We start from the raw sequence: 1153433 nt of genomic DNA, 5'->3' as shown, positions 1-1153433 counted from the left end.
CCGTGTATATAAGGCCATGATATGACAGATGTCTGATTTGGTGTGGGTAGGCTTATCACCTTTTACATCAGGGGTGCACAACTCAAGTATGTACCTGGGCTAGAGATGATGATGGCCAAAACTAGGAGGGCTGAACCCAGTGTTGCACAAAGTGTGGCACGCCAAATTATTACTGGGGAATTTAAAGCGCCGCGTAGTGCACCAATTTTTTTGCCATAGTTTTGAGAGGAGGAAGGGGCGAGAGAGAGGAAAAGAAGGCAAGAGTATTGGGGTACCCACATACCCCCTGCCTGCGCCTTGCATACCACCAGGGGTACACGTACCACAGGTTGAGAAACTATGCTCTATATAAGAAAGAGCAGCTATCCCCATTATATACAACTGCTAAGGCCTGTACAATTGAATGCTTTCCATTTTTGTCCTGCTTCCAAATGGGATTTGCTTTCTAAAACTCAGATCTTCATTGGTGATAAGCCCATTGGAACTAATACATCAGTGGTCATTTATACCAGCAGAGGAAGTGGTACCTTCTCACCATTTCCTGCTAAGTCCATTATTATCATTACTTGGATGAGATGGTTTATATAGAGATGATCCTGCCTTGAGCTGGGGTGGTCTCCAGAGGCTCCTTCCAGACCTATTTTTCTACGATCACATTGGTAGTTTCTTCTGGTTATACATTTCAAAATAAATTTCAGCTACATTTAAGATTCTTAAATGTGATTAGCTTTTTTACAATTTGCATTGATGCAACAGCTACAACATTTGGGGGCAGGGTGTATAGAAAGAGAGATTTCCCTTACACATTTCTCTAAAGATTCTTCTAGTTTGTCCTTTTAAAGCAAAAATCAGGGACATTTCAGAAAATAACAGAGAAAGGAAAGCATGGGTTGTAATCATTTGTCACAAAAAGAGAGCTGTGCAGAATTTGGTTTAGCACTATAATTTTTCAAACTGGGCCTTTTGGAACGTACTTCCATTTAATTCAACGAGAATCAAAATTAAACTACATCCTCTCCAAAGGTGTGCTCAACAGCTCGCTGATTTAGACCCATTATTTCCTAATTATTCAATCTCTGCAAAATCATTTGCTAGTTTTCAGCTAGTTTATACGGGAAGTTAAATGGTTGACATATGTCAGTGCAAAACAATGTTCATTACTATGCAGTGGATGCTGGTGTTAAACTCCTCAGAAATCATTTGCTGTTCAGGCTTTCTTACATCACTCTTATATGGCTGAATGGCCTTCTAAATTGCTTGGTAGTCTATAAGGTGCCACCCTGCCCTGTATTCTGCCTGACTTCAGACTCCCATGGCTAACTACCTCCCCTGTACCAATATACCGTAACTCTGAAAAAGCTATGACATTCTAGAGAGGACAAAGCAATGTAACAAATTGGAAAGGGGCAAGTCACTGAATAGCTTAAAAATCTTACAAATTCATGCAGAATGCATTATCTCTTTGGCAATATGACTAGGTGATAGGAAATGTCTAACTGATGGTGCTTCAATGAACATATTAATCCCCATACCTGCATATTTCTAAAAAAAAAACAAGTCTAAGTAAGTTTTTTGTTCAACTTCACAAATATCATTCCAGTTTTGATGTGCCATGCAGTAACATCAATAGAATATAACAAATTGGACAGTATTAAGCCATCCATCTAGAAACTCTTTTGGAACAAGAGATTGAAAGAGAAGTTAAGAGTTATTTAACAAAACCCTCCTCACAAATTCTGAAACTATTTCGCAAATATGGCCCTGGCCCTTCAGTGAGGTGCACATGAGCTCAGTTTCAGTCCTGAACTTATTACAGAATCATGTCTACATGTACAGAACATCACTGAAGTGAAATCAGCTTGATGAATTCGGCAGGGCTGCAGTCCATAAGGATAGTTCCTATTAGGAGTGAAAAGGGCTGGGGAGAGTGTGGGAAAGGTGATGGGGAGGGGAAATTTTGGCTAAAGACATTACGAGAAACCGCTGCATCAAGGAACCATGTTATTATGCATTATGCTTAATGGCCACATGGAGTACATAGGACTCTTCACATATCATCTAAAAGAGACCATGTCACCTCTAAGAAATTCAAGTTCGAAACAGACTAGACACACATAATATTCCCACTTACCTAAGTGAGGCTCATTTATCAACAAATGCAATTTCAAAATACAGTCAAAAACTAGAATAATAGGCTGAAGATACAACCCTCCACTAACCCTGACTGGCTGTTTGGCTCATATTGGCTTTCAAAAATCTCTCTGCTTGACTATTTTTTATCCTTCTAAGCTGATCTGGAGGTGAGCACTGAACAATGAAACGGAGGTGTGGATTTATCTGGAGGGACTGAAAAATAAGTTGGAACTGTGGAGAACCAGGAAGATTTTTTTTGGTGTGTAACTGAGAAGTTAGGTGCCCAGCTGCCCTTTGTCTTTGACAGAGTATAGAGTTGGAGCCCAAGATTTCACTGCAAGTTGACTGTTGTAAAGATTGGGATTTAAGGTATTCATTCACATTTAGAAACTCCATAAATAATGGGAGCATTTCTCCACAGATGTATAACACAGCTAAGCTTTTGGCACCAAAGAGTCTCCTTTCTGTTATGCCCCGACTCAGCAGTTAGTGAAATAGCAGCATATGGGAACAAGAAGTGGTTCAAGAGGACTGTGGAACTTATTACACTCAACCAGTAAAGCTACTTTCATAGCTTGTAAATGAGGAACCTGGACTGCATAAAGTTACAAGGTATTTCCAAATCAGATGATGAGAGGGAGAGCAGAAATGGACAGCTTTACATAGATGGGATGACATTTTGTTTTAGATGCAGTCTTGTGGCTGCTGATATTCAACTTACGGTTTGACTGTGGGATACATTTTGGAGATAAAAGGAAAAGAGGCTGTTAGAAATGTTGAGAACTAGCCAATGATGCAAACATTGGGTCTTATCAAAGAACCTATCTTCCTCATTGCAGTTTCCTGTTTGCCATTTTTCCATACCCCGCCCTTAAACAAAGATTTTTTTTTCCACTGAAGTCTCAGTGCACTGGCTAAAATAATTTAGGGAGATGCTTATCTACAAGCTAATACTATGTACATGCTGTAGTGCTATATTTTTCTTAGATCTCCCACAGTGCTACAGGATTCACGGCTCTTGCTAAAAATAAAAAACCCACTTTAGGATAGTTCCAAAATAGCCCTAAAAACTACAATTGTTACCATGGTAAGAAAACTGTTACTTAAAAATAAACCTCCTCCATCTCCATCTGTAGAACAGGCATATTTATATGCTAAGTAATGTCTGTGGAATGCTATGTTGGAGATGGAAAATCTGCGTTAGAGATGGTCAGTAGAAGGACAGAAAGAGAATGCAGACACCTCCTCTTTGGGGCTTTTGCGTTTAACTACTAGATAACATTCTGATGGACATCTCCAAGTCATCGTCCTCTTCCTTCTCTCAAAATTCATAAGTATGTGCATCAAATATGGCTTTTGGGGTGATGCAACAAATACAAATATTTTGTGAGAAATCTTGTGAAAGTTTAAAAATGGTTTCAGTATAACAGAAACTTTGTCCACAATTAAGAAGTTAATCTACTGACTGATAAATAGCGTTTGCCAAATATATGGCCTAAAATAAAAATAAAAAACCCAAAAAACAAATAAAAACCTATATTGAAGAAAACAGGTTGATTCATCTCTTAAGCTGAAATCTTTGAAGTAGTATGTTTCCAAGTGGTTATGCATTTCCCTCAAGTAAAATTACTTAAGTGAGATACGAAGAGAGACAATGTTTGTAACTGTACAGACACTAAATTGAACAACTATAGTTACTAAGGAGTAAACCTCATGAGATGGTCTCTAAAGATCCCTTATCATATCAGGGAGACTAAGACCAAGACAATTTGCAAGAGGAGAGCAGAGGACAAAACTGAGTGACTGAAGAAGCATTGCTGTTTCCTATTCAGATCCTTTTGTAAAAAAATATTAGTTTGTTTCCAAAAGGTGAATTGAAGATTTTTCAAGAATTCGCTTGAGATACCATGAAGGCAGGCAATATATTACAGTTGCAATCCACTACTAGAAATAATAAAACCCTTGAGGCACTGATACCCTGGCTAAATCCTATTAGGCTGTTAAAAGGAGTAGACTGTGCGTGAAACAGTATTCTTCCTTTCAGAGCTATCTGGAAATGTACTGATTTCATTAGCTTCAGAAGACAGACAAAGACAAGTTCTTCCTCCTATTAGCAAATCATTCCGTTGTCCAGACACAAAAAAATCAAATTCTGTACCACTGTAAACCCAAGCCTAACATACACAACATAACCAACTGAGGCATGATCTGAACACAAACAACAAATGTAGAAATTGTTGCCAGAAAATTTATTGAAGTTTGAGCTTGTGGAAACTTTGCTGGATAAAAATGTTATTTGCCCAGCTAGCTTACATTTCAGGAAAAAAAACTAGACTCCTTGACCTGAACTTTTTTTTTTTTTAAACCTTCATTAGACTATACTTTTTGATGCAGACTTTCTTACTTGGGTCTAACACCATGCCTTAGTACAAAGGGTTCTCAATTGTATAGTGTGAGTGGGAGTGGTCCTTTAAGAAATCTCTTTCTTCAGTATTTACTTCCTCATGCCTTACTGGGAGCCAGCGAGAGTGCATGCATACTTCAACATGAAGCCTCAGCCTTGCAAGGATAGCTATCAAGAGCCTTGGGTAGAAGTGCTGAATTTACATGCAAGACCCCTCTGATTTCCAATATTTGAGTTGCTGCAAATAGTCACAACAATTTAATAGACTGTTTATATGAAAAGGATACATTTAGAGAAACTTCAGATTAGAAAAGCTGGGCATTTCTACAAATGGGGCACAGAGGGAAGAGTTTTAATAGAGATCAGGAAGTACACAAGGAAGTTTGGAGGCTGAGGGACAGGAGGCAGAAAAAACAACCCTAATTCCTTTTTTCCTTTGTACTTTCATATTCTCATTCACTTCCCTTCTTCCTCCCAACCCTAGTCCTCGTCTTCATTTCCCAAACCCCACTTGCTTCCACTTTCAGCCCTTGTTCTCCCATCCTGATGCTCACCACCTATGGTTGATCGAAAACAGCTGGCATACCTATTTATTCCTTCAGCTGAACAGTAGTGCTCTGCATGTGATGATGCACCTGAGCTATTTGGAGGCTTCTCGCATGCCGTAACATCCTGTCTCCAACTCCTTTACATAGCTGTGTGAAAAAGCTGGATGAGGGTTTTTCACTAGGATACTTCAGGCACAGTATTACTATAGGGCATTCTTGGGATTGATCCCTGTAGTACATATACTCATACTGACTGCTGGTGTGTTCACAAGCAGTAATCACCAGATCAAGCTGGTGTGATTTGCAAAAATTCAGGTTGTAGTTTTACAATACTCCGAGGACAGGTTTACCAGCTCACCAGCAAATATTCCTTTTTTTAAAAGGGACTCATGGAAACCTTATAAATTGAAAGAAAAATTGCGTTCATTTTCATGACTATACCAATCATCAGGGCCAGAAAAAAAGTGTCTTTTTTTTCCCAGCAATTTAGGATCATGGGGTTTGGCAACAAAATGTCACAGACGTTGCAAACTATTAACGGTGGTCCTAGGACTCCTTGATCTACGACTTATCCCAAAGAGCGTGTCACTAGTATCTAGGAGTCATATACAAAATTAGGAGTTACCTTAGATGAGACTAAACCTACCTACCCACTGGAGAAGAAGCATTTTGTTCTGCAGAAGTGCAGCCCACCCCAAACTAGTTCGCTAGATGTGTCCTCTACGACAGACAGCATGCCATGTTTTATCAAGAATCACAAGTAGCAATATTTATATTAAACATGCTCAATTCTACTGTTATACATTTACTCCTAGAGGTCTGATACTGGAAGTGCTTAGCAACATTTGAGTGGGAACATTATACCTTTCTGAAGTTGCCTGCTTAGATTCAGCAGCTGAAATAGACTGAAACAGGAGGGTTAAACGGTCACCAAATTAGCTAAATGATGCTTTAGCACAGAAAGCTTGTCTCCCCCTTAAATTACATACTGTTACGAACCTATCACCTCCAACTTTAGCTTGATAATGGGTTTTGCACACAGTGAAGGACCAAGAGAGGGGTGTAGAAAGAAGAACTAACAGCATAGCTTAAGCAGGTGTAAGTAAAGAAGTAAGCCACCCAACACCTTCCCTTAGTTATACTTTTGGAACTTGGGCATATAAATTACACCAACTTGGATCCTTACTGGTCACTAAATGGGTATAAGCAGGTATAAGGGAACCACAGTCTCACACCACCATCCATTACCCCTCAAATACCCCTGTGGTTGAAGGTTTTTCCTGTTCTCTCAAAGGTAATGCAGCATCATTCAGCATTGCAACACACTCTTCCAAGTGACAGAAAACCCCTTCCTACAGAAACTTCATGAAAATATTCCATTAGCATATGTATTTTCCTTCAAAGTGTGTTGAACACATTCAATATTTTTATTAATAATATAAAGAGATTAAGTGTAGATGGCCAAATAGGCTAAGGAAACAAAGAAAAAAAAGAAAAAAGACATCATTAGCTTTACAATTAAAAGACAAGGAAAAACCCAAAGCAATAGACAAGAACGCAGGAAAATTTAAGAGAGTACAGATGTAATGACATTTATTAAAAGGCATGCTACAACAACTAGAGTTGTTAGGAAAAAGAGTTAAGTATAGATACTCAAGTAATAATCAGCAAATACACAAACTTAAAAGAAATGGAATATACTGTAGAGTACACAAGTTCAAATTAACCATGCACTACGCAGTTAGAAAATAAGTTTCTTTAATATTTCATCATCTTTGCATTTATAACATAAGTCATCTTAACAGACATGGAATCCTTTTCCTCCAATGCCACAAACTGCATTACAAATGAAAGCTGGTACTGTTGCTTATCAAAATATACAAGACAATTGATGTTTTTATATAAAAACCATTTTATACTTTAACTTGTTCCCAAAAACCTTTTTGCCAGGTAAAAAATGTTGTTACAAATATTTACAGCATTTCTCGTGTTAGATGAACATTCTTACAAACTGAAAAGGGACTTTTTTGAACAGATCATGAAAAATGAGGGAATGTCAGTGATTCCTAGCCGTGCTATTTTTTTCTCGAATACAGTACTAAAAATAGTCCATTAACCCCTTGCCTTATCCCACACCATTTGGTTCACATTAAAATCTCATTTTCCACTAAGTGATCCATCCACCCATAGTAGAGTCAAATAAAAGGCCACTTTGCACTGGGTCTTCTTTCAGAGAGAAGCTTGAGAGAAAACAAGTTTTCACAGGATGTCTCAGTAAAACCAGAACAGACAGTCTTTGGTCAGAGCAATGAGGTGACATTCTAATGTAAAAATCTGCTTGGTCAGCAACCATTATGACTTGTGCTGCTGTGGGTCTGGGATGAACTTTTGCAGGAACTGGGTAATTTATCAAAAGAATAGAAGAACTAGAATGTGCTTAGACTAATTGTAGGCATATAGGTGGTAAGATTTCCACTCAAATGCTTCAGAGTTTCCAAGAACTGAAAAAAATGTTTATAGCGCTGACAGGCTACTGAAGTACAAGCTTTCCTTCACTTTTATTATCAAGGACCATCAAATACAAGGTGTCTCACTTCTTGCGGACTCTGACAGTTGCAAGCTGTCAATCATCAGAAACCAGCAATATATGAATTATTCTTGGCTTTCTGCATAATGCAGTACAATGAATATTGCAATGGTAAAGGCAAAGGGATAACTAAAACCATACTAAAAGTTAAAATTCACTGCAAATATGGAGAGTCAGTGGATCAACATTCATTTAACTGTATAAATACACATTTTCCTGAAAACAAGAATATTGATTCTACTTAAGACTGCAATAGACAGGAAAAAAACTACAATTAAGACTATTGAAGGCACATAAAACTTTGGTCCCGTTTTGGTTTTTTCCCTCCAAAAACCCTGAAATTAAATAGTTTAGAAATTTTCAATTATTTCTTGAAATAGTTCACAACTTCTCATGGTTAAGATTTTCTCCAGGGAAAAAAAAAAAAAAAGATTGAGAACAGTCTTGTATACCACAGAAAAAACAGTACAATCTGAACTGTTTTCTCTCAGCACAATAGTAAAAGTTTTGCTCTATTTAACAACAGACCAAGACAAAAAGTAAAAGACAAACAAAAATGGCTTTAAATCAAGTTGCACCCTTTCTTTCTAGTTTAAAAAATAGCAGTACATATCAGTATGTATCTAGGGACAGAGGTTAAGAGTTAAGACTCAGGTGTGTGACTCAAACAAATGCTCCACACATTCTTACTTCTCTGTCCACCTAAATGCTAAATGGTAGCAGAGGGGGATAAACTCACTGATCACACAGTTTCCATGATGGCACATCTTCCAGAAATGGCAAGTACTCCCCCCACCCTCATACAGATGTTTTCAGTCTGTGGTTAGGAAATGCCACACAAGCAACTCTCCTCAGAAGGCACAGAAAGGGCTTCAGTATTTCAAGTGCACAACGAAGAGTGCAATGGATAGAACAAATAAGGCAATAAAATCAAATTAAGTGAAAAAAAAAGTTTGAAAAGTAGTTTAAAAGTTTCAGAGCTTTGCAGTGAGGTTCAGTTAATTTACCAAATTAGACACTAAATGAAATCATAACCATTCAAGTGCCATTATACAGAGGATCCTGTGACACTATGAAAGGCACTTCCAACCTCTAATTCAGTTGCTCCAAGATGAACAAAGCTTTAAAGAGTGTGGCTGCACTTAGGATAAGAAAGAAAGGGGGCAAACGTTTACCAGTGCTGATCTGGATTTGCAGAAGTTACAGGCTAAGCACTCCAAACTCAAGACCGGGGGAAGGAAATTGTTATTTAGCTCCAACAGTGATGTGGCCTTGACTGAAAAAGCAAACAAAAACAAAACAACCCCCGTGCTTCAGCCAAAATGGAGAAAAACCCTCTGCCTCTGAACATTTTTGGTACCTGCAAGTCAGAAATAAGCTCACGCCAGCATTCTGCATTAGAATTGGAATTGGGTAATACATGCGTTACCAGGGATTAAAAAAGAAGCAACTAAATATCTATATTTTAAAGACCACGTCCTTCCAGAAGCTTTGATCCTGCAAACACAGATATGTGCAGTATCTGCCAGCAGAGCTGCTTCTGGTGGAGTCAGGGTCCCAACCACAAAGGGATCTCTGCAGCTACTGACACTTACCAGAGAGCACAAAGCATAAGTTTGTGCCCTGATTCCTACTTTGTTAAGAAAGGGACTAGGCGCAAACCAAACTTGATATAAGTTTCACTTAAACCAGCATTTTAAAAGCAAACACAATGTACTGCTATTTTTGAAGGTTGTTGCATGTCCGCACCTCTTGTCAAAACAGACAACTCCTTAAGAGACAGACATGCAGACGGCATCCTTACAAAAGTATATAAACGTAAAATAAACTCAGCAGGGTAACTCACTACAAACGAATAGCAAAAAATGAATTACACAGACAACACAGGATAAGATAGAAGATATACTGTGTGACAAAAAAAAAGCTCACAGAAGATTAGAAATATCTGCCACCCCAAATTATTCTTTTAAAGAAACAGTATCTTAGAAATATGTGCCAACATACAAACTGTAGGCCTCTACAATTCAAACTGTAAATAGTCCAGAACTGACATTATTCATATACTAAATGTAGCTACATTTTTAAAGTTAACAAATCAAATATTTGTTCTTCCTCCCATTTTAACATCACACCAAAAATCCCTCATCTGTTTAAATTAGTTCAAACATCCCTATCTTCTGTTATCAGAATCAATAAATTAAAATACATGTAATGTGTATGTTTGTACACACATACAGCATATTATACACACAGTATACACATATCACTTGATATTATACATGCCAATACTAACTCTCAAACTTAAGGTTGCTTTTCCCTGCTTCATAATTACATTCAACTCCAATACAATTCATCTCCTTTGTAGCAGCAATTCTTTAAAAACAAAAAACAAACAAAACCCTCCCCATGGCCAAAGTTTGCAGGTAAAATTCAAATAAGTTTTGCAACCATCTTAATAAGTGCAGTAAGGAAGCACTTTTACTATGGTTCTGGATCAGGAAGGCAATTAACACATGCTTAAAATATATGGTAAGTACCTTCCTTGTTGAATAAGGACCCATCTGCAAATAAAGGGTCCTGCACACTACATTACGATAAAATAATGCTAATTCGAAAACTTAAGATAGTGTTATGGACCAAAGGTACCCTAAAACTTTTCGTGAATAAACTGGCTTGAAATTTTCCCAGGTGATTTCACCCATTTGGACAAATGGAAGGAGAAAGACTCTGAAATGCTGACAAATCACCTTTTATACTACTCTTTTCAGTAAGGAAAGTTATTTATAGGTGTTTCTTCATGGTGTATACACTTCCTAGTGTGCATGCTTTATCAAATGGTATGAGTGCATTGCAGGAAAATGGAGTTTTACCAACTTCATCATCAGGTACTGTGCTTCACAAAGATATTTAAGTAAGTAAAGGCAAGCTAGTGTCCTTCTCTTTAGCCTACTGCTCTACAGAAATATTTGAGATAAATTATCTTTGACTTCTGTCTCAAAATGGTTACTCAGGTTGACGGACACCTTTTCTAGGAGAGTTCAATCTTTACAGGATTCTCGTAGTATGCTAATCCACAGCTAGGAGTATGGGAAGAAAATAGATGCTTAATGAAAAACCAAGGTGAATGAGTAACAAACCATTATAGCAAAAGCTCTACAGCTGCAATTATTTCTGAAGCAGTTCTAAAAAGCAGAAACAAACAACCGTTATGTTTGAGAGGGATACCTCTTCAAAAAATCTTGATCAAATTTATGTGGACATAAACGTCAAGAAAAGGAAATTTCCTTCCAAAAAAACTTAACGTTTTGTAACACAATCACAGAAATAACTTTAAAATTCATACCTACATTCAACAAAAATAGTAATTGCATCTTAACTTGCTCTCTTAAGAGAAGTGGACATTCAGTATTGAAGTCATGATATTTATGTAGGAAATCAAGTTCACTCTTTAGTACTTTGAGCTCAGTATATAGGGGGAAAAACAGGAATCCTGAGACAAAATATTTTGAGAGCCAATGGCTCAAAAGATTAGGAAAAAATCCAGAAACATTTACAGCCAATATTGGTGTCAGCCAACTGCACCCAGGTAAATGTGAAGAGGCCTACAGGATTGTGCACTAGTTATCCTCATTCCCACCTCCCCAATCTACACCAAAGCACCGAAAATTTGAATTCTGACTATTACTTATTGAAAAAAATTAAAAATCACAATGAAAACATTAAAAAAAACTAATAGATCAAGAAAACTCTCTCACCAAGCCCACAATACAGTTTTCAAGATACTTTAGATAAAACTCTAAGCTATTGTATCATTATAAGCACATAATAAGGCACGTAATAAGAAATTAAGTAAATACACAGTCATTCTGATTTAAGTATTAGAGATTACAGTGGTACAAAAAACCCTTGAGGTTTAAATTTCTTTTAAAAGAAGACCTTACCAAAAATAACTTTTTAAAAATTTGTCAAACCATGATAGACCTGAATATTTTCCTTAAGACTGTAAACATTTTTTAAAAAGAAATGTAAAAAACTATTTGAAGTCAGGACTATTTTCTCCTTTCAATTTCTCCAAAGTCGTATTACACAACATCATGTTATAGTAAAAATGAAAAAAATATGAATGTGATGTTCCATGATTTAATTCCAAGCTACAAGTGGCAGATACCACATCTCAAAAGGATCTTGTTTGTCAATTAATTTAATTTACTTTGATTTTATTAAGGGAAAGAGAAGGCACTGCCTTCCCTCCGATAATTTTAACTCTGTGAAAAGTTGCTGATTTAACAAAAAGAGTTAATTCAGATCTGCCAAAATAAAGGCCATTATTTGATAATATATATTTTTTTCAATGAACATTCATTGTAAAGGCTGACTTTTCACTAAGAAACCCAAGTGCTAGTTCACATTCATATTAGTGTTTAACCAATATAGTAGATTTAGCATTTCATTACAAACAATCTTGGCCTGGTATAATTTAAAGAGCCTTAAGAAACGTTGTGTAAGGCTGATTTGGAACAAAAACAAAAAGGATGCTCCTGAAATATAATTCAAAATAGGGAGTTTTACTGTAAGTATTGTTGCTAAAGATTAATTCCACAGAAGAAACTGCTTATGGAGGAGTATTAAACATTTGACCACATACTGGCAAAAAAAATGGAAAAGATCATCCCTTGAATTTTTTACTATGTGTACGAGTACACATGATCAAACTCAGCGTGAGTTTTGTTTTTTTCTTTCTTAAGAGGCAGAGTTGGTCGTAGCTGCTTCAGTCTCTGTCTGAAGGTTTTACTGAAACTGTGGTGCAGTCTTAAAAGGAAAGTTCACAGAAATGTCAGATTGTAGATTTGGAGAAAGAAACTCTGAGGTGATGGTTTTCTCCAAGGTCGTGATTATGAAGCTCAATGAGAGCCTGAATTGCTTCTTCCACAGAGCCCAATTGGATGAGAGCCATTTTACGATCTTTCCTGAAATTCAGTAAAATGATGCAATTAATTCTTACAAACATGTATTACCATTACCCAAAGTCTCTGCCAGAATTTTTCAGTTAGTCTCATCTGCTGAATATTATGTATAAGAGTTAGAACTTAAGCTGCACCTGCAAGAACAGGAACAGAAGCGAACAGAACTATACGCCTTTTGAAGGCCAATGGTTTGCAGCCATCCCACCTTGTTCCATGACCCTGTCACACCTCAAAAGCTAAACAGGACCAGTACATAGCTGCAAGACCTTCAAGGAGCATTTAGGTGTTAGCCATGAATAAAAAGTAATTCTTACCATTGCCCTGGTACTCAAACTGCCCCATAATAGCACCACAGGATATTATATTGTTAAGAGAGACCATTTTTCCAATGAGACCTTATACATCCCATAGTTTGTTTGCTTTTTCCTCCTTTAAAGAACATGGGTATTATTCCAACTAACCTAAGCAAATTCCAGTTTAAGGAATTATTTCCCCACATTTAAAACTCCCATGCAATGCTAATTGGATACTACGTTTTTCTTTTCTGGTCCTAAATATTATATACTGTTAGCCTGCACTGTTTAACAACTTGTCAGAACTCACCTGAAGGGTGACGAGATATGTAAGCCATGTGCCTGTAATTTCCTCACCTATTAGCTTCTATTCCTAAAACAATCTATTATCCTTCAGGATAAATGATCCTATGAAATTTTATATTTAAATAATTTAATACACTGAGAATGAGAGGACTTACTGGAAGAATTTGAAGGCTTTCACAGTACATCCAGTACCTGCAAAGAGGTTCTTCAGATCATCAACAGTAACTGAAGGTCTAATTAAAAAAAATATCAAAAAAGTAATTATAATTCTGTTATGGACTGTGCTCTTCTCAACTTCTACTTTAGCTTTCCCAAATAAAGTTTAAAAGGCTAAATTTTACTTTGACCAAATTAAATCTGCTCAAAATCTGGCTTCAACTGTTTAGTAGTCTTATATAAAGCTTAGAAATTCTATATTCTATAGGTTTCCATTATACAATTTAGGTACTCCCACCTTAGCTGCTCTCTTATTCAGAATTAAGAAAGTTTATTCAAGACCCTAGCATCTGATTCAAGTAACTCCTTTTGCTTTGGGGCTACAGTCAACTCAATTTGTATATTTTTAAATAAACACATTCAAAAGAAAAAAAAAGTTCTTCAAATTTTCTTGCTTTGTTAAAGTCCTTATTTTAAAATAATATTCTTTTATGGCTTTCTCCCCTTTAAGATACTACAGCATATAAGCATAGTAGCAAAGTTAAAGAAGCTTGTCTGTGACCAACTTGGGTTTTTTTGTCATACCAATTAATATTGCTGCTTAGTATATGTCCTTATCTTTCTTCTGCACAGTTTCTGGTTGTGATACTCCAGCACAGGTTTTCTCAATTCATGGGTTGCAACTCAAAAAGGGTCTTGAACAAACTTTAAAAATGGATCAACAAATTTAAAAAAATGGATTCTCCTTTAAATGAGAAAAACATGGGAAACTATGGCTTTTCCCTTGCAGGCTGGCAAAGTTCCACACACTGGGGGGCTGGGGCATGGGTGCAGGGGACAGCAGGTCAGGAAAGGGGCACTGAGTCAGGACTGTCCATCAATGTTTACAAATGGGTCCCAGTACAAAAGAGGTTGAGAACCTCGGCCATGTTAAATATTTTGGTTGCATCAAAAGGGCATGTCTACATGTGCAATCAGTGTGCCTGAATTTTCTTCGCAAAAAATTCAGGGGCATTAAACTGCCCCCGCACGCCCATGAACATGTGCCCATCAGGAGCAAATTTGCTGCCAAAGGGCACATACAGATGAGGGCACACATGCAGTTTGTGGTGCTGCAGAACATTGCCCAAAATCGAAACTGGAGCCTGGCCAGCTGAAGCCACACTCCAACTGCCAGCCAGGCTCCCTCATGCCAGATCATTGCCACTGAAGCCCCAGGAGGCCCCCAGGCACTGGGGTCCTCCCCTCCCCTACCTCACCCGGGGCAACTTGCTGCACACCAGAGCACATACACATGGACATTCCCTGTGGACAAATAGCAGTCACACAACTATGTGCCACTGCTATTTGTCCCAGGGGAAATGCAAGTGTGCACTAAACTGGACACGCCAAAAAAGAGCAGTTCACTCCAGGGCTGCTCTTGTCCTCCTCTACTCCCCTGCTGCAGCCAGAAGGAGCTCCAGGCTCCTATGGGTGCCAGCCCAGGGCTTACAGGGGGTACAGAGACTGGTCTCCACAGGGCAGAGATGTCCCAACAGCCAATCTCCACATGGCTGGGACACAAAGGTCCCAGATGCTAGGACATCTCTCCTGCTCAGCCATGTGGCAATCGATCTCTGCAAGGCTGGGACACAAGTGCTGGCTACCAGGACAGCTTTCCTGGACAAGTGGGGATGAGACCAGGTCCTGATCCCCATGTGGCAGGGAGACAGCTGCCCCTGCATCTGTCACAGCTTCCACCCCTGCCTCCCCCGTGTCTCACAATGGGGCTTAGCCAGGCAGCAGCAGGTTCCCTGCTGCCTGGGACAAAATCGCTCTTGGTTGGCATCTACATGCGCACTACTGCACAGTAGCTAATGCACCATTAATCTAGCACCTGTATTTCCTGGTACTAGCAAATGGTGCATTAGCCTAATTTACTGCGCAGCAAGTCCCAGGCACATGTAGAAGGTGACGCTTTACTGTGCAGTAAATCATCTCAGGTAGATGTGCCCAAGGTAGGCATAATAACTTTGTAGCCTGCTCTCATTGCACCTTAAGCTGGCACTCTCACCTCACCTGACTAGCACTCCCAGCTTAAGGAGCATGTCAGAGCCCTTCAAGGCTCCAGGGTGTTTTCAAGGTTGGGAGTGTGCCTCAGCTGACCAGCAGTTCCAGCCTTGGGAACACCCTGAAGCCTTGTAGGGCTCCAGTGCACTCCTGAGGCTGAGTACCAAGCAGCTGAGCGGTGCTCCAAGCCACAGACTCACTGGGTGCTCAGTTTGCTAACTGCTGGATCAGATCCTGGGCTCTGCCAGAACTGACAACAGGGCCCTATATAGTTCTGATTTCTGATCCCACAACAGTGCCTCCTGCCATGCACATATCCCATGGTTCATGGATCAGATTTTACTGTACCTTTAACCAGACTGCACCTAGCCCTGTGCTAAACAATATCCAAAACAATATATGGTAAGCTAATCAGGTTATCACTGGGCTTATCAGTCGGTTAACCTGCCAGCAGCCTTAGTTACAGTTGGTTAGAAAGAACCGATGTCCATCTTCCTTGTTATACCATGGCCTTAGTATTGAAAATAAATTCTTTCAAGAACATGCACAGTTATGTGGAAGTGATAATGTACATAATGTAACAACTAATGTGTATATATGGAAAAGTCTAATAATTGAGCTTAGCCTGCCACACATGTCAAATTACACGTGACGGTCTGTGAAAAAAATGATTGGATATGAAGGAGACTTAGAAAGAGAAACAGTCATTACTTAGCACACTGAGACTGTAGTCACCTTAAAACTGAATTTGTCCTCTTTACCAGCAAAGAGATATCATTGGTCACAGGAGTTGGACAATATAAATTCTATAATTAGAACAGCAACAAAAAGACACTGCAGCCCATTCTTACTGTTTTCGGAAACCTGGCAAAAAATCCCTAGTTTTTAGCAAATAAGGAGGCAAGCAAAAAATACTCAGATCTTGTGCTAATCTACAAATCTGAAAGACCTAACTTTTTAATTAAAATCCAGTAGTCCTGTCCCAGCTGAGCTGTACTTACGGAATGTTGGAAAGATGCAGAGTGGCAGACGGAGGAAAGATGTTTTGGAAGTTCTTCGAGCCAGGCTTCTTGAAACGATGCAAAGGACTATTGCTGTAGTCTTTCGTCAGGCCTTGGTCCTCTTGTCCCTCACGAGGAAGCTGAACTGTCTGATGCTTTGAAAGAGTTGCACGGAGCATTTTTCCATACAGTCTCTGCCCATTCAAGTGACTCATGGCTAGATACAAGCAGCAACAATAAAAGTTTGAACAGGAGAAAAGACCAAGAAAAAGAAAACATCAGAAGGTGCTATGACTAGTTTCAAATTTGTCCAAAGGATAACAGTGGCAGTGCCGTTAATAACTTACTATTTAAGTTGAGGCTCTAAATGCAAGTACCAATATTGTTATGTAAGCTTCGGTCTGACTTCACAATGTTGTTCACAATTGTTATAACTTGCATTTAGACCCTCATCGCAAGATAAATGGATGAACTATAAACTATAAAAATTAATAAAAGTATGAAGTAATTTTTCTAAAAAGTACCACCCTACAAAGATTCTAATGATTAGAATATTAGTTTATATTTAAATAGGAAAAACACTTAAAAAAATTCTAGCACAATACTCCTAGTTTCAAACAAAACAAACTTTCCCTCTGAATACCACCAAAAACATGGATTTCTTCTCACATTAGCACAAGCAGCACACTGTTTACATGTAAAATAACTTTACACTCAGGCTACTGCATAACATATTAAATATACTGAATATAATAAATTACACATAACAGTACATAAAACAAATAAAATTCTTAATAAAGAAAATGTATTATTACAAACAGAAACTCAACTTTGCCGACACATAATTCAGCATTCCCATTACTCTAACAGAATTCTTAACAAGCAGATGAGTTTAATGCACATTTTTGATCTGCTGGGGACAAATGTGTTTCATCAAGAGTCTGAATTCTGCTGCGGTCTGCCACTTGTTTTTACTTCTGCTTTAGCTTGATTGTTTAAAAGTTGATTCACACTTCTGACACAATAGAATATTTAATTAGATAAAAGCTGTGACCACTCAATACATCAAAGGTAGTAACTGAATAGTAATTCTGAACAGTAAACTGGGGATCATGTCAACAAGACTAGGTATTGTAAAGGGAAGTTTCAAGTAGAAATAAAACATGCCAATAATGAAATAAATTCTACTAATTAATACCTAGTTGAGCTTGGGTTGCATCTGCCATCTGTACCAAGGCATTTTCTTTTTTGTTAAACATTATCTTCACACGATGTACATCACCATAAACACCTATGGAAATCAAGAAAAGGATTATTTAAAAAGGCCCTGGACTTGTCTGTAACATTTGAAATGGCACAGTACACTGAAGAGCCAAGTATGACAAAAGTTCATCAACAGATACAAATTATATTCCATCCAGGAAGAGCACACACCAACTGCTGAAACTTCCTTAGCCTGACGAAGGGTTTTTGAACCCGAAAGCTTGCTTAATAACTATTTTCCAACCATTTGGGTTGGCCTAATAAAAAATATCAGATTCACCCAAGGAACCTTGTCTGCCTATGTCCTTAGACCAACATGGCTACAACCTACACCCCCCAATCAACCTATTAAGCATCTGGGCATCTGAGCTTAGAGCTGAAAACTTTTTTTTTACAATGTTTCTGTTTTTTCCGGAAGCAGCTGAGAACTGTGAATCATGGCACCTCTTTCAATGCTGAATGGTTATTTTTAACTGCTATATGCAAAGACACTGCAAGAAACAAGTCCTTACTACGAGGAGATTCATGTAATGCTAATGGCATAAAGAAGTGGGAGGTCATCATAAAATGGGACATACAGCAAAAGCTGTGTTAACCAGCACTTTATTAGCTGGAAAACTCTATTAACTGGCATCTGAGGGATGCAGCAAAAGCAAAACCGGAAGCACCACTTCTGGGTTTCGCCGCTGCCATGAGCAGAGTTCTTGCCACTTCTTTGGCCCATAGCCCAGGGCAAAGCAGCCTACACAGGGCCCCCCCTACCTGTCCCCCGGCACACTGATGCTGGGGAGTGGACCAGAAGGTGCACATTTGATTAACTGGAATATGTGATTAATTGGCATCCCTCATTCCCGGGGGATGCTGGATAACAGAGCTTTTACTGTATTTTGAAATGCTAACTAATCAACAAATATCTAGACTGTCTCGCTAAGGTCATTACACCATTTTTTCTTTCCTGCTTTTAAACATTCTGTCTTGATGCCCTGTTACTACTGATTCAAGTTATTATCATCTGCAGTCCAGCATGCACCCTTGGAATTCCTATTGGAAAACCTGCAAGATCACCATGCATGTAAGCAACTCCAGAGGAATGAAGCTGACAACTATATTTTCCTGGATAAAGAAATAAAACTTTTAAAAATCAAAATTATTCAAAGCCATTTAAGGTAAATAAGCAATATTAGCCCTGTAATTTCTCACAGTATGTTTTAAATAATCTTCTGTAATACCAGACATAATAAAGAATAATACCAGACATAATAAAGAACTTACCGAATAGGATAAAGAGCCCATGTGGTGTGACAGCCTATGAAAATGACAAGGTAGGAGAAATATATTCAAAACCATGTAAATGTTTGAAAGTAATCTATGAACCATTATCGTCTATTACTTTGATTACAATTATTGCAAAAAGTTAAGTTATTTTCCACTCAACAGCCTCAACTGTTGTCACGAATGGATACGATACAGTACATTTCTTGTTATGCATTTGCTAACGCAAAGAGCATTGTTGAAATTATTTAAAAATCTCTAATGGTTTATAATCCTAGATACTGAATTTTCAACAATATTTTTCAGTAGTGAGAACTTGCCCATTACTTCTAAACTTAAAATAAATAGCTACTAAACGAAGATAAGAATCAGTCCATGCAAATTATTTTCAAATTAGGATCTTACCGGGCATAAGCAAATATTTTATTTAATAGTGCAAGTGCTTTGCACAAGCATGCTAGTTTGTTAAATAAGAACTTACAGGAACACAAAGTACAGAAGGAATTACTTTTGAACATATTTTCCCAAACAGCAGAGAACATATGTAAAATTAAAAATAGTCATTTGGGTTACATATCTGCTCTTTATCTTAATCATTTTCTCTCTCTATCTCTATTTAAAACTTTCCTTTTAAAAAATTCATGCAACTGTAAAAATTCTATAGGAAAGGTGTGCAGAAATTGAAGGGAAAATAAACATTTTTTTAGTTTTAGAAAGAAAATCTTCTGATTTAACTAAATCCCTAACAAACTCCTTAAATACTAGAAATGAACCATACGTTAGATCCTCTATGAACAAAGACATTCTGCCACATGATAGTGTTGAAGGCTTGCCACAGAGTTCTACCAGCAACCACTGCACATCTAAATATAAGAACTATAATTAGTGTCTTAGGTGGTCACATGATTTTTTTTCTACAATAAGAGATGTGCCAATTCCTTTCCCAGCACCAGCAGAGGCAGACAGCATTTTAGCAGTATTTCACATAATCCTATTCAGAGGAAATGGTCTGCTGCCCACTGCCTCAAAGGCCAGCATTGTTTACTTACTCAGGCCTCATAGTAAACGGGGAGTGCACAGCTTACACACAGTAAACACAGTGGTAGGGGTGGTAAATTTGCTTGTTCTTTTGATAAGGGTGAGTTAAACTGCTCATGTTAGACATTTCTGTACAAGCAGTTAGGAATCGGTGCAGAAAAAGTATATCATTTGTAGATGGAGTGGCTTGGTATAAAACAATATTCAAACTTTAACATGAAATCTGTTTGAATTCATTTTGTGAGAAGGAAACTCTCTTCTATGACATTAAGACAGAAAATTAGTTTAGCTGCAAACAAAGAATTACACCAAATCTATTAAACATTTCAAGAAATAAGAGTTTTTTCCCCCCCCATCTTTTTTTTTTTAAAGATCTACTTAGTGCACCTAATTAACACTTGAAGTTGCACTTCATCCATTTCTCACACTTGGAATTCTGCAACGGAATGAGTAGGTTGTAAAAATATAAGTGGCATATCTAGGGGTACCAACCCAGTGAGAAATTTGATAGAAACTACATACAAGGTCAAATATTGGACCAATACAAAAAGGAAGGATGAAGGGGCAGTATCTCAGCCAGGATGACTGAGATGTAAGGCATTAACAGTCTGAAGTCAACACCTTGGAACAAACAGGGACTGACTTCCTTGGGAAGTTTTGAAATATTCTCCTTGCAGTTATCACCACTCAGCAGCTGTTTGGACAGCTATATTTCACATTAGCAGCAGGGAAGGAAAAATTTACATTTAACCTTCTCTAATTCCATCAGTTAAGCAATTAACTGATAACACAGAAGCTTGGTCACAGCTGCTGCTGGAGGCCGGGGGGTGGGGAGGTGCGCTGCAGAGAAGGAAGTAGTGGCAAACCCAGTCAGACATCACAGCCCACATGAAGTCCTGCACTGGGAGGGAGGGAGTGCCTGTGAAGGAGCAGATAACTGCTTAGGTTATGGGTACTAGTCCCCCTCCCCTCCGCTCTTGCTTGCCCTGCTGCCTTCCAATTCCTGCTGGGGCACTGCATGGCTTCCCTTCCCTGCCTTCCCTACCAGACCATGACCAGCCCTGCGCTAAACAATATCTGATAAGCTAACCAGTTATCACTGGGCGTATCAATTGGTTAACCTGTCACATCCCTCATTAGCAGTGACTGCTATACACTCTTCTAGAACAGCCCTTAGTAGTGACAGCCATATTTCAAAGACTTGAGTGACCATAGCAAGGCCTGGATCCAAGAGAAACAATTGTAATCATCTCAGTCTTTTGGATTAAAGTGTATTTTATTAAAGAAGTGAAGCCTGGTTGCAGTTTTGGAATCCTGACAGCTCTCAGATTCTCAGGGACCACCATGGTTCCAAAAGGTGAGAAAACACTTTCCACAGTTGCGATAAGAAATACTATTGCCATATCTTCCATATTCTCTCAAAGTCACAATACTTGTTACTCTCACAGGATTACCATTTACATAGATTAAGTTGTACATACAATACACTAGAGTCCAAATAGAGCATCAGCATCTCTAATCATAAGTCTTCATGGGGAAAATAACTATTAATAAAAATGTTAAATCACAGAGAACACGGCAGTTTTAAAGAAACACAGCAATATAGATGGCTCTATAAGAATAAACCACTGTCCTTAAATACATCTTGAAACAAGGTCAAAGTTTACCTACATTGACTTGCTATGTACGAACAAAGAAAAGTACATGTTTTGTGGAGGAGGGAAAGATACGCTTCCCGTGTGCAATACCCAGGAGTTACTGCTTCTGCTGGAGCTCCTGCTGCATGCCCAACTCCACAGCTAGGTGCTACATGGAAGAAGCGGTGTTTAATTCAACTGAAGTCAACTGGATTTGTAAGCCTGCAGCCATGGGAAGAATCTAGTCCAAAAGGCTTATATGAAAGCAGAAACAATCCCCTTATGTCAGTCACCAGAAGATATGTTGTCCAAGAAGAAAATATTCATTTTCTCTATTTTACATTAGCTTTTCAAAAGTTTGGTATCATTTTGTTATCTTAAACTATCATGCACACTTAACATTTTGAATTATCTTCTTAGATTTTGTGATGGATATTAAATGAAACAAGAAAGTCCCTAAAATATTTGGTCTCTGTCAAAATGCACATACTTTCAAAAGTATATTCCTGCTTAGGAATAAAGAGGGTCATCATTTTGGGCAATCAACAGCAGAGGACAGACAGCATTCCAAAATTATAATCAGCACAACACAACTCCTGTTACATAGCTCACAGTTCCTATGCTTTTCAATGCCTTATACTTCATAGTTTTATTCCAGGTCAGACACCAAAGTCAGTAGCTAGAGATTATGAAGACAATGAAGACTTCTTTGTTCCTTGCTTGCTCATACTGGAAGCACTCTACATATTACTTCAATTAACTGGAAGGCATGTATGAAAAATAAGAATTTAAACTTTTAAATCCTGGCAATATGAAAAAGGTGCTTTTATTTTAGTTAATATAGTACTGAAAAGCTATAGTGAAAGTAAGTAAATCTCACCAAGTATAAAACAAACACCTGTTTCACATATTTATAATAAACATTACTCTATGAACAGACAAAATAATTTTTTAATCGCAATACTAAGGCTCAATGAAGAAATTTTGTATCATTATGTCATATTTGTTTTTGAGAATATGAATATGTTCAGGCTCTAAGGTTCTCCAATACTGCTTTACAGTATTGACAATGGGAGGAATGGAAAGTTCCTTAAAGCAAATCATATGGAAGTTATGCTATTTCCAATATGATCAACATTAGATCTTACTCTATTATCCCTTTGTCTACTTTCCAGTCCAGATTTTTGAAAAAGAAACATTTGAATGTGTTTTACTATAATGCCAAACTATTAAATACTTGCAGTGATTTAACACATTAAGCTTACATCAGGATTTAGGTTGCTGACAAGCAAAACAGAATTTCCTGGAACTCCTGCAACTCCAGGAATAGCCATTCGTCCAGTCACTGCTGAGGTGGTGATTGCAAGAGGACCAAGTGCTCCAGGAACAGCTGGGACTGAAAGACCTGAGAAAATACACACAGACACTCAGGAAAAGAAATGGGTAAGGCATTCTAGAAGATTCAAAAGCAGTTCAAATTTTATAGTATCAGTTTACGTGTACACAATTGAACAAGCAACAAACAAAATGGTCCAAGGGCATAAAATAAAGACTTCCATTGGTTTTCCCCAAAGACGAGTTATCTGTAAGAGTTAGTTTAGTTTTTCCCAGCTCTTGCCCTACAACAAAATCCCAAACATTTTCTTGGCACGATCTACTCAGTTATGTAAGCCTTTTTAGCTAAAAAGAAAACAAAACAGGGATCATAAGTAAGGAAAAATGCAGGGCTTACTTTAGGTACTAAGGGAATGCTATTGGAGCAGGGGTGTCAATCTCAGCCAGCTCCATGGGCTGAATGAGTTATATGGGGCCAGTCCACAGGTACTTCAACAACTTTTTGAAGTTAAGAATTTTCTGCTTGGGGCTTTTTGGTAAACTAATCCTAATCGTATACTGAAACATTTAATTACTGGAAGCAATTATTGAAATAACACAAATTCCCCAAGTACTGCCAATATATAGGTCTTGATCACGTCTGGAATATAGAAATTCTAAGGCTCTTCAACACCTCAGCTAAATCACCAAGAAAAAAAGTGACACCTCTGGGACAGGGAAAGAGTCAGAGACTGTAGTTCTGAGAGAAGAGAACTCTACCACCAGATACAGTATCTGCAAATATTCAAAATTATATATAAATCACAACTGATTTGTATCACATGACTGAGTGCATGCGTAACAAATTTCCCACAGGGGAAAGAAGCTTGATCCAGCTCCCCAGGCAGGGAGGGAAGTAGGGGGCATGGCCCAGCCCCATTATTTGGGGAGGGGGTGCCCCAACCTAGCCCCTTGGGGGGGAGGAGCTACATACAGGGCTTGGGTTTGGGAATTTGGCAGCAGGGAACGGTGGCTGTATTAATGGCCACTACTTGCCTGCCATCAAAACTTCCTGACCTACGGAGATCCCTGAAGGCCAGATGAGATGGCTCTGCAGGCCGCATTTTGTCCATGGGCTGGAGTCTAACCACGTCTGCAGTAGACCATAAACTGAAACATTAGCCAACAACAGACTGCGCTGCATCAACAACAGTGCTACGTACAAATCAAGGGAAAAGCATTCTTCTGCTCTGTTCAGCGCTGGCAAGGCCTCGCCTAGAATAGTGTGCGTGTCCCACGCTTGAAGAAGGATGTAGACAGATTGCAAAGAGTCCACCAGCAAGTGACAAAAATTATTAGAGGCATGGGAAGTATGACTCATGAGGAAGGGCTGAAATAACTAGGGTTATTTAATCTGGAGAAGAGAAGACTGAAGGGGCAGTTGATGATAGTCCTTAAATAACTGAAGGGTGATTATAGAGAACATAGAAATGGGCTTTTCTCTGCAGCTGTACAGACACAACTAGGAACAATGGTCTCAACTGCTGCAGAGGAAGTTTAGCTTGGGGATGAGGAGGAACTTTCTGATTTTGAGGTTGGACAAGCATTGGAGAAATGGTGCAATCTCCATCCTTGGAAATTTTCAAGAGCAGGTTGGACAGGCACTTGGCCAGGATGGTTTGGTTGGGGATGATCCTGTCTTAGCAGGTGGCTGGACTAGATTACCTCATGAGGTCCCTTCCAGACCTATTTGACTATGATCCTACGATAATTTTCAGCTAGCTCTTTTTAAATAATTCTTCATAATTCAGAAGCAAGGAACACAATGCATTGCAAGTTTTAAACAAAGTATGGAATTGTAGTATTTTAAACAGCAGTTCTAAGTCTTGCTAGAAGTAAACAGAATGCCCCTTAGGAATTATCTTGTTAAACTATTGTATTCCAAGAGAACTGCAGATGAGCTTCAAATTTAACAAAGAAAAGGGGACTTACCTGCAGCTTGAGGAAAACCAATGGCTGGGGCAAATCCAGCAGCCCCTGCATATGGTGAGGAGATGATACCCGGGGTACCTAGAAATAGCAGACATATCGAGTTAGAAGAAATTCTAACATCTTTAGCAAAGTGCAATGACTTGGCTGTCAGTTGAAGCAGACATCGGGCGTCACTGACATTTCAAAATGATGCCCATTCCAAACGTTTGTGTGTGTGTTTTATAGAATTCAGATTCAGTAATCAAAAGGTGGTATTTGTATCTTTTAGGCAGGTCAATACACCTTCTCTAAGAACTTATTTTATTTTGCCTGAAATCACAACTGGTAGATGTGAATGTTAAACATTAAAATAAAGTGGTTCAATATTAGCTCAATGGAACAAAGAGCATATAGTTAAAAGGCTTCACACTCCAGACCCCTATTTACTGGTTTGGGTTAAAAAAATTCCAATAGTTTCAGAAGTTATCTTTACAGTCTAAAATTTCAGATACTTTTCTTTGCATCAGCCCTGATGCAACTCTCCAGATTAAGTTTTGGTAAAGGTCACACTGCTGACAAGATGCTGTATCTTGGACTGGCACCACTGAAACAGCACTAAGTGAAATGTGGTGGTAAGTCACCACCAGGGATTCAGGTTTTCCCTGATAAACCGGCCCACAAATTCTCTGCTAAAATACCCAAAATCCATGATTAAAATTAAAGGCTAAATTAAAAATTAAACTCTGCCAGCCTGCAGGGAGTTCATTGCAAAATAGCAAAATCCACGGGCTTCTCTGGTAAAATAAGAAATCCACGTTTGCCTCCGGTAAAAGGCAAAATCCGTGGTTTACTCTGTTTTTCTGTGGGAAGCAAAAAACCTGAACCCTTGGTCACCACACTCTTCCTTTGCTACCAAGAATCCAGGTCGAGTAAAAATCACCTCAGTGGCTTTAGTAGACTTGGGTGCAGCTAATTTGAGATAGTTTACAAGGAGAGAGGCTGTCACTTGGTTCAAGTGCATGAGGTTTTAAATTATTTTAGATTAACAGGCCATAACGATGCCAGGCATTAGCTTCAGTCTGGTGTTCCCCGTCTTATCTGCTGCACCGAGTTCTTCTTCCTTGTGCTCCCTACCCAATTTGCTGCTTTGCTTTGTTTCCTCCCCTATCTACCACTGCCCTGCCTGTATCCTCCCTGAACTGACTTGTGCCACACACTTGTGGCCCTGTACCATAGAATGACCACTCCTGCAATATGCCATTTATTTGTAAAATGTAACTGCCTTCTAGAAATTATCAGAGAAGAAACAAGAGGTATGGATGGTTGAAAGCTATTTGCAACAATGGGATAAGCATTACAAAGCACCTGTTTGGAAGGACAGCATATAAATTGTATATTTGCTGGATATTTTTTCTAAAATGACCAGACATTTAGACTGACAGGTTCCAAAATTTACAAGCCATTAAGATGAGTAGGGCAGTCGATGCAGCCCAAAACAATGTTTTATTAATGTTTTTAAGGTTCTTTCCCCTCAATTGGGAGGGTTAAACAAACATGTTCTCATTTTAAATTCCTAGTATAAATTATGCTGCTGTCCTGAGCAAAATGGGTTGGAATTGTAACAGTGTTCCTGTTTCCAACTGAAATTTTAGATTTTCACTTCCTTCAATTTCCTCTTTCAGCTACATTTTAGTTACTACTTTTGAGTAAGGCACTCTCTATTTAATGTGTAAATAAATTATGTGAGCATCATGGTATGTTCACTTTAATACTCAAGTCCTGAACATAAAAATAATACCAAAGTAGCTACATCTCTTCAACTAACACAGATATTGATGGGCATAATGTGAAACTAGGAATTACCAATGATGAATTACCACATTAACTGAAACATACAGACATCTTAGGTCTGATGCTAATGAATTCTGCAGCACATGACACCTTTTATCTGCAGTCACAAAGTGTCCTTTACATAAACAATGCACAGCATTAATCACACTAACACTAAGCATTTTATTCTTGTAATACATGCACTGGTGCATTATACTGACAAGTTTTAGCAATATAGATATTAATCATTTATTCAGACATAGTTTTCATTATCATTCATTACTGAAGCAACAATGACAATGGGCTTTTATTCTGCCAGATGAGACCTGCATGTTGGACACAGATACCAAATATAGACATGCAATAACAGTCAAATAGGACTAAAATAGAAAGATTTGGAATACTAACACATTATGTTGTTTTCTAGTCAATGACTAGATGTTAAACTAAGCTGTCCAAAAATAAGTTATTAATTGGGGGAGGGAAAGGAAGGGGAGGGGAGAAGGGAAGTCTTTTCACAACAAATTTATTCTGAAATCTATTGGAGGTTCTGAACACAGGAGTTATTTAAAAATGGTTTAGACTTAAATAATACAGTATTTTAAAAGTTTGTGTGCCTACAATCTCAAAGCAAGGCTTTTGTTTTGGGGTTTTTCAGGCCTATGCAAAATCCAAAATGGACTAAAATTTCTAAACGTAAATACAAACAGTTCTCTTATTTGCCATACATGAATTGTCCATGACTGCAGCTTCCAATGGCAGTAGCAAGAATGGAAGCTCAAATACAGAGAGGACTCCAGCACCTTTACCACCATGTCACATAATCCTGGACCACTTGAACATTGAGGTTTGTTATAGGATAATGCAAATATAGCTTGTCTGTACCAGTTTTTCCACCAGGGGTAACAGTTATGGTAGATGCAAACCTAAAGCTCTTCTCAGGCTAGAGCAGTGGTGTTCAACCGTTTTGTTCAGCAGGCTGAACAGCCAGTGCCTGGTCCCTCTGCAGGCCAAATCTGGCCAGTGAACCCAACCAGGCGCTAAGGCCAAGGTGCAGAAGGGACTCACCCAGCTGCATGGAGAGGGGCAGGGGCAGCTCAGACCCCTTCCAGTTGTGCAGGAGAAGGAGCCTGGTGTGGGTGGCCCAGTCCCAAACCAGCCATGCAAGGGGTGATAGCATGGCCCAGGCCCAACCCAGCTGTATAGATGGAAGGGGGCATGGCTAGGCTTCTAACCTGGATGTGCAAGGGGAGTGGGGACATGGTCCTGCTCCAACCCACTTCACAGGGCTTGGGGTTCTGGCAGTGGAGATGGGTGGCAGTATATATTCTGCCAAAATTTCCTGACACTTCAGGAGCCCTGCACACCAGATTCCAAGGCTCCTCAGGGCTGCACTTGGTCCAATGGCTGGAGTTTATGCACTCTTGGTCTAGACCTATCCTTACAGACAAACCTAACAACTCTTTTCTGAAAACAGGAATAACTGATCTCTTATAACACCTTCCCCATTTCCAACACTCTTTTCACCCTAGGTGTCTGTGCTGAGAGAATACAAGTACTGTATTCTCTCACAAATAAAATACACCTTTTTCCCCAAAAATCAGCTGCTGGAATTGGGGATGTGCATTTTAAACAAGGAGGTATGGTGCCTCAGCCAGAAGCACCTGCAGTGTCTAACAAAGGGGTGGGCAATTATTTGGGCTGGAAGACCACTTAAGGAATTTTCATGAGCTGTCATGGGCCAGGTTAGCACCCCATTCCCTCACCCCCCTAACAGCTCACCAAAACTCTGTAAGTGGCTCTGTTCTGTACTGGGCTGGGATGAGGCTGTGGGTGGATACAAAGCAGCATCCAGGAGTAGAATGGGCAGGCAGGGCCATGACAGCATGGGCCAGGGCTGAGCCATGACCTGCTGTGTGCATGCCCCTGCAACAGGCACTGGTTCCATGGGTAGGGGCATGCAGGGAGTACGCTGCGGCTCTGCTCCAGGCCCCAGCCCTGTGCTGTCACCGCCCTGCAATGCCATGGTCTCTATAGAGACCAGCTAGGACCAATGCAGGCAGGGAACATGGCCAGGTCCAGGATCTTGAGGCAGTGACACTGCAGGGCTGAGGCCAAGGCCAAGGCCAGGGCCAGAGCTGCGATTTGCTCCCAGCATGCCCCTGCCCACAGAACCAGTGCCCATTGCAGGGACAGGCAGGCAATGGATTAAAACTCTCCCCTGGGCCCTGGCCCTGCACTGTCACTGCTCTACAATCCCAGCCCTGGCCCCAGGCCCACCTGTCCTGCTACCGAACACCACTCCCTACCCAACTACAGTCCCATCCCATCTGCTCAGCCATGTGCCCTGCCTGCATGGGTCCCCACCCGCAGCAGCAGGTGAGGGACAAATGAGCTAGGATGCTGGGTCCAGCAGCAGAGGCAACCAGAAGGAATCACTGCAGCCAGCCCTTGCTGCCAGGAAATGAGTCCATCCACCACACCACGCAAATCCCTTGGCATGCTACATGTGGCCTGTGGGCTGTATTTTGCCCACCCCTGGTCTAACAGCTAAAAGGGTTAGAGCAATCACAATGTTTTGATTCAACCTTAGTGCAACTGCCTGCATTTTCCCTGGGAAAATATCATACTTACCAGTATTTTCAAGGAAAGTTCTTTCTTTATTTTGCATTCAAAAACAGGGTGCATTTCTCATTTGACGATGCGTTGTGTGAGACAAAATAAAATGTCTAAAACCTGTTATAGATCTATTAAAACATCCTCTTCTTCCCCTCTTCCTCTTAACCATAAGGAGATGGTTATCAAGAATGGAGGGGGGGGTGCATCTGTGCCGAGGGGGGAAAGAGAGGAGGGCGCAAGGGCAGCAGTGCCCCTCTGCAGGCTATACACAAGCCAATAAAGAAAATTGGCTGCACTGGATATCAGCTCAATGGGGCCAATAATTTTGCCGATAAATGCCTGCGCTGCACAGAGCGCACCACTCAGGCAGTGAGGAACAGAGGCAGCAGTGTGGAGCACTGCCTCCAGCTGGTAAGTCTGGTGTGGTGGAAGGGGAGAGAAGAAGCATGATGGGGCAGATCAACAACCCCATGGTAAGAGGGAGGGCAGGGGCAGGCACTGCCTAGCAGGGGAGTAGGGGTTGGGCGGGCACGGCATGGCATAAAGCTGCGACTCGTTGGGGGCAGCTCTCACCAGAGCTTGTACCCCAGGGATGTGGGAAGGGGTGGCGTGTGCCCCCCAGATCTGCACAGGGCACCGCTAGCCACCCAGCACAGCCCTGGCTCAACACCCCGCATCTACCCATGCACTGGGAAAAGCTGTGGCTGCACTAGACGTTGCCGCCTTCGCCAAGGCAGCACCTGCCCCTCCCCCCTCCCTCACTGCGAGGGCATTCATCTGAACCCCCCCCCCCCCCCCCCCCCCCCAAATTCCCCTTCCCTCCCTGCTCTCCTTCCACCACAACGAACTTACCAGCTGGAGGCAGCTGTACTAGAAAACAGATTGGAATCAGCCAATATGCCTCCTTAAATATCGGCTACTGGTTTCAGTCCCCAAAATGTCTAACAGTATATCCCCTAATAGGAACCTTTTCAATCTTTCTCGCTTCCATGCCCAAACCGAAGTTACAGTGGCCTTGATTGTGGCACTTCATCATGTCAATGATTGTTTCGTTCTTGCACATACTGATGAGGACCTACAAACGGCCCATAACTGCTTCGCTCGAGCATACCAATGCCTGGGACTGACCCTTAGCATCAGAAAAACAAAGGTGCTTCACCACCCTGCTTTGGGTCAATTAACTCCCCTGGCAAAGATCCTCACTTACGGACAGGAGCTGGAGAATGTTGAACACTTTGCATACCTTGGCAACCATCTCTCAAAAGGCAGCCAACATCCACAAGGAGATCCAACGAAGGATCTGATGTACCAGCTCCGCCTTTGGGACTGTATCATTGCATGTTCAATGTTCATAACGTCAGGACTTGAACAAAACTTTTGTTTTTTGGTTTGTTTGTTTTTTTATATAAGGCTGTAACCATAATTCTTCTCTATGGCTAGTAAGCTTGGGTAACCTACAGGGACCACCTGAAAAGCCTGGAATGCCTTCACCAGCGCTACACCTCTGGAGCAATCATTCTCAACTGAAGGATCGCCACCGCCGACAAAATTTATTGGCATCCAATAATGTGGATTCATTTACTACTGTCACTTTCCTTCAGGTGTCAACAGTCCCTTAATATAATGACAGCCTTCCAGTAAACAGGGAAGTTACTGGTGAATACACAGATGACTGAGGAGGCCAATATGAAATCCACGTTTGACTACAAACATGGCAAACAGTTCCGGGACGAAGAAGCTATCTGTTTTGCTTATTCGCCTCCATAGTGACAGTTTGCTTGAAATGGCTGATGCCTTGTCATATATTATGGTGCCACTGAGGACAATTCAGTGCTTGAGTCCTCAAAGATATTGATGTGAATATTTCATTTCTTCAGGTTTGCCTTCAAGGTGTTCCTGAATCTCTTTTTTTGCCCACCTCTAGAGCAGTGACTAATGGTGTGTTGAGTATGCTTTGGGAGCTGATTGTCAGGCATCCTTGGGACTTGTCCGGTGAAACAAAGCTGGTCCTGTATAAACATAGCTTCAATGCTGGTGATCCTTTTGCCTGAGCCAGAACACTGACATTTGTTCTTCTGTCCTTCCAATCGATAAGGAGGATTTTCCCTGAATATATGGCTGACGTTCCAAAGCTTTCAGGCATTTCCAGTATGTCATCCAAGTTTCACACCCATATAAGAGGGAAGAGATGACAACAGCCTGATAGATGAGAAGTTTGGTTTGGGTTCTGATGTCATGAACACTGAAGACATCATTTTGGAGACATCCAAAAACAGAAATAGATTTTATTTGCTGTTGAATACTGTCATCTATGCTTACTTTTTGGGAAAGTTGGCTACCCAGGTAAGGAAAATGCTTAATATTTTCCAAGAATTTCTCTTTAGAAACTGTTGGAAAAGCAGGTTGGAAACTCCTAAAGGACAGTACAACACTGAGCAACCAATTCTCCTTTCTATTTACCTAAAAGAGAGACTTCCTTACCAAAAGTGGCAGCCATGGTGGGATCAAGGGAGGGCTGGCCATCACCAGATGGAAGGTCAAGTCGAGTGAAATCTCTACTTTTGTCATTGTTGTATTTTACATTAAGGCTTGTTAACTTGGAGAAATCAATACGGAGAGTGCAGCATGCATTGTAGATATTCTGGCCGTCCAGAGCCTACAGAACAAACAGATGATAATTTTATAAAAAGGACTTTTTTTTCCCCATAGTTGTACCAAATATTAACAGCTTGATTCAAATATAAATCCACAGTAGTTTGCACATTCTAGCCTGACAACTGCACAACCCTTGGATTACCCAAACGTCTTCCCCTCTAATGCAGTGATTCTTAACGAGGCACATTGTGGTGCCTTGAGATCCTTTCATGGGTGCTGCGGGGTGTCATGCAATATAAGCCTTTTTATGTATGAAAACATGATTCACAAACTAAACCTAGATGTTTAAAACAGGAATCCATGTTGTAAAAAAAAAAAAAAATCTGACGTGTTGTGGCCTGAGTGCTTTGCAACAGAAAAATTGATGTATTATTTTCTGTTGCCAAACAATGGGTGAAAACTAAGAGCTGGCATTTTCTAAAGGGTGTCCTGTGTCCAATACAGGACTCCTTGGATCTAAAAAGGTTGAAAACTACTGCCCTAGTATATCAGCATAAAACAAGGTCAGTACATGTGTGTTACGTGTACTTGTCTATGCAACTTATAGTGCCTGGCTCCCTCACCTGAAGCTAGAGAGGCTCATGCTTTTTGTCTTATTGGTCCCACACCCAGTATGTGATTTTAGGTGACATCAGTTTTATATATATTATACATAGCAGTAGCCAACTACAGGAATTTGTGGATGTTGGATCAAGAGCTTTAAATTATATTTACACATTTATTAAACTGCCCACACTCTAGCAGAAATGGATAAATTAGCCATGTTTATTTTATGAATTGGTCTTGCTCTTTCAACATCACTGACGTGCTTTCTGCCCAGACATGCTGTTATTACCAAAAGCATAGAAAAATCACCCAGAGGCTACCTACTGTGGGTAGATTACCTATGATTTAGCTCTGTGGCATGTAAATAGGAATAAATGCATTTCCTTAGGTATCTTTAATGAAAAATGTCATTTCATAACCGGCTCCCACCTACACTCAAAAAAAATGCACTTTTCACACTTTGTATTGAAGAAACACCATCACTTGCAAAATTTCAAAAAATCTTTGTAAAGACAACAGCTTGATCCTCCTAAAATGTATATTAGGCCAGAACATGAAATAACTCTGACTGTTGTACATACAATGGATGACAATACCTGAATCGGTCTCAGGCTACATGTTCAATTTACAATGATAGAGAACTCCCTGTCCAAAAGAATTCAACAAGCTTTGTCTGCAAGGTCAATGGAGCCAGGCTTAGGAGAAGCACTGAGATAATTTTGCAAGCAAGAATCTAAAAACATCAGCAAAGAGCGTAAACAAAAATATTGGACTTACTGAGGTTTAAGTCTGCTCTAACCTAAGACAGGTATTTTTAGTAGAGCACGCACCAAAATATTTTTAAGTTATCAAGGAAAATACAGCCTATTAAGACATATGATCATGGCATCAAAATCACAATTCAAAGTGCACCATGACCAAGAGGCCAATTTACAAAGAGGTTATTTTACTTAAAAAGGAAATTTTACCCTCCTTTTTTTAAAAACATTTAAAATGGAATGCATGCCAGATAGAGCACCTACTTTTTCTGTAGTATTTAGCCTACTGCAATAAGTTAGCCACATCCAGGTCAACTCCCTCATCCTATATCCTATTCCCCCCTAAGATTAACTAACTCTATCAAAACAAAAGTCACAGGACATCTTACTCTGAACCTCTGTATTTCTTCATTTACAAAATTTTGCTTTTAACACAATGCTCTAATAGTCAAATCTACTGTGCATATTAGAGATTAAGTGGCTGTGCAAGCAGCCCAGAAATACCCCTAACAACTTACTAGTTAGTAGTGGTATATTTTCTTACAGAACACTTTTAATTCAGTAGCATTTGCCTACTCCTTAGTTTACCATGCGTCTTTGTCTACGAATACTGTATCTAGGCAATACCAAGTCAACACATACGGCAAACAAACTATGTTGCACAATATGAAGGGTAGGGAATCATACTAATTTTATAAAGGCAACCTGAAGGAGAATCCATCTCAGGATGTCTTTCCTTTTAGATTTTTAAAAGCTTGCCCCTCAAACTGTGATTTCAGGAAATGGCTCCATTTTCTCTACTTCTATATTTGCCTACTTCATTTGTAAAAAAAAAAAAATTAAGCAGGTCCAACATTTTTTCCATTGTTTATTGATTCTACCTTTTCTTTTTCAGCAAAACCAACATGCTTTTTACTTGAACACTAAACTGTGTACTTACCCTGCTATTTCTTCTCTTTCTATACACTGAAATACCAGAAAATATTACAGATAATAAAAAATTTGATGCTTTTGGGACTCAGCAGACAACACAGTCTAAAGAGGTACTATGAGGAATGGCAATTGAGTAGGTTCAGATTTTTTAATCCAAACTAAATGCAGGAATTGTATGTGGAGTTTCCAAAGGTAACAGAAACAAGAAAAATCCTGTACTTGATTTACATGTAGTTTATATATTGGTTGTCTGCTGCCAACAAACTGACACACTGATGCCTATGTTATTAGATGACAGATTTACAGCTCTGACCATGCAAAACATTTTTAAATTTATTAATATAACGTTTCACTGCAATGGAAACATTTTGGGGCAGAAGGAAACCAATACCAACTTGTAATTATAAGGACACTGGATTTTAAAGCTTTTGAAAAATGTTCCATGCCTATAATATGCAGGTATTCTTCATATAAATGGAAGCTTTAAAATGCACATTTTCACAAGTTAGAATTAATATCAACTGCAAACTTGAAATTGAAATGTTTAAACTGAAAAGTAATTGCTTATTAATCAATTTCCCCATGTGAAAAATCTAGCAGATGAAAACTGCATTCATCAGGTTAAAGACTCAAGGGATTTAGCTGCAAGATTTTCCAGTCTAGATGTTCAAACTGAAATTCTTTGCTTTAAAAATTGATAGAGAGGAAGTGTCAAGCTCGTTTTATTAAACCCCTATCATTCAGTTCCATTTCCTGTAACTAGTATTAGCCTCTCTCTATGTGACCTGGTAGACAGGTAGAATTCATCCAGTTTAATATGGCATGATCAGTCACAAAAATTACTAAGCTAAAGTAACTAAATTGGTAACTAAATTACTAAGTGTGTGCCACCCTCTAACTTGATCACAAACACTAAAACTATGTTATGCAACAAGAAAACAACAGAGTAACAAATATCATTAGTGCTGAAGACTACAGTCCACAGCAAAACACTTTACATGTAAATAATGGTTCTGTATTTATTTCACAATGACTAAATGAATCAGATGCACCCAGTTTATACCTACCATTTTGGCATAATGTGCATTCATTGGATCAGCATACTGAAGCAAGGCCTGAAACTGATTGTTCTTTGTGAAGGTGATAATCTTCAGGACAGTTCCAAACTTGGAGAAAATCTGACAGGGGAGAAATAGAATCGGGTCTTTTAAAAATCTGTACAAATCTAGCCAGTACCAGACCTAGACTCCTGGTGGCCCTGAGCCAACTTTTAGTATTTGACCCCTAATAATAATGACAATGGAAAAATACAATTTTTATCATTTTATTAGACGATGAATAGAAGAGGTAATGTAAAAAATTAGAAAATCTAATGTTCAAATCACATTTTTTTTTATAAAATGTTTATATAAACTCTACTCGGAGGCATTTTTTTTTGTTGCAGAAGCCTTTATCACATCTGCAGTATTGATCTCTTTAAACAGTTCGTTTTCAATTTATAACATTGCCAGCCCCGTATGTGCACAATATTAATATTTTTTTTGCAATTGTAATTTTTTTTTTTTCATTTTCAGACCCTCTTTCTGTCCAGTACCAGGGTAGCCACCCAGTTCATCCATGCCTGTGTCCAGGTCTGAATCTAGCTATAGTAAAAGACCAACATTTTAATACATGGGCAAGGCACATAAGGGAATCCACCCTTACCCCAGCCCTGGAATTATGTCCTCCTGGGAGTGTAGGGAAGACTAGGGTCTCCAATGGGACACTTACATGCCTGTACCAATGCCAGGAGCTTGGGGAACAAACCGAAGGAACTGGTCCTCCTGCTAAACAAGAATGACTATGATCTCATAGAGAGAAACAGAGACGTGGTGGGACTCCACCTATAACCAAGGCACAGGTATAGATGGCTATGCCCTGTACAGGAGAGATTGTGCGGATAAAAGGGGCAGGGGTGTAGTTCTCTATGTCAAGGAAAGCTACACGTTCCTGCAAGCTGACATTGGCACTCAGGGAGGACAACTGGAGACCCTCTAGGTTAAGATCTGCGGTGAACATGGCACAGGGGACACAATGATAGGAGTCTACTACAGACCTCCTAATCAGGAACAACAGCTTGACCAGGAATTTGCCAAAGAACTGGCTGAGGCTGCACGCTCTCGGTGCATGGTTATCATGGGAGACTTCAACTACCCAGACATCTCATGGGATCTCATGGCCAAATCCAAGTGGCCACAAAGCTTCCTCACATGCATGGACAAGCTCTATCTGACTCAAGTCTATGGACTGACAAGAGGTAAAGCACTGCTTGACCTGGTACTGGCTAAGAGGGATGATCTAGTCAGCGACCTAATAATCGAAGGGAAGCTGGGAGACAGTGACCACAAGCTGATCACTTTCACTATGCACCGCAAAGCTGGCAAGTCAATCAGCAATACACAAGTTCTCAACTTCAGGAAAGCTGACTTTGACAAGCTCAGGAGGCTTGTTGGCAAGGCCCTAAGGGACCACAACTTGAAGGGGAAGGGAGTTCAGGATGAGTGGTTGCTCCTCAAGGGAGCAATCCTGAAAGTACAAGCAATGTCCATCCTGTCTTGGAGGAAAGGTAGCAAAAGGGCACAGCAACCCCCATGGCTCTGCAGGGAACTTGTGGACCTCCTGCATCTAAAAAGAAAGACCTATAAAGGATGGAAGACTGGAATCATCTCAAAGGAGAAGTATTCTGCGCTGGTCCGGACCTGTAGGGAGCGAACCAGGAAAGCCAAGACTGCGACCGAACTCTAACTGGCTACAAGTATCAAAGACAATAAAAAGTCCTTTTTTGGATATGTGGGGAGCTGGAAGAAAAGCAAGGGTAGCATTGGACCCCTGCTAAACCAAATAGGATAACTGACACCCAGGAAAAAGCCAGCCTGCTTAATGGGTATTTTGCATTGGTTTTTCACCAACCCAAAGGGACTGCCCTGCTCAACATTGTATGGGATGGCCAAGGTGAGGGAGAACTGTTACTCTACATCACTGTAGACCATGTAAAGGAACACCTTGAAAGGCTGGACACCTTCAAGTCAGCTGGTCCAGACAGTTTACACCCCAGGGTACTTAAGAAGCTGGCAGGCATCATAGCTTAGCCACCAGCACGGATCTTTGAGAACTCGTGGCGTTCAGGTAAAGTACCTGAAGATTGGAAGAAAGCCAGCGTGGTACCCATCTTCAAGGAAGGGAGGAAAGTAGACCCAGGGAACTACAGGCCTATCAGCCTGGTCTCTATCCTGGGGAAGATCTTGGAAAAAATTATCAAAGAGACTATTCTTGACAAACTGGCTGATGGCAACATCCTGAGAGACAGAGAGCATGGGTTGTTGCGGGTAGGTCTTGCTTGACCAATCTCATATCCTTCTATGACCAGGTGACATATCACCTGGACAAGGGAGAAGAGATTGATGTCAAATATCTTGACTTTAAAAAAACTTTGTTCTGGTGTCCCATGGTCTCCTCATGGTAAGATTGGCCAACTGCAGCCTCATCTACATCACAGTCTGATGGCTGGGGAATTGGCTCCAAGATCAGATCGAGAGAGTTGTAATTGACAGAAGTAAATTATCGTGGTGCACCTAACCAGTGGGGTCCCCCCAAGGCTCCACCCTTGGGCCTATACTCTTTAACATCTTTATTAACGATGTAGACATTGCTGTCAGAAGCAGACTGGCCTAGTTCGCCAATGACAGCAAACTTTGGAGTAAAGCGTCCACGCCTGGTTGGTGATCCACACCGATCTCGACAGGCTCAGAAAATGGGCCGATGAAAACCTGATGACATTCAACACTGAAAAATGCAAGGTACTCCCCCTTGGGGAAAAAAAACCCACAGCACGCTTATAGGCTTGGCAGTGCTACACTTTCTAGCACCACAGCTGAAAGGGACTTGGGGGTCATGATTGATTACAAGATGAATATGAGCTACCAATGCGATGTCACAGCTGGTAAAGCAAGCAAAACTCTGGCTTGCATCCACGGATGCTTCTCAAGCAAATCCCAGGATGTCATCCTTCCACTGTCCTTGGCCTTGGTGAGGCTGCAGCTGGAGTACTGCATCCAATTCTGGGCTCCACAATTTAAAAAGGATATGGAAAAGCTTGAGAGAGTCCAGAGGAGAGCCATGTGCATGATCAGAGGGCACGAGAACAGGCCCTATAGTGAGAGGCTGAAAGCCATGGGACTTTTCAGCTTGGAAAAGCGCTGGCTCAGGGGGGACCTGGTGGCTGCCTATATAAGGGGTGTAACATCAGGATCTGGGGAAATGCCTGTTCACCAGAGTGCTCCAAGGGATGACCAGGTCAAATGGTCACAAACTCCTCCAAGACCATTTCAGGCTGGACATAAGGAAAAACATATTTACTGGCCAAGCCCCTAAGGCCTGGAATAGACTGCCTCCAGAGGTGGTGCAAGTACCTACTCTGGACTCATTTTAAGAAACATTTGGACCTCTATCTTGCTGGGATCCTTTGACCCTAGTTGACATCCTGCACCTAGGACAGGGGGCTAGACTCTATGATCTTCCAAGGTCCCTTCCAGCCCTAATGTCTATGAAATCTGTGTGTACATCTGTACAAACTTTGGCATAATGAAGCATATAGCACTGTTAGCCAGTGATTTAAAACATTCTGACAATTTTCAGTGCATATTTATTTTTGAAAGTATATAGAAAGTATTTAGGATTAATTGTGTTGATACACAGATTAGGTCTGCATTTAACAGATAACTACGTTTTAGATTAAATTCTGCAAAAAACTTGATAGCGATTAAGCTACTGGAGCTATAACTTTGGCCCCAACACAGAGCCAGGGCTGAAACTGTCACTGCCACTGCTTCCTGGCTGGGGTCAGAGCCACCATGTGCTCCATTGCCCTTTGGGCTGAAGCCAAAGCCAAATGGGTCGGTGGGGGGGAAAGCAGGCATGCCACAAGCACCACACCCTCTGAATGCTTTTGTAATGCCTTTCTCCTGTTCAGTTTGCTGCCCTGCTTTCTACCCTATCTGCTGCTCTGCTTTTGGCTCCCTGCCCTATCTGTCACTGTGTTCCCTGCTCCCTCCCAGATCTGTCACATGTCACACGTCAGAGGCTGCCTGTGCCATTTATGGCATGTGCACCTCAGGTTGGCCACCCATAATTTATACCCGTTCTTTGTTTTCTATCCTTAAACCAATTTCTGATCCACAAATGGACCTTCCCTTGAATCCCATGACAAACCAACTATATTTAGAGCTTTTGATGTGGAATTTCAACAAAGACTTTTTGATAGTCTAAATATAACAGTAATACATGAGCTGAACCACCCTGATCCACACACTTGTTGGCACCCACAAAAAACACAACCTCCCTTTAAAAAGCCATACTAATGTCTCTCCATATGCTGAACAGCTTTTTATTATAACTGTTTCTACCAGTTTGCCAGGAACAGAAGTTAGACTCACTGGCCTAAAGTTACTCGAGTCCCCTTCTAAAGCCCATTTATAGACTGGAATTGCACTGGCACTAGGGCAGTTTTTAGTAATAGCATACTACATTCAGTAGTTCTACAATTTCAGATTTGACTTAATTCAGAACTCTATAGAATAAATGCTATCAGGTTTCTCTTCAGTTTATTAAGTTCTTTTAAGACTTCATCTACTGACAAATTAGTATGGGACAGCTCTCAGTATACTTGGAGAACAAGTAATCGTATATGATGTCCCAATATTTGTGTAGTCTTAACCCTGATAAGATAAAGTAAGTACAGGTAAAACTGAAGATCCTGAACATACTAATCCCTACCTCTCCCCAGCAAGTGCAAAGGTTAAATCACTTTCATTTGGAAGTAAAGGCCTAGGCAGAAAAACAGAACATTTGTGATACTAATGGTTACTGTTAGAAGTGGTGGGCAAGCCTCTGATGGGACAAAGAGAGCACACAGACTCTGGTCAAGGACCCGAATGATGGCTTTGGAAAACTGTGCTGAAGCAAACGCTACCATTCAGGCGAACAAGAATCTTTGAAAGATATGCAAAGTCTCTATGGGACCCCTGACTAACTATGAAAGTTTACCTCTTAAAAAGTGCAGTAGGAATTGTTACACATTCCACTGGCAATAATGAAAACAGCACAGATGATTTCATGCAGCACCTCAAAAATTTACTCTTATAATTTTAAGGCAAAAACAAGCATAATGAAAAGAAAAAGTCCATAACCAAGTTACCCACTCTTAAAATGACTGCATGGTATAGTATAGCACTACAGAAGAGTTGATAAGGAAAAGAAACCTAATTCATAGAAGTCAATCCCAACTATGGTCTATTCCTATTGCAAACATACAATGTAGCTAAAACAGGCTATAGATTAGTAATAATCAAATGTCCAAAAAACTGAATACACTACCAAATAACTGCATTTGTTCTATTATGCATACAAATTAGGTTATTTACACCCAATTATTAAAACTAAGATAAAAGCATTTCAAATAAAATGAAAATTACAAGAGCTTCACAGGACAAAACCTGATAATAACACAGAATATTTGCATAATAATCGTGACTCATTTGGAGCTACTGCATGCTCAGGAATGAGCTGCTATAAAAATGGCAAAGTAAAACTTCAGGCCGTGAACCTAAAAGCTTGCAGATAAAGACATTTTTTGCAACTATTTAGTTGGTCTAATAAAAGATATCACCTCTGCCTAAAGTTCTTCAAATTAAAACTAACGCATTCCTGTTTGCTGCATGTCCACAAAAATCTATCTGAATTCCTTGAGCAAGGGAGTAAGAAGACTGAATGAAACCCTAAAAATGGCTAAGAGGAGCAATTTACTCTTTGTTCATTTTGAATGAAACTCGTTAAGGCACAGCATAGGGCTATAAAAATTATTTACCAATATGAAGTGGCGACCCTCATACAACTCAAGCACCCAGTGCAAGATTTCCAGGCTTAAAGAGCTGCCAAGATTTATACTAGTGTTCCGACCAGTCAGAATGAAAACAAACACGTTGTTTTCTCTCCTTACCTGATATAGCACTTCTAAAGTGACTGGATAGAAGAGGTTTTCCACAACAATTCGGAGAACAGAACTCTGGCCTGGAAGGAGCCCACCCTCAGTAGAAGGAGCACCTGTAAGGGCCAGGCTTCCAGACTGCACAGCATTCACTGCTTGCAATGCAGCTTGAGCTCTCTGAGAAAGGAGGAGGAACACAATGAGATTAGCTCACACACATGCAGGTAAATTAATATATATAAGGACAAGCAATTCCCATACAAATAAAGTATGAGAGTGCTGGGTGTTTAAAATCCAGAGAAAGTGATATTTGTATTTTGAATTATTTATTTCCAAAATACTGTACTTTAATAAATAATTCTGGGTAAGCAGTAGAGTCCAATTTTTCAGGGGAAAGTTATTCTATACTTGTAATTAAAAGTGCAAAAATGTAAAGAAATTGGCAATCCTTCAATACTTATTTTATTTATTTCTTAATATATTGTGCATTTCAAAATAATCTTGTGCGTCATTAGTCAATGTAAAGGTAAGCTAAAATTGCCGGACAACACATATCTGTCTTAGAGTAGCTTCTGGACACTTCAGAGTTCATATCTACATTGTGAGTGGGTTTTATATGCACTATTTAGTTCATCTTATAAAAGATATCACCTCTGCCCAAACACTTTGCCTGCCTTTTATGCTCAGACCAACACGGCTATCGCCTAGAGCCTTGAAATATGGAAGGTATCACGTTTTGCCATTTGAAATGGAAACTTCACAACGTGAAAAAGAAAAAAGGCAAATTTCAACAATCAGTACTAATTTTTAACATTGATTATGGCCCCCCAGCCTGGCTGACATCTGATACCTACAAGTAAGCAACCTGCTTTTGTTACCTGCAACCCTCCTAAATTTGCATTCCTGAAGAGCAGCATTCTGAAGCCTAGCTTTTTTCATACCAAAGGAATTTTCGACCATCTTTCATCTCTCTCACCATTTTTATTTTTATTTTTTTACCTGAGGAAGGATGTGCGTGTCTGAAAGCTTGCAAATAACTTTTTTGCAACTATTTAGTTGGTCTAATAAAAAATATTGCTTCTACACAAAGACTTCATCTACCTAAAGCAGCAGCCCAGCAGAGGCACTATGATCATCTCACTATGGAAATGAATATTTTGATTTCTGATACCGAGTTGTAACTTCTTTAAAAGGCAATGTATGCTACGCAGTTCTTCACACTTTGCAATTTCTATCTTGATCACCAGAAATACACACCACAACCAGCTAAGTTTGAAAGCCACCAAGGAACAATCTGAAAATATCAAATGAATCATTTCCAATGTTGCTTATCTCTATACTCTCATAGAGCAGTAAATTTTCTGAATGAATCATACAAGAATACAGGTAAATTCTTAACATGCTAGAACAGAGAATGGTGGATTTTATATATATATACACACACATATATACACACACACACATATATATACACACACACACACATATATGTATGTATGTGTATACACACACATATATACACACACACACACACACATATATGTATGTATGTGTATACACACACACACACACACGTATGTATGTATGTGTATACACACACACACACACACACACACACACACACACACAAATTATACAGTGTCAGTACCCTAGTCAGATCAGAAATAGCAGGATTGAAGTTACTCAAAAAACTATATTTTCTAAGCAAGCTAAGCCACAGCAACTCCTTGACAACAGGAAGCTCTGGCACTTCCACTTTTAGCAATGAATGCTGATTGGAAAATAAGATTAGTGCATTTTCCTGCTAGGAAGCTCATCCAGAAATCTAAGTAGGGAGCAATTAATCCTTAGACCCACCCCTAGGAGGATCCTCCTGAATCACATCTTCCAAAGTGGTTGGTATTAACAGAATAACAATCAGAATTGTGATAAAGCAAGAAGCAAGGGGGTGGGGAAGAAATCTTGTCTTTGTCTTAAGACAGTGTTGGCAATGTTTTGGAGCAAGGGGAACTTTAACAGAGCTTAGCTCCACGTGCAAGCCATTTCCAGCCTGGTCTGTAACTTCAGCTGCAGTCACCACTCTCCACTGGAGTGCCACCGCTCCTCCTGACTGCTGCCCTGCAGATGGTTGGATGACTTGGAGAACACAAGAAAAGGTGAAATCTCTCTCTACATCATTTAATGAGTGCTTGAACATGCTAGTTTCTGAAATCCTCCAGAGTTCCTCCCTGCATGGTAATGAGTGCAGAAGTCCCAGAAAGAGAGAAATTATCCCTTATGCTGAGATGAAAATTTCACACAGAGGAGGTATAGCTGTCTGAATCTCATTTTCTGTCCTAGCCTCTGTTTCTAAACTGGTTTGTCCCCTCTTTCCATATCCCATAATAAAAATCTATTCCTTAAAAATGACACTGCCCAAAGGACACAAGAATCTATTGAAGTCTTCAGAAGCCTTCCTGTAGAATACAGATTTGTCCTCTTATTCCAAAATTATTTTATTTACAGGTTCTATCAGAACGAGCATTTGGCAAATTCAAACGAGGGAAGCTCTTTCACCTGTTCATCTGTCCACATTCTTGAGCAAAACTGCTGCAAGACCTGGCCCCTTTCACCAATTCAGTGTACTTCTAGAAGAAGTGCATGAGATTGATTTGACCTCTTTTCTATTATTTTTTATTATGCTGATCTACCCAGGCAAGGATGATAAGGAGAAAGGCCAACAGAAATAATTTACTTCAAGGAAGGGCATTTAGTGTCACTATCTGTTCTATAACAAGAAATCCTCCTGAGGGTGACTGCTTCAGGATGGGAACACATGCAGGCTAGGAAAATAAACCAGCACACAAAAAGCTGGCAGAAGATGCCACCACCTCTCTGTTGGGTGCCCTATGGAAGCAGGACAAATTGATGCTGAAGCACCTCCTGTTACTTCCCAATTCCAAGTGAGAAGCCACTGCACTATTTGTTAACTACTACCAGTTACGAATTCCACCCGTGGACTTCCAGGAAAAAAGCTGAAATTACTAGTGTTTAAAGAAGCCGGTGCATAGCATTTTGCAGACACACAGAATGGCAAGTCTCCATCTAAAGAAAGATTACAAAATAATTATAATTAGGACTATCTAGACAAAGTTGGCTACTGAATATGTATCAACTGAAAGTAGTTCTTCAATGTAATGTTTACCAGTGCAAGCAATGTACAGTTCCATTCATTTTAGTATATAAACAATATACTTACAGCCTGGTTAGGTAGATTGTCAGTCTTAAGTTCTCTGTGATTGGAATACTGAATATAAACAGGCTGACTGCGGAGGTGAGGTGTAACAGGAGTGTAGTAGTTCACCATAGTAACAGCAGCTTCTTCAGAAGCCATTTCCAAGAAAGCCTGCAGTTAAAAGAATAACTTTAAAAACTGTTATATTTGCCAAAGAAAATGAAGCATCATTTGTCCCACTAATCTCCCTTTACTAAAAAAATCTCTCATGAAAGTATCAAAATGTTCTGATCAGTACTTGGACCCAAAATACTCTACATTTCTCAAAATACTTTCAAGACTAGCTGTTACTTTAGGATTAACCTCTAAATGCTTTACTTCCATTAAGAAAACACCAATCAAGTGATGCTTCAAATGCAAGGTAGTGCATAAACACAGGATTCTCCTAATATCGAGAAGGTCCTAGTTTAAAAAGATATTTTTGTCACTTCTTCCCCAACACTTCTAGATTCTGAATTCCAAATTAGTATTAGCCTCATATTCTTAGCTGGTTTTGTTTTGGGGGGTTGTTGGGGGGGGGGGGGGGGGGGTTGATTTCTTTTTCTTTAATACTGAATCATGCTTATACCATAATACCCAACATGGAACTTCAAAATATGCTAGTTGCCAAAAATGCAAGGGCAACTCCATTTACAAACACACACACAATATATATAAAACATGTGCATGTGTATGCATGTGTGATGGTTTAATATTTTATTTTCTCATACAAAACTGAGCATTCTTGCACATATATATATATATATATATATATATATATATATATATATATATATATACATATACATATACATATACATATACATACATATTATACACACACACACACACACACACACACGCGATGACTTCAGTATGTATATATTCCCAGGACCTTAAAAAACAGAAGCAGAATGCAGGGACCATCATATTGAACTTCAGCAATTGGCATACTGCTAATGAGTTTGACAGATTCTTGGATCCCAGTACCATCTCTAACTAACTAGTTATTTATATAAGACACTCCATTCACTCATTTTAGCACTAGGATAGTATATAAATAAGCTGATTATGTCCAAAGACATCACCAAAACAAGTAAGACCCAATCATGTCAGCCAAATGCAACATGAGTGATTAATATGAAAAACAACTGTAGATAAAACCTTAAACACAATTACGTACCTGACTTTTTCCCTTCAGCATCAAGAGATTGGTTACTTTGCCAAAAGGGAGACCTAATGAAATGACTTCCGATTCAGTGACATCATTTGGAATTTTACGCAGATGAAGGACACGAGAAGGGGAGCAGGGAGATCTGTCTCCTTTAAATTTCTTGTTGTCATTCCCATTAGCTAGAATATTAATAAGGCAGTAAAAACAAAAAACAAACAAAAAAAACCCACATAGTTACTAAAGAATATCCTACTGATAAAATAAATCAGATGGATTACTCATTTGAGTGGAATTAATTTGACCCATTAGCACTTCTAAAGAAAAGCAATCAATTTATAATTAGCAGATTAAAACATAGCATTTAGAGTAGTTTAAAGGTACTACTATACTCCATCTGTTCCCAATTTCCTCTGTGCATATTTTAGTTTTTACAGCTACAGGGCCAGAACTCTCCTCTACCCCTCTTCTACTTAAAACATGGGAATTACAAGTTAACTAACAAGACAAAAACATGCAGTTAAGGATAGTAAATAATATATACCATTTAATTCCTGTCTAGCACTCTTCAGCTGTTAAGTTTTCCTCCTGGACTATAAAATTGTTAGAATGGACACTGGAGTCAGGAACTAAAGCAACTAAAACTATGTTTTTTCTAATATTATGCAAAAGCTAGTATTGTTCCCCTGTGCTCATAGACAAGAAGTACCCATCAACAAATAGTAAGATGATGCTGAAAGTGCTAACAAATGCACATCCGAATAAGAGAAACATATCAGTCTTTGATTTTAGAATGGAATAGTGATTTTAAGTAGGGGTGCACCAATAGAGAGTTTTTGGGCTGAGACTGATGGTCAATTTTTAACGTGCCATATGGGGCAATATTGATATGCAGCCAGGCAGCATGGAGATTGGGATCCAGCTAATAAGTCTGTTGTGGAAGGGGCAAAGGAAGGGGGGCAGATTGAGGCCCCCGTAGTGAGGGAGGGAGTGGTGCTGGGGCAGGTGCTGCACAGCCAGGGTGGAGCAGGAGACTGAGCCACGAGCAGCTCATCTGGGGAATGCTGAGAAGTGGGGGAAAGTGGGGGGGCAGCTCCCGCTGCTGTACACATTCTTGAAGCGCATGGGGGGGTGGGGGCGGGGTACGTGCCCTCAGATCTGCACACGGGACAAGAGCAGGCTGCCAGTACGGGCTGGAGCCAGGGCGCTGCCAAGCTATTTCTGGCAAGGGGGCTGGGCCAGGGCTGTGCTCAGGGTGGGCAGTGGCAATCCTGGGAGGGGGCTACGAGGGAAGGGCTGCAGCCACCCCAAAATTTACCATAGCCCCCTCCCAGCACTGCTGCTGCCCACGCTGAGCACAGCCTGGCCCACAGCAGCAGCCCACCCCACCCTGCACACAGATCCAGGGGCATGCCCCCCCTGCCCTTCTGGGGTGGGCACAGTGGTGCGAGCTACCTGTCCCTTCGCCCCCCCAAATGAGCTGCTTGCAGATCTGTCCCCCACTCTGTCTTGGCTGTGCAGCACCTGCCCCTGCCCCACTCCATCCCTCACCACTGAGGCTTCGATCTGCCCCTCCCCCCACACCCCTTCCCTCACAACAGACTTACCAGCTGGACCCAGCTACTCGCCATGCTGCTGGGCTGCTCTCCTGGCCACTTGCATGCTGGGGGCGTATATTGGCCACATCAGCCAAAAAAAAAAAGCTGACTGTTGATGCAGTCAATTTTCCTTATATCAGTACCAGTCCAATATGGGACCATTGTAACGGTGCACCTCTAGTTTTAAGTTCATTTTGTATATTATGTAACATGTAATGTTACAAGTGTCTTATTATAAGCCATCAGCAATCAGCTGCGAGCAGTTGACAAAAAGTGTCTTATATTTCTTATAGCCTACCATGGCAGAGCTTGGTTTCTTAAAGGTACATCATAAACTGAAGAATGAACTGTAACATTTTTACTTGCTCCCCAGCATCTTATGTTCAAAACAACCTTTCTAAACTCTAGCAAAGTAAAACCAGTGCCTACTGGATTATGTATGCACTCTGTGCCCCCTAGCTACAAGGAGATAAAGGGCAGAGATAGCGTAAATCGCTTAATCCAGTCAATAATACAAAAATCCGAGAACTCCATGACAATGTGGAAGGAAGGTAAATCACAGAAGTCAGATGGACAAACACATCTCTAAGAAATTTAATTGCTGCAAGTCACAAGTGTTAGAGGTGGCCTGTGGGGCCCCTAAGGAGGCTAGAAATTCAGGGGGAGAACCCACTGATCAATCTGGGGTATGGAATCAGGCTAGGGACCCACGGTTGTGGGATAAGCAATGGCTGCACTAACCTCCACAACTCCCCAAAGGCTCTTGGCCTACCGCTAGAAGAAGATCCAGATCAAGCCCAGAGGTTGTTGTGGGGGAGAGAGTGGACAAGTGTAACACTTCTGCTGTTAATCAACTAGCTTCTTTGAGTATTTGTCCACATGCATTCCAATGTAGGTGTATAACTACCAGTCACATCAAGGAGGTGAATGATCAGAATCCTATCAAAATGAATGTAAAAAGTGTTTTCAAACCAGGCATCTGATCAAGAAGCTACCACAATGGAATTTTAAATCGGTAAATATGTGAAATGAACTCCAAGTAACTGTCCTTCAAATCTCAGAAATAGCGACCTCCCTAAAAACAAGCAGTGATGCTGACTGAGCCCTCTAAGGTGTACCTAAAGAGGAGGGGGCAAGGGAGGGGTTTATTTGATGAGAAAGAAATTTCAATCTATTCTGTAACTATTTGAGAGAGTCTGAGGGGAAACAGCTTGCCCTTTAGACTTATTTCTAAACTCATAAAGCCTACATGATTTACAAAATGCTTTGTTCTAGCAAGATAAAAGTACATACTTTTAAGAATATTGAGTGTGGAGACTTTAGCCTCTGCAGGAGAGTCTAAAGATTTAGAAATAAATATCAGCGTGCGCCTACCTTAATTTATCTGAAAGTTGAAATAATGTTTGGTAAAAACGCCAAACGGGCCTGATATCAACTGTTCTTAAGGAAAAAATATGTATAGATAGTTTGGCATCAAAGTCTATATCTGATTTATCTGAGAAGCCAAAGCCATAAACATCTTTTAACAAAGAGGACAGATCATATATAACATGAGTTCACTAACAACAGGAGCATTACATTCAAACCTCACAGAGAAAAAGCTCTTTAACTGGCAGAAACACAAATAAGGCTCTTAAAAAACTAGGAATTGCTGGGTTGGAGGGGAAAAAGAGAATGACCTTGAACAGGAGCCTGTCAAAATGCTAAAAGAGCCAACTGAAAAATCCTATTATTTTGTCTACGAGGACAACAGCTCAAAAAGGAAGACTGTCCAAAGGCTGAATGTCTACGAAGAGTCCACAATAAAAAACATTAACATGTTGCATAGTAAGATCTGTCTAGCAGCAGCTGGATCAAAGCTTCTGTGCTGCCACTGAGTAGCTCCAAACCACAGAATATAACCAGTCAACCGTCAAACTGTCACATGTAGAGTTATGATGTCCTTCGTAGACTTACTGCAGTGACCACTAGAGAGCTGTGACACTGTACTGAGGGGGGCAAGGATTCTTGCAAAGCTTGCTCTGGCACCAACTGATCTTCTGTAGTCACAGACCTCAATAACACTCTGGTCTCATTAGGAAGTTTTTCAACCAATTGTAGAAACCAGTATCATTGCAAAGTATCTTGTTAAACCAACAAGGTTTCATAGGCAGTATATGAATTTGCAAACTAAAAAAGGAGTATGTTTTTCTCTCCAAGACGACCTGTTTTCGTGAACATCTTGCCTCCAGGTAACAAGTTTAAGGAGACTGGGGGGGGGGGGGGGGGGGGGGGGGGCGCGGCAGCATGTCCTCCAGGTAACAGGCATCTTGTCAGCTGCAAAGATTCAGGGACCAGGATCATATTCTGAAGTACTCCTAAACCTTAAATGTGACCTGGCACCTCCCCATCTGTCCTTGTAGATATCACCAAAGTAGATTCTGGGGTCTGCCATATATCCATAATGTGCTCAAGAGTGCCCTTATTAACAGGCATGACTAAGCAGCTTTGAAGTAACAGGCATGAAGTTCAGGAGGGAAATCTCAAAACTGCCTGCTATTCTTCTAGGGAACTCCTCCGAGACCCTGAAAACAGTTTACTGAGGATGTGAGACGAGTCACAGCTTTACTTAGCAATGGCAAAGATGGGGCCAATGGAATGTGTTGATTCTCACGTTCTTTACAAGCTTTCTCCTCCCACTGAGACAGAGCTCTTGATGAAATGGCTGAGGAAAAGGTAACCACCTTCCACCCTCTATTCCACTGTATTGAGAGCCAGAGTGAAGAAAACGAAATGATGATCCCACTGACACCAAGACAGCAATGACTACACCCTTACGTGAAGGGTGTGCGCTAAGAAATGTTCCCCAGCTTCCCCTCTTATGATAGATGTCAAGTCTTAACATCAGTCGACTTCCAATACTATACCCAGCATTCAAACTAGGTAAAGAAGAAAATCTCCTTGGAGGAGGGACTCTGCTGCAATGCAAGGATAATGATATAGACAAAATTTTAAAGGAGATATAACAACACGTAGAAACTTATACCTCAAAGTATAAGGGGTAGTCACTGACACCACAAGATGCAAGCCACTTTAGGCTCCAGTACCAGATGGATCTTAAAGTAGCAGAAACATCCATCCAAGGGATGTCCAGTTCTGGAATGACAGTAATTTCCATCAGAAATAAGAGACTTAGCAAAAGAAAGAAGTGGTACCACTCTAGATGGTAAGAAATGGTCTGGAATTCAAAAGTCTTGTCAGGTTACAGGGTTACAGCAGAAATGTATTCTAGCATATTGGCAGCACTATAATCAGCTGAAAACCTGATAACCCCCAGTGTTTGAAGACTCATGGCATTAGACTCCAGTTTACACAAGACAGCACAGTAACTTTTAGCTCTTGGCCAGTAGCCTAGTTAGTGACCCCATCTAGCCACATCTGGAAAGCTCTGTTCCTTTCTCTTCTAACCAGACGTCACTGACTGAACTAAGGAGAACTAATAAGATGCTGACAAAAATCACAAAAATGAAAGCTGGATAATCTCTCAGCCTCCAAAATGGCATCTCTCAAACACAGCATTGAAGGAAGCTGAAAAATGAAGGATATTTCTGATGACAAAGCACAGAGTAAGAGACTGAGATGCTATGCGTTGCCTTTTTCACCAAAAAGTACATTTAAACAGACATCACAAGACCTCAAACTTCAAGTTAGAAAGTATTTTGACTTGTTTTAAATCAAAGCTCTATCTTCGGCACCAATGTGCAGTCACTGGGGTTGCACAATATGGGGACTGTGCCAATGGCACATAACTACCCTGGGCTGTTCAGTAGCAAGGTATGCGGCCACCAGGGCCTGTGGGCCACATATTAACCTCTTGGCAGGGGGGCACATGCAGCCTTCGGGTCACCAGTTGGACAGTCCTGTTTTAAATACAGCTACTTTGCCTCAGTCTTCACAAAAAAAATTAGACTGCAACCAGAAAGCCAATAAGGGTTATTTGGATAAAAGTTGATGGATAAAATAAAAGAAGAGAAGAGACGGAGAGTTCTGATGGGTCTGAATGAATTCAAGCTAGCAGGGCCAGAAACTTCATCCCAGGGTCCTGAAAAAACTAGCACACAAGATCTTGGAGCACTTGGCAATGATCTTCATATAGTTGTGGGAGACAGGAAAAGGGCCACTGTAGTGCCACTGTTTAAAAAAGGCAAAAAAGGAGAACCTGGAGAAGTACAGATCAATATCTGGGAAGTTACTGGAGCATATCCTAAAGAATGCCATTTGCAAGCCTCCGGAGAAGGAAAGGCCGATTACAAGCAGCCAGCATGGACTTACTCAGAACAAATCATGTCAAACAAATCTGATCTTCTTTGACACTAACAGTGTATAAAGGGAAAGCAGTAGGTACAGCATATCTGTACTTCAGCAAAGTTTCTGACAAAGTCCCACATGACCTTACAAGCATAGAATCATGCAAAATTAGGGTTGGTAGGGACCTCAGGAGGCCACCTAGTCCAAGCCCCTGCTCAAAGCAGGACTATCTCTGACTAGATCATCCCAACCAAGGCTTTATTTAGCCAGGTCTTAAAAACATCCAAGGATGGGGATTTCACCACCTCTCTAGATAACCCCTTCCAGTGCTTCACTACCCTCCCTCATAAGAAATGTTTTCCTAATATCCAACTTGAACTTTCCTTGCTGCAACTTAAGACCATTGCTCCTTGTCCTGTCACCTGCCACTACTGAGAACAGTCCAGCTCCATCCTCTTTGGAACCCCCCTTCAGGTAGTTGAAGACTGCTATTAAATGCCCCCTTAGTCTTCTCTTCTGCTACTATATCATCCCAGTTCCCTCACCCTCTCCTCAGAAGTCACATGCTGCAGTCCCCTAACCATTTTTGTTATCCCTCTGCTAGACCCTCTCCAACTTGTCCACATCCTTTCTGTAGTGGGGGGCCCAAAACTGGACACTCCAGATTTGGCATCAACAGTGCACAACAGAGGGGAATAATTACATCCCTTGATCTTTTGGCAATATTCCTACTAATACAGCCCAGTATGCTGCAAGCTTTTTTGGCAACGAGGACACATTGCTAACTCATGTTCAGTTTACTGTCCGTCGTAAATCCCGGGTCCTTTTCTTCAGAGCTGCTGCTTAGCCAATTGGTCCCAGGCCTGTAGTGGTGCATGGGATTCTTACGTCCTAAGTGCAGGACTTTACACTTGTCCTTGTTGAACCTCATGAGTAGTGTTCTGTGTTTTCAGTTTTTACCAATTTTCACCAATAAATTTCCTGATTTTTTTTTATTGGAGTTATTTGGTTTTTTTTACTGATTTACACCCTTTTTTTTAGCTCACTCAATTTTACCAGGTACAGTAAAATCCCTGTGAACCACCATGAGTGGGGAATGGCTGGGGGGTGCCAGTAAGTTAAAAGTGTTGGTTACCCAAGGCACAGGTTTCCAGCAGGATGCAGGGTCAGGAGGGAAGGAAGGGTATGGCAGCAGCTGCACACAGAGAGGGGGGGTGGCTGGAGCCATTGCCTGGGGTTGCAGGGCTCCTGGCTCTGACCCCAGGCAAGGTGGAAGGGACCACAGGAATCGCTCCCAGGGCAGGCAGGTCCCAGCTGCACCCCAGCGGCTCCAGCCTACTCTGGCCACTGGGGACTGTGAGCCCAGACAGGTGGGGCAGGCGGGAGAGCCCGGCCTCGCTCCTTGTGGTGGGTGCTGCACCCAGCAGCTCTGCACAGGCCTGCAGGACTGGAACCAGTGACCAGGGATGTGGGGTTCCCAGCTCTGACCCCAGTTGGGCAGGAGGTGCCAGTGCTGGGGTTGGAATTGGGTGTCTCCCCATTCCCTCCCCTCTTCTGGCTGTGTGCCACCGTGCCATGGTGAAGGCAGCTGGCGTTGGCTGCTCCCAGGGCCACTGCAGCAGGGGTGGAGTGAGCAGGGACAAGCTGCAACGTGCCCCATATCCCCTGGTGCTCTGCTTGTTCCCACTCACCTCAGCCCCTGCTGTGGCAGCCCCAGGAACAGCCAATGCCAGCTGCAGAGGGACCTGTAAGTCAGTGAGTGCAGAGCACACAGTGGGAAGGCATGGCTCTTGCTGCTGTGTGCACCCCGGGAGGGCTGCGGGGCTGTGCCGGGCTCTTCCCGGGGGGGCGTGTACCCCCGATCTGCGCACCAGACGAGAGCAGGCTGATGCCTGCCCTGAGCACCAGGAAGAGCCCGGTGCCACTACTGGCCCCAGCCTGCAGTGGCAGCCTGCTCTCGTCCTGCAGAATACCTGAGAATACCCTGGCACAGCCCCACAGCCCTCCTAGGATGCATGTAGCAGCAATAGCCATGCCCCCTGCCCCACAACCACGGACAGTTCCCTCCACTTCACTCCCTGCTGCAGCCCCAGGAGCTACCAAGGGGCTATGCTACCCCCACCCCCCTTCCCTAGTCCCAGCCTTACTCTCTCCATCCCTCACCGCCATGGGAAGATATTATTTTCCCTGATTTAAACCGATTTTTTTTCCTTTTCTTCCTTTTATCCTGATTTCAACCCAGTTTTTATGTTTGGAAAATAAACCCTGAAAAATTCCTGGATTTATTTTTTTAAATAAAAACTGAAAATGCAGAACACTACTCATAAGACTTTTTTTTGGCCCAATCTTCCAGTGTGTCTAGATCACTCTATATCCTAGCCCTACCCTCCAGCGTATCTAGTACTCCCCGCAGTTGGTGTTACCTGCTAACTTGCTGAGGGTGCGCTCCATCCCATCTTCCAGATGGTTAATGAACATACTGAACAGAACTGGCCCCAGGACCAACCCCTGGGGCACTTCACTTGATACCGGCTGCCAACTAGACATCGAGCCATTGCTCACTATACCAGTTGAGCCTGATGATCCAGCCAGCTTTCTATCCACCTTTGTATTCATCCAATCAACCAATATTTCCTTAGCTTTCTTGCAAGGATGCTGTGGGAGACTGTATTAACAGCCTCACTGAAGTCAAGGTACATCATGTCCACTGATCTCCCGATATCCATAGAGGCAATCAGATTAGTCAGGCATGACTTGCCCTTAATGAATCCATGCTGACTGTTCCTGTGATCACTTTCTTCTCCTCCAAGTGCTTAGAAATGGGTTCCTTGAGGATTTGGCTTCATGATTTTACCAGGGGCTGAGGTGAGGCTGACTGGTCTGTAGTTCCCTGGATCCTTCTTCCCTTTCTTAAACTTGGCACTACAGTTGCCCTTTTCCAGTTGTCCAGGACCTTCCCCGATGGCCATGAGTTTTGAAAGATAATGGCCAGGTGAAAAAGGTTGTTGAGTACTTAAGCCTTTTCCTCATCATCTGTCACTAGGTTGCCTCCCTTTCAGTAAGGGACACACACTTTCCATGACCTTCCTCTTGTTGCTAACATGCTTGTAGAAACCGTTCTTGTTACCCTTCACATCCCTTGCTAACTCCAACTGCACTTTGGCCTTCCTGGTTTCATCCCTGCATGCCCAAGCAATATTTATACTCTTCCCTAGTCATCTGTTCAAGCTTCCACTTCTTGTAAGCTTCCTTTTTGTGTTTAAGCTCATGAAAGAGTTCTCTTCTAAGCCAAGCTGGTTGTCTGCCATATTTATTATTCTTCCTGCACACTGGGATGGTTTGTTTCTGCACTCTCAGCAAGGTTCTTCAAAATACATCCAGCTCTCCTGGACTCCTTTCCCCCTCAGACTGGCCTCCTAGGGGATCCTACCCTTTGAGGGAGTCCAACTCTGCTATTCTGAAGTCCAGGATCTTTACTCTAATGCTCTCCCTTCCTTCCTTTTGTCAGGATCCTGAACTCAATCATATCATGGTCACTGCTGCCCTAATTGCCATCCACTTCTACATCCCCCGCCAATATTTCCCTTTTTGTGAGCAGCTGATCAAGAAGAGCATGGCCCCTCCAACACTTGGACCAGCAAGTTGTCCCCAGCACCTAGATTGCCTGTGCACTGCTATTATTGCCCTCCTAGCAGATGTCAGGGTGATTCAAGTCCCCCCCGTCTTCTCAAAAACAAATTGGGAGAAATGCAAACTAGACAGAAGTACTATATGGTGGATGGGCAACTGCCTCTATAACTGCACGCAAAGGGTAAGTATAAATGGATCCATGTCAGAATGGGAGTCCCACAGGGGTCTACCCTGGGCCCAGAGCTAGTCAATGCATTTATTAATGATTTGGCTGGTGGCACTGAACGCTTTTTCAGAAAGTCTGAAGATGACATGAACTTAGGAAGGACTGCAAACACGTTGGGAGGATAGGAGCACCTCACTGGATAGCAGCACTATGGAATATATTCTAGGAATTCTGGTGGAACACAAACTGCGTTGTGATGCAGCTGCATGACAGGCAAAAACATGTTTTGGCTGCATGAACAGGAGCATTAGGTGTAAGGCACCCTTTACTTAGCATTGGATAGGCCTCATTTAAAGTATTCTGTACAGTTTTGGCCTCCACATTTTAAAAAGGACATGGAGAAGTTAGAGAGTCCATAGGTACTGACAAAAATGATGAAGAATTGGAAGGCAAGCCATATGAGAAGAGATTGAAGGTATGTTCAGTTTGTTGAAAAGGCAGTTAAGAAGAGACATGATGATAGCCTTCAAATACCTGAAGGGCTGCCATACAAGAGAGAAAGAACACCTTGTTTTCTCCTGCTGCATGGACCAATGACCTGAAGTTGCAGCGAAGTAATTTTAGACAGGGTATCAGGAAAACTTCTTCACAGTTAGAACAGTGAGGCAGTGAATAGACTGCCTACGGAAGCTGGGGACTCTCCAGCACCAGAGATGCTCAAGAGTGTTGGATAACCACTGATCAGGGATGCTCTGGGCATACCTGTGCCTGTATTCTACTAGGGGTATTTCTCTTGCTTCTGGGCTTTGTTGGTTAGTGCATGGGGATTGGAGGGAACTCCTTTTTTTCCCTCTGTTAAACTGTCCCATTGTCAGATTCTGGAATCTGGAACATATCTACCATGTAAGGAGACGATCCTCCAAGCCCAAAGGGTGACAATCCCCACACTGATCAAAGGGGACAGGAGTGCTCAAAAGCCCCCATGGCTCACCAAAAGCATCCACAAACGTCTCAAAGCTAAAAAGGAGTCATACACCCAATGGAAGGGAGGGGCCATCACCAAGGAGGAGTATACCTCCATTGCCCAAGATTGGAGGGGGGCTGTTAGGTAGGCTAAGGCACAGATGGTTCTGGGACTAGCGACCTGGATCAAGGATAACAAGAAGTTCTTTTTTAAATACATAGCGGGTAAAAAGGTACCGGATAATGTAGGGCCTCTGCAGGATACGCTAGGAAATCTGGTGGTCACACCAGACAACAAACCTAACCTCTTTAACAATTTCTTTGCCTCCATTTTTTTGAGCAGGGACCAGGGCATCCCCTGCACTGGGATCCCCAATGGACCCAGGGGAGGCACTGCCAGGCCCAGGGTCAGTGAGGACCTAGTCAGGGAACGTCTGGTGGGTCTAGACGTGTTTAAGTCAGCAGGTCCTGACGATCTCCACCCCAGAGCGCTAAGGGAATGACTAGAGGTCATTGCAGAACCCCGGCACAGCTTTACGACCACTCGTGGTGCTCTGGTGAGGTGCTAGAGGACTGGAAAAGGGCCAATGTGGTCCCCATTTTCAAAAAAGGGAAGAAGGACGACACAGGAAACTACAGGCCCATTAGTCTTACCTTGGTTCTGGGAAAGCTCTTTGAGAAAATTATCCAGGAGCACATCTGCGAGGGGCAAGCAGGGGAGATCATGCTTAAGGGCAACCAACATAGGTTCATTCGAGGCAGGTCCTGTCAGACCAACCTGGTAGCCTTCTACGACCAGGTCACAAAATCCTTGGATGCAGGTATCGTGGTGGACGTAGTCTTTCTGGACTTTAGGAAGGCCTTTGACACTGTCTCACCCCATTCTCGTTAAGAAATTAGGCAATTGTGGCATCGATGCCTACACAGTCAGATGGGTCCCAAATTAGCTGGAGGGCTGCACCCAGAGAGTGGCAGTAGATGGGTCTTCTTCAACCTGGAGGGATGTGGGCAGTGGGGTCCCCCAGGGCTCGGTCCTCAGGCCTTTACTGTTCAACATCTTCATCAGTGACTTGGAAGAGGGGGTGAAAAGCACCTTGTTCAAATTTGTGGATGACACTAAAATGTGGGGAGAAGTGGGCATGCTGGAGGAGAGGGACAGGCTGCAACTAGATCTAGACAGGTTACAGTGCTGGGCAGATGAGAACAGGATGGGACTCAATACTGACAAGTGCAAGGTATCGCACCTGGGGGAAGAACCAACAGCATACCTACAGACTGAGGAACTCCCTTCTAGTCAGCACAGAGGCAGAAAAGGATCTTGGAGTCATTATTGATTCCAAAAGGAACATGGGCCGTCAATGTGGGGACGTGGTCAGGAAGGCTAACTGCACCTTTTCATGCATCCACAGATGTATCACGAGCAGGTCCAAGGAGGCGATCCTCCCCCTCTATGCGACACTGGTCAGGCCACAGTTGGAGTACTGCGTCCAGTTCTGCGCGCTGCACTTCAGGAGGGATGTGGACAGCATGGAGAGGGTCCAGAGGAGGGCCACTTGCTTGATCAGGGGGCAGCAAGGCAGGCCCTACGAGCAGAGGCTACAGGACCTGAACCTGTTCAGCCTCCAAAAGATCAGGCTGAGAGGGGATCTGGTGGCTGTCTACGAACTGGCCAAGGAGAACGAGCAGGCTATGGGAGAGTCCCTGTTCCCTCGAGCACTACCGGGAGTAATGAGGAATAATGGCCATAAGTTGACCGAGAGTAGATTCAGGCTAGATATCAGGAGGCACTACTTCACAGTCAGGGAGGCTAGGATCTGGAACCAACTTCCAAGGGAAGTGGTGCTCACTCCTACCCTGGGGGTCTCCAAAAGGAGGCTAGATAATCACCTAGCTGGGGTCGTTTGACCCCAGCATTCTTTCCTGCCCATGGCAGGGGGTCAGACTTGACGATCTGCTCAGGTCCCTTCCAACCCTACCTACTATGAAACTATGAGATCAAAATTATTCAATGAGAAAAGTACTCCTGCAGATATGTGTCTCTATCACGGAGAGGTTGCATCCTACTATGAGCCCTTATAGTCCCACTGAGGTATCTACCATGTATTCTTCTTAACATGTAGGCCAGAGGCAGACAATTATTTCAGGAGGAGGGCCACTTACTGAGTTTTGGCAAGCCATCAAGGGCCGCATGACAGGCAGCTAGGGGCAAATAAATATTAATTTTCTAAATTTTTTAGGGGCCCTGCGGGCCACATTCTGCCTACCCATGATATAGGCAGATTTGTTGACAGGGGACTGGAGTTTCCTTAAACTTGTCAGGAGTCAATATTTCATATTTTTTAGACTCTATAACTACTTCATAGTGAGTTACGTCTTACACAAGCGACTATACTGGCGATAAATTCTTCAGCTCAAAAGGCAGTGGTACTATATTTACTCAAATCTAAGACAACCCTAAATTTAAGACAAACAGAAGCTTCTTCTATTTAAAAGGGAAAAGAAATTAAGCAAAAATTTTCCAAACTTACGTGTGTCCAATTCGATTATGATGAAATACCTCTCTGAGGTTCAGAAATTCTGTGAGCAAATGCTAGAACTGAATGTCCTATACCTTCATAATTTTAAGAATACTCAGATACTTAAATTCCGCCCCCCCCCCAACAATTTTGAAATGCTGAAGACAATTAATTAAGGGCTATGAAAATCTCTCACAGATTACTAGTTTAATTACGCCTATTAAGCATAAATAACCCTTGACCCATGGTATTGGTGAAATTTTAGATTTCCTTGACACAATTCTGACTAAAGCTTCTGTAAAGTCCTTTTCCCCTTAAAGTTTCTATGGTCTTTGCTGTAGGTTTTGCTTGTAATTTAAAACTTCTTTTGTAATCATTTTATGAGCAGAAACAAAAAGCAGAAAATCCCTGAAAGCACACTTACAAAGAAGAACATTAAAAGCATGATAGATTAATAGTTTTGGTATACCTGTAGCTGGAGTAGAATTGTTCATGGTAAAAGGCCCGTTAGTGATACCAGAAGAAAGAAGCTCGTCAGATCCACGCTGAAAAACAAAATGCAAGATTATTAGTAAAGGTTTTCTGGATAATGGTCCACTTATTTATTACACTTATATCACCATACTTCCTACTGTACCATAATGCACACTGCTTATTGCACAACAATGCTTCAGGAACAAAGAAAAATGCAAATTAAAGTGTTTGGCTAGCCACACAACTCTGACTGGTCCCATTTCAATTTACTGAAATTTTACCATGAGTTTAGCTGTATTACACTGATAACTAATCTACTGCTTCTTCTACTATAAAAAGGCTATTTCAAGAGGAACAGAATGTAACAATATGCAAACTGATTTGATCATGTCTTGCATAAAATAGGTATCACAAGGACTCTATTAAATAATAATTTAAGTCCTATCTGCTGCTGTGATGCATGTCTGTACCCCAACCTGACTCATGCTACACAACAGAAACCCCCAATTTAAGCAATACAAAAGAGGAACCATTTTGGATTGATATGCATGATTGCACAAGTAGCAACATGTTTATAAGGCATAGTGTCTTCTCATAATGCGCAACAGCAACACGTGTAAAATAGAGCAGCATTCTTCACAATTAATTGTGCTTTCCAGGAACAATTTTCAAAAGCTAACAAACACTTAATAATTACATGGTGGCAAATATTGTGATTAATACCTACAAAAACTTTTGCTTAAAAACTTTTGATTTTTTGTGTGGAAATTCAGAACAGAAAACATTTTCACTGAAAAAAGTATCAAACATCAACCAACAAATGCATACCTTTAATTACATAACCAACTTAACATGTCGTTACAAAAATAAAATAAATCACATTCATTCTGCCCCTTTTCCTTCTGAAACAGGAAAAAAATAGTAGTTAACTTCTCAGGAAGAAAAAGGTTTCACATTACTGAATTACTTCCTGCAAAAGTGTTCAAAAGCATAGGGGGCCAGCAGATGGACTAAGGCTGTGAGTCAACACAGCGTTTGAGTACTTGTTTAACTTAAGTTACATCTTGTCAATGGCACTTAAGCTCATGCTTCACATGGGAAGAAGCATGTGTTCAGTTTATATATTAACAGCTGTAGAATTAGCTTTTGCAATGCAGAGTCTCCCTGAAGAATATGCATTTCTGAATCAGGATGAACTTAAGCATATTATTAAAAATTAAATCACATGCCTGAAGTGCTACCACTGAAGAGATGCCTTAGCCATTATTGGGAAAAGGGAATTCAAGAGATAAGGACCCTTCATTTAAAAAGACATGCTGTGAGTGTTTGGATATTAAGCTATTCATTCCAGTTGATTACAACTTCTGCTACAGAACCTACTAAAAGAGGATGTTCCCCTAAACAATCGAGACAAAACTATGTAAACCTTTCCAAACCAAAAAGTGATGCTTTGAATTACACCTGAAACTGAATAGGAATTAACTGTAATACCTGACAAGCAAAACCAAAACAATACTGACTTCAGGAATCTAACAGCCAGGTAAATTTCACTCTCATTCAGCTTTAGAATACTCTTTAAAGATAGCCCCACTAAAAACTACTGCAGTCATTGAGTTTAGCAGGCCCCAAGGATTCCAAAAGAAAAGATAATTATTACCTTGCTTCATACAGGCCTAATGGATATACAATACAAAAGATACATTAGTCCAAAGCCAAAAGACTCATGATGTACCACTGAGTTCACTGGGCTGGCCTTACCACAATCAGTTTCAAGCCATGGTGACCCCACAGATCAGCAATGCTCAGTATGCATGTACTCCACATACCCCCAACCAGGATCCATGTGCTAATTAGTACTCCACTCATGACTGGAACCAGTGTTTTTGTCAAGTCCTGGGATGCTCCACATATTTTTATGTAGATGACGGGTGTAGGTTGTAGCCATGTTGGTCTACAGACATAGGCAATCAAGGTTCTTTGGGTAAATCTGATATCTTTTATTAGACCAATCTTAGTTTACCCAAAGAACCTTGTCTGCTTACATGCAGACGAGGTATATGGCAGCCTGGTTGGGCATCACCTCATGAAGGGCAGGGCCACGCTTTTCACATGCGTCAGGCTGAGAGAGGAGGCAACAGAGGGATTCTTCTCCATGAACTGTTTGGGGCCCTGTTTCATGAAGTTTGCCACATATTTAACACTGGCGAAGAAACAGGAATTACTGAAAATGGAAAAGAAAGGCACAGCTCTGCTGTGGGAATAAAAAGGAAGTTGAAATATATACAAAGTCAAAAGAGCTAGTGCTGAGGGGGATTGCACTTCATGGGCGATACCGAACGTCTTATTCAGATGGGTTGTACTACCCTATTCTTCTGGTAGGTTTCCATTCACAGGTTTACCCAATGTGGGTCATGTGCCTTATAGTCATGCTTAGTGTTGGTGGTTTTATGGCTGATTTCCATTAGTGAGTACAGACTGCTTTTGGCAACATTTTAATGCTACGCAATGTATTTAAAGAGGTTTCCTTATATGCGAATGTATGACATAGGGTTTTCTTTCACATGCTGGTTGGAGGAAAAAAAATATATTTTATTCAAGTAAATATGGTAACATTACTTGAATGAATAATAAATTACAAGTTAAGGTTTCAACATATGCTATCAATATTGCATTTAATTTTTAAAAAAAGACTTAGTTTAAAAGGCATAGATTTTAATCCATCCTGACATTCAGGAAAACTTCTCAGGAAAGAAACCATCAGTAACAAACTTGATGAGATGCACATCTGCAGCTTTATTAATACATTACAAAAGTTTGCAAATAGTGCAAATTTGTTAATTTCCAAAAAACTAAATTCCTTATTCCAATCTAAATTTTAGCATGAAAAATCTGACCATTTACATTAATTGGTCTGTTTTAATGTCTTCCCAAAAACAGCCATTATAGAGCCAGATACCAATGGCTATAACAATACTTTTGTTAGAAAACTACTTTACAAATCAATAATACAGAACAATGCCTGGACATGTAGACTACTCTTGCTACACTGTTATGGAGTTCCTCCACCATTCATATTTAGGAGGTGTACTGATTTCATTTCCCTTCAAGAAAGCCACATGCAAGACCTGAAGTATGTAGCATAAGGCCCTACACAGACTCTGTAGACTGCATTTCTCCATATTATTAACATTTGCAGAAGACAACCTGATGCCAAATTTTTATTCCAGTTAAAAATAGTAAACAGAAGACATGGTTCCAAACAAGAGGGCCTCCAAATCTAAAACTATAAAGCTGCCTTACAGGGTAGTAACAAAGAACTCACTTATCAAGAGTACAGAGCAATTTCTTTTATTTGCAACAAATAGAAGTTGCTCAAGTTTAAGATAACATAAATTTTATGTTTGCCTTTGCCTGTTGCTTAAAATTGGTGAAAGTGTACAGGACAAGAGCTGGAAAGAGCACACTGTTAATGGTGCTCCATGCTAGAGTGGGTCATCTTCAATCCTTCTATGGCAGTAAGCCATCTCTCCTTTCTGATATTATTCAATGTGGCAGACAGCTGTTCTGTAGTTCTCTTTAAGTTGCAGGGTCATTGTATCACTTGATGATATTAAAGATCTTTTTGCATTGCTTGTCCTAGGATGGCACATAATGGCTTCTATAACCAAACTCTGTGTACCCAGAAGATATTTCAATTAGACAGGTTGTAAATGTACTGTAGCCTTGATCACTTTTGGTTTCTGATGGATCCTCTAGTTCAGTGGTTCTCAAACTTTTTATTTTGCGGACCACTTGAAAATAGCTGAGGGTCTCAACTGACCACTTAATAAACTCCTTTTTGTTCTACAATACAAAGCACAACTCATGTCATCTGTGTTACCTCCAAGAGAGGGCCATGGGCTCTAGAAAACTTATTAAGGGATGTTTAGATAAATTAGATCTAGTCAAATCAACAAGACTTGACAAAATTCACCCTAAATTACTTTTAGAATTAGCAGAAACTAATTTTGAGGACTACAGAGGGCGAGGTAAAACCCAGAGAACTGCAGAAAGTCGCACACACACATTTTTAACAATGGGAAAGAGGAAGACCTAAGGAATTACAGAGTAGCCAGCCTAATTTCAGTCTCCATAGAGGTATCAAAAGCATTCAGATCAAGTGATTTCCGATCTTTCTTTGCTCATGATTCTACTCTCCCAGTCAGCTCACAATCCCAGTTCCAATGTGATATCAACTCTTCCAACTGGATTTTCGTGGGGTTCACAAATCCATTCATAATGCTACATTAGGTGTGTGTGATGGGGGGTGAGGGGGTTACAGCCTCAGTCTATGGCAAGTGATAAAAAGGTTAGTTATTGTCACAACCAAATTATAGTAGTGCCCATGCCACAGGCAAGAGATACTATTTAAAGCAGTTTTATTTTACACTAGGTTAACTAAGGGTTAACTAACAAGATGATAGTAACAGGGTTTTTTTTGCTGCGCATGTCAAAAAGAAATTTATTGCTGCGCCACTAACAGAGATAAAAATTTTGCCTTCTTTGCTTTATATAAATCATTGTAATTGGTCGGAGTGACAGGGGAGTATTCCCTGCTACAAACACCCTAGAAAAAACTGCTAGGTAACTGGCGATTCTAATTAAATTTATGACGTGGCGAAAAGCAATTGGCTAGTACACAAACAAAACCCCGCTGCATTTCCGTGAAGTCGGAGACAGCGACTCCGTATACACCTGGAGACCTCTGACATACGGGTCAGAGTAAACTGGCAATTTGATCAGTTGCCAGTTTGCCCCCCCCCCCCGTCTTCGACCTTATCTCAGGCGTAATCGACGACCGCCAGCCCAACCTTCTGCCCGACCACTTTTACAGACTGACCTACTTTGCAGACTGACCTCATGAACTCTAAGCTGTAACTAACCAAGTACCTCTGACCTCCGTTGTTCACCACCTTGACGGCGTGAGTAAATAATCTTGCTTTGCAACCGATAAGCGTCCGCCTAATTAATTCCACTCCAAGCATCACAAGTACCCGCCTGACGGCTTCTAAGGTCCCGACTCCTTGCTGCAGTGCATGGCAGCGACAGTTATTAGCAATCAACATGGCAGTTGTCAAATACAAAGTCCTGTCAGATGAAAGGAAGAAATAAGATAGATTTGACAGCTGGCCTAGTAGATAGGGTTATGGCTTCTGATATTGTCTCTCATGGCATTCTCATAAGAAAATAGGGAAAAGAAGTCTAGATTAAATCACCATGAGGTGCATGCACAACTAATCCCTCTTTAAGAGTACAAATATCAGTGGTTTCCTGTCAAATGGGAGGCCAATTCAAATGGAGTCCCCTGTGCTGATGAAGAGAGGGAAGAGCATCTTCGCAGACAGGCTCACTGACCTAGTGAGAAGGGCTTTAAACTGGTTCACCAAGGGATGGAGAACAAATCCCTGAGGTAAACGAGGAAATGGAAGACCTGGAGAAAGTAAAAGGAGGCAGGGGCACCAAGGGAGGACTCCTCATTCTTCCTGAGAAAGCAGGGCAGTCGGCTAGTTGCCTCAGGTGCCTGTACACAAGGAATGCACAGAGACCTGGAAACAAGGAGGAAGAACTAGAAGTCCTTGCATAGTCAAGGAACTATGACATGATTGGAACAATAGACTTGGTGGGATAGCTCGTATGACTGGAGCATGGTCATGGACGGGTACAAACTGTTCAGGAAGGACGGGCAGATGAGAAGAGGAGTTGTATGACTGCTTAAAGCTCCAGCATAAAACTGGAGATAGGCCTGCTGAAAGTCTCTGGGTTAAGGTGAGAGGGGAGAACAACAAGGGTGAGATTGTGTTGGGGTTTGCCACAGACCACCAGACCAGGATGATAAGGTAGATGAGGCTTTCTTCAGACAACTAGGGGAAGTTTCCCCAATCACAGGCCTGGTTCTCATGGGGGACTTCAAATCACCCTGACATCTGCTGGGAGGGCAATACAGCAGTGCACAGGCAATCCAGGTAAGCTTTTGGAGAGCACTGGGGACAACTTCCTGGTGTAAGTGTTAGAGAGTCCAATGAGGGGCTATATTCTTTTTGATCTGCTGCTCATAAACAGGGAAGAATTCATGGGGGATGTAGAAGTGGATGGCAATTTGGGCAGCAGGGACCATGAGATGATTGAGTTCAGGATCCTAACAAAAGGAAGAAAGGAGAGCAGCAGAGTAAAGACCCTGGACTACAGAAAGGAAGTCCTTTAACTCCCTCAGGGAATGGATGGGAAGGATCCCCTGGAAGGCCAGTCTGAGGTAGAAAAGAGTCTAAGAGAGCTGGATGCATTTTGAAGAAACCATAAGGAGGGTGCAAGAACAAGCCATCCCAATGTGCAGGAAAAATAGCAACCAGCTTGGTTTAGCAGAGAACTTTTCAGTGAGCTTAAACACAAAAAGGAAGCTTACAAGAAATAGAAGCTTGGACAGATGACTAGGGAGGAGTATAAATATTGCTTGGGCATGCAGGGATGAAACCAGAAAGGCCAAAGTGAAATTGGAGTTGAAGCTAGCAAGGGACATGAAGGGTAACAAGAAGGGTTTCTTTCTATAAGCATGGTAGCAACAAGAAGGTCGGGGGAAGTGTGGGTTCTTTATTCACAAGGCAACCTAGAGACAGATGAGGAAAAGGCTTAAGTACTTTTTCACCTTGGTGTTCACAGGCATGGTCAGCTCCCAGACTACTGCACCAGGCAGCATAGTTTGGGGAAAAGGTCAGCAACCCTCAATGGTGACAGAACAGGTTAGGGGCTACTTAGAAAAGCTGGACATGAACAAGTCCACAGAGCCAGATGCAATGCATCCGAGGTTGCTGAGAGAGTTGGCTGATGCGATTGCAGAGCCACTGGCTATTATCTTTCAGAACTCATGCCCAACAGGGGAAGGTCTCAGACAACTAGAAAAGGACAAATGCAGTGCCAACTTTAGGAAATGGAAGAAGGATCCAGGGAACTACAGACCAGTCAGCTTTACCTCAGCACTCAGAAAAAGCATGGAGCAGGGCTTCAAGAAATCCATTTATAAGCATTTGGAGGAGAAGGAAGTGATCAGAAACAGTAAGCATGGATTCAAAAAGGGCAGATCATGCCTGACCAACCTGACTGCTGGACAGAAAGCTGGCTGGACAGTCAGGCTCAACAGGTAGTTATCAATGGCTCGAGGTCTGTTTGGCAGCTGGTATTAAGTGAAGTGGCCCCAGGGCTGGTCCTGGGGCTGGTTTTGCTCAATATCTTCATTAATCATTAAGTGTACCCTGAGCAAGTCCACATGTGACACTAAGCTGGGGGGTGTAGTAGATATGCTAGAACAGGGGTGGGCAATTATTTTAGGTGGAGGGCCACTTACAGAATTTTGGCAAGCCACCAAGGGCCACATAATAGGAAACCTGGGGCAGATAAATATTAATTTTCAAAGCTTTTAGGGACCCCATGAGCTGGATAGAGTGGCCTGGCAGGCCGCATTCAGCCCATGGCTGCATTTTGCCCATCACTGTGCTAGAAGGTAGGGCTAGGATTCAGTGACCTAGGCACATTGGAAGATTGGCCAGAAGAAATCTCAAGATTCAACAAGGACAAGTGCAAAATCCTGCATTTAGGATGGAATAATCCCATGCACCACTACAGACTTGGTACCAACTAGCTAAGCAGCAACTCTGCAGACAAGGACCTGGGGCTTACAGTGGATAATAAGCCGAAGATGAGTCAGCAGCATGCCCTTGTTGACAAGAAGGCTAATGGCATAATGGGCTGCATTAGAAATGCTGTCACCAGATCAATGGAATCGATTATTCCACTGTATTGTGCACTGGTGAGGCCACATCTGGAGTACTGAGTCCAGTTTTGGACCACCACTACAGAAAGGATGTGGACAAAATGGAAAGAGTCCAGCGGAAGGCAACAAAAATGGTTAGGGGGCTGGGGCACATGACTTCTGAGGAGAAGCTGAGGGAACTGGTCTTATTTAATCTGCAGAAGAGAAGACTGATAGGTGATTTTATAGCAGACTTCAACTACCTGAAGGGGGGTTCCAAAAGAGGATGCAGCTGGACTGTTCTCAGTGGGGACAGATGACAGTACAAGGGGCAATGGTCTCAAGTTGCAGCAAGGAGAGTTTAGGTCAGATATTAGGAAAAAACTTTTTCACTAAAAGGGTGATGAAACACTGGAAGGGGTTACCTAGAGACTCTATCCTTGGAGTCCTTGTGGACTCTCTATCCTTGGAGGCTTTTAAGACCTGGCTAAACAAAGCCTGGGTTGGGATGATCTAGTTGGAAATAATCCTGCTTTGAGCAGGGGGTTGGATTAGATGGCTTCCTGAGGTCCCTTCCAACCCTAATTTTCTGTGATTCTATTGCTCTGTCTTAGGGTCAGTCCTAGCTAACATATTCCTCAGTGACTTGGATAATGGAATAAAAAGTACAGCTCTGTGATTTGCATACAAGAACAAGATGACAGGGCTTTTAAACCCTTTGGACAGGCTCAGAATTTGAAAGCAATGCACTTAGGAAGGAGAAATCAAATACAAAAGGGAGATCACTTGCTATGCAACGATACTGAAGAAAATGATCTGGAAGTTTCAGTGTAATCACAAATACAAGTGAATGTGATGCTAGTCCAAAAGAGAGAGAGAAAAAAAGTGTCATGCTGGGATATATTAACAGTAGCATTACAAGCAAGAAACACTCAGGAATATTCTCCTGTGCTGTTCCATATTGGTGAGGCTCCATTTGGATTGTGTGGCCAGTCTCAGGTAGTACACTAAAAAATGCAGTAGGTAAACCAGAACCCACAGAAAAGACTTTCCATCTTGCTTAATTCATGACACCATTTTATGTTTTGTTGATAACACTTCTATAGCAACAAGTATTAGGCCGTGAGGAAGACCTAAACAGATCAGATACACCTGTTTCAAGGGCTTTTTTTTCAAATGAGTGCTGCTCTAATGATAACTATATCAGGAGTCAGATGGTAATGCTCTGGGAACAGTAAGTGTGTTACAGAAATGGCATGGAGGGGAAGGGGTAGGGGTAGAAGAGGCAGGAGGAAAAGATGATGCTCAAATTTATTCCAGCACAGACCATCCACGGAGGCAATGATTCCAGAAGAGCTGTAACAAAATACATTATTCTGCTCTAGCTAAGTTAGTTAATTTCTTTGTGTAGGCAGAGTCAAAGATATTTTTATATTAACGATTATAAAAATCAAATACGATCTTTTAAGATGCCTTCTCTGAAGTCAAGACTCAAAACTGATTGCAAATCTTCTTTTGTAGTGTTTTTAGTATGCTATGCTCAAAGGCTTACAAGGAAATTAGCATCTCTAAAATGAATGAAAAAACCCACCTACAGAAAGCAGCACGTTCATATAATCTCAGTCTCAGAAGTCAAAGATTCCTTCATTGATTAAATTAAATTTATCCCATATCTCTGATTTATCAAAGACTAAGCCGAAAGCAGGATACTTGTGTTCAAAGTTCTTCAAAAATTGTTTACTTTAAAATTGTGATAGTTATTTAAAGCATAATCAGCATTGGCCAAGTACAACCATATTTTCAAATATAAAATCATGACAATTTCCTCCATTACTACAGCCATGTCCTTTTAGTCTTCCACCAGCATCTTATTCTTTTCTCTTTTGTCAGCTACAAATGCCTGCTATACTTAAATGGATAACATCCTGTCTAGGTTTTAACATGCTTTCATATTAGACACTTAACATGTCTAAAAATTATATAGACTGTAAACATAATTTTGTATTTTAAATAGGAAAAGCTATGAATATCATTCTATGTGATTGAGGTTTTTAAATTAAAAAGTATAAAAAGGTAAACTTTGGTTTGTCACGTACCAAAAAAAAGAAAGTAGCTTAGCTGAATGGAAAGTTAAGAAGTTGTGTTTTGTCCCATATAGAAAAAGAATCCAAAAAGAATAAAAAAATAATAATTAAAAAAAAAAAAAAATGCATTACTGCCCAGGATTAAAACATGCTTCAAGTAACAATAACTAAAACTTGCTGTTAAATTTTCATAAAACATGAACTAAGGGGAGGGGGGCAGTGGGGGGATGACACAAACCTCCCCTTCCCCTTCCCACCTCCCCCCCCCCCTCCCCAAAACTAGACACTTAAGTAGTTCTCAGAGAATTTGGCCTAGGAAAATGCTAAAGGGCAAAATGTAAAAAAAAAGAGTTAGTTTGCCATGTTTTTACTTCTCTGAAATAACCAATACAAAATACCTGTTACACCTCCTTACTATTTCTTCCAGTAAGCACATTTATACGCGTAGAGAAGTAAATTCTACTTCCAAAAATGAGAATTAAAATAATGGAGAGTAATGCCATTGAGGCCAAAATGAAGGAAAGCTTCAGCGAGGGTGGAGGTAAACTGACAGAAGAGATTAATCCATAAAAATAAACAAATTAGCCTTACACAAAGAAGGCTGTCATTTCAAAAAGCTAAACAAGGCGAGCATCATAACAAGCAAAGAACACACACACTGGCTCAACAGGTTGATCAGCAATCTCCCTAGAAACACGCCTGTTAGTTTAACACAGATGGCAGCTGTTCTGTAGGCTTGCTCGCTCATTGGCTCCTTTTGCATGCAGCCAGCTCCATTGTCTCATGTATCAATTATTGAGGCTCTCTTGCTAGATCAGTAACAAGATACTGTAGGTTTAACAAAAGCCACACAACATTGTAATTAAAAAGCCAGAGAAAAATTAAAGGGATTTTATACTGAATGAGGAAAGGGTTTTTTTTAGTTAGAGTCTCTGGATAAATTATTAGAAACAAGGAATGGAATCAACAACCTAAAAACTGAACTGTTTTATATTAACTAAATCCAGGATGGATAAAAATCAACAATTCAAAATTTTAAATAAAAAATACGTTTTTTATTTAGTTGTATTTTTTTTTAAGATGCTTTTTTAAAAATCTATTTAAAGATAGTTTTAATTTAAAATACGTTGGAGCTCAAAGATACCATCACAGAATAGGGATTATAACTTCCAATTGTATACTGTTTGAGACAATATATTCACGTAACCTTTTTAGAAAAGTTTTATAAATAGGTCACAACAGGCCTGGACCCAATCTTATGGGGCTCCCAGAGGCTCCTCTATATATTAGTAAAAATTAAAGAACTCAGTGCTCAGTCTCAAAGGCCCCATTAAGTATTTCTGTGATGCTTAGTTTCAGTTCTCAAGCTGGATTTTGGGTCCACAGATAACATCCTTGTTAACAGCAATATATGGAGGTGAGAAATAACAGACCTGATTACCTACCCATCAGCCCTATTGTCTCCCTGCAAGCTTGTGTATAGAGTCAAGCCCTTACCCCTCTTTAAAAATGAAAAGTTTCAAGAAGTTAAATAAACAGAGGATTGTTTTGGGTGGAGTAGATCTGGGCAAGGAGGAGGAGTCTGGAGATAAATGCAAGGAGGGAGGGGAAGTAAAAACAAAAGAGAAACATTTTGAGCAGAACATTACAGAAGTCTTGAGGGATACATTTCTGAATACAGCCCAGGGCAGGCAATTATTTCAGGTGGAGGACCACCTTAAAGAGGCTGGGGCAGGGAAGGCAGCTGGTTCCAGCGCATAGGGCTTTAGAGTGCCTGTAGACCAACATGGCAAAACCCTGCATCCCTGAAACATTCAAGGTATCACAATCAGCCATTCTGAAATGAAAAAAAAACTTTCTAATTTTTTACAAAAAAAAGGAAGCAAAAGCCCAGCATCCTGACACCTGGAGAATTCCACCCCTGCTCCAGCCTTTTGTTTGAGCTGAATTTTCACACCTGTAAAACAACCTCTATACAACAGAACTGCCTTAGCCAGGACATATATTCCATCAAGCCTCTCTCCTGTGCAACAGAAAACATCTTAGCAAGAAAGAAAAAAATTTCAATACCCTGCTTGCCATCAGACAGCTTGGACGTAAACAGACTGCTCCAACTTTCATTTGAGCCTAATTTGCATAAAATGAACTTTTCCACCTAGGGGAACATAACATCTTTCTGTTCTCCTGTGCAATATAAAGTTTCATTTCTACCTGGGAGAAATGTTACAATCTGTGCATTGTCCTTTGCCTGAGGCAGGGTATGCGAGCCCAAAAGCTTGCAATCAAAAGACTTTTTTTTGCAACTATTTAGTTGGTCTAATAAAAGATACTGCCTCTACCAAGAGTTCTGTGTACTTCTACAAGAATTATTTTTAAAAATTCATCCATTCCAGAAAAAAAAATTGTGGCGTGGGCTATTACCAGTCAGTTAGTTAGTTCAAAGCAGGTCTTAGGTCCCTTATTAATTTCCAAAATTTTACAATTAAAAAAAAAAATTCCACTCTGTCTTATTTTGTGGAAAGCCCCAGGGAAACCATTTTACTAAGCAAAATGAGAAAAATGTGACTGGCCTGAGCACACAAAGTTGTTTTAAAAAGAGGAGGGAAAACAACATTTTCCTTGAGAATTACTCTTTTCAAGTCAATTGCATCTGTCTTCAAAATATATTCTTGACTGGGATTACACTCCTTTAAGTCCTACATATCTTTCACAATGAGCCAAATTGTGACACTGCCAATGTATGGATGCACAGATAGCAGATATAGGCCCCTCTGAGCCACACATGGACTATTCATATCAAAGAATATCAATATGTGAGGAGAGATCAGTAAAGTCTATCTGCTAGAGTCAGCTCTCAGTCAGGTGAACAGACAGGACAAATAGAACAGAGATGGAGGAGATCACTGACTCTTGCCCTGTCTGCATCTACCTACATATCCTTCCCCAGAGTAGGAAAGCTACCAGTAGGGAGACTGGATTACTAAAGGTGCTCTCAGGACAGCATGGTAACAGCTGCCCTTAACTCAAGGTTCACTGCAAAACCAGTTTAAACACATTATTGGAAGTAACTAGAAGAAATGCCCTGCTTTTAAAAGGAAAAGCTGTCATCCACAAAATATTTATAATAATGATTTTAAACATTACAAACCCAGAAGATTAAATTTATATTTCTGAATCCCAAACACTAAGTTTAACCTGAGTTTCTACGGCAGTGCTTTGCAATACTGTGGATGGAAGCTCACAAAAGGAAGCATAAACCCTTATAGTACTACAGTACTACTGAATTTCCCTTCTTTTTCAGCCTGGCTTACACCAAATATGCCATCATCAAATAATAATGACTAGACAATTTAAGCCAGGGATCTGCAAATGTATAAATTCATGTCTAGCTAGAAGCTTCCAAACATTATTTAAAAAGTAAGAAATATGTTAAAATAGCTTGTCAAGCCTTTTTGTTGGGTAGGCTTACATTTAACCCATGTGTGGTAACACGAACTTTACCAAAGGTAAAAAAAAACCCTGACAGGTATAATTTCCAGTCCCTTAATTTACATGACCTTTTCCCCCTAAGGATGCTATTAACTTCAAGCAATTTTTCTAACAGAAGCAAAACAATGTTAATTAAATTGCAATTAAATATACAAATACAACAAAGATACCCAAGGATTTTAATAGACAGGTAGTGACATCATACTGATCTGTCTCTGAAAATCCAGCTTGACCTATGTACATCAAGAGCTTGAACCACACAAGGACAAGATTATATGATTCTGAAGATATGAAGCCATTCTGTTAGTTAAGCAACATCACCAATGGTGCTCAACACATCTCACAGAGCTGTCATCTGACCCATGGAGCTTCTTGTGGGTCCAGAAACTTGGTGGTGGGGAAGTGGTGGCAGCATTAATTGCTGCAGCTCTGGCTGCCACCACTCCCCCACCACCAAATTTCTGGATCTATGGTGAGCCCCACAGGCCACATCACAGGGCCCTACACGCTGGATCATGGCATCAGGTAGAACTGGGCTGAAACTGCATCCGCCCAGGGAGTCGAACCAATGTGCACGATCACTCTACAACCAGATCTGGCACATGCAACTGGCTTGCACCTGCAGACAGATCCTGTGTACCAACCCAACATGGGATTGAGCCTGCAGACCAACCCCATACCACTGATCTGGCCTGTGGGATTGGACAGATTAAACATCATTGAATATAGAATCATAGAAAAGTAGGGCTGTACAGGAACCTTCAGAGGTCCTCTAATCCAAGCCTCTGCCCCTTAAAACCTTGTCTCAGATTTGAGGAAATAGAGTATCCAAAGCATCCTATACAAATCCACTGTTTAACCTATAAGTAAAACTATGCAGTCAACCCTGACACAGCCACACAGCATAACACCCTAACCTGCCACAGTTAAAGTAGTGGGACAATGGTGGTCAATGTGGGCAACGTGACTAATTGCTAACGCAAAAATCAGATGCATTTGGTGGCATAATCCTGATGGTATAATCATAATTCTGAATTCCTTCCTTCTCTTCTGGCATCTAAAGTTAAAGATCAAAGCTTTTATTATAAACTCTGATTTGCAATGAAGGTTGTTTTCACATTTTACTCAGTATTCAACATTCTAAGGTGTATTTACAGCTGAACTCAAAATTGTCAGTTTTGTAAGTTTTATAAAATACTTGGTCAAGACTTTTCAAGAAGTACTGAAAACCAAATAACTGGGAGAAATAAGGGCAAAACAAGTGACATGCTGAGGCACCTGAAAAAAAATTACATTTCTGAATTATGATTTACTTACAAAATAAACTTGGGGGGGGGGGGAGGGCAGGGGAGTCTTTCCAGGTTTGGAGAATAGGTTTATGAAGCAAAATTGTCAAAAATTTTGCTTCAGGGGAAAAAAAAAATCTCACTGAAGCCAAGATAAATACTGTATTTATCCAAATCCAAGACAACTCTAAATTTAAGACAACACCTCAATAATTAGATTCTATACATGGAAAATTACAAAATTTGTCATTTTCCATACACAGAACCTAATTATTGGAGGGTCATCTTGAATGTCCTTCTCACTGCTCCACCAGGGAAAGCAATGACACAGAAAGCAGGTAGCCTAACCCCCACCCCTTGCTCCCCCAGCCTGCCTCCTCTACCAGTCACCACCCTGCCTGCAACCCAGAGCCTGTGGCCTACACACCTGCTCTCTGCCACTTGCCTCCCACTCAATGCCTGCCCCCCTGTCACCCATCTCCCCCCCCCACCACTTCCCTTCTCTTCCCTTTCCTCTGTAGTGGCTCTGGCTCTAGCCAGGGGCTCAGAGCACAAGGTAGCTGCAAGCCCTGGCCAAGGAGCAACAGCTGCAGTTCCACACCACATGGTCTCTCCCCAGCCCCCATACTATGCAATCTCCCACACACTTCCCCTGGGCCACACACCACGCGATCTCCCTTGCCACACTTCCCCATGGCTGGACATCACAAGATCTCTCACCGCACATGCTGCATCAAGCCATTCCAGAAGCAACAACAGCTCTGACTGTTCCTGGGTCCAGGTGGGGCCGAGCCACAGCAGCCACCTGCCCCAGCCTAGTACTCAAATCTAAAACAAGCCTCCCTCCCCCTAACTGAATACAGGAAAAAGAATGAGCATTAGCACTTTTTCCACAGTTCAAACTGAATTTCACAAAAAGGAGTGGCAGAACTGAGACTGCAAAAGCAGCAAGGAGAGGTACATTTTCATGCCAACTAAATCTCAAAATTTGGGGGCATCAAAATGAATGAGACAAACAATAAAATTCTGCAGTTTGCCACTGCACCATTAAGCTTACGGAAGAGCAGAGAGCAAGCAGTAAACATCACCTCTCCTTGTACTCCCTTTCTACTTCGTTCAGAAGGTGCTAGATAGGAAAGGAAAACACTTCAAAGGAGTGCTCCTGTTCAGGTGAGACAGAGGGATAGGGAGAGGCACCAACATGAGAGGCACAAAGGACTTCAACCTAAATCGTTCCATCATCATCACCTAGTGCTAGTCCTTAGCGGCAATCCCCCCCCACCGCATAAAATAAGTAGCTTTGACCCAGCAAATCTTTTTGCCTTTCACCTGCTAAGGTATTTGATGGACTACCTGGGAGGAAGTGTCTCAATTACTCAACCAATGTATTGGCGTGTGTTTTTGTTTGCTAAGAAAATACATTTTAATCAATAAAGCCTGATGCTGTTGCTGCATTTATGGTTGCTTCAAGAACATCCGCAGTCTGAAGACAACAAGATCTGCTGGATCAATGCCTATATTTTTCCAGGGAACCAAGATAAGGCACGCTTCTGGGGCCTGCTGGCCAGGAGCACAGCATGTGCTACCCCAGGCGGGAGTGGGTAGGACTCTGCTCCAAGCAAAGTGCAGCAGGAACAGCTGGCAGATCCAATCAACTGGCAGGCTGGATCTAGCCAGTGGGCTGTATTTTACCCACCCCTGAACTAGACCCCTTCACTGCATGCAGCACACCCTGGACTGGCCCCACAGGTTGCATGTGGCACATGCGCGGCCAAAACCTGAGGGTGTGCAGTATTCGTACCAGCCTAGCCCTGTGGTCCTCAATTCACAGAGAGAACCCAGTCTGTGAGCCTGACCCAGCCTGCAGACCAGCCCTACGCTTCTCATCTGGCTCACAGGGCCTGCTGAGTATGATGCCCCTGCTTTAGAGAAACAAAAAATTATATACTTTGCCCCTACTTACTGTCAGACACTGCTCTGGCTCCTTTCCCTCCTGGGCATCCAGCAAGCACATGGAAACTCAGTCCCCTGCTCAGCCATGCAGCAGTATCCTGGGGATGGAGCTGCTGCCACTGCTGCATGACCAGGGAGGGGATAGAGCTTCCACGTGCTGTGTGCCCTGGGAGTAAATGGAGTTAGAACAAGTACCTGACAGTAAGGAGGGGGAGGAAGGGGGTAAAGGCTGAAGGGTGTGCAGGCACCATGGAGTGTGGGGGCAGGCAGGCTGCAAGGAGATGTGAGCAGGGGCAGAGGGCAACGGGGCTGCGGGCTTCCCCCAGCAACCTGCCCCCCTCCACAGCTGCCTGCCCCCCTGTTGTTGCTTTTCCTACTCTGTGTGTGGGGGGGGGGCAGGGGGAGGGGAAGAGGGAGGAAGCGCACAAGTTTAGAACAAGCCTCCAGATTCCATACCCGTACAATTATAACAAATTTTACTATTATTCCTTATATAGAATCTAATTATTGGGTAGTCATCTTAAATTCAAAGTCATCTTGCATTAGGGCAAAAATGGTATTTTCAAATGATCAAACTGTCGCAGCTAAATCATGCCAACTACAAGTTACAGTTCCCTCTAAACCTATCAGATTTGATATTTACTAAAAATGCAAGAACCTCATACAAATTACAGTGCTGTGTAGGTTTGAAAATTACTGAAAAATACTGAAAACTAAGTCTGACAGGACTGCAGAGTTTTCCTTGCTTTTTACATAATTTAAAACACTTCAAAAATGTCACAACAGATATCAGAAATGACTAGACATATTGTTGCACGCCGGTGCAAACTGAGAATAAAAGCTTCATTACTGCCTCTACTTTCTTGAGGTGTTTTTCATAACCTTCTTCTTCACAAGTGCCACAAGAAACTGCAACCAATTAATGCTAACTAAATGAGACAGTTTGCTAATGAAACTTGATTATGCATACGGTATAGTTACGCGAATCCAAGACAAGGGTTTTTCCCCTCATCAGATTCAAGTACATGGGGTAGGGGGGAGTGGAAAGAGGGCCAGCAGCTATATGGCTTTGACTCTGACCCTGAGCTGCACCGCCCCCCCAGCCTCTTGACTTCCCTCACTCCTTGCTGCTTGTTTACCATGCAGTCACAACTCCAGCCTGGGAGTAGGGAGCACAAAGCACATGCTGCCTCCAGCCCCAGCCTGGCTATGCAGCAGTGACAGCAGCTCTGGGGCCAGAGCTGAAGCTGCTGCATGGCTGGGCCAGGGTCAGAGGCAGCATGTGCTCAGTGCTCCCTGCCCCAAGCTTGAGCAGCGCTCGTCAGGGCCAGAGCTGCCAAAGTAAGGTAAGTGGCAGTGGTGGGGAAGGGAGCCCCAAGGTGGGCAAAAATTAATTTTATATTTCACATAATTTTAGACTCTTAAAAGCGATAAATTTATTTTAATTGTTTTAAAAAATGCATTTATTCAAATGATAATAGCAACAAGTATTAACCCGCTGTAACAGTGTTTTAACCAAACACTGAGAACTTGCTTTTCTACTTCAGGTTTCATTTTACAAATCATGTCACAGTGACAACTAGGTCTCCATGCAACCATATTCTTAGGAAATGAGTACAAAATATTATGCTTGCTCTATAACAATTAAAGTTAAGCGTGACAGGTATTTATCCAGAACTAAAAGACATACCCAAATATCAGTTTACATAACAAAACTCTGTAATTTTGCACACCTGTTATTGAAACCAAGAACTCAAAAGAATTAGGCACTGTAAGCCCATATTTGCCTGAAAATTTCCTTTCATTTGCAGCTATAAAGGTAAATGAGTGGAAGTGAAAAGAGCCTAAAATGTTTTTGCAATAATCAACAAGCTCCTTGCTTGAACAGTCAATCAATCACAAGTTTAACTGTAAATCTCTCTCTCAAAAGTATTCAGGAATTCGAGAGGAAACTGATCCCTTTGTCAGATGAACCAGGTACTCCGAAACATGATTCCAGCTGGTAGTCAGCTTTTACTTTCTTCCAACTGGCTTTGCTTGTTTTATGAGCAAAGGAGGCCAACACAAATATTTTTCAAGTTGTAAAAGCAGCTTGCTTTGCGTTTCCAAAAAAGCCAAAAACATAATAAGAGGAATGCCATAACATTTTTTCCTTCAGCTGCTGTGAATATTCCCAAAGCCTCACTGATGACAAGCAATTTTAAGTCACACTTTTTTATATTTGGTGTTTAAATTTTGGTAAACCAGCTAATGCAGGATTTCATAGCTCTGGACTGGTAATTAAGCATGCCAGAACTTAGCTATTATACCTTCCAAATCACCATACCTGGACCTCAATCCTGCCAGCACTTCAATTTTTCACTACTTTAGAAGTGTTATATGGATGAAGATAAGCAGGCACACTTTCATCTATTTTTTTTAAACTAACAATTTATCCTTTTCAGTTCAGTACATATGAATCGGCCTGATACTACTGCACAGTAGTGTCATAAGGCGTTCACTGGTGCTGTTGTGCAGTAACTCAGGTTACCGTGCATTTATTTAGTACTTGTTTATACAAAAGTACATATGGACTTTGGAGACTAAAAACTTAAAGGTAGTGAGTTTTTTGGGGTTTTTTTTTTAAACCTTGTCAAAACAAGAAAACCCACATGGCTATATCAAAATGGACATCAAACACCTGGTTAAACCACCTTCCTAAAAAGACAAGTCTCAGAACGTCACTGGACAAACCATTATCCCCCTCCATTTTAATAACCTTATTAAACAAACCAACCAACCATTAAGACCATCCTTATTCTCTAAACTACTAGGGGTGCACTGAATGAGATTCTGGGGCTGATACTGTTAACCAATTTTTAAGAAGGCATATTGGCCGATACCGATCCGATTTCCGATACCAGTCCGGCAGCTTGAAGAGCAGTGGCCAGGTGGTAAGTCTGTTGTGGTGGAAGGAGAGAGGGAAGGGAAGGGGCATGGGGGGCCAGACTGAGGCCCCTATGGCGATGGAGGGAGTGGGGCTGGGACAGGCGCTGCCCATAAGGGCATGGTAGATGACAGAGCTGTAAGCAGATCGTCCAGGGGCATGGGGAAGGGGTGGCCCCTGCCACTGCGCACACTCTGGAAGGACATGGGGAGCATATGCCCCCTGGATCTGCATGGGGCGGGGCAGGCTGGGGCCAGGGCTGCACTGGGCTCTTCCTGGCGGAGGCTAGGCTGGGCTGGGCTGCACTCAGGGCGGGCTACTGGGTGGGGGGGCTGCAACCACCCCAAAATTTGCCATAGACCCCCCCCCATGCCACTGCCTCCACCCCCCCCGTGCTTACTCCAGCCCCTGCCCCAGCCCCACTCCCCCCCTCACTGCGGGGGCCTTGATCTGCCCCGCCCCCCATGCCCCATCCCTTCCATCACACCAGACTTAACAGCTGAACGCAGCTCTCCACACTGCTGGGATGTGCTCCTCACTACCTACATGCTATACTGTGGCTGCATGCATGCACAGGCCATTTATCGGCCAAATTATTGGCCGCATCAGGCCAATTTCCGATACAATCAATTTTCTTTATATCAGTGCTGATCTGATATCAGACCGATGCATCAGTGCACCTCTATAAAATACATGCTTAAGTAAACTAGACTTACAGAAGACAGTCTATGACAGCTCTGAGACTTCCATGGCAGCTGGGACAACACCTTTGCCCCTAGCTCTCTCTCAATAATGTTAATAAAACTTTGACAATGTAGACAACAGTTGTTACTAAAAACAGCTAAGTAGACCAGGCTTCCCCCACTCCTAAATCACAGCTGATGAGGAATTCAACAATAGTCAACCCATTATAATAAGTGACATATGATTTTAGGAAGATACATATATGTGCTAATAAAGTCTAGTCCATTTTTGGGCCTGAGCATTTGAAATGTTTTAAACCGAAAGAAAAAAAGAACAGCAAGAGAATTCAACCAAGCTGAAATTAATCTTATGAGTTAGTCATGTTTTCAAACTAGACTGATTTTGAAACAGAAGAACCTTTCTAATAATTTCTAAATAAACAAGACAGGTGAAATTCTATTCTGTTGATAGTAAGAGATCAGAACCTTGATTTTATGGGACATGAGTTGCTTTGGGTGTAAAATTAATGTTACCAAAGAAGATTGGCCTTTGGCCGTGTACAAACGTTACAATTCTCCAGGGAGAATCACTACTTTCCCCCCAAAAGTAGGAGAGTACAGGTGTTTGTTCAGTTTCTCCTGGAAGAAATATGTCTGCTCTGGGAAAAAACATCTTCCAGGTTGACAGGTCTTACAGCTGGGCAGCACACACAGCATATCAAATCAAGGGGGTGCCTACCGACAGCCAGCTTCCTTCTCAGGAGAGGACAGGCTGTCAATTAATGGGGTCCTCTAAGGGTGGGAGTAGTCCAGGAAGCAGCCCTTCAGTGCTCCCTAGCTGGGGAGTTTGAGCCTGTGTAGCTCTCCAGCTAGGAGGCTGGAATGCATGTATATTCCCGTTTCTGGGCTAATTTTTAGCAGTAAGAATCTCTCTGAAATTCTTACTGGTAGAAATGAATGCCTGTCCATGACCTCTGTCATCAAACAGCAGCTTAAATCTGTAAGAATTTCCTTTCCAGTTTTTCCTCTACTTCATCAGAAATATGCTAGCAGAAATTAGGAAAAATTCATAAAAAGCCACTGTACTGAGATGGATCAGACTGGTGAGAGATTTGATAGAGTCAAGAGAATCTAAAGCCTAGTGCTAATGAAGCAAAGCACTTAAAACACACACACACAAGTTTTTGCCATCCCTGGCCCAATTCACCTAGCAGCCAGAAGAAGTAAAACAGATACATTCTACAGTTTGCCCAGTCATCTGTCAAAAGATTTCCAGTCTGCAGCAGGCTTGATTTTAACAGTTATGTCAACAAGTACTGTAGAAAATGATGCCAAAAAGCCTGGTATATTAAGAGACATTTACCATACTATTAACAGAACTCTTGACGTCCCAAACCTGTGCTATGATACCCACCAACAACGTCAGAACTCTTATTTTAAAGACAGGCATTTCTGAGGATATCTTATATTGGACCAACTACATAGTTGGCAGAAATGTTGGACTAGCTTTTGGGAACAAAGTGCCCTTGTACAAGATGCAAATCTTTGCCTCTCTCAGATCAGTGTTTCTCAACCCATGGTACGCGAGATATGGGCAGGGGGTATGCAGGTACTGCATTTTGGTCTTTGTCTGCTCAGGTTGGAAGTTCCAGCCACCACCCCTCCCGCCATGTCCAGTGCACCGGGGCTTTCACTCCCCAGCGTCAGCGTACTGGGGCATAGGGAGGGAGGCCCCGTGCAGGCTGCTTTGCCCTGGGCCGCAAAGGAAAAAGTGGGACTCAGCTCGCCATGGTGAAAATGGAAGTGCCACGGTGGGACTTCCGGTTTTGCTTTTGCCTTGTCGATCGGCAGGGGATACGTAAGATACCCAAGGTTGAGAATCACGGTCTTAGATTACCTGGACCTTCATGGCTACAAAAACAAACATTCTGACCCTGCTACTTGCTTAGTCAGACTCAAGTGGAGATGAGGTCACTGCACAAATAAAATTCAAGAGGTAAAAAGCTTTACTGAAATTCATATGCAAATAACCACCACTTTGCATTTTTAACTGAATTCAATCTGCCATGCAACCTCTTTATGTCAACATATACATATGACAAAAGGAAATCAGATTTACAGCAATTTCAATGATTTCTTTAATATTTTTCTCAGACTAAAACTATCACCTGTTCTCGGGCAGAATAAAGATGTACTCCCTTGCCCAAAACTTACAAAGACATTGCTTGAGATGTATAATTGCCTCAGTAATTAAAGAAGACACAGTAATTATGTCAGCTACTAACTCTCAGCCTCTGAATGATCATTCTTAACGTGTTCTTAACCAAATGCCATACAGAGTTTATTTATTTGAGATTTATTTCTTTAAATACATATCCCTACACAGAAATTATTAATAAGAAGACTAACAGGGCTGGTCTGTTTATCCACTGGCTACAAGTTACAACAGGCACAGGTAGTGTTAAGAAACTTCTCTGGATATCAGGATTAATTCCCAATATCATAGGCATTTTTGGCAAAAAACAAATAAACAAAAAAACTATTGACTAACATCAGACACTAGATGTGGATCTACCAGCCAGCCATGTGGTCTGAGCACACTGCCGTATATTAGTAGGACCCAAGCAACTTCCAGCAGGCATGACAAAAGGCTAAACCACCTCCATATTTGCTGTCTTTACCTTACTTTGAAGAGCAAGTGAGAGACCAAAGTACTTAAGAAAGAAGAGCTCCCTTCTTCAATAAAAGAAATTCTCAGACAGATGCATCTCTTTTGGTTTAGTTACTTACACTAGATGGGTGATGGTCACATTCCAAAGATCTCCTAAAGAACTCACTTATGCTCCCAGATCAGTGAAACAACCAAGATTTAAATTCAAAGTATTCGTAAGGAAAGTGGGATTTTCAACATCAACACGTTAGATACTACTAGGTACACTTCTCACTGGAGAACATAGAAAATCTAAGATCTGACTTCAAAATTACTGTCAGTTATGTGCTCTCAAATTCTAAACAACAGTAACCCAAACAAAAAAAATCCTCAAAACTGTGACCTGTACTTTAAAGAAGAGCCAGTGACTTATTTGAGCACGCCTTTTATTCTGTTATACCTATGTATGTGTGACAATAATGTATGCATAGAATATGCCAAAACATTAAAATACTAAACTATAGCCCCCACTCCTCGATTGCCTCCCCCCCCCCCACCTGGCCTCCCCTCAGTAGTCTCAGACTCAAAAACAATAAAAAGCCCCACACACAGCAGCAACAACACTGGGGGTGGGATACACCCTGCAGGGGACCCACCCCTCCTACACCTACCCACACACCCAATCCTGCAAACCCCACATCCCTCCAGCACACACTCTGTGTGCCCAGCTGCTAGATAGGATGAGACCTGCTGGCAGGAGCTGTGGCTGCAGGGGCAGCTGTCCCCACATCCAGGTGAGTGAAGGGGTCAGAGGGAGCTCTAACTGCTCTATGATAAAAAAATCAAAAGCAAACAGCAAAGCATATAGGTATTTTTAATTCATTTTATTATGATGATAGAAACACTGGTAGGATTTCAAACTGCTCTAACATTGTCGATATATCAAGGTCTCTCTCCCTCTCTAATGGCCGTGCAGTCCCCCTCCAGGTCTGGCAGACACACAGCCTTGGGCCACATGCTGTCACAGGTGACAATAGGTCACAGACAGGCAGCAGCCCCCTCTGTCAGGCTGTTGCAGTGGGTAGAATGTGCAAGGAACTCTCAGGACTGTTTCAGCAGTCTAGCTGGCACAAGGGGTAGTGTCCCTAGGTACCAACTGGCCAGGACCCAGAAGCTCCTGAGAGTGAGTGGCCCTGAGCTACTTGCCAGGGCAGCTTTTTATAGTGCTGGGGCCAGCACAGGTGCTAACCCCAGCCTCTAGCTCCCTGTGGCTTCAGATCTAGGAGCCAGGCAGGGCTATTTTGCCCCAAGTGGCACAATTTGCACCACACCAAACTGCATGTCTGGGCACGTGTGCAGAGGTAAAAAGTCCCAGCTCAAATTTGCACTGCTTCTATTTGAGCTGCTGCAAGCACATGTGCCTGCATGTGTGGACGCATCCATAGTGGATAAGCACATATTTCGTTTAACTGCATAGCGTCATGATGGTTTTAATCTGCCTCCTGCTTACATCTCAACAAACAATTTATCTGCATGCCGCTTAAATATAAAACTTATGTGCATAGGAACTCTTCTGCCCCACTATCTACTTTATTTTATAACATAATTGCGCTCAATTTAACTGTATTATTGGTGAAAGTGTCTGAGATATGTCAATTTCAAGGCCTTTAAAAGCCTTGAAATTACCAGGTTGTCTTATTAGAGGCATAGGGTGCTTGAAGAAGTAAGGCTTTGAGCCTTAACGAGCTCAATGCAAGCAGTTCCTGTAGTTAATGAGCACTGCTTATATTAATGTCAATAACCAAATGCTGTTGGTTAAATGCGTCTATTTCAGTCTAGAAGCTATGCGGTTGAACGGAGTATGTTGTATCTGCCCAGATATAGTTTACATATGCTATACTCCAGTGAGATGCATAATCTGCAGAAATGCACGATTTGCTAAACTGCATAATACAATATGTAAAATGATAGGCAACATATTGTAACAAATATAGGGTATCTGCACAAACCATTTAAGCACATAGCCTTTTTCAGCCTTACTTTGTAGCATTAGCTACAGTTAACTGTGTCTCAAAGCTACTATATGTAGGAAGGAAACGACACACTAGAAACAATGCACCCAAAAAAAACTTTTGGTGGTTTGGCGGCAGATTCATTTCGACTACATTCTGGTTAGGTTCAGTTCCAAAACAAACACCAGGCAAAAATGAATCAAGTATCTCCCTACCCTCGAGTGCAAGTCAGAGCAGGAGGCAGGGGTGACAGGCTCTGCCCAGCTCCAAAGATGGAGTTCATTCTAGTTCCAGCCGCCATTGGTCAGAACCTGCCACTTGTAGCTCCACTCCCATAGCTCCTGCCAAGCCAGATACGCTTCTCTGGAGCAGGAAGCTGGTCTAACAGCTGGAAGCAGAGGGTGGAATGCCAACTTTAGGGTGGGGGAGGGGGGAAGGGTTATCATTGGTACACATGTGGACTAAGGAGGGCAGGTCTGGGGCCCATCTGAGCAACTGCAGCAAGCAGAGTAAGTTGCAAGCAGACGCTGCCTGTTTTTATGATGACACAAAAGAAAAGCAAAGATGTCCATGTCCTCTGTTGTGCCACAAAAGCCTAAATTTGTAACTGCAAAAGATAGTTTGAATTTGCATTGTTATTTTGTGGTGGACAACTATTTTAAGGTTGGAAGGCAGAGGCACTGGGCCTCTGAAGTCCTGGGAGCACCCTCCCAGGATTCCCACATTTGCAGAGATGTGCCCCAAGTGCTGCCCTGCAGATTCAGGCCTTTGAAGCCATGGGATCTGCAGGTGAATGACCCTGCAGGGTCAATGAGCCACATCTGTTTCTAACTTAAGTAGGCAGCTCAGTGTCAGACACAGATGGAATAGCAGGGGTGCCACACACTCCTCATCCCTAGGAGAATACTCAGTACAACTGAGGAGAGTTTCAACATGGCTGGGGTGACTACTTTCTTTTCTATGGATGTGCATCTGGACATGTATTTTACAATGTGCAGAACTTCACAATGCCATATACTTGAAGAGCATTATTTACATTCAGGATTAAGCACATAGCTTCTTTTTTAGTCCTACGGCTGTATTCTTACATGGATTGCACTATACATTGGCTCTAGGAAATTTATAAACCCCACATGGGCAGTTCAGGAGCTTCCTGGGATACAATCAAAAGCTGCAAGGCAAAACACAGGTCCACAGAGGTTGGAAGAGGCAGGAAAGGGACGGAGAGGAACAACTTATGTACAGCAAGTTTCCCTGAGCCTGATAGTAAGGGCTCCTCTGCACGTGCAATGGGATCCAATGTGTGATCTCCATAATCAAACCTCCTGCCACACCACGCATGCATGGCAGGATGACGCATTACGTCTCACCATGCCTTATTGCCAGTGCAGGGGAAGCCCAATCCCCCCTGTTCCTCCTGCACCAGCAAGAAGCAAGCTCCTGCGGCTGGAAGCCTCCCCCCCACCACTACAAGGGTCTAACTTCATAACTGGTTGCACCTTTTTATGGCATGATAGATATTTTGCATGTGTAGCTAGTTTCAGATGATTATGCATTTAACCAGCTAATGGCACAATACCTGTAACATGCAGAGGGGGCCTAAGCAGCAGACTATACAATAGGAGCGTGCCTCTAAAAAGAGGTCTCTCAATAAGTTTAAGCACTGTGCCCTTAACGAATCCTTTTTCATGAATCCCTCCCTGATGAAGCAGGGATGCATATATAGGAAAAGGAAATAATAAGGAGGAAGGCAAAGGGAGTTCAGTAATACTGAAGTCAAATATCTTTAGCCTATCTAGAAGTTTCATCCTTGTGAAGCTTCAGGTATATTTTCAGACAGAAGGTCAACTATAATCCTACTTCAGTAGGATTTTTAAATGGCCAAAATACAGGTACTTTTACTGAATATAAATTTCTATTCAATTTTGTATCATCCATTCAAAAACCTAGAAAGCTGTTTGTGAAGAAAAGCATACTTGCGCACACAGATTTTTGTACCCCAGCATGGTAAGAACAGCTTTTCATACACAGAGCTCAGAATTAACACTTTTGTTACTTATAGAAAAATATTAATAAATACAACCTAAAGAATTCTATCTACCCTACCTGGCTTCATGTGAAACACTTTCAGGTTGAACAACTATAATCCAACCCTAAAATTAAGTTTCAATTGGGATAAAAATCTCTCCGAGAAAGAAAACACAAATTCTCTAACATTCATTTGATTTTACTCTACATATGATTCAGACTGAGCCAACATCAAGATTAACATTAATTTTCCTACTTTCAGAAGATGGTAGCTGTTATGGTACAAGCAATAAAGACGGAGGTTGCAGTGAGTAATAAGCTGATAGTTACAATCAAATGCTCCAGAACTAGAAACAGTGTGAAGGCACAAGATGGCACAGGGGAGGATTCATTGCTATTCTTACTTAGGTTACAGGATCTCGGGAGCCTACTCAAATCTCAGACTATTCTGTGACTCTGAAAATAGATGGAGACTCAGGGAATATTTAAAACTAGCAGGAAACACTTTCATAATGATACCATCCACTCCAATAAATCTCTTTACCATAGTTACCCAGTAAAGTATGTCATAACCTTCCAATGTTAAAATTAACAAAAGAATATATTAAGGGACCCACACTCAGTTATTTAACATTATTTGACACATACATGTATATATCACCAACCCATTTTATTTACCAATAGGACTTTTTTTTAGTTAAATAAAAAGGTCTATATCCTCCCAGGAAAGCAAAAACATATAATCTAACAAAATTAGACAGTCAGTCTTAAAACAACTGCAAGAGACATGGAACAGAAAACAAGTCACAAATATCTGACACCTTGATCTGCACTCTAGCTACAACAATTAAAGATGACTATAACTAAAAAAATTAATGAAATACATTTTTAAAAAGTTAATGCAATTGATAGTACTTTAGAGAATTAATTACCCTCTGCCTTCAAAAGTCCATCTCTCCTACTAAAGAAGTCTCATATCAAAGGGAAAACCAGAAAAGACATAAGAAATGAAGCATTTTATTCTGCAGCAAGTAGAGTAAGAAGATTCAGGTAATTACTAATAAGGGATTGATTGCCACAACCTTTTTTAGATATTTAAAAATCCAAGATGACAGTGGCAGTTTAAATTTATAGTAGTCACCAAGTATTGTAACCTCTACAACAGAGAGGTTATCTTCTGGACATACCAGTTTCATGCTTGATACGCAATCTAAATATTTTTCACTTTGGCAAGGAATCCTTCCTGTTTAATATACAAACATGAAGCATTCATTTTACTACTCACGATAAAAATGAAAAAGTATTCACCATTGAAAAGTAGAATCAATTCTCAATAAGCAAGAAACCAAAGAAGGCAGGAGTTGATGACTGAATACCTTACTAATCACAAGGGTGTACATTGTAGCCGTGTTGGTCTAAGGACATAGGCAGACAAGGTTCTTTGGGTGAATCCGATATCTTTTATTAGACCAACTTAAATAGTTGGAAAACAATTATTAAGCAAGCTTTCGGGTTCAAAAACCCTTCGTCAGGTTAAGGAAGTTTTAACAGTTGGTGTGCGCTCTTCCATCCAGGTGGGGGGGGGAGGGGGGGTGTTCCTGCGTGGGGCGGGACAGGGTGGGCTAGAGCCAGTGCTGTGCAGGCCTCTTCTCAGTGGGGGCCTGGCTCAGAGCGGGAACCAGCAGCACTGGGAGAGGCTGCAACCACCTCAGATTTTGCTGTGGCTCCGCTCCCAGCCCCGCACCACTAGGCACAGCCTGGCTCTGTGTCCCACCTCCACCCATGCACTGGAAGGAGCTGGGGTTGCACCAGGCAGCAGCGGCGCTGGGAGTGGAGCTGAGGCAAAATCTGGGGTGGCTGCAGCCCCCTCCCAGTGCCCACTCTGAGTCCACCCCCACCAAGAAGAGCCCCAGAGCAGGCACCAGTGGCACTAGGAAAGGGCTGCAGCCACTCCAGATTTTGCCACAGTTCCAATCCCAGTGTTGCTGCTGCCCAGCGCAGCCCCAGCTCTTCCTGGGGCGTGGATGGAGGCGGGACATGGAGCCTGGCAGCACAGTGCTGAGAGAAGAGCAGCGCGGCCACAAAGTATGGGGTGGCTGCAGCCCCTCCCAGTGCCACTGGTGCCCACGCCAAGCCCAGCCCCTGCTGAGAAGAGGTCTGCACATCAGCTCCAGTCCACCCACCCACCCTGCGCAGATTCGGGGGGCACCCCCCGTGCCCTCTCAGGGTGCGAGCCGTGGCATGAACTACCCACCTCCATGAGCTACGCCTCAGTCCTGTGCCCCCCAACCTAGGCAGCACCTGCCCGTGCCCCCTCCCTCCCTCACTGTGGGGGAGTTGTTCTGCCCCCCCACACCCCTTCCACCACAACAGACTTACCACCTGAAGGCAGCTGCATCGGATCGGTATTGGCCAATATCCCTCCTTAAATAATCGGCTATCGGTATTGGCCCCATCGATACACCCCTACTGAAGAGTCGAATCCTTTACTCTGCCAGCTTTTCTACAGATATGACAGGTGGTGCCTTGGGGGGTTGGGGAGTGTACAATTGTTGGTCAAGATGTTGTGCGCTTTTCTTCCTCTTCTGCCATTTCTCGGCTTCCTGAGCAAGACTGTTCTCTTTGAAGTAGACTGTAGCTTGATGTAAGGTACAGCGCCATTGAGACCTGTTACCAGCCAGCACTTCCCAGTTTGTAGGGTTGGATGCCACCTTTCTTAAGGTATGCTTTCAGGGTGTCCTTGTAGTACTTCCTCTGTCCTTTATGGGTCCTCTTATCATGACCCAGTTGAGAAAAGAGGGCTTGCTTCGGGACAAGTGTCAGCCATTCACACGCAGCGGCCAGCACAACGGAGTTGATGTTTCATGATCTTTGCCTCCACATTGGTTATGTTACCTGCAGGGAAGATTCTGGCATTGCTGCAGTAGCCTTCCCATTTAATGCGAAGGCTCTTCCTGAGGCAACACTGACGGAACCATTCCAGGAGCTTAAGATGGTTTCAATACGTCACCCATATCTCACGCCCATGGAGGAGCGTGTGGATAACCACTACATTGTAGACCACGATCTTCGTTTCCATCTGCAGATCTCGGTTGACCAAGACACAGCAAAGCAGCTTTCCAAAGGATACGCTGGCACAGTGAATTCTAACCGACTGGGAGAGGTGGCTGCCAAGATTCATAGATACTAGGGTTGGAAGGGACCTCATAAGGATCAAGCCTTTTCTGCCACTGGCAGGGGGGCGTGAAAGTGCTGGGGTCATGTGACCCCAGCCAGATGCTTGTCCAGTCTCCTCTTGAAGACCCCCAAAGTAGCAGAGAGCACCACCTCCTTTGGAAGCCCGTTTCAGATTCTGTCAACCCTAACCATGAAAGGTTTTTCAAGGTATGGGAAATGCTCGATGTTTTCAAGGGGTTCTCCACCTGTGGTAATTAGTGGGGCAGGGAGACAGCTTGTGCTGAGGCAGACTGATGGAGCACCTTGGTCTTCCCAGTATTAAGGGAGAGTCCCAGGCTATGATAGGCACCTGAGAACAGGTCAAGAGTGGACTGCAGATCAGTCTCAGTGTGCACAAAGATAACACAAATCGCCAGCTTACTGAAGGTTGGTGATGCCAGTCTTGGTAACTTTCATTTTGCCATGGAGGCACTACAGGTTGAAAAGCTGACCATCCATACACTACTCAACCCCAGTTCTGGGAAGGTGGTGGTCATGGATAAGAATCAAAATCATAGCAAGGTAGATGGATAAAAGGGTTGGAGTGATGACACAGCCCTGCTTGACACCAGTATGAATGGTAAATGGGTCTGTCTCTGATCCACTGCAAAGGACTGTTGCGGTCTTCCTACCATGGAGTAGCTTGAGGACACTGATGAACTTAAGTGGACAACCAAACCTAGACAGCACCTTCCATAAGGCTTCACGATTGATGGAGTTGAAGGCCTTGGTTAGGTTAATGAATGCCATAAACAGCTCCTGGTGGTGCTCTCTACACTTCCACTGGATCTGTCATGCAACAAAAAATCAAGCTGGTGGTACCCCATGATGGTCTAAAGCAACACTGGGATTCTGGAAGGACATCTTTGGCAAGGGGGAGGAGGCTATTCAGAAGGATACAAGTAAGAATCTTCTCAACAACGGAGAAGAGGGCAATGTCTCTGTAGTTCCCACACACCGACTTGTCCTCTTCCTTGAAGATGGTCACAATGTTGGCATTCTTTAAGTCAGGTGGAGCTTCCTTGTTAACCCATGTCTTGATGAGAAGTTCATGAAGTTTTTGCACTAGTGCTGTTCCATCAGCTTTGAAGACCTCTGTAGGAATGCCATCTGGTCCTGGTGCCTTATTGTTCTTGGTCTGAGTGATGGCATGCCAGACTTTCCATAAAGGATGGGGGAATCAGTAAGAGATTTTATTACAGGGTGTCAAGGGATGGACTTGATGGTGGCAGCTGAGACCTCAGATTCACAATGAAGTAGAATCATGAAGTGTTCCTTCCAGCATTGTTTGATGAATACATTATCTGCCAGAAGGGTGGAGCCATCCTGGGATCACAAGTGGGTTGGGCCATTGGAACATGGCCCATGGATGGCTTTTATTGCTTGAAAAAAGCTTCTTCTGTCGTGTTGATCAGCAAAACTCTGGATCTCTATGACCCTCATTTGCCACCACTGGTTCTTGATGTCCCATAGCCTCCTCTGAACTATAGCTTTAAGCCACTGGTAAACCCCTCATTTTTGGTGGTTGGAGGGTTCATTTTGTCAGCTGCAATACGCAATTCTCTTCTGATGGACAAGTGCTAGGATTTCCTCATTATTCTCATCAAACCAAACTTGGTAACAATAAGTGGAGTATCCAATTGATTCAGCACATGCCTTGTGAATAACATTCTTAAGTTCCTCCCAATGTGCCTGAATGTCCTTGATGTCATCAGGTAGGTTAAAGAGCCTGTCTGTAAGGTGCTGCTGAAGAGCCTCATATTTAGCTTGGTCTTGGATTGCCCTAATGTGAAATCTTTTCTGCATTCCTTTCAGTTGTTTATGGTGCTGTGGTACAAGCTGCATGTCCATGACTGATCCGACTAAACGGTGGTCCGTCCAACAGTCACATGCACCTCTCAGGACTCGGGTGGTATGGGCATCAGTACAATCACAGGCTCTGGCAATAATATAGTCAAGAAGGTCCCAGTGATTAGAACGTGAATGTTGCCAAGTGGTCTTACATTTGTCACTGTCTGAAGATAGTATTTGTAGTAAGCAAGTCATACTCTGCAAATTTGCTGAGGTGGCAGATAACATTGGAATCGACTTTCCCCAGCCCCCCTTTGCCAATGGTGCCACTCCAGAGTTCAGAATGTAGCCCAACTCTTGCATTGAAGTTAGCCATGAGGATGAGCTTGTCTTCCTTGGCAGTGGAAATCAGGACTGTGTCAAAAGCACAACAGAACACTTCCTTGTTAACTTCTTCATTATCAAGTGTGGGGGTGTATGCACTGATGATCACAGCATATTGGTTGTTACTGAGCTTGAGGTGGAGAGTTGTAAGATATTCATTAATGCCCACAGGGAGTTATGAAATCTGACCTACGATCTTGTTCTTAATGGCAAAGCAAACCCCAGGAATGCACCTATTTTCATATGACTTTTCTTTCCAAAAAGGTGTAGCCCATCCTTCTTCTTTCAGCTGGCCTTCATCTGCTCAGTGGGTTTCACTTAGGGCAGCAACATCAATGTCATATCTTGCAAGCTCTCTAGCTACTGTGGTGGCTCTTCTTTCAGGACACTCACTGTTTGGGGAGTCCATGAGTACAGATATTCCACATGGCAAATTACAGTACGTTATTTTGTTGGTTTCAGCCACAGTTAGAGCAATCCCATTGGATGCAGCAATCCAGCCAGGGGAGTTTGAGACAGCCTATGTTTAGGGCACCTTTTCTAGCCACTTTCCCATTCAAGGTGAGCAGAGGGGATCCTAAAGTGGACTGTTCAGTCAGGGCCACAGCTGCCATTGTACTTCTGTCTCAGTAAGTCCAAAATGACTATCACACGACTGCTACCTACGTGCAGATTTGTGACTAGGGACTCCCCGAGATAACTGTTCCTGCCCCAACCACCACTTGTCCATCGCTGTAGGACTTGGTTTGTGGGAGATGTTAACATCCCTAGCAGAGGCCTGTGTGTGATAGCTTTTTATGTGGGGAAGCCGGTGTGCAAGCAATAGCCACATGAACTTGACAGGAAGGAGCCCTGAACCCAGTGGCAAGGATGTCCAAAACAACTGGAGACCTCTATTCCACTGCAGCCCTCATCTGCCTTCACAGCCACAGAGAACCAGCAGATCCCCAAGTACACCTGTTCTGCCAGTGAGATCTTCAGGAGTTTGGACCATGCTTAGTCTGGGACCTTACCTCAAACCTGTTCACCAGGGGAGACCCTACCAGGAGTACAAGACTCCAGATGACATAGCTCTGAGGGTGATTGAAACACACAAGCTTCTCCAATGCGATGCTGCGGCTAGTAAAGCGACCAAAACGCTGGCTTGCATCCATAGATGCTTCTCAAGCAAATCCCGGGACGTCATTCTCCCCCTGTACTCGGCCTTAGTGAGGCCGCAACTGGAGTACTGCGTCCAGTTTTGGGCTCCACAATTCAAAAAGGATGTGGAGAAGCTTGAGAGAGTCCAGAGAAGAGCCACGCGCATGATCAGGGGTCAGGGAAGCAGACCCTACGATGACAGGCTGAGAGCCCTGGGGCTCTTTAGCCTGGAAAAGCGCAGGCTCAGGGGTGATCTGATGGCCACCTACAAGTTTATCAGGGGCGATCACCAGTATCTGGGGGAACGTTTGTTCACCAGAGCGCCCCAAGGGATGACGAGGACGAATGGTCACAAACTACTACAAGATCGTTTCAGGCTGGACATAAGGAAGAATTTCTTTACTGTCCGAGCCCCCAAGGTCTGGAACAGCCTGCCGCCGGAGGTTGTTCAAGCGCCTTCATTGAACACCTTCAAGATGAAACTGGATGCTTATCTTGCTGGGATCCTATGACCCCAGCTGACGTCCTGCCCTTTGGGCGGGGGGCTGGACTCGATGATCTTCCGAGGTCCCTTCCAGCCCTAATGTCTATGAAATCTATGAAATCCACCATATAGAGACAAGGTTATGGTCCAAGGAGAGCGTTACTTCAAATAGGTACCAAGTCATAGCTTTCTTATATTCTTATCTATCCTATCAGTAGCTAAGAATTCTAAGTACAAAACCTAGATACTTGTCTAAAAGCTGTTCAGTGAAATCTAAAATAGCAGTACTGAAAATTTTCGCTGAATTGGCCACATCCTTTAGTTTGGCTCATTTAATTATCAAAAAAAAAAATAAATCTTTAAAATGCTACAAAGATGGCTTAGCAAATGTATGAATAGAAAATACAAAGTTCTGCTATCCCCTATTTTTTTTAAAAGAATGAGATCTTGAAAAATCTATTATATCCAAACTGGGTTTTGTAAGAGATATAATGGAGGCAGAGTTAACAGAGCAAGTACCACCCCTACCCCCCCCTCCCCAATTTAACAGTTTACTTACTAGAAATTACTTTTATGTTGACCCTATGTCATGTTCCATACATAAAATGGCAAGAAGTCACTCATTACAAACCAGTATTTATTACTACAATCTGTCATACTTTTAGGTTAGTTTATTATAGAATACATTAACAGTTACTCAATACTAATTTCTTATATGGTTTTCAAACAAAGATGAATAGTCCATAAGTAGAACTCTGCAGTATCATCAAGTTTTCTTTCCTTCAATTCTGCATTGGCTTATCTGAACAAGTAAGGAGCAGGATTTGTCTTCCTTGCTAAAAGAAATGCCTTTTTAATGGCACAGGAACTCATGTTATCCAGGTATAAAATGCTAGCAGAGACAAGACCCTGAAGTTTTTACCTAACTGTTTGGGATCACCTCACATAGGTACTTCACAATAAAAGCTTCCATGTCTTTTCTCCACTTGAAGTACCCTGGGGGTACTTGGGAAGGCCTCAGGGGGCACTTCAGGCTTTACTGCTGGCACTTCCAGTTTTGTTTCCAGTGACACCCCCACCCCTCCTTTTCTTGATCAGCTCCCAGGGGATGCAACCAAAGAAGGCTGAAAACCCCTGTACTAACATATATAAATATGGTAGTAAAGTTTTCATTAAGAATACTTCAACATCAGATATCTAGATTAATTAACCTTGTTGGGCGGGCGGGGGGGGGGAAGGAGTTTGAAAGCAGTTTAAATGTAAGATTTAATATAGCTATTACAGACCATGTTTTCTGTTGCATTAATTTCATAAGTTAAGTATACACGAGTATAGGTTATAGCTGTGTTGGTCTAAGGATAGAGCAGACAAGGTTCTTTGGGTAAATTGTATCTTATTAGACCAACTCAGCTAGTTGGAAAAATTCTTCTGAGCAAGCTTTCAGGTATAAATACCCTTTGTCAGGCTGAGGAAGCATCTGTGGTTGGTGTGTGCTGTTCCTGGATGGAATGAATGCATGGAATCCAGGAACAGCATACACCAACTGCAAATGTTTCCTTAGCATGATGAAGGGTATTTATCCCCAAAAGCTTGTTAAGAATTTTTCCAAATATTTGAGTTCTAATAAAAGATATCAGATTTACTCAAAAAACCTTGCCTGCCATAGGTTACGTATGGAGTAACTATACTGCCAACATAATTAGAATTTGGAATTGAGCTACAGGTTTTGAGCGGTACTGACACTGCTCAAAACTTCTTAAATGAGGAACTTTGATCTAATCTCATCCTTTTTTTACCCACTTGGTGTGGGTCCCCGATTTCAGGATCCTTTGTACCAGAGTACCAGTTGGTTGGGAAGCATGGCTTGAATGGAATAGACTAGAGGGTTTGTTCGTCTCGGTAAAAGGCAAAGCAGGAGTTTTAAAATCTGTAGATGCTGAGTGGAGTATTTGTTGTTTCTTATCTTATGAGTTGTTTGTTTGTTATTTTAAGCCACTCTGAGCCCTTCTGGATACTGTGGTATATGAACAACAATTACCAACTACAGTTAAAATATTATTAATAGTAATACATAACAGAAGAAGTGGCAACTGTTCCTGTTAGTGGAAAGAGGGCTGCAGCACATCAAATTCTTTTCCTTACTCAGCCAGCTGTATGTTTCAGTTTGGTAGCGCTGGCTTTTCTTACTCAGCACCATGAATATCAGCCTGGAGAAAGTTCTTGAATGTGGGCATATACTATCAATCCCCAAAGCGATATATACTCAAAATTGACCGTCCCGTCCCCCCCCCCTCAAAATCCTACAAGGTCTATCCTAAGGATCAAAGTCATGATAAAAATGAGCATTCATTCATCTTGACCAACTTTCTCATTCTTCCCATTCACCTATCTTCTGCTTCTCTTCCCCCACCCCACTCCTTTGGTGACTGCTATCTCTTATCACACTATGCACAGTTTCTTATGGCTCACTTCAAGACCTGCTCTACAATCAGGATTCGTGTGAAATTAAGAACAAAGGGTAGAAAGCCCTCCAAGAACCGTCTGATGGTTTCAAACACTGGGGCAGCCTCAAAGACAACAGTGAAAGAGCCACTAATTCTCGGTTATTTAGAAACGTAATTCAGAAAGCATGAATGTATACAAATACAGATCTTGCAACAACAGGATGATGGACTACTTACTTCAAATAGCTGTATAGATACACAAGGCTCCTTTGAAACATGACAAATCTCCTGTTTTGAGATGCTTGTAAGAGTCAGATAAATAACAGTAAGAAAAGCATAATTAAAAAGGGGAATGAAAGGAAAAGTAATGATATGGGACAAATTGTTTAAAGATATCATTTAAGCTTTATTACAACATGTCTGAGGCACTTATGCTCATGCTGAAGTCACGGTTGATGACTGAATGCAGTTGTGTGGTAAATTAGGACATTTGTATGTGGTGCGGTACACTTATTCCCAGCAACCAGGGAGGAAAAAAAAAGGTTGCTTGAGAAGCAAGAGAGGAAAGTGCCCAAATGGAAACTTAGAGGTCCAGAGTGTGCATGAAATGTTCTGACATTGTCTTACTACATTTGCTGAGGCATGTACCTGCAAAGGCTAGAGTCTTCATAACAAAATGCCAGTATTAAGATAGCTATCAGTACCTTATCACAGTGACTTTTTGGGGCTCTTCTCACTTCCTTGGAATGAAAAGACACTTCCAACTATTCAAGCTGAGCAATGATGCTCTAGAGCAGGGGTTCTCAACATCCGGTCCATGGGCCAAAATTCAACCCACAGAGCCATTTTATCTGGCCCACAGGTGTCCCCAAGGGTCAGAAAATTTGGTGGCAAGGAACAGTGGCCATTAATATGGCCACCCTTCCTCACTTCCCAAACCACACGTACAGCTCCTCCTCATACACAGCTAGGCCAACCCCCTCCGTGGCAGGACTGGGCCACACTCCCTTCCTTCCTGTCCCCTCCTCTCCCATAAGGCCAGGTCAAGATCCCTTCCCCCGTGGGACTGTGTTGGGGATGGCCCGTTTCAAAGGAGGACACTCCCCTGCTCCCGCACCTTTCTACAGAGCCAGATGGTGCCTAACTGCACCATCCCCAGGTTCCAGATTAGTCCTCAATCTGAGGTGTACCTGGCATCTACGCAAGAAGTGCCAGCTCTTAGTTTTCACTCATTTTTTGAGGACAGAAAAATAACATATCAATTCCCCTGCTGCAAAGTACTTGCAAAGACCACAACAGGTCAGAATGTATGTAACACTACAGATTTATATTTAAATTCTCTGGATTTATATTGTGAACCATGCTTGCACACCTAACAAAGCGCTAAACTAACATTGCCACAACACCCTGGTTGAGAATCGCTGCCCTAGACAAACTGAATGGGAATAGGGTGCTCCTTTCTGGCCTAATTAACAAAAAAATCTTGTTTTCTTTTTTGAAAGACATAATAGTTTGAAGAAAAATTTGTACTGGAATTCACAGCCAGCATTCTCTTTTCAACCCTTTCCCAACCTTCAGCTGTTCATTTATCTTCAAGAAACTGCTTTCTGAAAAATAGCATATTTTAATATCAGGCAGTTTGGTGTCTAGCAAACAACAAGACTTCATTATATACAGGCTTTCATGCTTAAACTTCTACTTATCAGGACTTCTTCCTCCTACATTTCAAATTCTGAAATACACAAACTAGATCCTGGGCTAGGTCTAAACACTTAGACCAGTTTAAATGTGGATGAAGTAGTGTTGAAGTGAGGTTAGGCTACATCTGAATCATTCTCTGCTAGCTTACACAATTAAAACATACCAGCCACACACCCTTTTGAAAAGAGTCCAAATGTACTTGTGGCCCTGCTCTAAACTTAACTGAGTTTTGGTTTGGTTCTTAGCAATTGGAGGTAGAGGAGGAAACCTGAAGGGCATAAAGAGGGGCTGTGATATAATAGTAAGGAGTGAGAACACAGCTGTTTTTTTTAAAGAGATAGATTTTACTGAACAAACGGTACAAGGGAGCTCATTGATAAAAAATGCCAACAAAGTTTTTAAAATGTGCATAGGGAGGAGCAGTTCTGGGCAGGAGTGGCCAGTTGCAGCACTGTGGGGAGGGAAAGGGGGAGGTTAGGAGCAATGCAGTGCAGGATGCCTGAAGGAAAAACCTGCGTGCCTCAGGTTTAAACAGCATTTGAACCATTTTAAGTGCTGTGCGTGTGTGTCCCTGCTCTCATACCTACAAGCTTGTTAAACCAGTTTAAAGCTACCTGCAATGGTTCAAAAGTATATCAGGAAAATCAAGTACTCTTGAACCAGTTTTCATTGAACAAGTTCAGCATTGCATGTGGGAATCAAGTTCTGCAACACTGGTCTGGCAAGTCCTGCAGAACTTCCCATGCTGCATCACTTTCCCCTCCTCTCTCCCCCAACACACACTAATGCACAACTAGCTGCTTTGGTAGGCAGGCAGAATTCACTGCCCCTTTTCTCCTTTTTTCAGCATTTTATCAACAAACTTGTTTGCACGGCTTGTTCAGTAAAAGCTGTCTAACAGACAGTCAGTTGCGTCTTCACTCCCTACTCAACTGTGGCTCCTCAAATGGCCCCAGCCCTGGGACCCTAAAATATGGACCTCTACACACACCCTCCCCTCCTTAGGCCATTACAGTTTACTGAACTCAAGTTCAGGAAAGAAAGCAAAGCAGAAAAGTAAAACACTCCCAGTCACAGGTTACCCACCTGCTAGAACCCCCCCAAACATATGGGAGCAAGCACTCTCTCTCTCCCACTGCCTTGCTTGCTCCCATCCCCTGGTCTCAGCTGCAGCACTCTGCACACATTCCAAACCCATTCCCTGAGATAGTTGGAAATGATTCAATACTTAATGCAAGCCCATATGCCTTGATAAATCAAGTTGCTGCCTCAATTACCAATAATTTAAAAGTGTTCTTCCCCATCAAGTGGGAAAGTAGTAGCCTGATGAGAACTGCAATGTAAAGAAGATAATCCTCTAAGAAGTGCCAAAAGTAATACTTTCTTAATTATAAAGTATATACCAAGCTTTAAACCAGAGCATTACCCACAAGTTAATTTCTAGTTGCTTATGCAATATGAACGTCAGAGAGAAGAATGACTGCAAAGATTACTCAAGACAATTTCTAGCTCAAAGAAATTCACATTTTCTGTCATATCTGTAAAGCGTATCCTTTCATGATCTTTCCATGCAGTTATTACATGCTGCTTTGACAAAGTTTCAATGGTTTCTGAAAAGCATGTTTATTGAGCACAAGCCTGCACCTGATAAGCTTGTTTTATCCAATAATTTTTAACAGATTTTAAATTTGTTTCTGAAGACACAAAGTCCCAACATTTCAAAGTTTTTAGACTGACTGATTTTAAGAGTTTCAGTTTTATAACTTGAGCAACAAGAGTCTTCAATGACAACAGCAACATAAATAACCACCAAAATTAGGTAAAAGTACTGAAAACCTGCATTTTTAAAGACTGGGTTTTTGCATCACTTCCCTGCAGTCAGACTGATTCTTCAGTTTATGGATTCCCTTGTTAACCTCATCCAATTAAGAATCCAAAAGCTCATTTGATACTTGAAATAGATGGCAAACTACAGTTCTTCCCATTACAAGCCTCAACTTAAAACACAGTCACTCTGCTCTCCTGTTGAAACAAATAAGGCAATTACATTTTGTGGCGGTCTATGCTGTTTGACATTCCAAATCAGGATAGACAAAAATTGTTTTAAAAAAGATGATTTTAAAAGATAATCATTTAAACTTACAGTGAAAGTGATGATAATCTATGTTTAGGCCAAAACCTACTATAAACTATTAAAATAATTTAAATTAAATAGTTTCAAGTAGTACATGTTTGCTGCTGATGTTCTAAAGTCAGTCAATGGCTAAGCACCCACAACCAGAGTTTGTTGAAATGCTAAACCAGCTTTTGACAACTACTGCCACCTTTGGGAGGTGCACAGAGAATATTGCTTTCATTTCAGTTCATTCGGCTAACTCCATTCAATGACCAATTTGCTTTAAGTTGAGAAACTGACTGGTAAGCTTAGTTCTTTCTTCCACTGTATGTATAAAAGTAGACATGAAAAGGAAAAGAACTACTAATTCTAGAAGTTTGAAAGGCACAGTACCTGGAATAAATCTGTCCAAATCACTCATTTCAGATGCATTCTATATTTAATAAAATCAGTTGAAAAATGAAAAAATATTTTATACCATTATTTTATGTATCCAGCTTGAGTAACATTAAGTAACAAACTAAGCAAGCACTTCATACATTTAATTACATTCTCATTTACATCCAAGCTGCATTGACACAAATAATGTGTAAAAATTTAATAAGGCTAGTAAAAAAATATATCATACATCATTTTTTAACAAATAAAGAAGCCCTAAGGAGAACCAGTGGACTGCTGGACTTCTCCCCCAAACTGTACAGTAGATGTTGCTGTTAAGTCAAGAAAATAAGGCTGCATAAATGTGAACTAACCTCCAAGAAACAGCCTTCTACATCTCTGAAATTCCTCATACACTGCATTTGACTTGGTGGAATGTGTTTCAGGACCATAAGATTAAGGGAGACAGACAACAAGGTCATTAAATGTTTAAACATTAAGTTTTATCTATTTACACAACATGAACAGGTTTTAGCTGAACTTATTCCCATAAACTAGTCTGAAGCTCACAACAGCTCAAGCTCCTTGTACCAAAACATATAACCATACTTTTCTCAGGGTTGGGAATGAGGTTTAGAGACTTCACACCCAGGAAGTGATATCAAATGCTCCATATTCAAAGTCTTTACTAAAAGTACAACCTTAAAAAATAAGTTGGTATCATTTGAGCCCCAAGCAGAACGATGATTGTGATTCTGGCCTTATGAAAACCAAGTTCAAAATGTTATGGTGATGGCAGCTTATGAATAAGTTGGAAAGGCAGGAACTAGTTTTTGACTGTATCCTTTTTAAATACAAAAGCTGCTTCTGAAAAAAGCCACTATTGAGCACAAAATACAAAACAGTGCTTTGGATAATTAACAATCCAGAACAAGCCAAGAGAAATCTACATACCTAGAAAAAAGGTAAGTCATGTATTTGTCCCTTGTTGAACTGACTTTAATATATATTATGCTATGTTTAAATTAATTTTACAGCTGCTCTGAACATAGAAGAATTATGCACACAATTATGCCCTCTATGAAAAATATTTCATATTACCCAAGTTCATTTTTATATTAGCAATGACTTTAAGCTCTGTACATTTGTTTTAAGTTGAAGGGATTTTTCTAAAGAGAATCATGACTATTCTTCTACTCCACAAAAACCCCGTACACAAAAACAGAAAATATTAGTTTTAAGGGATTAAATACAAATGAATCTGTCTTCTCACTATTTGGCAATTACATCAAGGTATATCCAAATTACTTCTCCCTTTCTATCTGTGAAGATTCAAAAATGCATCTAAAGTTGTTTCTATGATAAAATTATTCACATCTGTCTGAAGACTGAAGTCTGAAATCATGACTTCATGACCTTTTTCCATTCTATAAACTGAAGCTGTAAAAACCATAGGTGCCGACTCTTGTAGGTGCTCTGGGGCTCAAGCACCCACCAAAAAAAAAAATTAGTGGTGCTCAGTACCCACAGAGCTGCTTGCAGATGTTAACAACCCCCCTCCCCCCCCAAATAAAAATAAAATGCTTTACTGGAAGCAGCAGTGCATTACTTCAACCTGGCTCTGCAGCATCTGTAAAAATTGGGTGCTTCAGCAGGGTTTTCCGGCACTTTTAGCTAAAGCTGATTCAATCAGATATTAGATAAAAGCCCCCAAAAAGCCCCACTAAAGCATCCAATCTTTACAGACGCTGCAGAGCTGGGTAGAAATAATGTGCTGCCTCTTCTGGGCATGCACAAGGCTCAGCAATGGAACAAGCCAAGTCAAAACTAAAGTGCCGGTTTTTGGGGGGTTGGTTTGCTTTTCTTCCTTTAGGCCTGCAAGCACCCACTGGCAAAAAACGAAGTCAGCACCTATGCTAAAAACTACACGCTTTGAACTATAATCCTAAGTAATCCGATTCAAAACCTCCCTTCCAGTCTCAAATTAAACATTTTATAATTCCTGCAAACAAGTTCTTCACCATGACCATTGTGGAGCATACAGAAGTAGTTCACATTGTTGGTAACAACTGCAAACATTTCAATGGCTTGAGACTTCCAAAAGCAACATAAATATTCTTGATTATCTGTGTATTAATGTTATGGTCATACACTTAACTATTTCACTCAGAACACTAAAAACCTGCGTCTCTTTTCCCTTTTGTTTGCATGTTAGATACCACCGATATATTTTTCCTCAAACATTATTTTCAAACTTTAACTCTTATGAACAGCTCAGCACCTTCAGTCTCCAAATAAAAGGCATCTTAGTTCCAATATGTGTTCTTCTCCTGTACTGCTACAAATAGTGTCTCACTTTGCAGTGTGAAACAGCAACTTACCAAACAGTGAGATAAGGACAAGCCACATGCCCTGCTCCATGTCCCAACCAATGATAACCCCCCTTGATGATGGCATGCTAAGGGTCACTCCAGGCACTTCCAATCATCAGGACTGGCTAGTACAGAAAAGTGCCACCCACAGAAAAACACCATCAGGCAGAGAAGCAAATATGTTTTGTTTCACATGGCATCACAGTAGTTATACTTTTTGGAAAGCCTTCAAACCATGAAGATGTCAAGCTAAAAGAAGATTGTTACTGTTATAAACAAGAAGCTAAGTTTGTAAGAACACCTGAGTTTTAAATAAGGAAGCTCAGTAGTTTTCTCATTCAGTAGCCTGCTTGAGTCTACGTGCCTTCCTTTGCATTAGGAGACCATTCAGTATGTATACTGAAGACCTCTAAAGCTCTGAAGTATTAAGTACAATTCCTTCTACAAACTTTCTTACTCATAAAAAGAGCATCTAGGAATCCTTACTAGGAGACCAAAATATTATTATGAAAAGCTATTTTAAACTGTGCACACAAGGTTTGATATTCAATGTCTTATTATTCACCAAATGAATAAAAAGGACACCAAAAAGGTTGTTCTGAAAAGAGAAACTGTTAAATAACATAATTGCTATGTTTTGAGACATGTAGCATCTAAAGTTATGAAAGCCTGATTTTACTAATGTTCTGAAGTTAAGTTTTAAACTTGAATTAGTCCACAGGAATAGGGCTCAATGTGGTTTCCAAGCCAGATGATTCGAGTGTCCTTTCAGAAGGCAGCAAACACTAATCCTTTCCCTACAAGATGCAAACATTCTTGAGTGTAAGCAAATTGTCCTTACACAAAGCAGTTCAAGGACTCTGCTGCAACCATCATTTCAATGTTATTTGAATGTATTTGCAGTGCTGACACTAACATATACATGTCCTTTCATGTCTACTAAAGAAACGAAGTGTAGGAGTTGGAGATATTATGCGAGTTTGTTAAAATAATTGATTCATATATACATTTCTTCCGTAAAGGCAGTAAGAAATTATCTGCCTTTTCCACACCAGTATTTAGTCCTCACAGGTTTCTTTCTATACTTGTTCATAATTACCAACACTATTTACTTAGTATTGCACTTGAATTTTTACCTTTCTAGCCTTACATTTATTTCATCCCTCGTCCAACAGTCTATTGGCACATATAGGAGCGATTCATCTGAAAAAAATTGATGACTATTCTGATTAACTTCAAGCTCATCACAAGAGCCAAAACAAATAGTGAAGTTTGTTTGCTCCTTTGCTGCTTCGCCATGTAAGGGAAGGCACTAGTAGGCCAGGATTCTTAAAATTTTAGCAGCAGGGGCAATTTAATAGGGAGAATAACAACAACCCCCCCAAAAAACCTGTGTTCATGTTGACTCCTTCTCCCCTTCCCAATCTTAACATCCTTGTGGCAACCTGTATGGAGCATTAACATTCACTAATGCAATTTGGCAGCTGCAAAGTACAAAAGCCATCCCTGGAAACTTTCCAGAAAACATGCATGCTCTGTAGACTTGTTTGGGGAACTACAGAGACATCTGCCCCGAGCTCCAATTTTGTTCCTTTTTCTGTTCACTATTTTAGACACTTTCATTTTCTATCTTTTCTTTCTCCATCCACCATACACATTCTTTTAGTGCTGTGGAATACAGTGCTGATCTTGTGGGAATAAAATTAAACTTGGTTTAATTAGCTCAATTTATACCAGCATCATTGCTCCCACTGGAAAAGAACTATGTTAGGAGATAAGAAACCGCCAATCCTCCACTACCAATGCTAATTTGAAAGAGGAGAAAAAGAAGAGCAAAGCACTAACTTTTTAATCTAAAGCTTTCTGAACTCTCCATAGAAGACCACCTCACAGACACCACAGGAACTAGCTCCATACTCCAGTACCATTAAGGCCCATTAATAACCCAATACTCAACACAGAGTACGTTGGGTAATCAGAGTGATCATCAGTGGTCCAAGGTGAGTTGCCAACCTGACAGCTATTTAAAAAAAATAAAGTGGACTTTAGCCTAGCGATATTAAACGTAGTTTCAAAATGATATGCAGTTCAGTTCTAAATTTTGGCTTCTCCATTCCTCCTTCATAAACTCCATCATTACGTTATTTTGTCATACTGAAAGGAATCTGTTGCATGCATCTGAGATCTTTTATTTTAAGCATACTTTGTATGTCCCAGGTCTTAATTCTCTCACAATTTGACAGTCAGGATCAGATGCCAAAATACAGGCAAATTAAATTACTAGGAAGCTATTTCTATAATTCTCACTGAAGATTTAAACAACACCGTGCCCACTAATTTAGCTTTCACAAAAATTAAGCCAATACTTTGAAATTGTGTTTTGAAGCCTAATTATTTTCTAAAGTTTACACCTTTGACTGCCCTTTTTAAACTCAGTGTATTACACTAACCCCAGTACATGTGCTGTGTGATTTTTCATAAACTGCCCTAATCCTCTTAGACAGGCAGTTAAAAGTGTTAAAAGCACTTGTTTAACAAACACTCCTTGAACATATTCAGTCATTTCTGTTTACTTCAGACCCAAAAACAGTTTATTCATATTTCCAAGGTAGTCATCATAGCCAAACAAATGTTGTGCACCAAAGAACTTTTAGCCAAGATGCTGTCAACAGCAAGCTACCTTACACCAACATAAATAACCACACTAACTAAAAACTGTGGAGACCAACTATAGCCTCATTCAGATTGTATACATGTAAGCAGGTAGAAAACTGAAGATGCAATTACAAAGTATACCATTTTTATAGTAATGTAATGCACATCTGAAAAGAGTGCTACACTGGTGCATTACAATATGGTAATCTGGATTATATTTCAGGAGTCAGCAGTGCCACCCCAATGCACTATGCCTTCCTTAGATATTTGTACATGTTTACCTAATTGATACAGGTATAGAAACAATTTGACATTTTACAGACTTCCACTCTAAACCCACACCATTTCTTAAAAGAAGTATCATGAACAGAAGGCCTGGAAGCTGGATGGGCAGATGGCATCTTTATGCAGCATGTATTTTTGGTCATAAGGAAAGAAAGTTCTGATCATTCAAAATGAAAATGCCAACATTATCTTCTGCATTAAGTCTGTGATCCATGTTAAACATATGTGCTTAGTACATAAGGTTTTGATTCTACAGGTTAAAATGCCATTAAGGTTTGTAATTTATATTAAAATCAAGTGTTAATGTATCCTTTAGTTACAAAACCAGTTGTAGATTAATTATGCACAGGGCAACCATCTCAAGAAGTAACATCCTCATGTCAGTCTTGTTACGTGTCCAATTAAACAAATGTAAAGGTTTGTGGAAATGAAGCATTTATCTAAAAACATTATGAACCTTCTATATCAGTTTTATATTACTAAATATTCAGTGCTACTGAAAAAGGGTGGGTGTTGGGATTTTTTGCATATCCGCCATGCAATATTTAGATTAATAGAATTTTTTTTAAATGACCCAACATTTCAATAGAAGATAAAATCAGACAAGTTATGGAAGTCATTTCAAGTAAATCTAGCCTTTTAGCAGCACTTTGCATTTAATTTGCTAGAGGAAGGTCTTAATAAAGAACCAAGAGGGTGTTCTCACTACCTCAAGAGGAAACAATGGAATAATTCTATAACACACATTACTGCTAATTTTTAAATCAGCTCCTGCAGTCTACTAAGTTGAGTAATGTTAATTATATTTAGAACATATTTTTATGGCATAAGCGACACATCTTTTAGAAGTAAGGGCCAATTTTTTTAATATTCTATGGGAACTACACATGACAGAATCTTCCTTTAGGTGGCTTTTTATATAATATTTTTACAAATATTGGTATATCTAAAGAAAATTTGAGTATAATCAAGCACAGTATACACTAGTAAAGATGTTCCTTGAAAGCTTTATTTTCCTGTTACATTTCTTTTTAAGTTTATGTTATTCCTTCTACTGGACAGATGCGTCACAAACAGAACACAGAAATGACTGAAAGGGGAAAAAAAGGACAATTATATAGGCACTTGCTCCTACAATACCTTTCCTCTGTGCATCTTAAGGAGTCTTACAAATATTAAACAGCTTAGTTTATTCCACATATTGAAAATTATTATCCCCATTTCACAGATCAGGAAGTGGAGGAAAAATTTTCATTATCCCAAGTCACAAAGTCAGTCAGTTGTAGAGCCAAGAGAGAAAACACATTTCCCAGGCCATCATCCAAACTTCAACAAAAGTTGCCATTAAGTATTTTCATATCCTTTGAATCATTTAAACTATAAAAAAAACCACCCAGGACAGGGTTTTTTGCTTTTTTTTTTTTTTTTTTTTTTAAAGAACAGCAAAAGCTATCCTAACCCAATTATGTTTCGTTTAGAACAATGGTTACCATTTGTTTTGAATGTGGCAGTACCCCCACTGTTAACCATTGTTGGTGTTGACAAAGCACTGAAGTAAGTTGAGGCAACCAGGTTCTGCTGCCTCCAGGTGAAAGTGCACCAGGCCAACTACTGCACAGCAAGCCTAGGAAGGAGCTGTGGCACACAAGTACGCCCCTCCTATATTAAGAGTCTCTGAACGCAAATAGGGGTTGCATTATGCTGTATAGCCCTTCCCTGTCCACCCCATCCCCAAAACAGGCACGGGGGTGGGGGGAACCATCCTGCACGCCTCTGTTTCTGGGAGGAACACGGGGCGGGGGGGGGGGGCACCAGACAGGAAGGGCTAGGCTACAGCATCAGTAAGCTTCTGCCTGCTTCCGGCTAATCAGACAGTCCTAACATAGGAGGAGCATGTGGGGCAGTTTTAAATGGCCAGTGCTACCACAGCAACAGCACCTGCATTGCAGCAACCCCTGACAATGTCTTGTAGTACCCTGGTTCAGAACCACTGGTTTATAGGACTGGCACTTAACCATATCGATTCCCCCTACTTTGTCTGAAACAATGTCATGACAGAAGCTGGACCTCCTCTTCAAGCTATATCTCAAAAATAAAAATGAAAGCGACAGTTTCTCTTTGTAGTGTAATCTCTAAATTGATCCTGTATTCAATAAACCTGTTACTCGAGAGGTTTTAGAAACTTTAACATGTATTACGATGCCTCCAGTTTAATCCCTCAAGCGTGCTTACTAGAACTAAAACTAGCTTTTTACTCATGCTTAGCTAGTAGCTTTATTTTGTTTTTGATTTGAGAAGAAGGAAGAAAGTGAGCTCGAATATATTTGAGGAAATTATCCCACTTTTTGTCCACTGTGGCTAATCTCAAGGCAAGTGAATGTTCCCTTCCAAATACCTAAAAAAAAAATTATCTAAATGCTTATTTGTGCGCTCATATCCTGCCCTACCCAGAAAGGTTCATACAATCAACACATTCAATATTAAAATCATGAAGCAGTCTTAATTTTGTCACATGTCTATATGCAGATGCATATCTTAGTCTCACACAACTGTATAAGATGAGTAATGTTGAGCACAATAGCTAAGTACAGACAGTCAAGAAGCCCAAGGCTGAATTAATTCAATTTTTGTAGGTTAGTATAAACTGTGCAGATTGAACCACTAAGCAAGTGAACAGACATTCACTTTTGATTCTGGAAACGCAGCCACACGCCTGAAGTAGCCCAAGCCAGGAGCCGGGGGCGCTAGAGCAGACAGCTTGGGCCAAGGCTAGGCTGCCCACCCTGTGAGGGGGAAGTTTGCAGGGGAGGTGCGGGATGTTGAGCAACTGTTAGCTCATTTGAATTTCAAAGGGATGTCAGACAGACATTTAATAAACCAATTTAACCTAAAAATCAGTTAAGTCTGATACTATATCCATCCAGGTTTAAGATACTATATCTTAAACCAGCTTTGGCCATTTTTAAGACACTTTATGTGCACTGAGCTTCTGTTGTGTTACAAATGTGAACTGATCCCTTATGTGATTTATGTGGAATTTCTGTCCCTAGCCAATGAGGCCCAGGCCTATAACTAATACCACAAAACAAAAGTAATGCCGATTGTAGTGGGCAAACTGAGTTATGCTAAGGCTCTTAGCATAAGTCTAGGCCTTCCCAGAACTAAGCAATAAAATAGTACAGAGTGCCTTATAAGGCAGTGGGAAAAAGGGAGTGCTGTGACTGGTACCGTGGGCCAACCAGGTACATCAGTTTCCCTAAAAAGGCATGAAACTAACAGCTGAATAGGATTGGAGTTCCTTGTCTAAAAAGATGAGGTAAGGAACCTGAGGACTGGCCAATTTGGGATGAGAAAGTTACAAAAGTAACAGACAAAGGGACAGTTGTGTTCATGCTGTTACTCTAGGGAGATGAAGGGCAGTTGTGGAATTTCTGCTTGAACTGCAGGAAAACCAGAAACAAACATCCCACAAACCCAGCAGAAGACCCAAGGCCAGTACCACCAAAGGTCGCTGCTGTAACATCTAAAAGGAGCCACTTATCAGGTTGTATTACAGGGAGGAAACTTGTAATAGTGATTAGGGATTACTATTAAAGTTCACTTTATACCAAATTTGATGAGAGGCTGCGTAAATCTTTGGGGGTCTCTGGCAAAAAGAATCCTACTGGTAACACTGATGATAAACTAGACTTTTTAAAATATTTGACTCCAGTTTCTTACTAAAACCTGCACAAGACTTAAATGTTAAATGGGCCTGAGAACCAAATTCTTAGGAAAAAATATTACATACGCCCACAATATATTTTACACACGCACATAATACGTCTCAACTAGAAACAATATACACATCAAGCATCCCTGTTACATTTTGGTAGATTAAATATGAAAACCAGCAATAGCTTGTTTCTATACTAAGACCAGGGAAACAAAAATACTAATAGCATCATACCCCTAAAGTTAATCTCCAACAAATAGAACTGCATGACATTTAGTCAGAAAAAAATTCACACAGGCTTGTAAAGAACAAAAGATTAATCGATGGGCACTGTTTACTATAAAATTACCAAAGGCTGAAATAAAGGTAGAGGAACATTGATTGCATAGACGTAAGTAGCACAATAACACATGATGTATGTGAACATCAGTATGACATCAGCAAGAAATAAAATGTGTTATAAATAAGGAGGGTAACAAGCGCATATGAAAGGATAGAAAAAGATTCCTACCTTTAAACCGACTGCTATAAGATCTGTAACAACACTGTATGAAAAAAAAAAAATGAAGAGAGAAAATGGAAAAAGTTAGAGAGCAAGTTATTGTAAAGACAGTGGTAAATAAGGTTAAGGAAGAAAGAAAAACACTGTTATAAATTATAAAAGAATGCGATGAGTTGTGGAATGTTCTTTTTTTTGGTAAAGGAAACTGGATAGTCTAATAATGCACAGTATGAAAAAAGCAGTTTCAGCTGATGGTATCAACAGCAAGTGAAAGCAAATTATCGTCAAATGCTGCATTAGAGAACATGCACAATTAGACATTTTTGAATTTCATTCCCTTACAAAAAAGAAACAAGACAAAGACAGGACAGTAAAGTTTGCCTCTCCCCTTCCCCTGAAAATACAAGTGTGGACTGAATCATTTTGAAATTCAAGTTTCTGCTGTTCTTGAAAACCAAACCAATGTGTTAATGAGTTTACAGAAGCAACAATGTTGTATCCTATCTTCACTGGCTTACATCTGGAAAGTATCAGAAAATACAAACTATGGAGGGATCCTCAATTAAATTTGCCCCTCCCTACCCATTGGGTAGAAAAAGGAAGGAGGGAGGGAGGTCTTCAAGGCATTTGAAAGCTTATCTAAGTATCCCAACCATGCATGCAGCTGGTCGCATAAACAATAATCACTCAATTTTTTTTAATTAATTATGATTTAACTGAGTTTTAATGGTAAAATCATATTTCACATGCAAACCAGACAATGTCATCGTATTTTTAATACACCTACTACAGTTTAACAGCCCAAAGTCTGAGCCGCCTTTTCTACTGGCCAAAATTCATAGGTATTAATGGTGGAAAAGCAGGGCTTTGGCAAGCCATGAACTAAATACCACTAAAAAAAATTTAAGCAACATTTTGTTCGTTCCATTTTGTATTCTTTACATACACACAATGTTATAAGTAACTGTATAATATTACCTTTGAAGCTGTCTCGGATTACTTATTTTTTAACACGCTGTTCATATTGAAAACTGAATTATTAAAATTAGGCAACATCATGTTGCTATTAAATTCATTAGCAACTTGAATCATCTATAAAGGATACAGTGTAAATGGATACATATGAAACTGGATCATACTAAGATGCGCCTCTTCCCTCACATGAACAGCAAATGGATTTTGCCTATTTCAATACCTCTTATGATATTTATTTAAAGAAATAAGTTTTTGCATGAACTCTTACCGTAGTGAACATACTTCTCTGGGCCATGATATTGAGAAGTGATCTTGCTTAAACTAAGCCTGTTTTTATAATATTTTTATAGAAAAGGTTATAAAAAAAATTAAAAAAAAAAAATCACACAACATAAGAATGTTAAGATCGTAAAATAATGCTTTCTATAGTCAGGAAATACCCAGACAAACTTAACTTTGCCCCTTGTAAGCCTCCACTGCATTATAGGAAATAACAGCATTATTACTGCCCAGTCCTTCAACAGCAAAGATGAGATGCTGTGTAGTGGATGAGATTGGAAACAAGCCAACAGTGACAAGAGGCAAGGTTTCTACAGATCTACAGCAGATCCTGGTCTAAATGTTGGGGGAGGAGGGGGCAGGGGGAAGGAAGGGGGTATGTTGTGGTACATATGCATGCGTGCACACACACAAACTATAAAATCAGGAAAAGACCTGCACTGACCTAGATTTAAGTCTTAAAAATTCATATTGCTGAGGGACAAGAATTGGACCCTTAACACACAGAAGGAAGTTACAGAAGGAACAGGGTCCATGTTGTGTCCAACCTGCATGTGGAAGATTATTAATATTTGTATAGAAGAGGTGCCTATAAACCAACCAGCTTGGGACCCCGTTTTTCTAGGCTTCGTATGACCAAAAAGGCAAGTCTACAAGATGCAAATGCTCTCAATGAATATTAAAAATGGTGAGGGAGGGGGTGGAGTATTTCAGGTTATTCAATTTAAGGTGTTTAAAATATTTAATTGCATACACAAAATAGATTTCTTTATTTTGAACTGAGGGAGCAGTTACACTATACATAAATTCTCATCTTGACATAATTAAAAAGAACACCTTACGTGCTGCATATTACCAAGCAAAGAAAGGTTCAAATTCAAAAGCAACCTACTATTATAGAAGATGTGCACCGATATATCAGTGCCATATCAAATCAACACCGATAACAGGAAAATTACCATTATCAGCTATCAGTTCTTTTTGGCAAGGGTAGCCATAATGTACCAATAAATATAATATGCCCTCTGGCCAGGGCCCCTAGACCACCATATGCATGCGCCCAGATGTATACATGCATCAAATGCAGCCAGGCAGCATGGAAAGCAGCTCCCTGCAGGTAAGTATGTGGAGGAGAATGGGCATGGGGGGGGGGGAACGACACACAGATTGAGGCTCCCAAGGTAACGGAGGGAGTGGGGCAGGGGCCAGGGCAGGGCAGCAAATGGGAGCTGGGGGGGCCAGAGTGGGAAGCAGGACAGAATCATGGGCAGTTCATCTGGGGGATCTGCATCCAGGTGCTTAAAAGTGGAAGGGTGGGGGGAGCACTTAACTAAAGCTCATTGAATGAGCTTTAGTTCAAGTGCCACCACCACCATTTTTAAGCGCTGGGACACTTTTACCTGGAGCAAAGTTGAGCATAGCAAGGGCAGAGGCCCGCAGAGCTGGACAGGGCGAGGGCAGAGGCAGGCTACTCTCTGTAAGCTTTTCACCCTGCTGCCTTTGCCCTGGGGGTTGCACACTGGCCACACCACATCCCCTGCCTGTCCAGCAGTGGGAGGCACGGCTCTCCACTGCTGCCGAACGGGCAGGAGACGTGGCACAGCCAGGACGCGGCCCCCAGTACAAAGGCAGCAGGGCGAAGAGCCCCAAGTCCACAGCAGAAAGCACACCTCTGCCCCTACCCCGCTTGGCTCCACTCCAATGAGACCGAGTTCAAGCACCCCTGCCACTATTTTCAAACACGAAGATGTTGATACCCTGGACAAGCTGCCCACAGCTCAATCCCACTTTCCGCCCTAGTCCTGGGGTCCCAGGCCAGGGTTCACTGCCCTGCCCCAGCCCCACTCCATCCCTCATCTTGGGAGCCTCAATCTGTCCCCCCAAACCCCTTCCTCTCCACAGACTTACCTGCAGGATGTTGTCCTCCAAAATGCAGCCCCAGGCTGGCCTCAGCTGCATTCCTATAAACTAGTTATCAGATCAATATTAACGGATATGCCTGGTGAATAATTGGCTATCATATCAGCCAACAAAACTTTTATTGGCACACCCCTATAGAATTGATGTATATAATCCATAAACATCAGAACAGTGTTAAAATTGCTCTGCCTAACTTGTTTCAAAATTCTTAATACTACATCACTTCATATGTTTTCTGAATAACTGCTTGATATTTTTTTGAATAATTGATGTATAAAAGAAGTATTTTCAAAGTTTCAGAAGTTACGAATTTGACTCCCGTCCACTATTATGAAATAATACCTACAATTACAGGTTGTTCTTTTAAACCACGATCCTGTATTAAACTATATCTGAATAGAACCGTATGCTTGTATGGAGCCCAAGTGACTTATCTTAGGGTCCCTGCACTTTCCTCATGTAGGATCTTACTTTAGACAGCTGAAATTGCAAATTCTCTTTTCCCACAAATCCCCATTTTGTTCTTACTATCATGAAGCACCAGAAGAGAAGCATTAAAACTAAAGAGATTACAAAACTGCATACGCTGGAGGAGGATTCAGAACTGGGGAAGCCAACCTGTCGCACAGGTGTCACAAATGGCCTGGGCAGCCTATGGATGTAGCTAGCACACAGCACACTGGGGAGGGAAAGGGCAGTGCATCAGCAGATATGCAGGAAGGAGACAGCAAAGGAGCAAACCAGGCAGAGAAAGGGGGTCAGTAAGAACATGGAAAAAGAGCACACAATAGGGGGGAAAACAACAGGACACTTGAAGATCCAAAAAAAAAAAAAAAAAAAAAAAAAAAAAAAAAAAAAAAAAAGATAGTGAAAAGCACACAAGTTATAGTTCCAAAGAAAAATCTGTACAAGTGGAGTGAAGTCAGGAAGGGAAAGAAAGCATAACAAAAGCAATAAGGACTTTGTGATATGCATTACACACTCATTAAACAGTCAAGTGGGAGTGTTACAATTAAATACAATACACAACTGCTATATTTCTTTAATTTGCAAAAATGGAGCTTTGGGTGAGACTATGACAAGTATTCTACTATGACTAATAGTCATCTGAGTTAATGTTTCCAGCGCTGGTTACACAGTTGAATTTACACAGCATTATATTCTGGGTCTACAATATGAGTGGAGCCTATCCCACGTGGAGCACAACACTGTGCCCCACATCCTTGCAAAAAAGCAGAATAGCTTTGCAACATCGCGCCCTTCAGCATATGAAGCATTCATAGGTTTTCTTTCTGCAAATAGCCTCCTAGAAGGAGGTTTGCCACCTAAAGACAAAGAACAACTTTCCTCCTTAAACAGTCTGTTATTTTGCTCCTACCACTCTTAAAATTTGTTGCCGAGTGATACTTATCGGGACCCCTCCCAACTTGTCTAAATTCCATTGTGCATGCATCACATGTGAATGAAAGTGGCAGCAAGCTGAAGTGACCTGGAGTTCTGTGATTAAGAAAATTCATATCACAAAAGGCCTACACACCAATAACTTGTATACAAACTCATGTGTGAGTACTCATTCTATCAGCTTTTAAAACAAAACTTAAGACAAGTGAAGTCAAATCTAGCAACCAAGGAAACTGTCGTCATCCCCACCCCCCCCCCCAACTTTCTCAACATCAAAGATTGTTTTACACTTGAGTGCTAAAACTTGATTTTCATGATTCTGAACATGTGGGTTCTTATCTTCATGTTTTATAGAAATAATACATCTCTGATTAAGGAAATGTGGAAAACTAAGCTTGTGAGGATACAAAATCAAAGTGAAAAATTAAAATTGTTCATATGGTAAATACTTTACCAATGTTGCATATAAAAATATTTACCTCTGATACTTCAGAGGGGGACATATTTTCAGACTGTGGGAAAATAGTCATTCTACCTTAAAGAAAAAATAATGAGAATCTGATGCAGGAGTTAAGACTGAGAGAAATTATAAATATTATATTGTACGGAAACCATTTCTTGAGCTACATTTTACAAGTATGTTAGGAGACCATGTTTTGTTTCTTCCAGCAGGACAAGCTAAATGTCCTACCAGACTGTACATCAGTAGCTGGGGAGCTATCCTTTCAAAATTTCAAATTCTAGCAGACTGGTGCCTAGTTTCTACGCCTGAATTTCCAAGGGAAAAATTTAATTTCAATAGCAGACTACATGAAACTATGGGTACAGATTCTATGTAATAGTCAAATGCCTGGAATAAGTTCTAAAAGAATTAAATATAGAGACTTACACTGCTCTAGGCATACTTTCATTACACAATTAATACTCCATCATATCCTGATGCAGTTATGGCATAAATTTACTTTTAAAGGAAAATCTAGTTAAAAATAACTGTTTGTCATAAAACCAGAAATGACGGCTACATATGAGCTCACGTGATTGAGGTCAAGTGACATCAAAGGTGCACAACCTAGAGCTCTATTTGTGTAAAAGAGAACTGTTGGCACATCATGTTCTGTTTGATCCCATACATTTGCACTTGCATGTCCTCCACAAGTTTTTAACGACCGAAGTTTGGTAACCTTTAGGCCAAATTGCATGGTCAGTCAAGAGTTAGAAAAAAAGCATATTTGAAAAGAGGCTCCAGGAGATGGTCATCTTTTGTTAAAGATGTTACTATTTGGTACCTGTTGGTAGGTGCCAAAATTGTTATTTAAGTCTGTCAATAGTACCCAGAACTTGAGATAGATATTTTTATGCTTTTTTACAATGACATCCCTACAATGATTGAGAAACAGTTTTAATGATGAGTCCTCTACAAATCTAAGCAAAAATTGTGGCCAACAGAGCTTTTGGAATTGTAGTTAATGAGTAATTATTGCACCTTTAAAGGCTTGAATATTTTGTGGAGCAGAATTCAAAAGGCTTCTCAGCTGAAGCAGCTGCAGCCGGAGATTGAACGCAGCAATGGATCCAATCCAATCAGTTCATTTGTATTATTCCTGTGTTTTTCTTTCGAGTGAAATAAGAATATTTAATTGCCCTATTTATTGGTATACACAAGAAAAATAAAACCACGCCATTAATTATTGTTCCTTTAAAACAAGCCACTCAATCTAAAGTGAGTGAACTACAAATTTCCCCTTTCCTTCACTCATCTTGGACAATAAAAGCAGGAGTTTGCATCTATCCGGCAGACACCATAACAATGCTGCAAAGTTTAAGTTCCATACATTGTAAAAAGAATATTTACATTTGAAGAAGAAAAAAAAAAAGTTCTCACTCAAATTGGAACCTCAGCTATTGATCTGCAGCTTAGGATAATTCTGTCTTTAATAAACCTCAAATTTGGGTACAGATTAGCCTTAGTATCCATAGAAATGAATCATGTGATTCCTGTACTTAAATATTCATATTAGTTGCTACAAACATATTTAAGTTTCATTTCCTTCACAATGGAAAATGCAATAAGGATATTGTTCAGAATATTTTCACAATTCAAATGTGCTATTATCAAGTTCTTAGCAGCTCAAAAGTCAAATTATGTTAATATTGGATTTAATTTCAATGTTAAAGTTGTTCATTATGCATTACTAAAAGCAAGAATTACTTTATGATATTGCTTCACTGCCAACCAATTCTGGGGATACAACCTGAGTTACCTTAAAGGAATATACTTGGCATCTACTCTCTAAAAAAGGTAGGCCTATTTAAAGTCTAGTACCTAACAAGACACAATCAGTTGCAATGTAAAAGTAGTCTAAATCAGTATTAGCAGATCTAGTATGCTTTAGCACATAAAAATGCTACTCGACCTCATTTAAAAAATAAAAATTCACCTTTACCTTGCCAAGCTGTATTCTGTTACTGGAGACTATGGGGTGTCACCCTTTATGCAAAAAAAGAATGTCCCACTGGTACCAATGTAGAAGAAAGAGTTTAATACTTAACAAAAATAAAATTTTAGTCAAATGCCTACAATGTGCACATGCCATTCACTCCTTATACTAAAAAGGTCACTGTCCTATTTGTGTTAAAAAAATTAAAAATAGCTTTTTGAGCTCTACATCCAACTCATACCTCTGCCATTTTCTCTCCCCACCTTCCTGTTGAAACATTAAAATCTCCATAAACTAAAAAGACAAACTGATTACAAAGTCATAGAAAATAAGAGATGAAAACAAGCCAGGAGCCGTTCAGGCCAAATCTCTACTCAAGGCAGAACGAAAGGAGAAGGCAACTGCCCCCAAAAGGATTTGACCAAATAGGACATGAAGCTGATCTGGACCTGGACCTGTTCCCATAACACCACAATAGCTTTTTTTAAAAAGGACAGGCACAGTCCTTTCAGATGAACCCAGACCTTTAGGACTCAGATCTTATTACTACTTTCCTTGAAAGGCAAATAGAGTACAACAAGACACGTATGCTCAACCAACTCAGGTACTGCTAGGAGTCGTACCCAAGACCGCATTTTTACCCAGCAGACACTTGAACCAGCTGAGCCACAGACCACACAAGGTGACACTGAGAAAGAGCAAGTGTTAAGCAGAACTGGAGTTTCAATGTCTTGGGCAATTCCACAATTTCAAAAACTTTTCCCATCCTGAAATGGAACAAAACATGTCAAAGTTTTCCAGAGAATAAAAATATGGAAAAACAAATGAACAAATAAAAAAAACCCTCTCTCTCTTGTAACAAATGTTCTTATTTTACAAGCTTAGCTCTCTAAAATGTCGACACCTGACACAGAACTTAAAATGCTGCTTCAAATCAGAAAATCCCCAAACACCCTTATCAGAATGTTCCCTTCCACTGTCTAAAGCAAAACAGTGCAAATGGACATGTTCACAAAACGTTTAACTTCTGATGAATCTGTATTTTCAACAACCAACAACCCTATTTCCAACCACTGCGTTTTCCCGACTGACTGCTCTGCTACTACCGCTGACACAGTGACACAGCAGGAGGAGCAGGGGTACCCAGGGCAGTTCAATGCAGCGCGTTTCCTAACCTCTCTGCCATCACCTAGCTGCACCTTTTTTTTTTTTGTTGCAGTTCTTACAAGTGCTCTGAAACAGACAGAGCAATGGGTTAGCACCACGACCTCCCAGCAGCCTTCTCCCACTATTCCCCTGCCAGCTGAGGAGCTGTCGCAGTCTATTTGCCACCCCTTACCACCTAGCTAGCTGGTAATTGACACAACTCTCTCTCCCATTCCACTTCAGGCAGACCTGGCGCTCCCGCGTGGCTGACTTCCTGTTTATAGACCAGCAGGCAGCAGCAAGAGCAACCAGCAAGGGAAAAGCATTTCCAATCACCTCTTCCTATCCCAATAAGTAAGCCCCACGGGGGTCGGTGCCACTCTCTTTAATTCCGGGCGGGAGGGGGGGGTGGCTGTGCTTAAATTTGGGGAACCCCACCCGTCCCCGCTGCTTACAAGAGAGGCGGCGGCTGCATGAGCCCGCAGCGGGACAGGCACCAAGCGGGCGCGGGCATCGGGGTGCTGGCGGGCCGGAGAGAGCAGGCCCGGCGCGGCGGGGCGGGGCACCGCAGCCACCTCCCCACCCGGCCCCGCGGCCAGGCTGCAGGGAGAGGCCTCGACCCGCCCCGAAACTCGCGCCCCGCCCGGGCCGGGGAGGGGAATGGAGGGGGGAGGGGGTGCGGATGGTTCGGCCCGGCCGCGCCGGCAAAGTTGCCCAGGGCCGGGGTCAGACTCATGGTACATGCCAGCACCGAGCCCCACTCGCCGCCCCCCCCCCCCCGCGCCCTGGGTGGTGCCGTCCGCCGTCCCTCGCGCGCACACGGCGGGCGGCACCAACCGCTCCCCCACGGGGGGCGGGGGGGGGCGCACCTCACTCACAGCAACCGACATTGCCCGGCCGGGGCCTGGGCGGGGGAGGAGCCCCGGCGCCTCCCCGCGGTGGCTGCCCCGGGCCGGCGGGCGAGGCGGGCACTTACCCATCCATGGCACAGACAGGAGGAAGCTTGGAGGGCCGGGGCGGGGGAGGGAGGGACGGAGCGGCGCAGCGGCTCCGCAAGCGGAGGACAGCGAGAGATGGGTGATGGGGTGGGTAGGGAGGAGCGAGCAGGGAGAGGGGTGGAGCTGCCCCCTCCCTCTGCTTCTTGCGCGCATGCGCGGGGAGGCAGCGACACACCCAGTGGCAGCCACGTGAGGGAGCGCTGTGCGCTTGCGCGGCGCGAGGGAGGGGGCGCTCGAGGCCAGCGCGCCTGCGTGCATCCCGGGCCTAACCTCGCTCTGCCCCGTTCCTGGGAGGCAGTTCGGAGCGCGCTTGGCTCCAGGGAGCAGTCATGTGGCGCAATGTCCGCAGGCGCAGTGAGCTTCTCGGGGGCAACGGGGGCTGCGTGTAGGGTCAGTAGCTGCTAGCTGGGGGCGGAGCTAGGGGGAGACTCCTTCCCCCTCCCCCGTCTCGGGCCAGCGGGGGCTGCCGGGCTCCTGCGCCACTGCAGGCTGGGCACTGACACCCTGAGCCACGCTGGCCTGGAGGTGGTGTCTTGGGTTCCAGTCATAGCTGGTCTGAGACAGAGATACTCAGAGCTGGATTAAGGAACTCGTGGGCTCCTAGCTGACAACGAAATTTTATATTACTTTTTTAAATGATAATATGTAAAGTAAGCGCAAATGGGCCTCATCACTTAGGGTCCTAGGCATGTGCCTAGTTTGACCTGGCCCTGGAGATGCCTAGTCCTGGCTGAGGAGCCTGGCCATGTTCCCAGTTGGAAACTCTGCATCCCCCTCCTCCTCCCCATCCCTTCCTTGTTCCTGTTGCACCTAGCAGTGTAAGAGCATGGGAGGCCAGGGAGCCCAGTAGTCAGTCTGCAGAAGGGGTGGGTGCTGGAGTGGGAGAGCACTGAACAGGATGCGTCTAGGGCAGGGGTGCTCAACTGTTTGGCCCAGCAGGCCCCATGGCTGGCACAGTGTCGGTCTGCAGTCTGCAGCAATGCCCCCCTCACCTCGTCCCACCAAGATTGAGCTCCAGAGGCCTGGCACTACCCCCACATGCCAGGATTGGGCCTCCACCTCATCCTCCATGCTGGGCTCAGGCATTGATCTAGGTTGCAGGGCCCAGGACTCTGTGTCTGGAAATTTGGCAACAGAGGAGTAGCAGCACTGCTCCCCCCACTCAAATTTTCAAGCCCAGGGGGAGCCCTTGGGCCAGATGGTAAGGTGCCACAGGGCACATCTGAGCATCTGTAATCTAGAGTGCTCTATCCCTTATTCAGTTCCTTCCCTGGCACCCACCACTATGTGTCTAAAGATACCAGAACTATTCTGTTCAAGAGCCACTAACATATATCATCTATGGGCGCTTTTGCACGTGTTTGGGGGGCAACATTTTAATTAGAGTAGCTTCAAGAGCCTCTCTAAAGCAGCACTGCTTCTCATATATTGGTGTCCCCATGTTAAAAATTGCGACAGAGGTGCTTGAACTAAAACTTGTTCCATGAGCTTTAGATAAAGTGCCCCCACTGCTAGTTTTAAGCATGGGGAAACTGATACACGAGATGCAGGAGGCAGCTGGAGCACATCAATTGCTATGCTCCAGCAGACTCAATTAATGGAGTCTGCTCTGATACATGCGTGTCAGAGCAGCCTACCCACTCATGTATTGGCACCATAGGTGATGCATGGGGGGGGCACGTGCCCCCCCTGAGGTTGGCCACCGTTGAAGCTGCCGCCAGCTTCTGCAGGCGGTTGCCACTAGCCCCCCCTCTCACTGCCAATTCTGCTGCTGACATCTGCGGGCAGTCCCTGCTCACTGCTCATCACCTCTTCCACCACTGCCACCAGCAGCATCTGCGGGCAGTCCCCACTCACTGCTCATCGACACTGATGCTGGCATCTGTGGGTGGCCCCCGCTCACCCCTCCCCCCCACTGCTGCTGGTGCCACCAGCATCTGTGGGTGCTCGCCGCTCGCCGACACTGAAGCCTGTGTCTGCAGGCGGTCCCCACTTCCTGCTCACTGCCATGGTGCCCCCCAAGTCTCAGGAAGCACCAGTCATTCATGATTGGTGCCCTATGATTTATTGAACCTAGCTATACTATCTGCCTCCACCACCTCCTGTGCCAATGAATTCCACAAATTTGCCACATGTTGCATAAAAAAAGTACTTTCTCCTGATAGTTTTAAACCTGTCCAGCTGCACCGCATCGTTCCTTTGGAATCCAGTGGGAAAGTAGCTGACAACAAAGCACCCACTCTTGTTCTGTTTTGCAACACAAGAGGGTGGGGAAATAATCTCTTTGCTTTCCTGCAAGTCCAAATGTAACCCAGCTGCTTTTGTGGTTAGGGCTGCCTTGTCCCAAAGAAAAAACTGTTATAAAGTAACAAAATACAAGATAAACTTGAGTGTACACAAGCACATCTGAATGTTTCCTTATGCTTCCCTATCCCTTATGTGCACTTGCACACCCTTCAGGTTTTACTTTTCAGAGACTCTGGTGCAGCCCTACTAGAGCTCTACACTGAAGGAAAGGGAAGCCCAAGTGGATTTAACTGCAAATGCCCTTAAAATGTAAGTTTGCAGAAAGGACAGGATCTTACTATATATTTGTATATCACCTACCACTTTGGACTTCAACCCCTGATGGGTGCATCCAGGTGTTGCCACATTACAAATAATAAAAATGGCAGCTATCAGAGATCACTAGCTTCACTGCATACTTTATATGGACAAAACCAAGAGCATTAAGATCTTTGCAACGAAAGCTGGACCAGCCTATTGAAATCAGCCCTGATTTCACATCTTGGACACTGGTGGTGTCAAATCTTCTAAAAGTCTGTGGTTTCAGACAGATTCTACCTTGGAGCAGATTGTGCTTAACTGCTTCAGAAAAAGAAAACTGCAGATGTGGGAACTTGGCAGCATGCAAAACAAAACAAGACAACAAGAAATTTGGATGAAGTCCACATAAAACAAAGCCACATTACTTTCACTCATAAGCCTACTTTTAAAATTGAACATTAGACAGTATTATTACTATAGGAAACTTTAGATCAGAACTTAAAATATTTCTTTTAACCTTGGAGCAGGGGGTGTTGTAAGTTACCGCAAATCAGAGAAAAAGATTAAAAATTAGGGTCAGGCATAAAAAAGAGTATCATTGAGGGTGTAATTTAAGTTTAAATATTGAATTTACAAGGGTAGCTTCTTGAGAAAAGTAGATTTTGTAAAGGATGCAAGATATGCCTCCTTTTAGATTAAAGCCCCCAAAATACAAAATCAAGGCCAACATTGCTGATTTAAAAATTTAAAAAAAACATGCCATAGCTACTGAAAAAGGATTTATAGATACTTAAGCAAACATTAATCTGAATCTGAGTATTTTACTCAGGGCCCCTGACTCAATGTACAATATTTAAAATAATCGCCATTAGGGAAGGAAAAATATAATCATTCATTTCTCAATCCTTAGACAAATCTTTTCCATCAGAAGTTATGTTAAAAAAATGCCTGTTTTATGGCTGAACACAGATGTTTTATATTACAAGTTAAATTTAAAGCCTCATTTTAAAATGCTATTGAGGATATTACTATAATTGGTACAAAAATAGAAGTAGGTCAGTTTCATCAACAATATTCTGGAGTACACTGCCATGCTAGACTGTTAAGATCACTTCCTATTTATTAAGGCAGTGGTTTTTGAACTCGTTAGACTCAAGGCACCCCTTGGAAGATGCCAACTTTTAGTTCTCACTCCATTCTTGATTCTGGAAAAATAATATTGCAATTCTTCTGTGACAAAGAACTCAGGCCACAATAGGTCAGAATGGTTTTGACACTATGGATTCCAATTTGAAAATCTGGATTTTTCTTGTGAATCATCTGTAGGTGATTGCATACCTAACAGTGCTAATATTGAGCAGCATCCTTAAAATGATCTTATGACACTGCAGGGTAGAGGTCTAGAAAATGTTGATTACTGTACTTTTTTTTTGGTGCTTTCATGGAAGAGTAAAACTCTTGACTCTTGACGGAAGAAATATGGGTGTTGAAATTTCTAACTTCTCTGCCAGGTTTTTTCCTGTGTATTCTTTGGCAGTAGCCTGCAAGTTTTTATTTTTCCCCCCTTCTTCTTTCTCTGGACAGTTGCACTTTTTCACCTTTCTTTCTCCATTGCTTAAAATGCACCATTTTGATAAGTGTTGGGTAGCAAATTCATGTCTGGCTTAATACCAATGAAGTCAGTGGCATCATATGAGGTATAAATTAGGTACTCATTGCAGCTATTGTGTTTCCTTTAACTGTTTTATAAAACTGTATGAACTGAAAGCTGATCTAGTTACTTAATAAGTGATATATGATATAATTGAATTAAATGGGACCACAAGAAGGCACAAAGGTCTATCTGGTTAGATCCAGTTACAGGAGCAGGATATATACTAAAACAACTGGTCTGTTTGACACACAAAAATGATTAAACAGACACAATCAGTCAACATGCTTTGTTATTCGACAAGCTTGTTTTATTTCTTTAGCAACAGTACTCATTATAGTATGTTCTTTGTAATTTAATTATGAGAAAGTAGTGGTTTATGGTAAAAGAACTTATTAGGTTATTTATATAAACTTACATAACATTCATCCTGTATATTTTTCTCCTATCTAGTCAATGTACTAATAGTCCACATACTAACCTACTTCCTTGCACTATAAAAAAAATCTTATCTTCCTGTTTTGCTTTTTATCCTACTTGCCACAAAACAGCATAAATAGAACAGCTAAATTATTTAATGAGTTTAATTACAAAGCCTTTTCTAGTCCCCTATAATCACAGATTTTTTTCTTTCCCAAGCAAATAGTTGCTATATAACCAAGCAGACTCTATCAATGTTACATTATAAAAAAAAGAGAACAGACTAGCATTTTTTTTCAATTAAAGCCTATATTGATTGATCATAATATTTGATGGAGAACAGAATAACTCAGTTTCAAGTTATATATGTCATGAGATTGATTGCAAAAAGTACAAAATAGATTTGTTCTTTTCAAGTCAAATCTCTCTTACAAACTATCAAGAACATTGCAGTTTTGTGTTTGAATTGGTTGACTGTGAAGCTGGGAGTCTGGAATGTTTAGATTCCAAATCTGACTCAAGTGACTTGCTGTGACCTGGCTCAAATTACTAATTTCTGTGTTTTTAATTTGTCCATCCATATAATGGGAGTGATTTTCTTGTTCAGCTCCCAGGGGTGGATTTCTATGAGGATTTATTTGAAGAAGAAAGAAGATATTTAACCTCTTCCACTTTTATGAAGTTTAACATTACCTTGGCTCCTTTTTAGTTGGTGTAACTAATGAAATTGTAACACTTCATTCCCTTGCCTACTTTTCTTTTATCGTGAAGATACTTTAAACAAGACTTTTAATTATGGCAAGTGCCAGCATTAACCCCTCTTCCAAATTACACTGTCAAAATAGTGACTAATTAGGAGCTGTGTTTACGATGCATTTACTTTTTACTCATGGTGACTGGGTTGGCATATCAACTGTATCAACATTAAGTCATTGGTTCAAACCCAGCACAGGTTGGTGTTAAGACATACCCAGCTCCCACCCTATGGTGGCAGGCAGAGGAGGGGTGGGGTGCAGCCTTGGCCCCAGCCCTGGTTAGGCATGGGCTTTGAGCAGGGCATGAACACCACGTGCCACCGGAGGCTGGGGGGGGCACGGTGACTTCCCGCAGGCAGCCGCAGAAGTATCAGCGGCTGGGGGTGGCAAGTGCTGACCAGTGGTTGGCGACCATGTACAGACACCACCAGCAGCATCGGTGGCAGTCAATGGCAATCGGGGACTGCTCACAGATGCCATTAGTGGTGCGGGCGGGGGTGACAAGTGGTAACCACCTGCTGGCACCATCAGCAGTGTCGGCAGCGCTTTTTGTAGGGGATGCACTGCCAATCTCGGGGTGTATGTGCACCCGTGTGCACACCCTTTGCATCACCAATGGACCTGGGTTTTAGACTAGTCAGCATTTCTCAACCCATAGGTCATGACCCAAAAGTAGGTTGCAAGAATATATGAAAGGGTCATGAACAAATTTTTAAAAATGGATCAACAAACTTTAAAAATGGATTCACCTTTAAAGGAGAAAAATATGAGAAACCCTGGCTTTTTCCTTGCAGGCTGGCAGAGTTCCACGCCCATCCCCTGCCCCACAGGCTACAGGGCTGGGGCCTGGAAGTCGGGGGCAGTGGGTTGAGAATGTGGGGCACTGGGTCAGGACTGGCCATCAATGTGCACAAATGGGTCCTGGTAAAAAAAAAGTTGAGAACCACTGGACTAGATGACCTCCTGAGGTCCCTTCTAACCCTAATTTTCTATGATTCTATATCTTTGAGCTATAAATCAAGTATAGACTTAGCTGAAGCCAATAGGTGTGCTAGGTACTCTCCATTCAGGCTAAATGGAAGAAACATTTAACTTTATGGAGAAAGATAGCTGGAGACAACAGCAGCCACTGGTCATATAAAATCTGAAAATAAGCTAATTTTTATGGGTCAAAGAGAAAGCCAAGAGCTAGAACTTTTCTGGAAAGCCATGACCAGTTAAAAAAATTAGACATATATGTCAGTAGGACCAGATGAACTTCATCTAAGAGTGCTGAAAGAGCTGACTGAAGTCATCGTGGAACCCCAGTAAAATTTTTCCAAAACTCATGGCACTCTGGAGAGATCCCCGAGGACTGGAAGAGGGTCAATGTTGTGCGCATCTTCAAGAAGGGTAAGAGAGAGGACCCAGGTATCTATTGACCAATTAACCTAACTTCTATCTCAGAGAAAATTGTGGGAAAATTCATTAAGGGGTCTACGTGCAGTAGATTTGCAGAAGGTAGGATTCTGAACAACAGCCAGCATGGCTTCATCACAAGCAGATCTTGTCTTACCAATCTCATTTCCTCCTACAACCAGGTAACTTGCCACCTGGATAAAAGGGACAAGGTCGACATTGTATACCTTGACTCCCAAAAGGCCTTTGATCTGGTATCCCACAATGTTCTCACGGGAAAATTGGAGGATTGCGGGCTTAACTTCGTGACAGTCAGGTAGGTAGGAAGCTGGCTATGGGGTAGGACTCAGAGAGTTCTAATGAACAGTTCTGTGTTGTCCTGGTGAGAAGTGGTCAGTGATGTCCCTTAAGGGTCGGCACTTGGTCCAGTTCTTTTCAACATCTTTATCAATGATTTGGATGTGGGGGTAAAGAGCTCACTGGCCAAGTTTGTGGGCTACACCAAGTTATGGGGGAGCTTGGTCACACTTGAAGATAGACTGCAGATACAGGTGGACCTAGACAGGCTAGCAAGGGGGGCAGATTGGAACCAGATGAAGTTCAACATCAAGAAATGTGAAGTGCTCCACCTGGGGGCGAAAAATCCCCTACATACTTACAGGCTCAGCAGCACCAAACTGACCAGCACCACAACTGAGTCGGACCTAGGGGTAATAATAGACCACAGTATGAATAAGCCAGCAGTGCAACGCTATAGCCAGCAGGGCAAGCAATTCTCTGGCATTCATCAACTAATGCATCTCAAGCAAAACCAAGGAAGTGATTCTTCCACTTTACTCAGCATTGGTGAGACTGCAGCTGGAGTACTGCATCCCGTTCTGGGTGCCACACTTCAACAAGGACATAGTAAAGCTTGAGAGAGTCCAGAAAAGAGCCACCCGTATAATCAGACTTGCACAGCAAGCCATATGAGGAAAAGCTGAGGGACCTGGGACTCTTCAGCCTAAAAAAGAGAAGGCTGAAAGGGGACTTGATAGTGGCTTACCGCTACAACAGGAGACTACATCAGGGGCTCAGCGAACAACTGTTCACCAGGGTACCCTTGGGGAAAACCAGGAGTAATGGCCACAAACTCCTGGAAGACCGTTTCAGACATAACACTAGGAAAAATTTCTTCACAGTCAAGGTGTCCAGACTGTGGAATAGGCTCCCTCCAGAGGTGGTGTGATTGCCTACCCTGGAAATCTTCAAAAGGAGACTGGATGGTCACCTTGATGGGGTCACCTGACCCCCAGTTGTCTTTCCTGACTAGTGCAGGGAGGCTGGACCTGATAACCTTGCAAGGTCCCTTCCAGCCCCTTACAATCTGTGGGCACATCCACACATGCAAGCATGTGCGCTTGCAGCAGCTCAAATAGAAGCAGTGGAAATTTGAGTCAGGGCTTTTTGCCTCAGCGCACATGCTTGGACATGCACTTTGTTGTGGAGCAAATTGTGCCACTTGGGGCAAAATAACCTGCCTGGAGCTAAAGCTCAGGGCCAGCACCTGTGCTCTCCCCAGCAGTATAAAAAGCTGCCCTGTCTGGGCCCCATCCATACAAAAAGCTGCCCTGGCAAGCAGCTCAGGGCTATTCGATCTCAGGAGCTCCTGGGGCCCAGCCAATTGGTACCTAGGCACACTACCCCTTGTGCCAGCTGGACTGCTGCAGCAGCATCCTGTATCCATTTTTTAAAATACCCCAAAATCCATGTTCTTCCACAATTAAAAAAAAATCCACTCTACACACACACACACACATTTATAGAGAGAGACAGAGAGACAGCGATCAGTTGGATAATGCTTTATTGGTATATTTACAATGTTAAAGCAATTTGAAAGCCTACCAGTGTCTCTATCATCATAAAAAAATAAATTCTAAATACCTATATGTGTTGATGTGTGCTTTTGGTTTTCTTCACACATGATGGGTGTGTGATGAGGAGATGTGGTGTTTGCAGGAAGGGGTGTAGGGAAAGGCGGGTGTGTGTGTGGGTGTATGTGGAAGGATGTGGGTTGGTCTGTGGGTAGGTATGGGGCAATTGCTGGGGAGACTGTGGGCCTGGGGGACCTTGCGGGGGGGGCTGCTCAGGAGGGGTGGGTTCCCTGGCCCCCACAGGGTGCAGCCCTACCACACAGTTTATGGAATGCCCCCCCCCGACCCCACAGGGCCCCAGCTCCCCCGCCCAGGGTCCCAGGCACCCTGGAGGGCCACAGCTCCCCCCCTCCCCACCCAGGGCCCATAACTGACCTTTCACAGCAGCAGCGGAGGGACTGTGGGCCGAGCCCAGCCGGGTCCAGCTGCCCAGCTGGGCCGGTCTTATGGTGGTGGGACCCGACGTGGCATATGGGGACCACGTGCCAGGCCCAGTCAGGTCCTGGGGCCCCTCTGCCACCTGGCTGGGCCAGGCCCATGGCAGCAAGATCTGGCGCGGCAGGTGGGGACCGCATGCCAGGCCCAGCTGGGTCCTGCCACCCAGCCTGGCCATTCCTATAGTAGTAGGACCCGGCACGCAGGGGCCGCACAGAGCCCAGCCAGGTCCTCCTGGCCCTAGGGCTGCTTGTGCTGCCTGGCCAGGAGCAGTGCAGGGAACTTGCAGTGCAGGGAACATTTTTTCATTCCTGCACGTGCCTATTGCCCTGCCTCAAAGGGGTTTGAGGAGGGGCAAGAGGCACGTGCGCACTCGTCTGGACACGCCCTATGAGTCTATAAGAGCTGAAAAGACTAGGATAACTGTCTCCCTTCTTTCACAGGATACCCGCTATGATTCTGTATGGTGTTTGCCCTTTTGTTTTTCTTTTTTTGCAAGAGTGACACATGGATGCATTTTGTTTGTTACCTATCATAACTCTTCAATTGTATCTTGTGAATTACAGTTTGAAATAATAGTACCATCTACTGGTTACTCCTGAGTTATGATATAATCGAGAGCATGATGGAGAGGTTATAGTTTTCAAGATGGCTGATTCGTTAGGCACCATTTTGTTGTATTAAAATAGACTTTGTTGCATTTATTTCCTGGTAGGTATTTGTTTCTTGCTCAGCCATTTGACACAACTTTTGATCTGTTGAATGGCTGCCAGGCTAGAATTCCTCCATTTGATCATTCTTACATCCCTACAAGAGCTATTTTATATTGTTAATTTAATTACATTTAATCTGATTTCCTTCCTCCATTGTATCAGCCACTTACCTTTTGTAATCCATAAATTTATATTAGCATAGTCAAATCATCCCTCCATTGTGAGGTTCAATATTATTCATTAATAGATCAACTTTCCTCTAATATTTCCTATTTCTCTAACAAATTTAAACCAATCTTTTTTTTATTTAGCTATGTTACACAACACCAATTCATTTTGTTCCTTTGTTACCCAAACATTTTTAACTGTTTATAGTTTTGTTGAGCTACATCACATTTCACCATTCCCATTGCCCATTTCTTTTATAGCCTTATATATCTATGCTGAATCCTGTGTGATGTCATAGACTTTTTGCTCCTTATATATTTTTATATATTTATTTTCAGTGTGTTATCTCTAAAATATGGTATATTTAAGGATGCTCTCATTTTCCCTATAGTAGGCATATTAATCCTTTTTCACATTGTTCCACAAACAATGATATTCCTAGTTCCATAAAACTGTTATCTTGGAAACCTAATGCAGTTGTACTGTTGTGTTTTGTAAACCCTGTCATTAGCACAATGAAAATTCAAGCAGCTCTTAGTAATTAGCACCAGATCTAATATATATTCTTGGTGTTGAAAAACTGAAATTCATCCAAAGAGATTCAAAGAGATGATGTCAAGTGATATTTTAGGCAATTTCATATGTAGAAAAGTCACTTGCAATGTCTTATTGAGCATAGCAGCAGAAGTATTTGTCATATGCTACTCTGGACACGAGGAAATATTATCACTAACAGATATTATTTTGCTTATTACTGTCCACAATATTTGTGTGTTGTCTTTTCCAAAGCTTAATAGAACAGATCTGTTGATTTGCAAAAATGTTCTGTGGATGGTTTGACAGTTACAGAGTTTAGATAGATTAATTTTTTCTCCCACACCTTGGTCTAAATGTGCCCACCAAAAATATTTTCTGTTAGATAGACACTTTTTTCATTTTCACTGTGCAGTGACTGTTAACCTAAACTTGGAGCATCAAACATACAGCATACAGATACACTTTAGCTTTCTCCTAAAGACTATCAGAAGTTAGGGGTTATAGCTTGCCACAGAATTTGGGGCCCTATGGCCCTGCTGACTATGGCCATCACTCATTGCTGTGGCTGCCCCTGAAGACACGTTGCACCTTGTCTTGTCAAACTCCTTGTTGCCTCTGGACTTACCATCTCCAGATCTGCCATCAGCACATCCCTTGTAGCATCTGGACCCGCCCCCAGAGATGTGGTACTGCCATGGTTGCCATCACTGTGGGGGGCTATGTCCTGGACTACATCTAGCCTGGATGGATCCAGTCCAGTGCACCCAGTGAGTTTGATACCGCTGACCTAGCCCAACCTGCAAATAAGCTTTGTGGTACACATATCACTACACCAAATACTGAAAATATCATCTCTACTAGCAGCTCCATTTAATTAAAGGAGTGATTCTCCAGTGGAGTGAGATCCTTGTGAGGTTGTTTTAGGGTGCCTTGAAATATTGCCACTGTTAGGTGTGCAAACATGATTCACAAAACAAACCCAAAGATTTCAAATAGGAATCCATAATATCAAAACCATCCACCATCACTTGCTAATGAATGGATGCCATTATGCCATTACCTCAGGGGCGGGCAAAATACAGCCCATAGGCTGGATCCAACCTGCCAGGCACTTTCATCCAGTCTACAGCACCCACCAATTAATTGTACCCTACCCAGCCCTTCTGTTCACGAGGGTGGGAGCAAGTCGCCCACATATACACATGCCCCCCCCCCCCAACATACCCTATTGCACCTTGCTTCCACCCTTGTGGATGGAAGGTAGGGTTACCATATATCCGGGTTTTCCCAGACATGTCCTCTTTTTTGAATCCCTGTGCTGTGTCCGGGCAAGTTTTTAAAATAAGAGCAAATGTCTGGGTTTTCTGGTCTCCTGGGCTGGCTGCTTGGGCCTGGGAACAGCAGGCAAGGTGATTGGCTGTCAGGGGTCACATGCTTCCCACATGGACTCCAGCAAGGTAAAGAGACAAAGAGAGAGAGAGTGAGTGTGTGTGTATGTGAGAGAAAGCCAGCACTTGAGTAATGTGGAGGCAGGGGTCTGTGGGTTGGGAGTGAGGGGCACCAGGACTGGGGGGCAGAGGCTGTGGGTCCAGAATGAGGGACATCAGCAGGGCTGGGGGGCAGGACAGGGTGGGGGGGCTCTGGGTCAGGTGCGAGGGGCATCACCAGAGCTGGGAGGGGGACAGGGGGCTGCAGGTCAGGAGAGAGGGGCATGGGGGACGGAACGGGTGACTGTGGGTTGGGTGTGCAGGGTGCTGGCAGTGCCAGGGGGCTGCAGGTCAGGAGTGAGGGGCACCAGCAAGGGGTGGGGGGCAGGGTACTGCTGTTTGGTGTCATGACCCAAAGGTATGATTTTGTGTGTGCTTCGGCACTAGAATTATCCCCGTGGGATTACAGCTTCATTGCACGGTGGAGTTTTGCTGCACAGAGAACCCGCGTGCAAAGGAGAGAGTTCCCGCCACTTTGCAGCTGTCTTTGCAGGGTGCATTTTCTTCGCAGCACAGAAATGCACGGTGCAAAGAGTTCCTGCTATTCGAATGCAAATTTGTTTCCTGCTATTGGCTAGTTCTAAATTATTCCCACGTGGCGGCTAGCGATTGGCCTGCTAACCGTATAAGAGGCTTGAGCGGTTTCTGCCCAAGCTGGAGAGGACTCCACATCCATCTCGTGGGGACTCTGGGTACGCGGCAGGGTAATAGAAACCCTGTGTGAGATCCAGAGGAGTTTGGCGGCCTGATCCACCGCCCACCTCTTCCCGTCTTAGCGCGGTAACCTTCTTTAAGACGTATCTACAAGTTTTCAGCTTTGTGGCGCGCTTGTCCAGGACATCCGGAGTTCTGTTTGCGTGGAGCCTAGCAAACTCCACGTGATTGTTCATGTTCTTTCTGTTTGTAACCGCAACTCAAGCAAGTTTTCAGCCTGCACCGTGACCATCCCGGTGTAAGTAAACAATCTTAAAATCCACCATTACATGTCTGTGCCTAATTCTAGCTCGGCGCCCGCCCTCTCCGACCCGGCGTGCCCGGGCTGCCGGCCACAGCCCGCGTGCAGCACGACAAGGGCCGTGGGTTTGCACCCGGCCCGCACATTTGGGAGTGAGGGCCCCCCCCTGGTGACAGGTGTCCTCTTTTTTGGACCTGGAAATATGGTAACCCTAAATTGGAAGGGCCCAGCCTGGCCAGCACACAGCTTCTAGGTGGGGCTGCTGCTGCCACTGCTGCAGCTTCTGGGGGACCTGCTCAATTTCCCCAGCATTGTGCTCACTTTGGGAAATGCAGAGCGTGGGGCTGGGGCTGGCAGTAATGCAGAGCTTGGGTGGGCAGTGTGTGGGTATGATGGGGATGTGGGTGTGGGGACCCCCCCCACACTCCCCTTAGGGTGCACAGCCCTCTTATGCAGTGTCAGTTGCAGCAGCAGAAGCAGCAGCAGATAGGGGGAACTCAGGGCATTCGTGTCCAACACAGGCATTGGTACCTGGTGGCGCGTGGCTCTGGCCAGTGCTGCACATTTCAGTGAGAAGCGCAGCCCCTACTCAGACCTCTATATCACTGGTGCTCTCCACCACACACACGCAGCACCCACACTCGCGCAGCTTGGGAGAGAGGCCCTACACATTGGAGCCAGTGCCTTCCCCATCCTGGGACTTGTGCAGCAGGGGTGGGGAAGGCAGCCAGCTCCAGCACGTGGGGCTTCCCTCCTATGCCATGCAAATACGGGGGCTGCATGTGTGTGGCAGGGAGCACTGGCAATAGAGGCACCCAGTGGGGGCTGCGCTTATCACCACAACTTGCAGTTGGCCAGAGCCATGTGCTGCCAGACACCAGTGCCCCAAGCACCCCCGCTTACTGCTGTGCCATGGAGGGAATGTGTGTGTGGGACTCCTTCACATCCCATAAACTCCACACACCCACACCCTGCCCCCACAACCCCTCACCTTTACAGACCCCAACATACCCTATGCTCCCCATGCACACAGCTGCACCCCCTCACAACTCCCCCCACACACCCACACCCACACCCCACCATACATGACCCCAACCACACCCCTCACACAATATAAGATTAAAAATTTTTGAGTTATTATGCAATCACCTCTATACACAGTATGCAAACATAAATCATGAGAAAAATATTTTTTGTACTACAATTTAAATATGTTATAGTAGGTGTTTGACTTTTAGAGTATGATTTGGATTTTTTCTGGTTCTGAGATGGCAACTCCCCTCTCCCCCCTCCGAAAGGAAGTATTTCTGGTGGGTAAGGGGAGGGACTTCTGGTGGCAAAGGACAGGGGTTACAGGGCGATAATCCCTGTCCCAAGATGGCAACTAGGGGGTGGGGCAACAGTCAAGGGGTGAGGCTACCTATGCAGCCCTAGAAAGCTTACCAAACCTTGTTAAGCGGCCCTCCACCCAAAATAATTGCCCACCCCTGCAGTATAGTATCAAAATCATCCTGACCTGTTTTGGTCCTTCTGAGGTTTTTACAGAATTGATGTTATTTTTGTACAGTCAAAAAATTAATTGAAGCTAAGAGCTGGCATTTTCTGAAGGATGCCTTGAGTCTAAAAAACTTGAGAACAACTGCCTTAGACAAATTTGGATGGAATATCTCCCTTTCCATGCAATTTGACCACCCAGATAAATTAAATCACATTATTTTAACCAAATCAGGACCTTACTACCTTATTCAACATGCATCTTCATAGATAAACATATCTACTTTGCACCTAAATTTAAAAAGCAACTGAAGTTGCATATTCAGTGGTGCCTACTTTCAAGGTTCCAATCCAGCAAAGCACTGAAGCAAATTACTAGTCCCATTGTATTTAGAAATTTTTGTATTGGCTTCAGTGGAACTATTCGTATACTTAAACACAGGTCTACAGTGCTGGAGCAGGGTCTATTCAATGACACCCAAAAACTATGGATGGACAGTGATTTTTCAAACTCTAAAAGCTCCATAGAACAGCTCCATAAATTTAAACTGTCTAAACAATCATTTTAGTTCTACTGATGTTCAAAACCAATTTATGTTCACTAAAGCTACATACACATGAGCATGGATGTTTGGTTCCCTGGGGACAACTAGCAGCAAGACACCTTGTGCCGCTGCTAGTTGTCCCTGGGGAACGCCTGTGCCACGTGCCCTCTGGGATGCAGCAGGTTACCCCAAGTGGGGTAGGAGAGGCTTGGACAAGCATTGGGCTGGCCCCAACAGTGTTACCTGGGGTCCTGGGGACCTCCTGCAGCTGCAGCAGCAGCAGTGATCTTGATGCTCAGAGCCTGGCCAGCAGCTGGAGCATAGCTCCAGCCGGCCAGTCTCCAGTTTAGAGAGACACGTTCTGTCCTTGCATGCGCCACTCCACTTTTTTTTTGTGCAGGTTTTTTTGATCCCTGGATATCCAAGGGTCAAACCCCTCCCCCGTGCTGCTCCTTTGCAGTGCAGAGAACAGATGAATGTGTGGTACGTGACGCCACAGGCACCCCTGCAGGGCCAAGTACCGCATGGCTGCAATCACCTGGACACGGCCTAAATCTTCATCCTTACTTTTCTATAGTCTCTTAAATCACAAAATCATTTTTTGTTCAAGATTTACAAATAAACTAACCTGTGGATAGGACTGGAAAATGTAAGTTTAATAGGTGAAAATAGGTGTGTGACTAAGAAAATGGGATTATAATGGAAATGCTTATTCAACCTTAACGAAGTTCGAAAATACAAAGGAATTCCTGTAGCTTTTAAACCATCCTCTGGGGCCATACTTCACACAAAACTTCCTATGATATCAAGGAGGTGAATTTTGCAAAGGGAGGAGGGTTTGGCCTATAGTTAGCAACCATCACTCTTTCCCCACAGACCTCTGCTTTTCCTGTCTATTTAGTGTACAAGCTTTCGGGGCAAGGACTATCATGTTTTCTATGTTTACACATGTCTAGCACAAAGGGGCCAATGAATCTTGATACAAATCCCTGGGCACGACTGTGATACTATCAATAACACCACTTACTAATAAGATGGGTGAACAAAAGATACTGCCATTCCTGTTCAAGTCTTATGTTCCTGCTTAGTTCACAGAGTTGTCTGAAAACCTTGAAGAACTGATTCAATTTCTTGTAGTGAGTGATTGACCATAGCGTGAAGGGTGCAGTCCTTAAGAAAAATGATGTACCATGTTTGAGATGTAAAAGACTGTGGAAGATCTCAGAATCCTCTCTTCATTCTCTGAAGAAATAAAATGTATAGTATACAAGCAGTGTCTCGACATATTTTGCTACTAGCAAATTGCCCATCAAGAACGATGGGGTGCAGGGGCAGGGGGTGGGCAGGGTTCCCCCCCACCACTCCAGGTCCGGCTCTGCTCTACCCCCTCCGTGTCTAGCCCCACTTTCCCCCTGCCCCCCCACCACTCTGGTTCTGGTCCTGCTCTACCCCTCCCCATGTTTGGGCCCGCTACCCCCACTCCGTGGTGCTCCAGGTGTGGCCCCGCTCTACCCCACACTGTGTCTGGCCCCGCTACCCACTCAGTGCTCCAAATCTGGCCCTGCTCTACCCCCCTCTCCCCCACCCCACCCCACTCTGCTCCACATCCATGTCCGTGTCCACCTGGCCTGCATCTGCCCGCCTCCCCTTCCTCCCTCCCTGCCCGCCGCATCCCTCTCCCTGCCAGCTGTTCTGGGGGGGAACCAACGGGGCCAGGCAGCAGGGGGGCGCTGCCACTGTGATTCCCACCCCCCCACCCCTTCACCCTCAGGCAGGGAGGTGTGGGGAAGCCCTGCTGCTCAGGCAGCTGGGGTGTGTTTGCTGCTGCCACAAACTTTGCAGCGGCACAAACTTGGGCCCGCACAGCCCTCTAGGTGGCGCATGCACAGTTGCCCAAAAGCGTTATGGGGAGACAGACACACAGACAGACAGACAGACAGACTAAGCCTTTTATTATATTAGAATACTGACTGGGGTTCATCTCTGCCTGCAAGTTTGTTGAGTAGCAGTCTTCTTTAAATAGAGAGGTACAGTCCTCAGCCTTCATTCTCATGATCAGTCTTTTGTCAGAAACAATGTAGGTGGCAATGTGTTTAATCTCCGCTGAGGGAGTTTGCTTGGTGCTGACAGTAGCCAGTATGTCCCCTGTTGTGCCATTCTTTCTGACCTAATCTCCCATAGAGAACTGCATTCTGCCAAGGGCTAGTTTAACTAAGTTAGTTCAAGCTGCAACAGCCCAGTGCATTTACAGCATACATTCTGTTTTGGATTCACACAGTTTTATAAATCTATATACAGAGCTTCCTGAAATAATTTCAGAGTTCACTGACTGTACATCTGGACCACATGCACTGTAGCAGGTACATCATAGTGCTCTCAGGCACTTTTTTGGTCGTTACTACTGCCTGCTTTGAGTGGTTCTCACACTGGTCCCTCTCACAATTTTATCCCAAGTTAAATGATACTGAGTCGATTTGGTAAACACCAGTTCCTGGATTCATATGAGTAAGGGAGAATCTCAACTTCCATTTGTTAAAAAACAGTGCATTTCTAATTCACTTGGTTACAGAGAAAAACTTGGAAACTACAAAGCAACAAGAAGACAACTCTTCTCATTATTTCTGAATTCTTAGGATGCCTTATCTTGGGTTCTTTCCTTCTACAAGGCAAATGACATGCCCAAGAGCTGTCAGCACAAGCAAGCAATCCATGTAGAGGGAACAGTCATCCCTCTGAGCTCACGCACTCTCACCACCTCCATCCTCCACTCCGCTACCTAGTGTATTGGAGCTCTCCTGGGTTGCATCTGGGTGCAGTGAAAGTCAATGAACAGGAACTGGCAGTGAGATATGTAGAGGTGGCTAGGACATGCATTTTTTAGCAAACACCCCTTTTCCTTTGTGTTCTCTTCAGTTCTTGACTGAGATGTAGCAGGGCAACTCTGTGTCCTGAGCAGTGGCGACATGAAGCACAGTACTGGCTGCCACGCTGCTGACAGCAGTTTTTTCTGTACTATCTCCTTCCCACAAAAGCAGCACCCAGGGCTGCTGCCTTGGTCACCTCCCCCACCCTGCAGTTATGTTACTGTTTTGGTATGTAAGAAATGCTGTTGTGGCAACCTTGGCAGAGGAGTGCTGAGGGAGAGAAGAAAGGGTGGCTAACTAAAAACCAATTAGTCTTGTCCTGTTTTGTCTGCTGGAAATGAGTAATCTCACAGGAATTCATAGAAAATAAAAGCAGCTACATGTTTCATACATTTGCATAGTTGTATTTTGTTTCGTATACTTGGTGCACTGGAGAGAGTTGAGACAGCATCAGGCTGCATGCAGCCAGCTTGAGAAACTCCTAAGCCAAGTTCCCAACTGTCACAGAAGGACACTCAGGAGTTTTCTGGGATTTCACCAGGAAGGCCAATTGCATTGGCACTGCTACTGTACCCACACTTGTCCTCTACATTAGTAGAGCACCAATAAGAATGAGACAAGTCCATGAAGTGGATCATCTGGTCCCACCCCTGTATTCATAGAAACCGCCTACAGGGCCCATATGATCAGCCTACCAAACCCAACCACATCATTTTTCCATCCAGTGGACCTACATTAGGTTCCTTTGTCATGAAAGTAAATGGCCAACTTGAAAAATAGTGTGCACTGCCATCCCATTGCTAGGGACACTGGCATCTGTTTTGGTAGGGGTGGGGGTGACTCTGGAAAGCCACATGCTCACTGAAGCATAGTGCTATCAGAGCCAAGGATTTCACCTTAAGCCTGTGGCAGCAGCAGATCTTTTCTTTCCTCCCACTTCTTTTGCTCAGCCAGAAAAGAAGTGGAGGGGGATAAAATTGCCTTGGAATGCAGCACTTAACCCCTCTCTGGAAGGTAATAATTGCTGCATTCCAAAGAGATTTGTATGTTTGGGTCCACTTAACCTTTGTTTATACAAAGGGAAATCTGTAGAGGTTTCCCACAGTTGTGAACACCAGCTCTGCTTCATCCATGTTAGCAACAGTGGGTATGTCTACTTGGCAAAATGCAGGGCTGCACAAAGATGCTCCCAGCGAAATCTGCAAATGCTGGCTTTGGAACAATAAGCTATATAGCCATAATAGCACAGTTCTCAGCTAAACAGCTTTGAATCTTAATTCATGCCCAGGGATGAGCCTACACAAATATGACAATACTACTTCACTTTCTAGAGCTAATGCATGCAGAGTTAGCTCAGGTATCTCTGCACAGCACTGCCTTAGGCTAGGTAGACAGTACCCAGAGCAGGTGCAGGCCAAATACGGCCCATGGGCCTGATCCAGCCCACAAGGCAATTTCATCCAGCCTGCGGGTGTCCACCAATTAATTGTACCCCACCCAACCCGTCCTCCCATGAGGGTAGGAGCGAGGTATCCACATATACACCCCTCTTCCTCCCCACAACATGCCCTGTTGTGTCTCAGTCCCACCCTTATCCACAGAAGGGCCTAGCCCAGCCAGTACGCAGCTTCTGCGTAGGGCTGCTGCTGCCACTACTGCACTACCTGCTCAGCTTCCCTGGTATCTCATTCAGTCTGAGCACCAGGTTGGGAAGCAGTGGGGGCAGAAGCCCCCACCCCCAATGCTTCCCTACCTGGTGCCTGGGGGAGAGTGGGGCTAGGGCTGGCAGCAGCTCACAGCACACAGCCCATGCTCAGAGGGGCAGTAGGAGTGCAGAGCTCAGATGGGGAGCCCTGAGCAATAGAGGCCAGCCAGCTGGCTTGTGCTCCTTGGCCCCATGTGCACTGCTGGCCAAAGGCATGCGCTGGGCACAAGCACCACAACTGCCCCCACCTGCTGCTGCTGCTGGTGGGGACTGTGTGCCATGGTGGGGTGGGGGTGGGGGCACACCCACCCCCACCCACCCTCACTCCACAAACCTCACACACCCACACCCTAGCCCTACAACTCCCCCGCATATACACATACCCTCCAACATACCCTATTTCCCACACACACACAGCCACACCCCCTCACAAACACTGCCCCCACACCCCACCACACACACACACACACACACACACACTGATGGTATGGAGCAAAATCAGTGTTAGGGATTACAGCATATACGTCTAGGCATTTTTTGAAATGGGGCTGCCTCCCTTTCATGACTTAAACATTTAATTTGTCTAGACCTTAAGACATTGCTTGGCCAACATTGCACTGATGGCAATTTTTTCTACTTTAGATGAGCCTTAAGTGATGTTTCATTATAACCAAGTCCAGTATTAGTGCATCCCTCTTACTTTGTTATTGTAAACATTCCCAAGAAAGGGTTTTCATATTTTAAAAGTCTGAACCGGTTTATTTCAATGTTTTAAGACTTAAGGCATGCACTGGGCAATGCCAGCTCTTAGCTTTCACTCATATTTTGACAAAGAAAAATAACAGAGAAATTCTTCTGTTGCAAAGAACTTAGAAAGACTGCAACAGGTCATAAATATTTTTTACACTATGGACTCCTATTTGAAAACTCTACATTTATCTTGTGAATCATGTGCAAGTGTTGGCACACCTAACAATTGCACAGCACTCCACGGCACCCTTAAACAGGTTTTGCAACACCGCAGGGTGCTCTGGCACCCTGGTTAAGAATCACTGGTCTAAACAGAGGTAGCCCTTCTAATGGTATTCATGTCAGGGAGAAGGGTTTGACAGATGGGCTGCCTTAATTTCTAGAGGGAACATATGGCAACCATTTATATTATTTCAGCTGGTTACCAATGTATCTGATCCTTTGCTATCAACATGAACAATGCCTCTGTGATTCATCTGACGTGTACCCAGTGCCATAAAATGTGAATGAAAAATGTGATTTCAAAATACAACTGAAAAGGACTTGAAGCTCTAGACCCCACCAATAATCATGTTTTTAAAAGCCTTTTCTTCATCTTGCAGACAACACCAGTTCGCCAAAGGAGTCCCTTCAAACATGCTTCCCAGATTGCATGGGAAATAAGTCATGTATTATCCCCACTCTGGTTGCGATATGCTGGATTATAGTATTTGACTGACACCATCTGCTGTGATGAAAGCTAATTTGTAGTTGTTTTAATCATTTGAAACAGATACAAAAATGCTGGTTTTCAAGAGGCAAAGGAAGCCTGCCAAAGGAATAATACCAGAAATAGTAAGTTGGAACTATAACTACCTTTCTTAGCTAGAAGTATGATTTTGAAGAGACTATTAACCATAAATGTATGACTTTGAAAGTCCCTATTGGTATTATCCTTACTCAGCTAAGATTTTTCTAGGATTACAGATCAATAAAATGCTCAGTAATAGGAGTATGGAGGATGAACTAATAACAGGCAGTTACAGCCAAAACCTGTCCTACATGCCTACTGGAGATCTGTATAGCCATAGTCAGGGTTAGTTATTTCTTGCTACCTGCCCAGGCATCTCATATCATAGAGTAACATACACATGCCTCCCATACAGAATTTGCGGCATTTTCTTTAGGTCAAATCCTGCCTGTCTTTCTTTCAGATATTTTCACTTAAGTCAGTGGGATCAGTTATGTGAGTAGGTGAGGATTTAGGTTTTAGCTGTCGTTTTACAGAGGCACTTACTGTAATTGTTAAAAGTAGTTAGACTTAGGCAGACAGAGAAACAAGAATAGAACCACTGGAGCTTGATTATTTCCATGAGCCGGGCTGAAGTTATAAAAGCACATTGTTCAGGTCAGCAGTTGTTTGAATTATATGGATGGGACCACTAGCACTAAAATATGCCCCAACATGTCCCATTTATAATACTGATTTGTATCCTTTTGTAGTCATGAGCAGAACAGTGGTCCTACCACTGTGGAACACAACCATCATTGGCCATCCCCCGCAGCTGAGGATGGTTGTCTTCCATGATGACCTTATCTGTGGGTCCAAAGATGGCTGACAAGGCCAGTCTGGGATCGACAGATTCTACAGCAACTCGGGCACGTGTTTTCACGAGGGGCTGGTGGTTCTGGATTGTGGACCATACCATTGTAATGAGCAAGAGGCAGGCAGGCCACTTTTTAGCTAGGAATTACAGTGGGATAGGGGAACAGATTGAATAGGTATAGTATGTGGAAAACCTCTTATTTCTGAACTACTATTCAGACAGTAGCATGTAGTACTATGGTCAGTTCCACTCACTTTCTAATGTAAAAATGAAGGCCCATAGTCTGCAAACTCTTTCACCAAAGCAGATTCATTAACTACAAATAGATTCCCTGTGGGTGTAAGGGCCTCCATAGATGGATGGAACTTTTTGCAAGATCAGTGTCTAAAAAAGGCTTTCATCGTACCATTTTTAAGTACAAGATGAGTATTAAAATTGGATGCTGTCTCAAAAAATGTTGCTGAAAGTATAACTAGGATGCAGAAAAGGGCAATGTAAAAAAAAGTTGATACAACTAACAATGAAAATTGTTCTTTATAATGAAGAAAGAGAAATGTGTGTACCACCTTTTGCTTACTTTCTTAGTCCATTTCCTAAGCACTGGGGTATGGAGTGGATGTGGTATGATGCACACCACTCCCCTCTCCCCATTAATAAATACTGGAATTATTAAAATAAAGAAAGCTACAGAGAATAAAAATGTACAATTAAGAAGCTTTATTTTAGTAGCAGTAAGTCACAGCAGGGAGTGTATTATTAGGCTGTTGGAGCACTTCTCAGGTGGTTGAAGACACATTCAGACTTTATCCTGCTTTCTAACAATACACCTGAGGTGGGCACCAGTAGCTGTCTAATGCATACCCTGCTGTGGCTTATTGCTATAATCAATTGTATTTAGCAGCAGGTATGAGCAAGTAATGGCAACCCTGCCGGCATTTATTAATTATTCACTATACTTTTCCTAGGTTATGCAGTTTAGTTGCTAACCTTCTCTTCAAGCTTGTAAAGAAGTTACCACGTTGTACGCTATCTTGATTTCATCTTCCTTAAATTCCCTGTTACTGAAAAGAGGGTTAAATTCCCCTTCAACTGAAATACTGGACATTTACTATAACCTCTTGTATACAATGTCCTGAATAAGATACACACCTTGTTTTTGAAAGGCAAAATGAAGAAAAAAGATCTTTCCTTGCGTCTGCAGCAAGGGCAAGGAGCAAGAGGGGTGGAGTGTCTAAAGCCTTCACGTAAGGAACCTGTGTACAGTATTACCATGTTACTTTTGCTGTCCTACAGAGAGAGAAACTGCTATTATTATATTTTCTGTCTTATAATGCACATCCCAATTTCCCAATTCTGGAAAAAGGTGTGCATATATATGAGAAAATTTGGTTCCAAACTTAGGTCCTGATGCTGCAAGCTTAAACAGTTGTGTCATATTATTTTTACCATATTTACTTGCACACCACACAAACTTATTCCCCAAAAATCAGCCCTCCAAACATGGGGTGCATGTCTTAGGTGGGGAAGCTGAATTCCTGCGTGGAATAGAAGCACCCAACTTTGATTCCTGCTCCAGCGTTGATTCCTGCTCGCTGCAGCAGTAGCATTTCTATTTAGACAACCGAGGTATTCAGTTGACTTAACGGCTTGTTCTTCAGTCCACAGATATTAACAGCCATCTCCTTTTTTAAATGGTCTCGATATTCCACAATCAAGCTAACCTGTCTTCTTGCAATTTTGATATCTTTTAGCTACTCCTGATTTTTCCACTCCTACTTCACAGCCTTGCAGACTGGTTTTAGTTCTTTTCACAATTGTAGATCCACCCAGGGAAGCCAGTCTTCAGCAGCAACTAAAGTTTCATGTCTTGGTTAATCAGGGAAGGGTGGATGGGTGAGCTGAAGATCAGGATATGTCCCTACTCTATGCAGCCATTGCTCTGGAAAGAATCTTTCTTCTTTAGTCTTCCTTCCCTAAAACAAGATGTGTAACTTATTTGGAGGTGTGTGGTATTTGAAAAAACACAGTATTATGCCTCTGAAACCTGATGGTCTGTATTTGAGATGAGGCTGTCTTGTGCCAGGTTGGAGAAAGTCCCTGTCTAAAAGTAAATAGACAAGATAGACAAAAGGGGAAGGGGAAACAGGTACAGAGATAAAATGTGTTACCCCAGGTCAGACAGCAAATCAGCAATAGCAGAGAGTACTAGAGGTTTCCTGAGCTCCAGCCCAGTGCGTAGCCGACTAGACAGCACTGTCTCCATAAGTTTACTCATTTGCATGGTTCCACTGAAGATACTTAAGGTTGTTAACATGCTTAAGTGTTTGCAGGATTGCATGCCCCATGTAACATATAGTTAAACAAAGCTGGTGTCCTGGTTAATTTCTTTATCTGTCTCTACACAGAACATAGTGTGGCCTATGTTATTTTTCACCTTCATTTAAATGCTTTCTGTGTCTAATTTCTCACTCAGTATAGTACAAATATTTATGTTAAATAGTATAGCAGATAGATGGAGCTTTTTGAGGGATAGTGGTGTAAAAGGGCAAAATAACGAAGCAAAACCAGGTGCTTTAAACAATGCATGTCTAATTCACTTTACATAGATAAAGCCACCTGTAATTTTTTTTCGAAGTTCCACACCTCAGTCCAAATAAATATAAATAAGTCCCAAGTTGTGAAGAGCAAATTTGGGTTTAAAATAAGGGGTATATCATCTTATAATGGATGGTGATATGAAACAGGAAACCCTAAAAGTGAGACCCATGCTCTGTAGCTATCTGTAGCTATCTGTAGCTGGCTTTGTCCTTTCAAATGAGTTAAGAATGCAGCAAAAGGAGTTTCTTTCATTAGTCTACATGTTGACATTGGTGATCTGGCTCTTTATGTTTGTATGTGCATGCGGGGGAAGGGAAGATTTCCACCTTAGTTAATGTGTAATTTACTGAGGCTGTGCTTTTCTTGTTAGCTTAGCTTTTATGGTGGTCAGCATTCACTGATGATTTATTGCACTGTTATTAAGAAACCTAACCTTGTAGAACAAGATAATGGCTATCATGAGTTATCTTTTTAAGAAATGCAAAAAAACTTCTGAGAGACACCCATGACCCTTCAAACAGAAGTAAGCGATAGCAGCTGACACATTTATCTAGCTATACAGTTTTTACAGACAATAACCATCTTTAAATCTCTTACTAGTGAGAAGACTATTCACCACCTACTTCCACTTATTGAGACTTATTATGAAAGTTGTATGCTGGATATTTTTGTCTCCCTTTACTTATTTTTTGTACTCAGAATATTGATTTGGTCACTTAATAATCTATGGTATATTCCCTCAGAGTAGATTTAATTAAAAGCACAACACTATAATGAAACCTCCTGTAAGGCTAAAAATTTTGCTGGCCTGGCTATGTTGATTAGTAATGTGAACACCCCCCCCCCCCCCCCCCCCCCCCCCCCCCCCGCACATATCCCAAATCCTGTGCTGGCAAAATCTTAATGTGGTGGCAGATAAACTGACAAAAAAAAATCCTCTTATTGATATAACTTCTTCTGTTTGGGGAACTTATTTAAAATATGCTGACAAACCAACTCTTTGACTGCTATAAAATATATTGCCACTGAAGGTGAATGGGGAAGGAGCTATTTACTGTACCTCTTCAGGTACAACTCTTTCAGCAAACAATTGTGTATACAAGTCCTAAGTCTTATGTTGCTTTTACAAGCTCAGCTAAAAAAAATCATAGTATACTGTGAAGTATTAGCAGTTAAATTTAGGCAGTAATTGTCAAAATAATAAAATAACAAAGTCCACTGTGATATGCAGGGTCTGTGCATTTATTGTGTGCTTGTGTAAAGCCAGATTCTTTGTCCACTGGAAGTCAGCAATGCTTTGCAATGACTGGGGAGTCTCTGCCCATGGTTTCTGGATTCCCTTTGAAATTAGGAACTCTGCATATACAGACAACTCCTGCTTAGTGCTCTTAATTAGTGCTGAAAAAAATTAGCTTTAAGCGGAACCATGTTAAGCGAACCCATTTCCCCATAGAAATAAATGTAAAGAGAGACAATTGGTTACCGCCGCTTCTCACCAGAGCCACCTCTCCCCACCCCCTGCTCCGCCGCTGGCCCCTGTGGCCCCATGTGCCAGCTTGGGCCCTGCACTCCTGCCACCCAGCCCTGGCCCTGGGCACTGGAGCAGGCCCTGCGCTCCTGCCCACCACCACTCACCACTTCTTGCTGCTGCCACCACCGCCACTGCTGCTTCTTCTCATCCCCCCACTGAGCACTATAATGAAACCGGCTGAGGGCTCAGTGGGATCAGGTATTAATTTTAAATGAGCGCTATAGCGAAATAGCGTTCAGCAAAACCACGTTAAGCAGGGGTTGCCTGTATATAGACTGGAATTTCTAACAAGATGGATACTGTCTTCAGCGTTGAACCACTGAAATGTATTAACTGTAGGCAACAATCTAGTTCCCACTGGAGGGGAATGGTATGTCAGGGGAAGCATTTGGCAGGGGTATATTAGCACCTGATGGAGGCTGATCAGAGAATCTTGTGGCAGAAGAACCCTAAGGGCACTGATAGATGTGAAGACTCCTGTTCTAACTCATGGCTCATTACATAAAGCACCATGAGTTAGAGCACCGCCCCCCCAACCCAACAGACATTCACCTGTTAGATCGGGGAGGGGGGGGGGGGGAATTAAGTCTGCCTGCAGGAGCCTCAGGAGCCTGCCTGCCAAGGATCTGCCTCTCTCCCCTAGGCCTGCCCATCCCTTTCAGCTCTGGGGATGTCTACAGGAAGGGAATGGGGAGGGGCGAGGAAGGAAGGGAGAGGAAGAGGAAACTGCTGGCTAGGGTTTGCCTAGCCTCTGCTGAAGTGGGAGGTTCAGGGGGGCCACGAGGTGGTGGGGCTCCAATCCACCCACCTCCACTCCAGTTCAGGCTGGGCAAACCCAAGCCAGCAGCTTGCTCCCTCTTCCCCCTCCTCTCTCCCTTCCTGCAAACAGCCCTGATTGTGCCGCAAATTAATCCTAGGGAACAGAAGTTCCCTAAGGCATTCTGAGGTAGAGTGCCTTCATCTGATCCCTCATTTGATGAGGGTTAATTTGTTGTGCGATCAGCCACTTCAAAAGTGCTCTGCAGCCATTCACGTGTGTCATGGCATGGCTGTAGAGAGCTTTCAGCGGGCTGATCACACAACACACACAACTTCTGTCTGCGCCCTAAGGTTCTAAAAATGGTAGGAGTTGAGCCAGTCACTTTCTTCAGCCTTTTTCAGTAGCTCAGGCTTGAAGGGAGTTGTCTGCATTAGGGATCTGATAAGGCAGGAATCTCTGCCTTCCTGAAGTCAGATCAACTCCTGAGGGAAGGATGAGCTGGAGTAAGAATGTATGTTATGAGCACTGAATTTATGGCATTTATTGTCTTTTGTAATAGTCTGTCACCTATTGGACTTCATTCATTAAGCAAAACCAAAGGCATTTTTAGAATCTCTGCAAAGGCTACCTGTGTCTGTAGGCCTGTTTGCTCACATCTATTACATGACTCCAGAAGTGCGTAAGGCCAGAAGTCTCCCATATTCAGTGAGGTAGTGGGAAAGGCTGTTCTTGTTATGATGGGAGCCTGAGAGTCCAGGATGGTGGCTGGGCTGTGGGTGCAAGTGCTCAAGGAGATGGCAGGTAGAGGGTCCACATACCATGAACGTTCTGAGACACCCCAAAATTAAACCAGCGCTTAGACTTTGACTGTACTCCAGAAGTGTAAAATGCCTGGAGTTTCAACAGATGAATCTCCTTCCAGAGATGTGGTGGGTGGCCAGCAGCAGTGTGTAGCTAGATACAGTCACAGGCCTTACTTGCCAAGTCCCAGGTCACAGTTGCATGCACATGGTTGGACCCTTGTTCCCAAAGAATGTTCTATCAAAGTCATTGTAGAGTCTAAAGCAGCTTTTAGCTATAATAACTGTAGCAATAGACACTGAAGCCAGTAAATACTGACTTCTTCCATTTAATGGGCTATAAACTTTTACAGTTAGGTTCTGAAACCTATCACATGACAAGGGACAGGAAATAAAGACTGGTGTCTTATCAGCAGCCCCTCATAACAAAAAACCACCTCCAATTTCATCATCTGCATTTGCAAACTGCTTTTCAACCCACACAGGATTTATACTCCAGCGCTCCAAAATCTGAATGATTTTGTACCTGCTGTACACATCAGGATTAGCAGTTTTGGTGTGATGGGCGTTTTTTGGTGGTTGGTTTTTAGTTTTAGCATAGGCAACCATTAATTTTTGCATTGTTTTGGCTGTAATCATATTGGATTCTTCTCCAATGTTCATTGCAAAATTTACTTTCTGTTTATTTTCTGTGTTGCAAACTGATTAGCTGAATCCTTTCTTTAAAATTAATGTCTTGACTCAAGCTACCTTTTCTGCATTGCCATCATCAGAGTTTTGTCACGGAGCAATATGTATGCCTTGTGGTTTGCATTTGTAGTTTTTGCTAAGAATGACACGTTTGAAAAAAATATATATATATAGCAGAAATGTTGTTGTTGTTGCATTGGGCACCCTTTTATTGAGTTATGATATCCCTTGTGTTTACTGCAAATGTATCTGGTTTTTGCCACATGTTTTCCTTTGAGTTCTGTTGTTCTGCATTTCTAATTACATGCAGTTCAGTTTTTTCATTACTTGGCTTATGCTTCAACTTGGAAAACACAAGTTTTTAATAGCCAGTCCAATACCTGCTGCTGTTATTTTAAAGTCTTTTTCTCACAATCTTACTTTCACCTGGTTATCAATTATACCACATAATTCAGACTATGGTCCCTCTGTTAGCTATTCTGTCTCCCTTTGCTTCATTACCTAGATCTTCAATATAACAGTCCATTGCTCTCATCTGTCAGCTTATTTCTTGTAAAAATGTACCTTTCCCAAGTGACATTCTTGTATGGATCACAATCCTGAAATTTTTGACTTTGTCTAGTTGTACACAGTTCATCCATGCTCCCACCGGAGTGTTTTGTAGATCTTCAGTGCCTCTGGACCTGCCACCTAGAACAGCATGGGGAGTTGTTATTCTCTCCAGATCCTCATTACCATTTACTTTCAGAAAATTGGAAGCACTGCCATCACCACTTTCGCTTCTGTGCCAGGTTCCTTTCTGAACTGAGATATTCAAATTGTATCATTTGCTCTAGTTTTGCCCATTTCTTTCTGATAAATACTTTGCTTCCATACACCCCATAGACTGGTGTTGCTGATTTATTTACATGGTAATAGGATTGCATGAGATACCAGAATGAATTTTGGCCCAAAATGTTTAAAATGGAGATTAGGGTGAGCATAATTTGATATATTTTAGATGGGAACTGAGGGGATACAATAGTAAATATGTATGGGAGTTTTACAGTTTAACAAAACTATTAAGAATTTTATTAAAAGTAGATGAATTTATTATGGCAGCCTATATTATTCTAGAATGTCATGGTTAGTTACATGTTGTCAGCTAATTGCTAATGTAATTGGTGTCAGCAATTGCCAGAATACTGCCATGGGCAATATAACAAGTTTCTCAAGGCTGGTTTAGTCTTTGGTTTAATAATCAGACAAAGTCATACAAAATGTTGCAAACAGTCTTTTTACTAATACTGCTGAAATTCAGCTTCTTTTTTAGTACGGCTGTATGTAAGTTCCAGCAGAGGTGGCAGTCTGACTTGAGAGACACACACATTCTTGAAATGACCAAAGGGAAGTCAAGCAAACTTCTGTAAGAGATTTTAGTTGTACTCTTATTCTGGCATGTTCCAGAATATTAAAGTGTCTTTTTTTAAGGAAAAAGTATATTAACCAATATAGCTTGCACAGTGTTGAGCCCAGCATTGACTTTTCCCTAACTCAGTGTGATGTATTGTTTTAGCCATGTGCTGTACCCTGATCCTACAAAGTGTTGAGCATTCACTTCACTGGGGAATGGTAGGTACTTGACACCTTTCAGAATTGGGCTTGAATCTGTAAAAAGGCCTTGGAGACAGACGATTTCCAGTTACGCACTTTCCATTATGCTGCTGCTTTTGAAGCAGTACAAACAAATAGTCATGGAGCATCACCGAGAAAACCTAATGAGCTGACTCCTGCTGCTGTCTGTTGGAATGGCAGGGCAAAACAAAATGCAATTAAACCAAATAATACAGGTTTCCCTTGCTTTATAAGAGTTCTGTATGTACAAATTCACTCTTACACGATGACCATTTTTATACCAAAAATTTGTTATATGCAAGGTAAATTCACTCTTATGCAACTGGTGTCGTAGAAGCCTGCAGTCAGCTGCGCTTTGTGGGCACAACATGTACCAAAATATAGTCTCTTCTGTGGATCTGTGCTCCATGCTTGTTGTCTGTGACACGTGTTTCTGTAGTTGCCATCCCCATTATGATAGTACCCTGTGCTTGTGTGTACTGTCTGCTATTGGTGAGTACCAAAATTATCTTGTAAAAGTGGTAGAAATGGGTCTGGGGGTCAGTACAGTTGAGGTCTTGGAACCCATTGCTATTTGTTACATTGTAAAGTGGGTTCCCTTTATGCGAATTTGAGTTATGCACTGTTTTCCAGGAATGCATGTACAGCACAAAGCGAGGGAAACCTGTATTCTGTGTTCTGCGGGAAAGGAGAAGGTACCTGTAATAGGGTGTAGGTATCCTCTGCCTAACACCCTTAGTGCATAATTTAGAAAGTGTAAGAAAAGGCACATCTGCAAGATTGCAGCATCTCTCCAGAAACATTAGCAAGGTCAAAATATTTTTAAGAAGGAAGGTCATATAGTAGACAATAGGGCTGCGGCTAGGCAAGTGCAGCCGTGTGGTACGTGAAGCCACGGACACGTCTAGTGCCACATACCACATGTTCAGCTGCTCTCCGTGCTGTAAGGGAGCAGCATGGGGGGAGGTGGGGGAGGAGGGGCTGGTTGACCCCTGGACCCCGCAAAAAAAACAAACGGAGCAGCGCACATTGAGACAGTATGCACTGCTCAAAACCAGAGCCTGGCCAACCAGAGCCACACTCTGGCTGCTGGCCAGGGTCTGAAGAGCAGGATCACCTCTGCTCTAGCCTCAGAAGGCCCCCATGACCCCAGGTAAGGCTGCTGGGGCCAACACAGTGCAGGCCCCCACCTTCCCTACCCCACCTGGGGCTACATGCTGTGCACCAGAGGACACATGGCACAGGCATTCCCCAGGGACAACTAGCAGTGCCACAAGGTGTCTGGGGAACCAAACATCCACACTCATGTGGACATGGCCTAAGGGTATGTCCACACATGCAGGCACATGTGCTTGCAGCAGCTCAAATAGTAGCGGCACAAACTTGTGCAGGGGAGTTGTGCCTCAGCACACATACCTGAACATGCACTTTGTTGTTGGGCAAATTGTGCCACTGGGGGCAAACTGACCCTGCCCAGCTCCTCCTGGATCTCCAGCCAGGGGAAGCTAGAGTCTGGGGCCAGCACCCATGCTGGCCCCAGAAGTATAAAAAGCTGCCCTGGAGACACTTGTCCCAAGGAGTGTCTGAAGCTCAGCAAGTTGGTATCTGGGTGCACTAGCCCCTTGTGCCAGCTGGACTGTTGACACAGACCTAACCTAGAATGGCCCCTGCACCCTCTACAGCAGTTTAACAGTGTAGGCTGTTGCCTGGCTGTGACCTGCTGCCACCTACAACAGCATCAGCCGCCTTGGACCTGTGACCCCCTGGCTGCATGCCTGCCAGACCCAGACAGGGACCACACGGCTACCTGGGCTGTGGTATGTGCACTGCAGCAAAGCTGCTTGCACCTCTGGGCCAGCTGCCAGTGGGTTGTGGCTGCACAGTTGGCCTTCGTGTGGTACTGTTGTCGTGTCTTGTGGTTCCCTGCTCTTCCATCTGGACAGCTATCACCCAGAAGACATGCTCATTGCAGTGGCCCACTTTGAACTGCGAAGCATGTCCTCCTGGCCCCAAATAGCCAGGAGATCAGTCACCTCATCTGCCTTCCAGTTGGGTTCCTGGTGCTGGCCCTGGGCAGGCTCCTCTGCCTGGGTCCTGCCACTTGTCTCACTAGCAGGGATCTGAGTGTTCCCTGTTTTAAAATGGCAAATTCTCTGGTAAGAAACCCAAATTCTCTCATTAAAATACCCCAAATCTGTGTTCTTCTGTAATTAAAATGAAAAAAGAGAAGGCTGAGAGGGGACTTGGTAGCAGCTTACCACTATATTAGAGGAATACATCAAGGGCTTAGTGAACAACTGTTCACCAGGGCACCCTTGTGGAAAACCAGGAGTAATGGCCACAAACTCCTGGAAGACAGTTTCAGGCTTAACATTAGGAAAACTTCTTCACAGTTAGGGTGTGCATACTGTAGAATAAGATCCCTCCAGAGATGGTGCAATCCCTACCTTGGAAATCTTCAAGAGGAGACTGGACGGTCACCTCACTGGGGTCACCTAACCCCAGTTGTCTTTTCTGCCTAATGCAGCAGAGCTGGACCTGATGATCTTCCAAGGTCCCTTCCAGCTCCTTAAAATCAATGAATCTATGAGGCAGCGTGCTAGAGCAGCAGAGGCATGTGGCAGACCCTTTAGCCAGGTGCTAGTGTCTCCTTGGAGGACCCAGGCTCCAGTTGCTTCCAGGCATGCTTTCCAGGCACACTTTTTTCTGGCATGTTTGTTTTTTAATACCAGAATTTCCCAGAATTAAACTTCACGCTGCATATCCATGCTTCAAATATGCAATGGAGGGAACATTTTTTAGTTCATGGCGTGCCTTCTGTGGCACCTCAAGCTGCTTTGAGATGCCTCAACAGACGCGTGCTAGCTCATGAGGATGCAGCCTAGGTGTCTAACAACAGATGCTCTAGTCTCCACAGAGGATTTAACTAGAACTGTTTTGATCTTGTTCATGAAAACATTCCTAAAATTCTCAAACTCACTACATAACCTACATTGTAAAGGGTTGATATTTCCTCTACTACTCAAAGATTTAAGTTTACTTGCAACCATTTGATGCCCATGGTGCTATTAAGTTGTTTTCCCAGTGAAGAATTGTCCATCCTTCAGGGAATTATGGGAAGGTATTGGACTATGAATGCTTGAATGATTCAACCTACAGCCTCGGTACAAAGCAGGCAGATTACCAGTCTGAGGGAGGTGCTTTGCCCTGCAGGCTCAGATGAGCCAGCTAGCCAGGGTTAAAAAGCCTCACTAAACACTGATCAGAGTGTTTAGTGTTGGCAACCCCCAAGTAAATCTGCATTATTTGAGCAGTGAATATGTCCTCCAAGGGTTTGCCTACAGTTGGCATTTGTTGTGGTTAATTTATTTCCCATTAGGCTTGTGTTCCCAAACAGTTTTGTTGTTGCTGTTGTGAATAATCTGACATTGAGTACAACCCATTATTGGAAGCAGGTTTCCTGGGATACAGAATGAGCAAACCCTACTGTACAAATTCTCTACCTCCCCCACTTGTTTGCATTTACTAGCTTGCCATATCCTATCCCACAATCCTGGCTACAATGTTTGTTGTTAGCTCTGTCACTGCCTGCTACAGTGGCTGCACATCTTGCAAGTCCTCCTAGCTCTCCCATCTCTCACTTGCTTGCCAGCTACCTATGTCACTCTTTGCTGGTCTTGGGTCCCCCTGACTGCATGTTACTTTCCTTTTTAAACACTGGCATACAGCCAGGCATGGCAGTTCCAGTTTTCGGGGGGGGTTGTGGGTATATGTTGTGCTTGTCATCTCACCACAGAGTGCAAAAACTTCATTGCTTTCTGGAGAAAAGATGCATGCACAGGCCCATTGAAATTCGAGACAGCACCATGCACATATATACAGAGGTCTATCTGACCAAATGAATCCTAAGGGATATAACTGGAACTCAAAACTGCAGCAGTAAGGGAAAGGATCTCAGGATGTGCAGTAAGAGTATGAAAGACAGAATTGAAGAGAGTTGGCACAGGGCCATGTGTTTATGGAAGATCCTGTAGCAAAACCCCCAGTTTTTCTTTTTTAATACATACATACATACATACATAAACACATATATATATATATGATAGATATGCATTCCCTTCCCTTCCCCAATTATTTCTGGCTTTTCTTTCTCTCCCTCTCTATTCCCTATAGACAAGCATAAGCGAGCTCAGACTTAGGATAAGTTTTAACATTTTTATTTTGGTAGCAAGTTTTTGGTTTTGGATATCCACTGTTTTATATTATATTATTATTAGGTTTGTATTGATTCTTACTGTTGTATATTGTATTGTTATCATTTTTGTATTGAATTTTGTTTCATATAGATATTGTATGGTTTAGGCCTGTGTTTGTAAGTGAACCAAAGTAATGTCCAGTTTCCACTTTGTATGTCAAGTCTCCATTTTGTGTCCTCTGCCTGGGCATCCCATGTTGCAACTGTATGAGTCACGTACCCCTCCCATTCAAATTGGTTCCCGGATGAATGAGAGTGATTGGCAATGATTGAAATACAATGGTAGCAGGCCTCTACTGAATGGCCTGTAACGACTAGGCCATCACCTTGCATTGATTCATCCAGGAACCACGGACCTCACCCAGGAACAGAGACAAGAACCCAGCATTTGAAAGACAAAAGACCCTGCAGAACCAGCAACTCTACCATTGTACCCCACCATTACAGACACCCAAACCTGCACATCCCTGCATGGAGCACACATGCTCAGTACACCAGGGGCTGACCTTTGCCTGGGCATGCCTCCTGTCACTAGGGTCACACTACGTCTGCCCCTATAAAAAGGGGCAGTGAAGACAGACCCAGTGGGATACTTTCTCCACCTGGACCAGCACCATGCCATACCACCTATGCGCCCAGAGGCCCTGCCGGTGACCCCCCTCTGGACAACACCTACTGGACAGGGACCCCTTTTCAGCCTGGATAGGTAGCTATCACCCCCTACCCGCTCCTCAACCAAGGACTTGGACTCTGCTTCTCTTCCCTACCTGGACTCCAGCCCTTCCACCGAGTCTCTTTCTCCTGCTGCCATTGTGAGTGCGTGTGTGTGCATGTGTGTGTTGGCCAATAACTTCATGGGGCTGTGTAGTGTGTTGTCTGTGTAATAAAACTGTTATTTGGACCCCTAAGTTGAGTTTTGCTTTACTGTGGTTTGGCCCTGCTCCAATCTCTGCTCCTCGTCCCTCTAACTTCTATCTCATTTTTCCCTCTCCTGCTTCTGGCTCGCTGCCACCTCCAACACCAGTCCTGAGCTCCTCTCTGCCTCCAAACCCCCAGTTTCTTTGCCATTGTCTTATCCCCACTGCCTTTTCCTTTTCCCCTGAGCAACCAAGTTTCTGCCTCAGTTTCTTTCCTGGCTGTCTCCTTCTTGCCACCACTTATCTGCACACCCTCCAGCACCCCCCCTGGAAACATCTCAGCTGTCTGCCTCAGTTTCCAGCCCCAGTCTACCTTAAGCAAACCCAAGCCTCAGTTCCTCAGCCAGCTTTTCTGTAGTCCTCTGGTTCTAATCCCAGTTCTGACAACTTTCACTCCCTACACTTTAACTCCCTCTCTCTCACCTGAACCTTCCCCCAGGTACCCCAAGCACACACACACTGTACCATCCAAGTTAGGAACTTACCTGTGTGTATGTGTATGAACTGGTGAGTGTGTCTATATATATATATATATTTGTGTATATATATATATATATATATATATGGCATTGTGTGCATGATATATGAATTAGTGATCTGTATCTGACTTTTGGGGTATATAATGTATGTGCTTGAATTGGTGATAGGTATGCATGTGCCTAGGCTGGTTTGGATCTGTATGTGCCAGAGCTGGTAGTGTGTGTGTGTGTGTGTATGCACCTCATTGATTTGTGTATTTGTCTATATGCAATTGTGTCATACCCTCCTGTCTAACAGCACAATATTGAGAACCTGAGAGTTGGCCTGACCCCACAGGGCTACAATCCCACCACACAACCACAGTACTTCATGAACACTGCTGATGGCACCCCTGCCAATTTGACCAGGAGAGGAGTGATCATGAAATCCTGGTTCTTGTGAATCTAGAAAAGATGAGTCCTAGACTCAGGAGCCTACCAAATCACAGTCAGAGAGAACCATGAAAATAAACAGGCACCCAAATTATGGAGGGGACAGTTTCTAGTAAGTGTTGTGTCTTATAATTATATGGGGAGATGGTGGTATAGTCTCTCTCCACCTCCTGGGTTTTAAAACTTCATGTAAGTTGTCCATGCTAGAGGGTGGATAAACATCCCACACTCCACCCTTTTCTCTTGTACTGTGGTGTTAATTGTTCTCAGTTCCAATGTCTGGCTCTCCTTCCTCACCCAAGGAGTCAGGACTATGTGGGAGAAAACTGTTTGAAAGGGAAACACTTTTATTGCAAAGGCCTGCTAGAAAAGAAGCCGCAGTAGGATCTTTTACATGGCTGTTTCATTGAAACCCCTCAACTGAGTCACTGTAAAACTGAGGTCAATTTACCTCACTGTAAATTGGTCAGGTCATTTTACATAAACATTTTTTTTCCTTAAAAAAAAAGGCAATTTTACTTCAGAATTCATTTTCTTTCCCAGTATCCTTTACCTTGAGCTGTGGAGAATTTGGATAAAGATAATGCTCTAACTCGCTGGTATTTAACCTCTTCCCTCGTGCAGGCTGGATGAGCAGTGACAAGTCAGTCCAAAAGCCAGATATGGTGTGTTGGCCCAATCTGGTATATGGTGCTGGCTCAGATGGGGCCCAATCCAGTGGTGCAGGGCAAGGGTCTGATCCAGCCAGAAAAAAGTGGTCCAGCTGGGACCTGATCTAACCTAATGGGGCTGGGGCTGGATCCCTCTGCATGGGGCTGGCCCAGCCAAAGCTGATCTACCCGTATTGGGTTTGGAAATTGGGCAGCAAAGGAGTGATGGCAGTGTTAATAGACACCACTCTCCTGCTGCCAAATTTCCAGACCTGTGGGGAGCCTTACTGGCCAGATGACTTAGTTTTGTGGGCTAAGGCTGGAACACCCCTACACTAATTGGACATGAAGATTAAATGGCAATGCCTCTCTGTTGGTATGCCCTGTCATAGGGTGCCACTGGCGAGTGACACTGGGTTCCATCACCAGCTGGGTCCACACTCTTTACCACTTCTCACTTACCTGGCACACCTTGATGTTGAATCATTTGGGGAGGTTGCTTTACCCAAACTGAGCAGCGTAAAGGGGAAACCTCAAAGCCAGTTGGTGCTGTCTTATCTTTATCCACATCATTGCAGCTAGTTGGGTCCAGACCCCTCCCAAGGGCCTCTGCCTAGCTGCCTGCAAGGTTCTTCCAAGTCCAGTTTCACTTGTGACCCTGCTGAGTCTTGGACTCCGAACCTTTGGCCTTACAGGCATATAAATCTACCTCTAGGCCAGGCCTGCAGGCACTTAGTTTCTACTGCCCTGGCAGGTCCCAGGTCCTCTCAGCACTCTTAACCCACTGTGGGTCAATTACAGAGGCCTTTGCGTCAACTCTCTTGCCTTGTGGCCTCCACATTGCCCCTTGTAGCCAAGCCCATACCACCAGTTGTTAACAACAGAGACATCTTTCTTTTGGACCATTTTGCCCTCTGGCCCACCAAAGTCCCCAGACATAAACTTTGCTCCACTGGACCCAAAACAAAAAGAAAGTCACAATGCTCACTGCTGCAGTGATTTCTTCATCTCTAGAGTTGCTCCCTGTGCATGCCAGGGTCCAGCCAACTGGCTTCCAGGATGGTTTCTCTCTCCCCTCAGATGCCATCCCTCTAGCCTTCCCTGTCAGGCCTCTTCTTCCCTGCTAGCAGCTGGGGATCTGTTTTTATCGCCCTGGGCCCTCCCGCCTTTCTGGTCACCTGCCCCTCCACACCCAGGAGGTCCTTGTTACCAGCATGCCACCCTCAGAAGGGGCAGGTCCACAGTGTGCCCTCAGCTGTGGCCCTTTACCCCTTCTAGCTCCAAATGTCCTTGCCTTAAAGGGACCTAGCTTTGAGGTCCCATTCCATGTTCTCCCCCCAGTAACAGGGGTGTAACCCCCTGTTACATGCCCATACTCCTTCCACTCTTGCACCAGCTCTAGTGGTGGTGTTGTGGTCAACTACATCTACTTCTGGCTTGCCCACTGCCTCATTGAGTAGAGGGTCCTCTGGCTTTTGGGGGGCATGCTTCACTGTAACAGCCTCCAAAGTAAGGCCAGCCTGTAGAAGCACATGTTATTACTTGATTACCTTTTCTGCCCTCCTCTCTCACACTCACACTCTCACCTTATCTAGCACTTAGAATCCTTCCATTAAGTTGCCAGAACAACCACTCCTGAAAGTCCCTTCCACATCACAGATCCAGAGGTCCTAGACAAATCAGGAACATTTTTCCATACCTTCTGCTGTCTCCACGTTGAGCCAAGACTAGAAAAATTCTGTGAAAAGAGAATGGCAAATCTGAGGAAAATCTGTCTCACTGGTGGCAGAGATAGATTTCTCTCTCCCTTTCCCTAGGAACCATGTGGCGGCCATGATCAGGGGTGGTAATATGACAAGTATAACAAGGAACCAGAAGTTCCTGTTACTTAAAGAGGATAGTGCAGCAAGCCAAGCTTGGGCCTACAGCTGAGCAAAAGCCAGTTGCACTGCAATAAACAGGCAAGAGATGGACCTCCATTTAGCCAGAAGGTAAAGGCTGCAAACATCTGGTTTAGGCTGCAGGAACTGAGGGCTGGTCATCACTAGGCAAAACAGCAAACGGTTGTGTATGTCTGGGAAGTCACATAATTGGAAGGGGTGGTGCGTTGAGGCATATAAACTGAGGGCCTGGGGCAAAGTGGGCAGTCTGGCCTTGCATACTATGGAGAAGAGCTTGGGCAAGATAGCTGCTAGAGACACATCAGTAGGCACACAAGCTCCTGAGAGACCTTGAAGGAGAAAGATAAGGGTGGAAATATGGCTTGTGGTATGGTATTGACCCAGAGTAAGGGTGGACTTTAATTTGTTTGAATTTGTGTTAATTTAAGTTTTATAGCGACCAGAGGATTGGGTTGTGGTTACTGGGGTGGTATGGAGGTTACAGGGGTGCCTGAAGGCACCCAGCATAGAGTTCTATAAGGTTGAGGGCCCCTGGGAGGCTCTTATAGAGCAAGAGCAGGCTTGCCTGGGTGAGGGGCCCCAGGGATTTGTATAGAGTGCTGGACTAGATCATGAGGCAGGGCCAGAGGCATGGAGCACATGAATATGAGGCAGGGCTGTGGCCCAAAAGCCAAGGTCTGGGGGCAGTGGGCCTGGGCTTAGGGATACAGCCCCTAAGGTTGAAGCCCATACAAAGGTTTGAGGCCTGAGGGGCCAAGAGCTGTGTTGAGGGTCTGAACTGATATAGAGTGTCCCGCCTTCCCCTTTTGAAAAGGTGGTCACCTTTATGCCAATATATGGCTGCTAAGCTCAAACTCATCCTGGACCCTGTGCTCCTGAGTACTTGCAACATTTTGCAGACTCTTCCTCTCTATCTGTTCAAAACATTCAGCAAAGCTCACAAGCGCTACTTTCATCCAAGGTGCAGGTGCAGGGACAGATCGGCCTCCAACCCTGACATCAGACTTTTCCATCTACCTCTCAGTCTTCCCATGCATGTTCCTTTGTCATTAACTGTTCAGGTAAGAGTGAAACATGCCTTTCTTCTATTCTATTTCAGCATTCCCCTCATTCAGGTGAAGTCATTGCATGTCTTTAGATATACTTGCAGCACTCCTTGCGTCCAATGCTCACCAAAGTTTTCTCCATCTTATCTGATAGGGTTTGGAAAATGAAATAAAATGGATGATGAGTAAAACAAGAGAAATTATGGGAATCCCACAGTGTGCTCTATAGATAATTTTAGGCTACATACAACACGATAACAGTAAGGTACCATGGGATGTCTGACTGGATTGCTGAACATTTTATTTTGCAACATCACTACCGTGAAACAATACAGGAGTACTTTAATCAAGGATAACCTTATATACATGCGTCAGTTGTTACAGGGTGTAAGTTGTAGCCGTGTTGGTCTAAGGACGTAGGTAGACAAGGTTCTTTCAGTAAATCCAATTATCTTTTATTAGACCAACTCAAATAGTTGGAAAAAGTCTTCTTAGCAAGCTTTTGGTTACAAACACCTTTCATCAGACTGAGGAAGCATCTACAGATGGTATGTGTTGGAGCCTATGAACTCCACTTCATCAGTCTACTGGTTACAAAAAATAAAGGACTAAATATAGACATTGGATTTATGACGCATGATAACCTGCCTAACATCTGACTCCCCAGGTAAACCCTCCACTTTTTTGCCAACTAGTCTCATTCCCTTCCCCCCCCCCTCATCCTTTGATTACAGCTATATTCATTTCCCCTTTGCCCTCCCCTCACCTGTCTCTCACCTACTGACCACCTCAATTTACATTTTAACTGACTGGTTTTCTTGCATAGGTACTGGCCTCTGACTGCTTTACCATTCCATCCAGGGAGAGCACAGACCATCTGCAGATGCTTCCTCAGCCTGATGAAGAGTGTTTGTGTCTGAAAGCTTGCTAAGAAAAGTTTTTCCTACTGTCAGTTGTTACAGGTCATTTAAAGCAGATACACAAAAACAGCAGCAAGTTTCAAGTACAGGCATCCCAAATGCATGTATGTTGTCATACAGGCAGCCTCATTTAAATTCATGGGATTGAGTTTGAGTAAGGCCTACTCATGAAGAAGAATCTGGAGGAACAGACCCTAAATGCATAAAGCTTGTATAAATCTGTCTTTAATCTGCAGGTGGCTATCTACAAATTTTCAAGAAAAGTATGTATCAGGTGGGTAATGAAGCTGCACTAATTTGCTGTGGGGGGAGAGAGGGCAGAGAGGGACTGCTGTTCATTGCTTGACAAACTGGAAAAAAATGTTTTCATTCTTTTGTTAAGTGAAATTGAATTCAGGCTTTGAGAGCTGTGGTTTGTTTTTTGTCACAGGAAAGTCAGCATGGACATTATTCCCTTTCTAGTGTCCATGATGGATAGCTTGTAACTTACCACAAAAAAAACAAAAAAACCCCAAAAAAACCCACCCACTACAGAAAAAGACAGCATGCTAGCTGTGTTCTGGTGACTAAGATATGTTTGTCTCTCATATGCAAGCATTTAATTAGTGCCTTTCCCTTAGGTTTTTACAGTTCTCTTACCTTTTTCCTAGATAAGTGAATTCCTGTCTGTTCCTATAGTGATCAGTAACGTCCTTCAAAGATAGCACATATTTTGTTTTCCTCAGATTTTACACATACATATATTGACCTCAGCGGTTATTGATCTAATATCCAAACTTATTTTTTCCTCCTAGTTCTAATGCTAGTTTTCATTAAGTACTGCAAAAAACACCATTAATTTGTAGACTAGCAAGAAACAAATATTACACTGTGTGATATCAAATATAAAGCCAAGCTTAGAAAACTGTAAGGTTAGGGACAGCCATTACACATAAACCGGTTTAAGTGATCAGAAACTGATTTAAGCCTGTAACAGAACAGATGTTCAGTGCACATAAACCAGTTTGAAAATGGCTGAAACTGGTTTGAGATAAACCTGGTTGAATGTAGTATCAGACTTAAATGATTCAGCTCAAACCAGGTTATGCAATGTCTGTCCCAGATCCCTTGCTGGTTTAAGATAAAACAGACACCCCCAGCATCCCAGCATGTTCTCTAGGCTGGGTAGGGCTCTCTGCTGGTTCCTCCCCTCCGCTCCCTGGCTGCAGCTCCCACAAAGACTTGCAGGCACAGCAGGGTTTGCCTGGCTTCCCTCTGCCCTACCCCGCACCCCTCAGCAGGAAATCACTCCCTCCCTCCCATCTCCCACAGCGGGGACTCCAGCCCCACTGACCCTAGGCATGTGGTATGCTAGCTAATGCAGGAGTGTGTATGTCTCCAATTTCACTGGGACAGGCAGACAGGACAGGGAGACAGACTGCTCAGGGCTGTTTGGAGCTAATCAACAGGACAGCTGGTAAGCTGTTTAAGAAGAGTTTGAAGTAATGGACAGAGGCTGTTGTTTTGCTGATCAGGTGATAAACACTGTTATCATCTCCCTGCTGACTTGCTTGCCTGTCAGTTTGCTGCAAACAGTATAAAGAAGCAGGGAGGGAGATTGAAAAGCTCCATATCATCATCGGATGCATGCACTGCACCCTGCCCACCTTGCCTCAGAGTGCTAGCAGGGGTCTGGGGTCTGGCAACACTCTCGCCCCTTGAGCAGCAAGCCAGGAAAAGCCTGGGATGGTGTAGGCAGACCTCCCTAATCAGAATGCCCTGGGGGGGCCTGGCCACGCCCCCCCCAGCACTTTACAAAGGAAGGGAGGGCTGCTCTAGCACCCCCTGGCTTCTAGCCTGAGTCACTGCAAGCATGTGCCTGAATTTCCTCAGTCGGGAGAGAATGTCTGCTAGTTAGAAACTGGTTCAGCTTAGCCAGGTTAGAATAACCTGCAAAGATTGAATCAATTCAGGCTCAGGCTTTTTGAATATCTGTCCCTAGCCTAAATGACAGCTAGTTCTCTGTCTGATACTGATAATTAGGATGTGTCATAATACACTTTGGATATGGTTCCTCAAGCAGTTTACTTTGAGGTAAACTAGTATACATAGCTACACTGGGGTAATTGCCTGTGTGCACAACTACAACACAGTAAGTATGATGTGCTTGGTCCCTGGTGAAAGAGGAGTAAGCTTATAGTCATGATAACTTGCTTATATCTCTGTGCTTTGAAATGTGGTTCCTCTATGTGATTTTTCCTCAGGCGAAGAGACAGATCGTGTTTCTGACCTTTGTGCGGGGTGGGGGAAGAAGGGAAGTCTTTTGTGCATGCCCACACCAGGACCAAAGACAAAGTGGCTCTGTATTACACTACCAGCTAATGGGAAAATTACAAAGGCAAAGAGGTTTTTCTGAAATTTTTTAAACAAGATATTTTATTTTAAAACACTCTCTGATGCATTTTGGGTAAAGAAAGCATGTTTTATTTCCTCTTCATCATTCTTTCCTCTCCCACTCCCTCAGTTTGCCTCTGATCTGATTTGTCAGTGACTCAGTGGAGAGAGTTTTTATATGTAGGTCAAGGGGCATAGCAGTTCAAGGAGGAAACTGAAACTCTGCATCCACATATCAAAGGAAACTGCTGCTCCACAGGAGTTGTAAGGCGTGCCCCCTCCAGGCACTATTCCTGGCACAGGATGCTTTCTGTGGGAGCTACAGAACCCGCTTTATGCCCTTTCAACTGCACAGGAGGCAGTCAGGGACAGGAGCAGACCAATTTGCCCTCTGGCTGTTCATGCTACTGCTATGGCCCATAGTAGAGGCAGCAAGTTACAACAAGTCTAGCAAAGTCAATTGCAATAAACAAGTGCAAGTTTATTTTGATGATGTAGCAAAATCTAGCTAAGCTAAAGCCTTGTAACAACACTTCTTTACAAAAAAACGAATTTACCCGAAGTGTTTAGCAGTAGCTTGTGCACTTTAGAATATTCTGGTGTGATTGCTAAGACCCTGATCCTGTAATGTAGGAACATGCATAGCTTTATTACTAGGAACAGTCCTATTAATTTCAGTGTGACTCCTACCTGTAGTAATGAAGTTAAGCACAAGTACAGAATCGAGACTAAAGTGCATCCTAATATTCTATTCTGGAAAAGGAATACATCTCAGGCTTGCAGCAAGAAATAGGAGCCCAGAGTTGCTCTTTTCATGCAAGCCACGTTTATTTTTATAAATTGTATTTCAAGTATGTTAAACTTTGACTAAATTCAGCCACATTTCAGGCTTAAAAATGTCTTTTGAAAATTAAAAACATGTTTTCACAGACTAAATGACAAGCCTAATGGTTAAATATCTAAAGAACAAAATATTCAGACATTTTAGAGCTTTATTAAATAGCAGCAGTTCAAGGTTTTGTTGCATACACTTAAAATAGGGTGACCACATGTCCCTAATTGAGTGAGACAGTCCCAGAATGGGAACATCAAGTCCTGGTCCGAGGCTGCATGACTCTGGGACAGCATTTGTCCCAGATTTCCAGTATCCTGCAGGGATCCAGGTTTGGGAAGCAGTGGGTTTCCCCTTGCAGGCTGCTTGGGGCTGCCAGGAGTGGGACGCAGGGTGCCACGTGTATGTACATGCCCACACACACACAAGCACTTGGCCGGGAATACAGCCAGGCTGTGTGTGAGCAGCTTCCTCTAGATAAATCTAGGAAGGGGGAGGACAGATGGGGACATAAGTGACACGTATGGGGAGTATGGGGGGGTCCTCACCAGCCGGAGAGTGGGGGGCGACGGCCCCTCCTGAGGTTGTGGGGGGTGCTGAGAGAAGCGCTGGTGGCACTTCTGGGTTTGCCACCGGCACGTCCACCAGTGGTGGTGATTGGCTGCTGGGCCCCCACCCCTCCTCGTTTGGCAGTTGGCTGCTGGTGCCCCCCCCCCCAGTATCAAGAGGAACCAGTCACCCATGGATGGGGGAGTGGAGGGTGCACATTGAGGCCCTCATGTTGAGGCAAGGAGTGTGGCAGGGCCTGGGGGCTGCCCAGCCAGGGTGGTACATGGGACCTAGGACTGGGGTGGGGAGTGGGACAGAGCCAAGTGCCGTTTGTCGGGGAGGGGGATGGCTCACTGCTGCTGTGCACATTCACAGAGGGGGCATGGGGTGGGGGGCACATGCCCCCAGATTTATGTGCAGGGTGGGGTTGGATGCAGGCTGCCCACTGCAGCCTTGGGGCTCCTTGCCTTCCTGCCCTCCCCTGGGGGCCATGCCACCATAGCAAGGTGTCCCCTGCTTGCCCCGCAGCAATGCAGGCAGCAGTGGCACAGACATGAACAGCATATGCCCCTGGCAGCTGGGAGGGGCACAGCGGTGGCAGCAGGAGCCTGGTGGCGGTGATCAGTGAGCTTCCCACAGACACTGCCGGCACTGTCAGTGGCAGGGAGAGGGGTGGTGAGCACTGACCATGGGTCAGCGACCACCCGCAGGCGCCGCCAGCAGCATTGGTGGTGGCCAGGGGTGATCATGGACCGCCTGCAAATGCTGCCAGTGGTGCCAGTGGTGAGGTGGCAAGTGGTGACCACCCACAGGTGCCTTTTTGCAGGGAGTGCACCGCCATGCAGAGGGTGCACATGCACCCACATGCACCCCCTATGTGTCGCCCCTGGGCACAGAGTTATGCCCCCTGCTGCTACCAGGTAGGCAGGGGACGTGCAGCTGGCACAAGGCCCCTGAGGGAAAGGCAGCAGGGTGAGCTTGGCTTGGTTTGGCTCTGCCCATGCCCCTGGTGGAGGTGGGGGAGTGGGGGAGGAGAGATGGGCATGTGTCCGCCTTCCCATTTTGAAAAGGTGGTCACCCTAACTTAAAATAGGTCATAAAGAAAGACCTCTTCCATACCATAAGAGCTTTTGTTTGTTGGTTTGTTTTTTGTTTTTAACGGAAGTATTATAATGGAAAAACTACTTTATTTTGAAATTAACCTTCTGTATTCTGAGGAAAGAGCCCATTAGAATTTCATAGGAAGTGGTACATTTGAATGCATTTTATAATGTAATACAGAATAGTATCACTGCTATAGAATTCCATGAAACTTCATAAACGCTATAGGGCAGCATTTCTCAACTGATGGGTTGTGACCCAAAAGTGGGTCACAAGAATATTTGAAAGAGTTATAAGCAGGTCCCCAGAAAAAGGTTTTCCCTTGCAGGCTGGCAGTATTCCAGCCTGCAGATGGCTGCTTGGGGTGATTGGAGGCAGCAGGCACACATGCGTCTGTGCGAGCAGATACACATGGCCAGCATAGAACAAGGCCTGGTTGTGGGAGCAGCAGCTGTTGGATACAGGTAAGTATGGGGAGTGGGAGATGGCCCAGGGCACTGTTGGTGGGGGAGGGGGGGGGCGGTGTGTGTGTGTGTACTTGCTAAATGGTTTTACCAAAAATGAACATGAAAAAGAACCAATGCTTCAGATACTTAGTCCTAGTTCACAAATCAAAGTCAGACTCAGTCACTTGTGATTGCAGTGCTTCTACTGGCTTTCATGTTATAAACAATGCTGATATGGCATCTAGGAATGCTGGAAGGTTTCCCTTTTTGATGCACATGCATATTGGCTAGGAACAGGAAAAAAGCCTTCAGCCTCTTAGAATTGTTTTAACAATTAGTTCATGTCTCTTGACCTGATTGTGGGAGCTCAGGTCAGAGAAGATTAAAGCTTTCCCATCTCCAGGAGACAATTTGTTGTTGTTACTAGATTTCTTTCAGATTCTTTCCTTATCTTGAAGGTCAGTTGAAGACATGATTGCACTATACGCTCTCTCTCACACACACATTCTTTGAGAGGGCCTTGTACTGCTGCCCCACCTAAGAATCCATTTGTGTCTTTTAATTTGAACAATATTCTCAAACTCGACAGGATCTGTCAATGCAAGAGCCACCCCAGTTTTAAAGCTACTTGACCTTACCTAATTTTCAAGCTGTTCCAAACATCCTTCAATGATTAGATTAGCTGCAAGAAATATTTTCATGTAATTCTCATGCTCCTGAGCAGCTTTATTTCCTCATTTCTGGGATTTTTTCAGCCTGCTTTCTATGGCCAGTGAGCCACTTGTTAAGGTTGGGGGTTTTTGGGGAGCAGGGTTTTTTTTTTTTAATTTGCAATATGGATTTTATTTTTTAATAGGATGGGCAGAGAATCAATTGTGGGCTGAATACTTTACACTGGGCAAACATAGACCACATGCTAAAAATAATGCCTAAGGTGGCTTTGCTATCCTAAGACTATGTATGGCCCAATGTAGTTACCAAGCACAGAGTTCTGCTTTTCTCATAATACTACAGTGCAAAAATGTTTAATTTTATTTGTGGTGGACTTACCAATGCAGCTCAGCTTGAAAGGGCTCAAAAAATATATTTTTTTGATTGGTGGAGCCCATCCACCGATCAGGTAATGGCTGGGCGGGGATGGCCCTGCCCCTCACATGGAGGTGGGGCAAAGAGCCTCCCAGACCTGATTTATGCCTGTGTTCTGCAGGTCCAGCAAGCCTTTGGAGGTGGAGCCTCCAGAGTGAATAAAAGAAGCTGCGTGCCCAGCACATGGCAGATGCACCGAGGGATGAAGAGAAGAGCGGGGCTTAGATGAGCTGAGAAGAGCTGCTCAGCAGGGTGAAGCAGTAGCCCAGAAGAGCCCCTGAAAATTTCCGTCGGTGGCAGGAATTGGCGGACAGCTCCAGCAACCAGGCTCTCAGTGCACAGCATGGTGTCCAGACCCTGGGAGCTGTGTGAGGTGGATCGGGTCTGCAGCCCCTGGTGTGCAGCCAGAGACACGGTACATGGGCCGGTGCATGGAGCAGGACCCTGGGAACCGCTTGCAGCAGCTCAGGTCCCCAACCCGCAGCATGAGGCCAGGAACTTGGGGCAGGAGGCGCTGCATGAAGGGTGGGAGACCCTGGGAGCTGCTTGAGGTAGCTCAGGTCTACAGATGCTAGCACTGGGCCAGTAGCTTGGTGCAGATGACACTGCATAGGTCTAGGAGTGGACCGAGCCCCGGCGCTGTACGAGGTGGCCCAGGCCTCCAACGCTTTAGCAGAAGGCAGAGGCTTGGGTGCATGTGAGGGTGCATGGGGCCCCGTGCTGGCCGGCGGGCCAAAAGGAACAAAGGCAGCTGGTTCTCAGCAGGAGAGGCGCTAGCTCACCAGCCAGGAGATGCAGACCACCCACCCAGGACCCTGGAGCTGTGAGTTACCCAGGAAAGGGGATTCCCACAGGGGAGGGGAAAGGCACAGTGGAACCTGGAGAACACTGAGGATTTCCCCTCCTGCTGATCACTGGAGTGCAGCAAACGCCCCAGTGGGCCACTAAAGGGGTTTTGGGGAAGGGGCTTAAGAGTTTAAAGTTAACCTGATGTTGCTGTGCCTCATATTTTGAAGATGAGTGACTTATATGTTGTAATATTGTGCCTTATATTTTGTGTACTTCTATATCTGTGCACTGGTAGTATAACAGGGAACCCTAGCCCTGTTACCAGAAAACAGGCCCACCCCTTTAAGACCACACCTGGCAGGGTAGGGGTTAAAAGCTGAGCCTTGCAGGCTAGTCAGGTGACCGGAAGGGGGCAGGCCAGAACTATAAAAATCCTGGGCTGAGCTGGCTAAAGGGGCTTGGCTGTAGAGGGGGTGGATTTCCAAAGCACAGAGCCATAGAAGGCATGAGCTGGCAGACTGCCTTCATTAACTTTATTTTGGTTATAGCCCATGGGCTTACTGTTTGTGTTTGATTAGTAATCCAGTGGTTTGTGGCTGAGGCTGTAGGGGAGGAGGAGACCTCATTAGCACCTTGGGGTGCAGTCATAAAAGGTCAAAGGGCCCAGTGTACTAGTGGGTGCAGCTATACAGGGCCAGGGGCCCAGAGCTGGCTGCAGGAATATAGGACTTTGAAGCTGGTTCCTAGTGGGTGTATCTAGGCTAGTAGAACCAGGCTAGGATCTAGGCACTGGAATGTAGGATCTAGGCATCTAGGATCTAGGCATCTAGGCTAGGATCTAGGCACTGGAATGTAGGATCTAGGATCTAGGCATCTAGGCTAGGATTTAGGCACTGGAATATACAATACAAACTAGGGAGGCTGTGGAATACCTGTCACTGGAGGGTTCTTTTTTTTAAGCACAAGTTAAATCAGGGGCGAGCAATTATTTCAGGTGGAGGACTGCTTACCGAGCTTTGGCAAGCCATTGAAGGCCACATGGCAGGTAGCCAGGGGCAGATAAATATTTTCTAAATTTTTTCAGGGTCCTGCGGGCCAGGTAAAATGGCCTGGCAGGTTGCATCTGGCCCGTGGGCCGCATTTTGCCCATGCCTGGGTTAAACAAACAGCTGTCACAGTTGTCTGGTCGGTATTTGATTCTGCCTTGGTGCAGGGGACTGCACTAGATCAAGGGTGTGATACGTGGGACTCCCCCAACCAGTCACAGTACTAGTCACCCATCTGTCATTGAGCACACCACCCACCTTGCTCACCTGCCATGCCTTGTTGGTAAATAATTAAGTTGTTAATTATGCAGGAGGCTGCCCTTCAAGCTCCCAGTACATAACACACTCCGACCTCTCCTATACGTGTCCCATGCCTCGCATATGTTTCCAATGGCTGTGCAATGTCCTGGCCTGTGGCCAGGCCCAACTCAGCATGGCATTAGGCCTCTTTTCATACTGCCCTGTTCCATGCCACACTCATTCTGCCCCACTCTCACTGGGGCCTCTCTCACTCTGCCCTCTCTCACCAGGCCTCTGTCATTATTGGGCCATGCTCATTCTGCCCTGCTCCCTTAAGTGACTCCATAGGACCATCAGGCTTAGCTCTTTACTCTTCAGCCAGCCCATGCACAGCCTTTTGGGCCTCTCCCGCGACCTTCATCTGCACGGGGCTGGGTGATTCACAAAATATTGGCCTCAGGCACCATAAGGGTTACCTGGACCATGTTGCCTCTTTTTCCCAGGGCCACCACATACTCGCCCCACTCTCAGGGCCACCACTTTCTTGGCCTAGCACCTGGCCCCCCTAATTTGGAGGCACACACTGGGCCTAACTTCCTTGGCCTAACACCCGGTCCCTGTCTGCAGGCACACACTGGGCCCACCAACTCTCACCCCTCTTCCTTCCCCTTCTTTGAGCTGACAGGGTTTTTTACCCAACGGGCTCAGGTGCCCCTTGTATTGGCGTGCCTGGCCCCCACTACCGACACTCTGGGGTCTTCCCCCCTAACAGGCTCAGGCACTCCATGTAGGCATGCCTGGCCCTATCTCCCTCCGGTGTTATAATAACCCACCAGATGGTGGGGGCTGAGGTTGAGGTGCCCTGACCTGTCTTTCACTGGGGAGCTGAGCGGTCCTGGTATTTACATGAGGCTGCCACACCACCAGCAGTACCACCAGGCCTCCCTTCCCCAGCAGGGTGCAGTTTTTGGCCATGCTCAGGATCAGGAGCCTCCATCCAACCCCCATAGCTCCTGTCCTTAACTCCAAGATGTCTCTGAGTAGCAGGGCAGCCAGGTGGTGTTGCTCCCATGGCTGCTGGCAGCAGACTGCTCCCTCAGCCCTGAGAACTGGGCTCAAAAATGGCCAGCTCCTGAAGTGGCAGGCACCAAAGGTACACTGCCATCTACCTTCCCCCTTAACGTGGTTCCTAAGGGGGAGGGTTGTCCCTGCTACTCATCCAACAGACTACTTCAGAGCCTGCTACAGCCCTTAAGTGAGTACCCCTGTGGTGCTTTGCTGCAAAGGGTTTCTGAACTTTCTGGACTAATGAACTACTGTCAACTTCCACAGTTTCTCATCGATTGCCACACACCCTCCTCACCAAACTAAACTGAAAAGAGGAGAAAGCAGAATTTGCAGACCTCTTACTATGGCTGAACAGATCATCAGTGGTCCTCTTGAAGTCCCTTCCAGCCCTCTATATCTATGATGTTAGGATTGCTACAAAAAGTACTATATAAGAATAGTTGTTGTTATTAAACTACCTCCAAAAACTTGGGTTTTAGATTTTATTTGACATTACCTAAGAAGTGGATTATTCAGTATTTTCTGCTCTTGCAGACAAGATATTATAAGAGACAAATGACACCATTCAAGAGTAACATGCCATTTATAATCAATGGAATCAGTTTTTTCCAGATGAAAAGCAGATGTCGCCTTTGTGCCTCCAGAAAAATGTTTATGGTGACACAAAGGCCAAGCTAACAGATGTCTAAAATTTGTGGCTGCAACATAGGTAGTATGATTTTGTGCCATATTTTGCAGCTGAAAACCCAGGGTTCCCCTGTTTGCAGAGGGGTGTCCCAAGTGGTGCTTTGCAGGAGTGGCTGGGGCCTGACCCTGCAGGACAATGGGTGATGTCTTTTTAGCCCAATGAAGTGGATCAGCTGTGCTGGGACACATTGCAGGACATTTATTTATATTTTTAGGAACTTGTCATAACCCCAAATCCAATGAAGCACTCTTGCATGGATTTATAACTTCGCTCACCCTAGAGCAGCTGCTTTACTGAGCTATGGTCAGATTTTTCATTTTCTTGCTCAGCAACAGCTGGCTCTATCTTGGGTGACATCAGGGATGATTATTGTAGCAGTAAAATGTGGAATAACAAGTATCCTAACAGGTATCAACACACTAAGCATGAGGCAGGCACAAAGAACTAAAGGATTTATATCTAATAGGTAAAATATTTGTCATTGGTAAAAAGCCCTTGAATTCATTTTGTTGCTAGTATTCCAGCTGTTGTTGTAATAGCTCCTTTTAGCCCTGCATCTCTTTAACAAACAGCACAAACATTACATGATTTTGTTTTAATAGGACAAGAACATATATCAGTAAAAGCCTCACAAGCTGTGACACAACATGCACTCCCTCATGGCATGATATTACATCTTTGGGGATGTTGCAATTCAATTTTAGGAAGTTCTTGAGCTCAGTATCTGGTTAGGGCCTAAGTACAGCAGGTACTCATGATCTGACTAGCTTTCTTTCATGCAGATTTATGTACATCATTCACCTCTTTTGCTGCTGTCAGCAAACATTTATGACAGTCAATGTAGTTTTGTAGATTTATACCAGCATAGGGTTTGGGGCACAGCCTGGAGAAACAAAGCTGGTGCATCAAATTATTACTTACCATATTTCCAGTTCCAAAGAAAAGGACACCTGTTGGGGGGGGGGTGGAATATGATTGGGGGGGCAGTGAGATGCCCATGCCCTGCCCCTCGCTTCCAAGCCACAGCCTCCCCCAGCCCTGCTGCTGCCCCTCGCTCCTGACCCATAGTACCCCACTCCCCAGACCATGCTGGTGCCCCTCACTCCCAATCCGTAGCCCCCTCATCCCTGCTGATGCCCCTTACTCCCAACCCACAGCCCTCTGGCCCTGCCTGTGCCCTGCTCTCCTGACCCACAGTCCCCCTCCAGTGTCACTCGCTCCCAACCCACTGTGTCCTCCCCCCCCCCAGCCCTGCCAGTGTCCCTCATTCATAATCCACAGCCTGCTGCCCCACCAGCCCCTAGCCCTCCAGTATCTCCTGGCTGCCCCACCCCTGTGAGCACAGGCACTGGCCACGATGCTGCTAGCCTGGCCATGCAGCTCCCTGCTGCCTCTGAGGCCCACCCCCCGCCCCCTTCCCCACTGGAAGGGCAGGCACCTTCCCCACTTCCTCTGCTCTGCTGCAGCCCAGCACCTGGACAGCTTCCTCCAGCACCAGCACCAGCACCAGCACCTGCTCTCTCTCTCTCTCTCCTCCTCGCGCGTGCACACATGCACGCATGCACGCACACACACACACACACACACACACACACACACACACGACAGTCCCCAAACCCTGGCTCTTCAACCCCACCCCACATAGACTTACCTGCATGCAGCTGAAGATGCACGTGATTCCCCTGCTTCCAATTGCCCTCCCCTCCACTTCCTCCAGCCCAAGCAGCTCCTTGCTTGGGCAAGCTGGGAAGTGCTGGGAAAAATTTTGATACTGAGTAGAGTAAAATCCTGGACATTTTTTGGTATTTTTAAAAACTGTCCAGACAGAGATTGGGGGATCCAATAAGAGGACATGTCCAGGTTTCCTGGACACATGGTAGCCCTACTTATAAACTAGGAACAGATGTTGCATTTGTGCCTGCGTTTGTCCTGGAACAGAAATATCCTGGGATTGGCACATACACACACCAACCTTCTAATCAGGGTTTTGTGAGCACCTGAGTGCACTGCTGCATTTCTGCCACTGATTCAAAAATAACTGTTCAGATGACTTTTGTGATGTCCTGGGATAAACCATGAACTTTTTAAAGATTTATCCTGGGACAAGACATGAACATCTGAGCAACTACATTTTGTCCCAGGATAAAATGGTTTATCCCAGGACAAACACAATGTCTGCTTGTAGCTATAGCTGTGCAAATTCAGGGATGTGACATCAGTCTGTCAAAGGTTCTTACCATGACTTAGGAGAGGCCATGTCTTGGACAAGGTACCTCACTGCTTGTGATAATTTGTTCTACAAATAACTGTCACAAGATCAAGAAAAGGCTTGTCTACATGATGAAATAAGAGCAAAGGAAGCCAAGGTCTGAATCTGAAATATTCTAGCTACTCCATGCTGAATTCCCCATGTGGATAGCACTGAGTGCTTTTGTGCAAGGGGGCTTACTCCGAAGCAAGCTATTTTGTTTTTAGTGCATGCAGGGAGTTAGTGCAGAGTAGCTAGTGTGGTGTAAATTCACATCCTATATTACTGTGTACCAGCTTCCCATGTAGGCAAGTGAGCATGAGAGACATCCACATTTATATGAAGTAGTTATTATGCTGTAAAATCCCACACTGCCTTGCTGCACAATTACTTCTCTGTGTAGACAAGCCATTTATTGCACTCCTGAACAGTCCCTGGCTGTGCTGCTATCACATGTTCTGCCCACTGTAGTTGCTACTTTTAAAGCAGCAGCAACAGCAACAGCTGGGGATTGTGTTGGATGTCCCAGCATGGGTATGCTACTGTAGCATAAACTTTGTGAGGGGGTGTGTGTGTGTGTGTGTGTGGAGGTGTGATTCTGGTTCCCCTCCTAATTTAGTAATTGGGGTGTGTGCCCCTCTTGCCTACTTCTAGCTACCGTTGCAGTGAGAGCTGTAGGATCCTAGTCTGTGAATGGGGTCCCTGTTGTACAAACATAGAACAGAAAGATGGTCCGTGCCTCAGAGCTGGAAAGCATTGCTGTTTCAAACATATCTAGTTGCATCTGGTACTGGAGGCATAGCACAGATTATTAACGCTGCCAGATGAGCATGGAATGTGGCTAAATTACAGGACAGAAAGGACACACAGTTGAGACTGCTATAAATGAGATCACACTTCACTGAAACCAGTGGGTATAATCACTGCCCTTCCTGTAAAATAGCAAGGCATAAGAGATAGTCAAACACAGTGAGTGCTTAAAGAAAGGTGTACGTGAGCCTGCTTGATAATTTGAGATGTTTGGATGGAGAGGCTTGTCTGGGCATTGTTTGAGTAGAGATGTGACTGGGTTCAGAGGGAGAGACACACCGGGGAATCATGCTGAGATGGATATAGCATGGACTAGCAGCTGGTTGTGCAAATCTAAGAAAAACCTCCTGAGAATGTGTTGACTCAAGGAGATTTGATGCTATGAGCAAGGAATTCCCATAAAGAAACAGATATGAAGTCAATGTGATCTACAATTTCATGTTCACATTTTTATGTTTAACTGTAAAAAATCTTGAAAGAGGTCTTGATCAGATCCGTTGCAACAAACATATTACCTGGCTAGGATAGTAGTTACAACTCACCCTGAAAAAAGAAAGGCATTTGGGGGGGGGGGGGGGGTTCCCCGGGGGGGGAGGGGAGGGGGTTGGAGGGGAGGGAGTTACTTTGTTAAACATCAGAAGAATAATAGGAAGCATTAATCTCATAACATTTCACTTAATGAGTTGCTAATAGAAGATCTGCTTTATGCTTTGGTATTAAAAAAAAGTGACAAGTTAGTAACATGACTAAAGACAACGAACGCTCATTTCAAAGGAAAATTATAGCAGGCTGTAACGGGGCGTACCATGGCATCCAAAAGAGGATTTTATGCCACCCTGTTCCAGGGACAGTCTGCCTCGCACTCTCCCACCATGCTTTGCTTTTAATAGAAATATGTAGACTGCAGGAGGTTGCCCTGATCTTATTAGGATGACACTTGACTTGTGGCCCTGGAATTCTGGGCCAATCACACGGCTCCATGCCTTCCCTACACCATGTCCCATGCTTCGCAGATGACATCCTGCTCTTCATTTCCGGCTTAGGCCCCTCACCAGGCCTCTCAACTCTGCCCAGGCCTATGGACCCCCACAGTCCACCTGATCTCTCTTGCCCAGTGCTTTTCTGTTCTCATGTGCTCCCCTAGCCTTCACCCTCCATGGGGTTATCCACAAGGCAATGGGGGCTGAGGTTTTCCTGTGCCCCACCCTCACCTTCCCTTGGAGTGGAGCAGGTGTGGCATTTCTTGAAGGCTGTCTTGCCACTGGCAGCCCCACCATACCAACCAACTCCAGCAGGGTGCAGTTTTCAGTCTTACCCAGGACCAGCATCAGGCCTACCTGATCTCCCCGTTTTCTTCACTGGGCCTCCCTTTTGAGGTTCTGCACCTCCCCTGGCTAGTGGCTGCTGGGCCCTCTGCCCCTAGCTCCATTTCACATACCCATCTCTACCTCTGGCCCTAATTTGCACTCAGACCACTTGTCCTCAAGCCCTTCTCCTCAGACGGCTTTACAGCTCAGATGATTCTTACCCTGACCTCTAACTCTCAGCTGTGATCTCTCTCCACAGAGACCTTTGGCCTCCCCAAGGCCCTGGCCCCAACATCAGGCCAGCTGAGACACCAGGCATTCCAGCTCTGGCTACCTCTCACGGTGGGTTTGCACCCTTCAGCCCCAGCATGGGCCAGTCGAGGTCCTTGGAATAAGTGTACTGGCTGCCAACCTCCTCATTCATGGGTCCACCCTCTCAGGCTCCTTCATGCATCTCCTCTTCTCTCCACAGGGTTCAAAACTGTAACAAGATCATGCCAGCCCCACTCCCTGGTTTACCCAGGCCTTGAGCTCAATCTCAGCCGCTCAAGCCCCCTCTCCGGGCTCACCTGGTCACTTCCTAGACCTGATGCTTCTCAGTCCTTCTCCTGAGACTGGCCTGGCCTCTTTCTAGGCCTTTTGTGTGTGCCATTCCTTCCTCTGGGCAGACCTGGCCTCTCTGGGACCCAATCATTCATTCCCCTTCTCACCTTGGCCCTTGCTCTCCCAGGGCTGGCCTGGCTTCCTCCTAAGCCTCTGTGCCCTCAGTCCCTCTCTCCCAGGGTTAGCTTGGCTTTTCTCTAGGCCGCTGCGCACTCAACCCTCTTTCTCCCAGGCTGATCTGGCCTGCCTCTAGACCCATGTATACCCAGCCCCCTTCTCCATGGGCTGGCTTGGCTTCTCCTGGGGCCCCTATGCAAACTGCCCCTTTTCCTTCAAGTCTGTCTGGTCTCTCACCAGGCACTCCCTCTTCCCCTTTCCAGGCTGTGGATCCCCACACTAGGTCCCTAGGAACCTTCTCCAACCCCATAGTTCCTACCCTAAACCTCCAGGTGTTTCAGATTGCCTTTAGGAGCTGTGGTCTTCTGGCTAGGTGGTGTTGCTCCTCCAACTCTCCAGATATTACTGCCCTCTTGCTCTTCTGATATGGACTTATGCCCTGTCTCAGCCCAGCCCTCCTCCAGTTGGGCACTCTCTCTGCAACCACGTGGCCCTCCTGGTCAGCCTCACCTGTCAGCCCCTGGGTCTGCTGACTCCCTGATTAGGCCTGCCCCACCTGTCAATGGCTCTGCAGCTTTGCCTGACTCCTTTAAGTGGCAAAAACAACTTCTCTCCGAGGCCAAATGTTCATTCTAAAAATCCTAGCACCAAGCTAGGAGCTAATTACAGTCTGAGGCAGTCATGATCCCCCTCTCTGTTTTTTAGTTCTTCCCCCTATGAGTCATCTCTACTAGAACTAAAATACTGAAAGGGCTGATGGAAATCTCTGAAGAAAAAAATTTCTTCAGTGGATCAGAACGCACCAAATTTACCTTTTAAAAAATAAAGGAAAGGCCTTCACCCTAATTCCCTTTGCCCTTGGAGATTACACTGTCCAAGTCCAGCACTGTGAACACTCAATATATTCAATAGTTTCTCAAGAGATCTTTGCATCAAAATGCACTTAGTTTCACTTCGCTAAATGGTGTTACTTAAGTCCTTGGTGGCAAGAAAGCATTGTTTCTTAAACAGAGAAGAAACTCAGATTTCACAGTCAGATCCTTCTTTTCTGCAAACATATGTACTCTTGAGACAGAGGCCCTAATAACAAACCCAAAGGAAAATCTTTCTGGGAGCATTTTGTATAAAATAATACTATCACATCCTTTCTATATATCAGAAAGATTATCTGCATAATAGTTTGACAATACATTGAGAAATAAACAGCTTCCTAAAAAGAGGAAGGATTATATTTTATCTTTGTAAGAGCCTGCAATGATAAACCACAGCATCGGGTAGCAGCAGGCTTTCACATGCTGTATATTGCACCGTCACTGTTCCATGAGACCATTTGGCAGGACAATAGTTGTGATAATAGAGTGCAGGGATCCACACAATTAATTTACTAGGTAGTTATGGTAAACCACACATATGTAATTCATTCGTACGAACTGCCTCACATTAGCATGATCACCTTTTATAAATATAAAGGCAATGCTTCCCCCTTCCGCACCCCTGCCCCTGCTGATGGCATGGCCAGAGTGGAGTAGAGTGGAGCAGGGGCAGATGCGGGCTGCTCACTTGGGGATCCCCACTCTGCTGCCCTTCCCCCAGGAGCCCCGCACTGGCTGCACACCCCCTGCCTGGCTGGCAGCAGCAGGGGACACAACTCTGCACTGCTGCTGCTGAGCAGGCACAGGATGCTTCCTCATGTCGCATGCTTATGGTGCTCCCTGTGCCCCCCTCCCAGTAGCCCCTTGCAAGCTGGAACACTGCCCGCCTGCAAGAGGAAACCCACTGTTTCCTGTGGATCTCCCTGTGAATCTGGGACAAATGCTGTCTCAGAGTCATGCAGCTTGGGACTGGGACTTGAGGGTTCCCATTCCAGGACTGTCCCACCCAATTAGGGATGGGTGGTCACCCTACCTCACATCCACATAAACTATCAGACATTCAGCTGCGTGAAGCTCCACAGTTATGGGCTCCACATCATATGAGGGAAAGTGCCCCTTCTCACCTAGAGGAAGTCCCTATTCTCTGTTACTTAAATGCTATGCCTGTTTCCCACACGCTAGAAATTCACCTGCAAGGAAGACTGGAAGGCCTAACTTGTCAATGCAAAAGTCCTTTCTTCTGCAATAATACTGGCAGGCCTCACTGCAGGATTAAGAGCTAGCATGGTTGAAATCAGCAGCATTTCCCCCAGGTATAGGAGTCTGCTTGTGGAGGTCACAGGCTGGGGAGACCTAGAGAATAATCTGTAGGGCATTTTACCCCTGGGCTCCAGAGTGTGAACCAAATACGAGAAAAGGTTACTTGTAATTCTGTTTATCTACAGGTGACAGGATTCTTTTTACTGAAACTTGCTCCTTGAGCGGAAGTCTTGCAGGAACCCCACGTCATTCTTACCATCCAAGTTAACTGCAGGTTGTCTCTGTCCTGTGGGGCATAGTCCAATGCAAGTACCTCGGGAATTTTGGAACCCACAAGTCAGTTCCTTTCAAGAACAGGAAACAAGATAGTGGATTGTACCATAAGACAGGATAAACAAGTATGTCCTTTCCTACTTCATTTTTAGGTTTTTCTTTCTAAATAGCTTGAGGGATGCAAAAAAGATAAGAGAGAAATTAACATCAAGAATATGCCCTTTAACCTGAGGGAAGTGGTTGAGTGAGATTCCTGCTTGAACATACTTCAAGAAAAAACTCTCTTACTTTTGGAGAGGAAGCAGCTAAAGGGATGTCTCAAATGGAACTGCGTACACTGGCACTAAGAAAGGCACTGGAGATGGTTTTGTCAAACAGGAGTTTTTGCCTGTTTCTCAAGGTATGATGCACCAGCTCTCCTTCAGAATCTACTTTGTAAATGTAACTCCAAACTTGGCCAGTTCAGAGAATGATCCTCCTGAAGACACACAAGTCCTACCGGATGGGGTAGTTGGAGCCCCTGAATTCAGAAAAAGATTCCAGGATAGAGTAGAAGGACTGAGTAGGATCTTCTCTAAGCAATGCTTAGAGAAGCAATGACATGTGCCCCTGGTGGCTGGGGGAGCATGGTGGTGGCAGGAGCATGGCAGCAGTGGCAGGAGCCCGGCGGCGGTCAGCAGGAACTCCCGCAGACGCCACTGGCGCTGTCAGTGGTGGGGGAGTGGCGAGCATTGACCAGCGGTTGGCAACCACCCGCAGACTCCACTGGCAGCGGTGTTGGTGGTGGGGTGGTGAGCGGCAATCGCCCACAGGCACTGCCGACAGTGTTGGTGGCGCCTTTTTGTAGGGGGTGCACAGCCATGCTCAAGGGGATGCATGTGCACCCGTGTGCACCCCCTAAGCATTGCCCCTGCAATGCCTCATACAAACTACTAGGTCCACAGTTTCTGCACATTCTGCTCTAATCTATGATCAGACCACTGGCTAGCAAAGGTAATTGTTGGGTCTCTTGTTCATCAGGGCTTTGATGTGATCCTCTCAAACAGGCTCACAGCAACATAAATGGATGTTCAATAAATGTAACCAGATAACCCTTGAAAAGGGACCTTGACTAACTCTTGACAGCTGGTGAGTTGCTCTGCAATCTGTAATAATGTTATTAATTTTCAGTGTGGCCTGGACACTTAGGGAAAGTTGGTATAGATGGAGTTTATAAATATATAGATCTGAACTTTATTATTGTAGTAGGAAAGAGCTGTGGGGAAAAAAAGGAAGTAACAGAATGGCTTCTCAGACAGAAACATTTAAGTAAACATTTGAAAGACAAAGATTTTGTCCCCTGTATCCAGAAGACTATAAATCTCCACCTCCCCCCACCCTTAAAATGGGACTTGCCAGATCAAAGAATTATTAGAGAAGTGAGCATTTAAGGCAGGGGTGAGCAATTTTTTTGGCTGGAGGCCCACTTAACAAGTTTTGGTGAGTTGTTGAGGGCCACACACACAAAATCTTTAGAAGATATCATTTAAACATATTCTAGATAAAAAACAAATCATGTACTAAAAATCAAATATCTATTAGAACATAATTCTAAAAATATTGTCCTGGTTTATGTTTTTTTGTATAGTGTGTGTAGAGGTAATTACATAATAGCTCAAAATAAATCTTACAATTGTATATTGTGTATTTGAGGGGTTGGGGGTGTGTTTGTTGGGGGCGGGGTGGGGTGAATGTGTGGGGAGGTGAGTGTGTGGGGCACATGTAGGGGGATGGGTGTGTGTGTGGGGGGTGTTATGAGAGGGGAGGTGTAGGGGTGTGTGCATGCATGTGGGAGGCTGCCTGTATGCTGGGTCTTGGGAGCCAGCTAGGGTGGGGTGGGGAAAGAGCTGGGGAGGGAAGCGGGCAGGAAGCATGCACAGCAGAGCTCACCTGAGTGGTGCGGTGCCAGTGTAGTATACTCCCCCAATCTAGCCCATGGCTCCCCTGTCCCAGGGGGATGAAAAGAGTGGGGTAGAAACCCCTCTCCTGCAATTGGGGTCACAGCAGGGATAGCCCACTGCAACCCTGGAAAACAGCCCTGCAAGTGGTGCAAACTTACCTTTTTCAGGAGCAACTAGCCAGGGTGAGCAGTGGGGGAACAAACCTCCTGCGCAGTTCATCCGCTGGTTTTCTATATGGCTGGAACTGGTGAGGGAGGATGATGTCATCAGGAGATGCTGCCCAGCTGTATTAAAAGATTGCGGCAGGGAAAAGTCAGGGGAAATGCAGCAGAGAGGAGGCTGTGAGTCCCCCTCTGGGGCCGGTCAGGAACCCTCCTGGTCCCAAGGGGAGAGTCCAAGAGAGGACCCAGCAGAGGGTCCATTCCCCATCAGAAGAGTATCCAACACTGGGCCCAGGGAGTGAGCTGGGACCCAGGATCACACCGAGAGATGATCAGTGCCTTTCGACTCAGGATGCATGAGTAGGGAAGAGGCCCCAGACCCTTCCTGAAGTTTAAGTTGTTCACCGTTCTTTTTGTTCCTTTTGAGGCCCCGTAGGCCAGGAAAAAAACAGAGGACTAATGTTGGGGGCTGAACACCCCAGGGCTCCTCAGGGACTCCCGTCATCACAGGGTTGACCCTGAACCCAAGAAGCCTTGTGGGGCGGGGGGTGGAGGAGTATTGAACTGATGCCAGGCCCACGGCACATGAGCTGCGAACCATGGTCAATAGAAGAGAGGCAGCTGACCAAATCACCATGATGCTGGACCTCCAAGGTCAAGAGTGTGAGATTGGGGAAGCCGGGACTGCAGCTCCCAAGAAAGGATCGGACTAACTAATGTCCGGCCATCCCAACAGGCTGGCACATGGTAGGGGTTTAGGTGAGGTGGAGCCCTGGAGCATCCACTGGCGACACCTCCCACTGTGTCCTCCCTTCACGAAGGGGAACCCCACTACTGAACTCAACATCAGCAGTGTGGCAGGCGAGTGTCAGGGTTTTCCCTGGGGAGGAGACAAGCAAACACTCAGCAGCTGGAGCAGACTCCATGGCAGGCTCAGGGCTTCTGCTCGAGGGCTGTCCGGGAGAGGCTCCACGAAGCCTGGCAGGTACATCCAACCACAGTGCTCTGCATGGGGCCAAGATCCACCCGCTGGTGCCTGGGGCAGCCCACACTGTGCTCCCACCCACACCCAGCCCTGGCCAATGTTCACAGCTTTCTGTCAGGGCTGCTCCCCGTGTGGCTGCAGCTGCCCAGGTACTGTCTGGCTCCCCCCACCTCCAGCGGCTCCTCCTGCACCACTCCAGGCAGCAGGTAATGTGGGGAAGCCATGGGGACATGTGCAGAACAACTGATGCCCAGCCAGGCAGGGGGGAAGCTGAAGACAGATGGCTCCTGCCCCAGTGTGTGGGGGTCCAGCTCTAGACTACTTTCCACTCACTCCACCCCCCTGGCATGATGAGCAGCCACCTGCTGGCAGCTGAGTTGGGGGAAGGCAGCTGGGAGCTGGAGCTGGAGCCCCACAAACTGGGGCAGGAGTCACTTGGCTGCAGCTTCCCCACAGCCTGGCTGGGTATATGGTACCTCTTGCGTATCCCTACATCTTCCATCACTTCCCTGTGCTACCTGCTGCCTGGAGCAGCGCAGGAAATTTAGGAGAAGGAGAAGAAGGAGCCACTGGACATGGTGGGAGCTGAGTGGATCCAGGCCAGAGAAGCCCTGCTGGGTAGCTTGGCACACCGGCTGGAGCTGGGGCTGTTGGCGGGTGCATGATATGCTGCCCTGGGCAGGAGCAGGCAGGGCTTGGCTCCATGCAAAAAGATGCAGGGTCAGCTGCAGGCCAGATACAATCAACAGGTAGGTGGCCTCCCGTGGACAAGATCCAATCAGTTGCTGGGTTGGATCCAGCCTGCAGACTGTATTTTGCCCACGCCTGAGTTAGGGTCTCCAAGCAATTTCTGACAAGAAGCTGCTATAGCAACACAGAGGAAAGATCCCTACAAGAGTCTATGGGGAGTTGCTCATTTCAAAGTTCCTATACAGAAGGTGGTTAGAAAGCAGGTAAGTCTCCTAGTACGCAGGTAAGTTTATTACCTGTTTTATTGACTTTATAATGCTTTATCTGAAATGCTTTTGTGCTAAATAAGTTCTACTTTCCTTTCAGAAGTCTCTTTCATCACCGGCTACCATTATCATTGCCCAGGAGGAAAAGGAACTACAGATATACATCGTGCCTGCTAAGGGGATCATGACTGATACCAGGCCTGGCAAACAAGCACCCAACCTGAATATGTGAGAACTGTGTGATTCCATATTCACCCACAGGTGACAATTAGACATCTGAGACTTAGAGGGGGCATGTTTAGAGAGGTCTAGGTAGGTCAGCAGTGCTCTTTGCCTGGTAACTGTGACAAGTTCCTTCAGACACAGTCTGGAGGAATTCTCAGGGTAAAGAAAGGCCTTTCTGAATGAAGGGATTGCTAAAAGTATACTTGGCAGGGCACAACCTTAGAGGTTTTGCCTCCAGCATATGATAAGTACTTCCCTCTTAGACACTATGAGGTACCAGTTTCCTTGTGTAGCACAAGGTCAGGAGTACTTCTTTAACCTGATAGATCAGTTTCTGGCACATCCTCCTCTACAAGAAATGATGTGTGTTTCTGCAACAAACAACACAACAACAGAAAGACATCTGGGTCCTGTCAAAACTTCCAACAGGCGTCTCAGTATATGAGGTGTGTGTGATGGTGAAGAGGGTGATGGTTGTTGTCGCAGATGATGGCTGTTGTCACAGATCTTAGATATTGGTACCTCTGGAGGCAGAAGAAAGACTCTGAAGTGAGACACATTGTGTATACTGAAGGGGGCTAAGATAGTGTCAAACTGTCATTAAACAACAGCATCAATGCAAGTTTACCGAATGTCAAAGGGGGCTATGCAATCATCTCTAGAGAATCTAAAGTTCAGGGAGGGAGGGACAAAAGACCAGCAACACTGAAGAGCCCTCTTGAGGGCTTCCTTTTCTCCTCACTTTGTGGGGATCTTCTGTACTGTTAGCCTCAGGAGAGGTTACATCCTAGAGCTACTGGGGGCAGCCCATGACCTAGAAACTTATACAGGAGCCCAGGGAAGTGACCCAAGCTTGACATTCTAAGGACAGTTGAGTCAAAGCCACAGAAAGCATCACAGGCGCATAGAAGAAGATGGAGGAACCAGAAGTGCAGAGTCAGGAAGATTAGAGCATAAGAAAATGACAGAATAAACAGGGTGAAAAACAAAGTATCTGACAAATACAAAGGGAGAAACAGACCCCTGGCAGGAGCCCAAACCAAAGTAACACAGCTTTCTAAGTAAATCTAAGCAGCAGGAGTTTTTTCCAAGAAAGAAACCTTTCTTAATGCATCTTCCTAAGTAGATACATGCAGCCCTGGTGTCAACAGGTGAACTGCAGTACAGATTATCCTAGTCCATGGCTGGAATTTCTAGGCATTGATGTAATACAATTAATAACAATCTTGCAAGTCGTTCTTTATTATATATAAAGCATTTAAATGTACCAGCTGCTTCACAATCTAAACAAACTGGCTTGCCCTAAAGGTTTTTGCTGTTTAGATTGGAAGCAGCAGGCCAAAATAAAGCAGCTCAGTCCAAGGTGAGCTGGTACTTCCTACCTGGCCACTACCAGTTTTTTCTCTGCCACCACCATGCATGCAAACCCTTCTGCCACCAATTCATTTTAGGACATTCCTCCCCCAACTCTTCATCCACTACTGCCAAATCACCACAGAACACCCTATTGCTGAATTGTACCTGATATCCAGGCTTTGCTGGCTAGATAAAATTGTTCCATAGACCAGATATGGCCCACAGGGCACAGGTTGCTGCCCCTAGTCTAGATCCTATAAATTCAATATGTAGGAATAGCCATACAAGAAAAAGGATGTGAAGAGGTGCTATTTATGGGAAAGCTGGCATACTAGGACATAAAAAGTCCTAGTTCCTAGAATGCAACGGGCAACAAAGAACAAGAAAGAACATCTTTGCTCAGCGCCAAAGTCCTTTCAGGCAGCACCCAGCTCATAAAGCTTGTTAGGCTTTTCTCAGGGCCATGCTACTAATGTTTATTCAGGTTGCATCTAAAATTTACTTTTGTGCCATCTCCTTCAGCTTTTTTTGGTTTTTTCTCTGCTTTTCTTTCATGGACACAAGTCTTCATGGTATAATAGCTGGTAAAACACCTCTGCCCACATATGCTTTTAGTTTGGTTGCTGACATGTTCTTGTGTTTGGATGGAACCTGATATTGTTTCAGCTGTCTGGCTCCCCAAAGGAGTTTACAATATCTTAAATGAAGGCAGGCAGTTACAAGCAACCCATAACAGCATGAAGTGTGGTTATGTGTATTCTGTAATTTTTCACCCTGGGAATCTGCCACAGGATCACCGCACTGATACAGAGTCAAAGCACTTATTTAAATTTAAAAGAGCAATTAAATTTCCAACCTTTGAAACATGAACCTAGTATAACCAGTGCAATTGTATCTGTGAACTGCCTCAAACAATAGTTCAGAAAGAAGTGCACAATGCCATTATCTTATTGGGGTGATGACTAGGAAACTGAACAGCAATTTCAAATGTCCATGTTTTCAATTGTTGTTGATCATCTTGGTACAGTTATGTATTGTGCCTACAGGCATCTGCAGCACTATGAAAACAGAAAATGCAGTGACAGTATAAATTGAACATGATATCAAAATGAAAATGAATACCACACTAATTGTATTAGTCACTTCCATGTTCAATTCAATAAACCCTTCCATACATATTGATTCTGAATCCATTGCACACTTCACTTTACTGCATTACAGCCCTGTAGAAACCAGAATGCCATGCTGAAGAAGTTAGATCCACTATGGATGTGACGGGCTGGCTGGCAGTGACTTAGCCCAGGGGTTTGAAAGGGCGAAAGATGATTGGAGGACTTGGGATTCCCTTTCCTCACCAATCTGGTAATGATTTGGCCCAGGAGTTTTGAAGGGGTAAAAGATGATTGGAGGACTTGGGATTCCCTTTCCTCACCAATCAGGCCCTGGAGACTCACCTTCCATGTCCCCTGATTGGCCCTGTGGATCACCTGGAGGGGGATAAAAGGGGCAGCACGGCTGACTCAGGAGAGACTAGCGAGGGACCACAAGGAAGGAGCTTCAAGGAGCTGGCAAGAGCTGGCAGAAGCAGTTGCCCCAGAAGAGCCTGAAGGAGTGGGACCTGCAGACAGCACTGGGGTCTTCAGCAGTGCAGCGTGCAGCTGGCAGGAGAGGCTCCCCGCTGGGGCTCCAGGATCCCCTACAAGAGGCTGTGGCCAGCAGGAGAGGCTCCCCAGCTCCAGCAACATCTGAGCAGTGACCTGAGAGGTTCCCAGATCTGCTCCCAGCTCCTCCAATCAGAGGCCAGGCAGCTTGACGTGAGGCCAGGGCTCTAGGAAGGTCAAGACCCCTAGCAGCTTAGAACAATACCAGTACTGGTGGCTGTGTGGCAGAGTTTCTGCCTACCATGTGGGAGAGCAGAATTCAAGTTCCAGCTTTGGTGACTTGGGGTGAGTGAGCTAACAGGGAAAAATTCCTCTTGCAGTGGAAAGGGGCTATTGTGGTTTTCTCCCTCTCCAGGTACCTAGGCCCTATATTCCTTGTCATTTGACATTTTGTATTTTGTGTCTTTTGTATTTCCAGTAATACCAACCAGTATTGTTTGTTCTGCTGTTTGTGTTTTACATTTTGGTTAACCCTGTCTTTTGTCAACTGGATGAATATGTCTATGATTGTAAGTGTCTAACCTTTGTTGAATCCTGCCCCTTCAGGGCACTGTAGTGTCCCCTATGCCCCCCCCCCCCCCCCCGGTTTATACTGGTTATGTTCCCAGTATTGTTTCCTCATTAAAAGGTATATGGTTAAGTCCCCATTGGTGGTCTGGCTCTGCTCTATAGGGGGAGAAGAGTCCCTATACCTCCCACAGCGCTTGTGCACCTGCTTTGATCCCTTCAATTAGAGACAGGGTACCTCTTGGAGTACTGCTTGGGTTACATGCATATGTTAAAAGGGGTCTTGGTATTAAGTTTTCATAAATGCAAGAGGAAGTGTGGCAGAAGCCGTTCCAAACACAGCACACAAGAAGAAAGCAAACATAAAATCAAAAGTGGGAGGAGACAAGAAGTATAATCAAGAACAAGTGCTGAAAGAAACAAAATCAGCAATGGAGTAGAAGAAACAGTGAAAGGAGATGTGTGAAGGAGTGAATGGTGCAGAATCCTGAAGGCAAGAACACAATTTAAATTATATGAGAAATTGTGAAGAAAGCCAGTGAAGAGGAGGGGGCAGATAAGGTTGAAGAGCAGAAGAAAGAGGACTCAACCACAAACATTTGAAGTGGGAAAAAAGTGAGATTCTGGGAGCCTCCAGGAATTGAGATGAAATGTGATAAAAGTTCAATTTAAAACCTGAAAATTCTTCTGTCCTATTTGAAGATAGTAGAATTCTAGAAACCATTGTCATCCTATAGTTGGAATGAAGCCTGTTTAGAGGCAACACTCGAGAGCAGTAGGTATAAACTGTGTAACATAAGATACTTTTGAACATATTTGCTTTGATGCAGCGATGTGTGGGGGGGAGAGGGGTACATGGGGATTCTTCTTTAAAAAAGTTTCTCTGTATTTAGTTTTCTGTTTGGTAACTTGTATAAGCTGGTGGTCATCATATCAATTTAATAATGTTTTGTGCTTCCTGTATGGTTCTCCAACCCAACAGAAAATGTGAAATCAAAAGTGGGAGGAGACAAGAAGTATAATCAAGAACAAGCGCTGAGAGAAACAAAATCAGCAACGGAGTAGCAGGAACAGATGAAAGGAGATGTGTGAAGGGGTCAAATGGTGCAGAATCCTGAAGGCATATGGACCAAAAGATCTGGGGTACGACTCTTTTCTCTAGCTACCTACAAATACAGGTACTACCCTGCTGCAGAGTTTATTAGGTTTGTGTGCCCTATTAGGGGAGCATGTCTAGACGCTGAGAGGTTTACTGAGCAGTTAATTAGTCAACTGCACAGTAAATGTTTCATGTAGATGCGCCTATAAGTTTTAAGTCAGGTTGAACCCCTTTGTGGATGTGGCCTATTTTGATCTGTCCTCTCAACCTTCTTTAGACCCACAGGAAGAGTATTACTACTAGATTAAGAAAAAAACTAAGATGTAAAAGATACTACTAGATTAATGAAACAGCAAGATATAAAAACTCCTGCTTCTCCTATATATAGCCAAACCTTGTAGCAGTGTGATTTATTAAATTTGGTTTGGGGCCTTGAAATGTCCTTTTCAACTTATCCTAATTCATTGATTATTCATTTCCCCAAACGTGCAGGGAAAGGTATATGTAAAAGTCCCTTCAGGTCAGGTCCCAAAAAGAATAATGTTATATGTTCTTCTGACTTAAGACTAGAACTAGCAATCATTAGGCAAGTTTGGTTAGTTGTAAATAAAATAAACCCAGAACTGCCTCCTCCTATTTAGTTCAAGTAACTACAAAGTATACAGGGATTCCCTATTCAGCCAAGAATACACTTTGGAGAAAACAAAGGTTATTATCATCACTAAATCTCTGGACATCAGCATGATGAACTCCATTTCCCTAACTATGGGATTTTTCAAATTAAAAAAAAATCCTTCCTCCATGCTATCCGGGCTGAGATGGGAGACAGTCAGCCACCTTCTTCTCAGTTCTCAGGCCAGTTCTTCAGCAGTTTCCTTGACTGGAACTTGTCTACTGGGAAAAGAATTAGTTGCAAACTTCTAGGAAGTCTCTACAGACCATGTATACATTAAGATGTTTCTGAGTCTTGTAACGTGGTCAAATCTAGGTGGATTTTCATGGGGAAAGCAAATGCATAACCTTGACACAAAATCCCTTTACATCAAATTCTAAGCCTTTGCTTTGCCAGTATGGCTGAGCGGTCTAAGGTGCTAAATTAAGGCTTCATTCCCTTTTGTGGTGTGGGTTCAAATCCCACCACTACCAGAGCATTTTATCTTGGGGGCCTTCAAGAGGTGGCTGGACAGATATATGGCTGGGTCATATGACCGTAGCACCCATTCCTGCCCAGGGAAGGGGGTCAGACCTCATGATCTGTTTAGGTCCCATCTGACCCTAAGCACTATGAGATTATAGAAGGAGCATTAGAGCTTCCTAACAAAAAGGTCACTACAGTGTTTAATTTTGGCAAAACATTTTCCCCTTATTTTTGGATGTGGCTGAACTTGTGCCTGAAAAAATATAGCCCAAGGCAGTTACCCAGCATGGAAAAATTCAGTCCAAACAGTTAACATAACAGACTTACAATTAAATGGAAATTGGGTTTTATAATAGGAAGTCTCAGGTCACCTGAATAAAAGTCGGTGCTACCAACCCCATCTACCATACGTGTTATACATTTTTTCTGAAAATTTTATTGAGCCTAAGGCATTGGATTAGAACATAAAATGAGCTTCCAACAAGAAATATAGGCTGCGACACTATATTCAGTGAGATTTGCAGTGCCCTTAAAGATTTGTTCTATTTTGAAAAGGGACAGTAAAATAGTACCTTGTAGTTGGCACTGTCAATAAAGGAGCAGCCACAGAGCCTGGCACAATAAACAGCAAGGGAGATACAGGGAGAGATGGTATTTCTCAGAACTTACAAGCCTTTGACAGTGCACACAGCATGCCTGGCTTGAGGGGGGGATAGAGGGGAAGACAGTTGCATCAAAGGGTTTGAAGGGCATGAAAGCGTGGTACAAAACAAAAGATACCAAAGGCAACTCTATGTTTGGGTTTTCCTGGACGTGCCCTCTTTTTTGGGCCCCTTTCCTTGTGTCCAGGTGAGTTTCTAAAATGCGAGTAGATATCCAGGTTTTTGTTTTGCCTCTGCTTTTCCCAGGCACTAGCAGCTTGGATGGTTGGGACTGGGAGCAGTGGGCAAAGTGATTGGTTGCCAGGGGTCACATGCTCTGCAGTGGGGTGGGGGATGCTGTGGCAAGCTGTTCCGGGGGGGAGGTGTATGTGTGTACTCAGCATGGTCGCGGGCAGAGGGTTGCACGTTGGGAGTGAGAGGCACCGGCAGGGCTGGGGGAGGCAGGATTTGAGAGGCACTGGAAGCAGGGGGGGGACAGGGCTGAGGGTCATGAGTGAGGGGCACTAGCAGGGCTGAGGGGGCAGGACTGCAGGTCAGGAGTGAGGGGTACTAGCAGGCTTGGGGGGCCAGGGGCTTAGGAGCAAGGAGCAGAGGCAGGGCACAGGAACATCACTGCCCCCCCCAATTATATACCCCTACCTCTCCACAGGTGTTCTCTTTTGATCCTGGAAATAATGGTAACCCTAACTCTGCACACATTAGCTTTCATTCCAGAAACAGTATAGTTGTGTTCACACAGCACTGCAGCAGGCTAACTAGCGCTCTTTCCCCCCATCAGTACTAACAGGCCTAGATGCAAGACAGTGCAAATACAGCTGACTGCTTTTATGCCTCTCCCCAGCACGGTCTCCCTCCCACCCTCCCAATCTTTTGTATCCAAAGCACCCTCTCTACTTTACACACTGCCCTAGGCTTGTCCTTTCACAGCACCTGATGAAGCGAGCTTCAGCTCAGGAAAGCTTACGCTCCTATGCATCTGATTTAGCAAGCCTACAAGGTGTATCCCTACCTTGCCTTCTGCCTGATTTCCGGCTAACTACTTCTCTCTGCTACTAGAGCTGACTCACAGGTGAGGAGGTAACTTGGGTACCTCTGCATGGGGCTGGCCTGTGCTCTCTAGATCAGTGTTTCTCAACCCGTGGCTTGTGATCCAGAAGTGCGTTGCAAGAATAGATGAAAGGGTTGCAAACTTTAAAAACGGATTCTCCTTTAAAGGGAAAAACCATGGGAAATGGCGGTTTTTCCCTTGCAGGCTGCCAGAGCTCTAGCCTGCCAGGGACTGCCTGGGTCCCCATGCCCCCGCCCCACACACCCATCCCTTGCCCCGCACACTGGGCAGGCAGGGACTGGGGGCAGCGGGTTGGGAGTGAGGAGCACTGGGTCAGGACTAGCCGTCAATGTTTACAAATGGGTCCTGGTACAACAAAGGTTGAGACCCACTGCTCTAGACACACCAAAGTGGCTGAGTGCAAGCCTATTCCAAAGGGGCAGCCAGCTCCTGGTCACACACCTCCTTCCTCTCACGGCAGCAGATCTGGGGAGAGAAACTGAAAAGAGAAACGAAAGACATCTACAAACTAACTGGTTACTTCACTGACTAGTTGGTTAAATCCCTCCAGGGCCTGCCCCCTCACAGCCCTCCCTTGTCCTCAGTGACGTCAGACGCCCTTCCCCCCACCCCGCGGCTCAGCCCCGCCCACACCGCGACACGTGTCCCAGAACACGCCCGCTCGGGCGCTGGTTGCCATGGGGAGGGAGGGGCTGGCCGGCGCTCAGGGGGCGGGGCCGGCGGTCATTAAGGGGGCGTGGCCACCCCACCGCCATTGTTGTGACCTTTCACCCGGTGCCGCGCACTCACTGGACCCCCAGGAGGTTCCGGCTCGCTCTTTGTTCCCCTTCCTCCTTCCCCCGACCCTCCACGTCTGCGGGGCTCCCGTCTCGTCCGGGGCCCACTCGCCGATAGCGGCCATGCTGCCCAACACGGGGTAAGCGTCTGTCCACGCCGCATTGCCTGCAGCCCACTCCGTGTTATCCTGGCCGCGCATGCGCGGTGCGCTCCTCGGACACCTCCGGGGGATCGGGCAGCGCCTGGGGCCGGGACTGGCGGGTGGGGAAAGAGTTCGTAGTCCTCCAGTAGCTCAGGAGGCACAGCTCCCAGGTGGGGTAGCTGTCCTCCTGCGCTCCTATGCCCCCCATCTGCAGCATCAGTGCAGGAGGGACCCCTGCGCACACCCCACTGTCTCGCGCACCTCCCTGGCACACCCCACTGCCCCGCAGAGCCCTTGCCAGGGGCACAGCAGCACGGTTCCCTCTAGCGCTGCCCTTCAGAGAGCGACTAGTTCAGGATGCGGAAGGTGAGACTAAGAAAAAAGGACCAGAAGAAAAAAAGCCCTAGAAAGCAGGTGGAAAAAAAGGATGCAGAAACTCAGAAGGAAGAAGACAAGCCAAGGAAGGATCTCGATAAAAAGAAAGGAGAGAAGGGGGCTGGGCCAAAAAAGGAAAAGTGCTGCCAAAGCAGGCTCTGGGTCTGGTCTCTGATTTGGAGGAGGAAGGAGAAGAGCAGGGAGGTGATAAGGAAAAAAAGGGACATTTTCGAAGAGCTCATAGAAGAGATGTGTTTAAAAAGTCAACAGGGTTCTTTGGGTAGATATATCTTTTATTAGACCAACTAATAGTTGGAAAAATTGTTCTTTGCAAGCTTTTGGGTACAAACACCCTTCAGGTGCAGGGAGAGTTAAAATGTCCACAGCATTTCTGCTCTAAAATCTTTAACCACTTGGTAGAAAAGTCCTCTGATGTGGCTGACCTTTATTGTGAGAGTTGTCAGTCCAAAGGGCTAAAGTTTGGGATAGTTTTAGAAGCAGCTGACAGCAATGCATTGGGCAGTCTTGGAGTGCTGCAAGCCTCACCCATAATCCTTTGCTGTCTCTTTCCTAGGTCTGAAAGAATGAGGAGAGCCTCATTTTTATTCCTAATAGTTTTGTAACTTGATTTGGCTCCCACAAGGAAAGCCACTGCATGTTAGGGCTGGGGCAGAAGCACCGCGGACCTTTGATCCTCTGTCGTTGGCAGCGGATGGGTTCCAAGGTTGCTGTCAGGAGACAATCTTAGCAACAGGCAGAGGGAGCAGGACTGAGCCTGAGAGGACACAGAGCCGGAGGAGTATTCTTTGTAGTTGACCAACTGGCATGTTTATACCTGCTAGATTCTGCAATGAAAATGATTCATCTTAAATTATTTAGAAGTGAGGTTTCTTTAAGTTGTGACTCTCCTCTGAAAAATCATTTTATGTAAATGACACCTTAATTTCAGAGTTCAACATGCATGCATAGGGTCTGAACTTGGAAATAATTTCTGCTTTTGTTTGCCATACTGCAAGGCCAAAAGTACGATAGTTGAAATGCGTCCATTTCCATGCTTTAGCAACAGCAGTGTATGATGGTTTCTCATAGTTTTAAAAAAAGTGTTGCTCATTTATTTTATGGAATTTTTATCATCAGTGATGCATGAAAAGACAGGATCTCAGACTGACTCACAGATAGAAAGCTGTTTGTAGGGCAGGCAGTTAATCAGCATCTCTTTCCTTGCAAACAGAATACACTTGGTATGAAAATGATTAAGAAACAAAAATGGAATTTCACAATGGCAGTTGAACAGGGTTTTTAGACCAGAACAGACTTAAAAAGGTTTTTCAGGCAACATAAAAGAAGTCTGAGTGTCTCGGTTTTTTAATTATATGAATTCTGAGCTCTGTATACCACCATCAAACACAGTGCTGTATAAACACAGAACAAAAAAGGTCCCCAAAATGCTTGCAGTTGAAGTATAAGACAAAAGGTAAGAGACTGGTGTAAGTCAGCTTACAAAGGGCCAATGAGATAATATTTAGCATGATAAGGAGCCAGTAGACTTAAACCAGGGGTGGGCAAAGTACAGCCTGCGAGCCGGATCTGGCCCATGGAGGGACTTTGTCAGGCCTACGGTGGGTCCCTCAGTCCCTCCTGGCCTAGGTGCCATCCGGCCCGTGGCGTGTCCCACTGCCCCCCAGGCAGGTGTCCTCCTCTCTCCCAAACACAACATAAAATATAAGAAAACATTTGAAGGAGGACAATGTAAACATTTTCAGGGAAGTTCCCTGAAAATGTGAGGGAGAAACATAGTAGAAAGCATGGAAGTTGTTGCTTGCTAAAATCTAATAAGAGTCTGATCCAGGCATCTTGAAAGTATAAGATGGGCCTATGGACCACCTGCTGCCTGCATGGGATTAAATTGCAGCTGCCAGAGCTGAGGGCGAGCCTGGGGCGTGCGGTGCAGCAGTAGGTATGGGGTAAGCAGGTGGTCCCAGGCATGTGGTGCTCTGGTCGGGACAGTCATGGGCACATGATTTAGTGGTGAGGGGGGCCATGGACATGCAGTGCAGCGGTGGGGGGGAGTATCTGTGGGGTGTGAGGTGTGTGGGCCGGGAGCGAGCCGGGCCCTTTTTCGCGCCGCACGGGCTGTGGCCAGCAGCCCAGGCACGCTGGATTGGAGAAATTAGGCGACACGCTAGAATTAGGCACGGACGCGTAATGGTTGATTCAAGATTATTTTACTTACACCGAAGATGGTCGCGGTGCAGGGAGGAAAACTTGCTTGAGTTACAGTTACAGATAGAAAAGAAGAGAGGCGGACTAGAGTTCCTTCCCGTGAACAGTCTTCTAGCCCATCCGGTTGGAGGTTCTAAACCGCGAGCCCGTCCCGCCAACCGAAGAAAGTACTCGAAACAAAGAGCTCTGAATAGACTCACACAAAGTTTGCTAGGCTCCGTGGAACTTGCGTGCAGGGAAGGGTACGTCGAGGGATCAGGCGGCGACGGGGAGAGGCGAGAGGCTGATCAGACCCCTGTTGCCTTCTTGAAACACGTTGGGTCCAATAGGCTCCGCAGCGCTTAGAGATCTTCACAAGACGTGAAGTCTCCTCCTCCTGATGTTCATGGAGTCCTCCAACTTGGGCGGAAACCAACTCAAGCCTTTTATACGGCTAGCAAGCCAATCACTAGCTGCCACGCGTGAATAATTTAACGCAAGCCAATAATGGGGCTCGAATTAGAATACAAATGGCGGGAACTCCTTGCAACGTGCATTTCTTAGCTGCAAAGAAGAAATGCACACTGCAAAGAATGCTACAAATTGGCGGGAAAATAATTCAGTGGTGCCAAAGCACACACAAAACAAAAATCACACCCTTGGGTTGTGACATGAGGCTTGGGGGCATTGTGGCTAATGCTGCTGTCGCCCCCGGTTCTTGGCAATTGGACGACCCTGATAGGAGAGATGAGAGACAGCATAGGTGTTGGCAATAAAGGGTACTGAAAGTGAAGGTACGTGTTTTTTTTTTTTAGGTCAGTGGGATAGAGAAATAACATGCTTAAAGCCATGAGGTAAGACAGTGATTCTCAGGCTTCTTAGGCTCAAAGCACCCCTCCATAACTTTTCTGAATTTAGTAGCAGCCCATTAAAAAAAATTATTTATAACAGTGCTTACCCTCTTGCACACCCCAGGGTGCTGCCGCACTATTTTTGAGAATTACTACTGTATTCATTTCAATGGTGTTCATTTTTTTTGACCAGTTATTAGCTTGTAACCTAGTTATTAGGTCTATTTTTTTTTCCTTAAGTGACTTATTATTTTTTTTCTCATGGTAGTAAAAAAAAAATTCCTTTCTTTTTTCCTTCCTCTTACCTGCCCTTAGGAAATTATCAGGATGTACTCTCTTTATCACTGGTGCAAGCCGTGGCATTGGTAAAGCAATTGCTTTGAAAGCTGCAAAGGATGGTGCAAACATTGTGATAGCTGCCAAGACGAGTGAGCCTCATCCCAAGCTTGCAGGAACAATCTACACTGCTGCAGAGGAGAGTAAGTTTTTTCAGTTGGGTGTTACACCCAGACTGCAGGCAGAATTGAGGTGGCTGGGGCAGCAGCAGTAACTGGGAACTCTGACCATTCCAGTCATGCAAAATACATTGATTTGTTGACAGATTAAACAAAGCAAAATGAAATGATCAGATAACGTTACTTATAGGATGAGTACTCTGCTGCTTGGCGACGTCTGTCGCCAGGCTAAGTTGTCAGGTAAGGGGGGCTTTTGTGCATCTGCGCAGTGGTGTCTTCTGTGTCATGTACCTGAGTTGCTTTTATACCTCAAAGTTCCTTGGTTTGCTGTTATCCAATCAAATTCTACTACCTCTTCAGTTGACCCTTGTTCATGTCCAATTTTCACGTTTCTTGAGGTTTTCTCAATTTATTTCCTCTTTTTCCCTCTTGCCTACCTGTCCTTATGCATAGTCAGCAAGTTAGCAAGCATGTAATAATCATATGCAGGTTATTTCCAGATCAAAAAGGGGCCCATTGTGGTCAGCCTAGACTTGTATTTCAAATATAGATATTCCCTTTGGTGGCCAGCCTAGACATATACATAATCCCTGTCATGACCTTAACTTATGCTACTTCAGATATCGTGTTAGTCTATGATCAGTCTTAACTGTGATGTTATGATTTGTTCTATATATGTTTTCTTCTTTCTTCCTTATTGTGGTTAAGTTCAGACATCCTGTCTGTGTTGGTTAACTCAATGCTGATTTAAGCTCTTTTAGTATCATACAACTTTTTTAATACACGGTGGTCTAAATCTGTTACCCTATAGATAAAAGTTAGTTGTTCTGAAACAATATAAGAATAATTATTTATCACAATCTTAAAGGGTTATTTGAAGACTACTGCTTTTGCAGAAACTGCAGTGAAAAGCAGGCTCTTTCAGAAGCCTCTAGGGCTTGACGTCTTTGAGGAGCCGCATGTTACTTTGCAAAATGAAGGGCAGAGACTAAAGGGAAGGCAATCTTCAGGAGCTTGACTACACTTGGGAAACATGAGTTTGTTTCTTGTTGGATCACAGAGTTCCTGTGTGACAATAAGCGAACTGCTTAATCTCTATCCAGCCCTAGTCTTTCTTCAGTATAACAGGGATCATTTTTCTGACTCGCAGAAGTGTTGTCAGGGTAAACTTATTGTTCGTGAGGTGTGAAAATACTGTACAGCATTGAACAATCAACCTCACTTCATTTCTGTTGTACAGTTTCTTTTCTTTTGTTAAAGTGCTATACAGAAGTTTTTGTTCTTTTGTGATCAGGGAATCTCTCACTATTTAGAAGAGCCTGAAAAAACACCCCTCAATTCCCTTATTTGTTAACAAAGTACTTTTAAAGCAGTTGAAAGTCCACAGCCAGAGATTGCATTTGAAAGAGGAGGGGGAGGTGCTGTGTCAGCAGTTCTGTGTTGCCTGTTAACCACATGTGGGTCAGCCCCAGTTAATGCAGTGATGGAGATTAGTTTGTTTGTCTAGGATTAAAGAGTTGATGTCTATTTAATAAGCATTAGTAAGAAACTTAAACAGTGACTAGTGTCATGTTCAAAGAATAGAATTTCCCATTTTAAAATAATTAGTCCTAGATTATAATTGTTCCATTCTTGCAGCAGTTATGTGGCTAGATGCAACTCGATTTCTTTATTTTAAAATCTTCTTACAATTAAATGACAGGATTAATGGAGAGTTTTAGAATCATAGAAAATTAGGGTTGGAAGGGGCCTCAAGAGGTCATCTAGTCCAACCCTCTGTTCAAAGTAGGACCATCTGGACTAACTGAAACCTGGTGGGACCCTACACACGAGTGAGCAGTAGGCATTGAGGATTACAGGTTGTACAGGCAGGATAGAATGGGGGAGAAAAAAGGAGAGTGTTGCTTTCTATGTTAAGGAACAATATACATCCTCTGTAATCAAGATGGGATCCGAGGAGGGCCAAACCAAGGTACTGTGGGTCAGGATACAAGGAGGTCGGGGGGAAAGGGACTTGGTAGTTGGGGTCTACTATAGATCGCCACACCAGGAGGATGAGCTAGACCTGGAATTTTCCAGACAGCATTCAGAGACCATACGGTCAAGAGAGATGGTTGTCATGGGTGACCTAAACTATCCTGACATCTGCTGGCAGGAGCAGTCAGCCAAATCTAACTGCTCACGCAGGTTTTTAACCTGCATACAGGACCTCCACCTAACTCAGGAGGTATACGATCCCACTAGGGGAAATGCCTTGCTGGACTTGGTGTTAGCTACAGGGGATGACCTGGTGGGGAATCTGCAGATACAAGGTAACCTAGGGGATAGTGACCATTGATTGATTGACTTTACTATCTAGCGAAGGGTGGGTAAACTAACCAGCAGGGCTGAAATGCTAGACTTCAGAAAGGCTAACCTCAGTGTGCTCAGGAGACTAGTTAGTGAGGCATTAAAGCTCAAGAGCATTGGCGAAATGGGGGTCTGGGAAGGGTGTTCATTCCTCAAGGGAGTGATTCTACAGGCACAGGAGACAATCCTATTGCACATAAAAAGGGGCAAAAGGGCCAAGAAGCCCTCTTGGCTGAACAGGGAAGTCCAGGAAAGCCTAAGGGCAAAGAAAGAGGTATACAGGCTGTGGAAACAGGGAGGTAGCTACCAAGGAGGAGTATACCTTCCTGGCTCGCATTTCCAGGGAATCAGGAAGGCCAAAGGAGGATTCAAATTTAGGCTGGTGACAAAAATTAAGGACAGCAAAAAGTCCTTCTTCAGGTATATAGGGAATAAAAAGAAGGCACAGGGTAGCATAGGACCCCTACAGGACAAGCTAGGGCAATTGGTGATGGAGAGCAGGGACAAAGCTGAGCTCTTCAATGAGTTCTTTGCATTTGTATTCCTAGACACCTACCATGACAGATCTCCCAGTTGGATCATAAATAGACATGGGAGGGACACTGGATCACCAACTGTTAACACAGACTTAGTGAAGGGGCACTTGGAGGGGCCTGGATGAACTTCATCCAAGGGTGTTGAAGAAATTGGCCAGCATCATAGCAGAGCTGCTGGCATGGCTGTTCGAGCACTCATGGTGCTCCAGTCAGGTCCCAAAGGACTGGAAAAGGGCCAGTGTGGTCCCTATTTTCAAGAAGGGGAAGAGGGAGGAACTAGGAAACTATAGGCTAGTTAGTCTCACCTCTATGCTTGGGAAAACTCTGGAAAAAATCATTAAGAATCACCTATGGGGGAGCCCAGCAGGGGAAATAATACTGAAAGGAAATCAGCGTGGATTCATTGCAGGTAGATCCTGCCTGACTAATCTTGTTTCTTTTTATGGCCAGGTCACAAAATGCTTAGATGCAGGAGTCAAGGTAGATGTCATCTACCTAGGCTTTAAGAAGGCCTTCGATATGGTATCTCATTCTGTTCTCATAAAAAAACTGACAGGCTGTGATGTAGATGATCACACAGTCAGGTGGGTGGCATATTGACTTAGGGGTCGCATCCAGATAGTGGTGGTGGATGGGTTGATATTGATCTGGAAAGATGTGGGCAGTGGAGTCCCACAAGGCTCAGTCCTTGGACTGGTGCTATTCAGTGTCTTCATCAGTGACTTGGATAAGGGCGTGGAGAGCACCCTGTCCAAGTTTGCAGATGATACCAAATCATGGGGCAAAGTTAACACACCAGAGGGTAGGGAATGGGTTCAGGTGGATCTGGACAGGTTGGAAAAATGGGCAGAATGAAATAGGATGCAGTTCAACAAAGACAAATGGAAAGTGCTGCACCTGGGCAGAAAGAACCACCAACACACTTATAGGCTGGGGGATGACCTTCTCAGCAGTACAGCAGCAGAAAGGGCTCTCTGAGTCATTGCTGACACCAAGATGAACATGAGTCGTCAGTGTGACAAACCAATCAGTAAAGGAAGCCCCATTTTATCATACATTAGCAGGTGCATGACAAACAGGTCTAGGGAGGTGATACTTCCCCTCTTGGTCAGGCTGCAGTTGGAGTAATGTCCTGTTTTGGGCCCCACACTTCAAGAGGGATGTGGATAACCTCAAGAGGGTTCAGAGGAGGGCCACTAGTATGGTTAGGGGCCTGCAGGCAAAGCCCTACGAGGAGAGTTTGAGGAACCTGGATCTCTTCAGCCTCTGCAAGAAAAGGCTGAGGTGATCTTGTGGCCGCCTACAAATTCATCAGGGGAGGGCAGCAAGGAATAGGAGATGCTCTGTTTACAAGGGCACCCCTTGGAGTAACTAGGAACAAAGGCCACAAACTGACAGAGAGCAGATTTAGGTTGGACATCAGAAAGAACTTCTTTATGGTAAGGGTTGCTGGAATCTGGAATGGGCTTCCAAGGGAGGTGGTGCTATCTCCTACCTTAGGGGTCTTTAAGAGGAGGGTGGACATGTATCTGGCTAGGTTCATCTGACCCCAACGCTCTTTCCTGCCCAGGGTGGGGGGTTGGACTCAATTATATGCTGAAGTCCCTTCTGGCCCAAAAATCTATGAATAGAGAGGCTGTGGAATCTCCCTGACTGGAAGCTTTTAAGTGCAGGTCAGACACTTGGTTGGGATGATCACGGCTTGAGTAGGACTTGGACTGGATGGCCTAGCAGAAAAAAGGAAGGGGAACTCCAGGCAGGACTAGATGTTGCAAGACAGAAGTGAGAGGGCAGATAGGTCACAGCCAGCCTCTCTCAGTAGGAGACATGATCCACAGCTGCTGGAATGAGCAGTGCAGACAGTGAAAACCTTTTCTGGGATATGGAAGATGAGCAGGGCAACACAAGATCTTGCATCCCACACCAGGCCCTGAACATAAGCCTACTTTTTACAATTGCATCACTGCTCCAGATGTCTGGCCTGCCAGAAAATGGAATTGCCAAACATTTCCCTTTCTCCCATTCCCCAGTATCCTTTTACTTACCACCTGTTACTCATCCTTTTACCCCTTACTCAACCTCTCGGGGCAGGAGACTGTTTTTAGGATCTGTCTGTGTGTATCAGGACCTCTAGCTCTCCACTCCAGATTTCCCACATTTGAGAAGCACTGACAGTGGCTGCAGGGAGTGGTGATGAGGTATGGCTAGGCTTTGGTACAATTTATATTCATATTGTTTTACTCCTTGTAGTGGAACCTGGACCAAAGAGACTCACCGGGGTGGGGCCCAGGTGTTGCACTCTCAAGGAGTGCTTAGCTCCCTTATCTATATCCTGCCTGCCACAACTTGCTGCTAGTGAAAAGGATATAAGGCGGTACCTGACTGTAGTGGGGTACAATGAGATGGGCGCAGATCTCAGTGTCCAGGTGTCTTCTGGGGGGCTTCATCTCCCCTAGAACCCACCCCTTTCTACTCGGGTGTTCCTGTGATGGTATCGGGGTAGGTGCCTGGTCCTCTAGGCTCCTGCCTTCACGTGAAGGGAGAAAGGTCCAACGTGGAGAGAAAAACAGGGTGGTCTCGAACCAATGTGAGCTAGCCAAGCCCTGTTACTCTGGCAAGGGTCTACCACCAAGACAACTGTACTGCATAGGAGTTAATAAAGCAATATAATTTAAATGGTCATGTCCGTTGTTTAATCATAGGCCTAGCTTTGGCCTTGCAATGTGTCTGTCTTTTTCTCAGAGGAGGGCCACTCGTTATGGTCAGAGGCCTGCAGGCAAGGCCCTATGAGGAGCAAGGGTCAGGCCACTCGATTCCCTTGCCACCTGCCCCCCTTACTGCCTGCCCCTCTGCTGCTGCTTGCCATGCTGCAACGGTGGGGAGAACAAATATAAGATGACCCTTCATTAATTAGATTCGATACGTGAAAATTTATAACAACTTTATACATTTTCCATGTTGTGGAGTCATTTTAAATGAAAGTTGTCTTGGATTTAGGTAATTACATTAGTAATTTAGTACTAGTAAGACCTTATCTACAGTACTGTGTGTACTCCTGGACTCCATGTATTAAAGATTTAGTAATGTTAGGTTCCAGAAGTGGGTGACAAAAGCGATAAGACAAACTGTACAAGGACGTTTTAAGAGAACTAGGTGTGTTTTGCTTGGCAAAAAGGAAATTGAGAGGACATGATAGCGGTCTTAAAATATTTGAAAATATTTAAGAGGGAGAACAGCTCTTGCCACAAAGGGCAGGATAGAATGGCTTTAAAATGGCAGCAAAGTAGATTACTTCTCAAGAAAAAAACTTTCTTACTTTCAGAACTATTAAGACAATCAAAGAGCTTGTCCTGGGAAGCAGGGCAATCTCCCTCATTGGAAGTTTTCAGGAGGAAGCTGCATAAGCATTGGACAAGCATGATTTAGGAGTAGCATTCTTGCATTGGTGCAGGAGTCAGATCAAACGGCTCTTGAGTTTGAAACTTGTGAAGTCGTGGCTTTAAATTAGTTTAACTTTGTTTTCTTTCTTGAATTGCTTTTGAAATACTCTTTTAAATAATAGTGACTGAAGGGTATTTTTTGCTTTTTCCCAGTAGCCTGATATGTTTCTTTGCTACCCCCTACCTTCTCCATATTCTTTTCACCTCCCAGACTCAGCAGCAGTCTTGCTGAGAAGTAGTGATTGCAGATTCTGCTTGCCTTTTGATTAACAGTAGGAGATGATACTGTGCTGAATGTGTCTTAAGAATGGCTGTGTCCTTTGGAGCCCTAATGTCACTCTGAGGACAGTGGATCCTTGCAGTTCTCGAGCTTTCTGTTCTGAGTTTGTGGTGATGTGTAGCTTGCAGCCATGGGAGGTTGATGGCACTAAGAATTATGTGGGTTGCATAATAATTTTGGAGTCAGTTTTGTCGTTAATCATTAACTTGCACAGGTGATTTACTCTGATATCAGTTGCCCAATTTTAAAATCATTTTGGTTTCTAAATTCTGCAGTTGAAGCGGCTGGAGGAAAGGCTTTACCATGTGTTGTTAATGTGAGGGAAGAAGAGCAAATCGCTGATGCAGTGGAGAAAGCTGTACAGAAATTTGGAGGTATGCTAATTTGTGTGCACTGAGGGAGCAGGGATGTCCTTCGTTAATAAACGATCTTCAAAACTTTTCAGTTAAAATTAGCTTATTGAAATAATGAAACTTTAATAGTACATTTTCATTATATTCTTTCCCCATTTTGTTTTAAATGGTAGAGTGTAAAATATTAATGTGAAATGGATTATTTTGATTCAGGAATAGATATTTTGGTGAATAATGCAAGTGCCATCTCCCTGACCGGTACCTTGGAAACAACTGCAAAGAAACTGGATCTTATGATGAGTGCTAACACAAGAGGAACTTACCTTACGTGAGTGCTGTAGAAGTACAAGTTCAAAAAGTTTAAAACTTTAAGGATTAAATTACATAACTGTCAATGTTCATTCAGTAACTGTGTATCTTTTTACACATATTTTAAACTTAAGTTTAAGATGTTGTGTATATGGATATAGTTAAATGAGAGGTTCTGAATGAATGACTTAGATTTTAATTCTTTCAAGAATTAATTTGGGATTGAAAACTGGGTATGTCACTAGAATAGCATTCCCGTAGGTTTGTAATAAGATGTTAGTATCTGCTCTTGAGAGGTGCTGACCTGTGATACTGATTCCAAATGTTATTATTTTCCATATAGTTACAAGCAAATTAGGTCAATGCAGTTCTGGTAAACAAAATTCAAATTCAAATCCTGTTTTACTCAAATTTCTGCGCTCTCGTGTTATAAATAAAATCACCATCTGTTACCAATTCCCTTTATCTTTTTGTATGCAAAGCAGTATTTGTAAGTCTCCTTCTCGCAAGTGTGTCTTTTAAGCTCTAAAAAAATACTCAAATGTTTTAGTGAGTAAATTGGAAGCATTAAGCAGAATATTCATTTTCTATTAAAGAAATTGTTGCATTTCTTTCAGAAGGCTAGCAGTTTTATTACATCATTAAATGCCACTGAGAGTTGAATCCACAACTTCTGTGGCCCTTACTAATATTTTCCTTATCTTTCCAAATAAATACACTAAAAAAGAAATCTTTTCTAGAGAGAAGCAGCCATCCATCCCTGTGTAATTGTTTGATTTTAAAACTGAAAGCTAGGTTGAACAGAACTTTGTTAGAGAACCTTCTGAGTTTTATTTCAGTTACTATGGGCACATTTACACAAGGTGCTACATCACTGCTGCTGTGGCATTGTAGCATCGGCGGGCATGAACAGTGACACCGCTGCTACTGCGCAGTAGCTCATCGCTACTTATGGTAGGGCTGGAAGCGACCCATACAGCACCAGGACTGTGTAGTACCAGCGGTTGCTGAGCAGTCATTTTAGTACTTGCTAAAGAAGTACTAAATGTTCAGTAACAACTATGCAATCAGGCACACATGTAGACATGCCCTGCTTGTACTAATGCAGGCACTCTTTGATCTAATGGTTTCTAATCTTAAAGCTACATCTGTCATGCTGCTTGGTAAAGATCATACTTTCTGAGTAGTAAACTCAACATAGTGGGAGAAAAAAAACATGTATTTAAAATAATTCTTGCCTTTGAAAAAGGGTATTAGTTGGTTTTGCATAAGAATGGGTTAAAACACTTTTTTGCTGAACTAAACAAACATGCCTAATATATGTTTGTATTAAAGGGACTATTTAAAGAGTTTGCTCCCCTCCCCACTCCCACCCTGCACTTACCTATTCCTGAAAGTCTTCATGTAACAGTGTCTGAAAATAGTAGCTCAGTTGATTAGGGGAAAAACACCCTGTGGAACATAACATTTAGGAAAACATTTAGAGCAAATGTTGAAGTGCACCCTATGAATGTCTGTTGCTAAATCTCTGAATAAGTAGTGTTATCTTCTCACTGGCAAGAGTACTATTTTTCTCAATAACAACCACATTTCCTCGATGGTGACATTAATTTTGATTAATATCCGTAAGAAGTGCTGATATTGCTGCTGCTGTTTTACAAGAGTGGCAATCTCTCCTTTAGTACATTAAAAAAGGAAAACAGCTTTTGTTTTGTGTTGTCACAAATTGAAAAATATGAAAGACAAATGACTCCCAAAGGAAGCTGTGCATGGAGGAATGGCCTTTATCATTACTACTGTATCTATTAAATAAGAAGACTTGTGGTTTAACCAAATGACATGCTTTACCCTTTCTTTCCTTGCTGTCTAGATAGATGGGTTCCATTAACAGGTATATGAAAAAAAACAAGTATTTAAAGAGATTTTTACAATTTTTTTGCAAAGCTCCATTTATTAAAATATGTAATATCTGGGCACAATGGGGTATAGAAGAGTTTTCCTCAACTTTATGCAGTATGCCTATCAGAATGTTTCTTGATTCAAGTGCATTCAGAACATTGAAACATATATTAGGGTTTTACAGTATTTAAAAAAAACACTAAAAGGATCCTTACATGTCAACCAGTGCCTTTCCCCCTCAACCAACCCATATATAGATTGGATATGCATGTCCTGTGATCTACTTATTAGATTGTTTCCTTTATAAAACTTAAAAAGGAATGTGTGTCAGGTTGATACAAGGAAAGAAGCTGTGTTTTTTTGCATGAAAACATGACACCATAAACTGCTAGTGTCAGTAACTTAGAGCACTGTGCCAAGCATTGTAAAAACCTAGCCAGAAATGTCAGAGTTAAAGCATTTAGGAGACTGAGCACTGAGATTCTGCTTCCAGTTCTTGGCAGGGTGGGTTTGATTTAAATCAAATCGATTTTAAATCATTATTTAAATCGTGATTTAAATCACTGGTCAAGAAGCCTAGTATTATTCATTGTTTTCTACAAAAGTGCTTTCTTGTTGTTTGATATAACCTTAATGCATATTATTCACAACTCGGAGATTGATGTAGGTTTCATTTTTTGAAGGTACACATGATACATTTTAAAGCAGTGATTTATTTTGGTATTTTTTCAGACTAATTTTGCAGCTACATCAGAGAAATGAATTATGATTTGGTTATTTTATTTACCAAAGCTAATTGAAGCAGATACTTGTGAAGTCATTGGGAGGAGAGCTATCTCCAATTCACTAGATTAATAATGGATATTTGGGGGATATTTTTTAGGGCTGTGCAAAACAGTACTGTTTCATTTTGACTTCCGTTTTGCCACTTCGACAGAACAGCATTTTGTTTCGAGTTTCGTTTAGTTTCAAAAGCACTGTTCCGTTTCATTTCATTGAAACTGTTTTGGTGTTTCGTCCTTTTGCCTATAGGCTATAATGGGGAAGCACAAAACTGCCTATAACTTGTTCATTTTTTGGCAGATTTAGATGCAAACAGCAGGGATGGTAGCCCCTTCTGAAGGCATGAATTCTGCGAAGTTTCAAGGACATAGGTATAGGGGTTTCTGGGAAACTGCACCTCAAAGTCTTGAAAGCAAAAATCGTGTCACTTGTAAGTGTGAAGACACAGGGGGTGAAAACAGCAGGCATGGTAGCCCCTGCTGAGGCCATGAAACCTGCCATCTTTCAAGGAGATGAGTACAGTGGTTTCTGGGAAACTGTACCTCAGGCTGCTGACAAGCAAAATTTGTGACATGTGTGACTTTGTATGTATGTTAAGGCATGCTGTCACTGGCACTGGGCCTCTACATGACACGGTAGTGTCCCAATGAGGTTTCCTCCTCCCTATAGCCTGTCTGGTCCACCACTTTAAATAATAACAGGTAAAATCATAAGTTAGTGAAGAGCAGCACAGTAGCACCAGCAGCATCTCAGATAGCCAATCTGTGACAGAGTTCTTCTTTCCTCTCCTACAGAAGCTTCTTCTCCTGGGTGTGTATTAAGGCACGTCCTCACTGTGTCCTTCCCCCACTCCTTCCCTCTTCCTCTCCTTACTTTCTGTTTCCTTGCAGGCAAGCCCTGTTTCAGCTTCAAAACTTGAAATGTTTCAAAACTTTCAAAACATTTCAACTGCCCTTGTTTAGTTTCAAGGGTGTTTCGAAACTTCGCTTTGTTTCAATTTCACTGTTTCAAACTTGAAATGAGTCGAAACAGCTTCAAAACGAAATAGCCAGCAAAATTTCACGCAGCCCTAATATTTTTGCTACGCTGTATTGGGAGGACAACAACCATCACCAAAACCAACAGACATTTAAATTGTTTTACTTAACTAAAACAGCAAGCGTGTATATTTTTGAATCTTTAACTGTTTTAGTTATAAATGTGAAATGGTTTTAAAAGAATTAAATAGATTATTTCAGCCAGCTCAACATGAGAAACCTAAATTATGCAGAAAACTCACTTTTCACCTTCTTCTTCCTGTTTATTCATAGACTGGAAAAAAAGACCACCTTTCCTGCCTGAGATCTCTCAGTTTAGAATGAATTAATCCAAAGGAAGAAAATATTCCTTCTACACCTGCAGAAGAAACTACTGCTGTTAAAAAGCTGGATTATTACTTTAATAGTCTCTGAGGAATCCAGGTGCTTAAGTGACTTCCACCAGTTCACTGGTGTGACTTCCTTTAAAACCTCATCAGGAAACATATACTTCTTGAATGGTTAACTCTTAGCCCTGACATTTATTATGGTTGGTATTATGGAAGGATGTTTGCTGGATGCCCATGTCATAGCCAACTCCTCTTCTTCAGCAGTTAAAGGTTCACCCTGGTCCCAAGTATTGAGAACATTGGCAAGAAAATGAGCTGGAGATGGTGTTTGATCCATTCATTTTTTAATGCCTGTAGACTCAGAGATTGCAAAGCTGGAAGGGACCTCAGAAGATCGTAAGGTCCAGCCCCCTGCACCAGACAGGAAAGACAACCATACAGTCTCCCCTTGAAGATTTCCATGGTAGGCAATTGCACCACCTCTGGAGGGAGCTTATTCCACAGTCTGGACACTAACTGTGAAGAAGTTTTTCCTAATGTTGAGCCTAAAATGGTCTTCCAGGAGTTTATGGCCATTATGCATGGTTTTCCCTAAGGGTGCCCTGGTGAACAGTTGTTCACCAAGCCCTTTGATGTACTCCCCTGATGTAGCAGTAAGCTGCTATTAAGTCCCCTTTCAGCCTTCTCTTTTTCAGATTGAAGAGTCCCAGGTCCCTCAGCCTTTCCTCATATGGCTTGCTTTGCAAGTCTCTGACCATACGAGTGGCCCTTCTCTGGACTCTCGAGCTTTACCACATCCTTGCTGAAGTGCAGTGCCCAGTACTGGAGCCAGTACTCCAGCTGTGGTCTCACCAATGCCAAGTAGAGTGGAAGAATCACTTCCCTAGCTTTGCTGGAGATGCACTGATTGATGTAATTTAATTCTCATTGTGTATTTGTCTTTTCAAGGTCTCACTCAGTTCCTTTCAAATTTCAACAGCATCAGCAATCAAACAGCGATTTCCCTGTGCTTTGTTGAAGGCTATGGAAATAGGTTTTAGGATAGTCAGCATACGTTCTACATTTTTGTTTAGCCCAGTGTTGAGAACTTTGGCTATGAAAGTTCCATCTATTATGTCACGATTTTATTCACAAAATTATCATCAGATTAGGCCGGTTCCCAATATATCACTCAAAATGGTCTATTACTGAGTTCCATTGCACGTCTTGTGGGAGAGTTAGTTTGGTTCCTCCTGCTTTCTTTAGAGCAGCTGCTGCAAAGTAGCTGTTACAGAAGTATTTTGCAATTTCAGCAACATTTGCTTTTAGTTCTGGAGCACTGAAGTCTTTGGCTAAGAGGTGCATCAAATGAGTGCTGCAGCCATATGTTATTATCTTGGGACTTTCTTTTAGATTTCTCTTCATCTTTGATATGCTTGCAGCATTGTCTGACAAAGCTGCGTGCTAGATATTTGAATTCTTTTTCACAGTTTGTTATAGCTGTTACTGCTACTTCTTGTAAGTATTCTGCTGTGTGTGTATTTCCTGATGTATCAGTTTGTTTCTGTAAGATACAGTCCCTTATTCTGTTGCCACTCAAGCACATCTTACTGGATCATTGTGGACATTGCTCCACCCATCAAGACTGAAATTAACAGTTTTCCTCTCTGGACTTTTTGCACAGTGTTCAATTTCTTTCTCATACACTTGATCTAGCAATTTGCCCGCTCTGGTTGCTCTGTTAGGTGGACTATATACTGGTCGTAATGACTGAACCACGTCAATGAAATGTGTGGTCTCAATCGTATGGAAAGGAGAGTTTGATGCATAAACATACCAAGCAATTTTTTTCATCAATTGCCTCTTGCTGTAATCTGCTGGTGCTTATTACAAATTTATTTATGGTTGTTCTGGATGATGGAGATTTTTTTTTCCCTTTTGGCTACAGGTGATATACCATGTGACACGCATTTGACTGGAACACTGGTATTATTAGCAAATAACTCTGAAACTGTAGACAGTGATGATGATGTTGAAGATGGATAGTCAGAATCCTGTATGCTGAGGATGGATCCTCCTGAACAAAAGAAGTCAATGCAGTCACTACAGTACTGCTCCTTTAGTATTTCTCATTGCACTCAGTACTACTTTAGAAGTGAAACTGTAAAAGGAAGATCTGCCTATTTCAGCCATTATTTTATATCACAACTGTATTCAAAGTATGATAGTTCCATAAAGTAACAACAATATTTTTGTTCAAACATTCTTATGATAATTCAGGTAGTCTAGAAGTCCACCCAAAAGATATGGACAGGGAAGACAGGTGGGCTTTAAGAAAGAATTATGAAATAAGAAATTTTACTAACCTGAAAATCCTGCATGTTCAGACATATTCCATCCATCCTCTTCAAAGCAGCTTCCTCCTGAGAGAAAGCACTTGTCATGATGTTGTTTCATTCTGGCAACCAGGCCTTGCATTTCTTTGTTGCACTGTTTGCATTTTGCACGCATGCCTGTCTTACCCACAGGTAGAGGAACTTAATTAAAATATTCCCAAACAGAGTCTCTCCTATGGCCTGGCAAGCCTGCTGCCATGATAGATTTTCCCTTCTACCATACCATTCCCTCACTAGATCTCTAATCAGTGGAGAGGCTATACTCAGAAAATTATCCCTCAAGACTTCTGGAATAAATGTTTCTCTTTTGTGTCTCCTGCCCCTCCTTCCTTGCATGCATCTCCAGACTCCTCCTTGCCCAGATCTACTCCACTCCCAACAGTCATTTATTCATTTAACTTCTTGAAACTTTGCACTTTTAGAGAAAGGTTAAGGGCTTGACTGTACACAAACTTGCAGAGAGAATAGGGATGATGGGTAGGTAATCAGGTCTGTTACCTCTCATCTCCATATGCTGAAGTTAACAAGGATGTTATCTCTGGAGAGACAGATCCACAATTTGAGAACTGAAACTAAGCATCACAGAGATGCTTAAATAGGATCTTCTAGACCAGGGGTTTTCAACCTTTTTTAACAGGTGCCTCAAAATTTCAGCTCGTGTACACCTTTATATTTTTCTCTTGTTTTTAAGGTGGGGGGAGTGATCGAAGCCCCCATGGTGAGGGAGGGAGTGGGCTGGGGTTGGGGCAGGAGCAGGTGCTACACAGCTGGGGCAGAGTGCAGGAAGGCGTTGTGAGAGCGGTTCCTCCAGGGAGTGTAGGCAAGGGGGCAGCTCCTGCTGCTGTGTGCACCCTGGTGGAGGCCCAGGGGGCATGGGCCCCCCAGATCTGTGCATGGGGTGGAGGCAGATGCTACTGCAGGCTGGGCTCTGCACCCTGCTGCCACTGCCCCAAAAGCCACGTGATGCCATGTGCCTACTGCTGCCAGGCAGGCAGGGGAAAGGCATGCACACACACACATGCAGATGCAGACATAGACACCTCCCTCCAACAGCAGATAAGTGTGTGTGTGTGTGGGGGGGAGGAATGGGTGGGGCCAGATCGAGAATGGGGGGCGGGGTGTCTTTGTGCCCACTCCCATAAGCAGGGCCGGGGGGCAAGGGCAGTGGTGCCCCTCTACGGGCCACACATGCACCCCTGAATGGTTGGCGTGGGCTCGCATGCGGTGGCCATCGCTGCTGTGCCCTGTACCACTTTCTCACAGCCGGTTGCACATGCAGCTCTGCAAGCTGGCGATGGGGTCATGCTGCCTATCACCAGCCCGCAGAGCTACATGTCTGACCGGCTGTGAGAGAGTGTCGCGGGGTGCAGCAGTGGTGCAGGGTAGTGACTGTGGCAGTGGTGGCTACTGCAGTGTGTGTGTGGCTTGCAGAGGGGCACTGCTGCCCTCGCCCTCTGGCTTTGCTCCTAGAGGCGGGCACAGAGAGTGAGCTGAGATGTGGGGCAGGGAGGCACTGTGGTGTACCAGGTGGGGCCGGAGGTGCCCAGCACACGTGCCGCTGCCCCACCCCCCTTCCTGCCCAGTAAGAAGAAAAGTATGGGAACGCACCAGGGGAGACCTCACCACTATGTCCCAGGACACGCTCCGTCCCTGCGTGCCTGCCTGCCTGCCCGCGCATAACCCCTACAGCCTTTCTAAATACCCCTGGTTGACCACCCCTGTTCTGGACTGAGCACTGAGTCCCATTGGGTAGAGTGGTTTTCTTTAATCTTTACTAATATATAGAGGAGCCTCTGGCCTATAATATAGTCCATGGCCTGTGACCTATTTATAAAACTTCTAAAAAGGTTACATGAATATATTGTCTCAAGTAGTATATGATTAGAAGTTATAATCCCTATTCCATGATGATATCTTAAAGCTATATAGGTTTATTTTTTTTCAAAAAGTATCTTAACAAAAAAATGTGAAAAAAAAATCTCATTTAAATCTTAAAAATCTGATTATTTTCTTCTTTTTTTTTTTAATTGTTGATTATTATCCACCCTGGTTCTTGATTATGTGCTATTTTGAAAAATCTTGCCTAATATTCATGCTTCAATACTAGGAAGGAAGGAAGACTTATACATTATATAAGGTATCATTGTGTAGCTTCTTTGTGGGCTGTGTATTAATCTAATACAAAAGCAGGAGTTAGGCCAGCTGTTCTCAACCGGGATCCTTTGGGTTCCCTTTAGGGATGTTGTGGTGGCAGTGGCCAAGCAAAACTGCCTCCCACTCCCCTTGCCTTAGGTCTGTCTAATCAGCAGGCAGCAAAGCTGCTTCATGCTATGCAACTCTTTCTGGTCTGTCCTCCCCCATGCTCTTCTTGAAAAGAGGTGCAGGTGAAACTGTCCTGTCTCCTGTTTCTGGGAGGAGTGTTGCGGGTGCTGGACTAGGAAGAGCTGTACGGCCCAAGGCATCTTTTGCCTATTTTAGGCTGATCAGAGTCCTAATGCAGGAGAAGCACATGCGAATGGCGCAGCCCTCCCTGGGCTGGCTGTGCAGCCTAGCACAGTTTCATCAAGGGTTCACAGTCCTTCCTGACTGCAGCAGCTGACTAAGAAGGACTTGGGTAACCAATAGTGGTTCTCAGGCAGGGGTGCTGCTACATTCAAAAAAGTGGTGGTAGGGTGCCTTGACCCTGAAAAGGTTGCAAATCACTGGGCTAGGCAAATGAGATCAGGGTGCAGCTTTCATTGTTATAAAACATGTATTTTATTAATTCCTCTAATGTGGTGGTTTTGCCAAAAACGTTAAAATGTGTACAACGGAAGTTCCTGACTACTGTTAACTTGTCTAATTTGTCTTTGTTTCATTTCTTTTTAGGTCTAAATTATGCCTTCCTTTCTTAAAAAACAGTAAAATAGCTCACATCCTTAACATCAGCCCCCCACTTAATCTGAATCCCATCTGGTTCAAAAATCACTGTGGTATGTAGTGCTCCATTATTTTATTTTTAAGTTAACTAGCATTTATGAAAGATGTATGAGTGGTGTGCCTATATGCCAAGCCCCTCATTCAGCTGCAGGTACAAATTGGTCTGAGTCAAGGGTGGGCAAAATATGGCCTGTAGGCTGGATCTGGTCCACCCAAGATTTTTTGGCCCATGGCAGGTCCCTCAGCCCTGCCCATCTCACATGCAGGGGGCAGCCCAGGCTGTGGTGCATGCAGCTGGTCCTGCTGCCCCTGGGGCATGCAATAGGGCTGGGGCAGCGTGATGTCTGGACTTGCTTCTCGGCAGCCACTGCAGCAGTAGTTCTTTCCAGCTGCTACAGCCAGTTTCCACCTCTGGATCTGGCCCCATTGCTCAGGCACCCCAGCCCATCCACCCCACACCCACTGCCAGGGCACCAGACAGAGCAGCCAGAGGCATCAGACATGGAGCCCAGGACCCACGCAGGCAGGGCATGTCCACCCGGATGGGATGGTGCTGCAGGCAGGTGGAGAGTGGCATAAGGGAGCGGGATGAGTGGCCAGAGCTGGGATCTTGGGGCTGTGACAAGGCAGGGTCAGGGCTAGGGCGTGGAGCAGAGCAACGATATTCTGCCCACACATCCCTGCAACAGGGACCAGTTCCATGGGACAGGTCATGCTGGGTGCAGATTGCAGCTCTGCCCCGGGCCCGGGTCCCAGCCTTGTGCTGTCATTGTCCTGCAATCCCAGCCCGGCATTGTCACAGACCGACAATCCTGATCCCAAGCCTCGGCCCTGCCCACCCATCCTGCTTCTGGATACTGTTCCCCACCCGTCCATGGCCCTGTCCCATCTGCCTGGCTAAGCATGCCTTGTCCACACACTCCCCTGCCCTCCAGTTCTCCATGGCCCCTCCCACAGAAATGGCACCCGCCACAGGGGTGTGCAAGGAGCAGATTGCAGCTCTTCCTCGGTCCCCAGCCCTGTGATATCACAGCCCTGCAATCCTGACCCCAGCCCTGACCCTGGCCTTCCGTCCCGCTCCCCAATGCTGCTTCCCACCCATAGCCCCATCCCATCCACCCTCCAGTCCAAATAATTGCCCACCCCTGATTTGAGTCATCCAGGCTTTTTCACGCTTCCTGAAAGTGTGTCTCATTGTGGTTCAGGAAAGGATTATATTTGTGGGGGAGAGGAAAAAGGAGAGAATTATTATTGAGACCCTAACATAATTGGTGTAACAAACTGTCTGGGTAACCCCGGAAGCTCCAAGCATCATCCTATGAACAGCTGATGGGGTTCCCCAGCTGCAGGAGTGTCCCTGGCCACACATTCACTTAAACAGTCAATTTTGATTTTGACTCCCTTTCTCAAAGTATTGTTTCAGATTTGTGTACTAACAAAGGTATCTTCACTTGGTAAACAAAAACATTGATATTAGATTTGGATATTTTTTAGTTTCAAAACTCTGAACCTGTCCCTCCCCCTCCTATTTGTGAGATTAAATCTTTCTTTCTTTTCCTTGAAACTGAAACTGTTTTCATTACTTGGCTTTTTCTGATGAGGAAAGTTTGTTTCATAAAATTATGTGAATGCAGTAAATTGTAGTAGTGGCTGTTATTCAAAGAAAGAGATGAGCAAGATAAAACTGACCCATGATTTCTTTGATAAGAATAAGGAAGCACCATTTTCTAGTTATCTGGGCTGGTATCAGGTAACAAACCCTAAAAGTATGGAACAGTTTGACAGGTCTGTCATTTGTGATGTTCAAAACTTTTCATGTCAAAGAATTGTAAAACTGTTTTTTTTAATGTACAATGAAACTGGAATTTTGGTTAAAAGTTTGAGTTCGCAAGTTTGTAGGTGAAATAATAAATGGCAAACCATAAGATTAGTTAATAAAAAGTTCAGTGCAAACCTTTTGCTTCATCAGATCTTGCCTCATTTAGGCTGCTCTCTCTTGAGAAACTTCTTTTAAATCAATTCTCCTCTCCTTGGTATAGTATAACTAATGAAATTTGTATCTCAACACAGACATTGAATTCATACCTCACTTAACAAAATTCTGCTGGGTTTTCTTGCTTAGCTTACACCATTTCTAAGTATGGTATGTCCATGTGTGTCCTGGGGATGGCGGAAGAATTCAGAGGAGAAGTTGCAGTCAATGCTTTATGGCCTAAAACAGGTAATTTTATTTTTAAGATGCTAAAAGGTTTGTCTTTCCATCTCTTTTTCTCTTTAAACCTCCAATTTGCATGTGTTTTTTGACTTGAACTAGGCTTTAGGTGTGTTCTGAGGCAGATCTGTGAAAATAGATTAAAATCAGGAGACTAGCTATTTTATTCTCCCTCCCATGTTCTGTGCTTTTTTATTTCATAAAAAGGGTCTGTTGTCTGGGTCCCCTGTCTTTCTAAATTGATAGGTCAGTGAGGCCTGGACTGAGTGGCTGGTTGTGTAGACTATTAACGGTGAATGCCTGTGTGACAACCAGAATGTATCCTCCAGTTGATTCATATCTCTCATTTGACTGAAGACACTTGTATACTGATCAGCTTAGTGACCCTTTCTTAATGTTTTACTTAAACTTTTCTTTTTCCTTACTTTGTTGCCTTTGTCCGTAGATGACATTATAGAAGTATTAATGGGCCAGATCAGGTCTGCAAAGGGATTGCAAAGGTCTGATCTAGGCTGTATTGTACTAAATCCTGCTTATCCGCAGCTCTTTGATCTGGTCTGTGTTTTGCTAATGGCATGTCAATCACCTCTAGCTGCTGCATCTCAGTTTCTCTGGTCTTCATAAAGGGCTGCTCTTCCTCGCTATGTCATCTACGCATCATCACTGGAGCAGCCAAGGGGGAGAATGATGGCCCATGGTACTGGCTGGGTCACAAGCTGTGGCCTGCATTAGTGAAAGGTTGCCAACCTCTGATTATGTGATATAACTACTTCTGAATTGCCCCTGGGGCCTTACGGCTAAGGGCAAGCAAAACTCGGGGAGCATCCTGCAAGTAGGATGCCCGCCAAAAGTTTTGGAAACATCTGAAGCTCCAGATGGGGATGGAGGACGTTTGCCAGTAGTAGGGCCTCTTATGGTTCTGGATCCTCGGATTTGGAATTTGTTTTGGCTAGTTTGGCCTGGAATACATAAAATTAATAATAATTTAAAAAAAAAAAAAAAAAGGTAATTACTTCTAAGTTCAGCTTGAAAAAAGCCTTTGGTACTATCTTAGAATGAATGTAAAACATGAAAGCAGTCATTACACATGTTGTGCATGCTTTTCCATTATGAAGGAACTAAGTAACATTTCCATCTGTTTCAAAAGTGTATTTTAAAAGCTTCAAATCGTGTACTGCAAAAGATACTAGGAAATAAAAAAAAATCTTTAAACTTCAGCCAGACAAAACGCAGAAGGCTAACTGTCAATAGAAAGCTACAAAAGAAACACATTTTGCTGTCAGTTTACATCTTTGATGTTATATCTGTGAACCAGGCAAGCCCAGAAAGGTGTGGCTGCAAATCTCTCTCGCGCCCTGCATCCTGAGAACGCTCTGATCAACTGCCATTAAGACGATAAGCGGTTGAAATAATTTTCCTAATTTTATAGTTTAAATTGTGTTTGTAAATATGAGAGTGGTAAGTTTTCCACATGGCACAGTGTTGGAGGCTGAGGTCCTCTGTTTTAACCAAAGCATAGGTGCCACAGAGATGGCATCTGGTCCTGTCAGGCTTCTTTGGAACAGATCTTGAAAGACAACTTGTGGGTCCATGTTTTCATGCGAGGATTTTTCTGCTTAATACTGCAATTTTTTGTAGTAAGCTTAGACCACATGACAGTAGCTAACTTGGTTAAACATAATTCTTAATGAAAAGTATGCAGTTTCCAAAGTCTAAAGGTATGTTTTGAGTTAAAAGGATACGAAATAAAAGAGATGGAACCCCAGAGTGATCATGTTATTTCTCTCATAAGAGAACAAAGTATGGTAGATGTGGCAGGGTAAACTGCAGTTTCAAGTCATTACTTTTTCCCCTCTTACAGTATTGAATAAAAAGACTTTATTTATTCCCTGTGGCTGAGGGAAGAATCATCCTCCCCAGAGATGTTACCCTTGCTGATTCTGGTCTCTTCTACATTTTGATTTTAAAGCAGATTCAGGAAAGATAACTTCCTTTTCCCACTATTCTAAGCTCTTATTTTCATTTCACTTAAATAAAAGATCATTCCTGTTAGGATAGTACCAAAGCTTCTTCTGGAACTTGGGGGTCTGAATGGTTCTTGAGTCTGTCTTGGTAGCATCTAGAATGGAGCCTGGAGCTCACTTCTGGAGGCCCTCAGCTTCAGACTCTTTAAGCTAGGATTTTCTTTGTCATACCTTGCATGCCGTGGAGGCTTTATTTTCTAGGTCTTTTGTGTATGAGTAATTACAGTCCAACATGACTAAAGCTTCCCTGCATCTATGAATTGACCAACTTGGGCAATCCCATCAAGGAATCTGTTTAAGAAGTGGGATTGGAATGGAGATAGTTCTTTTGCCTTCTCACACAATACTTCGCTGTCCATTCGCACTATATTCAGATATCTATGGAACTGGTATGTAAACTTGCTAAAGGATTTTTGTGGCCATCCCTTTTGTGTGACTGTCATTTCACTCTTTTGGTAGTGTTGAAGTGATGTTGTAGCTGTGTTCAATTCAGTTTTTTTAAAGAAGATGGAAAATCACATTCTTAGTAACTTTCCTCCCCAGGGGACATTAAATTGTCTGTGTACCTTATACACCCACTGCTGCAGGGGTGGGGAGTTACTCATTCTAAAGTAGGGACAGGGAGTTACTTTGGGGAGAGGGCTGCTTAACGGGTTTTGACGAGCTGTCACAAGCCGCAAGGGTAGCCCTGCCCCTTGACAGGTCCCCTCCACCTGGTCGCCATCTTGGGACTGGGAGTCCCTCCCCCTAACCCCTGACTTTTGCCACCAGAAGTCCCTCCCCTTACCTCCTGGAGTACTCTGTTGGGGAAGGGGGCTTGCCATCTTGGAACTGGAAAAAAAGCCCAACAAATTATATACTAAAAATAAAATATTGACAATAGCATTTTTTAAGATTATTAAAAATATATATTTTTGTCCTGGTTTGTGTGGTGTATATAGAGGTGATTGCATAATCGCTCAAAACGAGATCTTACTCTTGTATATTGTAGGGGAGCCTGGAGGGGTGTGGGAATGGGTTTATGGGGGGGGTGGATATGGTGGGGTTTGTGGGGTGAGTGTTTGTGGGGATATGTGGGTGTGTGGGGATGGGGTTTGTGGAGTGTGTGGAGGGGAGAGGGTGCATGTGGGGGGCGATGTGCGTAGCAGTGAGTGGAGCTCCACCCTCTCCCCGAGGCACACTGGTATGTGTGGGGAAGAGTATGGGTGGCCGCAATGTTTCTGGGGTGTGTGATTGTGTGGGGGACGGTTTTGGTTGTGAGGTTTTCAGGAGAGGGTTTGTGGATATTGTGGGGTGTTCATGGGATTCCCCGCATGCACCGTCCTAAGGCCAGTGAGCCCGTGCCCTGCAATGGTCAAGAGCCCGTGCATCCTGCAGCCACTTTCCATCACTGCCAACAATGCGTAGCCCCAGCCCTGCCCCGCACCTGCTCTGGACTCACCCCCATGGGAGAAGATCAACCGGAACCTACACACAGCCCCAACCTGGCCTGCCCCACACTGCCTGCCCATGGTTCATCTTGCAGGCCCTGGGGGCTGGGGTGGCTTTGCAGCTGGACAGCCTTTTTAGGCAGCTGTCTACACAGCTGTTGTCACCTCCTTTGGGCTACCCCACAAGGCAGGAAGTGGTGGCAGCGCAGAACAGATTCAGGGCAGCTTGACGTGGTGCGGGCTCTGTGTGGCTGCAGCAGGGAACTGCCAGCAGTGGGAGAGGCTGCTTTGCCCGTCACTGAGCAGCAGTTTGTCCTGCATTGCTGCTGCTGATCCTTGGTGGGCGAGTCTGGAGCAGGTGTGGGGGTGCACAGGGTCAGGGTTGCTCACACGGGTCCCTGCCAGTACCGCGGGGCTGGGGCCAATGGCAACGGCAGCTGGAAGGAGCCATCTGCCACCCTGGCTTCCTAAAAAAGCAGTCCAGCTGTGGAGCTGCCCCAGCCCCACTGCGTGCCCACAGGATGGCAGGATGCGCCACAGCTGGACTGTGCCTGGGCCTGGGGACCAAGGGACCTGCTATGGGCTGGACAAAAACTCGCCACAGGCTGAATCTGGTCCATGGGCCAGATTTTTCCCACCCCTGTTCTAAAGCCTTCTGAATCTCCTGAGACCTGCCTACCTTGATAGGTGCTATATTGTACCTTGGTGCTGTCTGCCATTCAAGGGAAGGCCCGTGTATTTTATCAATTTCCTGGGAAAACAAAAGTTGGGCAGAGGCATTCCTGACCTTGCCTAGGAGCTGGAGCACATCAGCTTCAGAGAAGGCAATTTTACATATACGTTTGCTTTGGTTATGTTCTACTTTTTAGTGATGCATTGGAATGTCACTGACATTGTTAAAATATTTTACGTGGTACAATAAGTAATTTAGATTACTTTTTGGGCACACAGAAGGGAGTTAAAAATGCAGCTAATTTGTCACATACAGAATTGCATAGAACCTCGGGATTCCATTTACAAATGATGCCAGAACAACAATATTAACTTGTATTATTTGTGAAGTGCCTTCTGCAGGTTGCAGGGCAATATTTTTCAAAAGATAATTAAACTTTTTCTCTAAAATAATGAGCTTCTTGTAGTAATGAGCCCATCTTCCCTAATTTACTTTAAAAGCAGCAGAACTATAAGGCGCAGCTTTCTGAATATTGTTAAATTTGTCTGCCTCTGAAAACCATTGTTGTGCCTTGGAATATGAAAGAGAGGCAAGCAGGTTAAAAATCTCTTGAATAAAGCTGTTTCAAAATGCTTATACTCAAAATACAAAGATAATGAATTTAATATGTTTGTGCCCTAACATAAAAGAATCATTTAGTTTTGTGGCATCTAAAACACTGGAAATTGCTTAACAAATCCACTTTCATGTGAATATGTTTGATTAACCTCATTCCCCATAGCTTACCACTTCACTAAAATGGAAGCAAATTATTTTTTAACTCTTGACTTCGGTTTAATCAGACTTCTTACTACCTGTGGAGAAAATCAACATTCTCTCAAACAAAAAGAATAAATAAGAGATCAATATGATTGCATCAGGAGCACTTTAAAGACATACAAAATCAAAAAAGGGAAGCAAGGAACCATTGTTAAGGGTGAGCATGGAAGAAAAGCACAAGCATGTAGGGAAAATCAGAACAGCTAAGCCAAAAAATATATCACAACTAGGAGGAGTGTGGCAGAGCACAGGGTGCTCCTGCCACTTTAAGGGCCTGGAGCTGGCAGCCTCCAGGTGCCTGATTGCAGCAGCCATTTTGAGGCTTATATAAACCAGGCAGTTTGGCTGCAGGAGGTCAGGCAGCAACATCGCCTGGCCTTAGGGCTGCTGCGAACGACCTGGAGGTAAGGGGGAGCTGCAAGGGGTTGGCAAGAGGCTCCTGGTCCTGGGCATGACCTGAAACTGCACCCTGCTGGGAGTGGGTGGCCTGGTGGGGCTCTCAGTGGCGCGGGAGCCCCCAGGAAATGCCAGGCCAGTTATCACCCCGGTGAAAGGCGGGTTGGGGCGCCTTAACCCCTAGCTCCCACCACCACAGGGTGGGTGACCCCTGAGTTGGATGAGGGCTGAGAGGGCCAGCGCTGTGAGGGCCGAGAGGGCCAGCATTGTGAGGGGCCCAGAGAGGGCAGACCCCGAGAGTGGGAGTGATGTGGGCGAGGTGCCGCGGTTGCTCCTAGGAGGAAGGGAGTAGTGGCACGGTGAGGCCCGAGGAGTACAGTGAGTGGCTAGAGAGACCCAGCCCGAAGGGGAGAGTCCCCTCGACTGGCCCATGCTGGGGCCAGGACCAGTGAGGGTCAAAAGGGCCAGGGGCCCACTGCGAGGGATGCCCAAGAGCCGGGGGCCTGGGGTCCCGATTGGCCTTGAGGTGGGCCAGGGCTAGGTAGCCGAAGGTTCCGGGGGAACCACACCCGAGAGGGGAACAAGGCTTCGGGGGGGTGAGGTAGCCCAGTTGACAGCGGAGTGGCCGCCTGAGTAGAGAAGACCATAGTGGGGTCTTGCATAGAAGATTCTGGGGCCCAGTGCGGGGGCCGGTGAGGAAGAACACCATGATGCCATCTGCGAGGCTTGGGCTGCAGTATTAGGGGAGGTCGGAGCAACAGAGCGCCCCTTGGCATCGGGGCATTACAATGGGTAGCCTCCCGCTTAATTAACATCTCAATTGAACTCATTATCATCAAAGGCGTGGCGGGCAAGATAGGCGGGTGGTTGCCCAGAGACAGGTGGGCGGGCCACAAAGAGCTCGGCCCAGAGTAGGCCTGCTGTCACGGTGACAGGTGGGCGGGCCACAGAGTTCGGCCCCGGGAGGCCCCCCTGTCACAAGGAGATATAGGAAAAGATTTATAAGGACTTTTATAGTGAAAGGAAGATGAAGCACGGGCTCATAACTTGATACTTGCAAAACTAGTGGGAAAAGATATCTAAGCCGTTAGCCATTATTGTTAAGAGCTTACGGAAAATGGTTAGGTCTCAAAAGTGGAAAAGGGCAAATCATTTGCTGATCTTTTGAGAAGGAGAAAAGAACCAGGAAATTATAATTCGCCATTCATCTCCATTTGTATTTATGAAGAAGTTTTCCACTAAATACAAATTGGGGGTACTAATCAGCTCTATAGGCTTTCTTGCTATAAGAGGGAAGATGTGCATAGGGAAATAGTTTTTTCCAAGTTAAAGTTCAAATGGAAGTAAGATGACTTTTTGAAATCTCCACCATCCAAGCCAAGTGTCTCTCTAACTTGCTTTTGAAAATTTTCAGGGATGGAGATTCCACAACTTCTCTAAGTAACCTGTTCCAATGCTTAGCCACCCTCATACTCATGTAAGTTCTTACTCTCGGTCCTAAAGAGGGCTCTCGCCCAAAGTCCAGCCCCTTGTCTGAGCAGTTTTTATCTTTTTTTATCACTCCATTTTCTACACTGAGACAGTTTTATCACTTCAGCCAGTTGGCCGAAGCCCATCACGACGTCTTGATGGACTCTCCCGCATGTCCACAATCTTGCCTGCCACGACTTGTTAAGGGAGAAAAATAAAATGCTGGGATGTGCGGGCTTTGATGTTTTTTGCTTTTGATGTCTGCCTCAGTGTAGTGAGGGCTGCACCAACCCCTACACCCTCACCCGTTCCACCGGATGTTAATTCAGCAGTCCATTCAGTCTGCCTCGGAGCAGCCTAAACACTTTGTATATCTCTAGATCTGACCAATGAATAGCCCCACTGAGCCGGGTTGTCCTTCACCAGGCTTGGATCAATGTACAGACCTGACATGAATTTTAACCAGTTTTTTTACTGGCCTGTTGTCAAGATAGTTGCAAACACGCTATCCTGTTGTCTCTGGGAGTACTCCTCTCTCACTCCAAAGAAAAGGAGAAATGAAAACAAACTTGGACTTCTCCTGCCCTTATAATCCTGTCTTTATGGTACCTTTGGACTGCTCTGCTACAGTTTCAGTTTCCCTGAGGGCTGCTTCTTCCAGGTTTTCTTCTCTGGCAACTTCCTCCACAAAGCTACCTCTCTGAGACCCGATCTTAGCCGCTCTCTCTGCACCTTCACTTGTCTCTTGGGGGCTTGGACTCTGGCTGAGTCAGCAGTCCCCATTCTGCCTGCTTCAGGTCTCTTTTTATCTTAGAGTTCCAGCTGACTCCCCCTCCCCTCCAGAAACACCAGGTGGAGAATGAGCCCTGCATAGTTCTTTGCGGCCTCAGGGCTGGGACAGCTGCTTGCAGTTCTGGTGAGGTAATCTTACTTCCCTGTGGCTCTTCTCTTTCCTCACAATCTCCAATCTAAATTCCATCTATTGAAGGTATTAAGGTCAGGCCCTGGATCCTACTTCTTCCCTATTTTATAGATGGGTACTGTATTTGTCCTTTTCCAATTAACCAGGACCTCACTTCATAGATTTCATAGACATTCGGGCTGGAAGGGACCCTGGAGGGTCGAGTCCAGCCCCCTGCCCCAGGGGCAGGAAGTCAGCAGGGATCATAGGATCCCAGGAAGATAAACATCCAAATGTGTCTTGAAGGCGTTCAAAGTAGGTGCTTGAACCACCTCCAGTGGCAGTCTATTCCAGACCTTGGGGGCTTGGACAGTAAAGAAGTTCTTCCTTATGTCCAGCCTGAATCAGTCACTGAGGAGTTTGTGACCATTTGATCTTGTCATCCCTTGGGGCGCTCTGGTGAACAGACATTCCCTCAGATCCTGGTGAACACCCATTTAATCTCCACAAGCTGTTAAAAAGGATAGCCAATGGCTCTGAAATTACCTGGGGCAATTATTTCAGTACTTCTGGTATATCCTACCTAGCCCTGCCAATTTGAAAGTATATAACTTCTCTAAGTAATCCCTAACCTGTTCTTCCACTGTTCTAGGTTGTTTCTCTCTCCCTGCCTCTGCTGCCCACTGTGCTCATCATCTGGTAGTTGACTTGATTAATTTAGAATGAAATAAAAAATGGCATTATCTTTGGCCTTCTCATACATTATCTTTAACTAGATTGCTTTGTGCTGTCTGTAAGGGACCTGTGACTTCTTTGGTTTTCTACTTACTTTTCATATACTTGTAGAATCCCTTGTCACTGCCTTTTATGTTCTTGCTATTTGCATCTCAAATTGTGCCTTGGTCTTCCTGATTTTTATCCTCATATGGTTGCAATACTCTTACTCTTCCCTAGTAGTATGACCAAGATTCCACTTTTAGTAAGATTTCTTTTTTAGTTTCAACTCCTTACTGTCTAGCCAGGCTGGTCTTCTGTTGTACTTCCCATTCTTCTGTTGTATCAGGTTAGCTTCTTCCTGAACCCTTAGGATGCAGGATACTTGGCTATCTTTCAGACCTTTTACAAGACTTTTACAATTCTAGAGAGCACGTGGTGCTCCAGAAAGGGCGAGCTGCACATTCTGGACCACTGCATGCCCACCACCCCGACACCACCACCTTAACCTATGTCAGGGTGGAGGAGCAGCAGGCATGCCAGTCCTTGTGGGACTGAATCTTCATGTCCAGGCTAAATGCAGCCCAAGCCCATGCCTCTAGCACTAGGCTGGCCCCCTTTAGTGACCACTATCTAGTACAGTGGCACGCAGCAACGGGAGCCACCTTGGACTCCCCGTGCCTCCCAGATGAGCAGTGGCTTCATCCCATGCCCCTCCACCTAGCCTTGGTGGGGCGAGCAGCGGCAGTGCATGGGGGTGGAAGTGTGCCTCCAGATTGGGGTGAGGCAGGGTGGAGGGGGAGAGGTAGGGCAGAGGCTATGGGGGGGCTGCAGCCACCCTATAATTTGCCGTAGGCCCCCCATACCCCCCTCCACCTGCCATGAAACACAGTGTGGTGCAGCCCTGGCCTCACCCGCCCCACCCCCTCCCTGCACCCCCCCCGTCCCAGCTGGACAGTGCTTGCCCCAGTCCCAATCCCTCCCTTGCTGTGGGGGCATTGATCTACCCTGCCACACCTCTTCCCTCCCCTCTTCCCCCTCCACCACAAGGGACTTACCAGCTGGACGCAGCTGTGTCAAGCATCATAAAGTCGAAACCGGTGTCAGAACCTTGACACCGTATAAATTTATAAAGGTCATAAATGCCGTTTGCTATAACTCAAAGTTGTAAGTCGAGGCCAGATCCAAAAAGTGGTGGTCAATGAAAGTGAATCATCATGGCACTCCATGACCAGTGGTGTCCCCCAAGGCTCCGAACTTGGACCTGTTCTCTTTAACGTCTTTATCAACAATGTGGATACTGGTGTCAGAAGTGGACTGACCAAGTTTGCCGATGACATTAAACTTTGGGGTAGAGCGCCCACACCTGAGGATAGGCTGGTGATCCAGGCTGACTTGGATAGGCTCAAAAAGTGGGCAGATATAAACCTGATGACATTCAATACTGGCAAATGCAAAGTACTCCACCTTGGGGAAAAAAACCCTGCAGCATGCTTATAGGCTCAGCAGTACTACGCTTGCTAGCACCATGGTCAGAAGAGACTTGGGGGTCATGATTGACCACAAGATGAACATGAGCCACCAATGTGATGTCACAGCTGGTAAAGCAAACCAAACTCTGGCTTGCATCCATAGATGCTTCTCAAGTCAATCTCAGGATGTCATCCCCCCACTGTACTTGGCACTGGTGAGGCCACAGCTGGAGTACTGCATCCAATTCTGGACTCCACAATTCAAGAAGGATGTGAGAAGCTTGAGAGAGTCCAGAGGAGACCCATGTGCATTATCAGCGGACAAGAAAATAGGCCTTATGAAGATAGGCTGAGAGCAATGGAACTTTTCAGCCTGGAAAAGCACAGGCTCAGTGGTGACCTGGTGGCAGCCTATAAATACATCAGGGGTGTGCATCAGGATCTGGGAGAACTCCAGTTCACCAGAGTGCCCCAAGGGATGGCAAGGTCCAGTGGTCACAAACTCCTCCAAGACCATTTCAGACTGGACATAAGGAAAAACTTCTTTACTGTCCAAGTCCCCAAGGCCTGAAATAGACTCCTTCCAGAAGTGGTGCAAGCACCTGCTCTGGACTCCTTTTAAGAAGCGTTTGGATGATTAACTTGCTGCGATCCTTTGACCCTAGCTGACTTCCTGTCCTTGGGGCAGGGGGCTGGACCTAATGATCTTCTGAGGTCTCTTCCAGCCCTGATGTTTATGACTGCTTGTATACGCTTGGATTACACTGCAGTCCAAGTGTCCAGGGCCAACCTACTGGCACTTTAACAACAACCTGCTGGAGGATGTGGGCTTTGTGGCCACCTTCTGGGAGTTCCACTAGAGAACAGCTTGAGAGCGAAGTGCTGGAGCTGAAGAGCCTGGCCGCTGACCCAGAAAACCCATCCTGCTATGGAGAGTGTCAGGAGAGGCAAGAAGAGTTCTGAGCTCTGGACAGCCACTGCACCTTCAGTGACATATGTCTGCTCACACATCTTAACTCCTTCAGGAGATAGACTGCCGCTCCCACTTCTTGTGTGCCCTGGAGAAGAAGGATGTACCAGAGGTGGTGCAATCGCCTACCCTGGAAATCTTCAAGAGGAGAGTGGGCGGTCACCTTGCTAGGGTCACCTGACCCCAGTTGTCTTTCCTGCTTGGTGCAGGGGGCTGGACCCGATGATCTTCCGAAGTCCCATCTGGCCCTACAATCTACGAATCTAAGTACATTGCTTGCCTCCTGGCGAAGGATGGCACTCTCTCACAGATCCAGGTGAGCTGCAAGAAAAGGGCTAAGACTTTCTACACAGAGCTTTTCTTGTTGTGTCTGACTGATGCCAATGCCTGCCAGGTCCTGTGGGAGGGACTGCTGCAGGTCAGCATGGGTGACCGGGACCAGCTGGAAGCTCTTCGTGCCCTGGCCAGGCTCTCAGACACCCTTTGGCTGATGCCTGCTAACAAAGGCATCAATGGGCTGACCATAAGAGTTCTACTGCACTTCCTGGGACAGCCTTGGCCTGGACCTTACCATGGGCTGGCCTGAATCCAAAGGGGATGGGGAGCTCCTCCTGTCATGCAAGATGGCTGTCCTGATCCTGCTGCCCAAAATGGGGGACGCCTGTGACTTGAGGAACTGGCTTCTCTGTCTGGACTATAAGATCATAGCAAAAGCCATCTTGCTGTGTCTGAGGTCCATGTAGGTGGATGTGATTCACTCCAATCAGACATACACAGTTCCAGGGTGCTCCATCTTCAATAGTCTGTATCTGGTGTAGGACCTCCTTCAGCTTGCTTGCATGGATGGCCTGTCATTCTCCCTCCTGTCCCTTTATCAGGAGAAGGCATTTGACAGGGTGGATCACAGGTACCTCACAGGCATGCTGAAGGCATATGGCTTTGGCTCCTGCTTCATGCAGTTTCTCCAGGTGCTGTACACCTCCATATAGTCAAGCTCAATTAGATGCTAATGGACTTCATCCTGTTCAGGCAGGGAGTGTGTCAAGGTTGTCCACTGTCAAGCCAGCTCTGTCATTGAGCTTGAGCCATTCCTCTGCCTCCTGCACGAGTGGGTGATGGGGCTAGTGGTCGAGAAGCCAGCCATGAGGCTGGTCCTGTCAGCATACACCAATGACATGTTTCTTGTTGTCCAGGACCCGGGTGACCTGGTGTAGGTGGAGGCCTGCCAGTCAGTCTCTCTGCCAGGGTCAAGAGCTCTGGCATGATGGTGATTGATGGGTGGCAGGTGGGATTGCTCCCACCTGCACACCAGAGCATCCAATGGAGTGCGAGCTTACTGCTCTATCTAGGGGTCTGCTTGTCTCCCAGTCACCTCTCCCTACCAGAAAACTGGCACCAGCAAGAGGTCGGTGTCTGAGCGGCTGCAGGCATGGGTGGGCCTGCTACAGTGTCTCCCTTTGTGGGAAGGTGCTGGTCATCAACCAAATGGTCCTGTCCGTGTTCTGGTCTTCAACAACCTGGCCATGCCTTTTGAGCTTCTGGCCAGTCTCCAGAGGTGGGTGCTGGGGTTCTGGCTGGGTGGCACTGGGTTTCTTCAGGTGTCCTGAGCCTCTCCTTGCAGGATGACAGCCAGGGCCTGGTCTTCCCCTGCAGCCCAATCTTTACCTTCTGCCTTAGGCCCTGTAGAGGCTCCTGTACAGTACCAGTAGCCAGGTGATTTGGTAAATGATTGGCTGCACCTTCCTTTGCCACCTCTGAGGTTTCCAGTATGACCAGTAGCTCTTCTATTTGCAAAGTCTCCCCAAGCAAGACCTGGAGGAGCTGCTGGATTTTTACCAGGGCTTCCTCAAGGCCTGGAGGCTGGCCTCTACTTCCAGGTCCCCACACATGGCCACCCAGGGCACCGACCTCCACACTGAGCCCCTGCTGAACACCTCCTCCCCCCCCCCCAGCTGGTGGTGCCGGTGACGGAGGTGCCCTAGGTGCAATGGAGGGTGGTTTTGGCCAGCATCACTCATATTGGAGACCTCCTGGACTATACCAGGTGGGTGTGGGTGGATCCCTCTGCACTGGTCCAGTGCATGGAGCTGCCCACACTGAATGCTCCCCACTGCTTACTCCATGAGGTAAAAATTGCCCTGCCACTCACTACCCTCACCTACATCAACCAAGTCCTGCTCAAGGGCAGTTCCTGTTCCCTGGTATGCCCCAGCCCTCCAGAGCTGGTTGTGGGGCTGCTACCTTGGCAGGCTGCACAGCAGGCTGGGGTATATCAAGCTGGCCTACTTTTGAACAGCCCACCACTGCCAGCTCTACATGCACATGTTCTGCACAATTCATCCTGTCCTTGCGTTCCACCCCTTGGGACACCCTAGGGTGAGGGCGGGGGCAAGGATCCCCAGTGAACAAGTCTGCATTCCACCTTGGTACCACGAGCCACCTGGGACCGTATCTGGTGGTTCCTCCATGGAGCCATTGCCATGGGTGTGCATCTGGTGTGCTTTACGGACACCCCTGACACTTGCCTCTCTTGCCAATGGAGGGAGACCCTGGTCCACACCTACCTCAAGTGCTCCAGGTTGCAGTCCCTCTTCTGACTCCTCCAGAACTTCATGCTGAGGTTTTGGCTGCACTTCTATCCACACCTTTTTTTGTTATGCACCTCCCGTCTGCAGCCCAGTGAAGCCCTGGGACCGACCTCTCGTTCTGGCCAAACTGACCATCTATAAAACTAGGAAAGAGGCTCCAGCCAGAGGAAAACCAGGTGTGTGTGGAGCTGTCTTCCCGTCACTCCTCCATTCGTGTCTCTGGGCAGAATTTCACTGATCAGCATCTACAGGCTCCCTTGACTCATTCAGGGAGTAGTGGGTGCTGGCCAGTGTCCTCTGCTTGGTGTCCCCTTCCAGTTCCCTTGTTATTAACCTATGACCTCAATCCAAAGTGAGTTGTTGGTTTTGTTATTCTTTATTCCTCAGTGCAGCGTTTGTTTGTTTTTTGCATGCTCATTTCATGGAAAGGAATGTTAAACCCTTGTTATTGACCTTCATATTTTTTCCCCCCTTAAACATTCTAGCCATATATACAGCTGCAATGGATATGCTGGGAGGACCTGGAGTGGAGAAGCAGTGCAGAAAAACTGATATTGTTGCAGATGCTGCATACTGTATTTTAACAAAACCAAAAAGTTTCACGGGAAACTTCGTTATTGATGAGCATCTATTAAAAAAAGAAGGAATCAAGAATTTTGATGTATATGCAGTTGCACCAGGTAAACAGATTTTAAGAAAAGAAATAAACTCAGTATGGGAGGTCTGGGATATAGGTAGTTAATCTATAATGATGATTATAGCCTAGTCTTCTGCTATGACCAGAGATGTTAAGTTGGGCCCATTGCCTGGTTGTCTTCTTTTGAATTTGCCTTCTTGGAAACAGTGGCTCCAGTCCTACTAGACCTCTACTCATAAAACTTCTGCCAAGTTAAACATAAGTTAACCAAAGAAAAATGTCTTTGTATCACTTAAGCAATGTCATTTTTATCAGCCAGTGACGACTTGTTTTCTGCCATTTTTCATACTTTTAATGTGGGAGTTTCCCTCTCAACTTTATAATGCTCCAGTTCTGGTTTTTGTCCTTTCTAAAGTGGTGCAAGACTAACCAAATCTTTCTGAAAAAAATATACCAGGTATATAGCTTTACTTTGCTTTATTGACTTCAGTGTCCCTAAAGTTATATTTTTCCTAGATTCTATTCAACTGTGATAGAGATCTGATTTTTTGCCCTTCACCCTTGCTAACTCATTTTGAATTTATTTTGGAATTTCAGGTCACCCAGTGATACCAGATTATTTTTTAGATGAAGATCTTGATACTCAAGCTATGAAAATGGAAGCCCAGGGTAAGAAATGTATTAAACATGTTGAATTCACTCAATTGAACATAATTTCCAAGGATGAAATTGAAAAATTAAGGTTATTGCATCTCTTCTCAAGAATTTGGTCTCGATTTAAACTACTCAGTAAAAGCTTGTTTCTCAGTCGGTATGTGTTATTTTTGAAGGCACTGGGAGAGGCTTCCCCTTATTAGGGTAAGGAAAAGAATTTTGCCTTGCACAGGACCTTCAAACCAATGTGGTACAAAAACAGTAAAGTCATTTAAAAAGGAAAAGTTAAAAGTACTCTTTGAGGGCCTACCTTACAATTTTTTGAGGGTATTATGGTCATCACCAAGTGTTCCTAGAAAAAGATTTCAATATAAAAAGTGTACTTTTCAGAAGTCATATGCAGTCCCTGTTGGTTAATTTGTTCCCTTTTTATATTAAAAAGTTTAGCATCCTTCAATGTCCAAATTAATGTAGGTGTAAATTTCCTTCTTCTGAATTTAAAACCCCATTTGGGAAAATGTTACTGTATATCCCTTTTCTTGGAAAACTGCCATTCTAGTTAATGGCAGATAAGTGCCCAAATTCAGCCATGACAATGTGGGCAGGTGTATTGTACAGGAGGAAGAAAGGATGAGACATATCAGTAACTACTTTTGTACTCCAGAACACTATTTGGTTTAGGAGAATGTACTGAACAAGAAGCCTGAGAGACTATGTCCTCTTCCACTGTGATAATTGCATGGTTCACAAACCTCTCATTAAGCAAGGACTTGCTTACAACTCACCTTCACGTATCTTCACCTCTAACTAGGGAGCTGAGACATTGATTTAAAAGGTCACCTCTGGCTGAGCTTTGAATAAAACTGATGTCTGTCCTCTAGCAGAATCAAATCTCTGAGAGACTGTGGTGTAAGTTTTTGAAAGATTAACCCAAAACTGTAATTATAAATGCTGTGTGCTAAATGGGGTTTCTCTTCTACATCTCCTTTCATGAAGCACCAACACACATGTGACTCGTACAGTCTTTAAAGTTATGATTGGGTATCATTTGTTCTACAGAGTGGTCTTGTGATTAATGTTGTGTCCTGGGTCCTAGATGAGATGGATTCTTTCCCTGGCTCTGTTATAGACAATGTAACTGCGGTTGGTCAAGTCAATTTAAACTACAGGTTTCAGAGGCAATATGTCATATCAATTTTTTTTTAAAAACACAAACTTTTTATTATTAACAGCATGTAAGAAGTAATCGCTTGCTAGGATATTCTGAGCTATTTTGGTCATTTTACCCACAATTTCAGAACCAATCTTTTAAATGTTTTTTGACAAACTACACAACCTAAGGTTAAAACTCATACACATCTTCTAATCAAAGTTGACAATCAGTGTGGTAGGATAGTGGATCTACTGATATCTTCTAAATAATTAACTCAATAGAAACATGTTGCACACTTTCAAATAATTGATGTGAAATTGTATGAAAGAGGTTATAATCACTTGTGAAAAGACCAGAGGTCAATAACAAATTCAGTTAAATGTCCAACTTTCTCTTTTGTGAATGTGTGTATGCATATTGAAGGAATTGGGAGGTTAATATGAAAGGAACATGACTGACCAAAGAATCACTGCCACTGTTACTTAGCTTTCTTCTGAGTATTATACTCTGACCAACGATGTACTTTTTCCTCACCTCGGTTCTAAATTAGCAAAGTCTGTGGATTTGAGGAAATCAATTTGATTAGGGTTACCATACCTCAGGGTTTTCCCTGACATGTCCTCTTTTTGGATCCTCCGATCTCTCTCCAGGGTGGGTTTTTTAAATTCGATCAAATGTCCCGGATTTCATCAGCTCAGCTGTCTGGAGGGAGTGGAGGGTGGGAGGGAGAGGGAGGTGCCTGGGCCCCTGAGCAGCAGCAGGGTAGGGGAGGCAGAAGAGATGTTTGCAGGGTCCCAGCCTGTTCCAAGTTCAGTTTAGTTTCTTTGCCACAGCAGAGAAGGCACCCCCAGGATCCTAACACCTGCATCTTTTTACCTATTTCTCTTGCAGCAGCATCTGATCACCATGGGGTATGGGACTGCAACTTATGGAGGGGGCTGGGTTGTACGCTGCAGCCCACTGTGGGGGAAAAAGATTGCAGGGGTGGGCAGCCAGGAAACAAAGGGAGCAGGGGGCTGCAGCTTGGAGGTGAGGGGCAGGGAGCCAACTGTGGGTCTGGAGTGTGGGGCAGAGCATTGAATGTTAGGAGTGAGGGGCAGCAGCAGGACTGGGAGGGCTGTGGCTTGGGAGTGAGGGACAATGGAATGGGCAGGGCCAGGGCATTGTCATCACTGCCCCTCACAATCATATACTACCCTCCCCCACACGCGCAACAGGTGTCCTCTTTTTTTGGAACTGGAAATACAGTAAGCCTAGACTTGATCAGCTGCCAGTCTTAACATCTGGAGCAGTGGTGCTGGCCCCAGGGGCTGGATGAGAGGCACAGGGTCAGTCTGCAGAATGCATCCCCTGCAGAGTCAGCAGGTGGGGTTGGGCCATGGATATAAACCCCGTGCTCCAGATCCAGCTGCACATCATCCCAATCCTGCACACTGAATCCAGCCATGTCCCAGCTATCACTACACACCCAGATCTGGCCGTGCGTCAGCCTGATCTTAAGTACAGGACTATGTTACCTGGCCCTTGGAGCCTCCTCAGAGGTCTAGAAATTTGGTAGCAGGGGAGTTGCAATTAATACTGCCGCCTTTCCCCACCACCAAATTTCTGGACCTGTAGGGAGCCCCATGGGCTGGATGACATGGCTCTGTGGTCTGGATCTTGCTCGTAGACCAGAGGTTGACTGCCCATGATCTAGAACATTGCTGGTATTTTAAAATACATTATATATACTTGTCTAAGCAGATTTCTAGAGATAAAGTATAATAAAGCATGTACTTAGCACTTTGTACATTTTTAGGTGCTTCCTCAGGATTCAGAGAGGAGAAGAAAGCAGATGGAGCCAAGCATACAGGACCGGAGGGGAGCCAGATTAGCTTAGAAACAAGTACAGCTAAGCCTTCGGGGTCTGTTGCAGAAACATTTAAAATTATTGAGGGAATAATTAATGAAGATGTTGTAAAATCCACCCAAGGTGTCTTTCTTTTTGAGTTATCTGGTAAGGAGGAGGTTCTTTTGTTGAATCCCAATATGCATAAGCTTACAGTAAAATTCATTTTGTGTTTTCATGGCTTATCCAAAGGTGCAGTGAAAAATGATGACTTGTGCTTGACATCTTCCATGTGATGGAGGAGGATGTGGAACTTCTTAGTTTATGCAACACAAAACTGTTTAAAAAAAACTTAGCAGTTTATGAAAACTGCTATCAAAACTGCTATCTTTTTCCACACTGACATGAATGCTCATCTTGCAGACAGTGTGACTCTTACCTAAGGTGCTGTAACTTGTTTCCATTGCCTTCTATGTAGGTGAAGAGGGAGGAACTTGGTACATTGATCTTAAAAACAAAGGTGGGAACACAGGGTCTGGAGAGCCTCCTGTGAAAGCTGATGTAATTATGAGCATGTCCAGCAATGACTTTGTGAAAATGTTCACAGGTGGGTAGTAGCTAGAGTTATTTCTGTGATTCACTGATCATTAGAGGTTCCTTTCATTGTAGATATGTGACTAGAAGTCTTTGGGTTTTGGTGGCTAAGTACAATATTACTCCCCAAATCTTTCCTGACCTTTATACTACTGAACTGAGAATATATAAAGGGTGGAACTACCATTATTTTAACATCTACTTACAAGTCTTCCTTTTCCTTCCCAACCCTTTAGATGTTTCAGAAAGAGCCAACTAACCTATTGATCTTTGTTTGTGCCTCTCTTGTTTAAATAATCTCTCTGAATTGTGTACACTTAAGGCTTGCAGAATATACTACATCCAGAAAATACACAAATGATTGCTTGTTCAGATGCACTTACATCAAGTGTTTCAGCACTTGCCTATAAGTTAGTTTCGTTGATTGGGTTCTGCTGAGCTTTTTTGGAATCATGGGCTGGATGCAGACTTGCAAGCATGTGTGTTTCTGTGGGGACAATGTTGAGCTTGTTTGGAAGAGGAAAAAAATGTAAATGTTAGTTTGATCCTAGCATATCTTCAAAACAGAAGAGAAGTGTAAATGAATCATTTGCAGAGTTGTCCATTATTTAAATAAATCAGTCATAGTTATAAATTCCACAAAAAAAAACACTATAGAAATGGGTGGATGAAGGAAAACTCCCCAAACAAATATTGTTTAAGTGCTCTGCTGAATCAGGTTTTATTAATTTTGCACACGTACTGAACCTGTTGCTAAATTGGCCCCAGAGAGCGGAAAACATTTAATCAAAGAGCAGCATAATTTGACCTTCTTACCATGGCTAAAAATCACCTAGATACATTAAAGGGAGCTCTCAACAGCTTTGGTAGACTTCAGTTTTTGTAAATGTTGTTATTGATGTGTAGGGAGAGGGGGGATGTTTTTGTGGAGAGAGGATTTGCATACGTTTTCCATGCTGATATTTTTATTCCCTTCTTTGTAGGCAAGTTAAAGCCAACCATGGCTTTTATGTCAGGAAAACTGAGGATTAAAGGAAACATGTCATTAGCACTAAGATTGGAAAAATTGGTGTCCCAGCTTGGCTCCAAACTGTGAGGAGAAAGCCTTATTGTATAGAACATCAGCCTTTTAAATAAAAATGGCAACATTGTTTAAAACATGTACTTCTTGCTTTTTTCTGCTATAATATGAAAAATGTGGATTTGGCCTGATGAAACATGGAATTATTTGAGGGAGAATAACTTGATGATATAATTAGGGCAACAGATCTATCATGTGTTTTCAAAATTCCCCTAGTCAATGCAGTCCTGCAGCCAGTCTGGAGATTGCGGTTCCTCTCTCTTCTCTCTCTTGGACTTAAGCTTCTCTTCCATACCTTGATCAGTAGACTTCTAAAGAGGCCTTTGAGATTTTCTTCAAAGCCAGTTGATCATATTCAAGCAATAAAGAATGGAAGTTGCACTGAAAGGCCATTAGTTGCTCCCTCTCTTCTCCTTGGGCTGAAGAGACAAAGGATTGAAATGAATTTGCTTTTGTAGTCTTACAAGTCCATGTGATTAGCTTGGCAGTTTTAAATTATCCTTTTTTCTGAACACCTACTATAAAGATCTGAATGGATGACTTGGTCATTTGGGTTTTTTAATGTTTTAAAGAAATATTCTGTCCCAGGCCTTTAACTGTGAAACTTGATTTCTACTAAGGAATTCTTAAATCTGACATAGATGCTTTTGTAAAATTGTACTCAGCAAAATCCAAAGTATAAACCGTTGTTGCTGGGGGTATCAAGTTCTTCCACTTGGACTCATGGGCAAAATCCAGATCCACCTCCATGGATGAGACAAGTGGCAGTGGCATTTAATCCTATAGCTACCTGAGTCGCAGTGTTGGCTCAGGCAGGCAAAGGGGTTAGCATTGCCATCACTTGCCTCACACCTCTGCCAAAACAAGTCCCCACTGTACCCATGATTTCAGTGGCAGGGCAAGCAATGGTGATGTTACTCCTTGCTACTGTCTCAGTTCAGGGACAAATGGAGGTTGCTGCTGCTTGCCTCACTGCCAGAATCCCTGCCTCTTCCCCTTACAGGCTGGATGTCTAGTGCCCCTGGTCTAAATAATTTAGTCAAATACCAATGCTTTTTAAAGGGAATACGTTAAATTTGTCTAATTTTGTGAGTGAAAACTGTTGCTTGGCCAACACATTAAATGAGTTGTAATAAGCTAATATTTGTATCTGTATACAAACTTGTCTGTAGCAATGAACAGGAAAGGCAGTGGCCTAAGACCCAGGATACCCAGTTTCTATTGTAAGTTCTGCCACTAGCCTGTGAGATGGCTTTGGGTGTGTCATGATACTACTCTGTGCCTCAGTTTCCCTATCTGTGAAATGGGAATAATGATACTGACCTCCTTTGGAAAGCACTTTGATTGAATGATGTAAAACAGTTATAACTAGTTTCAAATAAGGAATAGACTTGTCTTTAAATAACTTACTACTATAAAAATATTAAAATTCTGATGTTCCAGTGAAATTTGTCTTGTTATTGAAATTGTCGTCCGTAAAGAGCACTCTGTTTGATATTCTTTGTGTAACATATCCTGAATGAACCCTCATGTTCACAGAAACTATTTTTCCAATGATCACATACATGTATGAAGTATGTTTCTAAATCCAGTTGTACAACCCTACAGAAAGTAAGAGCAAGGGTACTTATATTTTTTTATTACTTGAGCATCAGCATGATTCCTTTAACAGCCCTGCCTGACTCCAGGATTTCTCAAGGACAGCTGACTGGTTAGTTGTATACCTTCCTGTGGAAGAAATCAAACTTCGTGTTGTGGTTGTATCAGAATTGGCTAGTGTCCAAAGACAAGACTCCGCAGAAACAGCACACAATGCAGTTACTCACTGTTAGACACGGCTCATTCATGAGAGTGGGGGTAGGGAAAATTTGTCACGCAACCCTGATCTCCTTCATAGATTCATAGATGCTAGGGTCGGAAGGGACCTCAATAGATCATCGAGTCCGACCCCCTGCATAGGCAGGAAAGAGTGCTGGGTTCAGATGACCCCAGCCAGATGACTATCTAACCTCCTCTTGAAGACCCCCAGGGTAGCTTCAGTCTAAGAGTTTCCACCTTGCACCCTTGCTTTCGAAGAGCAGGCAGAACAAGTCTGGCGTCCTCAGGGCGGCTGCACAAGGTTTCCACTCCTAACTTCAGAAAGACCTCATAGTTCTTTACAGAACTTAACTCAATTCACACGGGGAAACACATTCACTGACAACAGCAACACAGTTTCAAACTCTTTTCTACTCACAGTTCCTACCTACATAGTGGGTCTGACCATTCTGGCAACAAAAGGGTTGGATAGGGTAAGCCTCAAGCAGCGAACAGGCAGACACACAGGCAGTCTCTCACTGAAAAGCCCCAATAGAGATTTCAAAAGGTCTCTTACCTTAGTTTGGTGCCGGGGCATCAGTGAGGAGACAGTCCATATCTCAACCAATCACTCCAGGCATCCCTATCAGAGTCACGGCCCCAAATTGAGGAAGAAATAAAACTTCGCATTGTGGTTGTATCAGAATTGACAGAGCCATCTTGGTTTATTTAGAGCTGTACAAGTGATCACAAGGAGGGTTCTCAAAGGAACTCTGAACTCTATAAGTTTACAAGCGTATTTATACTTTAGACAGCGAGAAAAGATGCAGGGTTCAGACAAAACAACCTTGAAGAAACAGGAAGAAGTTGATCATTCGTTTGTCACACGGAGGCAGTTTGCTTATTCAGCAAACACATTGTGTTTTGGGAACAGCTATCAGTTTCTGGTTCCCGGATAGGAGGAGGTTAACACCTGCACACACAGATTAATATATCAAGACAAAACAAGGCATGAAGGTTTTTCCTTACCTTAGAACATTTTGAAAACATAGCATCAGCATCTTTTTCTCTTCTCTTTCTCTCTCTCTGTCTCTCTTCTTTGTCAAGTAAGAGACCTGGTTAAACTTATTTCCACATTCCCCCCTTTTGGGCCTTTTTTTGGCCCAACATGTTAGATATTTATAGCCATGAGCCTTTTAACTTCTAATTTTTCTTTCTCTTTACCTTCCGCTATTTTAACATACATATTATACACTTTGTTTCTTTGCACAGAGGTTAACAAGCTATTTTGCATTTGCTTAGCGGCACAACTTAAGCAGCATCGTATTAGCATAAATACTAGGCATACTCCAAAAAAAATAACAAACAGTATTAACAGACCATGAATAACTGTAGAGCCCAAGGAACTAAAAATGGAGCTGAACCAAGAACTTAAATTCCAACTGTCTGACTCGTGCAATTTGGCTGTTTCTTTCTGAATATGTGCAGTCAAATCCTGAATTTCTTCTGAGTTATCGGGAATATAAGTACAACATTCCTTACCTATTAAAGTACAGACTCCTTCTTTACTGGCTAAAGTGAAGTCTAGAGCCATAAGATTTTGCAAAACCATGGTTCGCAGCGCTACCATCTCTTGGGACAGTTGGTCTAAAGAATCTGCAGTATCATTACTTACTTGTTCTAATATATTAGCTAACAGTCTTATTTCTTTAATGGTCCTGGCCACACCATACATTGGAAACATTATAGCCCCAAATCGTTCTTCAGTGATTTCTCTTTTTTTTTTTGTAACTGCTCTGGAAGGAAGGGAAGACAGATGTCGAATAGCTGGTGTAATATATCCAATATAACATGATCCTGACCAGTTGCCAGACAACCAAAAATATGCATGATCTCCACAAATATAATAAGTTCCATTATATGCCACCCATTTCCTGTTTTGAGCATGAGTACTGTTTAAAATGATGATTGGTGCCTATGCTGTTAAATGTTATCTTTCTGTATCCCTTAATTTCAAGGCGCACATTATTGTTCATTGAAGAACAATCAATAGTATAATTACAGGTACTAGTTCCTACCCATCTGGTACCATTATATTTGTAACACAAAAATCCAGGAGCTTTTCTAGCTAACTGGATACGTGGAAATGGAGCAGGATCAGAAGAGGGAGGAAGATGTTGGGAAAAGGTCTGATTTGACCAAAATCCTTAGCACCCACTGTAGTTGTGCTGTGGGTCATACATATCACAAAAGTCGGTCCAATTAAGGGATAAAGCAATCATGGGCACCCCTGTCATTGTACTAGGAGGCAAGTGGGAACATACCCAACATTTAGAAAATTTAAATTCTTTGCATATTGATAAGACAGTTGAAGAAAAGTGTTTTGGTGAGCATGCCAGTGTGGGAGTGATCTTTTTGACCTGTTTTGAAGTCTAGTCTGATTTACAAAGTTTCTTTTGACTGGTGAGTCTTTAAGTTCATATAAGATGATCCAATAGGAAAGACTGAGAAGTACCCAGGTCACGACTAACCAACCCCACCTCCGGAACCAGGAACTAGGTAGAGGCCTTTTTCCTTTCCTGAAGGGCATAGTGGCGTCATTGGGGTACATCTTCTTCGCTCTGTAGTGGCAAATCCTCTTCGCTCTGTAATTGGGACAATGATACCTTGCTTCAAAAGGGCCATTATAACAGGGCATATCCCTTCTTCGGCTTCTGGGCATAAAGGGTATTGAGCAACTTTAGGTAACGGCTTAGCTGGATTTAATCTAATTTTTACAGACTGGGCAGTATGGATTTGCCCTACTTCATTAGCATGTTGGGACCAGAGAAACGGAGGGACAGCCTTTATGATTTCCTCTTGTAACACAGAAAGATTAGGGGACTCGGGCTCAGGAGGTGAGCTAGCTAGGGTAGCAAGTACAGCCATTTCATTAACACAGGGAACATCTAAATAAACACCATTAGGAGAACAATAAATAGTACAGCCAAATTTACAAAGCAAATCTCTGCCTAACAAATTAACAGGAGAACAAGGACTGAGGGGAAAAGCACCTACCAACTATGAAACTATGTTGATCAGAAACAGGACCAAGAAAAACATGTAAGGGTTGGGAAACAGGATGAGGAACTATCTGATTTGAAATTCCTACAGCGTTTACAACAGCAGAGGAGAGGGGAGTTATAGAAAATTCTTCAGCTTGGAGAGTAGAGCGACTTGCGCTGGTGTCTACTAAACATTTTGTAGGAGTGCCATGTATTAAACCATAAACGAAGGGATCCTCTTGATTAAGTGAGAGAAGCGGGGCTGTGATGATGTTATCATTCCTCAGGCTGTCCTAACAGGAGGCTCCTTGATTCGGGACGGAGAATTGAGTGAGAGGAGGTGGTGGCGGGTCAAATGTCATCCCCAGCTGGCCAGGCTGGTAAGGACATTGAGCCTTCCAGTGTCCTGGATGGCCACAATAATGACAACTGTCATTATTTTGGGACTGAAATTCTCCTCGTCCCATCCCACGACCATGTACCCTGCCTCTGAATTGTCCTCAATGGAAACCTCGGCTTCTACCTCTGTCTAAAGTCTGTATTTGTAAAGACATTAGCTTAGTTTCCATGGATTCCTTTTCCTTTTCTTGGCAGACTGTACAATGATTAGCAATGGTGACTAGTTCTGTAAGCATCTTAGTTAGCCAACCTACAACAATTGTATGCAGCTGTTCCTGGACTTTAGAAAGAAGACCTTGGACAAAAGTGGCGGCAACTGCTTCTGGGGCAGTTTCAGCTGCATCTTCAATGCCAGAAGTCTTTCAAGTGCAAGTTTCAAGCGATCAATGTAGTCTGCTGGGATTCTCCTTTATTTTGCTTACAGTTATTTATTTTGGCCCAGTCAGTTTTCCTGGGGCAGATTTTAAGCACGGCCTCAAGAAGGCGTTCTCAGGCACCTACTAAGCGACCTCCCATACAGGGGTCTTGAGGAGGCCAATTAGCCTGTTTGATGAGGTGGTTACGGACCTCAGAGGGCAGAACACTTCTCATTAATTGGTTTAAATCCACCCATGTTGGCTCATAACAATTGATTACAGTTCCCAATTCATCTCTAAACTTCTGGGGTTCTTCCCTGATATTGGGGAATTGCTTAACAAGGTTTAGGAGATGTCCAGGGGGCATGGACTGTGACTGTAGTTTCCCCATTTGGACCCTGCCCTGGGAGTTGGCGTAAAGGCATAAGATGAGTCTTTTTCACTTTTAAAGGTGGGACTGGACCATATTGGGTGCCGGACCTTAAATAAGAGGAGGTTGAGGCTTCAGGAGACAGATGCCATGTCTCCGGTGGCCGCGGGCATGCCCCGAGGGCAGATGATGGTTGTTGAGTGATGGTTTCCTGATGGGTGGGCTGATTCTGCAGGAAGTATCTATTTGGTTACTTTGAACTTCCTCGGGTTCAAATTGTGCCTGGTATGGGGGTAGCACACTACAAAAATCAATCATGTCTTCTACAGATTCGTTCTCAGTCAATTGTGGATAAAGTCGTGTTGGTGCTGATGGTGCTGTTGATGGGGGATCCCCTATTGGTGCATTTTTCAGTTTTAATTCCTTTATCTGAAATTTTAGTTTTTCTTGGGAGCCCTTAAGGATCCGAACTTGAGATTCTTGATGTCTTTTGGAAGCTTCTGCATACCAATCAAAAAATGTGTCCCACTGAGTCTGTGGCATTTTACTGCCTCTTGACTCAAGGGCTCCGCAGAGATGAATGATTTTACTTAAATCAAATGTTCCCTCCAGGGGAAACTGCAAGCTAGAATCATCTCTGGTATACCAATTCCATTTGTCTAGAAACTTACAACTTTTATGGCCATAGTGTGTGTACGTGTACAATGCTGGAGTCCCTTTTGGCAGGGCCGGTACATCTTTAGTCCCTCTGCTCCCCATGTCTTTAAGCTCAACTCACACAGGTCTTTCACACAGGAGAGGCTTATTGAGGATGTCCGGTCAGGTCGTGAGATTTGCTAGTAGCACAGGAATGCTGTGGCTAGTGTCCAAAGACAAGACTCCGCAGAAACAGCACACAATGCAGTTACTCACTGTTAGACACGGCTCATTCATGAGAGTGGGGGTAGGGAAAATTTGTCACGCAACCCTGATCTCCTTCATAGATTCATAGATGCTAGGGTCGGAAGGGACCTCAATAGATCATCGAGTCCGACCCCCTGCATAGGCAGGAAAGAGTGCTGGGTTCAGATGACCCCAGCCAGATGACTATCTAACCTCCTCTTGAAGACCCCCAGGGTAGCTTCAGTCTAAGAGTTTCCACCTTGCACCCTTGCTTTCGAAGAGCAGGCAGAACAAGTCTGGCGTCCTCAGGGCGGCTGCACAAGGTTTCCACTCCTAACTTCAGAAAGACCTCATAGTTCTTTACAGAACTTAACTCAATTCACACGGGGAAACACATTCACTGACAACAGCAACACAGTTTCAAACTCTTTTCTACTCACAGTTCCTACCTACATAGTGGGTCTGACCATTCTGGCAACAAAAGGGTTGGATAGGGTAAGCCTCAAGCAGCGAACAGGCAGACACACAGGCAGTCTCTCACTGAAAAGCCCCAATAGAGATTTCAAAAGGTCTCTTACCTTAGTTTGGCGCCGGGGCATCAGTGAGGAGACAGTCCATATCTCAACCAATCACTCCAGGCATCCCTATCAGAGTCACGGCCCCAAATTGAGGAAGAAATAAAACTTCGCATTGTGGTTGTATCAGAATTGACAGAGCCATCTTGGTTTATTTAGAGCTGTACAAGTGATCACAAGGAGGGTTCTCAAAGGAACTCTGAACTCTATAAGTTTACAAGCGTATTTATACTTTAGACAGCGAGAAAAGATGCAGGGTTCAGACAAAACAACCTTGAAGAAACAGGAAGAAGTTGATCATTCGTTTGTCACACGGAGGCAGTTTGCTTATTCAGCAAACACATTGTGTTTTGGGAACAGCTATCAGTTTCTGGTTCCCAGAAAGGAGGAGGTTAACATCTGCACACAGAGATTAGTATATCAAGACAAAACAAGGCATGAAGGTTTTTCCTTATCTTAGAACATTTTGAAAACATAGCATCAGCATCTTTTTCTCTTCTCTTTCTTTCTCTCTGTCTCTCCTCTTATTCAAGTAAGAGACCTGGTTAAACTTATTTCCACATTCCTAAACCCTAGTATCTAACAAGAAGACAAACCTTTTGTTTCTATGCTTTTCTAGCTGGGCCTCTAGTTAATAAATAAGCTTTGTACTAATAGTTTACCTGATTTTTGCCTACCTTACTTGTATATTAGCTAACTTAACTCTTGGACAAAATGGCTAGTAGCTAATAACTGCCTAGTATTTATGGCATTGGCATCTGTAGAACACTGTCCAGTTTCTTCCTCTGAAATAGTGATCATGTTGGAAATGTATGTATCCTTCTTGTTTGCTGTCTTACACAGGTGAAGATAACCTATAAATCTGAAAAGGGGAAACCAAAATTTGCAGGCACATCTTAAAAAGAAGCATTGGCATAAGATGTGTTGATACCACGCAGCCACTCATGCTGTTGCAGTGGCCTCCGTTCACACTGTGTCATCACAGTGCTGCAAACTACATTGCTAGCCTGCTGGATACAGTGCCATCCAGATTGGTGGGACTTTGTAGTCAAATGCCCAGAATTCCCTTTGATCTAAATCAGTGGTGCCAAGCTTACCTGAGGCCCTGGGACATGGGGCTTCTTGCAAGGCAGATCTGGCCCAGGGCCTGGGGACAGCCACTGTTGTCACTGTGGCAGCAGATCTGGCAATGGGTCCAAACATGATGGGTCTGGAAATGGGGGTGTGCCACAATGGGGCGAGTTTGAGAGCAGCTGCAGCAGTGAGCCTAGCTCACCACCAGTGATCATGGCCAAAGGGCCCTGAATTCTGCAGGAGGTCACACCCTATAACTTATGGTGGTAGCCCAAAGGCCCTATGTTTGAAACACCTGATCTAGATCATAATTCATCTCCCTTTCTAATGCCATTTCTGAACGGCCTGCTGTAAACATATGCGATGTGGAAGACTGCAGTGCCCCTCTCCATTTTCAGGACAAGACATGATCCTGCTCTACTGGAGCAGCATACAGAAAGAGATAGACTTGCCTATGAAGACAGAAGCTTGTTAAACATATTTGCTCAATTCAGCAATATTTTTATATTTTCATCTAGCAAGCACTGAATAATGGGACATGGCTGCAACAAAAAATTGTATTGCTGTGGGAAATGGAGGAATGAGATATGGCTATTAAGAGTGTTAAATTAATGTGATACTTTCTTCATTAATTTTTTTTAAATCTGGTTCAATACCAGACAGCACTGCCTTCAGCACCAAATAACATTGAAAAAAGCACTGCCTACCTCTTCTAATTGCAGTCAGTTAACTTTCAATGTTTTGGTATCTGCAAGAAAAAGGATTAGTCAACTTCTTGCAAAGGCTGTTTATGTACAAAGAATGAGGTAAATGCAGGTGACCAGCCCACAACATTACTAAATTCCAGGCTTGAAAATAACCACTCATTTCACTTTTTCAGGAAAGGTGTGCCAAAACAGTCTCCAGATTTTTTTTGCTGTGCAACTTGAGTCCCCTCCAGGTCAAAAGCTTCTTAGAAGTATTATCTATTCAGTTGGTTGCCAGTTAGCAGAAACTGGTATAGGTCTATGGTATACACAGCTTGTTTCAGCTTCAGTCAACTTTATTTAAATTCTGGCTTCATTTCTGTATGTTTTTTTAATAGTTATTTTGACAAAATTATATTCTATTAAATGTTCAATATGCAAGTTATGGGCACAGATTGGACAGAATTGTGTTTGTCTTTATGTGCCCAAACAGCAGCTTTGTAGCTGTTTAAGGTGGCCATTTTTGGAAGTTATGCACGGATTGCAATCTTATATTACCCCTGCACTGCGGACACGCAAGCGTGTGTTTGCACACTAAGCATGCACAGTGCTTTAACCACCTCTACCTCACTTTTCATAGGACATAAGAATATATTGAATGGGGCAGGTTAGACAATATACAGTACCCTCTCCAGTATTTCTTCTGAAGCTGACCCCCTGAGGAAGATGTATGTGATGAGGAGGAGGAGGGCAAACCAGAGGATGTTGTGGTTCATTGAGCTGGATCGTGTTCTGGAAAGGCACTGGTTTCTAGCCGGAAGCCTTGCTTCTAGTGGGTGGAAAGTTTTGAGTTGTACTGGAGAGGACACCTAGCTTAAACCATGACAATTAGAGCACCCTGCTGGGAAATCGGGTATACATTCAAACTCCCCTCTGAAGAGATGGGGCATAGAACGTAGGTCTCTTGCTTCCGGGGTGAGTGCTCTGGGCATGTGTAGACGAAATGGGCGGTCTAAATTGAAGCAGTGGGTTTTAAAAAACACCACTTAAATTTAGGTCTGATTAAACCCCTGTGTCAGGCACACACCCTGCTGACTTACTTGCCTCTCCAGTGGGGAGGGGAGAGTGAGTTGCTGGCAGGTGGAGCGGTCCCTGTGCTGCGGGGAGGCGGGGAGCCTGCCTTCCCAGGCTGCTGCCAGGCTGCCTGCAGGGTTTCCTGTAGAGCCCCTGGGTTCGCTCCACAGCTGTAGGGGCAGCAAACTAAAACTCCTTGTAGGAGTTTTAGTTTTCTGTGCCCCGAGTCATTTAAGGTGCATGACGCCTCTGAATTTCCTACAGCAGCTAGAATTAACATGCAATATGCTGCCAACGTGTGCAAATACAGACAGCTTTAAAGCACTGCAAAAGCATTTATCCTACTTTAAAGTGTCGTGTGCACACACACCTCTAGCCCCTAGGCTACTGGGGTTAAACAATGGGAGGAGTCTCTGCCTGTCCAGCCACATATGTGTTTGGCCACTGCATAGCCTACTGTATGATCAAACTGGCTTTTTAATTATTTGATCACGTGCTGTCTCTTCCATCAGCTGTGTAGAGGCTGAGGCAGTTACCTTATAAGACCTCTGCCTCATTTTTCATAGGACATGAGTGTATTGAATGAGGCAGGAGATTTGGGGAAGAGAAAAGATTGGCCCCTGCCCCCAGAAGCGGGGAGTGGTAGAACCGAACGCCTCAAGAAACACCTGGAAGAATTTTCTGACCATGATCGGAAGATGGCATTATTTTCCTAGCCTCAGAAGTGTTCTTGCTGAAACTCCCCTCCTGGCCCCTCCCAAACAAACAGCCTCAGGCAGATGCCCAGCTTGGAAATTTTCAATCGAAATGCTTAAGATTGTCAAAGTTGTAAGCAATTGAAATATGGGCCTTGTAATGTTATGGCTCAGGCAGTGCTACCTGCTCAGTCTGGAGCAAAATGTTGAGTTTAAAATGTGTTTTGATTTTTTTTTTCTTTTTTTTTTTTTTTTTTTGGTACGGCAATCATAAATAAATCCTGTTAGTTCCTTTGCCATGGTTGGAGAATAGCCATCATGAAGCATTTTCGTTTAGTCTCACATTTCTCTCACTTTTCCAGTAGTCCTCCTTAAGCCTTAAAAAGTGAGAATGAATGCCTTTATTTTCACATAAAGTGTGAAATGAACCTCTTCAGAGAGATCATTTCCACTTCAAGCCCTGGGTAGATTTTCATGAAAAAGCCTCTTGTAACTTTCTTATACATGTGGTGTCTGTGTACGCTGAACCTTTCTTGTTTTTTTCTTAGAGAGACTTAGCTATGACCTTTCAAGCTATGGCCTTGTATTCAAAAGCTTGCCTAACTTTATCCCAATCATGCTGCTGGTCTAAAAAAGATACCACCCACAAAAAATTATTGCAGAGTCACTTAGGTCCATTTATTCTGGAGTCACCAGTCAGTCTTCAGGGACTTGTTTACACACACACCGGCTCTCTCCCTGCCTCCTAGGGCCCACCTGTGTTGCAGCAGCTGCAGAGCTGGAGGAGAAAAGGACTGGGCACTCTCTACTCCAGGGGTAGGCAACCCCCAGCACAGGTGCCAGAGTGTGGCACACAAAGGCATTTTGGTTGGCACGTGTGCCTCGGAGCAGACAGCAGGGAAGGGGCCGGGGCCGTGCTGCCATAACAAGGTTTGGGCCACTCATGGCTCCCCCACTGTCTGCCCCAGCACACCAACATCTTACAAGTCGAAGTTGTGGGTGCTTTTGGCACTCTGCCCCAAAATGTTGTTGACCCCCGCTCTACTCCAAATCCATGGAGGTGCTCCAGAGTTAGAAGTTCAATGAAGAAGCTGCCTTGGACTTGTCCCCAGTGTTTGTTTTTAGGGTCGCTGGAGACCAGGGGCTTGAAAACAGGTGCCTGGAGCAGCCTCATGGGTACATTTCTAGCTTTGAAGTGTGTCAACGGGTTTGACTAGGCAGGGCCCACTCAGTCCTGTCACCCTCAGGACCTACTAGGGACATGGCACAGACCCCCAGAACAGTGGCTCTCAATGTTTTTAGGCTCGAGGCACCACATAGAAAATGGCAGCTCTTAGCTTTCACTCATTTTTTAACCACAAAAAATAATAGGGCAATCCTGTTGCAAAGAACTCAGAAAGCCCACAGCAAATCAGAAAGTTGTTGGGTTTTTTTTTAATGGATGGCCTCCTCTTTGAAATCTCTTGATTAGATCACTGCTCTAGATGCTCAAACTCAAGTATGGAAACCTGTCATGAGTCATAGCTATAGAGCTCTTTTCTTTAGGCCCCAGGGAGTGTTCACAGATGACTTAATCAAATTTTGGAAAATATTGACTTAAAAACAAAAAAAATTTCACTAACATTTCTAGCTTTGATAAATAGAAACATTAAACAAAATTAAACCAATTTGATTACCACCCCTGCTCTTTTCCAAATCTCTCTTGCTGCTTCAGTGGGCACATCTACATGTGAAATTAATTTGACTGAATAAATTTCAGTGTTGACAAGCACTATCCTATGGCGGCAGGTATTAGTCTACCACGGCCTAATAGGGCTGCATGTGTAAATGCTGAGACTTAACTGAGGAGCTAATTAGGCAACAGTAAACATCATGTGTAGCTTCACCTAGTGACACTTTTGCACACAGCCACAGCCAGCTAAAACAATTTAACAATAGCCTGGTTCTGCATAGCTACTAGAGGGGTTTCTAAACCTTGGGTGTTCGGTATGAGGAGAACACTCCCTTCTGCCAAATTCTCCCTGGTTTTTAAAGGTACTGATCAGCATGGTTCGCACACAGCAACTGGCAGAGTGATTTCACCAGGGAGAATGCATTTACTTACAGAGTCTGGCAGGAAGGGATTGTTCTTGTTTCTAGGGGTGTTCTTGCTATACTTGTCACGGGAGCAGTGGCCACGTAAATATAGCAGTCGCTTCATCTCCCTGCCCAGCGTAGATTGAAACAGGAAATGACAATAGTGCGAGAAAGGGATAGAAAGTAAGTGGAACATAGAGCCTTTCACCAGAGAAAGGCATGTGTCAGGTTCCCAGAACCTGGCTGTAATGCAACAAACCTCCCCAACTGCCTGCATCTGTTGTAGCCCTTACTAATCCAATGGATTTTGCTCTGCAACCGTGGACCACTCTTTGCAGCTCCTTTTTCTTGGCTGTAATGGGTCCCCGTTTTACAGTTTTGAAACAAAGAGTTTACCTGTTTCCTCCCCTCTGCCCTTGACCAGACCCTTGGCATAAGAGGCTCAGCAATCTCTTGTGGAGCATTGCTTTCTAGTCCTGAGGAAGGGACGTGTCAACCTAGTGCTGACACTTGGGCACAAGAGAAGGATGCTGGGGTGGTGATCTATTACAGCTGGATATTTTTAGAAGGAGCAATTATAACAGGCTATTACTTTCTCAACCTTGGGGTGATGAAGGCCACCTTGCTGTAAAGTGTTCCTTTTCCTGACAAGAGCAGTGAGGTTGCCTCATCAAATGTACCATCCATCCTCATGAGTCAGTGATTTAACAGTTACCAAACCCCGTAAGGCTCACCCAAACTGAAATCCAAGAGTGGATTTACAGAGGTTTTTCAAAAATGCTTGCTGTCAACTTGGCTGCTTCTCTTGGGGCAGTGGGAATGTTATTTCACCTCAGTGGGACCAATGTTAGGCCTATGCTAAGTGGGTTTGCAAAAACGTTTTTCTTGGGACTACATTATCTCATCACAGCTTTAAGCAGATTTCCAGGCCATTGGGCAGGGCTCCCTTTTCAGCATGTCTCAGTAGTGCTAATTTTAATTAAAGAGAGGTTTTTTGGTATAATTGCACTTGTTGGTTTGTTCAAGATGACAGGCACTTCGTTGCCTTCTAACTGCAGGAAATATTCCTTTCAAGTGTCCTTTAACCTGTAGTTATGTTTCTATCCATTTGTTATGACTACAGTTCCTCTAAAAAATGCTGTATTAATACATAGGTGATAATTAAAGAATGCCTTTTTTCCTGGATGATTCCCAACTACTTTCCCAATCAACAGTGCAATTCCACCCTTTCCAGATGTTCTTCTGAAAGTGGCCATGGGGTGTTGAATGCTTCTTCAGAGTAGATAGGATTTTTTTTAATTGGATGTGATATAATTGCTCTCAGCATTAAGGACTAATAAAAGAGTAAGTAGAAAACTATACTAAGCCTGTTCTTATCCCTAGTAAGTTACATGATTATATGAACATATGGAATCGCCAATTAAAGTTACCCTTTAAGATCACTGTAATCAGAATGCAGTAAATTGAGAAACCCATTGCTTTGAGATGCCTCCTTGGGCAGCATGTTTGTTAATGGGAGTTCAGCCTCCAAGGAAGTTGAACCTTCCTGGTTTTCCAGCACTTCATGACCCTGTCCCTACTGGTGCCTCCAGTTCTGCAGGAACTAAAGCCTGTGCAGAAGGAAGACAGAATTGCTTAACCTCCATCTAGTTCCTGCAGTGTTTGTGATCTTTGCATTTATTGCTGCAGAGATGTCAAAAAAATCAGCAGAGACCGGAAAGAGGTCATGCTGGCCACAACACCTCTTCCTTCCGTGTTCAAAACTGCTGTGCCAAGGAAGGAGTTTGTAAAGTCCATATGAATACTACAGGGATGAGAACCTGCACGGAACCAAAGACTGGAAGAAACTAGGCTCCTTCAGTCCCTCTAGTTCACTGAAGCTCTAGTAAGTCTTAGGGCCAGAGGCATGATTGTGGGATGGTGCATCAGATCCCACCACACCTAGTTATTGGTGCACGGAGCACCTGAGAATGTGATCCGGGGCTCCCCCTGCACTGGCAAGTAGCAAACTCTCATATCTCAGAGACTAACTTATCTGATGGGACTTCCAGTTGCAGAGGCACATGGGACACCCCTGTGCCTGGAGCCCAGATAAGCAGACGGGGCTCCCAGCCATGGGGATGTGTCCCTATACCTGGGAGCCCCATCAGCTGCAGGCTCCCAGGCTCAGGGGCACAAGAGGAAAAATGTCTTTCATACAAGCAATAGATTGTCTAATTGGAGGTTAGTTCTCTTTTGGAGGACAAAGTGAGCAAAGATGATGAAAACTTTTATTGGAAGAGGACAGATTCTTTTGTAGTTTAAAGAAGTTTCATAACCAGTGTGACAAACTGTCTGGGTAACCCTAGAAGCCCCAAACCTCAAGCTACAATCAGCTGATGGGGCTCCCAGCCACAGGGGAGCCTCTGGCCACATCATTAATGGCATGATAGGAACCAACCTGTCATGCTGGGTCATAGGTGACCAGGTCTGGAGGGTTGCCTCAGGGTCAGGAGAAACAACAGAAGTCTGAGGGGAGCATGTCAAGTCAGAGCATATGGAAGCTAGAAGCCAGGAGAGATTCATTTGGGGAACCAAGTCAGAGATCCAGAGGGTGAGGCAGAGCACCGAGTCAGGAGGCTAGCCAGGACAGGTGTCCAGGAGATGAAACCAGAACTTGGTCAGGTATCCAAAGGGTCAGTCCAGACTCAGGGTCTGTGGACACTCTAGGTCAGGTATCTGGAGAGTTTTGTCAGGAAGCCAGTAGTGGCACAAGCTAAGAGTACAGCAGCCTAGGTACACAGCTGAACCTTCTTGCCTGGGTTGGGTTTATATTGAAATGGGTGAAGGGTCAGCTAACCTAGGTTGGCCACTCTGGTGGCAGGGAGTGGGTGTGTGGCTAGGTCCAGCTAAAGGGCTCTGGCCACCTGTGTCTGTTCTACTGTTATGTTGGCAGGTGGCAGACCAGGATGGGCAGCCATGCCATATTAGTCAGGACCCTGGCTTCAAAGCCACACCCACACAAAATTATTACACACTTTTTTGGCTCATTCTCTTCCCCCTTTTATCATGTGATTAATTAAACATGTGGCTGGGTCACAACTTAAAAATGATTAGCTGGTTAATCATGTCTTAAGTATAACATGTGGCAGGAGCCTTAGGAACTGTTTTTAAGGCTTGTCAACACCAGAAAATTGAGTGTCAGAACTATCCTGGTTCAGGTGGATTATTCAGAAAACAATTTAAGCAAAACTGGAATAAGAGCTAGAGGGGACTGCTGGAATAAGGGTTATACCATTACAGTTACATGGAGAAATGCTGTGGCCTAAATGTAGGCAAGCCTTTACCTGTGGCTGTTTGGAGGGTCCGCACACATGGATCTCAGCCATGGTTTGCCTGTGTACGCTGCACAGGAGTTCAGAAAGCTCCCACCAGCAATGTTCATTAGGGATTGTGCATGTGCCCCAGATACTTGTGTGCTCCTCTGCTGAGGGCATAAAGTGTGGTGTGATCCACGCCACTTCCTGGTTCATTCTTCTACTTCTTGGCAGGAAGTCAGAATAACCCCCATGTTTTTTGTCTTGGGATAGTCTGTTGCCATATCTAGGATTGTTCTGTACCTATTTGTCATACCTCTTATTATTTCCTTTTTCAGCCAGCTGGTAAAAAAGAAAGATGACAAGCCCCCTCTTGTTTATTACAGAGCTAGTTCTCTGTAGGGCACATGGTACTGAGGCTAGGTTAACCACCTTTTCAAAATGGAAAGGCAGGACACATATCCACCCCCCTTTTCCCCCTCCCCCGCCACAGCTGGACCAGAGCCAAGCAGATCAGAGCAGGGGCAGGTGCACGTGCAGGCTGCCTGCTGTGGGCTTGGGGCTCCCTGCCCTGCTGCCCTCCCCCTGGGATCCCTGCACTAGCTGCGTACCTGGCAGTAGTGGTGGGCCCAACTCCATGCCACCGCTGCTGCTGGATGGGCAGGGGGTGCACAGCCAGTTGGGGTCTCCCAAGGGAAAGACAGGAGAGTGGGGAGCCCTGAGCCTGCAGCAGGGAGCCCACATTCATCCCTGCCCCAGACACAAATCTTGGCGGGCATGTGCCCTCCATGGTCCCCTCCCCCCACAAGCATGCACAGTGGCAGGGAGCCACCCCCACCCTGGATGAGCCGCCTATGGCTCCATCTTGCTCCACACCCTGGCCCCAGCCCCCATGCACTTCCCTGGCTGGGCAGCGCCCCCAGCCCCTGCCCCTGCCCCACTCCCTCCCTCACCATGGGGGCCTCCACCTGCCCCCACCATGCCCCTTCTTCTCCCCCTAGATTTACCTTCAGGGACTGCTTTCCACTCTGCTTGCCTGTATTCCCGGCCATGTGCATGCGTACAAGCACTCACGTGCACATGGTGACCCCTGCATCTAGCTCCTAGCAGCCTCTTGCAGGCTGGAAAGCTGCCAGCCTGCAAGGGGAAACCCAGATCCCTGCATGATACTGCAAATCTGGGACAACTGCTGTCCCGGAGTCATGCAGCCCAGGACTGGGACTTAAGGTTCCCATTCTGGGACTGTCACACCTAATTAGGGATGGGCAGTTACCTTCATTGAGGCTTGCAAGCCTCACAGCTGCATCTTGATTTTCTGGTATTAGAACCTGCCTATTTTATGGAGGGAGCTATTCCCTGAAGGGATGGATGAAGCAAGTGCCTTTATTCTAAATTAAAGATTCATGTTTCCTCCAAATATGTGATTTGTTAATTGTTCTAGAAGCACAAGAGCCTTGTTCAACTCTTTGCCTCATGGAAAATCTATGAGAGCAGTATCTGGTTCAGAGGCTGTTGGAAGGGATGATATTCCAGCTCCTCAGCTGAAACTTGGGCTGTAAATAATCCAGTGATCAAGTGACTCCTGGCTTTTGTGGACTGAAAACACCTCACTCAGCATGAGGAGTTTAGAGCCTGAATCTCAAATATCAACAATGCAAACACCAACAGCAAGCCAGGGATGGAGAGGAGTTAACTTAAAAAAAGCTGGTTGCATTCCAAATGAATAAGACCTTGTGGGCAGGGGGACAAACAAACCAAAAACATATTTCTTAGATACCTAGGACAAGAAAATATCACACACAGATTCATTTCTTTCATTTTTTACAAGAAGGGGAAAGATTTGCTGAAATAAAACTAGAAGTTTATCTGAAGTCACATGAAAAGATATATATTGCTATCCTTCTTGAATATAATATTGAATTAGAAGGTCACTGAGTTTGCCGGACAGATCTCTATCCAAAAAATGAAATTGCATTCAAAGGATGTAAATATCTTACCTGGGGCCCTGGGGGCCTCTGGGAGCTGCAGTCATGGCAATCCTGCAGCAGAGAGCTTGGCCAGAAGCCAGAGCATGGCTCTGGCCACTCCAGCCAGGCTCCAGTTTTGGCCAGCGCGTGCTGTGATGGCTGTGAAACTCAAGCTGAGCCTGGCCTACTCACAAAAGTTAAAATTTAAAATATTGATGACAATTGCAATATTGATGACAATAGTGCAAAAGAATGTAAGTTTGTAGCTGGACCTTCTGAAAAGAAATAATAAGGCATCACTTCCAGCTTATCTTACTATATTTATGACGATTTTAAGCAGCCTTCTATATGTAATTATGTAATCCCTGATTAATTAGTATAGTAAATATTTCTTTGCAAGTAACTCATGTTTAGGGTTGGAAGAGACATTCTCCATATGGGCTTTGATAGGTATCTCCTCCTGTTTTACTCTTGTTTTGCCTCAGTGGTTCCCTTGATCTTCCAAGGGAGACTCCTCAAAACCCTTGTGTTTTTCCTGGTTGTTAATCAATTTCCTGATATGTTCCAACTTAGTAGAAATTGATAACCTCCTGTTACTGAGGACAAAATTGGGATTTTCTGATAACCAATAATGAACAGTTTGATTAACAGGATTTTCCTGTTAATTATTGCTTGCGACTCTCTCTTGATTAACAAGTTACAAGAACGCTTTGAAGATGCTGAGATAAAGGTTAGAAAAGAGGAACAAAACAGCTAACAGGGCAAAATTCCAGAATGAGAAATCACTTTGACAAGAATTGTCACCACGCCTAGCTGATCTAGGTGAAAGGATCCACACTTTGAGAAGCTGAAAAGACAGAGACCGCCTCTTTTGCTTATAATTGGTGTGACACTAACACTTTTACAACTAAATACTGGACTTTGCTTTGCTTTAGGCTCATTTAACTGTGAAAACTTCTAGTAAATAAAGCCTTTCTGTCATTCATCGAACTAGTTGTCATGTCAGTCCTTTAACACTAGTACTGAATCCCATTTCATAACTTAACACGCTGCCGCCATGTGTGCTGCCCTGCTTTTTATAGGTGCAGGTTTTTTTGACCCTAGGATCTCCTGGGGTCAACCCCCCTGCGTGCTGCAAATTGGTAGCACGGGGAGTACCTGCATGTGCAGTATGTAAAGTATGCAGCACAGCATACTGGAGGTCTGTGTTTGTTTGGACACGCCCAGAAAAGGGATCAGAATGGCACTTGGGGAGAGTGCAACTTTAATTTGTGGCATGCCTGGCAACAAGGTTCCCCACTGCTGTAGCCAATAGGGGGTCCCTGTGTTTTGCAAACTGAACAACCCATAAACTACAGATTCCTCTATTGGAGCACTAAAGTCTGGTTAGGGGCTGCGGAGAATGAGGTTTGCTGGGGTGAGGAGTTACCTAAAGGGCAAAATCTAATCTGTTCCCTGGAAATGCATAGCAAAAAGGTAGGTTGAAGCTTGGGACTCTGCGGTTACACAGACAGTTTGTCACACCAATTATTAAACTTTTCTAAACTACAAAATAATCCATCCTGAGTGCTATCTGGAGCAGCTCTTCCAATAAAAGCGTTCTTGTCATCTTTGCTCATTATTTTGTTCTTCTAGGCTATGGACAGACATTCAAAAAGCCTGAGCCTGAACTGATTCAATTTTTGCAGGTTAGTCTAACCTGGCTAGGCTGAATCACTTTGTAACTGTTCAGACAACCCAAAAATTCAGGCACATGCCTCCAGGGGCTCAGGCTAGAAGCCAGGGGGCACTAGAGAAGCCCTCCCTTCCCTTCTACAGGGTTGAACTGAGGGGAGCGCAGCCAGGCCCCGTCAGGATTAAGTAGGGGTTCCTCCCCTCCTTGATAACAGGGCATTTGTCACCCACCAGAAAACACAGCCCCTCTCATTAGTTCAAACTCTTCTTAAGCAAAGAAGGAATGGAGGGACATTACCATCTGAGCTTTGATTAGCTCCAAAAAGCCCAAAGCCAATACTACTGTCTGCCACAGCACAGACTGTAGTCAACATGTGGTCTTCTAGCTAATTATAAAGTGTCTGTGTAAGGTAGAGGGGATGGGGATCGCTGGTTAGTGGGGAGTGGGGGAGGAGGGAGAGAGCAGGAGGAAACCAGGTAGATGTTGTTGTGCCTGCAAGTCTCTGCAAGAGCTGCAGCCAGGGAGCAGAGGGGAGGGTCCAGCCCAGCTCACAGAGTATGCTGGGATGCTGGGGGACTCTGATTTAATTTAAACCAGCAAAGGGTCTGGGGCAGACATTGCATAAACCGGTTTGAACCAAATCAGTTAAGTCTGATACTACATTCAACCAAGTTCATCTCAAACCGGTTTCAGCCATTTTCAAACTGGTTTATGTGCACTGAACATCTGTTCTGTTACAGGTTTAAACCAGTTTCTAATCACTTAAACTGCTTTATGTGTAATGTCTGTCTCTAGCCCTAGAAGGGAACCTCCAACTAGCTTTTTCAAGCATGCTAAGAGCAAAGACTGGCATGAAAAACATTCTTCCTTGTATCCTTCTGAAAGAAGTCAGATGTCTGAAATTCTGCACTATCATTAGAAGCCTCTTTTGTATCTTAATATCCAAATGGCCTTCAAACCTGGCCTTGACACCTTGGTTTCAGTACTGTAAGTGGTGATCCACAGCTATATCAAGAGGTGGGAGTAAGTCTCCAACACTGGGCCATTCAACATCTTTTCATCAGCCTCAAAAACAGGTCATGCCAAAGGAGTGAAGGAAAGGAAACAGAATCCCATTAAGGGATGCATTTTTTATAATCTTTTCCTGATTGAGCTTTCCACTTCGTAATGCCCCACAGAAGACAAGTTGAAGACATCTAAGAAAGTACTGGAGAGGATATCTGATGTCCTTAACATTCTCTTACGCATGGTATAAGAACATGCATACATACATATAAGAACATGGTATATGCTTTTCAGTATCCTCCAACTATGCCTAGAAAGAAGGTATTAAAAAACTTAAACATTTTTGCAAGCAAAATCAACTCCTCTGCCTTACTGGAAGTCTTGATAACTAATTATTAGGACATACAATTAAAGTATATTTGTATCTGACAAAACAGAATGGCAGGCTTTGGAGAAAAACTTCTGATAGGCTTGTGAGAGGAAAGTAAGTCTTTTTCCTAAGGAAATGCAGAAAATACTACAGGATCTTCCTTTGTCAGGCAGGACTTATTTAGTGCAGAGATGAATGTTTACAAAAAGATTCCAGATCAATATTAAGGTAAATGAACCTGTACATATTTTGCTCCATCTCTTACTCATCAAAAGATAGCAGGGTAAATCCAAGTAGATTAAGCTAAACCAGAGCACTTCTATAAGAATGGGTTAGTAGAGTAAGAAGACCATCCATCCATGGAGTTGTTCAGGAATGGTTGCTCTGGCATAGCTATTTCAAAATAACTCCATTTATAGCCCCATCTCGGCCCCCTCTCTTTAGTCCCTCCCCCCCACCCAAAAAAAAAAAAAAAAAAGTTGCAGGGGGCTGAAGAATGGGAGATTTGGTTTGTTTGCCTGAAAAAAATGGCACCTGAGCAGGTTGTATTGCATTGATTGTGATTGCTGTTTTGGGTATAATTATTTTGAAAGCCAACTGCTAGAGTTGGCCCCGGCTGGATCCTTCATACTTGGGTTCAATATGAATGAGAAAGTGAATGGAAGTTATGCATACAGGATGACTAAAGGATCAGATCCTAAAGAGCAGTAAATGTGTCCTATGACATTTTAGGACTCCTCAGGATTCCCAGTTTTTAGACAAAGGGCTAAACTGGGATCATGAGATTGAATTAAGAGTTTCTTACAATAAGATTTCACAGCCAAGGAGATAACAGAGCAAATAAAATAAAATACATAAATGTAGCCAGTGTTTCCAGCACAGCTGAGCTGGGAATAATCTTAATTCTCAACAAGTCTTTTGGTGACAGGGCAGCATCATTCCAAAAAGTTCTGAGATGCATTCTGCAGCTCCAGACTTTTTTCTCTAATCACAGGGCCCAAACTGAAAGAGAAACCTTGTCCCTAAGATCAGTGGCACAGAGTTGGGCAGAACATAGATTTCTGCTGTAATGTTCTGAATCATTAACCTGATTTGAATGACTTCCCATGCACTTCTTCTCCATAGCTCAACTAAAGTCTTCTCTTTGCCTCTCTGAATTTTGTCACAGTATTTCCCAGTTCCTTGCTTCTCTCCATTACAACACACTATGTAATTTTGGTTTCAATTCCAAGGTGGTGGTTTTAGTGGTGCTGCTACCTGTGCCCACCTACTATATCATAGACTAGTGATTATAGCACTTGCTCCAGAACTAGAGGACAATTGATCTAGTCACCTGAGCCTACTGGGGTTTAAACTCGCGTCAGCCTCCTACACACTCTTTATGATATGAGGCTGCCACTGCACAACCAAGACTGCAAGATTCATGGGACCAAAGCAAGAGCAAGCAAAAGGTAGCCAGTTAAGGAGTGCATTGGATTCTGGTCCCTGCTCCAGGGACTGCTTGTGCATTTTGCATCCAGAAGATGTTAGCTAAAATGCATTAAGAGTGATAGTATTTCAGATACTCCTCTCTGTTCAGCATTTCCTACTGGTCCACCTGGGTGTCTCTTCCTCCCTCTCCTTTGTGGGTTTCTGTGCCTTTAGTTTCTAGGCATCTAACTCCAACATTGAGAATTTAGATACCCAATTCACCTGTGAATTCCCCACCGAGAAATAGGTGCCTTACTCCATTTGTTGACTTGACCCAAGTGGAACTGCCCTAGGTCACACATGAGGCAGAACAGGGAATGGAATACACATCCTGAACCCCAGTCCAATACTTTCACCTTAAGACCACACCCTTTCTTACCCCTACCTTTTGTTTAAGTAGTAGGCCTGCAATGTGATCCTTATGGGCATAAAGTCTGCCCTCTGGTCCTTGGAGTGCCTTTGCAGAACGAAGTACATTTTCTGAACTTAGGAAATAACTACTAGAGGTTAATTTCAAAGGGACGATATCATTGCATTTAAAATCATTCTACATGTTTCAAAGCACATTAGAGGATAATGCCAGGGCAACAGCTGGAGGCTGAAGTATCATGGTTTCCAAAATGTCAAAAACATATAGTTCATTGTCCTTACCCAATAAAAAGAATTACATGCTGTACATTATAACAATGTCAGCCAAACATCCGTCCTATAATTAGCACACATTCATACTGCCAAATTACCTACTTTTATTTCAAGTGGTTTTCTTGTTCAGCTATTATTAGACATTCTTACCATACCAATTACTCAGGCTTTAGTTTAAATCACCTTGCCCTACCTGTATATTTCTGTGTTATAAAACAGCAGATATTTTCATACTATTAACATAGTCATCTCATGATTAATAGGAATAAGGGGGAATCATGATTTTTGTACCATTTTGTACAGTTGTCAACAAGTCATCTTGCTTTTAGAAGAGGAAGGGAAGCTGTGGTTCCACCTTTTTTCTCAGTGGGTGTGTCTACACAAGACGTTTACTGTGCAGCTGACTAATTAGCTGCACAATAAACATCTTGGCATCTACACATGTTCCCCTATTACACTAGAATAAATTAATTTACTCCACAGCAGGATAGTACTTGCTCCATGGCTGGGGCACAATTGTGCTTCAGTGCAGGGGCTGCCTGCCGGCTAGCCCCACGCTAAAGCTCCCTCATGCCCCAGACAGTCCCTCCACAGCACATTGAGCCAGGTGGAGCAGCCCTGGGCAAGCAGGCTGACCCCTGGGGCCCATTACCAGCCAGGGCTGCTCTGCCTAGGCTCCACATGCTGTGCCTGAATAAACGGCAGAGCTTATTGCTCTATAGTTAATTGTTCCTCGGCTCTTGTTCAAATGGCACACCCATGAGCAATTAATTCCAGAGCAATAAACTCCACAGTTTATTCAGGCACCGTGGCCGCATCCAGATGAGTGCAGCTGTGCAGTATGTGGTGCCACAGATGTACTGCACATTCAGCTGTTTTCTGCACTGCAAGGGAGCAGTGTGGAGGGGCTTTCCAGGGGGTCCAAAAAAAACCAGGAAAAAAAAAGTGGAGCGGCACACACGGGGACAGAGCATGTCACTCAGAACCAGAGCCTGGCTGGCCAGAACCATGTTCCAGCTGCCAGCCAGGCTCCAGGTGGCAGGATTGTGACTGCTGCAGCCCCAGGAGGCCCCCAGGACCCCAGGTAAGGCTGCTGGGGCCAACCCAGTGCTGGCCCCAAACGTCCACAAAATATGAACAAAACGTCCACGCTTGTGTGGACATGGCCCATAATTGCACATGTAGATGCACCCAGCATAACCCTTTTGGTGTAATGACTTGGCAAATTGGTGACTTATTTTTAGTGACACAGATTCTTCATTTTGTAGCATTTTTTTATGTCCAGTTCCTAAAGACTTTGTACCTTGATTTCCACATTTTTTCCAGCTATTTTATAGCATTTCCCTCTCCTATGGATTTTTTTTTAAATAGAAAGAGTCTTTGACACTGTAAGAATTTGTCTTTTGTAAATGTTTTGTCTGACAAGCAAAGATTCAAAGGGATCAGATGTCCCTTTAATCCATATTACATGGTTTAGACAGAGAACTACATTGCGAATTCTACTTGTAGTTCACAAGACGAAAGCTACCAGCACTGTTGAAGACTGAATCATTCCAATAGCCCCAAACCATATCAAATAACACAGGGTCCCAGAACTGAATCAAGTGCTGCATTTTATTTGAGGTGGTTGGCTGACATCACAACCCTGGAGAGTGGTTTCTGACATTCACCTACTCTTTATTTTTTGAAATTGGTTGTCCTTGTTCTTGTCAGTGCTTTACATCCAGAACTTAACACTATGCAGTGGGAGTTGCTTAGTCGAAGTTGTGATTCTTGAAATCCAGACCCAGGCTGAGGCAACTGAACAAGCACATAGGCGATTCTGAAAATCCCACTTAGTACCTAACTCCCCAGGTCTCTAAGCTAATAATAAAGAATCCGTGTTTTTAATTAGAATGAGAAAATAAGTTTCATGAAGGAAGGGCAGACATGCAGACATTTCTGCTCTTAGATTCTCAGATCTAACTGTGGAGAAGCTTTATTAGTTCCTAGGACTGCAGAGTTTGGCCAAAAGATGCTTCCCAAAGCACCATCACCAGTTTTATGCTACAGTTTTGAAATAAAGCAAATCCTTTTTAATAATTAAATGATGTTTGAAGGAAAAAAATCACACTCATCTGCATAGTAGGTGGGCATTTTGCATGAAAGAAGGGACAGGGAGAATCAGACCTAGAATGCCCAGGCTGACTAGCACCCTCTGCATTGGCATCATGGCAAGCTGCCTCACCTCCAGCAAGTGGCACCTGAAGGAGTTGCTAAAACATATTTGAGGCACCTGCCGATGCCTCTCATGCAGGTGGAGCATCCCACTCACTGTCCAGCTGCTCTCTTCTCTGTGCACACTCAAAGCACTGACAATTCAAAAGAGAAATTTGCTTAAGAGTATGTACAGATGGACCCAGGATGCATGCACAGGTAGCTGAAGGAAATGATGTATCCATCTCTCCTTCCTATACCTATGCCTGGTTCTTCTGAAGGAGTAGCACATGAAAATGGCCATGTTAGAGGTGAGCAATTTCTTTATACTTCATGAAGAAGGAAAAAGCTCACTTAGAAAAGGGTCCACATGCACAGACTTCAAGGACATATTGCCATTTTACTTACATAAATAAATAAATAAATCAGTCCTCCAAAATTGGGATGCATATCTGAACTGGGGTGCAAGTCTTAACCAACTTTCCACCCCTTACTCCTCTGTGACAGATTACATGTGTGACCTTGTGCAAGTTACTTAGCCTCTTTGCCTTACTACCTCATCTGTAATGTGGGGAAGATAGTATTTGCCTATCCCCTAGGGCAGGGGTTTTCAACCTTTTTCAAACATTGTACCTCTAGGTGGCTGGACGCAGAGCAGTGTACCCCCGGCCACCAAGGTGGGGTGGGCGGGCACATGGCCAGCCACTGAGCGGGGAGAGGGAGATGGCACATGGCTAGGTGGGGAGGGGGTGGTGCGCAGCTGGATACAGAGCGGCGGCAGCTGCTGTGTGTGAGCTTCCCCCACTCCTAACATCTAGCCAGGCACCCCCATGGGGCAGGGATGCTTACACTCCACGGCTGCCCGCACGTACCCCCTATGGCAGGGGTGGGCAAAATGTGGCCCGCGGGCCAGGCACAGCCCGCCAGGCCATTCTATCCAGCCTGCAGGACCCCTAAAAAATTTAGAAAATTAATAGTTATTTGCCCCTGGCTGCCTATCATGTGGCCCTCAATGGCTTGCCAAAACCATGTGTTTGTTGTAATTCTGGTAAAGCTCTCATTTAAAAATATTTCATAGTGTGACTTGTTGCCATTTTGTTTGGGCTGGCAAATTAAAAAATAAAGTTGTTCTGAGGCCCAGCTACAGTTAGCATCAGGTCTTGCCTCTACCTCAGTTTCCCTTTCATATCAGTCATTCTCTTGCTCCCAGCACTGTCTGGGTGTTGTAGCAGTCTACCCTCCAGCTAAGTCAAAAACATCCACCACATTCAAATAGACAAAGATGTCCCAAAATATCTCTCCTGCCATCTGTGAGACAGCTGATGGTAATGAACTCAAACACAATACAGAAGATGAGGCCAAGGAGGAGAAGATTGTCTAGGTGGCTTTGCACTCATCTCACTCTCAGGGGTCTGCCCTTCCACAGAGACTGTGGCCAGCGCAAGGGCATTCCCAAAATAAAATGACATTCCAGTTTAATGCCTCATGCTTACGAACATGATATTTGATTTGGTTGTGAGCTTGTCTTTGGATGATTAGATTCATATATAAGAAGGCTTAAAGAGCCTGTTGTTCATTGCCCGGTGGTTATGCTTGCTTCCCAAGAAAGGGGACTTCAAGAGATCTTGAATCTCAAAGTCTGGGATTCAAGACCCCTGGCTGCATTGACCACAGGCCCTAAGGAAATGCTGCACTGAAAAATGTGAAATATTTGTATCTAATTTGTAGGGCACATCTGATCTCACTTTCACTGGTGTAAGTCAGGAGTGAATCTGCTGGCACCAAGGGAGATCTATTAGAGTAGCTTGTTATATTTAATACTTTGAAGTTGCACCTGCTTATAGAGTGGTGAATTATAGTATTGTGTATATTTAGCCTTATTTAATCATTGCTTAAGTTTTGTATAGCCTTATTAACCTTTTTTTTATTAGCTGGCCTTGAGTTGTTTTTGTAGAGCTCATAGTGCTCATTATAGTATATCTTTTCTTTTTTTATCACTGTGAGAAGTTCTTTTAACATAACATAGCAATGGCCTTGTTACCAGCTCAAATTAAATGAATGTGGCACTAACCAGGTGGATCAGAGGGATGAAATAATTGGATATGTTATTGAAAGGTGATAAGGGAGACCAATGGACAACCTGCAAAGTAAGACACCAAAAAAAGGCCAGATTAAGAGTTGTGCTTGTGATGGGCTTGTTAAACTAAGGAATATGCTAACAGGATAAAAGATGGACAGTATGCTGACCGCAGAGAGACCAACCTGAAAGCAAAAAGTCATCAAAGTAGCATAAAAGTGAGGAGCAGGAAAGTTAGTTGTCATTGTCATCATTAAATCTAACTTTCAACACCTGTCTGGACCATCCCAGACCATGACATACCCTTTGCTTCCAGAAACTGAGTGGCTGTCTTTTCTGTTCAGCAAAGTAATATCTGGGATCGGGTAAGATTATTATACTGAATGTTTTTCTCTCTCTGAATATAGAAACTACTAAGATAATACTGGTTGTACTAATAAAGTTAGAATTTGATTTTAGGACACTGAGTTGTCTCTGTTCATATTTCACATTCCGTTTAAGGGTTAACTGTGCTTTAAGGATTCCTAAGCACTATCTGGTGGAGAGTGGTGCTAACAGATCCCTTCCTGGAAACCTTGCATTAAAGAGCCTGAATCAGTGCTGGCTATACTGATTTTATGATGACTTCTCTGGCACCGATGCTTTACTGCCTTTGGAGATTAGCTTCATTGAAACCAGTGAAGCGTCTTCCCTGAATCTGTGTGTCAGCTCCATTGATTTCAGTAGAGCTGAATTCCAAATGCAACAGAACTGTAAGGCTAAATTAGATCCTGCCCCTCTTTATAAAAATAACAAGAAGGCAACAGTCCTGATTACAGTCTAATTATGGGCAGGAGAGTAATTCTTCACCGCTCAGTTCTTTTGGTTTCATCCCAAATGCTTCTATGATAGTTGCTTAACATATGCCCGGACTCCTGCTCTAAGCAAAGCCCATTTTTCCCTACCTTCCTCTCCTTTATCTCCCCTTCAGATGGCTCTGTAGCTCTTATCACTGTTTCTCTCCCACAGGCAGAGGTGGGAGACTTCAGTACATTTGACCTTGAAGTTGGCATCACTTACAGCACAGGGAGTCACCTCTGCTAGTCCACTGGATCTGAGCCTTAGTCTACTCCACTTTGAAGCCCTACTCAGAAACATTTAGGGTGACATTCTATTTTTATTTGGCCATCTAAGTAACCATTAGGTCTAATGGTCTAGACAACCAAGTGGAAATAGAATCTAGATCATCAAACGATAATAGACTGTCCCCCCCTGGCAGGCTGGTCAAAAGTGTTGAGCTGTGTGGCAGAGTGTAGCAGATGAGGGAATGGGGAGCACCAGAGAGAGAAGAGTGGCAATATGTGTATGCACCTATTTTTAATGGGTGTGACAGGCAGTAGGGAGAAAATAATTGTGAGGAATAAAGAGGGATCTCACAGAGATAGAAAGATAGGAAACCAAAGAGTAAGCAGTTGAAGCCTGAGCTTCCCTAACCCTGCTGGGACAGTTGAGCTGTAGTACAGGACAGCCCCTCTAGCCTTTCCCCAGAGTTCTCCTGGATTTCCTGTCATGTACAGTTGGGTTAAGGGTGCACATGCTTTGAAGAGAACCACTTCTTGTTTCTGTTTCCTGGATGGCTTGTCAGTGCCACATGGAATAGAAAGTATTGCTTATAAAGATGGACTAGGGTCCAGCAGCAAGTCTGTATAGTCAGCAAAAACCCAGGAGACTGGGGAGGATGGAGGGAAAAAAAAAGGTTGAAACAAAGTCCAGCAATCCTGCCAGCCCTGTGCAATCTCACTCCAGAATGGAATAGCTCTCCCTCAGGCCTCTAGCTGTAACTGCACACTCTGTTGTTCTTGATAATATCAGCTTTCTCAGCTGAGAAACCTGCCCCTGTTTTTAAACACCATGGAAAGCTTTGTTGACTCCTCAGTGTCTTCATGATATCTGGATATTGGCAGTTGTTGTGGGTACTGGTTCTTTCCTTATGGATGGAGCATTTTCTGGGTCATGTGTTACTGGATGCAATAGCTGAAGACTGATCAGAAAGCTCAGCTGGTACAGAATGAAGCCACTTGCTTGCTTGGTGACATTTTCTGCAGGGAGTTCATTGCCAGTGCTCTGTCTTAGCTCCTAAGTCATTGCTATGCCCAAAGTGTTCATGACACCTCCGAATGGTCTGAGGCCCCTGGGTAACTTCCTCTTCAGGTAATGCTGCAACACATGAGGTCACTTCCACAGTCCCCTCCCTTAAACAGAAGGCAAGGTGCTTTGGCATCCTTACTTTTTCCTTCCCACTTCATATTTTTGCCCATTGTGTCATATTTCTAGGCCTGTCATCTCTGTCAGGCTTTCTCTGTGGGACCTTTAATGCTATAGGATTTGAGATGGTTTTCAAGTTGTGCCTTGTTTTCAAGTTGTTCATTATATTATTTTTATTGGTAAAAATAATATAATACTTCAAGTTGCCAGACTTCTTGGGGAAATACTAATTTGCTACTGACTAAAGTGAAAATAACTAGCATGGTTTCTGTGGCACTTTTCCTGATTGGAACTTGAGTGCCTGTATTCTATAAACAAATTCTTTCTTACAATAAGCTGCCCCAGTGAGATGAAGAAATACTGTAATTACAAATGGAGAAACGAAGAATAAGTAACTTGCACAAGGTTGCATATAAAGTCTGTTTCAGATCTGAAACCTTACCTTTCTAGTCTGCTGACTTAACTGCTTTCCTGTTTCAGAGCTTTTACTAAACCTTCTACTAAACCATGCTTAGCATCTACCAGGATTGGATTCAAAGTCTGTGCAGGTGCACAGGCCACAAATAAATGCACTTTAAATAAACAGAAATAAGGAATCTGAGGAAATTTTACCAGTCCTCTGCCCTATTTCATCACTATCATTTGAACACTAAACGCTCAGTTCTGTCACTTGAATTCAAGAAACAACTCCATTTACTGTTAGCAGCAGTAGGCAGTTATCCTCGCTTGCTACTGGACAAGAAAGCAATGCACACTATGCAGTTATGCTTCAAGAGTAGTTATCAATATAAATAGTTCATCTAAAATTGTAATTCAGTGCTGAAATGCTCCTGAGATTATTAAGCCATCTGAGCTGATCTGTGGTACATATGATGTGAAACAGAAGCCTCTGATACAATTACCACCCTATGTACAACACCGTGATGATAATAGGGTGGAATAGCCAAGCAACCAGGTCAGAGGTTTGAGAAGCATTTTCAAAACTCATTTTAATGAAATGAGTTCCTTGACCTCTGTCCATCACTGATAGTCAGGGAGGGAAACAGGAACAGGAAGGGAAAAAAAAACCCAAAACCAAACCAAAAAGCAGGTGGGGGATGAGTGCTACTTTGTCCTATTACTGTATTTTTTTTAAAAAGTAGAGAGAAAATAATCAAAAGTGAAAAGAAAAACAGAAAGGAAGAGAAGGGAAAGAAAGGAATCAATAGAAATAGGAAAGAAAAAGCAATAATATAGCTTAGAACAGAAATTGGCAAACTTTTAAGGCTGCAGGTTTGATTGATCTAGTTTGGATCAGACAGGTTCTAGGACCTAGCCACTGCTGCTGCTTTTCTCTGTGCCTGCTGCTGTTGCTTTTCCTTGTCTTGGCAAAAGGAAAGCACATGCTGCCAAAGCCACCTGCTGCCAAACGACAGGTGCTTTCCTTTGGCACCAAATCCCCATGGTCTTTGGGCTAGAACAAAAGCTCCATAGGCTAGGTATGGCCTACAGGCCATAGGTTGCTGACCCTGGCTTTGAATGTTAAATGCCTGTCGCCTTGTTTGTATGGATGCACAGTTGCACGCTACCTCCTCAATTCTATCCTGTTGCTGTAGCAGCAGAGCTGGACACAGGCATGGGTGAACCAGGTAGCTGCCCAGGGCCTGGACAGAAAGGGGGCCTAAAAATGATATTATTATTATTATTATTATTATTATCATCTCTGGCGAAGGGGGGCCCGATACTAAAAGTTTGTCCGGGGCCACCAGAAGTCTAGGTACAGTGCTATGTAGCAAATAATTAAGAGTCCTGCAGTTCCTTGTGTCAGGGGGATGGGAAGGAAGAGAGGCTGACATAAGATTGCTCTAAATGGCCTGGGGAACTGTTCTTGGGAACTAGAACCGTAAAGTGCCTGATATAAAAAATTAGATACCACTGCTGAAATCATAGACTAGGGCTGTGTGAAACGGCACTGTTCCATTTCAACTTGTGTTTTGGTGTTTCGACAGAACAGCGTTTTGTCTTGAATTTCATTTTGATTTGAAACCACTGTTCCATTTTGTTTTGTCAAAACAGTTTCACTGTTGCAACATTTAGCCTATAGGCTATAATGGGGAAGCTCAAATCAGCCTATAACCTTGTCATTTCTGGCCTGCTTTGAATGAAAATTACGGGAATGGTAGCCCCTTCTGAGGGCATGAAACCTACCAAGTTTCAAGGAGATAGGTGCAGGGGGTTGGCAGAAACGGAACCTCAAAGTCTTGAAAGCAAAACTCATGTCACGTGTATGTGTTAAGCCACAGTGAGGTCAAAACAGCAGGCTTACTAGCCCCTGCTGAGGCCACAAAGCCTGCCAGCTTTCAAGGAGATAGATGCAGGGGTTTCAGGGAAACTGCACCTCAAGCTGCTGACAAGCAAAACTTGTGAGATGGGTGACCGTGTGTTTGTTAAGGCACAGCAGGGTGAAAACTACAGGCATGCTAGCCCCTGCTGAGGCCACGGAGCCTGCCAGCTGTCAAGGAGGTAGGTGCAGGGGGAGTCTGGGTTGTGGGGTCCTGCACCTCTGGCTGCTGACAAGCAAAACTTGTGACATGGGTGGGTGACACTATGTGTGTGTTAAGGTGTGCCCTTACTCAACTAATACCAAGGCAGAAAGCAGGGCAGTTCAAACAATTATGCCTTCTTTGCAGTTTGTCCATCTCTTCCCAAGAGCACTGGGATTGGAAGGACCTCAGAGAAGGATGACAGTCACTGGCCAGCTACACGGTCAATAATGAGAGCACTCCTTCCCACCCTGCTTCTCCACTCCCGCTCCTCACTTCAGTTCCTGTTCCCCTGCAGGCAAGCCCAGCTTGAGCTTTGAAACTCGAAACGTTTTGAAAATTTCAAAACATTTCAACTGCCTCGTTTCATTTTGAGGCTGTTTTGAAGCTCTCTGTTTTGTTTCGATTTTGTTGTTTCAAGCTCAAAACAGTGTTGAAACAAAACTGCTGGTGAGATTTTGCACAGCCCTATCCTAGACCCACTGATGTAAATAGCATCAATAGCAAAACAGTGAATTCAGGGGGGGCTGCAATTTTGCTTCAGATTCAATACCCTGGATGGTTCTGATGTTTTGGAAACATGGCAGATAAAGGCACTGAAAATGAAAGATTGGAAGAAGAGAGGTTCCTTTGGAACCTAGTCCTTCAACCTTTATATGATTGCTCTTTACTCATGGGAAAAGTCCCAGGATTTAGCCCCAGAATTCAAGACTTCCAGGACTTCAAGATGGAGCCCTTATTTTTTAAAGAATTCATGATTTCTACTGAATTACAGTAACAGTGACATGTGGGTATTTGTGCCCAAAAGCTTGCTAAGAAGTTTTCCAACTATTTGAGTTGATCTAATAAAAGATATCGGATTTACCCAAAGAAACTTGTCTGCCAATAACAGTGACAGACACACATTCTTTCCCCAAACATGGTTAACTTTTGTGATCCAATTGCCACTACTACAGCGTAGGCAAACCTGGAAAGAGCATTGTTTTGGCATTAATACACGTCCAGATTGCCTCTATTATACTGTTGCTTAAGCAATATTGTCATCAAAGCTAGTAACATGTGTTAGCCCATTCAAGCTCTAAGAATGTTGGCAAAAGGCAGAAAAGAAGAAACCTCTGGGGTACCCGGCAGCCAGTTTGGAATGTCAATATTCTTCTAGTAGCACCCAGGCCTGTCTCCTCTGGAAGAAAGAAGGCCATCCTTGCTCAAGAGAGGATAAACAGAGGGACTGCTTGGCAAAGGTCCTGATTACTGCAAGAGAAATCAACCATGTGATGCAAAGTGCATGGTTTGCTCTTTATAATTTAAATATAAACAAATCTAACAAGTATAATGCTACAGGTGAGATTGTTATTATGCACAAATCAGAAAATTAATTGTGATGGCTTCTTGTGTACATCTGTAATTGTTGTTATTACAGATGTACATTATGCTTATCCATAATACTGTGTGTGCAGGCTGTGCAAAACAGCACTGTTTCATTTCGACTTCCGTTTTACCGTTTTGACGGGACAGTATTTTGTTTTGAGTTTTATTTTATTTCGAAACCGCTGTTCTGTTTCGTTTTGTCAAAACTGTTTTGTTGTTTCAATGTTTCGCCCATAGGCTATAACGGGGAAGCACAAAACTGCTTGTAACTTTGTCATTTCTTGCCTGATTCAGATGTAACTTGCAGGAATGGTAGCCCCTTCTGAGGCCACGAAGCCTGCCAAGTTTCAACGAGACAGGTGCAGGGGTTTCTGGGAAACTTCACCTCAAGCTGCTGATAAGCAGAACTCATGTCACGTGTGTTAAGGCACAGCAGGGTGAAAACTGCAAGCTTGGTATCCCCTGCTGAGATCATAAAGCCTGCCAGATTTCAAGGAGATAGGTGCAGGGGTTTCTGGGAAACTGCACCTCAAACTGTTCAGAACAAAACTTGTGTCACTTGTAAGTGTGAAGACACAGAGAAAGCTCAGTTCAAAGAATGCTTTTTATGCTGTTTTTCCATCCCTCCCCCAGAGCACTGGGATTGGAAGGGACCTGAGGGAGGGATCGCAGTCACTGGCCAGCTACACAGTCAATATCAGAGCACTTTTGAAACGTTTCGATTGTCCTCATTTTGTTTCAAGGCTGTTTCGAAGTCTTTTGCTTTGTTTCAATTTCACTGTTTTGAGCTCGAAACGAGTTGAAACAGCGTCGAAATGAAATAGCCAGCAAAATTTTGCACAGCCCTAATATATAGATATATATACATACTAGCAAATTGCCCCTCAAAAATGATGGGGGGAGGGGTAGCAGGTTTGAAGCCCAGTATTTGGCCCTGCTTCCCTGTTCCCTCCCGTGCTAGTCCAGCCCTGCCCTCCTCTCCGGCCCCTCAGTTCCCACTGTCATGCTGGCGCTCTGCCATCTGTCCTATCTGTCTAAAGCACTTTGATTGGCTGCTGAGATAGCCAATCAGAGTGTGAATAAAGCATTATGGACAGTCAGACAGACTGACTAAGGTTTTTATACTATTAGAATACACATACACACACACACGCACATAAAGCTATATGCAGTTATGTGCGTGTGTGTATATATATGCATGTGCATTCCTACATTTCATGCATACACATCTTTCTATCCTATACTGTACACAAATGTTAATAATATATAAAAATGCAGAGGTGCAGTATTGAAAAGAAGAATGTTTCCAACTATGGGGGGAAGTGGACACGCCGGAGGGCAGGGAACAGCTGCAAGCAGACCTGGACAGGTTGGACAAGTGGGCAGAAAACAACAGAATGCATTTCAACAAGGAGAAATGCAAAGTGCTGCACCTAGGGAGGAAAAATGTCCAGCATACCTACTGCCTAGGGAATGACCTGCTGGGTGGCATGGAAGTGGAAAGGGATCTTGGAGTCCTAGTGGACTCTAAGATGAACATGAGTCGGCAGTGTGACGAAGCCATCAGAAAAGCCAATGGCACTTTATCGTGCATCAGCAGATGCATGACGAATAGATCCAAGGAGGTGATACTTCCCCTCTATCGGGCGCTGGTCAGACCGCAGTTGGAGTACTGCATGCAATTCTGGGCACTGCACTTCAAGAGGGATGCGGATAACCTGCAGAGGGTCCAGAGAAGGGCCACTCGTATGGTTAAGGGCTTGCAGGCCAAGCCCTATGAGGAGAGACTGGGGCACCTGGATCTCTTCAGCCTCCGCAAGAGAAGGTTGAGAGGCGACCTTGTGGCTGCCTATAAGTTCATCACGGGGGCACAGAAGGGAATTGGTGAGGTTTTATTCACCAAGGCGCCCCCGGGGGTTACAGGAAATAATGGCCACAAGCTAGCAGACAGCAGATTTAGACTGGACATTAGGAAGAACTTCTTCACAGTTAGAATGGCCAAGGTCTGGAACGGGCTCCCAAGGGAGGTGGTGCTCTCCCCTACCCTGGGGGTCTTCAAGAGGAGGTTAGATATGCATCTAGCTGGGGTCATCTAGACCCAGCACTCTTTCCTGCCTATGCAGGGGGTCGGACTTGATGATCTATTGAGGTCCCTTCCGACCCTAACATCTATGAATCTATGAAATATTTTCCTTGGTCTAATAAAAGATACCAGATTTACCCAAATAACCTTGTCAGCCTATGTCCTTAGACCAACATGACTACAACCTATACCCCTGAGGTGCAGTATGTGGTACTTGCCCCTTGAGTGCACCCCTGGTGCCCCCTCCTGTACAAAGTGTGCTGTGCTCAGACACACGGTATACACTAACTCCTGAGCCATCCTCTAAGTTATTGCAGCACAGAGTGGGCGACTTAGCTGTTAGGAATAAAGTTAATTGGCTTCTATACAGCAAACATAACCACACTGCTGCTGGTTTAGGACTGTGCCCTAGTCATCTTGCACTCAGTGCAGCTGCACTCAGTTTGGCTTTGTAGGTATTTATACATATGCTCAATGACCAAGTAGCATTTGCTTTGAGAACCATTGGCCAGATGCTTAACTGACATAAATTAACGTAACTTCATTTGAAATAAATGAAACTATACCAATTTACATCTGCTGAGAATCTGGTTCCTTAGCTTTGGAAAACTCCATTCTTTACTTGTGTACCTTAACAATGTCAAAAATAATCTTACATTACCATTTCTCCTTGCATTTCAGTCCTGATTTCTTAAGATAAATTAAATAAAACTATGATCCTACCTTGAACATGTTCACACATTTTCATGAATGTGTGTAATCACAAATCCAAAGCATGTTTGTTTTTTTTTACAGCAGTTAGAGGGAATATTCTCTCGGTAGGTATAGTACAAAATTTTCAAACAAAGAACTTCGTGGGCTACGTGCTACTCCATGCTGGTTTTCCTGGGGCAGGGTGGGTTAGGAAAATCCATGAGTGTCCTTTTACAGTTTTCTCAGTCATCAAGTTTTGAGTCAATAAAGTATTTAAACACATACAAACTTTAAGCATATGTGTAATCTAAATGTTTGCAGTGGCTCTAAATCCTGCACTTAAAGTTCTGTGCATTCAAAAGTCAATGAAATGATCTATGACTGGATCTTAGGATCATATTCTGTGACCCTCACTTATGCAAGTAGTTCAACTGATGTCAGTGACTCTAATTCCAGGATTGGAGATTAGGCATGCTTAATCTGGATTCATTTCAATTTTTGTATGCTAACTAGGAAATGCTTATGCGTTCTACATATACACACAGAGGCAAGCTGCCTTGGTTTTGCTGGGAAAAAAAATCATAGAATCATAGAAAGTTAGGGTTGGAAGGGACCTCGGGAGGTCATTTAGTCCAACTCCCTGCTCAAAGCAGGACCATCCCCTACTAGATCAGCCCAGCCAAAGCTTTGTCTAGTGGGGTTTTGAAAACCTCCAAGGATGTAGCCTCAAGGATGGATGGATGCAATGCTCAAAGGAGCATTTTCAACATATACACAATTTATTTAGCTAATATATGTTACACACCTAGTGTTGGCCAAGTCAGTTGCGGTTATACAAGCTGCTAGCAGATCATGGTAAACCTGCAGTGACTAGCTTGGTGTAGACATATCTTGACTTGCTTTATTGTAGCGAGCTTGGTGGTATCAGTGTAGCCGCAAGCAGCACAGTGCTCAGGCTGTTAAATTGAGTCTGGCGCTGCTGGGCTAAACTGTGACTGGTATATAGTCTAGCTAGTTTAAAGCTACTGTGCCTATGCCTATGTTACAGTGCAATCACTTTTATGTCCACAGACATACCAAGAGTAACTTCCTGCAAGTTTATATGGCAAAAAAGGTGTAGGATGGATGCTATTGCCAGCAGTCACACCTTAGCTCTGGACCTCTCTGCCTCTGGCAGCCCACCAGAGACATCTTCCAGGAGCGCTCGGAGACCTTCCATTTGAGCAGGTGTTTAGCTGGCAACCCTAAACTGAGGGTATAGAGGAGTTTTGCTCAATTTGACTGCCTCATTGGCTTTTTGATGTTAATTTCTTTCTCCTGGCTTTTTTCTCTGTTTTAGAAGTTGTGTTGCTCTCTTCTGTAAGCCATCCTGAGCCTTTGTGAGGAAGGGCAGGACATACATCTAATACATATCTTCTCAGTTATATGTCTTTTCAGTTTTTAGCTGATTTTGGATTTTAAACTTCATGGCAGAACAACAAGAAAGAGGTTTTACCTTCCTGCCTGCCAACACCTCCAGGGAAGAAACTCTACCTGATCTACACATCAAAGAGCTCATAGAGACCCAGAGGGAGGCAGCCTTCCATCTTCAGCTCCCTCTCTGAAGTTTATTTCCTACCTATGGGGATTGTTTACCATCTTGTACCATCTCTACTTTTCCCAGAGCCTGACGAAGGGACTTTGATCCCAAAAGCTTGCAGAAAAGGACAATTTTCTTGAGATTTCCCAGTTGGTCTAGTAAAAGGTATCATTTTGGAACTAAAAGCTCGAGTTTTGGGTATGTCTTCTCAGTTGTATCACTCTCCAGCTCGGGATGATTGTGACCACCAAATGCTTCCAGACTGCAGTTACCTTGTCTACAGCAAGCCTTCAGGAAACCCTTGCTGGTTAACACGTCTTAAAAAGCTCTAGCAGGGACAAGTCCCTCCCTCCCCCGAGCTTTTCCCTCCCCTGCTGAAGAGGTTATTTCCCCGGCTGCCAGGCCGGAGGAGCCAGGGGCCGCTGGAAAGGAGGGAGCCCCGGTGCAATCTCCAGCCGCTCCAGCAAGCAGCAGCACTGCCTCAGGAAAGGCACCTCCTGTCCTGCTCGGGAGCACTGGGGACAGGGCAGGCTCCTAGCCCTTCCCCCCATCCCTGCCCGCGCCCTCCCGCCCAGGGCCCCCAAATACACTAGAATAGGAAGAATAATAACCCCGCAGGTAACATAGCCAGACATATTTTAAGGGGAGAAACAGCCAGGCACGGCTGCAGCTCCCCTGGCGCCGGCTCTGCTGCTTCTCCTCAGCCTCCGCTGTTCCAGCGCGGGCAGTGGCTTGACATAGCCTTCAACGTGCTGTTTATTGCCTCGCCATTGAATAACACGCTCCCTCCCTCTCCCTCCCTCCAGTGCCTCCATCTTTCTCCCTCCTCCGTGAGATATGCAGCGCCACTGGCCGGCAGAGAGGGGAGGGGAGGGGAGGGGAAGGGGGTACCACGTACAGTAAAGCACCCCCCAGTGCTGTCCAAACCCCTGCCACTTCGCCCCTCCTCTGCAGAGAGCCCGCCCCTGTCCCGGGGCTTGTTTTCCTCCTGCCAGGGGCGGGCTGGCGGGAGCCCGTTTGCAACACAAGCAAAGCAGGGGGGGCGGGAAGGCGCCTCCAGAGGTCGCTGAGCCCGGCGGCCTGCTCCGAGCGGGACAGTCCCCAGCTGGCCGCCAGCACCAGCGCTGCGTGCTCGCAAGGGAGAGGCCCGGCATCGCAACGAGCGAAACGTCGGGGGGGGGGGGGGGTGTCCGGCCCCTGCACCCCTCTGCTGTGGGGCCTGCCCGCTCCGGAGGGAGCGCTGTTGGCAAGGAGATCTGGGTGCTTCAGCCCCTGAGGTGGCCCTTGCTCCCTTTAGCCCCGATGGTCCCAGCGGCTGGCGCCATCCCGGGCTACGAGCGCGTGCCATATACTTCTGGTAGCGTGAGCACACGCACGGCATATAGCGCGGGGCACGCACGGTATGTGCACGGCGTATAGCACGGGGCACGCACAGTATAGCACGGAGCACAGACAGTATAGCACAGGGCACGCACGGTATAGCACGGGGCACGCACATTATAGCACGGGACACTCACAGTATACAGCACGGGGCACGCACACTGTATCACGGTGCCCGCCCCCCCGGGCTGCGCACGGGCCCCCACGTGTGTCCACCCTCGGCGCTGTGACTAGCGGGGCGCCTCGTCTCGTCTGGGCGCGGGGCGCGCCGCCTCTCCTGTCTTGTCAGTTCCTGCGTGTATCACAACCTGCCCTGAGCTGCACACACGCGGGATATTACACGGCGGAGGTCTAAATATGCACACACACACCCCCGCCCTCCCGGCTTAGCAGTGGGGGGTGGGGGTGTCCATGCTGGGGGGCAGGGCTGGCTGCGTGTGTAACAGTAGGTGTGTGTGTGTATCATTGCACACTTCCTGTGGTATATTTATGACCAGGGCTGCGATTTCCGGTAGCTGATACGAGCTCTCTCTGTGTCTCAGTGTCTCTCTCTCCCTGAGCATTTAATATCACCGCGCAGAGGAGGAGGAGGAGGAGGAGGGGGAGCCGCGCGCACACACACACACAAAGTGGGGGGTGGAGGAAGAGGAGGACAGAGGGAGAAGCCAGGGCCAGGGGATCAGAGCCACCTCCCCCCTCCCCACAGGCTCACAGCCCCCTCCCCACTAGCCATCCCATCCCCCCATCCAATACAGGGACATAGAGCACAGCCTGCCCTCACCCCACATTCCTATGGACAGACACCTGCAGGGCGGTGAGTACCGGGGGCGGCTGTGCGCGCCCCGCTTTGTGCACGGGGGCAGGGGGCTGCTCGGGAACCCGTGCGGCTCGTGTGTGCAGGAGCCCTCTTTGTGTTGGGGCAGCTAGGAAATAAGGGGGGGGGGGGTGGCGGCGTGGAGACTGCGCGTCCCTTTGTGTGTGGATGGCCGGGAGATAGGCTGGTTATTGGATAGCGTGTGCGTGTGTGTGTACGCGGAGTTGTATACAGTGTGTCTTTCTTTGTGCGTGGGCTCGGGGCTTGGTGGTGTTGGTTTAAGGACATCCACAAACAGAGGTGCCCTCCAGCCGGGCTGCTCTTGTTATTGCCCGGGCTGTGTGCTCCTCGGGTCATTAGTGCCTTAATGCATGAGCGCAGCTCTCCTTTCTTTGGTCCTGTCCTCTAGTCCCCGGGATGTGTGTGTATGTGTGTGTGGAGGGGCAGGTGTGTGTGGAGGGGCAGGTGTGTGTGGCGGAGGTATGTGTGGAAGGGTGGGTGTGTGAAGAGGGATATGTGTGTGTGTGGTGGAGGGGTGTTTGTGTAGGGGCATGTGTGTGTGTGAGTGGTGGAGGTGTGTGTGGAGGGGTGTGCGTGTGTGTACGGGGGCGTGTATATGGGGGAGCTGGGCAGAGAGGTGTGTGCGTTTTGGGGGGAAGGCTACAGCTGGGTGGAAAAGTGTGTGTGAGCGCACGCACTGGGGAAGCATGCGTGCGTGCGCGTGTAAGACGAAGGGCGGCGTGTGCATGTGTTGTGAAGAGGCCGCGCGTGCACCGCCTACCCGCCGGAGCGCGGGTGTTGAGGGCTGTGCACCCCGAGGCGGTGCCGGCGTGAGCCGATGGGGAGACGCGCTGCCCCCCTGCTCCCACCTCTTGCCTGAAGAAGCCGCTCCCTGCCCCTGACCCAAACCAAAGCGGGCCGGGGTAGAAAGCCTTCCTGTCCCAGCTGTCCACTTCCACAAGCGGTGGGACTGCAGGACTGAAGGTGCCCTGGACACACACACACGCACGCGCACACAACTTTTCTGTGCTTGTTCTTGCTGCTGTGTCTCCCCGCGCTGCCCCGCCGCGCCGTTTGTTGTTTCTAGCGGGGAGAGGCAGGGGGAGTTGTCCGGCTTTCCGGGAGGCTGCGCACGGGGGCCGGGGTTTGGTCTCGTATCCATCCAGGGCTGGGGTTGCTGGCAGAAGTCAGAGCAAGAGGCTCCAGGAGTTGAGCTGGAGCTTATTTAAGATCCCAGAGGCGCTGGGGAGGCGGTTGTTTTGCTGAGGGATGGCTTGGTGCTTGCCCGGGTGGTTTTTTGACACACACGTTTTGGAAATAAAGTTATTTTGCATTTTGCAATTGCTTTTCGGAGGGGGGGGGGGCGGTCAAAGAAGCTTGTCCTCCCTCTCCCCCTCACACTTGTGCCTGGTTTATTTCAGTGAAAGTGAGCAACTTGTTATCCTGAGAGGTAAACGCAGAGGGGTGTATGTGTGTGTCAGGGAAAAGGCTAGACATGTTTTTATTAGGACAAAAAATACAGCTTCTCTCTAGAGGACTAGAGATAAACAGCACGATGCTAATTGTGGTACCTTGAACATATGTCAAAGCTATTAGCGGTTGAACTGGATTTAGCTGTTTGTCTTCAGACTGATCAACTGGGCACTCACTTTACAGCTGCATGTCTGCTTGCCTGGATGTCACGTTTAAATGCCTTGATGAGTGGGGTTTTCCACAGATTGATTTAGAAGCAAAAATATTTAGGGCATCAGCGATTGATATCTATTTATCTTAGCCTAGTCTTGCATAACAGATGTTAGAAAGGCCCCTTGCAAATGGTCGTAATGACTTTCCTGTAGGGAATGCGGAATATTAAACTGTTGGTAATGAGTAGACAGTGCAAGCCTTTAAAAATATAACCTATCCTGAACTTGGCTGGTCACAAAGACAAATAAGGAGTGATAAGCCAGAACCCTGTAAAACAAGCATGGAAAGACAGTTAAGTGTAAAGGAAAATAAAGAAACATTCTGCAGTGGAAAGTATATCAAGCCTTCCATAACATAGCTTCAACAGTCAAAAACAAAACCTCTTTCCAGCAGAAAGAATGAATGTGCTATTCATGATAGACCTCACCTTCTATTTATGGTGTCAGTGGCTATAAATATTCTTTGTGCTTAGCTGGATATTAAATAATACTAAACAGGAAAATGACTAGTTTCTTTAAAAAACAAAACAAAAATGAACCTGACATAAGACAGTAGACAAACAGGTTAAAAAAAATTTCAGAAGACGGTAGAGTTTTATGATGATCATAGACAGTTTGGTTATTCTTGTTTGCTTGGTTGGCTTTTGTATCTCACTAGCTTTCTTGGTTATATTTATTATTAACATTAGTAATACCCCAAAGTTAGATTTATGATAGATAATCAGGACTTGATCTTGCTAAATTAGGGTTAGTGGGGTTTTGTCATTGACTTGAATAGGAAGAGAGTCAAGTCTGTAACGCATGTCAGTGGGCTCAAGAATGTGCAAATATAATTACATCCCCACTAAGTTCCTTGTGGGATTTTGGGGAGTGGTTGAGATTGTTGGTTTCTTTTTATTTTGTTGTTATGAACCAAAAATATCCTGAAGAAGTTGCCTCAGATACAAAATGTGTTTTAAACATCTGTGTCCTGCTTTTCCTTACCTTTTAAAAGTTGCTGTTAAGTCTGAAATGAAACAAGTCTTACTCGCCCTCCTGGCTTTACCCTGAATCTGCCCCTCATCTTGAGTTAAAAACCTGGGTCCCTCCTTCTTCCCCATCTTTGGCTTTAAGCAAAACACTGTTTTTCAGTATTGTGCTAAAGTTTATCAGCTTTTTGAAGTGTTATAAAAGGTAAACGAACAAACTGAATTGGTTATTTGCATACTTTACACACTGCAAGCTCTAGAGATAAGAATTAACAAAGAGATATTGTATAAACTAAATATTAACTGAAAGTGTTCAGGTGGATAATGGACTGTTATGTGCAGCATGAGTCTTGTCTGAGATGCGGTGCAGTTTTTTGTAGCAGTGTCAGTAGCTCAGCTCCTATCAAAATAGTGTTACACTGACCTTTCTATTCTTTTGAAAATAGCTGGATTCCTGTAGGGTAATCAAAGTCTTGGTGGAAAACAGTAACACCTTTATACCATTTTCTTTAATTTGGTTGTTATTGGTAAGTTGGTTTTTAACTTTCTGTCTTCAGTGCAGTGAATTCTGAATATTGTTAATTTCTACTTTGCATTTGCCAGGGAGTTCTTTATATCTGATTTTGTAGGAGATTACAGAAACACTGGATAATTTTATTATATTCACAATATGATAATGTCTTGTTGATATGTTCTTTGCAAAGTGCTAAGATTCTGTTTATTATGTTAACATTTCACTCTTGACAGCTATCAACTATACCTTTAAGTGTGCTTTAAACCTAGTCTGGATGTTTGTCCAATGGACATTTAAAATGAGTAGTATTGTATTTAATTTTAAATGGTAAATTGGAGAGTTAAAGTAAAGCAGTCTCTTAATGCTTACAATATTCTTTACTTCTCACACTAGTAACTTGTTCCTTTTGTTTTGTTTTTAATGTTGTTATTAATACACCCACTTAACCATATATATAATCACACCAGCTATTTTAAATCTAGGTGCTTAAAGATGCCTTTAAACATCTAGGCATAATATGATGCTTGGAGTACAGCACTGGGAACTAATTCTAATTCCACGTTGGGTTTCCTTATGCTGTTGGGCAAGTCACTCTGATTCCTGTGTCTCTAAAATGAGGATAATAAATACTTATCCTTACATCACCCCTGTGAGTTGGATTAACTAATGTTTGTAAAGCACTTCAAAGAAACATGCATGGAAATGAATCCTCCCTTGGATTATTGTGTATCTGGTAATTCAGGTGTAACTAGCTAAGGCTTTGCTTTCAAATGCTATTGTTTTGTTGTTTTTTGCAAAATCAAATAGTGTGAGGTAAAGATCGGTGAGAAAGGAGATGAAGTTATTTTAAATAGGAATGAATGCTCAGTCCCGTATGGTTCACTTTGGTCATGAAAAATATTTAAAATACAACTATATCTTAAGTTCAATATTCCTCAGTATATCTGCAAAGTGACTTGAGAGAGTCAGTGTTTTAAAAGACATATGGAGAATAACTGCTTCATCTTAAATTACTTGACCTTGGTTCTGATTTGTTGATTTATGAACTTTATTTACCAGCAGGATTGGAGAATTCTATTGCAAGACAGAAATTACAGTGTACCAGTGCTCTATTTCGTTTCCTAGGTAACAAATATACTGCACAGATTCCATAATGAGGCCCTTGGTTGGCTAGTTATAGTGTAAATTTTCTTGTTTTACTGAATCTGAGTTTTGAAGTAAATAAAAGGCCTTGTTTATATCACAGTTCCAAACTCAAACTAGCAAAAACCGAGTGGATATGGAAAATAGAAGTTGTTTATGTTGTAAGAATTGTTGCATTCTATCTTAAGTAGTATGTATTAAGTTTCACTATAAGTGGATATTATGCAATAATATATTGCTCCTGTATCGAGAAGTCTGCAGTGAATCAAATAACCCGGTGTCTTGGGTTTTGTTTAAACTGTATGTTCAATTCTCAAGTCTGTTTTCACATGTGCAAGGGAATAGTAATTTTGTATCTGCATTACATTTTCTTTTGTCTTTCTTTTTTTCCCCCCAAGGTTAACTGCTCCCTCGTTTCCCAGTCTGCCAATTATCCAAACAATTTATTATTTGTATTGCTGATCAGTGCCTGCATATTATCTAGCTTATCCATTACTTTTTCTTCAGTTTGCTATTTGCAATATTACCTAACATTTTACGGTTCAAATCTATAAATCTTCACTCAAATAGTCTTAACTCCAGTGAGGAGGCACTACTGATGCCAATGCAACTAAGAACCCCCAAACTGTAGACCCATGGAAACTCTTGCAGGACCAGGAGTTATGTGAGGAGGAATTTACAGGATTAGGCATTTTCATGGTAATTCTGTGCTCTTTTCCAATACGAAATATCCCCTTCTTTTTTGTTCTCACTATGTGAACTCAAAAGAGACTATCTTTTAAAAAATCTCACTTTGCCTAAAATATTTTTACTTACTAATGTACAAGTTACATCTAAGATAAAGAAATGAGTTTGCAGGGGAGGGACGTGATGGGGAACATCACCCTGTGGTGTGGGTGTGTGTCTGTCTCTCTTTTCCTCTCTTAATGGGAACATCACTATGCGTGGTGTCTCTCTTTCTCTCTCTCCCCCTCTCTCTGTGCTTGGGAACATCAGTGTGTGTGTGTGTGTGTGTGTGTGTGTGTGTCTCTCTGACTGGGAACATCAAGGTGGTGTGTGTATGTCTCTCTCTCTGTGATCGGGAACATCAGTCTCTCTCTCTCTCTCTCTCTCTCTCTCTCTCTCTCTCTCTGATGGGGAACATCACCATATATGTGTGTGCGGGTATGTGTGCTTCTCTCTGCTTCCTCTTAGTTTGCTTACTTTGTGCATTTGACAGCTCTCATTGCATGGTCAGATCCATTGTTCTTCCTGCAGAATGAGTTGCTCATGGAGTCTCCCCTGTAGACTGCATGGGTTGACAGGGGGGAGAAGAAAAGCACTTTTAAAAATAGAAACATGCAACTGTAACTCCACAGAAATGGACAGGCCAAGCACCTGAAGCCTCCAAAACTTCTCTTCTGAACTTGACTAGAGTTCATCAGGCTGGTTTCCCAGTAAAACACAAGATGTTAAAACTGTATTTTAACTGTTTTAGCCTAGTCTTCCACTTTCTGGGTCCTGCTTTAATCAGTAACTTCTTTGTAAAAGGCCCAGACAATATAAATCTATAACAGTTACCCCCCCCTCACAAGCCTGCATCTTGCAGTTGTTCTGTCCAAAATCCATGGAATTTCTGCAACAATTTTTATTAGTTTTTATTCTACTTGGCTCTGTTTTTACATTTTAAAGCCAGGGAGAAGGAGAATCATTCTGCAAATATTTATTTGCCTGTTAAACTGAAATTCTTTCTTTGCTACTGCATGGTCCCTGTACTAAAAGCAGGTTTTGTTTTTTTTAAATTAGGGCTTACATAATTAATTGAATATTTCTAATGTTGGATTAAAAACAGTAGGCCAATTAAAAAATACAACACTTATCAGGTAGCAGATTTAAAAATTGAAAGTGATTCTCAAAATGGAAATGAATGAAAAAAGAAAGCTATTTCAACTAGTAGCTCAATCATGACATACTTTTGTTTTAAACTTCACTTTACAATTAAAAGCAATAATCCCACATAGTTTAGAGACTGCTGTCTTGAAAACGAACAGCAACCATTTTTTAAAAGGATGATGATATCAGGTACTGTAGTTTTGATCACATATTGGGAATGATATTTTTAAAGGATTTTGCAAATATTAAAATTAATAGAATTTCCGAGTTGACTTATACACTAGTAGTATGTGCTAGAATAGGCTTATTTTTGGTGCATCATCTTCCAATTCTGTCTCATCCATTTCTCATGTCTGTGGATCTACTTAAAATGTGTGGAGGGGAAGTAAAAATTGTGGACTGCTCACTGTGCCTGGTGCCATTTTCATGGTCTTTGTGCAGCAAGCACCCCCCTCCCCCCCCCAACCGCTGTTTGTCCGAGGGGCCCTGGTAGTCCTGCTTCTCGCTGCTGATTGGCTGAGAGGGCTTCCTTTCATGTGGCCTTGCCCCTCACTGCTGATTGGCAGAGGGGCAGGGCCACACAAAAGGCAGCCCTCTCAGCCAATTGACAGAGGAGGGAGGAGGGAGTGGCCACCATCTAGGCTGCTCCCTTTCATGCTGGTGGCTTCCTCCCCAACACAGCAACCGTTGGGTTCCACTGGGGAGCCGGCATTTTGTTTTTTGTAAGGGTTTTTTTTCCCCCTGGCAATTCCACACAAAATTATGCGGAACACCATTTTTCATGGTTATCATGGAAACTGCCTTTTTCATGCTTTCTATCTTGTCCTTCAAACCCTAGTTTTACAAAAACTAATTTTTAACTTTATAAATAGAAAGAGCTTCACCGGCTTCAGTGTGCTTGCAGGGTCACTGGGTGTATCTACATGTGCACTTTACTGCAGTTGCCTAATTAGCTCTGAAGTAAAGCATCACCATCTACATGTGCACCGGTATTAGGGTGCAGTAAACTAATTAACTCCACCGTAAGATAGTACTATCAAGAATCACCTACTGCACTGAAATGCACATATAAAGAGTGACCAGGCAGAGGCCAGACTCCTGCCTGCTGCCTAGCAACACAGCTGTGCAGGGTCAGCAACCTCATGCCCCAGCCAGCATCTTTCCCACTTGACACTGTCACCTGGAGCTCAGGGCTGACCCCTGCTCCCTCTGCCAGCCTGGGCCTGCTCTGCCCCAGCTCAAATGACTGCTGTCCCAGGTCCATGTGTAGATGCTGTGCTCTGGAGCAGTTTACTTTGACACAAACTGCACCAGAGTTTATTGCATCACCTTAACTGCACTTGTAGATGCACCCACTGACTGCAAATTCTTGTTGGCAGTTATTACATAATTTGACCTGGGCTTAGTGAAATATAGCTCACATGGTTGATCCCTCTAGGAAAAACTTTAAGAGTAAATGTTAAATAACTATATATATATATATATATATTCAAGAATTTTTTTTTTAATTACAAAGGTGAAAACAAGTTTGCTTTGGCTTTAAGCACCTTTGTAAAGTTTTCAAATCCAGTTTCTTTAATCTGTGAATGCATGAGAACCTGCAAGTACAAAGGACCAGAAGCAGTACACAACAGTCACCTTGATCAATGTATTCATTTTCCAAACTGAGTCTAGCACACAAGGCATTCAAATGTCATAAATAGTGAAAATAAGTGAAAACAAAATAGGTTACAAAAGCTAAGAGCATTATTTCCAAAGGAAGTTTGTAGCTTAGTGGTTATAACAGCTCTCAAGTCCTGATTCTGCCCCTCCTGTTTGACCCTGGTCACGAGACTTAATATATACACCTTTACCTGCTGTATTTGCAGCATGTTTAAGATGTACTTAATCTAGAACCATGGTATTTTGAATCTACCTAGGGCAGCTATTGAGCATGATGGCATGGACTGGGCTAGTAACCTAAGAGCTCTGGTGTGCTTGGCCCTATCCCCACTACCCCATCTTCACTGCCATTTTTACTTATCTTAGCTGGATTGCACTTAGAAGAAGCATATCTCCTAGGGTGCCAGTCACGCCTTCATTTGCTGTATAGGCATGCCCTGAGTGTTTGTCTGTAGTTTCTCCTGACTGCAGAACAGGATGTTCCATGTCTATTTCTCTGGGGGATTAGGAAGAATAAATTAATTATCTGCAAATTAGTTGGCGGTACTTGGCAAAGGAGTGCCATAGAGATGCAGAGTATTCTATTGGTTAGGCAAATACAATGTTTATTTTAGAAACTTTTAAAATTTAACAGCATCCCCTTCAGTGCACAGGAACTGAGGTACAGCTACATAGGCTGGAGTGTCAAAAGTAATGGTGACAGTTATATTAAAGCAAAACATCATTTTGCTGAAAATCTTAATGTCCGTGTTACTTTAAAAACCCTTGCTCCTTCAGCAAAAATGCAAATAGTACTTCCTTCTTCTTCCATATTCTCAATCTGCCCCCTCTCTCCAGTGCTGGCCCAGTTTAATTTCACTTGGAAGCATGCTCAGCTTTATCCTTCTCAGTTACTAATAAGAGACATTTTCCACAGATGATCTCCAATTCAGGAAAGCATTTAAGCAGTGTTTGAGTCCTTCCTAACGTCATACTTACAGCTAGACATATATTTAAAAGTGCTGTCAGCAGGACTAAAACATACACTTAAGTGCTTTCTTGTTTTACCACTAATATTCAGGTTTCACAAATGGGATAAAATCTCTCTGGGGCATATATTGCCAACCTGTATACAGCTCCAGATAAAGAGAAGTTGTTTTAACTTAATGTTTCTCAACCTGTGGGTCGCAACCCAAAAGTGGGTTGCAAGAATATATGAAAGGGTCATGAGCAAACTTAAAAAATGGATTCTTGCGTACTGGTTTCCATCCCATTCATGAAAGCACAAAACAACTGAAGATGTGCCCTCTGCCTGAAGAAGGGTGTTTGTACCCAAAAACTTGCAAAGAAGAATCTTTCCAGATATTTTAGTTGGTTTAATAAAAGATATCAGATTTATCCAAAGAACCTTGTCTGCCTATGTCTTAGACCAAGACAGCTACAACAAAACCCCCTGAAAAGTGTATCAAAAAACTTTTAAAAATGGATTCTCCTTTAAAGAGAAAAGCATGAGAAACAGTGTGTTTTCCCATGTAGGCAGGCAGAGCACCAGCCTGCAAGGGTCTGCTTAGGGCCTTACTTGCCCTACACACTCCCCTTGCCCCACACACCCATCCACTGGCTCACACACTGCAGGGCTGGGGCCTGGGGGCAGAGGGCACTGGGTCAGGAGTGAAGGGCACCGGCAGGGCGAGGGGACTGTTTTCTACTTAAACTATTTACTGGGTTGGGACTGGCCACTAATGTTTACAAATGGGTCCTGGTACAGAAAAGGTTGAGAACCACTGGATACTCCACTGGCATTGCATCAGCCTCTTACTTCTTTTGGCTTGCTGTCCCTTTGTAATTCCTTGTGTTCGCATAATTATAGACCTTGATTTTTCGACTTCTAGTGTGTCTGCTGTGAAATATTTTGGGATTTGTGGCATGTCATAATTGTGTTCTTGTATTTTATTGTACTGATATAGCATGTGTGCTTTCATTGGAAAACCCATGTTATGCCATACCCAATTATGCTGTTGTACATCTTGATAATTTTGGATATGGATTAGCCAGGGAACTCAAGGAATGGGTGGAATTCCTAGTTATCTGTTGTCATTGTGTTCTAGGGCCAGGACAACAAGAACTCACAGTAGTAGAAATAAGGGGCCACTAGTGGTATTCAAAGACCTGGCACAATCATCACATGTATATATTGGAGACAGAGCTAAGGGAGCAGGGGAGGGCCCCAGACTGCTTGGGCTGGTGTGACTAAAGAAAGCAGAGGACTATATATACATTTCAAAGCAGAACCTGTAAGAGGTGAGAGACTGGAGTCCACTAAATGTATGAGAGAGACGCTATAGGTGAGAAGCACACTATATGTGACTATGCTCAAAGCATGCAAGGGGGAGAAGGAGGTACAGATTCACCTACAAAAACCCAGGCAGAGATGGGGCTTGTGGATTCTCTACTCCAGTACCTAAGAAGACCTTCAGTTTCTCCAGAAGGACCTACTGAATCCCTGGCTGTAAGGAGACACTTTGCCCTGGGGACTATGTAAGAGTCATGCAAAGGCTTTCTGTCATCTTTTTGGTTTATAATATTGCATTTTAAATTAGACTTAATTGTGTGTATTGTCACTGTGTCTTACTGGTCTGTGTCTTAGCTTAGATGAAGTTTTCTGTTCCTTGTCCTATGCTTCAAGTTGAAAATTGTTATGCTCAATAAATGCTGTCTTCAGAGAATGGACTGTTTTTGTTCAAGCATTTATGAATTCAGTGCCATTATCTAAAGTCTAATATTAAATCTGGTAACAGATTTTGGCATCCCTGGGTGGGCAGTACTGAATTTGCTTGGACCGAGAGACTTTATTGTGCACAACACTTGGAAATTTTGTTGAACACTGAACTTAGATATTGGAGGCCGTTTGAACTTAGAGCTGTAGAAGATTGAGAAATCTGTTCCTGGGGTTTGGAGACTCAGTCACTTAAACTTGCCAAACTGGTTTTGCAAGGGAGGGAGCAGAGATTAATCTGAAATTCAGTGGAATTCAAGATCTTTCCCCCTTTTTGGACTGACTTGATATGGCAGGTTTGGTGAGAGAGGAGCTGTTGGAATTAGAAAAATGGGTGATAAGAAAAATAGCTCCAGGTTTTTGGAGTAAGGATACAGTCTGTGGACCAGATGTGTTTGTACAATTTTATGATCAGTGGTCCTCTCGGATCATCTATGGTATAAACCCTGGATGAATAAAAGACAAAGAAATAAATTACTCTGGAAGGGTTACTATTGACATACAGAGCTTTAACTAGAGAGATACAACAACACAGGAACAGCTGTTAAAGACAGGGAAAAAAGAATCCGAAAAGCTGCAGCAGAACGGAACAAATAAAAGCTTTGCAAGGGATGTTTTTAAAAGACGCAGTAGAGATTGCAAAATTAGAAAAACAGGTGGAACATTTACAAGACTAAATGGAGGAAGCAAATAAAAAATGGCATTGTGTAAATGGAAAGCACTGGATGCCCAAAGCTCAGCGCAGGCAGTTTTAAAAGAGTCTCAAAATAGATCTGGGTCTGATCATAATCAATGCTACCAGAAGATAAGGGAGTTAGGAGCTAGATTGGAAGCATCACAAGGAATCATGGCAGCAATACAAGGAGGATGTATGGGGGGGTAGGGGAGGGCATGTTTAGTGAAAATAAATTGTAGGAGTGGGATGACAACAGCCCAGACTTAAATTTTCCCAATTATGATTATAAAAATGATTGTTGCAGTGAAACTCCTTGTCCACCACCCCTGTATGCCCCCTTAAGGAGGGATTTGCAAAGGTTAACTGATGCTTGTCAAGGACCTATAGTTCCTATTGTTGAAAAGACCTCTGGGAGAGGGAATGAGCCAATGTCCACCCTCATTACCAAGGTTTTATCTGGACAGCAGTCAATTGTCATTGCTAAAAATTTGGAACCCTTAAATGGGGATCATTTATGGGATTGGTTATATTCCCTAAATCAGGCGTGGCAGCCAGATAAACTGACAGCAGATATGATAAAAATTGTAAAAGTGGCCTTAGGAAAAAATAGTTCCTTACTGTCCAAGAAAGGTTTGTAGGGTGAAAAAGTGCAATGGCCATCCTGAGGGATGTTGCATGAGTATTTGTTGGAAATGATGGGATACTGTCTATGGTGGCCAGGCATGTGTAGAAACCAGGTGAAAATGCAAGGATATTTACAAATAATTTGTGGCTGGCCTTTCAGCTGAGGGTCAATTTAACTACATCCCAGCAGGGGCAAGATATGAGGGATGCTAATCCATTGTTCAAATAGCTTCTGTTTGGAGTGCTTAACAGGGAAACCAAAAGCAACGTTTCACTGCTGTATGACTCAGAGTCAGATTGGGAGACAATTCATAATGTAGTACTGCATGTGCAATACAGTAATGAAGCCTATCAGAAAGGGAAAGCAAAAGTCTCAGCCATCAACTTTAGTAACAACAGACCAAAGGGGACAGGGCAGTCTGTGGGAGAAAAAAAGGAGCTTTCAGGGAGCCAACAAGAAGTCAGAATCCTGGAGAGTACAAATCTGGTGATGATTTACTAAATATGAAAGAGGAGAAGAGCTAGATGATTTGCCTACTGCAAAGTTATTACAATGGTTAGCCCACCACGAAGAAGGAGTAAGGCTGGAAACTAACGCTCGGCCTCTGGAGTATTAGGACAGCCCCGGTGCCTGATAGCCCCATTTTTCTAGCACTCATAAAATATGACAGCTGGCGGTGTCCTCTAGTGAATGTATATTTTGAAAGTGATGTAAATGGTTGGACACTGAGGCAAACAATGCTAATAGACATGGGTGCTTCATTTTCGATTGTGATTGCTCATAGTTGGAAGCAAGTAGGGGAAAACTGGCTTGAAGAGTTTAATGAAAAAGAATCATTAGACCCCTCCTCACAGGTGAAGCAATTTGGAATACTGACCCAATGGGCCCAAGGCATATTTGGTATGATGAAATTGGAGCAGCAAGGAATATTGGGTATGGATAGCTTAAAACACTACAGATAACCGTGAATCTAAGTAATAATGCTGTGTGCTTTGTCAGATGGCAGGTGACATGGTGGATAAGTTCCCTCATGTGGTTGCGACAAGGCATAGATGCGCTGCTCTCAAAGCTGAAGAAAGCATAATGAAACCTGAATGGGAAAAAGATGTCCAAACTGTAACCAATAAGTTTCCACAGGCGTGAGCCTAACACAAATTGGAATGTGGGAAAATCAAAACCCAGATGTTAATTGCTGGATCTGATCCCCCACCCCAAAATAAGTTTGCCAACCTTCTCGGATTGGCTGGGAGTCTACCAGAATCAGCATCTCCTGGTACAAGTTTGCATTTACATTCAGGGAGAGACGGTACACCTTTACACAGGTACCACAGGGTTTTCATACCACACCTGCTATGTGCCACACTCATGTGATGTGCATGTGGGATACATTGGATAACCAAGGAAAAGAGATTTCCTATGTAGATGATATCTCGATATGCTCTAATACCCGAGAAGAGAATCTAGAATTGTTAGGACAGGTCCTACAACTGATAGAACAGACAGGGTTTATGGTGAGCCCAAGTAAGGCTCTAGCAACAGGTTTACTATCTAGGTGTAATTTTAGGGCAAGAAGGGTGATCCCCAGATGAGCAAAGGACAGAGCTTCTACAGAAGTTACCAGCCCCAACTGATGTCACCACCATGTGGTCATTTCTGGGACTGTCAGAATTCTCTTCGGAGTTCACAGAGGGGTATGCAGGAAAAGCAGCTCCTCCATTCAAGTTTCTAAAAAAGGAATCTCTATGGGAATCAGGGTTGGGGTGGAGCAAAAAGAAGCAGTTAAGGCCCTTAAGGAAGACTTGGTACAAGCACCAGCCTTGGCTTATCCTCAAGTGAATAAACCATATGTCCTCCAGTTAGCAACCACTGCACGAGGACTTGGAGCAGTGCAGAATCAAGACCATGGCACTGACCTGAGGCCTGTAGCATATGCATCCAGGACTCTAACTCTAACTTCAATAGAGCAAGCCTTTACTTCATGTGAGAAGGAAGTTCTGGCATTAGTGCGGGCACTGCAGCACTGGGAGTATTTGGTTGGTTTGGCCCCAGTAATACTAAGGACAACACCCACCCCAGTAAAGTACATACTGTCTGGAAAAACTAATGAAGGCTGTGTATCCAATCCAAGATTAGCAAAATGGACCTTAGCACTGATAAATAAAGATGTCAGCGTGAAAAGCCAAACCAGCTTATCTCCAGTCCCATACAGCTTCTTTGCAAATGGAGAAGAGAATGAGTGTCCATTGCCTGAGGCAAAACCAGACAGGCATTCTCCATTAAGAGGGAACTTGACCCTTGCTGAAGCAGAAAAAGGACCATATGTTGTTTGGTTTGTTGATGGATCCAGCTATTATAAGGGGGTTCCCCTGACAGGATATGCTGAAGTCAATACCAAAACCAAAGTGGTGGTAAAAGGAAAGTACACCCCCCATTCAGCACAGGCAGCTGAGGTTGTGGCAGTGGCAGCAGCATTATAGAATACTCCACTAGATGAACAACTGGCAGTGTTTTCTGACTTAGATTAGGTAGTAAGAACTATTTTAGTGTAGCAACCTTTAAAAAATGGACCCACCTGAAGAGAATGGGAAGAGCTGCCTGGCAGAGACAGAGTTTGTCCCCGAGGGGACACTGTAGGCTCTGAGGGCAAGTGAAGCTGTTTGGGAGCAGCCCTGTTGGAAGTGGGAGGGGTGATGTAACCCCGGCACAGTTTGAAAGAGAGCCCTTAGCAAAAGCCCGGGAAGGGCCCTGAGCTGGGATTGGCTGAGAGGCTTGGATAAAAGGGGGAGCAGTTTTTCCCTCAGGGGGAACAAGAGAGAGAGGGGGCTGAGGGACAGGCTGGAGACTGGATTGAGAGTCTCAGTGCAGTGGTCCCTCGGAGAGCCCCTGAGAGAGGCCTGCAGGAGCAGCAGGGGAGAAGCTGCAGCGGCAGGAGCAGGCAGGGACTGCTGGTGTGGAGAGCCCAAGCCTGGAGAGACCTGACTGCAGTGGTGTAGCTGGGTGAGCACAGCAGAGCTGGGGTGGGGACTGCCGGCGTCTGCCCTAGTTTCCCTGAGGGGTGAGGGGCCCCAGGGGCAGGCAAAGCCCAGGGAGGGGCTGCATTTGCCGGGGCTGTGAGGCTGTGTGGGGCAGGAGGGTTGCTATAGCCTACAGCCCAGACACTGCTCCACCAACACCTGTGCTGTAGCGGTAGCTGTGTTGTTATGAGTGGGTATAGCTTCGATCCAATTTGTAAAGCTATCTACTATTTCCCCTTGCTGTTTGAGGCATGGATCCAAGGCAGTCTATCTGTAGCGTACTCCATGGACCACTCATAACAACACAGCTACCACTACAGCACAGGTGTTGGTGGAACAGGTATTTTCTGGATGGGGGGATCCCCAAAGACATTTATTTGGATCAGGGTCCTCATTTTGTTGGAGAAATCACACAAGTTGTCTATCAGGCTTTTGGAATAAAACAGAGATTGCACATTGCAGAGCACACCCAGAGTTCAGAGCTAGTAGAAAGGACCAATTGAACCATAAAGACTGCTTTGTGAAAAGTGTCCTGTCAACAAGGGGAGGTTTGGGACCAGAAGGTACCCTTTACTTTGGTGGCACTAAGAAACTATGGCTGCACATGGAATCACTCCACACAAAGACATGACAGGGCGAGAGATGTGGCTATCAGAACAATGGTGGCTAGGAGGGGAGCCCCCAGATAGCCTCCAACCTCATATCCTAACAGATCAATGGATACAAAACCTGTTACAATCAGTGGCCACCACACAAAGGCAAGTGGCTATAGCCTTGAAAGCCAGTGTCCAGAAAATGGACAAGCTGCTAGGCTCCATATTGCATCCTCAGGAATGGGAGATTGGAGACTGGATGCTGTATCAAGAGGTAAAAGATAAAAACTATGCTCTCAGTCCCCTATGGATAGGACCAGTCAGAATTGTTAACAAAGCCAGTCCAACTATATATCAAGTAGAAACACATCAAAATTCCAAATGTAAGAAAAATGGTTTCACTCTTCACAATTAAAAGCTTGGAAAGGAAATTAATGAAGTGTGAAGACACCATTATCAACTATGTTTCAGGTGCGGTTCAACAAACCTGGAGGGATGGCCCGAGCAGGGATTCGGTGACTACCTGTGATGAAGATTGCATTTATAGTGAACTAAATGATAGGGGAAGCAGGATTACAAGAGGGAACCTGGTGCAGTAACATTTCCATGCAAACTGTTAATGTCAAAGGATACCTTAGATTCCAAGTACTAATGTGTCCAGAATGTTACACGACACTTTGACCCAGAAGTCGTAGTAAAGCATTTTAATGTGGGGCACCTTAACTTGCACATTTGGCTACAGAAAAAGCTGGAGAAAATTGGCAAAACACAGACTGGTCTCTCCTAGAAGAAGAAGTTGTGGGTGTGCTCATGGATTGAAAAAGCAAGCAGCTCAAGAAATTGAGTGCTAGCATCAAAGAAAGTACTACAGACAACTGGTGGGATAAACAGACCCATTGGAACTTCAGCCAAGGACTTATTCACATTATTACTCACCCCCTGATCATTTTATTATTATTCAAATGATTGCTATTTGTATTATACTTTGGCTATATCTGTCTGTAAAACAATGGAAGCAACAAATGCATGAACAACATGTCTTGTTATTATGGAAGGAAAAAATAGAAGGATAGTAATGCAGTTTTAGTTTCTTTTTTATTTCCTTGTTTTTTTAGCATATAACATTTAAGCTAAAACTTAAAATATATTGGCTATAGCTGTATTTGGAGTGTTATGTTATGTGTGTCACTTATGTAATTGCCTGAAAATTCTAATGGCTAGGAAAGAAACTCTCGCATGCAAAGGATAGTGGCTGGGGCAAAATTGGGTTGAGGTGACAAGATACCACAAAAAGGATCAGTCTCCGTTAATGGTTGCAACCCATTAGACATATAGGAAGTGGAGCTTATGGCACCCAATACCAGACTCGTGCCATAAGATGGTAACAATCAAAGTGGAGGCTGGGGCAAGAGTGGATAAGATGGTGGGAGTGCTATCAAGAAGAACAAACAGTTGCTCTGCTGGTGGTTGCAACCTACTAGGTGTTGAGTTAGATAGGCCTCAATCCTCTACCACACCCAAGCCTAAAAATAAGAATGATGGCTTAAAAGGGCCATCAAGGAAGGGATTGTTGGCAAAGCCCTGGCACAATCATCACGTGTATAATGGAGACAGAGCTAAGGGAGCAAGCAAGGCTTCCAGACTGCTTGGGCTGGAGTGACCAAAGAAAGTGAAGGGCTATATACACATTTCAAAGCAGAACCTGTAAGAGGTGAGAGACTGAAGTCCACTAAATGTATGAGAGATGTGCTATAGGTGAGGGTCAAGCCTCTCAAGGTTATCCACATCCCTCCTGAAGTGTAGCACCCAAAATTGGACATAGTATTCCAGCTGCAGCCTGACCAATGCTGCATAGAGGGGAAGTATCACCTCCCTAGACCTGCTTGTGATGCACCTACTAATGCAAGAAAGAATGCAGTTAGCCTTACTTATTACCTCATCACATTGGCAACTCATGTTCATTTTTGTGTCCACTGTGACTCCAAGATCCCTTTCCACTGCCGTGGTACTCAGAATAGTACTTCCCAGTCTATAGGCGTATTGGAGAGTCTTTCTTTCCAGGTGCAGTACCTTGCACTTATCCTTGTTAAATTGCATCCTATTCTGATCCGCCCACTTTCCCAGTCTGTCCAAATCTGCCTGGATTCGCTCCCTGCCCTCTGATGTGTTTACTGAGCCCCATAGTTTAGTGTCATCTGCGAATATGGACAGATGCTTTCAATCCCCTCATCCAAATCACTGATGAAGATATTGAACAGCACTGGCCCAAGGACAGAGACCTGGGGAACACCACTGCTCACATCTCTTCAGGGAGAAACCACCCCATCCACCACCACTCTTTGGGTGCGTCCCATAAGCCAGTTTTTCACCCACCTGACTGAAAAAATCCACATCACAGCTATTCAGTTTGCTTGTGAGGACTGGGTGTGACACTGTGTCAAAAGTCTTTTTGAAGTCCAAGTAGGTAACATTTATCTCCGCCTCTGCATCTAAGCACTTTGTGACCTGGTCATAAAAAGAGACCAGGTTAGTCAGGCAGGATCTGCGTGCTATAAACCCATGCTGGTTTCCCCTTAACATTGTTTTACCTGCTGGCCCCCCACAAATGTGATCCTTTATGAACTTTTCTAAGGTCTTGCCAAGAATAGAGGTGAGGCTAACAGGCCTATAATTACCCAGGTCCTCTTTCCTCCCCTTCTTGAAAATAAAGACCACGTTGGCCCTTTTCCAGTCTTCTGGGACCTGTCCTGTGTACCATGAGCGCTCAAACAGTTGTGCCAGTGGTTTCTCTATGACACCGGCCAATTCTGTTAGTACCCTTGGGTGAAGATCATTAGGGCCTGCCAACTTAAATATGTCCAACCCCTCCAAGTGCCCCTTCATTAGGTCGGTGCTTACCGTAAATGGATTAGTATTTCTCTTATGCCAGACTAAAGTCTTACTGGGAAGTGTGTTTGTATCCAGTTGTCCAGGAACAGAGATGCAAAGAAGTCCACTTTATCCATCCTGTCTGTTACGAGTTGCCCTAGACCATTCTGTAGAGGCCCTATGCACCACCTTCTTGCTCCCCATGTACTTAAAGGACTTTTTGTTACTCTTAATCTTTGTTGCCAACTTGAGTTCTGTATCTGCTTTAGCCTTCCTCACTGTTTCCCTGCAAGCGCGAGCCAAGCAGGTGTACTGTTCCTTGGTGGCCACCCCCTGCTTCCACAGCTCCTAAGCCTCTCTTTCTGTGAAGGCTTTCCTGGATTTCCCTGTTCAGCCAAGAAGTTTTTTTTGGCTCTTTTGCCTCCCTCTGTGTGAACTGGTATGGTGCCCCTCTGTACCTACAGGATCAGTCTCTTGAGGAACTCCTACCCTTCTTCGACTCCCAGTTTACAGATGGGATTACCTCCCAGTCCCACTCTTAACTAATCTCCTGAGCTCGTTGAAGTTGGCCTTCCGGAAGTCTTGCACTTCTGCCCTACTAGTTGTCCTTCCCACTTTTCTCCGGATAGTGAATCCTATCAACTGGTGGTCACTATCCCCTAGGTGACCTTGTACCTGTAGATCACCCACCAAGTCCTCCCCTGTGACCAGCACTAAGTCAAGTACGGCATTTCCCCTAGTGGTACTGCATACCTCCTGTGTTAGGTGCAGGTCCTGTATGCAGATTAGGAACCTGCATGAACGGGCAGACCTGGCCAACTGCTCCTCCCAGCAGATGTCTGGGTAATTTAAGTCACTCATGACCACTAGATCCTTTGAGCGTACTGTCTTTGAGGGCTGTTTCGAGAATTCTAGGTCTAACTCCTCCTCCTGGTGGGAACCTATAAATGTCTTCCATGTCCTAAAGAGGGGGCCACTTTGCTGAAAAATCCCCACTGCAGCTGCAGAGTCCTGGTACAAGGGCAGAGGATCTGGGGTGCTGGGCTTGGGAGCTACTTTGGGGCTATCTCTGTCTGTTCCTTGAGGCAAATGGCAGCACACTGGGGAGGAACTCAGAGTTGTGGGGGGTCCCTCATGGATGGGGTTTGAGACAGATGACAAGTACAAATATTAGGAATGTGCCTAAAATCTCTGCAAAATCTTCTATGGAGTTGAATACAAAACTCTCAAGTCCTGTGATACTATACATATACCACTGAAATACACCATAAGGAGCCAACAGATTTTAGCTGATAACACTCCAAATGCCACGACTTAGAATTTGCAAAATATTGCAGAATGAAGCAAAATGGGTGAAATACTTTACAAATGTGGGAAATGACACAGTGATTTTATTTATTTATTTTTTTTGGTAAGATTTCAGTTCCTGATAGTAAGCCAGTTTTGCTTGGAAGATTTTGATGCGTGTTTCACTGAGACATTTTACATTTCCTGTGATGCAAATTATTTCAGCAGCTGCAGCTTCTGTGCATACACATGTTGTCATTCATGCCAGATCAGACCAATCCCCTCTGTGATATCAAATCTCAGAAAATGGTCAAATATTATTTTTAATAATCATTTAACTTTTATATCTTGAATTTTATTTCTCTTGCTCAAAGAAAGTGTACACTTGCATTATGACATTTCTTATGACATTATGACATTTCCACCTTATTCTTCTGTAAATGTGTTATAAATAAATCAAGCATTAGAATTTTTTTTCAGTTAAAACATATTGGTTACCTTCCATGAAGTAATTTAAAAATGAAGAGATCTTGCTCATGCTTAAAAAAAGTCTTCACTCAAAATAAGTAAAATATCAGTCCCAGAGGCAAATATTTTGTCATGAAAATAGGGAATCATAACTGACACTGTTCTGTAACCTCATGAGAGCTGGCATAGCCTGTACCTGTTATATGAGTTTTAGCATTTGCTAAGTAGATCTTGTGAGTTTACACTGGATTTAATTTATTTGCATTTTACTGTCTGAAAGAACAGTCAACTTTTTCCTTTCTATTCTTCCAGCCAATTTCATATTTCTCCAGTGTTTTAAAAGTTCAAGTTCTCAGCAGTTTTAGAAAACTGCCTTCATCTTTGCTGTATGTTTTGTCATACAGCTCTGAAGCTCAGAATTAATTTGAAACATCTCCGTTTTTGAGCTCTTGGAGATCTGACCAGTTTGAGACTACTATGAGCCATCCCAGAGGTGAAGTGACTGTATTATAAACTTGGAACATTTATGTTTTCATTACCTTTCTAAACACACACTCTTTTAGAATGAATAATGTCTGTATAATTGAGTATGGATTAGAACTGGGAACTGGGACAGGCAAGAGAGAAGATGACTTGACTTTCCAGCCAGCTGTTGAGTATCTGGCTAATGGTGCTACAAGCTTTCATATGTTCCCTCCTCTGTCATAGAGCTGGTTCTAGCGGTAAATAGCAGAAGTGATTTTGTATCGCTAAAGGTCTGTTGAAGGGGATGATTGTGCCAGGGGGTGCCATAGTAAGGTATGGCACCATTATGTCATATGCACCACACACCCCAAAATGGATGAAATGCAGCCACTTTTGCGTGGTGCTGGTCATGTGTCAGTCACCTCTCTTCTGGCATATAACCAAGGCAGTTGTACTATTCATTCTGGGGTGTGTTATGTGCAGAGTGGGGTGGCATGCTTTATTGTGGCAGTCCCTTAGAAGCATGGATGTTTCCTAGGAGGATAGCTCAATAACATTAAATGCAACATGGGCTGAACATAGGGTTTGTAATGAAAATAGGGGATCACAATAGGTGCCACACAGGATCTCTCTCTCTATCCCCCCTAATTCTCAGCTATGAAATGTGTGACATTGTTGAAGTGACTTGCCTGTTGTGGCTTTTCTTATCTGCAAAATGGGAAGGATGATTGACAATAATATAGACATGTAGCCCTGTGGGGTCAGGCCAACTCTCAGGATCTCAATATTGTGCTGTTAGACAGGAGGGATGACTCAATTGTACATATACAAACACACAAATCAATTAGGTGCATATACACGCACACTACCAGCTCAGGCACATACACATCCAAACCAGCCTAGGCACTAATTCAGGCACATACATTATACACCCCGAAAGTTAGACACAGATCACTAATTCATATATCATGCACACAATGCCATATAGATATATATATATATACACACACACCCACACTCACCAGTTCAGACACATACAACCCACCTACACATACACACAGGTAAGTTCCTAATTTGGATGGCACAGTGTGTATGTGTGTGCTTGGGGTACCTGGGACACTTGGGGGTAGGTTCAGGTGAGAGAGAGTGAGTTAAAGTGTAGGGAGTGAAAGTTCCCAGAACTGGGATTAGAACCAGAGAACTACAGAGAAGCTGGCTAAGGAGCTGAGGCTTGGGTTTACTTAAGGTAGACTGGGGGCTGGAAACTGAGGCAAACAGCTAAGAAATTTCCAGGGGGGGGTGGGGGAGGGTGTGCAGATAAATGGTGGCAAGAAGGAGACAGCCAGGAAAGAAACTGAGGCGGAAACCTGGTTGCTCAGGGGAAAAGGAAAAGGTAGTGGGGATAAGGCAGTGGCAAAGAAACAGGGGGTTTGGAGGCAGAGAAGAGCTCAGGACAGGTGTTGGAGGTGGCAGTGGGCCAGAAGCAGGAGAGGGAGAAATGAGACAGAAGTTAGAGGGACGAGGAGCAGAGATTGGAGCAGGGCCAAACCATAGTAAAGCAAAACCCAACTTAGGGGTCCAAATAACAGTTTTATTATACAGACAACACACTATACAGCCCCATTAAGTTATTGGTTCACACACACACACACGCACTCACAATGGCAGCAGGAGAAGGAAACTCAGTGGAAGGGCTGGAGTCCAGGTAGGGAAGAGAAGCAGCGTCCAAGTCCTTGGTTGAAGAGTGAGTGGGTAGGAGGTGTTGTCCAGAGTGGGGTTGCCGGCAGGGCCTCTGGGTGGATAGGTGGTGTGGCATGGTGCTGGTCCAGATGGAGAGGGCGTCCCACTGGGTCTGTCTTCACTGCCCCTTTTTATAGGGGCAGACGTAGTGTGACCCTAGTGACAGGAGGCATGCCCAGGCAAGGGTCAGCCCCTGGCGTACTGAGCATGTGTGCTCCATGCAGGGATGTGCAGGTTTGGGTGTCTGTAATGGTGGGGTACAATGGTAGAGTTGCTGGTTCTTCAGGGTCTTTGTCTTTCAAATGCTGGGTTCTTGTCTCTGTTCCTGGGTGAGGTCCGTGGTTCCTTGATGAATCAATGCCAGGTGATGGCCCAGTCATTACAGGCCTGCTACCATTGTATTTCAATCATTGCCAATCACTCTCATTCATCCGGGAACCAATTTGCAAGGGAGGGGTACGTGACTCGTACAGTTGCACCACAGGGGATGCCCGGGCAGAGGACACAAGATGGTGACTTGACATACAAAATGGAAACTTGACATTACTTTGGTTCACTTATAAACACAGCCTAAACCATACAATATCCATATGAAACAATAAAAATCAATACGATAATGAGAATAATACAATATACAACAGTAAGAATCAATACATACCTAATAATAATACAGTATAAAACAGTGAATATCCAAAACCAAAAACTTGCTACCAAAATAAAAATGTTAAAGCATATCCTAAGTCTGAGCTCGCTTATGCTTGTCTATGGGGAATAGAGAGGGAGAGAAAGAAAAGGCAGAAATAATTGGGGAAGGGAAGGGAATGCATATCTATTATATGTATTAAAAAAGAAAAACGGGGGGGTTTGCTACATAGGACATTTCATGAGTCTCACTGGAACCCTGGAGGCAAATTATTTAGGTTTTGCCCTGGACTCATGCCAAAGGTGACTCCCAGTCAGCCCAACTGTGAATGGCTACATGGTTATTTTTGTTGGGGGAGTCGAAAGTGACTGACTGCAATCCTCCCTTGTGTGTGGTTAGTTACAGAAACTGTGTGCCTACCTCAAAGATCTGTTAGGATTAGAGGACCTTTGATTTGACTTGATTGCTGTCACACAGAAGGTGTAGGGGGGGAGGCCTTGATGACTCTTTGGGGTGAGTACTGCTGGGAGTAGAGGCAACAGACCAATGGGTCCGTGGAGCCAAGAGGACAGAACAGGAGGAGGAAGATGCACACTTTGGCTGTCTGCTGGGAGGCCTGCTGTGTAAGTTAAATGGGAATCTTTAAAAGTTGTTTCACTAAGCAAGTGTGTTCGTAATCCAGGACAGAATATTGTCCATTCTGTACCTCAAAGCAGTATGCTTTTGGGCACAGGACAATTTAAAACTTGGTGGTGGATAGCAGAAGAGAGATCAGGGGGAGAGAATATTTCTCTAGTTTCTCCCGTTCCCCTCCCCCTCCCCCCCAAAAGGTGTGAGTTTGCAGCTGTTTAGAGGTTTGGAGCATTAGTAATTCAAGACAAAGATGGTAATATAGGATAGAGAAAAGGTGAGGTAGCCACAGTACATGATAATATATAATATCACATGGATATTACCCCCACACAGGTTGTTTGTATGCCTGCAACTATACGTTTGTTTTTTTTAATTTGGATAAAATTAATTTAGGTGTTAGAGTATACTGTGGTGTTCAGATAATTAAACTTTCTTTCTAAAATTCTAAATGACAGTGAACATGGGAATTAAGTTGAAAGTTTCCAGCTAATTCCCATTGCCACAGAATCCCAAATAATTCTCTCTAACACCAGGTGACAGATGCCGTCTATCTAGGCATAATACTTCCATTTCCAGTTTAAAAATATATGTAACTTCAGGGAATAAAACTACTATAAAAAACTGTTTCCTTCCCCTCCTCCTCCTTCCCCTCCCCATGAGTGAATGCTCAGAACATCCATCAATAGTTCTAAGCTGTCCAGAATTACTCTGTATCAAGTTGCTTGTATTAATACAGCCTGTACTATTTATTTGTGTCAAAAATCGTATCAGTCATTCCTATCCCAGTAATGCTACCCCTTCCACACAACATCCTTTCATAGGGTAATATTTCCAAGGCTTTTTATTAACAGGACGTTTTTAGACTTTAGTACTTTAGAAATCTGTATTATACATTTACTAAAGAAGGTGCTATGTTTGTTAGCACATATCACAGCTATTTCTAGCTAGATAGATTGGTAAAAGTTTGCAATGGTAACAGCTAAGTATCCCACGAAATAATCTTCATACCTTAACCTTACAAATACTGGCATTCTTAATTTACTGTGGAAAAGTACTTTTGGGTGGGGGAAGAAAACCAAAGGAGTCTTTATTTTATATATTCTGTGTATGGCATGTTGGGTTTTTCCCCGATCATAAATCAGTTTCCCTTATTAATTTATATGCTAATGTAATGTGGGCACAATCTGACAAGGTGATAAGCAGTCCGCTCTTATCCAGCAGAACACTTAAGCACATGCTTAACCTGTGGGAAATCTCAGTGAAGTCAGTAATGTGCATCTGGTACAGATGTTTGAATAATAGCAGTGCATGTTGATGACTCTTAGTGAATAATGAATCTGTGCCTTTTGTTAACCTGTCAATTTCCATGTTATTGGTGAATAACTTGCCACTCTCCTGCTTTTGGCAAATTCTAGTGTGCGGTTAAACAATCTATTCTAAAATGCAAAGCACTGTAATCAGACTGTGGAAAAATATGTCAGGCCATAGTGCAGATGCATTCACAGAAAAGCTGTCAGGCAAAAAATATTAAAAAGTTAAATTTTACTTCACAGTTCTTTTGGAATGAGAGAGCATACTTTATGTCAAGCCTTGCAAATGAGTTGTTTTTTGAAGCTGCTCTGCATGATAGTGGAGCATTGTTAGAATATAGAAACAGACAATTTGTATGGAGGAGGGTTATTTCAACAGGGCCTTAATTTACAAGAAACATTCCACACTTTAATTGAGTACTTTTAAATATGCTGCATCTGCTTTAATAGACTGTTCTTGCTGTCTGCATATGTACAGTGTCATAAAGACACTTGAAATTTGTTCAGGTCTAGCTGTGAATCAAGGAGGAATAGCAACTTAGAGCCAAATGGTAAAGATATGCATTATTAAACATTAGAAATTTGTTTTGTTTTTGAGTTAACGTCCAATACTTTCCTGTTGGCTAGTTAATCCTATAAAGTGAAGTGACCTGTTTTCAGACACCAGAAACTATGTTCTTGTTTACTGTCCTCCTAGCTGCTAAATAAATTGTGCTTCTCTGTTTGATTACTTGTAAATTTTACAGGCCATTTAACTGGTGCAAAAGTACTTAAATGGGGTAATACAATGAGGATTAAGATAGGAAGCGTTAAAACCAAGTGCCACTGCAGTATATTTTATACCTGTTATGGATTCTACCAGAATTGTATTCCTTTAATGAAAAGCAAAGTGTGTTATAAATGTATTATAATAACTCACAAAGACACTCTCACAGACCCAGAGAGACAGCCTTCCATCTGCAGCTCCCTTTGTGCAAAAATGAAGTTTATTTCCTACCTCTGGGGACTTTTTACCATTTTGTACCATCTATACTTTTCCCAGAGCCTGATGAAGGGACTTTGATCCTGAAAGCTTGCAGAAAAGGACAATTTTCTTGTGATTTCCCAGTTGGTCTAATAAAAGGTATAATTTTGGAACCAAGAGTTCAAGTTTTTTGCATGTCTTATAATAACACAGGACTTCTTCTGGGTCAGATTATTGCCTTATCCCAGACTATCTCTGAAGGAGAAGCTAACACCTGCCTGGTGCTTTTGTGGAAATGATGCTCCTTTCTTCCTGTCTCTGGGCAGAGTTTCACTAGGCACTATTCACAAGCTCTTTAATTAAGTTCCAAAGGGTAGGGGATGCTAGTCATTGTTCTCTGCTAGGTGCCCCTCCTGAATCTCTAGTTATTAACCCATGATCTTTACTCCTATTCCTGTTTTTTCATCTGTTGTCCCTAGCATTTAGTTGCTATGTATTTAGTGGCTCCCTCCCTAGCCTCATTGTCTATGTATAGCAAATGAGGCTGCGTTGAATAGGAAGTTTGACAAGATGACCTTGTCCCTTCTGGTCCTACTTTTCTGTGATTCTATGATTCTTTCACTCCAGGAATTTGCTGAGGGCCAGATCCTGATGTTGATATCCTACCTAGATATACAGATACTAATTGGATTTTAGGAGACGTTCAACTATCAATTTTGTTACATTAGCATTAAATATTGTTAGGTCAATATCTAGATGTGCATTAAAAGTCAGACATAAATGAATAGATTCAGATAAGAAAGCTTGCTGTCTTCCAGTGTTCTCCTTGATCTGTGACTTTCCTATATTGACTCCAACATCCTGCTTTTACAGCAGGGCCTCCTTTTATCAGTTTTGAATTTTCTGCTTCTTGTTTTCAAGTGATGGAGAAGGGCGAGAGGCTGTGCTGATCAGTTTTCACTATGCTATTTCAGACGTCAGGTGCATGATGGCAAAGCACTTACAGTATTTTGCTATGGCTGTAGAGGAAGGCAGGGGAGGTGCCTGCCCTTTCAGTGGGGGAAGAGGGCAGGGGCACCCTTCAGGGGCAAGAGGAAGCTGCGTGGTGTGGCTGGTGGCATTGGGGCTGGTGCCTGTGCTTGCAGGGGCGGGGCAACCAGGAGGTGCTGCAGGGCTCTGGGGAGCAGAGGGCTGTGGGTCAGGAGTAACGGGCACTGGCAGGGCTGGGTGGGGGGCTGTGGGTTGGGAGTGAGGGGCACAGGGGGTGGGGGACTGTGTGTTGGGAGTGCAGGGCACTGGTAGTGCCAGGGGCTCTGGGTCAGGAGTGAGGGGGGGAAGAGATGGGGGGGAGCTGTGAGTTGGGAATGAGGGGCTTCAGCATGGCCCAGGGGGGCAGGCTACTGTGGGTTGGGAGTGGGGGGCATTGGCAGGGCCAGTAGTCTGGGATTGAGGAGCAGCAGCGGGGCGGGGGGGGGGGCAGGGGCTGTGGCTTGGACGTGAGGTGCAATGGAATGGGCAGGGGCAGGGCACCAGCATATCACTGCCCCCCACAATCACCCTGCCGACAGGTGTCCTCTTCTTTTGCAACTGGAAATATGGTAATCCTAAGAACAGCGCCTGAGTGAGGTGAAGCAGGCCTGGGAAAAGGGGCTAGGGGCCCAGCACCAGTGAGGGGCAAGGCAGACCTTGGAGTAGATAGGCCTAGGAATAGAAGCATGGCCCAAGAGGGCTGCTGAATGCACATCTGAATGACTGAGTGGTTGTGGAAGGGACTGAAGGGGAGGTATGGAGATCTTAACTGGCCCTGTGCCTTAGGAGGGTGAGGCAGCCCTTGGAAGAGATAGGTTTGGGGCCTAGAGGGAGATAGTGCTTGAGGCCAGGAAGGACTAGGTACTTGGGGAGAACAGCCAGTGCCTGGTGGGGAACTAAGAGAGTCCGGTGCCCATGCGGGGCTAGGGTGCAAATGTCCAGTGCCTGGGGAGGAACCAGGGGGTTCCAGTGCCTAAGGGGGACTAGGCTGCATTGAGAGATGCTTCAGAGGTTGGGGCCTTCCAGATGGCACCATGTGGGGCCAAAGGGCCCAAACCCATAGGGACAATATGTCAATAGGGCTACAGAGCCCAGAGGTCTGGAGCCCAGGAAGAGCAGGGACCGGGGCTGGGATTCTGTAGCCCATAATGCTGATACAGCCCAGGAGAGTGGGAGGGGAGCCTCAAGACAATCTCCAGTCATGTGGGAAAGCCCAAGCAACACAAAGTGTTCAAGACTTTCTTGCAGATTGCCCTTCTGGTCTTTCAGGGGTATTGGGATATAGAATCAGTCCTGCAGTGCAGTTCCCGAAATACCATCTTGAGGCAGAATGGCAGTAAGAAAGGGATTGGTACCAAAGCCCTCCTGACTTGTGCAGAGGATCATGTGTGACAGGAGCCTTTTTGGAGCATGAATAGGTCTTTGTTCTGGTCATTTCAGCAGAAATTTTATTTGAATTGAAACTGGCCTTTTCTTTATGGTATGAGATATCTTATGAAAAGCTTTGTGAAAGTCCAAGCAAATCAAGTCAAATGGGTCACCTTCATTTATTATATCTACTTTCTAGTTACTTTTATTGGCTTATTCAAAGAACTCTGAGCCATAAAAGGTGAACAGTTCACCCTTCCAACCATGTCCGATCTGATCAAGTTCAGCTTATCCAAATGTTCTGCCATTCTATCCTTAATTATTCTCTGTCTGAGAAAGAATATATGCTATTTTCAAAAAACTAAGATATCACTTTCTCTGGGTTTATAATTATACTGTAGGGAGTTTAGTAGGATGTCAAAGTAAGATTTCTGCTGATATGACATTCTATTTCAGAAACAATGTCTTGTTTTTGTTGATTTCAGGGGACTGACAAAAGAAAACAATGCTACCATTTTCACATGGTTTGACCCATTAGATTGTTTAGTGGAAAGTATTTGAGTAGGCGGCAAACTGAATTGCTTTTACATTTTCAAGACACTTAAGATAGAAAATAGGAAAGACAGCACTAGATAAACATGCTGCGTATATAATAATATTACTGCCAAGGAAATTTAATTCAGTCTTCTGTGATGGGTTTGGGCAGATGCACTGCATTCAGTCAGAGATAAGGTAATGCATGCAGTGCAGGCTCGAGTAACTGGGAACAGAATGAAATTGATATTTTGCATTAGTCGTGTATTATTTATTGTATCTGATATAAGCATACAGCAGATACCTGATACTACCACCATCTGCATGATATCAGATACTGCCTGTCTATGTGGCAGTCATGAAATAGTGCTATTTTAATGTTCTGCATGATGTCTGGTGTAGACAAATTTGATTTAAAGCTACTTTAACTGTTGTGTTAGTACATTTTTAAATTGATTATTGTTTCATAGGGAAAAACTATAATTTAAAATTGGTATTTCTCCTAGAACGTAAAGAGTCAGGTCCTGATAAATGCAGGGCTGTCTTTAAGTGGTCCATGGTATAAAAATCAGCAATTATACTCTATTGTATGATAATAAATTAGTAGTCACATATTAAGAGGGGTATCTGCAACAGGACATGTTAGTTTCAAGCTGCTTTGGAGTTAGGACAAACTATCAAGGAGAGGAAAATTTTAAGGGTTATGAGAACTACTCACTAGACTCTAAAAGTAAATAAATGCCAGTAATATCCTTGAAGAGAGAATGAGGAAAGCAAGAAAATGCAATGCACAAGATGACGGGGAGGCATTCAGTTATTTCAGAAGAAAAGGAACTGTCATAAGAAGTTCTGACTATGTAAAGACACCCTTGCAGTCTTGTGCTTCAGTGCTTTATCTAATGAAGGAAAAGGTCTGAAACTCCAGAAAGCTTACATAAAAAAAAAGAGTGCATTTATAGAAGAAACTATTGTTATTGTACTTGGATTTAAATCACTTTAGGAAGGAAATGCATTGGATCAAGTTCCTCTAATTGAAGCATTAAATAGTTTCATCACTGAAGTATCTGAATCCCAGATGAATCACTGATGTTAGTGTTCATGCTCAGAACACACCTTTCTGGTATTTTAGGACACATGAATGCCCAATCAGCTACTATACAGTGAGCTAGAGATTGGTAAGAGAAATTTTGCTGCCTTAAATGCTCTTAAGTGATGCTTGGTATAAGCTGCAGTGTACCAGCTGACCCCTGGGATCCCATGATTGTGGATAGAAGCTGATGGTACACCAAGATAAGTGGAAGTGTGGTGCATTTTTGAATAGCAACTGGGTGCCAGTGGGCCAGAAGAGTCCCTAAGATGAAGACAACAGAAATAGCAATGGATGCATTTAACAGATATTTGGAAAGCCTCCATTACAAGGGACACCTATGTCCATACTGACTGTAGGGTTAAAAAAAGGGAGCCTAATATGTTTGAGTAAATGTGTGCAAAAACCCTTCCAGGTTCATTTGCTCTGAAATTGGAAAAAGTTGGTATTTGAATAAGCCTGGTTCCCTTATGAATGAACTTGATGGTTGAATCATGGAATCATAGAAAGTAAGGGTTGGAAAGGACCTCAGGGGGTCATCTAGTGCAACCCCCTGTTTGGGGAGCCAACTTCAGTGCTTTACTACTACCCTCTTAGTGAGAATGCGTATCTTAATATCTAACCTCAACTTCCCTTGCTGGAACTTGAGACCATTGCTCCTTGTTCTGTCATCTGCCACCACTGAGAACAGTCTAGCTCCATCCTCTTTGCAGCCACCCTTCAGGTATTAAATCCTCCCTCAGTCTTCTCTTCTCCAGATTAAATAAGCCCAGTTCCCAAAGCCTCTCTTCATAAATCATGTGCCCCAGCTCTCTAACCATTTTCATTGCCTTCCTCTGGACTCTCTCCAACTTGTCCACAACGCAGCCGGGGGCCCCAAACTGGACAGATTTGGCCTCACTCCAGAGCTGACCTGAGCAGGGTGCAGGGCCCTGGGCAAATCAGTCCATGTGGGGCCTCGCCCCTGCTCCAGTTCCATGGTCCTGGACTTGAAGAAGCGGAGTGAGGGGTAGCAGGGGTGGGGGGTAGCAAGCAGCTGGATGCGGAGCAGCCGTTCCACCTGGCTCTGTGCCGCTGCTGCTCCGTCCCGCACCGTGGGGTCCCCCAAGGTGCGGAGCCTGTGGTGGTTGCCCCAATTAATGCCCTCCCCCCCCCGGGATGGCCCTGCTCACTACTGTCAAATAGGGAGGAAGAATCACTTCCCTTGATCTCCTAGCAATGCTCCTACTAATGCAGCCTAGTATGCTATTTGCCTGTCCTGCAACAAGGGCACTGTTGGCATATATTCAGTTTACTGTCTAGTGTAACCCCCTGGTCCTTTTCTGTAGAGCTGCTGCTTAGCACCAGCCCCCAGCCTGTACTGGTGCATGGGTTTGTTTCATCCTAAGTGCAGGATTTTGTATTTGTCCTTGTTGAACTTTGACATTTTTTTGGTCCAATTCTCCAGTTCATCTTGGTCACTGAATCCTAGCCCTACCCTCCAGAATATCTGCTACTCCCTCCAGCTTGGTGACATCCATAAAACTTGCTGAGGGTGTACTTTATGCCATCTTGCAGATTGTTGATGAAAATATTGAACAAGAGTGACTCCTGGGGCACTCCACTTAATACCAGCTGGACATGGAGCCATTGGGCATGTCCTGATGGGTGTGCAATTGCAGGGGCATGCGTTTCCCATGGGACAAATAACAGTGGTCCATGTTTGTGCCACTGCTTTTTGTTCCAGCGTATGCCCCTACACGCGCACTCTGGTGCATAGCAGATTGACCCAGGTCGGGTAGGGGAGGCTGGGACCAGCACCTGTGCTGTTCCGAGAAGCCTTATCTGGGGTCCTGGGGGCCTCCTGGGGCGGCAGTGGCACTGAGCCAGCTGCTTGGAGCTCGGCTGGCAGCCAGAGCATGGCTCTGGCTGACTAGTCTCCATTTCTGGCAGCGCATGCTGCTGCTGCATTGTGCCATGCTGCTTTTTTAGCAGTGTTTTTTTTTTACACCAAGATCTCCTAGTGTCAAAAGCCCCCAGTATGCTGCTAATTAGCAGTCTGGCAAATGGGTGCACATTCACCACATGCACTTTGCAGCACCTCAAACAAGTTTGATTACTATCCTTTGAGCCTGACGATCCAGCTAATTTCTATCCACCTTATAGTTCATTTATCCAACCCACACTTCCTTAGCTTGCTTGTGAGAATGTTGTGGAAGACCATATCAAAAGCCTTGATAAAGTCAAGGTATATCACATCGACTGCTCTTCCTGCATCCATAGAACCAGTCATCTTCTCATAGAAGGTAATCAGGTCGATCAGGAAAGACTTGCCCTTGCTCTCTAGCTGCGCTGGGGCAGTAGGCTCAGATTAAGCTTTCATCATGAAGAAGTGCCCCAGTTAAAAATCTTTCTCTCTCTCCAGACAGAGGAGAAGATTTTGGGGCCAGGAATGGAAACTAAACCCAGCATTCAAGGTAAAAAAAGTCTTTAGAGTCCTTCTGCAGTTCAAGCCTGGTGACTTGTCAGGAGACTCCAAGAACAAATGGATAGAAAACAAACAGGGAACCAAAAACTAACCAAATTGTCTCTGAACAATAAAATTGAGTCATTCTGGCAATGTTCTGTGCTGTCCTCTCATGTGAATCCATACCTATGATCTTTTCATATTCCTTTCCTGAACCAGGGGTAGGCCATAGGCCACTAACTCTTTAGGAAGGAGGTTTCAAAGTGCACGTTTGAGGAAGTGAAGTACTTGGTAATTTTAGGGCCAGACAAAAAAGAGAAAAAGATGGCCCCTTAGGATGCAGTAGGGAAATACAGCAATATATAACCCCCTTATTAAGAACAGCTAAACTCAATTGCTTCAAAGATGACAGATGACCTCTGGCTTTTAAGAATCCCATCTCCTAGTGCACCTGCTGGCAGGGAAGGAAAGGAAAGACAGTATCTATTTTTTTAACTTATGAAATGCAGTCGGGTAAGATATTGAGCGAGGGTACAATAACACAGATGGGGAGCGGAACCTATGGCCCTGCAGGCTGTTTCCAGGCCTTTTGTTTTGACCCACAGACGTTGGAATTTGGCATTTAGTGATGGTCACTTTTCTCATGCTGCCACAGAGAGAAGGGGCCAGATTCTAGCACCTGCCTGTGCACCTGCCTCTGATCCAAGCTGAGTCCTTCTGGCCTGTAACCTGACAGGTTGTCAATCACTGACTTAGACAAATATCAACCCCACACATACTCAGGACAGGGTGTAATCAAGTTGAAGTGAATTGTCTGTTTTCTCCATCTTTTGCCTCGTGTGCTAGTGTCTGTTGCCCATGCAGAGGGTGAAGTGGAGTGAGACAGTTGTGGGCAGCTGTGGGACAGCAGTTGTCAAGGATGTGGAACTTACTCCTACGAGTGAAAACTCCAAACCTGTCAGGTTGCCAGTTTATGCCTTATGGTTAACTGAAAAGCTTACTAGAAACTATCATAAAGGGCAATCTTTGTTTTCTGTATTAAGATTGTGTTTTGAAGAGTTCTGTAAGCCTTAGAAATTTAGTCTTGCATGTGATTTGTACATGCACAGTTCCTAGAGAAGCTATCATTTGACTGAGGCAAATAGTACTAACACGTCCAGTTCGTGTTTCTTGAACCAGGTTCTCTTCTGACTTAGAGCCTGGTCTGCCCCCTGAATGATGCCATTGGTGATGTACGTTGCTGGTTCCAACTGGGTATAAATTGACTATTCATAATGAATTTATTTATTTGTTAATATGCAGTGGCACAGATTCTCTTGTCTTAGGAGTTGTAGGGACTGCCACTGCAAAAGCAGCAGTCATGACTAAATCATAAAATTCTTTATGCACTGCCCAAAATCTGTCACATCTCTTTGCTTATGAGAGGACCTCCAGTTAAGTATGGCTCAGTCATGCCATATGTGGAATATGAAGGAGTGAACCCCAGATACCCAGTCGTCCACCAGTTTTTCTTTTAAGAGAAAGTCTTGTCACTTCCTCTTCCATGGGGGTGAGAGGCCCCTTTTCTTTGGAGCTACTGAGGGTCTTCTGCAATGGTATGTGTCTCTTAGACCCAGCTTCCCACAAAGCGGGTGCCATGGAACCATATCTATGGGACTTTTATACTAGTAAAATGGAAAAAAGACCAAAGGCTTTTTTCACTGACCTTTCTCTGCCCCTTGTTCACATGGAGTGCTGCTAGGATCACAGCAGCCTTTTGCAGAGTGGCTCCACTCCCACTCTGTGGTCTCGAATGGAAATCTCTTTGCTGCTGCTTCTCCTTCCAATGTCCAGGAAAGAGTAACAGACTTGGAGGGTTTATATTTGTTCACAGACGATTTTATTTGCTGTTAAGATGCTGGGTTGGGATTAAGCAAATCAAGATTTTATTTCCCTTCCTCTCCACTAGTTTTGCATATTGCCAGCTGGTTTAAGGGTATGGACAAATGAAGAAAACTGCACATCAGCTGTTCTGTCCATGCGTTTGCATTTATCCTTTAATGCACCAGCCCCTCTGCTTGGCTGCTGGGCACACCCCGAGGCATGCAGTGGGGTTTAGGCACTGCAGCGACCATTTCCTGGTGGCCTCTGCAGCGGCAGCTCTTTTTGGCTGCTGCCACTGCCGAATCTGGCCCCACTGCCCAGGCACCCTGGCCCATCTGCCCCCACCCACCGCTAGGCACAGGATATGCGCAAACAGGGTGCCTGTCTGGCCGACTGGGATGGGGCTGTGGGCTGGCGGGGAGCAAGGTGGATGAGCTGGCAGGGCTGTGGAGACCCTGGGATCTTGGGGCATTGACAGCGCAGGGCTAGGGCTAGGGCCCAGGGGAGAGGTGCAATCCATTGCCTGTATGCCCCTGAAATGGGCACCGGTTCCATGGGTGGGGTGTGCAGGGAGCAGATCATGGCTTTGCCCTGGCCCCTGGCCCCGTGCTGTCACTGCCCCAAGATCCTGGCCCCCAGCCCCACTCACCCCACTCCTGCACACAGCTCCCCACCCCCCACAGACCGAACCCATCTGCCCAGCCACATACCCTGCCTGCATGGCTCCCAGCTGGGCTCCATGGAGACCCCAGGTTCACAGGATGCTGACAGCATGGGGCCAGACCCGGAGCCAGGGTAGAGTCCTGGTTCTACGGGCAGAAATGTGTGGACATCAGCTGGCAGCTCTGCCCTGGCTCTATGCTGTCACCTGCAATCCTAGGATCTGTGTGGAGCTGCGTGGGCAGGACGTGCGGCTGGGTGGATGGGATGGGTCTGCTGGAGGGTGAGGAGCTGTGACTGGGGCTGGGGCCAGGATCTTGGGTTGGTGACAGTGCAGGGCCAGGTCAGAGCCACAATCTGCTCCCTGCACACCCCTGCTCATCACAGGTGTGTACAGGCAGTGGTTCATGGCCCTGCCCCGGACCCTGGTCCCAGTTTCATCGCCCTGCAGCCCCACCCTGTGATCCTGGCCTTACCCGCCTGTCCCGCTCTCAAACACTGCTCCCTGCCCATCTATTGCCCCATCCCACATACGGAGTTTTGGTGAGCTGTTGCATGGAGGAGGAAAGGGAAGGGGATGCTGACCTGGCCCACAGCAGCTCAGCAAAACTAGCTATGGGGCCCATACAATTGCCCACCACTGGCTTAGCTCCTAGGTACCAGGAGCCAAGTGCAGGGAGCAGTGCTTTGCCCTGCTGGTTTCCTATTGCCTCCTTCTGCCATTCAGCTGATCACTTGGGTGGACAAGGAGAAACCAGCTGGGGAAAGTTTCCCTAAGCATCTGGCCTGAATGAGCAGAACCAGGTCAGGACAGCTGGGAGAGGAGGTGTCAGGTGTCACAGTCAAGAGCCAGATTACCCCTTCCCTGCCCATGCAGTTGCTGCTGAATTCAGGGTTTGGACCCTCACTGGCATAAAAACTGCAGTGGTTGTGGGACCACAGAAGGATTAACCTGGCTCTTGGCAGGGATGCCTCACTCACAGGAGCATCCTGCCCATGCTCAACTCAGTTCTGGCCACAGCAGTGTCCCCCCCCCCAGCTTCCATTTAAACATTATCAGGTACCCTGCTTTTGAGGGTAGGGTGAGTGAGGATCAGAGCAGCCCTTGGGGAGGGACTATGCCGGAGCGGGCAGTTATTTCTGGTGGAGAGCCTCTTATTGAGTTTTGGCAAGTCGTTGAGGGCAGCATGACAGACAGCCAGGGGCAGATAAATATTGATTTTCTAAATTTTTTAGGGACCCCATGGACTGGATAGAATGGCCTAGTGGGCCACATCTGGCCCGCAGGCCACATTTTGCCCACCCCTGGACTAAGCTGTAGCATACCTTCCACAAAGGTGGTCACTGTTGCCTTAGAGGAAACAATCTGGTGATTTAAGCATGTAAATTACTCTATAATAATAATCATCATCACACTCATTCATTTAGTCTAACATATAGCCGCACACCTGAAATGTGATTCTGGCTGCATAGCTTCCCTTTGGTTTGTTCTGTTTTAAATTACTTAAATAGGCAGATCTAGTTTAAAAATAACCATGTGACTGTATCTGAGTGAAGGTCTGTCAATATAACACTCACCTTTTTAGCGGAAAGTGAAACTTAATAAATGAAACAATCTCATTCAGCCAGATTTACCTTTAAAAAAAAAAGACTTGCTAGGGTTGAATTAAGGAGTAACAAAGCTTGCTTTCATACTGCAATCCTATCTCATGTTTTTGGATTCAGACAGTGGTTGTAAAGTTACAACTGTCCAATATGATCAGTAACAGCTCTGAGAAATGTTGAATTTGACTCAGGAACAATGAGTCAAATTATCTGCTTACCTTCAGTGGAGTTTCATTGGAAGGCACAACAGACAAGCTCATGCTATCCCTTTGATAGAATACATGGAGGTCTTACCCTCACCTGCTTCTTTCTTTTTATATCTGCTTCCATCGATGTAAGTACTGCTGCTACCCTGAATGGTCTGTGTGCAGTTGGAGGCCTATTATGTCCTTTTGCATATCTTCAAAGGGCTAGTTACACTCGTTCTTAGTGGTTAGTTTTGGACTATGCCAAGAACAGTGCTGTTTTCAAAGGTTATTTGTTCCATATACTACTTTTTCCTTCACTTTGTTTTGTCTATTAAGGATGCTGTGAAGCTAGCAACCAGAAACTATACCTATGCATAACGTTTTTTATTTTTGTTTATTGAGCATGGCCATCTTAGTTGCAAAATGTTTAACTTGCACAGCTGTACAGCAGATAGAGGAGTCTTTTAAACTGTCCTCATTACTATCTATCATCTTTTAAAAGTAAACAGCCAAGAGTTTTTAATTTGTTGCTTTTTTGTTGTCTTTTGGCAGATATATTCTTGTGCTGAACAGTTTTGCTAAATATAAGCCTTTTTAAAAATGCTTGACATGGCTTTGTTTTTTTATGTCTCCATTTTAGAACTGTTCCCCAGACTATGTATTCTAATCTGGCAGCTACTAAACAGACTACATTTCCATTGACTTCAAAGGAGTTTTTGCTTGCTTTATTGGCCGTATGAATAGGTTTTAAACTAGTACCCTATTTACTCAAAACTAAGATGAGTTTTTTTTCCCTCAGTCAATATGTGGATGTGGAGTGAAGCCCCCTGTCTTACATTTGAGTACAATTGGAGCTCCTGCTCCTGCTTGCCCTGCTGCTTGCCTCACTGCAGCCTGGGGAGTAGCAGAGTTAGGGGGGTAAATTTAGGGTGACCTTCCAATAATAAGATTCCAAGCATGGAAATTAATAACAAAATTATAAATTTTCTATATCTAGAATCTGATTATTGGGGGTTGTCTTAAATTCAAAGTCATCTTGGATTCAGATAAATATGGTGTCTTGGATATAACTTGGTTTTAAAGCTGCATTTTAATTTGGCTTTCCCCATTCAGAAAACCCAGACTGAAGTACTACAACTGAGTTCAAACCCAAGTAGTGCTTGATGTAATCAGTGCCTCAGAAACTATTCAGAGGCATTAAGTTTTACTAACTTGATGGTACTAGAATGCGTTGAGTAAAATGTCTCCAACAGAGGATGGCTGACCAGCTGGAAGGTATTGTGAGAAGCATAGTTTGTCCCTTCTACCTAGAGGTAAGATGGAGTTCATGGGCTAAGGGTCTGTTGACTTAACTTTTATTTCTCTTATACAAATGTAAATCAAAAGAAACTTAATGGAAAACAGTGGAGTTTTATCAGTGTGGAACTAGTGGCAGTATTATTGAAAGCAGCCCCATGTTTCTATGGTGAGAATGTGGCATATTTCATGATTTTTGCAGATTTCAGAATTGGAAACAATATTCTGATAATATGAGTGCTGGGCACAGAGGTATGGTTACGTCCTACTTCTTTTGGATGTTTCCTTTTCTTATGCATCTAAAGCAGGGGTGGGCAAAGTCCTGCCTGAAGGCCAGATTGGGCCCACAGCAGAATCCATATCCCAGCAGCCCCTGCCTGCATTGCTGTAGCTGGTTTCCATGGAGACCCCAGCAGCAGCAGGGGGGCCAGGGTTTCCTTGGAGACTGGCTCCAGCAGCACTGGCAGGGTGCACAGCTGGGTGGGGAGCTGCTCTGGGGCCAGCTTGTGGTGGTGACAGCATGGTCCAGGGCTGGGATAGAACTGCTATTTGCCACTTGCACACAATGAACACCCACAAGCATGGGTTAGTTCTCACCCTGGACACTTCCTTCTTCCTTGGAAAAGTCTGCCTTTCCATGCAAACAATTCCTTCTCCTGGGCCTCTCTTCTCACTTCCTCTTCCTGTCCTGCTTTATTTCCTGGTCCACCAGTCAACTTCCCCTCATTTACTCATTGACTGAGCCAGCTGTGGCCCCTTAGGCATGTGTCCTATTACTAGCTGGCTAACTGATTTGGGTTGCAAGCCTGCAGCTTCTTACAAGGAAGTGCATAAGAAACAGGGTAGATTAATCCATCTTCTGCCATACTCACTCAGTTACCACAAGTTGGTTACATCCCTGACTCTTGTATTTTATAGCTAGGGACCTACCAAAATCACCATTTCATGATTTTTGCAGAAACCGTGATTTGGGGGGTTCGCAAAAAAGTGCAGGCTCCCTGGAAAAAAATGTACCAAAAATAAAATGCTGGCTCCTTCTGGGGAGCTAGCAGTCCTGACCACGCAGCCTGCCAGGGGGAAAGGGGATGTGGGGCTGCCAGCACAACAAGATGGTTGTGACCCCTGCCCCTTGCTGCTGATTGGCTGCAAATGCTGTCCATCATACTGCCCCACTCCTCTCCACCAATCAGCATTGAGGAGAGGAGCTGCATGACAGCCGTCCACCAATCGGTACTGAGGGGAGGGGCCGCATGATAGCCCTCACAGACAGAGGCTAATCACAGGCATGAGTGGGGCCCACTGCACTCAGCCTGTGAAAATGGCTGCTAGCTCCACAGTCTGCATGTGAAATCAGCTGGCAGTCACCTTGAGTTCAATAGACCCATATTCATAGCTTCTGTTGGGACTGTCCTTTTTGAACCCAGTCCTATGTTTGCCACAGGTTGTTGCAGAGGCCAGTGAGTTCTACATGTTAATTATGAATACAATTATTTCTTCCCCTCAACAAGTACATTTTCAGTTCTGTCAATGAGGCATCTAATGTGTGCATTAGATAAACTTGCATATATGGTTCATACTAAGTCCAGTACTTCGGAGAAATCCAGATGAACTGACTCAGACTTGCCTTTATAATCTGATCTACAATCCTGTTGAGAGAGAAAAAAAGGGGTGTCTGACTGCACTTACTTTCCAGGAAACCATGTTGCCTGACATTAAAATTATTAATTTATTTTTACCCTCTCACTGTTTGGCAGAGTACTGATGAGCTGTTTCATCACTTTGCCAGTGCTTGAGAGTAGGTTAAGCAGTTAGCCATTCCCTGATTTATCTCTCTTGTTTTTTTACTCTGTGTATTGGATTTCCCTAGGTTTTTTTATATTTGTGGAAAGTTGACAGTGGTTTCATCAGCCAGTTCTATTTAAACTCTCAGGAATAAGTTATCTGGCCTCTTGATGTGAAAATATTTAATTTCAGCAGATGCTCTCACATCCTATTTTATTATACGCATCAAACTTTCTAACCATTGTTGTGTAGGATGGATATATCTTCTTATTTTTTTTAATACAGAACAGAGGTCTATTTTTCTGCATCACCACTTAATATTTCACCTAGCAATAGATGTATGCTTAGTCTAGGGCTTTTTGTTTCTAATATACTTAAAATGCCACCTTATTGTGTTTAACCCTCTTGACCACTGATAAATTATTCATTCCTTTAACTTCCTTTATCAGCTGTCTCCATTCTTTAGCTGCTTTCACATCTCTTTTAATTAGCATATTTTTTTGACTAGCATGACATTTTTTGTTGTTAGAATTGTGGTTTTCTTGAGAAACTTATAGGATGTCCTCAAACAATTCTCAGTTTGCACTAGTACTGTACTTCCCACTTAAGTTCTTTTATGCTGACAGTGGCTTTAAACAGAAAATGGAACTTTTAAAGTTCCAATAATATGCATTATGGTTGGTGCAATATTGCAATATTTTTTTGTTTGCACAAAAAAATGTTATCAGATAATGATGATTGGTTGGTTCCTAAGCAACCTAATTTTTATGTCAGCGATTTAACTCTCTTTTGATTGTCAGAAAGACGTCCAGTATTGATTTACACCTTGTTGGGTACTCGGCTTTCTGTGTTACGAACTTTTCATATATTATTACTAGAAACTTTAATAATGTTTTGCTACTGGCTGCATGACCCCCTCTTCCCTTCCCTCTCCCCACCCTGAATGTCACCCTTGATAAAGCACAGCTTTTCTTCCTGCACAATACGTACACATTCTTAAGGAGCATTTTGTCTTGTTTTATAGTGAGATTTGATAGTATGTAATCAATGTCCACCAATTCGCCACATGTAGTTTTATTAATAAGAACTTTACTCTGTAAGCATTCAAGGCCTTGTGATTTTTTTTTCTTACCCCCCCCCCTTGATTATTTGTGATAGCAGATAAAGCTTGTCAAGTCAGCCAGCTGTAACTATGCTAAAAGGTCTGAGTTTTAAATGGGTATACCTGGTAGGCAGTTAGGAGCCTCTCTTAAATCTGTGTCTCCTTTGCTTTGCTAGAGTGACTGAAGGTAGATTTTCAATCGTGTGAGCAAACCTAATTTAGAAACCAAGCTGTCTGGGAATAACATGAACACAAACAGAATGATAATTCATTGCGGTCTTCTGATTTTTAAGGCAATGCATGTGTTCATTTTACCAATGAATCAATTCTTTCTCTTGCTCTTGACATGCTGAGACTTTTTAATGGTAGCACATGAGAAGTCAGAGTGAGTCTGTGAGTGATATAGCAACCTTGGTAGGCCAGATTCACTTGGTGCTTAGAGGGCCCTAGCATAAAAAAACTAGCTTAGGAGAAAGTGGTCCTAGGATAATGTGTACAAGAGGGTATTGGGGTTAATACAAGATGAAAGTGCAGCATTTACTGGAAAATGGTCAAAGGCTTGGTATGTGGTACATGATCATCCCCCCTTCAGCCTCCCTTGAAAGTTCTGCATTGGAGTCCCCACCAGAATGTAATCATCCCCCTACACTTTGGGAAGTTCCTAGAAAATTACTAGATGTGTTGCTTCTCAGGGAAATCCCCTCTGGGGAGCAGTAAATCAGACTACCACAGTAGAAATGCAGGCTAAGCCTTCTTGTCCCTGCATGAGTGAATTTTGCTCTTTGCTTGTAAACATGATTTTTTTGGATGCCTGAACTTTCAAATGTGGCTTGCATTTTATACAATATTTCAGAGCATTATTTCAATTTGGTGGCTTTCATAGACATTGACTACTATCAGTAGTTTAGTTACAAACATACAGAATTACAGAAGCAAAAGCATGTTAAGTGACGTTATGCTGCAAGTCCTGTGTTTCAGCAAAGCTCCTGTGGTGATCTGAGTGTGCACCACCTTCTGTCATTCATCCTCTGCACATAACAGGATTTCTGCTGAAGACCCAGGCTCTCACTAATCCCTTCATGTGAACTGAATAGATGTGTGCTATCAAAATGTTAGATCATATCGATGTGACCGGCAGTGCTATGACACCAAATGAAGCATGGATATAATCAGCTGCCATATGGTATGAATGATAACAGCCCCTCCTTATCCTTTCCCTCTCTAATACCAGTGTTCATCTTTCAATGGTATTTACACAAGGAAAAAACATTCTAACAAAAAAGAATGGATCGTTGAGTTATGGGCAGATCCAGGGGGTGTAGTTGCACCTCCTCGGCTGTGATGTGTGTGCATAGGGAGCTCTCTAACCTCATTGGCTTGTCACTGTGGCTGCTGCTAGATTCTGTGAACACAGGGGGTGGACACTGCTGAATTCAGTGGCAAGCAAAAGGATGTGAGGGCCCAGGAGTGGCAGCATTCACCACTTTGATTCCAGAGCTGCAACAATGCAGGCTCCAGAAGCAGTTGCACTGATGAGACCGTGAGCTTGAAGAACTTGCTGTGTGTGTGCTATATAGTAGGACTGTGCGAGGCTTCAGATCCCGCTTCGGATCTGGAGCCGCTTCAGATGCTTCAGCGTCCAAAGTGGCACACCTGGATCGAATTGGGGTCTCAGCAGTGATATCTGAAGTGGGTCGGAGCATCCGAAGCACTTCGGATCTGCTTCAGACCCACTTCAGCCATCTTGAGTCACAATTAGAAGAGGGAGGGGGACCGGGGAATGGACAGAGAGTGGAGGGGGGGAGGGAGAGGGAGCGGGGGGGGGGTAAGACAGAAGTCTGTAGGTAGCCATTGAGAAGGATTTCTCTTTGGCTACCTTTCCAATGGCAGCATCTGTGGGGTGGGACTAGAAACAGCATAAAAGCCTCTGTTTGCAGCCTTCTGTGCCTTTTGCAGCGCATTCACTGTCAGCAACTGTGTTAGAGAGGAATGCTCAGACTGAGACTTACCTGCTCCTTTTCTTTTTTATGAAGGAGCGGATAGGATTTAGCTTAGCTTAGCTTAGCTATTCTATTCAATTATTATTAGTATTACAATTCAATTTATTTCTTTGAATTTATATTTGCTCTTTTTTTGGGAAACTTTGCAAAAAGAAAGGTGTGTTTTCCCAGCCAGTGTGATCTATCACTTCGCAGGGAGGCACAGATTGCTTGAATGCACGCACGCACACACACATACACAGAGACCCACAATATAGAAAAAAATCACAGCAGAAGAAGACAGATATTCACAGCAGAAGACAGACAGATAAGCACAGCAGGAAAAGACAGACAGACAGACAGCACACAATTTTTACATAACCCTTGACACAGAAGCAAACATTCAAAGAAGAGGCCAGTGCACACACGCAACAGTGGGAATAAAACACACAATACAAAAGGATTCACATACACACAGAGACCTTTTGCAGCACAGGAAAGATCAATATGAAGCGTGCTGGAAGGGCAGGTGCCAGGTCTTCTGGCAGGGGAGGGAGAGAGGGTAGGGGAGAGCTAGAGCTGCAAGCCCACCCCCTCCCAAACACAGATGCATTCTATTCCTGAGCAGTAGGCCCGTGCGAGTTGGCAGCGATCTGATCTGGCTTCGGTTCCAACTGCTTCAGAAGCCAGGGATCCAATCCGGAGGTCCGGACTGGGTTTCTGCTTCGATCCGGCCGAAAGAGCTCCGAAGCTTCGGAGCCACCTCAGAGATCCGGCCGTAGGGTATAATGGGGAATCATTGAAATATCTATAACTTTGTTTTGTTTTGTCTGATTTGGATGAAACTTGCAGGGATGGTAGTCCCTGCTGAGAGCATGAAGTCTGTCAAGCTACAAGAAGATTGGTGCAGGGGTTTAGGGGAAAATGTACCCCAAATTCTTGAAAGCTAAACTCATGTCACGTGTATGTGTTACAACACAGGGGGGTAAAAACTGCAGGGATGGTAGCTCCTAGTAAGGCCAAAAATCCTGCCAAGTTTCAAGACAATCGGTGCAGGGGTTTGGGAGGAACTGCACCTCAAGCCATAGACAAGCAAAACTTGTGACATGGGTGACCCTGTGTGTGTTAAGGCGCAGCAGGACGAAAGCTGCAGGAATGGTAGCCCCTGCTGCAGCCACAAAGCCTGCCAGCTGTCGAGGAGATCGGTGCAAGGAGGTTCTGGGGCCCTGCACCCCCAACTGCTGACAGACAAAACCCATGACATGGGTGCTTGTGCAACTGACTGTCTCTGTCTTGGGGCAGTTGATTGTCTATATTCATTATTTCCTCTCCTTAGTCTCTGCTTTTGTAGGTGTTAATTGATAGTAATTAACTGACTACATTAGCCAGCAACTCTGTATTGAGCTGATCCCTGATTGAATCATGATTGATTGGTAACTGGTAACACAGTAGCTTAGCAGCCAGGCCTGCAGTAGTGTCTCCCATGTCCCAAGACAGAGACAGTCAGTTGCACAAGCAGCCACGGCATGAGTTTTGTCTGTCAGCAACTAGACGTGCAGGGCCCCAGAGCCCAGAACCCCTGAACTGATCTCCTCGACAGCTGGCAGGCGTCGTGGCAGCAGCATGGGCTACCATCCCTGCAGTTTCCATCCTCCTGCGCCTTAACACACACAGTGTCACCCATGTCACGAGTTTTGCTTGTCTGCATCTTGAGGTGCAGTTCTCCCCAAACCCCTGCATCAATCTTCTTGAAACTTGGCAGGCTTTGTGGTCTCAGCCAGAGCCACCACCCCTGCAGTTTTCACCCCCTGCGATGTAACACATACACGTGACATCAGTTTTGCTTTCAAGATTTTGGGGTGCAATTTCCCCCAAACCCCTGCACCAATCTTCTTGGAACTTGGCAGACTTCATGATTGCAGCAGAGACTACAATCCCTGTGAATTTGATCCACATCAGAGACAAAACAAAAAAGTTATAGATATTTCATTGTTTCCCATTATATCCTATGGCCGAATCTCCTAAGAGACTCCAAAGCTTTTCTGAAGCACTTTGGAAGCTCCGAACCGCTTCGGAAAGCCTAACTAAGCCAGTACTTCGATCCAGACGTGCTGCTCTGGACGCTGAAGCATCTGAAGCTTCTCCAGATCCGAAGCTCTGTCTGAAGCCTCACATAGCCCTACCAAGCAGCCGTGACATGAGTGGTGCCAGTGGAAGCCAGGAGGTGGGCGCAGCGTCTGCACCTGACTTCCCTGTACCTGCACCACCTTCACCCAGTCCAGAAGTGGACACCAGCAGTGGAAACACTGCCTCCTCCACCCCAATTTCAGCTCTCAGCGTGAGCCTCCCACTGCCAGAGGAGGAGCTGGAGCTGGAACCAGGGATGCTGAGTGCGCTGGCTTAAGCAATTCTGGGGACTGAGGGGGAATCATAGTTCGTGCTCCACATCCATCAAGTTTCCCCTAGAGCCAGGTCTCATGTGGCAAGGGAGATCTTGGAGGCCATGAACCACATGGTGCAGGGGTGGCTTGTTGGGCAGGCTGTGCTCACCTGCGGGTTCATGGTCACCGACAGTGGGGCCAATTTGATGAAGGCTGCCTGTAATGCCAACTTCTGCTGTGTGGCACACAGGCTGTACCTAATAACAAAGGATGCCTTGGAGGGGGACAGGACTGCCGGTGACAGCACTGTGACCACTACTGTTACAAGCCACTGACTTTGAAATGCAGGAAGGTGGCAGGCTACTTCCACTGCAGCATCAAGGGGGACAAGATGCTGCAGGAGAAACAGGCAGAGCTGAGCATCCCACCACACATAATCATACAGGATGTGGAGACTCAGTGGAACTCCAAATACCTGATGCTGGAAAGGTTGGTGGAGCAACAAAAGGCCATCCACGAGATGGCCTTGCTCAGTGAAATGGGGATCAGCCGCCCCCGAACAGAGCTGAGTGGGGTACTATCTCCCAAATCTTGCTGGTCCTCAAGCCCTTCCTCGAGGCCACTGAGACCCTTAGCGCTGGTGGTGCCCTCCTTAGCCAGGTGAGCCCCCTAGTGAGGGAACTGGAGAACCAAATGGAGAAGTTGCAGAGAATCAATGTTCCTGGCTGGGGCAGGCCACTGTCACCAGACGTGCAGGCACTGGTGAGGCAGCTGAAGGAGAGCATCAGGAGATGGCTGGATCCCTTGCGGTCCAGTACAGTCCACATGATGGCAGGCATGTGCGACCCAAGGGTGAAGGGGAGCATGTGCACTGGCAGCCCAAAACTCTTGATCACTGGATGCAGGTGCTGGTGAACAAAGTCAGTGAGGCCGAATTGCAGAGGCAAGGGGATGTGGAAGAGGGGGATCCACTTTCCTGTGCCAGCACTCCCAGCACTGGCACCAGCACCAGCACTAGCACCTGCCAGTCTCCTCCATGCCAGCCACTGCCAGTGTGAGCCATGAGCATGGTTTCAATGCTGGGGTCCAAATGCACCAGACCCCAGCTTCGGCCAGGTAGCGCCGTGGCTTCGGTGGCTACCTATCTCGCTGAGGATGTGGAGCCACTGGACTGCAACCCCTTGGCCTACTAGGCAAACTGCAGGCACATGTGGCAGGATCTGGCCACGGTTGCCTGGCAACACCTGCCCTGTCCATCGACCAGTGTTCCAAGTGAGAGGGTGTTCAGCATTGCTGGTGATGTAGTGACACCCCACAGCACCTGCTTGGATCCTACATTGGTGGAGCAGCTGGTGTTCCTAAAGGTGAACCTCCCACTGCTGGGTTCCCCAAGCTCCATCTGCAGATGGACCGAGTGCCACCTTTCTCACTCTGTCTGCACCAATTTCCTTTTTTGAGTTTTTGAAAGCCGAGTAATGCCCCCCTCTCAGCTGGAGGGGTCACTAACTTCATCACCAGCCAGCAGGGGAAGAACATGCCCCTGCTGAGCTCATTCCCCTGCCAGGACGAACTTGGAGGTATGGGATTGGGGCAATGGAGAAGGAGGATGCCCCAGGTCCTGGGCATGACCACTAAAACTGCACCCTGCCAGCGTAGGGAGACCTGGTGGGACTGCTGGTAGCGCGGCAGTCCCGTAAACGCCAGGACCAACGGTCCCCTGGTGAAAGGCGGGTAGAAGGTGTTCAGCTAACACACGCATGCACAAAGTTGTGGCTGGGGAATGCCCAGACCTGTCACATCTTTGGCAGGCCTGATGCTTGCTGGTTTCAGTGCAGTTGTGAGGCTCCTGGTGAGCTCAGTTTAGCTGCCCGGGATGCCAGCTTTAGGGTTGAAAACCCGTTTGTCAGGCTGAGGAAGTACCTGCTGATGGTCCTGGATGGAAGAAATAGTAAAGAAGCCAGAGGCTGGCCTGGCTTGCAATGCAGTCAAGAAAACCAGTCAGTTAAAATGGAAATGGGGTGAGGGACAGGCTGGGGTGGGGGGTAGGGGGCAAAGTGGGATGTAGCAGCGCAGGTAAAAGTGCAGAGGTGCCTGGGGTGTCAGATGTCCGACAGGTTGCAGCGTGCCAGAATTCTACTGTCAGTGTCTATATTGAGTCCATGAGTTTCTGTAGGCCCAGCTCTGAAAAGTGGTTTGTACATTCAAACAAGCACCTAACCTCATCACCAGTACTGAAGCCAACTTCGTACAGCTCAAAACACAAACCTGCCAACTATCTCCAGTACCCCCACAAACTGCAAACCAGAATCTATCAAAAACAACAAAACCCAACTACCTGTGTGGGCACATTCCTGACCAAAAAAACACTCTGCCTCCATTCTCTCAGGCCTGATACTGAGAGGGAACAAATTACAATGCAACCCACTTTTCAGAGCTGGCCCTATGAACTGCACTTCATCAGCCTCCTAAGTAGTAGGTACAGAAACTCATGGACTCAACATAGTGGAGTTCTGGCACACTGTGACTTGCCGGACATCTGACACCCCAGGCACCTCTGCACTTTTACCTGCGCTGCTACATCCCACTTTGCCCCCTACCCCCCACCCCAGCCTGAATCAGATTCAGGGTTCAATTCAGTTCTCAGTCTTGGGTTCACATTATTTTTAAATGCATTTGCAGCTTGCATCACAGTGAGTCAAGGGCAAGTGTGACTGGACAGCATCTCCCACAGTTTGGGGTTCAAGAGAACTTCTCAATTCAGGCCCCTCTCTATTGGTAATTCCTATGTACTTCTTCGAAGCTACTGAATTTAGGATCGTGACTGTTCTTAGTTACATTGCTGGACTTGAAGCACAAATATTATTGCTCTACCATGATTTTTATGATAGAGCAATAATATTACCTATTAAAAAAATTGGTGGATTCAGGTCCCCTGAAATGCCTCAGCCTGGGACAGAGTTTCTAGCTGTCCCTCACTGAGGACAGCCCTGTGAATGGAAGAAATTCATGGACAAAGTTAAGATAAATGGTAGTGAGATAAAAGGCGTAAACAGACAAGTCCTCTGCATTTAGCCATGGTATTTCTTAGGAACTCTGAAAATCTCCTTACTCATAGGGTGCTCGCTTGTAGGGAACTATTTAGAAATGAAATCTGGCTTGTGGCAAACGGATGTGTCTGAGCTCTCTGCTATTCACCGCAATACTTTGCACTTGAGCAAGATTCTCAAGTTTACTCCCTAAGCCAACATACCAGCGTGCTCACAAATTCAGGATCACTCCTGTCTTGCTTATCAGCTTTTATGCTGCCCTTATGCTTGTGTAGCAGGCTTGCCTTTTGGAGCTTGGGTTGAGTCCCAAGGCTTGAAATCTTGCTGTTTTGATTGGTGGAGCCCATCCACCAATCAGGGGGCAGCAAGAGGAGTTAAGTCATGCCCCTATCCTGAGGGGAGGGGGAGAAGAGTTCCCTCCGCTGCCGGACCTTATTGAAGACTGCAACACTCAAGTCCAGAAGACTTCAGGGGTGGAGACCTTGAGTGTATAAAAGGAGCTGTATATGTTGTATTGTAAGGAGCCATTCCATAATAGTAAATAATCAGTAGATCTAGTTTTTCTAACCCTTTTAGTACTGTGTGGAGGAAAACTTTCCAGGCCTATTAGCTATGTCCTTCTGCAACAAATAGGCAGAAGTTCAGGAAAATCCAAATGGGAGCGTGCTGATCTATTTTGTATTGAACCTGTGTAATAAACACTACCAGTGTGTGTCACCACTGCACAAGCAGAGCAAATATTCTTTTCTTGTTTGATAACTTAGAAATTTGAATCTTTTTAGAACTCAATTTTATTCCTAACTAGACATTGTGACTAAGTTCAGACATTTGGGAGCATTAGATGGAGGTTAAATGATTCAAAATGGTTGGCCAATATCAGGTAAGTCATGATGGGAGGGCTAGCTGAGGGGTTGGGGGCCCAGGAGGCTGGAGGGGGCCAGGAGGGGTGGCGCTGGGGGATTGAGGGGAAGCATCACTTTCAGGTGGAGTAGGGGGGGCAGGCACATCCCACACGTGGGGCAGGGAAGGATGGGGTGTGACCCACAGGTGGGGAGGCAGGCATGACCTGTGGGTCGGGTAGGGTCCCTCCAGAAAACCTACATGCCCAATGCCTACTACCCCTTCTTCCCTAGGGACTTACTTGCTTGGCTCCAGGAGCAGCAAATGCTGATAAAAGTGGCTGCACGTGGAGCAACTTGTGGGATGGAGGTTGAGAGGGCTACCTGCAGGGTGGGGAAGCAAAGGGGCCGGGAGGAGGCAAAAAATAAACAAGTGCGGGGGGACTGGGGAGTGAAAAGCCCCAGAAGCTGGGGTCAGTGGCTGGGTTTTCCCAGCCTGGGATCTTTGCAGGGGAAGTGAACAGAAGTTCTATGTACTGGTTTGACCTAAACTGAATAAGTTTGATACTACATAGATCCAGGTTTATCTTAAACTGGGTTCTGCAATTTTTAGACCAATTTGTGTGCGTGAAACTTCTGTTCAGCCACAGGTTTAGACTGATTCCTGGTTGCTGAGACCAAGTCTTTAAATGTAAGGTTGGCACCAGGACAAGCTAGGTTTAAATTAGGTGACCATTTTGAACCCAATTTTGTAGCCCTGTGGGGTCAGGCCAACTCTCAGGATCTCAATATTGTGCTGTTAGACAGGAGGGTGTGACACAAGTGCACATATACACACACACACTACCAACTCAGGCACATACACATCCAAACCAGCCTAGGCACATGCATACCTATCACCAATTCAAGCACATACATTATACACCCCAGAAGTTAGACACAGATCACTAATTCATATATCATGCACACAATGCCATATATATATGGCATATATATATATATATATATATATATATATATATATATATATATATATATACACACACACACACACCCACACTCACCAGTTTACACACATACAACCCACCTACACACAAGTAAGTTCCTAACTTGGATGGTACAGTGTGTATTTGGGGTACCTGGGATACTTGGGGGAAGCTTCAGGTGAGAGAGAGTGAGTTAAAGTGTAGGGAGTGAAAGTTGCCAGAACTGGGATTAAAACCGGTAGACTACAGAGAAGTTGGCTGAGGAACTGAGGCTTGGGTTTACTTAAGGTAGACTGGGGTTGGAAACTGAAGCAGACAGCTGAGATATTAACAAGGGGGGGGTGTGTGCAGATAAGTGGTGGCAAGGAGGAGACAGCCAGGAAAGAAACCGAGGCAGAAACTTGGTTGCTCAGGGGAAAAGGAAAAGGCAGTGGGGATAAGGCAGTGGCAAAGAAACAGGGGGTTTGGAGGCAGAGAGGAGCTCAGGACAGATGTTGAAGGTGGCAGTGAGCCAGAAACAGGAGAGGGAGAAATGAGATAGAAGTTAGAGGGACGAGGAGCAGAGATTGGAGCAGGGCCAAACCATAGTAAAGCAAAACCCAATTTAGGGATCCAAATAACAGTTTTATTACACAGACAACACACTACACAGCCCCATGAAGTTATTGGTTCACACACACACACACACACACACACTCACAATGGCGGCAGGAGAAAGAGACTCAGTGGAAGGGCTGGAGTCCAGGTAAAAAAGAGAAGCAGAGTCCAAGTCCTTGGTTGAAGAGGGGGTAGTGGGTGATAGCTACCTATCCAGGCTGGAAAGGGATCCTTGTCCAGTAGGTGTTGTCCAGAGTGGGGTTGCCGGCAGGGCCTCTGGGTGGATAGGTGGTGTGGCATGGTGCTGGTCCAGATGGAGAGGGCGTCCCACTGGGTCTGTCTTCACTGCCCCTTTTTATAGGGGCAGACGTAGTGTGACCCTAGTGACAGGAGGCATGCCCAGGCAAGGGTCAGCCCCTGGCGTTCTGAGTACGTGTGCTTCATGCAGGGATGTGCAGGTTCGGGTGTCTGTAATGGTGGGGTACAATGGTAGAGTTGCTGGTTCTGCAGGGTCTTTTGTCTTTCAAATGCTGGGTTCTTGTCTCTGTTGTTGGGTGAAGTCCATGGTTCCTGGATGAATCAATGCGAGGTGATCGCCCAGTCATTACAAGCCATTCAGTAGAGGCCTGCTACCATTGTATTTCAATCATTCCCAATCACACTCATGTATCTGGGAACCAATTTACATGGGAGAGGTACGTGACTCATACAGTTGCAACACAGGGAATGCCTGGGCAGAGGACACAAGATGGAGACTTGACATTACTTTGGTTCACTTACAAACACAGGCCTAAACCATACAGTATCCATATGATACAATAAAAAACAATACAAAAATGATAACAATACAATATACAACAGTAAAAATTGATACAAACCTAATAATAATACAATATAAAACAGTGGGTATCCAAAACTAAAAACTTGCTACCAAAATAAAAATGTTAAAGCTTATCCTAAGTCTGAGCTCGCTTATGCTTGTCTATAGGGAATAGAGAGGGAGAGAAAGAAAGGCCAGAAATAATTGGGGAAGGGAAGGGAATGCATATCTATCATATATATATATACATGATAGATATGCATATATCTATATCTCTCTCTATATATATATTAAAAAAGAAAAACTGGGGGTTTTGCTACAATTTAACCTCCTCAAATGTGTGTACTTATACTGTAAGGTAGATTTCTTTTCCAGAAAATTCAGTATGTAAAATGCACGTTAGATTTTTCTTAAAATTTACATAAACAGTTTCTTTCATTATGTGCTACCTAGGTAGGTATATTTGCAGGTTCATTTAATTAACCAGATGTGTGCACAATAATATAATTTCTGCATGTGCTACTTTAAATATGTACACAAAGTAGGTTAGAAATTGTGTGTCTTTGAAAGTCCAACATGGCCTCATTTCTGCTCTTGCTTTGGTTTTGTATGTATTCATGACATATTTTCCAGTGTTTCTAATGAACTGCTAGTAAGTTTTTCAGTGCTTGCTCAAATTAGAAAGAAAGTAACCCATAAAAGTAACCCTAGATGTAGAATTACATGATGGTGCAGCACCTTTAGTTATCAATCAGTAGATCTAGTTTTTCTGGTCCTTTGGTTAGTAATTTACCTGGTTTTCTCTGATAAAAAAAATCCCCATTTCTGGATATAGAAGTAACCCAAATGCATATTTTTTCATTATTAAAATGAAACACCAGTGTGTGTGTGTGTGTGTGTGTGTGTGTGTGTGTGTGTGTGTGTGTGTGTGTGTGTGTGTATTAGTGGTGTTTCATTTTAATCATGGAAAATGTGGAATTTCACATTTGGTTTATAGTACAGGATTTATTTTTGTTTGTGTAACTTGCCAAACATTACACAATGACTGAAGTTGCATGTTATTCTGAGTCTTGGTTACCTAAAAACCACAAATACGTTTTTGTTTTTTGTTGGTTTTTTTGCTTTTTTTAATCTACCAGTAGGATTAAATGAAGGGCCCAGGAGTCATTGGAAAGCTTTATTTAGTAAAGTTCTTATTCTCTAGTGTTTTTCATTGTGGAACTGTTCAGCAGACAATTAATTATGAGTTTCTGACCACCATTAAATACAGAAGCTGAGTCCATGTCCAGGTCCATGTGTTCCCTGATCTTGCATATACCTCATTCCTGCCTTTCTGACCTGGCAGAAACTCTTCTGATACTATTTGGAATTTTGTTTGCCTAAAGAATGCATAACCAGGTCTTTTGCTTAAGTTTAGATCTTTTCTAGTTATTTAGGGCCAGATTAAAAGTATTTAGATGTTTAATGGTGAATAGAGGTGTTTACTAGAATTTTCAAAAGTGCCTCTCTGCATCTTTAGGCACTTTTAATACCTTAAAAAAATCAGGCCCTGGGTGATTAACCCAGTGTCCAGTGACTCCATTGACAGACATCCCACTGACTTCAGTGAGGCCTGGGTGAAGCCCTCCTTGAAGTGGTCTGATTTTCAGAGGTGTTGATTATCCACAACTCCTGTTGAACTATATACTGATGCTGACAATATCTGGGATGGTGTCAGACAGTCTTTGTAGGGCTGTTGTTTGTAATTACTAAATCAAGCCATCTCCTGAGCTCTTTCTGTACTTTTACACATTTCAAAACCCTCCCACAGGCTTGTAGGATCTCCTTGTGTGCCATATTAGTGTTTAGACACAAGGGTTGAAATATTTCCCCTTCAGCTCCACCAGATTAGACTAAATTTTTGGGGTTGAGACTGTTTCTCATCAGTGGACATCAGTTGTAATATACTGCACTGAGGTCTCAGTCCTAACTGAGGGTCTTTTGAGCATTGTTAGAAAACAATTGATTATAATTCTAGCCATAATCTGTTTTAGCTTTTGATTTAAAGCTTAGGACATTCCAAGCTGCTCAACAACACAATATTGCCAAGGAGACTAATGTTTTTTTCTAAAGGAGGAGTAAGCAAACAGTTATTAATGTAATGCAGAAGACAGCAGCATTGTGTCATGTTAAAGGTTTCTTTATTTTTTTTTAACTGCTAGGTGTTAGCAATAGTATTACCCAATATTTCTAACTAATTGAAATTTGGTTGCAAATCTCTTTGTATCTTGCTTCATGTCTAGGACAATTTTAATGTTACTGTTTTTTCCACTTCACTTCAAAGTCGTATGTGGTAACTTTATTAAGGACTTAACTGCATATGATGCACTGTTGGATACCTGCCTGTGTACCAATTTAATCTTCTATTTGTATGTTTCTGTTATTTTGGCTAGTCTGTTCTCTATTACAACTTTTTTCACGTTGGCATTTGAAAGGCATAGTCTTGTATGAAAACTTTAGGGCCATTACCTGACTGGTTCTATTGGTGTTTTAATATTAGCAATTATTGTTAATAAATTGCAAAATGCATTTAAAAGGTAATTTCAAGGTTTCACTTGTACTGAGAATTGAATCTCTTGGAATTTCTCTTGCTCTATTAAACATCAATGTTGTAAAAAAAAATTAAAAGAATCCAAATTATAGTAAAGTGCAGCTTCTTCCTTATAACAAAAGGCTGCAAGTTTCTGCAATAATTTTCATTCTAGTATTATAAAAGCCTTAGTTAGTCTGTTTGTCTTACTGTCTGTCCATAATGCTTTATTCACACTCTGATTGCCTGTCTCGGCAGCCAATCAGAGTACTCCAACAGCATTCCAGACTGTAGGCGGTGGAGCGCCACCATGATGGCGCAGACAGAGGGAAAAGGGAGGCCAGGCCGGCACAGGTGGTGTGCCCCCCTGCCCTGCTCTGTGGAGGGGGTGAGGGAATGGGGTCAAGGCCACCGTGGGGGTGGGGGTGTGGCTGTGGATCTGAACGGCCAGGGGGGAATGGGACTGCGGGGGAACAGAGTAGAACCTAAATGGGCAGGGGGGGCAGGTCTGGACGAGGGGAACAGGGGTGCAGGGCTGGATGCTGGGCTCTGTCCCTGCTGGCCCCCTGGGGGGTGGAGTGGCCCTGGCCCTGGCCGCAAAGCAGATGGGGGAGTGGGCCTGGCCCCGAGCGGCGGGGGGGTGGGGGGGATGGATGCAGGCCTCTGTCCCCTGCTCTGGCAGGCGGCAATGGCATCAGAGTGGATGGAAGGGAGGTGGGGCTAGTGGCCACTTTCCTAAACACTGGAGACGGTCACCATCAAGCTGACAGAGCAGGGGGGCAAGGTCAGTGGCGCTGGCCCCGCTGCCTCTCCCTGCTCCTTGCAGGGTGTGAAAACAGAACGGATGGACAGGAAGTGGGGGGCAAGGCCACCACTGCTGGGTATGCCCCCCCTGCTCCCTGCAGGCAGCGGTGACTTGGTGGATGACATTGGTGTTGTGTAGGGGGTACACACAGGTGCATGTGAACCCCCTGAGCTTGGTGGTCCATACCCTGCAAAAAGTAGCAGCACGAGCAGGCGGTCGCCACTCACCACCCTACCCACCTGGCCGCTGACATTGCTGCGGCCTCTTGCAGGAGCTTTTCACTCACTGCCACCATGCCACCACTGCCAACACTGCTGCCACCACCTGTGTGTGGTCACCATGCCCCCCCAGCATCCGGAGGCACACAGCGTTCATGGCAGATGGAGCAGGGGCGGGGCTGGTGATAGGGTGGACAGAGACGGTGCAGGGCCAGCAGTGCTGGCCCTGCCCCCCCCGGCCCTGCAGGCAGCAATGACAGAGGTGGGGCGGAGCCTGGTGATGGACCAGGGGAGGCAGAGCCAGCGGATAGAGGTGGGGGGGCATCCCAGCCCTGGCCTTGAACCAGGGTGGGGGAAGAGGGGAACTGGGCCTGGCCCTGAAGGTGTGGGGAGCCAGGACCAGGCGCAGGCCTCTGTCCCTGGCTGTTCCTCATCACCCCCACCCCCATGCCCATCATTCTTGATGGGCAATTGGCTAGTTTTTTATAGAACTGTCTATCCCTATTTAGTGTAATGCCTGCTAAATTGCAACTTGAAGCTGTGAACACAGTGATGGCATTTAAAATAACATTTATCTACGTTTAAGGAAAAAATTGTCACGGTTTATCCTGGAGCAGATTATCTTAATTTAGGGAAGACTTCAATCAGACAAACCTCACAAGACAAAAAGCAACTCTGAAACAGTAAAATTTCTCACTGATAAGTGTTGCTCTCACTTATACCTGAGCAACTGCTCTTCTTTTTAGAAAAGGTGACTTTCTGAATTATTCTTTAAGGTGCCACCCTGCCCAGTCTTCTGTCTGACTTCAGACTAACACAGCTAACTATCTCACATAGTTTAATAAAGAACTGAGGACAACAGGGTTCCCTAGAGGAGCTGAAGGTAGTATTTGTCCTTCAGTACTTTGTGCAGATAAATAATAGCATTCTTTTTTATATTTTCACAAACTACTTAAGGACTTTCTCTTTAGAGACAAATAAAGGCAAAAATAAAGGGCAAGGGAAACATCTCACTTTCAGGCTCTGTGAACTGGATCCCTTTTATCACATTTCTGAAATTAGAGAGGATGTGTACTGCTGATTATGGACTCAGAATATTATAAAAGCTTAAAATCTTTCAAAATGTTTTATATGTGGCCGGTAGGTATAAAAGTAAGAGGAAAATCAGAGAAACCATAGGTCTCTTACAGAATGAGGAAGGCAATCTAGTTATGGATGATGAAGAGTTCAGAAAAGGCTGAAATATTTAATGCCTTTTTTTTTAACTTCAGTCTTTACAAATAGGGGCAGCTACCAGATGATGAGTACAATTGACAACAGAGATGGGGAAGGAGACAAACAGCCTAATGGCAGAACAAGTTAGGATTTCTTAGAGAAGCTAGTTCCTGTTAATTGTCCCATATTGTACACTGATTTCTCTATAGGATTTGTGAAACTCTAACTATGGTCTGATAACCATCTATGAAAGTTTTTGCTGGCCTTTAACTTGTTGATTAAATCCTATCAACAATAATTAAAAAGTACTACACAGAGCGTGTAGGCCAGTAATTCTTAACCTGGGTTCCTGCTGTCCCTTTTCAGCATCTGATAAAACAAGCTACTGCTTACAAATGCTTATGCATCTCTAATTTAGTTGGTCTGGAAGGTGCCAGGGCATGGCAGTTTCATGTACCCCCGAGTCTTGGGGATGACAGCTGCCATGATCCCCCAGGCCAGGGGTTTCATGCACCCCTGAGCCTCGGGGATCCCAGCTGCTGCGATCCCCCAGGCCCTGGAGTTTCACGCTAGGCATGGTGCACCCCTGTAGCTGGGAGTCCTGGTAGCTGACAGGGCTCCCTACTGCGGGGGAGACCCTGCTATACAGGCAGTCCTCGGACTTACGACACAATTGGTTCCTGAAAGCCGTGTCTTAACTTGAAACGTTGTAACTTGGAACCGATTTTCCCATAGGAAACAATGTTATAAATGGGGGATTGGTTCCTGAACCAAAGCCTGATACCCTATTTTCACCAAAAATAACCCAGAATTTTGTACTCAGTCAATTATAGATGAGTAGTATAGCTACATTCATGTATTTATATTGTAAATAGCAATCATATTGATTTGGAAGGACTTCTTTGAGGTGACTTTGCTGGACTTTTTGAAGGACTCTTGATTGGACTTTTTGAAGGGTTCTTGGCCGGAGTCTTCTCAGGAGTCTTGGCTGCAGGCTTTTTTGGAGTCTTGTCTGCTTTCTTAAAGGCAGTGTCCAAGGAAGTTTGGACAGATGTTCTCCAGGGAGATGAGTGACACAGCAAACTTGTTCTCTGGCATGGAGTGGTGTCGGATCAAGCATTGTAAAGTTGAAAATGACGTCAGAAAGTTGAAATGGTGTCAATTTATAAACACGGTAAGTGCAAAACATTGTAACTTGAAACGTTGTAAATCAAAGACTGCCTGTACATGCAAATTAAAGCTTGATTGCAAACAGCTATAAAATAAATATGCATTTTAAGGTCTAACTTTATAGCTGGTTTGAGCTTTTTATTGTGTGGTGAGTCCTTTGCACGTGTAGTTGGCCTTAAGGTAATTGCACAATTTACCAGTTATTTGCGTGGTACATGTAACATGTAGAGGGGGCCTCAGGCTCTAAACAAAATAAATTAAATCAAAGAAAGCAAAGAATCCAGAAAAGAAACCATTAAAAGACCCACTAGACAACTCTCCACCTCATCTCCCACATTTGTGGCTGCTTTTATGCTCTCTAATAGTAACTATAAGGGAAAACATCAGCCAGACCAAAGAACAGAAAAAATGCCTCTCCCTGCAATCTGGGTTAAAGCCCTTATCGTGAGCTCAGCAGTTGCCTGTGACTTTACAGTCTGTCTTTCCAAGGAAGATCAATGTTTCCTAGTGGAGTAATTGGCAGCCTTATGAGAGTATCCTGCCAAACCAACTTATTTAATGCCTATTGGTCCTAGATAACTCCCTGTACTAGTCACTGTCAGTCACACTGGGGAGTTCTTTCCAGGAGTTTTGGGGGTTGGGAGTCAGTCCTGGAGAGTTATTTCTCTGAATCATGGCACACGCCTAAAGCCAAACTTGAGCCCAGACTGCATTTTCTCAAATTGCTTACCAAACTCTGAAAGGAGTTGGAGGGAAAATCTGACACTCCTTCCTGGCTAGCAGATGCAGTTACACAGAGAGAGAGCCAGGTTATCTGCTGATGCAAAATTCCACAGTAGAGTGGTGTTGGCAGCATGGATCCCAGTAATTCATTTGTCCTTCTGGCTAATTTCTTCTTTTTCTATCTGAACTTCAGACTTGCTACACTGAAGAGAAGAATTTCTTTACTTTGTTTATTCCCGTGTATGCCGAGTAGTTATTTAAAGTATTTTCTTGTCTATCAAAGGACTGATACGATTAAAGTTCTTTCAACAAGACAAGTAGTGGTAGCAAAAACAGGTCTTAGGCCAGTCCGTGAGCTGTAGTTTTTGAGTCAGTCATTTACAGCCTGATCCAAAGACCACTGGTATCCACTGAAAGCTATTCTGTTGCCTTAATTTGGTTTTATTTAAAGTCTTTAGAGATTATGGCAGTGATTTTGGTAATTTGTTTGTGTTACAGCAGTTGTTTGTACTGACTACCTAATTTCATATTCTTTTCCTGTGGGGGAAGGACTGTTTATAAGAGTTCTTCCTTGCCACATTGAGGCAGATGGACAGAATTGCACTGACTGAAACCACAGCAGGGGTTGGCATCCTTTGAGCAATGACAGGCTGAATTAATGGAGCTTGATCTAAGGCAGGCCACCATCTGCAACACAGCCACTTGCCATCATTTACTATCCCATGCTGTGGATTTCTTGTATATCACTGATATACTTCTGACCGCTCACTGACACTGAATGCCACCAAATCACTGCCATTAGATCCAGTCTATGGACCAGAGATTGCTGACCCCTGGCTGGAGGCACTGGGTCTCATTCTGATCTCTTAGCAGTAAGAAACTCGGACTTCTGTGATGTTATACCTGGTTTTCAAATGCGTAAATGACATAAGTGACAGGTGTCTCTACATGGATATAGTGAAAAAAGTTATAGTTTAAAGATGCTCCCTTATTTACAGCTAATTGGGAGATGGTCTCTCAGGTAAGTAGCTGTTAGTCAGTTGGAGTCAAGTAGGGTCTGCAGAGCTTACATACTGCTCCACAATTAGTGTGTTGTTCTTGTTCATGTATGCCTGGTGTTGACTGAACCCAGTGATGATCACCCAGAAAATGAAACATCAAATATGGAAAAAGTTATATGGATACAGCCTGTATGGGACATATAAGAGCTGTCTGCTTTTTCACTTTTAAACTTAAATTCAAGGTATGAGTCATTTTTCAAAGAAACATTTCATTTAAAAATGCATGTCCTCTTATATGGTAGGTTGTACCATGAAATAAGCATATATGCAGGCAGTAAACATAGGAGTATGCTCATTAACCCACATGTGTATGTGCAAGAGCCATACCTGATTTATAGCTAGGTGTTATGCATTGGTTTACCTCTTTGTGTGTTTGAGGTGCTTGGGTGTGATAGTGAAGGGAGAAGTACAGGACTGTAGGCAGATTGGTCAAATTTCTTAAATGATGGAAGTAACTGCAGATTCTGGCTAACATTGGGTGTTAGTGAGGTTCATCACCAGTCCATTGGGAACACAGAACATTTTAACCCAAATTATAGAGGGTAAGTGAAGGAGAAAATTGAACTGCCATAACTGGTCCCTGCTCCTCTTCTCATCTCTGCTTATCCATCATAGTGATACTTGGGCACTTCTGCTAGCAGCCTACACATACGTTTGAATAGCTTCTATGGAGGGCTCTTATCTCTGGAATTCATTCTCTTTGGTGGTCTGAAGGAACAGGCACATAGTTAGCCTTCAGGCCATCTCTTTTCTCAGAACTTTGCTAAGAATTGCAGTGGGAAATGTCTATCTCAAGAATGTCCATTAAGTTATGTAAATACATCTAGAGACTATTTGATGGGCACATTCAAGAAGTACAGCATTAAATAAGCAGTTCTGGGTTGACTTTAAAATTCATGCTGTTACATTTTCAAGGCTACTCTTTTATGTTTTGTTAATGATTTGAGATCTCTGCATTTTAAAAAATTGATTTTCAAGTCTTTCACTTTAACTTTCTGTGCTCCTTGTCATTCTAGAACTTATGCTAGTTTTAACACTGTGCCCTTAACACTGCAAATCTCTGCCTGGTGCACAGCAGGAGGGGAGCTGTGGCTTTTGCGTCTTACTGCAAATGCATGGGGATGTATAGGTGGCAGCAGGGTCAAGCACCGTGGGCCTGATTTCTAGAGCTGCTTAGCTGAGTTCTTGCAGTCTTTGAAAGGAATAGGAGTTGTGGCTACTCAGCAGCTCTGCAAATTGGTCTCTAATTACAGCCCTGTCCCAGCCTCCTGCGGAGGGTTCGGGATTGAGAGTATGGTCGGGGGTGGGTAGAAAGGTAAGAAAGATTTATTGACTTAACAAAAACACAACTACGCGTAGTAACAAGACAAACAATGATAGACAAAAGCAGTTTGCGTCGGCATCTTATCAGCAGTCCCCTCTGATGCCTGATACACACCAAGCTTCTTTTCCTCAAAGTTCAGCGAAGTCAGGCGTCCCTGAACGACACTGTCCAAAGGGGTACCGGAAAGGACCCTGGGATGCGGTTCTTGGGCTCTTCGAGGTCCACGGGCCCACTGATCCAGGCAACAGCTAACTAATTCTTTTACAGAGCTGTGTCTTCCTTCTGAATGGTTTCCAGATATTCCAGCCAACTTAAAGCTTCTGAATGATACTGATAACGTACAACCACTTAGATTCCTTTTACTTCAACTGTCCTTAGACTGACCAATTAGCAGTACAAGCCTTGCATTTCTTTGATAAGGTAATTTTAACTACACCACAGGGCCTTACTACTTCTAGACTTTGCTAAATTTACTAGGCCTTACTTTATACAAGGCCTAACTACATCTTAGACTTTAATTAGGCTTTTAGCAACAACATATAGCTTAATATCTAAACAAATACAGAAAAACACTTGGTCTAATTTTCATAGGGCCTTCAGCAAGCACCTGTATTACACAGACATAATTTCAGCTGTCACACAGCCCCCCTCACTGAGCTGTAGAATATCTCAGCTTCCTTTAGCACCTGTTCCCTGAGGGGCAGTTTCTGCCACCCACAGTTGCAGGGAATCATTGAGGAGTCCCATGCTGCTGCCTGAGGAGTAGGTCCTACTTAGTGAGAATGAGAGTGACATTGTAGATGCTCCTGAGAACAAAAGCTGAAAACTGGGAAGGCTAAGAATGGGGAACATGTGGGCATAAGAAATTTGTTCAATGCAAACCTTGGCATCCAAGTAAGGGAGGGATTCTTCCCAGCTAGGTGGGAACTGCCCTGAGGCAGGCACTGGAAAGCACAGCTGTTCATCCTACTTAGTGCCTCTTTGGAAACTCTGGTATAGTTGGGTAGGCCAAGAAGGGGATGTTTGAGGTAGTTGGGAGGAGAATCTCTTTAGTATGTATTGCCATTCAGGATTCAGTGATAGTGCGGTCTGCAGCTAGGGACAGACATTCAAAAAGCCTGAGTCTGAATTGATTCAATCTTTGCAGGTTAGTCTAACCTGCAAAGATTGAACTGGTTTGCAAGTGGATAGACATTCCCTTTTTCATTCTGGAAATGCAGTCACATGCCTGCAGTGGTTCAGGCCAGAAGCCTGGGGGAGCTGGAGCAGCCCTCCCTCCCCTTGCACACAGAAGCTGCGGGGGTGGGGGGGGGGGGAAGGCCAGGCCCAGCAGGCCTGAGTAAGACTGAGTTGGGGTTTAAACCTCCACCTTGACCTGTGGGGTTTAGAGAGTGGGGGAAGAAGGGCATGGCCAGATCTCTGTGGCTGGGGGAGCAGGGAGAATGAGGAGGAGGAGGAGTGGAGAGCTCTGCCCACCCCAGCAGCTCCCTTACTGCCAGGAGCAATCTGGGCACAGAGCATTGCCAGACCTCAGAGGACTCTTCCTCACTCCTCCCTCTCCCCCATGGCCGTGGGGTGCAGAGGGGGGCTCTGTGCAGGGCTGCCTGGCCCTAGAGGGGGATTCCTCCCCCTCCCCCATACTGTGGAGGGGCTCTGTTCCATGCTGGGGGGACTCTTTCCCCTCTTCCTCCTCCCACCTCCCACTGCCACAAGGCTAGGAGGGGGACTTTGTATACAGCTGCCCAGCCTGGGAGGGGGACTCTTCCCCCTGCTTCTCTACCCCCTGTGGGGCGAGAAGGGGGGCCCTGTTCAGTGCTGGTCAGGAATTCTTCCCCCTCCCCCCTGCCTCTGCAGGGTGGGGAGGGGGGGCCCTGTGTGGTGTTGCCAGGTCCAGTCTGGGCATGGGGAGTGGCTGTCACTGAGCCGCAGCCCCTGGGGGTGGCCCCGCCACCCTGGCCCAGCCTGGCCCCACTGAACCCCAATCGTTCAGCTGCATGGCGGGGGCGGGGCTGGGCCATGGGGGCAGGGCTATCCCTGCCAGTTGCAGCTCAGTGACAGGGACACTGAGCCCTGTCAGCAGTGCAGCCTGGCCCAGCATGCACAGGTGGCAGCTGGCTAGGCAATGGGCTACCCAGGCCGGCTCAGAATTACCAGTGAGCCCAGAGCCCAGCAGCCACCCACCAGGTAGCCTGCTGCCCAGCCAGTTGCTGCCAATGCGTGCCGGGCCAGGCTGTGCTGCTGACAGGGCTCAGCGTCCCAGTCACTGAGCTGCAGCTGGTGGGGGTGGCCCCATCCCCACAACCAAGCCCAGCCCCACAGTGCAGCTGCCTCGGCCTTGGTTCAGCTGGGCGGAGCCGGGTCACGGGGCTGCAGCTCAGCGACACTGTTCCCCACACCAAGGCTGTGCTGGGCCAGGCTGGGCAGCACCACACAGAGCCCCTCTCTCCACCCCACAGCGGTGGAGGGAGGGGAAGGGGAAGAATCCTCCTCTAGCACAGAACACAGCTCCCCTCCCCAACCCGTGGGTCGGGGGTAGGAGCAGGGGGAAGAGTTCCCCTCTGGGGCTGGGCAGCCCTGCACAGAGCCCCCCTCCCAACACCATGGGGGCAGGAGGAAGGAGGAGGGGGAAGAGTCTTCCCCCAGCACTGAACAGAGTCCCCCTCACCTCATGGGGGATGGGGAAGAGTTCTCCCTTAGGGGCTTGGCAGCCTCACACAGAGTCCCCCTCCCCACCCTGTGGGGGGGAGGGAGGAGTGGGGGCTGCTCCACCCCAGCTACAGTCCCCAATGGGAGGGGGGGAAATTAACCTCCTTCCTGCCTCCTTAGCTTTAATGGGGCCATGTCGGGACAGCTGTGGTCCCTGCCAGTGAGACAGGGAATGGAGGGGGGGAATAAACCCCATCCTGGGCAGTCTGGCAGAGGCTGCTATCCTTCCCCATCCCCTCATTGCTCCAGTGGTGGGATGTGGATGCTGACGCTGTCCTGGCATGGCCCCGTTAAGGTGAAGGGGACAGGGAGGGGTTTACTTCCTGCCGCTGTGCCTTCTACCAGTGTCTGCCAGCCCCAGTCACCCCCTCTGCCTCTGGTGTTCTGTTACAGGTTTAAACTGGTTTCTGATCACTTGAACCAGTTTATGTGTAATGTCTGCCCCTAGCTGCAGCTCTCACCAGCTCTAGTTTATGCTAGAGCAGCTTAGGACTGGTAGACCACAAAGGTGGCTTGATATTGCCATAAACCCTTCTGATCCCATGTGCCAATTCTGTCCATGTCATACTTCTTGGCCTTAATCCTGCTCTTAGGTTATGCTGATGATCATCTGTGCAGAACCACTGTCACTCTTGCATATCTATGTTCCACTACCCACTCACCCCGCTTGACCTTGAGTTTGGGCACACAGTGATTTGGTGGCTCCACAGGGCCTTGTTCTAGACTAAAGCTCAAATAGCAGACATTATTTTACTGATAAGCGGGCAAAGTGGTGATGAGCACTTTGAAATAAATACAGGCAGCAGCAGCAGCACTTGTTGCATGAAGTTTGAATTAGGGAAAATCAATTCTCCAGACCATGTTGTTAGTCATTTGCAGAATGTTTCATTTAATGGAAAACACCAAAGCCTTTCAAGACTAGCAAGCCACTGATATTCTTTAAAGATTAGATTCTTCCTTCTCAGAGGCCTAAAGGAATTTCACCAGAAAAACTGTTTGTTACATACTTGTTGTGCTGACAGCTGTAGTTGAAACCATGCCACATTTGGCAATGAGAAAACTTTCCCTGAAGACATGCCATCAGCTGAGGAATAACTGCAATTTCTCTGTGTGTCTCCCTCTCTGTCTCTCCCTGCTGGAAAGTGTGTGGCAGAGTGCCATGATATTTTAATGAATGGGAAACAATATTATAGATTAAGATGTGCTGTTTTTTAAACAACAGACCCTGGTGTTTAAAGAAAAAGAAGGCTTCGTAGTGCCATTTTTTATATCCATTATTGCAAGTGAATTGCAAGCCCAGCTACAGTTAGTGGTAGAAATTCCTTAGTTTTGAGTGAAACCAGGATTTCATCCTTTTTTTTTGGAGACGTTGTACAAATAAAGACACCTGCTACAAAAAAAAACCCCAAACAAACCCTGATAACATTAAAAATGGGGCACATTTGGAAATCTAGAAATGGAAGGGATAAAGCCACAAGTGTGTTTTCTTCTCTGTCTCTCTCTCTCAATTTTTTTACTTATAATTTGGAGTGCTATTAAAAACAATAACAAATACCATATTTGCTTGCATACAACATACCTTTCCCCCAAAAATAGCCTTTCAAAATTGGGTGCGTATCTTAAGCAGGGCTCCTGATTTTCTGGTCAAAACAGCTACAATGGAATTTTTATTCATGCAGCGGCAGAGGGAGTCAACTGACTTTATGGCTCATTATAATCTACTTGATTCTTGCTTATTATTTTTTGTTCAACAGGTTAATTACCCACTCTCCTTTTCCAAGTTCTTGATGTTCTACTAATTAAGCTATTCTTTACTCAGGAATTTAGCTGAAGATTTTGCAGTTTAGCTACTCATTGTCTCTCTTTCCTTTTTACAATCCTGCAAACTGTTTTCAGCTCTTTTTAAAAAATGCCATGGAGCCCAGCCTTCAGCAGCAGCTACAGTTTTGGCATTTGGCTGAGCAGCCAACAGCTGCTGATCATTCATCTATGAAAGGGTTAAAACTGTTTTTTGCCTGAGCAGGAAAGGAGTGTAACTGGACTGAAGATTAGTCTCTTCCCTTGGTGTTTGCTGTTATATGCGGTCATAAATTTGGATAAGTGTTTTTTTGCTTATTGATTCTGCCTGACCAAAACCAAGGCATCTTGCTTATTTGGGGGAGTGTGCTATGTGAGAAAATATGGTAATACAGGACTCTCTGGACTTTTCCCGCTATACCTTCTGGGTGGTAACTAGGCCTGTGTGAATCGGCAGTGATCCGATCCAGCTTCGGATCTGGCCGCTTCTGATGGCCCCTTCGGATGGGCTATCTGGAGCTCCAGACTGGTTTGCCACTTCGATCTGGCTGAAGCAGCTCTGAAGCTTCGGAGCTGCCTCGGAGATCCAGCTATTGGAAGCTGATTGGATGATGATTCCCAATGATTAGAAGATGATTGGAAGAGGGCCAATGTCATGCCTATTTTCAAGAAAGGGAGGAAAGTAGATCCAGCAAACTACAGGCCCATCAGCCTGACCTCTATCCTGGGGAAGGTCTTGAAAAAGATTATCAAGGAGGCCTTAACAGACTAGCTGAAGGCAATATCCTGAGGGATACCCAGCATGGGTTTGTTGAGGGTAGGTCTTGCTTGACCAATCTCATTTCCTTTATTGACCAGGTGACTTATCACCTGGACAAGGGGGAAGAGATTGACGTTGTATACCTCAAATTTAAAAAAGCCTTCGATCTGGTATCCCACGATCACGTCTTGGCTAAACTGGCTAACTGCGGCCTTGACGTCATCACGATCTGCTGGCTGGGGAATGGCTCTGCAGTAGGACCCAGAGGGTGGTGGTTGACGGGAGCCAATTGTCTTGGTGCACTGTGACCAGCAGCGTCCCACAAGGCTCTGTCCTAGGGCCTATACTATTTACATCTTCATATGATGTGGACATTGGTGTCAGAAGCGGACTGGCCAAGTTTGCCGATGACACCAAACTCTGGGGTAAAGCATTCACACCTGAGGACAGGAGGGTGATCCAGGCGGATCTTACAGACTCATGAAATGGGCGGACAAGAACCTGATGGTGTTCAGCACCGAAAAATGCAAGCTTCTCCACCTTGAGAGGAAAAACCTGCAGCATGCTTATAGATTTGGTAGTGCTACGCTGGTTAGCACTACAGATGAAAGGGACTTGGGGGTCATGGTTGACCACAAGATGAACATGAGCCTTCAGCGTGATGCTGCGCCTAGTAAAGTGAGCAAAACCCTGGCTTGCATCCATAGATGCTTCTCAAGCAAGTCCTGGGACGTCATTCTCCCATTGTACTCGGCCTTGGTGAGGCCGCAGCTGGAGTACCGCATCCAGTTTTGGGCTCCACAATTCAAAAAGGATGTGGAAAAGCTTGAGAGGGTGCAGAGGAAAGCTACGCTCATGGTCAGAAGTCAGGAAAACAGACCTTACGATGAGAGGCTGAGAGCCATGGGGCTATTCAGCCTGGAAAAGCGTAGGCTCAGGGGTGATCTGGTGGCCACCTATAAATTTATCAGGGGTGCTCATCAGGATCTGGGGGAATGTCTGTTCACTAGAGCCCCCCAAGGGATGACAAGATCGAACAGTCACAAACTCCACTGTGACTGATTCAGGCTGGACATAAGAAAGAGCTTCTTTACTGTCTGAGCCTCCAAGGTTTGGAATAGACTGTTGCCAGAGGTGGTTTAAGCACCCACTTTGAATGCCTTCAAGACACATTTGGATGCTTATCTTGCTGGGATCCTATGATCCCTGCTGACTTCCTGCCCCTGGGGCAGGGGGCTGGACTCGATGATCCTCTGGGGTCCCTTCCAGCCCAAATGTCTATGAAATCTATAGGTTATAATGGGGGATGAATGAAATATCTATAACTTTGTTATTTTAGCTCTGATATGAGTGCAACTAGCAGAGGCAGTAGCCTCTGCTGAGAGCATGAAGCCTGCCAAGTTTCAAGAAGTTCAGTGCAGGAGTTTGGGGGGAACTACACCCCAAATTCTTGAAAGCAAAACTCCTGTCACGTCTATGTTTTACATCACAGGGGGCTGAAAACTGCACGGGTGCTAGCCCCTGGTGAGGCCACAAAGCCTGCCAAGTTTCAAGAAGATTGGTACAGGGAACTGCACCCCAAGCTGCTGACAGGCAAAACTCATCACGTGGATGGGTGCTTGGACTATGGCTGCGTCTGTCTTCGGGCACAGGGGGGTTAAATCTAGTGCAGGCCTGAATGCTGGGCCTTGCCAGGCCATGAAGCCTGCCAGCTGTGTGTGTGTGTTTCGCTGGGGGAGTCTGTTGTCTGGGGCCCTGCACCCCAAGCTGCTGACAGGCAAAAGTCATCATGTGGGTGGGTGATATTGTGTGTGTGTTAAGGTGTGCACCCTTCCTGGCTCTGGGGCCTCTGCACAACATGGCAGTGTGCCCCAGTGAGGCCTCCTCCTCCCCTACAGCCTCACGCCTGGTCCTCTGCTTTACATGACAACAGGTAAAATAATTTGGCTGGCTCAACACCAGTAGCAGCAGCAGCAGCATCAAAGGTACCCAAACGGAACTGTCACAGAGCCTGTCGTTTTATAAAGGAATTGACAGCAAGAAGTAAAGGTGTTGTGTTGTGTTGGACATATGATATTATTCATGGTGGGTGATGGCTTATCTTGTGTTTTTATGTGTAGTATGAAAAAAAAAAGGAGTACTTAAAAAAATATCTTTGGAAGCTTTAGGCTTGAAAACCCATTTGTCAGGCTGAGGAAGTACCTGCAGGTGGTCCTGGATGGAAGGAATAGTAAAGAAGCCAGAGGCTGGCCTGGCCCACAATGCAGGCAAGAAAGCCAGCCAGTGAAAATGGAAATGGAAGCATCACAGGGTGAGTCACAGGCTGGGGTGAGGGGTAGGGGGCAAAGTGGGATGTAGCAGCGCAGGTAAAAGTGCAGAGGTGCCTGGGGTGTCACATGTCCGGTAGGTCGCAGAGTGCCAGAATTCCAATGTCAGTGTCTATGTTGAGTCCATGAGTTTCTGTACCTACTACCTAGGAGGCTGATGAAGTGCAGTTCATAGGCCCAGCTCTGAAAAGTGGTTTGTACATTCAAACAAGCACCTAACCTCATCACCAGAACTGAAGCCAACTTCCTGCAGCTCAAAACACAAAACCTGCCAACTATCTCCAGTACCCCCACAAACTGCACACCAGAAGCTATCAACAAAACCTGACTACCTGTGGGGGCACATTCCACACCAAAAAAAACACCCTGCCTCCAGTCTCTCAGGCCTGATACTGAGAGGGAACAAATTACAATGCAACCCACTTTTCAGAGCTGGCCCTATGAACTGCACTTCATCACCCTCCTAAGTAGTAGGTACAGAAACTCATGGACTCAACATAGACAGTGGAGTTCTGGCACACTGCGACTTGCTGGACATCTGACACCCCAGGCACCTCTGCACTTTTACCTGCATTGCTGCATCCCCCTTTCCTTGCTACCCCCCACCCCAGCCTGTCCCTCACCCCATTTCCATTTTCACTGCCTGGCTTTCTTGCCTGCATTGCAAGCCAGGCCAGCCTCTAGCTTCTTTACTATTCCTTCCATCCAGGACCACCTGCAGGTACTTCCTCAGCCTGACAAACAGGTTTTCAGCCCTAAAGCTGGCATCCCAGGCAGCTAAGCTGAGCTCACCGGGAACCTCACAAGCATCAGGCCTGCCAAAGACGCGACAGGGCTAGGTGTTCCCCAGCCATAACTTCATGCGTGCATACATTAGCCGGACGCCTCCTACCTGCCTTTCACCAGGGGATCGTTGGTCCTGGCATTTACGGGACTGCCGTGCCACCAGCAGTCCCACCAGGTCTCCCTACCCTGGCAGGGTGCAGTTTTAGTGGTCATGCCCAGGACCTGGGGCATCCTCCTTCTCCATTGCCCCAATCCCATACCTCCAAGTTCGTCCTGGCAGGGGAATGAGCTCAGCAGGAGCATGTTCTTCCCCTGCTGGCTGGTGATGAAGTTAGTGACCCCTCCAGCTGAGAGTGGGGCATTACTCGCTTTTCAAAAACTCAAAAAAGGAAATTGGTGCAGATGGAGGGTGGCACTCAGTCCATCTGCAGATGGAGCTTGGGGAACCCAGCAGTGGGAGGTTCACCTTTAGGAACACCAGCTGCTCCACCAATGTAGGATCCAAGCAGGTGCTGTGGGGTGTCACTACATCACCAGCAATGCTGAACACCCTCTCACTTGGAACACTGGTCGATGGACAGGGCAGGTGTTGCCAGGCAACCGTGGCCAGATCCTGCCACATGTGCCTGCAGTTTGCCTAGTAGGCCAAGGGGTTGCAGTCCAGTGGCTCCACATCCTCAGCGAGATAGGTAGCCACCGAAGCCACGGCGCTACCTGGCCGAAGCTGGGGTCTGGTGCATTTGGACCCCAGCATTGAAACCATGCTCATGGCTCACACTGGCAGTGGCTGGCATGGAGGAGACTGGCAGGTGCTAGTGCTGGTGCTGGTGCCAGTGCTGGGAGTGCTGGCACAGGAAAGTGGATCCCCCTCTTCCACATCCCCTTGCCTCTGCAATTCGGCCTCACTGACTTTGTTCACCAGCACCTGCATCCAGTGATCAAGAGTTTTGGACTGCCAGTGCACATGCTCCCCTTCACCCTTGGGTCGCACATGCCTGCCATCATGTGGACTGTACTGGACCGCAAGGGATCCAGCCATCTCCTGATGCTCTCCTTCAGCTGCCTCACGAGGCAGGAACATTGATTCTCTGCAACTTCTCCATTTGGTTCTCCAGTTCCCTCACTAGGGGGCTCACCTGGCTAAGGAGGGCACCACCAGCGCTAAGGGTCTCAGTGGCCTCGAGGAAGGGCTTGAGGACCAGCAAGATTTGGGAGATAGTACCCCACTCAGCTCTGTTCGGGGGCGGCTGATCCCCATTTCACTGAGCAAGGCCATCTCGTGGATGGCCTTTTGTTGCTCCACCAACCTTTCCAGCATCAGGTATTTGGAGTTCCACTGAGTCTCCACATCCTGTATGATTATGTGTGGTGGGATGCTCAGCTCTGCCTGTTTCTCCTGCAGCATCTTGTCCCCCTTGATGCTGCGGTGGAAGTAGCCCGCCACCTTCCTGCATTTCAAAGTCAGTGGCTTGTAGCAGTAGTGGTGGCGGCGCCATCACTGGCAGCCCTGTCCCCCTCCAAAGGCATCCCTCACTATTAGGTGCAGCCTGTGTGCCACACAGCGGATGCCAACAAAGTTGGCATCATGGACAGCTTTCACCGTATTGGCCCCATTGTCGGTGATCATGAACCCACGGGTGAGCTCGGCCTGCCCAACGAGCCACCCCTGCACCATGCGGTTCATGGCCCCCATGATCTCCCTTGCTATGTGGGACTCATCCAGCACTTCAGGTTGCAGTAGAGCGCACCGACAGTCTGACTGATCGCCCCAGTGCCCTGTGAGGGAGAGGTAGGCATCATCGCCACCCCGGCTGCTCCAGATGTCGGAGGTGAAGTGCAAGGCTACCTGTGGTCCTGCCTTGCACAGCTCCTCCCTCAAGTACTCCCTGCATGCCTCATACAGGCCCTGCTAAAGGAGGTCAGTGTGGGCACTTTGTAGAATGGGGCCGGAAGTGCTATGAACTGCCTGAACCCTGGCCACTCAACTAGGGAGAAGGGCTGGCTATCCAGAGCAAGCATCTTCCCAGTGCTCTGGGTGATCTCATTTGCCTTGGGACCTCACCCCTCTTTCTGTCCACCTTCCCCCCACTGGTCCAGGGTGGCCTGCCTCTGATTTGGGGGGAAGGGGGCTTTGGAGCGAGTGGGGGACTTCCCTTTCAGCACACTCACACTGGTGCCAGGCTGAGCTGCAAGAAGGGCAAGGGGGTGGTGCCTTCTCAGATGCAGCGGCATGGACACGATGGAGAAGTGTCTCGCGTACTTGCCATGGCTCATGTGCCTTCGGCAGTGCTGGCAGATGGCAAACCTGGGATCATCTGCCACCTCAAAATGATCCCGCACTACACTACTCCTCCGCTTCTGGGTTGAGACTGAGGATCCTGTCTTTTCCCCCTTCTCAGCAGGAGGAGCTGCCTCAGCTGAGCCACTTGCCTCCACAACCTCAGCCTCCTCTGAGGTGCTGCTTTCCGAGGGAGACCCGGGTTTAGGGAAAACGTGAGGGGTGTGGAGCACAAACTCTGATTCCCCCTCAGTCCCCAGAATTGCTTGAGCCAGCACGCTCAGCATCCCTGGTTCCAGCTCCAGCTCCTCCTCTGGTAGTGGGAGGCTCACACTGAGAGCTGAAATTGGGGAGGTGGAGGCAGTGATTCCACTGCTGGTGTCCACTTCTGGACTGAGCAAAGGTAGTGCAGGTACAGGGACATCAGGTGCAGACACTGCACCTACCTCCTGGCTTCTACTGGCAGCACTGATGTCATGGCCACTTGGGAATAGAATGCGTCTGTGTTTGGGACAAGGAGGGGCTTCCAGCTCTAGCTCTCCCCCTACCCCCTCTCCCTCCCCTGCCAGAAGACCAGGCACCTGCCTTTTCAGCACACTTCATATTGATCTTTCCTGTGCTGCAAAAGGTCTCTGTGTGTATGTGAATCCTTTTGTATTGTGCGTTTTATTCCCTCTGTTGCACGTGTGCACTGGCCTCTTCTTTGAACATTTGCTTCTGTGTTAAGGGTTGTGTAAATACTGTGTGGTGTCTGTCTGTCTGTCTGTTTTGTTCTGCTGTGAATATCTGTCTATGCTATTCTAATGAAAGAAAACTTGTGCTATGTACTATGTATGGCAAATTGCTCTTTTTCCAAACACCAGAGTATCTAGGGTGGCACAGCTTGGTGCTTTATACATGGTATCCCTATACAGGCCCTCATTTAACGTTGTTTTTTTTTTTCTTTTCTCTTATGCAGAATGTAAACACAATGACATTTGAGTTTGTGTTGAACTTTCCAACTCCTGATGTTTGACTGGGTTTCAAATTAGAGAGAATGAATTTGCTTAGTCCCAGACACTATTATTTGGTGGTGGTTTGTCGGCATGTGTCAGATGGGTGAGTAGTTGTAATATGTCCTGATCCATATCACGTGACGTTTTTCTGGCAGTTTCAGCTAGGAGGACAAGAACTGATGGGACACTACAAACTGAATTATGCTTTGGTGCCTGCAGTGGTCCTTCTAGGCAAAGGGTGGGCAATTATTTCAGCTGGAGGGCCTGCTGAATGAGTTTTGGTGAGCTGTCGAGAGGTTGCAACAGTAGTCCTGCCCCTTGACAGGTGCCTCACCCCCTCATCACCATCTTGGGACCAGAAGTCCCACCCCCTGACTTTTGCCATCAGAAGTCTCTCCCCTTGTCCCTGGAAGTACTCCTTTTGGAGGGAGGGGTTGCCATCTTGGAACTGGAAAAAAAACAAATCATATACTAAAAATCAAACATCTACAATAACATGTTTTAGTTTCATTTCAAAAAATATTTTTGTCCTGATTTATGTGCGTTTGCCTAGGGTATGTAGAGGTGATTGCATAATAGCTCAAAAATAAAGTCTTGTTTTTGCATATTGTGTGTGGGGTGTGGTTGGGGGGGTGGGGGGGCGGGGTTTGTGGGGTGTGAGGGAGAGTGGGGAGTGTGGAGACCCCACTACATGCCCCCCCATGGCACAGCCCCCAGCAGCAGCAGGCAGCAGGGAATCGGGCTGCTCATAGCCCATACAGGCACAGCCTCCCAGTAGCGTGTGGCTCCAGCCAGTTCCAGGAGCTGCACACCAGGCCAGCCAGCCTCTATCATGTAGGGCTCATGTGCAGCTCCCAGGACTTGTGCACCAGCAGGGGGAAGCCCCGCACAATGGAGCTGGAGGCCTGGCCCTGGCCCCTGCTGCCACATTCAGCTCCTGGGACTCTGCTGGAAGTTTCATAGTTTCATAGTAGCTAGGGTGAGGAGGGACCTGAACAGATCATCTAGCCTGCCCCCCTACCACAGGCAGGAATGAATGCTGGGTTCACAAGACCCCAGACAGGTGATCATCCAACCTTCTTTTGAATTTGCCCAAGGTAGGGGTGAGGACCACTTCCCTGGGAAGTTGGTTCCAGATTTTGGCCACCCTAACTGTAAAATATTGCCTTCTGATCTCTAACCTAAGTGGTGGGGAGCCCTGCCCCCTGCTTCCTGGTGTAGTCCAAGGAGCTGCACGTGGTGGCAGGGAGAAGGGCTAGGCTGCCAGCTCCATCATGCAGGGCTTCCCCCTCCACCAGTGGTGTAGAAGTCCTGAGAGCTGCACATGAGCCCTGTGTGATAGAGGTGGGCTTGCCAGGCTCTGCTGCTTGCCACCACATGCAGCTCCCAGAATTGGCTGGATCCATGCGCCACTGGGTGGCTGCACCTGCATGGACTGTGAGTGCCCAAGGACCTGTTGCTGCTGCTGCTGGCAGCAGGGGCTGTGTGCCATGGAGGGGGCATGTGGGGGGGCGGGGGTTCCTACACTACCCCGACCTCCCTCACACCTGTACCTTGCCCACCTGAGCTATATGCTGCCATCGCCCTGCTGGGCACAAGACCCAGGCTTAGCACTCCTGCCAGCCCCAATCCCATGCTCCATGATCCCACCCAGCTGCAGCTTCCCTACCTGCTGCCCAGAGCCAGTGCAGCAGCAGCATCAGTGGGCCCACCCAGAAGCTGTGCTTGCTGGCCGGGGCTGGGGCCTTCCCATGTATGAGGGTGGGAGCAAAGTGTGCAGGGAGTACAATTAATTGGTGGGGTGCCTACAGGCCAGATGAAATCACCTGGTAGGCTGAATCCAGCCTATGGGCCATATTTTGCCTGCCCCCGTTCTAGGTTATGGCTTGACAGTAACAGGGCAAGTCTACATTGTTGCTCTCCTCTTCTGGGTTATGCATTGGTGTAGGCTTCTGCTGTTATCTGTTTCAGTGACTTCTACCAGTATCACATTTTTTCCTGAATAAGAAGGCTGGCAAAATAATTTTACAAGGACAAAAATATTAATAGGCTAGAAGCTTACACAATAACAGTAAAACTGCTAGTTGAAAGGTTGACAGCCGTGTGAGTTAAGAACTGGTCAGATTTCTTTCTCATGAGCATAAAAGCAGAGAAACTTGCAACTGGATCTACTGTTTTTCTCCTTATTGGCTATAAAATAACATCCCAGCAATTCTTGCAGTAATTCTTCACAAGGAAGAGTTATAGGAAGGAAATATTTCAAGATTTTAAACTGTTTCTTAACAGGATGTAGCAGCTGGACATGAAATGAACCAGCAATTGATCAATGAACTATGGTTTGAGATCTGTTGGTATAGCACTTAATAAAGTGTTACCAAGTCCAATCATGAATCAGGCCTCAAATAATAAGACCAGCTTACAGATTCTAAGATTCTGAAAATAGATCAGCCTTTTGATGTTTGAGCCATAAGGATTTAGGTTTTTTTAAGTGTATCTGTAATCACAGAGAATTAGAAAGTTTTCTTACTATTATTTATTTTATTTTTAATAATACCCTAGATTTTGTATAGTGATCTGACACTAAAATCTTGCCCTTTGAGAAAAATGCCAGTTACAAGCCCCCTGGTAAAACTGTGAGTGGGAAACTTTATAGTATATCCTTCTGTCACATGGTTCTCTTCAGCACAGATCCTTGCCAAGGGACCTGAACTGTAATAAAATTAAAACAAGTAAAGTTTGGACATGCTAAGTAATGGTGAAAGGTGGTACATAAACTGCGTGAATTAAGTTAATGCTGATTTGGCTAGCATTAGTCTAGAGAGAAAATCCATTACAATTTCACTTGGCTTTGTGAGGGGAAAGTGTTGCATATAACTGCTGTTTCCTTGCCCCCTGCCTTCCAAAAGACTATTTACAACATTTCCCTGCCCTAAACCTATATATATCCTGCAAGGTTGTGGAGCGTCACATTAAACTAAATTAAAAGTGTTGGAGGTTGCTTAGGACACATCATCTACCATCATCTGTGCTGTGGTAAACACTTCATGTGTCTGCTCCTTTTCCTCAAAAGCTAAACTATGGCAGCTTGACCAGCTTAAAATATTTAAATCAATGAAAACAGTTTCTTTATTTTATTTTCAGTGATATTCTTTTTCCCGTTTCCCCCAATAATTCAGTACAATTTGTTCATCTCTCCATCCCCTAAGGGTGAAAAATGTTGGTATGTGGTAAGATGAAGCTGACAGATGTAGTAAGATATAGCTGCATTTCACAGATGCCTTTGAATAATGAGTATCAGAGCCTCTTTATTTCACCTTTGCTAGCATGTCTCCAACAGAACCAAGGTCCCATGGGCTCCCTTGTTTCCTGTAGAACCAACCTAAATGGTGTTTTCAGAGCAAAGGGAAGAAACTGACCAAAGGCAATGCAGACCTAGTCAGCACTGACTTAACAGCTCCACATTGCTTCTTGAGTATCAAAGGGAAAAGGGAAAGCCATAATAGAGGGCTTGTGGACACACTCTCTGCAGGGAGGCCAGAAGAGATCCATAGGGCTCACCTTTGTCATATACATTCCAAGGGTGTTTAGTAATGGAGGTATGGGAGACTTGAGCCACAAAGGCTACTTCTACTGTAAGTAGCTTTTGGACAAAGCTTGCGCTCATGGGGTTTTTCTTTTGAGAAAAGTCACTTGTGAACCTGTTTTGGACCTTTCAATGAGAAAATGGAGCTTAGTTGAGTAGACCAGGTTACAGTGGAAAGAGCATTGAAAAGACTGCTATTACCTAGGACACTTTGGTCACTAAGCGTATATAGAATCATAGACATTAAGATTGGAAAGGACCTCAGGAGGTCATCTAGTCCAACCCTCTGCTCACAGCAGGACCAGCACCAACTAGATCACCCCAGCCAAGGCTTTGTTCATCCACATCGTAAAAACCTCTAAGGATGGAGATTCCACAATCTGTTTGGGTAGCCAGCTCCAATGCTTTACTACCCTCCTAGTGAGAATGTTTTTCCTAATATCTAACCTAGACTTCCCTTGCTGCAACTTTAGACCATTGTTCCTTGTTCTTTCATCTGCCACCACTGAGAACTGTACCTCTATCCTCTCTGGAACCCCCCTTTAGGTAGTTGAAGGCTGCTGTTAAATCCCCCCTCAGTCTTCTCCTCTCCAGACTAAATAATCCCAGTTCCCTCATCCTATCCTTACAAGTCATGTGCCCCAGCCCTCTAACCATTTTTGTTGCCCTCTGCGAGACTCTCTACAATTTGTCCACATCCTTTGTGTAGTGGGGAGCCCAAAACTGGACACCTTACTCCAGATGTGGCCTCACCAGTGCTGAATGGAGGGGAAGAATCATTTCCCTTATCTGCAGGCAATGCTTCTACTAATGCAGCCCAGTATGCTGTTAGCTTTCCTTTGCTGTTAGAGGTGCCAGCTGATGTCTAAGTGGGAGTGCAGCACCCTGAAGGGAGCTCTTCCCAGGGCTTTGTGGCTCCTTCCCCAGTGGCCAGCCATATGCTGCTGCTGCTGCTGCTACTGCTCCTGGTCTTGCCTCCCATTTGCCTGTAGTACTGCTGGGTGGCAGGTAGGTAGATAGTAGTCCTTCTCTGGGTGGGTCTGTGCTAGGATGGCTGGAGTAGGGTTGGCAAGGATAAAGCTGGGGGTAGGTACTGGTGCAGCATGGGGCAGAGTGCAGTTGGGGGTCGAGTAGGGGTGGGGGTGGCAGGGTATAGATCTATTGCTGCAGCCAAGTAAGGTTGCCAACCCAAGAAAACTTTTTTTTAACTGATAGTCTGCAATTTTTTTTACTGACAACCAAACTTTTTTACTATAGTTTGAACTTGGCCCTTCTCCAGGATCTGGCAGAAGGGTTACATTTATATTGTGTTAAACCTGTCAGTAAAAACACATGCCAGTAAAAAAGTTTGGTTGTCAATAAAATATTTGCAGATTGTCAGTAAAAAAAATGTCTTGGGTTGGCAACTCTGTGTAGTATGTTGAGGGTCTTGTAGCATGTACAATCAGTAGCAGAGCAGCAGGTGATAGGAGGGAGAGCCTACTAAATATTTTGAGCCATGTTGACACTGAATCTGATTCCTAATTCAGAGTACAGATAACTCCTCTGAACTTTCAGCACTTAGAGATAGATGATTCACACAGGATTAGACATTGCTGGGCTCCAAGCAATAGAAAAGCCTGGTAGATAATAAGGTCTTGCCATTTTTAATGGAGTACAAATACTAGCATTATTTATGTTGGAGACTGAGCTCAGTTTTGCCAGCTACTGTCTGATTTCCAAGTACTCATGTGAGTTGGCTATAAAGCATGAGTCATCTTACTGAATCCTGCCAGTCAGAATGAAAGACTTAGTCAATCTTTAAAACGTGATATAGCAAATAAGACTGGACTGTCAATCAGCAAAAAAACAGTTTGCATGAATGAAAAAGCTTTCCCTTTTGGAATCCAGTTCTTTGATCTTCTAACGACTCAATATAACTTCCTTTTTTCTTTCTGTTCTGCAGAGATTTCAAGCAAAGCTGTTACAGTTGTATCCTTTCCCTTTGCCAGGCCATGGAGATAGGCCTGATGAGGGGAAAGGATTTCTCTGTAGACGACGGCAATTTCAGATTGCTGCTATCTCCTTTGTGTCTGCACCCCTGACATTTGCGCATGGGTTCTGTGCTCTGATGGATCCATTAGCAGCATGCTGTGTCCCTTACAGTGATAGTGTTGGTTTACTCTTTGTGTTTCTGTGGACTCCCACATAACTTTTGTATCAAATTTGTTAGCTGTTTTGGTAGAAAGATCTCTTCTGGCTTTCTACCCTTCAGACACAATCTGAATTGGGTTATGCCCTTCAATGTATGTGTTATCACCAAAGAGGAAAGTTTCCCTAACCAAACTGATCCTGAGATAGATCTCAGAGTAAACACACACATGTAGAGGAGGGGGGGACAACTATTTTGGCTGGTGGGGCACTTGATGAGTTCTGGTGAGCTGTCAAAGACTGCATACACAAAAACTTTCAGAAGATATCATTTTAACAAATTATAGATAAAAAACCCCATATACTAAAAATCAAACCTCTACTATAACCTATTTGAATCAGGGCTGTCAATTAATCACAGTTAACTCATTAATCATTGTTCACATTAATAACTTTAACACATTAATTGTGTATGTGGTTTTGGAGCCTGCATCTAGGCTTTGCTCTGCCACTGTCACCACTGTCTCCAAGCTACCCTGTGGGGCAGCAGTGGCAGCACAGAGGACAGCAGGGCAGCCCAGGTATGGGCTCTGGGCTGCTGCATCAGGGAGGGGTTAGGCACACACAGACACAGACACGCAGCCACAGCCTGCAGGTGGCCAGGAACGCAGCCCAGCAGTGTGTGGAGTACTGCCTAGCAGGCAAGTCCGTGAAGGGGAAAGGGTGTGGGGGAGCAAAGGGGTGTGTGGGGGACAGATTGAGGCCCCCACAGTGAAGGAGGGAGTGGGGCAGGGGCAGGGTTTGGGGTAAATGCGGCCCTGGAGCAGGTTGTGAGAAGATTGGAGCTGCAGGCAGCTAGTCCAAGGACATGGGAGGGCTCCCGCTGCTGTGCACATCCCAGGGGAGGCATGTGCCCCCTGGATTTATGTGTGGGGTGGAGGAGGGCTGCTGCTGCAGGCTGGGGCTCTGTGCCCATGCTGCCTTTGCCCCAGGAGCCATTTTCTGGCTGCACCACATCCCCTGCCTGCCCAGCAGCATGAGGCACATGGCATTGCGCAGCTCCTGGAGCAGTGACAGAGGCAAGGAGCTACAGCCTGTACTGGTAGCCTGCTTCCACCCTGCACTCAAATCTGGGGGCCACATGCCCCCATGCCTCCCCCAGCGTTCATACAGCAGGAGGAGCCATCCTCTACTGCTGGACAAGCCACCTGCAGCTCAAACCATCCCACAACGCACCCCAGGGCCCCATTCACCCCAGCCTCTGCTCCTGCCTCTACCCTATTACCTCCCTCACTGTGGGGCCCTTGATCCACCCCTGCCCCATCCCTTCCCTCCCCCATGTCCCTTCTCCCCCCACATACTTACCTGCTGGGCAGTGTGTGTGTGTGTGTCTGCCCCTCGCACCCAAGCCACAGCCCCCCCCACCCCTTCTGCTGCCTCTCACTCTTGACTCACAGTACCCCACACCCTGCCAGGGTGTATGGGGACCCCTCCCTCCCCAGGCTTCAAACCCACACATGCCCGACAGCCCCCTACCATCACAAATTCTGCCCCCGCATGCCCCACCCCCAACCCCTCAACCATACAAGTTACCTGCATAATTTTGCATAACTGAGTTTTTTGGTGCATAGTTTTAAATTTTTGGCTGTGTGATTAAAATCACAATTAATTGTGAGTATTTTTTTTAATTGTGCAACTAGTTGTGATTAATTTTTAAAAATTCAAATTAGGGCTGTCAAACGATTATTTAAAAAAATAATTTGTCCTGATTTATGTTTTTTTGAGTACTGTATATAGAGGTGATTGCATAACAGCTCAAAATAAAGTCTTACTCTTGTATCTGTGTGGTGTGTGTGTGTGGGGGGGGGTGTCTGTAGGAGTGTGGGTGCCCGCATATGTTTGGGGGGGGTGCCCGCTTGCTAGGTCCTGGGAGCCGGCTTAAGGGTGGGGGGAAAGAAAGCAGGGAGTGTGTGCAGCAGCACTCACCTGGGTAGTGCAGTGCAGGTGCAGTCCACTCCCCCATCCAGCCCATGGCTGCTCCCCATGGCACTCTGAGCCCCACCCACTCCCACTTGGGATAGCCCACATCATTGCTCCTGCTCACACCTACCCTGCACCTGCCAATGGCCTTAGCCAATGTGCTCAGCTTCCCAGCAAGGCTGCTCCTGCAGCTGCCTGGGTACTGCTCAGCTCCCCATTTCTAGCAGCTCTTCCTCTTCCTTCTCCTGCCCCTGCTGCATTGCTCCAGGCAACAGGTAGTGTGGGGTACCACATGGCCAGTCAGGCAGAGTGGGGAAGCTGCAGTCAGCAGCTCCTGCCCCAGTGCATGGGGCTCCAGTTCCAGTTCTAGCTCCATTTCCCAGCCACCTTCCACTGACTCATCCACCTAGTGTTATGAGCAACCACTTGTGGGTGGCAGACAGCCCCACCAGGAAGCTGTGCATGCTGGTGAGGGCCAGGTAGGTGCTGTCCGTGGACGCAGGGTCAGTGCGGTTGGGAGTGCATCATGGACTGACTCAGGCAGGAGCAGGCAGAGCTCTGCTCAATGCAGAGCTCCATGGGGGCAGCAGTGGGCCAAATACAATCAGTCGGCAGGTTGGATCTGGCCCATGGGCTGTATTTTTCCCACCCCTGATTTAGAACCATTTCAAAAGCAGAAGGGTTCAAAAGGGCAACAGTTGTTACCTTCTTATGCACCCTGGGAGGGCATGGGAGGCATGTGCCCCCCAGATCAGCGTGCGGGGTGATGGTGGAGGAGGGGCATGGGGGGGTGTACCCCTGGATCTGCACACAGGGCAGGGGCAGGCTGCCGCTGCAGGATGGAGCCGGGGGCAGTGCCCAGCAGGAAGGTTGGGCTGGGCTGCACTTGGGGTGGGTAGCAGCAGTGTTGGGAGGAGAGCTATGGTGAATTTTGGGGTGGCTGCAGCCCTCCCCACAATAGCCCTCCTCCTAGTGCCACCACTGCCCACCCCAACTGCAGCCCAGCCCAGCCCCCCACCAGGAAGAACTTGGCACCGCCATGGCCCCAGCCCACAGCAGCAGTCCGCCATCACCCCGCACGCCGATCTGGGGGCACACGCCTCCCATGCCCTCCCAGGGTGCATGTAGTGGTGGGAGCTGCCCTCTCCACCCCCCCCTGGATGAGCCACTCATGAATCCATCCCACTCTCCACCCTGGCTGTGCAGCACCTGCCCCTGCCCCTGCCCCTGTCCCAGCCCCTCTCCCTCCCTCACCACAGGGGCCTCGATTTGCGCCCCCATGCCCCTTCCCTCCCCCTTCACCCTTTCCCTCACAACAGACTTACCAGGCAGATGCTGCTCTCTAAGTTACCTGATTGCATATCAGCAATCAGATCTGTATTGGATGATATGGCTTGTTAAAAATCGGCCAGCCCCAAAAATCTCTATTGGTGCACCCCTATTAATGACATTATGTCATGTTGGGGAAAAAAATCTCCCAGAATAGCTTCAGTCAGAGTTGGCAGCTCTATTCCAAATGCATGTGTGTTTACAAGTTGAGTAATTCTTTTTCATTCCAGTTATGTCTTTAACACCGTCTGAGCAGGCCCACAGTCTTCAGCAGACTGGCATCAGCATAGCTGATTGGAACTTGGTCAACAATCCTGTTGATGATGGTCAAGGGAAAGCAGAATCTGCAGTTCACTTGGCCTTATCTGTCTGGGTACAGCAGGGCTAACAGCAGTACCCAGTAGGGCCTTTATGTATTTTTGTCATTGAAATAAGCATCTGACTTTAAGCACAGATGAGTGCAGATCCCTTGAGTAAGAATGTTCCACTTCATGCAGTAAATAGGCTCTTTAAATCCTGCCTGGGGCAGCTCAAGAAGGTCACATGGACTGGGCTCTGTCTGTAAGGGCTTCTCAGTTGTAATGTTCTTATCCCATGGAGAAACACCCAGGGATGTCAGTTGCTGTGGAGGAGGCACAGGACTTATTAACTGGTGTGACAAAAGGGAGGAGTGGAGGAACATTGGGCAGAGCAATCTAGAAGTGGATGTTTGACATTCTGAGTTGTACTTTTATTGGCTGCATTTGCCCATTTATGGACATATTTCTAAACCCATCTCTCCCAGAAAGACAAGGTGTTGCTCTTGAGCCAATGGAATTTGTGGCCTGAAATGTTAAGATCTTGACTGTATTTTCTAAAGGTGAAGTTACATGTTACACCTAGACCACACTAAGGGCACTTAAAACCTGAGTATCCTCATGCAAACCTTCTTAACTTGTGCAAAATACCTTCTGAACATCTCAAAGTTTATTCCACTTCAGGCAAAGGTTAACTAGGACATGCTACCTAGATCATGTTAGGATAACCTCAGCCTGCTCCACAGAGATAAAATGAGCAATTTGTAGTCCTCTGGCATCCCAGCCATCCCCTACAGAGCAGAAATAGAGTACAGGTGTCCTGGCTTCTAGCCATGCCCTTGCTTGCCAGCTTCCTACTGGCAGTTCAGAGCTGTACAGGGAAGAAACAGCATTACCCTTAATGTGTGACTGCTTACAGCAGGGGGGCAGGGGAATTATTTCAGGTGGAGTGCCACTTAATGAGTTTTGGTGAGCCATTAAGTGCTGCATGGGTAGGTCCGCCCCTTGACAGCTGCCCCTCCCCCTTGTTGCCATCTTGGGACCGAATATCTCACCTCTAACTCCTGACCTTTGCCACTAGAAGTCCTTCCCCTTCCCCCCCAACCCTCAATACTCCTTTGGAGGGGTTGCCATCTTAGAACCAGAAAGAAACCAAATCATACACTAAAAATCAAACACCTACTATAACATATTTTAATTTTATTACAAAAAACATTTTTGTCATAACTTGTGTTTGCATCATGCTTATAGAGGTGACTGCATAATAACTCAAAAATAAATTCTTAGTTTTTGTATATTGTGTGGTGGGCTCTGTTTGGTGAGTGTGTATGGTGGGCGTGTATGGTAGGATGTGGAGGGTGTGGTGGGGGTTGTGTATATGTGGGGGTTGTGGGGGCAGGGTGTGGGTGTGAGGGAGGTTGGGGGGGTGTGTAGGGACTCCCCCACACTCCCCGCATGGTGTAGCAGCAGCGGCAGGCAGGGTGCTCAGAGTGCAGGTGCTCGGTGGGGCATGGCTCCGGCCAGTGCTGCACATTGTAGTGAGGAGCACATCCTCCGCCAGGCCGACTGTATCACTGGCGCGCCCTGCCACTCATGTGCAGCCCCCACACTTGCACAGCATGGGAAGGAAGTCCCATGTGCTGGAGCCAAGTGCTTTCTCTTCTGGGGCTTTGCAGCACTGGAGGGAAACCCCAGGCACCTTCCCCTGAGGGGCAGGAAAGGCAGTGGGCTCCAATGCACGGGGCTTCTCTCCTGTGCTGTGTGTGCAGCCCTGGCAGGAAAGGCACCTGGCTCCAGCTTGTGGGACTTCCCTCCCATGCTGTGTGAGTGCAGGAGCTGTGTGTGAGTGGTAGGGAGTGCCACAGATTCAGGTGGCCTGATGGAGGCTGCGTCCCTTGCTGCAATGTGCAACACTGGCTGGAAACATGTCCCACCAGGCGCATGTGCTCTGAACGCCCAGCCTGCTGCTGCTGCCACTGCCTGCCAGGGCTGTGCACCATGGGGGAGTGTGGGGGGTGTCCTCACACTCCCTCCTTCCCTCACACCCACACGCTGTCCACCCAGCCTCTGTGCTGCTGCCAGCCCCAGCCCCAAGCACCACACTCCCTCCTAGCTGCTGCCCTGCCCCCGCTGCTTCGCTACCTGCTGCCCATAGCCAGCAGGCGACTGGGGAAATGGAGCAGGTCCCTAAGGGCTGCAGCAGCTGCGGCAGCAGCCCTGCACAGAAGCTGCATGCTGGCTAGCTGGGCCCTTCTGCCCACAAGGGTGGGATGGAGGCAAAAGGGTACGTTTGAAGCTGTGTATACACATGAGCACTTTGCTCCCACCCTCATGAGTGGAAGGGCTTGTTGGGAGGCTCCGCAGGCCAGATAAAAGTGGTGGGCAGTCTGGATTCAGCCTTTGGGCCATATTTTGCCTTCCCCTGCCTTGCAGCACGTTCTAACTTTCTCACCACTTAACATTCCATAGATTGAATATGCTCTAATTATAACATGTAACTTCACCCTAATAGAAAATTCATTAACTTTACCTGTAAAAAAGCAGCCATACCCTGTACCTATTATGGTGTAAAGCAGCATAAGGTCCAGACTTTTACAGCTGCATTTTTTAAAGTATACAGGAGCTTTTTGGCCTCATGGAACAACACCCAACCATGACACAATTCTCCACACAGTTTCTATCCCAGCTTAGAGGGCTCCTGCGGAGTGCCTGGGAATAAGGGAGTGCTTATGAAAAAGAAAGTTTCAGAAGCCAGGCAGCTGAATGGGGAGTTACTTGGATGCTTTTACAGGTTATCTTTTAAGCATTTCAAACATATGTGGAAGGTTGTTATCATAAAGATAGAATAGTGTCAGAGCAGTTACAGGTTAAGTCTTAAAGCCATCTTAGACCTGCACAACTGTGACTTGCCACTGGAGGGCTGGCAAGTGTGGGCCTAAACAGGAGCCAGTACTTTATTGCTCCTCTGGGGCAGGAGCTTGTAGTTCAGAGGTGGAGAATGAGGAGATGAATGGACCAGGGAGGCTCAGCAAGGAGACTGTTTTTTCTCTGGTTGGCTTAGTACTAGTTAAAGGTGCCCTAGAGAATGAAGTCCTGTATTTTTCAACACAGTAGGTATAGCATAGGCAGAAATAGGGCAAACTTCCACCCACATGCCTCAGTTGCGGCCTGGAAGGAATTAAAGAGGTCTCATCATCCCATCCTTGATCTTGTTTATTTGGTGACAGGAACCAAACAGATGAGAAATGGTGTTGTCTAGCTCATGCTCTGATCCAGGGATAGGCAATGTTTTTTGGCTGGAGTGCCGAAAAACACCACAATGCCTACCTCAGAAGGTGCCGGAGTGCCGGCATGGCAGAAAAACAAAATGAAGGCAAGGGGTACGTGGCAGGATGCCCTGCTTGTGCCCCTTGCCCCCCACCCAAAGCCCCTACCCCCCAGCCCTACTGCCCCTTGCCCCCCACCCAAAGCCCCTGCCCCCTGCCCTGTGCCCCCCACCCCTACTGCCCCTTTCCCCCCACCCAAAGCCCCTGCCCCCTAGCCCGGGCTCTGTGGCTGTCAGCAGCTACCCCAGCTCTGCAGAGCTGCTGGAGCCCGGGTTGGTCCCAGCTGCCTGCTGCGAGCAGCCCTGGCTCCCGGCTGGCAGCACCTCCCCAGAGCCAGGGCCGGCTGCAGCCGGGAGGCTCCAAACAGCTGTGCTGGGCTCCAGTCTCCGGCATCAGCTCTGCACCGGTGCATGCACCAGCGCATCAGAGCGAGTGGCGGGGGAGGAACCTGAGGCAGCGCAGCCCTGGTCTCTCCCCTGCTCCCGGCACAGAGGTGATGGCAGGCTTCCAGAGCCCGGTGCAGCTATTTGTAGCCAGTCCGGGCTCTGGGCAGGTGCAGTAACCAAGCAGGGAGCAGGCTGCGAACAGCTGTGCCAGGCTCCACAGCTCTGGCATCAGCTCCGTGCTGGCAGTGACTGCATGGGCACCTCGGGGTGTGTTTTCATTCATACTATAGAAAAATAATAGAGCAATTTTTCTGTTACAAAGAACTTAGACTCCAATAGGGCAGAATGCTTTTAACACTATGGATTCTTGTTTGGAATCTCTGAGAACATCCAGATGAGTGTGGCTGTGCAGTGTGTGCCGCTGCAAACATGTTTGCAGCTCCACATACTACACAGTCTGGAGTTCTCCCTGCTGCAAGGGCATGCTGCCTGAGCATGCACTGCTCCATTTTTTTTTGGCGTTGTTTTTGATCCCTGGATATCCAAGGGTCACACAGGAAAAAAACCCGAAGCAGCACATGCTCGGGCAGCATGCGCTGCTAAAAAGTGGGGCCAGGTTGCTCGGAGCTATACTGCGGCAGGCTCCGTCCAGCAGGATCACTGTGGCTGCAGCTCTGGGAGGCCCCCAGATCCCCAGGTTGGGCTGCTGGGGCCAGCACAGTGCTGGCCCCAGCCCCCACTATGCCAACCAAGGCAACTTGCAACACTCCAAAGCACACGTGGCATGGGCATTCCCTGGGGGACAAGAAGCAGCAGAGCAAGGTGCGCCAAACATCCATGCATGTCTGGACATGACCTCTGGGTATATTCTGTGAATTGTGTTTGTAAACTTAAGTGCTAACTTTGTGCGTCACCTTTGAAAAGATCTCAAGGCACCCCAGCGTGCCAAGGCACCCTAACTTGGTAGCTCTGCTAGAGTTAACCCCTGACAGCTCTGCTCTTAGCTTGGAGCCACTGGGTGGTGAGACCAGGGGGCCAAGGGAAAAATGCTTTCCCAGGCTCCTGAATCTTCCTTTAATTAACATGGTGGCTTCATGCTGAGGGTGCAGCCACTGCATGGCAAGACCAGGGAGCTGCCTCCCCTGGCAGCATGCCTCCCCTGGCTCCATGGTGTTGTTGCACTTACATGGTGGCCACGCCATGCTCAGTGCAGAGCTGCTGGATGAAGGGACCATGGAGACAGGGGAAGTATGCTTCACCTAGCTTCATGGCTGCACTTAAGCCACTCAGCGTGGCTGCTCTCAGCGTGGAGGGGAAGGGGAGTAAAGGTTCAGAGGGTGAAAATAGAAGAGCTAAGTAAGAGTAAGAGGAATTTAAACCTCACGGGCTTCAATGGCCTTGGTTACCAGGACTAGCAAAGTTGGCAGGAAGGCTGATCTCTAGAAGTCAGGCAAGACTCTCATGGGAGGCTGGGGATAGTTAGATGAGAAGGTGAGAATCTGTATTTGTTTTATGTTCTGTCTCCAAACCTATGGTTTATTGTATTTGCATAATTCTTTCATCCTATGTAATAAATCCTTTTCCTGTTGTTCTCTTTCCTGACTGTCAGTGGAAAGAGTGATTTCTGGGTGAGTGACTTTTTTTCCAAGCTATCCTTTCCATGGAAAGGGGGATCTATAAATGTCTTTGGTACCCTAAAGTGGGGGCCACTCAGGGTGGGCAGAGATCTCTCACTGCAGTTGCAGAGTCCTGGCATGAGGGCAGAGGATCTGGGGTGTTGGGATAGGGAGCTATCTTGGGGCAACTTCAGTCTGTCCCTTGGGGAGAGTGGCAACACAGTGAGGAAAAGCTTGAGGCTCTGGGGGATCCCCCATGGACGGGGTTTTTTTTGACACTTTAAGAAATCTGGCCCTTAGCACTGAGCATATAGCATTTACTTGCTTGAGTAGTACCTCTAAAAAACAGTGAGATCACTCAAGCAAGCATTCTGTATGCCTGGCAGGTTTTGCAGGAATTAATTGTATGCATTCTTCTGCATACAGGCCCATGTCTTGCAATGAGCTTTGCATAGACACGAGGTGTTGCATGCACAAAGGTTTTTGTGGGATCAGTCACAGTTTGCAAAGCATCTGGAGCTCCTTGAGAATTAACAGCAATATAACTTGCTGTAAAAACCTGTATGCTGTGCATGTACCATTTTTTAGGTTGTTCAACTGGTCCCAGTTTCTTGTAGATGATAAAAAGGACTTCTGCTTTTTACTTTTAATTACACAATAGCTGACCTTGATGCACATATTCATTGGCCTCATGTATTTATGCATTGGTTTGAGTGGAGTAGAATCAAAGTAGTGCATTATCAAGAAACATCTGGTTTAAATACAACTGCTCTTGTGCAATATTCTTATTATATCTGCCTTTAAAATTCTTGTGTGGGTAGGGGTGGAGGGATGAGAGATATGTTGGTAGTGAGCTCAGCATTTAGATTGGTTCAGGGAAACAATACAGGGCTTAATTTGCAAATGTGCAAATGCCCATGGCTCCAATTGAAATCAAAAGAAGCTGCGTGTAATCGGTATTTCTAAATGGAGGTGGGGTTGGAGTGAAAGTCAACTCTTTGGCAACTCTGAAGACAGGTGAGGCCCATGAATGCCACCTATTATTTTTAAACCTCCTCAGAGAGTCAGTGGAATGATTTCTCTGTGAGCAGGGATCAGTGCCAGGAGAAGCAGGCCTGCTGGAGCTTTTGCTGTGCAGTGTTAATCAATCCACGGGTGCATTTTAATTTTGGGTGCATTTTGATTCTTCTCTCGTGAAAAAGTGTTTCTTGAATGATAATTTACAGAAAAGTATTTACTAAATTAAAAATGTATTGACATGTGATACCTGGTTTGAACAAATGACCTCTGGGAGGTAACAGATGGCAAAGTAGAGAACGAAGAAATCCTCTAGGAAGCATAAACACAGAATTAATCTCTATTGGTGTAATTCCATCTTCTGTCTCACACATGCAAAATGTGTGAGTTCTCTCATTATTAAACCTCTCTTGCAATTACAAATACTTTATAAGAAAGATAAAAGTTTAAGGTGGATACTGGCAAGCTTTTTTTTGTTGTTAATTTAAAATTTTAAGGATTTAAACTTTTTGGAAAGTAGTAGAAAACTTTCACGCTTTTTATTATTTTGTTTGTGAGTTTTGGAAGCATCTAAGTAGTGTGATGAGATTTCCCATATAACTGCCATTCTTTTAACAGGGAAGAATGAGGAGGCTGCTCAGTTTCTGGGGCTTTCAGTTATTAGGGAAGGAGAAAATTGCAGAGCTAAAGTACTCTCTTGCTCCTAGCTGAAGAAAGTTGGCCTTTTAACTAAGGGAATGGACTAGTACTTAGGGGGTCCTCAATTCAAATCCTGACTCAAACCTACTTTTCTGTTACAGTCTCAAAAAGGAAGTTCCTTGTGTACTGTTGGCCAAATAGAAATCAATGGGACTTTAACCAGTGATTGCACTATGGGAGAAATTCTGGCCCCATTTTACAGATAGGGATTATTTTACCTTTTTATAGGTGTATTATGAGATTAAATATATAAATAAATACGAGTGTGCAGGTATTATCACACTGGGGAACAACCTTTTTGGTTGACATGCTACATATTAACCCCAGATCCTCCTTCAGTGCCACATGATCCCCTTTCCCATGATCTTATGCTCTGTTTTCTGCTCCCTACCCAATCTGCTGCTTTGCTTTCTTTCCTATCTGCTGCTGCACTGCTTGACCTGGATCAGCAGTGTGCCAGAGGCTGCCAGTTCTAAGTGTGGCACATGTGCCACAGGTTGACCACCCCTGTATTACTGAGGTTGTAACCTCAGTTCTGTATAACAACTGAAACGGGTTATATCTGGCTGGAAGTGAAATTCTTTTTTTCCCCTTTTTATCAGTAACCTAGAATCACATAAAAAATGAGACTGACTAGACTTCATTTGTGTCTTTGAAAAAGATCCTCGTTGTTCTTATAAAAATTTAAAGGTTTGGTTTAGTCAGATAATGCATTTACTGCAGACTTTCAAATGTGAAATAACAGTTCACAACACTACAAAACACAAACCGCCATAAATTTTCTTTATTTTTGTTTATTGTAAATATTTTGCTGAACAAGTTTTCTGGAAGACATGCAGAGGTGCTTAGAAACACCAAGAGACACGCAAAGATTAGAAGCTGATAGTGCAACGCTACATTTTGAATGAATAAAAACAAATATTCACACTGAAATCTGGATTCTTCAATATTTAATTAATCACATCAGAAAACAGGAACATACTCTTCTGTTACCTAATTGTACAATCAATGGCTAAGTACCCAAGCTTCAATCTGGCAGTTTGAAATAAACTGCTAAGGAAAAAAAGGCTATAGTCCAAGAAATTACTTCTGAACAATTTTTATGTTTCTAGCTCAGTTATGTTCCATTTCCTTGGTTTTCTTTAATGTAACTAGGGCTAGCATTGTAAATCTCTGAATTTACTATTCTTTTATTGGCAGACAAAGTTCTTTGGTTAGATGTGATATCTTTTATTAGACCAGCTGAGTAGTTGGAAAAAAAAGTTCTTTGCAAGCTTTTGGGTGCAGTCACCCTTCATCAGGCATAGGGAGTCTCTTTTATTGGCTTTTTTTCCTATTCAGTTAAGTGAATAAAGAATTTCCTTTCTCACATCTGATTGTCTCTTTAATAACCATAAAAGAGAAAAAGGACAGAGAAACAATGATAGAGTCTATTAGAAAGTATAATACTTGCCTGACCTAATGTAAACTGTGGTGCACTCCCACAACAGGCTTTGGGCTGGATCCTACAAGGACGTACTAAACAGCCAGTTTCTACTGAAGTAAAGAGAGCTAAGAGCACTCAGCCCTTTGTGGGATGAGACTGTGTCATTGCAGATGCTGTTTAAAAGATAGAACAAAAGCAGTGTGTGCAGTTTATGGCAAAAAAAAGGCTGAACATCTGACAGATTTTCTTGAGCTCAGTGTAGGATGCCGTAAGTGATGCACTAACTCTGTATTAATTAACTTGGTCTCTGAACTCAGTGCCTGTTGCTATGGGTTCGTCTATTGGTGAAAGTGATAAATGTTGTATTCTCCAGTGGAATAAGTATTTAGCTCTATACACTTAAAGTTTGACAAAACAGCAAAAGTTTTAACTCAGAAGGTCTGAGAGAATCAGTCTTCAAGACCATTTAAAACTTGTATGTAACTTGGACGTATTAGTTTTTGGGCTGTTAGTTATAACCAGTACTCAGAATTCAGACAATAACCACAAAACCCCCGGTAATTTTCATAATCTTTCTTTGTCTTAAAAACAATCTCTGGCCCTCAAGTGGACAGCTTTGTAATGTCCTTTAAAAATGAAAATGCATTTGAAATAGAGGAAGGATTGTATATAAAGCTTGATCAAGTAAGTGTGGAACATTAGACTCAGTGCCTATAATCCTAGTTTTGAGTTTGGGCTAAAAATTATAATTAGCTTTTTAGTTATTCAATTTCTTGGATATAAAGACTTTATGAGCTTGCATTTGTTTAAGATTTGAGTAAGTTGCCAATATTAATAACCTCCCCTGTTTAAAAAGCCATTTTTCCTTATTGTGGATATACATTGCAAAAAGATTTTTGCCTCTGGGTTTAAAGATAGTTTTTTTATAGACGCAATGAGAACTGAAGCTGCTTAAAGAGGGATGCTTTGTTGAGAAATGTCTTTTAAGAGCCCATTATATGATAGCAAGATGGTTTACTTATTTTTTTATCTGTGGAAAAGTAATGTGCTGTGCTCTTATTTAATAGTGCACAGCTGTACTTCTTGGAAACATGCATCATATTAATTGCCTCTCTCTATTTTTCTGTAGGAAAGGAGCTGTTGATCCTATAACATGGAGGATTGCCTTCATACTTCTTCCGAAAATCTTTCCAAACTGGTCAGCTGGGCTCATAGCCATGGGACCATATGCAGCCTCATTCCAAATCTAAAGCACTTGCTTTCAGAAGGTTCCCATGGGAACCTCACAGCTATGTGGGGCTGTAGTGCAGGCCATGCTTACCACTGGCCACTGACTGCAACCTGCCGGGCTGGGTCGCAGGAAAGAGTGTGCTTTCAAGACAACAGGAGCTTTAACTCAGACAGTCCCAGCATTATTGGTGTGCCATCAGAGACACAGCCCAGCCCTGTAGAGCGATACCCTGGAAGACCAGTGAAAGCAAAGTTGGACTGTAACAGAACCAGAGATTCCTGTGACTTCTCTTACTGCAGTGAGCCCTCTGAGCTGGGTGAAGCTGTGGAAGAATACGAAGATGAAGCTACTCTCTTTGACATGGTTTGCGAGTCCTCAGCGACAGATGAAGATAGTGACTTTGAACCTCATCCCCGAAGAGTGCAAAACGTTTCCCGCAAAAGGTCTGCAGTGGGACCGTCATCAACAACCCTTTCAGGCTCCCAACCTCAGGTCATTGATGAAAGCACCAATGATGTGATAGTTAAAAAAATCAAGCAAGAAATCCCGGAAGACTATTACATTGTGGCCAATGCAGAACTTACTGGTGGTGTCGATGGACCTGCACTCTCATTGACACAGATGTCCAAGCCCAAGTCTCAGACTCATGCTGGGCCTTCCTATGTTGGTCCACCTAAGCCCAGCCCCCACACAACGCCTTCTCTCAGTGCTGATCTAGACTTGCAAAACTTGTCTGTATCTCCACCCATTTTATCGAGGCCTGCTGTTCAGAAGCCTGCTAGGGTAACTCTGGCTTCACCAGCCAGAGGACCAGCTAGTACCCCTACAGCCAACCAGCAGGTTGCCCTTCAGATGCCAGTCAGTAGTTCCAATACCAGCAAACAAATTAGTATTCCTTTGTCAGCCCTGCAGCTCCCAGGACAAGAAGAGCAAGCAAGCTCAGAAGAGCTGCTCCAGCCTGTGCCAAATCAGGTTCCAACCTGTGAAGTAGCATCATCTCCTTCTGTTAGCGCAGAGCCAGAGGTCAGCTCTAGTCAACAGCAGTCCAGCACTGCCCCTACCATCACCACTGAGGCCACAGCCCAATCAGTACCAGGTATGAAAACTTTTGAACACCCGCACTGTCACGCAGGGAATTCAGTGTCATTCTGATAGATGCATTTCTAAGCCAGCACCCGCAGGTAGTAAATTGCGGTTGCAAGAGTAATATCGATCATAGTTGCCATGGGTTACAGGAAACTATTACTACATATATCAGTAGATAACCACTATACTTTGAAAGGGGATTTGGAGAGCCTTCATTTAATAGAGCCCAGAAGCACTGGATGTAGGATAGTGTTAATCCAGCCATCCTTCATAATGGAACCCAGAGAGTTGTTTCTTTAAAGCAGATGAATATCAAAGCAAGTCAGGTTTGACAGTCCTATAATTCTGTAGTGCAACACTGATGTGGGACAGGGTGAAGCCCCCTTGCTTTCCTTATATATAAGATGAATGTTAATTGGGTAAATCAGAACAATTAAATCTTAGCAAGAGCGGTTTGCAGTGGTGTTCAGTGTTCTTCCTTTCCTTTTCTTGTTGCTGTCAGAAGAACTGACATTTGAAAGGCAGATGCAAGGGACAGCTTGTAACAGTAATGGCTGGGAGAAATTTGTCCTGTTATAAATCTTTATTAAAAATTTTCACTAACTCATAAACTACAGCAGCCTGAAGAGGTTAGAGAAAGACATACTGTACATAATCTTAACCCTGAAGTTAATGTTGCTTATACCTGCAGCCAAGCAAAAACACAAAAAACAAAAAAAGAGGCTTTCCAATTTTCAGTGCAAAATCTCCTCTGATCTCTGGGTCCTTCCCTGCCCGTATGGTGGTGATGATCAGCTTAAACAGACAAGTATCATAACAACAAAGCTGTCTCAAAGCAATGAATTTCAATCAATTCTTTCTTTCTCGCCAGCACTTTGGGGGAAAAATCAACTGGCGGCCATTACCTTTGCATGGGTGAAATCTGGTTCATGGCACCAGTTGCTGCACAATTAGATAGTACCTGCTATACCATGAACTTTACTCTTATTGCCAAATAAAATATTAAGGGTATATAAAATATCCAGTTATATTCAATATAATCTGACTGGGCACTACATGATAGGAAGTGCAGAAGTTAGCATTTTATTTGCAACTAGTGAAAGGACTCAAAATTCATACTGCTCAGTTGGGCATTCATTGCTATTTTGATACATCTTTTAGGCATTTCTGCAGAACAGTCCTGGCATGTGTTAATTCACTCGCTGATGGTAGTCCTGCTATACCAAGTTAGATCATTTAGATCTGATTCTGATAGACTAAGTCCAAGGGAGTAGGCAGATGTCAGGGATGGTGTTTGATACATATATTTATCACACATTTTTTTAAGCCATCAGGTGGATAGCACTTTCCAGAATGCTAGTGATTAGATGCATCCTGACTCATGCAAATAGATCCCAATCCATGTAGCTTCAGGCTGCTGCATCACAAATTTCAGCGAGGCTGCATAGGAGTTCACCAGCCCAGAAATTTGGCTCTTTGAGATTCCTTTGTTTACTCCTGGTTAGTAAAAATTAAAATCTCACTCTTACCAGCATTTAACAGAAAAAGACTTGTAGCTGTATTACCCTGGACAGTGCTCTTGTTGGCCATGCAGAGTCTGACCTAGAGACTACTTGGACAAGAGACTTCTAATGGAAACCTGGATGCTGGAAGAAGTGGTGCTCACAGTTCTGTAGGCTGGACTCTCTTTTTTTTTGTGAATTAATTTTTCAATAGTAGGATGGTGCAGGGAAGTGGAGGTGTTACACCCTCAAGAGGGGAAACTCAAGATGCCAGCTACTTAAAGATCTCCTGGCAGTTTTTACAAAGGTAGTGGTATCTCAGCAAACTGTCCAGATTCCAGAATGGGAGATTACACTCTAAACATCTACATTTCCTATCTGTTTTTAGTTTTCTATACTTCCAGTCATAACTACTACATAACATTTGTTGTTTGCTCTTAAATAGCTGCCTTGTTGTAGCTCAGGGGTGGCTGCATTTCAGTGTCATGTAAAATTTCCGTTACAACAGACTGTGGCAGGGCTTGTTCTTGGTTCAGAGCATGCTTCTATGGACTCCAGTTAATCTCTGGGATAACTGTGGCTCAACTCAGAGGCTCCCTGTTATGAATTTAGCTATCTCTGCTGACTTGGGCAGAGGCCAGGGCTTTGGCCTTCTCCTCACACTGTCCAGGAGATCCAGGGTTTAGAATAGGCTCTTTCTGCCTTAGCCTGGCCCAGTGTAAAGTTTTGCCAACTAGAAGTGATCAAGAATTATGTTAGGCCTCTTTCCCTCCCCCTAGCTATGATATTTATAACACAAAATATATTTTGAATGTTTTTTGTTTTCTTTGCTTTTGAGCCTTTAGAGCGCATATTTACAAGTTGTTCTTTGCAACCAGGAGAACTAAAAAATATCTTTTTAATATTAAATAAAAGCCAAAATCTGTGCATTACCATGTGACTCCAGGGATAAGACCATTGAAGAAACATCAAATATCACAGGAGTCCCAATAAAATGTTGGGAGTTGACTACTCTGTGACAGGGTCTAGCCACTGTATGTGGTGATGTCATGGGATATTTTAGATAGATGTGTGCTCCTATGAAGTATAACAGTTTTCTTCTTCCAGGTGCCTCTGTGTGTGTATGCATATATATTTGGTTTGTTCTTAAATAGTCATTTTTATCCTTTATGTAACTCTCTTGCAGTCAGTAGAATTTTGCTGTGAGCAAATGTAGCACAGGGTGATTGACTGTGTGAAAGAAAGTTACAAAAACGTATGTAAGCTCTTCCCAGAACATTGAGCAAAAATGCTAATAGATCTCTCTGTTTATAATTTTACATGGGAGGATTGATGGCTTTTAGCTAAATCAGTTGCTGAAGTCTGCCTGCAGCTGCTGAACATGGTCAAATGAACAATTAAAGGTCAGACACTGCTGAAAGTAGTCAAATGAACAATTAAACCTCTGTTGTAAATAAGTCTTAGTCTTGGAGTAAAGCATTCAACATCATAATTTACTATCTCTGCTAGCTCCAGAGCTACCCTAAAAATAACTTGAACTGACATATATCATTTTTAAATTAAAATGTGTTCCTATTCTGGTAAATGTTTCAAAGACCCAGATTACTTGAAAGAATAAAATGAAATAATTATGTTTTGAGTCATCTGAAAATCAAGTTAATAAGTTAAATTAACCTCCTCCTCCTCCACTCTCACTGCTTTCTAATCTTGCAATGCTGGTTTGACTGTTTGTGTGCCATCAGCAACAAAAATAGGCTTTTGAAGATCTGCTGTACCATTGCTTAGCAGAATACAGGGTTGCATATTCTCATAAACACCTCTGTCTGATTTATCTTTGTGTTCTGAAACTGTCACATGATAAATTGCTGTTTTTAGGCCTTACATCAGGAAGTTCTAATTCTGAGACTGACATTCTCCGACTTTGTAGTACATTGTAAAAGGAGACCACTTTAAAAACTAAAAAGGAGTATAGTAAATAAAATTCATCCTTGATAACATATTTTAATGTATTTATGTTCTTGGTTTAAGATCTTAGTTTAAAGTTCTTAAAGATCTAGTTCACAGATCTTACTTTAAAAATTGTAACAGTAGTAGTGCTATCAATAATATTATTGAGTGTTTTCTTGCAACAGAAGTCATCCTTTTTTTTTCAGGAGAACCCTGAAATCAGATCTCAGCAGGTGCTGTAACATCTTTTAGCTAACTACAAACAGAAATACATTTCTTTCTGAAGATTTCACATGCTTTTTTTTCTGCTCAAACTTGACCCCTGGTAGGGAAGGCTCAGACAAAATTCACCGCAGCACTGAAGAACAGCAGCAGGCGGCCACATAAAGAGTGAATAATACAGTACATAGAATTCCAGTCTATCTTAAACATGAAGCATTTATTAAAGAAAGCAACAGGAGACACCAACAAATGGGCTTCCTCACTACTTGTGTTCCAGCTTTGTCTCTCTTGTTTACCTGGGAATGCACCCATTCTGGAAAGCTGATCAGTTTACAGAGACATCTAGTGGCTGAATAATATATTGCAGGTAAATATATCCTACTGAGACCTTACACCTCAAGTAGTTTGGCATAAAGGAAGGTGAAGGAGCAGCTTGGGGATAATTTGGGGCTCCAGAATCTGCAATAATATAAACCAAGAGGCCTCTTAAACCTATGTAGACAGTGCAGTAGTATTAGCCTTTATACAAGTTCCTTTCCTGCAGGTAGGAAAGGAGTGAATCCATGCCCACCCACCCCCAGTCTCCTTCATGCATGATCTTTGAGAGGCATTTGAGCTTCATTTGCTGCTGGTGGGTTTTTTTCTGTTTGCTTTTTTTTAACCACGCATTTTTAACTACATATTGTTTCAACTTTAAAATAATGACTATCTGCTGAGAATATCATATGGGCTCTAAGGAGAGTTGTTTCAAACACACAACCATGCAACAGAGAATATTTTAAAATTAATTTCTAGTAAACCTTTTCAGAGTTCAGGCAGACAAAAATCCTCCCTGGCAGCACAGGCAGTGTCATTCGAGATTATCTTTTAAGCCTGAAGGAGAACAGGCCACTTCCATCAGTTGTTACAATGTGTAGCAGCACTACCCATTCCAAACTCAAAAATATCCTTGCTTTCATCCCAAAGACGACAAGGAAAGAAATAAAAACTACATGGAAAGAAGAGTAAAACCAACAAATTCCACAGACCCATTTAAATTGATTCCTGCACCCCTTGGTTCTCTTACCAGCTCTGCCAGTGGGTTTCCTAATAAATGATATTCCTTGTGAAATCCTGTCTCTTTATGATATGTGACACATGAGAAAAGAAGTTGCTTATGTTGACTCCACTTTCAGGGAAAACACTGGCAAGAGCTGACAAGTCTGGGATAGGTATATATTTTATTATGAGGGGGTGGAAGGTGACTTTTTTCATTCAGTGAGACTTTTAAACAGAGATGTATTTTCATTGCTCAGTGTTTATTGTTGTTCCATTTCATGTTGGGCTAATCCTTTCCTAGACCATTGTGGGTTTCAAGAGGGGAAAGGAAGAGTTGGAGGGAGGAAGGGGCAGGATTTAGGTCCTGGATTTCACCATCAGTAGTGGAGATGAGACAGATGAAACAAATGAAGCTTTTGTAAGATCTCAGACATTTGCTTTGCCTTTATACTTAAGGGTGGCTTCATCTTCACTAAAACAAGCTGAGAATAGGGTCTGATCAAAAGCAGAAGGACTCATGAATATCTGTGGGCTTCGGGGTAGGTGCATACTCTGATAAACACAAACATCGCAGAACTGTTTGGTTTCATTGACTCCTAAATGCTTTCAACAGCCACTGTAAGCCAGGGATAAGGTGGCCATCAAGGTACCTCAACAATAAAGGACAGTTGTCCCCACCACCATAAATGTTGCATACCTCCCAAGGCTGGAGGGCCACGGTGAGCTCTCGCAGGCAGCAGCGGTGGTGTTGGCAGTGGGGGCATGGCGGCGGCAAGTGGGAAGCTCCCGCAGACAGCTGAGGCGGTGTTGGCAGCGGGGGTGGGCTGAGCAGTGAAAAATAGAGGACATAAAGGCGTCTGGTTTCATATCAATAAAGGACAGAGGACCAGAAAAACCAGACTGTCCTCTATAAAACTGGATGAATGGCTGCCCTAGCCAGGGAGGGACTGTTTCCTTTTTCTTCAAGGGCAGAAAGACTCCATTTTCACAAATGCTGTTTGTGAAGCCAGAAACCAGTGACCATTTAAAGACTTTGGTTTTCTTTTAATTTAATTACTTTATTGTAGGGTTGTCTCATAGGCGTCGACTTTGGTTTTTGCTAGCAGGTGCTTCCAGAGGTAAAAAAACAAAACAAAACAAAATGGTGCTTTACCTTAAACTCAGCGCGTTCCTGCACCAAGCCACGCGCATGCCCAGAAGAGGCAGTGCATTACTTACTTCAACCCAGCTCTGCAGTATCTGTAAAGATCAGGTGTTCTAGTGGGGCTTTATGGTACTTTTTATCTAACAGCTGATTGAACCAGCTTTAGCTAAAAGCTCCAAAGATTGGCTGAAACTCCCAATCTTTACAGATGCTGCAGAGCCGGATTAAAGTAATGTGCTACTTCTTTTGGTAAAGTTCATTTTGGGGGGGGGTTGTTTTTTAGCATCTTGGCTGTAGCTTGTGGGTGCTGAGCACCTACTACTTTTGGGGGTGGGTTATTGAGTCCCAGAGCATCCACAGAGTTGGTGCCTATGGGCTGTCAAATTGGGCCCACAGGTTGCTTATGGCACTCAAGAGGTTAATTTGTGACCCCCAGGTTACCACTCAGCCGCTGCTCCCCTCCCCAGGGTCTCTGGCTACAGCAGCAGCCAGAATCTCTTGAATGCCTCTCCCTTTTCCAGCTGCTGCTTCCTGCCTGTAAGGAAAACTTACCGGGAGAAGGAGAGAGGCAGCGGGATGCCGCGCTGGCAGCTGTTTGTGGCGAAAGTAAAACTGCGGCGGCGGAGCCACCACGGTCGAAGTTCAAAGAAAATACCCACAGCAGAGCCGGAAGGAGCTGGGAATGGCTCCTACGTCTGCCTGGGCACACTTTATAAAAGCGTGCCAAGGACGATTGGCTGGGCAGACAGCCAGAGCTGGCAGAAAAGGCTCACCTAGAGGAGAGCCATAGGGACTGGAAAGAGTGTCACCGGCTGGCCCAGAGGGGTCAGAGCAGTCAGATGGTGTGGAGCAGGAGGAGGCTTGGTGGCTCCCTCAGGAAGGGAGTGTGGAGAGGATATTGGGCCAGCATGGGCCCAAGGAACTGCTGGCAGACCCGTTGTGGGCCACTGCTGGTAGACCCAGCAACTGGGACAGCGACAGATGCAGCGAGGATGCGACCCTGAACCAAACGACCAGCAGCAGGTACCAAACTCAGGGAATCAGCGACGCATCAAGGGAGGCGGCAGTCTGGGTAGAACCCAGCTACACATAGACCAGAGAGCAGAGAGGGGCCACGGAGAGTGCTGAGCATTAACCACACTGGTGGTCAACAACTGCAGCCCCAAGGGACCGAGCGCCAGGGAGGGCCCGAACATCAGCCCCAATAATCAACATCACAGTTGGCGTTTGGCAGGGTGTAGGGGAGGTGGAGCCTCAAGAAGAGTGGTCACGAGGAAGGCCAAGGGAAAGAACCAGGGGGACAGGACCAGACATCGTCCTCCTGATTTAAAATCCCTTATCATCAAAGACGTGACAGGTGAGACCCCTGAGGATCCGACCCGAGGCCTCTCCCATTAGCCTGGCCATGCAGCCCAAGAAGCCACAGCGAGATTCTTAAAGAGTCCACATACACGACATTCGAGAGAAAGGAACAGGAAGTTACACTGCCCCTGCCCCAGCCAGGAGGCAGTGTAGTGCAGCACGACCTATGGTGCCTGTACAAGTCTGGACTAGGGAGCAGAGGGTGAGGCTGTGAGTACCTACAACTGTTTAGAAGTTAGAAAACCCTGCTTTACTCATTAATGTGCTTGTTCTATCTATGCTAAGTTTAAGCATGAGAGATTTTTTTGAATGCAAAAAAAAAAATCTTGCTTTAAAACTAAGTTTCAAACTCTTTTGTAAAAGAAAGCAGGAGCCTTGTAACAGATATTTGTATCCCATCAGGCACAGGACAGAGTAGCATTTGCCTAAGCGTCTATTCAGCAAAGTATTTTAAATGGGCTTAAGTCCATCTCTGTTGAACAAAGTATGCCTCAAGTTAAGTATATGCTTAAGTGCATTACTGAAAGGAAATAGGCTGATGTATCTAAGGCCTTACATGGGATCTTCAAGACAGTAATGAATCAAAATGTTTCTTCCATTAATTTCTCCTTTATAAAAACAAGTTCATGAACTGGTTACACTGAACCACTTATTTCCTTTCTGCATATTGTATCTGGTTACATAGTCTAACCCCACTTTTTCCTTGACGTGAAGGGAGGCCAGCAGCCCACATGACATGCTTGTGACTTCATTGTTTACTTGCCCCCATCCTTATCCGGAACTCTTGAAGGAAGTGAAAATCCAATATTTCACATGAGCAATTCAAGCAGAAAATAAATATAAAGATAGCTGCAAACAGCAAGAAAGGGCTGTAAAGGCACAAGAACAATTTCTCTGCATTTCAGCATTAAAGTTCACCTATAAATGTGGGACCTGCATAGCCTTAGATAAGATGGGCATTAACATCCCTGTGTTACATGTGAAATATAAAGATTCACTGTGAAATCCTGAACCTGCTGAAGTCACTGATATTTTTTTTTCATTTTCTTCAGTGAAGTCAGGGTTGCACCAGAAAGCAGCTTCTTCAGCTGATGGCTCATAAAAGCTTCACTAGTTACTGCATTGTTCAAAGTATAAGTGGACCTTACATTTTCAGATTCATTTCTTAAGGAAAACAGCTTCCTTTACTTCCAAATAAGTGCATAACTATAGATAAATATGTTGAACTGCTATTGCCCTTACATGATTCCACAGGATACTCAGATAACCAAAGAAAGAGCCCACACAGTTACATGCACTGAAAATGTAAAAATAAAAAAAAAGTCTCAAGCAAAATTCAGACTTGGAATTTTTATTACATGCACAAAAATACTGCAAATACAAAAGTCAAGAATAGAGGGCCTAATTAGAGATTAGTCCTGTGTATAAATCAAATGCCGTTTTATTTTTAATGGTTCTTTTGCTGGAAAAAGAGATGGTAGACATCATCAGAACAACACAGTAGCTATAGAAGCTCCCATCTTTATTTCAATGTTCCCCCTCTTCCCCCTCTCCACTCCATCAGTAACGGCTGCCTATTGCATAAATTGATATGAAATGAACAGTTATTTAATGTTATCTTCCTAGGGCACAGTTTACCATTTTTGGGACATTGGCTCTGGAGCAGCGTTTTCAAGGTACACTCTGCTGATACAGAACGTGGATTCTAGAGGTCCTAAAGGTCTGACATAGATAAGGTGACCATAATCATTTTAGAGGCATCCAGTAGGGGAGGTGCCAGGGGGGATTAGCATGTGCGTGCGCACACACACACAACCCTCCTTAATTCTGTGGCTCCCAGGAGCAGAACTGGGTAGAGGCTCATAGCTGGGTTCCATCCCCTATGTGGCCACACAGTGCCTCACTCCACTACTAGCCAGCTGGGGCCCCAGTCCCAGGGCAGAGCCTGGAGCTGCGTCCCCAAAATATGGGTCACTGGCAGCCAGGTGGGTGGCAGTAGGGGAGGAAACCCAGCTTCCCTCCAGGGGCAGGGGTCCGAGCCCCCTCTCCCCTTCAGGAAGCCCTAACTGGGCTCTGGGCAGTGGTGGTAGTTGCTCCCTGGTCCCAACTCCACTGGGCTGTGAGCTGGAAGTTATTTGACCAATAGTCAGTCAGTAGTCGGGCTCGTGCAGGTGGCTTCCCACCAATCTGGGACTTTTGCTTCAGTTTTGTCCAACAGTCAGGATGCTGAGACAGACTATGAAATCCAGGATGTATGGTCACCCTAGACATAGAGGAGCTGATTTTCAAAAAGCCATTGCTCATTGCTATGGTGATGTAGCATCAATGCACGTGAACCATGATGTCAGTGCTACTGTGCAGTAACAACAAGCTACTGCACAGTATCATGGGAAAAAAACCCATGTGGCATCAGGACTGCACAGTAACTCCAGTTCATCGCTTAAGCAAGTACTTAATGACTGCACAGTAACAACTGCACAGTCCAGCACCATGTAGAGGCACCAGTACCATACAACTTTGTTTAGAAGCTTCCCTTAATTATAGTAGTAAGCTCCCCATTGCTCTCCAAGTCACTGAGAGGTGTACTTGTATTTAATAAAGGATCAGTTTAAAGAGGAAGTAATCAACTTAATAAAGTCCCAGCAGGTAAGATCCTCACCTCTCTCAAGCTGGTCCAAATCTTGTGTCAAATTCGGAAATCAGTGGTAGTTTTGTTGTTTGTTTTTAGCTGAAACCAGTATTTGACTATTTAACCCTGCTCAGTCACTGTCATCAAAATTCAGGAAAGGATTTAAATACATGATTAACTCTGGTCAGGAAGGAATGGAATTTAAGTACTGGCTTAAAATTAAACATAGAAGCATAGAAAAGTAGGGCTGGAAGAACATGTGGTTAAATACTTCCTTGTACTTGGACTACGGCTTTGAGCTTTCAAATACATGCACACATGATCAAGGAACTGGGTTTTCCGCTTCCCATGGAAAACTGAATAAAACCATGGATTTCTCCTTTACTGGAGAAAAATGTGAATATCTCATTTTATGGAAAAACCCGCAGATTTTGCAATTTTGCAGTGAGCCCTCTGCAGGTTGGCAGAGTTCCAGCCTGCAGGGGGATGAGAGGGAGCGGGAGGAGGGCGGTTAGACATGGGGCACCATGTGCATGTACATGGCTGCCAGGCAGCTTGGAGATCAGCTCGCACAGGTAAGGGTGAGGGGAGATTGAGGCCCCAATAGTGAGGGAGGGAGGGAGTTGGGCAGGGCTGGGAATGCTGCCCAGCCAGGCAGTGTGTAGGGCTTGGGGCCTGGGGCTGCAATGCCCAGCTGCAGGGTCCCAGCAGGGAGCGGGACGGGGTCACAGGCAGCTCATCTGGAGGGCGGGAGGTAGGGCAATTGCCTGGCACTGCTCACACTCCCAGGGGGCAGGGAGGACCTGTGCCCCCCAGATCTGTGCACAGGGCAGGCACAGGCCGGCTTCTGCAGACTCAGGCTCCTGCCCTGCTGCCCTCCCCCATCATGGCCTCTTCACCCCATCATGTGCAACCTGGCACTGCAGGGCAGAGTGAGGCTGTGCAGGGATCTCTTTGTCACTGCGAGCTCCATGCTGCCCTGGCAACACGCATCCCCTTATATAATAGTTATATAAAATTAACTGTATTCCAATAAATAAAAATAATTCACCTTTAGAGGAAAGTATACAGCAAGCCTTTTGCTTTTCTGTGGTACTGTTCATGCATGATAATCAGTGGGTATAATCACTTGGGAAAACCGAGCTTGACCACCATGTTGGAATACCCAGTAAGGGCAGCTGTCTACATCACCCTAAAAACATACTTACAGGAGAGTTTTTGAGAACAAAGGGCTGAGGTGTGCAAATAACATAGTCTTTGTTCATGTGAATATGAGCTACGGTCTGAGACCAAGAGCTCATATTGCATAAAATATCCAGCAGCCAATGGATAATGGCTTTTGGCAATGACTGACTGAGATGAGTTAAACACACTGATCTTAGTGAAGGTGTTCTTTTGTGCTTCATTAGATGTTGGCTATTAAGTGTGTTGGCTGTATTCTGCACACCAGCTTGCACCTCTAGCACCCATTTAATGACATTAAAGAGGTTAAGAGCACACAATCTGGGAGAAGTATATATGTCTATATGCTGAATTAATTTGGACTCCATTTTAGACCAATGCTACTTTCTGGTATTGTTTTTCAGGAACTGCATATTTATGATGAAAGCATCTCTTGAAGTCATTTAACCATTGGCTAATCATAAACCAGGCTAAAATAGCTACATCTGTATGCAGATAATATAATATAATATAATATAATATAATATAATATAATATAATATAATATAATATAATATAATATAAACAATGGAACTTCAAAAAATAAATGAAGACCAGGTTCAATCTAAACTAAGGCCAGACCAGGAGAAAGTAAGAGAGATAGGGAGAGAGAAGGGGAGGAAGAAAGCGAGAACATGGAATCAACCATTCACTAATATAGGATGTTCAGAAGTTCTGATAATTGGCTCCACTCTTCCTGCAGGGGCCCCTGACTGCAATGGAAGCAGAGGTAAGTCAAGAATGAAAATATCTGAAGATCCCACCCAAGAGTCATATATATAGCTGGCTCTATATTTTTTCTGTGTTAATGCTGTTTGGGGCTGAGGTAATGAAACCTCTCTCTTGGAATGCTGATCTAAAAACTAATCTTTTTAATTGACCTCAGGAATGAAGGAAAAGTAGGTTGAGTTGGTGCTTTGGATAGATGTCCTCAAAGGAGAACATATGGGCTATAGAAAGCAAGTGGGTGAAGGTAATAGGGTGTGTTCTTTTACTAGGTCTGTACTGAATTTGGGAACGTGGGAACTGTGCTATCCTGCCATTGTTATCATTAGTGGACCAGTGACAGTGGGGATATTTAAATGTGACCTTAGTGTTAACGTGGCTACAAAGTATAAAACAAAGGTCCAAGCCACCTGTGAGTTCCAAAACCCCAACAGTGGCTGTGGCAGCTTCAAGTGAGCTACACAAATTCTTGTTTGAACTATGTCTGTTATTTTCACTGTTAACCCCTGAAACAGGGAAACAGATGAATTGTCACACTGACTTAAAGAGTCTTAAGCATATGGGTATACAGACGCTTACCTACTTTGCTCTCCTGAGATTTTCAGCATGCACTTTAGTGTTTAAATAGGGCTGGAATTATGGATGTGTTTAGGGGCTTTACTCACCGGGGATCCAAAATTCTTAAGATATTGGCATGGTTTGCATCCAAACTCTCCCTTTTAGAGCTGCAGATACATTATCTGTTCTGTCTTTTTGAAGGGAAGCAAGGAAAAGAGAGAGAATGAAAGAGACTATCCAGATGATCAGTTGGATGCAGCCATGTTTGGAGTTGGAGAGATGGGCAAACCAGCCAAGAATACCTTGCATTCAGTTTCACTCAGAGCTGGGAGAAATTCAGCCCCTGTTTGTTCTGACAAGGTTCTTTCTCTATAATGCAAATTCTCACTCAGTCTTTTTCCAAGAACTGCAAGCAAGGTGGTATTTGTAGACCCAGCCTTTGAAGAATCTGGAAATGCTTGGTCTGTGCCTAGATTTTTTTTTTTAGTAGTGTTGGAGTATATTGTAGCTGTGATGGTCTGAGAATTATGCAAGAGGCAAGGGTTTCTTGGGGTGATTCAGTTATTGGACGAACTGCATAGTTGGTATGGAATTGGACAAGCTTTTGAATGAGAGACATTCATCTTCATCACATGAAATCTGTAGAAGAATGTCTTGCATTCAAGAGCTTATCTAACTCTATCCCAACTATGTAGTTGGTCCAATAACCAATATCACCCTAAGAAATCTATAGATTTCTTTTACACTCCTTTACTTCTTCCTACTCCACTGCCTTTCTAGTGTGGCCAGTAAGGCCTAAGGCAGGCATGAGCAATTATAACTTGGGATATTTTCATATTCAAAAATTTTCCCTTCTACCTACTAACTTTGGCATTCTTCCCCTGGGTGCAGCATAGTCAGACCATCAAATATGTACGCATGCGTCTGTTCATGCGCACATACTAGCTTATTTTTTTTATCCTCAGTGCTGGTTTGTAAGAAAGGCAAATATACAAATAAGGTTCATCCTGACAATTGTTTGGGACCTGCCCTGTGCTACTGGTTAAACCTCAGAGAAAACAAATCAAAAGACACGAAAACTGTTCTTGGCACTCAACTCTAGTTGCTCAGCCATATGCTGTGGTCTGGGTTTTTTTTTACTTGTCGATTAAACGTTACTTATTTCCTCTATGTAGATTGCTTCTCTCTGACTTTCCTTCTCTTCCTTGGCTTCTGTCAAGTGATGGGAATGTTACGTGTTGACAAATAACACGCCCAATATACCACCCACAAACGTAGTTCTTACATTAATCTGAATATATACTGTACTAGTACAGTACAGAAGGCATACATTATATATGTAAACCATAAATCCATAATTGCATGCATAAAGCTATAGCCTGTCTCCCTCCATTGCAAGTGTTAGGTGATATAGTTTTTACTATGAATTCATTCAGGAACAGTGGAACAGATTATTTATCTGCTCTTTTGGAATAACAAATTCTTTTTATGGAAATCACAGTGCAAACCAGGCAACAAAAATTATGCTCTATAATTATGGCAAGAAGATAACAGCAATATCCTGAGCTGCAAGTGTATGTGTGTGCATACAAATGTGTGTATACATGCATTACTAGTACAGAAGAACATTTGAAAATCCTGAATTTATTTAAATAGACTGTATGGCAAGTTGCAATGTACAGCTGAATGTAAATTTAGTGCAGCTCTAATAACATAGGCTTAACCGTATGTCTAAAGTAGAAAGGAGAAATGCACCTTTGGAAAATGATTTGCTTGGAAAATGTAACATTTTACTCTTTCTGAAGGTTGTTTATGCTGTAAAGAACTGGTTGTTAGAGCTTGATATGTAACCTGACCACATGAAAGGATGAATTCATTTTGTATATGTGCATTAAAAATTGTTAAAATGTCTAGTAAACATGAAGTCTTTGGGTAGTATTATGCTAACTTGCTACCTTCATGCTGGATTATATATTGTCAGGAAAAGAAAAGTAAATTGAGTTAGTGACTTTTTCCCAGCTAGAATTTTAAATATAAAAGGGCAGTTTTTTTAATAAGCAAGCTCTAGTTCTATTACTTTGTTAAACCAAAGTAAGGAAGAGAATGGTAAGATGAGATTCTGCGGGTTTTGTGTGTTATGTTTTGTATTATCAACAGTTGATAGCAATAGCTTACTGCACGTGTTATGTATTACACCTTCAGTAGATAGTTCAGACAGGATAGAAAAAGCTACCTTTTGATTCACTGCCATTGACAGTATAATAAAATAGGGGGGGAAATGTCTGCAGTCTCTAATAAGCAATATATCAACTAAGCGCTGTCAGGCTTTGTAGAAAGCTTCACAGCATGATTTATTGCATTAATTACAGTCATGTGGGCTTCATGCTCCTAAGCCTGAAATTGCAATCACATTCTAAAGTTGATTTAAGAACATGCTTTAGCCAAGACCAAAGTGCAGCCTATTATGATTAATGCAATAAAATATTTATTACATACCCTCTTTTCTTCTCTTTGCTTCTCTGTTTTGCCCTAGTTAGTGACTCATTCTAACAGTGACATGCAATTAGATTTCAAATTATGAGGATTCTCATCTGTTTTTCATTTACTTCTTCGTTGTTTGCTCTCATTTTTACATTCCTTTGGTCATATTCTCCCTTTCTTGTCCCTCCACCCCCCCCAAATCTTGTGACTCTATTTCTTATCTGCTGTCTGAAGTGCATTTAAATCTCAAGCAGGCAAACAGTTCTTTCTGAATGCGTAGCCATGGCTTTCTCTGCTGAGACCTAGTGCATTGTCTTCTCCAATACACTCCTTTTAAATTAGACAACTAAGCTTCCAAGCACAACACAATGGCTCCTTCTGCCCATTGGTACAAATCCATTTAAAAAAAATGTTGGAGGGCACACATGACAATGTGTTAATTCTCCAGCAGCACGGAGAAACATAAATGGGAGACTTGAAGGTTAGGGGTATATGTTTCTCCTCTGCTTGTTTTTCTCCTCCAGCTCCTCCCAGTGTTTGTTTCTGAGGGGACAGTGCTCAAGAGGATATTGTATATTATTTGCCTTGTTGGGTCAGTAGAAAAATAGGGACCCAGAAGGAATCTTTTCATAAATATTAGGTTTTATTCAGTATGGCCACAAATTATCTATAACCAGGGTGTCTTTTAGAAGCCACAACCTAGGATGAGAGTTCTTTTTGTATTATGCGTTGTACAACATAGAAAGAAGTTGATGGTCACAGTCCAGGTCAGGGGTCGGCAACACACGGTCCATGGACTGGATCCAGCCATGGAGCCATTGGATCTGTCCTGCAGATGTGGGGTTTTAGTGGGGTTTGGTGGGAGGCTTCAACTATGGGGAAAAGCAGCAGCTGCAGGTGGGTCCTAGCACCTGCCTGCCTCTGACTTGAGGTGGGTCATTCCAGCTGCAGCTGGAAAAGATTGCCTACTACTATTCTAGTTGATAGTAGGGAACTCTTTTCTGTAATATAGTATCTCTAATGCACCTGAGTCAAGATATCTTTTTTGGCATGAAGCAGTGTAGGGATAAATTTTCAAAAACAGCTTTAAAATTTGGGCCTGCAGTTTTGTATAAACATGTCGGGTAGGTGGACACCTAACTATGCAATTTCCATTCATTGTGCTTGGGGCAGGGAAGGAAAGGGGGAGGGGGAGAGAGCAAATACTGTACAGAGGCTGAGTCCTTGTGGAAAATAAGGCCCATGACTTAATTATAACAAAAGGCCTTTGGCACCAGAATCTGTAGTTTCCCTCTGCTTCCTGATTACTTTTAAAATACCATGTATAATTTATTAAATGAGGCATTTCTGTGAAAGGCTTGAGTAGAGAGAGGTAGTTAGCCTAAAGTCAGGCAGAAGACAGGGCAAGCTGGCACCTTAGAGACCAATTCATTCAGAAAGGCACAAGCTTTCTAGGCATCATCAGATAGCATCTGGGTTGGTTCTACATTGCTTCATGCCAAAAAGCATCTCTTGACTGCTGGTACTTGGATGCATTAGAGATGCAATACTATAGATGCATAGGTGGATCCAGCATTTTGTAAAGTGGGGGATGGGGTGCAGGAGCAGAAACTGGCACAAGGGAGGTCACACCCTTTCTCCCAGGCTTCCCCACACCACAGGGGTGGGCAGAGTATGCCATAGGAGCAGCACTTGGATTTTTTCAGGTAAGAATCCTGCCAACCCCCTACTCCCAACACCCCTTCGCCAGCATTGCCTCCCTTCCCCTCCAGGCTCAGAAGCACATCCTGCCCCCTCCCTTTCCATTCCTCCCTCCTTGAATGACCCAGGGCAAGGGAAGCTCCAGAGATGAACCTGCCCACCTCCAGCTGGATTGTGTAGGGAATATAGGGGCTCCAGGGGGAACAGCAGAAGCAGCAGACAGCAGTTCTCTTTTCCTGAGCTGGTTCCCAGGCTCACAGGGAGTACCCAAGGGGCTTGGGCAGGGGGTTACCTGCCTACAGCAGCTGCTGCCATTATCCCTGGCTAGGCTAGACCCTGACTTCTTATGCAGCCCAGCTGGGGCAGGGAAGGAGCAGTTTTAGTGCTCCCCTTGCCCCCTGTCAATTAGGAACAATGACATCAGGTAGGAAAGGAAGGGCATCAAAAGGGAGAGGATGTGCAGCTGAGCATAGAGGGAAGTTTTACCTGTTTTGGGGGCTGCTGATCCAGCCATGTAATCTGAAACGGGGGTACAACTGTGCCACATCAACCCCTCTGGATCCACCCCTGGACATACATTATCTCATGAAGTAAGTTGCTGCATACAAAATAGGATGCCTTTCCAAACAAGTTAGTCTCTAAGGTGCCACCCTGCCCAGCCTTCCGTATGAAAATCATCATATTTTTCTTTGCCTCTGTTCATTCTGAAATTTTGGTCTCCTATTTTTCTTCTGATGGCTCCAAACACAGTCATGATTTACATGGATGTAACTCAATTCTGCCTTCCATCCTTATTAAGTGAAATGCTTAAGAATACATTTCCATCCCATTGATTTGGATTGGTGTTGGGACAGCCCCAAAAGAGGAGTGGCTCGTACAAGGGGTCTGGAAGGTAGAGGGGGTCTGCCCTGAATCTGGAACCACCCATATTAAGGGCCTCCAGAGGCCCTTAGTACAGGCAGCTGGAACCAGGGGCTGCTCACACCCACATCTGGGTGAGGGTAAGGACTAGCAGCCTTGAGAGAATTGGGCACTCAGCTAGGGTACCAGGTCACAGGGTAAGATTGAGTAGACCCTGACAGCACTGAGGCCCAGGGCATGGGAAGAGCAGTGCCAGGCCAGAGTGTGTATCCAGGAATCATGGCAGATAAGATCATGGTGGGGCTTGAAGCCCAGGAGAGTTTGTAGGTTGTGATGTGGCTCAGAGAGGAGGGCCCAGGGAGAGAGAGGGCAGATGGCCGCAGAGGTGGCCTCAGACACCTCGGCTGGCTGGAATGAGGTCAGGGCCCAGAGAGGACTGAAGGGTGGAAGCCCACTGAAGAGGGGTGACCCAATGCCATGGAGGGCCTGACACACCCCGACTGGCCCGATCCCAGGTCCAGGACAAAGGATGTTCAAAAGGTCCTGATGCAGTGTGGACCACAGTCAAGAGGTGGAGGCTAGCACCAGCACTGCCCACATGATGGTGACTGGAAGAGTCACCTGAAGGTGGTGGCTAAAGGCTAGGGGCCTGTGATAGGAACTGGGCTGGGAAGAGCCTGAGAGAACTGGGTCATGAGGGTGTAAGAACACCCCTAAGGGGGAAGGGCATACCTCTAAGGTGAGAAGGGCTTGGGCAGGAAGGCCAGGCTATTGTGAGTGAGGAGAGCCTAAGCCAGGGGTCAGCAACCCCTGGCATCTATGCCAAGCACAGCACATGAGACCATTTTGCTGGCACACCACCACCAGCCTGGGCTCTAGGCAGCTGCTGCCAGCCACGAAGCCCAAGCTGCTCCCAGCAGGCGGCTGGGCAGCTGCAAGCCCTGCTGCAAGCAGACCAGGCTCTGTAGTTGGCAGCAGCTACCCAGAGCCTGCGCCAGTTGCAGACAGGAGGCTGCAAACATCTATTCTGGGCTCTGGCATCAGCTCCATACCAGCAGGTGTGCTTGCGCCTCATAGTGGATGGTGTGGGAGGGGTCTGAGGCAGTGCAACCCTGGCCTCTTCCCTGCTGCCAGCACAGAGATGATGACTGGGCTCTGAAGCCCAGCGCAGCTGTTTGTAGCCAGCCTGAGGTGTCTGCAGCAGGCAGTGAGCAGGCTGCAAACAGCTGCGCCAGGCTCCACAGCCCTGGCATCAGCTCCATGCTGGCAGCGACTGCACATGCACCTCAGAATGGACAGCGGGAGGCCTATGCTGCCTCAGGCCCTATCCCCACTGTCTGCTCTGAGAAACGCATGCACCTGCGGTATGGAGCTGATGCCGGAGCCCAGAGCAGTTGTTTGCAGCCTCCTGGCTGCAGCCAGCCCAGGCTCTGGTAGCTGCTGCCAACCGTGGAGCCCCAGGCTGCTTGCAGCAGGGCTTGCAGCTGAGCCCGCCTGACTCCCATCTGTTCCAAGTCCAGTCCCAACCCAGCCCCGCCAGCAGGATGAGGCTGAGCATACTATGTGGGACATACCAGGTAAGACTAGTCTGACATTCCAGGGAGCTGAGCATACTGGGTGGGACATACCAGGTCTGACAAGTGCAGAGTACCAACAATGACAAGTGCAGGGTACTGCACCTGGGGAGGAAGAACCAGCAGCATACCTGTAGGCTGTGGAACTCCCTTCTCATCAGTGCAGAGGCAGAAAAGGATCTTGGAGTCATTTTTGATGCCAAAATGAACATGGGCCGTCAGTGTGGGGACGCGGTTAGGAAGGCCAACCGTACCTTGTCATGCATCCACAGATGCATCTCAAGCAGATCCAAGGAGGTGACCCTCCCTCTCTATGCGACACTGGTCAGGCCGCAATTGGAGTACTACGTCCAGTTCTGCGCGCCGCACTTCAGGAGGGATGTAGACAACATGGAGAGGGTCCAGAGGAAGGCTACCCGCATGATCAGGGGGCAGCAGGGCAGGCCCTACAAGGAGAAGCTAAGGGACCTGAACCTGTTCAGCCTCCACAAAAGAAGGCTGAGGGGGGATCTAGTGGCCATTTACAAACTAGTTAGGGGGGACCAGCAGGCATTGGGAGAGTCCCTGTTCCCCTGAGCACTACCAGGAGTGACAAGAAATAATGGTCACACGCTGGCAGAGGGTAGATTCAGGCTAGATATCAGGAGGCGCTACTTCACTATCAGGGTGGCTAGAATCTGGAACCAACTTCCAAGAGAAGTGGTGCTGGCTCCTACCCTGGGGGTCTTTAAAAGGAGGCTGGATGATTACCTTGCCGGGGTCGTTTGACCCCAGTGCTCTTTCCTGCCATGGCAGGAGGTCAGACTTGATGATCTGCTTAGGTCCCTTCCGAACCTACCAACTATGAAACAATGAAACTAAGGAATTACTGAGCATGATAACTTAGCAGTCCAGTTAGGCATGAGCTGAAGTGCAGTTCAGTTGAGAGAGTGATTTGGATTGGACAAGAACTGGACATAACACTGACAGGGCCATCTGCAAGGCATGGGACACAGTGTAGGGAAGGTTGGAGCCATGTGTAGTGGCCCATGAAGCTGGGGCAACAAAGATAGCCTGCACCACCAAGATTGGGGTAGCCTCCTGCAGTCTAAATATATAAAGTAACAACAAAGGCATAGCAGGCAAGTGCAGAGTGGACAGCCCCAAATGGGGGGGCACAAAACTATTTTTTGTGGATGTCTGCCCCCCCACCCCATTACAATGGGCATCCTTTCACTGCAGCACTTAAGGTGTGTGTGCATTTGTGTGTTGGGGGTGGGGAATGTGATATAAAGTTAAATTTTAAGACCAACAAAAAAGGTCACTGAAGCTGTCTCATGCCTCACCCCTTCAATTGAAATTTGCTATTTTGCATTTACAGTATCTGCCTGGATTTGTTGAGGCTGTTAAGTGTGGCAAATATCTAAAAGGAAAAAAACACTATCTAATCCAGGGGTAGGCAAACCCTGGCACGTGTACCAGAGCGTACCATGCAAAGGCATTTTACTTGGCATGTGCAGCTTGGGGAAGGGGCTGGGCTGTACTGCCAAATCAAGGATTGGACCCCTCATGCACCTCCACTGTCCACCCTGGCATGCCAACATCTTACAAGTTGATGCTGTGGTTGTTTTAGGCACTCTGCCTAAAAACATTACCAATTCCTGATCTAATCTCTTAATTCAGTGGTTTTCAAAATTTCTAAATTCACAAAACCATTTCATATAACTCTTTCTGCTGTGAAACCCCTCACCCCTGTCCTAAAGACAAGTGACCCAGCCCAGCAGTGACAGTGCACTGCCTCCCAGCACACTCTGCCAATTACTTCTAATCTCTTTGTGGAATCATAGAAAATGAGGGCTGGAAGGGACTTGAGGAGGTCATCTACTCCAGCATTTCTCAACCCATGGATCACAACCCAAAGTGGGTTGCAAGAATATATGAAAGGGTCACAGACAAACTTTAAAAATTGATTCTTCTTTAAAAGAGAAAAACATGGGAAGCTATGGCTTTTACCTTTCAGGTTGGCAGAGATCCAGCCTGCAAGAGGCTGCTTGGGGCTCCCCATGCCCCACACATACCCCGCTACCCCTACCCCCCTCTGCCCCACATACCTACTCCATGCCCTACACACTGAGGCTGGTGGGTGGGGGAGCAGTGGGTCAGGAGTGAAGGGCACTGGGCCAGGACTGGCCATCAATATTTACAAACGTGTCCTGGTACAAAAAAGGTTGAGAACTACTGATCTGGTCCAAATCTCTGCTCAAAGCAGGACCATCCCCAACTAGATCATCCCAGCCAAGTCTCCGTCTAGCTGGGTCTTAAAATCTGCCAAGGATGGAGATTCCACCACCTCTCTGGGTAACCTGTTGAAGTGCTTTACTACCTTCTTAGTGAGAAAGCTCTTCCTAATAGCTAACTTGAATTTCTCTTGCTGCAACTTGAGACCATTGCTCCTTGTTTTGTCACCTGCCACGAGAGCCCTCTCTATGGGTGTGCAGAGCCCAGGGCATATCAGCTTGTGTGGGGCCAGGGGCTGGGGGTGGTGATTGCCTGTAGAAGCCGGTGGCAGCATTGGCAGTGGGGATGGGCAGTGGCAACTGCCTGTGAAGGCTGGCATTGGTGGCGGAGGTGACGACGGCCCACAGAAGCTGCTGGCAGCAGCGGCGGTAGCAGGGGAGGGGGGTGGCAACTGCCTACAGAAGCTGCCAGCAAGAAGGGGTGGAGACTGCCCACAGAAACTGCTGTCAGTGGCGGCGGGGGAGAGGTGGCAACCACCCGAAGAAGCTGCTGATGGCAGTGCTGGCAGGGCCACGGCAGGGCCTGTACGGCACTGTCCGCAGGGCCCCCCAAAGCGCAGGGCCCGGGGCGGTCACCCCAATTTGCCCCCACACTAGGGATGACCCTGTCTGCCACCACTGAGAACAGTCTAGGATCATATTCCTTGGAACCACCCTTCAGGTAGTTGAAAGCTGCTATTAAATTCCCTCTCAGTCTTCTCTTCTGTAGATTAAATAAGCCTCATCCTCTCCTTATAAGTCATGTGCCCCAACCCCTAACCATTTACTTTGCCCTCTGCTGGACTCTTTCTGATTTGTCTATCTCCTTTGAGTAGTGGGAGGCCCAAAACTGGACACAGTACTCCAGATGTGGCCTCACCAGCGCAGAATAGAGGGGAAGAATCACTTCCCTCAGTCTGCTGGCAACACTCCTACTTATGCAGCCCAGTATGCCATTAGCCTTCTTTGCAACAAGGGCTCACTGTTGGCTCATATTCAGTTTATTGTCCACTGTAACCTCCGGATCCTTTTCTGTAGAACCGCTGCGCATTCAGTCAGCCCCCAGCCTGTACTGGTGCATGGGATTGTTCCATCCTAAGTGCAGGACTTTGCATTTGTTCTTATTGAACCTCATGAGATTTTTTTTGATCCAATCCTCCAATTTGTTTGGTCTCTCTGAATCCTAGGCTTATTCTCCAGGGTATCTACTACTCCCCTCAGCATGGTGTCATCTGCAAACTTGCTGAGGGTGCACTCTATGCCATCTTCCAGGTTGTTGATAAAGATATTGAACATAACCTGCTCCAGGACTGACCCCTGGGGCACTGTACTTGATACTGGCTGCCAAGTACATATAGAGTCATTGATTACTGTCTTTTGAGCCTGATGCTCCAGCCAGTTTTCTATCCACCTTATAGTCCATTCATCCAACCAACCCATACTTGGTTAGCTTGCTTGTGAAAATGTTGTGGGAAAGTATATCAAAAGCCTTGCTAAAGTCAACGTGTATCACATCCACTGCTCTCCCCACATCCACAGAGCCAGTCATCTCATCATAGAAGGCAGCCAGGTTGGTCAGGCATGACTTGCCTTTGGTGAATCCACACTCACTGTTCCTGATCACCTTCTCATCCAAGTGCCCTGATAACCTGTCATAGAACACCAAGGTTCCAGAGAACATAGTCTGAAAACCACTATCTTAAATAAACCAATAAAAGGAAGATAGGAAAGAAAGGGAAAAGTTGAAAAAGGCCTGTTTAATCTAAATGTGAAGTGGTTTGTTTTATTTTAAATAACTAAATGGAAAAGGCTAGATTCACAGCTGGAGTGCAACTGCACAATGCTTTGCAGAAATTGGGGGAGCTCTGCTGTTTTACACTACTGTATATCAGCTGCAACCATCATACCAAGGCCTGAATCTATCAGGTGCTGAGTGATTAAAGAATGTTCACCCATTTCTGGGCACTGATGGCTCCAGTTTCTCTAGCATATGAGATGACAGCCTTAGCTCTGTTAGAAGTCAGTTGGAGCTTTGCCATTGACTTCAATGGGGCAAGACTTTCACGCTGAATCTTTACAGAGTATTGTCGAAAGGTGAGAGAAAGAAAAAGCATGTCAAAAACAAGACTATTGCCAAGGACTAAATTAATATCTGTTTAGTGGTACATACTGTACCGTAATAAAAATGTATAGATGATTACATTTATTTTAGTGACTCTTTATTGGAATAAAATGATACCTATTTAAGGTTATAAATATTTCTGTGCACACTTACATGGAATCTATACTCACATTTTTAAGGGAAATCTGAATACTGCTTGATTTGGAGGTGGGGAAGTCAATTGAGCATAAGTGTAATTGGTTTTGGCCAGAAAGCTGGAACATCGTGTACAAATGGGTTTTAATTGAGAAATACCAGCAATCCTAGAGATTTTGCAAAAAGTTGAAAGCATTTGATGAAAACATAAAAATATATAAACTTCAGCCTATAAGCTATGGTGTTTAGAAAGGGGAGTATTAATTGGTAGGCAAGAGTTCGTGGTGATATCAGATAACTAGGGTAAAATTAGAATAGTGTCAAGCTTAGTTTAAAGTATTCCTTACCAACTACATTATTCCTTTGATCCAGTAGAGGTCAGACGCAGTTAGATGTCAAACCTGATATAATAGCCTTCAAGTTGTTTTTTCCCTTTTGACTCTAATTTACCCAGAGCAGGGCAGCACTATGCGCAGCTACATGAGCTAGCTCATACCATGCTAACTGCTGAGCTGGAAGTGTTTGCATGGGGTTGTTGTGGCAGGGCAAATGAGTCCAAAAACAGGGTTGCAATTCCGGTTCATGGAGGATTGGCTTGGGCAATTTAGTATATGGTACTGCTCTGTGCTGGCTAGACATACCTGAATCACTGAACCTGCATATCTGGTGTGTTCTGCCACAATGAAGGTAAACCTTACTTGGCTTCAGAAGTTTCTAAAGAAATGACAATACTGAATTATAAAATTACATTTAAGAATATATACTCATAGCGCTTTTTTTATCTGAAAGGACTGGGCTCCAGAAGGATAGGTGCATCGGTGAGGTGAATAGAAGACTCCGGCGATGGTGCCATCACGGTGGGTTTGGCTTCCTTGACCACAGTCCGCACTCCATAGAGAGCGGACTGTTGGGGAGGAATGGCCTCCATCTCACCTGGAAAGGGAAGAAGCTCTTCTCGGCCAGAATGGCTGACCTTCTTGACAGGGCTTTAAACTGAGACAATTGGGGGATAAGCGGTATACTAACTGTTCTAGCCCAAGTCATGTTAGCTGCACTACCAATAACTTGGGCAACCCAATGGGAGACAGCCCAAGGAAAGGTCCCGCTAAACCCCTCAGGGAAGCATTAGGCTTTTCATGGCAGACTTAACTGCCTGTACACAAACTCCAGGAGCTTGGGAAATAAGCATGAGGAACTGACCCTTCTCCTATGTGAAAATGATTATGACCTGGTAGGAATTACAGAGACCTGGTGGGACTCCACCTATGATTGGTTGGTGGCAATAGAGGGCTATAACTTGTATAGGAGAGACTGTGTCCAGAAGAGGGGTGGGGGTTTCATAGTTTCATAGTAGCTAGGGTCAGAAGGGACCTGAACAGTTCATCAAGCCTGACCCCATGCCACAGGCAGGAATGAATGCTGGGTTCACAAGACCCCAGACAGGTGATCATTCAACCTCCTCTTGAATTTGCCCAAGGTAGGGGCGAGGACCACTTCCCTGGGAAGTTGGTTCCAGATTTTGGCCACCCTAACTGTAAAATATTGCCTTCTGATCTCTAACCTAAACCTATTCTCCATCAGCTTATTATCATTGTTCCTTGTCACCCCAGGTGGTGCTGGGGAGGGGGTCAGGCTAGATGATCTGTTCAGGTCCCTCCTGACCCTAGCTACTATGAAACCCCCACCCCTCTTCTGGACACAGTCTCTCCTATACAAGTTATAGCCCTCTATTGCCACCAACCAATCATAGGTGGAGTCCCACCAGGTCTCTGTAATTCCTACCAGGTCATAATCATTTTCACATAGAGAAGGGTCAGTAACTCTCCTACTAACTGTTCTACGAGAAGGGTGTAACTTTCTACATCAAAGATCAGCTCACCTCCCTGCAAATCAAAATTCCAAACCAGGAAGGGCATCTTGAGACCAACTGGGTCAAGATACGAGGAGAACATGGGGAGGGTGACTTATTTGTAAGAGTCTACTATAGACCTCCCCACCAAGGGGAAGACCTATATCAAGAATTCAATAACGAGCTGGTCGAGGCCGTGCACTCCCGATCCATGATCGTCATGGGGGACTTTAACTTCCCTGACATCTCTTGGGACAAGTGCACGGCCAAATCTGACAGGTTATGTAGCTTCCTCACATGCATCGATGACCTCTACCTAACCCAGGAGGTCTAAGGACTGACTAAGGGAGAGGCACTGCTTGATCTGGTCTTGGCCAATGGGGTGGACCTAGTGAGTGATCTGCAGATTAAGAAGAAGCTTGGTGACAGCGACCACAAATTGATCACATTCTTAGTTCACCGAAGAGCAGGCAAAGCCAGCAGTAAAGTAGAAGTCCTTAACTTTGGGAAGGCTGAGTTTTGCAAACTGAGAGAATTGGTCAGTCAGGCAATTAGAGTACACAAGGAATGGTTATTTCTTAAAAACATAATCCTTGAATCACAGGGCAAAGTCATACCACCTCACAAGAAATGCAATCAATGGGCAAAGAAGCCCCCATGGCTGAATAAGGAACTCTTGGACCTTATTAAGCTCAAAAGAGTAGCCTACACCAGCTGGAAAACAGGAAGCATTACCAAAGAGGATTACTCTACACTCTCCCGCACCTGTAGAGAGTGGTCGAGAAAAGCCAAGGTACAAACCGAACTTAGGCTAGCTACGGGAATCAAGGACAACAAAAAATCCTTCTTCAAATATGTGGGAAGTCGGAAAAAGAGCAAGGATAGCACTGGACTCCTGAGAGAGCCAACAGGGCAACTGACTTCTGATGCTGAAGAAAGGGCCAATCTCCTAAATGACTTTTTTGCATTGGTTTTTCACCCTCCCAGGAGGATCACACTGTCAGGAATGGCACAAACCAATCCAGGAGCAGGTGGTGGGCCTAAAATTGATGTGGATCAGGTGAGGGAACACCTTGAGAAACTAGACATTCACAAGTCCGTGAGCCCAGACGGAATGCACCCAAGAGTCTTGAAGGAGCTGGCAGACATCATTGCACCCCGCTTGGCAGAGTTATTTGAAAAATTGTGGCACTCGGGCGAGGTCCCGGATGACTGGAAAAGAGCCAACATGGTCCCTATCTATAAGAAAGGGAGGAGGGATGACCTGGGGGACTATAGACCAATCAGTCTTACGTCTGTCCCTGGAAAAATCCTCGAGAAAATTGTCAAGGGATCCATCAACACCAAACTGATGGAAGGCAAGCTTCTGAATGCCAGCCAACATGGCTTTGTGACTGGTAGGTCATTCCTGACCAACCTCATTGCCTGCTATGACCAGGTAACATGCGCCCTGGACAAGGGAGGTGATGTGGACGTCATATATCTGGACTTCAAGAAGGCCTTTGAACTAGTTCCCTATGATGTCCTCATGGCTAAGCTGGGGAACTGTGGCCTTGATCATCATATGGTCCGATGGCTAGGCAACTGGCTACAGGGTCAGACCCAAAGAGTACTAGTTGAAGGGAGCAAATCAACATGGCACAGGGTGACCAGTGGAGTCCTTCAGGGCTTGGTACTTGGGCCGGTACTCTTTAACATCATTAGTGATCTGGATTCGGAAGTCAGATGTGAACTTGCTAAGCTCACGAACGATACCAAATTATGGGGGCAGTCACACCACAGGACAGGCTGGGGATACAGAATGACTTGGACATACTCTCAAGGTGGGCCGACCAAAACCTGATGGCCTTTAATGCCAAGAAGTGTAAGGCGCTTCACCTCAGTAGGAAGAACTTCCAACGTACTTACAGGCTCGACAGTGCTACACTCACTAGCACCATGACCGAAAGGGACTTGGGGGTCTTGATTGACCACAAGATGAATATGAGCCACCAAAATGATGTTGTGGCTGGCAAAGCTAACCAAACTCTGGTGTGCATCCACCAATGCATCTCAAGCAAAACCAGGGAAGCCATCCTCCCACTTTACTCGGCCCTGGTGAGACCGAAGCTGGAGTACTGCGTCCAGTATTGGGCCCCCCCACTTCAGGAAGGATGTGGAGAAGCTTGAGACAGTCCAGAGGAGAGCCACGCGTATGATCCAAGGCCTGGAGGGAAGGCTGTACAAGGAGAGGCTGAGGGGCTTGGGACTCTTCAGTCTGGAGAAGAGAAGGCTTAGGGGAGACTTGGTGGCAGCCTACAATTACATAGACGGGTACATCAGGGCCTGGGAGAACAGCTGTTCACCAGAGCTCCCCAAGGGATAACAAGGTCTAATGGCCATAAACTCCAGGAAGGCCAATTTAGCCTGGATATAAGAAAAAAGTTCTTTACGGTGTGTGTGTCCAGGGTCTGGAACAAACTCCCCCCAGAGGTGGTGCAGGCACCTACTCTGCACTCCTTCAAAAAACAGGTGGATATATTTCTTGCTGGGGTCACTTGATCCCAGTTGACTTCCCGCCTATGGCAGGAAGGCTGGACCCGATGATCTCTCAAGGTCCCTTCCAGCCCCTATTGTCTATGAAATCTATGAAATAAAATTTGCACCTGGATCCACCTATAATTGGGCCCCTGACATTTGGATCATAGCCATTCCATAACACCTGGTTTTCCAGATAAAGCAGAGGTGGGAAGGACAATAAAGTTGGAATGAGGTTTGTACTTGTAGTGTTTTTTGTACGTGCAAGAAAGAAATCCCAAATCAGGAATGTTTCCAGGGCAGGTTTTGTTTTTGTTTTTTGTGGGTTTTTTAAAGTATTTTTAGTGTTTTGTTTAATATTTAACCCTGTGCATACTTTCCTTTTGTTATTTGAGTCTCCTGGTGGATTTTGTAAGGGCACTAGGAGTTCAAGGGCCATATCTATAGTTATTGACTTATGGGACATGGGAGAGAGGGCTGATTCCCCCCCCCCCCCCTTAAAATTGAACCTAAAATGTGGGGTCAATTTATAATAGGAACAATACTAAAATCAGTACAATTCCTCCTAAGGCTCCTCCATAGTTTGTCTGTGTGCGTGCTCATTTGCACACAAGCGTATGTGTGTAAGAATTGCCACACACAGATAATTATTAACAGCTAGTGGGAATGAAAATGCCAGAAATAGCATTCTCCAAGTGCTGTGCTCTTCCTGATTGAAGGATCTCTTAAACCGGAGTGGTTCTACATCAGCTCAGACACACTTGTATCAAAGAGACCTCTTATTCTTACCCCTGCCTTCACTCTCCTTTCTCAAGTATGAAGAGAGAGGATGACTTTCTAATATTTATTTTGTGATGTAATAAAGGGCCAGATGACTGTTTTCTGAATTCTGTGGCTGCCTGCAACTTGACCATGGCCTTGCCTGTAAGTTTGCTATTAGCAAATGTGAGACAGTCTCTTTAAAATAATTGTACAGTGGCAATAGGAAGTGATCATGGAAGATACTCTACATTTGTGGCCTGAAGCTGAGAGCACTTTAGCTTCTTTTTGATACTATGTAAATGTTTGTGTTTCTTTGCACAAAAGTCTTCTGCATCCAAAGAATTCTTCTGATCAGAGTGAGATACAGGCACTAAACAGACTTCCACTAGTGGCGTACAGAGCTTCTGAAAGAACCAACCACAACTAAACTTCTTCCATGATCTACCTGTCAAGATGTTCAGTCATTTACATCAATATGGAAACTGTCTATAAGAATAGAGTACTCTGGTGTCTCACACAAATACTGTACTGCAACCCCTGTGCCAGTGAGCCTTGAAACTGGTGTCTGAGGCTGGAACAAAAGCAAATACATTTTTCCCTCTTATGTACCATCACAGAATAGTTTAAATACAGTTCTCTTACATAGTGTTAGCTGGTGATTTTTCATGAAGAATTAAAAACACACCTCAATTGGTAATTCATTTCTTAAGGACCTGTCTGAAATGAGATCAAATTGCAAAAAGACAAGAATCGTAGTAGTTGTGAGTGTGTTAAACACAGTTTATGGAGGAAGAATAGTTCAGAGATTAGGCTGTAAGCTGGGGGCTCTGAAGATGTGTTCATTTTTGTGCTCCACTGCTGACCTTTTTTGACACTTCAGCATGTCATCTAGTCTCTGTGCCTCAGTTTCTGATTCAGAAAATAAGAATAATATTTCTTTACATCAAGGGATGTGGTGAGAATATATTTACATTATAGAGAGTGAAATGCTGAGATAGTTCAATGAGGTGGGACTGGAGAAGTAAGAAAGAGAACAGAGTAGAAATAAGTTTTTGCTTGTTTCAGACACTTTTGTTAATTGGAGCTACAGTACAGGCAAAATTAGAATCTGAATACAACTGAGTAGTATGGATTCTCAGCAGGTTATAAATCTGTATTCATCTGGGTTAGAGAATCTGTGCTTGATCCCAGATGTTTTTCTGGTTGCTATTAGCAGGGAAGAGGACAAGACCTCCTCAGGAGAGCCCACCATCTTAATTCAGAAGGATGTAGTAAAGGAAGGACTGGGATAGGGACCTTTATCATCCTGACCTAGATCAAAGGAGTTTGATCAGGAAATAAAATTCAGTTTTCTAAGAGCACTCCTGAGTGTCAAATCCTTATAAGAAGATCTGTGCATATTTTGGGGACTGGGCTTGATGGCCAAGGAGGTCCTGTGTTCTTCCCTTCTTTATGATTATAGATTCATAGATTGATAGACACTAGGGCTGGAAGGGACTTTGGAAGATCATTGGGTCCGGCCCTCTGCCCCAGGGGCAGGAAGTCTGCAGGGATCATAGGATCCCAGCAAGATAAACATCCGAATATCTCTTGAAGGTGTTCAAAGTAGGTGCTTGAACCACCTCCAGCAGCAGACTATTTCAAACCTTGGGGGCTCAGACAGTAAAGAAGTTCTTCCTTATGTCCAGCTTGAAACGGTCATGGATGAGTTTGTGACTGTTCAACCTTTTCATCCCTTGGGGCGCTCTGGTGTTACTTTAAATAACTGTGTTCTCAAATGATATTCAGTCTTTTTTCGTAAAATCCCAGCAGCTGGAATCCAAAGATCATGTGATCGTGGTAGTTATTGTTTAGAGAGAAATATTTAACATGCATATAACATTTCTTTCAACCTCATTCCCTGAAGGTGAGGTGACAGAAGTATGATTTTAATGAAGTGTGGGAAAACAAGAATGCAGTTATTACCTCTCTGTTAAGTCTTTTACAAATCCCATTGTTGGGATGGTTTTGGTTATTTCACAGTTTTCATCTGTAGGTTCTTAATTCAGTCTTATGGTAAACCAGCCCATTACTCCTGTGGGATACTAATGGAGGTGTGGAGTTTTAAACAAAGTGGGACTGATTCCCCAGAGAATTCAAGTAACATAAAATAGGAGAGTGACTCAGTAGGATATTCAGGCCATTGGGCCAGATTCGCAGCTGGGAAAAAATGATGGAGCTCTACTGACTGTGAAGTATGAAGAGCTGCATAGATTTACACCAGATGAGAATCTGGCCTGTTATTTTTAATATTCACCATGCAAACTACCTACCACCTGTGCAAAATGTTGCATTGAAATAATTAATCAGAAATGGAGACAGTGGAGAGGTTACTCTGCATATTGTTGCCAAAGGCATTGATTTGTTAATGGTAACTACAAAGGATCTTAAAGTTGCGTAGGATTTATAACAGCTTAGTTGCACTTACCTTCACAAGGCAAGAAAAAGTGTCATAATGCAAGTGACTGACTGTGTGTCACTCCTATGTTGTGACAAGTCAGCCTCTAACAAGTGATAATTTATGACATATTTAAAACTAACCCATTATATGTGCTGTTTATACAGAAGCTGTATTTAAAATGTGGGGAGGAAATGTGGGCTGTCAGTCAAAATGCTGATTACTTACAGAGGATTAAAATAAATGGTGGTTGATGCAGGGTGTACTTTTCTCATTCACTGAATGGTATCAGCTCTTCCTTTCAATGCTGTACCCAACAAAATTAATAGGATTCATCCTAGGCATTAAGTCTTCATTAGAGAATATTGCAGATTCTTTGATTCCAACATAAACAGTGGTCAGTCTTCAAAACACAGCTGTTTCCCTTCCCTTCTTAATGTTTTTCCACATTCCACCTTTTAACATTTTGTAAGCCACAATTTTTACTTGGCAGTCTTTTTTTCCTTGAGGGAAAGGAAGCTAGAAGGTGTAGCATGCAGGACTATGTTCATCTGGTCCCAGCCATTCTAATTATGTATTTCAGAGATGCAGGCAGAAAGCATTGAAGCATATAGGAACCTTGGATTACCAGTGATAGTGCTTGAGGTTAGGCACATGCTTAACTACTTCATTGAATCAAGGTGTTAATCTCCTCCAACTATACTTCCAGTAAGAGGTATCACAAAAAACTCTTGCCTTTTATATAGAAAAAGGAGGAACAAGGTGACTTCAACTGTTTCTCTTGCTTGGTTTGACAAACAGGATAGGATTTAGAATTGTGCATCTTCCTGTTCAGATTCCCCTAGTTTCCTGACCAAAAAATAAATAAATAACATTTTTTTTTGCTATTTCTGGCAGTGGAGAACCAATACTGCTACTGAAAAACAAGCTGTAGGTCAATTCATTTGCTTTCACAATCAATCAATCTCCCCCAGGTTTCTGATTCCGAATGCTTATTGTTGCGGAAGATGAGGTATAAAGCAGATAGGATGTGGTTTAATTCTCTCACTCCAAAATCACCTTGTTTTTGCAGGCTGCTAAGGGAAAAATATCTTATAAATGAAGCACCTCCAATGTGGAAGTAATTTAAAAGAGACAGCATTTTTACAGGACCCCTGTTTTAATCGTAATAATACACTTGGTAACATGCATCATACTGTAAAAGAGAGGTGTCAAACAAACCACCCGCAGGCTAGATTCAGCCCACATCACTCCATCATCTGGCCCCTGGTGCTGACCCTGATTCTCAAGTTGACCCACTTGCGATGCATGCTAGACCAGCCTTGTGTGCAGGACCCAGGCCCTGATCTGGGTGCCACCCTGCATGCAGTACCCATGCAAGCCAATCCAGGACCACCATGCCTGCATAGCAGATCCAGCACCTGCAGCACCCACTTTAGCCGGTCTGGGACTGCCGTGCTGTGGTTGGTCCAAGATGCAAGCTGCACTCTGGCCAGTCTGGGGATTAGATGAGGTTGACACTCCTGGAATAAACATTATGGTAATTGAATTATGCTCTTTTTTGTGCTGGTATTTGAATACAGGTCCAGATGACTCCTCTATGTTCATAAGAACAGAAGAGGAAATACTGGAGCTGGATTTCTCCTAGACACCTCAAGATGCACCCACATTGAGTCTCTGGAAACTAACTCTTTGGGTTGAATTATGTGCATACTACAAAACATTTCATCCTTGTCATAATGATCAGAGGGGGAAATGTAAATATGACACCTTGTCAAACTTATACGTCTGATACCTGATTACATGCCTGTCAACATTTCAGGAAGAAAATGAAGATGATAAATAGCAGTTAGAGGGGGATGGTACACCTTTATTTTCCTGCTTTTGGTTCTGTTTCTTCTTTAAATTTTACATATCTACTCCTGTTATTCACTGCAAGAACTAGGGGGATTGGGGTGCTTGGAGATGAGGGCATAATGGTATTATTATTATTATATGTAGTAGTGCTTTCCCGATAGAGTAAGCTTTGCAGTACTTGGCCTCAATATATTCCTTCCATTCTGGGATGGCCAGGCCAGAAGGGAGAGGAATTCAGTGGAATTAGCTGGAGGGAGGCTGGAGATCCTAAGGGTGTCATGAGAGAAGGGGATCTTTTAGATCAGTGATTCTCAAAAAGAGTGTGCCACAAGAGCCTTTCAAAGATGCCATGGGGTGCCACACAATGTTAGCACTGTGAGGTGTAGAAACATGATTCACAAGATAAACCCAGAGATTTCAATTAGGAATCCATAGAATCCAGAATACATTCTGGCCTGTTGCATTCTGAGTTCTTTGCATCAGAAGAATTGCTCTGTTATTTTTCTGAAGTAAAAAATTAATGAAAACTGAGAGCTGGCATTTACTTAGGAATACTTTGAGTCTAAAATGGTTGAATGGTTGAAAACCATTGTTTTAGATTTAGCAAATGGAAACATGGTAGGTCAAACTGATTCTTAGGTATTTGGCTCCACTGAAATGCAAATGGTGGTACTTATATGTGGCTGTAAACATATGTATATAGCACAATTTTTAAGGACAAAGCAAGTGGGGGGTTTTGTTAGTTGATTTGTTCTGATATATTAGAGAAGAGCTGAATTTCTTTCCGCCTGTTACATGGAAAATACAATAACCAAGTTCTGTTAGCAATTATCTCTTACAGTTAATTTATTGAAGTTTTGCCTGTTTGTGTGCAGTTCTTTCCTAAAATTATTAAGCTTTTTCACATATGTGTAACGACAGTTCCACCTTCATGCTTATACCTTACATCCTCCTGTGGAAAGATTGTTTGTACATGAAGAGAAAACAGTCTTCCAATGTCACCTGTAACCCAAATGAAAAGGACCCCTTTCCTTTTCATGTTCTTCATGCCATGCTCAGGAAAAAAACCGATACCTAATGAAAATTATCTTAGTGGTAACTTGAGCTTTAATTAACAGCTGGTTTGATATGTCACTGATCAGGAAGGCCTTCAAAAATAGTCTTACGAGGCCTATAAAAAGTTGCTTACAGATTTTGATCTTCTGCCAAGGTTCCCTGGCTGAAGAAAAGGTTAGTGTCTCCTGGAGCAATGGTTCCACTATCAAGAAAAAATCTGGATCGCGTAGGTGATCTTAAATCCAAGTGAAATTGTGTAGTACTGTGTTGTTAAATATCAATGATTTTTTCTTTGGTGTTCCCTAAAGTTGAAATGTCCCCCTCTGCTATTTGTACTCATGTAAACTATGCATTGTATGCTTATTTGCAAACCTCCTTTGGGTGTGTTGTGCACTATTATGTATTTTACATTTCTGTCTAGTTTATTTAGCACTTTACAAATGCATTTCATTAAAGATACTTTTAATGTAATAAATATGATGCTTTAGTTATTTTAAAAAATTGGAACCAGTACAACCTCTGGTTTCACAAATGAAGTAATTCCGAATGGGTTTATTGACTTGAATTGGGCCCCTGCATACAGCAGTGGAATCAGTCTAAAAGTTCTGTATCTTGCATTTGTTCTAAAACAGACCATCTCTAATCCCAGACATTTCCACAAATCTCCATGCACTTAAGTGTGCGCCAGTGACATGAGGAGCTCATTTTGATTGTTTTTTGCCATACTCTAGTAACATCATTTGTGAAACTGAAGTTGGCTTTTCAAACATGAGACAGGTATGTAATAATGTTTTCCAATGCTCTTTGTGAAATTGATTTTTTTTCTTTCTTTTCTTTTTTTTCTTTTAAGGAAATTTATTTTTGGGAACAACATGTCGCACAAACTCACTGTTCCCTTCTCTGTTCTTTTGCATCTTTCAGACCAGGATGAAAGAGCAGCAGAACTCAGCAGGGAGCAGAATGAGAAAACCATCCGCAGCACACAAACCGCACTTCGCAACTTCAGAGAATTTCTCATTTCCAAATATCCATCTGAGACACGGGAAATCTATGTCATCCCTTGCAAAGAGCTTGACGCATACCTAGCTTCTTTCTTTGTAGATGCCAGGCAGAAGGATGGGTCAGAATATGAACCAAATAGCTTGGCCAACTACCAGTGTGGGCTAGAGCGGTACCTCAAAGAGCACAGGTATGGATACAGTATTACCAGGGATAAGGAGTTCAAGAGGTCTCAAGAAGCTTTGAAGCAAAAGCAGATAGAGCTGAGGTGTAAAGGTAAAGGGAACAAGCCACACAAATCCATGAAGCTTACCTTTGCTGATGAACTTATCCTACGCAAACGAGGCCTGTTGAGTCGGTATAACCCTGAGGGGTTGCTGAATCTTGTCTGGCTAAATAACACTAAGGCATTTGGACACTGTACAGGTTTCCATGGGTCCACCCTCAAATGGGGGGATATCAGGCTCCGGGTGACAGAGACCGGACTGGAATACTTGGAGTGGATGGGGCCAGATAATGGAGATGTGAATGCCAAAAGCAAGAGAGGAGGGACAGATTCCCGGGTGTATGCCACACAGCATTCTCCACAAACCTGTCCAGTGCAAGACTACAAGGAATATGCTCAAAGGCGGCCACCTGCCATGCGATATGAAGACGCTCCTTTCTACCTGTCCATCAAGCCAGTTGTCAACCTGGCTGCCCTTCACTGGTATAATTGCCAAGCCTTGGGGAAAAACAAGCTGGCAAAGATGGTGAAGACAATGTGTGAGAAAGGCAACATACCTGGCAGAAAGACCAATTTCAGTGTCTACCAGAGCTGCAGTACCCTGTCTGAAGCACAGAGCAACCAGCTGGTGCTCATCTGTAACAATTTAAGCCAGCAAGCAGCTCAGTCTATGGCAAGCCACTCCAACCCTGGCAACTTCATAGTGTCAGCTTCCTATGACTCTTCCTCTGACACTGCTTGAAAGGTGGATTTAAACCAAACCGCTTTTTTGTTTCAAGCTTTGAATTTATGCCCATTAACACACACCAACTGTGACTGTACACTATTTCCCCATGCCCCTCAGTGTTAATTCACTTTATAAAAATATATAAATATATAATATATTTTTCTTTTTACAAATAAGTCAATAGAAATAGTTTAGTATTACTAACATAGTATTTATAGTGTTAATACAGAAAATGAAAGCTACTTATGTGTTATAATATAATAGCAGATTTTACAAGAGCAAAATGGTTCTCAGGCAACACAAGATAGACTGAACATACAGTTTTTAACATGCATATGGATGACAAGTGTAAAACCCCAGAGAGGTCTATATCTCAGTTCTGTTTTAAAATTATGGTTTTTTGTTTTTAAAGGGAAAAAAAACCCTTATTTTGACCTTATAAACTGGGGGTTGCAAACATCGCTGGCTGCTGCTTCTTACCTGCCAGCTTGTTATTGTTCAGTGAGACCAAGAAGTAAGACAGGTTTTCATATAAGTTTGTGAAATCATTCACAGGGATTTTTGTCCTCGTGTTGTTTTGGTTCCTAAAGCTCATTAATGCTAGCTGGAAAGATATATAATATTCCTCAAATCAATTTAAGATATTTTAATCTGTTTTTGTTGGGTTTTTTCTCTGTGATTGAAACGTCACTGGTTTTTAGACCATGAAGCATTGTTTTCAACAATATGCAATGAAATAATGGCAAAAAGACTGTTATACCAGTAATCTTAACTGTTGCAAACAAGCATCAGTCTTTAGTTTTGTCATCCTAGAAATTCAGTGTAAGAGCCTACTGAATTAGAACTGCAGTGGCTTTTTCAATTTTCTAGAGAAAGCAACCATACTGAAAAATCAGATGTCCTTGCCCAAGCCATAAAAATAGAAAGCAAAACAAACGTGTCTTAAACCATCATTCAAAATCCACAGAATCCAAAACTGATAATTTTATTATTTATATTTTCTGTTAGGTGGAAAAATGACAATTCTAGAATCCTGGAAGACATACTGTGATAAATTCAGCTAGATGCATGCTCATTGTTTCCAATTGAAAAAAGGGAAGTGATGCGTAAATATGGAGGCAAAGGTTGGCCCTTAGAGACTTTAAATCCTGACTGTTACCTTTCAACCTGTTTTACTTTGCAGTGTGACTGCTCATTAAGCGCAAGGAAGATACTAACAAATACTGTGTTTCCATAGAACCATTATAATTCTTGACCTTTATAATTACATGTGATCGTTTCTCTGGGAATTGAACTGAATTTGTTCTGCATTGCACATTAAAATGTTTTTGCTAAGGTTCCCTAGCACTGCAAAGATGAGACTTTTGAGAAACACACCTGCAGCATGGGCTGAAGCCCATAGAAGTCCATGATAGTCCAGCTACTGATTGAATGTGTGCTGGAGCAGGCCATAGATGGGCACGCTGGCTGCTGGGATTTATTTACATTCTACTTTGGGGGTGAGGTTGTTGCTTAAGTTCTTTAAATTTACAACTCTGTCAGAAGGTCCCCTCGAGCCAAATAACCGTTCCAGCTAGATGGGCCAAGGCACACCAATCGTCTAGTCAGTGGCATAAAGAAATGATGCAGCTAATATCATATCTAGCTGCTGTTGCTTCCCCAGTCTGAATGACCAGGTACCCATCTACACTGGTTTAGCTGGGCACAGCCTTTTGGCAGTCAGGAGCAGGGTTTGTGAACTCATGACTCTGGAACCATAGCCAGACATTTTTTACTGCTCTGTCACCACACCACAGCACAAGTGTCTAGTGCATTTAATTAAAATCAGTGGGCAAGAAAAAGTGTTACTACCCCCAGAAGATGTAGTAACAGCAACTAAAGGTTGTCTCAGGGCTGGTCAGTGTTATGAAACCTGTGTGGTTGAACCTAGGATTATTGTCTGTATTGTTTGGTGGCATGATTTCCCCCATCTTCATAGCATTCTCTTGAAGCTTTTCCAGTTTGTGTTGAAAAGTCATTTTCATCCTGATTGGCCCCTTACAGCTCAATGCAAAAGCATGCTTCCAGAAACTCCATGGACCTATTCATTTCTATGGGTGTTGCATTTTGGATTCATCCCTACTCTTTACTCTGCCTGTGAGGAATTAAGATATAATCAAAGTATCTCTTAAGGAGGAACATGTTTTGCAGAATGCTCTGAGGGAGCTAAAACAAGTCACTAGCTCTTTGGTTTTCAGTCCATAAGGCATGCTATGTCCTGATAGCTCCTATTCCCATTCCTGTTTGTCTGCTTGGCATATCTTAATTTGTATTTGGGTTCATGTCATACTTGGGGTGAGGTAATGGCTCCAGTACTGTTAATCAAGTCATGCATGGTTGGTTGCTATGTTTAGAAAGAATTATTTATTTTGGAAAGTGGGTAGGGAGGACATGTTTATTACATTTATTTTATTTCTAAACAGGTTTTTGTTTGTTTAGCCTATTTTAATTTATGTGAACCCTAATGAGTAACTCAAACTTAATGCTGAGTGTTTCTGTCAAATGGAAGGCAGATCACTTGGTGAGCTTATTTGGGGGAGCAATAAGCCCTATTTAGACTACTGGTTGAGGTAACCTTAAACCTGTATAGTCAGGATTTGATACTCCTGATAGTACAATATTCCAAAAGTAGGCCCACTGACTACAAACAGCACTTAAAAACTATTCCGTTTGAGTAAGAATATTAGATTTTGGCCCATAAATAGAAGGGCTTTATATTCATGTTCTTATTATGACCACTGCACATTTTAATTTAGCCCCTTAAAACCAAGCATTGAGAAGTAAGCTTAAGTGTTAACCTTTTCCTTTTTTTTTTAACTTTGAAAAATAAGCTTCATTATAACCCTTCACATGATAACATTGTTCATTGGATTAAATTTGGATGTTGTTGACTGTACTGTACCAAGTGACTCTTTCCTGTTAATACCATCAGGACACTGAAGTTAGGATGTAGCTCTGTGAACTGTTACAAACTTTTTAACCCTTCATGCCTGAGCCAGGGGCTAGGTTCTCCCACCATTACTTTTGTTTGAAAGTACCTTATTCCATGCTCTACCCCTCTGAAAGGCTCACTTACAAAATAGGGTCCTATTTGTGCAGTGGATTAGAGCAGGTCAAATGATGAATAACTTGGGTAACTTGAAAAAATGCATTGGAAGTGTTTACACTACTGTCTAGAGTGATATGATTTAAAATGGTTGCTTCCATGTGAGCATATTCATTTTTGTTCAGGAATGTCCACTGGTTTTAGTGGGGTTTTTTGCATGTAACTTAGCGAACTTTTGCCCTGTAGCTTTTAAAGTTATATTAAAGCTGATTAAGCCTTACAAATGAGAGGTACATTTTAGATTCATGGTTTATCACTGGTTTGTTGTGCAAACCAGCCTACAGGGAGATCTCTGCATGTCCATGTTGGTTTGTCCTTTCTAAGAGTCCCAAGTAAGAAGCATGACACCAGTAAGTGCAGTAAATGTTAGGTTAATGCTCCATTTGGTATGGTCACATATTCAAATATGTGCCATTGAGAACATCTACATTGGGTTATACAAATATACGCACCTGTGTCTATTTATCTGATTGCACATTCAAATCTTTTCTTCACCGGGGGGCACAGGACTAAAGAACTTGAATACTTAAGCCTTGTTGTAGTAATTACTGGTGTATGTGTTTATAGTATTGCATGTTTGCACAGCACATTTGTATGATTAAGAGAGAACCCATGCAGTGGCTGGGTAAACACAGTGAAGTTTTGTAAGTGTCATAGCCTGTGATTTGTCTCTGGAAAGGTTCACACAACTATTTCAAGTTTGTCAGTCTTACTGGGTGACACATTCTGCCTTGCAGCTATATGTTTTTAATCCACACACTTAGCTTAAAATCCTACAAAAAATGCACAAGCATTGTGATGTCAGACACTAGGGTAGTGCAAAACAGCTGTATTTTGTCATGTGCTTCTTGAAGGGTACCCCCACTATGGAATTTTTTCAGGTTGAAATGTATTTCTTAGGTGCTCAAGGGCATTGTACTATTCAATTTCTAATGTAGTTACACTTTTGTTTCTTTATCTGATGCATTTTTACAAGCTCTAGAGTATTGCACATATTTAACTTCTATGCTTGTGATTAGATTTTACTGGTAGTTTTGTGTACCTAACATAAAGCACAAACCAGAGCCCAGGAAGAGTTGGCCTTATTGCATTCCAGATACTGGCTGCTCCCAAAACTAAAATAACCTCTGAGTAAATTAACATTTGCATAGCACCAGATACTCTCCATTTTCTACCCTGGTTCATATATAATTATTGTTGCAAATAGTACCTGAGTAATTTCCACACATGGAATAATTGACATAACTGGCATCTATGGTATGTGGTCCATTCCTTCTCTTATTTGCTCTGAGGATACACTGCAGAGGATTGTGACTGAAGGCCTGTCTCCCCTTCCATCCCTCACTTACCTTCCCCTGTCCCAGCCTTCGCCTTAGCTTGCTGTCAGGAGTTACAAAAGGGGACAGCACAGGGATGTATGGAGCAAACACATGGCTTTGTTTGTAACAGGGGAATCCTCCTTCAGACTACTGTAACACATTTAATGGGACTTCTATACCAGAGCAGGGGCCAATATCTCTCCCAATGAGTGTGCAGTCTCTACTCCAAATAGTAGATCAGGAGTTTGTGGACTACTATGTGCTTGCAAAGAGCAGGCCTACGTCTCCGAATACCCCAAAGACTAACTTGGGGGGTGGGGAGGGGGAGGAGGAGGAAGGTGGTGGCAGGACAGCAGCCCCCCAGGCATCAACTTAGTGGGGGCACCAGAATGGCAACTCACCTTAGGAAGTCTGTGCCCTAGCAACAACAGGCAGGGTGGGACCATGCTGCAGCCAGGGACTTCTTTGAGTCTCCAGAGCAGGAAAGACTCCCACCCCTGCCTTTCCTCTTTCCCCCAGTGCCGTTCTTCCAGATTTTGGCATGTGGTCCCCTTCAGTGCTCAGAACACAAACATTTCAGAGTAATGCCTCTGTAAACACCTGATAGTTCAAATGAAAGCGTGTGTATTTAGAGGACCATAGAGGCAGGTAGATATATCTGCTACATATCTGCAATCATTTAATAATAGAAAATGTTTCTGAGAGGGATCTTTCCTACCATACAGTGAGGTGTGCATAGCAAAATTTGCCCCTTTGCAGATGGGATCAGAACAATGTCTGTGCACCATTTGAATACCACTAACGTACTCAAAATAGGACTTAAGTGGCACACAGACCTTGGGCAGACTCTGTGCAAAAGGGCAGCTTTCACTGTGTAAGTCCTGCCAGGCCCTGGGAAATAGTATCTTACCTATTTTTTAATTTTTATTTTAGTAAAGTCTTGTGTTTCCAGAAAGGTTGCATGTACCCAAGGTTATAAAAACTTAATGCTCATTTAATACAGATAAATGGTTTCTGTTTTATTTTAAATTAACTAGTCTTACTTTTGCACTTTGGCTGGGGTTTAAGATGTACAGTACATAATTAAACATGGCAGAAAACAGATCATGCAACACTCCTCCTTTGTTGTCCCATTAAACTGGCATTTCATACTGATTTTGGATAAATTGGCATCTTGGCTCCTAATGCACTTTATTTTCTTTTTGTACCTCCCCTTATATGCTGGAAACTGCTCTTCCAGTAACGGGGAATAGAATGTAGAGAAGACAAGCTACCCCTCAAGCATAAATTTGTTCTAGAGAAAAAACTCAACTGTAATTCAGAATGGTTTCCTCCCCCTTCTTCTGGAAGGGGGTCCAGAACAATTAAATCGCTATAGCTTTGTTGTGTCGGAGGAGGAAAATGCAAAGAAGACACAAGGTTGCAATACAGGTCCTTCTTCCTATAGTGTCCCATGTTTTATGCCATAGTGGGCCAAAGGTTTTTGGCAGGCATGCCACAAATTAGCCTTGGACCATCCCCAAATGAAACTCCTGATCTGCTGATTTTCTTTCTGCTCTCTGTTCTGTGTTCCCTGCTTGATCTACTCTGCCTTCTGCTTCCTGTTTTATCTGCCCCTGGCCTGCCTGTCTCCTCACTGATCTGCCATGTGCCACACAGAGAGGTGGTCTTTGCCACTTGTGGCATATGTGCTTCAGGTTGGCCATCCCTGTTTTATGCAGAGCATTTGCAGAATCAGGACCCCAGGGTCTCTGCTAACTGTTCTAGAGCTTGTATGGCTGTGTAACTGCACTGAAACTAACAGCAGTATAGCTGAACCCATGAAAAATTCCTGGTAGTGAAGTACCTGTAAAAGGCAACATGACAACCAATTGTACAACTCAACAAGAGATTTAGCCTCAGAATATCATATGTCTATCACTTTTCTACAGAATGTGCAAGATATGGGTGGTCAGATGACTTCCAGGAGCTCTGAAAGAACCTGTGGCTGTCTCTACACTGTTATTGTGCTTGATCTCCCTGAACTGGGCTAGTACATTGTGGCTCTACCGGTGCTAACAATAATAGGAGCACTGGGACAGACTAGCTGCCAATACTTTTGCCACTGTGCCATCTAGATATGTGTGGAACAGGGGTGCACAAAGCTGTGATAAAGGTCAGCACTGAGAGCGCTTGCCTCAGTGGCCATGCGATGCTAGAAGACGTTGAGGAAATTCAGTTTAAAACACAGTCTGTGAGCAATGCTTTTATGGCTTTCCAAGCTCAATAATAAAAGAGTTTGATATTCTTGGTAATAGCCATTCATGTTGGGAAAATGGTTGCACTAATGTCAATACATGGAGCCTCCTGTGATGAAAATATCACTCTTGTGATGAAACTATATCGATTTGGCTTGTGAAAGTAATACTTTTTTTTTACTTGCTGTTCCTTTAGATTCGTTCTTATGCGAGGCATTTATTTTCTCATCTTCCATTTCTCACTGACTTGATCAATATTAGTAATATATGCAAAATTCTATTCATTTTATTGTAATGATGGCTGCTAAATGAGCTCTCTCTATGCTGATAATGGGCAATTGTCCCAAAGGGGTTAGGATGTTTTTGCCTAATCTTTTATACTCATGCTCAAAGTTCACTACAGAGCAGCATGAAGTATCTAAAACAAAAAATTGTTGTTCAGATGTCATTTGGATCTTCAGTAATGAATTACAAATTTTATTCTTACTAGGTTATTTGTCTGCTTGTTTTAAAAAGGCAGTCTTACATTCTCAATGCCTGGTTTGCAAGAGCTATAATTTTGTAGAAAGAATGTCCTTCCATTCCTCAGGCCTGTGTTCCCAGCTACCCTCGTGGGTAGCTCCCTTGATGCCCATGCAGTTATGCCTGCCAGAATACACCCCCAAATATTTATTTCGTGTTGTTGGGCATACACTTTTACCAAGAAAATTTAATTGCATTTCAAGCAATAATCCCTGCTTTTGTAGGGCCTAGATTAAAGAGTTTTATGCTCTGCTTATACGTACATAAGAAGGAGAATAAAGCTCCCCTCCACGCCCCAATCTCCCATGTGAGTTCTAATCCTGGAGGTCTGTTTATTCTATGATGTAGATGATCAAAAAAGTACTATTCAATTCACAGGAGACTAGAACAAAGGTCAGCAACCTATGGCCTGTGGCTCTGGCCTGTGGGGCCTTTGGATCTGGCCTGTGGAGCCGTGGCTTCAGTAGCATTTGGCATCAGAGGGCTTCACCTGCAGTGTGCTACACTGCTCTGTGTCCAGTTGTTTGGGCATCCAGGAAGCTTTCCCACATTGCATCACAGCTGGTTGGCATGCAGAAGCTGTAGCAGTGGTGGGCAGGTCCTAGCACTGACTTGCTTCTGGACTGAACTGGGTCATTCTGGCCCACCACTGGGAAACACTGTGGACCACTGGACTAGAGGATTTAAAGGGTACACAGATAAGCCAGGCACAGACATTACACTGTTACAAGGATAAGTGATCAGAAACTTATCTATACCCTAACAGAACAGAAATTCAGCACACAGATTGGTTTAAAAATGGCAGAACCCAGTCTACGATTTCCCTGCCCACCCCCTTTTCCCTCCCTTCCCCCACTGAAAGGCAAATGTGTATTCTGTTTGCTACCAATCTAAACTACGCTGCTTACAGAAAACCACGTGACTTAGATCGATTCTGCCTCAGGCTTTTTGAATGTCTGTACCTAGCCATAGAGAGAAAAGGAGTTTTTGGCGTCGCAAATTAAATACATAATAATGGGTAAAGCTAATTTTGTTTCATGGCTGTTGGCAGAGATGACCCAAGCAGGGTGCAGGGCCCAGGGCAAATCAGCCTGTGTGGGGCCCTGCCCCCGCACACCGCAGATGTGAAGAAGCCGGCAGTGGATTCAGCAGTGGTGGGGGAGGTGCCTAGCCAGGGACAATGCATAGGGGTGCACACGGGTACACATGCACCCCCTGAGTGTGGTGGTGCACCCCCTACAAAAAGGCACTGCTAACACTGCCGGTGGTGTCTGTGGGCGATCCATGATCCTCACTGGCCACTGCCGGCGGCAGTGGCAGGTGGTTGCCAACCCTTGTTCAACACTTGCCACCCCCCCGCTGACAGCACCAGTGGAGTCTGTGGGAGCTCCCTCGCTTACCGCCGCTGCACTCTCGCCACCCCTGCTGTGCAGATTTTCTGTTCATTAGAGAACTTGGTGGGCTCAATGCATTCCTGGTCGAGGAGCTTGATCAGTGCATATGTGTTGCTTACAGCATTGCTGTTATCTTTGGCAGTTGAAGTCCAAATGGGGTGTGGAACCATGCTAGCTTTTCTCTTCAAGGTGACCGCTCCAGATCAGGGCTGAGAAGTTTTGGAGGGGCAGCTTGAGGATGATAAAATGCCAAAGACATAACCTGCATTACATACAGTGCACAGGAGCTTATGTTCTCGTTCTCATCTGTGTTTTGCTTTGCTTATTTATCTGTAGCAAACCCAAAACCTCAAAGCAAAGCTAACTTGAAGCAGCTTGAATTTCTCATGCATTGTTACCTAAACTGTGCAAGGCTGCATCTATTTTATTAGGTTTCCACAGGAAAGCAAAAATCAACCCAGAATTTGTTTAAAGCAGGTCCCAAGTTTGCTTAGTAAAACCTAAAATAGAACTGACAACCACGTGTAGATTCAGGTTATACAGGTCATCTCACTTTCATAGTAGCCACCAAGTCCTGTAGTATACTAAGAAGGCTTGTAAAGGATTTAGGAAGGGGTTGTTAGAGAGGTTTTTCTATTAACCATGTGAACTGGATGAACTGGCCCTGTGTTTGGCTACAGGATGCTGTAATGTGAGTGGCTTCTAAAAACTTAGAGATCAAATCTGACCGTGAAATGAAAATTGAACTTTTTCTCTGAGGCAATCCACGTTCTGCTCTACATTGTTGCTGCAGGCATAGTCCCCTCCTGTAGTAAAAACAAATATTTCTCATATACTTAGCATCTGGTGGACAGGGAAAGTGGGTCCTACAGTGGTTTCTGCTATGCCTTTGAATAAGTTAGAGTCACAGGTTCAATCCCTGAACAGGACACAAGACCTTGCCTTCCTCAGGCAGTGGGGTGGACTAAATGGTCTCTTGAGGGTCCCTTCCAGCCCTACTTCTGTATGAATCTCTGAAACTTCAGGAAGACAAATATTTTCCTAGCATATAAAAAATTGAGCATCCAGCAAATTAAGGCTGTAGTGAAAGATTCAAAGGAAAATATCCATTTGTCTTTGTGTGATATTCATAATTTAAATTGTGCACGCTCTTATTTACATGGGACTTCTATGCCTGAAATCTTTGCAGGATTGGATTCTTAATGTAACTCCCATAAATGATTTACATGAAGTGTGTGTGTGTGTGTGTGTGTGTGTGTGTCTTACTTTGTGTCTACTTATTATGTATCATCTAGCTATTATCTATCTGTACACTGGGCATGTCTACACATGCAATTAATGGGAAGTCCAGGGAGTCAGACTGCCAGCTCATGGCTGTTCCTCCTGGCTCAACATGCTGCAGAGGGGCTGGCTGGGAAAGCATCTACACATGCACTGCTGTGGAGTTTTTATTCTTCTGCCGAATAGTACTTTTATTTACTATTTACAAGCATTTACAAGTACAATCCTGCTGCAGAATATATTAGTTTACCCCAGTCTAATAGGGGCGCATGTGTAGACACACAATATTTACTACACAGCTAATTAGTCTGCACAGTAAAGTCTTGTGAAGCCGTACCCTCTGAGTATTAGATCCGAGCTATTCAGAGGGGATTCAGAATGTTAGCATAGGAGAAAATAATGCTCCACTAGGGCAGACTTTGGCTCCAGTTCTACCAAGCACTTAAGTGAGTACAATGAGACAGAATAACATGCCTTCTCCCTCAACCCTACAATCCTGTTAGCCATATACCAAACTCAAAATGCATGAATAGATACTGATTACAAGGGGACAAGTCATACGTTTAATGTTAAGTACGTGTATAAATAAGTGTTTTGCTGAATCAGAGTCTTTTCCGTCTTTGGGGCATTTAAGTGGACTCACCTGTTCAGATCCCTGATAATCCATTAATTTAGCTACTTTAGCGGGACACCATCATCTGACTTAACTCTCACAAAAAACACTGAAGAGAAGGAGAATCTAACTGCATTTTGCATTAATTTGTTCAGGGACTCAAGCAGGATGAAATAGAATGGCACTCAGGTGCCAAAATCCACTTACCCACTTAATAGGTGAAATAAAATCTGAACACTAATTTTTGTTGTGGTGACTCATCCCCTGTGGACATAATTGACTTGAGTAGGTGATATCTCCTAGGTCATGGCAAGGCAGTAGAGAAAGAGGTTGGATTGTTACATAAGAATGTAAGGTGGTAAAGATGGCCTAATAGCAAGGGGAAAGAGAGAGTTTTGCAAGCAGTAATAGAGCTGTTTGTCTTTTTTCTAAAGAATCTTGGTCTTTGACCAGCCTTTTAATGTCCTGTTTTCTTTTACATTGAAAATAAGAAATATTTTCCATTTGTCTTAATTATCTGCCTGCTGGGGTGGTGTGGGTGCAAAGGAGCATGGTTGACAGCCCTAAGGTCACAAGTTTGAGGCCATAGCAGAATTACTCATGTCATGGCCCTCTCAGAGTCTGTGAATTCTGTTAAATACCTTGTCACAAGAATATGAAAAAGGAAAGGGTCTGTCTTCTTTAACCTTGCCTTTGAAAAGTATTTTGCTATGAAAGCCCTTGTTCTCATGGTGAGCAGTGCTAGGTAAGCACCAGCAAAAATAAATCTTTTAACTTATTTTACTTATGATGTTTAATTATTTTAATCCATTAATGGCATTGTGTTTCCTTCTGTTTGCCAAATCACTAGGTTTGGCATTGTTTCCCCCAAAACATCACGTTAAGAACGTATTTTTCTTTTTTAAAACACAACTTCCACTTACTAATGTGAACTTTCCCATGTGATCAGTCCTATTTTCAATGTTAAACCTCCCTCTCAGACTGAATTTGTATTGCTCACGTTTCTAACTATGCCCCCCTAACGAATAAAATTCAACTTTTAAACAGCATTTTTGAAAGGTAATTTTTGTTGTTTTTCCCTTCTTGTTTTATGAGCAGTGTGCGTTTAAAAAAAATCACTGTCTTGCCAAAAAAACCCTATTTCTATGCATTGTGTGATTCAGTGATATTACTGTTGAAGTTTTGCATGTCTTGTAGGTGCTTTCACATCTGTACATTTGTGATATTTGTAGACATGTTAACCATTGCTGCTATAACCACTTATTGTAGCTAACTGAAAACTGTACTGAGAGGCTGTACCAGTTAACGGTTTTATGTATGACATTGTATATTTTGCTGTTTATTTCATGTTTTGAGCCAGTATTTAGTGCCTTCTGTAGAAGGAAATGTGTTGTGGTAGACAGGAGGTGCCAAATTTACAATATCCTGTTCCACACAGATGATCATGCATCAAGTTAATGTGCATTTTTAAAAAGTAATAAAAAAGCATCTCCATCTTTTATTTTTTCCCTAAAAATCATCTGGAAGGTTTTGAAGGACTTTTCTTGGTTATTCATTTTATTTTGAAAAAAATTTGATGAAACTAATGAAGTGTGTGTGCACGTGCGTGCGTGCGTGTAAATTGGAGGCTGTACACTTCCAGCAAACATGGTGCAAAGGAGTAATAGGATTTATGTGTTGCTGAACAGCATTGCTTTCCTACTTGGACAGAAACTGTAGCAGAATAAACGGAGATTTTGATATCCAATATGTTGATTTTAGTATCAAATATAATAACAAAACCTTTTCAGGTAGTTAAGGAACTTTCTTTAAAATACCATAGCTCTTCAGTGAAAGCAATACTGTAATTATACTTTTTGATGTTGGTTTCATAATGGGCCCAATTCTGAGCTTATTTCTACTCAGTGGTCGTGTCTACGTGTGCTGTGCATTAACATGCTTTAGGTAATACTCATTAAATCTAGTACCTCCTACTTGTGAGGTACTAAGAAAATGAGTATTAGCCTGTCTTTATGCACATTAACTAAAAAGCACAGTTTTAAAGTGACACAACACACATTAATCTACTTTAATGCACATTAGCCAAATAGCACAGATTTTTAGTGATGCTTTAACGTGCATTAAAATAGGCTAATGTGCATTTAAATGCCCATTGTACATGAGGGACAGCTCTATCAAAAGCAATGGGCTCCATTCAGTTTTTCAGTTCCACTGAAGTTAATGGAGTTACACTGCCACAGAAGAAGTACATGGTCAAATGCATTTGTAATATTTTGGGTCTCCTCTCTTTAGCTACTTTAATGCTATACCATGATTCTGTCCATTTTCAAAACACTGCTTTTCCTCTTGCTCTATAGAAGCTGAAAATGTGGACAGCAACAAATCAAAATGGATGAATTTGATTTTTATGTAACTTTTAAAATGCTTTTTAGTTGCAAAACTGAATCAAATCAGTTTTGCATGCTTACTGGAAAGTTTTAGCAGGAGAGGGATGATCCATGAAAAAATTGGAAAGAATTAGCAAATCAAATGCAGCAGGGTATATATAGGCTCAGAGCTGCAACCTAGCTGCATGTAGATGGGAGACAGAGATTGCCTATTTGCTTGCCTGGGAGCAGCAGTCCAGCTGATGTGAATGATTAGCTGGCCCAAAGGAAGTGAAAAAGCTCCCAGAGAAGGGACTGGGGTAAAAGAAGGTGAGGAATCTGATGGATAAGCACTACACTGGCGTTGTCTGTCCCTGGTCCATAGAGAGAGGACCAGATGTATGGTTTATGGATTTATGGCCACCAGCAGATACGAAACTCCCCGCCCCCTCCCAAAAATAAACCCAAAACAGCACTCTACCAGAATTAGAAGTGCATTAGTTTGACCCAGCTCCCCAGCACCTGTATAGGTCTGGCACTTCAGTAGGGCTTTTATCTAATAGCTCATTTAATTAGCTATTAAATAAAAATACCAAAAAGCCCTACTGAAGTGCCTGATGTATACAGACATTGGGCAAGCTGGGTCAGACTACTGTGATGTCTCTTCTGGGCATGCGCTGTGTTCGCTGCAGGGGTGTGCCAAGCTGAAAGTAAAGCACCTTTTTTTCATGTCTATAAGCAGTTTAAAGGGCCAGACAGAGGGAAGAAAGCTGAACTCTGCAACCTGGAGCAGAGTACTGTCTTGAGGAACTGAAAGGAAAACAGAGGTTGGTTCCTATGTTTGTTGTCTGTTTATTTGAAGAGGAGATGTGTTTTTTTGTGTGAATGTGAAAGGGCTGTTTGTGTCCTCTGGCAACAAAACCTCCAGGAGTATAACAAATGGACTGATTTTATCAGAAAAAGGCTCCTGATTCTATCAGGAGTACATCCTGCTACACCAAAACACCACATTGCTAGAAAATCGGTGTTAACTAGAAAATATTAGTGATGTAAAACTTATCCCTATGAATACCTGTATTAAAGTTATGTCTCTGCCCTCAAGGATCAGTTTGGCCTGAGGCAGGGGTGGCATGAGCAGCTTCCATATGCAGCATGTGGCAGATCAGAGAGAGCACAGCAGCAGATAGGGCAGAAAGCAGAGCAGGAGGTTGGGCAGAGAGCATGGAGTAGCAAGCAGAGCAGCAGATCAGACAGAAGAAGGGAATCAGAGTGGTCCTTGAGAAGGGTACAAGGCTAATTTGTGGTATGCCTGACAAAGAAGTTTGGGTGCCACTGACCTAAAGAATCTGAAAGCACTCAAAATCACAAATTCCCTCCAAAATCAATTTTAAGGTAAGGATTTTCAGAAGTGTCTGGTCTGGCTACTCTCTATTAAGGTGCCCTGAATGATAAACCCAGGAAAGAAGCCTGTGTTTCAGATAGTGGAGTTCTTGGCATGTTCTGAAATTCATTTCAATGTGAGATTTCTCAAATCAGCTACATATGGCCACTCTTGAATGTCTCAGCCAAATTTAATCTTGTAAAGCTGAGGTAGGACTCTAGTGGACCTTATGTTATAATTTGATTCCTCTCTCTTGGAAGTAATAAGTCTGTCTCTAGAGATTTGGGGCCATTTTTTCAACTGGAGTAATCTTGGGACAGCTCCTTTAGCCCCATCATTGCTGAGATTCTTGTTTTTAATATGTGCTATATTTAAAGTTAACTATGACCAACTGTGGTTCTCCCCTGTCTTGTGTGCCTGGTGGTGGCTTATACCTGAATACGATGAGTGTATAGTGCCACCCTTAGCAGGAGTGGAGAATTCTGGTTTGGTGAAGTTTATTCCCACTCGGTCCAGGAATTAAATGTTCAAAGGCTGTGATGGAGAATCGCATCCTTCACCTGTACTGCTTTCTGTGATCCTGTACAGTGTTGGCCACTGCTGTTCAGTAAGTGATTCATATGTAATTAGTGAAATAGCAACAGCAATTCTAAACTTTTCTGTCCATTGTGGCAAAAATTCATTGGGTTCCCACCATATTAAAGCTGTTTTTGCCTTTGTTTTTCATTGCTGAAGCCAGATCTATCTTTGCTAAATTGGGTTACCATACCATTTATTTAGTACACTGTGAGCTGAAACTATGATCTTAACTCTACAAGTGTGAACATGGTATCAGAAAAGGGACCGTATAATACAAATACAATGCATAGTTAATTCTACTGGCACATGTTCATTTCTTACCAGAGCTCTCTGAGCCACTGACTCTATGGAAGACACTAGCTTTTGGCTGCTAATACAACAGTGGACTATATATTTATATCAGTTTGCACTTGCTCTGAGGCCTTTCATTTACTCTCTAAGTTTTCAGTCAGGTATCCTTGCTGACTTCTTCCTTTATTTATGGCAGGGAACTTTTAAATCCTCTCACCTCATTGTGAGAAGTCTGTTTTGAAAATACTGCAAAGTTCTCCATTGGGACTCTGAAAGGTACCTAAAGGAGTTAGATGTCCCAACTCCATTAAAATCCAGGTGCCAGAGTCCTTCAGATGCCTTTGAATATCCCTGCCATTAACAGAGTTAGTTATTTTAAAACATCTTGCAGAATGACAAAATTATACACTTTTAGTACTGAAATGCTGTTCTATGTAAAAAAGATACCTTTTTAACTTGGAGATCTGCTCTCTTTCTCTCTGTGTTCTGAATTATTTCTACACATTTTGTTAGCGGGGAAAAAATGTAAGACTTTGGTGCACTTTAATACTGTAAGCCTTGCAGGATCACTTGTGTGTAAGTGCCATCAGTGTGGATTCTTTTCTGTCATATGCCCCATCATCAAAATGGTTTACTAGGAGTCAGAGTCATCTGTTGAACTAGGAGTCATCATTGTCAAGTTAGACCTTCACTGGAGTAAATCAGGTTGCAATAATTTAACTGGGTAGAGAATGAGTAAAATTGATAGTAAGGTGGGGTGGGCATAATAGAGAGGGGAAAAAATGAGAACAACTTGCCTTGGGTGTCAGATTCCAGGCAGAGCCAGTAGCTAAAAATGCACACCTTTTTTCCTTGGAAACAAGGCAAGTTTGTTTTGGTGTCAGCAAGGGGTAGAAATTGTGGCATGCCACCATGCCATTAGTACACAATAGCTCCTCAGAGTGTAACAGCAGGATGGGTCAGATCTTTGGGTGGCGTAAACAGATGTTATTGCAGTCTGTTCCAGAATAGAGCTCAACTCTTACGTGCGGTTTAAGCTATACTTAGAGAGTAAACGTGCCATCCTTGGGCATACTGCCTCACTCAGGGCTGGCTGCCTTGTAAAGCAGAAGTAGTTTAGCTGCTTCTACAAGTTGTTGTGGCAGGCTAATTAACGCAGCTGAGGAATGGAGCCATAACACCCCTCCTCCTCGAGCTAATTAGCCTCCCTGAGCATCTTATTGCTATGCTGCTTTTGTTTCAGAAGGTAGTCTACCCAGAGCAGTGCTGGATGCCTGCTGGGACCATCGCTACAGGTGGTATGTTTGCTCTGTGGATGTTGCCTTGATGTGATTAAAATGTCCTGCTTTTCTGTAAGAGTTTATTTACCTCTTAACAAAGACAAATGACACTTCTTGTCTCAGATGCCTAACCGTCTACCTTTAACTGTGATGGAATAAACACTTTTTGGGCTATACGTCTGCTTCACTATGATTTATTTAAGAGCTCTCCTTGAAAAGTGTTGCTGTTCTGCAGCTTGTGGAAGAAAGGAAATGCCGAAGAGATATGAAGGGTAAAATGAGAGCAAAGGCTTTAGAGGGTTGATGTATTCCTTCCTTTACTCACTTCTCAAAGAACTAGAAATATTTCAAAAGAACAAATGAAGTTGTAGATTAATTGAAGTATAACATTAGCTTTTATTTTCCCATTGACCCATTTAAAATTGCCAAGAGATTCTGATGGTTTTACATATTTCGGCTTAGTGTCTGGTCCCTCTGTCATTATAATAAAGTCTACTCCTGCCGAGCAATGGATTGACTTCATTGTATGTACAATGTTTGCTACTATTGTAGTATGACTTTTTATTGTTTTTAAGTATTTGTATTGGTACAGCCTTAAACTTAGAGAGAAGAGATGATCTTTTCAGAAGTAATCAACTGATACAGTCATTGATGTCTGTGTAAATGCATGCTTTATTCAGTGTTGTGTCTGTGTTTAGGTGTAGTGACCAGTTCTCATTTATTTAATAAACTGTTTTCTGAAAGGCTGGCTGCTTTCTTTAGTCACTTGAATATAACTTATTTAAAAATTTGAAGTGCATCATATAAAAACCCAGTGGTCTCACAGGGTGCCTGTACAGGTGTTGTGTGGCTGCTCTGATATGCAGTAATTACAACACATTGGAGCAGATTCAGGTAATGGGGTCTGCTGGAGCATGGTAATTACCGTGTTCCAGCCACCCTCTGTATCTTGTGTATCAGCGTCCCCACACTTGCTTATCAAATGAGCTTTAGTTCAAGCACCCCCATAACTATTTTGAAGTGTGGGGATGCTGATGTACGAGATGCTGTGGTGCTTTAATTAGAGAAGCTCTCGGAGCCACTCTAATTAAAGCCCCTCCCCCCCCCCCCCCGAGCATGTGTAAAAGTGCCCCCAAGCCTTTCAATTTGGGTGTAAATGCCATGGTAACATTTCTGTGAGCTTGGAAAGCATTCTGAAAGTAGACAGGCACACCAAAGTCCAGTTGCTGTCCTGACTTGCCTAACTATTGATTTTCCTGGAACCCTGATCGAGGAAAACACTTGTACTTAAGACTGCATACAGATGTTTGTTTCTACTGGAAGAAACTTATTCAGGTAGAAAAATAACCCTGCAGGTGTACTGTAATGACATTCCTCCAGTCCCATTGCTAGAAAGCTTCACAAGCAAGCTTCCCAGTCAGGGGATACTAGAGAGCTGCTCTCTCAGCCACCCTTGCCCTTAGGAAAGCTCACTAATTGACAACCTGCCCTCTCTCCTATCTGGGAGCTGACAGCAGCTGACATAAAGCATAAACTGCTGGGGAAAAATGTGCCCCCATCCCTCTAATCAGCTGATTGGTATGGGGTGGGAGAAAGCATTCTCCCAGGGTGGGTTGGGAACCCTCCCAGTTCTCCCCCACCGGAGAATATCCCTACTCTGCGCTCCTCAAGGCTGACCTGGAGGAGTGCAAGGAGATGAGGAGGGCACTGTGGCAAGGATGTGGCAGATTGCCTGCCCCACGTTGCTCTAGGCTTGACACCAAGCAGTGCAGGGTGAGGCAGAGGTATTTTGCAAAGCTCCTGAGCCACAGCAGCCTCCCTGAACTCTGCACTGCTCTGGGTCAGCTTGTTGATACAGCTGGTAAAGGGAAACCCATGGGAGTTGGTAAAGATCCCTGTCTCTTCCTGAAATCAAGACTTGAAATGGTGGTCTGACTGATATGGCTTTGTTTCTTGCGAGGGAACAGTAGTCCTGGCTATAAACTATCTTATCAAACAAAATAAGATTTTCCAAGCTGAAGGAGCTGCCTGTATTTTGTCTAACTAACTTGTATAGTGACATACCTTTCTAATGGCTGATCGGTGTGTGTGTATTTGTTTAGATATTTTTTTAATTCTTGGGGTAGTCTGCAAAAAATAGTCATGAAAGGGTTTGGATTTAAACCTACAAAGGAATTAAGTTCTAATCCAGGGATTCAAATTTTCACTGACCTAAAATGAAGTCTTAAAATTTAGAGCATAAGAAGTTGAACCGGAACCCCAAGTAGTTTAATGGTGCAATTTTAACAATCTCTTGACATCTTCATGAAAACCCTACTATGCCTCCTACTCACATGGTGGCAAGGGTGGTGTTCAGTAATGTTCAATCTCAAGTGCTTGAACAAATGAAAGCAAAATAACTAATCATAACACTTAACTGTGCAAGGGCATCCTGTTTGGGGTCCATGCAGGGAGGCTGCTACCAGCAACAGGTCTGAGATGAGGGAAGGGTGATGGTGGGGTCCATGAATGAGTGTGGGATAGGAAAGGAGGCTTTTCCACCATCTTTTCTACATCAGATCATTGAAATTTTGCAAGTATGACTAAATGGAGTGTACCCTTGCTGGTAGTTTGCAGGATTGCTGTGATGTTCCTCTAACCAAGGCCATGAAAACACTTCTAAATATAGTGTGACTGTGGGATGCTTTAAGGGTGGATTGGTTATGTCTATTTTATAAGCTCTGAAGTAAGTCCAGGACTAAGCCAAAGAAAGGACCAGGCCTCTTGTAATGAAACTGATTTACTTCAGTTTTTCACCACCAGAGCATCTTGCTCCTGCAGGCAGTGAAATGGATGTAATTTATCCCCTCCTCCTTGTGGCATGAAGGGGGGTTGTCCAACCCCATGATAGCGTGTGCCGCCATTGCACACAGCCTACCATAAAGCCATGTCACCTGTCTTCCGGACTGAGTCTCCAATGTATCAACCAGTAATTCATCCCGAGTTTATCACATAAGCTTTGTTTTATCTCTTGACTGCACAACGATCACATTTCCTTGTTGTGCTTTTATTGAAATTTCGTTATCTAGACCCTGTTTACAAATGACATTATTTTAATTCATGCAAAAGTATCTTAGGGGTATGATGGCAGGATGCCTATTTAAATGTGTTCAGGAGACGGGAGCTCGCACATTAGCAAAGTGGGATTTGAAATTAGTTGATGGTTTACTTTATAATTTATGCCAAAGAACAAATGGAACTTGGCAGCTGTCCCTGGAAAGATATGTAGGACTTCTCTTAAGAATAATCCAGTGGTTTTCTGTATTCTAACACTAGCTATTAGCAATGGAAGGTAGCTTGAAGCAGTTTGGGAGAATACTTTGGAATGTCAATGTGCAAATAGGCCATATACCAATGTTCATATCGCTCTGTTTTCAATAACTGCACTCTAGAATCAAATTCTGAGAGATACCGGACATAAGCACCAAGGAGCGGATGTGACACAAACTGTTTGCCACTCTCCTTTGTATAGCTATGGAGAAATAGCAGTATAGACCCCAACAGGGTATGAGCATTTCCAGGCAGAGCCCAAAGCACCAGTAGTAGAGGTCAGAATTGTAGATGGGACACTGGAACTTGGCTTATCTCTATGGGGAACATAAATTAAGAACATTTTTGGCATAGTCTTCTAGTTTTTGTTTGTTTTTCTTTTTCATGGAAAACATCTAATAAAACACATGGTGGTGGGAAATAAAACCATAAGATGTAAAGAAGGTTGTACAGTGACAAAAACCCATAGTTAGAATTCACAATCTGGGAAGACAGGTGAAAGAATGAAGTGTCAGGAAGGAAAGGTGAATAGGTATGAGATGGTTGACACAGATGGTGGTCTTCATATTGGGAAGGAGCTTTTGCAAGATGTAATGTCTGAAACACTTGTCTTAGGATGCTTTTGGAAAGGGCCCTTAAAGGTGAGCTGTGGTGTATTGACTGCTGGGTGACAACTGAATGTGGTTAAAATGCTGCATAGAAGCCATTTGCATTGCAGGAAGATAAGTCTTACTTATCCCCCTCCAAACCTCAGAGCTATGTTGCAAATTCATGAGTGCCATCTACTGGCACATTATCTCTTACTATATATACAAGCCTCTCTCTTTGCACTCTCATGTCATGTGTTGCAGCTGCTTGAAAGCTCCTTTAAAAAACATGCACCTGTGTTGATTATTTATTTGAACTTAGAAAGGCCCTGTCTGCTCTGCTATATTTGCAGAACTGTTCAACAAAGCTTTATTCCAGGTGCACAAGGACCAAGACCGTGACTTCCTGTCATGTAGGTACCAGTCTCCTTGGCCCCTAACAGGTACACTTCCTGAAGGATGGCCACAACCTTGTCCCAAGTGTTTGCATTATAAACATTCCCCTTCCCCTGGAATTGTTGTGGAGCAGTAATCCTGCATCTGGTTCTGCAGTGTGCTAAACCAACATCTGCCTGAGGGCAATACATGCTTTTGTTTTGCCAAATTTAATCTCAGTTATAGTAAATGGTAATGATATGGTAAAACCCTCAGTCATCATGCCAATGGAAGAGCAGAGGCAGAGATCATTTAACTAAAAGTAGATGGGATCATGTCAATATTTTGATCTGATCTGTATCTCATACCCATCACCTTGCCATGTGAGTGCCACACAGAAAGTAAAACAGTTAATGCATTGGCCTCTCCTGCTCAGCCCAAGATAACCAGGCAGTTTTGGATAAGACATTATCTGAAAATGTTTTCACTCCTACCAGTTTAAAATACTTGTTCTTCACAAACAGCAGTGTTGCCTGCCTGTGGTTTCAACATATATTGGGGATGAATGGGTAGTAGTTGCATATATCTACACTCTCTATGAGAAAAACAGAAAGCATGTCCCTGGTCCGTATAGGTAGGGAGAGGTAGTTAGCCCTGTTAGCCTGAAGTCAGGCAGAATGATTGCATTGTGTAGGCTAACTACTGTAAATAGGAGATGTGTAAGCTTTAATAAGCAGCATCTGATGAAGTAAGCCGCTGCTTACAGACGCTTGTTGCACCTTTGATTTAGTGAGTAACTGGGCAGGTCTACGTGAGGTGCTTTACTGTGCAGTAAAAGGTCACCGTCTACATGTGTGTGGCAATTAGGGTACAGCTGACTAATTTACTGCACTGCCAAATAGTCCTGTCTGATAAAGGTCATATCCAGTAAATTAGTGTACTGAAACACACATGTAGATGGTGACATCAGGACTCAAACTGAGCTGGAGTATATTCAGTTGCATTAATTGCACGTGTAGATGTGCCCTATTAGGTTTAAATCTACCCTGCCTTCTGCCTGTTTATGCCGTCACCTAAGGAAATATTTTCAGATTATAGACCCAGATAACTAGTACCTCTTGCTCTGTGCATGGAACTCCAGTTTGTATCCGTGAGACTGATCCATGGCTCCCAATATGACACAGCCCTCCTTTTGGAGAAAAAACCCAAACCTAGTCCTAATCCTAGGAATTAGGCAGAACATTAAGATTTTAAAATAAATCAAATGTAGGATCTCTCAGTTTTGATGGTTTCTTAGTAACAATCCTGGCAAAACTGCTTGCTTCCTCCTCTAAACCACAAAAGATGTAATGCTTTTACCCCGGATGAAGTGGAGAATAACCATACTTCAGGACTCATATTTAGAACTAAAGTACTAGTAAATGGTACCTAGATACTGCCTTATTTGCTCTGCGGGCCTGGAGCATGCAGGTATGTTTGGCAGGCAATAAAAAATATCACTTTTAAAGATTATAATATGCTATAGCATTATAATATGCTATATTTATTGTCTGCCTTCTAGAAAGTTGGCAAGTTGGTTTGCTTCCTGGACTGGTATATTTCCAATATGATTTTGCAAGGTTCTTTAAGAAGTATTGTTCTTATTAGATTGCTATAAAGAGATTCAACCCAAATCGGAAAAGTTGACATTTTCAAAATGCTGCCCGATTTCTGGACTGGAGCATGCACGAAGCATGGGTGGGCTGGGCATGTGTAGACCTGGCCAAGAACATATCAGAAACATGGAACTTAAACTCTTAAATCACATAGGTGCTTTTACAAATTTTACCTGACAAGTCTGAAGTAGGGAAGGAGCCTACCCAATCAACCATGTCATTGCTATAGACTTCTGTCAGTGAATAAAGCGGTTCCTTATGCATTCTACCATGTTTTCCTGTATAATTTTATGCAACAAGAGATTGGTTCATCTGCTGACTGATGAACAAGTGTGGTATAGTCTTACAAATACATAAATACACTGATGTGAATACGATGTGAGGATGGTTCTAGCAAGGATGATTTGGCAATCTGTGTGGAAATAAAAATCAACTGACTTCATGTCTTGTTATACCACTGGGTATCTCCTAAGATGGTTGGTTGTAAAAAGAAAACAGCAGTTAAGCAAGTGCTTAACTTCAGCAATTTCCATGAGATTTAAGCAAGTGTTTAAGTTACAGCATATGCTTGAGACATGTGCTGTGAAGCCACTGAAGACAGTGGAAGTCTCTTCAGTGTCTCTTGATGAATACAGACAGGAAGACTCATGTTTAAGTTAAACATCTGCTTAATTGCGTTGTTGATTCCAGGCTTCAGTCTTTTCCAGTAGTGTCTTACTGTGCTAGATTGTTCTGATTGTTGGAATTAAAATAAGGGGTAGTAAACTGCCCTGGAAGAGGTCTACATGTGTGTCTGCTTGGGACCAAATTTACTCCTAATGGAAGCAGTTGAGACCAGGGATGGTCCTGCCCTGTTTTGCCCAACTGCAGCAGCCAGGGGGAGCACCAGGCTCCCTTGGGTGCCAGCTCGAGGCTGGCAGGGGACATGGGGCTGATCCCAATCCCCACATCGGGGAGAAAAGCTGTCCCGGAAGCCAGGACTGTTGCATCCCAGCTACATGGGGATTGGTTTGGGACCCAATCCCCATGTGGCCTGGAGAGGCGTCCCAACCTGGTGGGGATGCTGCCTGGCAGCCACGTGGGGATAGGGAGGGTTCCAATCCCCACATGGCTGCCAGGTGGGAATGCCTCTTCCAGCCACAGGGATCAGATCCCAACCCAGTCCCCACATAGCTGGGATGCAGCAGTCCCAGCTACTGGGACAGCTCTTCTGGCCATGTGGGGATCAGGATGGTTCTGATTCCCACATGGCAGGGAGACAGCTGCCCCTGCAGCTAGCACAGCTCCCCCCACATCAGGGTTTAGCAGTGGGCCCCCTACTGCCGGGGCTGACTGCAAGCAAATTGCCCCTGGTCAGCATGTACAGTTAATCTACTACCTGTATTTACAGGTAGTAGAAAACTGCACATTAGCCTAATTTACTGCACAGTAGCTGGTGACAGTTGCATGGTGATGCCTTACTGTGCAGTAGATTAGCCTACTGTGCAGTAAAGCATTGCCCACAGACTTTCAGAGAAGAGAGTTCTAGCTACTGTATCACCAGTGACATTACCATCAGTGTCTTGATTTCTTTTAACTGTTTCCTATGCAGTGATTCAACAAGTGCAACTGGATTTAGCCTGTGAAATGGTAGTCAAGGGGACTAATACCCAAGTTATTGTGCAAAGTGAGGAAAACATAATCCTACCTTCCAAACTGCATGCCCCAAACTGAGAGCAAACCCTGTTTAGAAAAAAAATACAATGGCTTCAAGGTCTGCTTTCAGATCAAAAGGAGAAAATCCATGTGTCTTCAGGTGTTGTTTATTTGTTTGTTATATAGTTGTAATATGTAGAAGTTCAGTAGTATTTAACCTCTAAATAGGTTGTGAGCTCTCTACTGTCACTGCATTCTGTGGTCTAGAAAACAGGTTCCCCAAATTTTGCCCTGAAGGACAATTTCAAAGGGGCAATCCTGGATGACAGGCTGCATCAGAGGGGCTTGCAGACCACATCTGGTCCTTGAGCCACATTTTGGGAATTCCTGCTCTGGAAACTGCCACGAACTTGAGAGGAAAAGGAGTGTGTACATAGAGTTAGGTTTTGCAGGAAGTGCATATTCAGCAAACACTTATTTAGGGTGTTTTGGTTCCTTCATATTTTGGAAACTACAAAAATGGATAGAGTTGCAGCAATAGTCTTATCTTCAAAACCTCCTCAGAACACATGTTGGTTGTGTCAGTCCATTGCAAGTTGTGGCTGGTTTGTTAGTTTTTGAGATCCCTCAGGAGATATTTAAATCCTTAGTGAAACCACTGTGTATTTTGGCAATCTGTGAAAGCTGGGATTTATCACTGACTTCCAGTGGGAATGGAGTTAGACTGGCACAGAGTGCTTTCATATATTTCACCACAAGTCTGTTAAGTGTGTTTCAATAAATAGCCTATCAGTAGTTCCACTAGCATCCAACCTGATGTTCACATAGATCCTGAGGATAAAAATATACTTTATGTAAGCACCTAGAAGTGATATTATTTGGCCACCCAAGTACAGACTGTTCCCAGGAGAAAGTCACGAGGACTATCTCTGGTAGTCAGGTAAGAGGGAGCTAGTGATAGAGAAGTAGGTCCTTTCCTGACAGAGTGTTTGTTAGTAGGGAAAGTTCAATGCAGACAAACGCAAGGTGTTACACCTCAGAAGGAATAATCAAGGGTACAAATATAATATAGGTGACACCTGGCTGGATGGCAGCACTATGGAAAAGGACTTGGGAGTCTTGATAGATCACAGACTCAATATGAGTATGCAGTGTGATGCAGCCACACAAAAGGTGAATGTGGTTTTGGGGTGCATCAACAGAAGTATCAGGCAAGACACGGGAGGATATAGTGCTTCTGCACTCAGCACTGGTTAGGCCTCATCTGTACTACTATGCGCAGTTCTGGGCTCCACATTTTAAAAAGGATGTGGAGAAGTTAGAAAGGGCCCAGAGGTGGGCAACAAAGATGATCAAGGCCTTGGAAAGCAAGTCATATGAGGAGAGGCTAAAGGAGCTAGGCATGCTCAGCTTGTAGAGAAGGTGCTTAAGGGGGCCATGATAGCAGTCTTCGAATACTTGAAGGGCTGCCATAAAGAAGGAAAAAAACACCTTTTCTCTCTTGCTGCAGAGAGGAGGACACAGTTGCAGGAACGTAAGTTTAGATTGGATATCTGTAGCTATGCCTATGTTCTATTATGGGTATTTTCCATGCTTCTGGGCTTTGCTGGCTGTTTCTGTACCTCCCCGCACTTTTCTATTACATATTGGGGTATTTTTAAGCCTTCCTAGAAGCATTGAGTGCTGGCTACAGCCAAGGCTAGGGACTTTGACTGGGGTATGCCAATGCTTCTGCAGGGACCAAAGCCAGAGATTTCTGGCTAAAGCATCTTGCCCATGTGCTCAGGGTCAGACTGATCACCATAGTTAGGGTCAGGAAATATTTTTACCTCATAGTCAGATTGGTATGGACTGTGAGGGTTTTTTCCTTCCTCTATAGTGGGGGGCATGGCCCTCTACCTGGGATCTCTTGACCTATATATTGACAGCATTTCATAGCAGGACACTGGCTGCTGTGGTTCCCCTGCTTTACCTATGGCAGGTTAGGGTGTTAGATCTGTGTTGTGTCAGGGTTGATGGTAGTCTTATGCAGAGTTTAAATTATGGTTTGTATGGGATAGTTTGGATAGGGATGATCCTGTCTCAGGCAGGGGGTTGGTCTAGGTGACCTCTGGAAATCCTTTCCAGCCCTTCTTTTCTATGGGCACATATCATAGAATTTGGTCACCTGCCATGGGCAGGAAGTTTTTGGGCTCAGATGAGCTCAACAAAGTGCTTGTCCAGTCTCATCTTGAACACCTCCAAGGGTGGCAACTGCACCACCTCTGCTGGGATTGTGTTCCAGATTCTGGGGACCTTTTCAGAGAAAGTGTTTTCTTATGTCCACCCTGAATTTACCTTTTATTAGTTTATGCCCGCTTGTCCTCATCCTCCTCTGAGGTGCCTTCCTAAAGAGCCACTCCCCCAGATCTTGATGCTCATCCCTGACATACTGGTAGGTGGCTATCAAGTCACCTCTCAGCCTTCTCTTACTGAGACTGAACAGGCCCAGTTTCCAGAGTCTTTTCTTATAGGGCCTATCCTCCAGGCCCCTAATCATATGGGTGGCCCTTCTTTGTACCCTCTCCAGCTTATCCACATCCTTCTTGAAGTGCGGTGCCCAGAACTGGACACAGTACTCCAGCTGTGGTCTCACCAACGCTGAATAGAGAGGGAGAATCACCTCCCTGGATTTGTTGGCAACACATCAGGTGATGCACAACACAGTTCTTTTTGCCCTTCTGGCAACCTCATTGCACTGTTGGCTCATGTTCATCTTCTGGTTTATTGTGACCGTGAGGTCCCATTCAGATGCTGTGTCAGCCAGTGGACCACCACCCATCGTGTAGTTATGGTGAAGGTCCTTCCTACCCAGATGAAGAATCCTGCACTTCTCCCTGTTAAACCTCATCTGATTCCGGTCAGCCCATAAATCCAGTCTGTCAAGGTTGGCCTGGATCTTTACCCTATCCTCTGATGTGCCCACATTTCCCCACAGGTTGGTCAGGCATGATCTACCCTTGACAAAGCCTTGCCAGTTGCTTCTTAGCACCCTTTTATTAGTAATTCAGTTATATATACATGTCTGATGCCTGCTCTGACACACATGAATTGGAATGCTCCAGCAGCCTTGGCATCATGTGTATTAAGTATCTCACATTTCAAAATGGTGGCAGGGGCACTTTAATTAAAGCACCCCCACCCCCATTTTGAAGCATGGAACATGGAATACAAGAGCCACTCTAATTAAAACACCCCTCCCCCTACCCTGGAGCACATGTAAAGATGCCCTATGATTCTATGAAAATATAAATGGTCCAGTGTAGAGTATGGTCCGTTGTCAACCAGGAAGCAGACCTGAACTTGATTCATCTGTCCCATGAGAAATGAAAAGGAAGAGGGCTCCCCCTTGCATATGCACTTATTATGGTCTCATTGGCGGGGTTTACACATGCTCCAGGGGTGGGTGCTTTAATAAGAGTGGCTCTGAGAGCTTCTCTAATTAAAGTGCCCGCAGCATCTTGTGTATCAGTGTCCTTGTGCTTCAAAATGGCAGCAGGGGACCTTTAACTAAAGCTCATTGAATGAGTTTTAGTTAAAACACTCTTGCTGCCATTCTGAAATGCAGAGATGCTGATACATGAGATATGTGCCTGGCTGGAGCATGCTAATTAGCATGAATTGAGCTAATTAGATTAATCAAGTCTGCTCCGGCAAGCTGTAATTACTGCGCTTCAGAGCAGCCTTCCCACACATGTATAAGCACCCATTGTTATTTAAGGAGGCTGGGACCTTCTTTTCTTCTTCTACTCATTTCTCACCCCATTTCAGGTATGCAGTTGTTCCTCATTCACTTGCCCACTGTGGACCTTCTTCTATTGAGGATAGGATGTCTGAGGAGGTTTGTGGTGCTGCTCCTGGAGCTCTCATTCTCCTTGTGCTCACTACCTGAGTGTGGCTCCCATTCCCTTCACCTGCCACCAGCTTGGTGTGCAAATAAGAGCAGCCTACTGGGGCTTACATGCCCTGGGCTGTTGAATTTACTGGCTTCAGGCCCATAAAATGTACACTTAAAGTATAGTGGAAGTAATAAAATTATAGTGTGATCATAAAAATGTATTACTCTTTCATAAGCGATATTAAGTGTCTGAATATCCATAAGATGGTCTTTCATCAATCTGCACCTTTCAGTTTCCTCCTATAATGCTGAGGAGAAATTTAGAAGTGAGTATTGACTATTTTTGCTGTCCTCTTTGGCTCGTGACATCTCTCATGCCTACCTGTCTTGGGCCTGATTCTGTACTGCCTTTTAGTGAGTGAAAAATAGGTGTGAAGCCCTGTAGGGGGAGTGGGCAGAGAATTCAGATCTATTTGCACAGCTATCTGTGACTGCAGAAGGTGAGTGCAGCCCTAAACTGGGTCATATATGTGACAGAGCATTTCTGTTTCTAGCTCTGAGATGATTCATACAGCACAGCCTTTGACCCGATTGTTTTTCCATACTGCTTTCCTCCTCCCTGACCCAATGAAGGGTCATCAGTTCTCCCCACCTCTGGAAAGCAATAGGTTCTGCATTACTCCATCCAGATCATTAACCATGTTTGGCAAAATATGTTTTAACTTTAGGACTATCTCATATTGATCCCATCCTGGAAACATTATTCTTTTTTTCTCAAGATCCAATAAATGTGCATTTAAGGGCTTCATGGGACTTCTCTATTACAGTGACTTCGTTTTTCAATATTCCACATGCTCTGTTAGCAATTCCAAGTTGCTGAAACCTGAATTAATCAAAGAGGTCAGTCAGGCTAAATTATTTTCATCCCTTGTTTGTTTGTCTTGTAGCATACTCGACTAAGCTCAACAAATTTCCTGTCTTTAACTTTGATGATGACCTCAAGTACCTGTGCATCAGTGCTGTGAGCCCAAACACTACGAAGGCCACCCTTTATGCTCTTAATGTGTGGAGATACTGGTGCATGACAAAAGGACTCAAGGACTACATGGACATCACAAAGGTAAGCAAGCACTTCTCAAAAGACTTGGTTAAACTATTAGACACGGGTCCCCTCTTTGCATCAACCTACTGCTTGAATGGGAAAGGCAGGGCTGGCTGAAGGTGGGAATATGATTCTATTTCATCCCACAGCCAGCTAGTTCCTTGGCATGAGCTTGTAACTTCTCTTTCCACCTAGAAGGTTGATTCGCTAACCAGGGAGTCTGGCTGCATAGAGAAAGCTCTGGTTGTGTCCCATTTTGCCCTGTTCTGCCCCCTAATGTGTCAGGACAGAGGCAGATTTCTTGTGCTGGTTTTATTTCTCAACACTAGGGGTCAAATCCGAAAAGGCATTTAGGCACCTGCCTCCTATTTTTTTAAATCAATGAACGTTTAGATACCTGAACAAGTGTTGGGTACCTAAATACCATTTTGCATCTACCCAAAGGTCCAGTCCAGCAAAGCACAGAAACATGGGCTTAAATGTAAGCCCAGAAGAATCCTCCCATATTTAATGACAAAGTTTACGGACGATACCAAATTATGGGGGAGTGTGGTCACGCTCGAGGACAGGCTGGCGATACAGGCTGGCTTGGACAGGCTCACGAGGTGGGCAGATCATAACCTGATGATGTCTAACACAGAGAAATGTAAAGTACTCCATCTGGGGAAAAATAATCCGCAACACACTTACAGGTTTAGCAGTGCTACACTTGCCAGCACCACAGCTGAAAGAAACCTGGGGGCCATGACCACAGAATGAATATGAGCCACCAATGCGATGCTATAGCTGGCAGAGCAAATCAAACACTGGCATGCATCTACCGATGCATCTCAAGCAAAGCTAAGGATGTCATTTTCCCTCTCTACTTGGCCTTGGTCAGACCACAGCTGGAGTACTGCATCCAGTTCTGGGCGCTGCACTTCAGGAAGGATATGGAGAAGCTTGAGAGAGTCCAAAGGAGGGCCACGCACATGATTAGAGGTCTGGAGAGCAGGGCATATGAGGAGAGGCTGAAAGAAATGGGACTGTTCAGCCTGGAGAAGAAGACTCAGAGGAGATTAGGTGGCAAACTATAAGTTGGGGCGTATATCGGGGCCTGGGGGAGCATCTGTTCACCAAGGTACCCCAGGGCAAGACAAGAAACAATGGGCACAAACAGATTGAAGATCGCTTCAGATAGGACAGAAGGAAAAACTTTACAATTCAAATACTGAGGGTCTGGAACAGACTTCCCCCAGAAGTGGTACAGTCACCTACCCTAGCAATCTTCAAAAAGTGTCTTGATGCCCACCTCACTGGGGTCATCTAACTCCAGTAGTCTTTCCTGCCCAAGTGCAGGGGGGGCTGAACCCGATGATATTGTAAGGTCCCTTCCAGCCCCTAACATTTATGAATATATGAATTTGTGAATGTCAGTCATATGTATGAGTGGTTTGCTGGACTGGGACGTAATGAAAACAAACAAACAAAATAAACCCATGTTACAGCTAATATAAAAACCATGGGACCATGGGAGGAGTTTTAAAGCAGCATCAGAGATATTATGAGGTTCAACCATGGGTGTATGTAGGATTTTAAAAAGGGTGATGTAGATGATGTGGTGCATCACAGAGCATTTTTCTCCAGTTAAAAAAAAAAAATGAGATGCTTTACTAATATGCTAGGGAGCAAGAGGTATATTATTCTATTTCAAATCAAAGCAAAAACAAATGCAACTTTATTGGAATGTGCATTAATTTGCTATTATGTATAAAAAACACAACAAACTAGGCAAAAATAATCAAAAGATGCTTACTTTTGTTAGTCCTGTAGTCATTAGAATTAAATGTATATCTCCCTGTCATATCCATAAAACAATATCTAGCCTTCTTGAGCATGCTTGTAGTGCATCCAATGCTTCACTTAAAGTTATTTCGAGACCTGAGTTAATGTTTCTTTAACCAGAGTTAAAAAACAGTTGGCAATGCTGTTGAATAGGAGCTACATTATCAGGAGCAGCTAACTGACAGCAGAATTTCCAAAGAAGGCTAGCTTGATTAGTGGAACATCCAGACCATTAAAAAAGAGAGGGTTGTTAATACCTGTGGAGTGAAGTGCTTAGAAGGAATCAGATAGATTCTAATGAGCTGTGATGGCCATTGACACCCTTACTGTTGCTTGACGAGAAATGCTGCTGCTGCTGCTGCCAGGCATTTGGTTTTAAACTTTGAGTAGGCTAGGAATCAAGGAGGAGGGGGGCAGTGGTGACACGTAGGGGTGCATGGGGGTGCACGCACACCCCCTGAAAGCACTGGTGCACCCCCTGACAGCCAGCACTCCCCAGTTAGGCAATGGGCAGCAGGGGCAGGTGGGAGCGCTGGTGCCCCCCCTGCGAGCGTGGGCCGGGGAGTGGGAGCTGCTTCCTGTGGCCAGATTGGCTGTGGGGGACCACCCCTCCTGGTCACTGACCGGTCTTTGGGGGGCATGTACCTCCCTGACTAAGGTGGCACCAGTTGCCCATGGGGGGGGTAAGGGGGACTGCATCCCCTCTAGATGTGCCCCTGGGTAGAAAGCCTATCTTACAGTAGCTGTGCCTTGACTATGGTAAAATGAGATCTTAGGGTGCTTTTGTTTGAGAGAAATTTGCTTGTGGTAATATGCTAAAGATTTCAGAAATGTCATGTGAGTCCAGGGAAGTCATTGGAATGCCACACACTGGTCACCTGGCTTTGCCCTGCGATGTCAGGGAATGTGTATTTTAAGGTTTGAAGGCTCCAACGTTAGGAAAGCTATTGCTTTTGGGCCTTGCCACTGTTTGTATAATAAGCAGCTGTGTTTGTGATGTGAACGTAGAAAGGATAACTTTGGAACAAAACCGACGTCTGCAAGTTAACAAATTAAAACAACAAGCATGACCTGCTGCAGCCAAATAAGTGCTTGTGATTGCAAATAAAGGTTGGGAATATTCCTTAATTCCCAGGTTCTGGGACTCAGAGGCAGTATTGTACAGCCCTTCTTCTGTTATTGGAACAGCTCATTATAACCAGCTTAATGCCTTCCTTTTAATTAAGAGATTTATGGAGTCTGTAAGTATATCTCAGTGGAAAGGAGAAATGGAAAGTTTCCACAGCTGGTGCTGAATAGGGAAAAGTACAGAGTAGAAGGGATGCTGTTCAAGCATCAGCATATGTTCATACTGGTCAGAATCCTAACCCAAACGATGTACAGCTCCCACTCACTTCGGTGGGGAGGGGGGGCAGATGGGTTCTGCGTCCTAGAAGGAAACTTTCCATGATAACTCTCATGCCACCCAACATCCAAATGGATCAGATCTGTCTCCTCCCACTACTTTTGGACCCATAATACCAGCCAGATCCTCATCTCTCCCAAGCAATGTCCTTGGTATCATCCATAACAAAGTTTATCTTAAATTTCCTTTTATCTCCACCCAGCCTCACTTTCCATTGGCATTGTTACAGTAACTAGATTGAAATACTGCATATATGCAGCCTCATTCTAAGACTACAAGGTTATGCAGTAACAATCTTTTGGGGAAGCAGAAAGCATGATGAGTATTTTACCTCTCCACAAAATAGGCCCTTGAGAGTTTCATGATGCAGAAGAGCATGTTTACTGACTTGTGCTGTCTTGATGGCTATAGAACAGAAGTGGACCTGAACTTGGATCTGAACATTGCTAAACTTTGGGGAAGTTTGGGTCTGGACCCAGAGCTGGAACTGAAGTTAATTGTCAGCCTGTGTCTATCATGGCTCAGACCTAAACCCTAGAGCTGACCACCACTGAGGTTCAGAGTTATATGGATCCAAATCAAAACATGTGAATACATGAACTGTATATCATGTATAGACTGTGATGATATATGTTTCTCTGGTTCCAGATTCCAGCTATGAAGCTGAATGAACTGCTTGAGGACTTCTACATCACAGTGAAAAAAACAGATGGGTCAGATTTTCTGGCCACCTCCCTGCATGCCATACGTCGGGGGCTGGACCGGATCCTGAAGAACGCTGGTGTGGGATTTTCCATCACCAGCAGCACCTTTAGCTCCTCCACCAAGAAGCTCAAGGAGAAGCTCCGGGTGCTCAGCAAGGCCGGGATGTCTGGTGCTCGCTCTCGCAACATTGTCTATTTCTCCCTTTCAGATGAAGAAGAGATGTGGAGGACAGGATGCTTGGGTGACGATAATCCCGTGGCCCTATTGTCCACGGTGGTGAAATACAACAGCCAGTACCTGAACATGAGAACATTACAGGAACATGCAGACTTAATGTTTGGTGATATTGAGTTGCTCAAGGATTCACAAAACAGGCCATTTTTTGCCAGAACAGACAGCGTAAAGCGAGAGAACAGGTTGAGCTCAAACAAAGTGTGTTATGGCCAGATATACCACGAGCACTCCAAAGGGCACAAGCTCTGCCCATACTGCCTCCTCTATAAGTACATGTACATACACCGACCACCGAGCCAGATGGAAGCCAAGTCTCCTTTCTACCTGACTGCCCGGAAGGAGATTAGCGGAATGGGAAATGTGTGGTATGAGGAGCAGAGGATGGGACTCCGCTCCCTAAGGGGAGTTGTCCCAAAACTGGCAAAAAAAGTCAAACTTGACCACTGTGAAAATTTCACTTTTGTCTCATTTACTCAGGCTTCCAGAAAGTTTGGCCCTCTCAGCTCCTACCAATGAGCCTGCCCTCTACTGCCAGCCACCATCCATGGGCTCAGTCTGCTGTACAAGAACAGTTGGTGAACTACAGAAACTTATTTCAGTACCCAGACTTCCATAGATGATCAGAAAAGATGATGCCCTGCTGATGATTTGCTTTGATTCTTATCAAGGCAGCTGCTACTGAAAAAAAAACAAAAAACAAACTGTTATTGAGAGATCTTTTCCAAGTGTGTGTTAATATATATTATATTACTGAGACAATAGATTGCTGCATAAACAGGAATGTGACAAAGGTGAGGAAATCAGTTAAATACACAGTGCCTTTTAGCACACATTTTTCTTGACAACTGCCACATTAAACTGGACAAGAATTAAAATTCCCAGTAGCCCGGTAGCTTTAGTGCATTGTGAAGAAAGTAAGTTACTATTAAAAAAAAAAAAAAAAAGGTGGAACGAGGAGAAAGAGAGGCAGATATATTAAATATTTCCTGAAGAAAAATTGCACTTGACACTTTTTTTTTCTGTTTGGTTGAAAAGCAAGCAGCAGGCCTTGATGGAAGATCCCACAGCTTTCTTCAATCACGTTTGGACCGTGTATACTTGGGTTGTGGCAGCTTTCAGTGGTGGTTGTTGTTTGTTTCCTGCTGTCAGCTGGGGCAATTTTTGGAGGCCAGATTGATATACAAACATTTGAAAACTATATTTCCTCTATCATAGATGAACTGGGCTATTGTGGATTTTTGTCCTTAACAAATATGCCTTGGAGCTCGGGCGCTATAATCAAAGACTGATAACTCTTGAAGCAGAAGTGCCTATGTTTTCTTTCACACTTACAATACAAATTTTATTTTCTTGTGAGCTGTTCTTAGATTTCTCTATCTGTTCGGTATATCATAAATACTGTTATTTTTCCATAACACTGTAAATTACACTGGATCTGTAGAGACGGCTAGGGGTAATCCTTGGATTCATCAAACAAGGAACAAACAAGAGCAGTTACAGCATCCCCGGAAGGACAGCTTTTCAAGTCACTCATTTTTAAAAGTTAGGGACAACATTTTTTAAAATACGAACCAGTGTTTTTGCGTGCCTAGATTTTGAGACACCTTAACAGGGCCTGATGTCAGCAATTTAACAATTGGTGTGATCTGAAATTTGAGGCCTCTTTTAAATGTCTCTGGTTCCTTTTCTGGTTGTCTCTCAGTGTCTTACCAAAACAGAGAGGCCCTCAAAATTACTAGTTGCATTAAAAAATTTTGCCCTAAACTCCTAGGCCTCAATTCAATTGCCCTTTAAAGTAATTAGGAAAACTTGCATTGATTTAAATGGAAGTGTTATCAGGTCCTTAATGAATGATAGGAGACCTGTACTCATGTTAGGGGTTATAGAAAATGGTTGTGCATCTTGTGCAGCCACCACTCCTGTAGAAGTGACATGGCTGTCGGCTGTCAGTATATCACAGAGCTGTGACCTAGTTATAAAGTTGAAGACACATTGAAGAAGTTGCCGAATCCTTTGCATAATAGGATCATGTTATGCTTTTAAATCAGAGCTCAAGTCCAATACTTATTTGAAACCAAGTATATTGTAAACAGAAATTTGCTTTATTTTTGCAAGACTGCCACGTGCACATATTGCAGGTCTACTGTCTAGGTTTCTAAAAAGATGTTGGTTTTGAGGGTCTACTTAATATCAGTGAGTTCTATAATATAGTTTTGCTTCTCTCTTTTAAATATTTGCGTGCAGGGTTAAATGTTGCTTTAGTTTTGAGAAAATCATTCCCTAGACCTTGAAAGAGAGAGTAGCATTAGCTTTAGCAGGGGAAACATCTACCCCATGCTGCTGCCTATATTCCTTGCAGGCTGTGGAAAACATCTGCTCCCTTCTGTGTTTTGGTAACCTGAGGACCCAATTCTGTGATGTCTGAGCAACCTCAGCTCCTGTTTGGCTGATGGGGGAATTGCAGATGCTCAGGACTCCATATATGATCAGTCCCTTAGTACGTCAAGTGTGATTGATAGCTGTAGCAACAGGACTTTTGTATATTGTTTTATTTCTTTTTAAAAGGCGCAGTGTGACTTGACATAATCTCTCAGAGTACAGCATATTGTTGGCATTAACAAAAGAAATTGCATATCTCAAAGCATTGTACCTTCTCTCATGTTTACATCACTTTTCCATATTTTGCTGACTACAGGAAAGCAAATGCTGTGTAAGGAAAAATGTTTTGTTGGTTCTGTAAAACTAATAATCATAAGCAAACAGGTAAGTAGAGCAGACTTACAGCATCACAAATAACTGGTCATTGCTGACAAACAGCAAAAAGCTAAGCTCCTATAATAGTGTCACTTTCTTTGGAAAGGGATTTTGTCTACTGGCATGCATTGCTACTGCTGTGAAACACATTGGACCTTGTTTCTCCACTATTGTGTACCATTATGTACACAAATGATTATGCAGTCAGTGCAAAGTGCTGCCAGACTAGCAGAGAGTGGACTTCAAGTGAACTTAGGTTCCTCAGTGTGATTCTCTTTTACCTGCTCAGCCGTGAAAATCCATTAAAAGGTAGGTGGGTCCTCCTCCTCTTTCTCTTCCCTGCTGCTTTTTTGTGTGACTGGTGTTAAGGGTAACAGGTTGTTATGAAAGGAGATTAATGGATTTCCAGGGACTACAGTTAGTGCTTGGGTATACTTGGATGCTGAGGTGGATGTAGGCTCATAGATGGAGTCAGATCTGGCTTGTAGTGTTTTCCAAGGCATGGAGCTGGGAACAACCAGACCTGTTCTGCTTTTACTCTTGGAAGTGTCAGATTTAGCGGCTAAAATCTGCAAACCTGTTGTACACAGAATCTGTATTTGGCACAGAAATAAGCAACCTGATTTTCACTTGAATTTCTGCAGCTCCCACAGGTAATGTTTCTCAGTAGTCTACAGAATCAGGCCTCAGGAAAGTAAGGGTGTGTGTAGATGAAATGGGGGCCCTAAATTGAAGCGGTGGGTTTTAAAAAGAACCGCTTCAATTTAGGGCTGATTTAAACCCCTGTGTCATGTACAAACCTCGCTGACTTACCTGCCTCTCTGTCAGGGAGGGGGGAGTGAGCTGCCAGTGGGTGGAGTGGTCCCTGGGCTGCAGGGAGTGCTAGTGCTTCCCCCCATGGCAGCACCTGCCCACAGGCACCTGGCTTGGGCGGTCTTGGGGGGCACCGCAGCTGCAGAGGGAAGCAGCGGGCCCCCACGCAGCTCAGGCAGGCTCCAGGGAGGGGGGAAAAAAAAAGATCAGGCTTGCCGCTTTTCTTGGGTGGAGCCTGTTTTCCCCAGGCTGCTGCCAGGCTGCCTGCAGGGCTTCCTGCAGACCCACCGAGCTGCACAGAGCCCGGTGCTTCGCTCCCTGAATGTAGGGGCGGCAAACTAAAACTCCTTGAGGGAGTTTTAGTTTGCTGTGCCCTAAGTCATTTAAGGCGCATACACCGCCAAATTGCCTACAGCGGCTGCAATTAATGCACAATACGCCACCAAGGCATGCAAACACTGACACCATTAAAGTGGTGCAAAAGCATTTAGCCCACTTTAAAGTGTTGTGCACACACGTCTCTCATTTTGTCTACACATTAGGTAAGACCAGAGAAATGTTAAGGCAAAGATTTCTATAGATATGATGGAGGAGGATGTAAGCGCCCTACTCCCACTGGCTTTCATCTGCTTCTCCTTTGGGCCACTTTGGAGTCTACTTACACTAGGATTACTGATCATGATCACCAGTCCCTATGGCAGCAGAATGGATAGGTTGCTTATTGCATGAGTCTAAAAGTACTCACTTACAATGCAAATTGTCTAGTACCATATTTACTCAAATATAAGATGAGTTTTTTCCTCTAATCAGCATGGGGGGAAAAAGCTCCTTGTCTTATATTTGCATACAAGGAAACTTCATTAAATACATTGTCTATCATTAAACTGCTGTCAAAAGCAGCATGTGTTTGGTAATAGAAACCAGCTATGAAGTTGATTAAATGCAACCAACCCTGAGCTGACTATACAACACATGACCCATATTGGGCAAACATACTGATGGGAACCTTTTTTATTATTGTTTCAAATGTTATTAAAAACACACTTATCACTCTTCACTTACAAAGCTTCACATAGTGAGCATCTTTGTTTTACCAAGCCTTCATATAGCAAAACAACTATAGAGCAAAAACATACAACTATATATATTAAACCCGTAAACAACATACATCAACTTCCCACAAAGAGCCGCTCACAGAATTCTGTTTCTTCATACAGAACCCATGAATGTCAATTAACCTCTCTTTTAAAAAAAAAAAAAAAAAGGAAACCCTATTACCTCAGTAACCACCTGAAACTCCCTGCCCCTCCCATCTGTCCCCTCTGACCCTCTTAGGTCTCTTACCAAGACTCATTTCCACCTTCAGCATCTGGTGATCACTAAATGCCATGCTTAAGGTTTCTTGTTTTCTTATCTCTATTTCTTTGGGTAAAAACACAAAAAACACAGTGTTTGATTGCCTCTTTCCACTGGGGTCTGCTCTAGTGAAGGCTCTCTTCCCTGCCCACATATCTATTAATGACTCTTATTATTTGTGTTAACAATCTGGATGAACTGTCTAGTGTTCCACCTCCTCCTTCCCGTTCTGTCACCTGCTTCTATTATACAATTGAAATGCTCAGCTATTTTCTGTGGTCTCCCTCTGACTGGTTTTCTGATTAGAGCCTTCCTTCCTTCCCACTCTGGTGCATATACATTGAATATTTCTAATTCTGCTCCCCCAAATGAGAGTATCATTCATTGTAGTCTGCCACTGATGATATCTTCCACCTGCTTTAGTCTCAACTCTGGATTTTTTTTTTAAGTATTGCTACACCTGCTGCTTTGTTATCATTTGTACCTGACCACCAAAATGGTCCTCATCTTCTCCACTTTTTCTCAAAGCATTTATACTCCCTCCCCCACACCCCCAACCGCACTCTTGTAGGCAGATTGTCTGTCCTTAATTGTTTTAACAATGGTTAAATCTTTTCCCATCTTTTCCTTGTTAAGACACTCCTGACATTAACTGATATTACTATCAGTGCTACTGTGCTTGTTTTAACTGAGTGTACCTCTCCCTTTCAAGTTTGTCAGTACTGCTGCTTACTATAGTCAACTCCATCCCCTCCCCTGCTCACATGCTGGTTACTTTTGCAAGCTGCTTAATTGCTTTTGCTCTCAGGAAGCCTTCCACCTTGAGTGCACCAGGCTGCAGCCCCTCCACCTCCACCTCCAAAACTTCCTCCTGAGGCTCTGATTGAATTTCACCCCTCACCTGTTTGTTTTTGGTCACCCCATCCACAGCCCCACCAAGTCCTGGGACCTCCTGGTCAACCTCTTCTTGGCCCTGTACTTGACCAGGAGGGAGGCTCTGTCCAGGAAGTGCCCGGAGACTGCAGGGCCGCTTTCCTCTCGCTTGTCTGGGCACGTGTCGGGGCAGAGCACCAGTGGGAAGTGTCCTTGGATGCCTTTGAAAGAACGGTGGGCAGCCCAGGGGGCTCTGCTTGGTGTCTCCCTCAGGTGTACTTATTTTCTCGTTTTGACCCTTTGACTCACACGACACTCTTATTCTGTTTTTGTTATTAGTTGTCCCAAGAATTTAGTTATACCACTCACTCATTAGCCCCACACGGGGTTACTTGTTAGCCATGTGGGCCTTGGGCACATGGTATGAGAGTTACAAATAGACAGGAAGCCTTCCACTTTCTCACCTCTCCACCATTTCCCACCTCCCGCTTTCCACTCCAGGCTGGAGCTCAGAGGCTTTAAATGGGGGGGTAGGGGAAGCTGCTCTTCAGCTCTGACTCCAACTTTTCTCCCTCTTTATCAGGTTTCTTTTTCTTAATTTTTTTTTAACCCCTACATTTTCTTTCCCCCCCCCCCCCCCCCGACTCTTTTACTTGCTCCACCTCCATTTCTTCTGCTTGTTTGGTTGCTGCTTTCTTCCCCTCCCCTACCTCCATGCCTGGGCTATCTGCTGTTCCCCACTCCCTTGAGCCACCTCAGTTACAGATGTCTCTCTCCCCTTCTCTGTTCCTCCTGCCTGTGGGGTCTCTTCCACCATTTCTGCCTCACTCTTACTCTCCTTTTCTCCTCTGTTGTCCCTTTCTGGTTCATGCTGTTCCTCAGGGGGTCTGACCTTACTGACATAGGCATTGGGACACCTGTGATGTAAGTAACCCAACTCCCCACAGCTAGTACATTTTCGGAACTCCTAGCACTCTGCTGCTCTCTGCCCCTTCCCTTCACACCTGAAACACACTGTGTAGAAGCAATGTGCAGACAGGTGCCCCTCCTTTCTGCACTTGTTTCATGGTTTTGATTGCCCGTGGTACATGAAATTCCTGGTTTGGCCCTAGCTGCATCACAGATGGGAGGTGCTGCCCACGTGGGTGCCACTCATTCACTTTTAACAATTTTAACACTACTCATGCCTGCCATGCTCCTGTCCAGATACCATATTTATCCTGCACTTTCTCTACCCATGTTTCTCTTTGAATGTATTGTTCCATCCACCTTTCTAAGAAATCTGTATACATTCATACTACAATCGCCCTCTCACTAGACTTTTCTCCTGCTATGAATTTTTAACTTTTTTAATTCTTCCCTTCCACATTCCTCTGCATATCTCTTCCAGAAATGTTCATAACACTTCTGCATTCCAGTAGGATTTTCAGTTTTGGAGGTTGATCAAGCTGATTAGGTGCTCTGCCTATACCTCCAGTATCTCAAGCAGTTCTTTTTCCAAAAAGTCATATCTGTTCATCGTTGTTTCTATATCCATTTGTTGCCAACTAATATTACCTTTATCTGCAGGCTCTGATCTTCTCTGCCATCTATCCTTTCATTTTCCATGTCTTCCCACTATGCCACTTCCAGTGGCCCAGCATGCTGTTGTACCTCTGTCATTCCCTGCTTCTCACCCAATGTCCCTTATCCTGCTGCCTCTGCTCTGTCTCCCACTCACCTTCACTCCTGTCTTTACCCTGCTATTGGCTTTTCTGTCACTGCTGTGGTTCACTGCTTTTGCTGTCATTCCTGCCTTTCCTTTCACCAACTTCTGTCCCTGTTTGCCCACTTTTGTCCACTCTCCATTTGTCTTTGGCCCTTCATTCCCATTCTTCATTTCTTTTTCCACCTCATGGTTACGTGCCACCACTCCTATAGTTTTGAGTTTCAGGCCTCCCTCTTCTACTGCTTACATCCCAGCACTCTGCCAATCACTTTCTTTTCCTTTAAGGCATTGATAAGGCCCTCAATGCAAGGATAGACTAGTGCAACCTATCGGAGATAGACTTACGGTACTGCCCATTGCACTCAGTCCCCCTCAGTGCTGAATCTTTTCCAGATCATGGTGAGCCATTACACTGCATACATTTTTACTTCTTTTTCTCTCCCACAGCTGAACTGTGCCTTTCTTTCCCATTTTCAATGATATCTGTTTCTTCACCAGACTGTCTGTCAAATACCACCAAATGGGGCCCCCATCACCTCCTCTCAGCCTGTCACATATGATTAGTGTGGATCTGCTCTCCCTAAGATGGACCTGAATCAAGTTGCCCTGCACCTCATCTGCATATAATTTATTGGAGGATCACAAGACTTGTGACAAAAACATCTGGTTCTAGTCATGAATGAGGGGCTAATTAGCACATGGCTCCTTTGTAAAGGGTATTTGGAGTATACACAAATACTGAGCAGTGCTGAGCTGTGGGGTCACCATGTTGACTCAGGTGGGGTCCAGTCCACTGAACTTTCAACTTGGAGGTTTTCATAGATTCATAGACATTAAGGCTGGAAGGGACCTCAGAAGATCATCAAGTCCAGCCCCCTGCCCAAAGAGCAGGAAGTCAGCTGGGGTCATAGGATTCCAGCAAGATAGACATCCAAATGTCTCTTGAAGGTGTTCAACGTGGGTGCTTGAACCACCTCTGGCAGCAGTCTATTCCAAACCTTGCGGGATCAGACAGTAAAGAAGTTCTTCCTTATGTTTGGTCTGAACTGGTCACAGAGGAGTTTGTGACCGTTCGATCTTGTCATCCCTTGGGGCACTCTGGTGAACAGACATTCCCCCAGATCCTGATGAGCACCCCTGATAAACTTATAGGTGGCCACCAGATCACCCCTGAGCCTGCGCTTTTCCAGGCTAAAGAGTCCCATAGCTCTCAGCCTCTCATTGTAAGGTCTGTTTTCCTGACCTCTTATCATGCGCGTGGCTCTCCTCTGGACTCTCTGAAGCTTCTCCACATGCTTTTTGAATTGTGGAGCCCAAAACTGCATGCAGTACTCCAGCTGCAGCCTCACCAAGGCCGAGTACAAGGGGAGAATGACATCCTGGGATTTTTTCGAGAAGCATCTATGGATGCAAGCCAGTGTTTTGCTTGCTTTACTAGCTGCAGCATCACACTGAAGGCTCACGTTCATCTTGTGGTCAGTCATGACCCCCAAGTCCCTTTCATCTGAAGTGCTAGCCAGTGTAGCATTGCCGAGCCTATAAGTATGCTGAGGGCTTTTCCTCCCAAGGTGCAGAACCTTGCATTTTCCAGTGTTAAATGCCATCAGGCTCTCCTCTGCCCATTTCTTGAGCCTGTCGAGGTCAACCTGGATTGCCCTTCTGTCCTCAGGTGTGGACCCCAAAGTTTAGTCTTCAAGAGGAGGCTTGATAGTCACCTGGCTGAGGTCATCTGACCTTGGTCCTCTTTACTGCCAGGGGTCAGACACGATGATCCATTGTGGTCCCTTCCGACTCTACAATCTATGAACTATATGGTAAATTATGAACATTTTGGCTTTAGACTAACATCATGCATAATTTGTACTATATATAAATAGGTACAAAAGTGCTGCTTAGAAATGTATTTATGGAGTACCTGTGCTAAAGCTTGCAGCAGTTTCACAAAAAGTAAAATGCATCAATTCTGGATGAACTAAGTCTATGGGTACCCTTATAGGCAAATTTCTATAGGCATATTTATTTCCAAGTCAGTTTTTTTCAAATTTACCCTTCATTTCAATGTGCTCATGGAAAGCAGGGTCTGACAGTAAGAAAAAGGGGAAGAAGTTGAGGGGGCAGAGGACAAGGGGGCTAGCTGATTCCCCCAGATTTATTTTCCCTGCTGTAGCAGTGGGAGGGTGGAAATTCAAGGCAAATCTCCAATAATCAGATCCCATACCTGGAAATTATAACAAATTTCTATTTTTTCCATATATAGAATCTAATTATTTGGGGTAATCTTTTATTCAAGGTAATCTTATATTTGAGTAAATACAGTTTTTCCTTTATTCCCTTCTGAAACCTTTGGGACAGGTTGAAGGCATTTCATGATTGTATGAAGGAGCAACTGATCCACTGGCATTATCTATAAAACATTAACAAGGGAAAAAAGAGTAGAATTCCTATTTCTTTGCTTTAAGAAGCAGTAGGGGGACTAACAAATTTCTTAGAATACTATTATAGCTTCTGTACCCCAAAATCATGGAATTTAATAATTGGCGCCCCTCTGTCCTCACTTGTTACCTAATGTTATCCAAGGAAAGGATTGTTCCTATTTCAGATCTTCCAGTACAAAAGATGCATTTTTGTGTTGTCCAAACATTTGGATTATTTGTATCTGAATAGAAAATAAAGCATTAAAGTCAGAAGGTGCCACACCAGTTCAGACTGGCATTGAGTCATCCAAGCTGCTGTCAGTTGATAACTGATATGTCAGAGGAATACACCTGTGACATACCTACAGGTCGTTTTTTTCGAGGGATTGTGTGGGTAGCCCTATGAGGTGGAAAAAAATACAATCCAATGCTTTTGTAATGGAAACTCTGTCTTGATTCTATCTAACAAGATGTCTTTGAGTTTGACAATGTGATGGTTCTAACTGATTTATATTTGCTCTGAAATAAAAGCAATATCATCTTTGCAAAATGTGAACTGTGATTAAGTATCTCAGCATCTGTAAAGTTTTTGGAAGCAGGGAAGGTGGTGTGATATTTTGTAACCAATGTTTCTAAGTGTTTGCTGGATCCCCTAATTTTTTTTTCCAGTATGAACAAGGAGTAAACTGTTTTGGTTTCGACTTTTAGAAATAACAATACTGGAGCCATCATCACTTATCTCATTACATAAAGGCTAGGTTTATACATAAACAGGTTTAAGTGATCAGAAACTGGTTTAAACCAGGAACAGAACAAATGTTCAGTGCACATAAACCAGTTTGAAAATGGCTGAAACCGGTTTGAGATAAACCTGGCTGAATGTAGTATCAGACTTAACTGATTTTGGATCAAACCAGTTTATGTTCCAGACCCCTTTCTGGTTTAAGCTAAATCAGACTCCCCCAGCATCCTGGCATGCTCTCTGGGCTGGGTGGGGCTCTCTGCTCCACAGCAGGGCTGGCCCCTCCCCTCTGCTCCCTGGCTGCAGCTCCAGTAGAGACTTGCAGGCACAGAGTGTCTACCTGGCTTTCTGCTGCTCTTTCCCTCCACTCCCAACTCCCTGCTAAGCAGCGATCCCCGTCCCTCTGCCTTACGCAGACACCTCAGCATTAGCTAGCAGACTACATGCTGGCTACAGTCCATGCTGTGGCAGACAGCAGTGTCAGTTTAGGGCTTTTTGGAGTTACTCAAAGCTCAGCTGGTAATGTCCCTCAGTTCCTTCTTTGTTTAAGAACAGTTTGAACTAATGAGAGAGGCTGTTTGTATTCTGATGGGGTGATAAATGCTGATAACAGAGCTGATAAATGCTCTGTTATCAAGGAGAGGGGAAATCCCTCCCTAATTCTGCTGGAGCCTGGCCCTTCTCCTCAGCTCATCCCTGTGAAAGGAGAGGGAGGGCTGCTCTAGCATTCCCTGGCTTTTAGCCTGAGCCACTGCAGGCATGTGCCTGCGTTTCTGGGATGTCTGCATGACTACAAAGTTATTTAGCCTAGCCAGGTTAGACTAAAGTGTAAAGATTGAATCAATTCAGGCTCTGGATTTTTGAATGTTTGTCCCTAGCCAAGTTGTCAAGGGCTTTTGACACTGCTTTCAACCATGTTGCACCAAGGATGAACTGGGTCACAATTACACTATCTGTCATAAAAAAAAACCAAAACAGCCAGTAGCTGACAATATGCAAACAAGTCCTGACTGGCTGTAAGCTCCCTGTCAATCACACCTGCAGAAGACACAATTAGACAAACCGTCTATATAAGTAGCATCTTAACAGTATTCACACCTAGGAATCCTGACCTTATCTGATGAGTGGAAATTGAAGTTGCAGAGAGTTCAACAAATCTGAGATCTCTTACAGCCCTTGGAGTTCACAATTCCATAATTTATTGCCAGTAGTAGCCAGAAGTTTGCTTTCAATCAAACAACAAAGCCCCAAGTTGTTTTTGTCTCTGTTCGGATGGCCATATTTTCATTCTGAATCACATTTTTCTTTTTTCTATCCAGTTATTTCCAAGACTTAGGGAAGAATTCTTAAACAAAATCCTCCTGACCCTCTTACCCCTCCCCCTCCACTATCCTGCTGTTTGTTTTCTGTTTGTCTTTCCAAGGAAGTAAGAGCCAAGGTAATAATTAGAATGTTTGAGGTACTTTACTAATGACAACTCTGATAAAGAATAAATACAAGTCTAAGAGGGTGAAGTTTGTTTCCCCTAAATTTTCTCAACCAATAACCAAGAACATTTTAATGCTTTTATTTGTTATTTGCATATTTCTTAAAGCAATTTAGAAACTGACATAGACATAATTACTTTTTACTACCTTGGACATGTTCCTAGTCCTACTCTGGAGTGTATTAAGCAATCTATTAGTAACAAGAATTGTTTTCTTGTGTTTTTGCATTGTCCCTCTCCTCAAATATATTGCACAGCCACTGTGGCTCTGCCTTCCCCACTGTGGAAGCCAAGCCACTGCAAGGAATGTGTAGGGTGTGAAGGAGGTGGAGGGATCAGGCAGACAGGAGGGTAAAGCACCTCCTAGCTTCATTCTGGTGTCTGTCCTCCACCCCGAGTCAGCACCTGGGGCTTGTGCCCTGCTTCCCCACCAATTGTTATGCTACTGCAGTACTGCTGTTTCTAAAAGTAAAGAGGTTTTGTTTCTTCCACTAGGTCTGAAGGAAAAACAGCAAGGATATCCCTCAAAGAATTGCAACAGCAATGTATTGTTTTAAGCCAAGGATTAGAAGATGGGCCTCTGATAAAGATACACCCTGTAACATAAATGTCTTGGAACTTTACAATTAATTGCAAACTCCTGGGAGATGGCTAAAACCTGGAACTCTCCCAAAAGCCATGCTGGAGTTTCTGTGCAAAGAAAAGGGCTTTTATTTCCCAAACCTGCATCTAATTGAGGACACTATTAAACTTGCCTGCATCTATTGCAAGTGTAAAGTTGTTTTTCAGAAATGAAGCTTAGAAAGACCATCTTTATTCTGTCTTCATTCTTTATTCTGAGGGCTCTATTCCACTTAGGAAGTCTTGCTTTAACTTCACATGAAAGCCTAGTTCTGGGGAGAGACGTCTGATCTGAAAGATATCATCGAAGAGCTCCTAGGTAGTAGAGCAAGAAAAATGAAAGTCAAAAGATGGTTGATGCTATCCTCTATTTTCAAGAGAGAAAATTTTAGAGGACTGGTTACATGCTTCTGGGTTTTGAGTCCTTCACTTTGTTTCATACAATTCTCTCAGTTTTTTATTAGGGAGTTTGGAGATTAATAGGGAGGGTGGGAAAAGGTACTCTTACCTATCAAGAAAGCAGGTTAAAGCCAGCACAGGGCACATATCTTTGGCTTTGCTCACCTTTTGGCTTCAGTTGCCTAACTCTGAGGTAGGTACTTAACTCTGATTGGGATTCACAACCCCAGATGCTTCCCTGCATGTTAGTACCTTCACTAGGCACCTCTTTCTAGTGCAGGGAAATGGGTTTGAATCCTATCAAAGCACTTAGGGAGGAAGTGGACATATGGTCTGAGGACCTCTTTGGCCTAATAGGCTTCGGTCCTTCTGTGGGTGTGTCTTAACTACAGGGCTGTAAACGTTAAACAGACATTGGCTAAAAGTACAGAAATAACCCTGGGTACAGAGGTGAGAACTTTCATTTGTGTTAATGGGTGCTGCAGGCTTGGCATAGTACCAAAGAGGAGGCAGGATTCTGCTGCACACAGACCTTCTCTATGGAAGAGCCTTCTTATGTGCTTCCTCCATGTAGGGGCCATCTGGCTTTGTGGCAGCAAACTCCTGTTTGTTAGATATAGAGGCTAGGGACAGACAATACACATAAACTGGTTTAAGTGATCAGAAATTGGTTTAAACCTATAACAGAACAGATGTTCAGTGCACATAAACCAGTTTGAAAATGGCTGAAATGGGTTTGAGATAAACCTGGTTGAATTGACTTAACTGATCTGGCTTAAACTGGTTTATGCAATGTCTGTTCCAGACCCTTTGCCGGTTTAAATTAAACCAGATACCCCCAGCATCCCAGCATGCTCTCTGGGCTGGGTGGGGCTCTCTGCTCCACAGCAGGGCTGGCCCCTCCCTTCTTCTCCCTGGCTGGAGCTCTGGCAGAGACTGCAGGCATCTGCCTGGTTTCTCCCTGCTAAGCAGGGATTATTCTCCCCACCCCTCTGCCTTACACGGATACCTCAGCATTAGCTAGCAGACCACATGCTGGCTACAGTCTGTGCTGTGGGAGACATCAAAGGCAGACTGGCTTTTTGGAGCTAATCAACAGGTAGCTTAATGTTGTTCCTTGGAAAAGCTGTTTAAGAAGAGCATGAACTAATGGAGAGAGGCTTTGTTTTCTTAATGTGCTGATAAACATTGAGTTAGGGGTGATAAACATTTTCTGCTGGGCTCCTCAGGGGTGGGGGAGGAAACCTTCTCTAATAAGAGTGTTCCTGCCGGGGCCTAGCCATGCTCCCCATTCAGCTTAGCACTGTGGAAATGAAGGGAGGGCTGCTCTAGCACCCCCTGGCTTGTAGCCTGAGCCACTGCAGGCATATGCCTGAATTTTTTTCAGTCTAGAGGAGATGTCTGTGTGGTTACAAACCGGTTTAGCCTAGCCAGGTTAGACTAACCAGCAGTGATTGATTCAGTTCAGCCTCAGGCTTTTTGGATGTCTGTCCCTAGCCACAATGTTTCATAGTTTCTAGAGTCAGAAGGGACCTGACCAGATCATCAAGTCCGACCCCCTTCCCTGGGCAGGAACGAGTGCTGAAATCATAATACCCCCACCAGATCCAACCTCCTCTTGAAGACCCTCAAGGTAGGGGAGAGCACCATCTCCCTTGGGAGCCCATTGCAGAACATGGCAGCCCTAACTGTAAAGTAATGCCTCCTCATATCAAGCCTGAACCTACTCTCAGTCAATTCATGGCTGTTATTCTTTGTTATCCCAGGTGGTGCCCAGGGGAACAGAGCCTCATCTATTTTCTGCTGGTCCCCCCTGGTGAGTTTATAGACGGCCACCAGATCCCCTCTCAGTCTTCTCTTGTTGAGGCTGAATAGATTCAGGCCCTTTAGTTTATCTTCGTAGGGCTTGGCCTGCTGCCCCCTGACCATGGAGTGGCCCTCCTCCGGACCCTCTCAAGGTTAGCCACATCCCTCTTGAAGTGCAGTGCCCAGAACTGGGTGCAGTACTTCAACTGCAGCCTGACCAGCGCTGCATAGAGGGGAAGGATCACCTCCCTGGAAGTATGTTTGGTCAAGCTATTTGAGCTGATCAGTTTTACTTTTGCTGCTGGCTTTGGCCAAGGACCCACTGTAACCTAAACAGGGTTTTTGGCTGTAGCCGTTTTGGTCTAAGGACATAGACAGGCAAGGTTCTTTGAGCAGATGTGATATCTTTTATTAGATCAACTGAGTAGTTGGAAAAAAGTTCTTAGAAAGCTTCCAAGGAAAGAGAGAAGCTAAAATTGTGACAGGGTGTCAGTGAGAATGTAATAGGCAGAAAATAAGAAAACAAAAGATAAAGCTAAACAGGAAGAGTTTCTTCAAATTCATCAACAGAGGGGAGAGATAAAAGCCTCCTCATGGCTTGTAGGTGGCGGTATTGGTATACTAGAGATGATGATAGGAAAGAATGCCCCACACCTTGAGTCAGGCAGAAAACCCATGGCAAACCCTAGGAAATGCTCTCCTTTGCTACTCATTGCTGATGAGTCTGCATTAACATTGGAGGATGTTTGTGTTCCAAGGGAGGGGCAGAGACCCAGCTTATCAACTGCAGGGGTGAGACATGCACTTCCTTGCTCTATGCCCATGGGGCATTCAAAACAAAGGGTGTGAAAATCCAGGGATTCTCTTGAGTCAAGACTATGCCTTGTCACAGGAGTCCAAAGACAAGAGTTTTGGCCTATGCTTTTGCCTCTGGCATTGGGAGTGAGGAAGAGTTCTTAAAGCAAATGGGAGGAAGCCTCCAATTAATAACTGCAAGGAGTATGCCCCGCCCCCAGCTCCTCACTGGCAGGCTACAGCACAGTGCATGAGAGCCCGTTCTGTAACAAAGGTGCTTTCATGCTATAACATTCAATTTTCCAGTCAGCAAGCAGAGATGCCTTGTTACTCAGAGGAGTTCCATGATCCTATGATTCTAGTGCATTAGCTGTTCTACTTGACATCCATGCCATCTTTGGATGAGTGTAAAATGCAGGTCCAGACTCTGTGTGAGAGCAGCAAATAGTGCTTTTGCTGGGTATTCAGTGAAGGACTGGATTGTCTGACCTTCTGTTAGCTGCTGTGGCTGCTACAGTTGTCTCATATAGCCATCAGAGGAGGAGATTTATTTTCAGTGCTAGAACTCTGGTTTGTAACAAGGCCTCCATCAATTCTGTTTGTGTAGTTTTGCAAACAGATGTTGCCTGTGTGCTGCCATAAAGATTTTGTGTCCTTCGTAAAGCAGATGTCTGTGTCCTTCATCGCACCACAGGTACGCAAGTTTGTGGTTGCGATAATTTGTAGTAAATGTTTGTACTGCCTTTTCGTGGCCAACATCTGTTATTTTAGGTGGGAGACCATGGGAAAGTTAGGGCTGCCTGCACTCTCCAGTTGCTTGGGGAAGGTGCTACTTTCGTGGGGGCTCACATATTGCTCTGATATGGGGTGTTGCCCGCAAGCACAGAGTGTGGAACCCTAATGGGAGTTTCACCTTCCATGCTTGCTGGGAATCTGGGCTGGGGCATGGTAACCTGGTCCACTGCCCTGCAGGATCCAGCCCCTGAAGCCTCAGGAGCTGCAGGGGCCCAACCCTGCAGGACAGCGATGACGTCTGTTTTTCCTGATCGTCAATCAGACCAGTTGTCCTGGGACAAGTCCTGGCACAGCTGATGCTGTAACAGAAACAATATCTGCACTTAGTGTGTGATTCTTCAATGTGGTTCCTGATGTCAAACACGCAAGTAAGTGACTTGATTCTCAGAAGTATTGAACTCCCAGTGGTTCCAGCACAGACCTCAGAGGGAACCAACCAATCTGAACGTTAATAAGCTTTTCTGCATCTAAAAATATCACATCTTTCAGGACCCTTGCTTTGCATCATTCAAGAGCTAGAAGAGAGGGCTGGATGTCCTAGTGAGAAGCTAGGAATCTTGTCTTTCTCATGATAAGAGGCTCCTAAGCCTGGCCCTACAGAGTCTGAGCTAATGCAATTTATATTTTTGCCATTCCCAAGCACAGTAAGCTAAATTCTACCCATCCTGAGCTGCAGACAGGGATAACTTTTTGGGAGTGTGATAGATCCCCTGACTATACACTGAAATACAATACTTGAGGTGTCCATTAAATTCCATAAAGGTCTCTTTAAGGGTGAGAGATCTGTCAATTTCTAGCTCCACCCACCCTGGGTACTGTATATGAAGGTAAGCCAGAGAAGGCAAGTTAGTTAGGACTAGGCCAGTGAGAGAGTAAGAGCTTCAGGGAGCTCGTGCTGGATATCTACAGAGCTGAGCAGACACTTGGTGACTCCCACAGAGATTAACAGGATAGTTGTAGACACCTGCAGAAAACTTCAGCCAGTGAATGGAAGTGGATCATGTCAGAGGGATCCACGTATAGAAGTGATCTGGGATGGGGCAGATGTTGAGTTGTGACAGGGTGTGGCCAGTGTGGTAATGCACCTGGCCAGGAAGTTCTGGACTGGGGCTTTGTGGAGCAGTGTGGACCCAGATCTTCCTACTTCCTCCCCGTCTCGAGTGGTAGGAGAATACTGCTGATTAATGATACAGGAAGGTGAGGTGCCATGGTTGGTTGCCGAGTGCAATACGTAAGACTGGTGATACTGTAGTGGCAGAGCACCACATGTAACGCTAGCCATGGAGGGAGCCGGTTGGGACCTCTTGGCTGTCTGCTGCTAGCTATAGAAAAGGGCTTTTTGAACATCAATTAAAAAATGTTGAGAATTTTTTCTGTTGGGAGCATTACTGTCAGGACAAAGGGGCAGATAACAGGCCAAGAGGCTATGGCTGAGAGTGTCTCTGCCAGTCACAGGGTGGAAACTGAATATATTAAAGAAGGAAACTTGTTTTAAATGGCTCTTAAAGTGGTCAACTGAGCTGGAATGGCAGGGGGCATGTGGGCAGAAAACAGGAGATGAGATGCTCAGGGGTGCATGATAATATTGTAGAATTGTGTAAAAGATTTCGATATATGCAATGACATAAACACAAGTTTACTTTACCCCTAAAGGATGATAAATCTTCCCACACACAGTTTAGAGAGTATCAAATTCATGTATACATTTGATAACCAATGGCACAAGCAGAGCTATAAGGGAAAAAGTTGAAAGTCCGGACAAGATACATCTGGTTCTTTTAGATGCTAAGCCTCTCGTAGAGATATGGGAGAGGAGGCAGCAGTGCCTACTGGATCAAACACTGAACTGGGACTTGGAAAGCCTGTGTTCCAGTCATGGCTGTGCTACTGACCTGTTGGGTAGCCTTAGACAAGTCACTTTCCCTCTGAACCTCAGTTTGCTCATCTATAAAATGGGGATAATGATACTGACCACTTTTGTGAAGAGCTTTAAGAGTTCCTGAGGAATGATCTCCTGAAGAGCTGGATGATGTTCTTTCCTGATTAAGACACTGAGACTCTAGTCCAGCAAAGCATTGAGGCATGTGCAAAACGTCATACATGTGGCTAGTCTCCTATCAGTGAGACTACTTGCATGCTGGAAGGTAAGCATGAGTGTAAGGCTTCACAAGACTAGAGCTAAGGGTACTTAGCACCTAGAAGAAAGAACTGTGCTCTAAGAAATGCTGTATTGAAGACTGGAAGTCCCTGATCTTGTTCATAACAAAGCAGAGAAAAACCATATATTATCTGAGGCTGCTCATCCTATGGCAACAATAATAAGTAAAACAATATGTAAAACTCATGGTTCACCCCTCATCTCACTTTGATTTCTTTTTAACTCTCAAACTTCTACCTGAATCGGAGCACAAAACAATTACAGGCACGATTACAAAACTCAGTGTAAAATATCAACACTATGAGATGCAGAAAAGCTAATGTTAGTAAATAATGCATTGTATGCCAGATAGAGACTATCCAACAGTGATTCACAGAGTGTTGGCTTTGTTCTTCACAAAATTGTTCTCAGCTTTGAAAAGCTGACATATTTACTGCAGAACTGTAGGGTGCATTTTGTAATTCAGAAATATCACTGTAAATAATAATTATAGTGAAGTAGCTGCATCTTTCAGAAGCTATACAACTTACACTACATTGCCTGCATTAGGAAATCACATAGGTATATTACTTTAGAATCATAGAAAATTAGGGTTCTCAGGATGTCATCTAATCCAACCCCCTGCTCAAAGCAGGTCCGTCCTCAATTAGATCATCCCAACCAAGGCTTTGTTTAGCTGGGCCTTAAAACCTCCAAGGATGGATATTCTACCACCTCTCTGGGTAACCTGTTGAAGTGCCTTACTACCCTCCTAGTGAGAAAATTCTTCCTAATATCTAACCTAAGCTTTCCTTGTTGCAACCTGAGACCGTTGTTCCTTGTTCTGTCACCTGCCACCATTGAGAGCAGTCCAGCACCATCCTTTTTGGAACCACCTTTCAGGAAGTTGAGGGCTGCTATCAAATCCCTCCTCAGTCTTTGCGTCTCCAGAATAAATAAGCCCAGTTCCCTCATCCTCTCCTCATAAATCATGTGCCCCACCCCTAATCATTTTTGTTGCCCTCCACTGGACTCTCTCCAATTCGTCCACATTCTTTTTGTAGTAGGGCCCCAAAACTGAACACAGTACTCCAAATGTGGCCTCACCAGTGCAGAATAGAGGGAAATAATCACTTCCCCCAATCTGCTGGCAATGCTCCTGCTAATGCAGCCCAGTATGCCATTAGGTGCCTTCACAACAAGGGTACTCTTGTTGGCTCATATTCAGCTTCTTGTCCACTATAACCTTCAGGTCCTTTTCTGCAGAGCTGCGCTTTGCCAGTTGGCCCCCAGCCTGTACCAGTGCATGCGATCGTTGTGTCCTATGTGCAGGACTTTGTACTTGTCTTTATCGAACTTCATGAGATTTCTTTTGGTCCAATCCTCCAATTTGTCAAGGTCTCCCTGAATCCTAGGCCTACCCTTCAGCATATCCACTACTCTCCCAGCTTGGTGTCATCCATGAACTTGCTGAGGGTGCACTCCATCCCATCTTTGGCCCCAGAAACAACTGCTGGAGCACTCCACTTGACACCAGCTCCCAAGTAAACATTGAGCCATTGACTACTACCTTCTGATCCTGATGATCTAGCCAGTTTTCTATCCACCTTACAGACCACTCATTCAAATCATTCATTGTACTTCCTTAGCTTGCTTGCAAGAATGATTGTCACGGGGGACTTCAACTTCCCCAACATCCTCTGGGAAGAGCACAAGGCCAAATCTGACCAGTCGCGTAGCTTTCTTACCTGCATTAATGACCTCTACCTAATGCAGGAGGTCTATGGGCTGACTAGGGCAGAGGCACTGCTGGATCTGATTCTGGCCAAAGGGGATGATCTGGTGAGCAGTCTGAGGATTGAGGGGAAGCTTGGTGACAGCAACCAAGAACTGAGCACCTTCTCCATTCAACGCAGGATGGACAAATCCCTCAATAAAACAGAAATCCCCAACTTTGGGAAGGCAGACTTTCACAAACTCAGGAGACTGGTCAGTCAGGTGCTAATAGACCATGGCCCTTTGGGAAGGGGAGTCCATAAGGAATGGTTATTCCTTAAGAATTCAATCCTTGAAGCGTAAGGGAAGTCCATCCTGTCCCTCAGGAAATGCAGTCAGTGGGCCGGAAAGCCCCCTTGGCTAAACAGGGAACTGTTGGACCTCCTGAAACTTAAAAGAGAAGCCTACACCAAATGGAAAATGGGAATCATCACCCAAGGAGGACTACTCAACACTTGCCCGCACCTGTAGAAAGCAGTTCAGAAAAGACAAGGCAGAAACTGAACTCAGACTAGCAGTCGGAATCAAGGGCAACAAAAAGTCCTTCTTCAGCTATGTGGGGAGTAGGAAAAAGAACAAAGGCAACATTGAACCCCTGTGAGATAAAATGGGGCAGCTGTCATCTGCCACCCAAGAAATGGCCACTCTCCTAAACGAATACTTTGAGTCAGTTTTCCATCCGCCCAAGGGGGTCACACTGCCAGACAGAACGCAAAACTTCCAGGGACTGGGAGATGGGCCCATAATTGACGCTGATCAGGTGAAGGAACACCTCGAAAGGCTAGATGCTCATATTTCCTCAGGCCTGGATGGAATGCACCCAAAAGTCTTGAAGGAGTTGGCAGGCATCACAGCATGCCCTATGACAAAGATATTTGAGCATTTGTGGCACCTGGGTGAGGTGCCAGAAGACTGGAAAAGAGCCAATGTGGTCCCAGTCTTCAAAAAAGGAAGGAAGGAAGATACCAGGGACCTACAGGCCAGTCAGTCTGATGTCCATCCCTAGAAAGATCCTGGAGAAAATCATCAAGGGATCCATCAGCAATAAGCTAACAGAAGGTAACCTTCTGAATGCCAGCCAATATGGCTTTGTCACTGGAAGATCTTGCCTGACCAACCTCGTCACCTTCTATGACCAGGTGACGCATTGTCTCAATAAGGGAGACAAGGTTGATGTTATATATCTGGATTTCAAGAAAGCCTTTGACTTGGTCTCCTATGATGTCCTTGTGGTTAAGCTGGGGAACTGCGGCCTCGACCCTCTCACAGTCCAGTGGCTGGGGAACTGGCTCCAAGGTTGGACCCAATGAGTACTAGTTGATGGGAATGAATCAACGTGGTGCAAGGTGACCAGTGGAGTCCCTCGGGGCTCAGTTCTTGCGCCGGTACTCTTAAACATCTTCATTAATGATCTGGATTCAGACATCAGATGTGGACTGATAAAGTTCGTGGATGACACCAAACTATGGGGGAAGGCAGCCACACTAGAAGACAGGCTGGGGATACAGACTGACCTGGACACCCTTGCAAGGTGGGCGGACCAAAATCTGATGGCATTTAATGTAGAGAAGTGTAGGGTGTTCCACCATGGGAGGAACAACCAGCATCATAGTTATAGGTTCAGCAGTGCTATGCTCGCTAGCACTAAGACCAAAAGAGACTTGGGGATCCAGATTGACCACAAGATGAATATGAGCCACCAATGTGATGCCGGGCCCAGCAATGCTAACCAGACTCTGGCATGCATCCATCGATACATCTCTAGCAAAACTAGGAATCCATCCGCCTGCTTTACTCGGCCTTGGTGAGGTCACAACTGGAGTACTGTGTCCAGTTTTGGGCCCTCCAGTTCAGGAGGGTCATGGATAGGCTCGAGAGAGTTCAGAGGAGAACCACCCATATGATCAAAGGCCAAGAGAGCAAACTTACAAGGAGAGGTTGAGGGACATGGAACTCTTCAGCTTGGAGAAGAGAAGGCTCAGGGGTGACTTGGTGGCAGCCTATAAGTACATAAGAGGGATGCATCAGGGTCTGGGAGAACAGTTGTTCATCAGAGGTCCCCAAGGAATAACAATGTCCAACAGCAACAAACTCCTAGAAGGCTGACTTAGATTAAACATAAAGAGAAACTTCTTCACAGTCCAAGTGTCCAAGGCCTGGAACAGACTCCCTCTGGAAATGGTGCAACCACCTACTCTGGACTCATTCAAAAGGCATTTGGATTTTTGTCTTGCTGGGATCATTTGATCCACACAGACTTCCTGCCTATGGCGGGGGGCTGGACTCGATGATCTCATGAGGTCCCTTCCAGCCTCTAATATCTATGAAATCTATGAAATATCGTGGGCAACCATATCAAAAGTGTTACTAAAGTCAAGGTATATCATGTCCACTGCTCTCCCTGCATCCGCAGAGCCCCTCATCATCATTTTCTGCTACTTGAAATCAATACAGCAGGAAATAGGTCGTAGAAAAAAATGTTATTTATTAAAATATATAGGTAGCAGGGCACTAAGATGTGCCTGCTCCTTCAGATGTGCCTGCTCCATGGAGATATGGGGCCAGAGGGCCCAGCACCAGAAGAGTGAACAGAGGTGCTCCTTTAAGGTTGAAGCAGCCTGGCCAGGGAGATCTGGAGGCCAAACAGAGCTCCACAGCTGCAGGTTGCCTGGGCAACAGCCTAAAGGAGTAATTGGGCAGCACCTGCAGGCAGTCAGGTGACCGGAAAGTAGCAGGGCCTTGTGGATATATAAACTCAGGTTGGAGAAAGAGCTCCTCAGATACCCAGGGGGCATGCTATACAAAGTTTGTCCTCTTAAAGGGGCACAATGTTATCTTCATTGTTAGTGTTTATGTTATAACCTAGGGGCTTATGCTTGTGTTATTGTTTGCACCGGTGGACCAGGATAAGGCTATAAGGGGGGGTTTGGAGGCCTCATTAGTGCTTGGAGAAAGGGACATGTGATCTGGGAAGAGCCAAGTGATAGGCGCAGAGAGAGCCAGGTGCCAGAGAAAGAGGCACAGAGAGATGGGTGCCAGAGAGCCCAGCACCAGAGGGGCATGGAGATACGGGGCCAGAGGGCCCAGCACCAGAAGAGTGCACAGAGGTGATATTACTAGTATAACACCTGCGAGGCATGGGACATGGAAAAGGGAAGGTTGGAGCCGTGTAGTCTACCCTGGGCATTAGGGCATTGAACGGGCAGCCTTTCGCCTAGAAACAACTTTTTCATGACATCAAAGGCATGGCAGGTGAGTCAGGTGGGCAGACTGCCTTAGACAGGTGAGCAGGCCAACGTTGAGACTGGCCTTAAGACATACACCTGTCACAGTATATATATATATATATATATATATATATATACACACACACACAGACACAGTAAAAGCTTTGTTATCTGGCATGAGTGCGGTAAAGGGATGTCGGTTATCTAAAAATTCAGGTTATCTAGGTTTGCATGCAGCGGTGGCGGCACGGGGTGGTAGATGGTGGCAGCAGCTGCCACATGCAAACTCCTCCCCCCCATCCAACGTCCGGCTGGCCGGGTGGTACCTGTGCACTGTCCCCACCCCCCCAGCCCGGTCCTGCTCAAGAAATACTTGATGCATGTGCTGGAAAGTCCACTTAATGGAGTATTCTGGTTAGTAAAATGCCAGCTGACAGCTTTTATTGTATATCTATCTATCTATAGATATATGTCTATATCTATCTATATATCAGTAGATATATTTGTGTTATATATATTCAATTCACCATTGTTAAGGTGATTTAAAAATATAGAATATGAGTGAGAGCGTTCCCATTAGCAGACGTATCTGGGATGTGGGGGATCTGTGATGAAGTATATACCTGCACACACAGCACCTGCTGAGTGGAACCAATGGAAGTGTCATGCAGCTATCTTCATGCTTAGAGAGTTTCCTTTTTTTCATGCAGTGGATTGAAAGCCCTGATTTAATTGCATGCAGAGCAATGTTCACAAGAGTTTCATAGTAGTTTGGGGTCAGAAGGGACCTAAATAGATCATCTAGTCTAACCCCCAGTTCGTTGGGTCTCTTCTCAATGAGGTACCTGACCATAGGTGTGTTATCTCTCTCCTAAATAGAGAGATATATACAGAAATATTTAGATGACTTAAATAGATCATCTAGTCTAACCCCCCAGTTGGTTGGGACTCTTCTCAATGAGGTACCTGACCATGGGTGTGCTATCTTTCTCCCATTCCATTTTGTAAAACTATTCACTAGTTTGGAAGGAGACTTACTCTCTGTAGTTCTGATGTTTTCCTGTGGTCTGGAAAACAGAAGATCAAGTCCCTGTCCTGATGAAATATTCAGTTACTTCCACAAATTGGAACAGCTTCTATGGACAATGCTGAGAGTCACCCTGCAGTAGCTTGGTAGTCAGGGCACTGACCTGGAAAGCATAAGACCCTGATCTGAACCGGGCACACCAGAGATTAAACACTAGCTTTCAACATCCCAGTGGGTGCCTGACCACCAGGCTATTGGCTGGTCTGGAATGGATCAACCTTTCCTCTTTCTGTACTTCAGAAGATCTGGGATTCATCCCAGTGTGGGACAGGAACATTTTTTAAATGTACAGACTTCTTGTGGAAGGAGAGACCCATTTCTCAGCTTGCTGTAACATCCTCATTACAATTTTAGGGTGAAGTTTGCTGTTCCCTGCCCTGGGCTGGAGGCACCAGGGTTTGTGCTGGGACCACTGAGGGCTTAGGGTTTCAGTTCACAACTTTCAAGACTCAGCAAATGAGGCTGTTCTTGCCTATGAGAGAGTAGCTCTTCTGTCACATGCTGTTGCACCTTTCGCCCTATAGATTTGCTAGTCTTGTGGCCACTCCCACAGTTCACTGTTGGCATTGCTCAAGCTGTCCCTTTCCATGGAGTGGCATGCGAGGGAAAGAGCAAGATGGGGCAGCAGAGCCACAAGTGTGTGCAGGAGGCACCAGGGAGTTGTTTCCATCATGCTCTTTGATCTGGGGGAAGGATTTATCCCCACAGACACCACAGAATCCCTCATTCCAAACATATGAACAGCTTTGCACAGGGGAAAAGCAGGGCACTGGTACCACACTGTGGGCACATCTATACGAGATGCTATGTCGCCGTAGCAATGCACTACAGCGATGTAGCATCAGTGGGTACAAACCGTGACTCTGCAGCTACATTGCCATAGCAATGCACTTCCTCGCTATAGCATGTTGCTACGGCAATGTAGCGGCTAAAAATAACTATGCGCTGCTGGCACAGCGCAGTACAGGATGTTACTGCACTGTCATTTAGTACTTCCCTAACAACGGCAGCATAGGGGCACATGTAGATGTGCCTTGTATCCAGTAACTAACCCAGGAGAGCCCACACTTTAGTAAAGGGCTGAAGCATCATTGTTTTTCCTTCTACTTCATGAGCGTGACCCAAAGCCCACTGAAGTGAGTTCTTCCACTTATTTTACTGGGCATTTGGAACAGGTCTGATGAGGAATCTCTCTGCTGGCTTGCTGTGCTGACCTCTAGGGTGGCACTCAATTTGGCTATAGCAACACAACTGTTTGCCGTGAGCAGTGCCAGGACTGTCGCTTCATTGGTACAGCTCAGTGCATTAGGAATATGGCAAATTACTTTCTGGATGGTGTCATGACACATTTCTGTGGCTGACTGCTCTAAATGTTCCCCAAAGGGAAGTTCCTCTCTGATCTTCACCTCCACTGTGTCTCATGAGAAATACAAGCCCCATCTCATTTAGTGCTGAGATAGATCTTGTGTAATGCTCCTGGCATTTGTCATTAGTGATGCAAACTCACCCAAATAAGAACAATTAGAGATGAAACAAAGTGAGTGTAGAAAAGAGACCGAAAGAGAGTGGAGGAATTGCATATAAGGCTCTTGACTGAAGCAGTGACCAATGTCTCCAGGTCCAATGCAGACCAGTATTAGTAAAATATGCATGTCGCTGCACCATAGGACACCTTGGAAAGACTTGAGAAAGTGCCAAAAATACACTCCACAACTAGAGAGCTAAACTGAGTGAGAAATAGGTTAGCTGGCAGGGAGGAGGATAAATACTGGCAATCACAACCCACTTTTGCCTGGAAGGGCTGAGAAACAATAGCACATGGGACAAACTGAGCAACCTCCCCAGGGAAATCCTGTTTCTGTTTTCCATAAAGCAAACCCCTGCAATCCATCCCTACTCAGCAAAGTACTTAAGCATGGGAATAATTACCAAAAGCTTTGAGGCATAGCCCAGTATTTTGGTTCCACGTCTGTATAGTTACAGAGCACAAAAGGGCCAAGATTGAAGTGTCAGGTCCTTCCCTCAATACAATTATTGCTAATAATAATGCCAGTAGTATGATTTGCATTTGTGTCTTTTATCGAATGAGAGCTCATGGGGCTATTCATAGATTCATAGAAGTAGGGTTGGAAGGGACCTTGTAGATCGTCAAGTCCGACCCCTTGCCTGGGCAGGAGAGAAACTGGGCTCAAGTGACCCCAGCCATGTAGGCATCGAGCTGCTTCTTAAAGACCCCCAGAGTAGGAGCCAGCACCACTTCCCTTGGAAGTTGGTTCCAGATCCTAGCCGCCTTAACTGTGAAGTAGTTCTTACGGATGTCTAATCTAAACCTACTCTCCAACAACTTGTGGCCGTTATTCCTTGTTATCCCGGGGGGTGTTAGGGGAAACAAGGTCTCCCCCAAACCCTTCTGGTCCCCCCTAGTGAGTTTATAGATGGTCACAAGGTCCCCCCTCAGCCTTCTCTTGTGAAGGCTGAACAGGTTCAGGTCCCGTAGCCTCTCATTGTAGGGTCTGCCCTGCTGTCCCTGGATCATGCGGATGGCCCTCCTCTGGACCCTCTCAATGCTGTCCACATCCCTCCTGAAGTGGGGTGCCCAAAACTGGACACAGTACTCCAGCTGTGACCTGACCAGTGTCACGTAGAGGGGGAAGATCACCTCCTTGGCCCTACTCGAGATGCACCTGTGGATACACAATAAGGTCTGGTTAGCCCTGCCGACCGTGACCTTGCATTGTTGGCCCATGTTCATCTTGGAGTCTATGATGACTCCAAGATCCCTTTCTGCCTCCGTGCTCTCAAGAAGGGAATTTTCCATCTTATAAGTGTGTTGCCGGTTATTACTGCCCAAGTGCAGCACCCTGCACTTGTCCGTATTGAAACGCATCCTGTTTTTGTCAGCCCACCCTTGCAACCTATCCAGGTCTTTCTGCAGTCTTTCCCTCCCTGTTAGCGTGCCCACCTCACCCCAGATTTTGGTATCATCAGTGAATTTGAACAGGTTGCTTTTCACCCCATCATCCAAATCGCTGATAAAGAAATTGAACAGCATGGGCCCAAGGACCGAGCCCTGGGGGACTCCACTGCCCACTTCCCCCCAGGTCGAATATGACCCGTCCACCGCCACCCTCTGAGTACGACCCTTCAGCCAATTTGCAATCCATTTGACTGTGTAGGCATCGATGCCACAGTTGCCTAGTTTTTCAATGAGGATGGGGTGGTCGACAGTGTCAAAGGCCTTGCTGAAGTCCAGAAAGACTACATCCACGGTGACACCTGCATCCAATGCTTTTGTGACCTGATTGTAAAAGGCAATCAGGTTGGTCTGACATGACCTGCCCCTAATGAAACCGTGCTGGTTGCCCCTCAGCATTACCCCTGATGCTGGCCCATCACAGATGTGCTTCTTGATGATCTTCTCAAAGAGTTTCCCCAGGATTGAGGTAAGACTGACAGGGATTATAGTTGCCTGGGTCCTCCCTCCTCCCTTTTTTAAAGATGGGGACCACATTGGCTATCTTCCAATCATCTGGCACCTGGCCCGAGCACCACGAGCACTTGTAAAGCCATGCCAAGGGCCCTGCAATAACCCCTGCTAGCTTCCTCAACACCCTGGGGTGGAGAGCATCTGGACCTGCTGAGTTGAACATGCCCAGCCCCTCCAGAAGCACTCTAACCCGGTCCTCCTCAACCTTAGGTCTTGGGGCGTTCCCCTCGAGTCCGTCTTGAATCACGGTGGGGGAGTCCCGGTCCCTCCCCAAGAAAATGGAGGTGAAGAATTTGTTAAAGATGTCTGCCTTCTCTTCTGGTGTGACCACCAGATCACCCAGCGTATCTTGCAGGGGCCCCACATTTCCCGGCGCCTTCTTCATCCTCCATATATATTTGAAAAAGGACTTTTTATTATCCTTGATCTTGGACGCTAGTCCTAGCTCTATGTCTGCCTCTGCTATTACAGAGAGTTAAATCACACTCATTGCTGAATAATGATGGACTTTACCCTTGAGCTTTAACTGAACTGTTGTGAATTAGACTAGATAATTACACCTGTTTTCAAATGGATTGTTTCTTTGTGTTGTCCTGAATACATATGTGGTCCGAAAACATAGTTGTGCACTCTTTTGGTGGTTGTTATAGGAGTGGTGCTTTTCACAGTGCCCCACAGAGATAAACACTAAATTCACAGAATGAGATGATGCCCCAGATAGTTTGCAATCTCAATAGAATAAGCAGATGAAGGGCATTGCTACTTAGGAGCAAGTCCATTATGATGAGTGATATTAAACCCCCCCATGAGATCTCTTTTGATGAAAAACACAAACACAAATTAGACTGGTGTTGTCAACAGCAGCTAATTGCATTGTGGGAAGAACTAGGAGCTCCAACGTTGGCATTTTGGGGCTAGGTGCTGTACAAACATGAAACTGCAACATGGTCTTTGCCTCAGCGTTTTCCAGTAATTATGCCCAAATGCAGACAAAGCCAGAGTTTTAAAGGGACAGTCTGTTAGAGCCACGCTGGCTGAGACAAAGCTCTGATGGGCTGCAAAGCACTAAGGGACCTACCATGGCCTTTGTTGGAAGAGGGAAGGAAAACGGCAAACAGCCTGGTCTTCATGCTGAAAGCTGTTTAGTGCAGAACCAAACCAACACAATATGTTTTAGTTTGGATGCAATGACAACCACCTGGTGCCTGCGGGGAATGCTGAGAGCTCCTAATCCAGCAATGTTTGTCAGCCAACTGTACACAGGTCAAACCATGGCCGTTTTGCTTTCCTCACACTAACAAACCATCTGTTAGGGCAGAACTTGAGACTGTGTCACTCCGGCTTCATACAGGTTGTAGTAATCCATGCTGCAAACACGAGACAGTCCAGTTGCCAGCCAGCTGCATTCAGCAGCTTCTAGCACAGGCATTCCAAATGGATGGCAGCTCCAGAAACATGAGCTTCCAGCCACCAAATAGTAGCTCTGGCTATTCAGCTACAAGTGGCCACTAATACGTGGAGCACTTAAAGTCTGAAGGGATCCATCCAGTGTACTCAGGCCTAAAATACCATACTATAAAGCTGGTCCAGTGTTAGGAACTGTAGAATTGTCCATGCTTCCTCCACACTGAATTGGAGGGTATTCACTGCCTGCTGTGGTACCGTCCTTTCTAGCCCAGCACTCAAACATAGAGTCTCTTGTTCTGCCCCATATGTTCCTCCCTTTATCAGCCTAGCCAAAAAACCGTAACTAATCCGGAGCCAAGAAAGCAACCCCAGTATGAAAGATTTAAGAACTAGAGAAAACGAAAGCTCCTAACGATTTTTAGCTGTAACAGGGGAGGTGAAAACTTCTATGTGAATGAGATGGAAAAGCATGTGTAGAGGAGGAGGGATGAAGAGGTTTAGCATCATCAGGTGATTTGGACATAATCCTGGGAATCAGGAGTTCCTGTGAGCTAATCCTGGCTCTGCCACTGACTTTCTACCTGACTTTAAACATATCAATGAATATCTCTACCTTTCTTAAAATGGTGATCACAGTAACTTACTTGCCTTGTACAGATGCTGCAAGGATTGAGTTAATGCTGATAAGGATGTTTTGAAAGGTCAAAGCACTACATACATGCTACATATTCTTGCTAATGATAATGAGGCATTTTTGTAGTAAAAATGAGCTGCAGTATCCATCAGCCACTAATTTGTATACAGGCTGACTGACCTTTAATTTGTACTCCTAAGTAAATTGATACAAAGCTTGGACAAGAGTAGGCAAGTCTCAAACAATTGTTGGTTTGGTTTTTTTTAATAACAAGAACTGGAGTTTAAAATAAAATAAATCCTCTTTGTACCAAAAGCAGTGTCTGCTGATGCTAGAGCATCCAGATTACAGCGCTTAATGATAACAGATTGAGAGCAGGTAGCTGCCTTGCATAATTCAATGCCTGAGTGAGCTTGGCTGAAAGGACTACTTGATAGAGGAGAGCAGAACCAATAGTCTTGTATCATATTTCAGACTTCCACTGCTGCAATAATTTTTCACCCAAGTGACTGAAACCCATGCTGTTTTTCATTCATACTCCCCACATTAAAAGAGAGAGAGGCAATAGCTTCCCAGGGAGAGGCTGTCATTCTCTAAATGGGGCCTCTTAAAGCAAGGTGGTACAGGGAAGGTTCTGGGGTGCACTTGAACAAAGATGCAGAAACTCCCTGAAGCTGCCTTCTTTTTGCTGGCAGCTTGTGAAATCTCCTAATTTACTTGTCTTCTAACCAGTGCCGTCGCAAGGGCAGGGGTGAGCAGGGCAACCACCGAAGCAAAGGGGCAGCAACAGGTGCTGTCCAGCCGGGGCGGGGTGTGGGATGGAGCCACAAGCAGCTCATATGGGTGGGAGGTGCAAAGGATACGGAGAAGGGCAGCTCCCACCACTGCATGCACTCCCAGGCTGGGAGGGGGGATCCATGCCTGGGGCAAAGGTGGGCTGCTGCTGCGGGCTTTGCCCCAGGCGCCAAACTTCCTTGCCATGGCACTGCTTCTGACTACCTTTGCTGGTCATTACAGAAAACTCCAGAGAGTATATCTGTATTCAGAAGGGGGATCCCTGTAGCTCATGTAAGTCACAAAACAGCTCTTGAGAACTGTCAGTCCCTCAAGAGATGTGGGGAATACTAGCAGCACTGACATGATTTTCAGTCACCCTTGCATGCTTAGTATCAAGGAGCGCTGATCCAAGATGGAGAATGTCTCCACTCCCATAGTGGGAACAAGTCTGAATAGGTTGCTGGTGTCCTGAAAAAAAATGAAAATTTTTTTTAAAAAGTGTGTCACATTACAGTGATAAGAGGTCAAAGTGCACTTGAGAACACCTCAAAAGGTGCAGCAGAAAATGTAATGACTCTATACAATGAGAGAAATTTGGTCTAAGTTAAAAGTCTGAGGCAGGCAGACAATTTTGCAAATGAAGTCTGTTCAACCAGTGTGCCAGCACATATCTGAAGCTTGCTGTCTTTTTCTTTCATCTCGTACAAGTGAAGGACTAATCGTATGAACTGCAACCACCTGCTATTCCAGTGTTAACAAATGCTTTTCTGCAGTTTTCAGTGGTGCAGATTTTTCAATTGTAGAAGATGATGAATTTGGTGTAGCCAAGAAAATTATTTTTGGTATCTGCTCTTTGTTCTGCCTCTAATACTTCCTTCCTAAGGAAATAAAATCAACTCAGGAAGTAAAACACAGCAAGTATCAAATCATTAATGATGGCCAATGTCTACAGTAATAAGCAAGATTATTGTGCTTTAAAAAAAACACAAAACCTACAACGTTTATTAAAAACAATCTGAAGGTTGCACAGTTAAACACTTGAAGATCAGAAAATCTCCAAGTGAAGCCAATGCTTTTGTAAGATCCCATGAAATGCAGCTCAGACTTGGACCACAGAAGTCTTTCTGAGCTACTCGGAGCCAAAGGACAGGGTTCCTTTCATAGATGCTCACTGCTCAGGGATATAAATACTAGCAGCAGTATCAGCTTCAAGCCAACATTATGCTCTGGATAACACGTGAATAACCACAGCATACTACTCCCACATTGAGTGTGTTGCTCCATACTACCTCTTCCCCCTCATTTTTGCATTGCCGTGGAGGGTTGGCAACACTGAAAGCAAGGACAGCGCAGGCAAATATGTCAGTTGAAGTATAAGGCCATGAAATGAAGTGTGTGATATATTGAAATTAACAATGAGTAGTCGTGAATTTGGATTGTGTATTATAATATTAATTATCTTAAGTGGGGAATGGCTCTGTATGGCTCCAAAAAGTAAAACGCTAGAACTGAGACTGAACCAAAAGAGGTTTAAACATACTTGAGCATCAGGATTCAACCAGAAACTGTTCAACTTGAATGGTCCCTCCTAAATGGTCTATTATATCTGTGGCAGGGCACTGGGTGTGCCTGCCACTTTAAGGGCCTGGAGCTGGCAGCCCCCAGGTGCCTGATGAGGGCAGCCATTTTGAGTCAGGGGCTGTCTATATAAACAGGGCAGGTTGCCTGCCTAGAGGCCAGGTAACAACATCACCTGGCCGGAGAGTTACAGATCTACATCTGGAGGTAAGGGAGGAGCTATGGGGGTGGTTAGAAGTCTCCTGGTCCTGGGCATGACCTAAAACTGCACCCTGCTGGGAGTGGGTGGCCTGGTAGGGCTCTCAGTGGCATGGGAGCCCCCAGGAAATGCCAGGCCAGTTACCACCCTGGTGAAAGGCAGGTTGGGGCACCTTAACCCCTAGCCCCCACCACTGGGTAGGTAACCCTTGTGTTTGTGTGAAGGGCCCAGAGAGTAGGCCCCCAGGGGGGAGAGAAGGGCTAGTGACCGGACCTGAACAAGAGAGTACCCTCGCCTGGCCCATACTGGGGCCAGGACCAGGACAGTCAAAAGGGCCAGGGACCCACTGCGAGGGATGCCCAAGATCTGGGGGCCTGGGGTCCCGACTGGCCTGGAGGTGGGCCAGGGCTGGTAGCCAGAGGTCCCAGGGGGACCACACCCGAGAGGGGAAAATAGTTTTGGGGGGCTAGGTAGCCTGAATGAAAGCGGAGAGGCTGCCTGAATAGAGGGATCGTGGAGGGGTCCTGTTAGGAGGATTCTGGGGCCCAGAGTGGGGCCGGTGATTATGTGAACATCAAGATGCCATCTGTGAGGCTTGGGCTGCAGTACAGGGGAGGAAAGGAGCCGCAGAGAGCGCTCCCTGGCATCGGGGCAGCAAAATGGGTAGCTTCCTGCTTAATTGTCATCAATTAATTAATCAATTAACATCAAGGTGTGGTGGGCGAGAAGGTGGGCGGTTAGCCCAAGAACAGGTGGGCGGGCCACGGAGATCGGCCCCGAGCAGGCCCCCTGTTACAATATCCATGAGCAAAGAGGGGTGGTTAGCCCTGTTAGTCTGAAGTCAAGCAGAAGGTAGGGTAGATTCTACACCTTGTGAACTAACTACATCAGAGGTGTATGTAGCATAAGCATTCATGAGTTCCAATTTACTTCATCAGGTGATATGAAAGAACATGCATAGAGCAGCATATAAAATGGAGGGTGTGATTTGGATACAAAAAGTAGGAAGGGAAGGAAGCGGGGAGGAGCAGCAATGCTAGAAGAGGCAAACAAGCAAGAAACCCATAGGGACAAATAGGTCACAAAAGGTAATCCAGGGAATGAGATAAGAATCCATAGTCCCTGTTTAAATCGCACTTGACACAATCCAGTCTGTGGATGATTTTTTGTTCAGCAATGGAGTGTCTAGGGCAGTTGAATTGTTCTTCATGTCGTTCTGGAGCTGATGTCAGATTGGTGTTCATTCATTCTTACATGCAATGTAGGCAGCAGAGGGGTACTGTAAGCAGGTGAAGGCACATATGAAATTGGAAGAGGTGCAGGTAAATGAACCTCAGATGTTATCAGTGTTCTTGGTCCAGTGATGACATGGTCTGTATTAATGAGGGGACATAGCTGGAACCTGGGTCCATTGCAAGTCCTGATGCCTTGGTAAGAATGGAAGTTAAGTAGCCTTTTGCTTGAGAGACACCATTTGAAGTTGGATGGGGGTGTGGTGGGTGCTGTCCATAAGCCAGGACAGATTTGTCCCCTGTGACTACCTTGAGATGGTCTTTCCAAGAGGGGTTAGAGGTCAGTAAAGATGTGTCTAAGGTGCTCAAGCTTGGGGCTGTAGGTGACAGCCAGAGGGATTCTATTGTCCTTGTCCTGGAGTTGACACTGTAGTAGGTCAGAGCAAGGTCTGCATCTGGCTTTGTTGATTTGAGTGACTACCATTTGGGATTGTGTTGTAATTGTAGAAATGCCTGCTCAGATTCTTAAATTGTATACATCCTGGTCAGCAGGATCAGAGCAGGTATGGATGCAGTATTGCCAACTCTCATGATTGTTGGTGTTGTTCTTAAAGTCTATGCTTCAAGAATGTGAAAAACTTGGCTCTTTCTTATATATGTATATACATATATATAAAGAAAAAACTAAGTTTTTTTTTTTTTTTCACATTCCCGAAGTGTAGAGTTTAAGAACAACATGAAAAATCATGAGTTGGCAATACTGGAGATGTAATGTAGAACTTGGATATAGGCAATGGATCTCATGGTGTGCTTAGGACAGAAGCTGGTGGCATGAGGTAGCTATGGTGGTTGGTTGGTTTCCAATACAACGTAGTGGCAATTGCAGTGGTGCACAGGCAGGGCTGCCTGCCTCCTTCTCTGCTACCTTAACAAGGCTATTGAAACAAGCTGTACTGATGCTAGTGGAACACTACAGCCAGTGAAATGCTAACATAAAATAAATCCAGATATCTCCTTGGAAAAGAGATAATAGCTCTTTGTCCCCACTGTACCATTCCTCATGAGAGAGGATTATCTATGGGATGCTATTAGTGTTGGACTTGATAAGCCTTGATTTCTGAAGAGAAGCAAGAAGGTGGCAGTAGGAAGCTATTTTCTGCATATTAACTAGGCTGCGTTGGACAACTTTTTGAACCAAGAAGAGCCTTTTTTTGTATAACCTTTCCTGCTCAAATGCTACAATGAGCATGCAATAGAGGCAAGAGGGCCAAATCTTTTAACTAGCATAATTCAACAAATAGCAGCAAGCTTGCACCAGCTGGGAATTGGGGTCTGACAGAGGAAAACATCTTGTTCTGGCCACGCTGCTAAAGTATCTATATCTGATGAAGGGTAATTCTCAGCAGGAGATATCCTACAGAGATGGCTCAGAAGGTGCAACAACCCTTTTGTAACTTTTGTAATTAGCAACTTTTGAGATGAGGAGTTTTTCTTCAATTTTCTTAATTGACTACAGGTTCTTTAAAAGGAAGAGATGTATTTGTGCTGTGAAAGTCCTGGCAAAAGATACGGGAGCTAAAACAATTGAAGTGAATTCAAGGGTAATCCTGATGCTGCACTCTAACCCAGCTGGGCCCAAGTATTGTAGTGCTAGTTTTAATAAACTAGGCGGAGGTATCTGAAAGATCAAGATTCAGTTCTTTGGAGGGCTAGAGAGTCAGGCTTCTACCTTTTCTCCACTTGTATAAACCAAAAGGGATATACCAAATATAGAGAGGCATGCCATAATGAGTATTAACAGAAATGTTAAACGAAACTCAAGTGTTGGGTTTAGCAAAAGAGATCAAAGTATGTTCTGGCTGAAGTGTGATACCATTGTTAATCATCTGAATCTGAACATACAATTTCAGCAGGAGAGCCTCATCTACTTAGATTACTGTGTAAGTGATAGATGAATGGTTTTTAGGGCTGATTAATAATGGAGAAGAAAAGGTAAGTGTGGTAAGACAAATTGAGGCATGTGACACTAATTGCTAGACTCCGTGGTTTCACCGACAGGAGCTTCCACATACAGTATTTGTATCTTTGACAGTTAATTATACCTAGATATATCACCAAGTCCCTTACAATTACACAGAATAGTTATGAGCATTATAGCATCAAATATTCCAGCTGTGCCAATTTTTTTTTTTTTTATAATTTCCCCTTTATCCTTTAGCTTCTACTGCAGCTCTTTCAATACTTGCTAATTGCATTGTTATGCCTCTACATCAGTGGCTTTCAAACTTCCTAGAGTCACAGAACCCTTTCATATCACTTCTGAACCCTAAAGACTGATGCAGAGCCAGGACCCTAGCCTGGCAATGGTGGCACACAGCCTCCTGGCCTGCTTGGCTATTACCTCCAGTCCCTTTGCGGAACCCTTTAGACCTATTGTGGAACCCCACGGTTCCATGGAACAGTTTGAAAACCATTGCTGTACGTGATAGGCTATGGCAAGCTAAAGCCATTTCTATTAGAGGGCTATTTCTGCCAAAGGCAGGCCGATTGACTTCAAGCTCCCCAATGTAGAGATGGTTTTTCGGGTCCATGTTGTTTATCTATAATCTGTGCCATTGCAGTAACATTTTGCTTTCCACTTCTTTTGTGTTGATGGGTGTGGGCAGATCAAACCTGTGTGCAGTTCTCCCTCCCACAAAACGTAATTCCCAGAGGTCTTGCCTAACCATTTGAAAAGCCCGTTTTCTATTCCTTTACTCTGGACACTGCTCATTGGTGGCTGCTGCTTTTAAGAACTGCTACGTTTTGAAAAATCCATGGTCAAACACTGTTCTCCTGCAAACTGAAACACGCACATCAAATCTTTCAAGAGTCCCAAACACTTGGGCTTCCAGGTGTAGACTAATACTAATCTAAACTAAACCAGATTCAAGGGTTGCTTAAGCATGGCTTTTCCTTGGTAGAATTGGATTCTCACTTCTTAGCTCCTTGGGTTCAATACCTTTTCAGGTAAGGTACGCAAGTAAAGTGGCAGCATCTCCCAAACACCAGAGGGAGACATCATTTGCAGTAAACTGCCCAAATCTGTGACACCCTAGTACCCATACATGAGAAATGAAATTATTAACAGTGTTGATATTTGAGTCATCCCCAAACTTAATTCAGCTGCCCATGTTGACATGAATGGGGCACTGCTTTGCTTACTTCTTAGAGGCAATCTGGAGATGTCTCTCTATATTTGGTTACGCTATTCACACTTTGCAAGTTTTCTTTGGAACTGTAATAGTGAAAAGTTTACTTACTTAAAAAAGAAAGTTGAGATTCCGGAGGCAGGAGGGGTAGTTTGAGAGGATAAGATCAGTGGAGGCACCAGCTGAATCCAAGTCCTGGCCCTCATTACATTTTGGGTCTTCTGCACCAACAGCCTAGACCAGGGATAGGCTACTAGGCTTGTGCGAGTAGGCAGCTATTCGATTCACCTTCGGATCTGGCCACTTTGGAGCCGCCTCGGAGATCTGCCCATAGGGTATAATGGGGAATCAATTAAATACCTATAACTTTTTTGTTTTTTGTCTGATTTGGATTAAACTTGCAGGGGTGGTAGCCTCTGCTGAGCGCATGAAGCCCTGCCAAGTTTCAAGAAGATGGTTGCTGGGTCCTGGGTGGCACAGGACCCAGCCACAAGCACTCCTCTCCAAAGCAGCTTGGAGAGTGCCTGCAGCCAAAGCCCCCTGCCTCCAACATGACTGAAGCCCCATGTCTGTGAACCAAATCCAGTGGTTCTGCAGACTGGATTGGGCCTATGGGCTGTAGGTTGCCAACCCCTGGCCTGACTCTAGTACCTAGAAGCATCCTAGTTCTTTCTATCCTGCATGGAAAAACTGACCAGCAGAACTAAATCAGTATAACCTGCAGTTGGTTACCTGGCCGAAAAATAGTTCTATCCACACCAGTACCATCTTATGCTGGCATTAGTTTACTGCAGCCTAACAGTGTTGCATGTGTAGACAGTGACACTTTATGCTGCAGCTAATTAGTCTACTCTGCAGTTAAGCATGTGTGTAGACATGGCCTGTATGAACATACTGTTCTGGAATAAAGGGACTTTTTTTGGTATATGTATTCCTATCCAAAACAACGTGTCAGACCAATAAACCTTTATAGGCAGGAGAAACAGCCAAAAGCTTAATTTGTATGCCATAGCTGAAACTAGCCCAGATAAGGATTTAGAGAGAGAAAATACAAACCACTTTAACAGGAGTAGCACAAACAAGAGATTCAAGTGTATTTCAATAAAGAACCCTAAATGCAGACTCCTGTGAATTGGACTAATTTTATGGATAAAATTTGCTAAGTCACTTAGAGTATTTTTTTCCAAAGTGCCTATGTAACAGATAAGGATTAAAACAAAGATAATTGGACAGAGACAAATTTTGATAATTTTAATTAGTTTTTGTTGATAGCTTAAAAAAAAAGAGAGGGTTGCTTGAGAAAAGTAGGATAGTTTTACTAACAGCACACACAAAAGCCCCCAGGGTGAGCTGCTAATGTTTCTATGCAGAAAAAAAGAAAGCAATTGATGTATCCACTAAGTCCCTGTCTGTGTTATTACAGACAAAGGTGACTTTTTGTCTGCTTTCATTTCAGGCCAATTACAGTACTTGGGTACTATAATGATAAACACTGTAGAAAAGCTGATAGCCTAAGCATCTCTTAAATTCTGGTTTAAACACTTTTTTTTTTCAACTAAAGGAAGAAATAAGAGCAATAAATACACTTGTCAAACATCCAGTCTTATGTCTGACTCTGACAAAAGAAATGAAGTAGAGAAAGAATATAATCAATTTATTAGTTCTCTATAACACATCTTTTCCATGGTTGAATCTGACCTTCCTGAAGGAGGGAGTGTATGCGAATCCGGAATGAAACAGGCTTTCTTATTTTTTAAATAAAAATGTAAGGTGTAAAACTCCATTTAAAAAAAAAAAAAAAAAAAGTCCTCAGTTGTTTTGATTAAACTATATCAACAGTCTTGGAGATAACAGCTTCCACAACTGACACAAATTAGTCTCCTTTGCTCTGAAATAACATCCCTCACTCCAACTCAAGTCGAGGTAAGACAGGAAGAATAAGATTTCCAAAAGCAGAGTCTTGGGTTATGAAGTATCCTGAAGAATGTGCATGTGCATGCTGAAAGGCAAAAATACTCATTAAATCAACTTCCACAGCACCAATATAAATTGTAACCCAACTACTACAGACCTATTCAAGGGGTCCCTAACTTGCATCCAAGAGCTTTGGCTCAATCGCACTTCAGACTCGCATCTCATTTCTCCGGGCTATGCTCTTTGGATTAGGGCAAGTACTTCAACCTCCTTTTCTTGATTTTTCTTGATAAGCTCCCTAGTACACTGGGGATGTTACTAGAAACAAAAGTAATCTTCATCATACGTACCGCTGCCCTAGACCCACAGAAAACAAGTGGGAAGAGGGAACAGCCATTGTATTTTAGTCTACACTTCAAAATACAAGAGGCATCACCTAGGGACAAATCCTTCAAGGGAATTTAGAAGTGTCCAACAAATCAGTCTGGCTTATTTACAGACCTCTGAAGAGTAGTTTTCTCAGCACCTCTAGGAAAGTATGACTGACAGAAGCACTGTCACAAATTGCTGTGTATTGTTAAAAAGGATCATGTCCCCCCTTCCAACCCTGTGTTGGTGAAGCTGAAAAGGAAAAATCTCACAATTTTGTTGTTGTAATAGGGAGACAGAGGCTTGCTGTTACTTTAAAGGAACACCAGCAGCAGGGAGAACTCCAGGTGGGATAGTCTGCCTGTAAAGAGTACCAGAAAAACAGGCTGCCTGGGTACTTTGGGCTGCGAGTGCTTACTGCTGAGCTCGCTGCTCTGCAGTAGTACAATTAGGCAGAGAGTGCTTACTGTAGAGCTAGTTGCCCTGCAGTAGTACCAGGGAGCAGGTCCATAGCTCCTAGTTCAGCAGCTGTAAGCTGCTCTACAGGTCAGCCAGCAAGCCTAAGAAAGAACCTCTGGCAGCTGTGGGAGGAGGAGGGGGAGAGGCACATAACCTGGAGGGACTAGGCTGAGGCAACATAAACTCACAGGCTTGAGCCCAGAAGGCAGTCTGTCTGCAGGCTGGCAGGGGATGAGCTCCTCCATAATGACTGTGGATGCGAAACTGTTTAGGAAATCCCAATTACCAAGCAGGCTACAAGTAAGGGCAGGGAGGCTTGCAAAAGAGGTAACGGCTGTTATAAAGCCAGGGGGCTTTTAGTTTCAGTTACAGCTTAAGGGCTTGCCTTTTGAGTACAGGCAGTCCGTGACTTACAACGTTTTGCACTCACAACGTTTATAAATTGACACCCTGTTTCAACTTTATGACATCAGTTTTGACTTTATAACGCTTGATCCAATGCCACACCACGCCGGCAAACAAGTCTGCTGCGTCACTCATCTCCCTGGAGAACATCTGCCCAAACTTCCTTGGACACTTTCTTTAAGAAAGCAGACAAGACTCCAGAAAAACTTGTAGCCAAGGCTCCTGAGAAGACTCCAGCCAAGAACCCTTCAAAAAGTCCAACCAAGAGCCCTTCTAAAAGTCCAGCAAAGTCACCTCAAAGAAGTCCTTCCAAATCAATATGATTACTATTTACAATATAAATACACTAATATTACTCATCTATAATTGATCGAGTACAAAATTCTGGGGTATTTTTAGTGCAAATAGGGTATTGGGCCTTGGTTCAGGAACCAATCCCCCATTTGTAACATCGTTTCTTATGAGAAAATTGGTTCCGAGTTACAACGTTTTGACTTAAGACGTGGTTTTCAGGAACCAATTGTCGTAAGTCCGAGGACTGCCTGTATAATTTATACCGGTGGACTGGGTGTGGCCTGCAAAGAGGTAATGAGGAGGCTGTGGTCGGGTGCCCTGCAACTTATTGCCAGCGGGGCATATGAGATCTGCAGGGAGAGGACAAAGGACGCAAGTGGGCAATAGTAGGCCTGAGGCCAAGGGAGAGCCGGAGCACAAGCCTGAAAGGGGCGGAACCTGGGCCAGGGGTCCAACAGGGGCAAAACCAAAACCCAAGAGGGCAAGACTACAGCTGGAGCCAAGAAGCTAGGTCCAGGGTAGAAGGCGTAGGTGAAAAGGCCTAGCTAGAGAACAGAGGCAGAGGCCAAGAAGGTCATGGCCCCAACAAGGGCATAAAGACCTAAAGTAGCTTAGAACTGTCTTGGAGCAAAGTGCCCCACATGAGTGATGACCAAGAACACTTGTGAGGCATGGGCACAGCTGTGCCCAAAATATTCAGGCATTCAGCTCTGCATCAGATGCAAACAGCAGCAATAATTCTTATCTGTTGAAGAACCTGACTGAGAAGCAAATGGATAAAGCTGAATCCTGGAATTCCTGAGGGAACTGGTGAAAAGAAAGGACTTGCATAACATGATTTCTCCAAATTTAAAGTGTGTTACATCTCCGTGCTCTCCTTGCACTTACCGACTGTAACAGGGGGCCTTCTCCGGGGTTGATCTACCAATGCCCCGCCCACCTGTTCTGGGCCAACCACCCAACTTCTCACCTGCCATGCCTTGACATTATCTAAGTAAGTTGTTAATTAGGCGGGAGGCTGCCCATTTCTTGCCCTGATGCCAGGGGGCTCTATCTGTGGCTCCATTCCACTCCTACTCCGCAGCCCAAGGCTCACAGATGGCATCTATAGTTGGTAACATCACCATCCCCACACTGGGCCCTAGAATCCTCCAATCTGGACCCCTCCAAGATTTAGGCGGCCTACTCTGCCTTCATTCTGGGCTACCTAGCTCCCTGAGCTGTTCCCCCTTATGGGTGTGGTCCCTTTGGCTACACAGGCCCTGGCCTGACCTCCAGGCCAGTTGGAACCCCAGGCCCTCAGCTTCTGGGTGTCTCTTGCGGTAGACCTCTGGTCCTTTGACCCTTCTGGTCCTGGCCCCAGCACTGACCGGGCGGGGGATTTCAAGACAGAGTGGGGCTGTAGACTCAGAAACCTATCTCCAGGGTCCACCTTCCAGACCCTACAAGGGGGTAACCCACCCGGTTGTGGGAGCTGGGGGTTAAGGCACCCCAACCTGCCTTTTACCAGGGTGATAACTGGCCTGGTATTTCCTGGAGGCTCCCGCGCCACTGTGAGCCCCACCAGGCCACCCGCTCCCGGCAGGGTGCAGTTTTAGGTCATGCCCAGGACCAGGAGCCTCCAAACCATCCCCTACAGCTCCAGGATGTTCCAAGCAGCTTTGCAGCCAGGTGATGTTACTGCCCAGCCTGCCAGCAGCAAACTGCTCTGTTTATATGGGTGGCCAGAGAGCTAAAATGACTGCCACAATCAAGCTGGCTGCTTGGCTGAGTCCTTAAAGTGGCAGGCACCAACAGTGTCCTGCCACACCAACCATTAATAAAACAGAGTTCAGTGCATTTAATTTTGAGCTGAGATGTTCACAGGTTTTTCCCTGCTATACCACTTCAGCAGAGTACCCAGTCCACCCTTCAGCTAGTGCATTCTGTAAGGAATTCTAGTACAGCTGTGTCACATGTATTGGAGCAGACCCGAGTTAGAAAGGAGATTTGATTCCAGAGCTCCAGGAGCATATGTGATGTGCCAAATGACAAGGTGAATTATGTGTCTGCTTGCATTTGAGACTTCTGTTGCGATAGTTGCCACTCTAGAACTCCAGATGGAATCATTGTGAGGGAGACCTTCCCCGGGGATACAGAGGAGCATTAGTACAGTTTGAGTGCCTAGGTTCACCTCTGGTACTTGGATCCACACTTCCACAACAGATTTTTAATCCCATAGGAATGAGGGATTCTTTGTTAGGTTTCAGTGTTGAGACAGAAGTACTGATTCTCTCTTGGTTTGAGCCTTCAATCCTAGAGTCTAACTCGGGTCTGTTCTAATACATGGCTCCTACAGGTGCAATACGGTATTGCCTGCTGTAATGATTGTCTCTCCAGGCACTGTGGGTTCCCATGAGGATTGACAGTCTTTGTTTCCACAGAACTAGTGCCTTTTCTTTTCCAATGACAGCTAGGCATTCTTGGTCACAGTCCATAAGAGGGAGATTCTCCCTAAGATGGGAAAATACTGAGCTGATTCCTTTTCAGGGCCACCAACAGAAGTTTGGGATGAGAGGCATGTTCTTTCTTTTGAACAATACAGGTTTCCCTCGCTTTATGCAGGTTCTGTATGTGCTAATTCGCTCTTATGCAGTGACCCTTTTTATACCAAAAATCTGTTATATGTGAGGTAAATTCACTCTTATGCGATTGGTGTGGTGGAAGCCTGCAGTCAGTTGCTTGGTGCAGTGCATTGTGGGAGTGACGTGCACCAAAATATAGTCTCCTGTGTGGATCTGTGCTCCTTGCTCATTGTCTGCAGCACGCGTTTCTGTAGTTGCCATCCCCATTATGGCTTTTAAGCATCCTGCTAGCTTATATCCTACCCCTCTCCCTGGTCCATCAATGAAGCACAAGAGAACTTCACTAACACTGGAGGGACCTGGAGATTTTGAACTGTACAGAAGCTGGTGGGGGGCCAAAAATATGATAGAAATGGGTCTGGGGGTCAGTACAAAGTCTTGGAACGTATCCCTATTTGTTACATTGTGAAGCGGGTTCCCTTTATGCGAATTTGAGTTGTGTGCCATTTTCCAGGAACACATGTACAGCATAAAGCGAGGAAAATCTGTACAGAGAAAACTGTCCATAGCTTCCCATAATCAGCATAACTGGAGAGAGGTAGAAAGAAGGGAAAGAAAAAAAATCAGATAAAACAAAGTGCTATAAAAAGTACTTTTTTGCAAAAATGTTTCAGCAATTTCATACACTTCTGTTTCTACTGGGCGTGAGGAAGTTTGACTGTTTCGAATTCAAAACGTTCTAATCAAAACAATGCTGTCTTTCATTGGTGAAGGCAAGATATTTAAAATTGTAACAGCTAACAACATGAGCCATACATTTTATACCTGAGTATGTCACGCTGTTTCCTCGATCACCTCTCAGGAGAGTAGGTTATCTATGACAGTACCAAGACGGGCCAAAGAATGATAAATAACCATAGCCACTGTGGTTAACAGGTAAGACCACTAGCCATGTATTGATGGGTCTGTACACCTTTTGGATAAGAGTTAGTTTCAATGTAACCATCACAATGATTGAAGGGACACTTACACTGACACTGTATCAAAGAATTAAGGAATTAAAGACATTTTGGCTTGTACAGGAAGGGTTGAAATTTCACTTTGGCTATGTACAGCAAAAAGTTTAAAAAGAAACCCATCAACAGATATTTTTACACCTCCTCCTGAAGTGCAAGGTTGTTCTTTGGAAGAGTTAAAGCAAAAGTAAAACAAAATTGAGGAGGACACACTTACTACATTTACTCACAGAATTAACTTATTATAATTTTCCAGGTATAGAATATAATTATTGGAAGTTTGCCTTGAATTTGCCCCCCTTCCACTGCTACAACACGGAAAATGTATCTGGGGGAGGGGTCAAGTAGCCCTTTGTTTTCTGTTTCCCCCCACTTTTTTTTCCCCCTGGTAGTCCCTTCCCCTTAGTACCCATGCACTTAGTTCATCGAGAATTGATGCAGCTAACTTTTTTTTTTAAACTGTTGCAAGTTTGATCACATGTACGCCATAAACACACTTTTAAACAGCTGTCTGCCACCTACTTATATGTAGTACAAACCATGCATAATATTAGTCCAAAGCTAAAGGCTTGGGATTTACCTTATGGGTCATTGGGCTGAGCCCTACCAGAATCAATAGCATGTCAAACCATGGTTACCCCACAGCTCAGCACTGCTCTGTATGTGTGTGGGTGTGTGTGTGTGTACTCCAGATACCTCAACAAAGGATCCATGTGCTAATTAGCCCCTACTCATGATTGGAATCAGGTGTCCTTGTCATAAGACCTGGGATCCTCCAAAAACGTAAGTATAGATGAGGTGCAGAGCAAACTGGTCCAGGTCTATCTCATGGGCGGCAGGTCCACATTAATCATATATGCCAGGGTAAGAGAAGGGATGACAGAGGAATTCTGGGTAAACAGTATACAATGTTGTGGCTTACCATGACTTGTAAGAGTCGGTGGTGAAGGGGACTGCATTCAATGGCCACTACCATGTTTTATTCAGATAAGCTACACTTAACCTATTCTAGGTTCCCATCAGCAATGTGTGCCATGTGTTTTATAGTCATGCACTGCATTGGCTGCATTTAATTAACTTCATAGTTGGTTTCTATTGCTGAGCATGTGCTGCATTTGGCAACAGTTTAATGATAAGACAGTGTATTTAATGAGATGTCCTTGTATGTGATTGATTATAAGGTGAGGGGCTTTTTCCCCTCATGCCAACCGGAGGGAGGGTACCTCATCTTGTATTCAAGTAAATACTCTAATTTGAGTACCCTTGGACTACAACAGCTTACCTGTAATGCAGCCTTTTGCTGTGCTGCTATGTGCTGTTGTTCAGCATGGTCACGGAAATCCTTATTAAGGGAAGGTCTTGCAAGTGCAATACTGGCGGGAAAAAAGTACAATGCATTATTCAAAAACTGAATCTATTTCTGTCAGTTAGATTCAGATGATTTATTTCAAACCCCTTAATTAATGTTTTAGAATTGTTTTTATATACAAATGAGAATGTGGTGACTTCAGCTAAAGTTTTCAATTCAGAAGAAATGATGCCAAGCTGAAGCCAGAAATCTAAGAGGCCTACAGCTTAATGTTGTTTTTTTTAATCTCACTCATTTTCATTCTACTGGTGTAACTCCACTGACATTGTTTAATGACAACTTTTGTCACCATTACCACCTTGTGTCTTAATGCATCTTTGACAAAGCAGCAGCCATAAGAAGGGATCCATAGTCTTCATTAAAAGAAGGTCTCATGTTTGGCTGAAGAACTGTACAATCTGTCACATAACGAAGTGTTTCTTATTCATACAAAATTCAAGTGAAGAATCTTTGATAGTGCTGATAGTTGCAGTCCATAAAATTGCTTTAATTTATATACTGATGTTACAACAAATATTTTTGGTTTCAATTAAATAAATAATTGTCAAGGCAAATTCAAACAATGTTACATTATGTAAGGCTTTTGAAGGGTTGGTCTTCACTGCTAAAAGAGCTGGGTTTTTTTAAACTTGAAAGTAACGCATATATATGAACAATCCTGTGGTAAAGTCAGACAATGAAGAGAAGCCACTTTAGCTTTTTTAGCTTTACTGTGACAAACTATTAGGGGTGCTGATCTTTAATCGTTGCCTGGAACCTGCTCCCCCACCCCCAAAAAACCACAACAAACCCACAGCTTTTGCAGCAGTGAAGACAAAGCAGTTAAGAGTCCAGTTCTGCTCAAAATAGAAATGTGCTCCAAATCTGCCCATTTCCCATCAAATATAAGTTGCTGGGAGCTGAGCAGCTTTACATAATGGAGAACAGGTCAGGTTTTCAAGAGTAGCAGTATTTATCATTGGACCTTGTGCCAAGTTTTAGCCCAAATGAATACTTAAGCTAAACAATCAGACTCTGAACAGAAGGGTTTGTAACACATACTAATTTAAAACTTCAGTGATGCTGAAGAGGTCTATATTCCAGTTTCTTTACCTCTTCCTAAAGTATACTTTTCACTTGAATGTTTTTCTATTTAATAATGTATTGCAAAGTAAACTTCTACAAATAGACATTTTAAAATAAACCTCAGACCTGCACAAGTGTCTTAAGTTTACATTTAGTAGAGAGTTCCTGTGTCCTCAAGCCTAAGACTCGTATGACAAGAGTGGAGATAAATGAAATCTTTTCAGATTTTAAGCAGTCAAAGCCCTTGCTATTAGCATCCTAGCTACCTTCATACTTTGTCTTGATTTAAGCTTTTCTAGCTGTCACAACCCAAGGGTGTGATTTTTGTTTTGTGTGTGCTTTGGCACCACTGAATTATTTTCCCGCCATATTGTAGCTTTCTTTGCAGTGTGCATTTCTTCTTTGCAGCACAGAGATGCACGCTGCAAAGAGTTCCCGCCATTTGTATTATAATTCGAGCCCCATTATTGGCTTGCGTGAAATTATTCACATGTGGTGGCTAGTGATTGGCTTGCTAGCCGTATAAAAAGCTTGAGTGGTTTCCGCCCAAGTTGGAGGACTCCACGAACACCAGGAAGAGGAGACTTCATGCTGTGTGAAGATCTCTAAGCGCTGCGAAGCCTATCGGACCCAGCGCATTTCAAGCAGGCAACAGAGGTCTGATCAGCCTCTAGCCTCTCCCCGTCGCCGTTCGCAATCCTCGATGTATCCCTCTCCCAGCACGCAAAAGGATCCACGGAGCCTCGACAACTCCGTGGGAGTGATCCGAATATTGTCTGAGTCCTCAAATGAGGATTTAAGCGGAGCTGTGCCTGGGAAACTGTCCAGCCTACACCGCGACCATCTTCGGTGTAAGTAAACAATCTTGAATCAACCATTACGCATCCGTGACTAATTCTAGCGTGCCGCCTGTTTTCTCCGACCCAGCATGCCCGGGCTGCTGGCCACAGCCCGCACGGCGTGAAAAAGGGCCCGGATCGCTCCCGGCCCACACACTAGCAATTTAACAAAATGTCACATGGGCTTAAATTCTTTATGCATAATGATGCCAAAACTGTGGTACAATAGGTACTGCAATGTTGGTAATGACACTGCCAACCACGAACATTCAAAACTCATGAGTCAGATGCCACTTAAGACAGTGGCTTAGAGTTGGTATTTTTTTCACACTCTACCTTGTATTTTTTTTGAGACTTTAGGCTAAGCTGGATTGAGATTTTCCTGATTTTCCCCCTCCTTTCCTTTCCCTTCTTTATAAGCTTCAGAGCTATATACTTGCTTCTGGTTTTTACAAGTTGGGCTCTCCAGGAGCTGGATCTATAAAAGATCGGAGAGGAAGGGGTGGAAATCACCCACAAGAACTGTGAGAACAGGCAATGCTGTCACCAGGAATCAAGGACTGCAAAAATTAATCTGAATGATTCTATTTCTCCTTCCGTGAAAAGTACCTATTTTAAACGCTATTGGGTTTGGAGTCAATTATGAAAATATAAGTGGAACCAAGTCCAAAAAGCCTTTTAACATTGTGACTTTTAGGCTAAGTATAGTCAAAAGCCCAAGGCTGAATCGATTCAATCTTTGCAAGTTAGTCTAAGCTGCATAGATTGAAATGATAAGCAAGTGAGTAGACATTTATTTACTTTTGAATCCAGAAATGCAGCCACACGATTTAAATATCTGGTCAAGATGCCTTCATTTTAATCATACAAAAGTGCATTCCTGTTGTTTGATATCCTTTATTCATTTAACTTCTTGAAACTGCACTTTTAGAGAAAGGTAAGGGCTTGGCTGTCTCTACACAAACTTGCAGAGAGAGACAACAGGGCTAATAATCAGGTCCGTTATCTCTCAGCTCCATATACTCCTGTTAACAAGGATATTATCTCTGGAGACAACAAATTCTCCTTATGCCTGAAGAAGGGCATTTGTGCCCAAAAGCTGGCAAAGAACAATTTTTCCAATAATTTAGCTGGTCTAATAAAAGACATCACATCTACCCAAAGAACCTTGTCTGCCTAAAATCTCTGGAGACACAAATCCAGAGCTTGAGAACTGAAACCATGCATCAGAGACACTTAATGGGATCTTCTAGACTGAGCACTGAGTCCCATTGGGTAGAATTAATTTCTTTAATCTTTACTAATCTATATAAGAGCCTCTGGAAACCCCATAAGATTGGGACCCTAATATAGTCCAGCCCTGTTGTGACCTATTTATAAAATTTATAAAAAGGTTACATGAATATATTGTCTCAAATAGTATATAATTAGAAGTTATTATCCCTATCCCACAGTGAGATCTTTGAACTTTAACATCTATTAAATTTAAATTATCTTTATAGAAGTTTATTTTTTTCAAAAAAGCATCTTATAAAAAAAATCTAATTTAAAGTTAAAAAATCCAATTTAATTTTTTTTAAAAAGAAAACCTCCTGATTTAAAAAAATATCAACATTTAAAAAATATATATTTTTAACCACCCTGATATTGGGGAACTGTGAGTTAACTTGAATCTGGAGGGGATCTGGTAAAGAAGTTCAATAAACCAATTTAACTTAAATCAGTTAGGTCTGATACTATGTCCATCCAGGCTTATTTTAAACCAGTTTCAGCCATTTTGATAGTTGATTATGTACACTGAACTTCTGTTGTGTTACATATTTGAACCAGTTTCTAATCACTCATTGGTTTACATGCAATTTCTGTCCCTAGCCCCAATATGCTGAATACCCCTCAAAAGAGAGAATAAGCAGTTTATTTAGCTCTTTACTGAAGCAAAGGCTCTTCATAACATTCTTTTTAGAGATCGTAAGATCTAGACCTTTTGTAGACTATGACCCTTGCTGAGAATATTGTTATAGCCACAATGTGGCATGACACCTTGTTCTTGCTCTTGGTGGCCAGGATAAGCAAGGCAGGCCAGATTTATAGGACTAGTTTATGGTACAGAGTCGTCTCTAGATAAAAAAACTGCAGGGTTTTGTAATCACCAGTCTTTTCCAACATAAAAAACTGGCCTTAGCTTCTTCTAATAAGGCAATTCCAGAGGGGATCAGGCATGTTCTGTAGCATGCCTATATTCTCCAGCTATAACTGTTCTGTGAATATTTTTTGAATATTCCTAATCATAACAGACTACCTACATCTGTGTTTTTCTATCTAACTTTAAAAGGGTGCTCTTGTAAAGCAAGAAACAGCAGATAAGCTCAATAATTGAACATTTTCTGGGCCCATGCTCCCTGGCTCTCCTTTACAAGATGCTTAAGACTCCTGAAGCTTGTGTAATTCTCTCAAATGGAAAAATGCAGCTCAAGATTTAAAATCCATAAAGAAAATGAACAAATATGATCACAAGGTTTGCAATGTCACTCTTATGCTAGGGGTTGAGGAGTCTCAAGCACACACTTTTAAATGTTTTGTTCTTGTGTTATGGGTGATCCATAGAAATCAACATTTAACCTTTAAAAATATTTTGATCTAAGACATGTTGTCCAAAGAGGTATATGAACATAAAGTACCTGGCTCCAGGATGATTTGTGGATGACTGGTTTTGCATAAGTAACTTTCTCTTCTCCTTGTCTAGTTCTGCCAAAATTGCAACCCTATTTTTATTCTGAAAACCTGGGGAGAATGAGAAAAATTATTAGAGAGATTTGCTTTATTTCTATGAGCCACCTATAACCTTACAGAATTAAAGTCTCTGCACAATATGACATTATGATGAATATGCTAATCTTCAAAGCTTTGCACCAATCTGAAAGGCTATTAATAAATAGGTTTTATTTTTCCTCTCCTCATTTTACAACATGAAATAGCTTCCTAAAGATATCATACATATTAATATGTTTTAAAATATAGTCTATCATCTCCAGTCTCCCTCTACCACCCCCTCACCCCACTTCCCTTCAGGAACCAGTATTAGTGCTGAGCCAAGATATGTGCATTCAAATATCTGGCTTCTTGACAGTGTTAGGAGACTAAGTAAATTTACCAGATTCTTTAGAAAAGGATATGGTTGCACCTATGATAACAAGGGATGGTTGTATTCAGAGAGTGAATTTTGTCCTATTCAGTTAAAACCTGTGAACTATGATGAAAATTGGTTTCCCCTCCAATCCCTGAATTATAAGCAAAAGATAAGACATAGTGTCAATAAACATTTATACAGGACAAAATTCTCTACTCTAGTGGATCTCTATTTTACTATTCTGTGGGTGCATGTACACAAGACCTTTACTGTGGAGTAGACTAATTAGTTCTGCAGTAAAATGTCTCCAGAGCTATTAGGCCAGAATAAACTAATTAACTCCGCCGTAGGTCAGTACTGCCAGATACAAATACTATCCTATGGCAGAGGTATGTACCCTACCACAATGCATGTGTAAATGCTGATCAGGGCTGGCTGGGGCATGAGGTTCCATAGTGGGGGGGCTTCCTGCTGGCTAGCCCTGCACTATAGCACCCTTGTGCCCCAGCCAGCCCCTCTGCAGCACACTGAACAGGGTCGGAGCAGTCCTAGGCTGGCAGGCTGACCCCCTGGGACTCTTGCCAGCTGGGACTGAGCCACCCCAGGTCAATGTGCTGCAGTCAATAAACTCCAGTATGAACTGCACCACAGTTTATTGCATTACATTAATATTCACGTGTAAATGCACTCTGTCTTAACATGCTCTCTCCCTCCTCCCCATCTATTTCCAATCTGTTCAGGGACTTATAAGCATGACTGCAAAGCAGGATATTGGAACTAGCTTGTCCTGTGTAGAACTAAACGGACAATGTTGCTGTTATCTGGGTTTTTTAATGTTTTTAGGGAGCAGAAGGGGATTTTTGGAGGAGAGAAGGGTTCAAAAGGCAGAATGAACCAAGAGAAAGGCTGGGACACACAGAAAAAAGGCTGTCTTACATAGCCATTATTTCTTTATCTTCTATTTTATCATCTTTAAAAAATACACTAATTTTATGTATGTTAATGTAGAAATGTTATAGGACTTATGTACACATTCATGTTCAAAGGTTCATCATCCCTCTACTTCCAAAATTGCTTTGCTACTACTGAACGTATCAGGTAAGGAAGCACCCCCACTGCTGCCCAAGCAACCACACATAGCACAACTGAGGTGGGTGGGGGTACCTACAAAAATGACTCTCAGTGAACTCCTACCATACTACAGAGCAGTGGTCCCCAAATGGGGTCACAACAGGAGTGGATGGGGTCGTGATAAACATGCCCCCTAAGATTTCTGTGCCCACAATGGGGTTGCACCCACGCTGCAGCCAAGCTGGACCTGCTCTGGGGCAGGAGCCGCCTCTGTGGCCTAACGGGTAGGGACCATTGTGAGAGGGAGTGCTGCACCACCATGGCTGCCAAGGCGAGACACAGCAGCGGTGGTGGCACAGAGTTGTGCCCACGCTGCTGCCCGGTGAGCAGGGGGCACCTCAGCTTGGTAGCGCAATGCTCCCTCCCTCCTGTGCTGCATCCTGTGTGCTGGGTCACAGAGCCCCCGAGGGGAAGACAGCAGGGGGAGGATGCAGGCTGCTTGCTGCAGGCTTGGGGCTCCCCACCCTGCTGTCTTCCCCTCGGGGGCTCTGTGGGTTGGGACTAAGGGGGCCATGCTGAGGAAATGGACTCATAGTAGGGTGGCCATCACAGAGGACAGTTTGGTTGTCCTCTGTCTTTTATTGATACGAAACACAATGCCTTTATGTCCTCTATTTTTCTCTTCAAGAGAAAGGCGTTGGGTTTCGTATCAATAAAAGACAGAGGACAACCAGACTGTCCTCTGTGATGGCCACCCTAAAATGGGGTCATGCTGAGGAAAAGTTTGGGAAGCACTGCTACAGAATCTCCTCATATAGGGAATCCAGCAGCTGGTTTATTGCAGCACAGTTGCTACTCAGTAAACACATACATACCTCCACACACCCACAGAGTGCTCAGGCCCTTTTATTTCCACCCAGCTCCTGCCCTATCCATCCCCAATGTATTAAAAAAAAAGTCATTTCACACTGAAATGCAAGTCTTTCCCTTTGTGAATGCAATGTTTCAATATAACAGCAGCCGAGGACGGTGGCACGTGTGCTGCTACATAGGATAAGGAGAAACTCTCTTATGGGAAACATCAGCATTGTTTCCAATGTATTTACAGTGGCTGCATGAGATAAATTCTCTACTGCTGCTCTATACCATAATCCCCTGTTCATCCGATTCAATAAAAAAGAATAATTACTATGGAGAAACTCTGTTCTAAATAATAATTAGATAAATAATGACTACTGTCCTTATTGTCTTCCTGCCCTTGAATCATGTGTTACTTTTAGTAAAATACACACAAGCACCTCTGAACTGCAGGGTCAATTGTTCTCAAATCCCCTTCAAGAACTCAACTGGTCACATTTGATTGTGTTTGGATGCAAATAACTCATTTCGTGCCATTTTCTCTGCACTTCAGTTGAAATTCATTAATTCACATTTTAATTCTTTCCTGTATATGTATTCCCAAAATAAGTGGAGTCATGGCATCTACTGTCCTTTATGTTTTGAGAGTTTCTTACATTTGAGAGATTCAGGAATAATATTTACAGTCTAGCAAAGGAAGCAGATCATCTAGAACAGGGGTCTCCAACCTTTTTAAGGTGAAGATAACTTTTTGAAGTAAAGGACAACCCAGGACCTACTGCTTCCCCCCACCCCATCCTGCCCAGCAGGTCAGTCGGGGGGGGGGGGGGGGCGCAGATCGAGGCCCCTGTGGTGAGGGAGGGAGTGGGGCACTGGCCAGGCCAGGCTGAGGGAGGGTTGGAGTCTAGGTGTTTCATCCAGGCATGCAGGGCAGGGCTCCCATCTCTGCACACACCCTGACGGAGGTGATGGGGCATAGGCAGAGGAAGAAAAAATTATTTGGAGGGTCTGAAATTATTATGTGGGAAGGGGAGGGCAGCTCTTGCTGCTGCACTCACCCCAGGAGGCATGGGGGGCGTGTGCCCCCTGGTATGCGTGCGGGGAGGCGGGCTGCACCTGTGGACTGGGCTGTGTCGGGCTCTTCCTGGCAGGGAGGCACTGGGCTGGGCTGCGCTCGGGGCAGGCAGTGGTGGCACTTGGATGGGAGGTCGGGGGGGCTACGGTGAATTTTGGGGTGGCAGCAGCACCACTGTCGCCTGCCCCGAGTGCAGCCCAGCCCAGCGCCCCCACCCCCCGCTAGGAGGAGCCTGGTGCAGCCCTGGCCCCAGCCCTCAGCTGCAGCCCACCTCCCCCCATGCAGATGCGGGGGCACATGCTTCCCATGCCTGCCTGGGGCGCATGCAGCGGCAGGAGCCCTCCCCTCCCCCCAGGACAAACCCCCAGACTTAGCCCCCGCAACTGAGATCGCCTGTCAGAGGCTCCCCAATTGACCAGTTGATCATGATCAACCGGTTGGAGACCACTGATCTAGAAAGTGTGATGTGTCTGTTCACAATTTCAAACTGACTCCTGTATTAGATTAACATGCATCTTATCCAAACAGTATCTATTACTGTACCTTTAAAATCCAAAATGCACACGCTTTATGTTTGACTCCTCCAGAAAACATCATGACTGGAGTGATAATAAAAGATACACTACAAAGGTAATCAGCCTGCACTGTGCTTGATGTCATTTGTTTATAAGGATTTATATGGAGCCTATCACCACAGAAGCTCAGTCAAATATGGTTTAGATCTGGGGTGGGCAATTATTTGGGCCCATGGGCCACACAGGTAGTTCTGGGGAGCAGCAGCAGCCAGGCAGAAGCTGCAGCTTGGTGTGGGGGGAAAAGCAGCCCCTCCCCTTTGCCACTGCCAGGCCCTTTGTGCTGCAGCCGCTGGAAGCCCACACCTGGGCTGCCCTGCCTATTCCTCTCTGCCACTGTTGCCTCTGGGCCGCCCGTGGGGCAGTAGTGACAGCAGAGAGGAGCAGCAGGGCAGCCTGGGTGTGAGCTTTGGGCGACTGCAGCAAGAAACGCCCAGTGGTGAGTGGCAAAGGGGAGGGCCTGCTTTTCCCCCACACCGAGATGCAGCTTCTGCCCAGCTGCCCTGCTGCTCAGTGTCGGAAAGCAGTCTGGAGCAGGCAAAGGGTGGGCAGGGTCATGATCGGGGCTGTGTGCACAGCTTCCAGCTGGTCTGGAGCTGGTCTGCTCCACTGGGTCAAGTCTGGAGCAGATGTGGGGCGTGCTGGGGGAGGGGCTATACATGCGGGTCCCTGCCAATACCACAGGGTTGGGGCCAGCGATGGAAGGAGCTGCTGCCACCTGGGCTGCCTTGAAAGGCAATCCAGCTATGGAGCTGCCCCAGCTGTGCTGTGCCCAGGGGGCAGCAGGACACGTTACAGGATGGATGGAGCCTGGGCCAGGTGGGACCAAGGGATTTCCCAGGGGCTAGACAAAGTCCTTACATGGGCTGGATCCAGCCTGCAAGCCATGTTTTGCCTACCCCTGGTTTAGATAGAGAGAAATATTTTCTGATATAGGAATGAATAGCTACCCATGATTTTTCTAAGGCCAAGATGAAGGAGGCTTTGCCAGCAAGCTACGCATTCTGAGACCAAGGGATGCACTTTACAAATATGAATGCAACCAGCTCAGATTAAATTCCTGATGAATTCCAGTTACTATACTGAGAACATAGTGCCCTGCTACCTTTACCCTGCAAATTCTGCTACATACCTTGTCACCAGGGCATGAGAAAGAAAGGAAGAATCTTTTTCTTTGAATGGCTGTTAATTTAGAACTCACTAATATGTAGAAACATTTTCTTCCAATATTATCTATCTATCTTGCAGGCTTGTATAATAGTGGAAAGAAAAAAAATGCAAGGACTTCTGTAAATCTGTAATGAAAAGGTAGATATAGCTTAAATTTCTTCCCCCTATTCCTCCCCTTTCCTTCCTTACCCAAAAAAGGAGGAAATGATCCAGACTTTCAAGTAAGTTCTTTCTAACACACAGAGATATCTCTCTCAAAACTAGGTAACAGCTTACACTAATAAATACAGAAGCTGGATTTGGTTGCCCACAACTTCCAGTAGATTAAGTCAGCACAACCTGCTGTTGTGTAGTTTTGCAGCAAGGGTGCTTGTTTTCTGTTAATACTACTTCTATTTCTCTGTTCTCTTTCAAAAACCAAGAATACTGACATGGAAAGCAAGAGAGGCTTCATTTCCCAGTAGCTCTGTTGATATGTCAGAGAGGTGTCAGCTTTTTACTAAGGCAATAAGTTCATAATTTCTACAGACCCCTCTGGCTCTAGGGTCTAAAGCAGAGAGAATAGCAGGGGTTGCATTACAAGCTCTAGTCTGCTTTCCCCGAGACCTCTTCTCCCATAATGGCCATGACCCCTTTATCCCAGGGGAGCTTTACAGGAAGAGGTAGGATGGCAGAAGCAACAGTTTACATGGGTAATCCTTGTAGAGCCTAAGGCCCCTCTGACAGACTGCATAAATTTAACTGGTGGCCTAACTCGGTGCATAGAACTTTTTATACGAGGTGCTGATGTGCAAGTAGGAAATAATGAATGCACCCTGACTTTAAGAGCTCAGGCTGATATAGCAGAACTGGCAGTTAGAAAAACATTTATTTGTAATCAGAGCACATATGGCCTGGAAAAAAACAAAAGAACATACTGCAGTGCAAGGAAAATGGAACCTCAGGATCCAACTACTATAGCCATTTCTCAGGGGGAAATGTACCTTGACCCTGGGGATAGGTATATACTGCACGCCCAAGTCTCAAACTATTAGCACATGCTGCCGTTGCATTCTTTGTTCTGCTGGCTTAATTCAGAAAGCTTTTCAAAGCAATCCTTTATTGAAATACACATTATCATAATGATGATCTTCATTATATTTGGAGGCAACAGAATCCAAAGCACTTATAAGCACAAAACCAAAACAAGAGAATAATTGTCTATTTTGCCCTATCTTACTTATGACAACTGGGATCACGAACATGAGACAGCAGCTTATTAGATATCAATATTTTTATAAGCATTTACATTCTATGTTGTCACATGTCCTGCAACAGTTAAGCAAAATGAATGCTGGTAACTCAATAAATTACATGTGAATTATTAAAGGATGTATACATATTTTATCTGTCCCTCCTGACTATGACCACATATAGATGAATATAATCTGTTCATTGCTTTATGGATATAAAGTCCACTGGGGAACATCAGAGATTCACTATTGCTCTCAAATGCTAGGTTTTGCATTTGAACTCCGATTTATCTCGAGGAGCTGTACAATTTCTAGATGATTCCCCTTCTTGATTACATCACTGAGTGCAAACCAGCAATATTTTTTCAATACACTTATTTCAGCGAATATAAAATTCACCTGTTCAGGCTGTATTTTGCTAACATGCTCATTTTTAAGCTAAGATGATAGACACCAGCTAGTAGAGATTTAAAAAGCACCTAATGGAAACTGAATAACAGAACACTGAAAATTATACATTTGGGTCAATGTCACTGCCACAAAAGCTGATGGCAAGGATGTTTTTGGGGTGATATTTTTTATTGGACCAAATGCATGGATGGAATAAAGTAAGACAAGCTTTCAAATACCAGTCACTCTCTCCTAGACTATCACAATTAGAATATCACTCTAACACTATAAAAGCTGAATTATTAGGTTTCAGAACTATTTTGCATGTTGGCAGGCAACATTTAGCCTTGTCAGAGAAACATGTGAAAGATCTCTCTCCCATTTTTCTCAAGTGGGGATTAGAGAAAGAATGATTTTCTGAACACAGCTATTGCGTGGTCACCACCATCCTAATTCTCATCCTAGGAAGATCACACTTGGAATAAAACCAATGACACTGTCATACACAATACATGCCTGCTTTGCTCTTAGTTGTGTGCAAACATATATTACAAGCAGCAGTCCTATTAACATGTGACAAATGGTTAGGAATGTTTTATCATATATCGCCAACCATTCAGTTGACTTGCTTCTTTGGTTTAAGAGTTTGTGGGGGAGGGAGTGGGTTAGTGCCCCTCAGTAGCTTGCAAATTTTTCCTGAGGACCTTGTTCTTCCTATCAAAAATCTTTTTCTTTTTTGAAAAACACTATAAAATTTCAATGAGTGCTACATTGTATAAAAACCTTGAAGTAGGGCTTTCATTCACAGTACTCCTACACATCTCATCTTTGGAACAATAATAAAAGGAGTGTTTTATAATATGTTTCAATGAAACTAAACTAAAATAAGCCTCTTTAGCTAAATCTTAAACTTTGCTATTTGAGTCCCAAACTGTTAGGAGCTGAACACTAGGGCTGTGCAGAGCTTCGGGTGCTGATTCGATTTGAAGGAAATTTGGCCTGAATCTGAATTGAATCGGGAGACCAATAAAAGGGTCCAAATCAATTCGAAGCTCTCCGAGTAGATTCGGAAAAGATTAAAAAAACTTTGGAGAGATTCGGGTAGGCCCCATGTGCCGCTGCAAGGAGCTGGACACGTACTCCGTGCCAGTAAGTAGGAGGCAGGGGGCTGGAGGAGTGGGGAGGAGACCGCGGAGGAGGGGAGCATCCAGCTGTGTGTGTCCAGATAGGTATGGACGTGTCTGCAGTGCCACATACCACACTGCTGTGCTTGTCTGGACACAGCCCCAGAGTCAACTTAGAGGCTGCTTTTAGAAATCGTGAAAATGAGGGGAGAGCAGCCTTAAAACTGATTAGCTCCTGTCATTTTCAAGGCTTCAAATAGCAGCCGTTTGACAGCTGCTTCCCTTCAGTGTTTCTGGAACAGTTAAACAGAGTGCACTTAGTCACAAGGTAGAGTTGGTTAGTAAATAGTATGCAGTTAACTGGAGTACAATTAAATTACAAAGCAAATGGAGTGGGAGGAAGGACTGAAAGATGCTATATACCTAAGCAGTTTATGAACTTAACCCATATGCAATAATCAATGATTGCTACAATGTAAGTAATGGGCAACAAGTTGGGACTCACACAGTGTAATGCAATTAAGCCATTTATGCACTTATCCAGTATATGTATATAAGTGGGAATCCACAATCTTATATATTATTGTTACTTGTGCACAAACCTTCTATTTCATTTTGAAAAAGTCTTACACTAGGACAGGAAGGAATCAAAGAATAGATTGCTTGAACAGCACCGATATTTTTCCTGTTTGGTGGGCCTGGTAATCAAGCAGCATTTGGCGGATCTGTCACTTGTTACTGGCTTGCAGCTAGGTTAAGTAGACCAGGCAGACTAAGGAATACTGCTGAAATGCATAATTCCCCATTTCTTCACTTCTGTCCCCCACATTTCCCAACTCTATCTCAGTTGCTTAAAAGTTAAGAGGATTTTTAAAACGTTTTTTAAATTATTTCAAAATGGTAATTCAGTCCCTTGAGTAATTCTTTAGGGAGTACTCCAGGAAAACTGCAGTGATTTGTTAAGTTATCAACTGCCAGAACTTTGGGGGAAAAGGAGGCACAAAAGAGAAAATCTATTAATTATCATTAAAATATTTAGAAACAGCAGCCTTGAATTCAGTACTGGAGCAGGTTAATGTCTATAATGAACTTCAACCAGTCTTCATAGACAAAGACAAGGCTAGAAAAACATTAAAAAGGGATTCTGGTTAAGGTGCATATTCTTCAAAGGGTCTGCCCAAGCAAAACCCAATCTGAAGCCGATGGGCCTTCCTCTCAATCCTACTGCAAACGTCCAAACAGGGTTTTCCTATTTAATTCTGCCCCACCAAAAAAATTCTATCTGTTGGGGGTAAGAGTCTTCTCTTTCATATTCAATACAGTTTGTGCTTAAATTCTACATCAGAAATAGCTGCATATCATTGGCAGGCAAAGCAATTTCTGTATTTAAAGGTCCAGTATTGCAAGCATTTATTGCAGGAAAGTAGATCTGTGAGATTAAGCATAAAGTTCCTCACACAGTAAGATTTACAGTAGTGGGGATATGGGCAAGTGAAGAGTGCTTTGCATATCAAGTTCTCACCTCAGTATGCTGGCATATACACAATTAAGGGCACAGACTTGGGAACAAGTTACAGCCAGGTAAGCTAGGACACAATCTTATAGCGTGTCAGCTACTCTGCAGTAATTGCCTATGGGCATGTTATTCCTCTGCGATCATTGATATATGATAGACATTCTACCCCACTTTCACATGAGAAACTAACCTGCATTAACAGCACATCAGTCACTTTTCTCTGAAGTTCACACTCTAGCTTACTTCCCACAAACTTGTTCCTGTTCCCATACTCTAAGACTATTATAACGTAAACAACAAAAGCATGTTCATAGACTGTAAGGGCTGGAAGGGACCTCACAAGATAATCGGGTCCGCTGTTAGCATTAATTTTTGTGCTGCCTTTTTATTGTAGATAAAAAGTCACAGTCATCATTTGCAATCTGTTCTTGACAGCTAAAACCCCTTTGGTACTTTTGCTCTCACTCACAGTACTGAGCATCTTGGACTTTTAATATATCCTCGGCTTGACAGCCGGAAGCCAAATTCAGTTCTTTGGAGTAGAAAAATTAGTGAAACACATTTCAAAGAGTTAATATATTACCATGGTTACAATTTACACCTCCTTTTAGGATCTGAATTTGAAGAAATATGTACTAATTTGGTGGTCCCAATGTAACTGTTATCACTATTTTAGAAATCCAAACAAGAATCAATAATCTAATCCTGAAGTCTATCTTCTATTTTCAAAACTATAATCCTTGAAAAAGAATTTCTGTTTCCAAAAGTGCTCCCTCCCCCCCCCACAACATGAAAAACATTGTTTCTCCTTAATCTGTAGTTATAGGGGGAAACACAGGCCTCAGGGACTTTGAAGGGGGCAAGATTTCAGTCATGTGCATAATGAAGTCACAGCATTTGTAGTTTGGTGGGGAAAAGATAAAGAATCTGCTCTATTTAAAACGTACCTTGTGCTGGAGGGTTTGCTGCCATTGTGTTACTTGCAGCCTTAGTTTTTTTCAATGGCGGTTACAATTCTTAAATCTATGAAAATCTGCAAAACAGATACAACATAAAAGGTTAATGTACTCTTTTGAATTTCAAATCCCAACTTTCCTACTTAATACAAACTATCAGTTCCAATCGTCCCAGTCTGATACATGAATTCATCACCATGTTGAATTACCTATTGCTACACAGTTCAAATCCATTGGTTTTTTGATGACATTACCTGAAAAGGTTGAACGTTATGCATTTTTGTCCCACTTGCATCTTCTCTGTTTACAACAAAGTTCTGATTTTATTAAATGGGGCTAGAGATTTGTGTTGTTAAGCTTCACCTGTCATTTGTACAGTAAAACAAGTCCCTAGTTCAGCCACCACCCTTCTCAGGCACCCAAAATCACTGTTTCACTCTGTCACTTGAGATGCAATTGCGTGTCCAGTGAAGGCCACAGCAAGACTCGCAGAGACATCGCTCAGCTCCAGTTATCTACGAGCACCAGAGCCCGTGGCTTTAGCTTGGGTGTTCATTCAGAGCCAGGTAGTATTGTGCTTATATGCTATCAAACACATTCAGGACATTTTATGACAGCTCACGTGAGCTGCGATAGCTCATGCAACATGCTCAGTCCCCAACTGCTGCCTGCCCATGGGCAGGTGGACTGCAGCTTGGCACCAGAGGGTTTATTACACAGGGGACTGATTCTGCAAACCCTCCCTTTGGAGCTCATCACCTGGCACAGCGACAGATGAAGGGCCTGGGAGGCGGCTGCCTGCCAGAGTAACAAGTGGTGTGGTAGTGCAGACACAGAGCTGTGGGGGGGGGGGGGGCAGGGGTGTGATTCCCACCTCCAGGCGCTGCAGGGGCAGGGCATGGCAGGCCCTTCCCATCCCCCACCTAAGCCAGGCTGTGTACCCCTCACCCACCCCAGGGGGACAGCTCCCTCCCTGCTGTGCTTCCCCCCTCCTAACTGCAGAGATAGACTCTTCCAAGCTCCCCCATAGCTGCAAGTGGAGTCTTCCCCTTCCTTCCCTATTCCCTCACGTCCCAACCGCACGGATGGACTCTTCCAAGTTCTCCCCGTGTCACTGCAGAAGTGGCCTCTCCCACTCCTTCTCCCGCCCCCGTTTCCACCTCTAGCTGCAGGGACTGACTCTTCCATTCCCCACCACCCCCGCATTTCTCCCTCAACAGCGGCACGAATGGGCTCGTCCCCCTCGCCTCTCCTACTTCTCACTCACATCGACCCGACAAGTCGGACTCTTTCTCCTCCCCCTTACAGGCGCCCCTCAAAGAGGGGTGCGCCCCCCCCCGGCGGCAGAGTTGGACTCTTCCACCCGCCGCATCCACCCCAGCTGCTGAGTTGGAGCCCCCCGAACGAGATTAAACTCACCCCACACCCCGCTCATGACGCACAACGCATGCGACACCTATTCTGCCGCGGCTGTTTCCCCAGGGCGCTGGAAAACTACGTCATCGCTCCGCCAGAGCACGCGCCCCCCCTGCTTTGACAGGCAGGCGCGAGAGCCAATCAACGCCGCCAAGGTAGACGCGGGGCCGGAGTCTCTTACTGACGGCTCTCTAGCGCCACCTGCCGAGCGTGCGGTGCGGAGGCGGGGCTTGTATCTCGGCAACGGGGAGGGGCGGGGCTGAGTTGACCTGCTCTTACAGGCTAAGACGGTCCAATGGGGCGAGTCTGTGAGTGCCCTAGGGGCCGCCCCCAGCTGTGCAGGGACATGGACAAGCCTGGCTCTGCAGCAGGGATTCTGGTTTTCTCTGATAAAAAAAAATCCCTCATTTTCAGATTTAAAAAGGTAACCCCAAATCCACTCTTTTCTGTGATTAAAATGAAACACCACTAAAATTAATATGTACACACACAATGGTGTTTCATTTTAATCATGGAAAAATGTGGATTTTGGGTTACTTTTTTAAATCCAAAAATTGGGGATTTTTTTTGTAATCAGAGAAAACCAGGATCCTTGCTAATTGTGGCGCCTGCAAATACCCCGGGACCGTGGGTGCCCAGGCATGGAGATATTGAGGCGTTATTGAATATTTACAGCCAGGGTGAAGGATTTGCCCAGACTCTGCTTACTGCTCTTGAACTTTATTTTTTGACACTTGGCTGCCTAGGGCAGGCCCGGGGGGCGCAGCCAGGCCTTGAGACCCTCCGCAGGGTGCTGCCAGGTCTGGGGCATGTGAGCACAGTGAAGCTGCTAACTCGATTCACAGTAGAAACCCAGAGTTTCCCCCTGGAAGCCCCCAGGGTGACAAGTCCTGAGGCAGGAAGTGGACTTTTGGAGCTCTTGGCTCCGTCTTGTTTTCTTGTCGTTAACAAGGTGAAAACAGAGAGCTGGCATCTTCCAAGGGCTGCCTTGAGTCTCCAAAAGGTTGAGAATCACTGATTTAGGTCAGGGGAGCTCAACCTCCGGCCCGGAGGCCAAATGCAGCTCACAGAGCTATTGCATCTGGCCTGTGGGACTCCCCCTGGGTCAGGAAATTTAGTGGTGGGGGAATGGTGGCCATTAATAATGCCATCCTCCCCCCGCCAAATTTCCAAACCCAGTTAGAGCCAGGATGCACCTCCTTCCCAATCCAGTGCCTGGGGCCCCGTGAAGCCCCCTTCCCTTCCCTCCCCACTGTGGGCCTGGGCTCATGCTGGGCTGCCTGCCAATCCACTCCATCTGGCCAGATAATGGCTGGCCCACTGGCCCCAGGTACTAAATCAGAACCACCATCCGGCTCGCAACCAGACCAGGCACTGCCTATCTGGCCCACTAGGGGAAAAGGTTGAGCATCACTGATCTAGGTTGTATGCCTATTCAAAGTGGTTGGGAATGGTGCGCATGCATGTGTGTGTTCTGAATGCCAGATCAATTTGTAGCAAAGCACAAAAATCACAGGTTCTAACAGGTGTTTGGGCATGCCAATCCATTTAAAATGTGGGAAATGTGTCAGAAGAAACAGAAGAGGTCTCTCAACTTTAATCCTCACTGTGAAACCTGAATAGGAGCACTGCAGGAAAAACTACATTTCCTGAATTTTCTAAAGGCACCATACACCTATGCTGGAAAGCACTTAGTTTTGAAGCACCAAGTGACAGCTTTACAAACAAACACATCCTCTTTTAGGACATTTTTCTTCACGTTAGTATTAATCATTAGAAATAAAAAGTCACCTACAGCTTTATTTGGGACTTTTGAACCCATCAGACTAAAATCAGACTAAAATCAGCAATAGTGCGATCTGTACCATGATCCCTAATGCATGCAGGTTTGCTTACTTAATATCTCTCAAGAATAAGTGGTTTCTGGCAAAACATTATAAGCATAAATATTGGCAACTTAAAGCACTGCTTTTGTATGGTAAAATAACATTTCAAATAGATGCCATGTGGACAATTTAAGATTTTGCTCTACTTTTTGAGGGACAACAGTTTAAGGAGAAAGATATGTTGCATTTAAATCAGAGGTGGAAAATTGAAGTCTAGAAAATAAATTACAATAGCAAGTATCAAATACATCTTTGATAGAACCAAAACCATTTCCTATATTACCAGATATCAGACTTTATAATACTATATATCACACACCCTAGCCACCCTCCCCCCACACACAACCCCCACAAACTCCATACCCACCCACACCCCACATATCCACACACACACCTACATACTCCCTCATCCCACACCCACGCCTCCACACCTATCCACCCCCCACACATCCACGGACTCCCCCACATCCCACATGCACACACCCACAGCCCCCCACAAACCTATACCCACCCCCCACAATATACAAGAGTAAGACTTTATTTTAAGCTATTGTATACAATCACCTCTATGTACACTACACAGACACACGTAAACCAGGACAAAAATATTTTCTGAAATCAAATTAATTAATGTTCTAAATGTTCACTTTTTAGAATGTAATTGGTATTTTTCTGGTTCCGAGATGGTAAACCCCCTTGCTGAAAGGAGTACTTCTGGCGCACAAGGGGGGTGGACTTCTGGTAGCGAAGATCAGGGGTTGGGGGGCAGGACTTCCAGTCACAAGATAGGGACCAGGGGGCAGGGCAGCTGTCAAGGGGTGGAGCTACCTATGCAGCCCTCAACAGCTTGCCAAAACTCAGTAAGCTGCCCTCTGCCCAAAAAAATTGCTCACTCCTGCCCTAACCCCTCTTTGTTTAGCAATCTGTTTTCTCCTCCTTTGTCAGCCAAACTTTTGTTTTTACTGGGACCTGAGAAATACTTGCTTCTTTTGCCTTTGATTGTTACCTTATCTTATGTCCTTCCTTTACTTATATAGAATTATTTATATTGAATTACTTACATAGAATTATATAGAGTTGCGTACTTAAATAGTTGCTTATATCCAAAATCTAGATCAAACATTCTCCATAACTGTAATGAGCATCACCCACCAAGATAGTACTTAGTGTGGCTGTAAAGAAATACCCTATAGCTGCTATTGAAATTATCATCAGTTTTGGAAAGATTCTCTGTTCTCACTGAATTAATTTCCTTCTATGTTATGTGTGTGTGTATGTATACACACATGAACAAACATACGACTTGAAAATTGTGTATTGGGTCTAAACCTTAATATATTTGAATCTTCAAGTTTCTTTAAATTTTATGCTCATGTATCTTATGTTTTTAGCCTCACTGTAACTAATTAGAGAACTAGAAAACACACCATTTATCTATCAGCTAAAAAAAAATTATAAAATATTGAATTCAGAAAAGTCTGTGTTTGTGTTTGACCTGGGAAATCTTCCCAAGCTATCCATGTGCTGAGTCTAGTTGTGTATTTCAGACTATCCATTTATATATATAGTTAGCAAAGCAGGATACCTCACTAAACACACAAACAGAAAGGAGTTAAATGAGATATAATGCTTTATAATTAGCTTCAATGTTTCAGCCAGCAACACACATTTTACCTTTTCCATGCTGTTTGTGCCAAGTGGAGAAGTTGAAATGCAGTTTAGGAAAATTTTGTATCCATGGTTTGCATCTTATTTGGCAAATAGATTATGAGATTCAGAATGGCTTACTGGGCTATAAAAGTTTATCAGCAAAAGTCTAGAAGAGATCTATGATTTTTGAATAACAAATCTGCAGGCATTGTATGTAAGTTATCCTAAACACACCATCTTGTATCTATGCTTGCTATGGACATTACAAACAACCCCAAACCAAACTAAAACTTATTTTAGGGATGTTTTAGAGAGAAATTGAACATTTTATTGGGGCGTTTTTATAACCTTTTGCCTTGAAAGCCAGTTGCTTTACTTGCCCTCTGTCCAACAGTGCAATTTGAAGGTTCATGATAAATTCATTTCTTACTTGACTGAAGTGTATCATGTGTTTCCACAATCACATGCCTATTACCTTCACAGGACTACGTGCATTGCCTTCACATAAACTATCACTTCTTGAAGGGCTTTCATCCAGTGAGGACTTACACATATTTGCTTTATTTTGCATGTAGATGAATAGCCCCATTGACTTCAGTATGACCTCTCCTGTGCATACAGTTGAACAGAGATAGAAGAAATTCCAATATCAGGGCCAATATCTTCTAGGTCTGCAGGGCAAAAGCCAGGAGTTGCATTCCACTGAGAAGGGAGGTGGCCACTCTTCTGAAATAGATGCTTATAATTCACTGGGCCTTAAAGTCATGACATTATACATCATAAATGTAATTCTGAATAATTGTATATATGTACACTCCTACCCAGCTGTATGCATGTGTTTACAAAGTACACATATACTAGGCCTCTGTGTAAATGGAACAAAGGAAACACAAGAAAAAAGTGGATGACCAGGAAAATGGTCAAGGGAAGAGTATAAAAAAAGGAGAGTGAGTTTTTATCTGACCTTGAAGAGCTGTCAGGGATACATTCCAAAAATCTTCTGTCTGTACATTATCCTTACTATAGGGAATGTGCATTACAGTGAGGTCCTAAACATTTAAGTGTTAAAATTATTAATGCTTTATACACTAAAGCAGTAAAGCCATGGGCTCCTCTGGCTGTTCTAGCAAGGAAATATTGGAGTGGTGTTGAAGTCATAATCATCCAAGAATGATGAGAGAAGTGAGGTTTTTGGGGGGTAATATCTTGATTGGACCAACTATAGTTGGCAGAGATGTTTGACATGCTTTCGGGTACAAAGCAAAGAAGGTCAGACCTAAAGAAGGGCACTTTGTGCCCCACAGCTTTGTCTAACATTTATCCCAACTAGGCACTTAGTCCAATAAATGATATCATGCAAAAAAAACCTTGCCTCTAGAAAATAAATTCACCCTCAGCTTTTTCTTTTACCAATGTCTCCCTCCACAGTCTCATAAGCTATTAGACATTTGACACCTTGTCTTCTGAACAACAAGTAAAAGATAGAAGTGAAAATATATCAGAAGAGACGTTATCATCAGAAGATAATTGAGAGACTACTCATCCCCACACTGAGTAGGTGTCATGCCATCTGCCATGGTGAATACATATTTGCAGTAAATGCTGGCTTGCTGGAGTTGCAGAACAGGATGATTGCGTACCATTGCTGGATAATGCTGCCTACCTTGGACTAGCAAATTGTCTATTCTGAAAGAACTTTTCCATTATTATTGGGGAAGATTCATAGTAATTTCTCCAATTCCTGTTGCGGATAAAAGCAGCCTTTTACCAAAAGGTTGTGTTACTGCAAAACTAGTTTTGGAGATTGCAGTGATTTTTATTGACCTCTCATCTCCCTTTCAGCATATTTTAAACTTGACATTTTATACACACACACACACACACATATACATACACAAACATGCACACACATGCACACACACATATGTATGTGCACTTATGTACATAGACACATATGTATAAGCGCAACTTTTTTGGAATTTAGATTGGCAATAAATGAAGATTCAAATACTGCTCCCCCTATTCCTGGACACACAGCTTTCACCCAAGTTCTCTGTGTATATGTAAGTGCAGAATTTGATTTTTCAATTTTGCAGTAGGGTTTTTGCCAAAATAATCACAGTCTTGCTAATGTTGACTCTACTTAACTTGTGAAGACAATGACAGCAGCATATTATCGAGAAGGCTCGCAGGTCTACCAGACTTTTTAGTGCTGTATTTGACCTTTGTCTATACTGGGGCTTCCACCATTGGAGCTGCAAGAGTGGGAAGTTTTTGCTACAGATAGCTAGGGTCAGATCTCATTTAACTTATTAGGTATGCAAGTGTCATTCTATTCCAGCCTGGTTGAGTACTTAAAAAAAGCACTAATGCAAAAGGTGCATCTGTCTCCCCACACATTTTTTGTGATTTAATGTTAAAGCTAAGATGATGGCTTGTTACCAAAAAAAAGCCATATTAACAGCTTTCCAGGGACTCAAGCAAGGCATCAAAATATTGCACACAGGCACCTAATGGATGGAAGTAGGATCTCTTATGTAATGTAGACACAGCCTTAGCCTATCTGAGTAAGGCAGAATTCTCAAAGGGTGTATTGTAAGCATGTGCCTAGGGTAATGATGCACAAACGTGTCCATGCAAAGAAAGAGACAATTATTTTCAGGAGTCCAACTGGAGCACAGACTGCAAATGAAAATGAAGGAGATGATCTGTGCAGTTAGGTAATGATTCCTATAACTACCCAGTAAGTGAAGAAGCCCCATTTAAAACAACTGAGTTTGAGGGAGAAGGCAGGATCCGGTCCCAGGGTTCTATTATTAGTATGAACTGATCTTCAGATTTTCAAGAAATGCTGGAACAAATGTTAGTATTCACAGGTGAATGCCAATCATTACTCATTTGCTTGTAGACATGTGTGACCCATCTAATATATGCTTTCCTTTGAAATGTCAAATTGGAGCATCCAGCCACATAATGTGTGGCATAACAGAGCTGACCCAGGGAGTTCAGGGCTCTTTGAGCCCCATCCAGGCCAGTGTGTGAACACATTCTGATTCAATCTATGCAGGTTAAACTAATCCGCAAAGATTGAAATGATTCAGTCTTGGTTTTTTTGAATGTCTGTACTTGGATTGTGTGTGTGGGTGGAACATTTGGGGCAGTGATTATATTCAATGTGTGAAAAAGCAGCTTCCAGGGCAGTGTGAGTGCACAGTGCATCTAGCCCAGTAGGTGCACCTCTGTGTGTGAATAGGCAACATGAATGTGTTAGATGCAGTATGCAGGCTGATGTGTGAATACACTGTGCATGACATGCCAGAATCCAGGCCAGGGTGACTGCAGGAACAGAGGAAAAGCCATGACCCCTGAACATCTCTGTTCCATAAAGGCCAGGCTGATATGCAGTCTCCATGCTCTCCGAAGCAGAAGGGCCCAAAACTATGACCAGGGACAGACATTACACATAAGCCAGTTTAAGTGATCAGAAACTGGTTTAAACCTGTAACAGAACAGAAGTTCAGTGCACATAAACCAGTTTAAAAATGGCTGAAACTGGTTTAAGATAAACCTGCTTGAATGTAGTATCAGACTTAACTGGTTTGGGTCAAACTGGTTTATGCAACGTCTGCCCTAGACCCTTTCCTGGTTTATGTTAAATCAGAGTCTCCCAGCATCCCGGGATGTTCTCTGGGCTGGGTGGGGCTCTCTGCTCCAGAAAGCTGGGCTGGTCCTCCCCCCCTGCTCCCTGGCTGCAGCTCCGACAGAGACTGCACATACAGCAGGGTATGCCTGGCTTCCTTCTGCTACCCACCCCCTCACCACTCTCTGCTCAAGCAGGGATTTCCCCCTGCCTTACACAGACACCTCTCAGCATTAGCTAGCATACCATATGCTGGCTACAGTCTGTGCTGTGGGAGACAGGAAAAAGGCAGATAGGACAGTGTCAGCTTAGGGCTTTTTGGAGATAATCAACAGGTAACTGGTAATGTCCCTCCATTCCTTCCTTGGAAAAACTGTTTAAGAAGAGCTTCAATTAATGGAGAGAGGCTGTTGTTTTCTTAATGGGCTGATAAACACTGAGTTAGGGGTGATAATCACTGTGTTATCAACTCCCTGATGGGCTGCTTACGGGGGATGGGACACCCCTCCCTAATCAGAGCATCCTGCCTGGGCCTAACCACACCCTTCCTCAGCTCAGCACTATGGAAGGGAAGGGAGGGCTACTTTAGCTCCCCCCCAGCTTCTAGCCTGAGCCACTGCAGGCATGTGCTGGCATTTCTTCAGTCCAGAGGGGATGTCTGTATGATTGCAAACTGGATTTGCCCAGCCAGGTTAGACTAACCTGCAAAGATTAACTCAGTTCATACTCAGGCTTTTTGAATGTCTGTCCCTAGCCTGAGAATCAACTGGAATGCTTCCTCATAGTGCATCCTTGTAAAGAACCATTGACAATGCATAGGTGATGCATGCGGGTGCATGTGTACCCCCTAAGATTGGTGGTGCACCCCCTGTGAAAAGTGCTGCAGATGCTGCCAGTGGCACCTGTAGGTGGTCACCACTTGTCACCCCCCCACCCCCCCAGTCGCTGACACCACTGGCAGCATCTATGGACAGTCCCCAATCGCCACTGGCTGCCGCTGCTGCTGCTGGCTGTGTCTGCGGGTGGTGACCAACCGCTGGTCGGAGCTCACGACCAACCCCCCTCCTCCCCGCCGCCATGGCAGCCTGCAGGAGCTCCCCGCTCAGCCCACCCCTGCCACTGACACCACCACAGCTGCCTGCAGGAGCTCCCTGCTCGCTGCCACCATGCCCCCACCACCTCTACCTGCAGGTGGTTGCTGTGCCCCCCCCCAGCCTCCAGGGGCACACGTTCATGTAAAGAACTGGCCTTGTACAAACAACTTCTAGCAGAACCTTTCTGCTTGTCATCTTTGCAAAGCAGTCCCTCTGTAATCCAGAGGAAAATGAATAGCCTGTAGGAATATTCTTTCAGTGGTACAGAATTGAAACTGTTACCTCCAGCATTAGTTATTGAGGTTATTGGATTCTTTACTGCATCTTTGAAATTCTTAACCCATAAAAGCATTCCAAAACTATCCCTTTGTTTATGTAGCCAACTAGCAGTGCAAACATACCTTCTCTGTTCTGTCTTTGTTTTCAATAGATATAATGGGAGCAAAAGAAACTGTTAGGACTTTATTAGGCATATTTATCAGGTTTTCCAAATTCACTTAGACTGAGAGAGAGAAATTGAATTCAAGGCTCTCTTGTTACTTGTTATGTGAATTATTTAATTTTCATTTAATGTCCTGTGTTTTGTCAAGGTGATTGTGTTTTACAGCTGAGTTTTGAATCTTGCTCAAACTCCAACACCAAGTGAATTAAAAATAAAAAACAGCAATGAACATATTTTCTACATATGTTCACAATCAAATTCATGCCACACTAATTTGATTTATAGGAATGGAACACAGAATATGACAAAAAGGCCTTTGAAATAATAATTTCTGCAATATGGAGATCCCCACAGTTCAGTACTGCCAACTACATAAAACATGCACTTATGTTCAGCAGCACTTAGTTGTCCCTCCCTGGGTTTGCTTTCTTAAGGGCAGACCCAGGCATTCATATGTCCCAGTTACAAACATACACTGGTATCACTGAGGTGCCATGTAAGCATGAACCCTTTTACCTTACTTTAGCAGCATAATCTAGATGTATATTTTGCCCCTTTGGTTTTGTGCCAAATAAACAGTGGGCTTCTCAGTTTCCTGGATTAAAAACATTCAATGCTCTCAAGTGCTTCCAATTAAGCATATAATAAATAGTGTGTTGCCAACTCTTGTGGTTTTATTGTGAACCTTGTGGTATTTTGCTTTTTTTCTTAAAACTCCAAATCTAGGAGTCCAGTGATTACCAGGGATCCTGGGTTTCTCTGATAAAAAAAAAAAATCTCCAATTTTTGGATTAAAAAAAGTAACCCAAATCCACATCTTTCCATGATTAAAATAAAATACCAGTCTATAGCTGGAAAAAATGTGGATTTTGGATTATATTTTTTAATCCAAAAATTGGGGGTATTTTTTAATCAGAGAAAACCAGGATCCCTGGTGATTACATGACAATCTCAGCTTTCATTTAAAAAACAATTTGTCTAGCTCTTGTGGTTAAAGCAGAAAGCTTGAAGATGTGACTTTTGTGCATCCAGACACCAGAAGGCCACAAAATAAAAGAACCAAGATATTTTGTTTTTAAGAAACTCTTGTGTTCTTTTTAAGTTAACTTCATGAATTTGGTGTCCCTATCAATACTTTTTACGCAGTTAAGGTTACCCATACTGTGTTTAGTATCTGCAAGTCATCTATAACAATACAACTACTTAAAACGGGTCATTAGGTAACTTACTAAATACTAATACATAAAACCTATGAGTTTTATGGAATGCATGTAATTAAAAGTTATTTGTCAAAGGTCCAACTTTAAATTACCCATTTAAAGAAGAACAAAAATCCATTTGTAACTTTGCATTTAATCTTATCTAACAAAAACCTGTGCTCTACTTAAGGCTAGCAATGCATACATTTAACAAAGCATTTTCTCCTGTGCAAATAAGTCTGCTTATCTCCTATGTCAAGAGCTAACTAATACGAAATTCCACCCAAAGGACAGAAAGTGACAAACAGATATGGCACAAATAGAAAAATATCTAATTTAATTATACTGCAAATGTGGGGAGGATTTTCAGCTACGTCTCGTTATAGCTAGGTTTGCTGATTTGTCTGAATTAGGGAGGCCCCATATTAATTCCCTCTGAACTTCTTCCAACAAGATTTTGGTCTGCTTACATCCTGGAGTACATAAATCTTCCTGTATCTTGCATGTGGTGATCCAATTTGTTATTTTAAAATTCTGTTTGGATTTAACAGACTCCTTTTGACTAAGTAGTGTGTGTCAGATAGAAAAGGAAGGATGACATGTATCAGCTTCAGGCAGAAATAGACCAGGCAACTTAGAGAAATGAAATTAGTAAACAGAGGCAGAAAAGCACATTGCATGGACATATTGCATTCACAATGATACATACATCACTATGACTGGGCTTGGAGTTTTAACCCTGTGCAGGAAAATAGTGAATGGCTTCACTTTAAAAAACAGATGCTCAGGTACCAAAGTGATGATGAGTGTATAAAAATATGCCCAAGTAGGTAGATAGAAAAGCTGTTGTCATTTATACATATACAACTGTACCCAGCTGTGACCAAGAACACAAGTTTGCCCAGGGCTGTGAGTTTTGAAGGCATTGTATGTAAGTTTACCTGACAGGGTTCATATGGAGATTGGCCTTGAATTGGTAAACCTACTCAGGGAGAAAGGTTAAAAAATGCATGCTAGGAGCTTCTTTCTGACTAACTAGCAAGCCTCTATCAATACAGGTGTGAAATCCGAGGTTGCACATACCTTCCTCTGTGTTGCTAGAAAGGAATTATTTCCCCTGAATCGTGCCAAATTGCCTGGATGGTGATTGTAAAGCAGTGGTCACCAACCAGCGGATCTCGATCCACCGGTAGATCTCAGAGCCTCTTCTGGTAGATCTCGGAGCCTCTTGGAGTCGATCCGAGGCTGGGGTGGGGGCCTGAGTGCCCGCATGCATGCATGCATGTGTCCCAGCCCAGCAGGTCACTCCATGGGGGAGGGGAGGGGAGGGAAGAGGTGGGAGCTAGGTTGAGGCCCCCCGTGATGAGGGACAGCGCTGCAGGAGCAGCAGTAAGTTGAGTGGGGCCCTGGCTGGGCCAGACTTACTTCCTGGGAAGGCACACCCCCAAATAATTTTTTCTCCCTCTGCCTCAATTTGTCCCCCCCCCCCCCCTTACCTGCTGGGTGGGGGGAGGTGGTGGCACACAGTAGATCTTGGGTTGCTTTTAAATGTCAAAGGTGATCTCCTACTTAAAAAGGTTGGAGACCGCTGCTGTTAAGGTTTCCACACCATCTGTGTGGAGTTTAAATCTTTTGGAAAAGAAGCTGGAGTGTATATTAATATGCTTCATAAATTTATCCCTTATGTCCTGCCTTGGTTTCCCCCCCCTCCTTAGATAAATAGAGTTTAAAAGCATAACAAGCAAGATATACTGCACAGTAGCCAGCAGACCTACGTCTGGTTCTTCACTGGGGCCTGAGAAGGCTACCACTATGGGTATGTTGGATAATAATAAGTAGTTATTTATAGTAGGAATTAGTGTTCATGGCTTTTCCTACATAAAATAGATTTTCCTTGACCAATGAATGGACCGCGTGTTTCTGTCCTTATATTTATACTGCTGAGTGTTTACATTGGCCCCACACCTCACTTGCTTATGTGAGGACCTTGAGTAGCCTCATTGATTTAAGTGAATATTGCTCACACGTGAAAAATTAAACATGGAAAAATGCTTGCAGGATCCAGAGCCTCATCAGCAATATTTTTGAAGGGATTGTACTAGGAAGAGTTTTGCCTAATAGCAGTCTTCAGCCAAGAATGTGCTACTTTATTAACCTAATTAAAAGAGTTTACAGAGAATAATTTAGCAGACAGTTGTAGTTTTTTGATCCGCTCAAAGCAGACCATGATTTCCACCTATATATTAATGATTCAAAGACAAATAGCTTGGCATTTTTCATGCTACCAGCCCTGTGGATTAATCAATCTCTTCTCTGTGGGTATGTCTAGATGTGCATTTACTGTGCAGTCTGTCATGACCCAATGATTGTGTGTGTGCTTCGGCACTGCAGAATTATTTCCCGCCACATGGAGCTTTCTTTGCACAGTGCAGTTCTCAGCTGCAGAGAGAAAACCCTGGTGCAAAGGAGTTCCCGCCGCTCGCATGTAAATTTGTGTCCCATTATTGGCTGTTTCTAAATTATTCCCACGTGGCGGCTAGCGATTGGCTTGCTAGCTATATAAGAGGCTTGAGCAGTTTCTGCCCAAGTCGGAGATCTCCGAGAATCTCAGGAGGATCCTGAGAACCCCGATTCCGAGAATTCCTGGAGAAATCCGAGAGAATTCCGGCAAGGAGTCCACGATTATCTCATGGATTTCTACGTATATCTCGAACCGAATGATGGCTTGATCAGCCATCAAGAATCTCTCCCCGTCACCAGACAATCCCTGACGTACCCCTGCCCTGCGCGCTCGTTGAGAGTCACAGCACGGACTATCGTATCGGTTTAGAGAGCTCTCATAGTTCGAGTTTTCTTCTTTTCTTCTATCTACAACTGTAACCAAGCAAGTTTTCCTGCCTGCACCACAACCATCTACGGTGTAAGTAAAATAATCTTTAATCAACCTCTATGCGTCAGTGCCTAATTCTAGTCCGCTGTGCCGACTTCCCCGGCCCACGTGCCCGGGCTGCTGGCCACAGCCCCTCGGCCCCGACACAGTCAAGTTACTACGCAGTAAGTGGGAATAGGCCAGCATCTACATGTGCAGACGTTAAAGCACATTAATGCTTTAGTCCCAAATCTAACTAACTTTAGTCCCAAGTCAGTCCACACACAGTGTGACTGTGCAGTAAGGCATCTATACATGTGCTACTGAGCAGTAACTAATTGGGTGTAAATTTGATACCTGCATGATGCACTCATGTCGGTGTAAGCTGCCATATTTACTACACAGTACGGGCATGCGCATGTAGACATGTGCCCAACACTGTGCAGTAATTTCAGTTACTGTGCAGTAAGTGCATATGTATAGACATGCCCTGTGAGTAACAGATATATGCTAAATATGTTGTCATGGGAAGGAGGAGGAGGAATCTGGTCCAGGAGTGAAGGTGCAAGGAGGGAAAATGGAAAGCATCTCAAGCCCTTGTTTCAGAAAGAAAGATTGCCTAATGGTATGAAGGAGGGAAGAATAGGAACATCCAGGGTCTCTGTTATCAGGGGTTCATCTGGACCTGCCAGCATCAAGAAAGAACAGGGGCTTTTCATAAGGCATGAAAGGGGAATGGATGCACAGAGACGCTCTGGCAAGGGGGAAGATTGTGGAACCTAGCAGGAAGGAGCAGGGGCACAGTGAGACATTGATATAGGGGAAAAAGGGAATAGGGGCCCAAACACGGCTCTTGAAGGGGGACATGAGATACGTTGGTGACACGCACTGAGCTAGTGTGATGGGGTAGGGACGTGCAAGGAGCTCCTTGTATGGCCAATGAGCTCAGCATGCAGAAGCTGTGATGTGTGTGACCCACTAGTTAGTTATTACAGGAACCATCTAGACATCCCATCTGAGATCAAAGATCTATTTTGCAAGGTACTATATTGGTGCACAGCTCACAGTGTGTTAGACATTGCACAAAATAATGCACAACTTCCGGTTAGAACTAATAAAGAAAAAATAAAGTCAAAATCTTAAATGATCATTCTCAGCTATACTTACAATCGAAGGCCAGGATCCTGCGCTGATGTTAATGGAACTATCCAGAGTTTACAGAGTCAAGCGCATGCCTAAATCTTTGTAGAACAGGGTTTAGATAGATGAGACAGATGAAGTGTAGGGAGGAAAAAAATTAACGATCCTAGAACAGCTGAGTTGTAGGTGCAGGAAAAGAACCATGAGTTGAAATCTTGGCCACACAAAGCTAATAGAAGCTTTGATACACTGAGTATTACCCACAGAATAAAAAAGGCATTTGTAAATATATGCAAGAGGCAAGAATTCTTGTGGGTAATACCTTTTATTGGACCAGCTGCATGATTGGGATAGGCATAGGCAAGCTTTTAGGTGTCACAGTACTCTTCCTCAAGGTACTGTGATACCCAAAAGCCTGAGGAAGGGTACTGGGATGTCTGAAAGCTAGCCTATGGCTATCCCAACCATGTAGCTGGTCCAACAAAAGATATCACCTGCAAGAATTCTTGCTTCTTGCCTATTTCCTGGACCACCAGAGCAACAACATCACCTCAACACTACCAAAATGTTGTAAATATATGATTTTTATTTTGACTACCTCTTTCATAACCAGCAGTGGGGCCACTGACTCCTCTAGTGAGAGGCTTCTTGAAAAGACTTAGGTATACACTTAACTGTATTTACTGAGTTTCTTTGAATGTTGCACATAATTATGCATGCAGAAGAACAGACAGGAACTCAGGGCTGCAAAAATGTAAATAAATTTAATTATGCTACTACTTTTAAATTAAACATTTAGGCAAATCTTCGTGGGATTGGGGCCCATACAAAACAGAGAGCAAATATTCCATTCAGAAATGCATGTAACAGCAAGAGGGGAAAAAAATTCCTTCCTAGCCCCATGTATCAACCAGACAAGCCTAGAAGCATGGGGAATATTGTTAGTAGAGCACAGGCATATATGAAAGTATGTAATGTACACACATGAACATGCAATGTACGTACACAGCCACACAATGCACATATATGAATATGCAATGTGCATGTATGAAATGTAGTGCATGCAAGTAAGCATGAGGTAAGTATACAAACATGTGATGGACATATATGAATACACAATGTGTGCATGAAATGCAGTGCGTGTATATGACCATGAGGTAAGTATATGAACATGTGATGGACATATATGAATATGCAGTGTATATGCATGAGTATGAAATGTGTGTATGAGTGTGTGAGGGATAGGCGTGAACATGTCATGAACATATATAAATATGCAATATACACAGATGAATAGGCAACATGTGATGTACATGTGCAAATATGCAGTGTACACATGTAGATATGTAATATGTGTATATGAACATGCGAGATACATGGAAGAACATGTGATGCCCATAAATATGCAATGTGTACACGCAGATATGCAGTGTGCATACATGAACAAGCGAGGGATGCACATGAACATGCGACACCCATTTATAAATATGCAACGTGCACACACGCATATGCAAGTCTGTGATGCCCATATGCAAATACGCAATGTGCACACATGGATATGCAGCATGCGTACATGAACAAGCGACTTATGTGCCTGACCATGCCATGTCCATATATAAATATGCAATGCCCACACACAAGGATGCAACACCTGCGTATCAGCAGACAAGGCACATGCATGAAAACAGGATGTGCATGTATAAACCTGCCACGTGCATATCTGAACCTGCGATGGTTGCCCACAAACACACAGGGTGCACATAAAAATCTGCAACGCGTGCACCCCATCATGTAATGCATGCATGTGAGCCTGCAATGCCCACGTGCAAATACGCAAAGCACATGCGCAGTGTGCATCTAGAACAGGGGTCGGGGCAACGTTTTTGGGCAGAGTGCCCTAAACACCTGCAACCTCCATTTATAAGATGTTGGGTGCCAGGGGCAGGCAGAGCTGCAAGGGGCCCGATCCTTGTTGTGGCAGCGCAGCCTGGGCCCCTTCCCTGCCGTGCCAAGCAAAATGCCTTGAGTGCCACGCTAGCCCCCGTGCCGCGGGTTGCCTACCCCTGCATGCAGGCGGTGACGATGCGGCGCCCAGCGAGGAACAGGCAGAACAGAGGATGAGACACGCGAGGGACAGGTAGGAGGCGGAGCCGCGCCGCAGCGCAACGCGGCACGGCACAGCACAGCACAGCACAGCCCCCGGCCCCGGGCGGCGGCGGCGGCGGCGGCGGCGGCGAGGCGGGGCGGGGCGTGCGCCGGGGCAGCTGGTACCGCGCGGGCGCTTCCGCGTCTCAGCGGGCTGTGGCGGCGGGGGCGGGCCGGGGCGGATGGTGCTTTATAAGCAGGCGGGCGGGCTGTGGCCCGGTTGAGTTGCGGCCTCCGGCGCCTGCTCCAGTCCAGCCCAGACCAGCCATGTCGGGGCCCGCGGCCGCGCCGGGCTCGGGCACCCCCAAGGCACTGCCGTCGTCGGGGCCGCGCTCGCTGCGGGACATGCCGCACCCGCTGGCGCCGGCGGCCAGCGAGGAGGCGGCGGCCGCGCTCAGCCCCAGCCCGGACCTGCCGCTGCCCCGCAGCATCGCCGACAAGGTGCGTCTGGTCCTCGCGGGGCGCCGGGCGCAGCGCTCCCCCGTGCCAGCCCGCCGCTCGGCTCCTGAGGGCGGGGGGGGGCGCGGGGCGGGGGGAGGCGACCTGCTGCTGCTGCTGTTGCAACGGGTGCTCTGGCTGCCTCCTAGGCCGGGCAGGGGCTTGTGCTGGCTTGGACAGAGAGCAGCCCGTCTCCCTACGGCCAGGGTTTGACTCGTGGGGGAGCTCGGGAGCCTGAGCCCCCACCATAAGCGATGAGAGCCCCCTGCACTGCAGCCCCTGCTCCGCACCTTTCTGAGCAGCCCCTGCAGTGGTGAGGTGGCTTCTGACTGCCATTGCTGCAGACCCCCCCTGGAGTTGGTGTAATGCAAACCCTGCCTGCAGGGGGCTTCAGTAGGTGCACACAGTCGCTTGGGGCCAAGCCTGCCTTGGTAAGATCTTCCCCCTGACTTCCATGGGGTGCTGTGCAGGGCTTGACATGCTGCATCTGGGGCTTGGGGTAGGCCCTGCCATGCTGACCTCCCCAGCAGGCAAGCTCCCTGCTGGGTACAAGGCCCCATGCCAGCGTCATCTCCAGGGTCATCTCATGCTGTTCCTCAAGAGTTGAGGGCCTCCCGCCTCTTGAAGATGTTGGGGTCCTGCCTGCAGGAGGGAGGGTGTAATGCCTCCCCACCCCCATACCTGAATGACAAGTGCTGTGTTGCTGCTTCTGGCTTGATCAGCTGGGAAATAGCTGGCGTGTGAGTGCCTAACACTTCAGGCATAAGAGTCGTCATTTACCTGAGATGATAAAGGTGGAAATAGGGTGGCTTAACTCTCAAAGTTCTGCATTGTCTGATTGTCAGGTTAAAGCAGAAGCTGTTGTATGGGTCTTCTTTCTGCAAGTGTCAGAGGTGTTGGCCCTGCCAGTGTCCAGGAGGCTTGCATTAGTAAGTGGTGAGGTGAACTCCAACACAGCTACTGTCATCTTGTTGCTGCCAGTTTTACTCTGAGATGGAATTATACCGTTGTGAATTTCCTTAGTATAAGCCAGGGGGTCTCAGACCATCCTCTTTAGACTGGAAGCACCCCTTGGAAAAATTCCAGCTCCTTAGTTTTTACTTGTGGGGTTCTTATTACAGAAAAAGAACAGAGCAGTGCTCTTGTTGCAGCGAATGTCAAAAGACTAGAACAGGTTAATTTTCTGACGCCATGAATTCCTGTTTGAAATCTCTGGGTTTACCTGGTGGATTGTGCTTGTGCACCTAACTATGCTAACATTTGTGTGACACCCTTGGAAAGGATGGCAAGATGCACCAGGGTGCTGAAGAGCCCTTATTGAGGATTGCTAGTGTAAACAGAGCTGTTAAACTCTCTACCCAAGCAGGCAAAATCCTTTTGGGGGGGGGGGGGAGGGGTGCAGCTGAGAACCAGGTCATAACATTTGCCCTAATTATTCGGGGCCAGGAGGTGGTGGAGGGAGAAGGCCTTGTCCCTGGGGACAGCTGACAGCACAATCCTAGAAAGTCATCCTGCCGTGCTTTCTCCATTACAGCTTGTAATGAGCCAACCAAAAGTCTTCTATAAACCCATAGTCTGAGATGAGTTCCCTCTTCTATCTGTCTGGAGAAAACTGGCAGGAAAACCTAAAGGATAGACTTGCATGGCTATTCTTGAGGCTTTCCCACCTTCCTGTCTAGGATTAGCCCCTGCATTGTTCAATGCCAGGAGAGTGAGCTGAGAAGATTCTCTGTGCCTCCCTGCTGAAAGATATTTTGTTTGATCCTCTCATATCACTAACTTCATGGCAGTAGTAAAACTTTAACTGCTTATTTTGCCCTTTCCCAAGTCGACAAAGCTTAAATACTGCTTCCTAGCTCGCCTGTCTGTCTTAATCTTTGACTGTGACTCATTCATTCTCAAAAGGTGACTTCAGCCGGTGAACCAACAGTGCTCAGAGCTTGAAATACTTGTGTTGGGGTTGGTCAGTTCTATAGCCTTTTTGCTTTGGGTTGATTTATCTCTTGGAGATGCACCTCTTCAAAAATCCCCACTTCAGATACAATCTACACATTTTGTCCTTAGTGCCTAGCAAGTATCCTTTACTGAGAGGCATCATGGAGCTCTGTACAACTTGAGGTTGAGGTCCAAATTCTCCCTGCTGTAAGCATACTTGATTCCACTGAGTCAGTAAGCTTGTGCCAGCACTGAGGCTGACCTTGACTGTCGCTTCACATCTGCCAGAATGCAGACTCCTCCTAAAGTCATGATGCCTAATCGGTGGAAGAATGGTACAATTACAGAGCCAGCATGAGAGGTTAGATTATGCATCGGTATGGGATTTTTTTGTTTCATATAGTAATACTTCCAAAACTCTTTGAAAGCTGAACCCCTTACTGGACAACATGAGGGCACTTACATGGCCATTGCTGCATTTGTCCCCATGCCCTGAGGGGGGGAAAAAATGCTGCTTTAATGGCTAAGCATGTGCCTCTGTTTTAGGAAACAATACAACCCCAGGTTACTTCTGCTTGCCTTCTTGCCCAGAGCTGGATAAGGACCCCCATCTAGTTCATTGCAAGCTTTCATCAACTTCTCTTGAGTGTTTTAAAACTGTTGGAATGCTTCCTTCTTCCTTCTCCCGTGAATTGTACTGCACTTCCTACACTACTTAGCTAGCAGTTTTTCTGCAGATCGGGGATCATTTTAATCTTAGCTTGGAACACTTACTAACTTATGTCACAACTTGCGGCACTTGGTTTCTGTAGCATTGCTTTTATATAGCTATTCCATCCTAACCTGTATAAGAAAATTTATTTTGGGGTAAAACAATCCTGCAGCTTCTACCGTTCTCTGTACATTTACCTTTTTTAGTGGTGGTTTTACAATATGCTGGCTGTCTCTTGAACTTAAGTATCTATCAGTGTTACTATGTTGCCTAGACTCCTATACTTCACACATTTCTTTCTCTAATCAGTTACACTGTGCAAGGTATTTGGTCTTAAATCTGGCTTCCTTCTCCAACTAAGTTTGTGGGGGGGGGGGGGGGGGGGGGGTTTCTGGGCAGAGGGATTGGAAGAGAATTCTTCTTTCTTCCCTCCAATTTACATTTAAGTTAATCCCTCTTTCTCCCTCAGAGCTAGAGGAGTGGGGAGCCAGCCACTCTGGCAGGTGTGCCATGAGCTAAGCTCTGTATCCTTGATAAGTGCTGTTCAGGTCCCCTTCCCCCACCTGTTTCTCTGCCCTGGCTTCCAGTGTTCTCCCTGCTCCATCCACAGTCTGCCATGTGCCACATGGTTGCCTATGCCACCTGTGGCCAGTCTGTGGTACATATGTGTGCTAACTCAGTGGTAGCATCATTCTGTTTAAATGTATGGCATCCACTAGGAAGCAAGTATCTTCTGACTCCTTCTTCTTTTGCATACTAAACTTTTTGTTCAGGATGTAAAATAGAAACTTCTGTTAGACTTAAATTCTGAACATGCATAAATGAACTAGGCCAGACCAGTTTTTCCCTCAAAATCATCAGTGTCCCAGCATCATTATATTGATGGTATGTTCTCCCTTTTTAAAAGGTGAGACACTTGCACTGGGGGAATGCCTCTGGCAATGAGTAACTCAAACAGAACCATCATTCATTCAAGGAGTTATCTCTGAACTGCTAGTGGCACAATTTTTAAAAAGCTCTGTGGAAAGGAACTACATCAAAATGGAACTGTAATCCAGTAAATCTACTTCCCAAACACTGATCTATCCACTTACTCTGAAGACTGAAGAGAAACCTTCACCAGCAAAAACAGCTTTGAGTTTCTAGATGGCTTGTATCCTGTTCTTACAGTCTCAACAGAATTACTACTACAATATCCTTTTAGCATCTATATAATGCCAGTGAAACTGCACTCGTATAACTGAGGGCACAGTTAGGCCAGCAGAAACTTTGGAGTATGAATTAAAACCTGGGATCTGTATTCCTTTTAGGTTGCCTCTTCTTGTAGATTAACTTGCCTGTCTGGTCTACAATAGGCAAAGTGATCTGGGGCATAGCACAGGCTGCATATGTGGATGGCTTGGTGTGGGTGTACTGGATGCTAAAATGTCAGGTCATCTTGAGTTATGGTGCAGATGCCAGCCCTGACTCGTGTGTCGGAGCACTGATTCTCAACCAGGGCCCTGCAAGATCCTTTTAAGGGTGTAATGCTATATACTAGCACAGTTGGGTGTGCAAACCACTAGGGCTGTGCGAAACGGCACCGTTCCGTTTCACCTTGAGTTTCAAGGTTTGGATGGAACAGTGTTTTGTACTGAACTGTCATTTTGATTGAAACATCCCTACTGTTTCGATGAAGCAACATAGAACAGCTGTTTTGAATGTTTTGCTAGATCAGGGGAGTCAGCCCACCTGGGCTGACTTCCCATCCCCAGAGCTATGGTTGAAACATTTCAACTAGCCTCATTTTGAGGCTCTTTGGTTTTTGTTTCGATTTTGCTGTTTCTACCTCGAAATGAGTTGAAACAGTGTCAAAACAAAACAGCCAGCAAAATTTTGCACAGCCCTATAAACCACTATTCATGGTTCCCAAAAGAAACCTGAGACTTCAAGTGATCCATGTTGTCAACAACACTTCTGATGTGTTGAGAACACTTTCTTTGGGTCAGAAGAATTGCTCTACTAGCTGTCTGACTCTGCAAATGCCAGCTCTTATTCTTTCAAAGGGGTGCCTTGAGCCTAAAAATTGAGGACCGTTGTGTTTGGAATATGGGCTAAAAACTTGCAGGTTACAGTTCTTCAGTGTGTGTGGTGGGGGAGGTTACAGTCCACCTCACAACGCAGTAATACTCTCAAATGAAGAGGGCGTTCTGAAACTTCAGAGCTCTACTTCAAGGTTCTCTGGCCAATATAAATTACCTGTGTGAGGGAGAAATGCAAAATCCCATGTGTTTTGTGGTGGGTTTGTTTTTGTGTGTGATATGTGGTTTTTAAACGGCTATCTACAACTTTGTATGGGTCCATCTCTTCATGTTGGCTTTCCTTTGTAGGCAATTGGGGTCCATGACTTTCACAGCAGAGAAGCCATTTTTAGGGCACTGCTTGAATAGGATCCCTATTTGAAGTCACTAGTAAAACTCCCATTGACTGCAGATAGAAGCAGGCCAAGGAGGTATGCATGGCTGTTTTTAAGCAATTCTAGTACATCTTTATGGTGCTACTGTTCTTTCTTGGACTACTTCCCTTGTGGGTTCAGAAGAGACTTGGCACTAATTGGGGTGTGTGGCTGTTGGGGAGGGCAGTGGTGGGGAGATGAGGGGTATGTGTGTGTGGATTTTTTTTTTTTTTTTTTTTTTTTTAATCCTCTGCTCTAGGGGAATAACTAGTTGCCTACACTTGTCAGTCTCTTGCAGAGTTACTACTCTGCCTCCTAAATACTCTACAGGAATCCCCACTTTATTGATATTGGCTGACAAACACAAAGTAGAAAGATCCTGAACTCTGTCCAGAAATTGATCTCTCACTTCACAGCCTTTGGGGAGAGCTGTAAGATGTGTCCACATCCCTGAAGTGAAAGTACTGACATGGATGAGATCCAAGAACTTGCTCTGTGATGGAAACAAATGACCAACTGCATTGGCAGTGTCAAAGCTTCAACTACGGTTCTGGTGAAGCAACTCTTTGTTTTGAAAGTGCCACAAAGCACTGACAGTCTCTTACAAGAGAAACAGTTGAATATTAATAGTTTTATGGTGCTGTGCTCTATCTTGCTGGATGTTTAAAACATCTCTTCCATCACTTTTTTTTTTTTCCTCCCAGAAATTGTGGCTTTCAGCTACTTTAAAGCTTATTCAGTTAAAATAAGAATTCCATATTGGAAACAAATAGCTTACCCTGACTTGATCCTCTAAACCCGGGTTAGTAACTTGCAACCCACAAGCTGGATACAGCCCTGGAAGCCTCTAGATCTGGCCTGTGGAGCTGGAGGTCTTTGCCTATGCCTGCACTGGCTCCAAGCAGCAAGGAGCTAGAGCCTGGGAACTTCCAGCTGCACCCATGTCACTGCTACTACTTCCTGCTTTCCTACCTCTGGTCTGACAATGGCTTCAGTCAGCAGCAAGAGGTCTTTCCCTGTGTCCATGTGCTCATGGGAGCTGTGCTTGTACCACCACTACTTCTAGCCTCCCCTCTCCTCTGCTGTCACACAGGACTAGGTATCTATGAACTGCATTCATGCTGCTATCTCTCCCACTTCTCCCCTGCCACCACAGCCATGGTGTGGGTGCAACTTCCAGTTGGTGGGGAACTGTGCTAGCACCAGGTAGCTTCCAGCTGTTTCTGTGCTATGGTTGGGGTTGGGAGGGAGAGCAAAGAAGTGGCTGCAGTGCAGATGGGTTGCAGATGCCTGGTTTGAACAGAGCTTCCCACTGACTGAAAGCAGTGGCCTACTGCATCTGGGGGTAGGGGGCCTGGGAGAAGTGGTCGCTGTGGCACAGGTGCAACCTACAGCTGCCCAACTCTAGCATTGGTGTGAGGAGAGCTCCTTGCTGCTGACATGCTGCTAAAGCTGTCTGGCCTGCTTTGGACCAGAGCTGCGTTGTTTCAACCTGCAGCTTGTAGTCCCTACTCTGAAGAGAAAAAAAGCTTGGAAAACCAGACGGCTCACTCTCTCTTCCTTTGGAGAAATCCTTGCCTTTTTTTCCTTCCTGTTTAAATGAACTGACTTGGATTTGGCATAATTTTCAACACTTTCCCTTAGCCCTTCATACCTACAACCAGGCTGGTATGTAATCCTTACAAACGCACAGGATTTATTAAAACTACCAGCAATCCCTTTTCTTACTTACTGCCCAGGTGTCAGCACTAGGGAATTGGAGTTGTCACATTCCTGGACTGCCACAGCCTTCCCCCTGCCCCCTTTCCTCCTTGACTCTGCATCCCAAAGAAGTGACTCTGGAGTATGCGAGTCCCCCTCCATCTGAATCCCTGAACTGGCTTAAGAATTCTCTTGTGTACTGCATTCCAGTCTGAACTTCTTGCGGTTCTGGTTGTTACTGAATGTAGTGCCTTAAGTTGTACATCCTGATGTGGTCTTGTATGAGCAAGAAGCTGTCTGTTATGCCCCATAGCCCTGTAGTAGTTCCCTATATTCTGTGGAGCTCTTCAAATTCAAGGAAAGTTTCAGAAAGCAAGTCGATAATCTGGGTCATTTTGTTTGAATGACCCAGATTATTTACTCTTAACTTCTGTAAGAATAAGAGGACAACTCCTCCCTTTCTGCTTTCCAACATGTCCCATTTTGGGTCTGATCCTATAAACAGTCAAGCATATTCTCATGTTATGGATTCAAAATGTCCTGACTCCTGTCTCCCTGCCTTCCCCTGCTTGCCTCCTTCCCTTTCCCCCACAATATGACTTTATTTTATTGAAGCAAAAACAAAACAAAAAGAACTAATCTTCAACTGACTCGATGCCTAGCTGGGTACTTCTTGGCTCATAATGGGCCTTTATTAGTGTTTCAGATAATGTGATCCTGAAGATTCCTAGTAGCCCTGCAGCTCTCAACTTGGCAGTTCAGATCTGCTCTCTAAAAGGGACAGTTCTTCATATAGCATTAACTTGGACCAACTTTACTATCTCTACTTCCTGAGAGGTGTTGGAGAAACTGTTATCCTTTCTTGGACTTGCTTGTTTACACCACTGTCCTACAAATGTGGGTATAGAAACCACTCTCCAACACTTAAATATAAAAATCCTGTTTCAGTTAACTTGGAGGATGGAGTCTGGCTCTCTTATTAACCGTTCCTAACTGAATTGTGTGCAACTGCTACATACGCTATTAAAGATCTGAAACTATATATTGTGAAAAATAAATCTGATCTCTCATTTGGTTTTAATAAATTTTATTCTTTCAGTGAAGACACTTGGTGCCTGTCTGGCTTTCCCTGTTGGATTGTGAGTCTCTTTTTTTTTTTTTTTTTTTTTTTTTGTCCTGGAAAAATTTTGCTGTTTTAACCATTGTGGAAAAACTCCCTCGTTCTTTAAATACTCAGCTGAACTGCAGTCTAGTGGTTGGAAGGAATTTTTCCAGCATGAGGAGTTTGAAATGTTCATAACTATAGTCGGCTTCTAGAAGTAGAAATGATATACTATTGTTTGTCTCTTTTTATGAGGGCCCTTCCTGTGAGGACTCCTATTCTACTGTAGCACGAGCCCATCATCTTGGTGCTGCTTCTTTGTTTAAAACACCCTTGTGAGGTAGCATAGGGCAGGACTGGTACGGCTTTCTAGCCTTTTCACCTCTCTTGCCCTGATACATCTAGCCTAATAGTTAAATGCCAAACTTCAGCTGGATGGATGAAGGGCTTAGATTAGGTTGTGGAACATTAAGAAGTAATGTGTGATGGCTTATGAAAACATCTGACATCGATGAGTAGTGCTGTAAGAGCTGAGCAATGGGTGGAAGTAGGTGTTCTGGGCTGTGATGCAGAGGATCTCGGAGGCAGAAAGATGTAGTCAAGGATGGGTGAGGGTAAGGAAGGAAAAAGTAGTATTGGCAACACTAGCGATGACAGACTAAAGACTTCTTCATAGGCAAACTGCAGTCCTTCAAAAGCTCCTCTTCATCATCACCACCACCACCACTGCCTTCCTCCCCCTTTGCCCTCATTCTAACGCATGCCTTGCTGAAATGTAAAGTAGCTGCTATTGAGGGTTGGAAAAGTGATTATTTCCATTAGATCTCCAATAATCCTAGTGGTTATCTGCTGCCATTGGGGTGGTCTATTCCCAGAGTGAGGGCAGAATTTAGCCACTTCTGATTTGCCATGAGTATGGCTTAATGAGCCAGAACTTTCATTCAGAATGATGTTGCATTGACAAATAACTCATGTAAACAATTCCATGCTCTCTAAATAGGGCAGGGAGGGTGGGGAAGGGAACCTGGCATACTCATCTTTTTAGTATTGTTAACCAGTGTGATGCTTGTGTAATAATTAAACAGTTGTCTGTTACCTTCCAAATTCTACAAAGAACCAAAAAGCATTTGCCTGAATTGGCATGTGGATTGTAGGGGTTACTCCAGTTCTCACTTAAAAATAGAAAAGCCAGCAATAATCCTGTGACCACTAAACTACTTTCTTCCATGTATCTAAAAGGAGAAGAAGCGATCTCTGTGGGTTGTTCTGGCAGAATGTACTCTTTGTGGCTCCTTTCCACTTAAGTCAATAGCAATATCTTAATGAATCTGTCACTTAGAACTGGGATGGAAGCCACTAACTTGGCTATATGCCTGCTTCTCTGGAAGCAATAAGCAAGGGTGAGGTTCTTTTGTGGGGAGAGGGCTTTTGGCATAACTCTCTAAACAAGTGTGTAGTGTGACTTCTTCAGGACTGCCTCTTGGATACCTGTACCAAAGTTCTCCAAACTTTAACACAGGCAATACCAAGAGAACTAAAATTTGAGAGACTTGGAAAAGGAATCTTAAGCTACTGCTAATGTATGTACTACAGTGCTCCATACAGGGTGCATCTACATGTGTACTTTACTGAGGAGTAGCTTTTTTAGCTCTGCAGTAAAACATCAGTCTACTTGTGGTATTGGGATACACTAAACTAGGATATACAGTACTGTCCTACAATGGAGTACTTTACTGCACCTGAAACATGTAGATGGTGACCTGGGGCATAAATTGTGCCTGGCCAGTCAGGGGGGCCTGCTTTACCCAGTCTCAAACTGCTACTATCCTGGATGCACATATAGATGCTGCACCCAGGAGCAGCGGACTCTGGCTCAAACTGCTCTGGAGTTTATTGCATTGCTTTAATAGAAAGCAAGCTGGGGTTGGGGGAGAAGTGGGTAGTGTCAGCTCATCTCTGAATAGAAAAGGCACTTGCATCTGATTTTTAGATCAACCCTCTGTTGGGGATGTCATGTGCCTATTGCAAACACATATCTGGATCACCAGAGGAAGCTAAAGAAATTGTGTGTGCATGCAGTGTGCAGATGGGACTAAAGCTGCTGCTTGCTTGACTCCTGGCCAGCTGTCATTAATGTTGTACCATGGCTACTTGCACTTAATAGACGTAGGGGTTTGTTTGTTTGTTTTATTCCCAGTCTTTCAGACTGCTAAGCCTTTCTACAACCATTGCACATTGTATTCTTTAATGGAAGAGCCAGAAGTCTTGTGAAGTGACAAAGCTTTTATTAACCAGCAGTATGATGGAGTTGTTACATTGGGTCTTCTCAATAGTAACAAATACTGCCATTTGAACTTGCTGAGCCTTGTTCACTTTTTTTTTTCTTGCCTTCATATATATTTTGGACTGTAATTGGAATACATCAGATTATACAATGAGGGCGGTCCTCATAGGGTTTGCACCCCCCCCCCCCCCCCCAGGGTGAACAGGAGGGGTAGCATACCTTCTTACTTTTGTGGTTATGTCCTCCTTTTCTCATGCAGGTGTTGGTGACATCCAGGTTGTCCCCTCTTTCTTCCTGCTCCTGCAGACTGACAAGGCCTATAATGATCTACTTCCAGTGCTCTGGCCTGTTTGTGGCCCCCATCTAGTTTGGGAAAGGCATAGCTTCAGGGAGGGGTGCACTTAAGGCCCCAGACTATTTCCTATTGACTCCTTGTTCTGTAGTTGTGCACTGAGAATACCAATACCAGCTAGGATAACCTTGGATTTGGATCCTTGGAAGGCCCCACTGCTTTTGCAAAAGCTGTTGCTTTCTGCCTTTGTACAACCAAAATGGGGCTATAGATTGGTTTAAGCTCTACATCTTGGATCTACTGCTTCTGTAATAGCACTCTGACTTTGAGTATGGGCCAACACTTCTGTGTTTTTTTTTTTGTTTGTTTTTTGTTTGTTTGGTTTTTTTTTTTTTTTTTTGAACAGACAAAAAGACGAAAAAGTCTGACTGGGCAGAAACGGTGACTTCCTCTTTCTTTTAGGCTTTCTAGAACACTTGCTAGTTGTGATGTTTTAAAGGGGGGGGGGAAAAAAAATACTAGGCCTCCATGATGGTACAGAAGAAGGCTGAATATTTGTTCCTATAGCTTGGCATCCTGTGGCAGAAAGCAAGGCAGCACCTATAAGAGACTAACTTGTTCAGAGAGGCATAAGCTCTCTTAACCTACAAAAGCCTGTGCCCCTCAGACTAAGGTCTGCATAACTTGTTCAATCTTGTGCAAAGGATCTAAATAATGGGACAAACAAGATGGACTTCATGTTTCATTGTTATACAAGCTCTGCTTATGCTCTATACTTTTTTTTTCTTTTTCTTCCCCACCCCCCCTTGCCCCAAATTGCTCCCAGACTCTAACCCTGCATAGTGCAGCCTCTAACTCTACTATGTGCCAGTTTCTGGCACATAATGAAGCCTTGCTCACCTGGCTGCTAGACCCTGTTGCCAGAACAAGGTTACTACAATATTATTCATACAGTCTTTTTAAGCACAAACTTGGATTTAAAACCTTACCTTGACAAATGGTCAAAGTACTAGAGAATGCTAATATAATCTGAACTACATTTAGTTTCAAGCTGCTGCTTCATAAAGCAAAATGTGTTTAAGAATGGGTACCACTGATCTGGCATCTAAACATAGAGAAGAAGCAGGGTGGTGTCCAAGTACTATTATGTATGGATCTCTTTAACCTGCTGTGGCACTTGACACCTCTGACCTGACCTCCCTTGGAGTTTCAGTCTTGCAGTGTGAACAGAGCCACACTGGGTCCCTGAGAACAAGTGGCTGATCATGAAGCTAAGGCTGCTGCTTGATCCAAGGACACTTCTTTCTCCCCCCCCCCCCCCCCTTTTACTAATCTAATGGTAGATCATCACAGGAGGATGGAAACTGAAGATTACCCTGGAAAAGTTTGTTGGGAAAACCTCAAACAATGTTGTTCAAATGCTCAAACATGGATCTTTCATGTACTGTGATAGTTGAAGAGAATTCTTGCCATCTTGTGACAATTGAATTAGGCCATGAAGAATGTGGAAACTGAAATAAACCCCCAGTAGAGAACATTTGTTTGTAGAGTAAAGGCATGCTCTTGGTTTGAGAGAGATGCATGTACTTAGTCGCATCCCACAATCGGCTGCTGCTCGTAGGAAGAGCCAGTGTTCACAAAGAATGCTAACATGTCTCTTGGGATGACTCTGAACTCTTAAACCAAGCAATAGTACAATGTGTGAGTGGTGAGCAGAGGAACTTCAATAAGGCTAACAGCAATCTCTTGGCTATGTGCTGCAGTTGTGGGCAGGGAGCCTGTGATGGAGAGCAGCTAAAATGTCCTGGGGCCCCAAACTGGCACATGATCTAGTCATGCAATACAGAACTAATCTTTTGGTTACTGTGTGCCTCTTGTGTTTTGAAATAGGGAGCATTCTCTGGGTTGCTCTGAACCTAGAAAGCAGTAGTCCTTCTTTTAAGAAGTTTAACCAGAGGGCATGATCTGTATTCTTCTCTAGGAGCAGTTCCACTAAAAGCAGTGGGATTATTTGTCCTAGCAGGATATTTCTAGAGTGCAAACTGCAGGGGCCTGCACATCTAGTAACTCCAAGTAGCACAGTATTCCTTGGAGCTATGACACCCAATACACTGGGTACAAGCAAACCTACTTCCATCCACTTCTTGGAAGAGGATGGGGGCTGCTGCTCTAATCCAGAGCATGCATCGGCTGTTGGGACTTAATTTTTGCTACAGAACCAGACAGATGTTACAAATTAGCTAAACAATTCTTCCTCATTTGAGGTCCAACTTGAGACAAATTGGATTGATATAGCTATACTTGTATCTCTACAGAATCTGCAGATGTAAATTGTTATGATGCAACTGTTACATCTGCAGTCCTATGAAATAGATACAGCTGTTTTTAAATCTACTGCCTCCATAGCCAAGCATAGTAAGCATTTCACCATTACTATGGCTTTCCAAGTAGAGCTTGTGACAGTTGCAGTCCCCCACCATCCCTTTCCTCCTCTGCTTGCCTGCCTAGAATTTTTATTTCTGCTGTAACTTGACCTAGAAGGGAAACCTGGCATCACATAAGGCTGCTCAGGGAAAAACCCTTCTTAGGAGTAACTTGTGTGGAGGTGATTGTAGCCTCACCTTACCGTAAGGGAAAGATTTAAAGCAATAGAGCAAAAAAATTGCTTGAGAGAAATGGTTACAGCTAGGCAAACCTTTGATTTCTGGTGGCTATCTGGGCTGTACACTTCTAAGTGAATTGGTCTAATGAAGATAGCTGGGATTGGTTTTAAGGAGCATTATGGCTCAGTGCATGATCATGCTTGTCTTACTGTACAGTGTGGCATACCAGTTCCCATCTGTTTCACTGAGAAAGCAACTTGGCTGCAGAAAGCAGCGTTCTTTCCTCTTCTGTCCAAGACTAGGGGAATATAATCTCTAGCATTTTTGTTCTTGGTTTTGAAGGGTGGGTGTGTGTGTGTGTGTGTGTGTGTGTGTGTGTGTGTGTGTGTGTGTGTGTGTGGTTCCCCCCCCCCCCCCCCCCCCCATCTTCTCTGGGTTATCAGCCATAGTTCTCACATCTCATGGAAGAAATGGATTTGTTCCCTCTTTCCATCCCCCAACATATGTACACATGTCCAGATTTAATTTTTATCCAGCTACTCCCCTAACTTTTTTTCCTGAAAGTTCTTAAATTTTTTTTTTTTTTTAGGGTTGGGTTTTTTTGTTTTGTTTTTGTTGCTGGCCTTCTTGCCCTCCACACTTTAGGGTAGTGATTCATAACCAGGGTGCCTTGATCCTTTCAAGGGTGGTGGCCATTGCACGGTGTCATGCATTGTTAGGTTTGCAAAAATGGTTCACAAGATAAACCCAGAGACTTCAAATGGAAATACATAGTGTTTAAAAATATTTTGAACTGCTGTGGTCTCTGAGACCTGAGTATTAAAAGAAAAAAGTTTGAGAACCATTCCTCTAGTTAAATGGGGCTATATGCAAGATAACTTAGAATTGAAGACTGGATTCTTCAACTGAACCCTGTGCAGACCTCATCCGATTTTAGCATTGCCACCTTGATTGTACACGGGCAGTCTTTCTGGAGTGCTAGAAGCCTAAATGTTGGTAATGCATAATTTGTCTGTTCATGCATAAACAAAGTGAGGCTGGAGCACTTCAGGAGTTCTTGACTCATTTCTCCTTCCTGACTAACTTCTGCTTTGGCTGCAATTTTTGTGCAGTAGCATGATATTGTGGTTTGTTTTTTTTTCATGTGAAATGCACTTTTTTTTTTCTTTTCCCATTTGTTCCAGCTCTAATGGATCACTTATTCAGTATTCCTCTATTGAGCTAGGGTAACTTAAAGGGCAGATGAAATGGTAGGAAGAACTTCCTCCTGGCTCATGGAACATTGGTGGCACACTCCCATATAAAATGCATCTCTGTAGCACATTGAACTCCTTACACACTTTATTTTTTTTTCTCTTGTACCCCCCCTCCCCCCCCCCCCAAGAATAGCATATGGGGGCCTTTTGGCAGAACTGCCTGATCCTGGTACAGGGGAGCAGAGTAATCACAGGGTCTGCCTAATTTAGTGTAAATGCTTACATTTGACCTATGGGGGTGGGGTGGGGGGGGGCATGTTGAGGTGCAGGATTTGGCCACTGCTGTTTGAAGCTGCTAAGTCTCTTAAAACAATGCTGTGCACTGAAGTGAGGATTTAATAATGTAAACCAGGGGCTGTTTTGGCTGATAACTTCGTGTTTAGGAGTTCAATTTCACAATAATGCTGTAAAAGTTTCTTATTTTGGGGGCTGTTCCCATCTATAAGATGGTTAGAGAGTTCTAAAGTGGGTTTTTCCTCTTGCTAACCCAGAGGATACCAAAGGTGATGGGATGAGTAAATTCCTTGCCATCTAGGATGCCTGTTGGGTGTAGTCTAATGACATCTTGTTGAATACTTGCTGCTGCCACCTGAAGCAACACTAGCAATGATCTCCTACCCAGGAGGTGGATGATCGCTGCTTGTGAAATAGAAGGTGGGGTCCACTGACTAAATGCAGCTGCCCCACCCTGTAGTTCTTGCAGAACATTGCTTCAGTCACAAGCACTGCCCTGCACATGTTAACTTGGTGCCCAGTCTTGGTTTCCTCAGTCACCACTTGAGATGAGGATCACTGATAGCAACCTATGGTGGGCCAGTTAGTTTTTGATATTGTAGCACTCACTGTTGTATCCAGGTAACACTAAAAGTTGCAAGGCTTTTGGGAACACTTTGAAAGGCCTTTTTTTCAGAAAGGTGGGTGTGGATGGGTCTCTAAAATTTCCCTCTGTATTCTCTGGCTTCATACAGGAACACTATTGCCTCTTTACTGATAGTGTCAGTGAAGCACAGCTTGTTATAGCTACATCCTGGAGGGTTGGGTGTTTTGTGAGGATGTTGGATCTAATTATGGTACTCTAAAACAAGCAATTAGTGTTTCCTCTAGTGTTACTAGAAAGCTATTGCCGGCCGGCCGGCATCCCAAATGCAAGTGTTCTTGGCCTCCTACAGCATAGTGATGACTGAGCTGAACTCCTTCCTTTATTTGTTCCCACCCTGCTAACCCTGTGTCTTGGGGTCACTAGTTTTTTGTTTTGTCATCATCTCTAACCTAATCTATACATGTGGTGTGATCTATGAAGGAACAGTTACTTGAACCCTCACTTTATTGGTACTGTACCTGGTGAATAGCTATTGCTGTATGCTAGCATCAAATGTGTTGATTCTGTGTCTCCTCCTGTTTTGGTAGGGGGGGGTTATGACTTCCTATCCTGAAGGAAGGCAGGGGAAGAAAAGTTGGTGCTGGTGGTGGGGTGAGGGAAGGGAGAAGAGCTGATAAGGTACAAGGAAACCTAGCATATGCATGTGGAGGCTTTTTTGGAAGCCATAGTGCTGGCTGAGAGGCCCATCTGTCAGTCTCTATTGAAGCTGACACCGCCTGCCCGCCCCCCCCCCCCCCCCAAAAAAAAAAAAAAAAAAGCTTTCAAGAGCAGTAAAAGCTTGTCAGACTTGAGTAGCAAGTCTGCCACTGACCACAGCACTGAGTCTTGCAAAGAACTATCAAACAGCATAGCCTTTTCAGGGAAAAGGAAAGGGGGTTCATGCTCTAGCTGGGTTTTTTGTTGTTTTTTTTTTTTTTTTTGTTTTTTTCTCCTTGGGTAGAAATGGACAAACTGAAGGAGATATGAACCAGGGCATTGTGAATATAATCCTTTTCCTGATTTTCATCAAAGTTCTGGTATTTTTACATCAAAGATGCTTCTTTATTTTTACTGGTTTTTCCCCCCCCTTCTCCCCCCCCCCCACCCCCAATTGCAAATCCTCAAACACTTTAAGATGAAAGTCAAACTTGTTAACCATAAGGTGAAAAGTAGTAGCTGGTGAAAAATACTCATGATTAAAGGTTACTAGAACAGGACCAGTAATATCTTACTACTTTTGTAGTTGGGTTTTCTTTGATATTTATTAAAAGTAGTAGATCAAACAGATGGCTAGAAGGATGCTGTTCTGTTTGGTTTGTTTTAGTTCAGTGAACAGAAGTATATCTTCTTTCCATCCCTCCTTGTGCATCCTGTAGAATAGATTAGAAGTGGGACAAAGGAACATGAGACCAACCTCTGAAAACCTAAAGCTTCAAAATTCATCCCCAACTCTTGTGTTTTTTGGTTATCCAAGTGTGTGTGCCAGGTTGCTGAAGGCTTGTCTTGATTCCTGTGTACAGGTTTTTTAACATGGAAAAAGTTGATAGTGCATGCAAGGCATGACTTTTCAAATAGACAAAACTGCTAGTGGTTGATGGTTAGGAAAGGTCAATCTTGGAAACGAGCAATTTTCTCTTTGGCAAGTGTACTTCCAAATACTGAAGTAGTTTGCCTAATTTGATGTAGTAAGCATGACATTGCTTGGAAAGATTTCTTATTATGTCTTGGACTACAAAACAAAACCCCCGACCCAGAATCGGAAATCCAAGAATAGTATGTACCATTCCTGACAAGTAGCCCTCTGTCTTAGGAGAACTCCCCTTCTTTGAACAGGCAGTTCAGCAGTGAGCAAACCTGCAGTGACCTTCCATTATCGGATTTCACTTGCCGACAAGGTAGCTGAAGACAATTTGTCTTTTACTTACTGAATCTGGGTATAACTTGGATGCAGGCTAGAACATGGTCTGGAGACTGCTATAGTGATACAGGGTAAGCTGCCTTTGACTACAGAAGGAATACTGTCAGTGTCAGATGCTGGAAGGAGAAGGGATAGACTAAGAAGGCAGGGACCCAGGATCACATGGTAATATATGGTTTTGGCTTATCACTCCTAGAGAGACAGCTAATTAATGACTTAAGTGGGGGGTGGGAGGGGAGGGGGAAGCAAAACTAGACCCTTTCCTTGATCCTTTTGAGTACAAGGCATGGGAGGTGTTGCATAGGGAACAGCTTTTCCCCTGGTCCTTTTCAAGACCTTCCTGTAGCAAGGTGAACTGGTAAGACTGTTATACCAGTTATTGGCACTTCAGTCAAATGCTGCACAGATTTGAAGTATACTTTTTACTATACAGTAGTACAGCTATGCCACTACACCCAGTATGTCCAAGTTGGCAGCTGAGGGTTTAACAGGGTTGTTGCTGGTAAGTTCTTCTGCTTATTAATCTGCAATCTCTTCTTATTGAAAGTCCATGCACACCAACTAGTGCTCCTAAAACTAGGGGCTGAGTTTTATTTTGAATTGCTTTCCAAGGCTGATGTATGAAAGGAAGGATTAATGAGCAAAGCTTTCTACTACTCTGTTTAAGACTTCTTAGCCCATTCTGGCAGGTGATGACCTGGTCTCTTCCAGCCTTGTTTACCTCCTGGTGACACATAGGGTGTCTTCTTTTTTTTTTTTTTTTTTTATGTACATGCTCCCAGAGGCAGGGGTGGAGGAGAGGGTACTTTTAATTACAGCGACTCTCAGAGCTGCTGTAATTAAAGTGCCCAGAGGGTCACATGTATCAGCATTCCTCCACTGAAAAGGAGGACTGCCTCCACTGCCATTTTTAACTAAAGCTTGGATGAGCTTTAGTTAAAGCACCCCTGCACCACTTTTCAGAACAGAGATGCTGATGCACATGACACAAGTCTGGGGCATGGTAATTTACCATGCTCCAGGCAACTCAGTCAATTGAGTCTGCTCTGACGCATTACAATTGCAGTGTCAGAGCAGCCTCAGTGTATGCATATGGGTGCCCATGGTGTAGTTGAACAAAACCAGCAGTTTCTTCAGTGCAGAATGTGTTGGTGCATCTCTTCAGCAATGCAGGTTGAAACAATGTCAGACCTGTTGTCAAAATGCAGAGTGGATAGCATATATAGAACTTTAAGTCAAGGGTTGAATGGCATGATGCTTTTATTTTCAAGGCACTTCTTAAGGTCCTAGGTAGTAAATGACCTAAAAGTTGGGAAGAACACTATTTTAAACTCTGCTAGTCTCCATTTTACTTAACCTGTTCCTCTTCTTCCTCCATGGTCCTGTATGGTTATCAAGGATAAATCTTGTCCGTTGGGCTTTACTTCTCTGGGGTTGTAACAAACTCCACTTACTTGTGGACTAAGGACCAAAGTACACTTTGCTTCCTTTCACTCCAGGTTCAGGGCATACTAGTCTGCCTTCTCTAACACTATTCCTAATGTAAAAGGGATGGGGGGAGTACTCATATGTTGCTCACTTGGGAAGAGGGAGGGCATAGATGCATGACAGATGTAGTAGCTTAGAAGTACCTAACAAGATGATCATATTCTGAGCTTCCTGTAGAGGTGCTTGGTGGGAAACTTGGAAAGACCAGTTCCAAGTGGGGAAAATTCCCATTGCCCATTCTGCTTCTTGCTGTCAAATAGTGATACCTCCAAAGGTCAATGGTCTTCTCTAAATGGGCTCCTTTTACTATTCAGGTAAGTACATGGGATCTCCCACTGTAAGGGTTTTGCTGGAAACTCTTTGGTTTCTCAAACCTTGCTCCTGGTACTTGAGTTCATTGAAGCTTTCAACTAGTTTCCTACATCTGGTAGGCTTGTAGCAGTGTGCATCTGCATGTAACTTTTTTTTTTTTTTTTAAGTGCGAGCAATATTTTTAAAGCCTATATATGGTGTTTAAGGCTTCCTGGTGTTCTCTCCACTACTCACTTCTTCCCTTCCCCCCCCCCCCCCCCAGCTATTTCTCTTCTAGACCTGGTAAAAGCAAATGACCTTTTAATTTGGGGGGGATAAAGGCAAATGAGTCTCGTATCCTGCTTCCTTGTGAGGACAAAAATAATACTACTGAATTTTAAATACAAAAATAACTGTAAGATGTGCCTGAAATTGGTATCGGCGGTGGAAAACATTGAATGCATTCAGTCCACTTGGCCTTAAGTAGGAAACACAATGTGAATATTACTGTAATAGGAATTGCATCACTTCTTCATGGAGGAGAGAGTCCCCTAGATATGGGAGACTGCTGACTACTTCAAGCTAGCAGATCCTTGCTACTATTACAAGCTTTTTTTCCTCCTGTTACAGCATTATAGCAACTCTGCTGTTTTGGAGGCCCTTGCATAAATTGCCTTAAACACCTTCAAGGGTAAAGCACACAGTTGTAAAGCTTCCTCAAGTTACAGCAGATGAAGCACTTTTTCCCTTCACATAACCAGGTTGCTTGCTTCACTGTTGCAAGGCTACTCAAATGCTATGCTGGTGCATGCTCAGGTTAAAAAAACAAACTAACAAAAAAACCCCAAATCTGAAGTCTTGACTATTGAACATTGTCTCGGACGGCTGGAGCCGACTCGAGGTTATATACAAATTGCTCAGTCGTTTGGGCGGGCTGGTGAATGGAGAGGCAGACCAAGCGTATCGGTTGCAAAAACTTTACTTACGCCGCTAGTAGCCGCGACGCAGGTGGTCCAGTTGCTTAAACAACTCCACGAGTTGCTCCAGCTGGCAAGGCTCAGGCCAGCTAATCTGTTCACAAATTAAGCCGTCAGGGAAAGGGTACATTGAAGGATTGAGCTCGACGACGGGGAGAAGAATTGATAGGCGATCAGGCTATTGGTCAGCTCAGCCGCAAGTCGGGTATCTTTAGAGGCACTCTGCAGTGTGCTCAAAGTTCTCTGACTTAGGCAGAAGTCGCACAAAATTTTATACAGCCAGCAAGCCAATTACTAGCCGCCACGTAGGAATACTTTAGAACTGGCCAATAGCAGGACACAAATCTGCATGCAAGTGGCGGGAACTCTTTTGCACCGGGGTTTTCTGTTGCAGCAGAAAACTTTTGCCGTGCAAGACTCTCATGTGGCGGGAAAATTCCATCTTGCCGAGGCACTAAAATCATTGGGTTGTGACAAACGTGATAACAGAAATGTAGGAGCTATGAGGCATCCATAGTTGCTACTTCCTTGGGGGAAAAAAAGGGAAATGGCTAATGGAGTAGCTCTACTCTTTTTTTTTTTTTTTTTTTTTTTTTTTTTTATTAGAAGGGCTTAGTTTGAGCCTCCCCTCCTACAAGAAAGTCATCTAGTTACTAACAAAATTTGTGACAGTTGGGGCCATGTCCTGGATGTTGAGGAATCACTTCTTGATTTGTGCATTTTAAGGCACAATCTAATGTACTTTAATAAATATAGACACAAGTCACATTTCAAACATCCTCATCTTTCTAAAGTTTTCATTCAAAGCAGCAAATTTGGGGTGATTTTTTTTTTCTTGATCTTTATTTTCTTAAGTATAGAAGTGGACTGATGAAGGCTCTTTTTTTCTTTTTTTAAAGCAGCCATATTGGCCACTATTGATCTGATGGCTCATGCAGCCTGGCAGCTTGGAGATCAGCATCTGGGGCAGATCAAAGCTCCTATGGTAAGGGAGGGAGGCAGGTACTGCCCAGCTAGGGCAAGGTGGGGTGGCCCATCTCCCAACTGTTGTATGCATCCCCTGGGGAGGCATGTGCCCCCCAGATTTGAGCATGGGGCAAGGGTAGGCTGCCTGCTGAGGGTCCAGGGCTGCACCAGCCTCTTCCTGATGGGAAGGGGGGGCTATGGGGTGACTAGCAAATTTTGGGGTGGCTATAGCAGCCTTGCAGTGCTGCTGCCTGCCCCAAGTGCACCCCTGGCCTAGCACTTCCCCTTGGAAGAGACCAGTGCAGTCCCTTGCCCCAAGCCTGCAGCAGGCAGCCCTCCCTTGTGTCCCATGCACAAATCCAGGGGTCATGTTTCCCATGCTTCCCCTGGAGGTGCACACAATGGTGGAGAGCTGCTCCTGGACAAGCTGCCCATGGCTCCTGCCCTGCCCCGCCCCAGCTAGGCAGTGCGTGCCCCAGCCCCACTCCTTACCATGGGGTGTGGGGGGGCCTCAAATTTCCCTCTCCCTGCTCCCTGCCCCCAACTTACTGGCCAGATGCTGCCGGGCTGCATTCCTGGCTGCATGCATACAACATTTCTTGGTGACACTATTGGCTATACTGGCCAAAAATGCTGATTACTGATGTCAGTTTTTCCTTTTATCGGTGCTGATCCAATATAGATGCACGTACTTTGGTGCACCAATGGGAGTAGATGCTGCTAATAGAAATGGATTAAATTGTGTGTTCCTAATACTGTAGCTCCTAAAATGAGCTGCCTTCTAGGTCCCAGTCCACTAGTATCTCAGTTAAGCTGTAGGTTTGCAGTGATCCAAACACTTTCTGACATTTCTACCAGGCAGGGATAGATGTTACAGCCAAGTGCAAGGGGTGTATCTAGGATAAACATCATACAACAGCTTTAGCCACTTCTTTCTTGCAGTCATATCTTTATTTCTGGCCTAAAGTAAGGATTTAATTCTGGTTATGATGATGAACCTTCAGTAGAGGTAAATTACTTGCTAATCAGTGTCTCTACTGCTTAGTCAAGACCCCCAAACAAAAGATTGTCTCGTGTATCTGCCACAGCGCTCTTTGGTTTGGAAATCATTGTATTCAAATAGCTTTTTCTGATTCAGTCCAGGTTTTTTTACTCTGTTCCAAAAGCGATGGGTCTGAGAGAAGGACTAAATCTTTTCTTCTTGCTTCTTTTAAATAGCCTTCAGATCCTCATCCTTCAGGAAGTACCTCCATCTCTTGAATGCTTTTGTTATTGCAAAGGAGACTACTATAGGGAATTGGCTTCATTTGCCAGTCCTGGTGCAGGTTTAATCCATTAGTGGTGTGGTTTGTAGCTTTTTTTTGTTTGTTTGTTTTTTTTGCCTTTAAATGGGATGTGTACTCAGTGGCTTCCTCATCCAGCAAATCCAGCCTGACAATTACCTCTAGTTAAGCTTGACGGGCAACTTTTTTTTTAGTGTTTTTTTTTTATTTTAGCTTGGTCTGGTTGTGCCCTTCCCCAGCCTCTTTCCCCAAGTACAGACATTAGGGGGTGGTTAAATTTGATTCAGAAAGACTGACTGCCCAATATTGGCTAAGTCAGGATGGGGGTGGGGGGCCTGCCAGGGAGGAGGTGTCTGTGTCTCCCTTCCTCCCTCCAACTTGCTCTACTTCAGCAGTGGTAAAGGCTGATAAAAGCAGCTGCACCCAGAGCAGGCTTGTGGGATGAGAGGTGACTGGTTGGGGGGAGCAAGGGGATGGGGGTAAAAAGAGCAGGCTGGGGCCAATGGATAACAAGATTTTTTTTTTTTTCCTCTGGATCACTATGCAAGGCAAGTGCACATGCACTAGTTTGACCTAGTCAAATAAACCTGGATCCATATAGTACCAGAAGCTTATCTTAAACCAGGTTCTGCAATTTTTAGAATGGTTTGTGTGCACGGAACTTCTGTTTAGTTACAGGTTTAGACTGAATCTGGAAGTGGAAGGTAAGTAGTGGGATGAGTTAAGTTTCTTGTTTTCTTTCTTCTTTTTTCTAAAGAAGGTAGCCATTTTTAACCCAATTTAACCTCCCCAAATGTCTGTACTTAACTCCTTGAATTTGTTTGGTTTGGTAATTTTAACACCTGCAAGAACACCCATATTTTTGATGCTTCAATTCAGTTCTCGCATTCTGCTGTGAAGCAGCACAATAGAAATTGGCATGCCAGTTCTCCTTCACTCAAACCTTGTTCTTGTCAGTCTGTACAGACTGACTTTTTTTTTGCAAGTAGTACAGTATTGAATGTTACAATACTGGACCAAAGCCAGGCTTTAGCCAATTATTACTCAACTTCCATATAGCTCTTATTTGATCTGGTAAGCTTGCGTGTGTTCTCTTTTATATGCTTCCTCCACTCCAGCAGACTTGATTAAATATTTGAGTGCTTGCATTCATTCTTGCTCCTCCACTAAGGTGATCAGAAATACCCCAGTTTGGCAAGGGCCATGTTTATGGGAATGCTTAGTACAACTAATGTTTGAAGTGATGTTGATCCTGTGTTGGTTCAGGAGAGATGTGAAGGACAAGAATTCTTGTGGATGATTTATCGTTATACCATCCACGCAGTTGATCCAGTAAGGCATAGGCAAGTTTCCAGGTGGAAGGATATTGTGATACCTGAAAGCATGTCTGTCTATACCAACCATATGGTTAGTTCAATAAGAGATCACCTTCAAGAATTCTTGGCTCTTGGTACTATTAAGAATCCCTAATGAAGGAATTTAAAGTTGAAGGCAGTTTGTAGTATAGAGAATCTGGATTGCAATGCCATACTAATCCAAAATGCTTTACAGCAGTAAAGAAGTAGAAGGAGAGCTTTGTCCACTACTTGGTGCAAAGTTGTAACACGTGTCTCTGTGGATCTCCTAAATAAGGAAAATATAAAATTGATAAATTAAGGATGATGGGGAATATACAGCTTTCCACTGTCCCCCAAGAACTCAGATCTTGGGTCAATTTTACTTCTGACTACTATAGAAGCAATGGCTGCTGGTGATCAGGGTTCCTGTTCTTTGCTTTAAAAATCCCAAATTTTTTTTTAAACATGATTTGGGGGTGGTTTTTTTTGGTGTTTGTATCTTTGGGTTTGTTTTGTTTTTTCTTTTTCTTTTTCTCATGATTTATAATGAGGGTTGAACACAATATATTTACAATCCTACTAGTGCCTCAATCTTTTTTTTTTTTTTATTATTATATATCAACTCTTTTGTGGGGGGGGGTGTGGTGTTTTTTTTTTTTTGTTTTTTCATGGAAAGTTTTAGAGCTTCCTCTTCCCTTTTTTATTCACCAAGACATGGGTCCAGCTGCAGTCTGTGTCCTGTTCTTCTCCCCCCCCCCCCCAGCCCACTGCTTGTGGCACTTAGCAGCCCTGATATGCCAATGCCCTGCCTGTGCTATTCACTCCCAGCCCCTCAGTGTGGTGCAGACTGGGGTGACTATGTGGGTACAAGTGATGTGGGAGGGATTGAGGGGGGGCACAGGGAACTCAGCAGGGGAGACTAATGCTTCCTTCTTCCCCTTCAACTTCTTCTGCACCCAGGGTCTCACCAGCTCTGGAGAAGCACATTTAAACTAAACCTTGCTTAATTGGCTGATCCAAGACCCATAGAAGTACACAAATTTCTACTTTTTTTTTTTACTGTAATTCTGAGAGAACTCTTTACTGCCTGTGGGGGCATAAAGGATTTTAAAAAATTGCACTTACTATATCAATCTATACTTCATAGCACAATTTTTTTATAGACTTCTAGTAAAAGAGAAATTTGTATTTCCCCCCCCACCAGTTACAAATATTGTGTATTGCTTATTGTGTTACAGTGCTTGCAAAGACTGCACAAAATTCTAGGTATGCAGTGTCTAGAACTAGAATACTGCAGTTTCATAAGACTGTCCATAATGTTTCTGTTCTTGTTAAAATTGCATTTTGGGGAGAAACCTCTGTCCCTTTATATTGCAGAATATTTGGTACAGGCAAGATTTTTAAACAGTAGTACAAAAAATGCTTGCTTTAGCAAAGAAAGAGCCTGGTCCTTGAAATGTGTATGTCTAGCTTATGAAAGCTTCCTTAAGTTAACCTCTTATTTAGAGATTCTGAATGAAATTTGCATTTATGGCACATCTAGCTGATAGCAGGATAGAGTAAATATGTATAGAACAAGATATGGCTGTCACCACTGAGCAAACTAGTTTTTTGAAAGAGTAAAATAATAAAAAAAAAAAAGACAGAACTCTGGTGTTTCCAGTGGATTAATTGAAACCGAATAGTTGCTTGACACTACTCTTTTTTTCCAAATTATTTAACTGCCTCTATAGCAGCAAGAATTGTGTGGTAGCAACTTCTGAGGAATATTGAAAGGAAGATGATATTTGTTAGGGAAGGTATATAGGTTCCTAAAGTTTACTTGATGGACAGGAAATGGGTGAAGGGGAAGGGAGAAAAATACAAGATAGCTGTAACATCAGCATCCTGTCTTTGTTTATACAACTGCTGCATTCAGCTACCAAATTATGAGTATGGATACTAATCTGATATCTTCTCCCAACAAGACACTGTTCACTGTACCATCTCTTGAGCTGAAATAGCAAACAGTGTTCCACAGGGGTCTGTTCTCAGTTTGGTACTGTCCAGATAAGTGATGTTGAACAATTTTGTTGCTCTGCAATTGGGATTGAATGCATGTTCCACAAATGATTTTAGGGGCCTGGGAGATCAGACTTACAAGGAAAGGTTGGGAAAAATAGGGTTTAGTCTAGAGAAGTGAAAGGGTAGGGGCCACTTAATAGTTTTCAGATACCCAAAGGTGATGGGCCTTTTTTTTTTTTCCTTCTCCCTGTAGGAGAAGGGACTAGGAACACCAGCCTCATGCTGCAGTAGGAAAAATTTTAGATGGGGAGATCAGGTAAAACTTTGGACTAAAGGTGGCCAAGGCTACCTAGACCACTGGAGCAGGCTACCTAGAGCAACTAACTCTCCATCTTTGGAAACTTTCAAGAACAGGTTATATACACTTGGCTGGGATGGTTTAGTCAGGGACAGTCCTGCAGGAAGGTAGCCTGGATGACCTCGTGAGGTCCCTCCCAATCCTACTTTCCTATGATCCTAATGTAGTGAAGTGGATTCTTATAGGTGGTGCCCAAATCCTTTTGGTGTTCATCAAAACTGTAAAGACTAATGTTGGTACTTTAAAAGGGGACTAGTCTATACAAGTATTGTCAGTCATTGACTGATGCCTTTTGTAGACTTGCCATAGTCATAATGTTCTATATAGGCAACTGTTTTCTGAGGCCAACTACTCTTGCTCTTGGGAACAACAGCATGTGTGCTAATGTCAAATAGTTCTTCGGGTATAAGAGACTGGGGGGTAGTAGCATGTAGGATCCTGACTGCAGAGAGGAGTAAGGCTCCCAAATCTGTTCAGAGCATTTTTCATAGGTCTTCTGGAGATGTTATGGTTGTGGAGAGACTTGTTGAAGAAACTACCAGTGATGGGGAAACCAGTTTAGGAAGGGGATTTCTGCAAAGGCAGGTACAAATGTGTATTTAATATTTAACTTTTTTTTTTGTATTGGGAGACTTTCATACTCATTGGGGTCTTGCTTTTTTGCCTTCCAGGATCTCAGTCTGCCCAATGGCACACCTGTAGACACTTCTAGCCCAGCCTCCTCATCCTCACTTCTCAACAGATTGCAGTTGGATGATGACCTAGATGGGGAAACTAGAGACCTTTTTGTCACAGTTGATGATCCTAAAAAACATGTCTGCACGATGGAGACCTACATAACATACAGGGTTACTACAAAGGTATCTCCTTTTCTTCCCCAGTGCTATTTAAATGTTTTGGCAAGAAATTTCTCTTTCAGGCTCTGACTTGCATGCCTTCTAGGATTCTCTTAACTTCTAGTCCAGTAGTGACAATTTTATTGCTTTTTTTTTTTAACTTGTTACATTGAGGAGGTATTTTAAATGATTCTGTAGAGAACAAATCACTTTGAATATTAAAATTATGGAAAGCTTGTTAATGTTTTGGCTTAAATACTTTTATCTCTAATGGCTTTCTTAAACTCATTGGTATACTCTCCCTGGATTATGTTCATTTGTCTAACTTCTTTTCCCTTTTTAAAAGGAAAATATATTGTCTCAATACATAGCGTGACCTGAATTGTGTATGAAAATGTTTTAAAAACTTGTAGTTCAACTTGCTTCTCTCCTAAACAATAAGAAAAATGCTTCTGTATTTCTGCCATCACCTGTCACTCGTGTGTGACTCTCTTGTACCTGGAAGAGCCTTGTGACAAACTGCCAAATTTACTTGCATATGAGATGAAGTGCTTTCTCCCCCCCTTCTCCCTTGAAGCCATATGGGGTGGCAGGGAGAAGCTTCTTTTTGGATTCAAGTACAGTTTGGGGAAGGTAGCTGCTGCAGCTCAGACTCTAGCCCTCACCTGGGGGAGATTGGGTGGGGACAGGTGCTGTGGACCTATCCCTGGCTTGGGGTCAGAGCTGCTGGGTATCCTGTGTTCTGGGCTGGACCCAGAATTGCTGTAGGGGGAAGATAGTGACTGGGGGGCAAGGCTGCGGTGGGGAGGAGCAGGCTGCTCTGCCTGTTTTCAGTGTTGCTTGTCCAATGCTGTCGCTCTGCTAATTGCAGTTTGGGGGTGGGGGAGGAAGCAAATTTTTTTTTTTTTTAAGACTACCTTTGCAATAATTAGGCTATACATGGGTGGGGAAGGAGAAGAAATATAAGTTTATAATAGATTCTATACATAAAAACAAATTACTGGGGCAGGGGGCTCTTAAACAAATCCAAGACTACATATGTTCTAAGTATAGGATCTTCTTCCGAATTCCTTCTCGCGCTTATTCTTTCCAGATGACTTTTTTTTTTTCTTGTTCTAAATATATAATTTTGGACTCTGGCATACCCACACAACACTCTGGTATGGAGTTTTTAAATGGTTACTGTTTAAAGTGTGGCCCAGGAATGCAAGTGCCTGCCAAAGTGAGGTATACAATGGAGTTCTCACTAAATGTCTTGTAGCACAAACTTTTTTTTTTAAGAAAGTCATTACACTAATGGGAGCAGTGATCCAAGACGTCCATTGTATGTACAAACAAAACTTCCTCTTTTCTCATTAGAACAATTGGTGAGCAAACTCCTGGGGTGGAATCTCTCTTCTTTTAAAAAATTTGCATTGGTTACCTAGGGCAGGAAAGTAGGCCTGTGCGACGTAGCCAATATTTGATTTGGATTTGGCTGATTCGGGGGACAGTGATTTGATTTGGGACAGTGATCCAAATTTGTTTTGGCTGAATCCGATTCAAAAGTTACGGTGCTGATTCAGTGATTTGGCCATAGACTATAATGGGGAATCGCTAAACTACCTACACCTCTTGTCATTTTTGCAGAATTGAACTAAAACAGCATGGATGGCAGCCCCTTCTGAGGGCATGAAGCTTGCCAGGTTTCAAGGAGATAAGTGCAGGGGTTTCTGTGAAACTGCACCTCAAACTGTTGAAAGCACAACTCATCTCATGTGTAGAGCAGGATGAAAACAGCAGGGATGGTAGCCTGTAACAGGGGACCTTCCTAGTGCAGGTTAGATCTCAGCTGGCCCACCTGTTTCTGGGCCAGCTGCCTGCCCCTCTTTCTCGTGCCGTACTTTGATGGAAAACTGATTCAGATGTTACCCAGGTGGGAGGCTGCCCATTTTTTAGGCTGTAAAGGGTGACATCTGTTCTGCAGCTCCATACCTCCCCTACACTGTGGCTCATACCTTGCAGATAGCATCCCAGGCAGCTAGGCTCATCTGGAGCTGCACAACTCCACTCCAGCCAGTAAACCTTAGGCCTCTCAAAGATCTTGCAGGTCTGGGCTTTCCCTAGCCAGGACTGAATGCAGTAGCTGGATGTTTTCCGGCACCCCGTTCCCGCCTTTCACCAGGGAGGCTTGCAGTCCTGGCATTTCCTGGGGCTGCCATGACACTGGCCTCCCAACCCTGGCAGGGTGCAGTTTTAGGTCATGCCTAGGACCTGGGGTTGTGTCCTTTCTCAAAACTCCAAGCTTGTTCTGGCAAGGGAGCTCAGCAAGGACATGTTTCTCCACCAGCCAGGAGGGGTAGAACTACTGCCTCCAGCTCTGAGAGTGGGGCATTAAATGGTTGTCAAAGAAAATTTAAAAAAGCAAATAGGTGGGGAGTGAGGAGGGTGGCATTCATTCTGTCTGCACGTGGAGCTTGGGGAACCCTAGCAGCAGGACGTTCACCTTCAGGAACACCAGCTGCTCCACCAAACCAGGATCCAAGGAGAGGTGTAGTGTAGTGACACCCCACCAGTAATGCTGAATACCCTCTTGTTTGGAACACTAATTGGTGGACGGGTGTTCCCAGGCAATTGTGGCCTGATTCTGCCACACCTGGCTGCAGGTTTCCCAATAGGGCAAGGGGTCGCAGTGCAGTGGCTCCACATCCTCAGTTAGATGAGCAGCTACCAAGGCCTCTGTGCTACCTGCTGGATGGTGGGATGTGGTGCCTCCTGGATCCCAAGCTTTTGAAGCAATGGCCTTGGCCCACATTGGAACTGGCTGCAGTGGAGACTTGGCTGGAGTGCTGTCATGGGAAAGTAGATCCCCCTCTTCTACTTTCTTCTCTGCCCTTCTGCCTCCCTGACTGTTCACCAGCAAGAATAACAGGAACAAATAAGAGGATTTGGGGGTGAAGTATAAGTTGAAAAGAATGGATTGGATAGGGATAAGCAGAGGGATTCTAGGCAAGGGTAATTAGTAATGTGTGTCCAATCCTTTTCAAGAAATGAGACTAGCAAGAGAAGCCAGTACCTTTTTGACATGCTGTTGCTTCCAGACAAATGGCTCACAAAAGGGGGAGAGGCTTCTCACAGAGCCCTATGCTGTTTCCATATCCCTCCCCCAGAGCACTTTTGCCTTCCCCCCCCCCCCCCCCCCCCCCAAAAAAAAAAACAAACTCAAGGGGAAAAATCTGTCACTAGCAAGCTACACATGTCAACATCAGAGTAGTCTGTTCCCCTGTCTTTTTTTTGTTTTCCCACAAGACCGCCTTCCAAATCGCTGAATCTTGTTATGAATAAATTCAGAGCTTTTATAGGTCTCCTGATTTTTTCAATGATTCGGCTGCCAAATTGGGCCAAGTCTTCTCCAAATCGAATTGCTGACTCAAGCACACATCTCTACAAAAAAGCTGTCAGTCAATTTTCCTTTTTATAGCTTTAGACTTGGTAATCTTACTACAGTTTGTAAAACGTTTAATGAAGTAAGCACTTGTTTCAGACCAGAAGTGAAATCCATCTGACTGATTAGTTTAGTGAAGAAACTTACAGACAATCAAGACAGCCTGTATCCCCATGTAGTGGAAGACTTCTTGAAAAGGGTGAAGGAGCCAAATATGGAGTGTGAGCATAAAGAAGGAATAGCCTGTGAGAGGACCACTTGAATCTTGTTAATTCAGTGACTCCTATGAACTACTTGGTCTTTTTCCAGCATTATGAATATAATGGGTCTTCTGTGGGGATATTTTTAACTGTTTTAAAACTACGGCTGAAGAAAGTAAATGAGGAATTATTTACTTCTAAAAAATGCCTGATTGACTTGCTCTTCACTGTAGTTGCAGACATGATGGGAACACAGCAAACCTAGTACTGAGTAAATGGCTCAGAAATGCATGCTTTAAGTTCCAGCACTGCACACCTGAACATACGGTGACTTACATAGAAACCTTTTTGAAGCACAGTAAACTTGGAAGCCACCTTAATGGTAGGGGACGGCAGCATGAAAACAAGAGATGGCTAAATTTTAGAAATGCATCCTTTTGTATTTCCTAAATATTTTTTCCGATTAAAAATGAATAATGCCAAGCTTAACTGGATGATGAATGGCTATTGTGATGACTACTACGTACTAAAAACAAACAGAGACCCCCTTATGTACTCTTATAAACACTTGAGCTTTAGGCACCTAGTTTGAAACTGGAATCTTTTTCATTTTTACAGCAGGAGCACAATTGTAAGGTAAGAAGCTTGTTGCAAAGCTAGGAACAAAAATCCATTTATGGTGCTGTCTGCAGCCCAGTTTATAATCAACTTCTGCCTCGAGGCAAAACTTTCTGTAGTAGCAATGGTTGTAAAAGACTCTAGTACTCCTTTCTTTAAGGATTAAAGGTTCCTGCTAAAGAATCTGACTGGATATGTGCTTTGTTTTCCTTTGCAACTCTGTAAGGAGGTGTAAAGACTTTTTAATAAAAATCATTTTTCCTTGGCTTGCAAACTGTCTAGTCTACTAAAATGACTGAAGAACTCTTGAAACTAGCAGTCAAGCTACAAGGCATGGATCCTTCAATTGTACTGCATAAGCTGCTTTTTTAACATCTTGCTTCTATTTTTAAATTCCTTTTTTAACTCTGTTCCCTAGACTGTAGGAGTGGAATGCTGGTTTAGAGCATCAATTTTGCACCTGCACTCAGTGCAGTTTTAGAAAGGCGTGCAATTTGGGAAGGTGCTGGGCGGGGAAATGGAAGGCTTAGACCTCCAGTGAATCAAGTCTTGACTTTCTCTCCAAGGGTGTAAAGCAGCATCTTTTTTTTTATTTGGGGGTAGCTGTTTTTTCTAATGCAGAAAGACTTGGTGAGAACGCATCCAGTCTGAACTGTTGCCAATAGCTTCTTTTTGAATCTGAGCACATTTTATAGTAGTAGAAAAAAATAATAGGATTCCTTTCCTTGTTTTAGTTTTTTCAAACAGCTGTATCATTGCTTTATAGTAATATCTCTTCTAGTGGTGAAGCTGCTTTTAGTAGAGGCTTGGAGAGCATGACAAATAGTTCATGTGTGGTATTTTGTTTTTTGTTTGTTTAAAACAAACCAAACTGGCTTATATGTGACTTACTAATGAGAGAGGTGTTCAAACATTTCGGCCTCATGGGCCAGATAAGCAGACTGGGTAGGACCCTGTATGCCCAATCTGTCCTCCCCACGGGTGCAGAGAATAGTGGCAGTTAACTGCTGCTCCGTCTCCCCTGCTGCCAAATTTTTAGGGCCATCAGGAGCCCTGCCGGCTGGATGGTATGGCTCTGAGAACCGGATCTAGTGTAGAGTGTTCTTGAGTGCTAAGTTGTATAAGCATTAGATGCCATAGTATCACATGTATGAAGGAGTAGTTTATGAAACTTTTTTTTTAGCGTGTTCCTCTCCCTTCCTTTCTAAGCGCTCCATTTTGATTTTGTTCTGACACCTATGTGAATAACACCGACAAGTGATTTTTAGTTGACGGCTTATGTGGATTGGAAGTAAACTGCTATTCCTTTGTTCTATACCCTAGCTTACAAAATACAAGAATGCCAAAACTTTGCAAGTGGGGAGGGTGTTCCACTTCTCATTCTAACCCTTTTGCATATCACTGTTTCTTTCTCAAGGAAGTGACCCAAAAATAGTTGTAGTTCTAGTTTTTCTGTTAACAGTTTGACAGAGCTACTTACACTCTTCCCTTCCTCACCCCAGCTCCCTTCTTTCTTTCAGTCTGTCATCTTGTTGAATTTGTGGAGGCAGTAGTGGTTTGGAGAGTGCCATATTTGAGCTTTGATCTAGGAAGGCTTGGTATAAGTGGGGACACCCTAGTGGCTGGGTGCATGGGGCGTGGGGGAATATACTATCCCCTTTAAATTCCATAAATAGGGGTTTTTTTTGGTTGGTGGGTTTTGTTTTTTTTTTTGTTTTGGTCTTCAAACTGAAGCCTTTTTTAATGGATCTCCTTCCAGCCCTGACTCGGTTACAACAGTTGGCACCAGCCCAGAAAAAGCAAGAAAGAGTGCTTTTAAGCAAATCAGCCAATGTAAAGTCCTGTAGTCTGTGGTTAATCGGTGGATCTAAGTTGTTTTTATGCCAAAAGAGGGTCAAACCTCTTCAGAGAACCATCAAATATTCAGTCTGGGGTACAGCCTTCACTAAAAGGAGACTTCATTGTGCATCCTAAAATTTGAGAGGAAGGGACAGGTGAGCAATTTAAAAGCAGAATGAAACCTCCTTTAGTTACAGGAACTGCCTGTTTGCTTATGTGATAGGCAAAACAGCACTGACTTGATGAAGGCAGACAAGGTTCCTTGGGTGACTTGATAAATGCCCTTTTATCCAAAAAGCAGTTTGCATAGCTGAATTGGTTCATATAATTTGTTGTATGTATGACATGGCGTAAAACCATAACGGGCTGGGAGCGGTCCGAGGCCCTCTTTTTCGTGCGGCGGGCTGTGGCCAGCAGCCCAGACACGCCGGGTCGGGGAAGGCAGGCGGCACGCTAGAATTAGGCACGGACGCTTAATGGTTGATTTAAGATTGTTTACTTACACTGTAGATGGTCGCAGTGTAGGCTGGAAAACTTCCAGGAAAACTTCGCTTAAGTCCCATTTTAAGGACTCGGACAGAGCTCTGGATTCACTCAGACGAAGTTTGCTAGGCTCCGTGGAACTTGTGCGCGCAGGGAAGGGTATGTCGAGGGATCGTTTGGCGATGGGGAGAGGCTAGAGGCTGATCAGACACCTATAGCCTTCTTGAAATACACGCTGGGTCCGTTGGCTCCGCAGCGCGTAGAGATCTTCACGAGACATGAAGTCTCCTCCTCCTGATGTTTTTGTGGAGTCCTCCAACTTGGGCGGAAACCACTCAAGCCTCTTATATGGCTAGCAAGCCGATCGCTAGCCGCCATGTAGGAATCATTTAGAACTGACCAATAGTGGGGCACGAATCTAAATACAAATGGCGGGAACTCCTTGCAACATGCATTTCTGAGCTGCAACGAAGAAATGCACCCTGCAAAGAAAGCTACATGTGGTGGGAAATAATTCAGCAGTGCTGAAGCGCACACAAACAAAAAAATCACACCCTTGGGTTGTGACACAGGCCATTCTTTTACACTTGGTGTGCAAGACAAGTTGTAGATTCCTGTATCAAACTTGGAAGCAGAGATGCAGTACTTTATTTTAAATAAAGCTTAATTCTTAAATATTAAATAACTTGAACAGCTTTTTCTGTTTAAAAAATTGTCTCCCTTGGAGAGGGGTATATTATGTGGGCCAAGGGGTGACTAGCACTGAGAAGACATAGCAAACAATATTAATATCTCCTAGTAGCAAAGTACTGGCTATATAGTTGTAGTTCTTCCACTTGCAGGAGTAGGTAAAACCAGCTCTTAGGACCATAGCATTCAGTTTGCTCCATGAATTAAAAAAAAATATACTGGGCTATTAAGAACTTCCCCAGCTAAAAACTTTAGTAGCGACTTCTTATACCTAGTATTTCTGAACGCACTGTGGAGGGGTTCTAGCTGTGGAAAAACCTTTCACCATTTTTGATCTACACTTGATCTGAGCCTTCAAGAGGCTGAGAAGTGATTTATCACTTTCTCTATGGGCTGGCCATTGCTGTTTTTTGCACCTACAAAACTGGTGTATAGGAAGACTTGGGGGGAGTGCCCCTGGGAAACATGTAGATTTCGGCCTGCTTTGGGCCACCACATAATGTACAGATAGAAAGTGGCTGCATATAGTATTGACAGGCCTGCTGTGGATTTAATCTTCATGCATGAATAACACTGCCTATCCCCATTTTTTTTTCTCCCCTTCATAAATGGGGAAAATGTGTCTATTCAACACAGTAGGGGGTAGAAGAGAGAAGTTCTTTCAAACACAAGTTACTACTTTTCTCTCCTCTCGTCCCCTTCCGGTGTGAGGAGCACCTCTGTGGAAAATGGTCTAGGGTGGAAAGAGGTTGGGGTGGGGGGGAGGCTGAGAAGTCTTGCATGCATTCCCAAGTGTGTGTGTTTGGGGGGGGATGTTAAGCTTCCCTTCCAGTTTTCTAAGGTCTAGGTCTTTTTATTTATAATTTTGCTGCTTTTAAAAGAATTTTAAGCTTTTTGAGAGGTGGGGTTTGAAGATGCTTTCTTTTCTAGGAATAGGTCTAGTTTTAAGTATGACCCACAGGCCAGACTGGGGGAGGTGGGGGAAAGAATTAGCACTTTGCTTCTGTGAGCAATTTATACTAAAATATCTTCTTGAGGAACTTGTGGTTGGAAAGTTTTGGGTTTTGTGTTCGAGGCATGTGCATTTGATTCCACTTTTGTTGGACTTTTGTCGTCGTCTGCTAAGGTCATAATTGCAATTAACAGCAGTTTTGGGGGCAAGAGGAAATGGGACAGGCTGGCAAAGGGAGAAATACATTTTTTGCTTTGTTCACTTCCTAGCAACCAAAATTGATGGAGCCAAGAATATTCCAGTTTGATCTTGTAGTCAAGGTGGCGCACTAGTCAGATTTTGATGTTTTAATTTTGAAAGCTTGCGTAGCTTTAAAAAAACCCAAAACTTTTTTGGAGGGGGTGGGGGGCAGGGATGGGGTTGGAGAGCCACCTTGCCTTTCTAAATCTGCAAAAGAAGGCATGTGCAAAAGTTCCTAAAAATCATGCATGCCTGCTGTCATTTATGACAACCTATGGAGATGTGTCCCTGTAAGGGAAACTGCCCATAATACTATACCATCTGATGGCTCAGGTGCTAGGTTTCCAAGTTGTGTGCGCACATTGCTTTCGTCCTCCTAATGTTTCTGTTGGTGTTCTAATATTGTAAATGTTAAAATATGTTCATGAATTAACACTTTTTTTTTCTCCCTTGTCCCAGTCTTTTTACCATGTTAAACTGGAAGCAGGGTCTCAATTAATTAAAAGTTTTGTCTCCTAAGCAACCATTGCATCCTTTCAACCATTTTGTACATTGGTGCTAAAAAGGAACATTCCTGTTGTGTGTGTAGCTTTAACATTAAGCAGGTGTCTAAATCTTCTGTGCAGATGCATACACTCATACTTGGTCTGTTCTGAAAGCTTATTCACAGTCTAGAGATCAGTTCAGTTCAAGTGAATTTCAGTATGTTTTAATCGGTTGTGTGTGTGTGTTTTACAAAGGACAACACAACTGGACACTAAGTGTGTGGTAAAAGTTTCAGGAATGAATCTTCTGGGAATGCCAGAATAGGCACTTCCTGTGGTCATATGTATGACATCTACCCTCTCCTTTTTTTGGAAGTTGCCTTCCACCCCTCCCCAGATTAAATGAAGGCCTGTGTGTGTAATTTTCTCCTGTAGTTTTATCAAATGAGACTCCAGCGTAACTATTTTTCTGATGTCCTCTAACAGAGTGTACACTTTCTCTACCAACATGTCATGTGCCATTGGGTAAGGTATTGGAAGCCATTGTGCTCGAGTACAAGCTAAAATAAACTTTGTCATCTTGCCAGGAAGCTCTTCTCTCCTGACAGTTGCCAACTTTCTGTGGAGCATCTACTGTGGCAGGTGCAGGTTACTGCAAAACTCTGACTTGCAAATTCTCAACACATAGCTTCCATGGTGCTAGCACAGGAGCATTCTTTTACTATATCTTTAACTCTAACTTTATTTTGGCTTTCTGCATCTTCCAAATGGCATCTTTTTTTTTTTTCTTCCTGGAAGCACATTTGTAGACCAGAACAAAGAGGGTTCTCTCGGAGCAGGGTGCTACTTCAGATTTGATATTGTGTCTTCTGTTCTGTTCCCTTACACACTTAAATAGTGCCAAGTTCCAGGGATTCCATTTGTGCCACGGCTCACTGCCATACTGAAGGAACTAGTGCTGCTCTAAAATGCAGTCTATTAAATTGAAACAGTCCCTCATGGGCATTCACTTAGCAGTGCTTGTGTTCACGGCTCATATCCATCTGTAAATAAGCCTGATTGATGATTATCCTAATGAATTCTTATCTATGTAAGCATGGGAGCAAAATATCTTACCCCTTTACCATGGGGGGATGGCTTTAAAACCAAGAAACACAAGATTCACTATTGATCCTAGATGGTTGCTATTTGTGCATTCATTCTGAACTGGCGGAGATCTTGCTCTCCTTTTTTATTTACTTTATTTGGGGGCTTTTACCTTTCAAGCATAATTCAACCTGGGCACATCTATACATGCTGTAAATGCTGGCATAATATGCATTAATATACTCCTGGAGGTGCCACTTTGAACATGCTCCTAGGACTGCAGCATGTCTGAGCTGGGACAGAGCAGCCCCAGCTGCCAGGGGAGTAGAGCAGCCTGACCAGCCCAGCTCAACATGCTGCAGAGGGGCTGGCTGGGACCCTAAGGTGCTTCAGTGTGGGGCTAGCTAGCAAGCTACAGGCATTTCTGTAAACGTAAAACATGCACAAGCTCCGCTGCAGGATAGTACTTGTGTTTACTGCAGCCTAATAGGGCTGCCTCTAGATGCTGAGCTGTTTACTGCAGAGCTAATTAGGCAGCTCCCACAGTAAAGGCTTTGTGTAGGTGTGCCTCCTCTAGCCTAAACCAGGGCTGCCCTACTCCTGGCCCACAGACTTCTGCTTTAGGTGCTGCTCCTCCTGCTTGCTGCTAGTCTTCAGGTTCTTCCACCCAGGGAGCCTGAATGGCAGGTGGCCTTAGATGCACAGAGGCCTGCTTGGAAGCTCTTCTGTGAAGAAAAGAAGGGGCTCTTAATTGGCATACATTTTGCTATCTGAAAGCTAAATACACAACTGTTGTTCAAACTCTCCAGATGCTAGACTGGAAGTGTCCTGGTAAACTTTTGGATTTAAACTAGGTGACATCCCATTGCATGTATACTTTAGGAAGTTGGACTACTTGACCTGGTCTCTGTCTCTTTTAAAAACCCCTGTGGATAGCTGTGCAGTGCTATATCTTCTTTCATTTTTTTTTATTTGTTTTTCATTTGACTTCAGTGCAAGTTTGCTCTCAGGCTATCCAAGTGTCTAATTGAATGGTGCACAAATAATGTGTTCCTCTGTGAAATTGCCTTGATTTTAAGGCTCAGTATAGCTTTTTGCACTGTTGCAGATGGAACATGCCTGGTATGAGAAGCTAGCAGATCAGGGGATTGAACTGAAGAGCAGTTAAGCCTAAGGCTCCTCAGCCTTATGCAAAGGATCCATGTGCTAGTGATGGAACTTTAATTCACATATGGCTTTCCAGTCGAGTCTGGGAACATGGCTTGTAAATAGCCCTCCAAGTCCTTTGCTAGCTTTGCAGCTAGCTTAGAAATCTGCAGAATGTATAGTCTAACAGGGCATGTGTCCTTTCTCGAGGAATCTAAGAATTGCTGGCTGAAATTTTTTTAAAACTTTTTATTCTTCTCAATCTTTAAAGTCTGCAAAAGATTTTTTGATCAGTTGGTCCACTGTAAAACTAGTTAAGTTTTTTGTTTGTTTGTTTGTTTGTTTTTCTCATCCTCTGTTGCTTGAAGCAAGTGAACTCAACCTATAACTCTAGAGTACAGCGCAGTAATGACATCTTTCCTTTCCCACAACTAAGCTGTCCTGTGAATAAACAAGTCATGAGTAACACTGTTCTTAGTCCTGTGTGTGGTTTGGTTTTGTTTTTTTTTGTTTAGTAATACCTTCTGTCCCTTGGAACAAGAGGATATAATGCAACCTCTTTCTCTTCAAATATAGAAATTTGCAATGGGTTAAAATCCTTTAACCTTCATCTTCTATCTAAGATGATGCAAATTCTTAAGTAGGACAAAATCCTCTGAACAGAGGTTGCTTCCAAGTAATGCTGTCTCTGGTATTTCTGTTGCTTGAAGATGGGGAAAAATAACAAAAATGACTCTCCTGTCTTGGCCTTCAAAGGTTGTGGTACAAGGTATGAATTGCAAAGCTTGCTGCATTCACCCCAGTTCAAGGCAAGTTCGTCACTTTTAGCTATATGCATTGCGTTTTTCAATTTTCCTGGGATACTGACTAGCCTGCCTGTCTCTTTCTTTCCTATTCTAGACCACAAGGGCAGAGTTCGATTTGCCAGAATATTCAGTACGCCGGCGGTATCAGGATTTTGATTGGTTGAGGAATAAGCTGGAAGAATCGCAGCCCACCCATCTCATTCCCGTAGGTAGTGTCAGCTGTTGCTGAACATGTCTGCATTTGAATATCTCTGTGGAAAGTCTCTTGTTGCTTCATCAGACTTCAAGGTGTGTACAAGTTCTCTCTGCCAGAGTGGAACATTACAGCCTTAGAAGCGAAAGAGCTACTTCCACTGTTCCTGAAATGTTGTCATATATTCTATATGAAGGCTTGCTTCATGTGAGGGTAGCATAAACTGTCCTAGGCTGTAACTGCTCCAGCAGTAGTGCTGTCATCTGGCATTTCTTTAAAAATAAATTAAAAATTAGGTGTTTTTTTTAGCTGTTCTGTTTGCCCACCTGCTGCATTCAGATGCTACCGTTGCCTGTGTACTAGGGGGAGGGCAAGAAATGCTTAAGGGTACTACACTCTCAGGATTTTTTTTTCAGTCTGCATACCAGTGTACTACAAGTGACAGCCTCCAATAGTCAGGTTTTTCTTTTATGACCAGATCTTTGAAAGAGCATGTACCAAAAGTGCAGTTTTAAAAATGTCTAGGCCATCTGTGCCACCAAAACTTCCAGTTGCCCCATTTGAGGTCCACGGTCTGACGACAATTGCACATGCATTTGCTGTGGCTACACAGATAGCGAAGCCCTCTGTCTTGGCCCTTTGCAAATGTGGCTAAACAAAATTATGAATTGCTTGTGCACTTTCTAGAAACATGAGCATCCTTCTGGGTTTCCAGGGAGGGCTTGTGGTATTAAGATGACTTGAATAATAGACCCCATCTAGTACTCTAGAGGACCACTGGAGGCGTATCCATCCATTTTACTTATTATATTGCCCAGATTGGTGTGTTTGTTTTTTTTTTTGTTTTGATACCATTATCACTTTTTTTTTTTTTATTGCTGTCCAGTTGCATCAATCTGTCATTGTCTCTTTTTGTTTGTTAGTTTCTTTAATTTACATAAACTATTCCAGCATTATGCACTCAAATCAGCCAGCTGCATACTTAGACTTTGCAGAAAAGGCTGCAGATTAGAACTAGCCACTTCCTCTGCCCTGCCCTGTTCCATTCTGGGTCACTTAGGCTGCATCAGTGTGTGGAAGCATGTTCAATGTAATGGGCACAGTAAAGATCATATTTGCTGACTTGGTAGAGGGACAGGGAAGGGAGCCATCCACCTCTTTCACACAAACTATCACAGTTTCTAGACTTGAGAAAGGGTGGCTTGCTCTAGGACTGAACTGCCTTGGCTTCAGAGTCTGAAGTGGGGGACAGCCTTAACTGTATGTTAAGGTGGCATGTAGCAGGAGTTGTTCAAAATCAAGATTTCTTATTCATTTTTGCTAGGAGAATGTATTTTTAGAATAGCCATAACTGCCCTGTTTGGGGTTTTTTTGTCTTGTAGGCTCCAAGTTTTTTAAAAAGAAATGATGGGTTGAAATGCAGACTTCCAACCCTGAAATGGGTGCCAGCCTATGACTAAATGTATTAAGTGGATCATGTTTCCCCTCTGTGCCTGCCTCCCCCCCCCCCCAGCATCTAGACTGTGGCTACACCAAAGGGAACACTGCCCTTGGGGTTTGCTAAGGTCAACTGAGCAGTCCTGAAACGATTAGGGGAGTCCCTTTTAATTTCAGGTGCTTGTTTGACCTTTTGAACCTTCAATACAAAGTCTTTTTTGTTCCCTTTTGGAACATAGCAGTGACATACTAATGAGCTTTTATTGTTGTTAAGCTTATGTAGGGATCTAGTGGAGCAGTGCAAATCAGTCATGAGATGACCCTAATGATCCATTCTTTCCTAATTTTTTTTGGACCGGTAGGGTGGGGGAGCTACTTTTTGCATTTGAGAGGGTGCTGATTAAGCTGTAAAAAAAATAAAAATAAAAATAAAGAATAAAAAAAAAAAATAATTGCATGTCCTCAACCCTGTAAAGAAGAGTAACTGCTTGTTTTTAATGAGTCTCCTACACAGACTTGATCAGGGAGGCCAGGTCAAGACTGAAACATCTGACATTGGTGGGGACAGATGATGACAAGGTGTCTGTTACAGTGTAGTCTTCAGATCTGGCTTTCTTTTCTCTGTATTTCAAGGCAACCAGCCACCCACCTCATAAGGCAGGGACCAAAACAGTACCTCAAGTAGTCTCTTAATAGATGCCCCAAACTCTCCCTCTTTGCATTTATCATGACCAACTCCTAGATGGTCAAGAGAACTGCATTTTTGGGGGACAATTCTCCAACTGTCTGACTTTAGGACTATGGGACACTTACTATAGTGTGCAATCCTAACCAGCTGGCTTGCACAAAGCATATGAAATGGGAGAGGAAGGAAGAAGATCTTGGAGGGGTTTGTCAGCTTTTGCTGCTGCAGCAATCTTCTGTGCCTTGCCTCTAGGATTAGGTTTTCATCCTGGTTCTTCCTCTGCAACTGTCCTTGATGGCTTGTAGGGTATTGGGTCATGTGGCAGGTCAGCAGTGTTCCAACATGATCAATGTAGAGATGATGGCAAGCAAGGTCAGGCAGTATAATCTAGCTAGGCTGTATGAAGGTGAAGATTAATGATGGGGAAACTAGAAGCAGTGGGTAGTTTTATTCCACTGAAATAAGGATGCACAAAGTATTGATACAGTTCTGCAACAGCTTCGGGCAGGCCGAGTAAATGTGCCTGCCATGTAACCATGATTGAGCCTTCCCCTTAAGTCTTAGAATAGTATTCTACACACGCACTAGATGTCTTCTACAAACCCAGGCAAAGGCTTGTTGCAAGTTCAAGTCCACTGTGGTGAAACTGCAGTAAACCAGAGCACCTGCCTTTTGACTGGCTGCACACTAAGTGAAGCATGGGAAGGAAAGTTGGAGAATGCTGTAGTAAAAAGTTTTTTGGGATGACTTTGTGGAACAGTGTAGCTATTGGCCAGCTACCCTCTCTGCATCTGCTGAAAAGCTTCTCTGGGAGTCCTGCCCTTCAAGTAAGATTGCAGACGTGCAGCAAAAGCATAAGTATTGGGGGTTTTTTGTTTGATTTAGAATCGATCACCTTTGAATTGTAACTCATAAAATGTATTTGCTACTGATGTGGTACCAGACACCTCTGGCATGAGGATCTCTGCTAGCAGTTGAAAAGAACTCCCCTCCCCCTGCCCAAGGATCTGGCCTGTGCACCCTATTTCCTTAGATGGTTGCAGGATTAGTATATTTGAGCCATTTATTTATTGAATTTCTGAACTCTTCCAGCTTCTAAAACATTGGGCCAAATTCTTTTACACTTACATAAGTCACTGAAGTGTATGGGGTTGTATAAAGGTAATGAAGTAGAACTCAGTTAACTCGTGCAACATCACTTCAGTTCTGTGCTGTTTTAAGTCCACTCTTGACTTAAAGAAGCTGCTCTTGTATATAGTTCTGCATCCATAAAAACACTTTTTTATAAAGATCCTGGACAAGAATTCATTAGATACCTTCCTCTTTGTTCAGTAAATTCTAGGATTGATAAGTCTGCTTCCTTTATGCTGAAGGAGGCATCAGGCATCTGTTTTGAAATCTGAATATTAAATACCAGAAGCTACGAGACCTGGATTATTACAGGCAAAAAAACAAAAACAAAACAAGTTTAGATTTGGAACATGCTAAAGCTGCCTAAATAGAACTCCAGAATATGCATTGGATTTTCTACTAGGTTGCATTTATTATACTGGGTATTGCCAAAGATTAATTATAATGTTGGCAGGATCGTCTAGTAAGTGCTGCGGGATGATTTAAAGTCTTGATGTACCACAAGCAATATTGACTACTTATTAACATGGATACTAAGAGTTTACATGAATAGAAATGGTCTCCTTGCTTGGTCTAGAGAAACTACCTGCAAGTTGTTTTCCTGACCTTTCCCTCTCTTTCTTCCCCCTGCCCCTCCCCACCTTTAAATCAAGTGTGCCTTTAAATATCCTAGACCAGAAAACTAATTTTGCAGACTCCCCACTCCCACTCCTGCCCCATGCATGTTGATGTTCAGTGTTTATAGTTGAGATAATGTGCAGTTCTGCAGCACCTGATATCCTTTTTTTTTCTTTGCTAGTCAGATTAGGATAATTCCTAAACTTTAGACAGAATAAAGTCCTCTAATGCTCAAAGCAGAACTGCTCAAGGCATGGTTAAATATGCATATATGAAAAGGTCTTATTTCCTTTTGCTTTTTGTACATATCTGTCAACAAATATATGCTTTATTTGTTTCCAGGTTGACCCATTTAATTTTTTTTAACTACATCTGTCACGGCAGTCTTGGATAGCTCAACCAACCTTGGCAAATCCGCTCCTAACGAATTGCAATACTCCCTCTGGTTCATTCCCATATGGCAGCAATTAAGATGCTGAGGAAATGACCCAATTAAATACTAGCAGTGGGCTGGCACTGCTTCCACACTGGAAGTCCTTGCATTCCATTTCTTTCTAAAGATCCCTTCCTGTCAATTTTGAAGTAAAAGGAGACGGGGTCTCTCATAGGGAGACAATAGCATGTGATGCATCAGAGCTCTTTAAGAGTAGTTTATGATTTTTCCACTCCAAAGGACTCTCTCTGAATGTTAACTTTCAGATCACACTGTTTTTTATCTAAATTTATAAATTTTTAATGTTATTGCTGTTTCATAGGAATCTACAAGTTCTAGGAACTACTAAATGAATGGGATGGTCTAGGGTTTGTTGTAAAAATACCCAAGCACCACCTCTGCTCATACAAATAACAGGGAGACGGTTACTTTTTATTCTGAATGTTGATGTAACTAATAAAATAGCTTGCCTCTCAACAAAGAAGGAGCTGTATTATCTATGTTGGTATAGCAAATATAATATATCCAGTAAATCTGATCACAGGACTGAGCTGATCCTGCTACAGATGAATCCACAAAATTGTGCGTTTTGTAACAAACCCAAACAAATACTTAGCTGGGAGGGGAATTGCTCATATTTCATAAATGGCAAATTCCAGAGCTAGTGCATTACCCTTCAAAATACTGTTCTCTGTCCATATTGAGGGACTAGGGCACTGAGAATTAGTTGGGGAGAAAGATGGGAATAAGAGAATCTCCTCCTTTTATTTTTCCCCCCCCCCCCTTTCTTCTTTGAGGAAGAAGGAAAAAAAAAACCAAACATTTTCAGAGTGCTGTTATTAGACTATGCTGATACCTGGGGCACTAAGTATATTTAGTACTTCAAATGGACTGCTTCTTTACACCTACAACCTAGGTCAATGCCTTCCCCTTCTCTTTTTTTTTTTTTTTTTTTTTTTAAATTTCTTTCTCTTCCAACCTGTTCTAAAGCATGTCCTCTTGACTGCTTCTCCAAACTTCTTTAGGGTTTTTCACAAAGTTTATCTTCATAAGGCATTGACTTAGAAAAGCTTTCGCATTTGGGACAGCAGGTAAGTATATGGCACAAGTTCCTGTACAATGACTTGTTTCAAGTGGTTTCCTGAACAGAAGCCTAAATATAGGTAACTGAGTAAAAGATGGAAGTTCTGTCACCACCTCACCCTGCACAAGAACAGCATTTGGAGTACAAAGGCCCTGGGCCCCATGCTAGTCTTGTTACATTGATAAGACTCTGAAATGACTCCAGTGAAATCCTAGTTCAGACCCACATGGGGCAGTTGAGCAGAACTCTTTCCCCTCCCCCCCCCCCATCTCACTTAAATGCATACAGTTCCCTTTAAGTGTCAGTTGTGGGTAAGAGGTGTGTAGTTGCGAGTGCCCTTACTAGTTTAGGAACTGCATTTTGTAAAAGCATGTTGCATGTGTCGTTTCTCTCTTGTTAGAATGGGGAAGAAAAAAACCTGTCTGTTTCTTCACAGCCTCTTCCTGAAAAGTTTGTCATGAAAGGAGTTGTTGATAGATTTTCTGAAGAATTTGTGGAAACAAGGAGAAAAGCTTTAGATAAATTCTTGAAAAGAATTGCAGATCATCCAGTGCTTTCCTTTAATGAGCACTTCAATGTGTTTCTCACAGCCAAGGTAAGTTTTTAACATCTCAACAGAAGCCAATCAGGTTATTTTGATTTTTGAGAGGAACTCTCTACTCAAGTTGACTAGGTTTTACTTCTCTAACACAGACTGAAAAGATTCTTCGAGAGAGAATCTAAAGTAGCTGTTGGCACAGCAAAAAGTATTAGGGTTTCTAGGATGATGGCAAGCAACCTCTTCTGCCTGCATTTTAGTCTGGACAGTTCACATTTTAAGACTTCTCTAGAAGCTACCATCCCACCAAAATATGTTGGTATCTGGAGTGGTCCAGCTTTGCTGGCTTAGCATGATGTGCTGCTCCTATGCAAGGCAGTGTCTGAGGATCAAACTGTTTTAAGAAGCATCTGATGGCTAACACTAGTGATGACAACCTGTATGAGTTTCTGCATTTACATAAATACTTGTTTCTTCCACTGTGCACAGATGCCAACAATGCAGGGTTTATTAAATGCTCTTCTCTTGCACTTGGGTATAGGGGTAAGAAGTGCACTTCTGTCTACATACCCAACTTTTTCTTTGGTGCAGGGCCCTGCAATGTTTTGAGCACCTTCTTTTATTGGTAAACTTTCATATTTAAGCCATTCATATGAATTAATCTGTACCAAGCAGTAACGTGTTCAAAATCTTGAACAGTTCTTTTGAAGGCATGTGGTCAGGCTTGGGAGCATACATAGCTGAAGATAATCTGTGGGGAAAGTGGTCTCTGGCTCTTTAACTTACTTCACCCTTCCTCTGCCTACAATGTCTGATTAATGTAGTGCTTTAGGACTGAGCTCAACTAACTGAAACAGCAAGTAGTTATTCAGCTGATTTTTACTCTTCCTAATGTATGTTCACTATCTCTGGGTGTTCCTTTGTGGCAACGATCTACCATTTCTAGGTAGATACATTTGTGTGACATGTCTTGTTTTGTGGAGCTTCTAAACTCAGAGCTGGAATTGTCCTCTCTACATCCTGATCTTGCATGGGGGAGGGAGGGTCTACAACCTGGATAATGGGGGGGAAAAAAATGTAGCCTGTAGACTTTCTCGTTCACGTTCTAATTGGGAAATCGAACAAGCAGGCTGTATTAATGAAGTCTGCTCTGCGTTCTAACGGGAATGTTCTAGCGATGTCAGGCTGTGGTGTGTTTGTGTGGGGGTTTTTTTAAGCCTCTTTTTTCCCCCCCCCCCCCTTTCAAAATGGCCATGGGGGTGCTTTAACTATAACTAATTGAATGAGCTTTAGTTGGTGTCCTGCAACCATTTTGAAACATGCTGGGCCTTAATACATGTGATGGTGAGCAGTTTTAATTAGAGCAGCTCTCCAGGAACCAATCCAACTTAAAATTCCCCCCTACCTACCCCCAAGCACATGTATAGGCAGTCAAAGGTACTACAAGCAACTGGGGCTGTGTAAAACAGCAACATTTTGATTTCAGATTTGTAGTTTCAGAGGGACAGTGTCTTGTTTCACTAAAACTGTTTTGGTGTTTTGCCCATAAACTATAATGGGGAACCACGGAAATGCCTATAACTTTGTCATTTCTTGCCTGATTGAGCTGAAAACAGCAGAGATGTTAGCCCCTTCTGAGGCCATGAAGCCTGCCAAGTTTCAAGGAGATGGGGTGCAGGGGTTTCTGGAAGACTGCACTTTGTCACAGAGTAGGGTCTCTAGAGATGGCCTTGATACCCCTAGGGCGCTGTGACTGCCAGCTCCACCCTGTGGGCACCTTGTTGGAAAAGATAATAGATAGGGAGGCTGCCCTCAATCTTCAGCTGGGTCACGGTCCTAATGGACTCCACTAAACCCTGTAGGTTCTCGGACCCCTTGCTGGGATCAGCTTTTTCAGTAGGTGCCTCAAGGTGCACATTAGCAGGAGGAGTGGACTCAGCTGAGCCACTTTACCTTCTCTGAAGTGCCTTCTGGGGAAGGAGACATGGCTGTAGGGGAAACTTGAGGAGTATGGAGCGCAAACTCCGATTTTACCTCCTTCCCTAGAATTTCCCTTGCTAGGGCACTCGGATCCAGCCCTTCCTCTGGCACCGGAAGGCTCAGGCTGGGAATTGAAATTGGGGTAGAGGAAACTGTAACGCTGGTGCTGCTTGTTGTCATGGTGCTTCTCAGGGTGGTTATGGTGGGTATTATTGGAGGGGATGCAGATGCTGCTCCTATCTCGTTGGTGCCACTAGCTGCAGAAGCAGCATGGCTACTTGTTGGAAAGAGGCTGCATCTAAGCTTGGGGGGGGGGAGACTTAGAGCTCTCCCTCTGCCCCCTTTTCCACCCCGGCCAGAAGAGCAGCCACCTGCCTTTCTAGCACGCTTCATGTTTGGTGTGCTGGGAAATCTGTGTATTTATGTAATATGTATTTATGTACTATATAAATGTTGTACTTTCTTGCACAGTCAATGCAGAGTGTCAGGGAAAACACAGATATATTTTGTGTGGAAAGAATAACAAAAATAGGATTTTGGGGAAGGAATAGATTAGGAAATGGTATTTGGGAAAGGATTGGATCCCACTTACTAACTACAGACTAGCAGGTAGAAAGTGAGAGCCTCCTGATGCTGCTAGAGGATACGGCTCAAACTGACAAAGGCACAGCTGACAGCCCATTTCAAACACTGCTTTTGTGCTCCTTCTCTGTCCCTCCCCCAGAGCACTGGGATTGGAGGAGACCTCAGGGAGGGATCAGTCACTGCCCAGCTACACAGTCAATATCGGAGCAGTCCTTTCCCCTCTCGCTCCTTAATTTTGTATTTCCCTGCAAGCCCAGCTTCAAACCTCTTTGAAATACTTGAAATGCTTCAAGTGCCCTCATTTCACTTCAAAGCCTTGCGTTTCATTTTGGTTTCAAGGTCGAAACACCTTTGAAACAAAACGTCCTAATTTGGCACAGCCCTAGAAGCAATCTTCAGCATGATGGGCAACATGACTTTTTTTTTTTTTCTTGGCAACATTTCTCAAGATCTGTCTCTTCCACAGTTGTAGTACAGGCCTGTATTACTTTAAGTAATGTATTTTGAAAGGGGTGTAGTTCTAAAGTTTTCTAGCTATGATTTCTAGGAATTGGCATCATAGAAAATGAGGGTAGGAAGGACCTCAGGAGGTCATCTAGTTCAATTCCCTGCTCAAAGCAGGACCATCCCCAACTAGATTATTCCAGCCAAGGCTTTGTTAAACTAGGCCTTAATCTCTGAAGGTACAGGGATTCCATCACCTCTCTAGATAACCTGTTCCAGTGCTTCACCACTGTCCTAGTAAGTTTTTCCTGATATTTAACTTAGGAAAAACCTAGGGTTACTTTATGATCTTGGTTTGTGGGGGTCAGGTTTGTATATGTATCGGTCTAGTAGACTAAAGCTTCAGAGCAAAGTTTAAGCATGAAATGCTGACCTCTGCTGGAAGGACTACAATACATCGTATCAATAGAAGAGAGAATAATCATGGTTTAATAAATCCAAACATCCTCCTAGGGAAGGGATGCACAGTCCTTGGTGTATTCTATGAATATGCAAGTAATTACTTCCAGACCCATATAATAAGACTTCTTGCAACAACTTATTTCTCTTTTCTTTTGTCCTGGGCCCCCTGGTAACATGGCCTACTGGGGTAGGAATTGTATTAACACAGTGCATGCTGAATATTATCCTGTCTAACCCTCTTCTCCATTGGAAGGGGAGGAGGGCAGTCATAATTGGCTAACTCAGTTCATTGCATTTGGAGATCACCTGAGTATTTGGTCACTTTCTGGTTCCATACACCCACATTCTTGGTGGCCCACAGGAGCCCAGTTCTGTCTGCATACATCTGTATATTACTAGTGCAGGGGACTGCAAGGTAGCTTTTTCTGCAGAGCACTGGGAGTAAACTGAACCTGCTGACTTAGCTTGCCAAAAATAGTCTGAAATGTACTATATGACCTGAATTTTTCTACGTGTTCAGTGCCACCACACTTTGGATTAGGCTGACATTTGCCTTCTGTGTGAGCAGGAAGGTACTTCTGTCAGTCTTGTGTAAAACATCCCTCTGTCTACAGACACTACTGAAGTATAAGCTTTATCCTGTTAGGCACTATGAAAAATGCATATGATCCTGGAATTGATAGCTCATGATCCAACATCTTTTGCAAAAGCTTTCTTTCATCACTGCTTTTAAATGAAGTGCAGACTACTTAAACTAGTGGTCCACAAGGCTTCCAGTAGTGGGCTGGAATGGCTCGGCTAGTAACCAACATGGGCTGGTGCTAGGCCTGGTCTCTGCTTCTTGCTGCCACCTTGCTGCACTGTGACATGGGTAAAGCCCTTGCTGCTCTTCAGGCTAGATCCAGTGGCTCTGGGTTATACCCTGATTTAGACTAGTTATGGTATTTTGCTTTTCCTGCCTGCAAACTGTTTAAAAAAAATACTGTATTTTGTCATTACCAGGATCTTAATGCCTACAAAAAGCAAGGAATGGCATTGCTCTCCAAGATGGGAGAGTCGGTCAAATATGTCACAGGAGGTTATAAACTAAGAAGTCGACCACTGGAATTTGCCGCCATGGGAGAGTATCTAGATGTATTTGCTCTAAAGCTTGGAACAATTGACCGAATAGCACAGCGGATTATCAAGGAGCAGTTGGGTAAGAACTTTCCTCTGGGCAGGGAACTTGGCAGCGATTTTGTCTGCTGACAGTAGTACTGCCTCTTCTCTATTAAAGAAATAAATAAAAAATGGACACTACAGAGTCTGAAGGCTAGCATTTCACTTGAATGGTTGTGCTGTGTACACTCTTGTAAATGCATTATTTTGTTTAAAACTTGAGTTACCTTGACTTAGTGTGTGGTAGGGTTTTTGTTTTTTTTTTGTAACTGGGTTTTGGCAAACCAAACTTTTTACTCCATTTACGCTCTTATTTTTGAGGCTACAGTGGTTTTAAACTTAATCTCTGGCTAATGTATACACTTTTTTTTAATCCCGAGTTGAGCATCTCACGATAGGTGTTTTGGCTTTTTTAAGAAGACTTGGGTTGCAATCTCAAAAGCCTGCAAGACTACAGCATAAGGAATTGGCTTCTGGTCTGGTCAAAAAGCTCTAACTTGAGCCTATTAAGTATCTCCTAACATTTTTTTCTATAGGAAAGTGGTTGGTTTTGTGGGTTTTTTGTTTATTTGTTTTTGTTTTTAAACCTTAACTCCTGTATAGGTTCCATGTGGAAATTTCATCTTTCCTAATGTTGTGGAAACAAGGAGGCAGGGAGAAATTAGGGCCTTGCACTCAACAATAGTACCAGTGAATTCTGTGGTTTTTTGGAGTTAACTCTTGGCATGTGTACATACTTTCCTCCAACAAGAGATGCTGTTAATACAACACAAGCCAATTGCATGTTGCCAGGTTTAGAGTTTAAAAAAAAAAAGGGGGGGGGGGCAGTAAACTGACAAAACTATTTAATGTTAATCTACAAAGAAGCCTTCAGTTTTCATAAAATATGCAGTTAAGTTCTGACTTGACACGCCGTACTTGGTAAATGTCAATGTGCATGCATTGATTTCAGTTCTGCCAAAAGGCTGGACTACAGTAGTCTTCCAAAGTACCTGTAAAAAATAACTTGCTGTGCTCTTCCCTTTTTTTTCCATCTCTGCCTTTCCCAGAATACTTGGTGGAACTAAGAGAGTATGGACCAGTTTACTCAACTTGGGGTGGGTTGGAGGTAGAGTTAGGAGAACCCTTGGAAGGTGTGTCTGCCTGCATCGGCAATTGCTGTACAGCACTTGAGGAACTGAGTGAAGACATGACGGAGGACTTCCTGCCTGTACTCCGGGAGTACATTTTGTACTCGGAATCCATGAAGGTAAGGAGCCTTGTGACCATCCCGTTCGTTTTTCTATATTTTGTGTGCACCCATAAACAAGCATTCCTGAATAGACCCTACCATTCACTGTGTGTACATGTTTGGCTTCCCATCTGGCAGTAGTTTGTTGCAGGAAAGAGGATGAATTGCTATCTCCGCCCCCTACCCACTTTCCAAATATTGAAAATATTAAACTTCTACAGAAGCTTGCATGTTGCAGTTTTGCAACAACCTCAACATTGGTAGACTTCCACAAGTGAACAAGGGCACATTATTCTGACGCAGTATCTTCTGATCAATCCATGTACAACCTCTAAGGCATGAAAATGTTATAAGGGGTTTTTTTGCCTGAGAGCTACAGTCAACTTGGAGATCTGTCAAGACCCTGAAGAGATTGAAACTTCCACATGCAAAAAGAGCCTGACCTGACAGACATATCTGTGGTGCTACTTCTGCATGACAGCGCTCACTTGCACACTACAGAACTTTTTATCATTTGGATGGACTGTGCTGCTCCATCCTCCTATATAGCCCAGAGGATGAAGGTAACACTTTTAGGATGCCAGCAATGTGGTAGAGACTACATAATAGTTATTGGAGGAGTACTTGTTTCACTACATGGTTATGTTGAGATGATACATGCCCTATTCACCAGTGGAAAAGCCTTAGTCAGGGGCTTGTTACTGGGGGGTGGGAATAGCTGTATTGTCAGTGATGTACACCCTGTGTGCAAATTTTAATATTAGACTAGTATTACTAGAAAGAGTTGGAGGTGGGGGGGCAGCATTACTTTGACCTCCCCCCCCCCCAAAAGAACTTGCAGACTTTTATACAGAATCTAACTACTGTAGCTGATAACTAGTGTCATGGTTCCTTTCGGACTGAACAGGGGTTGTGTGCTAGACCTCAATCTACCATTGTTCTTGTGCATTTAGCACAATGGTAGGTTTTTTTTTTTCTTTTCTTTCAACATGCTGAGCATTGTTAGCCAAACCTGAGATCAGGCTCAGTTCTTATTCAACCCTACATGTGAAAGATGGATTTCTGATGCTACAATAATGCTACTTAAAATTCATGAATGTATGATAATGCTACACTCTACATGAAGTCTCTCAAATCTGCCTCCTGTGGTCATCCAGCACCTAACTTTCTATTAATCAAAAGTCAGTCTTTCAATTCTAACCTTTTCAGCAGTGATGAGCAGTGACCTAACTTTGTTCCTTTCATAAATGGGCACATCAAATGGTCCTCAACATGCCACTTCTATGCTAAGGTTTTGGTCACTCCCCTGAAATTACCTGACAAAATTGCTGTCCAAAAACATGTATGCATGTTCTGAAATTTCCTTTTTTAATAGGAGTATCTCTGCAGTCCATTCAACATGTAGGGCAGTTTTATAGACACATTTTTTTTACTTTTCTTCCACAAGCCTATAAAAACAAACAAACAAAAAAACAACTTAAGGTATTGACGTTTAGGGTCTTGGTTCCTCTTGAAATTAGGTTGTGCTTGGGAATAATGCTAAATATTTGCATTGCAAGTCGCTGCTTCCTCTGTTTTAAGAGTTAAGGCACTTCTGACATTTTGTTTTAACAAAGTAAGTTTTTAAACATTAATTGGGTTAATCGCATTTTAAAGCTGATATTGAGCCAACCAGGGTGATTAGCATGGGTTTTAGGTGATCTGTGGCATGAGAATGCTTACAGCTTTACAGAATGTAAGCCACTGTATATATGTTCAGCATTTTATACTTTTTTCTTACAAAAAAACAAAACCAAACCTGAAGTGTCAACAAAAAACAGTTCTGCTTGGAGCACCTCAGGAAAGTCCCCAACAAGGTGTATGCTCTCTCTTTTTTTTTTTTTTTTTTTTAAGTTTTACTCAAATGGCACCTGAAATGCCTACTTCCTCAGTTGTGCACGCACGCATGCAGAAAGGGACAGAGATCTTGTACTTCTAACTGACTTCTTTTGGTATCTTGTCTTCCTGATTTGACTGGATTTTACATGTTAAAGTATGATACTTGCATACAGGCTTTCCTTCACGTTGTCTGTCAAGTGGTTTATGCAAAAGCTGATTGCACTAGAACTATGCTTCCTCAAACAGTGAGGTGAAGGTCTCTTCTCAATTTACAAAACCCAAGGAAGAAAATTTCTTTCATTTGAGCGCTCTGTCCCAGAGAACCTGACTTAATTTAGGTTTACTTCATGGACTTCAGTATACAGGTAGCAGTTGCTGGCCCCACGTTGGCTTTGCTTGTTTAACCTTACTGTGCTTTGCGTATGCCTAAGCAGGCTGTGGCATGTGTTCTCCACACTAAGGTATTTTAATGAAAGTTGGTAAGGAAAGCCAGTGATTGGGGAAACTAGTGATAGTGGTGGTGTGTTTATTTGTTTACATTTTAGGGGAAAACTCTTCAAGTGTAACTCTGTGCTGTCCATAGTATCTTCCCCAGGACTTCACCTTAAACCTCACTTGTTTTGTTCCCAGGTTTCTGCAGGTAGGGAGGATAAGCATTTTGCCAGGGCAAAACAAATGGGTTGATGGGATGGTTGGATCCAGGCTACTGGTGTTCTTTAGGGATACATGCCCTCTAACTGAGTGCAACTAATGCAACTGAATAAACTCCAGTGCAGTTTGAACCAGAGTAAACTAATCCCAATATCTGGCAGGATATTGGTGCTGTAAATTGGTCTGCCTAATTTCTGTGTACATGTTGATGGTGATGCTTGCTGTGCAGTATAGTAAACTTACTACACAGTAAAAGTGCACATGTGGAGGTGCCCACTGAGTCTAAAGCATTCAGCATTTTGCATAAAGCTCTTCTGTTGTAAGAAGCAGAACTGTAATTGTAGAATATTGTAGGCTTCTGAAGTTTAATCTGCAGTGTGCTTGCCTGACTTTCAGGGAGTGGGGGGGAGCTGGCAGGGATCAGTACTTGAACCAAAAAAAAAAGTGTAGGTCCCCAGGATCTGGAGGGCATGAAGAGCTGTGGTAGAGTAGGGAGTAAGGATGGAGCTGGCTGTTCAGAAAGATAAATCCCTTGCACTGCTTAAAGAGTCAAGTTTCAACAAAAAATTAAAGGTGGGGGATAAGAGGGACAGAGTTCTGGCTGCACAGAGTGACCAGTTTTAGTGGGGTTGGGGTAGGAAAGAGAATAATGCAGCATGGGATGTCTGGAAGAGGGACTGACTCAGCTGCTGTCACAGAATACTTGCTGTCTACACACAACACTGAAGTGGTTTACAGTGAATTGGTTCAAAATAGTACTTGACCTTTTTTCCCCAGGCACTTATGAAACCTTCCAGGTAGCTTTAAACCAGTTTAACTGCCTGTCAGTACTTTTTCACAATATACAATTACTGCATAGGGGGTGGGAACAGGGAAATCTTTCTTTCATTCCATGAAACTAGATTAGAGCAAGGCTTCTAAAGCGAGGCTTCTAAAGCGAGGCTGTTGCTTATTTGGTAGATGTTCTGTGCCAATGCAATTGGCAGCTATTTAGATGAGGTTCAGAAGTCTTATTTCAGTCTATGGCTGGCTGTCCAGCCCTCCACACTTGACACCACGCTTGGTGAATTTGACCCAGTGGGAAGATTCAAAGGTGGCATAAGAGAACACAGCCAAAGTAAAAATCTGTTCTGCAACAAGGAAAAGTATTAAGATTACGTTAGCATTTTTACTAATAGCTTTGCCACTTTTTCATGCAGGGTTGTTTTCCCAAGAGTGAATATTGAAAAGCTCTCACTTCTGAGGGACTACTCCAAGTGACAACTTGGGCAGCTGAAAGGATACCACTCTAGTTAAAGCAATACAACTGTACAAGAATAGAGGTATTCTGGACTAGGTACTACCTTTCAGATGTGCTGTACCTGAATCTGACAGTGCTTTCAGGTGCAGACAAGCCCTTTCCTTCTATAACTAATCTAGTAAGGATCGTTTCTTGTCAAAATGGAAGAGGCTAAAGGTCAATTCAAAAGGCATGGCATCTTTAAAAGGGGTAAAGTGGGGAATGTTTAGGGATTACCTGAACAATCATGGCTTAGTAGGGAAGCATTTTTTCCCTCTGAGAAAATCAAACCTGCCTTGCAGCATGTGTGCATCAATGTTCCATGGGAAAGGCAAGAACCTATTAATGTTTAATGTAGTTAATGGCTTTTACTAAAATATTGCACAAACAGTGTGTGTGTATTTAACCCCCACCCCTTTTTTTAAATAGCATGTTGGCAATTATCAACAGTGCATTGGGGCATTTTGAATACACTTCTAAAACTAAGTCCATTCCAAGTTAGTTCCTCATGTAAAGAAAAGGTGGTGACAGTGGGATAAAAAGGTTTTTGATTCAAGGGCTGTAGCCTTTGGAAATGCATCCTTTCTCTGTAAGGCCTGCCTAAGTGAGGAGTTGCCTAGGAATTTCTCATTAATGCAAAGGTGTAGAAGGAGGGAAGGGTCTTAAATAATGTTTCTTTGCTTTGGGACCACCCTGTATCTTGTGAGGATGGCCTTGAAGTTGGAGCATGAGACAATGACTTGACTAGACTTTTTTATTCCCTAAACTGTCAGTAAAACAGCTGTTGTTCACAAACAAATCTCTTAGTCCCCATGGTGCCTTCCTTCCCCATCCTGGAAGAGAAGCATCCTTACTTCATAAAAAATGCTTTGCAGGCTTTTGTTCTGAGCTACAAGATTACTGTGCCCTCTTGAAGAATATTTCAGGCAGGAGTGTTCTGTTACATTACTAAGCAAAGCCTGAGATCCTTCCTTTCTCAGAGGAAAAAGAAAGCAGTATTACTTGTACTGCATGCAAGGCTGATGTGTTGGGCTGTCAATTTTAATTATTCTTCAAACCCATTTTTAGCTTTCTATTTAGACTGCCCACCAAAATAGTCCCAACCAATCAACATTATCTAGTATCAGAATCCTCTATTCTAAACTAGTCCTTGAAGGTGCCATTCAACTTGCTGTACTAACTTCAGATTTCCTGGTCCATGATTTGACACCAGTGTTGTAAGAGGCAAATAATAATTTCTTTAAAATCCCCGGCAAAAAATAGATATTTCTTCAATATCCCTGTATACCAAAGAGGAAATACCTGTTAAATAACATTCATGCTTTCAGTGCTTTTTTAATATCTGTGGAGGGGAAAATTTTTATGTGGGTTACTTCTTCTGTGTTCTGAGACCTGATGTCTTACATTTTGCTGTAAGCAAATAGCATGCTTGTGTGTGTGGCTTTTTGTGGGGGGGAGAGGAAGTTTGGGGGATGGGGGGGGGGGGAAGGACATGCAAGGAAGCTGTCCCAAACTATTGAAGGAATTATCCCTTTCCTCCTATTTCTTGGAAATGTCTAATTTCTTTGGAGTGAAGAATACTGTGGAATATGAGAATCTAAATTAATACTGACTAAAGTTCAGATACTGGAGCAACCCTGTAAATTAACCCCCTTCGCTTCTGCTGTGCCTCGAGTAATAACCCAACCCTAGCAATTACTAACTGTTCCTAATTGAATCCTTGAAATATTGTCATAGGCTTGCAGGTTTAGTGTTTGAGCATGTGCCATCTTGTCTACTTGCTAATACCCTTTAGTTGGTGAGAAGCTGTACCATTTAATTCAGGGATGAATTGTGGATTAAACTATTAGTGTGTTAACTTCTGCTTGCCGTAAGCATGGCCTGTCCTGCACTGCTCTTGTGACTTTACTGTAGCTTATGGTAGGGGTAATAGCTATGTACAGAAGTTTTTGAATTTAACAAACTGCCCTTGTTGTCTCCTGGAATAACCAATACTTGACCAAGCTTTTTATTTTTCTTCTTTGTTTTCTTAAGACGAGAACTGAAAGCTGAGGCCCAAATAATTAGGTTAGCCCTCTGCATGGCAGGATATGTGACTTTATAAAAACAGGGCCAGTAGGGCATGAGGATTGCTCTTCAAAGGAATAAGCAAGGAGCTTATCCTCTAAATAAGAAATCTCCCGGGACTTTTATTTTTCTTCTCCATGCAAAATATGCATTTTAAAAAAAGTAATGCCCATGTTTAGCGATGGTCTTGGTATACAATTGCTAATACTAATGTAGTAATATAGTAAACAAAACCTCAACTAATGTGTTGTTTTTTTATAGATCAGAGCTTAGGACAGACCTACATCTGCAAAGCTGTCATATATCATGCTGTAGCCTCTTGCATGTAAATCTGTGACTGGATATCCAATGTTTAATAGGACTGTGGTTAGGCGATCCTGGAGTTTTTTTTTACATGTGACATAAGACTGGTCTTGTCTTTGTTAACTGACCTGGAGAAACAATCCTGGGTAGCCTAGCCAAGTTGTCATAAAGTGTGTGTGGTTTGTTTGGGTTTTGTTGCATTTGTGTTGTTGTTGTTTTTTTTTTTTTCTTTGCATAAAAACATTCTCTCCATCCTTAGACAAAGCTTTCATGCTTCCACCCTTGCATTTTTTAACAACAAAGTAAAACGTGACCTTTAGGTCACTCCTTCAACAAGTCATGAAACTATTGTCACCTGGCCAGCAGAAGCTCATCTTCAGGAAGATTGCTTGCCAACTGTGTACAACTTCTGTTTCTCTTGTTGCCTAGTGATTTTTTTTTTTCCTAATGCTTTATAGATTGGATTCTTACTTTAACCTTTCTTCCAGTTCAGTTTCTGCAGGTGAGTCAACAGATGAATAGAGAAGTTAAGTATCTTGGCAAAGGTTGCACTGAAAACTAGTTGCAAGACTTGGGAGTCTTGGCTTTTTCAGCCTCCCTTCTAATGATTACAAATCTTGGTTTGTACCTGTTTCCAGGCTAAATGGTTCAGCCTAGAGTCTGTCCATCTGTTGCAATGCCTACAAAATAAAACGGGAATCTGCCGTTCAGTGCTGACCTCTGACTCAAGTGATATGTCAACTTATATCCAGCCTGAGGTCTCTAGCAGGGTGGGGCAATAGGGAGAGTTACCCTCATCTGCTTTCAACCTTTGCGCTTTTCTTTCTCTAGAATGTGCTGAAGAAGAGAGACCAAGTTCAAGCAGAGTATGAAGCAAAATTGGAAGCTGTGGCCTTGAAAAAAGAAGACCGTCCAAAGGTTAGCGTTTGAAAAAACTTCAGTAAAAACCAAACCTGTGGCACTCTTGTCTGTCAGTCTTGGCTGAGAACTTGCTTAAAAAAAAAAAACACTGCGAACAAAAGCATTGCCACTTCTTACCTGGAACAGTCTCTTTTCGTTTATAAGCTGGCCTCAGAATGAGAACGAACAGCGATGATGGGTGGAGATTTTCAGTGGAGAAAAAGCTAACGGGCTAAGCATGTGGAGGGAGATGGGGTGGTGGTGAAATCTACTTGTACCTGTAGTTACATCACTGCAGCAAAGAGGAAATCTTTGGATAGGCCCTGTGGGGGAACACTACTAATAGGTCATGCCACCAGCATGATCTGAAACCCACTGAAGTATAAGTGAAAAGACTCCACTATACTTTGGGTCAAGCATTTTTTAGGAATTAACTGTTCCTTTGCATGCTAGTGAGAACTTCTTCTCCCTCTTTTTTTAAATTGCCTGTGGGATGCAAGGAGAAGTGTACTTATCAACTTTTGCAGGTTGATAAGCCTGGCCAACACCCCCTCCCCCAGTGACCTTAGTGCTCTGTTACAAATTTCTTTAAAATTCTGCTTCTTTTTAGCAGAGAATTCTCTGGTTCTCAGTTACCTTGTTTACAGTAATTAAGTATCCAGGAAATGTCCTCACTTCAGCCACTAGAGGGTATTACAGGATTTGCATTTTGGCATCTGGGTAACAATGTTGGTATTGATGATAAAGCCTATGTTGTGCATGTCTTTCAGCTTTTTTCTGAAAAAGGTATACCCATCACCATGTTCTTTGAGCAGCCCCTTTCCTGTGCTTTTTGATTTCACCAAGTACAATAGTGTCTTGATTAAAGGGGAGGGGGGGGAAACCACACAAGTTCCTTAGCCCTGAGTGCTGTTCTTTGCTTCTGTTGGACAACCACCACAGTGACCACACAGGATGTGGATGCTTCAGTTACAAACCTTCATTACAGGACATGATGATTTTTTTTTTTTTTCTTTAGCTGTTTCTCCCCTTCCTCCAGAGGTGAGCAGGGTGGATCCCAAGTAGGCCTGCTTAGTAGTGATTGCAGCTGCTAAATTCTATGCTTATCTTTGGTTCCAAGTGCAAAACAGCCATCATGCAATCATTGCTGCTATATGTAGATCTGTGACTAGTGATTACCTAAAGCCACAAGCACCTGACCCTGCCACCACTCGCCCATCACCATAGGACTCCCTATTAAAGGAAGACACCTCCCTCCCTATTAAAGGAAGACATGTAGTCTTTAATGGGAATGCCATTGTGCATCAGCAACCACACAATACTTTGCAGGAAGGAAACTTTTAACCTGATGGCAAGGAGAATCCAGACAACTGGAGGCCTCTATTCTGCTGCAGCCTTCCTCTGCCTTTGCAGCCATTGTGAAGTATTTTCTTCATTGGTCTGCTCCACTGTTGAAGACTACTTCTTATTTTTGAATTGCTATTAGTCTAGGAGCTCTTGACCTTGATGCCCTGGTTAACCCTACTAGCAATATAAAACTCCAGAAAGCATCACTTTCAAGGTTATTTTGTAGAACACAAGTTCCTCTTCCACATCAGTTGGTTCTTGAGAGGTTATCTAATTCTAGAAGTGCTGCGAACAATGGCAAGAGAAAAAAAACAAACCACTGCAGAGACTAAAAAAACCTTTTTTTTAGAGAAACTTATTAGTGGTGGTAATGTGGCTAAAACCTAAATATGAAGAATCCTGACTGATCACATTCACATAGTCCACAACTGTTTAACAAACTCTTATCATATTGGCTATCACAGGGGGTAGAAACTGTGTGCGCAACTCTGCTAAAAATTAATTTTAAATCTTATAGCTGGTTCAGTCACTCATCTTGCAGGTTTTAATAAGAATTAGAAAGATAATCTAATTTCAGGTAACTATTCTTATTTGAAAAAAAAAAATAGTAACTAATCTACACTGCTGTTTTCTTTCAACAACAAGGAGAAATATTTTTAAGGCACTTATTTGAATGGCCTCCTGTTGGGCATGTCAGCCTTTTATATCTGCCTTGCAGTGAAACTAAGAACCTTCTTGCCAAAGTCTTCAGTAGAAACTGTTTCCTATTTCAAAGTTTCAATGCTTCCAGTGGAAAAGCCCAATTCCTTCCCCATGTTGAGATGAAAACTTGGCCCCACTGAATGAATTACAACAACTTAGTCGAGATCCAGTTCCTGTAGACTTTCAGGGTGGATTGGTGCTCTGTAGTCATCCCACCTGACTTGCAATAAGTCATAGATCCTCTTAAAGGCTTGTTTCCAGATCTGGATTTAGTAGAGTATATGTAGCTCAGCAAACCCCAGTGGTCTGTAGATTGTAACACTGGATTTGTAATGGACATTCTCAACCTGTGGTCTGTATTGCCCCCTTTGGGGGTAATGCAGTGCCCAGAAAGTCTCTGAAATCTTTTTTGCTCTTAAACAAAAAAAAACAAAACAGATGTTTATGGATTCAGAGACCTCAAATGTGAACAGAATTTATGTGGAGCCTTAAATCTTAAGCAGAGCAAGCTATCCCATTAACAGTCAAGGCCCTGGTGATTTCTGTGGCAATGGAATTTTGACAACATGCTGCTAAATTGACCATCTTCAGCCCAGAACCCACCAGTGGGGGTGAATTACACCTGCATTTTATTTATTTATTTATTTATTTATTTATTTATTTAAGTCTAGCTTGCATATCTCTACATAACAGTCCTCCCAAGACTAGTGTAGATACATTCTCACACATAGATATATGGCCCCCATGTCATGCTGGGACTTATCTTTCAACACCTTCACAGAGGAGATGTCATTTGTATGCTTCCTGCAACACTGGGGCTTAGTAGGAGGTAGGGGCCTATGTTCTCTCCTGTGGCATTCCTGAAGGAGTACTGAAATATTTGAAGAATAATCATCAATTGTTCTCACCACAGAAACCCACTAATTACCCAAGTAGAAACAGGGGCTCACAAATTGGAAGCCCCTGTTAAACAGTAGTGCTGTGCGAGAGCCCTTTTAAGCTTCAGAATTCCTATCGCTGAACAGAGGCAGTGGAAAACGTTTTTGTTTTGTTTTATTAGAGGAACTTCGGGCATTTTATAGACCTGCTTCAGGAGGCAGGGGGGTTGCTTTAATTAGTGAGCCATGCTAATTGAAAGCGCCCAAGCATCAAGTGTATCAGCATCCCCATGCTGAAAAATGGCGGTGGGGTGCTTTGAACTAAAGCTCATTGAACAAACTTTAACATGCCCTGACTCCATTTTTCAGTATGGGGATGCTGATGCAATTGACACTGGAGGCTGGAGTGCGTTAATTTCTGCGCTCTAGCAGCCTCTGTTAATCAAGTCTGCTCTGACATGCTGGATTTACAGCACATTGGGCCAGCCTTGCTGCATGTCTGTAGGAGCTCTTTGTGCATTGTTTATGTAATAGTGGGATCAGCTGGATCTTCCCTCCAGGAATGCAGTCAGCCAGCACTCCCTGATATTGCTGCATGTGTTTGAGAGTAGCTGTTCAGTAGAACCACCATTTCTCAATGACTTGTTGAAACTGCAAATGTGTTTTGCCCATCTCTAAATCTTTACCATATGTGACTTTTATGAAGGATCACATGAGGCCTCTGTCTTCCTGTCACGATGATGGCAGGGGGAAGAAACTGTTAAAGTTTTCAGCAGTGGGTTCACCCAGCTGGCTTAAATTTGGTATCACTTCAGTGGTGGCAGTGCTGTGATGGGCTCTTTTTGGTGGCAAACAAACTGCATTTTATGTCTAGTAGATGCAGTCTGTTGAACCCTCCAACTTCTTTTAGACACCTTACTGAATATGCTGAAAGCATTGGCACTGAAAAGAGCCAATAGGGCAGGATAAAATGAAGCTGAAAGACCTGAGAACTTAGCAAAGATAACTAAGCATGTGCATGGGACCTGTTAGGTGAAGGAATAGGCATTGTATCAAGGACTACTCTTTCAAGTGTTGCGTGCCTCTTTCACTCGGTTTTGAATATCTTAGCTGAGCTTAAAGTTGATCCTCCTTATTGACATGGTTCTGCCCTTTTGCATCAGTCCTATGGCTTCCTCTGAAGTCTGCACTAAGGCAGAAATGTATACATTTTCAAAGTGTGCTGTGTATGAGGGACTTTCTCAGACCGGTGAAGAAATGGTGTTACTACTCCTCCTGCTTTGGGATTTAGCAAATATTGTTCTCTCCTTCTCTCCATCTTACCCCCCTTTTAAAGGGGTAGGGGTGCTGATACGGAGGCTGTTAGTTGCCCAAGCCAGAGAAGCAGCTCGGCTGCCTGAGCAGAGGCTAGAACTTCTGCAGCCTAAAGTTGGAAGGCTTCCTAAAGGGGTTATAAAGGGAAGATGGCCATTATTTAAAAAAATGGGGAACTACCATAGCAGTGCTCATATCTTTTGGCTGCATGGACAAAAGTGGCATGGGGCCAGTCTGTGCCCCAGGGTCCAACCCCATGTTGCCATGCTTGGCCCCGTCTGTGCAGTCAGACCTGAAGGGCTCCCCTGGATCTGGAAATCTGACAGCAGAACAGTGAAAGTTAGCTACCACTACTCCCCACTGAAATTCAGGCCCATGGGGAGGCCTGAGCGCTGGGAGTTGACACCCCTCTGCCTTCAAAATGTGCCAGGAAGTCATTCTGCTTATCGCTATTCTGCACTAGTGATTGACTTGGCAGTAGTGAGAGTTAAACGTTCCAGACGGGCAAATGAGTTCCTTTTATCAAATATTTAAAGAGCTCTGCAAGGAACTTGAGCTCGGAACAGGAGCTGAAGTAAGAATTTTTTCCCCTAGACTTCCCCTACACGGATGATTTGTGTTTTGGTTTAACTAGTTGCTTTCCTCAAATCTGTGGTAGTGAAACCAGTAGAAATTGAGGAGTGAATAATACAAATATTTAGTTGAGTCTGGTAAAAGGGATAGAACTTAACTAAAGCTAGCCGTTCTCTAAACCCAAGACCCAAGGGGTGGGGGGGGGGTTTCTTTTGGTTTTAACAGTTTTTAGTGTTTTTTAAACAAGCTGAACTAAACTGGTCTAAAATGCCATCTCGAAGTACAAGTCTGTAAAACGAGGTGGTAGGTAACTAGTAATGACTGAAGTGTAGTATGAGAATTCGTATTTGTCCACAAGTCGTACCGAACTTTAACAGTAGAACTCTGCTAATGATTTTTCCTGAGTCTCTTGTATAATCCTTTCCTTTTCCTTAGAACTCCTTTCTGATTTGGAAGGAATGTGATTTCCCCCACTTGGAGTAATGTATTCCTATATCATTCTAGTGATGCTACAGAGATGCAACAGCAAGGCTGGAGAATGTTATGTCTTTTTTTATTTGGAAGTTGATTTTAATGATGGTACTCTTTTCCTCCTTGCCAGATGTTCTAGCTTAAACTTGTCAGCCAGGGTTTGGTATCCTTGAATAGAGTATTCAGACCACAGTCTTTAGTTAAGGCAGCTGGGGCTTTTTTGTGCTTGTGTGGGAAGTTCAAACATACTCTGTCAGTCAGCCTTACTACTCCCACTGAAGTGAATGGTAAGCTTATTTCCCTAATAACCTTGCTGTAGGTTCCCACCACCAGACTGGAACAAATGATAAATTCAGCACAAAGAAACTGACCTGAGCAGGGGTGGCTGCAGGTGGTGTTGCAGAAAGTGGGAGCAGGATGTTCAAGGGGGGTACCCAGGTGGAGGCAATGGTGCCTTCCTCGCCCTCCCCTACTTGCAATACTGCACTGTAGGCCAGATGCAGATCTAATTTAAATTGCTTGGCAGGTTGGATCTGGCCCAAGGGTTGCCAGCATCTAACTGCATTCTGGAGAGCTTTATACTCCAACTATAGATCTGGGCTTTTTTTAAGTGAGTAGGGAACTTTAAAAATGGAGGCAGTTCTACAATTCTGTTGGGGTTCATTGGTCCACACAGGTATCCTACATGTGGGCTCTTTTATTTAGAAATACAGTCCATATGTGGAACTTTCATGTACTAGGCTTCAATCCTGAACTATTACTGGGAAATAAGATGGAAAGAAGACTTTTTTTCATAAAAAAACAAAGCAAAGCTTGTTTTCTGTTTTAGTCGCATTCCCCAAGAATTTGCTTGCTTATTTACCATCACCTTACCAAGGCACAGAGGGCCCATGTATCTAGTTCCGTTGTCACAAGCAGTAGGTCTGTGTGAAGCTTTGGTCACTGATTGTTTGGTGGCCGAATCTCTGAATCGAATCGGGAGACCCTTGAATTTCTCCAAATTGAATCGGAACCCTCCAAAAGAGATTCAATGATTCAGCCGTAGACGTAGCTTTTAAATAGTTTTTCTACATACCTCAAGGTATGTAGAAAAACTATTTGGTAGTTGGCTCGTGAACACTGAGATGGTGGGGCAGATGGAGTGTCCCACAGGAGCATGTGGGGGGTCCCAGTGCACTCTGTGGTGGACCCAGAAGTGGACCAAAAGCCCTTCCCATCCACTTCCAGGTCTGCTGTAGAGCATGTGGGGGACCCCACCTCCCAGCTTGGTGACTTGTGCCTTCTGGGTCTGGGGAGATGCCTGGGGTCCCACCCACAGCTGATTGCTGAGGAGGAAGGGGTCCCCTGCACTCCTGTGGGACGCTCCATCTGCCTCCACCATCGTAGCATTCACAAGCCACACCTGGTACCTCCAAGGTATGTAGGAAAAACATTGAAAGCTGTGTATGTCTGAATCGCTGATTTTCTCCAAATTGGCATCAAATCTTCAGATTTGGCCAAATTTTGAATTGGGACAGTGATCCAAATCAATGAATTGAATCGCTGTCCTGTTTCCCCATCTCCTCCTCCTCTCATCATGGGGGGGGGGGGACGACTTCCATTTCTTTGCACAAATGGAAGAGAGAAGATCCTACCCTACCTGCCTAAGTGGGATTCTGTTTCACTCTACAAGAGTCCTGTTCCACAATGAAGCAGGTTCTGGCTTGGTGCCTCATCCTGTTTCGTTCTCTTACTCTGCCTCTCCTGGAGCTGTTCAGTTACAGCTCCCGAAAGAAATTGTTTCAGGTAAAGAAATAGAAGGACTGAGTTGTGCAATGGTATGTATGTAAAATGTACATTCCCAGTGACTGGGGAGGATGGAAAACGAGTAACCCTAGCATTGCTAAGAAGTCTGGCTTCTCTCAGGTGCCAACAGATGTGGAAAAATGTCAGGACCGAGTAGAGTGCTTCAATGCTGACCTGAAAGCGGACATGGAGAGATGGCAGAACAGCAAACGCCAAGACTTCAGGCAGCTGCTTATGGGAATGGCAGACAAAAACATCCAGTACTATGAGAAGGTAACACCCCAAGTTGCTGTAATACTAATAGCTTACTACCGGTGACCTTTTGACCTTGAGATTAGGGGCATGGCTTCTACACTCCAGTGCTGCACTGCAGTGAATGTTAGTGTGATGGATTTCATATTGGGCCTGGAGGGCTTTTAGCTTCACTCACAGGAGCAACCCACTTTTGCTGTAGGTCATCCTGGAGCTGCTACTAGTGTTTAGCATTACCACTGACTGATCTGAGCATGAAACAGTGGCTAAACACAAGGGCAGTGGAATTACCTCAGTGATGCTGGTAATGCAGTAGTTTGATGTTACCATCTGAGATGCCCCCACTCTTTATCCAGGTTTGGTGCTTCTACATGCATCTGAAAACCAGCTGCCTTATAATAAAGTCTTGGTATCTTCCCCCTTTTTTTTTTATGCCAGCACTTTCACTGAGTTAGTATAGTAGGAGCCAAATGTACTGTATGTCCTCATAGTAATCTTAAAGAGAAGGAAATAGGTGTGGGAGGGGGGAGTAATAGTCCTAATTCAGCCCCATGTACATGCTGGGATTAATCTCTTAGTTTTTATAGCGGTGCAGTGTCTGTCACTCTCACTCCAGCCTATGACTCACTCATGGAGTCCCCATTGTGGCAGCAAGCTGGTTGCCTAATTTATTATCCAATGGTAAAAGGTCTATACTGCTTTAGATAACTTACTTGGGTGTGATACTGTAACTTGTCTGAGAGCAAAATGAGTCTCGGCATGTCTCGAATCTGGAGTTTAAGCCTGTAATCTGTACACAGATAAATAGTTCTGTGTATGTGGTAGGTTCTCTAAATCTATGTTGTGATATTTCTCTGGGATGTGTGCTGCTGAAACCTTGAGGTGCTGGCAAGTGAGAACAGAGTGTTTGGGTTCAAGTAAAATGTTTAAAATCTAATGAGTTTTATGTCCCAACCCCCTTGACTAAAAGAGAAAATGTAACTGTGGAGCTTTTAGTTCTAGCAAGCTGAATTGACCAAATGGCCTTGTACTTGATTCAACTTTAAACGGTAGTTAAGCTAATCTTGCAGCTTTTCTACATCTTCATTTCTTTGTGGCTTTGCTTTTCTTTACTTGCTTCTTAGACTCCATTCCAACAGGCAAAGGCTGACTTGTACTCTGGAGCAATTTCATGCCTCCACTGCTCTGCTAAGCCTCCCTGCTAACAGACCACCATCAGTTGCTTAAAGCTGTTTAGTAAGTTTTTTTTTTACCTCCAAAATAACACTTTAAAGACGCAGTGGAGGCTGCATTTGCCATAGGATGTAGCATTTAAAATTGGAAAGGCAAATATTATGTTTCCTTAAGTGTAACTTGGGAAATTCCCAACTTGCCAGTGGTCTAGACTAATGACTAACACTTTGGTGCATTTTACTGTGATATGGCAGATGGGTGAACAACTTATTAGGAATTTTTTTTAAATCCTCTGCTTTTTTTTTTTTTTTTCAGCTCATAAGCTGCTCAACTGGTGATGAGGACCATGCTTTTGAGATTGGTTTACTTTACATGATAGAGACTTGGAGTGAAGGAATAGTAGTATGTAACTAGAAACTTACTGCTGCATCTTTTTTTGCAGTGCCTTACGGCGTGGGAATCAATTATACCACTATTACAAGACAAGCCAGAGACCAAATAAGAAGCCTCTTCATGGACCCTTCTAGCCACATGTGCTTAGTACCACTAAACGACATACTGGAACTATCCAATGCACTACTTTGTTGTGATAAATGCCAGCTGTGCTCGATTTGGAACAGACCCATTGAAAGCAGTTTTGAATTTCCTCATCTGTTTGTATTTAAACCAGTGTTTCATCTTTTGAGTTGCCTTGAATGGTTCCTTTTCCATCCTATGGTGTGATCCTGGGATCATAATGGAAATGCACAGGGATTTTGATAAAGAAAACTTACCTCTTTTCCTGGAAGGAACTAATGAGTGGAACACTAAAAAGATGAAAATAAAACTCTACTGCAAGATGCCAATATGACATCTTTATTACCATCCTCTTTTGTTTCATAAATAAGGGTTACTTCTTATGAAACAGCACTTTTCAACCACTCCTTGTAACCTTTTTGATGCAGAGGTAATGGTTGGAAGGGGAGGCCTTTTGGCTACTTTCTGTGAATTCAGCTCTAGGACTACTTAATTCATAGGGAACTTTTCATGGGGGAGTTGAGCTGGTCCTAGAGAAAATATACTGACACCTCCTGCAGAAAGCTTGTGATGCAAGCATGAACTGTGGTTTGTGAGTGTGGCATGCTGTTGGTTCATCTTGAATATCCATGCTCGTTTGTTTACCTTGGTGACATGAAGTAATGTGTATGTGGGACAGGTTTAGGGATCAAAGGAGAGCGGAAGTGAGTTTATGCTGTTGCCTATCCAGTGCGAATTGACAGGTGTGTACTTGCAGTTCTTTGTCTCCAAAGCTAGCTCAAAAAGGGTATGACTTTTTTTCTGTATGCTTTAACTTTGGAAGTGTCTAAGCAGAATCCAGTGTTCTTCTGGCTTGAGTTGGTCAAGCTTTCCACTGTAGTAAAGATGGATTCTTGCATTCTCGCTTCCTTTCTTTTTTCAGCAGCCAAAAGATGTATCAAGTGCTTGCTTCTATACCAAGCATTGTGCATGTGTGAAACTGGCCTTAAACATGTTGAGGTGGCAGGAATAGTAAGTTTAAATACCCCCATGTTGCAAATCCACCTCCTGTTTGGTGTTGGTGGCCTTAATACCTTCCAAAGGAAGGAATACTGCCAAGACTGGTTACAGATGATCTGATCTAGCAGTGCATGAAGAATCTCAGTATTTTGCACCTTTTTTACCCATAGCAATCTGGGGGGGGGGGGGGTTCTGTTTGCCAAAACATTGGTGTAACATCAGGCTTTGAATATGAGCAAAAGTTCTGCCTTTCTTGACTACTTGCTCAGTAGTTTTGATAGGAATTATCACGTAAACCCAGGGAATCCCAAATCTGACTAATTCAAAGGAATTTTTCTAGTCACCTTTTTCAATTAGGATATTGAGGTGGAGGGGAAAGGCACAATATTTAACTTTTTCTTTTAAATGCTGTTCTCCCACAGAACAATTTAGTTGAGCAGCACTTCTGCTGAGCAAACGAAGGCTTTTCTAAACAAGAACAAGGTTGAGGAGGGGATGGAGCTGTCATCAGCTGAATAAATCAACTTTTCATTCCAATTTTTTGTTTTCAAGTTTGTTAGAAAAAATGGAGCAAATAGTCTTGTAGTTGCAGGGTATGTGGTCTCAAAATTGTTGTAACTGTTTTAGAAGGTACTATTAGCAAAGTACACTGCAGCCTTTGAGTAAGGATTATGGTACCAAGGTGGTGTGGTGTTCCATATAAACATGTAGGTAAGAATTTCACTTTCTTCAAAGGCAGCAGGATTTTGTAAAGGCATTTTTTGGGTTTGGTGCCCTAGAGTTGAGCATGTAACTCTTACAGCCAAGCAAAACGATTATGTAAATCGATGTCTGAAGTGGCAAGAACCTTAAATCTTTGGAAGGGAAGTTCTGATCTGTTACTGGAGGTGGCTGCAGATGATGCAGTTCATCAATAGATGCAAGTATTGCCCGGTTTACTTGCTTGTTTTCCACCCTGCCCCCTTTTCCAAACCAAAACACTTTTAGCCTAAGCCAGTCTGGGAAATTGGTGAAGGGCAGGATGTTACTTCATGAATTATTACAAGTGGTAACCACCTAGAAATGTAAGGAAAACAAGAATTCAAATGACTACTGAAATAACCAAGTATAAACCCATTGAAGAGCAACCTTGTTGCACAATTTTTTTTCTTCTTCTTAATGGGCACTTACAGTACCCTGAAAAAGGAGGTACTTATGGGCTACTTTCTGGATATGTAGACTTGGTGTCACACATGCTATTTACTTAGTTCAAATGAAATAAGTGTTCCATGTTGGTTAGAGACTGCAGAATCCAAATGGAAGGCTTGCCCTCCCCTTTTTTGTGAGCCTGAGGTTAACATTGGGGTCTGAACTTCATGGCTTGGCACCCTCCCACAGCATTAAATTTGCTTCTCATCTCCCAGTTCCACAGCTGCCTGTCCTTTTGAGGGAGCAGGCCATTCACTGCTGCTTCCATCACTTCTGATGTGTGCAATTGTTTGGTTGCTGCAGTTCTTGACACTAGCCCACCTTGGCAAGCACTGTTTTTAGCACAGGCTTTCTTACTCTGTCCTGGTATGTGTTTTGAGGCTTTTTTGTGGGTTTTTTTGTTTTTTGTGCGTTTTCTGTATTGTCTACATAATCTTATTAGGTTTTGACTGTTGCAATAAACATGGGAGAACTTTAAACACAAACTGCTCCTCAATAAGACTCTATGAATCTAAATATGAGGGCACTTCAGGCAGCTCCACTGCCTAATGCTCTTTCATCCAATAACTTCTGGTACTGTGTAGATGTGCCATAACTTCATCTTTTACTTTCCTTGGCAAAATCATTTTTGGCTTCTTCATAATGTGACTCCCATCCTGGAGGTGGGTGTCTATGTGGTTGTGGGGAGGAGGCAAGGTGCAGAATGTGAGGGAATAAGATATGAGAGGCAAACTAAATTCTATCAGGACAGGTTATATTAATTATAGAAATTGCTGAGTGGCTTCATGCATTAGCAAACAGCTTTCAACTTGGCTCATCCCCAAGTGACATTTGATGGTCTGCATCTCAAAACCACTGCACGTGATTTGGCATTAATAGCAGCTGTTGACATCACATCAGCAAGGTCTACAGCTGGAGTTGGCAATGCTGTAGCACTATTTTTTGAGCTCTGTGGTGATGCTTCTGTGTAGCACTTGTCCACAGTATATACTACTTGATGCCCTCTAGTTCTGTAAATGCTTCACATACATGAGCAGTTTCCCCTAAACTGAATGGGATGACTCTTGTAATGTTGCTCATGTGGTATGTTTGCCGTTTTGAGCCCTATTCACAAATGGCCCGTATAGCTGAAGGAATCATGCAAAATTGAATGATGCTGCAGACTGTTAATCCAATCTTAGGTTAATAATAACAACGTTGGTCTTCAATAGCTGGTGCTTCTGACCCACTGGTCTGTGTGTGCAGAACTGTGGGCACATATGCTGTGTCTCTTAGTTAAACTCATCTGATGTTCAGCTGCCTTTTAAACACTAAAGGTACAAAGATAGTTTTCTTCAATATTTAAAAACTTTTTACTACAAACAAATGAAGAACATTTGAGGAGGGAAGTGTCTTTTTTTTTTTCTCCTTTTTATTTATTTATTTTTTTTTAAGGGAAAGATCTTGCTAATATTTGCCAAATATATTTTTGATAATGTGAAACTAGGGACCATCAGGAAAAAAAAACCTTTGTCTTTTTTTTAATGTGAAGGCTTAAATATCAATATTTAAAATGTATTTTGGGCACTTTTTGATTTTTGTAAAGAACTAAATCAATATTGTGCTTGACATACATTGCTTTGCCAGGGCTCTTTGATACATAGAAATAAGTTTATAATTAACAATATTTTAGTTTGGGATTGATTCAGAAAAAGCAGACAGTACTCATTAGAGAGCAGCTCTTAAAGAGCTACAAGCTTTTGTATAAGTCACTCTTGGAGAGAGTAAATGCCAAAAACATATAAGTCAAAGGTGCCAATGTCATCCTGAACTTAAATAGCTTGGGTCCTGATTTTATGGTCCTAGTAGTAGCTGAACCTTTTACAACACTGGTTTCCATTGGGAAGAGGCTCTAGTCATGCAGATCCAGCACTGGGACCTGTTATCTGCACAGCATCTGAATAGATGATGCTGATTTTGGTTTATGCAACAGTGAGCAAACTAGAGTATTCCCCTATCTCTGCTGTGTATGGAACCTAGTCAGCACTGTCCTATCTCTTCTATTTCCTATGGGCCTGCACTTGTAGCTCCCTATCACATTTATGGGAGTTCATGCCAAAAAACTGGCAACTGTTTTGGCATGAAATTGGAGTTCTGCCAGCACACTTAAGAATTTGTCCCCTTCTTGCTTGGTGAGTACACACATACTGAAGATTAGTAACTCACTAGCTAGGTGTCCAACTATATACTATATTTAAGACTCCTTGAAGTAAAAAACCCAAAACAAACAACACTAATTTTATAGAAACTTGGCTTATTCTTCATTCTCTGGTCACTCTCCCATTATTTTGCCTATCATTAGAAACCAATGAAAGCTGTGAAGATTTGTGTTTGTGAATTAGCTAGCGGATGATGTACAGATTGGAGTGGATTTTATTTCATGCCTTCAACCAAACTTAAGTTGTGCTTTTTTCCCCTAAATCTTGTGGGACATGAATTCGTCTCCTTGACTTGAGGTGCTGGCATGTTTCTGTTCTCCTTTTTCATATATCTCTGTATACACATTCTGTGCATTGTTTACTACAAAACTAGTATTGATGAAAACACTTTGAGGTAAATCATTTGTAATGCTTGTTAACTATTAGTGTGTACATTTTTTAATACACCGTTTCTTTACCTCAATTAATTTAAAGGAATGGACCAATAAATGTATTAAAAGATGATTTCTTTACCTAGAATACTCATGTTTCATTTTTGTGTAGTCTCCACTATACCCAAAGCATGAGCCATATCCTTGTTTTGCTGGAGAGTTCATTGCCCTGTCTGTCTATGCTCAAACTTGTGCATTTTAGTACTTCTGGCTTAGCTAGAACTTGTGCTAACTCTTTGGTTTTGTCTAGTAGTTGGTGTCCATCCCCAAGTTAGCACCACAGCATTGATGCTCTGCCTTCTGGTAGAGTGTCCGAGGAGAATGAGATGCTGTCTGGGGCCCAATGACTTGTTCAGTTGGGAGTGAAACCCAGGACTCCTGGGTCTTGGCTCAGCATCTCAAGCACACAACCACCCATTTCCTTAGCAGGGTACAAGAGATGAAAATCATCCTGCTTTTAAAGCTTCCCTCTAAGCCATTTGAGTTCAGCTACACTAAAAACAATCCTGCTGTTCATGGGACTTGGAGAACCTAAGCTTATCTGTACTAGATGCATGAAATCATTTTCTTTATTCTTATTTAAGGAGGTGGCTCTTTGTGGTACAGTTCATGCTCTGAACTTCCTACATGTGGTGTTCTCCCCACAGCAAACAGCACTTGTTTTTTTTCTCTGATTTGTTCAGTCCTCATGCTTCAAGTCCCATTTTCTCAAGGGATGGTTCCTCTCAGCTCCTGTGCAAACCTTTCTCTAGCTCTCAGAAGTGCTTCTCCTTCCCCAAACTGTTACCCTTCCTTTTTTTAAAACTGTATCAAGATGCTGCTTCCAAAAGACTGGGGACAGATACCAGAACCATGCTGTGGTCTTGAATAAGAAGCTCCATGAAATTACTTTTCTCAGTGCATTGGTGAACATACGAGTGCAGGTGCACATTTAATAACTATTGATTTTTACAGGATTTAACCTATTGCATATTTAATGCAAGTTGTATACAAGTGTTTGTATAGTGGCGATGCTTTATGTGCATAACAATACAGCACTATTAACTGAAGTTTTTTTTTATAGGGGTATTTCTGAACTTTCTTTCCATTCACTGTGCTTCTATACATGCCCCTAAAACACATACACAGGTGTTCCAACTTCAGTTCACAGCCAGTGTGGAACTGCCATGCATTCCCCTCCCCCACCCACCCATCGATTAGTATAGTAGAAGATTATAAATTACAATACATGTCTCCTTGAAGGCATTGCACAGATGCAGCTGACTGTTTCATAGTAGTCTGACCTGCCCCGCCCCCCCCCCTGCCGCGTACAAATAGAATTAGCAGTCCCTGCCCTTAAAAACTTCCCCTTCGCTGCCTTTTGTCTTCTCTATTCAGCTGCTGCTATATTTCAGTAAGTTTCTATTCCTCTTCCAGGAAAAAGTGTAAGGGTTAGAACTACACTAGGGTTTGGTTTCAGGGTAATGTGTGTCTTTCCTTTTCCCTTCTAACTCCTCATGGTGTCTCTCTCTTTTTTTTGAGTAACATTGAAGGACTCTTCCTAGATTGTCAGTCTCTACTCAAATAGTATTCAAAGCCCTTATACCTAAGTTATTGACAGGTCATCTTTAGTCAATGCCCCAACCCTCCACAGTAGCTTTTTTTGAATGACGTGGATTAATGCACTTGCTCTGCACCATGGTCAAGAATTGGGGGGGGGTTGTGCATGTTTTACTTCTGATACCCCTTAACACTTTTTCCTAAGCCAAAGCCCCTGAAAAATGTCTTGGATTTTTTTCAGTGGATAAAGTGGTTACTCTGACATGGTCTGCACCCCTCTTCTGTTCCCACACCTTTGCACTACCACCTCAAAACTTATTTAACAACTTGGTCCGAGTCCTATACTTCAATTCTTTTCAATCACTGAAATGAATTAACTTTCCAATTACAGTGGCAACTGGAGAGGGATGAACCTACTAGCTGCAGTGACAGTTCCCCTTTTCATCATTACATTTCAGATGGTGTGAACTAACTTAGAAAAATTGTCTGCAACCATTCTCTGTAAAACAGTAGGGCAGTCTTCCTGTTGGTAAGTAGTGGGTTTATGCCTATTGAGTGCTTTGGACTTGGCCTGCTAGCTACTTTGAGATGGTATTCTGTCACATGGTTACCCCTGGCACGGTTCTTTTTATGAGGATTGCTAGCAATTTCTGCTTAAACCACAGGGATTAAAGTGGCAGACCCAGTTCTTTACATTTTCCTGTAAGTCCTCTGCCTGAGGCAGTAAGCCAGGGTGCTCCTTCACCCTGCACCATGGCTCCAGTGCTCAAAAAAATTTCCGTTACATGGTGTCAGTCTGTCAGAACTTCAAAGGAACCAGATGCTGAACGTTGCTTGAAGGCCACAATGCTGTACAAGAGATGGACAAAGAAGCAAATGTTAATTGCAAGGGGCACTTATGCATGGTGTGTGTGTGGGGGGGGGGACTCTAATTACAGTGGCTCCAAGAGTTGTTTTACTTAAAGCACCTTGATCATCATCAGATCCATCAGTGTCACCATGCTGAAAAATGGCACTGGGGATGCTTTTAAATAAAAGCTTGTTGAATGAGCTTTAGTTAAAGTACCTCCACCACCACTTTTCAGCATGGGGACACTGATGGATGTGGTGCTTGTGTGGTAATTGGCATACCTGTGATTGCAACGTGTTAGACCAGCCTCACTGCACATGTAGTTTGAGTGGGCCCCTCTTCATGTAAAGCTGCAGTGCTACCGGTTCATAGATGCTAGGGCTGGAAGGGACCTCAACAGATCATTGAGTCTGACTCCCTGCCCTGGGCAGGAAAAAGTGCTGGGGTCAGATGACCCCAGCCAGATGCCTATCCAGCCTTCTCTTAAAGACCCCCAAGGTAGGGGAGAGCACCACCTTCCTTAGAAACCCATTCCAAATTCTGGCCACCCTTAGCGTGAAGTTCTTCCTGATATTCAACCTAAATCTGCTGTCAGTTTGTGGCCGTTGTTCCTTATCAACCCAAGAGGCGCCCTGGTGAACAGAGCATCTCTGGTTCCTTGCTGCCCTTCCCTAATGAATTTTGTAGGTAGCCACAAGATCCTTTCAGCCTCAGCAAGAGAAAACTGGGGAGATCTAGTTCCCTTAGTCTCTCCTCTTAGGGGTTGGCCTGCAAACCCTTTCACCATACAAGTGGCCCTCCTCTGGACCTTCTTGAGGTTATCTACATCCTTCTTAAAGTATGGCGCCCAAAACTGGATGCAGTATTCCAGCAGTCAGACCAATGCTGCATAGAGGGGAAGTATTAACCTCCTTGGATCTGCTTGACATGCATCTGCTGATGCATGATAAAGTGCAGTTAGCTTTGCTGCTGGTTTTTTTTTTTATCACACTGACGACTCGTGTTCATCTTGGAGTCCTCTACAACTTGGATCCCTTTCTGCTTCTGTGCGGCTGGGGAATGACCCTCAGCAAGTAAGTGTGCTGGATATTTTTACACCCTAGGTGCAGCACTTTGCACTTGTCCTTGTTGAACTGCACCTTATTGTGTTCTGCCCACTCTACCAACCTGTCCAGATTTGCCTGTGATCATTCCTTACTCTCTGTGTTCACTTCACCCCCACAATTTAGTATCATTCGCAAACTTGGACAGAGATCTAAATCACTGATGAAGACATTGAAGAGTACAGGTTCAAGGACTGAGCCCTGTGGGACCCCACTGCCCATGTCCTTCCAGGTCGATTACTGACCTGTCTACTACCACTCTCTGGGTGCAACACCCCCACCCCACCCCAGCTAACTTGCTACCCACCAGATAGTGTAATCATCTAAGTCACAGCCTCTTAACTTATTTATGAGACTGGGATGAGATGCCAATCCTCTTCATCTACTGATCCTATATTCATGCTCTTCAACTGCCTTTTGACTTTAACCTGAGATCTTGAAAGTGAACCGTTCTGGCTTCTCATAGGTTGCTTTTGCACTGTTTCTTGACTAGCAATATTCCACACTGTCAATCCTTAACTGTGTACATCTGCTTCTATAGATTTGTAATATCACTTAATGACCAGTGCATTCTTAAAGGCAGTGGGTAACTGTCACTTCTACACAGACTGATCATAAGAATGAGTGATAGGGAATATCTGTAGGAAGACTATCTCTTGTTCTTGGATGGTGGCAGAAGCTAACAGATAATCCCACACTTTTTTACAAGAGGCAATGAGGAGTCAGTTACTAGTCCTTCCCTACGGACTGCTATATCATGGCTGTCTTGGCTTCCACTTAGTGAAAATCCACTTTTGACAAGTGTTTTTTACTATGCTAATGCCGCAACTGTCATTTGTGCGTACCTATCATCCCTGTATGGCACTAGTGTGAAAGAAGCTGAGAGGTGATGCTTACCTGGGTTTTGGCCCAGATCTGAATATTTCTGCCTGCAATCTCCTTCCTGAATACAGATGCCCTATTCTGATGATAGCATGCACTGCACTGTGCCCATTCTACATTAACTTCTTGCATGAGTCTCTTGATATGTATCATGTTAGCCAGGCAGGCAGACCAGATGGTGACAACAACACAAATGTCTGCTTGTTCTTCCCACCTCTTACTAACATTAAGTGGACTTGTGTAGTTTAGCTCCTCTGAATTTTGGGGTTGGGACAGAAGGCCAATGTGACTTGTGAGAAGGGAAACTAATGCATCACAAAAGCGCTTAACTTTTTTTTTTTCAGCTTGTAAGATTTGTCACTTCACTACCACTTTGCTCAACTTTGTTCAAAAAGCAGAAGCTTTTTGCTCCCCACACTTCCCCCTCAAGCACTACAGAGAAGATGTCTCGGCTCTCTTTTTCTCTCTTCTTCTATCACAAAAAATGGCTTTAAATTCTTCATTGCAATGTTTCTGAACTTCTGTCTCTCAAACATAAGAGGCAATTGTATTTCCTTATATCTGGTAGGTTTAGTTATGAGTTTGGTTTTTTTTGGTGTTTTTGTTATAATCTTTATCCTCTTGAGCTTTTATTGAAGCTTGACCCATCCCATTCTGCAAAACTAATTGCCTTGCTTGCTCTCCTTCTGGATCAGGAAGGAATTTTACACTAGTTGGATTGGTGCAAACAGATTTTTCTGTTCTCGTCTTTTGGAGGCAAGTGCTATAGCCCACTTGTTTGGATCTCTTCAGTATTTTATCCCACAAGTGTGAGGGTTGTTATCGACAGCCCTCTCCCCCCTGGCTTACTTGTGGCATGTAAGGGTACTCTTTTAATCATGAACACCATGTGACCCTGGGGGAGGGAGGGCATGGCGAGCTCATGGAGCTCACGACCGCCACCACCAGCACCACCAATAGGCAGCTGCGGTACTGAGTGGTGGGCAGGGAGTGGCAAGTGCTGACCAGCAGTCAGCGATGACCCTCAGATGCCGCCAGTGGCAGCAGCCAGTGGTGATCAGGGACCACCGGCAGACAGTCAGCGGCTGGGGTGGGGGTGGTAAGTAACAACTGCACATAGGTGCCACCAGTGGTGTTGGCAGTACTTTTTTTGCAGGGGTGGACTGCCAATCTCTGGGGCTGGGGGGGTGCAGGTGCACCTTCATGCACCTGCTTTGTATCACCAATGCTTTTAATATTTTTATTCATAGATATTAGGGTCAGAAGGGACCTCAATAGATCATTGAGTCTGACCCCCTGCATAGGCAGGAAAGAGTGCTGGGTTTAGATGACCCCAGCTAGATGCCTATCTAACCTCCTCTTGAAGACCCCCAGGGTAGGGAAGAGTACCACCTCCCTTGGGAGCCTCTTCCAGACCTTGGCCACTCTAACTGTGAAGAAGTTCTTCCTAATGTCCAGTCTTTTAGGTGTGCAGCAGGATTATCTTGTTCTAGAAATAGGTTGGACAAGGACTTCTGTAGAATAGTTTGGATATAGATTATTCTGCTTCAATTGGGGAGTTGCACTAGATGCCCTACAGAGGTCCTTTGATCCCTATTTTGTTATAATTGTCTTTCTATGGTTGTAAAAACTCTGGGTGCCTATACACGTGCTTGGAGGTGTTAGTGTTTTAGTTAGAGCAGTTCCCAGGCAGCCATTTCAATTAAAATGCCTCATCATCATATGTATTAAGCCCCCTGCATGTTTAAAAATGGCCACAGATAGCAAGAAAGTACCCCGCAATTTAAAAACGTGCAGGGGCTTAATGCACATGATGTTGAAGCACTCTAATTAATTAGAATGCGCAGCAGACTTAATTTAATCAAGTCCGCCCCCATGTGCTCTAATTGGAACACCAAGGAGCATGTGTATAGGCAGCCTCTTACCTTGGGGAGAGAAATCTATGAGCAGATGAGATTCTTATTTTCCCTATAGGGTGACCTGCAGTACACTAACTTACACACTCTCTCTTTTTCCCTGTGCCCCCACCCCAGTTGGGTAAAGATGACTTGAAATTTCTCTCCCCTTACTTGCTAGTTACCTCAGAAACAGCAAATCTGGCTCTTCTAGGATTGCTGCCTGAGGCAATATCATCATTTTATATTTGCTTAAATCCTTTCCCTTCCTTCACTTAAAACAAGGCTCTCTCCAAATACAGGTTTAACAGTTTTTAGTGACCATTTTAAAAAATGTTGCTGGAGCATCCTTCCTGTATGCATCCATTCTCTCAACTCTTCTTCTTGGGTACAGAGACAGGAGCAGCTCCCCATTGCAACTCATACCACTTTGCAGGAAGTATTATGATTTGCAGCAATTCCCCTGAGCTTAATAGAAGCTTGCTGTTTGGTCTGGGAGTTGGGGATTCCAGCTTCAAGCCTGCGGCCCTGCCTGCAGCAATGCCACTCCCCCTGCCCAGCCCAGGCCCGGTACGCAGGATGGGAAAGGAAAGGAAACGGAGGGAGCTTGTTCTTGGGGTTCCGCAGCCATGGAGTTCAGCAGGCACAAGTTACAGAATGCGCTCAGTGTTGGAGCATGTTTGTCTAAACTCTCATGCAATGAAGGTTCGGATGTTCACAGGATTGGGCCCTTTTAAAGCAGTCTGCAGCCATGCCCTTCTGTTTGGTCACAGCTGTAGACTGCTTTCTGGGGCCAGATTGCATGAAAACTGTCACTTATGGCCATGCCTCTTACATTCCATTTGGTGACTGTCTAGCTACTGTAAAAATTCTGATTTACCTTTGCCCTGCAATGATCCCTTCAAAACAAACAAACAAAATCCCCTAAAAAGCTCTGTTCATTTCTTCACAGGCAGAAAGATGCATGACCTATTTCCACCCCTTTGCATTCCCCCACCTTTTTAAAGCAAGGCACCTTAAGGGGAAATCCCTCCAAATTGAAACCTTCCTATTCCTTACCTGATGGGGATGATACTTAGGCAACCGATGATGCAAGACAAAATGAAACAGAAGCTGCTGTACCAGTCCAGTGTCCATTGATATATTTTGTTGTAGAGTGTAGATGTCACCACTCCAGTGATCACTAATGCCAGCTGCAGCAGGACAAATGCCTTTGCTGTAAACAAACAGATAAGTCATTGCTACCAGCCAAAGTGTATATGAACTCACTGAAAGAGCATCTGTGGACTGAAGACCCCTGTTACTGATGTGGCTGTTTTCTAAGATGTACTAAAGTTACTGAAAAGTCTTTTGGATGGCATGGAAACTGTGCAAGCAGCCATCCTCACTTGGGAACTGCCCTGTCTTAAATGATGCTTTGAATATGGGCAGATTCAATAACTGCATCAATTTCAAATGATGCTGACAGGAGCTGTTGGGATGTAACTTGTCCCTATAGGAGACTTCGTATTCTTCCATAGCAATATAAGCAAACTAATGCAACAGCTACACCATAGCACTTACTATAGATACAAATGGTTATTAGTATATCAATCATAAGGTTGTCCATAGCTTCACTCCTACCCTGCAGCTGGTTCTTTGGAGGTAGAAGAACTGCAAAATGGTTGCTTAAGTAAGGTCTGTTTTGTATGTAGCAAGAGTTTAGTTTCTCCCCAACCAGTTCTTAATCCTCCATAGAGGTCATTATGCTGCTCACAGTGAGCTGTTGTCATGAACACAAATTTAGTTTCATAAGTAGAGGTGGGGCTTAAAATAAGACTTCAATAGCAAATACTCCCAGGGTCTGAATTTAACTGCTAGATAATGAGTCAAACCAAAAACCCAGCACAGTACAACTCTACAACTTAGGATCAGGTGCAAATGGAAAGGTTTGATTAAAAAGTCAGTTGAATGACTAACTCATTCAAAGTGGAGAAGCCAAGTGGGAGTTCAAAAGAAAAAGTAAGAAAAGGATGACTATGAAATCTGACATGCTGATGAACACAGTATCCAGGAATGGCTGGTTCACTTTATTATATCAAGGAAGAGCCATCTTTGGTTCATCTGCTTTATATGAAAAATATCTTTGTTTTGAGTTAGTTACATGTTAATTAGAGTAGCTTTAATTGATAACTTCAAACACATACCATTTTACCTTTTTAATTTCTAAATTCCTTCCAGATGGAGCTTAATACAAGCATCACTTTTGCTAAACATTGTACTTAGTGGCAAAGCTACATGTTTGAATATCTACAACACACTAATTTTCTTCAGGAAGGTAACTAAAAAGTACATATGTAAAAACGAGACTAAAATGGCATAATATTCATAACTGTCAAAATAAACCTTCTGGCTGTGGTGGCTGAACACTGGGGTCTAAAAGACACTAACAGGAGGGGAACAGGATGACAGAGATGATCCACTCTACCCCCTGTTCATCCTATAGCATCAAATTTGTTCAGTGATGGAACTGCCTAAATATTTCCTTCCCCTTCTCTGAGCTGGATGCATCGGTTCAGTGATCTCCTAGAGCATGTGGGGAAAGCACTGTTTGAGATGTCTTAAGTGGATAAGCAACTGAAGAAGTCTGTGCAGGGTGTCCTGAACAAAACGACTTACTTAATTTTGCAGATGGCTCTCCTGGGTTCTGACTGTATGATTTTATTATACAGCCTGCAGTTGGCAGCAATTACCACATTAACTTGCTTTTGAACAATGTGCTAATTGACAGAGACACCCAATTGAGGGTCACATGTTGTCCTGTTCCCCCCGCTTCCAGCCAACACTGAAATCAGTATACTCACTGTAGGATGATCCTTCTACGTGTTTGGACAACACGGATCTGATGGTTGGTAGAGGGACAAGTGCAAACAACATCACTGCCCGAGCTGTAACAATAAAAGGGAAGACTTATTTCCTGTTAAAGGAACCTGCTCCCTAATGCTCTACCCCTGTAGAGCAGGCAGCTCATAGAGTTCACAAGCAACAGCAATTTACTGCAGTTCATATAGTAATTCTACAGTATGGTTCTGTTACATAAGTTTTATTTGGCTCACTTGTGTTCCTATGATATTTTAAAATATGATGCAGTGTAGTTTTTTTGTCCCATTCCAGCAGTTGTCCGGTGGGAAGAAGAAGCCTGCTCCAGTTGGCAGCTAAAAGAGTTACTCTGCAAAGTCGAGCAACAATGTGAATGCTCACTGCAGTGGAGCATGGTTCCACCGAGTTGAGTGGACTAGAACCACCAGATCGCTTTTTCTATTCAGCTTCTTTACTGGAGAGATGCCTCTGGCATTTGTTTGTCGTTTTGGTAGAAGGACAAACCAGTTGTAAGGCCTTAGGAGCAAGAACTCTTTTTCTCTTGTGTGTAGCACTAACATGTGTGGGTAATGGTCCAGGCCTAGCGTTCTTGGGTGCTATCACCCTACAAGTAATTAGCATCTTACAAACCAAGCAGCACCATAGGTCAGTGATGGAATCTAGTTAAACCAACTGCACTTGTGCTTTTGGTCTTCTTCCCTTCTGAAAGCTTCATCCCCAAAGTGGATTTCACTTTATATGTGTGGAATAAATAAAGCCACCTAGAAGGCTCACTTGACTTTTTGGTTTTTCAGCTTCACATCTAATACTCCGGCCTCTTTTCATAAGGAATGGCTTCCAGTGGTCTTTCCATATTACTTTGCATTGATACAAAAGACATGCTGAGCATACTGTCCCTCAATACTATGGTTGTGTGAATACTCTAACAAAGAAATGTGTGGGCTGCCTGTCATGGCCTTTGTTTCTTTATAAAATAAGGTTTCACTACATGGTTACACAAGAATATAGTCTCTTTTTCCTGCAAAATTGGAGTGAGAGATTTAGTTTGGATTCACAGTTAGAAGGTTCTTCCTAAAAAGGTAGTTAAGCACTAGAGCAGGTTCCATAGAAAGGCTGTGAAATCTCTCTGACCTGGCAACTTTTAAGTACATGTCAGACTTGGTTGTATTGATCCTGACTTGAGCAGGCTCTGGACTAGATGGACTGCATGGATCCCTGTCTGACTGTTTTCTCATGATTTCAAGTTAGTTCCTGTCTGTTTTTGGGGTCTGGCTATTGCCATGTCTACCCCCTGTCCATTTAATTTCAGTGTAATATTTTGGGGGATAAAATGCTGGTATTTTAAAATGTGACAGGATCTCAAATGTCTACATTTCTCTATTGGCCATATGTCTAATCGGTGTTCCATCTTCCCCCTTTCTCTGCCCCTAAAGAATCTAGCTCTACGAACACAAGACACTAGATGCCTCTATTTCATCTTTGTCAGAGTAAGCAAACTTTTCATCATCATTGCCTAAGGCCAGCTCTTATGCAAAGCAATAGTTCACATAGTTTCTCAGTTATGTTGTTTGGCTTACATTCACAGTTGTGAAGGATTTTAACTCTTATACGCAGTGCACTAATTACATATTTAAATGGGACAGAGTCTATTTAAAAGTTATGAGTATGAGTTAGTGCTTAAAACAAACACAAGATGTTTTAAAAATGGATAGCTAAAATGCTCTAACCCCTCCTCAGACTTGGAACATAGGGTTTAATAATGTTAATCCAACAACGAGACTGGGGAAAGAGGGACCTGAAACGAACACTTAGATGTGAGGAGCTACACGTGCTAAATGTTAGTTGAGGGCATGAGAATTGCAACTTAGGATCACAGGCCTGCCTTCATCTGAGAAAGGGGTCATAGGTCTGCTTTTGTCACTCCTTTGGCCACCTGCTAGAAGTGTGAACCCCCTTGTTCATGAGAGCAAAGATGGCTGTGAGAATACTGTGCGTGTAGAAATGGAGAGGCAGAAGAAGAGGATGCGATTTCTCACACTGAGCATAGTTTTGTCTCCCTGATGGTTAAATCCTTAGGAAAGATTGTGTGGGTGAATAATTTACTCGGGCTGGAAGATTTATTTTAGAAGCAAGTTTGAATTTTACCCCCAAATGCCCAGCATTTCCTGCTCTGAGGTTTTCAGTGGAATAAATAACCCTGTGCCTCATCCTATGAGGAAGCAGACCAGTTAAAAATCCTCCTTCCCCACCCCCTCAACCACTGCCTTTCTCAGCCTGTCTGGCAACACATGGCATATTAAATCATCAGCGTTCATATCCTGTGGCTGCAGCCAGTTACAGAGAGCAGTTTAACTCACCGATGTAGAACTGGAAAGTCCTTCGCACAAAGGCCATGATGAGAATGCCAGTACTGAAAGACAGTATGCCGATCGTGATCATAGTAGTGTCCCTTAAGTACTTGGAGAACAAAAACACTCCCAAGAAGCTGGTGAGGAAGATCATGTAGCCAGCAGCATTGCCGTAGCCAACCTGAATCCCATTCCAACTTAAAGGTTGCTTGAGCACAAAGAGCTGGAGCACATCTATGCCTCCCGCAACCGCTAAGTCATACGTGACAGCCCCCACAAAGAGCATGGCAATGATGAGTTTTGAGGGCATCACAGGTGTGTGGCCTTCCTTCTCACAGGAGCCCCAATTCCTTACAGTCCTTTCATCAGGTGGCAGTGGGCTGTCAAGCTGATTTACATCCTTGGCTTTGCTGTTATCTGCCAAAGCTGGGTGGGCACTTTCCACTTTGGGGACTCTAAGGACAAAGAGGCTGTAGGTGAGGCAGAAGGCATAGCAGGCAATGCTGCAAGCCACAAGCACGGTGCCCTGGCGGTAGCTGAGGTTGAAATGGACAAAGATGTGCCCAGATGCAATGCTTCCCAAGAAGCCTGCCATTCCATAGATCAACTCGATAATGATAAGCCGCAGAGACCTCCTGCTCTCCGAGGAGCCTAGTGACCCTAGAGCCATGACACCCGCCCAGTAAGTAGTGAAGCCTCCGGTCAGGCCATTTAAGGCAGCAGCTCCATACATCACCTCAATTGGCCACTCAAGCAGGATCAAAAGGAGCAGAAGGGCCCTAGAGACCAGGTAGCCCAGGAGAGGCAAGCAGATGGTGATCTTCCTGTTCTTTCTGTCCCCGAGCTTCGCCAAGCCATAAGCTGACACCAAGGGGCTTAGGCCCAGGACCAAGTTGTAGATGATGTAGAAATTAGAGACTGCTTTCTGCTGTCTGTCCTCGAGTAAATGTGCTGGGGCGGTTGAGTTGGTCTGGTTGTAGTAGTTTTTCACCACCAGCAGCAGTCCTGTGTCATAGAAGGAGCTGGCTACCTGGGCACCAGCAACCACTGGCTCAATCCAGGTCCGTATTTGCATCACCTCAAGCATGATGTCTGCAGGCTAATCCTCTGGGCCTCCTCTGAGGAAATGTCCTGGAGAAAACAGGTCTAGCCGTCTTGCTTTGTAACACACAAGGCAGATAAAAAGGCCTGAAAATTAGTAGAAAAGCAGAGTCATGAGATACATCCTGGCAGTCAGAGTTGCTATCCCCTTCACATACACATTGCTCCTGATTTGTGCCATCTCCTTGCCCATGCCACAGAAGCATGCCTCATTACACCCCCTCCCTGGGTGCTGCTGCTACTCTTCCTGGTATGAATTCAAGAGGTCACATGGTCAAAAGGAATTTCAGTGTCACACTTTTAGGAAGTGAAAATGCCCTAGCTGTGTCTTATAATTCTTTCCCTGCCTTGTCACGTCCCTGATGTGAACAGCACAAAAGGAACTTCCCCAAAGCAATGGTCACCTCTCGCAACAGGGAGTGAAAAGAGCTGAGACTGGGTCACCAAATGCCTTCTTGCCCTACTACACCCAGCCTCTCTCCAGCTTTGCAGGTATATTGCTGGTGTTTTTAAAGCAAGATTCTCTTATCCACCCAAACTCACCCCTCCCCAAAGACAGGTAAATCAATATGAACAACAAATCAGACCAAGATGAGCAAAGTCTAGCCGTGCCTCCTCACCTTTCCCTGCAGCTACTTTCTGTGCTTCTCTGATGTAGGAAATCCAGGAGGGAGAGCTAGAGGTCCTGATATATACAAAGGCAGATCCTAAAAATAGTTTCCCGCCCTCAGAAGTTGAGTAAGAAGTAAAAGGTTGAGCTACAAGTGGTGAGTAAGAGGATACCGAGGACTGGGAGAATGGGAAATGTTTGGCAACCCACTTTCTGGCAGGCCAAACACCTGGAGCAGTGATGCAATTGTAAAAAGCAGGCTGACGAGCAGGGCCTGGCATGGGCTGCAAAGACCATTCATACTTGTGCAAGATCTTGTCACCCTGCCCACCTTGTATCTCACAGAAAGGTTTTCGCTGTTTGTCTTGCTCAGCCCAGCAGCTGTGGATCATGTCTTCTACTGAGAGAGGTTGTCTGTGACCTTCTCTGTGCTCTAGTCCTGCCTGGAGTTCCCCTTCCTTTTTTCCACCTAGGCCATCCAGTCTAAATCCTGCTCAAGCCAGGATTATCCAGACCAAATGTCTGACCTGCACTTAAAAGCTTCCTGTCAGGGAGATCCCACAGCCTCTCTAGGTAACCTGCTCTATGCTTAACTACCCTCGTAGTTAGAAGGCTCTTTCCAAAATACAATCTCAATCTCCCATGCTCCAGTTCTGCAGAAAATAATGTCTACATCCTTCTGTAACCATGTAGTGGTAGCTCTATTAGTTGGGATGGCGAGTGTCAGCAATGAGGGTCTTTGGCTCAGCCTCTCTAACCTGCTTGTTCTGTGTAAATGTACCTTCATTTTCCCCATTGGAGAGGACTGTTCTTCTGTCACAAGTATTTGTCTGGCAAAACAATACTTTGAATGCTTGATTTAGATGAAAATGACTGGCTATCTGTCCAGTTGAATGGATCATCTCTAGTGCTCTCACCAGCCCTTGTTACTGAGAGTATAAGACATCATGTTAATATGAACTCACATGTTTTCATATGATACTGATAGCAGTGCCATAACCAGCTCTGGACCTGGCAGTGCCTAGGCGCTGGTGCAACAGTGCATGAGGAATATAAATAGAAACAAACCAACAAAAGCAGGGGGTGTTTTGTACCTGCCAGTTCCAAGTAAAGTGGAATGAATGAGTCTTTAATCATTTTGTTAATTATAGGTATGACTAAGTTTAACAGCCAAGACTGAACACCTTTCTCCTACACCTCAGCACTGCCAGAAGGAGGGGCAGGAGTAGGATGAACACAGTCTGTGACTAAATCCAGCCCAAGCTCTTGAAGGTCAGGAGGGGAGCTGGGACATTTCACAGGGTTTCATTGTGCGGGTGAGCTCCACTTACAAAATGCTGTTGTTGTGTTTTTGCTCCAAGACATGCAGCTGACAGGAAATCAGTGCAAGGTGAGAAGGGACCAGTTGCCAATGGAATTTGCTCTTTGTGTCATCATGTCCCGGGGCTGGAGGCATTTTGGCTGTTGCAGTGAGCTTTGCCAGATCTCTTCCATCTCAGAAACAAAAACAGGTGAAGCGGAGGCAGAAATAGCTGCAAGGATGAGTAAAGGGGTACCTCTGTACCTGAATAAAGGACAGAAATCCTAACAGAAAAGGGGTGTCTATAACTGTATGAAACTGAGTAAAGACAAGGATTGTTTAGCCTGACTTCTGTACCTTGCTTCCAGCTTTTGCTATTTCTGAAGACGGAGAGCAATCACCAATCCTGATGATGCTGACAGTGCAGACTCCAATTCAACTTTAACAGGATTGCTCAAGAGGCAGAAGCATGGATCTGAACTGGGATCCCAGTGGCCTTGGCCCACAGTGCCCCTTGGTGCAGCCAAAAGGCCTCTGTCATGCAGGTGCAGACGGATGTGGAAGGAGAAAGGAAACTGCGTGAACTTGTGAACTGGCCAGGGATGGGTGCTCTATTGTCCAGGTCAGGGTTACTTCACCCAGGACTGAAGTGATCCTCCTGGCTACCAGAGCTCAGACTGTCCAGGGTAGAAAAGGCCACTGACAGCTGTTGTGCAGAAGAGGTTTGGCTTTCCTGAGGGAAGTGTTGAGCTCTGCACTGAGAAGGTGGCCATGAGAGGTCTGTGCACAATTGCCTAAGCAGACCAAACTTACAAACTTCTGGGAGGCTTAGCAGTGTGCCCAGCCTGCTAGGGTGTCCCCCACTTTGTTATGGGGAGTGGTGCCCACGATTGTGAGGTGGTTGTGTCTGGCAAATGCTGAGGCTAGAGAGTCAAGTCCATGAAGTTTATGCATACCTTGAAGATAAACAGTGGAGACCCTGTAAACTACTGCATCGATACATCCAGGCTCCACATCCTTCTCAGGCAGGGTGTGCTGGTATCAAAGAAAAGATCATGCTGCCTTGAGACCCCCAAGAAGCCCCTGCCAGACCGTGTCAGCACTTTGGAACCCAAAAGGGAGATCTTGCCCACCGCCCCAATCTCAGAGCAGAAAGGTGGCAAACCAGAACAGCCAGCCATGCCTCGGCCAGTTTTTACAGCCCAGGGGGTTTGTTGGCACCTGGAATGAGAAGCTTGACTACATCCAGTGGAAGTGTCTTAATAAGATGATAAAAGACCAGTGCTTAAGGTCGAGGAATGAGTGAAATGAATGAAAAGCAAAAGTGGGCATTTTTCCAGGGTGGCTCAAGTCAGATGTGGGAGCCTGGAGTCAAAAAAGGTTGAGAGCCACTGTCCGAGTATGATACATCATAAATAGCATTAGCCACCTTGAGCCCTAAGGCAGGATGTCATCTTGCTGCTGCAGATGTGCAGTTCCAGTGTCCCTCCTGCTGTCCATGACTTTTCCATACAGCAACAGCAGCCAATGCCAAGTACAACTGACAGTGCTCTGATCCGTTTTCTGGCTGGTGTTCAGAACCCCGTGGGGCAGGAAAATGGTCAAGAGTCAGTCCAAGCTCTGATACATTTGCATAATGCCTCCTCTGTCATTACCACTTCGACATGATTTCACTTGATATATCACACTAGAACTCTTCCATGCTTGATTAAGTCTTGTCTTTTTCCAAGTTCCCTCACAGGGGTGCTATTGAGATGCTGATGGAAATCCTTTTCAAACTTTATTAGGACACTTGCAGAGGTTCCTGGTAGTTTTGTGGGTAGGTTAGTGATTCAGTACAAGGATTACTGTGCTCTGCAAAACCAGATTCAGCTTCATAGCTGTAAGCCAGAGGTGTAACATGCTATTTTGATGTCCTGGGCAGAGGGGAGTTGGGGTGGGCTGGCAGGGGGGAGATTTGCTGAGCACAGGTGGATAGGGGCAGAGGGACCAGGCAGAATCCTACCTGCAGGGCCATGGACTCATCCAGGGGCTGTTCTCAGCATTGGCTTGCCTGGTGGGCGAGCCTGTTACCTCTGGCCTTGCAGGAGCTCCTTTCTCAGCCTCACTCCCACGTCCCTTGTGTGGCTGACAGCTGCTGCATTTACAGTTGCTGTCAACTTCTATGTAGGACGTGGCCAGGTGCTAAGCACATTCCCCATTCTGGTGCCCCTCTGGCTGCATTCCAGCACACCTGTTAGGCAGTGTCTGGGGAGCATTCCCCCAGTTGCCTACCTGGTTATGCTGCTGCGTGGAGCAATTGGGTGGCAGCTACTTGGTGCAGGGGGCAGGCAGGGGACCCACCACTTCCGAGCAGCTCCCCCCATCCCCTGCACCCTCACAGCCCCCCACTCCTGTCCCCTCCACCCCCAGTCCCTACTTATCTGGGACATAGCCCAGGTCCAGGTCACGCTTCAGGCTGCACAGGTCCACTTTGCCCTGCATGGGGAGGCAGCGTGCTGAAGCACCAGGGCAAGGGGCAGCTGTAGAGATGCTCTGGCCAGCTACCAGAGTGTCTCTTTGGAAGACTCCAGCCTCTGGTTGCTTAAGAGCATGCTACAGAAGTGTGTCTTGCCCCACTTTTTTCAATGGGGTTTTTTTTTATACCTGGATTTCTAGGTATCAAATTTAGAGCACACTGTGCAAATATACAGCACAGGGAACATTTTTTGTTCCCAGCATGCCTTTTGCAGCATCTCAAACTACTTTGAGACGCTGCAAGAGGCAGATACACACTCATCTGGACTGGTCTAATTTGTTTCTGAGTTGCGCTGTCAGTCAATGTTGTTCTTTTAGACTACAGTCAGGAATCATTTCAAGGGAGATGTGTACGTCCTTCTGGTTTTACTGCCAGCCTAATTAAAAAGGACAGGGTAGTTGATACCTGTTTTGGTCAGGTTTTGGAGAAGTGGTTCAAGGAAAACTGGTTGTGTCCAGGAATAAATGATGAATTGAAATTGCCTTGCAGTACTGCTTGTTCTGAAAAGCAAAGCTGCCAGACAGTGTGTACTTGCTGTCTTTAAAATGCAAGAGCCAAACAATAGCTAAAATGTCAATCTTAGTTTTGCTCCAACTTCTTTTATTTTGCATTTATGATTAGGCCAAAGCTCAAGCAGAACATAACTTTGAACTGTTTAAGGCTAATGCTCTCAGAGTGCGTACTACAAGGAAAATGTACGATCATCTTCTGTCATCAGTGCTACAAACATGTGTAATTCCATGCCTGAAAGTTAAAGGGAAGGCTTGTAAATAAGCACTTATTCCTGCAAAGTTCCGTTAAGGTTCCTGCAATGATACAAATCACATTTGACCTTCAGATGCCAGCTTAGCTGCCAGTGTGGTTTTTGCATCCAGTCTAGTCCACCATAGTTTGAGGTTTCTGCACTTACACTGGTTATTCCTTCACATGCTGTGACAACAGCAACATGAGAGGAAAGCTTCTGTGTCTGAATATTGAGCCATTTTCATTGCCTTCAAAGCAGCCAAATAATGCTTTCATTGATGCAGTAATTGATATCAAACACAGGAAGTTTAGCTGCAGACTGTTTCCTGGTAGTGAATAGGCCTCTTGGAATTCAGGGCATTGCCAGTCAGAGGCTGATCATTTTGCATTCTGTACTGGAGAAGAGAAGGTACCATGGTATGATGTGATTGCCATCTGTGGTCTGCATTTCAAGTCTTGCATACAAAAGTCTCTACTGATGTTTCTCCCTAAAAGTGTGCCTTCTCCCCCACAATTATACTTGCAACAGTGATCATTTCTCCTTAAGCACCAACAAGGTTTTCTCCATGGTGGATGAATGGGTGAAAACCTTCCCCCAGTATTACCACTGCCATCTGGGATACCTTCCTTTTTACCCTGCACTAACTTATTGTCTGGCCTCTCTTCAATTCCTTCTCAAGACCCATATATTACCCTATTATGTGACTTGTAAGCCAAGCCTCATATGGAAGAGTCAAATTCTGTTTACTGCTGTTCTAAGATTCATGCCCCATCTTTATCAGTGTTGATGCCCCTGCATGGATTATACTATTAAGAGTCACTTCCTTAGTAGTTTAGGCAAGCAGTAATAGAAACCATCAGAAAGTCCCAGTGGTACAGAATTCCAGCACCTTTTATGACAGGGCAGGCAAAACTGTTGCCTAGTGGGTCTTTAATGGTTGCAGAGGAAGTCTTTAAAATTTTCCCAGAGAGTGTCCTAGAAAGTAAAAACCCTGAATTTAGTACTTACATGCATGATGACTTACTTCTCTGTTCTGACTCTTGAATAACAGAGGTTGGCAATACTGCTGGACACAGGCGTCTTCAGGTTGTCACCTCTATGATATCTTCAGTCCATAGTTCCTTCTTTTCTGGTGCAAGACACTTAAATTTCTATTGAATGGCAGCTTGGAAAGTGCCAGTGGTGCACTTGCTTTGTTCCATTTGTGTTTCAGTGCAGGGTGTTCAGTACTTGCAGTACAGAATAGCATACTACGCCCCCTTTATTTTAGATGGTTATTCCCCTGCTTCTCCTTGAGATGATGCTTAGGGACTTGCCCACCCCTGGAGTTTGAACCTCTAGTTGCCTTTGGTCATGTGTTGCTGAGTGCTTAGTGCTCTCAGTGAACTGTTCTGGTTTGTAATCTGGTCATATTGTCTTTCCCATGGATTTCTTAAGTGGCTCTGCCTGCTGTATTTTTATCTCTGATGACTTAGGAGAAAAAATAATTATTCAGACATTGCAAGGAGAGATTATTGACTCAATGTCATCTGGGGTAGCTGAGCCATGAGGATGACTTTTAGGAATAACTGAGATTTGTGACTGGCCTCGTTGAGTAAGAGGTTGAAGATGAGAGGGAGGAGAACATTGTGTGTGTGTTTCTGCACGTGAATATGAAAGGTTGTTTGTGATGCATCTCAAAACTAAATGCTCTTCACCAAAAGACTGGCATGCAAGCTCTTGTATAAAAAAGCTGTCTCACAGGGATTAATTTATGTCAATACAGGATATGGAATATTGTTTGTCCTCTTCTGTCTCTTCCATGTGAAGTTGTTCAGGCAAATGTTGAACATGGCTTTTGAATTCCCCTGGCAATACTCCCAGATTGCTTAGTGTTACTGAAATAAGATCTTTTATACAGTTACTTCTTGTTTTTTCATGTGATTCTGAGAAGGTAGGTTTCTTTTCAGTCACTGGAATCTCTGTCTACAATGCAGGTGATTTCATGGCAGCCCATGGAAATTGATTTGAATTATGATCAGTCTCAGAGTCCTCTGAATGATTAGTATTGTAAATAGCAAGGCAACATTCCTGTTGTCTATAAAGACGCTGTATCTGTGCAAAAGTCTTTTTTATTGGGAAGACCTTTGCAGCTCAAATGTGTTATTTCTCTTCCAGTTTTGCTCTTTCCTTCTGACAAGCAGAAATTCGCTCCCTAACATCCTCCTCTCTTCTCTCTCTTGTCTTGTAGCTCTGTGTTTTTGAAAGCATCAGGGAGAAATGGCCCCTTAGCCCTTATCCCCTTAGCCAGGCATAGAGAAAAGGTAAGGGGCTTGGGTTGTAGCGTTTAATGTCTTTCATGTGAGAGTTCTACCCTTTCCAGTGCTTTGTCAAACAATGAAATGTCGTTCTGTACTGGGATTTATGGGTCTTGGTCCTCTTTCATTTTTAGGATCTCCCTTTCTCTCCCTGGCTTCTCTTTTTGCTTCTGTTGCAATGGAGCACTTGCCAGCAGCTGGGAGAGAAGGGGTTGGAGGTCTTGTTGAAAGTCATCATGAATTGGCTTCCAAGGCTTTAAACGGGTAGTCAGAACTCTGAGAGTGGTCATATTGCCACCAGCCCGCGATGGATCGCAGAGTGAGATATTAGCATTCTGCAATGCCTTTGGGGCTCAGCTGGTGCATGATCTTTCCTCTGCAACCAGTCTATCCCCAGCTCATTCTTCCAGTTGAGGTGGGCTCTTTGCTTGTTAGGGACTAGTGTTCTCTCCAGGAGAGCTCAGTCCCCTGTGTTTCTGTTGAGATAGTAAGTGACTTTGCTGAGGCCATCTTATTGTTCTGTGTTGGTTTAGTGAAATGATCTGTGCTAGTTCCTTGGGCTATGACAAGGGCTCCCTGGTGTTATGTTAGGACAAAGAATGACAACTCAAGGACCAGTTGTGGTAGTGTTTTGCAACTTGGATGCTCATCCTCCAGAAGCTAATTAGATGTGCAACAAAAACGCTGCACATGGGTCACTGCTTAACAAATGGCTTCAGCTTTACAAACTGAAGTGTGATTTGACCTGTTGACCTGAGATGAAAGGCTTCTGATAGAACTGCCAGTCCCTGAACTGTCTCTATCTTCACTCTTCCTGCCTGTGGCTAAAACAGAACGTACAGGGTCAGATCAGCCAAGATACTTTTTCATTCCAAGGAGTCATTTGGGAATCTCTTTCGTTAGTTGTACCTGGGAAGAAATGAGAGATCATAATTTACATTACATACCTACCAGTCCCTGCCACATAGTGCCTACTGGCTAACTGCTGTGGTACTAAGTGTTACGCAAATTGCACCAAGTCGATCTTGACAGGTTTGCAAACTGACAAAGGTCAGTGTGACAAGTTCATGCCCAGGGAGGCCGCAGATGGGTGTTGGGCATGCCTGCCCACCTGGTCATGACACATCTTTCCCTTCTCACCTGCCACAACTTTACTGTCTCTCTTATATAGAATGTTTAATTATGGGGAAGTGGTACCTGTGTTTCTTTGGCAGTCTTGGTACAGTCAAGTTTGTGTAGAGCTTCTGTGGGGCTCCTCCACTACACCCCACTCCTTTCCACTCAGGTGTTACTGTTGGACCCTGATGATGTGTTAGGTTCCTATTGGGTTCTTTTCTCCTCTAGGTGTTTGGTGAGGTTTGGATCCTCCAGAATGGTGCCTGTGTCTCTGTTTCATGAATTACAATAAAACAGGTAACAAAACTTAAATCGCTCAAGTTCGTTGGCCGGGCAGGGCAGGGATGCCTTGGCATTCTGAGCTACCCCCTTCCTGGGATATTGACCTCAGTCCTGGGTGCCCTGGGCACCACTTCTGTCCCCTGGGCTCAGCTCCCTGTGCCTGCTGGGTCAGTTGCTCCTAATCAGTGGGCTCTCCATGCCTGTTTCTGGCAGGGTATTGTATGGCTTAGCCTAACCCAGCGACCTTGCACAGGGCTTGCATTCTGACTGGCCACTTTCTGGGGCACTTCTAGCCTGTGGACTTCCCTGTTGATCCTGTGGTGTCAGAGAGCCATCTTTGTACGACTCCTCCAGCTGTTCTTCTGCCCAGCTTCTCCATGCTGCCCACTTGCTTCCCTGCCTGATCTACCCTGTGTGTGGTCCTTGGTGTGGGCAGTGTCCTGGCAGTGTCCGGTGTAGGGTGTTTCTTGGCTCCAATGGTGGGGGGAACACACGACTCTTCTGGAGTTCTGATACATTCCCTCTTCTTTTCTTCTGGCCTGTCCTTTAGCCCTTTTCTCTCGTGCTCCAGGCCAGTCAGCATTTCAATTCCAGCAAGTGTGGTGCTGGCCAGCCATGTTACAGCCCAGTTGCCTGGGTTCAGGCTGATTCAGAGTACGTGGAAGGGCGGGTCCTCTGGTGGGGGTGGGTGTCTCTCTTCTTCCCTGGAGCTGGGGTTACCACCTGCTGGCTGGTAAGTTGGTGGCTTGGGTGGGGTCCTGTGGGTGGCGTCCTGTCACAGTCAATTTAAGCCCTTTGTTTTGACTTTGCAAGAAGTTTGTTTCTACAAAAAAAGAGAGCAATAGAAACATTCATAATAAATTTTCTTAGGTCAATAATATTATAGATTATTTTTAAGGAGATAGCACTCTGTGGCACATTTCATCCAAAACCTGGAGCTTGTAACTCACATGAGTAGAATTTGAAGGTAGGAAGGGAACTTGCCCAGTTTATCTTTATTTCGCCAAATGAGTGATGTGCACAAAGCATCAATAATGAGAAGTAACTTTAGATGGTCAAAAGTCTTAGTTTTTAGTTTTAATGCTTTAAGTCACATGTTAGTACTGTAGGTCAAGGAAGCTCATTTTGGAACCTGACAAAGTTAACAAAATGTCATAAAGCAGATGGCTTCCTCTATGATTGCAATGTTCTGTGGACAGTTGAAAATGAGACAAACAGGGGGAGGTAAGATCCAATCTTTCTTTGAAAGGGAATTGCATTTACTAAGCCAAGCACTAGGGCTCACCTGAGTGGTGTAGCCTATATTATACATCACTGGTTGACAGTAAATGCTGCTTCTTAGACTCTCAGACTCCTTGCAGATATGCAAATGGTATAGATAGCTGGTTTTACCTACAGTAGGCCTTTGTTTACCAGCCTTCCCTTTGAAATTCTGAGCTCCTGGTTTTGAAACAAGCTCTCTAGATAATACAAGATTATGCTAAATTATTATTGTCCTTTTGAATTTAGATCTGGGTTTCCTTACATTGGACCTGCTTGCACAGGACCAGGGAGATTTTTTTTCAGGGCCTTTGGTGTTTCTGTAAGGGAGGAGAAAATTTCTGGTCTTGTGGCTGCCTTTCTTAGTATCATGTACTTTATTTTCATGATTGATGGTAACGCTCTATAATTGGGAAGCTTTTGAGCAAATGACATCTTTTCTTTCTCATTCATTCCCATGATGTCTGATGATTTGGTCAGTATTTACCAAACAGCTGTGCATTGTAATGGATGGTATTAAAGGACAAAGAGATCTGACTTCTGATCTAAGACTGTTGTTTCACCTTCAGAATAGCAGAAAGGGAACTGCCCGTGGGAGGATCTGACCAAGGGGTGAGCAGTGTCCTATTACAGCTGAGTTGCATCAGTTTGTCTCCTGACTTCCAAATGGGGCCTATTAAATAAGGGTGGGAGTAGCCCCTGCCCAGAGCTAAGGTTTGTATAGCACCCTGAAGCACTGTCTGTTCTTGGGAAAATGCTCTGTTTAAGAACAATTCCACTTCAGCAAACATTCAAGTGGATTTTTTTCCCCTTACTTTTCTCCCATGCTATGAGAGCAGTTTTGTCTTTGAGGCGTTCATCCAGTCTTGTGGCTTGCTCAGTTCTATTGGCAGCCTTACCTTCTAGGGTTGATATTGAAACAATGGAGATGGGAAGGTATATGAGACGATGTACCCTGCTGCTTGATACCCATGTATTCATAACTTTGTTCTACTGTCAACATAAGCCATGTGTTTCACAATCTCCATAGTCAACCCCTGGTTGGCTGTGTTCATTTGTTTATTTTCCTCTAACTGCATGGCAATGCCCTGTCCCTCAACTTCTGTGGCAGTTGCTATCACTGGGCACATCTACATGTGCCTTAAGGAACTTTTTCTAATGCACATTAAATTTAGTACCTCTAATGTGAGGTACTAAATAAATGCTCATTAAGCTGCCTTAATGTGCAGTAACGTGTGCGCACAGTTTTTAAGTGACACAATATACAATATTGGAAACTCAAAACTAGGTAGCAAGCTAGATTAATAATGTCACACAAGTGAGAATTGCAATTATGATAATATGCAAGTCCTTCAGCAGGAAGGGCACAGACCTACAATATTCCATATAGTGTCTGTAGTATCTTTGTGTGACTAAATAATGGGAAGACTGGAAGAGTGTTTTTAGATAGGACGTGGGTGGTGAGGGTGGATATAAGCTGCGGTCAAAGAACAGTTCCAGGTACTACCACACTATACAGAAAGTGGCAAAGAGGCTAGTGGAAAAGAAGGAAACACTGGGGATACTGAGGGTTATGGATTGGGAAGAGTGAAGGGGTGGACAATAGGAGCAGAGTAAGTTAGGAGCCCAATTTTGCCAAAGGTCGGTTGAAGAGAAAAACAAAACAATATACCCACAGGGACACATCCCCTTTATCAGAGGTGTCAAGCTTATAGCCCATGAGCTGGATCCGGCCCATGGAACCATTCCACCCAGCCCACTGTGGGCTACTGAAATGCAGTGGAGCAGAATCTGGGATCCCTGGATCCCAATGGACATAACTAGCAATAGCAGCCTCCCCGCTCCGTGCTACTGTCTGAATGCAGCTCTGTACATCCACACATCCCTGGTTCTCTGCCACTGCCCAGCCAGAGCTCCCTGGTTCTCTGCCAGTGCCCAGCCAGGCAGGCAGTGTGGAGACCAGCCCTACAGGTAAGTGTATAGGGGGAAGGGGAATGGGGGGAGCAGTCGAGGCCCCCACGATGAGAGAGCAAGTAGGGCAGAGGCAGGGGCTGGGGGCGCTGGCCAGCCAGGGCAGTGCATGGGACCCAAGCCTGCATCTGCCTTCACCCCGCTTAGCTCTGCTCTGCTCTGGCTGGGGGCCCAGGAGCAGGGACATGTGTCACCCCACCACCAGCCTGGCTGGGTCCACCCAACCTCCCCCGTGGGGCATGGAGGCCCACCCTGCCCTTGGCAGCGGCAGCACCAGGAGAAGAAGAGGCCCCTCCCCCCGCTGGAGCCCAAGGCCCCAATAAATACTCTGTACAGGAGGGATCGCATAGATAAAAGGGGTGGGGGTGTAGCTCTCTATGTTAAGGAAAGCTACACGTCCCTGCAAGCCGATATTGGTGACCAGGGTGGACGACTGGAGACCCTCTGGGTTAAAATCCGTGGGGAACACGGCACAGGGGACACAATGGTGGGAGTCTACTACAGACCTCCCACCCAAAGTCCTGAGCTTGACCAGGAGTTTGCCCGGGAACTGGCTGAGGCAGCTTGCTCCAGGACCATGGTTGTCATGGGTGACTTCAATTACCCAGACATCTCGTGGGAGGATCACTCAGCAAAATCTGAGCAGTCACAAAGATTCCTATCATGCGTGGATGACCTCTACCTGACTCAAGAAGTCTATGGGCCAACGAGAGGCAAAGCGCTGCTCGACCTGGTGCTGGCTACTGGGGATGACCTAGTCGGCAACCTAGTGATCGATGGGAAGCTGGGTGACAGCGACCACGAGCTGATCACCTTCACCATCCGCCGAAAAGCTGGCAAGTCAGTCAGCAACACGGAAGTCCTTGACTTCAGAAAAGCTGACTTTGACAAGCTCAGGAGGCTTGTCAGTGAGGCCCTAAAGGACCATGACCACAGGGAGAGGGGAGTTCAAGAAGAGTGGTTGCTCCTCAAGGGAGCGATCCTCAATGTACAAACTAAGTCTATTCCATCTTGGAGGAAAGGCAGCAAGAGGGCACAGCAGCCCCCCTGGCTCTCCAGGGACCTAGTAGACCTCCTCAGGCTAAAAAGAAAGGCCTACAAAGGATGGAGGATGGGAGTCACCTCCAAGGAGGATTATTCTGCACTGGTCCGGTCCTGTAGGGAGCAGACCAGGAAAGCCAAGGCTGCAACTGAACTCCAACTAGCTTTGAGCATCAAGGACAATAAAAAGTCCTTTTTCAGATATGTGGGGAGCCGGAGGAAAAGCAGGGGCAACATTGGACTCCTGCTGAACCAGATGGGGCAACTGACAACTGACGCCCAGGAAAAAGCAACCTATTAAATAGGTACTTTGCGTCGGTCTTTCATCAGTCCCTACGGGACAGGGAAGTCCGGGTGAGGGTGATCCCCTGCCCTCCATTAATGCTGACTTCGTGAAGGAACATCTTAAGAAGCTGGATACCTTCAAGTCAGCCGGCCCTGACAATCTTCACCCCAGGGTACTCAAGGAGCTGGCGAGCAGCATAGCCCAGCCTCTAGCACGGATCTTTGAAAACTCTTGGCGCTCTGGTGTAGTGCCCGAAGACTGGAAGAAGGCCAATGTGGTGCCTGTCTTCAAGAAAGGGAGGAAAGTGGATCTGGCTAACTATAGTCCCATTAGCCTGACTTCTATCCCGGGGAAGATCTTAGAAAAGTTTATTAAAGAGGCCATCCTTAATGGACTGGCCGACGCCAACATCTTAAGGGATAGCCAGCACGGGTTTGTTGCGGGTAGGTCTTGCTTGACCAATCTCATTTCCTTCTACGACCAGGTGACCTATCACCTGGACAAGGGAGAAGAGATTGATGTCATATATCTTGACTTCAAAAAAGCCTTCGATCTGGTGTCCCATGATCACCTCTTGGTGAAACTGGCCAATTGTCGCCTTGGGTCCTCCACGATCCACTGGCTGGAAAATTGGCTTCGTGGTTGGACCCAGAGGGTAGTAATTGATGGAAGTCACTCATCATGGTGCCCTGTGACCAGTGGAGTCCCTCAAGGCTCTGTCCTTGGACCCATATTGTTCAACATCTTCATTAATGATGTGGACACTGGAGTCAGAAGCGGACTGGCCAAGTTCGCCGATGACACCAGACTTTGGGGCAAAGCATCCACACCAGAAGACAGGGGGGTGATCCAGGCTGACCTGGACAGGCTCAGCAAGTGGGCGGATGAGAATCTGATAATGTTCAACGCCGATAAATGCAAGGTTCTCCACCTTGGGAAGAAAAACCTGCAGCATCCTTATAGGCTCGGCAGTGTTATGTTGGCTAGCACTATGGAAGAAAGAGACTTGGGGGTCATCATTGACCACAAGATGAACATGAGCCTGCAATGTGATGCTGCGGCTAGTAAAGCGACCAAAACGCTGGCTTGCATCCATAGATGCTTCTCAAGCAAATCCTGGGACGTCATTCTCCCCTTGTACTCAGCCTTGGTGAGGCTGCAGCTGGAGTACTGCATCCAGTTTTGGGCTTCACAATTCAAAAAGGATGTGGAGAAGCTTGAGAGAGTGCAGAGAAGAGCCACGCGCATGATCAGAGGTCAGGGAAGCAGACACTACGATGACAGGCTGAGAGCCCTGGGGCTCTTTAGCCTGGAAAAGCGCAGGCTCAGGGGTGATCTGATGGTCACCTATAAGTTTATCAGGGGTGACCATCAGTATCTGGGGAAACGTTTGTTTACCAGATCGCCCCTAGGGATGACGACTAGGTCGAACGGTCATAAACTACTACAAGACCGTTTCAGACTGGACATAAGGAAGAATTTCTTTACTGTCCGAGCCCCCAAGGTCTGGAGCAGCCTGCCACCGGAGGTGGTTCAAGCGCCTACATTGAACACCTTCAAGATGAAACTGGATGCTTATCTTGCTGGGATCCTGTGACCCCAGCTGACTTCCTGCCCTTTGGGCAGGGGGCTGGACTCGATGATCTTCCGAGGTCCCTTCCAGCCCTAATGTCTATGAAATCTATGAAATCTTAATCTACCACTGTACTTGTTTTCGGTTATGCAGCTGCTCAAATTTTTCCAGACTACTCTGCTTAATGTCAGGCAAAAAAGCATTACATTTTCTCATTGTCTCCTGATTCCACAGCTCCTTGTTCTTTGTTTGAGGCGGCAAGTCATTCACTGCTACTTCCATCTCTTCTGATGTGTGTAATATTTGTTGGGTGCTGCAACTCTTGACACCAGCCCACCTTGGCAAGCACTGTTTAGAGCTCAGCTTTTCCTACTCTGTTGCTATGCCCTGGTGCATACGTGGCTTGGAGGTTTTTTCCTTTGTATTGTCCACATGATTCCATTAGGTTTTTACTGTTGCAATAAAAATGGGCGAACTTTAAAACTAAACTGCTCCTCATTATGACTCTAATTTTAAATATGAGGGCACTTCAGACCTGCTCTACTGCCTAAGGATATTTGATCCAGTAACTACTGGTACTGATTACAGATGTGTCAGAACTTTATCCTTTATGTTCCCTGACAAAATCATTTTTGGCTTCTTCATAATGTGACACTCATCCTGGAGATGGATGTCTGTGTGGTCATGGGGTAGAGGCCAGATATGGAGGGTGAGGAAGGAAGATATGGGAAAGACAAACTAAATTCTGTCAGGACAGTTTATATTAATTATCAAGAAATTGCTGAGTGACTTAATGTATTAGCAAACAGCTTTCAACTTGGCTTCATCCCCATTTGATGGTCTGCATCTCAAAGCCACTGCACGTGATTTGGCATAAATAGCAGCTGTTGAGATCACATCAGAAAGGTCTACAGCTGGAGTTGGCAGTGCTGTAGCAGTACCTTTTGAACTCTGTAGTGATGCTTCCATGTAGTTTATCTGCAGATGCCCTATAGTCCTATAAATGCTTCGTGTATGTGAGCAATTTCCCTTAAACTCAATGGGATGACTCTCATAACATCTCTCGCATGCTATGTTTGCAGGATTTACGCGCAACTCACAAACAGCCCATATAGCTCGAGGAATCATGCAAAATTTAACTATACTGCAGACACTTAAATTACCCTTAATTAAAAAAACCCCAAACCCTTAAATTTAAAAAAAAGCAATCCTTGGTCTTTAATAGCTGGTGCTTCTGACCCACTGGTTGGGTGTGCACAACTGTGTGGGCACAAGTTCTAAGTCTCTTAGTTAATAAACTCATTTTCTGTTCAGCCTTCTTTAAACACTAAAGGTACAAAGACAGTTTTTTCTTTGATGTTAAAACTTTTTAACTACAAACAAATGAAGGTCATTCAAGAGGGAAATGCCTGTTCTTTTTAAGAGAAAGATCTTGCTAATATTTGCCAAATACATATTTTTGATAATTTGAAACTGGGGACCATCAGGAAATAAAAAACCCTTTGTATCTTTTTTTTGGAATGTGAAGGTTTAAATATCAATATTTAAAATGTATTTTGAACACTTTTTGATTGTAAGAAATTAAATCAATATTGAAAGTCGTGCTTGACATAGTTTTGCCAGGGCATTTTGCTACATAGAAAGAAGTTATCATTAACAGTATTTAGTTTGGGGTTGGCTTAAAGGAAAGCAGACAGTGCTCATCAGAAAGGGCAGCTCTTTAAAGCTAAGTACATACAGTCAAAAAAGCCTGAGGCTGAATCATTTCAATCTTTTCAGGCTAGTCTAAGCTGCTTCATTTGAATCTATAAGCAAGTGAACAGACATTCACTTTTGATTCCAGAAATGCAGCCACAGGACTGCAGTGGTCCAGGCCAGAAGTCAGGAAACACTAGCACACACCTCCCTGCTTGGCTGGAGCAGATAGCTTGGGCCAAGGCTAGTCTGCCTACTCTGTGAGAGGGGTTTGCAGGGGAGATGCAAAGCATCCTGGGATGCTGGAGGACTGTGCATTAACATGAATCTGGAGGGGATCTGGGACAGTAGTTCCATAAACTAATTTAACTTAAATCAGTTAAGTCTGCTACTACATCTAGGTTTGTGTTAAACTGTTTTTGGCGTTTTGAAAGTGGTTTAGATGTATGGAACTTCTGTTGTGTTACAGATTTGAACTGGTTTCTGATCACTTATAATGGTTTATGTTTAATTTCTGTCCCTAGCCTAAAAGAGCTACAAGTTTTTGTATAAGTCACTTTTGCAGAGATTAAATGCTAAAATATATATAAAAGTCAAGGGTGCCAATGTCATCCTGAACTTAAATAGCTCAGGTCCTGATCTATGGTCCTAGTAGTAGCTGAACCCTTTACAGCACTGGTTTCCATTGGGAAGAGGCTCTAGTCATGCAGATCCAGGACTGGGACCTGTTATCTGCACAGTGTCTGACTAAATGATGCTGATTTTGGTTTATGCAACAGTGAGAAAACTAGAGTATTCCCCTATCTCTGCTGTGTATGGAACCTAGTCAGCACTGTCCTATCTCTTCTACTTCCTATGAGCCTGCACTTGTAGCTCCCTATCATTTTCAGGGAAGTTTATGCCAAAAAAATTGGCAAGGCTCTTTTGGCATGAAATAGAATTCTGCCCGCACACTTTAAGAACAAGTTTCTTTTTTGCTCAGTGAGTGCATGCATACTGAAGATAGTAATCTCATTAGCTACATGTGCAATAAGAGCAGGTCAGAGCAGACTCAATTCATTGAGCTTGTTGGAATATGTCCATTACCATGTTCCAGCAGCCTTGGCATCTCATGTGTTCAGCTTCCCAGCACTTCTAAATGGTGGCAGGGGTGCTTTAACTAAAGGGCATTGAATGAGCTTTAGTTAAAGCACCCCCCGCTGCCTTTTTGAAGCACAGGGCACTGAACACGAGTGGCTGCAGGCGCTTTAGTTAGAGTGGCTCCTGAGGGCACCCTCCCCCCCACCCCGCCACCTGGAGAACATGTAGGGACACCCTAGGTGTTCAAACTATATATTATATTTATGACTCTTTTGGGTAAAACAAAAATAAAAATAAAACACATTTATAGAAACTTGGCTTATTCTTCATACTCTGGTCAATCTCCCATTATTTTGCCTATCATTTGAAACCAATGAAAGCTATGAAGATTTGTCTTTGTATATCATCTGCTAGCTAATTCACACAGATTGGAGTGGGTTTTATCAAGCAAACTTAATAGTTGTGCTTTTTTCCGTAAATGTTGTGGAATATGAATTTGTATCCTTGACTTGAGTTGCTGGTATGTTTCTGTTCTCCTTTTTCATATATCTCTGTATACACATATTCTGTGCATTGTTTACTACAAAACTAGTATTGATGAAAACACTTTGAGGTAAAAAAATCATTGTAATGCTCGTTAACTATTAGTGTGCATATTTGTTACAACACTGTTTCTTTACCTCAGTTAATTTAAAGGAATGGAAAAAAATGTATTAAAAGATTACTTATTTATCTAGAATACTCCTGTTTCATTTTTGTGTAGACTTCACCATACCCAAAGCATGAGGCATGTTTGTCCTTACTTTGCTTGAGAGTTCACTGCCCTGTCTATTGTCTGTTGTGGTAAAAATTGTGCTTTTTTAATATTGCCTCTTCTACTGTTGCTTAGCTAGAACTTGTGCTAACTTTGGTTTTGTGCCTAGTATAGGGTGGCCATCATAGAGGACATTCTAGTTTTCTGCTACTCTGTCTTCTGTCCTCTATTGATATGAAACTGGATGCCTCAAAAGAAAAATAGAGGACATAAAGGCGTCTGGTTTCATATCAGTAGAGGACAGAAGACAACCGGACTGTCCTCTATGATGGCCACCCTAGCGTAGTAGTTATATAGTGTCCACCCCCAAGTTATCACTGCAGCATTGATACTCTGCCTTGGTTGAGTGTCTGAGGAGAATGAGATGCTGTCTGGGGCCCAATGACTGGCGCAGAATCAAGCAAGAAACCCAGGGCTCCTGGGTCTTAGCTCACCGTCTCAACCACACAACCACCCTTTTCTTCCTTAGTAGGGTACAAGAGAGGGATAAAAACCATCCCACTTTTGAAGTTTCCCTCTTTAAGTCATTTGTGTTTAGTTACACCAGGAAAAATCCTACCAGTTATTGGACTCAATTTGAACCAAAGCTCGTCTGAAATGGATGTGTGAAATCATTTTCTTTATTCTTATTTAAGGAGGTGGCTCTGTGGTACAGTTCATGCTCTGAACTTCCTACATGTGCTGCTTGCTGTGGAGAGAACACCACTTTTCTCTGACTGAAGGGATGTTCAGTCCTCATGCTTCAGCTCCCATTTTCTCAAGGGATGGTTCCTCTTGGCTCCCGTCCAAAGCTTTCTCTAGCTCTTGGATAGGAAGTGCTTCTCCTCCCCCAAACTTCCTTTTAAAACTGTATGGATATGACATTTCTAGAGGACTCTGGGGAGATGCCAGAACGAAATTTATGGTCTTAGATAAGAAGCTCCATGAAATACACAGGCCTTCCAGCTTCAGTTCATGGCCAGTGTGGAACATGTCTACCTGTACCAGTACATGGTGAAGGGTGAGTGCATGAAGATTATAAATTACAATACAGATCACTTGAGAAGGCATTGCACACATACAACTGACTGTTTCATAGTAGTCTGGCCACCTTGTATAAACAGAATAGCAGTGCCTGCCCTGAGAAACTTGAAATTTCCCCTTGCCTTTTTTGTCTTCTCTATTCAGCAATTTGTATGTTTCATTGAGTTGTTATTAGTCTTCTTCCAGGAAAAGCCGAGTTAAGATTAGAAATACTGAGGACTTGTCCTAGATTATGTCAGTCTCCGCTCTAATAGGCATAAGGCCTTTGAATTCTGAGTATACTTGAGTCAAAGTCCCAAACCTTCATAGTATCATTTTTTAATCACATGCAGATTAATACACTCTGCAATATGGCCAAGCATTGTGTGTGTATTGTGGTGTGTGGTTTTGGTGTTTGTTTTTGCTTGTTGTTTTTAACTTCTGCTGCCCTTAACACTTTCCTAATCCCTCATTGGTTCTTCCTGGGGAGGAAAGATTTATTGCTACCAGGTAATGTGCCTGAAAATGTCTTGAGGATTTTTCAGTGGATGAAGTGGTTATTCTGCCTCAGGTATGTGCCCCTCTTCTCTTATCCCCTACTCCACCCCCCCCCCCCCTCAAATCTTGTCTAATAACTTGGTCTGAGCCTTGCACTTCACTTCTCTGCAATCACTAAGTTAATGGACTTTCCAGTTACAGTGGAAACTAGAGGGGATTGGACCTACTAGCTGTGGTGGCAGTTTCCCTTTTACACAATCTGAAATCTAATGATGGACTAACTTGCAAAAATGGTCTGCAACTGTTCTTTGTGTAAAACAGCACGGCAGTCCTTTTGTTGTTGGCGAGCAGTGGGTTTATGCCTATTGAGTGCTTTGGTCTCAGCCTGCTGGCTACTCACGATGGCATTTGGTCACATGGATACCACTAGCAAAGAGATGTCTTTATGGGGACTGCTAGCAATTTCTGCCTAAACCACAGGGACTAAAAATAGTGACAGACCCAGTTCTTACATTTTCCTGTAAATCCTCTGAGCGAGGCAGTAATCCAGAGTGCTCCACCCTGCACCATGGCTCCAGTACTCAAAAACTGCCATTGCATGCTATCAGTCTGTCTGAACTTCAGAGGAGCCAGATGCTGAACATTGCTTGAAGGTGACAATGTAATCCAAGGGATGACGAGGAAGCAAATGTTAATCATTAACAGCTGCTCAAATTACATTTCAAAGCTGAAGTGCTACATTCATCCTTCTCAATTACCTTTTGGCTTTAAACTGAGATATCTTGCTGGGACTACTGAAGTGGGTTCACTTTCAAGTAGCACCGTTCTGACTTCTCACAAGTTGCTTTTACACTTCGTTTCATGATTGGCAATCTTTTCAGTGTGCAGGCTTCCACAGTGTCGATCCCTAACTATGTGCATCTGCTTCTATAGATTTGTAATATCATTTAATGACCAGTGCATTCCTAAAGGCAGGAGGATTGATCATGCTGTTTTAGAAACAGGTTAGACAAGCACTTCTGTGGCATGGTTTGGATATGGCTGATCCTGCTTCAATCAGGGGGTTGCACTGTGGAACTGCTGATTCATTTCATCTAGGAAGGATCTTTTAAAAAAACAATGCCCTCACCCCCATAATATAAATCCTGCTCTACCACCTGCCCCCTTTAAAGCAAGGCACCTTAAGGGGAAATCCCTCCAAATTGAAACCTTTCTGCTCCTTACCTGATGGAGAAGATACTTGGGCAACTGATGATGCAAGACAAAATGAAATAGAATGGGCCACTGTACCAGTCCAGTGTCCATTGATATATTTTGTTGTAGAGTGTGGAGGTAATCACTCCAGTGATCACCAGGGATCCTCATTTTCTTTGATAAAAAAATATGCCCGATGTTCAGATTTAAAAAAGTAACCCAAAATCCACATTTTTCCATGATCAAAATGAAACTTCACTAATATATATGTTTGGCATAATAAGCTAGTTTTTAACCTAAGGTCACATAATATAAACTGCTATGAAGGAGATAAAAAGGCAGTTCTAACTCATTCGAAGTGGAGAAATCAAGAAAAGAAGTAGTAGGAAAAGGACCATTATGAAAGCTGACATGCTGATGAACACAGTATACAGGAATGACTGGCTCAATTTTGTAAATCAAGGAAGAACCATCTTTTGTTCATCTGTTTTACGTGTAAAGTAACTTCTGTTTTGATGTACTGACATGTTAGAGTAGCTTTAATTGATAGCTTCAAACACATTATACCTTTTAATTGAATTCTAGATTCCTTCCAAATAGAGCTTAATACAAATGTTGTCACTTTTTCTAGACATTGTACTTGGTGGAAAAGCTACATGTTTAAATGTCTACAACCCACTATTTTTTCTTCAAAAAGGTAACTAAAAAATACATATGTAACACAAGAGTAAACTGGCATAATTTTCATAACTGTCACAATGAACCTTCTGGCCCTAATGGCTGAAAACTGGGGTCTAAAAGCAAAAGGAGACACTAACAGGAGGGGAACAGGGTGACGGAGATGATCCACTCCACCCCCTGCTCATCCTATAGCATCAAAGTTGTTCAGCGATGGAACTGCCTAAATATTTCCTTCCCCTTCTCTAAACTGGATGCATCGGTGTTCAGTGATCTCCCAGAGCATGTGGTGAAAGCATTGTTTGGGATGTTTTAAAAGTGGGTAAGCAACTGAAGAAGTGTGTGCAGGGTTATCCTGAACAAAACAACCTAATTTTGCAGATGGCTTTCCTGGGTTCTGATTGCTATGATTTTATTATACAGCTTGCAGTTGGCAGCAATTACCACATAACTTTCACCTCCCCTTTTTGCTAATGGAGGGGAAAAGACCCAATTGAGATTTTTTTCCCACTCTTCCAGTCAACAAGAAAATCAGTATACTCACCATAGGACGATTTTTTACATGTTTGGACAACACAGATCTGATGACTGGTAGAGGGACAAAAGCCAACAACATCACTGTCCAAGCTGTAACAATAAAGGAGAAGACTTAATTCTTGTTATGAGAGCCTGCTCCCTGGTAATGCTCTCCCCCAGTAGATTAGGCAGTTCAAATAACTCACAGGCATCAGCAATTTACTAAAGAGCACATAGTAAATCCTACAGTGTGGTTTTGTTACATAAGCTTTATTTAGCTCACTTCTGTTCCTATGATTTTTTAACATATGCTGCAGTGTAGATTTTTGTCCCATTCCAAGTTGTCCCATGCGAAGGACAAGCCTGCTCCAGCTGGCAGCTAGGAGAGAGGCAGCAACACACATGCTCATTGCACTGGAGCATAGTTCCAAAAAGCTGAATAGACTAGTGCCCCCAGATCACTTTTTCTATTCAGCTTCTTTACTGGAGAGATGCCTCTGGCATTGGTTTGTCCTTTTGGTAGAAGGACAAACCAGTTGTAAGGCCTTAGGAGCAAGAATTCTTTTTCTCTTGTGTGTAGCGCTAACATGTGTGGATAATGGTCCAGGGCTAGGGTTCTTGGGTGCTATCACCCTACAAGTAATTAGCATCTTACAAACCAAGCAGCACCATAAGTGGATGATGCCTTTGTTTCATCTTTGTAAAGGTAAACAAAACTTTTATCATTATTGCCAAAGCCCTTCCCTTACGCAAGGCAATAGTTCACATAGTTTTACTACAATGTTGTTTGTCTTGCATTCACAGCTGTAAATGATTTTTACTCCTATGCAGTGCACTAACCACCTATTTAAGTGGGACAGGGTCTATCTAAAAGTAATGAGCATTACCTAGTGCTTAAAATAAGCAAAATATATGTTTTAAAAATGAACAGGAAAAGTACTCAAACCCCTCTTCAACCTTGGAACATAGGGTTTAACAATGTTAATCCAACAATGAGAGGGGGAAAGAGGGACCTGAAACAAACACTTAAATGTGAGGGGCTACACATGTGCTAAATTTTAGATGAGGGCTTGAGATTTACAGCTTGGGATCACAGGCCTACCTCCATCTGAGGAGGAAAGGGGTCATAGGTCTGCTCTGGTCGCTCCTTTGGCCACCTGTTGGAGGTGGGAACACCCTGTTACCTGAGAGCAAAGTTGGCTGTAAGAAGAATGAGTGGGTGGAAATGGAGAGGCAGAGGAGAAGGAAGTGGTTTATCAGACTAAGCATCATCTTGGCTCCCTGATAGTTAAATCCTGAGAAAAGACTGTGTGGGTGTATAATTTACTCTGTTTACTCTGTGTGGGAGATTACTTTTGGAAGCAAGTTTGAATTTCACCCCCAAATGCCCAGCATTTCCTGCTCTTAAGTTTTCAGTGAAATGAACAGCCCTGAGCTTTACCCTGTGAGGAAACAGACCAGTTAAAAAACCTCTCTCCTGCCATCGCTGCCTTTTGAAGCCTGCCTGCAACATATGGCATATTAGATCATCAGTGTTCATGTCCCGTGGCTGCAGCCGGTGACACAGAACATTTTAACTTGCTGATGTAGAACTGGAAAGTCCTTCCCACAAAGGCCTTGATGAGAATACCAGCATTAAAGGAAAGTAGCTCAGTCATGATCATGGCAGTGTCCCTTAAGTAGTTGAAGAAGAAAAATACTCCCAGGAAGCTGGTGAGGAAGATCACGTAGCCAGCAGCATTGCCGTAGCCAACCTGAATCCCATTCCAACTTAAAGGTTCCTTGAGCACAAAGAGCTGGAGCACATCTATGCCTCCCACAACCTCTAGGTCATGACAGCCCCCACAAAGAGCATGGCGATGATGAGTTTTGAGGGCATCACAGGTGTGTGGCCTTCCTTCTCACACCAGTCTCACTTCCAATTCCCTACAGTCCTTTCATCAGGTGGCAGAAGACTATCAAGCTGATCTATGTCTTGGCTTTGCTTTTATCTGCTGAAGCTTGGTGGGTGCCTTCTGTCTGGGGGACTTTAAGGACAAAGAGGCTGTAGGTGAAGTGCAAAATATAGTAGGCAATGCTGCAAGCCACCAGAACGGTGCCCTGGTGATAGTGAAGGTTGAAATGGACAAAGATGTGCCCAGATGCAATGCTTCCCAAGAAGTCTGTCATCCTCTAGATCAACTTGATAATGATGAGACGCAGAGACCCCCTACTTTCAGAGGAGCCCAATGACCCCAGAGCCATGATACCTGCCCCGTAGGTAGTGAAGCCTGCAGTCAGGCTGTTTCAGGCAGCAGCTCCTGCAGCTCGAGCAGGAGCAGGATCAAAAGGAGCAGAAAGGACCTAGAGACCAGGTAGCCCAGGAGGAGCAAACCAATGGTGATCTTCCTGTTCTTTCTGTCCCCAAGATTTGCCAGGCCATAAACTGACACCTAGAGGCTTAGGTCTAGAATCAAGTTGTAGATACTGTGGAAGTCAGAGATGGCTTTCTGCTGCGTGTCTTTGAGGGAATGTGCTGGGGCAGTTGAGTTGGTCCAGTTGTAATAGTTTCTCAACCACCACCAGCAGTCCCGTGTCATAGAAGGAGCTGGCTACCTGGGCACCAGCAACCATTGGCTCATTCCAGTTTCTTATCTGTATCACCTCAAGCATGATGGCTGCAAGCTAATCTTTCTCTGGGGATGCTCAGGAGAAATTGTCCTGGAGAAAACAGGTTCAGCGATCTTGCTTGTAACACACACAAGGCAGATAAAAAGACCTGAAAATTAGTTAAGAAGCAAAGAGACATGAGAGAGCAACTCTGACTGCCAGGATGTACCCCCTTCACATACACACTGCTGATGATTTGTGCTGTCTCCCTGCCCATGCCACAGAAGCTTTTATATTGATGAAACATGCCTCGTTACAGCTCCTGAGTGCAGCTGCAACTCTTCCTGGTATGTATTCAAGATATCTCATAATCAAAAGGAATTTCAGTGTCTCACTTTTAGGAAGTGAAAATGCCCTAACTGTGGTTTATCCTTCCCCCTTCCTTGTCACGTCCCTGATGTGAATGGTACAAAAGGAACCTCACCAAATAATTGTCACCTCTCACTACAGGGAGTGGAAAGAGCTGAGACTGGGTCACCAAAAGCTTTTGTGCCCTACTACACCGAGCCTTTCTCCAGCAGTGCAGGTATATTGCTGGTGTTTTTAAGGCAATATACTTTTTTACATCTGACCCCACCCCTCCCTCAAAGAGGGATGTAGCAGGGATGCCGGCCTGGCCCTTCACTTACAGCAGTGACAAGCACTGGGGTGCTCTGCAGGCAGTAGGCAGCAGGCAATGGGCCCGTGGGCAGGCAGCACCCCCCCCCCCCATGCTTGCCCCCCAGGGAGGACAGGGAAGTGACAGGTGATGCACTCCTCACACGCCTGTCCCCTGGGCAGGGCTGAAAGCAGGAAGCCTGGCTCCACCTGGGCCTGGAGCCTGGGCAGGGCCAAGAGCAAGTGGCTGGCATGCCTAGTAGTGCCTAGAGCCTGGAAGCTGGAGCTGCAGGTGATGATAAGCTTTGCAGGGGATCTCAGCATCTGGCAAGGGCCACAGGGCAAGGGCAAGGGCCAAGGGTATGTGGTGGACTGCAGAGGTCTGGGTTGGCTCAGGTCAACCTGTAACTTCCCTTATAGAGCAGCACCAGCTTCAGGAAGAGGAAGGCACTGGCATAAGCAATGGACTAGGCTGCTTTCCTTCAATGGGGGTGAGGACGTCCCATGGGACACTAGCATGACCCAGGCTCCCAAGATGGGAACCTGACCACCCTGCGGATGCTGGATGCCAGGTACCTACAAGGGCCTCACAGAGGTTCATAGTATCTGTGACCCCAAATTACCTACAGGGGTTGGCCTGATACAGGCCCTCTCTATGAATCAGGCTTGTGACTAGGGGCAAAACCCAAAAAGCCTTAGCTGCCTGAGAAAAAGATTGATGCACATTGCAAGGCTGAAGATAGGCCCATGATTAAATAATGGACATGACCATTTAAATTATATTGCGTTATTAATTCCTATGCAGTACAGCTGTCTTGGTGGTAGACCCTTGCCAGAGTAACAGGGCTCGGCCAGCTCACATTGGTTCGAGACCACCTTGTTTTTCTCTCCATGTCGGACCTTTTTCCCATCGCGTTAAGGCAGGAGCCTAGGGGACCAGGCACCTACCCCGATACGATCACAGGAACACCCGAGTAGAAAGGGGTGGGTTCTAGGGGAGATGAAGCCCCACAGAAGGCACCTGGACACTGAGATCTGCACCGATCTCATTGTACCTCACTATAGTCAGGTACCACCTCCTTATATCCTTTTCATTAGCAGCAAGTTGTGACAGGCAGGATATAGATAAGGGGGCTAAACACTCATTGAGAGTGCAACACCTGGGTCCCACCCTGGTGAGTCTCTTTGGTCCAGGTCCCCCTACAAGGGGTAAAACAATATGAATATAAATTGTATCAAAGCCTAGCCATACCTCATCACCACTCCCTGCAGCCACTGTATGTGCTTCTCAAATGTGGGAAATTTGGAGTGGAAAGCTAGAGGTCCTGATACACACAGAGACAGATCCTAAAAATAGTCTCCCACCCCCAGAGTTTGAGTAAGGGATAAGAGGATGAGTTACAAGTGGTGAGTAAGAGGATACTGGGGACTGGGAGAATGGGAAATGTTTGACAATCCCGCTTTCTGGCAGGCCAGACATCTGGAGCAGTGATGCAATTGGAAAAAGTAGGCTTACGTGCAGGGCCTGGTGTTGGGATGCAATGAGCATTCATGCTTTTGCAAGATTTTGTGTTGCCCTGCCCATCTTCTATATCCCAGAAAGGTTTTCACTGTCTGCACTGCTCATCCCAGAAGCTGTGGATCATGTTTCCTAATGAGAGAGGTTGTCTGTGACCTATCTGCCCTCCCACTTTTGTCTTGCAACATCTAGTCCTGCCTGGAGTTCCCCTTTTTTTTTTCCACATAGGCCATTCAGTCCAAATCCTACTCAAGCTGTGATCATCCCAACCAAGTGTCTGACCTGCACTTAAAAGCTTCCAGTCAGGGAGATTCCACAGCCTCTCTATTCATAGATGTTTGGGTCAGAAGGGACCTTAGCATATCATTGAGTCTGACCCCCTGCCCTGGGCAGGAAAGAGCACTGGGGTCAGACGACCCTAGCCAGGTGCATGTCCAGCCTCCTCTTAAAGACCCCCAAGGTAGGGGAGAGCACCACCTCCCTTGGAAGCCCATTCCAAATTCTGGCAATCTTTACTGTAAAGAGGTTCAGTATGCCAGCTGCAGCCTGACCAAGGCCGCATAGAGGGAAAGTATCACCTCCCTGGACTTGTTTATCAAGCACCTGCTAATGCATGATAACGTGTGGTTAGCTTTACTGATCGCTTCATCACATTGATGACTTATGTTCAGTTTGGTGTCAACAATGACTCCGAGATCCCTTTCTGCTACCGTGCTGCTGAGAAGGTCACCCCCAGCCTGTAAGACTGCTGGTGATTCCTTCTCCCTAGGTGCAGCACCTTGCACTTGTCCTTGTTGAACAGCATCCTATTCTGTTGCGCCCATTTTTCCACCCTTTCCAGATTCACCTGGATCCATTCCCTACCCTCTAGTGTGTAATTTGATATCATCTGAGAATTTGGACGGAGTGCTTTTGCTGCCCTCATCCAAGTCACTGATGAAGACATTGAACAGTACAGGTCCAAGGACCAAGCCTTATGGGACTTCAATGCCCACACTTTCCAGGTTGATACTGACCCATCCACCAACACTCTCTGAGTGCAACCCCTAAGCCAATTTGCCACCCACCTGACTGTAATCATCTACGTCACAGCTGCTTAGTTTATCTGTGAGAATAGGATGAGATACCATATCAAAGGCCTTCTAAAAATCTAAGTAGATGACATCTACCTCAATTCCTGCATCTAAGCATTTTGTGACTTGGTCATAAAAAGAAACGAGGTTATTCAGGCAGGATCTACCTGCTATGAACCTGTGCTGCTTGCCCTTCAGCATTGTTTTTCCTGCTGGACTCCCACAAATGTGATCCTTAATAATTTTTCAAAGGTTTTCCTGAGGATAGAGGTGAGACTAACCAGTCTATAATTACCTGGATCCTCTTTCCTCCCCTTTTTGAAAACAGGGACCACATTGACCCTTTTCCAGTCCTCTAGGACCTGACCAGAGTACTATGAGTGCTCAAACAGCCATGCCAGCAGCTCTGCTATGACCAGGCCAATTCCTTCAATAACCTTGGATGAAGATCATCCAGGCCTGCTGACTTAAACACATCCAGCCCTTCCAATTGTCCCTTCACTAAATCAGCACTAACAGTTGGTGGTTGGTATCCCCTTTGTGCCTGTCTATGATCCAGTTGGGAGATTTGTCCTGATCTGTGTTCAGGAATACAGAGGCAAAAAACTAATTGAAGAGCTCAGCCTTGTCTAATTGAAGAGCTCAGCCTATCTGTCACTAATTGCCCTAGTTTGTCCTGTACGGGTCCTATGCTACCCTGCGTCTTCTTTTGACTCTCGATATACCTGAAGAAGGACTTTTTGTTGTCTTTATTTTTTGTTGCCAGCCTAAGTTCCATTTCTGCTTTGGCCTTTTTGACTGCTTCCCTGCAAGTGCAGGCCAAGCAGGTATACTCTGCTTTGGTAGCTACCCTCTGCTCCCACAGCCTGTATGCCTCCAGCCAAGAGGGTTTCTTGGCCCCTTTCCTGTGTAATGGGATTGTCTCCTTTTACACCTGTAGGATTGTTCCCTTTAGGAACAACCACCCTTCCTGGACTCCCATCTCACCAATGCTCCTGTTCTTTAGTGCCGCACTAACTAACCTCCTGAGCACACTGAAGTTAGCCTTTCTGTCACTGTCCCCTAGGTTACCTTGTGTCAGTAGGTCCCCCACCAAGTCATCCTCTGTATCCAGGACCAAGTCCAGTAAGGCATTTCCCCTGGTGGGACCGTATACCTCCTGTGTTAGTTGAAGGTCCTGTATGCAGGTTAAGAACTTACATGAATGGTTAGATTTGGCAGACTGCTCCTCCCAGCAGATGTCGGGGTAGTTTAGTTCACCCATGACAACCATGTCCTTTGACCGTACGGCCTCTGAGAGCTGTCTGGAGAATTCCAGGTCCAGCTCATCCTCCTGGTGTGGTGGCCTGTAGTAGACCCTCGCTACCAAGTCCCTTTCCCCCTGACCTCCTTGCATTCTGACTCACAATACCTCAATTTGCCCGTCCTCTGGTCCTGTCTTGATTATAGAAGGTAACCTTGGTAACCTGATCTATGCTTAACCACCCTCACAGAAAGCTCTTTCCAAAATCCAAAGTAAATCTCCCATGCTCCAGTTCTGCAGGAAAAAATGTCTACACCCTTCTGTCACTGTGTGGTGGAAGCTCTATTACTTGGGTTGGCGAGTGTCAGCAATGAAGGGCTTTGGCTCAGCCTCTCTAATCCCAGTACCTGCTTCTTCTGTGTAGTTGCACCTTCACGTTCCTAATTGTTGAGTACTCTTCTCCTGTCACGTAAGTATTTTTCTGGCAAAACAAGACTTTTAATGGTTGATTTAAATGAAAATGACTGGCCATCTGTCCAGCTGAATAGATCATCTCTAGTGCTCTGCCAGCCCTTGTTATTGAGAGTATAAGGCATCGTGTTAGTATGAGCTCGTGTGCATTCAGTGCCCTAGCCAGATCTGGACCCAGCAGTGCCTAGTCACTGGTGGGACAGTACAAGAGAAATATAAATAGAAACAAACCAACAAAAGTAGGGAATGTTTCATACCTGCCAATTCCAAATCAGTGGCTTGAATGAGGCTTTGATCATTTTGTTAATTATAGGTGTGACTATGTTTAGCAGCTAAGACTGAACACCTTTCTCCTCCACCTTAGCACTGCCAGAAGGAGGGGCAGGAGTAGAATGAACATGCTCTGTGACTAAATCCAGCCCAAGCCCTTGAAATCAGGAGGGAAGCTGGGATGTTTCACAGGGTTTCATTGAGCAGGTGAGCTGCACTTACAGAATGCTGTGGTTGTGTTTTTTTCCAAGACATGCAGTTGATAGGAGATCAGCGCAAGGTTAGGATGGATCAGTTGCCAATGGAATTTGCATTTTGTCATCACACCAGGGGGCTGGAGGCATTTTGACTGCTGGGATGAGCTTTGTTGGATCTCCTCCATCTCAGAAATGAAAACAAGTGAAATGGAGGTAGAAATGGCTGCAAGGATGGGTAAAGGGTATTAATGGACAGGAGTCCTAACAAGAAAGCAGTGTGAATAGCTGTAGGAAACTGAGCAAAGACAAGGAGTATTTAGCCTGACCTTGCTTCCAGCTTTTGCTATTTCTGAAGATGGAAAGCATCCCAAATCATGATGATGCTGACAGTGCAGGCTCCAATTCAACTTTAATAGGATTGCTCAAGGAGCAGAAGCATGGATCTGAACTGGGATCCAAACCCCTTTACCACTATTGTGTGTGAATATGCTGCACACAGAAGGAATCGACCAGCTTAATAAACCAGCCTTATCCAATGGCTCCACATGCTCAGCAATACGTAACAGCCTGAGAACACTGACAGCTTTCATCACACCCCCAAGGCCAACAAGGAGAAGAGTCGGGTAGGAGGTTCACATTCATTTTCAGCCAAGTCCTCTTTAACGTGAGCTTAGGCATCTCTGCAGACCACAAATGCGGCAGTCTGGCATGTAACAAGATGTGTAAGTTCAGGCAGGCCCTGCTTTCATCTACAAACACCATTCATTGACTGTGGTAGAAGCAGCACATAGGCCTCCCTAAAACTGAGCTCTCAGTCTGTCAGGCATTACATCAACAGAGGGAAGCGAGACTTTTATATGGTCTATAGCAGGGGTGATGCCGTTTATGGTGCAGTGGGAAGTTATTCATGCTGTTTTCATTTGCAGTAAGCTTAGAGAGGACAATGGAGCACAAGCTGTCAGATTTGATCTATGGCTACTGTTGATGAATGGCACTAATCCATCAAACATCCCTACCAAGGAAGTCAAGGATCCAAACAGATGGTAATTTTCTAAGGAAGGTGGAAAAGTAGGAAGGAAGCTGAAAGACCCAGAACTAGATTAACAAGTGACTGGTCTACTTCACATACAACAAATGCAAACAGACTATCAAGAGAATATCTCTGCTGTGTTTCTCCCCCCATCAAACCTCTCAATTTTGTTTCCTTTGAAGTGAGAGCTCTGACAGCCTCCATGGATTGAACTCAATGGTGTGCCCCGCCCTCTAGTGGAAATTCAGAATATGGAAACTCAAAACTATTTCTACCAAGACTGGGTAATTGGAAGGATGAGGGTGAAGGAGTCTTTCAGTTCATTAGATCTCCTCTTAGTAATCCCCTGCACATGGCCAGGAACTGATTCTTTAATCAGGTCTGATGATCAAGGGAATCTCATCATAGCTTGTTTGCCACAACATTCCTTGTGTTACAGCTTACTTTGTGACAAGAATTGAGATGGGAAGTTAAGACAGAAGCTCCTGGAAGGTATTTTTCTTACTGCTGTTACAGTAAGATGATTTAAGCATGGAAGAGAGAGGAGCATCTTACTCTCTCACGTGCAGTTGCATCCATGAGGGATGTGATGACATTAAGCTGAAGTTCTTCTTTAAAAAAACCCAAGACAGATGAAATCAAAGTGTAAGTTACTGAAAGATGAAAGAGCCCTGGCAAGGACAAATGTTAAAAAAGGTCATCGCTGACTTCAGGTGGCTGAAAGCCTAGTTAAAAAAAAAAAGCCATTGAGAAACAATGTTGTTTATATGCATAGTGTGTGCGCATTATATTTTATATGACTCCAAACAGGAAAGATACTTAATGGACTAAGGGTATGGAGCCTACTATGAAATGCTGACAAAGGTAAGAGGTAGCAAGATAAATTAACAGTGTCACATGGGGAATAATTCCAATTATGATAACATGCAAGTCCTTCAGCAGGAAGGGCACAGACCTACAATGTTCTATATAGTGTCTGTAGTATCTTTGTGTGGCGAATTAATGGGAAGACTGGAAGTGTGTTTTTAGATAGGACATGGGTGGTGAGAGTGGAAAGAAGCTGCGGTCAAAGAACAGTTCCAGGTACTACCACACTACACAGAACGTGGCAAAGAGGCTAATGGAGAAGAAGGAAACATAGGGAATACTTAGGGTTATGGTCTGGAAAGAGTGAGAAGAGTGGACAATAGGAGCAGAGCAGATTGGGAGCCCAGTTTTGCCAAAGGTAGGTTGAACAGTAAAAGAAAGCAGTACACTCATAGGGACACATCCCCTCTATCACGGATGTCAAGTATATAGTCCATGAGTTGGATCCGGCCCATGGAACCTGTGGCAGGGCACTGCGGGTGCCTACCACTGTAAGGGCTTGGAGCTGGCAGCCGGCAGGTGCCTGATGAGGGCGGCCATTTTGAGCCTAGGGCTGCCCATATAAACAGGGCCGTTCTGCTGCTGGAGGCCAGGCAATAACACTGCCTGGCCAGGGGGCTGCTGGTGTCATCTGGAGGTAAGGGAGGAGCTGTAGGGGACAGTAAGGAGGCTCCTGGTCCTGGGCATGATCTAAAACTGCACCTTGCTGGGACTGGTGGGGCTCTCAGTGATGCGGGAGCCCCTAGGAAATGCCAGGCCAGTTACCACCCCGGTGAAAGGTGGGTTGGGGCGCCTTAACCCCTAGCCCCCATGAACAGGTGAGTTACCCTCTTGTAGGGTCTGGAGGGTGGACCCCCAGAGAAAGAGAGTGAGGCCATAGACTCAGGCCTGTCTGAACTTCCCCCGACTGGTCAGTGCTGGGGCCAGGATGGGACGGGTCAAAGGGCCGGGGGCCCAGCGCAAGGAACGCCCAAGAGCTGTGTGCCTGGGGTCCCCAACTGGCCCAGAGGTGGGCCAGGGCTAGTAGCCCAAGGTCCTGGCGGGGACCACACCCATGAGGGGAAGTGGTTCAGGGAGCGATGCTGCCCAGTATGAAGGCGGATGAGACTGCCTGAGGAGAGGAATCGAGGCAGGGGTCAATCAGGAGGACCCTGGGTCCCAGTTCCATAGTTTCATAGTAGCTAGGGTCAGGAGGGACCTGAACAGATCATCTAGCCTGACCCCCTGCCACAAGCAGGAACGAATGCTGGGTTCACAAGACCCCAGACAGGTGATCGTCCAACCTCCTCTTGAATTTGCCCAAGGTAGGGGCAAGGACCACTTCCCTGGGAAGTTGGTTCCAGATTTTGGCCACACTAACTGTAAAATATCTTCTGATCTCCAACCTAAACCTATTCTCCATCAGCTTATGACCATTATTCCTCATCACCCCAGGTGGTGCTGAGGAGAAAAGAGCTCTGCCTATTTGCTGTTGATCCCCCTTGATAAGTTTGTAGGCAGCCACCAGGTCCCCCCTCAGCTTCCTCTTGCTGAGGCTGAACAGGTTCAGGTCCTTCAGTCTCTCCTCGTAGGGCCTGTCCTGCTGCCCTCTCACCAACCGGGTGGCCCTCCTCTGAACCCTCTCCAGGCTGGCCCACTGTGGGGCTGGTGATGATGATAACATCTAGATGCCATCAGCAAGGCTTGGGCTGCAGTGTAGGGGAGGAATGGAGCTCCAGATAGGTCCCCCTGGCATCAGGGCAGGAAATGGGCAGCTTCCTGCTTAATTACATCAATGAACTAATTAATTCCAACAAGGCGTGGCGGGCGAGAAGGAGGGGGGTTAGCCCAGAAACAGGTGGGCGGGCCACAGTTAAATCAGCCCTGAGAAGGATCCCTGTTACAGAAGCATTCCACCCAGCTCTGCATCGCTGTATCACTCTGACTCCTAGCCAATCCATGCCCCAGCTCTGCACTGCACATTCCCCCAGACCCATGTTGCCACCTGGACTCAGACCCTTTTTGATGCCTGAACACAGCCCCCACAGATCTGGCCTGGGAGGAGTCTCTGCAGTCCAGATCCATCCTGGGGGATGGTGTGAATTTGACACTCCTGCCCTGTGCTTTGTCACTGTTGCCTTTATGGGTTAACTGCTTTCATTTAGTCTTCAATTCACCTTTACCTTTCACCAGTTCCCCCTCTCTTTTCTTCCTCCCTTCCCTATTCTTTGTCTTCAAATCATGCTTCCTATTTGAATACCTGCTCCATTCCCATCATGTCATAGCACCTGAAGAAGCAAGGTGTTGTATATGATAGCTTAGGCATCTCTAAATTAGTTTATAAGGTGCAACTCTGCCCTGCCTGACTTCAGACCAGTGCAGTTAACTAGTAACTACCTCTTTCTGCTCATAGAAAATACAATTAGGGCTTACTTACTCACAAATGCCACAATTACTAAGGCTTTGACAGGTTAGGGATAAAATCATCAGCTAAACTGTACCAACACCGCCACCTGAAAAAGCATCATTTTACTTATTCCTTCAAGCATATGCCTTTGTTATACTTCCCTAGATACTGATCAAAAAAAAAAAATTGGCAAGCACATTATACTTGTTTTTGGTTATGCAACTGCTTAAAATTTCCAGACTACCCTGCTTAATGTCTAGTCAAACATGTTTACTTCATTTGTAAAATTATCTACATATTCCAAACTAATAGTTACGCTACTGATGACGCTTAGACATTTAACTGATCCCTTTTTCCATTCAACAGTGCTTCCTACTGGGCTGTGTTTGTTCAACTTCAAAAATAAGCTTCCCTTGTGTAAAGAAAGCCAGCTGTTCAGAGCACTGGTACACTGTGCTGGCTCTTAATGAAATGCTCTGGGCTGTTAGCAGGCATCTACTATAACCAGTCCAACAAGCTCACTTGATAGAATACCAATAGCATGGGACAGTCTTGAACAATAATGTCAAGCTTGTTATCACAAGGCTGTGAGATTGGATTATTGATTGTCTCACTAGTAAAGCTGGCTTGGTACTATTTAAATCAAGGCCTTCCAGGTCACCTCAATGTATGAAAACATGGGGGTGAAAAGCACCCTGTTCAAATTTGCTGATGGAACCAAGATTTGGGGCGAGGTGGGCACACTAGAAGAGGGAGACAGGATACAGCTGGACCTGGGCAGGTTACAGGGGTGGGCAGATGAGAATAGGATGGGATTCAATACTGACAAGTGCAGGGTACTGCACTTGGGCAGGAAGAACCAGCAGCATACCTATAGGCTGGGGAACTCCCTTCTCAAAAACACAGTGGCAGAAAGAGATCTTGGAGTCATTATTGATTCTAAAATGAAGATGGGCCGCCAATGTGAAGACACAGTCAGCAAGGCTAACCACACCTTGTCGTGTATCCACAAATGCATCACGAGCAGGTCCAAGGAGGTGATCCTTCCCCTCTATACAACACTGGTCAGGCTGCAGTTGGAGTACTGCATCCAGTTCTGGGCACCGCACTTCAGGAGGGATGAGGCCAGCATCAAGAAGGTTCAGAGGAGGGCCACTTGCATGATCGGGGGAAGCAAGGCATGCCCCACGAGGAGAGGCTATGGGATCTGAACCTGTTCAGCCTTCACAAGAGAAAGCTAAGAGGGGATCTAGTGGCCGTGTATAAACTTACCGGAGGGACCAGAGGGAAATGGGTGAGACCCTGTTCCCCCGAACACGTCCCGGAGTGACAAGGAATAATGGCCACAAGCTGATTGAGAGTGTCAGGCTAGACATCAGGAAGCACTACTTCACTGTCAGGGCAGCTAGGATCTGGAACCAACTTCCAAGGGAAGTGGTGCTGACTTCTACCTTAGGGGTCTTTAAAAGGAGGCTTGATAACTACCTAGCTGGGGTCATTTGAGCTTAAATTTACTAGGAGTCATATGAGCCCAGTATTCATTCCTCCCAGGGCAGGGGGTCGGATTTGATGATCTGCTCAGGTCCCTTCCGACCCTACATCTATGAATCTATGGCAGCTGTTTGCATAACAGCAAGAGCAGTTACTCTTGCTGGTGTAGGCCAGGCCTGGTAACTGAGGTATCATTTGGGCTAGGGACAGACATTACACAAACTGGTTTAAGTGAACAGAAACTGGTTTGAACCTGTAACAGAACAGATGTTCAAGGCACATAAATCAGTTTGAAAATGGCTGAAACTAGTTTGAGATAAACGTGTTTGAATGTAGTATCAGACTTACCTGATTTGGGTCAAACTGGTTTTTGCAATGTCTGTCCCAGACCTTGGAGACTAACTGAAATGACCTGGAAGTTTCATGCTGCATTGTCTGTTATCTCTGTAGCTGCTTGAGTAGCCAGCTAGTTCTCTGAGGCAGCCATATCTTTTAGCAAGAAGCTACCCCAGTACTGCATGGGAGTCATGGTTAATATTGACCCACGCAGCTAGTGAACAGGAGGCAGTAAACTGCCAGTTTAGGCAGCTTTTTTTGGTGCTCTGTAGAACTGTCATATGGATATATGGAATTATGAGGGTGAAAGATCTTTTTCTTCAAGTTCTTTGGACCCCAGTAAATTTGGGGTTTGGAGGGGGATGTCTGGAGTAAAGTCGAGGACCTCAGGGAGGGGAAAAGGTAGATACGCTAAGGACTCCACAAACAATTTGATTAGTTGTTTTTGTTGGACTCTTGTTCTAAGAGGTCTACCAAAGCTAAAGCTGGAGTATTTTTTAGGCTGCGGAGAAATGTAGCTACTCTGCTTGGATACTGCCATTTTTTCTTGGTTTGTATCTGGGCCCTAACAACTTGTGCTCACTCAGACCTTTGGCTAGTCGCGGCCTCACTCATAGTCTCCCTTGTATCTCTCTTTCTCACTGCCTGTCTTTCTGGGTGGGAAGGCTGCTGTCAGCCCAGGGCTGCACACTCCAATCTGACCACCCACTTCATGTGAAAACAAACACCACATTTCCTGGCAAGGTCCTCAGAACAGTTTCAGACCTCCAGCTAAACATGAATGGCTGCAGGGAAAGCAAGTCTTGCTTGCTGTGCATTATCCTATTAAAGATCATTAGTTCAGTAAGTGGTTTTACTACTGGGTAGTGAGTTAATCAATCTCTGTTCTCTTTCTTTTGGTGTCCCTTTCCAGCAGTCAAAGGCACAGAGTACAACATGAGTGGTCAACAAAAGGCACTCCACTCTCGCTCTTGCTTTTGAATAGTTTTACACAGTATTCATTGTTCACTATTTATAGCTGAATTAATGAAACACAAATCAGGGAAAGGTGAGTAAATGTCACTATTAGGGTGCCACCTTAGACTATTGAGCAGCAATTATCTTATCACTAGTAACTTGACCTACATTTGAACTCTTACCCCTATGGGTGAAAAGTTCTGTTTAGCATTCGTGAAAAACATTGCTGATACTTTTTTTTTTCACTCTCTATGACATTATAACTTTTCTCATAGTGTTTATTTAGACTATAGTCATGCACTGCATTGACTTCTCAATAGGCCTTGGTATTGCTTCAAAGGTATAAGATAGGCGAGATGTTTCTGTGTTGTTTCTAAGCATGAAATATTTGTAACCAAGGCCTACCCCAGAGGTGGCTGTGACACCCCCTGGTGGCCACTTAGCCTCTGTTCCACCCTGTTCTTGAAGCCACCTTCCCTTCTGCTCTCCTGCCATGCCTTGATGTAAATATGTATTTAAAAATGGGAGGTTAAACCTGTAAATATGTATTTAGAAATGGCAGGTTGCTCATGCACTTATGAACTACACTGTAATTGCTCATCGCCTTAAGGGCTAATTTTATGGCCTCTTCATCTCCCCATATAGCCATGCCCTGGCTTCACAGATGTTACTCACATCAGTCCTCAATAAATTTACACCCTACTCCCAGGCTCTGCCTTGCTACCTGGCTTAATCAATTCAATGGACTCTCTAGCCCCATCTCTGCCCCTCTCTGGGCTCTTTCTAGCCCCATCTCTAGTCCTTCCTCTGTCCTGCTCTGAGGCTCCATCCTTCCTCCCAGGCGTATTACCCCCTCTGCCCTGTTTGCAGGCTCTGGCCCTGCTCTCAGGCCTGGGAGGAAGGATGGAGGGCCTCCACCACCCCTTAGTCCCAACCCCAAACTACCAGTGTTCTCCAGGCAAGTCCACAATATCCTACTTGCCTGCCCTGCTCCTAGGCTCAAGTGTATCCCTGGTGAGTCAGGAGTTGCTCTGCAGCCCTCCTGCTCAGAAGCACTTCTTTCCATGGCGTGCAGGGCCAGACTACCTGCCCCAGCTCAGGCCCTGGGCTTATACACTCTGTAAGCCCAGCTTCCTTTCAGTCAAGTGCCTTCCTTGAGTGCCACCTGAGTCCTGTCTACATCTTTTCTCCTCCTAACCACTCCTAGTATACCATTCCTCTGGTTCCCAGTCATTCATGTGAAAGGGATTGCAAGGGTCATGTTGGGCATGTGTTCCTCCACATGAATAACCTGTATATGCAGTGTTCATTGCTCATCTATGAGAACACCCAGAGGAAAGTGCCAGGCTTGCTGTGACACTGGATCCGCCCTTAGTCAAGGGGACCTAATCAGATCACCAATCATCCACATACTAGAGAGCATGGAGATGGTCTTGCTGTTCTCTTCCCTATCCCTGGATGTGTAAATTACATCATCAGTAAGGGATGTGGTCATCTTTTTGCTGGCTAGGTAACAGTATCCCTTGAATTTCATATGAGGACTTTGCCACAATGGTCTGCAAGTTCAGCACATCCAGGTCAGGCCACTGGCATTTCATGTGACTCTTTCCTTGGTGTTTAATATGACTGCCTCTCAGAGACTGCAATCTGAGTTGCTCTGCAGCCCCCCATTCATAACACTAGTTAATTTAGAGCAGACAAGGGCAACACCACTAACATCCCATTACCAGCGAGTGTCTATCTGGGCCTAACTAATCAAGAGGGCTGTTCACCACCAAGATGCCACAGTTAGGTCCCTGAATAAGAACATTACCAGAGCAATATAGCATACTCCACAGGAGAACAGACTGAGGTTGAGTTTAAACGAATAATGTACATTTTCAGCAATGTTTTCCTCTTGAGAGGATTCAACACAAAAAATAGTCTTGTAGGGCACACTCTGTGCTGCATTGATTATTCAGTGCCTGGATACTATGGCAAGTGCCTTAGAATATACTGACCTGGCTCTTAGCTTGCTATGAGAGTAGCAGAGTCTCTGTGTAGCAGAAGTCATAGGGAGCATGTACAGTTTAACCATCCAACTGTTTCCTGAATTAGTTTGGCTAGAGCCTGATTCAGCAGACCATGGGCCAAGAGTTTCAGCTGGGATCAATTTGGCCTCAATATGCAGTGTCTCCCTTAGAAAGACCATCAAACCAAAGTAAGTTAGCCTGCCAGGGTTGGATTTGGCTTTTACTGGTGAGGGCCAAATGTGCCTGTTGCAGTTTATGTTTAATTCCTGTTTTAACATACCACCTGCATTTTCAGCTGGCTTCAGAAACTGTTCCTATGTTCTCACAAGAATAAACTCAATCAATTACCCTTTCCTCTACTTGTCGCAACTTTTCCTCTCTTACAAGAGAGGAATAGAGCAATAACACTTCCCCCATCTGCTTTATTTTTTGTCTTAATTTATATACTTATATCTTGGTCTTCAACTTTCCAGAACCCTTAGCTAACCTTACCTTTTATTAAAAAAAAATGCCTGGACTTTTAAAATCTATTCAAGATTGCTGACATCTTTAACTGCAATGGGGTTAAAGAGAGATGGGATTTGATCCATTTCCCCCTAGTTTCTTGAGTTTTCCTTCATCCCACAATTTGTTACTTAAGGTCTGTGATGGGAGAAAAAATAATAATTGGAGATGTGCCTTTTTGTGTCCTTATGGCACAAAAGTCTTGTTTTTTTCCTTGGCTTTTTTTTTCCTGTTTGTGATTTATTTTCAGATTAGGAAGACTATAAAGTTTTCACTTCTGTGGTTTTGCTGGAGGCTTCCTTAGAGTGCGAGTGATGTGGAAGGTCACTCTTCTTTGCCCCTAATTGAAAAGACAGGAGGCCAAATCTTAACATCTGGCAAACTCTCACTGTTTACTTTAATATGTTTATAGTCTAACAAAAGTCTACTGAAACAGCCCTTCCCCACACAGATGCTTGAGTCTTTTTTTATTCTAAATAGGTTCATAGTATCTGATGGTCAGACTGAGAAAGCCTTTAGGCTTCTAAATAGGAGTTAGTTGCTTGTCTTTCATTGATTCTACAAGGGGGGTTAGAGCTTAGTAGAAGCTAGGAGCCTAAACAGCGTTATGGACCTAGACCCAAGCACCTCAGATTTCATTTCCATGACTGCTGGGATATCATAAATCCACATTTTCACCAATCTTCTTTAGAGTCCTCCAGTAAAAAAACCCAGCTTAATTGAATGTATAGAACAACTCACCATTTCAGGACGAGAGAGAAAAAGCTCAGCTCACAGTACAAGACATGACCAAAGGCTGTTATGAATAAGGAGACTCAAGTCTATTAGGAATTGGACCAAGGTGAAGAAATAGTCTGACTACGGTCTACAGCCCTCCTCTTTCATACAGGCAACCCCCGCTTAGCATTCTTAATTGGTTCCAGAAAAACCAAGAGCTAAGTGAACCAGCGTTAAGTGAAACCTATTTTCCCATAGGGTTTAATGTAAATAAATATAATTGGTTGCCACTCCCGGCAAAGCACTGCACGGGCTCTGCCAGGGAAGGCATTGGCTCCTCATGGCCTCATTGTTTCACGACTGCAATGGCCCCTGCTGGCCCGCACCTGCTGCCCACCAGCACACATGTGCATGGCCCCAGCTGCCCTGCCTGCAGGGCCTAAGTCGGGGACCCACCACCCAGGGCTTAATGGCAAGTAGGCAGTGGGGCTCCGGCGAGCGCAGGGGGAAGCTCGGGATGGTGTCTGCGCCCCGCGGGTGAGTGCATACCCAGAGCGGAACAGGTCATGGGCTGCAGCCCAGGGATGGGGGTCCTCCGCAGGCTTGGCCCCCCTGTGGCCTGGGGTGGGGGACACTGCGCATGTGTACTTGAGCGCTGGCTTGCACCGACCCAGGCCTCACGCTCCTGTTGGCCTGGGCTCCGAGTGCCATCCTGGCCCCTATGCTCACGCCCCCCTGCCCGCCCCTTCTCACTGCCACTGCCACTCTTCCCTGCCGGCTGACCGCTTCAGCACCACATGCTGGAGTGGACCCCAGGTTCTTGCCACCCTGCTCTGGGCCCTGCTGGCTTGGGCTCCATGCTTACTCTACCTGGCCCCGCACCCACCCCTTCTTGTCACCGCTCCTCCTCGCCCGCTCCAGCACCGCAGGCCAGAGTGGACCCCAGGCTCCTGCCACCCCACCTGGGCTCCACCAGCTGCCGCTCACTGATTCACTTGATGATGACACCACTGCTGCTGCCGCCACTGCTTCTCCCCACCACGCTGACTGTTATAACAAAACACTCTATGCGCTAAGTGAAACCAGATATATATTTTAAATGAGCGTTAAAGCGAAACCGCGATAAGTGAAACCGCATTAAGCGGGGGTTGCCTGTAGAGTCTTTTCTTCTGTGCAAGAGAAGCAGATGCTCAACTAGTAATTCTCAAACAGGGAGCCATGGCACCATGAGGTGCCTTGAGATCCTTTTAAGGGTGATGCAGGGTGCCATGAAATATTAGCACTGTGAGATGTACAAACACCTCCACATGATTCACAAGATAAACCCAGGGATTTTAAATAGGAATCCATAGAGTCCAAAACGTTTTGATCTGTAGGGGGTCTTTCTCAGCACTGTGCAACAGAAGAACTGCTCTATTACTTTCCCATAGTCAAAAAATGAGTGAAAACTAAGAGCTGGCATTAGACTCAGGGGGTGCCTTGTATCTAACAAACTTAAGAACAATTGCACTGAATTAGGGATTCATGACCATTTCAGACTTGGAAAATACCAGCTCTTGGAAAATGCCAGCTCTTATTTTTCACTCAGATTTTGACAAGAGAAAAATAATACAGTAATTTTTTGGTGCAGAAAACTCAGAAGGACCACAACAGATCAGAATGTTTTTTAACACTATGAATTTCTATTTGAAATTTCTGGGCTTATCTTGTGAATCATGTTTGCACACCTACCAGTGCTAACATTGAGTGGCACTCCACAGCATCCTTGAAAGGATCTTAAGCCACCCCAGGGTGTGTGGCACTCTGGTTGAGAATCAGCGCACGAGCCTGGCACTTGCATGTAATTTGTTCGTACTACTAAAAGTTACTGTTTAAAAGAAAGAATAATGAAAAAAATGGAGGAAAGACCAAAACAGAAGAGCCACTGAGATTTGAAGCAGAAGACAAAGACACAACCTTGAAAATCTGGGCCCGACCATGTTCTTTCTAGGCCTTTCTCCTGAAAGCAAATTAGAGCTGTTGTAGTGTGAGTAGATGCCCTCTTTCCTTCTCATTTCCTTAGTTCAGCCCTGTTTAATTGCCATGGAAGATCTCTGCCTCCTACGTGGAATGCCTGGGGAATGAAACTCTGATGCAAGTTTCTTCACATCATTGTGAGTCTCAGAACTCCACCTTTATCCTTGGAGATCCCAACAGAGTTGCTGGGAGGACTCGCTACGCATACGTAACTAACGCTTATTAATGCTCATAAATGCGTTGATAATTTGGCATGAAAGGAATCGAGTGCCATTTGCAAGGATTGTGTCACTGCTCACATTGTTAGCATATGCCGCACTCCTCCTTGAACACTGTCTTTAAATTACCCTTTCATTACAGCGGGAAGATTTGCCCACCCTGATTTTGGGAAGGTAGTATTTCTTTAGCGGTTGTTGCAAATAAGCTCTGGGCTCCAACATTCTTAGATGTGACTAGCCCCCACCTCACGGGATTATACATACCCTGAACTCTGACCCTAAGTGAGATAGAAGGCAGATAGATGGAGGCTAGTCTATAAGGTGTAAATCTAGCTACACACACACACCCACCCCCCTCCTCAAAAGTTTTCATAAGCTGAGGCTCTGAGATGGATCCATAATGTAGGGGCTCCTCCTGGGCCCAATCCCTGGAGACGCATTTGGGTGGCAGTGTGGGTCTGGGCCAGGTGGTAGAATGAGTCTGGTGGGTGTGTAGTCGCACATGGATCTATATTTGTGCAGTGCAGAGCCAGGAGCATGCTTTTGCAAGGAGCCAAGGGTGTGTGGTGGTGCAGAGCTCTGACTGGGCAGTGGCACAGAGCCATGTTTGGCCTGACCTCCATGCTGCTGCATGCTCCTGGCTCCTCACAGATGCATGCTCCTAGCTTTGTGCTTCATGGGCATGGCTTCATGCAACCACATACCCCCAGACCCACAGTGCCACACACGCCTGGCACCTCTGGCCAGAGCACCACCACATGGAGGCGAGTTTATGTAGCCACACAAGCCTGGCTTCAGGCCACTGCCTGGTGGCACAGAGCTCTGGCCAGTTCATGTTGTCAGAGAGATGCAACACTGTGGAGCTGAGGGACAGTGCACTTCCTGTAGCTCACCAGCATCTGGCCTGTGGGCTGTATATTTGACGCTTCTTGTCTATAAGGTGCAAAGCTACCCTGACTTCAGACTAACGATATCTCCCTAAAAGAAATCTCAAGGATGAGTTTTTCATAGTGCTTTACATTAGTGGGCTAGCACCCCATCCTACCTATTTCACAACTGATGTGGAAGCCCCAAGCTCCCAAAGTAACAGCCTCTCACTTCCTCACGGTATTTTCCAAACATAGTTCTCCCATTTTAATCCTTGCCTGCTGCAGGCCCCCAAACCACCTTTTTAGAAACTGGCCAGCATAGACAAATAAATGCACCTGCCACCTGAAACCTTTGCAGTTCAAATCCCTGGCTGTACCTGGCTGTCTTCTAAAACAGCACAGAGCTGACAAGAGCTACTCAGGAGCAAAGGTCAGTAGTTTCTGGGAACCTGAACACAGGAAGTGCTTGAGAAACCTAGGGGATAGGACATTTGACAGCTAGATCAGCATGAAAGGCATCTGGCACCTGGTACAGAACAGCAAGGATGAAAGTGCCTCTCAGAGTGGCTCAGTGACAAAATGAACTCACTCAGAACAATGGTTATAAAGAGGAAAGGAAGAATAACTCAGTTGCATTTGCAGGCAGAATTAATCCGACTTTATATACATAGCACTAGAACCCTAAGAAGTTCCTGACTGCCACTGAAATGAAAAGGAGTTAGGTGCCAACATAGGAGTTAGGAGCCTAAATACTTCGCCAGTCTGAGCCGCAGTGCCTACATAAGAATGTGATGGCAACATTAGTGCAGTACAGGCAAAGTTGGCAACTGTCAATCCTCTGGATTGTGGTGTATGTGTAAGAGTGCCTGGGTGCCTGATGAATCCATTTGTATGGAGTCCTGTGACCATCACACCAAGACCTTCAATGAATACTATACAGGGCACTTGTCATGTTCAAAGCCATTTCCAAGCACTATTGAATTCAGGGTTGTCCAACTTCTGGGAGCAGGGGGTGGAACATACCATATGCCGTATGGTGTGCAGACCCCTGGATCCTCCTCCAGCTGTGTTGGTAGCCTAGCTCTCCTCCCCCCGTGCACAGTGTGAGCAGCATGACCTTCCTTTTGGCTGCATACATAGCATGGGCAACCCAACCCCCCCCCAACCTCCCCCCCACCCTTGCCACATGGGCAGGCTACTTTGCCAACCACGCAGCATGCACAGAGCCCTCTTGCTGCCCCATTCCCCAGGAGAGGAGGCAAGAACTGGTAGTGGGTGATGGGAAGGAGAGTTTGGAGACCCTGGCTGCCACAGCAAGGGAAGCCATGGTGGCAGGGGGTGGATGGACAGAATCCCAGGGAGACCACATGTTAACCCCTTATGGGCTGGATGTAACTGACGAGCTGACAGCTGGACACCCCGAATATAATTAACTCCTATGAAAAAAAACCCCAACATCCTGATAAGCAATATTATTCCCAATCTGTTTACCAGGAAGACTGAACCAGGCAAGTTACATGACTTGGCTAAGGCCAGAAAGCAAATCCATGTCAGCATCAGGATTACAACTCAGGACTGTGCTGGACTACAGGTTTTATTGTGATATTTGTTAACTGTACAGTATTCTTGTTGTTATAATATTGTGCGACTTGGCTTGCCTCGGTGTGTGCACAGGGAAGGAAGGGTTAAGTGATTGGGCTGGCTACATGCAGGAGACAAGATGGACATTTAGTATCAAATGGCTTTGTAGACCTATCAGCAAAGGTGAGATGCCCAATACTTAGGAGGTGCCCAGAGGAGATAAACATGACAATGGGAGAGCAGGCTGGAAAAAACAGTCAGCTTGGCAGCTCCTGGCCAGAAGAGTCTGAGGGGACAGAAATGGAGGAGCTTTGGGAAGCTTGAGAGACTGGAAAGGAAACAGCTGACTATCTTTGTGATTGCTCAGGGCTGTGAGGGGTGGGTTGGGGACAGAGGGACTCCTGCTTAACCCCTTTGGAGTGTGGGGAGAGGAGAATCTCTGGCTGGGAGACCTCGTACTGAAGAGACTCTGCTGTGCTACTTGGAAGCATGGGTTGCACTGGGTTGCCTCCAAGTGGAGTCAAGTCTACTCTCAGGAATGGAACTGGATGCTCACGCTGCTAGTCAGGGCCATGAAGAACTAGGGAAGGTGAGAGACCAGAAGGGCAAGATCTCAGAGTGTGAAGGGCCCTGGCCTCCCCCTTGCTTGCTTCAGGGGTCTCTCTCAGAGACCAAAGCCATGGTGGTCCCAAGCAAGCACCCCCTGAAGGACACTCCATGACAGATGCAGCAGAGGTGATGACTTGACCCTAAGTCATTGAATGGAAGACTTGGGTCTGGTTTGTGGGGAGGTTGATACATAGGGGAGCGGGGCAGGATTCCTTTCAGGATGCTACGGTTTAGTTTTGGTTACTGGTTGTCCTTGAGGACTCCAAGAACTAACTTGTCTTGGGAATGGACTTGCACTGGGAAAAGTCGTTTGCCTGACAGAAGCACACAGGAGCTCTGGCCATGAGCCAGAACTCATTGTCTTAAAGACTGAAGAGTCAGAAAGATGGTCCCTGTCTGAACAGTCAATAAGTCAAAGTCTCCCTTGGATGAGAAAAAAACTATAATTTTCAAAACACTGATAATGAACCTTGAAAAATATTTTTCTTGTAGATACATTTGGTAATGGTGAACTTAGAAGTTACAAGTCAGAAGGAAAGGGTGGCTCCTTGCTGTCATAGACAGGTAACATCACATGAATTTGTGTGCGCTGGGTCTGACCCCGGGTCGCTTACGTCGCTCTGCGCGCGGTCTGTGGCCAGCAGCCCGGGCAGGCCGGGTCGGAGAGGGTGGGCGCCGAGCTAGAATTAGGCACAGACACGTAACGGTTGATTTTAAGATTATTTTACTTATACCGAGATGGTCGTGGTGTAGGCTGAGAACTTGCTTGAGTTGCGGTTACAACAAAAAACACGAACACACGTGGAGGTTGCAAGGCTCCACGCAGACAGAACACGACAAACTCCGGATGTCCAGGACAAGCGCGCATTAAACTCGTCGTTACGTCCTATAATAGGCTCCGTTCGAGGACGGGAAGAGGTGGGCGGTGGATCAGGCCGCCAAACTCCTCTGAGCGACACACAGGGTTTCTATTACCCTGCCGCGCACACCCAGAGTCCCCACGAGATGGATGCGGAGTCCTCTTCGGCTTGGGCGGAAACTGCTCAAGCCTCTTATACGGCTAGCAGGCCAATCGCTAGTCGCCACGTGTGAATAATTTAGAACTAGCCAATTGCGGGGCACAAATTTGCATACAACGAGCGGGAAATCTTTGCACCGTGCATTTCTGTGCTGCAAAGAGAAAATGCATCCTACAAAAGCAGCTGCAAAAGTGGCGGGAAAACTTCTTTGCATGCGGGTTCTCTGCGCAGCAGAACTCCTCCGTACAACGAAGTTGTATACCCACGGGGATAATTCTTAGTGCCAAAGCACGCACAAAAAAAATCAGACCTTTGGGTCATGACAGAATTCACTTTCTCTTCTGTTTGCTTTTATATTTAGAGACAGGGTCTGAGAAGTGAAGTGAAATTTGGTTCTAGACTGTCTCTACAGGGCACCTTCTTGAGTGCTGTTCTCCTTCTAGGTAGCTAGAGTTCTTTCTTCCTCACAGACATTTCACCCAAAAGCATTTCTTAGAGAAACAGGCCTAGAATGGTGGTGTTTACCTGTTGTCCCTTGCACAGAATGGTGGTCTGGTGCTCTCTAAGAGACAATCAGATCTCGTGTTAGCCAAGCTGCTCACCAGTTAGTTGAGGGAAAGAGAACATGGGACAGTCCCCTCTGTGGTCCCATTTCATCAGGGAATGTTTCCAGCATCATCAATGGGTTGGAGACTAGAAATAGGGTCATAGACTCATGGAGCATCATAGAGAAGTAGGCCTGGAAGGGACCTCCATAGGTCAACCTGTCCAATCCTCTGCCTGAGGTAGGATCACCCCCATCCAAAGCATCCTATACAAATCCATTAGAGAGGGTCTGTAGCCAAACATCTCTAGGAGGTCAGATTAAATTCTTTTCAGGTCAGTGGTGACTGTTGGGATCACTGGCTGGTGGTAGGCTACCACTGCAGAATTGGCTATGGGATGCAGGAAAAATTTCATTTACCAAAAAACAGGGTCACAATCTGGTCTTTTCGGGCAATTGTATCAAAGAATCTGGGGATTGCCCAACCCTCTTCACCTTTCAGAGTTAGAACTATAGAAGGCAGCTTCAACTGTCTGTAGATAAAATTGTCACAACCCAAGGGTGTGATTTTTGTTTGTGTGCGCTTCGGCACTGCTAAATTATTTCCCGCCACTCGGAGCTTTCTTTGCAGGGTGCATTTCTTAGTTGCAAAAGGAGAAATGCACGGTGCAAGGAGTTCCCGCCATTTGCATGCAAATTTGTGTCCCACTATTGGCCAGTTCTAAATTATTCCCACGTGGCGGCTAGCGATTGGCTTGCTAGTCGTATAAGAAGCTTGAGCAGTTTCTGCCCAAGTTGGAGAACTCTGAGGAGAACCCCGCAAGGGAGGACTCCACAACCATCTGGAGGAGGAGAACTTCACATCTCGTGAAGATCTCTAAGCGCTGTGGAGCCTAACGGACCCAGCGCACGCTATAGGGGTCTGATCAACCTCTGGCCTCTCCCCATCGCTGAACAATCCCTCGATGAACCCCTTCCCTGCGCGCAAGTTCCACGGAGCCTAGCAAACTTCGTGTGAGTGTATCCAGAGCTCTCTGCTTCGAGTTATTTTCTTCGGTTGATGCGACGGGCTCGCGTGTTTAGAGCCTTCAACCGGATTGGGCTAGAGGTTCGCGTGGAAGGAACTCTTGTCTGCCTCTCTTCTTTTCTGTCTGTAACCGCAACTCAAGCAAGTTTTCCTGCCTGCACCGCGACCATCTTTGGTGTAAGTAAAATAATCTTTAATCAACCGCTAAGCGTCCATGCCTAATTCTAGCGCGCCGCCTGCCTTCCCCGACCCGGCGTGTCCGGGCTGCTGGCCACAGCCCACTGCGTGCCCCCGAGGGCCTCGGACCGCTCCTGGCCCGCACAAAAATAACTACTTTTTTAGGGGCTCTTTCAGTCCTGACCCTATCGGGAGACCATGGTCATTAGTGAAAAAGTCTTAGGAGGAACTCAAGGTAGGGAAGTGCCAGGTTTAAAGCTGTGCATATAGTCCCCTAAATGGGTCATCTAGAGGGGAATGAGATGCATTTGGCTGGTGGATCTCACAGGGATTTGCTAACAGTGGAAGAATGAGGAGAACCAGGAATCTGGAGTCCCGTTCCAGGCTTTGCAGTGGGAGACGTGCACTAGTGGTTACATGTGATTTGCCTCACCCCTCTGTGTGCAACTCTCTCCAACCCGTTCCTGTTTAAGTTTCATCCCTCCCCTATACACAGTTCATCACCCAAGTCCCATTCTCCTTACCTCCCCTGGCCCAGGCCCCACTCTTTAAGCCTCTCAGCCCAATCACAGTTACCCTGACTAGCCAGACCTACTCCCTCCTTGTCTGTGGCTTCCTCATTCTCAGTCTCTCCAGCTTCACATGCCCAGTCTGCTGCTCAGACAGGCCCAGTTTCATGATCTGGGTCCTCAACCAGCCTGTCTCTCTCCCCTGCCTCTGCCTCATTTTCTTTTCTGTCAGTCCCACTTCCAGTCCCACCCATCCTTCCCAGGTTCTGGGGGTGGATCCAGAGAGGGTACAGTGGGGCGGTCTCAAATCCTTTCAGACCATGCTGTGAGAGCAGCAGACAGAGACTTTTTTAAGTCCCCAAATCAGATAAGATTTCCCCCTTCCTCCAGGCTCAGTGGCACGTTTCCATGTCTCTCCTCTCCTCCCATTCCCTCCTCCCCAACCCACTCCTGCCAATGTACCCACTGCCTCTCAGTGCTCCAGGGATGGGGAGAAATCCAGAGCTGCTCCAGCCAGGCTGTGTGGGGAGCTGGGCTCAGCCCAGGACAGCAGCAGCAGTAGAAGTGGGTTGGTTTCTCCTCCCTGCCTGCTCCCCTGGGGTGTAACCCACCAGCCCAGGAGCAGACTCAGGGAGGGGGAACCCACCCACCTCTGGTGCCGCTACTGCTCCTGTTGTCCTTGGCAGCAATGCATTGCACAGCAGCCTGCACGGTGGCAGCAGCAGGCATGGAAGGGGTGAATGGGAGGAATGGTGCCACTAAGCATGGAGGGGATGAGAGGGGTGCCAAGAACATGGCAGGGGGAGATTCTTACCTGGATCAGGGAATTAAATAGGTCTCCATCTGCTGCTCTTGCTGCATGGTCTGCCCATCTTGGTGGGGGAGGAAGCTGCACGGGAGGAAGGGTGCACCTGCCCATGTGGGTTCCTCATCTAATCTGTCTCCTTCTCTCTGCTCTTGCCCCCCCCCCCCCCAACCCTTCCATTTCTCCGTTCTGGCTCCTTAATTCTCTCCAAACATCCTCACTCCTTTTCAGATTTGTCCTTCTCACCCTGCTCCCATTCCCATCCATTTCCAGCTGGTTTCTAGTCCCCCTGCTTCTCTCCTCTGCTCCTAACCAACCCTCCCCTGTTCCCTTCCTCCTCCATCTCTGTTCCTCCCCATTCTAAGCTCCTGCAACTGCCTCTGACCTTGTCCTTCTCCTCACCTTCTGCATCCCAGCATGGCTGCTTGCTCCTCCTCCTCCTCCTTCCTGATGATTGGGTTACTGAGAGAACAAGAGAAACAGGCTCCCTGCCTTATGCAAATAGGATTTTTCAAATAAAAGTTTCTATAGAGCATGTGCAAACCTTTTTCCTCAAAAGCTTGTAATATGACCCAATTTAGGCATAGTTCATGGGGACATCAAAAAGCGTGTCTCTGATACAAATGCTACTTCCTCAGCCAAATTTCAAATTCCGGCACCAAAGCATTAGAGCTTTCCAAAATAATTATTATAGTTATTTAAACCTGGCTAAATAGCATATTTTCGCAGCACATTCTCAGAAATGGCAGAACTGTTTTGACTGAAACTTAAAAAATATCAACCTTAGATAGAGACCCAGAATAGCAAATTTCAGCTCACAGTATTAAATATGGCAATATTGCAAGCATCTGTTCTTATAATGGAAAATGTTGCACAAAGGAATCAAAGGTCTATACAAGCCTAATGGCCCAGCATAGTCCTTCTGTAGCCAGTGACTTTTTAAAAATATATTTCATGTTCCAGGACAAATTAGCCAAATCAGTTCCAAAGCATATCAATTGAGGAGAACTCAATCGTTCTAAACACCATGTATGGTGCTGCAACTGGCGAGCATCCTCCATCCCAGATCTATCACCCTGGGACTTCAGATACTCCCAAATACACTGGCAGGTATCCAACATGCAGGCCCAAGCTTAGAGGTCTTGGGGTTCGGATGATCCCCAGATACTACAGGCAAGCATCCTCCATCTCTGATGCTTTAGTCCAGGACTTCAGCTACTCCCTATACTCAATCTTAGCCCACACATGTAAGGAAGCAAATGTGGCTACTATTACATCCAGCTGCCTTTGGCTCCATGCCAGAATGACTAGGTACCATTTTACAGCTAGCTTGAGCAAGGGAAGCCTTCAGCAACAGTTTAGAGATCAGGACTTGAACTCATGCCTCCGCCACCACAGCCCTTACTACTATCAGGCCTCTTTGTATCTGTAGGTTTCTTCAAACAACAACTTGGGAAATTCTACAGTCTTTAGATCCCATTAATTCCTAATGAGTTCAATGGCAGGGTAGAGGTTTACCATGATCCTTACTTTTAGTTACATTTTCCCCTTCAAGACAGAAGGTCCATTAAACAGAGACCATACTTAAAGATAAACTGATGCAGTGCAGCTCCTTGATGACACCCTTCTCCAGAGCTCTCTGGCTGAACTGCACCTTCAAAAAGATGGAGAGCTACATTGCAAGAGGATGCTCCTGGTGGTGCTGGTTACATGTTGAGAAGTGGATGTACCTTATATGTGAAGGAAATAGAAAGATGGGGTTGTAACAGGGGCAGCACCTAACAAGTGGTAAAAAAACTGGAGTGTCAAAAAGCTATGGCCTGTGGGCTGTATTTAGCCCGTGGAGCCCACAGGGCTCCTGGAAGAGCCAGGAATTTGGTAGTGGGGCAAGCCGGGTTAGGGCCTGTCATGTCATTGGGAATCAATGGTTGTGTTAATTCCCATGCTGTCATTGCTGCTTACCCTGCTGGGGCAAGTTCTAGGCCAGTCAAGTTTGACACTAGAGGTATAAAAGCAGTATATACTGTGTATAAATATATGTAAACTAGCATAAAAGCAGTATAAAAATAGGGATCACAAACGCATTCTTATGACCCTAACACTCCTTGGTCTCCTTGATATAACCTTACTTTTTTCACTCCCCTCCCCGCAACTCTTGGCAGGAAAATCGTATGTCAGCAACTGAGTGTAACTCTTTTATGTCACCAGTAGGTCTGGGCCAATACAGCTGGTTCAGTTTTCAGAGCTGCCTTCTTGTGATTTTTTTTCTTCAGTTCCCACTGGTACCCTAATGCTGCAGCTGCTTTGTGTGCATATGAGACCAAAAAGGACTTTATTAAGAGTTGGATTTTGATTGGCATCTTTAGCTGAGTCATCAGACCTTACTGCTTCATTGCCACATATTTCTAGGCACCCTCAGGACACTGATTTATATGGCAGTGCATTTCAGATACAGTTTTGAGATGGGTACCAGGGGTGGCCAACCTGTGGCTCTGGAGCCACGTGTGGCTCTTCAGAAGTTAATATGCGTCTCTTTGAATCTTTGCACAAGCACACGGTGACCACTTGGAAGGTGGTCACCGTGTGTTTGTGCAAAGATTCAAAGAGACGCATATTAACTTCTGAAGAGCCACATGTGGCTCCGGAGCTGCAGGTTGGCCACCCTAGGCTTAACAGCCAGTCTCTATGTTCATCCACTTCCTGGGATGTTTCCTTGGGAGTAAAACACCTCATTCTGCATTATTCAGTTTTCTCTCTAGATGTCACTGTTACTACATGGAAATCCATGTTTGAGTCACTAAATTCCAAGCATCTTGCAGGCCAAAGCAGCATTTGAGCAATTCCATTTTTTTTCTCTCATTGATTTTTCTGCCTTATCAGTCACTCTGTTATGTATTTCCCTACAAGAAGGGGGCCAAAAGGGCTGGAGCTGACCAAAGGCATGACACTGTTCCACACCACAGCAGCTCCTTCTTGCCTCATAGTTCAAAGAGCACTCGATACATTGTGACAGGTGCCCAGATTCCAGAGCAAATGCTTTTCAGTATTCAATATTTATTTTAGCAGGCCCTTTAATGGATGCACATTATGTCACCCCATTTAATACATCACTTCTTGTTCAGGGGTCAATTACAGCAAACACCAAGCCCTGAGGTCCCACTGGAATGGTTTAGGCCATTGCTTCTTCAATCCCTGCTTATTTTTTGTCTTTGACAGCAATTGGGAAGACTAGAATTGCTCCCGTTTAGAGGGAGCAGCTGTTGAGCTGTATCTGGCCATGAATACTCCTGGGGAAAGGTCAGAGCTAGAGCCTGTCTATGAGACACTTTGGACCACAGCTTAAGTCAGCATTTCTCCCAAGCCCCCTTTACTGAAAATAGCACATGCAGAGGACAATGTATCTCCTCTAGGCTTGCTTCCCTTGTGCTATACGGACCCGCTTTCCCCAATCACTCAGATGTGATGATTTTTTTTCCCCTGCCTCCGCCTAGGCTGCCAAATATACCTCCCACCTTTTGCACTGCCTCTCTGTGTGAGGAGACTGGGCCATAGTGGGAAGAGATGCTGTGGGATCTCAGCAGCATGTAGAGTCTCAACCTATCTTTGCTTCTCAGCATTAGAAAACATTGAATAGTGGACTTGGGGGGTTGGTTGCAAAACTGTAAAACTGAAGGAAAAAAGCATTTGATTCAGCTTGACTTGGAAAAAAAAAGTTTGGGGGATTGTTTTGGAGTGGTGGAGGCTGAAGTGGGTAGAACCACAGAAAAGTAGGTCTGGAAGGGACCTTCAGAGGTCATCTAATCCAACCCTGTGCTTGAGGCAGGATCATCTTTATTCAAACCATCCCATACAAATCCTTGTTTAATCTAGTACTAAAATGACACAATTAATCCTACTGCACAATTGAAAAGGCATAGTGCCTTAACCTGCCACAGGTAAAGCAGGGGGACAATGGTGGCCAGTCCTGCTGCTGCAAGTGTTATTAAAATATGCTTGAAAGATCCAGGAAGGGGGCCACGCTCCCACTACAGAGGAAGGCAACCTCCACCCCCTCAAGCCTATACCAATCTGACCATGGGATAAAATTCCTTCCTGATACCAAATATATTGGTCTGACCCTGACCAGAAGGGCAAAACCCTCTAGCCAGATACTTCAGATTTTAGTTTAACCAGCAGCATTGGCATACCTTAGTCAACTAGCACCTAATGCTCCCATGGAAGGTAACACTTGCCCCCCTGCCCTCACCCCAAACACCTGTATCAATAGAAAGGGGAAAAGTTCCTTCTTGGCTCCGTGTGGCAACCAGCAAAGCCCAGAAGCACAGGAAATACTAACATCCTCCACACTGCTGTGTAACCTAGGAATGCCATACGTCACACCCTCTTACTGGACAGCCAGAGTTCCCCTTGCTGTATCCCCACCATAATCTTTTCCCGTCTCCTTTAATCTTCTTTCATAACTAAGCCAGGTGTGGAGCTTTGCTTCATTTTCCTTATGCAGAGTATGGTCATCTTCAATAGCTACCTGCTTTAGACTATAGAGCTCTGCTCATTATCTTTCCCCTATCTGGGTGAGTGGAGTGGGGAGGGGGGAGCGTGGGAATCCTGCGCTTCCAACTAATGCTTTTTACAGAGTCCTCCAGGCACAGCTACTTCTAGAGCATCCCTGACCAATACTTAGCCAACCTTGTCTTGCAAACCTCCAGTGATGGAGATGCCATGTTTTCCCTAGGCAGCCTATTTCACTGCTTCACTGTTGTAACAGTGAAGGTTTTCCTGATATCCACTTGAAAACTACTTTGATGTAACTTGAAGCCATTGGTCTGAGACCTACTCCAGCCAGCTGTACTCCAAGAGATAGCTCTTTCCTCACAAAGTGTCCTCTACTGGTTTCCAATTAGTCTTCAGAACTGGGCAGGTGCCAGGGTACCCGGGGCTGATTGGCATAATTGGAGCCTATTTGAGCCCTGTTAATCTAGGGACAATTTTCAACACAAGATGGCACTAGCCCGTTTTGTGCCAGAGGGTTCTAGCTGATGCTAGAGTTAATTTTTTAATACAGTTGATTTAAAGAGCAGTGTCTAAGTCTGGGTTTAAGATGAGTACCCAGAAGTACCTACAGTTCCCATTAAAAAAAAAAAAAATCCCTTCCATTGATCTTCTTTACTCCCACCCTAGCATATTCAGGAGGTAACACTTCCTGTCTCACTGGGGTGGGGGTGGGGGGGTTGCATAGCTGTGAAGCTATGAAATGTGGTTATGAAATCTGAAGCATGCACACATACCATGTCATTCTGCTGCTGTTTCAGGACTGCCCTGAGACACCAGCCCCCCCAGAAGCCTATGGTTAGACAGTTGTAAGTGGATGGCTCTGCCCCTGGAGGAGAATACCCTAATGACATGTCTGCTTTGTGTGCATGTGAGAGGGAACAGAAGAGTTGCATTTTGATTGGCTCCTTTGGCGTATTCATCAGACCTTACTGCTTTGTTGCCGCTTGTTTCTTAGCATCCTCAAAACAACCATTTATATGGAAGTGCAACACTAGGCATGGGAAAGGGAAGAAGCTCTTGCTGGAGCCAAGGCCTTAGTGGGATGGGGTGAAACTTCCTGGTAACTTCCTCTGGGGCCTAGGATGCAAGGGGTGGAAAATTTGTTGGCATTTAGGACTTTGGTGAGGAGCTCTCTGCCCCCTCAGCAGCATTTTACACAAATGCATATACCAAATTTGATCTCACTTGAATTTTCTAACAGGAGTTCCCTCAGCAGGGGCCAAAATTGCCTTTCTTCGATCCCGTCTACAGAGCTTCTACTGGGACAGCTATGCTGGTGTGGCTTTGCTGGCAGAGCCCCAGCATGGCAAAGTGGCATATTACCACAGAAGCAGTTTTTCTGCTCTAAAGTTAAACATGGATCCAAAGGACATACGCTTGGATTAATATAAAAACTCCTGCTGCATCATAGGCCCTTGCAAGATGTGCAGGTAAAGATGCAATGGCAGCTGATGCGCAATCCACACAGTTGCGCTTCCTGTCATGCCATGCGCGCATGGTAGGAAGCATGATTGGGGATCGTGTATCTGATGCTATCACACTTAACTGCTGGTGTAGCAAGCTCCCACAGCTGGGAGCCCTGTTAGCCCTCTCACAAGGCTACCTGTTCAATTAATGGCGTTCTAGGAATCAGCCACAAGTTATTTCACATTTTGTGTGGAATAACCTTGTGGTTTATTCCTTGTTTTGTCAAACTTTTGATTGATTAATTGAACGTACGGGCAGATCACAGTTTAAGATGCAATTAACTGGTTAATCACTTTTTAAGTGTAACATGTAGCAGGGGCTATAGTTGTGTCTGCACCAAGAGTTTTGCCAGCACAACCATGTTGCCCAGAAGGGTATGACTTTTCTTCACGTTTGTTGCTGGTGCCAAAATCATGTACTACAGACCAGGCCTCAATCACCTTGGAAGCTGGTGATGCAGTAGTGGCTTCACAACAATCGTAACAGAGACCAAAAGTGTGGGTTGGGAGGTGGGGGAGGGAGTTGTTGGGTTTTTTTTTTTTAATCTCATGCACATTTGGCTCTACTCTGTGACTTGAGGATGAGTAATACCCTTGATATGTCAGGCTCCAGGACTACCATTTGAACACCTTTCACGAGCATTCATTTTACATGAAAATGCTATTCCAGACATTTGGATCCCACATGGAGCTTGGAGCGCCAAACCCCAACTAACAATGGGTTCAGGTCTGAACACCTCCAAATGTTTCTGCCAGTGACATTGATGCTTGAAATTTGGGACTTGAAGGCATCTGGAAACACTGATTTCTCTCCCTGTAAGAAAGAGTAGTAGGCCCTTCCTCAACCAGATTTGTCCCCTTGCTCCCTGTTTGCAGGATAAAGTGAGTGTCTACAGAACTGGAGAGAGGAGAAGAAAGGCTTCTTGCAAAGTTAAAGAGGAAGTGTTTTATGGGTATAACAGGATGTGCTGGGTATAGTAAGGAAGATGTATGGCAGTGATGCTCAAACAGGGTGCTGTAGCACTGAGGGGTGCCGCCAGTTCCTTTGAAGAGTGTTACAAGGTGTGAGCAGATAAAGGCAAGCTCAAGCTTGTCCCTGCCTGGCCAATACCCTCTCCCTGCCCACTGCACAGCCCCTCTGCAAGGAGGTAAGCACTGTAATATATACATTAGTTCTGGAAATTGGGTGCCACTCAATTCCCCCAAAATATGGAGGGGTGCTTTGAGTCCAATGAGGGGTGCCTCGTGTTCAAAAACATTGAGAATCATTGATAGATGGGGTTAGAAGTCATCTGAGATAGGATATACCCAATTGACCTTGTGACTGAGCTTTTTCAGTCTTCATTGAGCTGGCAAAATAACTTTGAAGGAAGAGCAGATATAAATCAGGTTTATGCCCACTGAGGTGCCATTATAAGCTGAGGCATAGACCAAGGCCATTCCTTGGAGATCTCAGGCATTTCAGCAAAGATGTCAAACAACTGAACAGTCTCTGGCGGGAGCAGCAATGGCAGAACAAAGACAACTCCTCTTCACAATCTGTTCAGCTGTTAACGTTATTCATTCATTATAACGACCCAGTGGGCAGCTCTGCAATGTACCAAATATGCCAGTCTCTTTAATGCTTTAATCAAGCTATTCTTTGCAGTGACTAGGGCAGCATCATGTTTTCATGAGCAGATTCTTGGCCTTCCCATCTGCTTTCTCAAATGCTGTCCTGGAAATGACACTACATCAACATTCAGCCGCTGTGGAATTAAAAAAAAATTGCTCTGGAGGAATATTTTATGCTACAAGAAGAAATTTGTGTTCGTCTCGGTGTATTTAGGTCCAGGGTGGATCAACTCATTAATGTAACGGCAGCTCCTTTAACACATATCCAAAATGTGGTACCATGTTCTGAGCTTTGGTTACTACTGAAATTGAATCAGGATTGATACATGCCTATCCCCTCCGGTTTGGATGTAGCCAGTAAAAGTACTCAGCATTCTGCTTCACAGATGTCTTTTGCCCATGGGAACAAAATATCTCGGACCAGCTTCTCAGGATGGGCACACATCTCCAGTTTTAATTATTTATGTTAAGTGAGTCCAACTGTCTCATGCATCTTCATTTCTTTTTGCTGGCCAAACACTTGGATTTCTTACAAAAAGCAGCAGCATCTGAAAAAGTATAAACACTGATTATTAGGAAATAAAACATCCTGAGATGTCCAGATGCTTTAAGAGAGGGACAGAAAATCCAAACTGGTTTGTTTTGTAGGGAAATACTCAACAAGAAGATAGGAGTTTGACTAAATTAATTGGTCAATGGAACTTGATGGCCATCAACCTGGGTGCTGTTGTAGCATGTCAGACTTGAATACATCCGTCATTCAGGAGACACCTATCAGTGCTTTGGGGACACATTTGGTGAACTGAAGCAGCTATTCTTTCCTGAACCAATGTCCTAGCATTGTGTGACAGGTCTTTGACTTCCTGGAAGTGACAACTTTGCAGCAAGACAAAATAGGTCACTTGCAGCCATAAAAGATCCTGTGGCTCTTTTTGCAGACGGAGAAGTAATGGTAGTGATTGGCCAGCACACTAATTAAGTGACTGTCCACTTAGCACCCCTTACATATTTTAGTATATGCAGAAACCCTCACTTCTACAAGTAATGGATGAAGTTAACCTTTAGTATTCCTCCTTAACTGCTTCAGAAGGGTGCTTGAACCTTAGCATATAGTTTGGGCATGTGCTTAGATGACAGGAACTTTTCAGTGTTAAGTGTTTATCATTAAAGTAAACATTAACATAATGGTTGCATAACATACTGAGCCACTGGAACAAACTGCCATCATGTTTTTGATTTTACATAGGACTTCAGGCTTTCCCACTGCAGACTTTAAATGGGAACCGGTTTCCTATTTGGACTGTCTGCGAGGAATTTGCTTTGCCATGATGGAGTATTTAGCATGTCTCCACTGACATAATGCAAAGATGCTCAGGAAGGGAGGGGTAGGGAGAATATTTTTCCCTTAACTATGTAATGAAAAGCTGATGTCATGGTATTGTTTTAGCTTGTATAACTACCCCTACTGGCACTGATCTTGAGAATATCTGGTCCCTTTTTACATCCCGTCACTGTGGTTGACTAATGTGACAGGAAATCTGTAGGAATTTTGGACATTGTGTATACAAGTGAAAAGAGCAGAATATATTGGAAAGACGTCAGCAGCAGCACCTATTCAGAAGTACTTAAAATCAAGTGGTCACATTTGGTCCCTGTCCAACTTCAACTGCTGTCATTGGGACCTTTCTCCTTACTTCATTGGGAGCTGGATAAGGTTTGTCACTAAATGTGCAATCCAGTATTTTTTCTAAATGCATTTGGCCAGATCCTTGACTGATATAAATTGAGAAAGCTCCAGTGAAGTCAAGGTGCTAAGTGATTTACAGCAGCAAAGAATCTGGCTCACAGCCTTGAATGTGGGGTGCCTGTAGACACGCAAGGATGCTGCTCCAGTGCACTGTAATTAGAGTGCGTTGGAGCAGACTCAACTGAGTCTACTGAAGCATGCTAATTAGTGCACTCCAGCAGCCTCCACGTCTCGTATATCAGCATCCCCACACTTCAAAATGGCGGCAGGGGTGCTTTAACTAAAGCCTGTCGAACAAGCTTTAGTTGAAGTGCCCCCACCACCATTTTGAAGCATAAGATTGCTGATACATAAGATGCTGTGGGAGCTTTAGAGTGGCTCTCGGAGCTGCTCTAATTAAAGCACTCCTCACCCCCGCACTTCTGGAGCACATGTAAAGATACCCTTGGTGTTTACCCCTAAGAAACAGACTCTCTAGGTGGCTGGGTGCCTATAGGTATTGTTAAGCTCAGCAGAACAAACTTGAATATTTCTGCCAGTAGGAGAGCTACAGTTTATTTGGGGTCCAATTTACCATTATGTTAACAAGTTACATGCCTAGTGTTTCATCTGCCATGATGTCCTTCCAAGACTGAAGTTCCCAGGCCACACAGTAATTAACGGTCACAGCATGACGGGTTAATCAAGAAGACACTTTCATAGGCCTCTTACTATTTGTAACTGATTTCAATCCAAGAAATGTCAGACTTTCCTCTTACCTAGATGGAAATCAGGCTACTGCAAGGAAACATGGGAAGGAAACACTAAGGATGATATTTCAGATATGATTCAGCATCGATCTTTAGTTTATTGGTTATGGTGATACTGTGAGAGCATTTCTGTATTCCTGCTGATACCCAGCTCTAATCTTACTACTCACGTCAATCTGGGGTAGTCATTTGCAATCCTACTCAAAGGCTCTGCAAGGACTTTGAGGAACACTCCCCCCCTTTTTATAGAAACACAGCACAGGTTTCTGTTTTAATGAGAAAATAATTATATACTTGCATTGTATGCCTCACAGTCACTATAAAACAGAAGCAGGAGAACAACATTGAAGTGGTTAACATATACAGAAAGCCAGGTACTGTATAATTGGTTGACAAATCATGATGAAAGTGCCACCTTCTGGTTGCTAAATAAATCAACTTTTTTGTATTTTCCTTCATATAATCTGGATAAGGAGCAAGAAAAAGCCAAAACTGGCAGCTTTTTGAAAGAATAATAATAATTCCGGAAACCTGCATTGTAACCCACAACCCGAATCACAAAGTCTAATGCTTAACTATTTTTCAAGATAGAAGTTTCAATAAAACAGTCTTTGCTGCAGGAAAGGATTTTATAATTTCTTTTCATGTAGACAAAGTTAACTTTGCAGTAGTGTTCCATTGTTGCATTTTATATAGTTTATACATAGATAAATATGTATGCTGGCATATAGTTATAGACATCAAAGCTTGGTAGCATGCAAATGAAATAACGAAGAGGCAAGTAAACTGCATAGCATTTAAGTTATCATAGCACTGAGCCATGTGCTGCTGACAACAAAAGATTATGTATCCATAATTTCTGGAAGAGAAAACCTTGGTTACTTGAGAATTTAGCTGTACTGAACTGATACATGCAAACATTTTTATTGCACGAGTGGAAAGAAGCAGCACCCCGAGTATAAAGGACTCCCAGATGTCAAAAACAAGTTTTCTTCATAGGAACTTGACTTTAATTTTTGCTACAGAGGGCAGAGGAAGAAACAGGCAAAGGAGGAGGCATCAAGTGGCAAGTAATGTAATGAAAAAGTGACTTCCAGTGCTTCATTTATTTATTATTATAGAAAACATCCTCAGGAAAACAAGAAATGCACTTTTCTTAGAAAGTAATTTAGGGAGCCAAGAACTACTGATAACTCCCTCAGCCCTGGATAACTAACTACTTTGACAGAAGAAGCACATTCATTTAAGAGGGAACAAAAGCTAAGATTCAACCACTGCTCAGAGAAGTTTAGATATACATCCCGTGATGTAAGACAATCTCTCAATAAGCAAATAAGCCATTTTGGATGTATGGCTTGATTCTATAGGTCACTGCTAAGAAAACCCTGCCCAGTGCCCAAGGCTCACTTCTGCTCTTCTTGAGCCCTGAGTTATCCTAAACTCCTATTGTTACTAGTGTGCGAGTCTGAGGAATGTTATGAGGGGCAATGCCTCACCATCAGTTGGGCAACAGACTATAGAGTTTGTGGCATTACTCTTCCTATAGCCTCTTGATAATACTAACACACGCATATAGCTGTGGATCAGAATCTACTATAGATCTTCATGTCCGAATGGTAACTCTATTTGAGTATGCGTACACTCTTGCACACAAAGCAGCACAACTTTCACTCAGTTAAAAAAAAAGATACATGACAACTGCTTAGTCTTGTTCACAGTTACCACCCATTTCAAAAGGGTTTCCTTTTGTTCAAATAGCACTTAGGGAAACAATTCATAGGACGTGTTTAATTGATGCTTATTGTCACTGTGGCTACCATCCCTTTGATAGCATAAAAGGAAAATGTGAGATATACTTAGTGTGCATGAAACCATATGCTGGAAGGAAATATTAAACATTATCATTTGGTTGCAAGCTTTGTGTTCATCTAAGAAAAGCACCAGAGAAATGTTCACAGTATCTAAACTCACGCTACGTGAGCTTACTGTCCCAGAAAATAACACAATAGTGGGTCACAGAACAGTAGGAAAAGCAGAACAAGGGGGTTTGGGGAGTGGCAGCTTCTTGGCTGATTTAAAAAGCAATCAAAAGAATCATTTTATGTTTATAAAAATGATACATCTATATATAGAGAACTTGGGAAGGTTTTTTGTCCCATAAACTTGGTAATTTCTAGTCCAGAAATTATGGTTCCCATAGTAAAATACTCTTATTGTATTGCTTTGCATGAAAAGAAAGAGTAAACCTTGCAGCCTCTAGACTACATCTGAATACAAAGCACAAGAATAAATACCACATTTCTTTCCTAAATGTCAGATTACAAAACTGCTCAATACTTTGCAATTGTGACTCATGCAAATACTATGTTGGGTCAAATTTTAATATTACAAATACTGCATCAACTCAGTGCCTTTTTATATCCCTTTTCATAAAAAAGAAATTCTCACTCACCCCTATAGCTGGCAAACAGCTTTGGAGAAAATAATCTGTACACCCACTTTTCTTGATCATTCTCGTAGTTCAGCCGCACACACACACACACACACACGCGTGCACGCACACAACCAGACACACAACAATCCTTTGTCACCAATTCCAAGCCTACGCATTAACTAAAGGTTCTATATTTTGCCTTTAGCTCTGAAAACACTGGTTGAACAGCAAAAATAATCCTTTATTTTTCATTACTTGTGTGTGTTCCCTCCCTCTCTCTCTCTCCCTCACTCCCTATTACCTTCTTCACCTTTTTGTTTCCTGGAAATGTAAATGGTTCCCATAGCATTCTACATTAACTCCTAGGCCTTCCATATTGTATAAATATAGTTAAAGACACAACTATTTTTGCTCTTTGCTTCAAACCTCTTTCTGTGCTAGAGACTGGCTTGACTCAGTTATTGCCTTGGTAAAAAGTAAATGTCATTTTGTGTGTGTGTGCATTCCTCCTTATATTTCTACCTCAAATTAATCGGTCTTTAATCAGATTTTGCACATATGGCCCTGCCCCCTTATCACAAAATCACTGTCACCCGCTAAAAACATTACATTTAGAAACAGTTATGTAAATATGCTCTGAGAAACTGGAGCAGTCACTATTGCAAGCACACAGGGTCCTACACCTAAGGTAATCCATTTGGCTGTGCTTTGACCTTTAGTTCTCTCCTAAACTATGACAGATTGTGTTTGCGACAGAAAGGGATATTTTATTAGGTATGCAGATTGCAAAAATATGGATTGTACCTTTGCAATAACAGCATCCTTTTTTAAATTTTATAAATGATAAATTAAGAGAAAAGGAAAAGAAACCTTCAAACCACAAAAATAAGAGGAAAAAAAAGATTCTTTGTATCTTATGGCTGTCTAAAGTACACCAAAGTAATGTCAATGTCTTTAATGCAGCAGGGGGGTGATGAGGAAGAATGCAGATAAGTCTGCAGGAAGATGGATGACAGGTAGGTGATGCTACCATGAGGCACCCTCTTGTGGCAGGTCTGTAGAGGCCAAAATCTCTCAGTGTTGCAAAGCAGGGCAGGGAATTCAGTTAGAAGGAAGCAAGTGTGTTTGCCCTGCTCTGAGTTTTGCCCACTCGTTTCATCTCCAGGCTGACCTATTGCAATGGGCCTCTGTCAATGGTGATGACATCCTCATTCTTCCTTGGAAGGTTCCACGCCTAGCATCCTTTGAAATGGTTTGTCCTTTCTGGGGTGTTGTATTTGGTGAGTGGGTTTGCCTGTTTGTTCAGGGTGCCTGGAAATGGATCATTTCTGTTTCCAGGCGCATTACTGAGTCTGTCCTATCTTTAATAAATATTGAATTAAAATACTGCTGCTTTTTAGTTGATTTGATTGATTTTTTTTTTTTTTTGGTTTCTCCATCCCAACCCGCCTTCATGTTGCACAGGGATTATTCATTTTCTTCTCTGTTGGCATATATTCCAGCCTCCCAACGAAGTGCTAGGGCGCTCTTCCTGCGATTCACCCTGGTAGCCTCAAGGACCTGGAAAGGAAACAAAAATACCATTTTGTTTATTTGCCCTTCTCTGATGCTCCCTGTTGTTCATCCCATCTCCTTTGCAGGAACTTGCACATACACACAAAGCTGGACTATGGAACCCTTATGCACAGAGGCAGGCACTGTTGTACTACTCCTGTAATTAAGCAGATGCTAGGGTTAAAATAAGGATTACACAATCAAACCTGTATATACAGCAGCATTAACTTAGGTCTAAATCTGCAGGCCTGAGTGAAGATGCTACATCTTCCAGAGGAGGGCCACTCGCATGGTCAAGGGGCAGCAGGGCAGGCGCTATGTGGAGAGGCTAAAGGGCCTGAACCTATTCAGCCTCCACAAGAGAAGGCTGAGAGGGGATCTGGTGGCCGTTTACAAATTCACCAGGGGGGACCAGCGGGAATTGGGGGAGGCTCTGTTCCCCCGGGCACCACCCAGGGTTACTAGGAACAACGGCCACAAATTGTTAGAGAGATGGTTCAGGCTGGACATCAGGCGACATTACTTTACAGTCAGAGCTGCCAGGCTCTGGAATGGGCTCCCAAGGGAGGTGGTGCTCTCTCCTACCTTGACGGTCTTCAAGAGGAGGCTGGACAGATATTTGGCTGGGGTGATATGATCCCAACACCCATTCCTGCCGGGGGCAGGGGGTCGGACCTGATGATCTGTTTAGGTCCCTTCCGACCCTAAGTACTATGATACTATGATTCACAAGATAAACCCAGAGATTTCAAATAAAAATCCAGAGCATCGGAAACATTCTGACCTGTTATGGTCTTTCCGAGTTCTTTGTAACAGAAGAATTGCTCTTTTATTTTTCTGTAGTCAAGAAACAAGTCAAGAAACAAGAGATAACATTTATTTGGCTTTTTCCAAGGGACGCCATGAGTCTACAAAGATTGAGAACCAGTGGCTTAGTGTTATTCACCATGTGGCCTGTTGATATTGGGGCAGCGTTGCCTGAAAATGAACTTCTGGATCCAGGCCTATGTTACTTTACTATGAGGGAATACCCCAAATGAAAATGACATGACATTAAGAATTAAGAGTAGCATAAATCAAATAAATGCTATAAGAAGCAAGGGCCATGGAACTGTTTGATGAAACACAAATGATTTACTGATGACCATTTTATTGTTAAATATTTGATAAGATTTTCATAAGTGAAGTGTCTTTTAACTAACTGCCATGTTTGAAGTCCCTGAAGAAGAGGCCTTTTAATTCACTGAAGAGGATAGTTCATCAGACATAAACCAGTGGGATTAATGCTGTCTAGCTGGAATCAGAGGCTGCTTGCAGACATTTAAAAAAAAAGAAAAAAAAGAAAAGAGAAAAAAGCAGCATTTTACTTTAAACTTGCCAACAAGAGGCAGTGCATTAGTTGGACGTGGCTCACCCGATGTCTGTACAGATCGGATGCTTCAATGGGGCTTTTTTGGTGCTTTTATCTAACAGCTGATTGAATCCGCTTCAGATAAAAGCGCAAAAAAGCCCCACTGAAGTGCCCAATCTATACAGATAGCGGCAAGCAGCCAGAGTGCTTATCCCATAGTATTAAGCTCATCATTTAAGAAGCCACTGGCCTGCATTAGGAACAGCTCAATTTTCCTAGAAACTTACGTCAAATAGACAGCAAAACAGGCTCAGTCCTTGGTCAAATATTATAGTGAATCTAAACAGGTTTTATTTTTATGGACTTTGCTCATAATGTGCAAGACCTATTCCATAAATAGCTGCAGAGATAACCCCTGGGATTTGGGTACATGCACAGCAATACACTGAAGTAAATGGAGCTAATCCATTTAGGTAAGGTTGTCAGAATCTGGCTCATGGCTTTCAAAGAACCCTTAAATGCCAGCCTGTGTCCTTAGTAGTAGAACATAAGATTCCCATTGAGCACAAACAGTAAAGGTCAAGGACTGGAGCTAACCAGCAGGAACTGCATTCTTTATGCAGTATATCCTGATATATGCCCTTCAGGTGATGACTTCGTATGTGCTGAAGTGTCCTGAACAGGTCAGGACTATTTATGAAGTAGAGTGCTATGCAGTGCAAGTTAGGGTAATGGAATTTGGCCCTCTACTCTCAGTTATACCCATGGAGCCCTGCAGGAGACAAGGTATAGTTGAGAGCAGAATTAGCTTCGTCTTTACATTCTGGCTGGGAGGTTCAAAGTGACCAACAGACTTAGGTATATTACTACACGTAAAATGTCCCCACTGAAAACCCTTAGTAGGAACAATTTGCTATTACTGCTCTCTAGATTTTATCACTTGTTTGGAATGGCTTCTAAAATTGGCACGTGGCCTTACCAGAGATTATACAGTGAAAGATTCTCTCCTTAAGTGAATAACAGCTCTGGAGAGGAGTGGAAAGATCATGCCAATGAAAATAGCAATATGAAGTAAAAATATTTTATTTGGAAAAAGCAATTTAATTGCAAGTCAAAATAAAAGAATTCAGAGAGTGGAACAACATTGGAAGGACAGACAAGTATACAAAAAATACGTGGAATTGATTTTATTTGAAAAAAAAAATGTCCTTTACGTCTCTTGCTAGATAGATGACAGAGTTTCAGCTCAAGAGATATTGTAAGAAGTTACAGAAGGTTGTTTCATGTCATTATGCCCTCTTTAATATATCACTTGTCAGAATAAAATATGACAGAATGGTTAAGCTCAAGATTTATTTACCTGTTCCATAGTGACAGGTAGAGAGAGAAATCTACTGGAGAGACAGCAATAACAATAGCACCAACAGCTGATAAAAGCTTGTAGGGGCATGCTTCAGTAAAAAATGGACAATCACCCCAAGGCACATTCTGCTGAGTGAAACTGCCAAGCCTCATGTATCTCTAGTTAATTTCAGTCAGTGGCACAGAATATTGCTGTGTAGATTCCTCATGTTCTTTGGATGGTACTGACATGGACAGGACATAATTAAAACACAGATAATGCAAAGACACACACAAGCAGAGAGAGAGACACACACAAAAGTGAGACTTCTTGCTCCAACTGAAGTTACTGGAAAAATTTCCATGAATGTCAACGAGGCCAAATGTTCACCCATGGCCAGATCCTATTCCACCTATTAGGCATCAACATGGACTTAGGCACCTAAGTGCAATTCTATTCCACCCTGTTTAAATCCCTAAAAAATCATTAATGCATAAGATGGGCGGGTCCTCCTTTCCTTCTTGATGCTTTTTTGTGATTCAATCTTAAGGGTAAGACAGCGCTACGTTACAAAAGTACAATTATTAATGAATTTTTAGGGACTTGAGCAAAGTGGAATAGAATTGCACTTTGATGCCTAAGTCCACTTAGGTGCTCAATAGGTGGATGAGGGTCTAGCCCTCTGGTTACTTATACACATGTGGGGAGCCTGCTTCGACACACCGGAAATCCAGTGTGTCAGAGCAGACTTGCTGGAGCACGTAAATTGATGCACGCTGGCAGCCTCGTGCGCTACATGTATCAGTGGCGTAGCATGCCTCCACACTGAGAAAATGGTGGCAATGTGCTTGGAGATAGATTTCATAGATGTTAGGGCTGGAAGGGACCTCGGAAGATCATCGAGTCCAGCCCCCTGCCCAAAGGGCAGGAAGTCAGCTGGGGTCATAGGATCCCAGCAAGATAAGCATCCAGTTTTCTCTTGAAGGTGTTCAATGTAGGCGCTTGAACCACCTCCGGTGGCAGGCTGTTCCAGACCTTGGGGGCTCGGACAGTAAAGAAATTCTTCCTTATGTCCAGTCTGAAACAGTCTTGTAGTAGTTTATGACCGTTCGACCTAGTTGTCATCCCTTGGGGCGCTCTGGTGAACAAACGTTCCCCCAGATACCCCTGATAAACTTATAGGTGGCCATCAGATCATCCCTGAGCCTGCGCTTTTCCAGGCTAAAGAGCCCCAGGGCTCTCAGCCTGTCATCGTAGGGTCTGCTTCCCTGACCTCTGATCATGCACGTGGCTCTTCTCTGGACTCTCTCAAGCTTCTCCACATCCTTTTTGAATTGTGGAGCCCAAAACTGGACGCAGTACTCCAGCTGTGGCCTCACTAAGGCCGAGTACAAGGGGAAAATGACGTCCCGGGATTTGCTTGAGAAGCATCTATGGATGCAAGCCAGCGTTTTGGTCGCTTTACTAGCCACAGCATCGCACTGCAGGCTCATGTTCATCTTATGGTCAACGATGACCCCCAAGTCTCTTTCTTGCATAGTGCTAGCCAACATAGCACTGCCGAGCCTATAAGGATGCTGCAGGTTTTTCTTCCCAAGGTGGAGAACCCTGCATTTATTGGCGTTGAACACCATCAGAGTCTCATCCGCCCACTTGCTGAGCCTGTCCAGGTCAGCCTGGATCACCTGCCTGTCTTCTGGTGTGGGTGCTTTGCCCTAAAGTTTGGTGTCATCGGCGAACTTGGCCAGTCCGCTTCTGACTCCAGTGTCCACATCATTAATGAAGATGTTGAACAGTATGGGTCCAAGGACAGAGCCTTGGGGGACCCCACTGGTCACAGGACACCATGATGAGTGACTTCCATCAATTACTACCCTCTGGGTCTGATCCCGGAGCCAATTTTCCAGCCAGTGGATTGTGGAGGACCCAAGGCAACAATTGGCCAGTTTCTCCAAGAGGCGATCATGGGACACCAGATCGAAGGCTTTTTTGAAGTCAAGATATATGACACGTTCGATGTGTTTTAGTCCAAAGAGTACCGCTGCCATTTTCTCAACATGGAGGCGCTGCTGATACATGACGCGTGTGCGCTTTTCATTAGTGCAGCTTGGCACTGCATTGGAAGCACACGTAAAAATACCCTCTGCATCTAAATTGAGTTTCAGTTAATGAGAAGATTGGTTATCCTGCAGCCTTTCAGATATGCATAAGAACCAAGACTCAACAAGGAAGAGCAAGCAATTCCACAGGTGTGGGAGGTGTCATAAAATAATTTTAAAGCCTGCCCCTCTTCCCCCCCCACACCCCTTTCCCTCCCTCCCCCAGCAGCATATACAGGTCCTGCTTTACCACATTTTCTAAAATGGTCCAACACTAAATACTGGGAGCCTCCCTAAACATTGCAAACAAGAGGAGTGAACAGCCTACTGTGATGGTAATCACCATTTGTATGTCCATTTTTAAATCCTAATGCTTGTATTTAGATAGGTTGGGCTTGATTTTTAAAGCATAGCCTTTCTTCTTAGTTAAATAATTAGAAGCACATAAACTTGTGCAAACAAGATCATTACTCATTAACTCAATCATTAAAATGAATAAGTGGAGTCCTAATGAGGTCTGAGACAGTCAATTTTAGTAACTGTACACACAGCTATCTATGTGCACGTGAAACTTCTGCATAAGTGAAATGTACTCAAAACTGTCAGAAAAATGCACAAAAGAGGATGCCTACTCTTGAAAAGTTGGCTATGGCTGCCCCAAAACAGGAAGTTTAGTTCTTGGCTTTTGGCCAGACAATCACACAACTGTACACAGCAAACAGTACTTTCTATTCCGCAATATGAAGGCCTTTTATTTACCAGTCACACTTCCTGCTAAATCCTGTTTCTACAGAATATGCACATGTTGTTGGAGGCTCATTGATGGTTGAAAGCCTTAGACTGTAAACAAATCTCTTATTCGTGGCAGTTCTGATTGCCCCAGGTTTTAATTTGGATCAAAACAGGAGTGGCAGGATTGAAACAAGAGGCCCTTCCAAGCTGCACTGCGGTTCTTGTCAGTAGGTGACAAGAGAAAGCACCCAGCATGGTAGGCTTGTTTCTGGAATGAACCACAAGTTAGTTATTGTATTTACTCATATCCAAGATGGAGATTTTTTTCCCCTTTCAGCATGGAATGGTCTTGGATTCAAGTACAAAGGGGGCAGGGGAGGAGGGCCTGCAGCTGTGGCTCCAGCTTTGCCGCCTCTGCTACCTGTGCGAGTTCCCCTGTTGTCTCTGTCCCTCAGCATCTTCCCCCCTCTGGCCCTCTGCTACATCTGCCTCTCCCCGATCCTGGCCCTTGCTGTCTCCCCCTCACTACCACACCTCCTCCCACCACAGCTCCACCTCCAGAGCACATGGTTGCTCTGGTCCCAGCACAGCCACACAACAGCAGTGGTGGTGGTGGCAGCTATGGCTCCAGGGCCAGGACTGGGGTTGGGGCCGGAGCTGACACTGCCACAGCTGCTGCAGCATGGTTGGGTTGGGGCCAGAGTAACCATGTGCTCTGTGCCCAGGGCTAGAACTGCATTGGAGGATAAGTGGTAGGGGGCAGGGGGAAGGACAGACAGCCGGGGGGGGGGGCATGTGCCAGGGTGGGGGAAAGTGCTAGGAGGGCAGATGCCTTGTGGGAGGGGGGCAAGGTGAAGGGCGAGGATGCAGGTGGCAGAGAGGCTGACAGTAGACACTGGGGTGGGAACAACAGGTGGCAGGGGGTGCAAGTGGTGATGGGAACAGACAGTAGGAAGCAAGGGAAAGGAGTCAGGGGGACAAATTTAAGATGACCCTCTAATAGTTAGATTCTGGACATGGAAAATTATAGCAAATTTATAAATTTTCCATCTGTAGAATCTAATTATTGGGGGGTCATCTTAAATTCAAAAAGTCATCTTGGATTCAGTACATACAGTAGATGAGCCACAATTAACTTACAGATGCACACAGAGGTATATGTGCCTGGGGAGAAGGGGGGTTGATGGAAGAGGTGGAAGGAGCTGTTAGCGCATTTTATCCTATGTAGCTCACAAGTACCGGAAACAGGCCAATAAGTGTGACTGTTTGTAGGATCCTGGTACAAAAGGCTTTCTCTAGATATAAATACAATGTCTGTTTATAGCCTTAGAGAAGAATGCGAATTTGGTGCCTTTCAGTGTGTTCGAATATATTTGGGGCCAGCAGTGGTGACAGCCTGTCTTCTCACTTTCAGTTTTGTGATTGGCAAATTTATGCTGGTCACCATTAAAACTTTTCAGCTGCCTCTGAAACTAAACACCATTACCAGAGCATTCCTTATGGTGTATTTGAAATATTCTCAATATGAATGGGTAAAATTATGTAGTTATCAAAGATAAAACCAGAAGTTTCTAAGGACAACAACTGACACAAGCACACGTTATCTGTGCATGCAGGTGTCAGCAGTTTCTCTAAGAACTGGAACAAGAAAAAGGTGTGGCATACTTTTATTGTACAATCCAGTCTGGAAGAAGATATGCCATGCCAGTCTGGGGAATAGTCACAGTCTAACAGTATAATTGGGACTCCCATTGACACTGGTAAGAGCTGTGTTGCTAAGGACTTCCACACCGAGGTGAGAATCCATAACAAAAAAGCAGCAGGACTGAAAGAAAGGCCATTTCCTAGGGCAGATGCTTAATGACAAAGATCAGAGTTGAAAGTTTTTAAGCTGTACAAAACATGAAAATCGTTAGACAGCTTAAGTCTCCCACTTCTTTCCCACTTGCAGTGATAGTAGATTTGGCAAGAAGAGGAATATCTATTGTATCATACATGATTATATTATATGCTGTTATTATATATATGTATTTTATATGGGAGCCACTTACCCATTTCCAGATGCACTGCATGAATTAGGAACCTAAAATCTATTTTCTCAGCTCATGCCTTTTACAGGGCACTGTATCCCGATACACACTGGCCAGTAATACATGACAGTCTGAAGGAGGAAAAGGGCCAGGGAATGTGTGTAGGACCAGGTCAGTAGAAATTCAGACACTGAAAAACATTTGCACAAAGTGTCTACCTGAATAATGACTATAAGTAAGTCTCTTATAGTAAACCACACGGGAAGTTATCTAATTAATGAAGCCCTTGAAGTTGGATAAAACTTTTTTTCCCTTTGATCTCAAGGGATTTTTTGCAGATACTCATTTTTGGGAGAGTGTGCATGTGTGTGGGAGGGTTGGGTGGGCTCAAGATTTGTTGCAGAGATTTGTAGAGTAGAGAGATGTATGTGCCAATCACCAGAATGTATTCCTAGATGGCAGAATACTTCTTAGACACAAGTGCCTATTTGTTTCCCTTCTGAGGCTCAGAGGATACAAACAGAAGCACACGCACACATAGAAAATCTTGTCTGGCATTCCTGGGACACATGCTACATAACAAATGGTAATATTTTAGTATTGCAAAATATTTAATTGATTTCAGCTTCTGCTCTTAAAAATGAAGGAACAACAGTGCGTTCAAAGCCAATGTTTCAAGGGATACAGGCTTTGTATGCTTCTCCTCCCCAGACGTTCTTCTCAAACACTTCAAGTTTGACTTAAAGCACCCCTGCATCTGCAGCTCTGGGTCTTTCCTTTGCATGGATTACCAATGGTACATAATCATGTGGTGTCTGTGGTCACCATATTGTTATATAGACAAACTATTCAATATAGGGACAATGACGAGGCCACCAAACTCATTCATTTGTGGCCTGAATCCATGAGTTGAAACAAAGCTGTCCAAGAGGATACTTTGTTCAGAATTCAAATTTTTATATTACTGAACACGCTGTCACTGCAGATGCAGAGGAGTTACAGCACTTCAATCTGGGGCCACAATTCCTCAAAGTCTAGAGATGAATGCACCAAGGGTTTTCGTTTTACCCCTGACAGAGAAGGGCTCAGTTGAGAGGGTCACATGTAAATCAGGACTGAAGGTTCTGATCCTAGACTTTGATTTGGTCCCATCTCTCTAATTACAATCTTCTCACCTCTGAAAATTGTAATTAGATTTCCAGCACTAGCAAAACAAAAAGGTGCACATGATGAATCAGAGGGTTTCCCCCACATACATGCCCTCACCGCATTTCTGATGTGAAACAGCACTGACAATCAGCATGGAAATGCAAACTGCAGCCACATGCACCTGGTACCACCATGCAAGAGAAAGCAAAAATAAGCAGTTGAAAAGTACCTCAGAAGTAACCTTGCTAGACAGTAATTTACAGGTGTACTGGCAGAAAGGGAAAAGACCAACATTAGTACAAGGAACAAACATATTGAACTTTGGAAGCAAATCAAAAAACCCCAAAACCCAGTGAGAATGTGTACATCCCATAGCAGTGGACCTGAAATGGTCTGGCATCATTCCCAGCTTGGCCCCCTTCCTCTTGGCCAACCACACTCTTGGGTGTTCAAACTGTTGCAGTCTTCCTGCTATCCTCATCCTTTCATCAATCCACTGCAGTAGCAACTTCTTTAGAAATAAACAGCTAGAGAAAGAATATCTTCCCCTGTCCCTTTCCCCTGTGATGCAGTGAGGTCCTTCGTATGGCAGGTGTACTGGATTTGGTCTTGGCCAAGGAAAAACTACTTTGACTTGAAAAGCCAATAGCTGAAAGTATGAAGAGGAGGAGCTGTGCTGAAGAACAGCACGCTAAGAGACAGAGAAAGTGCAGTCTGCACATTAGCTTCCTTGGATAAATGAGATGATAACTCATGGTTCCAAGGTGTTCTTTCTCCTCCTCATGTTTCTTGTATGGATAGCACCCAAGGCTCCCATCATGCAAACACCACCTTTCCTATTATTTGTTGTAACACATTGCAGGACTTTTGCATATACCCCAAGATAGCTCCATTTCAACAGGATTACTCACTTAGACTCATAGAAGAGTAGGGCTGGAAGGGACCTCAGGAGGTCATCTACTCCAACTTCCTGCTCAAGGCAGGATCACCTCCATCTAAACCACACTTAGGGAAACATTATGTCAAACCTACTAAGTTATGTAAAGTGCTCGCAGTATTCAGACAAGTATTTGTTGAGCTTTGTTCTTTTCTGTGTTACACAGACAAAGGGAGCATTTGACACGACAGAACTTAGCTTCCAGCAGCTTAGGAAGTCTCTGATTTCTTTGGCATTCAACTGGTGAGCTGAGCAACAGTCCTGCCCTACAGAACTGGATTTCCAAAATGGCAGCTGTCTGTCTGACTGGTAATTATGCTTCTTTAATATATTTTTAAATGGTTCAGCAATTTGCTCTTCTCTGTAATTACTCTCTTTTGTCTGACACTGCATTTTTAAAGGCCTCTGCTGACAAATCAGAATTAATGGTTGTTTAAATAATTATTGCTTAGCCTGGCACACAAAATATTAGCTCAAACCAAAGATGGTGCAAGCTTGGCAAGACAAAGTACACCCCTTCTTATGATTTCTCTTCCTCCCAGTCCTGACAGTTGTTTATAAAAGAAAAAAGGGAGGATAACTAAAACACTCCAACTGTTTCAAGGAGGACTTATGCTGTCGCAGGATTTGGGATGTGCGGGGGGGAGGGAGAAGGGGCAAGGCCAAGGTCAAAGAGCCACCTGAGCTTAGTTACCCAAAGGGCCAGCATGATTAAGGCACACCAGTTCCTCTTGTCAGCAGTGCACAAGGTCATGTGGCTAGCACTGCATCTTGCTGCCTTTGATTCCCTAGCCTGAGGGATCAGGTACTCATTTACAGATGGTGGACAGGGGACAGCAGAGCTGGTATGAATTTGGGCAAGGCTGCAAAGCCCTGTCTGGAGAATAGCAAGATACTCTAATTGATCTGCTATCACACCCTGAGAAATAGAAATATATTACTAAAAAAAGCTGGACTCCAAATGGGTTTATAGAACATAGGTATGAAAACAAAACTGGGCCAGACCTTCAGCTGACTCCTTTAACTTAAATGGAGTGCTGTTTATCTGTGCCAGGACCTGGTCTGCAATTTGTACAATAGTGGTAATTGGCTGACAGTATAACTTTTAAACAACAAATACCTCAATAGTTTTAGCATCAGCAAGCAGCAGACACCCAGAACCATGCTTCTATGGGATGTTGCTCTACTTTCATAGCAAAGTTCTTGGTCAAGACATTGACTCGCATTTCAAAATACAGGAGACAAAACAATCATGGCCAACTTCTTTTCTAGGTGGGACCTGTGCAGCTCTGTGGATTCTGACTTAGATGCACAAGTAGAACTTAGAAGAGAGAGTGTGACCCTGTGTTTTAATGGCACCTTTCATTTGCATGTGCTCTGAGGTTCACAACATACAGCAGGTAACAACTGAATGACTATGATAATGGATTCCAACCATAAGCTGATGGGCAGGGTAAGTCACCTTCATTCATCATGGGAGACAGCGCTACAAGGAAAAGTTCATGATGAGAGTGTAACTTGCCTTTACCCATCAGCAATACATTGAACTGACTGATAGAAATAAGCTCCAAAGTTATCAATGCCACCTGAGGATGGATTCTCCAGTCACCTGCACTGTTTCTGCACCACTAAATTAATTTTAAGTTACCCCTAGTCTACACTCAAGGAAAGTGAGGAAAGAATCATACCTCAAATCTCTTGAATGAGATGCCTCATGGCACCATATCACGGGCGCTAGGATGGCAATATATAGAAGGGGGAAAGTCCTAATATCTTCCAGGGGGAGACAGTTATGAACATTACCCAACCTGAACACAGGGAAACTGCCTATAAGACGCAAAGGTAATTGGACAGTAACCCATTCTTGAAGAGGTGCCTTCACTGTGTGAAAGGAAGACACCAAGTTTCTTGTGTTAGAGAAAATAAATGGTGAGTTGAAACATGCTGGCTACCAGGAGGTAGGAAGACCTCCTTAAGGGTTTAATTTTGCTGCACTGATGTCAACTAAAGTTTGGTCACTGACTTCAGTGAAAATGGGATCAGCTCCTAAACCAGTGCAGCACCTGTTTGAACCTTAAAACCAGCCCTCATGTTTTGCATTAATTCACAGCCAAAAAATGCAGTGGGTTCCTCACTCATTTAACTCTTTCTAATTTTAAATACCATATGGTGGTGTATAATAATAATGATGATTAAACAGCCACAATTAAAATCCAGCACATTTTGTGGGCTACTGTTTACAGTATAAACTTGAAAGTCTTTCGAGTTAAAAAGGCTTTATTTCAAATGGAAGTGGTGAGGAAGGCAGTTTCCTTAGATGATGAGCTGGTATTGTCTTCCTTACATTCCAAGTGTTTGAAATGTGTGTAGCACATTGTGGGTACTACAGGGAATAAACAACAACAAAATTCAGCTGTAATGGCTAATAATACTGAAATCCTTTTAAGGGCTTATGCTATTTGTCTATCCTACATATACACACAACACAGGGATGCACAACAAAGGAAGAACCTTTTGCAAATCCCTGTGCATGGATAGGAAAAGAGATTGTTTAAAGCGCACACCTGATCTGTGACTGGCATGTGAAATTCGCAAGTGAACTCCCCATCAATGCTGTTATTGCAAAAACCTGAATGGGAGGCACCTATGAGACTAACTCAGCAGGATTCTTGTAATTTTTTCCTTTCTGCATCTGCCAAAGAAGAGAGCAAATGGCATGGGAAACAGCATTTTGTCCGCTGTCAGGTGTCGGATATCCTTCAGCATTTTCCTGATCTAAACCAGGAACAATCCTAAACATAGCTTTCAGGGAATCTATCCATTTAGGCTAAACCATTGCATTCTGGACAAGGACTCTGGGAATTTAATGAATATTGGGTGAACACCAGTGTTGGACAGACCCAATTTATACACCTCAAAAAGTGTTGTTGTGTCGCTCACCACAATGTCTCTGTAAGAAATGATTTACAAGTTGATCAGGTCAGTTAGGCTTGGGCTTATTAGTAGTAGATTGGGCTCTAACTTTTATATAGATTCTTTCCTCCTTTCAAATGAGTTGCCTTAAATACCTTTAGACTACTCAGTGAGTCATTTTGAAAAGAACACCTGGCATTTAAGAAGCTAAAAGTTGTCCTCCCAACCTCAGCTCGTGGCCTGCAATGAAAGATAACCCAGTGCTACACGTAGAAGAGCAAAAGGGAAGAGCATACTTACACTGCTATCATCCATCCTCTCACGCCTCTTAGTCTTGTGCGTTTCATAATCTTCCATGAGGGTCTGCATCAAATTCTTTGGGCGCTGGGATCCTGCAGCCTCATCAGGCAGTGAGTCAGGTTGCGAGAGGGGACTTTCTGCTGTTGGGGATGGTGGAGGCCTGATCTTCTCTATTTTCCCTAAAATGACATGAAAGGAGTTGCATTTTCTAAGTGGACTGACTCAGGGATAATTTAACTGAAGTGCGACAGCTGGTAAAAGGTACCAGCTGGAGAAATATTTTCAACTTGGTTTAGAGAGACACATTTGGAAACTCAGCTTATAAAATAAACTCATAAGACAAACACAGCTGAAGTGACTTTCTACTGACCCCTGTATTCCCCTCAGCCTAAACTACACCTATGCAGATGTTTAAGAAACTTTATTTCTGTGAAATGATATATCTTTGAACCTCTCCTACCACTGCCAATCGCTGGGGATCTGGCTGAATTAATAATAGAGGTCTTGCTTCTATACTCTGGAAACTGCTGAACTTACTTTCATTGGATCAGAGACTAAAAGAATTGTATGGTCCAGTGCAGACAGCTCCAAGCCACAGTCTATGCAGGGTTTTCTGATGGCCCAAGGAGAGCAGTCTGCACAGAAAGTATTGGCTTCTGTTTCCAGCTACTAAACTGAATTAAAAGAGCCAAAAAGATACCTCAAAGGCACTTCTAAAATTACTTTTCTAGTCAATTGGTTGTCTCTTCACTGTGTGGTATGTTTATGATAGCTGAACTGTTGATAGCTGAACTGGCTAAAAAAAACATGCAAGAACTCTGCAGATGACACCAAGCAGGTGGGACTGCAGACATTTTGGGTGCATCCAGATGAGTGTGTGTGTGTGTGTGTGTGTGTGTGTGTGTGTGTGTTTCCCTGGGGATGAATAGCAGCAGCACATACTTGTACATACAAGTATGTGCTGCTGCTGCCTGTCCTAGGGGAACACCCGTGCATGCATGCTGTGGCGCATAGCAAATTGCCCTAGGTGGGGTTCAGGAGGCTGAGGCCAGGCTCCGGCTTCAGGTGGTGCATGCTGCCACCATGTGTACCACCCTGTTTTTCCTGGATCTCCCAGTGTCAAAAAAAACCTGCCCTGCTGCAAATTAGCAGCATAGCAAATGCCTGCACGTGAGGTGTGTGTGGTCTGCGGTGCCACAAACTTCATGTGCACGCTCGTCTGGACATGCCCCTTGGAGGACAAGTTTAGGATTCAAAATGACCTGGATAAGTTGGAGGAAAGGTCTGAAATAAATAGGAAGGATGGAATTCAATAGGAATAAGTGCAAAGTCTTGCATTTAGGGTGGGATGGTCTAATACAATGTACCAATACAAAATGAGGAACAACTGGCTAGGCTGCAGTACTACAGGAAGGGAGATTAGGAGTACAGTGGATTGCTGTCCATTGCAGTCCACGAACATGAGTCAATAGTGGAGTATTGCTGCAAAAAAAAAGCAATAGCATCCTGCGATATATTAGCAGGCATGTTGCATGCAAGCTACAGGAGGCAATTCTTCCACTGTGTTGAGCCCTGGTCAGGCCTCCCTTGCAGTACTCTTTCCTGTTTTGGGTGCCACGCTTCAACGACGATGCAGATAAATTAGAAACAGTTCAAAGGAGAGCAACAAAAAAAAAGTCTAGAAAATGTGACATAGAAGACAACACTTCAAAGAATCAGGGTTATTTAGTCTGAATAAGACCAAACTGAAGAGAGTTGTTATGAAAAGGATGCTAATCAACAGTTCTCTACCTCCAAAAGGAACATGACAAGAAATACTGTACTTAAATTGCCACAAGGAAAATTTAGGTTGGCTTGTTTATTAAGAAGAACTTTCCAACCATGAAGGTCATTAAGTACTGTATCAGATTACCTAGATGGGTTGTGGGAGCTTTTAAATACAGGTTAAATAAACACTTTTTCAAGGGATGTCCTGCCTCGAGCAAGGGTTTGAACTAGGTGATCTCCTGAAATGCCTTCCAGCCCTATTTTTCTAGAAGAGTGCAGACTGGTCATAACAAGGAGACTGTTACTACTGCTCTGTAATACTATATAAGAGACTTGGGTTCAGTGTCAGCCTGTGGCTTTTATTCTCCAGGTTGGCAGATGCTGGCAGTTCTCCTGGGAGGTCATGACTTATGATGTCACTATGCATTAATGTCCCTGGCTGACAGAGTAGTCTCCATGGGCTCAAGGGCAGTACTATCCAGCCTTCCTCAGCTGGGAGAATGATGATCGTGACTGCAAGCCTCAGGGGTGGGAAGTACAGAGGGTAGAAATACAGCCTTTAAGAAGATGGAAGCCCTCTTTACTGGAATTGAAACAAACACAGGGGGATTCTTTCATTTTAAACCTAAGTATAAAATCAGCTAAATATAAATGATGGTTAAAGGAAATGCAGAAACCAAATCCTATCAGTTCTTCCCTGAACGTGGAAGTTGAAAGCTTTTTTAAAATGAAACTGTTCAGAGGGAAACAAATCTTCCAAACCACGTAGATTTTTTAGTTGGCGGTGGAGAGCAGGATTGTTCACGGATTTTCATTCACTCGTCCTTTTGCTGAGACAAATGAATCTAGCAACTCTTGGAAAAAGCCACACAAGCTGTGACCACTAGAGGTCCCACAGCTAGAGCAGTCAATGAAAGCTCCAGTTAGAATCAATAGGGCTTACTTCTAAAGAAAGAAGTGAAACCTAAGTGAATACAACAAAGAACATTTACAAGAAATCCCCTTACAGTGCTTGTTTCATTTTTGACCTAACACGGAAAATCCCCACCATGTTAATATAATATTACAGGCCTGGCTTAAATGGAGAAACACAGAGCTCAGGCGGGAAACTATCCTGTTGTGATGTCCCTAGGCACTGCAGTGCTGCAGGATTTTTCTACCAGAGATTCTCATCTCTGTTAGGTTAGAGCAAATCCATGGACATCACAAGCAAAGGGATCTGCCTTGGTGAGCACCATGCTGACCAAGAACATCAAGACCTGTCAGCCAGGGTCCAAAACAAAGGAATCAAAGCAACTCCCAACCCCTGCTGAAACTAATGGGAAGAAAAACAGAAGGGTGAGGGTCCAGTTCCCCACTGAATTACATCATCTTTAAGCTGGTATACACTCCCTTGATCATACTGGAGCAACACAGGGATGAATCAGGCTCCCCAGGCTCACAACAAATAGCTTTTATGTTTTCCCGCTATGACACAATGATCCTCCCATCTGAGTGACTGCTCAGAACCGGACAAAAAGCTCAGGGCTGAAAGCTGTTCCTCCCACTGTCACAGTCTGCTGAAAAATAATGTGAGTCTGGACTTTGGGGATCTCAACTAAAGAAAAGAAATGTCTCGAGGAAGCTCTTTATTCCCAGCATGGGCTGATGGTTCTTGTCACCCCTTGATTCCTATGTTATCAGTAGGAGTCCTCCTGTTAAAAAAGTGCTGTTTAATGCATGTCTCACTGCACTCTCATTATTCCTATTTTATAGATGGGGAAGCTGAGGCTAGAGGTAAAGAGCTCTAGCCAAGACCATATGAAGGGGTTTTTTTAGCCCTTTGCAAAATCAATCTGAGACACAAAGAAATGGCCCACTTATTCTAAATCAGAGCAAAGACATTCACCACTGACATAGGCTAGGATTTGTTAGCTACTGCCCCCCATAGCAATGCTCAGCTCTTATATAAAAGGCTGAAGGGTAAAACTGACAAGAATTCTGCTCTGGGGGAGGAAAAATAGGTGAACAAAAAGGGAAACGGGAATTGAGAACAGTGAGCCTGATCTTGCTCCCATGGCAAAACTCCTTCCAACTCCATTTTAAACACGAGGAAGCTCTTGGGGCAAACCAAGAACCACTATCCCAATTACAGCCACTCAAGTCCCAGTTTGAGGCTATCAGGCTTGACAACATCTCCCTTTGAGTACGTGCTGCATTCCCTTAAAGGCTCCTCTGGAATGGTTACAGGGCATCAAGTAAAGGCTGAAAGAAAACAGCATAAAACCTTCCCTTCATAGATATAATCTGTGGTTTTTTAAAGAGATATTGTCCACTCAGAAAGAAATGACACTGCATGAAAAATGTTCAGCTTCTATAGTTATGTTGAGTAAACCCCTCCTCTTCCCCACTCCCCCATCAAGACCTCTCTCTTCCAGTTCTGAGAGGATTTCTTTCTTTCTTTTAGTGTATATTCCTTCGAGGTTCCTCCCTCATGCATTCTTCAGGAATGGCATAGTGTAATGTCCATGCTCTTCCTAGGCTCTGTAAGTGAATGCAGAGAAAATCCAGAGATACTGCTGTTTTCACATTTGGTGCCTTGCACATGTGCCCTGAGACTTCTGTGCAAAAACTAAGCAGTGAGCAAGCAGACCATTTCTTTCCTCTCTCAGCCTCTGTCTGGACCAGCAGGAGAAGAAATGAGTCCGGGGGACTCCCCCCCCCCCCCCCCACACACACACTCTCTCTCTCTCGCCTGTGTGTGTATATCTAATCCAGGATAAACTATTTAGGAATGCTCTTTGATGAATGTGAATCTGTTGGAACTAGTCAATTTAAAAATAAAATCAAACTAAAATAAAGTTAAATTTGACACTCTTCCATAATTATTTTTGCAAATCCATACGTAATTCCTTCACAATAACTAGCTTCTTCTCTAAGATACTTTTTATTCACATAGATTACAAGCATATTTTTGCAAATGTATGACATAACAAAGGCCACATTTCTGATTTAAATATAAGCCTCAAGAATAAACACTAGACAAAAAGAAACACTGTGCGAGCTGAGATTGTATATGTTTCTGCTGAGCTTGAATACCAAATGCCACATAATAAGCCTCTGAAAAACAGGATTATAATAACAATGAGGATGCAGCCTGACCTATTGCACTCTGCTCCAACAGGGATAGTGTTCTTTCTGAAACCATGTTATCATGTTATACCCTGACACTGTTATAGTTTTATGGCAGCTAAAACACACTTAAGCTACCTATACACATGCTTGTTGGTGTTCTAATTAGAATGCGCTGGAGCAGATTCGATTAATCAAGTCTGCTTTGTTCTAATTAGAATGCTGCAGCATCACAGGTATTAAGCCCTTGCACATTTAAAAATGGCTGAGGGATGCTTTAACTAAACCTCATTGAATGACACTGTGGCATTTTAATCAGAGCAGCTGCCTGTGAACTGCTCTAATTAAAACATTCCCCCCACGAGCCCCTTACGAACACACGTATAGTTAGTCTTAGTGTATAGACACCCATAGGTTTGCAGCTGTTTGAAAAAGGCAGAAGCTGTTAGGTTCTACTTATTATGTGTAGACAAGCTGGGAATGATACAATGTAGCAAAGCCGCTCCAGTGTCAATACTGCTTTACCCAGCTTGACCACACATCACAATTAGAACATAACAGCAGCTGCCCTTTTGAAACAGCTTCAAATGTCCTGGTGTCCATACCCTTAAATCAGGTCTGTCAAACTTCTCTATGGCCAGGGGCTGCAAATGGCATTAATATGCAGCTCCTGCACCACACACTGTGCCAGCCATATACTGCAGGGGCAGCCCCCGCAAGAACCTGCCCGCTGTGTGGGCACCACTGATGCTGTGTGGCTCCTCATTCCCCAGACCACCTGCTCCCTACTGTCCAGGCAGCACCAGTGGCTTGTGGCTCCAGCCTGGGCCCTCTCCCACTGTGAGGTTAAACAGGAAGCGGATGTAGAAGCTTGCAGGCTGCATGAAGCTTGTAGGCTGCCAGTTTGACAACCCTGCTTTAAATGTTATTCAGAGATATTGTTCGGTTCAACTTAATTTATCCTGGTCTTGCCTACCTCTGCAGCACAAAGCCTGCCAAGTCTGCACAGACCAGCTGTGTTCCTGCTGGAGATTCTTGCCCTGGTCCTGGGAAGCAGAGTCCCATCTACAAGGGGTGACAATGTATTTTGTCCTTTTCCTACAAGCAAACAGACAATAAACCCCTCTTCTGAAACAAAATCCATGACTCATACCCTTAACTGTGCTGGTGTGTGATGCCTTCAAGTGTAGTGCAGTATCATCCTAACAGGTTCCCCAAGGTGGAGCAACAGCTATGAAGGCTGAGAATGCTCCTAGCCAACAGTTTTGAAAATATTTCACTCTACAACCAACATCTATCTAATTCCTAACTTTCCTTTGCTCCATGGAGTCTGGTTTCACGATGAAAAGTCATTTCTGTCCTCCTCTGCTTGGTGTCTCTGATAGCCTTGTCCTGTGATTCTTACCTTAGATGAGTTTCATTTGCTCCATTTCAAATGTGAGTAGGAATAATTATTACAAAAGCAGTATTAGCCATCAAAACATTTGCCCCAAGGATGTGGCCTTGGAGTTCAAGCCCATGATCACTGAAGTAAATGGGAAAGCTCTTGTTATTCTACGATATACGATTAGGGATTTAATGCAGTCTTTGTGGGTGCTTTGTGTCTTGGAGTTTGATATGACATGTCAGAACTTTCCATTTTAGTTTCAGTGCACTGTTTATGAACAGTCAGCTTGCTGCAAAATGGTAGGAAATGAAGGGAAGGCAGAAGAGAGATTCCATGGATTACAGCGGCATAAGTCATATACAATAGCTAGCATTAAGAAGTTGGCAGCTACCAGTGACTGAACAGTGGCATCTCAGATATGAAGGTTAGGGAGGACTTTACACAAGCAATGGCTGTGTTAAATTGGGAGAAGTTATTTTCTGAATGGTGACCACTACAGAATGACCCAGGGGATGATGCAGAAGAAGCTCTTTCAACAAGATAGTGCTTTTTCAGAATACACTCAGTGTGGGGGGCAAAACTTTCTTGGAGAGTGGTCCAAGACTGTGGCATGAACTCCCATGGGATTTAGGACCACCATTTGTACTCCATGTGAAAGGTGCACTTCTCTGACCTTGCCTGCTCTCAAATAAATACTGAGCAACATGTATATTTAGAAAAACAAACACACAAACAAAAACCTCAACATTCCTCTTAAAAAAACCCCTAACAAAACAAGACATTCCATGGCAGATACTTCTCCCCTGAGGTCAGGATGAGAGAACAAACAACAAATGACAGCTGTTGGCCAATTCAGTTCTGGGAAGGCACAGATACTATGGTGATAGATACGGTACAAGAACCTCTGCAGAAAAAGAACAGTTGGTCAGTGCACTCCAAGCAAAAGGGAATGTTTGCCAGCAGTTTACAGACAGGTGTCACATCTGCTGTTTCTTCCTTGCTTTGGAGTGAAGAACTGTACAACATACAGGGCACCAGACATGCTTAACAAGACAAGTAGTAGCATGCTCACTGCATCCTGCCTGAGTGTGCAAAGTGGATCTTGGTGACCAGTCTAACCACCCCAAAAGGGGCAACCACAGTTGAGACCTAGTTCAAAACTCTCCATTCCTTTTTGAAGGCACATATTTCTGCTCTGTGTCTTCCTTTCCCCTGCATTTGGATAAATGCAAAAAATGACTTACACTTTATGGAACCTTTTCCTCAAAAAGTTCACTGTTACATATCAAGAAATTTCAGCTGCATAGGAATTTATTTGAGAAAAATAAGAGACTGGAAATAGGTTTGATATTTATAAGAAATAGGCTGATTCAACATGGGCTTACATTATAGTTGCAATGGCTGTTACTCTCGCAAAGACACTAACCAGATGGCAAGTGCATATTTCTCAGCATTCTACCTCTCGGTAATTATCTTAAATTTGGTTAAAGTACAATGGCCAGTTGCATTTATAAATGTCCACCACAGACTTGGGGTTTTATCTTTTATTGAAAGCTTCCTAACAATTAAGTAAAAAGCCTTTACAGTTCACTTCTGAGAAGCGCTGATTAGCAAGGGAATTTTCATAGAGGTACATATGGACATAGTTTAGTGTTTGCATGAATGAGAGGGGTACAACAGGCTTTCTGCCTCATGAAGCAATAGTTTAAATGAACATCAAAAGAGACATAAATGGAAGCTTAGGGAAAGCTGGAACTGCCATTAGGCATCAGTCACATCCTGTTAGGGATTTCTCATGCCCATTCATGACATATCTGGTATATGGATGGTTTTCCTTAGACCTCTCATCACTAAAAGTTGTGTAAAAGCCCCAGTAGAAAATGAGTCTTGGACTGAAAGCTCAAATCCACATGAATAGGATTGTCAGGATCAGGGAATGGAAGGTACATTTATAAAGGTGCAACCAAGATTTTTTTTTCCAGGTATGACTGCATACAGTAGGGACAGCGCCTCATCTTCAGCTCATTCACCTCCCTTTCCTGCTCAGGGAAAATATATAGTGTGTATATATATATATATATATAGTCACTGCAGAATTGTCAGAAGCTTTTGGCTTCTCAGCCAAAAGCTGAAACTCTAGCTGCTGCTGAATACTTGACTTTATGGGAAGATCTAGGATTTTGAAAATAGCTAAGTACACTCTGTACGGCTATGAAATAGGAGAAAAGAGACCAGCAGTAGTTAAACTGCACATTCTTTAGCACAATTGCCAAAGAAAGAATAGCTTCAGTAGCGGAATATCAAGACCATCAAAAAAGGAGTGAGTAATTAACACCTGTTGAGCAGAAATCAGCTAGATTGTAAACAACCATGAAGGCAATTGACACCCTCAGCACTACCTGAATAGAAATGCCACTGCTGCTGTTCTAGGTAGAAAATCAGTTTTCCCACTTAAGACATGTCCCTATTTTGGAAGGCTAGTTTTTGGAAAGGGAAAAGGTATGTGTGGTATGCAGGGAAATAATGTAACTTGTAACCTCCTCTCCCCACCAGCTTTTGGAAGCTTTAAAATTCAATAAGACCTACTCAGGCACCTCATTGATTACTACATTTTCAAATGTGTTCACAAGGTCGCAACTGAACTGTAACTGCAATCATGGGGAGGGAACACTTAAAACATTTGGTTCTGCTTATGTGAAACAGGAACAACATGTACTTCAGAAGCAACAGGTAAAAACAGCCCTGTCAGAGAGGGAGGTGCAACCAGTAGAAAAGGGTCAACAGCAGCAGCAGTGAAACTAAAGAATTTAGTCTGAGTTACTTGCTTGGGTAGAGCTAGACACACAGGAAAGCTGGCATATGCCTGCCTTTATGGGTTTTCATGCTACAATATGTATGTTGTATGACTCTCTAATGCAGTGTGGGGCAACCTTTTTGTCAGGTATACCACTAATTAAGCCCCACGCCCTCCCCAAGTGCCATTCTGTTACTCTTCCCCTGCCCGGTTTAATGTTCTGCCTTCTGCTCCCTGCCCTGTGCTCCCCGCCTGGTCTGCTGCTCTATCTTCTGCTCCCTGGTTGGTCTCCTGCTCTGCTTTCTGCTCCTTGCCTGATTTGCCACATGCCACACATACAGATTCCCAGTGCCTATAGTGTAGGGGCAGGCAAAGTCTGGCCCACGGGTCAGATCTGACCCACGGTAGACTCCATTTCTCAGAAGCCCCTGTTCATATCACTGTGGCTGGTTTCCATGGAGACCTCAGGAGGGGCATGGCCAGGACAGCGTGAGGCCAGGGTGTCCATGGAGACCTGCCCAAGCAGTGCTGGCAGGGTGCACAGCTGGGCAGGGACCTATTCCGGGGCTGGGATTTTGTGGCAGTAACATCATGGTGCAGAGCCAGGGCAGAGCCACGATTCACTGCTTGCATGCCCCTGCCCAGGACATGTGGGCAATGTGTAGACAGAGCTGTGATGTGTGGGCAGATGGATCGTGGCTCTACCCTGGCTCTGGACAATGCTGTCACCACTGCAAAATCCTGGCCCCAGCCCTGGGGCAGCTCCCTGGCCAGCTGTGCACCCTGCCAGTACTACCTGGGCCAGTCATGCATGCCACAGGTTGGCCACCCCTGTTCTCATATTTTATGCAGCTTATCACTGCTTCATTCCTTCCCTCCAGAAGGAAAAGCAACAGGAGAGGGGGTAGGACAACATGGACAGTCACTTCTTTCCCTTTAGTAACAATATTATTTTTCATTTAAACATGACCTTCATCCTAAATGCTTCCCAAGGAGCTTAGTAAACATACAGTTGCCTTTGGTACTGGAGAATGTCACAGAGGCAGGCCCCACAAAGCACATGGGCCAGAACCACGAAGCCCTTGTTTCTACCCAGATGCTTGTTGGAACTATGACAGACATGGTGGAAAAGGGTCTTGATCTAGACAATTTCCTTGAAGTGATTTACATGAAACTGAACATATTTTTTCTGGAAACAGTTCTGAAACTCCCAAGCATGCAAAACAAATTGTGAAGTAGGCCCTGCAAAATCGTGAGACTGGCTTAAAAATCATGGGGCTCCTAATTTTCCTTTTGTTTCTTGTGTCTTCACATTTCACATTTTCAAGCTCCTTCCCCTGCTCCCCACCCCCCACCGTAAAGCTTCTAGCAACTTACTTTCTTTAAAGACTACAATTATGTTGAGCCTCTTTTAAGATCATATGGCTTCAGGAGCTGGGGGCAACTCCTCAGCTAAGAATATGCTCCCAAGGGTGAAGTTCCTGCTCCAGTTGCCCATGGCAAGCCACCTATTTAATTCAATGAGGCCTGGATTTCACCCCAAATCTTGTAAGGGCTGGCAATATTGTGCAAAGGTTGGAGAGCTGTACTACCCTTGCTTGATAATCTATGGTCAGTTCAGGAAGGGGTAGGAGTCCAATTCTAATATAAACAAAGATTATTTACATTATTTTGATCATTTGCTCACACACCAGTGTAAAGGGAATCAGACCCATGGGTATTTAAAATACTTGGTTTAGGTCATCCACGCTCTCCACCTCCTATACTGTATGCATCTTCTAATGGTACAATACTTGGGAATGAATGTGAGGGAGAAGAAAGGCTGGCTCTCCGTAACCAATGAGTAGCTCTTTATAAAAAGATTGTTTTTATTTACTACAAAACAAAGTTTATGAGGCTCACTACAGACAAATAAAATATGGCATGGTTCCTACCTCAAAGAATTTACAGTCTAGGGCGAAAAAAAAGAAAAAAGTTGGATTGCCCTGTACAAAGCCTTTTATTCTATAGAAGCCTACTCTCCCACTTCAAGTACTTGTGAACTGCTGAGATAACATTTCTTCCCCTGGGACAATCTGAGCTAATCCAAGTTAATTGCCATTCAAACTGCCTGTGTAAATGAGGGTCCTGGACTGTCTGAGTCAAAGCCAGGAACAATCAGACCTGGGATAAACCTGGCATCTGTCTTTAGCCTAAGATAATTGACACTGAATATGAAAGTAAAAGGCAGAAGTACACCCTATCATAAAAAATGTTGTTAGTTTGGGTAAGATTAGTTCCCTGGAGGGATTATAACATATAGTATGTGTTTTGTGAGAAAGTAATGTACATTAACAATGTTTTTTCCCATCTGTCCTATTAAATACTGTGTAAAGTGCATATTTCTACTTATTACAGAAAAATGAGAAAATAAGAAACATTTTCAAGATATGCAATTTCCCTCATATCACCTACTTGGTATACTTAACATGCAACCTAGGGAACGTATCCTGCCCAATCAGGCAGAAAGAACCCTACTGCATGCATATTATATTACTGTACTATGTAACCATTGGATTTCTATGAACATTCTTATCAAATAGTCCAGCTTAGTAATTACTACAGCAAAATCTTTCTGCACGTTTGCTGTTTAGATTTACACATGGATCTTTAAGACTTTTGGCTACATTATCTATTCCTCCTTACGCATGTGTATCCTCATTGCCAGCTACTCATCCTTTTCTTATTTGCAGGGATTGGTGGATACTCGTAGAAGGAGCTTGCATACTCCAGTACAACACTTGGGGAAGGAGCATCTTACTGTCATTTTTCAGAATTAAAAATCCGTAACCTTGTTATACAGGATCTGTGCTCAAAAGGCGTGATCCCAAGCCCATTAAATCTTTGCACTGATTTCAGTGGGCTCTGAACATGCCTAAGATGGAGAGAATTTGCTTCAAGTAACCATTAAAATTATTTTAAGGGTTTTGTTGTTTGCCTTGCATAGTGGTTAAAACGCAGTTTGCCAGTTTTGCCTTGGATAAAGTGAATTGAATTGTTCGCACTACTCAATATTTCCCAATGCTTACTGCCACTGACGACGTGTAGGGGGTGCACGCAGATGCACGTGCACCCCCTGAGATTGGCAGTGCACCTCCTGAGAGAAGAAGACCTGTGGGCAGCTGCTGCTTGCCACCACCTCGCCGCCGCCGACACCGCTGGCAGTGTGTGTGGGCGGTCGCTGACTGCTGGTTGGTGTTGACCATGCCCCCCTCCTCCCCACCACTTCTGACACCACCGTGGCTGCCTGTGGGAGCTCCCTGCTCGCCACCGCCATGCCCCCGCTGCTGACACTGCTGCTGCTGCCTGCAGGCAGTCACCATGCCCCCACCCCAGCCTCCGGGGGCACATGTCATTCATGCTTACTGCATGGAATACCTAGAATACTGGAAGTGATGAAGTAATGTTATAAACCAGATAGATTTGGTCAGTGGGACTACTCAGAGCTCAAGTAAGAGCAGAAGAATCAGCCTTGTTGCTCTCCAAGTAATTGGTGGTAATTTCATAATAATATGCAGTTTTATTTTAAGGTATATATCAGAGTATCAGCTTTGTTTCCAGAAGTCCTCTGGGACCTCCATAATATGAATGTTTGCAAACTACCATAAAGGTTCATAGGGGGGGAAAAAAGAGAGATGAAATGACAAGAGACTAACAGGAGTTGAGATGTAGTTAAAGCTAGCCGCACTGCAGAGAAGAAGAACAATATCATCCCAAGTACAGGCAGGTTGATTCCAGTTAAAGCAATCATTATATAGCCTATAAAAGAGTTTGGATGGATGTACACCTCCCCATGTTAAGATTAGCAACCCATTCCTCAGCCATACACATGGCCCTTAATCCTGTTCTGTCAGGGGTGTTATGGCAGTGAAAGAAAAGCTAGCACTTGCTACAAGAAGGGCAATTTTGCTGCTGTAACAACACTGGTTTTCAACTGTTTAGTCTATAGAGGATTTATGCTCAGATCCAACATCTGAAATATTTCATTGTGACGGGGCTGTATCGAAGCTGTTCCAATCGTTGGCCTGCCCACCTGCTAGGGCAGTCTGTCTACCTAACTCACCAGCCATGCCTTTGTTGGAATTGAATAGTTGTTCCTAGGTGGGAGGCTGCCCGTTTAATGCCCAGATCCAAGGGCATAATACACGGCTCAGAACCATCCCTACACTGTGTCCCATGCCTTGCAGAAGGCATCCACAATGACTTCCAACACCCCTGGCACCTTTGCTGGGCTACACTTGGCCTCTGGCCCAAAATTCGCCTTAGGTGTCCTCAGATATACTTTAGCCTTTCTGCTAGGGGTGCACTGATAGAAATGTTTTGGGCCGATACAAATGGCTAATTTTTAAGGAGCCATATTGATCAATACTGATCCAGTTGCTGATATGTGGCCCAGCAGCTTGGAGAGCACTGTCTGGCTGGTAAGTCTGTTGTGGGGGAAGGGATGAGGTGAGGGCTGACTGAGGCCCCAGTGGTGAGGGAGGGAGTGGGGCTGGGGCTGAGGCACGGCAACAGCTCCAGCCCCAGCCCTACTCCCTCCCTCACCACTGGCTCCATCCCACACCCTGCCCCAGCTGGGCAATGCCTACCTCTGCCCCAGCCCCATTCCCTCCCTCCTTCTCTGCTGGGGCCTTGATCTGTGCCCTCCCCGTATTCCCCTTCCCTCCCTCTGCCACTTCCCCCACAACACATTTACCAGCTGGACCCTGCCAGACTATGCTCCTGGCTGCTTGTGTGCTGTGCTGCAGCTGTGGCTGCATGCATGCATGGGCCATTTATCAGTGACATTATCAGCCACGTCAGGCAGAAAAAGCCAATTGCTGATACTGTCAATTTTCCTCATATTGGTGCTGATCTGATACGGGACCGATGTATTGGTGCACCTCTACTTTCTGCCCCCCTCACTGGGGCCACTACTGCAGCTGGCTTATGTGCAGTCCTTCAGGCACCCATAGGGCCTACTCTATGCTGTCTCCAGCTTTCACTCCAGCCTCTCACTGGGGCCACCACTTTGCCCCCTCACTGGGGCTTCTGGGCCTTACACCCCTTGGGCCTCAAGTGTCTGTCAGCATGTCTGAAACCCTAACTTGGGCTATGGCCCACTCAGACCTCAGGTGTCTGTCAAAGTGCTTGGACCCTAATCTGTCCCCTCTGCAGGGTTACCCACCAAGTGGTAGGGGCTGAGACTATCAGGAGCCCCATCCTCACCTTTTACTGGGGAGGCATAGGTGTGGCATTTCCTGGAGACTGCCCCACCACAGGCAGACCCACCACACCATCCAACCTTAGTACGGTACAGTTTCAGGTCTTACCCAGGACCACGAACCGCCTCCATTTCCATAGTTCCTGCCCTGAACTCCAGGTGTTCTGGGAGCTGCAGATCTCCATCTGGGTGATGTTACTTCAGCAGCATCCCTGCAGCAACTGCTGGCTCTACTCTCAGGGCCTGGTCTTATACCCAGGATGCCCAACCCTCCACCAATCAGGCAGCCTCCTGACTACCATGCGACTGCCTGATTGGGTCTGCTCCCACCTGCAGGCTGGTCTGCAGCCTGCTCCAGCCCTCAAGGTGGTAGGCACCCAAAGCTGCTCTGCCACATTCATCTAAGGTTTGTTTGCAGGGCACCAGGCATAGGTAGATTTTTCCCTGTTTTATATATATATTCCCCTAATAACTTGTGGCTGATGAAACCAAGTTTATGACTAGATTAGTGATTCTCAAGCAGGGTGTCAGGGTACCCTGGTGTGGCATGAGATCCTTTGAAGAGTGCTGTGAGGTATGAGGAGATAAGTAGATTAGCACAGGCTCAGGCTTGTTCCTGTCCAGCCCTTTCCCCATCTCCACTGCTTGGCTCCTCTACAAGGAGGTGAGCACTGTAATAATTTAGTTTCTAATACTGGGTGCTCCTCATTTCACAAAAGGGGTGCCTTGAGTCTAAAAAGAGGGAGAACCACTGGACCTAATAATGCTGTCCAACTAACACAAGACAAATTTTGCCCTGGAAGTGTAAACAATGATAAAACAGCTACTGCAATCTACTAAAATCTCTACTCTCACCTCTGATGGCAGATCTGGGATAATAGGACAAGAATGCATAGAGGAGTTGCATAGATGGTACCATCTTGTACCATCTATATTTTTCCCAAAGCCTGACAAAGGGACTTTGATCCCGAAAGCCTGTAGAAAAGGACAATTTTTCTTGCAATTTCCCAGTTGGTCTAATAAAAGGTATCAGTTTGGAACCAAGAATTCTAGTGTTTTGTATGTCTAGAGGAGTTGCAGGCATTCATCTGGGACCACCAACTTCAGTAGAGTTATGCTGATTTATCCCTGCTGAGGATTATAAAAATGTTAGATCAGTGTGTCTTTCAATTAAATTAATTTAATTTGCCTCCTGATATGCTTGTGTGTTGTAGAAGCGCTCATGGTGTGACCCTGTCAGATTCCAATGAATCTATGAATTCTGCTAAATATTTTGTCACAAGGACATGAAAAAGGAAAGGAAAGTAAGTGGATTTTCTTTCTTTCTCCCACAGAAACTAATTCTTCCCATCATTCCCACCTCAAGATTAGGTTTGATATAGCAATACAGGGTGTTTCATCAACTGTTGGAAACAATTTTTTTCTTCAGTTTACAGTGCTAAGGCTTCACCAGAAAAGAAGCCTGAGTGGCTCCATAGTGGCTCCATAATACAGTGGCTCATTCCAAACAAATTTAATTTTCTCATTAATTATGTCATTTGTCATGAACATCTTGACATTAAAAAGAAAGTAAATGTTTGTTGCCTGGAACAATACAGGCTAAGAGAAGTATATATATTTTTTCAGCTGCAATATTAAAACATTAAATTTAACAGCTTTCCCAAAATTACTTCAAAATGAAATGCATCCAGTTCTAACAACAGTCCTCTGGACCTCTGGATTAAGCTGGTTTTCATAAATTAGCAAGTCTTAACACTGAGTTGTGTTATCACATTTACTATGAGTTAGTTCAGTGATCTCCAACCTTTTTAGGTCAGAAATCACTTTTGGAATTTAAAAGGAACCGAAGATCTACTCTCCCTCCTCCCCCCCCACCTCGCAGGTAAGTCTGTGGGGTGGGGAGGGGAGAGAGGAGGGGAAAGGCCCATGGGTGGGGCGGGCCAGATCGAGGCCCCAGCCCTAGCCCCAGTCCCTCCGTCACTGCTGGGACCTCAATCTCCCCCTCCTCCCAACAGCGGTGGGGGGGGGGGCAAGCCCTGCACAGCTGGGCCGGGGCCACAAGTGCTTCATCGGGGGGGGGGGGGCACATAGCCCAGGAGGGCACAGGGGTGTGCGCACCCAGATGTGCCCATGGCAGCCACCCATCCTGAGTGCAGCCTGGCCAGGAAGATCCCAGCACTGCCCTATCCCCAGTCCCAGCCTGCCCCGCACCACCCCGCATGCAGATCTGGGGGCACACGTCCCCTGTGCCCTCCCGGGCTGTACATCCGCCTCTCCCCATGCCCCCAATGAGCTGCTCGTGACTCTGTCCCCTGCCCTGCTGATGTGCAGGGCCTGCCCCAGCCCCACTCCCTACCTCAGAGCTGACGGCACTGCCCTGTGGCTGCCACTGCAGATTGGGCTTTGTGCCCTGAGCCCTGCTGCATGTACCCCCTGGGCCTCTGCCCCTTTCCTCCCCCACTGACCGACCTGATGGGCTTTTGGGGGGGGGGGTCACATGCGTGTGCATGCACATGCACATGCACACTCAGCCTCTGCAGCCCAGGATCAACTTCAAGAGGCTCCAGGATCCACCAGTCAATCCTGATCCCCTGGCTGGTGACCACTGGGTTAGTTTAACAAGTTACTGACCTTGCAAGAGTAACTGGATGAAATGTTATGGCCTGTGTCATGCACAAGGGTGGACTAGATGATCTAATGGTCCCTTTACTGTGGCCAGTATAAAATTGCTGTCATAGATTCATAGATGTTAGGGTCGGAAGGGACCTCAATAGATCATCGAGTCCGACCCCCTGCATAAGCAGGAAAGAGTGCTGGGTCTAGATGACCCCAGCTAGATGCTCATCTAACCTCCTCTTGAAGACCCCCAGGGTAGGGGAGAGCACCACCTCCCTTGGGAGCCCGTTCCAGACCCTGGCCACTCGAACTGTGAAGAAGTTCTTCCTAATGTCCAATCTAAATCTGCTCTCTGCTAGCTTGAGGCCATTATTTCTTGTAAGCCCCGGGGGCGCCTTGGTGAATAAATACTCACCAATTCCCTTCTGTGCCCCCGTGATGAACTTATAGGCAGCCACAAGGTCGCCTCTCAACCTTCTCTTGCGGAGGCTGAAAAGATCCAGTTTCTCTAGTCTCTCCTCGTAGGTCTTGGTCTGTAGGCCCTTAACCATACGAGTGGCCCTTCTCTGGACTCTCTCCAGGTTATCCGCATCCCTCTTGAATTGCGGCGCCCAGAATTGCACGCAGTACTCCAACTGCGGTCTGACCAGTGCCAGATAGAGGACCTCCTTGGACCTATTCATCATGCATCTGCTGATGCATGATAAAGTGCCATTAGCCTTTTTGATGGCTTCGTCACACTGCCGACTCACGTTCATCTTGGAGTCCACTAGGACTCCAAGATCCCTTTCCACTTCCGTGCTACCCAGCAGGTCATTCCCTAGGCTGTAGGTGTGCTGGACATTCTTCCTCCCTAGGTGCAGCACTTTGCATTTCTCCTTGTTGAACTGCATCCTGTTGTTTTCTGCCCACTTGTCCAACTTGTCCAGGTCTGATTGCAGCTGTTCCCTGCCCTCCGGCGTGTCCACATCTCCCCATAGCTTTGTGTCATCTGCAAACTTGGACAGAGTACATTTGACTCCCTCATCCAAGTCACTGATGAAGACATTAAAGAGTATCGGTCCAAGGACCGAGCCCTGCGGGACCCCACTGCCCACCCCCTTCCAGGTCGAAACCGACCCATCCACCACGATTCTCTGGGTGCGACCCTCCAGCCAATTCGCCACCCACCGGACTGTGTAGTCATCCAAGTCACAGCCTCTTAACTTGTTCACCAGTATGGGGTGGGATACCGTAACGAAGGCCTTCCTGAAGTCTAAGTATACGACATCCACCCCTCCTCCTGTGTCCAGGCGTTTCATAACCTGGTCATAAAAAGAAACTAGATTGGTCAGGCACGATCTGCCTGCCACGAACCCGTGCTGGTTTCCCCTCAGCATAATTTGTCCTGCCGGGCTCTCACAAATGTGAGCCTTGATGATTTTTTCAAAGACTTTGCCAAGGATGGAGGTGAGACTGACAGGTCTACAGTTGCCCGGGTCCTCCTTCCTCCCCTTTTTGAAAATGGGGACCACACTGGCCCTTTTCCAGTCCTCCAGGACTTGGCCCATGGGCCACGAGCTTTCAAATATTCCCGCCAGTGGCTCTGCAATGATGTCGGCCAGTGCCTTCAGCACCCTCGGATGGAGCTCATCCGGGCCTGCCGACTTAAAGGCATCCGGTTCTTCCAAATGACTCTGCACCATTTCAGGGTCTACGCATGGTAGTCTGGTGCCTTGCTGCTGCCTCTCTACAACCCCAGTGAGAGACTTGTCGTGCCCCTCACTTAGGAACACTGAGGCAAAGAACTCGTTGAGGAGTTCAGCCTTGTCCCCCCTGTCCGTCACCAATTGTTTCTGCCCATTTAGCAGGGGTCCTATTCCTCCCTGGGCCTTCCTTTTACTCCCTATATATCTAAAAAACAATTTCTTGTTGTCTTTTACTTGGGTTGCCATCCTCAGCTCCATGGTAGCTTTGGCCCGTCTAACTGCCTCCCTACAAGCACGAGCAGAGGAGGTATATTCATCTTTGGTGAAGCAGAGGAGGTATATTCATCTTTGGTGACTGTCCTGGAACTAAGATGATTTATGCTAGCTGAGGATCTAGCTTTATGTCTTATTATGTAATATCACAAAGATGGCCAACCTTCTTCCCCCTTCTAGCAGCAAAACAAAGTCTTGACAGGGTTATGAACATCAGAACGTAATGATCTGCACACAGCACACCATTACTTCCCATTGTTCAAGAGTTGCATGCCTGGGAGCCTTACATGGCTTGCAAGCTACAGTTCAGCCACCCCTGCAATATAAGAAGGCTGGCAGCACCCTCCATCCTTCAAAAGAATCTGCTTCTTACAACTTATAGGGATTCGTCTCTGGACTCTTCTGTTTTATGGGGATAGTATTTTGCTACATCTACTGACAAGAAACAGGCCAAATATTACCATATACAGAGAGAAAATCGCAAGCAGTTTTAGTTGTTTATGCTATTGGTATCACTTCCAGTTCAAAACTGGATTTTTTTGAAAGACGGTGAACTACATTTAACTCCTGCTGAAGTCTGCCACAGACTTTAAAATTTTCTACTATCTTTGGTTCAGATTTACATCCATGGAAACAATGATGGAATAGTTAGATCAACATTTACATATTCATAAAACTGTAATGAAACTTGTTCCTATAGGATCTTTATTAACAAGAGCCTTAACCTCTGTTGGAATGTAGGCATATGTCAGTCTATACGCACATGTGACCATCATAAGGAAAAAATTGGGCTTTTGTCACTTTTGCCTTTTTTTATGACATATGAAGCCTGGTGAGTTTGCCTTTGTTTTTGTAGAAGGGATAAGGGCAGGGAGATTTTTGCAGTTTTATACACTGGAAAAAGGAAAAATAGTGTGATGACAACTGTAAGCCTGGAAAACTGAATAATTGGGAGTAGAAGGGATTTTTAGTTAGTTTACTGAAAACACTGACTTTAATTTCTGTTTCATGCTAAAACTAAGCATACACTTGGGAGAAATGGCTTGAACACTCATCCTGCCAGTTAAAGCATAGGAACACAAAATAGACCACTCTTTCATGGGAATTTCTTTAGCAAGATCGAGGACTACAAGGCACAAGACACTTGATATTTTCAAGGCAAAACCAGCAGGGGAAAAAAAACTGGAGATAGGGAGCATAAAGCACAAAAAACCCAACATTTGTTTCAAGTTGCTCTTGTGCATTGTAAAGAAACAAAAAGGGGCCTCATTAAAAAAAAATCCTTTGTGGATCATCTTTCAAATACTCAGATGCAAAAAAGCACTGCTGTTTTCTTCTGTTTTCTCTGACAGTCATAAGTTAAAATGCAAGATTCAAGCAGCATGACCATAAATATGTTATACTACAGCATGGCAGGAAATTAATCTCTTTCAATCTTTTTCTATAGGCTCATCACTGCTGTAGCCAGGCCTTGTATTTCCTTTGCTTGGGAAATGGTGCATATATTGTGTACTACACAGCTCCCATTGTATATCACAGGAAAATGGCTTGCCTGTGAATGAAAACATGCTTTGCTGTGTTTGAATATAACAATCCCAATTCAGAAAAAAGTATACACCCCCTGCCAAAAAAAATCTAAAAATCATTAGGATGCAGAGAGAAAAACGCACAACAATGAAGATGACTTGAGCTTAAATCACATCTCTTTGATCATGCAGGGTATTTAGCATATGTCTCTTACCTGGAGCAGTTTTGTAAGACACTGTTTTGGTGGTAGGCAGTGGAGGGGCACTCTTTGTAACAGGGGTCTGTGCCATCTGTAGACCCTGCCTTTGTCTCTTCAGTTCCTCCTCTCTTTCCTGGGCTGCTCTGATTTCTTCTTCTATCATGGACAAAGTCCGCTGCTTCCTTGACCTTAGCTTAAAAGGACCCACAGTCACCTCTGGCTCTTGTGTAGCCAAAATAGAAGCAGTACTTCTCAGCTCAGCTGCCTCAGAGTACTTGCTAAAATAACTGACCTCTTGTCGGTTTTCTTCTACAACGAATGGCTGGCTGACAGTAGATACTGGGGATGGTTGTGAAGCCTTCCCTTCCCTGAGTCCTGTGTCTTCATCTGTTGAAGTCTTTGGTATTGTATCCCTTTTATCTTGAACAGGAGAAGACACCTGAGGTGGCTCAAACATTGTGCTCTGCTGCTTCTCAGAACATAGGGTTGTGCTGACTGTTTCCTGTTCTTTCACTGGGTTCTGCTGCTCCACCATATCCTTTGCTTCCTTAGAGCCTGTTTTGTCAGCTTGCTCAGCTATGGCTTGTTGAATTGCATTTTGAACGAGAAGGCCAGCATGATATTCTAACTGGTCATCTATCAGCATGGAGTCTGCCAGTGTAGAGGAAGGGGAGTAAAAGCCTTGATCACTATACGATTTAGAAACACCTTCTACTCGGCAGTCCAAGGGGGTTTCTGCCTGGGGGGTCTGGGGCAGAGAGAAATCTGCTAGTGAATTTTCTTGGAGGGCATTCATGGTCTCATTGGAGGCACCACTATCACTGATATTGTCCATGCTGAAATCATTGGAAAGAGTTTCCAAAACGGTGGTATCCTGAGATCTCACAGACAGATCATCCAAACCAGAGTCCAGCTCCTCTGGAGGGGAAGAGACATTAACCGACCTTGAAAACTGATCTAAAATGCCATGGTCATCATCCTTTACCATTGTAAAGACTGCTCTCGCACTCATGAATTCACCATCCTCTGCCCACAATTTTGATGCCTGTTCAGCTTTTGAGGTATCGCTATGAGACAACTCTTTTATTAGGTCAGTAGTAGCATTCTGAATATTAATATGAGAATCCTCTAAGATACAGGAGACCTTCTGAGCTTTCACAATAGGTATATCATTGCTCTCAGGCTGTCCCAGTTGCCCACACACAAAAGCAGGTCTGGTCACAGAAGCCGCTGGTCTGTCAACTTGTGATGGGCCAATGGTTTTGTAGAAGGGTTTGATGGAGAACATTCTGGGAGTCCCTGATTTTCTTGGAGCAGTCTGACTGTTAGACTGACCTGAATTTTCCATCAACTGAAACTGCTTCCTGGCAGCTGAAAAATCTATTTGTTCTGTGACAATATCCTCTTTTTTAATAGAAGCTGGCTCTGGAGGTACAAAGGGAAAGGACACCTGTTTTGGTGACGTCGGTGTTATGCTTTGCTGGTGTTGCTTCTCCTTGCGTTCCATGTACTTCTTATGGGATTCAAGATGCTCTTCGTCTATTTGTTCCTCCAAGGTCTTCTCCTGGGGTGGGTTCCACCACTTGGACGCAATGCCAGGGTTCTTCTTTACAGCTTGGCTTTTAATAAGCTCCCTCCTCTCCTTTTCAAGTTCTATCATTTCCTCAGATGGCCTCACTTTCCGGACTCTATACTTCTCCTTTTCGTTATCTTCTTCAAAGAGCTTGGATGGCTTCTTTTCTTCATGGAAGGCCCGAAGCTCAAACTTAGCCTCTTTCTTAATGGTTGTTAAAGTTAATTCCCCATCATTAGAAACTCTTGAACTTGTTGCAGAACTTGGGCTCGCTGGCACTTTTGGATTGTCATAAACCTCTTCATTTAATCCAGCTGAAGAGTGGCCATTAGGCTTCAGTTTCTCAGCCATTGTGTTAGCTTCATTCTGTTCAATGACTGGGGGTCCTTGTCTATGAATTATTTTGCCTTCTGTTTCATTGGGTACTGAATCATTGGTAACACAAACAGATGGACCAGAGCCATCCACAATGATTGTGCTTGGTTCAGGGGAAGCTGTCCCATTAAAGGCGTTATCGGTAGCAGAATCACAGCAATTTGCTTCAAGTACTTCATCTAGGTATCTGATCTCTTTAGCAACTTCACTGTCCAGGGATTCATGCCTGTCCTTAAGTCCATTGTGACTCGTAACAGGGGAAAAGAAGTGGGTTTGATTGTCTGCTGCATGTGGTGAAGCCACCGAGGTGATGCTTTTATGTTCAGAGACTGGGACTTCACATTCCATTTTCTCTGCCTTTGTTGCACGAATACTCACAGCCTCCAGCAAATTGGCACGATTTTGGTCTCTGTCTTTTCTTAACCGGATGTCATCCTCAAGGATTCTGGAAGATTTCTAAAAGAGAAAGAAAGGAAAACCATATTCAAACTCCTATGAAGGAAGAGATTTTCTTTTATGCAGAAAGCTAAAAGCAAAAGTAGTAAACACCATCTGGAAAGCAAATCCTAGTGCTTCTTAAAGTTCATATTAAAATAGCCCTTCACCGTATGGGAAGGAAAAGCAAATCATTAATAGTTTCTTACTAAAAAATATACATCTTTGAAAAATTTGGAAAATGTTGCTGAAACAGCAGCAAAGCTATCATTTAAATATCTCCCATCTGGACACCACGCAGTTTCTAAGTATTTTATACAAGTGCTCAAGTTTGTTAATTAGAGTTTAACTTAACTTTGGATTTTCAAATCATAAAGATTAGAAAGTTTTTCTGGAGAATTGTATAATGTTACTATCCTCACTACCTTGCAAATACAGTATATAGGGCCTTTCATCTCAGTATTTGAAAGTGCTTTGGAAACAACAAATCAGCCTCACAACACCTCTGTATCTTAGATGGGTATTACTGTCCCTCTGTTAAAGAACAGGACATGAAAATGCTGGGCAATTTTCTCAAGGTCACATGGTGGGTCAATAGCACAGGTCAGCTTACAGTCTACATCTTTTGCCTTCCAGATGCCTAGTCTAAAAACCAGGTGTATTTGGCTCCATTTTCCCTGATGTGCTATTGACCTCAATGAATGAAGTAGTGTATAGTAATAAATACTACTCTGGTATAGGCCAGATTCTACATCTCTTATTCAGACAAATAACTTGACTGAAATTCATAGGACTACCCATAAGAGTAAAGTTTGCAGGAGCAAACTCTGTTTGAATTCTTAAGTAATCAAGGGTTAACTCATGAATTCCAAGATTTTTTGGAAAGTCAGCGAAGAACCAGCTAAGCATACCAAAATGAGGTATTTTGGAACCTTTAAAAAAAAAAAAAAAAAAGGTAGAGGAATTCATTGACTCATCATCAGAACCTAGTCAGGATTTTAAAACAGACCCAGCCTAAAGTGGCACTGCTATTCATTTGGTCTGACTTTTTAGAAAACAGAGAAATGACTTATTTGTCCCCTTTTGACATCTGGCCCCTTTTCCTCCTTAGGATTTTTATAGAATGACTGCTGAGGCAATGGCTTAAAAAAAAGTCACAAGTTTAACTGCGGAGCATAGTTTGGATTCACAATGGCAGCCATTGTCAGCTAGTCACACAGGCCCAGCAGTCATTTGTCATGTAAGCTATTAATAAGCACTATAGTAGAAAGCACCCAGCTGCAGACCAAAAGGCTAGTTTTCTAGGGCCTGGAGGGACCACAACTCATATGGGCTTGTACAAGCATGGAGGGTATTTGGCACTTTGCAGCAGTTTCCTCAAAGAGCAGCTCTCTTTTCCACACCTCTTTTGAAGGAACTCCCTTCAACAGAAAGCAACCAATATATGAAGTGCAGGCATGAGGCGCTATACATTTGAAAAGAAACTGCCAAATTTAGCTACCAGATATTTTCTGCTTGTTAACTGTATTTAAACTGCAATTTAAACAAAAAGTCTTTTTGCCTGAACCAGCATTAGTTCTGCTTTTGGTACATCCCGACTTACAGTTTCTGAACAGAAATTGTTTAAATTCATTTTTTAAAATAATTGTTATATTTTTACCTGTTACAAACCTAACCTTGGCTCCAATTCTTATCAGTAAATTCTTCCTACATTGATAGTATCAATAAACTATTACTATAAATGCTGATTTGCCTCAGATGAATACAAGGTGACATTTAGAGGGGGCTAATCTGAACATCAATATTAGGTGCAACCAGGTGCCAGAGAGGTGACCAGTGATGCCAGAACATGGACAAGACTCCAGATGCCAGTTCAGAAATCTCTCCTAGGGAAATCATAAGCTCTTGCCTTTCAGTTCCCTTTGCACCATTGCAGAAGTTCAAAGGGGATTAGAAGAGACAAAGCATATGCGTCTGATTTTTTAAGACATATGGGCAAGCCCAAACTTCCACATCTAACCCCACTGAACCAAATTTCCTGGTTCAAGCCCCTTTCTACTCAGAAAATAGTAGGACCATCCTTGACATACCTTTTTTCTACCAAAAGCCCTATTCTCCTTTGCCTTGTATCAGCAAGTATGTTACAGGAGATTCCTATGACTGAAGACTGACAGCTTTCCCCAGAACTGTAACTCTTGCCATATCATTTGTATTAAATCCTAAATCGCTACAGATTCCTTTATATCTAACTTTAAAAAACAAACAAACAATATTTGTTGCAACATGAAAGAAACAAATCACACTTGTTCTGTGTACAGAGTTCTTGGTGACAGCAAACAACAAAGGCTCAGGCTTAAGGCTGCAACTCCATTTATTATTATTATTATTATTACGATGATGGTGAATGATGATTGGGGTAAATCCTGCTCCAGCTGACCTACTGATGTTAAGGCTAGAGAGATGGTCTGCTGGAGTATCCTGTACAAAAAGAACAAGATCCTGGCAATAGTTGCAAAGATGCACTCCAGGGTACATTCTGCTGCCATAATAAGCAGAAGCAATGTGTTTGCCCACCAGAAGCCTGCTAATTCCCGATTGTGATCAGACCAGCCACAGTAGCTGGTTTTGGGGCTGCTGGTACTTAACAACCAACAGATCATGTCTTTCTTCAGTGGGAAGAAGATATTGTAATGAATCTGCAACCTACAACTTGTAGGCTACAAGTAACAGACATGCTTGGTCATGGGATAAATTGCATCTCCCTGCAGAATTGAGACATGGACCATTTTACACTCCCTTTCAATACCCCAGCCCAAGAAAGCTAAAAATCTTTAATGCAAATTCTGCCTGGGAAACATGGGAGTGTTGCATGAAAGCTGAACTCTTTCCTTCCATGTATCTCTCTGTGTCCAAGCTTTTCTCTATCATTTCATTTCAGAGCATCTACAGGCTATTTTAGTACACAGTAGAAAAGGTTCAGAAGTGTTATCACCCAGTTACCTAACCTGAATTAGGTAAAAAATCATATCCCCTTATAGCAGCCACAGCCCATAATTACTGCAAATACATATAACTACCAAATCAGGACATGCAATTATGGCATTACATAGTTATTACAGCATTACATAATTACTTAAGTACAGGCAACTGTGTAATTAGTACAGCACAGGCAATTACGTAATAATTAAAGTATCAATTTACATACTAAAAAATACAAGAAGATAATCAGGAAAGCTGGGAATTATGTGAAGGGGTGCCATCTCTGCCATGGATTCAGATGGAGAAACAGCAAGAAATGGCTGATTTTTGTTTTCATCAGGGAAGGGAGACTGGTCAAAAAGGAAAAAAAATATTCAGTCAGTTGTATTTTCTTCATAGAATTAAAGAAAATTTCAAACAGCTCTTGTTAACCATGTGTTAGCCCATTGAACCAGGAGACAACATATTTATTAATTATTTTAAGACAGGTTGAAGAGCTGGCCAGCAAAATTTGCAGCTGAGGTCAAACAAGCATTTAAACTAGTTAAGACAACTGAGAATGTTAAGAGGAGTACAGAGAATCCAGTAAAACAATGTGTGACAATAAGCAGACTCTTGCTCACAAAAGCTTATGCACCACTGATTCAGTTAGTCTATAATGTGAATCTCTACCCTGCCTTCTACCCAAAAAGAAAATTTATCAGGCAGCTGCTGGTTGGAAGTAGATATGGAAGGGGAAGGTGGGCGAGGTGCATAGGCAATGACATGTTACCTAACTCAGGCCCTTGCCATTTGCAGGGAAGGCGAAAGGCTGGGATTTCTACGTCAGTAATGGCTCACCTTTTTGGCAGGTGTGCCACAAGACAAGCCCCACCCCACTCTTAGTGTTGCTCTGCCCCATGACCAACCTGCTCTTTTGCTCTACAACCCCTTCCCAACGTGCTGCATGCCAAACACAGTGGACTGTGTACCATGACTGGCTACTTCAGTTTTACGGTCTTCTTGGGGAGGTGTGTTTTCTAGCAGGTGTGACAGTGGGGTCGACAGATGTGACAACTGAAACATTTTCAAGTGAAACACACCTGGAAACACTTTGAAAAGGAAAGGCTTTAGCCAAGGGACACATGTACACCTTTGTGCCATTTCCTAACTGACATGTTTCCATATGCTGCAGCCTCCACGAGAGCCTGCCAGGGGGTACCATGTCTGGCTGCACCCGTACATTTGCACTGTCAACCTCTTATTACTACTTGAAGGAAGAAAGAGCTTTTTGTCTCTCCTCCTCTTTTCAGAGCCCTCTGGCTGCTACAGGAATATAGAGTCCTAGCTAGGGCCAATGCTAATGTATTGATCAGCACATGCCATTAACTCAGAGTTACACTTTTCAACACAAGCATTTTTTTCTCCTTTTAAGCACAAGACAACGGGGCAATCAGTGTCATTTCTGCAACACTGCAGTGCTTTGGTAAATGACAATTATTAACAGCTTAGAAAATTATTGGCATTTTTCCTTCCTTCTTGAATTCTTCAGCCACAAAGTGTGTGTGTTTGAAAGAGCAACTCATTTGCAGAGGGAGGAAGAGGGGAAGTGGGTGTATAGCTAGCAAGACCCAGCAAATGTTTTCCCAGCTCCTTCCTTTGTTTCACTTGAAAGAAAATGTGCATGCACAACAAGCAGGAGACTATCCTTCCAAGCCACAAATAAAGAAAATATGTCTAATTGGCACATTTAATTAACAATATTTTGTAGTTTACAACACATTATTTACCAGCTTAGAAAAGCCGGGACACTAGCATCTCATGGTGTGGTGGGGGGAGTTTCTATTTACCTGGGGACAGATCTCAGGGCCAGATCTCTCTTCTTACCACTCTGGACTTTGACAGCTTCTGATATTTCAGCATTCTCTACTTTTTTAAATGTTGCCCTCCATTGGCTGGCACAGTTGTGTGCTCTCATGATTTTCTTCCTATCAATCTGATCACACTTTCAGTATTTCATGAGGGATTTGCTTTGCCTCAGCCTCTTTCTGACTCCTCTATTCCTCTACCGAAAATCTCTTTCCTTCATTCAGTCTATTATTTCTTTTCGGATATGTAGTCACCACTCACTTATCTCCACACCCTGCCTCCCTTACCTCTCCTAGCCCCCTTCACTCTTTTGCCATAGAAATCATCACCGTCCTCACAGTCAATCAAGCTTGATACCAGGGTGAAATTTTTGATTTTTCATTGAACCCACAAGTCATCTTAGTCTTGTGTGAGAAAGTCACACTCGCTATAAAATCTAAGCCTTTCCTTTTTGTTCACATAACCAGAACTCACATCTAGGCCCTCACCAATTCACATCTGGACTCCTGCATTCCTTTTCTTCCTACCTTTGATGACTGTAAACCTGCACCTTTGTTCTATGTCAGTCTTGTCTTTGAATCCCTTCACTAGATCCCTATTTACCTCTTAATTTAAAATCATCTTCTTGGATTTACCTCCAAGTCCTGTGGATGCTTTGCCCCATCTTGCCCAGCTGATCTATAATTAAGCTATTGACATATCAATTCCCACCTTTGCTCTATCATTCTCTAGCTTTAACCAACCGACAAATAAGTTTCTGCCTTAAACACCTTCATGGTCTCTCCCATGCAGGGCTAGAAATGGACAACTATCTCCCAAGGGCCAGTCCAGTTTATTCATGTCAAACCTATCCTTTCTTTTGCTACAGACACAGGGATGACTTAAGCAGCTGCTTAAATTTTCCAATCCTTAGGGCCATTATTGCAAACACTAGGAACTTCCACCATGCATCAACAGGTAAGTTCAAACTTTTTTTTTTGGTTTTTGGAGTTCTTTCTTTTCCCCATCCAAATCCCTTCTCCAAAACCGCTTCTCTCTTGGCACAATTCTGTGTAGTGGACGCTTCTCAGAAGTCTCTCAGATGACTCAAATGAACTCAGATGTCTGGAAACTCCTTGTATTGCATAAACAGAAACAGAAGGACTTTGGGAAGAGAAGATGATGGAAAAGTCTGGCCATAAGATGAGAGAACCAGAAACAATATAGGAAGGAACAAAGTGCTGTTTTTGCCTGGGGTTGGTTCTGCTTCACAGGGTTCAAATCAGGAGGGTTTGTAGAAGAAGGCTACTTCTGTTCAGTTTCCAACTTTTAAAAAGGACCATTACCTGGTGTATCGTTGAGGCATGGATAGTCCAGACATCCTTGAGAACAGGGATTGGCAACCTTTAAGAATGGCAGGTCACTGCTAGTGACCTACTGCCACAGTGGGCTTCTGGTCACATCTGTTGTGCCCTAGCCTTCCCTGCTCTGTGGTCTGCTTACAGTCGCCAGTAATAGCCACTCATTTCCAGTGGTGGGGAAAAACAAATTTGGCAGTGTGAATAAGCAGAGGCTACTGTAGCAGAGAGACAGAGCACCCCTCAGCACAGAGCAGGGAGGTCAGGGGCAGCTGCAGGCTGGATGCCACAGAGGGGGCTGATAGCATGCAGCAGAGGCATGCACAGCACAAGGCAGAAAAAATGCCCCCACTACTGGCTCCTGCTGCTGCAGGTTGGATCTGACCCAAAGGCCTTGCTAACCCCTGCTCTAGAGCACTTACGGGCATTTAGCACTTTCAAATGTTTGCTACTCCCAGCACAGTGATTTTCAACCTTGTTTCGTATGCAGACCCCAAAAAAATTCTGAATAGAAGTACAGACCCCTTTGAATTCTAAGTGTGAGTATTCACATACTTTTGACTAATCACAGTCATCTTTTGTGGACCTCTTAAACATAGTCTGCAGACCCCCAGAGGTCCACAGACAACAGGTTGAAAACTAATACCCTAGTGAAAACATCTTGCCATAAGCAAACTACTTTGCCCTGCCAGAGTTTATTTTACCCCATCCTTCCCTCCGTCCCCCCCACAACTCTGCAACTACAGCTAACAGTTCTTTGAGCTGATCTGTCTCTGTGCATCCTGCTATATGAAATGGATGCACTGGAGAAAGAGGGAGAAAGTCAGTCAGAGCAACTGAAAATACACTTTATACCCAAAGGACTGTCAGCCAATTTGTGAGTGTTTATGCACTGGTAATTATCAGTGCATGTTAAATACTGTGTAAAGGGAAAACAGTGGAACGTTTCATGTAGCTTCAAATAAATGTCAAGGGTTTTATCCCTCCCATCCCTTCGCTACCTTGTATTTCAGGGTTTCCTTTCAACCCTTTGATTTCCACCCTTTGATTTGATTCCACACACTTTGATTCCATGGCTCCTTCTCCTCCTTCCCCGTACCAAAGTTCTCCAATCTCCTCCCCATGCCAGGAACCCTATGCTGTGCCCTTTTCCTGACTTCTCTTCTTTCTTTCTCAATGGGACATAAATCATTTCCGGGTCATGACATTTAAAATATATGGAGTGATGGGAGGATCCAAGTTGAGGGTGTTGTTATGTTGGAAGGTGTTAATAGTTGCCAGGGTTTTAGGTTGTAGCCGTGTTGGTCTAAGGACATAGGCAGACAAGGTTCCTTGGGTGAATTTGATATCTTTTATTAGATCAACCCAAATAGTTGGAGAAAGCTTGCTTAATAACTATTCTCCAAGTATTTGGGTTGATCTAATAAAAGATATCAAATTCACCCAAGGAACCTTGTCTGCCTTAATAGTTGCCATAAATTCATTCTCTGTTCCACAGACAATGACAGAGATAGTTAAGGTCCACAACTCTGCTAACAGGACACTAAAATTCCACATTCCCCCTACACCTTCCTGCTTCAGATTTTCCCTAGGATCAATCATGCTTTACCCACTGCTACCTATATCATTCCCTGAAATGTTGAGTCATAAGTGATTGCCCAAGGTTATCTGTAGTGGAGCAGAAATTAAATCCAGGTGTTCCAGACCAAACTAATGCTTTAACCTCTAAGCTATTGTATCTGGGATAGATAAACACCACCTGAGAAGAATATTTTGGTTGGAAATGGAAAAGGTGCCAGAAGGCAAACAGCACAAGGAAACTGTCAATGTCGTAAGCTGATATGGTATTAATTTATTAAAAAAAAAAGTAGCACTGTTGTGTCTTGATACAGTCTGGCTGATTATTTTGTTATCCTGAACAGTTCTAAGACCCTGTTATTTCAGGGCTTCCTGCTAGGACTTCCTTCTTTGAGGAAACCACATTCTTAGGATTACTTGGCAGTTACAAAGGTCCTGATCCATACCTCATTGAGGAAAATGGATTTTCAAACTCACTGAATTTTGGATTAGGCAGAATGTTTCCAGTTTGTTCAGAAACTTGATGGTAAGGCTGAAAACCCTCTGGAGAAAATCATACTAATCCACAACCTAGTAGGGCAAGACAGCAGTGCGCAGGCAATCTAGGAAGTTTTTTGGGGAGTATTGCGGACAACTTCCTGGTGCAAGTGCTGAACCAGCCAACTAAGGGCTGTGCTCTTCTTGACCTGGTGGTCACACACAGGGAAGAATTGGTGGGGAATGTAGTAGTGGATGGCAACTTGGGCAGCAGAGACCACAACATGATTGAGTTCAGGATCCTGAGGAAACAAAGGATGGAGAGCAGCAGAGTAAGGACCCTGGACTTCAGAAAAGCAGACTCTGACTCACTCAGCGAACTGATGGGCAGGATCACCTGGGAAGCCAGACTGAGGAGGAGAGGAGTCCAGGAGAATTGGCTGTACTTTAAAGAAGTCTTACTGAGAGTGCAGGAACAAACCATCCTGATACGCAGGAAAACTAGCAAGTATGGCAGAAAACCAACTTGGCTTACCAGGGAACTCTTCAGTAAACTAAGTCAGAAAAAGGCAGCTTCTAAGAAGTGGAAACTTGCAGAAATAACTAGGGAAGAATATGAGAGCATTGCTTCAGCATGCAGGGATGAAGTCAGGAAGGTCAAAGCTCAACTGGAGTTGCAGCAAGCAAGGGATGTGAAGGGTAACAAGAACGGTTTCTACAAGTATTTGGTAGCAAAAGGAGGACCAGGGAAAGTGTGGCTCCCTTACTGAATGGGGGGGCAACCTTGTGACAGGATACAGAAAAGGCTGAAGTGCTCAATGTCTTCTTTGCCTCTGTCTTCACAGGCAAGGTCAGCCCCCAGATTACTGCACTGGGCAGCACAGTTTGTAGAGGAGCTGAGCAGCCCTCAGTAGTGAAAGAACAGGTTAGGGACTACTTAGATGGATGTGTACAAGTCCAGGGGCCAGATAAGATGCATCCGAGGGTGCTGAGGGAGTTGGCTGATCGCAGAGCCACTGGCCATCATCTTTCAAAACCCATGGCGATCAGGAGAGGTCCTGGATGATTGGAAAATGGCAAACATAGTGCTCATATTTAAGAAAGGGAAAAAGGAGGATCCAGGAAACTACAGACCAGTCAGCCTCACCTCAGTCCCTGGAAAATCATGGAGCAGATCCTCAAGGAATCCATTTGTAAGCACTTGGAGAAGAAAAAGGTGATTAGGAACAGTCAGCATGAGTGGAGACACGTAGGGGTGCGTGTACACCCCCTGAGAGCACTGGTGCACCCCTGACTTGCCACACTCCCCGTTTAGGCAATGGGCAGGGGGGGCAGGTGGGAGCTCTGGTACCCCCCCGCAAGCACCGGCTGGGGAGTGGGATCGCCAGATGTAGTGCCGTGGCCGGTTGGTGAGTACATCTGGAGTAACATGTTCAGTTTTGGACCCCTAACTACAAAAAGGATGTGGGCAAATTGGAGAGAGTCCAGCAGAGGGCAACAAAAATGGTTCGGGGGCTGGGGCACATGACTTATGAAAAAAGACTGGGGGAACTGGGATTATTTAGTCTAGAGAAGAGGAGACTTAATATACCAGTCTTGAACTACCTGAAGTGGGGGTTGAAAGAGGATGGAGCTAGGCTATTCTAAGTGCTGGCAGATAACAGAACAAGGAGCAATGGTCTCAGGTTGGAGCAAGGTAAGTGTAGGTTAGATATTAGGAAGAATTTCCTCACTAGAAAACAATGGAACAGGTTATCCAGAGAGATGGTGGAAGCTGCATCCTTGGGGGTTTTCAGAACCCAGCTAGACAAAGCTTTGGCTGGGATGATCTAGGTGGGGCTGGTCGTGCTCTGAGCAGGTGGTTGGACTAGATGACCTCCTGAGGTCCCTTCCAATCCTTACTTTCTATGATTCTATTGCTATTTTCAGGTTATCAGGGCCTTGCTGCCTGCCAGGGAAGTGGCTTATAGGCTATACTTGCCGAGTACACAGAGGTGCCATCATCTCTCCAGCTAAAGCTTTGCCACAATGGAGAAAATAATTCGTCATTCATAGAGCCTTAGAGGGAGACACCAAGGCTGCGTCCAGACGAGCATGGACATTTGGGTCCCTGGTGCCAATTAGCAGTGGGACACCTTGTGCCACTGCTAGTTGTCCCCTGGGAACACCCATGCCATGTGTCCTCTGGTACATGGCAGGTTACACTGGGTGGGGTAGGGGAGGCCAGTTGCTGTCCCTGGCCTCACTTGGGGTCCTGGGGGCCACAGAAGCTGCAGCAACATTGGCTGGCAGCTGGAGTGTGGCTCTGGCTGGCCAGGCTCCATTTTTGGGTGGCGCTGCAAGGTAGTGGGCAAGTACTTTCACTATTAGGTTCCTGAACAATGGGAGCAGCTCATCTGTCTGGCCAAATTAAACTAGTTAGCTCATGTTCAAGGGAATTCAACCTAAGTCCCCAGCATATTTAGTCAATGGCTGCTTAACAGAAAACACAAATCAGAGCATGGCACATCCTGATGGTTAGGGTACTATCCTGGAATATTGGAAAAGTGAATTAAAATTTGGGAGAGCAAGAGAGGGATAAAACTAGGGTTAGATGCCCGGGTGGTAGAATCTTTGCTTTTCCTTTGAAACCATGCCACTCCATCCCAGTGGTTTGGATATTTACTTATGAGGAAAGACTCTATCTGAAAAAGAGAAATCATCATCAATGCAGAGAACAGAACCAATATATTTTAATTTAAAATGCATGAGTTTTGGGAGCAGGGACCAGAACTACCATGTAGCAAGTAACAGGATATATTAGAAGGCTTTCACATTGTGCAGACAAGAACGCAAGATCCATGGGGATGGAGCAGGACAGAGAACCTGAGTCTGCATGTGAGTAAATGCTTCTGGGATCAGCTTCTTGCCCCTTCTTCCCCCAGCAATTTCTGAAAGCTCCATTCTTTGTCTGGTGTTATTTTGATGACATCTTTAATACTGCTTACTTACAATACTGTCTGAGAGAACTTCAGCAACACCATGAATGAATACGGGATGAAAAGGACCAAATGCAGTGAAGTTAAACACAGCTAAAGGAATATTATCCCAACCATCTTGGCTGTTCCCACCTCACACAGCCATATCTGTCCACCTATTTTACAGTTTCTTATGTGATATCATCCCTCTGGCGCTTGACCAGTTCCTAGCATTTGGAAATGTATATAGATATGTTCCGCACCCTCTCTTCTGTGTTCGAATCACAGCCAAGTTGGACTTGCTTTTTTTCACTGGTTTTATTGTGAACAAACCAGTTTGAAGGAATAGATTTGAATTTTGCACTTTGGAGAGGAATTCAATGAATCTGGATATAAGGAAATAAGCAAAATAATAGATAAGCTACTCTGTTAGTACTAAAAAACCAGCTGAGTGTTGAGAAGGTAAAAGGAGCAGGGGTTGAAGGTTATGGGGAAGATCTAAAGCAGCAGTTTAACCTTTTCTAAATTTGCAGATCCTTAAAATTTTTTGAATGGGGTCATGAACCCCTTCGGAACTGTCAAATGGAGATATGGATCCCTTTGAATTTTAAGTGCGGGTATTCACATACCTTTGATTGATCACAATCATCTTTTGTGAACTCCTTAGAGGCTTAGACATAGTCTATGGACCCCCAGGGGACCGCAGACCACACATTGAAGACCACTGGTCTAAAACAATGGTAGCAGGGAAAAGAATAAAGTAAAGGAGATGCTGCTGATAAATCTGAGGCACTCTTAGCCAGAGTGCCTCAGCTCTTTACAACCTGTTTTCATGAAAAAGACCTGAAATTTTAAATTGTTTTTGTGTCAAAGCAAATGAAAGTTATTAAAAAGTTTCTCATTTAGTGAACAAACTTAAAAAATTATGAAATCAGTTAAAAAAATTGAGAAAAATTCTGCTCTGTTTTACTCCTAATTCATGCCCCTTATGTACAGGGACTGAAACCTACTTCTATATGGCAGCACAAAAAAACTACCGCAATGTCACAGGGACAGACTGGTACAGTCTTTTAATACACTGACAGAAACACCTCCTAATGACTGAAATCCACTATATTTGGGTGTCAAAAGTAATATTATTTCCCAGCAGCTATCTGGATTCTGGAGCGACTCAGTTCGGTTGCTGAGACAGGCATCTTGACAAGTTTTTGTTATGAAAAGTTGGGGTTTTTTTTGCCTTCTAAGCACTTCAGAAACCACAGCTTACAGTCAAAGAACACACAGCAGCAAAAACAAAATGAAGCAATATATCATGACAGGATCTGCAAGGAACACACTGTATAAACTAGTGACTTGCTAGCTACGGAGCAGGTGGAAGAAACCTGTTGAGCACTTCTTCAGCTGCCTGTTTTTTATCCATTAAAATTAAGGTGCAGTGATCCCATTTGCTCAGAAAGCATATGAAGGGCTTAGCCATATTCCCTTCATTTCCACCTGAGCTACAAATGACTGCTTCCCCATGCACTATGTAACAGTGTCCTTTTATCAAATCAAAATCCAATTTTCTTTTGTTGGTATGATAAATTATGGATGGAGAGAAGTGGGCTCGAGAAAAAAAATCATTCTGAATACTTTAATGATCAGTATGTATTATAGAATAGGTTATTTTCTAAACCCGTCTCCACAGCTTAACTGTAATATTGTGACCTGAATAATAAGTGTCAAAAACTTCCATTGTGTGGCCAGCTTTCCATCTCTCAAATAACACAGATTACCTCCCACAAAAATCCAGGTATGCAAATAGGAAACAATTCTCTATAGGTCGGCAATGACCCGATCTTTTTATAGCCAGTTATATTCTCTTATTCTAAAAATATAAACACAGTCTGCCTACGGAGAATTTGCTATACTATCTGATTAGATATAGTCATTGCTATGGGAACAGCTACACTAGATCTCTTCTCTCTGAAAATTAAAGTCAAAATTCTTCTGTGGCTGTTAAAAAAAAGAAAAAAAGCAAAACTGTAGGAATTTCTTTCAAGCACTTTCATCTTTGTATAGGAATAGGGTGATCTGAGAAAGCTACAATGGTATTACATGGGTACAGGAATCTATAGTACAGGGAAGTACTAACTGAGAACCAAGAGAGACCCATAAAATAGACTTGTAACTTCTGGGTTAGTAAAAATGCCTTCTATGAAAAAGATAAAAACCAGTAACTGTCCAGTTCAGCTGTTAAAGACCCAAAGACCAAAAATTCCCTATGCAAGTGAAACTCAACCAGAGTGATATGGCACTTTGGTATGTCATAAGATCCTTAAGGGTGCTGCACAATATCAGCACTGTTAGGTGTGAATCATGTGTAGACGTGCACACAAGATAAATCCTGAGATTTTAAATAGGAATCTATAGTGTCAAAACTACTCTGACCTGTTGTGGTCTTTCTTAAGTTTTTTGCAACAGAGGAATTGTTCTACTATTTTGAGGGTGTTTCTAAATATGGGGGTGCCTATATTATTATAAGGTGCTACTAAATTTAGAAAAGTTATGGAGGGGTGCCTTGATTCTAAAAACGTTAAGAACTACTGCCCTATGCAGTACTCAAGTCCTCCGTGCCAAACTGGTCCTCTGGCACGGGTATGTTTTGAAGGGGAACCCAGCAGCCTTCAGCACGCTGCTCTGTTATGTCCAGAGAAAAATGACAGCCCTATCGCCACTCCTGTGGCCTCTTTAAGTGATTTCTCCCTCATCTTGATTCTTGAGAGGGATATGTATGTTCATCTTCCTGCACCCATGCCATTGCTGCATTTTTCCTGACGCCTCATTTCTTCCCCAATTTCTGTCTCTCTCCTGCTGCCATCCCTGCCTCCCTTCTGACTCTTTCCTACCTTGCTGTAGCAATAAGCTGTGACGAACAGATTTGGGTACTTGTTAAAAAGACAGTTTCCTGCTATCTGTGCTGCTCAGTTTGCTCCCTGAGGACATGAACAGACATTAAAAAAGACCAAGGCAGAATTGATCTGAGTTAGGTGGCTTTCTGTAAGCGGTGTAGTTTAGATTGGTAGTGAACAGAACATACATTTGACCTTTGGTGGGGAGGCAAATCTTGGGGGTTCTGCCATTTTTAAACCAGTCTGTGTGTGCCAAACTTCTGTTATGTTAGGGTATAGACCAGTTTCCAATCACTTATCCTAGTAAAAATGTAATGTGTGTACCTGGCCAGAGATTCCTCCATCCCTCAGGGACAGCGGCAAGAAGATGATGGTAGCTCAGGCAGTGGGAATTAGATTAATAAAGGGGCAAGTTGCAGTTGGTAGCTCCCCGCCCCCACACACACAGTGCTTATATGCCCTTCTGAAATATCCCCTGTTCATTTTCTCCCATCTTCTATATTTCTGGATAAATCAACAGCCAACCTGAAAGCAGGACCCAAATAACTCCTTTGCTTTTGTCTTGTATTCATTCACACTGCTATAAAAAGTGTTTCTAAATGTTTGCCATTCCCAGATGGTGTCATGTCACACACATTTTGCACAAGTATGGTCATTTTTAGCAGTCCTTCCTTCCAATGTATTGGAAGACTTACTGCACAAGTATAAAAAGACTGCACAATGGAGAAGCAGGTACTAGACTTTGAGCTGGGAGAGTCAGCTACCAGCCAAAATAGGAAAGTTGATGAATTTGTGAATGTATAAGGAATACCTGCACTTCATCGCAGTTTCTGTACTCAGCCCATGGCCTGGCAAAGTGCTTTCCAACTAGAAAGCAAGGAGTTAAGGCATAGCTGTATTCTATTTGAAGTTACTTTAGTTTTTTGTCAACTCAAGAAGTCAAGATGCAAACCTGAACTTGCGAGAAGCTGGGATTGAAACTTTCAAAGCATGACACTGTTTCACATTATTAAAATCCACTCCCCCCACTCCTTTTTTCTGCAGACAGCCAGAGAAGTAGGCCCTTTGAAGAACCTTATATCAGGGTATCACACACAGCACTAAAGGAAGTGGAAGCTTCTAGGAGCCAAAAGAGATGCAAGAGATAATTAAGATGATGACAGCAGGACTTCAGACACAAAAAGAACTTGTATTCAGAACTTGTTCTCTGGTTATCCACTCTTATGCTTTTTTGTCACGGCTCAAATGTGCAACTGAATTACAGCAACACATGCATGCCTGAGAAACACGCATGCCACTTCGGCTGGATTATATTTTTCCAGTTTTCTCTTCAAAAGTTTTCTTCAGTCTACATTCCAGTCCTGCTATTCTTTTGTTTCTGCAATGATTTAAACGTAAATCAAACAACTAATATATGGGTCAATATTATTGTCTTTGTCATTTATCTTTATTGTTTTACAAGTCCTTTCCTCTTCACCAGTGTGGTATGTGAAGGGATGAGAAGTAAACCAAAAACACTCTTGTGGAGATACCATTAGGCTTAAGGATAATGAAAGCACATTAAATATTAATACATGCCATACAATGGTGGCTACTGATTACTGCTCTGATTGTAGGACTGTATTTCAATTCTAAATATATATTTTCAGTAATTTGTCCATAACATCTGCTTCTGAGCTTAAAAATTCAGAGTGGCCTGAAAAATTCAAGGAGTCAGAGAACTGCACTGACATTTTGCACTTCTCATTTTCAGCCAGTGGCTCTCAACCTCTCAACTCAAGGCACCCCTCAGTAGGCTCAAGACATCCTCCAGAATTTTTGTGAATTGAGCAGTGCCTGATTTCCAAAACACATCATATTTATTATTGGAATGCTTATTTCCTTGTAGAGAGGACAGGCAGGGGGTGTGGAGGAAGGGCCAGGCAGGGACAAGCCTGCGCCTGCACTTTTCTGCTCATCTGCTCATACCTCACAGCACCCTTCAAAGGATCCTGTAGAACCCCAGGGCTCCTCAGCACCGGGGTGGAGAATCACCAGTCTAAGCTGTTTATAGTGGAATACAGCCTTCGGAAAGGAGGAATGAAACAAAAGTTTAGGACAGGATCTAAATCCAGAACAGTTACGTAAACAGAAACTCGGGCATGACATAAGGGGTAACACTTCTTTTACAAAGAGTACAGTGGAAACTGAGAGAACCTCCTCTTTATATTTCCAGGCCATAATCTTGTACTGGGGTCCAACTACTGTCAACTGTTACAACTTGTGTAGAGTACATTTAAATGTACTGCGACTTCACATACAGGCGTTATTCATTGGCAGTGGACCCTGAGGCATGAAGCAAAATAAAAGAGTCCCATAAAAATGGAGCCTTCAACACCATGCTCTACCACTGGTTTGGCAATATGCAAGAGGGGAGAATACTCTTTAATGAACTTTCAGCACTGTTCCCCAAGAGCTACCCCCAAATCACCACAAAACCAAGTTCCAGTTAGGTACAATCCCATTTAGCTGGTAAGGTCTGAGATGATAACAACACCATATTTATATTTAAAGTTCCCCACTCTAAGTGGAAAAGTATACCAGAAACCAAACCAAACCAAACCAAACCAGCCCCCTCTCCATCCTCAAAGAAATCAGCAAATCCCTTATTTTTATTCACAGAAGTAGTTGCCATGGGAATAAGGTATTTACATCATGATGTCTATTAGTACACTTATTAGTATTAGCACTGTAGGACAAACTGGCTAGGGACTGACGTTACTAAGCAACTGAAGCTGCATATAAAGTAAATACACCCCCCTTTTGGAAGCCCCTATTAGTGGTATGCTTGCCTCTGCCTCCTCCACACTACCCAGAGATACATTTGGCAGGACTGGGCACCCAGTGGCAATAACTAGAGACCTACCCAAATTGAGGTGGCAGATGGACCATTTCTTGGGTTGATCACAGCACTGGCTACCGTTTTTGTGGGCTCCCTCCCTACTCCTCCCCCCCTGCCAAGTCCGATTGACCAAGATTGACCAACAGGGCTGTCTTTCATGTGGCCCTACCCCTAGCCACTAATTGACAGAGAGGAACGGGGCCATAGGATGGGTAGCCCTCCCAGCCAGTCAGTGCCGATGGATGGGGGATTGGGCCGTCACCATCTTGACTGCTCTTTTTTACACTAGTGGCTCCCCCCACACCCGTGGGCTACAAGGCTGGGTTGCAGCAGCCATGAGGACTGCTGGCTCCCACTGGGTAGCCAGCATCTATTTTTTCTAAGTTGTTTTTTTTTTATTTTGTTGGCAATGGCATCAGTGCTGTGGGGCAGTGCTGTGGGACGTGGATTATGTGGGGATGGGGGAACAATTCCAGTGTTCCTCTTAATTTGGCACTGGGGCGAGTGCCCCTCTCACCCAGCCCTAGTTACATTACTGTGGGCACCCCACAGAATTTATTCTGGTAGCAGATTCCAAGGACAAAGCCTTTACAGTTGTATCCTGACTGCTTAGTACTTAGACTGGAAATAAGGATGACTTTATAGCTAGGGCACAAGACAGAGGCCACATATGAACCCAGTTCTACATTCACTTCTGTCACAGACTGGACTACCCTCAGCACATCATCCTTCTCTGTGCCCATTTCCTCATGTGTAAAATGTGGGTAATAGTTCTTAAATACCAGAGGTATCTAAAATAATGAGACAAAACCACATCATTGAAAAACAAACATACTTTAATACAGCCACAGTCAGATGCAGCACATCTGTTTCCCCTAAAATCTGTGACAGGCACCCAGCTTTCTTCCCCCAGCTAGGAACACACTGTTTCCATTCTATATTCCCAACCCCTGTCTTGTACCATAGCTATCGGCAACCCAGTGACATAACGTGAGGCAGAATATAGTAAGAAACTGAATCAGAGAAGTGTTCCTTTTTAGGACAAAATTTGTGTGTGACGAATGGGTAGTGAGGACATGCTTAATGTTCAGAACATGCTTAAATGCTGACTTGAATCAGGGCCTAAATGTTGTAAAGGCCTTTGAGATCTCTGCATGTAAGGTGATACAGAAGAGCAATGAGTTATTGCTCTGCTCTCACTTCACTTGGCACCTTTCTAACTATCTTTACATTAGATCCTAGTCTTTAACCACTTCTCTCTTAAGTGATTCAAGATATTCAAAGGTGATCAACTGAAATAAACTTTGGAGGCCAAATGGTCAGGATAAGTCAGACCTGGAAAGCTGTACCAAACCAACTCTCCAAACATTTAGAAATGAATCACATCTGTATATCAAGATTGTTGATGGAGCTGTATACATTATGTTACAATACACTGCTACACTACACCAGACAACTGACATGTTTAATAGTGAAGTTAAGTTAGGAATACAGCACACGTATTATAAAATATTAAAACATGATTTAACATTTATGTATTTTTGTAAAGGTATGCAACAATCCAAAACACGATTGTTTTCAAACAGCAGGAAAAAATTTACTGTGCCATTCTCTGGAGCTTTCTTTCTGGGGGAGGGAGGAACCAGGGCAAGGGGTATAATTTATTTCAAAAGGCCTACACAGATTTAAGTTCTATTTAGGAACAAATGTTACTTGCTTGCAACTGGAGTCCTCTGAGATGGACTCAGTATATGTACAATGGGAGGCTCTGCCAACTGATGCAGCTCAGAGAGAGGAACTTCAGAATCTGCTGAAACACTTGTATCTTCCTCCTCTGTCCCTTCAGTTCTTTAGAATGGTTCTGACAATAGGGCTATAAAAGGAGAGTTGCCTCCTCAGTACCTTTCCCTGCCGCTTCAAAGTCCAGAGTCCATTAGGACATCAGGGAAGGGGTAACAGTGTGGGAAGAAGAGGAGTATGAAAAGTCCATCAAGGCTCTGGTCACAAGTACTGTATTTTATGGTGTATAAGTCGACACAGTGTATTGATCAACCCCAAATTTTTTATTAAAAAGTTAGTTTCTTCATATATCCAGTGTATAAGTCAACCCACATTTTATAATGATCCATTTGTAAAAAAATCCAAATGAGTAATTTGATCATTGTATGGATCCTTGACATTGCAATGTTCTGCATCTTCATCCTCACTTTGATGTTTGTCACGAAAAAAAAGATTGGGCTTTCACATGCTGGCGGGCTCCAGGAAAGTTGGATCGGGCCCCTGGGAGCTTAGGCATCACCTGGCTCGCAAGCAGCCCTGCATCCGGGCCCTGGGTGTGCCGCTGCTGTGGAGGGAAGGACCAAGCCCTCCCACAGCTCAGGGGCACCATCAGCTCGCTCTTTGGCCGCAGGGGGAACAGTTAGGCTCCACTGAAGGCAGGATCTACTTTCTTTTTCTGCCTTCAGCAGACTCCTGTGGCCGGTAGGATGCCTGGCACCACCTGGGAAGGGGCTGCCTTGGCCCATGGGCAGTGCGGGGTGTTGGGCGGGGGGGGGGGGGAGGGGGAAGGTCAGCCGTGCCCAACACCCCTAGCCTCTCCCCCACACTGCCCAGGAGACAAGCCAGCCCCTTCCTGGGCAGTGCCAGGTGCCCTGCTGGCTGCACGAACCTGCTAAAGGCAGAAGCGGCAAGGGGGTTTAAAGCTCAACTTACATACCATGAAATATGATAAATAACTGTCATTTCTTTTTCATGTGTCCTCTGCCTATTCCCTTCATGGGACAGTTTGGAAACCAGTGTACTACAAACTGGCAGTGGGACTAGGGGTCCTAACTGAACAGGAAAAGAAACAGAAATAGTGCTCAATCAAACTGAATGACAGAAGTAAATACGAGGCCCAGAGGGTAGTGGTTCATATATGTATGCATAGCACTCTGTCATGGTCCTACGGATCTTGCAATTGCAACGTGTCTAAGGCATGCCATGAAAGTTGCCCTTGTTCTGACAGTGTGGTCAAACATCAGCAAGGGGTGGAATGAATGCTCATCTATAGTGCCCCTCTACGTCTTTCCTAATCTATTAAGATAATGCCCCGGAAGAGAGAACATGACCCTTACAGTTGTCTACACATGAAATAAAGAAACTGAGAGACTTCCAAAGTTCCTTAGTCCTTTTAAGAAACAACAGCCAGGGCAAGTAGGCAGCTTTAACTCTCCTATGTGAGCATTAAGTTGAGCAGAAATACATTGGCATATTAATCATTTGATGAATGTGAAAATCATCTATAGCTTCTTATGAAAGACCTATAACTCTTTCACAAGAAGGTCTATAGACCTTCTATACTTTCTTGTGAAAGAGTCCAAGGTTCAGATAGAGGAGGGGTGTCAAAATATATGGTTCACAGGCCGGATCCACCTTGTTGTGCTGCTCCATCCAGTCCACTGGGCTACTGAGTCGTGGAACTGAGAGCTAATGTTAGACAAGGCCTTCTAAACAATCTGCAGTCTTGGTGTATATGGTCTTTGGCAATGGAGAAGGCAAGCAAGGCCTGTGTCCTGCAGCAAGTGGATGCCTGGCTCGTGGCTGCTTGCTCCACTGCTTCCACTATGGTTGCTGCCACCTCTGTTGGACCCCTGAGAAACCTCATTATTTGCATTTGTCACTGGGTGAGTTAAATACCCCTTAGATATGGAAGACAGTAAATGGAAGTTGTTCATTCTCTGAGGAGATGCTACAGCTGATGTAAAAAGCTGTTTTAATAACTAGGTGGAACAGAAAATAGTTTCCCATAGGCTCAAAGAAGACTTCATGATTTGCACTAAAGTCCCATAATGATACTGGAATTTTTAAGGGTAGTTTCATTGGCTAGTCCATTCATGAATGTCTACACCTTACTACAAATTATGATCCATCAGCACATGGGAGGCCACCACTGCTTTTAGGAGACCTTTTAAAACCTAAAGTCAGTATTCAAAAATAAGTCAGAACTAAGTTCAAAGGCTAATCCATGTATTTTTCACTGATCCCTCCACCACTTCAGATTGTAACACCTTCTAGCTGACTGTCTCCTACAGTTAATCAATACCTGCTTTTCTTCTAAAGAGAAAGGTTTTTCAGTGTCTGTTGGAGTCCTGAAGGTAGTCCTGTGCAGTCACAGAGAGACTGGATCATAAAATCTACCCTTCTGTTCAGTTAATACGCTTGGGGTTTTTCCTCAGTGATGATCCTTTTGATGTGTCAGGTTTAGTAACAAGAGTACCTGTGTGCATTGCTATATGCCTTCTTAGGTTCTCTTTAAAATCTATGCTAACAGACTACCCCACCACACTAAGACTCTACATTACTTTTTGAGATAAGAATCTGGAACCAATGGAAATGGAGAAGTTCACATCCATCCACCACTGTATTTGGAGGAAGTAAGGCAAGCCCGGCTGTCAGAACACTCAGAAACACAGGAAGGACTGGATGGGGCACGTAAGCCTGCTAACAGACATGGCTTTGGGAAGTTTCCACCATCAGAGGGGTGCTGGCCAGCACATCCCACTAGTGTGAATGTGTGCAAAGAATAATTTTCCCCAAAATAATAAAGGAAAATTGAATTGTTTTAGGAAAATGAGTTCCTTAAAAGTTCCTTACAACAGTCCTGTACTAAGCTTGTTTTGCATTCAGCTCCATTCCAGATGTCTTTAAGACTGTCACTTATACCAGAACCTGAGGCTAACCCAATTAGCATGGGGCTTAAGAAAAATGAGGGGACGCTAAAAAGGAGAAAAAATCATAAAGTTCAACAAGGTTTTGCTTAAGTCATGTGGAATGAAAGAAAAGACATGAGAATGATCAAAGGGCATAACTGTGAGCTCAGTCAATATGTATGCTGCTTAACAAGAAGGGAAAGCTATTTTCTGTAGAAGTCTGGAGTTAACCTATACGATGCCTTTAAGAAAAGATTTACCCTTTTAGATGTCTTCTAACCTCCAGCCTCCCCAAAAAGTTGAACAAGATCAGTCTACTTCCAACCCTGCTCTTCCAGAAACATAATATAGTGTAGTCTGGGATCAGCAACGTTTTTGGCTGGAGTGCCAAAAATACCCCAACTCTGACCCAAGCCTCGACCAAGGGCAGTCCATGTGGGGTCAGATCCTCGTTACTGGCAATGGCTGCACGCGTGCCTCCAGGCAGACAGATTGGCGAGGGGCTGGGGTTGTGATGCTCCAGCCCTTTCCTCACCCTACACCCCGAGGCATGCATGCAGTCACCACCAGTATGGAGCCAGCAGCAGTGCTCTGGAGCCTAGTGCAGCTGTTTGCAGCCTCTTGGTCGCTTGCTGCAGCTGCTCATAGCCCGGGGCTGGCTGTGCAGTGAAATCAAGTTGGAAAATTTGGCAGTGGGGAAGCAGTAGAAGCTACACGTTGCTGGATCCAGCCCCATCCAGGCCACTGCTGTGCAATGGAATCAGGGCTCCCCCCTCTCACCCCCGCCCTGTATGGCCAGATCAGAGTTACTCTGTCTCCTCCCTCACCACCTCCATGTGTCCAGATCGGGGTGAGGCCACTCCCTACCCTCCACCCCCAGGCAGATGGATCAGGTTCAGGCAGTGTAACCGCCTGTTGTTGGATGGGCCCCTGCTGTGTGGCTTTGCTACTAAATCAAGTTCACCAGCTGGGTCTAGCCTGCAGATGGGCCTGGCACTGCCCATCTGGCACACAGGGTAAAAAGGGTGAGCTGCTATTATCAATACCCTGGACAAGAGGGAGCAAATGTAAAAACAATATTCATAAATGAAAAATTCTTAGTCATTTAAGATGATCTCTCTGAAGCTGTTTTGTGGATTAGGATATCCATTCATTTCCAATGGGAAATGGGTGTTCAGTCCCTTAGGCAGTTTTGAGTAATCTCAGCCACAAACTCCAATGAGGCAGACAGATCCCTCAAGGCAACAGTGATGCAGGACTGGGAGCAGTCACAGCCAGTGTTCAAAGGCATCTCTGTAAGGGATCTTCTGAGAGACACCAAGGGGCTGGGGGAAAAAGAAATACTAAGATCCCAATATTATGGCTGTCATTCTTTTCCTGGATTAAAAAACAAAACAAAACAAAACTTAGCAAAGCTAGAGAAATGTAGGGACCTTTTCTTCGATTACTCTGAAAGGTAACTGTATTTTTAAAACTACCCTCCTACTTATGCAATGCAATTACCATATCTATGATACATTATTTGTGACTTGTTGCTGTGCACAAAACAATGTCGATTGTACAAGTACAGCCTCTAAGGAAGTAAACTGGAGGCTCCAATGGATATAGCTTTATGAATGAACAGAAACCAAATTGTCTTGAAGCAACCAAATCGTTTCCATAAAACACTTAAAAATATTAAAATGACACCATATGCTCCCGTATGCTGACCTGATAGCTGTGCATGCATAAATTAATATAAAGGCATATATTAGAACTTGGTCTCCCTAAACGTAAGCAGCTTGTCATCACCCTGACAGCTTGAAATAAGCCATAGGTGTCTCAGGGAACAGAGCATTACAAAGGCAGATTTTCAAAATAGTTAAGGGGACTAAGATTTATATTAATTTTAAGTGGCAGATGCATGTCTAAATCCCCTTGGCTGCTTTGACAATCTTAACAATAGCCTTTACTTGGTCTGCAGCTATGGCTGCATATATAAAAACCACACATTCAGAAACACAAACCAACTGAATGAAAAATACTTCCATGCTAAATAAGCTAAATACAGCCAAATTCATTACTGGTCAAACAAGCGGTCAGTGAAATCTAAACATGCAACAAAAAAGCATTTAACAAGAAAGGTTGCATAGAATCTTCAGAGGAGTTTTATCAGTAATAAACCAAATGTCTACAGTTTCTTATAAGCAGTAGCATAGCAGGATGTTGGTAAATTCTCCACATGCCATTGGTGTCCCCAGGCTATAACATATGACCTACCATGTGAGTCTCCCGTTGTAAGCAGTTAGTAACTTCATTTAAGTTTTGTTCTTACTGCAGTCTAAACATTACAGTCATCTAAGTCACTCCCCTATGAGGGTATTTCACTGGAAACAAGACTTAAGAATGTTTCTGTTCCTTATTTGGGAAAAAGGTAGCTGACAAATCCTCAGGAATAAGAAATTCCCTTTCACCACCCACTCCCTCCCACCCTTGCACCCTGTTTCAAGATTCATTATTCCCCCTTTTCCTGCTGAAAAGCTACTGATTAAATGGCCTGTGACACATCTGGACTCTGTTAAGGTATTATTTAATTAAGACATTCATCACTTGTCCTTTCAGCAGAGCAAAGAATTCAGATAATACTGGGGAAAAGCATTTAAAAAAACCTGGAACTGTGAAGAAAAGTGAACTGACCACATTCTGGTATAAACCTTGGAACGGTCTACTGTATTTTAATAGTATAAACTCTCCTGTCTCTGACCACTGGTCAGTATAATATGTAGCTGACGGTTCTCCCCCTGCTCCCCCCAACCCAACAGTGAGAGAGACAACTTAAACTGCAAACCAAATGAGTATATGATCAGTATGGTTAGCCAGGCTGCTATGTGAAGAGCCACTGTCAGCTACACTTACAAGAAAGTTCAATATTTGATAGAAAGTACTTTAAAAAAGTATTCCCAAAGGGCTCATTACTAAACTGCAAGCAGCTCCTCTCATTTTTGCCAAATTGCAAGGTCTGACAAGCAGTCGGGTGGAGGGGGGGGGGGGGGGGGGGGGGAGGAAGGGCAAATAAAAAAATATTTTAAAGGTACACTGTCCCTAACCCTCCCCAGAACAACAGGGAAGAAGCCCAAGATCTCAATTGTAATGAATTCTTTGACTTTTAAAGCTCAACAAATGAGTCTGGCATTACTAAGTAGTCCATGAAGTCTATGAAATGTGCTACAAGTCTCATACTCTGGGATTTTATAGATGGTTTTCTAAAATCTGGCTGTTGGAGCATGATGAATGTGCCATTCCAGTGCATTAAGAAGACAGCAAGCAAATGGTCACAGTATGCATAAAGCACAGTAGAAGGCAATAATGCATTTGTTACTAAATGCGACTATTGGTGATATTTCAATTTACCCCACTATTAAACAAATAAAGAACCGTCTACATTTTAAACAAGCTCTTTGGAAGGAATGAAGTACTACACATCCTTACAACTGTATCATTTGAAATACTACTTCAGACTGCAACAAGAATGCTCTTACTGGCAAATGTCTGCAAGCAGTTCAGAGAAAAATAGCAACAAAAGAGCACAAAAGTGTGCACGTGGATTGCATTCTTGATCAGCATACACAGGCTTCAAATCATCTCTTTTGTATCTATACCCAGGATGCTACTGACCTATTTGACATGAAAAGAAAGTCAAAGATTCAAGGAGCTCTGCTTGCGATCTACAGCATTGCATAGTGAGACAAGCCAAAGAGCTACAAATTCCTCAGTGACTACAGAAGAAAATGAGTCAGACTAAAAAGTTCCTCACTTATTTCAATAAGAGATTCAGTGAGGCCACAAGTCAGAAATCGTAGCTTACCTCCTTTCTCTGGTGGTGCCTCTAAGTTGTGGAGCAAGGAAGTTTCTTTTTCCCAGAAAGCCTTCACTTTCTCTTTTTTCATTAAGGCAAGTCAAATTCCTTTCCCTGTCTCCTTACAGGGCTGTGATGTCATACAGCTGAGGGCTGGTTTAAAAAAAAAAAAAAAAAATGGGCAGCCCACAACCCAAGCCCATTCACACACAAAGCCCATTTTGAAAAGAAAATGCCAATCCTCCAGGCAAAAACCAGCACAATTTAATTTAAAGACTGAGCCACCCCTGCCAGTGTTAGCTCCCTACACACCGTGTGGGCATAGAGTCCACTGCACTGTTTGCAGCTAGCATAGGTAGGATTTTCAGCCCTTAAGTGAAAAATCACAGCATGTATCAAGCTTCGCATCAGCAAAGGAGCAATTATGGGAAGGGTTACTCTGAACATGAGCCACGTGCAACTTTTACACCAAATGAGAGAAAGAAGGTGTTGGCTTTATTTCTCGTACACAGGAGAGTCATAAATACTAACTGTGGGGATTGGGCAAGCCTGGAGTCATCATGATTATTACTGGATTATGACAGATTAAGGTAAATTGGGGGCCTGAATATTAAAGACAAGAAGAATAAAAACAGTACAGGCAGAGCATTCTCTGAGAGGGTTCTGGGGTTATGGAGGTATACTACTTTCTACACTAAACTGAAATAGTTCATATTGGGTGATTGTCTAGGCATGCACAAGGGACACCTGTCCAAGACAGGTGTAAGACAAAACTGAAGGTTTAACTCCCGTATCAACAAAGAGCTAGAAAGAAGTATCTGGAGATGGCTGGCTGGTTGAGTTCCTAATAAAATTACATTTCTAATGCTCTGAGATTTTATTGACATTGTTACTAATGATATTCAGACACCTCATGCTTTATAGTAGCATGATTTCATTTACATTTAAGTCAAAATTAATAACAAACAAGTTAACAATTCATGCCATTACTGCTTCTATCATGCTCCTTTTACCCTTTTCCATTCCCCATTTGAGGAACAAGCAAGTTGAAGTCTGTATGCAGCCTGAGAAGCTCCTTCCTGATCCCTGCTTTCTAGGGTCTTGTGATTTCCGTGTGGTCTATTCTTGGATATATCCTGACAATCAGGGGAGCCTTGGGACATGTTCAACTGACAGGAAGATTAACCTGAGAGATCTGTGGCATCTGTCTACCAACGGCATCTATCCCAAATGTTTCTAAAGATAAAGATATAGGAACTAAGCACAGATACAGATCTAACCCAATGTTGGGCAGTCTGCATTGCCAAGGCAAAGACAGAGGCTGGATTCTTTTGCCTAGCTCATCTTAGCAGTGGTTAGAAAGGCTGCAGAGGGCAGTGTGCGGGCAGTTAGAGCAGATGATAGATAGTATCCCATCTACAGATGATAGATAGTATCCACATCCCACTGTAGTTATTCTCTTACCTGATTTAGAGACCACTCTGATGATGTCCAAAGCCTGAACTAAGCCACAGCTGTAAAATGGGATTCTTTGCTGTCTTATAAAATTGTTGGGAAGAAAAAAAAATGAAAGACTGCAGTCATATACCACAGGCTTGCTAAAGGAGTTCTGAGAATAGGTACCAGGGTTCCTTGGGTGAATTTGATATCTTTTATTTAACACAGTCTTCCTCTACCCCTCTCTGTAGCACTAAAACTGTTTCATTAGGCATTCATTGCACACATTTCCTATGCATAAACTGCCCATGATGCAGGTTGTGAACACTGTTAATAAATGCTATGATCACAACATCCTTTAACAGCATCTTATTCAAGAGTGATTAAATTAAATTAAATTCTGTGATGCACTTATAGTTTTCTGGTAATGGAGAGGCTGCATAAGCACCTTAGATCGACCGATTGATTAATCAATCAATCAATCAATCAATCAATCAATCATCAAACCTCATCTGCTGGAGACACTTAACAGACAATCTGTTAAGGACAGAACTGTTCTGGAAAAACAGGCCTGTACCTGAATCTTAGTGCCACAACCTACCATGGTCTCATCACAAAAGTCAACGCAGAGAGGTGTAATATGCATGGCCTTACTTTTGGTAGCTTTCATTTTAATGGGATTCCTTGTTAACAGCAGTCTGAAAAAGTAAACTGGATTTACACATTGTTACTACCATGTCTTAAATAAAACGATTCTTACTAAGTGTGGAAGATTCTGTTCACTAAATCATCCAAAATATGGGATGGTCTCAGGTGCTATAACAACTAATGCAATCCATTGGCTAGTTTTAGGACCCCCAAATCATCCAGCATGCAGCACAAATTCATATCATAGCTAGGACACCAATAAGTTTTTTTTGGCTGATACTGATGGCTGATAGCTGATATGCAATCTGGCAGCTTGGAGAGCAGAACCTGGCCAGTAAGTTTGTCAGGGGGAAGAGGCATATGGGAGAGAAGGGGCAGGCATGTGGGGTGCAGATCGAGGCCCCCACGGTGAGGGAGGGAGTGGGGCTGGGGCATGGGCAGGCCAAGCTGGGGCAGGGCATGGGATGGAGCCATGGGCAGCGGGAGTGGTGGCTCCCTGCGACTGCATGTACCCCTGGGAGAGGCCTGTGAGCCATTTGCCCCCCAGATTTGTGCACAGGGTGAGGGTGGGCTGCCCACTGCAGGCCTGGGGTCAGGGGCTACACCAGCCTGTTCCTGGTGCAGGGGCTGAGCCAGGGCTGTGCTCAGGCCAGGCAGGGGTAGGCGGCGGCAGTGCTGGGAGCGGGGACTATGGGGTAGGCTACAGCCATCCCAAAATTCACCACAGCCCCCCTCCCAGTGCCACTGCTGCCTGCTCTGCCCCTGCTCACGTCCCTGGCCCACCCCCTACAGGAAGAGGCTAGTGCAGCCCCTGGCCCCGTGCCTGCTTTGGGCAGCCCACCCTCGCCCTGCGCACAAATCCAGGGGCACATGCCTCCCATAGGGGTGTATGCAATGGCGGAGAGCTGCCCCCACCCTAACACTAGCCTCCCGCGGCTCCAACCCATGCCCCATGCCCCGCCCTAGCTGGGCAGTGCCTGCCCCTGCCCCAGCTCCACTCCCTCCCTCACTCACTGTGTTGGCCTCAATCTGCTCCCCTATGCCCCTTCTCCCCCAAGACTTACTGGCAGAAGGCTGCTCTCCAAGCTGCCAGGCTGCATTCCTGGCTGCATACATGCTGTGGCTGCATGCATGCATGCAGCATTTATTGGTGACGTTATTGGCTACACCAGCCAAAAAAAGCCGAATGCCAATAATGTCAATTTTCCTTGTATTGGTGCCAATCCGATATGAGTCGTCAGGAGCTGAGCAGGGCTGCTCCTATATGTTGGTGCACCTCTAGCAGGAACACTAGACTTTACATATGAATGCTTGATTTAGCTATAATACATGCTAAAATGTATGTAACCAGACAGCTCATTATTGGCTGAAGATCCACAAGACATTAGTTTGTAACCAATTTTTTCAATATAGTGATCCCTAGTGTCTATTTAATGCAACAGAATGAGAACAACTTCAGTACTGAGCTAACTTTAAAGGTCTAGTTTGAGCTGAAAAGCCTTAAAATGGTCTGGGATCTAATTAGCTGTGAGACTGCTCCTCTGCTCATGCCAGAACCAGTTGCAGTCAGAAGGGGCAGCTGAGCCAGAGCACAGCAATTGGCAAGGTGTTGTCTGTGAAGGCTCTCAGCTTTGAAACCCTCTCTGGTGACCTTCAGAATGAGGTCCCTGCCATGAGCTGAGAATGAGAGAGGTGTGCCTGAGGGAGACTATAAGGATTTGGGGTTATGATTTATAACTAGCAAAAAAGAGAAGTTATTCGAGTAATTTGTCTAAGGCAGGGGTGGGCAAAATGGTGGATCTGGCCAGTGCCTAGATCCATTTCCCAGCAGTCCCTGCCCGCACCACTCTGGCCAGTCTCCAAGGAGACCCCAGGAGTGGCAGGGCTGTGATGAATGGGGCTGTTGTGGCCCTGTGCTCCCAGGGTCTCCATGGAGACCAGCCCAGAGCAGCGCTGACAGGATGCAAGGCTGTGCAGGGAGCTGCTTCAGGACCGTGGACTCCTTGTTCATCACAGAGGCATGAGAGCAGAGGATCATGGCTCTGCCCCAGCTCAAGCCTGCACTCTCACTGCTGCAACATCATGGCCCAGGCCCTGACCTGAGCCACGGCCTCAGAGCCCCTCCCCACGGAGCCGCACACCTAGCCAGTGCTGCTCTGACCCGGTCTCCATGGAGACCCTGGGAGCACGGGGCTGTCACAGCTCCATACTATCAAGGCTCCACCACTCCTGAGGTCTCTATGGAGACTGGCTCAAGCAATGCGGACAGGACCCACTGGGAAATGGAGTCTGCCGCAGGCCCAATCTGCCTGGTGGGCCAAACTTTGCCCAGTCCTGGTTTAAGGCATGGCTTGGAATACAGGTTTTGTACTGGTTTAGCCAAGCTGGGTAAGGAGGTTATTTTTCACCAAAATAATTACAGTACAACCTCATAGATTCATAGATGTTAGGGTCGGAAGGGACCTCAATAGATCATCGAGTCCAACCCCCTGCATAGGCAGGAAAGAGTGCTGGGTCTAGATGACCCCAGCTAGATGCATATCCAACCTCCTCTTGACGACCCTCAGGGAAGGGGAGAGCACCACCTCCCTTGGGAGCCTGTTCCAGACCTTGGCCACTTTAACTGTGAAGAAGTTCTTTCTAATGTCCAGTCTAAATCTGCTAGCTTGTGGCTATTATTTCTTGTAACCCCCGGGGGTGCCTTGGTGAATAAAAACTCACCAATTCCCTTCTGTGCCCCCGTGATGAACTTATAGGCAGCCACAAGGTCGCCTCTCAACCTTCTCTTGCGGAGGCTGAAGAGGTCCAGGTGCCCTAGTCTTTCCTCATAGGGCTTGGCCTGCAAGCCCTTGACCATACGAGTGGCCCTTCTCTAGACCCTCTCCAGGTTATCCGCATCCCTCTTGAATTGCGGCGCCCAGAATTGCATGCAGTACTCCAACTGCAGCCTGACCAGCGCCCGATAGAGGGGAAGTATCACCTCTTTGGATCTATTCGTCATGCCTCTGCTGATGCATGATAAAGTGCCATTGGCTTTTCTGATGGCTTTGTCACACTGCCAACTCATGTTCATCTTGGAGTCCACTAGGACTCCAAGATCCCTTTCTACTTCCATGCCACCCAGCAGGTCATTTCCTAGGCAGTAGGTGTGCTGGACATTTTTCCTCCCTAAGTGCAGCACTTTGCATTTCTCCTTGTTGAACGGCATCCTGTTGTTTTCTGCCCACTTGTCCAACCTGTCCAGGTCTGCTTGCAGCTGTTCCCTGCCCTCTGGTGTGTCCACTTCTCCCCATAGCTTTGTGTCATCCGCAAACTTGGACAGAGTACACTTCACTCCCTCATCCAAGTCGCTGATGAAGACATTAAATAGTATCAGTCCAAGGACCGAGCCCTGCGGGACCCCACTGCCCACACCCTTCCAGGTCAAAACCAACCCATCCACCACGACTCTCTGGGTGCAACACTGTAGCCAATTCGCCACCCACCAGACTGTGTAGTCATCCACGTCATAGCCTCTTAACTTGTTCACTAGTATGGGGTGGGATACCGTATCGAAGGCCTTCCTGAAGTCTAAGTATATGACATCCACCCCTCCTCCTGTGTCCAGGCGTTTTGTAACCTGGTCATAAAAAGAGACTAGATTAGTCAGGCACGATCTGCCTGCTACGAACCCGTGCTGGTTTCCCCTCAGCATAATTTGTCCTGCCGGGCTCTCGCATATGTGAGCCTTGATCATTTTTTCAAAGACTTTGCCAAGGATGGAGGTGAGGCTGACTGGCCTATAGTTGCCCGGATCCTCCTTCCTCCCCTTCTTGAAAACAGGGATCACATTAGCCCTTTTCCAGTCCTCCGGGACTTGCTCCGTGCGCCATGAGCGTTCAAATATTTCCGCCAGTGGCTGTGCAATGACGTCGGCCAGTGCCTTCAGTACCCTCAGATGGAGCTCATCCGGGCCTGCCGACTTAAAGGCATCCAGTTCTTCCAAGAGACTCTGCACCATCTCAGGATCTACGCATGGTAGTCTGGCGCCTTGCTGCTGCCTCTCTACAACCCCAGTGAGAGACTTGTCGTGCCCCTCTCTTAGGAACACTGAGACAAAGAACTCATTGAGGAGTTCAGCCTTGTCCCCCCTGTCCGTCACCAATTGCTTCTGCCCATTTAGCAGGGGTCCTATTCCTCCCTGGGCCTTCCTTTTACTCCCCATATATCTAAAGAACAATTTCTTGTTGTCCTTTACTTGGGATGCCATCCTCAGCTCCATGGTAGCTTTGGCCCATCTAACTGCCTCCCTACAAGCGCGAGCAGAGGGGGTATACTCATCTTTGGTGATCTCTCCCTGTTTCCACTTTTTATGTGCTCCCCTTTTGGCCCGTAGGCTGCCCTGGATTTCTCTGGTCAGCCAAGGAAGCCTCCTGGACCCTTTCCCTCTTTTTCCTCACATCAGGATTGTCTCCCTTTGTGCCCGAAGGATCATTTCCTTAAGGCACAGCCACCCTTCTTGGGCTCCCATCACTTCAAAACTCCTACTCTGCAGTGCATCCTTGACTAATCGCCTGAATTCATTGAGATCAGCTTTCCTAAAGTCTAGCACTTTCACCCTACTAGTTACCTTACCCACTCGATGTCTTATGAAGACTTCTATTATTAGGTGATCACTGTCCCCCAGATGGCTACCGATCTGTAGGTCCCCTACCATGTCATCCCCCGTTGCCAATACCAGATCCAGTAAGGCATTCCCTCTAGTGGGACTGTGTACCTCCTGTGTCAGGTGGAGGTCCTGTACACAGGTTAGAAACCTGCATGAACAGTGGGACTTTGCCGTCTGCATCTCCCAGCAGATGTCCGGGTAGTTTAGGTCCCCCATGACTACCACCTCTTTAGCTTTTATCGTCTCCGAGAGCTGCCTCAGGAGCCCCAAATCTAGTTCTTCCCCTTGGTGTGGGTGTCTGTAGCAGACCCCTACCACCAAATCCCTTTCTTCTTTCCCCCCATGTAACCTAACCCACAATCCTTCTACTTCCTCATCCTTTGATTCCGTCTTGATGAGGGTCGATGTATATTGCTCATTGACATAGAGCGCAGCCCCTCCGCCTTTCTTCCCCACCCTGCCCTTTCTGTACAGCCTATAACCCTCAATATGTACCTCATTACAGCGAAGCCCTGTAAGGCTGGGAGAAAAATTCATTACAAAAGGGTGTTTGCTATAATGGGATTAGTCGATTTGCTGCATTTATTAATGATAAGAAAGAAATTAGTTCCTACCATTGGGATTGTTAAAAGTGGAGGAGTTACAAACACAGTTCATTGCAACAAGGTTGTACTGCATTCCAGTACTACTTCTAGACTAGGGACAGAAATTACACACAAACTGGTATAAGCGATCAGAAACTGGTTCAAATCTGTAACACAACAGAAGTTCCGTGCACATAAACCAGTTTCAAAATGGCTGAAACCACTTTACGATAAACTTGGATAGATATAGTATCAGACTTAACTTATTTAGGTTATATCAGTTCACTGAACTTCTGTCCCAGATCCCCTCCAGATTCAAGTTAACTCACAGTCCCCCAGGATGCTTTGTACTTCCTCTGTAAACCTGCCTCAAAGGGTGGGTCTACTAGCCCTGGCTTAAGCTGTCTGCTACAGCCAAATAAGGAGGCATGCTCTAGCACACCCCCTTGGTTTCTGGCTTGGGCCACTGCAGGCATGTGGCTGCATTTCTGGAATCAAAAGTGAATGTCTGTTCACTTGCCTATCTGTTCAATCTATGCAGTTTAGACTTTGCAGTGAAGACTGAATTGATTCAGCCTCAGGCTGTTTGACTGTGTACTTAGCCCTAGTGTGACTGCAATTCTATCAGTATAAAGATTCCTTGTACTAGTATAAACTGCTCCCATTTCTTACATGGAAACATGTGGGAGGCAGGGTTTGCTTGGTAGTATGTAGTTGGTCCAATAAAAAAATATTCCCAAACAAATCCTACTTCTTGCATATCTCCTGAACTACCACAGCTACTAAATGAGAATAGTTATATGAATATAAGTGCTTTTATATTAATGAACGTGTGTCCACGGCATGGGACTTGTATTGCTTTAACTATGCTGGTAGAATTAGAGTGGTATAACTTGTAAACAAGGTCTAATTGTATTTGTAAAACACAGGCCTAGAGCTAAGAATGGCTGCTCATCTTTATGGAATGCATATATAAACAGAAAAGCAAATAAAATAAATCCTCCTATGTTTGCTGTACTTTGTTTTTTACTGGGTAAATAGACAGCTTTCCAGGGCTGTCTAACTAGCACCTCTCCCCAACACTAAATTAAAAAACACGACAGCTAAAACAAATACCAGAAACACGTACCCAGTATCAATAATCCTTTTGGGACATACAGCTGTATCTCAGTAGAGAAGTTTAACTGTCTCTCCGTCATCAGAAAATTGGTTTCTACATTAAGGAAGTGTTATGGTACCACAAAGGAGCCCTTTCTGGTTTGTTAGCATGTTAGCACACGTCAGCTGGGGATTTGTTTTCAGGCTACAGGATCCTCAGAGGCCTGCCCTCAAGAAAAACATTTTAAGGTAGCTGTGCAAATGGGAAGTTTGGGTGCTAGTCTGCACGAGGGGCATAATAAATATATGTGAAAATCACGATTTGTAGAGTGAGCAAGAGGTAAAGATTGCTCACTTTTCAAAGTTTTCAGAACTCCTTTCTAATTTGTTTGCACATGCTCTACCAGGCTTTCTTGCTGAGTTGACAAAGAAGTAAACATTCAAAGCAGGTCTGAGAATACAGTGGCCAGGAGAGCAAGTACAGTTCAGTATTACATTAAAGGAATACAAGTCAGGAGCTTCTTTCATCTTCATGCCACCTCTGACATTGACTAACTCTGATATTTGGTCTCTTGCTTAATTTCTCTGTGCCTCAGTTTCCCCATTAGGTGAAATGGAAATGAGTACACTTCCCTGCTTCTCAATATTCTATGTGGGGATTAACTTGCTAGTGTTTCATTTGAACAGCGCTTTGAATATAAATATTTCTAGGTATCATTATTAATAAGTAGGTGTGAGAAACCATGTACACAGGGCTTCATTTTCATGTGTACTATCACTTGGTCCCACTGACTTCCAGAGCAGCTGCTGACAGCCAGGCCCTAAGGCACTTGGAGATGAAGAAAAGCAAGGTAGTCTTGATTTTCAGACCACAGTACTATTTAATCTCATCCTCACTCTGGTCAGGCTCACTCCTTGTGCCCATTACTAATTGTCAACAGAGAAAGAGGAACAGATAGATATGCTTACAGGAGCAAGAGCAACCAGACTGGCAAGGTAAGATTTGTTCTTCTAACAAATATATTTTTAAAAATCCCGTTGGATGTTTCCCTGTGTTTAGAAGGGTATTATATAACCCACAACTGTTGCAAATTTAATCCAGTGAAAAATCTTAATTGTTCTCCCTCCCACTGTCTCAGAAAACAGAGAATTTAAATCTAACGGCCATTTTTATTTATTTTATGAGAACAAATACGCTGTGTCAGTTTAATTTCCCCTGGTGCTGTAACCAGACCTACTGTGCTGCTTACAAAGATAACTGTAGTTAGGGAGAAATAAAACAATTTCTGAAGCTGGACTCTAATAATGGCTTTATCTACAATTGGAAGTTTACAGAAATAACTGTTGCAAAATATTCTGGAATGACTCCCTGGAAAAGGGAGTCCAGAGAGGGAGTCATATAAAAGAAACGATCCTGAAATAACTATTCTGAAACAGGTTTTAATGTAAATTTCCAAGTACAGACAAGCCCTAAAACACAGCGGCATTTTAGAATGAAGGGGGCAAAAAAGGTAGTCTGAACAGTGAACTGCCATAACTCCCCCTACCTGATGTCAGAAGACAGTATTAGTTTTCTTGCTGGCCCTGTCAGAGAGGAGGGGAATACACACAGGATTTGCTATTAGTGAAAGATGTCAGGAGCATGCTTTATCACCTAAGTGATGGTCCACAGGCCCACCAGAAATGCAAGGTATAGGTTAATTCTACCTACAGCTGACCTTGGTAACAGAACCAATCTGGGCCAATAGATCAGAACACTTTTTTATCATGGTAGAAACTGGGGATTTTTCCACAGTGGGCCTCTAGAGTGCCTATGAGCAATTATTTGGGCCCAGGGGCCACATAGGGAGCTTTTATGGGTTGTCATGGGCTGGGTCAACACCCCGCAAGTTACTCCTTCTGCAACAGCTCACTGAAACTCCCTTTGAAGAATGGGGCCACGGGCAGGCAGGGAGCAGTGTTCAGGAGTGAGACAGACAGGCGAGGCTGAGATTATGAAGCAAGGTTGTGGGGTGGCCCCTGCTATGTGGGGAGGTGTGATGGGGCTGCCTGGGTGCTAGGTCCCAGGAGGCAGCCAGGGATGAGGGGAAGGAGGAGGGGGCAGGCGGTGCAGGCAGCAGAGCTTGTCTGGGCAGTGTGGTCCATGGCTGCCCTTGCGGTGCCCTACCCAAGGCAACCCATGCTGTGCTTCCGCCTACGTCCCGTGGCCCAGCCCTGGCCAGTATGCACAGCTTACCGGTGCAGATGTCCAAGTGGGTGGAAGGCAGCCGAGAGCTGAAGTTGAAGCCTTGCATGCTGGGGCAGGAACCACCCAGCTGAAACTTCCTCCAGGCTCGGAGTAGCACAGCAGAAGCAGGAGGAGGAGCTGCTGCTGGAGGCAAGGGGAACCAAGCAGCACCCAGGCAGCTGCAGCCACACCAGGAGCAGCCCTGCTGGAAGTTATGCATGCTGGCCAAGGTCAAAAAGTAGAATTGCTGTGAAAAATGTATTTACACTAGAATGCCCTAAAAACCATGGCTCAGATGGTATCAGGAATTCAGCTCAAACTGAAAGTTGTGCTTGACATCGCTATCATTCCTTGGATAGCAGCTGTGAAATATCTTGTTAAAATTCAGAATGCACAAATGTCATTCAACCCATACCACAAAATTTCAGGAAATAATCAGTAGCCAAAATGAAGAGATGGATATGCCACAGGAAGGCTGACATTGTTAGACAGGTTTCCCAAATATATACTTGCAGGACAGGTTGGTCATTCATGTGCATCTTTTACTATAATGAGGAGTATCACATGGGGAAAACAAATGACCAGATACATATAAGTAGGTTTATCCATTTACAGGGGGAAAAATTTGTTTGCCTCCCTTCCCACCTTCCTTCCAATTCTACCCTTTCACAAAACATGCTTTCTTTTGCAATTTTCAAGGAGAAAAACCATCATCAATCAAATAAAACCAATTACTGCAAACAACACAAAGAAAGCCACATACACCCTCATACCTGAAATGCACTGCGAAAGGTATTACTGAAACATAAACAAACAGATAAACTATAGGAGACAGAGAGGAGTATTACCTGCACTCTGGAGAGTGAGGAGTAACTTTGCAATAAGGATACTTAATGTGTCCTGCCTCCCAACCTAAAAGAGATTGATGATATGAGCAGAGAAGCTCTTCAGTCCAAATTGCTAACTTTGAGATCAAAGCTACAGTTCAGGTTTGTTCTGCCAAAAACTATGAAACTTTCTTACCTTCCCTAGCCCTACAAAGAGCCACAGAATAAGTGAATATACCAAGTAAAATATTCAGCTTAATTCATATACTTAACTGTAATCAGCTCTAAGGCGCCAAAAATATGGATGAAACTATAACATTTTAATGCTGTCAGTCCCATCACCATCACCTAGCACTAAGAAGGCTGCTTGCCTAAGGGGAAAGGAACATGAGTGAACTTTCTAAGGAGTTCTCAAATCCAGACATGTTGATCTAATCTCCAATGCTAATCATTTCCCAGTCTTTTGAGAAAGTTACTATAAATATCTTCTGAGAAAGCTGAACAAGCCTTATCAAGGTATTCATATTTCTATTCAGTGATTATTGATTCCTTTAATGCGTACTGCAGTAAAATTAAATTCCATTGAACGCTTGATCTTGTATCATCTGGGATGAATATGATCCCGATATGCACTTCCAACTTCAAATTCTAAGCACAAGTTCCTGACTCTTTATTGTGTAGTTTTATCTTTGTGAGTTCACCAGGGCACAGCATAAACTCTGGGGCTATGCAATCCCCAAAAGGTTCTATTAGATTGTGAGATGCTGTGTTTAACTATTAAATTAATTAAGTGAAAAGAGGCATAAGACTGAAAGTGAAAACAATAAAACAAACCCATCGGTTTCTATTATAAACATACTCCTCTCAGTGCAATAATATTTTCTCATTAAAAATGCTAGGTCTGAAAGATCTGGATTAACACAAGCATTTTGGAGGCTGGTACTGGAAGGCTAAAAAGAGGGCTAAGGATGCAAGGAGCTTTTCCAAATTGTTGCAGAAATGCCACAAAAAGACCAGAAGGCAGCTGCAACAAACTCTTTCAGCCCTGATCCAAGCAAGACTTTGGTTCATAGTCAATATTTTGGACTAGGTCCATTCACGTCAATGTTCAAATTAAGGATGTGTTTTTATGTTGACATGTATGATAGGCTTAAAGAAAACACACAAATGTAAAGTACCTTTGAAAGGAAAAACTGAAAATCTGTCCTTTCCAAAGGCCTAAATTTCTGTCCAGAAAAATACCCTAATAAAATACTACAATGTGGAGAACTAGAAGAATTCTTCCGACGCCTGCGCCTCAAGGAATATTTCCATGACCAAACAGAACCCACTCCCAACAACAACTCATCCTCTGACAACATTCAGGAAAAGATCAACGCCAAAAAGCCCAAAAAAACATCAGATTGGACACCTCACAGTGGACTAAACCCTAACCTTGACTGCTACATTGACTGCTTCAGGGAAAGAATGAACAATGAAATAGTCAGCAACACACACCACCACAACAACCTCTCTCTACCAAAGAAAAAGGCCATAGAATCTCTAAGATCTAACCACCAAATAGTAATAAAACCAGCAGATAGAGGAGGAGCCATAGTCATCCTAAACTGTGAGGATTACATAAAGGAAGCCAACAGACAGCTCTCTGACACCACCTACTACAAAGAACTACAAGAAGATCCTACTCCCCTTTTCACCAAAAAACTCAATAATACCATCAAATCATTTCCATCAAGACTACAAGAAAAACTACAGACCTTGATCCCCCCACTACCTAACCCAGGGACTTTTTACATGCTCCCTAAAATCCACCAACAAGGGAACCCTGGCAGACCTATCATATCCAACCATGAGACCCTAACTGAGGAAATATCAGGTTTCGTTGAACCAATCCTAAAACCGCTGGTCACCCAGACAGCAAGTTTTGTACAAGACACTACAGACTTTCTACGGAAACTTAAAAACATAGACCACCTTCCCAGCAACACACTCCTAGCCACCATGGACGTAACCAGCCTATACACCAACATCCCACACAAGGATGGCATCCAAGCCTGCTGTACATATCTACAGGAACAAGATTACAACTCAGAATACAGACCCAAAGATATTACTGACCTTATACACTTCATCCTCACACACAACAATTTCACTTTTAATAAAAAACACTTCCTCCAGATGATGGGAACAGCTATGGGCACTAAAATGGCCCCACAGTATGCCAACCTTTTTATGAGCCACCTGGAAGAAGACTTCCTCAAGAACTGCACCATCAAACCCTTGCTATACTTAAGATATATCGATGACATCTTCATCATTTGGACTGAAAACCCACAATCTCTGATTGAGTTCCATCAGAAATTCAACAATCACCATCCCTCCATCCAACTTTCTCCAGAATACTCCAACACCAACATCCCCTTTTTAGACACAATGATCAGTATCCAGAATGATAAAATACAGACTACGTTATACAAGAAACCCACAGACCAACATGCATATCTGCACAGAACCAGCAATCACCCTAAACACACCAAAAAAGCTGTGATATACAGCCAAGCCCTCAGATACCACTGCATTTGCACTGAAGAGAACACCTGGGATTGCCACCTCACCAATCTTAAAAAGGCTTTCACTCAACAAGGACACTCCTCCAGAGAGATAGATCGCACGTTTGAAAGAGCCATCCGGATACCACATGAAGAACTGCTGCAGTACAGAAGAAAACCACAAAACGCACACCGCTGGTTATGACATATCACCCCTCCCTTGAACCTGTACGGAAAATCCTCAAACAATTGCAACCCATACTAGACAGAGACCCTATTCTTAAAAAGATCTTCCCAGAGCCACCCATCCTAGCCTTCAAACAAGCACCGAACCTCGCTAACCTCATCACCAGAAGCAAACTTCCTCAAGCCCAGAACACACCAAAAGGATCCAGACTATGCCAGGACAAGAAATGCAAAACCTGCCAACACATCTCCACCACCCCCACTATTACTACACCCCACAACAGAGTCATCAGCATCCCAGGATCTTACAGCTGCACCTCCAGAAATGTAACATACCTCATCCAATGCACCAAATGCCCTGATGGAAGATATGTAGGAGAGACCAAACAACAACTGTGCACCAGAATGAACGCACACCGGAAATCTATCAAAGACAGAAACACCCAATTACCGGTGGGGGCACATTTCTCACAAGAAAACCACTCTCTCCAATCTCTCAGTCCTGATCCTCAAAGGAAACTTACAAAACACTTCCCAGAGACGAGCCTATGAACTCCACTTCATCAACCTCCTGGATACTAAAAATCATAGACTAAATATAGACATTGGATTTATGACACATTATAACCTGCCTGACATCTGACTCCCCAGGTCTCTCTCCACTTTCATCCCCCTTCTCTCCCCCCCGCCCCCCCACCCAAGCCTGTCTCTCACCCATTGACTCCTCAATCTACATCTTCACTGACTGCCTGTCTTGTATGCATACCAGCCCAGCCGCTGGCTTCTTTACTTTTCATTCCATCCAGGAAGAACACACACCAACTGCTGAAACTTCCTTAGCCTGACGAAGGGTTTTTGAACCCGAAAGCTTGCTTAATAATTATTTTCCAACTATTTGGGTTGGTCTAATAAAAGATATCAGATTCACCCAAGGAACCTTGTCTGCCTATGTCCTTAGACCAACACGGCTACAAACTACACCCCTTTGAAAGGAAAATGCATTAGTACTGAGGAGGTTACAATGACTGCATCTCATTACAAAAAGGAAATAAATCTCTAAAAAATTTGTGGTGTTCAGTAACTAATTCACAGTGACTAATGTTTGAATGTAGCCTATTCTTCTCTTACTGAGGAAAGGCCTGCCTGACAGATTTATATTCTTAAATTTAATCATTATTCAAATCCCCCCCCCAATTTCCCCCTTTGATTAACTGTGAAGAGCTCTCTTTAAGTGCATAGTGCTCAGTATTTGAAATTGGTCAAAGTTATGTGACCTTATTTTGTCTCCTCTTGGAGACCGATACAACAGTTCTATCTCATTTGATTGCTTCCCCCTTGTGTATGCAGTGTGTGTGAAAAGAATAGCCCAAATTAGGTCCAGAAATGAGAAATTTCAGCTTTCTCATTAACAGAAAGTACCTCAAAAGGTTGTGTTAAGTTATGTTTTATATGTTAAGGCAGAATGGTTTAATTGATTAACTTAGGACTTACTGGGCCAGCTTTTAAACTTTTTTCATTAAAAAGCCTTTAAAACTCGATTCTCATTTATACCAAGGCTTGTTTTATCACACTATTAATGATGTGACATTAAAGAGGTTGTAAATGCACTATTTCAAGTCCTTTTACATTTCCAGAAAGAGTGTACAGGGTACTTCTTGTCACTGAGAAACAGGCCCAGAATTTAGCATATGTTAGCTTTGGACATTTTGTAATTCTCATGTTTAATAACTGAAAACCATTTTTTCCAGTCTTAATTGAATCCTCAGGCCTGGAAACTAAAGTATCATAATTAAAAAAGGCCGTCATCACTGAAAATCTCCCTCAGTGAATGACAGTACCAACACAGTGACAAAGGTTCTTAAAATGCTTTGAAAATTCCTTTGCAAGGATAAATATACTTATTTGACAAGCACTGAGCAGTAGCTGAGGTTTTACAGCTAACTACCATAGTCCTGCTATCTTTTGAAATGACTGTAAACCACCATCACAGTTACAGTGAATAAAATGATAGCAATTTTCTGACTTTTCCAAATCAATTATACACCATCAAATGAATCAGGGAATCTACTTTACATGTCAAACATTTCCTTTTGGATAGTAAGATGAGCTACTATCAAGTACACTCAGTGCCTACGCTATGTAGCTTTTGAAGTGCAAACCATCTTAGTAGTAAAGTAACAACATGCAAAGAATGTTTATAGCCAAATGGAAAACAAAATGTAGAAGTTATTTTTTTAGCTGTTTTCAAACCTAAAAGGCTCTATTAAATATAGTTTTTAGGATTCTTGCTTTTATAAAGGTGCCCATTACTGAAATCAGAACCATTTGCCTGAATTTACATTTGTTTACGTAGCTGTTCGGGAAACTGGGTTCTTTTATTAAAACAAAACACAACAAAAGAACAAAAAACCTCATTTGCTTGCTATTCACGATTAAAACATGGTCAGGATTGGAATCTGAATTTAAACATAAAATAAGCAGCAGAACCTTTCCTTCCCAAGTCTTGCTTTATTTCTTATTTTGCAGGGGTGCACGTTTCTGGTTGAGCATCTTCTTTTCATAGAGGAATGTCAACTTTTTTATACAGTCAAATTACCATAAATTAGCTTGATTGCTGGCATTTCTTATGGCTGAATATTGCCACTTCATTAAATCCCCTCCCCTCCCTTTCCTATACAAATTTCTGGGCAAGCATGCCCACCCACACAGAGTCACTCTCTCTTGAATGATACCCCTGCAGTGCCACACAGCCTTCACTAGCACAGAGAATGAACAATGAGATTGTCATTATTCTAGCCTTTGGCACTTAAACATGCAAAACTGGATCAATTTCTACACCCTACATCCAAAGCATTTCCCAGTCATTTAGTTGAAAGTGATTTTTGTCATGTTCATAAAGCAGAAATTATATGCTTCCAGTGGAGCCCGGAGCACAGCATATTTTCTGACACGTATCTGCTATTGGTAACCGAAGTTGGTGACAGATTACAGCAGCTCTTGGCCCATCTTGGAACAAAGTCTGGCAGTTTTCCCAGCTAGAGCTGCAGCCTAGAACTCTAGTGAGGCCAGCGCACAGGGTGCAAACAAGTGTTAGCAGGACCTGGTTTAGGTTTAAGCCACAAATTAGGACCCTCACAATTGCTAGACCAGGGGTAGGCAATTATTTCAGCTGGAGGGCCGCTTAATGAGTATAGTGAGTTGTTGAGGGCTGCAACAGTAGCCCTGCCCCTTGACAGGTGTCCCACCCCCTAGCTGCCATCTTGAGACCAGAAGTCCTGCCCCCTAACCCCTGACCTTTGTCACTGGAAGTTCCTCCCCTTACCCCCAGGAAGTAATGCAAGGAGTCCTGTGATCTGCACATGGTGGCAGGGTGCAGGGAAGGCAGCCAGCTCCATCATACAGGGCTTCCCCCAGGTAGTGCGCGAGTCCCAGGAGCTGCATCATAGGGCGCAGAATGGGGTGGGCCACCTGGGCCATGGCCTGACCAACTTTTAGCACGTTAATTTAGCTAGCTATGCAGTTAAAAAAAATAGCCAAGCAGTTTTAACTGGAATGACAATTGCACATTTGTGGGTTATATAAATCAACGTGCTAAAAGTTGGTTGGGCCATGGCCTGGGTGACCCAACCCGTTTCGCAGCCTATGTACATACGAGTTCTGCATGATAGAGGCAGGCTGACCAGGCTCCGCTCCTTGCCACCACATGCAGCTCCAAAACCTTCCAATAGCCAAGAGAACTGGCTGGAGCCATGCACCACCCTGCACCTGCAAGGGCCACAACCACCCTGAGGGCCCATTGCCTGTTGCTATTGCTATAGGCAGCAACAGGGGCTATATACTATGGGTGGAAGGTGTGTGCAGGGGTCGTCACACCTCCCACCCTCCCTCACATCACACAAACCCCGCACACACCCATACCCTGCCCACCCAAGCTCTGTGCTCCCATTGCCCCACAGGGCATGCCACACTGCCACCAGCCCCAACTCCATGCTTCGCATTCCTGCCCAGTTGCAGCTCCCCTACCTGGTGCCCAGAGCGAGTGCTGCAGCAGGGACACAAGAAGGAGCCACTGGAGGCCAGGGAAGCGGAACAGGTCCCCTGGTGGCTGCAGCAATAGCAGCAGCGGACCTGCCCAGAAGCGGTGTGTGCTGGCGGGGGCCCTCCCACACAGGAGGATGGGAGTGAAGCATGTGGGCTGGGTGGTTAATTGTTAATTGGTGGGTGCCCACAGTCCAGAAGAAATCACCTGGTGGGCCAGATCAGGCCCCCAGGCCATATTTTGGCTGCCCCTGTGCTGTGCTAGACTATGGATTTGGAAGATATCTCCAAAACATTGTTCTAGGTTATATGATATTGGTCTAGATTATGTGACTTATATCCAGTCCTTTGTAGGAGGGAGTATAGAGATGTCCACTACCCCAATAGCTCTGGTAGGCACAGTTTTTCCCAAGGCTGTTGGTCAGGCTAGTATGGGGAGAGAAATTAGTGTCCTCCTTGCCCACCCCCTCCCCAAAACAGTCTTCCTACCAGCCTTTGGGGGGCTGTGTATCCAAAAGACACTGGGAGAGTCCTTGTGTTGAGTCAAGACAGGGGAAGCCACCCAATGTGCCACCGCTTATATCACAGAGCCATGTAAGGACCTGTCATAATTCCAGCATGTTGGAACAGCCTCCATGCTCATGTATAAGCACCCTAAGATGCTGCCTTGCCCTGCCCAAGATTAATTTAGCCATCTACACAAAGGCAGGTGGAAGAGCATGTGATGCCAGAGTAAGCTGATTGGTTAAAGGAGACGCTGTCTGGACAGAGAAAAAGGACAAGTGATTTGAAGGAATTCTGAAACTCCTCTGTGTTTGTTACAAGGAGATGATGGCAGACAGAGCAGCACAACTTCAGCGGCTTTACAGTCCCTGTCATAAAAGTTCATCAAAGCACATGATAACCATTGAGCCTCACAGCCCCATATACATCATCTCGTATTTTACAATAAGTAGAGAGAGGGAGCTACTCTGTTCTACTTTTACAATATGAGGTTAGTCAGTATTTTCCCAAAGTGTTTTCTGCTTACTTTTCACTGGTTTTAACCAGGGGTGATTGCTCAGCACCTCTGAAAATGAGGCCCCAATGTGTCTCAAGCAGAGTAGGTACCAGAGCTATGATGCCAAAAATTAGTGGACTGCTGAAAACATGAGCTTAACTGATTGGACAAAGCTGTGAAATATGAGGCAGATCAAAGAAAAGAACACAGATTTTTAGATTCCCAATTCTTGTACCTTATATGTGACCATCTTGCAAAACTGGGCTTCACTTTACTTATAGCATCTGCTGAAGTAGGCTATTGCCTACAAAAGTTTAAGCCTCTCTGAAGGAGTCTTTAAGGTAGTACCCTACCCTGCCTTCTGCCTGGGCTTCTGTGGAAAGAATGCAGTGTTTTCCTACTTAAGAAAGGGTTCCTTCTGCAGGTCCAGCTGGTCATAGTTTATCTACAGTATCCATCCAATAGAAAGGATTCACAAATGTAATATGTGCCTGTGCTTGTATAAGGGGAAAAAAGAAGATATTGACCTGAAAAGTTTCCAGTAATGCACCAAAATTCACCTCTGACCTGAAAACAACTGCAGGCACTTGTTTTATGAGGTGAGAACCAGGGGAGGCTCAGGCATCTCCTGGGAATGTCTGTCTACAACCCCCCTTTCATTTCCCTTTATCTATGCACCAAATGAAGCACCTCCCAGTGTTAACTCCTTTCTTCTCTGGAATGTGAGGCACATAACTTGGGCAGGGACAAATGGGACTGAGATTTCACTACAGAGTTCATTCAAGGGAAGGGGATGGGTGAGGACAATTGCAAAGGGCTGACACCATCTCGGAAAGCTCTGAATTATAATTATGGCTAAATGAAAAACAGTATCCAATAGAAAAAAAAAAGCCATAGAAAAAAAAAAGCGCACAATCAAAGGCCACGTACAAATGTTACATATAATCTGCATGAAATTATCTGAATCCTGACCAAACCCATAACCATACAGTATTTTGGGGCACATAGTCCGGACTAAAAATGGTGGAACCTGATCTAAGATAGTCCTGGATCGATATGCACTCAAAGTTATTTGAAGTAGATTTGTCTGGAGCATCATATTTATGTAACAGACCCCTATCAAATCAAGTTAGTTTGCTGTTCTCTGGCATCCCATGGTTCTTCTTGGGGCCCCACTAACCTGCCCTCGCAAGGAGGCATGCTGGAACTCAGCCCTGCCCCGGGCTCTCAGCGTGGAGTCAGCACAGTGCCTGATGATGACAGGGGACAGAATGGAGGGGTGCTTGCCCATCCCCTGCAGCCTGCTTGTGCTCCCTGGGTCTGCGCCCACCTGCCAGGGGCAAGGAGGACCATGAGTGGGTGTGTACAAGCCCAGCCAGAGATATCCATGCCCCACCATGAGTGAGCACAGAGCCAGGGAGCATGAGCAAGCAGCTGCCTCCACTGCTTGTCTGTCATGCCTGTGCCTGATGAAGAAGGGGACAGGGCAGAGGGGTGCTTGCCCATCCCCTGCTCATGCTCCTTGGATCTGCACCTGCTTGTGGGGAGACACTAGGGGGTTCCTGGGTGGGTGTGTGGGACTGTGCCGCTGCCTCTGCTGTTTGTCTGCAGCTGACAGAGGACCAGCAGGGGGAGAGGGGTGTGCCTGGTAGCCAGTCAGGGGTGGCCTGGCCACTGGGCTGTGCACACCAGTGCAGGAGCACCCCAATCTGCTGGTCTCATACAGTGCAGGCAGCCTGTGTGCCTCACCCACACCAAAGGGTGAGCTTGAGTTCTGTTCACTACCCAGCTAACTTAGTTCACTTAGAGAAACCTGCATAAGTTACTGTGAATCTACCTCAGACTTTCTGAATGTCTGTATCTAGCCAGAAATGCCTCACATCTACATCACAGGGTTTGTATAGTCTTGCTTTGTTAGGAAACTCAAGGCAAAAATCTTGCCCAACCATTTATTTTCCCAGTGTCTCTGACCTTTTTGTAAAACAATGAAACATAACACAGATAAAGACCAACAGCAAGAACATGTAGTGGTCCTTAGGAGCAATTTTTCATGGGGCAAAGAACTTTCAAATGGCAGCTGCGCTGGTTTCAATATGAAGGACACAGGCAGAGAGCTCTGTGTGTTCTACTCAGTCCTTGTCTTTCTAGGAAGATACTTTCTCTCCAGGACTGTTACACAGGAGGGGTAAAGCATTTACTGTACTGTGCAATCCTATAGGGCCCCCCTTTGACATAGCATTAGCCACTTCTTTTGGTTGTGCTTCTGGTGGTCCAATCACTCTATATCCTACTTTCTATTTTACTGGAGGGTGCGCAAGGTGCTCAGATTACTTATCAATCTGTCTAGGGTTTTATATTTCTGCTCATCACTGTACTACCTCAGCACCTTCTATGTAAAACCACTGGCTGGTACCTCAGGATGCTGGAGAGATCTTCAAGATGATTCTAAAACAGGGAAAAGGAACAACCAAAAAAAAAAAAAAAAAAAAGTATTCTTCGTGGCACCCTCTTGCCTAACTGACAGGTTAACAAAGCATGAAACCTCATGGTTTGGAAAAGGGCTTTTGCGGTCAGGGCAAGCATGTATTTTATTTTTCTTTTAACATTCTACCTTTCTCTGAAATTCCAATACCAGAGCAGAATGAATGGTACATTATTTGTTGAATTGCTTGAAAATTAAGGAATATATTCCAAACAATCTAGGGAATTTAAGTATGCATAATTCCTAGAAAAATAAATTTCTCCACTAACCTCAGACAAGACAGAGCCTAATTTATGTTTCCTATTATTTATTTCTAGCAAACCCCATTATGTGAGGTCTGTGGACTATTAATAAACCTCAGCTAAGAACAAATGCACATTTTTTACATTCAGTGCTTGTGTTACAGTTTTTTTGGCAGAACAAACAAAAATGCAAGACCTAACCCATGTCTCATTTTCGACAAAAAAACAGCCAGTAAAACAGACCCCAAAAAAGGAAGTTTCTGATCCACAAGTGCAGATATACAAACAGGCCTCTAAGTCTTCCCACTCATTTAAATAAAAGGGAAAGTCACAGCATTAGAACATTTACACACTAATGCAATTACAGGGTGGCTCACTGAGCACTGATTTGCCATTATGAAAGATAAAGCTATATAAATAAACCATTCCAGCCTTTTCACAAAGCTAAATTTTCATCAATAAGCCAATCAGGAACTATTTTTATAACTCAGAGCAGTGACAGATTGTATAGGGAGGAAAAACCTCACTATTTTTGTACTTAAAAAATCTATCGGGAACATAACTGGCTGAATAATTGGATTTATATATAAATCACAGACTTTTTTTACCCAACACAATAGCTCACTCTCTTTACATCCTCAAGTGAAACATGTTAGTTGGTCAGCACTCAAAAAAAAAAAAAAGAGGAAAAAAAAAATTATAGCACTGGTTTAAAATGGCCATGAAGGTTTATCAGCTCAGCCACAAGCTTGACTTCCAGGGCTAGGGACAGACATTACATATAAATCAGTTTAAGTGAACAAGAACTGGTTTAAATCTGTAACAGAACAGACATTCAGTACACATAAACCAGTTTGAAAATGGCTGAAACTGGTTTGAGATGAACCTGGTTGAATGTAGTATCAGACTTACCTGATTGGGGTCAAACTGGTTTTTGCAGTGTCTGTCCCAGACCCCTTCTTGGTTTAACTTAAGCCAGAGTCCCCCAGCATCCCAGCTGCTTTGCAGCTCTCGGTGAGGATGGCAGAGAGGGCAGACACAGAAGCGCCAGCCTGGCTTCCCCTGCCCCATCCCTTCCTCGGTGCTCCAGCAGATTTTCCCCACTCACTCCCTCCCTCCCTCCCTCCCTCAGCATGGACTGTTGCCAGCATGTGGTATACTAGCTAATACTGAGAGGTGTCTGTGTAAGGCAGAGAGGAGAAAGGCAGACAGGACAGTGTCCGCTTAGGGCTTCTGGAGCTAAGCAACAGGTAGCTGGTAATATCCCTCTGCTCCTTCCATGGAAAATGCTGTTTAAGGAGAGCTTGAACTAGAGACAGAGGCTTTTGTTTTTAGATGGAGTGATAAATGCTGATCACAGAGCTGATAAATGCTCTGTTATCAACAGGGGGTGAGGGGGTACTCCACCCTAATCAGAGCATCCTGCCAGGGCCTCGCCACCCTCAGCACTGAGGGTAGGCTGCTCTAGTCCCCCCCCGCCCCCCCGCCCCCCACTTCTAGCCAGAGCCACTGCAGTCATGTGCCTGCATTCCTTCAGTCTAGAGGGAATGTCTTATGGTTACAAACTGGTTCAGCCTAGCAAGCTTAGTGCAGCCTAGCCAGGTTAGACTAACCTGCAAAGATTGAATCAATTCAAGCTTTTTGAATGTCTATTCCTAGCCTAGGGGAACTGCTGGGTTCTAAGTTTCTGAATGTCTGGATATCAGGTTGGTTATCTAAGTTGTCATACATAGATTTTAGCCATCTGTGTTTGAAAAACATGTCCTCAGTTTTTAAAGGTCCTACCAACAAATAAAATGTAAAGGGAAAGATGGGGAGAGAGGACATGTACCAAAACAGCCAGTCAGTATCAACAAGACTAGCTTCTGCCTCACAAGGACTCTGAGATGGGGGAGGGAAAGTGCCATTACCACCCAAATATAAATATCACACAGATAATTAAAAAGTGTGGTAACACCCTGATTTTGAATACGCTGTACCTCATACAACATTCTTGAGGCTGACATTTCACTGAGCTGGAGACAATAATTGTTTAACAAGGAGGGTAAAAATAGGGCAGAATGAGAAAGCTGCTTGATTTCGTGATAATTCACAAACTTTTGGCTGCATAGTAAGAGTAAGGTCACAGATGTGTTCTAACTGCGAACACAACTCTTGTATTTCAGTGTCTGGGCATCATGCTGCATGAACAGTCTCCTAAAAGCAAATCTGGAAAGCGCTTTGCTGAACAGGGCAACTCAAGCAGAAAAATCAGTGGCAAGATATGGGTTTAATAAGGCTACCGTTGCTTTGTGAGGGCTCTGGACATAGACTGAGCAATAGCATGGCTAAGGTGCTTACTGACCATTGAACACTAACACCTTTCGTTACCAATTAGGGTAGTATTAAGTGGGATAAGGAAGAGATCATAATTCTGAGGTGGTCCTACAGCCAGCCACTGTAGAAGCACTGCAGAAACCAGGTAATTCATCCAAGGAGATCTTTTCACTGCTTAGCGGGGTTCTTAGCAAGATGTTGCCCCTCATCCCCTTCCTGTCTACACACAGAAACCTCTTGTTTCCATTTTGTACTTTCTATGTTCAATCTGGGTTAGTTGGGCACCTATACATGTGCATCTAGGCTGCTCTGACACACTATAATTACTGGGCTCCAACAGACTCCAGCATCACAGGTATCAGCATCTCCACGCTAAATAATGGCAACAGGGGCACTTTAACTAAAGCTCGTTCATCACCCAACACCCCCCCCCACCCCCCCTGCAGAGCGCATCTATAAATGCCTGTTGGCTCCATCTGAGATTTGAGAAAGAAGAAAGGTTCTACTTTCAATTTACAGTGAGGATTCCTTTAAGTGCTGATGGTCCTCCAATATCTGTCCATAATTCTCCCCCACGTATGGAGGACAGATGAGTTGTTTCACAATTGACTGAGAAGGATGCTCATAGAGCAGCTCAGCTTACTGCAGCACAGAAAAGCATCAGCCTATGCTGTGCTACCAGGTACAAACATGGTAGCAAGACACATATGGAAGAGCAACACTACAGGGGACACAGAAAATGGCTTTGCAGAGTGGCTCCCCACACCTGGTTGACGTCTAGCCTGGTGTTCAGGCCGAGGAGCTGATCCCCACGCCCACTTCCCAGGCTATTCTACAGTCAAGGCATAGCCACAGGCATTTTAGGAGAGTGGTTCTCAAAAAGCCTCACAAAACTAACAAATACTGCTATGTTAGGATACCCCAGGATCAAGCAGATGTCTCCTCCAGCACACTTGACACATCCATTTTGTAGTGTCCAACTCACTTAGGTGGTGGGACCAGGCCCTAGTATATTCAGATACTAGAACAGAAACAGAAAACAAAGTCATGCTTAACATGTTTTTCATAAAGAACAAACTCCGTTTAAAGGAGAATGATCAGCAGCAACCATATCTGAAAATTACAGTTTGTTCCATGTCTGTAAAATGAAGTCTCAAATCTGATTTCTAGCATCTCAGTTTTCAAGGTCACTCAGATTCTAAATTATTTAATTTTAATTCTGAATAAATGAAGATGCATTTACCTCAGGAATCAAGGATTTTTGGTTTGGTCCATTGATAGAATAATTTACTAAATGCTGATTTAAAAAACAGGTTTGGATTGTTGATACTTCCCAAGTTTCAGGGGTCTCAGGAGCTGGGGGACACAGAAGCCAAAACCTAAGCACATTTTACATACAATACACCACGACATTGAATAGAGCTCATAGGAAGAACACAGGCTGACATAAAAAAACCTTGCAATAGCCAAGAGAGCTGGGTGTTTAATTCCTGTTTAGATGAGCATATACATTGTTATCAAATGCACAGCAGGTACAGGAAACACAGATGATTTGTAATCAGAGCACCAGTGGAGTGAGCATCACAGTGCTTTTTCTTAGCTCAAGTTGTACAACCCCTTCCTCTCTACACTGCAACAATTTCTTTTACAGAGGATGAGTCTTCCCGCTTTTCTGTTTCAGGCTAATTGTTGATTCTAGGGCAAATTTCACACACTTTTTAAAAATCTGAAGTAAGGCATAATTAAATCCTGAAGTTTAGACTACATGCTCAAAAAAGACACTGTCTTTTTAATGGATCCTGTCCACTCATATACATTAGTCTGAGACTCTTAAGTTTTATGGGGTTTGAGGGCTACATCTCATTTACATCTGCCTGGCTGCTGTATAATTTTTAAGAGATTATCCAATACCACACATCTGTAAAAGTCTTGTGCTACAAACATGGTTGCTAATGCTGGAAGATCATGGTTTACTCCAAAATATTTTGGATGTTTACTGGATCACAGCTAGTAGCTCTTTTAATGACACAATAACAAACATGTTAATGAATAAAATTGGTTCTTACTGTTAAGTGCAGCTCAGGAATGCTGTAGCCAGAATGCAATTTCATCCAAAAAGGAATGTGGGAACTTCCCTCACAAAATTGCTTGAGAGCATCTCCAAAGATGCTTCTGTTCAGTTTGACAAGGGTTTTTTTTGGCAAACAAATGCTTATCTCCCAAGCACAGCCCCTTTGTGAAACCTTTGAGTCCCTTTGTGAAAGGTGCAATAGTTTTTAATGGGAGAGTCAAGAAAACTGCAGGCTATAGGATCAAAGTAGCTTTGGGGGGAGGATAAATGGGCACTGTATTTACACAGAACTCAGTCCTGTTGTTTTCCACCATGGCAGTTCTACCCAATAGCAGTGGCAGGAAGTCTAGTAGAGGAAGACTCTCTTGTACAAGATAGCCTTGTCCAGCTTGAGAGTATTCAGAGAAGAGTCATGAGAATGACTAAAGAATTGGTAAACATGCCTTGTAGTGATAGACTCAAGGCTCAATCCATTTCACTTAAAGATTTCACAGATTGCTTGACCATGGTTGATACATATCTACATGAGAAACAAGTTTGGTACCAGAAGTCTCTATATTCAGGCAGTCAGAGGAAATAGATGATCCAAAATCCAGAAGTTCAAGCCAGACAAATTTAGATGAGAAATAAGATGTGCATTTGTAACAGTGAGGGTGATCAGCCACTGGCACAACTTCCTAGGGGTTATGGTAAATTCTCCATCACTGGAAATTTTAACATCAAAACTGGATGTTTTTCTAAGAGATAAACTCCAGGACAAACAGGCATTAAAATAAAACAGGGAAGTCCAATGGTCTCTTTTTCAGTGGAGGACAGATTACATGATCACAATGTTTTTTTGGGGTTTTATAATCTATGAACTGAGGAGTTGTGTGAATTAACAGTACTGTCACTGAGGAGGACTCTCCCTTCCTCCAAAGGGTTGATCTCTGCTGTGTCTGGCTGAGTGGAGACTGAATGTGGGTGTGTTATGCTTAATTGCATGTTTTACAATGGTTTTGTTTGGGTACTCTCTTCTCTGTTCATTGCCACAGTTTCCAGTGGCTTTTCCCCTAAATTTTATGATGAGAGATGTGATTTTTGTGTCGGAGGTGGGAAGCACCAATCTGGTAAGTGGGGTTCTAATTTTACTTTCTTTAAACACAGGGTGAACAAGGATCTCCTGGAGTGAACTTAAGAAAATTTCACATAGCGAGAAGGTCCCTTTAAATTGTTCCCAGAAGGAAATAAAGAGAGGTTGTTAGCAGTGTGAGCCTGGCATCAGGCAAAAACCAAGGCAGGGTGTCACTTTAGAGACTAACTGGTTCAGAAAGGCATAAACACACTGTAGCTTCTGTTGGCTAAACCCAATAAACAGACCCTCCAGGGTCATCCATGGGCATCCCTCTCTTTAATCCAGTTCACAAGTTTCCTGTGTGTTACTTTCCTGTCCCCCACTACAGCAGGGAGGCAGTCCTTCTATGCTCTTTCTAAATGCCAATTGCTCTGTGGGCCCCATTTCCTTCTGCCAAGTGGTCTCTTGAGTTCCCCATTCCCATCTCTCCTCATACCAGGGTCTCCCATTCTCTACCCTCTGAGGTATTTTTCCTCATTTGTTTTTTTCCCTTATTCGTTATTTTTCCTCATTTGTTTTTTTCCCTTATTCGTTATTTTTCCTCATTTGTTTTTATTTTCCTTTCTCTTTGGAAGACAAGCCATTCAGACAGCGAGAATAACAACTTCTGTTGGGTGAGACTTATCCTGGAGGGTGTTTATCAAACAACTTTTTGATGTAGAGACAATTACAGAAATAGCTGAAGCTGATGCCAGCCAAACGCCAGGGTTCCCATGTCTCCTTTTGCCCTGCCCCCCATTTCAAATTTTCTACAAAAGAAATCAAAAGGGTTCTCTCCACTGATGCCTAGAACATCCCCTGAAATTTTGAAATTGTTCAGATGTGGCATTCAAAATTGTTCAGATGTGACATCTGAAATTGTTCAGATGTGCAGTATCACACTGCATCCAATCAGAGCAACAGAGCAGGACTTCTTTTCACTCAGCCAATTAAAATGCTCAGTATCAAAGCAGATCCTTTAAAAGCAAAGTAAAAAGTGATTCTTGTTCATTAAAACATGCAGCAAAGTCAAAGAGAATTTGGGACACAGGAAATGTAGGATCAGGCCCCAGAGAGCTGTAAAGTGGCAGTGTGGTCTATTTACAGGAACAGAGGAAGCCTCTTTCATTAAAGTTTCTGTGATAAATATGCTGATAACTATTTACTAGAATAGTTATTAGAACTCAGTAGGTATGGCACTATACCTGGGCTTAGAAGTTAATGGCTCTGCTAGCCAAACAACAGAGAAACTATGTTTCTCACCAAAAACAATAGCCCTTTTATACAAAGAACATTCCCTGAATTTTGCAACAGGCTGGATGCATGTACAGGCTCAAAATGTACTGTGTTAGAGAAAGACAAACAGAGAAATGTCTGCAAGGTCCTTGTAGTACATTTTACCCAGGCAATTAAAGAAAAAGATTACTCAGTATTCATTTTTATATTTTTATATTTTTGCAGTGGCGTGTGTGCCATTTTTCTTACTTCTGATCTTTTCTTTGCAATGAAAATTGTCTCAATTGAGGTGTATTAAAGAATTCTGATGCTTTATGTAGCTAGATTTCTACATAGTGGGAGTCTAATGGATGCATGCACTAAGTATATAAAATAGGACCCCCACCCTTCCTCTGCAGAGTTCAGTTAACAACTTCGTCACCTGCTGGCTTCTGTGTGATCCATTTCCCTCCTTTAAGTTCCTGCAAGACAACAAACCTCATCCCTGCAAACCCTTTCTCCATTTCTTAGGAAGTGTAGCTATTTATTCTAATTATGTTACTGGGCCTAATTAAACACTTTATATCTGGGTTGGAAATGGTGATTTTAAACAGATTTCAGCATTAACACCATAAAGTGTCAGCTTACCTGAAGAGGAAGGAAGGTTAATAATAACCACTCATCTCAAAATAACTCCCTGAAGCATTTGGGGGTGAATATGGTATAATCAGTTAAGTAAAGAAACAGTAAAGAATCACAGACTAAGAAGAAAGCTCTTCTACTTCAGTGTCAGTTTGACAATGTTTACAAACCAACTGAAGAATCCACAAAGGACCTTACAGCCTTTATTGCTTATTAACCAGTCATGAGAAAATATGCTACATTCTGCTGGGTACGCACAACCTCAGCATATGCCACTAAAGATATCCTCTATGCAGGATCTGCTCATCTACATAGTTTTTTGCCCTTCCCCCAGAAGGAGTGCCTCCTTTTTTGAAGGGATTTGAATCGATAATTTAAGGGAAGAACAAAGGTTTGAAGAGCTGAACCTCTCAGGTATTTTAGCTGCCCAACACTTACTGAAATAACAAGTTAGGTGCCTGAATAAATTGGAGGATCTAGGCCTAAGAAACTAATCTCAAATAATGGAGATGGCATTGATCAATAAGAGCTGACATGTTACACTACATTTACTTTAAATGTGCCAACTCCCTTGGGATAAATGCCCAAGACAGTCATTTACTAGCTATGGAGAATGAAAACAAAGCAAGAGAACAGCAGAGTTAAAAGCAAAAAGTGGAGAGGGAGTGATAGCATGCTGATACAACATAAAGAATGACAAATCAGAAAGGGTAGAGTGCAGTTCACAGGCGTGAGAGCACAGTAAACTAAGGTCAGGGACAGAAATTACACATAAACAGGTTTAAGTGATCAGAAACTGGTTTAAACCTGTAACAGAACAGAAGCTCAGTGCACATAAACTAGTTTCAAAATGGCTGAAACTGGTTTAAGATAAACCTGGTTGAACGCAATATCAGACTTAACTAATTTGGGTCAAACCAGTTTATGAAACTTCTGTCCCAGACCCCTTTCTGGTTCCAGTTAAATCACAGTCCTCCAGCATCTCAGCATGCTTTCCAGCCCTAGGCTATGCTGTCTACTCCAGAGAGCAGGGCTGGCCCCATCCCTCTGCTTCCTACCTAGAGCAGTGAGGACTGGCTGACAAGCAGGAGGGGGGTGGAAACAAGCCCAGCTGGGGATGCAGCCCAGGCTGCAGGGGAAGGGGGGGCGGTGCCCCTCCCCCTGCAAACCCCAGCTAGGGTCTGGGGCCAGGGAGGGAGGTTAAACATGCCTTCCCTTTGCTCAAACTTACTGCTGCCTACAACTGTGGATTATAAATCCCAGAGACACCTGGAAGCAGGATGAAGTGATGAGCAACCCTGCAGAGTCCTGCTGCTGTAATTTTGGACTGCAAATCCCAGAGACCTCGAGGGCAGCAGGAAGAGGAAGCAAACACACAGCCCATGCTGGCTACATGCCAGAGAGCTGTGCTATAGCTCCCCCCAGCTTCTGGCTTGAGCTACTGCAGGCATGTGGCTGCTTTTCTTGAATCACAAGTGAATATGCCTGTTTACTTCTGTTTCAATTTAATCTTTGCAGCTTAGACTAACCTGCAAAGACTGAATCAATTCAGCCTTGGGCCTTCCAATTCTCTGTACTTAGCCTAAAAGTGCAAATGAACTCACTCCTCTTAATCCTCACTCACAGGTGAGGTTGCCATTTTGGACTGAAGCACTCCTCTTAATTCACTCTTACTATACAACCCAAGGTCTCAAAAATTGTAAGTCCCCCAAAAATATCAAATTCAAAAGTGGCTTCAAAAGTGTGAGCTTTTTGTGATTGTTGTTTGAAATGGATTATGGAATTCTTTCTGAGCCTTTTGATGTAGTCATGTCACATTTTTAGGCTTTTCTCCCCAACCACAAAAGCTAGAGTTTTTTTTATTACTTTATTTACTAAAATATTATTTGTTTACTAAATTGTTGTATTTGTTGACTAAAAGCTAATGTTATCATGTAATTATTTGCCTTCATAAAGCTGGGACTTTAAGAAACATCTTGTGTATTGTAAGATATAATAAAAATCTAGGCAGTATGCTATTATACAGACATACAAGAAAATGTTAGTGTGTACCGTGCCCACCCATTTTCTTAAGTACTACTTTTTAAAACATTGAGATCTATCAGTGAAACCCTGTGTGCCTATAGAAGCATCTGTTAAGAGAGGGATGCCTGCATCTATGGCCTGATTCAAAGCTCACTAAAGTTTTCTTAAGCATGATACTTGGGAAATAACACCTCATACTTGGTACACTGTAGCCTCCATAAGATGTGTTTGTAATTACTTTTATATGAATTGGTTTCTTGTCTTTACTACATGCCATTTCTAGAATATTGTCTGATTATTCTTCAGTGTCTGTGGATATTTATTTATTCAGTAACAAGAGGTCTCACAAACACTGGAAATTTACATCAAATACTATCCAGGAGTCTCCTTTCAGGGAAAGATCAAGGAAATGGTATCAACTTCTTTACAGGGAAAAGAATGAACCATCAGCTAATTTACCTGAAATATTATGGAAATCATTTAAGTATAACAAGAGAGGCTTTGATTGCATATGACAAGACTTAACTGTATTGTCCAAATCACTATGCCAGATTTAAAATCCAAGATCAGGTCATTAGAAGTGGATTATCTGCATATAATAACAATTTAAGCATTTTTTTCAGAATTTGCCTCTATTACGTCATTTGATAACATGCTCAACTGTATATACTGTAGGGGCCAACTATATATATATAAAAAGGAACAGACTTGGCTGATTACTATCTTGATGGAAGTACAGTGGCAATTCAATTGAAGGATCATGTTTTTCCATTATTTTATTTAATAGATGCAATCCAACCCTTTGGAGGTAAAACTATTGTTGCAAACTTGTAACATTAAACGGCTGCCAATCTTGTCAGGACAATTTCAGAATGAGAATTTTAAAAAATCATTATTTTTAATTATTATTTGCTTCTGGCAACACCTACAGTGTGCACTGCACTGGTACAAATGAAGGGTAGATCTCTGTCTTGGAGAATTGATATTCCTACAGCATTCCTTTCCTTCCTTAGGGCTAAGCACAAATTAGACCCTTTAAAAATGAGGGCTGGCAAAAGCAATATTCATTAGATCAAACTAATACATGCAAATTATGTTGCTAAAATGTATCTCTAAGTAGTCTGGGAATTATTTTGTTCCATGCCAGGAGACCCAACATGGCTGTCCCCCATCACTAATCTTATTTACTGTAACCCTGGAGCCACTAATAATAGTATTTCAGCAAAACTATTCTAGTTTGGGTATTGCTATGAATAGAAAGTCCACTACTATCTCTGGATCTTGCACTATGAGCATTTTGCTACTGACTTCAACAGGTGTGATGAGCAGCCACCTGCAGGCAGGCAGAGCAGGTAGGAGGTGGTCAGAAGCCAGCGCCAATGCTGCTCGGCTGAAGCATTCCCCTGCCTGCCCACCCAGAATGGTGCAGCAGAGGCAGGATTGGGAGGTGGAGCTACCACTGGAGGCGAGGGGAGTAGAGCAGTACCCAGCTAATTGCAGTTGCACTGGAAACAGCCCTGCAGGAAGCTGCACATGCTGGTAGGAGTGCGGTGCAGGTTTCCTCAGTGGGAACAGGTGGGGTTTGGCCCCATGCAGAGTGCCACAGGGGCAGCCACAGGCCACATCCTGTTAGTTGGTGAGCCAGATCCAGCCTGCAGGCCATATTTTGCCCACCATGAACTAGGTCAATGGTGGCAGCATGTTGACCAAGAGAGCAGTGACAGTGGCTGCTATTTTCATGCCCCCTCTAAGTCGGTTCCCCCTAGTTACATAACTATATTTCACTGATACCACAAAACAGTGCACTTGGGAAAAATATAACTGTTGTGCTGTGAAAAGCCATGAAAGGACAGGGTTACATAATAGTGGAGTGGTCAAGGCCTGTCACTACAGCTCCAAACTTGTGCCAACTTATGGGTATACTTATGTGCCATTAGTATTTGGAGGACCACTAATCTTGTCCAAAGTCATATGGTATGAGAGTATGCTGAACTCCTTGACAGAAGCTGGAAACTAGTGTCCAAATTCTCATGCCTTTTCTCATCTTGAATGGCATGATTACTATGGGACTAATTAAGGAGTAAGGTAGTATTCACTGGGTGCAGCTACACGTGCAATTAACGTGATGCAATAAGCTCCAGAGCTGTCTGAGTCAGAGCCAACAGCTTCCGGGTGCAGCGTCTACATGTCTGCCTGGAATAACAGCAACTGGAGCTGGGGCGCAGCAGCCCCAGGCTGGCAGGGAACATAGGAGGTCAAGCCCCGGGCTCTGGGTGGTGGTGGGCTGGGGCACGAGGGTGCTAAAGTGCAGAGCCATGTGGCTAGGCACCAGGCAGCCCCTGCACTTTAGCACCCTCATGCCCCAACTAGCCCGTCACCATCTACATGTGTTCAGCACAGTTACTCCACCATACTGTCCATAATAGTTAATTAGTTTACTGTGCCCTAATACCAGTGCACATGTAGACGGTGACACTTTGTGCTGCAGAGCTCATTAATTAGTCTACTCAGTAGTAAAGCGCATGTGTAGATGCATCTAGTGTGAGTAAAGGTATATGACAAGAATGCTAGACTGTCAGTATTGGCCTGTTGCTTAGCAAGCCAGATCCTGTTCATCCCTGTGTCAGAGATTAAATACTTTTAACATTTCTTTGGAAAGAGCAGTTAGGTACCCCCATCAGCCATCTAATTTAATAAGCATCCAGGAATGAAAATGCCAGACCAGACAGGCAATATGTTAAGTATGTTATCAGGCTGATGGCATGAATTCATTACCGATCCAAAAGAAACCTTTGTGGAATTATAGAGGGCTTTCAAAGGGCACGCTGAAAAAGCAGGGTTTAAGCAGGGTTTAACATGTGCTTACAGACAGACATAATTACTACATTTGCACTGAGTTTTATATAATTTATATGACTACATGCATCATTTATGACATTTGACATATTGAGAGGCAATGCAAACTAGAAAGAGATAATTATTTTCTATACACACAAGACAGAACAATAACACACTGCATGTATGTACATATTTCAGCTTGCTTCATGACCTGTCTCTAGTAAAGTAACCTATCTGATGTAACACACAAGCAAAGAATGGATGACAAGTTATTTCGGCTCATGGTATACCTGTTATGGGCAGGCTTTTGAGACCAGTTACACATTCTGTGCAAGGGGTTTAAGAATGGAAAGTGAATCTATCACCCTATCAAATACAGGTGCCACCACTAAAGATTTGTCTAACAGCGAGGGCCCAATCCAGTGACAGCCAAAGTAATGGCTGTCTTTCTAGTAACGTAGTGCAGCTTTGGATTGGGCATGCTTACACAATTTTAGGACACAACTGCAAAACTGTACTGCAAGGATGGGAAAGCTTTTATGTTCGTCAATGCTTTTAAATTTAAACTAAGCCCTTGGTTGTACTTGATAGGGAAAGTTCCCTGGATACTCTATTTAAATTTTGGCTCAATCAATGTATTGACTACACACTGAACTGCAGCCAATGTCTGCACTGATTGCTGGCACCTTTATGCAATTCATTTCAAGTATTCTGAATTTATTACAACTGCTTTATTGCTTGTGAAGAATTACACTGCACTGAGCTGAATGAAGAATACTCTGCCTTTCAGAGTATGGATACTTGGCCAATTCTCCTTCATTTGTACTTAACTCTAATATGCTGTCCTGAATATAACAGACCATATAACTAAAGAACTAATGCTATATCAAGAGAACCAATATAAATAAATTACTTAGAACTTTCCGGCACTATTTTTTCTCTTGCATCATGAAAGAATTTCTTGTATTTAAAAATCACACAAAAAAAAAATAACCCAAAAAAACCCAACCCCACCCCCTTCTCTCCTTTGGAACTATAATGCCTTGATTCAGCAATGTACTTCCATCCCAAGCATATTGATTTCAGTGGGATCATTCACCTGCTTAAAGAAAAGTATACATTAGAGCAGTGGTTTTCAACCTGCTCTAGGTCCACATTGGTTTTCAACCTGCAGTCCACAGACCCCTGGGGGTCCACAAACTATGTCTAAGTGGTCCATGAAAGATGACTATGATCAATCAAGTGTATGTGAATACCCACAATTGCTATTCAAAGGGATCTGCACCTCCATTTGAAATTTCCAAAGGGGTCTGCACCTTCATTAAAAAAGTTTTAGGGGTCTGCAAATGAAACAAGTTTGAAAACCCCTGCATTACAGCCATCATGACAAAATATGGTCCATGGGCTGAATCCGGCCCACTGGGCTACTGGTGAACCATGACATCTGGGGACATGGCTAGAGGGTGAACATGTCCTCATACAGAATCAAGGGACCTGGTGGACATGACCATCAGCGCCAGAGGGGAGAGTGAGGGTTGTGTGATACTCTCTGTGGCTGTGTGGCTGCCCATCCCACTGCCACTTGTGCACCTCCTCCATGGCAAATGCACACTGATTGCCCCACTGCCACTGTGGTGACCACCACAGTCACACTATGCCTCAGGCTGGATCTGGCCCACAGGGAGCCCCACAGTCTGGATCAGGTTGGGGGCACTGGGTAAGTATGACACCCGTATATTAGACCTTTAGTGGATCAGACTCAGAATGCTCAGAACCTTGCAGAATCAACCCAGAAGTGATCCACTTTTTAAATCATTATAGTTATTTTGTGTCTTGAATGTGATAAATGTGTGCAGCCTGTTGTGACAGGGCATTGTATTTACATGGTTTGTCTAATATGGAATTTCTCCTTTAGTGTAAAGATGCACAAAGATAAAATGAAGCTTGCAAATATATTTATAGCAATAACAAATATACAATTATCACAAAAGAAGCTGCCATTTTTACAGCCTGATGACAGATAAAACACTACGTATATTGCTAAGTATCACTTAACTACATGGATAGAAAAGCAGGAGACTTTTTAAGAAGTGGGTTGCATTTCTTAATTCACTCCTGGAAGTCTCTCTGTTGCCAGGGAGATGAGGTTGTCTCAAGACCCTACGCAGACAGGCACAAGAGCATGAGTGGGATTTTCAAAGGTGCCTAAGTATGCAAAGGAAGCTGGGCATGCAACCCATTTTGGTGCTTCTGAAAATTCTGTATGTGGTTCTTAGCTCAAGCCCTATGTCCCACAAAGAAAACCATGTCAGACGACCTCCGTCACTGTGAAAACTTCTGTGGGGCTCTGCATGATTGTAGGGATCTGCCCATATATTGGTATGATGGGAGGTCTGAGATAAATTAGGAGTAGTGGTCCTGACCCATTTCAGAAGTTGACTCTTCTACCCCTCAGATACTTCACTTGATAGTTGGTAGTAGTTGCAGAGCAAATAGCTAACCTTGTTCCATGCTTCCCCTTCTCTTGCATATAATTTAAGCCTCCTTGAATTTTATGGCTGCAAACTGATCCACCTGGATGGACCCTTGGTCCCACATTAAGCTCCACTGATTCCTGGCTGGAGTAAGAGAGTGCACCATAGAGATCAGTCTGTGGATGAGCTTAATATGGGTTTCCAGCTGGGTAGAATCAGTAAAAGAGGTGGATCACTGTGAAAGAAACAAGTTCTTTTCAGAGTTATGTCTGAAAGGCCATTTTTTCTACACCAGGCCAAATTAGAGAACAGCAGAGGAATAGGGAAGTAATCCTGTGGGCAGCAGCACCTAAAGTGGTGGTCACCAACCAGTGGATCTTGATCCACCGGTGGATCTTGGAGCCTCTTGAGGTAGATCTTGGAGCCTCTTGGAGTCAATCTGAGGCTGCGGTGGGGGGGCTGAGTGCCCACGTGCATGCCAAGCCCGGCAGGTCCATCCATGGGGGAGGGAAGGGGCGGGAGTTGATTGAGGCACCCCTGCTCCTGCCACGGGGAAGTTGAGTGGGGCCCCGGCTGGGTGGGACTTACCTGCTAGGGAGGTGTGCCCCCAAATAATTTTTCTCCCTCTACCTCGATCTTCCCCACCCTTCCATTCCCCGATTTACGTGTTGAGCGAGTGATTGGAAACCAGCCTATATCCATAAAAGAGCAGAAGTTTGGTATGCGTATACTAGAGCTGCCCCACCACCACCAAAGGGCGAATGTGTGTTCTATTTGCTACCGATCTAAACTATGCTGCTTACAGAAAACTGTGTAATTTAGATCGATTCCGCCTCAGGCTTTCTGAATGTCTGTACCTCGCTTAGAAGAGTAAAGTCTAAACTGGGTACTTAAATTTGACCTGCTTAAAATTCCCTTTTAAATTAACACTGGGAAAATAATTTACTTTCTCTTGTAAAAGAATCTGCACAAAATCCCCAAAGCTACACAAAAGTGGGTTAACACAGTTGCCAAATGATGATCTCTCTATAAAATATGAGCAAATTGGATCCTTTAAGATGAAAAGGACTTTGGAATCATAAGGAGAAGGAGAATCAAAATTGATTTGGATGACACTAAATTCAAGTCATTAATATATGGAATAGCAGGTAATAATGAGCAATTACTTATGATACAAAGATACCCTTGATTTTCCAAGCCTGCACTTACTACAACTAAGGTAATACTACAAAACTCAAGCATTCAAAAATCATGAGTCAGGACCCCAAAACTCAAGGGATTTTTTCTGCAATCACGTGCTTTTTTAAATTATAAGTTTGGAGGTCTTTTTATCTGCCTTCTGGTTTTGGAGCATTTAAGAGTTATGTTTTCAAGCCCTTCTTTACAACCACAAGGGCTAGACTTGAATCCAGTATCTGGGTTGTGTAGGGGGAAACAAATCCCTCATCCGATATTGCAAGAATTGTAGTAAAATTATGACAGTTAGCGACATTAATACTGTTTCAGGTATTTTTGCAATATAAATACTGACATAAAACTCCCTAATTTTTAAATACTGAATACATTGCTTTTGAAGATATATACCACAGAATAAATTGTGGGGATGATTAAACAAGTAGTTACAAGCCAAGTGAATTTAAATTGTTACTTTTCATATCCTTCTGAGATTTCAAACTTCCCAAGGAGTAGCAGGTTTATTACTGCTACAATTTATTTTCTTACTTTCATGAATCCTCAAAATTAAAATATTAGTCTTAACTGAAAAGAAAAACATTTAGCAGACAGCTAGTTGCAAGGATTAGGAATCAGAAGGACTGGATTTTATTCTTGTATCTGTCCCTGAATCCCTGCATGACCTTGAACAGTGCATTTATAGCAGCTTGGCGCCTCAGTTTCCCCCTGTAACATGTTTTTTGGCATGGAAAGGACTGATTCATTAATGTTTACAAGCCCTTTTAGAAGCCTTGAATAGAAGGCACTATAGAAAATTAAAAGTTATATAATTTCTCCCCAAAATTCACCTGCTCCTCTTTTGCCCCCTCAGCAATATGCTTAGCAGAACTAAAAACATACACAAGTCACAGACATGGGAGCAAGGTCTCTTTCAGCTCCAAGGAAATTCTAATGTCTTTCCTTCTACACAGATATTCCCAAGTATCAAAATAATAAGCAATACTTTTCAAATATTACAGTTAAAACATGTTTTTCTTACCCCTAGCTTCTGTTCCATGGAAAGGCAGAGGACCTGCCAGGGTGCCGTGTACCTGAACATTTTTGGCGTCTTCTGAAGGCAGAATAAATGGCTAAAGGCACTCTAGTCTCTCAGCCTGCTTTTCATTTGAGAACGCTTAAATTGAGAGTAATCCTTTAGTTGTATTTTTCAAGGGCCTCTTGTGTAGATTCTAAGATACAGTCACAACCATCACATTTATACCCAGGGGAACTGAATAAGTAATTCACTAAGAGGCTTGCTTTCTTGGGAAGAGCTTAACTCAAACTCAATTAGCATAAAGAGAATGATAACCTTTGAACCTCCCATTTCTCCATTAGGCTTCGTGCTGATAATAGACAACACATCACAACATCCTCCCCTGAAAACTTCATATTTGTTTTCAGTTTTTTACCATTGCTAGTTGATTCAGTTTTCCAAAGTCTAAAAGCAACCAGAAGACAGGTAGGCTGTTTCTGAAGCAATCAAAGCAACTTCAACTTTCATTTATCTTTTTCTTTTCTTTTGTTATTATATCCCGGGAGAGCTCAGAACTCCTCTTCATAAAGCCTCAGAAATTACTGCCTCTATTTTATCGTTTGTAGGCTTTTACTAGTGGGATTTATGATGTTAGGAACTGCTAAGAATGCAGCTTTAATAAAACTATTGTTCTAAAAAATTACCTGCTTAAATGAAGGCGAAATATGTTCCTCAAAATATGCCAACCCCAAGACTTTGAAGTAGCCATAATATGCTATGGTTTTCCTTGTGACTTAAAACTCCTTCCTTTAGTCAACTGTGACCTTGTATTGAGAATGCCTGGACTACGGATAACTAAATGGGGAAAAAGGTTAAAGAAACTGTGAACAAGATATTTTGTACAAAATTGGGGCTGGTCTTTTTTATGCTTCACTTGCAGTGAAGTACGAAGCAATGAAGTGCAAATCCTACCCTTTTCATCAAGAACTGAGTTGCCCCAAGAGCTGGGTGGGTGGATGGGGGTGGGTATGTGTGTGAGAATGCCTTTTTGATTCACCGTGGATAAAATCTGGACCAACCATTTGACAGAAAACAACTGTATTTTTGTAAGCTAACTAAAAATAAATTATAACAATGATACAGGCAGAACTACAAAGGACACAACTTTATAGCTGCTTTTATCGTAGAGATGAGAATTCTGCGCACACAGCTGCTACTGGATCAGGCTCATAATATTTGCAATAAAATAAAATGAGCTACAACATAATGGAATAATCACACTACTCGTTGCTCAAAGGTGAGATTCTCAAGTCTTACTTTGTCAGTAATAGTTATAGAAAGCATTTTAGAAATATATATTGGTTTTACAATAAAACTTATTTGAGGAAATGCAGATCGTCACTGGTGTTACTCTTCTCTGCTAATATAATGTATAGACACTGTTGTGATGGCTGCCATCATAAACACATAGATTTGTAAATATTCCAGTCCTGATTCAGACCAGTATCTTATACTTGTCAAACTTCAAACACATGAACAGTCCCAGGATCTGGCTGAACTGGGACCTTATCTGTTATACCGAGGAACCTAACCAAAAAAAGGAAAAAGGTGGCTGATTTCTCAGGCAGATCAGTGGGTCAGCCACCATTTTTGTGGGCTTGTTGCAGAGGCACCCCCCCCCAACACACCTCTGATTGGCCAAGAGGCCCCAGTGGCCCTGCCCCTTACTGTTGATCATCTGAGAGGACTGTCTGTTGTGCAGCCTTGCCCCTCACTGCTGACTGGTGGACAGGGGCGGGTCCTTGCAACAGGCAGCCCTCTCAGTCAATCAGCAGTGAGGGGCAGGGGCGGCCACCATCCTAACTACTCCTTTTTGCACCGGTGACCCTCCACTGGGGAGGCAGCATTTTATTTTTAGTAAGTTTTTTTTTTCCTGCAGATTTCATGGACATTGCCCGATTTCATGACTTCTGTGAAATTTATAAACTCACAAACTGAGTAGGTCCCTCCCTATTCATACCTGTTGAATGTATACAAAGTATTCATGGTTTCATAGTAGTTAGGGGCTCAAAGAGGCTTTACAGGTCATTGGGTTCAGACCCCCAGCACTTGGGCAGGAAAGACTGCTGCGATCAGATGGCCCCAGCAAGATGGGCGTCGAGACGCTTTCTGAAGATCATCAGGGTGGATGACTATACCACCTCTAGGGGGATCCTGTTCCAAACTCTTGGCACTTCACTTATAAAGTTTTCCTTAAGTCTAGCCTGAAATGATCATCAATCAATTTGTGGCCATTGTTTCTTGTCCTCCCCCAGCGGGGTCTTGGTGAATAGATGCTCCCCCAGGCCCTGATGTACACCCCTGATATTCTTATAGGCTGCCACCAAGTCCCCTCTGAGTCTTCTCTTCTCCAGGCTGAACAGTCCCAAGTCTTTCAGCCTCTCACCGCATGACCCCATATTCAGGAAGAATAAAAGTGACTTCAATTATAGGAATGCAAAAATGCACACCTGATTGGCATTCTTAAGTCAAAGTAGGAAATGTATAAAATATACACACAGACCAATATTGCTCTTGCTTTATTACTGTATTTATTATACACATTTAACCTGATAACAGTCTTGGGTTCTCTTGCTTAAATTACTCATCCAGTCATATGATGCACACACATTCTTTCTTTTGCCCTTCTAGACAAATGGTCACACCATAGTAAATCCACGAACAGGGCAAGGGAGGTATGGCCCCAACTGTGGCTGTGCCCCACATGCACAGCAACCTGAGCCTGCTGTACAGTCACAGCAGTTTTTGCAAGAGCTCCACATGAGCAGTGAACTCTGAGTTCACTAGATGATTAGGGCAGGGTCTTGTCAGAGTCCCTGCTTTTGCATGGCTCCAAGCCCAGAGGGTGAATGCTGCTGCTGTTTGTTATCTCCATCCCAGCCGAATTCAGCAGCAGGGGAAAGGAGGGATGAATGTGACATCACTCACTCCCTGGGCTCCACACCCACTCAAAAAGGGGCACCAACCAGACCCCACACTGAGAGCTCATGTGGCACACCCAACAGCACCACTGCACCCCTGCCCAGAACCACCTTTGTAGTTGTGCTATTTGTGCCAAGCCCTTTCGTTAAATAAGCAGCTATCTAGATCTCTCAAGTGGAATATGTAAAAAAATAAGTGCTTGCCACTTACTGTACATAGATTAACTGTATTGTGAAGAGATAACATTGATTGTGTTTCAGATAGGTAGATGGCTGGGGTGGAGACATGGTTATTTGGGAGACACTATTCTATGCACAGCTGTAGCATACCAATGACCAAATATGCAAGCATTTGATATGCGTGGAACAGTGAGAAGCTCTCCCACACCAATATGCAACTTTTAGCATTTTATTCATTTTTATCTTCTTTAGACAAAGGGCAGAATGTCTTTTGCATGTGTAACATGGAAGTAACCACACAATAAAATCCTGAAGGTTAAAGGCAACCTGTAGAAAAGACTGAACTGAGTGCCAAGTTATTATTCTACAGAGCCTATAAACAGAGAAGGAAATTATGCCTTAAAATATAAAATTGAGAGCTGGAAGACTACTAGAGAATTCACAATGTCAATAGGTTTCTGGCCCAGTATGGAAATATTTCACTAGCTCCCTGCAAAGTTGCTTTTGATCCTTGATTTGGTTGGTAAATGAACTGAATGCCCTTGTACAGCTGAAAAAACTGTATGAGGATTAGCAGAATAATACAATATGTTCCCTACGTCAAAAATGGCGACTTAAATAGAACAACTCATGAAGACCACTTCTGCCATTTCTTGTATTTGTATAGGTTCCAAGATGTACAATAACTGAAAACAAAGTATAGTAGGTTTCTAAGGTGTTATAACTGTAGAAGTGTAGCAACTGTTTTCTCTTAACTGGTTAGCTCTTACATTTCTTTCATGTGTTTCTGGTAAACAACCCCCTACCTCATCACATCCTTTTCTAAAAAAGATATCACAAAGCCATTGATGTCAGATAATAAATACACACATGACCAAAATGAGATCAAAAAGCTAATACAGCTGTTTACTGTCTGTGGAGAAAAGCAGTAAGCAACCAGATCCTAAGAAGTAACCACATGGAATATTATGGTATCATCTAGTAGGGGTCTATTTATACTGGAAGTGCATGCTAACGAGAGCCTAGTGTGTTTGAAAGCCCATTCTTTTCTCCTCCTATCAGAAAACATTAACATCACAGGCTGGGTTTTCCAGGAGCGCAAATGGAAACACTGAATACAAATCACTTTTCCAGCTGATGGTTTTCAAAATGGAGCTGCATTAAAACTTCCTTTCAGAACAGACAAGGTCCAATGCAGCCATCCCTCAGAATAGAACAGAGCACATGCCAATGTACACCCACAATTTACATAGGTAAGACTGGGAAATCCTTTTTCTCCTTAGAATCTGAATTTAAGTGTGAAATGGTGAAGAAAGCACCAACCTTCTGAATGAAGGAAAGACCTCCCAACAAAATTGAAGCTGAGGAACCAATTCACCACCTCCTGCCAACCCATCACGACTAAGAAAGAACGTGTAAATTGGTTAAATTTCCCTCTGCAAAAAATACCAATCCCAGGCTTCAGTGTGGCTAAGACATTCAATGTGGAACTCAAGACAAGAATTCAATCCTTGGCTCTGGCACTTTAGGCAAATCATGTAAACCAGGCGTGGCAAGCATACAGCCTAGGGCTGGTCCTGGGCTACACTGCATGCCATGCTCTGAGCTGGCATCCCAGACTGGCCCAGGTGGGTGCCACACGAACAGGATCAAGCAAACAGGCAGGGGTTCCAAGGGTCTGATCCAGCCCATGGACTGGTCCTGTGCCACTCATCTGGCCTGTGGGGACAGATGAGTTTGACACCCAATGTAAACTCTGTATGGCTTTTATTTAATAATAAATTTATTGGCTGGGTGAGTGCAAAATGTAAGCAGCCAAAACTCTCTCTCCTTCTTCATGGAAGAATAGATTGTATGGGAAATTTCATTTTTTTCTGATGATAAGGGAAAGAAGTATGGACTACAATATCCAATTTAATCATGTTACTCTAAAACCCCAACAGGGGATGGAGGGTGGGGGATAGGAGAAAAGGGGGGAACCTGGATTAAAATGAAATATTTTCCATTTGCTTCCAGCTTCACCACTACTTTCTAAATATATGCTCAGAAAAAAAGAGAACCGGGTCATTTATACCGCACTTCTCACCATAGCAAAGAGCTGATGTGCCTGCTTATTGTGGGGTTTTGTCACCTCTCACTGCTCCCAGGTGCATTTCACTGCTTGTGCAACAGGCTTCGTTCTGACCACCAGCCCCAGAAAGTGAATGTGACCCGAATTCTGTGCTCTGCCTTCTGCACATTTATGCCTGTAACTGCTGCTGTTCTCACCACAACATGATACATCTGAAACTGCTTGAAACCCCTTGTAGTTCAGTTCACTCAAACAATGCACATGAATTTTCTGTTTAAAGACAAAGCACATAGGATTGGCAGCATAACTCCAAGCAGTGATAAAAGACCAACCTATTATCGTGCTGTAATTGCTTTGCACCAAGCAAGGTAGGAAAACTGAATTAATAGCTCATTTATAGGACATATCATTTTCATTGGATGGACGGAGCTTATAACTGATTTCTAGCAAGAATATGCAACAACTGAATCTAAGATGAACCTTCAGGATGAGATCCACAAAGGGGACTTCTGTGTTACAATACTGAACGATTCAGCACCTAAGTTTTAGGACCTATCCTCCAAGTGGAATTCACAGTATTGAAGTTGAGTGCTTATCCTCCCTATAAAATGCAAACAGACATTCTTGAGGTGCCTCAAGAATGGCATTCACAATAGCTAACAGGCTGTCTGGGGAACTACTTACCTATAGGAACAGCTAAGGACAAAGTTGTTCTGCCCTCCCCTACCCTTAAGACTTCAGGGCCTTACTCTGGATTGTACAAGTGGTACCTCTTTCTACTCAGCCTTCACAGCCCCAAATTTTCTCTTGGAGTTAGGCACCAAAGCCCTGGCTTTTCAAAAACAAGGAGTATGTCCTTTTAAAACAAGGCCATACAGTTCATCAATGCTATCATCACTAACCTCTAAATAAGACTTCCTCATTACTGTAGAAATGTGATCATTGGGAGAACACTGTGTACCCGATTGTTGCTTTCACTAGGGAGCAGTTAAGAGGAAAAGTTGTATGTTATGTTACGCTGCCTCTATTGACACAACAAACTACACTGAGGAGACATGAGACTAGAGAGGGGAGAAGAGTGGCTTTTTGAGAAAAGGCTTGCCAGAGCTTTGCTTGCTATTATTGAACAATTTTCTCTGTATTCAAAAACAGCTGTCTTGATTAATCCCACACTTAACCCAATAAAAGCAATGGTGCTTCTGTAGCAAAGGGAACATGAAAAGCTAACTGGATGAATATCAACAGGACTGGTTTTGTACAGGACAAATTTACATACAACCTGCAACTGAAACCTCATGAGTACAACTTTTCACAGCCTATTTGAAATGGAGAGGGGAAAAAAAAAGAATGTCCAAAAAAGTCTTGCCAAATACCCCATACAACAGCTGCGTGCAAGTGTAGCTCTTTCAACTACATTTCTCAGAAGGAATGTATGAGGTCATGAAGACCAAGACCTTATCAACAGTTGGAAATGAGACTGAGTTCTGCATCCCAAATAACTGACAATAATAAGTAGTGCTACATTACTTACAATTATAGGAGACAGTTTATCATTTTAAACCTAAGTCCTCATTTGCCTGTTGCCAAACAAAGCCTGCTATCAAAAAGGCATGAAAAAATGCCCTGCCTCCTGGTGTCCAACCCTGCACTCTGATGAGCCACTCATTTAAGGCCAAATTCAGAGCCCATTGAAGTCACCAGGAGTCTTTTAATCAAGTTTAACTGGCTTTGAATTCCATCCTTAAGATAGCATCACATGGCCATTTGTAAGCAGGAAATCCAAAATTCCAAGTCATGTTCTTTCCAAACCAGATCTGACTGCTGCTTGCTCACCCTTTAACCTCTCAAAGTCATTAAGGCAAGTGGGATAAATGACAAAAATCCTGAAACAATTAGTAAAACAGGAAACTCCCTCATCATCTTTAATGCCATTTAGAGGGCTTCTTTTTCTTTTAAGCAGTTTTCTAATTCAGAACTTCTTATGCTTTTGGCCATAAAGCAGAACAACTAACATCTTTAAGAGCAGACAGAAATTACAAGTCACACAATCAGCCCCTTGAAAATGCTGTACAGCCATGCCCTAATGGAAGTACAGAGTGCTCCAACTGCACGACAAATGAACCCTTATTATATAAGTGTTTAAATGAAGGCGCTCCATGAAGTGTCTTCATTAATTTGCGTCTGCTCTGCCAGCTGTGCTACTGCCCCCAGTGCTGTCTCAGGATGTGAGGGGGGAGAAGGGAGGGGAGGGAGCTCAGGCTCCCTGGAGTGGTGGTGGAGGGGGGTGCAGAATTGCAGCCCCCCATCCTCAAGGGGCTTCGTCAGTGTGACGAAGCCATCAGAAAAGCTAATGGCACTTTATCATGCATCAGCAGATGCATGATGAACAGATTCAAGGAGGTGATACTTCCCCCCTATCGGGCGCTGGTCAGACCACAGTTGGAATACTGCATTCAATTTTGGGCGCCTCACTTCAAGAGAGATGTGGATAACCTGGAGAGGGTCCAGAGAAGGGCCATTCATATGGTGAAGGGCTTGCAGGCCAAGCCCTATAAGGAGAGACTGGGGCACCTGGACCTCTTCAGCCTCCGCAAGAGAAGGTTGAGAGGCGACCTTGTGGCTGCCTATAAGTTCATCACGGGGGCACAGAAGGGAATTGGTGAGGTTTTATTCACCAAAGCGCCCCTGGGGGTTACAAGAAATAATGGCCACAAGCTGGCAGAGAGCAGATTTAGATTGGACATTAGGAAGAACTTCTTCACAGTTAGAGTGGTCAAGGTCTGGAACGGGCTCCCAAGGGAGGTGGTGCTCTCCCCTACCCTGGGGGTTTTCAAGAGGAGGTTAGATAGGCATCTAGCTGGGGTCATCTAGACCCAGCACTCTTTCCTGCCTATGCAGGGGGTCGGACTCAATGATCTATTGAGGTCCCTTCCGACCCTAGCATCTGTGAATCTAAAACCCAACAGCTAACGTCTGTTGGATTGGAGGAGTGGTCTAATTCATGGCACTTTCTGGGAAACACCATGAGTTAGACTGGGGAGCTGCACTTCTATCTGCACCTTTCCAATGTTAAAAAATGAGGGGTTTGGTACAGAGATTTTGGCTTTGATCTGCAAAGGTACTTAATAGCTGTTTAGGATCTCAAAGTTATTCCCAAAATGTGTATAGACAAGATTACTCACACACCTGTAAAAGGCAACCACTTGGGAAGTAGAAGGTAGAATCCATTCCATATCTTTGCAGAAATATCCCAAGATCTTCCATGACTTCAGATGACCAGAGATTTGTTAAGCACTTCATATGAAACATACCATCGACCCCAAGCCCTGCATCACATAAAACCAAGCTGATGCTCTGGTTCAACACTATCTCGAAAGAAAATGGTCAGTTGGTAACACCAACCACTAACTTCATTTCCTAAAGAGTACGATGGCCTCCCATCAAAGTATTGATGGGTCTTGACCCTATTAAGAAAACCGAGGAGTCTAGGATCTGATGTGGTGTGCCTGCACAGTTCATACTAATTAACACATTTTTCGCTTGCCATAACTCAAGCTTTATAATAAAATTGCTGGTAAAATTTTAAACAGAAGCAAGTTATGACGGTGCTCCTATAATAAGAAAATCAGAACATAGGCCTGGAAGGCACCTCCTAAGTGAGAGGTCATTTCCCTCCTACCATAGGTGCCACATCACATAATCCTTTTCACAAAAACTGATCAAGCTCCACTGAAAAATTAGCAAGGCTTCTTGCCTGCATTTCTCCTATTGGAAAGCCGTTCCAGAACCTCACCTTTCTGATGGTTAGATACTTCCTAATTTACAGCCAACATTTATTCCTGCCCAGTTTATACCTATTTGTTTCTGTGCCCACAGGTGCCAACTTCGGTTTTTGCTGGTGGGCGCCAGTGGGTCTCGGGGTTCGGATCTCTTCTCTGCCTGCCCCTGGTCTGACTACCTAGCCCTTAGGATCCCAGCCACCCACTTCACTTAGCTTTCTCTTTCCCGGGTTGGTTAGGTCCTCACTGGGTATTCCCCCTCCAGTTCCTTTGTTCAGCTGTCTTTGTCCTGTGTCTCCACATGGGTTGCACAGCTCCCTGCTCCTGTGCTCTCCCCACTCCGGGGGGAAGCCAAACGCCAGTCTTCTTCCAGCTTGTTCTTAAATTTCCTGGCCAGCCCCAGGCCAATAAGAGCAGGCTCCTCCTGGCACACGAACTTCTCCCAGATTGCCTCTGGACTCTTATTGGGAAACCAGGGTCTGCGTGGTTCATGGGTGCTGAGCACCTGCTAATTTTTTCAGTGGGTGCTTGAGCCCTGGAGCACCCACAGTCAGCACCTATGTCTAGGCCAGCATTCTCTTTTATTTTAAGTAGTTCTTTTCCTTCCCTGATGCTTACCCTCCTGATATATTTATAGGGAGCAATCATGTCCCCTTCCAGGCCTCCTGTTTGCTAGTCTAAACAAGACAAGCTCTTTTAGTCTCCTCTTCTATGCTAGACCCTATATTCTTCTGGTCAGCCTAGGACCCTCTCTCTGCATCTGCTCCAGTTTCTTGAACATGGATGGCAAGAACTGTACACAGGATATAAAAGTATTAACATTTTCTTATTTCTACTGGCAATATCCTAAACTGACAATTATCCATTATCTGTGTGTGTGTGCATATAAACGTATGTGTGTGAAGTCTCAGATCCTAGTAATAATAAAGATCTTGATCTATCTTGATTGAAGCTTCTAAACACTCTTGGACTACATAATAAGCAGTTGATGTGCAGTACACAAATCACAGGAAGCTTATGCAACACAGTAGGCTCTGGCACTTCTACAGTGGAGTGCAGCTCTACTTCTTTACAGTTGTTCGGCTCTTCTCTGACAGTATTATACTAATTGAAAAAAACAATAGCAGCTGCAAGATTTCAGATAGATGCTCCAAGGGCAGCTATTTTTCCAAAACTGGTGGCAGCGACAGTGGCAGCAGCAGCTGCGCTCCAAAGCTGATGAAGTTGTACACAAAGAAGACCAGAACGTATGCTGTCCTTGTCCAAAATATCTTAAGGGTAGTCCTCTGAGATGGGCTGGCACAATTTCCTACCCTCTATTTGTCTTTCAGGCACAAACCACTCAGCACTAATGAATGAATGATTAAACACCAGCTTGTGCTACTTTATACCTTGGATATAATTACCAAAGTTGCAGCACTGAGCAAAAGTCCTGTAAGTTCATTTTCTTTGCATTATAACAATGCTGGAATAGAGAACTGAAAACATGGGATGTTTTTCTGCTTGTTTTACTTATAAGATGACAGCTCCCAACTTCTCAATGGTAAAAATCAAAAGTCAGAGGAGCCTCTAACCACACTAGTTATTTTAATTCTCTACATGAGATCAGTTGATGAATGAAAATAAAGGGTCATTCTCTTTCTTAAAGCACTGGACTGAGAGCACAGTTAGAGAGGAAGCCTTTTCCTCTTTTCCCCCCATGTTGCCTCTTGTCACAAGAGGACAGACCCCAGAAAGAGCCCTCTCCTCAGTGAAATCTGCCATGACTTCTCAATGTGACCCTTATAATATGCCTTTTGCATAACAACTGATAAGTGGCCCACTGGCAAACAGACTTCCATGAGGAAAGTCCCTATTAATCCAAGATACTAGTGCTTGTTCTATTGCCCAGGGCAATCAATGGGAATCTTTCCAGTGACTTCATTGAGCTCTGAGTCCCTTAATAGGCCAGGGATCTAACCCTGATCTCATTTACACTGGTATTTACGTCTGTATAACTCCATTAACTTCAAGTGAATGAGACCATTGTGAATCAGGGTCCTAAACAAGATAAATACTTCACTAGCATCGTATATAAACTCTAGCTTCATCCATCTGTAGCCCTATGATTAAATAATGTCAACAAAAATAAATGTGAAATTCATAAAGCCATACTGGAGAAGGAAGAACAGGGAATATTTTAGTCAACAAGTAGTGACAGTTTCCAAAAATTAGCAAAAATTAGTCTCATTTTTTCAAAATTCAGGAGAAGGAGATGGATTATGGCACATGATAGGGAAGAAGGGGGGGAAGCAACAAAGTGGGATTTAAGTTACATTTTAAAAAGGGTAGATATGCTGTGTAGGGCAGTTGTTTTCCATACTCCTAATAGTCTTCTGTTCTTATACTGAGTTCGCAGGCAAGGTTCTTTGGGTAAATCTGATATCTTTTATTAGACTAACTCAAATTAGTTGGAAAAATTCTTCTTAGCAAGATTTCGGGCACAAACACCCTTCATCAGGCTGCGGAATGACTTGGCACACTTAAATGGAAGTGGGCACATCCAGCTCCAGCAGCCAAATTCTAATGCTGCCTTCTACCACACCCAACTGAGAAGTTTCTGACTAATGGAGTTCAAGTGTAAACCAAAGATGACTGGGAATATCCTTTGAATGTTGCTGTTTTGCCAACAAATACAATTCAAGACACAGGTCAGAGGCTTCATGTGTATTTTACAGATAAACTGCATCCAAAGGGAAGGGAAAAACAAAATAAAGTCAGCAGCAAGCAGCATGCAATACAGTAATGGGTAAGGCTGCAAAGCCTGATACAAAACAGATGAGAGTACTGGAGAAAACTGCAAGGTAGGGGAAAACAACAGAGACCAAAAACTAATGAAAGGATAGACATGTGGGGGGTGGTGGTGGTGATCCCACCCCTCCTCCAATCTCCAAGACTTAAAATAGCTTTTAAGGCTAAATATCATGAAGCACTGCCTCTGGATAGCACAGCTAGCTGCCAATGCAGTTTTGTTACAACCTCCATGTTAAACACTGTTTCCAAATAATGGACCAGATCATGCCCTCCTCCTCATAGAAAACCCTGGACTATTAAATCTCAGAGGGCTTTGAGAAGCTCCTCCTTTTTCCACTGGGGAGGGAGGAGTTTGCTCCCCTATTCCAAAAAAGCTGCCTCTAAACAAAGAGGGTCCTGGGTGAACCATGGGTCTCAGAAGGGAAGCTTAATGCCTCTGTATTAAGTTGGAGTCTAGCAACTCAAACCCTCCCACCTCCTCAGCAGCACTGCACTACTAGAGCCCTTTTATTAGGAAGGGTACCTCAGGATAAACATGGGGATACAGTGGAATCCAAGGCTGTATTATCTTCTTCACATACATGTCACAGAGCCAGAGAGAGGCAATGCATATCTGTCAACCTCTGCCTATCCCACACATGCCCCAACTTATTTTGACTATAATCCTCGCACAGCAGAGAATGAAGATGGGTCAATAGAGCTCTGCATGGACAAAGGGAAACTGGAAGGGTGTCATGCAGCATCTAGGAACGAAAACCATCCCATCCAAGGGATGAATAATGCTTCAGACTGAACAGGAAATTTTTCAGTCAGGTAACATGTCATTCAATTTGTTTCCTTGGCATCTATAAGTTTTAAAAATGTAGGCATGACAAATGCATTAAGGGGACTCCGCCTTATTTTTAAAGGATATAGCTTTTGCCACATTGGAACATAAACAGATGCAATAAAAGCATTTTCTTTTATTTATATACATATATATATATATATATATATATATATATATATATATATATATATTAGGATTCCTTACATGTGTATAAGGCATTTATTTAGTTTGGAAAAGGGGGCTCTTTCCCTAAAATCAGTCTAATTTTATTACTGTAAAAGGTTATTATTATTTTAATGTCTCTTACCCCAAAACTGTCCCTTTCCTCTGGTTAAATTCCTTCCCCAGTGCACAGCCAGAATCAGCAGGTCATTTCCTGACAAGGGTCAAGTGAAACTGAATCCTTTTCTTTCACCTGCAGCACTTCCAAAAAAGGCCAAACAGTGGATGATAGGGTAAGCGAGCTACTAGGCTTGCATACTTGCATATCTACTGGCCCCAACAAATAAGCAGCTAGGAGCTCCAATTTAAAAGTACTCACTATTGGCTGCAAAGCCTATGTTTTCAGATGTTCCCAGTTAAAAGGCAGTGAATGTACTAACAGCAGTTTTTATTAGTGCAGAACACCTGCAATTCAAGTCAATGGGATCCTGTGTGCTTATCTGTGGTCAGATTTGCCTCAAAAAATTGATGAGAGTACTTTAGGATGAAATACGCTTGAACACCCACCTGCACTGTTCTAATCAGGCTGTCATTGCTCTATTATAAAAATGTGAAATTTCATCCTATTTTGGGTCTTAACAACATACCAATAGCTCAGCAATCACCATTAACAGTGGGTTCAGCTGCATAAGCATGCCCTTTTTCTTGAATTCTCCAGTATAACTATTCTTCTCTCATGTCTGTTAATCCAATCCTTGTAAGAGAGAAAAATTTTATAATAGGATTTGTTTAAATCCCCTCTTCCTCTCTACATATGCTGATCATTAATTAGTCATGAGCAGACACTATGGACATAGATATGAAAAGGGACTGCAGTGCCTATGGAACCACTAAATAGATGCTTCTGTAGAAAAGGTCGTTATAAAAAGAAGTACAGAAATGCATAGTGGCTCTCTGACAGAAAGACCATTCAATACAGTAGGCTCTGGTACTTCTCTGGTGGTGTGGAGAGATTCTATGATAGGGATTTCTCCTCCTTAGGTCAGCTGATAGAAGGTGTTATGAAAAAACCTCTACTTACAGCCCAAGTTCTGAAGTAACTTCATTCTTTGATGGTGTTTCCAACAGATGGTCAGACGTGCATTTTTTTCAAGACAGCTGCAGAAGCATTCCCCCCTCCTTTCCCTAGCACCAGTTGTGCTTAATGTGGGTATCTTTTCAAAAGCAGGCAGTTGCTAAACGTGAGCTTTTTCCTATACCAGATGTCACCATTGCAAATAGCAGTTTAAGGGATCCAACCTTTGCAGAAAGAGAGGGGGAGGCAGAGTACTGCTCCAGTGGGCATACCGCAGTCAGTATTATTAAAAAAAAAAAAAACATGGCTGTGGGCTTGCTCCGGTTTCTCTGACAAATTTAATTAGTCCCTAGTACAACTAATAACTGTACCAGCACAGGATTCTGACTTCAGATAAGGACTGTTTTCAAGGAAGGAAGATTTAGAGGCATTAACAGTAGCCTGGGGGTCCACTAAGAGAGTATATCACTTAAAAGGACCATACCCAGAGCTGCATTTGTTATACTGCTTCTTACATGTTGCTTGTTTTCCTACACTAAGCAACTATTGTGCATTAGTATAACAGTGGCAGCTTTATTACTCTGTCAATGGTTGTATGACTGTTGCATCAGCACTTCACTGCAATAACCAAATCCGTTGCAGGCTTGATACTGTACACATTGCCACTCATATCACAGCCTACAGTTACAAAGGCCTCTATATTCATGCTAACGAGGCCAAAACACAAACTGATGCTTCTTCTATAGCCAGCTGTCTGCCAAATAGGAGTGTAAGTTCAACAGTTTTTATATAATAGCTGGGCACCATCCGTGAATAAATATGAAAGCATCCCATTCCAAATTAAAATCAACAGTTTGTTTTTCATTTCACTTGTCATACACATAGAAGCAAAACTCTCCGCAAGGTGGCATAGAGACCTTATATAACATATATTTTTTGGTTTTTGCTCACTACCAGCAGTTATCAGTGATATTTGTTCTAGTAAGACACTCAAATACTATAGCGAGGAGCATATAACGAGAGAAAAATAGGTCAGAGGATTAGACCAGCTCAGATAGACGGCCAGAGATTTCCTGTCTAGCTACCCATACATACAGTTGGGATCCATATGACCTGAAACTGCTCACACCTACTAGAGCAGGAGCGGGAAAAATAAGGGCTGCGGGCTAGGTCCAGCTCACCAGGCAATTCCATCCGGCCCACGGGGCCCCTCCATAAGCCTTCGCCTTTGCTGCCCCTCTGCAAGCCAGCGTCTCCATGAAGGAGGTAGGGCTCCGGTTGGTAAGCAACCAACCTTCCCCCCTCCACGCCAGCCTAACCTGCCTCCAGCCCTAAACCAGGAGGCGCTGGAGACAAGAAACCTCTGCCTGGTAGAGCTTGTACCTAGCTGCCACTTGGCTGCTTCCAGCCTGCCTGCCTGAGGAGAGGGGAGGGCCCCACCAGGCCAGGGCCAGGGACTCCAGCTGGAAGAAAGGGAGCGGGAGTGTGGGGAGCTGCACTATGGGGCTGGGCTAATTCTATAATGTATCACTGTTATGATGCAGTATAAAGCGTGTGTGTTGGTTTCACTTCTTGGAGTCAGAAGCATGCATTCATGCATTTAAAAGGAAACCCTGCTGCTGTTTGATTAGTATTGTTTAAACAAGCTTTGCTGAGCCAGAGAGGAAGTGCTCACTTGGTCTCTAAAAAGTACTACGAAACAAAATATCATCAGAAGATGACAAACCACGGAGCCTGGACAAGAGTCTCAGCACGTAACCCCACCTAGGAATTTCTGCTTAGGAAGTAGCTTTCCATTGTCCTTCAGTGTCCATCCACTGAGAGCTTAGAGTTTGAAATGAGTTGACGTTGTGCTCTCATTGTTGCAAGATGCCTTATATATTTATAGGTGCCCTGCTGTTGTATGTCAACTTGACTTGCTATTTACTGTAAAGCCCTCCACTGGAGAGAGGTACCACAATAATGAGTAAATCAGAGTTGCTCAGGGCCTGACAAAGTTCCTGCCAGCATGGAACCTGGCACAGTTGCCCTCAGAGCCTTTCAGAGGAAGGGTATATAGCATCCTTCCTTGCACTTAGGATCCCATAGTCTGTCAGTGCTGCCCAGTAGCTTCCGAGTGTTAGCTAGGAAAGAAGCATAGTCAGGGTCAGCATTGAGATGCACCAGTTCAGCAGTTCTAATTGTACCTTTTCGGGTTCCAAATAACAAAATAAATGTATTACAGATCCTGTATCAATTTACCATATGCAATATTGATAAACTGTCCAGTGACATTTTTGATGGCCTCTAGTGACTCTTTGAGGTTTGTCTGGCAAACACCTGCTTTTAGGGACCAATGGGTATACAAAGAGTCTTCTGCTTCCCTTAGGCTGGGGCAGACATGACACAAACCGGTTTAATTGATCAGAGCCCGGTTTAAACCTGTAACAGAACAGATGTTCAAGGCATGTAAGTCAGTTTGAAAATGGCTGAAACTGGTTTGAGATAAACCTGCTTGAATGTAGTATCAGACTTATTTGATCTGGGTCAAACCAGTTTTTGCAGTGTCTGTCCCAGACCTTGGAGACCAACTGAAATCACCTGGAAGTTTCATGTTGCATTGTCTGTTATCTCTTTGGCTGCTTGAGTAGTCAGCTAGTTCTGAGGCAGCCATATCTTTTAGCAAGAAACTACCCCAGTACTTAACTTCTTTGAGTTGGGCTTGGGAGTGAGGGGGCAATGGAATGGGCAGGGCCAGGGCACCGTCTATCACTGCCCCTCACAGTCATATACCCCTCCACCCCCAGCACGTGCAGCAGGTGTCCTCTTTTTTGGAACTGGAACTTAGGTAACCCTAGCATACAGGCAATGGCTTCACAGAACCTAGTGGCTAATAATTCCTTTCCCCTGCTAAGTTAGTGGCCTTCTTAAATTCTGTCTACCTTACCCCCTTAGCAAAATATATATAGTTACTTTACATCAGAGAGGGGGAGTTAGCCATGTTAGTATGCAGTCAGGCAGAAGGCAGAGTAGAGATACACCTTATAAACCATCTGAATTATAGATGCCTAAGCTTTCGTGAGCAAAAACAGATCTGATGCATCATACCCAGGACAGATGCATCTGATGAAGTCTGCTCTTGCTCATGAAAGCTAATGCATTTATTGATGTAAGTGGCTGCTAGTCAAGGAGTTGAGGAATTCTATCCATCTCGAGAGAAGCAACTGCCATTACACACAGCCAATAGAAAAAGAGAGAGAGAGCAAGAATGAGCGCACATTGCACATCCTGCTTTAGTTTTCCTGGCCAAGCATAATATTTTGGTGGGGTTTACAGACTTCTCTGACAATCACACTGTGGTTTCCCTCCATGAGCTGAGGAAGGCAGTGAGAAAAAGAAAAGATGGACAAGTCAACAGGCAAATTTACACTGAAGCAGGCAGATTAGCTGCTACAAATTCTTCTTGGCTCTATGAATTTAACAGGGAAAAAAGCAGCAAACGGCCCACATGCCAGCAACAAAATCCTGAATTCCCCTGACGAACCCGACTAGATTATTAACATAATTAGAGTGTACATAGTCTCACTCTATAATTGGAATCTTTTGACATTTCTTTCCCTGTTAATGAAGTTAGTGCAGAACACATTAAGGCAAGTTCAGCAAGGTAACTGGTCTGGGATACTTCTCCTCAAGGATGAATGAATTCTGGAAACAGTTCAGATAAGCTTTACTAAGCTGATCAGATACATAAAGGGCTAAATGCTGCACATTATCTGACAGAACTACAGCTCCTCCCCATCTCCCAAGCATCACCTGATACATTGCATCGGGGATCATTTATCTCACAAATGCAGAGCAGCCACTGGGCAGAGAGCAGTGAAAAACTCATTCAACCTTTGAAAAGGGGCATACAGCACCTCCTTAATCCCCTCCCACTGGTACATGGGTTCAGGAAGACTTTGGGGAGCAAGACCATGGCTCTCTATTTATCTCTTTTCCAGCTGCTTACCACCTGCAATGCAAATTACAGCTGCTTTGCATGTAGCTGCATTGTAGAGAAGGAGGAACACCCTACAGTAGTGGTTTTCAAACTTTCAGGGCTCAAGGAATGTTACACCAAGGTCGTCTCTGGGGGCTTTTATTTTATCCGGAGAGCTATAAGAGAAGCCAAAGCAAATTTCCCCAAACTATACACCAGTTCATTGGGATGTTATCAATCAGGCAATATTAAAAAGAGCAGTCACATATAGCGGGGAATACACAAACATACTCATTACTAGATGGTGAGGTCTCAGGGCCAGCAGAATCATCCTCAGGGTTTAAGGCAAGTTCCTGACTCCTACCCCTCTCTGACTTTGTGTGGTAGAGCTTTATACAGTTCAGGTTCAGATTTTTGCATTCTGGCCCATTCCTCCGAGATAAGGATTTCTTGGCCAATTCAGTAGGGAACAGGGAAATGGAGTAGAGTTAAGGCCTGTGACCACTGTTCTTTCCTAGGGTCGCCTTATTAGCATTAGGTGTGATCACTGGCTTGTGCATCTCAACTCCCTTGAAACTGTCCTTCACCAATCCATTTTTCTCGCATGCTAATAATTGTCATTCAGACTGAACTGGTTCTGGGATCAGAGTATCTGGCAGGAGAAATGCAGTGGCACACCCAGCACAGCAAAAAGGGGTGAGGAGTGTTCAGGACTCCCCATCAGGCAGCCCTCAGAAAATGCCAGCAATTAGCTTTCAATTTTCTTGACTATAGAAAAATAATAAAGCACTTTTTCTGTTGAAAGAACTCAGAAAGCCTACTGAAGGTCAGTATGGTTTTGCTGCTATGGATTCTTATTTGAAATCTCTGCATTTATCTTGTGAATCACATGCAAGTGTTTGAATGCTTCACAGTGCTAATATTGTGTGGCGCCCTGCAACACTTTTAAAAGGAACCTGTGCCACCCCTTGATTCTCAACCAGGATGGTATGGCACCACCACCCAGAACCCTGTCTCTATCATTATGCATGCATATCGGCAGACACATTTTCTTGCAGTGGAGAAGATTTTTACTGAATGGCATAAGTTTACAACTGAACAACATAAGCCTATACAGTTTGGATTAAACAAGGGACTTTGCTTTACTGCACAACCTACGTGCACCTAAAGCAGGGGTAGGTAAAGTATGGCCCGTGGGCCAGATCCCACCTGGGTCAGCCCCTGCTAGAGGCGAGAGAAGCAGAGGAGCTGCCCAGTTGAAGCTCCCCATCTGCCCACCCACCCAGTGGCACAGCAGGGGCAGGGGCAGCTGTGGGAGGGAAGGAGAGCAGGGCAGCACCTGGATGGCCGCAGCCACACTGGGAACAGCCTTACTGGAAGCTATGCATGCTGGCAGAGGCCTGGACTGGCAAGATTATTCTGTTCCCCTTGCCTCCAGCTGCAGCTCCTCCTCCTGTTCTTGCCCCTGCTGCCTTTGCCTCACTCCCAAGAGTGAGAGGGAGGCTTCAGCTGGGCAGCTCCTGCCTCAGTGCATAGGGTTCTGGCTTCAACTCCTGGCTGCCTTCCACCCAACTCTATCCACCTGGCGTGATGAGCAGCCACCTGAGGGCGGGTGGAGTGGGTGGAAGGCAGTCTGGAGCTGGAGCCAGAGCCCCACATGCTGGGGCAGGAGCTGCCCAGCTGAAGCTTCTCTCCTGCCTGCCTGGAGCAGCGCAGCTCATCAAAACACCCTATGTGGCCCTCGAGCCCAAATAATTGCCCACCCGTGACCTAAAGCCATAACAGAGGCCTAGGAAAGGATCTTAGTCTAGTTACATTGCTTAACAGCAGCTGAAAAACTGGCTTAGTGTTAATTAACTGTTCATTCTTATTCCACTAAGTTGCAAAAATTGTTACTGTACTGCACCTGTCCTGGTATCGAGCTAAAGGGAGATGAACTGAATGGTACTATGAATGATAAGCTATGACACTGCTGTATCATTAACAATTTAATGATGACCCTGAGAGGTTCTGCTTATTTTATACAAGCTGAAAAAGTCATTCAGTCTTATTGTTTATAGGCAAGGTAGGGGGTTTCAAAATAAAAGCTCATACAAATGTATAATTCAGGCCCCAGCTTCAAGGTTTACAGAAATACTATTAAACATTTGTTCACAATAAGGGGTACACTTATTGGTAGCCTGGACAGACAAGGCAAGGACTGGGTGGGCACAGGACCCCCCACCCCTCTAATCCTACTGGAGGTATAGTGCAAGGGAAGCTGCATTTCACTTACCTGGTTGAACCTGCTCTAGGGATAAACAGGAAGTTTATCCTCCAGGCCAGCCTATTTCACAAAGTGTTCCTACTCCTGTTTTTTCATTCTTTAGTTTTTTGCCACCCCTTCAACAAATTAATTATTCTTCCTGTTTGTTTGTTTGTTTTTTGGGTCCTTTCCCATTGGTGAAGGCAACAGAACCCCTCTAAGTACATGTCTGGTGTATGGGGATCAGCACCAGGGACATTTTAAGAATGCAGTGGTATTTGTTAACGCACCGAGTATGAAGTTTTTAACACTGGTCCACTGAACCCGACAGTAAAACTTCCTTTCATTTTGATAGGAGTAGACTCATGTCAATGCTGAAAAATGATTTAAAAATAATCACCCTACGGAAATATTCACGCAATTTTAAGACATATGCAAAACGAAGTATGGCATCAGCATGAGCCTTAGACTACTTAGGACCACTGCTACTTAGGACTAGATGCCATCCCATTTGTTTCCATGGAATATAAACCATCACAGCAAAGACAAGCCAAGTTATCTGTAAAGATCTATGATTAAAAAAAACCAAGTGGCAGCATCCAAGTAGCAATCCTGGAATTGTTTGCAAACTTCCTTCCAGGCGACAACCTCTTGAAAACGCTGCGCAGCTACAGCAATGTGGGACGCAGCTTCTTTTCTCCTGGCGTTTTCTCTTAATAACAGAATATACAAAGGATCCATACAGTAGATACATCTTTGCTTAACTCTGGTATCTATGTAGTTTGTTCGGTTTTTTTGTTTGTAAGTATGTATGATGCATGTATGATGTAAGGAGCTCCTCTCCCTCCCCCAAATAATCTTAACTGTGTGGAATTTGCCACAGAAATTTGCCTCCTTAAGATAAAGTACTTGTAATATGACCCCCCCTACCCACCCCACCCCACCCCACCCTTTCCACTAATTCATTAGCATGTTACTGAATTGTGTCACTGAATCCAAGGTCAAAAAGACATGAAACTTCCCCCCACTTTTTTTTTTTTTTTTTTTTTAGTGTTGTTATGTGTTAGTAGGGTAATTATAATATAATGTGCTTCAGGGTACAAAAGCTAATCTTAACAAAAATCCTAAAATTCACTGTACTAGTGCTGCATTCTAACCTCCAACATCTTCTAACCCCCTTACAACTCCATAATATAAATACAGAACTATAAATGCAGTTGCACTGGTCACACAAAGGATATTTTTTCTAGTGCCTCTCTAAAAATAATGATTAATTTAAACAGCGTATGCGCACAGAGAAGAGGAACAAAAGGCAACTTGAAAAGAAATACTGACACACAAACTCGAGCAGAAGCAACAGCTGAGGAGAATCCTGAGCACAGAAAAAAAATCTGAATTGTACAATTGTTTACGTTGAAGCCATATGCAGCTGCTTATTATCAAAAATAACCCAGGATAAGGGTGGGTCTTTCAGAGATTTCCACTGCTTTAAAGCCATGAAGCTCTACAGACTAAAAGAGAGCAAACTTGCAGTGAAGTAGTAGGCTTCGCTTTTTCACACACTTCTAGCTTATACATCATATAGCATCATAAAATGGAATGGTTTCAGTGCTCATCTAGGAGGATTTTTTTCTTCCACTGCTCCTTAGCTCTGCTTAGAAAATCATCTTGCCCTCATTAGATTTTCTTCTTGCCCTGCTCATATACTTTTTTTGGCGTTTAAATTTAGATCTAAGGAAGATTGTCTCTCATTTTCCCTGCACCACACCCTATCCCCATCCTGGTGACAGTGCAGCAGGAGATGAATATGAATACAAATGCAAAACAGGACAGGAGAAATCCATCATCCATCTAAAAGGTGTTACCGATGATTCTTCCCATCCGTCCAAACTCTCTTCACTCATTATCAAAAGCATAACCAGGCAGGTCCATGCCCTGAGTAATTGTGCAATGCCTAGGGAGGCACCAGCTACTGTGGTGCCTACTGCAGTGGCGCAATCAGCTGCTGCTGTGGTTGTGATTATTTTGGTGCCCCTCTCCCCACCACTAAGTCAGCACTCAGGGCTGCTGCTCTGATCACCCCCCCCCTCTCCCCCGCCACCTGGTTACTTTAATGCTAATTATCTCTTGGTCTCACTGATGGCTGCACAAATCAATAGACTTTCTTCAACTCCCTTATTACCTCCCTTGATCACTTCAGCTTTTTCCTCTGGCTCATTCTTCCTCTTGATGGATTTGAAGCAGATGTCACTTGGAATCCAATGGAAGAAAAGCAGAGCTCAATCTGTGTCTCAGCTCCCCATGCAATGGCCACCTTCAGAGTGACTTCAGCAAAGCATCAACAATATAGTGAACAGGGAGAAAAAAAGGAATGACTTAACCTTCCTGCCCCAAGGAACCTCTACAAAGACAGATTCAGATCAATGCTCCTCAAAATGATCTGTTGCTTGGGGACCTTCTGGTCAGTGCGTGACTAAAAGAGGAGCCTTTGAAATCCTCATTCTTAAATGTAGTGCTGGTGTTTGAGCAGCTTTTGTAACCAACTCCATTTACTCTTCTTGACACATGGAAGTTCAAATCCTTTGAAGACTACACGTGCTTTTTGCCAGCTGTCCTCTAAAACAGCCACAGTACAGAAGGATTCTTCTGCCCCCTCCCCCCCAACTAGCTCTGAAATAATAAAATCACTAAGTTCACAACTTCCATTATTATGGTGCCAGTCAGTATGGGAGCCTTTGCATTACATGAAAAATCCCTTACTTTGATTTAGCTTACATCAATAAAGAAATAGTTAACCTGCAGAGAAACAGAAATCTCTTCACTAGAAATAAAAGTACCTGCAAATACAGAAAAAAACAAATAAAATAAAATAAAATAATAAAAAAGAACCCTAAAGTATGAATTAAAACCATGTTAGTTACTTTAGTGTCACTTTTTGTTTAGACAAGCTCTGAAGTTGTTAGACAAAACGGTCATGTTATTGTTTAAAGCATGTTCTAACAGACAAGTTTCCTGACCTTGTTTTATAAAAGGAAAAAAAAAAAATAAGGGCAAGCTTTCACATGGAATGAAACCAAAATAAAAAGCAAAACAAACAAACACAGAATCCCAACCAAACAGAAACAAAAATAAGTATTACACGGAATCTACTGCCTAAATTACTGTTTCAAGCCAAACTGTGCAAACTTTCTAAATTCACAGAAAAATCCAGCCAGCCAGAAAGTTGGCTTAAGAAGCCAGGGACCACAAAGGACTTTGTGGGAAAAACCAAGGGCAAAAGACCAAGTGGTTCCTGAAATATAGTATTTTAGGAATGAAGTGATTCTGAGGTTTCTTTTGTTTTGTTTTTTGAGGGAGGCTGGGGGGTAGAGCCCGATCCAGCAAGGGGGGGGTGGCACAAGCCCCAGACCACCTCTAGCCAGCTGGATTGGGCTCCAGGGTCCTGTGCCCCCATGTGCTGGGATCAAGCCCTGTGCTGCCCCTCCCTGGCCAGATGGAGGCAGTGCAGGGCTCCCAGGACCCAATCTTGGCGTGGGTGGGGGAGGCAATGCGGGGCCCAATCTGACCTGCAAGCCAGCCCTGTGACATTCATCTAGCCCCGGGTCGGGCAATTATTTTGGGAGGAAGGCTGCTTACTGAGTTTTGGCAAGCCATCGAGGGCTGCATGACAGGCAGCCAGGGGCAGATAAATATAATTTTCTAAAATTTTTAGGGGCCCCGTGGGCCAGATAGAATGGCCTGGTGGGCCACATCCAGCCCCCGGGCCGCATTTTGCCCACCCCTGATCTAGCCTGAAGGACCAAAACTGTGAGAACCACTGAGAAAGGTGCACTAACCCATTTTACAGATGGGGTTGCCAAGGACAGCTGATGTTCCAGACAAGTCACTTCTGGCAGAGCCAGGAACAGGCTGTGAAATGGCTGGAAAATGTGCCAGATTCTGTTCTTGCAGGAAGGAGTCAGTATCAGAGTAGACGACAAAGAGTCTTAAAGGGGTCTTATGATCCCCAACTTTATCATCTTGAAACTAGATCAAACCATGCATATTTAATATGTACAGAATAACGAGAGAGAGCAGAAACCAGTGACTCCAGGCTCGATTGAGGTATTAAGCACAATTTACAGCCAGCAAATTGCAGCTGTTATTGGTGAATATCTCCTCCTCAGTATGAGGCAAAATGTAAGAGGAATATCAACCCCGCCATGATTTTTTGCTTTTATTTTCAATTTTTAAATGCCTTTTTATATAAGTGGAACTGAGCTACAACCCTGACATGCAGAGGCATAGCACACTGGCTGCTGAACAGTTGGAGGCTGAAATGAATGACTAGCTGTTACACTACTGCTTTGCCTCCCAGTCCCCTGTAGAGGTCTATTCTGTAGAAAATGATCGCACAGCAGTTTTGTTTAGGCACTCCACATGGCACTTTGTAGCTTTCACACTAACCCCTAGACACAGGTGCACTGTGTTCTTTTAAAATCTGGACAATGGCAAGAGACAGCAGAAACTCACAGGAGGGATTCTAAAAGGATTAATAGGTTACAGAAAGCCCTCCTCTCCCCCCACTCGCCCTTTTGTCTTTTTAAACCCTTGATAGGGCTATACCAGTGTGGTAGGACCCCCCAGAGCTCCACAGCACAAAGTTTCCATGTGACTTGAGGTCATCTTGGCAGCGTTGCTTTTTATTATTGCTTAGAGAAAGAAAGGGAGATTGAAACAGTCTCCATTAAAGTTGAAAGACCAGATTCTTGGCCTGCCCTTTGATAAAAGGTTAGCAAAAAGGTAGCAAACCCCTGAGTCGACAAGGCAGCTGAGGTTTAACACAGGCAAGCAAGAATGTTTTCACCGCTGAAAACTGTGCATTTTTGCTGTGAGAACTATTTTGGTGTAAAACTCTAGTAGAGACAGCATTGAAGTGCTTTACCATCATGAAGCTAGCTAAAATCAACCTGAGGTGGGGACAGATAGGACACATACATAAGTTTGAGGAGGTTAAATCATATTAAAAATGTCCACCCAATCTAACTGAGGTTTGTCCAGGTGCGAACCTTACACTTAGATCTCTAGTTAGGTTGATCTATGTGAAAACTGAACAGAAGGATCAGGAAGGTTAGATCCATCTAAAAATGGCTGACCTGATCTACATTAACTGTACCTTGGAGATAGTCTAACTTAGATCGGGTTGCTGAGATTGATCCAACTGAACTTCTATATATTTCCCAGTGCAGCCCCAGGGGCTGGGAAAGCCCAGCCTCTGGGCCCCAGCCCTGGGGCTGAGCTTTTCCTTCCCCTCCCCACCACCCGAGGCTATTTTTGCTCCTCCAACTTCCCCCCCGCCCCCAGACCCTGCTTGCCCCTCCCAATCTCACCAAACCCTCCCAGACCACATCAACATCCCACCACCTGACAGACTCTGCTAGCCTCCCCGCTAATCTTCCCTATCGCAACTTACCAGGTGGCCATTTTTAACTCAACCTAACCTCCCTGGATATCTGTATATGCCCATAAACTGGACCTCCTCTAACTATATAAAGAGAACAGCTATACACTCTTTGCCTCTGGTGGGAGATTGCTAATGATCTCAGGGTAAAAACATATTTTAAGTACAAAATGACCTGCTAATATTTGTTAAAACTCTACCTGACTTGTTCACACTGAGATTTTACCATGTGTTAACTAAACATGATTAACATCTTCACCACCACACACTTTTCCCTAACAAAAGAAGGCCTAAGGCCCCTTTACATACAAAGGAAGGCCTAAGGCCCCTTTACATGACTCTGATCATGTAAAGGAACTACACAAGTTATAATTTAAGCTTCATTTATAGTTCCAGGATGCTCCAATGTGTTCCAATTAGAATGTGTCGAGTCCGCTGGAGCATTCTAAACAGAACGCTCGGGCGTGCTGAATTGTCTCACGTATTCAGCATCTCCACGTTTCAAAATGGCAGCAGGGCACTTTAAATCAAACTTGTCAAATAAGCTTTACTTAAAGCTTCCCTGCTGCCATTTTGAAATGCAGGGTGCTAAATACATGAGACTCTGTGGGCGTTTTAATTAGAGCAGCTCCTGAGAACCGCTGTAATTAAAATGCACCACCCACCTGAGCACATGTATAGGCGTTAAAGGTGTCCAGTGCCTTCACTCACTAGTCACATCTAAAAATCTTGTCCTCTGAGGTTACACTGACATTAGTTCAGCACATCTGATCATAGAGAGGTTTTTTAATGTATTTGTTTAAATAGCACTCTTGGCAATTTGTAAATCCTAGGTTTAGGACTCCTTTTGGGCAAGACTAAACGAGTAAGTGGACTAAATAGAGATTTCCTTTAAAATATGTAACAGAAGCATTCTCAGGATGCTTCTTTCCTGCTGTGAAAGCTGAATGAGACTCTTACTTCCACTACCTCATTCCAAAGATATATTTTCAACAACTGTATAGATATGGTTTTCAAAACAGGGTTTGGAACACAAAACTTCTCAAGGGACGTGGCTCATATCTAACTATGAGATACTTTCTACCGATAAAGAATGCCAATCAGTTTAATGTATTGCTGATATCTAATAAACACCCCCTCCAGACCTGTCAAGCTGTGATAACCTCCTCCTTATGTTTGTTAAAAAATAAAAGAGCCAAACTGAAGTGTTGGTCATTCAGTTTTCTAGTTTAGCTGTGTGTTACAGCCACATGGGCTGCATTCTGACCTACAAAGGGAATGTGCATACTAAAGTGCTCTCTTCATGGGCACCAACCTTTGCCCTCCAACATCCTTTCCACAGTTCTGGACTTAAAGGCGGGATTCTCAAGCAGGATGCTTCAAGGTGTGAGGAGATAAACAGATAAGCACAGGCTCAAGTTCATCCATGCCTGGCCATTCCCCTGCCCCCAACTGCCTGGCCCCTTTGCTAGAAAGTAAGTGCTGCAATAAATAACATGGGGTCTGCCCTTCTTGTCCTCCACATCTTGGTGCTAATTTCCATAAAATATGGGAGCCTGCCCTGGTCTGAACTGAAAGACCACCTGCTGTCTGTGGTCTGAGCCTTATGGGCCAATTGTGGGGCTCTAATCTGCCCCTACACCATGCCTCATACCGTGGATCATCCTCATCCATGTCCTCTGTTTACACACTCAGTGCCTCTCTGGGCCTCAGACCCCTTGGTCTCTCCCTTCACCCTTTTCTGGGTCCTCAGACCACTTGGTCTCTCACTTGGCCCGACCCTGGGCTGCCAGACTACTCGGATTGTTCACTGGTCTCTTCTTGGGGTCCTCAGACCCCTGGTCTCACTTTCCTTCAGCTGTTCTCTAGCCTCTGGCCCCTTGTGGTCCTACTCTCCCAACCACTCTCTCGGCCTCTGGACCCTTTTGGTCCCATTCTATTCTTGTCCCTTCACTGGGCCCGGACCCTCTGGTCCCTCTTTCCCTTCCTTTTCTGTTAGGGTGTGCTCCCTTAGCCTTCCCCCTCCACAGGGTAACCCACAAGGCAGTGTGGGCTAGGGCTTTCAGGTGTTTCAGGCTCACACGTGGCATTTCATGGAGGCTACCTCACCAATGGCAGTCCCACCATGCTAATCAGCCCCAGTAGAGTGCAGTTTTAGGTCTTACCCACAACCAACCCCCAGTCCTGACCTCAGTCCCTAGAGCCTAGCTGTCCTACCTGGGCACTTCGCTCCCCCTGGCTTCTCCTGGCTGTCACAGTCTCCACCCCTAGGGCCCAGCTGTCTTGCCCGAGCACTTTTCTTCTCCTGGCTACTCCCGGTTATCATAGCTTTGGTCTCTGCTGTCACATGCCCCTCCTGGGCCATAGGTTTCCAGCCCCATTCCTTGCCCCTCTTGGGCTGCAGACCTCTGGGCTCCTTGGCCCTGGCTTGCTCTCACCTCCAGGCCCCTTGGTCCTTCCTGCCTTACCTCAGGCCAGTGAGACCTCTGGTCTCAGCAGTGGTCCTCTTTGGCCCTGGTCCTGGCTCCACCCTCTCTAGGCTCACTTAGATCCCACAATAGGCCCCCAAACTTATCTCTGCTCTCTCTCCGGACACTAGCCCCCTCAGTCCCCCATACTTGGTCTCTCTCTGGGCCCAGTCTCGCACTCAGTCCTTCCCTGGGCTCAGGACTCCTCATTCACTGTGTCCCCAGGATCTCCTCCACCCCTTTAGTTCCTTCCCAAACTCCCAGCCTGCTGCAGGCCGTACCTTCCCTGCTGGCTGTCAAGAGTTGTAACTATCCTACTCAGGAGATGCTCCCTCAGCAACCTCCAGGAACTTACTGCTAGTTCAATTCACGGCTTGGGCTTATATCTGCTTTAAGCCCGGCCCTCCTCCTGGGTCAGCCCTGGCTGTGCCTGCAGGCTGCTTCTTAACCATGGTCCCTAATTGCCTTCCTGCTGTACCTTCAGCCTGTTCCAGCCACAGCATGCCTACTCTTAAAGTGGCAGGAGCTTCAAGCCTCCTGTTACAGTTACAACAGGGAAAGGAAAGGATTTTCTAGATCTTCTGAAAAGCAAACAAACAAAAATATTAAACTTTCCTACTCCTCCTAGCAAAGTACAAAATAGGCAGCTGTTGATCCTCCTAGATCATGTTGTATACCTAAGAGGTCTAGTCAGGTGCCTGATGAATGCACTTGTACAGAGTCCTGTGACCATCACACCAAAACCTTCAACACGTACACCTAGGCAAGAGTATGGAGGGGTGGAGGCTGCCAAAGACCTACTATCCCCTCTTTAGACCACTGAGACAGAATTCAAAAGCCAGATTGAGTCCAAATGTTCAGTGCCTCAAGGGTTGTAGCTTCTGCTAGAGAGCAACAGATAAGACCTGCTGCTAAATGCCGAGGGCATGTTTCTGTCAAGGAGATATCCCTTAGCCTTTCTTTCTCCAATCAAGGAGTACTCACAAGGCAGTGAGGGCTAGCATTTTGAGGTGCCCTATACTCGCCTCACTTTGGAGGTTGCAACATTGCAGTATTTTATAGAAGCGACCCTGCCATGAGTAGCCCCACCACATTGCCACCAGGCCCTCCAGCCAGACACAGCTTAAGGTTATACCCAGGACCTTCTAGCACTTTATTATCTATTCACTTGTGCTGTGACCATGATGTGACTTGTGGGATAGCTCAAGTTGGTTTAACACTGGAGAACTGTCTTCAGAGGTAACCTTGAAATGTTAGCAGTAATGCCAATTGGATTTGAGATGGAAGGATGAAAGACAGTCACCCCCACCAATGTCACTTATCAACCTATCAACTTATCTCCAACCATATTCTTTGGCCGAAACACTCCCGCCATATGGGTGCTCTCCTGAGTCACCTTCACATACACTCATGCTATGCCCTACTGCAGTTAATGCCATCTCTCTGTTTTCCTCCAGAATACAAGAATACTGTTCCAGGTGTTTCCTAAAAAGAGATGTCAGGGAGCCAAGGTCTCTCTATATCTATAAAGTCATATCTATAAAGAATTGTTCCAGTGCAAGTCCACTGGCCTCACATAAAATCCATCTCTCCTTGAACTCTTTACACTATGCAGCAACTGGACGACCTAGCAACATGTTCCGAATAGTTTTTTCTCTGCCTATGTACCTCATAATATTTCATTTCCAACCCATCCTCAAAGCATGTCTTGTTGATGAATTACTTGCATTAAGAGAAAAATTCAGCCCTTGTGTATAAGGCCAGCTGGTATAAGAAACTTCACACCAGCTGTAACCAACTCCATTTTGAGATCTTTAGTTGCCAAGTCCCGGAGGACTGGAAAAGGGCCAATGTGGTCCCCATTTTCAAGAAGGGGAGGAAGGAGGACCCGGGCAACTATAGGCCAGTCAGTCTCACCTCCATCCTTGGCAAAGTCTTTGAAAAAATTATCAAGGCTCACGTATGTGAGAGCCCGGCAGGACAAATTATGCTGAGGGGAAACCAGCATGGGTTCGTGGCAGGCAGATCGTGCCTGACCAATCTAGTCTCTTTTTACGACCAGGTTATGAAACGCCTGGACACAGGAGGAGGGGTGGATGTCGTATACTTAGACTTCAGGAAGGCCTTCGATACGGTATCCCACCCCATACTGGTGAACAAGTTAAGAGGCTGTGACTTGGATGACTACACAGTCTGGTGGGTGGTGAATTGGCTGGAGGGTTGCACCCAGAGAGTCGTGGTGGATGGGTCGGCTTCGACCTGGAAGGGGGTAGGCAGTGGGGTCCCGCAGGGCTCGGTCCTTGGACTGATACTATTTAGTGTCTTCATCAGCGATGAATGAGGGAGTGAAATGTACTCTGTCCAAGTTTGCAGATGACACAAAGCTATGGGGAGAAGTGGACACGCCGGAGGGTAGGGAACAGCTGCAAGCAGACCTGGACAGGTTAGACAAGTGGGCAGAAAACAACAGAATGCAGTTCAACAAGGAGAAATGCAAAGTGCTGCACCTAGGGAGGAAGAATGTCCAGCACACCTACAGCCTAGGGAATGACCTGCTGGGTGGCACGGAAGCGGAAAGGGATCTTGGAGTCCTAGTGGACTCCAAGATGAACATGAGTTGGCAGTGTGACGAAGCCATCAGAAAAGCCAATGGCACTTTATCGTGCATCAGCAGATGCATGACGAATAGGTCCAAGGAGGTGATATTTCCCCTCTATCGGGCGCTGGTCAGACCGCAGTTGGAGTACTGCATGCAATTCTGGGTGCCACAATTCAAGAGGGATGCGGATAACCTGGAGAGGGTCCAGAGAAGGGCCACTCGTATGGTTAAGGGCCTGCAGACCAAGCCCTACGAGGAGAGACTAGAGAAACTGGACCTTTTCAGCCTCCGCAAGAGAAGGTTGAGAGGCGAACTTGTGGCTGCCTATAAATTCATCACGGGGGCACAGAAGGGAATTGGTGAGTATTTATTCACCAAGGTGCCCCCGGAGGTTACAAGAAATAATGGTCACAAGCTAGCAGAGAGCAGATTTAGATTGGACATTAGGAGGAACTTCTTCACGGTTCGAGTGGCCAAGGTCTGGAACGGGCTCCCAAGGGAGGTGGTGCTCTCCCCTACTCTGGGGGTCTTCAAGAGGAGGTTAGATAACCATCTAGCTGGGGTCATCTAGACCCAGCACTCTTTTCTGCCTATGCAGGGGTTCGGACTCGATGATCTATTGAGGTTCCTTTCGACCCTAACATCTATGAATCTTAAGTTCTGGCTCTCTACACTGTGGGTGCACTGCAGCCTAAAAGCTGTGGTATGCAAATGTTCCCTGAATCCTTTGCATTGAGGGATGCATTGAGTTATCTTAAAAAAAATTATTTTAGAAGACAAAAAAGGCTGGGTGAGTAATGTGACTGGAGAACTAGTGGTATAAGTTGCACAAGACTAAGGTAAGACAAATGGGAGACTTAGGACCAGTCCAGTGGAAAAGGTTCTGGGGCCTTCCAGGTGCCTTGGGTATGCTAAGATAAAATGAAGGGCACCATGAGCATCTTGAAGAGGGGCCCTAAATCCCATCCTCACTAAGATGCCTTAATAGTTAAAGGGGAGAGCTTTAGATGCCCCCCAACCAACTTCTTGTGATTGAAGAACCTGAAAGCACTGCCTGTTTATTATGCCTTACTAGCCTTGAGGCTTACTGACTGCTTAAGAGAGCAATTAGGAATTAGGTAGATTGTTAGGAATTGCTCTTAATATTGAAGACGTTTAGCTAATCAAACTTATAAGAGACTCCAGACCTCTTTCAAAACTGATCCACTCCAGTGGAAGTAGGCAGTAGAACTGCATTGCTCTAAAGGACAGGTGTGTTAAAAACATCTCAAAAGCAAAAGATCCATTAAAATCCTTGTGCAGTTTCAACATTTGTCCAGATTTATAAATCTCTTTCTAAAATATAAACACAGCTCTACCATCAGGCAGTTAAGACTTGCCTCAGGAAAGATTTCCATCACTGCGTTTGTCAGATGCATGAAAAAAGAGAGAGAACTTCCAAGAAGGTAATGGGTTTCATAATTTGTCTCTGTAAATCTAGTGTAATAATCAGATCATAAAACCTGGGGCACTCAGTGAATAACTATAAGTGGTTTGATCCATATGAAGAGCCCAAATATATCCTTTATTACAAATTACAAAAGGTTTTATCTTCAAAGTCATCTTACTGACAAATTGCTGTTCTATGAAGAAAGTTCGCTTCCAACCATCTTTTACGCCGACTGTGATGACCTACACTGCCATAAACCCCACACTTTAAATAATCCATAAAGTTAAGACGTGCAAAAGGACTGATCTGAAGCATATTGAGGTCAAGGGGAGTCAGTTTGGAACAGGAAAAATTCTGTCGTCAGATAGCATATACATACAAATCGTCAGTGAAAATAATGAGAGTTGTGTATAATTTATGTGAGAACAGAATATGATACAAAGGATTTGAGAATAATATACACCCAAATACAGAGGGAAAAAGCCCCACAAAATCTTATAAACAAATTAGCGGGTAAGGGTTGGGATGAGTAAAATATTGACTAAACTTAAGTCTATAAGTAAGTGGAAATGAATCATAGAAAATTAGGGTTGGAAAGGAGGTCAGGAGGTCATCTAATCCAACCCTATGCTCAAAGCAGAACCATCCCCAACTAGATCATCCCAGCCAGGGCTTTGCTGAGCTGGGCCTTAAAAAACCCCAAAGATGGAGAGTCCAGTGACTTCTCTCGGTAACCTGTTCCAGTGCTTCACAGCCTCTCTAGTGAGAAAATTTTTCCTAATATCCAACCTAAACTTCCCTAACTGCAACTGAGACCACTGCTTCTTGTTCTATCATCTGCCACCACTGAGAAGAGTCTAGTTTCATCCTCTTTGGAACCCCCATTTCAGATAGGCAAAGCCTGATATCAAAACTGCCCTCAGTCTTCTCTTCTCCAGACTAAATAAACCCATTTCCCTCAGCCTCTTCTCATAAATCTTGTGCCCCAGCTCTCCAGCCATTTTCACTGTTCTCTGCTGGATTCTCTTCAACTTGTCTACATCCTTTCTGTAGTGGGGGGCCCAAAACTGGACACAGTACTCCAGATGTGGCCTCACCAGTGATGAATTGAGAGGAATAATCACTTCCTTTGATCTACTGGCAACACTCCTATTAATGCAGCCCATTATGCTGTTAGCCTTTGTGGCAAGAAGGACACACCGTGGTCTAATATTCAGCTTATTGTCCACTGTAACCTCCAGGTCCTTTTCTGCAGAGCTGCTACTTGGCCAGTTGATCCCAAGCCTGTACTGGTGCATGGGATTCTTCTGTTCTTGAAGCTCATGAGATTTCCTAACATTAGAACATTTCTGAGCATTGGAACAGCATTGTTCTACCCAAATATTATATCTCTAGGACCAAAAAAGGATAGGGATTTCTTATGAATAAGGACCTAACCTTGAAAACTGTAAACAGAAAATGGCCTGTTGACCTTAGCGGAAGTCTTTACTGTGTACAGAGTGAATGACTGGACTGTCATACCTTTATATATTTGATGTGATCTACAACAGAAAATGATCACTGTAACTACCAAATTATCTGAATTATTACCAAGGATTTAAAGGATAATGTTCACCAAGGATGAGACCCTACATTATCAGCTTTCTCTCACCATAATAGACTGGGTAATTCTTTCAGGCTTTGTTTGCTTTCAGTATTCTGTTCCTGCATTTATTTAGCTATTTGGAATTTTATTATTCAGGAATCAAGAAGCATAAGTTTGTTTTAGTGAGTTCTCTAAATGCCAATTTATTTTCCATTATATTTTCACTTTTTTTTTTTTCTGGCTGTACCTGTTTCTGGCAAGTTTTGAGAATTTACTCTAGTCCCCTTAACCCCCCAGGTTTCCCATTTCATAAAACAAAACAAAACAAAACAAAACAAAACAATATCCGAGTGCCATCAGTCTTGCTGACAAGGCTCATTGACAGCAGCTTACACCTTACAATGACTGTACTTTTAGCAGTCATCTTTTGGAATTTAATTGGGGGGGGGGTGCGGAGCAGGGAGATGCTGAGAGGGAATAACCAGATGAAACAATTTAACCTCATGAAACAGTTAGAAACCCATGCTGCAAAATCCATGTCTCCTAGCTGCACTGCAGATCTCTTGCATATTCTGTTCTTGTACTATGTGAGAATGTTGTCCTCAGTCCATATATGAGAACTGCAAGATAACTTTATAGCTACCTAAATTCTTTTAAATATAACATAGCTATTTTCTTAATGACCTTAAAAACCACCTGTTGTTTCCATACTTTTTTCTGTTTACATTTTGCAAAAAAAGCATGAAATAGGTTTTAAAAACATCTAGGTAAAGCTAAGCTTGGTTTTGAAAATCTCTCAAAGATCTAGGCCTTATTTCCATTTTAGGTCCTAGGCCTCTGGTTTCTCCTGGTTGTTCCAGGCTCTCTTTAATCAGGCTCTCAAACTACAGAGACATCCTTACCATCACACGTAAGTACAGAGGTCCCAAGCTGTACTGGGCTGTAGTTTTGTTACATGGGTAAGATTTTGGGAGACCAGATGTCTGTGATGCTAACTCCAGCTTTTCAGAATTTGTATGCACCATACATACTGAGCTGTTTGAAAATGGAAAAGGCATGAAAATGTTTGAATCATTGGTTCAACGTATCTGCAGCTTCTGACTTGTATCTCAGCACTGGTCTATACTCAGTCCATAATTTGAATGCTATAGTCACAGGTAAGAGGGGCAGAAATTTATTCTGTTTAGGAAGGACAAGTCTGTGGAAGGCACTAGGGGACTGAGACATGACTCCACAATTACTGAATATTTATAGATTTCCCTTTCTAGCCTGGTTTTGTTTTGTGTTCATAGTGGAAGGATTCTGGAGGAAGGGACACTATATGGAATGGGGTGCATGAAAGTTATTGTCAATTTATGGATGAGTTGTGGAAATAGCATGGAAGAAGGAAATGCAGCATACTGTGTCACGTAGGAACCCAGTTGATATGGAATGTTTTCTGATTTAATTTTTGCCATTGAATTATAAATAAGGATTATAGACCAGATTTTTTTTTTTGCTCAACCTCATTGGGCAGAAACAAGTTACTCTAACCCAAAAATGTGGGCAACTTCAAACCTGGATCTTTTTTATTCAAACCCCTGAGGTTCAAAAGATTAGGGAAAAAAGTAGTGTTCCTGTTTTGACCTACCACAAACCTATACACAAACAGGCACAGGACTAGGCATAACACTGGTTTTCAACTACAAATCCTCAAAGTCAGGTTCTGAGTAAGTACTGCTCTATTTCACTCGATCCCCAGAAGGCAGAGGCACTTCAGATAAATCATCTTGGTCTTGGCTCATCCCTAGCTATTCAAATAAAAAAAATGACTATTTAGCATGAATGTTTGTAATCTTAATGTAATATAACCTGTAAAAATCAAACAAACAACTCAGCATTTCTTTCAAGAGGATTGTAAACTGCAGAAGACAAAGATTATCTTCACTTTGTGTTTGGATAGTACAAAATGCATTGTCTGTGCATAAAAAAATCATGGAAATTATTTCCTCTGACAGGCGTTATCTTGCATTCCCCTCATATGTTTGTTAGCAAAGTGTTTTCCCCTTTATCTAACAGAATGAAATTATTCCTGTTTATTACTGACATATTATGTGTACAACTGTGAAACAATGTAGGCACTAGACAGTGCCAGAATGCACACCACAAAAATTTCATAAATAGATAAATAGCCTTGTAATGTTAGAGGTAACATCCTGGCCCTTGTTGACTCAATAGGAGGTTTGCCATTGGCTTAAGTGAGGCCAGGATATCACACATTGTTTGTACCGGACTTTAGAAAAGTTGAGTGAGTTGCTGACATCGAACTGAAACAGAAGGGGAACAGCCTGGGGCAAAATCCTTTATTACCAAGTTTGGAATTTGATATTGGAACACAAAAGTCCTGTCTGTGCGAGTGTCAGTTTTAAAAGAGGAATAATACTTTTCATCAAAAAAATTGAAGAATGTGGCCCTGATTCTGTACCTGTTCCATGCAACTGCATGGACAAGATTTATACAGGGGGTTGGTCAAGTTGAAGATTTTTCCAGTTCACTAAGTACAGCTCACACCATAGTTCATTCCTGAAATCCAAACGTCAAAGGCCTGATTCTGCAGTCTTTATGCATACAAAATACCCAGTGAAGTCCCAGAGGCAAGGGCAATAGGATCAGATATGCTAAGGAGTTACATTTAGTCTAGAATTTTATGCTTATCACTAGAATCGTCTTTATAAAGAATATATTTAATTTGTTTTTTTCCCAAAATATATGATTATGGATTTTTTTTGCCCTTCCCCTAATGAGTTTTCTTTATGCTTCCTAATGCATCAAATAGTAGAATTGGGAAGGGCTTCTCTTTATCTCAAACATGTTTTTAAAGCAAGGCCATTGGTTATCATAATGTCTTCTAGACAATTCTAAAATCCTTATTGCATAGCTCATTACTGGAACAGCCTCCTATCTGTATGATAGCAATTTTCAACAAAAGCAGGATCTCCCCTCTGGGATTCATATTTCCCACATTTTAGTTAAAAAGAAATCTCATTAGGATGCTACAGCACCATAAGTGAATCAAATTAATTAAAAAAAAATAGAAGGCAGGACAAAATTATTTATTTTCAAGAATTATTTATTGCCTGAATGACTACACAAAGCCTTCTTTTTTTAGGTATATAGATATTCAATCCCATTTAGAAGAGCTACTACTGCTAGTTACTTTAGCAATTCCACTTCAAAATAAAAACCAAATACATGTAGCCCATTGCAGCTGCAAGCATCATTTGAGTCTTTACTTTTACAGTTTTTATCAGCTGAGGGTGAATGTGTTTACCTTTGGTTTCACACTGTCAAAAAATATGGGTTGACCCATCCATCATAGTTGAACTTGGAGAGGACTAGGTGAAAATTAGCAGAAGATTAGACACAAATTAAATTTCAATGGTTGTCAAAGGTGAGAAGTCCAGGCATTTATGATTTAAGAGAAAAAGAACTTACAGAGAAGTAATAGAAGAAGATAGGGTAACATAACAAATTCTACCCTAGGTTATTCCCATGATTTCAGTCGGATTGAACAACTATAAGTGAGGTCAGAACATGGCACTTAGAGTGTATTTACAGGCTTCAGTTATACTTTTCTAGAGAGAGAGAGAGAAAACTTTTCGGAAGTTATGAGAATTTAATTTGAAAAATAGATTCTTAATACAGGGTGCCATCATCCCTAACCTTGCATGTGTGTGCACCATAAGGGGAAGGAGCTAGGACTCTTAAACCCACAGCCACAGGATGCAGGTGTTATTTTCAGTGTAGAATATCTGTCCTACATTCATTGCATCATTCACCTCCTGCAAAGCAACATGAGAAGTAGAGCTATTGTCCTGCACCTTCACTGGTACAGCCAAAAAAGATGACCTGGTATATAAAAGAGTAGGGATGCAAATGCCTTGTTCTCACATGTGCTTCCTCCTTAAAGATAAATCTGCTTGGATTTAATAGAATATACTGGGGCTCCCAGAGTTATCATGGCTCTTCCACACCCATCCTCCAGCTTAAACATTGAACATAGCTTAATGGTCACAAACTGACTCCAAATGTCTAAATTAAGCTATACAGTAATCATCTGTATCTAAATGGACACAAGGAAAGGGGTTATAGCTTCTGCTGTAGCAGAAAGCCCCCTTTTCCTCTTGCCTGCATTTGCTCTCCCCTCTTTAGATATGTTTCTTGTCTTCTACCTTTTCTTCCTTCCTCCTTCTTTCACTGTAAGATAAGGAATTGTGTTTTAAAGTTTGTATGTGTGTATTTTGTATCTTCCCTTGTATTTTGGTATTTTTATCTATTTGTGTGCCATGGCATTACTCTTATGGCTTATATTTTATACTCTTCCCCTTTTAACTAAATGCTAGTTTCAGAAGTAAGTTATACATTGTAACAATGTTAACAAGGGCAGGAATCAAACTGCTGCTTCCCTGTATCAGGCGAGTGAAAGAGTGATTGAATGCGTAACGCAGTAGCAGGCTTCAGTAACAAGGGTCAATTAACACCTACGAAAACCGCAGATCAGCCAATGGAAGAAATCAATAGGAGACAATGTAGCAACCGGGAATTCTCTAAACTTCACTGTTCAAGGGCTAGAAGCCCCGGTCTGAGTTAATTAATGCTGAGGACCAACTTTTGGGGCTGAATATCTCCAGATTGACCGCTCCCAGAGCCCTATTCATGACAGCAGTAAATTAATCGAAAGTCATCAACAGACTCCCAAACCTGCATGTACATGTGGACGACCCCTGGGGCTGACAGAGGCCATCCAGTAGCCACCGAGGGGGAAGTCCCACAAGGGTCAAAGACCCCTGGATTGGGCAAACCTGAAAACTGGGGAGTCACCAAAGTCTGCCAGGGACAGATAAAAAGCAGTGAAAAGTGACCCTCAGGGGCGCTCTCTTGATCTCTAACTTGACCAGCACCCGACCTGTCCAGCCAGAAGGACCAGCTGGCGACCCCCTTCTGGAGAATAACACCACACTGGAAGAAGCCTTGACTGGCCATCGATGGCAGACTCCAGCGCCTGTGGGATAGGTATACCTGACTCTTGTAGCTCGCTACTGGGGGGGACCAGCCCCAAGGTTTATGATTTGACTTCATTACAGTGTTTCAATCCGCCTAATAAACCAGAATTTTAAGGATCCCGAGTTGGACATTTGTAGCCAACACTGCTTTATCATAAACTCATGAAAAAAGTTAAACAAGTTGTGTTCACTAAATACCTTGAGGAGGAAATAAAGTGGGTGGAGGAGGGGAGAGAGGACCCAAATTATTTGCTTTACTGGAAATGAATGTTTGGAATGGAAAGAGATAGCTCTTGTCACAGGATTCTTGTTGGAGAAAATTGGCTCAGAAACTTTGGCAGTAGTCTTGTGCTTCAAAGCTGGCTTCAAGCACTGAATGTTGCCTCTCTCGTTTGCATTTCCAAGTCCTGTTTCAGCATTACTGAAGCCTTATCTTTCCCTACCAAGCTAGAGTAGCTTGAGGCATAAACTAGAGCAATCAGATTTAAAGAGGAATTGTTGAAAGAGCACTGAAACTCTTCTGACCCCAACTCCTCCTCTCCAGCTGTGAAACAGCATCCAATCCTCCTCTTAGAAAATGACACTCTTGATTCTGTTTAGTCAAGAGGCATGTTTAGTGCTCACGTAAATGCTGAAGAACCATTTTCATGCCATCTGCCTTTTAGGCATCACCACAGCACTCACAGATGATTCTGGAGGTATATTAGAGAACTAGACTCATCAGCCCCAGGCTGGCAACTGAGTGGAAATAGGGACCTTCCTCAGAAGGAAGATATGACATAAAGGCTAAGTACAGATGGTCAAAAAGCTCAAGGCTGAATCAATTCAGTCTTTGCATGTTATTCTAAGGCATCTGTACATATTTTAAGTGCTAGAAGGGGACAATGACCACACTGTTAATTTGGGTTATGCAGTTCTAGTATAGCATTGTTACACTGGTAGAGCGTTCAGCTTCATTTTGACTGAGTTGTGCATTTCATGAATAGCTTGTTTCACAGTTTAATCTTTGCATATTTACAACTGGACACACATTTACCTTTGATTCAGGAAATGCAGTCACATGCCTGCAGTGGCTCAGGCCAGAAGCTCAGGCAGGGAGCACTGGCACTTCCTGTTCCTCCTGCTCCTGAGGTCTCTGGGATTTGCAGTCCAGCATCACAGGAGCAGGACTCTGCAGAGTTTCCCATTACTTCCTCTTCCTGCTTCTAGGTGCTCCTGGGATTTGTAATCCACAGTTGCAGCCAGCAGTAACTTTCAGTAAGTTTAGCAGCAGGGCAGCTCTATACTGGGGGGAAGGAGGGTTTAACCCCTCCTCCCTGGGCCCAGACCACAGCCAGGGTCCGCTCGGGACAGTCCCTACTTGAGAGGAGTCCCTACCTCTCTCCCCTCCCACCCCACAAACCCCACTCCACTGGAGCAGAGAGCACAGCCCAGCCCAGGGCTGGAAAGCATGCTGGGATGCTGAGGAACTGTGATTTAACTTAAACCAGGAAGGGGTCTGGGACAGAAGTTTCATAAACCGGTGTGACCAAAATCAGTTAAGTCTGATACTACATTCAACCAGGTTTATCTTAAACAGGTTTCAGCCAGTTTGAAACTGGTTTATATGCACTAAGCTTCTGTTCTGTTACAGGTTTAAACCAGTTTCTGATCACTTAAACCAGTTTATGTGTAACTTTTGTCCCTAGCCATGAAGACTGAGTGGCTTGGTAGACAAGGGAGAAACCAAGCAGCAGGATGAGAGCCCTCCCCTGCCCTCTGCTGAAGCCTTCCTCCTCTCCAACACCTTCCATACAATTGTACAAAGCACTTCCATAAAAATGTACAGCACAAAGAATAGGACAGTACTGCACCCGAAAGCTCTGACAGGCTGGGGAGTACAGCGTGCTGCAGAGTGCCCACTCAACTGCCCCCAATTTTGGGTATGCACCCTAAAGCCCTGCAGTCTTAATGGGCAGAAGGGATTCCATATATTTAGAGGAAAGCACACAGTATTGATCACCTGCCCATTCCTAAAACACATCCATTGGTTCACTTTATTGCATTTGCAAGCCTCAAATATGATACCAAAATGTACACTGCCCTTTAGCTTGAGAGTGTTTTATTTATTAAAAGAAAAAAAATCTTATCTCCATGCAAGTCACATCAATGTCTGCTGATTTAATGGCAAAAAGCACATTTTTTAGGTTTTGTTTTTGCTAATTTGACTTCTTTTACCTTTCCAGCACTAATAAAGTTATATGATAGTGAGCTGAATTTGGTTCTGCCTCATGCATCATCAGCAAAATCATTAACTAAGCACATATAGCCAAGCTAATTGCAAGCAAAGCTTGCCAGGTAAAACGAAAGATAGAATTTGGCCCACAGAACCAAGGAATATCTCAGCTTGCTTGTCAAATCCAAGGGAGAAGTAGAAGTGAGATGGGAGGGGTGGAGGGAAGGACAATTAAGACGTAGTAAATTTGGAACCTCCATTTTGCTCCATTTAACTTTTCTGAGTAGACACCACAAATGGGATGTTCTGGTTCCTTGCTTTCTGAGAGGAAAAATGCCCCTTGTGAAAAAGTGTTGTACTGGAGCAAAAAGAGGTCTCTCTTTCTTGTTTGCTGGTAGGCAAATTCAAAGTTCATAGTAGTGCAAATAAAACATATTAATATCATAGTTGCAGAGCTTATAGGACCTATATGGTCTTCTGTAGCAGACACCAGTCTTTTTTCTGGCAGTATGTTAGTGGGGAAAAAAACCCAAAACAACACAGCTTGCTTGTTCTAGTGATGCATACTGGCAGTCACCAGGTACACATATTCTGGAAAAGAGACTTAGTTTTCAACACTGCTTGATTCCTCCACTTTTCAGAGGTACTCTGAAACCTTTTTATGTTTCACATAAATCATTTCTCAAATGCAGTTCAACAATCACTTGTCTGTTGTAGGTGAGAGGGTTCATTTGGGGAAAAGGGCTGATTAGAGAAGAGCGTGTGATTCAGTGCCAAGTACTGGACTTTAGTTATTGAAGCACATGTAGAGATAAAAACCTAAAGTAAGCCTCGCTAAAGTAGTTTCAACCCTATTGAAGACAGTTTGGTCTTAAGCTTTCTTCAGTTCACAGACCAAAGTGCAGAATACATTGTTAATAGCTGGCTACTGTTATGTCAGCTCTTGTCATGCTCTTTAAAAACACGCATTTGCATGAACTATTGTACCTGTACTTACTGTATTAACAATTCTCTTGTGGTTGCTTCCCCTTCTTTTACACAGAAAAGTTCAACTCTACTGCTACATCTGGGTTTCAGTGATGTTCTAATTTCAATAGCTGGGTTGGTCCAAACCCAAGGAAGTTAGGTAAATTGCCAAGGCCCAAGACAGATGGCTAAAAAAACAACCCTAGAGTTTGTTAGCCTTATTGGACAATTATGAAGTACGTTTTACCAAAAATCAAAAAATTCAACATGTACAGACAAAGCTGAAAAGTATATAGTAAAAGAAATTACATCTATCTTAAAAAGAAGAAATGAAGATTAATTTCTAAGGCAGTGTTTCCCAACCGGTGTGCCGCCAGGCATGTCCAGGTGTGCCACAGCATTTTGGGCTGGAGCCGTGCCACCCGCCTGCTGACACAGACAGACAGGGAGCGTGGCTCCAGCCAGGCAGGGGGCACAGCTCCAGCCCAAAATGCCGGCTGGCTGGCCACACACACCCCAATGGCGTCTGGCTGGCCATGCACCACCCCCCTGCTCCACGTCCGGCATGTCATGGTGCTTTTTTATTTAGGTAAGTGTGCATGGGGTGAAAAAGGTTGGGAAACGCTGTTCTAAGGTTACTGAGCTACATACTTGTTTAACTGTTTCTAAATGAAGGGAAATGCGAACAATTAAGGTTGTATTGCAGCAGTATCCTGATGCAAATACCTTTAAAAAAAATAACTCAAGCAAATGAACAGAAGGTGGAATTTACTCCAGTGAGACTGCAAAAAGAATTTTCACATTGAACAAAAGTTAGGGATAGTTTGTGATGAGCAGTGAGTGGCACCATCAACTAGCAATGACACTCTGAGCCTAGAGAAAATACATAATAAATATGAAATTTTGTGGAGTGTAGTCATTACCAAAAATCAGACAGGATTCAATCCTGTCTATACTGTCAGTTTCTGATTCAGGACCCAGGATTGGGTCCAAAAGAACAAAACTCAAGGTAAGACCCAACGCATAAGTGCACTATAAAACTGTTCATTGTTCTTGTTTTATATACACCAGAGTCTTTTCTGATATAGACATGTGCCAATCACAGCTGTACTTCAGGATTTTTAATTATTTCTGTGGAAATGCTGTCCCACATATTTTTCATTAAGTTTTTGTTAACAAATGCCATCTCATCATACTTTTTTCCTTCAGCCTTTTGGATGTTCACTACTGCCCCAGTTCTGTATCATTTGAGAACATAGCAAGTTTTCCAAAAGGTAGTTTTAATTCGTTAGGGCCATACCCTGCACTGCTTGCTCCTCATTTGACATTCCTGCCCCCAAAAGTACAGTTTCTCATCCTTCTTCCCCCATTTTCTGCTTTGGCCTGCTGATGATTCAGGAAGCACCGGGATGGTTGCAATGGGATTTTAGAACAGTCTGACTTCCTATAATCAATTAACTCTAATGTCAAGTTCCAGTTTTAGACTGGGTATGTCACTCTGACGCATACCAATAATATAGCTTCAAATAAAATACTCCCATCTGCTTCCATGAACTTTGGAAAAGGTTCTATCAACTTACGGTTAGTTTAGGTTAGGTCAGGGTGGGCAATTATTTCAGCTGGAGGGCCGCTTAATGAGTTTTGGTGAACTGTTGAGAACTGCAAGGGCAGCTCCGCCCCTTGACAGGTATCCCCCCCACAGTCACCATCTTCGAGCCATAAGTCCTTTCTCTAACCCCTGACCCCTGTCCCTCCCCTTGCTCCAGAAGTACTTCTGTGGGGCAGAGGGGAGGAAGCGGGGGAGGGTGTAACTATAGCCACATCTCTTGCATAGAGGTGCCGGCTTGCAGAGTGGCAGTGAGGGCCAGGGCTTACGGAGGGGCCCTGCAGGCCAGATATTATTGCGTGATGGGCTGGATCCTACCTGCAGGCCATATTTTGCCTGCCCCTGGGTTGATATCAGGAAATAAAACTTTCCCACGAGGAGGCTAGTAAAGAACTGGAATAGGTTACCCAGAGAGGTTGTGAAATCTTCATCCTCGGAGGTTTTTAAGACCCAGCTAGACAAAGCCTTGGCTGGGATGATCTAGTTGGGGCTAGTCCTGCTTTGAGCAGGGGACTGGACTAGATGTCCTCCTGAGGTCCCTTCCAACCCTCATTTTCTGTGATTCTATGGTCATCTTTACACATACTCTGGGGTGGGGAGGGAGGTGTCATGTGTATTCAACACTGCTTCCTTTAAAACTGTGGCAGGGGTGCTTTAACTAAAGTTTTTTCAATGAGCTTTAGTTAAAGTGTCCCCACCGCCATTTTGAAGTGCCGGGATGCTGAATACACATGACATGGAGGCTGCTGGAGCGTGCTAATTAGCACACTCCAGCAGACTCAGTTAATCAAGTCCAGCACATGTATAGGTGCCCTATGATTCTAACTCCCTAGCAGGAAATCTAGGCATACTAGAGACACTAATTGTTATGCCACGCACAAAAAGCTCACTTTTAATATGAAACAAGTTTTAAACCAGAAATAAATTTAAAAGGACACTAACTCAAGGAATCTATAAAATTTTGCCATTTAACTAAGTATATGCCCGGAATAAATACTCACAAGCAGAGAGAGGTAGCTAGCTATGTTAATCGAAGTCAGGCAGAAGGCAAGGTAGAGATGCACCTTATAGACTAACTAAATTAGATATGCATAAGTTTTTATAAGCCTAAGCTACCCTGTTCTCTGCTTGAATAAATACTGAAATTCAATAAAAGAATAATTTTATTGCTTGGAATACTGAAAAATTAGTATATAAAAGCATATATAATCTGAGCAATGGTGCACTCAGAGGAGCTAGTTTGTGTGCTGTTCATTTTCAACTCTTTTGTAAGGAAATTACTAACTGTACCTGTCATTTCTGAGAACATCTTCAAAAGACAACAAATAGCTAAATAAAAAAGAAGTGTTTAAACTGAAACTGCTTAGGAAATGTACTCATTATATATGGTCTGTTTTATTCGAATGAAGATTTTGACCAGCTGACATGCATTTTGGGAAGGGATATAAATCCTCCTAGTTTGGGGCAAAAATCACTTCTAACATGGGAGGAAGCTCCTAGGAGGGCTGACTAGCTAGTACTGTACTTCAAGGCATATTATGCCCATTTTTTAAACCTCTGGGCTAGGGACAGAAGTAAACACATAAACTGGAGTAAATCTTTAACACAAAAATAGTTCAGTGCACATAGAGCACTTTCAAAATGGCCAAACTGGTTTAAGATATGCTTGGATGGATGTGGTATCAGTAAGGACCTACCTAATTCACAGGGGTTGCCCCTCAATTTTGTGGTCTGAGCATGGCGCTGGTCACCATTTTTGCAGTGGAGGGCAGTGGGCCCCCCATGCCTCTGACTGGTCGTGGCCCTGGAAGTCTCGCTCCTCCCCGAAGATTGGTAGGTGGCCATCTGTCAATCTTTGGGGAGGATGGGGCTTCTGAGGGCCCTCAGCTAATTTGTGGTGTGGGGGACAGACTGCTGTGCTCCGCCATAAAAATATCCTCCCCACAACTGTGCTTTAGGATGCCAGGGCTTCCCGCCTCTGTTTTTAATTCCTGGTTTCCTTCAATTCCTGGTTTTCCCTGCCCCACCAACTTACTGACTATTTTCTAGCTCTTTTGCAGTTCCCATGCTTTCTCATGGGGGGATCTACCAAATTCACAGTTTGTGCAAAAATCGTGAAATGGTGAATTTGTTAGGTCCCTAGGTTTTAGATTCAACTGATTTAGGTTAAATTTGTTTATTGAACTTCTGTCCTAGATCACCTCCACATTCAAGTTAACTCAGCAGTCCCTTGGCATCCCAGGATGCTTTGCACCTCTCCCATAATTCCCCCTTGCAGGGTGGGTGGGTTAGCCATGGCCCAAGCTATCTGCTTCAGTTCAGCAGGAAGACATGCTCTAGCGCCTCCCAGGTTCTAGCCTGGGCCACTGCAGGCAAGTGGCTGCATTTCCAGATTCAAAAGTGAACGTCTGTTCACTTACTTATTAGTTTAATCTACGTAGCTTAGACTAACCTGCAAATATTGAATCGATTCAGGCTTTTTGACCATACGTTCTTAGCCCTAGTTCTCATCTCATCTGGCAATTCCTGCAAAAGTTTTAGTTTAACATTTAGTTTATCTAAATACAGAATTGACAAGAAACAGAATTCAGAACAAAGTGCATTACAAAGACAAAGGTTATTTTTATTAAAATAAATTTCTATCTCTGATTTTATGAGACTTGGGTCTATACTCCATAAATGATAAACAAATACAGCCTCATGGATCATTTCTGTAATATGCTATATTCTTTTACAGTTTCCATGGCCTCAAGCTTGGTTGCATTAACAATATCTGGTAGCGCTTGACCATTGAGTTTCAAGATAATTCATTAGCCCTAAGTTCAAGATCTTTCTAAATCACAATTATTTCGTGTACGTATAAGAAATCTACCTGTAAATCTAAAACTAATCTCTCTTGATTGATCTAACCCTGCTACTTTTCTGTAATAACAGAGTATGATAGCAAGCTCTAATTTATTATTACCTGTTCATAAGGTGCTTTTTATTCAGAGCCCATGGAAGTTAATGCAAGTTTTTTCCATTCATTTGAGTGGACTTTTGAACAGGCCTCAAAGCACTTCTAAATCATCCATGTATTGTTCAAAGTAAATCAGCTAAGCACAGAGCTATAGAGTACACAAATGACCTTTGACTAATACTTCAGTGCAGCTATGATGTGCTGTGTTCTCACCATGTAAATGAGGCTACAGGATTCTGATTGGTAATAGAAAAAAAATAAAACAAACAATTCCTTCTTGCCATCACCAGCCTCAAACTGTGACAGCTTCCCTGTGCACTTCCTTAGCTTGGTTTCCTCAACCCCCTCATGAATCTCATGTTACTACGATTTTAAAATTAAGTAACTAAAACCCAAGTACAAAGTCAATTTTACATCTGTGAAAGCCACCGATATTTGGCTCTATCTGACATGAGGAAGCATTTGACTTCAGCAACACAAAACCTGGATGCATATTATTACTATTATTGTTGCAAACCATTCCATCAGCTTCCCCTAAAAGTACATGTGCGAGTAAGAAGGTGATTTTCTTCTGGGCTAACTACAGACATCCAGGAGCATTAGGGGGAGGTTAAATTGATTCAAAATGGCTGTCTGATATCAGGTAAGTCAGGAAGGGGCTAGTCAGGGGGTTAGGGAGCAGGTGCAACCCCACCGGGGGGGGGGGGAGGAGGGAAGGCACGAGCCATGCGTGAGGTGGGGTGTCCCTGCCCCAATGAACCTACACCCCTCCCCACATTGGGGACTTACTTGATTGGCTCCAGTAACAGCGAATACTGATAAAAGTGGCTTCACCCAGAGTGGCTTGTGGGATGGAGGTTGATCTGACTGGTTGGTGGGGAGGCGGGGGCAGAGCAAAGGACCAGGGGGAGAGAAAAAAATACATCAGTGCTGTGGGAAAGAGGGGGAAGTGAAAAGAGCAGTCCTGGGTTTTCCCAGCCCTGGGGCTACACAGGGGAAGTGGACAGTAGTTCCATGCACTAGTTTGAGTAAGTCTGATACCACATAGACCCAGGTTTATCTTAAACCAGGTTCTGCAATTTTTCAATCAGTTTGTGTGCATGGAACTTCTGTTCAGTTACTAATTTAGACTGATTGCTGGTCACTGCGACTGAGTCTGTAAGTGTAAGGTCAGCCCTGGGACAAGTTTAAATTGGGCAGCTACTTTGAACCTGGTTTAACCTCACCAAATGTCTGGACTTAGCCCTAATGTGCAGAGGTTGTGAAAGTGAATCAGAATACTGAATGAAATTCAAAGACTATTTGAAATATTTCCTACCTCCTTGTTAACCATTTCCTCCTTGTCTCCATTTTTTATTACAGACACTCCTTTAACTACAGGCAAGCCAAAAGATTTTTTGTTTTGAGAATAAATTAAGTATGATATGTAGGAGGAAGGAATACAGAACTCCCTCCCTCCTGCCCCAATCAAGAATACATACTATTCTTGTAGTATGTAAATAGTCAAGTAACATGACTATTTTAAGGACTACATATATTCCAAATCAAATGAATGCTAGTTAGGACACCTACATACCTTTAAAAATCTGACCCTTAGCCTACAAACCACAATGTTTTATATAGGTATTATACTAAGGTATGTACATAAAGAGGCAGCACTGTCCAGTGCATTGGCCTGGGGAATCAGAGCCCCAATGATTATACTTACAGCTCTCCTATTGATTTACATCAGCTTGGGCAGGTCACATAAAGTATAAGAACCCATTTTTTCACATTGTCCATCTTGTCTATATAGATGTCTTTAAGGCAGGAATGGTTTTTTACTTTGTGCTTGTATGGTTCCAAACATTTCTCTTTGCTTGAGTCTCCAGGTATTATTGTAACATACCACAAATGTGTAAGGATCATAAAGTTAACCATCAATTTTTCATTTAAATGACAATGGGAAGATGTTCAATAATGTCAGGAAAACAAATGAAATGAAATTTCATTACCCTAACAGTACACGTTTGCAAAAAGTACGTAGCAATTGAAACGGAAACAGCAGAACAGGAAACTTGGGGGCCATTCCTGCTGACACGTATGAGAAGTCCCACTGGAACAAAGACAAAGAGGGCAAAAGGCAAGAAGACAGAGCCAAGGGACCTATCCATACAGTGTGGAGAATTGTGCCATACAAGCACAATTCCTTCAAGGATGCGAACTCTGACATGAGGCACACGCTTCAAACAAAGTGACTGAAACAAAAATTAAGCGTTCATGAAAGAAGCAAATGTGAAGCCTGCCTTTAGGCTACATTTCTAATAAAAACACAAGCAGGGTCTCATCCAACAACCCACAGAGTCAACAGGAACCTATTCTATTAAGTCAATTAGACTTGTCGCGGGCCAGTAATGAATTACTACCATTAGGTGTGAGAAGTCTGGGCTGTTTCCTTTTAGTTAAAAGAGCTTTTTTTTTTATTAAAGCCAAACAGAAAAGAAACCATTGTCACAAACAAACATCAGGCATTATTTGTATTACTTGAGAGCAAATATGAGAATCGATATTGGGTAGCTCGAGTACTTTCCCAGATCATACTTAGAAATTTGTTAGAACAGCTAACAAGCTGCTTTATGCATGCCTCCATAAAAACATGATTTCTACACTAAACCAGTGACTTAAGGCTTTGAATTCACAGAGGCATGTGTTTCTTGTGTTAATTTAATAAACTAGCTATGCAGTAATTTTTTTAAAAAGCCACCAAAACATACCTTTCTGCTCTTTCCAGAATGTCAGAAACTTCTGGGGAGATTGTTGTAACATTAGGAGTTTTAACAGAGATCAAACAGTAATATACTCAGGAAAACTGAGACCTCACATTTTTTTCTTCTTAATAATATTATATTACAGCTTAGCAACAGAAAGGGTGGAGGAAGAAATTCCTTTATTCTCACCTTCCAGAAAAAAAAAGCCCAAACAAAACAGTCCTTCTTTAGCAAGCTGTTGTACAATCCATCTAACATGGACGTGGGCTGTGAGTGGCTGCAGCAGGGAGCTCCAGCCACAGGGCGGGCAAGGGGCTGCTTTTCCCCACCCTCAGCACCAGCTTGTTCCCTGCCGCGGAGTAGGGGGTTGGGGCTGCGTGCTGCCCCCAGCCTGTACTGCGGGGCTGGGGTCACTGGGAGTGAGCGCGTGCACGAGGCGCACACCGGTGTCCTGGGGCCAGTGCTGGCAGGGCCCAGAGCATGGCGGCAGGAGTACAGGGTCCCGCCTGGCAGGGGCTCTATGGAGTCGGGCCAGCTCCCCATCTCCCTGCTGGTGTTCCACAGACCTCTGCCAGCCTGCACCCAGCTCTGGGCCCCACTGATGCTGGTCCTGCGACTTTGGTCCCAAGATAGTGACCAGGGGGTGGGGCACCTGTCAAGGGGCGGGGCTACCCATGCAACTCTCAACAGCTTGCCAAAACTGGGTAAGTGGCCCTCCGCCCGAAATAATTGCCCCTCCCCCTGGGTTAGAACAACTGAGATTAGTCTGGAAAAGAGGAAGACCCAGGTGGAATTTGGCAACCATCTTAATATATGATAATGATTGTTAGAGGATGGCAATCACTTTTCTTCATTCAAAGGAGATAGAACAAGGAGTAATGGGCTTATATCACAACTAGGTAGATTTAGGTTCTATATAAGAAGTGCACTGACTGTCTGGGTTATTTAGACAGAGATGATCCTGGCTTCAGTAGGGGGTTGAACAAGATGACCTTGAGGTTCTTCCTATTTTGCAATGCTTCTACAAATGATCACACACTTGAAAAATATCCATTATAAAAACAGACTGTTCAGGCTTTATAAATATAGAATATGCAACCTTCCTACCTATCACTATTAGTAATATTGCATGGGTGAACTCCTATAGATAATCTAGCTGGCTTGCAGTAAATAATGTTATAGCACACAACAAGTTAAGTAAAAATAAAAGTGAGATTGTTCCTCCTCTTAACAGTTCCGACTCTTTGCCACTGGATTTTCTTTTTCCCCGTTTACTCAAAAAAGGTAAGGAAGCTACAACCACTATCTGATATCAATTCTCTTTAAAATGTTCACTTGTGTCAGTTACTGTTCTATCCACGGACAAAGGCATTACTGTCTATGTCCCCACTGGTGAGAAAAGCCACACACAGCTTTTCTAGCTTGAAAATTTCCTGTTTTCTTGCAAGTAAATACCTAGCGTGACACAGTAGCTCCACAGCTGCTGTGCAGCTACACTGGCAAATAGAATCTAGAAACAAATGAAGAAGTATGGGCATGCTTGTCAGTAGATCGGGTACTTTGTGTTCTTTGCCTAAAACAACTGCAGAAGCTTTGTCCAATATGATATTCAACACTGCTGTTGAGCAAGATCAGTAATATGTGTCTAGGTCCTTATCCACCAGGGCTGGGTGCTGGTCCTTCCTTATAAAGTTTAAGTAGTGATGTGGTTTATGTAAAAATCAAGGCTTAAAAAGACAACACATTTTTGTGGTTGCATATTTTGGATGATCTTTATTCCATTTAGAATTTATCTGCTGCTGGACTACTGGATATAGGAATTCAAAATCAAAGTGAAGACTTACTCTGGTAACTGCATTCTCAGAATACTTCTGTAAGTAAGTAGCAAGTTCATACTGTTGAAAATTAGTTCAGATGGGTTCATTAGGCTTACTATAGTGCAAAACTAGAAGAACTTGGTCCAAACTGGCATTTCTGCCTGACCACTTGCAACGAAGCAAAAATCACCTAACAGTTACAACACTAAATTTGCAATGACTCTATTATAATTAAAGGATTTACACCAGTTACCAGTACACATACATAGCTGAAAGAATTTGGCTCAGTCAAGAGTACCAAGAGTACCAGTACTATGAAATTTTAGTGTTAGTAATAATAGAAAAACAGTTTCCTTCCTGTTTTTATGCTGGATTAACACTACACAAACTTCCAGTTTTCAACTACTGTATCATTCATCTTCATAATATTGCAGTTCTTCTGTCTGATGTGGATGGAAACATGTAATAATGTCAGTCCTTTCCAGCACAGTGGAAGGTCTTTTTACTGGGAGAAATTTCAGATTTTCCTGAATAAAAGAAAGTCAACTTCTCTTTAAGTAAACTGAAGTCAGTGATGAGAGCTGGTAGAAGTTTAGAAAATAATATGATCCATATCTCACAAAGGTCCTTAATATACTGTATCACAAAATATCTTACAAAGATATACCTCAGAAAAAAACAAGGGATAAGAGGTGAGGCTCAAGGTGGGGTTCAAAGAAAGAAAATGTACTAGAAGTATGGAGAGTTTTTATGGTCTGCCACCCATGGCACTGTAGCAAATAGAACAATGCATCATGCAGAAAAAGAAGGAAGAGACAGTAGGTATGTAGAACTCACTGGGAATTTACTGTAGGCAAGTAATTACAGTAGTTAGTGGTTCTGAGTTCAGTTGAAAATAGGCTGCATCACTACAGTGTCAGGTAAATAAAATACTGTCCAATGTTCTCATCATTCTCTTTAATGAAAGCAGCATTGGGCAAAACACCTACTGGTTTTTCATTTCAGGTCAAATCTTAAAGTCCATGCTCTGGCAACACTCTTGTTGACTTCACTGGGAATGCAGCCAGAATAAAGTCTTTTCTCACTGTTTCACTTCATCTATGTTTGTTAACGGAGACAGAAATATAGCTTTGACTCTGAACTCCATGTCTTCTGTTTACTTAAATCTTGCCTGTTGAACATTACTGAATGAAAGGGGATGCGTGTGTGCGTGTGTCTGTGTGTTGTTTTGGAGAATGGGAGTTCTTTAATCCAACTATTTAAACTGAAACAACACAAAAAGCATACAGGAAAACAATTCTTTAGACTTTTCTGATCTTTACAATATACCTCAAATCTATACTCCCGTTTTCTTTAACTAATCAGCTCAAGAAACGTTTTTGCAACTTTAATGCATTCATTAAATCCACAAGCCAAAATTCAGATTTCAGTAGTATGAACTGAACTCAGCATAGACACCCTGGCAGTCCACTGCTGTTGATGAAATGCCAGTTTTAAAAGCAGGAGCACACCTTTAGGTCTTTCAGGTGAAGGGCCAATTCCTATTCACAGGTGAAATCTGGCCATCATAAACAGAAGCCAGTGTCCTACTTCTGTTATAGGTTTTTAGTATACACTCAAGAGATCCCAGGTAGAGGGCTACAGAGGATGGCCAAAACTCCACAGTCCATACAAATCTGACCATAGGGTAAAACTGCTTCCTGAGCCCAAGATACGGAGATTGGTCTGACCCGGAGTAGAGGTGCAAGACTCTCTAGCCAGGAATCTCCAGCTTTAAGTCTCAGCAGGAGCAGTGGCACACCTCAGTCAAAATTCTGCCCATTCCACAGCTATATGCAAGTGGAGAATTCAGATTAAGGAGTACTTCTTGCTTGCCCTGTTTAGGCATAAAGGACTATGCAGAGTGCACACACAACAATTTCACTTTTAATAATCAACACTTCCTCCAGATGATGGGAACAGCTATGGGCACTAAAATGGCCCCACAGTATGCCAACCTTTTTATGAGCCACCTGGAAGAAGACTTCCTCAAGAACTGCACCATCAAACCCTTGCTGTACTTACGACGTATCGATGACATCTTCATCGTTTGGAGTGAGAACCTGCAATCTCTGATTGAGTTCCACCAGAAATTCAACAGTCACCATCCCTCCATCCGACTTTCTTTAGAATACTCCAGCACCAACATCCCCTTTTTAGACACAATGATCAGTATTCAGAAGGGTAAAATACAGACCACAGTATACAAGAAACCCACAGACCAACACACATATCTGCACAGAACCAGCAATCACCCGAAACACACCAAAAAAGCTGTGATATACAGCCAAGCCCTCAGATACCACCGCATCTGTACTGAAGAGAACACCCGGGATTGCCACCTCACCAATCTTAAAAAGGCTTTCACCCAGCAAGGACACTCCTCCAGAGAGGTAGATCGCACGTTTGAAAGAGCCACCTGGATACCACGTGAAGAACTGCTGCAGTACAAAAGAAAAACACCCACAAATCGCACACCACTGGTTATGACCTATCACCCATCCCTTGAACCTATACGGAAAATCCTCAAAAAATTGCAACCCATATTAGAAAAAGACCCTATTCTTAAAAAAATCTTTCCAGAGCCACCCATCCTAGCCTTCAGACAAGCACCAAACCTCGCCAACCTCATCACCAGAAGCAAACTTCCTCAAGCCCAGAACACACCAAAAGGATCCAGACCGTGCCATGACAAGAAATGCAAAACCTGCCCCCACATCTCCACCACCTCCACTATTACTACACCCCACAACAGAGCCATCAGCATCCCAGGATCTTACAGCTGCACCTCCAGGAATGTAGTATACCTCATCCAATGCACCAAATGCCCTGATGGAAGATATGTAGGAGAGACCAGACAACAACTGCGCACTAGAATGAACGCACACTGGAAATCCATCAAAGACAGAAACACCCAATTACCGGTGGGGGCACATTTCTCACAGGAGGGCCACTCTCTCTCCAATCTCTCAGTCCTGATCCTCAAGGGAAATTTACACAACACATCCCAGAGACGAGCCTATGAGCTCCATTTCATCAACCTGCTGGATACTAGAGATCAGGGACTAAACATAGACATTGGATTTTTGATACATTATAATCTGCCTGGCAACTGACTCCCCAGCCCAGCCCAGCCCAGCCCAGCCCAGCCCCTGGCTTGTTTATTTTTCATTTCATCCTGGAAGAGCATGCAGCAACTGCTGCAGCGTCCTTAGCCTGACGAAGGGTTTTTGAACCCGAAAGCTTGCTTAATAACTATTCTCCAACCATTTGGGTTGGTCTAATAAAAGATATCAAATTCACCCAAGGAACCTTGTATGCAGAGTGTAATGTTTTGAAGAACCAGGTCCCCATAAGGCAACAAGGTGGGAAAGAGTCCTAGTGCTGATCTCAACACTGTACAAGTCCAAAAGGACCAAAAGGTATGACTTTGATCATAAAAGTGAGGTGACCCTGAATGAGGTGCATCTTGCATCTCCCCCAAGGCAGGAGAAGACCTATTGGGAGTGGCAAACATACATTTCTCCTTTAAAATGGGAGGGGGAACTGCTGTACAGCAGCACATAGCATCTTTTATGAACTATTATATCTGCATGAGCCTGGAGCCATAAAAGTAAGGTAAATCATCCAAATTTTGACCCTTTGATTTATTTAAACAACATCTGCGCTATAAAAAAAATCCCTGATGCTTGTCGGATTGCAGGCAAGCTAACATCCTTACCACCAGGAATATTGGCACTTTCTCCTAGTACAGTATAGATGCAGCCTATGATGGTAGAAGAGTGCTTTTTGCCAGTACAGCTTATGCTAATTTCTTAAATTAAACTAACTGTACTAAAAGTATTCGTTGTCACTATCTTAGATCTTTTACCAATATAGGAATGCTGTTTCAAAACAACACCCCCTGCTGGACATGATTACACTGGTAAATATTTCTAGTGTAGACAGACCTGCCTTTATTTCTCCTTTCAAAATCTAGAGCTTTGGACTGGAGCACTAACAAAGCAGTCCTATAATCTTCAAAGGAAGATTCCACTGCTCCAGCCGAAGGAGGTTTATAATAGGCCATATCCTTTGTCCAAGCCAGTAGGGTGCACAAGCTTGCCAGATCGATAAGAACAGAAAGCAAGAGATGTCTGAACTTGTGTTCCTCACCTGTTCCCAGAGAATCAGGAACAAGTGGAGAGTCTCTTTCTCTCTCTCTAACTCAAAAAGTTTGCTGTTTTAAAAGCTGAAACCTCTGAACTATGCAAAAGTCCAAAGAAAGCAATGGAGAGACAAAATAGGCTGGAGAAGACTTTATGAAGAGGAAAAGAAATCTGGCAGCCTCTGATATAAAAGCTTGAGGCGGGAACCCTAAAAACAGTTGTGTTAATCAAAGTAATTCGGAAAGACTGTATTACCAACACTGACTGAGCACATCTACATGTGCTATTGAGGCAACTAAATAAACTCCAGCACAGTTTTTATGAGAGTTGATTGCTCCCAGGCATGCTGTTTGCACATGCGTCCAGGACCACAGCACATTGAGCAGTGGTGAAACAGCTCCAGCTAGCACGAGGACCTGAGGATCAGCCTACTAGCAAATAACTCCGCCGTAACATAGTACTTGCATTTGATAGTACTATCCTCCCGTCATAATAGCACCATGTGTGTAGATGGTGACGTTTTACTGTGGAGCTAATTGGGCAAGTTCTATAGTAAATGTCTCATGTAATGACACACTCACCGAGTCATCAAATACTGAACTAGAATCAAGAGTCTGATCTCCTTACCCATGTTGAAAAATATCTTAAAAGCAGCAGAAGCATTTGTAGAGTCAAGTGCTGTCCAGTGACTAAGCTAGATTCGGGTAAGTGCTGCTAATTGAGGGTCTCGATCTAGATCTATGAATCCGCAAATACAGGTTTCAATCTGTTGCCAACCTTCCAGTGACAACTCCAGCTCTGGTATTTCCTTCAGCCTTTTTCTTCCTCTCAGCAATTTCAAAAACAGAACTTCTCCACACTAAGCTTTCAAATGACCTGGTTCTCCAAAGGTCTTCAGTAGGGCTTGGAGGCATTAATGTTCCCTAGATTCAACTAATGTTTACACTTAATGTTTAATGCAGTTTAGAATAATTCTCCTTAAACTTCTGGCAACAGCTTTCTGAATGACTGTACTCCTTTTGTTTCTGGTCCTCTTCATCAACCATGCCAACTAAAGCTATCTACTTGTCATGATGAGAGTAAGCATACGCTTTATAAGCAGCTTAAAAACCAACCAAGCAGAAACCTTCCTTTCTGTCGCTGTTTGAGTTTTCAAACTTGAATAATGATTTTGGTTACCAATCCTGAAAGATATTAAGAGGCTTGACCTTAACAGAGTGCTGAGCACTCTTTCAATACAAACTGAACTCTTTAATTTAAAGGATTTCAGGACAGACACCCAAAAAATCAATACTCACTTTCAAAAACCTCTGCTGAGGTTCCTGCCCTCAATCCCTTAGGATATGGAGGGTACCATCAAACTTAGTTCTGAGAGATGACTGTTTATGGCAAACAATCTTGCATTGTCATGGAAATGTATTAAAACAACCTAATAAGTCTTCCTCTCCTCTCTAAATCCTATTATACTTATAACTAAAGTCAGCGCTTGAAACTAAGTCTCACAATTAAAGCATAAAACACCAGGAATGCCTAGATAAAGTCATCCAAGTAAATGGGAGATTGGCGACATACATTGGAAGTCATACTGCTAATGGGCAAAAAGAAGAACAAAAAGAGTTGTTTTTTATGCTGCCCCTTAAATCTAGTGAAGAGACTTCAAGATGGAGGTGTTTCACCATAGCACATGGAGCTTTGTCACTGTTCTGAGAAAATAGTGAAATCTGATTTTTAGGTAAGGTTCCAATTAAAAAAAAAAACACTCTGAAAAGCAGATTGGAATTATTCTGCTGTCATGGAAGAAAATAATTATCTTTTGAAAGTTTGCTTTAAATATTGTCAGTTAAAATGAGACAGCTAAGGAACTCCGAAGAAATGTTGTAGTCAAGACACAGTGTCATTTAACTTTTCCTCTTAATGATCATAAAAATAAGCAGCAAAGTTCCTGTTGCATCTGACATTAAAAAAGGGGCAGTACTACATTTTTAAAAACATGATATGAACATTTATTAGTTCATATCGTCAGCTGTTGTAAACAGGCTTGTCATAGATTCACTGAAGCCAATGAAGCTAAACCAGTTTATCCCAGCTGAGAATCTGACCTGTTTAGTCTTGCCAATGTTCTGCAAACAATTAAGGATCCCGGGAACTACAGACCAGCCAACCCCACCTCAGTCCCTGGAAAAATCATGGAGCAAATCCTCAAGGAATCCATTTCTAAGCGCTTGGAGAAGAAAAAATGGTGATAGGAACAGTCAGCATGGGATTCACCAGGGGCAAGTCATGCCTGGCCAACCTGATTGCCTTCTATGATGAGGTGACTGGCTCTATGGATGTGGGGAGACCAGTGGATGTGGTGTATCTTGATTTTAGCAAGGCTTTTGATACAGTCTCCCACAACATCTCCCAGGCAAGTTAAGGGAGTATGGGCTGGATGAATGGACTGTAAGGTGGATAGAAAACTGGCTGGAGCATCGGGTTCAGAGGATAGTAATCAATGGCTTGATGTCTAGTTGGCAGCTGATATCAAGTGGAGTCCCCCAACAGCCAGTCCTGGGGCCAGTTCTGTTTACTGTCTTCATCAACGACCTGGAAGATAGCATAGAGTGCACACTCAGCCAGCAGTGTGCCCTTACTGCCAAGAAGACTAACAGCATATTCAGCTGCACTGGTACGCGTGTTGCCAGTAGGTCAAGGGAAGTGATTATTCCTGTTTATTCAGCACTGGTGAGACCACATCTGGAGTACTGTGTTCAGTTTTGGGCCCCCCACTGCAGAAAGGATGTGGACAAATTAGACAGAGTCCAGTGGAAGGCAACAAAAATGGTTTGGGGGCTGGGGGACATGACTTATGAGGAAAGACTGTGGAAACTGGGCTTATTTAGTCTGCAGAAGAGAAGACTGAGGTGGGATTTAATAGCAGCCCTCAACTACCTGAATGGGGGCTTGAAAGAGGATGGAGCTAGACTGTTCTTAGTGGTGGCGGATGACAGAACAAGGAGCAATGGTCTCAAGTTTCAACAAGGGAAGTTTAGGTTAGATATTAGGAACAATTTTTTCACTAGGAGCGTAGTAAAACACTGGAACAGGTTACCTGGAGAGGTGGTAGAAGCTCCATCCTTGGATGTTTTCAAAACTTGGCTAGACAAAGCTTTGGCTGGGATGATCTAGTTGGGGCTGGAGCTGCTTTGAGCAGGGGGTTGGGCTAGATGACCTCCTGAGGTCCCTTCCAGCCCTAACTTTGTATAATTCTAAAACAATTGCACTTTGAAACTTGAATGCACAGTTACAAATTTGTTTGAAAAGATTAAGTTAGTTTTTCTCCTGCCTACATCTGATCTTTCTGCAAGTGAATCATGGTCTCTCTCAAGTCTTGACACTTTTTTCCCTGACACGCTAATGCTTTTTTTCCTTCTTAATGGAAATAAGCTGTGCTATACAAGTAGGATTAAAAACATATGAATAATTGGAACTGTGACACATCCCACTATTTCCTCATCACTTTGCAAGTGTCTTCAAATGTTTAAAATCAGGTCAGATAAAGTCTATCAAACCACTGATAGTAGTTTCCATAACAACATGGGAGTATACTCTCATAGGTAGGTGTATAGAATTCTTTTCTTGCACTTACTCTCAAAAGAGGGAGAAGCACTAAAAGTAGAAGAAAATGACCTATTTATAAGAAATAAAGAGGTATGCTTGGGATTTAGCCTCTCTTGACACTTCTGGTCCCCTTAATGCTCTGGGAACTGGTTACACATTCCCACACACTAACATATGCTAAATAATATTGGTATTATAATTTTTGGATGAAGTAGATTTTCTGCTTAACTATGAAATTGTTTTCTTTTTATTAATAACAAATATGTAAAAGAACATTTTTGTTAACTCATTAGCGCTAATTATTTGGTTTCCATACTGATCCTTGGTGCCAGACACTAAATTAGTTTGTGGTGGACCACTGATGCCATTTTCAGGGGGCTCTTGTCTCTAGCATTTTTTTTCTGCACAGACCTGGAGAAAAATGGTATAAGAGGGAAAAATCTTATAACCAAGCACCTCCAGGCTAGGGAAAGAGAAGATGCAACTTGCACAGTAGTGTAACTAGGGCAGAGCAACCAGGCCAAGCGTGCCAGGTGCAGACTCAGGGGTGGGAGCAAAAAAAAAAAATGGGTTGCTAGTAGCAGCTACTCAATCACACCAGCAGCTGGAAGGTGCCATGGGGGGGTCCAGCTACATCACTACACTAATAATCTTGGAAACCCTTTGATAAAAATATCCTATATTTTTTATCAATAAAATAGGATATATTTTTATCAATAAAAACTGTTCTGAACTCCAGTGAGGCACAAAAATTTAAGATCCAAGTGCATAAAGAAAAATTTTGAACACTCAGGAAAAAAATCAGTTATTAAACCATGAATTCATCTGTATCTTAACTGTATCTTAGAACACAGTATCTCTTTCTCAATTACATTAGTGCTACAGTACGTTGAACCTTAGAATCTTTCTTGGATTTGTTGGGTAAGAAAAGCCTCGTACCAGTGTTGTCAAATCATCAAATATTAAATCCTGACAGCTACTGACAAAGGAAAAAGTCTCTGTGGCTGCATCCAGACAACCACACACGTACGATTCGCAGCACCTCAAAGCTGTTTGAGGTACCAAAACCACATGTGGTGCATGTGCATCTGTTCTCTATGTGGCTAATTTGCAGCACAGTGCAAAAACTGGACACCAGGAGATCCTGGTGTTAAAAAAAACAAACCCCAAAACTCCAAAAAGCTCTGCGCTTCCTCAAGCCCTGCAAAAGGAGCTGTGGCCTCTCTGCCTGGCTCTGGGGGGCCATGGTTTGCCAGGCCGGCAGCCAACCATGCTGTAAACCAGCAGCCAACTGGCAGTATGTGCAGGAATTGAGAACCCCTGGTCTAGAAATAATTTTTCCACCAAGTCAGCCATTTTGGCTAGGGTTGTGATATTCTTAATGCAAAAATTAAATCAGTGCATTCCCTAACAGGGACACAATTATACCAGCATAAAGATCCCTTTGGACTTTTCCACATACAGTTGTACTTTTAACTATTCCAGTCTAGTTATCAGTGCACCCTCTATAGGGAGAATGAAGTGACACTAGAATAAAAGTTCTTATTACCAGAATAGCTATCCCACCTCAGCAGGAAAGGAAATACAGTATAAAGCAGATTTATACTGATATTACTGCATCTGATCCTGAGAAGACAGGCAAGATCCAACAAGGAACCTTAGGGTTTTAGTCCCAGGAAGACCTCCATCTACTGACCCTCCTACCCAAACAAATGTTGCAAGTACATTGTGCAAGGATCACTGAGAGGCTTAGCTAAATTCCTTCCTTGACTACTGTGGATGCTATACAGCTAAAAAAAATCAACCCAATGACTTACATTAGAAGGGATAAGTGTTATGTTCCACTGGTGAATTATACCGTTTTGGACCATGGTTTCCTACGTATTGATCTTCATCCACAACATACTGAGAAGTAAAGATGGGCTTACTTTGTTTTTCCAAAAAAAACAAACAAAAAATTTAACAATAATTTTATTCTTACTATTGCATACACTGCACAGATAGGGAGGATGCCTGCCCCTCCTGCATTACACTCATTCTTCTCTCTTTTAGTTCTATTTCAAAGATGTTGCATTTCCATGATCCCTAGACCCATTCTCTCCCCCTTGTTCTGTTGAAAGCATCACTTTACTTTCCCTTCTAAAGTCTTTCCTTTTTTTTTTAGCTCTCTAATGTACTTCAGAATCCTACAAGGCTACAATATAAATGCTTACTTATTATATCCTGTAAAGCAATTTCCTTAAAATAAAGCTACTAAAAATAATGTGCATGCTCTATTTTGCCTCTATTTTGTTCTATTTAAGGTACCTCTATTATGTTCCCTAGATTCCCACTGATAGTGGTAACAGGTTCTTTTCTACAATGAAAGGAATCCATGACCCCTGGTATAAAATAACATGAGGTAGAGATATGCTTGCTCGCTACAGTATTTAATGCAAGGCTGAACATAACAAGGCCCCAATATGATAAAGCAGGGGTTTTCAACCTTTTTTAACAAGTGTACCTCTCTTGTCTCAAAGTTTCATCTCATGTACCCCATTATATTTTTTTCTTGTTTTTAATGTTACCATTAACAGGAGGGAGGGAACAGGCATGGGGGGGAGGGGCAGATCAAGGCCCCAGAAGTGAGGGAGGGAGTGGGGCTGGGGCAGAGGCAGGCATTGCACAGCCAGGGTGGGGTGCGGGACAGAGCTGCAAGCAGTTGATCTAGGGGATGCAGGCAGCTCCCACACCTGCGCACACCTTGGGAAGGCATGGGGGGGCATGTCCCCCAGATCTGCGCACAGAGAAAAGGGCAGGCTGCTGCTGTGGACTGGGGGCTGCACTGGGTTCTTCCTGGTGGGGGGTCTGGGCCGGGCTGCACTCAGGGCAGGAGGCAGTTGCACTGAGAGAGGGGTGGGATGCAACTACTCCAAAATTCACCATAGCTCCCCTGTAGCCCCCTCCCAGTACCACCACTGCCCGCCTCAAATGCAGCTCTGGCTCGGCCTCCCTGTCAGGAAGAGCCTGGCACAACCCCGGCCCCAGCCCGCAGCAGCAGCTCACCCTCGCCCCGCCTGCAGATCCAGAGTCACATGCCCCCCATGCCCTCCTGAGTTACATGCAGTGGCAGAACCCCCCCCCCCCCAGCTGTGCAGCTCCTGCCTGTGCCCCAGCCCCAGCCCCACTCCCTCACCACTAGGGCCTCAATCTGTCCTTCCCCAACACACACACCCCTTCCCCCACAACAGAGTTACCAGCTGGACCTGGTTGTTCTCCATACTGCCAGGCTGTGCTCCTGGCCACCTGTGTGCTGCTCTGCATCTGTGCACGCGCACAGGGCATTTATCAGCCACGTTATTGGCCACATCAGTCAAAAAAAGCCAATTGTCAATACAGTCAATTTTCCTTATATTGGTGCCAATCCAATACGTGACAGATGCATTGGCGCACCTCTATAAAACAGTAATTTTTTTCTCATTCATTCTGCGTACCCCTTATGACCTTTTCAAGTACCCCTAGGGGTATGTGTACCCCTGGTTGACAACCACAGTGATAAAGCTCTTCTGGCTTTATCACCAATACTGGCCCAGTTCAGTTGCCAGTGAAAGTTAACAACTGCCCAACTGTCTTGTAATAAGCGTAGAACTAAGACCATATTATAGGAATCACTTAGGTCAGGGCTGTCCAACTCTTGGTGGCCGGGGCTGCACATAGTAGGGGCCACAGCCCCTCCTCACTTCCCCAGGTTCAAGCTCCTTTGGCATGTAGGCAGGTGCCCTACCACTACTGCACTACATGAATAAGCAGGCAGCTCCCCCCATGGTTGCATCATGCAAGCAGACAGGCCAGCCCCACTCTCCAACCTCCTTGGCTGCAGGCTCCTCCACTCTATTGTGCTATTAGCTCCCCGGCACTAAAGGCTATGCTGAGCTGTGCCACCCTACCCTGCCCTGCAGGAGCAGAAAGTGGGAGAGAGACAGGAGGGGGAGCCTGGCGATCCTGGCTGAGGAACAAGACCTCTGACAAGACAAGCCCAGGGGCTGCAGATCAACTCCTCATGGGCTGCATATGGCCATGGGCCAACAGCTGAACAGTCACAACTTGAATATCTAGAGATCTGTAGTGTTAAAAAAAAAGAATTAAAAAAAGGGAAATATATCAAGCAAATCAGAAGGTTCTAGCCATGGGCAGGTTATTGGATTTATCTTGACACAACTTGCTAGTGAAAACTTTGAAAGTGTTACTAGTTTTTCTTGTGCTTCTGTATTTTATTATTTATTGGTCTTATCATTGGAAAGCTAATCTTGTGGACATATTTTAGGACCATAAATTTTAATTAAAGATTATATTAGGTTAATAAAGCATGGTATTATGTCTGCAGAATGTCTGTTACATTTGTCTATGATTTCCATGCTGCTACAATACCCAGGCGGTGGGAACTTAAAGTAAACAGCTATGTATTGCATATCATCCAAAATTAATGGTGGCACTTTTGCTTTTGTTTTAAATATTTATATTCAGACAAAAATCCCTCTCCTCCAAAGTTTCATTTCCATCTAGTTGATTCAAAATCACAATGCTTCGTTTGTGACAACACAATTTCTGATATAAAAATAACTGATGTCAGGCATATTGTGATTTCAATATAAAGATGAGTATGACAAAAAAATACTTTGAGAGATAGAGAGTGTTTTATATAACACACTTTTTTAAGACTCCATCTGAATTCCAGATTCCCATATGCTAGGCACTGTATGTACACATAAGACAGTCTGTGTCTCCAAATTGTTGACAATCTAAGCAAGCAGGAGAAACAAAGGTAGTCTTATTATCCAAATATAACTATGAGAAACTGGAGAAGAGAGGGAGAGGGAGGCAATACACGGGCCAGCTCCCAAGAAAGACTTTAGTACCAAAAGTCTTGGGCAGACATTTAGAAGAAATCTGAAAGTCCTCTGCTCAGCAGTCATCCAACTCTAGGAAGTCCCAAGACTGCCTGCTCAGACTGGCAATTCTCTAGGTGCCTACAGTTGCAGTTCTGCGCATGGGCAGAACCACTCTCAGAACTCGGTGCCTAACTGGCCACAGCACCACTGGGATCCACAAAATAGATGTAGCAGCATCTGGAAAGGCCCAATTCTGTATGCCCAGTCAGGACATACCTAACATAGATCAAGTGGGATTGGCTTCTCACACAGTGTAATCATGGTTGCTTTTTTATAAAACTTGACCAGAGAAGAAGGTTACAGTGCCTACCTTTTATACAGTATTGTGGTGACTAAAGAACTCCCTCAAGGAAATGATGGACTTGTGTTAACACACTTCTCAGCTAGAATAGATGCAAATCCACACACCCCACCTCCAAGGAGAGTGCCCTAACCATGAGGCTTTAGGCTCTTCAGAATAGAGACATGCTCCACCCTTTCTGAGGAAGTCTGGGCCACTGTGCTGAAAAGAATGCAAAATTCATGGGACCTAGTTGTTAGGGCAAGTTAGGTTCCAGACATCCCCCCTCCCGGGATTATTTTGGTGGGGGGGAGTTCTCAAATGACGTTTATTGTAAAAGGCATAGACAGTCCTGATAGCAAAGACCAGAACCCAGGATTCTACCCTCAGAGGAGTGCCCTCTCCACTACAGTCCTTTTTTGTCATGTTCGTGGTCTCTCTCTCTCTGGTCCAAAAGCTCTTGCATTTTCTTCCAGCCATCTTCAGCAAGAGGAGTGGAGACACCCCATCCAAACTAGCTTGGAGCCTAGAGGCAAAGCACTCTCCTGCCATAGCTGAATTTGAGCCTTCTCAGGCAGAGAGAAGTGCTCTGACTGTCTTAATAAATATGTAAGGGGTAAACAGTCCCAGATCCCCTTTTTCTAGCTACCACACTTATCAATGAAAACAATGAGTCCTGGTCTGTTCTCTGTGATCACAGTTGCAGGCTCCTACTCTTGGAAAGGACTTTGGACTCTGGATCATGAGTAGATAAAAGCACCTGCCTGCAACATCAGTTGCCCAAAAATCACAAAGGAAGTCTCTTGCAGGGGCTAAATCACGATCCCAAATTTGAGTCCTAGCCTTGTGAGTTAGCCAAGAAACATCAATCCTTCCTAGCCCATTGTTCTTCTCTTCGATTGATTAGACTGAGTGGCAAAGACAATTCTAAAACAAATGGGAAAAGAAATCAGACTTATGATTTAAAACAGATTTATGATGTAGTGGCAATTTCCAAGTTTCCCCAAGTGCTATTGTCAGTCTTTAATGTAACTCTGCTGACACTTCTGAAGATCTATTTAAAGTTTTCTAAAGAAATCTGCCCTATTTAAAATGCACTATTGGTTTCCTTTTTATTTATAACAGACCAAGGAAACTACTCACTCTGTTCCACATAGCCTTACGAGTCTCTCTTACTTCTGGAGTATATAGGATGAATACATAGAAAATTATATTGCTCTTCTCTAAAAAGAACAATCTGCTATTTTTTTTTAAAGACGAAGAACAGCCCTTATAATTTTTATGGTCTCAGTATTCTGGTGCCATTGCTTTAGTAAACAAACAGCAGATCCATGAAGTTCTTAGATCAGTCAGAACTGATTAACAAAGTACATCAAAAACACAGTATATTATAGGATCACAACATTCCAATATTAAAATTATTAGTACATAAAACACTATAGACTTTTGCTATTATTTTAGATCCAAGTTACAGTTGATTTTTCTATTAGGACTATAGTCTCCAGGCACCAGCTGAGACTGGAGTCCCATTGTACTAGGCACTCTACAAACATGTTAACAAACCATCAAAACCTGAAGAATTTACCATTTAAACAGAGAAGACAAAAGAAACAAGAGTATCTCTGATTAACAGATAGGAGACTGAAACTCAGAGATTCAGGCCCCTGTTCAGGAAGGTACTGTAATCCCACTGAAGTGTTTTAAATTAGATAGGTGATTAAGTACTTGGCTAAACTGGGGAAGAAGGGTAGGATATGCAGTCGTACTCAGCACTGATTTAAATTTCAGTGAAAGTAGCATTTTGTGCCTTGCCTTGATTTCCATGGGGGAAGAGTTAGGCAACAACTGAGCCCTCCTGAAAATTCTTCCTTCTAAAAGAAACTTGCTCCAGGTCACACTGGAAGCATGTGGTTGAACTGGGAAATGAACAAGCCACAGGTCAATGTTTCAATGGCAAGATCAATTTTCTATCTCCCACATCACACCATAGAAGGAAGTGAATACTCCCTGACAGCAGAAAAGTTCAAGATATTTTCTAAGTACTGTTCACGTACACATTTAGAGCAATGTGAACTTTAATACAGTAATCTGCATTTGCCTTGCTACAAAATTAATTAATGACGTATCCTTCACAAGGATGGAGTAGACTGATGGACTGATTTACTGTAGCAAGGCAGTCTCAACTCATGCAAAACATACATGCCCTTGGTTTAAAATCATTTCAGGAGAGAACACAAAATTCTTGAGCTACTGCAAACAAATCTCTCCTATTTTGGCATGCTGATAAATGGGAATTGCAGTGATTAAAGACAGCACTGCATTTGTTGGCTGCTGTAGCTCATAATTACACTTCATTTTAGAAAGCTGTGCTCTAGTGGTCTAGGACAGCTGCCAATTAAAATGCACCTCTCTACAGACCAAGTTCTGTCCTCAGATAGGAATACACAGTTCCGACTGAGGTCAACAGATCTGACTCTTTGCTCACAAGAGTTTTAATGCCAGGTTACCTACATTGACTTCAACAGTGTTGCTCCCAATTTATATTGATGTTGGAAGAGAACTGTGTTTAGTGAGTCTTTAATGTGGTTATATGTGCTTCTGCATTTTGAAATTTTTGAGATCTGACCAAGGAGATCAACTGAAAATGGCAAAGTTCGTAGAATTTGGTGCAAAGACAGCTACCCCCCACTCCATGATGTATCCTTTTGTGTCTGGACCCCAATTCTCAACACATAAACATGCCAATTAATGCGAGGGATTAAACCAAAGAGAACACCTCTTTCAGATATTCTTTGACTATGCAATGGGTGACTTTTTCCTTAGGAATGGAAGAAAATGAATGACAAGAAAAACTGATAGCTACCAAAGAATTCAACAGTCTTTCTATCAGATTTAAGCAACTTCTCCTAAATTATGTGCTTGATGCACAGCATAAGCCATCTCTAGCCAATGGAAATTAGTGTACTTTCTCTGTGGGCAAGTTATTCTATAAACACTTACTTCCTCTATGATATGGTGCTGGCTAATGACATTTAGAAGGCACTGTCTGATCTCTTCCATATTTAGGCACTTGAGTTTCAGTCCCCCCTTTTTAATGGGGAAGCATTCCTCTCTGTCAGACTTAAATATATTTGTCTGTAGGGCTTTCAGACTCAAGAAGCAGATGATGCAACTCAACAGAAGGTACTGGCACACCCTGACACTAGGAATAATACAGAGTCCTCTCTATATTCATATGGCAACAGGAACAAGGTATGCTCCACACACATTCCTTGCCTCTGGAGCTTATGCCCCCTTTGAATAGACAGCCCAAGTTTTCTGACTTTCAGGGCTCTTACAAGGTCTACTTGCCCATTTATTCTAGGCAGGAAGCTGAAAAATATTTTGACCATAGATCAAATTGAATTCAGAGCTACTAAAATTGTGTACATTTATTAAAATTTATCTGTCAACCTAGATTTTAAAGGCCATACAAGGAGATAAATAAACCCATGAAAACCAAGAAATAGCCCATCAGTAGAAATCAGTGGAAAAGAGACAATGTTAAAACAACGCAGAAACAAAATACAAGCAAACCAACATCACTGTGATCAGCATTAACTCTCTATTCCCCCAACACAGGAACAGGAATTTTGACAGCTTAAACAAAACTGTTCACTCTGCTATTGCAAATGAGTTTTTGGTTGGTCAGCTGAAGTCAGAACCACCTATCTGCAAATCAGTATTTCAACATGTTGAAAAGACAAAAATCACAGACAGAATGGTAATAGTAGGGATAACAGTAGGCATTGCATTATGCATGTTGCAAAGGCATGTCATTTCCTGGTGAAGCTTGCCACAAATCCAGTATCAGTGTAGCTTACTAATTCAGTGGGTGTTCCAAGTTGCAGAATTGGATTTCTGCAAGCAATTCAGACCAAACAAACCACGCATGAATTAATCCATCCTACACTCAAACGTCAACTGCTCATGATTCTAAGTCAAGAAATACTGGATACGTGTTTTTCACCCCGTCAGAACCTGCCCTTGTAATTCCTGGCTTAGCCAAAACTCTCACTGAATTTGAGCGTGCAAGAAAAGCCTGATCAGACTCAAAACATATACATGCAACTCATGTTAGTGCTCAAGTTATACATACACAGGGAAGGAAGAGAAAAATCAATAGGCACAGAAACACTCCAAACTCTTGCTCATCTCTTTTATAAATATGGGCTAATTTACTGAAGAGCTCACCTGAGCGATGAAATCAATCTTTGGGTAGCAGTTTTACAACTAAGGGTTGTTTAACCCACGTTAACATCACATCAATATTAAACATTTCAAATCCAGCAATTTGCTATTAAATCTGACAGGATGACATGCCGACAGGCAATGACCCCAAACAGGGAAACCCACCCAGGCACTGCCTTTCCAGAAGGACATACAATGCATATTAAGCAAATATTTTAAATGCACCAGAGGATCTCTCTCAGCTATCCACAGTGACTTAAAACACTGTGAGCTGTAGCATCCATCAGCTCACCCTCCTCAGCCAAGATAAAGTTAAGCAGCACAACACATGCTGATGTGCATCTTACAGAGCTCCCAAAGCTGTTGAGTCAAAAGAGCAGAATGACAAAAGTGAAGTGAAATAAAACCTTGTCCGATCGGATACACAAAACCTCTGCAAAACACTCTCAGGGCCCGAATACCGGCTGACATGTTTGAGCTATGAGCTCATCCTAGAATCAGGGGGGATTTCAATGCAAGGCTGAAACACTGATCACATCTCAATAGCCACAGCCTTGGATTTCCTCACTGAAATCATGATGACGGGATAAACTCTACCTGTGCTGCTGTGATGAAAAAGTACTGCCCTCTGACACTGTTCTGGGGACTGAGACACAGCTCAGTGCAAGGCTGAAAACCCAGAGCTTAGCCCCACTCTTGCGCCTTTTGGAGAGTGCTCAGATTCCATTAGCCACACAAATGGCTGCACCCCTGCAGGGGCTCGTAACCCTCTCCAGTGGAAATGCGAGCAACTTTCAGAAGCACTGTGAACTGCACAGAGGGTGCAAGTGCTTGGGAAGCGCAGAGCCCTGTGGATCAGCTTTCAAAATTCAATTTCTCTCTAGAACTTGGGCTTGATTCCTGCCCCCCGCCCCCCCCACAGCCATCTAGAAACGGCCAGACCATGGAGAATGGAAATGATGTCCAGCAAAAAAACAGCAGCCAAGCACTCTGGACCCAGTGCAGACAGGCATGAACTCTAAGAGTAATGCAGCTGGCTGTTGTTGGGGGGGGAGGGGGGGGGGCAAAAGGGGCTGCCACTCAGTTCAGACATCCAAGCAGTCCAAGCATTTTGATCCATATGGGGGGGGGGGGGGGAGAAGGTGAGGAGATCGTGCACCTATTAGGGCTGATTCCATTTGTCCATTAGGATCCCATTAGCTATTAGAATAATAATAGTAATAATGATAAGGGCAAGAGTAATGACAATAATGCTGCTGGTGATAATGGCAATAATAATAATACTAACATAATAATGATATAAGAAAACATGATAATAAAATATAAAAACCATGATAATAATGAAATATAGCATGATAATGATACATAACATAACAATGATATAGAACAATGATTATATTGCTAATAATGATGATGATGACATTGATTATATTAATTATAATGACGTCATCATTATTAATGATGATCTTGTGGATAATGATAATAATTATATCATAACCATCATTATTATTAATGAAAATGACGATGATGATATTAATGATGATTAATGATATCATCATCATCATTAATGATAATGGTGATAATACTACGATCTGATGATGACGACGCCGGCAATGACCAGCAGCGCCAGGCAGTCGCTTGCAGGGGGAGACCCCCACAGCGATGCTGAGCTGCCTGCCGCCCCCCCCTCCCTTCCCCCCAGTCCTGCTTCAAGCCCAGCGGGAACCTCCAGCCCTGAAGTTGCCATGAAGCGGCAGCGGGCTGCAGCCGGAGCAGCGAGCCGGCCCCGGGCCCCGCAGCCGCGCGGGGCGGGAGCCGCAAGGGCCCCGGCAGCGGCGGGCTGCGCTTCTCCCTGCCCTGCGCCCGGCCCCCGCAGCCCAGGGGGGGGCAGGCCGGGTCCTCCCCGCCGCCGTGCCTGCCCCGGCCCCGAGCCCGAGCCCGCGCGCCTCCTACCTACCTCGCTTCGCCTCGCCTCGCCTCGCCTCCCGGCCGCGCCGCTGTGGGGAGCGGCGGCGCTGTCCTCTGCCCGGAGCCAACTCTGGGAAACAGTTGCGGAATTGGGCGGGCAGGGCGGGCGAGACGGAGGGATGGGAGCTGCCGACACCGAGGCCGGGGCCCCTCTGCCTCCCCCGCCGCCGCTCCGGAATAATCAATGCAGGAGCGAGGGTGGGGAGGGGAGGGGAGGGGAGGGGAGGCGAGGGAGCGAGGGCGCGCGGCGGCGGTGGCTGCAGGGCGAGGCGAGCCCCGGCACCGCTCAGGTTACCCCGCCTCACCCGAGCTCCTGGCGGCGGGAGCACGGAGCCTGCTTCTGAAAGGGGAAAGGGAGAGGGGCCTTGCTTGGCCCCAGGGCTCTTCCTGGCGCGGCGGGGAGGGGTCGTCTTGGCAGAGGAAAGCGGGGATGTTGGTTTCCCCTCAGGTTCGGTCTGGGGTCTCCTCTGTTAGCAGAAGAAAGGGGTTGTCCTAGGGCAGTGGTTCTCAACCGGGTTTGTACCAGGGCCCATCTGTAAACAGCACTGGCCAATTCTGTCCCTTGCCCCCAGCCCCGCAGTATAGGGGTGTGGGGCACAGGGCCCCCAGGCAACCCCTGGCAGGCTGGAGCTCTGCCAGCCTGCAAGAGAAAAACCAGTGGAGGCAAAGGAGCTGGCCGGGGGACCCCTCTGTTAGCAGAAGGGGGTGGGGATAGTTTGCCCTGGGCTTCTTAATTGCAGCTGAGAGAGTGGGTCTGGGTGTTCCCCCCAGGCATGCATACATGTCTGTCTTGGAGCCAGAAGGCAGGGTAAGGGGTCAATGAGAGCCACTACCATGTAGTGATCCTTGGTAACATTTTCCGATGGCCAAGAGCTTGTGAATCAACCAAAACACCAAAGCACATCAAGATAAAGATATGGACAGTAGTTTTTAGCTTGTGATTTACAAATACCTAGGGGTCCACAGACTACATCTCAGTGGTCCAGAAAATGTGACTGTGATCAATCTATGTGAATATGAATATAAAATCAATCTACGTGATGACTATGTGACTACTCACACTTACCATTCAAACAGGTCTGCACCTCCATTTGAAGTGTCCAAAGGGATGATTGGGGCTCCCAGACACCAGAGCAGTCCAAATAAATAATAACAATAATATTCTCCTTACATACAGCGTAAGCATGTTCTATGGTTCAGAGCATGGCTCTGTGCCTAGCAATATCTCTCTCCCTTGCTTCCTTCTTGCTGAGGAGCATGGAATAATTCGCTGCTAGGCCACATCAACAGCTAATTACCACATGCACCACATTGTTTCTCTTGGTGCGAGCAAATAGCAACAGTAAAAGCAATGCTCCTCCATCAGTTTCACCCTAATCATGGCAGGGAATAAGAGGAAACAGGAGTGATGTTTTGTTGCATGATCAGCCACTGAAAATGCTCTACAGCTATGCACTAACAAAAGCTGCACAGGGCTTTAAAAAGTGCCCAACCCACCATTGCCATGCCAAAAATCATGAGATGAGCTCAATTTAAAAAAAAAAAAAAAAGATTGGCATGTAAATAATGAAATGCTATTTTTGAAATGTGTGGGGGGAGGGCAGTTATTTGTGAAGGTGTGGGGGGCTGTGGGTGTGGGCAGGGGGGTTTGGAGCCCAGGAAGGAAGGGACCCTGAACACCCTGGCAGGATGCAGGGTACTGTGGGTCAGGAGTGAGGGGCAGCAGCAGGGCTGAGGTGAAGGCTGTGGCTTGGGAGTGAGGAGCAGAAACACAGAGACACAGACAGTGAAGAGAAAGGGGCAGGGAGAGAGGAAAGGGGCAGGGAGAGAGGGAAGGGCCGGGAGAGATCCAAAGCCCCTATGGTGAGGGAGGGAATGGACAGCAGCAGGGGATGGGTTGAATGAAGGGCCAGGGCAGGTCATCCAGAGGCGCGGAGGAAGAGGGGGGCAAGGCATGGCTCCCTACAGCTGTGCGCACAGTGGGGGAGATATGGGGAGGCATGTGCACCCCCACTGGGCAGAAGCAGGCTGCCCACTGTGGGCTCGGGTCTCTGTGTCCTGTTGCCTTTGTCCCAGGAACCAAGCCACATGACGCCATTGCCACCTGCCAGGTGGGCAGCAATGGTGTCACACAGCTGAGCTCCCAAGGCAGTCAGCAGGGCACAGAGACCCGAGCCCACAGTGGGCAGCCCGCCTCTGCCCCATGGGTGGCACATGCCTCCTACAGGGGTGCAACCCCCACCTGCCCCCCGCAACCTCTGGACAACCTGCCCTGGCCCTGGGGCCCCATTTATCACAGCTTCTGCTTGCCCCATTCCCATTCCCTCCCTCACTGTGGGACCTTGATCTCCTCCATTCTGACCCTTTCCCTCCACAAATTTACCAGCTGAGTCTCATGATGTTTTCATCGCAGTTGGCATTATTGCTGACCATTCAACAAATGAAACCTCATTACATGAGGGTTCAGATGAAGGCACTCCAAAGCACAGTACCTTCATTAACTTCTCTTAATGTGTGCTGGAGGCGGGACAGGTGGGCTGAAGCAGCCCAGCCCCCTCCCTAGTGCTGTCTTCAGGATGGGAGTGGAGGAAGGGATGGAAGGGGATTCCAGCTGGGGTTTGTCCAGCATGTGCTGGAGGGTAGGGTAGATGGATTGGAGCTCATCCCCTGACTTCAGGGCAGGCTAGGCAAACCCCAAAATGGACCTCCCCTCCTGCTGTCTCCCCCTCCCATTCTGAGACAGCACTGGAGCTTGGGGAGAGCTAGAGGAAGAAGCTGCAGACACACATTCTCTCTCACTGGATCAGCTGCAAAGTGGAGCTCAATCCTCCACCCTCCCGATCCAACAGCAAACATCTGTTGGGTTGGGAGGGTTGATCTAACTCATGGTGCTTTCTGTAAAGTGCCATGAGCTAGCCCAGGGAGCTGCACATCTGTCAGCACCCAGGGCCTAAATATTCCTTTCTGCCCAGGAATTTTGGGCTACCTCTCACAAGGGTAGAGGAAGAGATTATTGCCTGCTGTGCAGGCACATAGGCTGAGTCACCAAATGCACCTCATACTAGAAGTACTGCTGAAGGAAAACAGAGGAAGCATCAACAACACTGCCAGCTATTGCGACTCTATCACAACTGTTGCAAAGGTTGATGTTTTCTCTCAAAGCACTAGCAGCTGGAATCATGAGAAGACTGTCAGAAGAATTTCTAATGATGATGGCTTCACAAAAAAAGTTGGAAAATGTAAAGTAATTTCACTGTAAAGACTGAAAGCAGAAGATCAATTTTTAAAGATTCCAAACTAGTAATTTTAGACAAATCATGATTTTTGGAGGCTCTGGTCGTACGTTTTGAACATCTGTGGTTGGAAGTATTGCACTCTAAAGAAGCTCATGTGACACTCAGAAGAGCCAAAGATGCTTCAACTTTAAGAAATTAAACAGATGTGTCTGAATTCTTCAATAGAGTCACTTCCTCCATGTTAGTTATAACCCCTGTCCTGCTTCCTGTTCTGTACAAAATTAAGCTTAACTGTATAAGTACAAACAGAAGATTTGCAGAAGTAACATAACAAGTCATCCTGATACTGTTTTGATTTTTATTTTTTCCTTCCAGCAGGGGTGCATTTAATTAGTATTAATTAGGCAGCACACTATCAGTACTACACAGAGTAAGTCAAGTGCTATTTCATCATGGATATTTTAATGAGTATTGCCTCTTGCTTGTAATTTGCATTTTTAACAGTTACAACAGCAGAAGGAAATTGTCTGAATTTTTTATTTTAAGGATGCATTTTGTTATGTGCCTTGCTTACAGCAATCAAGGCAACTTCAGCTGCTTGAAGAATAAGGGAGGAAAGTTTAGCATGCTGTAGGAAAAGTCAATAGGAGTTTTCCCTGACTAATGAATGGGAAGATAGCTCACATTCTTATAAAAGCAGCATGGAAGATAAGATGAATACAAATATCTGCAAAAATCTATCCATTTTTTAAATTTGAATATTATTTAAGTGAGACTTCCTTTTCCCTAACACCACACCAGCTTCCTGTCTGCTCTCAGTAGCAGATCCAGGAACAGGACAACAGAGATGCACCTTTTCCATACCCCATACACACACTTTGGGTGAGCTCTGGTAAGCATGGGCTCCTGTCTAAGCTCACCAGATGATCAAGGTGGTTCAGGTGGTTCCAGGGCCTAAGAGGTGAATGCTGCTTCTGTCTGCCCTTCCCCTGCTGAATTCATCAGCAGGGGAAAGGAGGGAACAAGCATCATCATCAGCACAACTGTGGGGCTCCAGAGCCCTGAAAAAGCAGGGGCTCTGGCCAAACCACCCTGAAAGTACGAAGTGGAGTACAACCACATCATTGTGGCCCCTCTGGATCTGCCCAACTTCTCTTAGTACTCTGTGATGGGGAAAGGGTGTGCTACTCTACTACTCTCTATTCCTCTTCAGTCCAGTAGGAAATTTACAGCCCAAAATAATGTATTGAGCATTCTTCCATCCAGTACAGTTATAGAAAGCTTGACTTGCAGGCAGCCTGAGAGAACCCCTATGCTGCCTTTGGGATGATGTGAGTTGGGTGAGTTCTGTGGAGCATCTGAGCTTCTACTTGAAAGCCCTCATCTCCTGAACAGGTTTCAAAACTTTTCAGATCTTTCTGTGGGTATTGGGATAGGAGGATTTGGCCACCTGCCCACTGCATGAGGTGGAGAAATCCTACATGTTAAAAGTAGCATAGCTTTATGCAGTACTTTTCTTACAGAAGTGATGGCTGGGTGAGAAGGACTGCAAGATTTAGCCTATTTCCAGTAGCATCACTCATTCAGGATATCCCATATCTACTTGCCTGAGTTCATGGAGAGCTGAATACCTGCAATTCCTGTGAGAGTCTACAGTATCTAAGATGTTTATTACATCTGAGAACCAGGCCATATACCTATACAAAAACTCTGTGCAATGAAATGGCTTCCTTTTTAACATGTAGAACGTGCTTATTTCTGGCTCACTTTCTGTCACATAGGTTGACTTAGTTCAGACCCAACACAGATGTGTCCTCTTCCATAGGTAAAGATAGGAGTGGAGCTATTGCTGACAGAGGAGAAACAGATTTCATTGACTTGAGCATGGGAAGGCGAGCATCTTGGTGAAGAGAGTGCATGAGGGATACAGATGTATGGAAGAAAAACGTAAAGGTACGGGGGAAACTGATAGCCACATTGTCGCCTACTTTGGGATTCCACCTCCCATACTGCTCTGCTAGGAGCAGAGATCTTGATGTGAACAAAAGAGTGTTGCCTTTAGCAGTAATGCAGTACTTAGCAACATTTTGGCACCTTCAGGGCGGTAGATCTTGTTCACATATGAATTGATTTCATTAAGCAAGTCTCCGAGATCACTAGAATCTTTCTGCTGTGCTCATCATACATAGGCCTGACAAACTCTGCAACATCAATAGTTTGGTCAAGTGTACACGAGGAAAAGAAAAGCTATCATCAACGTTCCTGGATATGGAAGGCCCCACCCGTATGCCTTGATCATTCTGTTTTTCTCTGCAGGCAGTAAATTCTGCAGCCTCTGTGACAGCCATTCAAGTTTTCCAAGCATGCGATTTAGGTGACGGTGGGGAAAGTGTATCTGATGGCTCTACATGGTCAGAGCAGTTATAGTTACTGAAAATGGTTGCTTGTAATCTCCAGTGCTGGCAGAGTAGGTGAAGAGGTCAATTGGGAGACAATTCTTGGTCCACTTTTCAGAAAGTCTCAGTGGCACTCTTTTCCTTACATATTATCCCCTAGTAAAAAAAATATGCCCCCCAAACATGATGCTTTATGTGGTAGTCTTAACCATCAATTTTCAGTGAGGATGAGGGAAGGTTTTACTGACAATGCAGATTTAAAATATTTATATTAGCTGCCAGACATTTTTGTGACTGGAATTTTTTCCCCTTCCTCAGAATGACATGCTGGTAAGTCAAATGAAGGAACACACAGATTGACAGTGAGAAAGGAAAATGGAACTCCTATGTATTCTCTGTGCATTTCATAACACTCTAATGAATTCAGAGGTCCATCAATCAGTTAGCATAAGAGATGTGGGAAATTCAGAGGTCACATTCATAAATGCTTTATATTCAGTACAGGGAGGAAATACTTACTATTACAGAGGCACTATTAAAGACAGCTGGTAGGTAATCATCATCATGCTCGAAGAATGAGATGATCTAGGTTCTAGTCCAGCTCTGTCAATAACTTGTTATGAAAATTAAGCCACTTCGCCTCTCTCATCAATAGAGGTTGCAAGATCTCCATGACAGGAACTTTCTAACTATGTGTCCGTATCTTACAACAGTGTCTCAACCATGACTGGGATTCTATTGACTTAGTAAAAATATAATTTAAATTTGTAAAATCTTACACAGCTGACCAACAGTCTCTTTAAGCAAATACATTTGGTAAGATAGCTTTATTTCCATTCCAGGCATGAGCCAGATAGCCATCAGTAACCAACCACATGAGAAATCACTCTGCAGCATGAATACTTGGGTGAATAGTGCTGTGGTACTGACACTGCAAACTAGTTTACCAGCCATCAACTTACAAACCACAGGCCTAACCCTGCCAACGTGTACTACAGGATGCAGTGCTTACTACTGCAAGCACCCTCATCAGAATTGCAAAAGCCAGTCATGTTCGTAGACTTAAACTCCATGAATAAAAGTTATTTTATTCTGTTCTTGTAGCGGTAACCTAGTCTCCCCCACAAAAAAACCTTAAGAACTACAGATAAAGGTGGCAAGCTAGAAAGTTTTTATTGCAGCTGGTTTGGGGACACTACATAACTCATGGCTCTTCCTACAAGCAATGGTGTTCCTCTCGCTGTGATGGTACTCATCATAGTTCTAGGGAAATAAAAATTTCCTTCTTTAAGCTCTATGTACTTTGACCTCTGCCAGTATTTCAGCTCCATTTTATTCCACTCCCCACTGTCCCCTTCATATCTCTTTCTTAAAATGCTCCACTTCCTTATCCCACTTTGGATTTTGTGTCTTCTTTTGCACCATTCCCTTTCCCAGGAATGGGATGAACCTCTTATTCAACTAGTTGCCTCTTTCACATCCTTCAAATCCCCTCAGTGTCAATGTCATTGATGAGATCTTCCCACCATCTTCTCCTACTCTAAGGTATCATACCTGCTCGAGTTGGTTTGCAGGCTCTCTGGAAGTGTGTGTGTGTGTGTGTGTGTGTGTGTGTGCACGCGCGTGAGTACATGTGTGCGTACGCACGAGTTAATTACTAGAGTTGTGTAGAGCTTTGGGTGGTAATTCAGTTTGGAGGAGATTCAGCCTGATTCGATGGCCAAATCTCCAAATCCAAATTGAATCGGGGAGAAATGTAATGGTCCAAATAGATTAAAAGATCTCCAAATCTTTGGAAAGATTTGGAGAGCTTTGATGATTTGGGCAGTCCCCAGTGGCTGCAGCAGGGAGCTGCAGCTGGACTAGAGCTGGTAAGTACTAGGGGCAGGAGAGGGGGGGCTGGGGGAGGAGAATGTGGGAGGAACCCCTGCCAGCCCCCCAACCCCCCTCTCCTCCAACCCCCCCCACCCCTTGCTTGCTCCCCCAGCCCCCCCATGGCTGCCCTTAAAGAAAAGCCCTGGTGCTCACCGGGTGCTGCCAGGTGTGTGGGGGGGGGGACGATTCCCGCTGCCTCCCACTGCTCCATGCTGCATGGGGGGCTCTGCATGAGCCCCCCCAACTCCTCCCTTGCTCCCCCAGCCCCTCATGGGTGCCCTGCCTGGGCCTGCTCCAGTCCTTTAAGAACAAAAAAACGAGAAAAGCCCCAGGACTCACCACTCCTGCAGTGGCCTCGTGGCCTCGTGCAGAACCCCCTACATAGTGCAGGGCAGCAGGGATCGCCCCCCACTTGGCAGAAGCGGTGAGTTGGGCGGGGTGTTCGATTGTTTTTTTCTTAAAGGGCCGGAGCTGGTCTGGGCAGGGCACCTGTGGGGGGGCTTGGGGTGGGGGTTTTGGGGGGCTTGTGCAGAGCCCCCATGCAGCATGGGGCAGTGGGAATCACCCCCCGCCTGTCAGCACTCAGTGAGTTGGGGCTTTCTTTTCCCCAAGTGCCCTGGGAGCTAAGGCAAGCGGGGTAGCCATTGCTGGGCTGGGAGAGCAGGCGGGGGATGGGCCTGGCCTGGCTGATTTGGAGATTTGGCCGAATCGAATCAGGACAGTGATTTGAATCACTGAATCGAATCACTGTCCCCTGAATCGGCCAAATCCGAAGCAAATACTAGCCGCTTCACACAGGCCTATTAATTACCATATGCCTGGAAGAACTTTCGGAACAGAACAGTATATCACACCACATTGTCTCAAATATTTATATTACCTGCTGAGACAAAATAATGATAAACCACAATATTTCCCTAGTTCTGTACAATCACCGTGTATCTGTTTAAAACATACAGCTCTAAAAAGATTAAAAACAATTATTAAAAAACCCACAGAACCATAATAAAAAGTAACAAATGGTATTTGTGTTGGGACCAACAGCATGACGCAAAGCTCAATAGAAGTCTTTCTAGTGAGTTCAGTAAGCTTTAGATCATCCCTTGTGAGGAATGCACAATTTTATTCAACATTATACAAACAGTAGGGCAGTAAAAAAGACAAGACAGTCTAAAGAAAATAAAGCAATCCTGCACTGCAGTAGCTTAAATGCATTGTGTTTTATAGTTAAAGCAACTTCTGGAGTCAGTAAAACTGCTTGTGCAGCCAAGTCAAGAAATATTGTGTACACATGCTAAAAAAAACAAAAACAAAACCTCCACTATACCAAGTATCTTCCACAAAGATGCTTAAGAGGCATTTTTTTTTTTAGTTATATCCTTTACTGGACCAGCTGTGAATCTCATGCATTCTAACTCTTGTCTAACTTTATCGCATAGCAACTATGCAGTTGGTCCAATAAAAAAAAAGATATCACCCTAACAAATCCTTGCCTCTTACATATATCCTGGGTCATCGTAGCTACGGCATCACTGACATGACTAAGAAGATTCTATGTTTTCAGTATTTAAAAGTGGGAGGATATAATCATGCATATAAAGCCCCACTACGCCAGCACAATATAACAGAACTGGGTTGTCACCATTAGCATTGTTAGCAACCTCATGTAGAAGAAAGATAAGAATTTAGGGGTCATAGGCAATTTTAAAGCAGTTGGTTATAGGAGGGACTTGAAAGATGGGAGTCTACTTTGACTAAGTTCTCTGGGGCAGAGACAATCTTCTTTAGTGTGTTTGCATTGACTAAGATAAATGAGTTTTGGATTTCTGAATGAGGCCTCTAGATGCTGTTGCAATATATAAGCACAAAGTGGGAATGGAAGAATGGTGGGCTGGACCCAGGACAGGATTCCAAGATTATGGGTCACTGTAGGAGAAGGAATTCAAAGAGGCAGTTCAGCAGCTTTGACAGAGACAATGGAATAAAGAGAGAGAGTTAACAGGAAAACACAGGAAAGCATACTCAGAATTAAGCCATGCAGGGACTTGAAATAGAAGCAAGATGAGATTTTATAGCAGTCTGAGGCAGAATGAGAGTAGTGGGAAAATTGTATTTGATTTTAAGATGGCATTTTGAGGTGTAGGGGAGATTCTGGGATAAGAGAGAGCATAGAAATGAGCGTGGCAAGAAGCAGGTGGATTTGGAAAGAGCTATAGAGGACAAAGCAGCAGGATCTGGTGCTAGGATTAGGATTAGGCAAAACCAGTATATAAGGTTACATCAAACATTGTTCCGGAGGAACAAGGAGGTGATAGAGTAATCAGTAGGGGGAGACAGACGAGTTATCTACTTTTTGCCAACTGAAGTGCAGCATCAGAAGCAAGTGGAGCCATAGGACCAAAAGGAAGGAGAGAAGATGGGGCATAGAGATAGATCCAAAAGTCATTAATGATGAAGGAATAAATGATACTGGGAGCTATGTGGCCAGGTAGAAGATCAAAGGAGGAAAAGAAGGCCAATGACAGTCTGAAGGGCACAAACAGAGAAAGGGGACACAAAGCTGGAGTTGTGTCATTAAATTAAGATCACATGTGATGGCATAACAAATACGCTCTTCATACAATACCACTTAACTCCAAGTCCCAGCACTCTAGGGCTATAGCTCACTTATAAACTGCTTTTGTCTGTAGCTTCTAGCTTCAAGAGCTGAGTTCTGCATGCCAAAAACAAAGCAATACTTATCTTACTCATGTAATATGTTCTATATACATCTGAAAAATAAGGTTCTTGAAAAATTTTCATTCCTGAAGGATCTCTTACACTTGTCACCATCAACCCAGAAATAAAGATTTGAGGCTTTATTTTGCTGGTGCTCAAGAACCTGAGTAAAAATGTTTGCAGCAGCATGCCTATCTGTTATTAGTAAAAGAAGATTTCATTAATGACTGAGCATTTATCCTTTTGGACAAACCTAAATGAGATCATATTTAGATAATTTATTACAATAGGCACCTTTTTAAGGAGGTAAGGAATGCTGGCATCTTCAAACAGAAATATAAGCTAGCTGTGATGTAAAAATAAGAGTTTTATGTGATCAAGATCTCATTTCTTATCCTATAACTGTATACATTACTGAAAACAATTATTGAAATTTCAGAAACATTCAAAAGGTCTTGACTTGTAATTAGAGGTATTAGATATAAGACAATGTTCCTAAGCATATTAAAGTTGAATATCAACCCCTTCCCCCCCCCAAAAAAAAAAGAAAACCAAAAAACAATCCCCAAAACAAAACTAGGCTTTCTTGCTCACTCCTCCTCCACCTTAGCTATTAGGAGTCAAAGCAGCAAACAGGCTACATAGCCTCCAGCTGCCCCTGAGTGGACTTGGCTGCCAGTGGCCTAATTACTCCCAGCGGCCTGCAGGAGGGATGGCTGCCAGGTTATAAGCAGCAGCTGTTTCAATGCCTATGCAGCTACCCAATAGAATAGATGCCTTCCTGCCTAATCTGAGGCTTTTGAAGTCTCCTTGTGCTCTTTTATGCCTATTCTTGCCTTTTTGTTCAAAATTTCCTGTTCCTTGGGTCCTGCTTATTGGCTTTTTTGGCTTAATCGCTCCCCCCCTCTGTTCCTGCCTTATGGGCTGCTTGACCCTTTTGTGCTTTCAGATTTTCTAGTAGGCTCCTTGACCCCTGTCCTCTGACAGTCAGCTTTTGGTTTACCTTAGCAATTGCCCAAGTCCCAGTGCCATACAGTTATATAGCTACTTGGCTAGTAACCGCAGCCTGGATCCCTGTCTCCTGTTTCTGCCTTCCTCTGGCTCATGGCTTTACTCAAGGTGACCACCTGTGTTCCAGTCCCTTACAGATCTCAGCCTCCTGACTCAACTGCTTCTGACCCCTGACTCTAGTTAGGACCCTTGGCCCCTTACTTCATCTGTTCCTGATCCCCTGGGTTGTGACACTCTAGAGTCAAGCCTGACCACTTATGTGCCAGTCATAACCTTGACACCTATGAGGAGAACAGACTGCAATTTGCAATCTTACTGGCTATAGCCACAACAATAGGATAGATAGTCAACCAGGTGGATTGAACTCCTAGCATTTAAATTTTTAAAGAGGAGCAGCATGACCAGAGAATGCATTCAGGGGAGCACCCCTGTCTCTGCCATGAGTGCAAGAACAGCTTTATATACCCCCAAGACCTCTGAGTCCATCAGCACATATACACAGGTGAGATGCTGTACCACTGTGCTTAGTACAGAAAAAACTTCTCCCACAGCTTTGGGCTCACTAAATACCAAGCCACTAGCATGGAGAAGCCACTTGAAATTATGCCCAGATGAATTATGCCATATACTGTTTTGTTGGGAACCTGCAAGATCATCAAGTCCAGTCCCCTGCCATGGGCATCAAGTTATTGGGCTCAAATGAGCTCAACAAGGTACTTATCCAGCCTCATCTTGAACACATCCAAGGATGGCAACAGCACCACATTTGCTGGGAGTGTGTTCCAGATTCTGGCAACCTTTGCAGAAAAAACGTTTTTTGTTATGTCTAGCCTAAATTTTCCCTCAATTAGCTTGTGCCCATTGGTTCTTGTCCTCCCTTGAGGTGCCTTCCTGATGAGTTGCTCCCCTAGATCTTGATGCTCCCCCCCGATAGGCAGCTATCAAGTCACCTCTCAGTCTTCTCTTACCCAGACTGAACAGGCCCGGTTCCCAGAGTCTCTCCTCCTAGGGCCTATCCTCCAGGCCCCTAATCATATGGGTGGCTCTCCTTTGTACCTTCTCGAGCTTATCCACATCTTTCCTGAAGTGTGGTACCCAGAATTAGACATAGTACTCCAGCTGTGGCCTCACCAACAATGAATAGAGAGGAAGAAGCACCTCTGTGGTTCTATTTGCAACACATCAGGTTATGCACACCAGAGTTCTTTTTGCCCTGCAGGTGACTTCATCGCACTGTTGGCTTATGTTCATCTTCCAGTCAGTTGTGACCCCCAGGTCCCATTCAGATGCTGTGTCAGCCAGTGGACCACCACCCATCGTGTAGTTATGGTGAAGGTTCTTTCTACCCAGATGAAGAACCCTGCACTTCTCCCTATTAAACCTCATCTGCTTCCGTTCTGTCCATAAAAACCAGTCTATCAATGTCATCCTAGATCTTTACCCTATCCTCTGATGTGTCCACATTTCCCCACTGCTTAGTATCATCCGTGAACTTAATCACTGAGCTTTCCACCTCTCATCCAAGTCATTAATAAATATGTTAAAGAGCACAGGTCCAAGCACAGATCCCTGGGGAAACTATTGGAGATGGGCCTCCAGAATGAGGCCATCCCATCGATCACAAATCTCTGGGATTGACTTCTAAGCCAGTTGTCTACTCACCTCACTGTAGACTGGTCCAGCCCAGTAGCCTCCAATTTAGTTGAAAGGATCTCATGGGAAACAGAACCAAAGGCTTTACTAAGTCTAAGTAAATGATATCAACCTCATGTCCCTCGTCCAATTGGTTAGTTACCTGGCCATAGAAGGACACCATGTTTGTCAGGCATGATCTACCCTTGACAAAGCCATGTTGGTTACTTCTTAATACCCCATCAGTTGCCAGCTTGTAATTGATGGCCTCCTTAACAAATTTTTCAAAAAATTTTCCCAGTACTGAAATCAGACTGACCAGTCTGTAGTTTGCAGGGTCATCTCTCTTCCCTTTCTTGAAGATAGGCACCACATTAGCCATCTCCATCAGTCGTCCGGGACAACTCCCAAGTTCCACAACTCTTCAAACAGCTTTGCCCTGTGATAAGCTCAGCGAGTTCCTTCAGGTGCTCTTGGATGCAGGGCATCTGGCCCAGAAGACTTGAAAACATCCAAGTGTTTTAAGAGATCCCTCACCTGTTCGGGACTGATTTCATGTAGTCTGTTATCTACAGGAAGCTACACTAGAAAATGTCTCTACTTGTAGATGTTACACACAAACAAACAAACAAACAAAATGCACTTAACCAGAGGTGGCAGTGCATTAGTTCATCCTGGCTCTGCAGCGTCTGTACAGATCAGGCACTTCAGCAGGGCTTTTTCGCACTTTTATCTAATACCTGATTCAATCAGCTATTTAGTTAAAATCCCCAACCCCCCCACTAAAGCACCTAATCTATACAGATGTTGGATGAATTGGGTTCAACTATTGTAATGCCTCTTCTGGGCATGTGCTAGGCTCAGTGTGGGAGCATACCAAGTTTGAAGTTTTAACGTCTGTAAGCAGCCTCAGCGTCTAACAATGGATTGGAATTTATTGTTAAAGAAACACTTAAGAAGATCTAATAATAGATCAAGGCTCCATTGTGCAAGGCATACTGCATACTGCCACTATAGACACAGAGAGAAGACAACCCCCCACCCCCCAAAAAAATAAAAAAAAATCCCAGCTAATAATTTAAGTGAGCAATGCTTTTTTCACCCTTTAATTGAACAACAAGTTTCCATGTGGGAAAGGGGATAAGGAGTGGATTTGGGAGACAGGCATGGCCCTGATTTGTGAGAGGGGGTGTGGCTTGGGACAGTAATAAGGGGCAGGGCAGGGGAGAGTGCCTTAGGTATAAGGTGAGGGACTAGGAGAAGGTAGGAGTGGATAGGGATGGGAGGGAGTACAGGTTTTCTTTTGCAAAGGTGTTGTGTGGATTGGGAAGTGAGGTTCAGCTGGACGGGGGAATGAAAAGGGATGAGGTAGAGGGGATTGCTTTTGCATTATGAAAGGGGGCGGGGGGAGTTTGTGGTATGCTCTCATTTTAATACTTTACTCCATTTCTGTATTTCTTGCCTTTTATTATAAGCTCCCCTGACCCCTTTTTGGGAAGGGTGGCATATACAGCTAGTAAGTCAATTTTAATACCTTTAGAATGCCAAGGCACAGTAGTAGCTGTTCTGACTCTGTGATACTCCAATTTTAATGAGCCCTCCTGGAAGCTCTAACCACATTTAATCTCTTTTTACACTTTAATTAGTTAAGTTATCTTCCACAGACATTTAGGCCTCCCCAAGTACTTGGTAGATGCTACTGAGGTCCATCTCTCTCACAATAATGTTAAAGTGACCCCAAATACCAGAGGTGGTCTATACTGTGGAAGAGACGACAAGGAAGATCAAACTGGAATGTTTAACTGAGGAAACTAAGCCTACCCAGAACTCCTCTGAAATTCTGAGGAAACTGGATAATAATATTCAAAGAATATATTTTTTGCAACTTGATGCATTTCTCAAAGGAACAATGCCAAGTGCATGACCAACCTTCTAAAGATGTTTTTTCGAACCCTGCTGGAAAGAAGAGGTCCCAACAACTCAAGCATGCTTTGGATCAGGCTCTTGTTACAGAAGTGAAACCTCTCATCTCTTTAAGCAGAGGTCTTCGATTCACAGCATTTTCAGATTGTTATAAGCAAAATCATGCAAAGTATAACTATAATGATATGATGGAACTAAGAGCTGATTGTCAACTTGCTAATTAAAACATACTGCACTCTATGGAAATCCAGTTCCGCGTTAGCAAATGCTTTCTGCATTTTAACATCTCATTCAAATCCCGGCTGAGTGAGCAATGTTGTTTGCTTTAGGATATGAAGCTAGGTAGGCACATTTTACGCAAACAGGATAGCATGACAGTTTTGTTACTTACTTTTGACAGTTTCCGAGCTGAGGCACATAAATAAAATTACAAAGTCAGAGGTCAAACAATGTCTGTGATGGTTTTAGACAACACACTTCTCTTTCAGCTCTCCTATCAATGTTGCACAGCTCAACACCAGGCCCAATACTTATTTCAAGAGCAATTAGCAAAGTATAATTGTAAAAGACTGCTTAGTTTTGCAGTCTCACAAACAATTTCATAAATGAGGTAGAGTTTCTTCTCCAGTCCAGCTCTATTGAACCCTAAGGTGAATGGTGCGGTGCTAATGTAACACAGGACAGAGCTGGACTTTTGGAGGACAGTAATTAGAATTGGAAAGAGCTAACTATATAAATATAGTAAACTATAAAAAAGGCATATAATCTTGTTCTCTGAAACTGACTAAGATCTTGCCTTTGTTTTTAATTAAGAATTCTTATAGACTTTAGTGGCATTCTTCCAGGCCTGATATGACTAGATACAAAGGTATAGTTCAAGAGGCGTACAGGTTTAAAAGATGACAAGTGGATTTGGGTGCCTAACTTGAAATATGTTAGCTATATTTGATTTTCAGAGAGTACTGAACATCTGTTTCCTGAGTAATCATGTCCCTTAAAAGTGTCTCAGGCTGAGATCCCTAAATATTGAGGATCCTGAAACAACCACCTTAAAATTTTAGGCCATACTATATGATATTCAGATTCTCGTCCTCCTCTTGGGTTTGAATTTTGTTGCAAATAGCTGCTCTACATAGTCTGAATTGTTTATTAAACTATGGGTTGAGAATAAGATTGCTACTGCAGAATTGCTTATTAAAGATGAAGACCTGAGAAAGTACCACTTACTTAAGACAGGAATGCCAAAACCATGATTTGCATGGAAAAGGAAGCACTAGAGGAATCTTCCCAGGCTCTGCATATTGCTTGTAAAGTAACAGAATCCATTGGCTGGGATATCAGATGCCTGTGGAGTTCTTTGAAGCTCTGAAACATACTTATGGACCTATGGCATCATCACTATGCAAATCTGCAACAGAAATTACAGGTTTTCTACAACCTCTTGTTAAGAAAGTATTCCAGAGGAATGGAATGGCAGAAGCAGATGTCAACTAACTTTTACCATTAAGCAGTAATGATGGTGGAGAAATAAAGAAAGCAGCTGCAGTTTATGCCACCCACACACACACTTCTCCCTGAATTACAGCTAGACGAAAGTTTCAAATAATAGCGTGCGTGTTATTCTGACACTGTAACCCAAAAACATTGCATGTATAGAGGAGATGTTCTGAGAACAGCAAACAAAGAAGTAGCATTTTGCAGTGAGGTATTTTTTTAAAAGAGAAAATGCCTAGATTGTTCATGAACTTTGTCTAACAAGAGGCCTCACTTGGTTTGGCTGAAAAACATGCATCTGTTCATGAGGGTCATATGTTTTCCCTTCTTGTCATAAAAAGTATTCTATTATATTGTGAAGATCAAGTATAGGAGCTGTTCACTATCTGAAATGGGATTAATGGGATTCTTCCAGGCCTGATATGGCATGGCATATGGTACTTAGAAAGAGAGATGTGCAGATTTACAACAATACATCTTAGTTTGGTGGGGTCATAATCTGTCCTTACAGGGAACAAATGTAATGTAAAGGTTTCTGTATCTTTACTGAGGTGTTTTTACATTCTAAAGTGAGCAATGCCCATTGACTTGCATATGAACTTCAATGGCCTATTTATTGTGTAGAGCCAGATCCATAGCTAGTGCATACCTTCATGGCTCCATGGAAGTGAAGGAGACTATGGGGCAGGAGCAGGTAGAGGCAAGTATACATCAAGTGAGGACCTGCCGCGGAATATACATTTTTGATGTAGATGAGGACAAATGTCAATCATCTCTATTTTTGATATCTACCCACCAGGGCAAGCAGTTCCTTTATTGTAATGTTGCCCCAAATTCTGTCCATCTAAAGCAACCTGAACCCTGTCACCATGGTCAACAGCTGCCAACAACTGAACACCTAGAGTCAGAATAGCTTCTAATCTTCCCAAGTGTGTTGTCCAGTCCTCCAGCCCTCACTAGGTCAGCATATGAAATTGCTGGGCTTTCAGTGACTTGAATGATATCTTAGGTACCACAGGGTCTTTGCAATGATGGTGTGAGATACAAATGAACCACCTCTTCCAGCTGATCCTCCCTACAAAGCTGTGAAGAATCATTCCAAGACAAGACCAGGGAAGCAGTTGTGGCAGTTCAGTAGAGATTTATGACTCCAGAGGCACTTCTCTCCTACACTCTCTTATCTGGAGTTCAGTTGGAATTAGTCTATAAATACACATACATATACACACATTTCCAAGTCTTCTATGGCTGAATTTGCACATTAGAGGAGAATTTGCCTTCCTCCTCCCTTTCCCTGCAGCATGCCTACTACCTTCATGTCTTCCACTGGTCTAAGACTACTGCAGTTAACAGATTTATGTTAATTTACACCAGGTGTCTAGTGTCTTTTGGGGGTGAAGTTACATGTTGCACTTAGACCATATCAAGGGCAGTTAAAATGTGAGCATCCACACGTTAAAGCTCATTAACTCATGATAAATACCTTTGGAGCATCTCAAGTTTACACCACTTTGGGCGAGGGCAAGTCTGTGCTACCTAGCTCATGTTAGGGTAGCTTCAGTCTGGTCCATGGAGATGAAACAAGCAATTTGAAGTCTTCCAACATCCCAGAATGCACTTCTAGCTTCCCCCCACCCCGCAGCAGGGATAGAGCCAGGTTTCCTAGCTCCTAGCCACACCCCTGCTTGCCAGCCATCTAGTGGCAAGTGAGAGTTGTGCAGGCAAGAAACAGTATTAACCTTTAATGTATGATAGTATGTTCTAACTTTAAAACTGCTTAAGATTCCACAGATGTAGTATGGTCTAAATGTAACATGTAATTTCACCCTGGTTCTCTGAACTGCATGTGTAGCTAGCTTCTTGGATTTTATCTGCATAGGGCTTATTCATGTTTTTTCTGTATAAAAACTAAGATGGTTCATTTCATTGCTGAACAGCAGCAAGGGTAATTTGCATTTGGGTTTTATGGAATTGCATATAAAGAGCTAATTGACAAATTGTATACAGGAAACCCTCACTATTCGTGGGTTTGCCATTCGCGGTTTCAAATATTCGCGAATGCCAAACCCGCTTCTTAAATACACTTAAAGGAGCTCCTCTGGAGCTCCGGATTTGCCACCACCATGCTCCCACCATTGCCAGAGCAGCCGTGCCCCCCACCAGCTGCCAGGGGCACTCAGTTCATGAATGCAGATGACATTCATGAACACAGTGCCTTATTCATGGATTTCACCATTCACAGGGGATATGAGAACGTATCCCCCACAAATGGCAAGGGTCGCCTGTACTTTACAAAAATATAAGCCTCACATAATTTAATTGTTTCAGTAACTCCATTAATATTAGCCATATTTCAGCACTGCAAGACTTTTTATGGCTGCATTCAGACTTTAGTCAGATGCAAATACAGGTGCTATGCTGTTCTTTATATAGTTCCTACAACTATTGTCTTGGTGATTTTGCTCATGTTGCAGTGATAACATTGAGTCAGTCTTCCTCGTACAAGTTTTTGCCAATGTCATTAAGATTCTTCCTTCAGTGGAAGGTCATTAAGAGACTTAAGAACAAGGAAGGAAAAAACCATAATAACTGAAACTTTCTTATTCTTCCTGTCCATTTCCTAATGTAGGTAGCACTTTATGGTTAAACAGAATTTTATGCCAGTTTGTAGGTTTGGGACCTTTGCTTCTGTCATAACCCTAAAATGAAGCCATAGGAACTCTATTCATATAGGTATCCATTAGAATAGACTGATTAAAATCAGGGATCTAAACCCCTAATTTTAAATCTGTAAGAAAGCTTTATTTAAATAATCCATTTTAATCTTTTATTTCATTTTCACTTTAGTTACTTTCCTAAAGAAAAGCCTATTCTTATGGGTGGTGAACCAGTAGAATGTGCTGTTTAACAACAAAGTTTGGTACTGCATTTTTGTTAACCAGGAAGATAGACTATATACACATTTAAGCAATTACAAAACTAAACATCTGTCTATCCAGAGTCTCAATTTTTACACTTTATTATGCTAGAAAATAGTGAATGACTAGATGATTACATTTTTTTACTTATGACTTGTGGCAAGTTGCTTGGAGATGGAAACTTGAATTTAATTAAAAATGCAGAAAAACAAGTTATTTTCTGCTAGTTAAATAAAACTATAATTGAATGTGCTGGATGAACAAGAAAAAAATTCTCAAAACATATTTTTGCACTAAAAAAGAATTAAGTGTTATCTGAAGATGGTGAACAAAATTAATAATTTTTGGCTACCATGTCAATAAGGAATTTAGAATGATTTCAGTTTCTCATACCTAGGTTTTATTCATATATTGACAAGGGACAATTAGCTGTTCTGCTTTTTTTTATCTGCCAATCAGTTTCTTGGTATGGAATTAAATTATTGAATTGAACTAAGCTAAAAAAGCGAAAATGAAAAAAAATCCTCTTTCTGCACCTACAGAAGAAAGAGCTATGAAAGGATTTTTGACATCTGGTTCAGGTCCTTAGCCAGAGATACCCTTAACTAATGGTTTGATTATTTGTGAGACTTTGACAGCAAACATTTACTGCTTGAATATTATTTTTATTTAGTTTAAATTAAAATGAATGAAGTAGTGTTGAGGCAATGTTAAAGCTGGAGCAGTTTTGCTATATTTGTATTGTTCCTGGCTTGTCCACACACAACAGCTAGAACTCAAAAGGGCAGCTGCCCCTTTGAATTGGCTCCAAAAATATGTGTGTCTATACCCAGTGTCACATACTGCCCTAGATATGCATATTTCCCACTCAGTGATATCAATAATGTTGCACAAACATCCTGAACCAGTTTGCTTCAAGCTCCCATTGTCTTCAATTATTTATTTCCCTTCCCATGACTAATTTATTTAGCACACACCCATATGCGCCCATGTCAAATTATGAAAAAATAAAGTCATAACAGGTATAGAAAAGGGCTATCCACCCATATCCTCTTCAGTATTAGAAAAGGGTGAACAAAACATGAACAAGGCTCTCTGCTCATTCTCTTTCCTCAGGATTGCTGAACTGTTTCACGTATTGTTTTTCTTTTATTCCCGTGCTTGATGAGGCCCAGGAACAGTAATGGTCATGGACTTGTTTGAGATGAATAAAGGAGAGTTAACAGCAAAGTTGGCTGCAGCTGAGGGAGGGTCAACTGGTTTATACAAGCCGACCAAATGCTAATTCTGCCGTGACCTGTTGACATTTTACTGGGCAGCAAGAGACCTGGCATTCTTTGAGACTTCCTTTGGAGCAATTTTCCTCCTTTAAATGTTCCAACCTGTGTGGCCATCACCTTCACTAGAACTCAAACATTTCACACCTATGCCTTCATAAAAAGCAATTCATAATGCAACTGCTGCATCAGATCAGAGAATACCCAAGAAAAGACCCAGCTGTAGCCAGGCTGAATGGAATGTCATTTATACTGCTGGAACCTGCAGCTTCCATAGGAAACTATTCCTGACATGAGAAATTCAGCCATTGCACAGTGGAGAATGTGAGCCATCTCACCTAGCATTGGTTGCCATAAAGCATTAATGAAAACATGAATCTGTAACTTACTGACAAGCACAGATTGAATGAAAACTTACCATCTCACTCACTTCAGCTTCAGGGCTTTCATATGAGCATCTTGGATCCTTAGGCAAGACAGTCATTCCTGAAAATAAACAGCATTTTATGAGCCAAGTGAGAATATACTCATTCAAGAGGTTGTCTTGTTTTCTTTGCATTCAAGACTTCTTTTACTTCAGTGCCATGTTATAGTCAGCTTGATATTTCACTGGTCTTTTAAAAGAGAATAGATTAAATACAAATGTTCTTAACAAAACTTTAAATATCTTCTCACATTTATGATCAGCTTTGTCTACCACTGAGACAGAGCCACTTCTAGAGCAAAATACTCTGTAATAGTGCAATACACAAAGATAGGAGGGGGTAGAGAACCTATGTGCAATGGAGGAAAAACAATTCATATAGGCAGAATGCACACGAACTCTGTTTGGTAAGGACAATCAGGCTAGCAGCCTTTTCAGAAGCATCAAGATTGCTGGCTTCATGCCCACCACACAGCTCTGACAGCGCATAAAAGGGGCTCTTTGTTTTTATATTTTATCCAAAATCCAGCTTGTTGAGTATCTCCATGCTGCCCAGTGCTATGGTGGACACTAGCTCTAGACTGACACACATCCAGCTTTCGTTAGGACTTTTGCTTCCAGATGCTGATCAGTATCCTGTCGAGCATGCAAGACATAATAAAAAACACAGTCTAAGCAGTTATGACTGCAGGTGGTTTGTCATATATCTACTCAGAAAGAGGACCTTTACAATTATTGTTTGTCCAACTCCAGTTTAAGCCTTAAAGGAAAATAAAGTTGAAAATAACTTCCATGAATCACAATGAATGCAAATTTTGTCTTGAGGGATAGCGTAGTTCAATTATATGCAGACATATACTATGGATTGATTACTTTTGGATTATGTACGTCAACTGCAATATCTAAAATAAATAATAATGGATGAAAGATTATATAATATGTCAAGGTGAGATGAATCAATTCATATTTGCTCTGCTAGCAAAGGAAATTAGAAAGTTATATTCTGTTTTTCAGTGTCCAGGGATTTATAAATGTAACTTCCAAAAGTGTTACAAGAATGTACACATGTATATTGCCAAGCACTAAAATAAGGATACATCTAATAGGACATTCTTACCAACACTTGCTTAAACTGATACATAGATGGTATAAGAAATAATGCATCTGTAAAGAGATGCATTGTAGTTTAGTGTTTAAAGCAGGGAGTTCAGTTCCTGGGCTTTTACTCACCCTGTAGTCTTGACTACACTTAACACTTCTGCATTTTTATGTATACTTTTTCTTGGATTTATTAAAATTACCTTTTCAAAAAGGTTGTTTGCTTGATGGAAGATCAACTGATTTTATTCTGCTGCTTATTGGCAGGAGTATTCCTTTTTAAAAGGGTGGGTGTTAGGTGGTGTGCTGTTCTTGCCATAAAGGTGGGGGAAAAGTATGTGCCCATACCAGTCAGTGTGGTAAAGGCCATATCTTTTATTAGACCCACTAGACAGTTGCAAAAACAAAAATTATTTGCAAGCTTTTGGGCTCATGCATCCTTCCTTAGGCAAAGGAGATGCAAAGATTTTAATATACGATATCTTCCCTGTAACATGGAAGATATCATAGTTAGCTATTTTGAAATGAAAACGTCAAAACTTTACAAGAAAGAAGTAAAATTCAACACCCTGAGACCAGGAAACTTATGCCCCTGCTCCAGCCTTTTGTTTCAAGTGAAATTTGCATACTTGCAGAGCAGCCTAAACAGAACAGAACTTCCTTGCCCAGGAGAACCTTTCCATCACCAGTCCTCCTGTGAAATATGAAACATCTTAACAAGAAAGAAAAAAATTCGACATCCTGCTTGCCATCAGTCACCTTTGAAGTAAATAGACTGCTCCAACCTTTATCCGAATCCAATTTGCACAAAATGAACTTTTCTACTCAGAAGAACTTATACCATCCTCCAGCTCTTCTGTGCAATATGAATTTTCATTTCTACCTGGGAGAAATTTTACAATCTTTGCATTCTGCTTTGCCTGAGGAAGGGTGCATGATCCTGAAAGCTTGCAAATAAAGCATTTTTTTGCAACTATGTAGCTGGTCTAATAAAAGACATCACATCTACCACACTGACTGCTTTTGCTTTTAGACCAACACAGCTACAACCTTTATCCCTGTGCACATACTGTGCACAAAGATCTGCTATTGCTCAGATCTTTGAATGTTTCTGCTTTTCTAATAATATTAGCTAGCAGGTTGTCTTGTTTTCTCATAAGTCATAATTATTGTGGGGAAAGATTTTCAAAAGACCTATAAGAAGGTAGGAGCAGAAGTCCCATAGGCTTGCAAATCTTAAGGTGTTTTTGAAAGACTTCGTATAGTTTCTATTATACACTTGGAGAGCTGTTCTTTTATTGGCAGCCATACATAGTACCTCTCCAAATAGCAGTCCTGCCCCTATTTGAAAAGGAAAACAGATCCTACAGTAATCTGGATGCTTGAGGCCAGGTTCCTAAAGATCTGAGGAGCCAGGAGCTTCCACTTAGGAGTTAGAGAAATGGCCAGATTTGGGGAACTAATTGGTCCTGAGTACTTGTGGAAGTCTGGCCCTGTTGTTTACTTACTATTGTTAGGGGACAGATCCTAATCAGTTTCACCTTAGAATAGGGTTAGATACAGACATTCAAAAAGCCTAAACCTGAATTGATTCAATCTTTGCAGGGTACTCTAAGCTGCCTAGGTTGAACTGGTTTGCAAGTGTACAAACATTCCCTCTGGACTGAGGAAATGCAGGCACTTTGCTGCAGTGGCTCAGGCTAGAAGCCAGGGGTCTCTAGATCAGCTCTCCCATCCCTTCCACCGTGCTGAGCTGAGGTGGAGTTGGCCAGGCCCTGGCAGGATGCTTTGATTATGGAGGGGTTTAAACCCCCATCCTGTCTGCACAGTCCCAGGCTTTTCCACACTCACTGCTCAAGGGGCAGGATTGTTGCCAGCCCCCAGCCCCCCCCACTAGTACTCTGAGGCAAAGCCGGGGGGGGGAGGGGAGGGATGCAGTGCATGCACCTGTTGATGATACTGTTTTTCAATCTCTCTGCTTCTTCATACTGTCTGCAGCAAACCTGACAAGTGAGGGAGCCAGGAGGGGGCTGACAACACAGCATTTAGCAGCCCGTCAAGAAAACAAAAGCCTCTCTCATTAGTTCAAGCTCTTCTTAAACAGATTTTTTCTAAGGAAGGAACAGAGGGACATTACCAGCTGACCTGTTGATTAGCTCCAAAAAGCCCTAAGTGGACACTGTTGTCTGCCTTTGTCCTGTCCCAGTGAAAGTGGAGACATGCACATAGACACCTCTCAGCATTAGCTAGCATACCACATACCTAGGGTCCATGGAGCTGGGGGTCTCTCCTGTGGGAGATGGGAGGGAGGGGCAGATGCCCTGCTTGAGCAGTGAGCGGTGGGGGCCAAGGGGAAGCCAGGCAGACCTTGCTGTGCCTGCAGTTTCTGCTGGAGCTCTGGCTAGGGAGCAGAGGAATGGGGCCAGTCTTGTTCTCTGGAGCAGACAGCCCTGCCCAGCCCAGTCCAGCCCTGCAAAGCATCTGGGATGCTGTGGGGCTCTGGTTTAACTTAAACCAGGAAGGGGTGTGGGACAGACTTTGCATAGACCAGTTTGACCCAAATCAGTTAAATCTGATACTACACTCAACCAGGGTTATCTAAAAACAGTTTCAGCCATTTTGAAACTGGTTTATATTCACTGAACTTATGTTCTGTTACAAGTTTAAACCAGTTTACGATCACTTAAAGTGGTTTATGTGTAATGTTTGTCCCTAGCCCAGGTGTTCCCCTTCCTCTCTCCTTTCCTGGGCACAGCCTGCATTTATAGGCAAACATGCCACAGCTCTTATGCAGCAAGTATAACTCTGTGGATAGGTATAATATAAAAGATCTATGCACCTTATTCAGGCACAAAAAAACTCCTTGAAGAAAACATCCACAAAGCAACTACCATCTCTTGCTTTATTTCCCTCCTTCATACTCATCCCCACCTCAATACCTGCAAAGTTCTACACTCAGATGGCAAATAGGCAGGGGGTGAGCTGATGCCTCTACTTATTGAGAGTGCGTACAATCATTTGCCACACTGGGTCTACATTCACATGGCTTACTTTAAACTACCTAAGCGTAGACTAGGAACAGTGTGTACAGCCATTCATGACTCCCAGGAGCCATGCAGGGAACCTCTTGGGGTGAGGAGAGGGGTGGGTGAGATTGGGGGAGGTTAGCAGGTGGGGGGGTGGGCGGCACAAAAAATTAGCCCTGTCAGGGGCGGGGGCAGATTGGAATAATGTATTCCCAAGGCTGGGGTGATGACTGGGGTTTCCCAGCCCAGCACTGTGCTATGAACACATGGAGGCATTTGCAAAAATCAGTTTAACTTGATCACAATCTATATTTGTGCATCTCTGCAGGTGAATTAACCTGAATCAGACACGCCAATTTTGGGGTGATTTAAGCTCCCTTAATGCCTGCACCATTGGGCATATAGATTGACCTAACTCTGGTTAGGTCAATCTAAATCAGTGGTCTCCGACCTTTTTAAGGTGAAGATCACTTTTTGAAGTAAAGGGCAATCCAGGATCTAGAGCCCTCCCCCGCCTGCCTGCCTGCCTCCTCTGCCCCCCAGCCCAACAGGTCAGTCTGTGGGGGGTGGGGGAGGCAGATCAAGGCCCCAGCAGTGAGGGAAGGTGTGGGGCAGGGGCAGGGAGGCGTGGGGCCCTGGCCAGGCCAGGCCAGGCTGAGGAAGGTTCAGAGCCTGGATGGTTCGTCTAGGTGCATGAGGAGGCTCCCACTGCTGCACGCACGCCGGCAGATGCCCAGGAGCCACGTGCTCCCCTGATCTGTGCATGGGGTAAGGTGACTGCTACTGTGCCCTGGCCTTTGTGCCCCAAGCCCCGAGCTGTGGCCCAGCCTCAGCCCAGCCACATACATCCTGCCACTTTTATGTCCCGCTGCCCCTAAACTGTGTCCTGGATGCTCCCGACATGCATCTCACTGCTCCTGATTGCAAGTCCCCTCAGACTGAGATCGACTGTCAGGGGCTCCCTGATCAACTGGTCAATCTCGATGAACCGGTTGGTGACCAATGATCTAAATGCAATGCCTGTACATATTCTGCCTGACATTTAGCCTTCCTATTGTCACATCCTTATTCCCCGCCACTCCCCCTACCCATTATTTAGTTTAATTACCTGTTGTCTCTTTTCATAGACAAGGCTATGAGTTCAGTACTCTTTATTGTACTCTCTGGAGGACGTTGCACAATGGAGCTCTGATCCTCTCAGGCCCTGAGACCCCACTGCAATAGAAAGCAGTGGACAACTGTTGTTTTTGTTTTATCTTTATTTGACCTTCACGCCAATTACTTCCTTTATGGGAAGTCTCCTTGGACAGGCTGTACAACTCTGAAGAACCCCAACTGTTCTGCCATATTTGAGATCTCCCACGCCTGTGGCATTTGGCTTGAAACCTGTTGCTTCTGTTTGTCTGCATCCAGTTGAGTTTACAAAGAAAGGAAGGACTGTCCTGTGGCTAGGATTCTAACTTGGGTTGAATTCCCTCCCCTGTTACAGACTTCCAGTGTGATTGAGAACAAGCAGCAAGAAGCACAAGTAATTTACATTCCCAATCTTTGAATGGGTGAAATAGCACTTCCTCCTCCTTACTTCACTGGTGTGTTAAGTGGATAAATACATTAAAAATCATGAGGTCCTCTAATGCAATGGTAATACAAGTATTCATGATAGGATCTGTGTCCTTCCAACTGTAAGGGATAGAAATAACAACAACTGTAAGAATGAGGCCACCAAAAATAATGGTCCAGTAAACTACAGTGAATCAATTTGACCTCCCCCTGTATTCAGTAATAGGTTGCTTCAGGGATATTATTTCTCCAGTTGATTTGCATTAGGGAATAGCAGTTTAAAGCAAAGCCCAAACCTATTCCATGCAGAGGTTTTGTCTACATGGTGATCCAGTTCATGTTACCATTATTAGAGCCCATTTTTATCAAATCCCATCATCTGATTGCACAGCAAAGATGTGAAAGAAAAGAAAGGAACTGTCCTGTAGCTAGTCAGTCATAACAGCTATAGGGCAGTTCCATCAGCACTATCTAGCTCAGAAGCTTTTGATCCACCCCGGGCTTGCTAGTTCCACTTATGTGTAGCACTTTGCTGACTTGTTTGTTTCCTTTTATTGGCTGTTAACTTTAACTATGAATAGTGTTTGATGGTTGAGAGGAGGCCAACAATAAAGAGGGACAGGACAGAAAGATAGAATGGAAATGACGGTGAGCTAAATAGACTCTCCTTAAGAGTAGGATACAGGCAAATTTGGAGGGTAAGGAAGAAACAATAATTGAAGAGATGAAATTTGGGCTGCCAGTTAGAGTGCTTGCACATGCTGTAAACATGGAGAAAAAGGGAGACATTTATTTTAAACAGGAGAGACAGTGTTTACATACCAAACATGTACAAGCCATAACATAGCTGCCCATCCCATGGATGGCAAACGCTGTAAGGAACCTGTAACATCTGTACTCTGATTGCTTCTGGGTGCAAGCCAAGGTACTGTTGATTCACTTTAAAGACCAGAATGATGTGGGACCCATATATCTGAGCAACTGTTTCTGCTCCATTCCTACATCACTGCAATTAAAAAGTCATCTGGGAGATCCTTGCTGGTTTCCTTCTTCGTTTCTAAATTTGGATGCTCCATGCCAAGCACTATTGTTAGGATGCAAGATTCCCTGTTAACTGCACTCTGTTCCCCAAGGTAGGTCCATGGACAGTCATGACTTGTGTTATGAGAGTACTGGAGGTCTGATCTCAGACCTGAAGAAGAATGAATTGCATTTGAAAGCTTGTTTTATGTCTATCCCAATTATGCAGTTGATCCAATAAAAGATATCACCCACAAAAATCTATGGCCTTTGTTAGTTGTTTTCATTTTGAATTTTATTTTTAGATTGAGCAAGCAACATATCAAATGAGTGCTTACATGAGTGTGGTACCTACCGGCATGATGTTATGTTGTTAGGAGACAAATAAGCCTCAACAAGAACCCTTGTTAAATACAACCATTATCCTGGAGTTATGGGTGGATCTAAAATGGTGAAAAGCAAGAGAGGAGGGGGAGTTGAAGGTGGTGTGGGGCATCATTATGTAATGTAACACATTTTCTCCATTTGAAAGCAAACTAGACACCCTCCCAATATGCTGTTATTATGCTTTATTCAGTTTAAGATCCAGGAGAAATAAAAATTTGTAGTCTTGCTTTAGACCATACTTAATCCAGTTTGTGGATGATTTCTTGTTCTTCAATTTGCCGTTCCATTTGTTTGTATAGTCAGGGTTGTGTTAAGTATGGTTTAAACCAGAGGTGGCCAATCTACAAGTAGCATGGGCAGCCTATGTGTGGCACACAGCAGGCTGGGGAAGGGACAGGTAGCACAGCAGCAGATAGCGCAGGAAGCAGAAGGCAGAGCAGCAGATCATCAGGGAGTTCAGGGCAGAAAGCAGATTGGTCAGGGAGCACAGAGCAGCAGATCAGACAGGAGAGGACGATTGGAGTGGCACTCAGGAAGGGTGCATGGCTATTTTGTGGCATGCCTTCCAAAAATGTTGGCTCCCCCACTGTTCTAAACCAAGACTGGATTCTTATCCCATTACCTGGATTCATTTTTATAACCCCCTAGGCCCCTCAATGGGTTAACTACTTTGTTTTTCTCTCTCCTACCCACCCGGCTTCTCCCTTCAGTGTCCCCTCCTTTTCATCATTCCTCCCTATCTTTGTAGTCTAACCACAGCTTTCTATTTTAGTATTGAGGTACTAAATAGTATTTTAGTATTGAGGTACTAAATAGTATTGAGTACTGTTGCCCTGATGGTCTGTAAGAGATATGAGAGAGGTACGAATGTTTGTGGGTGATACCTTTTATTGGACTAACTGCATGTTGGCCTCTGTATAGATAAGTTTTTGAGGTATCACAGTACCCTTCCCCAAGTCAAAGACCTCTTGCTTTCTATTTAGAAGCTTTGCTTCCTACAGCCCCTTCATAGCAGCTGATGAAGTAAGCTGCTGCTTAATAAAACCTTATGCAACTTTGATTTAGTTAGCCTATAAGGTGCAAATCTTTTACTGGATCAACTCAGGGCTACAACATCACTCCAAACCCTATAAGAAATCTTCTTCAAATAATACTTCTTGTTTCCTTTCCATTAGCAAAGGAAACTCCTTACTGCTCTAGAGGGGTAAGCCCTTAAGTCAGTGGTTTTTAACCCTTTTTTCATTTGTGGCCCCTAAACAATTTTGAAGGAGGTGTGAACCCATTTGAATTGTAAGTGTGGGTATTTACACACTCTTGATTCATCATAGTCATCTCTCACAGACCCCTTAGACATAGTCTGTAGACCAGCCCGAGCACAGGTTAAAAGCCACTGCCTTACATGTTTGGGAAGTACAGTACTTCTGTCCTACATCCCTTACTGTTTTTGTTTTCCACGTCATGACCATCAATAGGAGCTCTGCCATTCTTTCTGATGACACTTAGCATAAGACCATCAACTAATTTTACCCTTTCTTCATGCAGATAGTGTGGTATTCAGGTGGTTATAAACGTTTTAACGAGTGGTCTGGTTTTTATTTAGCTGGTCTACTTATTTCTCTTCCAAGTAAAGATTGTTTTGGCATTCAAGCTATAGCAAACTTTTTGTACCCAATGTATACACAACATAATTAGTCTTTAGTGCACCTACACAAAAGTTTTTAATTGCATAGTTCTGTAATCAAAGACTAAGCAACAGGAATTAGAATGCAATGAGCGAATTTCTCACCCATTTAGTCACCATCAAAACATTTGCCCAGTGTAATTTCCAAAACAATGCTGTTTGTGGCCTGGTCTATACCAGAAACTCTACTGACAATGGGTGGCAACAATTTATTGAACTTCATAGTGCTTAGTTGCAAAATATCTCTCAGGGCAAAATGAGGCCAGCTCCCTTTCAGAACTCTGTGATGAAGACTGACTCCTGAGTGGTTTTTAACTATGGATCTCTGGTCTGCAGCTTAACACAATATTTTCCTAGCCTACATTTGCCTCAAACAATGATTAACCTATAGTCAACATTAATTAATATGGCTCAGGTCTCTATTTGCTGACACTGAAAAGTTTTGCTTCCTTACTATGCTAGCAGCCCCATTTGAATGGTCAGAGAACAACTGCGTCTACAGAAAGGCTTTTGATTACCTAGTTCTGTAAGCAAAACTAAACAATTCCCCCACATAACCTTGATTCTCTCTCTCACACTCACACCTGACAGCTATGCCAATAAAACTGCATGGGTATCCCAAAGAGAGCACTGTGACTCATAGTCTAGTTCTGAAAGCTGTGTGGTCACAAGCCCTCATTTTCTGTTGATAAGAGACAGGAAGCAGAGGCTTTGGAGAATCCATGAGCAGTATTGTCAACCCCACCCTGCCAAAAATCAGGAGATGAACTCTTAAAAAAAATAAAGAGATTGGCATGTAATCCATGAAATGCTATTTTTGAAGCGTGTGTGCTGGGGGTTACTTGTGAAGGTGTGGGAGTCCATGCGTGTGTGTGGGGGGCTTGGAGACCAGAGATGGAGGGTCCCCACACAGGGTACTGTGGGTCAGGAGTGAGGGGCAGCAGCAGGGCTGGGGGCCTGTGGCTTGGTAGTGAGGAACAGACACATAGACACAGACAGCACCCAGCTGGTAAATGGAGGGGAAGAGGTGGGGGGAGGGAAGGGATTGGGGGGGAAGATTGAGGCCCCCATGGTGAGGGAGAGGGTGGGGTGGGAGCAGTGGCCAGGGTGAATGGGGCTGGGGTGAGTTGTTCAGAGGCACGGGGGAGGGGTGTGGCTCCCCACAGCAGTGCACAGCCCCAGAGGAGGTATGGGGGGCATGTGCCCCCCATGGGGCAGAGGCAGGCTGCCCATTGTGGGCTTGGGGCTCTGCACCTGGCTGCCCCAGAAGCTTAGCCGTGCAATGCCTTTGCTGCCCACTGGGCAGGCAGGGGATGTGAGGTGTGTTGGCCACGTGGTGCATCCTCTGTCCACCTGGCAGCAGGAAGCACATTGGCATCATGCAGCTGAGCTCCTGGAGCAAAGGCAGCAGGGTGCAAGCCTCCAAGCCTGCAGTGGGCAGCCCATCTCTGCCGCATGTGGGAGGCATATGCCTCCCAATGCCTTGGGGTTGTGAGATGCTATGGGAAGACGCACCCCTCCCTTGCACCTCTGGAGGACCCATCCTGGCCCCGGGGCCCCATTCACCCCATCCCCTACTCCTGCTCCACTCCCTCACACCACAGGGGCCTTGATCTCTCAACGCCCCTGCCCCATCCCTTCCTCTCCATAGACTTACCAGACCTGGGAAAATCCACAGATTTGAGGGTTCAATCTGGAGATCACAAGTTGGAGTTACTTTGACTTAGAAATCTCAAGTTTCAGAATGGTTTTGTGACAGCTGGCATTACTGCATGATTTTAATTTCTTAAATCAGGGGTGGGCAATTATTTGAGCCCATGGGCCATGCAGGTAGTTGGAGAGCTGCCAAAGGCCAGTCAGCACCTCCCTATAAAAGAGCCCGGAGCCTGCGTGCCCTATGGCTTCTCCTCACCACCACCACCAGTAGTGCACAGCTCCAGCCCCAGCCCCAGTCTGCCCTGCACCCACTCTGGATTTGCCTCATTTGGAGCAGACCATCCGGAACCTGCACACACAGTTGGTCAGGGCTGTGCACTCAGGTTCCTGCCAGTATCATGGGGATGGGGCCAGTGGGTGGTGACAGCTGGAAGGAGTTGCCACCACCTGGGCTGCCTAGAAAGGTAGTCCAGCTGTGGAGTCACCCCAGTCCTGATACATGCCCGGGGGTGGCAGGAAGCACCCCAGGCCACATGGCACCTAGGTCAGGTGGGATGGAGGGACCCACCACAGGCCAGACAAAGTCCCTCTGCAGGCTGTATCCAGCCCATGGGCTGTATTTTTCCCACCCCTGTCTAACATCATTTGAAGTAACTTTCCCTTATAGTTGACATTCACCCTCTGTTTTGATGTGTTGAGAAAACAAAAAGGAAAGAAGACAAATTGGGAAATAGGCAAATAGGGAACAAAGAAAAAGGAATGTAAAATTAATTACAGGTTTGTGGACCCAACCGCATTCATTCATTTTGACAGGGGTGCACCTCATATGCATTAACACACTTCAGTTAATGCACATTAAATCTAGTACCTCCATTGTAGGGTACTAGGAAAATGTATGTTAGTCTTTCTTAATGTGCATTAACAAAGAGCAAGTGATGCTTAATGCGCATTAGCCTATTTTAATGTGCATTAACTAAATAGAACTTTTTTTCAGTGATGCCTTCATGTGCATTAAAATAGGCTAATGTGCACTGAAGTGTATGTGTACGTGCACCCACAGAGTCCTATTTATTTGAAAGGGAGATGTGGCATGCCCAGTGGAATGAAGCCCATGGGTAACTTTTAGTTATGACCCAAGGAGTGGGAGAGATCCAGGTCTGTAGAAAAAACATGAAAAAGTTCTTTCCAGTAGTTGCTGCTTCTCCTATTAATTCTATGCATCAGGGAGATGGAAGATTAGTCATTTCTAATGCAAAGCGTTTGGTTTCTGAATTGAGTCTCACCACAAGAGAGAATGAAAGGGAAGCAGAAGGAAATAAAAAGGACAAGTGTTGCATTCTTACTGGAGACCTCCAAGCTGTTGTGCTCAAGATGAGTCATAAGTGGCACAAGTGTAAGAAAGCAGGGAAACTGCAGCATGACTCACAGCATCACACACTTCTTATTCATGATACTTGAAGACCACCCAATAACAGATAGTTATATTGTGCAGATCTCTAATGACTGAGAAACTTGGGCTGCTTGAACAAGTGAGCTGTGAAAATAATCTGTCACCGATCATTATGTGCAGCTGGAAAGAGGTGGTGTATGAAAGGCCCCAAAGGTTATGCTAGTAGTTCTGTAAATTACACATCAGTAATTTGATGGAAGCAAACTAAATTAATGCCTGGGGATCCAATAAAGTCACTGAGGGAATATCAAAGATGAATTTGGCTAAGTGGACTCATATGCATGAGTGGTACATGCCAGACACCCAACTATGCCACTAGCTTGGGCTAAGTGTTGTGGCATCTTTGACTCCACCTTGCCATAGGTTAAAAGCATGCACAAACACAGTTTCTGTGGAGCAGCAGACACAGCAAAAAGCCTCCTGCAGCCCCACTCACTCCATGGTATCCTAATAATTTTCTTTACCTTGTAGATATAAATATTGAAATTTTTAGGACAGGGGCATTTTTTTCCTATGTCTACGTTTCATGTCTAAAGCAATGGAGCTCTGATCCTAACTGTGGTCTTCAGCTGCTACTGTAATATAGAAAATAGTTACCTATAATTGAAAAGTGAAATTTAATTAAACAAACCCATCACCCCACGCAGGGGACAAGACCCTTTGAAGAAGGCTGATCCTGTGGTAGTGTATTGGATGGTCAACATGCTATTTAAAGTGAGGATGTTTTCCATCATAAAGGGCAGTCTAGGACCAGAAGTGTGTTTTAGGTCCCTCCTACAAAGATATCTGGCTACTCTTCTCTGAGGAGAAGCAGCCAACCTGAAATAAGATGGATCAAATCCTATATTCCATGGGCTTAACCACCGCACATCAAACATACTTAATGAGAAAGGAAGAAGACTCTGCTCTACTGACATTAAGATGCAGGTGGAAGAGTGCAGAGAAGAGGATCTGTCATCAACTTTTCTCACACACTTCCCTCTCCTTCTGGTGTGTCACTCTAGGTCTGGTTTCAGTCTTATGTTGGATGAAAAAGGCAAAAAGGGTTAAAGTGCAAAGAATATTCCTGTATCACTGTATTATTTCAGATAGGGCCTGAGGGAAATCCAACTGAAGACAACTGGAATCCTTCCACTGACTTATCCTACACACAATTTATCCCAAAGTCTCTTCCACTAGGCTTACATTCACTTCTGTCAGCTTTCAGTGTGTTGCTACAGTAACAAAAGGATTCATGAACTTGGAGCAAAGGAAAAAAGGGAAAGGACCCTATGTGGGGGCACAAAATTAGCTTTTGGAGAAATGTTTCCATCCTTGGAGGGAATGTAGCACTACAGAATTGAAGATTCAAAAACAGACAGATAGGTGTGAAGGTGTAAAGGTGGCCCCAGGAGAGCCAGAGCTGTAACTGTTCAGTCATGGGAGTTGAGACAGGCTGAAACAAGTCAAACTCAAATCTCTGAACAAGTCTTCCAGACTTGGTTTGCTTCAGCCCTCCCATAGCAACTTGCTTTCTACTGGGCTCTGGCACTTTTAGGGCTCCTATATATGTGCAGGGAACCTGCTCTGACATGCTGGAAATCCAGCATGTCAGAGCAGACTCAACTGAGTCTGCTGGAATATGGAAATTGATGTGCTGTGGCAGCCTTCCCCATCATATTGGTGTCCTTGTACATCTCTGTGCTGAAAAAATGGCGGCGAGGCACTTTGAAATAAAATATGTTCAATGAGCTTTAGTTCAAAGTGCCTTGTCACTATTTTTTCATTGTGGGGATGCATGGGATGCTGATACATGTGATGTGTGGGCACTTCTAATTAGTGCGGCTCGCTATTTAAATCACCTGGGGCCACATCCCAAAGTATGTGTAAAAATGCCCTTAATGCTCAATTTTGGAGCCCTTACAGCTTACAGTGCTGCTCCAACATTTCTATAGAGATCTGCCAGTTTTCATTCTAACAGCTTCATGTAAAAATTTTGCATACTGCAGACCGGCAAATTTGCTGACTTGAATATGGAAAAAATGGAACCAAGTAATATGGTCTCTTATCTGCTTCTACTGCAGGCACAGAATGATACAGCTTTACTTGTGTCAGTTGTAATTACAAGCCGTGCAGATAGGAGTAGCTCCCCTGATTTCCCCTCTGTTATTGCAAAACTGCTTATTTACAGCCCTGCTGCCAAAGGACAGGAGTGTTTTTTCACATTTATAGCAAGAACACATGGTGAATGTCACGTAAAACCAACTCCGCAAGTATAATCAAATCCCGCTATCTCTGGGAAGGCTGCATGAGATCTGACAGAGAAAAGAATGCAAAAGGAACCTCGCAGGTAGATGCTACACAGTGTTTTGCAACACTGACACATTCAACACAGTAACCCAGACTCTGGTTTAGAGGTCAGGTACTCCATGGGGGTGAGTACCGTGATGAAGGGTATGTGTACACTGCTTACTGGGTAGAGCTACCCTACCTGACTGCAAATGAGCCACCTCAGATACCAGAAGTGAAGTAGAAGCATGGAGCTTTCCATGAGCTATTCTATCCTTCTGTGTCAGGTACGTCTACTTTAGTGATTGCACCTGAGATGCCATGAAATCCTTTTAAGGGTGCTGCAGGGTGAGAGGAAGTAAGCACTGTAATAAAGTTTTTGAAATAGGGTGTTGCTAAATTCTGAAGAGTTGTGGAGAGGTTCCTTGAGTCTAAAAGAAAAAAGGGTTGAGAACCTCCTGCCTTACCTTCTGCCATATATACACCTGTATACTCTGCTTAGACACAAAGGAGCTATATTTGGCCTCGCATGCCCAACAGCAAGATGCTGTCTCCATGTCTGATCAGGCACTGGTTCTCTTAAAAGTTGTACTCTGCCTGCTTTGCTGATGTTAGCCTTCTTCTCAACAGTGTGCCCTTGTAAAGAAGGTTAATAGCCTACTGGGGTGCATTAGTAGGAGTGTTGCCAATAGATTAAGGAAAGTGTTTATTTCCCAATATTGGGCATTAGTGGGGCCACATCTGAAGTACTGTGTCCAGTTTTGGGTCCCCCACTACAGAAAGGATGTGGGCAAATTGGAGAGAGTTCAGCAGAGGGCAACAAAATGGCTGGGGCACATGACTCCTGAGGAGAGGCTAAGGGAACTTGGCTAATTTAGTCTGGAGAAGACAAGGCTGAGAGGGGATTTAATAGCAGCCTTCAACTCCCTGAAGGGAGGTTCAGAAGAGGATGGAGCTAGAATATTCTGGGTGGTGGCAGATGACAGAACAAGGAACAATGGTCTTGAGGAGCAATGATCTCAAGTTGCAGCAAGGGAAGTTTAGGTTAGATATTAGGAAAAACTCTCACTAGGAGGGTAGTAAAACACTGGAACAGGTTACCCAGAGAAGTTGTGCAATCTTCATCCTTGGAGGTTTTTATGACCTGCCTAGACAATTTTTTGGCTGAGATGATCTAGCTGGGGATGGTCCTGCTTTGAGCAGGGGTTTGGACTAGATGACCTCCTTAGGTCCCTTCCAACCCTCATTTTCTATGATTCCATGTTGAGTAGCTGTATTGAAATCAATAGTATTAGTCCCTGCAATATATGCTACATTTCCCAATGTACATCGATCAGAATCCATTTTAGTAACTGGTAATCAGAACTGATCCTTAGATGCTTTGCAGTACATAGTGTTGCTCTTACTCAAAAATTAGGAGTATTGTGCATAGTAGTTAGATCCATTTTCTTGAAAAGGCTTACATGTGGAATGAGTTTTACTCAAATTGTGTAAAAAAGTTACAGAATCTGGTCCTTACTGAATAAGTCTAGCAATCTGAGAAAATGATATATAACTAAGAAAAATTAGTGTCAAAGTTTTCTCCCAAAGTACTATTAGTTTGTCCAGAAAAAGGCAAGCTATTGAGCAAAAATAGCATCCATATATTATATGACTTCCTAGATTATTCACATGGTCTCTCCCAGAATTAACATGTGTTGTGAAAATGTCTCATTTCCTGGTCATACATTCAAAGGAGGTGTGGCTCGTGGGTATATAGATGGAGTTTATTTCATAGCTTCAAGGAGCTATAATAAAGGAGGGTCTGGTTTTAAAACACGGAAATCTAGCAAGGTATGAAGAGCTTTGAAGGCTAAAGCCAAGTTAGAATGTGAATAAATTATGTAATTTTTGTCATAATATTGGGTTATATTGTGCACCTGAAGGTTTTAACATTTTAAAAGAAAGGTCACAGTTAGCATTCTGTGCCAAACACTTCCACATCAAAGAACTTCTAGCCAATGTCTAATGCATTATGAAAAATGTAAAGGCAGCTATATTTCACAGGCACTTTTTGAATTATGCTACACAGAGATGGGCCAAAACTGGAATTCATTATCCAAACCTCCTCAAACTTTTGAGATTTGTGTTAGAATGATACCTTGAGACAGTGAGTCCCACGGTATTAGTTTTAACACCTGAATAGGCAGATCCAGGATTTTAAGGTGGGTGTGGAAGCAACTGGACTGCATAGATGGAGCAATTCCTCCACTCTACTGGGTGGGTAGAATGCACCATGGGACAGCAGCTTGAGCACCCAAATCAGGTAAGAACTGCCTCCCACTAAACCTTTGGTTCCCTCTCCCTTTCCCCTCCATGCTCAACAGCAATTGCCCTTCCCTCCCATTACCCACTTTGACCTCTCTGCTTACACCTCTGGCTGCAGTAAGGGGAGACTTACTCACTGCCACCATGGTTCTAGCCACTTCTGCTTGCGCCAGCTGGAGCAATGAGGAGTTGGGTTAAGATGGGGAGTGGGCAGCAGGTGGGTTTCTCCTCCCTGGCTAGCAGGAAACAACCAGGCAGCAGGTAGGGTGGAGGAATCCACCTGCTATCACCACTGTCCCTAGCCAAGCCCACCTCCCTGTGCAGGCCAGTTGGAGCAGGCAGGAGCAGCTCTGGAGCTCTCAACCCCCAAGTCTGCCAGGGGCAATGGCAGCAGTGAACGAGGGAGGGGAGGTGCTACTGCACAGAGAGGGGAAAGGAGGGGATTCTATGAGGCAGGGTTGAATGCACTTCCCTGAATGTTGCTCCTGCAGTGTGGTCAGAAATGCGGGGGAAGGGGGTAAGACCATGCTAGTGCACCCCCTTTGGATCCACCCCTGCATCCAAACCATGTATTTTATTCAGATTTAGGCCCCCAGAATGAACATTAATTGATCAGATAAAAATGGAACCTGCATTTGATCTCTCTGCTTTTGCAAAAAACGTGCAAGGCTTAAGGTCCCTTAGTAAGTCCCCCAAAATCAAAGTAATAAATCTTTACTTTTTGTCTGAAGACTTCTTTAAAAGAACCTTTAAATTGTATTTCCAAATTGTACATCAATCATGACTTGTAGCACAGGGTTGGCAACCAGGATGTTCAAATTCCACTTTCTACTCTGCCCCCAAATGCATATGCATGCTGTGGTGAGGCTCACTGAAGTCAACATATTCAGGGGTACCCATTTGTTTTTTGGTGCCCATCTTGAAGCAGCTAAGGGCCTGATTTTTTAGAAATACACAGCATCCACCAGTGGAAGCGGGGCCCATATCATCTAATGAAAAATGCAAAAGCAAAGAACACCCAAGCCAAAGCCTCTTACGCTGGGGGGTCACCTTTAAACATTTGAACTATATACTTTGTCTTCTTGTTTCTCTATTTGTGAAATGGGGATAACAATTTACATGGTTCTTAACTTCATGAAAAAGAGTATGAAAGGTACTCTGTCTTTTTAACCATGCTATGTGAAGATCCTACAGGCATGCCCCATTCTTCTTGAGCCTGTTGCATTAAATAAGACTTGTTTTGTTTGCAGATATTCACTGTTAAAAACTTTCAGAAAATGCTATTTGGAATATCAAGTTTGTTTCCTATTTACTAAAAACAGTCCTTTCCTAGTGGAATATCCCCAACAAGTAATGGTAGAAGTGAAGTTTTCCTACAAACCCTTTGGTGTGTACCTACACACAAATAAGTTCTCTTAATTTTCTCAACATCTCCATGCAACCATTAGATGACACATAGACCTACCAACATGTCCTTTTCTACATCTTACCACATTAATGCTATCAAGATGACTTTGGACAAAGTCAGACCTTGGATGAACAGCAGATGGCTGAAGCTGAACCCAAGCAATAGAAAAGTGATAATGCAATAGAGAGGTGGGCAGAAGAAGATATTTTGAAGAGTTTTCAGCCACCATATCCTTCTTTGGTTGAAGTACATGTTCACAATCAATCAGTTCAGATTGTAGTTTAGAAGTATTCTTGGATTCATTACCAACATTCAGGGTTTGAAATATGAGGAGGGGGGGAGGGAGGAGGGAGATGAGCCCCCCAGAAGCCTGCCCATAAGAGATGAGAGCCCATGGCTCACCCTGCGCCTTTTTAAGCAGCTCAGGCCACAGCAGCTTCTGCCAGCTTCTAGCTGCCACTGCCACAGACCCCCGCAAGAGTCGGAGTGTAATTCAAACCCTGCCAACGTTAAGCTTTTATAGTAACGTTCAGGAGTAAAACAGACTCCATCACTTCTTGGTATATCATGACCTGGCCCCATTTATTCACACCATCATTTTTTGCTGGACTAGAGCAATGATATACCTGAACATGAAGCCTTCAGCAATTAGGAAATTAACTAGCACTAAGTGCTGCACCTCCTCTCAGCAACACAGGCTATCGCAGGTACATCAAACCTGTCCTCCAATGACTTCCCAGAGCCTTCTGAATAATGCTTGAGGTCACAGTCCTCATTTTCAAGGCAGTAGTGTAACTAGGGGTGGGCGAGAAGTGCACCAGTCCCAGGCACTGACTTAGGAAGAGGCACCAAAAATTATCCTTCATCCCATGGAGTTCGTACCACAGCAGCAAGAACAGCCTTACAGCATTGCTCTTGCAACAGTAGCTGGTGCACAGACACCCGACTGCTTCTTTAAGAGCAAGAGCTGGGGCAGGGTGAGCATCTCCACCACCCCTCTGCTCTCTGAACCAATCCCTCCCCCCCCCACCCAACAAGGCAAACCCTATTTGCTATGCCATTGCTTCAAGGTGCTCTATAGACTGTGACTAGTATATCAGAAGGATCTATTTCAACTCCAGAATGAAGAAAATGTTAAAAATGTGCACCTCTGGCACAATTCTTCACAAGAATCACCGTTTCCAATGTGTTTGCTTATAATATGAACTCAGTCCCTGTAGTTGCTTTGACCAGAGATGGACACTGAGTAGCAAACCATGCAGCTGGCAGAAATCTAGAAATGAGTGGCCTAGACATTAGAATGGATTCTAATTCTAGCTCTGCTTCTGACCTCTTGTGTGGCCTTGCGCAAGTTATTTTACCTCTGACTGACACTGTCTTATTTATGTGGTAAGCATCAGAGAGGGACTGTGTCTATATCACTGATTCTCAGCCAGGGTACTGTAGCACCCTGTGGTGCCTTAAGATCCTTTCAGGGGTGCTCCTGAGTGCCACATGATGTTAGCACTGTTGCATGTACAAATATCATTCATGGGATGAATCCATTGATTTCAAACAAGCATTCACAGTGTTAAAAAAAATAATTCTGACCTGCTGTAATCTGTCTTAGTTTTTATCAACAACAAAAAGAATGCTATATTCATTTTACATAGTCAAAACATTAGTGACAACTAAGAGCTGACATTTTTTGAGGGGTGCCTTGACCCTTCTTTTAAAAGTTGGGAGCCACTGGTCTACACAATACCTGACGCATGGAAGACTGTTCAGGAACTTCCTTAGGGGGTACGCATGGGCGGGTGGGGAAGGAGCACCACCACCCATCATCCTGCGCTGCTGCCTCCCAGAAGCAGGGCCAGGGAGGAGCGAGGGCAGCAGCAGCATGCAGCAGCCACCTCCTACCCCACGCACCCCCCTGCTCTACGTCCGGCTGCCGGGGTACATTTATTGAAAAAGGTTTTAAACCCCTGAAATAGACTACTGGGGCTGGGATGGAGGGGTGGGGGTTTGAGTGGGGAACCAACCAACCAACCAACCAACCAAACAACCAACCAACCAAACAACCAACCAACCAACCAAAAACTGTTCTAGGTGATGTGGCAGCTAGCAGGTTTCCTATTCAGGATTATTGTTATTTCAGATTAAGCACATTTCTCATGGACTGCCACAAGGAAGAGACCTAGTCACCCATAGAAGTGTTTGGTGCTGAGGAACTGGTTGGACTTCTACTGTAAGCTCTTTGGGGCTTGAACTGTCAGAAAGATACCAAAAATAGCTCCTTTAAAAGTTTACATGCACTGTGGGTTCTTGTCCCAGCAGGACCTGGAACAGAACAAAGACATACTAAGCCATTCTAGAACCCATTCATAAATGGGTAGAGAGGTTCTGGGACTACACTACACATAAAGTTGCAGGTACAAAGCAGTGCCTTTATTACTTGGATTATACAAAGAGAAACTTTTTTGACAGGAAAAGACATTTTACTCAGGCATTACTTAGAAACTAGCTTTTTAGTGTACAATTTGCCCAGCTCAAGGAAATAGATTTGGCAGAACCTAATCCAGTGGTTCATTTTTCCTAGTCCCATGACAAGTTTTATAATATGAACATTTTCACATAAAACTTCTTAAATAGAAGGTGTTCTGGATTTGACATAGTAGAGAACAGCTCTAAAGAATTACCTTGCAGAGGCAGAAGCTAACAAGAAACATACATTAAAAATTATATAACATTTCCCTTTCCACCCTTAGGATTGGTTAAATATTAAAAAAATACAAGTCATAGCCACACACACCTCTCACAATTTAATAGTTAAGAAACAAATGGAATTGTTCTTCCTTCAGTGCTTGGATGCTTTATAAATAACCAAGATGGGTAGGCAATTTTAATGAAAATAATCTATTAAAAAATCTACCCCTTGAGGGTCTTTGAGAGAAGGCTGGATAGGCATCTGGCTAGGGTCATCTGACCCCAGCTCTCTTTTCTGCCTAGGCAGGGGGTCAGACGTGATGATCTGTTGAGGTCCCTTCCGACCCTAACATCTATGAATCTATTTTTTTTTCATTGCAAACTGGACAAGTTAATTATTCAGAAAAGTGATGTACTTGTGAACCTGAATGGGACAAATACTGGCTAATTTGCTAATAGTTAATTGATACTCCATTTTTAGCCAGCATTTGTGCTTTGAAGAATAGGCTACCTAGTCATCAATTGGTCTTGAGAGCAAACATGAGTGAGGAGCTGCTAACCAGTGCTCCTGACTCTGCCAATAAAGGGTCCTTTGGTTGCGGACAGCCAGGTATTCCCACAACTCCTGGACAATCATGAAGAAGGGCATGGAAACACCCTAACACTCCCCATTTGTCCCCAACTCCTCTGGGAAGATGCTGCCTTCTCCTAGGCTTGAAGAGGAAAGAGACGATAGCTCTGGTGGCTCATCTTTCTGAGAGGATGGAGATTCCTTCTGGAAGTGGGAGCCGAAAATCCCAGAGGGTCGGGGGAAGAACCAGCCAGCTGGACTGAGCTAACCAATTTTCGCCCTACAGAACTTGTTTTCCCCAATAAGTCTATATTTCTTATTCAACTTACCTTTAGTTGTTTTCTGAGGAGGCCAAACGGTTTCCCCTAGTGCCTCACTGGAAAACATCTCAGCCTGAGATACAGTGGTATCAATAAGACTTAGTAGTGATTTTGTAATTGGATGTCAGGGTTTGCAGACCAGCCTTTCTTCAGGAGAAGGCCTACCAGATAGATGGGGTGGGGGGCAGTGTGTGGCCTGTTTGAATCCTCAGGCTGAAGAAACAAAGCAAGCCATCTGGGAGGTAGATAGCCAGTCACAGTAAGGAGGAAAGAGGGAACCAATGAACCTGTCTCAGCAACCCAAAGATCAAAGCTTAGGAGTGAGGAAGGTCTTAAAGGAAAGGGCAGAAGCTTATTTCACCAGGTAAGAGGATACCTGTACTCACAGATCTGCATACAAATGCAATGCGAATCTGAAGAATTCACACATTCCTATTGCTAGCACTTGCTAGAACAAGAACATAAACGTTGCCATTCCAAAATAGATAACTGTTCTCCAGTATCCTGGCTCTGGGACATTATGTTTTGGTGGAAGATGGAGCCTGTTCTCTACATAATTCAGTTAGCTAAACTTCCGAACAACAACTTCTTTGTTTACTTCATTGATGATACCCATGCCCCCAATCCTTCAGTATTCCCATTATTTCTTGAAAGGATTTATCCTTAGAAAAAATCCCAATCATGCTAAACTGTGCTATGTCTGTGAGGCACAGGCAGTTACCTTTGGAGTAGGATGGGGCCACTAGCTTGATTTCATTTGTGACCCAGCTGATACTACTTGGAAGTTCTACAGCTTTTTTACACACACATTAGCAAGTTGTGAAAGTGAGAAAGCAAAAGATAACTGTGATAAGCCTTCAGGTCTCAATATTCCCTAGGGCTTTGCCTGCTGAAATATACGCACACAAGGCCTCTTGTTGGCTGCAAATCAATTTAAACTGGAAATTATGTGTCTAACCAACGAAGCAGCAGGGTTCTGGAGCATGCAATTGGAGTAGTGATGACTATTTCTAAGAAGTAACTCTATACAATAATTGCACTTTGCAGTGCCTGCAACAGAAGGTTGTATTCATATAGACCTGGAAAGGATCTCCCCAGACCAATGAGAAATCTGGGGAGGCTGGGCCCAGATGTGGGAATGGTTGCAGCAGTATGGTATAAGGTACTGCATATATCACTACCCCACCTTTGCTAACTTTTGAGATACTTCAGCATCATGCAATAGAAGGATTCCTATAGACTATAATGGAAGCAAAAGTAGACCATCTGCCATAATTACAGGGCATACCAGTTGAACTATAGTTCTCCTTATGGATCTCCAGTCCCACAATTAGTTTTGTGTTGCTATGCAGAGGCCAGAATCAGCATATCAGGTGTAGCTCTCAAAGTTTCAAATAGGAGTACTGGGCTGACTAGAGCTGGGGAAAAAATCCACTGGATGGTGAATGCCCCTAAGTTTCAGTGGGACTTTGTGAAATAGGGTTGATTTTAGCAAATCATTTAATCTGAAAGGAAACATTTTGGAGGAGGGAGGGGCTGGAAGGGGAGGGCAAGGGGACAGGATACATTTTAAAGAAGTTCAAATGCTTTGTTTCAAGTTTTAAGTTAAATAATTTGTGTTTAAGAAATACTGAAAAAATGTTTTAATATTTTTAAACAATATTTTAGAACAGAGTAATTGAAAAACCTGTCCCGATTTAAAAAAAAAAAAAAGGCTTGTTTAAAAGGTTCATTAACCCCAATATAATGTTTTAAATTGATCTAAAACTGAGGCTATGTATGGACATGCAGTTTCTCCTGGGAGATTTGCTGTTATCCCAGTAGAAACCATAAGTGTACAGATGTTCAGGATTTTTTCACCTAGAGCAAAAATGGCTAGTTCAGGAGAAAAAATACCCTAGGAACAACCAGCATTAAATCACTCCTGTGAGAGTGAATGTCTGTACACATTACCTTCTGAGAGAAGCCACATCACAGAATATTTTCTCCCATCCCCGCCTCCCTCTCAGGGACAAAGCATGTTGTTCAGGCTCAACTTTACTGCTCCAGATGAGTAGGGAGAAGAACACACCCCCTTTACAATCTCCATGTTGTACTGCAGGGAGACACAGGCTGATATTGAGCAGTCTGGATCAGCCAATCAGGGCTGTCCTGAACACTGCTGCTATCTGTCTCCAGGCAGACTGAGAAAGACTGCAGAGCACAGAGATGTTTACACAGGGGACCAAGCTGGCTGCTCTTCAGGGGTTCTCATCCAAATATCTGTTCAGGTGTCTCCTGGTAAGTTTTTCTACCAGGAAAACAAACCCAGGAGAATCCTCACAAATCATTTGTATGTGTGTATGCACTTTAAGATACACATATAGTTTGCTCTTTGCCTTAAACACTCCAATTTAGGTTTGACTCGTGCTACATTTTTTTCCCCATTTTTTCCCAATTTTTCAGTTCAGTCACTGATTTCACAATTATTCATTCTGCTCTAATGCAGACATGCTTAGTATCTGAAGAGGATTAGCACTGGGGGTCTGAAGGGGAGAGAGAGAGCACTTTACAGTAAGGTCCTGTCCAAAGAGCACTATACAGTTTATTTCTAAAAATTCTATTCTTTCTAGTGATCCACAGGAAAGGATGGTCCCCTCCAGGCACCATATTGCTGTGGAAACTTGTTGGCAACAATTCAGAAAAAGCTGGAATTTAGAGCTAAACCTAATCAAATTCACTTGAGGTACTTGAGTGCCCTGCTTTTTGTTGCTGCCTTGGATTATGCAATAACTTTCTCAATAATAAGATGACTGAATGATACAGTTCAACTACTATTTATTTACTGTTACTCCCATCAATTTGGGGCCTTGTGAAGAAGGACTGATAATGAGAGAATCTTAATACTGGTTTTTAGCATGCTGATGGCTCGAGTAAGAAAAGCAAATTTTTCATTCAGAGATAATGATATGTAAGTCCATAATGAAGGCTACTGAATGCAGGAGGGTACAGTTATTTGAAATAAAAACAAAACTATGCTTTATGTAAATGATGCTTATTTTCCACACCAAAGGCCTAGAGATGTACTTCTGAAATTCCTGGCAAAAACCAAATTCACCGAAGTGTGATTTTTGACCATTCTGTTGGGCCAAAACTCTTTCTTAATTTGGCAACTAGTTTCAGCTAAGAAAAAAAGGGGGATGGGGAGGAGGAAGGGGAAGTATAGAAAGTGTCATGTTTAAACAACTTTGAAATAAACCATTTCAATATCTGGTTTAGAAGAGTTACCTTAATAGAAAGGTATTGTGTTTGGAAATAACAATTAAAAAAAGATGACCCCCCAAATGAAATCAAAGTGTTTTGTTTAGAGTCAATCTGGGTTGGCCCCAAACAAGTTTTTCGTCAACTGGAAAACTTTCTCTGTTGCAATTTGATCCCAAATGATGCTCAGGTGGTTAGAGCATGTTGCTAAAAACACCAAGATCCTAGGTTCAAACCCTGGTTGGACTAGATGATTCCTTGGGCTAAGAACAGACAGTAGAAAAGCTGAATTGATTTAATCTTTGCAGATTAGTCTGAGCTGTGTAGATTGAAACAATAAGCAAGTGAGCAGGCATTCACTTTTGATTCCGGAAATGCAGCCACATGCCTGCAGTGGCTCAGGCCAGAAGCCAAGGGGTGCTAGAGAACACCACCCTACTCAGCTGGAGTGGACAGCTTAAGCTAAGACTAGCCTGTTCACTCTGCAGGGGTGGGGAGGGGGACAGGGCTGGGGAGGTGCAAAATATCCTGGGATGCCGGGGAACTGTGAGTTAACCTGAATCTGGAGGGGATCTGGGACAGAAGTTCAATAAGCCAATTTAACCTAAATCAATTAAGTCTGAAACTACATCCACTCAAGTTTATGCACACTGGACTTCTGTTATGTTATAGATTTAAACTGTTTTCTGGTCACTTATACCAGTTTATGTCTAATTTCTGTCCCTTGCCTTGAGGTCCCTTCCAGCCTAACTTCTCTAAGTGGTATTTGGGTAGGATTTTTTTGTTTTGTTTTTTGTTTTAGTTCAGTGGCTGAACTGGTATCCACATTGTTCACACAGCTCTGGTACCTACACACAGCGTCTGTGTTGTCAGAAGGTTTATGCTGCACAGTTAAGTTTGAAAGCAGCCTTCTGTTCAGCAAGGGGCACCTTTACCTTATAGATTTGGATAAGGGAGGTGATCCTCTCCGAGAACGGTTTTGCGTTCTTCCTGTGGACTCATTGGCAAAACACTGCTGCCCTGTGCCAGCAAGCTCTTACCCACATGCTTAACTCTGAATATGAACTTAGCTTGTCAAGGCAAAACTCCTCAGTGCTTTACAGAATCAAGTGCTGAGGGAAAGGAGGGAATACAAACCAAATATCAGCATAATATTTCACACACAGTTTCATAGTTGTAGGGTTGGAAGGGACCTGAGCAGATCATCAAATCCGACCCCCTGCCATGGCAGGAAAAAGTACTGGGGTCAAATGACCCCAGCAAGGTGTTTGTCTAACCTCCTCTTAAAGACCCCCAGGGTAGGAGCCAGCACCACTTCTCTTGGAAGTTGGTTCCAGATCCTAGCCGCCCTGACAGTGAAGTAGCGCCTCCTGATGTCTAGTCTGAATCTACCCTCTGGCAGCTTGTGACCGTTATTTCTAGTCACTCCTGGTAGTGCTCGGGGGAACAGGGACTCCCCCAATGCCTGCTGGTCCCCTCTGACTAGTTTGTAACAGGCCACTAGATCCCACCTCAGCCTTCTCTTGTGGAGGCTGAACAGGTTCAGGTCCCTTAGCCTCTCCTCATAGGGCCTGCCCTGCTGCCCCCTGATCATGTGGGTGGACCTCCTCTGGACTCTCTCAATGCTGTCCACATCCCTCTTGAAGTGCGGTGCCCAAAACTGGATTCAGTACTCCAACTGTGGCCTGACCAGTGCCACATAGAGAGGGAGGATCACCTCCTTGGACCTGCTCGAGATGCATCTGTGGATGCATGACAAGGTGCAGTTGGCCTTTCTGACCGTGTCCCCACACTGTCGGCCCATGTTCATTTTGGCATCAATAATGATTCCAAGATCCTTTTCTGTCTCTGCACTGACAAGAAGGGAGTTCCCCAGCCTGTAGGCATGCTGCTGGTTCTTCCTCCCCAGGTGCAGCACCTTGCACTTGTCAGTGTTGAAACCCATCCTGTTCTCATCTGCCCACCCCTGTAACCTGTCTAGGTCCAATTACAGTCTATTCCTCCTTTCTAGTGTGCCCACATCCCCCCACATCTTAGTGTAGTCAGCAAATTTGAACAGGGTGCTTTTTACCCCCTCGTCCAAGTCACTGATGAAGATGTTGAACAGCGCAGGTCTGAGGTCTGAGGACTGATCACTGGGGGACCCCACTGCCCACATCCCTCCAGGTCGAAAATGACCCATCCACTACCACTCTCTGGGTATGGCCCTCCAGCCAGTTAGTGACCCATTTGACTGTGTAGATGTCGACACCACAGTCCCCTAGTTTTTTAATGAGAATGGGGTGAGAGACAGTGTCAAAGGCCTTCCTGAAGTCCAGAAAGACTACGTCCACTGCTACCCCCGCGTCTAAGGACTTTGTGACCTGATTTTGTGACATGCATAACCTTAAGCACAAATACCTTCACTGAGATCAGTGTGGCTAACCACATGCCTAGGGTGGCCATCATAGAGGGCATTCCAGTTTTCTGCTACTCTGTCCTCTGTCCTCTACATACAAAACTGGATGCCTTGATGTCCTCTATTTTTCTCTTGAAGAAGAGAAAAATAGAGGACATCAAGGCATCTGGTTTCGTATCAATAGAGGAGAGGGGAAAGCCAGATTGTCTTTTATGATGGCCACCCTACACATGTCATTAAGTTTAAGCTCATGGCTAACACACCTTTGTTAAGCTTGGGGGAGGGGGGAACCATCCTTCTCAAAAACATATAGGCAGATGAACACTGTTTCTTACAGTCTTCTAACGTTTCACTAAGGAGCTGCTCTCTAGAAAGAGCCTTTAATAACTCCTGAAGATATCTTTGTCCTATTGGCATTCTACTATGCTTTTGAGATAGTTTAAACATATCAGAATTTAATGACACTAAAATGTTCAGGCTTCTCATTTGGCTACGTTATCAACTATTAAAAGAAAATAAGACAAAAAAAAAAATCCAGCCTTGCAATAAATTGTGTTTAAACAAACCCATAAACAAACTTTGCTGTCCAGCCCTTTACAAAGGGAATTGCTGATAGCCCCATATTACATCGGGCATAAAAGAATTTAATTCCAGATTCCCTGGAGAGAACAATGCACAAATACCTCTGGTTTAGCAAATGATGCTATTGCTACAGACCTGGAAGTTCAAAACAGAATCATTACCTATTGTCCTCTTCAACTGAACCCTGTAGGAAGTTTTCCCAGGCCAGGCTCTACACATGGAAACAAAGACCCTTCCTGTGCTCCAGACATTTCCTTTTGGGGCTAGGGACAGAAGTTACACATAAACCAGGTAATTGATCAGAAACTGGTTTAAACCTGTAACAAAACAGAAGTTCAGTGCACACAAACTGCTTTCAAAATGACCAAAATCTGGTTTAAGATAAACCTGGATGGATGTAGTATCAGACTTAACTGATTTAGGTCAAACCAGTTTATGGAACTTCTGTCCCAGATCCCTTCCTGCTTCAAGTTAACTCACAGTCCCCCAGCATCCCAGGATGCTTTGCAGCCCTGGACTATGCTGCCTGCTCCAGTGAAGCAGGGAGTGCCACGTCCCTCTGCTCCTTAGCCTGCTTCCTGCCTGTGTCCATCAGCTCATAGGGACGGGGTGGGGGGGGAGGGGGGCAGGGGAACAGACCCCCAGCCTCCCTAGCCAGGATCTACACAGCACATGGGGGGAGGAAAAGCCCTTGTGGTGCAGGCTTTTCAGACCCTGGCAGCCCTCCCCCCTCTCCCTTCCCAGCTGCTGATTCCTTCAGCAGTTACCACATAAGTGAGGGAGGAGTCCTCCTGGCTGGGTGCCTGCCTCTGCAGCCCAGCATGGGGGCACTGGGGAGCCCCCACCTTAGGAGGCTTCCTCCCACCCCAGCCCCTGGGCAACTCCAGGGAGCTGAGGGGATTCTTCTCCTCTCCAACCTTATCTTACAACTTTGCCTCAGCCTCTCGAATCTCAGGCAGCTTCAGGGAGTGGAGGGATATTCTCCTGCTTCTCTGCGGCTGGTTTTGCCTCAGCTGCTGCGAGTCTGAGGCAAAACTAATGCAGGGGAGCGGAAGAATTTCCCTCCGCTCCCTGGGCTATCTCTCAGAGTCCAGCAGGTAAGGCAAGGGGATGGGGTTGGGGAGAATTCCCCTCAGCTCCCTGGGGCGGTGGAGCCCTGGGCTGGGGTGGGGGGAAGCACCGCAAGGTGGGGGATCCCTGGTGCCCCCATGCTGGGGTGCAGGGGCAGGTATCTGGATGGGAGGACTTCTTCTCCCTCTCTCCTGTGGCAGCTGCTGAACCAGCTGGGGAGGCAGGTTCCCCTCAGGTCCCCAGGGCTGCCTGGGCTGGGGAAACCTCCTGAGGGGGAGGCTCCCCCAAGATGGGCCAGCACCCAGACAGGGGGCTCCTCAACCCCCTGTGGGAGGACAGCAGGGGTTTGAGGATACTTGGCTGGGCTGCCAATGGCCAGCACGCTGGGAGACCTGCTCTAGCATCCCCTGTCTCCCCTGCCCTTGCAGCCCTGGGTCAGTGCAGGCCTCCCCCTGCCTTTCCCAATTGAAAACTGAATGTCAGTTCAGTTGGTCACTGGTTCAACTTGCGCAGCTTAGAGGAAGCTGCCTAGTTTAAATCGATTCAGCCTCAGGCTTTTTGACCCTCTGTCTTTAGCCTAAAGGACTGCTTCCCAAATGCTGCCTGGGGCTGGATTAGATTCATCCTCTCACAACAGCCGAATAATATTTCACTCACCCACTAGCAAAAAAATAAAAAGTGATTTATTTCAGGTAAATATTGACGGACCCCATTTTCAACATTACAGTGACCGCTTTGCATATAAATGGGACAAACACAGATTTTCGCTGCATCCTGTGGAGCTATAGTGGGATTGCTCAGGGGATCGATCCTGAAGACACACAGGTGCTTAATTTTAAGTGAGTGGCTACGTGGGTTGATTCTTCCTTATGGTGTTGGAGGAATGTGGCAGTGAAATCTGGGAACAGAAGCAAAAGCTGTTGGATATTTCAGGTCAGAGTAAATAATACAGTAGTGATTCCCTTTGGCTTTAACACCTCTGAACTATGTGAGTGGTCTTATTGATTCTGGATCAGATCAGCATTTGGCCCAACTTCTACTGAGTAATTATGAATTCTATTATATATTTGAGTGCTCAATAAACAAAAATATTGAAACAGATGGTAACCATTTTAGACACTGATTTTTCTTCCACTGTAATTGTCCTGGCTAATAAGAAGCACAGGAGAACATATACGTGTATAAGTGTGAGAAATATACTGTTTGTGGCAGGTCCTATATTTGTGTACATATTTGGTTGATATCTGACACACTTGTAAGCATGATCAGATACAAGTGATAAACTAATACCAGTATTACCCCCTCCATGTGTTCAAAATCATGAGATTGTAATTAGAGACATCTGTGTATTATTTGTGTTCTGCCTCTGATTATTATTAATTGTTTCAGTTATTACCATCTCTCATTATGGACCAGTGTCCTCTGTGCTAGGCTAGTGGTTCTCAACCCTTTTAGATGAGAGGCAACCCTCTTCAGGCTTGAGATACCACTCATAAAATGCCAGCTCTTAGTTTTCACTCATTTTTTGACTACAGAATAATAATACAGCGATTTTTCTGTTGCAAAGAACTTGGAATGACCACAACAGGTGAGAATGTTCTTAGTGCTATGGATCCCTATTTGAAATCCCTGGGTTCATCTTGTGAACCATGTTTGCACACTTAACAGTGTTAACATTATATGGCACCTTGCAGCACCACTAAAAGGATCTAAAGGCACCCTAGGGTGCCATGGCATGCTCTTTGACAGTCACTGTGCAAACAGAACAAAGATGACACCTGCCCAAAGAATGTGTAAACTTGGTTAGTATTCTTTGTTTCTAGTTTTTCTCTTAAACCTTACTAGGTTACAACCTTACTAATTTTTAAATGAAAGTTGAGACTTTCTCATAATTATGTAATGCCATAATTGACACTGCAAGAAAAACATCGTATATCAGCAGACTTGAAACTCTGTAGTAATAATATAACGAATGCCTTCTGTTTTATGTTAAGGTAAGGACTTTTCCCTCCCTGTCGCAGAATCTATCTTCGTTATTTCTGATTTACTAACCCCCAGTATATTTCAAGAGCGATCAACAGCTTCTATAATAGGAAAGAACAATAACATTGAACTTCCAAGTGCATGTTATGCTGCATTTTTATACACAGTTAATGCACTTGGTATTTGACAGATACTTTTCTCCACCTGTCTGGAAATTTACCATACATCTAGCCACATAAAACTGCTCAGTCAAGAGGGGAAAATATTTGTTATGCCTCACCAATGAATTGTTTGTAATCCTGTCAGCTTCTCTAGAGATAAATATGTTTCCATTATTGCATATTTTATTGGACAGCTTTAAAAAACCAAATGTTAACCATGCAATAGGCTTACTTAAATGCTTCAATCCTACAATATGTATTTTTAATTCAACCTTAGTTGCAAAAACCCTAAGGTAATACAGCTAATTTTTGCTTAATCAAAGGAGTTTATAGACCTACTTCCATTTATGTTAGTGGAGTTGCACTGATTTACATTATTTGAAAAAAACAGCCTATTATTGATTTCAAAGGGAGATTAAATATATATTTTTGGCCGCATACAGGTGAGCAGGGGTGTGTGGTTTGCAGTGCCACAAACCGAATGTGGGGAACGTTAAAACATGCCCTGGGCTGCAAATTTGCAGTGCAGGGACAAAATTTGCTACCGGGAAATCCCATTAGCAAAAGAAAAAGCTGGGAAAAAATGTGGTATGGCTCACGTTGCAGGAGCATGAACTGGCAGACACAGAGGCTGCTGGCAAGAGCGTCTCTACTCCTTCAGGTGTACCCCAGCTCCTCCAGCATGCTGTTTACTGGTTTTATGGCCTCCATTTCCATAGTATCTTAGTGCTTCAGTCTTCAGTGTCTTTCTCTTCACACTACCCTTCTGAGGTAGGAAACTGGAGCAGGGAAAGAGAAAAAGACTAAATACTGCAATCAAGGTTAAACAAGAAGTTTTTTGTGGAGCAGGAACTTGAACCCTTATCTCCCAAGTTCCAGGATACCACCTTTTTTGCGTGCAATGAGTTCTCATATGAAGCATTCTTATACTGAGCAAGAAAAAGTGACTAATATTTTTTTAAATATTAAAAAAAGGAGGGGAGCTTTTAATCCAGAAACAATTCTGGTCCTTAAATTAACATCAGATGTCACCTTTCACTTTGGACTGACCATGTGCAGATCTTCAGGTCATCTGAAAATTGTCACTCTCCCTTCTGTAGATGCATGTGTAGACCACATGCTGGGGACACCTCCCCCTAAATCTGTGAACCCCCAGCCATTGTCTTTTTGATATCTCCTCAAAACACACATCAGTTGTAAAGCTTGTCATTGTTAGTCATCACTTCCCAAATAGCTGTGAGATGTCAGTAAGTAAAAGCTCACCATTCTCTCAGGTGAATCCACCGACTAGGCCCCTAATTGGTGGTAGATTTGTGCTGTACTGTGTTTCTGTGATATTTGTAAACTCATCAGGGAGCATGCTGTTTCTCCACTATGCACTGAACAACATGGAGAGAGCAGTTTTCAGGAAATAATACATAAATAATAATATAACAGAAAGCTGGGTAGATCCCTAGTGATAACTGGAAAATGCGAGAACAGAATGTCTGGTAACAGAAAACGTGGTGACTTCCATCATTTTTCCATTCATGCTATGACAAGCAATTTTTGTTTCTCTTTGTTCCTCTTAAAATATAGGGGCCAAACTGGATGGCACGAAGAACAAAGTTTCCAATTGTAATAAAGGAGTCAGTGGGAGCTCAGGGCATGGAAAGAGTAGAGGAGCAGGCTGCAAATGTACAGTCACAGTTCACTAATGGAGTTGTGTGACCCCATGATAAAGGCACAGGACATCGTTTAAACCAGTCTGTTCCATTTCTAGTGCTAGACAAACCACTAAAAGCCATTAAATGTTCTGCTCTTCATTGTATTGCCATAACCAATACAGTGAGCTATCATGTTATGGCAACCCTTTGTTTTTGCTACCCAAAGAAGCAGAATTGTAAAGGAAAAAGAATTCCAAAGGCTGGATATCTATGTTCTATCAGTAATCCAATGGATGTCAATGGAGCTACGTAAGAAGATCAGCAAGAATATGGTTTAAATATATTATTAGAGTTAAGCATTTCTCCCCCATTTGTTATTGCAAAAAAAAAGTTATTAGAATGAAAAAAAGATTAACTTTTAGAAGGTGATTTGGAAAGGGGGGAGACGGAGCTTGTGCCTGTTGATTACTGTTACATTTAAACCCTAGTGACAATAGACATGTCCTACATTGAACTGTTCTTGTTGGAGAATCTCCTGGTTAACACCAATATGTAGACTGGACAGTTTCTCAAGAACTTTCACACAAATGTTTGCAACACAAAGGGTGCATCTACACATACAATTCATATGAAGCAATAAACTGTGGAGAAGTTCAAGCCTTGTCACATGTGCGACTGGGACAGCAGCAATTTGAGCTGAGGCAGAGCAGACCCCCATCTGGCTAGGCTGACTGGGTCTAATTTATGCCCCCAGTTAGCATTTACATGTATGTTTCAGCACAGTTAATTGCTCTACCAGTATTTAAGTACCTTACGGCAGAGTTAATTAGTTTACTGCACTCTAATACTGGCACATGTGTAGATGCTAATGGTTTACTGTGGAGCTAATTGGTGTACTGCACAGTAAAGTGCACATGTAGATGCACCCAAAGACCACGTCCAGATAAGCATGACCCTGTGGCATGTGGCATCACAGACATGACTGTGGCGCCACATACTGCACGTTCAGTTGTTCCCTGCATTGCAAGGAAGTGACACAAAAGGGTTTTTTTGACCCGTGGATATCCAGGAGTCAAAAAAAACTGCAGGAAAAAAAAAGTGGAGCAATACACAGGGTAGCAAGCATGCACCACCCAAAGCCGGAGCTGCACCCTACTGCCGGCCTGGCTCCGCATGGTAGGATTGCCACTGCTGCAGCCCCAGGAGGCCCCAGGACCCTAGGTAAGGCTGCTGACCCCAGCATATCCTACCCCACCCAGGGTAACTTGCTGTGCATCAGACTGCGTTTGGAACAGGTGTTCCCTGGGGACAATTAGCAGCGGCACAAGGTGTGCTGCTGCTAGTTGCCCCTGGGGAACCAAATGTCCATGCACATTTGGATGCGGCCAAAGAGTCTGAATCATTACGTTCCAGAATTTCTTCTCTCAATTAATCAGATTTCACTTCCTTGGTATCTTGAATGTCATAAAAACACCAGTTGTCATTCACTTAGTCATCCAGACTAGATAAAACCTGCATTTCTTTTGTTCAAAAACAGATAAGAAAAAATAATTTAAATCTACCCCTCAACCTTTCAAGTCTTTAACATGAAGCACCAAAGGGAGACATAAAACCCTTTCCCCCTATTTGATGCTCATGTTTTTATCTATTGCCAGAAGCACTATCACCACAGGGAACTTAACAGAGGTCATTCTTTCTATTCTATCCCCCAGATGTCAATTGTAAGGTGACAAAATGCAACATAGCTTACCTTATTTTTTCTAAGGCAATTGCAAAAGAGGCAGCGGATGGGACAGCAGTGGAGAATAAGACAAGTGATTTGTTGTGAATTACTTTGATTTGATGCGTGTAAACTGTATTTCTGAATTACATCAAGGGCAATAGGAGCATTTGGATACAGCACCCTTTCTAGCAATTTTATTAATCTAAATATGGTGTTTAAAAATCATGTAAAAGCTTGTTTTTACATGAAATAGAACTGTGCTGGATTTTTTTTCTGAAATAAATCCTGGAAGAAAATTATATTCTGTTGAACTATACCCAAATCTTTTCACTGATTATTCTTGAGACTTAAATATACTGTATGGAATACTTTCCCTGGTTCAAAAGTAAATTGATTGTGAAGTATTGCTTTACTGATTAACATCAAGCCTTTATCTTCTACAAAGAGAAGAAGGTGCCATTTGATCTTACAGCAAGAGGGCCTATAGTGTGTCAGGCAAAGTATCACACGAGGAGGAAAAAGGAAAAGAAAAATGGCACAGTAACAGGCATGACAAGTTAATTATGTGTTGAAGCATCTAAAAGAAGTAGCAGTAGGAGCAGCCCAGCACAATAGGGGAGAAAAAAAATAAATGGGGGTGGGGTTAGTACATTAATTCTTTTTGTGAGTGAGGGTGCTCCACTGCAGTATGTCCTTGAGATCACAGAGCATCTTGAAGAGTGGGAGTTAGAGAGAAAACAGCACAAAGACACAGAAGGAGGCGCAGTGAAAAGGCAGATTTATTTACTAGTAATACTGTACAGAGAAAAAAAAAAGAGAGAAGCCACAGTTACAGCTTGGCTGTTGCTGGCAGTGTTCTTGGATTTTTTTTTGTTTTGTTTTCATTTTTTCTTGTTTGATTTTTTTTTTAATCTGAAGAAAAAAATAACATAACAGTCAAAAAAGTACACTTCAGGTTACAAAGTACAGCAGCTATCCCAGCGATTCTAATCCAGTGTTAGCACAGCAGTTTTTCCCCAACAAATGGGATTTTATTTACATTGGCTCACAAAGGAAGTGGGCGAATAAAGCTTAAAAAAAAGTCTCATCCACAACCTACATTCACCATAAAAGCTGCATTTTACACAACATTTTCTTGAACCCCTAAAAGAATCATCTTTTTTTTTTCTTTTTAATGGCTTGGGTGTGGTAGGGAGGGGATAGGAAACTTTTTAGAAATGCTTGTTTGTCCTTGTTCCTGGCCTGGCATTTCTTGTCTACCCTTATTGCACATATCCTCGTCACTAACTGGCACTAAAGCCTTTAAATGGATTTGTCTCCTGTCTGCCTGTATACAGTAATTTTAAACATGCGCTTAAGTGCTGTGCTGAATTATGACCTTTGATGGTCACATAGATCCTCTTGCTCTACTGCACAGCAGAATTAACTGTTTCACATGCCGATTGCCCGTTAAAAAACAAACTGCTTTTATTGAGAGGGTTCTGTACAAATTGTATTGTCCAATGATGGACTTTAAATTGTAGCAGCATGACTTTGTGAGGTACAGTTAGGGGCCAGATTCTACCTTCTGTTACACAGGGTGGCATTCATATGTTGAGGGCATCAGTCTATACTGTGCTATCTGTAACACTCCTTATATAAAAAAAGGGGAACAAAGCAGTAAAATTAAGCATTGGAACTGGGAAGATTTTAGTGGGGACCACTTAACTGTACACACTTGCAACCTAAGTGATGTCAGAGGGATTCTGCTGAGAGCAGAACTTGCCTGGTATCATCTAGGAAAATATGTGAGATAGCTAAGGCCTGGGGCAGTGGTCACCAACCAGTGGCTCTCAATCCACTGGCTGAACTCAGAGCCTCTTGCAGTAGATCTCAGAGCCTCTTGGAGTCGATCCAAGGCTGTGGTGGGGGCTGAGTGCCCATGTGCATGCACGCACATGCCCCAGCTCGGCAGGTCAGTCCATGGAGGAGGGAAGGGGCGGGGGTTAGATTGAGGCCCCCATGGTAAGGGATAGTGCCACAGAGGCAGGAGCGGGGGTAAATTGAGTGGGGCCCTGGCTGGGTGGGACTTACCTGCTGGGGAGGCATGCCCCCAAATACTTTTTTCTCCCTCTGCCTTGATCTGCACCCCCCCCTTTCCTCTCCATAGACTTATCTGCTGGGTGTGGGGGGATGTGGGGGGCAGTGTACAGTAGATCTAGGGCTGCTTTTAAATGCCAAAGGTGATCTTATTTAAAAAGGATGGAGACAACTGGGCTAGGGGAAGGCCAGTATCTTTTTACCTTACCTACTTGCACAGCTCTCCATGCAGTTGAGTTCTGTACTCTAGTTTATGAGGTTCACCCTCTACTTACAGAAAGCTGGGTTAAGAAAAGTCAAAGGGGTGGGAAAGGAAGAGGATGAACAGTAGGTGTCCAGGACTACGGACAAATGCAGAAAATGGAGGGACAGAGCAGAGATGGGGAGGGGAAATGTTCTAATGAAAAACCCAATCTCTCTCTTTATATAATGGTTTTGTGTGCATATTGTGTTCACACCAACAGTATACCAGTCACTACTGCATGACAAAAGCCTGGGGAGGTGCAAAAAAGGGGTCTTTGGGTTTCCTGTTAGCCAGAAAGCGATATTTAAAGTGTCAAATCTTTTAGAAATGTGCATCAGCTGAACTATACCAATTTAAATATCAGACTAATTAAAGCAGTGGAAGCCTCCCTTACATCTGTATAGCTTAAGGCTCTGAGCCTGTTAGCAATGTACTTGTGCTTAATCTTATATATACGAATATTTCTGTTAAGCCAAGGGGGGTCTTGGGACTTAGGGCCTAGTCTTAAAAGTCTACTAAAAAAGTCAGTAACTGACCAAAGTAATTAGTTTACTTCGGAGGAAAAGATATAAAGGGGAAGAGGAGATGAGACACAAGAACAGTTTACAAAAATCTGAAAGGCTGCCATAGAAAGATGGGGAATCATCATTCTCCCCTGCCACAGAGGGCAGGATTGGTGGCAATGGGTTAAAGTGCAGCAAAATAGATTTAGCTCAAACCTCAGGAAAGTCTTTCTATCTGTAAGAAAAGGAAGAGACTGGAACAAGCTGCTGAGGGAACCTTTATTGGAGGTTTTTAAGAGGAAGCTGGATTGGCATCTGTCTGGTATGGTTTAGGAAGAGCAAACCTTAAGGGAAGGCTTTAAAAAGTCTGTGAGACTTAAATGCAGGTTTAAGTAACAGGGGAAGTGTGCTTACAGTATGAATCTGCATGACCCCAAGAAAGGGGTTAGGAAAGCTGCAGAATTTCACACTCTAGATCTGCCCACTTCAACTATCCGGAGTCCCTCTGATTGGCACTGGTGCACAGCAGTAAGGCTATTGATTTCACTGGCCCTGTAGAACCCGGAACTATTCATTGAGAAAGTTGTTTGCTTTTTTCTCTAAAAGAGAACAGCAAAAATGGGAAACCAGGAGGATGAAGGCTAGCATGTGTTCAGCATTTTTAATATTTCTCTTTTTAAATTAAGTTGGATAATTTTAAGAACATTCATGCACTCTTGTCAATATTTACAAGGTAGGATATTAGATGAATACTTTTATATTACATAATAATTTACACTCTTTTTGGATTAAATTATCATCTTAAAGGTATCATACGATAGAACTTTCTGTTTATACACAGAGTACAAACTAATTTTATGGGATTTTATCATCTATGATTTATCATTACACCCAATACTCAAGTGAATTCTTGTAATGAAAATGCCTGGCACAGCATCATTTTAGCAACTCCAGACCTTTTTATTATAGAGATAGAACTGGTCAAAGTTTGTCAAGGTTTGAGCATTCATAATTCATTAAACAAATGGGAAAAATATCAACATAGTTTTTTGAATTATTTTATGCTACGTTTTCTATGATAATGATTTCTTTTTCTAACATTGACTTTTGAAATGCTGAGTGATGAAATAGAAAAAAAACTGATAAAAAACTTAATTTTACTACTTTTCAGTCATTTCACTTTTTATCTCTCTAATTAATAATAGGAACTGCCCAGAGGGCTTATTAGAGAAAAACAATTAAGATGCTCTGAAATGTATCTTTTATTTAGTTGTTTCATACCTAGGGTCAGATTTGGTTGCGGTTAAATGTTATTGACTTAACTGCATTTTAAATAGTTGTTTAATATTGATTAGATTCCATTTCACATTTTTCTTAAAAAATGTATTGTGGACCTATGTCCAGACAAAAGGTATGATTTCATTTACAAAAGATTCCAAGAAGTTTGGTGCTATCATCACAGTGTAAAGAAAGTTCAGAGACTCAGTGTCCTGGGCATGTTGAGACCGTGGAGCTCTATTCCTATTCTGGATTGTTCTTTTGTTATAAAAATATTTATTCCTTAAAAAAATACACAAATGTGAAATTCTACATTTTCTATTATATCTTCACTTATTTTCAGAGTATGCAATAAGAAGTAGATTGGCTTGGTTAGATTAAATAAAAAAGAAATGCACCCTTATTTAAAAATGTATTTAAAGAAATGCACCCTTATCTGACAGATCTGTATGCCATCATTTTGTTCCCACTCAGCACGTGTTTGAGGTTTTATCTCTGTACTCCCTCTTGAAAGTACAGAGATAACTTTATGAGCCACTGGTTTACTTGAACAGAATGTGGAGGAACTGATAGCACGGTCATTAGTGAGGTACCAGATATTGTTATATCAGTAATATAATGGCAGTGGTAGCAATACTAAAGCTCAGAAGCTAATCCCAAGCAATGCTGGGCACCCTTTCTTTGTCCGTGAGAATAGTAATGCACAAAGCACCTCTCAGGATCCTAAGACCAGTGGGTACTTCTGCAGTGCATCAAACTGCTACCAGGTATACAAATAAGTCCTCAACTACACCCTGTACTAATCTGCAGACACTTATGTGTATACATTTCCCTTTTACTTATAGTCCCATGGATTTCAATGGCGTGACTCTGAGTAAAGTTAAGCTTATGGATATGTGTTTTCAAGACTTGGGCCTTATCAATCACACCACTCCAGAGTTGAGGCTCCGGTCTTTTAATTGAGAAGGGTCTGCACACATTTATGTCATTTATGGGGATTGAAAGATAATGTTGTGTTCATACAGCTTTGGAATACAGCCTGCACTGTTTGGAAAAAAACAAAACCACACACACACACACACACACACAAAAAGAAGAAGAAAAATTAAGAGTGCTAAGGCAAACTGTCAAGTGGCACACATCATACCTATTTTGTCATTCATTTAGATAACGTCACAAAGGCAGACCAGAGGAGTTCTGTAAACATATACCATACAGTACATCAGCCACGGGAAATAAAAAAAGAAAACAACCCTGTAATTCTTTTCTTTCTGTATTGAAGTTCTCGTAATTGAAAGAAATTGCCTGGCCACTAAGGATAATGTTGTGTTTTATGATTTTGTATTTCTCTCTCTTAAAAAAATGCAGTGGTTTGTCAAAAAAAAACAAAACAGTCCCCTGATGAAAACTAGGGACAACATGAAAAGTAAATCTGTAAAAAACTTAGAAAATACAAAATATAAAAAGTTTCATAGGCTACCTTTTTCTGGTTTAGGAAAAGATACACTGAAAAGTGTTTTGTTGTTAATTTTCTTACAAAAGTTAAGGCGCACAGTTTGCTGTGGCAAAATGTTGTCACAGAACCAGGTTCTGAATCTATTTCTTTTGTTTGTAAGTATCTTTTCATGCTGAACTTGCAACATACATGATTATAGCTTAAATTAAACAGAAACAGGGAGCTTGTTTAAAACAAAATGAAATAGAAACTTCCATTGTGATAATCTTATGAAATCTCCCTTTGAAATCTATCTCTGCACCTTTCAGATAGTGGACCTTTTGCTTTGTTTCTGATTGTGCAGGCTTCTGCCAGCTAGTCTATATCTAGGAGTGGGGGAAAAATAAACCTGTTCTGAAGCTCAAGAAAGCAATAGAAATCTATATACTGGTACATTCATTAGCCTATGTTAACATGTTTGAATTTTCCACCTAATTTGGCTGCAGTTTCTAAAGGAAAGAGGTTAAAATGAAGAAGCTAAAGTCTAGCTCATGTAGTGAGACTTGCTGCCAAGAATTAAAAATACTGGGGCCAGCTGGTATAAACTAATATAGCTGAGGATCTGACCCTTTCAGTTTAGAATCAAAGTTCTTCTTCTCCACCCCCCAGCCCTGGACAGGAAACCAGTTTTGGTCAAAAAGTAAAAAGCAAAACAAAACAAACAAAAAGCCCCAAGCAAACCCAAATCCTTGTTAGGTTCTCTACCAAAAAGCCATGGTTTTTCTGCATTAACATTCGCCCATTAACTATGATGTTCACATGAATGACTGCAACCGGGGCATTAAATATTAGCTGCAATACCTGAACAATACCATGTTTGCAGTGTAAGAAATAAGTGTTTACGGATTGTGCTCTACTTCTAACCAGTAAAGGGCCATGTCTGTCTGTTTTATATAGGCCCATCCAAAGTACAGGCATGTCCTAGTGACCCTGCCCTGAAGCAAGTCTTTAAAGAGAATCAGGCCTGAAGTGAGAGGTCTGAAAGAAGGGGAGGATTATCTGTGTAAGTGCCCATTGGGGTGGAGGTAATCTTTCAAGGCTCCTAAGCAGAGGACCTAGGGAAAGAAACCTGCCAGGAACCTTTGAGGGGAGGGGTGGGGGAGGGGGAAGCTTCAGCTAGGAAGAGGAGGGCAGCCATGAAGGGTTAAAATGGTAGGCTGAAGTTCATTATGTAATTAAAGACCTAACAAGTCCAAGAGGAGCGGGCTGGAAGAGTTGCTTTAGATATTTTTGTTTTAAATTAGATCCCTGAATGGGAGAGTTCTTGTATAAAGTTCTTGTATAAAGAGTTCTTGTATAACGAAGTGGTATCTTGATTAGGAAGGAGATAAGCCCAGGACCTACTGCTAAATTGGGCAAGTCCCTGTTGAATGTACATTATATGTGTGACTTGGCTGAGCTCAGTTGTATTATAGGAAAAGCTAGAAGTAAAGCAAATAAGATATGCAAGATATTAACTTATTTCCCTTTATAGTAAAACAAAATTGCTAAGGAATTGATATTCTTCCACTGGACTAGAGCTCCACACCTATACTTCCAAGAATTTAAGTTGCTACTCGTGTGGGTTCACCTGCTATGGATTATTCTCCTGCAGCAACTTTCGCTGGGTTGGCTGCAAAATTCAAAGTTGTAGATGTCAGCTAAGTACAATGGAGTTAAAAATGGCCTGATTTTTAGAGGCATCTAGAGCTGTTGAAATTCAGCCCCTCTTAAAAAATCAGGCTGCAGGCTTCTAAAACAGGAAAGCAAGCCACTGGTCACATAGCCATACTGATGGGCTCATGACAGCTTTTTCCTTGATAAAGCCGTTAACCTTGAAAGCCTGATTGAGATCGAGTGATGTTTTGAAGAATCCCAGCTGATAAAACAGGCCTCTTTCTGATCCAAAAAACACACTATTGCCAAGAGGAACCCACTACACATTAGATCAGGCTTCTTGTGTATTTCCAGTACCTGCAGTGAACATGTGGCCTGTTACCATTTAGCAGGAGCCATGTCTCTAAAGCTATCTTTTTCTCATCTTGACTTACCCTTTGCTGAAGGTCAGCTAGGTAAATTGTGAAAGGTTAGATGAATGCACTGCTATTAATGGCAAAATGGCCGAGCAGAATAAATTCTTATAAATTCTTTTTTTTTGTATGCTTCATACTATAGCTACCATGAACAAGCATCTTTCTCAATGGCACAGAAAGAAAAGAGTACAGAGCAAAAACTCTGTTTAAGCGGATGTTTGGAACTGACAATTAATGCAGTAAAAGCACCATCCAAGAAAGAGCAGAAATGTCACAGAAACCACCCATGACTGGAAAGAGGTTTTTTTTGTTGTATTATTTTTTTTGGAAGTCTGGACATTTCAAAGACACTTCAAAATAATCCCCAGGATTGAAAGTACTTTAATACCACCAGAAAAAATATCCTAATGTTGATCTCACTTCCACTGGTAGAAATCAGAAGCAATTCACTTAAGTGAGATCACAATCAGGCCCATACCCTTGCCTTGAAAAAGCTGGTTTCTTTTCCACCATAGTAGAGTCTATGGACTAAGATTTTCAAAGCCAATTGTTGATTCGGGATGCCTCAGTTTTTGGGATATTCAACTTGAGGCACTTTGGGGGGCATGATTTTCAGAGACCAACTGACAATCATTTTTTGAAAATCAAGCTCTGTTTAGGTTCCTCAAAGATTAAAAAAATGAAAGTCAAGGCATCCAAAATTATTACTTTTGGAAATCTCAGACTCATGGACATAGTCCTTCTCCTGAAGTACCTACTGAAGCAAAGTGTCTGTTTGCTTCATTGGGTTTGCCAGTGTTAAGACTGGCAGGATCAGATCCTATGCCTGTGAGTATATGAGTGCACCTTGGGTACACTTATCAAGAAATACTTCTCTGAAAAGAGGTACGAAATAAGAACCAGTTCTTACCACCACTGAAGTCAACAGAAGTGCTGCGAGGGACTTCAGCGGGTCAGACTGTTAAGGATGTTTGTTTCACATTCCAAAGAAACAGAAACATAGCATTTCTCATATGTCAGTGTTCAGCAGTAAACCTCATAAATAAACATAGAAAGAGTTACTGAAAAGCAAGTAATTAAATCAGTAACAACATTTCAGTTGTGGTGACAGCTGGATCTTTTTCATGTCAAGTTGATTTCAACTATAAGGAGATGAAGTAGACGCACAATACTGTAATCTGGAAGATTGGTATAAGGCAAAATCATCACTTGTGATTTTTTAGAAAAAATAATTAAGGTCCACTTTTGGTTTAACCAATAAGCAGAAATGGCCAATGGCTTTTTGATACCACAAACTAAGCTGAAAAGTTAATATAAAATAAAACTATGCAAATTTTCTGGGAAGGATGTGTCAGAGTTTTAGCAAATTAAAACATTAAAATGACCCATGCCATATCCCCTCCCCCTTCCCCAAATAAAATATAGGATTTATAAAATAAAGTTAAAAATGTGATTTTTTTTTTAAGGCTCTCATATCTGGCTTCTGTGAAACTCAGATTTGCCAAAAACATTAGGAATCTCATCAAACTTGCCAGATACATGAAGTAAAATGTAAAAAGTGTTTCCTTTCTATATATATATATATATATATATATATATATATAAAATAAAATAAATATGAAAACATTTGTTCACTTTCCCATTTTTCTCTCACTCGATAAAAACTAAAAAACAATCAGTACATTTCATGGGAAAATAATCATGTGTTCATCTTCCTGAAGAACTAGAAATCAAAGCAACCCAGCTGCAAGGCAATGGAGGCATTCACTTCCAGTTCACAGTATTGCAGTTAGAAGTACAGTGAGGTCTAAAGAAGTGATGGAGCAGGTGTTGATCAGAACAAGGAAGGAAGAAGTGGTCACATGACAATACAGCATTGACAACGCTTTTTCTTTTGTGTACCTGGAGCTGGTTCCATGGGCAGACTTTCTTCTTTCCCCTCAGGAGAGGAGGGCTCAGTTGTGTCTGACAAAGGTCTTCCAGAGACCAGCTCAGCTGCATTTCCATCCATGGTGGACACATCTGTCACAGTCTTCTCACGCAATGACTTCTCGTCATCTTCGTCAATAAGGACAAGTTCTGCTTTGATAGTTTCATCATAGCCTAGCACTTTCTTTGTCTCCTCTTCATCGTCAATGTTTTGGTATCCCATAAAAATCATTGTCACTGGTTGATCAGCACTGGCCTCTGGGACTGCATCACCAGGGAGTTTTGCTTGGTGTTGAGGATCCACAGAATGCCCTTTACTGGATTTATGTACCATTTCCAACTTTGCCTCCTTGAAGAGCATTTGCTCCTTCATATGGCTAAGATTTCCATCTGCTATCACATTTCTGTCTGGTACAGTCACTGTTTCATACCCTCCTCTTACACTTGATTGTCCAGCTTTCTGCATAAGTTCATCAACATCCTTTGGGCTTAATTTATGTATTCCATTTTCTACCACTGTGCCTCCAGAGTGAACCTCATAGACTACCTTGGTACCATCATCATAGACTTTCAGTCCTTTTTGATGAGCCCCCTCTGGACCAACAGGTGTTGTAGAGAGAATCTTGGTCTCTCCTGTCTGTTTGTCTTTCTCCACATTAATTTCCATGGTGTACAAAGCTTGAATGAAAACAAGAGAGGAAGTGCACGTTACAACAAAAAAAGCCAGTGAATGGTTAATTGCCAAACAAAGAACACTACCATGCCCCTTCCTTCTCTCCTAGTACTAAAGAGCTAAGCATTCCATGTTAGAGGTGAAGTGCTGTGAACAGAGCTGGTTATTAAGGGCACCTATACACGTGCTACACGTCTGTGCTCCAATGTGTGCTGATTAGCACATTTTGGAGCAGACTTGATTAATCAAGTCTGGTGGAGTGTGCTAATTAGCATGCTCTAGCAGGCTCTAAGTCACATATATTCAGTGTCCCCATGCTTCAAAATGGCAGTGGGGGGTGCTTTAATTAAAGCTTGTTAAATGAGATTTAGTCAAAGTGCCCCTGCCACCATTTTGAAGCATGGGATGCTGAATACATGTGATGCTGCAGGTGCTGTAATTAGAGTGGTTTTCAGAGTTGCTTTAATTAAAGTGCCACCCCGCTCCACTCCAGAGCATGTGTAAAGTTGCCCTAAGATACTACACTTTAAACTATACTTTAAGTAGCTGGATCCTAGGCCTGTGTGCTGAAAACTGGACATAATCTTCCAACTCAATCTGGGTGGAAGGGGTTCTCATCAATTAGGAGTGTGAAGTACTTTGATTCGGTGTAGTCAATGCACAGCTGACAAAGGAAAGTGACAAGTGAAAGGTTTACCTTACCCTTTTTATTTATTAAAAGATACAGAAATGTTCCCTCTGTATGGGTTCCTAAACCGTATTTTCAAAGGGTTCAGTGTTTTTGAGGCTTCCTAAACAGGGTTTTCAAACATCACAGTTGGATCTTCATGGTACCATGGGTGGTTGAATGCAGTCATCTAATTAAATGCTTCTTGTATAAAGGTGAAATCATGTCAATCCTTTAACCCACATACATGGGCACTTAACTGCAGTTACCATTATGAGAGATACCACCTGCTATTGTGAAACTTACCTGACCATCTCATGATAATCACACTGGATTGCAGTGGTATTAACATGCTTTCTATCATTATGGGCAGCAATATATGGTGTATTTTTAGTAGTGAATGAGAAAAAAAAAGTAAATCATTACTATGTCAGTTACTGTGGTATACTTCCTAGGAGGAAAAAACCAATACAATCCCTATGTGTGTGTTTTTTAATATACCATAGAACTAATGTACAAATTTCCTAAGCTTGGTTTCAATCTTTCCTTCTCTCTCATTATGTATGCATCATCAAGCTTATGTGTAGCTTCCTAGGACTAGATTCTGTCATAAGCACAGGACGAATCAGGGCCTATAAATGAAATTTGGGGGCCTAGTATATCCTTATACTTCCTATTTTGGAACCAGGAAATAGTATCATACAAAAGTAGGACTGGAAGGGACCAGAGGTCATCTTGTCCAACCCCCTGCTCAACGCAGGATCACCCCTATCCAAACCATTCCATACAAGTTCTTGTCTAACATATTCCAAAAACTGTCCAGTACAACTGCCCCCCATTCCTGCCTTTCCCACAGGCCTGGGAACACCTTCGGTAGTGTACATCAGCCCTCTTTATATATCTAGAGAAGTCAATTGCTGCACTGAACAGTTTTAAGATACCTGAGGCCACTGGGCATCTGAAATTATAGGCAGCAAAATTCTGAGCATTCACGGTAACAATATTCCTGCTTCCCTAGTGTACAACAGCACATTGCAACTTGTGTTTAATCATGTCCATTATCCATGCATAGTCAGTTTTCACCTTCCTTGAGTTTTTTCATGCCCACCAAAAACTTGGTGAAGAAAAAGGAGGATTTGCTATAACTTACTCTGACTATATGGAATTGGTCTAGTGAGGCTGTTAGTGGCTCACTGGCCTATGGTTGTAGAATTTTGTCTCATCATCCAATGCCCAGGAGTTTCTTACCCTACCTATGAAATCATAATTCCTTGCAACTCTGATGGTTTACTAAAATGAAGGATGGGTATATCTGCTCAAGCATCCTGATGGATTGCTAGAAGTTAGCATGCATGTTTGCAGAAGCAGGAATGCTGCCTGTTGCATGGCAGACAAGCACAGTAGCCATGCTCTTTGCTACTTGTTAAAGTGGGCATGTGATGTGCTTTTACCCAGTTGCTCACTACCTCATATCCCTTTAAGGAACACACATCTACTACAGTGAGGAGTGTTCTCTGAGCCCCAAGGCCACATGTGGTTGAAGCTAAAGCGCATTGCCCATCTGACATCTCAAAGTTCTCGTCTTCATGCTGAAGTGATTGTGTCCCTTGACTTGTGCCCTGGTTGGCTGAATAGGATACAGGAGCCCCAGTTGGTAGTCTAGACTGACAGAGGAGTGGAGTTATCTGCACACTTAGAGCAAGAAGAGAATGGAATGCTGGTTTGTATTCTTAATTTCCATTTGACCAATTGGCATTAGTACTATGTCATGCATCACTAATGATAATACACAACAGCTATCAAACTTAAGGCATTCAGGGTAGTCCACCTTTGGGGATCCCTGAGACCACTGTTGATAATGTCTCATGCAAGTAGCTATGACTTGAACCTTAAATTCAAGTTCTAGGGACTTTAAGATGGTTAAAAAAAGATGAATACCTCCATCACTCATTTGGAATTTGCTCAGTTTTGTTTGTGATATTGGGATGGGGTCAGTCAAACTTGGTGACTGGGACATGGACTGGGAGTCAGAATCTCAGGGATCCATTTTTGGCTATGGCATTATCTTGGGGTGTGGTTTTTGGAAAGTCACCTGACCTCTTTGAAATAGCTCAGGCTGCTGCTATGCAAACTCTTCAGAGGCCAGTAATATAATGGGTGCTGTTGTTTTCCAACAAAATACGTTCTTCCATTGTGTGGTAGTTCACATTTTTAAATGTCAAATAGGATGTGTTCTTTAAGCCCTTCATATGTGGAACATCTGAATGAAAGCAACAGGAGCTGTACGTTGGGAAGATTTTCAAGACTGATCCACAGATCTATGTTGAACTTCCAGATAAACAAAAAGCAGGTCAGGGGGTTCTGTACCTTTGGAATTTGATCTGTTGTAATTAGGTATGCCAACTGTCAGTAAAGTTACAGTCAGTAAAAATCAGGCTACACATGGCTGTCAGTAAAGTTTGTGAAAAAACTTTAACAGTCAATAAAAACACTAAGCAACCATAGTTTGACTGAAACTCCAATGGGCAGAGCAGAGCAGTGCCACTTAGTGTCTGAGCAGGAGCATGGCACCCTGCAGAGAGTGTTCACTCAGCCATGTACTGCTGCTGCTGTGTCCCAAACTGCCTGTTATACTGCTGGGTTGAAGATAGGCTTCTTTGAGGGTCCATGCCAGGACAAGAAAAGAGGTGTCAGTGACGTTAAGGCTGGGGGATGGGGGGGTGGGGGGGAAGCATGGTGCAGGGTGCAGTTGGGGGCATTAAGGTGTAGAGGTGAAAAAAAGGGAGTCCCTGGCTGGGGTTGGGGGGAAGCACAGTATAAAACTATCACTGCCAAGCTGCCTACCCAAGAACATTTTTTTATTGCAAACTTTTTACTTTTTTAATATGGTTGATATTAACCCCTAACTTTGAACTCAGCCCTTCTAACTAGGGCCTAGCTAGGGTGACCATCCATCCTGGTTGGAAATATGGAATATCTGGGACACTGCCCCCCTCTCTCCTTCTCCTCTTTTCCCTCTGTCCCCCACAAATCAGTGGCACACTGCAGGAAGAGGCTGAAGCAGAACAGCAGCCTGCCCAGCCACTTTACTGGGACACCGCATCACTTCCCTTCCCTGCCAGACTGTGTTCCACATGTGGGACACTCATTTTAATCTGCACCCCATGCCCAGGACCCTCCTCCAAAATCTGGGACTCTTGTGGGATGAATGGAACAGATGGTAACCCTAGGCCTGGCAGAAGGGTTACATTTTCACAGTCAGGGTGGCTAGGATCTGGAACCAACTTCCAAGGGAAGTGGTGCTGGCTCCTATCTTGGGGGTCTTTAAGAAGAGGCTGAATAATTACCTAGCTGGGGTCATATGAGCCCAGTATTCTCTCCTGCCCAGAGCAGGGGGTCAGACTTGAAGATCTACTTAGGTCCCTTCCGACCCTACATCTATGAATCTATGAATTTACCCTATGTAAAACATCTATCAGTAAAAAAGTGTGGCTGTCAGTAAAAAAAAAAAAAACTTGTAAAATGCCAAATATTCTTGGATTAGCAACCCTGGTTGTAATGGAGTCATGTACAGATTTTTCCACATTTAATGGTGAAAGATTCAATTCCTTATCTAGGATCACTGTTCATGGTGAACACTAATATGGCGGGCATTTAGGTGACAGCTTCAAAAGAGTTCAAACCACTTAGAAGATTGTCAAAAAGGGACATTTTGGGAACTTTGCACAGGTGATTTCTTAATCATACAAGTATTCTTAATGTCTTAATTAAAACTACTTGTGTGATTACAGGCATACCAGTATAGCAAGTATTGAATAAGTGGGGGTTTTTTTTAGAAGCAATTTGTCAATGAAAAGTGTTTATGTAGGAAAAGAAGAATAATAGATCCTTGCTAATCTGCATTTTAGATAATCCATTGGCATTTGACAGCTTCTATTTATAGGGAATCTTCTAAAAGATGCTGAAAAATGAACCAACATTACCTTTTTTTTAATGTGGGCACTTAACTGCTAAAAACATGACATTAATACGGGTAGAAAATGACTGATGATATCGGGTTGAAAGAGCAAGTAGTATTTGAAAACAATAGCTTATCTAAATGCAAGTATCCTTTCTGTTTAAGTTTAATTAAAATGAAACATAATTTAGTATTTCATAAGACTAAGAAGCTAGAATGTGACTTAATAAATACAGTGTCTGCCTATTTAATGGTCTTTAAAATACGGCTTTAAAATTTGTTACTTTTAAATAAAACATTATCAACAAATACTAAATATGTAACAAAACTTCATGTTTAAAGTTTAACTGATCTTTAACTGTATGGGCTAGCTTTCCTTTCCTTTAAGCTGTTGCAACGTGTGGATTCCTGTTGTCAAAGAACACTACCAGCAGGCCTCGCTGACATGTTTGGGTCAGCTAGAGAAAGATGGATACCATAATTTTCCTATTTTTTGACAAGAGAGCTAGAAACACAGGCAAAATGAATATGTGAATTTGTTTCCCAGGCAGTGCAGAGGGGTGCATTCTGAGTGACTTGCAACAAGAATCTCAAGCAAAATTTCATCTCCCCATTTGTGCATAATCCTATACATTTCCTTCTGATGTTAAATAACTGGCATTCTAGTAAGCCTTCTTTCATTCTCATCTCATCTTTCATGGTGATATGTATGATGTAATGATCTGCATATTGACATATGAAATATGTCATTTTGATACTTAGAATGCTATTGAAAATAATAAAACAATCTCTAAATCTCTACTAATAATTTACTGTGTTTTAAATACTCACTGGTGCTGAAACTTGTAGGCTAGGAAATTCTACAATTTCATCCTAAAACACAAAGCATGCAATATATTTTTCTCCCTAAGATTGTTCTAAAATAAATAGTTTTCAGTAAGATTTCATGCACATATTAAGTTGTATGTGCGTGTGTGTGCATGTATGTGTGTCTATGTATAAGCACACATTTTATTTATCTTAATGGGAGTTTTATGCAGAAAAGGTGCTACAATCATGGTTTAGATTACGCAGATTTGTATCAGGAGAGAAAGGGAGAGAATCAAGCTGAATGCTTACATTAAGAAATATATGCCAAGTAAACAATGCTCATTTTTAGAACTTACAAAGCATATAATAATATATAAAAAAGATGACTCTCAAAATGCTCACTGTTGCTCAAATATCCTTCACTCATTTAAAAAACACAAATGAAGTGTCATTTCCTTCCATTTAAACTAGAACTGAACACCAATTCCATTAAAGTTAATGCATAAAAAAAGTTCATGGCTACGGGATTGGCTATTATAATACCATGTTCCTTGAGACTTACCAGCTACTCTGCTTGGTCCGTCCCGCCCAGGAACTGGCTCTGCTGTCCTTGAATAGAGGGTTGGGAGTTCGGGGATCTGGGAGTAAATGTAATTTACTGCATCTGGTGTCAGAGAATAGGAAATACAGTTAGATACAGTGGTATGAACCCGTGGCTTGATTGCTTAGACAGCAGAGTCTTAACTTATCAATCCAAACAATAGACATCAGAGCTTTGTACTAAATAACTGGATCAAACTAAACAAAGTGCAAAGTCATTGTCATGTGACTGGTGCTCAATAGACTAGCTGAGGTAGGACAGAACAAGTCCAGATGACTCAACTTCATCAGTTGCCTGCACCAAACTATTTGTCAGGAGGTTCTGGATTAATCAGGTCAGTGACCTCAAAAAAAAAAGAGTTGAGGGGAGAGGAGTGAACCTTGTACAATGGCTACTAAATGCCATTTTAATTAGAAATATGGATATAACACAAGAGCTAAAAACTCTGGAGGCAACCACATGGAATGAAAGGCACGTTCTTTTATGTTATTTATGTGGCATTTTGGGCGAGTGAGATGGCATTTGGCTTTGATTTCTAAAGCTGAATTTAACTGTAAAAAACAACAGATAGATTCTGGTTGATACTATGTCTACTACAGCATCCTACTTACCATAAATACCATAGCATATTTTATATAGTGAAGGTAAGTAACAAAAAACAATTGAAATATATATTTTTTAAAGTTGACCAAAAATCAATCAAATTTATGTTCAAAACTTTATCTTTTATCTTTTCTCAGGGGTATATCCTATACACTGGAAAATATGACATCTTATTCAATTAGGAATTTACATAGTTTGCAAATATTTACAAAGTTTCAAGACAGGCTGCAGTGAAAGGGAAATTTTATTTACTTTAAGGACATCTTACCTGCTTTAAGGCTAAGTTTAACACAGATATTTTAAGCCAGTGGCCCCAACCTTTTGGCCCCACTGGCTGGATGAATGGCATAGGGCCTATCTGTGGGCCAGATCAGGCCCTGGGGCCCTGCATTGCCTCTTCTCTGCCCCGCACGCTGGGATTGGACCCTGGGGGCCTGGTGCTGCCCCTGTCTACCTCCTACACACCAGAATTGGGTGCCAGTGGCATGATGCTACCTCTTCCTGTCCCTGTGAACTGGGATCGGGTTCTGGAGTGCTGGCAAAGCCCCCTGTCATCTTCTCCACACAAGGATTGAGCCTTGGGGTCTGGTGCTGCCCCTGCCCAGCCCTGAGTGCTGGGATTGGATGCCAGATCCAGTATGCAGGGCCTGGGGCTCCCCACAGGTCTAGAGATTTGGCAGCAGGGGAGCAATGCCACTGCTCCTCTCCCCCGCCCAAATTTCCAGACCCATGGGCCAAATGACATGGCACTTTGGGCTGTATCTGGCCTGCGGGCTGGAGATTGAGCACCCTTGGGTTAAGCAATTTGCCCAAGGTCACTCTAGCAGAGCCAGGGGCAAAACTAAAAATGGAGCTGGGCAAATTAATGATTTTAATTTAGTGGTTGCAGCAAAAGCTGAAAAGATTTGGTTTGACCTGAAAACTGTTCAGATTTTCCTGCTGAAGCAACCAGTTTTATTCCTAATTGAATGGAATGTTCTGTTTGACCCCAAATGAAACCAAACCCTTCCTCATCCCTCAGAATTCTCTAGCTCAGTGTTTTGGATGCTCACCTTACGTGTGGGGAACCCAGGTTTAAATTCTTCTCTGCCCCAACTCAGGTTGCCGATTTGAACCAAAGTTATCCAGCACTCAAAAAAGTGCCTGAAGTATCAGGCTCACAATACATTCTACATTGCTGTTTCTTTGAAGGTAATGTCCATCCTACAGACTTGCCACTGTCACTGTACTCCTCCTCAGCCTGTGAGTGTAGGAGGGCTATTAGGAAGGCCAAGGCAAAAATGGAACTCAAGCTAGTGTCCAGGATTAAGGACAATAAAAAGTCCTTTTTCAAGTACATTGAGAGCAAGAAGAGGGCATTAGGCAATGTAGGGCCCCTGCAAGATGCAAACAGTAATCTTGTGGCTACACCAGACAAGAAAGCTGATATTTTTAACAGTTTCTTTGCCTCTGTTTTGTTGAACAGGGACCGGGATATCCCACCTAGGGACAATCTCGGGGATAGCTCTGTCAGACCTTCAGTCAGTGCAGATGTAGTTAGGGATCTTCTGGAAGGGCTAGACATTTTTAAATCTGCAGATCCAGATACCCTCCACCCAAGGGTGTTGAGGGAGCTGGCAGGGGTCATCGCGGAGCCCTTGGCCCGGCTGTATGAGCATTCGTGGTCATCTGGCCAGGTGCCGGGGGATTGGAAATTGGCTAATGTGGTCCCAATTTTCAAGAAAGGGAGGAAGGAGGACCCAAGTAACTATAGGCCTGTAAGCCTCACCTTGGAAGATCTTGGAGAGAATCATCAAGGAGCACATCTGTGGGGGGCCTGCAGTAGAGATCATGCTCAGGGGCAATCAGCATGGGTTCATCAAAGGCAGGTCCTGCTAGACCAACCTGATTGCCTTTTATGACCAAGTAACTAAATCTTTGGATGATGGTGTTGCCATGGACATAGCCTTTCTAGACTTTAAGAAGGCCTTTGACACTGTCTCTTACCCCATCCTCATCAATAAATTAAGCAACTGTGGCATTGATGCCTAAACAGTTGGATGAGTAAAAAACTGGCTGATGGGGTGCACCCAGAGAGTAGTGGTGGACGGGTTGTACTCAACCTTGCGAGATGTGAGCAGTGGGGTACCCAAACCTTGGTCCTCGGGTCCTCACTGTTTAACATCTTCATCAGCGACTTGGACGAGGGGGTGGAAAGCACGCTGTCCATGTTTGCTGTTGACACTAAGATGTGGGGCGAGGTGGACACACTTGAAGGGAGAGAGAGGCTGCAACTAGATTTAGACAGACTACAAAAGTGAGCAGATGAGAATAGGATGGAATTCAACGTAGACAAATGCAGGGCACTGCACCTTGGGAGAAGGAATCCACAGCACACATACAGGCTGGGGAGTTCCCCTCTTGAAAGCACAGAAGCAGAAAGGGATCTTGGAGTCATTATTGACTCCAAGATGAACATGAGCTGCCAATGCCAGACCGCAGCCAGCAAGGCCAGCCATACCTTGTCATGCATCCAAAGGTGCATCTCAAGCCAGTCCAGAGAGGTGATACTCCCCCTCTATGCGACTTTGGTCAGGCTGCAGTTGGAGTACTGCATCCAGTTCTGGGCGCTGTACTTCAAGAGGGATGTGGCCAGCTTGGAGAGGGTTCAGAGGAAGGTCACCCAGTTGGTGAGAGGGCATCAGGACAGGCCCTATGAGGAGAGACTGAAGGACCTGAACCTGTTCAGCCTCAGCAAGAGGAGGCTGAGGGGGGACCTGGTGGCTGCCTACAAATTCATTAGGGGAGATCAACAGCAAATAGGTAGAGCCCTCTTCTCCCCAGCACCACCTGGGGAGAATTATGCATGTTTGTAAATAAGCTGATGGAGAATACGTTTAGGTTAGAGATCAGAAGGCAATATTTTACAGTTAGGGTGGCCAAAATCTGGAACCAACTTCCCAGGGAAGTGGTCCTCACCCCTACATTGGGTAAATTCAAGAGGAGGTTGGATGATCCCTCCTGACCCTAGCTACTATGATACTGTCACTCTGTCAGGGGTGTGAAGAAATGTGATCCTGGATCTGTCAGCAGAAATCCCTAGTGTGGATGATGCTACACCAATAAAAAAAACTATACTCTTATCACTTTTGTTTTGCCTGGTAGGTATAGAGTGCAGCTTTTTTTGTTACACCAGCACTGGTACATCAACACTAGCTTACACGTTGCTGGCACAGTGTGTTTCTAAAGTGCTCCTACTGTAGACATGGCCTACATCCATTGGATACTAATCTTGCTAAACCAGTATGTCTTCTTCAGACTCTCTCTTTGCTTGTACATAGTAGTATATATCTCATTACAATAGTGGGGAGATGGGAAGGACTACAGGATGTGTGAGTGTATGAAGCTATGCAGTAGAGGGAAAAACCAAGATTAAGAGTTCATCTGCTGGTTGTTTGGTGACATGTGAAATGAGGGGACTTCATCTAGGTTCCTATCAGCACATGTCTGCCTTGAAAAACCCACCATCACAATTGGTTCCAGTCCTGACAAGGATGTGAAGCAGGAAAGGTACATGGAGTTTGAATCACCCTCTGAAGTCTAATGCTACTTCTTCTATGCTAAGCAAGGGCTTTATGACATGGTAGCAACCTGCAAACCTGGTCAACCCTGAAGGCTCCACTTTTGCCAATTTGTGATGTGGGACAGGTGCTGAATTATAAAAATATTATATAGATGACAGGCTACAAGTGAGACCTCCAGCTCTAGGTTAAGGAACAGTCCATCAATAAGGAAGATCCCATTGCCAATGCTCATGTTATATCTAGTCTGGGTCTTAATGGAGGACTGCAGGGCTATAGCTGCTGATCTAGCACCTTTCATCAGCACAGAAGCCCACAGACAAATTCACTGTGAAAATAGAGAATTGTGCAGTTTGTAACAAGTGAATTTCAAAACAAGAGGTTGGCCTGGAAAATATTTGTTATTTCAGACCTCAGTGGGCAATGCCTTCATAAATGGACTTGTATTTTCAATGCATGGTGTCTCCTAAAAGCCCTTCCCACCCTCCCCACCCAGGAAAGCTTGGGAGATACAATGATCTGGAATACAACTGATTGAGCATTGGCCAGTAACAGTTGCTGTCTTTTATAAGGTTTCTTGCTCTTGGTCTGACTCATTCATGAAGTTATACTGGGTGCATCTATACAAACTTTAAGGCACTTTTTCTAATGCACATTAAATTTAGTACCTCCAATGTGAGATACTAAAGAAATGTGCATTAGGCTGCCTTAATGTATAGTAACAAATGTGCACAGTTTTTAAGTGATGCTTAATGTGCAGTAGCCTATTTTACTGCACATTAGTGTAATTGCACTGCTTTTTGTAACATTTTAATGCACAGTAAAATAAGCTACCCTGCATTAAAGCGCACATGTAAATCAGCCCTCTGAGAAATACTGTCAGCAAGTGGCTAGGACATTATTATTTCTGAAATCTCTAAACACAGAATGGCTGGCTCTTTCTGCTTGCCAGAAGAAGCACCAGTTTGTGTTCTGGAAGTGATGAAAAACTAATAGATAATTGTTTTTGCTCACAGAGCATATATGATCAGAACAGAAAATTGGGTACCTGGATTATAATTCCTACTTTGACCTTAACTCCCCTCTATGGTCCTTGACAAGCTATTTAATTTCCCTGCTTTCGTTTTTTCTTCTTCCCCTAATGTTAGGCTGTTATGAGGGTTAGCTATAATTATGCATGTTTGTAAATAAATAAACAGAAGGGATATTTAACACTGTGTCTCATGGTTTATCTCTACCTACTAGAGATTAGGAGTAGATGTATGTAGGGGAAGATTATCCCACATCTATGATCTTTCTCTAAAACATATGGTGTAGACCACTGTCAAAAGACAGGAACTGAAGTTGGATCTGGAATGGCAAGTCCTATGTTTCAAAGTCAAACTGAGGACATATGACCTTGATTACACCTCCTCACTTCTCTGTATATGGCATTTACTTCACTTAGCCTCTTTACAATGGACACAGATTTATGTTCAGATTTATTTAAAAGGTATAATTACTGTTTTGTGATGAAAAGTAATACATCACCTATGTGAAAAATATTAATGGATTTTTTGAAGTGATCTCATTTTACTTAAAGCAGTGGTTCTCAGTGTTTTTTGTACCAGGACCTATTTGTAAGCACTGATGGCTAGTCCCACCCAGGAAATAGTTTAAGTAGAAAACAGCCCCCTGGCCCTGCTGGTGCCCCTCACTCCTGACCCGCTGCCTCCTGCCCCCAGGCCCCAGCCCCCCAGTGTGTGGGGCAGGGAATGGGTGTGTGGGGAATGGGGGGAGCATGTGTCCCTCCCAGTTTTGTGCACCCACTGCAGGCACAGGGCTGCAGCCTAGCTGGACAGGCATGGGCAGGAGCTGCCTCCACATCCCAGTAGGCAGGACTTGGCATGGGAGAGTAGAGCAGGGCAAAAAGACTCACTGCTGCCACTGCCACGAGAACCCCCGTGCAAGCCACACCACCAGCAGTGTGAGGAGTAATGGATGTGGGGTGGAGGGGGAGGCCATGCTGCCCTCACCTTTTCCTTCTACTAGCTGCTCATGCACCAGGCTGTGGCTCTACCCCACTACTATGGCCCGACTGCCACTGCTGCTTCCCTCCGGCCATGGCTCTACACCCAGAGAGGAGGAGGGGTGGCAGGCAACGTCGCCTGTGCCCCTCCCGCCCCCTGACACATCGTCTATGCCCCTCCCTTCCCATAGCCTCACCTGTGGGGAGCTGCTTTCCATGCTGTCCAGCTGCCCTCCTCCTCCCGCTCCCCCAGCCCCAAGCAGCCCCTAGCAGGCTGGAACTTTGCCAGCCTGCAACGGGAAACCCATGGTTTCCCAAGTTTTTCTCCTTTAAAGGAGAATCCATTTTTAAAGTTTGTTGATCCATTTAAAAAAAAAAATCATGACCCTTTTATATATTCTTGCGACACATGGGTTGAGAAACGCTGACTTAAAGTGAGCTCACCGGTAATCATGTCTAACTGATCTCATGCTAATGTTAGAATTTGTTTAAGAGAGAGGTGATCAGCCATATTAGTCTGAAATCAGGCAGAAGGCAGAGTAGACTTGCACCTTACAGAATAACTATATCAGAAAAAAATGTATCATACACTTTTATTATTCCCTGTCATTTTGGGTTATTTGCAACAGATTCAACTTTAGGATGATGGCATTTTACACATTATCAGACAAATGAATGCTTGGAAAGATATGTACAGCCAGACTTTCCAGAGTGCACTGTGTACATACAAACAGGGCAAAATTTCCATGAGAGACAGGCATATAAAAATGGGTAGACCACCTGCAGGACCACCCATGATGGCATATAAAAATGGTTAGATTTTCAAAATTGCTCAGCGCCCTGAAATGCTATTTGAGACACTTGTGGCCGGGGTTCAAATGAACTCATAACCCCCTGTGTGCCCAACTGGGTTTTGGGATTTTTTGACCACAGGAGGCTTTTGTCCACAGGGTTCAAATTCTGTTTGTGGCTGCGCATCCTTACAGAATTCCAGGGAGCTGAATCTGGCCCACAGAGGTACATCTAATGCAACTTAATGGAGCTAAAATGGATTTATGTTTATATAATACCGATCAGAATCTGGCCCACAGAGTTTATATTTTAGATTATAGTTTATTTATATTATTTTATATTTTATTATAAAATGTTATTATAATATTTTATATTATAGATTCCTAAGGACTGAAAAATGTAGCTTTGCTAAAGGCTGAGAGTCCTGGATTTCAGTAAGAGTTACTTCCGGATATATCTGAATGCTTACCATTGAAAATGTGGCAGTCCTACATTTTAATGTGTGTGGCTCCAACAAAAAGGTTTTTTTAAATCCTACAAATGAAAAGCAACAAGCATTGAGCTTTCAAGAGCGAGCTGTGGCCACAACACAAACCCACGCTCTGCTCTTTTGAAGATCTGCATATCCAGTTTACTAATTTGGCTTGATGTGAACAGAGACAAGGAGACAATTATGGTTTCTTCTCTTTATTTTTTGATCTTTTCCTGGCGAGGAACAGAGTATAGGCCAGATTTTGAGGACTGGGGATTTGGCAAACATATATTGATCCATATTTAACAGTACCATAGGTGCCTACTTTAGTCTTCAGTAAAGACTGCAGGCCATGATCATTATTGATGAAACTCTACAGAATTAATTTGGCCAATATGTTTACTTCTTTCATTCTTCATAGTCAATCTAATACAAGTTTTTCAATCACTCTTTTATTAGTAGTAGCTTACATATTATCACATCATTGTAATTGCACTAATTATGATAAGAACAGTGGTGCTCAACCTCTAGCCTGTGGGCCAGATCCAGCCTGCACAGTCATTCATGTATCTCACCGAGGCCAAAATTTTGGTGTGTGTCTGTTGGGGGGGGGGGGAGGGAGGGGGGGGGGGGGGAGGCAAGGAAGCAGTGGCAGTATTAATTGCAGCTCCAGTTCTGCCAATTTTCTGGACCCATGGGGAGCCCTTAGGACAAATGACATGTACTGTGCATTATATCACACCGGTGTGCAGTGCGGCTGGCGTGCAGGATCACTCCATGGGTCCAGGAGGTTGAATATCATTGTTATAAAATCAGAAAAAACAAAGTTGGAAGGGAATTTAGGAGGTCTAGTCCAGAGGCATTCAACCCCAGTTCATGGGTCATATCTGGCCTCCAGGACCACGTAATCTGGCCCATGGGATTCCACATGGATACTGTGGGGACCCCCATGGGCTGTGGCCCTGTGTGTTACATTGGGTGCATAGGGCAGCATAGGGTCTGATCCTGGCTTGCAGGGGCTGGATGAGGGCAGTGTGGGCCCAGCTAGGTGGGAGTGGCATGGAGCCCTACACAACCTCTGCCTGCCTGGGATCAGGCTCCAGGGCTTCACACCCTGCCCAGACCAAAGATGCCAAGATTGGGTCCTGGGGCCTGCAGGGCCAAAAATGTGAACACTACTGATCTAATCTAACCTCCTGCTCAAGGCAGGATTGTCCTTGTCTAAACTATCCTGACCACGTGTGTCCAACCTGCACTCAAAGACTTGAAATGACAGAGATTCTACAGTGGCTCCAGGTAATCTGTTCCAGAGCTTAACCATACACCACTCTTGGTAATAAGTCCCAAAATGTTACAGCAAGCAGCAATCAGCTAAGCAAAAATATTTTTGGCCAAGGAACACTAAGCTCATGTTCACTGCTCAAAGTATGGACCCATGTATTTTTGAAGCCAGGTCAAAAGGGGAATATTTCAACACTTTTTGGATAAAGTACAAATACATTTAATAAACAGGGAGCTGCTGATTGGGAACGGGTAGCAGTTGTTTCCTTCTAACAGCTGCATGTGGACAAGCTGGGAGTGATACAAAGATAGTAAAACTGCTCCAGTTTTAACCCTGGATGAAGCAGTGTTGATGCTGGAGTGCCTTTGCTACATTTGTATTGTTCCAGCCTTGCTCAAGCTTAACTCTTAGAATATAACAGCTGCTATTCTGTTTGGAGCAAGAGTCCCCACTCCTCCCCTTTTGAAATTGCTCCAAATGTACAGGTGTCCCTACCCTCTGTGCAAGTCCAGTGATGCCAGAGAAGCCACATCACATCTGACCATGATGTTTTTATATACTTAGAAAATGGTTTTTGTTCAACCTAACTGAGAATGATGAACTCACAGTACACACACAGTCTCACACTATATCATGTCTCTGAGTTTTATTGCCACATTGTGTAGGGATAATTGAAGCTTTCTGCAACCTGTCTCATTCCTTGTTTAAATGAAAGCCTTGTCAGTTCTTTGTCTGTGATGCCACAGAGATGCCACATGCTGTACCAGTAGCATGACACAGGCTGGGTACGAATGTTCATTTCTACTGTTAAGAATTTCTCAATGGTTGAAAATTAGCCCAGGAGCTGGAGCCCCCTGCCTGGAGGGCTACACACTTGAGCTGCTCCCCTGCACTTGGGGGAGCTCCTGTATCAGCAGCCTGTCCTCTCCCCTGCCTGGGAAGAAGACAGGCTGCTAATAGACAGACCTCTGGTTTTATATCTTCTCACATGCAGCTCACCCGGGCTGCACACAGGATAGTTTAAAGTCAGAGGTGCAGGGAAGTAGGGCTGGGGACAGCTTCCCTGACCCTGGCTCCTGGCTGTTAGATTGCTAAGTGTAACATGCACCTGGGTGACATGGCATTTAAAGCTAGTGGGACCATGAACTGGGATAAGGACAGCTTCCCCAACTCCAGTTCCTGGCTCAGGCCTTTGCAATCCCCACCCCCATTGCCTTTTGTAGAGCCTGGGTCCTAGGAATCTCCCTGAGCCTGGGTTGCCTTGCAGTTGCAGCACAGTTGTCTCCGATCCCCTGCATGCCTCCCAGCAGACCCAGAGGTATGCAGGACCAGGAGACAATTCTGCCACAGCTGTCTCTCACTCCTTGCATGCCTCTGGTTCCACTGGAAGGTGTGTGTGTGTGTAGGGGAGGGGGAGATAGAAAACAGCTGCAAAGCTGCCCAAAGTCAGGAGCCTTGCAGCTATGGGAGAATTGTCTGTCCCCGCCTCCTCACTGCCCCCCCTCCCCATCACCTCCCAGGGGAACCAGAGGCAGCACCAGGTGACGGATCTTTTCCCATGGCAGAGTCCCTCTTGGGGCATTCCTACCACAGGAAAATGATCCTGGGTGGCAGGGAGCATGGGCTACTGGTGCCTCCTGAGTCTGGGGGGACACCCACAGGAGCTGGCGTCATCATCGTTGTTGGGAATGGGGCTGGCGAGCACCTGCAGAAGCTGGTGTCGGCAGTGGGGATGGGGCTGGTGAGCACCCGTAGAAGCCGCTGGCAGCAGTGGGGACGGAGCTGGCAAGCACCTGCTGAAGCCACCGGTGGAGTCGGTGGCCCTGTCGGGGGGGTATGTGTCCCACCCGTGGCCCCAATACCAGTTGCCTATAGCAGGGAGGAATTGAACCTGAGGGGTGCACCAAGTGGAGGCTCTTATCCTAGGTTAGGAACTGTTAGGAGAATAGCCTCCTTCCCACCAATCAGTGGTGGGCAGCTCCCTGACAGCTTACCCTTGGGTGGGCTTTCAGGGAGCTAGTGCTCTTCCTACCTCCCACTGCTTTGGAGGCAGACCAGTGGACTGTGGGATACTGGATGTCTCTGGGTCTTGTTCATAGGACACTTAGCATGTGTTTTATTTAGATTGTAGTAAGCATTACCAGGCTGTATGAAAAGTTAGAGTATGTTCTCAGCAATCACATTGTAATGCTTACTGTGGTCTCAGTCAGCTCTGGACAGGGCTGGAGCCAGCTATTCCCAACTCCCCCAACACTGACCCTGGCACTAGGCACCATAGCCCACATGTCTGCCTAGGACAGGGGTGGGCAATTATTTCAGGAGGAGGGCTGTTTACTGAGTTGTGGCAAGCCATCAAGGGCTTCATGACAGGCAACCAGGGGCAGATAAATATTCATTTTCTAAATTTTTTAGGGGCCCCACAGGCCAGATAGAATGGCCTGGTGGGCCACAACTGGCCCCCAGGCTGCATTTTGACCACCCCTGGCCTAGGAGGATGTGTAACCAGGGGAACCAGAGGCAGAAATGCCCAGTCTGGGAGCACCTGCCCCTGGCTTACCAGTTCTGCCACTGGCAGCATGCAGAGGGAGGCACAGGGAGCCAAGTCCAAGAGAGGGTGCTGTTCCTGCTGCTGGATTTGTGGGGTAAGCCAGGTCTCTGCCACTGGTGCTTGTTTAACACTCTGCTGTGGTACTGGGGCTGGGACAGATAATCAGCTGATTGTTGGTCCCAGGCCCAGCACTGCAATGAGGCTGATTCAATATTCCAGTGCAGTGCCAGGGCTGGGACTGATAATCCGTTGATTGCCAGTCCTAGCCCTGACACTGCACCAGAGCTGGTTCAAGACTCCTGAGTGTTGCTGGGGCTGGGACCACAATAATTGAGCTGTACTCATATTATTTCTGTGGCGTGGTCTGACAATAGCTGGGAGGTGACAGGTTGAAGGGAAATACAGCTTACAGGGTGACACTGATCCAGAGCGAGGGGGTCGGTGGGGAGGGACTGTTACCTTGGAAACGGGAGGCTGTGTTTGTGTTGCAGATACATTTTATACTGGAGGACAGAGTTGTGTCTGTATGGGAGGACTGGAGGCCACATACCAGGGTGCCTGAGGCACTTGGTACTTAAAGCTCCGCAAAGGGTGAAGGAGAGCAAAAACAAAAAGTGGGGCAGGCTAGAGCCATGAAGGCCAGAGCCTGTGCCCCAAGAACAACAGGCAAGGGACAGGCCAAAGCTGAGAGAGCCAGAGTCTGCGTCCTGAGAGAGTGAGGCTCAACGAAGGAAAGGCTGAGGCTTAGAAGCCAGGCCACAGCCAGTGGGTCTGGGCTAGAAGCCTGCAGCAAGAATAACCAGGGGCTAAGGCCAAGAGGGTCGAAGCCTCTACAGGCTGGTAGCTGAATCAAGAGTAACATCTATGAGGCATGGGCATGGCTGCAGGGGAGGATGGAGCCACAGTTATCATCCCTAAGGCAGCTTGTGCTCTAAGTCATGGCCAAGGAGCCATGACTCAGAGTCAGAGGAGTGAGATGGGTACCAGCTGGGCACATAAGATAATAGATAGCAGAGGGACTGAGGCTCACTTTGAGGCCCTAGGGAAGCTTCCCTAAGTAGTATTCACCCCCTACGCGTCGCCCCTGGATACAGATGATACAGAGACAGCTGAAGTATTTAATGCCTTACTTACTTCCATTTTCACAATCAGCCACAGCTACAAGATGATGAATGCAGTGACAGCAGAGATAGGGAAGGAGACAAACAGCCTAGAGTAATGGCAGAACAGGTTAGGGATTATTTATAGAAAAGTTAGATGCTTTTAGGTTGACAGGGCCAGATGGAATGCACCTGATGGTACTGAAAGTATTTGCTGAGGTAATTTTGGAGCCATTGACTATCCTTTTTGAGAACTCATGGAAGTTGGATGAGGTCACAGATACCTGGAAATGAGCAAACAGTGCCTATCTTTAAGAGGAGGAAGAAGGAAGATGCAAGGAAATACAGACCAGTCAGTCTGACATCTATACCTGGAAAGATCATGGAGCAAGTCTGCAAGGAATCCACTGTAAAGTACCTAGAGGAAAGCAAGGTGACCAGGAACAGTCAGCATGGATTCATCAAAAGCAAGTCATGCATTATGAAGGATGAAGGATCATATTTGTGGGAGTTTTTCCCGGTAAGGGTGGCCAAAATTTGGAATGGGCTTCCAAGGGAGGTGGTGCCCTCCCTTACCTTGGGGGTCTTTAAGACAAGGCTGGATAGGCATCTGTCTGGAGTCATCTGACCCCAGCACTCTTTCCTGCCTAGGCAGGGGGTTGGACTCAATGGTCTGTTGAGGTCCCTTCTGATCCTAGCATCTGTGAATCTATGCCAGACCAATAGGATTTCCTTCTATGATAAAATGTCAGGCTCTGTGGATGAGGGGAAACTAGTGGACATGATATGCCTTGACTTTAGCAAGGTATTTGACACTGTGTACCATGGCATTCTTATTTACAAGCTAAGGAAATACAGACTAAGCAAAAGTACTGTAAGACATAAGTGATTGGATCATTGTACTCAATATGTAGTTCTCTATGGCTCAATGTCTAGCTGGAAGGAAGTATCAAGTGGGGTTCATCAGGGGTCTGTCCTAGGTCTGGAATTATTCAACATCTTCATTAATAATGTGGATTATGTGATCAGATACACATTTAGGAAATTTGTGGATGACACCAAGTTGGGTGAAATTATGCCATTGCAGAGAGCAGGGCTAGGGTCCAGAATGAGCTGGATAGACTGGAAAAATGGTCTGCAATCAATGAGATAATACTCAATAAGGACAAGTGCAAAGTCCTAAATTTGGGACAGAATAATTGCATGCTGAAATACAGGCTGGGGAATGACTGGCTAGGTTGCAGTACTGCAGAGAAGGATCTAGGGGTTATGGTAGACCATAGGTTGAAAATGAGCCAAGTGTGCTCTTGTTGCAAAACAAACCAACATCACCCTTTGGATGTATTAACAGGAGTGTCACTTGCAGATCAAGGGAAGTGAATCTTCTGCTCTATTCAGCACTGGTGACGCCTTACCTGAAGTCCCGTGTCCTGTTTTGGGCCCCGCACTTCAAGAAGGATGTGGACATTTTGCAAAAAGTCTGGTGCAGGCCAGTAAAAATGATCAGGGGCTTGGGAGACAAGACTTATGAGGAAAGGCTGAAAGAGCAAGCGTTATTTTGCCTGGAGAAGAGAAGAATGCGAGGCATTTGATAATAGCCTTTAAATACGTGTAGGATGAGTACAGAGATGGTGATGGGCTTTTCTTTGTGGCTGTAAGGGACAGGACTAGGAGCAAAAGCCTCAAGCTGCAGCAGGGAAATTTAGGATGGAGATTAAGAGGAACTTTCTGATTATGAGAGTGGTCAGACACTGGAATCTGACTAGAGAAGTTGTGGAATCTCCATCTTTGGAAACTTTCAAAAGCAGGTTAGACAGAAACCTGTCTGGCATGATCTTGCCTTAAGCAGCAGCCTGGACTACATGACCTTATGCAGTTCCTTACAGCTCTACTTTCCTACGAGTGATTAGATGTTGCATTTTGATCTCCGAATTAGGTTATTCTTGATTTGTCCATTGCAAAAGTCCTTGAACTTGCCTTTGAAAGATATAATGATTACTGTCAAAGAGATGATTCATTTGCTATAACAGAACTATTTCTATGTTCGTCTGAAAGATGATGAAAAATCCCTGTTACCAGACTGCTCCCAATTAGCTACAGACCTGTTTCTACCTGTTAACATCAGCTATAGTTTATGCCCACTAATTTGTCTCTAGACAAAAAGAAAAATAATTGTTTTGCAAACAAATTTCTAGTCAATGCACGTTTCCCTATGGTATACTGTCACCATCAGTATGGTGGGCTTGCAAACTGGGACTTCCCTTAAAGCACAGAATACAAGTGAAATGATGGTTCATTTGAAAGACTGGATAACGGAAGGTTTGGTCTCTGGCCTCAAAGGCCACGTCCACATAAGCGTGGATGTTTGGTTCCCCGGGGACAACTAGCAGCGGGACACCTTGTGTTGCTGCTAGTTGTTGCCGGGAAATGCCTGTGCCACGTGCCCTCTGGCGCATGGCAGGTTACCCTGGGTGTGGTAGGGGAGACTGGGGCCAGCACTGGGTTGGCCCCAGTTGCCTTACCTGGGGTCCTGGGGGTTTCCTGGGGCTGCAACGATGGTGATCCTGCTGCTCAGAGCCTGGCCAGGCTCTGGTTTTGAACAGCTATGGTGCCCCCGCATGTGCTACTCTGTGTTTTGTTTTTTTTTTCTGCAGGTTTTTTTAACCCCTAGATATCCAGGGGGTAATCCCCCCGCCCCGAGTTGCTCCTTTGCAGCATGGAGAACAGCTGAATGTGTGGTAGGTGGCACACCATAGACATGTCTGATGTGCCACATACCACACGGCTGTGCCCGTCTGGACACGGCCAAAGAGTTTATAATGCATGACAATTAACAGATGAAGGATGAAGAGCAGGGGTGTAGTATACTAGCAAAATGATCATGTTGATGATAGGAACACATCTAAATAGTTACATTTTTGCTCTGATTATACATTATTATTACTTTTTTTTTTAAACCCCTAGTTTTATTTTTCAATTTATGTGGAAGTTCCTCAGTCCCTCAGAAATCACAAGCTTTGCCTGCCTCCTTCCTTTTGTAAAGAAAATGTGCCTCAAAATATAGGTATAGAGGGAAAGTCCTTTTCTGAGCCCCATTCAGGGGAATTATGAAAACACTGGGAAATACCATAGTCATCATTTTCTGGCTGGGGTCCATTCATATTTATGAGACCCCCATAGATCCAGATTTAGGTGCAGACAGGCATAGGATTTACAAACGCGCCTAACAGTTTAAGGGCATTTTTACACATGTAAGTGCCGCTGCACTGGGCACTTACTGTAACACTTGCAGTTGTATAAGTGGCAAAATGTCTGTCAGTGCTGAGAAATGGTGGTAGCACACTTTTGAACTAAAACACATAGGAGGTGCTTAGTTCAAAAGCGCACTGCTGCCATTTTCTGTGTGCTGATGTGCATTTTGCTATTTATACAACTGCACACAGTGAAGCACGGTTTGCCTCAGCTCGCTTGCAGAGCAGACTTGATTCACTGAGTCTACTCCAAAGTGGCGGATCTCCGACGCGTTGTGGGACAGAAAAGTATGTGTATAAATGCCTTAGGTGCCTAACTCCCCTTGGGACTCTTCTACCTTGTAAAGAGCGAGTCCCAATTACAATAGTATCTACTCTAGGGACAAACTATTTGCTGTGATGAAGCTCTTCTCAATTGCACTTTCTCTCATACAGGTCAATTCTAGATGCTTCAGATGAACCTTCTAATGTTGCTTTCTGGGCCTATGGAAAAAGAAAATTCTGCACTTGATATTTGGAATTTGAATTGCAAGGTCAGCATCCAGTTTGTGCATGTCTGTAAGTACTGGTATGGTCTTTGTAAAGCACAAAGCAATTATTAGACTTAAAAGCCAGAAGGGACTATTCTACCATGCAGTCTGGATTCCTGTATAACATAGGGTACAGAATGTCGCCTGGTGACCCATTGGCTGAGCCCAATAATTTGTTTGACTAAACAAACTGTGAGGTAGGGAATTTATCCAGTGTTGATACTCAATGAATAATAATAAAAAATTACTAATAAAAGACACCAGCCTGGCCATATACCTTATGTAGCAAGGAAATGAGTGACTTAATTTAGTTAAGTCAAAACTCAAAGCAGTCTTTAATTCAGAAAAAACTTTTCATAATATGTTGGCTATCATCATCATGGCTTGAATTTGAAGCAAAAGTTAAAAAAGAAAAAATACCCTGCCAGAAATTTCATCATTGTGGTAATATTGCCTTTATATTACAGTCAAACTTGTTAGAAGACATGGTTACCCAAACAGTTCAGCTAGAGTGGTCTAATTTAGGGTCAGAGTGGATTCTTAATATATTTTAAATAATTTTCCCTTTTCTAATTAGAAGTGATTTGTTTACTTGGGGCCTGATCTTGAACTCAGTTTCTAATACAGGCATCATCAAAAAGTGGAGTAATTTGTTAATAGGGGGTTGGGGCACAGCACAGCAATATGGGTTTGATGTTAAGCCCGCTGATGTCAATGGGAGTCTTTTAATCGATTCAGTGGACTTTAAGGTCCTACATGTTACACTGTAATCCTCCACAAAAGCTCCAATACCCATCAATAGGGATTTACCTAATTTGCAGGCAGATTTTGCAAGCAGAACCTGGGCCCATGTAATCATTTTATGGGTGAAGCATGGCACCCCTCCCCACACACACACTTCTGATTGGCAAAGGAGCCCCAATGTCTCCATCCCTCACTGCTGACTGGCTGCAAGGGCTGTCCATCATGCAGCCTGGCCCCTCGCTCTCAATTGATGGAGAGGGGTGGGGCCACATGGCATGTGGCCCTTGCAGCCAATCAGTGGTGAGAGGCAGTGGTGGCAGCTATCTTGTCCACAGCTGTTCAAGTGGGCAGCCCTCCCTCCCCTCTTTTCTGTCCTGTTGGGCTGCTGCAGAATGCTGAGGACTGCTGGCTCCTTTTGAGGAGCCAGAATTTTCTTTTCTGTAGGTTTTTTTTCCATGGATTTTGCAAGCCTTGCCTGGATTTCATCAGCAATGCCAGTTTTCACAGAATCTACAAAATCGTGAATTTGGTAGGTCCCTACTCATAAAGCTCTCTATACAGCCCCATACTTGGACCATTCCACATATCCTTCATCTATATTTACAGATGAAGAGCTGGGTCAACCAATGGAGGGCTCATAGTCTTAACTTTGGTATTTTATGTCCTACCAGTTTGATGTGCATCAAGTATCAGTGTTTGGAGTGCAAGTTATTGTAGATAGATGCTGTCAAACACAACACGTGTGGGCTTCCTCTTTAAGTGCGTTTACCTCTTAAAATGCTGTATGGCAACACGTTAATTTAAACAGCTTTTATGCTTACTTGCTGACCTACATGCAAAGTTCAGTATTCAGGCTCATCGGGTGCATTTGGGTCACTGAATCCATAAACTAATTATTACTGTACACATCCATCAAAGCAGTGTGTGGCAGGGCACTGTTTGTGCCTGCCACTTTAAGGGCCAGAAGACAGCAGCCAGCAGGTGCCTGATGAGGGCAGCCATTTTAGATTCATATAAATGGGGCAGTTTTGCTGCTGGGAGGCCAGGCAACAACATTGCCTAGCTACAGGTATCATCTGGAGGTAAGGGAGGAGCTGTAGGGGATGGTCAGGAGGCTCCTGATCCTGGGCATGACCTAAAACTGTACCCTCCTAGGAGTGGGTGGCCTGGTGGGGCTCTCAGTGGTGCGGGAGCCCCCAGGAAGTGCCAGGCCAGTTACCACCCCGGTGAAAGGCGGGTCGGGGCACCTTAACCCCTAGCCCCCACAACCAGGTGGGTTACCCCCTTTGTAGGGTCTAGAAAGTGGACCCCAGAGAGAGAGAGAGAGAGTGGGGCCATAGACTCTTAACCTGTCTTGACATCCCCCGACTGGTCCAAGCTGGGGCCAGGACCGGAAGGGTCGAAGGGCCAGGGGCCCACCGCGAGGGACACCCAGAGCCGAGGGCCTGGGGTTCCGGCTGGCCTGCAGGTGGGCCAGGGCTAGTAGAGCCAAAGGTCCCAGGGGGACCAGACCCATAAGGGGGAAGCAACTCGGGGAATTATGCAGCCAGGAATGAAAGCAGAATAGGCTGCCTGAACAGAGGGATCTAAGTGGGGTCCAACTAGTAGGATTCTGGGGCCCAGTGCAGGGCCGGTGATATGGATTACATCTGGATGCCAACTGTGAGGCTTGGGCTGCGGTGTAGGGGAGGAACGGAGCCGCAGATGACGCCCCCTGGCGTCAGGGCGAGAAATGGGCAGCCTCCCACTTCATTAACATCAATTAATGAATTAACAACAAGGCGTGATGGACGGGAAGGTGGGCGGTTAGCCCAGAAACAGGTGGGTGGGCCACAGTGAGATGGGCCGGGGCTGGCCCCCTGTTACACAGTGCTTTCTAACTATATGGAAGTTTTTACACACACTATAATTCACTGATGAAGTAATTTTAAACTTACTCAAAACAGGTTATTAATCTAAATGAAAAAGAGTCCTCATTTTATTCAACTGTTTATGAACACTGTGCGAATACAGACAACTGAAGGAGAATTGCTTTTATAGTAAGCAAAGAGAATTTGCAGCATTTGGGCAGCATACAGTATTGAAGTCACCCACTAAAACTATAATTATTAATCATGGAATAAACACTTACCACCATCCTGCTGTGAGAACCTCTGTAAAGACAAAAAGATGGGGCTTGATTAAGTCTTCATGTGATGTAAAATACCAAAGTATTATTCTAGATTCTTTATCTGTGTTTGCTGTGTGCAAAACTCCTTGGAAAAGTAAATGGCTACTTAGCTATAGGGTGATTAGAATAGAGGAGTACAGTGTAAACCAGTCAAGATGCCCATGGGTAAGCTGGGAAGCCATTTGTCTAATCCCACTGACTTCAATATAAGGCACAGCTCAGACTGATATGAATGTGCTTGCTAAATCAACAGGAACAGCCTGCCTCTGCTGTTTGCATCTCATTCAGACTTGTTACTCACCCTTGGCTCAACCGCTGCTCAGCTGTTCACAACCCAGAGGGTGAAAGGATAGGATGATTAGCAGCCTACTCAGCTTGTTGGTTAATTTTCTAATTGCCAAATGAGCCTGCTTTATGTGGGTTCAATGCTGCATGCCATCACTTAGATGACTGCACCTACTGATTAAAGTGGGAAGCAAATGTTTAGGAATGAGGCATGTGATTTGGACCTCAGGCTCAATTAGAGTGGGAGCCTGCTGAATATACATACTAGGAGAGCTACTAACAGGACAGATTCTCTACATAGAAGCTGTAGAAGCGAATAAGAGAGACTGCTCTCCAACTAGCCTGTTAGTCTCCTTTGTGTCCTTCATGGTGGCTGTAGGACTTCTATTTTTTCTCGCCCTGTGAAATGAAGAGAAGCCTTTCTACCACAAAGGCTAATCACCATTTTTTCTGGTCTTGCTCAGCTTAGAATGGTTGTGCCCTCCATTGCTATCCTCCACCTCTGCATAGGCATTAGGGCTGTGTGAAGCTTTGGTCCCTGATTCAATTTGGTGGAGATTCAGCCCGATTTGGTGGCTGAATCTCTGAATCCGAATCAAATCAGGAGACCCTTTAATCTCTCTGAATTGAATCGGAACCTTCTGAATCAATTCGGACAGATTCAGAAAGATTTGATGATTTGACCATAGACACAGATTTAAATATTTTTTCTACATACCTCAAGGTACCAGGTGGCTTGTGAATGCTGAGATGCTGGGGCAGATGGAGCATCCCACAGGAACATGGGGGGTGGGTGGGTCCCCAATGCACTTGGCAGCAGACCAGGACGTGGACCAGAAGCACTTCCAGTCCACTTCCAGGTCCACTGGGGAGCACACAGGGGGGTCCCCGCATGCCTCCGACTCATGACTGGTGCCTCCTGGGTCTGGGGGCCACCTGGGGTCCCCCCATGGCTGATTGCTGAGCCAGGGAGGAGTAGGGGGCCCCAGCGTGCTTGGCAGTGGACCCAGAAATGGAACAGAAGTACTTCTGGGTTCGCTGCTGAGCACGCAGGAGCCCACCCCCCCGCGCTCCTGTGGGATGCTCCATCCACCCCAGCATTGCAGCATTCACGAACCATGCCTGGTACCTTGAGGTATGTAGAAAAAATATTTAAAGCTGTGTCAATAGCCTAATCGCTGATTCTCTGAATCAGCATTGAATCTTCAGGTTCGGATTCAGCCGAATTGAATGGGGGACAGTGATATGAATCAACGAATCGAATCACTGTCCCTGATTCGGGCCAAATCAGAATTGAATACATCCCATTTCGCACACCCCTAATAGGCATGTTATACTGTATCAGTTACTTTCAGTCAGTATTAAGACATCTGCCTAGGACTCAGGCTCTCTCTGACACTACATACCTTTTGTAAGTCCTCAAACGATTTTTCAGTCTCTTTTAGTTTCTCCAAGATGATTTGTTCTTTGGCAGATATCTGGGATTCTTCACTTTCTAGTTTCTCTATTTCTTTTTCCAGTCTGTGGAAGATATAAGAAATAATTCAAAGGTTTACTATTCATTTGAAGGCAGCATCTCCTTAGTGGATGGCCATTGAGTATTTATCACCGTCTTAAACATAGCAGCAGAGACAGCTTTCAAAATCTGTGTCCAATCTGGCTGCTTAGAACATGGGGAGACTAGGTCAAAGATGGACCTTACTACCCTGCAAATGCTCTTGGCTCTAGGTCCAAAAGGTAGGAATTGTATCCTTAAACATGCACAGTTTAGTTCAGTCTATTTTGATGTCACTTTAACACCCATATTTCCTGCTCCAGCTGTATACACACAGCTGTACATTTTGGGAAAGATAAAAAAGATATGTATGTAAATATGCAATAAGAATTAAAGTGATAAGAACCTTCATATGCTTTTATGGCATAAAAAAGGGAACTTTGAACACAGGAGATTAGGGAAAAAAGAATGTATCTGACAAAAGCCAAGAAAGGTATCTGGTGTTTACTCACTCTGATCAAGGACAAGAACATCTGTTTTGTTGTAATTTGGGAAGGTGCTAAGCACATCAGTTCAGAAGTTTGAATAACGGGTTTGTTATAGAGGATTTTCCAGAAGAGAAGTTTATTTCAATCACAAAAATCAGTCAGGGCTTAGCTTTGATTTCCTTTAATTGCTTATTGGGTGATTTGCATTCTTGTTTTTATTGTTATGTCTTTTTTCCCTTTCCTTTTTCTTTCTCAAATCCCCACTGCTTGCCTGCCTGCCTGCTGCCCCAGTTAAAAGAACAGTCAGACAGATGCAACAGGAAATCAACCTTTTTTGACAGCACCTCTTGTTTTCTGCTTTCTTAACCCCTTGACTGATTCTCTCAAGAAGCAGTGATAGCAACACGAAACTAGGGGACAGCAAGAAAGTGGGTGAAGCTGTCAGGGTCCTGAGCTGGGGAAGAAAGCCCATGGATTTTTAATATGATACTAAATAAGACTGTGCATAACAGCTGCCTTTAAGCATACATGTGCTTAAAGATAAGCTGATTTCACCAAATGGGGACCTGGCCCTAAATTGGGTGATAGGGAAGATTGGTCTGGTCATGAGAAAATCTGTATGAGCAGACACAATGTTGGACCTTTATTCCTGGCCTTTCTCATTATCAGTTATAAGAAAATGCTGAAGGCTCTAGAAGTGTCTTGGTAGAAGCCATATGCTGTGCTGTTGAACCTAACAGGTTCATTCAGTGGAATAACTGCTGAAGGAGCATAGAAGTGATTTGCTTCAGTGAGTAGCCAGCTACGCCTTATATTAGGGGTAGCCAACCTGCAGCATGGGTACCACAAGTGGCATGGGCAGTCTCTGTGCGGGGCATGCAGCAGATTGGGGAGGGCAAGCAGCACAGTGGCAAATAGGACAGGATGGAGAAAACAAAGCAACAAATGAAACAGGGAGCAGAGGACTGGGAGCAGAAAGCAAGGCAGCAGATCAGGCAGGGGAAGGGGATCGGAGTGGCCCTTGAGGAAGGTGCAGGGCTAATTTGTGGCATGGCTGCTGAGAATGTTACCCCCACCCGATGGCCTTGCATAAAAACCACCACACTATTTACATTATTCCTTATGCTTAATAGGGGGAAGGTAATATTACAGGGGTACTTAAGTATTATTACAGGTAATTAAAAAGTTTAGGAGAAAGCAAAGAGCAGAAGTATACAGGCATGCATATCTAATGTACTCATAAGTATACCATCTAGATGCCAAATACTTCATTGGAAAGTACTCGTTCTACCAGAAAGGGCTAGACTCTCCACTCTTCTCACTTATGCAGCATTCATAGCTGATGAGTTCTGCTGGAAAGAGTGTGCAGCACAAGAACACTGAAAGAGTGTGTTGTACAAGCCAAACTGTTTTGCAGCCTATATTTTTGTGCAAACACTGGAACATTGGAAATGCTTTAGCGGGGCAGGGGGGCATTCATTGTCTTTTTAGTTACATGATACAATGAACCCATGTAAGTCTGATATGAAAAACAAAACCAAAATGCACTAGCTTAACACCTGTGCTCTAACAATACACTCCACAAACAATCTCAGTAGTAATAAACCCAGTTACAGTTACAAACACACTTTTTATTCCTCCCGAGTCTCTTAAACATGCAGAAAAGTTCCTTCCTTCCTTCTATACTGGATTGAAGAGGATGTACCTCAATTGTTATTTTACACCTGGTAAGGAAACCAAAACCCTTATAATTTCCTTGTTCCTGACTTCTTAGCAGATTTTAGGCTGGGTTTTGAAAGATGCCTGCACTAATAAAGGCAGCCAAGTAAGTGATACCTCAGTTTGGAAAGCTGCAGAGAATAAATAATTAGGAAAACAGATACAGAGATGGGGCACAAACACTACAAAAAAAACTGTTGGGTTAATACTGCTGCTTCCTGGCTAATATCTGGGGCCTGTTTGGGTTATTTCTGTTAAGGAGAAATGGGATAGATTCATTCATTTTTTAGGTGCTATTTACAAATCATGTATGCAGAGTCTTGTTTCCATGAACATCATTCAGACAAACAGTAGGATAGGTTCCCTTGTTCTGCAACCCATGTCTGCCTTGTCAGCAAGTTTCTTGCTCTAAAGGAGCTCTCCCTCTTGGCTTCCTCGCAGAGCTGTTTTCACACTGCTGCTTTCATGGTCTGCTTACTTTCTCTGTGCATTCTGGTTCACGCCATACACACATGAAGCTACAATCTCACTGTCCTTGCATTTGCAATTGGTCTCCAGGGAAAGTCCTTGGGCTGGGCCTTTGCTTTTGCTTTGGTTCTTTCAGTGTCTTGGATTGTGGCACCTGTTGTATCAGTTATCACTAAACAAAGGGGCATTTTAACTGCTCCCATATTTTACCAAATGAATGGGTGATTGACAAACTCATCGATTTCCACCAGGTCTGTGGTTAACGGGCAACCTTATCACTTTCCTGAATAACTATTTTTAAGCAGCAGAAGATCATGAGCAGTAATGTGCTAAGTCACTAACCCTAATTTCCTCTTTTTGTCACCACAACAATCAAACACAAGAGAAACTGGAGATGGAAGAAGGCAACCTTGTGCAGCCCCCTTTTCAGTTCAGGGTTTTTCTTTTAAATATTGTTAGAAGCGGTTTGCCTGAAGGCCCTGAATCTAGTATGCCACTTCAGGGCTTAGCCATTTTCAAAGGTTCTTACCACCTGGCTTCAGTGTGAGCATAACGAATGTTCACAGCAAGTGTGGTCACACCATCCTTGTTTGCTATGGTTTAAGAAGAACTGCTCAGGTAAACACATTCTTTAACAGATACTGGGAATGACTGTGTTGAATTAAGAGAGGACAGGTCCAGCCTCATCTTCTGAGAAAATGAGAGACACACCTTCTTTTAGAGAAATCGTTTCTTGTATAGACTTTTCTTGTCTACAAAGCATGTTAAGTATTTCACATCTCTAGTTAAAGGAGGCAAAAAACTGTGAGTTGCAGATCCTAACCTTCCTAGGCAGAGGTGGAAAATAATTCCTTTCCCCCTGAATTCTGGTAGCATTCATAACTACCATCATCCACTTCTCTTGCTTCACTGACTCAGGCTTAGATTCCCCTCCATTTTGTTCTAACCTAGATCTCCTTTTGCAGTTGCTTGCTCAATGTCTTTTCTTCTTCATGAGGCTGGTCATTGCCTGCCTTCCTTTTTGTAGTCTTGTGCCATTCTTGGAGAAGATGACAAGCCTGTTGCCCCATATTCCATGGAGAAAGCCTTCAAAGGTAGCAGAGCTTAGGACCAGGATGCACTACACTATACCACATAGGTATAGGATAGACTGATAAGGAAAATACTGCATATATGTTCTCTATGAGTGTGTCTACACATCACCATATGGCAATGTTGCTATGGTGCCATGGTTAGATACATCAGATCTAACTATGCACCACACACGGCAGAGTAACCCGTGGATTTTGCTTGGACAGCAAAGCTGCTTGTGTCTGGGAAAAGCAGAGGCAAAGCAAAAACCTGGACATTTGGTCACATTGTAAAAACCCGCCTGGACACAAGGACATGTCTGGGAAAACCTGGATGTAGGGAAACTCCAGTGTAGCTGCTAATCAAAAATAGCAAACTTCATTAGTACTTTCAGGAAGGGAAAAAGCCTTTATGGCTGTGTCCACACATGGTGTGGACCTTTGGTTCCTCAGGGACAATTAGCAGTGGTGCACAGGGACAATTAGCAGTGGGTCCAGGGTGCTTCCCAGGGCTGCAGCAGTAACAATTCTGCCATGTGGAGTCTGGCTGGCAGCTGGAACATGGCTCCAAGTGGCCCAGCTCCGCTTTTGAGCAGCCTGTGCTGCCCGTGTGTGCGCTGCTCTGCATTTTTTTTCCACGGGTTTTTTTGACCCACGCTCCCTTGCAGCATGGGGAACAACTGAATGTGCGGTATGTGGTGCCACAGACAAGTTTTCAGCACTACATACTGTATGGCTGCACTTATTTGGATGTGGCCTATGAGTTTAAAGTCTTGGAGTACATGATCACTAATCAATGTTTGTAAATGAGATGCAGGTAGAACACTGGACAATCTTGTGGTAAAGTATCTGTAAAGTTTCCCCGAATACATCTGAAAAATACCTTACTTCCAAGACCAGTGGTCACCAACCAGTCAATCTCGATTGACTGGTCTATCATGGAGCCTCTGACAGTAGATCTCAGAGGCTCCACGATTGGGAATGGCAGGACGGACATGGCTGGGCTGAGCCATGCCTCTGCCACCTGGGCTGGGCTGGGTGAGTGGGGTCAAAGCCCGGGCGGCTTGTCTGGGAAGCAGGGGGTGGGACAGGGGCGGGAGATAGATCCTGGGGTGCCAAAGTGATCTTCACCATAAAAAGATTGGAAACCACTGCCCAGGACCAAGCAAAACATGGTGCTCTGTTCCAGCTGAACAAGAGGAGGAGGGCAGAACAGGAATATCTAGACTGAAACCCATTTGTTGCTTATTTTATGACACTGTAGTCTTGGCAAGGAAGAGGGCTCTACTGTATATTTTTTCCACCTGTCATTTCTGCAGTTCCATGTCAAAGCTTTTGATTGCCTTTTAGAGAAGGTAATGCTTCAATAACTAAATATTCTCTTTTATGTAGAGTTTTATAGGTTTTACACCCTCCCCGCCCAACACACACACACACACACACACACACACACACACACACACACACACACAGGCTGTCAAAACTCCCCCTTTTCCTGAAGGTTACCTGAAGAAGAATGCAGCCAAGTCCAAAGTAAGGCATGCTATTTGAGCTGTGTGACAGAATCTGAATATGCCGTGACAGCACACACACATTTACATTGGTGTAATCTGCCTTTTTTTGTACTGGTATAAGTATGGAGTAACATGTGAAGTGCAGCCATATACCTGTGTAACCCACTCTGCTCTGGGATAAGGTTACCACTCAGAAAATCAGGAATTATAATACACTGGTGTAATGATGAGGCACTGCATGAGAAATAGCTGTTACTGAAGTCAGCAATCTTGGAAGAGTAGACTGCCTGTGTACTCTAGACAGCAGTGAAACTTAGAGACTGATGTAAGTAGCACTACTATTAATATGCCACATGCTCATATGCAGAGCATGGCTAAGTGAAACTCTAATGAGAGGAGACAGGGTAACAGCATTGGCCATTAGTCACCTGCAGAAGAATGCCTTGCATTGTAAAGGCAAGGTTCCTTGAGTAGATGTTATATCTTTGATTAGACCAACTGAGTAGTTTGAAAAAAGTTCTTGGCAAGCTTTCAGGCGCAGTCACCCTTCTTCAGGTACAGGGAGTCTCTGGTGTTCTGAGACTCCAAGGAAAGATAGATGCTAAAAGTGGGGCAGGATGTCAGTTAGAAAGTAAATAGGTAGAAATTATAAAGACAAAAGGTAAAGCATGGTAAGGGAGAGGGAAGAAAGCAGGGGATAAAAAGGCCAAAGGGAGACATTACAGTGATAAAATACAAGGTAAAGAAGAGTCTGTCTGTGAAAAAGGAAATAGTTGGAAATCAGGAAAACAGGAATGAGAGAGAGGATGTCAGTGAAAATATATAAATTAGAAAAACAAAAGGTAAAGCAGGGAAGAGAGGGGGAATAAAATGGGACGGGGTGGGGGGGGGAAGGCCACAGGCAAACACTACAGCGGTAGTAATACAAGGTAAAAAAGAGGCAGTCAATGAAAAAGGAAATAGTAGGAAATCAGGAAAACAAAAGGCAGAAAAGAAGGGGAGGGGAGAAAAGGTGGGGGATGAGAAGAATGTAAGAGGTCAGGTCAGACAGCTACCTAGTGAATCAGATGTCAGGCAGGCTATAATGTATCATAAATCCAGTGTCTATATTGAGTTCATGATTTTTTGTATCCAGTAGATTTATGAGGTGAAGTTCATAGGCTTGTCTACGAAAGGTGGTTTGTAAGTTCCCTTTGAGGATTAGAACTGAGAGATCGGAGAGGGAGTGATTGTCCTGGGAGAAGTGTGCACCCACAGGTATTTGTGTATTCTTGTCTTTGATTTATGGTGTATGTTCATTCTGATGCACAGTTGTTGTTTGGTTTCTCCTACGTATCACGGCATTGGTGCACTGGATGAGAGATATAACATTTCTGGAGGTGCAGCTGTAAGATCCAGGAATGATGATGGTTCTGTTGTGGGGTAATAATTATTGTAGGGGTGGTGGAGATGTGTTGGCAGGTTTTGCATTTCTTGTCCTGGCGTGGTCCGGATCCATTGGGAGTGGTCTGGGTCATAGGGAGTTTGCTTCTGGTGATGAGGTTAGTGAGATTTGGTGCTTGCTTAAACACTAGCATGTGTGGTTCTGGAAAGATCTCTTTAAGAATGGGGTCTTCTTTTAGTATGGGCTGCAATTGTTTGAGGATTTTCCATGTAGGTTCTAGGGAAGGATGATATGTCATAACTAACGGTGTGCAATTTATGGGGATTTTCTTTTTGTACTGCAGCAAATCTTCACATGGTATCTGGGTGGCTCTTTCACAATTGCAATCTATCTCTCTGGAGAAGTGTCCCTGTTGGCTGAAGGCCCTTTTGCATTGGAAAGTTTGTTAAACCTATCCAAACCATGCAGCTGGTGTAATAAGAGATATCACCCACAAAAATCTTGTATTTATATCTTTATATATTTACTGCACCATCACTCCAACATTAGGACCAAGTATTCAAACTTACAAAATAAAGTAAAAGAAAAGAAAGCAGTGACTGATGTACAATCCTTGCACTGTAACAAACCAAGTGCATAGCAATTTACAGCCTAATGCAGATGGAGTGGTTCTAGAATAATTTATTAATATTGCATTACAAATAAGGAATATATATTAATATGCTGGATTAAATCAAGTGTGTGGTTGGGAGACAACCAGGACAACAAAACCAAGACTCAATCAAGATAACTCTCAGTGAACACACACAGGTTATTTCAGGGGAGTGGGGAAACAAATATCCTTCAAAAAATTGGCTTAACTTTCCAGAGGGTCCACCAAACTGTACTCAAATAAGCGGGGCAAAACCCCCAAGAATTAAAGGAACAAAGAACTCTGGATGAGTAAAACTGGACTCTCTCTATAAGACAGGATAGTAGGACTTTAGGTAAGATAGACATGTGGGAAAACTTCTCTGTTTTAAAATCCATTTTATCTCAAATAATGCTATATTCCTACTGCTAGGATTAATCAACATTTAAGAAGACTGTTTGGGCACTCTCCTTACCAGCAGTCTTAGGCTCCTGAAGGGATGAACCCAGAGTTGCCATCCTAAGAACATTTTTTTTATCAAAGTCTACGAGTTTTCAGCGGATGTTTTTATTAATACATTTTACATAATGTAAATGTAACTCTTCTGTCAGGCTCTGCACTGCTGCCAGGTCCCAGTTAGAAGGACTGGGTTCAAATTTAGGAGGTTAACATCAACCACAGTAAAAAAGTTTTAAAAAGTATGGTTGTCCGTAAAAAGTTTGCAGTATTTTTTTTTTCTTGGGTTGGCAACCCTGCTTGACTGCAGCAATGGTTTTATGCTGTGCCACATACCCCACCCCCCTGCCAGGGCCTCCTACTCACCCCTACACCCTGATGCCCCCAACTCTGCATTCTGTACCATGCTGCCTCCTAGCCCATCCCCCAGCTATAGCTCCCCTTCCCTCATCTTGGCGTTGACTCCCACAGAAGCCTACCTGCAACCAAGCAGTGTTACAGGCAGCTTGGGATACAGCAACATATAGTTGAGCGAACACTTTCTGCAGGGTGCTATGCTCCTGCTCTGACTGCTGTACTCTGTCTGGCAGAGCTTCAGCTAAGCTGTAGCTGCTTAATGTTTTTACTGATGGCTAAAGTTTTTTTAATGAGTTTACTGACAGTCATTTTTAGCCTGATGTTTTACTGACAGCTGGCAACCCTAAAAGAACTTCAACTGCCCAACTCAGGATAAGAATGATGGAGCTACAAGGTGTTATAACCTAAGGCCCGGATAAGAGTGGAAGAAACATGAGATTTCTTCCAGGGGAGATAGTCACAAGGCTTGACATCAGAAACAGCATTCTCAGAGAGAGAGCAGAAAGAGGACAGAGGTGCAGACAACCCTTCATCTATGCCACTAATGTGCTGTAGCTACAAACAAAATAAAAATATTTAGGGTTGCTATAAGATGCCAGTAGTTGAACTGTACACTGAACTCTGTTTATTTATAGTTTGGGGTAAGTCCAAAACTAGAGAAAGAACAGTCTAGGGATGACTTTTGAGCGCTCATTTTTCTGTACTGTATCATTACTGGCTACTACAGTGTCACCAATGTTACAATATATATACAATGAAAAAAGATTTAGGCAGCAGTGGTTTCCTTTCCCATCTAACAAGCGGCCAATGCTGCTACATTTATCCACTTCCACTTGGGATCTTTTTCAAACAGTTCAAATATAAACAATACACTGAAGATATGAGCCCAGTGTCACTTCCTGGGAAGGGCAGGTTGTACTCCACTGGCCTCAAAGGAGCTGATAATTTGATCTTTGGGATTATGTAAGTATCAACGAAGCCTTCAGAAAAGCACAACTGCTTCGTAAGATGGAGAAGTCAGGAGAAATATACCGTGCAATTTACACATCTCAACCTTATTTCAGACTGAGACGCGTTAAACATTTGCACTACCCTGAAGCTTCAATGCAGTTCAGGGCTCAGAAGAGTACCAAAGGGGTAAAGGATTTGGTTTCCTACATTCCAGCTCCACCAATGTTTATTGTTCTTAGCACTAGAAGTTTAGTAGCTCCAGAGGCCTCAGCTGAGATCAAGATGCTATTGCACTCAGTGTCATATACTGAGAAACAGTTTGTTTTGAGGAGCCTAGTTTTAGTAGGCAAGGCAGACATAGGGTAGGGAAAGCACAAATGGAGAATTGAAGCCTAGAGATGAAGTAAATTATTAAAAGTCAGGCACAGAGTTTATGAAGTATAAATCCATATCTCCCAAGTCCTAGTCCAGTGCCTCAATGACAACACTATGTTAAATAACAGTGACAGGCCAGGCCTGGTCATGTAACCTCTAGTAACCCAAGGAAATGAACCTGCTCATTAAGAGATTTAGATTAGATACTGGCTGTTAATTTTTTGTCCTTATTGAAAATTACAGCTTCCTTTCAGTGGGGTCAATATAAACCAAAACAACGAAGTAGGAATGAGTTTTTGGCAGCTTAAAGTCCAAGTGCTGCTGACATGAAAGTTAAAACATATGGAAGCTCATAAGAAGCACATCTGCCTGCTGTAAGCCACTGACCTCCAAACAGTCTCTTTCTATTGCAGCTTTACTCTGTTTCAGCAGCCCACTACGGTAGTGGTTCTCAACCTTCTTTGTACCAGGACCCATTTAAACATGGGTTGATGGCCAGTCCTGACCCAGCACCCTTCACTTCCACCCCACTGCCCCCTGCCCCCAGACCCCCAGTGTGTGGGGAAGGGGGTGGGTATGTGGGGGGTACAGGAGACCCCAAGCAGCCCTTGCAGGCTGGAACTCTGCCAGCCTGCATGGGAAAAACCACAGTTTCCCACATCTTTCTCCTTAAAAGAGAATCCATTTTTAGTTTGCTGATCCATTTTTAAAGTTTATTCACGACACTTTTGTATATTTTTGCAATCCACTTTTGGCCATGACCCATGGGGCAAGAAATACTGCTCTAGGGGAATCAGGTACCTGCTGCCAATTAGGCTTCTTTTCTTAAGCTTACTTGTGGACTTGCCTTGGGCTGTAGGGTTCCTGTTTGCAGGGATTTAACCCATTGTTTTCGAGGCACCACAATGGCCTTAAACCCATGAAAAACAACATGAGAATAATTGAGGAAGGTGAGAAGGAGCAGCTCAAGACCTGTCAGGCTGGGAAGCCAGCTGAACACCAGGAATAATTTTGTGCAAGTGGCCTGAAAGCTCTGGAGACTCTTCACCTATAACAAACTTACAACAGGAGTAGTGACAATGGATGTCCTGTGATGAATTCTTGGAAGGGTTATTGGCAGCATGGATCAGACTTGGGACCAAACATGAGCTGCTATTCGAGCTAAACGGCCCAGCTCTTAGCCCAGCTAAGGCTATCTCAGGCTCATTTCCAGTAGCATAAATAGGGGATGTGAGGAGGGACACAAAGCCCAGCACTGATTAAGGGGTGGGGACACTTAAACTGAGGCTGGTGGGTGCCACAGCAAACACAGCTGTGCTGCTAGTCCAGCTACAAGTGTGGGCTGTGTAGAGTGGGGCCCAGCTTCTGGGCCATGATATCAGAGGGGCTCTTGGGTCTTGGCAGGTAGATGCTTGGGGGAAAGAAGCAGGGAGTGAAGACAAGGGTGAAGACAATGGTGAAGACTCTATGCTACTGAATTAGGGGTGTTATTTCTTCACTCAGTATGGCATGCAGTAGCACCTTTTGTGGGAGCATGGGACAAACATCTTTCCTCATCACTGCTGGGACTCTGGAACTCCTCCCCTTGTCTCCTTCCCTCGCTCTGAGCAGCTGGAGCCTGAGACTTGAGAGCCCCCCTCCTCCATCCTCCTGGGTCCAGAGCCTGTAGCTGCCCAGTGCACAAACTCTGCCAGGTACACCTTTGGGTACACATGCCTGAACCCCACTTTGCCTATGGTTCCAGAGAAGTTTGCCTCCGCTCATCATCCTGTTATTATGACCCCATGACTCCTAAAAAAGTACAGCTCCACACAGAAGGAACTATATTAGCTTCTCTACACCCAGCCTCAACAACAGGCCTAACCCTGACATGAAAGGTTAGATGCTCCTAGGTCAGATTTATGCCCCATCTGTTCTTTAGCCTCAAGCTAGGTGTAAAATCTTGGCTATGAGGAGCTGTGCAAGTCCATCCTCTCTCTCTTCATGTAATAGATAATATGTCAAAAAACCCTTCTGCTCTAGCCCCTGAGCACTTGGTCCATTGCCTCTCTCCATTGAGCTGTTCACAGCACTGCTACCATTTGCTTTATGTTTTTTCCCCTTTGATATGGTAGTGCCTTGATGGAGGGTCTGATTTAGGCAAGATGTAAGATGACATAACTCCCTGTCTGACAGCATAGCATATTGGCCTCACAATCCAGTGGGAGGTGGAGAGGAGTGTCCCGTGGCATAGGATGCAATTGCATGATGAAAAGAAATGTTCCTACCATCTGCTCCTGCCTCTTTCTCTTTCCATTTGATAGAAGCAGCTTTAAAGAGACATGCTCTCTGCATTCCCTGTCTGCTCTGTTCTGGCAGCAGACTGGAATCAATGAGAATCTTGCTTCAGGGAACAGCAGTCTTGTCACTTTTCATTGCCTACTGGCTGCAACAGCAGAGCAGGCAGGCAGGCAGGCAAACAAAAAGCATAAGGGAATGAGAAGCTTTTGTGTGGCTACAGCACACTCAGGGTTTTGGTATTGACTGGGCAGCTAACCAGTGGAGATTTTAACAGTGATACGTTATAGTCACTTTCTGCTTTCCAGCAAAGGATCAGAACAGCTGTAGCATGGCAAGGCCAAAAAGGAATATTCTATTACTAGGGAATTTGAAGACAATCAGAGTGATTTGCAAGGCTGTGTTTATTGAGGGAATTAAAAGACTGGGCTAGTCAACCTCAGCAATGCTACAGTCTCCTTTGGGGAAGTGTTAAACCTGTAATTACCTTGTAATCTTGTCCTTCTGAACCTCTGGTTTTGCAAGGCTGGACTCTTCTGTTCCTTACCAGTGTCTGGTAATACTACAGCCCTATAACTTGTTGCTCAGGCTAGAAAGAAAATCTGCTTGTGTACTCCAATCTTTAAGCTGTAATTACCACCAAATAATCTCTCTTCCCAGATAAAAAATTCATAGTTTCATAGTAGCTAGGGTCAGGAGGGACCTGAACAGATCATGCAGCCTGACCCCCTGCCACAGGCAGGAATGAATGCTGGGTTCACAAGACCCCAGACAGGTGATCGTCCAACCTTCTCTTGAATTTGCCCAAGGTAGGGGCGAGGATCGCTTCCCTGGGCGCCACACTTTAAGAGGAATGTGGATAACCTGGAGAGGGTCCAGAGAAGGGCCACACGTATGGTTAAGGGCTTGCAGGCCAAGCCCTACAAGGAGAGACTAGCGCACCTGGACCTTTTCAGCCTCCGCAAGAGAAGGTTGAGAGGTGACCTTGTGGCTGCCTATAAATTCATCATGGTGTCGCAGAAGGGAATTGGTGAGGCTCTACTCACCAAGGCACCCCTGGGGGTCACAAGAAATAATGGCCATAAGCTAGCAGAGAGCAGATTTAGACTGGACATTAGGAAGAACTTCTTCATGGTTAGAGTGGCCAAAATCTGGAACGGGCTCCCAAGGGAGGTGGTGCTCTCCCCTACCCTGGGGGTCTTCAAGAGGAGGTTAGATAGGCATCTGGCTGGGGTCATCTGAACCCAGCACACTTTCCTGCCTATGCAGGGGGTTGGACTCTATGATCTATTGAGGTCCCTTCTGACCCTAACATCTATGAACCTATGGCTCTATAAGTATGGCAAAACCCTCAAGCTTTAACTTTGTCAGGACCAAAGTCTGGGTGACTTAGTTCACTTGTATTGTATAGTGAAGACATAAGTTACATCTTAACAACTGATGAACAGTCCCAGGCAGCGGTTCCTCTTTTAAAACAGAAAAAAATGTTTATCTATCCCCCCACAGGGACCCTTCCCACAATATGGCCATTGCCAGATTGTTAACTCTATGTATTTTTGGTTCTCATTCTTCAAAGCAAACACTGGGTTGTATCCTGTGATAGGGTCTGTCCAAATTCCACTGAAGTCAATGGGGGCACAGACAAAATTTAGGTTTGTCATGTGATTGGCTTCCTGAAAGTACTCTATGGCTGTGCCGTGACATACATGCATGGCTGCAGAGCACTTTTAAATTCACTGATTGTGTGACAAATTAACCCTTATCGAATGAGGGATCAGATGAATGTGCTTCAATTTGGAGAGCTTTAGGGAATTTGTGTTCCCTAGGGTTAATCTGTTGTTGCCCTGTGGGGTCAGGCCAACTCTCAGGATCTCAATATTGCGCTGTTAGACAGGAGGGTGTGACACAATTGCACATATACAAACACACAAATCAATTAGGTGCATACACACACACACTACCAACTCAGGTACATATACATCCAAACTAGCCTAGGCACATGCATACCTATCACCAAATCAAGCACATACACTATACACCCCAAAAGTTAGACTAAAGTCAATTGTCCATACCCGCACACATACGCAGATCACTAATTCATGTATCATGCACACCACGACATATATACATACACACACACACTCACCCGTTCACACACATACAACCCACCTACACATACACACAAGTAAGTTCCTAACTTGGATGGTACGGCATGTATGTGTGTGCTTGGGGTACCTGGGATACTTGGGGGAAGGTTAAGGTGAGAGAGAGAGAGTTAAAGTGTAGGGAGTGAAAGTTGCGAGAACCGGGACTAGAACCAGTCGAACTAGAGAGAAGCTGGCTGAGGAACTGAGGGCTTGGGTTTACTTAAGATCAAGTGGCCCTAGGGTTACTCAAGGTCACTGGTGCAAGGGAGAAAAAAAAGCCTGGGGACAAGGAGGAGACAGCCAGGAAAGAGAGAGAGACAGAAACCTGGGAGCTTGGGGCTGGAAACTGAGGCTGACAGCTTAGAGATTGTGGGGGCAGATAAGTGGTAGCAAGGAGGAAACAGTCAGGAAACAGACAAAAACCCAACTCAGGGTTTCAAAATAACAGGTTTATTAAACAGACAACATACTACACAGCCCCATGAAGTTATTGGTACGTACACACACACACACACACACACACACACACACACACACACAAAGCACTCACAATGGCAGCAGGAAAAAGAGACTAAGTGGAAGGGTAGGGAAGAGAAACAAAGTCCAAGTCCTTGGTTGAAGAGAGGGTGGGGGGTGACAGCTACCTATCTAGGCTGGAAAGGGGTCTTTGTCTGGCAGGTGTTGTACAGAGGGGGGTCGCCAGCAGGGCCTCTGGGTGGATAGGTGGTGTGGCATGGTGCTGGTCCAGATGGAGAGGGCGTCCCAAGGAGTCAGTCTTTTTATGGGGCAGACTACCTCTGATCTCCTATGTGGAGGGCCTGTCCAGGCAAGGTCAGTCCTGTTCCACGGGTTTCCAAGTGTTCTTACTGAGCACGTGCAGCCTGGCACAATGGTGGGTTGCCTCATCTTTTGTTTCTTGAATGCTGAGGGTGGTTCCAAGGGCTGGGCCGTTGGTCCAGGTATTGGTGTTAATGGTTCGGTCATTCAGAGGGAGCTATTTTTAGACCTACTGCCATTGTCTCTCAAGCACCCTCATTCATCCCCATTCATTCAGGAACCAAGTTACATAGGAGGGGCAGGTGGGAGTCATAGATTACACAACCAGGCATGGGGACAGGATGGAGACTTGACAAACAAAATGGAAACTTGACATGACTTAGTCCTACATATGTAAGTTAGCATAAATCATATAGTACCAGTAAAACAGTAATATAGAACAGTAAAAATCAATGTAAACATAATTATACCATATAAAGAAGGAGAAAAAACAAAACAAATACAACTTGCTACCAAAATAAAATGCTGAAGCTTATCCTATGTCTTAGCTTACTTATACTTATCTATAGGGAATAGAAAGGGAGAGAGAAAGTCAGAAATGGTTGGGGAAGGGGAGGGAATGTATGAAAAAAAAAGAAAAAGAAAAACTGGGGGTTTTGCTACACTGTCACACAATTGGGGGTGTCTGCAGGAAACACTGGTGATGGATAGGACAGAAGGACAGCAGACAATTAGAGGTGGGTAGGCCTGATTCTGAGAGGTATTGAGCACCTCAGAGCATTCAACTCTCATCACATGATGAAGATGAAACATTGACATGGATTTAGTAGCACACAGCATCTCTCAGTAGGTTCTCAATGTCTCATAGCAAGACTATACATATACATATGATTCTCGTAGTAGAGTAGTTTTGGGGAACTCATTCTCAAAACAAAGCCAATTTTAAAGAGGGAGAAACTGATCTGGCAACATTTTCTTACAGAAATTCTGTATCCATTATACCCAGTGTGTGAGAATGTATATGATACTATTTTTTAATCGGGTGGTAATGCATTTAATGACAAGTCCCTCTTTGACCTTCTGTATTCTTATTTCCTTAACAGAGATCCACACACAAGGACACTAGCTCACCAGGAAGATACAGATCAAAAGCTGTGCTGCCTTTGATTTCTGCATAGGAGTTTATATTTTAGCAATGGTGAATAGTGTGCCACTCAGCAACTGGATTGCTGGCACTGTTTCAATTTGACACCAGGTAACTGGAGTTGAAGATAAAAATGGATCAACATTTTTGGAAACAACTTTATGAAAATTCTGGCCAGTTGTATTAATAATATTTTGAAAACCATCCAGTAGGTGAACCATGGGATTGTGCAGGAACTCTCTCTGTAGGATGTATTCTGATTGATTTTCTGAACTTTCTGTCTTGCCATGTCTCCGCATATACTGAGTCAGCCATTTGCTGACAGGGACTATGTCACACATCACCTACCTTTTTCTAGAAACCACTACAAGACCATCACAAAGCAGTTACCATAGAGTGACTCTGCCTTGGCAATACAATAAGTTAAAGTAGGCATTCAAAATGCAAAAGCCAGTTTCCTTTAGGTAAGTAATAACCAAGCAACAGCGCCAAAAAAATAGGGCCTGGATCATCTGAGAGTGTTTTTGAAGATGACCTAGAGGGTCCCAGAGCAGAAAGGACTGGGAAGTTATAAAAGGACAATGTCTGGTCTCAGTAGCTCTCCCTCTCACTGCTCAGATCTAGAATGTAAAAACTTTCCTTGGAAGAGAAAAGGGTCTTATGGCCATGAAAGCACTGACCAAAACCCAAAAGGGCAGTCAGAGTGGTAAGAACAGTGGAGTAAGGTGTTTCTATGCATTTGTTTGTCATTTTTGTATGGATCAGTAGGCTTCCTACTCATTTTCTCTGAATTAAGCTGAATTATGCATGTAACTGCATATAACTCTTATAGCAGAGTCCAGGGGTGGATCCAAGGGGCTAAAGTGGTGCAGTCACACCCCACTTTCAGTCAATCACACCAGGGGAACAGCAGCCAGGGTCTTTTTTATAGTTTCCATAGCAAATAAGAATCCCCCCCCCCCCCCCCGTTCTCCTCTGTGCTTAGTGCCTCTCCCCATCTCCTGCTCACCACTGCTGCTGTCTCCAGCTGTCTCAGGAGCAGTTCTGGGGAGCTCTAGGGCTACTTCTGTCCACTCCGTCTGGGCTCTGCATGGACTCAGGCTCAGCCAGGGACAGTGTTGTAGCAGATGGGTTCATCCTCCTTGCTTAGTCCCCCAGTGATCTCTACCAGCCTCAGATCAGGCAGGGAGAATGGAACCCACCCACTGCCACTCCTGCTGTTTATAGCCAAGCCTGGTTCTGTGTACAGCCTGACTGCAGTGAGGCATGGGCCTCTCCTCTTGCCACCAGTAATCTGGGGACAGTGGCAGGGCAGTGGCAGATGGGGGAGGGAGAATCTCTGCTTTGTGACATACTCCTGGAGAGTGTGCCTAGTGGCCCAGAGGCAGGCCTTAATTTCTGGCCATGAGGGAATCAAGATCTGGGTCCAGTATAGGTATGTGGTGACTTCCAGTGCATGCAGCTCATCAGGGCTGTAACGCAGGGTTGTGCATAGTGCCTGGCACAGAACCAGAAGGCAGAAGAGAGAGTCCACAACTTCTCTGGGTAACCTGTTCCAGGATTTTAATGCTTGGGGTCCATTCCAAGGTGGACCCCAAGCAGCTCATTCTCTGTACCTCTGCTTCCTAATCCATACAAGAGAGGTTCTGACTTATCTCTTTGATTTTTGATTCACTCTGTTTTCTAACAGGCTTTGAACACCACAGGTAGAAGGTGCTATTGAAATGCAAAGTCTGGCTGTTGTGGCCTCAGAATCCAGTACATTAGTATTTCTTTTGAATTGACCATTATTTTGGTGAATGGGTTTCTCTATATTTCATTCAGTTTTAGTGATACTTCCATCCAGCCCCTCCTTGCAGATCATTAATTTCAGTCTCCAGGATGTAAATGTTTGGCATGTATATATTATTGTTTCTCTAATGTTCTTACTATTTAGAAGCCCTGAATACAGTTTCTAACGCAATGTACCAGTAGTCACATAGTGTTTGTTTTTCTGCTGTGCTACGCCTTAAATGGCTCCTATACAAACACAGGATGTCTACTTGTAAATAAACAGACTGGTCTTATGTTAGAGAAGTGGAGGAAAAAATACCTAGGTCATTCTAATGTTCAGGGTGTGTCAGTATGTTTAAAAAATTCTTTCTTCTCCAGGAGATGCACTCAAACATTTCTGAGTGGGAAATATTACTGTTATATTTGTCCAAAGGCATTCTGAAATAAAGTAACTTCAGCCACAAGTGTGGGAAAGTATGCTGCCAGGTTAGCAACCACAGAATATGTTGTGAACATAAAGTAAAGCTCTGCATACATTGCTATTAGCAGATTAAACAAAAAGTAATTTTAGATTTGCCTGTACACATTCACCTCTCTCATAATTAACAGTATTCATTTTCCCAGAGAACCATATCAGATGATGCAACAGGTGAATCATGCATGGTGAAATGATGGAACCAAAAATAATATGTATTAGTGGCTCAATCTAATGTCACAGCATCATAGAAAAGTAGGGTTGGAAGGGATCTTAAGAGGTGATCTAGTCCAACTCCCTGCTCAAAGCAGCACCATCCCCAACTAGACCATTCCAGCCAAGGCTCTGTCTAGCTGGGTCTTGAAAACCTCCAAGGATGGAGAGTCCACAACTTCTCTGGGTAACCTGTTCCAGTGTTTTAATACCTTCCTTGTGAGAAAGTTCTTCTTAATATCCAACCTAGACTTCCCTTGCTGCAATTTGAGACCATTGCTCTTTGTTCTGTCATCTGCCATCACTGAGACAAGTCTAGCTTCATCCTCTTTCAAACCCCTCTTCAGACAGTTGAAGGCTGCTATTAAGTCCCCTCTCAGTCTCCTCTTCTCTAGACTAATTAAGCCCAGTTCCTTCAGCCTCTCCTTAGAAGTCATGTGCCCCAGCCCCTTCAACATTTGCATTGCCCTTCACTGGACTCTTTTCAATTTGTCTAGATCCTTTCTGGAGTGAGGAGCCCAAAACTGGATACAGTACTCCAGATGTGGCCTCACCTGCGCAGCATAGAGGGGAAGAATCATTTCCCTTGAGATGCTGGCAACACTTTTACCACTGCAGCCCAGTATACCGCTAGCCTTCTTGGCAACAAGGGCACACTGCTGACTCATATTCAGCTAATTGTCTACGGTAACCCCCAAGTCCTTGTCTGCAGAGCTGCTGCTCAGCCAGTCAGCCCCAGCCTGTACTGGTGCATGGGCATTAGGGAATCAAATCAAAGGAATTTTGGCATCAATGGGCATTAGGGTTGGTTTCTAGTGGGAGAAAGCTAAAATGAAGGAGGGAAGTGGGACACACAAACCAGCATATATACAGTGTTGAGGTCAGGATTAAATGGCATTATCAATGCAAACTCTTTTTAGGAGTGAGCAACTGGGGATCTCATTAAAGTAAATTATATCTAATTTACAGACTACTGGAAAAAAAAAACCTGGGTGAGAGAAAACGGTGCTCACAACATAGTTTCTACTTAGGGCACTTATGAGTCTAATTCTGGATCAGATGGTATGGAGATGATACCTAGATCTATGATATAGCATGTCTCCTGATCTTAACAGTATTTCCTTCCTTATGTATCTCACACTCCTAACCCTGATCTCAGATCAGCTGTTTTCTTTATCACTAGCTATACCTATGAGCCATACATAAAAAAAATTCTCACTGATTTCACCTCAGATTCTATACTAAACATGTTTTATGTCAGTCCAAAGAACCAGAAACTAAATCTATTGACACATGCCCAAAGTACATGTTCATGAACCTACAGAAGAGACTAACTTTATCAGAAGGAGCTGGCATTTGTTTACTGTAGAATGATTTGATTGTATTCTGGGATAAACTGGGGTGGGTATATACTGTACAGCATGCAATTCAATCAACTCCTGAAGAAAATTAATCTCCAGGAAATGAGTAGCTCTAAACTGATGTATTGGTGTATATTGGTCATATGCCCACTAGTCAAATTCATCCTAGGTCAGTCATTTGCTCACTGCAAATGAGTAATCAGTGTTCTGTATCCACATTCAGAAGCAATTATCCAAAGACAGATATCAGTTTCACCAATATATACAGAAGAGCATTGTGGCAAAACTGATAGATACGCAGCATCAACTGCACAGTTGGGAAAAAACACACATTTCTATGAAAACTGACCTGAAAACTAAATCATTATTAATTTCATTCAGCCCATATTTACATATATATTAATTTTGCCTAATAAAGTATTCTAGACTAGATATTTGCCTGTGAAATTTAGTTGAAGCCATTTCATTATGCTATGACTTCAAGTATTACCAAGCTATGGATTTGGAATCTGGCACTTTAACATACCTGTAACTATGTCTATACCTTTACCACCACTACCCCCACCACACACACACACACACACACACACACACACACACACACACATATATGCCCACACACACTTCCCATTAGTAAACCAGAACAAGTCCTGTTTTACTAGTTTGTGTCCTTTTATTTAAATTGATATAATCATTTATATAGATTGTACCTTTTTAGTCTTGGAGTTCCTGCACACAGAAATCAGGAAATAGTTTGACCACTAACCTCCAGGTTTAGCTTTGTTGGGTAACATCCTAGCCCCAGTGAAGTCAATGGGAGTTTTATCACCGACTTCATTGGGAATAGCTTTTCACTCACAGAGGTGGAAAATATTTCACACACTTAATTTTCATTTCTCTCTCTGTCTGAATCACAACAATTCTGGAAGAAATACACATGATATATCCTATTACCCCATTAGCATATTACTCTCATTACCACTCAGGCGATGGGAAAGATGCATCCATTATTCATTAGAAAAGCAGGATTGTCAAGACAACTAAGCAAAAGCAATAGGTGTTGGGAAGTTGTGAGTTCTAATCCCACCTCCATGGCTGCTTTATTGCCTAGCCTGAGGTAAATCACTTAATCTGTCTTCCTTGGTTTCTTGTAAGAACATAAGTGCCATACTAGGTCAGACAAATGGTCCATCTAGCTCAATACGTTGTCTCCAACTGTGGCTGAACTAGATGATTTAGAGCAGGGGTATCAAACATACCACCCATGGGCCACATCCAGCCTGCAGAGGCCTGCCATCCAGCTTCCAGAGTTGCCCCTGGGTCGGATCAGACCCATATGGGGCATGGCACAGATGTGTTGCACAGGGTTGTCTGCAGGCTGGATCTGGCCCATGGATCCCCTCTTTTTTCTCCTCCCTTTCCCCCTCCCCCAGCATGTTTGGTCTGGTGGCTGATTTGCTGCAGTGCACATGGTAGCCATCCTGATCAGACTGTGCTGCATGAGGTGTCTGCCCTGGCAGCTCTGGGACTATGCTGCATTTGGTTCCTCCAGGTGGTTTGGGACCCATGCTGCATGCAGTGTCTGAAGTGTGGGTCCCAGATCAGTTGGAGTGAATGCCATGTGTGGCACAGTCTGACTGGGCAGCCATCACATGCAGTGTGGCCAGAGCTCCAGTTAGGCTTTGCAGCTACAGGATCTTCCCTGCATGCAGTGTGGGTACCAGACCAGCTGGAGCAAACACCAAATCAGGTACACTGAGGGAGAGGGAGAGAGAGTCCATGGCTCTGTTCCGGCACATGGACTAGCCCCATGCCATGCAACTGGCCCAAAAGGCCAGATGAGTTTGACACCTCTGCTTTAGAGAGAGGGCATATAAACAGGGTATATCTAGAGTGGTCATGCCCATGTGACAAGCTATGGTTTTGTTGTAATATTTTTGGTTTCTGTTAGCGTTATAATAAAAGTTCATGCCTCAGTTTCCATAACTAGGTTATTTACAGAGAAAGAAGGGGTTAATATTTTTTGCCCTGCCACACCCCAGTTGGGAAGATCTACCTAAGTAAGTGCTCTATGAGTAGATAATAGGCCATCAAGCAACAAAGAGCTAATTTGCCTATGCTGACACACAAAGTGGACTCCAGACAAGCACTGGAAGAGAAGCCTTGCTATTTCTGGTGCCAGAAAGGCACTTGAGAGAACAGTGTGTAGTTCGGGTACACCCAGGGGGTGTGCCCTGTCCTCCGATGACAGTGGTGGTGGTCAGGCAGGGTGCTGAGGAAAGGGTCAGCTACTAGAGTGGCTTCCTCCCCTCTCTATAGAGCTAGGCTGAAACCAAACACTTAACTATGTACAATTAATTAAAAGAATAAAAACACTTAATATAAAACAGAATAAGCAAAATTAGGTGCCCACATCCCGCTAAAAATACATGTAGGTTGGATGTTTAATGCTATCAAATCTCTCAACAGGCAAGGTTCTTGGGGTCGATGTGATACCTTTTATTAGACCAACTGAGTAGTTGGGAAAAAGTTCTTTGTAAGCTTTTGGGCACAAGTACCCTTCAGGCATTGGGAGACTCTGCTGTTGTTTCTATGCTGTCTCCCTATGCCTGAAGAAGGGTACTTGTGCCCTAAAGCTTGCAAAGAACTTTTCCCCAACTACTCAGTTGGTCTAATAAAAGATATCACATCTACCCAAATAACCTTGCCTGCCTATGTCCTTAGATCAACAGGTCTACAACCAAAAACCCTGAGATATCTTGGGAATGCACTCAAAATTAGGATTCATAGATCATTGAGAAGTAAGGCTGGAAGGGACCTCAAGAGATAATCTAGTCCAACCCAAGATCAAACCTGCAACCTTGGTGTTATTCTCGTTCATATGTCTACATTGCAGCTCCTCTTCACTTGCTAAAAAAGAGAACAAAAGTCATGGATATAAGAAAAATAGTAGGCAGAAAGTGGAGGATGCCGTGAGATTTTTTTTGAAATTCTAAACACTTTCTATGACTTCAGCTTCATGATGCTGTACTGATAAATTGTAATTAATTTACAAGAGTAAGAAGCCAAATTGGTTGGAATGATGGATAATGTAAGTGCTCTAAAGTGAGGACTGTTCCTTATGATAAAGGACTCTCTCAAATACAACTGAGTCCAAGAGATGTATCTCACACAGCCCTGAGGGTGAGGATGGCAGCATTCATTTCACCAAACAGATCTTCCAGAAAGCTTTTAATTATTTTCCCTCTTTCCAGGCTTTTGTTGGGCAGATCCAATTTGAATGGAGAGAGTTTTCATCCCAGTGGGATAATTTCAAGGTTATTCTAAGTGTCCCTGCCCAGGCAATCAAGCCAATCAGGAAGCTCCTAGAACTGTAGGTTGCATTCAGTTTGTTATTTCCACCCAGAGCCATTTCCTGCCATTGTTCTTGCTAATTTCTCTGTGTGTGTGGAGCTGCTGGGTGTGCTACTACTCTTCTCTTAAGTTTTCCAGGGAGGCTTCTGGTATTTAAAGACATACACAGAACCTTTTGTAATTCTTTGTCTATTGCTTTCGCTCAGATTTCTCACACTTCAGTTCTGGGAAGATGGACTGGCAGCAATAAATGTACCTGAGAAGCCAGCAAGGCCAAGTGGCTTTTTCCTTCGATTGTGCATGCCCAGTTGCTCATGCTTGTGCGCAGCCAGGCAAGGATGAAATCATCCTGTCAAAAGCTGAACGAATTTACCTTTTTAATGAAAGAAATAGACCAAAATCTCATTAGGTAGGGTGAGAGAGGGCTGGTGAATATCCAATGCTGCTAACTCAGAGCTGTGAATTGCAATGAACTGATGATTGTATTCTGGAATATGACACCTTGGTTTTGATCTCTCTTCTTCTATGCCTGATGTCCCTTTGTTTCAGGCAGATGAGCTCATGTATATCTGGTAAACCAGACATATGCATTGGGAACACATGGAGCATGCTGAGGAGCTGGGTCATAGCACAAGCAACTGAGGGCTCTGTTCAGGGAAAGAATTTGACCTTCCTTTCAGATTCCCTTGGGTTCCACAATTATTTTTCATGTTCCCAGAAGCAACTTCTAACTTTTTCCTGTCTCTGGAGGGGCCAAGGAGAATTGAGTTTATCATTGACAGGAAGTTGTTATCTGTTCTAGAGGACTGAGAAACAGGACTCCTGATCGTTAATTCACAAACCTGTCACTGACTTGCTATACAACCACAGGTATATCACAAAGCATTTTTACTGTAGTTCTTTAAGCACAACCACTCACCTCACAAAAGTTGACAAGTCCTAATTTGTACCTGGAAAGCACACAGAGAAATCAAATGAAAGATTCTCTAGATACACATGTATTATATTACTTCCAAGTCCCACTGATCTTCCCCAGCCAAAGAGAGAAACCTGCACAGATGTAACGCAGGGAGAAATGAATGAGAGAGAAAGCCCTGAGAATGTGGCTCTATTTCTAGCCCCTTGCTTCACACTAATATTATCCAAACCTGAGTCATACCTCTCTGATCACATGCGGTGTTTGAACCCGAGAAAAAGGAGAGCATACTTTGCGACTGTGTCACTTTTTCACAATGCATAATAGCAGAAATCCCCGTGCTTCCTCATGGAAAGTTGGAACAAAGCAAGATTTAATTGTGGGAAAGCAAAAATTTTTGTGTTCATTTAATGCTGAATGTTTGTAGTGAGAGTCAGCTGACAGCTTCCTGTGTGGGTCTCAGTCGGGTGAAATTCTTGACCTCTGGATTTCCAAAGCAGGGTATACGTTCCAAGTCAGGATAAAGCAAACATCTGGACTGATTCAGTTTAGAGGGTAAATATTAGTCAGTCCAGTACATGCAAACCAAGGCCTTGGGATGGGCTACATAGGGTTTTTTCTTTTTTTCTAAAGCAACTTGAAGGTGAGTTTGGCAGGTGAGACACTTTCAGATCCAGGGCAAGTCAAAGAGATGCTAATACTGTTTTTACTCAAATCTAAGACAAATCTGACTTTAAGACAGCTCCCAGTAATTAGATTCTATATATGGAACATTTATAAATTTGTTATAATTTTTATATGGGCGGGGCAGGCTGTGCGGGGGGAGGTGGCATGCGGAGGTCAAGCAGCATGCCCCCTGCTTGTGCTTGCCCCTCTGCCACTTCTACCCCCTACCTACCCCCTTCCCCCCAGCATGGGGGCACTAGCCTCTGCTCCCCTCCCCATCCCTTCCCCAGCCTCTACTCCCTGCTTCTGCTGACCTTACCTTTACTTTGTGCCAGCAGACTGTCCCCTTCTAGCCAGCAGCACAGAGTGCAGCACCAGATCTACCGAGCTCTCACAGCAGCCATATGGGTTACACACCACTGCTATGGGCTGGGGGCATACTCAGTAGTCTAGGATGCAGTGTGCATGGAGCCTGTTGGCCCAGACCAAAAGTAAGGGGGGTGGGGGGAGAAAGCAGCCCGTTGGGGAACAGAGGCTGCGTGTGGGGAAAGGGGCTACAGGAGGGATATGGCAAGGTGCAGAGGCACCTTGTGGGGAGGGTCAAGCAGCAGCTGAGGCAGTACATTAAATAGGGGAAAAAGCTTTGTCTTTCTCACTGGTTTAAGTTAAATCAGACTCCCCCAGTATCCCAGCATGCTTTCTGGGCTGGGCAGGGCTCTCTGCTCCACAGTGGGGCTGGCCCTTCCCCTCTGCTCCCTGGTTGCAGCTCTGGTAGAGACTGCAGGCATCTGCCTGGCTTCTGCTCCCCACACCTCTCCCCTCTAAGTAGGGATCCCTGTCCACTCTGCCTTACACAGACACCTCTTAGTATTAGCTAGCAGACCACATGCTGGCTACAGTCTGTGCTGTGGCAGATGGGACAAAGGCAGAATCAACAGGTAGTTGGTAATGCCCCTCTGTTGTTTTCTTAATGGAGTGATAAACACTGTGTTTTCAATTCCCTGTTGAGCTGGTCAGGAGTGGGGGACCTCTCCCTAATCACAGTGTCCTGTAGGCTTGACTGTCCTAATCATAGTGTCCTTCCTGTTGCTGCAGACAGTATACAGAGGCAGGGAGGGAGAGTGAAAAGCTCTGTATCACCAACAGATGCTGCACTGCACACCCCCTGCCTTTCCTCAGAGTGCTAGCCTGGGGCTGAGGGCTGGCAACACTCCCGCCCCTTGAGCAGCCAGCAGGGAAAAGCCTGGGATGGTGCAGGGAGGTGGAGGGTGTACACCCTTCCCTAATCAAAGCCCTGCTGGGGCTTGGCCATGCCCCACCTTAGCTCAGCACTGTGAAAGGGAGGGAGGGCTTCTCTAACATCCCCCCTCCCCCCAGCTTCTAGCCTGAGCCACTGCAGGCATGTGCCTGCAATTTTCAGTCCAGAGAGTATGTCTCTGCAGTTACAAACTGGTTTAGCTTAGCCAGTTTAAACTAACATGCAAAGATTTAATCAATTCAGGTTCAGGCTTTTTGGTTCCTAGCCTTAGAGTTCAGTAAATATAGTAATTATGTTTTATAATGATTTTAAACATTTAGTTATAGAAAGAGCCACAAGCCATCCATTCAGCTTGATCAGGGATGTCCCAGTTAGGACACACGGGGGGATGCAGAGTGGATATACCCCAAGTCCCAATGAGATGTGGGATCCTAAATCTCAAGACCAGTTTTATGAAGTGCCTCAGTGGACTGTGTCCCAATTCCTCTTGATTTAATGTCTGAAAATTGCACTTTGGAAAACTGACCCATGTGACTTCTACATCCAGCTGTGAATACTTTGTCCATCTTTAGCAAGTTAAAGAAGAAGGCTGACTCAAGCAAACTGGGGAAGGCACAGGCAGCATAGTGGCAGATAGGACTGGAAGCAGAAAGAAAAGCAGCAAATTGGGTAGGAAGCACAGGAAAGAACGCAGAAGGCAGCTTTGGAAGAGTGACCAAACCAAAAACATGAAGCTTTGGATTTCTTTGATAGAGCTGATGGGTGAGATAACTATACTTTAAGGTCTTGATTTAGGAAGGCACATCACCACATGGATAATTTTAAATGCATAAGTAGCTCCATTGGTTTTAATGGGACAACTCACACAAATTTAAGCACAGGCTTAATGTCTTGCTGAGATAAGGCCTAAAAGAGAAGGCACATAAGTCTTCATCTGGAGGTGAGGCTGAGAACAGGGGCATACAGAATCCTACCCATTAAACACAATACACTAAAATAATAATAATAAAAAAAGCTTGTATACAAAGAAAAGTAACATACCGTGGGCAAGAAAACCAATTAATGGGGCAATATTGACATCTCCACTGAATAAGTACAGTAACTAGAATGGATTGTCAAGACAACCACTTCAAGGACTGGAGGATAAGTAGTTGAGTACCAGATGGAAACAACCAGCCCTCTATACACTATACCCCATATTTACAATTTGTGGCTTTTTGGCTCCTCTGTTTGTGCAGATTTAACTTCTAGGAAACCTTGTGTACTTAACTCACATGTTCTGCTCCATAAAATAGCTCATGTGGTCATTGTTTCTTCACTCACCACTGATAAAATTTGCTTGTTTGGCAGAAGAAGGTGCCCACAAACTCCTCTCTCTTTTCTATCCTCAAGCATCTGGAATGATCAGTTATAGAGAGACATTTAGCAGCACCAGCTTGTGTTGGTTGACACCAGTGAAGAATTAAGACATCCACACCTGCAGTCTTAGAGAGAGAGGCTAGCCCTTTAATACGCCAGTGATAATATATAGTCCAGTTGGGGCCAAACTTTGAAAGGCGTGCTATACAAGTTAGGCCACACCCACCCTAAGTGCCACTCTGATCCCCTTTCTCTGATCAATCTACTGCCTTGTTTTCTTCTCCTTGCCCTATGCTCCCTACCTGATCTGCTGCTCTGCTATCTGCATCCTTCCCTATCTGCCACTGAGCTGCCTGTGTCCTCCCCAATGCGATGCATGCCACACACAGAGGCTGCCCGTGACACCTGTAGCTGCTGTGCCATAGATTGCCCACCATGATATAGTCTAATACAGGGGTGCTCAAGCTCTGGCCCCTGGACCCGTGACATCTAGCCTGCACAGATCCCCACTGGTCAGAAAACCTGGCAGCATGGAGCAGTGGAAACCCATACATCCAGATCCAGCTTTGCCTGGGCAGCAGGATCAGGGCCAGGTCCATGCCCCATGGCTGCATCCAGACAAATGAGGATGTTTGGCTCCCCAGGGAGAAGTAGCAGCTGCACACCTTGCTCCACAGCTCCTTGTCCCCAGGGAATGCCCATGTCATGCATGTTTTGGTGTGTGGCAAGTTACCCTGGGAGTGGTAGGGGAGGCTGGGTCCAGCACTGGGCTGGCCCCAGCAGCCTTACTTGGGGTCCTGGGGGCCTCCTGAGGCTGCAGTCATGGTGATCCTGCTGGGCAGAGCCTGGGTGACAGCCACAATGTGGCTCTGGGTGGCCCAGCTCTGCTTTTCAGCAGCATGCACTGCCCATGTGTGCGCTGCTCCGTTTTTTTTTGTTGACCCCATGATATCCCATGTACACATTCAGCACATTCACATCTCTTGCAACTAACAGTATTAATTTTGGATAATAATGGATATGCAGGGGTAAAAAAACCCATGGAAAAAAATACCTGGAGCACTGCACACATGGGCAGTGCGCTCTTGCAGTGCAGAGAACATCCAACTGTGTGGTATGTGGTGCTGCAAACATGTTTATCTGGATGCACCAATTTTCATTCCCCGCCACACACACATCCAGATCAGGGCCACACCATCCCCATCACTCCCTCCTTCCCAACACATCTGGATCAGGACTGCCCCACTGCCCCACCCCAGGCTAAATGGATCAGGATCAGGCTGCACAGCCCCCACAATCGGATCAGATGTGGTGGCCAGATCTGGCCCATGGAGGGGTGTGGCACCACCCATTTGGCCTACAGGGTGAAAAGGCTGGTCACCACTGGTTTAACCCATGAGAAGATGATCTGTCACCCAAATAAACCGACCATGGCTTATTATAAACTGTCACCCAATAGGGTTCTTAGGAGTGAGGAAATAGGCATGAAATCTAGTTGTGGGGATAGTACTTCCCATTAACATTGTCCAAACAGCTTTTCCATGAAAAGGTCTGTGTATGAGGCTATTATGCAGCTGTCAGGTCACAAAGGTTGCCTTTTCACTGTCATATTGTAGTAGCCCATCTTGCCTGTTGGCCACGTTACCTTCCTTTTCTGAGTCTGTTTTCTGTGGGCATTGAAAGTTTTCTGCACCTGCCTCAATGCTGCTGACCCTAAAAGGACAGAGTAGAGAGCAGCGAGGGGGAGATCCTCTGAGATTTAAATAAGCAGCAAAGCTGAAAATGAGCTGCAAGTTAGTCTCTTTCAATACAGAATAGTATTTCTATTGTGTTACAAGGCACTCAGATGCTATGGTAATGAGGGCAGAATAAATACCACACACACAACTATTTCTTGTGAAGCCCTAAAAATTGAGTGCCTTCTTTTCTTCCTTGATCTTGACTTGATATAGAAGGTGAGGGGATTATTTCTTCCTATTTTTACCATAAACATCCTAAAAGGCTTGATTTTTTTCCTGTAGGGAACTGTGTGATGCCAAACAGCCTGCTACAGAAAAGCTTTTGTTTAATTTAGAGTTCTGTGTCCTAATTAAAAAAAAGCAAAGGGGCAATGCACACATCACAGCTGAAAGGAATTCTAAAATACCCTTTGAAATGTTCCTATAATGTTAAGGTATCCAGGTTGTAGCTGTATTTGTCTAGGGGAAAAGGCATTAAAGATTTTTTTTTTGCAAAAATCTTGTTGGTCTAATAAAAGACAGCATCTCTACTATGAGTCCTGATTGCCTATAATGTTAAGGCTTAGCTGATCTCAGATACCAGCTCTTCTGAGGCACAATGTAGGTTCCCCTTCTGTTTTGCATCCTAGCTGTGAATCGTCTAGCCTGTTTGTATAAAAGGAAGAGGTTGCTTTGTACATAGACAGCATCCACCTGGTGAGTATGAGCATCTCTTGCACAGAGAGGAAGAAGGAGGGAAAGACATTCAGATAAGTTCATTCAAGAGAAAATGCAGATTCCTTTCCCACTGAAGGTAAAACTGGAATTTCTGTGCAGTGTGCGAGGACCCCTAGTGGACACTAAAATTATAACAGGTACTGAAAGGGTAAAAAAACCCTGCTTTTCTTTATGCCGCCTCACTTCTCTCCATCTCTCCTCACGGGGTTCACATATGTGTGACCAGGAGGACAAACAGATTTCTTCAAAATCTGCAATCACCTCTTTCTGACCACCAGAGGCAAAGAGAACAAGAACTGTGAGAAGAGAGACATAATTACAGTAGTACACACAACGCCAGAGGGTTTGATTCAGACGTCTAGCTTCCAGTACCGTGGAAGCTCCAGGGGGAAGAATGCGATCCACGTTGGGAGTTTCTGTGGTGAGCAACTGGTGGGACTATTTCAAGTGAATCTTGCCCTGAAGCAGTACCATTAATGAAGGCAAGAGGCTCGGCTGGTAGGATTTGACAGCACTCAGCTAGAGAGTGTAACAGCAATCAATGCTGCGATGACTCTGTGAAAGACAACAAGCCATCAGTTCCTGGGTGTCAGGCTGAGGATTGTCACATTGAGGCTGACAAGAAAAGAAAGGCTCAGTTTTATGCGATTTTAAGGAACAAGAGAACTGAATTTTATATTTTCAGAAAGCATGGGGTTGACAGCTCTGGAAAGGAATAGCCTTAGCTAAATGGCAGGGCAGGCACAGCAAGGGAAGCACAGATCACAGCTTCTCCATGCTCTGTTGCCCAAAAGCCTTCAATTCTAACCTAGAGGGACAGCATGATCCATGGTGAAAATGGTACCTGACCTTGATGCCCATTCATTCCTCAGCTTCTTTGCTGACACTGCTAAGTTATAATGGCTGCCTTGGCAATACAGGTTTCTGCCAGTTAGCTGGCTGCATGGTCACCAACAGCTCTTAGACAGGAATGCATTTCAGTTATTGAACACGTGACTGAAGCTATTTCCTACTACCTGACTCATCCAATCTGTACCCGAATAGTGCTTGTTAATACAGAGATATAGAAAAGACAGCACAGGTATGAATATGCCATGTAAACTCAGAGCTCAGAAAACTATCCACAAACAGAAATTGCTTCTGACTTCTTATATAAGAACTTTTTATAAATACTTTTCCTCTCTTCAGCAGGTAAATCAGAAAAAAACTTGGGTGATGAACAGGAAAGATCATCAAATGATCTAAGTATTAATCTACTGAACTCATTTGAACTACATCAGTTTACATCAGCTGAGGAACTGGGCCACTGTTTTATGATTTAATGGTGTGATATTTTTACTTTGTCCTTTTTTTGACATTCTTTACCAGAACATTTAGTCCCTTATATAAATATGTTAACTTTTAAAGTAAGATTACAGCTCTAAGCTTTAATCTTGATCCTACATGTATATACAAATATCAGCTTTACGTATACCAGTATTAGGTGCAATGAATAATGTTAAGCCCATGTAAAAGTGAAGTTACATGTTTAAGCTTGGCAGGATTTGACTTTTATTGGTAAATGTTGATAAATGTTGATTTCACCTTGCACTCACAGGCCAATGGAAAAAAAAATTTCCGTTGTTAATAATCAACATTTATAGAAAAGGGATGTGAGAAAAATGATGGCTGATGGAGTGTTTGACAACAGGGGGAGCAGTCCTATAGAACAATACTGACTGTAGTTTGGACTGTGACTCCCAGAAACCCTGAGGGACTGGGAACAAAGGAAGAAGTAGTGACAAAACGGATGAAGGAACTACGGGTGAGTGGAGCTGGCACTGATGGCAGCTTTGCCGCTCAGCTGGTGGCAGCCCTACAGTAGTTACATTTCTCATGGCAGGCTCTTAAACACTTCTAATTTTGTGTAATCCTGAAAATTTAAATAGATAAAAATCAAAATAAATGCTTAAAAATAAACATCAATATTATCCGTCCAAATTATTAAAAAATAAAAATCAACTTCTGCCACGCCTATACATGTTACACTTAGACCATACTAAATCTGTTGAATGTTAATCATTGTTAAAATTAGAATGTGCTGTGAGGAGTTGCATGTTAAGGGTTAATACTGGTCCTGCCTGCACAACTCTGGTTTACCACTAGAGGGCTAGTGAGTGGCATTGGGCTCTAATCCTGCTCTGGATGGAGCAAGGGACAGTGCACCCTGGGACGTTGGAGGACTGCAGGGTGCTCATTTTATCTCCATGGACCAGACTGACGTTACCCGAATAAGAGCTATGTAGCATGGCCCAGAGTTAACTCTTGCCTGAAGTGACTTAACTTTGACATGTTGAGAGGGCACTTAGCACAAGCTGACATACAACCATGAAACAGCTTCTTTCACTGATTTATCTTTATTAATTTGTATCATGATCATATGATTTTTCACTGACATTAGCACACCATTTAAGTAAGTGCTGTACAAACAGATAAGCAAAGACAGCCCTTGCTTTAAAGCATTTATAATCATATCAGAATCACCCAGTCCCAAGGGATGGATGAGCATCTGGGAGCCAGTCTGAAGGCTTGACTGGGATCAATCTCCTATGGAGCAGCCATGGCGTCAGGTCCAGTCCGCAAACTACACACAGCATGCATCAGCCCCCAGAGCCAGCACGGGGCATGCACTATCTGTAGTGCATGGGCTGAACCCAGCACTGAAGGCAGCACAGGGGGCTGGTCCAGAGCACTGCATTCAGCCTGCACCTCAGACTCCCTGTGCTGCATGCAGCACCAGGTCCAGCCGCACATGCCACGGGCAAAATGGGCCAGCCCCAAAGCTCGCTGTACACACAGCCCCTGGTGCTGACAGTGTGCTACCCACAGTCAGGGCCGTCCATAGGGTAAGACAAATAGGGGTGACTGCACTTTGGGGGGCCCCGCAGAACTAGGCAGAGCAGCTGTGGCCCCTCCTGCAGGGCCTGCCTGGTGGTGGTAGCTCTGCCCCATGCCGCAGAAGCAGCATGGAGATCCCCCCCAGGTGCAGGGGAGACCTGAGCCCATGCCCTGCCTTTGCAGGAGTCCCACGGGCCCCGCACAGTGTTAGGGGAGGTCCTGCATGGGCTGATTTGCCCATGGCCCTGCACCCTCCTAAGGTTGGCCCCCCCATAGTGCATGTGTTGGACCCGGTATTGTACATGGCACAGGGGGTCTAAGGCACAGGCTGCATGTGACCCTCTGGACTAACCCCCTATGCTGCCTGCAGTCTATGTGCTATATGCAGCACACAGGGTTGGGGCTGGCATATGGGATTGGTCCAGTGATCTGCAGGCCAGATCATATGGCTCCATGGGCCAGAAACAGCCAGTGACCTGTATGTTTGACACCCCTGATCAAGACAGGGTTGGAGAAACAAAGTAACATTTACCCACATATGGCAGATTAGGAACTGATGAGAAAAAGATTAAGAGATTTGCTCAAGGTCATAAGGAAGATTTGGTGGCATAAATAATGGACCAAAATCCCCTGACTGCATGTCTTAACCACAAAGAGGTATTTCTGTTTCCTTGCTGTAGTTACAGTAATTTCTATCTCCCTTCACGCTAAGTTTCCAAATTACTCAATGAGATCCATTCAAACAACAAACTGAAGTTATTTTATTGAGCAACAGAGGCACAAAGGGTTGGTTCACAAAACATCCTAAAATTTAGTTGTGGATCTGAATAATTCTGACCTCTTCAGTCTTCAAATGATGGCACCAGAAACCTTACAAGAATAGGGCTTCTTATAAAATGTCTGTTGTTTCTAGTCCTAAAAAAGACTGCACAAGAAGCATCTCTCAAATATGGGGAACTTCAAAATTTTTGATTCAACAGCACAAAAAGAGGCACAGCAGCTAAGGTGTGTCTCTATAGGCTTTAGGTTGAATAAGAAAATTGATTCAAGTGCTAATTTTTCCTTCCAAGTGCTTTGACCACAAAAATATTTCCCTAAGCCTCAATTCTAAATTTATTCTAAACATTCCCAGTGCTATGACTCCAGCCATACCAAGATTTATATATAGGCTTAACTTTCTATCGTGTGAGTAACCCATTGACAGGAAAACCTCATTCCACAGCCTTCCATGGAAAAACTGATTCTATTTAACAGGGACAAAGACAGATCAGAGAGAATAATGGATTTAATGGTTCTGAGGTTGAGCTGAAAAAATGGGGGTCATGACAAACTGAATTTTTCCATTCTTTAGACAGGAAAAAAACCTACCCCAGAACCACAGAAGAGGTTCTTTTCCTCCTTTGATTAACCCCAAATTTAACCATATTGGACCTAGAACAAAATATTTTATTTCTTTTTTTAGTTATTTTAAACTTCATAAAAAACCCTTTATATTTACTTTACTTTTCTTCTTTTTTCTGGAAAAAAGACATTTTGAAATGAAAAAAAAAATTATATTCTTCATTTTGAAAATGTAGACATTTTAATTCCTTGCACTTCCACGTTCCCCCCTTGTTTCTTTTTGGTTCTGGGGTGGGTTTTTTCCCCCTCTAAAAAATGGAAAAAATTCAGTTTGTCACGACCCACATTTTTGACAGCCAGCTTCAGTCCATTTGCAAGCAATTGCATTTTTCAGCAAATTTACTATTTGTTGAAAAAAATCACACAGCTCTAGGCAAAAATAGTTTTTTTCTAGGTTCTGCCTTATATTTTGCAGAGCAATGAACTGCCCTAAAATCCAACAGCGAAATTTAACATATGTCAGTTGCATGCATGCATACGCACACGTGTGTGTGCACACACACACTCACACACACACACACACACACACACACACGTACTATATATATATATATATATATATATATCAGGAGCATAGACAGACCTTATACTTAAAACCCCTGAAGCAGCTCTGAAAATTCAAGAAGAATAAACTAAGATGGATTCTGATGCATTATTTTTCTATAAATTAAAGCTGCTTTGGAAACAGAAGTGCAATATTATTAAAAAAGTAATGATCAATTATTACTTGTTAATTATGAAACAAATCTGCATTAATTTTATGAAAAACTAACTAAGTATCATGGGCACATCTACATGTGCAATTAAGGTGGCTGAATAAACACTGGTGCAGTTCATTCTGGAGTTTATTGGTCCAAGGCACAGAGTTGACAGGTATGACTGGGACAGCAGCATGTTGAGCTGGGGTGGCACAGCCCCAGCTCATAAGGAGCCTAGGGAGTCAACCTGTCAGCCCAGGGCTGCTCTGCCCCAGCTCAGCATCCTGCAAAGGGGCTGACTGGTGCACGAGGGTGCTACAGTGTGGGGCTACTAGGCAGGCATCCCCCACACACTGTAGCAGTCTCATGCCCCAGCCAGCCCCGGGCACCATCTACATGTATGTAACTATTTCACTGTAGGATAGTACTTGTTCCAGACAGTACTATCCTACAGTGGAATTAATTAATTTACTGCACCCTAATACAGGTGCACGTATAGACAGTGACACTTTTCTGCAGAGCTCTGCAGTAAAGCACACATGTAGGGACCCTCCCCAATGACTGTGACAATCTTTAATTTCTTTATAGTATACCAAATGGTAGCATTATGAAATGCCTCTATAAACTTTGAACATATGGTAAACTCAACAATTCTCAAAGCCCATTTCTTATGGTCCTAATATTTCCAGCTATTCATTTTTATAATGGATCAGTCCTGTAATAGGTGCGAGTAACTTTACCCATTTGGAGTACTTGATGTTATTAATAGGATGCGTGCCTATAACTACTGCAGGAAGGCAATCCATAGATACTAAGGAAAAAAAATCCTGTAAGTTCCTGCTCTCATTCAGGGGCATATCTTACTTTATTGATTAATGATTAATACATCCAGTTTAAAAAGTTTGAATGACATTGATCAGATTTTGCAATGGGTTTTTTAAAACATGGAAATAAAAGCATACCCATTAAAAATACAGTCTAAACTGCCAGACATATACAGCGATTGGCTATCCTGGAAGCTCTGAGACTGATTGTTTTTCTTTTTCTAGTTATTATTATTGCTTCAGCCATGACCTAGACTCTACTACAGGGCACAGAAATGGGAGTAAATGACTCACTGAGTGATCAGTGAGCCCAGCCCCTCTGCTAGTTCTCTGACTAGCGCTAATGAGGTGCAAACAGTGAAGCACATATTGGGTGCAACTCATTAAAAAAAAGGGTAATGGGCCTTAATGAAGTATGAACAGCTGAGCTACACTATTGCAACACAGACTAGATGATACACTTAGATGGATTTAAGCTGTGTCATTAAAAAGGCTTGAATGGCCACCTTAGTTGCCTGCTATTTTAGCTGCCTTATGCTGGATATGGCATCCCCTTAATGACCTAGTTCTTATTTTGATAATTATAAGGGTAGAAAATCAAAGAACAGATCAGAGAGCATTAATACAGATGCTAAGTTCCACATAAACATTATTCATGCTTGGAAACTTCAGCACCTTTGCTAAAAGTTTTAAAGAAACAAGAACACATGACTAGAGAGAAGATTTGAACAGCTAAAGTTTAAAATGCAATTGGGGACCTTCTATGGCTCAGTAGTGTAACTACGGTAGAATTATGGGGCAATGATCCTGGATGCAGATGGTAATGGGGGAAATGAAAAACACCACTTTTGCCGTGGCCCTGTGATCATAGCAGCACCAGTAACCAGAAATCTCCACTGCCCTATGTACGGCTGTGACCCTGGGCACCTGGTCATATAGTATGCCGCTGCCATGGCTGGATGGCTTTAGCAGTGAAATCCATAAATCTTTTCAGAAGATCCTGCTTAAAATACTTAAAAGTTTCCATCATTCATTTGAATATAAAAAATAGATCAATTGCTATCTGGTAGCCAGTGCAATCTAAAAAGAAATAATCATCGGGACATTGCATATCACAAACACCAATATAATTAATCCATCAAAACAATAACATATTGGGACAAATCTTTGTAAACCAAATCTTTCCACTGCTACCACTGTTAATTCATGCTGACCATCTGGCTTAATTCCAAGGTCAAACAAAAATCTAAACATATGATTCCCTTAAACACTATTTATTGTATTATAGGCAAACAGAAACACCTTATTCTTGTATGACATACCAAAAAACAACCCCTGCCCCACCAGTAAGGATTTTTGCAGCTATATTTTTGTTGTACTGGAAACATCTAATATAGGACATTTCTAACCTCTACCAAGCTGTTTGTTCTCTAAGTGCCCATGTACACTCCAGTATCTGAATGGCACAGAATCAGGATTTTTCCTTTAAAAAGTGGCAGAAGGAAAGCATGCCGTTTGTCATCCTTTCTGTTTAGTGTACGCATTGAACTTCCTGCAGTAGCAATCTCTAGGTTCTCTAGAGATTCAGGACATGCCAATCCATCGTGGAGAACTTTAAATTGCTCCTTTAGAAGATCATATCTTGCTTAATCTCAGTGAAACACAAGCACTCAGTCAATGCCTTAAAAATTCTGGAAGGCTTATTGGCCTATGCCTGGTCTTCAGGTAAATATGACCAAGAAATGTATTCTCTTTTGTCTGTCTGTTCATACTGATGGTACCTTGAGGGATTCACATACTGGGTTTGTAAATCTCACCTAGTTTAACTAACAATGCTAAACCTGCAGTGTCTTTAATATGTTCAGCTGATGTAAATCAGTGTGAAAGTTAATGTTCATTTATACCAGCAGAGGATGTGGCATCCTGCTGTCAAGGTAGTCAAACATGGCATTTCTATACCATTATCTGTATTTCACTTAATGAACTGGATTAAAAATTGATGGGTTTTGTCACATGCTGCAGTTCCTACCAGTTCTTCTATTGTTCTTACTTGGTTTAAGAAAAAAATCCCTGGATAGAATATGTATTAATGTTACACGGCACAGAAAGATTCTTAAAATCAGAGCGCTGGCCTTCGGTAACAAAAAACAAAATGTGGAATTATTAACCTTGCCCATGGGGAAACACTGTAACTAGGAAGATGTAATGTTCAAAATAAGGAACCAGTTACATTTTCACATCACTGTATATGATATGTCCCTTTGGGAAGCAAACCAGGGGCTAGGCATTCTGGCAATGACATAAGAGAAGAAATCAGCACACATGAGTATAGTGGACCAAAGCCTTATCTTAAAGCTATTTACTAAATAAAAAATTCAATTGTCTATCATAATAGAGACACAAAAATCTAGAGACACAAGAGTTATGTGTAAACCAATCTGCTGTTTCAAAATATTAATGTGAATTAAGATTTATAATGCAGTTTAAGTGGATGGAAAGGGAAACTTACTGAGACTGTTAAATTACCACATTGGTTATGATTAATTTCTAAAAAGTTGTTGGGGGGGGGGGGGCGGAGCCCACATATTTACTGGGCATCTTGTGATGTGAAACAATATTCTTTGCACTTTTGGTGTCTTAATTTTTTCCTCTGATTCCCGCATAAATTGCTTCCTTTCTTTTTTGTCTTGAATGAAATAAAATTATTTCTTTAGAAACAGGAAAAGGTCCAGTTTGACTCAAGTCAGAACCAAGAATCTGTGCTATCACTGATATCCTTGGCAAATTCCTAATTCTGGCCCTCATTCAGGAAAACGTTCCTATTCAAGAGGATGCTAAAAACCTGTGCTTAGCACAGTATGTTGGCATACTGTGTCATAGGCTACAGATAAGTCTACAAAGACTGCTCCACACTACCCTCCAGTGGGGCAGCACCTCCAATCTAGGAAACCCCTCATCACCCACCTGCACCACCTGCGCCCTATTTCCAAAGGCTCTTCCCCAGAAGACTGGGCTGCACAATTATGGGAAGAACAATGGGCCTCAGAGAACTGCAGGCTCAAAACATTCATCCCAAACCTCTATGAGACCTCCCAGCTTCAATTTAGACATACTCTCCTGGGTCCACCTCAACAGACTCCAAACCAGCTATGGCCACTTACGCAATAACATACATCAAATGGGCCTGACACCAAGTGCCACTTATGAATACGGCATCCCCTCGCCAACTGCAAACCACATAGTTACAGAATGCCCTATCTTCTGCCCTGGAAACCTCAATGCCCTCGACAACCCATCTCAATCCTGTCTCAGCTTTGTCCAATGTGAAATATTACTCTGGCTCAAAAAAAAAAAAGTGGGGAGGCTTCCCTGAATTGCATTCAGTCTTATATCCTTAGCTCCATTTTCAGCTCTGCTATTAATCTCTTGTGTGACCTTCTTGATCTCTCTGTGATTCTGTTCTTTCTCTCACTTTTTATTTATCTTCTCTCCTTTAAACGTAAGCTCCTTGGGGCAGGGCTTTTTTCCACTGCGTTCCCACAGCGCTTAGCACATTGGGGCCTATAGGTTCTATTGGCTACAACAAATTCAAGAAGGATGTGGAGAAGCTTGAGAGAGCCCAGAGAAGAGCCACGCGCATGATCAGACGTCAGGAAAACAGACCTTACGATGACAGGCTGAGAGCTATGGGGCTCTTTAGCCTGGAAAAGCGCAGGTTCAGGGGTGATCTGATGGGCACCTATAAGTTTATCGGGGTGACCACCAGTATCTGGGGAAACATTTGTTCACCAGAGCACCCCACGGGATGACGAGATAGAACAGTTATAAATTACTGCAAGACCGTTTCAGGCTGGACATAAGGAAGAATTTCTTTACTGTCCGAACCCCCAAGGTCTGGAATAGCCTGCTATCGGAGGTGGTTCAAGCACCTACATTGAACACCTTCAAGAGTAAATTGGATGCTTATCTTGCTGGGATCCTATGACCCCAGCTGACTTCCTGCCCTTCGGGCGGGGGGCTGGACTCGACGATCTTCCGAGGTCCCTTCCAGCCCTAATGTTTATGAAATCTATGAGATGTGAAGCAGGGAGGTGAAAAAGAACTAGTAATCTAACAGTAACAAGGTCAGCCCTTTGCCTTACGAGCTAGGTGAAGAAAGTAACTCATCATAGCTCCTAATGCCCTGGCTGTATAACAATCCCTACCAATACTACAGACTGAAAAATGTTCTTGGCTACTCTCAGTTAAATGCCAGAAGTCTGAAGTGATGAAATGAAGAGGTATTGTAAACAGCATAGAGGGAATGAAATCCATAAGCGGAGGGAGAAAAATATTTGGGGGTGGAGGGAGGGGCGGGGCTGAGTGTGCATGCACCCCTCCTCCCAGGTGGAAAAGTCTGTGGGGAAAGGGCTGCGGGGTGGGGGTGGGGGGGTGGGAAAGGGAGTGGGCCTGGGAGGGATCGGAGCTGAGCTGGGCCCAGGACTGGGATTGGGGCTGGGGCCTACTGTGTCCATGTGGCTGCCTCTTCCCTTGAACCTGGGGTCATTGCCCAGTGCTGGTGCCCCTAGCACCAATGAATCCACCACCCTCCAGCCCCACACTGGCCCTGGCTGCCTCCCCACATTGGCCCTTGCCCTGCACTGCCTGGGGGCCTCAGAACTGGAGGCCGGAGAGGGGCCAGTCTCAGCTATGCCACTAGGCAGGAGGGGATGGAGTCCCTGGGATCCCTGCAACTGCCCTGCCATGAGCCATTGTTGCTTTCTAGGTGGGGTGTGGGGAGGGAGTGGTGGTTCCTGTCACTACACACATCCCAGGAGTGTATGGGGGGCATGTGCCCACAGATTTGTGTGGGGCAGGGCAGCGCAGGGTGCTGCTGCAGGCTGGGGTGGAAGCTGCGCTGGGCTCTTCCCACCCCGGCTTGCTCCCACCCCTAGGAACAGCCCATCGCAGCCCCAGCCCCAGCCTGCAGCAGCAGCCTGCCTTGTCCCATACAGATCTGGTGGTACACCCCCCTCCTGTGCCTCCTGGGGTGTGGGTAGCAGCAGAAGCTGCACCCGCTGGATGACCCATTCACAGCTCAGTCCCGTGCCCTGCTGGCTTTGCAGCATCTGCCCCTCCCCTAGCCCCTGCCCCACTCACTCCCCTAGCCCCTGCTCCACCCTCTCCCCTCCCCTGCAGCACCAGAAGCCCTTGGCTGGGATGCCTTGCAGCCTTACTGCTGCTCCATGTTTGTGGGGGGCTAAGCCCTGTTAGCCCCCTGCTGCCACTTTTGCCACCTATGATGAAATCCTCATAAGATTATTTCTGAGACTTCCCTACTATTACAGGAAATGTATAAACAGAAAATGTATATATGTACTTAATTCCTCTTGCAGTTACAATCTGATAACTTATTTTTGGGCATTCTGGCCTACCAGTAGTGTTGAGTTTCTATGTGTTATTAAACAGTTGTTTCATTTCATTCTAGAGGTCACTTTGTATCTTGTCAAATATAGTTAATTATCACTTAGTTACAAGTTGCAAACTCTATTGAGACCCACATGTTTGAAAGGTGATGGAAAACAGTGGGCACTACAAGTAAAACAAGTGGCATTTTTTCAGTAGAACATTTTCTGTTGGAAAATACTGATATGACAAAATAAAAAAAAGTTCACAGGAATTTATCTGTTTTATCAAACTATTTTACAGGAAATTAATAAAATCTGTTTTACTAAGATTGAAATGGCTTGTACTGGCTTTAATAAAATTAACAACATATACACATCAGAACAATGACGTTTAAACAAAAATATCAGCAGTATGTACTTAAGTAAAAATATTCTGAAATATTTTGTTTCACAAACCACTGCAATTTATAGTTTTCATTTAGATTTGGGGCAAAATGAATTTTCAAAATGTCAGAATTTCCTGGTGAACAGGTATTCTCTTTTTGACCAGCTCAAACCTTATGTTTTGCTTTCCATGACATATTTGAGTTTCCAATACACTGCAGTTTCAAGGTTTAAAGTGTAATGTTTAAAATTTATACTCTTCATTCTCCTTTACAGATGCATGTCAAAGCTCTACAAACAAAGGATGTAAATTCACAGTGTATTTCTGGCCATGTTTTGATCTAGTGCTTTACCAAACAAAATTAAACTTTCTGGAGCAAAGGATAGGGTTTGAATGTGTCTGACAATTTCCTTACATTTTCCTTCCTCTTAAGATTCAGAATATTTTTATTTAAAAAGACAGTATGGAAATGGCTAACAAAGAAACGCCATATGTTCTTACATACAGCATGCCACAGAATATAATGCAACCTTGTTTTTGAAAGGCAAAATGAAGAAAAAAAGATCTTTTGTTTTGGTAATTGAGTGGTAGCAGCTGAGCCTGTTCATTGTTCTGCTCCCTGAGAGTCTTGTGTAGATTTTACTGTCACTTCTGCCCCTAACTGGCAGAAACTATTTTTACCATATAACACATACTAAACTTTCTAGCAGATGGTTTTGGGGGGAAAAGTGCATGGTGCATGTGAGAAAATATATTTTGCCAGTTACCAAAGGAGAAAAGAGCAGAAAATAAAATTCCAGTATATTTTCAAGAAGTTATATTAGTTACTAGAGCTTAACCACATTAAGATCACTGCCTCTCTATAGCCAGAAATAGAAATTAAAAGACTGAATCAACCACTACCAGATGCAGAAAGATGTAAGGAAATCTGCAAAAAGCAGTTATGGGATAAGCTGCTCCCAGGAAAAGTTTATTTCAGTCCCTCTAATGTTAAGATGTTGGTTGTACCCAAAAGCATGAGGGTTTACAGCTTTTCCTGACTCTTGTTTACTTTCTAAGTGTTTACTATCATAATTCAGGATATTCCTATTATTCATGCAAATGTCCAATCCTTTATTGAACCAGGCTAAGTTTTTTAGTCAAGTGCTATCCTGTTGCAATAGGTTCTGAAAGCTGGTTGTTCACTGCATGGAAAAGTTTTGAATTTCCCATATTTCAATTTCCCCTTGTTCTTATGAGAGAGAGAGTGATGAGTGGCTCCTACTCTAACATTTCCCTGTCATTTTATATCCTGTTATCATTTCCCTTATTACTTGTTTCTGTTTTCTATCATTTCATTTCCAGGCCCTTAATCACTCCTGACCAGCATCTCAGAATCCACTTTTGTTCAGCAATATCTTGGATAACCACAGCTCAACACAGTGTTGCAGCCTGATATATGGGCATAATCCCACTTTCCATATTATTCTCTATCTCCTCCTCAAGCATGTTAGTATCTGGTTGGCTTTTCTGCCTGCTGCTGCACACTGAATTAAGGTCTTTAGTAAAGACTGGACAAAGAGGTCCTCACCACTGAGGACCTGAGTTAATCCACTCAATTAGTTAACCAGTGAGGCAGATTCCTTCCCATGTACAACATCAGGGAAGGATGTAAATGGGCAGAGTTTTTGGGGGGACTTGTCTTTGGAGAAAGGACTGGCTCTGGTGGACATAGCAGGTATAAAACCAATCAGATAATTCCTGAAACAGGAGGGGATCATCTACCATATAAATAGGTATGATACGTAGATAAAAATATAATGCTAATAGTGCTCTTCCTTTTCTCAAGCCAAAACATCTTTTAGGTAAACAAATAGTACAACTAAAGAATCCTACTATGTTTTGAACCTACAAGACAAAGTTTTCTCTCGTGATATTTTGGCTTTTGATCTTTGGTTAAAAAATACAAATTATGATAAACCCAAATGTCAAAGCCTTGGAAGACAAATGGGATTTTTTTCTCCCAAAGGAGGGATAGTGAGGGTTGGAAAAGAGGAGGAAAGTGCTGCTCTGCCATTTCTTGATACCTGAAAAGCTAGCTGGTGTGGCAATGGGGTGGGCTTCATTGGATTATGTAGAACCAACCCACTGAAGGCAGTCACCAAAGTAGGGCTCAGTCACAATTACACATCAGTTGTTTTTGTAGGGAATGGTACAAAACAGCCTGGGGTGTAGAGGACAAATGGGGTGCGAGGAGGCTGATGCAGTGGGCAGGGGCAGCGGTGGTGGAACACATGTGATAAGACGATGAAAAGGATGAACGAGGGTGTGAAGGGTACTGATGGGCAGCTGGTGTTTATATAAAAAGAGAGCTGCCCCTTCATATCAAGAATTTGCACATACATTTTAGCCATTCTTTATGCAGAGCCTCGCTGAACAAATAATTATATGGACTGTCCAGGGAAATCATTTCCTGAAACATTGGAAGTCTTATCCCAGCAGGGACGCAGATCTCTCTGGAATGCATATCAAACCAGGCAGGCCCAAATAGCAGAGATGGCATAAACCTTAACACAGACAAAGTGAAGTCTGATTTTCCTGTGACAGGTAGATGCATCAGAGATGTGCAGTGCCAAATTTTAGCCCCCTCTGGTTGCACAAGGCTGCTGTAATACATCCCTCACATTTTAATTTATAACTCACCAATCCAACGCTCATCCAAAGCCCACTGAGCCATAACTTATTGATTACTTCATCTTAGAAGTGAATGTCCGTAGCTCCCTGCACCCAGCTCCACAGCTTCCTGAGTGCTTTCCAGCAGCCAAGGAGAGGTGTCAGGCATAGGGAACATCACCAGGGCTTGGCAAATAGATTAGATGCTTGCTAGGCAGAGGAACAGTGCTCCAGATAAGGGGTGAGGAGGAATCCCACGACCACAGTCAAGGTGAAGGTCCTGACATTTTTGCTATAAGCCATCACACAGATCTTCATGCAGCTTCTTGGCCAGTGTGTGTTTTCTAGGTTTCATTGGGGCTGGGAATACTGCTCTGACACAGGTTCAGAAGGAAGAGGAGTTTGATTTGGTTTTGCAGGGATGTACCTAAGAAGATTTTTACCATCTTGAATTTGTCCTCTGCCTGAAGAAGGGTGCATTTGTCTGAATGCTTGCAAATAATTTTTTTTTTTTTTTTTTTTTTGCGATTTATTTGCTGGTCTTATAAAAAGGCATCATCTCTGAATGGAAAGTTTTAGAGTTTTGCATTTCATTTGGTTTTTCAGTGTTTTCATTTTTTGCTTGCAGTTTAGCTGAAACAGCAGCAGAGGGCGCATGATGCTCATACCAGTACCAGGCCCTTCCACATTTCTCTGGCCTCGGGCTTTGTCTTTCTAAAGTAGCAGAGAGAGAGGACTGAGAGGGAGGACATAGAGAAACGCACACAGAGGAGCAGGCAGAAGGAAATTAGCACCCTCTCGCACAGTCTACAAAGGGAAAGGAGAGGAATTGAATGTTTCCCTGGTATTCCTTCCACGGGGGACTGTGCAGAACGAGGGAGGGGTGTGTACTTAGAGTGCATGCCGGGGCGGGACAAATGGTGACAAAGGTAACGGGAAGGAGGGGAGGAGTGGGGTGATGGTAGAGGACTAGATGGCATATATGGGAAGGGGTAATGAAAGAGTGTGTGAGGGAGTGAGAAAAAGTGAATGGGATGTTTGGAGAGTGGGAGGTACATGGAGGGTAAGTAGGGTTGAGGTGGTGGGTAAGAAAAATTGGCAGGACAGAATGGAAAGGCTGGGTGTAGGATTCACAATGGAGCTATGCCACATTTTACTGAGCAACAGGAAAACAATTATGGCAGAAGGGTCAGGCCAGAACCTAGCTTCGGACCTCAGCTGCTTGTCATTTATGCCTCAGTCACCCCCTTGCAGCACTGCCCCATAACTATTCTCCTCTGGGATCAGACAGTGAGAGAGACTGGAATACAACCCATGCCCCAGCTTGGTAAATCACAAAGGGGAGAGAAACATAAAAAGCAAAACAATGTTTAAAAAAATTGCAACAAACCGGAAACCAAAGGAGGGAGTGGGATGGAGTAGGAGGAGACAGATGTAAAAAAACAATAGGAAGAAGGCTGTGAGAACTGCTAAGAACAACTGCTCAAGAAGCCATCACTTGTGACTATGCCCCTGAGTACCTCAGTGATGGGCAGTTCAACCTCTCTTTAGCTAACAGCCTTCTACTCTCTGTTCACTGATTCAAGACAGGAATGGAAAAAGGAGGTTTCTTTTCCTCTACCCTTATTTTTTCAGGGAGGAGGGAGGGTTGAGAAATGGGATGGGCACAGAAATCCATCTCACATCTGAGCAGCTCCACTGCCTACTTCTGCTGCATTTCAGATATTTCCCAGGAGGAAAATGACTCTGATTCACAGCAGCTTTATCACTCACTGCCCACGTGGATCTGAAAAGCAGCAATGTACTAACAGAACTAGCTGCTTGGAAAGCTTTGGGTAACAGCACAGGCACTGAAGCTGTCTCCAGAGCCCAGACAATGGCAATCACACTGTTTCACTTTTGGTCAAACAGGGCTGCTGTTTTTATTAAATGGAAGCTTACATCTCATGGAAATTGCTCTTGTGGAAGAGTGGAATTTTCAATCTTCTATTATTAGAAAATCCTCCATATTGTTAAAAATGCTAATTCACCAATATAACATGCTAGCAAGAAAATGAATAAGCCAGCAAACAATGGAGTATTTTTTTTGGCATCAGACCCATTTATTTCTTTCCTCAGCATTCAGGGCATGTTAATCTTTATTTTTAAACTACTTAAAAAAAAAAGAAGAATCATCATTCTTCTAAGCAATTAGTAAATCAGTGTTGGACAATGTCCAAGATGCATGCACCCAGCTCAAAAGAATCATTTCTTCCGAGATGTACAGCTCTGAAAATAGACCTCTGTGTATAGAACTTCACGAACATTTCACTGAGAAAACTTGACACAGAAATTCAGCAAAAGACCAGATAGTCCATAGCCTGTTTTACTGTCTAGCAACCATCAGGGAAATCTCCACTCATTAAAAATAGTTCAAGGCCCAGTTTTATCCCTAGATAAATTGGTATAAATATTAATTTAACTGAATGTTTCTAAGAGCAAAATTGGACCCAGCAGACCTAGCTGATTTACATTAGCTGACAATCTAGCTACTCTAAACTCTTTTACTCTTTTTAAAGCATTTTTAAAAGCAGAAGCTCAGACCCCCATGGATTATTACATAAAGGACTGTTACATAATCCTTTAAGACCTGCCTCTTTAAAACATGTTAATTTTATTTAGATGAAGGATTAAAAATCTACCTATAAGCAGGTCACTTATCCTGATACCTCCAACAGACAAGTCAGCCCACCTCTTAGGCCAATTCATTCTTTGTTAATACAACCATGAATTCACAACCAAACCAAACCAAACCAAACCAAACCAAACCAAACCTTCTGTCTTTTCCAGACATGAGGAAAGGTCCTACTTAGTGGTGACATCTCCCCAGCACAGCTATCTGTGCTCACTTTCTCCATCACTCTCCTCCTGGAGTTCTTAACTCTTTGTAGCTCCACTTCCATAAACTGGTTATCCATTTCACCTGGCCCTTGCCTCCCAGACAGGCCCACTATTATCTAGTGACCACCTTCAACTGGGTTCCAAGCTTTTGAGGGGTCTAACACCTTCTTACATTCCCCAACAATAGTTCAGCCCTGGCTCCCTGCTTAGTTAATTCTACCCATACTAAGCAGGAATTAAATGCTACCATCACTGCAAGTGACCTGACAATGTTAATGTACTAATGTTGACAGGTACTATGCAGAGATGTACATGAATGCCTCATATAGGAGACAGTGCAGAATCAGCCCCACCGTCTCACCTAGTACCCTGAAAGGCAATTTAGCCTGGCAGAAATGATCACAAGCCACCTCTTTCATCCCAACCCATGTGAAATTCAAGCTGTAATTTATGCTGATTTATCCTTCTCAGTCCTATGGTAGTCAAGCAAAGAAAGATTTCTCATCCTGAATGCTATGCCACTACTATGGATTGTTTTTTTTCCCCAATAGCTTCAAACATCTCATTCAGCTCAGTTGTTTGGTATTGGATTAGTACAACAACAATACATTCTTAATCTCTTTATAAAGTAGATACTAATGTGATTTTTGTAGCCTTGCTGATCCAGGAAGCTGAAAAGCAAACCACTTAATGGAGTTATTAAGTTATTAAATACCATCCCTCTATTAGTATAAGTAATCTGATAATCCTGTAATTTTATTGTTAGTGCTGGCAATCCCTCAATTAGAGGATGGGCTCTCCCATGGCTCATTGATAGGTCTTGAGGTGAATTAAAAGTCCAATCCTTGAGCCACAGACCCATCTGCAGAAGTTGCAGGTCTTTCTTCAGGGAAGGGTAGGCTATTGGCCAGGATTTCTTTTCTCTTCCTTCCTTCACTCCCTCTTCTGTGCTTCCCACTTTACCTCAAAATGGGTAGCCACTTGGTTGAGATTGTGGTGCTACTGGAGTCAGTCAGCAGCCAGCTCCTCCCAAGTCTTAACGTTGGCATCTGTTTTTTGAGGTATGTCTTCAATGTGTCCTTATAGCATTCCCTCTGACCACTACAAGATCTCAGGCTGTTAGCCTAAGCTAGAAGCAGAGAGCTTGTTTGGGGAGTTAGAGTCAGGCATCTGCACACAAGATCTGGCCCAGCGAAGTTGGTGCTTGAGTATCACTGACTCAATGCTGGTAATACTGGCTTCAGCAAGCATGCTGGTATTTGTGCAGTGATCTTTCCACTTGATGTGGAGCATTTTCTGGAGGCATCACTGGTGATACCTCTTCCAGGCTCTTGATATGTTGACAATCACTCACATTTCACATCCATAGAGGAGAGTGGAGATGATAACTGCTCTGTAGACCTGGATCTTAGTGTGTTTCCAGAGATCATGATGAATAAAAACATGCTAAATTTCTCAAAGGAGGCACTTGTTTACTAGATCCTGTGCTAGATCTCATCAATGTTCACTCTGAGAGGTGGCTAGTGGCTACCAAGGTAGGGAAAATAATCAACTACCTCCAAGGTCTTTCCCTTGATGGTAATTTGGGGAGGGGGGGGGTCACATTTGTGGCCCGGGGCAGGCTGATAGAAGACATTAGTCTTCTCAATGTTGAGAGAGAGACCCAAAGCTCAGTAGGCTTCTCTGACAAGATCCAGTATGGTCTGGATTTCCTCAGCGTGTGAAGTTATCACATTGAAGATCAAGGATGGTTGTTTTGAGTACTTTGGCCTGAGACTGAAAATATCCCAGACTGAAGGGCCTTCCATCCATTCAGTACTCTATGTTAATTCCATAAGGAAGGCAGTCCTTAAATGAGAACCAAGATGACTGCCAAAAAAATGGAGAACAGAGTTGGGGTGATGACACATCCTACTTGACCCTAGTTTACATGACAAACAGATCTGTCTCTGATCTGCTACACAGAATGGTTGCAAACATCTGGTCATGAAGAGGCCTCAGGACCTTGATGTACTTTTCAGGACATCCAAATCTGGCCAATATTTTCCACAAGGCTACACAATTAATGGAACCAAAGACCTTGGTGAGGTCAATGAAAGGCATATAAAGGTCCTAGTGTTGTTCCTGACTTTTCTTGGACCTGGCAGGCAACAAAGATCATGTCAACTTCCCCGTGGGATGGTCTGAAACCACACTGGGATTCTGGCAGGACTTCCTCAGCAAGAGGTAGAGATGGTTTAGGAGGATGCAGGCAAGGATTTTCCTTGATGTGGAAAGGAGGGCAATACCCACACACAGATTTATCTCCTTCCTTGAAGATAGATAGTCATGATGTTAGCATTCCTCAGGTCCCTAGGGATCTCTTCATTGTTCCAAATGCATAGAATAAATTTGTGGAGCCTCAGTACCAGATCCTCACCACCCGCCTTGTAGATTTCAGCAGTTATGCCATCTGGTACAGTAACTCTGTTGTTCTTGGTTTCCTTGATGGCATGCCAGACGTCTTTTAGGATAGAAGGGTTGGTAAGAGATCCCCCTTTTCATGGGGCTGGAAGATGGATTAGATGGTGGTATCCACTGCAGTGGATGCACAGTTCAGAACTGCCTCTAAGTGCTCTTTCCATCTTGTTTGGGTATATAGTCTCTGAGGAGTGTTGAGCCATCCTGTGATTACAGAAAAGTAGGACTGTGTAGCTAATTGGCTGTAGATGGCCCTTGCTGCCCAGAAAAAGCTATGCATGTCCTGTTTGTAAGCACAGAGCTGGATCACTTTGGCTTTATCTTGGCACCATTATTTTTAATTTCCTGGATCCTCATTTGAGTTACAGCTTTGAAGGGACATCATGGGCATCCTGTCCCCGGTGTTCAAGGGCAATTGTTCACCCACAGGGCCCCAAAATCACTACTTTCAGGTCTCACGAAGTACAAGACACAATACTCGAAACACCAGCAACACCCTACAACTTGCCATAGGTAAAAGCAGGGAAGACAAGGGCACTGCCACCACTCTGCTGCTGCAACAGCAGGAAATGAAGAGAGAAGCTGGCAGTTTTTTGAAACAGAGCCACTCCATGCAAACACCAGCTCTAAGCCATGACTTGGGAAACACATCTGCTATTTTACAGTCTGTCTTCCAAAAACAAGGTGTATAGCTTATTTGGGAGGGTGTGGTATGTGAGAAAATAGTGTGCTCAGAAGATCCTAGGAAAAGGACCAGGACCCATGCTTCAGAGGAAGGCAACTCTCTCCTCCTACTCCCCTCCTGTCTGCCAATCTAACCTAGGGGAACATTTCTTTCCAAGTCGTGGTTATGGGATGGCACATCAGAAAAAACACCTCCTGCACAGGAATCTGCAAGCACAAAGCACATTGTGCATCTGCAGTAGTTTCAACATTGATGGGAAACATATACACAATGCATATTTTGTGCCACAACCTTTTCCAGAATTGGACAGCTGTGTTACTGGCATTAGGTAGAGGATTGCATTTTCATCTACCATTCTTAGTTGAAAATCCCATAGCAGCAAAGCTGGAATCTGAGTGAAACAGATATGAGCAGCCCCTCCCGGACCTAGGAATGGCATCAATTTGATCCACTGCTAAAAATCCAGGACTGTATGCTGGCAGGAGCTGGAGTAACTAGTGAAGAGTAGGCTTCACTGTCCCCATAACATCAGATCAATGACCAGCTCCTATGCAATCTATGTGGAATGGCATTTAGAAGGGTGAACTGGGATCTCTGGTTTCCCGCCTTGGATGCTGTCAGCTAAATTAAATTTAAATACACAACTCTGCTGGAGACTTGCTCCTGCTTTGCTACAGCTGCCTCCTGAAATGTGCTTCTAAATTTAGGATTGATGTTCCATTCCAGGTGTGTCAGACCATAAATAAATGCACATAGACTAGCATACAAGTTCAAATACCTCTGCCCAAGTCTTCAAGTACATTCCTTTTCTCTTAGGTGTTTTTTTCCCCTGTGATTGTTATTTATACCTGACTCCCCCTCTCCCCCCCATATCTTTTAGAAAGGAAGAAATTTATCTATTGGGCATTTCTAAACAAATCCCAGTTCTCAAGCTACAGTTATGACTGTTTCTTTATTTGACACACCTTAGAAATACAACTCACTGAACAGACTTCTCCCTTCCTCTCAAATGCAAGATAGGCACCAGGATCTGATTGTAACAATTTTGTGTATAAAGTTGCCTACAGTACGCTGCAATTTATAACTTTCTCCATCTCCAGCTTTGACAGGAGAGAGGATGTAAAGTATGCTGCACAATGAACCTAAGTGAGTGACTGTCAGACTGAAAACCAACTAAGTAAACAAATTGGTTTAAGATGCAGAAGATATTGTGCATCACATGAAAAATGAGACTTAGGGCCTCAAGCTTTAATTAAAAGTTCATCTGTTCTTCTCTTTGACTGCTATCTTATCCACATACACACAAAAACACATGCACAGACCCTAATCAACACCAGTAACCTAGATTGCTCCCAAATCAATATTTGTATAGATATTCTGGAAGAAGAAATTCTGTAGGCAAACTCATAATTCTGACAGGGGCTTCCCAAGATAGAAATCAATCAAACAGCAGAACAAGAAAAACACTTTATTAGTGTTGCAATAAGTTGGGTGGCTGTCAAGATTAGTAGGATGCATCTGACTTGCCTTTCCCTTGGAACAGAGAACCTCTCTCATACTGTGCATATCTGTTGGTGTGCAACACATAGCACAACTGGGTCTTGATCTAAGTGAGGGCTTTTCATTGCTTCTGCAATCCAACTAAACAATTTGTAAGAACAAGCTCCAGCACATATGCCTGTAGAGCAGGAAGACCTGAGGGGCAGAGTGAGGTAGTGTCAGTGCAGGCAATATTAGGAATAGTTGAAGAGACAAAAGTAAAAAATCTCATCTGGCCCCTGCATGTGTGTGTGCATGCACATGTGTGCTCTAAATCTACCAAATGCAGAGGTGTGCAGTAAGTCCATCCAAAAATCAGTGTGAAGTTAAGAAGTTCTGCTGAATCTGTTTTTTTTCCCCAAAACAGTCCCAAGAAATGCTTTTAGCTAAAAAGAAATCAAGACAGATCATTAATAAGAAAGTGTGAGAAAAACATCAGCCTGTATGAGGGATGGGGAAAAAATAATTTAGGAGTCAGATTTTGGCAGCCTTTAAAAAAAAGAAGGAAAGAAATGCAAGAGAATAGAGACAACTGCCACATTTTAAAACAGGACAAGTCTAAGCAAACTTTTCCAAAATGTCTTCTCCTGAGAGTGAGACTCCTAACGGGAGGTCTGCGTGTCAATCAGAGGTTTGTGTACAGCATAGATAAGCAAGTCTAAATTAGTTTTGATGCAGTTATACTCAGTAACAGCAGTAGTGAAGCTACAGCATGGGCTACTTGTGTAAGGAAGTGTTCAAGGTCATATGAGGGCTTATACAACTCAAATGGCCCCATGTGCTATTCCTACCATATAGCTATTGATCCCTGGGGCTAGATTCAAGCAAGCTCAGGTGCGTAGCTCTGGTATATCTACTCACGGTGCCATTACACCCTGATTGCTGCCTGATTATACCTTAAGACAGGGGCTGGCAACCTACAGCTCACAGACTAGATCCACAGAGCCATCCCATCAGGCCCATGGACATGGGGTTTTGGCAGCATACATCAGTTGGGGGGCAGGAGCTCTCCCTGTTCCACCATGGGGAAAAATGGCAGCAGCAGCAGCTGGGTCCTAGTGCCTATCTATGTGCCTGTTCACATGCATCTGACCTGAACTGGATCAATCTGTCCTTTGGCCTTAAAATGTTGCCAACCAGTGCTCTAAGAGGATTTCTGCAGTACGTTGGACTGCAGGGTAATGTCGACACATCCTGAGTTAGATTTAAACTAGCTAGCCTGGGTCCTGGTAGCCATGTATCCCTGACAGCATGGAGATCAGGCTATCCACTCAGTCTAGCCACCTAAAAGCAAAGCCACCTATGTGCTTCAATAAAGATATAGCCATAACCTCTATAGCCTGAGAAATGTGATCTGTTTCAGTGTGGTCAGGGGCTGCATGTGATGCTGGTGTGTGACCTCCAGGTTGCACATTGTATGGGCAACATGCTGCAGGAGTGCCTCCCATGATGACTACCCCTGAGTAGGCTGTGCTGGCAGCATGCAGGCCCCTACCACCATATGGACTGTGCAGGTCATGCGAAGGCTATATGTTTACTGCTTAAAGGCTATCTGTGCTCTGCAAACCATGTGATGTCCTTTCAGAGGCCACAGGTGGCCTGCGTGCTGCCAGTTGGACAGCCCTGATCTATACCATGCTGCTGTCCCAGCAGTACTGTAGAAACAGCCTTAGTCACTTACTCACTGCTGAACAGTTTGCCCTTTGCCTGTAAATTGGCCACTGGAAGGGCCCTTGTATATCCAATCTGAGAGCAGAGGTTCTGCAAGGTAGTTCAAACCCACAGTATATCTACTGCACTTCTCAACTGGCACAGTCAGAGTGAACTAGATTCTTGAGCTCTGGATTTACACTCTCAGTCAGACGCCCATATCCAATAGAGTGACCAACCAAAAGTCTGAACCTTTCCTTCCCTTTCGTTCACCTTAAGGCTATTCTTTTAAAAATCTCTTTAACAGCACAATCAATTTGGGCTCATGGCTATTTCATTTGTATAATGCTGTCGCACCAGTGCTATATCCTAAATTGTTACCTGCAGTGGTTACCTCCATCATTATGACTACTATTTATTACTTGTATTATGGTGCAACCGCCAGGCTGCAACTAAAATCAGGGACCAAGATTTGCTCTTTATCCAGAGTAGTTGACAAATTTTGCCCCCAAGAGTTTACCATTGAAATAGACAATATAGGAGGGAGAAACAGAGACACCAGACAAGCAGAATATTGGGAACTTAAGAATAGAGAAGTTGTGTGGCTTGCCCAAGCTCTGTGGCAGGCTAGGAACTTAATCTGCTAATACTTTTCAGGGTTTTAAGCTGTCATCACTGATAATCTCCTCTAGAAGCAGTTGCAGACGACATTATGAGCCTCTTATGTTTTTACATCTGGATTCATAATGCTGTCAAAGGACAGAGCCCTGTGTCTAAGGTCGCTTGTACTCTAGCAAATTTTGCAAGTACAACCATATCTGAGGGAGGGAGGACAGTCCTTTTACAATATTTTTATATCAGCAAAAGCTTTAATATAGTCATAGTTATTTAATAAAAATGTCCTTCTACCAGGAGAGTCTATTTCAGTCATGGAACTGATATGAAGTATAACAGCAAAAGTTGTACTGTAAGCATGGAACCCTCTTCTGGCTTATTTTACAGTAGTCTATGTAGATCATCTTTGTAGATAGCATTGTGGGATCACAGTCTGAGGCTTGAACATGCTTATGTTTAACTTTCTGAAACAGTGACTTCCTCTAATTCCAAGTGTAGCCATGTGTTTGAAACTCCTGTACATAGATTTCTTAGATACACAGTTTTTTGTCTTCAAACAGGTATCCCATTTTGCTGCTTTTGCTCCGTGCCATACTTTGAAAATATTGTTTTAATCTCACCTTTCTTACATATGTGCTATATTCTGGACACCCCTTTCAGCCCATACTATGCTATCAGTGCCAAGAGTAGCACACAGTGGGGGTATCTACACATGTAATTAGCACATAGCAATAAACTCTGGTATGGTTTGCACTGGAGTTTATTGCTCCTGGGCACAGCATTTACATGTGTGCCTGGGACTGCAGCACATTGAGCCAGGGTGGAGCAGCCCTGGATAGCAGAAGGCCACAGGGTTCAGCCTGCCAGCTCGGGGCTGTTCTGACCCAGCTTAATGTGCTGCAGAGGGGCTGACTGGGTGCTACACTGCTGGGCTAATTGATAGGTAGCACACTCATGCCCCATCCAGCCCTGGTCAGTGCCTACATGTGCATTTCAGTGCATGTAACTAGTCTGCTGTCTTGTCCCAGACAGTACTACCTTACAAAGGAGTTAATTAATTTACTGCATGCTAGTATGGACACATGTGTAGACAGTGACACTTTGATGCAGAGCTAATTAGTCAGCTCTGCAATAAAGTACACGTGTAGATGCACCCACTATGCTCCATGTTAGGTCAATTTTGTACTGTATAGACCTAACCCTTTACTAAGTGTATCCTGAATTTCTCCAACTAGTACAGCTTGCTGTTTCTCCTTGAGAGTTTATTTTGCATAACATGCATTTCACCCATATCACTGCTTCTGCATAGTTATACCACATAGAATGCCTGGCTTGGGTTCTTGTCTGGCTTTGGGACTTAGTGCCCAACAGCACATAGTCACATATGTTCACCCTACAAACTCCCATATTTGTGCATGGCTGCGAGCCGTCTTACATTTGTACCATGCTGATCTGAGATTCTGAATGTCCATGGTTGTTGAATTGACCTTAGCACTCATACACTACATTCTTGGATGGCTCAAAGGGTTTTACCAGTACACCCACCTACTTTTTTGTCTCACAGTAAGATGTGTTATGAAATAAACAGCAGGCTGCATCTCATTCCTGAAAGGAAAATGCAATCCTCACCCAAGGACTTTTCTACTCAGCTTCAACTGGAACTTAGTGAGTGCACTGGGAAACTGCTAGCAGTTATTTCCCCTTTCTTTCTTATCAGTCAAAATTTCTTAGTGTAACTCTAACCTTACTTTGTGTTCAGTAGATCTTCAACTTTGAGATCTACTCACTTTTACCAACAGTCTGTGCAATTTAGTGTTTTAAAGCCACACATCTATATGAGCGGTTCTTCTGTTTTTCAAACAACAGACTGGGAGGACAATGGGCTCACATCTATAATGCCACTAGATGGCTCCAAACATTAAAGCTTTCTTCAGTCACCTTCTAACAATGCCTTTTTCTAGCAGAGCCCGCTAACAGGAGCTAGCAAAGTACTATAAAATACATGTAAGTGCTAGTTATTAGTGAAAATTATAGGGGAGGGAATGGAGGGGTACAAACACGTGACTTACTGTGTCATTAAGTATTAATAATGACTATAAATGACTATTTACATAGGTAGAAGGCCCAGTGGAAGATGATTTTGTTAGGCACTGTAGGCACATATTGCAGGGAGATGATCCCTGTCAAAGCAATATGTACATTTAGAGACAATGGTGTATTTACATAGGTTATCTATGTGCTCTCTAATATCAGTATCTTTGTATCGCTGGAGAAAAGATATTTGCTTACTGCCAGCTTTGGGAAGAGGTCAACTCTGCAGTCTTGGTAGCATAGTGTTATCATAGTCAAAACCAGCAGTGAAATTCTCCCTGGATGTACATAAGTTCTATTCTTGTCAGAAGCACTGATATTATGACTATGCCCACCTCAGTGTGAGAAGGAGGTCCCCAGTAGTATGGATTTACATTGCTTTCTTAGGGCACCTCCTGGATGGCACAAGATATGTTTGCTGCATCTGAGCTAGCCAAGCCAGTTACCTCTGGTCACTGAGTAGAGCTAGCTGAGAATTTTCTATTTCAATGGGTTGAGCTCTTTAGTCACTATATTATTAGACTTGCTCCCACAAGGACTATCATCACAATTGTGCATAGTGATTCTATATATGTTGTATACTATAGTGCATTACCAGATTCCCATTGCTGTGGTGGAGTTGGTGGCATTGTAGAAATACATATCTTCAGGAAGAGTGTAATACAGGAGAGATTTTGAAGAAGGGAAAATCTGGAAATACTGGGGATGAAGATATAAAGGATAAAGCTGTGGGTAGAGCAGAGACAGTGGTCAGTGTATTGGTAAGAGACAGAGAGCTAAGCATGGACAGTGCATGGATCTGATCAATCACTGCTTGTGGGAGACACTAGCCTAATCTCTGAAACACCCACATCAAGTCCTAAAAGCCATTTTATCTGAACCCACTTTGCAAGAATTTACCTGCAATGTGTTGGCACCCTGGAGACTGTCTGTAAGAAAATGTTTTAAGGGTAAAAAAACAAATATCTGACTTTGGGGAAAGAGAAAGAAACAAGTACTGTATATCAAGAAAAAGATAAAGCTGCCTCATGGTACACTACCTAATTCTGACAGAAGTCAAGATAGATCTGCACATGATAAACTACCTACACTGGAGATGCATAAGCTTTCATAAGAAGGGGCTTACTTCATCAGTGGGGAGGTAGCTGTTCTTAGAAAAAAACCCTCTAAAAAGGAATGTGACCAGAAAAATGCAGAACAAAAAAATCACCCACGGGTTGGATTTTGTTTACATAATCATCCACATGTTGAATAAAATTATGGAGCCTTATTCCATTACCTGGATTATCTTTTATAACCATTATATCCCTCATTGGGGTAACTGTTTTGTTTTGCTCTCTCCTACCCACGCACCTCTCAGCAGCGCCCTCTCCTTTTTCCTCCCCCTTCCCTACCCTTTGTATTGTAATTACTGATTCCTGTTGAAGAAACTCTGCTTCCCTTTATAAAGTCAGACGAAGTCATTGTTTACACAAGCGTGTGCACGTGTGATTTAGTTAGCTCACAAGGTGCGTGTCTACCTTGCTTTTTGCCTGACTTCATACTATTTCTCGCTGCCTAATTCTGAGCCTCTTCTTTGTAAATGCACTACAGGGCAATCACCTCTTTCAAAACAAAATACTTGGCACATCTGTATGGGTCCCATACCTTCAAACATGATTCTGAGACAATTCCTTCCTGGGTTTTGTTTTTCCCCACCCACTGGGTGCATCTACAGGTTCATTAATGCACCATGGTTACTGCACCTTCAATTTAGTATCTGTAATAACAGGTAGTAAATTGAATGCGCAGTAACTGTTTTTGTGAAGCTACTACGTGGTAGACTAATTCTGCTGTGCATTAGCGCTGCTTTTGCGGTGACATGCTAATGCGCAATATCATTTAGCATCTCATGTAGATGTGCCCACCGCATCACTCATTGGATCAGTTTTCACTTAAAAGAGTAGAAGGACCTGTTCTGATGTTAGGTCCAGCTTGCAGCTTGCTATGTTTGGGCTCACTTATGAGAAGAGCTGGCCAGACAAACAAATAACTCTAAACTAGCTATGAAAGGAGAAGTAATTTATTTTGCTTCACTCAAGGGAATAGTCCAAATTGGCCCATGGTGAAGACTTGATTCTGATGCTATGAACTGAACAATTCTTTCCATTTGTAATGCACCATTAATTGAATTCTCTACGAGATCAGAGTGTGTGCAGCTAAATTTATTAAAAAGCTTGAAAATCATAAGTAGACAGAGGAAGAAGTCATTAAATTTGATGGCATCAATGCGTAAGATCAGCCCATGACTGACAAAGGAATTTCCCTACCTCACGTATAGAATTCACACGGTTAGGCACATGTCATGATTCATCTTTGAAGAACTGGATGCCTTTAAGTCGGCAGGCCCGGATGAGCTCCATCCGAGGGTGCTGAAGGCACTGGCCGACATCATTGCAGAGCCACTGACGGGAATATTTGAACACTAGTGGCGCACGGGCCAAGTCCTGGAGGACTGGAAAAGGGCCAACGTGGTCCCCATTTTCAAAAAGGGGAGGAAGGAGGACCCAGGCAACTATAGGCCAGTCAGTCTCACCTCCATCCTTGGTAAAGTCTTTGAAAAAATTATCAAGGCTCACATTTGTGAGAGCCCGGCAGGGCAAATTATGCTGAGGGGAAACCAGCATGGGTTTGTGGCGGGCAGATCGTGCCTGACCAATCTAGTCTCCTTCTATGACCAGGTTATGAAACGCCTGGACACAGGAGGAGGGGTGGATGTCGTATACTTAGACTTCAGGAAGGCCTTCGATACGGTATCCCACCCCATACTGGTGAACAAGTTAAGAGGCTGTGACGTGGATGACTACACAGTCTGGTGGGTGGTGAATTGGCTGGAGGGCCGCACCCAGAGAGTCGTGGTGGATGGGTCGGTCTCGACCTGGAAGGGTGTGGGCAGTGGGGTCCCGCAGGGCTCGGTCCTTGGACCGATACTCTTTAATGTCTTCATCAGTGACTTGGACGAGGGAGTGAAATGTACTCTGTCCAAGTTTGCAGATGACACAAAGCTATGGGGAGATGTGGACACACCGGAGGGCAGGGAACAGCTGCAGGCAGACCTGGATAGGTTGGACAAGTGGGCAGAAAACAACAGGATGCAGTTCAACAAGGAGAAATGCAAAGTGCTGCACCTAGGGAGGAAAAATGTCCAGCACACCTACAGCCTAGGGAATGACCTGCTGGGTGGCACAGAGGTGGAAAGGGATCTTGGAGTCCTAGTGGACTCCAAGATGAACATGAGCCGGCAGTGTGAAGCCAATGGCACTTTATCGTGCATCAGCAGATGCATGACGAATAGGTCCGAGGAGGTGATACTTCCTCTCTATCAGGCGCTGGTCAGACCGCAGTTGGAGTACTGCGTGCAATTCTGGGCGCCACACTTCAAGAAGGATGCGGATAACCTGGAGAGGGTCCAGAGAAGGGCAACTCGTATGGTCAAGGGCCTGCAGACCAAGCCCTACGAGGAGAGACTAGAGAAACTGGACCTTTTCAGCCTCCTCAAGAGAAGGTTGAGAGGCGACCTTGTGGCTGCCTTTAAGTTCATCACGGGGGCACAGAAGGGAATTGGTGAGTTTTTATTCACCAAGGCGCCCCCGAGGGTTACAAGAAACAATGGCCACAAGCTAGCAGAGAGCAGATTTAGATTGGACATTAGGAAGAACTTCTTCACAGTTCGAGTGGCCAAGGTCTGGAACGGGCTCCCAAGGGAGGTGGTGCTCTCCCCTACCCTGGGGGTCTTCAAGAGGAGGTTAGATGAGCAACTAGCTGGGGTCATCTAGACCCAGCACTCTTTCCTGCTTATGCAGGGGGTCGGACTCGATGACCTATTGAGGTCCCTTCCGACCCTAGCATCTATGAATCTATGAATAAGAACAGTCAATCACCATCTTCTTTATAACCACCCTTCAGGTGTTAGAAGGCTTTCATCAAATCCCTCCTCTGTCATCTTTTCTCTGCATTAAATAGTCCCAGTTCTTCCAAACTTTCCTTGTAAGTCACATTTCTTGGACTTCTAATCATTTTTGTTGCTCTTCACTGGACTATTTCCAATTTTTCTTTCGTTTTCCTTGAAGTACAGAACACAAACTAAAAGCAATACCCCAGGTAGGCCTCATCAGTGCTGACCAGAGTGGAACAATCACTTCCCTTGAAAACCAGATTAGTTTTAATTACAGGCTTTAAAGGGGGAACTTTGTCTACTGGTTACGTCCCTTGGGAATTTCTACAGGTGCATGTTTTGGCCTCTGGAGGGCACTCTTGTGCTATGGAGTATATAAAATTATGTGATTTATATTGACAGTAGATGTGGACCTCCTTTAAAAATAAAGGACTAGATCCATTTATCTCTCTCTCTTTCTGGTTTATACCATCATCACTAATTCCTTTGGAGAAGGAATTGGAATTAATCTAGATTTGCTCCAACATAGCTGAGATTAGAATTAGACCCAGATGTTGGAAAGCAACATTTAGTGTATTAATTATGTCATTAGTGCTTTTGCATCATGTATTGCCTTAAGTTCAAAGTGTAGTCAACAGATTTAGAGGTGCGAAGCACCAAGAGCTTTCCTTCAAGCCCATCCAATGCCCATGTCCATCCATGAAGGCCAGGGATGGCTGAATCAGCCTAGGAAGGACTTCCCAATACATAAATAAAAGCAAATCCCTCAATGCAATTATTTAGCCTGAACATTTTTCCATCTGGGGAATACTTCTGCATTTCTGGGTTCCAGTCCAGGTAGGAAGTAGAAGTGCTGTGGTACTTTATTGCGGGGTCTGTGTTAATCTCATCATCTATTTGGCCTAACAAGAAGAGAGAAGGATGGTAAATCTAGGGATCAGTTTGTGCACATAAGATATGGACCTGGACAGGTTGGACAAGTGGGCAGAAAACAACAGGATGCAGTTTAACAAGGAGAAATGCAAAGTGCTGCACCTAGGGAGGAAAAATGTCCAGCACACCTACAGCCTAGGGAATGACCTGCTGGGTGGCACGGAAGTGGAAAGGGACCTTGGAGTCCTAGTGGACTCCAAGATGAACATGGGTCAGCAGTGTGACGAAGCCATCAGAAAAGCCAATGGCACTTTATCGTGCATCAGCAGAGGCATGACGAATAGGTCCAAGGAGGTGATACTTCCCCTCTATCGGGCGCTGGTCAGACCGCAGTTGGAGTACTGCGTGCAATTCTGGGCGCCGCAATTCAAGAGGGATGTGAATAACCTGGAGAGGGTCCAGAGAAGGGCCACTCGTATGGTTAAGGGCCTGCAGACCAAGCCCTACGAGGAGAGACTAGAGAAACTGGACCTTTTCAGCCTCCTCAAGAGAAGGTTGAGAGACGACCTTGTGGCTGCCTATAAGTTTATCACGGGGGCACAGAAGGGAATTGGTGAGTGTTTATTCACCAAGGCGCCCCCGGGGGTTACAAGAAACAATGGCCACAAGCTAGAAGAGAGCAGATTTAGACTGGAGATTAGGAAGAACTTCTTCACAGTTCGAGTGGCCAAGGTCTGGAACGGGCTCCCAAGGGAGGTGGTGCTTTCCCCTACCCTGGGGGGTCTTCAAGAGGAGGTTAGATGAGCATCTAGCTGGGGTCATCTAGACCCGGCACTCTTTCCTGCCTTTGCAGGGGGTTGGACTCAATGATCTATTGAGGTCCCTTCCGACCCTAACATCTATGAATCTATGAATCATGGTACTGAGGTCCAAGACCTGTTGGGTTTCTGGTCCCATGCAGCACAGCAAGCCCTCCACACACCTATGTTGCTAGACATTCCCTTGAAACGGTCAGACAAAGACCAAGATATCTCTCTTCTCCATCTGAATCTGGCCAAGAGAGAAACTGCAGCTCACTCCCTCTTTTATAATGCATACCATTAGGAGAAATGCTTCTGAACTCATTAGCATGTGATTTACATGCAGCTATGATTTCCATCCATTTGGAAGCAGAGGCTAATGCGGTATGTTGTGGCCTGCTTGTTAAGTGAAGCATCACTGCATTCTACTTCTAAATGAAGCTCAGTGTTGGTCATGACCCTCAGTGGCTCTTCTACTTGAGAGAAGTGCCTCTTTCCTTCTAACAAACTGACACAAAAAGAGATCAACAGACGTACACAAGCTGGCGCATCCTACACACACAAACCCCTGGCAAGAAGCTCTACATAAGGATTATCTGATTTTGGAATTTTCTACAGGCTTTTGTTCAAAATGGCCACATTTATTTCCTTGGTGATGCTCTTAAGTTCCCAAAATCCATGGAAGAGACCTAAATCGCTGCTTTTAGGCCTGTTATTCCAGCATTTAACCAACTGTAAAAGCACAGCCAGGGCGTTTCTGAGATTTTATCTACATGTTTAAGAATGTTATCTATATTTTTTACAAATAGTACAACTCCTAAATGCATCATACAAAGTACTAGCTTAAAAATCCCCAAATTCTCAGTTCCCAATGATTCTTCAGATAGACATGACTCCTTCTATGACCTTTCTGCAAATCTTGAATGATTTTCTGATTAGGATAAGTAGAAAACCTTTTGGAAATGAGACTCCTTATATAATTCTTAAGCTGTGTTTTATTGTTGCTGCTGTTGTATTGTTTCCTTATGAAATATATCCTACATGAATTGCATCCTAAAGCATCTAGGAGGTGGAGAAGATGCTGATTGGGAAGATACAGCCCCTCAGGGACTGTGGAAATTGGAGTCTGTGCAGCTTCAACAGATGAGCTCTGAAATGGATCTGTCTTAGCTAGGGAGAAGGCAGGGAGTTGGGCATTGGGCAGCTGTTCCTAAGCCATGCAGAAGCCTGTTCTTTCCTTGTGAGGAAAATAAAATTTGCAGGAACTACCTGGATCAGAGATAACCACGTTCTCTTCCATGTCAGTAAACCAGCCTGTTTGAGAAGCCATCTAAGGTGACGGATGTATTACTGAGGGCCCTGTTACATATTAATTTTAGGCAGCTCCTGGAGCTCTTAACCCCTGAAGCATCCATACATTAACACCCAAAACAAGTTTTAAGCACACTTTAGGCAGCTTAAAGTTATGCTACTCCAGGGCAGGATTATCTCTGATCCATGTTATTCAGCTTGTGTTGTATTAATGTGCAGCCACTCCTCACAAGTGAGCCAGCCGAACTGCAGTCCTCCGGCATCCCTTACCCCTCTGTTTTGTGCGGACAAACTTTCTACCCCCTAAACTCTACTGCCTAGGGAGCAGTTCTGGCACCAAGCCAACTCCCTCTCCCACCCTGAGGGTCTGACCTTCCCACCCGCAGGGGTGCAACACTGTGCAAACAGCCTGCAGAACACATACCAGCTGGACAGGTTACAGGGTCCAGGAGTGGGGTCTAAGAGGGGTGGGATAGAACAAAGTAGGGGGTCAGATCAGGTTTCCTTTCCAGGGCAGGGACAGTAGCTCCCCCAAAAGTGCCCTCCCTCCCTGTTCCTACTTCCTAGCCATACCAGGAACCAGAACCAGCACCCCTCACACCCCAATCGCAAATCCCAATTTATTAAAACATGAGACCTTCTTCAATTTACTTCCTCTTTATTGCTTTTTAAATTCTTTTTTTAACTTCATTTTATTTTTTCCTTCAGTGGCTGACTTCCTTCATTTCAATACCCTTCTGCCACTCCCATTTTCTCTCCCTCTCCTATTTTATTATTCACCCCATCCCATTAACTCTCCACCTCACAGCTCCTGCTCCAACCCATCTCTCACACCCCCTCCCCTACCTAGAGCAGGGATAGAGGCCTGTCTTTGGTCCCCTCTAGTGGCAATTCACATCTGTAGCTCCTAGGCAGGTCACTGTTCACCAGCCCTCTAGCAAGTCACAGATGTGCAGGTGGGGGACAGTCAGAGAAGGTTTTAATTGTAAGGTGTGACTGCTCCAAACTCAAGCTAGCACTAACACTGATCAACATTTGAGCAGCTCAAAATGCTATGTGTAACAAGGCCCTGAGATATCTCCCAGTAATCAAACCTCTTTTCTTCTACTAATTGTTTGTCTTCTACCTCTGGGAATTTGTTCCCCAGCCAATTTCACAGCTCCATCCACTGTTTTTAAAAATTGCTGTACTTGCTTCCTTCCCCAGACCTGAGGGAGATCGCTTTGCATTCAAAAGCTCATCTACATTTTTCCCAGCCATGCAGTCATTCCAATAAAAGATTGGCCTCCCAAACACTTTGTTGCCTCTCATATAATTCCTGGACCATCATAGCTACATCACTTGAACCATCTAACACTACCTTCTGCTTGAACAAGAGTGATTTTGCTGTCAGTGCTTCCTCTCTCTGACTACAGGAATTAGTGGAAGTAACAGAGTATGAGCATTCATCAGGGTCCCCAGTCTGAGACATACAGGGTTCATCTACACATGCATTTAATTGTGGCTTAGACTAATTAACCATGGAGTAAAGCATTGCCATCTATACAGTCAACAGCATTAGGCCACAGTAAACTAAATAACACCACAGTAAGATAATACTGTTGGGGACAGTACTATGTTATGCCAGTACACACAAATTTACTGTGATTAAACACACGTGGAGATGATGACTAAGGGAATGAATTGTGCCCAGTCTGCCCAACCAGCTGGGGGACAGACTTCTGCCTGCCATCTAGCCACATGGCTCCATGCTTTCAGCACTCTCATGCCTCAACCAGCAACTCTGACACCTGATGCTGCCACCCAGAGACTGGGGCTGAGTGGCCTTGGTATAAGCTGCTCTGTCCTGGCTCAAATCGCTGCTGTTCCAGGCTCACATGTAGATGCCATGTCTGGGAGTACTTTACTAAAGCTCAAACTGCTCCTGAGTTTGCTTTAAATTAATAGCACATGTAGACATACCCAAAGGGAATAATTCTGAACTATGGGAAGCAGAAGAGGCCAGAAGAACAGACAGCATTAGAAAAAGTGGATGTTTACCACCAACAGGAGAGAAACCCTTGGAGTGATGGAAGGAGTGGTGATTGCTAAAGAAGAACTGTGTTCATGTCTTCTAGATGCTCCAAGGAGACAGAAGAAAAAGACGAAAAGTAGCTTTGGGCTAAAACCACAGATGTGGACAGCACTCAGGTTTTGGAGCTATTGCAACCTGTGTGTATTTATTATTTTGGTGAGTATGTTTTTATTTTATGCATCTTCAATCCATTCCTAGGGTTCTCCCTTCAGAAGCCTCCCCTGTGCTAGGATTTCAATATTTACCTGTAAAAGCTAATTTGCTGTTAATGGGGAGGAAGGTGTAATTCCATTAGCTCCCAAAGTGTTTCAGTTCCTCTAATTGGTTTGGATCTGGCCCTCTCCAGACTGTGAACTTTGTCTGCTGCCCGCTGACACCAATTATGTATAGCTGAAGAGTGGACAACTTCTCCTGCTCCATAGGTCTCTTGCTATGTGAGACCCACCTGGCATCTATTTATGACTTTTTAGTCATCTTTATCAGCGGAAGAGAAGCCTCACATTTTATCCAGGTATTAAGCACTGTGCTGAGATATCAACTGGAAATTGCTTCTACTTGCAACATGTCTGACACAAGCACCCTCCATTGGTATTATAAATACTTGTTTTATATCCTACCAAGCAAAACAAGGCAACAGCAGAAGAGCACTATACTCAACTATGTTTTTGGATGTTTGGGTTTTTTTCATGGCTCGTGCATAACGCCACAGTCACTAGTAAAGAAAACAGAAATCGCCCCATCACAGGAAAGTACCCCCCCCCCCCCCCCCACCATCCCCTGCTCCCTGTAGCTATCACTAGTATTAGGACTTTTCTCTTTGTAAAAGAAAGCCAAGAAAAAAACCTCACAAATATATAGATATTGCTTATCTTGTATGTGCACACATGCAAACCATTTTGTAACTTCAAAGGTCTTTTACAACTATTAGCTAATTCAAGTAGCTCTGAAGTTCTCCACTGAAGACACGCACACCAGCCAGTGCATTACGGTGTTTCCAGTCCAGGAAGTAAGTATATCTGTTGCACGGGGCTCTTCCATTTCTCCTGTGCATGATGCTCGGATGTTCTCCTAATCAATGCACTAAGCTTTCTGCATAATTCAAATGCAGGTTTGATTAAAATCTGGAATGAAGCAGCCATGATTTGTGTCTCTTTGGACATGATGGGGCTGGATCCTAAGACAGCATAAACTGATATAACTACAATGACTTCAATAGAAATAAACCTAGTTATATCTGCAAGGTTTTGACTTGATCATTTTTTATTTCCACCTCCCCTCTTTACCCCTTAAGAACACAGCTTTATAAAAGCAGATCAAAGTGTCAAGGATATTTTCCAGAAAGAGCATGCCCTTCTCAAGAAGGTCATTAAAGTTTTGTTGGTTTTGTGGTAGGCCAGTAGTTGTTACCAGCCATGCTGTTATGGGCAACAAACTGACTTCAGCCATCACATAAGGAAATGTGTTGTCACAAGGATTGTTTCAAGTAAGTGTTTGAATAAAAGGTTTCAAAGCAAAGAAAAATCCCTCAATCTGTGTTGTAAATATAGGCTCCTGGGACTCTATATAATGTAAGCTAGTAAAATCAGTTAAGGAGCCTTTCAAATGCTGGGTAGGAACAGCAGGCTGTGGGTGGGCTGCTGTACTCTTTGAAGGCTGACTGTTAATATCCAGACCTCAAATGCCAATTTTCCATTCACCGCTGTAAAATAGCAGACTATCCTGTGGTAAAAATAACCATGTGAGACATGCAATACATTCCAGAGTTTGCTTCACCTACAACACATAGTCAAGAATGTGTCTGTGAAAGTTCATCGGGCATTTATGTCACTGCTGGACCAAAGAATCCATTTCAAGTTTGTAATCTGGAGAGAGGAGGGGTGGACAGGGGAATGCTGTAAGTGCATTGCCCACTTGTTCGGTATTTACTATCCAGAGAACTCAGAGGATCACTATCATGGGGCAAGGGCAAAGAATCACAGTTACTTTTTTCTAACACCAAACAAGGAAGTTTAGAAGAATGTTATCTCCCCCAAAAAGGGCACCTATACATGAGCACCAAAGATGCTCCGACGTGCTGAAATTCCAGCACATCGGAGCAGACTCCATTTATTGATTCTGCTGGAGCCTGGCAATTGCCATGCTCCAGCAGCCTCCTGCATCTCATGTATCAGCATCCCCATGCATCAAAATGGTGGTGGGGGCGCTTGAACTAAAGCTCATTTGATGATACAGGAGATGCGGCAGTGTCTTAGAACAGCTCTCAGAGTTGCTCTAATTAAAGCGCCATGCTCCCCTGCCCCCATGCCCGGAGCACGTGTAAAAGTCCCAAAAGCTTCTTGCCCTTAGTCTCTGATGCACTTTAGAATTTCTGCCTAATCATATTCCCTAGCCCTCTTCTGCTTAGATTCTCCCACAGATTTAAATTAACTGTACCCCCAGCCTCACATTTCTGTATCTGATGGTTAAAGAATGTTTTCCATCCAAATCTCTTTTGAGACCCAGCCTGCCCCACTGACATCAAAGGCTAAAGCCCAGTGGGAATAGGATCCAGTCCATAATCTGTGCTAAATTGGTAGCTAGCAATTTTTAAAAATTAGGGGAAAAATCCTCTTTGTCCAAGCCAAGATTCAAATTCTGCCTCCATTACCAGTGTAAGTAGCATTCTTCTAACATTTTCCCTGGGGCATGTAAAATGTTGGCTTTCATGTCATTATGACTCTGAAGAGATCAAAAATGGTTTCCTAAACACAGGTGGATTGTTCCTCACCACCATTACTTTATCAGTTCTGAACTTGGCTTTATCAATCTGCAGTTTCTGTATTCTGTAGAATAAGACACAGTAACAATGTCTACCCAAGACATTTCCTGTGGAGTAGACTAATTATTTCTTCAGTAATCATCTTGCATCTACACATGCAGGGCTATTAGGCTGGAGTAAACTAATAAACTTCATATTAGGGTAGTACTTGTAAATACAAGTTCTATCTTGCTGCAGAGATTTTTACTTTGCAACAGTGCAGGTATAGATGCTGATGTGGCTGGCTGGGCCATGAGGGTGCTTGAGTGTGGAGGCTGCTTGCCGGCTGGCCTGCACAATGGAGCACCCTTATGCCCCAGCCAGCCCCTCTGGAGGATGTTGAGCCAAGTCAGAGAAGCCCCAGGCTGGCAAACTGACCCCCAGGTCTCCTGTCAGCCAGGGCAGCTCTGACCCAGTACAACATGCTGCAGTCCTGAGCGCACGTTCAAACAGTGCACCCGTGAGTAGTAAACTCTGGTGCAATAAGCACTGGAGTTTATTGCTCCACCTTAATTGCATGTGTAGACATGCCCAGTCAGAACCAATCCCACCATCCAGTCCAAGCATCCCTCAGATCATTGCCTGTGATCACAAGGGACTGGACTTGATGAGCCATGTAGTCCTTTCCAGGCCCTGTGTCTTTCTACCTACCTCTACTTGGCTTTCATGCGTGATTACACTTCTAATTGTGCTTATGGTTTCTTACTCTCTAAAAAAATTAAGAGAATCATAATAATCAAGCATTTACCCTATGATTGTAAGACTCTTATGCTTGTATTCTGCTTTAGTATTTGCTGCACACCAGCAAAAACTGCCTTTGTCTCCTTTATGCGTGTTGTGTACTTCTGTATGCCCCTTGCTGGTAGTTATTAATGTAATCATAAAATGGTATTTAGTAATTTGTAATGGCTTCTTCATTATGGGCTGTTCTGCTTTGCTACTGATTCTCATGATATTCTGGGATTATGTATTAGAAAAGTTAACTAAAGTAGGCCCAGTTTTAGAAACACTTGTGCATACATGATCCCATTAGAGTCACTGTAAGTGTGATGTGACTCAAGCATAAATGTTAACAGGGTAAGGGCCCAGCTTTATGACTTCTTGAACCCTAAGTATCATTAAAAACCTGGCAAAAACAGCTACCATAAAATAAGAAAAAGTGAAATATTATGGCTTTACTTTAATTTTTTTCTAGTTGTGTTCAGAAGGAGGCAAACTCTGATACCCTTATCTATGCTGGATAGCATGGTACAACACATGCATTCAATGTGAAAGAGTAGGAACCAGACCCACTCTGCTTATGGAACCATTATAACTGTATTAAAGCCTGCTGACTGCCACAGAGTCCCAGGAATACAAACTGACCTGACTTCTGTTACATGAAGAGGAACAACCCCTCACCTTAGAGGAGAGAACACCAGGCCCTTTCACACATACCTCAACCATCTTTGGTCACAAAAGAAAACACACACAACCTCCCCCTCTCCCTTGTCAAAGGATAGAATTACCAGGATTTTGTTCCCGAAGTTTAGTCATGCTAAAAGCAAACTGGGAGGTTAAAAATTATGACTCCTTGGATATGTCTATCTGTAAATTAATGCACAGTAAGGCTACTGCACAGCAAAATAAGGCACTGGGAACATATATACACATGTGCCCCGTTGGGCGCAGATTTTGTCCAATGGGAACAGCCTGGTCCAATGCTGTTCCTTCCCTGCTCTGCCTCCCTGCACCAGCCGAGGGGAGCTCCAGGCTCCCCCAGGTGGCCTGCCCAGGGGGTGACAGAGGAAATGGGGGGTTGGTCCTGATATGCACAAGACCAGGAGACCTGTGCTGGCAGCAGGGGCAACTGGCTCCTGCCCTGCACACACCAGGACCAGTCCCCATGTGCACAGGGCCAGGAGAGCTATGGTGGCTGCAGGGGCTGGGAGCCACCTACTCCTGCAGCTAGCAAAGCTCTCCTGGCTCTGTGCACATCAGAACCAGTCCCCATGTGCACAGGGTGGGAGACAGCTGCCTCTGTAGCTCCCCCAACATGGCTTAGCCAGGCAGCTGTTGCTCCCTGCTGCCTGGGATGACCGGGAGCGCTCCCGGTCAGCAACTACGCATGCACTGCTGTGCAACACCTAATGCTCTGTTTATCTAGTACCTGCAAGGCCATCCCTGGGGGGGAGGGGAAGGGGGGCAAATCAGGGTGACCATCCTGGGCCCCAGGCTGTGGGGGCCCCACAGAGCAGGGTGGAGCAGTGGCAGCGTGGAGCTGGGGGGAGCGGTGGCTCCACGTCCAGCCGCTTGTTTCCCTCCTTCCCCTGCCACTGATGCTGCTACTGCAGCTTTTTCATGTCCAGGGGGAGCAGAGTAGGGACAGAGCCCAGCATGGGTTGATGGGCCCTGGGCCCCATGCCCTGCTCGGGTCAGCTCTGAGTACCTGTCTGTGTTGGTACTAGCAAATGGTGCATTAGACTAATTTAATGTGCAGTAAGTCCAGAACACATGTAGATAGTGACTCTTTACTGTGCGTTAGATTAGTTTAATGCACAGTGAAGCATCTCATGTAGACATGCCCCTTGTTTGTGTTTTTAGCAACACTGAGCTACTAATTCACATAAATCTTCACTGAAGTCGGTGGAGGTTTTATCACTGACTTCCAAAGTACTCAGATGGCCAAACTCTGCTGCTATTTAAAACCTCATTTTTAACATATATTTGAATTCTAGATGGATTTGAGCCAGTTTACATATCTTTTGCTGACCCCTTAAAGAGATCCCTTATTCGGCTTTACCAAAGGCACAGCCAGAAACAAGGATCGAGCAAGCAAGTAGTTCCTTTACGGAACTAAGGAAATAATGCACAAACAGCATATATTTGTTAATTAATTTAACTTCTGTCTGCTCACAAATCCTCCCTTTTCCCAACTCTATTATTCACAGTTATTCAACTATCATTTAAATATATTTTATTCATTTTATGGGTTGACTGCAAGTATTGAAAGTTGAACTATAGTGTTGAGCTATGACTGGTCACTTAAGATATAACTGTATGAGCACAAAAGCATTCCTGGTAACAGTACTGTGACTTTAAAATTTGTTTTTCATCAGTACTCATGCATATAAATTACATATTTGATTTCCACAAACATAATGCCATCAGTTATATGCCCAAGGGGAATATGAAATGGGTGCAAATGCAAAGAAAGACAATCTATTTAGGAAGTCAAATATATTCTCACAAGCTGAGATTTTCAAGCCTATCTAGAAGACTTAGCTGCAAAGCTTCCATTATTTTCCATAGGAATTGTCCATCTAAATCCTGTAAGCAAATTAGAAAATCTTACTAAGTCACTTCTGTTATTCATCCAGCTATAATTTTTAAACTTTCTAAAAGTCTTTAAATAGTCAACAGGGCCTACAGACAGAGTCAATATGACTTTTCCTATAATGAACATTAAATGCTAGTTTCTTGCATCCATGCGTAACATTTGCAGTTACAAAACACGTTGTCAGGTGCAAACAGACAACTGTTCACTGGGCCTAGGCCTGTGCGAAGCATCTAGTATTCACGTCAGATTTGGAGATTCGGCTGCCGCCGAATTGGTGGAATCTCCGAATTGGCTCCATCCCCCGCCCACTCTCTGAGCCCCGTCAATGGCTGCTCCGCCCGGCCCCAGCTCCCAGCTCTTTGAAAAAAAAAGCCCAGCACTGATCAGCTGCTGCCAGGTGCGTGTGTGTGTGTGTGGGGGCGATACCCATGCCATGTGCAGAGCCCCCCATGCAGTGCAGGGCAGTGGAGGGCAGTGGGGATCGCCCCCCCCCACCTGGCAGCAGCAGGTGAGTGGGGGCTTTTTTTAAAAAAGCTGGGGCAGGCATGGCAGCCTTGGGGGGGCGGGGCTGGGAGAGCAGGTGGCAGTTAGGGGGTGCTCAGGGGGGATGAGGGAATGAGGGAGCAGGCAGGGAATGAGGCCTCACAGGGGTCCCCCCATGGTCCTCTTCCCCCTCCTCTAGTCCCCACATCCCCGCCCTTACTTACTAGCATGGAGTCAGGGTCCAGCTCTCTGCTGCAGCCAGCGGTGACTGCCTGAATCTCCGAAGCTCTCTGAATCTTTTCCGAATCAATTTGGACAGCTTCAAATCAATTCAGACCTTTCTGATCTGATTCGGATTTGGAGATTCGGCTGCTGAATCGGGCCGAATCTCCTCCGAATAGAATTAGCACCTGAAGCTTTGCATAGCCCTACTGCTCACAGACATGCCCATTCATGTATATACTTACCAGTTGGCATATGCAGCACCTTTTTTGAGTGTTATGGCTGCCATCTTGGTCAACAAACCAGGGACAGAAATGGAGACTTCTAGAGCTAAAGGCATGAGCTGCTATAACTTCAACTATAGAGCCACCAGGCTCATAACCTTTGTACAGTGGAAGACCAGAAAAATACATATTCATCAGTAGGTGACACTGATAGAGTGTAACTGGTAAAGCACATCTGTATTTTGCCCATGCTATTAGTTGTGTATGTACCACTTGGGTATTTGTGGGTTTTTTTTAATTCAAACACTTATCCTGTCTAAGATGGATTCAGTGCCTCCAAAGCCCTAAATGCATAGCTAGCTCTAAGACTGCCCCAGGACAGAGACATCTGCCACCTCCACACATCGCTGAAAAAAACAGGCCCACAAGAGACTATATGCTGCCTGCAGGCAATTGAAGCAGTATCTATTTTGGCATTCTGTTTTGAGAGTGTTATTTTGCTCAGTCTGCCAAGCCATAGTTTTTATTTTTGACCTGGAAGTCCATAGTGCATTCTCTTGCAGTGAAACAGCTACTATTTTAAACAAGCCCTAAGCAGTAGTAAAAGAGTGACTTTCCTGAACACATTCACCTGGTTGGAAGCCGCTCTATCCCCAGTAAATAAATAAGATGGTAGAATGCAAGGGAGAAGGGGTAGCTGGGCGATCCCTGTTTGCCACAGTTGTACCTGGGGCCAATGACTAGAAGCTTCACTTCCTGCAATCCCTTCATAGCATCTGATGAAGTAAGACACAATTTACAAAAGCTTATGCATCTCTGATTAGTCCATAAGGGTGTGTACAGAAATGTTCTTTGCACATTTTACAGTGCTGTAATTTAGCACACTTTGTATAGCCCTATGAAGGTACATGACAGAAGTGTAGTTGGGGGGGGGGGGGGGGGGGGGGGGGGGAGAAGAAGCACAGCCTCTGAGCCTCCCTGCACTTTCCAGGCTAGGAGGCAGGGGGCACGTCACAGACTCTTGGAGCTTCTCCACTGGTCAGAAATTTGATCAGCATACAGAAGTTATTTAAAGTGCTATAGGTTGCTAAAGTGCTGTAAAATACAGAACTTAAAATGTAATGCCTTATTTAACAAGGGTTAATTTAAAGCATTGTACCCATTTTAAAGTGCTGTAAAACCATGCAATTCTGTAAAGGCACGGCAATAAAGCACTTTAAATGGTGAAAAATGCAACTTCTGTACATACCCTAAGGTACCTGACTTTAGACATAGCTAACTACCTCTCCCTAAGCTAATAAGAAACCAGTCTTACCCTGTTCTTAAAGCAAGAGCCAAAATATTTATGTTTCATCCAATAAGGGGGCCCTCCTCCCATCCCCGTCCCAGAACGTGTCACAAGATTCTTTTCACAGATGCCTCAGTACTGTAGCAATTCCGTGTTCTTCCATATGATACAGTCTGAATCTCTGAAGGATGCCTGAGGTTCCTGGTACAGCGGTCATATGGTACACATTGATAGTTTCACCCTCTGGCTTGTCTCACAATGAAACAATAGTTTCCCTATCCTCTCGGACATCTAGTTCAATCAATCTTCTGTCTGCTTAGTTAATGGAGTTTGAGCCAGCTTCATCTTTTCAGTAACATGCTTCCATAAGAGAGAGAGCCTTTAGGCTCTGATTAAACATGGCACTTAAGCATGCGCTTCCCTAGAAGCATACAAGCAGTCACATGGAAGCCATGGGGCCAGTGCCATAGCAATGAAGTTTGGCACCTGGGTAAAGCCTGCAGCGGCATCCCAACCTTGCCCCATGATCAGAGCCAGGGGTCACATGCCCCCTCATGCTTGCTCAGGAGTGCATACAGCAGTGGGAGTGCCCCACCTCCCCCTCCATGAGCTGCTTGTGCCTCTCTGTCCCATGCCCTGCCCCGCCCCTGCTGGGCAGCGCCTATTAGTGACCCTTCGCTTTGGCGCCCGGGGCGGTCGCCCTGCTTGCTGCCCCCCCTGCTATGGCACTGCATAGGACGTAGTACCTTGCTCCACCAGTATTAATATGCACCACTTTCAACTCCCCTCTAACACAATGTTTCCCAAACTGTTTAAAATTGAGGCACACTTTTTTTCTAAATTAAAACTGGCTGGCAGTGCACATTGTTTGTACACACACACCAGTGGTGCTAAACACCTTTTGTCCCTGAGGGCTCGATGAGTGGTGCCAGGTTGGTCCACAAGCTGTTGGTTCACTCTGTTTTGTGGGCTCATTCTTGCTACATGGGGCCAGCATGGCCAGGACCCATTCCTGTTGTGTGGAGCCTGGACATTTGGCAGCACGTGACCAGTGGGATTGCTAACAGCCATTGCTTCTCCACCACCACATTTCCAGATGCGTGGGAAACGTTATGGGCTAGCTCTGATACTGATAAAGTATCACTTTTTGAGGTATGCTTCTGCTGCTTTTGCAGCACATTAGTATGCCATGTCGTGCTCTTTGGGAACCACTGCAACATCTTTTGGCTCCAGTGACACCTCCTGAGACAAAGCCCATCATTTTAAGGCAAACAAAAATCACCATTCCTGAAACATTTAAAATTCATTCAGCTTTCCTTTTCTCACTCTCATTCATGCCGTCTTCTTTAGGTCTTTGCCACAAACAGTGACACTTCCATTTACATCTACCTTGATGGGATTTGATTGGGTGAACCAAGGTGTCAAGGAAACTGTTCAATACGGTAAGAATTAAAGTCCACAGAGGAGTCGTGATCCTCATTATCCTTTTACCCTAATGTTGAAGCCAAGTGATATGACACAATTACCCCAAAGTAGTTTACCTGGGATATTACGGTGTTGTACCGCAAATTTACTCTGTAGTAAGAAGCAGGCTCATGACCAGCTCTCCCAAGTTGGCAGCCTGCCAGCCATGGGTACTATTACAGCCCCCAGCCGCTAGATGGCAGAAAGCCAGCCTGCACTGGGCAAAGAGTGACCCCCAGGATGAATTGACTAGGGAAGCCAACATACCATGCGTTCCAGGTAGTAACTTTCCCACACTGGGAAGTTACTACCAATTTTTCAAGTGGTAACTTTACCCTGGAGTCAAATGATCTACTGCATAGTAAGGCTGTGTGCCATGTGTCTGCCCTGCTTTTAACCATGCAATACAGTCAGTTTACTATGTAGTAACCTTGTGCCGGCACTCTCCCAGAGTTAAAAGAGAACTCTTTTCCCATTTTTGATTTTACATTAAAGCATGGTATAAAGAATCATGACCTATTTATGTCCCAAGAGGGCTCAGACAGATTCTTTGGCTCAGTGAATTGCAAGGATGGTTTGTGGGTCCCTGAGACAGAACTTTTTCATGATTTATCTTCTGGTCATAGATTTTGGGAAAAAAATCCAAATCACAGGATTAAAGGCTTTGCTTCATGTTTTATAGTCTTGACTGAACATGGTGCTAAAAACCGTGGGGCCTAACTAAGCAAAGCATTGAAAGATGGGAGGAGTGCTGTTGATTACAAAGGAACTGCTTACAAGCTCAAGGTAAAACACCTGCATAAAAGCTTTGGAGACTGGGTCCAGAGTACTCAGTATTTTCAAGGATTCAGCCTGATGTGAAATATGTTTTTATAGTATGGAAGTTCTGGGGGCAGGAGGGGAGGATTATTTGTTTTTTTTTTGTTGTTGTTGCTGAGGTTTTTTTTGGACAAGATCCTAAAATGACCCTAAATGTTCTTTTCCTCCCCACTTTGGAAAATTTTGATCTTTTATCAGAATTCAATTATTATAATCGTTTTTGACCAAACTGATGCTTGGTCAAAATATTTTGATTAATGGAAAACAAATGTTTCAAGGAAATCCATCATTTTTGCAAAAGCTTCACTGAATAGTGAAACATCCAGTTGTCCATCAAAAAACAAGTATGACAGAAAATTTTCAACAGCCCTAATTTTCTCATCATTTTAATTAAACAAAAAACCATGAAAACAATTCCAGTGCTCTAAAGTAGATGTGACTATTTTTAGAATCAAAAGCAGATGTTCCTCACTAATAATCCAGTTTCTCATTGACCCCTTCCAGGTCTGTACAGCAAGTAAAAGAGGAACATCTGCTGGTAAGAATGAGATGCATATGTTTCTGCAAGTTTCTTGATTTGCTCTTTTTTTTCCTTATAAAAGTCTGATAAACAGAATAACCTCATCAAGCATAACAAAAACAAAGCCCCAATTCTGCAATTTCAATTAGCTTAGTATTCATATGACTCCCATCACCATCAGGTATGTGGTGGCCTCATAGTCTGTAATACATTATTTTTCCAGCACCCTGTGAAATAAGGAAGTTTTAGTACCCTATTTACTTCTGGGAGGCCTAGAAGGATGAAAGGCTGTATTCCACTTATTAGGAATCCAAATATGATCCTATTCTGTCCTGCTTACTTTCCTGAAATTCCATTAATGCATCTACTTTTGAAAGATTCTGTCATCTTAGCCTTTAAGACTAAGGCTGTATGTACATGAAATGAGGAGTAATGTGTGCACAACACATTAAAGTGGGTTAAATGCTTTTGCACCGCTTTAATGGTGTTGGTTTTTGCATGTGTCGGTGGTGTATTATGCAGTAATTCCAGCCGCTGTAGCAAATACAGTGGCGTAACATGGCTTAAATGACCGAGGAGGAGTTTTAGTTTGCTACCCTACAGCCATGCAGCAAAGCCCCAGGCTCCACGCAGCTCCACGACTCTGCAGGATGCCTGTGCAGACAGCCTGACAGCAGCTCAGGAAGGCAGGCTCCACCCAAGAAAAGGAAAAAAAAAGCAGCAAGGCTGATATATATTGTGCTCAGGCAGGCAGGAAGGCTCCAGGGGGAACAATATATATATATTGTTCCCCCTGGAGCCTTCCTGCCTGCCTGAGCTGTGCCGGGGCCCAGTGCTTCCCTCTGTGGCTGTGGTGCCCCCTGGGACCACCCAAGCCAGGTGCCTGCAGGTGGGTGCCGCCTGGGGGGGCCACCACTGCTGCAGAGTCAAGCTCTGCTGCAGTCACCCCTGCAGCCCAGGGACCGTTCCACCTGCCGGCAGATTGTCCTCCACTTCCTGCTGCCGGAGAGGCATGTAAGTTTGCGTGCGTGCATGACACGGGACTTAAAAGGCCCTAAATTGAAGGGGTGTTTTTAAAAATCCATTGCTTTAATTTAAGGCCCCCATTTCATCTGCATGCACCCTTAGTCACAGAAAGTAGGAGGAAGACCCACTCACCCTTTTTGTTAACAGTTTTTCACTGGAATAGGATCATGCCCAGGTAAAGTAAGATCTTACCTTAAGTGACTTGCCCAAAGTCACATAACAAATCTGAGTCACAGCAAGAAACAGAACTCAGGCCCTCTAAATATGTGGTAGCATCTTAGCCTCAGGACTGCCTTTCCTCCCTCTTTACATTCCTCCAGCTAGCAAGACTTTGGGCTGCAAATTGGCTGTTACTCAGCAGTTACTGTGCTGAATTCAGTCAGTCAAGATTTACACCAGTGGAACTGAGAGAAGCTCATTTAAACGGAATTGTTAGTTCTGGGACATAATATCGCAGAAAAAAAAAAGAAAACCCATCAAGTCCACACACAAATCTAGAGAGCAAATTGAACAACATAATATTTAGGACAAAATACCTGCAAGCCAAGATCTCTCCTTCTGCTTCACTTTGTCTAATCATTTATTTCATATAAAGGGATAAAAAAGGACAGTAGCAATGCACACCCAGTTTATTTTGCACCAGTTTCAGTGACTAGAAGTGCAAAACAATGGGGAATGTGCCTGCAGGAATCATGCACAGACCTCAGAACTCATTGCGCTACCCTTTGAATGCAAAGAAAAACAGCCACCTACCTATGGATGTTGTCTTCAAGCTCTTTCACCTTTAGCTCATCCTCTTCTGACTGCCTCCTTCTGGCTTCTTCCTCTTCTGCTGAGCCAGCAGGAATCCCTTGTAACAGCCATTTTTCTCGAAGTGCTTTTGACTATGAGGGAAAAAGAAAAACTTACTCCCTAAGCCAGAGGAGAATCTAAATCTGCTTTCATATATTTTTCTGGCTCCCATGGGATCACCAATTAGCACTTTAAACATTAGACACATTCAATTCTGGTTAGTCCATTACAGGTCTATCTATATGTCAGGTCAGCTGGAAGCAGGCACATCAGTTTTACAGTAGGTTGTGCTTGTGAATGTGCATGTCCTAATCTGAAGTGATTTTAAATTCCTAATAAAAACAGAATTTCAAACCATTCAAATTAACCAGTCCCAGAAGAACGGAAATCCTAGAAAAGATTCAGGATCTTTCATGAACTGTAAGCCAAAGTTGGGAAGAACATACTCCTAAATGGTACATTTTCAAAAGCAGAGAGCAGTGTGTTTCAAATGTTACATGCTTCCAAAAAATTAAGATTATTCATGAATGTTAGGGTCTGGAAGGGAAGGGGCTTCACAAGATCATCAGGTCCGATGAAAATGACTAGAGATTAATTGCAATTCATATCTATCTATCTATCTATCTATCTATCTATCTATCTATCTATCTATCTATCTATCTATCTATCTATCTATCTATCTCAAAAAGATCACCCATAGAAATGCTCACAATCACCTATCCAGGCAAAAATGAAAAAGGATTCCCAGATAACATATGATAATTCACCTGTACCTGAGAATCCTGCAACACACTAAAGCCAAGAACAGGCATTCATTTCTAGTAGTGCAAATGTCTCAACATTTCTGAGACCTTTCCACTGCTAGAAATCTTTCTGCTTGTTTGTTCTTCTCCTGTTCTCCATGCCTTCATCAGACTGGGGTGATCTTGGTGTGGGGAAGGAATGGGGAGCAGAGGCTGCTCCACTCCTGGTTACCAGGACCAGAAGGGGAATGGAGCAGCACACAGGTATTCAGGGTGCAGACAGAAGTGACAATTTTTGCCTGGTCTGCCCATAGAAAGAGATCCATAGCCGTGACCAAAAACAAGTGCATGGCTGCAGGCAACTTCAAAAAATGGCTGATCAGGCAAAAATCTGAACCCTCTTGCATGAGGGTTCAGATAAAGACACTTCAAAACAGAGTGTCTTTTGTAACTTCTGTCTGCCTATCACTGTTTTTAGAATGGGAGGGGGAATAGGGAGCAGAGGGAGTTCAGTCTGGGGGTTTTTCAGCCCCTGCTGCAGGGTGGGTTGGGTGTATTGGAACCCTCCCTGAGGTGTGGGGGGCTCCAATTCACCCACCCCACTCTCCAATGCCTCCTGGGAAACCCCTAGAAGAGTTCCCTCTGCTCCCTTTCCCCACTTCCCATTCTGAAAACAGGGACAAACTGGGAGAGAGGAGGGGCCATTGCTAGAAGAAGCTGTCTGCAGGCTCCCAGCCAACACCTAGATTCCCCTCCCTCCTGGAAAGAAGAGCAAACTTCTGTTTGGTCAGAGGGATTGTTGTAACTCGGAACGTTAAATGCAAAGTGTTCTCAATTACTGTGGGAAGCTGTCTGTGCCCTCAGTCTTGCAAGAGAGTTTCTCTGGCAATGGAGACCCTCCAGGTGTTGTGTTTCACCTAGGAGATACCAAATGAACACCTGTGCCCAGCTAGTTTTTACCAGGAGAATGGTATGTGGCCTAAGATTATAGTAACTAGTGGCAGTAGTACATGACCAATAAGACAGTATATGAATTTTCTCCATGTCTTCCATATACTTCCCTTAACCTATCAGCATCACTGTGTCTTAGGGGGACAGGAGGAGAGGGGGAAATCATATGGGGTTCTGTTCTAGGTCCAGTGTTGTTTAGTATTTTTATTAATGACATGAGTACAGAATATACTGATCATGTCTGCAGACAACCCAAAGACTGTAAGGAATTTCAAACACTGCAAGCTAGGATAAAAATTCCAAGGGATCTTGATAGATTGGAGAACTGGACTACAGACAGTAAGAGGAGATTCAACACAGAGAAAATGAACTGTTATTATGCACATATGTAAAGACGGATGGACGGACGGATGTAAAATCAAGATGGACAGGCTCAATGATGTGTATAGATCCTGGTTTTCTCTGTTTAAAAACTCCAAATTTTCTGATAAAAAAATTGCAAATTCTCTGATTTATAAAACCAAAATCAACATTTTTTCCGTGATTAAAAAGAAATCTATAGATATATCTACGTATATATCTATAGATAGATAGATAGATACAGATATTAGTTCAACACAATGTTTTATTGATACATCTACAATTTTAAAGCAATTTGGAAGCCTACTAGTACTTCAATCACTATAATAAAATAAATTATAAAACCTATAAAAAACCCAAAATCAAACACAAGGCATTTATCGTGGAAAATAAGAACTCTGCCTGTCCCCTTTGCTCATCAGGATGTGGGTCCATCTGCGGCTGTCTCCCCCATTTCTTTGTGACGCTGAGCAGCCCTGATATGCCGATGCCCTGCCTATGCCATTGCTGCTCACTCCTGACCCACTGCCCCCTCCAGCCCTGCTGGTGCTCCTCACTCCAAAACCACAGCCCCCTGGCCCTGTCGGTGCCCCTCCCTCCCAACCCTCAGCCCTGCTGGTGCCTCCCACTTGATTTGCTGCACCCTGCCCTCGGTGTGTGAGCAAGGAAGTGGGTGTGTGGGGAAGGGGAGGTGTGGGTACAGGTGATGCATGGGATGAGGGTGGGGGGGACGTATGCCTTCCCAAGATTTCTGTGCCCACAGCAGGGTGCGGGGCTGCTGTGGGGCTGGACTAAGTCTGGGCAGGAGCTGCCTCTGCAGGGTGCAGGGGCTGGTGTAGAAGGGAGCACTGCACTGCCATGGCCACCAAGTGAGATGCCCCCTGCCCACCTGGCAGCAGTGGGGGGCACAACTCCACAGCACTGCTGTGCCTCATCTTAGTGGCTATGGCAACATGACACTCTTCTGCTCTGGGTCCGGTGGACTGGGCCACGGAAGCAGCCTCTCTGGAGCTGGTCCAGCCCTGCACCCTGCTGTGGGCGCAGAAATCTTGAGGGGCACATGTCCCTCCCATCCCATCACTTATGCCCCCTCCCACCCCCCAATACATGGCCACACTCTGCCCCTGACCAGTCTGTGCTCCTTCCCCGCCATGCAACGTGTGGCCTGTGCCCCCCACCTCCCCTGCACACTTACCTGGAGGGAACTGAGGGAGCTGCTCTCCATCACTCCCTGGCTGCCATGTCGTCGTCATCGTCGGCAGTCCCTCAAAGTCAAGGATGATGTCTGTCAGGCTTGATAATTCCTCAGGTGACAGAGGAGCCCAATTCTGGATTTACACATTCTTCAGCAACGGGGGCATATTGTTGCATGGGGGAATAGTATTCGCAGCCCTGGGTTGGTCTCCTTCTCCTTCTTCCGCTGCCGCCATTCTGCCTCAATATTGAGTCCTTGGGCCTTGAATTGGTGTGTGCCTTGGTGAACCAGGTGGCACCACACCAAATGGTCAGCAGCTTGCTCCTCCCAGCCTTTGGTGTCAATGCCTCTGTGCTTGAGGGCAACCTTGAGTGCATCTTTGTACCGTTTCCTTTGGCCACCCTTTGAGTGTTGGCCAACAGAGAGCTGGGAAAAGAGAATCTGGCAAGGGAGGCAGTTCTTGAACATCTGGACACAGTGGCCCATCCATCGGAGTTGATTTCTCAAGAGCAAGGCTTCGATGTTGGTAGATGCAGCTTCATGGAGGACTGGTCCAGCAGTCCTCTCATTTGATCCCCAGGATTTGACACAAGCACCGCTGGTGAAAGCTCTCAAGGGTCTTAATGTGGTGTTGGGAAACGGTCCAGATTTCATTGCAGTAGAGAAGGGTGGTCAGCACGATAGCCTTGTAAACCAGGACCATCGTCAACTTCTGAAGGTCTCTATTTTTGATGACACATTATCGCACCTTGAAGAAGGTGGCACTGGCGCAGTTGACCCCGTGCTGGACTTCTTTATTGGTGGTAGTCTGTTGAGAGAGTTGGCTGGAAGATATGCAAAGTGCTCCACATACTCCAGAGCCTCCCCATCTCCATAGATAGTGCAAGGGCTGTTCAGCTGGCCTGGGGCCAAGTCTCTTATATGAAGTGTTGAAGAGATCTAAGGTGGCTTGCACATCCTATGCAGAGTGAGCCATCATGCAGCAATTGTCCACAAATTGAAGGTCATGGATATCCCTGGTGGTAAGTTTAATTTTTACCTGGAAGCACCTGAGGTTGAAAAGCTCCCTGTCCAGTTGATACTGTATACTGACAGTGGATGATAGATCATCTTGGATGAGATGGATGATGACAGTCAGGTAGATGGTGAAGAGGGTAAGGGCAATCATACAAACTTTTGACCCCGGTCCAGATGCGGAAGGCGTCTGTTTTAGATCTTCCACTCAGGACAGCGGTGGTCATATTATCATGCAGGAGCCTCAGCATGGTGACAAACTTCAGTGGGCAGCCAAGGCATTGGAGGATGGTCCACAGAGCTTCACAATTTAAGGAATCAAATGCCTTGGTCAGGTCAATGAAAGCGAGGAACTGTTCTTGATTTTGCTCCCAACATTTTCCTTGGATCTGCCTGGCAATGAAAACCATGTCCGCAGTGCCCCGGGATGGTCAGAAGCCACACTGCATTCATAGATTCATAGAAGTAAGGTCGGAAGGGGCCTTGTAGACCATCAAGAGGAGAGAAAACCAGGCTCAAATGACCCCAGCCAGGTAGACATCAAGCCTCCTCTTAAAGACCCCCAGGGTAGGAGCCATCACCACTTCCCTTGGAAGTTGGTTCCAGACCCTAGCTGCTCTGACTGTGAAGTAGTGCCTTCGGATGTCTAGTCTAAACCTACTCTCTAACAATTTGTGGCTGTTATTCCTTGTTACCCTAGGGGGCGCTAGGGGGAACAGGGTCTCTCCCAAACCCTGCTGGTCCCCCCTGGTGACTTTAAAAGGAAGGATATCCTCAGTGACGGGACAAAGGTGGTTCAGGAGGATGCAGGCCAGGATCTTACCCACAATTGACAGGGGGGAAATCCCCCTGTAGCTCCCACAGTCATATTTGTCCCCCTTCTTGTAGATGGTCAAGATGGTCATTCTTGAGATCCCCAGGGATGTCCTCTTTGTCCCAAAGGTGGAGGATAAGCCAGTGGAGTCATGATATGAACCGGAAGCCGCCAGCATGGTAGACCTCTGTGGGTGTACCATCTGGCCTGCAGGCTTTGTTGGTTTTCATCTGTTGAATGGCCCCCTTCAGCTCTCTGATGGTTGGTGGATTGCCAAGGAAATACACCACAGGGCATTGTGGGATGGCTTGGAGGGTCTCCTCTGATACGATGGACTCCTGGTTAAGGAGGAGTTGGAAATGCTCCTTCTAATGCAGATGGATGCCATCATTGTCATTGAGGGGCCAGAAGCTGTCCTGTGATCAGAGGAGGTTTTGTCCAGTGGAGCAGGGTCCGTAGGTTGCCTTGGTAGTCTGGAAGAAGTTACGTATGTCATGCTGGTTGGCATAGCCCTGGATCACGTGTGCCTTCTTCACCTACCAGTTGTTCTCCATGTCACGGATACGACACTGGACCTCAGCCTTCAGCCGGTGGTAAGCTTCTGTCTTTCGTTGAGTTCGTGGATGGCTTTGCCAGGCAATAAAGGCTGCATGCTTCCACTTGAGGAGATCGTAGATCTGAGTGTCATTGGAGTTGAACCAGTCCTGGTTCCAATGCGATGTAAACGCAATAGTCTGGGCACAGGTGTCTAGTTCCGCTTCAGATTTCATCATCACATCCAGCCCGGGTGCTGAAGTCGCCCAGGAGAATGGCCTTGTCGTCCCTGGGGATACAGGCAAAGGCATTGTTGAGATCAGAGTAGAACCTTTCCTTGACTTCCTCATCAGAATCCAGAGTTGGAGCATATGTGCCGATGACAGTGGTGCATTGGTTTTGGCTGAGGTGCAGGTGAAGAGTCAGCCTTTCACTGACACCCAAAGGGAGTTTGGGGAGCACATCAGCAATCTTGTTCTTGATGGTGAAACTGACTTTGTGGATACTTACCTGGATGGAATTGTGGGAGCTGCTTTCCACCACTGCCTGGTTGCCCTGTGCATTTGTGGTCGCACATGTGCACGTAGCGTTCCCTTCCTTGATTGCCTTCCTCCTGCTCCCTGCAGCTCTTTGCAAGCTGGAACTCTGCCAGCTGGTAACTCTCCATTTCCCATGCTTTTCTCCTTGAAAGGGGAAAATCTGTGATTTTCTCCTTTAAAGAGAAAATCTGCACTTTTCTCCATTAAAGGAGAAAATCCATGGTTCTCCATATTTTTCCACAGCAAACAGAAAATCCAGATCCCTGATGATGAGACAGAGAAGAGGCATCAGAGGCAGGCAAGACAAGACGGTATTTGGCATACTTGTGCAAGCTCAACTGAGTTTGTATGTGCAAGTTACTGAAGGGTCTGCTTGTCACATACCAGGCTCAGCTACCCAAGAAGCTGCGGTGGTACTTGGTAACCCACCAAAGGGCCAAACTCCACAGTCTCCCAAGACTGATGGCTGCCAATCAAGGAAAATCAAATATACAAATTCAGAATGGAGGAAAAACTGGTATTTTAAGAAGAATCCAGGGGTTATGATGAATCATAAACTCAGCAGGAATCAGCAATGCGACACTATCACTAAAAAAAGGGAAATGCTATTTTGTATTAAGAAAAGCATCATTGGCAAGGTATGGAGGGTGTGAGGACTCTACTGAGCACAGTCTGGAAACCTCATTATAAAAAAGTAGAGACATTGGAGAGGATGTAGACACAAGCAACTAAGATGATAAAGCATCTAGAAAGCAATCTATCTTCAGAAAGGTTGAAGGAATGGGGTATATCTACTTGGGAGAAACATGGAAGAAAGGGAAATGAGATACCAGTTTTCAAATATTTTAAAGGATACCATGAAGAAGATGGAGAAACACTGTTCTCCCTTCACAGGTCATTAAACAATGCTTTAAACTATAGCCAAATAGATATAGATCAAATGTCAGAAAAACAACTCCATAACTGTAAGAACAATAGGTCTACAGAACAAGCTACTAGGGAGGTTGTGGAATCTCAAGGTTGGATCAGCATCTGCCTGGGATAGTTTAGTAATACTGGATCATTCAGCTGTGCAGAGGGTTGAATGAGATGATTTTTGAAGTTTTGTTCAACCCTAGTGTAGCAGAAAGCCCCCTTTTCCTCTTGCCTACATTTGCTCTCCCCTCTTTGGATATGTTTCTCTTTTTCTACCTTTTCTTCCTTCCTCTCTTTCACTTTAAGATAAGGAATTGTGTTTTAAAATTTGTGTGTGTGCATTTTGTATCTCCCCTTGTATTTTGGTATTTTTATCTATTTGTGTGCCATGGCGTTTGTAGCTTATATTTTATACTCCTCACCTTTCAACTTTCAACTAAATGTGTTTTAGTAAGTTATACATTGTAACAATGTCAACAAGGGTAGGAATCAAACTGCCCTTCTCTGTATCAGGCTGGCCCCTGAAAGAGTGAATGAATCAGTGATTGAATGTGTAACGTGATTGAATGTGTAACATAGTAGCAGACAGCAATTATCACCTGGAAGCTGCAGATCAGCCAACAGAAGAACTCAATAGAAGACGATGTAGCAACCAGGAAATCTCTAAACATCACTGATCAAGGGCTAGAAGCCCTGGCCTGAGTTAATCAACGCCAGAGATCAACTTTTGGGCTGAATATCTCCAGATCGACCACTCCCAGAGCCCTATTCTAAATTCATCAACGGACTCCCAAACCTGCATGTACATGCGGATGACCCCTGGGGCTGACAGATGCCGTCCAGTAGCCACCGAGGGGGGGAAGTCCCACAAGGGTCAATGACCCCTGGATTGGGCAAACCTGAAAACTGGGGAGTCACCAAAGTCTGCCAAGGACAGATAAAAGGCAGTGAAAAGTGACCCTCAGTGGCGCCCTCTTGATCTCCAACTTGACCAGACCTGTCCAGCCAGAAGGACCAGCCGGCAACCCCCTTCTGGAGGATAACACCACACTGAAAGAAGCCTTGACTGGCCATCGATGGCAGACTCCAGCACTTGCAGGATAGGTATACCTGACTCTGTAGCCTGTTACTGTGTGTGTGTGTATGTGTGTGCATGTGTGTGTGTGTGTGTGGGGACCAGCCCCAAGGTTTATGATTACAGTGTTTCAATCTGCCTAATAAACTAGAATTTTAAGGATCCCGAGTTGGACATTTGTAGCCAACACTAGGATTCTTTAATACTATAGTCTTATTTAAACTCCTAACAGCTAGTACACATCTGCTGAGTTATACTGGTGTAAATGTACTGGTGGTGAGATATACTAGGGTATATTGGTCTATCTAAAGCAGTGGGGGCCAGCCTTTTGGGTAGACAGGCCACAAGTTACCCCCTGCCAAAATTACCTGCACTCCCTCCTCAAGTGCCACTCCCATCCTGTTTTCTTGCCCAATTGGCTACTCTGCTTTCTAGTCCCTGTCCTGTGCCCTACTCAATCTGCTGCTCTGCTTTCTGTTCCCTGACCTATCTACCTCTGTGTTGCCTGCCTCCTCCCTGGTCTGCCACATGCCACATATAGAGGCTGCCTATGTTACTTGTGGTACATATACTGTAGGTTGGCACCCCTGATACAAAGCATGTCAGCCTCCCCATCCTCCCAGGAGCCTAATATATATATATATACATATATATATGCATTCTGTAAGAGGGTGGATAGGATAGAATAGCAGCAAGTTCCCTTGCTGGAACAGAATAAGATTGCTGCAAACTGAATAGGAATTTGAAAAACCTGCTTGTTTGTTCTTCTAAGGAAAGGTTATTTTATCATTTTATTTGTCATCATGTGTATATCTCCAACATTTATGCACCAGCTATTTCATAGCATGAGGTGATCTACCTGATATCAGATCATCAGATTTTAATGTGACAGCAGGCAAAGCAGCTATGTAAAATGAAAAAGCAAATTAGACTTTATAAACAGTGCCTGCTCCCACTGACTTCACAATTATGTGGATCAGGGCATTTTGCCTTTAAAAAGGAAACTTGTCATTTCACAGCAGGTAGGACTTTCCATCCTGGATCAGAGATGTCGGCCACAATTAAATTCAGTGAGGGATGTCATTGGCTTGAATGGAAACAAGGCTGTCTCCACTTTACTAATCTATCCAGGCTGTTATCTTGCTGCCCAGAATGGGAGTTTTTACTTTCCCCTGCAGCATGGGACAGGGTCCTCACACCTAATTAGTGCTCTGTCATTGTAGAGGCCTCAAGCATTGGTACTGTCTGGGTCTCTCCTATTTTTGGCCTGTGGCACACAGTTTAGTCTCTTAAATACTTAAATGCTTTAGTTTAACTGAAGTGTTAGGGTTTAGTTTAGAGATACCTGGATGAAATTTAATGGCCAGTGACTCACAAGAGATCAGATTAGATGATCAAATGGTCTTCTCTGGCCTTCAGCATTATGAAGCTTTGAAAACCTTTCAGTTCTCTGTTAGGCATGAAGTTCACTATGCAATGTTATGCATGGAGATACAGGGGAGGAATTCTTCCTGACCCAAGCTTTAAATAATTTTGGCTTTAACTCAGCAAATAATTTAACAATGTCCATAAGTCCCATGTATGCTAAGCACATGCTTAACTGCTTTGCTAAGATCAGGACCCTTATGTATTATGGTATTATTAAGCATACATTAATTGTCTCATAACCATTCAGCCCGTTTAAAAATCCATCTTATAGCCTTCTGGAGCAAGGAGTTCCATAAGTTGAATGTAGCTGGGTGAACTGGCATTTCATTGAATGTGTTTTATATATACTGCCTTTCGGTGTCACACCTCTTATAAATTATGGCAGAACCAGGACTCTGACTCAGACATGAGTCCTTGGTTTCCCTGCCTGACCCTTCAATTATGTTGTTGTGAAATTCTCTTTCAAATACCATGCTCTTTAGGATTCTTGAAAATGTGGAAGTGTGTACGTAACTATTTATAACTGACTGGGGGAAAGGCAGGAATGCTTTGGAGAAGTTTCATATGCTTTGAAAGACAAGAGATTTTGATAGGATTTTCTCCATCTTGTTTCAGGAGCCTTCAGCCAAATCCTGAGCTCAGGGCAGCCAAACAGCCATTAACATTTATGAGTCATTTGAATGGAGGGAGATACAACAGCAGAGAGGACTCTTATGGTATGTTGTCACTGCATAATTAACCTAGGTGACTGGTACACGGGTTACCCCAGCCCAGGTGCATGCATCCCTTTAGCAAAACCACAAATGGGTTATTACCCCACCAGGGCTGCATTTGCTTGTGTGTATCTGGGGGCACATTCCATTTTGTTTTTCTGGGATACTCTGGGACTCTTTCCTAGTCCTTTATGGAGCTTGTGAGGGACTATGTCTTTCAACCAGGAAGAACTATAGGAATATCATTGGCAGGTTCTTATTGCTTTGAGATGTTCTTTCTTCCATCCTAACTGCAAAGGGGGTGGGTTCCTGACAGGGCTAAATTGGAGCCCAGGCTTAAAGTACAAGCAAAACCCAAGTCATAGGGTTTTTAGTGTGGAGAATGGGGAGGACTAAATCCCAGATAAAGGCTCAGGTTAACTTGCAATCAAGAACTGCCAATACAGGTTTCCCTCGATTTATGCAGTACATGCGTTCCCAGAGAATGGCTCATATATCTAATTTGCATAAAGCAAACCCACGTCACAATGTAACAAATAGGGATAGGTTCCCATGGCGGTGAGGGAGGGAGAGCGGGAGTGAGGCTGGGACTAGGGAATGGGTGGGGGAGGGGTGCCACTGCTGGGGCTGCACAAGGCAGCAAAGCAGAGGGAACAGAGTGGCACTCATCCCAGTCCATGCTGGAGCGGCCCCAGGAGTGGCTGGAGCCAGCTGCCTGCAGCTACTGGGCTGCACCATGCTCTGCCTGTCCCCCTGCACCTGGGCTCTGCTTGTCTGCACTCACCTCTGCTCCTGGTCTGCGCTGTGCCCTGGTGCAGGCAGCTGGTGTCGGATGCTCCCAGGGCCACTCCAGCACGGGCTGGGGTGAGTGCTGCACCCCACACTGCCTGGGGCTCTGCTTGTCTGTACTCACCTCAACCCATTCCAACATCAGCTGCATGCACCAGGACATGGTGCTGACCAGAAGCAGAGGTGAGTGCAGACAAGTGGAGCCCAGGTGCAGGTAGACAGGTGGAGCACCGTGCAGCCCAGCTGCTGCAGGCAGCTGGCACCAGCCACTTCCAGGGCCACTGCGGCTGGGGCTGGGGTGAGTGACGCCATGGCCCTTTTCCCTCCACCCACAGACTTACCTGCTTGGGCAGGGGGTGGGAGTCTATGCTGATCGCATAAGAGCAAATTTACCTTGCATATAATGAATGATGGGTCTAAATATGCTCATTGCATAAGAGCAAATTCACATATAAAGAACCCGCAGAAATCAAGGGAAATGTGTAGTTGAGGGCTCAGATCTTCCTGTTTTCTTGTATACACAGTTCTCCTTTGAAAGTATATTTGGCTTAAGGGCAAGCCAAGGGTAAGGAGGGTGAGCCAGGGATAAGAACAGCAAGTGGGTCGACACTATGGTGGGTCAACACATGGTGACAGCCCAGTTTGTCAGGGCTAAAGACTATGGATGTACATATACCTTCTGGTACTTGGCCCATAATGGTCAAATGATATAATTTTTCCACTTTAAAAATGGAGGATTGTCTGGAATGCCTGTGAGAAATCTAGTTACTCTAATGGTGATGAATGACAAGGAGGCCAGCTTATTATAGACTGCAAATGCCAAAGTCTACATAATAGGGGTGCATTTATATAATGCAGGCTGTTAAAAGTCACTTACCTGATTATTAAAGAGCTGTCAAAGTGTAAGCTCTAGTAATCCATCTATTAATACAGAACTTGCCAATTAGAGAGTAAAGTCTTGATTCAGCATATTGGGACATATTTGCTGTTCAGCATATGCTGAAGTCCTTTGGGGATGCAAGCTCATACTTAGGTGCTTAGTCAAAACTGAGTCTAAAAAATCCGTAAGAGTGACTATTCTGATTTGTCACAATACTTTTAACATAAAAATACTCTCTTTCAGGGCAGCTGCCAATTGAGATAACATGCAGTCTATTAGGGAGATCTCAGGTGAGAGGATTCTTTTGTTATGTGAGGATTTATAATGGGTTGGTTTCTAAAATACTGGGTAAACGTTGATGTTCTTTACGTGTGTTAACTGGATTTGCTATTTTATCTTAGTATCTTTAAACTATTTCTTTGCTGTGTTACTGACAACAGTACAAGGGACAGACTGGGAAAAGGCAGTATTTCTACCTCCTCCCTCTAATTTTGATAGCCAAGCAAAATATATTTTATAAAAATAATAATAGGTGGAATTTTCAAATGCTTCTTAGTAATTTAGGAGCACAAGTCCTGCAATCAGTGATCCTTGTGCCCCTTGGTGATTTAGGCAATTAACAGACATTGTCTTTGGAGCAGGGTCAGTTTTTCCTGGACGTGTCATAGCATAGCTGATCCACTTCACTGGTGTCTACAAATGTTGCTGGGGCCCTTGTCCTGGGTGCCATGCCCCAACTCAGGGCATGCATGTGGAAGTGGAGGATCCCACTGGATGATTCCTCAGCTTTGGGGGTTCCCCATTTGTAGACATGCACCCCTGAGTGGGCCATGAGAACCCCTTGCAAGGGGGATACCTGGGGCATGCACTTGCAAGGGATGGACCCCCATGGGGGATGCCTGTATTGCAGACACCTGTCCCAAGTCAGGGGGATCAACATATGTACATGTCTGCAAGCATATCCTGGGAATTTTCCTGCAGGGAACTGTGACTGCCTTAAGTCATAGCACCATGTTTGGGTACTTGCAGTCCAATAATGGGCTAGGATATCTGTTTCCTTACAATTTGTGCTGCCATAAAATTTTTTATGGTGGCATAGGAGAGACATCTCTTTGCTAGAGGTGCACCGATAAAGATTTTCTTGGTTGATCCTGATAGATGATTATTAACCAGCCATATCGGCTGATACCGATCCAATAACCAATTTACGGGAATGCAGCCAGGCAGCATGGAGAACAGCTCCCTGCAGGTACATCTGTGGAGGAGAAGGGGCATGGGGGAGGGAAAGGGTGTCGGGGGGGCAGACAGAGGCCCCCATAGTGAGGGAGGGAGGGAGTGGGGCAGAGGCAGGGATTGTGGGTGCTGCTCAGCCAGGGTGGTGAATGGGACCCAGGGTCGGGGCTGGGGTTGGGAGTGGGACAGAGCCACAGACAGGTTGTCCAGGGGATCAGCATCCTGGTGCTTAAAAATGGTGGTGGGGGTGCTCGAATTAAAGCTCATTGAATGACCCTTAGTTCAAGCACCGCCGGCACAATTTTTAAGTGCAGGAATGCTCTTAACCTGAGCCAAGCCGAGCAGGGTGATAGCAGATAGGGGCTGCTTGCTGTAGGCTTGGGACTCTCTGCCATTGCTCTGCAGGACCCATGCTGGCCATGTACCCCTTGCCCTCCCGGCAGTGGGAGGCACAACTCACCACCCCCACTGCTGCCAGGTGGGCAGAATGTGTTCTAGGCTGGCCTGTGCCATTCTATCCTACTACAATAAATAAGTGGGGGTCTGTTGCATGATGGACTATTTAACTTTCAAGAACCATGACTGAGTTTAAATCAGATCAAATGCTAAATATCATGATTCCTAAACTGAGGAAAAGTTGGAGTCAAGTATCTAACTTTGAGACTCTAACGGCCAGTCTTAAGATGATGACTGCTACAACCTTTCCCATTTTAACCCTGCTATATATAACTCCAGAGATGCTAATGTATTCCTGAATAGAGAGCAATTTGGACTCTCTTGAGGAAATATATTCACTTAGTAATTTCTCCTTATTTTGTCATGATGCATTAGAACTCCTGTTTCCTGGGTGAGCCGTCAGCATATTTCACCTAAAGTAAAACTGGCAGCTTGGTTTTTGCAGGCTGAACTCATCATTCCCAGAGGGGAAAAGGCACTTTCAGATTCAAAAGAACTAGTTATGGCTACTAACTACTGCACCTGGGAATTTACAGTAGGCTATTCTGGGAAGTGAAGAAATGTATTAGAAATACTCCTCAAGACAGGGTACTTGCTGTGTTGGAGATGATTTGATAATATTATTTATATGCACAAACACAATAAGTGCATATGATACAAATATACCACATGGCCATGTAATACAACATGTACTCAATGCATGTCCATTTATGAATACCCACTTTTTCAGGCATGGTCCCCACAAAAACTAGGTCTCTCTTAGCTTCCCCACTTGACTGACTTGCTACACCAGGGGCGCAGACAGAAGTGACAATTTTCACCCAATCTGGCCACAGAAAGTGGTCTATAGCCATGACCAAACACAAGTACATGGCTGCAGACAGCTTCAACATGGCCAGATGAATGAAAATCTGAAGCCTCATTGCATGAGGGGTCAGAGAAAAATATTTCAAAACAATATGTCTTCTGTAACTTCTGTCTGTGCTGCTTCTCAGCCTGTGGCTGTTTTCAGAATGGGAAGGGGGAAAGGGAGCAGCGGGAGTTTAGCCTGGGGTTTTTTTCAGCCTCTGCTGGAGGGAGAGGTGGGTGTATTGGAGCTCCCCCCAAGATGGGGGGCCCCATTTCACCTACCTGACCCTCCAGTGCTGGCTGGGGAACCTCTAGAATGAGGTCCCTCCAGTGCCTTTCCCCTGTCCTATTTTGAAATAGGGAGAGGGTGGGAGAAAGGAGGGGCCATTGCTAGGGGAAACCAGCTAGATTCCCTGCCCCCCTAGAACCAACAGTGAGTTTCTGTTTTTTCCGGGGAATCAGAACGCTTTCTTTCCTTACAGTCTAGTAAGCTTTTACATGCTTTATGCTTTAAAGTGAACATTTTATCCAGTATTGTTCAGCCTCTGGCTTGCAGGCCAGTTATAGCCCTGAGTCATGTCATCTAGCTTGCAGGGCTCTCCATGGGTCCTTAAATTTGATGGCAGGGAGCACCGACAATTAATTAATACTGCCACATCTCTCCTTGCGCACCAGAATGGGCCCATGAACTGGATGCCATGTCTGGCAGCAGCAACCTCAAGTATGTCACTTTGCAACGTGTTGGCTGTTTCCTAAGCTGTAAGCCATGCAGCTGCATTTCCCAAAGTACCTAACTTTATGTTAATCAAGTTACCTACAATATCAAATAGGCACAGCTACACTGCTTCCAGTGTAGGAGATGGCTTGAACACGGCATCTAGTTATGTCAGAAAGCTCTACTATTGGTCAGGGTAAGTTTACAATTCAGACCATGCCCATGTGATAATCATACAGGAGCCTGTGGAAAGCAAGAGTTCACACACTTGTTGAAGGACTTATTTTGTCTGTGTCATATTTTAATACAGGACAGGAGACAAAATAACACAACCCTGCCCATTTGGATCCTGATACAGAGATTTAATCAAGTATCGTTGGGCAGGGGGCTGGACCCGATGATCTTGCAAGGTCCCTTCCAGCCTTAGTGTTTATGAAATCTATCTGACCACAATCTTTCCAATATGACCATGCATACAAATGAAATGGAACATTACTTGAGACAGTTTGGGGAAAGGATTCCCAAATCTCTTTCCCAGAGTCCTACTGCAAAGGTGACTAAAACAAGTAAAAAATGGATCTGAGCTCACTTCTCTCAACCTGATCTCATCACCTCTAGTATGCATACATACTGTGCTAATGCAAAGCTAATTTGTCTCTGCATCTGGCCAATAAAATTTAGTGCCCTAATTCTTTTCTCAGAAGGATGTTTCTGGAAAGCGCACTACAAACTAGGGGTATATACACATGTACTAACTTGCTAACAGTTAAGCTGACTTAACTGTCAGAGTGTACATACATAGGTGGAACAGAGTTGACTTAAATGCAGTGTAAGATAATACACCTCTGAGATGTATTATCTTGAGTTGCATTAGTTAAGTCAACTTAGCTCACACGATGGCTGCCTCCATGTCAAGAAGTTGTGCATGTGTATGCTCCGACATGGCTTAATTTTAGTCGATTTAGCTAAATTGACTTAGTATGCATGTACGCAACCCAAGAAGGACAAGGCATGTTCGCAAATAATTCAATTGTGTTTAAGTGCTTCAAAGCTGGGAACTCTAAAGCTCTGTTGGTCTCTGCATCATAGGACTTATGGTCATCCAACCAGGAAGCACTAACACATCCATGTGACCTATCAGTAGTTATAAAACACCTTGGGCATCTAAATATATGTTCTGGAGTAGAAGGTGGGGAGCGTGTGTTTAATTAGAGCCACTCTAATTAAAACACCTGCAGCATCATGTGTATTCAGTATCCCACCCTTCAGAATATTGGTGGGTGTGTTTTAACTGAAGCTCATCAAATGAATTAGTTAAAGCATCCCAGCGTTATTTTGAAATGCAGGGATGCTGAATACGTGTGACACTGAGGCTGCTGGAGAATGCTAATTATCACGCTCCAGCAGACTCGCAGCAGACTCAATTAATGGAGTCTGCTTAGACGTGTGTTACTTATCACATGTTGGAGCAGATGTCCGTCACATGCATAGGTGCCCATTCAGCTCTGAATACTTATAATACTCGATGCATCCAGAACTCTCAAACAGTCACTTCTAATCAAATCCATATAGGAAACAAATGAAACAGTGCCAAGTGTTTCCCGCTTTCATGTTTTTACTGTGAGTCTCATGCTATTCAGTGTTGTACTTTAAATCCTAGCTCCTGGAGGCATGTGATTAGGTGAGAATCTCACCTTCCTCTTACAATAAGGAAGTGGTTGAGAAGAATGGTTTGTAAACATGCCTTCCTGTTTCTGAGCCTTGGAGTCAAATTAAAAAAGCAAAACTATTTTAATTTTAAATATCTTTAATCAAATCTCATGCTTTTGTTGGGGCCTTGATAGAGGATTACTGACTTACTGGGGTGTTCTACTTTCCTAACTTTACCATTGGGAGCATGTGCACACTATCAAAACATTGTGTGTGTGTGTGGGGGAGAGGGGTGCAGTGAAACAGGGTACACATGCTCCACACCCACTGTGCCCTGAAATGATTGTAATGTAATCATCTTAAGGTGGTGTTGGGTGTACATCAAAGACAGAGAGGTTATTGGCAACAGAAACTACTGGCTAGGGATTCTCTACAGCAGTTCCATTTCAGGGTATAACATGAGGGGTGAATATGCAATGGTATACTGCAGCATTCTCCCTTGAATGCCTGGTGTCATCCCATAATTAGAACCACAACTTCCTCTCTGCTAGCATACCCAAAGGCTATGGAAGAGATGCATTTTCTTTGCACACATTTGAGAGGGGTCAGGCCATGCTGGGGAAGGTCCCTATCACAGTGCATTACAGAGTGTTGTACACATGAAAGTAAAGTGAAGCAATAAATTCCAGAACAGTTTTAGCCAGAGTCAAACGCTCCCAAGAGCAGAGTCTACATGTGTGCCTGGGACAGCAGCACTTTGAGCTGGAGTGAAGTAGCACCCCTCTGGCAGGGGACATGGCAGGGTCAGCCCTGGGCTTCAGGTGTCAGTGTCAGGTAGGAGAGGGGCTGGCTGGGGCACAAAGGTCAGGCAAGAGTCTGGCCCCTGGCTGGTTGGGGTGACTGGGCACAATTTACACCCTCAGTCCCCATCTACACGTGTTTGATCTCATGTAATGACTTCACTATAAGACAGTACTGTCCCCAACAGTACTATCTTATGGTGGAGTTAATTAGTTTACTATGCCCTAATACCGGCACATGTGTAGACGGTGATGCGTTACTGCAGAGCTAATTAGTCTACTCCATAGTAAAGTGCACGTGAAGATGCACCCTCTGTGTGTGAAGTTCCATCTGTGTCTCTGGCTAGAGGGGAGAAGTGCATGTTCAGGGGATGATGGGTAAGGAAGCAAAAGCGGGTCCATTGGGCAGAACTGAAGAACTGAACCCAGCTTTGCACTTTGTACTTGGAGCTCTACAGTCATGACAGTAGTAGTAGCATTTTGGGCAGGCAGATAAGCAGAGGAGACTCAACAGGCCCATAAGGAGCAACAGAATCAACAGAATCAGCCTGTCCATACGTGGAATAAGCATCTGCCTCAGATGATAAAGCAGAGCCAGCAGGGAAAGGCAAAGAGCACAAACTTACAGTAAATCTGAGATTCCTCCCATTTCCTTCCATGGGCTGCTCTGAAAGATCACCTTTGACACTACTCTTCTGATGGCCCTGCCTCAGTTGTTGCTGCACACAATACTCAGCAGCCCCTGTGCTGAGCAACTAGTTGGTTCTCAGCAGGCCTGTGTAAAGCTTTGGGTGGTGATTTGATTTGGAGGAGATTTGGCCTGATTAGGTGGCCGAATCTCCATATCCGAATTGAATCGGGGGACTAATAAAAAGGTCCGAATCGATTCAAAGCTCTCTGAACCATTGGAAAAGATTCAGAGAGCTTTGACGATTTGGACAGTCCCTGGTGGCTGCAGCAGGGAGCCTCAGCTGGACTTGGAGCTGGTAAGTAGGGGCGGGAGGATTGGGGGGGACCCCTGCCAGGCCCCATCCTCTGCCTGCCCCTCAGCCCCCCGCCCACTCCCCTAGCCCCGCCATGGCTGCTCTGCCCACCCCAGCTCCCAGTGACTCACTGGGTGCTGCTTGGCGGGGAGGTGAGCCAGCTCCGGCTCTTTAAGAAAAAAAAAAAGAAAAGAAAAAGCCCGGGACTCATCAGCTCTTACAGTGGCCTTGGGGCTTTGGGGGGGCTCATGCAGAGCCCCCCACATGGTACAGGGCAGCAGGGGGCAGCAGGGATCGCCTCCCACCAGCAGGAACAGTGAGTCCAGGGTTTTGGGAGGGGTCTTAAAGGGCCGGAGCTGCAGCAGGTAAGGCAGCCATGAGGGGGCTGGGACAGTGGGAGGAGGGTTGGGGGGCTTGTGCAGACCCCCCACACAGTGTGGGGCAGTGAGGGGCAATGGGGCTTGCTCCTCCTGCCCTGCAGCACCGGCTGAGGGGGGCTTTTTTTTTTCTCAAAGTGCCGGGAGCTGGGGCAGGCCGGGCAGCCATTGCCGGGCTGGGAGAGCGGGTGGGGATGGGCCTGGGTGATTCGGAGATTAAGCAGCAGCCGAATCTCCGAATCAGATTCAGCCAAATTGATTTGGGACAGTGATTTGAATCACCAAATTGAATCACTGTCCCCCGAATCAGCTGAATCCAAAGGGAATACTGGCCACTTCGCACAGGCCTAGTTCTCAGCTTGAGCACAGTGCAGATCAGCCCTCAGACTGGAACTGCAGGGAGCCTTTGCCCTGGGTCTGCAAGGAGCAGAGGAAGGGCAGTCTGTATGGATGTTATGTGAACAGGTGCCTTGGTGATAGATGCCAGAAACATTCCAGAGTGAATCTGCACATGCAAAAAAGATTTGTGGACATAAACTGGATACAGCAGGCAGATCCCTTGCCAACTGCATCAGAGTATGTAGAGACAAAGGCTGTTTTTGAAAGTGTAGACCCTTAATGCTATTTTATTGGAGGGGAGGTCTATAGGTGTGTGAACTCGGCTGTGCTCCACAAATCTATCCGTGTTCACACTAATATGTATTTTATCATGCACAGTTTTCTGGGGCAATTTCAGTATCAGAGAACACACTTGAAAAGGAAGGTGACCCTGGTCATCTGCAACAACAGAGGAACTCTACTTTCCACTGATAAGCAGGTGACATTAACCAGCATAACAAGAATGATACTGATATGGAACTGGCACAGAGTTTCAGGTCCCTGGTGTGTTCTAATTCATAATATTTTTATTGTGTGCAAAGTCTGTCTAGCAGAAGCTAACTTCAATGACATAGTTGTTTTCTGTAGGTGAGAACATGCATATGTTGTAAGCAGGTGAGCCTCTGGCCTTGTCCACACTAGGAAACTGAGTCAGTTTTGAAAATTTATTAGTGAACATAATTTTACTCATCATTTTGCACCTTGTCTAAACATACACTTTAAATATTCCTCTTTGTACAGATTTAACCCTGTCACTTAAGAGGTGTATTGATTCTACTGAAATAGTTATACCATTACAAACCTAACATGTATGCAGCTATGGCAGTATAAAGATGCCTTACACTGCTACAGGTCTTTTTTTCCTGTGAAGGAATAAACAGAATAATCACATTTGGACTGGTATAATTGTGTCCACACTAAGTTGACTGTATTGCTATATCTCTAGCAGTATAATTAAAGTTGTAAAGTTGTCATGTGTATAAAAGACTTTCACATCTGTTTTGTAGTAAAAAGTGTGTATAAGAGAACAGAAGCTCAATAAGGAACCAGTATGTGTTGGGTTGGCCCAGGACTAATATACAAGAAAGATCATCTGCTCTTGTTACATTTAACACACAGAATTATCATAAATGAAAAAGATCAGAGAAAATTCTCTCTTTTTGGTTGATGCTCATTTGCCATGTCTGGTACATTTGACAGCCCTTCCGTTCCTTTGAATATTCAGTTGATCATTTCTCCCTTTTTATGTGCCTCTTCTGCACAGCAACAGAGAAAAAAAAAATGTTAAGAAACAGGAAAACATGATTGTAAAAATAAAAATTGGTAGTGAAACTAAGGAGTAAACACAGAAATTGAAATGATGTCCTTTTCTTGGAATGGGACAGATTTCAATGTTATTGTGTCTTTCTACTGACCATGAAAGGGGGCTTTTTGTGCCAGCTGCAAAATAGCAGAGGGTTCATAGGTCCAAATGTTCAAAATTAGATTTTAAAACAAAACCTACAGCTCTCTTTGCATCTACATGCAGGAAAAAGCCCTGCAAAATCTGGTAGTTACATATCTAGGTGAGTTGCATGTTCACATACTCAAATCTGAGGTCTTGCCTATTTAGAAACTTGATCACAAGAAATACTGCAGCTGTAGTTATAAGAGGTAAAGTTTGTCCCACTTTGAAAAAGTGCCTGTTACTCTGTGGCCTCACAGTAAATTTCCCATGGACTACTCATGCATTAGGATGACTGCAAGTGTAACTATTTTTGTGCATCACTGGTAAATTGTCCATGTCTCAGAGTTAAATATCATGTTGACTTCTAAAGTATGTAAACTGAGTGGATAATTATTGCTATATAAAGAAGAGGAAAAAACCAATAAAGCAAGACCCTATAGTCTAGATGATTTATTTTAGATTAATGGAAACAACACAATGTGAATACATATAAAATCTCCATGTGAGAGAAAAGCGATGTTTGTCTCAGCCATCTGAGAGATAATTCTCTACCTCAAAGGTCAGCTCCAACTGGGGCTGAGATTTTTTAAATGTATGAGGATCATAGCTACAACATTTATTCACAGCAAGAAGTTGCTTTTCACATTTTATAAAAGTTTAAAAGGCAAATTCAAAGTAAAGCACATGTAGTCAAGGCTAAAAAAAAGTGACATCTGTGAAAACTTTTAAGCTAAAAAATGAAAATTTGAATGAAATAAAAATAATTGAACTGAACTAAAATTTTCACGCAGACTTCTGGGACCTGATTTTCAGCATGTTTCTGAGGGATAAGGAAGAGTCAGTATATATTGTCAGGTTTGTTTATGGAAGGTTGACAACATGACAAGTCCAATTACTGGGGGAGAAGTGTTTTTGCTGGAAACGGTAGTTAAGTAGTTTCTGGAGAACTAATGATGGGAAAACCTGAAAGGTTTGGATTCAATCAGGGTGAGCTCAAAAGAATTCAGCAGCCAGATCCTGACACTGCTCTATTCAATTCAAATTAAATGATGCTGCTTTACAATAAAGGGTCATCTTCCCCACAGAAGCTGTTTCTCTTTTCAGCTGCACCAGCCAAGTCAAAGACGAAATTCACCCAGGACCCCAGCTGCAACCACTCCTGCCTTTGGGAATTTTACATCTGGAACACTCTTTAGGCACAGACAGAAGTGACAATTTTTGCCCAATCTGGCCCCTGAAATTGCTTTATGGCCATGACCTAACACAAGTGTGTGGCTGCACAGCACTTTAAAAGGGCCTGATCCCACAACAATCCAAACCCTCATTACATGAGTGTTCAGACGAAGGTGCTCCAAAGTGTAGTGCCCTCATTACCTCGTGTGTGCACAAGTGCCAGGAGCAGAGCTGGGCTGATGTAACCCATCTGCTGTTTTCAGAATGGGACGGGGGGTGGGGGGGGGGGGGAGAGGAGGGAGTACATTCTGGGGGTTGCCCAGCTGGCACTGGAGGGTGGGGCAGGTGGATTGGAGCCGCACTTCCCACACGGAAAAGTGGGGAGACTCCAATCCACCCACTCCCTCACTCCAGCACAGGCTGGGGAAACCCCAGAACAGACCTTCCTCCCCTGCCTTCTCCCCCTCCCATCCTAACAGCTCCAGGGGCTGGGAGAGGGGGGTGAAGGTAGGGAAGAGGCTGCAGAGATGCAGGTTCTCTCCCTGGTTTGGCTGCAAATTAGAGCTCGATCCTCCACCCTCCCAACCTAACAGATAATGTCTGTTGGGTTGGAAGGATTGGCCTAACTCATGGCACTTTCTGTAAAGTGCCATGAGTTAGACTGGGGAGTTGCATTTCTGTCTGTGCCTAAAATCTCTCACCTAAACCTCTTTGCTCAGCACAACTGGACTAAAAACTGCACAGCAACCTCCCCAACTATTTATGTTTCTGCTTCTATGAGCCAAAATTTGTTATTTTTAATCCACATATTCACTTCAGGTTCCAATCTGAAAAAAGATAGGGTGTAGTGGGAAGAGATTTGTTTTCTGAACCAGTTCATCAACCTTTATGACAGTGGGGACCAGCCTTTATCACTCTGATCCTCTAACCCTGCCCAATCTGTTGCTCTGTTTTCTGATCTGTGGTCCGACCGCCTCTGTGCTGGCTGTCCCCTCCCCAATCTGCAGCATGCCACAAATACAGGCTGCCCAGACCACTTGTGGCATGCTTGCCACAGGTTGGCCACCCCTGCCCCATGAGAAACCACCTCAGCTTTTAAAAGTCCTTAGCATTGTGACCCCCCATGTAAGCACAAAGTTCACCTGTTAAAGTAAAAATAGTTTTGCTCAGAATCCAGATGCCCAGGGTTATCACCTCTTTCCCCACATCTCTTTCAGCTGAACAAACCAACTGGAAAGAGTGATACTGCTCAAGGGTTCATTTGTTATTCTTTTGTGAATAATTATGTACACTGTTTAAAACATCTAAATCTGGGTCATTTGGTCTTTTTTGTGCAGGAGTATTAGGTCAGTTGCAGGGGGAAGATCATGCGTGTGGGACAAGGATTTGCCCTTGAGGTCCTTTGCAGAGATGCAAACCTTCTGTAATGAGTGTCAAAATTCCTGCAAAATGCAAAGCAGCAGACTGGCAGGCAGAGACTGCTCTAATGGTGTTATCCTAAAGGAAAGCTGAATGCTAGGCTTTCTGTGTTTTGTGAAGGCCTTTCCCCTGTCAAATCTGCTGCTCTGCTTTCTGTTCCCTGCCCAATTGGCCTCTGTGCTTTTTGCTTCCTACCCCATGTCCCCTGCCTGATCTGCAGCTCTACTTTATGATCCATGCCCTATCTGCCACTGCTACATACGACACACAGACACTTGTGGTACATGTACTGCAGGTTAGCCCTGGTCTAAATTACCACCCAGGAGATGGGGAGAATAGGCAATTATTCCCTTAGTCTCTGCTGCTCTGTGTTCTGATCCACCATGACTTGGATGTAATAGTCCATAAGCATTGGTGGTACATGTTAATTTCAATGGCATTCTGCTAATTGACATTAGCTGAGGAACTGGCACTTAGCATCTGACTTGCATCCATGACTATTCTCAGCATCTGAGGACTAGAAAGGTCTTTGGTACCAATGGAATTCCAAATACTCCACAATGTTATCAAAACACTGTCCCTCTGATCTACCCTAATTTAAAAAATGCGTTGCTGATGCCTGCCATGCTTCTTGGGCCTGTTATGGAAGTTCTGCACCACATCTCCAGTAGTCTCAGGGATGGATGCTTTGATCCTGATGTGAGATGAAGGCCTCTATTTACAGCACACTTGAGAGCAGCCACAGGAGATACCTCTGCAATGGCATCAGTAAAGTGTGACATTTCTGGTATTGGAGTATGCAAGCAGGAATGGATGGAGGGTGTGTGCTTCAGAGCATCTCTCCCCTGAATGCACCAGGGATGCAATATAGCCACACCCTATTTCTGTTGAATGGAAGAAAAGAAGGATGTGACCTTCCTCCCATGACCTGAACAAAGAGATAAATGATTTCATAGATCAGTATGTGTGTGTGTCTGTAGGTGGGGGGGATGTCCAGTGTTTTTGGTAGGTGTGCCATAAATTAACCTGCAACTTCCACTTCTACCCCCTTCCTCTGCCTGAGCTGCTTCTGTGCTTTTTTTTTTTTTCTTGCCCTGTGCTCCCTGACCCATCTGCTGCTTTGCTTTCTGCTTCCTTTCCTGCTTTCCCCTCCCTGATTTGCCATTTGCTACCCAGAGAGGCTGCCCACTAGGGCTGTGCGAAGCTTCAGTCCCTAATTCAATTTGGCAGAGATTCAGTGGCCAAATCTCCAAATCTGAATCGAATCAGGAGATCCTTTAATCTCTCCAAATCGAATTGGAACCTGCCAAATTGATTCAGAAACATTCAATTATTCGGACATAGACGCAGCTTGAAATGTCTTTTCTACATACCTCAAGGTACCAGGTGCCTTGTGAATGCTGAGATGCTGGGGCAGATGGAACGTCCCACAGGAGCGCAGGAGGTCCCCAGGGTGCTTGGCAGCAAACCCGGAAGTGGACCAGAAGCACTTCCAGTACACTTATGTGTTCTCCGCCAAGTGCACATGGCCCCCCCTCCCGCCCTGCACTCCTGAGGGATGCTTCTTCTGCCCCAGCATCGCAGCGTTCACAAGCCATGCCTGGTACCTTGAGATATGTAGAGAAAACATTTAAATCTGTGTCTATGGCTGAACAGCTGATTCTCTGAATCAGCATCGAATCTTCGCAGTTGGATTCGGCCGAATAGAATCAGGGACAGTGATCTGAATCAATGAATTGAATCACTGTCCTCAATTCAGGCTGAATCCAAATTGAATACGGCCTGTTTCGCACACCCCTACTGCCCATGCCACTTGTGGCAGCTTGTCAAATATTATAGTGCCCCTTTTCCTCTCATAAAGTGCCATCATACAGGGAATACAATTCTTTTTTCCTTATACTTGGGATCACTGAAATCTCATTTAAACAGAATCCTCACCTGTGATGTTGGTATGTAGCAGTATGATACCTAGGGAAGGTGATCATTGAAAATGCTTTCCATAATAAATACCTCTACTCTTCTATCGTACAATAGAGGAGTATTCCAGGCATCATTATCTGGCAGCTCAAAGGCAACAACACTGTGAGAACCAGCATTACAGCTGCCCATTTCAGAATGTCACATATGTCAGAAAGTACAAAAGTCACCTTTGAACTTGCAAGATAGGGGCGTCCAGTGTCTATCTTACTCTTATGCAAATTATATTAGAGCCTGATTAATGAACAAACGAAATGTTATTCAAGACAACGTATGTGACTAGTTTGAATGAATGTCTGAAAAACTAAATGAGAGCTACGTCCTATTCTCTCATTTTGTCTAGAACCAGACCAACTAAAACAGGGATCAGCAGTTTACATGATTCAGATGAACATGTCTAGTTCAGTAGGTAGAGGGTGAGACAGACTGTTGATGCCTGATCTTCTTTTCTGCCTGCTGATGCTGACCAATCAGAAATCTCTGCATTAATCTTAATTCACAAGAGAGTGAGATGAATTTTGTGCTGATTCAATGCCCATTGCAGTTGCTTAGGGTGCAATTAAAAGCAAAAGAGAGCCCATGTGTGTCTTCCTCCTTTTCAAACATGCTTTGTGGTCCTATGCATTTTACATATTTTGCAGAGCTTTGCCAGGAGCTCTGGTTAGCACTCTAGGAACCAAAGGTTTAATCGCTCAGCAAATGCAACACTTAAATGCATTTCTGGATTTAGTTCTTAGTCTCTTTGTGCCTCATCCCAGTCTTTAAGATGGAAATAACAGCACCAGCTCAGCCTGTAAAAAATTGAGAGTCACTCAGAGTGTGATTATGAGAGATACCAGATGCCATGGTAGTAGGGGGCCATTACATATCTAAGGAGTTTATCCGATACAAGTGAGAGCAGAATTTGGTTCATTATATGCATGAAAAATGGCAACACTATTTATATTAAAGTATAGATGGCATATATCTTGCTTCGTAATAATAAGTGAATGGTAAGGCTAATGAAAGTAAGTATTGACAAATATTTGTAGTGGCTTTTTTGCTGAGTTAAGGCTTAAGAGTTAATTTTCTAGGATGATTTATGAAGGATAAATTAAGAATTATTCATGTGCAAATGTTACCTTCATCTTTCCAAACTGTCACATATGGAAGCTCATTTGTATTCTCTCACAGCTGTTTTTTCTAAGAGTGGAATAAGTGAAAGAGCCATGTGATCATACAGTAAAAAAAACCCCAAAAACCCGAAAAGAAAAGCCATACATTCCTTTAGATTAAGACATTTAAGTTAAAACCATATATTAGTATAACCTCTATACCATTAAAAATCCTATCCTCTCTAAAGTGGAAGCAAAATTACATTGTACATTAAGTGCTTATGTATTTTAGTTATTGAGAAATATACAGAGAGAAATTCACAATATTGATATCCTTTATATAAGAGAATTGTGAGATAAATTAATGCATTATAACAACTAATTTTTCATTCAGTGGGTAAGTTTAGTATTACAGTGTTGCTTATTATGCTACTGGCAGTCACCAGATTGCATACATTGTAAGCTGTCATATATGTTTCATTTAACTAAATAGAGAGGCACTTAGATCTTGAAAACCATACTATGGTGGTTGTACTACAGTTCTTAGAAGTAGGTCACATCACCACTGAAGTTCCTTCTCTCTGCTGAAGTCTGACCAAATAATTTCTTGGAAGCAGTTGCTACTTTCATGATACACTGTCACAAACAAAACCATTACCAGATGTCAAAACATTCAACAGTTAACATAGTGGAATAAGAGAGTCACGTGGCAAAAGAAACTAACAGTCATCTGGAATTTGCTCATTTTCTAACCTACACTGTAAAGAATCTTGTAAAACCTCAACTTCGACTTTATTTATCCAGCCCTGATATTGTCATACTAGCATTTGTCAGTGCTGAGTTAAAGATATGATGCATCATAATGATAAATCATATCATATTAAAGAGGGGAAGAATGCCTAGGCATTGAGGAATTAACTGGGTCAAGTGTGAGAGATTTTGTACTGTACCATCAAGAAGAGCAGCACAGACCATGCTGTCCCAGAGGAAGGGACTTTAAGTTGCTTTCCTCACCTTGAACTGTTTCAAGAGTGGAAGAAATGCCTCAGAGGCTTTACAGCTCTGCAAGTTGAGGCCCCACACATCCCTTTTCCAGCCATTAGTGGGCCACATCATGGGTAAAAAGCATACTTGGGGAATCCAGAGATCTAAAACCTGTTTCCTGCTCTGCAGAGACATCATGGGAAATTACATGATATATTTGTGCCTCAGTTTCCTCATCTAGAAAGTAGAGGGAACATTTACATAATTCTCAAAGGTGTCACAACCCAGTGATTTTGGTGCCTCGGCACGGTGGAATTTTCCCGCCACATGAGAGCCTCTTGCAAAGTAAAGGTTTTCTGTTGCTGCAGAAAACTCCCGGTGCAAGAGAGTTCCCGCCATTCGAATGTAAATTTGTGTCCCGCTATTGGCCAGCTCTAAATTATTCCCACGTGGCGGCTGGTAATTGGCTTGCTAGCCGTTTAAAAATTAGCGCGACTTCTGCCCAAGTCGGAGAACTTTGAGCACGCTGCAGAGTGCCTCTGGAGAGATCTGACTCGTGGCTGAGCTGATCGATAGACTGATCACCTATTGATTCTTCTCCCTGTCGCCGAGCGCAATCCCAGACGTATCCTTTTCCCTGCCGGCCTGATCTGTAGACGGATGTGCTGGCCTGAGCCCTGCCAACTGGAACAACTAACGTAGTTGTTCAGACGACCAGACCATTTTCGTCGCAACCGCAAGCAACGTAAGTAAAGTTTTACAACCATAAAGCTTTCTCGGCCTCTCTATTCACCAGCCCGCCCCGACGAACGAGTAATTATTGAATCACCTCGAGTTGGCTTTGGCCGTCCGAGACAAAAGGTATTTGTAAAAAGCTGTGTGAGACACCATGCATATACAAATTGTGTATTACTAATTCCAAGCCTTACTACATAGACAATACAATATACTGCCTCAAATCATAGTCAGCATTAACATCAGGTTTATCAGGCTTACCCAGGTATATAACACAGGAAATGTGAATGGACTGTGTTGTGATGCATGCAGCCAGAGACTAATTGCTTTCAACCACTTGAGAATGACAGGCAATCTCATCTAAAATGCTCATATTTCAAGGCGATTAATTGTCTGAATTTACCCAGATTCATGTAGCATTCAGAACTCTTATTCGGTAATTAAATGCATCATTCTACACAGCAGATTTTTTTTTTTTTATAAAACTATTGTTGCACCTCACAAAGAATGAACCATGCCAGTACAACAGTAAAGGAGACTAAAATTCTGAGATAAACACCCTTAACTCAGCCCAGCTATCATACATGCTGAAATAAATGCAGCTATAACAGTCGGAAGATTATTCCCAATATTGCTTGTTTTAGTGAACCTCCCTATAAAGTCCTCATGCGGTGATCTACATTGACATTATGAATCTCTCAGTACTTCACATAGTTATGAAAGTTTACTAAATCAATCTGTAATGTTTTTTGTGGCCCAGGACAAATGCATAATATTAAACTTGTTGAAATCCATTTAATTTACAAACCAAACCAATCTTCTATCCAGGGTTAGGAAAGCTAAACTATTTAACTACATCTGTGTCTGAACTCATAGGCTGTAATCTTAGCTGGTGTGAGTTGTCTGAAATTTGTTGACTTAAAGAAATCACAGCAATCTGCCCAGGAGGTAAGAATCCAGTTCTGGGAGTTTAGAGATTGATACAACAGCATTGTGGTAATGAACCTTGAAGACACTGATTTTTGTCTCTACAGCCTTCATCTACCACAATTCCATATAATGGACCACTAACTCAATGCTGTGCAAATACACATATCTGCTGGCCCTGTTTGCTTCCATACAAAGAAGCAAACGAATAGAAGTGCATTCTTATGCTGCAAACAAATTTTGAACAGCTGTACTGCCAAAACTGTGTATAACCTGGCTGTGCCTTGTGCTGGAGAATATCAAATATAAACTGCTTTGCCTGAGGAGTGTAAAAACAAGCAATTGCTAAAATGGCCCAGGCATTTAGGGTAGTTAGATCCAGAAGACTCTGGTTTATAGATATTGCATTTTTCTAGGTTTAATCTGGACTACAGCTGTCATTATAAACGTGCAGATGTCTGTAGTCTGAATTAAATTTGACTCCAGTCAAATTAACTAATCCTCATTGAATGAGGATTAAAGTGCAGACCAGGGCAGTCCAAATTAGGCAATTTAAACTGTATTAATGAACATTTATATACAGCATTGCTTTTTGGAGAAACAGTCTTTAGGAACTCAGATAAGCATTCCTTAGGCATGCAGATAAGCATAGCAAATAGGGTTTTTGCAACACAACATAGGTTGTCCCCTTCCCGCAGCCTTTACAAAGTCAAAAGTAAACACCTTTAAAAAGTCAAATGTGCCATCTCACCTGACTAAATATCAGTATCCTGACCAAGTCCCCAATTCTGCCCATGCACATGGGCTACCGGTCGTTGAAAAGGGGGTAAACCTTCTTGATTGTCTATTAACCCAGCATTTGAACAGTTAACATGGTTTAGAAAATGGTGAGCACATCTACAAATGGCCACTACGTTCAAAGGGCTAATCAGGTACATTTGGAGTCAGTGCATGGGGATTTCCTTTCTTGAACTTAGGGTCCCCTCCTTTGCTACACTCTTTTTTTTTAATGTATTTTACTGAACTATAGGAGAGGAGGTTGGCCTTTCCTCCTGGAAAGGCCTAACAGTAAAAAGTGCCTTCTATGAATATCAGGCATACAGATGACAGGCCCATCACTTCTCACAAGAGCCTGCAGTGTGGAGGCACATTTAGAAGCATCAGTGAGTGTGGCAGATGTGTTTGGGCCCCTCATCTATCCTCTGCTAGTATGCTGCCTATGGGGACCAGGGCATAATTTAGGCAGCCCACAAGGCTGCTATAACCAGTGCCAGTTGTTACTTCATTTCCTGGCAGTCTTGGTATAAGCCCCTTTTGTCACTGTGTCAGGCCTAGTACAAATCCCCAATACAAGTATATGTCCTCAGCGCCAAAATTAAAGAGATATAAACACAGCTCACATTTGTGTTTGGGAAAGATTTACATTGAACTTCCCCAACTGTAACTACTAACCAGTTATTGGCCTTGATCCACCCTACAACTCCCAAAGTAAAGGGAATAATACAAAGTCATTTCGTGTCAGTTGAGGAATAGGTTGTATGGACCAGATGGTCCAGTGATGTAAATTAACATAGTAGACTGAAAGTCAATGTAACATCTCTGATTTACACCAGCCAAAGAGCTGGCTCAGTAAAATACCTTACAAGATTTTACCTGAGGAGGAGGTAATGTTTTTTTAGCTACATATACACAAAGAAAATACACTGAAATAATGAAGTCACCAGGAACAAGCTTCCCAAAGACGTTTGTTTCAAGGATTTCATAAAAAGCTAAAGTCAGCTTGCTTAGAAACAGTTAATATGACAAAGAAGATAGCCAGCTTACAAATGCCAGCCAGCTTACAAATGCACAGATAACACTGGAGATGCATGCTATTGCTGTGCTACATCAAATCATGGTAGCCAGAAGAAATTGTCTTTCTCTGGTATCTAATGGCAGCCTGAACAAAATGGCAACTCATGCCGCCCCACAGAAACGCGATCATGTTATTGACTGATCACACAGAAGATGTGTGTCACCCGTAGCTTTATGATGACAGTGATGGAGCATTTGCTTAGGCTGCAATCAATTACTTGTAAATGCATTATGTCTACAAAAAATGCAATCAAGGCTAAAGAACCGTATGGAGATATAGAGATACAGGAAAAGACTTATGTGTGTAGCATAACTTTAGATCTAGGGTTTGAGAGTGTGTACACAAAATATACTCTGCACCCAGATTCCCAAGTGTGCATGTGCATACACAAGAAAAATTTATAGAGTACGCTATCAGTAAAGAATACACACATGCACATGCACACACTGAAGTATGTATTTTGTGTATAAAACAGAGTATAATCCCATTATTTCAAAAATAAACTCCAGCATCCCTGTTGCAAAAATGGATCAAAGGTCAAAACCTAGTGCCTTACTCAGGTGAATAATTCCAATTAATTCCATACGATCACTTGCTGGAATTAGTCTGGCAATATTTGGTCCCCAAATCTTGTCACAATGCCTCTTTATTCACTGAATACACAAGCATTGTGTGTATAAGGTTCGGCTTTACTTACATACACACATGAAGACACGTTTCTCTAACTGCAGCAAAAAATATAAAAATGTCTGGGACGACATGCTTTAATGCTAAACACCTGCAGCTGTTATGGGCTTGAAAGGAACCTGGAGCTGTTCAGTAGCCTGAAAAAAAATCAGTGGACATCTGTATGTCGACATACACATGTGCCTGCCCCTCTATTGGCACACATGAATGCATAAGATTTACAATGACATGTATGCTTCATAACTTCACAGTTCAAATAAAGCTTTATACATATGCACTCAGATACACAGACACACACACACACACCCCCTAATGACAGGCACTAGAAAAATCTAAAACAGCTATGTAGTCAGAGAGAATCCACTGAAGCCATGCCGTGCACAATCATATTCACAATGATTGGTGTTTTTTTATTATGTATAATAAATACCAGCATTTCATAATATTATAGACATACTGTATGTGCCCACACCCTTCTGCTTCTGTGCAATCTAAAACATTTCATTAATGGGGTCCTGGGGATGAGAAACATACAGAATGAGGAAGAGACAGGACATGATTAGCTAGATGAGATAGGCTCCGGCAGCGAAAGCTGCTTCATGTCGGAGCAGGTTCTTCCCAGATTTCAGATGTGTGATCTGCATGTCTAATAATAAAAGATTTAGTCAATCCATCGTTTCTGGCATCAGTCCCTTACCTTGAAATGCTGCAGCTGAAGTATCTGGTCCTCAAGCTGTTGCCTCTTGTCTTCTATTTCTGTTTGCCTTTTTCTTTTTTCCTTAGGAAAATAAACGAGAAAGAGATGGGTGCCTAAAGGACTGCAGATTCTTAAAAAAAAATTTAAGCAGCCAAGCACATTTGTACAGATGTCCCCAATTCCATCCACACAAGCATTTCACCTGCTTCTCTGTCTGTGGGTATGCAAACAGCAGCGTCCTTGGAACATGTCAGCTAAGGACTAGCTACTTGTTCACTGAGCAGGAGAAATTCTCCTTACTCACACTCAACTATAGGGAGCAGCAACTGAATACACAGTCCCAGAGGGGGGAATTGGGTATAATAGCTAACAGTGGAGTTAAAAGAACAAAGATATCCTTTCACACACTACTTATCAGCTCCAAAATTATTGCTTGCTTGGTGTGGCAGAATGCTAATATTGTAATACAAGTTAATGGTTACATAAAGGAGGGCTAGTGCTAAGATCACAGACCCCACAACCTTCTACTACTAAAGTTAGTGATAAAACTTCACTTCAGTTTGACAGGAATAGCATCTATTCAAAGTCATACTGATCTGCGTTTTGTATACAGATATGCTGTATAACCCAGGACCCAGCCTCAGTACCAAACCGTTTTCAGTACAAATGAACACTGTACCCTTTAATAACTGGAACTCGTTGGCACCTTTTCTGGCAATCTGAGCAGAAAAAAAACAAAGACTGAGTTGCCCAAACTACCATCTCAGACCTAATAATGTTCTCTGGAAACAGAGTTAGTCCAGTGCAGGGTGGTTTTTATTTTTTTTTGTTTGTTGGCATCTTGCTCACTAAGACACTATAGTATTCTGGTAGGACTACAGATGCAACACATGCTTCACTTAGCAGTGGATTCTTCCTTGCCTTGCTATGGAAGAACATTGCCTCCTTAACCCCAGAAGTTGTGAATGAGCAACCACTTGCTTCTTCCAGATTACTCATATGCTGCCAACAGAAGCTGGGTATCAGCTCTTTCTTGTATCCTGAATCCACCTGGATGAACAGAGGAGCTGCCCTATGCGCCCCCACCCCGGGTAAGTGTTCCTTCTTGTAGGTGTTAAAGACAGGACGTAAGAAGACACAGAAATGCCCCAAGCCCACCTAGGGATTTGGGAACTGCTTGTCTTATCCCTGTGCCTCTGTAACCATACATCTTAGTTAACATGAGATTGATTTGTAAAGATTTTAAAGGAAGCCAAATATGACCTAATGCAGCAACATTTCCCAAACTGTGAAGGTCCTGGGGCAAAAGTTTTGTGCAAAAGCATCAAATTAAATGCTGTGGCAATGGTGGGGGACAGAAGGGGAGGCACAAGACTGGCTAACTTTACTGTGGTAGGGCCTAAACCCCCAAAGTCTGAGAAACAATGAGTACAGCTTTAAAGACTATCTTTGGGCTTTACAGTAGTAGAAATCAGGTCTGAGCAAGGAATTCTCCACTTTTCAGTGGTTCAAAGCTTCCATTTCCAACCCTGAAAACCTGTAGGGAAAAGTTGTCACATGTTCTGGATTGAATCTCACCCATGCTGGGCCTCCAACAGGCATACTTTTTTAAGGGGAATTTCCACATTTAGATGAAACATGAACCATTTTGTAACAGGCCCATTTCAAAAAGTGGAAAGCCATTTGGATCAGTATACAGGTTTGAGCTGTTAGAATAAACCATAAAGGTGCTAGATTAATTAGCAAGAGTGCAGGTGTAGTGACAAAATGGTCAAGAAAAGTACACACATACACTGATAGTTCTGTAATTTATGACACTTTTTCCTCCTATGTAGTACATATATTTCACATACAGATCCCCCACACAATCTTCAATAAAACATATTAGAGCTGATAAAAAAAATCTGTACAACTTGTTGTGGAATGGAAAACTGAATCTTTGACTAAATGAAATTTCTCACATGTGGTACATCTATACTGCACAGTGCAGCAGAGCTAATTCTGGTTTAGGGCTGCCAGTACTGAAGTGAACTCATTCAGAATTAGCTTGGCTGTCTCTGCCTGGCACTCCTTTGTTCTGCTCAGTAGGCCTGTGCAAATAGGGAAGTATTCAATTAGGATTCGGCCAATTCGGAGGACAGGGATTCGATTCGGTAATTCGAATCACTGTCCCCATTCAATTCGGCCAAATCAGAATTGGCGATTCAGATTGGCTGCAGAGAGGCAGGCACAGCTGGGTGGCTGCAGGTTCCCCCATGGCTCCTCCAGCTGTGCCTGCCTCTCCCTGGTGGGGGGAGCCACAGGAGAAGCTCCCATGGCTGTCCTGCCCAGCCCCCGCCCAGCCCCAATCTAATCCTGGAACTTAAAAAAAAAAAAAAAAAAAAAAAAAAGCCCCACCTCCCTTGCCCAGCCCCAGCAGTCCAGGAATCAAAAAAAAAAAAAAAAAAAAGATCTGCACTCACTGGCAGTAGCAGTGGCTGTGGGGGCTCTGGGACCACATGGCAGAGCCCCGCACCATACAGCTCCCACTCCCCGTGCAGCATGGGGCAGTGGGGATCACTCCCCCACTCCCACCTGGCACCCACATGGCAGCTGCCCCATGGCACAGGTGCAGTGTGGCTCAACAGGGTGCTGCATGTGGTCTGGGAGCTGGGGTTGCAGGGGCTGAGCGCTGCTGGGCTCTGGCCGACACATGGAGCTGCCCCAGCTACCAGACAGTGCATGGTACCCTGCCAAGCTGCACTGCACTGCACTGGACCTGTGCCATGGGGCAGCTGCTGCACAGGTGACAAGCGGGGGGGGTGATCCCCGCTGTCCCCCACTGCCCCACACTGTGCAGGGGGCTCTGCCATGAGTGCCCAGAGGCCCTAATCACCGCTGCCAGAGCTGGTGAGTTTGGGGCTTTTTTTTTTTTTTTTTTTTTTTAAGTGCCAGGACTAAGCTGGAGCTGGGCAGAGAATGGGGCCGAGCAGGACAGCCATAGGGGCTTCTTTCATGGCTCCCCCTGCCTGGGGAGAGGCAGGCAGAGCCGGAGGAGCTGCAAGAGAACCTGCAGTCGCCCAGCTGTGCCTGCCTCTCCCCAGCTGATCCGAATCTCCAAATCTTTTCTGAATTCCGAGGCTTTGGATTCGATTTGGACCTTTTAATGGGTCTCCTGATTTGATTCCAATTCTGAGATTCAGCCACTGAATTGGGGCGAATCCCCTCTGAATTGAATCGGTGACCGAAGCTCTAAAGCTTCAGTACAGGTTCCACATGCAGTGCAAGCCCCAAACCAGCCCTATGTGTAGGGTACTTCCCAGGTCAGCCCTGTGTGCATGCCAGACTGGCATCGCATGCAAGTGTAGCAGGCTTGCCTTTTGGAGGTTGGGTTGAGTCCCAGGCTTGAAATCTTGCTCTTTTGATTGGTGGAGCCCATCCACCAATCAGGAGGCAGCAAGAGGAGTTAAGTCATGCCCCTTTCCTGAGGGGAGGGGGAGAGGAGTTCCCTCCACCCTTGGACCTGATTGAAGACTGCAACACTCAGGTCCAGAAGACTTCAGGGGTGGAGTCCTGGAGAGTATAAAAAGAGCTGTATGCCCAGCACGAGGGAACACATCAGGGAGAGAGAAGAGAGAAGAGCGGGGCTTAGAAAAGCTGAGGAGAGCTGCTCAGCAGGGCAAAGCAGTAGCCCAGAAGCACCCCTGAAGACTTCTATCAGTGGGAAACGGCGGATGGCTCCAGCGGCTAGGCTCTCGGTGTGCAGCATAGTGTCCAGACCCTGGGAGCTGCATGAGGTGTCTTGGGTCTGCAACCTCTGGAGTGTGGCCAGAGACACGGTGCACAAGCCGGTGCATGGAGTAGGACCTTTGGAGTGCTCGGGCGGCTCAGGTCCTCAACCCCTGGAACAAGGCTGGGAGCTCAGTGCAGGAGGTGCTGCACAGAGGGTCCGGGAGCAGATCGAGCCTGGTGCTGCATGAGGCAGCCCAGACCTCCGACCCATAGCAAAAGGTTGAGTCCAGGGAGCCAGATGGTGCTTGGGCTACTGAGCAAGCAGACCGAGCCAAAGGCCCCAGCAGCCCTGCATAGAGGAGCCCTGTTCCAGGGGACAGTGACCCCCCCCCCCCCCCCAAAGCCCACTGCAGGCGAGACAGCAGCTTGGCATAGAGGATGAAGACCATCCTCCAGGCCTGGGAGCCGTGAGTTGCAGGGAAAAGAGGATTCCCACAGGGGAGGGGGAGTCCCCCCTGGTTAGTTAAGGGCTCCTGAAAGTGGATGTCCCCCTGGGAGGGGCCCCCCTAAAGTTACTAGCGTCCTTGTAGGACTTGGGAAAAGCCCAAGGGCATTGGGGTTTCCCCTTGGGATTAAGTTTATCTTTGGGGTTGTTGCGCCATAAGTGATGTGATGGCATGCCTTGTATTTTGTGAACTCTCATGTTTGTAAATTAATAGATAAGTAGAGTCCTAGGGCTCTGCTGGGACCCTCTGTTGCTACTATTTTACCTTTTGCTTATTTCTGTTTATTTGTGGCTTATTTATTGCTCACCCATACTTATCTGTAGTTTATCTGTTGACTATCTGTGTTTATTTTGGAGTTTATCTGTTTCAGATCAGATACTTACCTGTATCTGGAGCACTGGTGTAAGGTTTTATAGCATTTATCCAGGGGGTATTGTTTATGTTATTTGTTTAGATATCATATATTTATTTATTTATTGTACATATGTTTATATCCATGTTTCTTTTCCTTGTGATAAGTTAATGTAAATAAATTTGTATATTGTTAAGTCCCCTGACTGTCCTGGCCTGGTTCTATAGGACAGAGGAAAACCGAGCGGTTTGCAGTTCCCCCATAGCACGCCTGCCAGCTAGCAACTCCCTTCAGTTGGAGAAGGGGAGTATATACCCGAATTACCTGGGCTACACAGCATGCACACTAGGTCCAGCCCCGCACATTATATGAAGCACACCATGGAGAGTGCAGGGTTGGTCCGAGACCCATAGGTAGCACCACGGGCTGGATCTTCGACACCTGTGGTCTAGGCTCCCCAGAGCAACTACATTTCTCAAACTGCACCAGGGTGCTATAGCCTCTGTTCACCATGAAGGGAGATCCAGTGCTTCCTAACAGATGTAGTCCTAACTCATCAGCCCAGCATACAGACAAATTAGAGTCTGAAGCATTCAAACTACAATTCCCATAAGGCATTCCAGTGGGCTGTCCAAATGATAGCATTTTGGGTTTGGGATGAAAAAGAAATGTTTCTTGATATTTTGCTGAAAAGGAAAAGTTTTTCAGACTGAGAAAGCTCATATCCTGAGAAGTTCTAAAGTACCTAACACATGTGACATAACCAAAGGGAGAGGGCTCAGTTACTATTTACACTAAGGCCCTCTTACATTCGTCTTGTAATGTAAAGGGGCCTTAAAGTAAATATAAAGGGAACTTACACTTATAAAACTTAAGGTATCTTTATATTCCCAGAGACTATAAGGGAGAATTTGGTTTCATGTTTAGGCTGCATCAGGCTGTTAAACTAGGATTCTGCCTGGGGGGAATATAGGGCAGCTCCCCAGTTCATCCTGTTCAACTAGGAATAATGAGGTATTGGGGAGAGAGGATTTCTAGTAGACTGAACATCTGCCAGGAAATGTTTCCTAACAATTAGATCTGCCAGGCCATGAAAACATCTGAAGGAAGTGGTGAAAGACCCATCATTTGGGATTTTCAGAAATAGTGGGCTAAAACAATAAAAACAACCATTTCTTGAAACTGTAAAATATCATATTATAACTTTTCAGAGCAAGGGACTCATAACACCATGTTCTACATTACTGTAGTTCTTAAAAACTGATGAAGCTAAAATAACCTGTTTCTTTGTTTAAAACCATTATAAACTTTTTTTTAAAATAAATGGAAAAATATTCTAATGTTAAGGATAATTCTTCCACTGATCTTGTCAGGTGATTGTTTGCCTGTAGGTGCCGGAATCCTGCTGTCCAGCAGTGCAACACGGCAATCTGAAAAACCTACTTTCTGAGAGTTAATTGACCTACTTTTTTTTTCTCTTTTTCTTTACCATTACAAAAGGAAGTACTTACTAAACTATGCAGTGTAAATCACCAGGGTATTTTCTCTGGCTAGCTATGTTCTACCCTATAATGGGTGCGACAAGAGAGCTTCATGAAACATAAATAAGGAAATGTCTTTTTTTACACATATATAAGAACGCACTTAGAGAATTTTCCCCTCAGGCAATAATACAGAGGGCACTAAACTACTTGAACTACTTAGGGATATGATAGGCATCTGTGGATTTAAATCTGAATATTAGTTATGTTTCTACTTGTCTGGCTTTCTCTCAGCCTGAGTATATATCTTCACTTTGTCTCTCCTTCTGGATCAGGACCATGGGGTTAGCAGTATTATGTTAAAAATAATTTTCCTTTGAAAAGTATCTGGCTCAGGGGGGTAGTAATCAGCTATTATAGCTTTTCACCTTTAAGTAACTGATTCAAATCCAGACCAGGTTGCTCACAGTCAATAAAAGCTATTATCATAGCGTAGCACTTTAAATTTAATATGATGTTAGCTCCATCCCTAGTGAAGAGATTTCCACCATACAAAAACAACCACTACAGCACACTGCTTTGGCATATAATGTGCAGCAAGGATAGAGTCACTATTAAATCATGACTATAATAAAAGTATATTAAGTAAATTTGGTTGCAAGTGATATTTAATCCATTTCATCAATGTAAAATGTATACTAAAGGCATATAGCAGTAATTGCAATTGCTTTGGTAGAATCTGTTTCAGATGTAATGCATAACAGCAAAGGAAAATGGAACTTGAAAATGAAGCTTGAATACCCCAGCAATGCCTAGACTATAATTCTGCTTTTAGTATGTCTGCCAAGTGGACCCAATCATGCAAAAAACTTATTATGTATTGGACTCATTCCTGTACTGAGGCTCTGGGGCACCTCATAGTAGTCAGCAATATGCTCAATAAAGGGAGTTTTTTTGTTTTTTGTGGGAATAGACCTATACTGATAATATTGAGTGAAAGTCTGGCTCCACTGAAGCCGGTGATAAAAACTCCTCTTGTATTCAACAAGGCCATGGTGTCATTCCCTTTTGGTGAACCCCCCCCCCGCTAACCCCTTGGAACTTCAAGGAAGTAAACAGAGCTTAAAACACGTTTAAATGTGAGCATACACTTAGGGCCTTGTTACACAGTAACTTTAGGTGGCTTTTGGAGTTCTTAACCCCTGGACTGGCCGCATGTTAACACCTTTTAAGTGGCTTAAAGCACTCATTATTCAGCTTAATGTTTCTCCACTCCTGGGCACGATTATCTCCAATCCACCTAATTTTGCTCCTGTTCCATTAAATTGTGGCCACTCTCCACAGCTTTTCCACCCAGCGGGAGGAGAGTTGGTTGAAGTGGCAGCAGGGAAGCAGTGCCCCCCCAATCCTGTCAGACTGGCTCACTGTTCCCACTGGGAGCAGAGCCAGTCTAAGCAGTAATGAGAAGCACAACGGCCACAAAGTGCTCTGGAGATGCAGCACTTGCTCTGCCCAGTGGGAGCAATGCGTCTGTCCTTTCCCTAGCTCCTAGTCCTGCTCACCAAGCTTCTAGGGGCAAGTCACCACTGTGCAGGTGAGGGGGTAATCAGAACAGGTGTTTTGCCTGAAGGTGTGACTGCTCCACTAAGCCTAACAACACTACACTGATTAATATGTTTGATTTACAGCATAGGGTCCGACAAGGCCATTACATGCTTTTCTGAATTAGAGCCTTTTAGAGTGGTCCACAAACTACGTTTAACTGTATATAAATAGCTTTTTGCAACTGGGCCTTTTAAGTTATTAAATTACTGAAGTTCCTGGCACCAAGAAAAAAATCGGCTTGCTTTAACTAGGTTTATGCCAGTCAGTTTTACTTAATGTCTCATTTATTTTCTATAATATTTTAAATACTATATTATTGTTCCCACCAGTAGAGTTCATGCTAATTGCCTACCATAAATAACCCCTCAGCATTGTTCCTGATAATGGTATCTTATCTCTCCTGGATGGGAATGCTCTGAAAAAGCACTCAGCACTGCTGGACAGAAACATGGTGTGAGAGAACTGTTTGTGCCAAATGGCCAAATTACACTGAAGCACCTTTACCCAGTTACTTGAATTTCATACACTGTAATGGGATTTGCAACATATGTTCCTCAGAAGGCCTGAGTTTGCTTACATAGGTTTTGGGACACCTGCAGAATAGGTGTGTCCCCCCCCCGCTAGTGCATTTTAGGGGCTCCTGATACTCTGCAACTCTATGGCCCTTTCTCTTACATGTGTAACACACCATAAGGGACAGTGTGTGGACAAGTGCCCCTCCTTGCTGCATTTGTTGCATTGCTTTGGTTTCCTATGGTAAATTATAAAGCCCCATGTGGCCCCAGCTGGATCACAGACAGGAGGTGTTGCATCCCACCTGGGCTCCACTCGTTTGCTCTCAACACAACTTGTGCCTTCCATGACCCATCCAAATACCATATTTGTCCTGCACCTTCTCTACACATATTACTCTTTGCACATGCAACCCATCCATCTTTCTATGTCTTCTGCCTCTAATAAATCCATATACATTCTTACTAGTGACGCATCCCTTTGACTTTTCCCTTACTATAGAATTTAGCACCTTACAAAGCCACTTTACAAAGGTGCTTTAAGCACCTTACAAAGATGCTTTCAAACTGTGATCCTTGGAGACCAGAAACAACTGTTTAAAGCAAGAGCCCGGGCAGGGTCCTCCTCCCAAGGCAGGGCACAACTGCAGCTGGGTTGCTATGGAGATGGCTGATGAAATTAATTAGGCAGGCTGTACCCCGCTGGGGCGCCAGGCCCCTGGCCCCTGCCTGGCTCTGTGGCCTGGCATTCTGCCTACTCCGGGCTCAGCAGTCACTCAAGCCCTGAGCCTGACTCTGGCAGGGCTCAAGGTGATCGCGTGCCCCTTGGGCACTAATGGGACCTCTGTACACCAACCCCACAGTCCTAACCCAAGCCGCCAGTGTAAAACGAACTCAACTTGGAACTGAAAGAAACAAAAGTACTGGGTTTTGCACAGCAGTGGTATTTCTCATCCCAACTAGTAGGGAAACACGTGTAGTGGAAAAAGTCACATACTGGTTTATTCAGTCAGTACTGCCAAGCAATGCAATACATCAGTCAGATCCTGTGCAAGTGGATCAGGGTCAGGGCTGTGCATGCAGGTTCTGGTTGGTCTGGAGCTGGTCCATTTTGCTGGGCCAGATCTGGAGAGGGTGCAGGGCGGGCTGTATTTTGCCCACCCCCTGGTCAAAATGGATGCGTGAGACTAACTCTCATTCTAAAAATTAACGCAGTAATTTGTTTTGCGTTAATTGCATACGTTAATTGTGATTAACTGACAGGCCTAATAGATACATAGGTATATATAGGGTCAGTACTGCCAAGCATTGCAGTATATCAGTCAGACCTCCCCCACTTGCCACTACCGGGCCCTTCTTGCTACAGCTGCCTGGAGCCCATGTGCAGGCTGCCATGCGGCTCCTCTCTGCCGCCATCCCTGCTGCCTCTGGGCCACCCAGTGGGCAGCAGCGGCAGTGCAGAGGAGCTGCAGGGCAGCCCAGGTGTGTTCCACGTGGCTGCAGCAAGAAGGGCCTGGAAGCAGGAAGGGGGAGGGGCTGTTTTTCCCTGGCACCAACCAGCAGCTTCTGCCCAGCCACTGCCACTACTGCTCCACATGGGCGGGTGAGTCTAAAGCAGGCATGGGGTGGGCCAGGGTCAGGGCTGTTCACATGGGCTCCAGCTGGTCTGCTCTGGCTGGTGTGAATCTGGAGCAGGTGCATGGTGAGTTGGGGCTGGGGCTGTGTGCTGTTGGTGGTGGTGGGGGAAGAGCTGCAGGGCGCAATGGCTCCCAGCTGTCGGGTGGGGGGTGGTGCTGACTATATCGTTCAACTGTGCGATCATAATTGAGATTAATTGCGACTATGTTTTCTCTCACAATTAACTGAGATTAAGTTTTAAAATCTTTTGTCAGCCCTGATATAGAGATGCATCGATCTATATAAGATTTTCATTATATTCCCCTTTCCTTAGGAAAATGGAAGTGCTACTTGTTTACAGGGCTTTCCTCAGAAATTCGGAAAAACCACGCCATATTTATGTATGTGCCTAAGCATACATTTAGCAGTCGCAATAATGAAAGAGGCAGACCCTACTAGCTAACTTGGGGACACGGGGAAGTGTGGTTACAGCAGCACGGAGCTCACTGCAGGCTGCAAAACCCTTCTGAGAAGCAGGGCCAATACTCAGGTAGTTAATCTGTGCTGAGCTCTGTTGCCATGGCTACAGCTGTAGCAGTACCTAAGCTAGTAGGGGGCTATGCCACTACAGTGCACACAAAGTAGCACAGGGACTAAGCAAGCTCTTGGATATGTCTGCAGCTCCCACTGACTTCAGTGGAAACCTACCATATTTACTCAGAAGATGACCCTGCTTAGAAGGCAATGAATGCCTCACCCCCATAAGTAGATTCTATATCTAATTATTGGGGGGTTGCTTTGAATTTGTCCCCCTCCCACTGCTACAGCAGAGAAAATAAATGAGGGGGTCAAGTAGCCCCTTTTGCTCTCTGCTTCCCCCCAACTTCTCCCCCTAGCAGCCCCTTCCCACCTTCGTACTCTGGGACCCTGCTCTCCCAGAGCACATGGCACTGAGCAGCAATATGAAGACAACCTTGAAATGAAACATGGCTGTAGCAATTCACATATAGAACCCATGCACTTAGTTTCTCCAGAATTGATGCATGTTACCTTTTCTGGAAACTGCTGCAAGTTTTAGCATAGGTACTCCATAAATGCACTTTTGAGCAGCACTTTGACACCTACTTATATGTAGTACAAATTATGCATGCTATTAGTCCAAAGCCAAAGGCTGATGATTCACCACATAGTTCACTGGACTGGGCCCCACCACAACCAACAAAATTTCAAGTCATAGTGATCCCACAGCTCAACACTGCTCAGTGAGTGTACATGTACACTCCAGATACCAGCCCTCCCCTCCTTCCCCAACTCCCCAAGGACCTATGTGCTAATTAGCTCTCCACTCATGATTGGAGCCAGGTATTCTTGTCACAAGTCCTGGGATGCTCCAAAAATGTGTATGCAGATGAGGCACAGGGTCTACCTGGTCTGGCTTTACCTTATGGAGGGGTGCAGTCATACTAATCATTATGTGCCAAGCTAAGAGAGGGGATGACAGAGGGATTCTGGGTGAACTGTATGCAATGCCATGGCTCACTATGACTTGAAAAAGAGTCAGAGGGATGTCAACGGGATCAATGATGATGAACAGATATGAGTTCATAGGAACAGTCCTACCTAAGATACTGGAGATGCAGGTAGAACATGTCACTAGCCTGATTGCTTTCCAAAACAGAAAGATTTTAGAGTTTACTTATTGCAACAGTGAAATGTATGAGAATTATTAGGAGAAACATGCAGAGGAACGTGGGAGGGAGGAATTAAGAGGGATAAATTCTAGAGTAAGGGAAAAGTCAAAGGGATGAGTCACTATAGTAAGAATGTATATGGATTTATTAGAGGCAGAAGACATAGAAAGGTGGATGGGTTGCATGTGCAAAGAGTAATGTGTGTAGAGAAGGTGCAGGACAACTATGTTATTTGGATGGGGTCATGGAGGGCACAAGTTATGTTGAAAGCAAATGAGTGGAGCCCAACTGGGATGCAGCACCTCCTGTCGTGATCCAGCTGGGGCCAATTTATAATTTAGGAAGCCAAAGCAATGCAACACATGTGGCAAGGAGGGGCACTTGTCCACACGCTGTCCCTTAAGGTGTGTTACACATGTAAGGGGAAGAGGCATAGAGCTGCAGAGTACCAGGAGGTCCTAAAATGCACTAGCTGTGGTGGGGGGAGCACCTTTTCTGCAAGTGTCCCAAAACCTATGTAAGCAAGCTCAGGCCCTCGGAGGAACATGGATCAGAAAGGGACAGTGCGGGAGAAGATGAGGGTGAGAGTGAAGTAGAAATGGGGGATGAGACCCCACAGGAGGGAAGAAAGGAGAAACAGAGGAGTGTAATATATCTATAACTGAGGTGGCTCAAGAAGAAACAGGAGAAGGGGAGGGGGGAGCAGGAGAGAGCTCAGACATGGAGGTGGGAGAGGGGGAGAAAGAAGAAATCAAGCAGAAGAAATGGAGGTGGAAGCAGTGAAAGAGCATGGGAGTTTGGGAGGGCAGAAAGCACAGGGGAAGAAAATCAAGAAAAAGAAACCTAAAAAGGAGGGGAATGAGTCAGTCATTCCCAACATTAACTCCTCTGGGTCCCAGCCCAGAGTGGAGAACAGGAGGCAGGAAGCAATGGGGAGGTGGGAAAATGGAAAACTTCCTGAACACAAGGCAGTCAGGTAGCTTGCAAAAAAGAATGAGTAGGGGAGGGGGAGGAGCCCATCACGGTAAGCAGCAGCACTGGCAGACCTCGTAGAAAGGAGTGCTCTTTTTAAAACTGGCACGGTGGCACTGATTATAGCATCTATTCATGTCAGGATCATACTAATAAGGAAAAGATGGGAATAGACAGAACCAATGTTAAAACAAGTAAGGGCAGACAATCTGCCTACAAGAATGTGGACACTTGGGGAACAGGGTTATAAGCATTTTGGAAAGAGATGGATATGGGAACAGTCTTGGTGGTTGGGGAGAAATGAGAACAAAGTGGCTGGAGTGTCAATACTAGTCAAGAATAGACTAAGACCAAGGTAGAGGTGAAAGCAAAGCAGGTGAAACACATCATTCGTGGTAGACTGTAGCAAATGATACTAACAGTTGGGGGAGCAGAATTAAAAATTTTCAACATATATGCACCACCAGAGTGGGAGGGGAGGAAGGCTCTGCTTAAAAAGCTAGCAGTTTAAGTGATCATAAAGATACTGTAGATAATAGCAGGGGACTTGAATTGCATAATAGATGTGTGTAACAGAACAGGAGAAATGAGTCACTAAGAGATGCCTGGGCAAGGGAAAAAGTTCTCACTAGAACTGACCACAGTAGAAAGAAAAAAAAAATCAAGAACTCACTTTGTGTTTGTATACAAAAACATAGAGATAAGCATGAAAGAAACCATATATGTGGCATTTAGTGATCACCAGATGCTGAAGGTGGAACTGAGTCTTGGTAAGAGCTCTGTAAAAGGCAAGGGAATATGGAAGTTAAATGTGCGACTACTGCAAGGTGAAGAGATGTGTCATGCATGAGATAGGTATGAGGGGTGGAGAACATGGAAGAAATATTTTAAGAGTACTAGAGAATGGTGGATGATGGTGAAGAAGAGGACAGGAGAATTCTTCAGGGAAGGAAGGTCAAAGAACTGCAGGGAAAAGAGCAAAAGAACTGAGAGAGCTGCAAAGAAAGATGCAGGAGCTGCTAATGAAGCTATAGAACAGGGGCAGGCAAACCCTGGCACAGGTACCAGAGCATGGCACTCAAAGGCATTTTGCTTGGCACACACGCCTTGGGGCAGACAGCAGGGCTGCACTGCCACAACAAGGATCGAGCCCCTCGTGGTTTCCCCACCATCTGCCCTGGCATGTCAACATCTTACAAGTTGAGGTCGCAGGTGTTTTTGGTACTTTGCCCAAAAATGTTGCTAACCCCTGCTATAGAAGGAAGATGGGTCAAAGAAAAACTAGAAGAAACACGGCAAGAGATAGAAAGCTGTTTTAAAGAAAGATGAGAGAGTGTTTTTAGCACAAGCATCTTGGGTGGGAGAAAGTGAAGAGTGGTACTGATAGTTTTAAGCCAGAATGAAGGCAGCAAACGGACAGCTAAAAGCAGTGCAGGAAGAAGGTGATATCTGGGTAGAAAAGCAGGAGGTGGTGTTGGAGGCAACCAGAAGATTTTATGAAGAGCTATCTCAGAAGAACGAAATAGGAAGATGAAGGATTTTCTGGAAGAGACTGAAGATAAAGTAGAGGAGCAGGAAGCAAAGAAGATGGAAAACCTTTAAAAGAGGGACATCATCAGGAGCAGATGGACTACCTATGGAATTTTATGAGAAGTTTTGGGCATGGGTAGGGAGGGATATAGTGGAAGTTTATGAGCAAATAGCAGAAACAGGAGAGGCAGGGGAAGATATTACAAGAGGTGCCATGGTCCTACTCTTCAAGAAAGGGGAGAAGGAGTACCTGAAAACTGGAGACTGACTACACTCCTTAATTTGGATTATAAATTAATGGCCAAGATGCTGGCTTTGAGGATGAGGAAAAACCTCCAGAAGATAATACACGAAGACCAAGAATGCGCAGTACTACATAGAAGGATCTTCAAAGTGACCAGAGTGATCACAGATACTGTCCCACATCCAAGAGAGGAAAACAAACAGTTATAGCAAACCTAGATTTAGAAAAACATATGACAGAATGGATCATGATCACATGGTCAAAGTGCTAGGAAAAATGGGGTTCCCAGAGAAATATATGTTGGATAAAGTTATTGTAGAGAGAAGTCCAAATTAACGGACATCTAAGTGGGCCTTTTAAAATCCATACAGGGTGAGATAAGTGTGCTCTCCTGCCACCACTAGTATTTGTGTAAAGCATAAAACTGTTAGCACAAAGAATTAAGAAAAGACAAGGTCATAGCAAAGTAAAGATACCAGAAAGAGGAAAGGTAAAATGTGTATTTTATGTCAATGATCTAAATATAGAAGTTAGAGAGAGACTTTTTGATGGAAAAGGTGCTTAAAGCATACATCAAAGTATGGAGAAGTGATGGGGGATAAAGCAAATAGATCAAAAAACACCATAATGAGAGTGGGTAACTGGAAGGACTTGGAGAAGCTGGGCCTTCAATAAGAGAGAGAGAAATCAGAGTACTAGGAATTCTGATGGATACTGAGGGGAACGGTAATATAGCATGGGAAAAAGCGATGGCAAGGGCACAGCAAATACTTTGGTTATGGTCTGGAAGGGCACAGTCATTTTCCAGAAAAGTGTCAGCAGTTAAGGCTGTGCTACTGCCAATTATTCTGTATATGGGAATTGCATTCCCACCAATGTGGCAGCAGAACAGAAGTGCAGAGGGAAATGTGTGTTGTTTTGGAATCCCAAAAGAGAAAGGTTGGCTGGATCTGATCTGTACAATGCAAGAGAGGTGGGGGAATGGGGACTGCTGGACTTGGGATTGTTCATCTGTGCAAAATATGTAAGCACGGTATACAAGGCAGTAACGGAGGGAAAGGGGAAAGCAGAATGTACCCACTGCCAATTCATTGCATCAGGATGGAAGGTTTCATGAAGAGATGTAAAAAAGGGAGGGTAGGGCTGGAAGTCCTGAAGGATCATAAGAAATGGATGAAAGTGGTAAGGAGGAGAGACAGGATGGCATCGGTGGGAAACTTCACAGAAGGACAAGTGAAAAAGGTCTGGGGAGTGGTGGGCAGGTAAACAACTAAAAGGGAAACATGCTTACCTAGCATGGATCATTGTAAGAAATCTTGCTGGTGAAAGAGGTGTAACACAGATGGGGCTTGACAAGCTCATCTAGGTACCCAAGGGAGAGGTGCGCGGAAGAAGAAACAGTGGGATGTGTTTTGGGAGTGTACATATGCAAAGTAGGTGTGGAAAAGAGTCTGCCACTTTCTGTGTGTCACCAAAATAAACCTGTTATTGGCATGGGAGATGATACTATGTGGACTCAAACCAAAAGGCCTGGTGGAAACCTTATTAGGATTTTATTAGCATATGTTTAAAACCAGTTTATGGAAAGTAAGAAACGTTTGAGTGTTTAAGGGGTTGGCTTTCACTGAAAGAGAGTGTCTGAAGCTGGGGCTGCTTGAACTGAAATACTACTTTGGTCTGGACAAGGAAGAGATCAGAGATGGAGAAAGCACTGGACATGCTTGTTTCACTGAACCAAAAGAGAAGACTGATGAGAGAGGCGGAGAGTTTCAGATGGCTATTCAGGTAATAGTTTTTCATGGGATTCTGTATGAAGAAAGAGTGCTGTAAGGGTTTTTTGCAGCAAGTTGACGTATGTTGTTTAAGGTTTTAATATATATGTAGTTGCATGTTTTTTTGGATATGTAGTTTTTGTGATATGAAGTCTTGGTAAAACAAGGATGCTCAATATGTGAAGCTTTAAGTGTAGGGTGAGAAGTATGATTTTAATAACATTTGTATTAAATAAATAAATGAATGCATGCATATATAAATACAGTTTCCCATCAGTTTGTTTGCCCAATGTAAGCCATGTGTTTTACAGTCATGCTCAGTGGTGGCTGCATTTAATCAAATCTGTAATTGGCTTCCACCTCTGAGCACATGCTATTTTGGCAGCAGTTTTAATGGTAGACAACATATTTATTGAGATTTCCCTGTATGCAGCTGTAAGGTGAGGCGCCTTCCCCCTCCCCCCTATACTAATGGGAGGGGGGAACCTCATCTTGTACTCAAATACATGTGGTAAGTACCTGATTTCAATGGCAGAACTAGGCTCAGCATGGGGAAAGTTGAAAAGAACTGGGGGGTGGGAGGAACCCCACTGGCTGGGAGTCTGGATCTCAGCAGTGTTGGCTATGTGTAAATGGCAGCAAGAGGCTGTGAGAATCATTGGAAGTCCCAGTATGCAGATTTCCCATTGGTTCAGCCCACCACAGCACGTAACAGTCTAAAGAGGTAAGGAAGAGCAGGTGGAAAGAGGAGGGTCTGATTTTCTGTTGTGCTAATAGGAAATAAATGCACAAAAATGGCATGAGCAAAGGAAAATTAGAGTGCCTAGGATTATGCTGACAAGCAAAGAAAGTAATTGCAGGGAGATATGTTCAAACAGCCTTGTACTTTTCTTCAGCAAGGCATTATTTTCTTCTCCATACCCAGTTGGTGGATATTATTCTCTATGTAACTAAACCAGGAAGAATTTAGGGCAGCAAACAAACAAAAAACTTACTTTGACAGTTCATTTCTTTTATTTCCGATTCAGAAGCAGTCTGTGATTTGGGATCAAGAGAGCATCAGTGGCTGTGCTAATGACTGCAACCTACACTTGGAACAATCCCATAGACATTACCCTTCATGGAAGCCTGTGCTCTGTTACAAGTTAAAACAGCTCTGATTTTTTTCCAGCCAGGCACTTTAAAGAACAGAGTCCTCATTGTGGTGACTTCATCAGCTTTCTACAGTGAAATCAAATCTGTAGATTTTTTTTCTTCTAGAGTGCACTTGTAGCATTTCCCTGGAAAAAATACAGACAAATTACCTAATATTTTTTAAGTCATTGGTTTGCTTTTGTTCTCTACTGCCTGGCTCATTCCATAAGTCTGATTCTCTTATTTTTCTATTGTGTTTTAAGAGTAGGAAACTAATTATAAGCAACTATCATTACTTGTTGCAACAATGCAGCCTAGTACTGAAAGCTCCTTGTAAAATGGGATTCAAAACATCTTCTGCGTTTGTAAACAGAATACAATGGGAACAGCAGCACTAACAGAAAGGATGAAAAACTGAAAGTGTGCTATTAGTAGACTAGAATTATTCAGTGGTTGGTAGCAAGATGCCTGCTACTGCTTTCAGATAATCAATGCTCCACTTTCTAAAAAATGTATTTTACTCACTGAAAATGCACGGACGTGCCTCTCACCATACTGCCAAGCATATCAAACCAGGTCACATGATATACACTGACATGACTGTTTAGTACAATTTTCATTGTTATGGACAGTCACATAGCCCCTATAATCGCAAGTTGGTCATTTGTTCTGGTTGCCTGCTTTCATCAGTGTGTAATACATGTCATCTTAGAGTAAGGCAAAAACACTTGAAAACAAATTCCCCACCTTGCTCCAAACATATAAAACATATAAGCCAGGGTCTGTACTTACCTCTTTTCTAGGAGTTGGTTTCACTTATAATTCAGTGAACAATAACAAAAACACCAGCCTAAGCACTTCCAGCTAGCTTTGGTCTCCTGACAGTTGCCCTAGATCCTTCAGCCTGGAGAGAGATCCCATATTCTCTTACATCAGACTCTGTTGGTGTTAACAGGGTTGCCTGTCAATATGAACCAGCAGCACTGATCACCCTGAGTTTTTTCACATTGTTTTGTAGCAATGGAGCATCAGATGGATCACTTCCTTAAGTCCTGAATTCTTAGGCAAGTTCCTAGAAACTGCCGCTCTTTGTAACGCATTTGAAGCAAGTGCAAAGTGCAAATCCAGATTTGGAATTCAACTGCAAATACCTGGAAGTTCAGGGACATTGAGACCTGAGGTTTTGGTTTGAGCCCCTTTCTACACCTGACCAACATGAGGGAGTACTGTATCTGCAGCGCAAAGAAAGAAGAGTTCAGGGAACCTCTAGTCCAGTACCGCCTGCAAGAAACTGCAGCAGTGATGAATATGCACATTCTGTCTGAGATTAACTGTATTATTAATGTTATTTACTGATATTGTATTACTGCCTAGAGAGCTTACCTGAGATTAGAGTCATATTGTGCAAGGTACTGTACAAACGCTCAGTGAGAGTTCCTGACCTAGGGCATTTTCCTGCTACATCTGCCATTCAGGTGTTACAATTGTCTTAGGTGAGCAAGTATAACCATCCTTTTCCATAGTCCTATGTTCTTGGGTGGTAGGAAGTAAAGGAGAGATGGGAGACAATTCAGCTATTGCAGAAGTGACCTCCCCACCTTCCTTTGTTGAACTGGGAACTTGGCTAGGGGAGGGGGGGTTGAGCTTCCTTGTAGTCAGTGCTTGGCAATCAAATATCTAGGTGCAGAGGAAAAGGTATGCCAGACTGTGGCATAAGCTCCCTTCAGAGGTGGTGTAATCACCTACCGTGGAAATCTTCAAGAGGAGACTAGACAGTCACCTTGCTGGGGTCACCTGACCTGCAGTTATCCTTCCTGCTTGGTGCAGGGGCTGGACCCAATGATCTTCTGAGGTCCCTTCCAGCCTTTCAATCCATCTGTATAGCAGGCTTACCTTGCAGACCTTGGGTTGAATCCCAGGCTTGAGATCCTGCTGTTTTAATTGGTAGAGCCCATCCACCAATCAGAAGGCAGCTAGAGAAATTACATCAAGCCCCTTTCCTGAGGGGTGGGGGAGAAGAGCTCCCCCTGACCCGAATGAAGACTGCAAACTGTCAGGTCTAGAAGATTTCAGGGGTGGATCCCTGGAGCATATAGAAGGAGCTGCATGACCAGCACAAGGGGCAGATGCGTCAAGGACGGAGAAGAGAGAAGAGCGGGGTTTAGAAGAGCTGAGGAGAGCTGCTCAGCAGGGCGAAGCAGTAGCCCAGGAAGAGCCCCTGAAGACTTCTATCAGCAGGGAGCGGGGGATGGCTCCAGTGGTTAGGTTCTCGGTGTGCAGCACGGTGCACAGCGTTCTGACCCTGGGAGCTGCGTGAGGCGGCTCGGGTCTGCAACCTCTGGTGTGTGGCCAGAGACATGGTGCACAGGCTGGTGCATGGAGCAGGATCTTCGGAGCCCCTGGGGCGGCTCAGGTCCCAAACCCCCAGAATGAGACTGGGAGCTTGGTGCAGGAGGTGCTGCACGGAGGGTGAGAGACCCCGGGAGCCGCTTGAGGTGGCTCGGGTCTACAGCTTCTGACACGGGGTAGCAGCTCAGTGCAGATGGCGCAGCCCAGAGGGTCCGGGAGCAGACCAAGCCCTGGTGCTGCACAAGGCTGTCCAGGCCTTGAACCCCTAGCACAAGGCGAAGCACCCACTACACACAGTGGTGCCTGTGGCCCTAAGCCAGGATGGCGGCAGCAGAGTCAGGTGGCAGGAAAACCCAGTGGGGACAGAGCTTGACCTGGAGAACAAGAGGCAAACCTCTGGGACTGCGGAGTAGTAGTAAGTTACCCTGGAGAGAGGGTCCCCACAGGGGAGGCTCCCCCCCAAACTGGGTGGTATATCTGTGTGTGTGTGTATATATATTATAGGATTTATTGTTTTGTAAATTTGTACATAGATTTTATATATATCCCCTTACCCTTTAATGGTTTTGTTGTGATAATAAATCTGTATATAGTTTCATAGTAGCTAGGACCCGAACAGATCATCTAGCCTGACCCCCTGCCACAGGCAGGAATGAATGCTGGGTTCACAAGACCCCAGACAGGTGATCATCCAACCTCCTCTTGAATTTGCCCAAGGCAGGGGCAAGGACCACTTCCCTGGGAAGTTGGTTCCAGATTTTGGCCACCCTAACTGTAAAATATTGCCTTCTGATCTCTAACCTAAACCCATTCTCCATCAGCTTATTACCATTGTTCCTTGCCACCCCAGGTGGTGCTGGGGAGAAAAGGGCTCTACCTATTTGCTGTTGATCTCCCCTGATGATGGCATGTAGGCAGCCACCAGGTCCCCCCTCAGCCTCCTCTTGCTGAGGCTGAACAGGTTCAGGTCTTTCAGTCTCTCCTCGTAGGGCCTGTCCTGCTGCCTTCTCACCAACCGGGTGGCCCTCCTCTGAACCCTCTCCAGGCTGGCCACATCCCTTTTGAAGTGCAGTGCCCAGTACTGGATGCAGTACTCCAACTGCGGCCTGACCAAAGTCGCATAGAGGGGAGTATCACTTCTCTAGACCGGCTTGAGATGCACCTTTGGATGCATGACAAGGTATGGCTGGTCTTGCTGACTGCTGTCTGGCATTGGCAGCTTATGTTCATCTTGGAGTCAATAATGACTCCAAGATGCCTTTCCACCTCTGTGCTTTCAAGAAGGGAACTCCCCAGCCTGTGTGTGTGCTGTGGATTCCTTCTCCCAAGGTGCAGCACCCTGCATTTATCTGCATTGAACCCCATCCTATTCTTGTCTGCCCACTTTCGTAGTCTGTCTAAATCTAGTTGCAGCCACTCTCTCCCTTCAAGTGTGTCTACCTCGCCCCACATCTTAGTGTCATCAGCAAATTTGGACAGCGTGCTTTCCACCCCCTCGTCCAAGTCACTGATGAAGATGTTAAACAGTGTGGGCCCGAGGACTGAGCCCTGGGGTACCCCACTGCTCACATCTTGCCAGGTTGAGTACAACCCATCCACCACTACTCTCTGGGTGCACCCCATCAGCCAATTTTACCCATCCAACTGTGCAGGCATCAATGCCACAGTCGCTTAATTTGTTGATGAGGATGGAGTGAGAGACAGTGTCAAAGGCCTTCTTAAATTCTAGAAAGACTACGTCCACAGCGACACCATCATCTAAGGATTTAGTTACTTGTTACTAGATACTTAATTACTAGTTAAGTAATTGATTGACTGGACCTGACTCTATAGGGGACAGAGGCGACCACTGGGCTGTTGTGTCCCTCCACAGCACACTGCGCTGCCAATAATTCCCTCAATTGGAGAGGGAAGTACAAACCCATGTATACCCGGGCTACATATGAATAAATATGTTGCCACTCACTGGACACAGAACAGATCCAATCTACAGGGACAAATTTCAACAGAGCACTACAAGGGGGGCTAGAAACTCTAGACAGTGGGAAAAGCAGGGAAGAATATTCTTGCTGATAGAAGTCTTTTCTGTGTATATTTGAGGCAATGATAATGCACCCAGGAAAATCAGAGCAATACTCTGAGATAGAAATCCACTTTCCTGCACTGTACTCCTGAATCCAGTCCTTCTGGAGGACAGCACAAGTCTCTTTACCAGGACAGCTGTGCACTCACAAGACCCATACCGTTTAAAGATTTCTTGGAACAGAATGTACCCATTAGAACTGCTCTGATACATATATTGTTACATCACTCAGAGACATAGTTAGCCATGTTAGTTTGTAGTCAAGTAGAAACTAGGGTTACCATTTTCATCTTATAGACTAGTCAAAGTAGACAGACAGACAGATACAGCACAAGCTTTTGTGGGCTGAAGCTCACTCTATTAGATGCAGTGAAAGGACATGCACAAAGCACTGTATAAGAAGGAGGGAGAAATTTGAATATAAAAGACAAGGGATTGGGGAGAGAAAGTGGGGGTGCAGAGGGGAGCAGTGCTGGGAGAGACAAACATTGCTCATGGAAGACAGAAATCCTTCTCAGTCCAATATGGGGTGAAAGTTCAGCTTCTACAATTTATTCTTAGATTGGCACCAATTAGTTATCCTAAGGCACTGTCTATGCATTGGCATGATTTATTATAACTTTCTTAAATAAGCAGGTAATCAATACTACTTACTTCCTCTGTGCATGCCTGTAGTTTTTAAGGAACATTACAGAGGATTCCATTTTATGTGAAGAATTGCAACAGCATTGACCATTTCAGCATGCCCTCCAATGGCCTGAACTCGCCTATCACCAACAATGAGTGAACCCTGCTAGGAAATGCCCAAAAGCTTGTCTAACATCTCTTGTAGCTATACATTGTTCCAATAAAAGATATATTACCCAGCACATCTCCCTTCTTGCACGTTCCTTGGATCACCATGGTTATGCCAACACTGCAACGCTACTATAAAGAATGGATATCAACAAAGGAAAATTACATATGCCACTGATAAAGCCCTGTAGGTCCTGGTACCTTAGTGCTCAGGCACAGTGCAACCACCGAATGCTCAGTCACAACACGAGGGAAAAAGTCCCGCTGTCTGTGTGTCAATGCCATACTTGAGGTGGTGCAGACAGACACCGAGGACACTTCAAGAGCAGCAGTTTAGGGTGCCCCTAAAGTACCCTCAACATCTAATTTCCACTACTGCCACACAGTGTAAGAGCAGGAATGGGGAGGCTCATTTCCTCAGTGAAGTGGCTGAGCCCTTTGCTGCTGCAAAGTATGCATACATCCAAAGTTTGTAGAGGTGAGCACACTATCCCACACTGCCCCTGCTAGAGTCATAACTAAGAGTCAACAGTGCAAGGCTGCCTCTGAGGGGAAAACTCCCCTTCGACCACTGGAACAATTAACTTACAGAGTGAAACATAACATATGATTGCCCTTAGCTTACATAATTAGACACGTAGAATTTCATTAGCTTAGCACACACAAAGAATGGCTACTTAATTACAATCACTCACCAACTTAACAATAAATAAGAGGATGGCATTGATCCCTCAGTAACAGCTCTTACTGAGAAGCGATAAAAATGGGAAGGCATTTCCTTCTGAAAACAGGACCAGGATTTCACCCTCAGTATATGCCCATACATCAAAGCAGAACTGTACAGACGTACAAGTACGCTCTGCACATGCCAGTTCCTGAACTGGAAACACCATAGAAGTATTAGCATAGTGCAACATGCAGGGTAATTAGATCTACTGAGAAACTGGGCATCTTACCCTAGGCCAGGGGTCAGCAACCCCCGGCACGCATGCCGAGCATGGCGCACACAGCCATTTTGCTCGGCATACCACTTCCAGCCTGGGCTTTAAGCAGCTGCTGCCAGCCACAGAGCCCAGGCTGCTCCCAACAGGCAACTGGGAGGCTACAAGCCCTGCTGCAAGCAGATCAGGCTCTGTGGGCCAGCTGCAGCTGGGAGGCTACAAACAGCTGCTGCGGGCTCCGGCATATCGGCATTCTGGCACCTTCCAAGGTAGACGTGGTTTTTTCGGCACTCCGGCCAAAAAACGTTGCCTACCCCTGCCCTAGGCAGAGAATTGTGCTGCCTTCAGCTCTGGAACTCAAGTGTACAGAACTACCTGGGGGTATCTGTGCATAACACTGTGTTGTACCACATATGCATCCCATTAGTGTCCCAATTTGGTGCAATATTATAGAGTAGATAAAGGGTGCTCAACCCCTGGCTTATGGGCCAAATCTAACTTGCAATGTTGTGTCATCTGGCCAGCAGGTCTCCCCCATGGATCCAGAAATTTGGTGGTGGGGGGAGTGGTTCCACTGCTCCCCTGCTGCCAAATTTCTGGCCCCATGGAGAGCCCAGGGTCCTGCATGCTGATTGAGATTCCCAATACAAATACACCAGGCTGGGCCAGGGTGGCCCCAGAACCTACTCCTGGTGTGGGGGAAGGCAGGAGGTGGTACTGGGCCCCCTGGAAGCAATACTAGCATGCAAGGGGCAGGAAGGGGTGGTCCCTGGGACCCAGCCAACCCTGGGTGATGCCATGGAGGGTGTGACAAGGGACAGAAGATATTAAACATGTCCCATCCCTTTAAATCTTCTACTACTTGCCTCTATCGGAGACAGGACACTGGGCCAGATGGTCTGATCTGACCCACTGCGGCACTTCTTATAACTCAGGTTGAGTAAAACCATTCAGATAAGGCAAAAACCAACCTGAGACTGCCCAAGACACAAGCAGAACCAAATCCTTTATATCTGGAAACATTCAGATGATTTTTACATACATTTTTTTCTTTTGGTTCCAGAGGTGTCAGAAGAGGGACACGTTAAAACATCATGGGATAGAACCCGCTGAAACTTCCTGCCCATATTGGAGGAATAAAGAGTTTCAGTTGTTTTAGCCCAAACTTGACAGAAAGATGCACATATTTGGATGCCATTTTGTAGAGACAAACTTTTGAATACATTGATATTTTGGTCAAGCACAGCCAGCTCTGGAATAAATAAATCTGATCTAGAGGAGATCTTGCAAACCAACAGTCTGTCCATGGCAAACCCTTCCTCTTTGAAAAAATCTTTCCACTTTGAGAACAACAGTCACAACACTGGCAGTATCTCTGCTCAACAACTCCCTGCCACTAAAAAATGAACAATAAAAACTCTATCCTTAAGCAGAGCTTTTACCTTGAAAATGGAAAAGCGGTTAAAGCCTTCATAAAGTTTTCTATGGACTTTGCTGATACTCTCACTCACATGGAGAGTACTCATATACTACAGTGATCAGCCAGGATCTTGGTTCTCTCTGGTAAAAAAAATCTCCAATTTTCAGATTTAAAAAAGTAACTCAAAATCCATATTTTTCTGTGATTAAAATGAAACACCACTATATATGTATCTATATATTACTGGCATTTCATTTCAATCTTAAAAAACTTGGATTTTGGGTTACTTTTTTTAAATCTGAAAATTGGTATTTTTTTTTTTTTTTTATCAGAGAAAACCAGGATTCCTGGTGAGGAGTGGCAAGATAAAACCCTAAGACAGGAAGTTGTTCTTTAAGGGATGAGCCATACCATAATACTGTCATAAACATGATGGTCAGGTGAACAGCCTCTTTGCAGTGCTTATGACAGGTAACATCCAGGATTATTTGCATTACTAGTTAACTCTGACCTTGATTTGTTATAACTAGAATAGGATAGAAAATGCTAAGGTTTTTTCAATGTTTTTAGTGGAAATTGGGGGGTGGGGTGGGGAAGTGCCGGTACAGAACAAACTGTAACATTTTCAGTTTTCCCCTAAAGAAAAAATATTTTGAAAGCAATGAAGATTTTCAGCAAGTTCTTTTTAAAAAGTTTTTAAAAGGATTTTTTTTTTAAAAAGCATTTGGGATGAAAAATGTTGACCAGGTCTAGATGTAACTTTTATCTATAATCTTAAAATAATAGTCAATGGAAAGGAATGGGCCACTGCTCATTTGGGTTCACAAACTATATTTGAAATCCAATTATTTTAGCTCTCCATATAGATAAATTTCCACTAATTGGCCCCTGAATTTAAATCTGTGCCATTTTGTATGCATTATTCCATGCTTGCTGTTGAGGAGAAGAAATAGAGGATTTGTTTGGTGTAAGCTTAACTTAATTATATTTCACTTTTTTTTGTCCCCTTTCAAATTCTCTTAACTCTGTAAATATTTTTTCTCTCTGCAAAACAGGACCATGGAAAGCCGAATGGAACATCTGACACTGTAGAAAGTGTCAGAGGATTAGACATAACATATGAAAAAGCTGATCATAAATGAGACATTGATTTCAGTCTATATTCTGCCAACCATTAAAAATTTTACATATACATTTACATACTGATTTTACTGGGTATAAACTGAAGAACCACTGGGTGCAAATACACATGCATCAATATACTTTAGTTAATGAGCATTAAATCTAATATCTACATTGTGAGGTACTAGGATAATGTGCATTAGCCTCTCAATGCACACTAACTATGAAGCACAGTTTTTAAGTGACACGTAATGCACATTAGCTTATTTTAATGTGCATTAATTAGCTAAAAAGGTTGGGTAACTATACATGTGATGGACCTCTGCTCCAACACATGCTAATTAGCATGCATTGGAGCACACTGGATTAATCAAGTCTTCTGCAAGTCTGCTGGAGCATACTAATTAGTGCACTCCAGAAGCCTCCGCATCATGTGTATTCAGTGTTCCCACATTTCAAAATGGTGATGGGGGCGCTTTAACTAAAGCCCTTAGAGCCACTCTAATTAAAACACCTCCCCCTCCACCCTGGAACATGTGTATAGATGCCCACGTTTTTTTTAAACAATGCTTTAATGCACGTTAAAATAGGCTAATGCACATTAAAGCACACATGTAAACATACCCAGTCCTTATATCTGGTTTGGACTCAGGCCTCCCAAAGTAAAACTGTGGGTCTGGGCAGTTTTCTTACTTCCCCATATCTGCTCCTTATTAACTATGCTTAAGTACCAACTCCTGTTTAATGAAAAACTTGGATAAGAGTCATCATAGCCAGTGACTTTAGTAGCTTAGTTTATTTTCCTTCTGTAGCTGTTTTGATTGTACCTGTGATAAACATCTTCCACAAGACGGGTTAATCCTTCCCCCAAGGGGTGGAAGATAATTGAAAAAAGGAAATTAGAAATTACCTTCTGCTGTTTAATAGGTGCATGCTGTTCTGTCTGGTCAGCACTCAGCAAGGGCCAGAGCCTGCTCAGTGGTAAATGAAGCCTGCGGCACTCATCCCGATACCTTACTAAGGCCCCGCTTAATGTTTATTGTATGTAAAATAACGGTACAGAAACATTAAGTGAAGAAAGTAACATGCTGAGTTGGGTTTTGTGTTTAACAGCCTGGTTATTCCAAAGTGTCTCAGCTGATTATTTTGAAGTATCTGAGCTACACAGAAAGTGTTCACAGAAAGCTTTTCCTTAGCTTTGAAAAAGGCCGCTCACCTACTACATGACAGACCTTTTAGTGCTGATAGACACAACACATTGGTTTTCCCAATCTGAAAAACAGTACAGATTTGTGGTTATTCTGGGTGGTTGTATTTGAAAAGCCCTTATAGAAATGAACAAACTCTCCAACTTGTAAGACCAACACTGTCCTTGTTTTATGTGCTGGGAAACTTGTTTTTCATACATGGTGGGAATCAGTATGAGAGTCAGGACTCAAATTCAGAAGATCCTGGCTTTATTTCCTGGAGGCAATATTCTCCCTCCCTGTTGGGGGCTTTATGTTTCCCTTGCTTTGTAAGGCAAGTCCTGAAGCTCAATGGTTTGAGGTTCTTGCCTGACAATAGAATTATAAGGATAATAGTTACTAGAACAGGCAGGGCTATGCTCTTGAGATGATAAGCAATCACAGTAGGGTAGTGGTTATATACCATGTGCAAGTTGGTATGTTAAGGCTGACCATCATAGTTTAAGCTAGTGACTCACAGAGTTAATGGTAGGGAATGTATTTATTATCTAGTCATCTTCCTGCCCGAAAGGTGACTAACCAAGTCAAGAATGAGGACACAAGCTTAGCAACTGAACTTTGATTTCCTTCTGCATGTAGTACTATTTCTCTATGTCCCAGAGCGCCCTCATATTTTCGAGAGCAAGGTTCCTGGTTGTAAACTTCTCATAGAACACTGTGAGGACAGCACAGTCTTGATCAGCTAAACCCAGAACTTTAGAACAAGTTCAGAACACAGAGGTTTTATATACACTATGACAGCAGGATGCCTTCTTCTCAGGTCATTATGCCAAGGAAATAAGTGCAACCCAGTTCCTCCTGCTCTGTGTGCTTAAGCCCCAGAAATGTGAAGGGGGGATGGCCCAGGGCTGCTCCAACACAGCACTCAAGACCTGGTTTTCCAGTGTTCTCATGAGCAGCAGCTAGGGTGCTACTAGGATAGCCTCACTATCTCACTTCTGGGGTTGATGCATGTGGAGTGGAAGTGGGTGGCTGTGGCTTATTTCCTCTGCAGTGAGATGGAGCATCCTACCAGCGCACTGCAGACATACCCCAAAATATTAGCCAGCAGTACATGGTATCCTGCTTTTATAGTGCCATGGCAGCCCCAGAGTTACCCTAACTTAATTCAGCTTTGATCAAAGTTGTTGTTCAGGTTTGGATTTACAATTTATCCCAGCTAGTAGACCATCCAGGCAGCATTTCATTATGTAAATGTCATTTTGTCTGCATGGTTTATTGCTCATAAAACACTTAATTGCATGCAGGATTTTATTCGGAAGGGGCCTGATTCCAAACAAAATGATTGCAGCATGAAAACACCAACTGACTTTAATAAGCTTTTTCATTAGGACCCTGTGTCAGAACCGACCCCTATAGCAAAGGAGGATGCACCATGAATGTGTCACTCTCTGTAATGGCTGAGCACAGACTGTTGTGTGACTGGGTGTATTACAGATGGGCAAATCTGCACCATCCACAGGTGGTGGATTTCCTTTTAGACTGTGGAAACTAACTTGATTTCTTTTTGCCCCACACTGCAACAGTAAAACGTATTCTAGCACTCAAACCTCATTTCAGGCAGTGATGTGGGCCAGGGATGGTGTGGACAGCCCTCAAGTCCAGTGAGTAAATTTCACCCTAAGCAAACATATCCAATCAAGTAGCAGTTTATCAGCAAGCAAGAACAAAGGAAGTATGGCCATAAGAAAAGTACTCTGCTCTATAACAGATTAAGGACTGAATTTAATTTCTATCCTTTGTGATCTGATTGCTGTAATAATATGTGCTCTCTTTCTCTTCCAACACCTCCTAGGTTGAAGAGCAAACATGGAACTTCTTGGATTCCCCCATGTGCCTTACTTTTATGGTCAATCTGAAGTACTCCCCTCCAGTCTGTACTACTCTTAATTCTAAAATTTAAAAAAGATGCCTTCAGCATTTCAGCCCTTCCTATCCCCCCAGCAAGGCTTATCTGCCAGTTTTGCTTTTCTCACAATCTTTACGGCCACCTGGTTTCCTACTGTATTTTCCCCCAATAAGTTGTAAAGTGGATTGCAGATAACTAGAGCCATTTACTCCTTCTCCTTCCTCCCAAGTGAACACTTCATCCCAGACAACCACTCCTCCACAGACACTTTTCAGCATAGCGAAACCAGGATTATAAACCAGGATAAATCACATTCAGTGTCACGTCAGTTAATCACAATTTCTGGGCAGATGCTTCCTCACAGCCACGCACTCTCCTCAAGTGGATTCATCTTCCTTCCTTCCCTGAGCCCTGGATAGAGGCAGCTCATTCAGCTCCAGGCATTCAGACAGCAGCAATAAGCTGTATGCATAACCACCACCTGTTGTTCTGTCTGACTCGCTGCTATGCCTCAGCCCTACTGATTACTGGATCTGGAAGCTGTTTCAATCCACCCATGAGTAAAATTTACCTCTTCTTCCACCCCACCCTTCCCTTCACACTTCTATAGCTTTAATAATTCAGTTTAGTTCAGTGCTTGAATAGGAGCAGGATTGGCTGAGCAGTAAATCTTAAAGACATATGAAATTTTTAGGTTTCTACAAAGAAGATGTACATTAACCATTCTAATCTATCATCAGAACGGGCAACAGAAATTCCCCACTTAGTCTGTGGTACCATGGTCCTTTGTTCTTGCCTCGTAAACTCTGCAATTGTTAGCATAATGGGATCACATTTCTAACATGGCAGTTCCCCACACATTCTCTTTCAGATGTGGCAGACTTACCGATACAGCCCGGTATGCCGGAGCTTACAGAATCTTTGTTGTGATTGGTGGAGCACATCCACCAATCAGGTAACTGCTGGGGTAGGGGGGGAGGAAGAGCCCCAGCCCTGGTTGTAGGTTCTAGTCTGCACTTTGCAGGGCCAACAGCAGGTCCGATAGCTGCAGGGGCAAAGCCTTCAGAGAGAATAAAAGGAGCAGCATGCCCAGCACGTGGGAGATTGCGTCGAGGGATGGAGAAAAGGACGGACAAAAGAAGCTGGTGTGAGCTGGCCGGCAGGCTGGAGCCGTTGCCCTGAAGCCTCCCTCGCCAAATGGGAGCGGCAAGCAGCCATGTCCCTAGCCCTCCTGTGGAAGAGCGCGGCAAATGGTGCATGAGGCAGCTTGGGTCTGTAACCTTTGGTGTGTGGCCGGGAATGCAGTGCACAGGTCGGTGCACGAAGCAGCACCCTGGGAGCTGCTTGAGGCGGTTCAGGTCTGCAACCCCTCACGCAGGGCAAGGGAGTCGATGCCAACAGCATGGAATTGAGTGGTTTGGGAGGTATCAGGACCTTGGGAGCTGCTCACAGTAGCTCAGGTCTGGGTCCCCTGGCACAGAGCCAATAACCCCATGCAGACAATGCTGCACGGCGGGTCTGGGAGCGGATCAAGCCCCAGTGTTGCATGAGGCGACCTGGGCCTCTAACCCTTAGCAAAAGGCAAAGCCCCTGGTAGCACATGATGGTGCTTGGGATTCCAAGCGAGCAAGCAGCCCAGAAGGAGTCAGAGGCCCAGGAGGCACCTGCAAATGAGGATCAACACTCCTGAGGGGCCAACGACCACTCACTCTGGACACTGGAGTTGTGAGTTGCTGGGGAAAAGGATTCCCACAGGGGAAGGGAAATTCCTTCTGGCTAGTAAGGGGCTCCTGGAGGGGAGGTCCCTCTCTGAGTTTATAGGCTTCATTGGAGGTTTGTGAAAGGGCCAAGGCCATTCAGGTTTTCACCTCCCACTAGTCACTGGGGTGTAGCCAAAGCTTGAGGACCAGCCTGGGCTTTGGGGACTTTTGAAGAGTCAAGTTTATTTTGATGTTTATGCGCCTTATATTGTATGAGGGAGCACCTCATATTTTGTAACACTGCGTCTTATATTTTGTGTATTTTTTATAATTGTACATTTGTAGTTTAAGAGAGTCTATAACACTGCCTGGGAGGGATCCGCTGGGACCCCTTGCTATTACTTACCTGTGTTTACCTGTCACTCATCTAAAATCCCAGTGATGGTAACACACTATAGAGAATAAGGTTTATAGTTATATATCTGAATATACACTTGTAGCAAAAGCCCCAACATTTTTTTTAAATTTAAAAATACACTCCCCTCGCCTTCCCCTAACCATTTCTGACTTTCTCTCTGTCCTCTCTATCCCTTATAAGTGATTACAAATAGTACTAGGTAAGCTAAGTTCTTGTATGCTATTATTGTAATAAGCCCCTTTTTATATTGTAAATAGTGTTCTGTTATGTTTGTATTGATTTTTACTGTTTTATATTGTATTATATTGTATTCCTATCATTTTTTGCATTGATTTTTTATTGTTTCATATTAATATTGTATGGTTTAGTCCCGTGTCTGTAAAGTAATGTCAAGTTTCCATTTTGTATGTCAAGCCTCCATCTTATGTCCCCTGCCCTATACAATATGTTGTAACTGTGCGACTCATACCTACTCCTCCTACGCAAATTGGTTCCTGATTGAACGGGGATGAATGAGGGTGCTTGAGAGACAATGGCAGCAGGTCTAAAAATAGCTTCCTCTAAATGACTGAACCATCAACTCGATGACCCAACCATCACCCTGCATTGACCCTCCCTGGCTCAAGATTTGGAAGCCAAAGACTGCTGCAGAAACCAGCCAACCCACCATTACAGACACCTGGAACTGCACATCCTTACCTGGAGTGCACATACCCAGTATACCAGGGGCTGACCCTTGCCTGGGCATGCCCCTGCCACTAGGGTCATAGAAGGTCTGCCCCTATAAAAGGGGACAGTGAAGACAGACCCAGTAGGACGCCCTCTCCATCTGGACCAGCACTACGCCACACCACCTATCCACCCAGAGGCCCTGCTGGTGACCCCCTCTGGACAACACCTTGCTGGAGAAGACCCCTACTGGCCATTGAGGATCAACTCACAGCCCAAGATAGGCAGCTATCACCCACTTTCCTTCCCCAAGCAAAGGACCTGGACTCCCTATACACTTTAACTTCAATCCCTCCACCAAGCCTTTTTCTATCCAGCTACGTGCGTGCGTGCGAACCAATAACTTCATGGGGCTGTGTAGTGCGTCTGTTTAAAGAACCTGTTATTTTGAAACCCCAAGTTGGGTTTTTGTCTTATTGACCTCCCGACCCTCCTCCTTGATTTCCCAGCTATCACCCAGCTTTCTGCCTCTCAGTTTCCAGCCCCGCCTTTCCCAGCTTTCTGCCTCTCTGGCTGTCTCCCCCTTGCCGCTGGGCTTTTTCCCTTGCTTCCACCCTGGCACCAGGTGACCTTGAGTAACCCTGGGGCACATTAACCCTAAGTAATCCCAAGCCCCAGTGACTTTGAGTAACCCTGGGGCCGCTTGACCTTAAGGAACCCCAGCTCCCCTCCAGTCTGCCAGTTCTAATCCCAGCGACTTCCACTCTTATTTTTCCCTCTCTCAACTTAACCCCTAGCCATCTCCCTCCTGGAAATCTTTGACCTTTGATTCCCCCTCCCAGTCATCAAGCACTCTAGGTACCCCAAGTACCCCAAGCACACACATACCGCACCACTCAAGTTAGGAACTTGCCTGTATGTGCTTCAATTGTTGATAGGTGTGCATGTGTTTAGACTGGTAATCTTGCATGCGTGCATGTGCCTAGTATGTGTGCACGCACCTAATTGATTTTTGTGTGTGTGTATATGTGCAATTGTGTCACACCCTCCTGTCTAACAGCACAATTTTGAGATCCTGAGAGTTGGCGTGGACCTACAGGACAACATACTTATATCCATATATATCTGTACATATGACTATATTTATGTTTATCTTTTACACACTTATGTAAATAATAATAAATTTGTATATCGTTAAGTTCCAGATTGTCCTGGCCTGGCTCCTTTGGGAAAGAGGGAAACTGTGAGTAGTCTGCAGTTTCATCCACAGCACACCTGCCAGCTAACAATCCTATTCAACTGAAGAAGGGAGTACACCCAGGCTACACAGACAAAGAAACAGAGAAACATATAAGAAGGAGCAAGGATCTAAGCTTCCAAGAGTTATTAGGAATTTGGGGTGCCCCGAGTTTAGGTCTATCCACACAGAAAACACCTTAAAGACGGTTCATTTTCAGAGGCTCAACACTTCTGAAAATCAGAGCTCATGAAATTGTTTCAAGTTGAGCATGCAATGTTCACTGATTACTTCCAAAACTTCTGGTCACTCCCAACATCACTAAAAATCCAAGAGCAAAAGCTGAAGGGCTTAGAAATTTAGAAAAGGGAAGAGGTCAGTACATCAAAAGATGTTCTTGCTCAAACTATATCACAGAATCATACTGAAAATCATGGCTGGAAGGGACCTCAGGAAGTCATCTAGTGACTAGTCCAACCCCCTGATCAAAGCAGGACCATCCCAAACTGGATCATCCCTGCCACAGTTTTGTCTAGCCTGGTCTTAAAAACCTCCAAGGATGGAGAGCGTCCACAACCTCCCTGGGTAACCTGTTCCAGTGTTTTACTAGCCTCCTAGTGAGAAAGTTCTTCCCAATATCTAATCTTAACTTCCCTTGCTGCAACTTGAGACAGTTGCTCCTTATTCGGCCATCTGCCAACACTGAGAACAGTCTAGCTCCATCCTCTTTCAAGCCCCACTTAAGTAGATGAAGGTTCCTATTAAATCCCCCCCTCAGTCTTCCCTTTCATAGACAAAATAAGCCCAGTTCCCTCTACCGCTCTTCATGAGTCATGTGCCCCAGCCCCCTCACCATTTTCATTGCCCTCCACTGGACTCTCCAATTTGTCCACAACCTTTCTGTAATGGGAGACCCAAAACTGAACACAGTACTCCAGATGTGACCTCACCAGTGCTGAATAGAGGGGAAGAATCACTTCCCTTGACTTGATAGCAACGCTTTTACCAATGCAGGCCAGTATGCCATTAGCCTTTTCGGCAACAAGGACACACTGTTGACTCATATTCAACTTATTGTCCACTATAACCCCCAGGTCCTTTTCTGTAGAGCTGCTGTCCACCCAGTCAGCTCCCAGCCAGGAAGTGGTACATGGAATTCTTCCATCCTAAGTACAGGACTTTTGCACTTGTCCTTGTTAAATCCTCCAATTTGTCTAGGTCACTCTGAATCTAAGCCCTACCCTGCAGTGTATCTACTACTCCTCCCAGCTTGGTGTCAGCTGTAGAATTGCTGAGAGTGCACTCTATGCCATCTTCTAGGTCACTGACGAAGATATTGAACAAAACTAGCTCCAGGACCGACCCCTAGGGCAGTCCACTTGATACTGGCTGCCAACTAGATATCAAGCCATTGACTACTACCCTCTGAACCTGATGCTCCAGCCAGTTTTCTATCCACCTTGGAGTCCAGTCCCCTGCTGGAAATATGAGGGGCCTCTAAATAAGAAAAAAAACCTGACTGAATATCAAGTTTCATAATAATCAGCTGGTAAATAAAGGAGATAAAGGAGATATGGGAAAATGACTCTCTAAATATGGACATTTTTGTTCTAATATGACAAAAATATACATACATTGGATTATTTTTATCGTATGGGGCCTCTTAAACTGGACATAATTTAGGGCCCCAACCTGTCATAATACCTCCCCTCCCCCTTCCCTCCCAGAACACTTACCAGCCAGACCTGGCTGCTCTCCTAGCCGCCTGCGTGCTGTGCTGCGGCTGTGCACGCACACGTAGCATTTAATCAGTCACGTTAGTTCTATGTACCCCCTATGACCGTTTTAAGTACTGCTAGGGGTATGCATACCCCCCATTGACAACCACTGCAGTAAGGAACCCACACTTTTCCTGATCTTCCTGTTGTTACTGACATACTTGTAGAAACCCTTCTTGTTACTCTTAATGTCCCTTGCTAGCTGCAACTCCAATTGTGCTTTGCCTTTCCTGACTTCATCCCTGCATGCCTAAGCAATACTCTTATACTCCTCACTTCTTGTTTGTTCAAATTTCCACTTCGTATAAACTTTTTTGTGATTTAGTTTACTGAAGAGCTCCCTGCTAAGCCAAGCTGGTCTTCTGCTATACTTGCTATTCTTCCTGCACATTGGGATGGTTTCTTCTTGCACTCTCCATAAGGCTTCTTTAAAAAGTAAAGCCAGCTCTCTTGGACTCCTCTCCCCCTCAGACTGGTTTCCTAGGGGATCCTGCCCATGAGTTTCCTGAGCAAGTCTGCTTTTCTGAAGTCCAAGGTCCTTATTCTGATGCTCTCCAGCCTTCCCTTCCTCAGGATCCTGAACTCTATTATCTAGTGGTCACTGCTGCCCAATTTGCCATCTACTAGTACATTCTCCACCAATTCTTCCTTGTTTGTGAGCAGCAGGTCAAGAAGAGCATAGCCCCTAGTTGGCCGGTCCAGCACTTGCACCAGGAAACTGTCCCCAACACTCTCCAAAAACTTCCTGGACTGTCTGTGCACTGCTGTATGGTCCTCCCAGCAGAGGTAACTGTGATTTAAGTCCCCTATGAGAACCATGGCCTGTGATTGGAAAACTTCTGCTACCTGTCTGAAGAAAGCCTCATCTACCACCACTTGGTTTCCAACCTCCTGGACTAGCAGAACCCCACCACAATATCATCCTTCTTACTATCTACTCTGACCCTAACCCAGAGACTTTCAACTGGCCTATCTCCAGTTTCATAACGAAGCTCTGAGCAATCGTACAGTTCTTTTACATAAAGTGCAACTCCTCCTCCTATTCTCCCTTGCCTGTCCTTCCTGAACAGTTTATGCCAATACACGACAGTGCTGCAATCATGTGAGCCATCCCACCAAGTCTCTGTTATTCCAATCAAATCATAGTTCCATGGCTGTGCAAGGGCTTCCAGTTCTCCCTGCTTGTTTTCCATGCTCCATGCATTCATGTACAGGCACCTGAGGTAACTAATTGATTGCTCTGATTTCTCAGGAAGAGTGAGAACACCTCCCTTCTTGCCCCCTCCTGCTTGCTCTTCCTCCAGGTCACTGACTTCCCCACTTACCTCAGGGCTTTGGTCTCCATCCCCAGTAAACCTACAGCAGACTTTGAGACAACAGGTCAGGTCAGCAGCTGGATCCCTCTGCCCCCTGCAGAAGGGAGTCTCCAACCACCACAACCCATCGAAATCCCAGTATATAAAACCTTTGAGATCTAAACCTAATAGATTGAACCCTCTTTTGTTTTAACCTAGCATCTGAGAAAGAAGGAAATAGGAGCTGGGTAATTCAGATGGTAGTGCTTGTAATGATTTTTTTCTGGACAGAGTTTGCCTCAGTCTATAAGCATGCTATATGGATGCAGGCAGAGTACGTTGCGATGACTGAACAAATGAATCTATATCACATTGGTTACTTACAGACCGTGTTTGTCTTGGGTATGATTTGATTAGATCTCTTAAACAAGGACAGATGGATGACTGGAAGGGAGAGCTTCTCAAAATATATTCCAATTAGTATAGATATGAAGCAGGTCATGGCATAAGGTGAATAAATTATTTATGCATTTCTCTGTCCCAGGATTCTACTTTAGAGCCATTCAACAAAATTACACATCATTATTTTGCATATTACATTTAACCAATTAAATTATCACCACTGAATGCACTTTGACAGTGCAACATACTGATTTGCTTGCCCCAGCCTATAAATATGCTACTAGTCATTTATATAATGGACCTGCCCACAGATCCCAATTAAAACTGTATAAAGTCAGAGGAAGAGGCAGACTTCACACTGCAGGCTTTAGAATCTAAGGGCTATTATGTACTACAAAACTGTATCACAGCTGGACACAGTCGGGAAGAACTGAATGATCTGTTGTGACACTGATGCTGACTTGGAGATCATTGTAAACCAGGATAAATCACTCAACATCACATCCATTAATCACAATTCAACCCTGAGAGCCATTTCTCGTGGATGTGCACTAATCCCCAAGTCACCACTGTGCCATCTAAAACAATTGTATTGAACTCCATTTCAATGTGCTTTGAGGTGCCAACAAGCCTTAAGAAGCCTTGAGAAGAGACAGAGGGGTGGGGACAAGGATTCAGAATATCAGTGAATGCGAAGGTGTTTAACACTGTTTGTTCACCCTGCAATGTGTTTTAACAGAGCTCTTTGTCCCTTTCTAGTGGCCAAACTGCATGCAGGTTCATAGGCCCACTAATAGCTTTGAGTTAAGAGTTGGGTCTTTCAGCTCTGACATCAGATGTTTGTGGTTTGAGAGAGACAGCCCTGATTTTAATCTCTGCTTCTGAGAAATTTTCTCAAGAGTTACAGTTATTTTTTAATTTGATGGGGAATCACAAGGGTGTAAAGGATCAGAGTATAGGAAAAGTAAAGTGAGGCAAGAGGGAGAGTTTTGGCTCTCCATCTGCCCAGTCATGGTCTGGTGAGAGCAAAATAAGCATCACAACAGACAGCTTTTTCTTTTAATATCACTGGCTTTGCTTACACCTACCAAATATTTTTTATCTTTCCACATTTTCAGGAAAATTGTCAGCCCCATACTCAATTATTTAAGCCTTCCATATACATCTAATTAAAATTTGATGGCCGCATCATAACCTGAAACGCCAGGCTGTCATGCAGCCCGAACGATAAACAATTACAGGCTCTGTGACAGTACGACAATATTGCATTCTCTGAAAGTGGCTTAACTAACACATTTGTATAAAAGCATGCTGGGAAATTAGCCGGGCTTCTGTGAACCTTTTGCAGTATTGTAGGAGCATTGCACAAGCAACAGTCAATATTTACAAGGCCAGCTATGGGAGGAAAAACATTTTGGTCTGGTATAGCATGGGAATTAACCTAATAAGCCTAGGGTTCCTGGTTCTGCTATCGACTTGATTGTTGTGTTGGCTAAGACATTTGGCCTCTCTGTGCCTCTTTTCTCTCTCCTACCCTTTTATTTGCCTCATATATTGATATTTAGGCTGAAAGGTCTCAAGGGCAAGGACTGTCTCTCGCTATGCATTTCATTTGTGCAGTACCTAGCTGTACAATGGGGTTTCACATGCTGACATTAGACAATCAAATCTGTGTACACTTTTACTGGGAAAGCTATTTATGCTCACACATGCTTAAACACAGTTGCTCTTCATCCTGTACTAATCTACCTCAGCAGGTTATAAACATCAGAAGGCTGTGCTCCCAAAAGAGTGATGGTATGGCCTGAACTAGTGCAAAGTTTCTTTCCAAAAATCTGTGTAAAGAAAATGTATATTGGAGGTAGAATTTAAGTCACTTAACTCTAGCAACTGGGCAGTAACCCTTTAAATACTTAGGGATTTAGCCCCACTTGCATATTGCAGAAGCTACCAGTCCCTTAAAAAGTGGGTGTGCATGCATGTGTATAAAGAGAACAACGTAGGCCTACTATGTTTAAGCATAGTTGGCAAACTTGATTGTTTAGAAGCTTATTGTATCCATGCGATTTACTCATGTTGGTAGTTAGGAGTGAACTAAAGCCAGACCCCCAAAACCAAGGAAGCCCTCCAAAGATAATGTTTTCAGTGGGATATATGGTGATTCTTGGAAGGAGGATTACTTCCAGACATAGATGTAAGGACTGCAGCCTGGAGAAAGGACCAGAGCTCCCTTTTCCTTGAAAAAGGGTGTATCATTCAGCTTGACAGATAATTACTTCCTTCAGCACCTAAAGTCTAATTGATTAACACAATTGATGAGCTTCTGTCCAACAAAACAACAGGCTTGTGACAGTGGGTGCATGTATACATGCCCCCCACAGTGCAGGTGTTACTGTGCCGTCATTTAGTACTTGCTTTAAGAAGTACTAAATGACAGCGCAGTAACAGCTATTACTGCACCGTCCCAGTGGTGCACAGTTATTTTTAGCAGCTATGTCACCAGAGTAATACATTATAGTAAGTTGGCTCATTGCTATGGCGACACAGCTTCAGCATCACAATTTGTGCCTGCTGACACAACGTTGCCGTAACTCATCACTACAGCACCATAGCATCTCACGTAGAGGTGCCCAGTGCCTCTTCTATATTGAGCTCCCTATAGGGGTAAAGTCTGGGAGCTCCAGCCCATGAGAATCTCAAAAGGTTTAGTAAGTGAAACCACTGAGGACAGAAATGATAGTTATATAAAGTATGATTTAGTAAAGTCAGCCTTCTCTGATGAAAGGGGTTACAGGACTCAGAATGATTTGAAACCACACACTTATTCACTGTTACTTTCCTGGTCTGTTCCATATATTTCACCACCAGATACAGTGTCATATGCAGTCACTTGATTTGTTTTCCAGATGCATTGGCTATCAAAATGCTCAGCTTGGTTGTAAACAGGACAGCTTATCTATTTACAGACAGAATATTACTTAGATGACTTACATGGCAATGTTTTTGGATAGGACTAGTCTTTAGTTTCTTGGTCTGTACAAAATTAGCATGATGGGTTCCTGATCCATGAGTGGGTTCTATCATACTACTATTAGTACTATAGAATTCAACCAGAGCTATACTCCTTTATAGGTCCTAAACACAAAGTTAATTAATATTTCCTGGAACTTGAGAATTTGTTAAATCTGGAGAATGTACTTTGGGATGAAAACAAGGTTATGGTTCTGACCATCATGTCTAAGGACCTATTGAATTTAGGGTGGATGCCCCCCGAATATGGCTCTGGTCACCGTTTTCACGGCACAGCGAGGTGCTCCCAGCATGCCTCCAATTGACCGAGGGCCCCTAGAAGTCCTGCCCCTCCCCAGAGATTGTGGACAGGCTCCCGGCGACCTGTGCCAACTCAAGGGCAGATGGCTATCTATCAGTCTCCAAGGAGGGGCAGGTCTTCCAGAGGCCCTTGGCCAGAAGCATGGAAGAGCCCGCCACACTCTGCCCTCTCCCTCACACTGTGCTTCAGGACACCAGAGATTCCCACCCTTTTCTGATTGCAGCTCCCCCCCACCCTGCTCACTGGACATTTTCATGCTTTTTCATGGGGGCCCTGTTGATTTCGTGGTTTCCGTGATAATTGTGAAACTGTGATTTTGGTAGGTTCCTAATGTCCTCTCATGGTAGAGTGGAATCTACCATTCCATTCTACCATGCACAGGACTCTTGGAACAGTTATGTTGCAGAGATACTGTGCTATTTACACACACGCATGCTTCAACTTATACTACAATAACTTGAATTCTCAAAAAGTCTCTCCAAAACGCTATGTTCTGAAGTTGAATGTTGTCTTAATACATCCCTGAAGAAGACCAAAGGAAAAAGCATGCTGAACTTGTGGTTATACTGTAAACACATTCAGCATCAATACCCATTGATATGAATGCAGCCAAGACAGGCTATATACCTGGCAAGGATAAAGATGGCTGAAGACAGACTTTCACAGAGTCAAGAAGAATTGGATTTCTGCAGATCTCTGTTCAGTATTTATTGCCCATTTCATTTTTTGTGTTGCTTGTTATCTCTGGAGGGACACTATTTTGCCACCCTTTTAAATTCAGGTAATAAAATAAATGTATTGAGAAACAGTGGTTTAAGTAGCTTATTGATGGGATTTTTAAAAGCACACACCACTGGCCTGGCACCATCCCCACTGAGATCATTGGGACAGCTTCCATCAGTTTTACTATAAGAGAGAGGCCAGCAGCAAATGCTTTTGAAATCACTTATGTCTAATAGTGTCTTTCTTGAAGAATGGTACAGCTCTTTACAAGCTATACCACTGATCCTGTGAGTGCCAAGTGTCCCACTGAAATCAGCTAGACTCCATGTGTAACAAGAATCAGATCTGGTTCTAAATCATGCTTACAAGTACCAAGGAATACATTTTGATGATCTGTCAATTATAGCTACAGCACCTATAATTCAGAATGACAAGGAATAGCAATGACCAATATATAACAGGATGCAAAAGAAATGACAGTACCCTTCAGAAATGGCAGAGCCAGTTTAAGTGGGGCAGAATGGATGTAAAAAGACTGACATTTTATTACAACGACATGTTTCATTGCTCTTGTAAAAAGCACAATTGTATCTTTAATAATAAAAATGGCTGCTGTATTATTGTTTTATTTCCACTGAAGGATAGCACCTCCCAGAACAAAGAGTTACCCACTGCTGAACCACAAACACAAATTCTCGTAGCCTGGTGGACATCTACCATTCAAGTTGGGACCAGGACTGGCCCCGATTTCTTTACGAGATCAAACAAAAACACAGCCCCTGGTGAATTCCCTCCACACCTCATTAATCTGTCATGTGCACAATACAACCCAAAGCTTCTACCAGTTTCCCTTCCAGACACACTCCATTAAAAGGGACTGGGAGTGAGGAACTGAGTGCATGCACATTTCAAAAGAGTAATACTAAAAATTGATTGTGTCCTGCTGTCACTCTCAAGTGGGGTCTGGAAGTGAAAGCATTTCCCAAACAGGCATCTTCACTTCCCTGTGTTGTGCTAAGAGTACTAGCTTAGCACACAACACTTTAAAAACATCCTTCCCTCATTTCATCCAGCTTTTGCTAATGAAAAACAAACCCAGGGGCTCACATTTCATTGACTTGTATTGTGCAAAACTGCATCCATTCAGTAACTCAGGCTATTTATTTTCATTATCTCAAAGGTCAAACCTACAGAGTAATAACAGCTTTGTGTTCACTTCAGGAAAGCTTTTTGCCAAGTGCTGGTTGCAGCAATAAGGGCCAGGTGCACAGCCACCAGGGGTCCCATTCTGTCAAACAGTGATAATATGACCCAAGCCCCTACCTAGAGCCTAGCTTGTATAGCTGCTCTTGAAGAACTGAATTCATATAAACCACCTTCACTTTTACTGGGGAGTTCTTCACTCACAAGCACTACTAACTGAAAGAGGCATTATTTACTGAAAAAGGACATACAGACAGCAGAATATGGATTATTCAATATATGTTCAAATACAGATTAAGAAAACCCACAGTAACTTGTGGGGAATTCATTCTATTCCCCCTTGCTGCCTGGTAGCCCAGTCCTGGTATGAGTCAGGCTCAGGGTAGTTTAGGCTAACCAGGAGCAACTCCTTTCTGCACTTGCTGGCTGCTCCTGTCACAAATACCCAGCCATGCCCCACACCTAACGCACAGCTGGCTAGCTCAGCTCGATGATTTTGCTTGCACCAACTTCAAGGGCATAGGGGTAACGTGGCTCACTGTGCAGCACACTTTACCCCCCACCTGGTGACCATCCTGTCACTGTAGCTGCTGGGCATCTAGCTAGCCCTTGCTCCAAGTCGTTTCCACCACCACCGATCCACCCGACTCGAGTCCATTCCATTGTTACTGCTGCTGAAGGATCCCATCTGCTTTGCCGGTCAGATCATGCCTCAAACCAGCTCAGCTTATGCTCTGCTCCACACCAGTACAAATACTTGGCTAGCCAGACACATTTTTTCTTCAACCTCCTGCTTTTTCTATGGATCAGCCTTTTTCCTCTCCCATCCCTACCCTTTGTATTCTAATCACTGCCTTCTAGTGGGCAGCTCTACTTAACTGCAGTCCCTTCGCAGCATCTGATAAAGCAAGCCCTCGGCTTACAAAAGTTTATGCTATACATCTCCAATTTAATTAGTCTATAAAGGTGAAAATCTTCCTTGCCTTCTGCCTGCTTTCAGATTAACATTGCTAAAGACCTCTTGCAGTCAAGAAGGACAGTTCAAATAAGAGAGGATCTTTCCCCTAGGTTTGCCTTTTCCAGCTCCATTACCCTGCCATGTAAAACTCGGTGAGTGCATCTCCTCAGAACATTTTTAGTACAGTTCCTGTGCCCTTTGCCTATGCTCCTACACTAAAATATTAATCAAATTTTTACCCCCACCACAAATTTTACAAAGTGGGTTTCGAGGAGTTAAAATGCTAATGAAACAGTCTCACTCTCCTTTCTCATTCACACCAGCAGGGAACATTAGAAAACTTCATCTTTTTGAGCTTCTGCCATGGGGCTTGCACTTGGCTTTGGGAGCTTTTGATGAAAGGGCAGATCTAATCTCTATTCGCTCACAATGGAAGGTCAAAAAGAAACGCAAAATAATGAATGCAGGATTCTGCTGATAAGCACCACAGCAACATCTAAAGCAGCTTATTTTGTTACCATTGCCAACAACAGCAGAACTCCATTTCTCGTCAATGAGAGCAGGATCAGGTCCAACGTTTGGGCTAGATCCTGCCCTGTCTAAAGGGGTCATTCAGGAAGGTAAGAGGGAACAACATGCTTGCATGGATTACCTGTCTCCTATGCAATTACCTGGGGTGAAAACAGTACCTCCAGGAAACCCGCTGTGCTACCTATTCTCTGCATGTGGGCAGGGGTAGGAGCTCTGAAGAGCACTGGAGCTCCCAAGTGGGAAAATGGAAAGTAGACTGATATTCTTGGAGTGATGATCTGCTTCCCAATCTCTTCATGGAACAGCACAAGAATGCGCTGCTCTTGGTTTGGCCCTTGGGGAAGAGACAGCTCTACCTTTGGTGAATACATAAAGCAGTGAAATATGATTTCTCCTTAATTTTTCTCTGCATCACTATCCTTTAGGAAAAAAACACAATGAAATTTAGAAGGCTTCTCCATGCCGTAATACATGCGCACCTATACCCATGTCAGAGCTCTGCTCCAACACGTGCTATTAGCATGCATCAGAGCAGACTCAGTTAATTGAGTCAGCTCTGAATCAAGTCAGCTCTGAAGTCTCTGCGTCATGTGTATTCAGTGTCCCCATGTTTCAAAATGGCAGCAGGGGTGCTTTAACTATAGCTTATTGACTATGTTTCAGTTAAAGCATCCCCGCCACCATTTTGAAGCATAGCATGCTGAATATGTAACACTGTGGGCGCTTTAATTAGCGTGGCTCTGAGAGTTCTCAGAGCCACGCTAATTAAAGCGTTCTCCGCTCCACCCCAGAGCACGTGCATAGACACCCCATGACATTTGCTTCATGACATCTGTTTAGCACTTCTGCTTTTTTTTTTTTTTAACCATTCTTCTGGAAACTGGAAATATGTTTAATAAATACGCTATCTTCTCTGAAATGTCAGAAATGCTGACTCAGCCCATTCAGATTCATATTTTGAGAATCAGCCTGTTGTAAGCCAGCAGGAGGTCAAAGGTCTTTTGCAAGGTATGCTATTTCTTCCTAATAATTCATTTGAACCAAAGGAGTTGGACAAACTGCGTGGGTGTGAGTGGGCACATGTCTGCTCTTTGGTACTATTACCATGGTTTTTGCTTCAGAGCTGGGCCCCATTGGAGGACTTTTTTCATTTGCATTTGCAACACAGAGGGCTGAACAGACACCAGCAGACTCTTGAGACTTAGTTCATCTGCCTCCAGAAGCCACTTCATGACTTGGAGTTTTTAGCAGTGGCTTCACAAATTGGTTCCAAATTGCTTACAGATAGAAATCCTGCTACCATGCTGCTGGCCAGAATAGAGCTGGAGTTTGTCACAGTGCTTTCTTGCTCCTGGTATCTCTAAGTGATTTACAAAACAACAAGCTAGATAATGACAGTACCATGACTCTATGCAAACTCAAGAGCCAGTATATATTATGCAATCAGTCACCTAGTGCCTTGCCCAATGCTACTCTCCTTTACAGAAGGTTGTACAGAAGGTTGGCCAAGCAACCATAGATTACAGTGGCCTATTCTTTGTTATGAAAATCCAGGTTCTTGTTTACATTTGCTAGGCCACAGAAGGCTAGAAAAGTCCTTGGTTTATTCTCAGCTGAAGTATGTATCATATTGAGAGATACTTGAAAGAGCTGAAATATCTATCATATTGCAGTGTTGGTCTTTGGTGTGATTGAATCCATATCCCGACTTGAATCTTTTCTCCTGGAGGCATGAATTCTCTCAGCTAACCTTGTATCTCTTTACAGAGCCAAAATTACATCCTGGTTTTATGCTTTAGAAATGCTGATTAAGGGTGTGCTGAGCTAAACTGACTTCAGAATATATCCCTTGAACTAGAGATGGGACTGAACCAAACCTGCCTGAATTTGCACAGTACCAAAACTTTGGATCAAGATCCAAACTTTGCAGATGGGCCATTATCTTTGTTATGAACTGACTCAAAAATCAATGGAGCACTTCTGAAATTAGTGACATTCAACAGATGGAAATCTTTGCAGTCTGAACCCTTGCGCTAGGCCGGAAACCCATAACATTCTTTATTGCCCACTAGGCGTCACTGTCATGCAAGCTATGACAGTGACACCAGCATTTCTTATAGAGAACCCTTGCCCCCCCTCAAAAAACACAACAACTCTGTGTCTTATAATGGACTATTCAAAACAACAGTATCATGTAACTCTATATCGCTGTTCACACCAGAATCAATCATATAGGGCAAAAGTTAATACGTGTAAACCCTGCACAATCTACTACCTTACTCTTAACCTTTTCTTAGCTATGGTCTACCATGCATAACAATGATTAAAATGCAGCACTAAGCTCAGCAGCACAGAATCTCTCTTGTGGGCTACTGTCATATTAAAAACCTGCGTGTTTAGAATCCACTTAAAATAATAAATATACAGCAGGCCAGTTCTGCTTTCAGTTACATGGGCACAACTCTAGCAATGGACCATTGGAACTGTGAGATGAAAACAAAAGGTTGCCCAGTATCTTATATATGGAAATACACTAGTGAAGGTTGCAATGAGTCTGATACTATATGCATCAATTATTCTGGAGGCAATGCATGGGGGTTCTGTTTAAGGAAGGACTTGATTAGACTGTAATCTGATTAAATGAGCTTCGGCTCACAAACGTTTGTATTTTGGTTAATGTAAAAGGTGCAAATCTATCCTGCCCTCTACTTGAGGTCAGACTAACATGGCTAACTACATCTCTAGATTGTAATCCATGTAGGCAGGAGGCAGAGCAGCCATGTTTACTATGGTAAATAGCTTTGTTGAATGCAGAGGAGCAGCTCACAGCTACTATGTCATGAAGTGTCACTATGAATCAGTCACTATATTTATATTGCAGTATCCCATCTTTCAAAAAATTGCTTTACTGTCTGGCTGAGTTTTGTCCATATCACACATGTCAGTCAATCAGTCACGTAAAGAAATGTCACAAGTTTTTATTAAACACTTTCCAAAATAAGGTACTACTTGAGGAACCAAGAAATGGGACCTGTTTCTTGAACAATGCACATAAACTTTCCAGTTACCTGATGGAAACATTGCCCTTTGAATGGTGTCCGACCACAGCTCTTCAAGCCTAGCACGTAAATTCTTCACAAGCTGCCAGGAGACTCTGGCTTCTACTAGTCACTTAATCCCTGGGATAACTCTATTTTTCAAATGAACTTGCAAACTGGTTTGTAACCCTGTAACTCTTCTGTATGTACCAGCATGACTAATTTTCTAATTCAGTTTCTATCCAAAACAGGGAAAGCTGCCTTGAATTTAATATCCTCTAGATAGATGTTAAGTCTATGTGAATGGCAGGCTTCAAAGTATGAACCTAGCTTTCAACAGCTACTTTTCCTATAAGAAGCCAAAAACTAGCAGGGGGAAAAAAGGCATGAGGGGTAAATAACATTTGAGACAGACAAAGGGGCCCTGTTCCGGAGCATAAATGAAACACAGCTGGCTTACAGCTGTGCTATTTTCCCCTATAAGTCAAAGCACTAGACAGAATGAAACTCAATAATGTTTTCAGCACCACTGTTGTGAGGCTGCAGAATTCCAAATGGCCCCATTCTCTGATGTCCAAGCTAAAAACTATTTGGGCTTAACACCTCAGGAATTCCAAGTCCAGACACATACCATCATGTGACTTGGCAAAGAAAGGCATTGAGGCTTCCACTTCTCTTTTAGATCAAAGGGACGGTACAGTTAAAGCTCTTCCGGGTGGACGTTTTAAAGGGCTGGAGGTTCACAGGAGCATCTAGAGTGGGAATACTTATTCCAAAGCCTGTCCAGACTTATTTAAATCTCTTGATTTGGAAACAAGACTGAAGAGATTATGATAATAAACTCTGAGTTAAGCTCTGATCCAAAACCTATGGAAGTCAAAGGAAAGATTTCCAGTGACTTCAATGGTCTTCAGAATAGGTCCATAATCTCCTTCATCCTATTTAAATTGAGTCGGCAAAATCCAAACTCCTCCTCTTCCCCATCTCCTTTCTCCTTCATCTACCATAGTAAATAATTCTATGCTCCTTCCAGGCATGTAAACATCAGTCTTCTCCTTCAATTCTCTCTTTTTTCCTTAGCCTGGTACTAAATTCTGCCACTTCCTCCATTCTAGCCTACCACAAATCCATTCCAAGCCTTGTCAATTCAGCTCCTGCCTTTATTGCCAGAACTTCCTGCTTGCTGCTCTTTTCAGCTGGTCTACCCTGTACTCCTCCACACCATTTGATGGTTCTCAAGGTAAGAATAAGTCCTAGAAGGAAACCAGTCAAAGGTGACAAATACAAGTTTATACATGACACTCACTACAATGTAAGTGTGTATTCACACACACATAATATAATGTGATGGCTGCTAGAGAGTTAATTCCTCCCAGTATTTACTAAACTTTGGTATATGAGATATCAGTTTACCTTCCACACACATTGATTACATCTACACATTCAACTAGCAAGTAGCAGTAGACTCCAGCACAGTTTGCACCAGAGTTTATTGCTTCTGGGAAGTCAGCCTGCCAGCCTGGGACTGCTCCACCCTGGTTCAACATGCTGTGGAGGGGCTGTCTGGGGCGTGTGGGTGGTATAATACGGGGCTAGCCAGCAGGTAACCCCCGCACTGTAGCACCCTTGTGCCTCAGCCAGCCCCAATCATCATCTACACATGCATTTTGGTGCACGTTAACTACTCTGCTGTAGGCTAGTACTTGTGCCAGACAGTAATAGCCTACAGAGGAGCTAATTAATTCAGTGCACCCTAATACTAACACACATGTAGATGGTGATGCTTTATAGCAGAGCTAATTAGTCAGTTCCAGAGTACAGTACATGTGTAGATGCATCCACAGTATTAAAAAAAATCATTGGGTCAAAAATGTGGTATCTATTGGTTAATGTCATTTTAACAGAAATCTCTGTGCTGTTTATATATCCCTGGCCAGGAAACCACTTTAAGCACAAGCTACACACCCACTAAGCATGCCTGCCCTGTCAAAGGACCACTCTGGGGAGTAAAGCCCAGCACATGCACTCCACAGGTGCTATACTTTGAAATGGATGCATTGAGCAGGTGCCAACAAGCACACACCCAAGAGAGTAAGTTTATTGGAACATCCCCAGTGCTGCACTTAGCTACATCCGTTTACATCCGTTTTGAAGTACAGAACATGGGGAGTCGATATGCTGTGCTTCACTATGCCACTCCCTACTGCAGTGCTTTGATAGCGTAGACGTGTCCACTGACCTCAATGCGCTGTAGACTTGAGTGTTTTTCTAAACAGGGCCCTGTTCCATGCTGTTGTGACATCTCAGGTAAAAGCAAGCTCTATGGCCCAATGCTGATATTTTCCTGTTAGCTTTGAGAGAAACTCCTAAAAAATAATTTCAAACATAACATAAAAACTATGCTACCTGAAAAAAATGGGGATATGTGGGTGCCATCAATTCTGGAACACAAGCAGTACAGAATTTCACACTTTGTTATCAAAGCATTTGCTTAGAGCTAAAGTCCTGAAGGGACTCTCTGGCATTATTTCTGACATGAAACTGTGGTCAATCTTGATAAGCTCAGATAGGACGTGTTCCATCAGCTAGGAAAATTCAACAAGAGCAGCTACTGAAACCTAAATGCAACTGTTGTTTCCCCACTAGGGATGTGTCATTAACTACTCTGAGTGGAGATGTCAACAGCTCCTTTGTTTTATTTTTCCCAGAAGACTTAAAGCCGAGTAGAAGTCAGAGAAGCAGTGTCCGCCTTCCAAAGTCAAGCCTGATTTTTCAAAATTCTCCCCTTAGAGGACTCTGTGCAAACTACCTGGGTTTTGAGGTGTGATCATAGCCCTGTATTAAGACTGTGGAGTTACTCTAATTCACCTTAGACAAATATCTTCTCAGCTGTGGTGATTACTCCCCGGAAACTTTTCTGTCTCCATGAAATCAAAGCCCTAGAGGCTAAATATTTTTAACTCTGGGAAAGGTCAGATTTGGCTTAAGGAGTCTCAACTGAAACTGGCCTCCTTCTGGTATTCTCTGTGCCCTCTAAGAAAATATTTTTTTCCTCTCTGATAGGAGAGGACTATTTTCACATATTCAATTTATGGATTTGTTTTATGAACACACAGCCTTATACCATGCCTTTCTTCACAATTTTCTGATTGACCATTGTTAGTACAGCACAACACAGAATTAAATTAAGCAGCCAACCCTTCTACCAAAATGCTGCATTGAATCTTGGAGCAAAATAAGAACTTGGGGCAAAATTAAACTAGCCATAAAATCATCAGAAACATTCAGTTAAGAAAATTAAAAAATGCTTCACAAATGAAAATATATCACAAGATCACATTGAGTTTCATTGTAGCAGAGGAACACAGTAACTCAGGGCCTTAATGGCTATGAATTAGCAAATCTTGAATTCTTAGCATGGGTAACAGTAGAATCATTAGCAACTGAATTGCTGTAGATTAGGAAAAGTAGAGGCTGACAAACAGTGATTTTAAACAGGCTGGGAAAAACGGCCGTGTGTAGACAAAATGAGGGGCATGTGTGCGTGACACTTTAAAGCAGGCTAAATGCTTTTGCACTAATTTAATGGTGTTGGTGTTTGCATACCTCGGTGGCATATTGTGCATTAATTACAGCCGCTGTAGCAAATTCAACTTCGTAATGCGCCTTAAATGAATTGGGGCATAGCAAACTAAAACTACTTTGAGGAGTTTTAGTTTGCTGCCCTACCAGCTGTGGAGTGAAGCACCAGGCTCTGTGCAGCTCGGGGACTCTGCAGAAAGCCCTGCAGGTGACAGCCTGGTAGCAGCCTGGGAAGGCAGGCTCTGCCCAAAAGAGGGGGGAAAAAACCAAAAAAAAGAACAGCAAGCCTGATTTTTTTTCCCCCCCTGCCAGAGCCTGGCTGCCTGCCTGATCTGCGCGGAGGCCCGGTGCTTCCCTCCGCGGCTGTGGTGCCCCCCGAGACCACCCTAGCCAGATGACTGCAGGTGAGTGTCACGTGGCAGGGGGGAAGCACCAGCCTTCCCTGCAGCCCAGGGACTGCTCAGCCCGCTGGCAGCTCGCCCTCCCCTCCATATCGCCAGAGGCAGGCAAGTCGGGTGTGTGCACAACACGGGGGTTTAATTAGCCCTAAATTGAAGTGGTGTTTTTAAAAACCCACCACTTCAATTTAGGGCCCCTGTTTCATCTACACATGCCCCAAAATAACCACTAGAGGAGTGTTACCTAGCAGAGATAGCCATATACATGCAGTTAATTACTATATAAAGCATTAGCTACTCGCATATAATGATATGCATCATTGTTCGGAAATTAGCAGGTCCAACAAAGTTGTTTTACCTGCTGTGTACTGCCAAGGGCTGACTGACTACAGCTCTTAAAAAGGACAGTCAAGCTAGCATAGCAAGTGCGTCTTTTATCAAACTACATCCATTTTGTCCTTTGGTTCAGTCTCCCACCATGACTCCTGATTCTGACAGACAAGTCTTTGGAATGCTGTGTTCTTCAATGGTCCAGATATTAAAAGGTGATGTAAACCGCATCTGTAGTCAACCTAGTTCTTAATTAATCTACCAGAATCCCCCTCTTCAATTCTAAATGTTAGTTGTAGTCTTTGGGAAGTGCATGATTTTGTTTTGCTTGGAGATGCCTGTCAGGAAGAGCAGTCATTGCATGGACCTCCACATCCACCTTTACATTTTCTGCTCCAGGTTTTACAATTCTAGTATTGTTATCATCCTGAAGCCAGACATTTTTTTTTTGGTTCAGAAAAAACTCCATGGTTGGCAGCAATATTAGCCATTTTTTCCTCTTTCTATATCAGCACTTCTCAGTCTTTACAACTTGAATTCAGTGTGGACCAGACTCTTCCAATGGAATATCCATGGTTTTAGGGACTTTTTTTGTAAATAAATTCAACTCAGGCTGTGCCCTTTAGGTTGGGAACCACCACTCTTGTCTCACTGAAAGACAATGGAACATAGACTCCTTAGTCTTACTGAAAATGGGACTTAGGGTCATATGTCATTCAAGTGCTCTTGAGAACATTGCCCCAGTGAATAGGTTTCTTCACAATTTCTCCATTTGAGTCAACTAAACCTTTCCCTGCAGTTGTGCAATTTTGAACCATTGCCCTTTGGTCTAGCTGTGAAAATCTGGGAAACTTGTATTGTGGGTTTCTTCTTCTATAATTTTTCTGCCCCCAGAATTCTTTGTTTCATTTAGTCCAAACACAGTGAGCATGATTTGCACCTTATATTTAAGAAAACTCTTCCACAGTCTTCTTTATAGTGGTTTGTGGTGCTGGCTTACACAACAAGGGAATACTCTCCAGGACAGTGGTTCTCAACCTTTTTTGTACCAGAACCCATTTTTAAACATCAATAGCTAATCTCAACCCACTGCCCCCTGCCCCCAGGCCCCAGCCCCACAGTGCGTGGGGTGCGGGGGTGTAGCATGCCCCCTCCCTTCCTCCCCCCACACGAAGCTCCTTGTAGGCTGGAATTGTGACAGCCTACAAGAGAAGAGCCCACAGTTTCCAACATTTTTTCTCCTTTAAAGAAGAATCCATTTTTAAAGTTTGTTTGTGACCCTTTTGTGTATTGTTCGGACCCATTTTTGGGTTGCAACCCATGGGCTAAGAAATTCTAGGATTCTACCCTTACATTTCTCTTATACTATTTTAAGTTCTTGCACAAAGTCATCTGCTCACACTTCTGATGCTGGGAAAGAGAAAAATATTTTCTAATACATTTCACTGAATTTTTTCTCAAGGGAGACGGAAATTCTCCAAAAGCAAACTGATGACCATAGTATGAAATGCTCTGCATGCGAAAACATACATACTGCAGCTCATCAATAGCCTTAGCAGCAAAAGTCCTTCTCATATACTAAGTGCCAGGTGGAATAACAACAACTAACACCAAGTACATTTGCTTATTTTGGTCAGGTGGATGGCATGGCATGTTGACATGCATATGTTTGTATGGCCACAGGGGAATGTTTAAATGAATGTTGCTTCTCTTTGGTCTCAGTATGGCCACCAAAATTACGTCTAGTCAAACATTATCTTCACTATGCCTTGATATTCTAAAATGTAGGATTTTCCAAGGCACCCTTTTGATAGTACCTAAATTCCATCAAAATGGGATTTCTGCTTGTAAATAACATTGGAACTTTTAAAAATAAAGCCTGTACTTTATTCAGCATGTAAGATTTTTAGTATTGCTGTGTCTGTAAACAATCATTCTTTGCTAGCATCTCCATTTTTCCCTGCAGTAAAAGGTCTATACAATTTGACCAAACTAAAAGAATATGTTGTACTACTTCTAGCAAGAGAAAATCCTTCGTAGTCTCTATAGCTCTGATTTGCAGTGGGAAACAATATCCTCTAAGAAAAAAAAAAAAAATCAGTATACTGGCTCCACTACTGCATGTGCCTGTAATTTCAGAGTCAATAAGTGCCTCGTGAACACATGGACTGATTTTCCTACAGCTAAGAATAAAGACCACCCTGTCATGCTGGCTACCGCCAGAAGCAAGCTGCTTTTCTTTGGTCTACATTTTTATGACAGGATTTATAATCAATGGCCAAGATGTATTTCTTTCCCAGTAAGTTCATGAGATTTAATTAGGCCAAAAATAACGTCTAATACCTTCCTCTCAGTTTTGAGTGGTGTTTATTTAGTCATTCTCAAGGTTCCATAATGTTCTTGTTCTTGTATGAGGCCTTGTCATTTCCTTTACTTACAGGCCCAAATCTAGGATACTTTGATACATTTTTCAGTACCAAAAATGGACTTATATTATTGAGAATGTTTTTATTAAATCATGCATAACACTTTAAATAGCTAAAAATTATCTCACTTCTGAAACACTGTTGTGTAAAGTAACAATGATGTTTGTCGTTTCTTTTGAGAGACAGATTGTCTCTATTTTCAGGCCATTGGCAATTCAGTTCTTTAAAATTGTGAACCTCTATTTTAAAAGCTGTTCAAGATTTTTCCAGTGTTCTTTATTTCACCTTGCAATTCTTGGAGACCTGGATTCATTAGTCTTTAAAGTACAGAAGGGTACTAGCTTCCTTGAATAGTAGCCTGTTCTACCTAATAGCCCTGTAAGAACTGGCAGACTGGACAAGACCCAAGGTACATCTAATCCACTATCACACCCCCAGAAATGGCCAGCACCACATACTTCAGTATAAGGTGCAAATATGCAGATGTGGACAAAGGCCTATAATAGATATAATCTATTATCTCTTCCAAAGTTCGCTATTAATTATAGTAATTCTGAGTATACTTGGTACCCATAAACTTTGAAGGAATAAATGAATGAATATGAACATCCAAGAGGCAGACAACAGCGACATATATTTTCTAAGTAACCTTGTCTGCCTATGTCCTTAGACCAACACGGCTACAACCTACACCCCTATGAACATCCAAACCTTTCTTTGAATCTTAAGGACAAAGATAGCTAGATGATTTAGCGGCAGACCTACAGAAGTTAAATATGGATGGTTGAAGGATGAAAAACACACAACAGATAGGAATGGATGAAGATAGTGAAGGTAACTAAGGGCTTCTAGGGCCTCTAGTGATAAATTACCTCCTTGTTCAAAAAAACCAGTAAGTGATGTGTTTGAAATGGGTCAGATTTGGGACACACGTTCTCTCTTGCCAGCTTATCAAACAAATTCTTAGGTGTTGGGATTGGTATGACTTGTTTCCAACCAGGGGTTTATGGTAATTTTCTATCAGTCAGAGTGGGTTGGTAGTTCTTTAGTGGTATAATTTTCCATCAGAAAATGCAGTTTTATCAGTATTAAAAGGCTTCATAAATTTTTGCCAATTTCAGATTTATTTTTTTTTAAAGGAAATACAAGAAAAACTCTGTAGTAATCTCCCATTGAAATATTTTCAGAATGAAACATTTATTTTTCCTTTTGAAACAACTTTTTGTGCTGGGATTTTTAAATGGCATATTTCATTATATGTTATAAAATATGAAATCATATTGAAATACCAAATGGATTTTAATTGATCCAAAACAAAATATTTTTTCAGAATATTTGTGGACAACTTTGAATTGGAATTTTGGGGTCTTCATTCCATTTGGAAAAAAAAAAAAACAGTTTCAAAAATATCTCAGAGTCCCTTTTAAGATGGAACTTCTGCTCTGCACTCAGGTCTCCTCACCAAAAAATCCTCACGCTCCCTTCAGTATTAGCAACAGACACAAGTTGTTCAGCTTTTTCATTAAAATCACCAAGTACAAGAAACATTCCCTTTTTTTTTTTTTTTACCATCCAACAGAAAGCCAGCCACTCTGCCATACACAGATATTTTTACCTCCCACAGATTATCATCTGGCTACTATGAGTTGCCTATTAAAGAGTATCCCATCCAGTAATTTGCTTCTTATAGATTCCAGATTCCAAACAGCCTTTTGATTTCACTGCAGTATCTATTGTTGGGTCGCTCCAAAAAGGATCAACGAAATAGTCAAGTCAGCAAGAAGGTGACTTGTGTATAAATTACATCCAAGTCCACATCATTACTGGGTCAATGTTCAATACCAATTACAGCTGAAATTACTGACAGTTGAAAAGTCTTTTAATTTTTGTATCCTGTGTTGTTCCACGCCCTCCGCATACAGTAACGACAGTCACCACAGTTCTTGACGTTCTATACGAGAACCCTTTGATGTTCATCACTTGTAATTTGGAAAAGTATTTTGTGTTTGCAAGCATCAAATGATCAGTAATGATTATAAATATTATTTGCGATGACATGGTCCCAAAAGGTTTTAGATGACTTTAGCTTTCAGACAAAAGACATTTTATACAGGAAAGCTCCCTCAACAAATTTGTCAGAACATGGTATTTTTACTGTCATCATTTGATTGTGGGTATATGCCAATGAACAAAGTGAAAGCATGGGCAAAGTGTACTAGGGACTTCCTAAGGAAAGTGTGACATGTAGGCAGTCAAGCGCTCAATTTTTCTTTGATGTATGGGAATCATCACCATCACAACATAAGGATGCCACTTGCTTCTAAATTACTAAAGGCATGGCTATGTAAGAAAAAGTTATGGAGGCAAGCTATAGCATGAACTTACAGCATATTGCCAAACCATCACAGAATGAAAGGAGACTTCCATTCATACATAAATAAATAAATGAAACCCAAAAATTAGTGCTCCAATTTTTTATGACTGAGTAGCCTTCTACTGGAGAAGGATAATCTTCGCTGTACTGAGGAAATCCTCCTTGACTCACCAGGTTCAGTATTTTGGGTTAGTGCGCTATACATGAAAAAGCAAAACATTAGTTGAAAAAACAAACAAACAAACAAACAAACAACTTAACTTTATTTTGCTCTCTTTATGTTTCTGTTCAGGCAAGCAAAGAGCAGTAATAATTGCAATGATATAATCTAATAACGGATAAATCAGCTATAATTCTGTTGGTTGTGAAAGTAAATGAAGTTAATCAGGGGTTGTCAACCAGCAATACACATACTGCTGGGGGTACTTAGGAAGGCCCGGGCGGGTGGGGATGGAGCACTGCCACCCACCACCCCACACCACCACTTCCCAGGAGCAGGGCTGGGGGGCAGGGATGGGCGAGGGCAGTGGTGCCTGTCTGCGGGCCACACAGGCGCTGCCCGACTGGCCGGACATGGTGGGGGGAGGGGGGGGGAGGTGAGGTTGCATGCGGCGGCTATCATTGCCACCACCCACCACTCCGCACTGCTGCGTGCCACTCTCCCCCCACCACTCCATGTCTGACTGCGCCCCACCCGCGGCTCTGTGTCCAGCTGCCAGGGGTACACTTATTAAAAATTGTTGAAAATCCCTGAAGTAAATTAACAACTTCCATTTTCTGATTTAACACAACAAAATTCTAGTGTTCTAGAAAATATGGAAGGGAAGAATGTAATGCATTCAACCTTATTAAAATGGTAGAATAGAGCAGACAGTAAAATGCACTCCTTCATTACCATGTCTCATTTGAAAGAGAAGAGAATGATTTTGTTAACAGATATTTCAGTATTATAAACCAATATCGGAGGCTACTGCTAGGTGATAGTATTATTATTTTTATGACAATAAAGTTAAGAGGTCCCAACTAAGAACAAGACCAGAAACATTATAGGATTATATCAATTATCAGGCTTCCATGTACAGACATGTAGTAAGCAACAACCTCTGCTCCCTAGAGCTTACTACATTTTGTTTCTGTAAGGTAATATTTAAGGAATGTCTCAAGAAAGAAGCCAATCCTAACAGGTGGAGTCATAGCCAATCTGTCTGAACTTTGTATATGTTCATAGTTGAGCTCCCAAAACACAGATCTTTTTTCCCCTGAGCTAAAAAAGAAATCCCCTTGCTTCTAGCAAGAGGAGACCCTTTATTCTCTCTGTAGATCAGCCAATGGAAGGTAAGGTCATTTACACAAATGTAGTCACAGGCAGAACATTACACAGTGTTTTGATTATTGCTGCCAAATGTTGGGAATTCACTGCAGATCTCATTATATTTTATGTTTTTTCTTAAAATCTTGACTACTGTCATTATGGGATTACGTGAGAATCTCGGGCTTCCTATTAAGAATGAAAAGTGATTAGCCTTCACAGTTGCAGGACGCAAAAAAGCTTGAAATGTGATCTCAGCACACTATAAAGGCTCAGAAACAAGGGAACTAATAAGTCAAGATAGTCTTTAAAAAAAAAAAATCTCCTGATTTTGGTGGGCGTGACTCATGATTTTCAAATGTGTGGGCTTGACAATCCTGAACTCTTCCAGAGGCCAACATACAACTGTACTCTCACTGATCAGCATTGAAAAAGGAACGTTCTTCTTGTTCCTGTTTCTAATTTACCAGGATTTGAACTCCCCTAAATAGTATTTATATTATGATCCCGCAGTTCCAGGGAAGGGCTCCAAAATGTATCAAGTAATCAATGTTAGATTACTCCAACTGTATTTCGATCTACAGTTTAAATGAATAAAGTCTGAGCTGCCACCTTGAGCTGATCTCAGTAACGCATGATCATTAGAAAATATAGCATTCCTATTAAATGATTTCATAACTAATAGAATTTTTAGTACAAGGGGTTGCCAGAGAACTGGCTACATGTAAATGACAGTTCCAGTCTGCTCAAATATATACTACCCTCCCTACTTACACATTTTTTTCCCTTTGTTATTACTTCTAACAGCTTATTTTTTAAAGTTAGAGAAGATCAACAACTCTTCCCAAGGTTTCCTCTGCCTTCTCATTCCCTGCCACTGTGAGTTGCTTTAAGAAGTATCTATGATTATGAAAGTGTGTTTGCCAAGAAATCCCCTTTGGAATAATGTATCCTTAAACAAGGATTGTATGATAATTGTGATAGACAGTTTTCATTTAAAGCACTCCTTGGAACTGATCATCCAAAATGAAATGGTTCAATGAGGCTGAAGTCTAATGGAAGAAAGGTTACTGGTCTTTGAACACATTGAAAATACACCTTTTTACCCTTTCTTGGTAAATAAAGTAAAACCAAGGGAGAGGGCCAACTTTGTACAATCCTAAGGGTCCTCAGCATAAATCTTAAGGGTAATTATTTGCACAGAGTCAGAAGCTGGGCAAGAGGTTGGATGATACAAATCTTGTCATTTGTGAATTTATATATGCAGGCACTAAAGAATACAGTAAAAGACGTTCCGATTATGGTGTCATCACTTTCTCTCTACAGCACCTTCACATGTCTAAGGAGCTTGTATGGCTGAAGGGACTTAAGATGTTGGCTGCTATGGTGCTCCTGCTTTACCTGTGGCAGGTTAGGGTGTTATGTGAGGGTTGACTGTGTAGTTTTGCTAAGAGTTTAGACAAAGGATTGGTATAGGATGGTTAGTATAGGGATGATCCTGCATCAGGCAGGGGGTTGGAGTAGATGAACTATGGAGGTCCATTCCAGCTCTACTTCTCTATGGATCTGTTTCGTGAGGAAAAACTGCTGCAGACTGACAGAATAGTCAGAAAAGGTTTTATTACGCAGATTAAAATCAAATGTATCCTTTAAAAATACATATCTGTATGTGTAGATACACATACACGCTCCCCTCAATAACCACAAGCAGGGCTGTATTTTCTAGAGCAGGGGCGGGCAATTATTGTGGTTGGAGGGCCATTTGAGTTTTGGTGAGCTGTTGAAAGCCGCATGGGTAGTCCCAGCCCTTGACAGTTGCCCTGCCCCCTGGTCACCATCTTGAGGCCAGAAGTCCCACCCCTAAGCCCTGACATTTGTCACCGGAAGTCCCTCCCCTTACCCCCCAGAAATACTCCTTTTGCAAGGGAGGGGTTGCCATCTGAAAACCAGAAAAAAAACCAAATCAGACACTAAAAGTCAAACACCTACTATAACATTTTAATTTTATTTAAAAGAACATTTTTGTCATGATTCGCGTTTGCATATATAGAGGTGAATGCATAATAACTCAAAAATAAAGTCTTAGTCTTCTATATTGTGTGGGGGGGGGTGGCCGCAGGAGGGGTGTGTACGATGGCGTGTTGGGGGGATTGTGAGGGGATGTGGCTGTGTGTTGGGGGGGCAATAGGGTATGTTGGGAAAGTGAATATGTGAGGGGAGGGGTTGTGGAGGCAGGATGTGGGTGTGTGGCATTTGTGGGGTGTGAGGGAGTGTGCTGCACATTGCAGCAAGAAGCACAGCCTGGCAGGGTTGGAGCTCCGTGGTATTGCTGGGGCTCCATGCCATGCACATACAGTTCCTGTACCCGTGTGCCACTGGAGGGATGCCCTGTGCACTGGAGATGGCTGCCCCCCATCGTGCAGGTCCCAGAACTTTGCTGGAAGTGAAGGGAAGCCCTGGCCCTGATTGCCCTGTGGAGTCCCGGGACCTGTGGGGCAGGGGAGGCAGCCAGTTTCAGCCCGTGGGGCTTCCCTCCACTGGTGCGTAAGTGCGGGAACTCACATGTGCAGTGCAGAACCTGAGTGACAGAGGTGGGTCAGCTGGGCTGCTCCTTGCACCCATGTGCAGTGCTGGCCGGAGCTGTGCGCCACCAGGTGCCAGCGCCTGTGCCAGAGAAGAGTGCTCTGAATGTCCCCGCTTGCTGCTGCTGATGTTGTTTTCATTGGCGTGGGCTACATGCCATGAGGGGAGTAAGGGGGGCCCATGTTCCCCTCATCCCTGACACCCACACCCTGCCAACCCAAGCTCTGTGTTGCTACCACCCCCCTGGGTATGGGCTCCACACTGCCACCACTCTCCTAGGTGTGGACTTTGTACTGCTACCAGCCCCAGCCCCATGCTCTGCTCCTGCCCCAGCTCCTGCTGCTTCCATACCCAGTGGTTGGAGCGAGCTGGACACTGCGAAAGCCAAGCAGGTCCCCCAGTGGTTGCAACAGTGGTAGCAGCAGCTCCATCCCAAAGCTGCTGCTGGCTGGGCTGGGCCCTTCCACTCAAGAGGGTAGGAGTGAGGGGCAAAAGGGTATGTGGCGGGGGATGTATATGTGGATGCCTCACTCCCACCCTCATAGGCACAAGGGCTGGGCGGAGTACAATTAATTGGCAGGCATTGTGGGCTAAACGGAAGTGCCTGGAGGGCCAGATTCAGCCCACAGGTGTAGCTCTCATTTGAGTAGCTACAAGAGATTATCTACTATTTTCAGAATCTTGGGTGCTAAAAACTCTTTTGAAAATCTGACCATGAAAGAGATCCCAGGAGTTGCGCATGTTAAGAAATTTGGCTTGTGTTTAAATGTCTAAATAGGAGCTAAATTCTTTAAAAAATCTGGCCAATAGTGTGCAGTTCATTCGAAATTCAGCATCAGAGGCTAGGGTAGGACAGAAAGGCTGTGCACTAAAAGTGGTAATAACGGTACGTGATACAATTATAGTGGATTATTTTGGTTCTTAGAAATATATTCTGAGCAAAATGAGATTACAGTTTATATAAAAATGCATTTTAAGTGAAGAACCAGTGCACAAAAGACCAGACTGTAGGAACATGTGGTAACCACAATTAATGTCCACCTCAAAGACGGGTAGAATAAGGGAAGGAGAAAAGAACCCTTGGAGAGAACAAACTTGGGAACTGTGGAGTTATATACTGAGCAATGGTTGCCTAATTGATATGGGTATACCAGAATATTCCATATTGCAGTAGGCTGGTTGTCAATCTACTTGACACTTGCACTTAATCATTCAGACAGTGATGCCCCTCCATGATCCCCAGAACTCACTGGCCCCATCCAGATAAGCAAGGGCATGTAGTTTTTGATTCTACAAGCCTCTTTGTGGCACCACAAACCTCACACAGTTAATGCTAAAATGTGCACCGCGCTGCAAATTTGCAGCGCGGCAGCAAAATTTACTATCAGGATTTCCCAGTAGGCGGGGGAAAAAAATCTCCAGAGAAAAGTGACATGAAGCACACAAAACAAGCATGCACAGGCACAAAGAGAGGCTGGCTGGGCCATCCAGAGCAATGCTCTGGCTGCTGGCTAGGCCTCCATGCTGCTCCTGCTACTTTGCCATGCCACCAGGCAAGACTGTTGGGGCCAGCACAGGGGCTGGCCCCAGCTACCAAGTTTCTCTGGCTGAAGAGCCAGGAGGAGCTGGGCCAGGGCAATTTGCCTACTGCAGGACAGTTTGTCCCGCAACAAAGCGCATGTGCAGGGACATGCCCTGAAGCAATTTGTGCTGCAGCAAGTGCGTGCACATGCTCATCTGGATATGGCCCGAGTAACATTCAACATGGGGGACCTTTCCTTGACTCCAGTAGTAATTAGATGACATCTTTTGGAGAATGACATGCAACACATACAATTACTAAAAAGCTTAATTCAAAGACTTGCCAACATTGCCAGGAAAGGAAAGAGTTTGAAAATTAAAAACAAACAAGGTAGGTTTGATAATGGAGCTAAAGAGAAAGCATTTACAACTCAAGTGATTTAACCACTGAAGCCATCATTGTCTAATGACAGCATTTGACGTGTGCACCTATATGCCCAAACTTCAGTTTGATTTAGATCTTGTGCAATCTCAGTAAAACAGGAATGAAGTTAGGGAAATCTGCTCAAAAAACCAAATGAAAATGGGAGAAGATGCCCAAGGAAACAGAGGCTGTAAACCAATGTCACTTTTTTGTGCCACCATAAACGTTTTTATGGCAGCACAAGATCCATGCAAACAGATGTCCATGCCCCTTGTCACACCACAAATGCCCAAAATTATGTATGTGAAAATAGGTGGCAAAAAAAAAAGTGCCACTTTTCTGTGGCAGATGTCTGGTTGCTTTATGAGAGAAGAGCATGGGCAGCCTGGAGCTGCCCATGTTCTCCAGTTTTCCCCGAAGAAAAATTCCTGCGGAATGTAGGAATGGGTCCCTGAACCCTCAGGGGTGTATGCCTGGGGTCCCCCATTTGCATAGGTGTACTCTAAGAATCCCCCAGCAGGGGATTCACGGGGCATGTGTATCATGCCATCTTCCTCCAACAAGAAACACAGGTCTACAAACAGAGAAACTTGGGGTTCTCCCTGGATTAGGCCCCTACCACTCGTAGGGCTTCAGGGACCCAACCCTGTGGGATAACAAGCAACATGTGCGTCACCCAGTGAAGCAGATCAGCTGTAGGTACACTCATATGTCCTGTGGGTATACCCATATCCCAGCACATCTGATCCCACTCCAACGATGTCTTTTTATAACCAGCGAGAGTAAAAATGGTTAGAAGGCCAGCACACAATCATTGTACTAATTGCACTATTTGAAAAGATTAGTAGTCACCCTCACAGGAATTTAGCTCATTCTCCTAAGAACGGAAAGAGGTAGAGAAACCTATTTTATGGGTATTTCCTTTCTCTGATACAATTTACATTGCTATTAAAATTAATGTTGTTCAGACAAACCTTACCCTGCATTCCATGCAACCTTGGGCTGTAGTATTCTGAAAAGACTCAGATACCATTGAAACCCCCCACAAGAATCTTTGCCCATAATGCCTCACATTGCTTGGAATCAGAGAGCATCACTGTCGAGTAACTGGATAGCTGACATTCCTGACGCTTCGCAACAGTGGAACACACACTCTTCCTTCCAAGAGACATACTAGGAAATTGGCAAGAATCCCTTACCCTAGTTTGCTTTGCCTTTCTGAAAAAAATATGATGCCCAAAGAAGTCTCAAAATTTCCCACTTAGGGTCCAAAATCTGGCTCGAAATCCAAGGGAAAAAATGACCCATCTCAGTGGTACAATTTTTTAAAATACCTGCAAAATGAAAGGAGTTACAGGGCTCATAATGGCTAGCAGTCTTGTGTTCATACCTGCAACACTTCTGTCCGTGAATCCCCTTCCTACGCCCCCCCACCACCCCAGTTCATAGCACAAAGGGTATTTCCTTGTTACTCATAAGTACCTATGGCTGTGCCAGACCCCCCCACAAAAAAAAAAAAACAGATAGAGGGAAGGGGAAGAAATTGGATACACGCACAACTCTGAGAACCACGAAGAAGAATTTTCAAGCCAATTTCTTTCCTTGCCAGATTGGAAACAAGACAAGAGTGTCACTTCACATCTCGGGACTGAATAAAAAGAATCCTGATGTATTAAGGCAAGCAACACTTAGCTAAATATTCCATTAGTTTGCGTGTCATTTTCCAACTTCCGCATACCCTTCACTGCTTTTTCTTTGGGAAGAGAAAAACAGGATTCATATGCATCCTGCATATTAGCATGGGGTATCAACAACAACATTCTGATGGAAATCTGAGCAAAGATACAGCCACAGTGTTCAGAACTGGATCCCGCTCCAGTCCAGTGTAGCACATACGTGGACTTGAGTCAGCAAGCACGCGTTTTGCATGAAGCCAAGCTTTAAGCTCCTCTCACAGGGACTTCTTTCAGCAAGGGCATTATCAATGGGGCCACTGGTATTGATCAAAGCATGCGTGTAATGAAGGAGTAAACAGAATCACAATGAATGGATTACACACACTGTACTGCCTCAAGCACAGTATTTGCAACTGCACTGAAATGGGGCAAGCCAGCAATTTATTCATTATCCCTTCTATTTTGAGATGCAGGCTCTCTCTTTCTTCAAGTTCAAACTAAACATTTGAAAGTGCTACACAAAGCCAACCCCTACTTAGGCGTCTGCTTTTATTAAAGAACTTGAATTGGGAAAGGGGTAGACTTTCTATAGAAACAAGAATTCAAGACTCAGATTAGTAATCCCCCTGGCATTCATCTAGAATTGCTCTGCCTTGGTACAGGGGGGTTGCTTTTGGAGTACTTGCCCATAGTGTAGTGAGCAGCTGCCACACAGTTAGAGCAGAGCTAGGGAAGCAAACAGCCTGGTTTCCTGAGAGGACATTCAACTGTGAATCAAGAGAGCTAAATTGTGATCTTGGCTCAGCTACAGGTCTGCAGCATATCCATGGGCAACATGCTGCACGGCTCTCATCTCACTATGTTCTCTGTTCAGAGAGGGACTGCTACTTACTGTGTGCACTCAATACTGAGCCTCACACAAAGGGGCTTAGAGCTCAGCTGGCACTGCTTAAATGTAAATAATGAGCCATCAGGATACAGTATCTCCTCTACTGCCAAAGCAGAGAGAAAAACACCCCAAACCTAGTCCCACGATGCAGAACCGAGCTTTCTTTGCCTTCTACTGTGGTTCAAGTATCACACTGTTAGAGACACAATACGAAAGCTTTCATATTGCATGTGGCATAGTCAAATCACAGTGCAAACATTAACTAGGAAATCTTCACAAATCACAATGCTTCTGTTACAATTCCTGTTTCACAGGGGAGAAGGCCTCACAATTTAGGGTCTTGACATAGGCTATGGTTCTGTCACAGCATCAGTCCAGTCTGAACCGTGAGCAACCCTCCTTGCTGCTCCTTTGCTCTTTCCGCCATGCCACGCTGCCTTTCCAAATGTTTCAAATGACCAATGGGATGATCTCCAAAGGCAAGTTTTGTATTTTGCATATATAACAGGTTAGTTTTTTTCTGCTCTCCTTTGTGCTCCTTACACAGGAGGAAAGCAAAAGCAGCATACAGGTAAGCTCAGCATCTTAAAGGACAAACTGGTGCAATCATCACCTCATTCCCAAATGTGGCTTCTTATTCAGAACCTTGCTTGCAACACTAGAACCCTTGGCTTCAGGAAAATGCTTAATTTCTTGTCTATGAAACGATCTAATGCTCGTCCAGTTAAACTATTCCAATAAATGCTTTGGCTGCAATGACAGCAATTTATTTTCTCTAGTACATTACAAAGCAAACAGGAATCAGCAATGCTGCAGGAGTCCATTCCAGGGTTTTTAAAGGTAAGACTGGGATCATAGGAGGATTTTTCAGAGCAAGGACGCCATAACCATGGCAAATTAAGAGGTTAATGTAACTTTACAAAGCTTGTTAGACTTTGCAAACCTTTTCTTTTTCTACTTTAAGCCACACTATGCAGCAAGGGTGAAGCTATTTCTTTACAAATATGTATTGCTGGCTAAACAGAAGTGTGTGTTCTTTTTAGGGATGGTAAAAAAAGAAGGCAGCAGTGTCCATGCATATATATGGAGACAGACATACAAATAATGCAATACTGCCTTTTCCAAAGGTAGAAGTCTCATGAGTTGGATTCATGAAATGAAAATATATACATTTTTAAGTTCATAGTATTCTTTTTGAGGTGGGTATTTTTATTCTCAAATACCCTATTGTCTATTCCCCATGTGTGAGGCAATTGCAGTGTTGATAATTCTCCTCAATTTTACGTAATAATATGATTTTGAGTGTAGCTACATACTGACAGACAGCACAGCTTCCAACTTTTTCACAACCCAATTCAGTCTAATTGATTCTGTATCCAACAACTTCCACATTAGTTCTGTCTCAGCATCTCCTACAGCTGCCCCTTGCTTCTCCATGCATCTGTGCTTCTCTTACATTTATTTCCCCACTTCAGTGTTTGAGGTGGTGGCTGCCATATGGTCCCCTTCTTTGCCTTCATAGCTCTGCTAGGTTCTTTCTGCTCCTTCATCACCCCTTTCTTCCTGCGAAGATGGGATCACCTACTTCATCCAGGGATGGGTAGATCCAAAGGGGGTGGGGGGGGGTAGTGTCACCTGGTACAGTCACCCCTCCCCCCTCCCTTCCAATTTCTGCTTCACCCAAACTTTAAAAACAATTGCGTGTAAACACAGTGGCATTTCTACTCAGGCAGTTCTGAGGAAGTCAACTGACTTACTTCATGGCTTATTTAATCTACCTGATTCCTTTTAATCTCTCTTCAATCCACAGATGTTAGTGACCCTTTCCTTTTTAGCGGTCTTGTTGCACTAATCTATTGTCTTGTCCGCTGCAATTCCAGTATCTGTTAACCATTCCTGGCAATATCTCTATTTCACAGCCCTGCGGCTGTTTTTAGCTCTTGCTAAAAACCTTAACTCAGATGTGGTAATATTAACTCAAATGTGGAAATGAGGGACAATGAAGCACCGGACGCACCATCGAGAGGCTCAAGAAGGGTAGATTTTGTTTTACAAATCTGAGTAAGAGATGCATGTTTAACTGTAATTAGAAATGACAGAAGGACTATTACAGTAATTTCTTTTGAACATTTTGCATAGTTTGTTGCCTTTTTTAAACTTTATATATAATCTAGCAATTAGTGCATATGCTAATGAAGTTATATTTGGTTTTGCTTTGATCTTAAACTGAATAATGTTTGGTAGCCCCCCAAGCATATTAGTAAGGCTTTTAGTTTGTCTTTAAGTGGAGAAAAATAGATGCTCTGTTATATGTGATGATGCATGACACCATCTATACCCCAGTTTCCACAATCCTAGAGCTGCCCACAGCTCCCTCATCCTCCAAAGCTCTTACTGGCTCCTATAGCAGTTGTAATTGACTTCTCTTCCTCTGGAAGCAGGAAAGGGGGAAGGCAACCAGTCAGAGGTGCTTTCCCATGGGCAGAGCTGGAAATCATGAGAGGTAGAGCTTCTCTCAACATTATATGACCTGGCACAACTGATCTGAGCTGGATCCTTAGCAGATGAATGAAGGCAGCCCCCTTAAATGCCAATTATAACATCCTGTTTTCAGTTACTAACAACTTTGCCAAACTTTAACCATTATGGCTTTGAAAATAGGTCAACTTGAATATATTCAATAGACACTTTGTTAGAGCTTGGTCGCTAAGTATCTGTCAGATTTCATCCTCACTGTATGTTCTCCAGTTTTTCACAGTTCCTGGTGCACTGGTCAGGCTCACCATCCCCATGAAGAGACTAGACATGCTTCTTGACAGAACTTGGGGGCAGAGCAACGGACAGCAGAACAAAGAGCAGAGAGACTGTCTTTCTTGTGCTTTTTCATGTCTCTGCTGGTGCCAAGATAGCTTGAAGAAAGGGAAGAAACTATTACAAAGTGTGGATGAATGTGGGGAAGGGGAAAGAGGACAGGAGCTGAACTCTGGGAAAGAACAGGAGTAGAGAAGACATGGCAAGAACTGAGGGTTAGAGATGAGAAAAGCAGCAGAAGGAGAGGAGATGATTGCAGGAATATGAAGAGACAGGAGTTAGACAACAAATTCCCATCTAGAACCTGAAAGAGAACCCAGAATACCCGAGTTTGTACATTCCTCTGTCGTCAGCAAATAAACGTGAAACCTAATGGCAAAAGGACCTGAATGGGGTAGGGGAAGCCGGGGCCAGCATTTGTGCTGGCCCTAGCAGCCTTATCTGGGATCCTGGGGTACTCCTGGGGCAGCAATCGTGCTGAGCTGAGCACTTGGAGCATGGCCAGCAGCTAGAACGTGGGTCTAGTTCAGGGGCGGGTAATTATTTCAGGTGGAGGGCCGCTGACTGAGTTTTAGCAAGCCATCGAGGGCTGCATGGCTGGCAGCGAGGGGCAGATAAATATTAATTTCCTACATTTTTTAGGGGCCCCACGCGCCAGACAGAATGGCCTGGCGGGCTGCATCCAGCCCGTGGGCCGCATTTTGCCCACCTCTGCTCTAGTTTCTGGCAGCACATGCTGCTGCCACATGCACCACACCATATTTTTTCAGTGGCAGTTTTTTTTTGGCACTGGGATCTCCCTGTGTCAAAAAACCCCACTGCGCTGAAAATTAGCAGCATGGCACATGGGTACACATGCGTCGCATGCGGTTTGCAGTCCCTCAAACTGCTTTGCAATGCCACAAACCACACGTGCGCACTCAAGGGGTACCACAGAACTTTTTATTTTACTCTTTAAGAATGCTAGGAAATTATATATGGTATATCCAAAAGCTAATATAAAGGCAGCCAGGACTGCCAAGTCCAGGACTCCAAACCTGGGAAACACCAGAGTTAATGTTCTTCAGGCAATCTTAATTTGACCTACTTCTTGCATGTGTGCATTTTGATATGATTTTTAATTACATGATTGCATACTTACTCCATTGGACTTCTGCCTTATTCCTTGCTGAAGATTGTCTTGGCTCTACGAATAAATTAGAACTACAGTAAAAGCTCTGTTATCCAGCATTCCCCAGGAATGGGGGAATCCCGGATAACAAAATACACCAGTTAATTGAGCGGCCCCGGCCACTGCTTCTCATGCTGCGTGTGGGGCGTCTCTCCGCCCCTCCTGCGGCATCGACAGGGAGGCAGGTTCTGCACAGCCCCGCACAGCCTGGTATGCCCCTGGGCCGTGGGGGCTCGGCAGCGCAGGCTGCTTTGCTCCAAGCCATGGGGGCTCAGAGAAACCAGAAGTGCCCACCGTGGGCACTTGCAGTTTTACTTTATTTTACAAGCTGGCATACCAGTTAGTGGAGCATGCCAGCTTGTAAGATGCCACATAACAGAACTTCTACTGTATATAGTTCAGGAGGCTGTTTGTGAGGCCTCTGATTCATTTGTTGCAGAAATGGGAAAGGGTGCAGGGAATGAAAGAGAAGAGGGGGATTCGCAGAAAAAAAAAAAAAAAAAAAAAAAAAAATCAGGAGACCCTCCTGGTAAAAGGGCCTGGATATCATTGGAATCCATTCCTGCCTTGTCAGAAAATTTCCTACACGATGATAGGCAAATCAGTTAAACCAAATGGTTCAGTTGTGTGATCCTCATTTTCTAGATGCGTAACATGAGATAACTGGGGCCAAGTTTATGGAAATGCTGAGCGCTTACAGTTGCAATGGAAGTCAATGAGAGCTATGCTCAATTCTCTGACAGCCTTTGCTCTTAAGTAGCTCGCATTCAGCATTCAAAATGAGAAAATACTTTTAACAATGTTGGTCTTAGCATCTCCATGGTCTCTTTTCCCCAGCAGTAAAATGAGGGCAGGGTATAGTAACATTCCCCCACCTCTCTTAACACAGATCTAGAGAAGAAAAATACATGAACGCTTGTGAAGAACTCTGGTACTAGGGTGACAGTATTACAGAAACAAGTAGGAAGAAAATAGTAATGTTGTGTTCAATAAAGTGTTTAGACTTAGGCTAAGTACAACCATTATACTTATTATACAGTAAGCTCACAGAAAGTGCTCCACAGCCATAACCAAACAGACATTCACTGCACATAGAGTGCTTTAAAAATGGTGGATCCCAATCTAAGATAACCCTGGATGGATGTGGTATTAGACCAAGGGGTGTAGGTTGTAGCCGTGTTGGTCTAAGGACATAGGCAGACACTGTTCTTTGGGTGAATCTGATATCTTTTATTAGACCAACTTAAATAGTTAGAAAACAATTATTTAGCAAGCTTTCGGGTTCAAAAACCCTTCAGACTGGGGAAGTTTCAGCAGTTGGTATGTGCTCTTCCTGGATGGAATGAAAAGTAAAGAAGCCAGTGGCTGGGCTGGTACGCATACAAGACAGGCAGTCAGTGAAAACGTAGATTGAGAGGGTGAGACACAGGCACCGGGGGGGGGGGGGGGGGGGGGGGGGAGAGAAGGGCGATGAATAGTGGATTACTACACCGCACAACAGAGCCATCAGCATCCCAGGATCTTACAGCTGCACCTCCAGAAATGTAATACACCTCATCCGATGCACTAAATGCCCCGATGGAAAATACGTAGGAGAGACCAAACAACAACTGTGCACCAGAATGAACGCACACCGGAAATCTATCAAAGACAGAAATACCCAATTAACTCTGGGGGCACATTTCTCACAAGAAAACCACTCTCTCCCCAGTCTTTCAGTCCTGATCCTCAAAGTAAACACTTCCCAGAGATGAGCCTATGAACTCCACTTCATCAGCCTCCTGGACACTAAAAATTATGGACTAAATATAGACATTGGATTTATGACACATTATAACCTGCCTGACATCTGACTCCCCAGGTATCTCTCCACTGTTCATCCCCCTTCTCTCCCTACTCCACCCCCCCCAGCCTGTCTCTCACCCACTCAATCTACATCTTCACTGACTGCCTGTCTTGTATGCGTACCAGATCAGCCTCTGGCTTCTTTACTTTTCATTCCATCCAGGAAGAGCACACACCAACTGCAGAAACTTTCTTAGCCTGACAAAGGTATCAGACTAAAGCACTTTAGGTTAGAGCACTTTATCGAATATCTCTACCAGATCCCATCATGACTTACGTTAGGTTGCAGTCCCCTGGCATCCCAGAGGCCCCTCACAGAGCAGCATGCTAGCCTTGGTTGGTGCTTGTCTGCTCTGGGTGAACTCTGGCACAGCCCTGCCCCCAGGCTATTAGAGAGAGGAGAGAGAAAAGGCTCCAGGTGTGTGTTGTGTGTGTGTGGAAGGAGGGAGGGGGGATGAGGGGTGACAACTACCATGTGCTCCCCCTGCCCCACAGCTTGCTGGTTCAGGTCTTGGGAGGAGCTGGGTTGGACCCATGCAGCAAGGGGGCTCCACTGCCCCAGCCTCTTGAGAGATGCAGCTTGCTTTTCGCTGTACCAGGAACTGGGGCCAGGGTATGGGGAGATGGAGCCCCCCCTGCCACATGAGCCTACCCAGCTTGCTGGCTTGGGTCTTAAGGGGGGCTGGGATGGCCAGTGCAGGCCACTTCTGTGCTCACTCCCCCCCTGCCCCCAGCTCCCCAGTAAACATCAGTTCTGTTCGCTCCTGCATTAATCTAGGGCACTTTGAGTAAAGTGAAATACTTAGAGCACTTCTCCCTCATCCTTTTTGAACATCTGTACTTAACATTTGGGGGGCCGGAACTTATGATCTGTTTAGGCCCCTTCTAACCCTAAGCACTATGAAACCTTAGTGCCTATGACATGCTGTTCCTGCATTTGGATGGTTAGCATTAAAAAAAGATCTGTGCCTAACCTTACATGAGGATTAAAAAAAAAATCCCATAGCAACATAGCTATACTTTCTTAAAGATATCTGTACCTTAAAGCAAAGGCTAAAAACCATGATGCAGAGCTCTAAGGGCAGGAGTCTTTGGACTGACTGCATTATTCAGGAAGTCAGACTAGAGGTCAGCCTACTCAGTAGATTGCACTTTAGTGTAACGTCATCAAAGCCTGCTCTAATTAGCCTTTGCAGAGCTCTGTGCCACTGTGAGTAGACTGCTTCCAGTGCTTGAGGCAATTCAGTATTTCTACATTACACTGCAGGGTGCAGTGTAGACATATCTTAACTAATCATAATGCTCTTTTCTAGCCTTAGAATCTAAGGAAAAAAAATAAACTTGTAAATTGAGCAGATTTACTCTAGAAGCCTTTGACAGACAATAAACATGTAACCCCATGGTGCCAGTTTATAGTCTCTTTTCAGAGGATAAAGGCACTTTACCATTTTGAAACCTGATATTATTTTGGAAGTACCCAAAATAATTTTGTTTTAAGGGGAACTGAAGGTCTTTTAAAATAAAACAAACTAACAAACAAAAATTCAATTAAGACAACATCAGGGATCAGATATGTGCCTTGCACAGCCTTAAAGTTATGAATAAATGTAAGTTAACAGAATAGTGTTTTTTTTTATTTTTGGAATAGTGGCAATTCAAATAGGTAAAACATTGGCAGACATTAGCTAAGGCAGCCCCCTGTTCCTTTGGAGCTATAATAAGCACTTTCTGTGCCTGTCACAAAGCCTACTATGGGCTGGGGGTTTGGAAGTGTCATGCAGATTTTCTGGTGTTTATTTTGCTGATATCGTGTGTGTTCATATTGGAAAGTCAATGTTATGCTGTATCCAGTTATGTCATTTTTATCACTGTATGGGTTATCTCAGTGTTTCTCAACCTTTTAAGTAGCAAGTACCCCCTAACTTCTGAAAATTCTAAATAAGTACCCCAACACTTAATTTTCCAGGGGATTTTATATTTACAGACTAATGTGTGCCATATGTTGGAAGAAGGGCTGTGTATATAAGCCCGTGATATGACAGATGTCTGATCTGGTGTGGGTAGGGTTGCCACCTTTTACCCCAGGGGTGCACAACTCAAGTATGTACCTGGGCTAGAGCTGATGATGGCCAAAGCAAGGAGGGCTGAATGTCAAATTATTACTGGGGAATTTAAAGCACTGCACAATGCCATAGTTTTGAGAGGAGGAAGGGGTGAGAGAGGGAGGAAAAGAGGGTGAGAGAGTATTGGGGTACCCGTGTAACCCCTGCCTGTGTCTCACGTACCAAGGGTATGCGTATCACAGGCTGAGAAACTATGGGTTATCTTATACTGTCTGTCTATGTCTTTATGATTTTTATATGGTTTAATCTAGCGTTTCTCAACCCCTGGTTTGTGACCCAAAAGTGGGTTGCAAAAATATATGAAAGGATATCAAAACTTTAAAAATGGATCAACAAGCTTTAAAAACTGATTCTCCTTTAATGGAAAATGGTGGCTTTTCCCTTGCAGGCTGTCAGAGTTCCAGCCTGCAAAGGGCACTTGGGGGCCCCCCATTCCTCCCCCCACCCTAGACACTGGGGGGGGGTGGGGCAGGAGTGAGGGGTACTGGGTTGGGACTGACCATCGATGTAAATGAATGGGTCCTGGTACAAAAAGGGTTAAGAACCATTGGTTCAGTCAGTGCAACTGAGACTAGGTGCAACTACTAAATACCTCTTGCCATTCTCAACTGCAGACAGAAGGGGCCACTGATGGAATGGGCACCTGAGTTACTGTCAGCTTTTAATGGGAGAAACAACTGTACAATAGGGAAGGCATCTGAGAAAAATGGTCCATCAACCAGAAAAATGCCAGGTGTCCTAGGGAAAAAAATTTCTAGCGAATTCTGAGACCAGTGAGCAATCAGGACAACACTGATAGGCTCAGGGGCGTTTTAGGACTGATCTACAATAGACTCATGGTCTTTGGATCTCTGCCAGGCCCCAGTAGGCAAGGCTGGTAGAATCAACAAGAAGACTGTTTTGGCAGGTCTCTTAGGGATTTACGGCGAGTCAGCCAAGATGCTAAGAAACTGTACTTGTCTTTTTGTTGTGTCTCCAAATTTATGGTCAGTTTTTCTTGTATATATTTTTTCTCCTAGATAATAAATCCTTTTGTTGCTCTGTCTCCTTACCTATGCCTATGGTAGAAAGTGACCTCTGGGACAGTGATATTCCAGGCTTACCCATTTTCTGGAAAGGAGGAACTTAAAATTACCCAAAGGGGAGGTCATCTGCATTTGTAAGGTTGGCTATAAGGACAGTGGAGTCAAGGCTTGCATGGATAAGGAGTTACCCCAGGGTAAACCTCAGTCTGCTCCTTGGGACAAGCTGTGAAACAGTACCAGGTTGGCAGCACCCAGGCAAGGCTGGTAGAAGTTCTGGGACCCCTATTGTGGCACTGAGATGTAACGAGGTATTGAACAATATAACTGCAAATAACCAGGTTATTCATGGTATAGAGATATTAAACAGGTTTTAAACTGTTTTTAAAGAATTTCAGGTTCCCTTTAATTAATATAAACTTTTCTGTAAATAAAAAGTAAACCACATGAGATTGGCTTGCAACATGCGAATGCAAAGCTGAGACAGAAGGTCAATAGTGAAAGCCACTGCAATTTGCTTTCCCAAATATGAAGCTCTTGATATTAAGGCATGGAAACAGAGAAGCATTTGTCCAAGGCTTTACTGTGTTCTGAGCAACAGTCACTTCACTAACACACGCTGAAGGGTCTCCTACATTTACAGACCATGAGGCAGTCACAAAGGAAGCATTTTATATGAATCAAAGTTTCCCAAGCAACCAACGCTGGTTAATGTTGGATCAGAACCTGCTGCCAAACCTACAAAATAAGCTCCCTTCCTTTTCCATCTAATAATGTACTGCAAGAACATGCTCCAAAGCTTGCTGCCATGGAAAGATTCCCATTGATGTTTGGACCAGACCCTTGATAAATTACTCAAAAATGAGCTAGACTGGACAAAACCATTTTACAAAACAGGATCTTATGCTCATTGGAGGATCTCTTTCCCACTTGATTTTCAAGCTAAGCCATTAGGGAAGTTTAAACATATTAAGCCTTTGCAGTTTTACACCTCCCAGTATCAATAGAGAAACCACATCTGTGATTTCCCTGGAATTTAATACTCCTTTTATACTCCGGACAAACCAAGGTGGTTGTTATTTTTTGCAGTTAGCCATTGAAATCCTTCTTTCAAAAAGAAGCCACAGGAAGGGCAACATTTGTGAACAAAGTAATGAAGAGGGGTGGAAAGTTTTTTCCTACGTACCTTCTAAAACATTTCAATTCTGGTCACTTCTTTCTCCTTGCGCCCATAAAAGCACAACATAAGAAAAATACATAGAAAATAGCAATGCATGAGGAGGAGCCGGATTTTCAAAGGGGTTCAGCTCCCACGCAGAAGCACAACTGGTCAGTACTATGCCTTTGGTGGTAACTGAGGGGACAGCAGCCAAAGGTTTCCTGCAGGTGGGATAGTTGTCACCTTCTTTTTTGTCACTGATACATATATCAAAAGGCCATTTAAATAACATTTCTTGCTGGCAAAAAAAAAAAGAGAAAGTGACATCTGTCTTCTGCAGCAAAGAACCTCCAGCTTCTGTTCCTGTGCTCCTCTGCTCCCCTCACTGCCAAAACTGGAGCCAGAGGCATTCCAGGGAAGGTACAGGATGCTGGGTGAGGAGGGCAAGGGACCTCTACCCGTGACCCATTCTGGCACCTCTCTCTTGTACACAGCACCCAGGACTCATGCCTTACTTGCCTACTGCTCCCACTTACCCACCCTGACAAATGAAAACAAGTGGAGCTGTTACGCACTGATCACTATTTAAATCTGGTCATTTTATTTAGAGATTTATGTGGGAGTTTCTTTGAAAGTCTAGCCCTGGATCTGGACCATGACATTTATTCCCTTTTGAAAGACCAATTGACACTGGTCTGTGCACAATCCGGTTTGCCATGAACACATCTGAGCCATACTAGAGGTTTGCTCCTTTTCCCTTCCAATTTGATGATAAAAGTCCCATTAATTTGAATGGAAACCAGATTAGAACCTATGACAGTGGAAGGATAATAGCAGCAGCGACTATTAAAAAAACAACTGGCTTATGAAAGCATCCTTTGTTGCCGCCAAGCCATTTGGTGATTGGGATCATAATATGAAGTCTGTGAGTACAAGTAATGGAAAAATGTATTTGTATTTAACTTTTAATTTATTACAGTGGTATCCTGAAATCATAGCGCATTAACTAAATCAAACCCAAACTGTTGACAAGTGAACTCATGAACCAAAAAAAAGAAATGTGTCCAGCTCTTAAGTAAAATTAATCCTACTCAAGACACCAACCTCAGCCAAGATTATATATTAGTCTTATTAGCCATACAACATACTATCTCGGACGGCCAAAGCCGACTCGAGGCGATTCAATAATTACTCGTTCGTCGGGGCAGGCTGGTGAATAGAGAGGCCGAGAAAGCTTTACGGTTGTAAAAACGTTACTTACGTCACCTGTGGTTGCGACGAAAACGGTCTGGTCGTCTGAACAACTACGTTAGTTGTTCCAGCTGGCAGGGCTCAGGCCAGCACGTCCGTCTACAAATCGGGCCGGCAGGGAAAGGGATACATCTGGGATTGCGCTCGGCGACGGGGAGAAGAATCGATAGGTGATCAGTCTATCGATCAGCTCAGCCATGAGTCAGATCTCTGCAGAAGCACTCTGCAGCGTGCTCAAAGTTCTCCGACTTGGGCAGAAGTCGCGCTAATTTTTAAACGGCTAGCAAGCCAATTACCAGCCGCCACGTGGGAATAATTTAGAGCTGGCCAATAGCGGGACACAAATTTACATCCGAATGGCGGGAACTCTCTTGCACCGGGGGTTTTCTGTAGCAACAGAAAGCCTTTTACTTTTGCAAGAGTCTCTCACGTGGCGGGAAAATTCCACCGTGCCGAGGCACCAAAACCACTGGGTTGTGACACACACCTTTATAGCCAATAAAATCAGGCTCTCTGATCAATTTGGTAAAGCAAACACCAAAACCAAAGACCTCATATGGAGGCAGAACATTGTCTACATGAGTTAAGTCAGGGGTGGGCAAAATATGACCCATGGGCTGGATCTGGCCCACAGATGGGCTTTGTCCAGCTCGCGGCTAATCCCTCAGTCCCACTTGGTCCAGGCATTGTCCGACCATGGTGCGTCTTGCTGCCTCTGGGCGTGGAGTGGGGCTGGGGTGGCTCTGTGGCTGGACTGCCTTTCTAGGCAGACCAGGCAGCGGCAGTTTCTTCCATCTGCTGCCGCCGTTGGTGCCAACTCCACAGTACCAGTATGGAGCTACACTGTACAGCCCCAACCCTGCATGCCCCATGCCTGCTCCGGACTTGCCTGCTCACACTAAACAGCGGCAGCAGCAGCGCCGGCTGGGCAGAAACGGTTGCTCAGCACAGGGGAAAAGCACTGCTGTCCAGTGCTCCCTGCTACAGCCAACCAGAGCCTGTGCTGGGCTGCCCTGTGGATCTGCTGCCGTCACCGCTGCCTCCAGTCTGCCCCGCAGGGCAGCAGTGGCAGTGCACAGGAGCCACAGCCCCATACTCACCCACACATGCCTTCCCCCCACCCCCCCAAAAACCTGCCAAAGCCACCCACATCCACACATAGCCCCATACACACACACACACACACACACACACACACACACACACACACACACACACACACACACACAGACCCCCACAAACCCCATACCCCCACGCCTACAAGATAGCGACCATGGGGCAGGGCACTTGTCAAGGGGCAAGGCTACCCTTGCTGCCCTTGACAGCTCACCAAAACTCATTAAGTGACCCTCCAGATGAAATAACCGCCCACCCCTGAGTTAAGAAGTATGATGTGGACCATGACCTTTTGGTCAACGTAGATAGAAATTGTGTCAGCTGGATAATCAGAATGGGTAAATCCTCCGCTGACTGTATGCACATAACTGGTTTGCAACATGCTATCTACTACTTTTGCTTGTCTCTAAGGACTACAGAAGGGTGATCAACACCAGCCCAAATTTGAATCCAAATTTAAAATTTGAATTTTACTGTGCCCTGGGGACATGTAGTTTTAGGGAGGATGTGAGAGTGACTGTCGAACTTCTTAATTTTCTTACGTCAAATAAACAATGGCACCAGCTGGCAAACAAACTCGCATCAAGTCAATGGTGGAGATGTTTACACTTTTCTCCTGATACCTGGAAAGACCCTAATGCAGCTATAGCTCAGTGTTTCAATGTGGTTGAGCAGGGAATATCATTCCTTGGGAAAATGCCTGCCAAATTGCACTAAAAGGTAATGACTGCCATTCATAAAGGGTTTTATGGCTTTTATGAACTCTAGGGGTGATTCAGCATGATCCAGGGAGGGGGTGACTTCACCAGAGGCAGGAAATCATCTCTGCTACCCCTTCAGTTTGATGGTAGAATTTTCAGGGAACTTCCAACAGCTCCCCCCTCCTCTCTACTCCAGGCTCTCTCTATCCTGAAGTAGTCTCTCCTCTTATCTATCTCCACATCTTTACCATGGATTATTGCATGGTTTTAAATGGCCAGCAAAGTAATTATTTATATTAATATTAACCTCTATGTCTCAATCATAAAACCTTTTAGCTAGTGGCTGTCCAAGTGCCTTTACTTCAGACAGAATTAAATAAAAACTCATAATTCCAAACAAGAACATCAGGTCAACAGTGTTCATTTCCAAGAGCCGTATTTGTTCATTTAAACATGTTGGCCAACACAGCATGCAAAAATCAAACAGTACATGGCACCAACAAGGTAGAAGGCACTCATTGCCAAAAACAGATTCTCTTTAATCCCCTGCTGTTAGTGGTCAGGACTTCCTGAGACATGGGTTCAGCAAGACACGTAACTTTCAGAATGTGCTTCTGATGCATTGTGGGTTAGTATTCAGCAACTGGAAAATCCCAATGCAATGCCACGGTGCCAATATTTTTGTTTCTCTTGCCAATATCATGACACACATTTCTTAGGGAGTTTATGTTTGGATAACTTTTTTGAAAGTTTCAAATGTTCATCCAGCCAGTTTGAACCACATGCATGTTCTAACATCAATAATTTTGTTCCATTTGAAGGAGAGAGGAAATTTGCTAAATTCGTGACGGTGATAGCATATGTGTAACACCAACTCTTTTTCCAAAAAGTGAATTTGGCTCTAACGAGAGATACAGAGTAAAGTCCTGAAAAAATGAATCTGTCTTCTGTTTCAGTTTTGTTTGACAAGTCATTTCCTAATATACGTATTAACATAAACTATAACATAATAATGTGGACTTAAAGGCTCCTTTCACTCAGAGATCTGCAAACATTTTGATTGGTGATTACTCCCTATCTTTACACACAAAAAAGGGGATATTAAAAAAAAAATCTGTTTGCCTACATGCCCAACACAGTGGTATCAGGCCAAAGCCCAAACATTACAAATGAAGAATTAATTCACGTTTGCCTGTTACCACAGAATTAGTGACACCGTAGAGGTCAATTGCTTCCACCAAGTTTAGAGTACAAACAGTTCTGCTGAGAGAGGGCTGGATCCACAAAAAATGAATGGGAGACTTTTCAGTGAGTTCAGTAGGCTTTAAATCAAGCCCATATTGAACATGTAGGGCAGGACAGTGCAGTCCTAATTCTGATAGGGGTTCCTGGGTGCTACCATAACAAAAAAGTCTTAACAAAAACATGTATTCATAGAGTTTAAGGCCAAACGGGAACATTTGCTCATTCGGCCTGACCTTCTCATTTGCATAACTATGAATATTTCCCCTTTGGGCACTGTTTTGTAACAGACAATTCAATCCAGACTGTTGGTTACTGACTACTTGCCTCTTGCAGTCTCTGGCATGCAGTTGGTTAATGGGAAGCTAGTCTGTCCACTCCCAAGTAATGTCTGCTTTGCAGTTGCTCTTGCTGCTGTCACAAAGAGAATGCAGCTGTGTGGCTTTCTGCAGATTGCATAGAAGCGGGTAAACTGCTCCTACTTCACCAATAAATTATATGGCACACTTGCTTTCAAATTTATTTCCCAGAGTTTAAGCTCTTGCGTTTTTAATCTTTCACCATTACCTCCACAAATCTCAGTGCTTCATTTTACATATTTATATAGGTACCGAAGATGCTGCTCTATCTGAAATGGACTTATCTGAAGCACAGGAGATGATAGAAAGTACTACAGTGTCCCTGACCTGTCTGCAAGTATCTCCATACAAATACTACACAAGCAAAACTTACCTACTGATCTTTTCATCTCTGCACTCCTGGCTTCCAGCCCACCATCCCTTGTTTAAACCCACTGCCAATTGGCACTCCTTCTATTATTAGACATTCTTGACAGGCTTAGTCCCACCCATGTAACTATTCTCTGAAGATCATGGGGGCTCAAATGAAAGTCATCTGTGACACCACCAAACACAGCCTTACATGCAACACTCTCAGCTTCACGTAGCCCTACAAGGCAGCAAACTAACAGACTAGACAAGGTTGCTTCCAAAACCAGTTTCCCAAATGTAATCAATTGTTTGCCTTTTTTTTTTTTTTTTTTTTTTTTTTTTTTGTGCACTGTGGAGTTTGTTGTTATTGGACGGGTAGGAAAAACCCTTGCTCTCCAGCGGCATCTAGCTGTACAGCAAAGTCAGCTGAATAACAAGAAATATTGGTGCACTAGGACCTGTAGATGGCTGGTGTGCATTGAGAAAGGTCAGGCACATTTCACTGCCGCTAAGCTATTCAACCTAAGCTTAACACTTTGAAGTCCAATTATACTGAAAACCAGGCTCTATCCAGAAGAAAGATGTTTCTATACTAAAAAGAACAGGAGCCACTCCAGTGATGAAGCAAGGGCCCTAATATTTATGGGTCTTGATTCAGGAAAGTATAAGTATTTTGAATATCACTTAAGTGTGCACTTCCTTTTAACCAGCTACTTAAATTCCCATCATAGTTAGTGTGATTTAAACAAAAAGAACTAAAGGTGTGTACAGCAGTGCTCCATGTATTTTTTCCAGTGCTGTATTTTAGAGCATTTTTACAGCACTATAAAATTACAGTGCTCTTAAACATGAAAAATGCAGTGTTTGGTGTGGGGGTCTCTGAGCCTCCCTGCACTTTCCAGGCTAGGAGGCTGGACTCAGCATCATATTTACACAATGTAGGCCCCATTGCTCCCTCTCACATGTTCATGTCCAGGTAAGCTGAGGCAAGTGTCACATGGCAGTGAAGGCAGAATTTCATGAAGTAAAATCAGTTAATTAAAAAAAAAAAATTCACAATTTTTTTTTCACCAAGTAAGAGAAACGTCACTAAGAACTGTCACCAGCACTACCCAATATTTTTTTTTTTTTTTAAAGGTGACTATAGTAAATAGAGAGCAAGTTCCTTAGTTGCATAGTTCATGACATACAATACACAAGCAATGTATTGAGGGTAGAAATTTGACTAAACTCTGCAAGAAGTGGGTCCAAATTTTAAAAGACTATAGAGAAATTCTGGAGCTTGGAGTTGTCATTTCCTAAAAGCCGATCTGTGGGAGACAGCTGTTGCTTCCTAGCTTGCATTAATACTCTGACAACAATAGGGTCTCATGGAATTTTCACTTCTGGTTCTGCTAGGCAAGTATTTTTAAAGCACAATGGAAATAATTTTTTTTTTTTTTTTAAATCTTAAAGTCTTAATGTGACCTTTTCAAAATTCACAAAAAAGTTTTAGGCTGTCTAAACGTCATGTAAAGCGTGTCAGGGCTTCTTACTCTACCCAATTTCCTGGATACTCTATAAATATGCAAAAACCAAGATGGTATACTACCTTGGTCCTATAGACAGCCTCTAGTGAAACCAATGTATGCTATGAAGCATGCAGTACAGTTGTATGAGAAAGGATATTCCTTTCTTTTCTGAAGCAAGTACTGTCATCCATTCCATGAATATAGACATAACACTTCCTCTTCTACATGCAATTTCCTTTGAGTTTCATGGGTTTGAGCTAAATGGAAACATTCCTCATTGAGATACAGCTTGCAGCAACTATAGTTTACATACGCAGAACAATTTCTTGGAACACATATAACATATGCCCCATGCCTCCCCACCATACATTCCTCATGTCAGAGTTCTTCATAAGACGGTTATAGTCCCAGTGGTATTCTCTCTCTACCTCTTCAGAATTCAAAAGGAATACCTATACATTTCCTTGGAGAGCTGCTACAGATACAAATTAGATAGAAATGCAAAAAGCAAACAGCTAATTTAATTTGGGAAGGTGTTTATGGAATCAGCCAAGCCTGGTCTATTTTCTGATTCTAAAACTGCTAAGATTGTCTCAAAAAAAGACAAAATTTTTTTAACAGACGGATAACTATGATTAAATGGTATAATGAGTCTAACTGCAATATGATGAGAGAAAAGGAGAGCTAGGGAAAAATTGGTTAATGTAGCTGTAAGAGGCAAAAATGAACTGCCTTGCATCTGTAAAAGGGGGACATATACTTTGATGCTCTGATACAGGAAAGCACGTAAGCACCTTTAGTAATGGGCTTTAGTGTAGCTTAGGACTGCTTTCTTGTACTAAGGCCAAGACATCATCATATTAGTGGCCGTATAATGCATGGATGATTAAATAGATTTGCCAGTTTGGGTCAGCCACCTCCTCCCCCTCCTACCAAAGTTTTAAATTATTTATCACAACATACTGTAAAAATGCCTAGCAAAATTATTAGAAAAAATGAAAAAAAAAAAAAGCCACAGCTCAAACACCCAGTAGGTTTTACCAGGAAAATAGGGCACGATCATGGGGGAAATGGTTGGCACTTTTTCTACAGAATATTTGAATTTTAAATCTTTAGAAAAAGAAATATCAATAATAATAATAATAAAAAAACACATTTACAAATTAATTCCAATTAGAGATTATGTTTAGAGATATTATAGGTTCTACTAAAATTCTCCATTTAACTACAGAGACAAATCTCACAAAGCAACAGACTCTTTCAAAATACTTTTTTTGGACACTATACTTATCTATATTTTACATCCATATTCAGAATAAACCTGCCCTATATTTTTTAACATATAACTACTGTTTTAAAGAACAATGCAACCTTAACTTTAACACTCTCATTGATAAACTAAAAACAGACTGCACTCAAAGTCCTTCACTTAAAAGACTTCCACTTTTCTTCAGCCCTTGAACAATTTTTTTTGTTTTCTGCATACTTTCTTATTTTTTCAAACATCCTTTTAAAAAAAGTAGACACAAGAACAGGACACACAGTAGTCCAGTATCCATCTCACCAAAGCCCTATATAAAAGAGTAAAAAGAGATTTTTACTTTTAACTCGCTAATATTTCCCCTATTTATACAGTGAAGGAGGATGTTAACACTTTTGGATAGAAGTTACACACAAACCAGTTTAAGGGATCAGAACAGAAGTTCAGTGAACTTAAACCACCTACAAAATGGCCAAACTGGTTTAAGATAAACCTGAATGGATGTAGTATCCGACTTAATTGATTTAGGTTAAACCAGTTTATGGAACTTCTGTCCCAAACCCCTTCCTGGCTCAAGTTAACTCACAGTCTCCCAGCATCCCAGGTTGCTTTGCAGCCCTGGGCTGTGCTGCCTGCTCCAGTGGAGCAGGGTAAGCCCCACCCCTCTACTCCATAGCTGGAGCACTGTCACTGCTTTGGCTGGCTGAGCAGGGGGTGGGGTGGGAAACCTGGCTCTGTGCCCTAGCTGGAGTCTGCCTGGTGGGAGCAGAGCAGCCCTTCAGTTTTTTTCCTTCATCTGCTGAAGCCAGGCTAGCAGGCTGAGGTGGAGGAAGGAGGGGGTTTTAAACCCTCCCTTCCCTGTCCACAAGGGACCCCAGCTGGAATCTGCCTGATAGGGGCAAAGCAGCCCCTGCTTGGCTTTTCCCCTGCTTCAGCAGAGGGGCAGCGGGCATGGCCAGCCCCTGGCCAGCCCTGCAAGCTGAGGTTGGGGGAAGGGATTTAAACCACGCGCCCTGCCCCTCTGCTCAAGAGGCAAGCAGGCGAAAAGCTAGGCAGGGGTTGCCCCTCCTCCTAGGCAAACCCCAGTTGTAGTCTGGGACCAGGGAGGGGGTTTAAAACTCCTCCCTCCCCACCTGAGCCTGAGATCTGCTTGGGTGTAGCTGTGCCCCCTGCTTTCTGCTCGAGTAGGGGGCAGCGTCTGGCAGGTGCTGCCCCGTCCCCCGAGGCAGACCTGGGCTGTGGTCCCATGCAGCCATGGAGGGCCTCCCCGCATCAGCAGGTGAGTCCCTGACCAGGGTCTGGCCACATCCCCAGTGCTCAAAGGCACACAAAACCCTAGCAGGGACTGCCCCCTTCCCCCCCACCGCCCCGCCAAAGCAGGGAGTGGGGGACAGAAGCCTAGCAGAAGCTGCCTCTCCAGGAAGACCAGGGCTGGGGTCCCATGTAGGCCAGGGTAGGCGGTTTAAAGCCCCCTTCTCCTGACAGCATGCTGTCCCAGGTTGGGGCCTGGGCCAGACCTTCTCCGCTTGAGCAGGGAGGTGGGGGGGAAGCCTTGGAGGGCTTCTCTCCTCCCTTCCCTTTGGTAGTGGCTGAGAAACATGCTCTAGTGCCCCCCAACTTCTGGCCTGAGCCACTGTGTGCATGTGGCTGCATTTCCCCTGGAAACAGAAGTAAATGTCTGTTCACTTGCTTCTCAGTTCAATCTACGCAATTTAGACTAACCTGCAAAGACTGAATCAATTCAGCCTATGGCTTTTTGACTGCCTGTACTTAGCCTTTATGTCATGGTCCCTAACAACAAGCTCATGCAAGAGTTATTTGCCTACTATGACCCCTAAATCCTTTTAAGATTCTCTGCTTTCCGTGGGATAGTTCTCCATCCTGCAAGTACTGCCTGTATTCCTTATTTTTAGGTATACGACTACATTTGGGAATACTAACATACGCGTCATTTAAATGGACCCAGTTTGCAAAGTGATCCATGGTGCTCCATATGGTTGACATTTCATCTTCATTATTTACCAATCCACCAACCTTTGTGAAATTTGCAGATATCAGCAGTGTTTTTATATTTACTTTTAGGTCACAGATAAAAATGTTGAATAGCAGTGGATCTAGTGCCAAGCTCCCAGAAACACCTCCACTTCATTGCTTTCGTTTGAAATCTGACAGCCAGATAAATCTTAACTAATTTAATGTGTTTTTTACTGATATTACATAGTGCTAATTTTTCAGATTAGAAAATTGTGTGATCATAAGTCAAACACCTCAGAAAATGTACGTACGTTATATCTAAGCCAATGGTTCTCTATGTTTTTTGAGTCAAGGAGCCCCTCTTTAGACTTAAGGCACTTCTCAGAAAATGGAGGTCTTGCCTTTCACTTGTTTCTTGACTATGGAAAAATAGCAGGAGGTACACCGATACACTGGTTGCATATCAGATCAGCACCAATAAAAAGAAAATTAACATCATCGGCTATTGGCTTTTTTTGTTGTTGTTGTCGTCAGTGTAGCCAATAATGTCACCACACTGCAAATTTGCGCACCTTTTCAGGTTCCCCACATGCGGTTTGTGGTGCCACAAATGGCATGCCCTGCACATGGGGACCCACCCCATGGAGTTTATTATGTAAATCATATGTAGGTGTTTGCACATCTAATATTCAGAGGCACCCTTAAATGAATCTCACAACACCCACGTTGTGCCATGGCACCTAGGCACTTGTCTAGGCAGTTTAACCAACCAAACTTGTCATCTCATTGAAAAAACAAAATCAGTTTTGTTTGGCAATAGCTATTTTCCATAAACCCATATGGACTGACATAATATTCCCATCTTTGCTTTCCTGAAGTTGTTATCTAGTGGTCAGAGCAGGTGCTTTGCCAGTATGGCTCACACCAGTGGGGATTCCACCCAAGCTCAGGATTTGTGCCAGGGATTCCCAATGCTAGACTGAAACTTAGTGGTTTCTCAGATATGATCTCAGGAACCACATTTGATGCCTCCTAAAGGTGTGTGTCACCATCAAGTCTATTCTATAGGGTTTCCAAATCTCACAATATACCATTCTATAATGTAATTGTCACGGCGGGGTCCTCTTGGAGGGCCGTGATCTCCTCGAGGTCCCTCGCTCCGTGTCACGCCGGCCCAAGGCACCCTCCAATTCTCGCCCGCCACGTCTTGTTGGAAAATGTAATAGGGAGGCTGCCTATGACTCCCTGGGCACGGCTACTTGGGACCTCTGTCCCCGCGGTTCTTCCGGACCCCCTGGGGGTCTCCCGATGCAGTGGGTGTTCCCCGGACACCTTAGCCTTATGGGCTATGCGTGGCTCCTACCAGCCCCTAATACCACGCCCCAAGCCTCGCAGATGTAATGGACATTGTTAGGTCTGTACGCCCGCTTCCCGGGCCTCCTCGAAAGTGTAGCCCACTCTGGGCTCTCTCTCTCGCACCCAGCCTCTCACTGGGACTCTCCTGATGGTGCGGTCCCGCTCAGGGACTCCCTAGCGGGCCCCGGCCCTTCCGGCCAACCGCACGGGTACCCTCTCTGACCCCAGCTCACCGCGCTGCTACTCCCTGTCTTCTTGGGGCAACCACAGCGCCCTGCCTCGGTCTGAGGGGTGTTGCCGCACTAGCCTGCGGCCGGGCTCGCTATGCCCATCTCAGGCTCCTCAATATGGCCCCGCTCTAGGGCATGCCCACCTCGGGCTCCTCAGTAATGGCCCCACTCCAGGGCTCCTCAGTAATGGCGCTCCCCCTCTTTGGGGCTCGCCGTGCCCCCACGGGGCTTCTCAATAATACAACGTGGCACTCCCTCTCTTTGGGGCTCGCCATGCCCACCCTGGGCTTCTCAATGAAATTGCCCCTCGCTCTGGGGCTGGGGTCTATGTACCCCGCATGCGATCCGGGGTCTACATCCCCCGTCTGCAACCTACTGGTTGCGCCCGTGACCCACTGGCTGCGCTCCTTGCCGCCAGTTGTTCCCGCACTGGCGTGCAAGCTGCGCCTTCACTGGCGCTGTGAAATTAATGCACCCTCTTGGCGCTAGGGCACCCCACACTCTCTGGGGTCCCTATGATTGAGGCCTCCTCCAACCCCTACAGCCTCACCCAAGCCTCCGGGTGTAATATCACAACGTCAAAGCAAACCCACAAGCCCCTAGGCTGTAACACAAATGCAAGCTCAAGCCGTCTGGCTATAACTCAAACCCGAAGCCCTATGGCCATAACAACATTGCTCCATATGACCATGGTACTTGCTGCTAGGCTCCTTTCCACATCCTCACTCCCAGAGCTCCTGCCTCCCAGGCTGCTGGCAGAGAACTGCTAGCCTGGCTTCAGCCCTGGGCTTTACAAAGGCCAGGCCCTGCCCCCTTCTGGCCAGCTGGCTCCCCTTAGTTGCTCCGGCAACCCGCAGCTGCGCTCAATGGGCTCTGCCAGGGTTCTCTTCCTGGCAGTTTCTCCTCTCTAGGAGCAGGCACTAAGGTGCCCTGTGACAGTAATATATGGCCACACATACAAAAGGGTTACAAAAGGGTCAAGAAAATACCTCCCTTTTCAAATAATGCAGACGTTTACAAAAAAGTCCAATAGTTATATAGTTTCTAGAGATGTAAGAGAGTTCTAAAGATATTACTAAAAAATAAACAGAATTTAGCAGAAAACGTTAACCGTTCCCTAGGGTTTTTTTTTTTTTTTTTAAGTATTCAGCAACATTCTATAACAGGAATACTATTTTCAATTAAGTTCCACAGAACAATTAAAAAAGGCATCAGAAAAACTGTTCCTGCTTACAACTCCACCCTCAAAACATAAATCCATTTAATTCAATTAGACTAATCATGCCTAATGTTACCTAGGCACAGAAGTATTTACAAAAGTGCAACCACACATCCACATGCACGCGTGCTCTCTCTTTTTGTAAACCACTTATTACCTTGCATTCACCCCCAAATCTAAACATTATTATTTTATTTTGCATAAGAATTATTGATAGAGATGTTATTGCTATTTTTAAGAAAGCAAAAACATTTTCAAATGCTAGAAATGCAGGTAATTCCAGTACAATTTAATTTTATTGCCATTTTACCATCCATCTATAGGTCAGACCCCTTCTTACCTTGACCACATTTATCCAGTTTCAATGAGACACCTCACAAATCACCTTCTCTGCATTGTACCTGCAAGATGCTGAAGAGGTGCAGCTGATAGATTAACTAAATCAGAGATGTTAGCATCTGATGAAGTGAGCCCTAGCTCATGAAAGCCTTTGCATCTTTGATTTAGTTAGTCTATAAGGAGCACCTCTACCCTACCTTCTGCCTGACTTGACACTAATACAACTAAACTACCTCTTTCTGACCCTGTAAATAGTTACAGGAAAATGGCCACTGCAATGAACCTAGAATCAAATCCTCTCCTCACTCACTGCCTTGCACAGCTATAGAGACTGCAAGGATATATCCCCACGAACATGCATTTGCAGTTTGTGCACTGCAGACCTGTCTGCGGCACTTCAAACTGCATGAACTGCACTTGCAGGCATTTGCCATGCTGAATTTGCAGCATGGTGAGTTTTTTATACAAAACTAGTGCCATGGGCAGCTCACATGGTGGCAGCATGTACTGCCTGAAACTGGAGCCTGGCTGGCCAGAGACACACTCCAGCTGCTAGTCAGGCTCTGTACACCTGGATCACTGTTGCTGGAGCCCTGGGAGGTCCCCAAGTAAGGCTGCTGGTGCCAGTCCAGGTTCTGCCCCCAGCCTCCCTTCTCCCACCCAGAGCATTTTTCCCTGCGCTAACCCCACATGCAGAGTATGAACTGTGGCAAAAAGTAGCTGCACAAATTTGTGCTGCTGCTTTTTCCTCCACAGCAACTATGTGACCCTGTGGCCCTGTATTCTGCATCTTACCCTTGATGTTCAACTCCTACCTCCCAATTCAGTCTCTTTCCATGTAATGATCTGCAGGTGCAATCGTTTCTGGTTTGTAACCTCCTCTGTACTCTTTCTATCGAAGTCCAAGACCCTGACCCTGGATACAAAATAGAGAATCCTCTTTTCCTGTCCTCTATACAATTTGCCAGCCACAAACTCATCTGAGGCACCCAAGAAGGAACTTTGCTCCTTCTTTTTTCTTTAAAGCAGGATGAAGGGAGCATGCGGAGTTGCTTGTACTTCAGACAGCAAGAGATTTGCCAAAGATTTTCCATCTGACCATTTTGCAATTTTTGCAATTTTTGATTTTCCATTTTGCAACTTCCTCAGATGGGTCACCAAGACCCATAACCTTATGTACCCAATGCATTTCCTCTTCCTTTTCCCACTTATCCTGAGTCTCAACACAGAGTTCAAATCCCCAGGGTACAAGGAGCTGCTTTTTAACGTATACCTTTCCACCCCAGATACCTGCTGCAGGTGAGGGTTCTGGTTATATACATTTCACACAGAGTACAGGTTATATATACAGCCTTCAAGAAGTTAGGCTGCTAACCCACTGCAATGGGGTGAAAGGGAAAAAGAAAACATTTTCATTTTAATCTTTTTTCTAGGAATACCTACATCTACTTTCATGCACAGTATGTAAAAACATATATATAAGTATATACGTATAAGTGTAAATGATGGTGATAGGACAGAGATAGTGGAACTCCATAATAAACTGCAGCACTGGGTGATTCATTTCTCTGCCATGTGATAAAGTACTAGCCTCACCTGTTCTCTGCCTAGTAAACCCACCTCCTCTGGGACTATTAACATTCCAAACTCCTGAGCTGCTTACAGTAGATGATTTTTTTTTTTAAAACATGCCACAAAAATATTTCCTTCTTTTATCTAAATTTTACCCCTCCTCTTCATGGCACAGAAATGGAACTGACTCATTGTCAAAAATTGGCAATGGTTAGTTCTGGATCAACACCAGAGAGAAAGCCTTAAAGTTGCCGAAGAATATCAACTTAGAAAAGATTTGTACAAGTAGATAGTCACCCTGCCAGCCTCTTGGTTCATGCAGCTTCTGCAAAGTCTCTCCATACCCCACAGCTGCATGCACTTTTGCCCCAGTTGAGTTAGAAGACAGCTTAAATTAAGTCACTGATTTCTGTCATTCTCTTGAGTTGCCACTTAAGAAAGGGTTCAAAATACAGGTTTCTATAGGATGACATGGTGGCTTAGCATGGTGGAAGCTCTTAGCAACAGTTTGGGGTAAGCACATGACTCAGAAGTTGCAAAATAGGACACAAGCTGGACAGAGAAGTGTTAAGAACAGTAGCCTTTGCTTCATACCATCATGTGTTCTGCCCATGCCACAAACAATATTTTGCAGAGAAGCTCTCTTAGAAATATTTTCTCACTATTTTATTTATTCCCCTGACTATACAACCAGAGTGCTTTTAGTAGCTCAGGTTAATAGGATGGACCTCACAAGAAAACAAATGTATTATAAGACTTCCAAAACAATTTTTAAAAAGCAGTAGCTTTTCCATCAATCAGAATATTTTAATTCTGTGCCCAACAGCGTTACACATGCCCTGTTTGTAATGGTATATTTGTCTTTGGTACTTATATGACCCCTATTATCATGGTACCTGAGCAGCTCAGAATCTCTAAATCATTTGTTCTCACAGTCCTGTGAAGTAAGGAAGTGCTGTTACCCGCATTTTACAAAACGCCTAAGGCCCAGTTCATAGAATCATAGAGAAACCAGGCTGGAAGAGACCTCCAGATGTCATCTAGTCCAGCCCTCTGCCCGCAGCAGGATCATCCCTATCAAAGCCATCCTATACAAATCCATAATCTAACTATTCATAAAACTACCATCAACCCTGACCACCACAAGTCATTACACCCTAACCTACCACAGGTAAAGCAGGAGAACCATGGCAGTCAACATCCTGCTTCTGTAAAAGGTTGTTAATATACACTTAAGAGATCACAGGTAGAGGACCATGATCTCTGCTATGGAGGAAAGCAAAAACCTCACAGTCCATACTAATCTGACCACATTTCTTCCTGACCTCAAATATGGCAACTGGTCTGACCCGAAGCAGAAGATTTAAACAACTAATTTCTATTAAAATAAGAAATCAATGGGATTTAAGTACCTAAATCCCTTTGAGGATCTGGGTCTGCATGACCTGCCCAGGATCTCACAGAATGGCTGTGGCAAAAAAAGGAACCGAAACAAAGATTGTCTATATCCTAGGCTAGTACCCTAACAATTGGACCAGCTTTCCTCTCCTAGTGGCATTCCTGGCCCTGTGCAGGACTGGAGTCTGCACAGGACTGGCACCACAGACACCCATTTTTAAGAAGTTGATTGTAATTTTAAAACCACAACAGTTTGACTGACAGAAGCCCTCTCACACTTCTGGCAGGAATTCTCCACAACTGCAAATATGACCATTGCTTTCTTTTAATATGATACACCTGACCTTTACTGGAAATGTCTGCATAAGAAAATACAAGCGACCAAGTGAACTTAGTTAGAAAACTAAATAACTGTGCAAAGCTGGATTGTTTACTTTCTTGCTCCATTCAACCAGCCTAAATTATAAGGTGGATTAATAGATCTTTGCTTGCTTGAGTCAGACACTGGAAATGACTAATATTTTTCCCTGACTTTTCCAGATGGACCTTAACTGCAATGCCTCCTCTCTTTTTCTGAGAAACGATTTAAGTTTTGCTGAGCCTGCTAATTATATAGGATACTTTCAGACAGGAGACACAGGAGGAATACCTTGCATTTCACACCATTAACCTATCCTGGTGAATCAATCTAACATTTGAGAATAGCCAACCATGATTACGTTTAAAATATTTAAATAGAGGAACAAATGTTCCCCAAAAGTTTGTATGGATAATTGTACTGATATGAAGATCCTTTGAGCAACTTTTAGTGTGTGATACAATATGAACTCAAACAAGACAGAAATTGAGTATTTTTTTGAGGTTCAAGTTGAATTATTTCAAACCTTTGTAATTCACAGGTTATGTTAATCCTTAACAGCAGCACTCAGCACAATCTGTGATGTAGCCTGTACAGAATATAAGGATCCAAGTTGCCTACTATTCTTCACATGTGAGAGTTATTTATGCCAGTGGGTAATGAAAAAAAAATATAGGGTAATGATTTTTGCATCCCCTCTGGTTTCCTGATTATGAATAACTATGACAAGTGCCAGACAATGGAAAAGTTTGTTGAGATAGTGCCATTCTTCAGCTCGCTCTTGCAATACAGAATATATTCAGAGCACAGAAATTTGGTTTACCATTAGTTATTCAGGGTCTGAATGAGGCATCAGAATTATATTCTACAGTTTTTTATATGAAGATAAAGTCATTTTCAAAATCCTCACACATGACCGCTATATCTTTTGTGGGTATGCAACATTCACCCTTCACATTCAGGATCCAAAGCCTCAAAGCCAAATTTGCTAGGAAGGATTAGTTCTTTAATGGCTTCAGGCACTACTGCTTGCACTTTGGGCGGGGGAATTCTTAATGTTTATACCTGTTGGAAACTTTGGACCAGTGTTTTAAAAACATTTCAGCTGTTTACCTTTAAACCATAATAACCTTTTCCCCACACATGATCTTTTCCAGGAAAACTTTTAAAAGACAAAAGTTTATGTCCAGTTATTTTAAGTATGTATGGACATATTAGTAGATTAATAGACCTAAGAAAAACAACTTAGTATAGCAGAAGCAGCAGCCATTCTCTTGCCCCGCCTACAAAGGAAATATATAATCCATCTGTGGCAGCTGTAGTAAAACACAACATCTGTTGATCATTGACAACACTCTGGAAGGGACTCCCAAAATCCAAGCAGGCTTTGGCATTTTTTCTGACTTTTCACTTCAGACCTGAGACACACAGTCACTTGCACATATTGTGCTGTCTGACTACAAGGCTTTGCGGTGTTAGCTTGTCAACCAGGTGAAAAAAAACAACCCCAAAAACTGAATGTCATAAGGAACAAGGACAAACCTATGTGGGTTCAGTGAATAAACAATGCTTGTAGCAATGTGGGGATTCTGATGTCACTTGCACTCCTAATTAAAGAGCAGTTCTATTTTCTATTGGCAGCACAGCTACATTTTTGAAAGACTTGTATCAGATCCTTTCACTGGTCTCATTGGCCATAGCTCCATTGAAGTCAAAAGGAGCCCTGCCATTTGCATCAGCTGAGATTCTAGCTTTGTATATGTCAGGTTTTAAACACAGGGGGGAAAAAAATAAAGTTTTGATGAATGCCGATCAAAATGCAACACTTTTTTACCCCCTGCCCCACCCCGATTCCTTCAATGGATGTATATCATCTGAAGATTTGGCTCAAAGCATTGGGTGGTATTAAGATAAGCAATGGAGGTTGCTGTCTCAAACTGGCAAATCAGCTAGTCTGGTGATTAGTGATAACCCACTGTTTTGATTTTTTTTTTTTTTAAAGCAAAATAAGAAAGATTTTCTTTATACAAAAAGCCACCCTAAGGTTGATCCTTCTTGTTTAACTTCTTAATCTGTTTAGCTAAAGCTCGCATGGTACCTTAATACCTTTTTAGCAGAATGCTGATGAGCTCCCATCTCCCCCTCCCCAGGTATTTCTCCTTTTTAATCATGTGCCATCCTGCACTCACATTTTTCACACGTCAGCTAAACACACTCCCATCAGAACTCTCATTACTGGCAAAAATCACATAGAACATCTTTAACCATTAGTTTCCTGAAGAGGGGGAAAAAAACCAACAAAAAACCTCTATGCAAAACTTCTCTAAAGCCATGCTGCCTAAATACTGCCCAGCTACTGTGCTGGAATTCCTGGACCCTTCAGTAACTCACAGCTTCCCATTCACAGACAAAAGAGCAAGTAAAATGAAGCTGACTTACTGCTATGGCTTGCAGCCTTTCCTTGTGCAATTCTGCCTCCGCCATCCTGGAGAAAAGGACACAGGGAAAGAGAGAAAATACACACTGCAGTCACCAAGGGAAACTGAGTTACACGCCACAGAGTATCTGCAAAGAAAGCTGTGTTCCTGTGTAGTAGTCAAGCACTTCTGGAGGCACTGCAGACTGGCTCACGGTAGGATCATTTTAGGCACTGGACCAGTGCCTGCCTGCTTGTCTTCCAGCTGTACAGCTAACTGCATTTCATTGCTGCTTCTGTGTGCTGTTGCTGTCACACAAGCCATGTATGTGCTCTGAAAGCAGCTGAGTGCAGGGATAGCTCTCATGGCTATAATTTTTTGGCTTGACATCTCAGCTCATTTGCTCCTCCTATGGAGTGCTGGGTCACAACAGGAGTTGACATCAGTAGCATGCATAGTAATCAGAACCTGCATGAATGCAGTAGAGGAGGGAGAGGGCTGTACTGCAGCATGTCCTTAATGAGGAACTCTAGAAAAACAGGGGTAGGGGGAGCACAGGGATTTCAGCAGAGGTCAAAGAGTTTCACACTGGAAGCTGAAAAACTAAACTGATTTGGCCAGAGAAAAGGACATAGCTCAGGGGACTAGAGGGGAACAATACACAGTTGTGCATTCAGACTACAGCACAATAGTTTGCAACTATAATAATACAGCACATACAAAGAGTCACTAAAGTGGTGGCTCTCCAGGAGGATACTTCAGAGGGGAAGGAAAACGGAGCCCACAGATTGCTCATACTTCTTACATACTGAAGTGCTACATTAAAGGAGTGTCAAGGTTGCAAAGCCAAGCAATCAGAAATGGAAGTATATCATTATGTAATTAAAGACCACACCACAATGTATACCCACAATGGGGATCACAGATGCAGTCTTAATTCTGGCATTTCCTCATTTTTGAGGGCTTGACTTGCAACATTTTAATGCAGAAAGAGAGCGAGAGAGAAAGAATGTGTATTCATCATCACACAACTAGCTCATCAGCAGGGAGACTTCAAATACTCATATAGACCAATGGTTCTAAACCTTTTGTTTTTTGCCAGGACCCGTTTGTAAACATCAATGGCCAATCCTGACTCAGTGCTCCCCACTCCCAACCCTCTGCCCCTTCCTCCAGGCCCCAGCCCCCGCAGTGTGTTGGGCATGGAGGCCCCAAGCAGCTCCATGAGGGCTGGAACACTGACAGTCTGCAAGAGAAAAGCCACCGTTTCCCACGTTTTTCTCCTTTAAAGGACAATCTATTTTTAAAGTTTGTTAACGACCCTTTCATATATTCTTGCGACCCATTTTTGGGTCACAACCCATGGCTTGAGAAATGCTGGTATAGACGACTTTCACATTAGCTGACAGAGAACTGGCAGCAGTAGTAGGCTGTCACCCACTTGGTGTACCAGGACAAAAGAGTGGCTGGAAACCACCAAGTTTCAGACATACATGCCACTGGCAAAGGCATGCCTATATTCAGGAATCTTCAGTTCCCTTGAGTTTCTATAGAGCCAAACCAGCCTGCCCTGCTCCCAGTCCTGCCTCTAACCCGCCCTTCAAGTCCAAGTCTCCCAGTCAGGTCTTGTCCAAGTCCTAATCTTTACCCCCATGCTTAGGTCACAATGCTAGTGAGCTTCATTGATCCTTGAATCATTCTCCTTACACCGTTGAGGGCAATTCTCTTATACCTTGTTCCGACTGAGCTATTTCTCCCCACTACCCTGCCTCCCAAAGCTCTATTACAAAGCCCATGGGCTCCCACTGTTGGCTTTTCAGTCTAATCTCCTCTAATGTTGCCAGTGGCTCCTTGTTCTAATCCAGTGTTGCTCAATCCCTCTGTGGTCTGGATAAGGGGTGCAGAGCTAACCCATGGGTCAGATCCTGCAGGTGGAATCCAACAATGAACTAGATCTAGCACGGAGTTGGCATGTAGAGTCAGACAGCAGGTACGACTTCATGTACCAGCATGATCCAGTGTGCAGGACTGCATCATCCAGCCCATAAGTCTCCCCACAGATCCGGAAATGTGGTGGTGGGGGTAGTATTAATTGCTGTGAACTACCCTCTGGCAAAATGAATGGGAGAAATGAGGCAATAAACTGTTGAATGGAGCTGGCAAGGAATTATCCCCAGCGAGGAGTTAGCATCTGGCTCCAATTACAAATGGCACACATGGTGGAGCCTAAACAGACTGACAGTGGGTCTTGGCCAATGCAAATCTCTTATGAGATCACGGGGCCTCTATGTTGAGCTAAAGTTAATTTGTCTTTATGTACTCTTGATATTGCCTTTATAATATTCTTTATTATTATTTTATAACCAATATCCATTTTAGTTTGCTCAAATAACTGTAACTTAGTCTTAGTTGAGACTCCATTTTGATTTTTACATTGCTTAGTGTAAGTGTAACAGTCATTTTGTTTTGTGGTTGTGTAGGTTAAATATAGTATCAGAGAAGTGGTGTGTATGCAAGGCCTGTGGTATGTCTGGGATATTTGAAAAGAAGTAATGAAAGAATAAACAGTACATGTGGAAATGCATATGTTAAGACAGTCTGTCTTGCACCTGTAGCTAGAAGGATAGAAATAGCCTTCTGCGATTTAACAACCAAAGGTTACAACAATGTCCAAGATCAACAGTTAAGAATTACAAAATACAAGCTAATGGTTTTGTTCCAATGGCTGAAAAAATTGCTGACAACAGATAAAAAAAAATTGTAGACTACAGAGACAGAAGAGTCTGTCAATCATAATATTGTAATCAAAGAGGAGGATCATTTCGAGAGTGAGGAGATGATGCAGTAGGACCCATAGACTTGTATGGGGAACAATCACTATAAAGATGGACAAGAACAAAGAGGCTTTGGGTCTGTCCTGCACAGAAGCAGCATCAGCATCAGAACGCGTCCAACAAGACCTGGCTTTATTCTCATGGTTAACTTAGCTGGCCAAGCTAACCCAAGCATCTTAAGAACTGGTAATATCTTGATATTTGCAGGACTGCCTGTCCATCTCCTTTTGTATGTATGTGAATAAATGGATATGTATGTGTCAGTGTATGAAGAGGAAACAGTATCTTTATGTTGTTTTTTTTCATTTCTTTTATTTGTCTTATGTTTTCAATAAATGTGGCATTGTGCCTTATCCCCCGATAAGATTCCCGCTTGTTTTTAATTCACATTGTACGCCCTGTGCGTACAACATCTATACAACCGACCAACGCATTTGTCAGAAGCAAGCCATGGATCATCTTCTGAGATGCCCTATAGCACCACAAGGCACCCCACAACATTTGGGAATACCAAAATCAGCAGCAGTGGCCTGTGCAGAAGAGAGAGCGCAGACCACATGTAAAATTTGGACTGGGGAAACAATGATGATGATGAATTACTGTGGCTTCCAGGACCAGAGGTTGAGCACTACTATTCTATTCTATTCCCACTGTTCCTCCAGTTCCTCCCTCTGCCTTTTCACATGTGAAGGTTTGGCTTCCATTCCCTCTGAATTCCAGCAATTCACGTTTCTCCAAAGTGCTAGGACCAGTGCCGGGGGCACTGATAGCAAAGGACAGATTGTCTCCCTGCTCCGAGTTGTGGTGATCAGTCCCATAACAATGAAGAGGAGCAGTTGCATGGAAAGTCCTGCAGCTATGTGCTAAAGCATGACCAGCATGGATGGAATCTTTGGTTAATTTAGCACCAAACTCTTAGTAAATCTCTGCTGAGCATGTCTGAACTGAGAATCCTCAAAGATTTATTATCTGATGATTTTGAATAAATTGTCAGGGAAACCGCCAAAGGCACATACATATTCCTTTATACCAGGTCAATACTCTACTGCAGTGGTTGGCAACTGTTTGTAAAGGCAGGCTGGAATGACTGCTTGGGTCCAAGCTGAGACAGTGCTAGGACCTGGCCACTGCCATCACCCCCACTTCTCCAGTGCCTGGCAAGATGTCAAATGAAGCTCCATGTTGCCTGGCTGCAGTGCCAGGGTAAATCATCCAGCTGCTGGAATGCCATTGAAGTCCCCCCTTGGCTCTGTGGGCCAGATCCAGTCTATGGCTCACAGGTTGCTGACCCCTCCATTGTATTTCAAGTCCCTTCCCCACACTGTGGAAGTGCAAGAGCTTCTAAATGAAGCAGCTGTATGACTGTTTTAAAAACAGAAACAAAAAACATCAGTTTTTCTTCTCTCGCTCATTCCTGGAAGTGTCCAAACTATTTTTGCTGAAACTGTTCAAAAAAATTTCAGCCTGAGGGTGACACCAAGCCTGGAAAATTTCAGCTCATAAAATCTTGCAAAACTGTAGGCACTCAAAAAAACCCCAAAAAATGTTTTACAAAGGAAAGTTTTGGGTAACCTGAAGTATAGGTAGCACTATCAGCAATACCTACAGTGTAGTTTTGTGTCTGTTGGTACATGTGCCTACTGCACATGTCTAACCTCATTTATTCCTTTGGTTTTTCCCCAGAGTTGACTTCCAATTACTACCTATGACCACTTATATTCTGTATCAGTGGGGACCAACCTTTTTGGCAAGTGTACCACAAATTAGCACCCTCCTCCTTTCCCTTGAGTGCCACTCCAATTACTTTCCCTTACCTAATCTGCTGCTATGTTTTCTGCTTCTTGCTTTCTGCTCCCCGCCTGGTCTTATGCTCTGCTTTCTGCTCCTTGCCCTATCTACCATTGTGCTTCCTGTCCCCTACCCAATCTCTGTTAGCCATGTCACTTACGGCACCTGTGCTGCAGGTTAGTTGCCCCTGTTATATATCACTACTTGGGGGGGGGGGGAGGGGGGGGGGAAGATGAAATTCCTTAAAAAAAAAAATAAAAAAAAAGAATCAGGCCATGGAATCAACAGTGGCCACTTATTTTGCAAAAAATCTACATACACGCGTCCTACTAGGGCAGTGCTTCTAACCCGTTTACAGTCAAGGCACCCCTTGTTAGATTCAAGGCACCCCTCAGAAAGTGCCAGCTCTTAGTTTTCATTCGTTTTTTCAATACAGAGAAATGACAGAGCAATTCTTCTGTTGCAAAGAACTCAGAAAGTCCACGGGAGATCAGATAGTTTTTGACACTGGATTCCCGTTTGAAATTTTCTGGGTTTATCTTGCAAATCATGTGTAGGTGTTTTCACACCCAACACTGAGAATATTGAGTAACACTAACGTGTAACAGTATGGCACCTGAGGGCAGCCACGATGCTGCTTTGTGACCGCCTTCATCCTATCTAGCTCCTGCTCCAGCCTCTCAGGGTCTCACCCTGCTTTTTTTTCCTGCTGTACCTTGTTGTTAAAGGTAATGAGGGAAGGCTGCCCTCAGAAGCTTGAGCACCCAAGGTGCTCTCTCTCTCTGTACTCAATTCTTCTCTTATATTGAGCTTGGCCCATCTGGGACTCAGACAAGTCCCCCTCTCTCTATCTCCTAAGGCTCCTGCATTGCCTGCTCTGGGCTCCAGCCCTGGCCCTCTCAGCCTCATGCCACCTGCATTATGTCCCCCTGCCCCTCAGGCACACCTGTGATCTCCTTTCCAACTTTTTCAGCCACAAGGCTCCTCCAGTATAAAACTAGAATAAAAAAACCCACAAACCTGATCTAGCATAAGCTCTTCTCCCTGGTGTATTCAGGACTGCGCTACCTTCTGCCCCACGGGCCCGGGTTTATATCCCCTGGTTCCTCCCCTTCTGGTCAGGTGATCCCCAGACCAGCCACAGGTGCGTCCCTCAGCCTTCAGGGCAGCTTACTGCTATTCTTCTGGCTACCACAGCAGCACCCTTGCTGCCTAACCAGGGTGCTACCCTGCTATCCTACTGCTAGGCAGCCAGCCCCACAATAGCTACTTGCAGCCTATGGGCCCTGGTTGCCTATTCTCCTGCAGCCAGCCCAGAATTGGCTATTTTCCCCTTACCTGGGCACATCCCTATTGAAGCTTCTCTCTGCAAGTAACAGGGGCCCCTGGCTCCCCATTATACCATGGCGCCCTTAAAAGCCCCATCACCTTTGTTTAAAATCACTGAACTAAATACACCTTGAGCTAGACACACCTTATGAGATGTGCTGAGTGAGTCAAGTGCAGCAATTGTAGACCATGCTCAATACCTCTAAAAATCTCAGGCAAGATGTATTCAAGATGTACTCAAATTGGGCACCCAAAATGTAAGGATCCTCAATGCTTGGCCTTGTTTTTTTAATGTGATCAAAGACACCCTTGCTTTTAGAAAATATGCTGGATGTTGTGACACACATACCCTATGCTTCAAGAACAAATCCTCCCTACTTGAAGGACCTAGAATAATACAGTGAGGAAAAGAATGACTTTTTCTCTTAAGTCTATGCAATATTTATCTTGAGAGTGGAAAATACATAGTGGACTATGAAACTACAGTAACCCTTATATCCAACAGGCAAGAACTGTATCCCTTAACAGCAAACACTATTGCAGATAGTGTTTTATGTCTGTGGGAATTATCTTAAAGAGTTGGGACACTTGATGGGGAATTAATGTAGAACACATCCCTGTTTGACCCATCCTTGGTACAAAGTACACCCCGTTTCCTAAAATATTCAGTCATTTTCTTATTCTTTAGTTACTTTTAGCATCTTGCTTTTCTCCAGAATTTTATCCTCCATTTAAAATGTGGGCCTCCATGTCTTCGTAACAATGCTATAGTTTGTTTTGAAATAGCCTGTTATACTACAGACAGAAGTTTATCCTCCTATGAACGCACAAGGAATTACATGGATAACTTTGGTTAATACTTCTGGGAGCTGTGTACCACCTACCGCTGTCCTTGCATTTTGAAAGTAAATGCAGCTCTCAGGAAAGAGTTGGCTCCCCATATACCTCATGAATTTAAGAGAGTTCCAGAGAAGTTGACTAGATATGGAAAAATATACATTAGACCAGGGGTTCTCAAGGGACTGGCAAACTGCGGCCTCCCAGAGCTGGGCGGAGAGGCCGCAGCTCCTTCTGCAGGGCCTGTGGCAGCACAGGGTTTGGCTTACACCCCTGCCTGGGGGGTGAGGGTATCCTTACCTGTCTTCTGGTCATAAATTCCAGCTGCAGTTGGCTGTGACTGCTGGGCCATGGTTTGCCAGGCCGCAGCCACTTCCAGGCCTCGGTTTGCCGGGCCACAGCATAAAAATTTTGGGAACCCCTGCATTAGACCATCTGTCCCCTGATGGCATCAATACAGCAAAGCACTTGAGTGCATACCTAAGTGTATTACAATTAAAATAATTTTAAAAAGGATTAAAAGCACTTACAAAATACCTTGATGAATTGGTACCTCAAGGCCCATATTCAGTTATGTTTAACTGGCTGTATCTACATGAGATGCTGACTGTGCAGTAGCATTGTGTGGCATGAAATGTGATGTGACACTACTGCACAGTCAGTAATGAGCTATTGCACAGTCAGCATCACCTAAAAGCTGTTTGGTGACGCTACTGTGCAGTAACTCCAGTTACTGCGCATTCAGCATCTTGTGTACGTGTGGCCACTGAGTAAGAGGAGCTTAAACCATCCTTCTGCCCTGGACTGCGTACCCTACAAAAAAATAAATGTTTCCTATAAAGAAACAAAGTTCACATATGTGTATGCATGCTTGTGGGTATGCACACACACATACATATCTCATTATGTTGCATACTTTAAAAAAAATCAGCTGCTGGAAATTAGAGCATGCATTATAAGTGAGGAAATATGGTAACAGCAGTTTCTGCCCCTTCAGCTTCTTCTGTGTGAAAGTGAAAGTAATAGTAACTGCATGCAGTCTACAGGAAGCGGAAAAACAAGCAGGCTCAGCTCCGTACCTGCTGCTAGTCAGTTACTACAAGGAAAGATCTTTTTTTCCTTCATTTTCTTTTACAAATAAAGTGCATGTCTTATTCTGGAGCCTATTGTATGCAAGAAAATACAGTATATATGGAAACTTAATTTTACGGCCAGGTTAATATTCATACAGGGCAGAGGCCAATCCAGAGAGGGTGCAGTGATATGGCTGCAATCCCCTTTCTGACCACACAGCAAGAACAGCAACCAGGGACATTTTTAGATCCCTAAAGAAGGTAAGAATTCTCTCCCTTCCCCTTTGTGCTCAGAGGTGCATCCCACTACCATTTCTTTCCTCCCCTGCCAGGCTGCACAGGGACTGGGCTCAGTCCAGGACAGCCGCAGCGGTGGGTGGATAGATTCTCTTTCCACACCTGGTCCCCCCAGGTGTTGCCTGCCAGCCCAGGAGCAGGCATGGGAAGGGGGAACCTGACTGTGCTCTGCTGCCACTGATGTTGTTCCAAGTTGAGCCCAGCCCCTGTGCAGTTTGGCTGAAGTGGGACAGGAGCTCCCACTGTTGCCTCAGTGTCCCTGCTGTCTTTGGGGCAGCAGGGACACTGAAGCAACAGCAGCTGAGGAAAGGGGAAAGAGGGTGGGAGGGGATATGCCTCCAAACAGGGAGGGGAAGAGTGAAGAATTCTTGCCTACTTTGGGAACTTAAAAATGTCTGCCTACCCTGATGATGGCGGAGGAGTCTGGGTGCAGGGGTAATGTAGCCACGCTGCTCCTATACCCTGCTTTGTAAAATCCTGGATCTGCTTCTAATACAGGGTTTTGCACAGGTTCAAAGAAGGTTTGATACCAATAATACAATAAAATATTAGAAGTTCTCATGTGACTAGTAGCAATTAACTTGCTGATAATGAGATCTTATTTATTTTGCACCATCTTCTACAACAGCCACTTCAAGTATATCATTTTGATTTGCACCAGCATTACTGCTCTACTTCTGGCAGGTTGTGAGTACTGAAAAGTAAGCTGTGAAAAGACTTACTAACCAGAAAACCTCACATTCTTCTTTTTTTTGTTTTCACAACTATTGTTACAGTGATACTACAGTAAATTGCAGTTTCTTCTCACTGCTGATTTCAGATCTCAATGCAATTAGCAAAGCACAGACTGGTTAAATACTTTATTATCCCATATTTAGCTCAGTCCCCAACCCTGTTTTGCAAAATGGCATGCCATGTGTGCCTGTCTGAGGAGGTTAGGAATGCCTAAAGCTATCCTGGCCCAAGAAGAATGTGCTGTGGTGTTGTATGCTCAAACAGCAGGCTCTTTCTGAATAGCAAGAGCATTGGCGAAACAGCATGCATGTATCACAAGTTGAGGAAGAAAAGACGAGGTGCCCTAAGGAGCTTTCCATCAATTGTTGGATGCCCCTAGTCCAAGTCAGATGATTTTGGTGTGATCAAATCTGGGGAAAGAACTGGGCACTAATTACATTTGATGACAGGAATGTATTTCAATAAAGAGAAAGGTAAAATTGCCTGAGAATACAAGAGTAGTGATGATAAGATGGAGGGGTGGAGTAGAAGGAAATTGTTAATCGAAGGTGACATTGATGCCAATCAATGCTTTCAGAACAAATTGGGGGATTCAATTAGCCCTAACTGATTTAATTTTTTTTTCACTCTGGTCCCCAAGTCAAAAATATTGACCTTCCCTTTACTTCCAAGACCTGGATTTAGTGGGGGGGAACATCCTTAATGATACACAATAACTTTTAAAAGTGACAGCATTTGATCATGAATGTGCAGTCACATTTGAGTTCTGGTCTAATGCTGTTGCCAGAAATGTCCACCCTTTCCAAACTGTTGTGCTAAACAAATGAAGAATGAAAGAGTTCAAGAGTAGTCTCAGCAGCAGTAATGCTAATGCACAAGCAAAGAAATGCCTACTGATCTCCTAGAGAGCTCTTTTCATTCTAGAACTCAAAACACTTAACACAAAGGCACGTATCCTTCATTCATTTTACACATCCCAGAGAAGTGAAGCAATCTGCCCATAGTTGCATAGCTGGTCAGTGACAGACCCAAGGGGACAAATCCAAGTAGACCACTGATAAATGATTGCTATACATCTATGTTCTTGCAACAAGACTGCTATCATGCAATATTTGATTACACTGGTTGAAAATTTTTACCTCAATTTTCTTTAATGAAAGATAATGTTTATTTGAAAAATTCTCAGACCATGGCCCTGAGCCTAGGACCTCAACCTGACCAACAAAGCTACTCATCAAGGCCTGTCATGCTACAGATGAGCACCCAAACAAGGCAAGGCTGACCTGAAGCCTCCAACAAGACCTAATCCTTCACCCACTCCCTGTCACTGGAGCAGCTGGTCAGGATTAGCTGACCCTTCACTTCCCCATACAAATCCCTGCACAAGAACAGGAAGTGTCTGGACAATAGGGTTTAACCTGATCTAAGACTATATGGGACAATGTGAAATCCGGGACACTGCCTGCAAGTTAGTGGTGCTGCTACAGGTAGAGGTGGGTGAGGTGTGGTGTGGTGCAGCTCTGGCATTACTATTCCCGCAGCTAAAGGAGTCAATTAATGACCCATTAATATCCCATTATTCTTTACTTCACAGGCATTAACAATCATCTCCCTTTTTAATAGTCATTCCGCTAATTAAGATAAGCTATTTTGGGACAATTCTGCTATCTACTAGAGCTTCCTACTTCACAGCTTTTGCCACTCTGTTTCCCTGCCCAGGATCCTGCACCTGGGGGACACATTTTAATTTTCACTGGCTGACTGGCACCAGCCTCCAAAATCTGGGATTATCTCAGCCAAACCAGGATGTATAGTCACCCTAAGACTGGTCTGCTGTTCCCTCTAGCTTCCTCTTTGCCTCTACTCCCTGCTTGACCTTCTGACTTCCTGACTCAGTTTGTCCCCAAGTGGCCCCAAATCTGCCCACAACCTCGCTTGACAAAACTGAAGCTTTTGCTAAAAGCTTCTAGAGACTTTATAGGGTTCTGGGCTGGGCAGAGCAGGTGTAGAACCAAAATACTGATAAAGAAAATGTCGATATAAACACTAGCATCCCTAAGTCTGTTAGGTATTGTATTATTTTCTTCAAGAGGAAATTTTGATGTGTGATTAATCTTCTATTTGCCTCGCTTGCCAGCTTCTGGCTTCTGTTGCTGGATTAAAATAACAATTTAGAAATGAAAATTTTTCTCTAAGCACTTGGAATCTTGAGCCTGTCTTGCACACATGCTTTTTCAGCTTACTCAAAAATAACCTCATCCATAACCTGGATCTCTCAAGATTGTTGGCAATGGGACAACCCACCATTGGCTGGTATATTTTCAGTTTAGACATGGGCACTATACCTGACACAGGCCAGCAATACATTTTTCTTTTGGATGCCATTCCTTCCTCCTACTCACTATCACAGTCATTTTACGACTTGGCCAAGATCCACAATGAAGATTTAGGTGTTGCAACACTGAGAGTTGCAAGGCCTAATTTTTAGGTGCTATACTCCAGAACAATCTCTAGCTGGTGGTTATAGTGCTCAGCTATACAATATGCACTCGAGCTCTCCTAAGGAGAGGGGTGTCAAGTCAGGCCATCCGAAGTGAGTGCCATAAACGTTGGTACTGGAGAAAAGAGTAGCACTACCCACTCCTTCATTCTGCAGGGGTTCCCAAACTGTGGCCCATGTACCCCTGAGGGTATGCAAGACATCTCTGGGGGGTACATGGGAGAAATTGTTTAATGTCAGTTTTAATTCTGGTTTTAATAACAATTGACATTTAAGGGGTTAAAATGCTCAGAGCATATCTACTGGATTGGACCCCACATACAAGGCAGGTGGAAAATGCTTATTCTGTGAATCCTATTGGGATTTAAGCTTGATCTAGGGGCCCAAACCTCAAAGGTACTTACACATTTAAGCCCATTGAAACCCATAGGAGGTAGATACATAAATAGGACTTTAGTATTTAATTATCTTTGAAGATCTGGGCCTATCTGCCAACTCCTCTATGCCATCAAAACCTATACAGTTGGCCAGTAGCAGACACCTGAGGGACTATAGGATTAGGTAGGGGCTTTGAATGCCAGTAGCCCTGCTGAATCTAACCAGTAGACAACACAAGGTCGCTTGAGAGTGTGATCACGCCTCTTCCTCTTTACTCCATAATGGCCTTGCATTTCCCAACAATTTAATAGGTAGACCCCAATTACTTCCTGCTAACATTTAACTTTACCAGCACTAGTGGCTGTAGGGCAGAGTTTCCGCCCACCCGGTGGGAGATCTGAGTTCAAGTCCCAGCTTTGGGAGTCAGGCTAAATGATCTGTTCAGGTTCCTTGTAACCCTAGCTACTATGAAACATGTTTTCTCCCGCTGTGAGTGTGATAGGCAGTGATGCATTAAACAGCAGGTAACTCTTGTACTCGGCCTTAAACTCCTTTGATCCCCTATTGACTGACCACTGGATGTTCCAACACAAAGGGTTTCTATAGCTTAGAGGAAAGAGGGTATGTTGCTATTGCTCCAGCTCTGATTTCTACCAAGAGCTATGGGAAAAGAGTGCTGCCATTTTCTTTGGTCATTCTTTTACATGTCAAGTGGAGAGGGTGATATGGAACTTTGTATATCTAACTACCATTCCCCATTTATGTAACATTAAAAGATAAATGAATTGGTTAGTCAAGACTACAACAGTTATTATTACTATTACTTGAAATATAGTAGCAGCTAGAGTTCCCAATAGGGATTGTGGGCCCACTGTTTTCTAGTGGCTATTCAAACCTATAAGAGAAGTGCTGTGCCCTGAAAACTTACAGCCTAAAGTTTGGATTTTCAAAGAATTCAGAATTGCTCTCAATTCAAGTTAAAATGTTTCAAGTTGTAGGCTTTTCAGGGAACAGAGTTTTGCTAATAAAGGGTGTTTTTAAAAAATCCCATTCCAAATAGCCAAGAGAGAGAAATGTTGGGAGAAAATAAATAATATCCTCATTTTACAGATTAGGCACATAAGAATTAGGTAGTTTCCTGAATGGTCATATAATAAGTCAGCGGTCGAGCCAAAAACCAAATCTTCTAAGCCACAGATTAGTGTTTTAACCATAAGATCAGCCTATCAGAACAGGGGCATTTAGGTTTTAAAAATTATTTTCCATATTTGGGTAATGCTGAAGTGCTGTTGTTATTGTGAGTCTAGGTTCCCAAACTGTGGTATGCATACCTCTGGGGGTATAATAAGACATCTCTTGGGGGTACACAGGAGAAATTGTGTAATGGCAAATTTAATTTTCATTATAATAATAATTGGCATTTAAGCTGGTAGGGGTATGTGGGCAGCTGGTAAATCTGGAAGGGGGTATGTAATAAGAAAAAGCTTGAGAAACTGGTCTAGGAAATAGCAAGAGGCAAGAATTCTTGTGGGCGATATCTTTTCTTGGACCAACTGCATGATTGGGATAGGTATAGACAAGCTTTCAGGTATCACAGTACCATTTCTCAGGTCTCGGGGAGAGAAGCAGATGCAGCTGAGTTAAGTAGAAGATGGAACAAAAGCTTTTGTAAAACTCCACATGTAAATAAAAACAAGATCTAAAAGAAGTTAGTAAAAAGCCAACAGCCAAGAGATGTAATAAAAATCTGATAATGGAAGAACTCACTGCCACCTTTTATTTTTACCTTAGCCATTTACTCTCAATAACTAATGACACTTTTAACAAATAAAAGCCAAGTCATGGGGCTTTGTTTTTAAACCTTTCCAAGACCCCAGGCACGTGATTAGTTAAGTCATTATTTATTAAAAAGTGCAACATAATAGTTTCTTCGGAGTTCTCATGGTGCTGTTCTTCAGTAATGAACAGTTCATGCCAGGAAATACATTGGACAATAGGAGTACCCATACAAACAAAAGAAAGGACGACATAGTTTACTGGACTATTTATATACTTGCACTGCAAGTGGCAGGGGGCCAGAAGCACGATGAACAAAGCAGGGATCTTTTGGACAAATAGCTACAACTTTATTTGGCTTCTAACAAAAGTGGCTTTTACAAGTTTATCTGTTGGCAGAAGGGAGAAGGCAGGCAATAGCTATCCTGAGCTGTCACCTGCCTTTCCCCCTTTTAGTACTCAAATGCCAAGCATCCTATCACACACCAGGCTTGAATAAGCTGCCTTTAACTCAGTGTCTTATCAGGAGTGCTTTATTTTGAGCTTAACCAATGGCTGCAATCCCATTCAAACATCTCTGAAGCAACAACAGACCCTTTCTTGAGAGCTGAGGCCACCCTGCCAGAATTATATATTTTTGCGTGGATCTCTGTACAGTAAAAGACTGCTTCCAAGATCCTCTACAATACAGGGACATTCCTGCTCCCCTTCTGGCTGGGGGATTGGGATCAAAAGGGAGAGCTGCCAGTGGCCAGCAGACATCTCACCACCAACTGAGGGTATGGCATTCCCTCTTTTTCCAATGATCCACGGACAACAATGATAGCAGCCACTGTCCTCCCCATTACTTAAACCCCAACTTCTTCCACCGCACACTGCTCACAGTTTGATTCATCCACACTGTGTGTGATGTATTGGTGCAGGAGCATGCCCTGGCTTCTGAGGCGCCTGAGGAAGATCTGGGCAGTTTGGATTGGAGAGAGATGTGCAGAGTCAGGACTTTCTTTCCTAGGCAGTTTCATTTGCAGCAAAATAGAATCGTAGTAACACTGAGCACTTGTGCAAGCTGCCCATCTGCAAAGCCTGCCTGCAACTTGGTGTATACTGAGGCACACAGAGGTGATGTGACTTGCTCAAGATTATACAGCAAGTCAGTGCTGGGGAGAGCACTTTTCTCAGCCCTTACCCAAAGAGGTTGAGCTGCCAGTTGCTGCCACATCATCTTATTGCTATCACCTGGGCACCACCAAACAGCCCATTATTTTGCCTTCCCCTCCATCTCAGCTTCTAAAGTCTGTTTGGAAGCTCTCTGCAGAAGGGTCCACATGTATATGTCCTGGGAGGAGGCTTACAACTTTGTAGGCACAGTAGAATAAAAAACATTAATTGTTATATACATTACTGTGACACCTACAAGCCAGACTCTTTGACCAGGATCCCACTATGCTAGGTGCTGTACAAATGTTATCCCACTAGGTAGCAGGGATTTACATCTGTCTCGCCCCTAGAGTCAACATTGATCTTACCTGAATGCCTAATAGAAAAGCCCTTTATAGCAGAATTAGTGTTCTGTCCTTGCTTCCTCAGTATATAAAAAGCTGTACTGTCTCTCTCAAATCTATTGGCATGCTCTGATTTACAACAAGAATCTAAATGACAGTGTTTTTCAACAGGACCAGCTGATGTGATTATCTCTTAAAATCCATGAAAGTCTTTACTATTAAGTTTCTTGTTTGTCCATTAGACTTTATTCAGCAGCTGAAATAGTAGCTGAAGAAACTGCCTGTGGCCAAACAGGCAGAAGGCAATGAAGAAACGTTAAAGGAGCCAGTGGGGTTGAGTGGAAAGAGTTGTGGCCTGGTACACTGGAGATTTGGAAACTACAGGCAGCCCTTGCTACTGGCCTACTGTGTAATCCTGGACAAGTCATTTTGCTTCCGTTTATCCATGTATGAAATAAAGATCACAGTGCTTACTTCCTTTATAAGGCACTCTTAGACCTAGTCGTGGCTTGTGGGGGTCCAACTCTTATGGTCTTTCCTCAGATCAATTGATGAAGATAACAGGAACTTAAAAGGTTGGCTTTTAATAGGATAAATAGGATTCAGGGTCATAATCAGAAGTAAAAATCAGCAGAAGTGAAAGGAACTGGTTTACTTCAACAGCTTTTTGCTAAGATTATATATTTTTTGCCAAGATTAATTGTTTTAATGTCAAAGCAATGCCTTCTTTTCTGCAGAGCCCAGCACTGAGGTATGCCTTCTGCAACTCCAAATGGAACTCAAAGACTGTACTTTACATGAAGTTTTATAATCAACAGGGACCAATTTTAACTTTCCAATTTATGCCCTCTTGGAAGTGGATAGTAACTGCTCTCAACTAGCTGTTTCTTTTAGCTAGATCTCATACTTCAGCTATTCATGCCCTACTTTCCAGATTACTTTAGTCTGTTGCCTTACACAGCCTAGAAATTCATCACTAGGCTATCTCATGGTATTCTGGACTTCTATCCTAGTCCTGGTGGGAAGCAACAAAATTAAGAGCCCCTCAAGAAATAATCAGAAAAATAAGTTATTTTCTGCGATTCCAGGTTTAGTTTGAACAGTTCTCATTATATCCACATAATTTATCCAACCCTATCAGTTAGCTGGGGATTCATTTTTCCCCACATCTTTACTTTCTGAGCCTGAGGCAGTCACATGTCACCAGGAGTCTGCCTAGGCTGAACCAATGTAATGCACAAGCACATATATTATGCAGGGACTTCACACTGCATATGAACGGATGATTGTTTTCATGGGGCATTAAGAGCACTGTTACTGCTTCATGTCATTGCTTTCAGCTCAGCTCAAAAGCTCACAAGTACATTCTGATGGCCCTATTATGGAAAAGGCATCCCCAAAGCTCTGTTAATCAGAACAACCAAGTGATAAGAATGTAGCATTTCCTCTAATTCTTTTCAAGAGCAGCATTAGGGTTAGAATGATAGCTGGTGAGCAAAATCACCATCAAAGTTACTGGACAAGATAAGAATTCAATCAACTTCCCATCAAGTTTAATGTTAATACCATTATTTCAATGTTAATACCATTAATTCATGCTATAATAACAGTAGTTGTAAATTGCAGAGCTGTTTTGCAGTCATAATATACCAGATACAAGCCCTCTGTCAAAATAAGATTATGATTAACCTGTTAACTCCCACCAGTTATGACTCTCTTATCATGCCCATGAATGCATATGAGTATATGTCATGCACGTGAATATTCACACAGTTGTCTCTTCCAGTAAGAATTTCCCCATAAAGGTAGTGCTGATTTTTTAGGATTCACTAAGCTGAAGCCTCATGTTGTGAATGATTAACACAATACATTCAGCACATAACAGCCATCACTAAAGTTGGGTGAAGACTTTGCATCAAATAACTTCAGTCCTTTTCTGTGTGTGAGAATTGGTAAGCAACAGATGATCATTTTCCATATTTTCTTGCAATTCATATTCATTCACCAAACAATGTCTGAAAACAATCCTTGGTTGTGCCACATTTATAAGTAGTTAATTATGGAAACTGGACATTTGAAATTCATGCCATGATTGGATAGGAAGCATGCTAGAGGGCTTAGACACATATCTTCCACTTAAAATGAGAGGTGATGTATAACTACAATCCTCAAGACTGTTCTCAAAATCTCAACTCCAGGTCTTACAGTTAGCGGTGGGAAGAAGTTTTCCAACAATGCCGTTTTTCATTGGAAAACAGCAGTTCTTGGAAGCCAATCATTGTTACAGGAAAGTACATGCCAGTTTTTAAGGGTGCAGACATCACCCTTGCTGTGAAGAAACAGATATCGTTGCCCCTTGTTATCCTTTAAGCATCCTAAAATGTGTGTGTAATGATTCCCGATAAGTTTGCTCTGCCTTTTTGTAAAGTACAGCTGTTGGTTTATGCCACAATCCCCACATCCTGGGGCTTTCCAGCTGCCCTGGGCAACTGAAACCTATGAGATTATAGGGAAACCTATGAGATTTCCTGGATTGGGGTCAGACACCTAGGGCCTTTGTCCCTCAGGATCAGGTCCCTGACACCCCTGGGAACAGCATGGCCCTGATCTTCAGATTAAACGGCCTCGAGTGATGTCTGTACCTTCCAATCCATCTGATCAGCTGTGCTGAGACAGATCCTGGCACAGATGGTCCTCTGACAAAATGACATCTGTTTGTAAAGGAAAGGCTTCTTGGGCATGTCTAGATGAGTGCACACATGCAGTTTGTGGTGCCTGAAAGGCTTTTGAGGCACTGCAAAATGAATGTGGCACATGTGAATGGGTTCTCTATGCATCATATTTGTGGCGCAGAGGCAAAACTAAACACTGGGAACTCACGGTATCAAAAATGCAGCAAAAAAAGTGGGGTGGCACATGTGGCAGCAATGGCTGCTTCCCAAAACTGAAGCCTAACCAGCCAGCTAGGCCCCAGCTGCTGGCCAGGATCCTCATGCCCAGATCACTGCCACTGCAACTCTGGGAGGCCCCTAGGATCCCAGCTAAGGCTTCCCTCCCCGCCCGGGGCAATCTGCCATGTGCCAGAGCATGCATGTAGGGACATGCCTGGGTTCAAGCAGCAGCAGCATAAATATATGCCCCTGCTATTTGTTCTGGGGGAAACGCATGTTCCTGCTCATGGGGACGCACCCTTTGGGGCCAAGAAGGACTTTCTGGGATTTTCACCCACCCCTTTATAAATTACTAACCAGTGGCTCAAACACTAACCTATGAAGTAGGAGATTACTGTTAAAGCACATGCATTGTCTGAGTCAGACCTGGGACTTGAACCTATAGTTCTTACATATCACTTAAGTGCTCTGACTACTGGGATATCAGTTATTTGGGGGCAATTTGTCTGGCTGGCTGTCTCTTTCTCAGGAAAAAAACCAAACATAACTCCTCCCCCCCCAGCAACAGCTTGTTTTTATCCTAGTATGGAACAGAAAACAGATTAAAATCACAAAAAAATTTGTACAAGAGGAAAACCATTTCTTATCCACTATCCACATCTTATCCACTTATCCACATCTACTTCATGCTTTGTTTCTGTTCCCCAATTTTATTCTTTTGGGGACATTTTCAGTTGGTGTAAATCAGCACAGTCCCACTTGAATATGGATGACTGCTAGCACACGTAATCCCTGAGATTTTCAAAGCAATCTAAATTATTTCCACAGGCTACTGTTAATTTCACTGAGAAAGGAGTATAAATTGATTGGTCTGCTTCAGATGTCTCAGTCAAGATGTCTTACACCCTTAAACAGCTACATATGTTCAAACTATGAAATAATGCGGATGCCTGCTGGACAGTATAATACATACCTGTTTCATTGCTGTTTAGTCACTTGAGTCTCTAATTTTGATATCTGGTGAGGGCATGCTTGGGGTCATCATGGAGAGAACATATGGCTTTGTCAATAATATTTTTCTTCAATTACAGCATGTTTCAATGCTTCTTCAATATTTTTACCTGTCTTCCAGTACGCAGAAGGGTTCCTCTAAAGAACTGGTAGCGTCAGGATTTTGGCCAAGCCATTAGATTTTCCCAACTTTATGCGGCAAAATTGGACCTCAGAGGATGAATTGACTTTGAGAAAATTAAGGAGAGAGATACTATTTCTGTCTATGGTTGGGATAATCCCCCCTTTATCAGCCAGAAATAAAAAGAAAAGAGGCCGTCTGTACTTAACTCCTAAACTACACGGTAACTTTTGTGGCTCAGGGTTGGGGATTTATAAGGTATGTGTACAGAAACTAGCACAATGGGGCCAGTTCTGGTAGGGCCCTTTAAGTATTAATGCTACGTAAATGTTAAATCTAATATAATAAAGGGCTTAATCTGTTGTCTGTCTGTCTGTCCATAACGCTTTTGGCCAACTGTGTATGCGCCGAGAGGACAGATGGTGATTGGCTGCGCGGGCCCAAGTTTGAGCCACTGCTGGGGAAGTTTGTGGTGGTGAACACACCCCGGCCACCTAAGCAGTGGGGCTTCCCCATGCCTCCTTGCCTGAGCATGAAGTGGGGGGGGGGGTCATGGTGGCAGTGCCCCATTGCCGCCTGTCCATGGTGCTCCCCAGAACAGCTGGCAGGGAGGGGGAGGTGGCGGGCAGGGAGGGAGAAGAGCGGGGTGGGGGGAAGTGAAGGGGAGGGTCATGGTGGTGGTTTTTGTCGGGGCCGGGCAGTGGGGAGGGGGCCCTGACAACAGCCAGCAGGGACGGGGAGGTGATAGGGAGGGAGTGGGGCTGTGCAGGCACAGGTGGGCATGGGGCAGGGGGAGGCAAAGAGTGGGGGTCATGATGGCAGCTGTTGTCAGGGCTGGGCTGCAGTTTAGGGGTAGGAGAAGCAGGGTGGAGAGGGGAAGGGGGGTTGTGGTGGTGGTGTCCCCCCCCAACAACAGCTGGCAGGGAGGGAGAGGCAGCAGGGGAGGAGGGAGAGAGGGAGAGCCCCTCTGCGAGGCGGAGGTGGGCATGGGGAGTGAACCCCCACACTGGAGGCTGGAGGAGGAAGCTGTGGAGGGACTGTTTATATGGCTGGCCCCGAAGGATGAGTGGGGGTGAGGGGGGGCCAAGTAAACACTCCCTGAAATCCATCATTCTTGATGGAAAATTAACTAGTTTTACTAATAATTATTCAGGCAGGGTTAATCCATCTCGGCAGAGAAAGGGGATGCAGTGTCATTTACTGACTGACAAATAATAAGTTTCCATTTTTGGGCTGAAGGGAAACCTAACAGATTTATCCTGGGAGGTCTGAACTAACCCAATAAAGGTTAGGAAAATCTGTTGGCTGAGGCAAGGCTTTGCCAATGTCAGCTCCTTATGCTATAATGTTTTCAGGTATTAGGTTAAAAAAAAAAAAAAGTCTGTGGGACCTGGAGCTAAGCCCTATTAATAGAGCTGACTACAAATTTCACAAGCCTTCTCTTCTTAATGTCATTACTTAAAGGGACACATAAGCCCTAGCAGCCAACCCTGCTCTGTCACTACTTTCTTCACCCAGAATTACCTTTCCCTCACACCAAAGGGTTTACTTTTTTCAATTTCCACTCAGTTTCTGTTATTTCCTACTTGCTTTTCTTATTGTTTGGTTAACTACCAAAAGAATGAAGAACACAATTATAGGTGTCTGCATCAGATCTATTTGGGTGAATTAATTTGCTCCATATGTTAGACTGTGTTTCTGTAACGTTAAAAAATAAAATGTTTCTTATGCAATGATAAAATTCTCACTGTCAAGATTTGATAGCAGAGAAAGGATTTAATGATGCTAGCACCTGGGTTATCATACAATATAACTTTTTCAGGGCACTAATAACCTGCTTAACCCTTAGGTGCATAAACCTATTACACAAACTGATGATTACACCACCCTACAGGACACATGATGGAAATGGGATTGCCAGGATGGGAGATGCTTATTTTAACAAGAGTGTGCTCCTATTTACAAGTTCCCACATTACGACTTGTATATTGGTCCCACAAGCTGCATGTATTAATCTGTTCCCATGCAGGACTATGGCAGTGGGACTCATTCACAGGAAGTGACCTCCTTGAAGGGTTGTGGGTACTGTATTGTAAAACTGAATTCTCAAAGGTCTCAAGTAGATCTATGAATAGTTTAGGTTAATCCTCTCAGCTGCCTACTTCATGCTATGAGAAAGGCGTGTCAGATGTTAAGGTTTGTAATCAATAATTATCCTTGTAATCAGTATGTCCGTAAACTTTACAAATACTATGTAGAATCGGTATCACAGAAATAAGATGTGGTTTGAGCTCCCTTGGAGTGACTGTCCTGCCCTGATGGCAGAGAGAAAAGACAAACAGAACATTCTTGTTATTTGTAAGAGAAACAAAGCACGCACTGAGAAAAATGAGTGAGTAATATAAAACTGACAGAAAAAGGGAGTTCTGTTTAGATTTGATGTCTGGCTTCAATGGTGACGTTAAAAAAAAAAAAAAATGTTGCTGGGAAAACATAATACATGCTTTGATATGTTCCTTAAAAGAATTAAGAGATTTTGCAGTAGGGCTAATCAGGGTGGGTCGCTTTTGCCTGCAGTAGGTGAGAACTGATCTTAACATTTGCAAGCATATGACAGAACACTGGGTAACCGTGAGTGTATCACCTTGGTAGGTAAAAACCCTTGAAGATCCAGCTACCACATACAAACCCTAATCCCTTTATTAAATCTCTTAAGGAACACTGAAGGTCTTGAGAAAGTCTGGAAGTGAGAAGGAAAAAAATCCATGGGAGGGAATATAAAAGAAAATCATCAAGTTTTGGTAAAGGTGAGACAAAATGAAACTGCAGGTCTGAGGAACCTGGACCATAGGAAAACTTCAGATGCAGCCCCGATATTTGTAGGCATCTTTAATTTGTGGGCTTTCAGTTACGGATAACTCAGTGTATTATGATAAATGTCAATTATGATGACGCCAGTTAATGTAATGTTGCACAATACCTTCCGTCTCAAAGGGGGTTGCACGCGATGCCTCACTCCTCCCGGTCTTTGAACACGTGCATACATTTACTCACATGAGAGATGCCACTCAGATCATATAGCATCCCACTTCAAAAATGCCACTGAGGTTGCAATGTCTAGCACTGACAAGAGAGGAAATGCCAGAATTAAGGCCACCTGTGCAATCCTAAATTTTCCGCCTACCTTGTGCACATACATTAGATATATCCTTTAATTAATTGTGCAATCGTCTTTTTTCCCCGTAGGATCCTCCCTATTTTATTTTGTACACAAAATGCTTAGGGCATGATTTGGGGTTGCCTAGTGAAGGAGACTGTTGGTGTCAGGCTTTATTTACTGCAGAAGTTCAGAAGGTGTGTAGAAAAGGAGGGAGGTGTCTGAAGGAAAAGAAAAACTGGCTTTTGGGTACTTGGCTGAGACCCAGGAGACCTGGGTTCCATTCCTGGCTATGTGGATGAAGAGGTTTTCCTGTGTCCCACACAAAGCTCTGTTCCCACATGGACACTAAGACACCACACAAACAGTGTGCTTGTAAGCACGGCAGCACTGGAACATTGCCAGAAACCTTAAAGAGAACTGAAAATTCTGCCATGTGCTAACAAATGACCATTTTCTATGGATCAAACATTCGCATCTCACTTCTTGGGGACAGCAAATGACATATTTCTGAGTTTTGCTTTGCTTCTCAGCACATTCTACATCTGTACTCCAATCTCCTGGGGCACAAGAGATGGTGAAATTAAGCAGACATAAAAAATAAAAGTGAAAAGTGCTGAGAAACTTTATTCTACAGCCATTGCCCCCATTCCAGCTATACATTCTAAGACCCCTGCATTCCTTCATACAGCAAAGTGAATTAAGGCACGGAAGTGACTTACCCCCAGGCTTCCTTTGTTTTTCTAGAATTAACCATTTCACTTTAGAATTCACTAACAAATAAATGAACCAGATCACACGCAGTACCATTAAGGAATGCATTTCTACAGCAGATCTCTGTCCTTCTGGATGAATCTAGCCATAATGGGAGTTACTGTAACACACAAAAGTGGATCTGTGCATTCAAAGAAAATAATGCAACCTTTGTGAGAAGGAAATGCAAAATTCTAGCTGTGGCTCGTGTACTTTTGACACTTGCCTTCCCTGCCACCTAGGTTGCATTCTTACACTAGTTATCGTAACTGGGGCTAAAAGGATGACAGTTCAAGGCAGATAGAGCAAACCCGGCCCACAGAACAGAGTAAATTGTTGCTGTCATCTGTTCCTGGAAGGCTGACACTTGGAGTAGTTGTCATTCCCCCGTGCTAGAGTTAAAAAGCCTTATAAGGCAAAGCCTGAACAAACTGTTAAGCAGCCTGAAGTGTTTCTCGGTGCTGAAAAACCTCTTGGGAATGCACAACATACCCCTGGCAAAGATTACAGCATATTTTATGGCAAGCTAGAATAACAAAGCAAATATTGTAGCTTTGATTTTTCAAACTTTACAAAAAACTCATTTAAAAACTAAAAATTGAGATGGTTCCCATTAACTGGTTCATTTTACCGAGGTAAAAGGACCAGGGCTTATTCACTAATCATTGTGCTTAGCGTTTTACGTAGCTATGAGACTGCTCCCACTGGAAAGCTCTCCAGAGAAGCAAAGTTACTTGGAAAACTATGTGGAGTTTCCAGCCTCTTGTAAGAGGGCATATGGCTGCATAGGGGGGAAAGGAGCTGTAGTCCTTCAGTCCTTAAAGATGACTCAAGATCTATATAGCAAACTTAGGTCTTGGAGCAGCCAAATGGGATACCCTCCTCAAGCTATTCCCTTGCCTTATCAGCAGCAGAGCTCACTCTGAAGCCATGCTTCCATTTGTGGGCTGACTGCTACAGTCTCCTCTTGCCCTACAGGACTTATAGAAAGGGCCATGGACTGGGATCAATGCTGCTTTGGGTTTTTCTCCCTGGTGACAAGTTTACCAATGAGGAACTTGTTAGGTAGATTGGAAGCCATAAGGTACAAAGTGGTTAAGCCCTGGCTCTGCCTTCCCTTAATTTGGCCACTTCCCCAAATCCATGGAATCCTAACTTTACACTGTCCCATCTCCTTGTTCAGAGGAGTGGGATAATACCACGAGTGACCAGTTTGGCTGACACACTGAGGAACATACTTCAGACCTCAAAGAATGGAATCATATAGTTCATTGTATACACTCAAGCACTGCAGCTTTAGGGTTGTGATAGACCCTCATCTTTCATAAATCAGCCCTAGAAAAAAATGCATAGCTAATACTACGCAGTCAGTGACATGGGTTTGCTGCCTCTCATCTATATTACTTTTGACTCATCCTTTCAGCAGTTTCAAGTCTTCCAGGGCTCCTGCTGGCTGTATCTGCTATGGCGTTACAGTACATTGTGGATGCTTGCTTCTAAAGAAGTAAGTTGTGCCAAACCAATGCGAATCTGCCATCTCTTAATTGTAACTGAGAGCCAAAAAATGACTGCCTTTAGATACCCATGCACTGACAGGGACTTTGAAGCACTTCCCAGTCATTTCTATTTGCTTTCTTTTTCTAAGCCCATTTACTATTCTGTTCCTTAACCCATGCTTGTTAGTTGTTTTTAGAGAAATCTTGCCCGCTTGTTTTCCACATTTCATCTTTGGGCTGCTCTATTGTAGTGTGAAGAAGCAGCAGTAAAAAGCTAAGTGCAGTCTAAATGGGAGGAAAGTAAGTTTGGCTATTTTTCCAAATTTAACACAGTATTCCTTTGTTTCTTCTTAAAAAAAAAAAAAAAAAAAGCATTTGTTGCCAGTGCTCCAAATGGGGGAACTTGACTTCAGTTTCTATTTCCTATTGCAACTTTAAAAAAATGGTGTTAGCATTAATAAGTTATTGCCCCTTCCCCTCCAGCTCCCTGCAGCAAAGGATTCTTTCAAAATATATGATTAGAGAATTGCTTAGGACAAATCTCTCTGATCATAATCATATGCAAAATCTTGATTCCAATATTCAGTTCTCAATGTGTTCTCTCCTATATACGTTGATTAGATATTTTTGAATACAGCGGGAGGAGAACAGCCATGTTGAAGTCATAGATTCATAGAAGTAGGGTTGGAAGGGACCTTGTAGATCATCAAGTCCGACCCCCTGCCCTGGGCAGGAGAGAAAACCGGGCTCAAATGACCCCAGCCAGGTAGATGTCAAGCCTCCTCTTAAAACCCCCCAGGGTAGGGGCCAGCACCACTTCCCTTGGAAGTTGGTTCCAGATCCTAGCCGCCCTGACTGTGAAGTAGTGCCTTTGGATGTCTAGTCTAAGCCTACTCTATAACAATTTGTGGCCGTTATTCCTTGTTACCCTAGGGAGTGCTAGGGGGAACAGGGTCCCTGTTGGCCCCCCGTAGTGAGTTTATAGATGGCCACCAGGTCCCCCCTCAGCCTTCTCTTGCGAAGGCTGAACAGGTTAAGGTCCTGTAGCCTCTCTTCGTAGGGTCTGCCCTGCTGTCCCCAGATCATGCGGGTGGCCCTTCTCTGGACTCTCTCAATGCTGTCCACATCCCTCCTGAAGTGTGGGGCCCAGAACTGAACACAGTACTCCAGCTGTGGCCTGACCAGTGTCACATAGAGGGGGAGGATCACTTCTTTGGCCCTGCTTGAGATGCATCTGTGGATGCACGACAAGGTACGGTTAGCCCTACTGACCGTGACCTCGCATTGTTGGCCCATGTTCATCTTGGAGTCAATAATGACTCCAAAAGTCTCCTTTACTACTCTGAAAAGACAGTTTTATTCCAAGCTCAGAAGGGAGTTTCAGTAGGTTCCTTTATCATGAAAGAATTTTTTTGATAACCCTCACTAGAGGGCTACAGATTTTTCATTTTCAGGACAAGTACTTTGATTTCAATGGAGAGCAAGTATCACTCCCAATGGAAATTTTCTCCTATAGGTTGCAGATAATAGTAACATAATGTGAAAAAATTCTAGTTAAGGCATTATAGGCAACTTTTCAGTAAACTAAGTCACAAAAAGAAAGCTTATAAGTGGAAACTTGGACAAACAACTAGGAAGGAGTATAAGAGTATTGGTAAGGCATGCAGGGATGACATCAGGAAGGCCAAAGCGCAATTGGAGTTGCAGCTAGCAAGGGATGTAAAGGGTGAGAAGAAGGGTTTCTACAAGTATGTTGGTAGCAAGAAAAGGATCAGGGAAAGCGTGGATCTCTTACTGAATGGGGGAGGTAACTGTGTGACAGAGAGTGTAGAAAATGCGGAAGTGCTCAATGCTTTTTTTGCCTCAGTTTTGACAAGCAAGGGCAGCTCCCACACTACTGCACTGGGCAGCATGGTCTGGGGAGGAGGTGAGCAGCCCTCAGGGGTGAAAGAACAGGTTAGAGACTATTTAGAAAAGCTGGACATACACAAGTCCATGGGGCTGGATGGGATGGACTCAAGGGTGCTGAGGGAGCTGGCTGATGTGACTGCAGAGCCATTGGCCATCATCTTTGAAAATGCATGGTGATGAGGAGAGGCCTCAGATGACTGAAAAGGGTAAACATAGTGCCCATATTTAAGACAGGGAAGAAGGAGGATCCGGGGAACTACAGACCAGTCAGCCTCACCTCAATCCCTGATAAAATCATGAAGCAGATCCTCAAAGAATCCATTTCTAAGCACTTGGTGGAGAAAAAGGTGATTAGGAACAGTCAGCATGGATTCACCAGGTGCAAGTCATGCCTGACCAACCTGATTGCCTTCTATGATGAAATGACTGGCTCTGTGGATGCAGGGAGACAAGTGGATGTGGTGTACCTTGATTTTAGCAAGGCTTTTGATACAGTGTCCCACCGCATTCTCGCAGGCAAGCTAAGGAAGTATGGGATGGATGAACGGATTGTAAGGTAGAGAGAAACCTGATTGGAACATCAGGCTCAGAGAGTAATAATCAATGGCTCAATATCTAGTTGGCAGGTGATATCAAGTAGAGTGCCCCAGGGGTCAGTCCTGGGGCTGGTTTTGTTCAATGTCTTCATCAATGACCTGGAAGATGGCATAGAGTGTACCCTCAGCAAGTTTGCAGATGACACCAAGCTGTGGGGAATAGTAGATATTCTGGAGAGTAGGGCTAGGATTCAGTGACTAAGACAGATTGGAGGCTTGCGCCAAAAGAAATCTCATGAGGTTCAGCAAGGACAAGTGCAAAGTCCTGCACTTAGGACAGAAAAATTACATATACCATTACAAACTGGGGGCTCACTGGCTGGGCAGCAGCTCTCCAGAGAATGACCTGGGCGTTACAATGGACAATACATTGAATACGAGCCAGCATTGTGCTCTTGTTGCCAAGAAGGCTAACTGGATCCTGGGCTGCATTGGTAGGTTGCCAGTTGGTCAAAGGAAGTGATTAATCCCCTTTATTCAGCTCTGGTGAGGCCACATCTGGAGTACTGTGTTCAGTTTTGGTCCCTCCACTACAGAAAGGATGTGGACAAATTGGAGAGAGTCCAGCGGAGGGCAACAAAAATAGTTCAGGGGCTGGGGAACATGACTTATGAGGAAAGACTGAGGGAACTGGGCTTACTTAGTGTAGAGAAGAGAAGGCTGAGGTTGGATTTAATAGCAGCCTTCAACTCCCTGGAGGGGGGCTCCAAAGAGGATGGAGCTGGTCTGTTCCCAGTGGTGGCAGATGACAGAAGCTGCAGCAATGGTCTCAAGTTGCAGCAAGGGAAGTGTAGGTTAGATATTAAGAACAACTTTCTCACTAGGAGGGTAGTAAAACATTGGAAGGTTACCCAGAGAGGTGGTAGAAGCCCCATCCTTAGGGGTTTTCAAAACTTGGCTAGATAAAGCTTTGGCTGGGATGATCTAGTTGTGGCTGGTCCTGCTTTGAGCAGGGGATTGGACTAGATGACCTCCTAAGGTCCCTTCCAACCCTCATTTTCTATGATTCTATATCATGAACTAGGAAGAAGGAATAATTGTAT

General features: G+C 44.0%; 8 protein-coding genes, 2 long non-coding RNA genes and 1 pseudogene across 27 annotated transcripts; 5 read left to right on the top strand and 6 right to left on the bottom strand.

Annotated features, from left to right (window-relative positions):
* Positions 1 to 6826: 6826 nt before the first annotated feature.
* Positions 6827 to 118683, bottom strand: PTBP3 (polypyrimidine tract binding protein 3). 3 transcript variants are annotated; one of them, XM_059724622.1, is made up of 14 exons: positions 118566 to 118683; positions 59352 to 59427; positions 45735 to 45904; positions 44537 to 44683; positions 41311 to 41475; positions 35345 to 35455; positions 31867 to 32041; positions 24958 to 25035; positions 22917 to 23056; positions 18977 to 19010; positions 17640 to 17732; positions 16442 to 16658; positions 13391 to 13468; positions 6827 to 12639 (listed from the first exon to the last, which is right to left on the bottom strand). In XM_059724622.1, the coding sequence occupies exons 2-14, from the start codon at positions 59374 to 59376 to the stop codon at positions 12507 to 12509; spliced, it is 1566 nt and encodes a 521-aa protein (XP_059580605.1). In that variant the 5' UTR covers positions 59377 to 59427; positions 118566 to 118683; the 3' UTR covers positions 6827 to 12506. The 3 variants fall into 3 exon arrangements, with proteins under 3 accessions (XP_059580605.1, XP_014451832.3, XP_059580604.1); XM_014596346.3 differs by lacking the exon at positions 118566 to 118683 and adding an exon at positions 118045 to 118142; XM_059724621.1 differs by lacking the exon at positions 118566 to 118683 and adding an exon at positions 109440 to 109463.
* A 70649-nt stretch (positions 118684 to 189332) lies between these two features.
* Positions 189333 to 233045, top strand: HSDL2 (hydroxysteroid dehydrogenase like 2). The gene is made up of 11 exons (XM_006278131.4): positions 189333 to 189486; positions 193233 to 193396; positions 200253 to 200351; positions 200544 to 200658; positions 209931 to 210034; positions 212104 to 212202; positions 226136 to 226330; positions 226885 to 226956; positions 229893 to 230090; positions 230401 to 230529; positions 231500 to 233045. Exons 1-11 carry the CDS (start codon positions 189470 to 189472, stop codon positions 231610 to 231612), a joined length of 1305 nt encoding a protein of 434 aa, XP_006278193.1. The 5' UTR covers positions 189333 to 189469; the 3' UTR covers positions 231613 to 233045.
* LOC132249454 (uncharacterized) lies at positions 232822 to 239630 on the bottom strand. The gene is made up of 2 exons (XR_009460929.1): positions 239024 to 239630; positions 232822 to 236039 (listed from the first exon to the last, which is right to left on the bottom strand). It is a non-coding gene; the product is annotated as an uncharacterized LOC132249454 (long non-coding RNA).
* A 31910-nt stretch (positions 239631 to 271540) lies between these two features.
* Positions 271541 to 443831, top strand: KIAA1958 (KIAA1958 ortholog). 3 transcript variants are annotated; one of them, XM_006278130.4, is made up of 5 exons: positions 271561 to 272006; positions 363152 to 364349; positions 399217 to 399299; positions 429040 to 429213; positions 433073 to 443831. In XM_006278130.4, exons 2-5 carry the CDS (start codon positions 363176 to 363178, stop codon positions 433877 to 433879), a joined length of 2238 nt encoding a protein of 745 aa, XP_006278192.2. In that variant the 5' UTR covers positions 271561 to 272006; positions 363152 to 363175; the 3' UTR covers positions 433880 to 443831. The 3 variants fall into 3 exon arrangements, with proteins under 3 accessions (XP_019346262.1, XP_006278192.2, XP_019346265.1); XM_019490717.2 differs by lacking the exons at positions 429040 to 429213; positions 433073 to 443831 and adding an exon at positions 344198 to 344337 and having other exon boundaries at positions 271541 to 272006; positions 399217 to 417399; XM_019490720.2 differs by lacking the exon at positions 399217 to 399299 and having other exon boundaries at positions 271564 to 272006; positions 429041 to 429213.
* A 28459-nt stretch (positions 443832 to 472290) lies between these two features.
* Positions 472291 to 511536, bottom strand: INIP (INTS3 and NABP interacting protein). 3 transcript variants are annotated; one of them, XM_019490730.2, is made up of 5 exons: positions 511440 to 511536; positions 494034 to 494119; positions 483630 to 483732; positions 478961 to 479051; positions 472291 to 472656 (listed from the first exon to the last, which is right to left on the bottom strand). In XM_019490730.2, exons 2-5 carry the CDS (start codon positions 494056 to 494058, stop codon positions 472561 to 472563), a joined length of 315 nt encoding a protein of 104 aa, XP_019346275.1. In that variant the 5' UTR covers positions 494059 to 494119; positions 511440 to 511536; the 3' UTR covers positions 472291 to 472560. The 3 variants fall into 3 exon arrangements, with proteins under 3 accessions (XP_019346275.1, XP_006278189.1, XP_014451823.1); XM_006278127.3 differs by lacking the exon at positions 511440 to 511536 and adding an exon at positions 495462 to 495564; XM_014596337.3 differs by lacking the exon at positions 511440 to 511536 and adding an exon at positions 494297 to 494425.
* Positions 511537 to 511693: 157 nt separating this feature from the next.
* Positions 511694 to 583531, top strand: SNX30 (sorting nexin family member 30). 6 transcript variants are annotated; one of them, XM_059724615.1, is made up of 9 exons: positions 511694 to 511964; positions 538433 to 538621; positions 550661 to 550771; positions 556584 to 556742; positions 561159 to 561354; positions 562364 to 562563; positions 569555 to 569641; positions 576814 to 576966; positions 578434 to 578554. In XM_059724615.1, the coding sequence occupies exons 1-9, from the start codon at positions 511791 to 511793 to the stop codon at positions 578530 to 578532; spliced, it is 1368 nt and encodes a 455-aa protein (XP_059580598.1). In that variant the 5' UTR covers positions 511694 to 511790; the 3' UTR covers positions 578533 to 578554. The 6 variants fall into 6 exon arrangements, with proteins under 6 accessions (XP_059580598.1, XP_019346202.2, XP_059580602.1 ...); XM_019490657.2 differs by lacking the exon at positions 578434 to 578554 and adding an exon at positions 578561 to 583531 and having other exon boundaries at positions 511697 to 511964; XM_059724619.1 differs by lacking the exon at positions 511694 to 511964 and adding an exon at positions 530809 to 530859.
* Positions 583532 to 584650: 1119 nt separating this feature from the next.
* Positions 584651 to 596828, bottom strand: LOC102559486 (thymic stromal cotransporter homolog). Its single transcript, XM_019490695.2, has 4 exons — positions 594936 to 596828; positions 592563 to 592646; positions 590779 to 590935; positions 584651 to 585838 (listed from the first exon to the last, which is right to left on the bottom strand). The coding sequence occupies exons 1-4, from the start codon at positions 596011 to 596013 to the stop codon at positions 585781 to 585783; spliced, it is 1377 nt and encodes a 458-aa protein (XP_019346240.1). The 5' UTR covers positions 596014 to 596828; the 3' UTR covers positions 584651 to 585780.
* Positions 596829 to 598807: 1979 nt separating this feature from the next.
* LOC132249453 (small ribosomal subunit protein uS3-like) lies at positions 598808 to 614540 on the top strand. Its single transcript, XM_059724620.1, is given in 1 exon segment — positions 598808 to 614540. A coding segment is annotated over 1 exon segment (360 nt). The 3' UTR covers positions 599168 to 614540.
* Positions 614541 to 620471: 5931 nt separating this feature from the next.
* On the bottom strand, positions 620472 to 621155 carry LOC102559863 (thymic stromal cotransporter homolog; annotated as a pseudogene).
* Positions 621156 to 656396: 35241 nt separating this feature from the next.
* Positions 656397 to 1125801, bottom strand: PALM2AKAP2 (PALM2 and AKAP2 fusion). 7 transcript variants are annotated; one of them, XM_059724612.1, is made up of 11 exons: positions 1125428 to 1125796; positions 1032892 to 1032972; positions 1000467 to 1000597; positions 922738 to 922852; positions 921008 to 921029; positions 901948 to 902049; positions 895251 to 895955; positions 851503 to 851558; positions 693784 to 696172; positions 673165 to 673343; positions 656397 to 660317 (listed from the first exon to the last, which is right to left on the bottom strand). In XM_059724612.1, exons 1-11 carry the CDS (start codon positions 1125470 to 1125472, stop codon positions 660225 to 660227), a joined length of 3918 nt encoding a protein of 1305 aa, XP_059580595.1. In that variant the 5' UTR covers positions 1125473 to 1125796; the 3' UTR covers positions 656397 to 660224. The 7 variants fall into 7 exon arrangements, with proteins under 7 accessions (XP_059580595.1, XP_019346238.1, XP_014451836.1 ...); XM_019490693.2 differs by having other exon boundaries at positions 851491 to 851558; positions 1125428 to 1125795; XM_014596351.3 differs by lacking the exon at positions 673165 to 673343 and having other exon boundaries at positions 660225 to 660317; positions 851491 to 851558; positions 1125428 to 1125801.
* On the top strand, positions 1048691 to 1050192 carry LOC132249117 (uncharacterized). The gene is made up of 2 exons (XR_009460515.1): positions 1048691 to 1048897; positions 1049913 to 1050192. It is a non-coding gene; the product is annotated as an uncharacterized LOC132249117 (long non-coding RNA).
* Positions 1125802 to 1153433: the final 27632 nt, after the last annotated feature.

The sequence above is a fragment of the Alligator mississippiensis genome, chromosome 3 (genome assembly GCF_030867095.1).
Source record: "Alligator mississippiensis isolate rAllMis1 chromosome 3, rAllMis1, whole genome shotgun sequence".
Taxonomy (NCBI): domain Eukaryota; kingdom Metazoa; phylum Chordata; order Crocodylia; family Alligatoridae; genus Alligator; species Alligator mississippiensis.
The sequence above is the reverse complement of the archived record's forward strand: the minus strand, read 5'-3'. Positions and strand labels throughout refer to the sequence as shown.

Excerpts from the sequence above, each read along its gene's own strand:
- PTBP3 (XM_059724622.1), bottom strand. The coding sequence starts at position 59,376 with ATGAACAATTCTACTCCAGCTACAG. Across the intron at positions 23,057-24,957 it reads TGGTTTTCCTCAAGCTGCAG|GTCTTTCAGTCCCAGCTGTT; the intron begins GTAAGTCCCCTT and ends GTATTTTCTCAG. Across the intron at positions 12,640-13,390 it reads AAAGCCTTCAAATTCTTCCA|GAAAGATCGTAAAATGGCTC; the intron begins GTAAGTCCTCTC and ends ACTGAATTTCAG.
- HSDL2 (XM_006278131.4), top strand. Across the intron at positions 200,352-200,543 it reads AGCTGTACAGAAATTTGGAG|GAATAGATATTTTGGTGAAT; the intron begins GTATGCTAATTT and ends ATTTTGATTCAG. Across the intron at positions 212,203-226,135 it reads TGCTTTATGGCCTAAAACAG|CCATATATACAGCTGCAATG; the intron begins GTAATTTTATTT and ends TAAACATTCTAG.
- KIAA1958 (XM_006278130.4), top strand. The coding sequence starts at position 363,176 with ATGGAGGATTGCCTTCATACTTCTTCCGAAAATCTTTCCAAACTGGTC. Across the intron at positions 399,300-429,039 it reads AAACCGCACTTCGCAACTTC|GCATACTCGACTAAGCTCAA; the intron begins AGAGAATTTCTC and ends GTTTGTCTTGTA. Across the intron at positions 429,214-433,072 it reads ACTACATGGACATCACAAAG|ATTCCAGCTATGAAGCTGAA; the intron begins GTAAGCAAGCAC and ends CTCTGGTTCCAG.
- INIP (XM_019490730.2), bottom strand. The coding sequence starts at position 494,058 with ATGGCAGCAAACCCTCCAGCACAAG. Across the intron at positions 479,052-483,629 it reads ACAAATCATCCTGGAGCCAG|TATTGCACTTGCAAGACCTT; the intron begins GTACTTTATGTT and ends TTTTCCCGCCAG. Across the intron at positions 472,657-478,960 it reads AGCAAAAGGCTGCATTACAG|CATGCACATGCACATTCTTC; the intron begins GTAAGCTGTTGT and ends TTTGCCTTTCAG.
- SNX30 (XM_059724614.1), top strand. The coding sequence starts at position 538,146 with ATGTCAAATAGTTCTTCGGGTATAAGAGACTGGGGGGTAGTAGCATGT. Across the intron at positions 556,743-561,158 it reads ATGTGTTTCTCACAGCCAAG|GATCTTAATGCCTACAAAAA; the intron begins GTAAGTTTTTAA and ends TGTCATTACCAG. Across the intron at positions 576,967-578,433 it reads ACATCCAGTACTATGAGAAG|CTCATAAGCTGCTCAACTGG; the intron begins GTAACACCCCAA and ends TTTTTTTTTCAG.
- LOC102559486 (XM_019490695.2), bottom strand. The coding sequence starts at position 596,013 with ATGCTTGAGGTGATGCAAATACGGACCTGGATTGAGCCAGTGGTTGCT. Across the intron at positions 590,936-592,562 it reads CGTAGAAGGATCATCCTACA|CAAAGGCATTTGTCCTGCTG; the intron begins GTGAGTATACTG and ends GTTTGTTTACAG. Across the intron at positions 585,839-590,778 it reads CTAAGTATCATCCCCATCAG|CATTGTGGCCTTCAAGCAAC; the intron begins GTAAGGAATAGG and ends TCTCTTGTACAG.
- PALM2AKAP2 (XM_019490693.2), bottom strand. The coding sequence starts at position 1,125,472 with ATGGCGGAGGCAGAATTGCACAAGGAAAGGCTGCAAGCCATAGCA. Across the intron at positions 922,853-1,000,466 it reads CTTGAAGACAACATCCATAG|ACTGGAAAAAGAAATAGAGA; the intron begins GTAGGTGGCTGT and ends TATCTTCCACAG. Across the intron at positions 921,030-922,737 it reads CGTTTGAGGACTTACAAAAG|AGGTTCTCACAGCAGGATGG; the intron begins GTATGTAGTGTC and ends TTGTCTTTACAG.